Below are 997,483 nucleotides of genomic sequence, written 5' to 3'. Positions count from 1 at the left end.
TGCTATGGCCTTCTATGCTATGGAATAGGCTATTGGTGACCTTCTGGGAAACATCCCTGAGGATGATCCGAAGACATGATTTCTTAATTTAGAACCTCTGCTGAGGTAATTGCTTCCCTTGCTATGGCCTTCTATGCTATGGAATAGGCTATTGGTGACCTTCTGGGAAACATCCCTGAGGATGATCCGAAGACATGATTTCTTAATTTAGAACCTCTGCTGAGGTAATTGCTTCCCTTAGCTCCTTTTGCCTGCACGTGAAATCCAGCTCTTGACGATAGAACAGTTTAAGGAGGACAGATATCGTACACGCTATGTCACGTGACTGATCAAAGTGGTCAAACATTCACTCACAAACCGCAGCCAATGATGCTTAACTTCGGTGATCTTCTGGGAGACGTGGGGTTTTGATACGAATAATACAGATCTTTTTTCTAATGCCCCCCACCTGGGTTGAGATAATTCAGGCGTATTAGGGCAGATTTGTTGACCACTCTTTCGGGGGCACCATATTAGGAAGGTCACCATTGCTCCCACAGTAAGGACAGATAGTACAGAGAATGAAAGAACATCCATGCCTTGTCCGGGATTCGAACTCTGAACCTTTCTGGTGCAAGGCCAGTTTCCTAACCTCTACGCAGTTCGGTCATACGAATGATATATAATAATTATTATTAAATAACAAATATTATTATCTGAAATACGAATAATATATAATAATTATTTATCTAAATTGAGTTTCATATTTATCAGCCATTTTAATTTTTTACTTGACCCCTCAATAACTAAGGTAGTTAATTAATAGCACCAGGTAAGTTTTGAGGTTTTTGATTAATTAGGTTTTTGATGATTCCTAGTTAATTAGGTAAATCTTTGGGTGCCTACTAGTTTCCTCTTATAAAATTATGATGATTTGGTATCAAATACAAATAAGATAAAGTTATTTTTTAATCTGTTATCTTGCTTAAAAATGCTATTCGTTAAATTTTTGAAGATCGTAAATTATAAGATATATTTATTATCTTATGTAGCTGCCAATTTAATTCATCATTTTACAAGCATTTTAAAATACGCTTTAATGTTTTTTTTTGAAATATATTATTCATTAAATTCTTCAAAATCGTAAATTATATGAAGCATATTTATTATTTTATGTAACTGCCAATTTAATTAATCATTTTACAAGCATTTTAAGATACGCTTTAATGTTTTTTTTTTAAATATATTATTCATTAAATTCTTCCAAATCGCAAATTATATGAAGCATATTTATTATTTTATGTAACTGCCAATTTAATTAATCATTTTAGGATACGCTTTAATGTTTTTTAAATATATTATAAAAACTAGTTAAAGATATTTTTATTTAATGTTTTGCATTCGATTACATTATAAAAGAATATTTTCTATCAGTACATTGATCTAATTAAAAGAAGTATTCCTTTCAAAAACAAGCTCCACTATCTGATTTTAAACATGTAGCTGCTTTAGAGACGCCAAACCATTTACAAAACATGTTAATAGTTTTCTTTATTATGCTTTAAGTAGCTTCTTAAGTTATCATACTTTCTTGATGAAAGAGAAGTTTACATACCTCAACAACAGAAGGAATAAAAGAAACGCTACTGAATCTATTTTATCGGTCATTTGTTCATAATGTATCTTTTGTCGTATCTAAATGTATGGAAAGGTTAAAAGTGTTATCTGAAAAATTCACACAGGAAAGTTGGTTTTGATGGTTTTTGGATTGCTTTCGAGCACCATTAAATGATTTTATTTATGATGAATTTTCGAATTTTAATATTTCAGTTTTTTTTATTCTTTTTATATAATGATGTTTCTTTTCTAAGAAATTTTATCAAACAATATTTTAGTTAATGTATACGTTGTTTACATGTTACATAAATCGGTTGAGTTGTTCATGAAGAAAAATAAGTTAGGAATTTTATTATTTAAATTTTTTAACTGTTATTCGAAAAAAACTTCTTTAAGTTTTGAATTTGTTACATGAAAATTCGCAATTCCTTAAAATGTTAAAATATTTATTCCTCATAGACAGAAAATTTCATGATTAAAATATAGATCAAAACCATTTTTTTTTACGAATTTTTAAATACAAGTATCTAAACTATGTTTCAAAAGCTTGAATCAACGCAGATTCAGTACCTGAGTTATAGAAAAATTTGTAAGAAATAACATTAAGGATATTTTTAAATTAAATAAATATCACTTACATATTTTAATATTATTTATCATGGTATGGACCTCTATGGGTAATACGGGTGTTTATTTGCAACTTTCTGCAACATTTATTACAAGTATTTAATAATTGAATTTTTTTTTATATTTTCATCACATGAAATTTTTTATAAACATTACATAAAATGTTTTTAGAGCTATGCAGGTCCCGCAAAAAGTCTTGTAAATACAACTTCAAATATAAAGCTTTTACGCTGTCCGAACTTTAAATAAAAGTGAAGTTTCATTTAAAAGAAATGAAGCATGAAGTACATTTTCAATTATACACTGAGAAAAAAAATACGGTCAAAACTACCAGAATATGGTAAAATTTATCGTAATGTGTTTCTAGTTCTATGATGGGAACACCAAAAAGATTAGTGACCGTTATCTAATGGTGTTTTGGTAATGATTTTGGTAAAGTTAGCAATGAAATATGGTTCTACTCGTATAATGTGTAATAAAACTTGGTAAAAGTAGTAAAATTTTGGTAATTTTATCATGATACTTTAGAGCACAGCATGAAAATCATTTATTCAGATAAATTTACTTTTAAGTTTTGTATTTTGTGCTCAACTTGTTTTAATAAAAACTATAATTTTGAAAACCAGAATTGCCGGTGAACTGTTACCTTTTTGGTTTTTATTTTCAGGCTTATATATTTTTTTTTACCAGAAAGGTCATTACGATACTGTGCGTAATTTTACCAGATTTTTTTCCCTCCTTTCATGTAGTTAAGACACTGAGCTGTCTATGCGAAAGACTCAGGTTCTATCCCCGGTTGTGGCTTGAAGCCAACCCAGCGATCGATCGAAGATTTTGTTTTGGAAGTAGAAGAGGCTGGTGTGCACTTCTCACTACATTGCCACCATTAGTTACGAAATTGTAGAGTCTTAAACACTAAACATTGGGCAAAACTTCTTCATTTTACGATTCATTGTTTTTTATTTGCACTGTACATATTTGTCTAATATAGGTAAAATAACCGTTTTCCTCGTAATTCATCTTTTAAAATACGCATATAACTACTGGATAAATAAAAATGATTTAGAAATCAGCTGGTGTGTAATTCTGAAATTAAAATATACTTAATATTACTTCAATATATTAATCATTCGCAAAGAAAAGCAATATCGGATTTTTACTAACGTATAAAAACTTTTCATTTCGTTTGTTTTTATATCAAATATCTGGTTTAACCATCTAAAAATTACTTAATTTAGGACAGTATTTTAGAACATTTGAAAATTATGGTTTTGGCAGTAACAAGTAAGCAGTTTAATGAAGAATATTTCATAATTTATCATAAAAGACAAACAAATTATCGCAAGAGAAATTGAAATTTGCTTCTCTGTTTTAAAGTCAGAAAACTTACTGCTGAAACAAGCCAAAATAACGAATTCCATATTTTGTTTTATCGCCAACTTTAAACAAACTAATCTTTACATATAATTAAAAATAAATTAAAAAGCGATGGTTCCCTACTCGAGCAAGACCTAGTTAGCAAATATTTGAAGTAATTTCATTTTCTGAACTTGTTTTTGAAAGAAGAGACTTTCAATAAGTCATTATGTTTTTAGATGTTAAAACTATTTTTAAAGTTTTCATTAAAATAAATTTTATACCTTAATGTTAATTCGTGCATAGCACATTTTTTTTATCCATACTCAAAGAAAAGAAGTATAATCAAAACTATAAAATTTACCGTCTTTCTGGCTCTATGAGAACATCAAAAAGCTCGGTAATTTTTAAGATGCTCTTTAGTAAAGATTTTGGTTAAATTAACTATTAAATATGGTTTTATAATATGTGATAAAATTTGATGATATTTCCGTTATAAAGCATAACAGAAAAATCATTTATTCTGTTAAATTTGCTTTTCTGTTTTTTATCTTTACTAAAAGTGCGGTTTTAACAACTGTAATTCTGAAAACCTGAATCTCCGGTAAACCGTTATTGAAAATTTTACCAAATAAATGGTTTAAATACTGTAAGTTTTATTTTCTTAATACTAGAATAATGTTTTTTTTTTTTTACTGGAAATGACATTACCGCATAGTACGGAAATTTCTAAAAGAATTTTTTTTTTTATCCATGCATCGCATATAATGTTTAATCAATTTTATTGCAAATAGGAGAGCATTTTTATTTCCATAATTTCCATAATACTAGCTAGGAAGAAAAATTTGTAACTTAATATCAACAAGAAAATGTTAGAAAAGTACTTGAATCTCGCGTAAAAAAGTTTTTTTTAGTAAAAAAAAAACTTGGCAAAAAATACGTTATTTTCTCCCTATTTTCTCAAATTAATAAAGAGCTGCATGTATTTACGGGTTCATAATTATAAACTAGGTACATGACTTATATATTTGTAGACGTGAAAAGTGAATATTCAAGGAAAGTTATTAAATAAAATCTCTCCAAACATTAATCTAAATCAAAATATAGAAGTTTTCGTAACACGTGAGAATTTTTTCGCTCGTCTGCTAATGCATTTTTCCAATAATAGTGGTACTCCAGTAAAAAAACAATATATAAATTCTTTGTGAGCAACACTTTGGTTTTCGTGAGTAAAATTGTTTTCAAGGAGTAAATAAATATTGAACTTAGTTTTGAATCACATTTAATTTTTCCGGGGAAGAATCCAATAAATACTAAAAAAAAAAAGGTTTGCAAAACAGAAAAACCATATGCCAATCTTTTAATGCTATTAAAACTGTATCAGCGCAAAAAGAAGAGAAACTAATAATTTTAATGTAAAAAGACATCAATGAAAAAAAAGTAAGCGATTCTTAAAAGTTAAAAATTTTTATCACGGAAAAGTAAATGTACCTAACAAATTAAAACGCAGTGAATTTTTTTTTAAAATTATTTATTCTACGAGAATATTATGTTTAAACATCTTTTTTTTATAGATATATGTACATTTTAGTTTTCAAAAACGGAATTGCAATTAACGAAATTAAACAATTTTAAGTCATGATCCTCGTACAGTAAAATAAAATTTAAAAACAAATTACTTCGTCATTTTATTTTTTTTAATTTCGAATTGTTTCTGTAATCTTATTGTTTCTGTAATCTTAAGCGTTTTTTAATATCCGTTTTTTAATTTTATTCTGAAATAAATGCGGTCAGTGGGCAATGTCGGCCACTATCATGACGTTTGTCATGAAACAGTGAAGTCATTCTTAATATTACAACATAACCTAGTTTTAATTGCTATAATCTTTTTCAATGTTGTATAATTATAAATTCGTAAAATTTTAAATCTATAATTATAATTTGTATCACTTTCCTTTTCAAACTTCCGCATTTTTCCGTGTAGAAAGAAATTTAAAAATGCGATTAATGTTTTCTTACTCGTCTAGGGGCTTTAAAACCTTAGACATGCCTTTGATTATATGGTTTCTAATATTGATGTTGTGTTGCTACCTCAGGTCAATTTCTCTGAGAGAGCTGAATTTTTCGGATTGTTGAAAAGGAAAACCGGAGTGAAAACTTACTTAAAATTTACTTAAACTTAACTCGTACTTAAAATTTAACATTTAATATTAGAAAAAAATAGTTTAAGTGTTGCGCATATAAAAATAAAATTATAGTGCATAATTTTGAAAAGTGAAATGTATTGACCAAGATACATATTGTAAACAAAAAACATCTCAATGCGTCAGAAATATATATATATATATATATATATATATATATATATATATATATATATATATATATATATATATACAGGGTTCTAAAACTTATGGTACATGAAGCCCTGGATACGTAGATTAAGTATCGACAAGCCGCCATCTTGGTGACTGCAACTTTCTCGTAACCGATATTCTCAATGTAGAAATCTGGAGCTTCTATTCATAAATGCCACTTTTTATTGATCAATAACTTTATGTTCTTGAATATAACTTAAATATTTACTATTTAGTTTCTTAGTTTCTTTTTCTCTGAAATTACATGTTTTATTTTCATTCTATTCAATGAAAACAATACCTTATCTATAAGTTAAAACTTTCTCATTTCGGTGGTCATAATTTGCTATAGATTTTTTTCCTAACTTTTTTAAAATTTTTTTCAGTCAGTTTTTTTTGAGGTTCAAAGGGTGGTATGATTTGGGAATTTAAATCGTTATGGACATTATTATCGATGCTCAAAGAAAAAAAAATTATTCCCAATATTTCAAATCTTTCTCTTCTTAATCAATACCAATTGTAATTTGGTGCTTTAAAATAAAAAAACTACTTAAACTTGGAGTACAATTAGTTGAATTTAAAGTGAAATCTCAATTAAAATTTCAGATGCAAATAAAAAAAATCGAAAAATATTTTAAAATTGCTGTTAATTTTTGAAATATTAAATTAATTAAAAATGTGTTTATCAATTAAATATTAAACAGTAATTTTCCATTTCACCGGAGCAAGTTAATTCAGATATTTTATTTATTTATGTTTATGTTTTTTTCTTATGTACGGATAAAACGCATTATAAATATTTTAAACCAATAAACTTACTTACGCAGCATTAATATATTTAGAAAAACTTCACATTTTTTTCAAAACACAATAATCTTGTCTTTAATTGTACTGTCTTTTCTTATCGATATTACAAAAATAAGAGTTAAAGCTATTTAATATACATAGATTCAGTATGAATGAGATATATTATTCGAGTATTTCTAATATTTTATGGTGAATATTTTATTTTAATAAATAATTCTTGATATTTAAGAAAAAAACATGTTAATTTTATCGATTGGATAAAGTAAAACAATCAAGCTGCGAAGTATATAAAATAAAATAAAAAACTCATATATATTTTACTAAATTAGTACAATAATATATCAAAACTGCATTCAATTTTATTCTTTAATAATTTTATATTTTATCAATGAGTAATAATGTTAATAACAAATCTTTTAAGAGGAAAATAATTGCCATAGTTGTTAGTTTATTATAGTAGACACATTATTCTTTTATAAAATAAAACAAAGCAATTCAAATTTTCAATATAGGCATTTCTAGAGACATTTCCTAAAAACTAAAAAGGCAAAATTCCACATAAGCAAACATAAGGAGCAATTTAAAATATAACGGGACAGTTATTTTTTTAGTTTTTCTTAATATGAAATTCATTGTACTTAGTATCGTTTGGAGTTCTTTTATCTCTTCCAATTCCTTGCAGGCAGACTTTCCGTTCTTTTAAGGATTACTGGCAAGCGATATAATTTAATGCCTAATTTTGAACATCCAAATTCGCAACAACCTGTCATCATTAATTTAAAAGTATGAAACAAATAAAGTAAAAAGAAAAGTGAAAATAGAAATAACAGATCGAGTTCAATGATACTACACCGTTCAATCCAGTCAACAAAAGGGCTACTGTTTAACTATGTAATCGGCAACAGCCAATCAAAATTAAAAGATGCACAAAGGTCGCAAGGAAAAGAGTGACGCTACTTTACCAGGTAATCTAGGGTTTTAATGGTTCATATGTACGTTAGGGGGTAATTGAAGACAGCTGGAAAAGCACAAAAATCGCCATTCAATTCATGGTCGGAACGCAAGTTTTAAAATGCTAGAGCACGAAACATACTGTGTCATGAAATTATGGGGAACTACAAAGACAGAGATAGAATGAAAAGAAATCGATAAAATGAAAATCATTTTATTCAACAAAATAAATGAAACATTACTAAGTCCCCATAGCAGGAATCGCTCAAAATTGCGGCTGCCAACGTTAACGCAGGCTTCACGCCTTCGAGGAAGTCTTCTATCATCACTTAACGTTTGTGCCATGAGTTTTGGGACACCTTGTATAAAAAGATGCATTTTTCTATCAAGGTATAAGAATATATCTTCTATCAACTGAAGAATTATCATCCTAAAATAAAAATTATTCCTTAGAATATACCCTTTACGAATGGAGCAATGACATAAATCTATCTTAAAGAGAAACTACAAATAAGGAAACAGATTACCCACACAAAGTAGAAAGGTAGCTAGTCGCCAAAATAAAAATATGTTAAAAATAGATTGATTTGCCTAACAGTATAATATCGCCGCGAAGAAGAGAGAAACTTATTATCTTGCACGGTGCATAGATACAGGGTTATTTATAATTCCCTCAGCCTGTAAACGCCATTTTTCTTCACTACCACTGACTTCAGTGGTACATCTTACTGCCATCTACCGGCAACTGCTTAAATTAAAACTTGAATACTTTCGGAATAATTTTATATATTCTTTTTTGCCATATTCGTCTTCGTTTTTTTACTATAACGCTTTGAAACCCCGGAAAGAATTATGAATAACTCTGTATATGTAGCGAGTCTTTCAAAACTCTATGGTTTTATGAAAATTTAGTTTAAATGTTTATCTTATATCTTTTGACAAATATATCTTATACAAATGTATTTTGTATTTTCTTCAATTTTTTAAAACAAACATAAATCTAAAATGTAACCTATATAATTATTAATATTTTTAAATGTAAGTTTTAAGCATCGTTATTCGCAAAGCCTCATTGCTTTAGCAAGCAAGTATTGCTAAACTAGCATTCATGTGTTGCAAATCCTCATAAGTACAAGGAAATACTATTCTGAAAACTTTTCAGCTTTATTTGGTCAGCTATGTTTTGAAGAGTTAGGCAAATCAATTATCTCTAAAATTACCTTAGCGGGATATTTGCAAAAGTTTCCACGGTGCAAACGGATATGTTCTCAATTAAATTCCAATATGCATCTTACTTGGCTTATTAATTTATCGAAGATAAAAGTTTACGCTGGGGCAATAATTGAAATAGCTATTACAATATATTTTTGGAAAACTATGGTGCATGAAAAAAATTCGAAAAAGAATTTGTAAAAGAATAAGATATGCATTCGAAAAAGGCTTAGTGAAAAAGAAATTAAACATTCTGTAAATTATTAAAATGTATTCTAAAGTTTAGAATAATCATTTTCCATTTTTTCATCATAACTACTTTTTAATAACTCGAATTTATTGTACTTAATTTGTTCAGTCTTTAAATAATTCATATTGTGATATTTTTTTATTTATTTCCATTTTTACTCGTGCAAACATACTAAAATGACATTAAAATTTCCTAATTTCTAAGTATTTATGTATTTATTCAAAAGGCTGTTCACTTAATCGTGGGGTTCCAAAAAAAACATATGCTTTCTTAATATTGGACAGCTCCCAAACTGGAAAAAAATACGTTAAATATTTTAGCATTAAAAATTCCATAAAATAAAAATTTTGCTTTAAAGTTAATGTCATATGTAAAAGACGTTTTTCATCGATCTTTGTTACGCATATTAACAAAAAAATTGCCGTTTTCTTTATTCCCAATAAACTCAGACGCAACATTTTGTACTTTTTTTTCTAAGAAAGTCTAGACATTTGCCGAAATTCGACACGTACCGACAATTTTGAAAGCTCGAAAAAATTTACGGAAACATAAAAAAGAAATGAGATAATTATATAAGTGTCTGCGATGTATGATATTAGTATAAAATAAGATGAAATTTTAAGAAAAATATTATTATAATTTTCTTTGCTAAAATATGTGCACTACGCAAACAAATTGATAAAAAATAACTGAATAAACTTACACAATTTTCATTGGCTTAACAAAGAAACTACTTTCGATTTGAAAATAGAAAAAGTTTTCGCTTTTAGTTTCACATAATTTTTTTATTATTTAATTTATTCATTTTAACATGCAAAAATGTCAAAATAATGTGTTTTTCTCTATACTTTTCTGAAATAATCATTATTCGTGCCCCCTGAATAATTTTGCATGACAATTTGTTAAATTAAAAAATCTAATTGAAAATAATGAATTGTTAACGTTTAAATTACGTCTATAATATTTTAAACAAACCAAAAGTACTAGTTTTATAAAATCTCAAAAAATTGTTTTCAAATTCGATAACTAACTTTTCAACTCTAGATTCAAAAATGTAAATTGCGAAAAATCAATATTGTGATTCTATCTTAATTATTATAAATTCCCTAACTCCAATTTCTATTGTTTGCAGCTTTACATTTTACTGAATTCGTTTAATTTTACTTGAAATTTCTGAGCGAATTGCTAATTAAAACGTAGACTTCAGGAGAGAAAACTTGCAAATTAAAATTTTCCTTGGAAAATATTTTTATAAAACAAACTTTTCTCTGAATCAATATTTTTCGTGTGAAAAGTATTTTCTTTTTCAAATTTATTGCTGTCAGATTTTTAGCATGAGTATTTAAAATATTTATTGATATTTTCAAAGAATTTATAATGAAAAAAATAGTCCATATTCTAAAAAAAAACTTTTTATTTAACAAGGAAGTTGGAATTAATAGTCACATCTATGAACTTGCATAACTATTAGCAACAAAACATAATTTCCATTTAATTTCTTTCCTTAAAAATTATATGCATTATGGATGAAAGCTTCAAATGAACTGAAGTATTGAAATTATTGTAAAACGTTTTCCGAGTGTTATTAGCGCATTATTTTGCACTAAAAAACTACATTATATTAATGATGAAAAGAAGTAAATGAAAAATTCAAAAGAAGTTCTCACTTTCCTGTTTATTTTATAATTAGCAACAGAAATAAGGATGTTAATATAAGGTAAATGGAACTGAAACTAGCTGCTTTAATTCAATTAGAGGCGTAATGTTTGACTAAGAATAGATTTCAGCCAACAATAAAATTAAATAATTGAATAGTTGTTTATAAGTGACGAATAATTAAATTGAAAATATGGGTAACTTTTCTCTGTTGGTGAATTTATAATTATCGATTCTTTTTTTTTTTTGCATGGTAATAAACTAACGACAAAAACAAGACTTTTAAACTTCTTTTTCACAGAGTGTAAGGTGCACACTGGCATTTTTTTACCAATTCAAAACAGTATAAATAAAACATAGGTGATATCGGAGTTAGATATGGGGAAGCTTAACACACCCCGCAATTTCTATTTGAATTTCTATTCAATTTCAATTAAAATGAAGCTTCATTACATTTGCAAGTAGGATGAGAAAAATAGTCGTAAAAAAACACAATACAATACAATACAATACAATACAATACAATACAATACAATACAATACAATACAATACAATACAATACAATACAGTACAGTACAGTACAGTACAGTACAGTACAGTACAGTACAGTACAGTACAATACAATACAATACAATACAATGTAATACAATGCAATGCAATGCAATACAATACAATACAATACAATACAATACAATACAATACAATGCAATGCAATGCAATGCAATGCAATACAATACAATACAATACAATACAATACAATACAATACAATACAATGTAATACAATACAATACAATACAATGCAATGCAATGCAATTCAATGCAATACAATACAATGCAATGCAAGGCAAGGCAAGGCAATGCAAAACAATTTTGAATGTCGAGACCATGCAATTTTGGCACACTACCTTTCACCTTTGCTGCTCAGACAGACTGTCACACATCGATCTGTATTTGCGTGGGCTTTATGCCACCACTAAGAATCGAACCCCAATCCTTCATATGACCAATTCAGTACTTTGAGTACTTTGAACCAATAAATCGTGGTTCAATTTTGCTATTATTATTTTAAATTGAAATCATCGTTGTCAACGATGAAGAAATTGGATGACGTGAAATAAAAATAAAGTTTCGCTCATAATAAAAATGGAATTTTTGTAATAAAGTTCTAGCTTTTTTATATGTATATAACAAACAATGTAGTTGTAAGAAACACATAGACCATTTTATTGAAAAAGCGAAACCCCAAAAGGTTTTTTTATTTCATTTAAAATTTGATGATGCCAGAAGAAAACTGAAATTGCGAAAATAAAAAGAGATTTTAGTGAAGTATTAAGAATAATGGACACAAAGGAGAAATGTTTCATTTTTCTATTTTTCAATAAAATGTGGCTTCAGGCTTCATATTTTATTTTCAGTTAAATAGTATCAAAAATGTATCTTTTAAAAATACATCAAGAGTAAATTCTAGTTAGAAAGTGAACTAATTCGCTTAGTAAAAAGCGAACTTCGCTTTCTTAAATGCTATAAACTATTTTAAAATGTAATTGTACATAAATATAAACCCAGATTTTACTTTTAAACGTTTATGTCTATTTTCGATATTTTGTGTATTAGCTGTTTTCTTTTTCGTGAATCGTGTTTGTTGTTTAAAAATGCTGAAAGAAAAAAAAAAATGATTTTAAATGTGGCATCACAGAAGAAAAGAAGTACATTCTGAACTGAAACAGTTGCACCGTCAAAAAAAGTTTTAAGGCGAATGCAAGAATGTGCAGCAACTCAAATGTTATGGTTTCAATATTTATTCACTCGTAATTTTGACGTAATAAGAATTTGAAGGAGATATTATGATACAAAATTTTATATGATTTTTATATTTCCTATTTTGTATAAAAACATCATGCATTCTATAAAATGCCTAGGAATTCTATACATAATTTTCTACATAGTTAAATACAAAAGTCAAAGCTCTATAAATTTTTTTCAATAGTTGTGGATTGATTCCAATAAGGAAATTTGAAATTTATCGCCACTTCTTTTATTTATCGATAGGGTTCTTATTTCAAAAGTTATTTTAAATAAAAATTAGCAAAAATGGTTTCAGGGCTTTTTTTTTTTGGTTCCTGCAGTGTTATTACTTTAAATTATTACATTATGACTCCTTTATATTTTCTTACTTTATTTATTTTTAGAATGGTATATTTAGATCTTAGGTCCCCAATGCGAGCACTACCGCTCCAGTGGCGATGAAGAGTTTTAGGGGGAACTAGCAAAATTTCGGATATTTAAAGGCTGTTCGGTATTTCTAGAGAGTCTTTTACTAACTATAGATGAAATTAGAATTAAATATACATCAAAATTCATAAATAGAATAATTTACATTTCTAAATTAGCGTATAATATTTGTTTTTAAAGCAGATAAGTTATTAAAATTGCTTATCTAAAAAAAAATTAAGCTTTTTAACGATAATAATTAAAAGCAGTAATGTCTACTTAACGGTTTTAACTTGGAACGGCGTTATGATACTCCATGAACTTGAAACTTTTATGCTTTTGCGAGTTCTCAAAATTTCACCTAAAAAGTTGATACGTTCTAATTAATATCTTAATTAACTTTTTCATGCATGAATTTTTTTATTTGAGTTATAAAATATATTTGAATATACTAAGTGATTTTTTTTTGCGAATTTTTTTGTTGAAATTTTTCGTTCTGTATGGTCAAAAATAGGTGCTTTTGTGTCCAAAACAGATCGTAGCTTTTATATTAATTATTTCGAATGGACTGCTACCTGGTGTGGTTTCCAAGAACTCTGGATTCGCCATTAGAGGACTACACAAAAATTACAGCATAATCTGACTATCATTAATGTAGAAAATATACATATGTTCTCATATGTATTTTTATTTTATAATGTGATGTATTTTTACTCCCAAATGCATGTGAAGTTAAACATTAATTTTTTTAAAGAGAATATTATTACGGAATTTTCAAGAATATAAATCTTTGTTCCTTTTTTCTCACTCTTTACAGGTTTTATTAAAGAAATTTTTAATATATTTTAAAGTTAAGCATTAAGTCATTATCATAATTTATGCATTTTTTTCTCAATTTTTTAATAATTCAAAGGGAAAAAATAAAAGTTACACTTCACGTAGGATATCCTATTGTAAACTTATAACATAAAATTCTCTGATTTGATTTTAAAAATATGTTTCTCTTAATATTAGCAGTATTGAAAAACGCAGCCCAAATTATAAATCAACCTAATAATATTGTTTTACAATTTTAATAATGTAGTACATTGCGCTGAAAAAGAGTATCACCCTGAATGACTTTTGTTCTAATGATTGGATTTTCACGTTCTTATTATTCTATCTTAATGGTTCGAAGGCGTGACCTAAAATAAGATAATTAATAACAGCAGACAATATTTTAAGTTATGATATTAGACACAAAAACGTACTTTCTCCGAATAAATGTAACTTTATTTCGACGGATTTGGATTTCTGACCCCCAAGATATAGGGGTTTGCCACAATCTGGGAGCTTAGGTCTCCATAGTTCGGTCAGGAGAGCAATTCAAATTTTACCCTTTAATGTTAATTTTACTTCTTGCATATTTCGCTATAACTCAAGAAATTTTTTAGAGAATTAAGAAAAATTTGCATATAATTATAAGGTTGTTTATTCAAAGATAATTCCATGCAAAAAATAAATTTTAATAAATTCTTTTTTATTACTTTATAAAACAATAATCGAAAACATTCAAAACATTCATCATTATAAAGTATGTAATTTTACATGGCAAAATATAAAATTTGAACAAAATCGATTAAATAGTTCCTGAGAAATTGAGTTTTGAATATATGATTTTTTTGAAATTCAATTTCTCAGGAACTATTTAACGAATTTCGCTCAAATTTTGTAATTTGCTGTGTAAAATTGCATTCTTAAAAATGATATTAAAAAAATTTCATACCTTACAATTCAAAATGTTTTAGACTAAAACTAAACAAAATTATGACAAATAATAAATATTTGCGAAAGTTTTTTTTCCCTTAAAATTATGTTTTGGATAAAAGAACTTTATAATTGTATGCAAAAAATTTTCAATTCGCCTAAAATGTTCTCGAGCTAGGGAGAAATACGTAAAAAGTAAAATTAGCATTAAGTGGTCCAAATTTCGAACCGCTCTTTTGACCAAACTATTGGGACCATATTTCCTACATAAAGGATATCCCCTTTATTTCAGGGGTCAGAAATCCAAATTCGTAGAAAAGAAGATATGGTTATTCAGTACTTTCTCTACAGTTCCTGATTTTTGTAACTTAAAATATCGTCTGCTCTAATTAGAATATTTGAGATTTCGACCCCCCTTGAATAATTAAGAGAGTGTCCTAGAATTTGAAGATCTGATCATGAATACATAAGTTTAAGTGTAGATTTTTATTTTTCGCGCACTGTAGGAGAAAAATGTTATTTATTTCACCATTTTATTAAAACTGCAAAGTGATAAGTTGAATTTATTTAAATGAAAACGCTTAAATATTTTACATACGTATTATTTGGATCAAAATTAGCATAACAAACGCTTCCAATATAAATGCATTGGTCTAATTTATATTCTCAATAACTTAAGGACAAGACTTTGAAAGTTTATCATAAAAATATTAAATGAATTGAAATAAGACAAAAAATATTTATTTATTTATTAGTGTTATTGTTTTTTTTCCTTCATTTTATTAAAGAATTCATTTTATTAGAAAATTTTTAACTTACAAAGGCGGGTTGTAATTCAGAAAAAGATGGGAGCCTGAGATTTAGATCATAATTAAATGCAGCACAAATTACTTTCATATTTAAAAGAAAATTAAAAAAATGAACCTCTAACAAAATTCAATTTTATTAAAATCCTAAAAAAATTCACTCATTTAAATTTCTGCATTATTTTTCCTAAGTCATTTTTCAATGTTTAGAGAACAATTCTTTCAATAAGATTTTCGAAAATAAGATAGAGAAATTATGCAGAGTTTAAGTAAAAAACTTATTTTCTCCGTAAGTAAAAAGATGACTTGTCCATTTTCAGAACAAGAACATAAAAAATACGAATGAAAAATTTATGCGATTGAAGCAGAATTTCATTTATAAGCAAAGTAGTTCTTCATACGTCTGAAGTCAATTCCTGAGGGCTAGAATTTGGAGAAAATGTCGCTTTATAACTCCTGATTCAAAAGAATTTGATTTTAAAAATAAAGAGACAGCGAACCGTTGGATTTATTCATTTGATCTATGAAATGTGACAGAAAAATTAATTTGTTTGAAATGCTAGATTTTAGAGTTGAGTAATTTTAAAGTTCTTTATTTTAAACAAACTCTTAAAATAGAGTTTCTCTAAAATGTAAAAAAAATTTATGTCAAGAATTTATCTGAGTTATTTCTTTTGCTTACTGTAGTAAAGTTCCCTTAAGTTTCTTTTAGTTAGGATAAAATTGGTGTAAATCAGATTAATAGAGTTGCTAAGTCATTTCTTTCATTTCGCTTTGCGATAAAATGGGTATAAATCAGATAAATAACGATCTTTAATTTACCATTTTTATTTATATTCTTATTTTTATCATTTTGTTTATTTTTAGTTAATAGTTTTTAAGTGCTTCAAATTACTATAGAGATATCACTATGAATTAGGGTAAGTCTAGGGTAGATGACAATAGTTTTCCTTCAAATCAAAGTAAAAGTATTAAGAAATGAGATACAAGAAGTGTTTATGCATATTTTTAATTCTCATACATACACTCAACGCATTTTGAGCAAAAGTAGTGGAATATTGAGAGCAAAATATTGAGAACAAAATATGAAAAAATATAGTTTTAAATTAAACTAACAAGTGAACATCTCTCATTAAATTTGAGGTGGGATGGCCATTTAGTATCGTTGAAATATGGTAAATAACACATTTCATACAGTTAATCATAAGAAACTTACTATAAGCTGTACTTACTATATCATTTTCAGTACAAAAACATAAAAAAAAAGTAAGAATGAAAAATTTATGCCATGGAAGCAGAATTTCATTTGTACACAAAGTAGTTCTTTTTAGATTTGCTTAGCCATTTCTTTTAGTTTACTTTAGGATTAAATGGGTATAAAACAGATTAATAAATATCTTTAATTTATCGCTTTTTAATACATGAATTGTTCATTTTTAGTTAATAGATTTTTAAGTGCTTCAAATTACTATAGAGCTATCGCTATTAATTAGAGTTAAGTCTAGGATAGATGACAATAGTTTTTTTTAAAATCAAAATGAGACTATTAAGAATAGAGATACAAGAAATGCTTACGCATATTTTAAATTCTCATACATGAGTTTAACACATTTGGAGCAAACAGTAATGGAATATTAAGAACAAAACATGAAAAAAAATTGTTTGAAATTAAACTAATAAGTGACAATAGCTTCTTAATTTCGAGGTAAGATGGCCATTTGATACAGTTAAAGAAATGTTAAAAGTTTAAATAAGGTAAATAACACATTTCATACAGTTAACCATAAAAAACTTACTATAAGCTGTAAAACTTACTATAATGAATTTTATCTTGTTTTTATCATATTTTATCAAAATTTAATGAACAGATTTGTTTCAACATTTAATCAATCACTTTCGGAAAAACTTTACTATATTTTTGGTAAAGATTTTCAACATTTGTATGCACTTTAAGCATCTGATGTAGTTATCGTTTTTAGTTGCAGTATTGTATTCTTCCCCATATCTATCACACTGATATTCATCAAATTCTGAGGGTGTTAATTGGTTAATTTGTAGGGTTTTGTCCAGTATCTTATTGGATTCTATGTGATAATACGTTTAGTCAGTAGAATCGAAGTGCAATATGCAGGGTTCGTGCGTTCCTCAAATATTTAAAAAAGTAGTTTTAATATTGTAATAAAAAACTAAGGATTCTTTTTTATTTGCTCTCATCTTAAAATTAAACAAAACTAAAATAAGCGAAAACCATTAACGAACTCAACAATTTTATTACTATATTTATTTATTTGGAGATATTAAATGCAGTGGTGACTATTAATTATCTTACTTTCTAATTTCTCTTATTATCTTCAGCTTATTTTCTCACTTTTGCTCACAATTTTTTAAATTTTTTTAGGATTCCCACAATCCTTGATGTATCAATACATATTAATAAAAAGTGACCTCTTCTCGATTTTATGTGGTCATCTCTTTTGAAGTTGATAATCAGAAGAACTCCGAATTTATAGCGTCATTTCACTATGATATTCCGTTGCTTTTAACTCAGGTCCAGTTGGTTGAAGAAAAAATGAAACCTACACATTAAAAAAAACAACAGAATAATTAATTTACGAAAAGTATTTGACCCATAAATAAACATTCAAATTTTACATACTTTTTTTAGTCATGAAAGGCAATGCTTTGTCGAAATTCATAGAACAGGTTATTTCTGATTTATGGACATCTAACCTAGAGTTACTCTATATTTATTATTTCGTAAGTTCGACGTGAAAAAATATTTTTTTTAATTGTTGTTTCAATAACTGCTCTCTTTGCAATTAAATCTCTCTATAAGCCATATCTTTTCTCCAAATTTTGACCCAACCCAATGAAAGTTTAAAAAATTCTTTCCATATAATATATACACACACACACACTATATATATATATATATATATATATATATATATATATATATATATATATATATATATATATATATATATATATATATATATATATATATATATATATATATATATATATATATATATATATATATATATATATATATATATATATATATATATATATATATATATATATATATGCTGACCTGATGGCCGAGTGGTTAGTGTGCTTGACTGCGGAGCCGCTGGTCGCGGGTTCGAATCCTGCTCAGGGCATGGATGTTTCTTTCTCTCTGTTTTCTATGACATTCTCCTTTGTGTGTGACTGTGTGAATGTGATCCGCCCTATAAACGGGTTTGTGGTTGTGTGACGTGGGTGAAGCTGCTGCACCACTGTGTCTTCGCCACAGGTGCCCACTGGGTAACGAGAAGAGAGTAGCAGTTCTGGCATTTCTGTGGTCAATGGGGCAACCCCCAAGTGCCCGCCATTAAAATATATATATATATATATATATATATATATATATATATATATATATATATATATATATATATATATATATATATATATATATATATATATATATACACATATATATATATATATATATATATATATATATATATATATATATATATATATATATATATATATATATATATATATATATATATATATATACACACACATATATATATATATATATATATATATATATATATATATATATATATATTAAACATTCTACTATCCCATTTTTTTGTGTATATTTAGAAATCGGGCTATAAATAAGCATTTTTTCATTATTGTATTCCTAAATGAGATAAATTGCTTTGAACGATTCTTAAAATAATGCATTAATTTAAAAAAAGCCTTAACGACATCACTTTAAATACTATAGTAATAAACTGGGAGTAGTTAAAACAAATCAGAAAGCCTCATTATTTATAAAAATATGATATAATACGAATCAATGTTATCTTACTTTTATTAATGAAAGTTATATCTTTGAAAATAAATGCTTCCATATAATTTTCTTAAAAACATTGTTTTATTTACTTTTTCAAGATATTTTATTCGATGTGATATATAGCTGTATTTCCCTATATCTTATTGTATATAGTTACAGAATATACATCTTTAAAACCAAACTTCATAGAATTTCTATCAGTAATAACAAATACTAGCAATTTCTATAACTTATTGCATTTGATATCATTCCAAACATGTAGAAAAGATATTATGGGAAAAGGAGGGGACGAAAAAGGATGAAATACGGTAGATATTTTCTATATTTTAGTTCTTGTTTCTTGAAGAAAACTGTCTACTTTCAGCTTACATTCATCAAAAATTTATATGCGTCATGGCTGCTAACAAAACAGTTTTAACTTCTTTGCAGTTATGAAATAGTTTTGAAAATGTAGTCTCGAATTTCGGTAAAAGCAAGATTATACATAAAAAATGACTATATAGTAAGCTTTGGGCAGAATATTTGTACTTTTATTTTGACATATTTTAAAAAAATATATATTTTTTAAATATAGTTGGATTTTACGTGCTAACATAATTTTTAAAAACTACAGACCTACCTATTTAAGTATTTGCTTTATTAAGAAAGCAACCAAATTAAGATGAGGTAACTTACTGAAAATTTGGTTAAAGTTTGATCCATAAATTTGTTATTTCGGAACTATATTATCAGGCAGTTTATTAAGTTGTTAAGATGAATAATTTTTTCGTTCAAGTTGAACAAGAATATCGTGTAGTTTTGTTTACGATTTATTGACATTCTCAACCTGATGCATAGCATTGAACCTTCCTGATATTTCGGTAACAAGCATTGACATTCTAACAGAGGAATATCCACACTAAGACACATATTTGAAGCACTAATAAGGTTTCTGTTTTCATAAAAGCTATAAAGCGAACTGAACCATGATATTGTGAAAATTAATTCTTTTTAAATTCGATTGTTCTATACTATAGTATAACTTGATCGGAAACATACATTAATATATTGCTTAATAATGTGTATTTTTATCGAACACTTTTTATGGTTCAAAGTACCGATATTACGGATCAACACTGAACTGATTTTTTCTGATAGTGTATCTGTCGAGTAGTTTCTGAGTTTTCAAACTTCTTAAAAAAATTAGATTTGTCCTCAAATTATTGTTTATAAATCTGATCATCTTAGTTTAAAGTTCTTTAATGCATGTTATGTTTAGCAGAAAAAACTCACTTCATATTGCATATTAAATTTATTATACTGTAGTTGCTGTTGTTGTTTCAAATGCCACTTACCAATACCAGCAAGCCTGCTTGGTGAAATCAAGCAGACTGAAGGGGCGTTTCTTGCCTTTCGGTGGAACCATTTATGACTCAGAATACAAATTTAGCCACACACATTTCAGTGCCTGTTTATAGGATGGATCCATGCATACATCCATTTATTCATCCTCAGATCGTAATTTTTACCTAAACCAGAGAACGATCAATTTCCAATTCAGTACTTCCAGAGGTATGATTTGTTATGGGAACATGAAGGGCTATGTGACCCGACAGGTTTAACGTGCGCAAGTAATCATACTACACGGGGAGTGTTCGGTCAGCGGGGATCCAACTCACGTCATCTTGGACATGGGTCCAGCGCCCTACGAACCAGTCTATACCAGCCCCTTTATACTGTAGTGATTTATTGTATTTATTATTCAACATACACTATTCATTTGAAATTTGTAACTATTTTTTTAAACAAAACAAATGACAGGTTAAATTTTCAGATTTTTTTTCTTCCTTTTTTTCATATATATTATATGAAAAAAAATATATTATCATTATTAATATATATTATATGAGTATATATTACATATCATTAATATATTTTACATAAATCAATTAATTCATTAAATTTAAAAAAAAAATTATTGGATTATTTTCAAGTTGAATATTTAAAGGAGGAAAAAATAAAAAATGCTATTGGAATCTAACGAATCTCTATGAAGTAAAGTGGCAATGAAATCCTCAATAAATATACCATTGGTCGCCGGAGGAAACAGGGAGGTGATTATTAACCCTTGATGACTGTATCTTCTACCCTCGGCCTCTAAAGCAATTTTACATTTCTAATCTGTTTCTTAGCTACCAAAGGACCACACTGATTTTGTAATATTGAAGATTATTATTTACATAAGTCAATATAATTTAGGGATACACCGAATCTAAAGTAATATTTTACAAATTATGTGTTATCGTTACTATTCTGCAAATTGCAAGTGCGCATGAAAAACGAAGAAGAAACAGAACACCTTAAATGACTTTTAATCTATTGATCGGATCTTCACGTACTAGGACTCAATCTTAAAGGTTTTAAGGGGTGACTTCAAATATGCTAATTTAGAAGCGCATGCAATACTTTAAGTTACGAAATCAGATACAAGAATAAACTTTCACTGAATAAACATACTCTCTTTTGGTTGGAGTTCCTAATAAATCGAATTTTTAACCGTACAATATTACTTAAAATTTCAATTTCTCAGTTATTCAACCGATTTCGTATAAATTTTGAAATATGCCATGCAAAATTATATATTTGAAATGACGCAAAAATTTGCATACATGAAAAATCAAAATTTTTATATAAATTTATGAAATTATTATTTATTCCATATTATTATTTATTAAGCTTACTAAATAAAATAATAATAATTAATTATTAAAAATTACTTTCTGCCGGAAATTATCTTTGTATAGACAAATTTTATAACTATGTGCAAAAAGTTTTTTATTTCCTTAAAAAATTTTTGAGTTTTAGCGAAATGCGCAAAAATTAAAGTTAAGATCAAGGGGTCCAAACTTTCTACCGCTTACTTGCCCAAATTATTTGGACCATATTTCCCAGATTGTGACTACACCCTATACAGATATCTAAAGTATATTTATTCAGAGAAAATATGTTCTGTGTCTGATTTTGTAAGTTAAAATATCGTCGCACTAATTAATATATTTGAGGTCACCCCTTAGATTAGTTTGTTATTAAGTCATTAAGTTTAAGTTCAAAGACGTGATGATTCGATCACTAAATCAAAAGTTATTTAGAGTGTTCCTTCTTTTTTTGCGCACTGTACAGTGTGCAAAAAATTAATAAATCAATAAATGAACAAAAAAATCTGAACAATCTGAATAATTTTTTTGATCGGGTCTTCACGTACTATGACTCAATTTTAAAGGTTCGAGGGCCTCACCTTAAATATGCTAATTAGATAATTAGTGCAGACGATATTTCAACTTACAAAATCAGACCCAAAAGTTTACTTTCTCTGAATATTTAAACTTTTTTTCGACAATTTTTTTGTCTCATCGAATAATAATTATTTTAAAGTAAGTTATGCACAAACTTACTACGGCCGCAAATAGTTAACTTCTCAAAAATATATTAAGCAATCAAATAATATTTGATGGTTTTAGATCCACCTTTCTCAATAGTAAATAGATAGTATTTAGTTTTAATATAAATTTGCGATCACTTTTTGTAAACATTTCTAAAATAATATTCTAGAAATATATATAGTTAGGGCAATCTTTACTGGACACCCTGTCTATTCTATTGCATAGAAAGTAAAAGAATATTAAATTTGTAACATTGTTTTAACTGAAATGTATTCAATGAAAAGATTAGTTAGTTAAAATGCTGCTTAAATTACTTGACAATTTGAATAAAGACGACTTCATCAGATAACGCATGAAAAGTTTGGGTGAATTATTGCCTTTCTAAGTAGCTAATTTTCTTTGATCAACCTCATTTAGTTTAATATGGGGATGAAACACTAAATGAACCATGTCATTATTCTTCTTTGATAGAATAAAGGCGTAACTTTTCTGAAATATTTGAAAAATGGAGCCTCAGTAATCCACGAATAATTACCTAGAAACTTTACTAAAATATCATTCTATTTTATGTGGAACTACAGAGAATTATTACCAATGCCTGAAAATCCTAAATTATTGATTATTGCAGAAGTAAGAATTATTGCTTGAGAATAAATTTCGGAGAAAATAGCAAGCACATGAAGTTAGGAAGAGCTTACTTCAGAATTATCCAATATTTATTTTGCGTGAATAGTATGTAAATAAACTTCATAGAAAATCGTAGAAAAAGTAAAACAATCCAGTTAAAAATTCGATATAAAATAGCAATAAGAAGTACCGCCACAGGTAAGTGTACTTTTCATCGTAAATTCCATTTTATCATAAATTTTAAGGAAAAAAAAATTTATGTACCGTAATTTTTACAGTAATATTTACAGAATTAAATGAAGATTATTATGCAAAAGGCGGTACAATATTTTGAAGTAAAAAGGACTGATACTCTGAGAGCTAGAAATTTTTGTAACGTAACTTTATCAAGGATCTCTTACAGTGAGGTTGTTTAGTTTTATATGTTAAAAAAAGCGATTTATTTCTGTATTATTCTATGGAAAAGTTGTACATATTAGGGGGATTTCTCTAAAATTTTCAAGAAGCATTTGTTTAGTTCAAACTATGCTATGTTAAGAACATTAACATAGTTAACATAATGAAAGATAAATTGGAAATTTTTTATAATTTTTTGCAATGAGTAATTCATTTTAAACTTTTTTTCATTTTACAAAGCTAGCCTTAAACTTTTCCAAATTCGAAGAAATAAATACTCACAATTTTTAAGAAACATTTGTTTAGTTTAAATGACGCTACGTTATATGTACATACCCTCCAACTTATGAGGATTTAGAAAATAATTCTTTCTAGTGGTAGCGAACCAAAGTAGAAATTTTTAAAGCAAATGGATCTCTCATAAAACTTTTATTAGAACTTAAGAATCTAGCCATATGGTATGCACTTTTGTTAGTAATAGTGGTCAAGTTACGCTAAAATTAATTTTTTTAAATATTCAGACATTAATTTTGCTACCGTCTGAAAAGAAGATTTCTGAAACTACGGAAATTCCGTAGCAGTTGGAGGGTATGTATATACATAGTTAACATAATGAAGGGCACTTTGTGAATTGTTATTATTTTTTGCCATGTGAAATTCATTTGATACTTATTTCAAATTGCAAAATGAGAGTCATTTTTTTCTTCAAAAATACCAATAAGTTTCAAGAAATAAGTACTCAAAATTTCTAAGACGAATTTGTTTACTCACTTTAAGAGCATGTATGCATAATTAACGTAATGAAGGACAATTTGCGAATTTTTTAAAAAAAATTTTCCAATGAGAAAATAATTTTAAACTTGCTTCAGATTATAAAGTGTGCATCAAATTTTCTCATGAATACTCATATTTGTCAAAAAATAAATATTCAAAATTTTTAAAAAGTACTTTTTCGTCCAAACAATGCTACGTTATGAGTATACATATAAAAATAAAGGCGAACATTTTGCGATTTTTTTAAACTTTTGTACAATTAGGATTTCATTTGAAACTTGTTTCAAATTGCAAAGTAAGCGTCAAATTTCCAAAAAATACCCATAGATGTGAAAAAATAAGAAGCCAAACTTTTTAAGAAGAATATGTTTAGTTCTAATCATGCTACGTTAAGAGTATTAATATGGTTAACATAATGAAGGATATTGAAAATTTTTTGTAATTTTTTGCACTGAAGAAATCATTTAAAACTTATTCTAGATTACAAATTGAGCTTCAATTTTTCCAAAAACACCCATGCACGTCAAGAAATAAGTAATCAAAAGTTTTAAGAAGGGTTTGTTTACTCCAAACAATGATGTGTTAAGAGTATATGAATAATTGACGAAAAAGTAAACAATTTGTAATTTTTTGCCTGTTAAGGCAGAGGGGTGCGATTGTTCTTGTTTATCAGTGGCGCCATCTATGGCCAAAAATTTGACTTCTGTCACACCCAATACGTCACGCCAGTTTATAGGGCGAACCCATTCATACATCCATTCTTTCTTCCACAGATCGTAATTTTGACCTAAATCAGAGAACGATCAATCTCCAATTCAGTACACTCAGAGGTACTGATTTGTTATGGGAACATGGAGGACCTTGCAACTTGACAGATTTAACGTGCATCTGTCACCATTTTACTACACGGGGAGTCTTCGGCCGGCGGAGTTCAAACCCACGAAGATGAATCTGATAAGATGAATCTGAATTCATCAAAAAAAAAAAAAAGGTTATTCAGATAAAGTACGCTTTTGTGTCTGATTTCGTAACGTAAAATACCGTCTGCACTTATTAATTAGCATATTTGAATTCACCCCCTAGATTAAGGTTGAGTCCTAGAACGTGAAATTCCGATCATTAGATGAAAAGTTATTTAGGGTGGTCCATTTTTTTTTATTGTGCTCCACACGGAATAACGAATATTAACATTGTATGATTTCTGCGAATACATATAATTCAAAATTATTTTTGTTACATGAATATCGTAAAGATAAAACTCTTAATTTTATTATTATTGATTTTGATAACATAATAAATATTTCTATTTTTCAAATATGATTAGCGTAATGATGTAGATACAGTTGTAATTAAGAATCGAGCATATCGAAAACGACGAATTATGAAATTAATAAAACAGTGTATCAATACATCTCTACCTACGATGAACAGTATGTAGATTATGGCGATCCCCTTAGTTGTTGGCGTCGGCCATTAAGGGAGAGGGGGTGTAATTTTTTTTGTTTTCCAGTGGCGCCATCTATGGCCAAGAATTTCTGCCACACCCGTAGGTCACACCGGTTTATAAAGCGGACCCAGTCATTCATCTACATACGCAATTTTGACCTGAACTAGAGAACGTTCAATCTCCAATTCAGTACCCCAAGAGATGTTGATTTTTATGGAAATATGGAGGTTTTTGTTACCCGACAGATTTAAGTTGCACCAGTCACCATTTACTACACGGGAAGCCTTCGATCGGCTAGATTTTAACTCTCGTTCCCACTAACGTGAGTCCAGCACCTTGCCAACCAGGCTACCCCCGCCCTGTATATAGAATTAAGACATGCTTATTTTTTCATTAAATCTTCTAGAACGGGAGCTCGAATTTCGAACCTGAACCTGATCCAGATCTGAATCGAACCTAAACCAGAGAACGTTCAATTTCCAATTCAGTACCCCCCAGAGGTATTTATTTTTTATAGAAGCATGGAGGACTTTGTCACCAGACAGATTTAACTTGCACCAATCACCATTTACTACACGGGAAGTCTTCGGCCGGATGGACTTAAGCTCTCGTTCTCACTAACGTGAGTCCAGCGCCCTGCCAACCAGGCTATCCCGGCCCTGTTTATAGAATTAAGACATGCTTATTTTTTTTTTTAAATCTTCTACAAATTTATATTTTAGTGGTCATTTAACACTTTAATATCTGCTTAAAAATATTACAAATGTTTCCACTTTTTAGATTAAAGAATGAGCTTTTTAAATTTTCCTCCAGCTTTTTACTGGAAATCTAATATTAGTGCACAAAATTGCCATTTGTGTATTAAAAGGATAAAAATAACTAGCCGATAGGTATATTTACAATATTTGTAAATGAAAAAGAAAGAATTAAAAACATTTAATACAATAGTTGAAAATAAACTTTTGTAATGCGTTCTGCTTTATTTTACGCATTCCCATTCGTATAAATATTTTTATCACATATTTTGTTTTCTATTTTCAGCAAAATAACGGTCTTTATTCAGTGAAGTATGTCACACGATTACATTCATATATTTTTGACTTGTTTTATTTTTATAAAACAATAGAAATAAGTCGCAAATAATAAAACTAAGCAGAGTGAACAAAATAAGAACAATCCTTTATATAAATATTGAAGCTGCCTGTCTGTATTTTTTCCGTATTAAGATGTTCATTTTAAGTTTTATCTTGTTTGGTTAGCTGAGAATTGCATTTGCTAAAAGCGTTGGAATTTATTGAATTGATATGAAAATCATCCTTTCTCTTGGGATGTCTTTGCAAGATTACTAGAGTTCGACTTTCTTTGAGTTTTAAACAGACTATTATGAAAAATTCTTTAATAAAAGAAAAAAGAAAATGAATGAATATACATCCAAATTTTAGATAAATTAGGTGAAATTTTTCCATTAAATATAATAATAATGACAATAAGAAACGAAAAGATTTATCGAAACTAAATATTACGAGACATAATTTTATAACAGTCGTTGAACAGCCGATCAAAATTTGGATTTACGACTTCTAATATTCACCTCTGTTACCAATTCAGAAGACAAGGAAACTCCTGGATCTAGTATTGGGAGAAATTTCGCGTTCGCGGAGGACTTTTTGATAAAACTAATCCACATTTGGGATTACACGGGGAGGAAAACCACGAAAACATCCCACGGTTTAGGGCTAAAAAGTCAATAGAAGTGCTAGGTCACTTCATTGAATAGACTCGTGCCTCTCCGAGCTTTAGCCAGTGACGTCACGGTGGCGCAGAAAATAACTTCTCGCTTAAAAAATAAATTTTTTCGCATGACTTTCTTTTAAAAACTTATTTCAATGCATTCATTGATTTATTTCCATCATTTTGTGGCAATTTTCTTTGCATCTGATTGGAAAAATTTTACAGTGAAGTATCACATAGCGATCGGTAGGAATTATGACAAAACAATAAATAAGAGAACGTAATTTTCCATGTTTTGCTTCGGAAAATATAAAGGTGACATCAAATCAATTATAAAATGTACTAGAAGAATTTCGGTGAATAAAAAAGTATTATTTTTTTTTCTTCTTTTAGACGCTTAAGAACTTTTATTTGCCATTGAAATCGATATTGTCTCGTAAGTTTAAACTGAAAAGAAGAAGAAAAAATATACCAGATCAAAGAAAATTAAATCATGAATTTCAAAAATAGAAGTTATTGACGCTTAAAACTTTTTCCAATTTCATAATGTATTTTTTATTGTCATTATTTTAAATATTAGTAACAATGTAGGTATATGTAGGTACTTATGTAGGTAAATAAATAAATAAGCCTAACTACCCCCCTAAGAGATGCATAGAACAGACATCACAGCTTGATCTATCCGGGTATAGTATTGTTAAAACACTTGGACGCATCATTTAGGCCCATTTTCCCTCTGATCGAGGAATATGTTAAGAAAATAAACAAGTAACCGTCATTCAAATCCAATCAGCCTAAACCGCTATTTTAAATAAACCATAGAAAAGTGAACAATCTACTACTATTCTATTTAGTAAAAGGCATAGGCATCAAAAAGTTAAAATTTTCAAATAAATGGCAAAATGAATGATAATCCTGATGAAGGTTTTTGGAATTTTATCATGATACCTTAGAGCATAGTGTAAAAACCATTTATTCGGTTAAATTTATATTTCAGTTTTGTATTTTTAATAAATGTGTGGTAATAAGGACCACAAAGTTCAGAATTTTCGGTAAACCGTTATCATAACAACATAAAAAAAATAAAAAGAAAGTAAACCGAATGAATGGTTTAAATACGTTAAAACTTCGGTTTTATTACCAGTATGTTTTCAAATCATAATATAAAAAAGGGAAAGGAAAACTTTAAATAACCTTTGGGCGAATCATTTTCGCGTATTAATTGTCAATTCATAAATATGCAGTTATGAATAATATGATAGATATATTTAAACTTATATTTAAAATAAAAAGAACATGAATCTGCATTGAAGTTAATGGAAAAGTTTATTAATATTATACAATTAATAGAAAAGGAACCAAATTTTAATGAATATCTTGAGTGTATTGATGATCTGTTAAGAAGCTGAGCAAATTAAAATTGTTAACTCATCATTCTACCAATTGCTGTAACTGTTCAGTGTGGGTTAGCATATAGTTTTATTTAGCATGTATATCATATAATTACATAAAATGTAGCATATATTTAGGTAAATAATGTCAAAATGACAAGTCTAGCTATCAAAGCTTTTAAAAGCTAATTATTTCACAAAAATACTTAGATATTTCTCATTAGTTTTCAAGTAATATACTAACTTTGGTTAAGATTGAATAATTAAGTTTAAGATGTTAAGATTCCACTTGCTAAAGATACCTTATCAATGCACTCTATGTTAACTTTACATGAAAAATTCTATTTCGCTTCTTCTTGCAAAATTTTGGCTCTCACTAAATCACAGACTGTTACCTGTATGTAGTAACTATCCCCTCTGCAGAGGATCAAAATTGTGATGGCTTGTCTTCGGATCATCCTCAGGGATGTTTCCCAGACCGTCGCCAATAGCCCATTGTGCAGCTCTAGTGCGACGTAAATTAACTACCTACCAATGTAGTAACTAACTATGTATGATATAAAAGCTTCAAGTTAAACAAGGTGATTAAATCATGCGGTACATGCATTGAGTGATTTGCTTTTTACTTTGTTATTAGTTGTCATTATTTAAAACGATTATGAGTTTACTTCGGTTTGCAAAAAATACTAACATAGTTTTATAACTATGCTTTTTATCATTAATAAAAGTAAATACTTTTACTCGAATCTGAATATAACTTTGCATAACGCTAATCCTTGTTATATTAGATAAAGTGATTATTGTATGTGAAATTAGAAATGCGGAAAATATTTTACCAACGAATAATGAGTAACTCTTCAGTTAAAAGAAAAAAGTCAATTAAGGATTTAAATTTATTGTGTCATGGAAAAAAACATGAAAATAAAAACAACTCGGGGAATAGAAAAAAGATAAGACCATTTTTTAAAACATTTCATTAATTAGACTGCTTAAAGAAACAATGAGTTTAGGTGAAAGAATGGGTGAAAGTAATTCTTTTATACCTCTAGGCGTCATAACCAATTTTTAGTTCACGGGGAAGCGAGTGAAAATGTATATTTCTTTTTCGTAGACAAAAATCAATTTAAAACACGTTATACCATGAATTATAAATAGTAAAAAAAGCTAAAATCTTCATTTAAAGATAACAAAATTGGAAGCCTTCGATGTTATGAATAGATTTATGGATTATGAATATTGTTATGAAAATACAAAAGTTCAGTAAACATGTTTCATAGAAAAAACTCAATTTTAGGGGTAAATTATGCAAAAAGATTGCAATCTATGTTCATTGTAATAAATAAAAAATTCATAAAATATTTTATAAAACGTTTCTTTTTTGCGTTGTTCACTCAGTACATTCTAAAATGAAATCTGTATATAATAAAATAATTTTTAAATATAAAAAATAGGTTTTACTATTAGAGCTGAGTGAGTTTAATTTTAGATTTCGAAACAAAATAAAATATCTCAAACGAAAATGAAAATAATATTTGTATTATTCTTTGGAAATAACATTTATCAAGGAAAGGAGACCAACTCGTTTTTATTATAATCTGTAATAACAAAAAAATCAGATTTGATTTCGAAATCATAAACTTGCAACATTTTAAAATTATTTATTATAATATTAAATTAAACTATGAAATTAAATTATTAATTAATTATAAAATTTAATTATTAATTAAATAATATTTAATTCACGATAAAAGCAAAAAAAAACCTATTAACTTATTTTAAATTTAAAGTGTTATCACATTTTCCCTTGAGCTACGACATTATAGAATTAGTTTTTTTTATTTGCCATTATGCTACATGATTCTTCAAATTCAAAGCGAGTTACAGATGTAAATGTTATTTTTATGATAAAGATACTTTTCAATTATTTAAATATGTTCTCATGAAAAGATTTCTAAATGAGGTTTAATAAAAAAAAGGTAACGTTTTTCTGTGATCTGAAAAAAGAAAAAAATTGTGAAAGAGGGGTTTCTACTTTCTATAGGGTCACATAAAGCAAAACCCCTCTATAAAACTTATCCAGGGATGATAAACATTGCCTCTAAAATAAATAGTGCCTCAGGAGCTGAAAACCTGAAACTATTTTGTGATGAGCTTTTATTTTTACTTTGACCAAACAAAAGGCTTTATGTGGGTATTTCTGAGAAATTATCTTTAATTCTAAGAATTTAAATCGCTTTCAACAGTATGATGAATAATTGCAGCAGTTAACGTTTTAATTAAAAAATATAAGTTGTATTTTTAGATACGAACCCTAAGACATATATATATATATATATATATATATATATATATATATATATATATATATATTAGAAAAATAACAACAAAAAGATTATATCCACAATTTCACAATTTGGTCTTTCCAATATTGTATTAATATAGTCATTAATACAGCCAACGCAAGATATATTCATGCAATAGTGTAAGGAGCACCGAAGAAAAAAAAATAAGCCGATTCGCAAAAAAAATTTTATTAAGAAAAATAACAAAAAAGCAAGAAAAAAAAACTCAAAGAGGAATATATAAAGCTTTGTACATTCATATAAAGTGTATGTCATATCTTGGCAAAATGATTTAAAAACATATTCGTAGTTGCCAGATTAAAAAAATATGAAATTAAAGTATAAATAGACCGTAGTGAGGGGGAGATATATTTTTAAGTCATGTTCATATTGAAGTTAAGAACTGCATTTGATTTGTCTGTTACCTAGGATTGGCCCGAAAACGGGATTTGCTCTAGGGGATAATATATTACTCTGGATAATTCTGGATGGTTTGTATAGAAAATATTAGCATTTATTGAATAATATTAATTATTTAATTGAATATTGTAGGAGGGTGTTGGTTAGTTATAAAAGTTTTAAATCACGGATTTACCCGAATTTATTTTGCACATGGCAGAAATATCAATCTAGATGGCTAAAAGATTTCTATCTAAATATATTCTTTTATTAACTTTAATACGCCATCATCTTAATGCTTTTGAATACAAACACATACACATATTGTAAGCAAGTAACATGGACAAGACAACAAACTTAGACAATAATGAGACAATTAAAGTTATAAAAGGGCAATGGAAAAGCGATGTGACTCAGAACTGACAATCACTGCACTTGAATCATCTTTAATTTGAATCGTTAGTTGTGATATCATTACTTAATCATGACGTTAGACGACCAAGAAAGTGATTAAAACACGATGTTTAAATGAAATTAAGGGGAAAAAACAACAGATCTGAATTGGAAAGGAAGATCAACAGATCAAAATTGGAGAAGACCTTTACCCAGATATATTTAAGTAAATATATATATTTTAAAAATATTTTTTAATATTTTTTAATTTTCAATTTATTTTAAATTACAATAGAAAAAAAAGCTTTTTCACTTGGTTATTTCCAAAGGTAGGAAGGAGAGCATTTACTCATAGAAATCAAGTTCATTCGGAAATCCATATTTCTTTATGTAATTGCTTCTTGCTTGAAGGACGAAAATCAATCTTTAAACTTTTTCTTCACTTTATCAACTAACTATTGGTAAGCGATAAGCAGTCTACGACCTAGAAGATTTGTTATAAACAACCATTCTTTAAAAATAAAGATTCAATAACTAATGGAGCATGAAAATATTCATCATGTACAAGGTACTGATAATTGTTCATCTAAGTTTTGATAGAGAGCGAAATAGTTCACAAATTTATTTCTTCTTATTTATAATCGTTTTTTTACACTTGCGAAAACAATTGATTATGGTTGAAGGATTTACTGTATAAATATGATGTGTGGTACAGGCTAAATATTTAAAAGCATCTTTTTAAGTAATTAAATTATTTATTATAGTTAATGAAAAGGAAATTAAATAATTAAAAAAAATATTTTTGCATACATTTTAAGCAAAGGTACAAGAAGTTGGTTTATATCAACTGTAATCAATTTAAATATCAAGAATGCATTTCTGAATGTTTGATTTTAACTGATTTACATATTTTTCGGATACCGACTAAACTGAAACAGAACTAAACGCGCAAAAAATGTTTAAAAAACGGGATTAAAATTTTAACTTTATAAATTATTAAATATAAAATAGAAATGCATACACTCTCAGAAAAATTGGCTTAACTTTGAATCAGTATACTCATTCATTATACGGTGCAAACCTAATAAAATGTGCAATTGAATCATGTTTTTTAAGCAATATTTTGTAATCAAATTTGCGAAGTTTGCTATCAAGGTTCAACTATGCATCATATTTCGATTGCTATAAACGATATTATGGTTCAACCAAATATTATGGTATGTCTCATTTCAAACTAGTTGCACTAAGCTTTTTCCGTTTTTATTCTTTAAAAATAATAACAAAATTTTACACTGTAAAAAGTAAAAATTCGTAAAATTTACGGTTTTAAACTACGGACTTACTTAGTAAATTACGGACTTACTATTACGTAAAATGTTCGGACTTGCGATGTTAATCCTTAGCCTTAACGATTTTTTACGGAACAAAAACAAGTTTTTTTTCGTAACAGTTACTAAGGAATTCCTTAGTCACAATGGTTTTTTATATTACCAAAACATGTTTGTTCTGTAAAAAGTACAAAGTAGATCTTTACGTCACAATTGTGACGTGAACTTGTACTCGCAGAAGATGTTGATATTTTAGGTGATGCGAGCTAGGAGAAGTGTTCGTAGCGACTAGTCATCGATGGGATTCGAACCTTGATCACCGCATTGAAAGAGGAACGTTCTTTTTGATTTGTTTAAATAGTATGAAAAATATGGCGAAATGCACAAAAAGTGAAATTAATATTGAGGATGCTGATTTTTTTTATCGCTCCCCCATCAAAACTATTGTGACATTATATTTCTGATTGCGGTTACGCCTACCCCAAATATTTTGATATAACAAGTATCAACTTGTTAAAAATGCACCTTTATTCATTTACAGCTTATTGTCTTATTTTGTAACTTAAATCATCGTCAACACAAACTGATTAGCATAATGGAGCTTAACCCAGGGCTGTGGTAGCGCAGTGGTTAGAGAATCAGAATCAGGTCCGGAGGGGCCGGGTTTCGATCCTCGACTCCACTATGACCCACCGAGTACATGTGATATACGTGGCAGTAAAAATTTGTGGAATCGATAGTAACGTGTTCGGTCGTTGAGCGGGAACATGGATCTGGAGAAAATTTCCTTCCCTTCAGATCTACATCTAAATTTAGGAAAATGCTTTACAAATGAGTGGTGCTGCCATCTATCTGTGGGATCTGAGCCATATATCGTACTTTCACCCTTGCGGTGCTCTCTTGACCAGTGAAAGGAGCCCCTTTATAACTTAATTCGCAAAAAGGTCAATGGCTATCGAGCTTGGCTTGTCCAAAGGTCATTAGAAGCAATAACAACAGGTTAACCCAGGTAAAAGATATTTTAGTACATCGTAGTTTCTTAAATACATGGTTTATTTTTATTTAAATTCTTAAAACACACTTTTTTAATGAAATAAGAATTTTTTTTAATTAAACTTGTTATTAATGATGAGACACCTACACTCTAAAAAATTCCGAGTCAAATAATGGTACAAAGTATTGGCATCCTGAGAGTCGAAACTTTGTACTGTATAACGTTACGGAACAAAATCTGATATACCGTAGCCTTCATAGTAATATTTACAGTAAATCTAAATTACTGTGAAAATTGTAGTATAAATTTTACGGTAAAAATTGATTCTACGGATGCTACAGACAACTTGCGATTACTTTATATCTTAATTTGATTCGGAATTTTTCATAATTTCTGTTGTAACAGAATTATGCTAACTTCACTTTCGATGCATAGCTACTTTCCACACAGCCACTTTCGATAGTAAAACACATATTTCATTATCTTTTCTTAATAAAATAAATTTTCTTAATGATAAATTAAATGCATTGATTAGAAAAAATAATAATATTAGTCTAGCAATATATATAAAAATTGCAACAGAAAATATGTAAAAAAGAAGAGCTTAAGCAGAATAATTGAAAATTTATAGACACGTAAATTTTCAGTTTATTAATTAAATACAATTTAATATGTATAACCGCTTTTTTTAAGACTTTAACAAAACAAAGCGAGAATAAGTGAAGCGAGAATGTGTTTTCCATGTGTGAAGAGTATCAATTAGCGTAATCTTGAATCACGTGTTGTATTATTCTAATTAAAAACGCATTACATTTTAAATCCACTATCACGGTGTCTGATTTTCACGCTTAATAAATATTTTTGACTTCTGGCAAAGACGGTGATATCATTTTTGCAAAAAAATCTAAGAAGATAAAGAATATTTGTTACTTTTTCAAGCGAAGAAATGTAAATAAATATTTTGGTGTGTAACGAATCTTGACTCTTAATTTAGCGTATTGTTTATATTAAGAAAAAGTGTCATTATTTAAAAATGTCATTACGAAGATTCGTTTAATTTATTTCCTTGAATAAAATACACACTTGAGTTATTGATTTTTTTGTTAGTGAATGAAACTAGTTTCAAAATTCTGTTTAAAACAACTTTGAATAAAACTTTTTTTTTTTCGTATAACAGCCATATCAACAACATAGTATTTCAAAAAAATTTTTAAATTTCACTCTTCCTTATTTTTATCAAGGAAAGTTTTGCTTTTATACGAAAAATTAAAAAGATAATTCAAAAGGTTTATCAAATTTAGTGTTTTGATCAATTTCTAAGCGTATTTCTGCACTGGAGAACATTCCTAAACTAAAATGACAACGTTTAGCTGCTATTTGTATTGTTATTAAATTGTATCGTTATTGTAACCGACGATAGCAAAGTCAACAAGTGTACATTAAATGAAACATGTAGGTAGGTACTTTATTTACGTCGCACTAGAAATGCACAATGGTCTGGGAAACATCCCCGAGGATGATTCGAAGACATGCCATCACAATTTTGATCCTCTGCAGATGAGATGGCTGATTTACTTAGGTAGCCCGACACGACATGCGCGTGAAGTCAAGCACTTTACGGTAGAACAGTTTAACGAGGACCGATAGTGCGCACCCTCGGTCCCTACACAGGCTGATCAAAGTAGTCACCCACCCGATTACTGACTGCAGCCAGTGATGCTTGACTTCGGTGTTCTACAGGGAGCTGAGTCCTTACGATTAGTCCACTGCGGGACGTATCGAGGTTACCTAGCTGAATATTTTTGCTTCATATCAAATTACACTAAAGTTACCGACTTTTGGTTAAAATTGCCATATTTTACTCCATTTACTAGCAAACAGCACGGTAAGAAAATGGTATTTTATTGTTAATTTTACCAAAAAGTTATTACCTAAGCGCTTAGGCAAAACATATGCTTTTTGGTGTACTCATAGAGCCAGAAACATGGCAAATTTTACCATAATATGGTAATTTTGGCCACACATTTTTTCTCAGTGTAAAAATCAAATTAATTTCCTCATGAGAGAAACAAAGTTTTACCACTTTGGAGTAATTATTTTCCTTATATTCCAAATATTAATATTTTTTATTTCATTTGCGCTTGCGGGTTTGCATGGTTCGTATATTACGAGCTCATGAAAATAATGTTGATCGGATTTTAGATAAATAACAACTAAAATAATGAATTGCGGATTAATAATTAATGCGTTTATTATAGATTGCGCATTGGTCTATCTCGGTAGACGCAATGAATCCAACTAAAAAGTAACTTTCTGTTCTAATTAATATAGGTGGCACTACTAGTACAACATACATATCGGCTTTAACACCAAATATGATTTTATAAAACGCATTCTTTAAATCTGTATTCAGAACTTCATATTCATTTGAATGTTAATATATTATGCAAACGTTTAAATAAATGAAAAACAAGTAGTTAAGTTACACAATAAATGAAGGAATCAAAGGAATACCTACTTAGCATGTTAAGAGGTAAACACCTTAATATCATTTAAGTGATTTAATACAATAATATAAAAAAATTACTATTAAAGAATATTACAAGGAGATTAAAAGGGATCTGAATATTGACTATAGGATAACAATATTTTATTCCTAATTACTCAAAATGGGTGGAGCATCAAAAAGTAATTTTTTTAGACTTTCTGTAACCCAGAAAAATTTATTTGAAAGTAATCAGAGAAAGAAATCAAACAAGTCTAATCATTATTCTGTGAGACAATTAAGAAGATAAGAGATAAACAGTGAATAAAAAGCATTAAAAAAACGTGTGATTAGATAATTTTATAAGATAGTTCCCATATAATTTACAATATGAATTGTAATCAAGGGCGTATTATGCGTGACTGAAATAGGGCCAAACAAGAAAATAATATAATAAAGTGCAATATATTTTATCTGCCAGTATTAATTTAATAATAATATTAGTCTTTTTGGATTTTCTTTCGAACTTATTTTTCGCTATTGTTTATAGACTTCATTTGAGCCATTTCAGTATGGTTATTGTTTATTATTTTTGCGCTATTACGAGAGAAAATGGATATTTAAGTGAACGATTAAGCGACAAAATTCTATTTCCAGAAATAACTTATTATAAATCGTTGAACATTCAGAGAAATACCCTCGCTTCGCTTGTTTTTGTATTATAACAGTAAATTAAATTATTCAACTATAAAATTTCAAAATTAATAACATAAATATGCAGTAGAAAAGTAATTAGAAAGTTAAAAAATTTAGCAAACATAACAGGATTTTTCTAAAAATAATAATTTTTTTTAGGTTAAACATGAATTACTTTTTATGTATAAAGTTAAAAAATCTTATTGGAATAAAAGTAAATTATCCGGAAACTGCTTAGTACCTAACTTGAAATAAGACGGTCGATTTATTAGTAATTGCACCCAAATTTTCAAGAACACTTCATCTACAGTACTTCATATTTAATAATGTTGATTTTTAATTTCCGTTACAACTCTTATTAATTTTTTCAAAGACCCTTCTTTTATCTTTAAAATCAAGTAGTTTAGGCACTTTAAACCCTCTAAAGTTTAAATTGTTTTAAATTATGTGGAAGTAATTGCGCATAGAAAACCAACAACCTTATATTTTTAAATTAAAAGAGATTAGCAATATCCTTTATAATTGGTTTTACGGCTTTCATAAATAAAGTGACAGAGGTTACGTATAATACACTTGAGCAATTTAGATAAAACTTGAAGATGAAATTAGTATAAGTATTTGTAAAAACATAAAAGATATTATACAAAAATGAGATATATTTAACTGAAATTAAATTCTAAAAAATTCAGATAAATTTTAAAACGCAATTATTCAACTATTCAAGGAATGTAATGTACAGTGCGCAAAATAAAAAAAAAAACGAACCACCATGAATAACTTTTGATCTAATGATCGGATCTTCACATTCTACGACTCAATCTTAATGATTCGAGAGGGTGATTTCAATTATGCCAATTAATTAATGCAGACGATAATTTAAGTTTCGAAATCAGACACAGAAAAGTATTTTTTCTGAAAAAAACATAATTTTTTCTCTCGACAGATTTGGTTTGATTTGATTTGATTTGTTCATTTACGTCGCACTAGAGCTGCACGATGGGATATTGGCGACGGTCTGGGAAACATCCCTGAGGATGATCCGAAGACATGCCATCACAATTTTGATCCGCCGCAGAGGGGATGGCACCCCGCTTTGGTAGCCCGACGACCTGCACGCGAAGTCGATCACTTTACGGTAGAACAGTTTAACGAGAACCAATACCGCACACCCTCGGTCGGTCCCTACGCAGACTGATCCAAGTGGTCACCCACCCGCACACTGACCGCAGCCAGTGATGCTTGACTTCGCGACAGATTTGGATTTCTGACTCATAAAATATAAGGAGCAGCTGTAATCTGGTAAAAAAAGGTCCCCATTAACCAGAAGAATGGTGCAAAATTTGGACCCCTGAATGTTAATTTTATTTTTTGCATATTTCGTCATATCTTTGGAACTTTTTAATCGAATATCAACATTTTTACACACAATTATATAATTCGTTTACCCAAAGGTGATTCCACGAAAAATGTAACTTTTAACATACAGTTATTATTTTTTATTATTTTATTCAATAATAATAAAAAAAAGTTTGAATTGCAAGATCTATAAAGTTTTAACGAATGTTATCTTACATGGGAAAATACAGAATTTGAGCGAAATCGGTTGAATATTTCCTGAGAAATCGAATTTTAAAAATGCGGATTTTTAAAAAATTCAATTTCTCAGGAACTATTCAATTGATTTCGCTCGAATTTTGTATTTTGCCATATAAAATTACTATATTTCAAGTGTTGTAAAAAATTTTATACCCTACAATTAGAAATCTTTTGATTTTTATTAAATAAAGTTTAAAAAAAAATACTAAATATTGACTAAAACTAATATTTTGCATAGAATAATTGTTTTATAAAGGAATTTTATAATTGTATTCAGAAACTGTTCGCATTAAAAGTTCTACAGTTATGGCGAAATACGAAAAGAATGAAATTAAAATTAAGGGATCCAAACTTTTGACCGCTCTTCTAATCCAACTATGGGGACCATATTTCCCAGATCACGGTTACCCCCTACATTTTGAGAGGCAGAAATCCGAATCAGTCCAAAAATATGTCATATTTAATCAGATGTTGTTGTTGTTGTTGATTTACGTCGCACTAGAGCTGCACAATGGGCTATTGGCGACGGTCTGGGAAACATCCCTGAGGACGATCCGAAGACATGCCATCACAATTTTGATCCTCTGCAGAGGGGATGGCACCCCCGCTTCGGTAGCCCAATGACCTGCACGCGAAGTCGAGCACTTTACGGTAGCACAGTTTAACGAGGACCAATACCGCACACCCTCGGTCCCTACGCAGACTGATCCAAGTGGGTCACCCACCCGCACACTGACCGTAGCCAGTGATTCTTGACTTCGGTGATCTGATGAGAACCGTGTCTTAACGATCAGTCCACTGCATATTTAATCAGAAAAAGTACGTTTTTATGTCTGAATTCGTAACTTAAAATATCGTCGGCACTAATTAATTAGCATATTTGTGGTCAACCCTTCAAACCATTAAAATTGAGTCCTAGAACGTGAAAATCCAATTGTTAGGGTAAGAAGTTATTCAGGGGGTCCGTTTTTTTTATTTTCGCAGTGTAGCTAGAATCTAAAATAAATTATTTCAAATTTGAAATATGTCATTTAGTGTAGTCTTTTTTTGGAACTCCTTATAATAGTTAAAAATTAATTTCTAAATGTGTATGTTTATTATTGATTATTAATATTGATTATGTTTATTATGATTCAAATATTCAGCAGCATTAATCAATTTAATTTGCAAATATATATATATATATATACATTTTGAAATTAGCAATATGTTGCTATAGTGTCTCCTTTAGATATCATCATGGTATAATTGTAACAATCGTACATTGCTATTTTTTTAATACTAAACATAAGTTTGTTGATTTTAATTTTTATAATTTGGATTTCTCATGAAAAAATATAAAATAAAACTTCGTGTATGTTGCAAAAGTTGACCTCTGTATCAGTATGTTGGCAACTTGCGAGTAAAATTATGAACAAATAGTTAACTCGCAAGGCTGAAGTTATATGGAACATGAAAAAAGAAGCAGTAAAAATTCTACTTTAAAAAACTTAAATAGTCAGGAATCAATTTTTTAAAAAAATATTATTTATACTGATAAAAGAATCACAATGTGGTAGCTGCATTGAATAGTAGCACTTTTATAAAAAATAATGATTCGTAACTCATAAAATTGTAAAGAACTCATAACGCAAAAGGTTTCAACTTTTTATTAAATGAATAGGTAAACTATTAATTAAATTTTGTATAGTTTACATGAACTTAATTACTCTATTCATACCATGTCCTTAAAAACTATAAACATAATTATTATATGAAAATATTTTATATATTACATTTTATGTATTTACATTTTAAGTGTTACAAAGTTTATTATTCTCAAAATATAGCTTTTATACCAATAAAAGAAGCATAATTAATTAACTGCATTAGACAATGGCACTGCGTATAAATAATGATTTATAGCACGCTAATTTTCGAAGAACTCATAATACTAATGTTTCCAACTTTTCTTAAGTTGAATAGTTGAGTTATTCATTACTTTACACAGTCAAGAAATATTTCAATTCTTAAAGTTTTCATGATATTAATTACTTTATTCATATCTTGTCTTTGACAACAATGGAAATTTGAATAACATGAAAATCTTTTAAATACAAAATTAATACTTTAATAAAAATTGAAGTTTAACTAAGTTGAGGCTACATTATTACTGATGTGAGGACATAAATTAGTTTTTTTCATATTCTATTGATATCTTTGTTTATTAATTAATGCAAAATTAATTTAGTTTGAAATTTAAATGTGTAAAATTAAACACAATTATAGTCTTGCGCTGTTTCGTTTCTTTTCTGGTAAAAATCAAAAAGACCAATTCATTCCTAAAATGATAATCAGCTACAATAGTAGAACAATTGAGCTAATGAACCGTGGTCAAAACCTGTCTTGTTTATTCAGGATTGATGATATTACGATGCAAAATGCTTCAAAGAAAAGCTGCATCTGTTCCTGGTCTTTACGATCATTTTCTTCAACTATTCAATTCATACGTTATTTAATCAATATGTTGTTGTTATGGCATTACACAACCTTTTATATGTGCTTCATGGTTTTGGGAAATAACTTTTTAATGAAAATTTCATATTTTTTTCAAGTTTTCATTTGTTTTTTTTCAATTGCTCAAATAGTTTCTCTGTTATAAAATTTTTAAAAAAAAGTGAGACATTAAAAATCTGATTTCTAGAAAACAATTCGACCGATTTTGTTTAAATCTTGCATATAAAGTGACATTATTACGGAAAAATATGTATACCCTACAATTCAAAATTTTTTTTGTCTATTATTAAATAAAATAACAAAAAGAAAAAAAGGAATAAATAATTATTAAAGATTATTTTTTGCATTGATTTGTCGGTGGATGAATGAATTTGGTAATTGCGTACAAACATTTTTCATCTCACTCAAGAACGTTCTTATATGTGATTCACGGTTTTGGAAAATAACTTTTTCATGAAAATTTTATCTTTTTTTTCAACTTTTCGCTTTAATTTTTTTGCAAATGGTCAAATAGTTTCTGCGTTATGAAATTTTAAAAAAGTGCGATATTAAAAATTTGATTTCTTTAAAACTATTCGACCAATTTTGTTTAAATCTTGCATATAAAGTGACATTCTTTAAAATAACGGAAAAATATGTATACCCTACAATTCAAAATTTTTTTTGTCTATTATTAAATAAAATAATAAAAAGAAAAAAAAAGAATAAATAATTATTAAAGATTATTTTTTGCATTGAATTGTCGGTGGATAAATGAATTTGGTAATTGCGTACAAACATTTTTCATTTCACTCAAAAACGTTCTTATATGTGATTCATGGTTTTGGAAAATAACTTTTTCATGAAAAAAAATTTTTTTTTCAACTTTTCGTTTATTTTTTTGCAATTGGTCAAATAGTTTCTGCTTTATCAAATTTTAAAAAAGTGAGATATTAAAAATTTGATTTCTTCAAAACAATTCGACCAATTTTGCTTAAATCTTGCATATAAAGTGACATTCTTTAAAAATACATAAAAATATGTATACCTTACAATTCAAAGTTTTTTTTTTGTCAATTATTAAATAAAATTATAAAAGGAATAAAAAGGAATAAATAATTATTAAAGATTATTTTTACATTGAATTATCGGTGGATAAATGAATTTGGCGATTTCTAGATATGACCAAATTACTCAAAAAATAAAATTAAGGGAACAATCTTTCACTTTTTCTCTTGGCTAAACTATAGGGGTCATATTTTCCAAATTTCGGCTACACCCTATATTTCAAGGGTCAGAAATCCGAATCCGCTGAAAAAATGGTGCGTTCAGTCAATTTTGTCCGATTTCGTAATTCAAAATATTGTCCGCCAAAATTAATTTGTCTATTTAGGAAAAAAAAACATTTAAACAAATAAGATTGAGTCCTAATGCGTGAAAATCCGATCTTTAGATAGAAATGATTCTTTTAGAGTTTTTTTTCCCCCGCGCGGAATACATAAATACAATAAAACCTCTCAGGAGCGACCGCTCTCTGTTCCACATTAAAATGTCGTTAATGGAGGTTGGTCGTTGTAAGTGGTTATCTCCATTGACTTCAAAATGTTATTGCAGGTACATGATTTTTTTTCCTAAAGATTTTAATATTAGAGTAATTTTCCTGGTGCGGATATGCCACTTGTGTTGGCGTAATGAAAACCGGTTTGATGTCTAAAATTTAGCGACAATAAAAATGATCCCTACAATAATTATGTGTAAAAGCAAATTTACCAATTATGAATAATAAAACTGCATTAAATAAGAAAACAATTATGTTTTTTGTTTATATGTGCATTTAATTTTTCATCATAGAGATTAGTTAGCTTTAAAAATGAAATTTGTTCGTTTAAGATGCTTAGTTTTTTCTAAAAGAATTTTTTTTTTCGAATTTAACTTTCAACTCTATAAATAAATCATCGATACTATCGTCTTTAATGCACTTTGACTGCAACATGAGGTTATAGATCTCTTTCAGAGGTTACAAGAAAAGAGCTCACTAAATAAGAGACTCACATAAATAATTTGAATACATTTTAGTTTTCTTAATGTTTTTTCTTGTGATATTTTTTCGTGTTTTCTTATTTAATCTTTTCCGCATTTGGTGCAGAGGTTTGCCCGGTGGCTGGGAGAGGTTTTGATGGTCTCTCCTAAAGGTTTTCTTCAACACAAAGCCCATGGAAAAAATTCCTTGGTCTTTCCCGGAGGTTTCACTGTAGTATGATAAAACCATAGTTGCTTTGAGAAAGAGCTTTTTTTATTATTCAGAAGCAAAGTAAAGTATGAAAGTAAGCCCAGTTTCTTTTGGCTGCTGAATCCGGAGTTGGCGTTCATATCTTATACGCCAAGCGAGAAATGAGACTTAAGAGTAAGTAGTAAGGCGAAATAGAAATGTGAAAAGTAGATTAAGAACAGAAATAAATCTTATATTGAATAATGTTAAGCAGAGAATTCGTGTTTTTAGCTGTTTTTCCCCAAACTACGATGTTTCAAAACGGTGAAAAAATATATAAATCATAAATTCTGCGTCAGTTTCAACCACTGTCACATTTTTTGAGGTTCTAGCAACAAATATGCAGTCATTTTTACTATATTAAAATAAATAAATAAATAATTTTACTGAAACAAAGATAATTTATTTTAATAATAAAAATACTTTAATTACTAACATTTTGTGTCAGCAATAGTTCTTCTCATTGGTTAGCTAATATGAAAAAATTCTAAATTGCATATGTTTTCAGTTAGTTACCAAGTAATCTTTCACTTTAGCGCATTGTAGCCTTTCATATTTTCTCATGTGTTGCCATAAAATATAATGAAACTCCGTTATAGCGACAATTCAGAATACCATACAGAATTGTTATTAAAGTTAGCTTGTCGTTATAAAAAGTACACATATTTAATTTTGAAGCAGCAATAAAAATTAAAAGAAGAAATTATAAATTTACCTCTTTCCCTTTAATTTTAAACAACTGTTTGATTTAAAATGTATATCTTAAGTAGATTTCTATAATATTCATCGTTACTGAAGTAGCAGTTTTTGCAAGATTCAAGGGAAAAAAATGAAATTAAATGCAGTAGCTTTTGACTTTATCGATAGTACTTAGTATTGATTTGAATACTAAGTTGTCTTTCATTTTAAATTTAAAAAAAAAGCATAAATCCTAAAAAAGTAAATAAAGAATTGGAACAGAACAGCTGAGATCAACTAACCTACATGCTATTTCATACATAATATTGTAGTGTATACTATTTGAAACAGTTAAAAAAATTTTTTTTTGATTAAAAACCTGTATTTTCGGTAAAATTTATTGCTTGCGTGACTTTTGGGACACCCTATATTTTATAATTTTTTTTTTTTTTGTTGTTAATAAGATATATGTAGGGTAAACCAACCAGTGAAGGAACATTTCATATATATTGATTAAAAATGAGAATTTGAAAGTTTGATTGGTAAGAATAGCTTACCGTCAAACAATAGAAAGTCATCTAGCAATGTTTTGGATTATCTAGTTAAATAGACTTCTCTGGAAAAAATTTTGAATTTGTTATTATCTCTGCAACACCTTGCTTCTTTGAAAAAATTATAAGGTGAGTGTTTGTATTTATATGTTTGAAGTGGAGTTAATTGCATGTAATAGTTTTATTTTTCTCACTGTGAAAAAAATAATTCAAAATATAGTTATTGAAGTTACGTTTTATTTTTTTTAAGCATCATTGCAAAGAAAGTATTGAGATAAGGGGGTGTTTATTCACTGGATCACCAAACGATGAAAAACCAGTGAAGGAACAAGTGTTCCTTTACTGGTTTTTTTTCTAAGTCAATGAAAATAAAAGATAAACTTTAATTTTCTTGTACCTTTAGTGGTGTTCCGCATCAAAAATATGTTAAAAATACGGAAAACAACTACTAACCAGTGAGGGAACAGGCATGTTCCTTTACTGGGCATAGATTTCCCAGTGAATGAACAGTATGTGTTAATATGTTGACACTTTAATTTTCAATTCATGATTACAAAAAAAAAGTCAACATTTTCCAGGTACTTATGTGTTTTAATTTCAAGAGTAGGCTTGTTTTTAAATATATTTGTATGGCTTACAAATTCACAAAGAGCATTATAAAATAACCAAAATTAAGTGTTCCTTTACTGGGTGTTCATTCACTGGTGAGAGCTGTTCCTTCACTTGGTCTTCTTACTACTTGTTATTTGTGTTACTTGTTATCCAAAACTTTAAAACAATATTATGTAAGTTCTCTAAAATTTTTTTCATAATTTTCAATTAGTAACAAATATGTTGACACTGTCATTTAACTAAAATTACGAATTTTGAAATTAATGTGATTTTTTAAAAGGCAAGCGAAGCTTAAGTGTTCCTTCACTGGTTAGTTTACCCAACGTGGTCTAGTTAGTTTCAATGAGCCTCACATTATTATTTGTAGAAAACATATATTTTATTTTTCCTCAGATCAAACCTAAATTCATAAAACCATCTGATTCTTCAAGATAAAACTTCCTCTTCTTCAAAAAAAAAAAAAAAAAAAACAAACATTAGTCTCTTATTGATTGAGAATTGAATTTATTAATATTATCTTGTGAAATGAGTTTAGTTTTCTAGAGTCAGTTTGCATAGAGTTCACCATCTTTTTTTGAAAACTTCATTCAAAACGTTTTTTATGTCGTAACATTGTTTTAAGACAAAATATTGTTTAACTTCATTTGCAACTTTCGGTCGCCAAGTTTTATTGTATTTAATTGGGGTTGCTGTTATCGATGTTCAACACATTTTTGAACTCACCTGGATCAAACAGTGAGACAAACTACCCTTTATAGAAGACTTTTTTACGTGCCGTACCTTGATATGTGTTACAGTGAGAGGAAAACCTCGAAAAGCTGACATGTATAACCTGACGGTAAGGGTATTATAGGACCCCCTACCTCTGAGAATGCTATGCTTCAGTACAGTGGGCAGTGAGAGCAAGGAGTAGAATTCTAACCCCCAAGCTAACACAGATCGTGCTCTTCTTCAGGTTGAATTTTTAAATCTAAACATTCTGTGTTCTTAGTTTAACTGCATCGTTAATATTTTATTATATCTCAAAATTCTACGTCTATTGAATACATTTTTTAAACGAAGTATTTTTTTGAGGGGGGGGCGAGCAGGAAGATACTTTCTTTCTGATATCATTAAAAGTTCGAGAAGAAATGAGTCGATATTGCTAATCTAGTTTTTACGCTCGAAAATCTCAATTTGTATTTCTAAACATCCAAATTTTCATTGACTACATGACTTAATTATTAAATTATATACTACATTATTAAATTATATTGTTCTTATTTGGGACTCAAAAACTAACTTTAAACATGTAAAAATTTTAAAAATTGTGATTTAAAAAGGAACTCACTTTTATAAATATTTTTTAACCAAATGTATACATATTTTTTACTCTACCAATCATCAAAAGATTTCTAAATTTGCCACTATTTCGAACTTTTCTGCGCACTATTAACAACGAATCACGAATAACACTGGGGAACAGATTTTTTCTTAATGCATGAGATTTTTAAATAGATCTTAGATACTTGTGCATCACTAATCACAAATCTACAATCGGTTTTTATCTTCAAGCTACATATTTTTTAAAATCACATTTTTAGTCTCTTTCATGGGGAAATGTGTAAGTTTAGAAAAGTTATATGTAACAGGGGACCACGTGAATGTTGCAACAAACTTCTAGGGGAGTTAGGACGCATCATCAGGATTATTGCATTGGAACTAATTCCCAGAAATGTCGTCTTACGCCGCTAGCGGCGATTTCTTATTGTGAACTGCTTCTTCGTTTGCTTTTGAACAGGTCTTCACAGGGATATTTCCAGGTATGAGTTCCTATACAATTTTAATCCCGATGATGTGCCCTAGCACCCTTAAATTTGTCTCAAACTTTACGCGACCCCTTGTTATACATAACGTTTTTAAACTTGTACATTTCCATTAAAAGAAGACTAAAATTGCAATTAAAAAAATCCGTATTTTGTAGAGAAAAACTAATTTCAGATTTAAGATCCCTACACCCGAATTAGGCACGAACAAGTATTTTGTATGAAAGTAATAAAAAAAAATTTGTTCCCCAGTGTTATATACGTATTGGAAATAGTTTAAATATACTTCTACACCTGTTCGTTTTTTTATTTACTTATATTCTATCTGCATATTAACTAATTAACTATTAGTTATGAACTATTTAACTACCAGGAAGCATTATTTATTATCCGAAAATTAAAAAAAAAAAAGATAGTCATTAACAGGTTTTCAAAATTGATATATTGCATAGTTTGTTTTTAAAAATAAACCTTGCAATCTTTTTTTTTAAATTTTAATTTGTAGTCAGTCTTCTCAATTAAAAATCAATTACAGACAAATACGGTACATAAATAGAATTCAAACTTAGTTTAATATAAGCATTAATAATTAAAGATAGTATTTCTAAATGCATGTTAGCATGATTCAGAGTGATACAATCGCTGAATTAAGAAATTATTAAATTTAAAAATATATAATAATAAAAAGTCAAATAAGAATAAATTTAATAAAGTACGGAAATATTTTTAAAAATAATTAATTATCATTTGACTTATCAAGAAGCTTACCAAGAAGCATTATTTATCATTTGAAAATTAAAAAAAAAAAAAGTCAATAACAGGTTTTCAAAATTGATGTATTGCATAGTTTGTCTTTAAAAATAAACCTTGCAATCTTTTTTTCAATTTTAATTTTTAGTCACTCTTCTCAATTAAAAATGTTTTAAGTCTGTTTTCGTCTCACTTGTTATTCAAAATTTTGAAGGAAAAGAAGTGCAATGCATTTTAAACACTCAGTATTTATCAGAAACATTTAAAAAAAGGATGATAAAAAGTTTTCAGAAAATCCATTTTTCACTCGCATCAGCTTAGTTCTTTATTTCGATCTAAATTAAATTTTTCAAAATAAATCGAAAAATATTGTTTATTTAAAATAGCAGCCAGTTTTCGTAATTGCATCCAGTTAAAATCTAGTTAGTTCTATCGACGTCATCATTTTTATAAACGTCTTGAACTAATTTCAAAGAAAGATCCTTTTTTTAATTTTTCCCTTTCTCTTTACATGAATTAATTTTCTCCAGACAAGAGAAAGAACTCAATAAATATAGTCCGTTCTTATTTTTTTTTTCTCTAACATTCTTTAAAAAACAATGCTGTTTTATATTTTCCCTCAAAGTTTAAGAGATTTAAATGATGAAATAAATAAATAATAAGCAAATAAATAAAGATAAACCGGTCGTCTTTCACCCAGTAAGCAGTGGAACCGTCCTTTTCTTCCCAGCATGCCTTGCGCCAATCTACGATCTGCCGGTTGCATTCACTAAGTCGAATCATAACAGTTGCGGTTGCGATAGGTGTTCGGGTATGTTGTGACTCCCAACTTGTGCAATCGTCTGCTATTCCGCTGTTGACCGGCGAATTTTGCTTACTTTCGCTTTTATTTTACATTTATGTTTCAAATTGGTAATTACTGATTTGAAGCATTTTTCAAATCATTAGTTTGTTTTTATGGAAAACAGACTTTAAAATTTTTGATGAAAATTTTGAACAATGTATATCTATAAGAAGAATATTAAGCATTGATCTACATACAAAACGTGAAGAGGAACTGGCGAGGATATACTCTATTCGTCAGGTGAGTTTATTCACGTGATTAAAGTAAGAAGGGGTCACTAGACTCCTGTATTCATAGCTATTGTTTTTTATTATTTACTTATTAACGAACTCGTAACTCTACTTATTTTTCACTTTCAGTTGTGTCAAATAGGTCAAAGATTTGTTGTTTGTTTTGAATCGCTGCTTTTATTTCTACCGGCTTACAACCTTTTTAACGATAAACTTTTTTTAATAAATATTTTATTTATACTATGCAGATTATTATTTTTTATATAATGCGTTAAAGATAATTAATCAAAAGAATTCTAACCGATCAAAAAAGACTTCTTATGAAATTATGAATATTATATATAGAAAGATACCATAAAAAATATTATTAAATAAATCTAAATCATCTGTTTAAAGTCGCAGATTAGAAAAAAGCAATTGGACAATTTTTTTTTAAAAAGAAGATAGCATTTTAAATTTGAATTCCATATAGTATAAAGTTAGAAAGTAATTAATGTGCATGCAAAAATTTCGGAAAAAAAAATGGTTTACAGCATCAGAATATTAACATTGTGTAAAACAGTTAACTTTTGTTGCATTTTCTGCTTAAGGTTAATAATCTGATAATTATGGGCTCTTACGCAGAATTTTATAAAAAAAAAGCATGTAATTTTTCTGCAAAAAGAGATATTAATTATTAAAAGATATTAAAAGAGATATAAAGAGAAATGTAATATAATTAGTGTTCAAAATTTAAAATTGCAAATTATCGTAGTAAAATTGTTTATTTTCAAAAGGAAGCTACGAAATTGATAATGAAAAAATATTTTAAAAATTCGACCTTTATCAAAATATTAATAACATATATGGCATTTGTTACCATTTTAAAATACAATTTCCTTAAGAAATAAAACAAATCATGATTATTTTTGGTTAAACATTTATATCAGTAATTTAGTTAGTTGAATCACACTTTTAAATAATATAAACGGCACTTAAATGCGTATATTTTCTCATTTTATGTATTTTCATGTCAGCCTCAGCGTGCCTAAAATTTTCAAAACTAAATAACATCAAAAAATAAAACAAAATTATTTAATAAGGCAGCTAAACATCGAATGCATTTTCGATCTTTGAAAATATTCAAACCGTACACCAGGAATGGATCACTACGTTAGGATTAAACCAGATGAAATAAAGGAAAGGCCTCCATTAAAGTGCTAATTGGTGATTTGAAATACAAGGACGTACGAACAGTTGTTTAGAGGCCTGTTGAAACATTTTCCATTTCCTCTTCATAACATACTGCATAGACGAAAAGATAACCAGTGTGGTGGTTTAAAATGATATTTTGAAATATTTGTTCTTAATTAACTTATTTAAGCACTTTTGTTTCAAATTTAATTCGTAGCAGAAATCTTAATTATAAATTTTAATGTATATAAATATTGATCCAGTATAAAATATTTAAAAATTGGATGGCAATGGTTTATAATTTATATGAATTTAAGGTAACTGTCATAAAATGATATATTTTTATTTAGTAACAATTTTACTTAGTATAAATATTGTTTTTGTACGAAGCATTTAAAAAAAATATATAAATAAAATGCGTTGATGTTTCTTTTAAACTGTATCGAACGTAGCTATAAGATAGTTTTAAGCAGAACTAGACTAAATGATCCAACATATATTAAACAATAAAACTAAATGATTGAAACTTTTGCGTTTTTAAGTACTTCTTTCTGAGAAATAATATTTTATATTCTAGCCATCATTCTATGAAATTAAACGTACCATGCATAAAACAACAATTTTATATAATATAAATATTTTTCAATTATGAAATATATTACGACATTAACATTAAATCATCTTTATTTTTAAGTCAAATTAAAATGAACTCAACCATAATGTAGAACTGAGATATACTAAATGGCAATAAAAGGTAGAAACTTTCGAAAAAAAACTAGACTAAATGATCAAAACTTTTGCGTTTTTAAATGTTTTTTTTCTTTCCGAGAAGCAATATTTTATGTTCTTTTAGTTTTGATTATATGCAATTAAACGAAGTATATATTAAACGCCTGTTTTATAATATAAATATTATATAAGTTTATTATATAATATAAATTTTATAATATAAATATTTTTCAGTTATGAAGTATATTACGGCGTTAAAAATAAATACATGTTTATTTTTTAATTTAAATTAAAATGAATGTAACTATTAGATAGTATTGAGTTAAACTAAATGAAAATAAATAATTAAAGTTTTTTCATTTTTGATTGCTTTTCTTAGTAAGAATTATTTTATATTCTTGCGGCACTTAAATAACATAACCGATCATATTGGCTGGTAGTTACATATTTTACTTAATGGTCAGAAGCCCGTCAAAGTTGGACATACATTTAATAAATTTTGAGCCTATCATTCATTGCAATTGGTATCTAAGTTGAGCTAAGTTGAGCTGTTAATGTAGAAATTATTTTCAAAGAAAAATCTAACAACTTTCTTAGAAAGATATAACGATAAATAAACAAAGACTATCTCACGTTTAAAGCTTGTATGCTAGGGGAAAAAATAAATGACGATGACGACATGTTTATATCATATAAATAATGTTCCATATTTCTTCTTATATTAAATAAACACTTGTTAAAAAGTTTTCCTCAACCTTATAGATTTGCTTTTGTCTATAGAAGTTTATTTTTTTTGTTATTTTAACAAAATCAATCTTAAGTTGTTAATCAATTTTCAAGGCCTTCTTTCTTGTCTACGTATTTATGGAGAGGAAAAAGTAGCTTTGAATAACAACACTTTTATTAAATGTAGTTTTGTTTATTTAAACTAAATGATATTTGAATTCTTAGTTTCTTAAACTTTCCTTAACAAAAGCTTTTTTTTTCTTGTTCAACCCAATTAACTATTGAGATTTAGTGAATATAAATTTTTGTTGAAATTATTTCTTACTATACTAGAAGAAATTATTTTATCTTAAAATGAAATTATTCAAGTAATCAAACATTTATCAGATAAGAACTAAACTGAAAAAATTTTGCAATTTATAATCATATAAAGTTTATAAAAACAATCAAATCTAATTTGTCCACTTCTAGAAAATCAGATTTAAAACATGTATTTAAATATTTAGCTGAATATTGTTAACAACATTGACCAATATATCTGATTTTATTTCGCTTTATTTAAAGAATGTTTTGCCTAATTTGTGTATTATAAGGAATTAATTTGAAGGAAAATAATGATATCTGAAGAAAATTGCTGGATATTAAAAGTATATATATATTCATATTCCTTCGTTTGAGACAGGAATATATTCATATTCCTTTCGTTTGAGACAGTTAGTAAGTAAAAACAATTTAGACTGTTAAGATTTTCCAAAATAATTAGCTGATTAAAAGTTGTTGAACTTTTTTTTTACAATTAAGTTTCATATCACTACACTGAGTATGGTTAACACTATTAGAGGCAAAACTTGATTTTAAAAACTGAAAGCATAATAATAGTAAAGAAAGTATAAAATACTAATGTAAAGAAACCTATGGGTTAACAAATACGTATAATCTTTTTTATTAAAAATTCCAATATGTTTTTTAAAAAAACTAATGAATAAGAATGAAATATTCCAAAATCAAGGTTTCTTAAGTATTATAGTATTATGTTGCTAAACAGTAAAACCAATCACAATTCTGAATAAATCGAATACCTGATATATCGAATTATTATAAATTTTACTTCTACCTTTTTATTTCACCATTTATTTTACCTTTACCTTTTTATTTCACCATTTATTCACCTTTTTATTTCACCATTTATCATTCTACCATTTTATTTTATTTCATTAAATTCAATTAGCTTGAATTGAATTTTACATTTCTTTAATTTGTAATAAAGGGTAGCTTATTTTTTTAAGTGGGCAACATTATATTTTTGCTTTCTAAAATGAATAATATTCTTCATAGCCTTCTGCTTTTTTTTCAGCAACTACTTCGGAAATGTTTTTACGTTAATTTTGAAATGAATTAAGTTTATTATTTTTACCCATAAAAGTGTATTATTCTTAAGTAATTCTTATGATGATAATAACGTTGATAAATAAGATTACCCAAAATAATCAGCACAATTACGTTACTAATTAGATTTAACTTCTTTTGCATAAAATCTCTTGATTATTCCTATGGAAACGTTGGGGATTACGTAGTTTATAAATACCAATGTAATAAATGATGGAATTTATAAAAAGATTTTTTTATATATAAAAATATTTTGTATCTAATTTAACATTTAGTTACGTAAAATTTCTCTGATTGGATAAAATGATTATAATTCATTCTTGCTAATCAGGGGTACAAACGATAAAGCTCGAGTTAGTTTTCTAGCTTAACTACATAAAAAAAATATAGTGCGCTAAAGAAAAAAATGTGAACACCCGAATAATTTTTGATCTAATGATCGGTTTCTCACGTATTAGGACTCAATCTTAATTATCGGAAGACCCAATCTTAAATATGATATTTTATTTGGTCAGACGATATTTAAAGTTTCGATATCAGGTACAGAAACGTATTTTCTCTGAATAAACATACTTTTTTTTCGGTGGATTCGCATTCTTGACCCTCCAAATGTGGTGGGGGGGGGATTGCTGCAGCCTAGGAGTGCGACTGAAAGTTTGGACCCTTTAGTGTTAATTTTATTTATTACTTAATGGCTACATGTACGCCACATCACGAGAATTTAAGCAAATTGAAGCATTTTGCATGCAATTACAAAATAAATTTTTTCAAAGATAATTAGGAAAAAAAATTGCTTGTATTATTTATTGTTATTTGTTATTATTTCATTTAATAAAAGTAAAAGAAATATTTAATTTGTAGCATTTTTAAGAATGTATTTTAAAATGGCGAAATACAAATTAATTGAATAAAGCGCAATTAATTGAATGTTTCCTGAATTACCTAATTTTAAAATTTAATTTCTCAAGAATCATGACCATAACTTGTTTGCTTAGATATTTTTGATGCTTTAAAAGCGACTGTGCATAAAATAATTTTTAATTTCCTTTCATTAAATTTACAATATTTAATAAATTTTTAAAAAATGAAATTTAGAATTTGTTTATATGTACTGCGTTCTACCTGCGGAAATAATATAAAATACCTGAATTAGAAATGTCTTTAGGTTTTAGCCAAAATGGTCTAACGGGTAAGAAATATGATTATTGTTATAGCTTCCCATTTAGGTTAGTTAAAGTTCCATTTTCGAACAATGGGAGCAAAATGTTAGAAAGCAATACGTTTTCTAAGCTATTTAAAATACTCCTTGTTTTTCTACGCAAGCTTACATATTTAATGAAAACCATAGTTAGTGATAAATTTCTAGAGTATTTTTTTTGCTGTTCTTTCATTAGGTATTTATTCATTTGAAAACTAATGATGAAGTTACTGCCTTAAAGCATTTAAAATTACCTGCAAATTCCTTTTAAATAATTAAAAATTGGATAATTTAGTTCTGCTTATTTCAACGTGTATTTGTAGTACATATTGTTATACACTTTATTTTGATCAATGTTTACTTCGTTACAAATTGTAATAGGGTAGTTTTGTCAACTTAAGTATTATTTTAAAATTTTTGTGTGTATGTACGGCGAGCACGAATAATTTATAAAAATATGATAATAAAGAATAATAATAAAATATAGTAATAAAATATGATAATAATATATAATAATGAAATATTATAAGATGTATGATATTAAGTGACAATAAATCTTAATAAACTAAACACTTCGTTTTATTACCAAGTATTTGAGTGTGAGTTGTTCAAATTAAACATTCTTTTAAATATGCACGGGGTTTACAAATAATAGTTTTTAAAAAATATGAAAATTTCTATTGAATCCTTAGAATCTGATTTTTTTCTAACTTTTAATCGCGTGAAAAATATAGCTGATAAAAAAAATCAGTATTTACTATCGAACTCTAAGCAGTTTCTAAAGAGCAATAGAGATTAATTCCTAGTTGCGATGATGCCAAAAAAAAATTTAAAAATCGTTATTGGCACCCTACATTTCAGAAAAATTTAACTTATCTGTAAAAGGCTGTTATGTTTCTCGCCATTCAAAAACATGTTGGCCCCTAAATATTGATCGTGGTTCCTCAAAATGTTTATATTTTTGTAGACCCTGCTCTAGAGTAATATCCAGTCTATCGAAGTCACCATAATTGATTAGTTAAACTTTAATATCCACAAAACTGCTGTTAATTAATGTAAAACTATATTAACAATTAATGCGTCAGTATTAAAAAATTATGTTCTCACACAGAAGGTACCTAAATATTACTAGCCAAACATACTGAGTTTTGTATATAAATACTTATAAGCATAGGATAATTTTCTATTCCACAAAACGTCTAACATTTGACCTTTAGTCTATTATTTTTAAATTAATTTCTATGAAAAAGAGAAACTTCGGGATGAATTATTATTTTAAATAGAAGCTTTCTTGCATCTTTCCAGCTTTTTCAAATGTCAGAAAATGTTCTTTCAACAATTAAATAACTATTACCATTTCTAATTTTTTTTAAATGTCAGAAAATGTACTTTAAGCAAATAAATAACTATTACTTAGTTTTATTAAGTTTGAATGAAGTTCTACAATTCAGGTCACAATTTGTAAACAAGTAATATCCTCAAAATGCGGATGGATAAAATAGCAATAAAACGAAATTAAAGCCCCGTTTCTGCATCATGATACCGGGGGATTTTATAAAAGAAATGGATTTATAAATACTATATTCGATTAATATTTTGGCTAGTTTTGCATATTTTGTCCTGTCACATCTGTAATTAATATTATAAATGATATTAAATCGAAAGAGCTATTCAAAGCCGAAAAAAAAAACACTTTTCCTGTTTAGATATTGCCAAAAATATTTTTTTTTAAATATAAATACTTGATAGCGTAGGATAATTTTTTATTCCAGACAAAGTCTAACTTTGGAATTTTTAGTCTATTTTTTTTAAAAACTAATTTCAATGTAGAGGAGAAATTTCAATATGAATAAGTATTCCAAAATGAAGCTTTCTTACATCACGATATCAGAAAAATGTACTTTCATCCAATAAAAAACTATCACTTAGTTTTATTACGTTTAAACGAAGTTCTACAATTCAGGTCAAAGTTTGTAAACAAGCAATATCCTCAAAATGCGGATGGAGAAAATAGCACTTAAACAAAAATAAATCAGCTTTTTGGCATCATGATATCAGACGATCTCTTGAAAGAAATGATTTATGAATACCATATTCGATTAATATTTTGGCTGAAAATTTTTATTCTTCGTCCAGCTTTGCATATTTTGTCCTGTCACATCTGTAATGAATATTATAAATGATATTAAATCGAAAGAACTGTTTAAAACAGAAAAAAAAATGCTTTTTCTAACTGGAAGGTTTATACATAGATAAAAAAAAATATTTTTATTCTTGAGATCTGGTGAGTAAAAGAGAAACTAATTATTCTAAATGCTTTTTTCAAAGGTTCGATGTTACACAATGATTACTTTACTATGCAAATTTACCTTTTTTCTCTGTGAGTCTTATTATCCCTGTTCTTTTTCCATTTGGTGAGATTTCATACGGTTTCAGTTTCTGTTTTCTTTTGTTTGGGCGAGTTTGGCAGCTAAATGACGGAAGAGCATTTGATGAAATAGCGGTGTGCTTTGTTTTCGTCAGAAAGTAGGCGCCCATAGTTGAGGTAATACTTATTTATGCATTCTCATCTTTTTCCTAATCACATGTAGAGGATCGATATTATATTGATTGCTTCCGGATTTAGAAGCTAAGTAGCATTGTTCTTGGTAAAAATTTCCTTTACCTGAAAAGAAATAATAAAACAAAGAACTTTTTTTTTAAAATGCAGACATTTTTTTATAAATATTTTCATCGTTAAAAATACTTGCTAAGGCATTTTTTTATGAATATCAGAGTCACGTTTACTTTATTCATTTTCGTATTGTTTTTTTTTTCTTTAATTTTGATTCGAAATATTTTTTATTTTTAAGCTGCTGAAATTTATATCAAGGTAGTACAAATGATGTTATTAGATTAATTAAGTAAGTAACCTTGATTGCTTTTCTTCTTAAAAAAATGGTATAATTCAGCTACTTTTATTTTTTTAATCAAACATATATTTTACTTTTAAAATTCAAAAAAAAAAGTAACAAACTGCATATATAAACTATCACATTTAGGATGTAAATAGCACTGTTTTTTTAAATTTCTTTCAGGAAAAGTCTTTTTCTGGAGACATTGATTATAGTTTTAAATTGTTTACAGTTTTCTCATTAAAAATACTTTTCATTTAATTTTTCACCAATAATTTTTTTTTCTTGTCTATGACAAGATAGTTTTATCATTTTTAATTTTTGCGTGTGTTTTTTTTAATATGTTTTCTCTTTTATTATAATAATAAAAAGATACATGGGAACCAGACTTGATTATGTATTTTCTCGCTTGTCAGGTAATTGCTCTAGTAGTCTAGTCTGTGCTAATTACGGTTATGCACAATATTCCTCAGTTATGCAATGAGTAGGTACAATTTTGTTTTGGATATATATCTTGCTGTCTATCTTAAAAACTGGTATTATACGCAGCAAGATGTAATACTTGAAATAAGTTGTGGATGAGACTTCTTCCGTCAAAATGGTGTTCAAGGTTAAGGTCGTTTATGACGCCGTTTCACTATAACCAAGATTCTTGTCCGTTTTTGCAATAAAAATCAAAAGAAAGAGCGTTTAAAATATGAAAATCATTGGTCATAGATTGATATTTTTGATTCGAAATGTTCCAAATATTTAACAAAATTCACTACATGTAATTCAAATTTTAAATGTTTGTTTGGTCTTGTGTCAACTAATATTCTTACGTTGCAACTCTGTTACGTTGCAGTTATTAATAGTTGTTGTAAAATTAATTGCGTCACAAATTTTTTTACCCTAGAAACAGACACTTGACCAATAGTTTTATAGTAAAAATGGATTCTTAATAAAATATTATATCTAAAAAATTGGCCCTTCAAAATATTTTTCATTTTAAAAATGAACTCTTCATATAATTCGTTTTTTTGGAAAGCTGACTCAATGGTGCATTTAATTCTTTATTAAAAAACTACAGCATCATGAAAGAATTGGCTTTTGTGCTTTTTTTTTCGCAAAAACAACTGCACTTTGTTTTCACATAGTCATAAGCATATTATCCTGACAGACAAATCTTGATTCTACGGTAATTTTACGTTTATTTTTGACAAATTCACCAAACTGGGACCTTTTACAAAAATCTGGATAGACCACTGGTTTTTGTTATTTTTCACAAAACAGAACTCTATTTTAACAAATTTACAAAATTATGAGATATTTTTAATCTATTTTTCTTTTCTAAATTTTTGCATTAAAGGACCTTTCTCAAAAAGTCTGGAATAAATCCTGCGACGTCTAGAATAATGTTTAAGTCGTTTTCTAACATATGCATATGTGGCATAATCCTAAGCGGTCCTAAAATATTTCCAAACTATTTCCCACAAGGTATAATTATAGTATAGACTCAAAATTGTTCCTTCGCCGTTATGCACTCTCTGCAGCTCTGGAGAGGTCATGAACTCCGCACATCCACTCCACTGTCCTGCTCAGGTCAAGACTTTTCTTGTCGAGCGTTATTGGGAGGCTAGAGATATGTTAGATTAATGAACTATGTTTCAGCATTTTTTGTTGTATTCTGTATTCTTTCTTTTTATTGTTTTCTGCTGTAACTACTCATAATCTGCCATTAGAAATAAATAAAAAGTAATTATAATATTCAGGGATCTGTTTAGAAGAAATTTGGGTCCGTTAACAGACCCTTCAAAAAATATCTTTTCATGAAAACGGACCCTTCACAAAATATTTTAGCTTAAAACGAACCCTTCACAAAATATTTTAACTTAAAAACGGACCCTTCACAAAACATATTTTCATGAAAACGGACCCTTCACAAAACATATTTTCATGAAAACGGATCCTTCATAAAATATCTGTTCATGAAAACGGACCCTTCACAAAATATTTTAACTTAAAAACGGACCCTTCACAAAATAATTTATCTTTTAATCGGACCCTTCACAAACTTGTTTATCTTCATTATTGTTTTGTTAATCGAATAAACCCTTCCCAGGGGGAAAAAAAAGAAAGATTGATGTAAACGAACTAAGTTTTGTCTTCGGCAGGCGCTTCTTCCATTATTCGTCCGAAATGAATATTCTGTGTTGAGCAACTATATGCTAAATACCAAATATTTGTATGTTGCATCTCTTATTTAGTAGCAGCAATTGCTGTTTATTTTTGAAAATTTAATTTTTTTAATTATAATTTTACAGTGTTGCGCATAATCTTGTATCTATTTACTATTTAAAAACTCATTGAAATTTATTTTTTGCAATAACAGGACCCTATTTGCACAAATTCACAAAAGCAGACCCTGGTTGAAAGAATGCGACTTAACGTTTATTTAATATTCACAAATTACGCGTAATTATTTCGCATTTTTACAAAAACGGACCTTACACAAAATGTCTGGACAGACCCCTGATATTAATTATTTTATGAATAATAATATTTAAATAAATTGTAAAAATGACAGCAAAAAGATTGATAAAATATAAAATAAACTATTTTTAATGTAATATATGCGATATTGGAACCAATAAGTAAAAGTTCTGTGCCTATATGGCAAAGATAACGCGCACTACTACCTTTTCTTAAGAGATAACACTCTTTTAAGACCATACATAAATCATTTCGATCGTAATGAGTGGCGTCAGAGAATTCTTATCCGTCCGTTCCACCGTGACTTTTTTTCTAAATCAAAATATCCGTCAATGTTTCCTAAACAAATTTTTAAAGGTAAAACTTGGTAAAAATAATAAATAAATTACATTTTTCTTTTTCTGTCGTCACGGATCAAAAGCTTAAAAATATACACCAACATGGCATAAATTGTTTGAATTGTGTGATCAGATCCCATTGTATTTTTCTTCGAATACCTAATCCGTGTTTTCCTCAGTTTATTTTGTTTATTTTTCTCGCGTGTGTATATTTGTGCTGGTGTCGATTTCCATTCCATTAAATATGATGAAATATCAGGGATTCGTGTCAAACCGTTCCGTTAAGAAAACGTTTCAGGTGACGTTAGGAGCTTCGGTCTTATTTTACGAATTTTACTTTAGCTGACATATAAAAAACTCAAATGTTTTTTCGTTCACCTCTGTGTCAATATTTTGAAAGCAAAATCCAAGGAAATTTAAAAACATACATATAAAAATATGATAATTTGTTCGTAGCTGGTTTTGTAGCAGAAAGTTATAAAAAAAATTTATTTGTACGTTTAATACTATTTTAAATATGTAGAAAAAAAAATTCTCATTTTTTTTCTTAAAATTGTGTTTAAATTAAAATGATTGCTCTAGCTTCAAATTTATTAACTGAATGTTATAATAATTATGTAAGTCATTTGGATGCAAAGCATCATGTTTTTTATTCCTAAAATCAATATGAACGCACTCTTATTTTAATCGGTTGTACCCAGGATAACCGGGACTTGAATCTCGGTAGAAAATTAAAGCATATTATTGAATAGATTAATGAAGTACGTGTTGAACTTTGATAGTTGGAATGATATTTCAAATTTGAATCTGTATGTCTTTTACAGTGTCGTCTAGCATTTGATACAAATTAGAATAGTTCTCTAGCATTTGATTGATACAGATTAGAATATAGATATAGATAATACATCAATATTTGTAACCTATATAGCCATTAAATCTGTCTTGGAAATATACGAAATATTTTTGCAGCGTTTTTGACGCATTTTTGAGTTTAGAGAAGTAAATAAGGGGAATTAATGTGTTACCTCTCTTTAATTTCAACACCATTCTGATTTTCCAGATGCATCAAAAAATATCTAAATTAAAAACTCTGGTATGAATATATTTTATTTTATAACCGACGATTAACAGCTATTACAATTATTTACGCGATCAATGTCTAACTCCATAGCCTTGTAATTTTAAACCCAACACAGAAGACAATCCTGGACATTGAGGAAAGCTTGCCTTCGTGGAGTTCTTTTTGATGAAACTAACATGCATTTGTGATGCATCGAAACCTCCTCCACGAACACCTCCCTCAGTTAGCCCGGTGGCAAGAGGATTCTAAACCATGATCTGTCTATCTACCACTGAGGGCATTTTCCATCAGCAATGCTGTCGGTATACGTTGGAGCAGAATTCGTAGCAACCAGATGGCGCTAGGATTCGAACCTGGGTTCACCTCTTGGGAGGCGAATACTCTATCGCTTGAGCCTCCATGACTCCGTAGTATGAATATGGTCTTAATAACTTTATATGGCATACTCAACAGATTTTTTTAAAAATCTTCTTTTCATTAAGTGACCATCACCTTTAAAGCGATCCAAGTTCCACAATCGAGTTATTTATATTGTTTAGTTTGTCCAAAATTTTTGATCCTATATAATTGAAATTAAATTATCACCTTACACGATGATTCAAGATCGTAGTATTAATATCTTTGACGCACCTGTTAAAATAATCCCAAGGTAGCTACACTCTGGGACGACGAAACTATGTATTTAGGTCCCAAATGCATTTTTGCAAGATGTGATGCTGTGATTGATAAATTTTCACTTTTAGACAAATTCAGATAAATTTAGACAGACAAATTTTCACTCATTTTTAATTGTTTTAGAAACGTATAGAATCTAATTGACTGACAACAGCTACCTGAATATTGAATTGAAGTATAAAAATTGCTTTTGATAAAAAAAAAAAAAAATGGAGGTGTATGAAATTAATGCGTGGCAATACAGATATCGTCCAAAACTGGTCAAATGTGCGTTTCGTATTCGGGGTTAAATAAAAGTATTATTTGGGACATAGAGAAACAGATTTGGGCCCTTTTTTTTGGTAAATTTTAAATTGTAGTTTTAGCTATAAGTATTCTAGGGTTGCTCCGTTATACAAAGTGTGATATGAAAAGTGTTTTTTAGACTAGAAAAATTGCCTAGAGTATTGCAGAAAGACTAGAAAAGTTACTTCGAGAATCAGAAATGAGTATTACAGTAATAACAATATTTTAAATAAAAATGAAGATATTAATTTGTATTTATTTTTCTTTTATATATTTTTACTTTATTAAATGAATTTTTGGGGGCTTTTTAATATTTTTTGTTGCAAAATTTGCTCAGTGAAACGAGGTAAAATGAAAAAAAAAACATTTTTTTTTTTGTTGAAAGGATAGAATAAATTTTTTTTTTATATTTGCACATAATTGCTGATTTTAATAATTACTTCCTTTTTGCATAAAATTATCTGCAAAATAATGGCATTCATAAAAAAAAGGAAAAAAAAAACGCTAAAAAAACAAGTATTTTCGCCATTAAAACTGTTTTCTCTCCCTTACTATGGTTATAGTTAGAAATGGAAGAAATATAGTTTTAAAAAAATGAAACGTAGGGAAGGGAAAAAAAGAAAGCATTCTTTTGTTTAAAAAAAAAGGTGAAAAAATATGACTAAAAAATTCATTTTCTTCCAGAAACAGCGAAGATCATCGAAAGATTAAAAAAAAAATATTTTCTTAAAAGAAGCCCGCTGACATTTTGCTGAATGCCATTCAATAAAAGGTGAAGGAAATAAAAAGAATAATAATAAAATAATCTATGTGGAAACTAACGGCGCGACTATCCGCGCCTTACTGCCCCACAAATATCCCTACCTGCAGGGGAAAAACAAGAAACACTTTTCCCTCTTTAATCCTATCAAAGCAGTCTCGGCAGACAGGTGATGACCTCGTATTAAGTCTCGTGTACTACGTAACGTACGTTACGACGGAGAATTTAATCTGAAATCAAGGGTATAGTTTTGTTGGCTTCTAAAGAACACACCATACATTACGGGGCGAATTTTAACTGCAAAATGGGTCTCGGAAGTGCCGTTATATCTACGAGATTTATTTATTTGCTTGTTTAAAAAAATAAAAATAAAATGAAATAAAATATTTTTGAATTAAATCGCACATTTTGAGAAAGAACTTGTTCAATGTATTTTAAATAGTTTTTGAATATATTTCTCTGCGAAAAAAAAAATAATCTAAAATCTGTATTTAGCAAAAATATTTAAAAATAAAATATTAAAAAATGAATTGTACCTTTTATTATCATTATTTATTAATAATTACACTTTATTAAAATGATATTCTATGAATAAAAAAGGAATCATCAGTTGCAAACGTACTAATTGTGGTTTTTCGTTAATCTAATACATTATTTGTTTAAAAAACAAGCATACTACTATTTTTTTTAACTATATGGATAAAAAAAATAGTAGTATGTTTATTTTTTAAACGAATAATGTATTAGATTAACTATTTTTTTTATCCATATAGTTAAAAAAAATACTATTTAATGACAAATTAACCGAAAAAAATGTATTCCTTAACATTATATATTTTATATTCAGAGTGTTCCGTAATCACTGCTCTTAATATATAACTGTTGAATCCTCCTAAAAATGAAATTATCTAAGCGGGGAAAGGCAATAATGCTGTCGAATTCTAGCGAATGACAACTGTGGGAAACCTGTTTGATTGTCGGAGGAAACAGGAGTTGAAAAGTTGATTATTAAAAACAACTTCAAGTTTATCAAACAGTAAAACATGTTTTTTCTCCACTGTCATACCATTGATTTTAATAATATTTTTATTTGCTCTTTCTTGTGTGAATATTAATATTTTGTTCTTAATGCTTTACTTTTTTAGTTCCATTTTAACAAAAATTCTAAAAATGTATATTAAGGGTGGTCATTGCGGAATACTCTTAATATTTCTATAATTTTCACACGTATAATTATTTTATAAATAAGATAAGTTTGTTTTTTCTATTTAATTTTTCTTTTATAATTCTTTGAATTATATTTATTATTATAACGTTTCATAATTTCTCAAAAATTTGATTATAAATAATTGCCATCTTGCGGATTCTGTTTGTGCTTATGCTAAATTGATCTATATTTTAAATTCTCGGTAAATTTAATTTGTTGTTATTCTTTAGAACATTACACTGTCATTTTTTCATTCTTTTAATAAAAAAATTTTTCCGACAACAAAATGACCTCAAGCGTTGTTTTATGTAAAACAAAGCTTTCTTCAGTAGATTATAATCTTAAATGACCTGCTATAATCTGTTATTTTTATTACTTTTGATTTCATCTATATATCGCGTTTTTCGCTTTCATGAAACAAAACTTAAGCCTGAAAAAGTTTCTGATTTATTCGAAGTTTTAACGTAATCTTCTTTTTCTTATTACTGATTAATCAAGTAATTTAAAGTTGAGTAGTATTTTATTTATTTATTTTGCAATGATTGCTATCCTTGAAATATTTTGATATTTACAATCCCTGAAATCATTAATTTTGGGAATTTTAATTTTTTCTTATTTTACTATCGGTACACACCGGATTTGTAATTTGAAGGTTTTGAATCCCTAACGTTTTTGCTACTTTATCAAGGTTTAACCTATTAGACTTGTAATTTTTTACCAGTTCCGAAAGGCAGGAAAAATTTTGGATCCTATAACGGGACACTTTTTTGAATAAAACGAACTGGAATTGCATTATACGGAGAAATCAGAAGAAGAAAAAAAACTTAGCATGGATTGCTTGAAGACAAGTTGACAAGCTTTTTATGTGCTGTGCGCAGGAAACAAAAAGAACCACCCTGAATAACTCCTGATTTAATGATTGAATCTTCACGTTCTTGGAACCAATCTTAATGGTTCGAGGAGGTGTTCTGAAATATGCTACTTAATTAGGGCAAACGATATTTAAAAAAAAACGACACAAAAACGTACTTTCTCCGAATAAATATACATTTGTTTCGACTGATTTAGATTTCTGACCCCCAAAATATAGTGGGTAGCCTCCCTCTGAGAAATATGGTCTCAATAGTATGGTTAGGAGAGAGGTCAAAAGTTGGACTTCTTAAAGTTAATTTTATTTTTCACGTATTTTGCCATATCGCGAGAACTTTAATTGAAAATTTTTTGCACACAATTATAAAAATTGCTTATTCAAACATAATTCCATGCGAAAAATATCTTATAATAATTATTTATACTATTTTATTATTTTATTTAATAATAGACGAAAATGTTTTCATTTTACGAATTGTACTTCGTAGCACTTAAAATAAGCTTTCTATTGTCTTATAACTAATTGATAGATTAAACGTAAACTAATACCTATTTAGGTTAAATCAACTAACGTGATTGTTATATAAATGTTTGCTATAATAAGCCCACTTCAACTTCCACCGTAGCTAATAAATCCTTTAAATACTAGAATATGATTAGCTTCAAACGGGAATCGATTTAACTAACTCAACTGAAGGATAGAAAATTCGAAATATAGTTTCATTATTCATGCTGCATGATTGTAAAAGAAGCATCAAAAATTGTTCTGCCAAATATCCTATTTTATCGAAAGAGAGAGATAATTATCATATTCAGGTTTGAAACAGTACATGACAACAATGGGCTTCTGGTGTTTTAACTTCTGGCGCTTTGTTGTCAAAAATGCCAAGTGCAATTGGCTTTCTCTGAATTTCCGGAAGCCTGACTTTGATACCTAACGGGGATTATGCACCATATTAATCATTGTGACATATTCAGGCGCTTCCAGATTTTATCCTATGTTCATCACTTGATATAGGTAAAATTTTAAAATTTGGTACGTCGTATAAGATATTTGTATTAGGTTAGTTAGAGATGAAAGGATGGATAGTATGCATTTTCTTTGTTTTTTAGAACTGGCAGTTTTCTATTTATCAAAAAAATTTACGTTTGTATTTGTATAAAATATATTTCTTAGTTATTTTGATGTTACCAGTATTTGGGTGCATCATCCGTAAAATCCATTTTTATCGGGAAATATTGTACCGTAATTTTTATAGTAATATTTATTTAATTAGAGTGATTCAGTGATTATACGTTAATTATTATTGCAGAAGTTACGGTATAAGATATTTGTATTAGGTTAGTTAGAGATAAATGCATGGATAGAATGCATTTTCTTTGTTTTTTAGAACTGCCAGTTTTCTATTTACCAAAAAAATTTATGTTTGTATTTATATAAAATATATTTCTTAGTTATTTTGATGTTACCAGTATTTGGGTGCATCATCCGTAAAATCCATTTTTATCGGGAAATATTGTACCGTAATTTTTATAGTAATATTTATTTAATTAGAGTGATTCAGTGATTTTACGTTAATTATTATTGCAGAAGTTATGGTATAAGATATTTGTATTAGGTTAGTTAGAGATAAATGCATGGATAGAATGCATTTTCTTTGTTTTTTAGAACTGCCAGTTTTCTATTTACCAAAAAAATTTATGTTTGTATTTATATAAAATATATTTCTTAGTTATTTTGATGTTACCAGTATTTGGGTGCATCATCCGTAAAATCCATTTTTATCGGGAAATATTATACCGTAATTTTTATAGTAATATTTATTTAATTAGAGTGATTCAGTGACTTTACGTTAATTATTATTGCAAAAGTTACAGTATATTAGTCTTTTTCCGTATCATGTTCCAATAATAATGTATTTTTTGATAACAAGGGTGAGTTTGGTTGGACAAAGGGTTTTGATAACACCGTGAGTGTCGGTACTTTTTACTGTGATTTGATCCCGAATTTTTTGCAGTGTAAATATAAGATTAATTCTACTTTTTTAATGTTAATACTTATAATGTTACTTTTATATGCCACAGTGTTTTACCTTAGAAATTCAACCTAATCAGAATTTGACGTGAGTGCTTATCAAATACTGATATTATTCTCAAATCTCTGCATTTTAACCCTTGACGGGCTTAAGCCGACATGACACTTTCATTTACTTTGTCCAATGCTGTGTATATAGGAACTAAGTATTTTGTATCATTCTAATAATTGTCGAATTCACTAATAATTTAATGACATATAAACATACATTGATAATTAATATTATTAATTAGTATAGTTATACTAGGTAGGAAGTAAACTTAATATACTTCCGGATCGTTAAATATTAAAAATCATCTACCTAGAAAGAATCTTTTTTCCATTTAAAATATGACACACTTAGAACAAAATGCAATTGGTATTTCTTTTATAAAAAAATTGTTAATTTAAAATGATTCAACTAAAATTTATTATTCAAATCCATTTATGTCATAATTTAAATTTATTGATATCTTGCTTAAAGTTTTCAATATTTTAAGCAGAGGAACTTAAAAAAAATTAATATTACATCCACATTTTTTTGTTTATAAAATTACACAGATTATAAGAAATCGAGTTATAAGTAGAAGAAAAATGATTTTTATTGCTAAAACATACCCGAATCTTAATTTTTGTTACCTTCTTTTTCTTTTTTACGAGGCATAGCAAATGATTCATCAGTAAAAGAACATTATGGATACCCTAAGATTGATTTTAGCTTCTTATGAAGTTCTTGAATAACTTCTACATGGCAAACACTTTTTCCCCTGGGGGAACATTAATTTTCTTCTCCATGGAATGTTTTTTTAAGGTCAACCAAACGGGTACTTTCCATAATTCATACATCTTGTCTGCTGATGAAAAGTAACATCGAGCTACTGTAAATTTTCATAATGATATGAGAGGTGCAAAAAATGCCGTTACTTTAATTCCTAATGGATTTTATTTTACCACTATTTAATTTGGATCGCCCCGGTCGAATTAGAATTAACAAAGTTGTGGATAATTCTTTCTTACTATCGACCTTGCTTCCTCTAATGTTTATTTAACCTTTAGCAAATTTAAATTATAAAATTTATTTTTATTTCCCTGCGAGTAAGGTTAAAGTTGGGATTTCAAGCAGTGGTTTTTTTTAAATAAGAGGAAATTTTTTATTTCCGTCTCAGCGAATGAATTACTGGCATGAAAATAAGTATATAGTGTGATGCTTTATGTTATGAAATATATTATTTTTATGCATCTCACTGTGTATGTTTAAATAATCAGAGTTAATGTTTAAATAATAAATTTTTTTTTTCATAACTTGATGTAGGTCTTTGAGAAAAAAAATATACTTTTATCTCGTAATTTATTTTTTAAATTACTGATAATTATAAACATTAATTAAAACATTATATTAAAACAATTATTAAAGCATTATATTAAAACAACAAATATTTACAAATAGTTTAAGTTTCCCACCAGTTTGAATCCCCGACCACTTTGTTAATAAATAAAATAAAAAATCAAATCAACACCCTTTTACAAAAAAATAAATAGATAAAATGTTTTCCCCATTTTAATTCATTTAGTATATTTTTGTTATGATACACTTGTATAATGATGCATTTAAGTTCTTGAAAATGTGTTTGATGACCAATGTAGATTTATATGAAGCGTTTTTTATTCGTTTAACAATTCAGCATTTAAAATTAAATTCGTAACTAAGCATTGTTTTTCTTAATTAACTTATACATGCATACATATTTCTTTTCCCTCCGAATTTGAGCATAGGGCTTCTATCATAGCTCGCCATCTCACTCCATTTGTGGCCAAATATTTCGCCTCTTTCCATGCTATCGTTTTCTATTCACTTATATTCGTGTTGCGACAAGTGTTTATAGGTCTTCCTCTTTTTCTATTACCGTGTGGGTTCCAATGAAAAAATGTTTCACTTTATATTTCTAAGGCTTACGTAAATACATAGAACGTGACAAATCCATTTCATATAAGTTTTTTTTAAATTTCCTGTGTAATTGGTGTCTGCTTTGCTTTTCTAAGGATTTCTGTGTTACAAATTCGTGAAACAAAACTACTTGATACAGAAGGTTCTTCTTAAACTGCTGTTAATAAATACTTGAATTTTTCTTCATGTTTTTTTTATTGCAGTACTATGTCTGAGATGTATAGAGTTGGACAGATTTAACATTAGTATTGAAAATTCTCATTTTTGTTTAATTTGTTATGTTTTTGTTCTTACAGAATTTACTGAGCATAGCGTAACTGCTAAAAATTAACTGCTTCCGTTTAAATACGTAAGCGCAACTGCTTCCGTTTTTATTTAATCTTCATTAAATCCTCCTTTGTTGTTAAATATACTTCAAAGATACGTAAAACTGTTTACCTCCTCTAGTTTGGTATTTTCCAAGAATATGTCATTTTATTGTTTAGGATTAATTTTCAAAATTTTAGTTTTATTTTGCTCTATAAAGAGCCCATTATCTTTGCCTCTATGTATAAAACGTTTATGTTTTCTCAATTAAGCAATCCAGTGCAATATATTACAATTAATAAACGTAACAATTATGTAAATTGACTCTTATAATTTCGAGTTCGGTAAGTTACAAAACTGTTATTGTGTTGATATGAAAGAACGACAAAATTTAAAACTTCCAATTAAAAATATTTAATTTATTATAGAATACCAATGAATTTTCCAATAAATGTAGTTATCATTTTAATCAAAGTTGTATTCAATTATAAATTATTAGAACTTTTGAATTCGCGAAATCTTATAAATGTTTATTTATCCTATTATTATAGTTCGCTCAAATATCGTTAATTATGCATCGATTTAAGATTAACTTATCAAATTTGCTAGGCATTTCCTTAAGTTTAAAAGTTTTGATTAATGTCCTTACCGATCGTTATTTTAAAGGTTCGTTAGTTTTATTGATTTATTTATTTTGTATTAAAGTACATAATAAATCTTATCAATGTAAAAAGCTTTGCTTGCAAAAGTTTTCTTTTTGATCAAAGAATATGTATTTTAAAAGGGAAAATAGTGCAAATAAATTTCATAGAATCTTTTGTTTACCTCTTTTAAACTGATTGTGAATCAAACATTTTTTGGAAATTTTTATATTTCGAAAAGTATTCAATATACAGTTATAAAGTTATAAAATTTATAGTTATAAAGTTATATTGATATAAAGTATTTACATATAATAATATATATACTAATTATACTTAATTTTAGATTTTGACATTCATTTCGGTATGACTTTCATAAAACTACATAATTTAAAGGACGTTAGCATGCTATACGATTCAATTAAAAATTTTTTTTATGATAAATAAATTGGTTAAGTATAAAAAAATAATTTGTGAGAATTAATAAGCTTTTTTTGTTAGAGCAATTCGTTCAAAAAATATATCGAATTACGTAATAAATTTACTAATAAAGAATAAAAAAATAGTAAATAAATATATTTAATTAAGGAGTCCAATTGTTTGTGGGGAAATCAATTAACTATAAGGTCCAAGCATTATAACTATAAGGCCCATGCATATTTACAATAAGGTCCACCGACACAGAACCTTCAGTGTTGGACCGGAGTTGTACCCTCGGTGGTGGTGGCTTGAAGTCTACCTAGATTTTATTGGGTACTAATTTGTCCGGGCAGTAAAGGCGGCCTGAGCGTAATGCTGGGCCATAATTCCCCATTAGGCAGTTGGTTTCGAAATTTAGGAATAATAAACACCATTTCCCTTTTACTCGACAACTGGCTGCGGTGGGAGTGCTTTATTTATTTATTTATTTTAAAAATTCTTGAAAAGCTCGTTTTTGTGCCTGATTTCGTAACTTATATTATCGTCTGCTCTAATTCGCTATAGCTTAGGCTGTGATCATAAAGACTGCATATTAGTACGTAAAGATAAAATTATTTTGTCTAGTTTTAATCACGGGATAACATGCATTTTTTAATTTTGTGCGCAGTACAATCATATCAACGAGAATGTACAGTGCACAAAAATAAATAAGTAAATAAATAAATGAAATAAAAAAATTAAAAATAAATAAATAAAAATAAATGAAATAAATAAAAAAACTGAAAAATAAATAAATAAAATAAATAAAATGAATAAAATAAAATAAAGATAAATAAATAACAATAATCTAAATAAAAATAAATGAAATAAAATAAATAAACGCACTACTCTGAATAACATTTTGATCAAATGATTGGATCTTTACTTTTAAGGACTCAATCTTAATGGTATACGGGGAGGGGGTCCTCAAATATGCTAATTAATTAGTGCAGATGATATTTTAAGTTACGAAATAGGACAGAAACACCAGTTATGTTTAAATAAATTTACTTTTTTACGACGAATTCTGACCAGCAAAATATGGGGGGTAGCCGCAATCTGGGAACTATGGTTCACATAGTTTGATCAGGAGAGTGTTCCAAAATGTGGAATTTAAATTTAAATTTTATTTTTTGAGTATTTCGCCATGTTCCGAGAACTATTTAAGCTAATTAAAATATTTTTGGACACTATTATAAAAATCGTTTATTAATAATTTCAATAAAAAATAATTCCACGCAAAAAATAACTTTTAATACATATTTATTTTTGTTAATAGTCAAAAAAAATTTAATCGTTGCACATAAAATTTTTACATCATTTTCAAGAATGTAATTTTACACGGAAAAATATAAAATTTAAGCGAAATCAGTTGAATAGCTCCTGAGAAATCGAATTTTAAAATATGACCTTTTTTAAAATTTCATTTCTTCGAAAATTAAAATTTAATACGATTCAATGAAAAATAATTTAAATTTATATATAAGATTTACGAATCTAAAAATCTGACTCTATGCTTTCATTAATCTAGTTTCTGATAATAAAAAGAACCAATTACTATTTTTTTTAAAGGAAAAACGTACACCCAATAATTCTTGACAATATCGTAACAAAGCTATAAAGAACAAGCAAACAGAAACAAATCTACGAAAATCATCTTGTAACATTACTAACTAGCTAAATGCATATTTAATTACCGAATTATTCTTATTCAATCTGACAACATGAATAGCAATAGTTCTGGACGCATTCCTACACGTACGAGTTTACTAGAGGATAGATGCAAGCACATTTGCATTTACTTAGTTATGTAAATATATGGACACACTCGCTGTGCAAACTCTTATAAAAAGAATATATTCAAGTGCAAAGGTCAAATCTTCTACACCAGGCGTTTTCAGGGTGGGCCTAAGTCTTCGGAGTCACACAAAAGAATTCTTTGACTGCAAATAGAAATATTAGTATTTCCCTTGAAAGTTCGTGTTCGTTAGCACTTAAACACACCATTTATATTCCTAACGGGTGTAATGCAGGGCAATAACTTAGTTAAAACACACAATACGCGCGTGTTTTAGTTGTTAAAAAGAAGAGTTAAATGCTTTTCGGAAAAGAAAAAAAAAATCCTGCCGAGATTTAAAGCAGTCTGGGGAATTTATTGGAATTTTGTTTAAAAAAAACCAACTGAAAGAAAGATGTGTTTCGTCAATTTTGCGGTCTTGCTGTGATAGAGCAATTTTTCAGGTTTGTTTTAATCATATTTTTATTTTGTATAAACTCTTAAGAGCTGTGATATCCACGATAAGACGGTTATCTGGGTTATCATTAAGTGCTTGTGTGTAAACATTGACGCTGCCTGTTATCGCTGTGTTTACCGATTAGTCATGAAAAATGGTTGCCTCTTGTTAGTTTTTTTTTTAAATCTTACAACCTATTACTTCTTTCTTAAAGGATTAATTTTTTCTTCTACATCGAGAATGTTTAACGCATTGACACTGGGCTTTTGGTTGGCCCGCAATCATAATCTTATTTTTACCACTGAGAAATAAAAGTATGGTCAAAATTGCATGAATATGCTTAAATTTACCGTGTGTTGGGTTTTATGGGAACACCAAAAAGGTCAGTAATTTTTATCGAAACGCTTTAGCAATGAATTTGGTAAAATCAGCAATAAAATATGGTTTTATAATATGTGATAAAATTCGGTAATTTTATCACGATAGCTTAGAGCATGGCATAAAAACCATTTATTCGGCTAAATTTAATTTTTAGTTTTGTACATTTTACTAAATGTAAGAACTATAAGTTTGAAAACCAGAATTTCCGGAAATCCATTTCTATATGAACGGAAAAATTGCCAAATGAATGGTTTAAATACCGTATATTTTGATTTTATCAACCTGAATTATGATTTTTTTGCTGGAAATGTCAGTACCATGCAATACGGTAATATTACTTAAGTTTTTATTCTCCGTAATTATTTATTTGAAGCAATTAAACTATATCATATATCACCTAAATAACAGTATAAGTGTTTCATATGAAAGAAATATATAAATGAAGCCTATTTATAAAAATGATCATTAACCTCAAAGTCCTAACACTTATGCATGAAATATAATTAAGTCTTTTTTCATTTTTATTTTATTTTCATAAATCATAAAAATATTTTTACTTGGGGCATATTTTATTATTAAGGGGACGCATAAATTATTTTCTGTGGTGCACGTTTTTCTCAGCTTCTTAAATTCAACTTAACTAGCTTCGCAAATAAAATGGAATTAATATAATCAAATCGATTATATATTAATATAATCGCAAATAAAATCAAAATTCTGCTTGTAAATAGGCTCTTATGCTGATAAAGAAAGACAGAAAAATAATTTTCTATAAACAATTTATTTTGACTTATCTATGATACAAATATTTTTTTAAAATTAAATTGGTGATATTGATCTAAGTGTTTTCAACCTTCCTTCTGTCATTTTTTTTAAAAAAATTCACATTACTTTACTATTAACTGTACTTCACTGCACTAAAAGCAGATATAGAATGTTTTGATTAAATTAATTTAGAACGCTTAGTTCAATCTTTTAGAATGTATTTACAAATGAGATATACTATTTTTTTTCGTGTTTTAATTCTCTAGCTGTCATGTAGAAAGTCACATTTCGATCTACATTCTATTTCATACAACAAGTCAAGTCTATCAATGTTTTGAGATAGGGTTTAAACTTATCATTTTTTTGTTACTATTAAGATTGGAAGATAATTTTATGAGAAAAGAAAACACGTTAGATCACGCCTTAGTTCCACGCATCTTTTATAATTACACGTTTCTTAAAGTATTAAAAGGAACAAATAAATTGAAAACAATTAGACATTATAATATTTTCCTATAGTTTCCGTTTAATCTACATTGCGTAAATATTGAAATTCTTATCTGGAAAATCTGAAATGCAGTCACCTTTTAAAGCATCTCGTACTCAAAATTGAAGCATATCGTGAGAAAGATAAGCAATATTTTCTAGTATGATAAAATTCAACCTTGTTGGTCCCCAAAGATGTAGCTATTGGAGCAAATATTGATAATCACTGCTTTAATTCCGAGGTAATCAATCAAAGCAGAAATAAATATTTATCTGTTACAAGCAACATTTTCGTAATAAATTGAAAATTCTTCTTTCTAAATTGATATTTTCTTCATCAATCATTAAATGAACTCTTGTTTATTAATTGCTGAAGAAAATAAATGAAAATTATTGTATTCAATTAATGGGTGTTAAGTATTTTAAAGTTTTATACTATTAAATGTGTTTCTCGAAAAGCGATAAAATTACGATAACGTTGGCAGTAGTGCCCAATTATTAAATTCAGCAATATATTTTTGTTAAATACCTTTCAACAAATTCAGTTGCTTAATAATAAAAGTCTGTGATAGCTAAAATTTTTGCTTCACCTTCTTGCTAAACTTGATAAGTAAAATATCTACTCTTTTCCAACTAAAATGAATTAAACTATTCTTACAGAATGAAGACGTACTCAATTAAAAATAGAGAGCAACCAATACTCTGTTTTTAAGTTTTTACAGGGAGTGAAAATAACTTCTGTTACAGATTTAGCAGGCATACACTGTAAAAAATTCCGGATCACATTACGGTATAAAGTACAGGTACTTGAGTGCATCATCCGTAAAATCCATTATACCGTAAAATCCATTTTTACCGTAATATTTATTTAATTAGAGGAAGTGCTTGATTTTAAGATAATTATTATTGTAAAAATTAAGGTATATTAGATTTTTTTGCTTCGTAACACGTTCCGGTAAAAATGATTTTGCGGTAAAAAGTATCGGCGCCCACAGTGCCGGTGCTTTTTACCATAATTTGATTCGGTGTTTTTTACAGTGTACTTTGTTTCAGATACTGTTTGTCAAAAACGTAAATTTTCCTTTTTAAACGAAAAACGCAATAAATATTTATTTTCAAATTCAAAAAATATTAAGTATTAGTCAAAAAATATATGAATCGTAACATTTAAATTTTACCGAAATATACACGAAACTATTAATCTAATTTAATCTGCAGAGTGGATTTTTTAATGTTATGCAGAGTATTTGTTAATGAAAAATAAGTTTGTCATATAGTTTCCAAGAGAACTAAATGTTACTTTTCATGAATATATTTTTTTACTTATACTTTATATTCTAATATTTACATTTTGAATTGCACTCATTTTACATAATTGTATTTAATCTTAGAATAAAAATTTAACATCTAACATTTTGACGGAAAAAAAAGAAACTCTTAGCAATTTTGAGAGACCTGAATATTTTTCAATTTGACTTAATACTTTTTTGGTTAATATGTGACGTTACTTTTTTACAACTTGATATTTTGAATTTCGTTAAAATTTTTTTCCGTATATATATATATATATATATATATATATATATATATATATATATATATATATATATATATATATATATATATATATATATATATATATATATATATATATATATATATATATATATACCAGAACAGGGTAAAACTTAAGCGTTTTGGCCTCTTTGGGAACACTAAAAAGTTCGGTGATTTCTGCTGAAGTTTTTGGTGTTAGTGTAATGATTTCGGTAAAATTAACAATAAAATATGGTTTTATAATGTGTGATAAAACTTGATAATTTTATCATGATACCTAAGATCATGACATGACAACCATTTATCGGTTAAATTTACTAGAGTTTCTTTATTTTTTCCTAAATTTATGATAATAATAACTGTAATTTTGAAAACCAGAATTTCCGGTAAACAGTTACCCTATCAATGGAAAAATTACTAAATGAATGGTTTAAATAGCATATCTAGAATTACGTTTTATTCTTTTTTTTTTTTTTTTTTTTACCAGAAATGCCATTACCATGCATCACGGTAATTTTACCAGAATTTTTTTCTCCGTGTTCTAGTACCTTGAAAGTTTTTGAATTATAGCGAAAAAAGATTTCCTATCGTGCTAAAATCTCCGGTCAATATATCGTTAATTTTAATTTTACAATTACTGGGGAGCGCTTAAGTCACCTGATAATATATCTTTATTTTTTATTTATTTGCCTTAAAACAAAATAAAATGAAATTTGCTTTTCAAGCATCATTATTATTTCAGAAGAGATAAGCAACTTTTTTTTCAAAATTTGATGAAACTTATGGAGTTATCCAACTGGACGACTCAATTCTTAATTTAATTTTATAGCTTTTTTGTGAAAAGAATAAATTTGTCCTCATTTGACTATTTATGGTTTTGAGGCTTAAAGATTTTATCGAATACGGATCCTATTTTAAACAGCACATTGTTTATGCAAACAGCGTCAGGAATTTACATTTGCAAGCAAATTTCTCTATTTTGTGAAATTTATAAAGGGTTTTAGTTGTTTCGTTGTGATGTAATATGAATATTAAAAAGAGGAATTGAATTATTTTACTTTCAAAGTAGAGATAGTTTTCATGGCTGCTTCTTATATTTTTGATGGTCTTATTTTGGAGAACTATAAATTTGCGCCCTTCATAATTAAAACATTTTCTGCAATTAAATGTTTTATTTGTTATGCTTATTTAATTAGCCTGTATGGTCAAACAAAACCATACATATAAATATTTTTTAAGTAATAATAAACACGTGAACTTAATTAGTATCGCGTAAATGTACGAAAACTTTAAAAAAGTATTAAATTTGAACCGTGTTTATGTTCAAAATGAACCATAGTACCTGTTAATTAAGCTCAATAAGGATAAATTTTTATAATGATAAACATATTACGAATACAATAATGACCGTATTGCGAATACAGTAAATTTTTATAACTTCCAACGGTGTGTCATTTCTAATATTTATATTGCGTCAAATAGACTATTCATTTCTTCAAATATTAATATTGCTTCAAATAGACTATATTAATATATAATAGACTATATTATATTTGTACTCATTTAGCCAATTAAACTAAATAACTAAATCATAAATTATATGAATATATTTTCTTCACTTTCTTGGAGGTAATTATGTCATTTCATACTTCTTTTGCATATTTCAAACAATGGAAAGCATCCCCTTTATTCAAAATTTCACTTTGTGCAGATTCCCAACTTTGGATTTAACTATTATCACACTAATACATAAAAAATTATTAAAAGTATTTTAACTAGATTAAGTAATCAATAAAAAATTAAATCATTGCTACATTATATGTAATTATGACACTTAAAACTCATTCCCCGCGGATTAAACGACCAAAAATATCCCCTTCATTTAAATTGTTAATTTGTACAAATTCACAATTTTTTTATTTTATTTTGCTACTCTAATAAAAAAAAATTTAAAAGTTTTTTAAAGGGACTAATAAGTTAATAAAAATAATTAAATAAATATTAATAAATAAATAAAAATTAATCATTACTTTATTATCCGTGATTATGACACTTAAAACTCCTTCCGCGCAGATCAAACGATTAAAAACATCTCCTTCATTCAAAATTTTAATTTGTACTAATTCACAATCTTTCATTTAATTATGCTACTCTAAATTAAAAAAATATATATATAAATGTATTTTAAATAGATTAATAAGTTGATAAAAATTATTAAAGGATTTCTAAACTCTAACAGTAAATAAATAAAAATTACATCATTACTTAATTATTTGTAATTGTGACACTTAAAACTCCTTCCGCATGGATCTGACGATCAAAAACATCTCCTTCATTCAAAATTTTAATTTGTACAAAATCAAATTTTTTTCATTTAATTTTAACACACCAATGATTATAAAATTATTAAAAATATTTTAAATTTAAGTAAATAAAAATAATAAAAAGTATTTTAACTCAACCAATAAATAAAAAAAAATTATATCATTACTTTATTACTCGTAATTATGACACTTAAAACTCCTTCCTCATGGATCTAACGATCAAAAACATCTCCTTCATTGAAAATTTTAATTTGTACAGAATCACAATTTTTCAATTTAATTTTCATCACACAAATGATAAAAAATTTCAAAAATATTTTAAATAGACTAATAAGTAAATAAAAACTATTGAAAGTATTTTAACTCAACAAATAAATAAATAAAAATTACTCCATTATTTAATTATTTGTAATTATGTCACTTAAAACTTCTTCCGCATGGATCAAACGATCAAAAACATCTCCTTCATTCAAAATTTTAATTTTTAGAAATTCACAATTTTTCATTTAATTTTCATCACACCAATGGTTAAAAATTATTAAAAATATTTTAAATAGACTAATAAGTAAATAAAAATTATTAAAAGTATTTTAACTCAGCCAATAAATAAATAAAAATTACATCATTGCTTTATTATTTATAATTATGACACTTAAAACTCCTTCCGCATGGATCAAACGATCAAAAACATCTCCTTCATTCAAAATTTTAATTTGTACAAATTCCCAATTTTTACCAGACTACTCCCTATACCTAAAATATACGGGTGGAGGCCCTCGATTACTCTGACATGTTCTAACCACCCTCAACTTTGGTGGCTAAGAATGGCATATCATAATGCATAACCGCCATATGTTAGTCGCCACTCAAGTGGTTCTACTCGAAGATTCCGAGCCTGTCAAAAAAGTTCCTCTCTGGAAAACACTTGAAAATGACGCGGGCAGGGGGTGAAGGTGGCCTATAGGGTCAACCCATCCTTACAATACGCTTTCGTCTTTTGCAGGCACTTGTCTTCTTGGCTCACTTATGATTGAAAAAGAAAACGTTATTTTTCTTACTTTTAAAGAATAACTATGTTAAACAACGAATTGTGTGATGTGCGATCGAATTCTTTTTCAATTGACTTTGTCTCGGCTTTGTTTTGAAGCGTGGGTGTAAAATTGTAGTAAGAATTTCTTGAGAAGAATTTTTATGCGAGGGAGTTTAATTGCCTTTGTTTCTAAGTGATTAATAATTTTAGTTAAGGGCTTATAACTTATGAGTTGGATGGTTTACGAATTTATAAATATTCTCCTGTAAAGTGGAATCGTTTATTTTAGAAACACGATAAATAGCGGCTTTGTGAAATATTGGCTGAAAATAAAAATCACTAGGATTTCAACTTTAAAAATGGCGATAGTTAAATCTCTATTTATTCTTTCACAAATGAGGGAGTGAAATTAGTATAAAAGTAGTAGCAGAAATAGTGCGGTAAGGCGACGTGTGACGTAGACTTTTTTTTTTTTTTTGACTGGCAAGCAAAAGAAAACAATTTTTTTTTCTATTTATTCAGTTGATTTTATTATTATTATTTTTTGCTGTTGAAAATTAAATTAAACTAAAAAGATTGATCTTTTCTGTATTGTTCCTGCTTTTCATTGCAATCCGCATTAACGTGCTAAAATGTTTTCTTTTTTTCTTTATTTTTCTTTATTTTTTCATGAAAATTCGTAAAGAAGGTACTACTTTGGTAATATACTACTACTACTACTCGTACTACCTCCGGGTAAACGGAATCCAGAAAATTTTTAGCTTTCCTTATGTTTTGGTTTAGTTTTTAGAACATCATTTAAAATGCATAGTTATTTTATGTTAGGTGAATTTACTCGATGTTTAGCTCATTTTTTTATGTTTATTTTTCTATAAAATAAAAATAATTGAAAAGAAGAAAATTTTTCAGTTTAACTGTACAATTTTGCTTTTTACATTTAGTAAATTAAAAACTAAAAACTTTTCAATAAATTTAAATTATTTTCTTTTAGCTGTGTAGCTATTTCATCGTGTATTGTAGTGTTAGACATTCTCGACTTTTGAAATTTAAGAATTTACTCCGTGCAACATCTGATTGCAAATATATTTACACATTCTCTGCAGATGAATGCTTTGCAGACGCTTTCCAGATTTCCATGTTACTGATCATTACAGAGGTTTCTGCTTCTAGTGTATAACATATTTTTTTCTGGGTTGTTTCTGTACCTATGATTTAAAATTTTTTGCAACGCATTAGTGCAAACAACAAATCAGCTACTAATTATACAATCTACTTAGAACATAAAGTACAAAAACACGGGCTTAAGGGCACGTACTTATTCACTGTGAAAGAGTTTTTTTTCTTTTTGCTTTAACATCTGTTAAAACTTTTTATTGTTGCTATTTTTTAAAAACTTAGTTTAAAAAAAAAAACTGTATTAAGATTAGAGCATTCATACTTTGTACCTTTTTTTCCACTTCTGTTTGTCTCATCTACGTCTTTTTGTCTCTTTTTTATTTTCTTTGAAATTGTCTCTTAAATTATTTTTGCAGTTAACTAATTATCGGAATTTATTATATTTAAAAAAAGCATACTTAGGCCAAAAAATTAAAAATAATAATAAGCTAAATTATTCTAATGAAAAAAATCAATATTATATGTTTTAATTGAAACGTCGAAGAGATGTTTGGATGCGCGAACCGCAAACACAAGCTATCCTCATTACGACAAATCAAAAATAGTACATGTTCTGTTTTTATTTATCTGTTCTTTACTATTTTCGATTTCATTTTTTTGTCGATAAAAGAAGCGCACATTTTTTTTATTCATATAAATTAACATCTTATTCTGCTTGTTTATAAAAAGAAGTACATGTTCTAATTTTTATGTACTAAAAAAAGAACACGTGCTTTTTTTTAAACAAGCAAAAGCAGTTCCCGTTCTGTATTTTGATTTATAGAAAGGAACATGTGTTTTAGCTGGTTAAGATTAGCTTTTTTTGTTACCTTTAGTAGAAGGGGTAAAAAATAATTGATAATCTTTGGAATAAAGTTTGACATAATAATAAAAAAAATAATATTTAAGTAATTGAATAGTAGGTACTTAGAAAAGGAAAATGCCTCAATTACTATCTCATTTTCCACGCATTTAATTATTTCCACTTATTTTAGGATTCTGAATGTAAAATTTAGTTTTTAAATATTTTTTTAACTCGAAAAAAATAGGAATTTTGATTTGTGTCTGTAAAGATGTGGGTTTGGAAATTAGTTATATTTTCATTTTATATTATTAAAATAATTATTATTTTTTTTAATTTTTTTGCCGACCGGTCTGTGTAGGGGGCAGGGAACTGTCCTTGCATCAGAAAGGTTCTGGGTTTGAATCCCGGGCATGGCATGGATGTTTCCTTCTCTCTCTGTGTGTTCTATGTCGTTTCTCCTTTGTGTGTGTGTGAATGTGACCCGCCCTATAAATGGGTTTGTGGTTGTGTGAATGGTGTGGCGAAAGTCGAATTGGCCATAGATGGCGCCACTGAAAAACAAGAACCCCCTCTGCCTAAACAGGCATACGACAAAAAAAAAGAAAAAAAAATATTTTTTTAAAAACTGAGTCTCTCTCTTTTTCCTTCAAGCAATTCAATTCGTATTGTACTGTACAATTCGTTCGCATTGTGCTTTTCGTGTCCAAAATTTAAAGACTTTAAAACTATGCAAAGTGTAACACCTTGTAAAACACTTTCAAGGACTTTTCAAAATAGTGAATTTCCACATTTGAGATTAAATCTGGACTTTCGCTTTACTCCTTTTGAAGTTGTAATCAAGTATTTTAGCCATATATTATTCAAACACCACTCTAATAGTTTGCTTCTCAACTGAGTACTTGGGAAAGTAAGAACATTAAAGTTGAAAATATGATTTAATCATCATTTGTAAGGAACAAAAGCTGCATGAAATTTTCTTAGAAGAGTAGAGAAATATCTATTAAGTCGTCAGAAGAGTTGAAAGGATTTGAGTGAACTTGTGTCACAAAGACGTAGCTTTAAATGTAGCATCTGTAGTCAGTCTGAAGGGTATTGTTGTCGAACTTAATGGAGATAGATTCTATTTTCAACTAATATGGCGAACATTCATTCAAATCTACCTATCTTCAGGTACTTTAGAAGAAAAAAATTTTTGCACTTACAGACTCTTGGCTATTTATAGTTGCTTAAATTGGGTACTATTTAATAAGCTGGCATGAGATGATCTTCAAAAGACTAACATGTGTTTTCGATCCATGATAAAATTAATCTCGTTTACGATCATGGCTAACACTGAGCCGAATGGAAGTTCTTTTACAGCTATGTGCATGTTACATTTAATAACTGTATTTTGCAAGCTGATGCTGAAATGAAAAACAGGTGTATAAAAATTAAATAGAGGCATTTCAACTATTTAAAAAAGTTTTTTTTTAAATTTTAATTAAATTATAATAATTGCAATCCAAATTATTCAACTATATGGATATTAAGTTGACACTAAAGTGTTAAATGCTCCGAAATATTCATGAATGTTTGCTTATGACCATTAAGCATTCGATCGAATATTTCGTAGCTCCAAATAAACATTACAGTCGCGTTTTACTGATTGAGCTCTAATTATGCTCGAATTTTGTTGGATCTTTTGTTATGTTCAGTAATACATTGTAAAAAAAAAGTGGGATGAAATTACGGTAAAAAGTACTGGCACCCTGATTTGCAGCATTCTTAAAGTCCCTTTAATCGTAAAATCCATTTTAGCATTGCACTGTAATTTTTACAGTAATATTTATTTAACGACAGGGATTATACTGTTGTTAAATATTATTTTATATCAGATTTTTTGTTCCGTAAAAAGTACTGAGTGCCGGTACTTTTTAATGTGATTTGATCCAGAATTTTTTACAGTGTATACAAAAGTCAAACGCCGATATAAAAGCAAATCACATTTTCGTTATTTTTACATCAAACTGCTATTGATTATTATTTCAAGATAGGTACTTTAAAAATTTCTAATATTTTCACTAAATGAAACTACAATGCACATCTTAGTAAAATTTATGAACTAAATTTTTTCGTAAAATTTTTAATAAAAATTTTCATCAAAATATTACTAAATTTTGTTTATAGATAATTAACTTAATTTTTTATATTGGATTTTTTTTTGCATTGAGTTTCCTTTTAATAAAAATATTTCCTACATTTAATTGAAAGTTAAATAGTTACTAATTTCAGATAATAATTTACCAAAAAAATTTTTTTTTCAGGACATCTACGAACGTTCTTATGTTTTAATTTTTATTATAAGTTTAGATTCAAACTAAGTTAACATATTTAATTCCTAAATGTATTTTTAAAATAATTTATCTTTTCAACTGTAATAATATAATAATTCCCTCGTCCCAAAAAATTAATTACTATTTTCTTTTAGAATAAAATGCTCTCTGAAAAAAAAATACCCAACTTTAATTACATTTCCAGTCTTTCTTAAATTAAAAAAAAAAGAAATAAAAACTACTTTTCTATTAGTTGAACTTAAGCACTAAATAAAGGGGTTCATGAACTATCTACCATACTGATGAACCCTACCCCTGACTGATTTTATTATCACTAACTCTGTTACATTTCCTTTATGCTGTGTATGAGTCATTTTTATAAAACCACTTGTTCGTTGCATTTAACGAATTCTCCTCCTGTATAAGAAGCCTAGAAAATCAACTTAATGATGTTCGTTAAAGAAGGCTTTTCTCTTTTTTTTTGTTTTCTTTTATTTTCCTAGTCTAAGATGATTTCTTGCTATGTTTCTTTTATTTTCTTTTTTCCTTCGTTAAGCATGTCCTTGATTTGATGCTCTATGCCATATTAACGACAGGTGAAGATTCTTTCCTGCAGAATTTGCACCCACTTTATTTTTTATTTGCTTAAAAGTTAATTTTAGCTACTCATTTTCCTTGTTAATCATTGTAAATAGGAAAGTACTAGTATAAAGACTTAAGAACAGCATTTGTTGTGTATTATGAGCAGATATGGTGCTACCCACGCTTTAAAAAGCGAAGAACGTGTGTCAAACATTAATAGTCTATTATAACACTTTAATCTCTACTAGGGAAATACTATTAAGTAATTGATCTAACTGTGACAAAGACAAGACAAATCTTAATCACAGTAGTGTTTTATTTACATTTTCGAGTGTCTTCGGTTTTTGTGCTAATTTAATTAATTAATGGTCAGTTATTTTCCTTTTTTTAATCTTATATTTGGCTATCTGTTTCTTGCTTTATTTTCCTAGTTTAAGATGATTTCTTGCTATGTTTCTTTTATTTTCTCTTTTCCTTCGTTAAGCATGTCCTTAATTTGATGTTCTATGCCATATTAACGACAGGTTAAGATTCTTTCCTGCAGAATTTGCACCCACTTTATTCTTTATTTGCTTAAAAGTTAATTTTAGCTACTCATTTTCCTTGTTAATCATTGTAAATAGGAAAGTACTAGTATAAAGATTTAAGGACAGCATTTGTTGTGTATTATGAGCAGATATGGTGCTACCCACGCTTTAAAAAGCGAAGAATGAGTGTCAAACATTAATAGTCTATTATAACACTTTAATCTCTACTAGGGAAATGTTAAGTAATTGATCTAACTGTGGTAAAGACAAGGCAAATCTTAATCACAGCAGTATTACATTTTAGAGTGTGCTAATATAATTAATTGATGGTTAGTTATTTCCCCTTTTTTATCTAACATTTGACTGTCTGTTTTTTGTTTTATTTTCCTAGTTTAAGATGGTTTCTTGCAATGTTTCATTTATTTTCTCTTTTCTAAAACAAATGCCCTTAAAATTACGTTCTGTGTCAAATTAACGACATGTAAAGATTCGTTTCTGCAGGATTTGCACCAGCTTTATTCTTCATTTTTTTCAGAGTTAGTTTTTATCGATACATTTTGTTTTTTTAACATTGTAAATAGAAGAGAACTGTTAGAATTAAAAATTTAAGAACAAAAATTTTTTCTATATTAAAATAGATGTATTGCACTTTTAAACATGCAAAGAATATGTATCGAACATCAGAAATCATTCGAACATTTATCTTATCACCGGCGTTTTGAACACCCAATCAAGATTTATTTATTTTGAACTAGATAGCTTGGTAATATTTGAGTCAAAGTCAGAAAACAGAAGAACTTCTAGATAAAGCATTAGGGCTAACTCGCTTTAAGAGAGATCTTTTTGATGAAACTAACCCGCATTTGCGTTGAATAGGAAACTACGAAAAATTCCCACGGTTAGTCTGACTTCTAAAACATGATCCGACCACTGGGGATATTTTACGTATGGGTATACACCGAAGAGCCATTACATTATGACCACCCTGCTAATAACATGCAGAACCACCTTTAGCCCTCAAAACTGCTAGCACCCGCCGTGGCATTGATCCCACAAGGTGCTGATACGTAGTCTGAGGTATCTGGTACCAAGCGCTCACCAACTGGTCCTGCAATTCCCTCACATTGCGAGGAGGTAGCGTGGCAGCATGCTCTATTGGATTAAGGTCAGGTGAATTTGGGGGCCAAGACATGACTTGAAAATCACTGGAATGTTTCTCGAACCAATCCATGCCGATTCGACCCTTATGACATGATGCATTATCCTGTTGGTAAACACCACCCCCAGCAGGAAAAACTGTTGTCATGAATGGGTGAACCTGGTCTGCAACTATGTTACTTATAGCTTACAGACGTCATGGATTGTTCTATGAGGATCATGGGTCCTAATGTGCCCCATGAAAACATTGTTCCTGAGCGAGAAACCATGAAAACCTGGGCGAGCCCATTGTTATAGATGGAGGGTGGTCATAATGTAATGGCTCTTTGGTGTATACCTCTGTGGCCGGGGTTCGAGCCTGAAGCAGTATTTAAATCGACTAGCTATGTAAACCAGCGGTTCTTAACCTATGGGTCGCGACCCAAAATTGGGTCGCGAAGCATATTTCTTGGGTCGCGCTGAGTCGAACCAAAAAAGTTAGTAATACACCAAATAATAAGTAATACCAACGCCTCCTAGAAGAAGTCATTGTGGCTTACTCAGCCTAATTTTGACTTTTTTTTGGGTCGCGACCTGAGCATATTTCTCAAATTTGTGTCGCGGCTTAAAAAGGTTAAGAACCACTGATGTAAACCACAATTCGATCTTTTCCTACACTTAACTCGCTATATTATTTAGCTCGTATTATTACTTTTGTTTAGGTAATCAATGATTATTTTATTACGTATTTTGGACGTATTACGTATCTGGGCTAAAACCTAAAGCTACTATGTTTTATTAGTTTAATTTTATAAGATATGTTTTAATACTAATATTTACTCTTTTATACGCTGAACTGATTTGCACGATTTAAATATGCGTTACGAAAATATGGCTGTAATTCAAATATTTAACATATTGCATTTCTATTGAAATTTTAGAGTTCTAATCTCCTCATGAATTAATAGATGTTCAATGTAGATCGTGTGAAATAATCTTATGGAAAATAAACTATTTTTGCAAATAGTTGAAGTCAGAACGAATTCATATGTATGGCGAAATCTGTGTGTTTAGTTAATATAGTTAAAATAGTTAATTTTACTTTTGTAACTTTCTGTTTAATTAATTTGTAAAGGACATGATTTTACTCTGTATTGAGAAGCATTGATAGTGTAGATTTTTAATCATATTTAATAAATATCTTTCTTTTTAACAACTTAAATTTAACTTCTGCTTAGTGTAAATATTTTAGAAAATATTCATTATTTCTTATTTATTTCTCATTAATTCTTTAATATGTATTTTATAACTTAAGTATTCTAATTTATTTTAAATTCAATTTATTTATTTTTTAGTTAAATGTATTTATCATTAAGTATTTTAATTTAAATTTATTTATTTATTTTGTTAAATTTATATATTAATTAACTATATCAAGTTAAGTTTGTTTTTCTTTAATTAAATTAATATGTTATTAATTATTTAATACTAATCTTAAATAACCTCAGTAGTGGCAAGCATGAATAATTCAGACACGAAATCATTTCTTCCTTTAATATTTTTTACGTATAAACTGTGAACACATATCGGCAGCAGTTGGCCTCAACGTGTTTAGGGTTTTATCGTAAAAAAATAACAATATTGTTTTAAATGGTAGCACACTAGGATGGTAAATTAATTTATAATTATTAAAAGCGGACTTTGATACGAATTTTGATCTTGTATTGTCTCCGCACTGATCGTAAAGACACGGTTCCCAGTAAAGCACCGAAGTCAAGCATCACTGGCTGGGGTCAGTAAGTAGGTGGGCGACCTCATTGATCAGTCTGAGTAGGGGTCTAGGGTGCGCGGTATCGGTCCTCGTTAAACTGTTCTACCGTGAAGTGCTCGATTTCGCGCTCAGGTCTTCGGGCTACCAAAGCGGGGGAGCCCTCCCCTCGGCAGAGGATCAAAATTGCGATGGCATATCTTCGGATTATCTTCAGGGATGTTTCCCAGACCGTCGTCAATAGACCATCGTGCAGCTCTTGTGCGACGTAAGTAAAGTACCAACCTGATGTTGTATTCTTAAATTGCAGAAAAAATAGAATAAAATGAAGAAATTTAATGTATTTTTAAATGCAATAATAATATCTACCTCTCCTACAGTTCATTTTAAGATAACAGCTTTATAAAATTGACCGATGCAACTGACTTTAACACTAGGTGTTTCATAAATATCACCCTTTATCCATATTTTTTAATTCCTTGTCAAAAATGCATACACATTAAAGGTCACAACTAAGTATTTAAGCTAGAAAAAAACCAAAAATCCTATCGGATTCTTATGAATCATTAGAGATAAGGATAAAGCTAAAGGCAACCTATGATCTTTTGATAAAATTGGAAGCATTTTTAATAATAGTGTTTCAACTCCTTCATGCTTATTCTCTGTGACTTCTTTCTCTGTGATTCGTCAAAGTTCGATAGCGTTTTTTCACGCTTAAATATTAATTAGAGATAATTTATAAACAAAAGATTAACATGAATTCTAAAAATATACTTTAAAAGTGGTCATTAGGGAACACCCTGAATAAGTCCCCTTTTGGATTTCAAATGGGGAGATTGGAGGGATGTCTCGTTCGAGGGATGTTTTTAGTTAAAGGATGGGATTGTTGGAGGGATGTTTTTAGTTAATGTTAATGAATTTCTGACTTTTTAAAAGTGTTAAGCATCACCGTGTTCATACCGACAGATTATCATTCCGCAATGACCAAATTTAGCAAATAATTTTAATACCTTCAAAAAGTGTAAAATAAAATTACTGCACAAAGAGTATCAGATGAAAATTAATTAATTAAGAAATAAAAACAATATCGGACGTTATCGAAATTTAACGAATGACTAGTGAGCAAGGCATGACTGAAACCATCAAAACCTGTTTGATTGCTGCTTAGATTAGACAGCGAGGAATCGAAAGGCGATTATTAGATGCATCTCTAATCTCTAGATAATCTAACTGGTTTTCATTCCATCGTTCTTGCAACTAATTTCAAAGACTTAGTGGTCAACACCTTATGAAGATGTGTATTATGTACATGTGTACTTTAACTGAGAGGGTGAAGCTATCACTCGGAGGTTCGACTCCATAATACTGTCTATATTCGTTCAACAAATGAGGAATTTCCTTTATTCTGCACTCTTCGTGTAAATCTTATATAACCATCGTTAAACAGTCAGCCCAATTTTCGGGTTTACGACTACTAATGTTGAACTCTGTAGCCTTGTAATTTTGAACCCCCTCCAGAAGACAAGGGAACTCTTTTATCAAATATTGGGAGAAATTTGCTTTCGTTTAAGACTTTTTGATGAAACTAATCACTATTTGCGTTACTTTTAGAGGAAGACCACGAAAACCTTCCACGGTTAGCCTGACGGCAATGACTCTGACCCATGATCCGTCTGCCACTGAAGATATGTCACTCCAGCACTGCGGTCGGTGCAAGCCGGATGCGGATTTGTATCGATCAGCTGTCGCTGGGATTCGAACCCAGCTTACCTCAATTGAAGGCGAACCCTCTACCCCCTGAGCCATCGCGACTCTGAAGAGAGAGCATTTGTTATGCATTTTTATTTGAAATATTTTTGACAAGGATTTTAGGGAAATATATAAAGAATGCTTATATATAGCAAATAAAAAATATAAAAAATATTACGGTGGTTTTTTTTTTTTTTTTTTTTGGTGGTACTTCTCAAAACAATCGGTCTAATAGTGCAATTAAAGTTATTGGCATAAATAACAATGAAAAGCAAATAAAAAAAATAAATAACGCAAATAAAAAAAACAAAGCTCCAAAAACGTTGCTGGTGATTATGCTCTGCCTAAAACATTTATTCTTAGTTTGGAAAAATATTTAGCTGCTAAACCTATATTTTCCTTTAAAAAAATTACGTTAAACAGTTGCTTTTTTTTTTGTTCTTTACTCTTTTCCAATTATTTTCTTTATCCAAGAAAAGTATTAAGAAATAATGATGAAATGCCGAGAAATCTTATCAAAGAGGGTTTTAGTCGATACAGTCTTTATTAACGAAAGTTCAAAGAGGATAGATTGTTTTGTGATTGGGGGTTTATGAGTTACAGTAATTGCTTAGTTTTAAAGAATGTTCTTTAAATTGAAATACAATATTAGAAATAGTTCACCTATCGTTAAAAATACGTTTTTATTTTATTTTTACTGAGTACGTGAATGTTATTTAATATTGTGATATTAGCGTACTGTATGGTCGTGACATCTCTGGTAAAGAAAAAATAATTATGGTTAATGAAACCAAAATATACGGTATTTGTAATTTTTCCGTTCACACTGTAATGGTTTACAGGAAATGTTAAGGTTTTCAGAATTATAATTCTTATTATCACACATTAAGTAAAGATACATAACTGACAAGTAAATTTATCGCAATAAATGTTTTTTGTGCCATGCTGTAAGGTATCATGACAAAATTATCATATTTTATCACTTATTATAAAACCCTATTTTACTGTTAATTTTTCCAAAATCATTACTTGAGCGCTTCGGTGAAAAAAACCGTTCTTTTTTGTGTTCCTAAGCAGCTAAAAAAACTGAAAATTTTACTGTATTTTGCTGCTCGATGAGTGTGAGATATGCTTTTCCAAAGCTACTACTCCAGAAATAAAATATAAATAAAAAGATTTCTGATCGAAAACCCTGGCAGTATATGCGTAAAATGTTATGGTTTCAAAACTTACTTCTTAAAATATTAAAACATCCAATTTCAATTTTAAGAATATTACCTGATTTTTATGTATTCATATGTTACTAAAATGCGTGCTATGAAAATTTATATGCACCATGAAATTACTACTCATTGCGGTGTCTATACAAAAAAATAAATAAATAATAATAATACTGTAGCTTTGTTGATCAATTTATAATATTCCTTTTTTTGCTTTCATGTACTAATTAAAATTTAGAATATTATTGTTCATTATAATATATAGTTTAAAAATTATTATTATTAAATGTTGTGCTTAATTTGTTCCATACTTTAATTATCCGGTTGAAAAATTTTGGCCTGTTATAAAATCGGTGCTTTAAATCTGTGATTAATCAAAGTCCAGAGGCAACCTTTTAAAATCATAAACTTGAATCCTTTCCCCATGAAGTAAGAGGCAGTTAACAAAATACTTGCTAGAGAAACCGTCACTATGATCTAGCAATTAATTCCATTAGAGTTGCTGGAAGCGTTGCTCTAGTCTGGATGTCCCTGGCGCCAACTGGTGCCTATTCACGTGGCTTTTCTGTAATTCTTCTATGCAGTGCTTTACTCATTGCGTAATAAGGTAACGAAAACTAGCCTTGGTAACTGATAAGATTTCTGAGCGCTTAAGTTATTTCATTAGATTTTTAAAGGTATTCATTTGTTTTATCTCATCTAAATTAAATTCTGAAAGCCGATACATTGGCTTGTATTTCACGATTGGAAAAATTGAAGAAACCTTTATTATATATGATTCCAGCACTGAAAAATAAGGTTCGGGAATTATGAGATATTTAATTTATTTTGTCACGGCTTTGAGTTTACTGGGTCTTAAAAGTTGAAAATTAATGATTTAACGGACAGTGCTGGAATGAAAAGAAAATGTTATCTTCAAATTTTAAAGATATAATTACGTATTGTGATGGTCAAAATTGGGGAAAATTGCAGCAATCTTCATTTCAAGCATATTTAAGAAAATATATCAATTCGTTATTTAGAAACATTCATCATCATTTATTAATCAAGTGTAATCATTTATTTAAGATTTTAAAGAAAGTAGTAGTTCGTTAATATTTGAAAGTTGTGTGTATTTAAAATACATTTTGAATTTTTTTAATTCTAATATTATTTTAAATAATACATAAACCTTTTTTAATTCTAATATTATTTTAAATAATACATAAACCTTTTTTAAAGACAAATATTGATTTAGCATTCTCAAAAATACTGAAATGTGACAAAACAATGCATGTTTATTAAAATAAATAATGCAAAAAAATATATTGTATAATATGAATTATACTGATTAAAAAACATTCATTTTTTGTTTGATCTTATGAAGTTTACATTTAATTTTAAATTTAATAAAATTAACGCATATATTTGCCTTTAAATGCACATATTCAGATAATAGGCCCTTAATAAACCCTTGGTGTTTAAATTTGATAAACTCAATTATTACTTTTATAGGAATGGTCATGTAACTACATAGTACACCACCGAGTTTTTGAAATTTAATGGACATTGTTAGAAATTTTGGAACTCGGATCGCAATACTCTGCAAATTTGCACTATAATATAGCATTTTAACTGCAAATTAGCACTATAACTTTATTGCACTATAATATCGTGTAATTCAATCATTCATTAACTCGATTACATAATCGCATGTGTTAAAGTCCAAACACAAATTGTACAATCTAACTATCTTTTATGATAACGAAAAATGTGCGCAATATTATACTTCAAGGTATTAATATTATGGTACTAAACTAAACTCAGTGGCGTGACAGCCCATAAAGGGCCAAGGCCTACTGTTCCCATCTCAGTTTTCTTGACCTTTGGGCTTTGGGGTGCAAGAGCAGAAGTTCCGGTTAGGTGGACAGCCGAACGCGAAACCCCCAATGTTTAGGTACTCATTTATCGACCCACTATAGGGATGAATGACTGAGTCAACCTTGCCCGGCTCGAGGATCAAACCCAGGACCTGTGGCATGCACTCAGCCACCGGGTGTCATATTATGGTACACCGAGAAGAAAAGTATGGTCAAAACTACCAGAATATGCTAAATTTTTCCGTGCTTCTGGCTCTATGGGAACACCAAAAGCTCGGTTATCAAAGCATTTTTGAAATGGTTTCGGTAAAATTAACAATAAAGCATAGGTTTATAATATGTGATAAAATTTGGAAAATGTGGTAAAATTTAGTAATTTTATCATGATGCCTTAGAGCATGGTATAAAAATTCTTTATTTTGTTTAATTGGCTTTTCAGTTCTCTATTTTTTACCAAATGTGCGGTAAAAAGAATTATAATTTTGCAAACCAGACTTTCCGTGTAAACGTTACCATATGAACAGAAAAGTTACTCAATGAACTGTTTAAATACCGTATATTTTTATTTTACCGGAAATGCCATTGCTATGCAGCACGGTAATTTTACCAGAATTTTTTTCTCAGTGTATACATAAAAATGTGTTTTTTTTTTAAAAATAAATATTATTTTTATTAACAAAATATTATTATTTAATGAATAAAATATGAAGTGCTTGTTAAATATTTTCGCTAATACGCTAATATGAAATACCATTAATTAAAAAAAAAACTATTCCGTTAAAAGTATTTACTGCGATTTATATTCAATAAAAAGAATTAAACAGCAGAAAAACAAAGTTACTAAATTATAAACAGTTTTTTTTTATGCTCAGCGAAAATTAGTTGTATTCGAGTTTCGTGACAAAAACTGTACTTTTTAAAAAAGGGCATTAGTTTCATTGCTGTTTAATCCGATTTTCGTTTATGTGCTATTTTTTAAGCAGATACTATTGTTTGCTACACCTGTATTTAAAGTAACGTTACACGCAGGGTGTGTCATTAGGCATTTGTCAATGAAAACTTTTACTTGTATGCGATATATTCATCACATGCGAGATCATAAAAATGTGTGATGATGTTACACAGCTGTAAGTAGAAATTGAGAGGGAAAAAAAAAAAGAAAATACTTGTTGAAATCTCTGGAGTATACTTGCATTACATGCTAAGTTCGTGACTGTAATAATGAAAATGAAATGTGGATCAATATTTCCTAGCTAAATCGACCATGATTCGTTCAAAGCTTATGTCTAAAGGTTTACAAGATATCAACCTAATAAAAAAAAACCTCTTAACGGAAATAATAAAGACTCAAAATAAAAAAAGGGAAGAAATTTATTTTTTAAATAATATAAAGAGATTAATAAATCTGGCTTAGATAAAAGAAATAGAAGAAAATTAAATGAGCTGTTTTTATTTCTCTAAAAAATCTCTAACCAGCGGTTGTTTCGGATTTTTTGTCAAATGTCCGCTTGTCTAAAATTGTGAATGACCCTAAATGACCCCCGCCAACTTATCAAAAAAAAAATTAATTATTACGAAATATGTCATCGTGTAAAGCTAAAAGTGAAAACATTCCCGCTACAGTCTTCTGAGTCAGTGGTGGAGTCATGGAAGTTAACCCTTTAACAAATTAAGGTAAAACAACGTTTAAGAGCACAAAAAATATATGAAATGCATTTCAATGCATTTTGCATTTATATATTTTTTGTGCTCTTAAGCGTTGTTTTACCTTATTTTGTATTTCAGCACAAAATTCGCCCTTATGAGTATTCCATTAACAAATATTTGACACCGGTTTTGTGTATTTTTTTTCTGATGCGCTAATTACAAATATAAATATATTTTGGTATTTTTTAATTATGTAACGCTATCTTGTAATTTACCGAAGAAATCTGTTAGATTATCGGGATTATATTGGCTCTAAAATATAAAATCCCCAAAAAAGGAGTTTGAAATTTTTTTTTATTCATATTCAAAAATTTATCAATAATTGATTTAGTAGGTAGGTTGGTACTTTATTTACGTCACGCTAGAGCTGCATAATGGGCTATTAGCGACGGTCTGGGAAATATTGTTGAAGATGATCCGAAGACATGCCATCGGAATTTTGATCCTCTGCCGAGGGGAGGACTTCCCTGCTTTGGAAGTCCGACGATCTGCTCTCAAAGTCGAGCACTTGACGATTGAACAGTTTTACGAGGATCGATACCGCGCACCCTCGGTCTCTACACAGACTGATCAAAGCGGTCACCCACCCTCTTACTGACCGCAGCCAGTGATGCTTGACTTCGGTGTTCTACTGGGAGTCGTGTCTTTTCTATCAGTCCACTGCGGGTTGATTTAGTAAATAAAAAAAATATCAGTGACTTTTTTCTCTTTTTCTTAGATTTAAATAAGTGCAAATTTGAAAAATCATTGTTTTTAAGTGAGTTTTCAGTTCAGAGTTTCCAAATGACACATGTGTCCTATTTGGGTCTATTTATACTTGTTTCATAACCATAAATTTTTTAAATTCTGAATATAATATTTTTCACTTAGTTTGACCAGAATTATTACAAAAATGTAAAAAGTATGTAAGATATGTTTCATGAAAATTCTGCGTCAAAAGGTTAAAGTTCTAAAATTTTTCGCCAATGGTATTGTAGTGGCAATGCTGCTCCGCCACCAGGAATTGAACCCCAGGTCAATAAAATAAATCAATAAAATGAAAGTAATATAAATGAAGATACAACAGCTAATTAAGGGCAAGAGAAAAGATAAAATGAATTTTGATGAATATTTTGGTGATTTAGTTTGATGTTTTGAATAGTGGTAAGTTAAATGACTCATTAAAATATTCAAAATATACACCGAAAAAAAAAAAGTATGGTCAAAACTACCAGAATATGGTAAAATTTCCCGTGTTTCTGGCCTTAATGGGAACCCCAAAAATCACGGTAATATTCACAAAAATATGAGCTCATTTTCACTTATTTATAAAAAAAACTAGCCCTTTGCGGAAATTACTTGATTCTGGGCAAATTTTGAATTTAGAAAATTATAAATTGATTTTTCATAAAACCACAAAAATGAGACTCGATTAGCATAAAATATTGAGTAGACTTTTCACAAAAACAGGTCCTATCTCAAAAGGTCAGGAATAATTTCTGTATATAATTTCCAGCTGCTATAATCTACTATATACTAATTACTATATTTACTGATACATCCCAGTAACTTCCCTCTCAATTTATGAACGCTAACTCCACTTCGTTTCATGATAAACTATACCATAAGTTCGGATTATCGATGTGTTTAATTTATTCATCCTCCTAGTGCAACTCACCCGTTTCAAAATTCATACAACAAACTGAAACTGAGAACTAATTACAAAGCATGTTGATTTGACATTCGCCAGCTGTTCATATCAATACCAACTCTTTTCTGCTGGAATCAATTCTGTCAGGCTATTTCGAAGTTATCTCTTGAAAACAGCTAATTTCTTGTCAGATTTCTAAACTTGTCCTTTTATTGTCACTTATTATATGGTAATGTTTTGTTTATGAATCTTTACTGTTTCTTCTATTAACGAATGCCTCAAATTTATTTATTATTTATACTTAAGTAGCTATTCGTGAATACAATCATTACAAATAAATACAATTTAAGCCATTAAGGTTGTTGCAACAAATGGGAGAAAGAATGCATTTTTTAAGAACATGAATTTTTTTACTTAAGTAGCGATTTGTAAATATCATTTAATTATATAGATTAATAGAACAAATAGAAAAAGAATGAATTTTTAAAGAGCATAAATTTTTTTTAAAATTTTTACTATTAAACTTCAGCGATTTGTTAACAGAATTAGGTATTTAGATTTAACAACAAATTAAAGAAAGAACTATTAAGCTTACTTACTAAACTACGTTCCATTACTTTTTGTGGGCTATTAAATAATACAGTTTCAATTGTATTTCACCCACTGCATGGTTTTCTTTAAGGAATGTAAACTTTTCTGGCCTCTTACAAAATTTACCATACCCTCTGATAGGGTTGAAATCTAGAGAGCAGGGCGGCCATCCCTCTAATTTAATATAACTCAAAAATTGGGCTTCGTACCAGTCTTGCGTTGTTTTTGCCTTGTGAGCTGCAGTGGTATCTTTACTCACTTAGGTTTGTACTAAATAAGAAAAGAACAAGAAGTTCTATAAATCAAAAATTAATTATATAAAATGCATAACTTTTATTCTTGAATATCTTAAGCTTTGTAGCAATTAGTTGTAAATACGTAAAATCTTGTTGCTGTTTTTGTTGTTGATACTCAATTGAATAACATCTTTTAAGTGCCGTTTTGTTGTTGTTGTTACTAATGCAACTTGCCGACAACAGCACGCCTGCTATGGGAATCCAAGCGATTTTAAAGCAGAGGGCGTGTTTCTTATTTTTTAGTTGCGCCATCTGTAGCCAAGAATATGACTTCAGCCACACACACTTCACAGCCCATTTTACAGGGAGGACCCATTCATACACCATGCATTCATCCACCGATCGTAATTTTTGACCTGAAATAGAGAGCGATGAATCCCAACCCCAAGAGGTATTGATTTGTTTTGGGAACTTGGAGGACGTTGTGACCCCGACATGTTTAACTTGCACCAGTCACCATTTAATATGCGGCAATTGTTCGGTTAGCGGGATTCGAACTCGTGATCTCACGAACAGCGTGAGTTCGATTCCCACTTCAGTGTCTTACCAACCTGACTATCCCGTCCGGGCATGTTGTTTTGCAACACATTGCAATATGTTACACACGGTAGAGATTAAATTCTTGAACAAATCAGAAATTTATTTTGCATATTTATATGTAAAATGGTATTATAATATTTTATAATTTCTGCTTACTAAAATTTGTTATTGATTCATTCACAGGACTCATTTCTTACAACAAACTTAATCGGAAACGTAATTACAAATCAAGTTGTATTGTTATTCAGCATCTGCTGGCATCCCTACTAACTCTTTACAAATTGAAGTTGGCTAAAAATTCACAGCAGAAAATTCAAGCAATTAATTTCTTATCAAATTCCAAAACTTGCTCTATTATTGTCGCTAACACGATTGCAATGTTCCATCTGTAAATCTTTGTTTACCACCCCTCTCGCTAAACCCCTTTATCCTCAAAACTTTTTTTTGTTTTTTGGTTTATCTCTATAGCCGACGTTCCGGATCAATTGATGAGGGCTTCTATTTATTTCTTTTTATTTTGGCCATATTCCAAGCGTTGGTCTTGTTTGTGGGATAAAGTGTAAGTAGCCTGTGTGTGTGAAAGCGAAAAGAAAGAGTTCCGAATATTAAGACAGATCCGAACTTTCTCTTGCCTTTAGGATATTCTTTATGCTATCTCATACACAAACTAAGATAGATGAGTGCATCTTATTTAACGAAGTTAATTTCCTCTAAAGTATGATAAACTATGCGTTTTATTTTGCTCGTGTTTATCATACTATTTTGCGATAAGGCTTATTTTAGCTTGTATAGATGTATAGAATATGAATAAAAACATTTTATTTAACTAGCTTCGTTCGCTTTATGTTTAAATTAATTATTTATGCTGTTTTACATAAACTCTTTATGAATTATTTTTCAACTTGTTATGTTCAAATGATTGTATTATATTTTAATTGTAGTGTCGAAATTCGTAATAGAATAAAAAATGTTTAGTTCGTGCAATTAGGAATTTTTTTTTTATCCTTTCATTTAGAAGATAAAATTTGTTACGTTATTTTGTTTGCTTTGAAAATTTAACATTTGGTTTAGTTAAATTATTTAACTCATTAGTATCAAAATTTCGAATTCGTTGAAACTGGCGTAAAAAGATGTTCTGTTTATTAAATTAGTTTGTGAAGATAATGAGCATCACAAGGAATAAGGATTCTTATTTTTTTTAAAAGCAAAATGAATCGTTAATTCTGAACTTTTCGTGAATGTATGATTTTTCTTTAAAAATAAATAAGCGTGGAAAACAGAAAATTACAGATTTTTATCTGGTATTAAACTTAAAGATTTAGATTTAAAACAAATTGCTACTATACTTAAAGATTATTTGCAAAAAATATATTTATTGTTTTATACAATAACTGAAAAATTATCTTATTACTATTTCGACACAAAAAGGTTTTTAGTGTTTATTTTAAAAATGTTTTGCCTTATGATTTTTAACTTAAAATACATTAAAAAATATAAAATTAATAAATATTCTATAGTGGTCCATCGTGAGTTGAATGTGCTTATCTTAATTCTTTTACATGCTTTCTACGGTCTCTAAGAATAAAATTTTCTAAAGAATTGATTTGCAAAATAAATTATCAAATTATCGTCATATATAATAATCATGTATGCTTATGATGCATAAACTCTGTATATTCTCCTAAAGTTCTAATTTTTAAGACGATTCAGTAATCTTAGAGCTGTGTGTCATTATTTTTGACAACAGTTTGTTCCGGAAATGACGTGATTTTTGATAGAGCGTGATCTCTCCAATGTTTGACGAAACTGTTACTTCACTGGAGTGTGATCTCAGTACATTCTGGCTATTCTCCAATATTTTTTTACAAGATTTTATAATTGTTTATCCTTCGTTACAGGATTGTGTAGGGATTTATCCTGTAGCTTCTTATGCTTTTGTTCTAAGTTCAAATACTGGTGGTAATTGAGAACTCATATGTTCAAGCTCCTTTTATTTTAATTGTGCATTGTTAAAATTTCTCATCAAGTTACGGTAAAGTTCAGGCACTCAAAATGGCACTTTTCAGGCACTTTTTTATTGTAAATATTTACGGAGCAAAATATCTAACTCGCCAAATTTTTTTCAGTAAGATGTACTGTAAAATTCAGAAAATTACGTGATTTTTGACAGAACGTGAACTCTCAAATGTTTGACGAAACTGCTATTTTACTCGTATGCCATCTCAAAAGTCTCGTTTCTTTAGTAAGGTTCACTTTAAAATTGCTGAATTACTGTAATTAAATAAATACTACTATAGAAAATTACGATATTAAATTTTACGGTGAAAATGGATTTTTGGGTAATATTAATTTTAAGGAAGCTCCACTGAGGGTAATAGTACTCTTACCGTAATTTCATCCGTAATTCTTGTGCAGTCTATTTCTTAAACAATTGTTTTAATCGATCTCTAATGAAAATGCATTCTCACTTTCGTATCACTAAACAGGTAAAAATAGTACTGTCCCTGGTTGGTGAAATTTTTTCTTGGAGTATTCCCCAGAAAATGTTTTCTTCAATAACGAAAAAAGTTCGTGAGCTTTGAGTATAATTTTTCTTTAAAAAGTATAATTACTCAGTTAAATTGCAAGGAATTAAAAAAAGTAAAACTGCAAGTTAATTTTGAAAGTGTATAGATTGTAACTATTTTTTTAAAAGAAGAATTAATAAAACATGCTTAATTATGTTAGGATTAGTTGTTAGCTGAAAATACGTTATTTATAAAATTTAAAGCTTTCTGTAACAAATTATACAATTATTAAGTTGCTCGGTAAGGATTGATGAGGTTTAATATGTAATCCATTTTGACAGATCCTTAATTTTTTTAAAATTATTTTTAAAAAGCACTCAACAAGCAGGCATATTTTTTTTTTGGAAATACATTATTTGTAATACAAAGCTTTTGTAAAAAAACTATGCAATTATTAAAATGGGCTATCGAGTTATTTGATTAATATAAATGAGGTTTAAAGTGTAAACCATTCTGATAGGTCCTTTTTTTAAAAAACTACATTAAAAATACTTTTTATATTGAACCTCTATGAGACTTAGTTACTTTTATTTAGTTCTGATGAAAATATTTAATTTGTTATATATCATTTAGAGGCATATGGCGAAAAAAAATACTTGTTTATAGCTCCGATAATTAAGGAAGCCAAAAAAAAAATTAAGTTATCAGACGTACTTTATTTGTTTGGTTATGACTATATTGTTTTGACTTAATCTACGTGAAATGCATTGTTTGCTGCTTTTGTAAGTGTTTTAAATACTGTAAACAATTTTTATTATTGATTTTCACATAAAAATGCAATAAAGACTCGCAGTATGCACTTGAATATAAAATACAAAAGATCGACGCTTATATTTAATTGCCTCATAATATTGTGAAAAAAACATCGACTCTTCCAAGTCATTTGATCTTTTCGATACAACCATTCTTGTTTAACGCTATTTTTAATGCTTGAATATGTTTTATGCAGTTTTCCGGTTTACGCTATTATTCTGTACTGCGTCGATAACAGCACTCAAATCGATTTATGGATGCAATTTAGTATATATTTCTTTTGTTCCGTTATTGAAAGAGACTAAGAACTTACTTTTTATGCCTTGAATAACTTCTCTAAAGAAACTTTTTCATCTAGTTTTGGTAGAGTCCAACCCAAAATGTTCCACGAAACTTATTGTTTTTTTTCCCTTCCACTCCCATATTTTTCTGAAGTCTTAAATCCAATACAAAAGTAAGAAAACTATGAGGAACATAATCATAAAATTATTGATGTTTAAAAGAAGAATTTTACATATGTTAGATTAGAAAATCAAATTTTAGGTTTCTGTACTGCTTTTTTTTCTTCTCTTTCGTGAAAGACTACTATGATTTATTATGTTTTGATATTAAATAGTTAAAATAATATTTCTTTTTCTTTTTTTTCTTAGAATCAGGGAAAACATAGATGCTGGATTTTGCGTAGAGGATTTAATATAAATCAAAATTAGTACTGATTTTATTAGATCTAAAATGAGTTTTAAATAGGATGATAAATATTCAGAAATTGTTACGTAAACATTTGTTTCTCGTTTTATTTATTGTGTACCAGATTGATTATTTTTAAGAGACTGAGCAAATTTGTTATTATTTTTAGATAAAAAATTATTAAAATAATTTTTAAATCTTAATTTATTGGGATTATTTTTAAATGAGTGCATAAGTTTTGAAGTTTTCGAAAAAAAGTATAATATTTCTTTGCTTACAAAAGAGATTGGAATACGTTACACATCTACAATAATGGTGGTTTCTTACAAGTTACACATCAACAATAGGCCAATGTTATCTCTATACAAGCCGTAAATATAAAAGTATTAAATTTAAACTAAAAATTTTACGAACCCGATACACAAGCGCTTAAGGCATTGGGATTTCCTTAAGTGCTAGGGTTCTATCCCCTGGGACGGCTAGGATTCCATCCAGTATTAAACCGATGGGTTCCAGTGTCTGTCTTCAAAGCTGACAACATCATGTCCTTGGTCGCGAAACTGTGAAGCATTAACATCCTTGGCCCTCACAATACATTTTTACACTATATGACCATTAGGCTGAGATAGCATATTTGGTAGGGCACTGGGCCCATGTTCGGGAGTTTGTGGGTTCGATCCCCGCCGGTCGAAGACTCCCCGTGTAGTAAATGGTGACTGATGCGCTTTAGATCTGTCGATTCGCAAAGTCCTCCATGTTCCCATAACAAATCAATACCTCTGGAGGTACTGACCCAGGAGTTTCCTTGTTTTCTGGATTGGTTCAAAATTACAAGGCTACAGAGTTGAACATTAGTAGTCGTAAACCTAAAAATTGGGTCGGCTGTTCAAAGACGCTTTTAAAAATATATATATATATATATATTATGTGTTATAATATGATGTCTTTCATTATGTATCGTAATGTGGCTTATAACATAATATCATGCGGCGAACTGGGTTCGAATCCCAATCGATACGAATTCCGCATCCGGCTTGAATCAACCACAGTGCTGACGTGAAATATCCTCAGTGGTAGACGGATCATGGGTTAGAGTCCCCTTGCCGTCAGGCTAACCATGGGAGGTTCTCTTGGTCTTCCTCTCCAAGTAACGCAAATGCGGGTTAGCTCCATCAAAACGTCCTCCACGAAGGCAAATTTCTCCCAATACTCGATCCAGGAGTTCCCTTGTCTTCTGGATTGTGTTCAAAATTGCAGGGCTACTGAGTTGAACATTAGAAGTCATAAACCCATAAAATTGGGCGGCTGTTCAACGATGGTTATAAAATTATTAAATATAGCGTAATATCAGAGCTGACACCACTTCAACGTATCCGATACACGTCTGATTTACAATTTAATGCTGTGCTGCACTATAAAAAAATCCAGATTAATTTACTGTAAAAGGTATCGGTATTTTTTACCGTAAAATCTATTTTTACCGGAAAATGCTGCTCTTCAAAAATCTGATAAGCCGTAATTTTACAGTAATAACTACAATAACATAACTGAATAACTCTAGTTTAATGAATATTACCGTAAAAATTGCGGTATAATAAAGGTATACTACGGGATAAAGTAGAGTATAAAATTGATTTAGCGGTAAAACGGACTTCACGGTAAAATGGATTTCAGTGAATAATGGATCATACGGATGACGCATCCAAAGTGCTTTATACTGTAATTTTTATTCGGAATTTTATACAGTGCGATAAATAAAGGGGAGAAACAAAAGAAAATATATCTCTTATCTTTTTAAAGTAATATAAATAAACTGAATCATCATTAAGTCGAAACAAAAAAAAAGTACTAAAAAGTTTTTTTTTCTTGCTTATCTTGATTCTAAGCATAGTTTCCTCCATAAAGTCATTCATAAAATGGATTTGGTATTTTATTGATTACTGAAATAAGACGCCAAAAAAACGTTTGAGAATTAAAAAAAAGCGAAGAAAAAAAAAAGGTAAAAAACCTCAAATGACATCACCTACTTTAATACAACCAATTACTATCATAAAATTGATAATGTCGAGTAATAACAATTTCTGCCTGTATTATCATAGAAAGAGTCCTCATATCTTTCTAAGTTGTCTGCCGACTCATCTGTACCTTTCTTTATGCATCATTAGCTGATGGTAACATGTGAAATAAAGCCTTTATTTATGATACTATTAGTGGTTCGTATTTCAGCCTACAGGTATCATTTAGTTGCCTTTTCTTCATTCTCTTGCTACGTAAACATCATTGCTGAACTAATTAAAATACTTGCGGCGTGTGAGAACTTTGTCTCACCATTTCTTGAAGAATATCTTTATGGTGAAGGAATACAACAAATAATAATAATGATTTGATTCTTGTTTGGGAAACATAATGCTCTTATATTTGCGTTTAATCTTTCATCCGTGGTTTCTGCTCAAGATTTCTTAATAAAGCTGTTTATATTTTGGTTTAGATGGAAAAGTTTTGTTCAAGGAATACTATTAATGTTCAATGAATACGCAAGTTTTGAAAATGAAGAGAATATTAATGTTAAATTGAGGAAAAAATATGGACTAAACCACCAGATTATGGTAACATTTATCGTGATTCTGGCTCTATGGGAACACTAAAATGTTCGGTAATTTTTTTGAAGCGCATTACTAATAATATTGGTAAAATTAACAATAAAATATTAAAATATGAGTTTATAATTTATGATAAAATTTGGTAATTTTATCAAAAATCTTTAGAGCACGGCATAAAGAGCATTTATTCGGTTGAATTTACTTTTTTATTTGTATTTTTTACTGAATACGTGGTAACAAAGACTATAATTTTGAAATTCCAGAATTTCCGATTAACCGTTGCCATATGAACGAAAAATATTACCAAAATGAATAGCTTAAACACAGTATATTTTGATTTTCATAACTAGAATTATAGTTTTATTTTAGTTATTTATTTAGTTATAATTTTTTTTTGCTTATGAAAAAATTTACCAAACGAATAGCTTCAACATATCTTGGTTTTTATAACCAGAATTATAGTTTTGTTTTATTTATTTATTTATTGTTTTTGCTTGCGATATGTCATTACCATACAGTGCGGCAATTTCATCAGACTTGTTTTTCTCCCTGTAGAGATCATAGTTTTTTCTTTGATTTTAGTAGGAATTTCTGTGATCTGAAGTACGTGAAAAAAATGAATTTGCAAATAATAATGATTTGCGCAAGATATTAAAAAAATGGTGGAATTCTAAAAGCTATATTTAACTACTTCATTGTAAAATCTTTTTGTTGTAAATTTTATTCATATATATATTTTCTAAATTGCGCATTGAAGTACCATTAAAATTCTGAAATAGCTTCAGTTCCCTATATTTTAATTTTTGTGAGTATGAAATTGCTAATTGAATTATAAAAATTAAAATTTAAGATACATGGAACATTTATTAATGTTATTCTGTTAAAAGCAAATTCTTTGGTTTTGTTTAGTCTTGCAATCACCTATGAAATAGAAGGAATAGAAGGAGAAAGAGAGATAGACAATAACGCAAAAACCATCGTGATTTTTTTTTAAAGACATATTTGTCTATTTATTTTAGTTTTTATGTTTTTTAGTTCTTTATATTTTATAGTGTAAGATATTTTACATTTTTAAATCAATTTGAGGAAAAATGAAACAGAAATTAAAACTTAAAAAGGAGAAAAAGGAAAGCATTTTGCATGCATAATTGCGCTTACGGATGAAAAGGTTTTCATCGACTTTTTAAATGACGCTTTCTTTAACCAACTTTCTTTATCTTCACCGACGCGTTAACTTCTACAACCTTTAACCAATGTAATTAAAAGCTTTTTAACTAATGTATTTTCCGTGGCAAAAAGATTTGTTGAATACATTCATAGTTTTCTTTTACTAATTAGATAATAAAATCAAACTTTAAGGGATGTTTGAGTTTGTATGCAGATTAATTAATCAAAAGCTATAGCGCTAATAAAAAAAAAACTAGCGAAAACCACTTAAGTTTTATGAGGAGAATTTTTGTGCCTTCGGGAAAGAATTATGTTGTTTTGGGGGAACACCTGTTAAAATGTGTAATATATATAGCATATAGCGCTGGGTAGAAGGTATTTCATAACAACTGCCTTTATAGTATATTTTATAGATTCCTAATTAAAAAGGTAAATAAAAAAAGCTATATACATTTGAGATAGCAAATTTAAAAATGAACGGGTAAAGACAAAAATTGCTAAAGAAATTTTTTATGAATCAAATAATATTCCAATTTTTCCAGCAATCAAACAGGTTTTATGTTTCCAATTTCAGGAGTAATTTGTGAAATTTCAAAATAATTTTTGTAAATAACCTTATTTAAAGAATATTCCTCACTCAAAGAACCTCAAGAATAAGAAAGGTCAATTGGAACTCTTTTTTATGCATTTTTGATAGGGATTACAAAAAACACATTAAGGGCAGTCATTACGGAGCACCCTGCATGTATTTTTTTCAACAGTTTAGTTGGAACTTATGTTTTTTAAAATAATGTTCCCAGAGGAAGTGTGCTTCCAAAAAATGGACTCGCATTTTTATTTAACACGAATTGTTACACTGTTTTCATTTAACTAAATTCTATGGCTTGAAGTATTATCATGAACTTAATAATTTGGGTGTATTTTAACTGTAACGCAAAATATATAAAATTCGTAATATTTTCCTGTCCGTTAATTAAAGGTGAAAGCACTTATAACACTTTAATTGTGTTTTTTATTCTGCTTTTTTTATTAAAGTTATAATTAATCCATATGTTTCTTGTATTATTTCAAACCTTAATCGTTTTGAATCTTATGGTATTGAATGTGAATAATTTTTATTTACAGTCTATGTTTGGACTGATAGTCTTCATTTTTTAAATTTTTCTGAAGATCGAAAAATATTTGATTTCAATATTTTTGCTAATTATAAAATATTATTTTTCAGGTAAGCCAAACTTCTGCTAAACTGCTTCAAAAGTATAGGGTGCGTAAGTTGCTATATTTCCTGTTCATTTTGATTACTTTTAATAATTAAAATTCTTTTTTACAATTCTGCATCTCTTTTAATAATTATAATTATTTTAATTTATTAAACATTATGTACATTATAGCATTTACAAATAGAATGAAAATAAAAATTTGTTTTATACATATGCAACTTTAATTGCATATTTCTGAAAAAAAGCTCTCTCAAAAATTTTATAATCGTGTTTGAAAAGTAATATACTGTTAAATGGTTTATTTAATTATTTGAAACAATATATTGACGGCGAATATAATATTAAATTATTAAGCAACCCACTGTACCAGATATGCAAACATACAAGAATCGTTAATTATATTAGTTTCTTGTCTTAATGCTCAATAATGTTCGCATTAAAAAATTTAGGTTCTTACACTTATTTGGCATAGAAATATTTGGCATTAAAACCAAAATATTTTACTGTAATACCTATGTTTTTTTTTTAAATTACGAACTAATGTTGTATTATTTAACATTTCACATTTTTTTCGTTTAATTTTATATTTATACTTAATGACTTCGATTTAATATAAAATTTTCAGCAATAAAAGTGGATGAGATATAGAGATATTCAATGAATCTCAACGTTGTTTTTGTAGGTATTTGTTGTTAGTTACCGCGTCTTTTCAAACAAATATTTTCTGAAATATTTCCAAACAAATACTTTATAAAGAAGAATAAATGAAAATAAATAAATTTAAAAAAAAAAGATTTTTAAGGAAGTTTATACTAAATTCGTAAAAAATATATATATTTATTACCTAAAAATACCGAGCTTGTATGCACTATTAATTTTTCAACAAAGTTTCATAAAAGTTAACGTTAAGGATATAAAGAATCAACTGAATGAAGCTTTTATTTCATTTTTTAATCCCTAATGAAAATTTTGAGATTGAATTAAAACATCAAACGAATAAAGGATTTTTATTTTTTAACATTTTAATTAGCAACATATTTATATAATATAATATATAAGTTAATAATATTTTTTTAAATAGATTTTTACTGCTAAGCTGAAATTAATTTTTAATTTTTAAATTTTTTTAATTCCATTTTTCAATCTTTTAACGGTTAATCTTGTATAGTTTCCATTCTAGCTGTTTCTTTATATTTTCACTTTTTCTCCAACTCTTAATGAAACCTTGTTTATTGGTTCGTCTACACACAGCAATACTTTTACTCTTAAAATAAAAGGAAACATTGGTCTGAGTTAAAAAAAAAAACGTTTTAACAACCTCAACAACGTCTCTGTAAATCTAATAGGAAAGTATTTTTGTTTGAGTTGATTTCTGGTGTTCCCAAAACTAAATTTTTGTATCTCATTAATTAAAAGAAACCTACCTACTTCCGACGTCTTCAGTTAATCCATCATTTGAAGTTGTTCGAGCAAAGATTTTATCAGTCACTCTCTCTTTATTCTTTTTTGTTCGGTTCTATTCTGACTGGACTTTGTACAAAAACTCGTAGGATTGAAACAAAAACGAAATTTTGAGTTATTTTGATAATCATTAATACTGAAACCATAAATTTAATTATTATTGCCATTTATTATCCATTTTTAGAAAAAAAAAATTGTTAAATTTAATATTTTTGCACCTCCGAAAATACTTGGTATTTTCAAGATCAAGAAAAAAAAAACAATTTTCACAATACTAACCAAATACTTTCACAATACTAATCAAATAACTTGAAACTATACTTAAACGTCAAATTTTAATGGATTTAGAGTTCAGAAAGAGTGATCATTGTGTTTTTGTTTCTGGAAAGTACAAATATGCAGTATTAAACGGGGCTCTCATTTAAGATATTAATTTTCCTTCTCCCAGCCCAGGAAGTCATTTCTTTTTTTTTGGGGGGGGGGGTCAAGTTTAGTATCATTGAATCCATCTCTTAATATACACCGAAGAGCCATTACATTATGACCACCCTGCTAATAACATGAAGGACCACCTTTAGCCCTCAAAACTGTTAGCACCCGCCGTGGCATAGGTGCTGATAGGTAGTCTGAGGTTTCTGGTACCAAGCTTTCACCAACTGGTCCTGCAATTGCCTCACATTGCGAGGGGGTAGCGTGGCAGCACGAATTTAGTTTTCCAAGTATGACCACAAATACTCTATTGGATTAAGGTCAGGTGAATTTGGGGGCCAGGAAATGACTTGAAAGTCACTGGAATGTTCCTTGACGGTTCGACCCTTATGACATGGTGCATTATCCTGTTGGTAAACACCATCCCTCTCAGGAAAAACTGTTGCCATGAATGGGTGAACCTGGTCTGCAACTATGTTCAAGTAGCTTACAGACGTCTGGGATTGTTCTATGAGGATTATGGGTCCTAATGTGCCCCATGAAAACATTATTCCTGGGCGAGAAACCATGAAAACATGGGCGAGCCCATTATTATAGATGTTGGGTGGTCATTATGTAATGGCTCTTCGGTGTATTTCATACTCGTAATTTTGGATTTTTGATCAGATGCAAGATATTTGATTATTTCCTTACTTTTGGGAAACCCTGTGTTCGATTACCATGCAGTTATTATTCTTATTTTTCCTAATTTTTAATTTTACTTTTTTTCTTAATTATTATTAAGATGTAGTCATATTTCAATGTTATCATCGTGGCATACTTGAATAGTTTCTTTTCGTTATTATTAAATATTGGGATATTATTTTAGAACTTGCATGATAATAATGCATTTGTTGTGTATTTTATTTTTTGTGTATCAAATACTTTTTTATCTATCTTTTTTTTTTTTTTTTTTTTCTTACATATTTTTTTAGTCTTGCATTTTCTTTTCTTTTCATCTACTTAATTAAAATATTAATTTGGATCACATATGATTTTATGATAATTAGCAATTTATATTTAATTGTTGTAATATTTTTCAATTAATTTGAATGCTTCATCGTTTCGAAGCTTAATACCATATTAATCAATACGTTTATAGATGCAAAATTTTTTTAGATATCTATTTGTTTTGAAATAGGTAACTTCATTATTTTGCACCTCTGTTTTTCTTTTTAACGTATTAATCATGACAAACACACTCTATCCTAGCATATTAATATATCACGTAAGCATTTGCGCTTTTCTCATTCATCACCATATGTTATAAAGTGAAATTTGATAAATAACAAGTCTTCTTTTGGCTCCTTTGCGCATGACAAAAAAAACTGTGGATGACACATTGCTGGCTTGAAGCCGAGGTAATCTGTTTTACAAGAGATTATGGTCAGCGAATAATAAATTTGCAAATAATGTTGCTCTAATATTTGTGAGCTTCGTGTTAGACTACTTAAAATTCTGATTCATTCTCATGCGGTAATTAGTTTCTTAGACTAATATTTTAAACTCTAGTTAAACAATATGCTGATTAGATTGAAATATATTTAGTCATTTATTGTAGTCTTTAATGTGGTAGAAAGTTTTTCAATATAAATAAGAAGCAATGCTTTTAAGTAATTAAATGTTTCTATAGGACATAAGCTGTATTAGTTAGAATACATGAAAATGGTAGATACTAGTGCTGAGCAATGTCAGATATTTAATGTAACGATACATCGTCAAAGCATATCGATATATCGTGAATTCTATTTTTTTTACAGTGGGAAACTTCTCTAAATAATAAAAGGATGCAGCTCGAATTGAAATATCGTTTTTTAAATGAAAATTAGATACAGTTATGCAAGTTAGAAAATGAGTTAAACACGATTTAGAGACAATCTTGATTATTTTTAATATTATCGTGATATTATCTAACCAAATTTAAATGTTTGTAAAATATATATTTTGTTTTCTATATAATTTTCGAAAATGATGGTATAGGACATGTTTATAAACTTCACTACGAAATTACTTTACGGGTTCAAAATTCTGAATGCAATTCGAATTTCAGACAGATCAGTTATTTTGTATTTCAACGTAATTTTCTGTTTATTATTTGTATTCTAGAGATTTCTGTACTTCTAATCTATTTTTTAAGTAGATATTCTACAATGATTTTAATTCTAAATATACAGTCTATTAGGAATACTGGTTTTAAGCAGCAATTTATAAAGAATAAGTAAGTTCACTGTGAATAAATTAGAAAAATGCATTTTGAATTTTAGCCAGGTTCGGTTTGAAATTTTACCGTCATATTTCTATACTTTCTAATACCGTTTTCCTGCTTTTACTATTTTGTTTTCCATTTTTAACAGCCAGAAATAAAAATAAATTTTAAAATTGTTAATGTTTAAAGTGGGTATTTACAACGATTACGTTTTCAGTGGAAAAATGTTCTTTAATTTATTTCGTGAAAGATTAAATAAAATACGTAAAAAAAATGAGCCAACTTGAATAACTTTTGATTCTATGATCTTATCTTCATGTTCTAGGGCTCAATCTTGATTGTTTGAAAGGGTGACTTCGGATATACTAATTGATAACGGAGATGATATTTTAAGTTACGAAATTAGACACAAAGGAGTATTTTCTCTGAATAAATATACCTTTTTTTTGACGTATGTTTAAAATTCGATTTCTCAGAAAGCATTTGACTGATATCACTCAAATTTTGCGTTTTGCCATGTAATATGAATTTTTTTGAAAGTGGTGTAAAAATTGTATACCTTACAATTCAAAATTTTTCATCTATTGTTAAATGAAATGATAAAAAATAATAAATTTTTTACTGAAAGTTATTTTTTGCATGAAGTTATTTTTGGATAAACAAATTTTATAATTGTGAGCAAAAAATGTTCAATCCTCTTAAAAATGTTCTTAAGATATGGTGATATACGCAAAAAATAAAATAAACATAAAGGAGTTCAAACTATTGGGACCATATTTCCCAAATTGCTGCCACCCCCTAAATGGTAGGGGTCAGAAATCCGAATAAGTTGAAAAAAATGTTCGTTTATTCAGAGAAGGTATGTTTTTGTGTCTGATTTCGTAACTTAAAATATCGTCTGCTCTAATTAATTAGGATATTTGATGTCACCCCTTTGAACTATTAAGATTGATTCCTAGAACATGAAAATTCGATCATAAGGATAAAAACATTTTCGGGGTGGTCCGTTCATTGTTCAATAAAAAAGTCATATTTATACAATATTACTCTACTTTAAATTGAGTTTTGTAAATGCTAAATATTTGTGCAATATTTTTTTAGTATAATGAAGTTCATGCGACTTAATCATTCTTATGTCATCAAAATGTCATCAACATCGTCTTATTAAACTATTAAGACATCTGCACAGAATAGTCAAATAGCTTTTGATGTCATTGGTGTCAATAAAGCTTTAGGGTACTCCTGAAGGGTTAGGAATGTGTCCAACTATTTACATTGACATGAAACGGGTGTCTTGTACAACCTTTTTTAATTAATTAGATGACCTGATGATCAAAGATGAGTTGTCGAATTTCTCACGGTTAGATTCGAAATTAATTTGCAGTAACTAATTGAACTCTTTGACGCAGCTTTGACATTTTTCATAAAATTCTTCTATCATAAATAATTGTTAAGAATTTCTTTTTTAATTATATTATATATCTGTTATTATAATAAGTTTAGAGTTGGTTTGTAAATGTCTGTGTGTTTTTAAATTGCTTTGAATTTAAGGGAAGTGTACCGTAAACAATCGTTACTAGAAACCACTTTTTCTAGAATTTGGAATTATTTATTTTTTTATTTACGGACTTATTATCCGAACTTATTTATTTATTTAATAAACTGGTCCTGATAATCAATATTTTTTCATTTTAAAACTGTTAAGGGGAAAAGGTAGGGCATATATCAATAATGCTAAAACTGATCTTTTTTCGATACATCTTTTCTATTTTCTAAGAAACTACTTCTGATATCGCTTTGAAATGTCTTGGGGATATTTGATATTATACCACTTGCAAGCTAGTAACTGATGCAAATGGTAACTGATGCACGTTAAATCTGTCGAGTCGCAAAGTCCTCCATGTTCCCATAGCAAATCGAAACCTCTGGGGGTACTGAATTGGAGATAGATCGTTCTCTGATTCAGGTTAAAATTGTGATCTGTGAATATGAATGAATGGATGTATGAATGGGTTCGCCCTATAAATTGGTGTGACGTATGGGTGGTAGAAGTCGAATTCTTGGCCATAGATGGCGCCACTGAAAACCAGAACAATCACACCCCTCTGCCTAAACAGGCATACGAGAGAGAGAATAGTTATCACAGTGTAAATATATGTAAATATTCGGTGAAAAGCAAAATTGAAGCAATATCCTACATAGATGCTAACAAAAACGTACACCGAAAGAGGTCAGTTTTAACATTTTTGGAATATGCGCTATCGACCTTAAGATTATTATAATATTTATGCATTTAATATTCTATAAAAAAATAATATTGGGTCCTTGATTTGGTTTGTTGTATGTTCTTCCACCGTTGGCTTGTTAGGTTACTTGAATAGCTTTAAACGGTTATAGTTAGCTATTTGATTAATTAAACTTGAAAGTTAGCATCTAAAGTTCATCATGTTAGAATATTTTGTGTATATTTCATTATGTACTTGAGAAAATTTGCTATGAACATCCAGATATTTGTTAAAATAGTATTGAAAGAACGCAGAAACTTACGCATTATATTTTATTAATTAGAAACTTACGCAGGTGGCGTTTTTGATTGAATAAAATTTCGAGTTAGCAGTAAACCCTTATTAAGTAAGAGGAATGTTGCTTGTTATTAATTACTCTAAAAATATGCTTTAAAATTTGAGAATTTTTAAAAATTTTCTCGTTATTTTAGTTTTTAATTATTGGAATTTATCCGTACGTAAATTGTGCACCCATTTGAGTAACTCAAATAACAAATTAACAGTCAAAATTGTTTTAGTTATAGTTTATTATCCTAGAAAATATTCTATAAAAATTTAAGTATTTGTTAATTTTTTTAACTGTAAACGCATATTAAGTAAGGAAAATATTGCTTTTAATTTATTTCCCCCAAAAAAATGCATAAAAAATTAGAGAATTCAAATTTTTTTTGTGAATTTAGTATTTACTTGTTGGAATTTTTTCAAATGTAAGTTGTGTGGCCCATTTGATTAGTTTAAATATCAAATTAACAACTGAAACTCTTTGGTTGTAATTTATTATCCAAGGAAAGGTTTTAAAAATCTAAGTATTTGTTTTTTTTTAAAAGAAGGCTTATTTTCATTGGTTAGAATTATATCAAATGTAAGTAGTCAGCCCTTTTGATTGATTCATATAACAAATTAACAGTTACCATTCACTATGTTAGAAATATTTTTTTGTAACTTATTTCCCAAGAAAATATGCGTTATAAGTCTTAAGCATTTATACATTTTTTTAAAGAATTTATAATTATTTTTTTCTTTTTACTAATTAGAATTGTTTGAAACATAAGTAGGCGGCCTTTTATTTCGATAAACCACTTTCTCCCTGTATTTCTAAGAACCTGTAGTTTGCATCTTTTGTGGTTTAATAAACCAATTCCTTGAGAATAGATCGATTCGTTAGCTAAAGCAGAATTAATGAGGCGTTGGGCGTGAAAAGTTCGATAAACTAAGTTATGAAGAACAGCATGTGAATTAATAGACTAGTCTTCGGAAGCTTAATGTAGAATTGGTAATGTGCTGCCCCTGCAATAATTGGATGCTGACAGTAATGTATTTGATAAAATTTCTTGTTTTATAACTTGCTTTCTTAGCTATTTATTTTGTTTTTAAGTTAAAGAGCTATTGGTTATAATAACTATAAAGAAATATTTTATGTAGAATAAATCTGTAAATTTTCCTTTTTGATTTATGAACTCTGCCAAATAACTACATTTTGTAATCTATTTATTTATTTTTGTTTAATAGTTTACTTGAAAAATACTTTTAAAATTGTGAAATTTTTGATCAAAATACGAAGGATAGAAACAGAAGAAAACGTTACGTGGAAAAGAAGTTTTTTACGGAAAGGTTTCATGCGTTAAAGTTTTTATTGCATTATATCTTGTACTTTCTATCAGGGTTTGTTGATTTAAATCAGCTTGATTTAAATCACGATTTAAATCATGATTTAAATCAAATGATTTTTTTAAAAAAAAACGATTTAAATCAACTGATTTTTTTATATGTATATTGATTTTAAAAGTTAAAAAACAGTGGTTTAAATTATTGATACTTTTATTATTTTCTTTTCTTAGTATTGAAATTTATTTTAAATAAATTGCTGCATTAATTAATTTTAGTTAACAAAATTACTTTCTTTCTTGGTGTGTGTTAAATTCCAACAACTTTGAAATTGCAAAAAAAAAAATTCAAATAAAATATTAGTTAAAATTCTAATTTTTGATTGAAAAAGCATGGAATTAAAATCTACATTATATTTTATTGGTGGAAAATGTATATTTCTAAAGATTGCGGTTATAGTAAAAAGAAATTACCCTGATATGCCAAAAATAGAAAGAAAAAAAAAAGGCTGATGAATTCAGATATTTTTTTCCTGATATAGTGTCATTCTTCCCTTTCATGATGAACTCAGATATTTTTTTCCTGATATAGTGTCACTCTTCCCTTTCAAAGTCTATTTGAAGCAGTAGAGTTATTAACTGGTAACTGGTATTTTTTTCTTATAATATGTTTGCAGTATCTTTGACATTATCAGATTTTCCATTAAGAAATTTTGTGGAGAAAAAAAAATTCCAAAAAGTACATAAATTTTTTAAAAAAACTTTTGGTTTAACTTATTTATTTTGATGTAGGATTAAAAATGAATATTTTAATATGAAAATATATATTTATTTTTTAATGAATGACCACATTTATAAACACAATCTGTTACATTTATTTCGTCATATTAAAAATCAAGAGAAAGAAAATCTCAATTTTAAATTGAAATTATGGTTTGCTAATTGAAACTTTGTTTTAATAGTTAAAGAACAGGGGTCTGTCCAAGCCAAATGTACTACAGCTTAGCGGTACATTCACAAATTAAACTTTGGTGAAATTTCACAAAATACTTTTTCCTAAAATTTTATTTTTTTGTCTCATAAGAAACGATAAATCCATATTTTTGTACCAATTTTTTTTATAATTTTTAATTTTCACAAGTTATGTCTGAATTTTCACAAAATAAGTATCTCGCAAAAAAATCTAGATAGACCCCTGAAGTATTCTTTAAATTCTCTATTTGATCTAGTCTTTAAATTTCAATCATGCATTTGTTTCAAAATGGTTGCTATGCATTTAAAGCTATGTATTATAATAAAATGTTATTTTAGTAGGTTAGAGAGCTTCTAAAATATTGTTATAATATAGTTTTAATATTAATTAAATTTTGATTAAACATTTATAAGGTTTTTTTAATCATAAATTATCATTTAATGATAAATCATAAAATTTTTACAATGTATTTGAATAAAAATCAAAGAAATCTGATTTAAATAAAAAAAATCCGATTTTAATCAAAAAAATCTCGAACCCTACTTTCTATTCATGATATCTTGTATTTTATATTCATGATTCATTTCATCTATACCTTCTATTCTTGAAATCTTGTATGTATTTTCTATTCATTATACACCTAAAGAACAAGTAAGGTACCTGTTTTTAAAATAAACAGGAGTGGTGTGGAAAATTAATTATTGAAATTATTGTTATTATCTATTTTATAAGTACATTTTTGTACTCCGTGACACAAAAAGCTTAAAAACTATGAGGTTTCTTTTTTTTTATTTAAAAAAAAACTAACGCTGACAGTTCTCGTAAAAATGGGGATAAATTATGTTTGTATTTGAATTAGAATAAAACGAAAGCTAACTTCACCCGTTGTACATCAAAAAATGTTTCGAATGTCTTCATGATCAATCTTGTTAAATGTTTTAAGCTTCGTAAAAGGATTGCAGTGGCCCAGGGGATACAGCGTTCATCTTTCAATGAGGTTTGAGCCCCAACTTTGGCTGGTCATCACACTTTCTGCTCCCGGTTCGCAGGCGTGCGGACGCAAAATATCCTCAGTGAAAGACGGAATATGAGTTAAAATTCCAGGGCGTCGAGCTAACCGCGGCTGGTTTTCGTCGTTTTCTGTCCTTATATCGCAAATGTAAGCAAGTTTCCTCAGAAGTTTTCTACTGACAGTAATTTTTCTCAATGCTTGATCCAGGAGTTTCTTTGTCTTCTGAGTTGGGTTCAAAATTGCATCGCTAAGTAGTTGAACTTTGATAGCCGTTAATCCAAAAATAGGTCCAGCTGTTTAATGCCGATCATGAAATGAAATAAAAACTTTAAAACAATAATCATAAAAAAAGAGAAATCTTTTTTTTAATATTTACACTTTAGAGCTTACTATTTTAATTTGTTTAAAAGAATTTTAATTTTTTTTTTTAATTTTGATACATAAATGCTCGTAAAAATAATAAAAAGAAAAAAAATGCGATTTTAAAACTATAAATTTTTAGTAACAAAATTTAAAATAACACAATATTTAAAAAAAAAATCAATGAATTTAAAATAACATAATATGTCTAAGAAAAATTAAAAGTTGGATAATTTGAAGTTAAATAAATTAATATTAAAGCGAAATATTTCTAGTTATGTAAAATAAAAAGCACATAAGTTATTTAAAATTTTTAAAATTGAAATATTTTTAAAAATATCCTGCACAAAACAAAATTTGCATACTTATTTAATAGTACAATATAACAAAAATTCAAATAAATAAATAAATTTTTTAAATAAAATTTTAAAAATACGTCTCAGAGTCCCTTAAACTAACCTTGAGCCAAAGATAAATTTTGAATTAACTTAATAAAACCTCTTTACCTATAATTAGCCATAATGAGAAAGAGACATAATATAATGATATCCCTAATGACGTTGCCATCAAATTAACTTGAATTAATTTCTTCCCTTTTTTATCTTTAAGATTCGTCCAATTACTTACCCCTGTGATACACGATGCATAATTTCAAAACTTCCAATATCATCTTCCTCTTTCTGAGCCTAGTTTTCGGTTCTTTTTTTGCTGAACTAATAAAATATCTCGATGAATATAAACCACCACCAATTGTTCCACTTTGGAAATAAGAAACCTTGTAGCCTCCGGTCGAAGACAATACATAATTCAGGAACCTAAATGAATACAATAAATATCAATGAAAGCGAAAACAAATAAAACCGCTTTTAGAAAAGGAACAGGCCCATGAAATATGAAAACGGGAAAAAGAAGTAAAAAAAAAAGTTGTTACTTGCAGCAAACTGGCTAAATTTCCTCCACAACAACTGTGGTGAAATATTTGGAACATAAAGACAATATCATTAGGCGAAAACGGGACCACTTTATGGCGGTTCTGAACTGTTGTGTATGTCCAAGTATAAAGGTGGGCTTTAGGGACTACCAGATATAACTAGGCTTAGAATTAATATTGTTTTTCTTTTATGGATGGAATTATTGAACTTGCGCCGACTTTATTTTACTCAGTAAATATTTCCTTGTTTGGTACTTCTTATGAAAAGGATTTGTTTATAGGTGTTATAAAATTTAATAAATAATGAAAGAAGTTTTTTTCAAAAAGCTCCCAACCTGCAAGGAAATATTTTTATAAATTTCAACTTAGCTATTTAAACATTTTGCCTTAGAGAAACTATGAAATAATAAGCTTCAAATTTTAAACAATCATTCAATTTCATCAACAATTTTCAGCAGAATAAAGTTTTGTTTCTTTCATGATGCTAAAATCTTGTTTTTTTTTTCTCGATAACCTTATTTCGAAGTCACATTTTTTAAATGTATCATTGTGTAAGCATAGAATATTAATTTTAAATTCTAAAATTTAACGAAGGTAAAAAAATAAATGCGAGAATTTGAAAATTAAAAAGCAGAAGAATTGAAAGATCGCTCTTCGAAGTGGTCCGGAGTGAAAGACTGGTCCCAAACTTTTGATTCTTACATTTTTACTGATATTTACTATTCTAATCTCATTCATTTGGCCAAATCTGGAGTGGAAAATTGCTACTATCCTCAACCAAGTAATCCTTGTTAAATAATTACGAGAATAAATAAGTAATAATTAAATAAGTGCGAGAATTCGAAAATTAAAAAGCAGAAGAATTTGAAAGATCGCTCTTCGAAGTGGTCTGGAGTGAAGAACTGGTCCCAAACTTTGATTCCTACATTTGTACTAATATTTACTATTCTAATCTCATTCATTTGGCCAAATCTGGAGTGGAAAATTGCTACTATTCTCAACCAAACAATCCTTGTTAAATAATTAAGCATTCGATAAAAGTTTTTGAAATAAAACTTACATAAGGGCTTTGAATAAAGAAAAAAAATTATGAAATGAGTTAAAATTTGGGATAAAAAAGCTCCAAATTGAACGATTATATTTTATGCAAGTATTTTTAGTAGAAGTATTTTTGCAATTACTCTCTCAACTAAATGTTCATAATCCAGTTTATTTTGATAACCGTTAGAAATTATTGGTTTTGACTAAGATTAATTATCCAAACACCATTCGTTTATGATGTGTAGAATCACATTATCGAGCAAATTTGATGCAACTTTAGTGAAGGATGAAAATAGCACTGTTTTCTTTTGCGAGTCTTAGAAAGTGCTTTTTGATAATTTCAGAAATCGCATTAAAATGCAATTTCAAAAGTATATAACAAGAAGACGGTTAAGGTTAACAAAACTATTCTGGCAACATATTCATGCGACAGGAAAAATGTTCTTTCTAATTTAATTCCTATTTTAAGTTCGAAAGAAATTAAAAATATGGCGCTGCGGTTTTCCTGTATTATTTTTTTTAGCTAGTGCAATATTCGTCCTCCAATCACAAAATATAATTTCTTCTAATGTTGGATATTTCGAAAATATTGTAATTTGTTTTAACTCATTTAGGAGTTTTGGAAAATCGTAATGTATTTTTAAATAATTTTTATTCCTTTGTTTTCATGTTTACTATCTGCACAATCATGTGTTGGAAAATCTTTGAACTAAAGCCAAGACTTTCCAGAAAACAAATATTTATTTTTGCATATGAATTTTCTGCAAGAATTGTTTAATTTTTCAATCTGAATTATTTTCCAATTGAAAGTTTTTGAAAACAATCAGTCGTGTTTAGAACATCCACACAAGTACTACATGTTAAAATGCTATAGCTTTGAGAAATGTTATAGCTTAAAGCAATGTTCCATGTTATAATGCTATAGCTTTCTTTCAATGTTTTTACCCTGTATTTTAAAAGTTATATTGCAAATTTCATGTCGTAGAATTGTTTTTTATTGTTCATAAATACTCATTTCTATGCTCAGCATAACATGATTTTCTTTTGTGAATCTTAGACAGCTTTATAAATTGCACTAAAAATGAAACCTTTCTTCACTGTCCCAAATTTTAAAAAAAATGCTACTGAAAATGAAGAATTGAAGCCAACTGAAATCCAAACACACCATTCCAGATTTATTTTTGTCGCATATAATTTTTTTTTACTCCCTGGGAAAAAGCGTACCAAGCTTGAAAACTGATGCATGAAATAAGGCACAAAAAGCATCCTCCTAAAACCGTCATCTCTCCAAAAACTAATCTATAATAATCATAATAATCAGTCAAAAATAATAATAATCAGTCTTATTTAGGACATCAGCACTTGTACTGAATGTACAATATTAAAATGCTATAGCTTTGAGAAATGCCATGGATTTGAGCCATGTTGAATTGCTATAGCTTTTTCTTTCAACTTTTCTTACATTGTTTTTTTAAAAGTTCGATTGTGAATTGCGTGTCGTAGGACTGTATTTCATTGTTCACAAATACCCATTTCTATGCTCAGTATAACACATGATTTTCTTTTGTGAATCTTAGAATGCGCTTTTTGATAGCTTTGGAAATTGCACTAAAAATGAAACCTTTCTTCACTGTCTCAAATTTATAAAAAAACAATGCTACTGAAAATGACGAATTGAAGCCATTTACTGAACTCCAAACACACCATTCCAGATTTCTTTTTATCGCATACAAAGTTTTTTTTACTATTTGGTAAAAAAAGGCACCAAGCTCGAAAACGTCTGATGTATGAAAGAATGCACAAAAAGTACTCCCCAAAAACCGTCGTCACGTCGAAAAATAATTCCTTAAATTCCCAAGTAATTCACTATCTGAAATAGCCTGCGTAAAGAGAATAAAAAATATATAAAAAAATAAATTTTCTGGCAAGAATTCTAGACGGAAATTTGAAGTATTTCTGAGAATGTTTTCCTACTATCTCTAACTACTCAGTCGTCACGTCGTGGTATTATTTATTTTTGGTGAGTAAATAAAAAGTATAAGAGTTGATAATGCTTGTTCACCAAGAACATGGAGAGATATTAAAAGTGAAAACGTATTGCGAAGTGTTGGATGCGATGGGGTTATTAATATTACTTCTATTCAGCTCTTTGGTTTGCTTCTTTGATAGTTTTTCTCTGAATTTTCTAGTGATATTTCTAAAAGGTAACTTTGGAGAAATTTTATTTCATTTACTTTTCCCATTTTCAGAATTTATTACAAAGCACATAAAGATCTTTTAACTTGTTTTTTCTCTCCTACCTTATGTTTATTACAAACAAATGTTAGCATAGTTTTTCGGATGGAAGTTAAAACACATTAAGGGAAATAAATTTAGAATATTTAAACACGCAATAATAATAAAATATTTGTTATAATATGTTGCAAGTGCTGCATTTTTATTTGATTAATTGGTAAAAAGTATCGTGTAATAAAAAGTTTTGAAAGGAAATATATATAATCTCTTCATATACAAAATAATAACGCTTATTTATCATAATGCTAAATTTAATATTATTGCTTAAATGATTAGAAAACGAAAAAAAATGGTTGTTTTTAGTTCAGTGAAAACGAGTATATAATATATTGGTAATATAATTCTCAGTTCCAGCTTGAGCCATAATATTAGTATTTTGAACCATATCATCGCGCACATTTCGCGCAAACTGCATAAGGTATTAAGGTAAACCAAGTTTGAGGTCAGATTGAATTACAATTTAGTATTTTTAATTCTGATAAATATATAAATTTATAAATAAATCATAAATAAATAAACTGAGTATATTAAACTTAACATGATCAAATTCAACGCAATGTAGAAATGTGTTAAGTTTAAACAATTTTGCAATTGATTTTAATTAAAGTTTTAATTGCTTGAGTTAAGAGTTATTTATGCATTTTAAGCGTGACCTGAAATATTTTAATTTTATAAGACACTATTATTAAATAAATAAAAAAGACGTTAAAAACTTAATAATATTAGATAGTTTATTGAGAATTGTAAAAATACCATCGCCTTCATTTTCAGAAGTTTCTGTTCGAAATTGAGCCTTTCTTAACTACTGTGAGTTAACAACAGTATTTATGACTCTTAAATCAAGTTGACCAGCCTGTCTTTGGCCAGCTCTTTCTGTGCTAATTTTCCACTGAAAAAAAGTATGGTAAAAACTCCCAGAATATGGTAAAATTTACCGTGTTTCTGACTCTATGGAAACACCATATAGTTTGGTAAATCGTTACCATGTGAACGAAAAAATTACCAAATTAATGGTTTAAATACGGTATATTTTGGTTGTATTAACTAGAATTACAGCTTTTTTTTACTAGGAATTCGATTAAGATCATAGTGTACGGTTTTAAGAGAATTTTTTTCTCCGTGTGAAAATGATGCAAATCGTCCATAAAAAAGCTTCGAAAAATACTATTAAGTAAAAATACAAGGTAGAAAATTGTTTTTTTTTTTGCTTATTGAGATTTATTATCATTTATTCCTGTCTGCACAATAGCACTATTAAACTTGATACTTAACTAGCAAAATAATGACTCCTTTTATCAAAGTATGTAGAGTATTATTTTCAGTATGTAGATAGTTTTATTACTGTTTTGAATTAAAGAAATAATTTAATTTCATTATTTATGGCTATTTTTTCAAAATGCTTGTAAGTATCTACTAAAATCGAATTATCAAAGACAGTGGCCTATTATATTAAAACTATTACACTAAATTACGGTAGGCATAGTTGAAGTTTTAAAATAATAATTAACAAAAAGTGTTATTTATGTTATAATTTAAAAAAGAGTCTTATTTACGTTATTTTGTAACTATTAACAAAGAACATTTACAAATATTAGCTCTCAGAATAATTCTGATATTATTTTATTTATGTCTTCGATTCCTCTCTTAGATAAAACTATAAAACATATAACTATATAACAACTAAGCATAGTAAGTTAACCAATACTACACACATTTTATTGCAATATATATCACATCTTATTTAGTTTAATTAGTACAAAGCGTTACTTTTTCTCAGTCAAGTCTATACCCGACGTAATTTATTGGAGAATGACTTATATTGGTTTTGAGGATTGCTTAGAAATTACTTTTTGGTTAACTAGTGAAAGCGAAGTAATTGTTTTTCTGTACTCTAGAGGGTACTTTTTCTTGGTCTGTCTAAACCGTTGAAAAATTTTACTAAAATGAGTCTATGATCTATAAATTCATATTTCATTTTTATTCTCCCTTATAGATTTATGATACTTTGTCTGCCTTTGAGTTTAAAAGTAACTAAATGGAAAGCAGTCTTTAGGGAATTGGAAATCCATCTTATTTATCTTTTGAAATAGATTGAAAATATAATTTGCTGACTATTCATTTCACAGATTAATTTTGGTATATAGGGTGTTTCTGAACTTATTCCACGTATAAACTTAGAGGAAAGATAGGGCACATTATCATGATAGGTATTTGGATAGCAACCCATGAGCGGTAATGTAATCGTTCATCGCTATTACGAACTGTATTTGAACCAGTACTTTTATCATCGTGTGTATTAGAAAAAAACTATTAATCTAAGCTATCTTAAATTTTTGTTTCTTTATAATAGATGTCGAAAACTGCATTGAAATAGGTCCAAAAATAGGTGGTTTTTCGTAATAGAATAATTCGGGAACTAAATTGCCTAAGCTCTACAAGTTCATCACCAAATTATTTAATAACAATAAAGCGGCTAATTTTAGGGCTTGTGTAAAATCAATATTCCACAATTTTTATTAGGAAATAAAGAATTAACTCAAAATTAAGACGGTCTTGTTCTCAAAAGTACTGGTTCGAATACAAGCGTATGAAATACTGCTTCAAATGTAGTCCGTAGTAAGGTGGCGCTCCTAGCGGCATGACATGGCATTTTCGATCATGGGTTTCTCAATTCTTTTCATGAGCTCTACCTCTCTTATAAGTTTGTACTGTGGAGTTCAAAAAACCAATTTTAGTGGAGTCGAAATCTATTCCTTATTGCCTGTATAATAATTACATCAAACTTTGACACGCAGTAACATTTAATATAAATGAGATTTATAAATTAGTTTGTTCATGTTCTTACTACAAGTGGAGGTTTTATTTAGTGCAAAAACTTTTTATTTATGAAAAAACTACATTTTATGAAGAGTGTAATAGTTAACTGAAACGTGACTTGCCTATCCCAATGAAGGGGAATGACATCGGTTTCGTCTGGAAGTTTATAGTTTCCAGACGAGCGATGATTCTCTATAAGTCTATAAGCTATAACTAGCCGAAATGTTTCAGATCTTAAGTATTTGAAAGCTCGCTTTCAGAATCATACATACTTCGTGATCTAGAAAAAAAAAATTGATTTAATTTGGGTGATGAATTGTAAATTTTATCTGGTGAGAGCCATAACACAAAAAATTATGTTATTGCATCATCTTCAAAACAATGAATTATTCAATTTAAGTGACGATTAAATAGCGTATTTATTCAATAAAGGATAGAATATACTCTGCTCTATGTAGGCTAAAGCAGACAAAAAAAAGTGAATGAAAGTAAATAAATGGACATACTATAGTTTCAGTTCTATAAACAAGAATATTCCTTAGTGTCTAAACGTCAAAGAATGTTATTTGACGTTGAGACACTGAAGGTTCTGTTTATCGAAATGAAATGAATATTTTAAATAAACTGTATTTAAAATATACCTACGCAATAATATTTTTAAGAAAAACAGCATTATTTTTTAAAATTTTATTACTAATTTTTGATGGAAATAAAATTGTTTATTTCTTTTTTAGCCTGTAAGCATTCCATGTTTTCGTAATGCTATCATTTGGTCTGCTTAGTTTAAATGATTATCTTTATAGAACAATTAAATTTTTTCTACGAAATGTGTTCTTTTTATTCTATCTCTCAATTTCCTTATGTAAAAATAAAGTTGCATTTAAAACATAGTTTCATCTCTACCATTTTTTTTATCCGTAAGTTTTCAGAATATATTTCATGAAATTAAGATTCTGAAAGAAATCTTCCATTTTCTATGCTACAATTGTTTCGAGTTAACTCTAAGTGAAGTAACATATTCTGAGACCGTCACCGTTACAATACGAAAGTTTTGCTTTTATAAAAACTTAGCTTGCGAAAAATCTGAGAAAATTTTCATCCATTACTGCGGATTCCCCTTTACCAAATTTCAATTTCCGAAACATTTTCATGCGAATGCTAAAATTGAAGCTTTTTTCTTTAGCCGAGTTAAAAAAAAAAAAAAAAGAAGAAGAAAAATACAGATGCTATATCTATCCAACTAGGAAAAGGTTAGAGCCAAAGAGAACCTTCAATTTCAAACTTCTCTTGCTTCCACTGCACTTTTCTTTTCTTCTTTTTTTTTTTATTTTTTACCGTTTAAACCTGCGGGAAGTGAACTTGGCTATTAAGCGATTCACTCACGCTAGGATGTCGGTAGCCATTTTGGAATCAAGTCTTTTAAATGGCCGAACATTGACTGGGGTCATTTAAAAAGAAAAGGAATAAGTTGTTGTCGGCCATTTTGTATCTTGTTATTTTGTTTAGAGATAAAATCAAAACATGTCAAGATTGCGATCTGGTTTGCTTAATAAATAAAATGACATTAAATTATTTATTTATTTATTCGGATTAAATCATTCAATAGTGTTAAGATAGCTCAGATTCTGACAATTTACTTATGTTTGAGATTTTCTTGCGAAAAAAAAATTTACTGTTTAATTTTTGCAGTGTTTTTTTTCTTTCGCTGTAAATGATTTTTATTCTAATTCTGTGTAATTTTTATCGGAAATTTTTTTTTTAATTAATAGACCTAGATAGCGTACATAGCTGTTTAAAAGCGATAAAAATGTACAATAAACGTTGAAGAGAAAAGTTTTTTTTTAGTACCTAAAATTTAGATCCCAGTTTTTCTGCGATCATTATCAAAAAGTTCAGGGTACGTAAATTCTTATAAACATTTCTGCTATCTTCTTCTGTACATTAATTCGAAAATAAACACTAAAACACAGTTAAGCTTTGCTTTGTCGAACAAAATCCAGATGATAAATCAGGACTGATTTTAGTATTTGTTAAAAGTTCCGAAGTGACTGTCTGCTGCCTATAAGACTTGTTTATTCATGTTTTAAATTTTGGTGTCAACGCTTTTGCTCTCCAGTACAAAGATGAACCTATTTTTTTTGTGGATATTCCTAATAAATATAATTTGTCTTGTATTTTATCTTCTATTGTTGTTTTTATTAAAATATTTAATTTTTAGCGTATAATATATTAAAGATTTTAACAAATGATTCTTTAGATATATTAATTAAATTTTAGGAATTAATTTCATTTTACCCATTTACGAATCCGTATTTGAATTACATAATAAAGAATAGTAAACTATTGATAACTTTCATTTCCTTGTTAAATTAAAAAGTAATATTTTCTGGAAAAATTTTTTTCGATTAAAATAAGCAGTTTTACGTTCGTTTTTGAATTCTAGATAACTTAATATTCGTCTAATTTGTTTCTATGAGCACTACAGCATAAATAAGCATTATTGTATTGTAGTCTTTCATTACAATGTTAATATATATTTCTAGCAATTTTATTAAATATTGCCTTTTATGCCCTAGTTTCAGAAATATTTTCACTTTATCCTTTTCAAAGCATTATTTTATCTCTGTAGTTTTAGAATAGGTTTTCAATCGATATTTATTTATTTATTTGGAAGTTAAAAACCATGAAATTAAACTTTCTTCTTTATGTCTAGTCTTTTACAAAAAAAGACGAAAAGAGTAACCTCCGGGAAGTTTTTTTTAACTCTTTTTAATCTGGCCATTTAATCAACCTGTCGTTTCGCTTGTCGTTATTATTACTGAATTTTTCTTCCTTTATTTTTTTAATTCACTTTTCTTCTATCATCCAGTTGATACTCTTTAAGTAAGAAACTAAGAGCGCAAAAAATGTTCTTTATAAGAAGCAATAATGATAAAGAGTTAATATCAAACTGAAAATATGAAACCAAGCGATAGTGTGCATCATTAACTAAGAATGAAAACTATGTTGATGAACATAAACGAACTCAGCAACCACCGGTATGTCATAATGAACGAAAAATAATACATACTTAATGAAACAGACGTAATGTATAATGAAGCATGAAATAAAAAAATAAAGAGAATAAAAAATGAATGAAAATATATTTTGTACGCTGTAACTCCCCTATCCCCCCAACATTCTATATTAAATCGAGTTATCTGGCTCAATGACCAGAAAGTAAAAAACGATGGAACAAAAACTTGGATGATGGTTTCTTGCAAATGTGATTATAGGTGCTTAGCACAATGGATTAGAAAAATATGAAAAATATCAAAATTGCATAAAGATGCTAATACAGTTGATGGAAAAAGAAATACACAAATAAAGGCACAAAATGTATTTCTACCTGTATTGCTAAATCCATACACAAATTGATTGATTTCGTAAAGTTATACAAGTATAAAAAAGTGCAGCTTCTTTATTAATAATGTGCTGATTTTTTTTATCAATCTTACACTAAAAAAGCATTTAAGATAAATAGGCGGAAAAGTTTAAAATGGAATTGTAGCTTGGGAAAATGGAAACTTTCTGTCTAGTAAGACAACTTAATGGATTTTATTTTTATTTTGCTAAGGCTATGACAGAAAAATAAAAAAGATTAAAGTGATGTTTTTTTTAAAAAAAAAATTGGTAGTATATAAATTATTGTTAGAAATTGGCATTATATGTATCGATAAATGCAATTTAGCCAACCAGGTTGTGCAGTGGTGGCTGACTTTACATCAGGAAGGTCCTGGGTTCGAATCACGGACAAGGCATGGATGTTCTTTTATTCTTTGTACTATCTGTCCTTGTATGTGGGAGCAATGTTGGTTCCTCTGAAATAGTGGCCAACAAATCATACCTTAATAACGAGTGTCAATCGGTGGTCATTGGAAAAAAAGGCAATTTTGAAATGAAAAAAATATTATTAAACAAAAGTTAGACTAACAAATCAGAAATATTTTATCTTTGGATTTGTTTTAGATTTATATATATTTTCTTCCATGTAAGAAAATATGCTTTTTTATCAATGCCCCGAAATTGCAAATTTCAGATTTAAGATCAATATTTTATACTCCAAAGCCTTTAAGGTGAATAACGGTATTTCAGTTTGTATTCTAATGAAAATATAACTTTCTGTTTAGTAAGTTTTTACTGAAGCTTATGTCTTTCACATTACATTGTGACCACCATCCATCTATAACAATGGGCTCACCCAGGTTTTCATGGTTTCTCGCCCAGGAACAATATTTTCATGGGGCACATTAGAACCCATAATCCTCATAGAACAATCCCTGACGTCTGTAAGGTACTTGAACATAGTTCACCCATTCATGGCAACAGTTTTTCCTGCGGGGGATGGTGTTTACCAACAGGATAATGCACCGTGTCATAAGCGTCGAATCGTCATGGATTGGTTCTAGGAACATTCCAGTGACTTTCAAGTCATGTATTGTCCCCCAAATTCATCTGACCTTAATCCAATAGAGCATTTGTGGTCCTACTTGGAAAACCAAGTTCGTGCTGCCACGCTACCCCCTCGCAATGTGAGGGAATTGCAGGACCAGTTGGTGAGCGCTTGTTACCAGATACCTCAGACTACCTATCAGCACCTTGTGGAATCAATGCCACGTCAGGTACTAGCAGTTTTGAGGGCTAAAGGTGGTCCTACATGTTATTAGCAGGGTGGTCATAATGTAATGGCTCTTCGGTGTATATGTATCGTTTATTTATTTATTTATCTTTTAAATTAGCTAGAATATATATTTTTAGAAATTGGTGTTGAATTATCGATGAAGATAGTTTTTTATTAAAAAATAAAAGCATAATTAAAAAAGTTAGACTAACAAATCCGAAATATTTTATTTCTAGATTTGTTTGGATCAATACGTATTTTCTTCCAAGTAAGAGCTGAATTTTTTTTAACAATGACCCAAAAGTGCGAATTTGAGTTTTAAGATCTGTATCTTATACTCTAAAAGCCTTTAAGGTGAATTCGTAGAAAGTTTAAAACGGGATTTCAGCTCGGATTCTAATGAAAAGAAAACTTTTCGTCGAGTAAGCAAACGTATTTTCTGATATTTTTACTATAGCTAATTTATCTCAAGAAAAGTTTAAAATAAAAGAAAATAAGAAATGTTATAGTAAGAGAACTTTTCCTTTTATCTCTTTCTGAATCCAAATATGCTGATTGCAGCAATTCTATCTATTGTGCGAACTTGTTTTCGACGCCTTTAGGGTGAAAAACTTTTGTAATTTTTCTTGGGTATTGAAAAGAAATCCAAAAGAGAATTTTCTTTTCTTCCCTTATTCTGTTAGTACTTTAACTTATAAAATCATAAAAACTGAATAGATGTAATTAGATAAGAATGTTGACCTACAGAATGAAAAACACATATTAGAAAAGAAAAAGAACGGAATTAATTAATCTGGTTTTAGTTTTTCAACTGAACGAATCTTATTTTAAAGAATATTAGAATAAATGGAAGTGAAATTTAATGAAAGTATACTTATTGAAATGATCTGAAGTAAGTTTCATTTTTGTAATTATTAAAAAACTTAATTAATTTGTTAATAAATGTTGACCTATGGAATGAAAAACACACATTAGAAAAAGGTGAGGGAAAGTAACTAATAAATCTTGTTTTTTTTCGACGAAGAACCTTATTTTAAAGAATATTGGAATAAATGAAATTAAATTTCATGAAAGTATACTGATAACTTACTTATTCAAATGATCTATACAGATTTAAGTTTTATTTTCTAAATATTAAAAAAATTCAATTAATATTTGTTATTCAGAATATTGAATTGCAGCTTGAAAAAACAGATATTAGACTAGACGAGGGAAAGGAACTAATTAAGTACTTGTTTTCAAGTCATAATAGTCTTATTTTAAATAATATTGGAATAAATAAAAACAAAGTTTAATAAAAGTATACTTATTGAAATGATCTTTACGTTTTTAAGTTTTTTTTAAAGTATTGAAAAATTTCAATAACTATCTGTTGATACGAACAGTGGTAACAGTTAATAAAATTGACCAACAGATTGAAAAACATACACCAGAAAAAGGGGAGGCTAAAGTAATAAGTTAAACTGGTTTTTATTTTTAAACCAAACGAGTATTACCGAAAAGAAAAATCACGTAAATAAAATTTAAATTTAATAAAACTATACTTATTGAAATGATCTGTAATGAATTAAGTTCTGTTTTTTAATGCTAAAAATTGGATAAATATTTCTTGATAAGAATGTTGTTAATAAGAAAGAAATTTGATATGTGGAAAAAGAAAATTTAAATAGAAAAAGGGGATGAAAGTAATTAATTAACTTAGATTTGGTTTTCCAATCAATTGAATCTGATCTTAAAGCTGAATAAAAAAATAAAATTTAAACTTTAAAATACCTGTGTAGATTTTAGTTTTGTATTTTTTTAAAAAATATATTCAAATATTAGTTAATAAGATGGCTATCAACTGATATCGTATTGACCTATGGAAGGAGAAAAAAATATACAGGAAAGTAACTAATTAGTTTAGTTTTTTATTTAAAACTTCCAATCAAACACATTTTATATAAAAAAAAGAGAAGAAATAAAAATAAATTTGAACCAAAGTATACTTATTAAAATATCATGTACAAAATAATAATATTTTAATTTTGTTCTAAATATTTAAAAAAGTTTGTTAATATTAGTCAGAACGCTTTATTTAAATGCAAATTAGTTTAAAATATTTGAATGCAAACAAATTTTTTGTCATTTATAACGCCTTTCATTTAATAAAATAAATATCTTTTTACGTTTAGAAATGGTTGTTTTCTTGTATATTAACTATTAAAATTAACACTATAATTTAATAACTATTTCGTAAAGTGAAATTTCCCACACTGAAAAACTTTTTTTCTTTTCATAATGACTGAATATCATTAATACCAAATGTCTGATAATACAGTACATTCAGGATAATGCAGTACATAATTATTCAACAAATTGAACTAAGACTAGTTAGTAATTTTATTCATTGTATACAAAACAATTTTTTTGCAATTTGATCTCATGCTGTGTTAAAGCATTAAATAACAAATTAAAAACTAAATTTCTAATAGTTAACTAATTTTTAATTATGAGTTTGAAATGCATTGCTGATTGAATAAGATTTTACATAGTATATTGTTTCCCTTTATCTGATAGTTATTTGGTTTTTAGTATTTTAAGTTAATCAAGTTAAAAATTAACTAATTTGGTTATTTACTATTTTAAGTAAAATATATATTAGCATCTATGTTAACAATCTGTTCAACTTGTTTAATAAGCTTTATTACGTACTGTATTTTATTTTATTGTTATATTTTTTCGTTATTTTGAAATCAATTTGCATTTAAAGTAAAGAAAAAGTCCCAGACATAAAATAACAAAATATAGCTAACGATTAAAAAATTTAAAAAAAAAACCCAGATTTTGAATATCTAATGAAGTTTAAAAAAGTGTTTATGCATTTTTAAAACTAAGTAATTAGTGAGGCTTATAAATATTCTATAATACATGAAACTATTTTTACATTTAAAACAAATTCTGATTTTTCTAGGCTTCCAAAGGGCTACTAAAAATTCAAGTTAAAATAGTTTAAAAATGAGGTATTGTTGCAATACTTTTCCTTTAACATGATTTTAATTTTTATGAAATACTGTCTAAAAATGCACAATCTATATTAGTGTGTTCAGTGTTAGGGGGATGAAAATGCCTAAAAATAATCTTATTATTTAATTCTAAAACCATAATATGTATGAGCAGTTTAAGATTACCAAAAGGAAATGAGCTAATTACTGACAAATAAAGCTAATACGTTGTTTTTCTCCCGAATAATTTCTCCTCAATATGTAGAAAACAACCCATTTTTATTAAAAAAAAAAACTGTATAACAAAATTAATCTAGGACGATTTTTTTTCCAGTTTAATTTACGTTATTTTAAAAATTAGCATTTTTAATAAATTGAAAAATATAACAAAATTTTATTCATTCCAAAAACAATTCTATTTAAATTTAAGTTAAAACTATATACTTAATTTTTTTTTCAAATTGCACTGAAGTAATGCTTTTGTTTACATTTTAAAATTTTATGACACTACACGGAGTAAAACATTCTGGTAAAATTAGCGTACAGTATGATGATAACTTTTCTGATAAAAAGAAACTTAATATAGTTTATTAAAACCAAAACATATGGCTCTAAATATATTTAGCAATTCGTCTGATAATTTTTCTTTTTACATGGTAATGGTTTATTGGAAATTTTATCTTTCAAAATTATAGTTTTTATTCTTTCGTGTTTAGTAAAGTATATAAATATGAGAAATACTCTTAAACAAATAAATGGTTTCCAAATACTGCCACATTTACCAAATTTTATCACATATAATCAAATCATATTTTATTGTTATTTTTACCGAAATCATAAAAGCTTTTTGGTACTCTCATAGAGCCAGAACCATGGTAAATTTTACCATATTCTGGTAGTTTTGACCATACTTTTTTCTTCAGTTCAGTTTGAGCTTAATAATAACAATAATAATGAAAAAATAAGAAAAATAATTTTACAACATTTACGTGGTTTTCACCAAGATCAATTGACTTGAATGATTGATTTTAATTCTCCTTTGTTTTCATAAGTGCTGAGGTGGCTTTAAGAAATATCTCAGTGGTCGAACTAGACTTTTTGTGAAATGATCTGCTTTCAGAAGTTGTGAAATTTCATTTAAAAAAAAACAAACAAACAATGGAAATTAGTTTTTTTTGTGAAGGCCTGGTTTTGTGAATTCAGAAAACTTTTGTGAAAACTGTGTGTATAATCATCTTAATCTTAAATAAGCGTTGTATTAGGTTCTTTCTGCCTGGTTCTGATTTATTTTTTGGGTGCATAAAAATGTAGAAAATAATAATGTAGGCCTTGTAGTCATACTTAAAGTAAAAAATTGTGATTGTTTTTTTTTTATATGAAACTGTGTCTGGAGGTAACTTTATTACGATGAAAAATTAACCAAGTCTCCGTAGTTTTTGGTAAAATAGCTTGTGCATGACTTTAACGGATTAAAATTTGCCCTAAATTGATTTGTACATAATAAATGAATAATTAAAAGAAGCAATAAGAAAGGAAAAGAGATGCCTACCCTGATTTTCTATAAAATTTAACTCATTTAATTAAATGAATTTAATTACTTTTAGTTTGGACAATTTAAAAACTTATTAAAAACAGCAATTTTTTCGTTAAATCGTGTCTCGAAAATCTATGTCACGAAACTAATTAAAAAAAATATTAAAAAAAATCCGTATTTCTAACCCTCATATATTTTATCTTATATTAAATTACTCTTAACTATACTATTAGGATCAAAACTATTTCCAATAGAACAGTTCAATTTTCTAAGAATTCATTTAAACTGTTTGCTGTTACATCATCAAAGCAATAATTTAAATAATTAAACTAAGACCTGGTACCTTAGTGTGTACTTTATTTTTTTAACTAATCTTAGCAGACATCACGTGTTGGAATCCAGTAATTTCGATATAGATTCTGACCTCGTTGTCTAGCTGACGCCAAATCAAGGCTATATGTTTCGCTTCATTGAAATTTATTTTGAAGACAGATAGTTTTTCGTATTTTCTTTTGATTTCCGTGTGTTTCCAGGGCCGTAAGAAATCGTTGACGTTGATAAAAGTTAGATAACTGTATATGGAAACTGAAATAGACAAGTCTCAAAGAATTATTAATTTATTTCGAGTTTTATCAGTATGTTTTTAGTGATAAATGATATCAAAAATCTTCCTTTAACTACGCTTCTGACAAGTAGGTGCGATTCGTGAGTGTATTTGAAATAACTCGGTTCATTAAGATTGACAGCTTTCTTATGATCTTCCTCTAGTAAGCAACGACTGGGAGGGGTAAACTCTACTTTCGCATAGATCTTAATTGATTTTAATGAGAAAATAATTACCATACTTGTTTTTGGATCTTTTTCTTTCTGAAGCTTGTCAATTAAGGCAAGAATTATTCAGTTTGTGCTACGTCTTCTGTGAAGGTTTTGTGGAAACCCATTTTATGTAGAATACTCTTAATTTGAGCAATTTATTTTTGCGTCGATAAATGTTGCGTCTTTTAAAAGACATCGCAACTACTTTTTTTAATCAAACACTTTTACCCTGTGAAGTAGTTTAGGATAAATAAAGTAATGAATTTATTTTACTAGCTTTAATTTTAGGAAGATTTCTGTTTTGCAATCTGCGGCAAAATAATCTCAAGTCTGGGCAACTTCCGGTCAGTGATTTTCCAATCCAGTGGCCTTTAACGACCCTCTCTCCTGTTTGGCATGTTTTTAAACAGAAAATTAAAAAAAATTTTATTGTTTTTTTTTACTTCAGGTAACAATTTTTTTAAAAAAAATTAGAAGATTGCATTATAATTGCGACCAACTACAACCAAGAGGAAAGTCTCCAAAAATGCTAGCGAGTCGTTAAAGCTCGCTGGATTGTGAAATAGTTTTCAAGCAGCGGCCCGCAAGGAACTAAAAAAAACATCGCTGGGACCAAATAGAAGGGTAAAAACTTGTAACCAAAATGGTTGCAAAATTCTTCACCTTTTTTTTTCCTAATTGCAAGTTTGAAATCCATTAGGCGTTTGGCGATTGTAGTTAGCGCGACAGAACACGATACGGAAATATCCCCTTAATATTTTACTCATAAAAAGTAGCACAGCAATTAATCTTTATAATCTAGAAACGCTGCAATTTTGCCCGAGTTTTCAGCTGCATTAGGTTAAATACAGGGTTATCACATATGGACGCCACTAAGCCCGTCTGTCGAGGCCCGTCTGTCGATTTTGCCCGAGTTTTCAGCTGCATTAGGTTAAATACAGGGTTATCACATATGGACGCCACTAAGCCCGTCTGTCGAGGCTAGAAAATAACAATTACAATTACTAAATTATAAATAAAAATACATGACATAATGAATTATTGCACGATTAAAGTTACTAAAGAAATAGAAATTAAAATTGCTGAAATAGCAAATTAGTAACTTAATGACAAGAATATAAGTGGTAGTGGTTACTGAAACAGGTTATGATCATTACACCCCTAGAACAAAGGATAATTTTTTCTTTCCGTTCTGCAGTTCATTTTTTTTCGAGGATATCTTAGAAATTAGTAATTAGAAACCGTGCCACGATGGCTTAGTGACCTTTCCTAGTTAAGAACTGGGGTTCGATCCCCAGTTTGACGTGGAGTGCACACAGCTTCAGATCAATAGGTACCCAGCTTCAATGCTGAACACATTAGAGTGCCTTATCCTCCATGACCTTCGTGACCCTCTTCCATGACCCTCGTCACAGCCGTTACGGGAATTTTAAAAAATATTATTGGAACTAGTCAAGAGACCTAAAAATAAATTACATATTTGAGTTTCGCATCTAAATGTCTATTTTGGTTTATATCCAAGTTTTATGTTATTCTTGGAACCGCTTCCATGTTAGTGTCTGTTATTTTACTAACAAAAAATCATTTTGTAGGGCAGTCATCTCCAATCCCGGGGTCGTGGTCCGGTAGCAGTCCGTTGATCAAATAGTTCAGCGAGCTAAAGGAACATTAAATTATTTCCATTTTATTTACTGTAATGTATTTCTCTCCGGTTTGTACTACTGTCCATAGACAAGAAGTTAAAGGGGATTTGAGAGGCGTCACATAAAACCGCACCAATACTGCGCAAGTAATTATGTTTTATTTTGAAAGCATGTTTATTCACAATTAAATTAAACATAGAAAATCAAAACAATCTGAAATACAAGCAAACAACGCTCAGCTGACCGCGCTAAACTTATCAAAAGCTGGCTGGTGCTCGGCAATAAAAAGGAGCTCTGTTGTAGGGTAAGTATTGGAATAAGTATTACATAGACTGTCTACTTTTTTTGCAAGCATCGCTTTTTTATTTCAGATTTCATATTCAAATTTAAATTTTGTTAAAACTGAAAACTGTTTTGTAGAATAAAAAATAAACTGCAGTTTTTTTTTAATATCATTTTTTGATGCGAATCTCTTTTATATCCTAATATGAATTTCGTTAAAAAGGAAAACTGTTTTGTAGAGTATGTATGAGACTACATAGTACGAGGGATCTTTTTTTAAATGCATTACCTTCTTCAAATTTTGTATTCGAATTAAAATCGTAAAATTGGGAACTCGAGAAAAGTTACTTTCACCGAAAATTCTTTTTGGCAGTATTTTCTTTTTATTGCAGCACTTATCTCAAAAACGTCTTCTTACTGTCCTTATACTTCTTTGCTAAATCTATTTAATTCATATAATGATACTTAAAACGTCGGTAAATGCCTTTTCCTTTCTCAAAACAAAATCTGCAACGCATTATTACTGCTACTTTTACTTCACTTGCTACTCTAAATGCGAACATTGTGAACCATTTGTTCTACAGTATTACACGTCCATTTCTATATGCATACATACACCCACACAAAATGAAGACTACCCATTATCGGACAACTTAGTGGCACATCGTTTTAAAAAATTAGCATCATTAAGTCGGAGCCATAAGAATCTCTTGAAATGGGATTGGGGGTGAGGGGCAAATTATCCCACCCCATATCTATCGTTTTTAAAAGCTAGATCGATCTCATTAGTTCTGTAAGCGGTTGCGGAACTATTAGTGATTTGTGGCACGACAAAACACTGAAGAAGGCACGCCATCGACTAAATCTAGGATTATTTTTAAAAAGTGCGCGAGGATTACAAGAAAAAGGATTCTACGCCGACATTAATTAGCTATAATAGAAATTTTGTGCAAAGAGGGAAAAAATATTGAGGTTTTGAGCCATGAAAAGGTAGGGTATAGAATCAATCAAAGAACGCGGCTTTTTTTGTTTTGATAATTTTTGAAAGCTTCAAGAATTTTGGCGAAAAATTAAAAACTGCAGCTATGGAAGCTAAAATCGATGTCGTTATTATTACGTTCTTGTTTTTAATGAGTTTTGTTCCATATTTAATAAAGGGCTTGTGTACTTTCCGAACATTAATTCGATTCATTTTTTTACTGGTATTTTTTTTAAAAGTTTTATGCTTCTTCTGTTTGATCGTTGAAATTTTAACGGAGAAATAATCTGCAAATTTAAACTAAAACAATGATTTTGTCTTTCATTGTAAAATCAACGTAACCTCTCCCTCTCTCTCTTTCTCTCGATATATATATATATATATATATATATTCAAAGTGAAGATAAAACAAAGGAAAATTAACGACATATGAAAAAGGGGGGAAAATAATAATGAAAAAATAAATAAGTAAGTAACGAACAACTGATTAAAAAAAAAGAAAAAAAAGGATGAAATCTTTTTTAAAAAAACCGGAAAATAAAAGATATATTCTTTTCATCAGCCCACACGATTACATCCGCAAAAAAAAGTGCTTTCTGATATGAGACTGCTTCTGACTTTTTTAAAAAAATTTCATCCTTCTTTTTTTAATCAGTTGTTCCTTATTTATTTTTTTTTCATTATTATTCCCCCCCCTTTTTCATATGTCTATAATTTTCCTTTGTTTTATCTTCATTTTGAACTTATCTAATGATTTCTGTTCACTTGCAGCATATATATATATATATATATATATATATATATATATATATATATATATATATATATATATATATATATATATATATATATATATATATATATATATATATATATATATATATATATATATATATATATATATTGCTTAATTGTATCACATGTAGGCTTAGCTGTTAAGTGAAACATCGGATCACTAAATCAAAAGTTATTAAAGGGTTTACAATTGGTGCATTGTCGACACAAGTATATAGTAATATATCTGATGGCAACTTTCAGAGCAGAAGTAAACCAAAGCCATAATTGTTATTTATAAATTTTTCACCACACTGATGAAAATATGAAAACAATGAATTTTTTAGAGTAATTTAATGTAATGGGAACTTTATTTAAATTATAATAACTATTTTTTTCCTTTATAATTAATGCAATTTTGTGAACATCGTTTAAAATTTTGTCGACATTCAAACTATAGCTTTGAAGTTAATATTTTCACAAGAATGTAACGCAAAAGTTCCGGAAATTATTACGGTCACCTCATGCTGTTTAGTCAGGGATGTTCTAATTTGCATATTATTAAATTTCTTTATCTTGTATTCGTAAAATGTAGAATAGGCACTAAAAGGGACTGCCAAGATTTTTTTTATGAAAGCTTTCTTGCATCTCTACGATTATATTACTTGGTTTGTAGAATTTTAATTTCAGTTAATACTAGTTTATTGTATAGTTTTTTATAAGCTCTTGAAAAATAATTTAAATACTCTTATGTAAGTCATATTTTACAAATTTTGTTGAAATACGATGAAATGAAAAATGTTAAGTCGCATACCATAATTTCCGGCCAGTATATTGCTATTTTAATTGTAGTACAAAAATAAATACATAAATAAAAACTCGTTTTCTCTCCTAAAAGCCGTGTGTTTTTTATTGCTTATGAAGCATAAATGCTAAAGTAAGACGAAAATCTTTGTAAAAATTAAAAAAAAAATTGTAAATATAAATGTCTAGTGTCCTTTAAATTAAAAAACTATATTTTCTGTCAAAATTGCTTTTTGCACGAACTTTCTGTTTTTGACAAATATTTACCACAAAAATACTTAAGAACTTTTATCATTAAGTGAATTCAATATGGTAGATTGTACCATCTCATGAAGAGAATCAGGGACCACACTTCTGACGTGAAAATATTCTTCAACGTAAATGGACCCCATAAGAGAAACTGCTGACCGTTAAGCTAACCGTGGGAAGGTTTTGTGCTTTTTTTTCTTCGTGTAAAGCAAATGTGGGTTAGCTCCATCAAATCGCCTTCCACGAAGGCTAGTTTGTCTCAATGCTTGATCCATGATTTCTTTGTGAACTGGGTTTGTTTCTACTACAAGACTACGGAGTAAATCTGAAAATAGCTCTCTTGCTTAACGCATAGCCGGTTATAAAATAAAATAAAAAGAGAACCAGTGGATCAATGTTTGTTTAGATTATTATGCTCTTTAATTTTTTTTTAAATTTTTTTCCCTGAGTATTGGGTCTTACAAGTAAAAAAAAAATCCGAATCAAATTAATGTATTAAGCACCGGAAACTTTTGGTGAATCAGCCATAAACCAATTTCACCGCAACATATTATACCGTAATTTTGGATACCGTGATATACCGTTGATATACCCTAACAATGAATTGACTTTTTTTATAATCGTACCAGGGTTGATTTTTTAAACAAGCTATTTGATTCAAACCAGCTCAGCTAATCCTAGTTGAATCTATTTTTAATTATCGTTTTCAAAAACGCATAAATTCACAACACAAGTTTTATATGCTTTTATACAGTTGTGTATTTTTTTTTTTTAAATTATGTGTATAAACAGCTTTAAGAAGTTATAAAAAACATACTGTCCTAAAATTTCAGCTCACTATTATATGTAATCATCGTTCTATATTTTAAATTGAGAAGTAAATTATATTCATAAAGATGCAACATCTAAAAAAAATTACCTTTAATTCATGCGCTTAGAATAATTAAATTGAGAAAGCATAACGTTATTGATGTGCGTTTTTTTTATTAAAAAAAATTCTTCAAAATTAGTTTATAAAATTAGCTTCAATATCAATAATTGTAAAAAAGCTCATAAATAAAAATAATAAAATCTCTTTAAATTACTCAATTCATTGAGTGAAATGATTGCTTCTTACTTTTTTTTCTTTGCTAAATTTTCATTTTATAATGAAGATTTTTTTTCCAGTTTCATCTATTTGATTTTTTTATGCCGTAATTAAACACACAGAGAAATAACAGAAAGTCGAATTAAAATAATTACATTTTGTGCATTAAAGAGCTCAATGGATTGAAAATAAAAATACTACATTGGAATGATATTGCAACAACAAATATAATTATTCGTGTTTTTTTTTTCTCTTTTATAGTACGTTTTCACTAATTTAATTTTAAAATGCAACTCAATTGTTTTCGTAAAGGTTATAGATGTTTTGTTTAATTTAGTATTTCACTTGAAATTAACTTTATTAAATTTGACGTTTCTTTCTTTACATTAAATTATTACTCCATTTTAATGTGCTGAATTTAAATTACAGATAAAAAAGAAGGGAAAATATATAGACATCAAAACCAGTTTTATTGCCTTTGAAAACAGAGAAGAGTTAAAAGATGATAATTAGAGACATTTATTAAGTTTCAACCGGCAATTAAACAGGTCAAAATATTGTATACCCATGTTTCTGAACAGTAACTTATGAGATTTCAAAAGCCTTTTTTATTTTTTCCTTGTTTAAAAATATTAATTTGCTACACACTATTAGCATATTTTAAAAAATATTTTTAAAATGTATATTATGAGCAGTAATTAGGAAACACCCTATATTACACTATGAATAATGAATGATAGGATAAGCTTTTGAAAATATTTTATTCCATCGTTTTTTTCCTACTCTTTTTTTGTTTTTAATTTAAACCTCGTTCTTTTGACATAAGACAAAACTCAAGTTTGACGATTCGAATTCCTTTGTTTGTCTTTCAAAATATATTATTCAAAACGTACTTTTACCATAATAACTTAAATAATTTCCCTAATGTACTTTTCGAAATTTTTAAATTTTTTTTCACATAAGTGATCATTATTCATATCTTTTCAGTCAAGCGATCCCCTATTTTGATTAATGGATAAAAGGACCATGTTTTTGGATTGAAAAAAAAAAGATTCAAAAGCAAAACTAAATAGATTGATGATGTCACTGAAAACTATCCGTTTCAGATATGAAATGCATTAAAATATGAAAATTGCTTTTAAAAATGCAAATGATATAAATGAAATCTATGCATGATTTAGACGCACTTGATATTGATGTCGTACTTATTGATGGTGTAATCATATCGCCAATCAAGAAATATGACAATTCGCTACTAGTTTTCGACTTAAAAAATGATGGTCTGGAATTTTCAGAGAAAAATTCTGTTCTATAACTTATGGAATTGATTAATTGAAGATATATCTGAGTAGCTATCAAATAAAACCAAGAGAACAGTTTTTAGTTAAGAAATTGCCTTATTCGGATATTAAGTTCTTTCCCTGAAAACTTACGTATTATTTATATTATTGTGACATCAATCAAAATAAATGATACTTCACTTCTAATACTAAACCTAAAAATGATGGTCTGGCATTTTCAGAAAATTCTCTTCTATCACTTATAATTTGGTAAATTGAGGACATTTTTGCTCATGTTAGCCATGAAAGGAAACTAGGGTAATAATAATTTTGGTTCTGAAATTGTTTTTGCTTTAAATCACGTACACGGTAAAAAATCCCAGATCAAACTAAGGCATGAATTATAGGCACTTCGGATGCATCATCGGTAACATCCATTTCATCATAAAATCCATTTTTACCGTAAAATATTATGCATTAATTTTTCCAGTAAAGTTTATTTAATTAGAGCGACCCAGAGATATTACGTTAATTATTAATGTAAAAATTACGGTATATAAGTTTTTTTTTCCGTAACATGTTCGTGTGAAAATGGATTTTACGGTAAAGAGTACCGTCACTCAAGGTGCCGGTACTTTTTACTGTAATCTGATCCTGAATTTTTTAAAGGATGTAAGCTTAAAATATCTCTGTAAGCTAAATATAACTATATTCGGTAGTAAGATCATGCTGCCAGTCATGAATGTGACAATTCACTACTAGGTTTCAGCTTAAAAAATTGTAGTCTGACATTTTCAGACAGTTCTCTGCAATAACTAATGGAATTGATTAATTGAACACATTTCTGCACATGGTAGCAATCAAATAAAACCAAAAGGACAGTATTTTTGATACGAAAATGCCTTATTTGGATATTAAGTTCTTTCAGTGCAAATTTATATATTATTGATATTATAATGGCATCATCAAACAGGAAAAATGGCAATTCGCTACTGATTTTAAACTTAAAAATGATGGTCTGGTATTTTCGGAAAATTCTCTTCTAGAACTTCTAAATTGGTTAATTGAAGACATTTTGCACACGATAGCTATCAAATGATACCATGGAAATAAGTCTCTTTGGTTCTACAATTGGCTTTGCTTTAAATCAAATTTAATCTTAAAATATCTCAGTAAGTTGCATACATTTATAAGTGATAGTAAGATTACATTGCCAGTCAAGAAATCAGACGATTCATTACTAGTTTTACACTTAAAAACGTTGGTCTGACAATTTCCGACAGTTCTCTTCAATAACTAATGGAATTGATTAATTGGAGATATTTCTGCACATGGTAGCTATTAAATGAAACCAGAGGAATAATATTTTTGGTTACGAAAATGCCTTTGTCGGATATTAAGTTCTCTTAAAGTGTAAGCTTACAATATCTCTGTAAGTTTTATATATTTACAAAGCAGTAATTTATTAAACTCTTTCATCTTGGAAAGCTCTCCACTACACTTAACAACAATAATTAATGTCTCTAATATATTATTTGTGCCAGAGATTTAGCAAAGAGGAATGGCTTAAAATAAAGCATTGAGATAACACTGGGAACCAATTAATTTTAAGGAAAACTATTTGAACCACTTAGTGTAATTTTGCCGTCTTTTGTAAGGGCAGTGCTTTAAATTATGTTCCGTGTTGAATGTATAGTAAATATTTATTTATGTAAATATATCTCAGCGTAAAACACTTGTTTACAAGTTTAAGTGATTTAAATGAGATAAGTTTTCATCAATTACGTGACTGTGGAATTTAAGTATTCTATGAATTTTTCCATTTGTTGTTTTCTAAGATTTAATTAACTTTACCTTAAAATAATTTATTTTGTTTGCTTTTGCAGAGAAATTGAAGTATTTTTTATAATTAAAAACGTATGATGAAAATCAGCTTCATAATTAATTCCATTAACTATTTATTTGATAATTATCTAGTCTAGATTAAACCCTATATGTCATATAGCATTGCTTAATTTAAACTGGAAAGAGAATTGTTTGCATTTTAAAGAAATTTTTTATTAGTATTTTTTTTACCTGAAAACTTATGATGAAAACCAGTTTCAGGTTTAATTACATTTCCATGCTTTTTATTAATTTATTTGCTTATTTTTTCTTGTAAAAATAACATTTTCCACAATTGGATAGTACTTATTAAACTTTTCTTGCTCTTCTGTTGAAAAAATATTCCATTAAGAAACTTTTGTTATAGTAATGAGATTTAAAACTCTTAATAGTTCTTTGATGTAATATATAGATGTGCAATTCTAATTTAAATTTTTTTAACTCTTTTTTAAGTACATTCAATTCACTTAGACAAATCTCAATTATAATATCTTATTGTCGATTTAAGAATTACATGATTTTAAAATTTCTTAATGTACTAGGTGAATTCAATAGCTTTCTTATAAAAAGGGAGAGAAATATTATTTTGAAAAATTTTCTGATGCAAGTATTTTTGCAAATTTTTAGCGAACTATAATATAAAATAAGAATAACTTTAATCAGAGTCAATCGAAAATATATTTTCAAGTAACTAATTTTTAAAATGACTGCTTTAGGCACGCTTGATTATTTTGGCTTGGTTGGGTTCATTTAATTGCGTTTTATATGACGATAAAAAGTTAATTATTACCATTTGTTTGTAATCCATATAATAATCGAATTTAAAATATACTCAATATTTTGCAAAACTTTTAAAGTTCCTAAAAATATTAATTATTTGTTATGCTCTAATTATTTCTATACACAAAGTAATTTATGTTTTATTCTCATTTTTATTAAATTTTGCAATTTTTTATTGTTGTCTTGGCAGATTTTATAATTTAGTATGTTTTTCTTATGTGGCATTAATTGTAATTATAAAATATGTTTTATAAATGATTCTGGATATACAGAACACTGAATTGAAAGTTGAGAATCATATATTTAAATATTTTCTTAAAATGTTTTTATAAAAATAGATGAAAGACAGTAATTTTATGCTAACATCAAATTCTGGCAGTATTTTATTTTTATTGTAAAGATTCTTCAATTAAGCCTTTGCTGTCTCAGACAGCAGTCTCTTATAATAGTGGTTTTATCTTGAGTTGCACTATTTGTGCATCTGGACATTAAATATATTATGTACCGTGAGTGATGAATGGTTTTTATTTATCTGAATTTTTTCCTTATTGTCGCTTGAGGAAAATCCAACTTCAATTCGATGGGCACCAGCTTGCTAAAAAGTAATGGCGGTCGGTGCGCCAAGTTCACCGTTTTAGCACCATAATGTCATTTGCTACAAAAAGTCTGGAGCCTTAACCGCATGAAACCTTTCTTTGTTGTGGGATTTCTTTATACCTATTTTGTTTACAAATGCTAAAAAATTTCGATAAATTAGGAAACATTTGTGCTGAAAATCATAATAAAAAAATATATAGCTAAAAAATATTGTCCTTCGTCATACACTTAAAAAATTTTGGTTCAAAATACAGTATAAAGTAAATCTATTACATATTTAATAGCTGTTTTTAAGTAAAATCCATCTTTGTCGTAAAATATTATACCGTAATTTTTTACAATAATATTTATTTAATTAGAGTGATTCAGTGATTTTGTGTAATTATTACTAATTGTAAAAAATACGGTTTATCAGATTTTTTTTTCTTAACATGCTACTATAAAAGTGGATTTTGCAGTAAAAAGTGCCATAATTTGATCCGGAATTTTCTACAATGCAAGCTACACTACCACTTTTTATTTTTTTAAAGAAAACAGGCGCACAAATAAAATATTAATGGTTTGAAATAAGATTTGTTATTAATTTAAGAGGATTTTAATATTATTAATTATTTTATTTTTTTTGAAAAAATATGCCTACTATTTATTTTAATACTGCACAGCTTCCTAAACCTGCATTTAATTCCTATTTGACAACTTTTTGAATAAATACGTAATTGAAATATTTTGAGAACAAGCTGAAGTGTAAATCTTCAAAATAACATCATTTTCTCAGCTTAATTCCTATTGGTTAAAGTGTAGCGAGCAAAATCTTATCTTGATTCTAGATATTTGAAAGTTCATCTTTTCACACTCTACTGTCTAGGCATCTTTAGAAGAAGAATGAGTAGGTGGGTCGGCTGGTTATTGATCAGTGAAGATGCATTTGTAGCATCTTCAGGTACGGGAACAGATAAGCGCATCTCTTCTGCTTCCCGGGATCTTAACTCTCTACAGTCATTTCTTCGTGATGGAAAATTTATAAATGCTACCACCAAATATTTCGTGCTATTGATTTCATCAATAGAAACTCTAGAAATTTAATCCATGCGTGTTCTTTTGAGTGTTTTAACTTGAAGTATTTATTTATGGGTTGTTTGTTGGATATTTGCAAACATGTTATATTGTTTTTAATTTGCAAACATGTTTTATTGTTTTTAATTTGCAAACATGTTACATTGTTTTTAATTTGCAAACATGTTAGATTGTTTTTAATTTGCAAAAATGTTATATTGTTTTTAATTTGCAAACATGTTATATTGTTTTTAATTTGCAAACATGTTATATTGTTTTTAATTTGCAAACATGTTAGATTGTTTTTAATTTGCAAAAATGTTATATTGTTTTTAATTTGCAAACATGTTATATTGTTTTTAATTTGCAAACATGTTATATTGTTTTTAATTTGCAAACATGTTATATTGTTTTTAATTATGTTATGTTACACAGTAAGGGTGTTGTTTTTTTAAGTATTTTATTTCATTTAAATTAAAATTGCGTAAAATTGACAACATATATTTTTAGTTTAGAGTATAATGCAAAAAAATTGTTTTATAGTGATTCGATTAACAAAATACACTGCTGGACAATTGCTAAGGACGGATCACAAATTGCAATGTAGCATAACATTAAGCGAGACATGAGGCCTAGTAGGATAAAATATAGTTGCCACACTGTTCAGACATTAGAATAAGGAATATTCATTGTTCTGGAAAGTACAAAAGTTATGAAACATCTGAAAGAAAAAAAATGTTCACTTGATGCTGCGTACGGAAAAATGGAACAATGCATCTAAATGTCAGCAGGCAACATGAAGAAAGATGTCAGTACGGGATATGTCCACCGTGGAGTGTGATGCAACATTCTACACGTCGTATCATACTTTGCACAACATTATCCAACAGCTGTTGAGACAATTTATCCCATTTCTCTGTCAGTGCACGGATGAGGGTGTTCTTGTTTGTTGGAGGATAGTTTCGACCAACAAGTTGCCTCCCCAAAGCATCCCAAACATTTTCAATGGGGTTTAGATCTGGAGAACGTGATGGCCATACGAGACGTTGAATACCCTCGCTGTCTAGACAATCCTGAACAGCGAGTGTTCGATGACATGTTGCGTTGTCGTCCATAAAAACAAATTTATCACCGACAGCTCCACGGAAAAGACGAACATGAGCAAGTAGAATTTCATCAATGAATCGTTGGCCCGTCATAGTCTCATTCGCAACCACATGTAGGCGCGTGCGGCCATTGATCATGATGCCTGCTCACACCATGACACTGCATGTCGGACATCGGTCCCTTTCCTGGATATTTTCTGGACGATAACCAGTACCACTCTCGCGCCAGATCAGTGGGCGTCTACAATCCGATGACAGACTGAACCTACTCTCATCTGAGAATAGTACGCATGACCAGTCCTGTTCAGTCCAATTGTGATGCTCACGACACCATTGCAAACAGGCAGTACAGTGCTGTCTGGTCAATGGGAAGCACACAATAGGTCTGGGGCTCCTCCCCTCAAACGTTTGGCAACAGTTTTTCGGGAGATCTGCTTTCCTGTGGCAGCAAGAAACTGATTTGCCACCTGCTGAGCTGTGGTGCGCCTGTTCCTTTTTGCTGATAGGACGATGTATCTGTCTTCTGCAGGCGTCGTACTTCTAACACGACCTCCCCCGTGCCGCCTACTACACATTCCAGTAGTTTTAAATGATTTCCACAGCCGTGAAACAACGCCGTGAGTGATGTCGAACTGCCTGGCACCATCTATTATTTTTTACGCCCTTCTTCGATCTTTCCAATAATTCGACCACGCTTAAAATCATCAGGTGATATCGGAAAGACATGCCGAAAATTTCAAGTTCGTCAACTAAATCTTTCCTGTAGAACTTTGACTTGAAACAACAACTCTCCACACGGGTCAAAACCTTTAAAACTCTTATCAGCGCTATCACGTGATGAAAAGACGTGGGAAAAAATTTTGCTTACGTATACCTCTTCTTACTATATCCCGCACTTATTCTAATTTTCTACCTTTTGCTTCCTTTCATTTTGTGGTTGCTATGGATGATAGTGTTATCCTCCTTAGCAATTGTCCAGCAGTGTAGTATATTGCACGGGGAAAAATTTTGATAAAATCACTGTACTGTATGATAATGGTATTTCTGTTTAAATAAAAACCATATTTCTGATATGAGAAACCGAAATATTTGGCACTTAAACCATTGATTTTGTAATTTTTTCCGTTCTTATTTTCACGGTTTACCGGAAATTCTGGTATTTAAAATTATTGTCCTTATAACCACACATTTAATATAAAGTTCGAAACTGAAAAGTAAATTTAACCGATTAAATGGTTTTTATACCATTCTCTAAAGTATCATGATAAATGTACCAAATTTAACCACATTTATCAAATTTTATCACATATTATAAATCCATATATTATAGTTTATTTAACCAAATACATTACCAAAGCGCTTCGAGAAAAATTACCGAGCTTTTTGGCGCTCCTATAAAACTAGAAATATGGAAATTTTTACCCTATTATGGTAGTTTCGAGTACTTTTTTTTCTCAGGGTAGGAAATGCTTCTATCAAATATTTTGTCAAATGGAAGAAATTATTATCTTCACTTTTTTTAAGGATACCAATTTTTCCTTAATGCATCATATAAATGACACAATTGGTTGAAAATGCAACATAAAATAACAGAAGCGATGTGTTCTCAGTTATCAAGATTCAAACAATTTACTTTTCTATATGGAGGAATTGTAAGCATGCGATACTCAGTAAAAATATTAAATACGCAGTTTAACTTAAAATTACAAGTTTTGATTTGTTTCAAGATTTAACTTCTGATATGCATCAAATAATAATTAATAAAAAATTCCAACTAATAATTAATAAAATATACGCATATCACATTAATGAATTCGATTTTAAATGTTAAAACTGTATTTTATCTGTATGTACAGTGAATTAACCATAATTTGGAAGCCACGTGTCTTCAAGGCTTTTTCAGAAGTCATGTTTTTTAAAAGTGCCAATTAAAAACAGTATAATTCCCTATTTTAAAGATACTCATGAAGTATCTAATGCTTTAATTTTTAAAGATACAGTTTTACTAAAAATCGAAAGTTTAAAACCTTCTCAATTTTCGTGAATTACAAATTAAATGATTTTGCATAGTTAAATTATGTTTTAAAAATTAGATAATGGAGAAAAGATGGGGAATGACAATTTTTTTAATTTTTTTTAAAAAGATACAAATTTGTGATGTTGAGCAGACAAATTCTCTACCTCTTTATCCTCTTCATTATTATGCACATTTATAGACATTCCAGCAATTGATAGACAAAACAAGAAAATAGTTACGTTTTAGGAATCAAGGCTTTAAACTGCATCAAGGAAAAGCAAATATGTAGCATTATACTAACAGAATTATTTTATCCTTGTGTTAATAAAGTTGTGAAGAATTTTTTTCCTAATCTATGTTTCATTGAATTTGCCCAACTAAAACAAATCTGTGGTGCTGTTTCCTTTTTTTTTCTGTTGAAAATTACGTGTCAAAGAGGGCGTATCATAATTTTATTTATGCGCACCGTCACATATTTTTGACGCTCTATAGTGCGTAAACGGAATAGCTTGTATAAATGTATAGTAAAAACTGTTCCATAATAATACATATAAAATATAAACTACTCCATAATAATGTATGATATAAACTACTCCATAGTATTTAAGTCATTATGTGTTTTTTGTATACCCAAATTTTGAATTGTCTTCAAGTTCGACATTTCTGATAATAAAATGTCTTACCCACTATTTTTACATAATTATTAGACGAATAAATGAGGGTCAGTTCTGGACATTATTAAACATTTAATAAAAGTCGTTAATAAAAAAGCATAAAAATGTTCGTGGGGCGAATGTGCTAAACCCTGTACTATCCTGTCATACGGAGAAAATGGTTTTAAAATCAGATAAAACACACTGGAGACCTTCCGAAGAGTAGTGCGTCAACACAAAAGGGAGGAAGCGTCAAATATCTGAGAATACACGTTTCGACAAAAATTTTGTGATTTCATGCCGAAATGACTCTCAAAAATAAAGAAATATAACTTTGTTACCGATTCGTTAAAAATGAGGCTTTTCTTTTTTAAAGAATACACTGGCATTTATTTTACTTTCAAACACGTTTAATATAACTTACTATTATAATTTTTTTCTTCATTATAAGCACGTATTTTATTTACATTTACAATTATCCACAAGATTCGAGTTTACTCAATAATAAACTATAACTGCGAAGGCGTAAATCTTCCTTTTTTTTTCTTTTTCAAATTTTATGAGAAACGTATGACTGTATGTATAATAAAAACTACTCCATAATTTTCAAGTCATTGAGTATTTTTTTTTATGTATCCGAAATATGAAAAGTTTCTGAGTTTGACTCCTCAGGTACTAAAATGAAGTACCCTCTATTTTTACCTAGTTATTGGACGGTTGATAATATAAGGGTTCTTTACTACTATTTTGGGAATTCTCAAGGGTCATTACTCTTCTTTCCGGTGAGGGTCAATTCTGACCATTATTAGAAAAGATGAAGAGAGTCATTAATAGGATAGGGTAGGAATGCTTTATGTTCTACTGTTAGGGCTTTTCATAGACATTCAATGTGTTGCAAGCAATATCATTTGTGGAATTGGTTCTGCTTTTCTCATTCAGTTAGTTTGAATGAATATTATAAAGAGATTTATAACATTTTAATGGTACTATTGAATAGGTTTTTTTTAAAGTTATTTTAATCACGTTTTCGCGAAACAAGATTTTAGTTTTTAGAAAATTAAAAATTCATTTGAAAATTATTTTAAAATTATTTTATTTGTTGCTGTGGACATCTTATATTTGTAAGAAATTAAGCTTTTATAAGCTGTAATAGTGATTAAAGAATATTATAGATAAATAATATAAATAAAAATGACGTTTTTCTTTCTAATTTATGATAAGTCATTTTAGTATACACCATATTACCATATTCTGGCGGTTTTAACCATACATAAAAGTATGGTTAAAACCGCCAGAATATGGTAAAATTCACCGTATTTTTGGTTCTAATGGAATACCAAAAATCTCGGTATTTGCCAAAGCGTTTTGATAGTGATTTTAGTAAAATTAACAGTAAAATAAGGATTTACATTATGTTAAAAAATTTGGTTAATTAGATAAAATTTAATAATTTTATAATGAGCATGACATTAAAGCATTTTTTCGGTTATATTTACTTTTTGGTTTTGTATTTTTTACTAAATTTATTGTAATATGAACTATAAAGTTTCAAACCAGAAATCTCGGTAAACCGTTATCATATGAACCAAAAAATTGCTAAATGAATCTTTTGAATACGGTATATTTTAGTTTTATTAACCTGAATTATGTTTGTTTTCTTTTTTTATTAGAATTGCCATTGTCAGGCATTGCATAATTTTAATAGAATTGTTTCTTCTTCGTCTAAAAATAAATTCTCTTATCAACCCGATAATTTTTCTTTATTGTTTCGGTTTGAGTTTTTTTATGTAAAATTTAATCTCTGCCTAGATTCTGTTTTTTTTTAAATGTAGTATATTTATAAATTATTTTGAAATTGAAAATTAATAAGTACATAAAAGGTACTTAAAAATAAATATATTTAGTACTTGAATAAAGTAGTTTGATTGAAAAAAAAATACTATTATTTAACTCGGTATAAAAAGTTTAGCTTTCAACATAGAATTAAGCAGAGTTACGTGTAGCTTTCGTCTATCAGCCACTTGCAACTAATATCAATTGAAAATCACACTTGATATCAGTTTTAATCGGAAAAAAAATTTTTTGTTTTTGCAAGATCTTTTCTCCTGTGTTATCTGTGATTTAAATAGATTGAAAAACGTTGAATTCTTTGTGTACTTCAATTAATGTAATAAAAGCAAATTTAATAACTGTCTTTTATTTTCTTCTTGTATATATTTTTCTTTATTTTTATTATTTTTTCTTTATATATTTTTTTATTTTTTTTTTCAAATCAAGAATTTGGGTGAATTCTCCTATCAAAGACAAAATTTGGGAAGAGGAGTATCATATATTTTGTATAACAATTTCGGTTGAGACTTGTTATTTTACAGCAGTAAATAAGCATGTAATATTTCTTAAGACACAATTTTTTCTCTAACATACTGTCTAAGTTACTGTCTAGGTTTTAATAACTCGTTTAATTCCTGTTGGTCTATTATTGAGTGGGAAGCTTTGATCCAGTTAGTAATATTATTAATAAAAAGGTCAGTTAATTATTTGAGTAAAAACTAATAATGGGAACAGATGTCAGCATCAAACTTTTGTTACTTTAAACAATTTTAAAAAAATACTTTTTTGCAGTATCCCATATTTTACTTATCAGAAGTGTAAGAGCGCAATAAAAGTCAAGCATTGGGGACAGTTTTAAAAATAATAACAAATAAATTTCTAATTCCTTAAAAAATACATGAAAAAATTTTGTATAACCGTAATGTATTAATACATTACGGTTTTACCCAATTTTTTTCCATTAATTCACTCTAAAAAGACGGAGTAGCCCTTCTTGTTTTTTGGTTGTTTATTATTTCCAGGAATAATTAGCTTTAACATTGCAATTTTTTTAATTTTCATGATACGCTATTTACGTACTTATTTAATAATTGAGGTTTTAGCCTTATGTGAGAGTAAATATTGAAACTTCTGTCTAGAATGATAGCAGGGACTGAATAAAAAATGCTATTTTAATGCTTGATTTATTATCTTAAATTTTTTTTTACTATATTTTTTGATCTTAGATGCATATTTACATAAGATCTATGCTAAAAAAATCTAAGGAGGTTTATACTGCCCCTTCTGCTTTTTTAGGTGTGGAATAATTGTCAGTCTTTCTGATTTAATTATTATTAACATTTAATTTACTATGTGAAATATTATTTAAAAAAATATAATGAATATAATGTATTAATCTACACAGTGAAAAAATCTGTCAAATTTACAAAAAAAAAAACAAAAAAAAAAAAAAAACTTCGGCTGTTGTGCGAGTATAAAACAGTTTATTTTATTTCTCACAAAACTATAGTTATTTGAAAATGAACATGTATTTTTTAAGCAGATAAATAGTGTTATTTTAACAAACAAACTCTGTTATTTTTTTAAAAAAAAATATTTTATTCTAAAAAAAAAAAAAAATACCTTATGAAATAATTATGTGGTCAGTGCGAGTCGAGAGCAGAATTCGTACGACCAATAAACGTTGGGATTCGAACTAGGGAAAAAAAAAGAAAACATTTTGCAGCCGGCGGGAAACAATTAAAAATGGAAACACCTGTATTTATCTTTAAACTGTTTTTTTTCTGTTAAAATGTGTTTTTTTTTTCCTGTAGAATTTACATTTTTTACAGTGTGACTGGCTCTAGAATTACAGAAAAACTGTTATTTACCTTTATTACCTGTTATTTACCTTTAAGTTCATTAAGTAATCGAAATAATAGATGTCGTTTTCAAATGTTTGATACTTTTCTTTGTATTCTTTGTTTCTTTTTTTTAAGATATATCAGTGTTTTATAAAATGAAACCTATCCTGTTTGACTTGAAATTTATATACTAAGATCTTAAAAAAAAATGCTTCTTTGAAACGGTCTTTTAAATTAACTAATATAATAGTACATTCGAATAGTTTCATAACATCATTATAATTATATTTCGTGCATGCATCTTTTAATAAGCTGGTATATTTAAAAAAAGAGTCAATACACTGAAAAGAGAAGGATGGAAAAAAACAATTTGAGAAAAGAAATGAAAAATCAGAAAAAGGAATTCCCAATTTCATATTAGCATTTCATTTCTTCAATGTATAAAAAGCTGTAAAACTATGTAACAAAAATATCATTAAAAATTTTATCTTAGATATGAGGGGTTTTTTTCCTCTATCATACGTGAAATGGAATTCTATATTTTTTTCGGCGAAGAAAAAGTATCCAATTATAGATTTGCCTTTCTTTGAAACTTTAAAAAAAAAGTTTGAATATTTCTTTCGTATTTTTTTTTTTTTTTGAAGTAGAAACAGATGCTTAAATTTTTTGTATCAAGAAATTATAGTCTTGGTAGAATTCACCACAGATTAAAATTCAAATTAATTCACTAGTATAATTTTTAAATAATGATTTTTCGAAAAACTCATTAAAAAACTTACTATGTGGAGTGAAATTAACTTTTTAAAACTTCAATCTCGTTTAGTAAAAAAATTTCTTTTTCATCAAATAAAATCTTTCTTAGTAGCTTACCCATCCCTTAATTAAAATACAGAACATATTTTATATATGAATCATATCATTTGCTTCTATTTTATCACTTTTTATTACTATAATATTCAGATGATTTATGCAAGTCTCGATTTAAGCGTTTAGTATAAAGCACCTTCCTTGAATTTATTTTTCTTAGAAAAGATAGCTCAAATTGATGTACATTTTATGTTAGATTTTGTGCCGTTTCCTCCTCTTCTGAACGGGGAGCAAATTATTTCTTTTAATATGTGTGAGAAATTAATTCGAACGTATGTGATGCTTATAAAATTCTTACCTACTGGCTTTTAAAGGTAAGATGAATCTGGTGTGATTTTTAAGGCCGAACAATGTAGGACTCATTTTTAATGTTTTCCAAATAATAAAGATTTAAATAAATTATCCAAAAAAAACTGAATCGGTAAGATATTCCCTGATTACAAACTTCATTCACTTCAAATATATATATATATATATATATATATATATATATATATATATATATATATATATATATATATATATATATATATATATATATATATATACTGAAGAGCCAAAAAAACTGGTATACCTGCCTAATATCGTGTAGGGTACCCGCGAGCATGCAGAAGTGCCGCAACACGACGTGGCATGGATTCGATCAATGTGTGAAGTAGTGCTGGAGATAACTGACACCATGAATCCTGCAGGGCTGTCCATAAGTGGGAGTAAGAGGGGGCGGGGATATCTTCTGAACATCACGTTGCAAGGCATCCCAAATATATTCAATAATGTTCATGTCTCGGGAATTTAGTGGCCAGCAGAAGTGTCTAAATTCAGAAGAGTGCCGCTGGCCACCAAATTCAGGTATACCAGTTTTTTTGGCTCTTCAGTGTATATATATATATTCCATTCCAGTCACATCAGCTCATCTTGATGCCCTGGAATCCAGTATTATTCTTATGAATATTGATTCTCGTGTTAAAGACAATAGTTCCTCACCACATCTGCATAGCACGTGGAAATACATTTAATCCTGTTTTGACCCTCTATGTGGTTTTTCCTGTTCTGTTTTTAACCTTTCTTTCTCTTTTGACTATTGTGCTTTTTCTAGTTTTGTTTCTCATATTTATTTTACAATTTTTCATTGACAACTTTACTTTCTATATTTCAAATCAATTTTGCTTGATCTCATTCAAGTCTGGCATGTTTTGAAACTGGGCGCCTATTTTTGAGCGGCTGAAACATGTCAACTGTCATTTCCTAGAAATATATTTCTTAAGAGAATGAAGTTTTTATTCAGGTAATAAAGATTTAGTTAAACAGTTGAATTGCTTTGTGACGTTTTAACTTTTTAGTTAGAGGAAAATACTTTTGAAATACTACTGAATTGGGGATAATGATTTCCTTAAAATTTGAATTTCTTAATTTATCATCCCACTTTTAGTGTATCAGGAGAAATATTTATACATAAATTATAAAAAAAACTACTTTTCTGCTATAACAATTTTATCATTAGTTAAAATGATTATTTTTATTGAACAAAGATTATTTTATTAAACAAAGATTATTTTTATGGAAAAGATTATTTTTATTCATAATTACGAATCCTTATTCCTTTGACGCATGTGGGACACAGATGTCACATTTATATATATTTTTTTCTGATGCTCTAATTAAGAGCAAAATTTTTTTTCGGTATTTTTTAATTATAAAAACCAGTGCAATAATTACTAAAAAAATCCTGTTACATTATCGGAATTGCTCAAATTATCGGAATTATTACCTGGTACTAAAATATAAAATTCAAAGAAAGTAGTTTGATTTTTTTTTCATTCATATTTTAAATTTTATGAATAATTCATTATGTAAATGAAAGAAATTTTGATGAGGAGGATAAATAACTGCAAATAAGTGCAAGTTTGAAAAATTATTGTGATTGGAAGATTTCACCTTTAACGCAGAAAAATACACTGTTGTTTTATGCTGTATTTCATAACCATAAATTAATAACATGCTAAATATAATATTTTTTGTCTATTTTTACCTAAATTAAATAAAAATTCAGAAAAATGTATGAAAAAAGTTTTTAATAAAAATTCTACATTAAAAGGTTTAATTGGAGAGTTCTGACTTTCAAAGCTAGCTAACATTTTTTAATCTACACTATCTTTCACTTCTATTAATTATAATATCATAATTGACATTTTTAGTTTTAATTCAAAAAAGTTTTTTTAATTATTATATTTTGTTTTTAGTATATAGTTAAATCGTTTGCCTATATGAAATATTGGTCTTTTATTTAAAGAAAATGTCACGATATTATGTATTTTATAATTACACGTGTCGCTTTGATATAATGCTTCTTTTATTTCTCTAACAATAAATTTTTAAAAAAAATGGAATTTAATATGCATATCCCTTTTCAGTAGACAAAAAATCCCTGACTATGTCATGTAATTCAATTTAATTTATTACTTTAACCTTTAGGTTTTTTCCCTCTTTTATTTGAGACATTTTAATATTTGAATCATGTTCTTTTTACAAAACCTTATGACATAATTCATTATTCCCTCTTTTGCCGTAACTTTTATTGAAGAGGGAATAATTTCTCCTTTAAACAAAGCTTAAATTTTTTTCTTATTTAGTTGTATTTTTTATTTCTTAGTGGAGTAACAAGTAAACCGGTTTGAAACGTGTAGCGATTGAAAGGGAAAGTCTAAAATCGTGTCTGGAATTAATAAGTACCAATCTGTGCTATAAGATTGTATAGATAGTTGTTTAATTATCCATTTTATTTGCTATGTCGTAATGATATAGTTATATATTGTTTGCTTGGACAGAAGACATTTAAAGTCTCTGTTCATTTCAATATATATTATTTAACAACTATATAAATTAAATTCGCATGCAATTTTTTTTAAACTAGGATACAAAAAAATTTAATAAAACTAGGCTTTTATTGATGAAGTTTTTCAGAATTTTTATTTTAAAAAACATTTAAAATAGATATCTTGGAATTAAAAAATGCATATTAAAAGTTACACTGTGAAAAAAGTATGATCAGAATATAGTAAAATAGAGTAATAGAGTAAAATAGAGTAATAGAGTTAAATAGAGTAATATAGTTAAATAGAGTAATATAGTTAAATATAGTAATAGAGTTTCTCGTTCTATGGGAACACCAATTCTCAATTTTTACAGGAGCTCGTCAATTTTTACAGGAGCACACTGGTAAAAACTTTGTTTAAAACTAACAATAAAATATGTTTTTATGATATGTAATAAAATTTGGTATTTTTCATCATGATACCTTTAGAGCATGGCATAAAAACCATTTATTCGGTTAAATTTACTTTTTAGTTCTTAATTTTCTATTAAATGTGGGGTAATAAAAATTATAATTTTGAAAATCATAATTTTTGGTAAACCGTTACCTTAGTCAAGAAGTTTCATTACTAAACAGTACGGTAATTTTACCAGAATATTTTCCTACAGAAAACTGAAGACATTAAACTGTTTCCAAGCGTATTACTGTTGGACATTATCATTAAACTATATAATCAAAAAGTAACGTTAATTAATTTCATCATATTTTAAATTATTTCTGCTTCAGTTAGTTCTGATGACTCTTTGCGTTTTCTTACGTTAATTAATTTTTGAAATTAATTAACATATACTATATATGATTCCTGGCAAGACTTTAATTTCTGTTGTTATATAAAAAATATAATTTGTTCCTTTCAGCTCATTGCATATTCATTGTCTTAAAAATAACTTACAGAAAATGTTTGTTAAGTTTTTATTATATGTAAAAGTAAATATACTGGTAATATTGATAAGATAATTATTTTGTCAAACTTTAGTAAAGAAAATTGACATTAATTAGTCTTGCCTGTTTTCTTCGTAACAAATTACATATTTATTTTAAAAATACTTGACATCGTTGTTTTTTCCCGTTTCAAATTTTTATGAGTATTTAAAAAGTAATAAGAAAGAGTTTTTCATAAAAATTTAATCAAGGGTTAAAATTTAAGCGAAAGAAATTTAATTAATTAAATAAATTTTTTTTTTGGTAGGAGGGCACACTCGTAAAAAATAATAGCGAGTTTACTAGTTTATTAAAATAAATGTGGATTATAATATTTAAATTGTGGATTTAAGATTAGGCTCATTTGCCATTGTTAGATTTTCAAATCTTTTATTTTTGATGATTTATTTTTGATTTCGAGCCACACTGAGAAATAAAAGTATGGACAAAACTATTAGGATATGGTAAAATTTTCCGTGTTACTAACTCAATGGGAGCACCAAAAAGCTTGGTACTTTTTACTGGTAATGATTTTTTAAAATTAACAATAAATTATGGTTTTATAATATGTGATAAAATTTGGTAAACGTGGTCAAATTAGGAAAATTTATCATGATACCCTAGAACATGGCATGAAAACCATTTATTCGTTTAAATTTACATTTCAATTCATTTTTTACCAAAGTGTGGTAATAAGAACTGTAATTTTAAAAACCGAAATTTCCGGTAAACCGTTACCATATGAGCGGAAAAAATTATTAAATGAATGGTTTAAATACTGTATTTATCTACCAGAATTATGGCTTTCTTTGGTGCGTAGCGTTTTTAAAAAGTGCTTTAAGGTGCTTATTTTCGATTTTCGTTTTTAAAAGCCATGGAAGGTGCTTTTTTATTGGTGCGTTTTTAAAAAATGCTTAATTTTTCCTTTTCGAAAATGAGATTTTTTCCCCTTAACCATGTCGATTTTCGCCACGTATTATGTAAACGCGTGGTTTTTACATTATTCTATTCAACGTTTTTCACAATTTATTCAACCCCAATCTATTTCACGTACCGTTGGTTCATAGCGTATAAAACGCCTATCATTTTACATGTTTGATGAAATACTTGCGAGTCCGCATGTGCATATACTGCGCTGGGTTCGGCACTCTCATTATTGCACTCTCATGTGCAACTCTGCTGTATTTTGCAAAATATTCTCAATTTCAGGGTTCATTTTCCACCTTCTGATATCGAGCCGAAAAATCTCACGATCATTTTACAATGTCTCGATCACTACAATATGTACAAGAAAAGCGTTCTTTGTCAAAATTTAGTTATTTAAAGGTGCTTATTTTTTGTTGTTGAAAGATTTGGCTACGCACCCTAGAAATATCATTACCATACAGTACTGTAATTTTACCAGAATTTTTTCTCCACGTAAAAACTTACAATTTTTTGACCAAAATGCTATATTTCATATATTTGACGAATTTGCTTCTTCGATCATGTGCCATCTCATAGCTTTCTGCTACTAACTTTTTTTTAAATGATTTTAAAATTGTTTCCACGGTATACTGGAAAAACACAAGAGTTAGTGCGCATGCGAGTGAAGCCAAGTCCTCGGCAATGACTGATGACTCAATTTTAATACTTATGTTATATTTTTTGTTGTATTTTCTAAATATTTGTGTAATTGATATTTTACGTTATAATCCTAATGCTTTTGACGAAATTCATATAATCAAATATGTGAATATAATAGTTTCTTCAATTTGATGAAATATTTGCTCGGAGAAAAAAAAAGGTACGATTTCGTCATAAGTTCTGATAATCCATTTTTTAAAATGTTTAGTTTTTTTCAATTGCTTAAATGAAGCTCGTTTATCAGTAAATCCTCACTGTCCTTGTTTTAATTGGGGTAATTTGGTATTTTTCTGAAATCCTTTTGTACCCATTGTATTGTAACAAATGATGAAATTTTCAAAATATTTGGATTTATGTTTTTAATCTCGTGTACAAATATTGCTGTAATTATTTTAACATATTGATTGTAACATTTATTCTATGAATGCTATAATTTCCCCTTTTGTTTTATGCTTGATTTTGACTATGATTAAAGCGAATAAAATTGGAATCACTATACAACCTTTTACCTATCCTTTTGATTAAAATTGACCACTTAATTTTGATGAATCTCACTCCAAATAGGCATTGTAAACGAACAAAAATTAAAAGATTCATCTTGAAATAAAATTTTACTTACTTTTACGTTATTGAAACTATTTAAGTTATTGCCGAAATTATATTCATTATGCATTTTATTTATTTTAATTTTTCTATTTGAATTTTCTAATGACGCAATGTACTATGTATTTCATCGAATGAAATCATTTTCATAATATTGCCGCAATCTTTTTCTGCTGAAACGTTACGTTTTCTTGTTAACCTTGAATTTTTAGTTGTTTATTTCCTTTAAAAGAACAATGGTAACATAAAAACTTTTTCTCGCTTTTTATTACATCAATTGTGAAGCTTTAATCTAGTTATACAGTAGATTATCACACACAAGGGCTATAAAATTTACATTGACTAATTACTTCTAGTGTAAAATACACATATTAACTCGCATTAGTCAATTACAATAAAATAGTAATAGCAATAATGTGACCATGACTTATCGCAATCATAAAAAAAGTTGGTTTACTGATGAGCTGGTTTGGTTTACTGAAATATGCTACTGATGAGCTGGAAAGTACAACGTAGATTTAACTCTACTTCTATCGCGATTTTGTGTATACCTATTTCTACAAAAAAATAAAAATAATGTTTTTACTCTTTTGCGTTTAAGCTTAAGAAATTGCCAAAACGGCTCTCTTCAAATGGTCATTAAATAGGTAATTTCAGTAGTACAGGGCCATGCAAGTTTTCAGCTATTATACTGTTATTTTAATTTGATTACAATAGGATGAAAATTAGTCTTTTAATAAAACGCAGTTTCTATGTTACAAAGATTTATGTATATTTATAAAGTTACATGTATAAGCAGACAGAAGCTGAATTACATTATTAAAAGATGCTGGCCCGAGTCTTTAGCACGCCACTCTGTATTTATTGATGTAGTGATACGTATTGCTTTGCAGCAGTTGGGTAATCCATTTTTTTAAGAATAAGTTTTGAAAAGATTTCCACTTAAAAACAACATGGTGGATAAGAAACGAATGTCTAAGTTGTACAATAACAGCTGTATTTTTCTATACAACTGAAATCGGATTCACGGAAGTCATTATAATTGATATTATGCCACAAAATGGTGTTGATATATAGGTGTGAAATTGTTTAAACCAGATCCTAGGTGTTTATTTACAAAACTTGATAGTGATATATAGATGTGAAATAACCAATATATCCACATCATTGATATATAGCTGTTAATATGTAGGTGGGAATTAAGGTCAACTAGATTAAACTAGTTTTCTTTTGGGTGCCAAAAGACACCTCATGGTAGAAACTATATCATATTCACTTGTTTGCATCTAAAGTAAAAATGTTGTTTTGATTTTGTTTCTTTATTCCCATATATATGCATTTTTTTGTGCTCAATACAAAGAACAGCTATACACCGTCTTTAAATCTAGTAGCAGGTAGCATAAAATAGAGAAGGGCAGCACAGCGGTACATCTAGGATTACAGTTATATCTAGGATTAGGATCCTAGTGGTACAGCTGTGATCAAACCCACTACATCCACGCTTTAGAGCGTTTGTTGGAAGGTGGAAAGTTGATACCGTCGGCCAAAGAAGTTCTCACGGTTTTGAAATAATTTATTGAACTAATTATAGTAGGTTTGCCTGTATGTCCAGTTTGGCGTAGCGTATTTCGGCTCTCGTGCCGTTAAAATCTTCATTCCATCCATTCCATCCATCCTTTAAAACTGTGAAAGTAGTCTTTAATTACTGTAGGGAAAAAAAGGGAAAATTAATTACTGTAGGGAAAAATTTTCTGATTAATGGGCCACTTACAAAGTTAGACACCGCTTACATTACGGCAATACATTTTAGAGACAAGTAAAACAAGCTGCTTATGCCCCTAGAACTTTTTCGAAAATTCTACGTTATTGCTTCAACACAGCGGCAATGATAGAAAAAGTGAAAATATATGTCTTCCACGATTGCTTATCAGCTTCACGTAGAACATGTTAGTAAAGTATTAAATAGGGAAACGTCCGAGAATAAAAGACCCCCATGCAACACGCATTAAATCTTCATCCAAAACGACAAACAGAAAAAAAAACTTCAACATTCGTGTCGTTGCATCGTAACTTTTTGATAACCTTTTTTAAATTCTGACCCCGTGAAAGTTTATTGTGTTTAAAAACCCTCCTTTTCTAGCTTTAAGGTGACTGCTGGAAAGGCATGGCAGATTGCTAGTTTATTTTATTTTTTTCAACAAATCACAGAGTTGCATCAGATGAGCATAACAAGCCAAAAGCATTCTAGTCTGTCACATCTTCTTCGATGGGTTCCAGAAATCTTTTCTTTTTCTAACTACTTCAGCTTCGAAAGATGGCCATCCCTGTTTAAGGGATATGCAAAAGATTTCCCGACTTCTTATTTTCCTTTCTATCCCTTTTTTGGGAAAAATAGGATGTTTTGCTTTTTTTTATTATTTCCGAATTCCGAATTCTTTTATTTTTTTGTGAGGCAGCGTGCAATAGATTGATTGCGTCCCATGTAACTTTATGTGATTTTTTTTCGATAATGTTACAAAACAGGGTGAAGGATTGGGACATAGCAGTTTGTATGATAGAAATGAAAAGTATGTGCCTGGAATATAAGCTGCGGGATTTCTTTCTTTTGATTTTCCTGTCCCAACTTAATCCCATTCTTTAAATAAATAGAGCGCGCAAAAGCTGTTCAAATACTTACTTGAAAAGTTGTAAGATAAGAATTCTTTCTGTTTAAAGAAGTTTAGGGTCCTTTTTTTAAACTTTAGGCATTGAAATATCTTTGTTTGAATTTTGAAATAGGTTTTATTTTTCAACCACTTATAATGTCTGAATACTTACGCACACTTTTCTTTTAATATTATATTCCTTGTTTTGTAAATAAGTACAAGTCTATAATATTTTATTTTGTTTTACATTTTAAAATGGTCATTCACAGAATAGATTTTTAGATATTGATTTTTTTACAATCGGTAGTTTGTAAAAGATATCTCATGGTAAAAAAAATTTCTTTGTTTGAATTTTGAAATAGGTTTTATTTTTCAACCACTTATAATGTCTGAATACTTTCGCGCACTTTTCTTTTAATATTATATTCCTTGTTTTGTAAATAAGTATATCCAAAACATTATGTTAATTTTTAAGTCTATAATATTTTTTTTTGTTTTAAATTTTATAATGGTCATTCACAGAATAGATTTTTAGATATTGATTTTTTTTCAATCGGTAGTTTGTAAAAGATATCTCATGGTAAAAAAAATCTCTTTGTTTGAATTTTGAAATGGGTTTTATTTTTCAACCACTTATAATGTCTGAATACTTGCGCACACTTTTCTTTTAATATTATATTCCTTGTTTTGTAAATAAGTATATCCAAAACATTATGTTAATTTTTAAGTCTATAATATTTTATTTTGTTTTACATTTTAAAATGGTCATTCACAGAATAGATTTTTAGATATTGATTTTTTTTCAATCGGTAGTTTGTAAAAGATATCTCATGGTAAAAAAAAAATTTTTGTTTGAATTTTGAAATAGGTTTTATTTTTCAACCACTTATAATGTCTGAATACTTACGCACACTTTTCTTTTAATATTATATTCCTTGTTTTGTAAATAAGTATATCCAAAACATTATGTTAATTTTTAAGTCTATAATATTTTATTTTGTTTTACATTTTAAAATGGTCATTCACAGAATAGATTTTTAGATATTGATTATTTTTTCAATCGGTAGTTTGTAAAAGATATCTCATGGTAAAAAAAATTTCTTTGTTTGAATTTTGAAATAGGTTTTATTTTTCAACCACTTATAATGTATGAATACTTACGCACACTTTTCTTTTAATATTATATTCCTTATTTTGTAAATAAGTATATCCAAAACATTATGTTAATTTTTAAGTCTATAATATTTCATTTTGTTTTACGTTTTAAAATGGTCATTCACAGAATAGATTTTTAGATATTGATTTTTTTTCAATCGGTAGTTTGTAAAAGATATCTCATGTTAAAAAAAATTTCTTTGTTTGAATTTTGAAATAGGTATTATTATTCAACCACTACGCTACATGTCTGAATACTTACGCACACTTTTCTTTTAATATTATATTCCTTGTTTTGTAAATAAGTATATCCAAAACATTATGTTAATTTTTAAGTCTATAATATTTTATTTTGTTTTACATTTTAAAATGGTCATTCACAGAATAGATTTTTAGATATTGATTTTTTTTTCAATCGGTAGTTTGTAAAAAATATCTCATGGTAAAAAAAATGTCTTTGTTTGAATTTTGAAATAGGTTTTATTTTTCAACCACTTATAATGTCTGAATACTTACGCACACTTTTCTTTTAATATTATATTCCTTGTTTTGTAAATAAGCATATCTAAAACATTATGTTAATTTTTAAGTCTATAATATTTTATTTTGTTTTACATTTTAAAATGGTCATTCACAGATTAAATTTTTAGATATTGATTTTTTTTCAATCGGTAGTTTGTAAAAGATATCTCATGGTAAAAAAAATTTCTTTGTTTGAATTATGAAATAGGTTTTATTTTTCAACCACTTATAATGTCTGAATACTTACGCACACTTTTCTTTTAATATTATATTCCTTGTTTTGTAAATAAGTATATCCAAAACATTATGTTAATTTTTAAGTCTATAACATTTTATTTTGTTTTACATTTTAAAATGGTCATTCACAGATTAAATTTTTAGATATTGATTTTTTTTCAGTCGGTAGCTCGTAAAAGATATTTCATGGTAAGAACTGCATTAATTTTAAGGCATTTAAAATCGTATTTTTATGTTTTTTATAATTATGTCGATGAAATCTTAAAAATACGACTTAATTTAAATTTAATTGTTCAGAAAGTATTCAACCCATTTCGTTCAAATTTTCCATTTTTTCTCATTAAAATAACTAAGATAACGTAAAAATATCTTTACAATTTAAAACTTTCTACCACTATTAAATCAATAAAATTTTATGTTTTATCAGTTAAAAAATACATTGTTTCGGAATACGTTATAGATAAAAAATTATTACCGATCATTCCAAGATTTTTCGATATAAAATTTCATACAAAAGCGATAAAACCATTAAAAAATATAAAAAATATCAGATCATTAAAGTCATCTTAGCGTAAAGTTTTGCCCCCTACATAATTCTTCCCATTTTTTAAAACGTTTTGTGATTGTTATAACGTTGAATTAACGAGAAGAAAAAAAATCTGCATGTGTTTTCTTTAAAAATCTCATTTTTATTCATATTTTCATTGACTTAAAGTACATGGTTCAAAAATTAAAACTTTATACAGATGATGAATACTGTAGTTATTCTAATGGCATGGAGATAAAGTCGAATGAGAAAAATGCATTACGAAGAATAAGTTCATTCATTTGTAAATGCATTGTAAATTTACGAATTATTCATAGCCCATTTATCTTATAATCACTTTAAATCACCGAACAAGTATTCTTTAGCTAATATATTCTGTTGCATTAAGAAATGTGTAAAATTTAATTGGATGATGGGATAGATATTTCTCGAACTCTTTTCGTCCTTTTTAACCCTGAAACAGAAGTAGTTATCATTCATTACCTTTTATTTAAATTAAAATTTTACTTCGATGGTAATTTCTGATGCTTGTGTTGAGTAAGGACTTCTTTTAGCAAGGACTGCGAAGAGACTCTTGATTTTGTATCGATTTTTCGCTTTTCTTTTATTAAAGCCTGCTTGAAATTCATGAGGTATGGGTTTAGGAAGGCGGAAAACAACAGGGGTTCTCATGATTAATTAAAATTTCACTCTAACTCAGTTCCTTAATCTCAATTGAAACCGTAAAGGATCGTTTGTTTAGAGTTAGTTTGCCAGTAAGGATTGCTTGTCAAATCTATCTACTTTATTCGACTTATTCGAACCATTTCGAAAGCGCGAAGTGATCAAATTATTTGAGGATTTAAATGATTCGAGAATATACGTGAGTGAACAGAATGTATAAATTCAAATTGAAATTTATGTAAAGGAAATATTTTTAGAAATCTTTATAAACGAAACTGGCAATATAAATTGGACAAAAGATTTTGGCAATATGTAATGTATTAAAGAAGATATGTCTGTTTAGTATAATTTTTTCAATGTTATTATAATCTAGATGTCTAGTTTATGACTGCATTTCTTTGGATAATATATATTGTTTTCAAATATACGATTTTTTTAAAATCGTCATACCTTTTGCTTCCCTGTACTAAATCGTTTCTCAAAACTGAACAATAATGTGTCCAAACAGCTTCAAAATATATAATCGAATTTAAAAACTCCATGTATTCAAAATTGTAACAGCATATTCTCAATTTTATGCAAAATACATGTTCCCATATGGATGTGGAGGAAGTAATGAGTGAGCTATATTTTCTTTAGCTGCCTTGTCAGGATTCGAACCAAGGACCTTTAAGATCATTGCAGGATGTTTTAACCGCCATAGTAATATACTCCTGTCCAATGAGAGTTAGAAAGCTTTATTAAGTGGCCGCCGCAACAACACATAATGCATAAAAATTTTAAGATATAGCGAAAAAAGCAAAAGGAGAAATTAAAAAGTAAATCAGTCCTCTAAGCTAGTTGGACCATATTTTTCAAATTGCAACCCTTTGTACTATTGAAATTGGAAATTAGTATGGCATAATGAGACATTACGGTGGCCGCTATGTAAAGCTCCCAAACTCTCTCGGGACTGGGATGTTACAACATTCTACTGAAATTCCGGAGGTCTTTGGTCCAAACCCTGCTGGTTACCAACATACGTCACTCTCACACTTTTTTCTATAAACTTCAAATTTGTGACATTGTTTTTTGCTCAATGACTATACATGTTGTTTCAATTTTGAATACACAGGGTTTTCAAATTGGACTATATCTGTTTCGGAGCTATTTTGACACATTTTTGCTTAATTTTGAGAAACCCTTTTTTTCAGTATATGCAATGTTTAAAATTTATGTTGATAATATTGTTCAAATTTACTGCAACCTTAAGATTACACCAAGTTGAAAAATATTACCATATATGAAGCTTGAGTCAAATTTTCAGAAAGATTAATCTAATATATACTTTATTCGACTTATTCCAACCATTTTAAAAGCGTGAAGTGATCAAATTATTTGAAGATATAGCGAGATTGGAATGAAGTGATCAGATTATTTGAGGATAAGGGACTAAGTTGGACAATATTGTTCGAGAAATATGAGTGAATAGGATGTACAAATGCAAATTGAAATTGATTTGAAGGAACTATTTAGAGAATTTTCAATAAAACAAAACTGGTTATAAATTTGACATACGATTTATGCAATATGGGAAAATTTTTTTTTTTAAAAAATAGAAAAATGATAATTTAGCATTATTTATTCAATTTTTAAAAATTTAAATGTATATTCTTTATTTGTATTTTTGATAATATTTAGTGTTTTTAACTATGTTATTTTCTTATCTGTTATAACTTTTTCTTCATTATGTTAGAAGTTTTAAGCCTTCGGACCCATAATAATTTTATAATTTGTTGCAGCCTTAATATGACACTAATTTTAACAATATTATCGTTTAAATATAATATTACAGTATTAAATATAATTATCATAAAGAATACCCTATCTTTTGTTAAATATAATAGCTTGTTGCAACCTTAATAGGGCAATAAGTTCAACAGCATTATCGTTTTCTGCAATCTTAATCTTATCGTTAAATTATAAAAATAGCAAATCACACAAATGAAAGGCTATCTTCTAGATGATAAATATAACTTCTCTTTCATTCTATTTTTCTCTTGTATGTTCTAAATGTTTAAAATAATAGCATTAATTTAAAGAGGAAGTTAAAATTATCTATAACCTAAGACGTTAATTTTAAAAACTATGTCCTCCATAAATGTTTGTATTCCTTCGTATACGTAGTCTTACTCACAACATTTTAAACAACTGCTTCGTAATAATATACAAAGTATTTTTGTATGGAAGCTCTTTTCTAAGATAAATGAACACTTTAACTTTAATTTTTTTTCTTTGAAAAAAGCAATAAACGTCAAAGATAGATCCCATGAAGGATTTCACATTGCTGCGCAAATTCAGATTCGCGTCAGTTCTTGTAATGCATTTTCAAATACATGTCTTATACTTATCAGGAAAAAATGCTGAGACATTAAAACAAGATTAATTGCCAAAAATATAGGCATGATTAATGGGCTAGAAATATGCGTAAAACTTCCCTTAATTTCATCAGGTTGGACAACTGTTCTTCATAAGTTCGAAAATAGAACGCGGCAAATCATCCGCAATGATAAATGAGAGTTCTGTTCCCTCATCGTCAATGATGCTGCAGATGAGAGTAGGGGATTCCGACATCAAAAGTAGCAGAATTTATCTGTGAAATTAGCTTCTTTAGTATGTAAGTATAAAAATTCAAGCGATACCAATGCTTATCTCTTCACTTTTCCTAGCAACACGTGATTCAGATTGAAATTCTATTATTTCTTTTGATATTATCACTTGTTTTTAAAAATCTCAACTGTTTTCTAAATAAATTAAACAGAATAAGGAAATTTTAGGTGAAAATACATTTATTTATTGAACAAAATATACTAAGACCAATTTAAACTTTCCATTTTATTGCCACTTGTGAAATGCAAATATTAAGCAATAGTAAAATTAATTAGTGAAATTAAACATCTAGTTAATCACTGAGTAATGGTTTCAAAACTTAGTTTAAAACTTAGGTAATAGACATAAATAAGTAAATAAAATTATAGAATATTTTGCAATTAGTATTGGTTTTTCATATTTATTATCTAAACATAGTAAAATAGCAGAAAAATAAGCAGGAATGCTTGAATTTCTCATAAGGAAAATTATTAATATAAGCAGGGATTTATTATTGTTTTTAAAAATTAAACTAAAAGTATATTTTGTAAAAGTATCTATTAAAACTATCATAAAATATTAAAATTGTCACAGCCCTTGATATTAAATTATATCCTATGATTAGCTTTGTATAAGACTAAGTGTAACAGAAACAATACAACACACTCAAAACAGGAAATTAAAAGAAAGTTAAAAAAGTACGAAAACCTGTAACCTTTAAAGCCACTGGGTCAAATAGTTTAAGTGGAATAAAAAAGTTCTGTCCCATGCAATTCATTTTATGGGATAAAATATTATAATTAGTTTAAATTGGTTATAAGAGGGTACAGTACGAAGGTGTCACCCTAAATAACTTTTGTTCTAGTAATCGAATTTTCTGGTATTAAGTGCCAATCTTAATAACTCAAGGAGTAAACTTCAAATATGCTAATTAGTTAATGCTAACTATTAAGTAAAAGGTGAAATCAGGCACTAAAATGTACTTTATCTGAATAAGCATACCTTTTTTTTACCATCAAAATAGTGAGGTGGTTTGCCGCAGTCTGGAAGATATAGTTTCAATAGCTTACTCTGAGAAACGGTCCCAATAATTTTGTCAAAAGTTAGACCCTTAATGTTAATTTTACTTTTTGCCAGTTTCATCCTCCAGAACTTTTTTTAGCAAATCGAAATATTTTTGCTCATTATAATTAAACTCATTTATTCTAAGAGAAATCCACTAAAAATGATGTTAGGAATTATTTACTTTAGTATTATTTCATATAATAACGGCCGAAAAAAATTGCATGGTCCGTAAATTTTTACGTCATTTTAAACAACGTCGTTTCAACTCGCAAGTAAAATAAGATAATCAAATCGGACATATAGATTCGATTCTAGATAATGCTATTTCAAAAGAAATCTTATTTTTAAATTTTTATTTTATTTTTTTGCATTAATTTATTATTTTTCATTTCAAAACTTTTTCTATTCGTTTATAGATAGACCGAAATATGGGGAATTTTGCAAAAAGTGAAAATAACATTAAATTAAGAATGTTTAATAATAAAGCTCTGCGTAGCATTGTATACGTCAACAAGCGGTAAGCGATGTTGAATGCAAAATATGCGTAAGAAAGATCTGGGTAAGTTTGCAAAACAATCTCCTACGATAATATTGACCATTGTTATATTTGAAAATGTGAGGTACAGTTATAGCTTTCTTGAAACAATTCATTCAAATTAATTTGAAAATTAATTCATTTATAACATTGTAAACACATTTCTTATAATGAGTGTCACATGTTATGACGTTTAGAAGTTGAATCATTCAAGTCGAAATTTTAGACGTTTCCAATGTTTTATAATTCTTTTTGACAGTCAAAACTGAGGAAAAGCTTTATGATAAAAAAAATTGCATACTGTTAACTGACAGCTAAATGAGTAAAATGACTTTGAATGATAAGCACTAAAATTCTTAGTGCTGCAATCCTCACTAACACATATATTTATTCATGATTGACGACACAACCTTACTTCCTTATGTAAGAAAAATTACTGAAATAGATGTGTTATTTGTTCGTATGTGCACATAATTTAAAGTTCAGTGCTAATTATATATTCATTAATTCCGTGAAAATTATGATGGGCAATTTTTAAAATGCAAATATTGTTTGAAAAAATCTTGTTGACCTAAACCATAAAAGGATGTAGAATAACTGGTGTAATAAATAAATGTAAGGATGTATATAAATATTATTATTAACTGCAATAACATATTTATTGCTAAATAATAATAATAATAATAATAATAATATTTATTTAAAACAGGTTGCCATATGGTTTTAAGGATTCCGATATCATTCACATATCATTAAAAGGGGTATTAAGATAAGAATAAATCATCCAATATTTTTAACACTTCGGGTTTGTATATCACTACCTTTTTCCACTAAAATACTTTCTTCAGGATCAAACTATGTTATGAAATCCATTTTTGGGAATTCTGATTTACGGGAAATCATTCAGAGAATGTTGAGTCCAGCTTTCACAAAGGTTTGCCAAAGTTTTTCTTTTTCGCCATACATACATCTGAAAGGCAGATTTGTTGGCAACTCTTTTTGGCACACCATATTAGGTGGGCCAACGTTGCTCCCATAGTAAGGACAGATAGTACAGAGAATGAAAGAACATCCATACCTTGTCCTGGATTCAAACCCAGACACTTTCTGATGCAAGGCCAGTTCCTTTAGTAACTATTCTGGTAAAATTCACAATACAATATGGTTTTATATTAGGCAACAAAATTTGGTAAATATTGTAATTCTATCATGATACCTTAGAGCTTGGTATTAAAACCATTTATTCGGTTAAATTTATTTTTCAGTTTTTTTATTTTTAACTAAATGTGTTAACTAAGACCAGAATTTCCAGAAAACCGTTATCATATGAACGGAAAAATTACAAAATGAATGGTTTGAATACCATATAATTTGGTGTTAATCGCCAGAATTTTACCAGAAATGTCATTAGCATACAGTACGGTAATTTTACCAGACTTTTTTCTTCGTGCATGAATTATATTTAGTGTTTTATTACACCATTTTTTATGTTAAGATGTACTAAAAATGTTTTACTGTTTATACTTTTATTTATCATTTTTTAAAAGCTCGAACTCTTTAGCTCATTGCATAGATCCGTATTTATATTACGATAAGATTCCATAAAGAAATTAAGCTGTTATGAAACAAGTACTGTGTGTATCTTTTTTTTTTTTTTTTTGTTCAAGATATCTCTCATTCAACTTATATCGAACTATTATCTTCTCGCTGCTTATCTCAATCCAGATTCCTCTACGCTTTTATACACATACTGCTACTCAAGAACTGAATGATGAGTCCTGAGGGTGAAAAAAAATATGCGTTGGATAGGAGTTTTCCTGAAAAAAAAAGGATATCTATTTTGCAAGAATTGATGCCCTCCTTTTGTAGTCTATATCGGACGCACTCTTTCTCCAATGGACCTGCTCGTCTGGATATCTAGAAAGTGGGAAAAAACGGAATCTCCCTCGATTCTCCTAGTTTTTCCTTTTTTTCTGCCATTTCTTGAGCTTATTTATTGGAAAGCGCCCTAAAACGTGGCTGAGTCTTCTTTGCAATATGCAAAGATTGATTTTTATATTTTAGATGTCTCAAATATTATTTTTTGTAGCATATTTATTGGTCTGTATTGGATTCGTTAGCTGCAAAAATAACTTTCAATAAAATAGTTAAAGAAATGGAAATTACACTTTTCCCGACTGTTCTAAACTTTTCCAATAATCTATGAAGTTTTGAGATACTATTTTTAAAGTATTTCACTACCTTTCGTGTAATTTTTTTGTTAATTTTTTTCTTAATGGACTTATTAATTAAACTTACTTCAAAGCCATCAGATTATCCTTCAAGTAAATATTTATTGTGCAAAAGTATATAAGAAATAGGAAAGGGTTCTAGAGATTTAGTAAGTAAATAATCCAAATTTTCTCTTTTATTGCAGCCAATATTAATGTTTTTTACTAAATTTAATTAGGTTTAATTTTTTTGGTATTTTATAGACTACTTGTATAAAAACTGAACGACTACTTAAGTATTCAACTTTTGTATTTTTGATATTTTTGATTTGGATAAAACCAAAAGCCTTCTGCACACACGGATATTGAATCAAACTCTAACCTATGATGCGTCAATCAGTTGTCAATAATGTGCCTCCATGTATTAACTTATCATGACTATATATTGTTCTGTAGTAGTCTGCTAAACTTATATAGTTATGTAGTCTGTTAAACCGTTTTTTTTTTTAAATTTTGTAATGTTACTGTATTTTTTAACATTTCTTTACTATTATAAAGGAAAATATTCAGTGTTTTATGCTGTAATTCCCCTAAGCTGTAAGACTGTCCATATAATAAGCGAGTAAATTTCTATTTTACATTTTATTGCGGGACGCTTAAAGAGACAATTATGCTGTTAAATCGTGATAGGAAATATCAGGGTACAATTTCTATCCTAGGTGCTTTCTAACAATTTAACCTTCTCATATAAAATTCCTAGTTTCACTTCGTTTTTAAAATTCCAAGATCCGCCTATCCTTTGGAAAATGTCAAAACCCACCATACCATCACCCAATCATTGGAATAATTGCAAGACCCCTAAATATCACAAAATTAAGAGATCCACCTCCTTATAGAGATTCACCCCCAGAACCTGTCTACTCATTTATTTGAGAATTTAAGAACTGTATCATCATTGCAATCGTAATATACTTAAATGCTGCGCAATTTGTATTGACGTATTTATTAAAACCATTTTCTCTATACAGTTGGACTACTTAGGCTTGCAACGGTTTGGTTTAGTACAGTGGTCGGAAGTAGTGTGCTATTAGTAGCAAAATTAGTGTAGTCGCTACTTCGTAGTTTGTAGTGAAGTATGATAATTCTTAAAAAAAAGTAATGTTGTTAGTACTGATAGTAATGTTGCGAGTACTGATAGTTGTGAGTACTGATAGTAGTGAAGTATGATAATTCTTAAAAAAAAGTAATGTTGTGAGTACTGATAGTAATGTTGCGAGTACTGATTGTTGTGAGTACTGATAGTAGTGAAGTATGATAATTCTTAAAAAAAAGTAATGTTGTGAGTACTGATAGTATTGTTGCGAGTACTGATAGTTGTAAGTACTGATAGTAGTGAAGTATGATAATTCTTAAAAAAAAGTAATGTTGTGAGTGCTGATAGTAGTGAAGTATGATAATTCTTAAAAAAAAAACAATCGTTTGTAATGATTTCCGCTAACTACTTTTAACGATAGCTTAGTAAGCAAATAAGGTTCAAACGCGATTAACTTATCGAATCTGATTGGTACAAGCCTTAGCGTCTCCAATAGTCGTAATGAGAATGACCCCGTGGTCAAGCGTTAAAAAAATTACATATTTAGAATTATATATTACTAACATTTAAACTAATCATTACAAATAATAGCTAATTTGTCACTTTAGTCATGTGACAAATTACAATTATTTTGTCACACAATGTGACAAAATCATTACAATGTACATTCATGAAACATTGATGTTATTCAAATGGAAGGAATCATATTTTCTCTGTAGTTTTCGATAAACTTTATTTTTAGGGCAAGTAAAAGCGCATTAAACACTTAAATTAATCGCAAATATTTTATAATTTCCTTGCATTTCCTATATTAAATATTCACTATCGAAAAAGGGATTAGAAGTTGAGCGTTAAACGAATAAATTCGTAAAAAATGGTTTAGAATATTGAATTGACTCATGTAAACATGAATAACTATGTCTTAATAATTCCTCATGTTTAAAGACAATTTCTTTTTTCATTTTGAACAAGGATGTAGTGAAAGTTCGTCTCTTAAGAGTAGTGAAATAGGGACTACATTTAGAAAGTAGTTTGTAGTCGCGTGCTTCATTTAAAACAAGTAGTTTTAGTTTTTGTAATGCAGTAGTTGTAGTTAACTACAAAAAGTGTAGTTTTTCCGTCCAATGGCTCAGAGGAATGTTTAATTAAAAAAAAGTAGTTTTGATTCGATTTAAATAGGTTAATTAAATTGTTTTAATTGATTAGAATGCTGGAAGTAGACAATAAGAACCAAAAAGTTTGCTTAAAGGAGATTTAGATTAATAGATCAAAGATTATTTAGAGCAATTCCTCGCGATGTTTGATTTTTTTTTAACTCATTGTGCATGTTTATTAGTTGAAATAAATTCAGTCACAATTTTATTAAAGCAATAAAAAGAAATCTAATAGGCAATTGAATTGGTCTTTCAAAGCAACTTCAGAATTTATTCGCTTAAAAAAGATAAAATTAAATTAAGGAAAAATATTTTCATCATTCCTCATGAAAGTGTATACGTACTCTAATTTCATTTGTAAATCGAAGTTTTGCTTCACTTGACATTAGTGAAATAACTAATTAAATTAGTTTAAATTATTGAGCTAGTCTTTTCATCCTTCGCAAGAAGCAAAACTTGTTTACTTTGTTTAAAATAAGGTTTCTTAATGTGATTAAACAAGAATGTCGAAAATGCTAGAACTAGTGATTTACGAGAGAGATTTCAAATATTCTTTTTTTTCTTCTAAACTTTGCATTGCGTAATGAATTATACTTTTTTTTTCTTTTAGGTAAGAGAAATTCAAAAATGAAAATCTTTTTCTTTTGGATCAATAAAGTGTTATTACCTTGATGTCGAATGTAAGTTTTCTTTTCTAAATGTCTTATTTAAGAAGCAGTATAAGTATTTATTGTTGAAATTTTCACTATGACTTATTTTTAATAAAATTGTGCTGGCTGTAAATATCTAAATACATATACATAGGTAAAATAGGAAATTGTTGTATACATGTTTTTTTATTTATTAGTACCTATAACTAAAATAAATTCGCAAAAATATAGAGTTCTGATTACATTTTATGTTTTCGGTGAAATCTATTCCAAAATAGTTTTTATGATTTTTAAAAAAAACATTTTTCGACCATTATAAATCTATAAGATGAAAACGAAATAATTAAAAAAAAAATACAGTTGCTAAAGAGTTTCATATTTGGATTCCCAGCAATATTTTTTTCAATATTTTATATCGGTCGTTGAACAGCCGACCCAATTTTTGGTTTACGACAACTGATGTTCAACTCCGTAGCCTTGTAATTTTGAACCAATCCAGAAGACAAGGAAACTCCTGGATCAGTAACCCCAGAGGTATGATTTGTTATGGGAACATGCATGACATTATGAATCTAGAGATTTAATGTGCATCCGTCATCATTTACTACACGGGGGGTCTTTGACCGGCGGGGATCGAACCCACGAACTCTTGAACATGAGCTCAGTGCCCTTTGAACCAAAATATTGTGAAAATTAAATGCCAGAAATAAAAATAATAATAATAAAAAACTTCTTTTAACTTTTTATTTCTTCCACAATAGCTCATTGAGTCGCCTTATTAAAAATCCACTACTGCATATTTATTTTAATACACCCATTATAGTTTTCAATTTTTGTAAGAAATACACAATGTAATAAAAACTTTCGCAAGTATATAATATTTCATTCAAGAAAAAAAAATGCACAAAGGATACGCAAAAGAATTTTATCTTAAATCTTCCCTTAACAAAAGGAATCTCCATTTAAAAATAACCTTCCTCCCACACATTAGAAGCATTTTATTATTTGGTTTGTCTAAAGTCTTGGATTTCATGTTATTTCAATTGTATTGAATTACTTAGTATAGAGAACTTCGACTTTTAATATTTCTATCTCTAATATATTTGTCCAAATGATCTAACTGACACCATGTGTATTGTCCGTACTATGATGCGACCATCAAAATTTTTCTCCACAATTTTGTCTTTGCGCAATGTACTAAAATGATTTGTTTTCCCTATTTTGCTACAAAAGTTACAAGAATGTTACATAATTATCGAATTTTGCAAAAAAACATAGTTAATTGAAATTAATGAGTCGTAGTATATGATCCCATATTTCAAAATTTAAGAACCCGATTTTATCTATAAAAGGTTTTGTCTCTTATAAAAACAGCACAATTTCTTAGAATACATTAAGCCCGTTTCTGTAGGCATAATGATCACTACTTGAAACTAAAATAATCAATTTTTGTTGACTGCAGACTGTTTTATGTAATTAATATAAAAATTACCTTCACAAAGTTATGCAATTAGGTGACTCAATCAGTATTTATTTCTAATAATAACGATTAATTTTCAAAAATTGCTATGTACAAGAAAACAAAGTAATGGGGTGATTTATTTTTATTCCTAAATGCAAGCTTAGTTATTGTAATTATTACTATTTAAATAGAATTTTAAGAAAAATAGCAAGTTCATAAATGTGGAAAAAAAACGAGTAATAAATTTTTATGTCGGAAGTTAGTTGAAGATGACGTATTTTTTTTAATACGTCACGCAAATAATTATAAATAATTAATAATAATTAACTGTCGCGAAATAACACGCAAAGCATTGGTAGATCTTTTTGACACAAAACATTTGTAAATTGATAAAATCAGGGGAAAAAAAATTATTTGCATTTGTGAAACGCATGATACTTTTTGGCCGGAAATTCGCCCTATTTTCTCAGCCTTTTTTTTTATCTGTATAACTAATTATACAAATTGGCTATTTCAAGTACTTTATTTATGACATTGCCTCATGCAATTATCTTTAACACTGTTAACATATATATTGCTTATTATCTTATACATTTACTTAAGCAATCAATATTTTATTATCAAGATAAGAGAAATTATTCAGATTTATAAGCTTAGAAAGGTGTCTGGTATTAATCATATCTATTTATAAAGATCTTACGTAGAAAATTTTGTTTTGTCAAATAAATCATCATAGGATCGCGAAATATGATATATTTGAACTTTTTTCGTAGAAAATGAAATTGAATAAAATAAACATTTACCCATATCAATCGTTTTAAGCTTTCAAGCTAGTTTGATAGATTAGTCACGTGTTTAACCCTAAATGATGAATTTAACGATGATGGAAAGTCAACTCATTGATTGATTTGGAATTTCGAAACAATTCTGCGATAAACATGATTTTGTCGTCGATTTCTCTTAACACTTCAGTGATTAGGAATCGAAATTAGAAAGAAGTAGAAAGCATGAACGATTTCTTCGAAACATCATAGAAAATTTCAAAATAAATAGCGTCTTTTTCTATTACAACTATTTATTTACAATAATATCTCACAGCTGTTTGAATTAGTAAACAGTGACAATCTAAATTCATCGGAAATTCTACTCATAAAGTTATCTTAATTTTTTTTACTCAGAGATATGTGTTAAACCATAATTTGCTATATATATACATATAGCAGGACTAATTCAAAAAGCAGCAAAACCAGGAAATAGTGAAGAACACCAAACATCATTTAAAGCATCCCTTACTTTATTTTCCTCTTCATGTATATATATATATATATATATATATATATATATGTTTCGGAGAAAACATCGTAACAACATTTATTAAAATAAAATTAAATAGAAATATTGCAGTATCCTAATAAACCTTCATTTAATTGTTAAAATTATTTGAAAGAAGGTTTATTTTCTTTTTACGAAAAAGTCTTAAGAGAAAGTTATATTATCTATGATTTCCTTTTCAGCATATGGTTAAATTCATTTCGACAAAACGCAAACATCTAATTAGTGATTCGACTATCCGACCAACTACATTACTTTACTTAACATTGTAAATATACGCTGAAAAACTAATTTTAGAAATGTTGCAGCGCAACGAAGCATTCAAGCATAGAATATGCTGATAAAAGAAATGAACAAAAAGACAAAAACTTTCGGATGTTTTCTATGCAATTATTTAAATCAAGCATTGAGTTAGGAAAGAACAAATGGGAATACAAAGACGCAAATGAGAAAAATTGGAAAATTTTGTTATTTTAGAAGTTGCTGTTTACAATTACTTCAAAAAAAGATAAAAATTTATGAAAATGACAGCGCAACACAGTAATGAGTAGAATTTTTAAACACACTTTTTTTTTGTACATTTTTGATTATATTTATTTTCAAGTTTGTTATGTTTTTGCATTAATTATTTAAATTTAAAAAAAAACTGTTTTTTATGAAACTAGAGTACAAGTCGTTAGAAAGTATTTTGTAGTCATCATAGGCATGGCTAGTATTGGTAATTGCGCACTTTAACTGTAAAGAAAAGACAGTATTAAAAGTGGCAAGAATGGCCTAAGTTTGTTTATATGAAAAATATAGCATTTAATTCAGTTAACTGCGATTTCAGTGGCTAATACAAATACCAAGATAACAATAAAGCAGATTCTAACTGCGTTTGATAAAGTAGATTGCATTTGAAATTTCCCCAAATTAAATTAATTGACATCGTTTTAGTGAAACTCAAGAAATTTTAATTTAGTCTATTTTGAATTTTAATTTATAATCTCCACTTTATGGAGTTAACAAGTTTTAAAGAAAAAGTATAGCGTCTTCTTTTGATTACTTCAGGCTTTATAGGAGCAACTAATATCAGCATTAATTACATCCATAATTCTGAGAAAAATTGTAGGTGGTTTTTGTTGCGTTGTTCTAGGAAATGCAATAAATTTAAAAGAAAAAAAGAGAAAAACTCCAAATGAAAAATTAATCAATCAAAGTAAACGAACTATAAAAGTTTTCTTTGGATTGCTGTTTAAAAATATTTGTAGAGGGTGCAACTTACTATTGCTACTACTAACAATTTGTAGAGGGTATTGTGTGATAAATGTGTGAAAACTTAAAAGGTGATTTAAATTATGAAGCATTAATTTTATAAGGAATTTATCCTAAACATAGTCAAGTGTATACACGCACATTTAAAACACACATAACTAAAATCCTATAGTCTTATACTTTACTAACCATGGCATGGAATTTAACAATGAAACTCAAAACAACATTCGAAATTCTCCCAGCAAAATAGCGTTAGTGGTTTAAGTATCCCTATCGATTACGATAATTGCAAATTTGCAAAAATGCATTCCACCACAAAAAAAAATATATTTCATCAATTAATTTCAAGGAGCCGTAGTGGTTCAGAGAATGGAGAGCTCCACTCTCAACGAGGTGAATCGGGTTCGAATCCCAGCGATGGCTGGTTGAAACGATATCCACCTCCGGATCGCACCGGCCACAGTGCTAATGTAAATTATTGTCAGTTGTGGCGCAATATGGGTTAGAGTCCCCTTATCGTCTGGCTAACCATATGAGGTTTTCGTGGTATTCCTCTCCATGTAACGCAAATGCGGGTTAGATCCATCAAAAAATCCACCGCAAAAGCGAATTTCTCCCAATATTCCATCCAAGAGTTCCTTTGTCTTCTGGATTGGGTTCAAAATTACAAGGCTACAGAGTTGAACATGAGCAGTTAAACTCAAAATTAGGTCGTCTGCTCAAACACGGTTATAAAATAATATAAAATTAATCTCAAGCAAATCAAAGTTTTACAACTTACAAAACTGCAAACATAATTTATATATTTTGTGTCTATAAATTTTATTTTTCATTGTTTTGTTTAGAAAAAGATAGTTTTGTTGGATATTTTAACGCTCTATTCTTAAGTTTGCCATAAAACATTAGATGCTTATGCATTTATAGCTAAGACTCCATTTGGCTTAGACCCAACCTTTGCAAAGTTGGAGTTCTTTTCCATCTATCTCATTGTACGAACACATCTGGCCTTTCCTTAGCCAGCAATTTTTAAAGCTATTCTTTGAGAATTGGATAATGTGGAGTGACCGGAATATACAAAGTTCAAAATATTCTTTTTCTCTCTTCTTTAAAGAGCCATACGAATACTTTTTACGAACGAAAAGAGTTTCCACCTAGACATAAACCCGTTTTCTGCAAAACTGAAGACTGAATATATTTATTCTTCGTTTGACGTTTCCTAAATGTGGATTTTTCGCCTCTATTCCTTCTTGTTCCGAAAATTCGATTAATAAGTAAATCCTTGTTTTAAAAAAAAAGAAAAGTTGTGTTGGGAATGTTAAGGGGCATCATGATCCTTAAAGCAGGCAAAAGATAATATGTAAGCATAGGGTATTTCAAAGCGCTACGACTTCTAAGGGAAATCAAGTCGAATTTTAAGTTTTTAGATAATAAAGAATAGAAAGCGCAAAAAAAAAAATAATTTGATAGCTAGGTAATTTTTTTGTATTTTTTTTTTAAAAAATATGTTGAAAACTTTAGAGCATTTCATTAAACGCTAGATATGTGCTGTAATTTATATACAAAATTAAAAAAAAAAAAAAAAATGGGTCCCTTAAATTATTTATTTTGAAAAGACCTTCAGTGAACTAATGATGCATTTTTAAAGCCCCTCCTCTTTTGAAAGGATGGCTTAACCACGTCCTTCTCGCTCCCGTGAAAATGACGGGGTGAGGTTTCGCCCTCTATTTCTCGCTTCCGTGATATTGACGGGCTGGCGTGTTGAGTAGTAACGCGCCAATAACAATAAAACTAATTCATTTCCTTTGTCCGGAAAATATTTTATTTCTCATTTTACACACCAGATGGCAGTACCAGGATATTTTTAAGGTAATTGTAGATAGTTAGTTTATTTTAAGCTAGATATCAGCACTAATCAAATTCGTAATACAAATACAAAACCAAAAAAAAAATTGGCACTTTTATGACCGTTTTCTTGAAAATTAACCGATCGTTAAGGGGCTAAAAGACTTTTTTTTTTTGAAAAATAAATTGAGATGAGCATTTGAGCAATTTGCAGTAATCCTTTCCAACTTAGTGTTCTTCTGCCATTCTTGCCTAAGGAGTAGAGCGTAAATGTTTCATAATTTATGCAATAATAATTCTTTAAAAAAAAGAGTCAATTCAAAAAACGCATTTATTTAGTCCCCCTACAACATTTCTAGACTTGTGCCTTACCTTCCTTATTAAACATGATCTTTACATTCAACAAAAAAATACATAAAATAAAAATAAAATAGATTAATAAAAATATAAAAAATAAAATAGTCAAAAATAAACACAGAACGACAGAGAAAGGTGGTTAACAAAAATATTTGAATAAAAGATATTCGTATAACTGAAGACATACTGTAAACACAATAAATATAAATTTCACATGCAGTGAGAGTTTTCTGTATAGAAGAATTTAAAGCGAAGTAAAAAGAAAAATTTCAATTATAAGTCTATAAAATTTATTTTAAACATTTGAAAAAGATTGATTTTTGAAGAGTTTAAACTCATGATAATTTATTTTCCAATAAATCTTAAACTTTCAGTGATTTATTGGAAACTCAGCTCAAATCCTCCTATTATCTTATGCATATTCATTAATATTTTATGCAAAAAAAAAAAAAAAAAAAAAAAAGTCTTATCCTTTATAGTTTTCGAAATTTTATAATGCAGTTCCAGTCTTAAATTTTAAATTTATACCAATAAATATCAAATCAAATACGGTGCAAGCAATTTATAAAGTAAACTCAAACTATCGCTTAGTCTTCTTCTTATAAATTATCCATTCTCGACGAATCAATAATTTCCCTCCTTCAGAGCGTTTATAATATATCTTTTATCGTCTTTATTCTTATGATCATTTCCTTGTTAAAGAAATAGTTTTGAGACTTTTATTGGTTCTTTTTCTCCTCAAAAATTTGGAATAAAAGATGGGGTTCACACTTCAAATTTAATTTATTCAAGATACAGGTTTAAGATTTAAAAAAAAAATACCAACTATTTAAATTAAAATCGACCTTTGTTTCTACTGAAACTGAAAGTAAACAAACAGGACCTTATTACTGAAGAAAATTATACAATTTAATAAACATAGGGTACTGCTTCATCACTCTGTGCATTCTTAGGGACCTACAACAAATTCAATCCACTTTTAAAATTGTTAGCACATTTTTTGTTAAAAAGGTTTTCTGAGCTCATTTCTTCGCAATAACTAAACTTTCATGCTTCTTTCATTTTATTTTGAATTTGCAAAAAAAATTGTTAATATGTTACATTAAGCTTTAATGCGTTTAAAGAAATTCGTATATATCAATAAGTAAATCTTGTAATTTCTTTTATTTAACGTAATTTTGACAAGGAAAATTTCCCAGGAAACAATTTCGTCTTATTCATATATGCGAATTTCGTTTGACGAAATTCGTACATATGAATAAGTAAATCTTGTAATTTCTTTAAGTTGACGTAATTTTCACAAGGAAAATTTCCCAGGAAACAATTTCGTCAAAACAAAGAAAATTTCGTGAATTTTGACAATCCAATTTTTAATGTGCAGGAAACACTTGAAAGACGAATTTATTTATTTTCTTGAAAGACGAATTTATTTATTACAGAGTTTTAAATAATCGTTGCAAAACTTACGAAATAGTGTTATTTTTAATAATTGTGACGACGTGTGTAAAACAATGCATATTTGGCTTATGAAGCAATGTGCTAAGTAATTGTGAGAATACAGAAGTAATATATGCTATTTTATAACGTCGATTGACCAAGTACCATGTTTCAGAAAGAAATTCCTGAACAAAAAAATTCCTGAACAAATTAGCATACATTTAAGTAATTAACGTATTTCACACAGATGATTGTTACTTATAGATTTTCCGATTATTTGCTTAAGATATTTAAGCTCATTTCTCTAAACTCTTACTGTTTTAATAATGATGTTTAAAAATGAAGGGATGCAAAATATAGCTAAAGAACCGTTAGAATCAATTTATAATTGCTCTAAAAACTCCTATTTTCACACCGCTGTTGATCTTAAAGAAGCTTGGATCAATAGAGTTAATTAATCAGTACCAGCAAATCACCCGCGAGTTATTTCTTTTTTGCGAGTACCCACATTCCGAATTTGTTTCCACTGTTGTTTTTGCTGGATTTTTTTCGCCTTCTATGCATGTAATTAGCATTATTTTGTCTTTTTTAGTTGTCTGTATCAATTAAAGATTTCTTTAATGCTCCAGTTAATGTTATTAAGTCTTCTAAGCATTTTGAGCTAAATGATTCATAAAAGTCTTCCTGTTCAAGTTGCTCTTATTTATGATAAATTGACTATTTAAGGCGCTTTATTAAGTGTTTTGTGTTTTGCGAAATAAGTAAGAGATGGTAAGGAATCTTCAATTCTTGATTTAAACGTAATCATAGCTAAGAAACAATTGATTTTTTGCTTCTTAATCTTGCCATTTTTAATAGTCTCTCAATTTATGATCTTTTTATGCTTGAGTTAATGTTATAAAGCCTTTTAAGCAATTTATGAAAAATAATTCAATGACAAAAACACAAAGAAAACAAGAAAAAAAAAAATATATCCCACTACCTTCTATTTAGGCTTCTTTTTTCATATTTTGTAATCTGGAATTTTTAAATCATTTTTGCAAAATATTTGTAAGAACATGACATCTTTCGCCCTCTCGCTTTATGTGATGTTATTTGTGTTTCATTTTGAATTTCTCTTGAATTTGTTTGACAATTTTACTTGATGAATTAATGTTTACGAAATGTTTTATTTTCTTTTTCATTGCTCCTCTCGCTATTGAATTGATATATTTTGCTTTGGCTATATTAATTTAATAAAATATTAGAAAGCACGTTTTTGCGCATATAATCGTGTAAGCTGATAATGTTATTCGTTGTTATTTTTTTACAAATTTCTAATTATCTTTTTTTCGTTTTTAATAATTTTTAAATTTTTTTAATTTTAAATTATTAATAAGTTATAAATTTTTAATAATTTTTTCTTTTTTATTATTTTAAGACCTGCTATTTTTCTTTCCTTTTGCGTTTTTATCTTATACAATAAATTCTGCGTTATTAATAAATTTAAGTACGAAATTTATTTTCAAAATATGTCCCTCAGAAATAACATTAATAAAAAATTGCATGCTAATTTTTTTCTTCAAAATTAACATATTTGGTCTAAAAGTTACATTTATATCAGAAATTAATATAATCCAAAGGTAAAACAAAAAAAAAAAATCATTTCTTATGAAAGAATTGGCTTCATTTCAACCTTAAACTTTTTTTCACAAATGTTCCTCTCCGTATGGAAAAAAATTACTTTTTTCGCAGGTGTTAATGATTTACGCACTAACGAAACATACTTTATCATTTAATTAGAAAAAAAATCTGTAGCTTCATTTTTACACTTAAGGTTTCTTCTTTAATTGCAACAATTATATTCGCGAAGGAATTGCTTAAAATATTTAAACGAAAAGAAATGAAATCGTTGAACTTTAATGATTTAACAAACTCATTAGAAAAAACTGCAGTATAGTTCTTATATTAATCATGTTCCTATTGCAACTATTGCTAAAATAGTTGAAACGTATCATTTATATTCAAAATAGTTTTACAGTCCGTAACTTTTTTCTGTGACTATTTTCTTGTCAAACTTGGATTTACATAAATTTAAGCTGCTTCTCCGTATTATGCTCTAATGGTTGCGTGTTTTGGTTTAAATAAAATTCAATAATAATCAGTTAGTCAGTATTTCTGTCAGATTTATCGTTAAAACGTTGCCCTTATAATCGTATTAATTAGTTTTATTGTCTAAAAAGAATTTCCGTAATCATAATTGATTTTTTGAAAAGGTGACTAATCAACGAAAACATAATTTACCGTCCATCTACCTAAAGATCTCCTACCGCTCCAGCGTCTGACAACTATCTCCAATTTGGAAATTATATAAATAGCATTTCAAGCAAATGAGCTTTGAATACTTTTCCCTTCTTTTGAATCTGCTCTTAACTATTAACCCCACACCTTTACTTGAACTATTGTAGCCATAGTTGTAGCCTAATATTATAGCCTAGTAGCCTTAGTCACCGACGTAACTCTAAACAACCACCAGAAGATTTCTTATTTATCCAGACATTAAGTCGACTTAGTATTTAATTCTCTTCGAGTTTTTTTTATGGGAGCAGGAAAATTTCTTCTCTCTATGAAATTTTCTTTAAGTTCAGTTTCATTAAAAAATAGCAATTGTCTGCCCGACATGTTTTACTTTTTACACTTTTTTTGCATTTTCTGCAAACTTGCAAGCTTAGTAAATAAAAAATGAATCGAAACCAAATCCAGTTCAGCTTAATTATTAGCTTGCAATAGAGTATAGTATTTATATTCTCATATTTTGATATCAATTTTCAAAAGAAAAAAAAAAACTTTTCACGGTGAATTCTTGATTTCATTAAATTCAGTCAAAGTATATTGTATTATCGCCAAAAGTAATAATTGTACATACACTTTTCATAATTCCTTAAACAACAAAATTATCCACGCGTAAATATTTATGCCAAGGGAGCTTTTAAAGTAAATTAAGAAAAAGAACTATTTCTAGAAAATTCGAAGAATTTCGTGATTCTAGTTTAGGCAATTAATTAGAAGTTAGTGAATAATTAATAACGTTTACGAGATAAATTCTTCATAAAAAATGCAATGTATTAGAAGGTAAACATTGTTGTTAAATTGGAAGAAAAATAATGTACGGGCTTTGAAAAGGTTCATTTACTCTTTAGAAATTGACCGTGGGTTAACGCGCTATGCACTAATAATATTTTTAATTGGCAAAATTTATGAAAATCATTATTTTCTAATCAGTTTCTAATCAGTTTTATGCAAAAAAATACACCCGCATAAAATAATTTTATATAAACTATTAACGATTAAAGAATAACCATTTTGTAATAACCAAATGAACGTTAAAGATTAAATAATACCAAATAAATGGTTTAAATACCTTACATTTCTGTTTTTATTATCATAATTAATTCTTTTATTTATTATTTTTTAATTTATTTCTTCATTTTTTTTACCAGAAGTGCCATTACCATTAAGTACGATAACTTTACCATAAGTTTTTTCTCCATATACTATGGAAATAGCTATTTTTTGCTATTTGTTTTATTTATTATGGAACTAATTTTTGATGTTAATTTTATTTATTGTGGAGCAAGCTTTATAGAGCTTTCCGTTACTTCACTTTAATTTATTTCTAACAATATACTTATCTGCTTACATGAGCTTCGTTGTTTATTATCTATTGATTATTTGCATTTAAGCCACTCTATGAATTTGCTCTCTTTCTTCGCGATAAGTATTCAGCTCTTATCTTAACATCCTGTGTAAGTGAATAGATATTGCATTCAAGTGTCATTCTTACTGTATATTATTATCAAATTATTGTCTTCAAATTTGATCTTCTATGTCAAACCCTATCTTATAAGGAACAGTTATGTGTGATTTTAGAATTGTATTTAACACAATATTCCTTGTTTTGAATTAAGATTTAGGTGATTTAACTTCATGTAGTCTTTAATTTCGATTTGTGTTAAATGAATAGAGAGATGCGTATTGGATATTAGTTCATAAAGAAGATGCACATAAGAAGATATTTATTTGAAATGGTGAAATAAAAAATAAATATAAGGTTTATATAATCAAGAGTTATTCAGATTTCAAACTTAATATATGCCGAAGTTTAATTTGCGAACTAAACTGGGCAATCTTGGCAATAAAAATTTAATCTTATGATTGCTAAGCTTTTTAAAAAGAACCAAGTAGACTTTTTTTAAAGAGTTATTTTGTGTTCATTCAATTTTCAGTCATCAATTTATCAGTGTCAATTTTGTGCTTATCGTTTAAAATCAGTTTTCTATAGATCTTTTTTATAGACTGTCATCATTCAATGTTTGTTATGATGAATTTGATAGTACAGTTATTAGGGCACTAAGCCACCATACTGCAATCTGCGAAGCAAACATGGTCCATCTGCAATGATGACCATATTGCCACCCTTATGCCGTTAGACTCAAAATTGACCATGACCCCTGGCATGGAGCCGACAACTGACTGACCCTGGCATGCTTGATTTTTTTAAATGCCTTTTTATGTTAAGACTGTTTTCAGTTATTTTTTATTTCTTTTACTATATTTTTTTGTATAATTCAAGTGCTAATTTTTGCATCCCTTTTTCTTAACTGATGAGTACTCTTAATAATCCAAGTTAAAATTTTGACCATTTGGCGAAATAATAAAAATTTTCTTAGTACTCAACATATTAAAAAATATAAAATGAAATATCTTTATAGCATACTATTTTGAAATTAAGCAAAATATATTATTATGCACATAATAATGGTTAGCTGCTGGTAATGGTTAGCTGCTGCACATAATAATGGTTATATTACTACCTGAATAAATATATTTGGTTGCTTGATTTTGCAAATGATATATTTTAAACCCCCCTTTTTAGGAGAAAAGTTTAGAAAGTCACGTTTTTCCTCAAATATCTCAAAACTTTGTTTTAAAGGAAAACCAAATATTTTGGAAAAAAAAGATAAAAATCTTTTACTTTTACGAGTTGAGGTTGTTCAACTCCTTATTATTTGTAAATAACGAATACTTTGAAAGAGGCTATAAAAATAATCTGTTTTACAATAAATGATGATAATAACATACAAAGAATGCGGTAGACTTTACTTTGTTCAATTTATTTTTAAAAGTCTTCTTTTGAGTTTCGGATTTTATTATTTCTAGTAAATGTATAAATATATTAGTTATGAGTTGTATATAGAGTCTCTTATTTAAATACATTCAGGGTTTATTTTCTCGCTGATTATATAATTGTCGATCTTTATTTTAAAACTACATAAAGACGAAAGTTTTTTTTTAGAAAAAGATCTATATGCTGTCTTTGTAAGAATTAAATTCTTAAATGCGTATTGTTTTAAAGCTTTAGTTTAGTTGAGAGCTTTTATCTTCTAAAATAATTTTTAAACAGGATATATGAATTAAAAAATATAGTGTAACTATTATTTTTGCTTTCATTTTAAGGAATAGCAAAAAATTGGTTTTTGGTTTTATAGTTTGCATTTATTTCTTCCTAATTTTAGTTTTAAAATTACTTAATATCAAAATTATAAAATTGAATTAATTCATTTAATAACAGAAAATTGTTTAAATAAAAAATACTAATTAGAAAAGACATAAATTGTAATTAAGTAAAAGAGGAGAGATATCTGCGAAATTTACGCATCTAGCAATTTGAATTTTAAACTTGAAGTTAAATTTTACATTGTTTCGTTATGTAAAAGAATATCTGATCGTGATCTGAACACGTCTGCTTCGATCAACATGCCTACCTCGACCTAAATGCCCACTTCGATTTAAACACACCTAGTTCGACGGATGATTCAAAGTGAACAGTTTACTCGCTATTTGTGACTGCGACATTGTTCCCTTCACGCTGTTGTTACTCAGTCTCGATCACACACAACGGGGGACTGTACACACTCAACTGCTAATTGCAACGCAGGAGCACCCATGCCCACAACCGTAATCCTAATACAGCTCACACGACCAGCATTCGAAGCTCGGTGATCTTAATACAGCTCTCCCGGCCTCTCGCAAAACAGCAGGAAATCAACTAATGGTATCCATTCTTCGAATTCTATCACAGATAAAATTCTGTCGGGGGAGTAATATAACATAGTTACCACTGTAATTATTAAATTCCAATTCACTAGTATATAAGACGTGTTAACTCGATACCATCTTGAGTTACTTTTTGATAGATGACGGTTGACATTGTTGGTAGCCTAGCCCCACAAGAGGTTTTCGAGCTATTAAGAAACGTTTTTGTTGATAGTAGTTTTGTAAGAGAATATAGCATTATTTCTGTTTTTAATGTAAATAGATTAGTTTTAATATAAATAAAACAACAGTTACAGAGCAATTTTAAATCATTATGCTGATTTGCACTTAAAAATCCTATATATTTAAAGAGTTTGCCAAAACTACAATAAAAATGCTATTATTTTCTCAACGAAATTTATTTCTAGTAATAAAATTAAAACTTATGAATATTTAAACAGAATTGAATCGTACTAAAATAACATTTGATATTTATTAATTTTCATTTTAGTTTTATCAGTCTTTTAGTTAGCACTTATTCAAAAATTTGAAGAAAAAAAAATTCTTTTTCACGACTAGTAAAATAAATTTTAAAAAAAGGTCTGTGAAAGCAAATCTATTGTAACACAATCTATTTTATATCTTGACTGAAGTTAAGATAAAAATGATTGATGCATGCAATTAATGTGTAACTTTCTTCGGCCGAAATAAAACCATTTTCACTGGCATCATTTGATATTACTTTCATTTACGGAGCGTAAAAATTATCTGGAGTCTGAAAATTTAATTAAAAATCGATTTATATTTTATTCAAAAAGAGTTATTAATTTTAAATTTACTTCTCTTGGGGAAATCTTTTTTTAAAATATTTTCTATGTTTAATTCTTAAAAAAAGAATGTCCTTTTTGCCTCCAAAAGATTTATAGTTTTAGAGAAAATTATAATTAATTAATTTTTCGCATTTGATATCTTTTTTATTAAACAAACTTACTTTAGGCAAATTTTAAGACTTGATTAATTTGGATTTAAGACTTTTTCCAGTAATTGGAATTGAATTTTTCTGTGCCTACTATTGTTTTTTTTTTTTTTTTTTTTTTTTTTTTTTTCATATGAATAATTTTAAAAAGAGTTCAAACTTCTATAAAATATATATTTTATAATCAGTAGTTAAGTTATATTAAACAATTTGATTAAAAAATTAATTTTTGACTTAGAGGATTAATATTGTGTGCTATTTTAATATAATTCTTATTTAATTCTTGATAATTCTTATAATTTTATATAATTCTTGAAATGGAAGCAAATATTTCAAACTATCAAATGATGACTAAAATGTATTCTTGAAAAATTTGTCTTTGATTAAATTTTCAATTCAATAAATATAAATAGTTTGCTATATTATGATTTAATGTTCTCATATTTGTTGTTTAGTTAGGTTTTTTAAAATGTATCTCTAAAGTTATTGACTGCATTATTATGGGCTTGGACATTATTATTGAGTTGGGTTATTTTTGTCAAGTTTCCTCACTGCAAAGATCATCGGAATACTTTATTAAAATACAATCTATTTAATATCTTCATTATTGAAGAAGAGAAATCTTCAAATTAATGTGTAAATATTTATTGGTTAATTAATTATTATTTATTATTCCGAAATGAAGCCTTTCTCCATCAACTATTCATTATTTTATTTCCTGAACGCAAAAATTATCTGTTCTGAAAATTTAATTAAAAATCGTTTCATGTTTTACTCAAAATGAGTTATTAGTTTAATTTTTTTCTTTGTGCAGTGCTTTTTTTATATATTGTTTTATGTTTTATAGTTCAGTTTAATGTCCCTCTCCCAAAAAATTTATAGTTTCAAATTTAATTATAATTAATTAATTTTTGCAAGGTAATTCTATATATTTCTTTAATATTATTACTTTTTAGCAAAGTCTTAAGAAGTTTATTAAATTTATTTAGGTAATTTTTTTACACCTACAACTTTGAAATCTTATTCTCTGATTAATTTTTCTACTACGTGCATGTATGATTTTTAAAAGAATTAAAACTTCTGTAAAATACCTATTTTTTTAATAACAACATATTTGAAACAAGAATTAAACGATACGTTGATTTCAATAATGTTACCGCTGTGGTGCCATTTCCTCTTAAATTTAGTAATGATTAATAAATAAATAATTGCAATTAACAATTAATAGCCAAAATTTAACAACGTTAAACAAAACCTTTTGATTCAATGCGTTTTATTACTAAGCGATATAATGCTTTGAATTATCCATTTAGTTGTCAATCGATTCCTATAATTATTCCTTATAACTAGCCACCGTATAAATCCCAAGTACTGAAATTTCAATTTCTGCTATATTTGAACGTTGTATTTTTTTAAATCTTGTTTGTTGGCAAAATAGAATTATTTGAAGATCAATTAATTATGGAGCATAATAGCACAGCCTTCAGATTGAAATCAGTGAAACCTATTTAAAATTTGGTATATAACAGATGCAAAGATGCGATCAAGGTTTAACGATACTAAAAGCTTTTTTTATTTTCGTAATATAGAAATAAGGCTAGGGTGTATATCAGCTCAGACGATGTCTTTGTCGTCTGACTTAAATAAAAATTGCTTTTACTTTGGCTTTCTGAGGTTTTTGAAGTCTTGGTCTTACATCTCCAATGATGGCCTGAAGTCTTCTCAACTTAAAATCCGCGCAAGACTGATCCACTTTACCACAAACATGCCTTGTGGAGACTTAAACATCAATGACTTTTTTTTCCAACTTAGACTATTATTATAAATATATGGAAAGCCCCTGACTCCTTATAGATATTTCAAATACCTCTGACAAGCGTTTTAGATTAGTTAGCCACGGAAGGGTTTTTACTCATAAAAATGACAAAATTGTATTTGATAATTAAATTATTGTTTTGAAAATTGATTAATCACCATTTTGTTTACTTATTGTTGCTCGTTTATAATATTACGTAAAAAGAGAAAAAAAAACACATAATCTTATCTAAGCTTTTTCATAATAACAAGATATAATTCTTGCTTTATTTTAAATTTGGCGTTATCATTTTCTATAAAAGTAAAGCAGGCTCTGACATGATTTATCTGAAATTTTATTCTGCAGTCAAGGTAAAAACATTTCCCTAAATTGGGAAAAATAACATATCTTAAAACAAAGACAATGTATCTGTCATAAAACGAAAGAAAAATTATCTTAAAAAATTTGAAAATATTTCCCTACTTACTTAGAGATAGCGTAAAAAGATGAAAATAATTTTTAAAAATATGCTGTCTCAAAAGTGGTGAAAGAGATCATTTATTTTCTCATGTAGTATATATGTGTTGTCTTTTAACATTTTATTTTTATATTTAGGTGACGGAATAAATTAAGTTGCAAGTTTTAACTCGCTGTTTTATTATTTAGAAAAGTCAGAATTATGCATTACCAAATAGTAAAAGCGGAGTTAAAAAAGAGCCTTTTCCAAATTAAAATAATTTTCTCTGTGTTTATATATTTTTTGGATGTCTTTTTCATTATAATTATTTTTGATGAGAAATGTTTGGAGCTAATATATTGAGTAGGTTGATTTCAGGCTATGTTTATTGATTAAAAATTAATACAACTTAAATGAATTTAGTGGAATAAATTTGTTGTCTATATTCGTATTCAAATAGGAGGTAACGGTTTCGCATAAATTCGCTATAACTGTAACCACAAATAAGCATTGGAAATTAAATATGTATGTATGCTATCAAACATTTTTCCAATTTCAATACTAATAATCTCGAGTTCGTTGTTATTTCGGGGAGGTTAATTTTTCGGAAATAACTGAGTTTAAATCATGAATAATATCGCAGTAGTGATGTAATTAAGTTTCTTTTTAATGTTATTTATTTCATACTTCGAAGTTTTTATGTTGACAAAATTTCTAACTGTTACTTTGTATAAGATTGCAATATATCTGAAGCAATAATTTAATTTAGTGGTTAAATCGCAAACACATCCTTGTAAAATTAGAAGAGTCGGGTACAGTAGAAGATTTTATTTTATCGAAAAAACCTTATAATCATTTGGGTAAGTAAGAGAGAGAGAGAGAGAGAGAGAGATTTTGCATTAAAGCTTTAAAAAAATAACAGATCAAAAACTCCTCGGTGGACAGACATTTCGACCTGTGTCCAGAATTAAAAGCTCACTGACGAAATAATACGAATTTTTAAAGAAATATAACTTTTATGGCTTATGACTTATCACTTAATCGAGCTGCTTCACTGTAAAAAAATTCGGTACACAAATTACGGTAAAAAGTACTGGCAACCTGTGTGTCGGTTCTTTTTACTGTAATTTAATTCGAATTGTTTTACTGTGTACATGGTTAATATTGTTGAACAATATTAACCAATATTGTTTAACAATATTGTTGAACAATATTAACCAATATTGTTTAACAATATTGTTGAACAATATTAACCAATATTGTTATAACAATATTTTTTTAGAGATCCTGGTATTAAGAGAATGCTGGTATATTAAGAAAAGTGTACTAAATGAGAAAAAAGTATTAATTTTTATTACTACTTTTGGAAAAGGGTGGGCAAAAGATGGACAGATGTGAATAGAACTTTTTTACCTAGTAAATCTGAAATAATCTAGTAAATCTGAAAAAATAAATAAATAAAATAATTACAATAATATGGAATTATCAATAAAAAGTGAAATTTTTCCATTTATATTTGTAGCTTTGCTGTTTTTTAAACGTTACTTTTTAAGCATACCTCCAGTTAAATTAATTTCAAAGTTTATATATATCAATTGCATTCTGTAATGACATTAGTAAAGAAATCTTTATAAATATACTTTCATTTTTTTAATTAAAATTAATTTTTATTAATAAGACACAGTATTGAAGTATAAAATTAGGGTAAAATTTTCAATCAAAACGTTTCATTTTGATTAAACTGATTTTGTTCCATCATAGTAAGCTATGATTTTAAAGAAAATTAAAAATATAAAACTCTTATTCTCTATTTTTAAATTAAAAAAATGAGCACAATATATAAGTTTAACACATTCCCACTCAGTAATCAATTTTGACACTTTTCATGTGTTTCTAACCTATAGCCAGCCCCCCCCCCCAAAAAAAAAACAGTGAATTAATATTTATTTTACATTTGTCTTATAACTTTTGATACCGTAAATACTATTATCTTTTTATAGTAATGTCATTGTTGTTGGGTCTATTTTTTGATAATGATTCGGCTAATAATCCCTTAAAATTTAAAAAGGAAATATTGTTTTTCTTTTTTGTGCGTGTTTCCGCAATAAATACAATCTAATTTTTTTTAATATATAATTCTTCATCAGTAAACTTCGCAATAAATTGATCATTGCGTGAGCATAAGTGCTTAATAAATTATGCTACAAGAATGATCAATCTATTGCGTGTGAGCGTTACATATATTATCCTCTATGAAGTAAACGAAAGTGAATATTAAAAGAATGCTACTAGAGTTTTATTGTGCAGCTTAGGCCAACAAATCTGTTGGGTAAGGCTCTAAAAATGTGTTTTATGGCTTACACTTACAGAACAGGACACGGGGTCTTGATATCTGCATGCAAATAAACTGAATTGGGAGTATAATACATTCCTAAGCCAATAATTTATACATCTGTGTTTTCCTCTTTGAATATATGTTTCGTTATGTTTCATTAAATATGATTGCAGTCTTTATTTTACAGTACGTTTACGTTACAGTACGTTACTTTATTTTCTAGTACGTTTGATAGATATTACAACTGGTACTGGTATTTGTAGTAACCAGCATTTGGTAGTTTTTTTTTACAAAAATCCAATTTTTAACGCAAAAAAAAAAATTGAAAAAACATAGAAAGCTAAATGATATAAAAACTGTGCGAATTTTTGTTTTTTTAATTTTCTATGCTACAATTTATGTGTAATGAAGAGGGATTTTCTGTTATTGCTGTTGACTCCAAATTTTTACACAAATTCAAACTTAAAAAATGAATATTTTCTGAAAAAAAAATAAAATTTTTTTTTATTAGCTTAACTTACGTAATTGTTGTTTTCCTTAGCTTGTAAAATTCCCAGTGCATTAAAATTGTGCATCATTATACTTCTTAAAGGATTGTTTGCTTGTAGATAATATTAAATTCCGTTTTGTGAGATTTCTAGAAATTTTAAACTTTGGAAGTTCCGTGTATACATAGGCATATGGGTAAGCTTGACCTTACTGCAAAAAATTCCGGATCAAATTACGTTATAAAGTACCGACACTTTAGGTGCATCAGCTGTAAAATCCTTTTTACCGTAAAATCCATTTTTACAGTGAAATATTATACCATAATTTTTAAAGTATCTATATTTAATTCGAGTGATTCAGTAATTTCACGGTTATTAATACTGTAAAAATTACGGTATATAAATTTTTTTTTGTTCGTAACATGTTCCGGTAAAAATGGATTTTACGACAAAACGTATACAGTACAGTTCACATAATTTAGAATTTTTTATTTATTTGCAATTTTTTAAAAAAAGTTATTAAATCTGGAGATTAGTGGCATGAATTAATATTGAAGTGAAGAATAGTTTAATTACTGAAGTTAACAAAAAACCATCAAAATCCAATATATTTGTCGAAAAAGCTAAAAGGTTTTTATTTTTACCGAGAAATGAAGAAATATCTTTTAATCTGACTAATTACTTACTTATGAATTATTTTAATCTTTTATTGTCATCTGTAATGAATTATTTTTTTTTCTTAATTTGTTTCCTATGATGTATAAAACATTTTTAAAAGGATTCTAGAAAAATATATATTACATGTAATTTTTAAAATATTCTCTCTATAACAGAGAGAAACATTGAAAAAATTTTTTCTATAAGGCACTCTTTTAAAAATTCTGAAATCGATTTTTCTATGAAAAAAATTGTCGCTGAAGAGGATTTTTTTAAATTTTTTTTCTATCTATAAACAACTTGCTTCTGAAAAAATTTAAATCTACTATTAATTTCGTGAAAGTAGTGTATCATGTTATAATTTAATTGTTTAATTGTTGTCATATCATTCCTTGAAGTATTATTTAAGTTAACATTTGAAAAACGTTTTTTAATTTAAAGCCACCATTTATTTATTCATTACTTTACAACTTTACATAATTTTTCTTCAAATAAAATGTTACTCTGTAATGACAAAGACTGATTGAAAATAGTTAATTTCAAAAGTTTTCAAAGTAATCCAAAAATGAACGGGCAACTAATGTTTAATCAACCTTATGTTCGCCCTGAAAACTTCGGTAAATGTCATTTTATGGGTCGATTAATCGAGTCGAACTAAGTTTTCCGACAGCTTACCTTTCAGAAGTTCTCGAACAAAGGGAGTTCTCTGTAATAAGGACCCCGACAATGATTATGGTAATGGAATATTTGGTAAACTTCGTACCCAGTATATAGAAGAGAAAATAACTTATTCATGAATTGGTAATAAAGGGGAAAAGCATTTTACAATTTTAAATATAGTTTTAATGATCTTGAAGGAGGCATTGATTTTTCTAAAGATATTTATGAAAATGATGTTTGTTTGTGAATTTTTACTCTAGATAGTTGCTTCATCAATGAATTTGACGTATTTATTATGCAGCCTTATTTTAATATGCTTGAAAATTAAACCCTGTATAAGTAAATTCCTTTGCAAATTTAGAGGAGCTGTCTTGTGAGATTTGTTTTTTAATTCTAATATCGTACACTATTAAAAATTCCGAATCAAATTAAGGTAAAAAGTACCGACGCTTAGAATGCTGGAAATCTTTACCATAAAATCCATTTTTACTGAAACATGTTACGAAACAAAAATCTGATATATCGTAATTTTTACTGTAATAATTACAGTAAAATCACTATAACACTTCTATTATACAATTCTGCTGTAAAAATTACGATATAATATTTTCAGGTAAAAATGGATGCACCCAAAGTTATACCGTAATTTTATCCAGGATTTTTCACAGTGTAGTTACATGTTAAAATGTAGCGCAGTACTTCTCTGAATTCGGTGTTGAAAAATCCAAAATAGTGTGAATGAATATTTTATTTCTTGTAAACCCCGTATCTAGCGTTATCAGATATCACCTCGCTTCAGGTTTCGGTCTTTCAAAAGTCATGGCAGCAATGCTACGTAGCTTCGACATCGTAACAGGCACTCCTTTATCCAAACTTCCAATAAACATTCAACGAGAGGACTGTCAGTCACGGTAGATTTAGCGTGCACCTTGCTGCGTACGTCGTATGTTTAGTCTGTTGCCAGGATCGGATTCACGATCCCCTGACAACTCCCTTTAGCAAATTCTTAACAAACTATGCCACGGGAGCTCCGAATTGAGTGTTCATATGCACTTTAAAGGGTGTTTGGCAATTTAAACACCAGAAATGTTGAATGCTTACATCGCAGATTACAACGATAGATTGTTTACTTCCGAGACCGAGAAGGTGTATGCTTGTTGACTCGCATGGTGCAAAGAATTCCACGGAAATAGAATAACTGTTACAGAAGCCGTACATGTTTTTAGTTGTGTAACATCGATAATTATGTTCTCGTAAAAAATGTATGTGACTCAGTCAAATATATTAATTAATCACATAATATTCAATTTATATATTGACCTATTAAGCCTATTTCATGATTCCTATTTCTTTGAGTGTATGCATTTGACGATTCTGGAATTACATTATAATGTTTAGTGAATGCAAAGTGCGCCACAACATTATCTTCCTTGATTGTAGCTCAGGATTTTCATTTTCTTTCTGAGTTAGATCTAGTTTTTTATTTTTTTTAAAATCCTGTTCTCTTCAAAAATTCAAAAATCCTTTTGCTCCCTCCTGATTGATTTATTAAAAAAAAGCCCTTTTACTTACCTTTTTCTTATTTTTCAACCATATCCTATAAATCTATTCTTGTCACGTAAGAATCTTCAATCTACACCTAAACTATAAACTTTACCAAAAGAAATTGCAGCTCTACCAAACTCGTCCGCCTATTTTCGATTCTTCCAACGCTTATAAAATAGATTTAAAGATGAAGGACATATCAAACGTCAACTAAAAGCAAATAAGAAAGTACTGGATAGATGCACTGAGAAAATAAAAGAGACCAGACACCTAAACTAAATTAGAGAACCACTGTCGCCAACCACGAATCCGCTTCGAACTTTGGGTGGGGTATCCAAGAAATGATTGCTGACAGCTCGGTTTCTAAATCTATGTTTACAGTTACGTGTCGGGCATAGCTTTCTAAATTCTCTAGACAGCTCTTAAAAGTTAGAACAACCCTCAAAATGTTACAACACCACTAAGGTGAAAAATAGGGGAGGGTTTAAGAACGGCTATTGGGAGAGATATCAAATGATTAGATCTGGCACGCGAACTTATTCGATGTATTGGGAAGGTTATGAAGCATGGCTTGGGTGAATACCTGTATGTACGTGTTGAACGGAAACCACGTTCAACTGATAGTTTATTATCCAATAAATTACGACCATAAAGGCTAACCATAAAGACTATATTCAGTGGCATCTAAATCACTGGGAATGAGAAAGTAGCTTAAAAGCTTCAGTTTGTAGCTAAAATAAATTCCGAAAGCGAAAATTCTGGAATTACCTCATTAAAATTAGTACAGAAAGACACTTTTAAATGCTATTTCACGAAATTCATTACATTAAATGCAGTGGTTTAAAAGCTTCAAAGTTTGAAATGTTTTCGTGTTACTGCTCTCGTGTTTTTCGTTACTAATAATTTATTTTTGCAAAAGTTTCCGTATTGTTTTTATCGATAAATATTTCGCATTTATTAATTTTTTTGTAATTTGTTTAGTATTTAAATTTTATGTTTCATCTAGAAAAGTTAGTTTAGTAAATTAAAAGTTAATTAATTAAATCGTAAAATTATTCTGTAATATATTATCTTTTAATAAAAAGTATAAGTTTTCAAATTTTAAATTTATCAATAAAAATCTATCACTTTACCTGAATTTCATCTAGATAATTAAAATGAACGCAGTTGTTTAAAGGTTTCGAAGTTTGAAATGTATTAATGTTTTCGTATTACTGCTCTAGTATTTTTTTGATTATTAATCATTTTTTAATAAAAGTTTCCGTATTGCTTTTATCTAAAAAATTTTCTCATTTATTGATTTTTTTGTAATTTGTTTAGTATTTAAATTTTATGTTTCATCTTGAAAAGAAAGTATTAATTTGAAATATTTTGGATTTTAAAAAGTGAAAAGTTCGTTAAATTAATCTCTAATATATTGTCTTCTTTCAATAAAAAGAGTATACGTTTAAAAAATTATAAATTTAGCATTAAAAATTTATCGCTATCTTTATATGGATAAATGATATTTGTCACCGCAATGCTGTTATAAAATTGTTTAAATTATGTGACATTTTTTTGGCATTTGACAGAATTCGTAAACATATGATAAAATAAACGTTGATAAGATCAAAATATGTACGAAATTTAAAATAACCTATATTCCTGCCTGTGAACCAATCATTATTTGAACGGTATAAGATCGTATGGAATTATTTTTTTTATTGACTTAAACAGCAAATATAATAAAATAACCAAATCTTTAAACTACTTACATATTTAACCTGTAAAAAATTAAATTGCATGCTAAAACATAATTTTAAAAACTAAAATGACTCGTAAATTATTTGTTAGCATTTTTTTGTACTTAATGGGACAACAATACAAAATATTCAAAAGAATACATGCATTTAAAAAAAAAGTTTCAGAAACTTGTCCAACACCACTTTAATTTAAGTTTAAACTTTATTTAAATTTGGTTTATAATAAAAAAGTAGCTAAGATATTACAGGGCGTAAAGAAATCTAGTAAAATTACCGTACTGTATAGTAATGCAGAGATACCAACTTGCTCCTGACAGCAAATATATATTTTAAAGTGGTAGTTTATCAATTGTGATTCTAGGTTTAATAAATTCAATTTAGTAGATTTTTTTCCACCCTTATTTCACCACTTTATGATTCAAATATTTGCAACATTTACTTTGTAGTTATTTACCGCTTTTTTTAATTATTTTGGCGTGTCCGGAGCAGTTGGCATCTCTGGTAATGGCATTTTTGGTACAAAAAACCATAATTCTGGTTATTAAGACCAAAATATGCGGCATTTAAATCATTTTTCTGGTAATTTTTCCTTCCATACGTTAACGGTTAACCGGAAAATCTGGCTTTCAAAGTTGTAGTTCTTATTACCTAATAATTAGTAAAAAATACAAAATTAAAAAAAATCCATTTAACCTAATAAATGATTTTTATGCAATGAACTAAAGTTTCGTGATAAAATTATTAAATTTTACCACATTTACCGAATTTTATCACAAATTATAAAACGATATTTTGTTGTTAATTTTAAAAAAACTCATTACTAAAGCGCTTTGATAAAAATTACAGAATTTTATCTCAAATTTTAAAACGATATTTTGTTGTTAATTTTACGATACTCATTACTAAAGCGCTTTGATAAAAATTACCGAATTTTTCACAAATTGTAAAACGATATTTTGTTGTTAATTTTACGAAACTGATTACCAAAGCTCTTTGATAAAAATTACCGAGCTGCCTAAATTTTTTTAGAAATTTTCATGATTTAAATTGTATTAGATTTAATTTTATTTAATCTCAGTTGCACATTCAGTTTATTTCTTTTGGAATATCCAATATTTTCTTGCGTGGTCTACTCTTTCCGTTACTTTCCTAATGAAATCATTTCCTTTGACCTCTATCTATACTTTAACACTATGTTCTGGGGATGCTAATGGACACACGCCAAGCAATTAACGCGCGAGTTAAATTTCATCCACGTTTACGCGTTGCATTCATCTTGTATGCATTTCAAATTATGTAGCTACACGATTTCTCGCGTGTTATAGGCAGATGTTGTGTCGCTTCATAAAGTAGATGATGTTAACATAATTCTACTAGATTTCCTTTGCGTCATTTCCGAATAATAAACGTGCTCTCTTGTTCTATACTAATATGCTTAAAGCAGAATTTTAACACATACAAGAAGATAATCATTGTGTATAATTAATCATGATCTTAAGTATAATAGAAAATAACTTTTTATAGAAACTTCTACTAAAACGTTACGCCTTAATTATATTAATTTAAATATCAATATTTTCATGTCTTTTAATTTATTATTTGAAAATTGATTATTACTTTTAATTATATAAATTATTACTTATAAATATTACCTATTTCTGTAATGTTTTAACAGCAAAATATATATTCGTATGGTAAACAAATATGGCATTTGGTGATAGAATTTTTTAGGGGTAAGTTGATCGTCCTTGATTTAAATCATCTGATATAACAACAAAAGAACAATTAAAGATTGAAATGAAGCCCGAGTTCTATATATATAGTCTTTATTTTTGCAAAGTTCATGAACAATTTTCAGTTCTTTTATATAATGTATTTTATTAAATTAAAATAAATACTGTTTGAATTTATATATATATATATGTATATATATATATATATATATATATATATATATATATATATATATATATATATATATATATATATATATATATATATATATATATATATATATAAACAATTTAAACTCTTCTAATGCATTTTATAATAATTGCAATGTTACCTGAATCCTTATTACCATTTAACAATTTTTTTTATTTATGTTAAATTGAGTGGAGACTGTGTACCAACAAAAGAAAGATGGGAATAAAGCATGAATCCAATACACTTTCTGAAAAATTGGTTCAACGTTTAACCATAACACTGGTACTTAGAGGCATGATACCATGCAAACTTGCTGCAACCTTAATAAGATGTCAAATTGAACCATAACTCCATTCAAGTTGAAGCTTAGTATAATGTAACCAAGTTCATGAAGTACGGTATAGTTCACTTTAATACCATATTATAGTTACGCAGCAGAGTTTAAACAATATTAGTGTTGAACTCGTCCTACCTGCGGAATAACCTTTCTTAAATACAAGCATCTGAAGGGCAGATTTGCTGGCCATTCTTTCAGGGGCACCATTTTCGGTGGGCCAACGTTTCTCCCACAGTAAGGACAGACAGTACAGAGAATGAAAGAAGATCCATGCCTTGCCCGGTATTCGAATCCGGAACCTTTCTGATACAAGACCAGGGCCCTGACTCCTACACAGTCCGGTCGGCACCCTAATATTGATACATTCTACCATAATACTCAGCACTTTTTCTTCAATTCTACTATGGTTTTAAACTGCATCATGTATCCTATCAAGTTGAACGTCAATATCGTGTAACCTTGTTTATGAAGTACTGTGCAACTTTGATGAGAATTCCTCCAGACTAAAAGTTTGGGTTTGTCTGCTGCTATAGAAACAAGCAAGAGCACATTTCTAAAGGGGGTGCAATGGACTCTAACCGATCTACGCCAAGATTAAGACGAAACTATTCACCACATACCCCTATTTGAAGTGAGTTTTCCATCGTAACCATAGTAACCGCCACGACGGGAGACTGATGTCTGGAGGAGTTCTCCTGAAACCCGCACTATACGAAAATTTGCTTCAACGTGACTAATATTACAGTTAAGCATATTTAAACAACATACAGGTTCAACACAACTCAAAATAACTATCAGTGCATTTAATGATAGATAAAATTTATTGCCCATAAACAATTTTAGATCCCCTAATGTATTTTATCCCTACCTGAATTTTTTATTATATAACCATTTAGCTGTATTTTTTTTTATTTATTTGGAATTGAGTTGAAATTGATACACCAACAAAAAAAAAAACTATTGAAGATGGAAATAACTGCCAAATCGAATACACTTCCAGAAAGAATAGTCGATTGTTGAACCATAATATTGGTGCATTAAACCTTAATACTTTGCAGATTTGTTACAACCTTAATTATAGTTACAGTAAATGTGAACAACATAACGATTGAACACGTTTCAAAATCGCTAATATTGCAAATAAATGTTGATAAAATTTATTGTAGTAATTTTTATATCTTTAAAGCCCGTAGACATCTTCCGATGTTTTTTATTGCATTGTAATGATACCCGATTTCTTATGATACTCAAATTTAGCTACATATTTTTTTATTTATGTGAAGTGGAGTAGAGACTGATACATCAAAAAAGTACGATTGAAGGTGGGAAGTGTTTGTGCTAAGGGGTTACTAGGCGAATTGTGTACTGCTCTAGCCTTTAGGCAATTTATCAAATTTCTTTCTGCCCTTCTACCTCTGAGGTAGATTAGAATTCGTATACTGCGTGTTGACAGAAACTTCTGTTTGGAGAACTTTAACCTTTCGCGAATAAAGAGCATCTTGATTTATCGAATAGAGTACGCGCTGCTTTTCCCAAGTTCATGCTTTTCTTTCTTTCTTTTTTTGATGGTGTCTCTCTACCCTTAGATGAATATTTCCGTGATGGTCTGTTTTGTAAAAAAAAGTTACGAAAGCGAAGCGAGGTTCTTTAAAATTCATTAGGTTAAGGGTAAAAAAAAAGAATAAGTGTTCAAGAAAAAGTGCTTTTTTCTCTTTTTATAATTTCCTATTTACATTTTTTTTAATCTTTTTAAACTAAAAAAAACTCTCAAAACGTGCGTGAGTTGATTCGAGATTGCGATTTTCAATTGCGATTCGCGCTGCAATGAAATCCTTTTATATATCCATTAAGGTTTTTTTCCCTTTTAAACTTATTCAAAGTGTTCACCTTTTAAGGAATGAATAATTTTCCACCTTAAATACAGAAAAAAGTTAGGACTAGCAAAACGTTTCAATACGGAAGTTTTTTCAATCGATTATATATTAGAAGCATGAATATAGCTAGGGCATTTAATCATGTAAATAATAAGTTTTATTAGCTTGTGTGAAAACATGTCCCACAAAATTATGAGGAATATTATTTCAAACTTATCTTGTGGAATGTACAGTGCCAAAAAGAGAAGCAAATTTGAATGAATAACTTTTTATCTAATGATCGGATTTTCAGGTTCCAGGACACAGTCTTAATGGTTCGGGGGTGATCTCAAATATGCTGTTTAACTAACGTATACGATATTTCAATTTTCGTAAGTAGATACAAAGAAAACTTTCCCTGAATAAACATACCCTTTTTTTTTGACAAATTTGGATTCTAGATTTGGATTTGGAGACTAGCCTCAATCTGGGAAATATAATCCCAATAGTTAGGTCAGCAGAGCTTTTGAAAGTTTGGATCTCTTAATGTGAATATCACTTTTTGTGTATTTCGCCATATCTCGAGAACCTTTTAATCGAATCTAAAACTTTTGCCCATAATTGTAAAATTAGTTTCACCAGAGATGATTAATTCCATGTAAAAAAAAGTTTCAATATTTATTTATTTTAAATTGCATTTAATAATAATCGTAAAACTTTTGAATTGTGAGGTATACGAACTGATGCATTGTTTTAAAGAATAAAATTTTAAAAGGTAAAATACGAAATTTGAACGAAATCGGTCAAATAGTTCCTGAGAAAACGAACTTGACTGTTATTTGGATCAGTTGCGCACCAATACCTCGTTTTCTCCGCCTCTTGGAAACTGATCTTCATGGGAGCACATGAAAAATCAATCTCAGAGTTTGTGGCCTAAGACTTCCAATTTGAATTTCTACAGAACTTTCTTTATTGCTTTAGTTGTGTATGGTCTAGCATTGTCATCCAGCTAGATAACTCCAAGAGAAAGTTTACCAAGGCATCGGATTTTATTGCTTTTTCTAAGCATTGTTAACGCTTCCAGATAGAACCGATCGTTGACTCTAGCTCCTAAGCTTCTATATATTTATAAGGAGGGATCTATTGTGATGGGAAACCTCGATGACACTTCGATTTCAGAAGCAGAATTAATGCAGTGATTGCTGCTCATCCTTCTCATGGTTCTCATCTTTTTGCCATTGCTTTCATGGCAAATATTGCCCTTTAGTGAATGAAAATCGTTCTTAATCTTATTCGTTTCACCAGCAACTACATTGCAAGCTTGTATCCGTTCTTCTTAATAGCATAGTTGGAGCTGCGATGACTCAGAGGATAGAGCGTTCGCCTTCCAATGAGGTGAACCGGGTTCGAATCCCAGCGATGGCTGGTGCATACGAATCTGCAGCCGGCTTGCACCGACCACAGTCCTGACGTGAAATATCTTCAGTGGTCGACAGACTGATCATGGGTTAGAGTGCCTTGACAGTCAGGCTAACCGTGGAAGGTTCTCGTGATTTTCCTCTTCATGTAATGTAAATGGGGTTTAGTTCCATCAAAAAGTCCTCCACGAAGGCAAATTTTCTCCAATATTTGATCCGGGGGTTTTCTTGTCTTCTGGATTGAGTTCAAAATTACAAGGCAACGCAGTTGAACATTAGTAGTCTCAAACTCAAAAATTGGGTCGGCTGTTCAACGACGGTTATAAAATAAAATAACATAGTTGTGGTTTAATGTCCCCTGCTTTAGTGACTATTGACTGCCTCTAATAAAAATAGTTACATTGGTATTAATAAAAACATTAACAGATTATAATGTGTGATTCTCGCTTACGTGATGTGAAATTGTTATTCTTTTTCTCAAGCACAGTTAGTATTAAACTTTCCTTTGTTATCGTAGAAGAAAAATTTCTGTAATTGTCATAAAGCAAGATCAGAACAATAATAGTGATGTGAATACTTTATTTTCTCTAAGCTTAATAAGTAAATATTGGTTTTACTAACACCAGTTGAATGTACTACAGGCAGTATTTTAAAAATTCATTTGTCGCTCTTAACATTCATGCCTTAACACATCTTATACGTATTACGTACAAAAGTATACAAGATCGTAGAGAAAGTAGCTTTCTTTTATTCATTAATAAGTACTCAAAAGTCTGTAGTTTCTCTCTAAATCACGATATTAAATATTTTGCATTTTTACTCAAAATTTACCTTTACAGTATCCCATAATAATAACTACAATTAGCAGAAGTCGCCCTAAAAAACGCATTATTATTAATAATTTTTTAATTACAGCCTTTGTTTATTGACTGTCAGTAGTTCGGAAATGATATTAAATATTTACTTTTAATCCTTATCTTAAATCTATTTTTTTGCACAAAATTATTACTTTATTTTCTAAAAGTTTTACTTTTTCAATGATAATTTTTTCTACGTAATACCCATTATTTATCTTACCAATTTTGTCGAACTTTTTGTTAATTATTATTGCAGTTCAATCAAAATCGACAAGTTTTCTTGAAACTTAGTACAAGAAAGAACGTGAGTATAACGGCAAAGAAGAGTTAGAAACGTTATTTGATTCCTTTGAAAGTTTATTTTTTTCCTTTAGGCCAAATGAAAGATATAAACTGCACTTTCTCAGCCGCAGAAAGAAAGAAAAAAAAATGTGAGCACTTATTTCTTTAATGGTGGAACTGAACAGAATCGATCGCAGGAAATTAAATTCTGTTGCAGTCTGTTGGAACAACTGTTATGAAACGTCTTTAATAAATTCAAAAAAAAGTTTTTTCGTATCAAAACTGAAAATGTTTTGTTGCTGACAATTTTTAAAAATATCTTATGTTGAGAATCTTTTTGTTCTTTTATATTTTGATTTTTTTGCATTTTCTTTCGACAAAAACATATTATGTAAAGACTTTATTTTTCAAAATATTTCTATCCTATTTATAAAGTTTTCAGCTTGAAGCTTCTACTTAAAGGCAAAAATTACTACAAAAATTACGGTTTAACTGTTAAATATTGACTTTAAAGTAATAAGTAAAAAAAATATGCAAATGATGCAGTAAATGTTGTTTTATTGCTATTTAAAATTAAGGGCTACTTATAAAATAAATCTTTTAAATACATTCGCCCTCCTTTGTCCTTAATTTTGATGTTAATCTGAAATTAGAAACCAATTGATTGACTTTTTAAGTTTAAATGCAGTTATTGGAAAACATAATTTTTATTTTTGCTTGCATGAAACTGTAGTACTAAATGTGTTTCTTACATCGTTTTTTCCTTCCATTTATAGACAATCTTCTGCTTTATTTTAGAAATATATAAATTGATCAAAACCTTCATCGCCAGACAAAATATCTCATATTATTTCATTGGTTTTATCCAAATTGATTTTTGAACATTTGGGTCTTAAAGCATTTGACCTTCTTTACCTGTTCACAGAATCTGATAGAAATTAAACTGTTAAAAATAACGATTAAATTACGATAAAAAGTACTGTCACCCTGAGGGCAATATCCATAAAATATATATCTTGTAAAATTGCATACCATTTTTACTGTAAAATAATATACCATAATTTAATTACATTGATTCAGTTATTTTACAGTAAATATTGCTATAGAAATTACTGAATTATCAGAAGTTTTATTCTATAATACCGGTAATATTTACCGTAATTTGATCCAAAATTTTTTTACTGCTAGACGTATTCATAAAAGCCCTCATAATATAAAAATTCTTTTTTAAGGCATATGCATCTAAAGATATATTCCTGTCATCTTATTTGAACCTTGGAACTAAATCCATTGATTCCTATTTGTTTTTTGAATGTTTGTGTTTTTAGAGTGATTTTATTTGAAATGTTTTTTAAACTTTTCATTAGGTAATGAGTTTTGAATCTAGGTTGTGGTGGAGATGTTTTTTATCAAATGAACCGCAGAATGTGGTTTAATTTGCTTATTTGGTTTCATCTATCATAAGAGACGGGAAATATTAGACGTTGTAGTGTTAAGCAGCTTTATGGTGCTGCTTTCTATGCGTGACTAAGTTTATCGTATTCTAATAGTCCAGTCTAATGTCAACATTGGAATTCGAACCCCCGTTCTTCTGTCATGAGACTGACAGATTAGCCCTCTCGACTATAATATGTACCCAATTGTGACTTCATTAGGTGGGCCTAGTTGGTGCTATGAAATTCTGGTTGTTTAACCGTATTAGATGAAAGCAGTTAATAAACTGTTTTTCTTACAGTTAACATTTCAAATACCGTCTTATTTATGGTTGTTTGACTGTTTCGTTTGAATATGGTAAAATAACAATTAAATAAATTGTCATTTAGCCATCTAACAATGCATAGAATAATCCAACTCGTTTTAAGTATGATTTTGATACCTGTTAGCCATATGCTGTCTAAAATAGCAATGTTGTTTTATACCAACCAAAAATCATTGTTTAACTTGGGTAAAAATCGAATGCACAGTACGACCTACATATGCTTGCATATAGACTAAAAGTATTCACCCAGGAAATATCTTTTCTTTCTGCTCATTTTTATAGACATCGTATTCTTTGTGGAAATCCTGAAAATTTTGCCTACATGCTGTGTCACGCCTTACAGAATGTGGTGGAATAAAGATTACGTGCAGATGCAAGCAAATGGGGCATGCATCTCTTCTTGTTTTACGGAATGGATTCAATTCAAGATATACATCTCTCTTGTATTAAAAGAAAAGGTGTAAGATGAAAAGAGAGTATTCTATTCTTTTATATTTTGCCCTTCTGTCGCACAAGAGTATTGCGTTGCTCTGATGGGGATAAAAGTTTCGTGTGTTTGTCTCGTAAAATTTTTCTTGTCACTCTTCTTTCTGTCTGAGACATTTGAATGATTATGTCTGAAACCCGGTTAAATATTTATATTTGTTCGTATTTTGCATTTGCAATGTTTGCATGTGTCGCTTTGGATTTTATTGTTGTCGCGTTTCTGAATTTACTCAGGTTATCTGTTGAGATTACACTGAGATGCATTTAACTAAATTTTAATAGTTTATTTTGCTTAAATTTTGTCTTCCTTCATCTCTTATTTCTTTCAGTTTGAAAATAAATTCAGATGTTTGTCACAAGCTTAATATGACTCGTATTTTTTATTATATTGGCACTTCTATGTTTTTGCCGTGTTTGTCAAGCATATTTTGTTATGACATTGATTATTAAGCATATAAAAAAATAGACAGACTATTTACTATGTTTATTCATTGTGATTATTTCAAATGTTTATCCGCTTTTACTTATTTTGACTTTGCGATATTTTTGTTGTGTTCGATATTATGCTTATTTAGTTATAACATTGGATGTAGAAACATGCGAAACAAAACTTTAAACTAAGGAAATTATGTTTTACAGAGAGGTTAAAATTAAACTAACGGTACTCAGAGTCTCATAGCTCTGATTCTACTTATAAAATCCAAACGAAACTTCCAAATCTGTTATATTTGGATCATAAGCCGAGATTTCATTTAGGAAAAACAATTTAAATTTTTTCCAATAGATGGCGCTGTACTGCTTGAAGTATGTATAAAAGATATATACAAACAACCATAAGTGTATTGTAGATCGATAAGGTATGCACACAAAGCACATGGATTGTAAATAAATGAAAAATTCTGATTTTCTTTGAGGTTTTGAGCTGATTTCCATCTATTTGCTGTGTTAAGTTACACCGCCAGCTGTTGTCAAAATTTTGAACTATTTTTTCGTTGGTTATCTCGTTCCCAATGATCTTAACTAAACAGATATTTGAAACCTCAGTCGGAACCGTTCTTTAGGAAGTAGTGTAGGAGCTGAAGTATCTGGGAATTATCAGTTTAATATTTACCAATTTGTGAATAATACTTTCATACATTTGATGAGGGATCGCCGAAAAAGATACAGATTTGTTATCAGTGATAGATTCTTGTTATTAGTATCATGAAAAAGGACTTTAAAAGTTGTTTTTAAATTGTATCAGGATACTCAGATTATATAAGGATAAGTGTATTTGATCAGTTATAGGTAAATGCGAAACTTATTAAATAGGTATATAATTACATATTATTTTTAGGAGGTATTATATTTCATTTAGAAACTAATAGCGGCAACTTATATTTCACAACACAGCATGCGTTTGATAGATAAAAGTTAGTGAAAAATAATATTTCATTTGTAAAACTTAACAAAAAGAAATAACAAAAAATATAATTTCTTTGTAATAAAATTGATTTATAAAACTGCTTAGTTTGTAATAAAACTTAATTATGAAACTAATTTGAAATGAATTTTTTAGCTATTGAAAAATCCTTTTTCTTTGTAATTTATTATTTTTCATAAATGCACTTAGTAGCATTGCCCAAATGATCATCTTACAAATATCTACAAATCGCAAGTCACACGGAGAAAACAATTTATTATGGTACTGTATGGTAATTATATATTATTTTTGAAAATAAAAAACTTTTTTGTTTTAAATTTCTTGAAATAAAATACTAAAATGACTAGGAAAAATGCGTGAACTAAACGAATTGATATTTTAAGCGAACTTACGTATTTTGCAAACTGGTTTTTCTCCTTGCACTAACATTGTTAAAAATTCTGAAAAAAATTCTTCAAGCGTTTCACCATATTGTATAGTTTGTAAATGCAATAAATTAGAGATGGACAATAAAATTGCATGGTAAATTGGAGATGTGATTACTGTAGTTATTGACTGACTGAACATTTTGTTATTCTGACAAGTTTTTTATTTTAAAAAATTCCTCCTTAAATACACTACTTTCTCGTTTAACAACAAGCGGAATGGAAGGAAAAACAACTGATAATGCGTCAGGGAGTTGCAAACGATCAGTCTGATATACAACTTGAAAATTACTACAAATCGATATAAATTAACCTAACGAAATAAGTTATAACAGTGTAGGTGCTTTAGCCAATTTCAAATTAATATTTTTTTTAAATTATGAAATACGCAAGACTAACTTTATTTTGAATTTGATTACTATTTATTGGATTTTTAGGTAACTAATAATTAATAATTTTTTAACTCAAGTATTCCATCTTAATATATTTCATTTATAGGATACCTTATATTCGAAAGTAATTATCTCCTTTTAGTTATCAAGTGAAGACAATTTAGAACATCACCGAATAATTAAGCTATTAAATAATTTATGAGTTTCTGAAGAAAATTTTTAATGATTGATGAGAACTTTAAATTGTGCGTAAAATAATGTTTGGACAAAACTCTTCAAAATTAATTATTGAAAATGCTTCCACTGATATTTATTTACAGTGTATTCAAAACGTTTCTTGTTGTTTTTTTTTTCAATTTATAATTAATAATTTCTAAGAACCGTCATACATCATGCACAGTATTTAATTCTGTAATTTTATATTTTGCCACGTTTCCTCCTTATTCTTCATTGTGAGAGTTATAATGTATGAAAGATCACTTTAGTTAAATATTTGTTTCAGGCTAATGTTAGGTTTTAACTATAACTAGCTGTAACAAGAGGCTCACTCCCTATTATAAATTAATTTTACTGATGTGTTGTTGTAATATTTTAGATGAAGTAGAATTTTCTAGATTGTGTACTTTGAAGTGTAATAACTCGTGAAAGAAAGAAATATATACTCTAAAAGTGATTAATATCAGTAAAAAAAACTGTCGAAATTTATTACCTTTAAAAATATTCTATGGATAAACAATATACATGTTGTTTGCGTTGGAAATAATCAATAATTACGTATAAAAAGACCCTAAAATTATATGTAGTTGCAAGCAGACAAATAAAAATTTTAAAATATATTGAAAAAAATTAAAAGTAGAAAAAGGAACTAGTTTTAAGTTTAAGTAAACTTTTTGTTTCTTACCCTAACATGAAAGTTTTTTTCTGTCTTATTTCTTTTATGAGTGATTGCGTGTCAAGGTAGTTGAAGAGTCTAACATAAGAATATATTTTAGTTTATAAATTAAGATGGAGAAACGTGGTATTTTTTTATGATTTAAGCACTTACTACGGATGACAATTATTAAAATGTAATACACTTGCATTGAACTATACGCTCAGTTTGTGACATTTTTTTTAAATGGATGCTGAATAAAGGATTCAAAAATAAATGTGTCTAAATTATTAACGTTAGAAAGTATATTTAAGAAGTTTTACCAAAGGTACCAGTGGCAAAATTTTCAATTTTAGAAGGGACGCTTTGGAAATTATTTTCACTAAGTTGAACCAAGAAACCTATATTATAACTACATAAATACTTTTTACAATTGTCTAATTTTACAGTAGGGGCATACACTTTGCATTCGAGCTGTAACTTATAAAAAAAGAAAAAAAATAGCAGTGGATAGTAGAATTTCACTGAAAGTACCACGCTTTAACTTATACCTTACAAGAGTTGCTTTAGAAATGTTTTATAAATTCACATCGTAAAAACCAATATTATTATCTCATAAATACTTTTAACGATTGCCAATCTTTAAAATTGTGAAATACTCTGTGCATTTGAACTGTAAAATGTACCAAAAAATACCAGTCAAAAAAATTTTAATAAAATAAAACGAGGCTAGATTTTTTACTTTAAAAAGGGGTATTATAGAGATTTATTTCTGAAATTAGCATTACAAAACTTATAATTTTATGACAAAAATATTTTCTACGAGTACCTAATTCTAAAATTCTATAACTTGCATTCGAACTTCAACTTTTTTTCAAAAATGACAGTTGATTACAGTTTTAAAGAGTTTTTTATATAATATGCAAATAAATATAAATTATATGTTTTTGTAGTATTAGTATTATTTTTTGTTAAATATTGTACTTTTACACTGCCTTTGTCTTTTTCTAATTAAAATGGTAATATTCCGTAAAATTTTGGAATTTACATATCATTTAGGTAGCTTATTTCCATGGAATGGATTTAATCTAAAATTTCATAACAAAATATATAAGTAGGTTAAAGGAATTATTTTGTGTAAACAATTCAATCTAGAACTTTTATTTTTCTAAATATCTTTAAAAATTTCTTTAAGAAAAGAGTCTTTGAGTGGTTATCTTAAATCTTTCCTCTTGAGCAGGAATAAAAGCAGTGTGCAAGCTTAAATAAAAACAACTTAGACCTTAATGCAACACGTTCAACCTACATCAATTTTACCATAGTGACTTCTTTTGTTGTTCCCGAGGAACCCTTATTTTAATCTATTTTATGACGAAGACCTTCCCGAATCGCCTTTCCTTACTTTTCATTCTGATGCTTTTATTTACCTTTCTTTTATATATTTTTTTTTGTCTGTGGTACATCGGCGATTCAAGCTATAGAGAAAATAGGGTTAATCAATGGACCTAAAAACCTCTTGGGCAAGCTAGAGAGTTAAAAAGAAGTTGTTGAGCAGTTTTGGCAAGAAAAAGCTAACATTACTGAATTGCTCTTAATACAAAGCTTGTCTTTTTTCCAACCTTAAAGGTTTGGTTTAATTTTTTTCTCATTTTATTTTAAAAAGCACTCTTATTTTGTTTGAAAATTAGAAATTCAGAAGGCAGTCCATATAAAAAATAACTAAGCTCTAAATGTTTTATCAGTAAAATTGAGCTTTGTAAATTTTTTTTATCAGTTTTTCAAAAGAAATTTAAAATTAATTTAGTCAAAATGTGAGAGAAATAATTACCCGACAGATCTTATTTTAATTTCATATAGATTTTCTTTACAGCAGGTTAATGTCTACAATTGCATATTTTACTCTAAAAAATTTTTATATCAATAAAAAAAAAAACTTTCGAAATTTACTACCTTAAAAATATTCTATAAATAAACAATATACCCTTTAAATAGATTTTAACCAAAGGCACTTAATTCATGCAATAAAAGAGGTTTTCATTTAAAAGAAGTAAAATGTTTTCAATATAGAACATTTCTTATCTTTTTCTTTTTAAAGTTTTTAGAGAGGGGGCATTCAATTATCCTATTTGTTTTCGTTTTTTTAATTTCGTGAAATTGTATTAATAATTTGGCTGTGATATAGTTTTTATAAGATGAATAATATTTCATATGGAAATATCTAATTTGCTACGATTTAGGTAATTATTTCCTTCATTTTTTAAACAAAAATTTTGTTATTGTTATTTTAATTTTTTTTTTGTAACTAGGGTATTTTATGCCTAATATGCTGCATCATTTATTTTATCTCTTTTTGAAAATAAACAAAACACTGTTACAAATTTTGGAGCGTAAAAAGCTATACTATCTGACGAAATTGTTGAAACCTAAATATGGTGCTAAGTTAATAAATAGTATCATATAGTCAAATTGATGTTTGTCTAATTTGCAACTTAACAACGAATCATATTACATTGAGCAAATTTGTCGAAACTTGCTAAGTTCATACACAGTGCAGTATAATTAAGTTAAAGATGGTTTAATTTGCATAATGTGGTTTTATAACTATGAACCATAAAGTAAATCAAACCGTTCTGTACTTGATTACTCGATGCTATGGTTAAACTTGAATGGAAATAATGTTCAATTTAACACAAAAGTTGGTTGGTTGGTGCAAATTTGTACAATGCTATAAGGTATAAGAAACAACTGTTATGGTTTAAAATTGAAAAAAATTTCTGAGAATATGTTATTAAAATATGTGAATTTTTGATTAAAATATTGTGAAACTGTATTTTACTTAATTTGTTCAACAAGAATGACTTAATTTTTTTTAATGGCGGGCACTTGGGGATTGTCCCACTGGACACAGAAATGCCAGAACTGCTACTCTCTTCTCGTTACCCAGTGGGCACCTGTGGCGAAGCCCTGGCGGTGGAGCAGCGTCGCCCACGTTACACAAGCACAAACCAGTTTATAGGGCGGGTCACATTCACACAAAGAGAAGAGGACATAGAACACAGAGAGAGAAAGAGACATCCCTGCCTTGAGCAGGATTCGAACCCGCGACCAATGGCTCCGGAGTCAGACACACTAACCACTCAGCCACCTGGTAGGCAGAATGACTTAAATTAAAATTTACTACTTCGTAAATTAAATAATTATTTCACAATTAAATTTTTTTAATATATAGCCCAAAAAGAAATAGAAATCTGAAATAAAAAAAAGGAGTAAAAATCTGTAAAAAGCTGTCGCAATATTTCTTTAAAAAAAACTTGAAGATGAAAGCAAAGTTATGTTATCTTGACTGGTAATAAAATTAGTCATCAGATAAGGTTCAATTTTAAACAATACTTTTTTAAAATTTTAGAAAATTGTAAAAAAGACAAATTTCTACCTTACTTATAATAGATTTAAATTTATTCTAATCAACATTCATTGAAAATATTTATTATTCGTAGTATAGTATCACCGTATCTGATAGAATGTCATTCCTGTTTGAGATTAATCAATTTTATCGTATATAAACAGAGATATGGAGGTAAGAAAGCGGAAATATGTATTTCATAAGGAAATAGCAAGCTTAAAATATGCTAAGTGACTGAGTATGTTTGGAGAAAAAGAAAAAGTATTTTTGGCAGGATTTTTCGAATAGCAAAAAGGTATTTGAATTTCATAGACTGCGAAAATAGATTCCATGACAGAATCTACCGATCCATTTTTTTCTGTTTAAAATTAGTTTGAATTTAGAGTAGCCAAATTTTTTTTCTGTATTATTCAACATATGTTTGTTCAAAAAATTTATTTTGTTTTAAAGTTTTATAGTGGATTAAATAAGGTTCAACATTTCCTTATTAATCTGAATAAATCATAAGTAACTAAGCAAGGTTTTGTTTAAAATCAATTTTATTTCATCTATTTTTTAATACATTGTGTATATACAGCAGTTTTACAAGTTAGGTAAACTACTAATTTCACTTGATTAATAAAATTAGTTACGTTGTTTATAAAAAAAATAGTAATTAATATCCGGTAATGAATTTAGTAGTTTAAAATTCAATCTATTTTAAGTTTGCATAACTTAAATTTATGTAGGATTCTAAATATTTCAAATATTAAAATTTTATAATTCGTACCTTATACTACTCACAAAAATAGCTACGATGATAAAAAATAATTCAAATAAAAATTAGGAGATAGAAATGGGCGATTTTCTGCCTTCTCCTTAGAAAATTTGATTTTATTCTCTCACACGTTTTAAAATTAGTTAGAAAATTCGTCAACAGGTAGATGGCACTGCTAGTTAAACTATAAAATGTTTTTAGAATAGCTACTAATTTTAAAAACTACGCGCTACCATCTTAAAACTAAATTAACAAACGTCGATACAAATGTTTCAGTTGAAATGGTCTGAAATGCAACAGAAAACTTTGCAATTGTGTTATGTATTTTATGTATATATATATATATATATATATATATATATATATATATATATATATATATATATGGAGTGCTGTGTGTTGATGAACGTTGTAACCAATTTTTTAACTTAGAGCAACCAAACATTTAGTTTATTATGCATGCAGTACTCTTATCTCCATCAGTTTTTCTCTAACTGAATTTTCAAATCATCGTTGGTTTCTGGAATTTATCCCGGTTTTTTCTATACCCGGTATAAGTCTATCATAATATAATAAGCGTCAAAAGTGATTTTCTTAAACAAAATTATATAGTTCAAAAAATAGCTTATGTAGCGTAAGTTTGCTTAGCTATTATACTTCAATAAAAGTAACTTTTCATTCAGTAAAGAAAATATTCAACAATATTTATTCCTTTTAGCTTTTTTCCATATTACTCATAGTTTTATATTAAATTTTTTATTTAAAATGTTACCTACGGGCTTTATATATTTCTTTATTTTATAACATTCAGAGTTATTATATATTTTGTTTTACTTTAATGCTACGAAATGAAATACTTAAAGTTTACACAAGAAACTATCTTTGTTTGAACTTCATCCTCAAAGTTGAAACATTGTTTTCAGAAAACATTTTCTTTTGCTTTGTTTTCACTGAAAATATTGTTAAGGTTTCCAGGTTATTGAAATAAAGCAGACCTCAGAAGAAAGCAGAAACATTACGAAATATATATATAAAAAAAATTACGTTTTTGGACTTTCTAGAGTTATGCTCTTATGAGTTAAGAAAAATCCTTTAATGTAAAAAGCAAACTTTTTTGATGATACAAATATTGTTACCTTAGTCATTCGAAAAAAAGATAAAATTTTTGTTCGTAAAATGCGTTTTTTTCTCTTGTGAAAGCGTAGCCTTTTTTCTTCAAAAAATTATTTGCACGAAAACAACAAATCACGCTAGAACGTATTAGTATGGTATATATTTTTTTATCGAAAAAAAATTATATTCTAGAAGTTCAGAGAAACTCACTTCGTAGCCCGTTCCAACGCTAAACTTCACGAGGTCTTAGGCAAAACATTTGGGAGGCTTATAAAATATTCTCTTTTTGCAAGTTACCTTCGAAAATAGATCACTTATCCCGTGAGACTTCCAACTATTTTATTGAAATTCATTTTGCGTTTCTTTTTGCGAATTTTATTTCTAAAAGCGTACAAATTGAAGATTTTAGTCTTATTATAAATATTTGAAATTTTATTTTAAATTTTTAGATTACCTTTAAATTTTATCTGGGATAGGGTCTATAGAAGTGATGATTCAAGAGTCATAATTAAACAATTATTAAAAATGTTTTAATTGATTTATGATTATAGTTTCTATGAACAGAAATGAGGTGAAACGGTCTTCGGGAGTCATGTTTTGATTCTAAGTTTTTGCATCTATCTATCTGATTAAAAATTAAAACAGGCTTTTTTAATTTTCAATACCAAAGTTGGCTTGTTAAGGATTGTTTTTTATTTATAAACAAAATCTTACTTTTACAGTGTATATTACTTATTATTACAACCTATGCAACAATATAATAACAAGTAATAAAATGGCCAACTGCATTTTTAATCCAAAATCACAATTGATGGAGAATTTTAAATCATCAACTTTATGGAAAACAGCTACTATGGGTTAGTTGTTATCAAAACATTTTTTCCTGTTACAAGAAATCTTATTAAAGGGCTTGTTAGAAAAAGTTAATGTTAAGTATTACAAGCAGTCCTATTTAAAGATTAATTGGTAAAATTATTGTTAAGTATTTACAACTGAGAACAACATGCTTCTGAACATTTGAGTATTTTTAGAAAGTCACTTGCCTATTATTTTTATAATATGTTCAATTATGTAATTATATTGATTTGAGTACAGATGTTTTTAGCTATAATTCAGTAATGTCTTGAGTTTTAAAATGCATTATAATTAAATAGAAATTATTTTTTTTTATGTAGTGTATTTAAAATTTATAACGAGTACAACCCAACTATAATGTCGTTTAAATTACCGTTAACCTTAATATACTGCTAAGTCGAATCTTATTATCGTAATTATTAAACTTGATTACACGATAGTATGGTTCAATTATGATGAAATTATGGCTTATTTAGGTTTCAGGAATTATACGGTATTTATATTATAGTTTGAATTTGAGCCAATTTTTCTGCGAATATGATCTTTTTAATATGTTTGACTTGAAAAGGGTTTTTACCATGTCACGAATTAAGTGCGACTTTAACAGTTTTTCTATAAATATAAACTCTGATTATTCTATAAGGAGCATTTTTTAAAGAACACAGCGTAGCATAGATACCATTAAATAAATAAATTACTTCAAATAAAAAAAAGCAAATACCAAAACCGAAAATACACTAAAACAATACACATAACATATTAAATTAACGTTTAAGTCATACAAATCCTCATCTAAGCAAGATGTCGATCTTCCCGTCGCCACTAGATGGCGTTTGATAAAAAAAGTATATTTATTATTACTTTATTTATTTATTTTTTATTTTTCATGAATTCAACATATATTTATTAAAAACAATTGTAAATTTTTTTATTTCAATCTCATTTAATATATATATTTAATATTTATTGCGTATCTAAATTTTACAAATATTTTTACATTTTGAAATGAAACGAAAAGATTTAAATCAGGACTTCTTTTCCATTCGACATTTAATATTAATACATGATAAATTATTCTAAAATTAAGACTCGCACTTAAATGTGCTATTGTGTGAAGAAAAAAATGTAGTTTTAAAAATTTGAGAATCACCCAATAAATTCTTAAAATTAGTTCGCAACAGTATTGTAATCAACAATGTATTATAATTACTATACATTACAATTACTATATAGTACAACAATACAGTAATCAATAGTATAATACGTGCTGAGTTATCAACGTTAACTCACAATTGCAATAAAATACATTAAAATATCAATTATTTACTAGAAAATAAATGTTAAGAATGTTATAGCAATGCTTATAATAACTGAGCATGTAATACATTGAATTTGATTTTATACATATTTCCACTATAACAAGTAATTATCTCGTTCCAGTGATGTTAACAAGTATGTCAGAGTTCTGATTGATAGATGAGAATTTCGCCATCGGCATGTTAGTACACAGCAAATGGCGGTGACATTGGTAATTCGAAATGCTTCTAATCCCTTTAATTCAATAACGTTATATATCGATATCCAATTCAATTGAATTGATATATAAGACCTTTTAAAGATTATCAAAATTCCTAAGCATATCGATATAGACGATGCTATAATTTGTTTGATTCTATTGATAAATTAGAATTAAGAGTTCATTGAACATGAGCAATGTTTGATTTCTAAGTTGTTAATATTTTGTAATAATATTTAATAATTTTAATACCAAATCATACGAAGATATTAAATTTAATAGTAATATCTAAGTAAATTAATTGTTTGGTTAAGAAACTAACTGTACAGTGCGAAAAAATGATAAATAAATCAACGAATCACCCTGAATTACTTTGAATGTATAGATCGGATCTTCATGTTTTGGAACTCAATCTTAATGGTTCAAAAAATGGACCTCAAATATGCTAATTAATCAGTGCAGATGATATATTAAGTAGCAAAATCAGGCATAAAAACGAGCTTTCTTTGAATAAACATGCCTTATTTTTGACGCATTCAGAATTTCGGCCCCCAAAGTATCGGGTGTTGCCGCCATCTGAGTTAGATCAGGAGATCGGTCCGAAGTTTTACTTTTTGTGTATTTCGCTATATCTCAAAAATTTTACAAGCAAATTAAAAAAAATTTTGCAGACAGTCATAAAATTCGTTTATGTAGAGATTATTCCGTGCAAAAAAGAACTGTAATAACTATATATTATTTTTTTTAATCATAGTCCAAAAAATGTTAAATTGTAAGGTATACAATTTTAACGTTATTTTGCAGAATGTAGTTTTAAGTGGAAAAGTAAAAAATTTGAGCGAAATCGGTTTAATAGTTCCTTAGAAATCGAATTATAAAAAAATAATTTTTTTTTAAAAGATAGAGCCAGAAGCACGTTAAAATGAATCATACTCTGGTAGTTTCGACCATAAATTTTCTTCATTGCAATAAATATGTTAATTTTATACCAATTATGTATGTTAGGAAATAACTTGCTGCAAAGCACTTTTGTATTTGGCTGTAAAAGCTTCAGGAACAGCGTTTAAACTGCTACGTTTTATTGCTCTTGAAACCTGACGTTGAAGTTATCCTTGCGTCTTACACATTTTTAAACCTCGTTTCTTCTACCATTTTTGAGTTACGGAAACAGGAAAAAGACTGCAAGTATAGAGTCCGAAATGTATGGTAGACGATTCATTTTCACCATCTCCAAAACTAAAACGCCATTAAAGGAACAAAGTTCCAGGATCTCGAAGACTTTAGGAAAACCCTGATCATTGAAAAGCATTTCGGAAAAGGGCTTCAGAAAGTTTCTGAAACTTTTAGAGCGAAGTATTAAGCACATTATGGCGAGTTATTTTAGATAGAACACTCTACGATTCTGACATTGAGGCTTTCTTCAAGTCATTGACATATATGAAACCTTTTTTATTTTATTTATTTTTATTAATATTTCAGTTTCAAGGTTAGGAAGAATCCCCAATTTCAATTTCTGCATTTAGCACCCGCAAATATTTCTAGTTTTAAGGAATTAAAAATGTCTTGAAAAAATAGCGTCGAAAACATCAAGAAAATTTTGAAGCCATGATTGAAGAGCCTTGTTAGTTAGTAGCAGCACTTTGTGTATTCATAGATTCTTATATCATTGGCAAATTATTGTTATAGAATGCTACAGGCCCGTAGCCAGGGGGGGTCGGGACAAATCCCCCTCACCCCCGAGATTTTGGGATTCAAACTTTTTAGTCTTTCTTTGAGCCTCTCAGTAAAAAGAGAAACAAAAACTGTCGAACCAAACCTTTTGCCAGTACACCACCTTCGCTAGTGCATCATCTTCACTTGATCTTGTGGCTCATCTTTCCTTCGGTTAGACTCTTCCTCCGAAATTAATTGTTTTTCAGCATATTAATTTATGCAATTTCCAAATCTACGCAGATTTCATTGACATTGAAAACATCATGGGAGAAATGGAAGTATGGGCATCAAAGTGGAACCTGCGTGAACCCCTTAGTAGACCAGATACGGCACTTTCAGCAATGGAAGAATGTGACAGTATCTTATTCCCATGCTTTTTTCCAAACATTTATTGCTTGTTATCAATGTTGGCTACGTTGCCAATCACCACAGCAACTGCAGAAAGAACTTTTTATACTCTTAAACGCGTCAAAACAGCAACAAGAAACGCTACTAAAGAAGAAAGGCTAACATTGCTAACTTTATTAAGCATATTTCGGGATATTCCGGGTTGTCCTAAAAAAGTAATCGAAAAATTTTCTTCAAATGTCATGTCTTTGTAAACTTTGTTTACAAATTGACTATAATTACTATGTAATATTAATTGAAAAATAATTATTATGTAATATTTTTAATTACTAGTATAACTTTTGCAAACAACAGAATAAACAATATTTGTTACAATGTTTTTTCCCCTACTTTGCATGTCTGAAACTGTCCTTGCTTCTTACCATATCCCCCCCCCCCGAAAAAATATCCTGGCTACGGCTTTGGAATGCTACCTTTTACTAACGCATTAAATTTTATGTTAATTAATAAATGAAACTGTTAATTTGTTAGGCTTTATTCTGATTATTTTTGCGCAGCTGAATCCCTTCTAAATGCAAACAATAAGTCATATAACCTCGTTTTCAGGAGCATGACGTGGTAAACGTATGAGCTGGCAAATTTTTGTCTGGTAACTGTCTATTCTCTCTATTTTTTTTAAATTCTATATAAATTTATAGCTGGAAGTGAGTCAAGTTTAATGCGGTTACTATGTTTTCTTAGCCGAATTTGAAAGAATATTGAAATGTGTTGAATGATTGAATGAAATGTGTTGAAAAAATGAAAAAGCGTCGTGCTCAAATAGTGTTCAGTTAGTAGTAAACATTTTGAAGTGATTGATTTTGTGTTTTGATTCAGAATGCACAACTAAGAAATAAAATTAAAAACTTTTCATAGTTTTAATTCACCATACCGTCTTTCAAGTTGATCACCTTTTGCTTTAAAGAGGAACAAGTCTAATAGTAATAATAATAATAAGTTAATATATCTTTATCCCTCTTGATATTTTTTAATTTCAATTTGTTCAAATTATGAAAATAAAGTAAATACTTTTTATTCATTTATGAAAAAATTTTATACAGAGGGTAAAGAAAGGAGATATAGTTAGATATACCTTGAATAACTTTATATTTAATGATTCTCATGAAATCCTGCCTTTAAATTTAAAAGAAAGTCTGCTTCTTGAATATTACTACAAGATTTTTAAAATGGAGAAACATTTAAGTGAGTAATTTTAACATTAATTGCTTCACGAGTATTTCTAAAGCTTCCCAATCTTACAAACATCGATTTTATTATTACATTTATAGACTGTTAAATTACTAAATTGATATCGTTCAAAGATTGTTTTCACCCTTTTCAAAAATTATATCTTAAAACGATATAACAATATTTAAACCTGAAAATTCAAAAACGTTTTCTTTAATATCAAAATTGAAGACAATTAATATTCATAATTTATAATATGAAATTAATTTTTGATATAAGTTTTTTACTAATAAGTTTTAATTAATAACATTTGAGTCAAAAATAATGTTATTTTAAAACTGATAGCTATATACGAATTAATGAGACAGACATTACACCATTAGGTGTAATTTATTTCAAACGTGTGAAACAGTAGTAAGATTGTCTTAAAGTGATCTGCATGTATAAAAGCTCTATATTTTATTATTTGCCCTTGACTCTTGAACAAATAGGCGATTAGTATAAACATTCACCTGGGAAGTTTGGGCTGTCCAGCTTAATGACCATCGTAAATAGCTTTTATCCCTCTGATTGAGTCCATACATTTGTTCTAAAAGAGGCTTATTCCCTTCTGCAGAACGCGGAAGTATTGTTTTGGCTCAGTTAACAGAACCATTTATGGATTTTTTTTTGTGTATAAGTTAAAGTTGTATTTCTCAATATTAAAGAAAAGAAAATTATTTTATTGCAGTTCAAAATTATGTTCTTTTAAGTAATTTAAAGATAGTTTGTTGAAAGATTGTTTTTAATAGCATCTTTATTTTGTTAGGTAAGCTTGATTTAATTGTCCACGTCGCACTATAGCTACGCTATGAGTTTCTAGTTGTTAATTGGAAGATCTACACACACTGCAATTTGTATCGGAGGGCAGATAGAAGTTAGTAATCCCTCGACCTCAGCTTCACGTTCCCTAATTACCCGGCTGTGTATGAACTTTAACCGCTCTGAAACTTCTTGGGATATTACACAAGAGTGTATTCCAATCCATTAAAACAAGATCGGAGAAAGTTTCATGTTCATTAGGCACCCTGACTTTAGCACAGAGAATCGAAACCAGCTCAAAACTCCACCACACTAACTTTAGAATGAATTGTGCTTTCATTTTGCATGTATTATTAAGTCACATGTTATAAAAAAAATTCTTGAATCGTTGCTTTAATTGTGCCACGCCACCTTCATTTTTTTTTAAAAAAGTCATCTTAGTTCATGTGCAAAAATAAATATCATTCGCAATATTATAAAGATTATTTCTAAATGCATAAATTTGGCACTTAATTTTTGATGAGTGGTAGAAAAATCTCTTAAAAACCTATCACCACTGAAAAGCTATCAATTATTTTGAAAGCAATTATTAAAATTAAATCAAACGTGACGTTCGATTTAATTCATTGGTTCATTGGTTTAATTTTATCATTGCTTTATTTACAAACTATTTAAAATTAATAATAATATTTATACAATAAATTAAACTAGATTAGCAATTATGAAATTATTCATCATCATAGACTAACACTGTTTAATTCATCGTTTCTCTTTTCATGTCTCTAGCTTTAAAAATAAATCAATTTTTAAACAAATTTTTTTATGAGTGTATCGGTGATTCCGTTATGAGCCAATTTATTCTGAATAGCTAGCTGTCATGTAACACTCTCCAAAAGATTTACTCTCAGTACAATAGTACATGCTCCAACTCAGAGTGTTACTTCTTATTGATGATCGTAGATACATTTTACCTTAATGTTGTAGTCCCATCCACTGCCGAAAGATCAATTTATTCTAGATTGAGCTCAGATGTTGCTTGTATCCAACCTAATGGCTTAGCTGTTATTTTGATCTACTTTTTATCACTATTTTTTATTTTCGCAGATTTTTCTTTGGTTGTTACCAAAGAGAAGATTCGTTGATAAAAGAACTGATTGTTATGTTGGGGAAATAGAGTTAATCAATAGGACTTGTTATCAGTTTTGACAGGTAACGGGTCAAAAACCCCACTAACAACAACAATTATTTTATTTTTTTTAGTTTTTATTGTAATTTAGTTCAATTAAAACTATAAAAAGTTAATTAATTTATGAGTTGTAAAACACACTAGATGTAATAAATTTATTGCTATTGCTGTAAAATAATACGTTAAGAAATACATTGTTACATAGAATTGTAATTAGTTATCTGTTATACTTTTTTAAAATTCACTGTAAAATTTATGTCTTTTACTTTTTTAGTGTTAGTTTTTTTCTAATTTACTTACTATGAAGTGTAATTTTTTCTAATATATTTTTTATCTTTCATATTTTTCTGAGTTATTATTTTTTTTAAAATTATTATTTCTGTATATTTTTTTTATAAATTTTTCATATGATCATTTAATAAATTTCTACATTTGTATTACAAACAATTTCTTCAAAAGCATCAATTATTTATGCAAATATTTGCTTCAATTTCCCTTAAGATATAAAAATAAATTACTCTTCGATACTTTCCTTATAATGCAAAAATTATATATAATTATTTCCCTATCCTAGATAGTCTTGTATATAACCTGTTAGTGTTTCTTTATTATTATTATTTTATCATGTTCATTTACTTTATTACTTTATTATTATTTTATTACTTTATTATTATTTTATCATGTTATCATAACTTATTATTATTTTATTATGTTACTTTATTATTATTACTTTATTATTATTTTATCATGTTCTAGCGTAAGCTTCCCACCCTCCTCTTCCTTCCATCTTGAAGGATCAGATAGCCACCCGGGCTTGGTACTCCGTACCCAGAATTCACATAGGCATTAACTTTAGATAAATTTATTCTCTGAATAAAATTCTTAATATTTTAGCTAGTTTTTAAATTCTTTGAACGATCTTTTTAAAAATTATTTGTCACTAAAACGTTCTCTTAAACAATATTTTTTTGGGGGTAGTTTTCTTGCCTTTTTTTTAAGACATAATTTAATGAAATGCTGTGCTTTTTTTCATAAATTAATGCTGCTATCTTAAATTATTTTTATGCAGTTCATTTCACTATGAATTTCAAATTATGCCATTTTAACACTTTGCATTGAATATATTTTATTCAAACATTTCCTTCGAAAATTTGAATCCTTCAAAGTTTTGTTTTATGTAATAGAAGATTTTCACATCATATTTTTTTTTTATTTGATAAAACTAATTCTTTTATTATACGTACACTAATTGTTACAGTGAAAATTCGATTTTTTTTGTATTAATTAAGTAGTAGTTTTAAATGATCATTGTCATTATAGTTATTTCTACTGTCACTTTTAGTATTGTTATAGTTAGAGCTTCTTAACACCTAAAGAAAGTTTAAATGACCTGTAACGCAATATTCTATTTTCTCGCATTTTAGCGACTGTTTCTTTTTTGTGTATGCTTTCGGTATCCTTTGTTGGTCCATAACAAAGTTTGACCAGAAAGCCAAGAAACAATAACTAAAGCAAAATAGGAGATCTTGTCCTTCTTTCAGCACAAATGCCCTTCCCGTGTTCCAATTTAATCTTCTTAGTTAGATCACTAACTGCCTCATCCCTCCTTTTTGGTTAGCCAATTTATCCCGGGCAGATTCCAGACTTCTGAATTAACCCCAATCATTGAAACCGCTGACTTAAAACAAAGAGAGAAAGAAAGGGAAATAAATGTTCAGGTTAAAGGCGGTAGCTTTGTAGGATAAAATGACAAACAAAAGAAAGCCGATTTCTGTAAAAAGAGATCGGAAAAAAAATGAAAAATTACATTTTAGCTTTCTTTGGTGGTCTGTCCAAACATGTTATGATAGAGTTATACTGTCGTATCTTCCGCTGAGGAACTGCACACCACCATTTTCCTTCGATATATATATATAATATTTCAGGAATCAGGTTTTGTCCTACGTAACGCATGAAATTAATTAATTAATATATTTGTCAAAAAATAAAGAATTTATCCCTAAAATATCTTGTGAATACTTAAAAATAATTTTATTGTTCATGAGAAACCTGAGTAAAATCTCTAAAAATGACAAAAATTGAAAAGGTGAAACATTACGAAAATTCGCTACAGAATCTTTTAAATGTTATTTAAATTTGTTACATGGAGAATATTTTGAATGTTATTTAAATTCGTTACACGGAGAACATTTTGAATGTTTTTTAAGTTCGTTATATGGAGAATGTTTTGAATTTTATTTAATGTTCTGATTTTGTTATAGTAAAAAATTCTCTGTTAGGAAATTTTATTGTTGGCGGACTTGACTGTAATTTCATTAAACTTTGAAAAAAAATTATAATATTAAAATTCTAAAATGTACATGAATTAATAATAGGTCTCAAAATATTTAAATCTTTCTCTATTTGTTTTTTCAGGGAAACATTTCTTTAAAGCAAACAACCCCTGTTCAAAGATTTTTTTAAAAATTAAAGATGAAAAATAAAAATTAATAGCATTTATTTCCCTAAGACAGTTGAAAACCTCTGTTAATTTAATTTTATTAAAGAAAAGAAAATATGCCAAGTTTATGTGTATTTTAATTCAAAATATCCATGTACCTTGTCTTTAGTTTTGGGCAATTTCATATTGTTGTTATTAAACTAATGAATAATTAAAAAATTATTAATTTTTTAATTAACTAAATTCATTTCGACTCTCGAAAGTCAAGTGTTTTTTCCGCAGCCCTCTCCAAAAAATGTTGTGTTCCCCTTTTAATAATAACTGAAATAAAAACCATAACAATTATCCCTTTATTCTCTGTACGAAAAATATTATTGCATATTATTTAATTCCCCGTATCTAATTTTTAATTTATTTAAGATGTAGACACATATGCATGTACGTTAAACTTTCAAGTATCCTCATCTAGAAAGATTTTACCCTTCTTAGACTTTCATTATTAATTATAAAATACACGTAAGAATTAAACAAAGAGAATACATGTAGTAAAGGAGCTACGGAAACTAAAGCTATTATTTAAACTTCTTGTCATACTTTGACTTTAAACTTTAAGTCATTCTGGTTTAGACGGCTGAGTTGCAATTAAACTTTTCTGGAAATCATAATAAAGATTTTAGAAAGCAGTAGCACAATGGAAATTAGATCTGGAAAAGTTCGTATTTCTACCTTAACGAAATCCTGGTGTTATCATTAAGTCCTAAGAATCTAGTTTTCTAGAGAAACATGAGGCTTTTAACTTTCGAGTAATCTTATTATTTCCTTTATTAGTTAAAATTTAAATCTAAGTAAAATATTTATGGTTAAACAATTCTAAGTTAGATTTTTATGAATTTCGATCAAGAAAATATTAACAATTGACTTTTATACATAGGTTATTTATGGAGATAAGTTGTTCTCAAAACAAATATATTTTTTTTACGATAAGATAATGTTGATTTTGCACTTGAAGATATGTTTAAATATTTTCAGTTTTGAAAGAAGTACCTTTCTTGGTTATATTATTGATTATTTAATACACATAGGAAAGAAACAAAGTGACTACACGTTCTGGAGAAACTGCGGAAACTAAAATTATGATTTAAACTACTTGTCGTGAGAAATGCTCTAGGATATTTTAAGTTTTGTCATTAATCATGTTTAGTTTTTAAATTTTTGTATCGTATTTTATGTTAGTTTTAATTTTTTGTATTAATCGAGTGCCTAAAAAATGACCGATGAGTTTTAAAAGTCAATTAAAAAAACAAGTAAAAAGATAGGAATATACGATCTGCTTAGGATACGATTAATTTTCTCATTAAGATTCAAATTTAGATATAATATTCCTCAATAGATGGCATTGTTAAATGAAAAAACTATAAAAAGTTACTTTTCCAACTGAAATATTTGCTGGTGCGTTTTATTTAGTTTGCTTCTAAATTACATCACGTTGTTGCTGCAAATGGTGGTTATTTTTTACGAAAAAAAAATTTTTATTTACACATAGCGACATCTACTAATCAACATTCTAACTAATCTTGCAACTTGACAAGAATAAATTAACTACACTGGTTATCATAAATTAAGGAAAATTCACAAAAATCGCGATAACTCAAGAAATTACACATGGAATTTTATGAAACTTACCCACAATATACAACACATAGTAAGGTATTAAACAACATAAAAAGAAATTATCAGACATTAATAGTAGTATAGAAATTAGCACATGTATAAAATAAACAAATTGGAAGTATCGGTTTGCAATAGAAAAAGTACCTTTAATATGGAATATGATTGCCTCTAGAAGCAATACAGCACAAACAGCGATGTGTGATGCTTTCAATTATGCGGTCTATCAGTTCAATAGGAAGTGAGAGCCATTGCTCTTGTAAAGCAGTTGCAAGCGTGGCAAGGGTCTGAGGGGGCGGATTGATGGCAGATACACGCCTCCCTAGAGCATCCCAAACGTGCTCGATAGGATTCAAGTCCGGGGATCGAGCTGGCCACTCCATGCGAGTAATTGTTTCCTGTTGAAGATAATCATCAACAATGCGAGCTCTGTGTGGTCTTGCATTATCGTCCTGTAACAGGAAGCAATCACCAATTTCCCCGGCATATGGGCGCACATAAGCATCAAGGATGTTGTCTCGATAAACCTGAGCATTCACGGTTCCCCTTGGAAAGACATGGAGGTATGTGCGCCCTCCTAAGGATATGCCTCCCCAAACACAGACACTGCCTCTTCCGTATGCATCTCTTTCACGGATGTTTGATGGATGATAACGGGTCCCAGGTTCTCTCCATATCAAATAACGTCTACTGTCACTTTCTAGACTAAATCTGGACTCATCCGTAAAGAGAACAGGCCTCCATTGATCTGACGTCCAGTGGACATGTTGTCGGGCCCACTGCAAACGGTCTCTCCTATGGCGTGATGTGAGCGGCACGCAAATGGCTGGTCGTCTCGCATACAGACCACCTTCGTGGAGCCTTCTGCGCACAGTTGACGTTGACACCAACCTTCCGGTGGCTGCAGCAAGAGAGGATCTAAGATGTGTCGGAGTAGCGGTTCTATTCCTGCGTGCACTTAATGTCAAATATCGGTCATCGGCACTGGTCGTAACAGTTGGCCGTCCTTGACTGAACCTCCTAGATGCCGAATCTGTGGTTTGAAATTGCCTCCAAAGTCTATGAACCACAGATGGACTCACATTTAGCCATCTGGCCACTTCTGATTGACTCTGCCCTGCCTCTAGTCTCCCGATGGCTCTCCATCGTAGTTCTTCAGGCAAATGATGCCTAGAGGTCATTATTACGAATTGGCTATCTCAGATTTTCAATGTCGCAATCACAGTAAAATTTGTGTGCTTTCTCTCAAACTTGGACTTTTATGCTCCAGGCAGATGACGTAAGCCGAGTGCAGCGCCACTAATTTGCATATTGCAATTTTACTCAGCTACTCTTAGTGGACAACATATGCAAATTTTGCACGGTTTGGCTTACTTTTGAAAGAGTTATCGCTATTTTTGTGATTTTTCCTTAATTTATGATAACCAGTGTAGTTTCTTAGCAGGTCACAAGAAACAATGCATTTCTTTTTTACCTACATCCATTTTCTTTTACATGATCTTTCAAATATTCAATCATCTTTAGGACAGCCGGCTGTTTAATGATACACAGCTTTATTAAAGTATTTAATAAAAATTCATAATAAAGTTTCCAGTCTATCCAAGTTTTTAATAAAACTCCTAATAATAATATCTTCTTTAGAATATCAAGCAATTCTTAACCAATATTACAACTTACTAATTTACAGTTTTATCTATATTTAAACATCACCAGTTCCCTCGTCTTAAAATAATGATATTAATAAATAGAAAGGTTTGGAAATATCTATTACGCGTTACTAATTATTAATCGATATGGTGAATAAATGAATACTCTACTGCCAGCATATCTGACAACCAGCTCTGTCATTGCTTCTTTTTCTTGCTCCTGACAGATACTGTTAAATCTTGAGGATTACCTACTAGGAATCACACCTGATCTTTCATCATCATTTATAGTGCAATATCTTATGCTTCTCATACAAAGTTCCGACAACACCCATTACCTACTGGATATTACTTTCCAAACTATTCGATAATTTATTTTGTCACGCTGACTTTCTAATGAATAGTAGGTTCAACCAATTATTTTCTTACTGTTAAAGGGATTTAACTGTAGACGTTCTTAGAAAGTCGTATTAAAGCCAAATTTATTGTAGAAAAGAGACTTTGTAATACATAAGTAAAAAAAAATATTATATTGATTATTTTTGACGATGTTTTATTATTATTATTTAAATACATCGTAGGCTAATTGAGAAATATGGTTCTTTGTTAACGTCACTGCCATTTTTCATTGCTCCTGGCTTATTTGAAAAGTCAGCAGTAAGTTTTGAATTTTCCTGATATATTTTAGGCTTATTACCCCATATTTCTGCCGACTTATTAAGAAATATGGGAAGAATTTCTCAATTAGACTGAAATTTTTAGGCTAATTGAAAAATATGGTTCTTTGTTAACGTCACTGTCATTTTTCATTGCTCCTGGCTTATTTAAAAAGTCAGCAGTAAGTTTTGAATTTGCCTGATATATTTTAGGCTTATTACCCCACGCCTATATTTCTTCCGACTTATTAAGAAATATGGGAAGAATTTCTCAATTAGACTGAAATTTTTAGGCTAATTGAAAAAATATGGTTCTTTGTTAACGCCCTGCATTTTTCATTGCTCCAGGCTTATTTAAAAAGTCTGCAGTAAGTTTTGAATTTGCCTGATATATTTTAGGCTTATTACCCCACGCCTATATTTCTTCCGACTTATTAAGAAATATGGGAAGAATTTCTCAATTAGACTGAAATTTTTAGGCTAATTGAAAAATATGGTTCTTTGTTAACGTCACTGTCATTTTTCATTGCTCCTGGCTTATTTAAAAAAAATCTGCAGTAAGTTTTGAATTTGCCTGATATATTTTTGGTTCATTACCCCACGCCTATATTTCTTCCGACTTATTAAGAAATATGGGAAGAATTTCTCAATTAGACTGAATTTTTTAAGCTTATTGAAGTTAACATTTAACATGACTATTTGCGATCTGCCTATGATAAATCAGGTAAATAAGCAATAAAAGACCTATTGTTAATGAACCTAAATGCATTTAGGCCCACTGCAATGGGCCTAAAAGTGTTTGGCTAATTAGAAATTACTAGACTTTCCCTGGTGCATTGCAGAATAAAGGATTATTCAACTGAACTACGTCATTTAGGTGAGAAGCAAATGAAACTCCGCATTTTTAAAAGAATATAGGAAATATTTTTTTTTTCACAACGAAGGTAAGAACTCCAAATAGCTCGTTCTTAGCCCTCTTGGCTAAAGTTGTATATATTAGATACCTTGGCTATGTGAAAGTTTCGCAAATTGTTAACTGGAAAAAAATTCTGTATTTACTTCATCTTATGAATGCAGATCAGTATTTTATATCTACAACGTTGGGATGAATTCTTTTAAAATTTTTACAATTTGTATACAGTTCGAACTTGATTTTAAGTATTTCTTTTAATGCAGTCTTATTCATCTCTTCATATTTGTATATATTTATAAAACTTTTTTAGCAATCTTTGCTTTATATGAACAAAATAAGAACCGCGACGTGTTTGGCGTCGTTTCTTTATTCTTGCATTCTTTTTAAAAATTTTAGAACAAATTATATTTATTCATTGTATTTTGTTTTTTGGCCCACTTTCGTAGAATTTTGCCTACTACTATTTCGGTAATTGAGCCCTCGCTTTTGGTAAAAGCAACTCAGGTTGGAATACCAGCGATGCGTGTCGATTGCACTCGAGGGTGGAATACCAGCGATGCTTGTCGATTGCACTCGAGGGTGGAATACCAGCGATGCTTGTCGATTGCACTCGAGGGTGGAATACCACCGATGCTTGTCGATTGCACTCGAGGTTGGAATGCCAGCGATGCTTGTCGATTTGCACTCGAGGTTGGAATACCAGCGATGCTTGTCGATTGCACTCGAGGGTGGAATACCAGCGATGCTTGTCGATTGCATTCGAGGGTGGAATACCACCGATGCTTGTCGATTGCACTCGAGGTTGGAATGCCAGCGATGCTTGTCGATTTGCACTCGAGGAATTTATTTTTACTACTTAAAGTTCAGTCGCCGTCGAGTTATCCCTGGGAAGTTTTTGTGCTTTCTTCTATGTAACACAGAAGTTAGTTTTACTCTAAATGTCCTCTTTTTAGGCAAACTTAACTCACTTGTTTCCTAACTCTAGTTTAAAATTACTAGGATGTTGAAATCATCATTAAAATACGTAAAAGGCTTAAAATATAGACATTTGTTCAATTTTGTTTGCAGTTTGTGATTTTTTATCTTTAATACACACGGCTTATTTTTATTTTTCTTAAAAGCAAAATTTTTTTTTGCTGAATATACAGGTTTATAATTTAAAAAGGTTTAAAAATATGTACGTACGATTAATTTTATTTCCTTTTCAATATTTTGCTTCATGTTTTAATTCTTTCTTATCCAATGCTTTGGCAGTTTGTTTGCCTTACATTAATGAAATATACACACGTAGAATGCATTAGACGTAAAATTCCAGACAGATTTCCCAGACAGAAACCACCCAGACTCGGAAACATGTTAAGAAATTCAATTTACAATTCAAGGAACACTTTTGAAGTTTCTTTTAAGTTTCGATTTAATATGTGTATTTAACTGAATTCGAATTTTATAAACATGTTTTGAAGTTAACAATATTAGCATTATATTATAAAGTAAAAATATGGATGTGTTATAATTTTTTTAAAATTTAAGTTTGAAAAATATGCATCTACAAATGAGTATTTTCTTGTTTATATACTATTAAGATAAATTGATTAACAAGCATCAAAATGCCTTTATTTAAGTTTGAGAAACAGTCAACAGTATTTAACTAAATAATTGCTGTATAAGAGATTTTTTTTTAAAGTTTAACACTCAATCCTATTCTGGATGGATGGATATTACAATGAAACAAAATAAGATCTGCTTGATAATTCCTGCATCTTTCATTACAAAAATCCAAAAAAAAAAAATTTCATTCAACATTGTTATTGTGCCCCGTTTTATCAATAAAAGTGCTTCTTTCCTACTTAAAAAGTACATGAATAAAATAAATGAATAGAATTGTTGAAACGCAAATTTAACACTCACTCGTTCAGTTTTATTTTTTTCTATTGAAATCCACTCACAGTGAATGTCGTATTTTAGGATAAAAATCAAATACTGAGAGCTTTTGAAATTTAAAAGTGGTTTTTACTGCTGCATTTTATCTTCAAAACCTCTGAAAGCAGTGTATTAACTGAAACGTGCCTTATCTCTCTATTCAAAAACTTCTGGCTTCAAGCATTTTGTTAAGGCTAAAGCGTAGCTCTGTATCTTGAAAGGCAAATTTATTCTTTTATTTCGAACAAGTCACCACTTTATTCCACGCGAGGTGAGTATCAATAGTCATTTATCAATTAGATTGTCCTTTTGAGCAGAATCTAAGAGAGATCGTCTATACTACAGTACTGGAGAACAAATGCCTTGCAATTTAATTAACGTAGTTCTTTTGAGAGTGAGAAAATCGAAGAGCCTATAGTGATAAGTACTAATCCTCAGGCACTAATTTCTTTAGTTAGGTGCGAGAAGATCTTTTTTTTTCTTTCGTTTTCTGGCAAGTCTTGCTAATCTTTCAGTGAATTGCTCGGAGATTACTATCTGGCGGCTTGCATTGTTGTGTAGTCATGTAAAAAGAATCTGAGTCGCGTAAAAAGAGAGGTTCACTTCTAGACTTGCACCAAATAAGAACGATCTGATTTAGAAGGACCCAGAGCTCTCGTTAGTGTGTGAGTAGTAATGCGTGTAAGAGCAGATAGTCAAAGAGTTGCTTTAACGCAACTTCAGTCAGCTGTGAACAAAGTTGACTCACCTGGGAATGTTAAACGGAGAGTAGGAAAATTGTTGAAAAAAGTAATGAGATTACATGAACGTAAAAAGGTTCTTGCAAAATTGGAGTTCAACGAGTTTCTCTAATTCTAATGAGTATTACTTTAATCACTAGATAACACGATTTTTACATCTTCCAGGCCATTAGTTGGTTGAACAGAACAAAAAGGACTGAATGTCACTTGTAGTTAGTTACCATAAGTGTCACGCTAAAGACTAGTGAACTGAATATGTTATCTCTTTTTGAATTAAATTCCTAAGCATAACTAATAGTATTGTTTATCTCTACCAGCGGTTTCTAAATGACATTCCACAGAACAATTCCGAGAGATGACTTTTTTTTGACAGTTATGATTTTCAAAACTTGGTATTAAATTTAAATCCAATTAATTATTCATTATTTATTTAATATTTCCATTATTTATATGAAATTATTTAATTGAAATGCTTGTGAATAAAGAAAATTCAAAATGATGTTTTTTCTAACAACAATATAAGGAATGAATTAAAAAAAGGATGTGAAAAAATTTACATTAGTATTTCGTATTGAATAAAAATAGAAAATGAAGAAGTGCATATATGTTTCTCTGATAACCATTCTCAACGTTTATTTTCGTTCATTAAAATTTTTTTTCCGAAACCATATTTCACCTCAATATCTTTAAGTTTATGCATATTTTAAAATAAAATTAACGGCGCTTAGCATGATGATGAAGCCATTTCTGGTCCCCTTCTTGTACCAGCCGTAAGCAAAGGGTTATGAACTAGAATAGATGCCACTTCAATTCTGCGAATGAAACTGTCTGGCATAAAACCCAATTTTTAGAATAATATTAATGTAACCATTTGAAGAAAAAATTTCACTCTTTATTTATACATTACATTAAGTACATTGATCCACAAAGATATTTTGCTAAATTAAAAATGATTAAAAAAAAGACATTTTACTAAATTAAAATTGATAAAACCATTTTACTAAACTAAAATTGCTAAAAAAAACATTTTACTGAATTAAAATTGATAAAAAAAAACATTTTACTAAACTAAAAGTGATAAAAAAAAACATTTTACTAAATTTGAATTCATAAAAAATGCATTTTACTAAATTAAAATTGATGAAAAAAAACATTTTACTAAACTAAAATTGATAAAAAAAAACATTTTACTAAATTTAAATTGATAAAAAAAGCATTTTACTAAATTAAAATTGATAAAAAACATTTTACTAAACTAAAATTGATAAAACAGATTTACCTTAAACCAGGGTTCGTTGATTTAAATCAACTTGATTTAAATCACGATTTAAATCATGATTAAAATCAAATGATTTTTTTAAAAAACTCATTGATTTAAATCAACTGATTTATATATATATATATATTATATTGATTTTAAAAGTTAAAAAACAGTGCTTTAAATTATTGATTTTTTTTATTATTTTCTTTTCTTAGTTTTAAAATTTATTTTAAATAAATTGCTGCATTAATTAATTTTAGTAAATGAAATTACTTTCTTTCTTGGTGTGTGTTAAACACATTTAAAATTACATGTTTCAAAATTTTTTGATTCTTAACATTGAAAGTACAGATTAAAGTAAATATTTAATGCTGTCTTAATATAGACTTGCATAGCTGTAGAAAGTAAATAAACATGATTTTTTTTCAAAAAGAAAAAAAGCAAATGTTAATTAAAATTCTACCTTTTGATTAAAAAAGCATGAAATTCAAATCTACATTATAGTTTATTGATGGAAATTTCTATATTTCTAAAGCTTGAGGTTATATTAAAAAGAAATTACCTTAATATACCAAAAATAGAAAGAAAAAAAAAGCTGAGTTCAGATATTTTTTTCCTGATATAGTGTCATTCTTCCCTTTCAAAGTCTATTTTAGTAAACGAAGTTACTAGTTTAGTTATTTTGCCATTTTATAAATAATGAGAAAAAAAAAGAGATCACAATTTTAAATTAAAATTATGGTGTGCTAATTGAAACTTTGTGTTACTAGTTAAAGTAGTATTCTTTAAATTATCTATTTTATCTTGTTTTTTAATTTCAATCATGCCTTGGTATCAAAATGGTCGCTATGCATTATAATGAAAAATTATTTTAATAAGTTAGAGCTTCTAAAATATTGTTATAATATAGTTTTAATATTAATTTAATTTTGATTAAACATTTATAAAGTTTTTTTAATCATAAATTAAAGCTCTTATAGTGTATTTGAATAAAAATCAAAAAAATCTGATTTAAATCAAAAAAATTCGATTTAAATCAAAATAATCCGATTTTTTGATTTTTTTTAAAAAAATCAAAAAAATCACGAACCCTGCCTTAAACTGCAGTTCAGTAACAAAGATCAGTAACAGTTGTTGATCGTATTTCAAATTATATTTCCTAACTTTAGCAAGGTGTTATAATGATATTTGTGAACATAGCAATAATGGCTAGATGGGTATTCATTTTGATGAAAAATATGATATAAATATAAAAACGAATTATATAAAAATAAACATATTATTTGCTGATTTTAAGTTCTACTCTTTTTTTTTATTAATCAAAAATGTATGATGTCACACTTCCCCATTGTCACAAACTGTAGTATTTTTAAGAACCTCCTCCCCTCCGAGTGTGGCATCATCTACGGACTACCTCTAAGAGCCAAGTTCGCAGATTGATGAATTCCCAATAGTAGTCAAACAACATCATGCTTGTAATTAAATTTAACGCAGTATGAAATGTATTTCACAAAAATTCATAACATTGAATATGTCTCAATACTCAATAACTTTAACATTTATATTTCTATAACCTATAAACGTCGTCATTGGTTGATAACCTATCGACGAATGGTCCAATGAGTTATCTTGGTATCCAAAGTTCAATGAATTATCTTGGTCGTATTTCCGACATCTTTCATAACTCTGTTGGCAATTTTACGGTCATTTACCGGGTTTTAACTACTGAATACTTTGCTGCATTATTAAATAGCTATTTTTACACATTTAGCATAAACATGGAGTTCTAAATCAGTCTCTCCGTAATCGGACCCTTCTATAAAAATATGGAATAAATATAGAAACTAATTATATAAAAATATTTAATCTGCTGATTTTAAATGTTTTAAATTCAACCAAAATGTGTAATGGCACTCTTCCTTGTCACAAACTATACCAATTTTAAGTACCCCCTCCCCTCTAATCGTGACATCATTTATGAACAGGCGCTGAAGCCAAGTACGCAGATTGATGAATTCTGGATAGTAGTCAAACAATACTTACTTGTAATTAAATTTAATGCCGTATAAAAATGTGTTCAACAAAAATGTATAATATTGAATACGTCTTTTCAATGTATCAATAACCGTATCATCCTCAATAACTTTAAAATTCATATTTCTCCTCAATAACCTTAAAATTTATATTTCTAAAAGCCATTAGCATTGTTATCAGTTAATAACCCATCAACATCGTTATTGGTTAATAACCTATCGATGAATAGAACTTAACTCCAAGGAGTTATCTTCGTCGTATTTTCGAACATCTTTCATAACTCTGTTGGCAATTCTAAGGTCATTTACTGAGTTTTAACAACTGAATACTTTGCCGCGTTATTAAATAGCTGTTTACCACATTCAGCATAAACAGGGCCTTTCTAAATTGAGCTGCTTTTAACCTTTCTTTCTAACACGTCGGCAGAATTTCGCTAATGTTAAGAAGGGTTGAAAGCTCTCTCGTTTTACCGCTTGCTTCAGGTTAGTGGCTTGAATTTCCTGATCTCATCTTGGCAATTAGCATAGCCTAAGGGACACTTCAGAAAAGAGAACTAGCAGATTTTAAATCTTTTGATATATGCTTGGTTTAATTATTAAGTACGAAATTTGAATAGTGATCCTTTCCTCAACAATGGCTAACTTTGTGACATTCCTCTAAGCATTTGGTGCGACTAAGATTCTGAAAAAATCATCATAATTTTTAACTCTAATTCTACTAAAGTTTAACATCAATAATAAACTTAACTCCAATATCTATTTTACTTATATTTTACATGCATTTTTATAACCCATTGATTTTGTTAATATTTAATAATCCATCGATATCGTTACTAGTTAGTAACATTATCGACAAATGAAACTTAACTCCAGGGAGTTATCTTGGTCGTATTTCAGAACACCTTTCATTACTTTGTTGGAAATTCTTTAGTCTTTTTAAATATTTTTGATATATGCCTGGTTTAGTTATTAAGTACGAAATTTGAATAGTGATCCTTTCCTCAACAATGGCTAACTTTGTGACATTCCTCTAAGCATTTGGTGCGACTAAGATTCTGAAAAAATCATCATAATTTTTAACTCTAATTCTACTAAAGTTTAACACCAATAATAAACTTAACTCCAATATCTCTTTTACTTACATTTTAAATAAATTTTTATCACCCATTGACATTGTTATCAGTTAATAGCCCATCGATATCGTTACTAGTTAGAAACATTATCGACAAATGAAACTTAACTCCAAGGAGTTATCTTGGTCGTATTTCAGAACACCTTTCATTACTTTGTTGGAAATTCTTTAGTCTTTTTAAATATTTTTGATATATGCCTGGTTTAATTATTAGGTGCAAAATTTGAATAGTGATCCTTTCCTCAATAATGGCTAATATGTTGAAATTCTTGTAAGCATGTAATGGTGCGACCATAGTTCTGCGAAAATCATCATAATTTTTTACTCTAATTCTCCTAAAATAATATGAAAAAGATAAGTTTAGCATCAATAATAAACCATACTTCAACGTTTATTTTACTTATATTCCACTTTTATTTAATTATATATAATTTATTTTAAAAATAAATTTATCGGTTTTAATGCATTTTTAATAAAAAAATATTTTCCTCCTTATTTAAAATAATGTGTTCAGAGTTTCGTTTAATTGATATAAGCTTATTAACTTACAAGATATTTTTATTTAATTGAGATAATTAACGTGCAAGATGTTTGGTAGAGGTTTGAAATGCTGATATTTTTCTGAAAACGGAATTTTTAAATAGAATTTGAAATATCTTCATTAAAGTAAAATATTTATTACACACGTTAATATGCTCTCCAAATTCATATTTGAAATAAACTGTATGTAACTAACTAAAAAAAATTAAGGATTGTTTGTTTAATTTTCTACATCCAATTACTTCTTTTGGAATTAAAAAACGGCAGCAATAATCTGAATAATCTGTTCTTTTCGAAAAAAAAAAAGAATTAATGCTAAAATGTCGTTCTGAACTGTCGTTGCAATCTCCCTTTACCCATTTCGATAAAAGTTCATTATTTTTTATAGTTTTAAAATATGTTTTGAATATAAATAAAAATAACCGAGTACCTACCATATCGACTTCGAGAAATTCTATCTGGCAATAAGAATTGAAAACTAGAATTAACAAAAAGCAAATTTCTCTCCATATTTTTTTAAAGTGTTTTAAATGCCAAGTGAATTTAAGCAGACGCCCCTTCTCTAATTGCAGTCACGTTATTGCTTGCTATTGTTTTTGTAAATTTAAAATTGTTAGGAATATTAAGATAATTTTTTTTGCAATAGATAGATGATGTAGATCCATCAAAAAAATTAGTTTTAAGAAGGTTTATGATTTTATTTGTCTTGCAGTTTATAAACGTTGAAAGTGGGCATGGAGTTATTTTTTCATGCAATGATAAACGCAGATGCGAGTTAGTTTTACAAAAAAAAAGTCCTATGCGAAGATGAGTTTGTGCCAATAACTGATGAGAATATTACTGCTTTAAATCTACTTAGAAGACAAAAATTAAATAATATTAAAAACAAATTCTTTCGCCAAAAAAATACTCTTTACTTCAAAAATCAGAGCATGTTGTGTGAAAAGTATTAAAAATGTATTTTTAAGCTGTTACTTTTCCATTGAACGCATCGGTTACATTTTTATTAAATACTTGTATTACGTTAATGCGGTAAAAATGAAACAAATATCAATATTATGTATCTAAAAATATAGTGTTAAAAATATTACAATAAAAAATATTGTGTTTTAATTTCAAAAGTTTTTAGTTTATTTTAAATAAGTGTCCATAATTTAATTTTTTTTAGGATTTTTATAATCTTTTAAAAAATTTCTAAAATGTTTTAGGAATTTCCAATGGAATATATAGTTTGCAGAAAACATGCGAAAGGAAAATTTCGTAGAGAGAAGAAAGTCTTCTAAATTCCAACTTCATTTAAAGTTCGGTATGGGGTTAACCGTTTGATAATTATTCAACGCTATGAATTAGACAAGTATTGTTTCGTAAATAATCCGTCGAAATAACGTACACATTCTAACATAGCATTAAGTGTTTTAGTGAAATACGTGATAATAAACTTTTTTTTACATATTGAGACATCATTTTACTATTTTTTACACATAATTTTATCATTTTACGTAAATTTTACAATTTCAAGTAAAATTAAAATGTTAAATATTCGCGTATTTTTGACGTTGTCATTGACGTTACTCTGTCTACTTGGGTAACTGAAGGTAAATATACTTACATTTCTCACATAGAAAAAAAAATGGTAAAACTACCGTACATGACATTTCTCTGGTAAAAACAACCATAATTCTGGTTAATGACTCCCAAATATACAGTATTCTAACCCTTGCCTCGAATAATTTTTCCGCGCATATGGTAATGGTTAACCGGAATTTCTGGTTTTTAAAATTATTGTTCTTATAATCACACATTTAATGAAAATTGCAAAATTGAATTCAACTAAATAAAGGGATTTTATACAATGCTCTTAAGTATCCATTTAAATTACCAAATTTTACCACACTTACCAAATTTAATCACATATTATTATAACATATGTAATTGTTAATTCTACCAAAATCATCACCATAGCACTTCAGTAAAAATTACTGAGCTTTTTAGTGTTCCCATAGAGCCATTATGACGGTTAATTTTACCATATTCTGGTAGTTTAGCCCGCACTTTTTTTCTTTGTGTGTCTCGTTGTCTGATGTAACTGCTAAAGTAGTAAATGTAAAATGAAAGTAATCTGAAGTGAAATCGTGGACTCATGATCAGTCATTGAATTTATGTTCAAGATAAACAATTTGTCTTTTGTTTGTATAATAAAAGCCTGTCTGCCTAGTCGGTCAATAAACTAGCTTCATGATGATGGTATAATCAAGACTAGCGATCTCTGACTTAATAATTGCCAGAGGCGGCAATTAACTTAATTATCTGCATTGTTCTGATCAACGTATAGTTGGCAGTGAAAAACTTGAGCTGATTTGTACTAAATCCTTTTATCTTTTTGTGATTCGATAAATGAAAGTGTTTTTCTTCCTGAAAAAGTCCAGTCGCTTGAATTTACGGAACTGATTTAATGAGATGCCATTAATATCATTTGTTGATACTGTTTCTTTTTTATTTCTCTAAAACCAGATTTGAATTATTTCATTAGTTTACAAGGATTTAAATAAATTTTCAAGAATCATCGCCGTGGTTAATAAAACGTTAATTTGTTGAACATTTTTAGACGACTTAAATACTTTTAATAAACTTTTAATCGGGATTTCTTTTAAAACATAATAATAAAAAATAATGGGGTAATTATAAAAAATATAAATATTTTGGTTTAAATATCATTTTTAGACTTAATAAGTTTGATGAAAAGTCGTCAGAATTGCGTTGATTGAATCCCTGAATACACACTATTTTTTGAAAAAGGGACCACAGTGCATTGAACTGTAGAATGAAAGAGTTAGGTTTACTTTTTTTTATTACTATTTTTAAAATAAAATCCGATTATCATCTTTTTTTTAAATTTAATTTATTAGACTCTCATGACAATATATTTTAAGTTGTGACTCTGTGTGAATAAGTCATTGGACATTAGTGTTCACGTGACCTAAGCGTTGTTCAACATTCAAATCTGAAAGTAAAAATCGTATGCTCTGTTAAAAATTTTGGTGCACGTTATACTATTATATTTTGAGAACTAAAACCCTAATATGACGATTATCGAACCATATAATTTTGCAAATTGATACTTGTACAGTTACATTATACTGTGGTTCAACTGGAATGGGAACATGGTTTATTTTAACACCGAATCAATGTTGTTTTCAACATTGATTGCTGAAAATTTGCACGATATTATGGTTTAATATTGAACCGATTTTCTTGAGAGTGTATAAAAGCTTCACTTTCTCTGTATTTAGACAGTGTTAAATACTTTTTAAATTTTATTTATGTTCGTAAAATGTTTATTAATAATTTCATATTAACTAATTTTTAATCTTAACTTGTACAAAACGCGTGAAATTTTTAAACTCGTTTGGTATTTTTCATTATTTTTTTCTCAGATTGGTGTCCAAAAAATAACATTGAATTATGTGATCAAGTAATGTTTTGCTGTACCTCATTTCTTTTCGACGGTAGAATTTAAGTTTTTTAAAAATATTCCTCAAGTTGTAAGAACAAACGGATTTTTAAAAATTTCATTCTAACTGAGTAATACCAGAAGAGCATATTATCAGTGGTGATTGATTAAAAAAGAATGCAGAAGAAATAAACCATACTGTCAATTTTACTTTGCTTAATTTTTTTTAAACATATATACTTAAATTTTCTGTTTACTTATTAAAGTAATATGAAATGTTTCTGTAATAAATGTTTTCCTGGCGTCTTTTTCTTGTTTTAAAAAAGCTAAAAATATAATACAATTTTCATTTTCTTACAAGTCGAAAAGAAACAAAAAATTTTTTTCACTCTCAGATTTTACTTGAGGAATTTAATTAGATTCAGCAGCCGAGTAACAAGGAGCAAAACCTGCGCTCTCTTTAGAAATACTTCTGGTTCAGTTGCTTACGGTTCCGTTCGTAATTGCCCCTTAAAGAACGGCGGCTTTTGAATTTGAACTCTCCAAGACGGATCTCACGCAGATTTTTGAATCCTAATTTTATTACGATATTTCTCTCTGATTCTACAATCGGTATAATTTATTTTTCATTTCAATTCAGCCCATTATAAGGCATATACAAAGAAAGCAATAAGAAAAGCCTGCTTACTCGACGAGTTTATTTTCTTTGAAAAGTTGAGACACAGAAAGAAGTGCATTTTTGTTATGTTATAGTCGAATGACTTTAACATTTCCAATTTCCACTTTAGTTTGCTGAAGCGTTGGCATATTTTGTGTTCTTTTTTTCTGAAATGATAATGACGTAACAATTCATCATACTTGTCTATTCTTCTTTAAATAAATGGAGCATAATAATTGAGATTGCTGCATTACTAAACATAACAATTTTAATCTCATCGTTACTATCTTAAAACCATTGTTGTGAAAAATTACGTAAACAGTTTTACTACGGAAGTCATGTGCTTTTACAATTCATTGCTTGCCTAAAACCTGTATAGCTAAAATGATTCTAACTACTTTAGAAATGTGACATATCCGAGTGCACTGTACCAAAACGGTATAAAGTACCGGCACTTTGGGTGTATAACCTGTAAAATCCATTTTTATCGTAAAATCCATTTTTATCGTAAAATATTACGCCGTCATTATTACAGTATTTATTAAATTACAGTGATTCATTTATTTCACAGTAATTGTTATTGTAAAAATTACTGTATGTCGGATTTTTTGTTTTGTAACATGTTCCAGTGAAAATGGATTTTGCAGTAAAAAGTACCTGCACCCAGAGTGCCGAAAATTTTATCGTAATTTGATCTGGAACTTTGGCCCGGGATTGGAGAATGATATATTGTAATAACTTAAGTTTGATTTTTGTTTGAAAAATATGCTCTAAATGAAAGCTATTATCTATTAAATGAGTATTTATAATTTTAGTTTTGACAGAATAAATGACAGGTTTTTATTCCAAAATTAAATTTATTTTTCAGTTATATTAATTATTTTAACTAATCAAATTCGCTTTGCTGAGAAATAAATTTCAATTAGGATTAAAAACATTTTAATTACAGAAAAAATAATTCATATTATTATTAAATACAATAAAATTCTTTTCTGTTGAAATAAATTATCAATTTGAAGTGACTTTTCATTGCTTTCATTGTTATGCTTGCTTATGCACAACTTAAATAAAAATTCTTGTTTTTAAAATCAACGACTTTTATTTTGCATGCGTGCTAAAATTTAAAAAAGTTCTTTATATTCATTGTTTAGTATAAATAATTACAAACTAACTTTAAAATATATAAAATAAAATATCTTAAGTACCAAAAAGAACTAAGATAAAAATTATTGTCATCTATTTAATCACCTTTACAGAAATTACTTCAATATTTCAAGTTTTTTTAAAGCTTTAGATGAAAGTACATTCAAAACTCCCGAATAACCTCAATTGTTCTTAAAATATAATGAGTTACTGTATAACAATAAAACTCTAAAAACGTATGTAAAACTTTATAAACATTCAAAATTCAAAGCAATTTAAATTCTTTATTGTTCAAACCTAGAAGTTTAAGTGCCTTATTTTTAAAACATTACCCATTAAATACCAGTCACATTCCATTTTTTGCCATTTATTATTTAGCGAGAGTATGAAAATGACGTATTTTTAACTGATCTTTCAAAATCGTCCTGTACTTACTAAAGTTTAATGCCATTTCAAAGGCGCCGAATTGTCGAAATCACAAGTTTCTTGGGAAGAGAGGCAAGAAAGCAAGCGCTTTGAGGGAAAAAATGGAGAAGCTTTTAGCGTAAAAGGTCTTCAAATCCGATCGAAATTCTCACTAATAATGATTTCTTAATAATCTCCATCTTCGAAATGCCGCCGCTACAAAATGAAATAAATGGAATACTAAAGTGCTTTTTGTTTGCATTATCAAAGGATTGGAATAGATAAGGTGTGAACGAAAGATGATTTTTTTTTTAAAATTTCACTGTATTTTTTGTATCTATCTTTCTTTTTTCGTGAAAACGGCTAATAAATTGTTAGGAAAAAATACATAAATTTTAAATTAAAATTTCACAATTTGGCCAGGATATATATATATATATATATATATATATATATATATATATATATATATATATATATATATATATATATATATATATATATATATATATATATATATATATATATATATATATATATATATAATATAGAAACATATTAGAAATTGAAGAACGATAAATTTTGATGAAATAAACGTAAAGGTTATCTTTTGAACGCATTCCTTTACTAGAGACATTCCAAAATAAGGAATGCGTTCAGAAGATAACCTTTACTTTTATTTCATCAAAATTTATTTCATCAAAACAGTAATAATAGAGGCAGTTGTAACAATAAAATTAATATAAAGGTGTTGAAAGATGAAACATTGAGTTACTCACCTGATGAACGTATAACACTGGATTTATCTCCAAAATAGGAACGAAAATTTTTGAAAAAAAATTATTTTACAATTATTTATTATGAAATTACTTTAAAATTTGTATAATATTTCCAAAATATTTTAGAGTTAGAAAACCAATTATTTAAATTTTGATACCAAAGCACTTCAAGTTAATATACATTTATACATTATGAGAATTTGAGTTTTGAAGAAATTGATTAAAATGTGTCAAGAAAGATTTAAAATTTAAGAATTCGTTAACATTTAGCACTTTTATATTTTTTTACCAAACATTAATAATAATATGCTCTTACTATCGATTCTCTTGAATATTTCTATTAAAAAGCCACCAAAAAAAAAACAATTTACAATTTATTTGTTTATATATATCATGAATAAAAATTTTTAAATGTTAAAACATTTATAAATTTTTAAACAAAAAAGGAATTCACAAAAATAGATTGAAAAAAATTCTGAGAAATGAACAGAAATCTTAAATAACACTTAATTTTCAAAAGAGAAATCATAATACATTTAATTAAAGCTAAGGTTATTGTTTCAAATTTATTCTTGTAACAAACATCTTAATATTTTAAATTGCTTCAAAACTATATCTTTTACGTATTTTTTTCAGAAAACAAAATTTGAAACCCTTTTTTTCTCAAAATATACACTCTGAATATAAATCTTTGTTTTAAAATATAGCCTCTATTAATGATGTCTTCTCGGCTTACTGTGATAGAATAGATGCCAAAAAAGCTTTACCATCTAATATTTTGTGGTGAGGCAAAAATTTAGAACCCGTCAGCGTAAAATGTAGAGTTTTTCTTAGAGCTTATATTTCTCAACTTGTTATTCTGCCTTATTTGTATTCTTAAAAAGCTTTTAGCATTCAAGAATGAAGAATTACATGTTTAGTTTTTTTTTAACTAGCAATTTCTATCGGGTGTATAAGAATGTGATAAATGTATGAGTATTTTTCATATAATAAATAGTATTTTACGAAATCTGATTCCCATTTTGTATGCATGTAGTAGTCACTGCGCTTATAAAATGATGTGTGTGCCTTCTGAATTACAATAGAAATATTGATGTATGCGCGTGTAGTATTTTACGCAAAATAATCACGTTAGTATTTATATTTGCAGAGATAGTTAAATTCTCAAAAATTAAGAAGATAAAATGAAGATATTAAGGAAAAATAATTTCAGTCTATTTAGTAACTTAATATTAGTGTATTTTGAAAACTTATTACAGTTTCATGAAAACTAACTATTGGAATCTTTTTTTTTTCGTTTGAAACTATAATAAAAAAAAGGTATTTTCTTTTAAAAAATATCTCTGCTTTTATTTATATTATACATGTATTGTGCGCAAAATAAAAAAAGGACCATCCCGAATAACTTTTAATCTAATAATCAGATCTTCCCGCTCTAGGACTCAATCTTAATGGTTCGAGGGGGCGACCTCAAGTATGATAATTAATTAGTGCAGGCGATATTTTAAGTTAGGAAATCAGACGCGAAAACGCAATTTCTCTAAATAAACATACCGTTTTTTTCCGCGACGGATTCGATTTATGACGCTTACAGTATAGTGTTGGAACCACAATCTGAGAAATATGGTCCTAAGAATTTGGTCAATGATCTAAGTTTGCACCACTTAATGTTAATTTTGCTTTATGTGTATTTTGCCATATTTCGCGAAGTTTTCTGGCTAAATGAAAAATTCTTGCACCGAATTATAAAATTCGTTTACCTAAAAACAATTTTATACAAAAAATAACTTTAAGTAATTATTTTTTTTATTGTTTATTTAGCAATAATAGAAAATTTATATAATTTGATTTATAAGGTATAATTTTTTTTCTCCATCATTTTAAAGAATGCTATTTTAAATAGCAAAATACAATATTTGAGTTTTATCAGTCGAATAAATCCCAAGAAATCGAATTTTAAAAACACGAAACTCTTTTATTATCGAATTTTAAAAACACGATTTCTCCGAAATTATTCGAACGATTTCAGTCAAACTTTTTATTTTGCCATCTAAAATAGCAATTTTTAAACTGTTGTAAAAAATTGTATGGCTTACAATTCAAATTCTTTTCGACCATTATGAAATAAAATAATAAAAGTAATAAATATTTACTAAAACTTATATTTTGCATGGAATTCTCTTTTGATAAACGAATTTTGTAATTGTGTACAGAAATTTTTTTATTTGTTTAATAAGTTCTCCAGATACGGGAAAATACGCAAAAAATGGAATTAACATTTCGGGGTCCACACTTTGGACCGCTCCCCTGACAAAATTATTGGGACCACTAAAAAAGAAAAAAACTTTGATTCTAATGAACTATTGATAACTTTTAGGCATTTACTTCAATTATTGGTGCACATATTCTTGATTTCATCATTCTATCATTTACCTTTGTTTTTTTTTCTTTTGTCATACATTAAATTTTATTTAAACAACTCTTGAAATTATTCCGCCCACTGTTAGATTTAAATCTGGTTAATTTTGTTTCCAATATTTGTAGAGATATTACAGTTCTCGAAAATTTTTGAGTACGAAATGAAGATATTAAAAAAAAAAATTAGTAAACTGTAAAAAAGTGAAATAAATCTGGCTAGTGTCATAAAATTTTAATTTCTTTAGTTGAATAAGAGTATTTCGGTACATTATTTCGTATAATCTATGATTATTTTCATTTATAAATTTATAAAGAACTGATGCTATATAATTATAATTGGGAAAAAGTTAAGATGTTCCATTCAATCAGAAATTTCTCTCTCTCTCTCTCTCTCTCTCTCTCTCTATATATATATATATATATATATATATATATATATATATATATATATATATTATTAGACTGTTTACTTTGATTTACCACCAAGAAATATAGAAAGAGTTGCACTGGTCCCTTCTGGCTTTTTATGCATATAGCAATCTTTAGCCTTTCTATTGATAAAATGATAATTATGAGCTTCCAAACGTATTTTTAATGTTAATTGTGCTTTATAAAATTTAAAACGTTCCAATTAAAACGCATTGATAGTCAAAAAAATTATATAAAAGAAAATCATTACCTCACTTAAAGACGTGTTATCCTAACTCTCCAGTTCAAACTATTTCCAATCTATTTGTAACTTAATCTGGAGATATTTTAAAAACTTATTGCTGTCTCATTGAATCTAACTTGCAAACATCCATTTTATTTATTTAATAAACTCAAACCCAACAATAATTTAAAACAAAGGCGAGCTATTTTAACCTGTCATGCTTAACTTAATACGAAAACTATAATGTTTAACGTGTTACAAAATATTTAAAATGTTTTGACTGTGTAAAGCAATAGCTAATAATTTTATCAAAAAAGCCGTATTTTGTGCCTGGTATTATTTGGTATCAAAAAAATTCAATAGAGACATTTTATTCTTTTTATACCCTCAGGGAGAAGAAATTCTATAAACCGCGTGTTTTTTAAGCAAGTTTGAAGGAGTATTTCAAACTGTCAAAACATTTTCCCGACATTAACTTCTGTGACATTTTCAACTGCGCATGGATGCTTAAATTTGACCTGTTTTCAAAAATAAGGTCTGAAATCTTTAACTTTTTATACCTGTGTCACCAGGTGAAAATATTGTGAAATAAAAAAGTGTCTTACCATTGTTTTGCTTTTCATGTTAACTCAATTGTTGCGCTTTCTTGTCTATCGATGCAGCGCAATTCAGATATAAACTTCCCCTACGGGTGTCTTCTTTCCCATTCATGAAATACTTCAGTTAGAACAAATAAATTTCTTTCTAAGGAAAAGACAGCTTTGTTTCTTTTCTTGTGTTAAATTCGAAGTATCGAATTTACTTTATTGCATTTTCTTGATTGAAAGTTATTCCAGCAGTTTTACAATCAAATAAAGCTAAGTAAATCTACAATAGGTTGTATTTTGAAATATATGTTATTCATTTGTTAAGTAAAGAAATGGTTATTGTGGAACTTTAATTCTAGGAATTTACGTGCAGTAAAAAAATATATATATACATTTTGTTTTTCCGTCTCTTATGACAAATAAATGCTTATAAACCAAAAAAAAAAAAAAAAAATCCGGATGAAATTACGGTACAAAGTACAGGCACTCAAATCCATTTTTACCGGAATATGCTATGGCACAAAAAATCTGATATGTCATAGTTTTTACAGTAATAATTTCAGTAACATCTCTGAATATCTCTAATTAAATAAATATTACTATAAAAATTACGGTATAATATTTTACGGTAAAAATGGATTTTACGGATGATGTACCCAAAGTGCCGGTACTTTATACCGTGATTTTATAGTGTAGGGATCATTGAAAATTGTTTGATCTAGAACACTTGGATTTCATAATTTTAATTACGCATAATGAAAAAATGAGAATATTTTTTTCTGTCCTGAAAAGAAAAAAATTTCATTTAGAAACCATCAAAATAGATGGAACTGGAACACCCTAATTAAATAATTTCGTTACTCAATAATTACGTGCAACGAAAAAAGATTTCTAAACGCAAATTTCCTTCTCCCGATTTTCTTATTTTGGGACAAAAGGGAAAAGCGCCTATAGAGAACTTAACAATAGTTAGGACTGGATCGCCTTGATTAAATAACCTATAGTTACTTAATAATTGCATGTAATAAAAATATTTCTGATTGTATATTTTCTTTAACCTTTTTGTGACAAAGAAAATCGTCTAGTGATTATTAAAAATAATTTAATTGAATATGTTTGTTTATTTTTTTTAAGTAAGGCATGGGAGATTACTGAGGGAAAAAGTCTTGCCCATTAACTATACGAGTCTTTGTTTCTGTTTTATTGTAAAAAAATAATAATTTAAATCTATTGAATTTACAACTTATTAAAATATTTTAAAAAATAATTTCTTTTCGAATTTCGAATACTCTATAATTTTATACATTTGTCACATGTTTATAAAATAACTAAATTAATTTGTGAAACTGAAACAGTATGCTTTAAACTAACGAGCATTTTAAGGTAAACGAAAAACGGAATCATCTACGCTCTAAGCACTGAGGATTTTTTTTCTTTTAAAGCATATCTTAAATATGAAATTAATTTATATTATCATTATTTTGCACACATTCTATAAATTAGAAGACATTAACTTCCCACACGGAGAATCAAACTCTAGTAAAATTACCTTACTCCATAGTAGAGAAATTTCTGGTTAAAAAAAATATGCAATTTTGGTTAATAAAACCAAAATATGCGATGTTTAAACTATTCATCTGGTAATTTCTCGTTTATATGGTGACGGTTTAATGGAAATTTTGACTTTCAAAATTATAGTTCTTATTACCATACATTTAGTAAAATATACAAAACTGAAAAGTAAATTTAACCGAATATCATGTTATGTTCTAAGGTATCATGATAAAATTACGAAATTTTGCCACATTCACCAAATTTTTTAACGTACTATTAAGGCATATTTTAATGTTAATTTTACCAAAATAATTTTCAAAGCGCTTCGATGAAAATTACCCGTCTTTTCGGTGTTCTCATAAAGCCAGAAACATGGTAAAAATTAATCATACTTTTGCCTTGTAATAATATAACTTAGTTTAGTTTCACAAATGGCTGAAGTTTTTCAATGCATTTTTAAATTTGTGATAGGAAGAAACGTAAAAATGATTTTCAAATCTTTTATTTCTGATATTAAATTTCATCTACTTCTCTCATATGTTAAATATCGATGACTAAAAATTATTTAGTTTTATCTTTCAAATGCGTTGATCTATAAATCAAACCGTTATAAGATAATTGTTATTACGTTGAACGGGAAGTACAATTATCGCTTTTGATCTTTTGCGAACAAAGACTCATAATTCAGTCTGAATTATTCTTACATGAAGATTCATATTGGGGGTAGTATCCTTGGGAAAGTAAACCTTAATGGTTTCAGGCCCCCTTGTTTTGTGAATCGCTTATGAGAATTAAATCTTTTGTTATGTAGTCAACTCGTGATAACTGAACAAGTTCGTAATTTATATTATCCGTTCATAATTGTATCAACAGGTGTAAGACTTACCATGAATAACAGTGGATTTGAATTGAGAATTTTGGGGGTTTGAAAAGCATAGTTTTTGAGAGTAAAATCGAATAATGAGGCGATTGTTTTAAAATCGCTTCGATTAATTTTCAGAGATTTTTCTGCATTCAAACAATAATCGAATTATTTCTGGGATTATTTTTTTGATATTTCTTTTTGCCATTTAATAGTATTCAGTAATTATCTGAAAATATAAGTTAGAAAGAATTTGATCTGAAATGAAAAAATTTTCATTAGAATTGAAAAAAGTCGCAATCACATACAATTATTTTTATATTTGAAATATCTTTCTTAGAAGTGTATTTTTCGAGATATTTTTTTCTTCATATTTTAGATTATACTTATTTCAATTTAAAAAAAACAAGGTAATAAGTATTGAGTTTAAATAAATTAAACTAAAAATAACTAAAAAGTTAAAAAAAAATTGATAAGGAATATTTCTTTTGCAGGATCAAAGATAGGGATAACTCTTGCAAAACCTGAAAATAATAAAATTTACTTCCACCAAATTGGGTCTGAAATTAAAAACCCTTGTATTCAGGGTGATCTTTTTGATTTACAACAATTTCACTTAGAATAGAAAATTTTCATAACAAATCCCACAAATTAATTTAATTATTTAGTTAGGGAACCTAAAAATTAAATTAGTTAAGTGAATAAATTTTTAGTAACCCATTAAGTCATTTTCCCCTATAAATAGATTTACATTCACGCAGTTACTATGAAACATATTTCTCAAAAAAAAAAAAAAAAAAAAAAAAAAAAGGCTTTTCCGTTCATTGTTTCTTCTAACCACTCATTGTTTTTTTTGCCCCATAAATTTAGTTGACAAATCACTATAATCTGTTCTATGTCAATGACGATACCGTAATTTGGAAAACAACAGTAATTTTTTCTACTCTTAAGACTTTAAAATATTTTTTTGTTATAAATTCTAGCAATATTTATTTGACTGCAATGTATATTCCTTGTTTTATTCTTATGACGTATGAATTATTTAGTTAAGGAACCTTAAAATTAAGTTAGTTAAGTTAAAAAAATTTTAGTAACCCATTAAATCATTTTCCCCTATAAATAGATTTACATTTACGCAGTTACTATGAAACATATTTCTCAAAAAAAGAAAAACAAGATTTTCTGTTCATTGTTTCTTCTAGCCACTCAATGTTTTTTTTTGCCTCATAAATTTAGTTGACAAATCACTATAATCTGTTCTATGTCAATGACGATACCATAATTTGAAAAACAACAGTAATTTTTTCTATTCTTAAGACTTTAAAATATTTTTTTGTTATAAATTCTAGCAATATTTATTTGACTGCCATGTATATTCCTTGTTTTATTCTTATGACGTATGAAGACATCGTTGTCAAATGCAATAAAAACACTGGAAAGAAAACGTCGACTAACCTCATCCTCCAGTTTGTTGAAGATTGCCTTTTCCCAGATTTCAGAGTATAGGCAATTTGTAAAGAGACAGAGTATGTCAAATTTTCATCCAAACATTAAACCAAATATGAAGAGAAGGGGTTTATATGTATTGGAGGTGGGCAGATAGCCTATACTGACAGACTCATCAATACTGTTGTCGTTTCGTCATTTCTCATTGTAAGCAGTCACGATTGCCTGAAATTGAGTAGGAAATAGCTTTCAACTGAGATAAGTAATATAGATTGCTTCTGACTTTGACTCAATATCAACAGAAGAAAATGGATAAGATTTGTGAGTCAGTGTTAGATCATTAAATTGGACAAAAATTATTGAAAGCAAAGACTATTTTCTTATATTGTTCTGATTATTTTTGAGTTTCTGAATAAAAATTACCCGCATTAGAAATTTTTTAGTGCATTGAAAATAATTATTTTATTTGCGTTTAACTTAAATAAGTATTATAGATTATTTCAGACATTGCCTGAACATCAGCACAAGGTATACTTGTATTAGAATTCTTTCTATTTATTAGAATAATCCCTTGCATTTGCTTTCAAGTGCGATATGTATTGTAGATTGCTACTGACAATGTCTAAATAAATGTTGTGTGCCAGTGTTAGATCATTAGATTGGACAAAAATTATTGAAAACAAAAATTGTTTTCTTATATTGTTCCGATTACTTTTTACTTCATTGATAAAACTCTGGAATTCTTTCAATTTAATTGTAATTACTTACCTTAACATGAAAATATTAACTGGAAAAATTGGATAAGATGTTGTGAGTCAGTGTTAGATCATTAAATTGGACAAAAAATTTTTTATACATAATACGATTGTTTTTGAGTTTATATCTAAAGCATACTATTATTAGAATACTTTCAATTTAATCAGAATTACTTAAATCAGCTTTCGACTTAGATGCGCATTATAGATTGCTTCTGAAATTGTCTCAATATCAACAGAAGAAAATAGATTAGATGTTGCTCGACAACATTTAAGCAATATATTGTATAAAAAACATTCAAAGCAAAAAATACGTTTTCATATTTTATAATTCAGATAATTTTGAAATTTATTTATTAGCGAAACGTGTTTTATTCGAGCTTTTCAATCTAATTGAATTTATTTGAGTCAGTTATTCCAAATAGGGTGTGAATAAATTTTTACGAAATTGAGTTAGTAATTGTTTTCGTATAATTTTCGGTAGCGAAATCGGTTCGTGCTGAAAAAAATAAATATTGTTACAACTAAACACTTTCTTTAGTGGTTATTAATTTTTAATTATCAATAGTAATTTTATTACATAAAATAAATCTATTTATTTCATTTTTCTTGCATTTTAATTTCATTTAATTCACGAATTTTAATTAGCGAATAAATTGTAATTTACGTGAATGACAAAATAATGCATGATTAAAAATTAAGTTATGTTTCCACTTCAGCAAAAGAAGAGCGAAAAAATACTTGCTAAATTCAATAGATCTGTAAAATAACTAAATACAAAATTTCGAAATTTTAAAATAACACCACCATCTTTTTCATCGAAATGCGAGATACTGCTACTTCAATTCTAATTAAATGGTTATTATTATTATTTTTGCATGAATATTGGCGCCGCTGGCGAGAAAAGAGCAGGAAACAGCCTACCAATAACTGTGCTTTTTTCTTCCTTCTCGTTGTCGTCTAGACGTGCAGCTGAATAGTGAAATCGTGGAATGTTTACAATTTTTTTTTAAAATGAAATATTGCTTTTTGCTATCGTCTGCCATGCTAAAAATGTGATATACCAACTATAACTTAAGTTTTTATCTGAGGAACGAGCTTATGTAGAATATTCATCTATATATGTTTGATAGAATATATATCAATGCATGTTTTGTAGAATATATATCAATACATGTTTTTTGGAATATATATCAATATGTGTTTTAGAGAATATATATCACTACATAAACAATACGAGAAAAAATCAGATTGATGACGAAGTTGGGCATTTGAAGTTAAAAAATTAAAATGGTACAAAATATCGTGTTATTTTCTTTTTCTTAATTAAGGTTTCTTTTGCTATTTTGCAGCAATTTTGTATGAAAACATTTTATTTTTAATATATAAGTATTTTTCAACTATCACGTTCAGTTTTATTTAACTGAACTGCTAGAAACTTTTTTTCTGATAAAGTAAAGTAAAAAAAAAGTATATCTAGAAATATATTCTGAGAAAGAAATTTCGGTCTTAAATTATTCTGATACTGGTACTTTCTAAGCTAGAAACGTATGAAGCACTGAAGCTAAAATCAATTTGGTTTGGTTCAATAATCATTACAAGGTATCTTACAATATCGATTAAATTCGACGTCAAAAGATTAATCGATAAAGTCGATGAACGAAAATCATCCTCGGTTAATGACGTAATTAAAAAGCTTTCCCATGATAACGTCACAGGATTTCATTACGGCTTTTCCGAAAAGCTAATCAAGCATCTCCATTTTTGGTCCTTGAAATGTTGACGAAAATTGCTCAAAATTGTGAGAACTCAGTAAATGTAGAGTTCATTAAAGAAATGTCTCCGTGAGCTAAAACTAAATTTGATTAGTAACTCACTGCTGTTAGCAGTTTCTCCGAAATATTATCATATTAAATTTGCAAATTTACCTTAAGTCATTAAATATCACGTTAAAAGTTTTATAAAAACAAGCTAGAACCATGCTTTTTTCTTTTCAGTTTCTTTTTAATTGTTAATAAAAAAGTGTTCCCGGATTTTTGATGTACAATTTTTTTAACAAAAATATTTAACTAAACTGATGTTTTTTTAAAAAAAGAAATATTTTCGAAGATGATGTACACTTGTAGAAGTACAATGTAAAAAATTTCAGATCAAATTACGGCATTAAATACTGGCTGTCAGAGTGCCGGTACTTTTTACTGTAAAATCCATTTTTACCGGAACATGTTATGGAAAAAAAAATTCTGAAATACCGAAATTTTTAAAGTAATGATTGCCTTAAAATCACTAAATCACTCTAATTAAATAAATATTACTATAAAAATCCCAGTGTAATATTTTACTGTAAAAATAGATTTTGCGTATTATGCAACCTAAGTGCCTGTACTTTATACCATAATTTGATTTTTGATTAATCCCTGAATTTTTACTGCTTGCCAGCAAATGTAATGTTGATACTATTTGATAAGATGCATGCATTTATGTTGACTGACATGGCATTTTTTTATTTATATATAAACTAGAAATTACGTAACAATCTGCCTCTTTAGTAAATTTGTGTTGTATCATTATTATTTTTTAAAAATGCAAATTTGTCCTGTTTAGTGTCTTACAGGATTTTAAACACTCAACGACAAATTCAATTCCGTTTTAAAAAAAATTTATTCCGAATATGAAATGATTAAATTCCATACCTATAAATCTGTATAGATTTCATTGATTCTCTATGGTGTAGTAATTCTGTATTACAAGATTTCAATTTTAAAAATAATTTTCTTCTGTCAAGACAAAATGAGATTACGTCCCCAAGATTTGGGGGTTGAATCATAGAACTTGCAGCGCTGCTTCCTTTGCCTTCGTCAAACGACAAATGTGGAAAGCCCAGAGATCTTGACCACTTTTTTCTTACTACATCAAAGTTTCTAACTGTAAATTGTATTCTAAAAAAAATTTTACGATACTATTAAAATTATTAACTGTTTACTTCAAATATAAACTGACCCGTCCGAACTTATTATAGTTTTTAATGTGATAATCATTGCTAATTGTATGGAATTACCAAGTGAACAATTACAAATTTGCTACGTACTGCTAAAATAAAAGTTTAATCAATCATTCATTAAATGGTATTTTACTTGTGTTTTAAAAAGCGATTTTTTTCCAATTCCTTTTTTTAAGAAGTTGTTTAGCAGATTGAGGAAGAAAAACTTTGAGATGAGTTGCATTTCATACAGAAATACGCATGGAGAATATTAAAGTGTTCCCAATAATCCTTGCCTTAAAAATATCCAATCTGTATAGTACAACTAGTTATTTTTTGCCCTATTTGAATAAATTCTTTTTGCCATTTTCATCAATTACTATTAGAAATGTTTTCTTTCCATACAAATTATTTCCTTTAATGATCCTATATCATTTATATAATTCAACCGAGCAATTTTAATGAACGATAATCGCGGAAAGCATCCTTCATTTTTGTGAATTCTTCACATCACTTCGAATTCAACGAAATTTTATGTTTACTGAAGTCCTTTCTTTGAATCCGAATTGAAAGAAAGACGAATCCTAACCAGGGTTAATTTTGTTTTGAGCTTCTTATCAATTCCTGACTTATATAGGATTCTTAATAGTTTATTCATGCATATAGCATGTAGGAGAAATTCTTGTTATTTGGATTAGTTCTCTCCTTGGTTACTTTTCTAGGGTTAAGTCAAGAATGGCGCTCTTTGCTATAATTCGATCGTTAGATCTGGAATTTCATTAACGTCAACTTCAAATAAGTAGCTACTGTGAAAATGATCATCCCGCATCTCGTATTAGTAATTAGATTAGAAGATTGTTGGCGTCCCAGCCCACACGTTGTCTCTCGGCCAGGGTCTTTGTTCCTTTGTTGTTCGCCAGCAGATTCGCAGAAGAGGGAAATGGTATCTGATAAATTATAACTTCATTTTACCCTTCTTGAGTAAGTGTAGGGATCTCTTCAATCAACTACCAAATAAGGAGTATTTCTTTACATGTGACGTAAAGGTAAAATAAGTAAAAAATAAAATTAACTGAGACACTTTAAATGAAGATAATTTCGAGTTTTTTTTTTTTTTCAATATTTATGAACGTTGAATACATAAACCGTCAGCTATGATGTAAATTTTTACATTATTATTTATACTGTGATGTAAATTTTTATATTATGCTATTTTGTATAGTAATTACAAGCGTTTTTATTTATCCAAGTCTAATTTTTGACTACGCACTTTTATTCCTGCGACTTTTTTTACTAATTGTTTGTTTCTTTTTCATTAGTTTTGTCAACATATCAGTGTCTTGCTTTTTTCGTGTCTACGCGTAGTGTTAAAAAAAGTTTTATTTTGAATTTTCTGTTTGATTTGATTATTTTTTATAACTTAGACCGAAACAGCCTTTCGAGTTTCGTCCGTCTCAGATTTTTATCTCTGACTACACTGATGAATTTACATTTTCAAGAAATCACGCTACTTTCTGCTTGCTTTGCTTTTTTTTCTTTTTTTTCGTTTGCTGTCAAAATTAATTAAATACGTAATTCCGTATTTTTTCATCCTCTTATTGAGACTGATTAACAAAGAGCCGCGAAAGCTTATTAAAGCTTCAGCTTATTTCTTTTTCGATTTCAGATTGACCATTTATACCGCAAATATTACTAAGCACTAATAAATAAATATTGAGTAATAAGCACAAATAAATAGTTAAGGTCCTCAGTTGCTCAGGGAATAGAGCGCTTGCCTCTCATTGAGGTGACCCGGGTTTGAATCCAGTAATGACTGATCAATACGAATTCTGTTCCTGGCTCGCACCAATCACAGTGGTGACGTAAATTTTCCAAAATGGTTGGGGGAACGCGGTTAAAAGAGTTAAACTCCCTTTCCGTCGGGCTAACCGGGAGAGATTTTCGTGATTTTTCTGTCCATGTACCGCAAATGTGGGTTAGTATCATCAAAAAGTCCTCCGCGAAGTCTGGTTTGTCCCATTGTTTATGTTTGATCGTGGAGTTCCCTTGTCTTCTGGGTTGAATTCAAAATTACCAGGGTACAGAGTTGAAAATTGAAAGTCGTAAACTCAAATTTGGATCGGTGTTCAACACTGGTTGTAAAATAAAATAAAATAAATAAGGAACATTAAGAGTTAGTTGGTAATTAATAGGTGTCCTTGGAATATACCGGAATCGTAATTAATCGTACATTCTTTTATTACCAGCTGAAAGGTAACACTATCTATTTTAATATAAATTCAATATCCTTAATTTTATTTCTATAGAATTTGAAACAGCATGTACTTGAAAAAAAAAATTATGAACGCATCTATATCATTAAGCGCCTAAATCTAAATACAATCTAAAATCCTGCATTCTAAATATCGTTATACTGTCAAATAATATTATTCTTTTATTTTTGAAAGAATAAGATTTGAATTCAACATTTTATCTGTTCGAAAATAATAAAAATTGATTTCTAAATTTCTTTAAAAGAATAAAGAGTAACCTGATTCTAAAGTACTTTATTATTTTGTATGGATTATTTACTCTATAAAATAGTCTATGTTGTTTGTTTTGTATAATAATTCCATTTATTTTTTTTCAGGTGAGATATTAGGTCATCAGAAAATTTCTAACTTTACAAATCCTACTTTTTACATGTAAAAGTAAGTGTTATTTTATACGATTATTATAGTAGGACGTTTGAATCCATTTTAGATATTGCGTGATATCAACTATTTTCTTTTATTTTAAATAAAAATATTTAAGTAGAAATAAAGTTTTTATTAGAAGAATTTCAAATTTCTGCTCCCATCATGAAGAAAGTATTAAACGGAATTGCTTTCTTTAGCAGTAATCTTGTTTCTTGTTCTTATTTTATTTAGTGAAATAAATATATATAGCTTAAGGTAAGTGGAATAATAGTAAAGAATTGCTTATGGTAGATATATTACGAAGAAGAACTTTATTAAATGATGAATTTTATGCAGTTATTTCTTTAAAAAAATAACAGATATTATATATATTGAAATTTTTCGAAAAGTTTTTTTTCTGGTATTTCGTTTTATTGTTCAGATTGTTTTTTTATTATATTTTTTGGTGCTTCAAGTTTTAACGTAGTTTATTTTTGCTTGCTTTGTGTTACACTGTAAAAAATATCTTAAATTTTCAGAAAAAAACTGCCATCTGAAGTGCAGTTTAAAACCGTTTATTTCACATAAAAATACTGTTATTTTAACAAACAAACTCAGTTATTAATGAACTAAATAACTAACTTCTTACTAACTAGATAATACTAGTACTAGATAACTAAGTCAGTCTCTTGATCGGTGTGAGCTGAGAACAAAATACGCATGACCATCCAATTCCGAGTAAGGTGATCCGGGATTCGAACCCGGGTCATCTTACTTGGATGCGAGTGCTCTGTTCTCTGAACCACAGCAGCTCATTTGCTAGGCTATAAACAAAATTTTAAACTGCCTTTATCTTAAAAGTGTTAGTTATTAAAATTATATTTATTTGTAAAAACGCATGACATTATATTCGCCCATTCTTATAAAAATGTCTGGCAATTTAACTTACCGCAAAATTATATCTGAAGACAGATAATAATCAGGTAGAGTATCAAATCGAATCGCAATTTTATTTATACCATGTTCAAATCCATAAAATAATTTCTGAAAAGTAAGACCAAGTATAGAAAGTAATTGTAAAAATATTTGAAAAAGTTGAAATCATTTTACGGTGAGCAAAACTCCATGGCAAAAACTAGATTTGAAATTTTTTCCGTTTTTCAGTTTTAATCCGTTTATGATGAGGCTGAAAAAGCATCAAATAAACGAAGAAAGTCTTCGAAAACACGGGAATTTTTTGCAGCGCTCGTTTGGCGATTAAAAACATTAAAAAAAATCTGTAGTTAAACAGTTTTCTTTCTGTAAAAAAATGCGTTTTTTTCTGTAGAATTTATAATTATTTTTTACATTGTAGGCATGATGTAATGTGTTTAGTGTACACATATTACACTCAGTCAGAGTATTAATAAATTTAAGCACATAAATTAATTTTTATACAATAATAATTTTTTGTAATAATTATTTTAATTCTTAAAACTTTTATTTATTATAATAAATAATAGTATAATAATTATCGCCATAATCAATATTTCTGTAATGTTTAAAACTAATTTTAGCATTTTTAAAAAAAACATTATTTATGATAACTAAAATGAATACACTAAATTTTAGTAATAAGCATTGTAAAATTAAGTAATGGCATAATAATAATCACAATATTTTATGTATTTTAAATTGTTATAATTAACAATTATGTTTATAACTATTAATAATAGAAATAATCTGTAAACTAGTTTCTTTAAACTATATTACTAGTCGACATTTTTATATAATTCTTATAATATAAATAAGCAAAAAAATTTAAATATCGAATTTTAACTTAATCTAAAGAATTATAGATGCTGCAAATACGAATATAAAAAAGTTGTAGTTATGAAAGTATTAAAAAATGATTATTGAATTAATCGTTTATAAAATTAAATATAGAAACCAACTCTATTTATACAGTACGTATGACAAATATGTAAAATCGAATAGTAAATACTGTATTTTATATATCTAGTTAAATACCAAAATATGAAAATATAAGAATATTGAATAAACAAACGATACTTTAAAGTATGTGATCTTAGATCAATGTTTTTTTATTCTGAAAACGGTATTTTTTCTATTTAACTTGGTTATTATTCTTAAGTAAATAATGAATTTAAGAGTAAGACAAGTAATTCTAGGTGCATTATATTGAAACTAACTTTGACACGTTCTTGTGTGTTTATTTTTCAAATTATCCCGTCTTGATTAAGATCAATATTTGCATAACACACTTTAATTGAAGAATTAGTTAGCTAGGAAAATATATATGTGTGTTAAAAGATTATTTTAAGAGTTGAAGATATCCATCAAAATATCCTTACATTTTTCTATACAATTCTATTAGTTTTGTTTGCATTGCTAAATTAATAACTCATATAAATTCAATTTTCGCTAACCGATAGATCATCATAACTTTTTTGCCAGGTTTATTTAAGAAAGTAATTTACATTTGTTCATGTTATTACAAGTTTAGAAAGCATTTTTTTTTCATTGCTTCCCTTATTTAAAATTATAAATGTTTTTATTGCCTTCTTTTTCATAGATTAGTGTTCATTAAAGTAACAATAATAAAACATGTAATTAATAAAACATGTTTATTTTTTAAGTATTATTTCGAAAACTTCGAATAACGGAACACAAAATTAAATAAATTAATAAAATAAATAAATAAAAAAAATATATGAAATAAATAAATAAATAAATAAAATAAATAAATAAAAAATACATAAAATAAATAAATAAAAAAATATATAAATTAAATAAATAAATAAATAAAATAAATAAATAAAAAATATATAAAATAAATAAATAAAAAATGTATAAAATAAGTAAATAAATAAAATAAATAAATAAATAAAAGTTGAAATAAATAAATAAAATCAGTTTAATGTTTCTCTCTACCTAGATGATGTATCGTGAAATATCGATATTATTCAAACATCATAAATACGGTTTTGTTTTTAAAAATAATACTTATGCTATATCATAAATAAAGTGTCATAAAACATGAATCAAATAAACACTGTAAAAAATTACGGTAGAAAGCGCTGGTACCCGTATATCGTAATTTTTACAGTAATATTTATTTAATTTCAGTGATTTTACAGCAAATATTACTGTAAGTGTGATTTTACCGCAAAAATTACTCTAAAAATTACGGGAAAAAAACATTTAGAAGTTTGCTCGGAGAAGGCTTCAAGCTATACCCTTCGAGTTGGTCCCTTTTGCGATATTTTTTTGTTCCACGCAGGCCACTACCTGGAAGTTTCCAAGACTTCTCCATAGTCCAAGTCTGTCAATTTTTCTGCCGCAGATCAACGGAATTATCCCTTTCCTACCTGCAGATGTTTGAAAAGACATTTTATCATGACCTGATCCTTTGTCATAGTTAAAAAAATGGAGATTCATATTAGAGAATCAAAATTATGTTGCTTGATTTGCATGGATACAATTGAGGATATTACAATAATACAATTGAGGATTTGTCGAACATATGTAATCCCGTTGTTATAGTCTTATTTTGGAATAGTGATAAAAAATGAAAAAGTGGGGACAGACATTTGATTGTTTAAGTGTCGTGAATAGTTTCTATCTTCAACAACCACATCAGTGTCAAAACTTATATCAAGAGATTTTATACTCAAAGTAAAAAAGGGAAAAAAATCTAATTGAAATACTTTGTTTTGGTAACATTGGTGATTGTACCTGTACTCCAAGAAAGAAACTTCTCCAAAAATTTGATTTAAAAAGAAAATTTATGAAATTTTTCCTTCACTCTTCTCTTTCTTTTAGGATCTTAAAGGCCTTGAAATCTTAAAAACATTGATGTCACTGTCTTTATAGACCTTCTATTTCACTAAATACCACGGAATCTTGTGAATCAAAATCCTTGAAAGCGCCTTATACAAAAAATAAGTCGTTTCTCAACTCTTTGACGCAGTTTTCATAAAGCATATTTTCTTCCTTTTCTTGTATTAATTTAGGTCAAAATAAGTAGAAAATAATATATTTAGTATTTAATAATCTTTTTTTTTTTGCTATGAAATACAGCATCAGATATCGGTGTCCCTTTTTGGCGAAATGTAAAAATTTCTGAATGTGAACAACAATTATAGTTAAATAAAAGTTACCCTTACTTGCAGTTATTTTTAGATCTAAGAAAAACAGTAATTCATCATTGAAATTTCTTTCATTTACAAAATCAATTATTGATAAATTTTTGAATATGAATGAAAAAAAAATCAAATGAACAAATAAATATACCATTAACCATTTTTTTTATTAAATATTTTGGAACAAATATAATTCTGAATATCTAACAGATTTTTTAGTTACTATTAGACTCTTTTTTTTTACAATTAGAAAATACCAAAATATATTTTTACTTATAATTAGAGCGTCAGAAAAATATATATATAAAAAGGACACCGGTGTCCTATCTGCGCCAAAGGATTAAGTGAGAAATTTATAATCAAAACTCTAATTTATGTTATTAGAAAAAACTCATTTCAAATAATTTGCTTACACATTCCCAAATTGTTGAATAAATTTTCAATTTTGACGAAATGACTTAAGTAAATTTTAAAAATTTTTTTTAAGTAAAATAAAAATAACTTAAAATTAAGTTCATTCAGTGTACATATTTTTCTAAGTTTAAAACCAATATCTCTTGTTTCTTTGTTAAAGGTTAAAGGATCCCCCCTTTATAATTAATTAACTTCAACCCAAAACATCTACAGAAACCATTTTCAAATCCAAATTCATCAACCTGTTCGCTTTCACTTTGTTCATTTACTTCTTTTGTTTTATTTTGTCTTGTTTCTAATCGAAAACATATTGTTTCCATTTACTTTGGAAACTCGATCTTGAAATATTCGATTAGTTTTCCTTGTAAAGAGAAAGTTCATTCCTATAGTTCGCAATTTATAACGTATTTAATGAAAGAGTCATCCAAATGTATACTCGAAGCAACTCGTATTTCATGATCTGTGACACTTTCCAAATTACTGTTTCAAATTTATGATTTTTCTAAGTGGTATGTCCTTTATACTTGCATTTTATTTTAAATGCATTAAACCTGTTTTTTGTTATAATGTCTTCTTCCAAAAAATTTTCTTTTATAAATGAAGACAGAATTTAGGTTATTCAGAACTTTCCTATTTTCTTCTTTGATTTTATTTTTTGATAAGGGCATCTTTGGAAAACTGCAACTTAGTTTTTAAGACATGAAAGCCTTTGGCTGTAATCTTAAAGAAGTCGCTTTTTGGTTTTTGATAAAGAGTTTATTTGCGAAAATGCAATTATTAGTTCAGAATTTTTTAGATTTTATGATATTCTTGGTTTATAAATATTTGTTACGTTAGTTACAAAATTATTAATTTTTTCAAGGATAATTACCGGTTAGATTTTATGTCGCACTTTTTTTTTTATTTTCAAGATAAGTTTTTTAGTTTCTTATATGGTATTAGATTTATGCAATTTGAAATTTTGGGTGGTATTGAACCATAATATCCTTCAAATCTGCTGAAATCTTAATATGGTTCAACTTAGAACCATATTACCATGCTTTTCAAAATTATTAGCATGATTCTATAGTTCAGACTTACAGGAAACTGTAAAACCACTCAACTAAGAACTCAAATTTGTTACACTGTAAAAAGTTCTGGATTAAATTAAGGAAAAAGTACCGGCACTCAGGGTTCCTGTATTTTTTACCGTAAAATCTTATTTTACCGGAACGTGTTACGTAGCTGTACTGTATACTGTAATTTTTACAATAATAAACGTGAAATCATTGGATCACTCAAAGTAAATAAATATTACTGTGAAAATTGCAGTATAATATTTTACGGTAAAAATAAATTTTACGGTAAAATGGATTTTAAGGATGATGCACCCTGAGTGCTGGTACTTTATTGCTGCTCGCATTATTCATTCGATGACTAAAAACATTAATTTAAAACTTTCTAAAAATTCTTTCTTAGCAATATAAATAGTTGAATTTATTATTAGACATTTATCTTTGAAAACGCGTTTATTTTCAAATTCTTTTTATACTAAGTTATGTAAGTAAATACATTATAATAATATTTTTAGAAATCCCCACGGTATAAACCATACGTTTAGAGAAAACAATGTAAAGAAAATTCTTTAAGCAGTCTGTTTTAATTTACTATGCCTTGAAGTAATTATAATTTTAAAAAAATGGTTGCGTAAACTCCATTTATTTTATAAAATGAAAACCATAATATCAAATTAAATTTGTTTTAAAATAAGTCGAATAAACTACAGAGCATTAAAATCGAAATTAAAGATGTTTGTATTTAATTTCAACTACTATGAAAACACAAAAGAAATGATGAATTAGAGAAAGCCATTCTTCTTTAATCTGTTCTTTCAACGTAAAAAAAAAAAATCAATGGATTTATTTTTGTTCCATAAATTACAATACCTTAATTTCCCTGTTGATCTAAAATGATTTTCCAATAAATTCCTTAGCGTCGTGAATTAAATTTTGTTTCGATTTCTATTGTTACCGAGAAAGCTAGTAAAAAATAATAAATCGTGGGTTCGTAGCAATCAAGTTCCTATGTCATTCCGTTAATAGATAGTAATTATTTATTTTTCATTTCAACGTTTATTCATTTTTTTTCAAAGAAATTTAAAGTCATTTATAGTAGACACTTCAATTATAGTGACAGAGAATTACTTAAAATGCTCTTGCTCGGGAACAAAATTTTGTAATGATTTAAAATATTAATCTTGGTAAGTAATTTGGTAAAATGTTTACATTTAATTTCATAGGAAAATAAATTACTTTTTTTTCTAAAAAAGTTAAGCCTTATATTATTTTGTAAGGGTTGTCCTTATGAAAAGTGAACAATTGTTATAACTTCCGAAACTCAGTATCAAAAGCAGCGCCACCTAGGGACCGATCAGATCAATTATAGTCTTAAGGTTAAGGTAACCGAATTTGTAGACCATGATTTGTGGATAAATTAGCCGAGCGTTCTCAAATCATTTTATGATTCGAAGTCTACCATATATTTATTGAAAATATTAGTTTATATGTGCAACAAAACTTCCTTTAAACAAAACCATAAGCATCTTTACAAAACTTGATATCATTACTTAACAGTTTTGATATATCATATGATATTCTGCATTTATTTAACACTTTCAAAATGAAAAAATTCTAATTTGCTTGTCTTTAGCTGAAATTATTTTCAGACGAGTATATGGTTTCCATAAGCTAGTTTTAGCATGGTATCTCTTAGCTTTCAGATAGAATTCTCCGTAAGACAAAATTATCTTGTTTAATAAAACGTCTATTTTATTTTATTTTATTTATTATTTTGTTTTCATGTTTCACTGCATATAAAGAACGAGATGTTTATGGACAATTTAAGGACGTGCTTTAAGATTTTGGTTCTGAGAACAATTTCTGTCCTCAAGCAATCTGAATTTTTTTGTACACAGCCATACAGTAATTTGAGGACTGTGCTTAAGATTTGAGGACATCTGGTTACCTTAACCTACCAGCCCACTAAATTTTTCTAAGCCCCAAATAAATATTTTAAGATTAATTTATTTGTTAGTACAGTCTTAGCATGAGAAATCTCCTACATCTTCCAGTTATGGGTTCCTAAGCAATTATTTATAATATGTTCAACCTCCCACTAAAATTATCTTATGATTTTAGAACCACACTTTTTACGAAAACATTAAAATAATTTTTCTCAGGCAATAAAAATAATTATAATTTCGGTGACTTTTTACTAATTTTAAAGTCCTCGAAAATCAGCGACCTTTAAAAAATAATTATTAACATTACGTAATAAACAAAATCCCAAAATTTTATTTTTTTATATCCCGACAGTCTTATATGTCGTTTTTATAAAGAAAATTAACTATTTCCAATATTTATATAAAATTTCGGAATGCTTAAGCTTCTTTTTATGTATAATAACTTATATTATGAAAGTACAAAATTTCCGTTTTTGTCCCTATGACTTATGCAATATTATCCGTGAACATTCTGAAACCATAATTGTTTTAAACATTATTAACCTAATGAGTTTTATTTTCTCTTTCTAAGATTCTTAAAAAAAAAGCTTTAATTTATAATGTATAAAAAAAATTAAATGAGTCTTATTTTATCTTTGTAAGTCTAAGATTCTTAAAATAAGCTTTAATTTATGTATTAAAAAATTAAAAACTATTTTTAATGCTAATATAAATTTTAAGATTCCATGTACTTATATTTCTGGTACATTTACTTTTAATTTTACATTCAGTTCCATGACTGTTCTTAAATAGTCATCTGTATTCCTGATATAGGTTATGCAGTAATTTATTAGGTGAATCGAGCTGCTGGTTCTAAAATGTTATGAGAGCAACCAGTTCAGGTAATGCTAGTGTTAACTATACCAAGGTAGATTTGATTTACAATTTATCGTCCTTCACATTATAATCCTTGATGTATGATGTAGATTGTTTTGAACATTAATATCGGTTTCTCATGTTATCCCTATAAATGTATGGGTGTAGTATTTCAAGATAGGAGTTAAATCCAAAGAACAGATTCATGCGAGTCGAAGACTAGGTATATTGTGCCCGTTTCTCTCAGTTCTTAGTTATTATCTCTGCTAATTCTATTGTGCTTTTTGTTTGTTTTCTATTTTTAAATGCTTTAAAATCCTGATCTCTATGTATAGATTTATCAATATTTTTTTAAAAAGCAGTCCAACATCTAAGTGGAAGAAAAATTCTTAACAGTTTTTTGACGGATATTGGAAAAAATCAGTTACGTACGTCACAAAACACATTCCCTGCAAAACAGTTTTTTTTTTGTTTTGATGCAGTACTATTTACGTCCACGTCGTTGTAGAACAATTTTTGTACAAGTCTAAATTAATATTTTATATGATGTTGATCATATTTGTTTCCTTATTAGGCATTTATAAATAATTTTATATTTAACTATTTGCAGTTCCTTTCTTTGCAGCTTCACTTTGCAAAATAGACTATTCGTTTAAAAAATGTTTATTAACTAGTGAGAATTATTTATTTTTGATAATACCAGAAGAACGTTTGTAATTATTGAAAGATTGTTGTATTGGACATAAAGGATGAAATGGGTTTAGCCCGAAGGCCCAAATTTGAGACCTGGCCCGACGTGGGCTCGGATTTGGGATTTGAAAAAAAAAATATTCGGGCTAGCTCGGATTCATGATAAAATTTTCATTAACTTTCTTACTATAAGCAAACGTTTAATTCTGTTATTAAGTATAAAAAATTAAAAATTTATAAGGTATAATAATTTACAGCAATCTGCTTCTTCTGTTCGATGCTTTTGCTTTGTGAGGCTAGCTTAGTATTTGGATTTTCATTTTTTAATTTTTGTTTTAGTTATCTTGGAATTTCAGTTGGTTCCTCTTTTCTCTTCGTTTTTTCTTTCACAGGTTTGTGATTGAAAAGTTTTAACTTACTAATTTTTACCAAAGGCCGAGTGATGTGATCTGGGATGCATCTCGGGCTCAGGCTATAAATGATCCCATGTATCTTGGGCTCAGGTCGGCTCGCATTAAAATTCTTCGGGCTCGGACCTCCAAAAGTTAGCCCGAGCTTATCTCCATAAGATCTTCTTGAGGTATTACTTAAATATACATTTGGCAAAATACCGACTGGACGGTGTAATCGTCAGGAAGCTATCCTCATATCAAAAAAGTCCTGGATTTAAATCCCGGATGAGGCATGGATGTTCTTTTACTTTTGGTACTATTTGACCACCGTTGGCCCAACTAGTATGATACCCCTGATCGAGTGGCCAACTGATTTGCCCTACAGGTACCTGATAGACCAGTGTCATTCGGGTGGGCATTTGGGGAAAAAAAAACCTTTAGCAAAATGCCAGTGTCATTCGGGTGGGCATTTGGGAAATAAAACCTTTAGCAAAATACCAGTGTCATTCGGGTGGGCATTTGGGGAAAAAAACCTTTAGCAAAATGCCAGTGTCATTCGAGTGGGCATTTGGGGAAAAAAAACCTTTAGCAGAATGCCAGTGTCATTCAGTTGGGCATTTGGGGAAAAAAACCTTTAGCAAACTGCATTAACTGAGATCACCGGAGCGAATGCTCGAATCGCATACAGTATATTCTGGCAAGGTTTTTGAAATAATAGGCCATTATTAAGACGCTTCTCATTAATAATTTAGTGAATTGCAAGCTTATAGAAATTACAGTTTCTACTTTGAAATATATCTATAGCTGAAGTATGACTTGATTAGCTTTGACAAAACTCGACATTGATCATTTTCGGTCATAAATATCTACCCTCATTGAGTATTTCAAATACATTGGAAGAATGTATAGTAAAAAAAAATTCTTCCGACTTAAAGGCACCGACAGAGGAAATAAATATGAAGCTAAATAACGAAGATGGTGTAAAAAGCTACTGGACTTTGTTTGGAAGTTTGCCGCAGCCACTGACGAATTTGGCGCCGTTGGTATATTCGATTTGTGTGTAAAGCTTTTAATGATGTTCCACAAATGGAATATTTTTTTATTCTTGTAGTGGCTGTTGGTGTAAACAACCTAAGTGAAAGCGTATGTATCCGGCATATCAAAGAAATGATCGGTAGTTTTTTGACAGTTGAAAATCCGATAATATAAGCTTTTTAAATGTTTATAATTATTTTTTCTGGTTTTTAGAATTTATGCATGTATATTTAGTCAATTGTATAATTTTTAACTTTTATATCTATTCAACTTCATTTATGATCTGTCTTCATTCATCGCTCTCATTCAAAAGAATGGGAGGAGGGAATGGTATCGTTGACAAGTCTTGTGAATTATGGTCGAACAAGCCCTGTGTATCGTTTACAAGTCCTGTGAATTATGGTCGAAGGGGGGTGTGTAAAATCGCCAAAAAATACTAATCATTCTTATGGACTGTCACAAAATATTTTTCTTGCATTTTTCTGTTACTTAAACATGCTCTGTTTAAAAAAACCACCCAAACTTGTATGTCTTAAATTTCTTAAATTTACTATTTAAGCTATTTATGTATCTTACCAATTCATAAATTATTCCAAAATTTTTTTAATAATAGCACATAGACTTCGTTTTAAAAAAAAGAGATGAATATAATTTTTTTTTTATATTTTGTATTTTTTTTTTTATAAAAATTTGGAAATCTATAGATTTGTCCATAAAAAGTTACAAATATGCAGGAGACAAAAGAAAATTACTTTTTATTTACAAATTTTACTTAATTTTAAATAAGTTGGAAAAAGGTATTCCACCATATAGTAATGGAAATAATTGCTAAGTAAAGTGTTTTCTTAACAAAACCAGAGTTTTTTAAAAACTAATTATAGTTTTTAAAAATACTCGGGTTTTGTAAAACTGGCAATTGTAAGTTATTAATTTCTAGTTTTTTTAAAATAGTTTCATTTTAAAGATACAGCAAAAATGTCTATTTTGAAATTGCGCTAGGTAACTACAAACAATTCTTTCATCACTTTGCATAATATATACATGTGCGTGCGTTTCTAAAAATTCTTTGTTTTTTAGTAATAAGATTGTTTTTCTTTTCAAATGTTTCTTTATCTAAATTGTGTAAAAAAAAGAAAAATACAAAAAAAAAAAAAGAATAGGAAAGGAAAAAATTTATTTTAACAATTACGAAAATATGCACAAGCTTTGAATCTATTATTTATATAAAAATCGACAGTAAACAGTGACAGAAATATGTACGGAAATATGTACAGTAGGTTACGGCAAGTTCCTGTGCTGCGAAATTTGTATGATCTTAAAACGTTTTAAAGGCAATGCATTTCTTTTTAAAGTAACTTTAACTTCTATTTTACATTGCAATAATCGAATACTTAAAGTTGTTAACTATCACTCCTGCTGCTAATAAATTAACTATAATTAATGTTACTAATAAGTTAACTATAAATATCATTATTCATAAGTTAAATATTAGCCTTTTTATTAATATTATTTATGAAATAATAGCTATCAGTATTATTACTGTTATCTTACTAGTATAGACGCCCGGTGACTGAGTGGTAGCGCTTCGTGCTCTCGCGCCACAGGTCCTTGGTTCAAACCTCGGACCAGGCAAGGTTGACTCAGCCTTTCTTCCCTTCAGTGGGTCAATAAAATGAGTACCAAGCGTGTTTGGAACTAAACATTCTGGGTTTCGCGTTCGGCTGACCACCCAACCGGGCTCTTGCACCCCAGAGTTCTAGGTCAAGAAAGCTAAGAAGGTGACAGTAGGCTTTAGCCCTCTATAGGCTGTCGCGTCACTGAGTATAGTTTTTATTTTACTAATATGTTCAGTATTAGAATTGAAATGTTAACTACCTATATTATTACTGATTAGTTAATGAGTAAATATTATTACTGAGATTATTATTAAAAGATTTACCATCAGTATTGAATTTTATTTCAGTAAACTAACTAACAGTGCAATTACCATATGCAATAGATATCTCGCATCCGTTTATAGTCTACAGATTACTTTCTATTTTTCAAAAGTACATTAATATTTTTTTTAAATATTTTCTATTCTGTGATCCAACCATGTTCATTAGCAAGCATTATAATGTCAAAACTTTAAATCTGACACTCAAATAAGAACGTTTCCCCTATCTAACGTTTGAAAGTTTATGAGTTCATTTAGAAATAATTTCTTTGCTCAAACGAAGTAAACTCAAAGCCATTACTTTATTTATTTTGGTAGAAAATAATATTTACTATTGAAATAACTATTTCACTAACCTCAAAACCCGGCATTAATGTCATCCACTTGGAAGAAAACTTAACTTCTCAATTAAAAGTTACTGCATACTATGAAGTACTGAATTTCTCATTAACTGAAGTTAATGGTCACTGCTTGTACCGAAAATCACATATTTCTATGATAAAAGGAGCCTAAGTTTATTCAGCCACTCTAGTGTCTGTCGTACTCTGAAATTTACTTTTATGTAATGTGATGATCATTATCCCGTTGCTTGCGCCAAATGTAAGGTAAGAAACTCAGCAAGAAATGGCTTACGAAAAATTTAAATTAGGACTCGCTTCAATTATTTCAAGATTAGAATTTACCAAGAAAAATATTTTAATGTGATAAATACGTTGTTGTTTACACAGAAATACTCAATTAGTTTGAAAATAATTAATTTTTATTTAATTCTGTTGGACGGTTTATGAGAATTATAAATATTTTCTAAAATACTTATTTATATGTAATTACTTAAGTGCTAAGATAATTTTTATATTTATTAAAATAAAAATGATATCTTCAATGATGATTTTAAGATGTATTTTTTAGCAAAGAATAATTTAAAATATTTGAATTTCGTCTTCTTGAAATGTCATGCTAATTATGTATACCTTTCAAAGTAAAAAAGAAACGAACTGATATTAAGGAAATTATTGTTGAAAAAAAGTAATATTCCCGTACAAATAATTAAATTAAAAATAATTTTAAATTTAAATTATTATAAAAACATTTCCTTAAACTTGTCTCAATAATTAAATGTCATATATTTTATAATAAACAAAATTTAAAATATTTCTCTTTTATCATCTTGAAATGTTATGTTTAATTATGTACCCTTTCACTTAAAATTTATTTTCTCAATAATTAGAATTAATAACTTCATAGTTGAAAAAAGTAATATAATCGAATCTCGATCAATCGTTGCCTTATCTTTCGTTTTCCCGTATATATCGTATAGTTTTCCCGTCACATATACTATTCATTTAATGTTCGAATTCCCGTTTAGATAGTTTTTGAAAGTATTGTTCAGAAATTTTACCACCATTTGAAAAAAAATACATTGAAATTAATTTATGTTGCAAAGAAAAACAATAACTCCTGATGCTGATAATGAAGAAAATGTGGATTTGTTGCAGTTAAACAAAACGACTATAACAACAGGTTTGATGTTAATGCATCATTTAAAAAAGGTTTAAACTTGAGGTGTAATCGGTGCAAGAAATGGGTGTAGGAGCTAAAGTTTAGCAAACTGATATCCATGAAGACGGTAACTTAATACAACCAATTACAGCCAACATTTGCGAAAGGCCTTGAAGCCTTTAAAACAATGAAGGACTTTTCGTATTCTTACGAACTTTTAAAAAATAAACGGTAATCTATAAAAAATTTCGAAAATTTATTGTTTGCGCTAAGAAGAAACAGAACCGAAATTTTCAAATATTTTAAATAAGTAGATACATTTATTTATCCTTATTTTATCTGTAAATTTTTGTAATATTTTTGCAAGAAATAGTCAATTTTTACAATTAATATTTAATATTTTTAATACTTACTTATATTAATATTCATACATTTTCTAGTCATTATTTGATATATAAAAACGACCCGCATTTGATGTTTTTCAGCATTTCTTGAGAAATAATCGATCGAGGTTACTGTATAATCAATTACCAATCACATTATTAAAAATAATTTCAAGTTAAAACTTCCGTAAAAATATTCACTTAATTATGCCCGATTGATTAAATGCAAGGAAAATTACTAAATTTAGTTAGATAAAAGTATTTTGTGAAACGCAATTAGTATTTTATATACCTGCCTGTACTATTAGTTCTAAAATATATTTAATTATAAACATTACTTTAAAATATTTCAGCTTTATCATCTTACAATACCTTATTATGCACTATTCTACTTTAAAAAGTGTTCGATAACTGATAATAAATATATGGTTGAAAGTAAAATCATAACACAACCATTAATAGAAATAAAAACAGCAGATTTAATAATTTTAAGTTAATTATTAACAATATTACTGTTAATTATTAACAAATTATTGTCGGATTCATTTTTCAAATAGAAAAATGTTCGATAACTGATAATAAATGTATGGTTGAAAGTAAAATCATAACACAACCATTAATAGAATTAAAAACAGATTAAATAATTTTAAGTTAATTATTAACAATATTGCTGTTAATTATTAACAAAATTATTGTCGGATTCATTTTTCAAATAGATTTCATGTTTAACAACTGAGTTTTTTTTTATAATTTAATTTTTTTTGTGTGTTTTAACATCATTCAGCATACAGTTTTATTTTATATACCTGCAATAAATCATTAATCAGAAACTAATTTACTGCAACACGATCCATTTGTTGAAATACAATCAGAGAAGGATTAAGTATCGCACATGTTTCCTTTGAAGAATTTAATAGTGCTCCGTTGAAACTGTTGCAAGGAATCATTTTATCATCAGTTAAAAAATATTAAAAAAGGAAACTATACTTCGATAAAGTAATTGAACGGAATGAAATAACATCTAAGAAAAGAAATAAGAAACTTTCCCGTTGTTCTAATATATTTTAATGGATCCCAATGGGAAAATGTCTTAGATTAAAAAAAATCCTTTTAAGATTTTGAAATATTATGAATTGAAGTTTTTATTGTTGTAATTCCATAATAATATATGCATTATAAGTTTATATTTAATATTTAGTGCGTTTTAATCAATCTTTAAAAATTAAATTTCACAGTTTTCTGCGCAAAATATAAAATGGAGCAACTATACAACGTTTGACTTAAAAATCGGATTTTTATCAACGGAGATGCAATCTAGCCAATTATGATGCAGCCTTAATTGGCAGAGGGATAATCATGAATGGATTAATTAATTTGTACAGGAGATATTTTAAAGTTACGAAATTAGACACTAAAACCATGAGATAGATAAAAACTTAATTTTTTTTCCGACGGGGTTTAAATTCTTGATCATTAAAATATAGGGATCTACACAGGAGCCCTACTTTGCACAATCTGGAAAATATGGCCACAGTTGTATAACCAAAAGTACGCTCAAAAACTAGAGCCCCTTAATGTTATTCTATATAAGGATTTCTTTTTTATTGTTTTTTGTTAAAACATATACAAACTACAGATCTTTCTTACTATGTAAAGCAAATTATTTTTTACAAAAACATGAAATTGTAAAAATAAATACATAAAAAGCAGTTATTTTGGTCCGAAAAGACTATTTCAAATTATGATAATATATTTCTATAAATATTGACTCATACGAAATCGTAACCCTGAATAAAATGATGTAGTTTTTTTATATACGTGTTCCGTTGTTCTTTCTTTTTCTTGAAGTGTCTGATTTGAATCCGGTTTTGTACCATACCCTAGTTAGTTTTAAAAGGGCAAAGACCTACATTGCTCTTAAAAATTAGCTAAAAATTACTGGCACGCGTTTAAATTGAAGCAAAGTAATAATTATAATGTAATTGTGTGGGATGGATATAAGGATCAATTTTTTTTTTTTTTTTTTGTTTGCTAAGTTCAGAACTTTCTGAAAGCACTATGATTGCAGTTTTTGATTTTGTAAAGGGTGTGTACATCCAATCAGTTTTTATAAGTGTAGAACCAGACTTATATTTAAACAGCTTGCGTTAGCTTTAAAAGACCTTATTGCAAATGTATGCTTAAGAGGCAGAGCAGAAGGTCAATGATTTTTTTCATGTTTTGGATTTGACTAGATTTTGAGTGTGTGTGTTAATAGGCGGTATACCCATTAATCAAAACCTGAATGGAAATATATTCAGACGCATAGCAAACTAATACCGGCATCTTTTACAGGCGTAGAAGAATTACGTATGTTTCATTTAATGGAGCGTATGATTTTGCTTTGGCATCTATAAAATATTTAATAAAGAAATAATATTTTGGAGAACTTAAATAATATATTACACCAATTAATTCCGAATTTTGAATTAAGTAAAAAAGTTGAATAAAGTAAAAAATTGTTTTGATTCGTTTATCAAAATCTCTTTACATTTCGGAAAAATTACGCTCTCAGAAATGAAACTCTCACCTTTTAGCTATTCAGCAAACCTTGAGCTGTATTTAGTTAATTTTGAGAATCATTTTGTCACGAATTCATGTGGTTTGTGACGAAACGCGAACACCAAAATATGTGACGAATATGTTACATCTACTCAGAACCTCATTACAGTGTATTGTTAGAGAATGTCAACTACATTGAAGACAAGACGATCGAAACTAGAATGGCCAAATATTTCTTTGCTTTTGACGGAATTAGTTTCCTCAAAGTGGTAACGTTAGTTATTTCGTCTCTTTGACGAATGGTTTTCTCGAAGCACATACAGGAAACGGTTTAGTCAAAAATCGCATCATATTCTTATCATCAATAACGTGACAATTAATAATTTTCTAAATTTTTTAAACTCCTATATTTATTTAAAGATTAAAGGTTAATCACTGATACATGTTCCTTATTGTTCGATGACCCTTTGACATCGTTCGGCGAGCTTCATAACTCCTTGTTCGTAAATAGGCCTGTCTTTATTTTCGAAAAACGGAACAAGGTTCTGATTTACAGCCTCATCTGAATTTAACGTCATTCCACGCAAAGAGTTTTGAAGAGAGCGAAACAAGTGAAAGTCTAACGACGCAAAGTCAAGTGAGTATGGTGGGTGGCGATCCAAGCTCGAATAACTTTTGACCGGACACCAAAGATGTATGTGGTTTCGCGTTGTCGTGATGGAACACTATCCCTTTGGGATTAGCGATCTCAGGGCGTTTCTGGATGTCAGATTTGTCCAAACTATGCAATTGTCTACAATACGCAAGATAGTTGATTGTTGTCGTTGCTTGGTTGGAGCTCAAAAAAAAAAAAAAAATCACACCCTTTCAATCATATCACACTGAAAGCATTATCTTCCTCTGATCAAGTTCTGGTTCCGAAATCCTTCGGTTAAAAAAAAGGATCGTTTTCTTCACGTTTCATCAGCATATTGCAGATGTTTATTTCTGAAGTCGAATGAATTTCTTCGAATTCATGAGTCATATCCCAATTTTCAAGCTTGCTTGTGTATCCCCGTTTCTTTAGATGGGCATAAACAGTTTTTTTTTTACTGATCTTCAATATATCTGCAATTCCTCGTGTAACCTGCGTTTTACTGTCTCAATGCCTTTATTTTGTTATCATTAATCCGGGTAGGCCTTCATAATGCAAAATACCTGCTCGGAATTTTTTGAACCAGTTTGGGTATTGTCAGTTTTGTAGAGCATCACCACCGCAAACTTTGCGCAATTTTTAACAAGCTGGACGCTCGTTCTACCTTTTTTTGATTTTCCATGTTCATTGTTATGCGAAATCTTCAAAACTCAACAGAATATCTTAGTTTTTTCTTTATAATAAAGGCTAAACTGTCATGTATCAATAACGTAAAAACTATTATTGTAAATGCTTAGAGCATTTCAGAAACTGCACTACTGCAATCTGTTGCAAAAAAAAGAAAAATGCAATGACTTTTTACTCAACCCAATACAGTCTGCATTTTTGTTTAAGTTGGACCTTATATTCAAGTAGAACTTTGATTTATTATTCTATGGTTTCTTTCATCATATTGTATTTAACTACATTGTCATAATGTAATGAAATCTGTCATCAAGAATACTCCTTTTGCGTTCTTCATCGGACCACCATATCGATCAAGATCGGGATGAATGGGTAAAGGTCAGCAAGCTGCCTCAGGCACCCAAATATTCTCATACAGTTTAGTTCAGACACAGTTGTTTCTGAAGCCATTTACATCTAAGTACGGCAGGTGGAAGTCACTTTGTTAAATAGGTATATAATTCACCAAATATTTCATTAGTTGCCTGATTGGTATTGGAATTTAAAAGCTGTAACTTGTAGTTTCTTTCTTAAAAAACATAAATTTAATTTGTCATAATGTTTATTTATATATCTGACAAATTGTTTTATGTAAATATTTTAAAGCTCTGATCAAAACTTTCCTAATACTTAAATCAAACTTTATTCTCAATAAAATAATTCGGAAGTGTTATTTGAAATTTTCGACTTAACAAGTGGGCGAGTTAAGATAAGCGTTGAAGAAATAACGCAATGTCATCTCAATTGTTCCTTCAATTGGCTCGCCAATTTATATTTAGAATCTAGAAGCAAAGGATCAGAATTATAACTCTTCAAACAGCACTTGAGTTCAAAACTCGTTTTGACGCCGATCTGATGTAACTTCTACAAAAATGTACTTCATATTTTCTTCTTTTTATTCTTTTTTAATTCTTCAATCTTTGATACAAAGACGGTATTTTTAGGAGATTTGAAGAAGATGATACTTGAGTGCTGCTCAACAATTTTCTGACTTACTTTTTTTAGGAACATTTATTAATATTATTTTTTTTTCCTTTTTAAGGCCGTTTTATTTTATGACCATTTAGTTGCAGAATTTGGCAACGACCCAAACTCTCTTCAAACAAGTGGAATCATTGGAAAGTGTAAGGCTTGGAAATGGGATTGAATAATTCCGGGTCGGGAATTTCTTGGGAGCACTTGAGATTTTTTTTTTCTTCCTGCAATTTCTTCTTAATCTTCTGTTGATTGTTTTTAGTTCTATGAGTTATCGAAGATGTTTCTTAATGATAGCGAAAAAGAATATAACTTTTATTAAAGAAAATTTCTTTCTGAGAATATGTCTGTGCAACTCTTAAAGATTATTCGATATTGACGATTCATTTTACGGCAGTAAATGAGCCAAAAGGATAATGGAATCGTAAAATAAACTATTTGAAATTATTTTTAAAATAAATAGGAAACTTGTTTAGGATTCCTTTTTTTCAAAAGAATAGTGACGTAAGGGCCTTTGAATATAAATATTTTGTTTGTTATAAACTTTCATTTACGACTTTTTAAACAACTTAACTATAGTTGAATGGCTCTTTACTTTGGCTTTCTTTTATGTAATATTTTACAGAAAAATACAAAATCACGAATAGTTAGATATAATTTTCAGAGTAAATACGTTATAATATTACTCTTACTGTTTAAGTGTTGTTTTCTAAAAAAACAATATGGTTTGAATTTTGAAAAAAATAATTAGATCTTCTTTATCCTACATTCCACATATCTAAATGCTGCCATATTTAAAAGGCAACCAACTCAGACAATATGAAATATGCATTAGAAATAAAGTTAATTGGCTGAAATTTTGTGACGCTTGTAGTTGTCCTTTTACTTGTTGTTTTTCCTGCATATAAAATAATTTTTAAAAAAAATTTGCATTGAGGAGAAATGTCTAGACAAACTGTGACTAAATGCAAAATGGTCTCTTAAAGTAACCGACTGTTTCCGGCGCATTTCTTTAAAAAAAGAAGAAAAAAAAGCTCTATTGAAATTTTAATTTTATGTTTAGTAAGGAGAAGTCCTTAAATTATAAACTTTAAAGTGAAGGTTACAAATTTATAAAATAGCTTTCAGAATAAGGACAAATTTTAGCTTGAAAACTTCTAATTTTTCTTGTCACGCTAACAGCTCCACTGCAAATTGTAATGCATAAGTTTCGCAGCATACTTTTTTAAAAATACAAATACATACTTTACTTTACATACTTTTTGAAAAAATACAAAAAAAAGTGAAATAGATCTAAATTTATATCGAGTTTTTAAAGAAAAATTCTAAATATTCTCACTTAATGCTTAACAAAAGAAATTACAAATTAGCTTAACTTTTAGTTCAAAACATCGCTATACAATATGCAAAATCTATATTTAAAATTGAAAAGAATTCCGTGATAAAAATTTTTTGTAATATTTACTAGTGTAAAGAAATTTTCTCAAGATCAACGTTCTTCGGAAAATGCATTTAAAATGCAAGAAAACTGTGAAATCTATGAACATTCTGACCACAACAAAAAATTAATAATTTGAAAATTAATTTCTGAAAATGATTTATATTTGTCTTAAATATATAATTTATTCCAATTATTAAATAATTAACGTTTTAAATAGTCTAAGGAAGAAAATAATTAGCTCCGTTTTTGTGAGTTTATTTTCGGTAACCTCTGTCAGCATACGAAAAAAACTGCAACATCTTTTCTAAAATTCAGAGATAAGAATTTTAAAAGGTAGTTTTGCATTTCCGTTAATTTTTACTTTTTTGTTTGTTTTTTCAATCAACACATTTTTTCATCTCTAACACATTCTAACATTCTCTAATTTTTTCTGAATTGGTCTTAATTTTTTATATAACTAATGATCAAAATATTACCTGTTTTTATTAAAATCATTGCGGACAGTTTTTTTTTTCAATCTTCAAAAAATAAATAAATAAACTAACAAATACAGGAAATCAAACTAAAAATCTTATTAATATGTCGTTTTAAAACCAGATCTAAACTTCGGTTATTTTTCAAAAATAATTTTACTCTATTTTCTAGCTTTATTCTCTTATTTAAAGTGTCGCCAAAAATATACGTTTTAAATTAGTGTTGAAATATTGTCGCAATATGGCAACTATCAAAAGATCACAAATTCTTTCCTAAGATATTTCTTTATGTTAAATGCATATCTAGCTGAAAACTAAACTTTGTAATAAGAAAGAAAAAAACCTACGTGCACAAAATAACTATGTTTCTCCAATTTATTCAAATGCTTTTGCGACTGTTTCGGTCACATAGTGTGAAGTATAGTTGCTGACTAAAAAATCAAAAAAGTTATTTTTCTCCTGCTACATGTGAAGAGAAGATATCTCAGACTAAAAATAAAAATGATAGATAATATTATTTTTTGTTTGAAATTCTTGTAAGCAACGGTTAAAAAATCTTGTCATAAAATTTAAAAGCATACCGTGTAGTAATAAAATATAGAAAATGAGCTTTGCTTTATTTAGATTATTAAAAGTACATTTTCTACTATTTTATCAGCATTTGTAAGAAGAAAATCTTATAATATATAAAATATTATGATATGTAATTTTTAAAAAAATGTTTTAATTTTGTTTATTTTTCAAAAATATTTTTACAATATTTTCTAGCTTTATCCTCTAATTTAAAGTGAAGAAATACGTTTTAAATTACAGTTAAAATATTGTCACAGTACGGCAACTATCAAAAGAGTACAAATTCTTTACAAAGATATTTCTTTATCATTGAAAATGCATATCTATCTGAAAACTAAACTTTGAAATAAGAAAGAAAAAACGTACGTGCACAAAATAACAATGTTTCTCCAATTTATTCAAATGCTTTTGCGACTGTTTCGGTTACATAGTGTCACGTATAGTTGCAGACTAAAAAATCGAAAATGTTATTTTTCTCCTGCTACATAAGAAAAGAAGATATCTTAAGACTAGAAACAAAAATGACAGATCAGAAATTTTTTTTTAAATTTCTGTAAGCAGCGGTTAAAAAATCTTGTCTTAAAACTTAAAAACAAACCGTGTTGTAAGAAAATTGAGCCTTGCTTTTAAAGTCTATAAAAATAGACTTTTTCTACTATTTTATAAGTATTTGTTTTAAAAAAAATCTGTTTTAAGTTTTGAAAATGAACCTTAACATAAATAAAAGCTGAGAAGAAAATTTCGACATTTTTCGTCTTTTTTATCGGAGTATTATTGGAAATATAAACTTCGCCCAGAATTAAGGATATCTATGCAGGATTTAAATTTATTTTATGGTAAATGGCAAATTAGTTGGTACATAAACAAATTCTTAGGATTTAGTAAATACCGAATACCCGGAATACCGATTTCGTTTAAGATATTTGTTATTTGAAGTAAGAAAATTTTTTACTAATAGTCATAATAAGTATTTTATTATTATTTTTAAATTTCAGTTAAAAACTCCAAAAATAATTCATGCACTGAAAAAAAGTATGGTAAAATTTACCGTGTTTCTGGCTCCATAGGAACACCAGAAAGCTTGGTTATTTTTAGCGAAGCTCTTTGATAGTGATTTTGGTTAAATGACCAATATAACATGGTTCTATAATGTGTGATTAAATTTAGTAATTTTATCATGATAAAACTATAGCAGGCCATAAAAATAATTTACGGTTAAATCTACTTTTCTGGTTTGTATTTTTGCTAAATATGTGGCAATAAGAACTATAACTTTGAGAACCAGAATTTCTTGTGAACCGTCACAAAATTACCAAATGAATGGTTTAAATACTGTATATTTTAATTTTATTAACCAGAATAACTGTTTTTACTAGAAATGCTATTACCATACAGTACGGTAATTGGAGCAATTTTTTTTCTCCGAGTACTATCTTTTATTTTTTCAAAAAAAATCTCTTGCACGTTTTTATAATTTAACAATAATAAATATGCACTGCTTTTTTCAACAACGAGAAATAGATGACTAAATATGAATTTTAATCCAGACTAAATAATTTCTTATTTTTGTCTCAAAAATTATGATACCCTTGTTTTGTTTAAAAAAATTATTTTTGTTTAAAATGCATAATTACTGTATCCAAAATTAGTTAAATATACCATGTATTTGTTTGCTAACGAACTTCATTTATTTTGAATACATGAAAAGGGCAATGAATATGGTATGAATAAGGGGCATGACTATGGCAATAAATTCAGTCATTAAAGTGGTAACAGATATTCGGTGGTGTGTTGAATTCTCCAGCCAGTATACATTAATAACTGCCTTCAGCTTTTGGCTGTTTATACAACCTAAAGCTGAATTGTTAATTAACTAACTTTTAAAATGTACACAAATTTATTTTAATGCGTATATAGAAACTACGCTGGTTTAAAAGACAAATAATTTTCATCTTATTTTTAATTGTAATCAAATTAAAATTACAATATAGTGGCCTAAGATAGTTGCAACGTCACTGTAGAAGTATAGTGTATAGTGTATCTTTCGTCTTTAATTTGTTAGATTTAACGCAGATTTTTTTTTGTTCCAGTTGTGTTGTTTTAATAACTTACATATTAAACTACAAAAATGAATCATTTTCATTTTAAAGTTTTATTTGTTTACTGTTTTAATGTGCAGTTTTTATTTTATATATATTTTTTCTCGTGAATTTATCTTGAAACGTTTTACTATTACGTTGTACATAAATGTTCAAGCGGTGTCTGTAAAAAGTAGCTTCATATTTCGTCCTCTCTATTTTATCAGTTTTTATGTCCTGTTTTTTTCAGGCTTGTTATCTAAAGTTATTTTTTTACCAATCAATATTACCCCTTAATGTTTTTGTAATCAGAATTTATTTTGGTTTGAAATAAACAATCCGAACAATATCTATCCCTCCAAATTTTCTATCTAAAGCGAACACTCTTAATTATATTCCTTAAATATTAAATTCCTGAAATATTAAATTCCTGAAATATTATTTATATTTTTAAATGCTTAACTTCTCCTATGTCTTTCAATTTTGGGGGAGACCGCAACCCTATCAAAAACCCCTGTCACAGACCCTGATAAAAGTGGTCCCAGAGTCTACTAACACAAAGACAGTGTCGGAGATCCATCTTTCTTAGATCGGCCCAAGAATTAAAAGAAGCTTGGATTTAATTATGATCGCATTGATGTTCACCCTCGCGATTTTTAGTGGTTTTCGTGTATCCTAATTCAGAATAAAATAAAACAATATAACTCAACTCTGCCATTTCATTTCATACTCGATTTTTTGCAATCTACTCCAATGATTTGGAGTTTTTGGATAGTCTGTTATCTCCAGACCTTGTAAAAAGCTGCCTCAGGATCTACCAACACAAATACTGTGTCGCCAATCCATCTTTTCTAGATTGGCCCAAAAAGGCAGATTGGATTAAATTATGATCGCATTGATGTGTTCGCTCTCATGATTTTTACCTGCTTTCCTGGATCCTAATTCAGAATAAAATAAAACAATGTAACAAAAATTTACCATTTCATTTCATGCTATATTTTTTGCTATCTACTCCAATGATTTGAACTTTTTGGACAGTTCGTAATCTCCAGACCTTGTAATAAGCGGCGTTAGAGTCTACTAACACAAATATAGTTTCGCCAATCCATCTTTTGTAGATTGGCCCAAGAAGGCAGATTGGATTAAATTATGATCGCATTGATGTGTTCGCTCTCATGATTTTTACCTGTTTTCCTGGATCCTAATTCAGAATAAAATAAAACAATGTAACACAAATTTACCATTTCATTTCATGCTATATTTTTTGCTATCTACTCCAATGATTTGGACTTTTTGGATAGTTCGCTATCTCCAGTCCTTGTAATAAGCGGCGTTAGAGTCTACTAACACAAATAGTTTCGCCAATCCATCGTTTGTAGATTGGTCCAAGAAAGCGGCTTGGATTTGATTATGATTGCATTGATACGTTCGCTCTCATGATTTTTAGTTGTTTTCTTGTGTCCTAACTCAGAATAAAAATTAGGCTTTCGCAACTAACATTGTTTTTTTTTCCTACAATATATAAGAATAAGATGGTATAAGAATTTTATAAATGTTTATTAAATTAAGGCTTAAATACTACTTTCTCACAGAAAAGTCAATGTCAGATAATGTTTAAATTCTCCTTCCGGGGTTTTTTCGCTTTTATTTTCAGACAGAGTCCAAATTTTCTGATGCTTTTAATTAACCGATAGGGAGGCAAAGTCGCCGTTTATTATTTTAGCTCATTAAATTTAATTGAGTGTTTCGTACAAATTGCTCTAATTATCTATTGTTTGTCTAATCGCCCTTTTAGCTTTTCCAAGAAAGCTAAACAAGATTTTATTATTATATTAGGAATACTGTGAATGTAAAATTAATCGTAAATTCTTCATTGTAAGAAAAGTGGCAAGATGAGTAGTTAAATTGTGTAACTTGACTTATATGGTATGCATTTCTCAGTGTACATTAAATGTTTGTTATTTAATTTAAACTAAAAATATTCTTAATGTTCCGCTAGAAATAAATTTGCAGAAAAATATTACTAAATTTATATTGTTCATATTTTTTTCGAAACTGACCAATTAAAAAACCAAAACCTCCTAAGATAACTGGTATTCGATAAATTGTGATAACCTGAAACGTTAGTTTAGATTTTTTCGTTTTTTGTTATGTATATCGACTGCTCGAAAAAAAGAACATGATCATTACTTTAAACTCTTTTACCCAAAGTCATTCCCATATACAATATAAAAACTAATTTTAATAATTAACGTTTTTGTTTTTAATTTAAGTTACCATCGAATTGTTTTAACACTGGGAATATTCCATGGACATATTTCCAAATTTAAAGCTTTACTAACACATTCACATATACACAATGTAACTTTATTTCTTTATTGTTGTTTAATAATTTATGTTACTTTTAGGCATTATTTTTTAACTTATTAGTTAACTCTTGTAAACTAGCATTTTTAGTGGGCTCCTCAAATTAAAAAGATAATTATTGATCCCTTATCGATAATCGTAAAATTCGAACATCTGATTTGACGTATTCCAAGAATTTATTTTTCTACTTTGACTATTGATTGCGATATGAACAATTTTTGAATTCTTTTCCCCTAATATTAATGAAAACAAAATATTTTATTTTTAGAAACAGTAGCGTTATTTCGAATATTTCAACACAAATGCTCTTGGTAAACGCTTTTGATAGTAAAATTTTTGGAAGATCTAATGTAAGAAGATCATCTGTTTTCTGTTACAAATATTTATGAAATATTTATATATCTTCAATAAATTTGTGACAAAATGTTCTCAACAAGTGTGTAGAACATAGTTTATTTCAAATACGTATTTCAAAGATGTCTTATCGAGGCAATTTAAACTGCGTTAGTTTTCGTTTCTTGTGTTTTTCCAAATAGTATTCAGTTCTACGAGATAAAATAGTAGTGAATAATATAGTAAGTGAATAAAATAGTAGTGAATAAAATATTTAGTATTTAATAAATGAAATAGCTTAGCGTACGTTTCTATTTTTTATAAATGTGTAAAAACGTAAGTTAGGATTTTGCATTATTTTTTTTAATTACTAATAAAACGTTTTAATAATTTATTGCTATTTAAGCTTTTTTTTTCTTCTTAAATGTGTTTATAATTATGTAAAATTAAAAAATATTAGAAATATGAAACAGGTTTTGATTTAAAATATTTCTTATCATCTAATATTTATAACGAATTGTTTACCTTAGTAAAAAATTTGTATTTTATAAATACTGTGGTAGGTGTTTTTTTATTTTATTTTATAACCGTCCTTGAACAGCCGACCCAACTTTTGGTTTACGACTACTAATGTTCAACTCCATAGCCTTGTAATTTTGAACCAATCCAGAAGGCAAGGAAACTCCTGGATCGGTACCCCCAGGGGTTTGATTTGTTATTGGAACATGGAGGACTTTGTGACTCGACAGATTTAACGTGCATCAGTCACCATTTACTGAACGAGTAGTTTTCGGCCGCCGGGGATTCAACCCACGCCTTTTTGGACATGGGGCCAGTGCCCTATCAACCAGGCTATCACGACCCTGTGCTAGGTGTTTGTAACACACTATGGCAAGAAAAATTTATGTTATCTTAGGGTTGATATTTTCACTCGTTTTACTATATCACTTTTCTTTGATCACCATGGAGTGATTAATAAACAAAAGTGAAAATGCAACGCGCATTTTTATATTTTAAATTCATTCCACACATTCCTGTCACATTCACATGTCAATGAACCACATTCACATATCAATGAACAACTGTTAAAGTGACTTATAGCACCATCTGTTGGAAACATTTTCAACTAAAAACGAAATTCTTAGGATCGAACAAATGCCCTGTTTCAGGAATTGGTTACAATCTTTTTAACCTGAACTATTTTCCTGTTGTATATTTTTGCAAACCATAAACTGAATTTAGGACCTGTTGTACTGTGTGAAAACTTCCATATCAAATTACGGTACCAGCACTATGCATGCATCTTCTATTTATTATTATATTTTTCAGTAATATATTATTATTCTATTTTACCAAATCTATTTTACCGTAAAATCCATTTTTACTGTAAAGATTTATACCGTAATTTTTACAGTAATATTTATCTGATTGCAGTGATATTCAATGATTTTAAGGTAATTATCACTGTAAAATTACTGTATATGATAATATCTGATTTTTTTGTCCCGTAACATGTTTCGTGAAAAGTAGATTTCAAGGTAAAAAGTACCAGCATCCTGCGTATCGATACCTACCTTAATTTGATCTGGAATTTTTTACAGTTTATTTAGTTCCACGTGTTATTGCATTCATGTGCTTTGAAACATAATTTCAACCCTCATTAGCTCATTTGACAATTTTTCATCAACAAAAACATTAGAATTACTATTTTCTATTTTATTTCTTCGTAAGAAAACAAATAAAATCCAATCACTTCTGATATCCGATTTATTTAAATTCTTCCTTTTCTTAATTCCCATCATTTTTCTGATGCATTTTTTTTCTTAATGGAACCGCTCAATGTGCAGCCGACTATTATCGCAAATAGCTCACAAGAAATTTACTCAGGGTGTGAACGCTCTGCAGATTGCATACAAAATTCAATTACTTTCCAGAGGTGTAATTAACGGTTTTTATGCTGAATGGATAAGAGTATGCGCTTCTTCGCTTAATGATGTTTTCTATTCATTTTAAAATTACAGTCCCTTATGTTTAGGGAACCTTAAATCAAACAAAGGGGAGAGTAATTTACAATTGTCCTTTTCGAAGTATTCAGAATTTAAACTGTCGGCTCCTTTGTTTGGCTTGATCTAACCTAGCCGCGCTAGCTAAGTGGGGGAAATTAGCTAGTTTCGAAAATTGTTTCACCAGAAACCACGATTTAATGAAAAGAATCGGTGATGGGATTTATTTTGAATTTATTCCAGGCTTCTTTTTTTTTATATTTTATCTTAGATCTAGTTGTTACTTCATGAATAAGTTTGATTAGATTTCTAGCCAGTTTAATTCCTTTAACTTACCTTATAACTTTCAACAGAAGAAATTTTACCTCTTTCAGAAATTCTTCCGTTTTTCGTGTTGTTAGTAGCCGTTTATATCTTGTTAAGGTAGTAATAAATAAACAGAAATTATTTAACTGAAGTATAAGAAATTAAAAATAAATAAATACGCATTTTTAACGTTACAATTTTTAACTCATATAACGTTAAAAATTTGACATAAACTTTTTTTATGTTTTCAATAAAGTCTTGTTTTGTACAAAATCTGTTTCGTAAAATATTAAAAAAATTAAATAAAGTCTGTTTTTGTTGCTAAAATGTTAATATAAGTAATTATTATAGATACTTTCATTTTTTTTTTCAAAAGTGATTTTTTGACCTTTAAAATATGGATTTCACATCAAATTATGGTAAAAAGTACCGAACTCAGGGTAGCGGTACTGTTCTACCGAAAAATCCATTTTTACGAACATATTTCGGAACAAAAAGTCTGATATACTGTTCTTTTTACAGTAATAATTATCATGGGATCACTGTATCACTCTGACAAAATGAATATCACTGTGAAAATTACGGTATATTATATTACAGATGATGCCTTCAAAGTGACAGTACTTTATTCCGTAATTTAAACCAGACTTTTTTTTACAGTGTAAAAGTTTAATCAGAAGAGAGGTATAAGGCTGGAAAAGGTACGTTTATTCAAAGAAAGTACATTTTAGAGCCTGATTTCGTAGTTTAACTTGAGTTTGCTCTAACTTATTTGCATAATTAAGCTCAACCCTTTAACTGATTAAAATTGCATGTTAGTACGTGGATATCTGATCACTGGATGGACAATATATGTGTGGCTTGCTTTATTTTTTTCACTGTAAGTTTCTAAAACGGATTTAAACATTTTATTATTGTGATCTTATTGAAACGCTTATATGAAACGTTTTTATGATTGAAAAATGCGTTTTATAAACTTATCTGTAGCCTGTTGTTAAATATTTAAAAACTGGCGCTTCGTATAAGAGTTTAAAATGAACATTTAAGAAATATAAATAATAAATCTTTTGTTGCTAGTAAGGAGTTAATTTTGTTGATTATCTTTATCAAAAAAGTTTTCATGCAAGATTTGTTTTAATATAAAAAATCGTTACGCCACACATCAGACAAAGCAAATAGTTATCAATTAAAACCTCAATTTATTTATTTATGTTTGCATAAATTCAAAGCACACTATTAATTTACCGGCAATGAAATTAGAATTCTGCTATCTTTAAGGCTTGCAAAAAATGGGATTTTGCGTCCCTATTAAAATATGTGATATATAATTATCTAGAATATTTTTTTAGCATTTAATATTTTTTTATAAAAAAGCCTTTTTACTAACAATGTCAATAATTAAAAAAAAGGATTAAAAAATAATGCGCCATTTCTTTCTTATCTGTATTAATTGGCCTTTCCTAATGGTGAACTTAATTCCCTTTATGAAGCTCTTCTTTATTTATTTTTTATCTTAATATTATCCCTAAGATATTTTTTATCATAATTTTTTTATCCGATTGCTTTGCCGTCAGGAAAAACTTTGTAAGTTTTCAATTTTAATTGTGGAATCTGAATTGTTATTTCAAAATTAGAATAAAATATATTTTTATGATTTTCCAAATGGCTTTTTAACAATGCAATATTAATGGTCACTATAAATTTTTTAAACAAATTCTAAAAGCAATAATCTTCTTATTAAAAAATGTTATTAATCATCAAACGTATGCAAAAAAACAAGACATTTTTAGTTCTTAAGTTCATATGCATGCAAATTTGATATGTTTTTAAATAATTTTTCATCATAACCTTCACTGAGAAAAAATGTATGCTCAAAACTAAAGAATATGTTAAAATTTTCCGTGTTTCTGGCTTTATAGAACACCAAAAAATTCACTAATTTTTACCGAACCGCGTTGGTAATGATTTTGGTAAAATGAACAATTAAATATGGTTTTATAATATGTGATAAAATTTGGTAAATGTGGTAAAATGTGGTAATTTTATCATAATACCTTCTTGACATAAAAACCATATATTCGGTTAAATTTACTTATCAGTTTTGTATTTTTTGCTAAATGTGTGGTAATAAGAACTATAATTTTGAAAACCAAAATTTCTGGTTTTATACTGCATATACTGCAAAAATGCTTGCTTTAATTACTGCTTATATTTTAATTTTAATTATCAGAATATTTTTTTATATAAAAAATGCCATTACCCTTCAGTACTGTAATTTTACCAGAATTTCCTTTCTCCTTGTTTTTTCATGTTTACATAAGACTCTTTTTAAGTAAAGTTTTTGTTGCTTCAGATTTCTTGCATTTTTTTTTTAAATTTTATTTTGAGAATTCTTTACTCAAAGAACTCAGTGTATGCAAAGAATTCTTAGAATGCAGTGAGCTTTGCCTGTTTAAACAAAGACAATAATACACACGAGTTACGTTATTCTTCCCCTGTCTGCGAATGAATGAGGGATTTCATCATTAAATCATGCGCAGGTAAGGAAGATATTTTTGTTTTCTAAACCCAGAGCCAACAATTTCGTTTCTGTAACACTTCATTATACAATGAACAAAAACATATAAAAAGAATTCTTTTAGGTTAGACATCATTTCATGATTTGAAGTTTACATAAATAAATTTATATTAGAGTGTCAAATCGGTGCAGGTTATAGCAAAAATTTCCCCCTCTCAAATCCGCTAACTTTTGTAAACACCATTCTCATTCTTTGGTTTTAAAAAAACTAACTGTTGAAATTGGGATGTTTAAATATAAGTTAAGAATAATATAAGTTAATATGAATATAAGTTAATATAAATATAAGTTAAGAAGTTAAAGAATATACTTTTCATGCTTTAAATATTCATGGATTATATTTGTAAATGACCTGAAATAAATAATTAGTTAAGGAATATGCATTGTAAGCAAGTTTGAATATTTTCTACTGACTTTTTCGTATTTTAGTGATTTAAATATTTATATTATATGCAAATGAATTTCCTACATGATAATTAATACTATTATTCATGTGCGTCGTTCGCGGGGGAGGATGAGGGGTATATATTCCCTCAATAATTAAAGATCTTATAAAAGCCCCAAGCCTGATTTTAGACAACAAAACAATTCTCTGAATCATCTGACTTATTATAGCTAATCTCAAAACAAGCTGAGAAATAAATAAAAATAATAATTTTTCAGTTTAAAGAAATTTTTGTTATTTTTTTCTTTTATCAAATGTAAAATTTTGAGAACTTTTGGAACTGTTTATCGTAATTTCCATGATTTGCGATAATTTTAATTTGTGATTTAAAGCATTTGTACTTATTTCTATACTTAATTTTACAGTGTATTTGCACCTTCAAATAACTCCGTAATTCTCAACTTTATTTTCCAATTAGAAAAAATTTAATTGTTTCTCTAGACTGGACTAATTTTTCAGGCAATGACATTTTTTACTCATAATAAAACCCCATATTCGTTTAAATTCTTTTTCTTAATTTCAGAATAACGAAAGAAAGATAGGCATTGTATTTTCAAAACAAAGTATATTGTTTAAAATAATCAGAAATGGAAAATAATTCACCTGAGCTATTTCAAAACACTGGATTCTAAATGAAAATAAATGCATAATATAAATTTTCACTTAAAAACATAGGCGGAAACTGGATTAATCTATAGATTATATTAAAAGACAACAATGATGTGAAGAAAGAATTTTTTTCCCCCAAAAAATAATCACATTTAGTTTTTGCATTTCAATAAAATTAAACAAATTAAATTAAGGCTTTCATTGCAAAGGCTTTTGTACTGTTCTGTTTTCATTTTCATCCGTTTATGCGGAATAAAAATATTTCTTATGCAAGTAAATAAATGTTACAATTGTATCGATGAATGTTTTTTTTTTTTTTTTTTTTTTTTTTTTTTTAAATATGAAGCATTAAGTTTAACTAGAATAAAAACTTGCAAAATTATTTAGATTATTTAATATTTTTGCTACCCAAATGAAATTTATCAACACTTACGAATGATAATTATATATTTTAAAATTATTACTATCGATGATATCTTTAATTTTATCGTATTCAACGTTTATCATTCATTATTTTATCATAGCCATTAATTATCTTTTTAGTTATTATTAGAACCGGGATAGCCTTGTTGGTAGGGGGGCATTGCGCCTATGCCTAAAAGGTCGTGAGTTCGATCCCCTCCGACCGAAGACTCCCCGTGCAGTAAATGGTGACTTGCCAAAGTCACCATTTACTGCACGGGGAGTACTGGACTTTTTAACCCAAATCTGTTGGGTCACAAAGTCCTCCATGCTCCAACAAAAAAACAATAACTCTGGGGATACTGAATTGGAGATTGATCGTTCTCTGGTTCAGGTCACAATTACGATCTGTGGATGCATGAATGGGTCCGCAGTATAAACTGGCATCGACGTGTGTATGACTGAAGTCATATTCTTTTCCATAGATGGCGCCACCGAAAAAATAAAACTCACACTCTGTCTTAAATTCGCTTGGTTTCACCAACCAGACTTGCTAATATTTGTAGTGTAGCATTCGAAACAACAACAACATAGATATTGTTTGTGATATTATCATTGTCAATATAATTACCGTACACTCTATATTTACCGTATGGCATAGTATTTAAGATTTATGGGAAGAATTACACTTAGTATCAATTTTTTTTCATATTTCTGTTGCGTGTAATTTAAGACATCTTAGATACTTTCTTATATTTCGTATACTTTTGTATATTTCTCGTATATTTCTGATTTAAAATATGCAATCAGTTTCTCTCTGCAAGCTACATATTTTTTAATAACATTTTTAGTCTATTTTTTGTCGTAAAGTACAAGTTTAAAAACGTTATATGTAACATGTGGTCGCATAGTGTTACAAACTTCTAGGAGAGTTAAGGCAAAGGATTAAAAGCCCATAGGAACCTATGAACGCAAATGTCAACATACGCCACTAAGGGCGCTTCCCTAATACGAACCGCTTCTTCACCTGCTTCTGAATAGATCACGATATAGTTAATTCTGATGATGGGCCTAACTCCCCTAGAAGTTTGTTCAAAAATTTATGCAATGCTCTTTTATATACAACGATTTTAAACTTAAACATTCCGATCAAAAATAGATCAAAACTAATTTCAGATTTTTTATCCCATCATCCGAATGTGGCAAGATCAAGTATTTTTATAAATACAAATATTCCCCCGTCTTATCGCACATTATATATTCACAAAAACATAGTATTCAGGATCTATAGTGAGAATTATTTTGAAAATGTCAAAACAATAATAATTAAATTTTCAAAAAAAAATAATTTAAAAAAACAATTAATTGAATTTTATTTTTTATTATAAAATATTTGCTGGTAAATAATAATAAAAAAATTATCATAATTTTAAAGGAAATATGATAAATATAATAATTCTGCATTTAAAAAAAATAATTCTGCTTTAAAATAAAATCTAACATTCGCTTTATGAAACTTAATTTAAATTATTATTTAACATCGATTTCACTTAAGATAATCTAATTCCCTTTTTTATTTAGAAATTTTAAATACTGTATTTCATTTAAATAAAATAATATTTAGAATGTAGGTAATGTGTCTTCTTTTGACACATTTTGAATTAAATATAGTTGAAAAGGCAAAGTACAAAAAAATTGCAAAATATTTCAGCTAAAAAACTTTTTTCGTGTTAACAGTTTTCAGAGAACATGAAAGAATGTCGCATCAATAAAGCTAAGGTGCGACAACAACCTGTTAAAAAAAACAATGTTCAGTAAAACTGTGTGACCTCAAACATAACAGCTGTTGTGATTTTACAAGAACAGTATCATGTTGAAGCCAGAAGTGTTGAATAATAAAATGAAGTGGTGAAAAAAAAATTTCTCTGCAACTGTTACTCTATCAACAACTATTTATAGCTCTTTTAACTTTTCTGGCATATTTATTGTTAGCTTTATTGTTTTCACTTGTAACATTCTACTGTTTAATGTAAACAGATTGTGTTTGCTTTTCTGACAAATTTATTATGGGAGTTATTTATTGAGTGTATTTTTATTGCTGGCGTATTTACTAAATACAATTATGTTGATATTTAAAATAAAACAGTCTCTGAAATAATATGAAACTAGAAGAGAAAATTATTTATTTAAAAGACAAAAAAATAATTCTATTTTTTTAAATGACTTTTGAAACTCTCAGCTCATTAATTTTAAAAATAATTTATAGCAACTGTTTTTATTGAGAGAAATAATTTTAAATTTTTGACAATTTTTTAACTGTTTTAACTAATAATTTTGAACATTTCAATAATTTTGTTGTTAAGGAAGATATTTTTAAAATACTAATTTTAAAAATAATTTATAGCAACTGTTTTTATTGAGAGAAGTAATTTTAAATTTTTGACAATTCTTTAACTGTTTTAACTAATAATTTTGAACATTTCAATAATTTTGTTCTTAAGGAAGATAATTTTAAAATATTAATTTTAAAAATAATTTATAGCAACTGTTTTTATTGAGAGAAGTAATTTTAAATTTTTGATAATTTTATAACTGTTTTAACTAATAACTTTGAACATTCCAATAATGTTGTTAAGGAAGATATTTTTGAAATTAAAAATGTTTCGGTCAAAATAAAAGTTTCTGTATTTTCTATGAACAATCTCTATGGTGAAAAAGTTATAATTTTGAAAAACTTGCATTTAAATAAAATTTTACTTATCAGATTCAAAGCTTGTTTTATTATTATTATTGAAACCCTTCGAATTTAGCGACGCTTAAAGACGTTCCATTACCTGTTCTATTACCCGTTCTATTTCCTCCTGTTATTTAGCTAGAAATTTTTATGGAAACTTGTCTATTATAGCTACCCCAATGTTGCTAAATTCAAAATGTTTTTACCTCAATGTATTTAATTGCAAATACATATGGGATAGGGGCCAGTTTTTCTAAATAAAGCCAGCAAACCTTACCTAAATGCGAAAGTCGCGATTAATTTTGGGTAAGATAAAGTGTTCTAAAAAACAGAACATTCCAACAGTTGTGAATATAAAACTTATAATCCCATGAAACTCAAATACGAATCTATACTTTTCAATAATTTCATTTATTTTATAACTAAAGTGGCCATATTCATTTCATAACTTATAATAGTACAAATTAAATTCTTTTTTTTTTCTGGCGTTCAAATAATGATCTCGTTTTTTTCACAACATAATATGAGTGAGACATGAGTGATGGTAAAGAAAACATATTAGAAAAAAGTAAAGGCATGGTTGTAAACCGGAAATTGGGAATGAAAATATTATGGGAAGCAAGAAAAGAAAAACCTTGGTGGCTGAAGTTGGCAAATCAGGGCAGGATGTATTTCCATGAGGAATGTAGGAGTAGCGGAAACTTATGTCATTTACCTAGGAATCGACAAACTAGATTTAAAAATATTTATGATCAAGACTGAAAATATTTTGGCAACAATGAAACAAGTAACAAATCCGATGAGTAAGTAGTGGAAAGAATTTCGTCGTTATCAAAATTAAATTTGTGCAGAAGGTCCTTATGTGCGATAATAGGTGAGTTAACATTTAACTGCGGCCATATCTATGGTGAAGCTTTAACTCAAATTTTGAGTGACAGTTTTTTTTTTTAAATTGTTGATAGGTAAATGAATTTACGTATGATGTAAAACTTTCTCTGAAATTGCAATTAATATTTAAGTAAAAAAAGTACTATTAATTAAAATTAAAAAGAATCTATAATTCGTACAATTTTGGTGAAATTGCTAATAAGAGGAAAAGTTCGTTTCTGACGCAAACGACCAGGGTTGGAGTCCCGGCGAAGACCATAGTCACAAACCATAGCCAGTGATAAAAGAACCATAGATCAGCCTTCGTTATATCTATGGAAAAGTTTCGTGGTTTTCCTCTTATTACAACGCAAAGCTGGTTTAATTGGATTAATAAACATCGTCCTAAAATGAGATTGCATTTTATTCTTTACGCAAACGAAGCGTTATGTTCTAAATCGCGTTTTAAATAACTAATTTGTTGATTGATAGCATAAAAACCGCATGCCGCATGTTATATGGAGTAAAATTGAACTTATATAACAGTGATGAATAAACTTAAGCCTTTCCACCAAAATAAAGCAGTATGCTGCTTTTTATAATTCCACAAATGTTTATTTGCCTTACCTATCTCTTTCTTTAACATATCTTAAATTCTTTCCAAATTTAAAACAAATTCCTTACTTCAAATAACCGTATCTGGCAATGAACTTAGATTAGCCTTGAAAACAAGCTCACACCTTCAACTTTATCTCAAATATTCCACATCTTATCTTTACTCAATTTGAGTTTCTTATAAAAATCATGCATGCATTCCATAACCATCAAGATATAGTAAGACGTAAGAAAAAGTCTACTGTTATCAGCATTTGTCTCATTTTTTTTTCCTTTACGCCCTTATATGGCATCAAACTAGCGCCATTACTTACGTTAACCCGATACTGATAATAGCTATTTCTTTGTTATTTTATTTCATTTATACTGCTTCATATCTGCCAACGTTTTGTAAAGAGTTAAAAGGCGGAACATTTTTTCGGTTATATTTCTTTTAGACCCCGTTTCGCCAAGTAGGCGGATTGAAAATCTTAAGATACCGCCCTTATTGGAGTTTTAAAGATTGCTGTATATCACTCTTCTTAATGTTACACTATGATGGATACTATTGAAGCTTTTATTTTTGATGTTTGCTTTGTTCAGTTAAACATTTGTTATTTTTGCATTCTACAAACCTGAAAAAATACCACAATATGTAATTTTTCGTTTCATTTTAACCCTTGTTATTGAAAATAATAAACATTTGTTATTTTTGCATTGTACAAACCTGAAAAATACCACAATATATATTTTTTCGTTTTATTTTAACCCTAGTTATTGAAAATAATAACCCTAGTTATTGAAAATAATAATAAAATAGTTTGTTATTTTTGCATTGTACAAACCTGAAAAAATACCACAATATATATTTTTTCGTTTTATTTTAACCCTAGTTATTGAAAATAATAACCCTAGTTATTGACAATAATAATAAAATAGTTTGTTATTTTTGTATTGTACAAACCTGAAAAAATATCACAATATGTATTTTTTCGTTTTATTTTAACCCTAGTTGTTGAAAATAATAAACATTTGTTATTTTTACATTGTACTAACCTGAGGAAATACCACAATATGTATTTTTTCGTTTTATTTTAACCCTAGTTATTGAAAATAATAAATGTAGGATATACTGTTAGAAATTTCAAAGCATATCGGACTATAATAAATTTCAAATTTGCCGCAAATTCGATATGGCACTAATTTGCTAACTTCCACTGGAATTTGGAACTAATTATAATTTATAATACTAATTTAAATCATATTATCGTACTTATGCATGATTACTCTATATTACGGTTTAGCTTGAGCAAAAACATAGCTCTGCTGCATACCTTATACAGGTTTTAAACTTTTGCTATCATATTATGGTCCAAGAGAATGTTATAGTTAAAATTTGGGCTGATTGTTTTCTGTGAGTGTAATAAACATATTGTAGTCCGCCAAATCAATCAGAATTCGGAATAATTTTTTCACCACTATTAAATAATATTTTGTTTCATTTTAAAAACTAATTATAAAAAATACTTCACACTTTTAGGAAAGCTAATTGAACTGTTATTCAGCAATATTTTTAGTCGTATATTAAATGAATTTTGCTTATTTTAATGTAGTTGAGGAACTATTTATTTAGCAAAATAAAGATGTAATGTTCCGCCACAATAAAATAGTTCACATTCATATTGTTAAAAGAAGATTAATATTGAAGAATTTAAATAGGACATTTAATTAATTTACATAAAACGGAGACATTTAGGAATTTTAATAGAGATCCTCTATATTATGTTGTGAAAAAAACTTTAAATGAAAATAAAAGAAAAAGATAAACCAGCTTGGCACACTTGTTGGCATGCTTTTTTGGACATTTTTCTGGTAACATAGTTTACATAGTTTTCTAACCCAAGTCACACTTCTATATTTCTTTAATATCAGTTCCAATATAATTGGATTCATAATTCATAAATAATTTTTACGAATTTAAATGTGTCAGCGTTTTATACACAGAGAAAAAAAAGGAATGGGCAAAACCACCAAAATATGGTAAAATTTATTCATTGTGTTTTTGGCTCTATAGGAGCTCCAAAAATGTCAGTAATTTTTACCGAAGCACTTTGGTAATGATTTTGGTAAAATTAACAATAAAATATGGTTTTATAATGTATGATAAAATCTGGTAAATAAAGTAAAATTTGGTAATTTTATAATAATACCTTTAGAGCATGACGTAAAAACCATTCATTCGGTTAAATTAACGTTTCAGTTTTTTATTGTTTACTAAATGTGTGGTAATGAGAATTATAATTTTAATAGCCAGAGTTTAAGGTTTATCGTTACCATATGACAGGAAAAACTACCAAATGAATTGTTTAAATACCATATATTTTGGTGCATTATACAGATTTGCGCCGTATACGAGTGCTTGTGTATGTAATTGAGAAGAAAAAAAATTCTTGTTTTTTGAAACTTTACCACAACTCTTTTTTTTTTTTGCTCATTTCAGTTTTAGTACTATTCAGAACTAACAACTACTGATTAATCTTGCGAAATTTTTTTTTTCATTTTTTGAGTAATGGATGGTCATGCTGAATATTGTAATTGTAGCTTCAGTTCTGAAGCGTTTAATAAATTTCCTCCTCATCTGAACTTGAGCTGGGATAGCCTGGTTGGTACACACGCATTTCAAACTATGTCCATTTTCTTAAACACGCATTTCGAGCTGTGCCCATTTTTATAAACAAGCAGTTTGAGCTGTGTCCATTTTTATAAACACGCATTTTGAGCTGTGTCCAGAATAAAAAGCTCACCAGCATTTTTTTTAAAATTAATAACACTTTATACTTTTTTTTAAAAAAGAAGAAAAAGAAAATGAATACAGAATTTAAAAAGAACAAACGACATTCCTATCCTTAACTAATCCTTCTTTTTATCCTAGAGACTAAGCAAAAATTTTGAATTTTACTTGTTTACCATATTTATTTGTTTATCTTTTGCCCAAAGAAAACTTTGTTTGTTTGAAAGTGTACCTAAGAAAAGATTCAGAGGGTTGAAAAAGAGTCAGTTTAATCCAGCTAGACAGGAGAGCTCAATTTTAAAGAAAAATTCCAAATTCAGGAAAAACCTTTGTTCAGAAGTTTTTGCCATCTCTGCCAAACTTCCCGGCAAACATTCAAAACAACACTTTTCTCCATCTTGTTGAAATTCAAAGGATAGAAAGCAACCTCTTCTCTCTTTACTTCACTTCGATTCTGTTTTACTTGCTTTCTAGTTCGGTTTATTTTCCTTCCACACTGACTCTCCCCTTTCTCAATGTGAGTCGATTCGGTGTAGAAATCGATGTTTTTTTTTTTTTTTTTTTTTTTTCCCTCAGAAAGTTCTGTTCTTTAGTTGGCAATAGAATGGCTAGAACTACAACTAGGACGAAAATCGTTTTTTTTTTTCTTTTTCTGTATATAGATATTTTAGGCATGGTTTCTTCATTCATCTTTGTGTTTTGGTGCCTTAGGACATTTTGAGGTGTTGTAATATGAAAGAATGAACGTGTGTGTGAGTGTATAAAGAGGGAGATTTGCTTAGATTCTATTCTTGCAAAGATTTTTTTTTCTTCATTTTTCAATATCCCAAAGTTAGTTTAACTTTATTTGCTTGTTCAGACAATTTTCTTTTTCAAAAGAACTCATTGGAAGTTGCTAAAGTGAAAAAAAAATATTATGCGCCTGTCTCTGCTGTAAGAATCGAAGAGATAGTTTGTTACACAAAGCTATATGAATTCCTGCAGTTCTGTATAATAAGTCTATTGCAAACTTTAAAAGTCATATTTAATGAACCTAACAATAAAAGATTATTCTAAAAGCCTTGTATATACTAAAATAAGATATAATATGTCCTACTAATATGTCCTACTAATACTTTTTAATTGGCTAAAACATCAATTAGTCAACAAGTTTTGTTCTTTAATTGGCAAAAGAATAACTAGAACTACAATTAGAAAGAAAATCGTTTTTCCTCTTTTCTGTATGTACATATTTTAGGCATGGTTTCTTCATTAATCTTCGTGTTTTTGTGCCTTTGTGCAGTTTGAAGTGATTTAATTGGAAAGAATGAAGGTGTGTCCGAGTGTATAAAGTGAGAAATTTGCTTAGATTATATTCTTGCTAAAAAAATTTTCTATATTTTTAAATGTCTCAAAGTTAGTTTAACTTTACTTGCTTGTTTAGACAATTTTCTTTTTTAAAAGAACTCATTGGAAATTGAAAAAAAAAATACTAAACACCGCTCTCTGTTGGAATAATTGAAGAGAAAGTTTATATCACAAAGTTATATGAATTCCTGCAGTTTAGTATACAGTAAAAAAGGCATATTTAATGAAACTTTTAATATAGAGATAAAAGATAAAGCTTAACGCTTTGTATTTACTAAAATAACTCTTAAAATGTTTTTCTAATACTCAAAGTTCTATTCTTTAATTGGCAATAGAATGGCTAGAACTACAACCAGAACGAAAATCGCCATTTTTTTTCTTTTTCTGTTTATAGATATTTTAACCATGGCTTCTTTATTCATCTATGTGTTTGATGGCTTACGGCAAGGGTGTTATAATATGAAAGAATGAAGATTTGTGAGTATATTAGAAAGAGATTTGCTTAGATTCTATTATTATGAAAATGTTCTTTTTCAAAAGAACTTATTGGAAATTGCAAAAAATATACTTTACGCTTCTCTCTGTTGAAATAATCGAAGGGAAAGTTGTTGTGAAAGGCTAGATGTATTTCTGCAGTATTATAGTTCCATTGCAAGTTTTAAAGGGCATATTTAATGAGCCTTACAATATAGAGGAAACGGATTAAGCTAAAAGCTCTGCATCTACCAAAATGATGCATAAAATTTTATACTAATGCTTAAAGTTGCGCACGTTACTGTTCAGTTTTAAATTATCGTAATACTCTTGAATTATTAAAAATAATTGTCTCCCACGTTTTTTAATGGAAAATAAATAATTATAATTTAGCTCAACGTTTTATATTTTGTTAAGGATTTTAATTCGTAAATGCTGTTAATATTATGTGTCAGTATTATAATGTTTGAAAAAAAACGAAGTAGGTGAGTTACAATATTAGCCATTACTTGAATAAAAACCTTATTCGCTTCAAAACTGTACGAACTGAAAATAACAATCGACATGTTTCAAGCGCTCAAAAATAGGCGCCCATTTTCAAGACTTGCCAGACATGATTCAAAAACTTTCCAATTATTATATTTTTGAAGTGAATGAGGTTTGTAATCAAGCAATATCTTACCGTTGCAGTTCCTTGGAATTATTTATTTTATATTCTATCATTGTTTTAAAAACTTGATTAAAAATGAAAGAATTATAAAAAATGTTTGTATTATGATTTTCTGATATATTGCAGCATTTTAATAATTCGTTTTTAAATGTATGTAAAAAGAAAAAAAAACAATGTATGGTTATTCAAAAATATAGTCCGTTCAATAGTTATAACATTCCACACACAATGACAAGTAAAATTTTTTAATAAATAAACCTTGAAAATTCACGCATTTAACGCTGCAACTAAGCAATTATATCTCCTGTACTAGTGTGAAAAAAGAAAGGTTAAGCAAAACAATGAAAAAATACCTTTTCTAAACACTTCTAACTGAAAAAGAAAAAGAATTGATTTGTTTTTAAGGTTAACTTCACAAGCGGATTTTTATTTTTATATAAATAAAAGTAAAAATGTGTCTTTTCCTACAGCACTTACTAAAACAGAAATCCTCTACTAACCTATCTTCAAGCTATCTAGTAAAAATAATAATTGAATGTTTGCTTCAATATATTTATTTACAATTCTCTGTCCTTTTTAAACATCATTAAAAGGATGATACGAATAACCATATAATCTGCTAATTACATTTTTTGATAAATAACAATGCATGAATTTGTTTATTAATTCTTTAATGCGCGAAGGAATAATAGATGTCAGTTAACAGATTATAATTAAAGCTACTTATACTTTCTTTTCAAACTAAATAAGGATTAAAAGATACGGATTTTTTAAACTAAACACTATTCATGCTTACGTTATAGTTAAGAATTTCGTAACTATCTCGACAAAGTTACGATTACGTATGGTAATCGATAAATGATATTAAAGAAATAGTCAAATAGTTATTGAAATAGTTAGAAATTGAAAAAAGGTATTAGTCTTGCATATTAAACATATTCCCCATATTTATTATTATCCAATAAAAACTTTATTATTTCGAAGTTATAAGAGGATTTTGTTATCATCTTTACCATCAATTCGGAGCTTTACTATGAAGATTATTCGAGATATGATGAGTTATTGCTCGGCAGATCGTATTTCATGAACTGCGATAATGCATTCACGATCCTACAACGAATTCTTTGATGCTGATGCAAATTTGATGGGTCGGCTGTTTGCGTCAGAAAGGATTCTGCAAAATGACAATTTGTATTGCAGTATGAATGTTCTCTAACTATTGAAGTTGCTTGTTTGCAATAAACAAGTATTTCAAATTATAAAGAAGCGGAAAGCTTTTAGAATAACTGAGATATTGGCCTTCTTTATGTTAGAACTTCAAGATTTTCTTAATGAGAATAAAGGAGCAAATATCATGAATATTAAAACCGTAATATTAAACTAATGTTGTTGCTTATGTATGCAAATTTTTTGAGCTAAAATAAGTTTGCATAATATTTTATTTTAGTGTTAGTAAATTTATATATAATATTATATAAATAATGTAAATTCACATTTTATAAATTTTATATATACAAAAATTTAAAAATTAAATTTTATTTGTTTTTTGAAAATAATAGTTAATAATATCATGTAAGAAAGTTGGATAAGTAGGATGTATTTTTATACAGAGATGTTGAAACTGAAAACTGTGGAAACACTTTCCACAAAAATCATTATTCTTTACAAATATTAATTTTGATTATACCCCATAATTGCTTACGCGTTTCAAAAATTCCTCAAATGGGATTAAAAATATTTACTTTTAACTGAAATTCATTGTTTTCCGAAATTTCAGAATTCTTATTCAGCGTATTCTATAATCGTTGACCTTAATATATTTATTAGAATACTCTTAAGAAATTTAGCAAAAAGAAATAAAATAAAACAATTTAGAAGTAAAAAATTTAAAGAGAAAGAAAAAAACAGAAACGTTTTAAAGACCTGATAAAGCACAACCGAGAAAGAAGCGATTAAAAAATTAAAGCCTGTTTATTAGAACTCAGAAGAAATGAAAGACAATAAGGACATACCTTAGTTTCTCTTGGTAACTAAATTGGTTTTCTTGTTTTACTCTCGCCTTCCTCAATAATGATACGTCCGATTTAATCTTATACTTTTATTTTAATTTTAAAGTTTTCAATTAATTTGCGATCCTCAATCTCTTTTTTTAGCATCTATCTTTAAAAATTTATGTTAAGGGGTGTTATTACGGAACAATGAGAAACTGCAAACAATTTCTGTTTGAACTTTGCGAACAACTTAAATTTGATAAATATATACTTCGAATTTTACTGATTATTTTTATAAAATTTTAGAAATATAATTGAATTTGTTCATTTAAAAAAAATTATTCTACGACGTTTTCCAATCAATTTATTAAATATATAATAAGTAAAATTGTCTTGCATTAGTGAACATTCGTTAATCTTGATATTTAGATTTAACTAATAAATACAGTAACTAATTAACTAATAAAAACTTTCAGTACGATTTTCTCAAAATAGTCCTTAATTTACGATTATATATTATATTAAAGTATTTACAAATTATTTCACTAGATTTAAATTTTAAGGAGCCTTTAGAACTAATCTTCTTCTCGTCGTAATTTTAAATGAAAAAAAAACACTTTCATTCTACAAAGTTAATAGATTTATTGAATAAATTATAAATAAAATTATTTTGCATTCGTAAAACATTTGTTAATCTTTTGAGATTTAAATACATAAATAGAGTACTTTCAATACGATTTACTTAAAATAGTTTTTAATTTATAATTTTATAATATATTAAAATATTTACAAATTTTAAAGAGCGTTTACAACTTAACTCGATCTTTTCTAAACATGAACTTTTCCATTGAAATTAATGTTTATTCCATTTTACGAATGTCAAAAAATAAATACATCTTTTCGTATTTATAAAAATATTTAATTTAATATGAATTAGTTCTAAATTTCTACCATCATTAAGCAGCTAAAAGTATCACTAAATCTAAAATTTTCCGTTTCACATACTAAGCGTTTACCTGCAAGTCGTCTAAAAATGCTTGTTAGGCATAATTGTTGTTAATTACCAATCCCCTTTTAAAAGTCGCAGAAAGAAGTATATTCTTTTATTGGTTGTTTCAGCATACCTAAAGTACATTTTAATAGCTTTTAAATTTCCATCAACGCCGAAACAGTGAGGGAAGTATTCAGAATATTTTATTTTTTGCCATGGTTTCTTATTTTACACTAATAGGGGACTTTAGGAAATGCAATACTTAAAAAGAAAGAATAGCAGCTTGTTAAAAGTTAACAGAAACGGAGCTTAATTAACGGTCGGAGATTTATGGGGGCTCTTAATCATTTCAACGAGTATGTTAGAGCTATATTGCAAACATCGGTGGGAGGGAAGCAGTTGATGAATTACTTCGAATATCTCTACTTAGGAGAACTACAATTCGTCATACTTTGACCCCATATATAAACAAAACCTATGTTTGGAATGACCTTAAAAATTAAACATGAATATAACCTGTCGCAACCAACTTTTAAAGCATACGTTTATCTTTGAAATTGAGTTGATTAATTAAAAAGATAGAGTAATGTAAAATGAAGTGATTTTCTTTAAGATTTTAACATTGTTTCTATCGATTAATTTTTAAACATTTAATCATGAAAATTTACACTTAATTATGAACGCCGGCAATTTATTTAATGATGAAATTTAATATTACTTAAGAGCTAAGACCGTGTAGATTTTGATCCTATGGTGAAATGATTGTTAGTTGTTGATACTAAAACGCCAAGAATTTATTTAACGATGGAATTTAATATTACTTCAAAGCTAAGACCGTGTTAATTGTGGTTTTGTATTGAAGTGATTGTTAGTTATTTTTGTGACTAAAGAGGATAATACAAATTATTGAGTAATTAACTTTAATATTATTTTATAACTAGGACCATGTAAATTATGATTTTATGTGGAAATAATTGTTAGTTGTAGTTGCTACTGAAACTCCAAGAAGAATTTATTTAATGAATAAATTTAATATTGCTTTAAAACTGAGACCGTGTTAATTATGATCTTATGATGAAGTGATTATTAGCTATTGTTATCACTGAATATCCAATACGAATTTATTTAAGGGATGCATTTAATATTATTTTAAAACTAAAACCGTGTTTGTTATGATCTCATGTTAAAATGATTGTTAGTTATTGTTGCTACTGAGACTCTCAGAAAAATGTATTTAATGACTAAAATTAATATTACTTTATAACTGAAACCGTGTTAAAATGATGTTATGTTGAAGTGATTCTTAATTGTTTTTATTTCTAAAAAGCTAAGAAAACCCTATTTAAACCAGAATTACCGGCAAAATGGATTTTACAGATGATGCACCCAAAGTACTGTTACCGTAAATCGTAATTTTATCCGGATTTTTTTACAGTGTAGGTGCTGCTCCCAACAGCTTTGTCTTGAAAATACGAATTTATTTTACCATTATTTACTTAATTTTCTTAAATGACAGAATAACATAGTTGCAAAAGAGGCATCAAAAATATCTTGAAAAATATTTGAAGACTTCATTCTAAAAATATCATTTTACACAAGTTTCTGAATGCAATTTCTTTCAAATAGAATTCGAAGCATTATAAAATGCTTATGCAATAAGGTGGCAATCTTCTACTCAACGAACTTCATTAAAATACAGCAAAGTCATGCTCGTAAGTCTCGAAGCCAAGTAATATATGCTTTATTTTCTACTATACCTTCCATGGATATGGGTAGTCATTGGGTTAAAAGTCGTAAAATACAATTTTATTTCCAACTGCTGTTCAGCCCCACGAAGAAATGTTAAGAAGGTTTAGAGAATTTTTATGTCTTGCCGCTTTTTCAAGAATGTTTTAGGAGAAACTATTTTTATTTACTTTTGCAAGTTTGCAAAACAAAACGTTTTCGGTTGTATAAAACATCAAATTTTGCAAACTTATACTATTTTTAGGAGCTTATCAAGACTCTCTTCAATTCCTATTTTGCTTTTATATGTTTTTGGATTATGGATGTTTAAAGAATGAGGCGCTACACGAAGAATTACATTTGTATTTAAATTATATTCTGGTAAAAATTTCCGTTGCTTTATATTGTTCTTTTCTTTTTAACACGCTACGGCGGAGTGCAAATCAATGTTACACATTCTGTTATAAGGGTTTTTTTTTCTTAAAAAATTCAATATTAATGTGCAGGGCTCAAAATGAAAAAGTAAACAATCTGAATAACTTGTGTTTTTAATGATCGCATTTTTACGTTCTACGACTCAATCCTAATCGTTTGAGGGCTACTCATTAAAATACAATCTGCATACTTAAAATATAATCTGCAGTAATTTATTAGCATATTTAAGGTTATTAAATATGCTAATAAATTACTGCAGATTATATTTTAAGTTACGAAATCAGACACAAAAACGTGTTTTCTTGAATAAACCATCGAAATAGGGAGGGGGTAGTCACAATGTACAAAATGTGATCCATAGTCTGAACAAGAAAGAGGTTTAAAGTTTGGTACCTTAACCCCATAACGATCGGTTAATTTTCAAGAAAACGGTAATAAAAGTGTCTATTTTTTTACTTTTATATTTGTATTACGTATTTGATTAGTGCTGCAACTAGTTTAAAATAAACTATCTAAAATTACCTTAAAATTATCCTGGTACTGCCATCTGGTGTGTAAAATGAAAAATAAAATGTTTTCTGGGCAAAAGAAATGAATTAGTTTTATTCTTATTGGCGCGTTACTATTAAACACTCCAGCCCTTCAATATCACGGGAGCGAGAAATAGAGGGCGAAACCCCACCCCGTCATTTTCACGGGAGCGAGAAGGAAGGGGTCAACGCTAATTTTTCTTTTTGCATATTTCGCCATATCTCGAAAGATTTTTAAGCGAATCTAAGGAAAATTCATAATTATGAAATTCGTTTGTCTTTGTATAATTCAGCGCAAAAAATAATTTTGAGTAAATATTTATTAATTTTCATTATTTTATTTAAGACTAGTCGAAAAATATTTTAAATTGGAAGGTATACTAATTTTTTCATTACTTAAAAGAATGTAATTTTTAATGCAAAACGCAAACTTATAGCTCAGTCATTCAAATAGCTTCTAGGTTATTAAATTTGAAAAAGTCGTACATTAAACATTTGATTTCTTATCTTAAAATATCGCCGGCACTAATTAATTAGTATATGTAAGTAAGGCCCTCGAGTAATTAAGACTGAATCTTAATATGTGAAAGTCCGCAATGTAGGGTGTTCACTTTTTTATTTTGAGCATTGTACTTTAAAATTTATTGAGTTTTTTACTCCAATGCTTTATTTATTATCGCATCCTACTTGGACAAATATTTAAAAGAAGCGACTTTTTCGAAATTCGACTTCTTAAGTATTCAATTATTCTGACTCAACTATCCGACCGCTTTCACTCACGTTTTTTATTTTGCCATTTAAAATTGTATACTTTAAAATTTTGTAAAACGGTATGTACCTTACAATTTAAGATTTTTTTCACTGTTATCAAACTAAATAATCAAACAATAAACATATACTGAAAGTTACATTTTACATAAAATTATATTCAAATAAACGAATTTTATAATTATGTGCAAAATTTTTTCAATTATCTTAAAATTTCTCGAGATATGATGAAATAAGTAAAAAGTAAATTTAACATTAAGGGGTCCAAGCTTTGGGACGCTCTCTTGACCTAACTATTAGGATCATATTTCTCTGAGTGTGGCTAACCCCTACATATTGATGGTTACAAATCCGAATCCATCAAAAAAAAAAGACTTTGACCTTCTTCATGTTAGAACTTCAAGATTGTCGTAATAAGAATACAGGATCAAATATCATGAATATTAAAACCATAATATTCATTCATAACTAATTTTTTTGCTTATGAATGAATGCTAATTTTTTGAACTAAAATAAGTTTGTATAATATTTTATTTTAGTGTTAGTAAATTCATATGTAATATTATATAAGCAAAATCTGAAAAATATGGTCCCAATAATTTGGTTAGTACTATCTATGTTGCCAGCCATGTACAAAATGCTGGAATTCAATAGAATCCCGATAAAGTACTTCATACTAATTGTACTGAAAAGGTATAATTCATAATTTACTGATTCATTGTTTAGTATTCTCTAGAATACCTAAACAATGTGTGAAATGTTTAATCATTTGATACTTTGCCAGCTAGTCTTTTGTATTCTATTACTTGTAACATATATAGCTAGATTTTCTTTACATTATAAAACAAGAATTTTCTTTTAATAAATTATTCTATATAGTCCTAAGGTTTTTGCTTAAATAGAATGCTTGAAGATTTGTTTCATATTTCATTGAAATATTTATCTATACACTTTTGAATATTTTATATAACAAGAATTTTCTTTTAATAAATTATTCTATATAGTCCTAAGTTTTTTGCTTAAATAGAATCCCTGAAGATTTGTTTTATATTTCATTAAAATATTTATTTATACACTTTTGAATATTTTATATAATCAAATTGCTGAAATAAAATTCTCGAATTCATATTTCATTGAATAAATATGTCATTCAAATATTTATTTATTTTCCCTTAAATGTTTTAAATAGTTCTATTGCTGATATAGAATCCTATAAGATCTGTTTCATATTTCAATGGATATATATATATATATATCCCAGAAATATTTCAATTCAACAAAAAGCCATTCGTCATGCTCACTTTTCGCAATCTATTCCAAAAAAGATTTAAATTCAATACGGCACCAGAAATACTGAAAATGTTAACTTCATTTACTGTTACTGTTCCAGCTTTATGATTTTGAGACTACAAATCTCTAAAAATATGGAAATATATTTCAGCTTATGTTTACAAAAAATCGTCCCAATCTCAGTATCCATCGAATTCTTTTACATATCGAAGAATATTCAGCTTTCTGGATTACTATATACGGAATATTTTCGATGTTTCAGATTTACAATTTTGTTGATTTAAATGCAAAGAAGCGATTGTGTTAAACTTGCAAACGGAAAAAATAGATGTATAAATAATAATAATGTTTAAGTTTAATTTGCCTTTTCTTCATTTCTTGAATCAAGTTTTATATTTAAATTCTTATATGCTGTTTCACTGTAAACAGTATACTGTATCATAAAACTATTATTAGTTATAAGTACTAGTGCTTATTTTAGTGTGTGAGTTTATATATTATATTTTTAGTATAATAATAAGAGGATTAATTTAGCGTTTTTTAGTATAAGAATATGGACGTTTATTTATTGTGTATTTGAGTATTATAGCCAGTGTTAATAATTCTTAACTTCTGATTTAAATTCTTATACACTATCTAATGTATTTTCAACGGGAAACTTTTTTATTAAGCATAAATTGTAACAGAAAACTAATATTATAATTATTAAAGCTAGGGTATATTTTTAAATGAGGGTTTATTTAATATTTTGTAAAATTGTATATTATAATTGTATATAATGTATATTTTGTATGAGTATTATATAAATAATCCCCAGAAACAGAAGCGATACGATATTACTTTATTAAAAAACTTAATTGACTTCAAAAAGTCAGTATGTTTCAAGCGCTCAAAAATAGACGCTCATTCTTAAGACTCCCATTCTTAAGCCAGTCTTGAATGAAACGAAACAAAAGTAATTAGAAATACCCATTTATTAATATTTTCCATTTTCACTGGCAACTTTATGTTCTATATTTTTTTCAAATCACTTTAGTTTCTTCTCATTCACGTCTGACAAGTCTTGAGAATGGGCTCCTATTTCCGAGTGCTTGAAACGTGCCGACTTTTATTTCCGTCTGCATATGTCAATGAAGATTTTTTAATCAAGGCTTACTGATATTTATCATTTATTTTATTGTTATTTAATATTCATTTATTGTTTACTTTAATATTAGATTTAGTTTATTTTCTCGGTGTTATGCTTTTCTCAATAAATGCATCTCTATAATTCCATCCTTATCCTAATTATATAAAATAAATACATAATCTATCGAAGTAATATCAGATTATATGTTTTGAATTTTAAAAGTAAAATGAGTTGAAAAGTGATTACGGGTAAATTGCTAACGACTTCTTCATTTATCTATCTGAGATGCTATATTTCGTAGCGAAACGAGCATTTACAAATCGCACAGAAATTAGTTCAATTTAATTTAATTGTCTGCCAAATCGCTTCAAAACACCCAAAATTCAGAAAAATTGGCTTCAGCATGATAAAAGTCTCTCAAAATTGTGTGCGCTCTTTGTACCATAGGAATTCAATACAAAAGGAGACAAAAGAAGTTTTCTTTTCGCATAAAATGAAAAAAAAATTGATATAAATAGAAGCATTTTTTCATTTCTAAATTATTTATGATGCATATTAAGCATAATTACTTGTTGCAAATTCTAGAGGAGTGAAATTAATGATAAAAAGTGCCCCAAAATTATTATGTGTTATTTTGAACTCTTAAACTGTCTAGTTCTGAAACAGCGAAATTTCAAATTCGAATTCGAATGCCAAACCAATAAAAATTACTTCTCTTAACTATTCAAAATACCAAAATTACAGTTGCACTATTGTTTCTAACACAGTTTAAATTAGTTTAATGAATTATATACTGTATTACTTTCATGCGAGTCTTTGAATAATAGGATGTATTTGAATATGCAATTTTATTTTGATAACAGAAACTTGCATTTTTAATTTTTCTTGAGCTATTGTGTTTAAAATTGGTTTCAAGTCTATTATTTTCCATAACAATGAAAATATATATAAAATAACTGTTGCTAATTTTTATTTTGTTACTAGAAATGACTTTGCAATTAGACGTTCGTCTTAAGAGTTATAATCAGTGTTTTTAACGCATTAAAATTTATACTTTTAGTTAAGCCTTGAGTTTTTTTTAACTCAAGGCTAATGATAATGTCAAGGCATTGTTATAATGTTTTCTCAAAAAATAAAGGTCAACTTATTCTACTAACAACAGTATTTCCTTAGGTGAAATAAACCTCGGTGGTGTCCGGTATTTTACTTCGTTTTTAATTTAATTTTATTCTACAGCAAGAAAACTTAGCTAAAAAATTGTGTAGGTAATTATAGATTCATTCGCAGAAATTTATAAGAAAATAATAATATCTGCTATTGTTTTGCCTATAAAGATTATTCGTATAATAAACTCCATTAACGTTTAAACACACTACAAAAAATTCCGGATTAAATTATGGAACCTGCACTAAATTAAAATACCGGCACACGGGGTGCCAATACTTTTTACCGTAAAATTCTCTTTTACCAGAACATGTTACGGAATAAAAAATCTGATGTACCGTAATTTTTACAGTAATAATTATCTTAAAATCACAGATTCACTTTAATTAAGTAAATATTTCTGTAAAAATTGCAGTATAATATTTTTATGGGTAAAATGGATTTTACGGATGAGGCACCCAGATTGCCGGTAGTTTATACCGTAATTTGATCTGGATTTTTTTTACAGTGTACTGCCGCAATTTAAATAAAGGAATATCGATTTCTTACCTGTAACAGTCTAACATCCAATAAAGTAAATAAATATTTAAATATTAAATTTTTTAAATTTTTAATCTTTGTTACAATTGTAAGTAAATCTAATTTATTACATTGGTTGCTTGCCCATATTAAATCTATAGTTCAAGTTGAACTTTTATGTAAGAATTCGTCAGATATTTTTATAAAGCGTGAAATGCAAAAAAATGGTAACATTAGCCCTGGTGTATCAGTAAATAATACTAAAAATTAAGTCAAAAACTGTATATGAGCAATTCTACAAATAAACACCAATTAGGCGGCAAAAAAATGGGGGGGCATGCTATTTCTACATGAATTTTCTTCTTTTTTTCACCCTAAAAAAGCAAGAAAAAATCGTGAAGAACATGAAATATTTTCTTTGTGACATACTTTAAATGACAAAATATCAATTTTAACTGAGCCATTTATTCAGATAAAACGATTTTTACATAAATATAATATTATTATAATGTCTCTCTAAAATGTATTTATAGAGATTTCATACTATAAGATTATATTTTAGTATAAAAAACAAATAAAAGAAATTTAATCAAAGTTCGTAAATTGAAAATATCGGGAAAAATTTAAAATTGGCATTTTGTCATTCAAAGTATGTCACAAAGAAAAAATTTCATGTTCACGATTTTTTCTTGCTTTTTTAGGGTACAAAAGAGAAGAAAATTTATGTAGAAATAGCGTGCCCCCTCCACCAAAAAAATATTTTTTTGGCGTTTATTTGTAGAATTGCTCATATCAACTTAAAAGAGGTCTTGGGGAGTATTATCTTTTCTTTGAAATAATAATTCAAAGAAATTTAGTTTAATCATTGTTTACCATTTCTATTCATGCAGAAATAAAGCTACCGCTTTAACAGAAATAAAGCTTAATAAGAAATAACACGTTTCTTGCCTTGCTCTCACATTACAACTAACTCCCTAATTTGTACACAACAAGGCTTCTAACTTTCCGTGTTACCCCCCAAATCTTCCCTACGTGATGGAACTCCCTAAGTAAAAACCGGAATCTTTATGAAAAAAATGAAATGAACCTGATAAAGAGTAAAGGAGAAGAATTCTGATAAAACTCTTCCAAATAATGGTAACCGATGGTGTCAGCGATATCTAAAGAATAACAAAATATATATTTTTCGATTCGAAAGGCTTTTATCAACATCTTTTCACTCCAGCTTTTAGCTCGCTCTTGCCGACTTCTGATTATCCCGTTCTAGAGGCGACCCTAAAGGTTGTTTTCTCCTTTTCTGGAAGGATAGTACATAGTAAAATATTCCGATATATCGGAAAATGCTTGTGGAACATTCGTCTTGGGCTTTCTAGGAGAGAGAATATGACTGACCGAGTATATCCAAGGATTATATATCTATACCCAACCACACATCCATACACATGCGTGCAATTTTATATTTTGCTTTTTATTTCTTGCCGTTGACACGCCTATGCATCATAAAGTCTGTTAGTTATTTCGTTAGAGGGAAAAAATGGCGCAAAGCGGGTATTTGTTATTCTGTTATACTTAAGATATGTCTTTCTCCTTTCTAAAAGCATCAATGAAGCGCTGTGTTAGTGGCAGGTTTGAAAATGACGTATGGTAGGACATAAAAGTATGAGCCATTTCTTGCGCTGTTTAATATTACAGTCGGTGAAGTAGTGGTTAATATGATGGAGAGAGATTAAAAAGAGTTACTTTTATTTTAGTACCTACTTTTTGGTATCATAAATGATATCATTGAATCTTTTATGTCGTAAAATTCTGCGTTTATTTAGACCCGTGCAAACTTTAATTCAATGTAATTAATATTCTGTTTTTAACAGTTTCTGTTATGAATTATATTTTATCAACTTTCCATAATAAATGTATTCTCTTTTTGTTTGAATTTTATATATGGATTAATATTTATGTGTTGAACTATGTTTACTTTAAGTCTAGATAACTAAATTTAAATCAGTGCTTCTAAAACTAATCATTCTACTCATAGACTGCACATTAAAAAAATTTTTGTGTTTCCTTTATTTATATCGTACAAAGTAGTGGTAAAAATTCTTTTAAATTTTTAATGAGATAAAATTTGAAGTTTGCAATCTTTAAAGAGGTTGAAAGTGTTAAGGTAAGTCAGTCAGTTAGATCAATATTTAGTTAATTAGTAACCTATATGAACTCGCGATTCAGCGCGCTCTATATTGTTACCCTTGAACGCGAACCAAGACTACCGGAGTATACGTTTTTCTATAAAATACGATTGATAAGAATTGCTTTTTGAGTTGTTAAGCACTTTTTGGATTCTAAAAATAACTTGCAAATAATATTAATTAAATACCATATACTTGAAATTTGAAATTTTAACTAAATTTATAAAATTATAGTGACACTCTTCCTGAATAACCAATGTTTATATGCACACTGAATAAAACTATACAAATTGAAGTTAATGCTTACATGTAAAATTTAATCACCTCATTCATGTTTTTCTAAGGGAATCAAGGGAGAAAAATTGCAGGATTATATATGATTGACATAAAGGGGACCTTCAATGAACCTACTGTGGTTTTCTAAAAGTTTCTAAAAATGGTGAATGGTTTGCTTAATGATAATGATCCCTTGCACGTGTTTGAAGATTAAGAATATTTTGTTTTCATGTATAAAAGACTGGTGTTGTAGCAAAATTATATAAATTTTGTTCTTATTCTATATTTTGTTCATATCATACTAATTTTGTTAATATCTCTTGCCTTTTTTTGTATGGTCCAACAGAGATTGATAAAATAAAACTGATACAATCGTAAAAATGCAGAATATGTTGCTTCATTTTTATAATTTGTTTTTCTTTCGCAGGCTCTGATGCAAAGCTGACCAGCTGTTCACTGTATAAATGGGGTTGCTTCGGCGAAACCCCTCTGCAACATCCTCCTCATTGACCCTTCCCATCACATGTTTGGTGCTTCTTATATCTGTCTTGTACACTCGAATAAAGGTTGTGAAAAGTGAGCAGACGCTGGATTTTACCAAAACAGAATACAATGCAACGGTACTTGAAAATGCAGTAGGCAAAACCTATGTTATCCCTACAGAGAAGATGGGTATCTTTATATCTGACCCATCGCTTCTTGTTAGATATAAAATAGTCTCTGGAGATCCGGCCAAGATGTTTAAAGCGGAGTCAAGAACTGTTGGAGATTTCTGTTTTTTATCTTTGAGGACAAGAACAGAAGAACAGGCTATATTAAATAGAGAATATCAAGATTACTATGCCATTGGTGTTAGAGCTATGGTAACTTCGTTATATAGAAGATCTGTAAAGTTAAAGGCCCATACAACAGTTCATGTTCACATCTTGGATACAAATGATCTCAATCCATTCTTTGACAAGTCCGAATATCACACGACCGTCCCCGAGGACTATCCGCTACACAAAAATCTTCTTAGAGTAACAGCCACAGATCCAGATGTTGGAGTCAATGGTGATATATACTACAGCTTAAAGGAACCATCTCTTCAATTTGCTATCCACCCTACTGGAGGATTTTTGACATTAACTCGCCCTCTTGACTATCAGGTTGAATCTTTGCATAAATTTACGGTAGTAGCTGAAGACCGAGGTCCTAAATTTCGAGTTGCTGGCACAATGTCGTTTTTGAGTACCGCTACAGTGCAAATTAAAGTAACACCTGTAAATCTTCATGCACCCGAGATTCAGGTAAAACAGTTACCTGCCATTCTAGAACATAGCGATCCTGATATATATGCTATTGTTCGAGTGATTGATCCTGATAAAGGAATTCATGGCGAAATTGATGGTTTGGGAATTGTTAAAGGTGATCCCGATGGTTATTTTAAAGTTTTAACAGGAAAGAAACCTCATGAATTTGAAATTGGAGTTGCTGATCCAAATCGTGAGTTAGCTGCTGGCAGTTATTCTTTAGTGTTGCAGGCAACAGACCGAGGAACTCCTCCTAAATCAACAACAAAAACAGTAAGTACATTTCTCTTTCACAACTATTTACCTTATAGTCCAATCAGTTAAAATTTAAGTATACTTATCATTCTAAAAAATAAAGTTTAGGTATGTACTAAGCATTTTTAATAAATAATATTAATATTATGCCAATTTATATTTACTTTAATTAGACACTAATCTAATATAAGAAAAATAATTCAAAATTTCTGCTAAATTATTATTCCTCCAAATTGCTTACACCTGTTCTTAAAAATAATTTTTTTTCTCATAAAATTATTGAGAATTGCAAAAGCCTTAACTAATTTAAAAAATACATAATGCATTTTAAAATTTTCGAAAATAGTATTTAAAAAATTATGCTATATTCAAAAGTAATGTAAGTTTTTTAAAGGTTAATTTTAAAATTCCTTCAAAATACGTAATAAAAACTGACTTTTTATTGGTTTAATTCCATATTTTTAATAGTAGTTTTAATAAATAAAAATGGAATGATTATAAACATATTTTAGAAGAATACAGTAAAAGTTTTCTAATCCTTTCAATACAATATTCTTATTTATATATTTTAAAGCAGTTACATTAATGTGACAAAATCTTCTATATACTAGTTTTATGTTTTTCTCATGTCTAGCTGCCGCTAGACAGTGAGGGGATTAGTCCCACACATGTTTTTCTTACATATTATATAATGAAGTTCATTTGCTTGATTATCAGGTAGCCCATGCAAAATATATTATTTTTCTACTCTGGATACTGTTAATAATAATAACCATTTTTAAACTTTTCCAAACTATCTGCAATATCCATATTAGCTCCACCTGCAAGATTTCATCTCATGCTTGGTGCAAAAAATGCATTTTTAAAGTAATTTTGACATATGCTATATACTTTAACATGGAAAACAACGTTCTCAAAGCCAAGAATTTCAAGTTTTGTATTTTTATCTCCAATCAATACATATCCCTTTCAAAAATGTAAGGTGTTTTTGAGGTTGTTTTGAGGTGTCGAGGTTGATTTGAGGATTATTTGAAGTTGATTTTCGAAACAACCTTAAAGGATAAACTCCTAAGGTGTATAATCAATGCTTATGAAGTTGTTAAGGTTGCTTAACACTTGAAATTGAAATCTACTTTAAAGCAACAAGCAACCAACTTAGAGAGGTTATTTTTGAGATGTACAGGCTATTTTTTCTACACTTAGAGCAAATAAGTATATTTGAGGTGTAAATAATTTCAGGTGTATTTTTTTACATCTGTCAACCTCAGAAGCATCTTATTTATTTGTGAGGAATGTCAATGTCACAGGCTTGTAATTCGAAAATTAGTTCCTTTCTGTACAAAAATTAGAAACTCACTAACCATTTTTTTAATTCCATTTCTTCCGTGAGTTCGCAATAATAAAACCTCAAAATTATTATCTTCAAAAAGTAAAAAACAACGTATTTTTTAAAATGAATTTTCTTATTTTATTCAATCATTCCTAAATTATTGTTAAACAATTTTAGGTTCATCTCAAAATATCTGAAGCAACTTTCCCCGTTCCAAAATTCAGCCAATCTGACTACGACGTCGAAATTGAAGAAGTTTCGCCCATCGGTTTTCCACTAGTTAGATTAGTAGCTACTGTTGAGAAAGGCAAGAATCCATTGTTTTACACCATTGAAATTGGCAACGATGAAGGCATGTTTGCTGTTGACCAGAAAACAGGTGTTCTGCGAACATCCAAAGTTCTAGATAGAGAGAGAAGAGCCTACTATTCCCTGACTGTTAGTGCAGTGGACAGTGGCCGCAGGAGTGGTTCTCACCTTCGTAAAGGCACTGCTATTGTAAATATTAGAATATTAGACAATAATGACAATGATCCAATGTTCAATACTTCGTCGATGGTCGTCGTATTTGATGAGAATCGTTCCCAAAACAGTGTTGTTTGTACAGTGCATGCTACAGATGCTGATGCAGGAGACAATGGTTATGTTACGTACAGCTTAGCTAATTTGCATCCCGTTCCATTCAATATCGATCACTTTACTGGAGAGGTTAGTGAATATGATTATAGCATAATATTTTATAGATAAGTATATTAATATATTAGTGAATTCTGTAGATAAGTGTACTAATTGTATAGCAATTTATTTAATCATATTATCATATAATCAGGAGTTTTGTAAAAGTTGCATCAAAAGTTAATAATTGATATTAGTAAGCCTTCCTAAAAAGTAATAGTATTTTAAAAATATGTATTCGTTCTTTAAACATTACATAGAAATGGTTTATTATTTAATAATAATGAAAAGATCACTAATTTTTTAATATATTAATTAAACACAATTCAGTAGTTAAAGATGATTCTTTAACTGAATTGAGACAAGTATTTTACAGCCATGTAAGTTTTTTTCTAATTTATATTAAATTATCATTAATTAAAAAATACGGGAAAATATATTTCAAGTTTAGATTTCAATTTCTTTACTCCTTTTAAATTTAAAATTTCTTTTATTTTTAAACTTCAAAATTTCTTTTTATTTTTACAAGCACTTCCTTATTATTTTTCCTACCATTTTGTGTATTGTTAATGCAGATCAGCTATGTTTATGAATTATTCGTTAATCTTATTAACTCATTATTAGCCAAATGCAGTGTGTTTTGTAAAAGCCGCCCTTAATATCTAAGTACCTTTAGAATCCTTACCAGAAGTAAAAAGCAAAAAGTATACACATTGGGAATCTCTAATTATTATTTCAGCGAAGAAAGAAAAACGTTATTGTTGCCCGATAAATCAAACTTAAAGAAGATAGTTGTACAGAATATCAAAACTTGTTTGATTGCTAATTGAAAGTTGAAGTTAATCATTTTTCAACTCTTCTCTGCTTCCCCCCTTAATCAAATGAGTATTCGCAAAACCACTCGCTCAACTGCCATCCGATGACCCAGGAGCCTCGATAAACCTAGGCAAAGTTGCCAAAATGATTCCGTCTGATTCCTATATATATCGCGTTTTCTTTTCACTTTATATTAATGTGCAACCCCCCCCCCAATGTGTATTAGGCTTTTTCTTCTACATGTTTCCTTTTCTTCTCATTTTATATTAATTTGAACCCCCCCCCCTAGTGTGTATTATGCTTTTTCTTCTATATGTTTCGTTTTCTTCTCACTTTATATTAATTTGCGACCCCCCCTAGTGTGTATTATGCTTTTTCTTCTATATGTTTCGTTTTCTTCTCACTTTATATTAATTTGCGACCCCCCTAGTGTGTATTATGCTTTTTCTTCTATATGTTTCGTTTTCTTCTCACTTTATATTAATTTGCGACCCCCCCTAGTGTGTATTATGCTTTTTCTTCTATATGTTTCGTTTTCTTCTCACTTTATATTAATTTGCGACCCCCCCTAGTGTGTATTATGCTTTTTCTTCTATATGTTTCGTTTTCTTCTCACTTTATATTAATTTGCAGCCCCCCCCCTTGTGTGTATTATGCTTTTTCTTCTATATGTTTCGTTTTCTTCTCACTTTATATTAATTTGCAGCCCCCCCCTTGTGTGTATTATGCTTTTTCTTCTATATGTTTCGTTTTCTTCTCACTTTATATTAATTTGCGACCCCCCCCCCCAAACATGTATTATGCTTTTCTTCAATTTGATAAGAATTATAGGCAGTTTTTACAGAACTCCTTATATTAAATAATGTGTTCTTTTTACCATATTATTTTATTATCTCGTCTAACTTACGTCCACAAATTTTCCACTTAGGTTCTGGAGGCATTATATATTCTCGTACTTCCTCTCAGAGAGTTATAAATTCTGTTTTCTAAATATATTTAAGTTACGTTTGATTTTGTTCGCTTACCGTAGGGGCTTTTCGAATTTTTTTTTTCTCCAAAATTTTACTACCATGTTATACAAGCGTCAGTCAATCTTCCAAAATGTACTCCCTTAGGGTGATTCCACCCTTCCTACAAATATGTTTCATTTCGGGACGTACTTTATGGTAAGAAAGAGTTGACATTTGTGAACCGCATCCACAGAAACTAAATAGTTACAAATGTGTTTTTCCCTTGCAGAATAACATTTTATACTCAAAGAGGTTAGGAAGTAAAAGTTGTATGTAATACTGTATGGAATTTTTAAAAACGGCAATGTTCATATTTGAAGGAAATGTAAATAACCGGACTTCGTTTTTATTGGTGATAGTATTTTAAAGCAATTTTCATATTTTATTTTTTAAGTAATTGTGCTTAAGATTTTCGTTTAGATTAACGTTTCTGATCCGTAAATTATGAGAGTATAACAATTCTTCATTTTTCTGAAACTACTTTTAATGCTCTCATTTCTTAATTTTATTTTACTGATATTGTTATACATTATATATATATATATAGCATAATAAATAAATACAAAAAACACGAAGTAAAAAAAAAAACAATAAGTTTTATTTTTTGCGCATAAGCTGCAAGTAAATAGAACTCATAAAATAAGTTCAAAATGTAGAGAAAATAATGGAAAAATTACAGAACAATGAAAGGGGAAAAAATAAAAGAAAAATAATAAGAAGAAAAAACAAGAAACCGGAAAAAAAATGACGAAAATTTCAAAAAATCAGGAAATTTTTTCCGAATTTTTTAAAATTTTTGTCCTTTTCTTTTAGGATTTTTTTCCGGTTTCTTGTTATTTTAATAACAAATGTGGCCCTTTTAGAACTATTTCTGCATTTGTTTTGTATTAGTGAACTTAATTTACTCTTGCTTAAAATTTATTTTAACTTTATTAAAATATACCGGCTCTAATTGAAACTTTAAAAAATATTATCAGCTAATGTAAAGTTTTGATGAAATAAATCAATATATTTAAGAAGAACGTTTAACCTTTGACGCAGATGGGACACCGGTGTGCCTTGCATATATTTTTTTCTGAAGATCTAATTATAAGCAAAATTAAATATATATATTTTTAATTATAAAAAAACAGTCTAATAATTGCTAAAAAAATCTGTTAGATAATCGTAATTATATTTGTTCTAAAATATAAATTCCAAAACGGTAATTTAAATTTTTTTCCCATTCATATTCAAACATTTATAAATAATTAATTTTGTTAATAAATGAAATTTCAATGATTAATAACTATTTCTCTTAGACATAACTGGAAATTTGACAAATGATTGTTTGCAAGATTTTACCTTTAACGCAGAAAAACACACCACCAGTGTTCCAGGCTGTATTTCATAACCATAAATAATTAAACTGCTAAATATAATATTTTTCACTTATTTTGCACTAAATTAATGCAAAATAATGGAAAAAGTATGAAAAAATATGTTTAATAAAATTTCCGTGTCAAAGGCTTAAGCTCGTGCCTCTCTCGTTTGAAGAAAATTTCAATCGAAGCTCGTAAAAATTGTTTTAAGTAAAAAATTGTATAAATTATTGCAGTGCGTTTGCTTTCTTTTTTAAAAAAGTTTTAAATTATACATAAAAATTATATATTTTTACAGATCAGAACAACAGAAGTATTGGACTATGAAACGATGCGAAGAGATTATTTATTAAGAGTCAGAGCTTCCGACTGGGGTTCGCCTTACAGACGACAAGCAGAAATGACAGTCCAAGTCAAATTGCAAGATATTAATGATCATAGACCCCTTTTTGAACGAGTGGATTGTGTTGGTCAGGTTTTAGATAGTGTTCCTCTTGATACTCCTATTATTACTCTCTCAGCTCTCGATTTTGATGCTGGAAGTACAGTGAGATACTTAATGGTTCCTGTTGATGACGATCCTTGTTTTGGATTGAATGAAGACAAGGGTTAGTTCGTTTTTATTCTGTATTATAATCAATATAATATAAGGGTTGTGAATAAATGTGATAGAGATACAGTAACGAGAGCAGCTTTACCATTAAGGGTTATAAAGAAAAGTAGAAGGTGTGAATTATAATTATAAATGTAAGAAGGATGCAAACAGGCCAGAATAACATGATATAGTACGATATTTAATGGCAGAAAGTACTTGCAACATTCTTTAATTCTTGCGAAACGAAGTGCTGCATTAGTGTGGTTTTTCGAATCTTTTTCTGCAAAAAAATAAATAAATAAAAACCACAGCATAAGCGCCTTACGTTTGAAGCAAAGCTATAATTTTAAACTATACATGCTATTTTGCCGTGGAGAATTATCTGGGCTTTAGAATGGGCAAGTAACTTAAATAATTTAAAAGTTATTAAAACTTTTTTGGAAAATCGCCAATTTGGCGACATTTTTCTACGTGGATAAAAATTATCAAAATCAATGCTTTGTTCTTTTTTTTTGTTGCAAATTTTTATGAGTTCAGATGAGGCAGCACCGTAGTAAGTTTTTAAATATTAAAAAAATTAGACCACAAACACTTTTACATTTTCTCAAAACTCTAGCTTTTCTCCATATTTACGTTTTGCTCAATTTTCAAAATAAACATAAAGGGTGCTAACTAAAGATAGGCTAAACTTGACGGTACAGGCATGAGTAACTGCTACAAACTCACTTCAGTTATGAAAACAGCATATTATTCTCAAAAACAGCTTCCTTTCATGAGACTAAAGAGCTTTTAAAAAACAGCCTTTAAGTTCGAGTGAGTCGTAAATATTCAATTGCCTCTAATCATTTCATCAAGAGCAGCAGTGTTATCGTTACGCTTGGTTGCCATGAGTCTTGGGAGATCCGATATTGATATACGCCCTTAACGAAAACTTAAAATCCATTCGTTTTATAGTGTTTTCGCCCAAAACGGAAACATTTGGCGATAAATGCCTACAACACGTTAACCTTCTACAGCTAAAAATTGCACTCCTGCGCATTATTCTGCTTTGAATGCATCAATATTTAGACGGCATAGTCAGACTCATATTTTTGAAGGATGGTGTTCCTACAATACTTCCTAGAAGATGGAAGGTCTAAACACGGGTTACCATAAACGAGAAACTTGAACTTTTAGTTCTTCAAACGTAATAACATCTTTCGTATTAACCCTCCACTACGCAGCTTAGTAGCTCGAACGTAGTGTCATCATTCCCTTTTTTTCCCCCAGTGCGCAGTTTATGTTAGTTACGTCGGACTACTAAATTGACGCATGCTGAGAACTTCTCTCTTGCAGGTGCTGTTGGGATCGATCTCTATTGTATATCTGACGCTGTCACATATCTCCAATTTCTTAACGAACTAGAGTTTCTTAAGAAATATTTAAGTCAAGAAATAATTATTGATTTTAAAGTACAGAAGCTAACTGATTTAGAAATATTGAACCAAAGTACACCCATTAAAGTTACATGTCATAGAACAAGTTCGCTGTTTTAAATTAAAATATATGCACTTAATATTTATAATATTTATGTATGCACTTAAATATTTATAAACGTATGGGGCATTTCTATTCAAAAATATAAATATTTACTTATATTTTTAATATTTTTTCATTTTAATTGCGTATGGTTAACTTTATAATAAAAAAATAATAGAAACATTCAATTAATGGAATTATTTAAGTATGCATCTTTATAGCTATATGATCCAATTAGGACTATAATCAAAACTTAGTGATGCTTGGAATACGTTTTTGTTTGTATTTGTATACGTATTTAAACTTCATATTCAATGAATTTTAAGCATATATTCCGTTGAATATTTTTCACTTATATTGGATAAAAATGAAATAAGAATATATGCACTTAAATATTTATAAACCTATGCATTTCTGTTGAAAAATAAAAAATATATGCTTATATTTTTTATTTTTCATTTTAATTGCTTACTTTTTAACTATATAATAAAAAAATTAATCAAAACAAAACATCTTTGTCTAAACAAAACATTTACCATATTTAAGAAACTTCAAACAGACTAAACAAGACATTTATTACGCTCAAAAGTTTCAAACAAAAGATCAAACAAAACAATTATTCTGCTAAAAAAATTTAACAACTATTGCATTATGCTGCGCAACAAATTTTTTTCTGTTTTAATTCGCATTGAATAATAACTTAATCTTTTTAGCCACATTTATCTCACGTTTCTTAAAAGATAGCAAGATATTTTTATTATATTTTAAAGGCAATTTTAAAGATTACTGACTACCCCAGAGGCTTCAATTTTACTATTCAGAAGACAAACATTATGAAGGGTAACTGTTATTTTTTACTCTTGATGATATTTCAAAAGAGATTATGCAAATATTATTTTTGTTCATGAAGTTTAGTTCTGTGATAGGGAAGGGTTGAGATTTTATTTTGAAGAAAATGAATGAATTACTTTTTCTGGCCTTCTTTTATATTCTTGTAAATAGAGTAGGGATTTAGGGGAAAAATTACCTTTTCGCATTTTGCTTTTAAAACGACCAAGTTATCCTATCGTATCATACTTTCATTTTCTAAAGAATTTTTATTCCGTCTTTTAAAATCTGATATATATAGCCTTCTAATCTATTTTACTTCTCATGTACTTTAATGCCTTCCGTTGACTTTCATTATTTCTCAAAAAATTTTGAGAATAAAAATATGTCATCCTATTTCGAGAGCATGTTTTCTACTCATGAATAATTCATTATTTGGTTTCATTCGTTCATTTCATTTTTCAGTCATTCATTTATAGTTTCAGTTTAAATTAATGAAACACAGTTTCTAAAGCAAGTTCCTATCTTCGTCTGTTCTGAAGAATAAAAGAACCTTATTTATTTCCAAAAATTTGAAATCATAGTTTTTTTCCTCTTTTTTTTTAAAAAAAAAAGTTCCTTTTGAAAACTTCTAATCTTTAAAAATTGCAGCAAATGGAAATATTTCTTTTTATAATGGTTAGATATCTTATGATTGGCTTTTCAAATTTTTGCGCCAACCATAAAACTAAGTTTCAATTAAAATAACAATACTTCTTCTGAAAGTATAATTTTTTAAATTATTTGTTTGTTCATTGGTGCTTAATTTTAACCTTTGGTACTAATTTCCTTCAAGAAAAGTCATAAAAAAATTATAATGCACTTCAACCATCTGGAATAGAATATATATTGAGAATGGGATGATTGAAAAACATTCATAGAAAAAATAGTGCACTTTATTTATCTGGAATAAAGTGTATAATGTATATGAAATGATAAATGAACATTAATAATAAAAATAATGCTTTTCATCTATCAGGAATAGAATATAGAATGTGTATGGGATGATCGAAGAACATTCATATAAAAAATAATGTACTTCAGCTATTTGGAATAGAATATAGAATGTGTATGGGGTGATTCAATAACATTCACATACAAAATAATGCATTTCAGCTATCTGGTATACTATATACTAAAATCTGAATGCAAGGTATGATTGAGGTATAGAATGTTGCTTATTTTTAAGCCTATTTAATCATAACGTACTAAGCGTAGTGTTTACATCAGCAAAAAGTGTCAAACATAAATTTTTATTTATTAATTTTAAAAGTTTAGGTACCAGGTGGTAGTCACTAGGTGCTATTCCAGACTATAAAATGTGTATAGAATACTTTTTCATTAGAGTTGTTGCCGGAAAGCAACAGTGGACGTGAAACTATTGAATATTATGCTTCTCCTGCTTTGCAATATCATTCAGAGCTTTATCAGTGTTTATTAGTATCTATAAGCTTTTAATGTGATTCGAGTTAGAAATAAGTTAGCAAATATAAAGCTTTTTGACGTGGTAAAATTTGAGATCCTACGCTTTCTAAAGTATTGGGGTACGGCATGGCCCATACTAAAACTGTCACTGCGTTTACAAAAATTCACAGACTTATTTGTTGAGTAAGTAGAAACTAAAACAAACGATTAGCTTTTAAGATAATATTAATTACCAATATTTGTGTTTCTAAAACATAGAAAGCCTTAGTTTGATATTGTCTTCGTATCAATGATATCATTTAACGCATTGTAGTCAGTCGATTACAGATATATTTAGGGTATATAAAATGTAATAAATTTTTTCTTCATGATAATAGACCTAAATATTTGCATTGACATATACAATAAAAAAACTAAAACAGTAAAACTTATATTTTTTAAGCCAATATTATTCTCTGAAAGTGATGCTTTTATTTCATCTTCAGGCAATTATTAAAGCAGTTAGAGCTGGACTTCATGCAGAAATTGATCATACACACAAATATATTTTTACATTTTTAGCATCAAAGAACAAAAATAACCAAAATTTTAAACAGATTCCTTAGTATATTTATGTAATGATATCATTCAACGCATTGTAGTCAGTTGATTACAGATATATTCAGGGTATACAAAATGCACTCAATTTTTTCTTCATGATAATAGACCTAAATACTTGTATTAACATATAAAAAAAACTAAACAATAAAACTTTTATTTTTTAAGCCAATATATTCTCTGAAAATGACTCTTTTATATTTCATCTTCAGGCAATTATTAAAACAGTTAGAGCTGGACTTCATGCAGAAATTGATCATACACACAAATATATTTTTACATTTTTAGCATCAAAGAATAAAAATAACTAAAATATGAAACAGATTCTTTAATATATTTATGTAATAATACATATTGTTATTTTTTAGGCATACTTAAAGTCACTTGTGACTTATCAAAGCAGTCAAAGAAAGACTGGTTGCTGAATGTTTCCGCCACCGACAGTCAGCATTTTGCTGACGTTATGACAATTAACTTGAAAGTTGTGTCGCATACAACTTCTCGCAACAAAGGCGGAGTTACAATTGATTGCCGAAAACTAGATGTGACCGACAGATATATGGAGTTATTAAGTTTGGGAAATAGCCAAAACAAAAATGTTGGACACAAAGATGCCGCTGTTCCAGGACGTTATGGAGAAAACAGGCATTCACCAGAATTTTTATCTACTATCCCTAAAGAAGTATGGATTAATGAATCAGCAAGTATTGGAACGGAGGTAATCTCACACCATTACGTTCATTAACGATTTTAATTTATGTCAATTTGGATTAAGCTATTTTTTCTCTAAATGACTATTTTGAATGTATTTCTCGCATATAAAATCAATAATTATGCAGATTAGTACTATCTTATAAATTGAAACATTAAGATAATGAGTACTTTGTGGTGTTTTGTCTTGGATTGATATTAATACTCCTCAATTATTATTAGTGAATAGGCGTTATTACTAAATACTAAGAAATCATAAGCATCAAAATGATGATTACAAAAATTAGTCCATTTAAATAAGGTTAAGAAAAATAATGATTAATCAAATAATAAATTGGATCATTATATTGCAGAAAAATCCCGCCATATGTTTTCTACATTTTATCGCATTCTAAAAGTTTCTCTTTATTTTAAAAAAATATTTTTTTACATTATATCCATTTATTGTTTGCTTAAAAATACTAGAAGCATTAAATGGTCACTTTTATGGCTTAAAGCTAGTTAAAATTATTATTTTTGCCAAACAATTACATTTCAGTTGTTTTTGTCCATTAAAAAAATCACAGTTTTTTTGTTTTTTTTTTCAAAATAAATTATTCTTGAATTATTCGAGTAATTACTTGACTAACAGCCATTATTATTATTATTGGAAAATCAAAAAATCTGTATTTTTGCTAATTTTTTTAATATCTATCAGTCTAATCAGTACCAGAGAAATTATTTCCTTAATTTTATAAGGAGTACAAGTTGTAGTTGATTTATACTAGTTTCCACTATATTGTGATTTCCTATGCAAACGTACTACATTCAAACGCAGTAGTGCCAAGTGTCACGAAGTCATACATAATTCGAAACAGGTGCCGCTATAACAGTTAAATCAACAATAGCCATTGTGCATTATTGATGTTGATGAATATGGTGTTCATCAATGTTCTATACAGTGTTATTTCTCCAATTAAAACAGCATGTATAAAGTAAAATAAACAATAAATAAATTAGAGGAAAATTTATTTAATCTAACGATATATTTTTATTTATTTATTCATTTAATTAGATTTACTATATTGGTTATAAAAATCTATTTTTTAAAAAATTAAATATGAATGTTTGTATAATTCACTTTATTTTTTATCTTTTTGTTATAGATTTTTTTTCGGTCAAATGCTTAGAAAATACGTACATTTATTTTTTTAAAGTATTTCAAGCTGAATTTAAACAACACAGCGTATGTCTAAAGACGGTGTCGTTTTCTCAGAGAATTTCAAATTTACGTTAGAAATTAAATAAGTATATTTACTTTTTACATTTTTCTTCATCTGTTGAGCTAAATTTAAAATAGTTAAAATAATTAAATTTGTGAAAAATATGTCGATAATGTAAGAAATTCTTTTTAGGATATCTAAAAACAGCAGACATGATAAATTTTCCAATTTTTATTGGATTTGATACAAAACTCAACAGTTAAAATAGCATTGTTAAAGTTTCTTTTGCACGTGAAACGTATCAAGCGATATAATAAACAATAGAATACCCTCAAAGTGATGGTTGTTTCTAACTGAAATTAGCTTTGTAAGCACTGATGACTAATTGAAAAATCCTGCACTTTTCAAACCGTCAACATCACTTATCCACTCGTTTCGTCACTATAGGCCAATTGGATATGTATCCAATATTTTCTAAACATCTGACAGTTTTTAGGTTTATTACAATGAGCTCACTTAATTTTATTCTAATTAGAAAATATATCTTACTTTGCTCAAATAGCATGGTTTATGTCAACTCGCTTAAGCCTAATTCAACGTGATCGAGTACATTTTCCATATACGAACACATAGGAGCTGATTTTAACGAACCTAAAAAATTCCAGACTGACTAGATGCTCAAATAAGCATGATTTATGTCCACTCGCTTATAATGAGTCTACATGGCTCATTGCAATAAGCCTAATTCAGGGTGATTGAGTATATTTTCGTGGATTTTCTGAACACATAGGAGTTACGAACATTAAAAATTCTAGACTGACTGGAAAACACTGAAGACTTTTCTAATTAGCTTGGCTTAATTGCAAAGAGCTTGATTTTCCAGACGGTGATATATAAATGGTAAAATATGTGTCAAATGAAGATTGAAGGACTTTTCTTGGTTAAAAGTTTATTTATTTATTATTTATTGTTGAGTTAATTCAAGTAAAGTTTGCAAAAACTTAGTTCAAACACACGTTAATGCAAAATCGTATCTTTCGTTGTAATTGATGCATTTATACAAATTAAGTGCAGATTCTTTAACTTTATGACCTAATGTTGTTTCAGGTTGTTGCAGTTCGAGCTAGAGATAGAGACCACAGTTACGCTGGATTGCTTGTTTACGTAATTAATTATAACAACGAGGGAGATGACTCTTTCAAAATTGATTTATACACTGGAAGACTTATTGTTGATGCCAAACTCGATCGTGAAAGAACTTCTAAATATATCTTAAATATCACAGCTTTCGATCTTGGAAAACCACAAAAAACCGCATCAACTCAGATTGTTGTTAATATTCGCGATGTTAATGATAATGCACCAGCATTTGAAAAATCATCTTATCATTTTGTGATTCCAGAAAATGTTGAAAATGGAACTAGTGTCATACGACTTCGAGCAACTGATAATGATGAAGGTGAAAATGCTCGACTGACGTATAGCTTAGAGGGTCCAGCTTGGGATCGTTTTCATGTTGATAAAGACTCTGGTCTTTTGACCGTTATTGGAGCATTGGACAGAGAAAGTACAGAAAACTATGCTCTGCGTGTTTGGGCTAAAGATTCGTCTTTGGAAAAGGCACTAATGTCTTCAACTGTTGTCTATATTCGATTAGAGGATGTGAACGATAATCCCCCTATGTTTGGATTATCACAGTTTTGGGTTAAAGTTCGTGAGGATTTACCTTTAGGAACTGTTGTCATGATAATGTCAGCTAGAGATCCAGATTTGGGTGACGGTGGACGTGTGGTTTATGAAATGCTTGGTGGAGGAACATTTTCTGTCGATCCACAAACTGGTGTTGTAAGACTAGCCCGTTCGTTAGATTTCGAACAAAAGCAACTTTACAATGTAACCATAATTGCCAGAGATCAAGGTGATCCACCCCTATCTTCCGTTGCTTACCTGTTGGTTGAAGTTGAAGACGTTAATGAGAACTTTCAATCTCCGAAATTTCCGGACTTTGTAGCATCTGGATCTGTTCTTGAAAATAAACCCGAGGGTACTTTTGTCACTCAAGTTACTGCAACAGATTCAGATCCTCCTGGTATTGATTCCACCATAACCTATTCAATTCGCGATGGAGATGGTGTAGGCATATTTTCGATTGATGATCAGGGTAAGTCAGATATTTCAGTTATACTCTTTCATTTATGTACTTCAAATTTGGCTCATGATTAACGTGGTGTTTCTTTACGCTGTATTTGAAATTGAGCTAATTTTTGCAACTAATAATTATTAATATTTTCTTGGTCACAAAATCAGAGAGATAATATTGTATACAGATAACTTCTTAATGAATTTCTAATTTCTATAGTCAGTCTGGAAAAAAATAATTTTAACGAAAGCCTTTTTAGCAATATCTTAAAAATTATTTGAATGTTATATAAATAATGCATTTATTTTTCACTAAAATATTCGCACCATACATTAATAGCAAGTACCACAAATATTTCCAAGTTGAGGGATTAATTATTAGAAAGCTAATAATATGCTGTCAAATTCAATTATTGCGAACCCTGAGTTACCCACATAAAACTATGTTCTTACCCGCAGAATTTGGATTTAATAAGAAACTTTTCATAAACTTCAGGAATATTATTTTGTTAAAATTATTAGATAAAAGTTTTTACCAGTTCATGAAAATCTCATTTCTTTCCAAAGTTTTGCAGAAATGCTTTCATAGTTTATAAAGTTTTAAAATCTACATTACTTATTTTTAAACAACGTTTTTAGATTTTTACAGTATCTTGCTCAACGTCAGTTACGCGTAAATCACTCACAAAAAAACATAATTGTGAACTCTATTTCTTATAAGATTTGCTTCAAACTTTTAAATTTAATCTTTTATATTCCACACTCTGTTGTTAATACGATTAAAGCTACTTTTTATTTATATGAAAATATTTTGATCTCAATAATTTATAACTTTGATATGCTTTTTCATTAAACAAAAAGCTACATGTTACTCAAAAAATTATCGATATATTCTTTAAAATATCCTTCCTTCTGCTATTGTCTGAGTTCTACTTATTTCAAAAGAGCCATTAATTGGATTATGTTGAAAACCCGAAAGAAGTAGCTTATTCTTGTAGTTCTAAAATGCATTAACGAATCCTAAATTTTCTAAAATGCATTAACGAATCCAAAATTTTTCGCAAAATTCATGCCATGGTTTTAAAATTATTTTTATCCAAATGCAGCGAGGTTATTAAATACTTTGTTAAATATAATGAACTCTATATTATGATTACGCAGCTATAATTTTTTTTTCACTGTTATGTAAGCTGTCTCACTCTCTGCTAGAACATGATCTTTTCCATTATTAGTAAAGAAAATACATTTCGTAACAAAATTTTAAACTATGCATTAATTTATTAATTTTAAAATCTTTCAAGAAGCTTTTCTAGTATAATGATGTGTTAATGGAGGTTTAAAATAAGATATCGGGATTGTGAAAGTATTTTATAAAACTTAGGTTTACGTAGGAATTAATAAAGTGTCAATTTTGGTGCAAGATAGTCGGCTTTATTTATTAGGAAATAAAGGTAATTTTTGGTTTGTATGCAACTGGCAGTTTATCTACATAACACCTTATCTAAAAGGTAAGTGATACATTTCATTAATATATACATATATATATATGTATATATATTATTTCGACCATATAATAATTCGAATCAGATTTTTTTACTTAATTTGTTTCCTTTCTTTTTAAAGGTTTAATTTTCACTATGATAACGGGAAAAAATATAGGCATTTAAATAAATTCGGTATTTTAAAGTAAATGATGTATAGTGTTTTTTTTAACATGGTTTTAGATATGTGACTACAAAATTGTATAACATGCACTATTTCGCACGTTTTTAGATTTTTTTTCTCGTTTGTTTTCGTTGTTCGAAATACAATTAGAGTTTTAAATATTGAAGTTTCAGTTCTCGATTATTTATTTCAAAAATTTTATACGTTTTATGAGTTGCTATAGCATAACGGTTAAGGCACTAAGTTGTCATTCTGAATGACAAGGGTTCTGTCATCGGTAACACCTTGAAGCCCACACACATTTACATCTATGGGTATCTTGGAAATAAAGGCTGATGGTGCACAATGCTGGCCGAATCACCACCATAATATCGTTATTCTCGAAATTGTGGAATCTTATTCTCCAACCACTGACAAATTGCTTTTGCGGATGTATTTTACTTTATAATTATTATGCGTCATAACAGGCTTTTTACGTATATATTAGTTTTATAACGCGTCCAAGATATATATAGCAGATTCATTGATAGTATCACTGTCAACATAACCAGTAGAAAAAAAAATATCAATGCTGTTAACAAATACTATAATCAAAGCCAAAAACATACAATGAAGAGAAATACTTAGATATTACAGAATTAATCACATAGAAAGTTATTGCAACAAACTGGATAGAGGCGCGGCGTAGGGGTGAACTATATAAAACTTATAGGCGAATCTGTATATTTATATGAAAATGACAATAAATGAAATAAAAGCAAACAAGAAACAAAACAGCTTTAAACTGAGAGTGGAATAAGATGGTGTTTAAAGAAAATATTTTTAAAATTCTGGGAAATAGAGGATTTTGATTTTTGTTTTTTTGAGAAACTTTTTGGTATTTTCTGATACCAAACTTCTTACATTGTTTGAATTTTTTCGGATAATATCTCTCAACACTGCTTAGATACTGCTGATCTTGATTTTGGAGAATAGCATATTCTAATATAGTGGACACCAACCCCCGGGCTACCGGTCCGGGGTTCAAATTAAAACATTTATTTCCTTTTTATTTACTGTGATGTATTTGTCTCGGGTTTGTACGACTTTCCATGGTCGAGAGGTTAACCCTGAGGTGAGAGATGTCACCTGAAGCCCCACCAATAATTAATTGTATCTCATTTTGGAGGCATTGTTAAATACCATTAAATTAAAATTATTAATTCAAAACAATCTAGAATATAACAATCTAAGAATATCTCAATCTAGAACATAACAAAACAATCTAGGCCGCGGTAAAGTTATCAAACTTTTAAGCATTCCGTGGCGATAAAAAGACTGGGGAGCACTGTTTTAATAGACCTGAATGAATTAGTTACGTATTCTTGTAACATTTTCTATTTTGGTATTAGAAATTTTCTCTTAACTCTGTTTTATTCCCTTGCCAGTTTGTTGCAATTTTTTTTTTCAAACACACCTACTCATAAAGAAATGCCATACATTCTTTTTAGTCTGGTGGTTTTAATTGATTCTCTTTCCAGCCTAATGACATTGACAGACAGACTGCCAAGAAGCCTTTTAAACTTAAGTCTGTCAGACCTACGCTCAATGGTTAATTTTTTCCTAGCTATAATTTTTTTTTCATCATGATTTATTTTTAAATATTTTTGTATTTTTATAAATTTTTGTCAGGCTATTTATCATAAGATTAGTCAGTAGCATCGAAACTGTAAAAATAATGGTCAACACTGATTTTCGCTGTTGACTTTGATTTGGGAGAATAACTCCATATTTTAATGAAAAATTTAAATTTTTTTATGCTTCATTTAATTTTTTTACCAGTTTGTATATTTCTCTCGATTTATTGTGAGGGCGATGATAACATTGATTAATAGCACCAAAGCAGCTTTTAGCCTTCCACTATATGTATTTATTTTTTACATTATGTTTTGCCTAATTGACTTCTGCTCATAGACAGCTATTCTTTTATATGAAGAAATATAGTTTTGAAACTTGTATTGTGATAATTTAAATTAAAGAAAATGAACAGTAAAATTATTATTCTGAAGTTAACTTAATGAGGAAGTGATCATATTTGAACAATAACTATCTTGTAAATATCATATGTTGGAAAAAATTATAAAAATCGTTTCTTAATAAAGAGGTTCACATTAAAATATTTCAGAATTTCTTCGACTTTCGTTGGTCAATTAAAAAAAAGTTAATGATTCTTTTAATTTACCTTTTTATTGGAAAAAAACATGTATTTTCACTTTTCTGCTAAAATACATTTTGAGATTTAAAGATTTCTAAGTGTTTCTACACAAAGTGTTTCACAATTTCTACGACCTTTGTGGATCTATTCACAAAAAAATTCTTTTAATTTATCTTTTTATTGGAAAAAAAAACAAAAATAAATTTCACTTTTATGTTGAAATACATTTTGAGTCTTAGTGATATAAGAGAAAGCTAAAATACATTCTGCCTTGATGATCTATTTTTTTTAAATGGTTTTCACAGACAAAAGTCTCCATCACTACTACGCTTTTATCTTCTTTTTCGAAATTCTTATTTATCATTTAAACCATCACCTAATCTTTTTTTTCTTCTTTTCACTATTTTTTGTATAGATTAATGTTATAGAATGTGTTTTTTTATTATTATTATTTTTTGTATGAGAGTAAAATAGACACAGAATAGATTCTGACTATCTTTTTTTTTTCGCCGGTAAAAGTAAGAGAAATTGCTGATTAGCATGTAAATTGGGACGCGCAGTTCTTAAAAGGAAATTTATTCTGCTTTTGATGATCCAAGAGCTTAAATTGAAGCATTCTCTAAAGACATTTTTTCAGTCGCACAATATTTCTGAACGGAAACATTTTTTTGTGAGATAAATGCTTACATAATTTGAAAACATTGTTTTTGATTTTTTTTCTGCCTTAAAAATAAGATTAACTTTTGTGATTGCTGAATAAATATTACATTTTAGTTTTAAGGACACATATTAAGTCTATTTGCTTTAGAAATATTAATATATATATATATATATATATATATATATATATATATATATATATATATATATCTGCAAAATAAAACAATCGAGTAAAAAATATAGAGATAGCATGGAAAGTATTATAAAGATTTTTTAAAGGAGAGGAGGAAAAGAATTATTATTTTTTTTTTAAATATTCAAAAAATTAAAAATTATAATATATATATTAAAAAAATTAAAAGTCGAACAACTAAATTAGGAAAATCTATAATCTCATCATTACCTCACACGATTATATCCTCAAAAAAGTGCAAAATAAACGAAAAATGCAAATTAAAACAATCAAGCAAAAAATAGGGAAAAAAATTTAAACAACTGCAGAATAAAACACAAAATGTATTACATAAGGAAATTAATAAAATGTAATATATTAGAAGAAAATTAAAAAAAAAATAATAATAAAACTTATTATTTCTCTTAATTTTCTTTGTTAATCCCTCTTTTCTTTATATATATATATATATATATATATATATATATATATATATATATATATATATATATATATATATATATATATATATATATATATAAGAAACGGAAAAAAATTAAGAATTTTCAATTTGTTCCATTTTTTCTGTTAATATAATTTTTTTATTTATCCCATCTAGTTTATCTATTAAAGTACAGTTTTTTTCAATTATCCTGCATACATTAAAATCCAGTATTCAAGCTATGTTTATAAAAGCAGAAGACTTTAGATTTCAAAAAAAAGTTTTAAAAAAACTTAGCTAGAAAACGTTATGATTAACACCAATGTAAGAAAAAAGTTAATAATCTTATTTTAAATAAACTAACTAAACATTGTTATTTTAATTTTTAATTAAACATTATTACGATTAACACAAATGTGATCATAAAACGTGCAAACATTATTATGATAAACGCCAATAAGAAAAAAATTTATTTTCTTTTTAAATGAAATAGTTAAAAACTATTATTGAATTCTTTAATCAAGCATTATTACGATTAATTTCTAATGTAATCATAAAAGTTGAAAATCATTATTATGATTTATACCAATGTAAGAAAAAAATCATTACATGTGTTACCTGAAATATAAACCCAACTGTAAAATTTTCAAAGAATTCTTTAAATTAAATACATTTAGGCTCCATGGTTTTTATATGTTATCATTTATGTGTTATTAGTCTCAACACTCACTGAAGCTTTTTGAAGAGCAATTTGTGCAATAATCATCTAATTACAACTCTTCAGTTCAGCGACCTTTACTAGCTCATGGAACATGTTCATTTCTTTGACTTAGTGACATGGACGTCACAGTAGGCACTATTTTATCCTTGCTTGTGTCAATCTCATTCCCCTTATAAACGTATCAACGTCGCCCAGTATGTCTAATTAATATCACAGCGTTTCTAGCTCTTAAGAGCACAGAACAGAAAAAGCGTCACGCTGAGAGTTGGGCTTCATTCCTACACCATAAATGTCATCTTTTGATGGACTGCAGCACACTGTCTTTATTAATAAATTTTTTTATTTAATCTTACTGTGACACTTTGCATCAGAAATGTGATGCTCTAGTCATTTATGATCAGTCAGATTTAAAGAAAATATGCATGGGAGGTCTATTAACTGAATATTTTAAATTGGTTTTGGAATATTAATATTTTTTTTATTCGAAAGTGTAAATGTCATGAAATATAAAACTAAAATTTCGCTAATGAATCCAAGGCTGTAAGCCGGAAAGGGGGGTCTGAAAGTCACCCCCATCAAAGAGAAGAAAGAGTTCTTCAGATTATAGGATTTAATAGTCATGTCAATAAATTGAAACGTTATTGTACGAAATGTCATGGCTGTACAAATAAATTTACTTTTTAATCAAATCGAATAAAATGCTTTTTAGAACAATGTTCAGCGCGTAAAAAAGAAAAAAAGTGAACACCTATCTAGCGTATGACCCCCTAATGATGGAATTTTTACCTAGTAAGAACCAATCTTAATGGTTCGAGGGCGTTATCTTAAATATGCAAATGAATCCGTGCAGGCGATATTTTTAGTTGCAAAATCTGACTCAAAAGTGTACTTTCTGTAAAATTATAATAAAAAAAATAAAAAAAATTGGTACATTAGGCTTACATCTGCCTTCTTTGAATTCTTAAATGAATCTGTATTACATTTCCATTATAAGACGCCATCTGGTGACTCTGAATTACATTTCCATTATAAGACGCCATCTAGTGATTCTGAATTACATTTTCATTATAAGACGCCATCTAGTGGCTCAGAATTACATTTTCATTATGAGACGCCATCTAGGGGCTAATAATTTTATCAAATTCTACACTTTCTTTGAATAATCATACCTTCCTTAGAGCGGATTTGAATAACTGACTCTAAAAAGCGCAATCTGAAAAGTATGGTCCCAATAGTTTTTGCAGGAAAACGGTGGAATGTTTGGACCTTTAAATGTTAATTCTTTTGTGTATTTAATCTATCTGTAACAAATGGAATAATTTAAATTCGTTGAGCATGGGTCTTGAAATAATGCGCGTTTTGATATCTAATTTCGTACCTTAAAATATCGTCTGCGTAAATGATAACTTTACTAGATACTATTTATTTATTCATTTAGTTTACTTACTTTTCTAAATGTTTTACTAAATATTATTTCTGTAGAATATTTTCAAGTATATTTAACTTCGTACTTGATACCAAATAAAAAAATACTTATTAAATTTATTTAAAAATATACATTTTTAAGGCGCTCGCAAAAATTTTAAGACGACCTTTAATTTAGAGAAAAATTTCTCGTATCTCATGAGAAAATGAACAAGTTAAATCTTCTTTAGAACAATCTAAAACAAACAATACTTTTTTATATATTTTTTATTTTTAATCTTTTTTTCTAAAAGTTCGTTTCGCAAATAAGCTTCATTATTCCCCTTTATTTCACGCAAATTTAAACCTCACACGAATTCCAGCGCTAGGAAGAAGGCGCCAAATATCCAGCACACGATGTGTTTGATTCCAGCATATGTCTCTCTATATTTATTATAAATTCTATTTCTAAATGGATTTAAGAAGAACGCTGAAATAAGGAAGGAAAGAACAAGTCTGTACTCTTTCTTTTGAGCTCTCCCTCTCTAGTGATTTTAAAGTTAGAGTAGCTCTAGGATTTATCTGATTTCGTGAATGAGAAGGTCTTCATAGACGAAAACGTAAATTTTATTATTGTCAACGACGAAGCTTTTCCTAGTGCTCGTTGGAAATTTTTAAAAATAAGTTTACCAACACGGCATTTTGTGAGATAAATTTGAGAGTATATGTAACGAGATTTTCTTCTAGTTCATAAATAAAATGAGAGAAAAATTTTAAAATTCTGCTAAATATAAATATTCTAACGTGCGTCATAATTATAAATTTGTTTGATAGAATTTGTTCTGATTGTTTAGATATATTACAACAAAGCATTTTGCTTAGTTGTTTGGATTTTCTGTTAAAAATATAAATTTATATCATATATTGAAACAACGTATGAATTTTATGGGATTAATCGAAGCATATAATATCAAAATTATCTTTTGTGCGAAATCAACTATATTGAAAATTTTGTTCGCTTGTGTTTCTTTTCATGAAAATTCGCCTGGAGTAACAATAACTTTACAACCTCATCTTTTATTTATTCGAAGATGCACAGATATTCCTTTATTGACATTTGTTTATCTCTTTAAAGATATCGTTTGTTGTTTCCTTAACAATTGAGGTGTATTATATATTATTATTTTTCTTTTTTCTTGGCTTCAGAAATCACCACATTTGACACCTCAAAAGACATCTGAAAAACATAATTATATCAATAAAGAGAATAAAACATACTAAAGCGAAAGAAAAATTTTGAACTTACTCATTTAAAATTAACAATTTAAAAGCTTAAAGTAAAATATAGTTTATAAACTTATTTTTACCACCATATTTTGCGTATTAGTATTATTCAAATTGAATCATATTCATTATTGACGAATTCGAATCAAGTAAGTTTCGTTACTTAAAAACATTATTTATTAGCGAATATTTTATGTGCACTGAGAAAAAAATATGATCGAAACTGCCAGAATATGGTAAAATATGCCGTTTTTCTGACTCTATTCGCAACACCAAAAAGCGCGGTATTTTTTACCCGAAGAGCTTTGCTAATGATTTTAGTAAAATTAATAACTAAATATAGTTTTATAATATGTGACAAAATTTGGTGAACGTGGTCAAATTTTATAATTTTTTTCATGACACGGTATAAAACCATTTTTTTTTTTTGGTTAAATTTTTCTTTTCAATTATGAAATTTTTATTAAATGTGTAGTAAAAAACCATGATATTTAAAACCGGAATTTCCGGTAAATCGTTACCATAATAACGATAAAATTAAAGTTTTAATACCGTATGTTTTGGGTTTTATTATAGAGATTATTTTTGTATACCCAAAATTTCATTACGGTTATTTTACGAGATTTTTTTTCTTCGTGTGTTTCGTTTATTTATTAAAGTTGTTTTGTATCCCAAAAATAAAGTGTGATATAACCTAGGTGAATTCAGAGTAATCAGAAATCATTATTGCCATTATTATCAATATCAATATCCTTTTAGCACGTTTTATTTCATTTTAACAGTATATTAATTGTCTGATAGAAAATATAAGCTAGTCTGTTCAAAATTAACAGCGTCGTTTCTTTAGCGAAAAACCGGTTTTTATTACCTCCAAATCGAACAACTCTCGTCTCTTGTTAGCTTAATGCTTTTTTTTACTGTTTTACCTGAAATAATCAGTATTTAATTTGCTTCTTTCATTCTTTTTTTAGTCACTCAAATTAATGTGATGCTTTTATTCTTTAGCTTGATTTAGATGTTTTAGAAAAAGAAAAAAATATTGTTTAAAGCTTTTTTTATGATGTCCACGTGTAACAATTATACTGATGAAAAAATTAGCTTAAGCCTTAATTCTTTTTGTCGTATACTTTTTACCGACTGCTTTAAAATTTACTTAAAATCATAGTCAAATAAGTTTTTATAGGCTATTTTAATTGACTACTCCTTTCAGTGTTTACATAATTATCCTCTGTGTTACGTCAGCGCTCACTGCGCCCCCTTGCTTGAAGTTGATACAAAAATATTCAATATTTAACATTTCAACCTATCTTTTCTGGTAAAAAAAACACTGTCTGATAAATTTATAATTCTTTTAAAGTATAATTCAACTCGAAACAGTTTTTTTGTTAGTAATTAATATTACACACGATATTAAAAAGTACTTTACGTCCAAGAAATTCAAATTTATTTAAATTCTGTTAATTTTTTTTTACTGTGTAATAAAAAATATAGTCACAACGTTCATGTTTGAAATTTATAATTGAATGCTTGAAAAAAATAGACTAAACTGTTTGATTATGTATAATTAGTTGCACATAACTCAAGTTCATCTTATATTAAAAAATAAATTATTTTTTAAACGCGACCAGTACATATCGAGAGTCCTTAGTTAATAAATGTAAGTAGAATTCGATAACGAAGTTTTAATATTGTGATATATAGTTAGGAAATGTCGTTTTTTAACGATACGTCTCAATATTTTTTATATTTCACTAATTTCCATTATTTTTCCACTGGTCAATATTTTCATTACCCAAATAAAATTTATCAACACTTGCAATAGTTATGTACTTAATTTATTATCATCACTATCACTATTGCAATATTATCGCACTTGATTTTTGTCGTTGCTGATAATAATCACGATAATATTGTAATCGATATTTCTGCGATCATAATCGTATTTAATAAATACCATCATAGATCAATGTTTTGATATTTATCGTAAAACGTGTTTTAACAGAATACCTTTTAAACATTCGTTATCGTAATGTTCAAAATATATAGCAAAATATATAGTTTTTCAGCTTCATTTAATATAACTGTGCGCCAATAAGCGCTTATATACTTTGAAATATTCACTTTATCTTAAATGTATGAAGGGAACAATCTGTACTTTCGAAATATTGCATTCCTATATACAAATATTGCATTCCTATATACAAAACAGGTAGAATTACCATACTGATGATAATGACATGAAAACATGTTACAAAAACCATAATTCTGGTTAATAAAACCAAAATATACGGTATTTATTTTTTTATTTTTCCGTTGATATGGAAATTCTGGTTTTAAAAATTATAGTTTTTATTACCATATATTTAGTAGAAAATACAAAACTGAAAAGTAAATTTAATCTAATTAATGGATTTTAGGCCATTCTCTCAGGTAGCATGATAAAATTACCAAATTTTACCAACTCACATATTATAAGGCCATATTTTATTGTTAATTTTACCAAAATCATTACCATATCGAAAATTACCGAGCTTTTTAGTTTTTCTAAACAGTCAGAAACACGGTAAATTGTACCATATTCTGTTAGATTCGACCATACTTTTTTGTCATAGTTTTAAAAAACACTTATTAGCTTCTTAAATTCACAACACTGAATAAGAAAAAATCTGAAAAAAATAGATCATTGCTATCTAAAATGAAAGGCGTAATTAACAGCGACAAAATTCTTAATTGCTATCATATTTCTAGTATAAGTATCAACTCAGGCGTTAGAGAAGCGTATCGTGCCTCTAAAAAATAATTTGCCATGATTAGCTATTTTTTCTAGTGACAAAAAAATATTTCTGTTATATAGCATTCATACCTTAAACCAAACTAATTAGGAGATGGCCCGATTCGCTACAGTGCTTTGATCCACGAAATATAATATCATCTTTACGAGCTAGGAAACGCATCAGAAATTAAGAGTATGAAAAAGAACGTATTGGAATTACGGTCCAACCTCGCTGTTGGAGTAAAGTGTTTGAAATTGGATAGGGTTATTAAAAAATACCATCCTTTACCGAAAGTAACAGTGTGATGATATATAGCTGTAATATTCATTGTAAACTATTTTGTGGTAAATGGCTTTTTTTGTTTGATTGCTCAGATAAGATATTTCAAGTTCTTGACAAAGCGAAGATGGATTCATGTGAAATACAACACCACAAATGCACAATTTTTTGTCGACGGCACCTCATCATAGTTAACGAAGCAAATGATAGCAAATAATTTGTTTTTTGCCGCCTGTTTATCCTAGTATCTTTTTATCAGAATATATCTCAATTATAACTGGTTGTCTTCAGTTATAAATCCTTACCGCGGCTATGGGATAAAAAAGAAAAACCCTTTTATTTGGCAATACAGCTTGATATATAACAGAAATGTTGGAGAAGTATGACCTAGATCCTTTTTTAAGAAAAAATATCCCTTCTAGATTTTTTTTATTTATTTTCTTTCTGTTCTAGGAATTTCGTCGAAGAAGATCGGGACATCAGGTTTTTGAAAAGAAACTTTTTCTTTCTTTCTGAAACAAATGGCGAAAGGTTATTGAATTTTTGAATAGGAAATGATTTATTTCACGAAATATGTTTGAATAACTTTTTTTTTCTTTGCAAAGGTACCTTTTGGCTCATAAATAATCGATTCATAGTATCATTTATAAAGATTACAAAGAAACTTATTCAAAACTAGTGCAATAATTTTTTGTATGAATTCCACGTAAAAAAAAGTAATCTAAAAGTGAAAAATTTTGTCGATCTGTTTTATCTTTTAGTAAAATTATTAAATTATCTTGTTTATAGCCCCAACAATGGATTAGTATTTTGAAATTAACGATGGTCGGTTGGTTCGGGACCACTAAATTATGACTCGATTCACCACAAAATAAATTATCATTGTTTCCGGTGTAAGGGATAGTATGGTTTTGGTTTTGTGTTTTGTTCTGTGTTTTTGTTACAAAACAGCATATTTCTTCATATTTGCGAACATTAAAAATTTTCTGTATTGTAAGTTTTCAGTTAAATTCCCTTTGTTAACTATTTTTAATAAAATCAAATAGAGGTATGTAAACGAACTAGTATAATGTGCATAAACCAACAATATTCTTAGCAAATATTCCTAATTTTTTACCCCTAATGATTTGTTGCATTGAATGACTTAGCTTAAAGACCTTCAAAGCAGCAAAAAATTCGATTTTGTTTCCATTTGGAACAATTACGGAAAAAATCCATATTTAGATCATAGTATTTAAATAATTGATAAGATGTCAAGATTATATGCATGATTAAATGTCAGATAGATCAATATCCCAGTTCAAACGTGTAGTTCAAATTTTCAATCAAAAATCAAGTCTATTTATGTTTTCCAATAATATTTATGAATATCGAAAGTGCTGTTTTTATAAAAGAATAAATTGTGACAGCCTTAGAATATAATGTTTTCTTATTTGGCTAAATAAATACTATTCTATCAATGCATTTTGTAGCTGCAATAAATATAAAACAATCAAATGTATGGCACACTAAAGGCAATAGCTATCATTCTTAATAATAAGGGAGAATTATTTGACATTTATTTATGATTTATAAATGTCTGCTTCTAAGCGCATTACTTTTGTATTCCCTTGGATTGTATTACTCCGAAATCCGAGTCTTTTACGAACAGTAAATGGAAGTACTCGAGTCGTTTATCACTCTAAATGATTTGCTTGTTCCACTGTTCTTAGTAATTCTCTTCCTTTTTGCTACTTCCCTTAGTTGTTCTAACCTGAGAATTCCAGAACAATATTATACTGGATATCGCATTTGAACAATTTAACGCTTACAACTTGGTGAGGACAGTTGGAGAGAATTGTTCTTTTAAGCTCCCTGGGAATATTTTCTAGCCGTGCAAACTACCTCTTTAGCCGTTCTCTGAATTAGATGGTGGATTGTTAGTATTAATGACTTGTACCCCTTTTTCTCTACCTTCCTTACATTTTTTTAGTAAGCTTTTAATAATGATCAGGGTTATATATTTGACTTTTATTTAGGTTTCATTTTAAAGATAGAAGATTTTTATTGGTTTTAGTGTTTGAATTAAATTTATCGGTGATATTGTTTTGCGGTGTCTTGGAAAGTTTTCTTTTAAAGCCATTGGGATTGCTATAAGTTGAAAAATCACTTGCTCAGTCTTTCTGTTTTGTAATTTTCGATCTACTTCTTTATAACTAATGACTTGTTTTTCTTTTTGCTGATGCAATATTTGCTGATTTCTTTTTTTTTATTTTAACCAATTTTTTTTATTGTTTTTCAGTCGTAATTTGCATGTATCTTCTCTTGACGCACTCCTGAAATTGGAATTTTTTTCTGTTTTTATTTTTTGATATCCAGTTACTTTTTAATACCACCAATATCGCGCAATAAAATTTTTTTAGTTTCTTTAGTGTCTAGAGTTTACAGTTTCAAGAATTGCATTAGCTTCTTAATTTTATTTACTACTTTAAGACAGCTATCTAACCATAATTTTCATATCTAACCACATTTTTATTTATTTTATTTTATTGAATAAAATGGTATGTGAAATGGCATATGCATAATATCCTTCTCTTTTTCCTTTACCAAATCATGTTGAAATTAAACTTGTTTTCCATCAGAAACCAACTGTTCAAGGTTGGTTACAAATTGCAGTTTAAACTGTTGATGACCAACTAGTTTGATTACCAACTTGTCTTCTTTGACTTGATTAGACATGCGCATTCGTTACATCTCTAGCATATACGTTGTCATTAAGTTATAACTTTCTGGATATCCCTTATATACACTGCATTAATTAAAAATTTCTTATAATGTAAAATGCGCTACTTAGCTAGGAGAAAGGAAACACTTAAATTCTTAGAAATATTTTGTTACGGAAATACCATGCTTGGTTAAAAAGTTTCTTTTCTTCTTAATTTTAACAAACTTAAAGAAAATGTTCTAAATCGCGTAAAAGTATGATGTAGTCAGTATCGTAAAATTACATCACTTTCACTACCACTTTATATTTATTATCCAACCATAATTTTTTTTTTCGGAATTTCATTTCCTTCTTAGATTGCATAATTGTGAAAGTGGCATGTACATTGTATCCTTCCTTTTTTGAAATCATGTAGAAGAAAGTGTTTCTTTTACTAGAAACCAACCATCCGAGATAGTTCTATTACCAACTTGCCTTAAGTGGCTCGTCGTGACGCTGACTGCAACATTCGTGACATCTCTGGCACCTTCGACGTGACGCATTAGGTTGTCACTTTCTGGCAGGTCGACGAGATAATTGGAAAACACAACTGGTGAAGTGGGTTCTTTCCCTTAGGATTTTCTTCTTTCCTCCACGTTTTTTGATGGACTCTCTCTGTGATGGGTTCTTTTTATTTTCTTTAACATTACCTTCATGCCAATTGCATTTCTTATTTCTTTTCTTTAATATTTCCATACGCTATTTTATTATATTTCTAGCTTTCGTGTCAAAACAAAATTGCCTGAATTCATAAATAAAACCAACAGAGGCATTATTTCTTTTCGATATATTATAAAATGCAATATTATTCACGAAGCGACTGAGAAATTTCATTAATTTCACTGTTGTATAGAATAAAGGTGTGATTGTTAAACAGTTTTATTCTTGTTATCAAAAGTTAAATTAGTTCCCTGATTAAAATTTTAAAAGGAATAAATTTCAAAATAGTTAAGTTTTTAATTTCTTAAAATCAAGTGTTTTTGGAAAATTTAAAAAAATATTATGTCTTATTAAGCGTTTTAGTATTCCCAAGAGCATATTTTTATTACATTGCATTAGTTTAAAATTATTATATTTTTAACTATTACTATTTTGTGAAACTATTTTGCGTTATACTTTCCTTGTTTATATCTTAATACAATTGTTCTAATACTGAAAATGCATTTTAAATTAACAAGAAAAAAGAGCTCTAAATCTCTATTTAAGTTGAAAACATAAATATGTCGTAGGCTAATTGAAAAATACGTCATTTTTACCTGTCAGCCTGATATATTTAATGTTTAAAGCCATTAGCCTATATGCCGTTAGGTCTGTTGTAATGGGCACTAGTTAACTTTAATTCTCAAGTTCGAATATATTTTTACTAAGCTTTGCATATTTTTTTAATACTTTAATTGCTATGCTTAATTTAAGGAAATTTTGAATTATGAATCCATTTCCATTTTCAAAATATTAAAAACTGTTATTTTAATAATTTTTTCTTCCGTATAATAATATAATTGTTTTTTATTGTTCTTTAACAAAATTCAAAAAATAAATTATGTTAGAATTTCATAAATTGTATTAAAATGACTCTTTAATCAGCAATAAATGCTTACTTTTTGCATTAATTTCTTTTTATAAAAAGGAAAAATAATTATGCAGAATTAAAAGCCTATTTTCGAAACATCTTCCTAATTTGCCTGAAATTAAATATTGCTTCTAATTATTAAATGCAAAATTGTAATTTTTGAAAAGAAACACTCTAAAATAACAGATTTTTTCATTATATTATTGTTTCAAAAAGCTTTTTTTTATTGTATACGGTAATTGATCTTAAGCAAAAACATGAATTTTATTTAAATAAATTTTTAAAGATTGTTTTCCATTTTTAATTCGAAAATAAGCTTTTATTAACACAATACATTCATTGTTTCCCCAAAATATCGATCCTGTTTCTTCATTACATTAACTACATTGCTCATTAGCAACTTTTTGTATTTTAAAAAAGTTCATTCTATTCATTTATCTAGAAGAAGATTCATTATTCTATCAGTTCAACTATTACTCGAAAATTATTAAATTAAATAAAAACTAATACATTAATTATTACTCAAAATATTTCGAACCTAATTTTTTTTTATTATAGGGCTTAAAATGAACCTTTAGAGAAATTCGATTACAGATGGCGTCCTTTTTTTTGCTACACAATTTTTTAAAGATATATTAACTTCACCCCCTTTTAATTCCACCGCTACCACCGTGACAATTTTCTGCATTCTATTTTTTTTAATATCTCTCAAAGATCTCCAATTTATCACGCTGTAAATAAACTCTCGCAAAGAATTCTAAAAATACTTCAAAATAAAGTACGTGTTATATTATAACATATTTTAATGCTTAATTTTCGTTTTAAAAATAAAAAGCTACATTTATTAACACAAGACATACAACTTACAGTAGTTTAAGAGCTTCAATCCTTTCTTTTATTCCTCCAGATAATTCGAACCTAGACAATTTTTCTTTACTAAAAGCCTTAAAAAGAACCTCTACAGCAATTCCATCACATTTGACACATTTCTTTCGCTATAGAAATTCTTAAAGATAAATTAACTCCGCCTCATGTAATTACACTAAGACCACCTTATGATCCTCAACGATTTTGCCTTCTTCTGTAACTTAATATCTAAGATCTTTATTTTTTCTCGCTGCAACAAACTCTTGCAAGCAATTCTAAATATACTTAAAAATGTAACACAGATTTTATTATAAAGTATTTTTAAGCTCATTTTATAAATTAAAAAGCTGCATTTATTAGCATGCAATTTTTTCGCCTAAAAGTCAACCAAAAATATTTTTTCATTGCTTTAACCGCACTGCTCATTTACATCCAAAACCTTCATTCCATTCCTGAAAATAATTCGAACCTAAACAATTTTTCTTTATTAAAAGCCTTAAAATGAGCCTCTGCAGCAATTTCATCACAATTGACACATTTCTTTTGCTATAGAAATTCTTAAAGATAAATTAACTCCGCATCATGTAATTACACGAAGACCACCTTACGATCCACAAACTATTTTCTGCCTTCTTCTTTATCTATCATACAAAGGTCTTCATTTTTTCACGCCTAAATAAACTCTCGCAAAGAATGCAAAAGTAGATTCTTTTTTCTTACATTCTGTATTATATCTTCATCTAAGGAAGAAAAGAAAACGCGTTGGAGTCCGATTATTTGAAACAAAGATTCAGAAAAGTATTCTTGCTTGGAAGAAGTCTCTATAAGCAAAAGATTTCATGAGAATTAATCCACAATAGATTGTTTCAGCCAGTTCTTTTTTTCTTTCGAAATAAAAAGAATAATCTTTTCTTTTCATGTCTTTTTTTAATAGAAGCATTTATTTGGGTCTTAGATATTTCTGTTCATAAAACGCGATCATTTTTGTGGGCGGAGGAAAAATATATTATGTATTTTATCATAAAATGAACTAATATTATTTTTTAGTTTCTTTTATCAATTTAAAACTGGGATATTCTTTTAAAGTATTTTTATCTTTCAAAATCAATTTGTCCGTCTCTCCTCTATAACCTTTTATTTTAACCTCGTTTGACTTCCGTAGATATTAAAAATTAACTTTTATGCGAAAAAGCATTTTTGATAAAAAAAGTACTCATTTAATATTGATGTTTCACTATATTGTTAGGATGTCATCTAAATTCGGAATGTTTAGGCATATGTTAATAATTTATGCACAGTTGAAATTTTCCTTCTAAAATTACAGTAATATAACTGGCCGCAGTCCGTACATGCAATTAACTATAAAGTTAACGATGCAGAACAGTTTCTTTTTACTTTTACTGTTTTGACACCGTTCACAACTATCGTGGTTAAGAATCCATTTACAACTAGCATGGTTTCAAAACCGCAAAACAGAAATTTAATTAGGCATTGGAGCTAGGCTTTTCGTTAGATAATGAGCATTGGAGTTAGGTTATGGTTGAGTAGCGCATTAGGAAATGAACCGCGAAATATCCATGCATTAGTTTATCCTGTTGTTTTACCTATTATAAGAGATAGGAAACACTAGACTTTTTGGTGTTAAGCAACTTTAGGTTGTTTCCATCCATGCGTGAGTAAGAGTATCGTATTCTTATAGTCCAGGGTCACAAACTGGGGAGTGAAAGACACTAGAAACTCTTCATGTGTTAAAAGAATGAATGAAATAATGTTGTGTCACAGCTGGGACTTGAACCCTCGTTCTCTCGGCCATGAGATTGACAGATTATCCCTAAATGCTACACTGCCGTACAATTGAAAAAACAACTTAAGTACTTCACAATAGATTCCGAGAAAAGTGGCTTGACAACTTTTTTTTTCTATTGCTAATGCTATGAACGCTAAAATAGAAATTCAGAAAACTGATTAAAAAAAATTTTTTTTTGAGAAAAAAGTTTTTTGCAATATGGTTTATCATACAGAAATTCGAAATATATACAATTCTCAGTTATGAATTTTTTGTCAAGTACGTTGATTTTTCTTTTTCACGGCATTATGATATCTATCCATCAACAAGAAACTAAGTGGCTTCATCAGGTTCGCCCAGTTGATGCGATAAAATTCTGGTTGCTTAACCGCATTAGGTGAAAGCAGGTAATAAACGACTTTTCTCGCAGTTGACAGTTTGAATATCATCTTATACTGTTATTTAACCATTTTTTCCGAGAAATTTCTAACAGTGTATGATAGTATTATAATTACCTATGTATGATTCATTAGGTGAAAGCAGTTAATAAACGGATTTTCTCTCAGTTAACAGTTTGAATACCATCTTATTTATGGTTATTTGACTGTTTTGTTTGAATGTGGTTAAATAAACTGTTATTTAACCATTTTTTCCGAGAAGTTTCCAACAATGTATGATAGTATTATAATTACCTGTGTATGATTCTTTTAAATTTTCTATATACACTACTATTGAACAAAGTCAATATGCTAATTTATTTCAAATCATATTTCATTAAATTCAACAAATTGTTATTTAATATACTGCACATTTCATAGTAATGCTTATTTTATCAATACACTCCCGTCTTTTTTTTCTTCTTCTTTAATTTTAATGTAATTTTATGTAATATTCATGCAGCTGTTCCTTCTAAAACTGCTTCATTTTTGCATCTAACGTTGCCCTTTAATATCTCTTAACACGTTGCTCAAAAATGAAAATGCGTGATGAAAATCAAATGAAAATCATAACATGTGAAATTAGATGAACCATTTAGACTAGTGTATCAGAAATTACAGTCTGAAGCCTTCTGTGGGAAGTCCATCGATGTATTAGGGGGACTGGAAAGTAATGTCGTTTCGGCGCATTAAATATTCGTTAGTCTTAAAAACCAATTCATTTTTTTCGATTCATTTTCGATCCGTCATTGAAAGGTTGTTACCAACGAGGGTGAATACATTATTGATTAAAAATAAGACCTTGATAACAAATATCAAATGCACCTAAACGACATTACTTTCCAGTCCCCCTAATCAATAGAGTCAAACTGAATCCGAAATTTTGGACAAACTAATTAATAAAACATCCCAAGTGTGTAGAGGGACAGTGATTTCCTCTAAAGGGAATCATGTCAACTTGTGGGATAATATGGCTTTACTTGGAACCGTATTAAGGTTAAAAAAAATTTGAACGATATTATGTTTCAACACGATTTAAAATTTTTAACACAAAACATAAAGAGTTCTAATAAATCAAAAACTTTTTTGTGGTTCAAATTTTTTTTTAATAATTATAATATACAGTGGTATTTAAGAGTCTACAGCTATATACACCGAAGAGCCATTACATTATGACCACCCACCATCTATAACAATAGGCTCGCCCAGGTTTTCATGGTTTCACACCCAGGAAAAATGTTTGCATGGGGCTCATTAGGACCCATAATCCTCATAGAACAATCCCTGACGTCTGTAAGCTACTTGAACATAGTTGCACACCAGGTTCACCCATTCATGGCAACAGTTTTTCCTGCGGGGGATGGCGTTTACCAACAGGATAATGCACCATGTCATAAGGGTCGAATCGTCGAGGAACATTCCAGTGACTTTCAAGTCATGTCTTGGCCCCCAAATTCACCTGACCTTAATCCAATAGAGCATTTGTGGTCCTACTTGGAAAACCAAGTTCGTGCTGCCACGCTCCCTCGCAATGTGAGGGAATTGCAGGACCAGTTGGTGAGCGCTTGGTACCAGGTACCTCAGACTACCTATCAGCACCTTGTGGAATCAATGCCACGACGGGTGCTAGCAGTTTTGTAAAGGTGCTCCTACATGTTATTAGCAGGGTGGTCATAATGTAATGGCTCTTCGGTGTATATTGTTCCTTAAAAATGAAACAAAAATAATTATCTTTCAAAACAGCTTTATGTTTTCGGTATAGTATGGTTTTTGTATATTTATTTTAACAGATTTATGTGCCTTTTTTAAAAAAAAATCTTTGTATAAAAGTTAAAACTGAGACTAGTACGAAAATATATATACTTGACAGAGACTCTTGAACCATAACACTATATTTTTAAAGAGCAGCATTTTAAATATTATCAAATTCTTTCTCTACTTTTACAAGTTTTAGAAGATTGTTTGCTAGTGAAACACTTGTCATTATTTCAAGCAATATGTTTAACACCCACCTCTTTTCGCCTTATAATCCATATACCTACGCTTTTGAATAAGAAGAGCTGTTTAAATTTTAGTCTTGTCGCATGAGCCCTATTTATAATCATCTTTTCAACATCATTAACTTTTTCTAATTAATTAAACTACAGTCGCTGTGTTATTAAACTGTAAATGAATTAGAATTTATAGCAGATAATTTATTACATCTGCTTGGTTAAGAATATCATTTTAGGAAAAGGACAATTAGGGTGTACTTTAAGTAAAAATGAGATTCTGTATTAAAACGGATTAGACTCATTAAGAAATAAATTTGCATACCCAGATTAATAACATGAACCTTAATCACATATAGGTAAGTTCCGCTAGTCAAGCCCTCTTTTTGCGTTCGTTTAATATTCAAGTTAAGGTTTTTCATCAAAAGCATTGATATGTAATTATTTTTATCTTAATTTCATCTTATCAATATTCTAGTAATGATGAATTAATTATATTTAATGCCAAATTAATATAATTATCTCTGGATCATTAAGTTCTTAATAATATTGCATTAAAGCAATGCTAGTTGCGAGAATCACACTTAAGAATTTCAGTTAATCTGTGTAGACTGTATATTCAAAACTATTAAGAAAATACTTATCAAAACTATTGTAAATATTTAGAGTATGTTATTTCCAAAAATGTTGTGTTTTATTTTTCGATTGGGAATTGTGTTTTAAGTTTATTGTGATAAAAGCAGACACAAATGAAAATAAAAAGAAAATTATAAGGAAATAAGAGGTGAATTTTAATTAAATAAATAGAACTGTAACGACACATACTGCGAGATTCCAAAAGTTTGTACTATTTTTTCTTGTTGCTTTTTTATCTAGAGTTATTGGGCTATTTTCTAGTTCGAGTGCGTTATAGTTTACTCTACTGATCAAGTTAAATCAGCTCATATTCTTGGCGTTAAATTTACATTGTCTGAGAAAATATATATGTATTCTCAAAAATCATTGAACATATTCAATAATCATTCACTAAATGATTATTCAATAATCATTGTACATATTCTTTAATCATTAGTAATAATCATTTAGTAAATTGAACATACTCATAATAGAAAGGTGTGTAATATTTTTTTGAAATATTTATTAACTATGTCATCTGAAGCGGAATAAAAATTGCAAAAATATTTAATTAATTAGATTTTATTTTTATTTTGCATTGCTACTTAAAACATATGTTGTAGTTAAGTCAATTGATCAAGCCAAAAAAGTTCACATTTTCAGGTTGTTCGCGTTGAATTCATAATATTTGAGAACATAAATATGCTCAATAGCACACAAAATAAGCATTGCCATTTAGAAAATTAAATATATTCATAATAAATCGGCACGTAATGAGTTTCTGGAATAAAGTTAAATATGGCATCTGAAATCGAAGAATTGCAAAAATATTAAATTTAATGGATTTTATTTTTAAACCTATTAACATACCGATACGCCAAATCAAAACCTTCGGGGGTACTGGATAAAAGATCGATCGTTCTCTGATTCAGATCAAAATTACGATCTGTGGATGAATGAATGGAAGTATGAATGGGTCAGCCCTATAAACGGGTGCGACGTATGGTGTGGCAGAAGTCGAATTCTTGGCCATAGATGGCGCCACAGAAAAACAAGAAACGCACACTCTGCCTTAAATTTACTAGGTTTTACCAAGCAGGCTTACCCGTGTAGCAAGTGGCATTAAAAACAACAACAACACATACCGATACGCAATAATTTTAATTCACTAGCTGGATTTTCGTGTAATTTTAATTCACTATGATATCTAAAATAGAAGAATTATTATAATTTTCTATTTTTGCATTGCAATTGTAAACTGCAATAAAACACGGGAGGGAAAATCTGGTAAAATTACCTTACTGTATGTTAATGATATTTCTAGTTAATTAAACCAAAATATACGGCATTTAAACTATTCATTTGCTAATATTTCCTTCCCGTTTACCGGAAATTCTAGTTTTCAAAATTAATGATCTTATTACCACACATGTAGTAAAAAATACAAAACTGAAAAATAAATTTATCCGAAGGATTTTTATGCCATGCTCTAATTTATCATGATAAAATTATTGAATTTTACCACATTTTACAAAGCGCTTCGATAAAAATTGCCGAGTATTTTGATGTTCCCTTAGAGTCAGAAACACGGTAAATGTTACCATATTCTGATAGTTTTGATCATATTTTTTGTTAAATTTAACTGTCTTGACAAATCAATTAAAAACGGCGCAGTCTAGTGAATAGTAATTAAAAATGGCGCAGTCTAGTGTATTGAATCAGTTAGTAAACTTCAATATGTAAACCAGTTTAACAATATTAAAACTTTATTAATTTGTATATCCACACAGTAACATGAAAACTTTCCAATCAAAGGTAATCATTACAATTTTTATAAACTTTTTGCCACATTTATTTCTTTTAGTCTATTTCCTAAAAATAAACATAATTAACAGAATTCTTACAGCTGTATTTGTTGGGGTTTCTCAAATCCCCTTTATTCCTTAATAAAATAAACTTTCTCCTTAGAAACCATCACTGTTGTTCTGTTCTTATTTCTGTTATAAGTGTTCTTGGCTTCAGTTGTCATATGTTTCTGTTGGAACTTAACTCTTGTATTGATTTCTGTACTGGTTTCTAGGCTTTTATCATTGATCACTGTGTCAGAATGTGTTTTTTTCTTCTTCTAATACAAATCGAAAGCCGAAACCGGGCATAGAGTATTCTGGTTTTCGAACTAAACTACGGTGACATACTTGTCACTAGTCAATTCTACGAATGTATAAATCGATACATTTGTAGGTTGCATTCATTGATTTCAGACTTCGTTCAGAGTACATGATATGTTAGTCAGTAAAGCTTTATTTGACCACTTCTGTGTTTGATAAGAATAAATATCATAACCTTCTATGTTTATTATAAACAAAAAGTTTTACTAGTCTTTGAAAAAATTACGATACACGAAAAATTGATTCAATATTTTAGATTACACTAATTAACCTTGTTGACAAGTTAAATTTCTATATTTAGTTTCATTTATATATTTAGATTTATCTTATAGATTTTCTGGATCTTTGATCTTTAATAAATTAAACCTTCTCCCGACAAACCATTGCTTATATTCTTTTTGCTATTATAACTTATTGTTATACTTTGAAACTTGGATCAAGTTACGGTATAAATTACCAGCATTTATCCGTAAAATCCTTTTTTACCGTAAACTATTATACCTTAATTTTTACAATAATATTTATTTAATTAGAGTGATTTAGTAATTATTAGTAATTATTAATACAAAAATTACGTTATATTATATTTTTTGTTCCATAACATGTTCCTGTAAAAATTGATTTTACGGTGAAAAGTACTGGCACTCAGGGTACTGGTATTTATTTATAATTTGATTGGATAATATTTTCTAATTTAATTCGAAATTTTTTACTGTGTATACTTATGCTGTTATATCTAGAAAAATAATTACAATACGCTAGAAACTAAGTTAGGGCGATTTCACGAATTTTCCCCATATATCTCATAAAATTAATTAATATATTTGTAAAAAAAATCTGTAAGTATGCATGAAATATATTAGTACCAAATATTAATTCATAAAAACATTTGTTTTCATATTCATAATAAAAACCTACTGAAAATTATAATTTCTCATTCTCCCTCTAACGCGGAACCGCCCTTTAGTATTTAAGATATTACTAATTAAATTTATTGAAAATTTAAATCCTATCATTCAACCCATTACAATAGCTATTTTTAGAGTTTTTCAATATTACTATATTGCGATTTACATGAAATTTGAAATATTTTCAATTTATCACCTAGTCTTGCACGGTCTTAACCACCTGGAATCGAATCTTGGACTAATCCACGAAGTCGAAGGCGCTATTCGCTATATCAGCTGAGAGCTAGCATTTAAATTCAAAACTACTTTTCGTACTTCAATTTACTTTTAGTATAACTTAATTAATATATCCATTCAGTATACTGTTATAAGTTCCATATCAGCTTACGGTTAAAAGTATCGACAGTCAGGGTGTCGGTATTTTTTAACGTAAAAAAAAATTAATTTTTACCGGAACATGTTACGGATCAAACAATCTGATATACCGTAATTTTTACTTTAATAATTGCCATAAAATCACTAAATCACTCATATTCAAAAATTACTACTCTAAAAATTTTTACCGTAAAAATGACTTTACGGTAAAATAGATTTTACTGATGAGGCACTCAAAGTTTGTACCGTAATTTGATCCTGATTTTCTTACAGTGTAGCATTACTTAATTGTTTTAGAGTTTTTCATATATGTACACTATTTTTAAGATTACATATTGGATTCCATTTAGAAAACAAAAATATAACGCGCTGTATTCCATGAATTGATCACACCATGCAGTTTAACTACTTCCTCGTCCAATACTTAACGCGTGATTTCTATTGACCAACAAGTAGGTACTTGTGAACATGTGATGCGATATCTTTTCTCCACCTGTTTCCATATCAAATTGAAATTCGGATGGATAACCTTTCGATAAATTGTACCTAGAGCTCTGAGTTAATTGACCGAGCTTCTAGTAGATCCTTATTCACTTACCCTGGTCATCGCAGCGAGCTCAAGGTGCAAAGTGAAGTGGAAAGTAACAGAAATTAGTAATTTTAATCCTTTCATTGCCACCTAATTTTGTAAAGCTTGCTATTTATAGTCTGAGTGCTACAATTAGATATAAATGCTTGCATTTAATTTCAGAACAATTCTGCCACCTTGAGTGCGGTTTTCTGATAGTTTAAATTGTTTTCCGCATTCTTTAATGGTTGAATGGATTGCAGCAATTTTCTCGTTCTGTTACAATTTTGTAATTGCTGTAGACTTTGTTAAACATTAGGATACTTCATATTTTAAGTTCACTTTTAACTATTTTGACATACTGCTGCAAAATTATAATGATGCTGGGCAATTTAAATCTTATGACTGGTTTACTGTGTTTTAAACTTATTTGTTATTTATTCAGTGGCTTTAAAGTTTTAAACTTATTTGGTATTTATTCAGTGACTTTAAAGTTTTAAACTTATTTGGTATTTATTCAGTGGCTTTAAATTAGCCGTGATTTTAATTTTGATTGAATATCTTGTTAAAAACCTTTTTCAAGAAAGTCTAAAATTTTAAATTCTTAAGCTAAGTAAAACATATCTTAAAAGGTCACAGGAAAAAAGCAAAATAAAATTTGAAATTATTTTACATTGATTAAAGCAGTGACAAAAATTTTATGAGTTTGGGGAAATGTCATGACACGTCTCTTTTTTAAATTGCCCAGGAGAACTTTTCGGTGAAAAATATCACGATTTTAATGTAGACATTAAGATGTTTCAATACATAATTGTTATTAAATTGAAAATACTGTAAAATTTGTAGAATACTTTTTTGCTAAGGAACAATTAAATGTAAAAATGTTATCTTTAGGAAAAAGTATAACTAATCACTTAATCGCCCTAAGAAAAATCATAAAAAATTTTTCCTTTTAAGTAGTTTTTATTTTATTCTATAATCGGCGTTAGACAGCCGAGATATTTTTTGATTTATGACCAGCAATGTTCAACTTGATAGCCTCTTAATTTTAAACATAACCCAGAAGATAAGAGAACTCCTGAACAAGGCATTGAGACGAGGAGGAGAACCACGAAAGCCTCTCTCGGTTAGCAGGATGGCAGGGTGACTGGAACTAACGGTCTGTGTACCACTGATGATATTTTATGTCTGCACTTTGATCGGTGCTACTCCTTCGACCCAGGTCACCTTATTCAGAAGACGAGTGCCTTATGCCCTCACTTTCAAACAAATGAAATTTATTGCACCGCACTACACTCTACTTCAAAATACACTCTCTCAAATTCAGTTCCTCATCGAATCATACTATTGTGAATATTTTCTGAAACTTCTATAAGGCTTAAGACTGCGCCATATTCTATTTAACTTGAACCATAATATCGTGTAATCAAAGTTAAGATTAATTTAATATGGTTCAACTCGTACCGCATTAAGGCAACAGCTAATTTGCTCTATATTATGCTTCAATGTGCTCTAAAATTCTTCAGTTTAATTCTTTCTCAATATTTTCCAAGTTATTTCTAGATATTACTATGAGCCCCCTTAAAAAAATGAGCATTTAATGTCAAAACCTCAATCTGCATTGATAGAAAACTAGGAAACGGAAAGAAGCAAAAAAATTTAAAACAATGATATTAAAAATCTGAACATAAAGCGCTTGTCGTTCGCCGAGAGACGAAAAACTAAGCTGAATGAAAATATAAAAAAAAAGGAAAGTCGAAGTGCCCTCATTTACGACAAAAATTTTGGACGAAACCGTCAAATTAAAGAGGCGGGGAACAGGAGAAGGACAACTCACCTCCACAATTGTCTTCCGCCACCGATGACAGCCGTTGTTAATTACGGATGGACGCGTTCTTTTCTTTAAGGTGGGATCTTTCATATATTACAATTCGATTACGGAATCTTCCGTAATCTTTACTTCCTCCTTAAGTCTTTAAGAAAATGAATCCAAGTATGTGGTTGAAAAGGGATAATTGAAATACCAATTAAATAGCTGACTATTGAAGCTTTTAGCTTCAAGGTAATAAAAAAGGACTTTTTTTAAGCTCAAATGAATAATTTGTACTTGAATGGTTAAGTGGGATTGAAAATTTAGAAAAAATGGTAATGGTATAGAAGAATTTTGCTTAAAAAAATGCTTCATTGATGAACAATATTTTGAAATGTAAGAATTTTCTTTGAAATAAAAATATTTAATATGCATATTAAATAGTTGGTTATAGAAGCTCTGTTTTTAAGGCAATACAAATAAAAAGGATAGTTAGCGTCCGAGATTAATTATTTGTACTTGAAAGGTTAAGGGTGGTCTAAAATTAATAAATATTATTTCGATATTAATAAGGAAAGATAGAGTTATATTAAATAAAAAAAGCATTTGATTTAGAAACCATATTTAGAAATGAAAGTATTTTGTAGAATTATTCAATAAGCCTATTATATATTTGATTGCTGAAGCTGTCAACTAAAGCTGTATTGACTTTAATGTAATACTAACTACTAGCGCTTCAACTGTTAAATTTGATCTAAAATTAAGAAAGTGGTATTTCTATACCGAAGTATTTTATTAACCAAGCAATATTGATTTGATGAACAACATCTTAAAATGGAAGAATTTCTTTGAAACTGAAAGTATTTAATATGACAAGTTTCGTATTTAACATAAATCTGAATGAATAGTAACTTGAAAGAAAAATGATAAAAATAATGAACTCATTAATAAATAATACTAATAAAACTCAATTCCTCAAAATCTTAATTCAGTTGTCCACTCTATGCCCCCGGTCACCAAGTCGCCTTCCTATATATTAAAGTAAACCTGCCTAAGTGCCCTGCTATAAGTTTATCTTGAAGAAAAAAAACAAGGTGGTCGCTGTCCAATTAGTTAATAAGATTGTGTTCTTAGATACGAAGAGGTTAGGGATTTCCATTTTAAAATAATTATTTATTTTTTGGAGTTAGTAAGTTTTTTATTCAGAACTCCCTTTTTAAATTAATTAAGAAATATTTTATTATCTTTGATGAATTAAATGCCTATTACTATTCAAAATTATGAGTAACCACAATACATAACCATTTCAAGTTCATTTAATGTTATTCATAACTTAAAAATATTCCAGCTTTTCTATTTTGATGACTATTAACACTTCTAAAATTCCCTATGTGTAAAATATATAGTACATTTTGCAATGTTTATCATGAAATTAATAGTATCTTGCAAAATCTACTGGATTCTTTCCTATCCATGTTGGCAGCTAATCGGTAATAAATATACGTTCCTTTTTCTTTTTATCACCGAGCCGCTTCATAACTAGCATCATTGGTAGCTGTTTTTGCCTTGTATATCTAAACTAGTACTTATCGGTTTGTTAAAATGTGTTCGAAGAACTAAAACATGAAACCTTTAAAAGAATCGTCGTATTCTTATGCGTGAGCAAAGTACTATTAAAATAATTTCTGTGTAAATTTTTATATAAAAAATCAAATAGAATTGAATTTAAAAAGTATACCTTTGTTTATTCATTTATTTATTTACATCTAATTTTCTTTCCATTGGAAAATTGCAACTTTACTTTATAGTCCTGAAATAAATTATTATGGTATTTTAAAATTCTTCAATAGAGATTCGCTCTGCATAAGTAAGCTCTGTAAGCTCTGAAGTAAGTTCTAGTAAGCTCTGTCAACAGTTTGTGCGTATGAAATAAAGAGAAAAAAACACATTATATAAATCTTCTCAAACTCTTGTAGAAACATTAAATTAATCGGTAATAAATATACGTGTCCTATTCTTTTTATCACTGAGCCACTTCATTACTAACATCATTGGTAACTGAGTTTGCCATGTTTATCCAACCTAGTACTTAACAGTTATTTAAAACGTGCTCTAAGAACTAAAACATGAAACCATTAAAAGAATCCTAGTATTTTTATGTGTGAAGAAAGTACTATTAAAACAATCTCGATGTATTTTTTTTGCAATAAAAGTCAAATAGAATTTAATTTTAAAAATATATACCTATGCTTATTCATTTATTTATTTCCATCTAATTGTCCTTCCATAAGAAAATGGCAACTTTACTAGTTCTGAAATAAATGATTATAATATTTTAAAATTTTTCAAAAGTGATTCACTATGCATAATAAGCTCTGCAGACAGTATGTACGTATTAAAAAAAACGCATTATATAAATCTTCTCAAACTCTTGTAGAAACATTAAATTAATAGGTAATAAATATACGTGCCCTCTTCTTTTTATCACTGAACCACTTCATTACTAACATCAATGGTAGCTGAGTTTGCCTTGTTCATCCAACCTAGTACTTAACGAATCCCCAAGCGAGCGACACCAAAAATCTCCCTCTTAAGGCTTCTCTGATAACTAGATGGATTATTACCATTAAAAACTTTTGCTCTATGTGTACACATTCATGCAGATTTATATTCACTGAGGTGCAAAAATAAATGGCTGAAAATTTTAGGTTGTTCGGCTTTCCGGAAATTCGTGTTACGGCGCGCTTAAATGAGTTTTGATAATCCTCATGGGAAACATTGTAAATACGTCGCTTTGCTGAATAAATCGATTCTAGCAAATGAAGAAGGTTTCAGGAGTAAAAAAAGAAAACGAATGAAAAAGTAAAATTATTTTAGAAATGGTATTTGTTGGTGGTCCTAGTTTCAATGATTTGGAGGATTAAGTGAATCATTTATCTATATTATGTGTGCTTAGTTGATAGCAGTTTATAATAATTTTCTCGAGCTGATGGCTTACAGACACATTTGTTATGGTATCTGAATTACAGTTTTTCCTATAACATGAAGTGATGATGTTTGAATGATGAAGAGCTTAAGCTAAGTTGTTACTGTACTTAATTAGAAAACATTAAATATATTCGAAATTCTAATGGTTATTTAAAGTACCAACAGTAGTAGGTTTGATCGTGCCTCGCTTGTTATACACTCATGTTTAACGATAATTATGATGTTAGAAGCGTCAGTGAAAAGTGTATTAAGTTAAAAAGATCGATGAGCTCTACTTTGTTAAAAATTCACTAACTATTCCAAACATAAATATTATTTTTGGTTGAATAATCTATGAAAAATTACTGTTTAAAACTAATCTTATATCCCAGTCAAATAATCACGTAATCATTTGGAGTAGTCACCGAGCAATTTTTACGATCTTTGTTGTAAAAAATGAACACAAGTTAATGTAGCTAGTAAATGGATAATACCTTTGCTGTGATTGGTTATCAAATATGAAGAAGACTTGTCAATCGTTTGTCATAAAATGTCATTAAGTAGGAAAATTATGTATAAAAAGATTAATAAAAGTTAAACCTAATCAAGGTTTTATTTTTAAAAAAAATTGTAGTTATTATACACTCGTGACTCAATGTGTTTAAATAAAAAGAAAAAGTAAGTTTCTTTCTGATTTCTGACACTTTTCCTGTGAAATATAAGATCGATTATTGGATCATAATAAAATATCCCATAGTGAATTTATATAAATAAAATTTTGTTAGAAATAGTAACGTAACATATAAGAATAACAACTTATTCATAATTTGGTAATTAATTCTATAGTAACTTTTTGGTATCTCTCTCTCTCTCTCTCTCTCTATATATATATATATATATATATATATATATATATATATATATATATATATATAGGGAGAGAGAGAGAGAGAGAGTATATATGTATTCATGTATATATATATATATATATATATATATATATATATATATATATATATATATATATATATATATATATATATATACATAACACCTACGTCTGCTGAAACTAAATCCTTTTAAAACTATTTTACTATATTTTAAGCGATTGTGTAGTGTATGTTTTACTTTTGGAGTATATTTTGACAACACCTCCACTATTAATCTTACTGCTAATTATATCTAAGCACTTTAATGTCATCCACTTTTAAATTAAATTATTAACTGCGTGTTCATTGCAACTGGAAAATAATTGTGGGAAGTATCTTGTTCCGTTATTGGTGAAAACGCATCCATTTACGGAAATGGTGAGAAGGATGGTATTTTTATTTTTAAAAAAAAAAAAAATTCCACAAAATCTATTAAAGCTTTTTTATTTAATGTAAATTCTCTTTCTTGTAAAAAGTAATACTATAGACAAATTCAATCATAAATCAATCAAAGAAAATAGTTTTGTTTAAAGTTAATGATCCGTGTAATGTGTGCTTGTCTGTACTTAGAACAAATGGAAAATATTTAGTTTAAACTCTTTTAGGAATCAGATTATATATAAAAAGGAGAATTTTTTAGCGTAATATAGAATTAGAATTTGCAGAAATAGAATTGACTGCCATACCATAGAATACAAAATATCATGTAATAGAATTTACAAATTGACATAATAGAATATACCATATAATAGAATATATATTATAATAAACTATATGTCATATAATAGAATAGAATATATATTTATATATATATTAGAATGGGATATAGAAATTGCGGAATCTACTGTTAAATTGTCTAGTTTTAATTAATTAGTGCTCTATATGTAATTCATTTTAAATTTTTCAAACTAATTTCGTGTAAAATGAAGCTTTTTATCAAAAGTTGCTTAAAATAAAAAATAATTATTTGCAATAATAAATCTTATAAATTTTAGCCTCCTAGCCAAAAACAACTATTTAAAAACTAAATTACTAATTGAAACGAGCCAAATGAAGAAAAACATTCGTCGAAATGAACAAAAGCTGTTCCATTCAAACTTTTAATTGGTTTCAAGCCATTATTTCTAATAATTAATTCAAGCGACTACCAATTTACTAAAAGATGCTACAGACAATATAAAAGATCAATTAAAACTTAAATATTTTAATGTTACCACATATGGTTTAATTCTTACGTGACATGATATAATTTTACAACCAAACTTCTAATCATCCTGTGGTATATACCAATTCCATTATTCTTGGCGACAATGACGACGTATTTTTAAATCTTAAGGGGAAAGTAATTTCATCAAGCAAAATTATAACTCGAAATGCCAATAGATATGTTTCAATTTATACTCATTTTATAGTATTTGTTAATGTCTTGATGTATTCACAATGGATTATAGTGATCGCATATTACTTCCCCAAGGCAAAAACCATTAACCACCAAATTAAGACTTTAAAGCTTTTGTGGCCTCAGCACAGAATCCTTCGTCATTAACAGTGGTGCAGTTAAACCCTTAACCCTTGGTGTTATTTCAGAAGGTCGTAAAATCTGTTCATTGGAATTGCAGCAAAGACTTTCTTCGATGATGCGTTTTAGAAAGTTTCTTCTATTACAAACCCAGGCGAAAATATTTGTTGACATTAGTATGTTCTAAATTTAAATGGTGACTAGGGGAAATAGTTTGAATTAATGTCTTTAGTCATTAAAACCTAGACGAATTCCTATCCTGTTTAGACTATTTTATCTTATTTTTGACTATACTAAACCTATGAGAAGATATTTCGTACAACTCCTATTTTAAATGTGTGTAATTTTTTATCTGTGAAAGGTCATATGTTAATATTTGGTATTAACATACAATTTGTTTTCTGTATAATTCCTAATTAAACTCCTATATTCAGAACTATATCCTATTCAAAATGCGTTTAAATTTTCTTATAATAGGCATCATATGCCGATATTAACATGCCATTTTTTATTTTCCTAAGCAATTATCATCAAAAGTTTTGGTCCCAAAATAATAGGAAAAAATATTTATAATGATAAAAACTAGAGACTTTTGTTTAATTATTAGGTCGAAAACTTTTCAAGCAATTATAACGATTCTTTGAAAGCTTGACTCTTGTATTTTTCTAAGTATTATATATGGATAATATAATCCAATTTTAAATGTCACTATCTAAAAAGTGTGATCCAAATTAAATTTTAAAAAAAAAATTATATTTTAGCCTTTGGGAGTAAATTATTTTCTTTAGAAAAATAACTGAATTTTTTAATAAAGTAAAATAGAAATGAAAAGTTGAATAATACAACAGGAATAAAAGATTACACAATAAAAAAAATTCTCAAAATTAATAAAGATGCATAGGATTACAAAGGTTTATATTAGTGGTCTTCGTATTTTTCCACATGAGGGCCGCCATCAATTAATTTATGAAATTCAATGGTTCATGTATCTGCTTTATACTTTAAGCGTAAGTTATATTTTATGATTTCTAACGTATGTTGTATGTTAAAAATTAAAATAAAATTAGAATAGAATCAATTTATTTTTTAAGTTTTTCTTATTATCTTAAACAAACAAAATATGACTACATAGAAGAATAAATATATGTATGGTATATTTCACAATATTTATTCCACTTATTGCTTTTCGGCCACAGCCTTATTCTTTGTTAAATTTTATTTTCTGCCTAGCGCCTAGCTCTTGACACTGGTAAGCCTAAGCTTTTCTAGCTTCGAGACCCGGATATACGCTACATTCTTGCTCAGACTGTTGCATTTGCTGAAATTCGTTTTTTTTTTTCGTTATATCCTCCTACATTCTTGCTCAGACTGTTGCATTTGCTGAAATTCGTTTTTTTTCGTTATATCCTCCTTCTCTGAGTATTTTATAGATTTTTTGTTGTTAAAGTAATAACCATTTCAATGAGTATTGAACCTTTAGGATCTTTTGTAATCATCCGGTGACTCCTTCGACTTTAAAAGAAAAACAGAAATCCTTACTAAACTTCATATTTTTAGCTTCTAACAGCCTTGAATACTTATGTCAATATATAAGAGGTAAAAGAAAGCTATACATTCATAGAATTAATGATTTTCACAGAAATGTATTTTAATTACTGTATTTGTCAAGAAAGATTATGTATATAAAATGCAATTTTAATTATTTAATAATAGGAAATATGTTATACCTACTATGATATGACAGTTTAATTTAAACAACCACCTCTATGAAATAACTTTTAGATTATGCATAACTGTCCTTTCACAATCTTTATTTATGATGATTACATCTATCCATGATCCATTTGAATAAGGAACACCTCCCAAATATTTAAATCTATTTCGATTAAGTGCTAAGTTTATCAAGCTTGTTTATTTATTCCATCCCGAATCTAATTTGAAACCTTTAAATCTCTTTCTCATTTCGAAGGCTATCCTTACACATAAAATTCTGAGCTAACACTCCAGATTACTGCGCATACCTCTTGTCAATTTTTCCCCATATAAATAACACATCGGTTGCTAGATGGGAAAATATGATTAATTTACTAGAGGCAGAATTGAGAACTAAAGGGCCCGTTGCTTCCAATAAATTTAATTAATATTCCCAGGTCTAGAAACTGAAACAAAGGATCTAGGTCAAATCGCCGAAAGGAACTGAACCTTAAGGCGATGGGGACAAACAATTAAATATACGAAAATGAAACTACCGACAAGGGATTGTCGATCTAAATGAACCAATCAAACATTGTAGGCCGAGAGTCGGGTAGAATTAATTTCAGTTCCTAGAAAGCAGGGAAGTGATTAGGCCGATAGGGAATAGGGTGTTCCGGTACGCACCAGCATCCGAAACGGTAAAATGCCAATTATCCTGAATAATTAAAGAAATCCTAGTTCCAAGTAATACTGTCTGAATATGGGGATTCTAAAATATAACTTTTCCAACGCGTTTCATTTGTTGCTGGGTTATTTGATGACTGTTGAGCTTAAAATTGGGATTCTGGTCATATGTGATTTGGAACACTAGTTGCACTGAAGCCACTTAAATTTAGATCATTATTCCAGAAGTTGACTTTGTATATTTGCGCTGGTTTCCGAAAAGCATTTTGCTACTGCTAGCAATATTAGTTTCAATTGTTTCGTGGTAGCAAATATATACTATTTGCTAGAACAAATGCCTTTTGATTGAAGCTTTAAAGATTGTCTTATCAAATACCACATAAACTTGTAAAATCTGTTCTTCAAAGGAATCTCGATGGTTTCCGAAAGTAGTAATTTAACGGAGATGTGACATTTATATGACACGCTTTACAAATATATGCTTTACTTTAAGGATGGAAAAGGCAACATAAAGATTATTTTAAGACTATGCATTATCTTGCATTTATTTTTTCAGCTACAACTATACAAAATTTAGTTAGTATAACGAGTGCAGGAGCTAACGGGAAATATATATCATCTTCAGTTTCATAATTAACTAATTGATATTTGTAGTAGAAAAGTTCTTAAAAACAATCCTAATAAATGGATTTTTGTCTTTAATTGTACGAAATATTGGTTATAATTTTACATCATGCATGATTATTGATAGAATTTAACTTGCTTTTACGTTTCATGGCATTTTTTCCTTCCTCTTTCTAAATTTAGAACGCACTATAGAAATGTCATGTTCACACCTTTTTTTGGTGAGAAACAATCGATTGAGGATTGACATTTATCAAACTTTATTTATAACATAACCATTATCTCCAAATGAGTATAGGGTACGCTTTGTGCGACGTAGCAATAAAGCAAAACAACGTTGTTTCATGCTTTTATTTCGTTGTTTTGCTTTATGCATAACCTTCCTCTGACATATATGGATACATGACACATACTTTTATTCTCCAGCATATTCTTTTAACATTTGCAAATTAGAAAGTTTTGTTAAATTATAAATCCTACTACAAGTTAGGTAATAATCTTTTGGATTGCTTTGTTTTCATCTACGCGAGTTCTGTTCTTTACAGTGTTGTTTATATTCAGCTGTTTCGAAGTAGTTTTAATATACAGAATATACAAACATGATATTTTTGCGCTGAAGAGATCGAATATTTCTTATCGTTATTATATGCTTATTTTAGCCTGATCAAATTTATTTATTAATAGCAAGCAAAATGCATAATCACAAATTAGTTATTATATTTCTGTAAGTCTCAGAGAGGTCCATTCTACAAAAGGTGGTTAATCTAGCTTTTGACAGGAGGTCGCATTCGCGTGACTGGACTGCGTAAATGCAACAAATCTTATTCACTTAATTCTCTAAAACAGTGAAGACCAATGTCTATAAAAGCTTGTATCGATACGAAATTGCGAAAATATGACAACAGAAGTTTTTAGCAAATTTGTTTTGCAACTAACCACTTTTCATTATATGAAACGAAGACAAAGTAAAAGGTGGTTTTGATACACGCTCCTGCCTATCAAAATCTTGTAAGCTCTTTCTAAATTAAAATTTAGCTACATTGTTGTTTTACATCGCCTCGTTTGTTCAACTTAATAGTCAAAAGTATTCTCGGTGGAACATTTTTCTTAAAATTTGTGATCAGCCAAATTGCTTCACCTACTTACCTTAATTTTGACAACAAAATAAGGTATTCTTGCTTAATGCTGACTTAGAAGAATATTTAATCTAAGAGCTATACCGGCTTAAACAGTTGAGTGAATAAGTTGCTTGCACGGTCAAGTGTGAAAAATTCTTGAAAACGTAATTAAATACTTTTCCCGAATAAATTTCATTAAAACAGTGTTCGGAGCTATTTTAGTATATGTATTAGTTTAGCTGACGAACTAATTTAAATTGATAATGTTTGAAGTCTTTGTTCAAATTGACAGAAGAAGTTCGGAGCTTTTGTTTACTGTCTTTAAGTCACTGTCTGTTTTATTTATTTAGTTATTTAATTATTTTTTGTCGAAGAGTTTTGAATTTATATAATTGTTGAAGTTTGGATTGAAAAATGAAATTGAAAGTTTTTGTTTCGTTGAAATTGGAAGTTTGTAGGCGGTATTTTATGTACTGTGGGTGATACTTCGTTCAATTTCAAATTGCACTTTTTTCTTTCTTTTCCAAACGAATTGTTAAATTTTCAACGCTTTAGTTCACGCTTAAGTGTAAAAAAAAGTCTCACTTTAGTTGGTCAACAGTAAGGTATTATGGTATAAACTGAAATTGATTTCGCAAAAAAATTAATCTTCCCTTGGTTTTGAACTTTGTGGGACCTAACAATTTACTTATTCAACGCATAACCAAGTTAGACTTAGCGCTTCCTTTTAACATGGGGGAGCCAAGGTTCAATTTGCTCCTATTTTTTAGTCAAATTCGCGAACTGCGAGTGGCCCCCAAAGTTCTGTATTAAGAGGAGGCTAGTCAGGCTGTAGCCCCAAGCCTCTAAATATTTTATGGATCCAAAACTTAAGAAGATAAAACTGGTTTTTATTTAAATTTATAAAACGACATTCATTATATAGAGTAAAATTTTGCAACACGAAAAAGGAGATTTGGTCAGGTTTAGTTTAATGGGCAGCCTCTCAACGTTGTTTTCGGTAAATTTTCGATCACTAAACTAAGAAAAAAAAACGTTAATTGGCACTCTCCTAATTTTCTAATTTTAATGACTATCCTCTTTTGCTTCAGGTCACACAAATTTGGTCATTCTAACTTACTGCTCATGAAGCAATTAAACTTTTCTGGGTGACCTAGTATTGTAACAATATAGCAAACTTAGTAAGAGATTGAATCTACCACTCTTCATTTTTAGACACTGGCATTTGACGTGGATTTATAAGCCATTTTTGAATTAAGTACAGAGGTCCGCAATGCATGTGAATAAATAAATTCATTCATTTGATTTTCCCTTTTCACACTGACATACCGTTCTTTTAAAAGTTTAGATAAATACTAAAATATATTTTTAAACTTTTTTGTGTTTTTTTATCTATATTTCTGTTTATATATCAAGAAATTCTATATATTTTCCTCCTTTCAAATGTTTTTTTTTTAATGTTAACTATTAATATGAAAACAAAATTATGCATGTGTGATTTACGTATTTTTAATAATCATTAAAGGTAGAAGTAAAGAGGCATAATCTGTAAAAATAGTCTTCTGACTGATTGATAAATATTTAATATTTGCATTCAATACAAGGACTTTTTTCTTTTCTATTATAAAATCTTAATAACGAATGCATTTAAATCTCCAGTGCTATAAGCATAAAAGCATACGGTTGCAGTGTTTTATTTTTAAGAATCTGCCTCACAAACTTAATTGGAATTTGATAATTTAAAAAAAATGTACTATGACGGTTTATAGGATCACTTTTTCCTCATTTGTGGTGAAAGAACCCTAGGTTATGTCCATCAGCCCTAGGCCCCTTCCCGGCTTTATCCGCACCACTGTGCGTACAAAAGTTATCCTTACTCGGAGTCGTGATTTAGAGCCTCTTTGCCACAAGGTTAACCATGAGATGTTTTAATAATTTTTCTAAAGATATGAACACACTACGTTAAAAAAATCTTCCTTAGTGGAGATTTTATCCTCATACTGTCACACGCAAGTAGTACTATGGATTCTGAGTTAGTAATATACATGTGAAAGTCATTTAGCTTTTTTGTACGATTATTTATTAAAAACAATAAAATAATAAATAAAAAGGCCTTTCCACTGTTCAATATTTTTCATTTATCCATAGCTTACATTTAATAAATTTCATGCGATCAATTGTATTTTTCAATAGGTTTAAACTTTAATAATAAAAGAAATTATTACTTGATTGCACATATTTTATTGGTTAAAATTTTATTTAATTTATTTAAAATTCTTATTATTAACTCATATTATTGTCGTATAAGCTTATCACAACACCGTTACGCAGTACCCCATCTATGTCGTTTGTTAAAGGATCAAATATTGCAAACACCTTATAAAGGTAAGGCGCCATCTATTGTATGATGCATGAATTACAGTTGTAGACTAATTTACCTTTATCAAGTCTGAAACTTCTCATAGACTGCTTCGATTCTGAGGTAAGCATTTTTAAAATTCATAATTAATATTTTAAATTTTTTTAATAAAAACAAACATTTTAATATTACTCATAATAATTTATTAATTCCTATATTACCCTCATCTTAAGTAACTTGAAAAGGGCTATTTAATTTAATTTAAAAAATGTTTTTAATTGAATCTTTAAATAAGTTGAAAATTTCTTAGTTTCTTTCTACTTTTTATGTGTCCATGCCAAACGTACTAATTAATTTTATTTCGACCCTAGTTGAAGGCTCTATTAATCCAAAGAAGACCTGGTTAGCGTTCTATATTAAGATCAAGCAAAATTTGAAAAGACGGAAGAATATTTTGAACTTGATATATTTGGGCCTGTTTATTACAAGTTGCAGCACATTTATAGTTGAGCATAAAAGATCTCCTGCTTCTAAGACCAGTTTCTTTAAAATAAGTAGCTTTTTAATAAAAACATCATTTTATGGCTTCACATTTTCTTACTTTTTAAGTAAATCTACTATATTTACAATGTTAATTAAGAAAATACTTACTAGAATTTCGTTACCTTCAAAAATTCGAACTTTTTGTATATTTTTAAGAAAAGTACTAATAAACAAATATAAATCGGTACTAAAGTTGTCGTTTTTTATGTGTACACAGAATGTTTATTCTTTTCATTCACAATTTCTAAATATACCATACTTCTATTTTACTATAATAGCAGTGGCATTTGTATTGTTTGTATTAAAGTACTAATTTCATTAAAAATAGTCAGCTTAGCTGAATTAAGTGCTTTCTTTAATGTTTACTCTCAGAAACCGGTTTTAGCTATTGTTTTAGTTTTATTGCTTTTAACTTAGTAAATTATCAATGCTTATATTTTTGTTTGAAAAAATAGCCCTTTTCAATCTTTGAATATTTATATTTATCGGACATTTTAAAGCATGCGTATTCTTTTTTAATAAATTAGATAAATAAGGCCTATTTGGTGTTCAAGCAGAATCAGGTAGTTTTATTTCTTTATTGAACAAATTAAATGTTTAGTTAAGATTTCAAAGTAAGTTCATTGTAGTTTGAAATATAATTTGTTGTGAACTTATTGTGGTTTTTCAACTCCTCTCTCTTGTACATAATATTATCGTAAGCAATGCAAATCCCACTGCTATTGTAATGAAAGGTAACAAAGTTCGTAATTAATTTGTGTTTATACAAATATTTTTAGGTATTAAAAAATAAGTGTATGCTTACTGAATTAAAATTAATGACATTACTTATACTTTGTTTGTCTAATAAATGTTTTAAAGACATTGAATTCTATAATACGAGTAATGTGTTCTGAGTGTTGAGTTCGATAAACCGGAAGTTAATTACTAACAATTAGATAAAAATGCTCAGATTATTTTTAAAAAATGTTGCTGCTTTTCAGTGGTTTTTGATGAAAGAACTCAGTAATATTTAACAAAACGACTTCTACACTCGCATGTATGTCATCTCAGTTCATAGTTTTCCAATCTGAGTTTGAACCCGTTAAAATATTGTATAACGAGATATCCTCACTTTGACGAAATGTTCACTCGAGTATTTCCTAGGAAATGGTTTTATCAAAAGCGAAGAAATTTCCGTAAATTTGTCTGTTTATTTATTTATTCATATGCATTGTGGACTTTTGTACTTAATTCAGAGAACGGGTTATAAACCCACGTCAAATTCAAGAACAGAAAACACAAATTTAAAAAGGGCAGCACAAAGATACATCCAGGGTTATGGCTATACTGAATTTGAATTGTTAAAATAAAAACGTTTGTGCAGCTATACTCAGACTATTATTTTTTAAAAAAACTGTTATTATTCCTTTTTATTGACGAAACATTCACTCTTAAAAATATTTAACGAAATGACTTACTCATTCGTCTCCTCTCAAAACATTGAGTTATCCAAAAAAAAAAAAATTAAATAAAATATTTAAAACCATTTGATAAATGGGAGAGTGGATTAGTGCTTCTGCTTTCAAACAAATTTCCTGGGGTATGATACCTAACTGGAGTACTCATTCACCTAAGCTTTTGTGAAATTACATTGTATTTCCTCATCAATTTTGTAATCGTTAAGTTTAATGCTTAATTAATTCGCATTTTCAAATAAGTAAATATAGCAATTTTCTCAATTTGACGAATTGTTCAGTCTTAGCATTTCCCAGAAAACGATTTAATCAAAAACGAGCAATTTTTCGTGAATTTATTTGTTTATTTTTTTTTTTTTATTTATTCACAAAACTGTGCGAGCTTGTGTACTCAACGCAAAGAACAATTATGTATATTTATCAAGTAGAAGAAAAGATAGCACAAATGAAAAGACGGGGCAAAGATACATTTAGGGTCAGTTGGAATACTTCTCGACAGCTGGTCAGGAACTTGGAAGCAAAAGGCTATGGTGGTCTGTCATGAATTTTGAGTATCTATTTCTTAGAGTAGGCGAAAATTTAAATTTTCAAAATTTTCAAAGGAAGGGCTAGTTTATTTTTATTGATTTTAATTATTTATTTTTTTAAGAAATTGTATTTTTATGAAACATACATACGGCAAATTCTGGCGCCGCCGCTGAAAGGCGCAAAGAATTACTAATCTTATTAAACTGCTCCTTTTTTTAGTAGTTGATATTTTAAATAGGGTGACATAATTTATAATAAAAAAATGCAAGTTAATGTGCTTTTATTTCATGCTCAGTAAATCTTTAAAATAAAATCGTTTTATGACTAAGTTTTAAATCATGCAAGTTCAAAAGTTTTACTCGTCTTTTAAGTAGAAAAAAGAAAAGAGTTTTAGAGATGAGCACTAACGAAGAAAGGTTTTGCACTTGCAAAAAATAAATAAATAATGTAATGAAAAAACATAGATATAAGAATGCTGGCAAGAAGCCATGCAATTTTCTCTAAAATATCTCTCACGGGAATTTATATATCTGTCAGTTTAAATCACCAAAGCGAAAGTAAATACGTCGTTGCGTTTGTAAAATTTGAGAATTTGTTCTCTTTCGTGTTTCAGAAAAAACAGCTAAATATAAAAAATAAAGGCACTGGCTGTCTTTATTAATTGGATCCTGCCAAGTTTATTTTATTTTAAAGCTGTTTTACATTCCTTTACATGAATCGATATGCTTTTATGGAATAAAAAGGCATTTAGAGTAATATAAGTGGCTGAATTAAAATGAACATTCTTTTTCTAATTTGAAACATTTATTTGATAGTAAATATAAAATAAAACTCTCTAAAAAAGTTTATTTGAAATCAAATACTCTTTCGCCTTATTTTATAATTTTAAATTTTTATTTTGTTTATTGAAAGGCTAATTTAGTTCGCTCAATTTTTCCCGTGTACGCATTAAATTATTTCTCACAAGTATAAAATTTACATATCCTTTTAATAAGCAATATAAATTTAGTATTAAGTTGCAATATTTATTTTTATAATACATGATAATTAATGACATTTTTATGATAATTTTTGTAAATAAAAACTAACAGTAATTTGATCGATAATAATTGTGCGACAAATGAAACTTAGCTCATTATATTTAAGCATTTTTGCATATTCCTCTATTTTTTATAAATCAATATATTATGCACCAATATCAATATATATACACTTAGCCTCAATATATTTGCATTTTTGCATATTCCTCTATTTTAATAAATCATTATATTATGCACCAATGTCAATATATATATGCTTTGCCTCAATATATTTATGCATTTTTCCGTATTCCTTTATTTTAATAAATTAATATATTATGCACAATATCTAACTATACATTTTTAAATTTTTCGTATTCCCCTATTTTAATAAAACAATATATTCGCACCAATATCAATATACATACTTTACCTCACTATATTAATGCATTTTCCATATTCATCTATTTTAATAAATCAAATTATCGAAAAAAATTCGCATGATACACATCAAATAACATTTAAAAAATAAATAATACTTTTCACTCAATCATTCATTAATTTTTTTTTATTTGATGTTAGATAGTTAAACGTGTTCACTGGTGCCTCAAACTAATATGTAAACGAAATTTCGATTCTAATTACAATAAGTTACTTTTTAATTTTCTTACAGATTGAGTTCTTTTACATAAGAAATTAAAAAACTTCTTCTAATCTCCCTTTCAAACGATGTAATTGGAAGAAAAATCTTTATTTATTCTTTTAAAGCATTGTTAGTTAAAACCTCTTGTCGCTACATAAGCTTAATATATCGCTATCAGACCATCAAGTGGAAACAAAATCGATAAAATCAATATTCTGAGAAAAGGAAAAAAATCTTCCCACCAACTAGTCACAGATTTAAGCTCCAAATAACCCAGTTTTTACCCTAAATCTGAAAGAATTTCCAAAACCGATTGACAAAAATGCATTAGAAAAAAAAAACGAAAGTACTCTCATTAAATGTAAGAGTCTACCAAAACTCATATGGTTCCCTGGCTGATCTAGTTTCTCTTTAAACACAGAGAGCCAACATCATCATTCAGGGGGCGTATCCAAATTTTATTTATAACCTAATTGATTTTTGTTGCGGTTAAGATTAGTAATATTTATCTTCTATAAATAATTGTAAAGAAAAAATTTATAATATTTAGTAATGTTTTACACACCCATTTACGTTTTTAATAAATCAAATTATACGAATTTTGAAACAAAAAAGAATTTGACACCAAGTTTGAAATAAAACTTTGGTCTTAAATAAAAGTTATACTCTATAATCAGGGATTGAGGTATATAATGATAAGTTACACTTTCAAATTGTTCAGAATGGTGAAAAACATATAGAAGATTTTCAGATAGTTAGATGCTTTTGTGTGTTTGTGTTTTTTGTCTTTTCATCTAGCCAAAGTTTGAGAAACTTGTAAATTACTCATCTGGAAATAATACTAAGAAACAGACTGAAGAAAATTGTAATTTTTGTAAAATATGTAGCTTATAACTATATTACTCCTATTCCTTCATGTATGTAGATTGTATAATCCTAAATTGCAATAATTACTTTTTTAATACTCTTTCAAAAATTATGTGCTTTCCATTTAAGAGATCCCAAGTTTAAAACTTGTCTAGTTTAGTAATATTCATGAAAATTAATATTTTATTTCCATCAATTTAATGTTGTTTACATTTTAGAGTGGGAAAAAGCAGTAAGGCTTACAGTAAAGCTAAGCAAAAAAAAAAAAAAAAAAAAAAAAAACATTACTTTTGAACCTATTCACCAAACCTTTTTCAGCTCGTGTAAGATTGCTAATTTTTTCTACCTGTTTTTAGCTGATCTGATTTATAATATAGATGTATGTTCTAGTGAATAAATATAGTAGAATGTTATAGATTAAAGATTAATTTTTCAGCTTTCTTCTGCAATTAAAACCATAAAACCGTACCGAATAAATTTAAACTTTGAATTCAGTACTAAATTAGTCAGAGAAATTAATTTCAAACTTTTAACTGAAAAGAAACTGAATTGTGAAGCTAAATTACGGAAAAGAAACATAGTAATTTAGCAATTAAGGCTTGCACAATCGTATATTAAGGATTTTATTCTAAAAATCAAAGATACTGTAAAGTTATTTTTTTCTAACAAATTTTAGAGCTAAGTTCTGTAAAGAAACTCATAACTTCTGGATACAGAACTATCTGAAAAATTTTATTTTATGTATAAAAAAATTAGTACGAAATTTATAAAGCAGATTATTGGTGCTCCGGAATTAATACGCCACTAATAGTTAAATATATAACTTTTTAATTATTGAGTCTCATTTAATATAACTCTAACTTGGAGTCGCATTTCATATAAATAATTTTTAAACCATTAAATTATCCACAATTATAAAATTTTAAACAGACTACCTTAAAACCTATGTATCAAAATGTGTTGTTAAATATCACAACTTAATGCTATACTTGTTGCCCACTCCTTATTAAAATAGAGGGAACACAGAGCATATACACGGAGGAAAAAATTCTGCCAAATTTACAGTACATTTATGGCAATGAATTTTCTGGTAAAAACGAAACCATAATTCTGGTAATAGAACCAAAATGTACGATATTTAATCCGTTCATTTGTTAATTTTCCGTTCGAATGTTAACGGCTTATCTGAAATTTTAGTTTTCAAAATTATAGTTTTTATTACAACCCATTTAGTAAAATTAAAAGCTAATAAGTAAAATTGACGGAATAAGTGGTTTTTATGCCATGCTGTAAGGTGTCATGATAAAATTACCAAATTTTACGACCAAACAGTATGTTCATTTTACAATAAAAACATATTTTATTTTTAATTTTACCAAAAGTCATTACCAAAGAGCATTCGTGTTCCATTTTTTGGTGTTCCCATAGAGCAAGAACCGCAGTTAATTTTACAATATTCTGGTAGTTTTGACCATATTTTTTCTCAGTGTATTAAAAGAGTTTCGTTTTATTTAAATGATGAACATAATTACTGTATTCTTTTTATCTCTGTGAAAATTGGAGTTGTCTAATACAAACAAATCGTATTACAGAAATTAAGGATAAAATGATCGAGAATCTGCATTCTTCTACAATCATCATGCACACGATTTACAATAACAAGTCGTTTATACTCTGAGCACTCAACCGTGTTTTTTGAGAATTAAAGGTTAATTAAAATGCAGTCCATTTCTATCAAAATTTTAAAAAATACAAATTAAAAAAATGCATAACATGCATAAATCAATTTATACGATTATACTAATACAATTATTTTTGCCCTATAATTTATTGTTAGCCTGATTTTCGCAATGACATTATATCTGATCAAATGATTTTGTCTAACATTTGCAGTCATCTTATAAGATTCTAAATGAGTAACTGCCTATCTGAATAATAGCAATACATTGTTTTATATATTAGATAAGATATAAAATCCCCCCCAGTGTTATAAGAAATAATTATTTACTAAATATTCTATACGTGCCTATTAAACTATAATCAACTGCTAGTTTTTTTTTTTAAATGTTATTGTCCAATGCTTTGATTTCAATCACCATATACAATACTATGAACAAGCTATACGCCATTGTTTATGTAGGACTGCAGAATTAACTATCGATATATTTTTAATTTATGCTGGTTTTTATTGAATCAACAATGTCAAAATTAACAATATCCATAGATTTTATTACAGGAATCTCACTATAGAACAGCCTCAACGAAAATCGAACAAGCAATAATAAAAAAGAAACAAAAATATTATACGAAACATCCGCCATAAATGGCAAACTATCCTTCACATGGCGGCAATTAAAAAATTTCATTGATGACATTTAGCAGCCATATTCACCCAATATCACTATATTGGCGTGTTGTTTGTTGTTTTTGTTGTTTAATTCACGGCATCTGTGTAAATAAGTTTGTTTTACAATGCCAACTCTCTAATATTATCTTGTTTTTAAGCTATCTTGGCCTTTAGAGTTATACAAATTATTTTTAGTCAGCTTATTATACAATTACTTAAGATTCATAACATACAAACAATAAGGATTTCGTTCAATAGTGACACTGTTCCTTTTCATTTCGATAAACTCTGCTTTCGGGGTAAGATCGGGTGCCCCTTTGATGTGTGTCTATACTGGGCCCACGAAAGCTGCAGTGCAACGGAGGAGGAAAAAAACTACAACCAAGACTACCAAGGCTTTACGGTAGTCTTGCCACAAGTGGGGTAGGTTGGTAATCGGTTTACTCCACTGGTGGGGTAATACCGGGAGATTTAACTTTTACTGGAAAAAAATAATTTAGAAAAAAAAGTAGTGTATCAATAACTTTTAAGGAAGGATATATATTGTACACAACTAAACGATTAATAGCTTGATTAAATATAACAGTTTCTAGGTTGAGCAGTTTAGCTGCAACAGGCTTTCAAATCTTAGCTACCCGGTTATTACCCTAATTTCCCCTACATTTTCCTTACGGGTTATTTGGGAATGATCCCTGCAATGACTGTTTTTAGAAATAGTACAATCAAAAACCGATCGTAGCCCCCCATCCAAACCATCAGATAATGACAAATCGTTCTTCTGCACCGATATGAGCGATTAGTTGGTAGTCTCGACCCCTTGTTCACTTCTTATTGGTATCGCTTCGTTTTCTAAGCTACTAAAATGGAATTCCTTTGCTAATATATTTCTCTGTGGCATTCAGTAAATGATTATTTGCATGGGATAAAAAAATATACAAACTTTTCCGTTAAGTCAACTTTTATACGGGTACTCTCATTTTTTTTGGAACTCATTTTCGCACGAATTGTTAATTTTTTTTTTTTTTAAATGCTTTTAAGATACTTTAATTAACTTGCTTGAAATAGCCTTCGATATTCGTTTTTACGGCCGTCGGGCTTTTATGATCACAAAAATGTTCATGAAATTGGAAATTTTGTTTAAATCGGTCGCTCTGCTGTCTAAACTTTTGGGACCATATTTTATAGATTGGCATATTTGAAGGATTAAGAATCTAATTCCATTGAATGAAAGGTGTATTTATTTTGATAAAGCTAATTTTAGTGTCTGATTTCGTAACTAAAAATATCGCCAGCACAAAAGAAGCAGAAAAAATAAATTAAAAAATAAAAACTGTATATTTAAGGTTAGCCTTCGAACCATTGAAATCGGACCATTAGTACGTGAAAATCAGTTCATAAATTAAAAGGAATTATGGTTTTTATTTTGTGGTTATACACACTATGCATTAATATTTAAATTAGAACACTATGCATTATTTGAAATTAGACTGAAATAATTACCTTAGCTGAAAAAACTACTGAAATAATACTGAGACTAGATACTCTCTAATTTCATGTGAAATTTTAAAAATGGCAAGATATATTTATGCTTTATGCAATTAATTGCTTCTCCCCCCCCCCGGAAAAACATCTAATTAGTCTCTGTCAGTTCAATCGAATAAAATAAAATGCAATAATAAATGTATTTAATTTTTCTAAAATTTTTTAAGAATTTCGACATTTAAGCGAAAGAAATATAATATCTTTCTTAAAAATTCAAAATAAATTGTTTTATTTAATATAGACTAATTATAACTAAAATGGCGTACATTTTAAGACTTTATTACAATTTTATATTAAATTGTAGCTCCACTCTCTTGAGTTAAGAGTTATGTCACCGAAGTTAAAAGCGTGATGACATCTAGTCGATCCTTATCTCTTAGACTTAATTCTCATCATGCTTAAGATTCTTCTGTCTTTCGTCTTTGAGTTGTTAAGAATTGGAATTTCTTCTTAATGCCTACACAATTATTTGGGGAAAACATAAAGTAATAAATTTCAAACGTTAGGAAAATTGTGCAAGATTATTTGAATGAAAATTACGGTATATGACATAATTATTCAACTTTTAAGTAAAATTTGGTCATATTTTACTCAAACTAAAGCTTATTATGTCTAGATAAGTCACAAGCGACTAATCTATCAATCTCAAATGTCAAAATTCTGTTAACTTCTTATTGTCTCTAAATTATTAATTACATAGTCTTTTCATTAGTATTAAAGCTGAGATTATTATGTTAGGAGATAAAATTATTTCTTAATAATGAGTTAGTTATATTAATGGCGTTCAAATCTTTGGTGAGTCTGAGGGAAGTTTAATTTACTTTAACCAAAATAAATTGTATTACTTAGTAGATTTATAAATTATTGCAATCATCTGTTATTTAACTAATTGATGAATGACGATGTTTATACTCATTTTTTAAATGCAATTTTCTATGACAACTATTTTTTGCCAGCATTTTTTAAGCTGTTTTTTATCATAATCTTTAAAAAATATGATTATGATCATTACGTATCCCAGGGGTGGCCAAGCTCCGTGATAGTCGAGCCATTTTCTGAAATTTGAAATTTTTCGCAAGCCGCAATTAAATACGTATTTAAAAGGTATGCAAAAAATGTATTAAAAAATTTTTTTTTACATAAATTATACTTATTGAAAACATATAAGTAAAAGTACAAAATATGTGTATTGAATTTAAATATTAAAAATTAAACACATTTATTTTACTTCTCTTGATAATCTTTAAAATTTGGTGAATAATTGGTGACAGCACTTCTCAGTAATTCCTTGAGATGCTGGTTAGTTAACTCTGATCGGTGTTTGGATTTCACGAATTTTAAAGTAGAATAAAATTATTCACATAAGTACGTTGTTCCGAATATTGAAATAATTCGACAAACAGCCTTTTTTAATTCAGAATACTTCGATTCTGGTACAAATTTCCTAAATTCAGTAATTGACGTCGTCTTATATTTTAATTGTAGAGCTTGATCTTGTTGCATCTCTATTAATTCTAATTCTCCAGATGCTTTTTGTGTTATATTGGAAATGAACAACTCACCTTGAATTGAACAACATTGCGCTTAGTTTTTCATTTTTTTCTCAGTAATTTAAAAGACATTTTGAAACACATACGGAACGATAATAATTTTTTTTTAATATATTAGCACGAAAGTGAAAAGAGAACTCGGGTACATTTATCGAGAGCCACAAATAATACTTCAAAGAGCCGCATGTGACTTGCGAGCCACAGGTTGGCGACCCCTGACATATCCTATTATTCGTGAAATGAAATCATTTAATTTTTCAATTGAGCCGTGGTGGCAATGGGATACGAATTCTGCTCCCGCCTCGCATTGACCACAGTGCTAACGTAAAATATCCTGTATGGAAGACTGATCATGGGTTAGAATACACTTGCCGTTGGGATAACCGTGGGAGTTTTTCGTGGTTTTTCTCTCCATGGAACGTAATTGTGGGCTAGTTTCATCAAAACGTCCTCCACGAAAGCTAGTTTTTTTATAGTTATTAGGGTGTTTTCCGCACTGTGCATTGAGTATCAAATTCTGCTTAGCCACTAAACTATTCTGCTAACGTACTAAATTGTAATGACATTTCTAATAAAAAAAATGATTCTGGTTATTAAAATCAAAATATAATTGTATTTAAACTATTCATTTAGTAATTTTTCAGTTCATATGGTTACAGTTTAGCGGAAATCCTGGTTTTCAAAATTATAGTTCTTCATGTAGTAAAAATTATAAAATATTGAAGTAAATTATAAAGTATCGAAATAAATGGTTTATATGCCCTGCCCTAAGGTAGCATGATAAAATTACCAAATTTTACCAAATTTAGTAAATTATATCACATGTTATAAAACCATATTTTATGGTTCATTTTACCAAAATCATTACCAAAGTGCTTCGATAAAAATTGCAGAGCTTTTTGGTGTTCGCATAAAACCAAGAACACGGTAAAGTTTACCATATTCTGGTAAATTTGACCACAATTTTTTTCTCAGTGAACCAAGTTAAGAAAGACGTCTTGTTGCGAATTCAAAAAGACGACTTAAACTCAAAGAGGCGTACCTACTGTAGAGTATTTTTTTTTAAAAATTATTGTTTACTCAAGTTATGGTCAACTTTAATTATTTGAAAGTGAAATTATTTTTGCACTTGTTGATTTTATTTTGAATTTTAACGAATAAACGTTTCATCGCGAGTTCAAAAAGTTGTTTGCTACTCTTTCGTATTTTTCTTTCTATCATTCTATACTCGAATTATGATCAGCTTAAATTGTTTCTGAAATTTTTGAAATTTTTATTTTTATTTTAATTATTAAACTTTTCGTTGCGAGTTCAAAAAGACGACTTAAGCTTAAAGAGATTAATACTGTATTATATACTCAAGTTATGATCAGCTTGATTAGTTTAAAACTGATATTGCTTTCGAAATAATTGATTTTTTTTTTAATTTAAACGAATAAATTTTAATTCTTTACTTGTAAAATGTAAAAAAATATAAAGGTATCGGCTTATTTTTTATTAATATTTTTTTTCAAACATAAATTATTGTTATCAGGTATTATTACATGAGGTAAAAAATATGTATTAACTTCTGTGGAAATTAATTTTTCTTGATATCCTCTTAATTCTTTTCCTCAAGCTGCATTTTCTTGAGCTGTTAACTGCAGATTTACACCAACGTTAAATTAATTTAACTCTGGGGAATAAACTAAGTAATCTCTAAAACCAAAAGAAAAAAAATTTATGAAAAAGTAATTCTTATTCCAATGAAACCTAATACGATGTTATATTTATAATTTTCTTTCTTAATTCACATTTGCCGGAAGAGGAAAATGTGTTTTGTAATTTTAGTTCCAAGATTACAGTGTAAAGAAAATTGCTATAATACAATTCGTTTACTGATATAACGGTAAAAATGCTTTGCATTGCATTGCCTCGGGCCGAAGTTGAAAGGCTTAGAAGATTTCTTTTCATTTCTCATCGTAGTTTTTAAATTTTAAAGAAGTAATTAGAAATAATAAATAAATAAAAAATTCTAACAACAGATATAACTTTTTTCTTGAATCATTATGATTTATATCTTAGCATTTTTAAAAATTATAATTTTGTAAGGTTATAAATGGTTAATGAATTTCATGAAAATTTTGTTATTCGAATTTTAAGAATGATTTTAAAAAGAATTGCTCATTAAAAAATTGAGAAGTTTTATCTGATATAAAAAAATGGATTTAAACACATTATTTGCATTATTATCTTTAAATTGTCAACTAAGTACTAAAAAATAAGCGATGAAAACCTATGAAAATTATTTCCATTAAATTTATAGCTTTAAAATATTGTTATTTTTGTTCTATCTACACACAAAACTAATCAACTAAATGAACAAGCAGTTTTGTTTTTCACGTATATGTTAATATAAATATTTGCAGTTTTAATATTTCTCATCTTTACAGATGGCGCTCTGTGCAGTAATGTATTTATTATTTTTCCGATTCCATTTAGACACTGTAACGTTAACATCATTCCTTGTTATTGTTATTAAATGTATTTTCTGTTCTAAAGCGTTTTATTATAACTTATGCAATAAACATTTCAAATTTTAATCAAAGATATATTTATGTATATATAGCAATATTTTTAAATGGAGTGAACAACAGGTATTTATTTTGCTAACTTTTTTGTGAAAATATATACTATACATTATTTTTTTAACCACTTCAAACACTTAGTTAGATAAAAAAAAATGCAGCGTATCTACTAAATATAAACATATAAGCAATTATTTTATGCTGATATCGGGTTTGAATCCGAGCGAAGGCTGATCAATTCGAATTCCGCATCCGGCTTGCACCAACCACAGTGCTGACGTAAAGTATCCTCAGTAGTAGACGAATCATGGGTCACTGTCCCCTTGCCGTCAGGCTAACCGTGAGAGGTTTTCGTGGTTTTCCTCTCCATGTAACGCAAATACGTGTTAGTTCATTCGAAAAGTCCTCCACAAAGGGAAATTGCTCCCAATCCAGGAGTTCCCTTGTCTTCTGGAATGGGTTCAAAATTACAAGGCGTTGAACATTAGTAGTCGTAAACCCAAAAATTGGGTCGGCTGTTTAGCGACCGTTATAAAAAGAAAATAATATGTTTTGTTAAGAAGAAATGAATTCATATTAATGTTTAAGAAAAAGAAAATTTTAAAAAAAAACTGAAAACAGAATCCAACATACAATAAAGCAATTAATTTGAAAACTTCTACGATCGTTGCCTAAAACGAAACAATTTTGCTTTATGTTCGAAGAACTAATGTAAAAACTTGCGTCTGAATGGGGGGTCAAATAATTAGATTGAAATCCATTACATTTGGCGTAAACTGGCTGCAAAGCCATATTATATGACAGCCAGTCAACTCTTAATGATTTTAAGATCCATTGAAACTCATCACGTGATTTCTTAAAAGCCTTTCAACATTAATGGAAAAGCCGTCTCGCGCAATTTGTTTAGAAAAGCGCCCAATTTGCAGCTCTTCTCTCGATAGCTTGACACTGCAATCTACTCATTTGGTGCAGAAGCTGTTCTATTTCGACTCTTTAGAAAATAGTTGTCTTTCTTTTTCAATTACTCACACCGTTTTCTCTGGAGGAAAGCAAAAAAAAAAAAAAAAGAAAGAGTTTCTCTGTTGGAAAACTGGAACACTTCAAGTTCCCTTCATCAAATAATTCGAAGATCTTTGAAGGGGGGAGGATTTTAAAAAGAACTTGAATTCAATTGATTAGGTACAGGGATAGAAAATTCATCATCACACAATTTCCAGTGATTGGGAATTCTTTTAAAATCTTAAAGAAGAAGTCTTGGTCTCAATCGATGGTTTGTTACAGAAGGATATAAAGGCTTTCTTTACTTTGACAAAAGTATTTTATTGGAAAAGAAAAAAAAAGTTCAGTTAAACAAGCTTGAACGTGGGACATTTTACACCTGAAGGCGAGAGGGTTTTGTCTATTTAAATAGAGAAGGAAACTAGTTCAAACTAGCGGTTGAATTTAGCAGATAAATAGTTTGCCGAAGTTGAGATACTACAAAATGGCTTTGTAGGAGTTGTTATTCTATTTAAAGAAATTTAACGTGGTTTAGAAACTCTTCTTGGAGAAAAATTCCATTGTTGGATAATCATTTTACGATATAAGATCTTTGATATTTCGTCGGTTTCTAAGTGAACCTCAAATCATGATTTTCTAAACTGGAATTATTTGGTTTTTCTAGTCTAAAATGTCAATAATCTTTTGACTGGAAAAACTCATTAAGTGTAAATTTATTTGCTACGGAAGAATATTAAGATTTTTCTTTATTTTGAAAAAAATTTTATTGAAAAATTTTACACCAGAAGACGAGAAGGCTTCTTCTATTTAAATAAGGAAGAAAATTTGTTCGAACTAGTGGTAGAGTTTAACAGATATATAGTTTGCCAAATTTGAGATACTACAAAATGGCATTGCAAGAGTAGTTATTCCATTTAAAGAATTTTAAATTGTTTTGAAAGGCCTTTCTGAGATTGCATTGTTGAATAATTGTTTTACTTTACAAAGCGTAAAATATTTAAAACTTAAATTTTAAAACTTAAAATAGTCGCTTTACTATCCACTAGTCATGATTCTCAAGTTTTTAGTTATTTAGTTTTTCTGGTTCTGGTTTTCAAACTTAGTGCAAATTTATTTGTTACAGAAAAGTATTAAGTTTTTTTTTTCTTTGATTAAAGTATCTTAATGAGAAAAAAAATTCGTTTAGACGAACTTGAACTTGGGATATTTTACTGTGAACTTGGGCTCTAATTTTTAAACTGGAAAAATGCATTAAGTCATACTTTTGTTAAATACAAATTAAGTTTTCTTTTTATATTTTCATTACATTAAAGAAAAATTATCTATATCTCAAACTACTAACTGCTCTTAAAAAAGTAATATCAAAACAGTTATTATTTCAAACAGTTATTATTTATAGTATTTTTAGCAGTTTATATTGATGGAATTCATACAAGATATATATGAGCCCATATTTAATACTTTTTCTTCTAAATTGCGCTGGTTTTTAAAACATTAAGGAATATTTTATTTTACAATAAAATGTGTAATTAAGGTATTGTACAAGTAAAGCAATTTGTACACTCTCAGAAATAAATTCTTTTATTTGCGTATTCAACAATCATTGAGTCACAATTGTTGAAAATCATTTCATCACTTGATTTTTGTAGAAACTATTGCTCTCAAATATAGCTTACATAAGAAATTATATTCTGGCATAAATATTTTTGTCTTTGCTTATTAGAAGCTTATATTATTAAAAAACTATTTGCAATTAAAAAGAATCAAACATTTTCAATTATAAATATCTGTTCAATTAAAAAGGATTTCAGTCAAGTTCTTACCCACTAAGAAATGCATGTTCTTGCACCATGAAAACAATTTACATAATTAAGTATGAAAAAAAAAGAAATAATAAATGTTATCTAGATACGTAAATATTTCCTCGAGAATTTTTAATTTTATGTAATTATATATACGTTTTTAAATTACCACAATCTTCATTTTGGTTAATTATATTTTTCTGTACTTGAATGACAATCGATATCCCTTTGTTATTTCAAAGATTAAAAATGGAAGAAAAACTGCTCGCAGCTTATTTTCTTAAAATAAAAGTTGATGAGAAAAGTAAATAATAAAAATATTCTAAAGACATTTAATTAATCAACAGGAATGAAGAAATAAGAACAAAAATTCATTAAAAATAACTCATTTATTATATTTCATATAACACCTTAATAAAAACGTAATCTTACAATTAATTCGATGAAGAAAAAAAAAACTGAATATACTATTTGTTTTTATTTACGCCTTTTCTGCCCCATCAATATTTTCTATAACAAGAAAATTAACCAACTGTGCTGCAACTGAGATATTACATATGATATGATATTTATGTGAACTGAACTAATTTATTATATCTTATATAACACCAATACATAGCAGTACAAACACGGAGAAAGCAATTCTGGAAAAATTACTGTACTGCACGGTAATGACATTTCTGGTATAAATAAAACCATAATTCAGGTTAATAAATTCTAAATACACTTTCAACTGGTAATTATTTACCAGAAATTCTGCTTTTCGAAATTATAGTTCTAATTCCCACCTTTGAAAGAATACAAAATTGAAAAGTAAATTTAACCGAATAAATATTTTTATGCCATGTTTTAAGTTATGAGATAAAGTTAACAAATTCAAACACCATCAAGCTCGGTAAAAATTACCGAGCTTGATGGTGTTCCCATGCAGCCATAAACATTGTAAATTTTACCATATTTTGGTAATTTTGACCAATATTTGATTAAAACTGATTATAACATTGTTTGTTTTTTTTTACACCATTTTTGCCCCATCTATTTTTTATATAATACAAAAACATGTAATGAACTGCGCTGAAACTAATATATAACATATGATGTGATATATATAAACTGACATATAAGATATAAGAACAAAAAATTCATGAAAAATAACTCATTTATTATATTTTATATAATACCTAAATATGTTATAGTACATAGAAATAGATTAATAAAACTATTTATATCATTTGTTTTATTTATACCTTTTCTGCCCCATCAATATTTTCTATAACATAAAAAAAAAACTAACCAACTGTGCTGAAACTGATATAGATGTAAAATGCATTTTGTAGAGTGGACAGCCCATCCAGAGTATTCTTTTGAGAATAGATGAAGGCAAAATAGTTCCACCGTAGAATTGAGCCACAGGGGTACATGGAATGACGAATATCCTATGAGCAAATGAAAATAGATGGATATCTATCGGGAATATCTGGTGATACAAATGCTAGTAATAGTACTATTTTCTCCGCCTCTGCTATACCCATGTGCAGGCAAAGCTTATTTCTTTCGGATATATCATATATCTAAACTATTAGAACGTCTAGCTGAACGTATAATTGACTAGATGATACCAAAAGCTGAAAATATATAAGATATTTTATAACCTTTGCTTTGGTCCCTTGAGTTTATAGTGTGCATTTCTAATGTATTTGAATATCGAAACATTCTGCACAATGTCTATTTTGGAACATTGGAAAAGAAAAACGTAGGTGGAAATACCTTTGGTTAGAGAAGAATCTTATTAAAAACTTGAAATACGTTTATTGAAAAGGAAATGGTTAAATTATTCACTAACTAGTCAAAATATTTGAAAGCAGTGAAAAGAAGATTAGAGAAGAAATAATGGAGTATTTTATATTATGATATTACTAGGATTCGAAAAATCTTATTAAAGATTCAAAATGGGCTTAAGTGAAAGTAGTTTAAAGATTCATTTACTGGTTAAAATGTTTGAATTCCGTGAGAAGTATAGAAGTTCCGTAAGAAAAATTGTATTGTAGTACACATTATAATATGACAAAGTTCAGTTATACTTATAAGGATTTTCGTATAATTAGCCATTTATATAGTTTTAAATTAATATTTTTTACACTTTTTGGATACAGTAGATTTTAAATTTTAATTTACGACTATTTACTATTAATGATTAGATTATTTGGAATATGAAACTAAATTTAATTTACGAATATAATTTTCATTTCAATCTAATTTATTTTTTACTCTAAGAATTAATATCATGTTAAAGTTCTTTGAGCATTAACAAGGTTTTTCGAAGCTTTTTCGTTAAGAGAAAAAAGTCACAGTTTAGAGGCCTTACATTTAAAGCAAAGCTGTAATTTTAAACAACGTGTGCCATCCTATAGAGTTAAGTGGGCTTTAGAGCGGACACATAACTAAAATATTTTAAGAGTTACTTTATTTTATTTTTTTAAAAATCGCCTACTTTGTGACATTTTCCACCTAGATGAAAGTTATCAATATCAATGCCTTATTCCCTTTTTTTGCAAATTTTTATGAGCTCAGATAATGCTGCATTGGAGTAAGTTTTTAAGTATTTATAAATTCGACCCCAAACGCTTTTCATTTTCTCAAAACTGTGGCTTTTCTCTATATTGACGTTTTGCGCCATTTTAAGAATGAACACGGAGAGCGCTGGCTAAAGATAGGCAGCTAAACATGCCCTAACAGCTATGAGTAACTGTTGCATACTCATTCAATTATAAAATAACATATTATTCGCAGCAAAAAATAATATATTTTGCGACTGTAGAGTTTTTGAAAGCCTTAAAGATTATGTTTTGAAAGCATAAACTATTAATGTAATAAAAATTTTAACATCTTTAATGATAAATTAAAAAATATATTATTACTTTTTAAATCTAAAAACGATTTATTTCGCGACATGTTACGATTACGGAGTTAACTTTTTTTTTTATTATACGCTTAAAGTTGTACCACATCCCATAAAACTTGTTGGAAACCAAAAAAAAAATGTTTTAAATTTACGTTGAAAACAACAACAGCAATTCACTTTAAAGAAGCCCCTCATAAAAGTTTTGAATTAGTTTAAAGGCATTTGCCAAACTGTACTTTAATACAGCTTATTTATGGACCCATCTTTCACTAACCAAATGGAATGGATTTTCTCTAAATCTGTAAAATGTGATTTTCGAAAACTCGAGCATCAAAACTACAGAGCGGCGCCATTCTTCCCAATAAACTGTCAACTCGATACCGATAAACCCGCTGCTGATTTATATCGATATTGATTTCTTTGATGCTGTACCAATCCGCCCACTTCACTTCGCCACCTTCGTTTTTCCCTCTCCACATAAATATCAGTACTTTTTTTTTGTCTGAGGTACCCGCTGAGACTGCGATAGGGGTGGTTTGGAAGGGGGTACAAAAAAAAAAATCCCGGCCAATGTCCGTTACAGGCAGACTCACGCCGAGATCAGCACATTTCCGGACCCAAATGCATAGTACCTTACCTTTTCCTATAGAAAAAGAAGGGGGTCTCTAGGAAAAAAAAGGGATGGAGTTCCATTGAACCATGCAGAATGGAGTGATCCCTATGGCTTTTATATATAGGGGTCCTGCTGCCTATGATGCTCATGACAGAATAGAATCTTTTATGTGGGATAGAACGTTTAGTGATCCGCTGACCTCTACAGATTTCTTTAGGATTCCTATTATAAGGGTATCGGGAGAATTTGATCGAAGAGAAAGTTGGAGGCTCATCCAAGTTTTGCTTTTAATTTTTATCTTTGTTGAGGATTTTTTTCAGGGATATTTCGAAATATGAGCTTTAACCGTTATCTTTTAATGCATCGTTATCAATTCTATGGTATATCGAAAAATCTAAATCATGTTTTTAAATATATTTATTGTCTATGAAAAAGCATTGCATGCAATATTATTAATTGATGATTATGAAAAAAATACGGAAAAAATGTTTTAGCAGTAATAATTTTAATTGTATAATTTGGGACTCATCTAAGTTTTTTGCTTTAAATTTGTTTTGCATTTTTCGAAGGATGTTTAAAAATCTATGCTTTAATCATTATCTCTTAATGCACAGTTATCAATTTTATGGTACATCAAAAAATCTACATCATGCGTCTAAATATATTTATTATGTCTGACAAAATACCAATTTATGTTTATGAGAAAAAGATAGAGAATGTGTATCCAATGTTTTATCAGTAATAATTTTAAACTTATAATTTGGAGCTCATCTAACTAGATTTTTATCTTTATTTTGGCAATTTTTTAAGGAAATTTAGAAATATGCACTTATTCGTAATTTTTAATACATAATATAAATCGAATGATCCATATCAAATGTAAATATATTTATTATACCTGATAAAGAATTGCATTCGATATTATTTATTTATGATTATGAGAAAAAGACAGAAAAAATGTGTGTCCTATGTTTTATCAGTATAATAAGTTTAGTCGCATAATTAGGGGTTCATTTAAGTTTCGTTTCAGATTTTTATATTTGTCTTGCATTTTTCTAAGGGTATTTAGAAATCTGCGCTTTAATTATTAATTTTGAATACATAATTATCAATTTCATGATAACTCAAATGATCCATATCATATATGTTTAAATATATATATATATATATATATATATATATATATATATATATATATATATATATATATATATATATATATATGTGTGTGTGTGTGTGTGTGTGTTATACCATATAGAGCATTACATGCAATATTATAAATTTATGATTATGAGGAAAAGATAGAAAATTAGTGTATCAATGTACTGCACTTTTAATTATTTATTTTTAATATATGAGTGTCAGTTTAATGATAGATAGAAGAATCTACATCATGTAATATATTTATTATATCTCATAGAACATTGAATGTAAGATCATTAATTTATGATTATCAGAAAAGGACAGAAAATATGTGTATCTAATGTTTTATCAGTAATAATTTTAATCTTATAATTCGGGGCTCATCTAAGTTTTTCTTTAAAATTATATTTATCTTTTTTGCATTTTTCTAAGGATATTTAGAAATATGTGCTTTAAACATCAATTTTTAGTACATAAATTGATATATTGAATGATCCAAATCATGTGTTTTATGTTTATTATATCAGATAAGACATTTATATGAAGATTGCAATTTCAGTTTATGTTTAAAAGAAAAGGATGAAATTAACATCTAATGTTTTATCAATAATAACTTTTTTGTATAATTAGGTGACCATCCAAGTTCTTTTCATTTTTTTTATCTTTATTAGGATTTGTTTCAAAGATATTTATAACATATGCTTTCATAATTAGAATTTTTACTTTTTTTTTAAATCGTTTACGCTCTTATATATTTGTTTAAAAATGAAAATTAAAAAAACTTGTATTTTTGATTAAAAAAATCATTCTAAACTAACTAATAAGTCGACGAGAACTAACTAATAAGTTAAGTCTTCCTTTTTCAATTTCTTTAAAATAAAGAAAGATTTATATTGGCTTTCCAGATAATAATTTGACAAAATAAATAATATTCCGTCGATGCAATACTCCTCTAGCACACGCATAAAAGTCTTAAAAATACTTACTTCCTATAAGGAGGTTGCATTACACGAAAAAAAAAAGACGTGTACTTGTACTACCAAGATGCCCTGTCATATTCCGTTTTCAAGCACAAAAGCACCTGAAAAAGAAATTGGATTGATATTCAAACGTTCCCCTCTCTGACTATTATGAGGAAGATGCTCCTTATGCAATATGTCATTTCCTGAAACGCCATGACTAATAATTGCCAGTCCAGAGCATAGACCCATATTCTATTTCTGCTAGTAGACAGCAATACTTGAAAAAAATGCTATTCTTTTATCCTTAATCTCTTATAACTAACTATACCATTTTTTTTCTTACTGAAGTCTTGTGAATACTAAGTAGTTGAAGTATAACACGATCTATAATCGAGGTTACTGTATACTTATTCCAATTAATGCATATAACGAGGTATAGTGGAGTTTGGTTTGATGTTTCCATTATCTATTTTTTTTTTTTAGATCTATTACTCCATTGTAGATTGATTGCACTATAAGTTTTTGGTTTGGGTATAATATTTTTCTAACAAAAAAAATCTAGGAGCATTAAGGATTGATCGAAAAAAACGTATTTTGTGTATTTCACCATATCTCGAGAACATGTTAAAATAATTTTCTTGTATTTTTAAAAATAATAATTTTCCTTTAAACACGATATAAGGAAATTAATTAATAAAGTATCTTATATTTGAGTCTCGCTGACCAGGTGTCCGAGCGGTTAGCGCGCCTGACTGCGAAGCCATTGGCTGCTGGATCGAATCCCGCTCTGGGCATGGATGTTTCTCTCTCTCTCTTTGTGCTGTCCTCTGTTGTGGGTGTGCATGATGTGTGAATGTGGCCCACCCTATAAACGGGTTTGTGGCAGTGTGGCGTGGGCAATGTTGCTCGCCTCCGTGACTCTGATTCACAGGTGCCCACTGGGTAACGCTAAATGAGTAACAACTCCGGCATCTACATAGGCAAGGATTCAAATTCAGTGTCTGCCATTGGAAAAAAAAATATTTGAGTCTCTTATAATAAGACGTTCTATTCTTCCGTTAAAGTTTTTGTTATTTTACATTATTACATGTTACATAAGGCATTATTGACACTATCCTTTTTTATTATACCTTAAAAAGTTAGGCGTAAGTAGTGTCATTGGTTTTAATATATTATGCTTGCAGTGATAAGCGATTAATATACATTATTTCATCAAACATTATTAATATTTTCCTTTTTATTATAATACAGTAAAACAGTTGTGCGTAAAATTTATAAATTTTGATAATTTATTAAAACTCTGATTTTTCTTCCTCTTTTTTTTAAATGCAATTGATGTTAACTATGTATATGAACATTTTTAAGGCATTAAAAACGTAAAAACTTTATTTTCAAACTATTCTCGTTATTTTTAAAATATTTACACTTCAAAAATTTCATACACGAGATAAAATCTTCCTTGCGTTTATCGATTTTGTAAAACTGAGATAACAGAACAGATACATTGATTTAACTTACAAAGACTTAAATCGATGCTTATTTTATCTTGTTTTTTTCTTCATGCAATATATTTCGATGCCCCCTTTATTCGTTGTTTCTTACAGTAAAAAAAAATCCATGTGAAATTACAGACAAATATCGGCAGCAGAGACTTCCTGACTAAGTCCGTGAAAAGTATTCAGACTCTAAATTATTAATCACCTGTAATTTTACATTGTAAAATATAGAATCAGTGTGTGAAATAAGCAGCACTTTTCATTAAAAAAATTGCTAGATAAAAGATTCATTTTAAAAAAACGGTCACTATCCATAAAATTGCAAAAGAATCAATCTCCTTAGAAAAAAATGGATACCGTCCGTGGAATGAAATCCGAGACCGAAAATTCGCCACAGTTTCGAATCACCATCATTATTATGGTCAACGTGTCAAGCTTAAATGACGGTGACACTCACCTAATTCTAATAGAAAAGAAAAAGCTTTGATTTCTAGGTTTAAGAATATGTGATGTATTTCTGTACCATACCGTAATGCTTAACTCGCTTTTTCGTAATGCTAAGTGAAAAAAATATCCACAATGAATTAATAGAGTTTGATTGTTTTAACCCAACTCTATTAACCCATATAACTCTATGAACTCATATAATGGTAAGGCTATCGTGACATCATTGAGCTCAGTATTTTCATTTAAAAAAAATTTTAACAATTATATCATTTGAACACTTAGATCTGTTTTTAAATAATGTTTGATGTTATGTTTAGCATTCGTTATATTAATTACAACACGTTTGGAAACATTTTGATTTTCGCTTCATGCATCCGTATTATAGCAAAATCAAGTTTTTAAGCAGAATCCTTATGTTTCTATACTTATTTTTAAAAAATCACTAATTTATCATTTAAGATGTTTTTCTCTTTAGCTCTACTATTACAACTAGAAATGAATATTAATCATGCTGCTACGTTATTTGCATAAAATAGATGTGCTCTGGGAAAGCAGAATAAAGCATTGATGACAAATATCAAAAGCAATAATGGTCAAGGATTAAATCATTTGACAAGCCTTACAGCTTTCCAAATCCCGTAATGTGTAACTGTGTTTTCACAAATTTTTGAATGTTTAGTAAGAGCTCTTGTAACGGCATTTTTAATTTTTTATTTCTGTTGTTAGTTTCTGCATTTATTTCTGTGGCGCGTATTCTGAGTGTATTTTTTAAGGAGGAGTTGTTAAAATTATTTTTTCCCTTACTTTTGTTGTATTCAATTTTAGTGCTAATGTAGAACAAAGAAATTATCTTTCTATAATCGGCAATCGTGAGAGTCAGTAAGCAGGGGGTAGAGCCTATTAATAAGCATGATTTTAACGTAGAAAATAAAGTCACTGACTAGCTTTCATTTAAAAGTATTTGACTGTGAAAAAACAGTTTTGTTTCAGATTGGACATCCTGTATATATAAATGGATTCTATCCGTAAAAAATCTAATACGCTATAGTTAGACTCTCCAAGCTAAACTTTACCATTTAGCTTGAAAAGCTGGTCTTTGTCCATAAAATTATACTGTAAGTGGTATACATTTTTTGACAGAGCATATGCTAGATTACGTTTATCAAATTGACTTATTTTTTATCTTTTAAGATATTATGTGTAATTTTAACTAAATAAAAGCTTAAAATCGTTAGATAAAAATGTATCTAAACATATATATTGAAAATTGAACTTTATCGTAAATGTAAGCTGAACATACGAAGGACAGTATTCGAAGAAAAATTATTATTATTTCTTTTAATTTTATGAGCTAGATGAATCGCCAACTAAATTTATAATTTATATCGTTTAAACCTCTTTAATCATTAAATGCAGGTTATACTGAAATATTATCGACAACTTTGAATTAAATAATAATCGCTTATAATAGAAAACTGCTTAAAAAACTCGCTGAGCAATTTTTGGTAATTTATGAACTTTAAATACATGTCATTGCCTAAAAACGCATATCTGCTGCTTATATCTACACACGTTTTAGAAGTCGAGGCTTTTGATCTAATCTCAATACGAAACTTGAAAAAAAATTAGGAAAAAAATTTCTTTATTTCTTTAGCCTTACCAAATTCTAGTTTTTTTTCTTCTTGATATCCGACAGCTAGGAAAGAAAAGAAAGGGCTGTGAGAGAAAGAAAAAATTCTTACGCTCCCGAGAGTTAGACCGTCGTTCTCAGTTGTACTTCTTTTTATGTCTAGAAAAAAGGAGAAAAAATTCAAAGAGAGAGCAAGGAATATAAGACGAAATAGAACCAAGCTTATTGCCACCTCTGCTTTTATAAAAGATAGACGTCTAAGTACAATGTAGAACCGATAAACAGATGCCATGGATCAGATAGCTCTTGTCGAATGTACTATTTACCTTTTTATGGCACATTCCAGTTTTGAGTTTGCTATTTATTTATATGTTTTTAAGTAGAAAAAACAGCATAATTGCTGTTTCGTGTGTATATTATAAACTTACCATAAACCAAGTTCGTAAGTAACAGGCCTGCATAACATATTCGTAGATAACAGGCCTGCGTAATAGGATTTACATGTAATCAATCAACGTAAAAACTTTTATTATTAGAATAGTGGAATTTAATTTGTTAATTAATTAAATTTGAATTGTATACCTGCTTTTTTTAATTATCTGTTTACTATTATAAGTAATTTCAAACTCCGTTTTAAAAAATCACTATAAATAAAGAAAGACTAACAGAAGAAGCTGGGAAAAATCTTATTTTTTTGGCTCTACTAAATTCTGGTTTTTATCTTGATATCCAACATCTAGAAAAGAAAAGCCTCAAAAAAGAAAAAAAAATCTTACGCTCCAAAGAGCTAGGCCATCCTTCGCACTTCTATTTCTTTTTATATCTCGAAAGAAGATGAAAAATTCCAAAAGAGAGCAAGGAATATAAGAAATAGAACCAAGCTTATTGCCACCACTGCTTTTATAAAAGATAGGTGTCTAAGCACAATGCAGAACCTCTAAACAGATGCCATGAGTATCTTGGATCAGATATTACTTGTCGAATGTACTATTCACCCTTCTGTGTCTCATTCCTGCTTTGAGCTTGCTATTTAATTTTTTTAAAAACAACTTAATAGCTGTTCTTCTTCAATCTCTACGAGCTTTTGTAACCAGCTTTCATGGCTCTTAGCCAAAAACGTGGATATTTGGTGAGTTTCGTTTTCAACTGAATTGTTTCTTCGTGTCATTTTCAGAGCAGTTAATGACGCCGAGTTCAGTAATCTCAAACAAATGGCCCGAGTACTTAACCATCCGTTACCATCAACGACTCGTAATTAAGATGTTACAATTTCACACCAAAAATAATTGCCTCTTTCCTTTGCTGATATATGCACTATATTAGTTGAAAAAGACAAGTTGAGAAAATTAAGATACGTATCTTCTGTTTACTTGCCTGGGGGTTTCAAACAAGCATTTGCATTAATAATGTTTGTGAGGAATGAAAAAAAAGATACATTTTAAAGCGTGAAGTAATTATTAGTTTTCAGTAGTTTGAAAATATTTACGAGAAATTTTCAATCTGTTAAGGCCAAATGATCGTTAATTTGTTAAATTGCGAGAAATTGTTCTTTTAGTTATTTCTTAATTAGCAAGATCTTTTGAAAACTTCGAAACATTTATAGATTACTTTTATATTTTTAGATTTATTTTATTGCAGGAGTTTTGTGCACAGTTAAGAGATCCCTTCGAACTGAAAGTGAATTCTTCTTCATCCATGTCAACTTACAAAGAAATATATGAGCGTGGTTTTTTTTTACTAATTATGTGAAACTAATTAATATGTAAATAATTTTGTTTAATTTTATTTATTTAATTTTTTTCTATTGAGTCTAGTTACTAAATTTTTAGTTTTAAGGTTTAAAGTGTTTTGTTTTTTTAAATTCTTCAAAACTGAAACATTTTTAATTTATTTAATGAATAAAGAAACCGTACTTATATAATTCTCTGTAGGTTAACACGGAGGAAGTTAAAACTTAAACATTCCTAATTTATTTAATGAATAAAGAAGCTATATTTATGTAATTCTCTGTAAGTTGACATGGAGGAAGTTAAAACTTAAACATTCCTAATTTATTTACTGAATAAAGAAACCGTACTTTTGTAATTCTCTGTGGGTTAACATGGAGGAAGTTAAAACTTAAACATTCCTAATTTATTTAATGAATAAAGAAACCGTACTTATATAATTCTCTGTAGGTTAACAGGAAGGAAGTAGGAACTAAAACATTCCTAATTTATTTAATGTATAAAGAAACCGTACTTATATAATTCTCTGTAGGTTAACAGGGAGGGAGTAGAAACTAAAACATTCCTAATTTATTTATTGAATAAAGAACCAAACTTATATAATTCTCTGTAGGTTAACACGGAGGAAGTAGAAACTAAAACATTCCTTATTTATTTAATGAATAAAGAAGCCGTATTTATATAATTCTCTGTAGGTTAACATGCAAAAAATACCAACCCTTTTATGTCTGAAAAAAGTTATTTTCAAATGTTACTAAATGCTAGATAGTTCATCAATGTAAGAAAAACAATCGATACTTATAAACGCAAATTTTAGGTGTTGGTCCCTTTCAACACCCTTTTATAAACTAAAAAAAATAAAATCAGCAATTTATTTTATTTAAACTAAACATATTTTGATGAAAGCGGTGCAATCCTCTCATTTATCCACTATACTACAACAGGAACTATTATCATTCGAATTACTAATCGAATCTTTAAGGGAATTAGTTTTGAACCAAAATAAATAATAATTAAGAAACCTTCCCCATAACTCTTTCCCTGATAGTTATTGAGCATGTCTAACTCACTTAATTATTTCTTTGTGGTGAAACATGATTAATATATGCCTCCAAACAAGCCAAGCAAACCAACCAAGAATAAAAATTTAACCAAGCAAATAGTGTTCATTTTGAGACTAAAAATCCATGCTTTACTTTTCCGATTTCCTTTAAAATCAAGAAAAACTTACAACGCATGAGTTTTATAAAATGAATGTACCACAATTTAATGTCGGACTCTTTTTTAGAAATTGACACATTTACACTGCAAGAAAAATGATTGAGAAACTGACATTAAAGGGAAACAATTCGTATGATTTGGCGAAATTCTGAAAATGCATCTTTATTAAATTCATTGTTCATAAAGTTATCTACATTCTTGAGAAGTTTCGGATCTCTTAAAATATTTATTTAATACCCCCAAACTATTACGATTTTTATTGTTGGTATTTGTATTTCATATCAGGGTAAGGTATAATTTTAAGCTCTTTTATCAAGAAATATTTTCCTATTTTTTTTTTATTTTTATCAATAAATAGTTAAAGCTTTATCGTGTCATTATTTTTTTTATTGTTATAAATAGCTAAGATATTTCATACTATTATAAACCCTCCAATATTTAATACATGCTCAATAGTTTAACGTTAAGTAAACATTAACTAAAACTTCAAAGAGAAGGAAATCAAAATTGAAAATAAAAACATCGTAAACGTTTGACTAATAACTTTTAATTTTATCTCACGCCGACCACAGTGCTGACGTATAATATCTTCAGTGACAGATGGAATTATGCGTTAGAATCACCTAGCCGTGGAGCTAACCATGGGAGGTTTTCGTTGTTTTTCTTCTCCAGGAAACGCAAATGCGGATTAGTCCCAGTTACAGACCAGTTTACAGAACCAGATTAGTACAGGAGCTCCCTTGTCTTCTGGATTGGGCACAAAATTACAAGGCTACGGAGTTAAACATTGATAGCCGTAAACTCAGAATTGGTTCAGCCGTTCAAAGCTGGTTATAAAATAAACTAAGCGATTATTTAAAATAAAACTAGGAAAATATTTTTTTTTATAAAATCGTCTCACCTCTTTTTTTATAAAATCGTCTCATATTTCATCGATACTACAACATGAACTATCATCATTTGAACTTCTCATCGACATCTACACTTCATTAATTTTGAACCAAAATTAATAACAAAAACCTTCAACATATATTTTTCCCAGATGACTATTGAACATGTCTAACGCACTTCACTATTTCTTTGTGGTGAAAGAAGATTAGTTTCAGTATACATGCCTCCAGCAAATTCACTCAAATTTGTAATATGTAATAATAGTTATCTTTTAAAATAGAAAAAAAAAAGTGATGAAGCTTCTTTGACCTTACTTTCCGATAGTTTATGATTGATGGTGTCTGTGTTCACGAGACGTTACATTTCACCCTAACCGTGACTGAGAAGAATAAAAGTGGTTTACGTTTTCTGACAACTTGGCAATAATTCCATAAACACATTTTCTGTTATTCGTCATCGAGGTTGAAGGTTAACTTGCACGATATTCAAACTACAATAAGCGCAATCTGACTTATAAATGAAGGAAAACAATAAGCTAATTTTTTTTACTGATCAGAGGGGGTTTTCGGTCACTATTGTGCTTCACGTAAGCAACATGTTTGAAAATCTTATTGAATAATTTAGAATTAAATGTTTAAAACAAAACAAAATAATTGATAGTTGTTTGTAAGGATTCTGAATAAATCCTAACTGTCTAAAAGTAGAAGAGCATTTAAGATAATCTAAATAGTTTAACGCTTGGTTCTCGTCATAAATTATAGTAAGCAAAAATAAATAAATAAACAAAAGTTGAATTACCAAAATATTAATAAATAACAAAATAAAAATAGCACAAAAATGTCATTATACTATAGTACATACCTAAGTAAATAAACGTACGTCCTCTAAAGTTTACTAAATATTCATAAATATAAATCATTAAAATTATAATATTTGTCCCAATTTTGAAAGTTTGCTATTTTTTATTTCTTACAAATGCCACCATTTGGAATGTTTTTTTATTTAAATAATTTTTTTAAAAAAAGCACATAAATGTCATTTAAGATTTGAAAGTTTTTTTTCAAATATAATTATATATTTTAAAATATGAAAAAAATTATAAGTATTCTCAATAAAAGGAAAATTTTTGTGATTTAATCTTCTGTGTCAGTGATATTGATTTCCACTCTGATATTCTCTGTGTCCCAGTGTTCCATTCTCCCTTCGGAAATTGCATCAGTTTCTTTTTCTCAATTTATTGCTTTTTTTAAGGCTTGAGCAGTATTTGATGTCTCCTTAGAGAAAACAATGCGTTAAATAAAAAATAATGGAATAAGACATACTTTCATTCAATCTTTTACATTTATTGAAATGAAATGTTTAGTAAACAGCAGCATATTTGTTTAAAATAAATATTATAGGGGATTAGAATAAATGTTTTGCATCATACATTTTAAATATTTTATGAGAGAAATTTAAATTTATGTAAAGCCGTTTGAACTCCAATGAAATTTATCTTTTAAAAAAAACAAAAGGAAAAGAGGAGCTTTGTAGTCTAGTAGTTACATTGTAATTCGCGTTAAAGTTTTAAAGATCAACGTTTTATCTAAGAAATTCAGAGTCTTGTCCTGGTAAGTGACCTAGAATGAAGAGAAAAAAGAATTTTATTTATTAAGTTGATAGAAATGAAGGACTTTGAGCACTTTAATTCTACGCCACATTTTCAATTTGTTCAAAAAGAGCCATTGTTGCACTCGTTTTCCAATGAGGTTATCCAGTTTCGAGTAATGGCTGGTCGATACCATTTCTGCTTCCAACTCGCATCGATCACAGTGCTAACGTGAAATGTCCTCAGTGGTATACGGATATGGGGTTAGAATTCGAGCTAACCGTAGGAGCTTTTCCTCTTTGTGTAATGTAAATGCTGGTTAATATCGCTGAAAATGTCCTCCGCGAAAGCTAGTTTGTCCCAATGCTTCATCCCGAAACTCCCTTGTCTTCTGGGTTGGGTTCATAGTTACAAGGCTAGGGAAATGAACTTTGATAGTCGTAAACCAAAAAATGGCTCGGCTGCTCAAAGTAGAAAATAATTGATCAGAAGATAGTAGAAGAATTGTTTAGATAGTTTTTGGTGAGGAACGCTTTCCCTGTAAACATTAAAATATTTTTTTCATATTGTGTTGTTATTTGGTGAAAATTTTGTTAATTTTCAATAAATGATACATTATTATCCAGAAATGATATATAGCAGTTTGGTGTAAAAAAAGTTAACTTTTACAAAAATAGGGCTTCTTATCATATTGGTTCAGGCTCTTAATATAACTCAAATGATTTCTGTTCTTTAGATACTGTTTAGATATCATTAAATAATTTGTTTCCCAATGAATTAATTCAGTAACTCAAAAAGCAGTATATATTATGTAAAACTATATTGTCTAATCAATTTGTATTTTACAGGTAATTTTTATTTGTAGCAAAAAAGAGGATTAGTTTGTGTTGGAAACAATTACACAAAAAAATATAATAAGCACAAGTAACAGTAGTTAAATTGCTTTAATACAAAAAAATTAGAATATTTTCTTTGTTAAATTTAAAAGTTTATATATTCATATTCAGAAAAGCATGTGCTTATTTTTATGCACTTATCAGAGTAACTATACAAAATTTCTTATCAAATTCTTTTTTTATGAGTCTCTAAAAATATGACAGTATTTAAAGAAATAGTACGGAATTCAAAAATATCTCCGAACTAGATATATGAAAGTCCTATAATTGAATTAAATGGTCAATAAGCATAGGCTCTGATCTCTAATGATACTATTCAGAAACATACCATCAAAAACAGTAAGTAGAAATCCTATTTTAAGAAAGAACTGACTAAATAAATTCTATTCGTGTCTTTGGAGACTAAAAAACTGTCCTATAATTGGATTAAATGGTAAATTAAGTATAGGCCCTGATGTCTAATGATACCATTCAGTAACATTCTATCAAAAACAGAAAGTAGAAATCCCATTTTAGGAAAATACTGGCTAAATAAATTCCATTCGTGTCTTTAGAGACTAAATAACTCGCCTATAATTGGATTAAATGGTAAATTGAGTTTAGGCCTTGATCTCTAATGATACCATTCAGTAACATTCTATCAAAAACAGTAAGTAATCCCATTTTAGGAAAATACTGGCTAAATAAATTCCATTCGTGTCTTTGGAGACTAAAAAACTGGCAAGGTGTGAAAGCCCATTTTTATTGCGTCGCTTCCGGTAACACTATTCAAACTCTCGACAATAAATAACTTCCACCGATTATCTAAATACGAGGTTTTTATGGCTCATCTTCTATCTTTTCACGTTTCCCTAAAAATTCGCTCCCAGATGTTTTTAGCTTTCCCTGCAGTACACTAAAAATATGCGTCTATCAACATCTATCTCTGGGAACTCTATCAAAACTTCATGGATATTCTTCCTAGAGATGTCATCCTTTTCCGTGCTCGTAGCACATAAATTCCACTTCAAGGTCTCGATGCAAACAAAATAGTGCGTCCCGTTACGGCTATGCCGACCATAAATTCGTGGCATTCGTTTATATGTGACTGCCTACTTATTCCACATGAGTTAGCGACTTCATATTGTCCATCAGTCAGCCTGTTTCCTGGATGTCTACTATTTGTGTGATGCTCTAGGAAGAAGTGCCCGAAGAATAAATTTCCACTTTAAAACCTTTCAAATTTGTTGTGGGTTTTCATTATTAGAAAGATTTTCTAAAACTTCTTGGGCTATGTTAGTTATCCAGTGCATTCACTAATGAGAGTTAGCGTTTTTCTATAACAACTATTTTGGCCTTAGCTATTTTTCTGAAACGTCTGTTATAAAGTAATTGTCGAGATGGGTGATTTAAGTGTGTTATTAAGAACTTATTTTTCTACCTTTTTTGAATAAATTGTCCGTTAATTATTTTTCTGAAACGTCTGTTATAAAATAATTGTCGAGATGGGTGATTTATGTGTGTTATTAAGAACTTATTTTTCTACCTTTTTTGAATAAATTGTCCGTTAATTTTTTTTCTGAAACGTCTGTTATAAAATTATTGTCGAGATGGGTGATTTAAGTGTGTTATTAAGAACTTATTTTTCTACCTTTTTTGAATAAATTGTCCGTTAATTATTTTTCTAAAATGTCTGTTATAAGATAATTGATGGGTGATTTAAGTGTGTTATTATGAACTTATTTTTCTACCTTTTTTGAATAAATTGTCCGTTAATTATTTTTCTAAAATGTCTGTTATAAGATAATTGATGGGTGATTTAAGTGCGTTATTAAAAACTTATTTTTCTACCTTTTTTGAATAAATTGTCCTTTAATTATTTTTCTGAAACGTCTGTTATAAAATAATTGTCGAGATGGGTGATTTAAGTGTGTTAATAAGAACTTATTTTTCTATCTTTTTTGAATAAATTGTCTTTTAATTATTTAAATTTAAGCCCAAACTCCTATAGAAGTGGGCTGAAAAGCAATGGTACGAATTTAGTGGGCTAATTTATATACTAAATATATTCTAAAACCTTAAAAAGAGTGTACAAATGTTGCAAATGCAAATATTAATGCTATTCGTTAAAGTACAAATGCATTTTGGAAAATTCTTTGAAATCAGGTTTGAGCTGTGATGTTATTTTATGAGAAGCGATGCTATTAAATGTTCAGCTGATAGTCTATTTATACTTTATTTTATAGTTGTTATATACTAGAGTTGAACAGCCGACCCAATTCTGAGTTTACGACTGTCAATGTTCAACTCATAGTCTTGTAATTTTGAACACAATCTATAATATAAAGAAACTCTTGGATCAAGCATTGGGACAATCCAGTGTCAATGTTCACAATTTACTTTGAAAATCATTGAAAATATCCAATGTTGTTTGAGCGGCTTTAAAATCTGCATTTAAGTATGAAATTTTTCTACCTATATGCAATACCTACATGCAATTTTGCCTGGCTATCTTCTTTACGCTTTAATTACTAAAAAAGGAGAAAATATTGCAGCTACTTTAATTGAAGTACTAAAATAAAATTAAATTATTTAAAAATAAATAAGTAAAGTTTTAAACTTTCTTTAAATACTATTACGTATTTTTAAGCATATTATTATTTACTACAAGCATATTTTTAATTACTAAAGAATGTCAAAGATTTTATTAATTATATACACTCAAATTTATTTGTTCTAGACCCATTAATCATTTTTCAGAAACGTGACAAGAATAATTATTACAAAAAATAAAAATTACGCAGTTAATTTTTTTTAATTTTAATAATTAAATAAAAATATATAAAGTCCCTTACCAATACACTATAATTTATACACATCATTTAAACTATAAAATATTTATTTTAAACAAAAAGAATGATGAAACGTTGCGCTTTTAATGTTTAAAGATTTTTTGAAATATTTTAAGGCAATACATAATATTGCTTGTTCTGTAACAATTTAACAAAAAATGTATTTTCAATTGAAAATGTTTGTTGAGCTGCTTTTATGTCTTGTGATATTTTTAAGAATTAATGCTTCCGAAATAAATATTTTAATAAAAAAAATAAGAACGAAGGAATGATTTATAAGGTGCTTATTTTTATGATAAATTTCAGCACGTTTTGCATATTCCGAGTCTTAAAAACCAGCGACGCTCAAATTTATGCCTTACATTTTTTTTTTCGATTCTTATTTTTCACATAAATATTTTAGCAATTAAATTTTATGCTTGCAGAAACATGGCTCAAAATTTATTTTCTTTTGGAATAAAAAGTTAAGAATTATTTCCTCATAAGTCAAATTTAAAATAAAGAAAAAATTTAAAAAAACTTTCACCATTTCAAAAGAAAAAAAGAAGAAAGTTTTGTCTTTTCTGCTGTCGATTGGAATTTCGAATAACAATAAATTTAAGGAACTCAAACGACATACATTCTTATTTTCCTATTATTTATTACATTAATTATTGATGCCGTAAGTGAGATTTTTGAAGGAAAAAAAACTTCACGTAGAAGCTTTTATTTTTAAAAAATCATCAATGAGTCGTCAGCATACTAATATAATTCATGTTATTCATAATCATTCTTATCACTGTTTGTTATGTAACTATTTCATACTTCTGCATTGTCACAATTATAAAAATGAATTTAAGGGGGACAAGGGAATCTCTCAATAGATAACTGCGTATAACTGAGTGACTGGAAGTAAGATAGGGATAAATCACATTTTCAAATTTTTACTGAGAGGCGTTAAGTGTATTTATGGAGAAAACTCCGTGATTTTCAATGGGCAATAAGACGTTTCAGTGTTTTGTACTGCCATCTAGTATTAAAGACGGAAATTTATGAAGCACCTATCTAGAAACAATGCAAAGGAAAAGTGTGGCTTATCATAATATTGAAACAAGATTTGATTTGTATAGCAGTTTATTTGTGAAATTATGCCAAAATTAGCAATTAAAAGAAAGCGATTGATATTAGATATTTTGAAGTTGAAAACTTACTAACTTTGAAATTGCAATGTTTTTATATTTAAAAAAAACTCATTTTTGGGCTTTTTTTAGAGTTATCATTCAAATGAAGCACCAATTTTCTTAATTTAAAAAAGAATCCTTTATAATTTTGTGATGCTTCAAAAAAAGTTATGAACGAGAAAAAACAGTTAAAATAGCACCAAAATTTCATTTTTATTTGACGTGATAACTAAGAAGCAATCATGGGGATGCGAACTGAAATCTTCCCAGCAGTTAATTTATAACAATTGAAATGTAAACTCATATTTTATAATGCATCATAAAAACAAGCGTGAAAGTTTCAAATGTTAAAATTCTGTAATTACGTCAAAATAGCGTCAAAATTTCTTCATTCTTATTTAACATAAAAATAAGAAACAATCATTGGGAAGCAAAACTGAACTCTCACAACAGTTAACTTCCTCCAAGATGAACAATCTTAAATTATCAATGATTGTCATACATGTTCACAACAATTTTCCTTGAACATAATTTTGATCACATACTTCAAATACAACAGTTTCTAGCCTGTTAAGAAAGTGAATATATGTCATAGATAAGAATTCTCTCTGTTGTAATCTACCCTATAAATAACTACTCTTGAGGAATGACATCGTCTGAAGACACCAAGAATTTATGAACCCCAATTGGGGAACAACTGCTCTATGACGATACTCAACGACAGAATAAACACAGAAACAAATAAACGCTAACTACTGAACTAAAGACATACGGAATCCACTGACATTGGCCAAATCCATCTTGTTTTATGTTTACCACATGTGTTTATCTACAATATTTCAGTACATGAATAGGTTTCGTTGTTGGCATGAAAAGGTTTCCGAAGTGTCGCGTTGTTAACTGCAATTTTGTGAACTACATTTGCTAAACTACTGTCAAAACTTAATCCTCGATTTTTTCCAACTCTAACTTTCTTAATGTTATAATTTTTCTAACTTTTTGCACGTAATAGAAGTTTTATGTAAGTAGACATTGATTAAAGTTGCTTTAAAAGAATCGGTTCTATTTATTTCTTTGTCAAACATATGACTCTTTGATTAGTCAGGGTATTATATTGATATGACGTAGCTGTAAGAAATGATTCTTAAAATAAGTACTGTATACATAAAGTAGCTAGCATAATGATTTCATTAACATGAATAATTTAATTATTAATCACTTAAAATAATTTTTTTCGAAATAACTTTCCATTGCTGGGTTTATCATTCCATGTTTAGCAGGTCCCGTAATGGACTGATAGTTAAGCCACGGTTCGCAGCAGAACACCGAAGTCAAGCATCACTGGCTGGGGTCAGTGTGCGGGTGGGTGATCACTTGAATCAGTCTGTGTAGGGACCGAAGGTGTGCGGTATTGGTCCTCGTTGAACTATTCTACCCTAAAGTGCTCGACTTCGCGTGCAGGTCGTCGGGCTACCGAATCAGGGGTGCCATCCCCTCTGCAGAGGATCAAAATTGTGATGGCATGTCTTCGGATCATCCTCAGGGATGTTTCCCAGACCGTCGCCAATGGCTCATTGTGCAGCTCGAGTGCGACGTAAATGAACTACAACTACAACAATGTTTAACAGAGAAAGTTGTTTTTACAAGGAATTTGAAACTGCAATTTTTAATTGAAGCTGGTTGAAAACTGATATAATTCAATTATCTTTCCTTACTTTAAAAAAATACACATTTGTGTATGCCATATGTGATTTTAAAACAAATTTTAACCCAGAAAATATAACAAAAGTTTTATTTTAAGAAAAGATACTATGCAGTGTTAGAGCAAAAGAACAAATAAATTACCAGATTTCAAATATTTAAGTTTTGAAATTATTTCACAAATTACAATAAATAATACGACAAAATTATCGAAAAATATAAAAAAAAAAATTTCTTCAGTTGCAAGTTTAGTTTTTAGTTTTTGCTACTAATTTAAATTTAAATTACATTTTCAAATTTTCAGTCAATTATACGTGTTTGATTTCTGACCCTTTTTGTTATACGACAAACATCGTATCGTTAATCAAGTTCACACAATCAATATTTCTTAATTCTGCACAAATGCGGTTTTTTTTTCAATACTTGCAGCAATGTTTTCAACATCAGTGGTTTTAAAACAGTGTTTAGGGTAACAGTGAGTTCCAATTAATTCAGCCTTCATCACATGGCCACCAAGATCCCCGGATTTAATACTGTGAAGTTCCTTTTAATTGGGTTACATCACAGACACAGCTTATTCCAAAAACACTGCAATAACTTGAAGAACACCTTCGTGCATTTTTAAGAACTCTTGATAGTGTTCAACCGCAAAATGCGTGCTACGGACTGGATATATTTGTCGCGTGACTAAAGGCTCACACATGGAACATTTATAACTGCGAAAAATGATGTATGTTTATTTTAGTTACTCAAGTTACTGGAACTCTTTTCAATTCGAGATATTTTGTGAGGTTCAACAAATTTTTGTCAATAAATGTCGTGATCATTGTTTACAGTATCAAAGGTATGCAGTGCTTTGTTTACAGTAACAGACAGTATCAGCTTCAAAGGCATTTTTTTTAATAAATTTGAAAACATCTAAAATTTTAAAAATTAAAATTAATAAAACACTATGCTGCTGTCTTTTTATTGGCGTTTTTTTTTGTTGTTGTTGAGAGAACAAGATTGAGATTATTATTAAACATAAAATGCAAATAAATTTTTAAGGTTTAAATTTCCTTCTAGTTTTTTTATTTGTTTCCAGAATTAAAAGCAAACAAATCGTGCCATAAACAAATTTTCGTTGACGATATTCTTCTTCATATTTTTCTTTCAAATTTCTTCTAAGTTAAGATTAAAAAAATTTCAACAGTTTTAAAAGCTGACGTTTCAATATTTCGATTCAAAGAAATCTAATTAACGTGAGTGAATGAAATTTTAAAATAACTCTTTTTTTTTAAATATTCCATTGCATTTTGATCATAAATACATATCAAAGCTCAGAATTTAAAAATGAGACGAGATAAATTAGTTTTTATGTGATTAATTTTTATGCTTTATTTATATTGATTGTTTATTATTATTATGGTAATTTCATGTTTACTTCTATGTGTTTGAACGATGTTTCAAAATATTAACTACATACTATTTCTTGGATAATTAAACTTTTTTGTTTTATACAATTTAAAACAAAAGACTAGTTTTGAATTGTATTACGGAGAATGTACATTTTTTATCATATATGGTGTCAAATCTCTAAGATAAATATATTTTCTCTAATTCTGCGATTATTGTTTTTTTTCATTGAATAATATTCATATAAAAAACTGATAGAATAAAAAGAGGTAATTATTTCTATGAAATAAATAATTACATTTTAAATGCTGATTTTCTTATACAGTTTAATATATGTTAAAAAGAAGACTTTTCCGAAAAATATTAACTTAAATATGCTATAAATATAGACTTCTACAATGGCTTGTAAGTTTTTCCTGCCATCGTTGTTTGTAATTTTAATAGAAAGAGGGAAAGAGAGAGATTGTAAAAAATTCTGAATTAAATTATAGTCTTATTGTAGAATCCAATTTTTACCGAAACATGTTACGGAACAAAAAAACTTGATATAACGCAATTTTTATAGCAATAATTTCCGTAAAATCACCGAATCACTCTAATTAAATAAATATTACTATAAAAGTTACGGTACAATATTTTACGGATGATGCATGCAAAGTGCCAGTACTTTATACCGCAGTTTGATCAAGAATTTTTTGCAGTGTGCTTTAGTATTCACTTATTGGAACGTATTTATAAAGTAATATATTATTTGTAAAGTGCTACAGAAACTATCATCTTGATTCACAATTTTTGACAATTCTAACCATATTCTTATATGCTTGTCATTTCAAAACCTTGCCCTGGTATATATATATATACAGTACAGAACCCGTTATCCGGAAATCAGAAAACCGGAAGACCAAAAAACCGGAACGAAATTCAATAAATTTTCCTGCCATTTTTTAAAAAAAAATTTTTTTTTCCTCATAAGATTTTAGGATTTTTCTTCCTTTTTTGAAAGATGTTTACTTTACCATCATTTTGGAAATAATCATTAGTATATTATTTCATCGTTTTTTCTTCTTTTTAAGATTATTTCCAAATATTTTTTTTTTAGTTGGATTTAACAATAAAAAAGCGGCTTGTTGTAGCGATTCAGAAAACCGGAAAACTCAGTTATCCGGAATAGCGATGATCCCGATCGTTCCGGATAATCGGTTCCCTACTGTATATATATATATATATACTATATATATATATATATATATATATATATATATATATATATATATATATATATATATATATATGCTTAGATCACCCTGTCAGTTTGCATATTGAATTTTTATATTATACAAGTATTTGCTAAAAAAAACATAACTAAATTGTTTTAAAATCATCATGTTTATATTAAAATAAAGTAAATAAATATATAAAAAATATAGCTGAGAAACAGTACGCTTTTGCTCTCAATTCCAATAAAAAGCCCAAAGCTTTAAATTGGTAAAACTCGGCTGAAGTACTCCATTTTAAGAAAGCTATTCACGTAAGTCATGGCACAAAACTGTTCAAGAATAAATCCCGAAGTTGCACCACAACTCCCTTGACAGCATCCAGAAGACCATAATGAAATACTCCAAGAGATGTAGTTTTGCTGTTCTCAGAAAAAAGGAGCATGTTTTACCCTTCTTAGAATTTCAATATTAAGAAACTTATAGAAAGGGCATAAAGGTTGGTCTGCGCAGCTTTTAACTTAGATTGCCTCTAATAATCATGATTATTTTACTAAAATGGACCTCAAACCAAAAAGCATACTGCGTACCAAGAAGTGATAAAAGCTGTGTGAAAAAAGGGATTAAATTAGAAATGGAGCCCTTCGTTCATATTGTTATCACTTTTGGAATAATTTTGTTCTTCCTCCTTTCCCTACACAGCAAAATCCATTTTTATAGATAATCATATAATATTATACCATTATTTTTGCAGTAATATTCATAGAATTTACGTGATTCTGTGATTTTATGGTAATTATTATTGTACAAATTACGGTACATCAGATTTTTTCCGTAACATGTTCCAATTATTTTTGCAGTAATATTTATAGAATTAGAGTGATTTTGCGGTAATTATTATTGTACAAATTACGGTATATCAGATTTGTTCCGTAGCACGTTACAATGAAAATGGATTTTACAGTAAAAAATACCGGCACCCCGAGTGCCGGTACTTTTTACCGTATTTTTTCAGAGTACAATATTATTTACAAAATCCTTGTTTTTACGTAAATTCCTTATACAAGTTAAAAGTAAAAGCTGAAACACACTTACATGCAAGAAAATTATTATCTTCGCTTAATATTCAATCCTGTATGACAGTGTTTTCCAAACTTATGACTTTTGTGTACCCTTTCTAAATTTTTCGTAACGTTGTGTACCACTAATAAAAAAATGAATGAATTTTTTACTATTAAAAAATTACACAAAAGTTAAAAATCACAACTGGCTGTTGACACCACTAATTATTAACTGTTAACTCTGCAAAGAATAGCCAATAAAAAGATACGTAATCGTAAATTTTCACGTAAATGTTTTCTTTGTAATAAATGTTTTTGCGATTTTCGTTTGTTGCAAGATATTTCGCATAAGAACGCGTACCCCCGCTAAACTGTTCCCGTACACCTGGGGGTATGCGTACCACACTTTGGGAAACACTGCTCTATGATAATTGCTTATAAAACGTAAATAATCATCTTAATAATAAAAAAAGCTATTTACAATTTATAATTCGTGCTAAAAGTCAATATTTGAAAAATAAATTAATGATCCCCCCCTTTTACAATCCAATAAGACTGATCCAAAAGCTGTATTTTGTACAGTCATAGATAGATTTTATTCAACTAATTACTTTAAAAAGTTGAATATAGTATTAAATTACATAAGAGCCAGAAATTACAATACTTTACCATGTAAGCAGTACTAAATTATGTAGGTAATATGATAAAATGTGGCTACAAACTAAATCTGATGCAAAAAAAAATTGCATCCGGGGGCGTGGATCTCGTATTTAACTGAAGAAGACGCACCCCTTGAGAAAATTACAATGATCTCGCTGACTGCGCAAAATAAGGTTTTTTTATTAGCTTACAAACAAACATTTTAGCATGAAAGAATTTTAATCTTTTAATCTTTTCCAACGCCAAATCATTAAGCCTGTATAATATTTGCTTACAAAACGTTACTTAAAACTAAAATTCTAAAATTGTTGTGTTTAACAAAAGTAAATAATCATCATATTATAAAGATAAAAACTATTTGCAATCCAAAATCTCATGCTTAGAGTCAATATTTGAAAAATAATTGATTTGATACCCGCTTTTATATTGCAATATAACTGATTTATAAGCCGTATTTTTCAATTTCTTGTCAAATATTAACATGCAACAACAATAAAAGAAAGTCCCATCCAAACATCGAACAAAACAAACATTAAAAGTCAAACTGCTGCTAGAAATGCGGTAATAGGTTAGGAGCAAAACATAAATATCCATAGAAGATGGGTATTTGCGATATTAAATTTTCGACAAATAGCATCATTTCTGTGAGGCTAAGCCGTTACGTATGCTAATGTTGTCGTTTGTCAGCAGTAGTTTTAGAAAATTCATTCATTTTTTATATGTATTGAAGATATTGCTTTATTTTCTTCATCCAAAGTCATTTAAATTTCATCCAAGATAAGATTCTTTTCAATATACAGCACTTTTTTAATGCATAAGAGGAATAAAGTTTTTTTCATCACGACTATCACATTTAATTTTTCTATAAAATGTAAGCAATTCAAATGTTTATTTTTGATCTCGAAATAAAATACAATATTGAAAATTATTTTTAGTTGTCGCTGTTGAATTTTAGACTTTTGCTATATTTTATTTTGTTTTTTTAAAAAAATGGATTTAATATCTTGAATATAAAAACAATTTCTAATTTTCTAATTTATTTTAGTAAATACAGCTTTAATTTGTTGCGTAATCTTATATTTTGAAATTATTTTCAGCTAAATCAATTTATTAATAAATCTTCCACTAATATTATACTATTGTAAACTGAAATAAGAAGGCTTAACTTCAACCAGTGTAAGCAAAGTGACTTTCTAATATTGTAAATAATTTTTTCTAAAAAAAGGAGCACGTAGTAAATAATAAATTCTTCCTACAAATTAAGATTTAGTCCTCCATTGACACAAAATTTTTCGCCTTTATAACTGACTGTTTTTCTGCAAAATTAATCTGTTTTTGTTATTTAATGTAAAAGAGACTTAAGTTGAATAGAATTTGATTAAACCTTTCCAAATTGCTAATTTCATGCACGATTAAAATTATATAAACATGACTATTTAAAAAAAAAGAATCTGAAATGCTTACAGTTAGTTACAGTACAAAATCATTATACAAGTTCAAATCATCAAAATTTTCTGAAAAAAAATTTCATTACTCAAAAATTCAACAACTATTCATATTTTGTCTTCTTTCTTTCCATATAATTCTACTAACTTTCATAATTCTATATACTTTCATATACATTTGTATATACTATTGTATATACAATTATATATACAATTGTATATACTTTTATATATTATATTATATACTAACTGGTAGGTATTATTTCATTACCTTAAGAAAGTTTTATACAGACTTCTATCTCTTAATGTTCGTAAAGCGGTGAAATGTAATAGACTAAATATACCAGGATACACTCAACTATTTAACTATCTATTGCTTCAATAAAAAATAAATCTTTCAAAGCACCATTACACATAGTATTAACGCATCGATTTTTCTAATGGCCTTTTAACTAAACGTATCTAGAAAAGCTTTTTCGGTGCAATTGGCGTTGAAGCGGAATCAAGCAATTTGAATAAAACCCGTTTCGTGACTTGAAAGGAAATCTGACCTTACAGCAACTATACATTGCAAACAATATACCAAGTCCAATGTTGGTAGATCTTATCACGCAATGGTAAAACGACTGCCACTATATACTTTAATAAATTTCTTTGCTAAAATGTGCTGTAAAGATGCTAGATAAGAAGTTATACATGAACAAGGAAAAATATTTCAGATATCATAAGCACCTATCAGTGAGAAATAAATCGAGTTTTTTTAAGGATAGTTTACCCTTATATGAAAGACACCAAACCAGACACATATCTAAGTTTAAAGGAGCTTTTTTTTAGTGTTCCAATTTCACATAAATGGTTTTGTAGACATATTTTTCCCTAAAGTGGACTTCAAAAACTTCACTTGTTTTAGATTTCTAATGTCCCAAACCTGGTTATAATGGTTTCCAAACAGCAATAAATTTTATTAATATATGATGTGAAATAAATTACAATAAAGTAATATCAAATAGCAATAAAAAATAATGTATACAATATTGTTAATATTGTGTGAAAAGAGCTGATAATAGGTGTGTAAAGAATTTTTTTTATGTGATTCAATTTCACATTAATGGTTTTGTAGACATATTTTTCCTTAAAGTAAACTTCAAAAAGTTCACTTGTTTTTGATTTCTAATGTCCCAAACCTGGTTATAATGATTTCTAAACAGCAATAAATTTTATTATATGGTGTGAAATAAATTACAATATACTAGTAATATCATATAGTAATAAAAAATGAAGTATACAATATTGTTAATATGGTGTGTAAAGAGTTGATGCTAGGTGTGTATAGAGCTTTTTTTATGTGATCCAATTTCACATTAATGGTTTTGTAGACATATTTTACCCTGAAGTAAACTTCAAAAAGTTCACTTACTTTGGAATTTTAATGTCCCAAACATGGTTATTGTGATTTCAAAGGGGCAGTAAAGTTTATATGATGTAAAATAAATCTTAAAAAGGTAATATTAAATAGCTATTACTATTTATTACAAATTATTATAATAATAGCTACTGTTATCTATTACAAATATAGTTAATATGGTATGCAAAGAGCCGTGTTTTAAATATTTAGTTTTGTCGTTCGTTATGTTACTAATGAAAAACCTAAGGTAGAGAAGCTGATGATAACAAATGTTATATCTTTAATATATTTTTTTTTAGAAATTAGATTAAAATTAAATTTTATTCTTAAGAAAACATGTTGTTCAAATTGACATCATAATTAAGAAATTTTTTCTTTCTTAAAAATATGACTCTATTGCTGTAAAGTTAAAAAAGCATTTACGCCGTCCTAAAAAATATATACCTGTTTTAGTATTAATTTTTGACAATATAATTTGATATTCCTGTTGGAAGAAAGACACGACCTTTGGAATAACAAAATTCAGCGTTCTTCTTCGAAAACAATAAAAAAATTATAAAGAATTATTCGAAAAAGTAATTTCTGTAACGTAACGTAAACTTCAGATATAAAATATATTTTAAACATAAAACAAAGTGCGCGAAGAAATTGGTATATACAAAAGATACTTTCTATTTAATGAAAGTTTCAGAAAATAAAGGATAATAATGAAGAAAGAATGAAAGCTTTATATAGTAAATGATTCAGTATTGCATATAAATAATTTAAGCATTACTAAGAACTACTGCATCTACGAAATCTTATTTTGTATGCTTTCTGCTGAAAATCAATAACGGATACGAGCCACAACAGCCTAAGTTTTAGCTCTATAAAGTAGTATTATCTTCTTTTTTTCATGCTTTACCTCTTTTCAATTTTGCATCATTGTTTTCAACGGAAATAGTTTTATTTGGCCGTAAGAGCCCTAAAATAATGTCTTAAAATACTGCCCATAAAGAATAAGAAAAAGTTTGCGAACGAAACTAATTTAATCTGAGAATTCAGTATTTTCGGATTTTCTAATGTTGCAATGTAATGTATTTTTGTTTCTTAGTCATAAGAATAGTTTTATTTTAAAATTTAATTCTTCCAGTCAAATATTGTTTTAATATTTATTACATTATTATAACAATCTAAGTAAGTAAAAAATCAGAATTTAATAAAAAAATATCTAGTAAGTATATATATATGGTTTAAAACACTAGTCAAATTTTCAGTCAGATACGATAAAAAATTTTAACCGTTAACCGTAAAAATTTTTACCGTAAATTTAAAGTTTTTTAACCGTAAAATTTACGTTTATGGTAAAAAAAAAATTATCTCTATGGTTTTGAAACCGTTTACAACTAGTATGGTTATAAAACCATGAATACAAAGCTTTACGGTTTTTTAACCACACTAGCATGATTTCAAAACAGTAAAAGAGAAATGTAACTAGACATAGGAGCTAGGCTTTTCATTAGTTAATGGGCATTGAAGAGAGCTGGACCCAAATTGGGGAGAGCTGGACCCAAATTGGGGAGTACTGGTCACTGGAAACTCCTCATGTGTTGAAGGGAATGGAATAAATATTATAGTGTCAACGCTGACACTCGAACCTCCGTTCTGACGATTATGAGAATGACAGATTAGCCCTCTCTGTTATAATATTTACTCAGCTGCAATGAACTATGTTGCTTCATTAGGTGAGCTTAGTTGGTACGATGAAATTCTGTTTGCTTGACCATATAAGATGAAAGCAGTTAATAAACGGTTTTTCTTATTGTTAACAGTTTGAATACTATCTTATTTATGATTATTCGACTGTTCTGTTTGAATATAGTAAAATAACAGTTAAATTAAATGTTATTTCTAACATTGAAGGGAAAAAGCCATATACATTTAAGGCAGTACACAACAGTCAATTAGTATACATTAGTACTTTGGAATGATAAAATAGTAAAATAAGATAATAAAACTAATGAAACAATTGGAAGTTTCTATTTTAGTATGTTAATGGAAATTGGTATTTTGTGAAGTAAAATACATAAATAATTTTGAAAAAGCATTATAAAAAAGTTTCCAAAAAGTAATAATCAAATTCTTTGAGTTTCGAAGAAACGGCCCTATTGAATTTGTCCTGGGAACCTTAAAACAAGAGTTCAGCCCGGCATACAAATGTTCATATTAGTTTAATGTAGGCTATTAGTTTAATGTAAGTTTAGTTTGTCTCCATTCCTTTCAACTCATGAAGAGTTTCCAGTTTCCTGCACTTCCCAATTTGTGAACCTGGACTATTCAAATACGATACTCTCATTCACACGGAGATAGCAGCACCATAAATCTGCTTAACACAAAAAAATCTAGTATTTCCCGTCTCTTGCGATAGGTGAAACACCCAGATAAGCTAATTAAACCACATTCCACGGATCACTTGATAAAACACTACTCAACCACATCCTAACTTCAATGCCCATTAACTAATGAAAAGCCCAGCTCCAATGTCGAGTTAATTTTCTTACAGTTTTGAAACCATACTGGTTGTAAATGGTTACAAAACCATAAAGTAAAAAAATTTATTTTTCGGCAAACTTCTACGGGGACCTATGTGAAAAGACCGCTGTCGGTTATTTTACTGTGATTTTAGAATTAAAATTCTAACGGTGTGTATTTAAAGAAATGTCGTTTCTTCGCATTTTAATACTTCCAAACTAGACAACTAATAAATATTCTTCCAAAGTAATCAAATGTGAAAAGATTTTCACTTGTGGCTACATCTAACGCATAAAACCTCCAAAGATATTACTTAAACATTAAGCTCTTCGCAATTATTTTATACATTTTTTTTCTTTGATCGTAAATCATTAGGCCGTCTCTGAAAACTTGAATGCTGCGTTTTGAAGTACCCAAAAACTAATTAGCTTACTTAATGAATAGCATCACCTAAATATAGAAAACTGCTTTCAAAAACTATTTCCAAGATAAGGTATTTTGCGGGAAATTTATTAATTGCGTTTGAAACTGAAACTCTGCATCTAACTCTTGGGAGTCGTTGAAAGGAAAATTATTTTCCAATAGATCAAATTCAGGTGGGAAAAGTCCAAATAAACTATCTTGCTATTATAATTTTAGGGCGAGACTGCCTATTATTAGACTCACGTATGCGTTGGTTTGCTGATTGAAAAGTTACGCGTTTAAATAATTTGACTAATATTAATTTAATTCAGAAATATTAATTTATAATATTTTTCTTCTCTCTCTTAATCTAAGTTTTTTTTTATTTAATTTCAAATCATTATTTTTTTTAAAATTATCGAAGCTTATTTTTTTAAGGTCAGTAGTTTTCTGAGTATGGGTTTTTGTCAATGAGCAAAATTCCACCTAAATATGGTTTTTTACTGCACATAGATAAAAAAAATTTAAAATTTAACTTTTGATAAAAAAAAGTGTAAAATAGTGTTATTAAAAATTCAAAATAAATAATTAATCTATATAATTGATATTATCCATGATGAAAAAAATATTATTAAAATATTTTTCATCTCAAAAAGATAAATAAATAAAAATATATCAACTATGTCCTTAAATAAGGCAACGATTATGTTAGTCACAAATAGAATTCTGACCTTCTTTTTTTATTTTCTTTAATACTTTATGTTCAGTAAGATAATATAAGTGAAAGCCTTTTTTGCGTAATAAAATTTAATATCTTATAGTTTTACAGAAAATAGTGCCAAAAGAATTAAAAAATTTTCTTAAATGGTTATTACTGTTATATTTCTCCACGACATAAATGTTTCGAAAATATATTTGCTTGAATTTATTATTTGATGTTATTGAGATATATTTATATTGAGAACAAAGTGATAAACCTTGTTTTTTTTTCTTAAGGTGAAATTTTAAAAGGAAATGTTTCTTAGTATTTTTCCGGATAGGTACTTTACAATTTTTCGGAACCTTTACTGGATAGCAATACAATGCACAGAAGCAATTTATTGCCTTCATGGAAATGGGCTTTTTTACAAAAAAAAAAAAAAAATACTTTTAAATAACATTTTTCTCAACAATTAGAAAATGTGGCTTATCATTATAACACCCCAAACTTATAAATTCATTAAACATTCGTCTCGCTATTGATAAAAAAATAATGCGACTAGATTTATAAACCGCGATTTGAGAACAAATAAATAGAGCTTCCTCGAAAAAAATTACGATTTGAGGACGCCTATATATTTATGGAAAATATTAATGAAACAAAGTGTAGCAAATAATTTTTTTTAATTGATATCTAATGTCAAATGCAGAACCATCTTCATAAAACTTAATTTCATTACTAATCAGCTTTGAAAAACCATTAATACATGTAAAATGAATGAGTACATGATTATTAAAATTTGTTTTGTTTTTTAGTTGATATAATTTTAAGACGAGTATGGTAGTTTTAAATTATTTTTCGCAAGGTACTCTTTTTGCTTTTCCTTTGTATTCTGTAAAAGATAAAATTATCTTGATTAAGAAAATATGTGTATTTCTGATTTATATATTAAAAAAGATGTATGTTTTCGGAGAAATTTGAGGGCAACTAATGAAATTTGAGGATGACTGGTGACTTTAGGGGTGAATATAATTTCCTGAAATTAAAACCTAAATGATGTTTCGCATTAAGGGAAAATGAGTTAAGTGTAATATTAGTTTTTCATTTTAAAACCTTATTTATTCCTATCATAATATACTAATTCTAATAAAATAAAACCACAAAATCTCAAATTACATTTCAATAAAGCCAAATTTGATTATTTATCAGAAGCCAAGAATGACTAAAAGTTATGAGAAATAAATCTCTTTCAACTTGGCCGATCATATTTTGTTACCTCTGTCTGCGTCCTTTTGTATATGATTGCTAATCAAAAATCATTTCTCCATGAATTTGGCCGCCAGTCATGTTGAAAAATAAATATCCTATTGTTTCATGGTTGATATTTAGAGTAATTCGATACATCTTGTTCATTTCCTTGCAATGAGCAAGGGTATTGCATTTCGTATAACTGAGAGGATTTAATCTTACTTTCTTCCGGTATGAAACTGGTTTTTTCCGTTGACCCTCAAATTTACAATTGGAAAATTAAATCTACCTCTATTGCAATATGAACCCCTTATTCCATTATTTGACCGTATGAATCTAGTGGTAATTTAAAACAACCCTATTTGATAAATTGAGTCAAATATTTAAGAGTAAATTAGATAAATCTGGAATTGTAGTAGGAAATTTGAAAAGGGTTGTGTTAATGTATAGAATTCACTTTATCATTTAATTAATTGTCTTTAATACGGTTTAATACATCATTTATTATGATTTTTTTTCTTTGTTTTTTTTAAGACAAAGACAAAGTGTTGTATCCTGAAAAAAAAATATGATGATAATTAACAGAATATTGTAAAATTTACTTTGTTTCTGACTGAATTGGCACACCAAAAATCTTAGTAATTTTAAATAAAGATCTTTGATAATGATTTTGGTAAAATTAACTATAAAATATATTTTTATAATGTTTGAAAACATTTTATAAATATGGTAATTTTTTTAACGATATTTTAGAGCAGGGCATAAAAAGCATTTATTGGGTCTACTTTTCAGATTTGTATTTTTTACTAAATGTGTGGTAAAAGAACTAAAATTTTTAAAAGTCCAGTAAACCGTTACCATATGAATAGAAAAATTTCCAAATGAATGATTTGAGTACCATATGTATTTTGATTTCATTAATCAAAACTTTGTTGTTTTTTTATTAGAAATGTTATTACCATACGTTACGGTAATTTTACTAAAAAAAAATTTCTCCTCTTATATTGAACAAATTTTGACTTTTTCAATAAATAATTCAGGATTCAATAAATAGTTCAAAGATCCTAAAAATTTAGAGAGAAATACATTGAAAAACTGCACATTATAATAACTATCGAAACAAATTTCTTTACTTCATTAAAAAAAGTTACTCGTATTGCATTTTCTAGAACTATTCAATAGTAAGACATATGTCGGCGAGGAGAACTAGAAGCGCAATTCGCATACTGTTAGGACTGAGGATAGTAATTGAAGCAATTACTAAGCGCAGTTCACCACTGCCCTTTCACCATGAATATAATGATTTAAGGAACTTAAAAAGGGATGAACTTAGGTGGAAAATATCACAACAATTGAACATTTAACTAACTGTGTCTATTATTTCTAAGTTCATAGAGGCATTGCTAATAAATAATTTTAAATCCCATACGCATGTTAAGGTATTAAAATTTTTGTTCCAAGAATTTTTTTACTAAGCTATTAAGGATATTTTAGAAACTGTAAACACAACAAAAAAATTGCACATACTTTTCTTAAAAATTAAATAAATTTTCTACTCACCGGAAATCGAAAATTTCTTCATAAGATTAAAAAGTCCGTATGCCATTTTCCCCAATTTCAACATTCAAGGTTATTTATGATTGATTTTAATATTTAACAGACTGAACCATTAACGTTCTTTGAATTTTGACTTTCTTTACTTCAAAAAGGGCTTTTCTTTTCGAAAAAGATTTTTAATGACTTGTCTTAAAGTAATAGAAAAAACTTTTCAGATAGATTTTCTTACAGAAGTAGATATAAGCGAACATTTTAATAAAACCCTTTAATTTTTATCCCTCATTTGTTTGTAATAATGGTGCCTGATTTGATAATGATGCCTGAGTAAAAAATTATCAATTAACATCTATTAAATTTTAGATGTTTTTATGAGTTATTTGTCTGTCTCATTTGCTTATAAAAATCTTATTAAAAATCATAGTTTTATTTTAATATTATTAGAACATAAATCGAAAATATAAAATGTTTTAATACTTGGCTTTTCAGAAATGGTAGTTTTTATATTTCATAAAAAGTTCAAGATTTCGGTTTAATCTCAAAATAATTCATAAAATATCAGTTCTTTTTATCGTAGTAGTCCGTAATCTTAATTTATTTTAAAAGTTTAAGCTTTTACAAACAAGTATTTAAGAATATTTAATCTACTCAGAGAAAAAAATTTCTGGTAAAATTCATGTACTGCATGATAATCACATTTCTGGTAAAAAAGAAGAAAAAAAACAGCATAATTCTGGTAATAAGAACCAAAATATACGGTATTTAAACCATTTATTCAATAATTTACCCGTTCATCTGATAAAAGTTAACCGGAAATTCTAGTTTGCAAAATTGTAATTTTAATTAATAATTTCAGTAAAAAATACAAAACTGAAAAATAAATTTAACCGAATTAATGGCTTTTATACCATACTCTTAGGTATCATAAAAATTACAAAATTTTACCACATTCACTAAATTTTATCACATAATTATAGAATTGATAATTTTACCAAAATCATTGCCATCAACCCATTGTAGATGCATAGAATCGTCTTTCTTGATTCAGTTAATTTTAATTTCATTTTTTTATGAATTATTTTATTTTTATGAATTATTTTAATTTTATGACTTATTTTATTTGGTATTAAATTATTATTAAATTTAATTTTTTTTTTATTTATATAAATTTTTAAATAATTTTCTCAATTTTTATGCTTATTTTATTCCTTTTTTATTTATTATATTATTATTTATTTAAGTTTTATATCTATTTCTTAATTGTTAAATTTGCTAGAAACTATCAAAATACTTAAAATAAACTTTTACTTCAAAAAGATTTCAAAAAAGAGACTTAATAGCAAATTATCAAATAAAGATTGATAATTATCCCCCTCAGCATTTTTGAAATACTCTTTAAAATAGATTCATCAGCGTTGTCAAACTCAGCAAGAATTAATACCCATCTTTTCTACTAAAAAAGACTCAGGAAGACAAGTCTTTACCTAGATCTATCATTAATAGAGCACCTCAACAGATAACGGCGACTTTGAAAGCTGTTCCCCCAACATTCTAGGGGCGTGGGAAGGGGCGGATTTCGAATGTGTTTCCTTATTTGCCTGCACCTGCCATTTTATCTGGCACTTTATTGTTAGGGATTTCTTTTCTCTATGCATTCCTAGTTAAAAATCTTAGCTGCTTTTATTCCTTGCTTACCCTTTTGTCAGATTTGAACTTTCTTAAACTGCTCCCCGCTGGGCATTTATGTTAGGGCGTTTTGGTCCACTTAACTCTAAATTTTGAGGGTTTTTAAAAGTTTGTAAAAGGAGAAAATATTCTTCTGCTGCAACAGATATTATGCTCTTGAGTTTTGAATGTCTTAAATGATATGAACTTCTGAAGACGATGGAATAGGAATTTAAGTGTTCATTACACTTAAGTTTACTGTTAAAATATTTTTTTTGAAAAATTTCATGTTTTAACTCATGTTAAGAATTTCTTTTTGAAGCTCCTGATGAACAATATATTCTCCTGTTTTCAAAAAAGGAAAAAAAATAGAGTTCTCTAAATTTTATAATCATGTAGTTAACCAATATTATTCGATTTTAAAATATCTGATGATTTTCATCGGTTACTGGTTAAGAATTAAATATGAAGTGTTTTTTAAAAATAGGCATGACTCGTCAAAATGTAGCATACATGCAATTCGATGTGCACTAATATGACAATATGCAAATATGCAAACTAAATCCATGTTACAATGCGTTTTCAAATGCTTATACGTATATTCTATTATTATCATTTGAACTAAGTTCTATTTTAAAACATTTTAAATTTATGTAGAAAATCTCACGTATTTTTTTTTTTTTTTTTTTTTGTTCAATGTCTTTCATATTAGCTAGTAAGGAATAAATACAAGTATCTGAATAAAATTGTTGTAGTTACAATATTTTCTTTTTGCCTTTTAAAAAGTTTAAATTATTTTAAAAAGTCATTAAACTTTCTTCATCAAGCTTCTAACCCAATAAAATGTGGTCTAGGTAGCAAACCTCAGCAATAAAATGTGGTTTAGGTATGAAAATTCACCTGTGAATAAAAATGGTAGTATATATTTGTTCATACTAAGTGGATATTTTTTTCTTTTATCAACCACCCAGCTTTGAAAAACCACTAAACTTTGTCTTCAGATCCAAATATGAACATTTATATATTATTAAGATGTATGTTATAGCATAAAATGTATGCGGCGAAAAATTGTGGTAAAATTACCGTATTGTATGGTTATAAAATTTCTTGTTAAAAAATAAATAAAACAGGATCTTGATGTTAATGAAACCAAAATACATGATATTGAAACCATTTATTTAGTAACTTTTCTGTTCATATGGTAAGAGTTTACCGGAAATTCTGATTTTCAAAATTATAGTTCTTATTACCAAATATTTAGTAAAAAAAATTACTGAAAAGTAAATTTATGCCATGCTGTAAAGGATCATGATAAAATTGCCACATTTTACCGCATTTACTAAATTTTATATCACATTATAAAAGCATATTTTATTGTTAATTTCACTGAAATCCTTATCAAAGTGCACTGGTAAAAATTACTGAGTTTTTTGGTGTTTCCATGGAGCCAGAAACACAGTAAATTTAACAATATTCTGATAGTTTTGACCATACTTTTATTTCTCACGTATATTATTAATATATTGTGGGAGACAGAACTATCTTTACTGTAAAATAGATTCTAATAATGAGCAACTTGTGCTACCAACTTTTATATAATACTTTTGGGAAAAAAAAGTGTCGTATATGGGGTAAGAAATCTAAATGTTGTTCTTTTAGGAAAAAACGAAAGAAAAAAAAAACAGGTACATTCTAACTGACTATAGATACCACCATAACGATAAAGCAAAAAGTTTGTTTTTAAAAAATATCTCATGACATGTTAAACCCTCCAGGAATGATAAAAGTACAATAAGATCCGTGTAATTAATCATGTTCTATCTATCTGTAGCTTTTGAAATCGCTATTATTTTTATGTTGTTGCGTTAATGATACGGCTGATTTGTCAATTTATACCCTTTTAGCTTTTCATCTATATCTTTTAAAGTTACAATTTATTGATCCAACTTATAAACTACTGTATTTTCTTCACGTTAAAAACAAAAAAATTTATCCAATTCTGCTATTTTTTTTATTATTATCTATCTTTTAGCTGGTATGTATGTGAGGTGTCCTTTTTACTTTTAACAGCCTTAGATTTTTCCCGTTTCTTGGTAAAATTGAGAGCACCGGGAAAGTACAAAAAAAGTTATAAATAAAAGGCCATAATTCCTAAAGGTTGAGATATTTGAAGTGGTAGAGATATTTATTGCGCGTTGGCCACTATCAGCGCATTTAGAAAGCAATAGAAATAAATTGTAGTTTCCACATGGCCGCTTTTATGTCTTCTACGATTAGAAGGTTATCCCTCAGATTGAAGTAGCCTTAGAAGAATCTTTCTCGTAGATATCCTTACAGACTGCTACTGATTTCAAATTTCCTGTCTCCTCTTTATTATTTTAAACTAAAATGAATCTTTAAGCGCATAATCCTATCTTTAGTCTAGAGCTATTTTAAAGATTATATATTTTGAAGATTAGGAACAAATTGGTGGCTGTAATTACAGAAGCGAGTTACTTTGAAATCAAGATGGATTTTATGGTTTGCCAGACTTTTTTGATGGCTGAATAAATAAATAAGCATTAGCTCACTTTAAATTCGCTAATATTACCCAATATTTTTTGGTAATATCTTGCTCATGAATATTTATTTAAATTATCCCCCTGAAAGATTAGATTTCTCTTTTTTTTTTTTTTTTAAAAAAAAAGAATCTTTGAAATTTATTTTAACCCTTATGACAATCTTAAAGCTCACAATCTTTAATTTATTAACTATCATTTATTTTTAAAACATACTCTTAAAAAATTTCTGTACTATAAAAATTATTTAAAGTGCTGGCACTCAGGGTGACGGTACTTCTTACCGTATAATCCATTTTTACCGGAACATGTTACAAAACATATAATATGATATACCATAATTTTTACAATAATAATTACCGTAAAATTACTAATCAAATAAGTAATGTAAAAATTACAGTATAATATTTTACGGTAAAAATGGAGTTAATGGTATAATTGATTTTGCGGATCGTCGAACCAAAGTACCGTACTTTGATCCGGAAGTTTTTACAAAGTGGTTAAATCAACGTTTAATGTGAGAAGAGAAGATGATGAGAAGAGATTTTCCAAACGTGAATTTGAAAAGAAAAATGCACATTTGCATACAGTTTTTTTTTATATAGTAATCCTTTTTATATATATCTTCAGTATTTTTTCTCTTTTATTGAAGTTTACCAGCTGTAGAAGAACTGAAGGGCTTATCGTTACACGACAGAGCTCAATTCTTTTTAATTCAGTTTAAAAATTTATTTAACTAGTCTTCGTATTTAACGTAGATAAGAGTAATGACAAGCAGACTGAAAATTATCCAGATTGAGATCGCAAAAGAAAAAGATGATGAAGTCAGTTACCATACTTAAAGTTACGCAAATTATTGATTAGCTGATTCATCTCTTTAAATACAGAGAGAGAGAGAGAGAGATACTCTATTTTGTATCGTATTAGCATAAATAGCATTTTCAATTTCGAATATTTTTATAAATATGTCGTAATAAGAGTCCATAACTTTGAAAACTAGAATTTCTGGTAAATCGTCACCAAACGAACGAAAAAATTACCAAATGAATGGTTAAAATACCATATATTTTGGTTCTATTACCAGAAACGTCATTACTTATAAAAGTATGGTAAATTTACCAGATTTTTTTTTCTCCATGTATTTCGTTTTCTTTTTGTAACATAACCCGCCTTTCTCCCTTCCCTTCATTGTTACTTAAAGTGCAAATTTATATTTATGTACAGTCCGCAAAAAAAAAAACGAATCACCCTGAATAACTTTCGTTCTAATGATCGGATTTTCACGAACTAAGTGTCAATCTTAATGGTTCCTGGGGGTGACCTCAAATATGCTAATTAATTAGTGCTAACTATTAATTAAGTTACGAAATCAGACACAAAAACGTACTTTCTCTGAATAAACATACATTTTTTTTCACATATTTGGATTTCTTATCTTCAAAATATAGGGGGTAGCCGCAATCTGGGAAATGTGGTCCCCATAGTTTGGTCAGGAGAGCGATTCAAAGTTCGTACCCCTTAATGTTAATTTCGCTTTTTGCGTTTTCAGTCATATTTTCAAAACTAATGAAGCAATTCAAAAAAAATTGCACCCACTCATAAAACTCATTTACCCAAAGATAATTTCATGCAAAAAATAATTTTTAATAATTATTTATTATTTTTTATTATTTAATTAAAGTGAGGATGAAAAAATATTGAATTATAAGGTATGAATGTTTTTATACCATATTAATCTACATATTTTTCAATTTAAAAATCTAAAGTTTCAACTGTTTTTATTTATTAGAAGCTGAGAAAAATTAAAATTAATTATTTTTAAAAAAATAATTTGGCGACAATAAAGAAATAACTAATTGGGGCGATTAAAATTAAAATGTGATAAACTTGAGAGGAACTTGACTTCGCGCGCGTAGCGTAAAATTTCATTCATACTTTTTTCGCTAATAATCGTTTGCTAATCTTTTTATTTTTATTTCTTTCACACTATAAAATACGATGTTTCTTTTTTTAGTCATTTAATAATTTATTTGCAATTTAGTAAAGAATTTTGAATAAAAAACACTTTATTCAACAAATATCTAGTTTTAAAAAAGCGTGCTTCTGATAGAATACACCAGATTGTGCTTATTTAATGTGATTATTTTTTATTTTTTTTATTTTGTTTTTCAATAACTGATACAATTTCAATAATATAAATACGTATGCATAGATTTGGAATAATATATTTATCAATTTCTTGAATATATATTTTATAAATATTAATAAAAATACGTAGTCAACATTTTTAAACATCTCTCACAACATCGCAAATTTCTCAACATCTTATAGGGTAAACTAAACAATGAAGGAACACTTAAGCTTGCCTTTAAAAAAAATTCATAAAAATTTCAAAATTTGTAATTTTAGCTAAATGATGGTTTCGACATATTTGTTATTAAATGCAAATTATGTAAAAAAAGTTAGATAACTTACATAATATTGTTTTAAGCTTTTGGTGGTTTAAATAATAAGTAGTAAGATGACCAAGTGAAGGAACAGTTCTTACCAGTGAATAAACACTAAATTTTCCAGAGAATGAACACTTAATTTTGATAATGTTTGATGCTCGTTAGGAATCCAAAGGCCACACAAATGTCTAAAAACAAGATTTTTCTTGGAATTACGACATATAACCATAGTTAATGTGGAAAATTTTACTTTTTTTTCAGTCATGGAATGTAAAGTAAAATATGTTTAAATACATAATTTCAAAAAAATGTTTTTCATTTTTTTCTCACAGTTTAATAATCCGTTCTAAATTTTAAATGTTTATCATTGTGTAATCTGATGATGTTTTTATTATTATTATAATTCGATAATTTTTTTGTTTAATCTTTTCCTCATATTTTTTAAGCTTTTTTTTAAAATCTTTTTAAGTATTTTTTTTCCTCTTCGTCATGAGTAATTTATTTCTTTTTCTTTTGATTTAACCTTCCTCTTTTTTTTTGGCCAATGTAAATGTATCTTCGAAATTTCTTTTGACTTTCCAGTTCCATTTCCAGAATTCCTCACTGGATAATGAATGAGAAAAAGGAGTTTCGAAGTTTGAGTAAAACCCATCTCTCATTGACTTATATCTAGTAGTTACTTATGAAACCAATCGTTTTTGCAACTAACAATGCCTCAAGAGGACTTATCTCAAAATCGATTTTCAAGATACTTTCATTATTAATGTTAGTTGTCTCAGCTTCAGAGCCAAAATTTGATTATACAATTGTTCTTTTTGAAATAAATTCTTCAATATTGAGAAAAGCGCAGGCTATTGGATATTTGGGAGATTAAACTTTTCTGTCAATGTTCCTTTAAAAATTTGCAACATAACTTGTGAGATTTCCTTCTCAAGCTTCTGAAGAAATAGCGCATCGTTACTCTCGAAGCATGTGTTTTGTTGATAAGTTGTCTTGCTCATTAACTCTTGGTGTCTGTTTTGCATGCATTTGTTACAGTCAACGTTTTCTACATCGAATGAAAAAATATCGCATTTCATAAAAGCATTTTAACTTCATCAGTTGATGCCTCAAATCTTATTTAAAAATAGATGTAAAATTTTCTAGACATATTGTTTTACAATTCTTTTGTTTTCATCAGTTGATGCCTCAAATCTTATTTAAAAATGGATGTAAAATTTTCTAGACATATTGTTTTACAATTCTTTTGTTTTCAAGATCTAACGAGATTTCCAAGAATTACGTAGAAAACTAAACCAGAAAATTCGTTTTGAGGAACAAAACTTGCTCAGTTTCAAATTGATATGAGATTTATACCTATCCAGAAGAAGCAAAATTAGGAATTTGATTGCATTTTTAATTAGCCATGGGTAGAAACATTTGCAATATATTTGTAAAATGTTGCTGCGGTCATCGTTTCATTTCATGAATAGCTTTTTCCAATGAAATATGTAGCAGGGACTGATTCTGTAATATCTCTACGAATTCTTCTGTAAGGAAAAACTACCAATGGAGGTACTTTTTCTTTCCTAGGTACTTTAGAATATAAATCCTTATAATTTTTAAGGCCGCAGATTTTTTCCCGTTTAAGGGCAGTATTCAACTCTTGTTTCATTCGCATTGTAAATACAATCACTTTATAAAAGGATGCCAGGGCTACTTCCCTCCTAAAGATTCTCTGAAGTTCTTAAAACCAGTATTTGGAATATTATTCTCTAAGGGAAGTTTTGCCTTTTGAAATTATCTTCGCATTGCACTGAGTTATCGGTGGATGTCACCTTAAAAAAACTTCACCCATTTTTCACCTAGATAATTGTCTTTAAATGGATTTTTCCTACCAGTTCCCGTTAGGACATTAAAGACGGCAATAGGATAATAATTTAGCTAATTATTGGCACTAAATCCTGCAAAGATTCCATTCAAGCTTTTATTATTATATTTAGTTGTTATATTTAGTTAATAAACATAGTTTATTAAGGAGTCTAAGGTATGATGTAATAACTAATCATTACATTTATAAAGATGAATAATAAATTAATTATTATTATAATTCTTTAAATAAATTTAGCAATTAAATTTGCATATTTAAATGAAATAGTTATAGGAACTATTCATACAACATTTAACTGAACTTTAGGAGTCCTCTATGTCGCTGAACTACTAATTATCCAAGTAAAATCATATTTCACACATACTATTCATTCACTGGGAAATCTATTCTCAGTGAAGGAACATGCCTGTTCCTTCACTGGTTAGAAGTTTTTTTTTTTTTATTTTTAACATAATTTTGATTTATAATATGACAAAAGGTACAAGAAAATTAAAATTTTTCTTTTATTTTCATTAACTTGAAAAAATCCCAGTAAAGGAACACTTGTTTATACATTGGTTTTTCATCGTTCTGTAATCCAGTTAATAAACACCCCCTAATCTCAGTACTTGCTTATGTTATGATGCTTAAAATAAATAAAACGTAACTTCAATGACCATATTTTGAATTCTTTTTTTCACAATGAAAAGAAAAAGCATTATTATATGCAATTAAATGTAGTTTAAACGGATAACAACAAACACTGACCTTATTATAATTTTGTCAAAGAAACAAGGCGTTGAACAGATACTAACAAATTCAAAACTTTTTCCAGAGAAGACTCAAAGACCAGATAACTAAATGCATTGTTAAAGGACTTCCTATTGTTAGGTAGTAAGCTACTCTTACCAATCAATCTAAATTAAAACGTGTAAAATCTTATTTCTAAGAAATATCTATGAAATGCTCCTTCATTTGTTGGTTTACCCTATATCATCCTAATCTTAAAAGAAATTTCCGGAAGTGTATCGCAGAACTATTTTACCAACTATTTAATAAAATTTTAACATTTTAGAATTCTTATTCTTTTCCATTTTACGTTTATTATTTCTTCATTAATATACTAATAATTTTTTTAGAACTTTAATTTAGATTTTCTTTAATTTAGGTTTCCTTTTCAAATTATAGTCAAGTTTTTTTTAAAGAATTATTGTCTGCTAGCTAAGAATAAAACCTTGTTAAGAAATTAAAAACATTCAGCTGTTTAAAATAATTTAATGCAAAACAGCTGATTATTTACTTAGCATACTATTTTTTTGAAAAAAGAATATAAATTATTGATTGTCTTCTTTTTTTTGTTTCTTGTGACTTCAACTTAGATTATCTAAAATAGTGTTGATGTTTTACAAGTCACTACAAAGTGGATAAAGATACCGAACATAAAAAGCTGTGGAATACGTAACCAATTTTTTTAGTGTCTTAAAATATCTCAGTATCGTAAATGTCGTCCTACTATCTTAGTTGTGAAATTAAATTTTTAATTATCTGACCACGTGTGATTCACTAATTATTTCATTATATCTTTTACTCTTTATGATACCAAGTAGATTTTTTTTTCTGATAATATACTAAACTATTTTGTTTAATTTTTTACTTTAGCATGATTTCCAAGATATTATTGTAGTATAATTTGTTATCAGGAAAATGCCTTATTTTGTTAATCAGGAAATACTAAAAATTGAAATTTGTAAGGATTTCGAAGCTGTGCACACAATACACAATTTCCGACCTTATTTTAATAAAAAAAAATTTAAAAAAAACGTGGCAAGTAGGCTAACATACTTTTTACAGAAACTGTGAAAACTAATTTTTCCTATATTTCGTCAAAAGAGGGTAAGAATGATATTGCTCCAAGGGACCTACTCAATAATTTCGCTATTTCCAGAATGAAATCTGTTTGATCGAAACATATTATTCCTTGAAAATTACACGAGGGAAAAATTAACTTTTATTATTTATCTAAGCTTATTCCATTTATTTAATGATAGCGGTATTAAGGTTAAGGATATGCGTCGGAAGCTCCGTTTATTATTATACTATAAATGCATTAAATCATGTAGCTTGAATAATTTATTTTAAGTAAATTATTTAATAATTTTAAGCAAATAAGGGTGTAAAAATAAACTCGATCGAAATACTCCGAAAGTATACCCTGAAATATATGTAGAATAAACTTTGGAATCGATATATAAAAAATACCTTTTCAAACAACTTCGAGTAGGACGGAAACGCTAACTTGTTTAAAAAAGTTGTCCTTGTTACTATTTAATTTCGATTCCTGGTACTAGGGGACATTCCATTTTCACATTCGACTTCTGAAATTTCAATTGTAAACGGAATTTTTTTATGACCTTAAACTAAAATGTTAAGGCTTGCAGCAAAGAAAAAAAAAATTTTTTTTTACTGCATTAATTTTTTTACAAAGTAGTGAATTATTATTTTTTCAATCTAAGAACCTGTGCCTATAACATATGTAAAACTTATTTTAATATCGAGTGAAATAATTTAATATGTTGTGTAACTAAATGGATAATCCCAAGAAACTGAATCGAAAATATAAAAACTTCATTGATTTAAAAAAATAATAGATGGTAATAAAAATAGACATGTTTTGAGCGTCCAATAATAAAAGTCACAAGTTATCCAAGCCTGACAAGTCTTGAGAATGGGCGATTATATTTGAAAACTCGAAACATGTCGACTTTTACTTCCCTCTTCATATGTTTTGAAGCCAGTTGAGTTTTTATCGTCAATTATACTGTTTTACATTTGGGTCTTGATCATTATTTTGATAAGGATTTCACACTAGTTAAAGTAAACATATGCATTTTAATATTTTATCAGGATTCATATGGTCTTTAAAAATGTAAGAACATCAATATTGTAAAAGTTATATTTAACTTAAAAATTAACATTTTGACCCCAGATATTTTGAGTTAATGAAATTAAATATTTTATCTCTTAAGTTTTTGTTCCCCCATTTCAGTATCTTAAGGATCTTACGAGCTCTGTTTAAAAAGAGATCATCAGATATATATAAGAAAGCAAAAAGAACCATAGTAGCAGTATTTGGTGGTAAATGTAGCTTATCGTAATTGAAGAATATGCTGTGCGACATTTTATGGTGAATTTGCGAACATATAAGTTTCAGAATGTATCGAAACGTGAGGATGCTATTTGCTAATCATCTTTATCCAAAGGAAACGATGTAACCTAAATATCTAGTAGAATGAAGCGATTTTTTAAGCAATGAATCCTACAATTTGCAACATATTATTTCAATATCTTATTCTTAAACATAACATATTTCAATCTTTTTAAAATGCCACTAAACATTCAGCAATTCCTTGAGTTATAGAAAAAAAAAATATCGTAAATTATAGAAAGCCTTGTGAATGTGCATTAGAATTATTATACAATCTACATTTTATTTTTCAAGCACTTTTTTTTTCTTCAAATTTTCTTGCCTAGAAGACTCGATTAAAACTGTAAAAATGATTATCCCTAAAATTTTGTATATAGCTATACTAAGTTATGCTCATTTGATTTTAGTATAAAATCCTCGAATAAATATGGTAAAAACAGTGTAATCTAAACAATATCAGATAAAAAGTTCATGTATTTAAATTCTAAAAACTATCATAAATAATTTATAAATCGATTCAAATTTACTTTTCAAAGGAGATTAAAATAATAATTTTTTTGCTTTTTGGACAGAAATCCCCTAAAAAAATTGTTTATGGCCTGGAAACTTCGAGATATTTTCTATTAACAATAAATTAAGCCCCTCCGAGCAATCACTGAACATTATTTCAATTTTTTTACTAGAGTTTGGTTGCGTAGCAACCTAGTAAAATTAAGCACTCCTCTTTTGAATTAGTCAATGGGTTATCTTAAAATATTTATTTGAGCAGGCGACTTTTTTTGGCGGTTTTCTGGACTATCGCCAAATATATAAACATTTATTGCGGCCCAATTTACCACCCAATTTTTTTAAAATTTTGTCTACCCCCACTAATTCAAGGGTCTAGATTCCAAATATGTAAAATAAATTATATGTTTATTCAGAGAAAGTACGTTTTTGTGTCTGATTTCATAACTTAATTAATAGTTAGCACTAATTAATTAACATATTTGAGGTCACCCCCAGGAACCATTAAGATTGACACTTAGTTCGTGAAAATCCGATCATTAGAACGAAAGTTATTCAGGGTGATTCGTTTTTTTTTTTGCGGACTGTACACTTTTTCACCAACCATACGCATATTCAAACCATTTTAAAGCAGCTTTAAAAATATAATAATACATCATAGATGCTAACAAACATTATTTTTTTCTGGTTTTCCCAGTTTTATCAGAGATGGTAAATAATCTTTTTTTTTATTATTGTAAAACTGGGAAATATATAATCATATTAATTTCGAAAGTGATATAACAATATAACCAAGTTTCTATAATCATCCCATTAGCTGTGAAATGCCACCATTTCATTAAAGCAGCTGAACAATAAACAAACTAGACCTTATGCAGACACTGAATCATATTCACTTAATATAGTGCATTATGGTCAACATAATCCCTCCCGTATAAGCTATTTCATCCAAATTAATTAATTAACAAGACTTATGTGAGCGTTCCAATCACCAACTTAGTCATCTATAAACGGTATTTCGTAGTCTCATTCACACGTATTCAGTTGTTTGACTATTTCAAGTTACCTGAATGCCGGAAACGCCATCCCAATGATTATATCCCCAAGTTGGGGGCGTAAATTCGCAACACGACAACGGAAATTAAATCCTTTACGAGATGGTGGCAGGGGCTGTAATTATTTCACCACATGAGAGGCAAGATGAATTATCCGCCATTTTGCTTCGAATAGTTCACAACCACACAAAGGAGTTAACATTCCCCTCTATAAACGCCTACGTTCCTGCAGGTGGTGGCAGATCGCGTGACAAAAATTAGGGAAAAGTTTTAAGGTCAAGATCACGATCAAATTTAACAGTCAGACGTCTTTGTTATGAAACTACTTTCAAATGATCACGATTAAATATTAATTTTCATGTTTTATGCAGAAATCTACTTTTTTTTTCTCATTACAATCATGCCAATTTATATTCGAGATTTCAAGCAATTAAATAATATATTATTATTTTTTATGCAATAGGAAAGTGTAGGTTATCATCTGCACTCAACAAAATAGAATGCTCGAATGAAATGCTTTGGATGCACCAGGATATTTTTAAAAACTTAGCATGCTGTTAAAAGCTTATCTTGCATTCATATAAAACATACGTTAAGAAAAAAAAAATGCATGATCAAAACTACTAGAATATGATTACATTTACCGTGTTTCTGGCTCTATGGGAATAGCAAAAAGGTCGGTAATTTTTACCACAGAGCTTTGGTAAAATTAACAATTAAATATGGTTTCATAATCTATGATAATATTTGGTATATGTGGTAAAATTTGGTAATTTTATCATAGTACCTTAACATGGAATAAAAATCAATTATTCGGTTAAATTTAACCGAAATTGCTTTTTTTACTAAATATGTTTTATAAAAACTATAATTTTGAAAAAAAAATTATTTCCGGTAAACCATTACCATATATGAACGGGAAAATTTTTAAATGAATAGTTTAAATATTGTATTGGTTTTAATGCCCAAAACTATGCTGTTAATTTTTCTTCCAAGTCTTTTATCTAGCTTCCGGAATGTTTTCACAGGATGCAAACTACTTATTTAAAGAGATTTTATAATTCAAAAAGCCTCTTATTTTATTTTAAAATACAGTAAACTCTAAGAGAGATACTGTAAAAAACGGAATTCCGTCTAAAACATAACACTTTAAAAGTATTCGCAAACTAATTAATATTAATTTTGTTTGTATAAGCCGGAAACTTCAATGTGAGAACTGAAATTAAAAGGAGAAAGCACATTTACAATTTATTTCCGAATCAAGAGAATTTAAAATTTGCTTCTGCATAAATTAATAAGCCTATTCTTTTATATAATATGAGCCTATTCTTTTATATAATATCTAAACTATTCTTTTATATATATTTTATATAATGTAAGCCTCTGTCCCTTACAATCAAAAGCTGGGATTTATCGCGCGTACTTTTTCAATATGAAATCATATTTTATAGCGCAAGTAAAAATATTTACTGATTTCTAACAACTGACATAACCGTACAAGATTTATACCCACCCTTTTATATCTAAAAAATGCCACTTACAGAAGTTCTAATTCACATAAAAGAAATTCCATATATATGATCATATATCTAGTAACAGATAAATCAACTACAAAAGCATCTTGACAAAATTTTTCCTTAACATAAGATCAAAGAAAAAAAAGATGTGTAGATATTTCTACGATTAGAAAACTACTTTTTTTAAACATTATGTTCACTGAAAACTATAAAATTACTTATCATAAAAGAAAATCGGAAAACTATAGTGTTTTGATTGATTGATTGAGATTCTTTAAAATTGAGATATTAGAATTTCGAGAAATCTATTTAAGAACAATTTTTCAAAATATAATACTTACAGAAACTGAATTTATTGTACATTATTTAGAAATGAATAGTACGTCATGGAAAAAAATTATTCATTTTCGTAAAAATATTTAGCACTCTTATAGTAACTTATGTAACTATTAGAATGTGCGTTGCTGAAATAATTACTTTTGTATGGAATTTTTTGTTGAATTAGTTTTTCATAAACATAATTTATCAGAGTTTTGATTGATTCTTTTTTGTAATTTAGACATTAATGTTTTCAAAATATAATATTTAAAAACAATGTATCAAAATATACTCAAACTAGGCTTAATCTACATAATTGAAATATAGTCTTTTTGTTATTTAAAAATGTGGTATGCTATTTAAAATTTAAATTAATAAAATAACTTCTTGGAGTTGTTGCTTTATTAAATTTTCCAACTAAACAAAGCACTCGTGGCCTGCCTTTGCTTCATAATAAAACCTTTGATTGTAATTTTCTAATTACGCTTAGTTCTCAACAAACCACAAACTATTTCCAGACATTAATACTAAAGAACATACTTCTTAAATAAAATATTTAAATGAAAAGTTTGTGTTAGCTTATAACTGTTATTTACACGTCAGAAACATGATCTAAACAGTCAGTTTCAGTTAAATGAAGCATATGCTGAAATTAACTTAATCGCTTGAACTAACTCTTTACTTCGCTTTAAATTGATTACATTTTGAATTTATCTTAACATTTCTTTCAAACCCAGTTCAAACATAGAGATAGATAATTTATCTTTCAAAGAATTTTTTAGAACATTTTAACTTTCACAGTCATAGAATGTATGGTATACAGAATAACCGTAACCGAATGCCATTTTCTTGCGTGATTAATTTCTCATAAACACTATTTCACCGCAGTTTTGATTGATTGAGATTCTTTGAAATTGAGATATTAATGTTTTGAAAAATATATTTAGGATCAATTTATCAAAATAAGCATATTTGAAATCCTGATAGTCTCGTATGTATGATAATGCCTTCTGGAATTCTCTTAAAAGTTGGATGATTTATAAGTATAAAATACATAGTCTAGATCTTTTTACTGAAACCATAAGTCTTTTCTGTTGACTCCAGCATAATTAACTCAATGTTCTAAATATAAAGACATATTTGTATAATATATAGTTCTTAAACCTTTTTATTTATCTTCGTTCCATTTAGCTCTTTTTAAAATTAATTTTTAAAATTAGTTTTTTAAAAAAAATTATTAATTACAATTTTTCTATTACGCTATGTTTCAAGTAGCATTCCTTTTTTGAGATAAAATTTATATAAATTAAAATAAGCTCAAGAAAAACTTACTATGCTATTATGGATAAGTGGGATTCAAAATTTAGGTAGTCGTTTTGCAAGTCATCAGGCAAGAGTTCTAAGACTCTGCAAGAACAACGTGTAAGTTGTTGTTTCTTAAAAACTTACAGGAATTAAAAAAAGCATGTTAATTAAACCCAAAGTCTTGTTAATTATACTTGTTAATCAAACGTAATTAAGCCATTTATTTGGTAACTTTTTCGTTCATACACTGTTAAAATTTTCATTCTAAAATTATGGTAAAATAACTGGCAGCTGTCTGTCCATCCGATTAAACGTAAAGTTTACGGTAAAGAACATTTTTTTCCTTTATGGTTTTGAAACCATTTAAAAAAGTACGGTTATAAAGCCATTAATACAAAACTATACGGTTTTTTTACCATTTACAACTAGCATTTTTCAAAATCGTAAAAATAATTAATCATTTAACTAGACATAGGAGCTCGACTTTTCGCAAGGTAATGGGCATTGGAGAGTGCCGGACAACGTGTTGTTTCTTAATTGTTGTTTCTTAAAAACTACTATTTACAGGAATTAAAAAAAGCATGTTAATTAAACCCAAAGTCTTGTTAATTATACTTGTTAATCAAACGTAATTAAGCCATTTATTTGGTAACTTTTTCGTTCATACACTGTTAAAATTTACATTCTGAAATTATGGTAAAATAACTGGCAGCTGTCTGTCCATCCGATTAAACGTAAAGATTACGGGTAAAGAACATTTTTTTCCTTTATGGTTTTGAAACCATTTAAAAAAGTACGGTTATAAAGCCATTAATACAAAACTATACGGTTTTTTTACCATTTACAACTAGCGTTTCTCAAAATCGTAAAAATAATTAATTATTTAACTAGACATAGGAGCTCGACTTTTCGCAAGGTAATGGGCATTGGAGAGTGCCGGACACTAGAAATTCTTCATGTGTTGAACTGAATGGAGGAAATATTGTGGTGTCAACACTAGGACTCAAACTCCAGTTCTGCTGATCATGAGATTGACAGATGAGCCAGTTCGGCTATAATATGTACGCAGTTGCAAAGAACTAAGTAGATGGTTCTAGTTGTTGCGATAAAATTCTGTTTGTTCAACCGTATGAGGTGAAAGCAGTTAATAAACTGATTTTCTCAAACTTAACAGTTTGATTACCATTTTATTTATTTGACTGTTTATTTGACCATTTTATTTGACTGTTTTGATTAAATATGATAAAATAACCATTCAATAAATTGTTATTTAACATTTTTTTCCGAGAAATTTCCAACAGTGTATGATAACTATTTACCAAAAATTCTGGTTTTCAAAATTATAGTTCTTATTACCATAGATATTGTGGAAAATACCAAACTGAAAAGTAAATTTAATCGAAAACATGATTTTCATGTCATGCTCTTATTTGTTCGTGATAAAATTACAAAATTTAACCTCATTTATCAAATTTTATCACATTTTATGAAGCTGTTTTTTGTTGTTAATTTTACCAAAATTATTACCAAAGCGCTTCGATAAAAATTACCTAAATTTTGATATTGCCATCGACTCAAAAAAACACGTTAATTTTTACGTGGTAGTTTTGACTATATTTTTTCTCAGTGTGAATGAAAAATAATCCCTTGTAATGAATAGTTAAAATAATAATAAAACTTCAATGGGTTTTATTATTTGTCTTTTAAAGCAATAATTGCCTGTTTTTTAATAAAATAATTACCTCTAAATTTAAAAAAAACTAATCATTAATTTTTAATGTAAAAAGTTCTCTTTGTATTCAAAATGGGTTTTAAGTTCTAAGAATGAGTTTTAAAATAAAAGAACAAACAACAGCCCGGATTAAAAAAAAGTTTTTAAAAAAAACTAGATTTTGTCGCATTTTAGTGACGAATTGGAAATGAAAAGAAATATTCGATAGAAATTCATATAAGATTCGCAACTCTCTCTAAAGAATTTCATTTTATCTAGAAACTTTTTTGCGAATTGTAAAATCAAATTTTATATTAGAAAACCTATAAGAAGAAATTGCTTAGCCCTTTGATACACGAGTTGACAGGCCTTAGTAATAAAATAAACTGATTTTGCAAAGAGAAATAAAACTTTCTGAGGTAATGGAATTCTAAAGTAGATTCTGTATCGTATAAAACTCGAATTGATACCTATTCTTAACATGTAAATCATACTTATTGAGTAACTAGAGAGCGAAAAGATAATTTTCTCCATTTTTTTAAAATTTAGAATTGAAATTTTGATTTACGGAATACTCTGCGAGAAATTTCGGAGCAAGTTGAACCTTAATATCATTCAAGTTTGCTACCATCTTCATTTTATACTAAGTCGAACCATATAATTGAACTTCTTCAACTTGATCACACGATTCAGAGAATTTCCATGGTATTAGGGTTTAATATACCGATATTGTTATTCAACACTGAGAAAAAAATTATGGTCTATGTGGCCAGAAAAAGGTAAAATTTACCTTCTAGCTTCATGTGAACTTTAAAAAAGCGCTCAATATTTTTACCAATGCGCTTTGTTAATGATTTTGATAAAATTAAAATATTAATTTTATAATATGTGATAAAATTTGTCAAAAGTAGTAAAATTTGGTAGTTTTGTCATGATACCTTAGAACAGCAGTTCTTAATTTGTTTCAGCCACCGAACCCTAAATGATCGAACTTGACGGAACCCTGACTTTCAAAATACATTCATTAGCTGGTGTAAATATTGCATTCGCAAGTCTGCAGAGGCTACGTTTTTTGTAGTATAAGTTGATTCTAGCAGCTTTTGCCCTTAAGTTGAAAAAATAAGTTAAATTATAATTTTTGAAAAAGAATTGTTTTAAATTGTGAAGAAGGATATCAGAAAAAAATAATTCGTTCTTCTTGAATTTGGTTAATTTATTTTGAACTTTAAAGTTCAATGAGAAATACGTATGCGATAATTTGTAAATGCATATCTTTTAGCAATTTGTTTAATGTATTTTTGTTGGGAAAATATTACTTGTTTTAAAATGTCTTATTACAAATTTACTTAAATAATTTCATAAAAATGACCTCAGTATTAAGAAAATAAATTATTATTGGTTGGGTCCAAACATATTACATGTTTAAAAAGTCTTTACTGGTTAAAAAAAGTACTAACTCACGGTTGCCCTCGTGACTTTTCCACGGAACCCTAGGGTTCAGCGGAACACCATTTGAGAACCACTGCTTTAGGACTTGGCATAAAAGCGATTTATTCGGTTCTGTTTACTTTTTAGTTTTGAATTTGTTTACTAAATTTGTGGTAATTAGATCTATAATTTTGAAAACTAGAATTTCCGCTAAACCGTTGCTATATGAAAGGGGAAAATTACCAAAAAAATAGTTTAAATACCGTATATTTCAGTCCTATTTACCAGAAATATGTTTTATTTTATATATTTATTTAATTTTTCTTGTTACCAGAAATGCCATTATCATACAATACGGTAATTTTTCGAATACTTTTTCTCTCCGAGTAGACTAACTATCTTATTAACTGATATAAAACATTATAAGTTCTAAGAACTTAATATTCAATAAAAATATAAAACAACCTTTAAACAACAGTATTCCAAAGATGGAAAGAAAGAAAATTCTTAATAGCTTATTAGTAGTATAACTTTTACCGTTTTATGATATTTCCTTTAAGCTGACGGTCCAAGCTGTTGCTTAAGTCGCAATCTGAGTTGTGGCGTTGTCTTATTAATTAAGAATCTCTTGAGAGATATTTTTGTCTATCCATTTGAAGAATTAAACTGAATTTCAAAGTTAAAGTTTCCGAACAGATTGTCTCTGGGGATGTCTTTAATTAATTCAACTTGACAGCTAAAATTCACCAAGCGAGTATTCTTTGTTACATTTGGCCGAATTCCATCGTCTTATTACATTAAATTAAATCAATATGAACATTTGCTTTTACCTTAGGGATAAAAGTAAATAGTTATTAAATCGGCTTTATTTTTATAATAAATATGCTATGAAAAAACAACTAAAAACATTAATTAGGAGCTTATTGTTCGTTTTAAGAAATAAATATTTCTATTAAGATTCTATGAATAGGCAAGTTATAATGAAGTAGCATTATAATTAGCATTACTAGTAGCATTGTGCAATAGTGGCATAACTCAAAAAACACCCGTTTTGGACTAAGAACAGGTGTAAATATGAAAATACGCATTCTTTTCAGCAGCAATACTAGCACAACTCAATTTAAACTTGAAGGCAATCTTCGTTTAAGCAAACTAAGGCATTTCTTATGCATTTTCCTTAGCAATGAAAACTTGAAAACTTCTTATCTCAAAACATGATTTTTTGAGTTGTGCCGCTATTGCAGCCCATGAGCGATTTGTATTTATAATAAAATTAATGCTTTAGCAAAACTCAAAACATCCTTTCGATTTGAATTTAGTTCTGCATGTATCCCAATTTAAAGTCATTGTGAATTCATCAATTTCCATTCTTAAATATGTTAGATTGAGATGCTTTTTTCAGAAAAACTCCTAATACAATGAGTATTTTATAACATTAGGCATAATATATTTTCTTTTTTTTAAGGCAAAATTGAGCGCAAATGTTTTAGCAACAAATCTATTAATTAGAGAAATAAATACTTAAATCCTTTTTTATTCTTCGATTTCTTAATTGCATTTAACAAAAAAAGAGTGTCATTTTATTGTGAAATCTTACCACAAACTCTAGAAAAAGTTCATAAAAGCATAATGAATTAATTTAAATGCATCTGAATGCAACCTTAACACTGAAACAAAAGAATCGTTTAATTAATTCATGCATTCAACATTTATTGTAATGATGAGCAGCTTTATTTCTTTACAATTTTACGATAGGCACATTCTAATTTTAAAGCAATTTTTTTTAAATCTTTTAACTTAAATTAAATGATTAAATAAATGTAAGCATTAAATTAAAAATACTTTCTTTTTGCTGCAAAAAGTTTGCTTCCTCTCAGACTTGTATAATTTAATTGGTTTTATAGGATTATGCAATTTACATTGTGTATCTTTCAGTGATTTGAAGCTTTAGGAAAAGAAAAATACTACATATTCTTTATATTTATTTTACTTCAGTGCTTTATCTATATGTTGTAAAAAAATTCTGAAAAATTAAAATCACGAATAAATTTACGATAATCTCTCAACATATATAAAACTAATTTTCAAAGTTATAATCTTCTGATTCAAAAATATTTAGCCTGGTATTAGTATTCAATTTAAAATAAAATACTTCCACGTTTTTAACTCTTTCCTTTTTATTTTCATGCGTAAAATATTTGAATTGAAAATTGAAATTGCTTTGTCTCTGCCATTAAACACTATGATTAATAAAATTTAAAATTTAATATCTTATTTTGTTGTAATATTAGTGGATTTCACAAATTTAATGAATCCTGCGAAATTTCGGCTAACCTTTTTGTTAACTGCTTATTGCTATAAATATTAGGGCATGTCAAATCATCTTATCTTCGTATTGACATATTTTAAAAAACTATTTGCAACTAAATAAACCTATTATTGAAACTATAATTTTTCATTTTAAAGTAAACTATAATGTAAATAAACTAGCAATTAGCACTATTTTCATTACTTATTGTAAACTGGACTAAAGAAATATTGATCTTTTCAGCTTCAGTGTTTGAAATATCTTTCGAAATTATTCGATTTATTCTTTTAATAGACTGTATTTATGTGAATTGTAAAATGCAACTGAAACTGTAATTATTTTTTGTATAAACATACTGTGCTCCTATATTTTTTCAAATTTCACCTCTTGTAAAACATACCGATATATTTATTCCTCTGTGAATTAACATTTAACTGCGCAGCCACTTTTTTCCCGTTTGTTATTATCATATTTTTTTTAAAAAAGCATGTTTTGAAAATCGTTTAAAACATCAAACGTTTGAACAAAGACTCTAACATGAATAAAATTAACTTAATTCAATACACATTGAAATTTTCATTAGCTAAAGGTTATAATTAAATCTTTATTAAATTATTAAAATTACTTTTTTATATAAAACTTCGTCATTGTGATTCACTTGAAAATCAATGCAATATGAATAAAATAAATTATCCAAAAACCAATGGCAACAGCTTCATTATTCATCTCATAAATGAAATTAATGAGCTTGGAGTGCTTATGACAATATAAAACTAACTTCATTTGAATTGAAATTTTAAAATAATGAGGTATAAATATATTTTTTACATCACAAGAAATACTCTTAAAATACTATATTTCATAAAGAACTTTATCAATAATATTGCATAAACATACATTTAATCATCAAGAACATCCAGTACACTATAAACTAATTTTAATATATATAATATTAATTTTCATATGATATTTTTCCTTAAAGCAATTCTTATTTAAACAAGCACAGAAAAAATCATCTTGCAACAACTTATGGGCTATGTTCGCAGATACATAGCCTCATCGGTTTTATTTGATTCTCGATTACTGAGTGCTTGGTAAATATAACCAGTGAGGAATGTAAGATACTTCTTCTGATGGTATTCTCATTTGTGTGAAAGGTTATGCCATGGAAAAAAAATTTTCAACGCCATCGCCTAAGGAAAAACGATTCACTAATTGAATAGCGGGAATGCTTAGAAAGAATTACTGTCTTGGCAACGAACAATTAGTAAGCTATCTAAGAGCGGTAATTGTAAATAGATTCTTGCTAGTTTAAACACCCTGGCCGTTTAATTGTATCATCCTATTGAGCAGATTTATTTATTTTTATTTTTGTTGTTTAAAAACTGAAAATTTACCGTAAGAAACTATGAACTTGGTAATGAGCATTACTTAATAAGCTGCACTGAGAATCTTTGACCATATAAAGAAGGAATAAATGTTTATAAAGCTGTTCTGTCGTTATGTGTTATGAACTTCCGTCATATCAACAGAGGGCGCTGCAATTATTCATTAAACTTATGATTATGTACCACTTCCATGGCAAACAATTGATCGGTATGGATGGCTCTTTGGGTGGCCTAATAATTTCAATTTTCATATCATCATATTAATTTTTTGGGTTCATATTTATCAAATTTGACTGCTATTAAATGTTGGCATTTTTACTCATTGCACCATTCTACAAAGAATGTCTTTGCATCATGCAAAAAAACAATTTTCAGCGAATGATACGTCATCTTTATAAATGCTGTGATTTCTATAGTTTATTCATGGTTATTAAGCTCGGTTCTATCCGTCTTAAGCTAGCTAGCTTTGCAAAAATGAAGACCATTTTTCATCAATATTTTTATTTTTTAAATATTTGAAATGTTACTCCAACACTGCATCATTTTTACTCATAATCAATGCAAAAACTGTGCAATAATTTTCATTTCAGAAGAAAACTCTCGCTAAATTTCGAAATTTTTTTTTTTTTTTTTTTTTGTTGAATGAAGTTAATTTATTTTTTTAGCTATTTAAAGTATTTGTTCGTTTTAAATTTCAAATAATTCTTTACGACAAAGTAGTAAGAATCCTAGCTTCAATTAGAGTTGAAGGCACTCAAACTATGACTTTTTTTAATGTCCTTCGCGAAAGAACTTTAAAGAAAACAATCAAATCTTAATATTTTACTTACTAATTATCATTATAGGAATTTTATTGTTAAAAGAAAATCGATATCTAATTAATAAAACCTATGGTGTAAATTATTTACTAAGTTAATATGGATCCTTCCTCAGATTTGTAAAGAAAAACACATAAGAGCTGCACACTACATAAACACACTACATAACACTTGGCCATGGAAAGAATATAAATTGGGTTAGGGATTTAACGGTTTTGATAAGGGAAAAAAAGAACTCTAAATCAAGCCCTAAAAAATTAAAAATTATTAAAAAAATTATAAAATTAAAAAAAAGTTTTTAAAAATTAAAAGCAGAACTAATACAATTTATTAAAAAAATATTTTTTTAAATTTTTATATATGTTTTAAAATTTTTATATTTTTTTAATATTTAATTATTAAAAAATATTTTTACACTAATATTAACGTCTCCTTTATTCTTAAAAAATGAATTAAATAAATACTAATAAAACTAAGAATACGCCTTAATTTTTGTTCTCTTATTTTATTTCCGTACTTGTGTAATGTTATTTCTCTACGAAAGGTGAGATTATTTTGTAAATAGCCTTATAAAAACGAATCTAATTACCTAGCTTATTTTTTAATAAAATAAAAGTAAAGTCAGACGGAAGAAATTTAGTTATATTGCACTCTTATTAAAAAGAGAAATGAATAAATTTATTTCATCTTTATCAAATTTCATACATTCTTCATTAAAATAAAATATCCACCTAATTTGCATTTTCCGCTTTGAAAAATACGTTCAGTCAAATATTTTTTTTTTTTAAAAATATGCGTAAACATTCAGTTTAGAAAACGAAAAAGATGAAGCTCAGAAATTTATTCGAAATGTACATAAATTCAATCAGTTGCCAGAAATTTCCTAAGACGTATATGATAGGAATATATGTGTACAGAATTCTAATACAAAACGTATGCACCGAATTACTATTCTTTCGATTTCAATGTTTCAAAAAAGATTTTATTCATAGAAAGGATATATGAATTTTTCCATAAACTTTGTCCCATCACTTTTATTTTAAAAAATGTAGATTTTAGCAAACTTTTATTATAACCAGTGATGTATGAAATTGAGAAGAAATACCGGTGGAGTTTGATTACAGTCCTTAATAGAATTCTGTGGAAAATATTTATGTAATAAAAGAACGTTATATTACAGTCTTGAATTTCGTATTTTTCAAGTCATTCAATTTATTCTAGTTGTCTGTGTGTTGCAATGTATTATTTAAAATCTCTACTTAATTCATTTTTTATTCGCTTAGATACATTTTTAAAAGTTATTGTAAGGAAGATAAAATGATTTGGATCTATTTATTGTTTCATTGCATTTTTAATCTAATATTTAAAAATGTTTAACGAAATTGGTTGAAAATATTGCACGAACTTAATTTATTTGAGTTTCTTGATTGTTTTATATTCATATTCTCTATTTTAATGCAGAGTGCAAATTTGTATTTCCTAAATTAATGCCATATTTAATGTTTTGTTTTTCTAATATTTATATATAAGCTAACTTTAAGTTCAAATTTTTAGAAAATCGTTCATCTCCTTACAAATTACTGCTGTGAAAAACTATATATATATATATATATATATATATATAGAGAGAGAGAGAGAGAGAGAGAGAGACAGAAACATATAAACTTTTTTTCAAAATTTACAAAAAATAAAAAATTTAACGAGAATTTTCCCGTGATTATAATAAAAAACAAGCATTACAGCGATTTTGTAAGCCCAAACAATGCAGCGTTGAAGTTCAAATAATTAAGCGGAAAACATAAACGCATTTCATTTTCTAAAAAATATTTTTTTTTTTTTTTTTTTTTTTCATATTGACATTCTATCACTTAATAATAAACTATGCATTTTTATTTCTTTTAGAAAGCAGATATTAATGCTAACCAAACGCATATTGTTTTTTAATTTTTAAAGTTTTGAATTGAAATATTTCGCCGAGAAAAAAAGTGTGGTCATAACTTCCAAAATATGGGGAAATTTTCTATTTTTCTTACTCTAAGGGGGCAGCACAAGCTCGGTAATTTTTACCTAAGCGCTTTGGTAATGATTTTGGTAAAATTAACAATAAAATATGGCTTTATGAATGTGAAAAAATTTGGTAGTTTTATAACGATACCTAAGAGCATGGCATAAAAATCATTTATCAGGTTAAATCTCTTTTTTAGTTTTGTATCTTTTACTGAATGTTTGGCAATACTAACTATGGTTTTAAAAGGTTTAAATACTGTATATTTTGGCTTTATTAATCAAAAATGTTTTTTTTTCCTTCAGAATTGTCAATACTATACAATACAGTAATTTTACCTCTGTATTGTAGAGGATGAGAAATAGGCGTTCATTGCCGCGATGAAAGTGTTATAAGTTTTTTCGATATTCTCATACTAAAGGGAAACATCCTTTTTTCCTGTATACATAACGAAGTGATTTTGCTTACATTTATAAAACTTAGGGAAGAAACAATACAATTTTATTGCTAGGTTTTAAAACTAAGTACATTTCGTTTATAAAATGAAAAACTCGTTTCATAACTTGAAGTTTATTCATACTTATTTGCTATATCGTATGCAACACACGAAACTAGTTCTAAAATCAAGCATAGAATTCTGTTTGAAACTCTCAACTTAGATATTCCTTTAAAATTCTTCCTATGCATTATATATAAGCGTGCTTGTACATCTAAAGTAGTTTAGACTATACTAAGTAATGCTGTACGGTGGGTGTACTCTCAAAATGATTGGGTAATATAAGACAGAGAAATCTTGCTAGTTGTATAGTATAATCACCGGAAAGTGTTTAATAAATGTTTCCCTTACGCGTCTTGAATAAATAAATGATTTAAAATCTTCCAGTTTTCATGAACTTCTCTGTACAGGTGACGCGGTAATCATTTGCATGTCATTTACATAGCTACGTAAATAGTTTGCGTCATTTATTACTTACCGTATGGCAACAGATGGCGCAGACGAGTTTTCATTCTTAGTTCTTTATTGGATGATCGTTGCATTGCAGACGATAGTTTTAGTCGTGTTTTGTAGTTTGATTAAGCAATCCAGTCCATTCTCTTGAATTCTTTCCACCTTTTTATGACAAATAAATAAGTATTTTCTGTTTTGCAAAAGGTTTCCGATGCATAAAAGGTATTCATTAAAATAAGCTGCTTATGAAACGGTGTAAAATATGTTAAATGAATTGATTAATGTTTCAATTTGAGGAAGATGAAAAAGATGTTTGTTTTGTGCCGAATATTTGTTCCATTGCTTAAACATAAGAAAACATGTGGTTTATTGTTTATTTTTCGTAATACACTTTTTTTTTAGCACTCTTTCAAGTTCTTATGATTTAATTTCGAAATTTGTTTTAGATTGTGTTAGACTTTCTGTAAATTTAAATACTACATTAAATACATATTTTTACTCTCTATTTGTGAAAGATAGCGAATTATTGTTCTTTTTAAATGTGACTCTCACAAAGAATTTGAAAACGCAATAGTAAGAAGCAGGTGTACAATTAAACATTATTGTTATGTAATCTATGTTTGTATTAGTATTTCTTAGACTTTGACTTTTTTCATGAAGAACATTTTTTTAATTCTTAAAAAGTGTGGAATATAATAAATTATAATAATCTTTAACCTTTCTGCCGTCGTATATCTACTCTCAGCTATTACAGAAAAAAAAGATACTAATCTTATAACAAACAATACTGTGCATTACTATAAAATTAGTATGTTTGTACATTATATTATTTCGTATAAGATATATCTGTATGTTAGTACAGTACACACTAAAATTAGTATGTACTATAAGATTGCTGCTTATGAGATAGATTAAAAAACAATATCAATTTTACTAATTGTGTTTACGTGCAATAGCATTTTGTCTACTTAATTTTTCCTTTATTGTACTCTATATTCGTCCAATAAAAACTAATTCTAACTAGTTAGACAATTATGAATAAACTTAATACAACTTCAAAGGGTTTATTTTACTTAAATCTAACGGTTGAGAATACAATAATGAGGAAGAAGTGTAAAAACAAAATTTTTAATTTTTTTTTAAAAAAGGGACCCACTACACTGTAAAAAATTAAGGATCGAATTACGGCATAAAGTTTTGGTGCTTTGGATGCATCATCTGTGAAATCCATTTTACCATAAAATCCATTGTTCCCCTAAAATATTATACCTTAATTTTTAAACTAATATTGGTTAGGGTAATTTAGTGATTTTATTGTAATTATTACTGTAAAAATTACGGTATGTCGGATTCTTTGCTCCGTAACATGTCTCGGTAAAAATGGATTTTATGGTAAAAAGTACTAGCAGTCTGAGAGCCGGTACTTTTTACCGTGATTAGATCAGGAATTTTTTACAGTATAAAGGAGTTATATTTACTTTTTTCACGTTACAAAAAGTGATCAATAGAAATATAAAGTTTGGCAACTCCTTAACGCAAAGTAATAAGAGATATATTTAGTGAACAAACAGTTAGGCAAAAACTTTTACACTCGAAGTTATTCCCAACATTTAAATATCTCATTTCCTTTCTTAAAGAAAACAAAAATCTTTCTGAAAACCACATTATATTCTTTCGGAAGCTAAAAATGATGAAGAATTCAAAGATCTTTATTTTCCGGGTATTTTCTTTCATATCCTTAAACTTGTTATTGGAGATCGAGTGCACTGAAGAGATGTATAAATCATTCCTAAATCTCCAGAAAAAAAAAATACCTTAAAAGAAGAATCGTAGTAAAAAACTAAATAAAAAAATTTTGCAGCTAAACTTCTTAACCATCGTAAAAATATTCTAAATCTTTAAAAACCTTTCGCTTTTCCCTCAAGCTGTTTAAAATATTGAGAGTGTGGGAAAATGGTGCTAAAAATGTCACAAATCTTACATTCTATCTCATATTCAAGTAGATGGGGATTTTTGTAGGGAAAAATCAGTCCTATATTCCCTTCTTCTTTTGCCCTAAAATTGTCTTCAACAGTTCCAGAAAGAATATTAAGCTGAATTCTTCTTTAAAAGGACTTATTCAAAGTGATCGTACCTTTTTATGTTTTTTTTTTCCATCTGAATTTGAAGGGATTGAATAGGTTTCGTGAAGAAAATCTAACTAGATTTTATCGTGACATATTTTCCTTTCAGCATTCCTACGTACTTTTTTATATTATTTCACCTCTATTTTTTTGAAGCCTTTTTCTGATGTTTAAAAGTTTGTGTCCTTGAACTTTAAATTTTTGGTTTGTCGAAATCTCTGTACATAAACATGGACATCGTTTTCTGGTAGAAAGGTGGATATATGTCCCCCTCAGTAATTAGAATTCTTTTAAAGTTCCCCTCAATATTTCAGATAATTTTTATGAATCATCGATTTTATTAAAAACGAGAAAGAGATAAAAAATTTTTTAAAGATTTATCAGCCTAATTATTTTTACTTAAAGGGAAAATTTAGAGAGCTATAGTGACTGCTTATACTAATTTCGTCTCCCTCGAAAATTGGACTCCTGCTACGCCTATGTCTCAAAAATATAATATCTTTGAGGTGTCCGAGAAAGGAATAAGAATTAAGATTAAAACAAAATTTGAGAGAATTTATTATTTTTTCTGTTTTTTTTTTTCAAAACTTAATTTACTAAATCTTTTTAATATGTTATTATTGCTCTCATTTAGAGATTTTTTTCTCTTTTATAAAATTGAAAAGATATTGCAAGCCTTAAACTTAAAAAAAAAATGTTTTATTATTTTTCAGTCAGCAGAGTGCAAAGATGTGCGTGTGTATCCGGAAAAGCTCCCCGATTTGTCACCCCCCCCAAAAAAAAAAGTTTAATAATTAGAAGTTAAAAAAAGCAAACTATTTTTTAAAAATCCATTAAACATACACATATTAATAAAAAACTAAGTCCACACTTCAAATTAATTTTTAATGTAAATGTAAGCAGATGAAATTCTATGGTAAAAAATTTTTCCTACTTAGTTTTTCTTAAAAGTAAAGAATGTTTAAATTTTATAGAATATCTCCTTGAGATTATAATGTTTTAAAACTTTATTATTAAATGAATTCGAGAATCATATGAAATTCTATTCTTCATTCTTCATTATCCCCCCAAAAAGTTAAGTTCATAATAAAAATAATAGTAATTGATATAAACTTTAATATTCTTAGTCGTCTACTTATTGCCTTCTTTGACTGGATGCTTATGACTATTGTCCATTTGATCCCCTCTGCACGCCCCTATGAAGTCTACTACTGTTCCTCTAATTCTACTACTATTCCTTTAATTCCTCTAATTCTACTACTATTCCTCTAATTCTTCTACTACTATTCCTCTAATTCTTCTACTACTATTCCTCTAATTCTTCTACTGCTATTCCTCTAATTCTACTACTATTCCTCTAATTCTACTACTTTCCTCTAATTCTACTGAAACTATTCCTCTAATGTTTAGTAAAATATGAAGTCAAATTTCTTCATTTTTATAGCTAAAACTTATTTTTATATTTCTTTTTTTGTTCTTTTTACTAGCTATAGATTTTTAAAATTTATTTTTATGTTTGGTAGTGAGTGTTTTTAAAAGTCAACTAATCTTTTTCTAATCCTGACAGTGGTTTAAAAGAAGTGTATTAAAGTATACAGTTTTTTTTATTTTACTTTTCGCATCACTTTATCTTGCTATTATATCCATTACACTTGCGTTTTTTTTATATATGTATAGCAATACTTTCAGTATTTGTCTGATTTTGTTACTGGATTAATAAGATTAGATAATTCCATTCAAAACAGTTCATGTCATTTTTTTAATGAGCTCAGAGATTGTTTTGAGACTAAGTCTAAGACTTAAATGTATTTATCTTAATATCTTCTAAGAAGTTTTTTTTTTCATTTTATGAAACAAAATTTTACTTCGAAAGCATTTTTTTGTTAATTACCGTTGCTTAACCAAAAAAAGAAACACAAATGCGAGAAAATATTTTCAAAAGAGACTTAGTTAAATTATAAAAAATACTGCTGGATTTTTTTTTTACCGATCATCTTCATTATTTTTATTACTTCTTAACAAACATTCAAGACAAAAAAAACTGATTCACTCAACGAAATTTCCTTAGAAAATAAATTATTCAACGTGTTTTTTTTAAATTACTTTTTTATAATAATATTTTCTAACCCATAAAAACTTAAAAATAAAATTTCGTTCGATGCACTTTTGAGCTGTCAAAAGCGTTTCTGTAAAAAGCCTGAAACTTTTATAGAAATACATTTTTGTAAACCATCGAAAAGTTATAAAAACAACTTACTTCATCAAAACGTTTTTAATTTTGTTCTATAATTTGCAATTAGGGCTCTGATTCTCTTTAGAATGTTGCCAGATAGGAAATCATAAAAGAATTACGAGAAAAGCAGTTTTCTTCTTTTGGCAGTGGTCCATAGTCTCTTACTCTGCCTAGAGAAAATTATGCTTCGTAATGGTTTCTGACAAAAAATAAACTTTATATACAACAAAAAGTTACCTTAGGGAAAATCTGAAGCTTATATTTTAAGAAAAAACGCAACGTGTGTTGGAATTTTATAGTGCGTTATATCTGAAGTTTCTTATGCTATCCATTATAAATAAAAAATGGACTTTAAAAATCACTTTCTAAACACACTATTTGTTTGCAGGTGTCTTGATGTGTTTATTATGTAATAAATATATCCCAATATATCGTTTTTTTTCGTTTTATAGTAGTTTTTATAGTCTTGCGTTTTGAAAAAATTAGATACCATTAATAGTACGTGATTTTTATGTAGTAATTATGTAATATGGTTATTCTCTTCATTAGTCTCATTATCGATTTTAGAATTTCTTTGGAAAACTTTATTTTCAAAAGAATTTAATTCAGTCTAAATAAGTATTTTGATTACAATATTCATTTCAATGGTAATTCAGCTCACCTTTTAAGTGAAAATATGTTTCAGGGCGCAAAATTGCTCGTTTTATAGAAAAATATTGACATTTATAATTTTTTTTTTGCAACTTACAAATGTAATTGTGAGTTAATTACAAAACGGGAACAAACTATCATTAAGGTGTACAACAAAAAAAATTTTTAACATATATTTATAGTAAAACATTTAGTCATATAAGTATATTTAGGTCTCCCAAAATGGTTCTTAAATTCCAATTTTTATGTGTGCTCCTAAACCGTAAATCTTTAATAGTATTAAAAAATAAACACATATTTTAATTTTCCCTTAAAGCTAAGAATGTAAAATAACAGTAGAAGACATGTAACATTGATCTAAATATAAAATTTAAGCATTCTGGAAAAAACTATGAAAATCTCAACTTTCCCAAACAAATATGCAATTTTCATCCTTACCAATAGATTATATATGAGATGAAGCATTTAAACATCCTAGAAAAACCATTAAAGCCTTAATTTTCCCGAGCAGATATGCAATTTTCATCCTTATAAATAGATTAGATTTTAGCTCACTTTCTATTTCAATACACCGGTTATTATTTAACTTCTTCCGAAGACGAATTATATAATAAATTAAAAATTTTATAATAAAACATTATTAGCCCTTAGGATTTTTTTTTACGAATGAGCCGTGGTGGCTCATGCAATAGAGCGTTTGCTTTCCATTGAGGTGGCCAAGGTTCAAATCCCAGGGGTGGAATTCTGCTCCCGGCTTGCACCTCTGATGTAAAATATCCTCATTAAAAGACGAATAATGGGTTTAAATCCCCTTGCCGTCGTGCTAACCGTGAGAGCATTTCGTGGTTTTCCTCACCATGCAACGCAAATGCGGGTTAGAAAATGAAAAAAGTCGTTCACTGTATCCCAATGATTGATCGTGGAGTCCCCTTGTTTTCTGTGTTGGGTTCAAAATTACAAGGGTTGCGGAGTTGAGCATTGCTAGTCGTAAACTCAGAATTAGTTCGGCTGTTCAACGCCAGCAAAAAAATAAAATAAAAAGTAGCTTCGAGCACCTACACCAGTATTTTAGTTTATAAAATTAATACGTAAAGTAAAATGGATGACCATGCATAACGATTTGTTATACCTTCAACTAGACATGGTTTTAAATTTATTTAAAACGTAACTTAGGGATTCGTAATTTGCGTACCATTATTTTTCACTCTTTATAAATCACTCCGGATGTAATCCTGAAATTATGCTTATTTTTTGTAGCAATAAGTTAATTTTTTATGGTTTTCTGCTCTAGTTTTTCTCTCACTTAATGGTAACGGTGTATTAAATATTTGTCATTTATGATTTATTGTTTTTAAAACTTTGACTAGTAGTTTTGCGTCGTTGGTATGTGTATTTTAATTGTTTGAAAACAAAAACACAAACCTATTTGATTTGGCATCGGATAAAATACGGTGTTATGTGATTACATTCTTAAAAATATTCACCCGTGCTATATAGGCTAGAAAGCATTGCCTACTGTTGTAAATTCCATTTATGAAATTTTGTAAAGTTTAACGCATTGGAAGAGTTGCTGAAAATTTTTTTTGTCTTCATGCAGTTAAATTACCTAAAACTTTTTAAGGTAGTTAAAATAAGCAAAAATGAACTCTAAAAAACTAAATTATTAACAAGAAACCGCATCCTTAAGTAAAAGATGCGATTAATGAATTTAATCTTCTAATGGAAAATCAGGCAAGCAGTTAATCCTGTTAAGCGTGTACTTTGCTCCTTAAAGTCTCGAATCAAATCATCGTCAACTATGTCATGCCAAATAATTGTGCTCCAAAATTGGATGCTAGGATCTTCTTTCTTTTATTCCTGGAAAACGAAGTTAATCCATTTTTATTTTTTTTCCTTTATCATCAAAAACAAGCAAATAGTTAAAACAAAAACTGTATAAATATATTTTTTTTTTGTATTCTGTAGCTCGAAGCAAAATAGTATTTTCTTTTCTTTTTTTTTTGTTTTTTTTTTGCACTTTTATTTATTCTTCTCAGCTATAACGCACCGCACCTCCTGAAATTGGCCACGATTTAAAATAAAATGTTCCGTCACAGGGGATTTAGGCCTGTACTCTGCAAAACATTCTTTGTTTCAGGCTTTCGACAACTGGTGATAGCGTCCATGTTTTCTGCTAAGGTTATTTGTGTTGTTCTTTGAAAAATGTTTGCTTTTCACTTCACTTCAATGAAAAAGAAAAATAGCCTTAATGTTCGCGAATTCGACTCAGAGTATAGAGATGATGCATTTCTGTTTATATTCTGAAAAAGTTGTTTTAGTTAAAAGTGAATACGGAGTGTCCGAAAAATATGGAAACAGCCTAATTTTTCGAGAAAGAAATAGTCGGATCGAATAATCTAAAAACGCGTGTGTCAAAGTTAAAAGTGAGCAATGTATACAGAGCGTCCGGAAAAATATGGAAACAGCCTAATCTTTCGAGGAAGAAATAATCGGATCGAAAATCTAAAAACGCGTGTGTCAAAGTTAAAAGTGAGCAATGTATGCAGAGCGTCTGAAAAATGCGGAAACAGCCTAATCTTTCGAGAAGAAATAATTGGATCGAATAATCTAAAAACGCGCGTGTCAAAGTTAAAAGTAAGCAATGTATACAGAGCGTCCGGAAAAATATAGAAACAGCCTAATCTTTAGAGAAAGAAATAATTGGATCGAATAATCTAAAAACGCGCGTGTCAAAGTTAAAAGTAAGCAATGTATACAGTTTCCGGAAAAATATAGAAACAGCCTAATCTTTAGAGAAAGAAATAATTGGATCGAATAATCTAAAAACGCGCGTGTCAAAGTTAAAAGTAAGCAATGTATACAGAGCGTCCGGAAAAATATAGAAACAGCCTAATCTTTAGAGAAAGAAATAATTGGATCGAATAATCTAAAAACGCGTGTGTCAAAGTTAAAAGTGAGCAATGTATACAGAGCGTCCGGAAAAATATAGAAACAGCCTAATCTTTCGAGAAGAAATAATTGGATCGAATAATCTAAAAACGCGTATGTCAAAGTTAAAAGTGAGCAATGTATACGGAGTGTCCGGAAAAATATGGAAACAGCCTAGTTTTTTCGAAAAAGAAATACAGATCGGATCAGAAATCTAAAAATGTGTGTGTATCATTTAAAAGTGAGCTACGTATACAGAATGTCCTAAAAATTGGAAAACGACATAATCTTTCGAGAAAGAAATACGCATCGGATAAAATACCTTGAAAGATGTGTGCGTCAAATATTTTTAAAAAATCTATTCGCGAAACTCACGGAAAATCATCCCACGAAAATTCACTCTCCAACATCTATTTGTGTGGGTTAAAATATCATTGGATTAATTTTTAAACCCATATATTATAATTTGAAAATCAAATATAAGTATTTCTCCATAAAGAATCCAAATCTGCAATAAAAATGTGGATGTTTCTATTTAGGATTTTGAAGTTGTTCTCCACTCCATATTTATAAGATGAGGTTGGGGTCGAGGCATCATTAAATGTCTTTTTCAATGTATCAAACCCCCCTCCCCCATTTTTTTTCTCGAACATGTTTTAAACAATGCGTAATTTTTATTTTTGATTACAGCACCATCTGTAAACTAAAATGCAAAATCTACAAGTCAAATTTAGGTATTTTGTTCTGAAGAATCTGGATCTGCAATAGAAATAGGGATTAAAAGTTAAAATTTTAAAAATATCTCCGTGTGCATCAGTATAATTTGGAGAACTTACTTGATTTCTTTGAAAATTGTTTTGACTCGCTTATTTCTAGATTTTTGATTTTATTTTATTGATGCGTATTTCTCGAGATACGTGACCACTTTTATATTTTTTAGACACCCTGTAGATATATATGCACGTCTTAGAATTATTGTTCTAAATGTAATTCGCTAACTTACAGATATAAATATTTTTAATCGCGCTAACTATGAAGTAATTAGGTCCTTAACAATTTTTAAATCATACATAACATATGGTCATTCATCCTTTCTAAATCTCAATAAAACCAAAATACCATAATTACCATCGTATTACTATCATTTTTAATGCAAAAAGGATCAAAGAAAGGATCTTTAGAAATATGAAATTTCAGTCAGCCCATTATTCTTAAACATGTTTTAATTTCTAATAAATGAAGTTATGAAGGTAAAAGGTACAATTAATTTAAGCAATGGCTAAACTGTATTTAAACTGCTTTATTTTATCAATTATTTTAATTATTTTTAAAACATCAAAGCATTTCTGGTTCAAATAGAAAATGCTTACAAATTTGCTATTATGTCTATCTTGAATAACTTAGACTGCAATTTAACTTCAGTATTTTGTACAAAGCTTCATAATTTCCCCAGAGAAGAAACGTTCCTCGGCGATAACTTAATTACTTAATTGCTATGACAACAATTAACCAGTCGTTACAAAATCTTCCCATGCTACAATATTCTTTAGTAACAGGTATTACTAGAATAACGCAGCTGTGCTAACTACATCATCAAATTCATTAGTGTAATGTTTGCGCCCTTGATAACTATAAAGATGGTTCTCCTCTGATGTTTGTATGGTCCAATTTACTCTCTGTGTGTGATATAACTCAATTTTGTAGATGTAAGAGCCACCAGGCAAACCTGTAACATATTATAACTCCCTTAGCGAACACCTGATGATATTGCGAAGTTTAGTTGAATGTCTTCTGCTTGTGGACTTCCGCCTTGGGATCAGACAAAGCCCACTTTCCACTATTCGTCTTCCAAACGGACATCTTAATCCAGTATTTCACGCTTCAAAGCTATTTCCTTCAGGGGAGGGTTTTAATTGGATGCGGATCTGTGACGTCATTCTACTTGTTTTGTCACATACAATCGGTATGCTCTGTGTCCCCCCTCCCTCCGGCATTGAACATTTAGCTATTAATCTTTAAGTTGTGTATTCAAAGCTGCATATATTACTGCTAACTACACTAGATTGTTTAAACTATGTGGGAGGTAGCTCTGAGGTAACGAATTGGGCGAGAAGACAGTTTCATTTGATGAAATATTAAATGCTTTCTTAATTATAAGTATGATTTTACAATTAACGTCTCAACTTCATTAATGTTATAGGATGTTAGTACATAGAAAACAGTAAGACAGTACATCAAAATAGAACTATAATCCTTATAATTTAAGCCTTGATCTGTCAGTCGTACAGGGCTCGCATTTGATTCTGACAACCCATATTGAAGCCAGAGGCTTTGAATGCTGCAACTGCTACAAACGTTCCCTGGAGCTTGCGTAAAATCGTCGTAGTTAGACTCTATTGGTTGAACTTAGATCATGATTTTGACTGTAGCCTTCAAATAACGATTCCTAATCATTAAAGACTCGCTACTGCATGAATCAGCGTGATTAGTTATCCTTTTCATCCAAAACATTTCATACAAATTAGTCTATCTTGTTATTTACCGCAAGAGTTCTCTTCTTTACTGGTTCATATACAAATACAAAGAACTTGGCTGTTCTTTGCGGAGAATTAAATTCTTGTAATTTTGCTCTTTAAGTGATTGTGAAATATATGCGATTTAAAGCTTATTCAACTGTTAAGTTAACACTGTGGTATGATTTTCCTTTTTTTTATTTAATCATAAATATAAGAACTATTTAGCATTTGTGCCGCACTTTTTTTTTTTTAATTAGTTTTACTTTATTTTTGATATATTTCTTATTTTTTTATTTTTTTTATATATTTATTTATTATTTTTTTGAATTATAAAAAAAAAATTTTCTTTTTCTTTACATTTATATATTATATAAAAAATAGTTTTAATTCTAATATAAAAACGTTCATCTTAATATAATATTAAAAGAAATTATATATCTATTAAAAAGAAACATTAAATAATTCTATTTCAACGTGTGTTTTTCCTAATTTATAAGCTTTCTTAAATAATCCAGCAAGTTATAGTAGGGATAAATTTTACACTTAAATTCTGGTTATGTATTAAATTCAATTATTTAAACATATCAAATATCTTAATGCTTGTATACTGTAAAAAATTCCGGATTAAATAACTGTAAGAAGTACTGATGGCCTGACTGCATCATCCGTAAAATTAATTTCACAGTAAAATTCAAATTTTTTGCAGTATATTTCACAGTAATAATTATAGTAATTCAGTGACTATACAATAAATATTACTGTAGAAATTTGCTGTATACCAGATTTTTTGTTTCGTAAAATTCTACCGTAATTTGATCTGGAAATTTTTACAGTGTACTATATGACCTTAGATTAATATATAGAAATTAAATAAATGTATTTTAAAGTAAAATGTGATCAAGTTAAATACCAAATTCATTTTAGACAAAGCATGAATAACAAAACCCAAGAAAATTTAAATATATCTTTCCTCTTTGCAAATATTTATTTTCTTTCCAAAAAGTAATGCAAAAAATCTTTTCACGCTTGTAAACTTATCTAGGTGCATTCCTTGTGGCGTACTTATTTAATTGTATTCTCTTCTAACTAAGTTATCAAATATTTATTCACATTTCTTAAAAGTAAAAAAAGGAAAAAAGGAAGGTGTATTCAAAAACCCATTTTTTCTGTGAGAAAAATTTCTTGAAAAGAAAGACTTTTGCCATAAAGAATGATGCGTTTCGATTTATTTCTATCATCGCTAAGCAAAGCGGAATAAACAAATAAAAAACAAAATGAGAGAAAACTATCCATGTGCGGAAACAAGATTTAGATGCGGCCGGAATCCGGAAGAAAGGCGGATAAAACTTTGTTACCGAGGAAATTGTAGGAGAAAAAAAGGGAAAATCCTACTTGTATTCTTCATACCTTCTTTTATTTATTTTGTTTTATTTATTTATTTATTTTTTGAATTAAAAAAATTTTCTCTGTCTTTTTTTTTTCTTTTTTTTGTAAAATAAAAAATGGATCATATTGAGACATGCTTCTCAAAAATATAAGGCATAAATAATTGAACAGTCTAAGCAGTATTCGATTACTTTAAGTATTTCCGTTTGCTTAGATATCGAAGATGTGGTTATTTCCTTTTAAATTTAAATCACCTTTTTTTCCAACAAAATTCATTCTTTTAGACAAACGTTTTAAGCAGAAAACACTATCCCATATAAAATCGTTTAGGATTGAGCATTTTTTTTGGAGAAAAAAAAGTAATTTAGATATGTTTAAAAAAGAAATTATATCCTTTCGAAATATTTAAAAAAAGTTTTGAATTTTAAAAATTTCGAAAAAAATTGAAAATATTGGAAAGGAAAAATTTTAAACATAAATTTGAAAAAACAAAATTTATTACTTACTGGAAAATACTCAAGCATTTAAAACACTTTATTATTTTCTAAAATGAAAAATCTATAATAATATGTTTTTAAAATATATTTTGCAATTAAACTTTTTCAGCTGTTCCAAGCTCAGATAAATTAATCCTATCAACTTCCTAACGTTTATATAATCCTATAAACAATATATCTTATGTAATATATAAAACTTCACTGTAGGCGTAACTTTAAAATTGAGTCTAATCACTGGGCAAATAAATATATTATTGACAAAAATTGTTCACGGAAAAACAATATCTACAGTTTTTGCAGTTTGTAGACATACCCTGAAGCATTCAGCTTCCAGAAAATCAATAAGTTTAATTTTGCCTTTTAATAATGCTACGGAAGCAGTATCCACGTAATTAGAAGATATCTCCGTGATTATCTTATTGCTTGACATCTCCAAGGCCTTTTTTTTCGAATTATGGAATCGAAATATAGCTGGAAAAATATGGCTGATTCACATGATTTAAAATTTTCAAACAAGCTTAATTTTAAGAGCATCATTCAAACAGCACAACTGTGAATAATTGTAACACTAATTATTAATCAGCTATAATAAACAACTTGTACTGATTATATAAAACTAGATATGCCAAAAAGAGATAAACTGCACTGTTAGAAATTTCTCGGAAAAAATGGTTAAATAACAATTGATTGCTTGGCTATTTTACCATATTTAATCAACACAGTCAAATAACCATAGATAAAATGGTAATCAAACTGTTAAGTTTAAGAAAAACTGTTTATTAACTGCTTTCACCTAATACGGTTAATCAACCAGAATTTTATCGCACCAACTAGAACCACCTAATGAAGCTACTTAGTTCTTCGCTACTGCGTACATATCATAGCCGAGCGGGCTTATCTGGCAATCTCATGACCATCAGAACTGGAGTTCGAGTCCTAGTGTTGACACTACAATATTTTCTCTATTCCGTTCAACACGTGAAGAATTTCCAGTGTCCGGCACTCTCCAATGACCATTAACTTGCGAAAAGCCGAGCTTCTATATCCAGTTAAAAGATTACTATTACGTTTTTAAAAAATGCTAGTTGTAAATGGTTAAAAAACCGTATAGTTTTGTATTCATGGTTTTATAACGATATTTTTGTAAATGGTTATAATATCATAAAGGAAAAAAAATTTTCTTTTCCGTAAACTTTACAGTTAATCGGATTGACAGACAGCTGCCAGTTATGCTACCGTAATTTTAGAAGGAAAACTTTAACTGTGTGGACTTGAAAATAGAGCAAACCTAAGTCACAGAAACCACTAGCATCCGTGACAATTGTTTGCAAAGTTATAGTATGGTGTCAAGCTCTTTAATGAAATCTGGAATAGTCATTTTGCTGATCTTCTTCCTATTTAGTTCTTTACCTTCTATCACAATATATGTTTTAAATTATCATATGATAAAGCTTCTCGCTAATAAAAATTAAATTTTTTTCTAGATTTGAAGAAAGCAGAAGTACATAACTTTCAGTATGCTGCAAAAACAATTTATCAATTTGTGTTTCACTTTTAAGAATTCATTTGAAAACTTCCTTTTTAAGAAAAAACCTGATGAAAGGAGAATTGCTTTAGTCAATTCTTTGTAATGACATAATTCAATTTCAAAGAGTAGCGTAGTTTTATTAGGCTTTATTTTTTAATTTAAAATGACATTTTACAGAGCCAGCTTTCCTTATTTTTATTCTTTTGTCATTTTCTTTGAGAGATGTACTGCCTTTAAAAGTATTTTTGATTAAAATATCATTCATAGATAATTTACTTAACTTAACAAAATCAAAAAAGTATGTAAGTAATTTGAATAAAAAGTAAAAATCATTGATAAAATAATTCGACAGAAAAAATAGCAAAAGCGAATTTTTTGGCAAATTCTGCAAAAAGAGAACTAAACTTTTAAGTTATGAGATCAAACAAAAAACGTACTTTCTCTGAAAAATATACATAAAAGTACGTTTAAATATAAATACCTTTATAAATACGAAAAAAATATATTTTTGGTCAGATCCCGATTCTAGATCTTATATAAAAATAATAAAAATGGAGGAGAGTAGTAATTTGGAAAATATGGTCTGAACAATTTAGTAAATTATTGGAAGTTAGCCTTTTAAAGTTAATTACCCATATCATGCGAGTTATTTAAGAGAAAAAAATGCAAATAATTTTAAAACTCGTAAACCTAAGATAGTTCCTTGAAAGTTTTAATATTTTAAGATTATTCATTATATTTTATAATTTTAATTTAGTCATAACCAAAAACAATTTATATTGTGATATATATTTTCTTTTAAATAGCACTCTGAGAAAAAAAATATGGTCATAACTACCAGAATATGGCAAAATTTGCAGTGTTTCTGACTCTATGGGAACACCAAAACAATGGTAATTTTTACCGAAGCGCTTAGGTAGTGATTTTGGTAAAATTAATAATAAAAAATGGTTTTATAATACGTGATAAAACTTGGTAAATGTGGTACAATTTGATAATTTTTAATACGATACTTTTGAGCGTAACATTAAAACCATTTATTCGGTTAAATTTACTTTTCAGTTTTTTATTTTTTATTAAATGTATGGAAATAAGAACTGTAATTTTGAAGACCAGAATTTCCGGTTAACTTTAACTGTTACTATATGAACAGAAAAATTACCAAATGAATGATTTAAATACTGTATACTTTGTTTTTAATACCAGAATTATGGATTTCTTAAACCAGAAATGTCATTATCTTGCAATACAGTAATTTTACCAGAATTTTTTTTCCTCATGCAGAAGACAAAATTTCAGCGAAATTTTTCTTTTAGTCTCTAATTAATGGAGATAAATGAAATGGAACAAACGATATAAAACAGCGTAGAAAATGAAAGTAGCATTAAGGGTAAAGTAAAATAACAGTGATTGTTTTCCGTACTAAATTATTGTGATCAGATTTTGACAGAGTGCGGCTACCCCCAAATTTAGAGTCAAGAATCTTACTTCGTCAAAAAAAAAAGAGAAGAAAAACATTCTTATTGTGAAACAGTATTTTGTGCCATTTTTTGTAACTCTGCATTAGTTAATTAGCATACTAATTAAGATTAGACCATCAAGCCATTTAAATTGGATATTGATAGATAAAAATCTGATCCTTAGATTAAAAGTTATTAAGGTGATTTTATTTTGCACACTCTGCATATAATTTATTTTTTACAATTTATGTTACAGAAACTAATAAATACAAACTTTTGCACTAGGGTAAAAGTATTACCTACTATACTTTACACTACTGTATTAATAAATAAATTTATTGCTATAAAAGCAATCGTAGTATAATATTCATTTTATAAATTAGATACTTTCTTTTGTGATATAATTTTGTTTACTCCGTTAATTGTATCGTAATATTGTAATCTGTCGGTGTTAAATAAAGTTCATAAATCAGAAGAAAAAAAAGTGAGAAAATATCAAAGTGAATTTTATGAGGAGATTTCTTTATGCTCTAAGTCTCTGAAGAAGCACTTTCCAAAGTGCTGGTTCATCGGAATGCAATTTTGATAAAAATTTAACATTCTTTTCTTTTTTTGCATCATGATAGTGCAGTTTTTGCGGGTGTTTTTTCTCCTTACCCCCTTCAAATTTTCGATCCTAATTCGAAAATAATGAAGTTGGCTTTTAGAAATGATGGCGTATTCAAGAGAGCAATGAGAAAAGGTGCAGCCTTTTGTATTTGCTTCCTTTATTTTTGTATTCATTCTTTTTCATGCTTTGTAATTGCTTTTTTAAAAAATTCCGTCAGCTGTTCTCTTCTACGAGGTTCGTATTGACAAAAAAAATCACCTGGTACAGCTATTTTAATACATTTTTGAAAAAATCCGTCGAAGCTGCGGCAATAATACATTTTGTTTTTTAGCTTGTGGTAAAAATATCTTTATTTATTGAATAAATTCGTATTTTTATTAGCTACTAATGCGATACAATATGTTGTATTGTAATGAGTTATTAATGGAGCGTTTTATCATTAACCTTCTCTTTATTTACCCTAAAAAGTAAGTTTTTTTCCCTTGTATAAATTTGCTTTAAATTTTTTTTCCAATACCCGTCTGGGGAATGATTTACGTCATACAGGCACCTGACGGGCAGATTTGTTGGCCACTCTTTCAGGGGCACCATATTAGGTAGGCCAACGTTGCTCCCACTGTAAGGACAGATAGTACAGGGAAGGAAAGAACATCAATGCCTTGCCCGGGATTCGAACCCAGAATGCAAGGGCAGTTCCCTAACCCCTATACAGGCCGGTTGGCAAATTTCTTGAAATAAACAGAAACATTATTAGCCGAGCCGTGTGGCTCAAGAGATAGAACGTTCGCCTCCTATTTAAACGGCTCAGGTTCAAATCCCAGCTGTGACTGGTTGAAACGAATTCTACTCGCTTCTGTCATCAACCACAATGCTGACATGAAATATCTCCAGTGGTTGACGAGTCTTGGATTAGATTCCCCTTACCGTCGCTCTAACCGTGAGAGGTTTTTGTAGTTTTCCTCTCCGTGTTTCTATAGAGTCAGTAATACGATAATTTTACCATACCCTGGTTAGTTTGACTATATTTTTTTTCTCAGTGTATGAAACTCTCGTGCATATTTCCTTTTACGATAAATAAAACCACAAAATTCATATTTTATGTTTATATTTCTTCTGTTGTAACTGTTATATTCCAAATGCAACTTCCTAACAATGTCCTTATTGTTTCAAAACTGATTTGTAAATCATGTACAGTTTACAAGGGAGCAAATTCACTATCTCCGAGTTCTGTATTTCATGCTAGATGAAGTATCTTTTCTGCTTCCCACGTTTAATTGGCACAAACGTTGTTAATAAAAGTTTCTGGGGATTTGAAATTATCCGTTGAGAGCACCAAGGATTGGTCAATTATTTGTTGCAAATGTTCTGAAATGAAACTGGAAAATATTTCGCACTATTTGGAGAGGGAAGCTGAATGAGTTAGAACTAATTATTATAGTTGAAAATTTAAGAGAGTTAAACATTTTACTATTATTAGCTGTTTGAAGTTCATCCCTTTTTCTTTGAGATTTAAGTGTTTTTTATATGATATATAAGCGCTCCGTAATAACATTAAAAAAAACTAACAGAACTCATATTAATGTATGGATATTACAAATCCTGAAGCCAGAAAACAAAACTGCAAAATTTTTTTCTTTGAATCTGATTTTCGATTCAGTTTTTAAAATTTCCTATTTCTTTCATGTTAGCCTGTATCATTAGAATATTAAATAATTTATACTGGTAATATTATTTAGAGCTAAAAAAAGATTTGTAATTTATTATTTTTCCTTGTATCAGAATTGGTTGGAATTTTGTTTTTTCTCTTTTTATCAATAAGTATTGTGAAAAAGTAGTCACGAAAATTATATAAAAATATCTATAGAATGAAATGTGTTTTATATGTTAGACTGTTTGTTGCTTTGCATAATTAAAGTCTGATTTAGAAATTCGATGACTGCACTATAGTATACAGTCTTAGTATACGATAGTAGTGTAGAGCATCTAGAGCTTGCAAGGTTTTTGGAAAATTGTTCTTTTATGTTTTTAACTAAAAACACGTAAAATTATTATTTTAATGTTTTTATTACAGTTATAAAATAATATATATAAATACATAATTGATTAAATAGAACCTATATATTATGAATTTAATCAGTTTGGTTTTATTTCCTAAGATTTGTAAACTTTTTAACCAGTGCTCCAACTTTTTGATGAATTAAGAGCTTACGTTTATGGTTATCACGATTACTGCGCTTTTCTTTACTAAAGAAAACAAACGCTATTTCTTTCGTATTGAATCAATTTTAAAGAAGCGCCTTTTGCCTTTGACTAATTTTAGTTACTTAAAATAGCTGACTAATAATAAAACTTAATAACTGACTAATAAGTCTTTAAACAAATTTAAATTTTTACATATTTGTATAAACAATCAATCTGTACACACTCATAATCGTTTTGAATGAACCAAAAACTGCAGACCTAATACAAGATCTTTGACTCAAACTATTATGATTGTATTTTAATATAATGAATATTTAATTGCATTCATATCTGAAGTCCCACAGATCGCATGGCTCGGTTTCCTGCAGATCACTGTAATCAAGCATTAACTGGCCGCGGTCAGTGAGCAGGTGGGTGATCACTTTCATCAGCTTGTGAAGAGACCGAGGGGGAACGATATCGATCATCATTTAACCATTATACCTTAAAATGTTCTACTTCTCACGCAGGTCGTCGGACTACCAAAGAGGGGGTTCCATTCCTTCTGCTGAGTATCACGATTGTGATGGCATGTCTTCGGATTAACCTCACGATTGGGATGGCATGTCTTCGGATTAACCTCACGATTGCGATGGCATGTCTTCGGATTAACCGCACGATTGGGATGGCATGTCTTCGGATTAACCTCACGATTGTGATGGCATGTCTTCGGATTAACCGCACGATTGTGATGGCATGTCTTCGGATTAACCTCACGATTGGGATGGCATGTCTTCGGATTAGCCTCAGGGATGCTTCCCAGAATATCTATTAAGTGCCTTAAACTCAAGACAAAGGTTTTATTTTAAATTATGTATACCAGGGCTGATTGTGCTCCGGAAAAAATCCGGATTTCCGGATTTTTCGCTAACAGTGATCCGGAAGTTTCCGGAGATCAAAGGTCCAGACGTTTCAAAAAATCATTGATCACAGAAGTTTCCGGAAATCAAATTTTCAAAGGTGGAACTTAAAAACACAGTTTATTTTGTTTGTAAGGGAGAGCCAGATACATTTTTTATCAGTAAATAGTTATAATCATAAACTCAAGAAGGAAAGACATATTTGTAAATTTTAATTACTTCTACTAGAAAAACCTAGTTTAATTTTTTTTCTAATTTGTCAATTTAAACTTCTTTTTTTTTTGAACTCAGGAAATTTTCCGGAATTTTGACTTGGGCTCACAATCACCCCTGGTATACTATATGAATGAAAAGAATTAACTAGAGTTTTAAAAAATGTTAATTATTTATTAATGATCAAACCTACTCTTAAAAATTGTCAATTTGGGAAAATTGAACTTTAAACTTATGTAACTTTGATGAAAATCATTAAAATCAATAAATAATTCTCACTTTTTGCATGTTTTTATGATCTCAAACTATGCATTGGGGAAGTAACTATAAAAAATTAATACTTTATAGTTACAAAAAACTGTTGGTTTTTATTTATGTAGACATATTGAGACATTTTCACTGTCTTGTACTGGCAACATTTTGAAAAAACTTAAGACAGTTAAATAACAGTTATAAACTCACAAAAGTGATGAAAAATAGCATATTATTCGCTGAAAAGCATTATTTCATAAGGCAAGTAGCCTTCACAAAACAGTCTTAAATTAACATTTTTAGACAATTGTACTTTTTATTGTGTACTTCATACTCTCGACCATAAAATGTTCTCAAACATCAATAGTTACAGCTTTGTAAAATATTTTCACTTAACATGTTTTCCCAAAAAGTCTTTTAAATTTTTTATCGACAATTTATTGCCTAAATTCTAATTTTGCTTTGCCATGAATATAAATCATTATTTTTTTCTAAATGAATGGTTTGAAATTTTTATGACAACAAAAAAACCTATTGATTTTTATCAAAATACAAATTTTAAAAGAAAAAAAAATGAAAGACAGCTCGAGCAACAAATGACTATAGTTCTAAAGTATGTAGGGAAAAAAATCAAAACTTTTCCATCAACAGGAAAAGAGGTGACATTATTCTAAAATTCAAAATGAAGAATGAATAGAATGAAAAAAAAGAGGGGACGAAAAAAGGAAGTTTCACTAGGTTGAAGACGAAAATTCTTTTGAATATTTATGCCAGTTTTGGAGAGGGCTCCTACGATGTCATTTGAGCTATGTCTTTTTTATACGCTGAATAGTAATTTAGTATTGAATTTTCGAGTTTTTTATGGTTTTTGGGAAGCTTATAGAAAGTGCATATCTTTTGCTTCCGGAATTTTTTGTGATCAGGTTTATGATTCTATACATAAAATTCAATCTAATTTCAAAAAGTTTATATTCTCTGGTAAAACTTGATTTCAGTTTATGCGCCTAACTCTTTTTCCAGATCTTCCTTTTTAATATATTTCCTCCAATGGAATCTATTTTATTCGGATTTTGCGAAAACTCTGGAGGGATATTGATTGGTATTTTGTTATTGCAATGGCTCAAATCATCACTTAGAAGTTATCAAGCATAGATGAGAAATTTTGGACTCTAAAAATAAAATGCAAGTAGGAACATTCAAAATTGCGTTCTAGCATTTGCTCTAAATATATGGGAGAAAATGAAAAAATAACAAGCTTAACACTATAAGTGCGAAAAGACGAAATAGTTTCATTTCATTTTTCAAATTTCTACAACACGCCCGTAGATTGACAAATTCTGTCACTTTCCATTTTGTATTGTTACGAATTTGTAAGTATGTATATAATTTTTTAAATACTCTTTTGTTATGACACTAAATATCTGAAATAGACCCTGAATAAATAATTTAGTTAGAAAATTTGCTAGAAAGTTGCGTATAATCCTAACTTAATTTAGAAAGATGTATTTCTTAATGTATTTCTTACGGAAAACTCGTTTTGGCGTCATTTTTGCCGACTTGGCAATAATCGAGGTGAGTTAGCAGTAATTGGCGACCATTTTGGTGACAAAATAATAGTTCTAGAAACTTCGAGTTTCAACGCGATAGAACTTAGTATTCACGGTTTTATCGTTTCAAAAGTTCCGGGGTTTCTTCGCCAAGCCTATATAAATAGAAGTCTGCTAGTCTCTAGTGAGGTCAAGGCTGTCAGGCCAGCATTGGGAGTTCCCATTGTTTACATCATTGTATAACGCAAATGTATGTTAGTTTCACTCAAAACATTTTCCACGATGGCAAGTTCGACCTAATGTTTCTTCCGGGAGTTCTCTTGTCTTCCGGGTTGATCTCAATAGTACGAGTTTTTAGATAAAATCGTAAATTCTATGTGAATCAACTATGAATAATTCAAATAAATCGAAATTCATTAAACATGTTCTACTGATTTATCTATTTCGTAAGTCTACATCATTAGTTTGACTCTTTTTTTTTTCTCAAAATATGATTAAAAATTTTAAAGCTGAACTGCATGCGTCAGTTGGTAAATAGTGCTAACAAGTAAAAAAAAAAACTATAAAATTAAAAACATAAATATTTAATTTCATAACAATTTTGAATCCTAGAAATACGCGATTTAAAACTAGAACTGAAATAAAAGAAATCAATCTTTTGGCAAAAAAAAAAGTTTAATGCTAGAGAGATTTACGGGGAAAAACTGCTTTGGATCGAACATTAAAACCATCATCTTTATTGCTTTCCAATGTGCGGATTGAAATTTCAGAAACAGAAAACAATTTTGCATTAGTACTATTGAAATTTGCTTATCGTTATTCAACTAAAAACGCTAATTTAGACATCCTAATCTGATTTTGGCGTAGCCAATCTGATTCCGCATACTAATGTTAAGGAAAATTCAAGAACAAAAAAAAAAGATTAAATAAAAAGAGCAGCCTTTTTATAGTATGGTAGTTTTTATTTTTAAATATTCTAAAGATTAATGTTCATTATATCAAGCAGAATAAAAATTACTCATTAGTTTTGCATTATCATGTGCTAAGAAGTATATTTCAAATTATGTATAAATAATAATAAATTATTACGAAGCCATTAGGTATGTTATAATATTTTTAAACTGAAGAAAAGGGTTTCTCAAAATTGATCAAAAATTAGCTCTGAAACAAATAATTGTTTATGAATTTGAAAACCCCATTTATTTAAAATTTAAACATCGTATACTCATTTTTGAGCCAAATGCTTAGTGACAAAAGTGATCTGAAGGGAATTATGTATGAGAGCGATGTTTGTTGGTTGCCAACTGAAATCGATCCGAGGTCCTCTAGGTTTTTAGTAGGATGCTCTAACCAGCATAGTTGTACAAGCTAATCCAGGGAGAGCGAGCCGCGATGGCTCAGGAGATAGAGCGTTCGCCTTCCAATTAAGCGAACCGGGTTCGAATCCCAGTCGATACGAATTCCACATCCGGCTTGCACCGACCACAATGCTGACGTGAAATATCCTCAGTGTTAGACGGATCATGGGTTGGAGTCTCCTTGCCGTCAAGCAAATTTCTCCCAATACTCGATCCAGGAGTTCTCTTGTCTTTTGAATTGGGTTAAAAATTACAAGGCTACGGAGTTGAACTTTAGTAGTCGTAAACCCATAAAATTGGGTCGGCTGTTCAACGACGGTTATAAAAGGAAGTATAAAATCCAGGGAGAGTTATGCTTAAAAAACACTTCTTTAAGCATATTGCAATACGCATGAAATAATATCCTGATTAAGCTACTGGGACGGTATTTTCCAAATTGTACTTTTGTACCATTGAAATTGGAAATCAGTATATCATGATGTATAGTTACGACTGCCACTGTATAATGCTTCTTTACTGTTCCTGGATTGGGCTGTACAATTATGTTGGATAGAGCATCCTACTATATATATATATATATATATATATATATATATATATATATATATATATATATATATATATATATATATATATATATATATATATATATATATATGAACCGTCCTGGGTTCGAATCCTACCATCAGTCAACGAACATCTCTCTCACATTTGTCTACCTCCACATCACTTTCGAAAATCTGCATTTTGCTCAAAAATATTGTTTAGCATTTCAATTTTGAATACATGGGGTTTTCAAATTCGATTATTATTTGTCTCGGAGTTATAATGTTACAGATTATGATAGATAATATATGATTATGATATATGCGAGTTATGATATACAATGATATATGATATATGCGATTTATGATATACAATGACATATGATATATATGTTGTTGTTGGTTGTTGTAGTTCATTTATGTCGCACTAGAGCTGCACAATGGGCTATTGGCGACGGTCTGGGAAGCATCCCTGAGGATGATCCGAAGACATGCCGTCACAATTTTGATCCTCTGCAGAGGGGATGGCACCCCCGCTTCGGTAGCCCAACGACCTGCACGCGAAGTCGAGCACTTTACGGTAGCACAGTTTAACGAGGACCAATACCGCACACCCTCGGTCCCTACGCAGACTGATCCAAGTGGGTCACCCACCCGCACACTGACCGCAGCCAGTGATGCTTGACTTCGGTGATCTGCTGGGAACCGTGTCTTAACGATCAGTCCACTGCGGGACATATGATATATGATATATATGATGTATGATATATATGATATATATATATATTATATGATATATGTGATTATGATATAAGAGCTATTATGATATTTGATTTTGAGAATCCCACTTTTGCAATGTACTACTAAAACTTTTGCATAACTAACAAAATCTATCGACATAACAAAGTTTGTTTTAAAATATTTTTCATGCTATTTTAAAATGTGAAAAGTTGAGAAAGGAAGTTAGGTGGTAAATATTTCTCAACTCAATTCGACTTCATATTAAATAATTTTGAAGCCATTAGACATCAAATGATATTTTTACTGTTAAAACTTTTCGATAACTAATGAAATCTATCTAAACATTTCACAAGTTGACTCAACTTTCATTTTACCGAATTTCTCTGTAATGGTGTGGACCCAACGGGTAAAATGAGATATTTTACTAGCAAATAGTATTCATGATGGTACAAGATAATGCCTTAAGGTGTATCGACGACTTCCGGCTGCAATTTTTTTCCGACTCAAAAGAAAAAGCAAAATACGAGTTACCATGGTAACGATATGCTACCTGTTTCTTCTAACCCTTAATTATTCAACATGCTACTGCGTAGGATTGGCTGAAAACTCTCACGTGATGCACCCAATATTTTTTTATATATTTATTCATTCCTTAAGTTTCGATTTTTTTTTTCCATTTGCCTATTGGATGAGAAATTCACTTGGAATTCGATATATACTCTTCTGGAATTCGAAATGGTAGAATTTGAATTTCAAAAGTTTAACCCCGTATATATACTGTCAATTCCTTCAGAGGCTAAAGGTGGACCTTTGAAAAAACTGTCTATCATTTCACGGATTTTTACCAGAAGTTTTTACTTTCAAAGAAAATGCAAAGTTATTTCTTTATTGTATATTTTTTTAGCAATATTATATCCAAGCTATGATTTTTACTATTAATCTTATCATCTGTCCTTAGAAATTAAAAAAAAAACATTTATAAATAATTTATCATCTTCTGTGGAGTTTTTTCTCTCTATTTCATGATTACCGACAATCAAAATAATAATTGAATGCTGATTTCAGTATATCCATAAATTTATTTACTGAAAAATTATTGCAGCAACTTGAATGTTTTTTTTGTTAGTGTTTCTTTACTATGACAGCAAAAATTATTGATTACAAAAAAAAAAATTCAAGTTATAAATTTGTTTATTAATTTCAATCTTAAAATATAATATGTTTTTAATTCCGTTGTTTTTAATTTTGCTTACTGAGTAAAGCATTCATAAAAGACAGTCTCAGGAAAAAAATTCGTCTTAGAAAAACTGAGACTCTCTTATAATTACTTAAAACTAATTAATTTTGAATTGTAAAATAAAATGCTTCTAAACTAAAACAAAAAGATAATTATTTCTTCATTTAAATTCATGCTATCATCCTTAATAGGTAAAAAAATTTTCGCACATTATTGGGATAATTTTTTTATTTGCTCTAAATTTTGTTCTTCGTTTCAGTTTGCCTAACGCCGATACAAGAAACTATTAGCTTCAAAAAAATATTACTGTCTAAAATTTAAATCGCATGCAAAAAGTCATGTTCCTTGGTTAGTATGTTAAGTCAATGGAGAGCGACCTAAGAGGGACCAACCTTCATTCACCACAATTTTATTGTGAAATCGTGAGTGGTCACCCCCGAGAGATTTCACTGTATAAATAAAAAATCGAAATCTGTTGCGATTCATGATAATCATTCTTAAAAAAATTTTCACGAGCATACAATTTTGATATATATATAGATAGAAAACTCTTTAGGAAGGAGTAAATATATAATCGTTTTATACAGTATATACGTTACAGAAAAAGAAGTCTGCGATGTTTACAAAAACTTAAATATCGAATTAAACATTCTGTTATTCATTTACTTGCAATCTAATATTAAAAATAACGTAATCAATAATTATTCCGTGTTTATCTACACTATTTGTTTCACTTTGGTTGGTTGTCTGGTTCTAATGCCACTTGCCACACGGGCAAGCCTGCTTGGTGAAACCGAGCAAATTTAAGGCAGAGTGTGCGATTCTTGTTTTTCAGTGGCGCCATCTATGGCCAAGAATTCGACTTCTGGCACATCATACTTCACACTTGTTTATAAGGTGTACCCATTCATACATCCATTCATTCATCCACTATTCGTAATTTTGACCTGAATCAGAGAACGGTCGATCTCCAATTCAGTACCCCCAGAGGTTTTGATTTGTTATGGGAACATAGAGGACTTTGCGACTCGACAGAATTTTAACGTGCATCAGCCACCTCAGTCTTTGGCCGGAGGGGTTCGAACCCACGAACTCTCGGACATGGGCCATACCAACCAGGCTATCCCGGCCCTGTTTCGCTTTCTAGTGTAGTCTAGCACCTGAAAGAAACTACAGCTATTAATTCACAACATGAGATGGACTGTTCCTGTTCTAATTTAACTCACGTTTCACACTAGATCAAGGGTTTACTACCCTATTCCTATCATAACCCAGACGAATCTATTATGTGTACAGTGTGGGAAAAAAACGAACAATTATGAATTACTTTTGATCTGATGATCGGATCTTCATATTCTAGGACTCATCTTAATGGTTTAAGAGGTAATCTCAAGTATGCTAATTAATTGATGCAAACGATATCTTAAGTTCCGAATTCAGACACAAAAACGTACTTTGTCTGAATAGATATACCTTTTTATGATGGGCTTCGATTTCTGACCCTCAAAATGTGGGGGGTAGCCGCAATCTGGGCAATGAGGTCCCAATAGTTTTGGTCATGATTGCGGTCTCAAAATTTTGGACACCATGATGTTTTTACTTTTTACGTATTTCACCATGTATCTGAGAACATTTTTAACGAAATGAAAAACTTTGGACTCAATTATAAAATTTGTTTACCGAAAGATAATTTCATGCACAAAAAAAATTTAGTAAATATTTATTATTTTTTTATAATTTTATTTAATAACATTCGAAAAATATTTGAATTATAAGGTATACAATTTTCTACATCATTTTAAAGAATATAACTTTGTTTGGCAAAATACGAAATCTGAGCCAAATCAGTCTTATCAGTTAGTTCCTCAGAAATAGAAATCTCAAAAAGTCATATTTTTAAATTTTGATTTATTCGACCTATTTCTGAGCCGAATCAGTCTTATAGTTCCTGAAAAATACAAAAATTTCAAAAAGTCATATTTTTAAATTTCGATTTATTCGACCGATTTCTGAGCCAAATCAGTCTTATAGTTCCTGAGAAATACAAAAATTTCAAAAAGTCATATTTTTAAATTTCGATTTATTCGACCGATTTCTGAGCCAAATCAGCTTATAAGTTCCTGAGAAATACAAAAATTTCAAAAAGTCATATTTTTAAATTTCGATTTATTCGACCGATTTCTGAGCCAAATCAGCTTATAAGTTCCTGAGAAATACAAAAATTTCAAAAAGTCATATTTTTAAATGTCGATTTATTCAACCGATTTTGCCATGTAATAATATTTGGCCACGTAAAATTACTTTCTTTAAAATGATGTAGAAAATTATGTACAATTCAAAACACTTTCGACTATTAAATAGTAAAACAATAAATATTTATTACACAGCCGCTTGAGTATCCTGGGTTGGGTATCCTAGTTTAAACATTTTCTTAAAATGGATAATACTACGGAGAAAACAAATTAAGGCTTACAGAAAGCAAAAAATGTATGCAATGTAACCATGAAGCATTTATTCTATATTTTTTTAAAGATAAAATATTCTCGATATATTCTCTATCCCTCTATTTTCCTGTTTAACAACTTCCCATATAATTGGCTATCTTTGCGTAAAATGGAATTTCTCCATAACGGATTATCTTCAAAGACTGTTCTTTTGGCAAGTCTTAAACAACAGCAACGTGCAGTAAGAACCATCCATTAAACTTCTCTATTGCCGTAATATAAATTTCGGTCATCAAAGTCACATATGTCATTTTAATCTCACAGCTTGTCGTGTATAGTGACAGCTGCAAGTATACGCTAAAAGTTCCTTGCTGTCAAATTGCTGGTGACATATATGGGCATCGGTATTACCCGAAGACCGAAAAATTTCGTTCACGATAATGAATCCTTGTATAAAATTGAGAAGACGCGAAAGCATCTTCTTGGGATATAAAAATTCGGATCATCTTTTTTTTTTCTCTCTCTTTCTTAGAGGTGCCAGCTACTTTAAAGTAACATTTATTTTTACAATATCGTGTTTTTTTGTGTTATTTTTGGATAGGTTCCCAGTTAAAAAATTTTCTTATTTAATAACTTAAAATAAAATATTTTTTAATATTTCTTGATGGGATCGACAGCGTGATTTCAAGACAATCCACTAATGTATATTTTTAGAATTTTATACAGTATACTCATATAAGTATAAGTAAACTTATATAAGTATAAGTATACTTATATAAGTATAAGTATACCTATATAAGTATAAGTATACCTATATAAGTTTAAGTATACCTATATAAGTATAAGTATACATATATAAGTATACTTATATGAGTATACAGTATAGTCCCTAAATGAATCCAAAAGTAAAAATAATGGATTCAACTTCTTCAGACAGAAAAAGATTCAACTTCCTTCATGTTAACCTACCGGAATTATAAGAACGCAATATCATTATTTTACCAATTAAGATCTTTTGTTTCATTTTAGTCATTGAAATGTGTTCTATTGAGTACATTTACCAAATTTAAAAATTTTAAGATTAAACATTCTCCATATTAACCTATTATAAAAACTTTATATCATTATTTTTCCAATGGGTTATTAATATCTTTTGTTTCATTTTATTCATTGAAATGTGTTCCATTGAATGTATTTTCCAAATTTTAAATTTTAAGATTCAACTTTCTCCATGCTAACCTACAGGAATTATAAGAACTCAATATTTTTATTTTCCCACTAAGAAACTTATATTTTTTGCTTAATTTTATTCATTGAATATTTGTCAAGTTTAAATTTAAGGTTGTAAATATTTTAAAAACTTCATCTTTGGAAAACAAAACAAAAAAAGCATGGTAAAAGACTTGGTTCGAAAAACTTGGTAAAGTTTTAAAAATACTTATAAGTTCAAATTTTAAAAAATTTATATGTGTATATAACTAGATTCAATAAAATACATTTCAATAAATGAAAAGATAGAAAAAGCTTTCTAAAATATTAGTTAGTTACTTAATAAAGATATGCATATTCTTCACTCTAAAACGATTACAAATATTCTTTGTTTTAAGCCTTTTTAGGTTTTTTAAATAGTTTAAATGATTTCGTTAGAGTATACAGCCAGTCCCGAAAATTAGTTATCTATTGTTTACAATTGTTGTATTACTTACAATAACTTACTAATTTATATTTTTATAATGTTTTTTGAAAATGTAAGAAGTATACAGTATAGATTTTAAATTGATCCTTAAGTTTAGAAAAAATGGATTAAACTTTTTTAGGCAAAAAAAGATTCAACTTCCTCTGTTTTAACCTGCAGAGAATTATAAGAACGCAATGCCATTATTTTATTATTTTATCATTATTATTTACTACCATTATTATCATTTAAAATTATTATTAATACTATTATTATTAAATGTTTGCGTTTTGAGTATATAGCCAGTTCCAAAAATTACTTACATTATTTACAATTGTATTAGTTACAATTCCTTACTTGTATGTATTGCTTACAATTACTTGCTTGTATATAATTCTTACAATTACTTATTAATGTATATTTTTAGAATTTTTGATCTTAAATTGATCCAAAAATAATTAAAAAGAGGATTAAACTTCCCTAGGCCAAAAAAGATTCACTACCTCTATGTTAACCTACAGGAATTATAAGAACATAATATCATTTTCGTTTCCCACTAAATTATTAACATTTTTTATTTCATTTTATTTATTGAAATGCGAATATCTTTACCAAATTTAAAATTGTAAGGTTGCAAATACTTTTTAAACCTTGAACTTCGAAAAACTTTAAACTTGGTAAAAGTTTTAAAAATATTTATAACCTCAAATTTAAAAAAAAAAAACTATATAACTAGATTCAATAGAATACATTTCAATAAACAAAAAAACTTTCGAAAATATTAATTAGTTGCTTAAATAAAATATACACATTCTTTTTACTAAAACAATGAAAAAAAATCCTTTATTTTAAGTCTTTTTATTTTATTTATAATTATTTAAATGTTTGAGTTTTGAGTACACAGCCAGTCTCGAAACTTGCAAAAACATTCACCATTTTAATAGAAATGATGCTGTAAGTGTGAAACTAACAAAAATAGTTTATTCTCTGGAGTCATCATTTCGCCAAATACTTGCAAATTGAGAAGATGTAAGAACTTTTCACGTAAACAATGTATTTTTTATTTTTACACTATTCTAATTTTATTTGTTTAAGAAGAGGTAAATAAAGTTTTTTTTTTCATTTTCATGTAACAACCTTTCTCAAGTATATGTATCCTCTTTTTTAATAGTCAAAAATTTCTACTCATAGCGAAAAGTAAAATAAAAGAAAAATTGGGAAAGTAGGTATGCTTGCTAGTGAATGGAATATGAGCTGTAAGGAAACTCTTCTTTACATAAACCTCTTAAAGAAGGTTTCTTTCAAGTTCACCTACTCTACCTTCCTTCTATTACATAAAACTAGTTAAGGTGCGTAAAAAGGGAATGGGCCTATAAAATTATCCTCGCTCACCTACTTTGCGAAAGAATAAAAACACCTCGCCAGTAATACAATTACTCTTGCGTATGGTCTATCTCATTATGAAAAACTCCAAGAAATGCTCTGCTGTTTTCACTCCTGTTTTCTTGCCACCATACCTTTCGAATCAGATTTTTACTTTGCTTATTTTCTGAAAGAAAGGACCAGGCAACGCTATCATCGTGAAGACCCCATCTCCGCTCCTGTTTTTCCTGTTTATTCCTATTCCCGCTTTCTTCTTCCAAAAGCAGGTGGATAACGCGAATTGTTTTTCCCGCATTTTCTTCAGGGAAATCTTTTACATGCTGTTACTTCGTTTCATAAGGTTCAATTTTTATAACGTACTATAACTGAGATTGTTCTTATGTTTATATTTTTTAGCGTCTCGTTCTTTTTTTTTTACAGTGATAAAGCATCTTGATAGTATTAAACAAAAGGTAGTTTCGCCTTGGGTTTGGAATTTTCCCGAGGTACTCCCTCCCCATATTTGATAGTATATTCCTTTGTACAATTTCTTTTCTTATAATAGTATTTCTTTTTTAAAAATATTATGTATAAATGAAAACAAGATTTTTTTTACTCTTAGTTTGCAAGTGGTGCTTATGATTTTGATTCAAATCGTAAGTGAAATTTTAAATTGAACTGATATTTTTTCTTTTTAAATAGAACTGATATTCTTGTAAACTAAAAAAATTATGTTCAATCCAATTCTTTTTTTCCACCATTTTCGTTTTGGTTCTGATTGGTTTCTTTTTTTATATTGTAGTTAAATTGCGAATGCCTACAAATTCGACTGTTTATAAAACAACCTACACTCTCAGAAATAAAACATCCATTTTTGACGGTTCAGCAATCCTTGAGCTGTATTTCATTATTTTGAGAATCATTTTGTCACGAAATCACATGATATGTAACAAAACGCGAACTGTCAAATATGTGACGAAAATATTTTCGCAGCTCGAAAGCTCATCGTAGTGCATTGTGGGAGATTGGTAACTAGACTGATGAAACTAGGAAAAAAGACATTCGAAAATAAAGTCTCGAAGAAAGCAGACTGGATGTATGGGATCTGGATGTATGTCCCCGGGAGATCCCGGGTTCGAATCCCACTTTGGGCAAGGGTGTATTTTATCTCTCTGTTCTATCCATACTTCATATGTTCTTAGGGTGACGTTGATCTATCTGTGTTGTGTCCGTGAAAAAGTGTTTATTAGAAAAGATAGATACAGTTGGCGCTACGAGTTTTTTTTTTCTTTTTAAAGAAAAAGTAGAATGACAAAATATTTCGTTAATTTTTACGAAATTCGTTTCCTTGAAGAAGTAACGATTTATTTTATCTCTCTGTTCTATCCGTATTTTATGTGTTCTTAGGGTGACGTTGATCCATCTGTGTTGTGTCCGCGAAAAAGTGTTTATTAGAAAAGGTAGATGCAGTAAGCGCTACAAGTTCTTTTTTTTTTTTTTCTTTCTTTTTTTTTTTTTTTTAATAAAAAATAGAATGACGAAATATTTCGTTAGATTTGACGAAATTCGTTTCCCTGAAGAAGTAACGATTTATCTTGTCACTTTGACGAAATTTTGACAGTTTCATCAAAAACGAAGAAAGTTTCGTGATATTAGAGATTTTTTTCACTGTAGATAAAAATTAAAATAAAGGGGAATATTTATTTTCAAAAGGGTACTTTTCAGTCCTTTTTACGAAATCAACCGAGGTAATTATTTGAAATCAAATTAATAAAATCACACAAAAAATTTCAGAGAAAAGTATTTATTATGATTCATTCCACCGATCGCAATTTTGATAGCCTCACACAATTTACTCTAGAAAAATGGAATGAGAAAAAACTGACAACATGTTTCTCGAGACCTTTTGTCACAATTTCTGAATAGCTAATATATCAAATAATTGTAACTACAGCTTTGTTGCTCCCTTCAAACTCTATCCCCCACCCGCATGATCTGATGATAAAAATAATTCGCTCTTTATAAAGTTGTAAAAGGTTTAATTACTGTATTAAGTAACTTTCTTTTTTTTCATGGCACTCCAGTGTTGTCATACTGAATTTTAAAATTTTTAAACATATCCTGTATTATCATTATTGTAGTTGCAAATACCTACAAATTCAACTATTTACAAAGCAACTTATATAAACATTCAAAAATGGAGGAATATTTGTTTTTAAAAGGTTATTTTCAGTTCTGCATTCAACCTCTGTAATTATTCAAATTTACGATAAAATCCCCAAAAAATTTCAAAGAAAAGTACCTATTACAATTCATCATACCGATTGCAATTTTGATAGCCTCACACTGTTAGCTCTAGAAAAATGGAATAAGAAAAAACCGATAACGTGTTTCTCGGGTCCTTTTGTCTTTATTTCTGAATAGCTGACAGATCAAACAATTGTAACCACAGTTTTGCTGCTCTCTTCAAATTCAATCCTTCACCCACATGATCTGATGATAAACATAATTGGCTCTTTTTAAAACAATAAAAGGTTTAATTGTTGTATTTCTTTCTTTTTTTATGAGACTCCATTATTGCCTTGCTGAATTTTAAAATTTTAAACATATCCTCGAATGGTACTTTTTCTTTTACAAACTATCCACCAGTAATGAAACGGAACAATGTAGTTAGTTTACAATTTATTCAGTTTCCACTGATGATATTTAAAAAGTAAAATAACCATAAATTGATGCATCTATGCCAACTCTTTTTTTTATTGAACTTCTGTCATCTTAGCAAGTTCCTGAACTAAAAAATACCAGAAGCAATCACCTTCTTTATTATGTGGTTCAAGATTTCGTCAGATTGCCGAAAATAGTATTCTAAAAACTAAATTCAAAGAATTGAGATGACCGTATAAATTAACGGTCCACTCTACTAAGTTTGCTGCAATTACGGGTATTGAGCTTTTTTTATCCAAAAAAAACGTAGTTGTCCATATAAATTAGCGGACAGCTATCCAGATTTTGCAGAAGTTTTTTAGAGTGTATAGGTTTTAAAGTTTCAATAATTATTTCAAAAGGTTTTTCACATTTATTAGTAAGTTCAGGATTTTATATTTCATCAAATATTTTTTAGAGTTGTAACTATTTATGGTTGCATAGGACGTCGCAAAACACAAGATTTATGTTACGATAATGTACTATTTTTATGATTATTATTATTAAAAAATAAGTATGGCTACTATTTTAGAGACGAAACAATTCTATGCGTAAGCTAAAATTCGTGAAAACTGGTTTTTTATCGGAATTTTTAAAAGTAACAAATTTTAAAGATTATGCTCTATTCTCTAAAGTCATTTTAAATAATCAAGGGAGAGGTTGCAAGCTTTGTCATAATTTTTATCTTTTTATTTATTTATTTATAAATTTATCATAAATAATGTTATTTTCAAGAATCAAAAAAATATTTGCATTTAATGCATACTGAAATTCAGAAAAACTGATTTAATATCGTGGTTTTAAATGCAAAGAATTGTAAATCTCCTGTTTTATTATCTTAAGTCTAATCAAGAAGCGGATTGTATGTTTTATCATAATTTATGATATATCTTTACGATTTTATTTATAAAAGTATGTTAAATAATGTTATTTTCAATCTTCTAAAATATTCTTAGTTCTCGTTTTTTATGTTATTTCGCACATGAGGTTAATTAAAATATGGGCTGCAATTTCCGGAAAATTTATTAATTGGGTTTTTAATTAACTTTCAATATTTATCTTAGATAAATTTTGAAATTCAATTAAATACCCGAGTAATAAGAGTTTTTCAAAGATTAAAAGAATTCATCTTATTAAATTTTTATCCGAATTGGAAAACATAATTTCATGATTAGTATAAAGCTTATCAAGTGTTTTTTTATATTGATATTTATTAAATCAAAGAAAAAAAAATTATATGCAAAGACAAAAACATATTTCTATTCCTGAAATTAAAGAACAAAAAATAGTTAAGGATCATTGCATGTTTTTCTCTAATTAAATAGTAAAAAAAACATTGGACTTTAATGTTTCAAATGATTCGTTATTTTTGAAATGTACTACATAAAATCTTTCAAACAGTTTGTTCTTTAAACTCTCTAAATTGAAATTATCGAAAGATAAAGAGAAAAAATATTTAACATTGTCTTAGGATTTTCTTTTTCTGGCAGTGAAAAAAACTCGACAAAAAAACTTTTGCGACAAATATATTTTTCATCATTTTTTTTCTTCTTCTCATTGTTGTTACTTATTTTTCATTGTAAGAGAAAGAGAAAGAGAGTAAAAATGAGAAGTTATGAAAATGAAATGAAAACATCAACATTACGAACTCAATTAAAAAAAAACGAGTTAAAAAAATTAACATTGTTTAACTCTCCTGTTATTATTTTCGTTTGCATTTTAAATCTCATTTTTTTCCTTTGGTCCTTTCCTTTTGTTATATATATGTGAGAGTAATTTTTTTTTCAAAAAATTAATGTATTTTTTAGGAGCTCTCTTAAAACCCCGTTAAACAAAGTTATATTATTATTTTTTCAGCGACAATTTTTTTAACATATCAATATTAAAGCATTCACCCTTTTTACTTACCCGCTAACGAGTCAAAACTATGCTTTCTTTTGTTTAAGTATTAACGAACTGTTCTTATCTTTTTTACACAGCATAGACTAAACCGCTAGCTCACTGTGAACCTACTTTACTGAAGACATTCATCCTTTTATTACCTACTTTAACTATATTTTACTCAGCAGTGAATTTATTCATTTATTTTTCTTTCTTTAGTAATTTAATTATGTAAATAAGGAACTTTTTTAGTTTGGAATTTAAACTACCTCAAAAATGCAGTTAAATTATATAAGCTTTTGTAAATTTAGCTTGAATTTTACTAACATTTATTTTTTGAGTATATATCTACATTGTTAGAAATTTCTCGGAAAAAATAGTTAAATAACAATTTATTTATTCATTGTTTTCATTGTTTTCATGTATTTATTCATATTCAAACAAAACAGTCGAATAAACATAAATAAGATATTCAAACTGTTAACTGCGGGAAAAACCGTTTATTAACTGTTTTCACCTAATAAGGTTAAACAACCAGAATTCTATCACACCAATTAGGCCTACTAAATGAAGCCACTTATTTCCTGGCATATAAATACATATTATAGCTCTGAAGGCTAATCTGTTAATCTCGTGACAGACAGAACGGGAGTTCGAATCCCAGCGTTAAAGCCGCAATATTTCCTTCCATTCCCTTCGAAAAGAGTTTTCAGCGTCCTGCACTCCCTAATCTGTGACGCTGAGCTATTAGAAAACGATACTCTCATTTACACATAGTTGACATCACCATAAAAATGCTTAACTGTCTCAAATGTCCAGTTAAATTTGTTTTTTACACTTTAACCCTCGATACTTGTAAATGGTAAAAAGCCGTATAGTTTTGTATTCATGGTTTTTTAAACATACTAGTTGTAAACGGTTTCAAAACCGTAAAGGTAAAAGATGTTCTTTACCGTAAACTAATTGAATGGACAGAATGCTACTGGTTTTTTTACCATAATTTCAGAATGAAAATTCTAACAGTGTAGAGTTGGGTGATCTATCGTTTTTTTAAGCATAGCGATAACGATAATTTATCGCTATAATTATTTATAATTATATCGCTATAATTTTGTAATTATATCGCTATAATTTTATAATTATATCCCTATAATTTTATAATTATATCGCTATAATTATTAATTATATCGCTATAATTATTTAGCGATAACGATTATTTTTTCATGATGTATCATGTATATAGCTCATATTAAGTATCGAATATACATTAATTATAGATATCAATTTTATCGCGATCGCTTTCTGCATTGATTATATTGCAATCATTATCAACAATGGCAATGTCGCGATTGAATCGGCATTGATAATTATCGAATATGATATTATCGTGCGTTTTTTCCATAAATTTTCTTTGAATTTCGAAAAATTATGTAAATTTTAAGAGGATATATCGTAAAATATCTATATTTTCCGACACTATAATGCGTTATTCTGTTATGCCCAAGCATTTATTATGTGAAACTATTTAAGTTAAACGTACAATTGCTAAATTATTATATGTTTAATCTCCATTTATAAAAGCTTATTTAAATCACAATTTATCCCTACATTTAATTAAATCTTGTCGAAACCGTTGAATCCTTTTAAACAAATCATGATTATTTAAACTCTGATATAATACACAAGTTTGATCTACGAGAATCGCGCTGATAAATGGGCTGGGCTAACTTTGAATACAATTAATCATTCAAACTTATAATTTAATTCAACAGGTTATATTCATAAGTACCTACTTATAAATCATTATTAGATTTATGTAAATGTAATTTTTGTCACGTTAGGAAAATGACAATGTTGTCTCATTAGATTATGAGAGGTGCATAACGCTTTCACCTCTATTCTTTGTTTCTACTAACAATCCTTACTCCGTCCCTATTTTGCGTAATATTAAATAACATTAAGCAATAAATCCTTATCATATACATAACGATTGGAATTTCCAAAAAACAGCAAAATAATTTTAATTTTTACTTGAATTTTTAAAATGTTGCGTCATTTTTTTTTAAACCAGTTACTTTTTTATTGAAATTGGATGTGTATAGCTATTCAATATTGGTCATTAGGTCTTCCTTAATCATAATTTTGGTAGGCGTTAAAAAAAGCGTATATGAGTTTGTTGTTTTTTATGATTTATTTTTTAAGTTTTCCTTGCTCTATTTGATTCTAGAATATTTATTAAAATCCTACAGTTCACTGTGTTAAAATAGATAATGAATATCATTAGGGTTTTCCAAAATATATCTTTGTATACCGTTATAATTATCTTGTAAGTCATTTTCCTTTTAACAAATGAGCAAGAGGAGCAGAGAGATGCATTTTGAACTTCTTGAAAGATGGATTGGTGAAACAAAACAAAGACAGCTGCTACTTGGCGATTGTCCGTGAGTGTATCGCCAACACTAATCAAAATTGTCGCCACGGTAAATCTCTGGACAATCAGAGTGGTGCGGTGAACTTAGTTATTGCCTACCGCTGCGGTAGGCATAAATTAACTAAGCAGCTGCTGCTCAACACCTCACACTGCCTTCGCATGGGTTACCATAAACGAGAAATTCGAACGTTGTTGGGCGGTTTGAGAGCGTGGTGCAGAGACCGGGTGATTATTACTGCCACCTTCCAATTTAAACTGTTGTAGTGCAGTTTGCGTATGTCCTTGTATTGTCAATAATTAAGGATGAATCCCGAACGATCGCCATCAGCCCTCTAGGCTCTATGATGAATCCCTGTAGCTCTATGATGGTGATAACAAACAAATCGAGCAACCCCCAACATAACTTAGACAACTTTTCGACTCTTGACTGTTATTAATTTCTAAATTCTATTGATTTCTAATTCTGGGGGTACTGGATTGGAGATCGATCGTTCTCTGATTCAGATCAAAATTAAGATCTGTGGAGGAATGAATGGATGTATGACTGGGTTCGCCCAATAAACGGGTGCGGCGTATGGTGTGACAGAAGTCAACTTTTTGGATATAGATGGCGCCACTGCAAAAAAAAACAAGAAGCGCACACTCTGCCTTAAATTTGCTCGGTTTCACCAAGCAGGCTTGCCCGTGTGGCAAGTGGCATTAGAAACAACAACAACACTCCAACAAATTACGGAAATTTTGCCTGCTCTATTTTGAAAATTGAAGTAAAGATCAATAACGAATATTCGATTACTACCAACTTCATTTTAGAAACTTTGAAGGAATCTGATTAAAGAACATAATTAATAAAACCATCGTTTTATTTTTTTTTATTTGTAAAATTTAGTGAAATGAAAATATCGAAATAATTTATTCTCAAATGAAATAATTTATTATTTAAAATGTAACTTTCTTTTACCTAAAATATGCGCTTAGCTGAATTTGCTTTACTTTTTTATTTAAATTCATTTGCAAGAACAAAAATGAACTTACACGTACTTGATAATATCCAGTATATTTTTTTTCTTCTTTTTGTAAGCTCTTTTTTAAATAAAGTTTATTTCTCGTCTTAGTCAGCCTTAGGGATCCTTTCTTCATTACTAAGTTTGTCAGCTTCTTCGACTTCTTTTTTTTTTTTTTTTTTTACTGAATCATCAAAAGAATTTTTCTTTTGACATTTTTTTCTGCTTCATTTGATACCCAAATACAAATGTTCGTAGGTGAGAAGTTCAGGGGTCGTCTTAGAGATTCTCAAATTAAAATTTAAATCTTCTCTTTTTAGTCAAAATATTCTTGTATTTTTTTTTCCTTTACCCATGCACTATTGAAACAATTTAGTTATTGTTGTTTTTAAAAACAAAACATACTCTCCCGCTACGAAAGGTATAAAAATTTAACTTTATAATTTTGAAACAAAAACCTGTTTTTAAAATCAGGATCATAAAAGCGTGAAACCAAACATAAACCTATTCAAATAAAGCAAACTTAACCAAGGGTTTTGTCCTATTATACTCCAGGATCTCAAAAGTCATTGCTTTGAAATTATAATTTATGATAAGTCATATAACTGAGGAAGTAAAGAAGTTTATTTAAACATACATACATTTTGGAAAAGCGAACTTTTGCTTCTGTAGATATATTACAGCGTGGAAGACAACAACGGACTTACGCCGTCTCGCCCTTGATTGTAAATAATCTGTGGTGTCAAAATAATACATGAATTGTATGAATGCGCGCGAGCTTATGTAAGCATTTTCCATTATAGGTGTTTAGATTTAACTACACCCTTTTATGTGCATATGAAAGCTCGATTTAGTGTTAATTTCAAATAAATCGCTCCTTTACACAATTTTTTTGGGTTGTTAAACACCAACCTCTACGAAATATTACACCACAGTTTTTGCAATGTATAAAGAAAGATCCTTCGTTCACCGTAACCTTTAAAAATCGAAATAAATTTATGCGTGTTTAAGACCTACTCGTAAACATATTCTCTTAGAAATTAAGCTCTCACTTTTGACAATTCTGCACTCCTTGAGCTGTATTTTGAGAATCATTTCGTCACGAATTCACGTTATTTGTGACAAAACGCAAACCTCAAATATATGACGAAAATGCTTCCTTATCTCGGAACTTCATTGCAGTGCATCGTAGGAAAATATAAACTAAAGTGACCAAACTAGAACGAAAACTAGACAATAGAAAATAGAGTGGTAAAACAAGCCGACGGGCTTGTATGGTGGTCAAGGAGTTCCCAACAAGATCCCGGGTATGAATCCAGCTCCGGCAAGTGTATATTTAATCTCTTTGGTCTTTCTGTTCTTGTTTTGTTTGGGCGACATTAACCCACCTATATAGTGCCCACGAAAAAGTGATTATTTGAAAAAGTAAGATACACAAAGTGCTCTAAGTTTTTGTTTAATTTTTTTTTTGTTGGAAAAAAATAGAATGACGAAATACTCCTTTAATTTTGACGAAATTCGAAGAAATTACTGTAGTTATTTCGTCACTTTGACAAAACATTTTCTCGTAGCATATACAAGGAAATAGTTTCGTCAAAAATGAAGAAAGTTTATTACAGGGTACTCGTTTAAACCAACTGGTTACACGAATTAAAAACTTACACAAATTAAGAGTTCGTATTTGGTTTCAATGTTATTTTTAATTATTTTGGTTTTAAATGCATAGAAAAAAGAAGCCTTTCCCAATTAAATCAAATATTAATTCGACTCTTAAAACATTTTGAAACAAATGTTTAAAACAATATAACATTTACGGTAAAACAGTGCTGTATTCATTGTTACTTAAACAATAGAACACAATGTGGAAATGTGTGGAATTTAAATCACTAGAAGACTTAACTCCTAAATGGTAATTCTACAGCGTTCCATCATGCCTGTCATAGGAAGAGTGTAAAACTGTAAATTGTTTAAGGCAAATTTGAAAGTTCATCTGTTCGTTAACTTTCCTGAATACATCGACTCTGGATTTAGATTCAAATCTTTGGTAAATCAGGCGTTCCTGTTTATCTAAGCTTTGAGCATGAAATCATTCAGAATTTCAAATCGATAAAATTGAATTAATATAACTTTGGAAAACTATGCTGGATTTGGCAATACTTTAAACAGGAATTGAAAACAGGAATATTACAGATATTTCATTGAAATGAAATTGAAAATATGAATGATCTAGAATTTTGTTTTATGCTTACTTTTAAAAAAATAGAAGCAAAGTTAAATAAAAATTAAATTATACGCAACATTTAAAAACTCAATAAAATTATAGGTCAAAAATTGGAGCATCACATACATCAAAAAGTAAATTATTAGTACATAATAGAACATATTTATTCTAAATTTTGTTCTAAATATCTGTTAAATTATTGATAAAGTTTTTAGGTATTAATGTGCCTATAATATTTCTGAATATTAGAAACATGGAGAAAGTTTTAACGGTCTTCTATATGTTGAGAAAAACGAGAAAGCATATTGAATTTCCTGCAATGTTTAATTCAAAATATAGTAAATTCATCCTTTAAAATTAAAGTTATAAATAGTTAAAGTAAATTCTCTACTTTTGAAAGTTTCAGTAAATATTTAATCTAAACGTGCAATATTACACATTAATATATATATATATATATATATATATATATATATATATATATATATATATATATATATATATATATATATATATATATATATATATATATATATATATATATATATATATATATATATATATATATATATCAAAACTAGAAGTTACTGCTATACACAGTATTTAAAGTGGAAATGCGAGTAAAGTAGTGAGCGAAAAAAAATTTTGATTGCAATTTATTTTTAATTTTATTTTAACAGCATGATTATCAAGTCATTCGTACGCATGTTTGAATTATGTAAATACTTTGGTGGTAAAAATAATTCAAACTCAAAATTTTGAAACCAAAAAATAAATATTTAATTACAATTTGAGAACAATTTCCGGCGAAATGTGGGAAAGGATAGCAAATATGATTATAAAGTACAACGAATCAATGAGTAACTCGAATATTTAAGCCAGTCATAAAATTATTTAATTATAATGATTTTAATCAGTAACGTTTAATCTTAGCAACGTTATTATTTAGAATAGACTTTTAAGTAACAAACTGTTTTCATTTTTTTTTACTTTAAAATTGACAGAAATAAGTAAAAATGAGATTTAAGCTACTCTCGAAATCACGTAATTATAATGATTTTAAACAATAACGTTTAATCTTCGTAACATGATTATTTAGAATGGAGTTTTAAGTAACAGATTTGGTTTATTTCTTTAAGATTCACAGAAATAAGTGGAAGTAAGATTTCTTTTAGAAGCTCCCATGAGCTCCATGTGATATTTACTGAGAACGTAAATAACATAAAAAAATTAAATTAGAAAAAAGGATTGATCCAGTCTGAATCCTGCCACCTTGATCTTTCTGGAAGTTAAAGAAGAGAAATCCTTTACTCGCAGGGCTATATCCTGGATTAAGCTTTGATGCAATTCGTTATTCTAGAAGAAAATACCTAGAAAGAATTGGAAAAAGGAATTTCCGATGTTGTGTTATAACAATCTGTGCTCTTCGACCTGTGCCCCTAAATTTGTAAAAATAAAATAAAGGAAACTTCAGTAGTTTTTTCTTGAAACAACTTTTTCAGCAAAGATGCTATTTTAGCTGTCTCCTTTGTGGGCTTTTTCGTAGCATAATGCTTCGAGTCTTCTTCCTTTTGGTTTCTTTATCGTTGTCCGTTTTTTTATTGAAAGCAGATTCCAGTTTGGACTTCAGCACCTAACCCATTTTGAAAGTTGTTTTTCGTAAAGTATTTGTACGTTTTATTGCGTTGTGTTCTCTGCGAGAGCGAATAAGATAAAAAAAATCTGTTCGCTGACTGGATTTTTTACCATATCTTTTCTTTCAAGTCTATTTTCTTCGAGTCAAATTTGTGTATTTATTTTTTATACAGTTAACTGGAAGAAAAAATTTTGTTGAAAATAGTACATTTTTTATTTTGTCCATTTGGGTATGGAATTTATTTTGTTAATTTGGTCATTCATTGGACTTCGTCTATTTTAAATTCCAGATCTTGCAAAATTTTTAGTTTCCCTGATTTAACTTGGTTGTCAGCAACGAAAATTACACTGTGACGCTAACATTGACAAACTAACGCAGTGAAATTCTCAGTATTTCAATCTTATATTACGCTATTGTGGAATAATTTTACACAAAATACACCAATATCATGTTTCTAATAATATAGGGGTTAAATTTTCGTCTGAATAGGGTGCAAAGTAAAATTGAATCTCTGAAAGCTGTACAGCCATTATTTGGATCATTTGTATTTCTTCAGATGCAAATATGTACAGTATATTTTTAAACTTCATGTGTAAACTTGGTGGAGAAGCAGAATTCGTGCCTCCCGCAGTGGGGAAAAGCATATTAAATGTAAATAATATTATTTATAATAGTTCTTGTAGAAAAGAATTTAAATCTGTGAGTAAAAAAAAAAAGGTTTATTGAGTATTTGATATAAATTTTGTGGTATTTAATTTTATTAGCTCTAAAATTTTCGGGCAATGCGAAAGATATTTCGTAAATTTTATGTAAAAATAAACGACTTATTTTTGATGTAAAAGACATTAGTCCATTTCCCTTGTTTACTGGAATCGCGCTTTCCTTTGCTGGAAAGGACCATTAAAACCAGAAATCTATTCCATAAACTCAACATTTCGACTCTAGACACCATGATATTCCCCTAGAATATTTGTTTTCCTAAATAGCTCATACCCGCTCGCTTTTATGGGGTAAAGTTGCCTTGCCACCTGCGTTTACGAGTGATATTTTTTTATATTTTATTTTATTGTAGAAAGTAGTGTTTACTTTCGACGTTAGCCATCAAGTACGAATTTTTCAAAACTAAAAACTGTTCGCTTATGGATACTCGGGAATTGCAACTACTGAAGCGTAAATATCGATTAAAATACTCTCCTAGCCAAAATAGTCGATGAATTTCATCGTTTCTCTTTTATGATCTTCCAACAAGTTGATATATGACAAGCTAGCTTTACATTTTCTGGATTTTTATTTCTTTTTCACATTTTTATATAAAAAAAACTGCTTTAATGATATATTATTAATGTAGTTAAAATGTAAGCTTAGTTTGTTAGACTAAAAAAAAGAGACAGATGAAAAAAATTAAAAGGAGAACTTGGATATTTTTATTGCGTTTTACTAATATGTTTTTAACGATCAGTTTTTAAGTTTAAGTCCAACTTTACATTCACTTGTATCAACAATTAAGCAAATTTTAGATACTGTTTAAGTTTTGAATTTCCATATTGTTTTTTTATCATTTTTTCTTTAACCATTAATTTATGTTTAGAAATGCGAATTCCTTGAAATATTTGAAGAACTGTTCATTTGTTTAAGCATGGATATTAAGCATAGATATCCCTTATATTAGTCCCTGTTTTTAAGCTATCACAAAGTCCACTTTTCATTTGAGCAACCCTTATATTAAAATCTACTATTTTATTCAAAGCCTACGATAAGCCGCCAAAGATATTTTTATTGCATTAGAAAGTATCATGGATTTTTTAAAAAAATATTTCTATAAATCGCTCTTTTAAAATTCGTATGTGATTTTATGAGAAAATTAATAAGCCGATATATGAGCAGGTATTAGCCGATATATGATAATAAAAGCAAATCAATAAACGTTGGTAAAACAGGGTGTGTAGCGTTTTTAAAAAGTGCTTAAAGGTGCTTATTTTCGTTTTTTAAAAACCCTTAAAGGTGCTTTTTTCATTGGGTGTTTTTAAAAAGTGCTTAATTTTCTCTTTTTCAAAATGAGATTTTTTCCTTTACTATGTTGATTTTCACTTCGAATTATGCAAAAAGACGCAATTCACATTGTTCTATTCAACGTTTTCACAACTAATTCAACCCCGGTCTATTTCGGCGTATTGTCAGTCCGTAGCGTCTGAAAACGCCATTTGTTTTACACGATTCAAAATTTCATGATTTCTGACAATTTTCAAAAACAATGCCTAAAGGCTTTTTTTTTAACATGATGGTTAAAACAAGATAAAACCGTCAATTGTCGAAAACTTTCCAACAATACCTAATTATGCTATTTAAAGTGCTTAAAAATATTTTTTGAGTGCTTGAAAAGTGCTTAAAAGGTGCTTATTTTTTTTTTAATAATTTGACTACGCATCCTGTAAAATTAGTTTTAAAAAATAACCTCATATTAGGCAAAGTACCATATTGAGCTAAAGATTGCTTTAATAAATGTAATAAACATCTTTCAAAACAATAAAAAACATTTTCTAAACTTTGAACGTTGATGTTCAATAGAATAAATATTTTCATTCTTTTTTGAACTTATACTACGTATTTAGAAAAGATGATAAATAAACATAATTTTAAAATAATTGTGACGAATATTTACAAATTGAATTTAAGTCTCATCTTCATATTTAATTCTTTAAAATTTAGACTCGTTACTTGCAAACATGAACTTTTTTTAACTATTATATTATAGTTTGGTGAAAGATTTAATGCTTCTTCAAACATTTAAAATCTTTCTAAAAATCTTTGCAATGAAATATTTCATTGCAAAGATAAGCTACTTTACTTCAAAATTAAAAGTTTAAATTCGAGATTGTTAAAAGAATAAGGTTAATAATTTGTGCATCGTAGCATTTTGTCTGTTAATAATTTGTGCATCGTAGCATTTTGTCTAGACGGCGTGAAATCCTCACCTTAATTAAGTGTTGTTTTAAGTTGTTTCTCAAAATAACCCGACAAAAAAGATAGTTAAATATTTTCATACTATGGCATATTTAAAGCATTTATTTAAACATATTATACTCGCTAGACGGCTATACACATTTTTCATTTAACTACAAAACTATTTGTAAATATTATTTTAATGAAGAGCAGTGCTTCACTATTTCAGTATTTAGTGCTAATTGAATCGTTTCTAATAATGTACTCCTAAATATTCTTGGCAGTATGTTATATGTTCTACTGCAATTTGGTTTCTTAACAGATAAAACATTAAATAACACCACTTCGCTACCAAAATATTTAAAACAAAGTACTGTTACTGTGTTTTTTAAAGTGTAATGTTGTGTTGAATACATACAGAGTGATTCAGTTTAGTCATTACAAACTTCGAGAAGATAAGACACATTATTATAATTGAGAATTACACAGCAAATAGTGACAAAAAATATTTTCGTATGCCTCTAGGAGAACTTTCCTTCGATATTAGCAGCTCGTGCACCTTTGAGCTTTACTACAGCTAAATTAGCTTTATTTTAATTTTTCTAATGATTATGATTAATGATTATTTTTATTTTTCTAATGATTTCTATGATTATTTGAACTAGCATTCAAATGGGCACAAGAAATTATTGTTTTACAAAAACTGTTGTTAACCAAAATTGGTCACCCAATCATTAAATTACAGTTGCAATTCTTGAAAATAATTACAGAAGAAAATGTAAGATTAATTAAATTGAAAGTAGAAGTAATTTAGACAATGAAAAGTACCGTTTCAAGTTGCACAAACACAGCCAGTTCAAACACGAATATAAAATCTTTGGTAAAATTACCGTACTCTGTGGTAATAACATTTCTAGTAAAAAAAAGCATAATTCTGGTTCATAAAAACTAAAATATACGGTCTTTAAACCACTCGATTGTTAATTTTCCCATTTATATGATAACGGTTCGCCAGAAATTTTCAAAGCTACGGTTCTTATTACCATGCATTTAGTAATAGATACAAAACTAAAAAGTAAATTTATCCGAATAAATGGTTTATATGCCATGCCCAAAGGTATCATGGTAAAATTACCAAATTTTATCACAAATTATAAACCAATATTTTACTGTTCATTTTACCAAAATCATAACCAAACCACTTCTGTAAAAATTACCGAGTTTTTTGGTGTTCCCATGGAGCAGTGTTTCCCAAAGTCTGGTACGCGTACCCCCAGGGGTACGGAAGCAGTTTAGCGGGGGTACGCGTTATTATGCGAATATCTTGCAGCAAACGAAAATTTCAAAAAATTTTATTTAAAAACAAAGTTAGCCATGGAAATTTACGATTACGTATTTTTCTACTGGCTATATTTTTCAGAGTTAACAGTTAATAATTAGTGGTGCCAACAGTTGCGATTTTTAACTTTTGTGCAATTTTTTTATAATAAAAAATGCATACATTTTTTTGTTAGTGGTACACAGCGTTACGAAAAATTTAGAAAGGATACACAAGAGTCATAAGTTTGGGAAACACTGCCATAGAGCCATAAACATGGTAAATTTTACTATATTCTGACAGTTTTGATCATGATATTTTTCCTAATGTAATAGGGAAGCGTCAATAACGGAGGATATTTCTGACCATAGTTAGCTATGCAATTCTCAATCCTCATGATGTACCTCGTTTGTAACCTCAGTGCTGAATTGCACTGTATATACTAAATTAATAAATAAACTAATTTGAAAACTATTCAATTAAAAGTAAGTAAATGACATGTATTATAGAGACAGTAGTACTTTTGAGTAAAGCATACAAAATATTAATCAACATTGCTATTTTCTTCTACATATGAAAATAGTTGGTAAAAAATATATTACCAAATCATCCGGTAGTATAAAAAGACGCAATATACAAACAATTCCTATCGAAATTACGCCATAACTTCAGAAGACCCCCATAATTAGGTACTTCTCCACGATATAACGAAAAACTACAGTTCATAAACCGAGTAAAAAAATACAGCGAAGGTTTTTCAAAAGATCAGTCTTTATAGCCTGAGACGCGTGGACTCATAAAAGTTTTTATGGCTTCTAGCAAAATAAGAAGCAAAAATGTACTTTTAAAATTGAAAATAAGTTCCCCGAGAAGTAAGGTTATCTTTAAAATTTTCCACGCAATTAAATCCCAACAAAAGAAATGTATATGTGTTATGTATCACAGTTTTATTTGCATAAAAAAGTCGATGTTTATATTATTATTATGGCAATGATGCTATTATGGGGTAGCTATTATTACTCAAATGGGAATAAATGTCTGCTTTTTCTGATTTAAGACACTTAATGTTGTTTTTTAACAAGTTTGTTTTGCAACCGGTCTTGAACTTATTAGAAAACAAAAGGTTGAATATGTATTATCAATTTGTTTTCGTAACAATACCGCGGCTTGCATTTCTTGTAAACTACGGTTTGTTTTATTAATGTTCTTCTAGTACAGTTTTTCACGCAATATATACGTATTTGCATACTGTATTATCTTAATTAATAATGATTAATTAAAAGCGTCTGGAACACTCTATTGAGTTTTTAAATACATATATACTTTTAAATTATGTGCTATTTTATAAGCGTAAAAACTTTCTCAATTTTTCTGTGACACGTTTTTTTAAATAGATTTAATAGTGGGATGTTTTTAATTTTTAATATAACCGAAAATATTTTACTTTTACATTTGATTTATTTTTGATCTTTTTAATTTATTTATATTTGTTATTTTGGACAGTAAAAATATAAAAAGTGGTTTAGTGGTTTTTTATGATACTCGGATTTTTTTGTATATAAAATATATATTTATTATAATTCGATGTAAGCACATTTTGTTAATATGTTAATCATGGCGATATGAAAAAAATACTTGGATTTGAAAACAGTCGATTGTACTTGAAAAAAAACTAAATATTTGAATACAGAAAGTGCGATACTATAATTAAATTCAGAGAAAAAAATGTGGTCAAGAAACTTTTTTTGGCCATAAAATATTCAAATGTAAATTATTTTGACTAAAGAACGCTTTTTATTTCTATTATATGAAAAATATACCCTCTTAATTTTTTTACATTAAAAAATACTGTATTTAAAATTATTCTAAACAAATTGAGGTTAAGAAACTGTTTTAAATTTTAGTTAAACATCACTTTTATTTTTTTAAAAGATCTAAAACAAAAAACTATTTTTGATTTTTTTGTTATAGAAATTTATCATTTAAGCAATGTAAGAAAAAAATTAGAACTTTATTTTTGAGCTGTAAAAAATTTTTGAATTATTTTCACTATAAACACCCTATTGTTTACTTACCAAAAGCGAAAAACATTCTCTTGATTTTTTTATATTGAAAAATAAAGTGCGAAAAAAATTGAAATCTAGAATTTATTTTTGTGCTGTGCTTTATTTTTGTACTGTAAAAAATCTTGAATTATTTTGGCTAAAAACCACTTTTTAATTTGAAAGACAGAAAGCTAAAAAAAAACTTTCTTGAATTTTTGATGTTGTTTTGTTTCAATATTGAGCATTTTGAGAAAAAATTGAGGTTATGAAAGTTGTTACTTACCAGTAAAGAATACTTGAAATTCGCCCAAAAAAAGTTTCCGGAAGAATTAAAAAAAATTCCATAAAACTTTTTTCAAAATTTATATGAATATTTTCAGCAATTTAATCGGTTAGTTACACAGTGATAACTTTTTTCTTTCTAATGACACGAAAATTAAGAAAATTAATTCATAAATAAAAAAAATTAGACATTTTTAACATATGAGCCACCATCTATTGTTTCCATTTCACTTTTAAGCCATTTCCTTAAATCGAATCAAATTTCAAAATGGCCCGCTAAACGTAATTTTGGTCCAAAAATTCTAAAAAAAGTTTTTTATCAGTAACTTTTCTACAAAAAATCTGTGACTTGACGGCAACGAAATTTTTTATTTTTGGTTTATTACATATGAAATGAACCAAATTTCATTTCGTTATCTGTATCAATTAATATATATTGTTTAATCCTGAAAAACTACGAGAAAATTAGTCATGGAGAACATAGCATTCAAACCTGTAACGTCATTTAAAGGTTTTAATTCAAACCCCAACAATTTGTTTTCTCCATTTAAAGAAATCTAATAACAATATTTTTAAATAACAAAACAAATCCTTAAACTTTAAAAATATGTCTACCTTGACCCTCTTTACGATAGTGTACAAACTAGATCAACTATGCTTTATGATGTTACCACATTAATCACTATGCTGAGAATAATTAAAAATGAATTTAACTTTACAAGAGAGCAAAAATACAGCACTTCAAAGTCTGCTAATTAGTCTTACTAAAGAGAATGTTTTATTTCTTTTGCGCTAGAAAAAAAATATCATTACACACTTTCACTTGTTGCTTAAATGAATCCTTCAAATTAATGTTTAGCAATTTAGACGATCTTTAAGATAAGTATGTGTTTCTGTACGTGGTAAGACATTTAATTAGATAACTAGAGAACAGTTATGAGGATAGTGTTTTAATGTATTTCTGTGGAAATTTAAAACTTTCTGTTAATATTTAAAAAATGAATCTATAATTCTTTTTCGAGATTTAAAAAAAATCATAACTATGTAACTTCAATAAGTTTTCTTTTCTGAACATTAAGTGGCATAGTTACATAAAACATTTAAAATTATAAAAATGTATATAGTTAAACAAAATGAAAAAGATGGCAACACCGTGAAACCTGTTACGTTGACCATCCTTGTAAGTTAACCACTAGCCTTGGTTGATCTTTATTATCCGAAACCAAAATTACCTTACAATATGAAACGAACCAAAATCTGTGTAATCTTACCTCTTGTCTATATTGCACGTTGATCATTAAAATCAGCCAAGTTTTTCAATTCTAAAAACCCTGCATAAGTTGACCGGAAATTTTTTTTATAATTTCATGTTAATCATTTAAATGTCGCTGAATTAGTGAAACAATATTAAAAGCTAATCTAAGCCGTTTTGTTAGTTGACCATATCACAAACTATTAAAGGTTTTTATAACAAATAGGCTTTTGAGTCTAACTAAATTATGCAATAATTTGTTTTGAATTGCGGTAAATTTTGGAAAAAACAGTATTAGGTAAACATTTCTTTTCATTTTCATTGTCATAATCATGGCCTTACTGGTATTTGCTGCAGCCTTAATATGACCTAAGTTCAACTATGTTATTGTACTTCTTAAACTTTATTAAACAATATTATGGATCAAATATAACGCAAACATGGCTCACTTTATTTTTAATGTTTATCGTTGATCCGATTTTTCTGAGACTGTACTGATTTTTTTTCCTTCTTTTTTAAGTAATAAAAATTAATAAAAAATAAGTAATAAAATTAAGTAATAAAAAATGAGGAAGTTTATTTTACAAAATCCTATTTTTTATTTTATTTTATTGCTTCGTATCAGTGAACTCTCTAATTTATTAAAAAATATCATTTTATCCCTGCTTTTTCGAATTTTATAAAACGTATAAATCTAAAAAAGCAAAAGAAAGGTTTTATTTCTACTGCATGTTCTGGAAAAGTTGTGTCCACTTTCGGGAATGTAGAAGACATTAAAGCATATTGAAAAATGAATATTTTATTTCGACGGTTGTGACACAAAATACTTTTGATTTATACATTCGAAAGCGTATACATTATTATGCTTCTGTGACATTTTCAGAATATTCTATGAGAATTCAATATCGACTCTACATTAAGTATTTATCTCTTCTTCTAAGAAAGGAAATAGGAAAATAAAATAAAAGCATTGAAAGTTAATAGATAATTTTCGTATTTGTGTATTTTTAAGTAATTAAAGTTCATAAGTTTGTTAGATTTTTAAATATGTAGTATAGAAGAGATTTTTTTATGTTTATAGTTAGAGGTCTCCATTTGATTTCATTAATTGTTTAACCAACTCTAACCTTTTTCCGCTTGATATTGATCCAGATTAAATCAACCATGGTTTAAATAGCTAAAGATTAAATTTAAATAGGCCACCGAGAAGACCCGTACAATGGCTATTTAGTGGATTTTTTTAGCTAGCACTCATAATAAGAGCAATAGCTTGTTAAGAATTTCTGCCTGATCCACAGAGGGCGCTGTAAACATTCTCAATAATTTTGATTATGTATTACTTGTGTGGCAGGCAACGGAATATTATGGAAGGTTTTTTTGGGAAGCCTAACAATATCTCACCGTCATATTTTTAGATATGGCCTTTTTATTCAGTACGCCATTCTACTCTGAACCAATTCTGCAATATAGGAACACAACCATGGTCATGGCTAAAACCCTATTATAAATCTACTTCATAAAATACTACCATTCTTTAAATTCTAAGACTACTGTAGGTTCTTTAATAAAGTAATAACAAAACATTTAACTAAGTTCAACTAAACCTTTACATTAAAGTACCTTAATATTTGCAAGTTCTATATAATCTTGTAAACAATGATGCTTTCGATTTCTTGTTATAACAGATGTTTGAAAGTATGTTCGTTTTGTATATTTATTTTTTGTAAGTAAATGTGTATTTTTAAAATAAAGTTTGATCAGCATATATTTTACAAGTGCAGTATAGATTCTCGTAAAAAGTATTTTTAGTTAAAGTATTTTCTGCCATTTACATTTTCAAACACGTCATTCAAATTTATTCAACAAAAAGTATAATGGGAATGTTAAAAAAAACTTGTTAGATATAACTTTTTTAATGAATAGTACATTTTATCTGAATTATTTGTTATCATTTTTAGTGAATATACACGCTGTTTTAATCTGTTTTCTTAAAGCTTTAATTTGCATTCATTCTTGTGCTCATTAAAAATTTATTAACGGTAAACTTAAGACGTTAAAAAAAACTTTCTAATCTTAACCCAGGTGAATTAATTTAGGTGGTTGTACTTGTCATCTACATGCAGGAAAATCAATTATTCTTAACCCTTCTCTTTTTAGTAAATATTTTAACGAAATTCTACCTTGTTTGTCAGTTAAGTATTTTTAAAAAAAGTTCTTTATGCAAATAAAATGCTTACTTTAGATTAAAAGATTGTTTATTGTGCATTTTAATTCATTAATGTACAGAAAACGTTTTTTTCATTTCTCGATTATTTTTCTTCTGGCTATTTGTTTTGTTATCGCTGTATTTTTTTAAAGGTAAATACATATTCTAGGAACTTAAAAGAATTTTTACTATTTTTCGCAAACTCATTCGTTTTTTTATAACTCCCATTTATTTTAAGCATTTTTTTTTCTTTAATCACAATGATAATATTTTCCAGCTATTTGAAACTAGCTGGCAGTTTTTCTTGTATTTGAAACTAATTTAAATGGAAAATTAAGGTGTAAGAAATTTTTAAATGATTAAAGGTTAAAAAAAAAATTTGTCAAAATAATTTTACTTAATCAAACTCCCAGAAGAACCACGACGCCTTGAGTGGTTTAAGCTCTGAGCTCACGGGGAAAAACATTTTAATAAAATTGCCGTATTGTATGATAATAACATTTGTGGTTAAAAAAAGAGCATAATTCTTGTTAAAAGAACAAAAATATACAGTATTTAAACTACTAATTTTGTAATTTTTCCGTTCATATGGTAACGATTTACTGGTAATTCAGGTTTTCAAAATTATAGTTTTTATAACCGCTCTCATAGTAATAAATACAAAACTGAAAAGCAAGTAAAACCAAATAAATGATTTTTATTCCATGCTATAAGGTATCATGATAAATTTACCAAATTTTACCACTTGCACCAAATTTTATCACGCATTATAAAACTATATTTTACTGTCAATTGTGCCAAATTATTACCAAAGCGCTTCAGTAAAAATTACCGAGCTTTTTATGTTCATGCCAGATGATCTTATATCACGTATTATAAAACAATATTTTATTGTCTATTGTACCAAAATTACAAAGTGCTACGGTGAAAATTACCAAACAAAAAAAAACGAAATTTTGATTTTCTAGAGAGATGGTTCTATAGAGCCAGAAACACTGTAAATTTCGCCATATTCTGAAAATTTTGACCACACTTTTTTCTCAGTGCTGTTATTGCTGATTAGGATGCCATCTAACCCCGATGGTGACTGGAATCCTACCCAGCTTCAAATCAATGGGTATCGTGTGGTCAAAGTAAAGAGGCATCTAATACTGTCCAGTGTGCATGTTAGCAGCATCAATTCGTCTCGAAATTGTAGAGCCTTAAGAGGACGCTGTATCATGGGTGAAACTTTTAATCGCAAATTCTGCTTCACCTTCATAAATAATTTAATAAGATTAATAAATTAATAATTTAATAAATTAATAATTTTTTAAGATTGGGTTGTTTTGCAGCACATTAGCTGGTAACACTTTACCAATTAGGAATTTAAAAAAAAGTGTCCTTTTAAGCCTATCCTCTTCAGCTTCTAAGAAAAATCAAAATAGGTCCAGAAGACATTAAAACCCTCCTAAGAATTAAAATTTAATTCATCATTACGATAACTGACGATATCATATCTTACCATTCCCATACACTTCCATAATGTTAATCATTCTATATTTAACAGAACTTTGTCCAAAACTGCATTTATTTTCGTGCTTTAATTCCTTCAATCATGAGACGTAAATGCAGAGGAAAATACATTACATCACTCATGGAGTTGATAAGAAACTAAAGGAAATAGCAGCAGAGGAGCTGGACATCAAACCATGTGAGATACTCTCTCTTCACATCTATTTGATTTCCTTTTCGCGTCCTGCCAGAACTAATAGACCTAGACAAGGAAGATCGGAAGCTTTACCCTCTCTCACATTCAAGGGGAAACTATTCCACCCCCATTGGGGGGGGGGGTGGATATAAGGAATAAAAGTAGAGAAACCTGGAAGTGCAACTTGTCTGGAAATTAAACAAAGAGCTCGGAAATTCGGGAATAGGATGTTTCCGCCGTTTAGTTAGCATGTTTTCATTTGGAAACATGGTTACTTATGTGCAAAGGGAAGTATTTTCGCACACTGCTTCACTTTGTGAAAGTTACTAGGGAATAAATAATTAAGCATATCAATAAATAAAGAATTTGAGAACGCATGAATTATCGTATGCATTGAGTTAGGCATGAATTTGTCAAATGTTTTTAAAAGATTTGATCTGGAATATTTTGGTTTTGAGTAAATGAAATAAATAAAATATTCAGATTGTTTTAAATGGTGAAAGTGAGCTAGTATGTTTAATTTATGAACTGTTCAGAACGTGGTGCTATAAATTGTGTAATTATTTTAAAAAAAGGTTTTAAAACTAAATGCTACAGTGATATGAATAAGTTTCGAAAACGAATTTATGATATACCGACTAAAGTTATTATATTTTTAACGCTTTAAAGTCTCCATTTGTATTTAGAACTACATTCATTTCAAAAAATCCCTTGTTCAAGTTTCAAACATCCTCTTTTTTTTTACTTTAAAAGTATAACTGTAATTCAAAATGCTGTATACCAGGCTTTGAGACCTTAGTTTGGTTTTGTGAGCATGATAAAATAATTGATAAAATGACAAGCAGCAATAAATATAAACCATGGCAAAATTTTGATTATGATCAGTTATAGAGTATGGTCAGTTCTGCTAAGTCTTTAAACAGAACATGGAAAAATGCGTTTTGTAAGTAACTTCATGTGTTTGCTAATTTTACTTAAAGCTACTGTTTAATATAGTCTCTGATATATCACGTAGAATTTTTTCCGCTAAACTCTATAATTTTGAAAACCCTTTTTTTTAAAGCTTTAAAACCACAATTAATTTTTTCTTTAAGTGCACATAAAAAGAACAGAAAAAAATTATCTAAAAAATTATTATCTTTAAACATTCTTAAAAAAACATCATTATAAGCTATGAAAATACTAACTTTTATTATTTATAGCATTTATACTTTGGAATAGATTGTTAACTTTGATATAGGCCTATCAAGTATTGATATAGCTATTTAAAACTGCATCTTTTCCTTTTAAGAGTATTTTTTTTACCAATTTGGTTTTGTCTTTTTATTTTTAATAGTAATAATGAGGACATTTCTGTTTAATTTCAACATCACATTTAACTTTATTTTTACAGAAGACGCTGTTTCTCCGACATTATTAGCTTGTTTTTTTGTGCACTTCATACCAATAAATGGATTGTATGCATATTTCAAAACACATCAAGCAATAAATAAAAGATTTACCCGTTACCGAAAATTTCGAGATACGTGAGTTTTTCTTTTAAAAATATGAAATTATCCATACATTACTTCGTCTTTTGAGTTTTTAATTAAACACTTTGACAGACTAATTTCACGTAACGTCTTTTCCTGATAGAAAACTCTTGCTGTCAACATAAATACCCATTAATTTTGTAATTAGAAACTTCATTATAAAGTAAAAGACTTTTTCACGCCATCTAATTAAAATGATAAAAAACTCTTTCTCTCTTGAGTTATCATTTAAGCGAAGGAGCAGATATTAAGAACATTCTAGATTCTATTGTTTCTCATCCCCGAAGAATTAATAATGTTTAAACTGAATTATTCTCCAGTGCTTTGAAAAATTCAGCATTGGACATAGCAAAATCTTTCATGTCTTAGTCGTTCTAATTTTACTTGTTATCACTGTCTTTTGTGAGTCAATCTAAAAGAGTTTAATGATGCGAAATAATTTTATTTAATATTTCTTATTTTGTAGTTAAAGTTGAGAGAATTTTGAAGATTAAGTTTTAGATATAAATTTTTTGACATCAGCATTTTATTTTGAGACTTACATCCTTTTTGAAATCTCTTACAGTTTTAGAAACGGAACTTTCAAAAGATTATAAAGTCCTTTGTGATTATATAGATCATATTCGATATAAAGTAGTTAACTTAGTTAACATACTTAAAATTATTTTTATCAATATATATAATGTACGTTATATTTAATAATGTAAGTAATATTTAATAATTTTTTCCAATAAATATATAGGCGCAAAAAGCTAGATTTTTAGCAATTTTATTTTAATTAAAAAAACTGATTAATAATTAGTGCAAAATATTGTTGAAATGGTTGCTCCTCTTTATAGTTTAACTGTATTAAAAATCAGCAATCAATTTGTAAGTAAAAAAAATAGCAATAACTAGCAAAACAAAACAAAAAAACTTTAAATTATATTTATCAATATAATATAATGAACGTAATATTTAATAATGTAAATAATATTTAATAATTTTTTCCAATAAATATATAGGCTCAATAAGCTGAATTTTTAGTAATATTATTTTAATTTAAAAAAAAACATTAATAATTAATACAAAATATTGTTGAAATGGTTGCTCCTCTTTATAGTTTAACTGTATTAAAAATCGGCAATCAATTTGAAAGTAAAAAAAATAGCAATAACTAGCAAAACAAAACAAAAAAACAAGTAGCACTATTAATTATTTAAAAATATTTGTGTGAAACCTGAATTCCTTTATAATGTCATTTTTCACAATACATCTGTTGTGGACATTTCACATAATCTATATCTCTGTTAAATTGAAAAGAAAATAAATGTATCTGGCATTTAATTTCTTTTCCTTTCACTTGCAAATCATACAATTGAGCCCATTAGCATTTCCATCGATCTGAGGTTCTCCTTCTGCTTAAGTGTCATCAATTTTATCGTATCAATTGATAAACAAAAACAACTAGCCAAGGGAAACATATTTTTTACCATTAACTGATTAGAATCGTCAGCGTTGCAAAAAAGAAAAATTGCGAGTCGATACTCTTTGCTCGAAGACTTTCATATTTCGTCTCTTGATGATTTAGAAAATCGTAATTGCCTATACCTCGAAGAAAAAAAATTGATTACTTGCTGACTTCAAAGGAACTACTACCACTGTCTTAAACACATCTTTTTATTTGTGGCGCGAAGCGTGAATTCGAAAATGACATTAAAGAAATAAATGAAAAAAAGACTAAGGACACAAATGAATCTTTTGTATCAAACTACATGCTTGAATGCATTGGAACCATCATAAATCATTTTTACTTGTCGAATATGGGGGGATTTTTCCGACTTTTTTTTTTTACCCACCCTTTTTATTCCTTTCATTATAAATGAGTTTCCCATAAGTACACTTGCAACAAAAATTATTCTCAGCTCCTGCTCATGAGGTCTTTTTAGTAATAGAGTGCTGAGCTATGAGCCGTAAATAACTGATTCTGGCCTAATTTTTATGTAGTGCCAAATAAATAATTGTTTTAAAGGACAATTGAAGTTATTACTTAGAGAAATATTTCATGGAACAAAGATCACTAAATTCATAGCTCAGAGTTGATTTGTTGCGCGCCTAGGAAAGTGAGTTAATGCTATTCCACGATGGAGAAGCAATTAGAAATTATTATTTTATAAAGGTTTTTATTATTATTTTTTTACTTTTTATTTATTTATTTTTTTTATCTATTGACATTTGGGACTAAGATGTTTCACTCAAGAATAGATAGGTATTTACAAAATATTTTTAACAAATATATTTACAAATATTTTAGACTAATCAATTTCATTTGTTACGTGTACAGGATCAAATTATTCTATAAAATACCGGAACTTTGGGTGCATCATCCATGAAATCAATTTTTACAGTTAAAATATTATACCGTAATTTTTTGGTTAATATTTATTTAATGAGAGTGATTCAGTGGTTTTACTGTAATTATTACTTTAAAAACTACGGTATATCAGATTTTTTTTTGTTCCGTAGCATATTCAAGTAAAAAGTACCGGAAACCCAAATGCCGATATTTTTTGCTGTGTGCGGAACATAACAGTAGAACCGTCCATTTTTTTTTCATTTGATCGAGCACTTATATAAGTTGGTTTTGAACTAAGAAATAAAATTTAAAATTGGAATATATTTTTCCATTTATTCATGCACTATAGTTATCATTATTTTTTAACTGCATATTTTTTTCTTTTTAATTGTTTATTTTCTTTTTTGAAAGGGAAACATGTTGTACATTTTGTCTTTTACAATTAATGGTAAATTTAAGGGAAAATAGATACTCTCATAAAGATATTTAATCATAAATACGGTTGTCTGAGATATTTCTCTTTCTCATTTATGAAGGGTTTTTTTTCTTTTATGCGTCAGATTTATTTTGTAGCACCATTACCTTAACTCACCTAAATTAGTATTACAACTATCCAAATTTATTATCTTTCATATTAAATTCGTAATTGTTTTATGTACATGCGAAAGTAATTTTACAGCTTTTCACTTTTTGTTCCCTGTAAAACAGCATCGTTCAGCGCGGTATTTCTTACAAAGTCATTGTACCAATAAGCTCCCCCCAATTCAATTAAAATACCTTTGGTCGGTTGAGGCGCGTGGTACAAAATCTAGGAGATTTCTGCCATCTGTCCTCAGACTTAAACTGTGGTAGTGTAAAACACGCATGCACACGTATTGTCTTCGGATCATTATTAAGGATGAATTCCGAACTGTCACCTATAGCCCATAAGTATATCAAAACGCAGTTAACAATCAAACCATATCAATTCAGTTCGTAAGTATTTTTTTTTTTCTTTTTTTTTTTTTACTATTTAAGAGAATTTTTTGTAAGTTAAAAAATGTTTTTATTGTAAGTTAAAAAATGTTTTTTTTTTGTAAGTTAAAAAATGTTTTTTTTTTTAATGTTAAAAAAAAAAAAATTTTTTATGTTAAAATTTTTTTTTTTTTTTTTGTAAGTTGAAAAACTTGTCTTTAACTAATAAAATAAATTATTTTTAAGAAAACTCATTCTGAGACTTTTACCTGCTTATTCTTTCCCCTTTATAAAAATCACTTCATTTTTCAAAAAACAATTGAGTTTAAAAAATAATATTGAATTTCAACCATTTTACATAATACATTAAACTTATGGGTTACAATAATCATTTTAAATTTCTATTTAATAAAGTTTAATATCGGTTACTTATGTTTCATTGAATGCAATAAAGAGTAAGCATACAAGGCGTTCTCTTGAAAAGATAATAAAATGTGTAAATAATCTGATTTGATTTGCAATTCATTGTTAAAAATTAAGTGTTACTTTTTAGCAGAAATAATTTTTGTGAATTACATCACTTTCAGTTATTTATTCACTAAAATACGTCGTAAAATACAATATCTTGTCGATTCTAGATAAAATCTAATAATTCCTACATTCCCCACCACAAAAAGTTATCATTTTTGTTTACTTTGAAACCAAAGCATCCGAATTCCGGTATTTTAGGAATTCGAAGATTCTTTTTCTAACATCTTATATAGAGAAAGATGAAATACCGGAAGTAATAAACCCTTTTCCGAAATTGAAAATGTATTTTCGTCTGAAAAGAAAATTTTCTTTTATGCGCTTGCTCTCAAGAGATTTAATTATTAATGCTTGCACATTTTTCTTAATTTTATGTAATTTCAATACAGATCTAAATACTATGCAAGATACTGATTTATCAATTTTAAAATAATATTTAGCAGTGACGATTAAATGCTGTTAAACGTTATATTCTGTGTTATATTTGCTGTTCTACATATTGCACTTTACTATTGAATTAATATATATTATATTGTGAATTAATAACGGATATCGCAAACATGAGTCCATTCTGAAAAATCAAATAAAATGGAAAGAGAGGGAAATGAATGGTTTGCTACGTTCCACTTAAGAGATTAATGAAATGTTTCATCGAATTTCAAACTTGGAAATTAAGTCTGACGAGAGGTGACGCTGCTGTCTGTAAGAAAATATTATATTATGTAAGGCAAACTATTATAATGGGCATCTGTTAATTTTGTTCTCAGTAATAAATTTATTAATAAATTGAATTGAATAAATAAATTGAATTAGAATTTAAAGTAACTCCTTATGCTATTTATAAGAGCTTTAAATTGCTCCTAAAACAGTATCTATTTTTATATTTATGTTATATATATTAACAAGAAAGAAAACAAACAAACAAGAAAACGATCACCTTGAGTCACATGGTTCAATGAATTTTCTATTTATTGATTTGCGGGAGCTAAAAATGAGTTTTCATTTAATTATAAAAATGCTCCAGACTTCTAATCTTGTTAGAAGAGAAACTACTTCAACAATTTTATTACTTTTTTAACATGAATTTAACTATGATTGGTAATTTCTAGAATTTATGCTGAAATAGATTTCAAAATTACGTACGACTTGGGACACACAAGAAACCGAACTGAGAAAGTGCTGCCATTCATAAACGTAGTAGAGAGTAAAGGAGAGTTATCCCGCTAGATGGATATAGTGAACACCTTCGGAAAACAACTGTGCAGACGTCATCTGTTTTTGGGTAAACGTTTGAGAGTTACCTCTGGGGGTACTGGATTGGAGATCGATCGTTCTCTGATTCAGGTCAAAGTTACGATCTGTGGATGAATGACTGGATGTATGAATGGGTCCACCTTATAAACAGGTGTGACGTATGATGTGGCAGAAGACGAATTCTTGGCCATAGATGGCGCCACTTAAAAACAAGAAGCTCACCCTCTGCCTTGGCATTAGAACTAACCAACCAACGTTTGATAGTATTATTGCGTTTCTCTTTCTGTTATTTTGTTCCACTTGCGAAGTCGTTATTAAAATAACAAAGAATATGTTTTAAATTTTGTTTCCCTCTTAAAAATAAGCAACAGAAGCTTACCAAGTGCTTCAACAGGCTTTTAAGGAGGATGTTTTGAGCTACACGCTAGTTTTTGTATTGTTTAGCCGCTTTGAACGTGGTGAGATTGTTGATGGATATGCTCCTTCTGGAAGCTTTTCAACATTTCGAAACGATGAAGAAGTTGAAAATATCTGTCAAAAATATCAAAGAGGGTCATTGTTTCGCGATCAAACGAATTTCAGAAGGGACAAGTAAGAGTTGGAGTTGATGCCAACGGATTTTGACAGAGGATTTGCAAATGAGACGTGTTTCCACAATTTGTTCTATGCTTTCTCACAAATGAACCAAAAAACATTCTCGCAGAGATGGCAAGTCGTATTCGCCAGACGGAAAAATTTAATCTTGTATTCAATTCATATTTTTGTGTTCAGTTTTAGATTTACTAACTTTATATCTAAGTATTGAGCTCTGAATTTTGCTTATTGTTTCATTGAATTCAGATTTGAAATGAATTAAAAAAAGTTTTCTAGAAAAAATTAAAAGTAATTAATCTATATATCAAATGAAAATAACAACAATTTGACCTTTCAAAATTAATCAATGCATAATTTTGAAGTTTTTTAGAATGAACGGAAAGCATAATAATGCACCATGCAGGGTTTCTTTGTAAAATCAGCGTTTTACTACATTTTTTGTTTAGATTCATTGTTAAAATTAATTAAAAATTAACAAGCAATGGAGGTAGAAAATTAATATTTAACTGAAGAGTAAGCAAACCCCCTATTACAATCGGTCGAATAATTTACGTCAATAAACACTAAAGCAAGTTTGATTGTCTGATAAAACTTAGAGTTTCTTCTAATTATCTCCTTTCAACTCATCGCAGTTTCATCAGCCAATCAAACAGGTTTTGTTGTTTTCCTCAGTAGTGATTCCTTAGATTTTGGCATCATATTTGTTTTCTGCGTGAATTAAATAGCTAATGTGCATACATTTTTAATTCATTTTTGACGAAGTCTATATATTTAGGGTGGTCATTGCGAAACATTCTGATTTTATAAAAAAGTAAAAAGAAATAATGTAATAATATGTAATCTTATATTTCATTACAGTACAAATATTTCATCATTGTTATATTAATTTAATTATGGCTATTTAAAGTCAATAACGAAATTTAAATCGTATACATTCCACAGCAACTGGCTCTTACTTGTGCAAAACAGCATACAATTTTTTACAATTTATGTTGCAATTTAAAAATATGCATTTGTATTTGCTAATCACATTTCATTTTAATTAATACATTAACAGTCAATTAGTCCTAATGAGCAATTAATTATTTCAGTAGATTCTAAGATATTTATTATAAGCAAGTTAAACAAATATTTTGATTGTTTGTAGAAGAACCTAATTATTAATTTACTAAGATATGTGTGAATTCACAAGACAGTCGGTATTTATTGATAAAGTCCTGAAAGTTCATGCTATATACTAGTTTTCCAGATTTTTCTTTTAAGCGAACACTTTTACCCCTTTAAACGTGTTGCTAATATGTCAAGGGAGAAGGCAAGACCTTTGGAATTTTCCGGAATTCCTGAAATTCCGTTCACTCCCTGAAAGAATTTATCACTAGGTAACGAGTCTTTTGGAATAATTTTAAGTTTTGTTTTATTCTATATTTTTCGTTTATTTTTGTAAGAAATCTCTTTCGTTTTGTTCTAAGTTGACATGATTCTGTTCTGAATCGATATTTTTGTTGTGAATGTGTATATGCGTGTTTATGATCGATATCTTTAATCGTCATTTCGTGTGTTACGTTTTCATCAAAATTTCAATTACTGTTTGAATAAAGATGCCTTAGCTTCGTTTTTATCTTCTTATTCCTTTACAACAAAATCCATTTTGTTCTTACGCGTTTGTTCAGTAAAAATAAAAAACCATTTTATTTCCTTCTGCTTCTTTCCGTTATCGTTAAATTCATTTTGTTTTAAAGCTAATTTGCATTTGAAATTCGACAGATTAAAAATACCTTTTTATTGCATTTCAAGACACGCCAAGAATCACCATTAGTATTAAATGTAGTAAATTCCAGTGATCTACACTGAAAAAAATTACTGTAAAAAATACTTTTTATCGTAAAATCCCGTTATGTTACGAAACCGAAAATCTGATAGACCGTAATTTTTACAGTAATAATTACCGTAAAATTACTGAATCACTCTTATTAAAGGAATATTACTGTAAAAATTGCGGTATAATATTTTATGAATGATGCACCAGTCATACCGTAATTTGATCCCGAATTTTTATTGTGCACTCTTAAACAATTTTATGAAAACTTATTTATGTATAATGATAGATCATATAATATCAGTGTAAAATATAGTATAAGATATTTTAATGGAATTTGAATTTTTACGTTACGTTTGTAAATAAAATGCGTTATGGAAAAGGTAAAATTTGAACAAAAATATAAAGAAAATTTTAAAAACGATAAATTAAACGTTGTGTTAAAGCTATCGAATAGTTCTCTTCTAAAAATATTTCGTTATAGCATAAAAATTATATTACTTCCATACTTGGATGCATCATCCATAAAATATTAAAATATTTTATGGGTGATGCATCCAAAGTGTCGGTATTTCATACCGTAATTTGATTCCGAATTTTTATTGTGTACTCTTAAACAATTTTATAAAAATTTATTTAAAAAATTGTATGATGGTAGATCATATAATATCAGTGTAAAATATATGGAATTTTTACGTTACGTTTGTAAATAAAATGCGTTATGGAAAATGCAAATTTTGAACAAAAATATAAAGAAAATTTTAAAAACGATAAAGTAAACGTTGTGTAAAAGCTATCGAATAGTTCTCTTCTAAAAATCTTTCGCTATAGCATAAAAATTATATTACTTCGTGAGAAAATTCTTTTAATTATGAGTTGGACGCTCTATTTGGTATCCTTTATTTTCAATGACTGCTCTAAAAAAACTTTTAATAAAAGAGAACTTTTGTAGAATAATAGGAAAGTTTTGTATGAGCTAGCTAGATAATTTTGCAAATCTGCGTTATTTTGTTTTTCTCTCCTTACATTTATAAGGCTCATTAAATGTGAATATTTCACAGATGAATCAAATGCACAATAAAAATTCCGGATCAAATTACATTAAAAAGTACCGGCACTTTTTACCGTAAAATCTATTTTTTCCGGAACATATTCTGGAGCAAGAAAATTTGATATACTGTAATTTTTACAGGAATGATTACCGCAAAGTCCTAAATAACTCTAATTAAATAAATATTACTGTAAAATTTAAGGTATAATATTTTACGGTTACTTGGATTTTACGGATGATGCACCCAAAGAGCTGGTACTTTATACCGCAATATTTTGCAGTGTGTGAATTTATTTTATTTATTTTATGTATATACAGAAATATATATTGTATTACGATACCATATGTTTCTTTAACTTTCATTTCATGTTTTCCAAAACTTTGTAACATTATGAGTATAATTAAAGATACATGTGGCTGAACAATGGATGAGCTAATAATGAATAATGAATGAAACAGTTTATAGAAAATAAAATATTTGATAGATTGGTTTGTCCTTCGTAGATTTCTACGATCCCATTTTAATTTACGGCAGTATTTAAAATCACATTTTAATTATTGGAGATTCTTTCCTCTGCACTAATCTGAAATGGTTTGTCCCAGAAGATTTTATTGGATTCAAACATGGAACTTGTCATTATTTTACTGAAATATAAAAAATTTTTAACGAATATGTACTAAAAATCCCTACTTTGAAATAAAATTCACTTTTGCCAAAAAATTAAAAACCTTTTGTAATCATTAACGTTTTAAAAAAATATTTTGATTTTTAAGTTTTAAGTGGTGTTTTTTTTCTCTTTTTTATCCTATCTTTTTATCGTAGAACCGTTCATTTTTTTCTTTATTTGATCGATAATAGTAGCACTTATATAAGTTGTTTTTTAACTAAGAAATAAAATTTAAAATTGCAATATATTTTTCCATTCATTCAACATTAGCATGCAATATAGCTATTATTTTTTTAACTGCATATTTTTTTTCTTTGTAATTATTTATTTTCTTTTTTTGAAGTTGGTAAGCCGTTTCCCTACAATTAATACATTCTTACAATAAGCTGTTTCCTTACAATTGCAATAAAATTGATTTTATCCGCAGTTTAACAACGTTCAAAAATACAATAATTTAATCATACCTTTAAAACTTATGTTATCTTTTAAAGAAAAGATGAACTATTTTCTTGAAGCATTCAATTTTCTTAACTATTCAAGTAAACGCGTATTTACTTACATCTGATATATTTACGCACTAGTTATGCGTCAAAAATATTTACCGTGCTTTAATACTGAAGTTTCCGTTGTTTTGAACTAGGTAGTAAAAGCGATATAATTTGTTGCAAAACCTCCAAATTACCTCATTAAAGTCATGAGTTACATGTTGAAGCAAATTTATGGGAAACTTTATTACCCGCATATTAACATTATTAATTCAGATTTAACTTCCTAAACAATGCTTCTTTATAACAACACTTTGCTATGATTAAACGGATAGTATTTTTCAACACTATTCGCTTTACTTTCTTTGTTCTTTTAATTTTCTATCAATTTAACTTATAAATTAAATTTATAGTGAAAGGTTTATTTTAGATTATTAAAACGTACTACTTTATTTGATCGCTTTGTATATATTAGCGAATGAAAATATTGTCTATTATTATGAAAAGTGTTTTATTTATCTGTTGTACACTTAATAATTAGTAACAATTTTCCCCATGTGCTACGAAATTACACTTTAGAAGATAATTAATCACTTTTTAATGGAGATAATTATCATATTTTAAAGCAATATCGGTTATATGAAATAATCAATCGGCTTTTTTGTTTATAACTAATGATAAAATTATCATGTTTTAACAGAAATAACAAATCTATTAAATAAAAAAAATTGTGAAAACAATGAATTTATACTTGTTCTATAAATTCATTGGTACTTCAACTTGCGATTAAAAATTAACTTTTGTTTATAATTGCGTTGAGCCTATTACAACCTAGCCCCAATTGATTTCAGCTGCAAGAACTGCAAACAAAAACAAGAAACAAGTTTTAACAAATCTAAAAAAGTGATTTTCAGATGCTAATCTTACCTCGAAACATTAATTTTTTTCCTAAGTCGAAAAATAGGTACTTTCTATTAAGCATGTTACATTGCTAAATTAATTATTCTACATGTAAAAAAATTTGAATTCTATTTCCATGTAAGCTAATATTGTAAAATTGATTACTTCCAACTGCTCAAAAGGTTTAAAATTGTTGCTTCATATTTTTCAAGAAATCAAAGAAAATTTCTGTTGCAAATTGCTCCAAATGTTTCCCCAAAACACGACACATTTATTCATACCATTGCACTGAAATAAATTAAAAACTGGAGTTTAAAAATAATCAAATCAAATTTGTTTATGTGTAATTGAAAAAAAAATCATATAAACGTTTATATCAACAACTTTTTATACCATACTTATACTTTCATTCAAAATTTCAACAGCGCATTCAACCTATGCTATGTTATTTTTTTAAAAAACTTCTACTCTGGTTGTAAACTTTATTTTTTCAAACACTTTCACAGAAAACTGCATACTTTCTGAAACAGATAATTTTATTAGCACTTCTTTTCATAAAAGCATATTTTAATTTACAGTTACATTACGAGTTCTTAAAAGCCCTTAGGTGTATCCCATTATTAACTGATGAAATGAGAAATCAGCAAAAAATATTTTTCACAAAATAAATGTTCTAAACGTAGTGATAAAGCTACACCATGCATTTCTGGAGTAAGAATGCTTTTAAAAGAGTGCTAAACAAAAGAATACAAAAGAAAACATTGATTACAAAGCCAATGCATCTACCTCAGAAAAAGAGGGAAAGAAAATCGAACATTCTTATGGACAAATTTTTCATCTGTTCTTCTCCCTAAAGCTACTGAACGAAATTCATTTATGATCAGGCGCCTGCAAAAAAGAAAGTGGAGAGAGTTTACTACTTTTTTTCTTCATTTTCTTTCACTTCATTCCCAATCTTTCGCGCCATTGCCTCCTTTTCTTTAGAATAACGTATTCTCCAATCGCACCCGGGTTGTCTCCCGGAGCTGAAGTTGAAGGAGATGATGATGAAGAACGAACTGAAGAACAGTTAAAGGAGCGACCCCCCATTATTATTTTTTTTCGTTTTATTTTGATTTTTCATTTTTCTTGTTTTCTTTGATGTCCTTTCGATAGGCAGGAATGGTAATGGCCTGCTCAATATCAAAAATTAAGAAAGAGAAACTTCAGTGCCAGAGAAAATATCACTTTTGAGTGTTATTCGATAAAAGTAAATATGATCCGTCGCTTTCGTTTTGAGTTGTTTGTACGCCCAATTAATAGTGATAAGTGAAGTGAAATAATTGAAAATAGAAATTAAATATCAATTTAAATTTGAAGCATACTTTACTGACTACGATAACTGAATTCATAATGTGTAAAAAATATGTTTTTAAAAAATAAAAACCAAAATCGAAACATTACTGAACGATACATTTGCAAGTTTTAATTTAGATGCGAAGCAATAATCTACAAATATTTTTAACTAGACTAAAAATGATTGATCTGATGTGATGACTTCTGTTAGCTCTTTTTTAATACATGCAGAAACATACGAAAAGTTTTAACTGAATTAATATAATTTAAAGCAAATGATTTGAAGTGATGACTACTTTTAGCTCTTTTTTAAATACATAATGAGAAACTATACTGGATGAAATCGGAAATTTTATATCATCAAAAATATTGATATTTTTTTAAAAGAAATACTGATATCGTGACATTTATCTAATTTAACCAATTTACATTATTAAATCGAAAAACTCGATTTAATATATCGATTTATAAAACTCGATTCAATATACATATCTCAGCTCCAGGTGGTATGACTATCTATAGAACACTTTACAGTATAGCATGGTTGGGCTCGTGTTCGTGAGAACTTGAATTCGAATCCCCGTGTATTAAATGGTGACTGGTGCACGTTAAGTCTCCCCCGGTTACAAAGTTCTCCAAGTTCCCATAACAAATCAATACCTCTGGGGTACTAAATTGGATATTGATCGTTATCTAGTTCAGGTCAAAATTATGATCTCTGAATGAGTGAATGGAGTATGATAAGGTCTTCCCTGTAACACGGGCTGTGACGTGTGTGTCGCTAAAGTCGTATTCTTGTCAATAGATGGCACCACTGAAAAAACAAGAAACGCAATATTTCCAAGCAGGCGTGCTGGTATTGGAAGTGGCATAACTAACAACAACACTATGACTATCTATAAAACATTTTACAGTATAGTATGGCTGGGCTCTTGTTCGTGAGAACGTTAATCTGAATCCCCGTGTATTAAATGGTGACTAGTGCACGTTAAAAATCTCCCAGTCACAAAGTCCTCCAAGTTCAAATCAATACCTCTGGGGATACTAAATTGGAGATTGATCGCTATCTAGTTCAGGTCAAAATTATGATCTCTGGATGAATGAATGGAGTATGATTGGGTCTTCCCTGTAACAAGGGCTATGACTTGTGTGTGGTTGAAGTCGTTTTCTTGGCAATAGATGGCGCCACTGAAAAAATAAGAAATGCACCAATTCCAAGCAGGCTTGCTGGTATTGGCAGTGGCATGGCATAACAGCACTTTACAGTGTCTTAGGAGTTTTTACTTAGGCAATCAGTTAACAGGAGTCTTACTCAAGCTTAGTAACCATGGAGGAGGATATGGTATCAACCGGAAATCAAAGAATTTTGTTAAAATCATCCCTGTTGCATGAAAAAAATACTCTCAAGTTACATGTCACAGTACTCAGTGTGATGTAACTAACTACATAACACATAGCATTTTTTCAAGATTTTTTTTCCCACAGGCAATAAGATTGTGTTTTAGCAACCATAGAGGAGGATATGATGTAGATGAGGAATTTAAAAAAAAAATGTTTAACTCATTTCAGTTGCACTACAACAGAAAGAATTCGGAAAAGTTTTTCCCTAATGCAATAGATTTTTAAAATTTCCCCTAAAAACCGCAAAGCACACCCTTATTAGTTCAATATTTCTTCAAAATATTTTTATTTCATATTTAAGCCTTTCTAAACGAGCTATAATCCTATCTAAAAATTCATTTTACCTGATGGTTAAGAATTAAAATATAATCCTTTGAAAATTGTTTTATTTATTTGTTTTAACAACGATGGATTTCCTTTTTTCGGGAATTAACTTGCATTTCATCAAAAATTATTATATTCTATACTAATAATTCATCATTACTTATTTATAATTATTATAAAATTATGGTTTCAAAAATGTTAAGTGTTTCTTTCTTTTAGTGTTGAATTGATTTTTTTTAAAAATGAAGTTTTTAAAAAAGTTCAAACTTAAAAAGTAATTTTATCAGAATAATTAAAAAAGAAATAGGAGCTTATTAATGCATCCAAGAGTTAGATTAGAGATTAAAAAAATGAAGAAATTAAAGCTGTTTCAACATTTTACTTCTGTTTTCTAGAATCCATTATAAAAATTTTTTAGTTTTTAACGGAAAATTTTTAACTACAGATTTATTAAACTATAAAATTAACCAGACTATTTTTTTAATGAAATGCATGACTTAGTCACGGACAATTTAAACATAATTTAAGCACTATTTTAATAATAAAAGGTAAAATAAAATTAGCAATGTTCTTTCATTTACAAAATGTCCTTTTAACGTCCAGACGTAATTCACTAGCTTAATTAAAAATAAAGGATTGCAGTCATCAAAATACTTACTTAATTAAATTTATGCATTTCATGTTTTTTAAGTAGTTTCCCTATTAATTATTCTAAACAAACATTTTGTTTGTTAGTTTTTTTTCAATATTCAAGACACACATTTAAAAAGAATAACTATTAATACCTAAACAATCCAAAGTCTTCTTTTTTCTTCTATAATAATCTCTACATTAAAATAAAAATAAATCTTGATAGCTAATTTTTATTTTTAGAAGCCATAGCATGTAATTACCTGCTTTTTGCCTTTAAATTACTTTAAAACAAGATTCACATTTAAAAATTTGAAATAAAAGAATTGTTTTTTATAAAAAAGTTTTCTTTCGTTTTAAATTCTTTATAACAGGATCAAATCGTTGTTATTTTTGTTCCTTTCTGGAATATTTCTGGAATATATTAAAAGGAAAAAATTAAGTTAATTACTTTCAATCATTACTTTCAGACATACTAACTTCCTAATTTTAAGATGTATTCCATGAGCAAACCTGAAAGTAAGGCTCTCTGTTTTTCTAGAATACCCTAGTTTCTGTTTTTTCCTTGAAATAAACAGATCCGCTTATGTCCTTCATATTTTAGAGGTTGGCATTTTTTCTTTTTTTCAACTTAATCGCCCCTTTTGTTGATACGTTTTTATAAACTTTTTTAATGCCCATGTCATACTAACTCTCCGCCATGTACTTACATTTACTTTCAACTATTTATTGGAATTGAATCGAATTCCACTTAAATAACCTTTCAACTCAGGAACCGGATGGCAGTCATTCGGTCCCCAGTCTGGATAATAGAGTTGATCTGTAATGATTTTCCACTGAAGCTAGTGCAGATCAGTGACGATTAAGCGTGTGAAGCTCAAAATGTAGTCTTAAGGACATAGCAGAGAGATGATATGACATGGGCCTATCAAAGCTGGCATAGAGTTAACAAAAATGCATCGACCGAAGTAGTAATTGTGTAGAAAGAAAAGACAAATTTTTAACTAGGGTCTTCTATTATCGAAGATATCTGGATATATGTGCTCAAAAAATGTAGGAAACTTAGCTTACAGGATATCCTCGTATTATAAATTGCACGGAAAGTAAAATAGATGCGAGAATTTTTCAGGGGTTTATTTTCTAGAATTAAGTGAGCTTTCATGAAGGAAAAAAAATTTAAAAGTCGCAAGTAACTATCACAAAAATATACCATAAACATGAGTGCAAAAAATTCATAGTTTAGTATGAATACAATAGTGCATAGTTTACTATGAGTTAAAGGCAGAGAATTCATGTTTTCCAAGCCATAAAAACACTGAGATTTGAACTGACATGACTGATTATAGCTATCAAACAACACAGTAACTAATTCCTAAGAAATTAATTTTCTAGAGTCAACTAAAGAAGGGTTTTATAAAAAAAGATGATACAGGGGTAGCTTAAAATAACTTAGACAGAATTTAAATTCAAATAGTTTTTATCTCTACTAAAGCTATAAAATTTTTTTATGGAAGTAAAAATGTGCATTGGTTCTACTGGATTCTCCTTCGTTTATAACTGAGCTAAACTCATTTAGAAATAGCACAAAACACATTTTTTTGGCTTGCTTGCTCCACAAGAATAGCCACCTTATTCACCACATTTGACCTACTTTTTTGCCCATTTGTGGGACACGAGTTTGTGATAAATCCCATCGGCTGTTATGCCAGAAAATATTTCGTGAAAAATGAGAAAAATTATGAATTGGTGTATTACTATCCTCTTGCATAAAATATTGTGACACGTTTACAGCTTGTATACAATAAAGAAAAGTTAGCAGAAAAATGATAACATTAAAAATTTGTAAATATGTTTCATATTGTAATATTTTCATATTTATTTGAAAGCTGGAATGAGATGTTTCAATAAGCATAAAATACTACATATGTCTACAAAACATATGTCTAATCTGTTTTTTTTTTTTCCCCTCTGCTTATATAACTACAATTGCTGAATATTTTTAGAAACTCATCTACAACTGTTTCATTGATAAGAAAACTTTCTAAAAAATTTAATAAAAATTTTACATCAAATATTAAATTACTTTCTAACTTGAAAATTGGCTCTTGTTTTTAAGCGCTTGAAACATGCCAACTATTATTTCTCATTTATATATTTTTGAAGTGAATGAAGTTTTTAATCAAGTAATTTGCTTAAGTTGTTTTTTATCACTCTACCTATATAACTACAATTGATGAATATTTTTAGAAACTCATTCTATAGCTATTGCATTGATAAGAAAACTTTAAAAAAAATTAAACAGATATTCTACATCAAATATTAAATTATTTTTTATAAAACTCTTCTAAACTCAGTTTCGTAATATCTAATTTTACAGAAATGAACTTTTTCAAATCTCCGAAAGATAAAGTCATCTCACTCATTTATTCTTAAGAGGATATCGGCTTTGTTCTCAGTTTGCATACTTATTTCATAGGTAATGAGTTTTTGATAGATTGGTTTGTCCTTTGTAGATTTCTTCGATCTCATTTTAATTTACTGCAGTATTTAAAATCACATTTTAATTATTGGAAGATTCTTTCCTCTGCACTAATCTGAAATGGTTTGTCCCAGAAGATTTTATTTGCTTCAAACATGGAACTTGTCATTATCTTACTGAAATATAAGAAATTTTAACAAATATGTACTAAAAATTCCTACTTAGAAATAAAATTCACTTTTGCCAAAAAATAAAAAAACTTTTGTTATTATTAACGTTTTAAGAAAATATTTTCATTTTTAAGCTTTAAGTAAGTGTTTTTTTCTTCTTTTTTTGTCCAATGAAGCAAGTTTCTATCTAAGTTGAACCATGGTATCATGTGCATTGTTACAATTTTCAGTCTAAAATAATGGTAAAATAACCGCCTGCAGTCTGTCCATCCGATCAACCATAAAGTTTACGGTAAAAAAAAATACCTCTACGGTTATGAAACCGTTTAGAACTAGTATGATCAAAAAACCACGAATAAAAAACTATACGGTTTCTCAACCATTTAAAACTGGCATGGTTTCAAAACCGTAAAAAGAAGCAGCTTTATGGTGCTGTTATATGTGTGTGAATGAGAGCATCATATTTTAATGGTCCATGGTCACAAAGTGGAAATTGCAGGACACTTGAAACTCTTCATACATTGAAAGGAAAGGAGAAAATATTGTTGTGTCAACGCTGGGACTCGAACCTTCGTTCTGTATGTCATGAGATTGACAGACTAGCCCTCTCGGCTCTAATATGTACCCATCTGTAAGAAACTAATTAGGTGGGTCCAGTTTGTGCGATAATATTCTGGTTGTTTAACTGTATTAGGTGAAAGCAGTTAATAAACGGTTTACCCACAGTTAATAGTTTGAATACCATCATGTTTAAAATTATTTGACTCTTTTGTTTGAATATGGTAAAATAACAATTATTAGACGATAACATGGTTCAAGTTATCACTGTTTCAAATTTGTCATCATTTAATAGAACCATATAATAGTTCAACACCCTCCAAAAATTCTAGCGGTGTTATTTGAGCCGTTTACTGGTTTACCCTTGCTCAATTTACTATTATAAATACTGAATTTAACAAATATTTTATTTTTAATGTATGGAGATTATACCTTGCTCTAAAATTCATCTTCTTTGTATTTTGCAATATGTTTTAAATACTTTTATTTTTTAGGAAACATAAGAACAAGAGCAGTACTAGACAGAGAAACGAGTCTACGTTATTGGTTAACTGTCATTGCTCAAGACAGAGGAGCTGTACCACTAACAACTCGTCTCGATGTTTATATAGAAGTGGAAGATGAAAATGATAATACTCCTTTAACATTCGAGCCAGCATATTACCCAAATATTCCTGAAAATTCTCCAGAGGGTACTACTGTCGTTAAAATGGACGCTTTTGACCTTGATATGAATCCTGATCAGAGAATTTCATACGAAATTACTGCTGGTGACCCCCAAGACCACTTCGCTCTTGATACAGCATCTGGTAAGTCCCCTTTTTCAAAAGATTTTTTTCATAACTTTCCTGAATAATTTTTCAAAAAGATTTTTTCTTAACGGCAGGCACTGAACTCTCGTTCTTTGCCTAGGAAGCTACCGGAAGTGTTACTCTTCAACATTACCCGGTGGGCACCTGTGAACCTTAATCACAAAGGTGATCAACATTACCCACGCAACACTACCACAAATAACCATTCATAGGGTGGGCCACAATCACACATCACATAACAGAGGATAACATAAAGAGAAACATCCATGCCCTAAGCAGGATTTGAACCCGCAACCATTGACTTCGCAGCAGGAACGCTAACCTGCATTTTTCAGATGAGAAATGGACGTGTTGTGCACTGTAAAAAATTCCTGTTAAAACATAATAATTCTGTAACTTTCCTACTGAAAACTCCAGTTCTCTAAAACTACAGAAATTCGCTGTTAAACTACATCGTAATTTATCAAAATAGGCAATTTTTCTATTAACAAATAAAATCTAATCTAACCATTGATACAGATTGTATCTGTTAGATACAGATTGTTTTATTTTTGAATATGAAAAACTTTGGTATCAAAGCGGCAACAAATAGTTTGATACATAAAAACTGGTGCCAATTGGCATGTTTGTGGTCAAAAAGTTGGGATCATACGTGGATGGTCCTGCGTTCAATTCTTTCAAACGTGATGGTTTTCGATGTCTCAAAATTCTCTACAAATCTCTAAAAACAATGAAAAAAACTAATCAAAATTTTAGAAATCAGTTTCACTAAGCAAACCCGAGAATATCCAGCTACCTTCATGCCAAATTTCTCTGTCGAACTCTGACTTATTTATTCAAATAACAAAAAATAAATATCTGGTGCGTGAAAGATATTTTCTGTAGTGTTCTGTAACAGGAAATTTCTGTCAGCGTGCTTTTTCCGTAGAATACAGATAATCTTTGGCAACTTTTCTGCCAGAAATTTTCCGTAATATAACTAATTTTTTTAACAGTGTGATATTAAAATTATAAAATGAAATTATATTTACTATTGCAAAATAAGCATTAAGATTAGGATGGAATGCTTTTGAACTTTCCTTTCCAATGGCATTACCCAATGACATTCTTCCAATGGCGTTACCACAACTATCTCACAATGCAAACATGCTCAATTTTACCTGTACGATACTTGATTGCTATAAAGCCTAATTAACTAGAAATATAAATCATATTTTTAAAATACATATTCATTAAATTTCAACAGGTTTATTTTATAGTATAAAAATGAATAAATTATGTTCAGAATTAATTCTTATATTCAGCTGCGAAGTTGCTTGTAAATTTGAAGATTTCATAAATCTGATTGATTTTAAGCGCCAAATGCCTCAATGAGCATTCCTTTTTAGTTATTTATGTTAAATTAATTCTGTTACCTTTAAAGCAACTGCCCTTTGTGAAAATAATATCAAAATAAATTTTTAACTTGCCCAATTTTATACTTTAAAAAAAATGAGCTTTAACATTATTTTTTCTTAAAAGGAAGCATCTTAAGTGTTAGAAGTATGGGGGAAATTGAAATTTAAGGTATTCCTCCTCGTAACACAAATGTATTGTAATAAATCATCTTTTAAATTTAAATCGGTTTGTAGCATGACATGACAATTTATGTGCGTGCTTGTAAAATCAGCTCAATAAATAATGTTACTTTTATTTTCTGTCAGAAATGAGATTTATTCACAAAATATATTTAATAATGTAATTCAAATGCAAAACTATCAATTGAAGGATTAGACTAAATTTATAGATTAGTTAATTACTATTGATTGAAGCACTACAGCATTTACATCCATTGCATAACTAGGAAGCTTTCACATTACTTAGATCCAAGTTTATAAAGCACTTAGAGTTGTTTAATATTCTATTTACTATATATATGGCCTTCAGTACTATATATGTGCCCTATACTAAATATATGGACTTCTAACTGTTTAAAGCCAGTCTATAACTATATTAGAGTGTTTGAATTTTAATTGCTCATACAGTCAGGAGATATAATCTACTTTATTTCTGTAAAAAAAGTTGTGTGCATAAAGTAACTACTAAAACTTTCATTAACTGAGAAAAAAAAATACGCAAGTTATATCAAAAGTAAAAGCATAAAATAATTAACGTTATTAAGGTTAAAAATACTTTTTTATTTAATCAGAACAGAAAGCATTAGTGATATATTATAAGATCATAAGTTAATATTCATTAGAGCGTTCATCCAAATGGCTTTTCTTTTCTTTTTATATTACAATTTTCATTTATATTGATCTATAAAAGAAGATTTTAATCTAGAAGTAATGAAAAAGATATGCTTCTTATATATTATTTTTATGCTTTTTTATAAAAAATATTATTTTTTAGCAAATAGTAAAAAATTATGCTTCTTTTTTATTCCTAATATAATTATTATTATTATTGCTATTATTATTATTATCATAATTATTATATTAATATTTAAGACAGGCTCATTTTAAAAAGTTTTAACGGGTCTCATCTTTAATTTGATTTTTAAAACGCGTTTTATGTGTTAGAAAAGAAAAAAAATAGTTACCATTTAAGTTGTGAAGCATTTTTGACAAAACTTTGATTCTTTTCTCAAAATTTTTTTAAAAAATACTAAACGCAGCTTAAAAATAAACAGAAAGTTTGATAAAAATCAATGTCATTTTCCCTCTATCTCAGATTACTTCTCTAAACCACAGTTATCAAAATCCTATCCTAAAATATTTTTACTTTCTGTGATGTACATTAAAAACCATTAAATTTGAGAGATATAAAATATTTTACAGCTCAATAAGCATCAGTTTTGAAATATTTAAATCTAAAGAAAAATTAGGTTTCTTAGTGTCTCTCAATAGAAAATTATTACATATTTAATTCAATGTTTTGTAATTATCGTTGTAAAGTCTTAAAAATAATGTTTGAAGACAGGTAATAAAATGCTTTTGGAAAGGAAGTAAATTTTTAATCACATTTGAGTTAATGTTTTTCATAAAATTCGATATCACTCTGCCCTTTACAGAAAAAAACTACACGGAGAAAACAATTCTAGTAAAATTACCTTACTGTATGGTAATGACATTTCTGGTTAAAAAAAATAATACTTATATACGGTATTTAAACTATTCCTTTAGCGATTTTTTCCGTTTATATCGTAACGGTTTACTGGACATTCTGACTTCAAAATTATGATTTTTGTTACCACACAATTAGTGAAAATGAAAAACTGAAAAATAGATCTAACCGAATAAATGATTTTTATGCCATGCTCTAAGGTATCCTGATAAAATTACTATATTTTGTCACATTTAACCATATTTTATCACATATTATAAGACCATATTTTATTGTTAATTTTATCAAAACCATTATCAAAGCGCTTCGATAAAAATTGCCGAGCTTTTTAATGTTCCCATACAGACAGAAACACAGTAAATTTTACCAAATTATGGTAGTTTTGACCATATTTCTTTTCTCAGTGTAAGATAACTTCTAATTAGTTTTATTTAGCTTCTTTAATTTCTTATCCTTTTGTTGACCAAATAGCTCTAACATATGATGAAAATATCCGATGAGCCGAGCAATATCCTATAATAAATCATACAAGTGTTTGTGTCTGGAAGCAGTACAATAATAGACCTTTTTATTTTCATGACAGAAACAATGTTAGCCATAACCGTTGAAAATGTTTTCCAAGACGCAATAAGCATCGTCAAACTGTAACTGCCGAATCTAAAACATGGATCACTGGATTCTGTGCTGGCCTTTAGCCAACCTGAGATGATAAAATGCCTCTCAGAGCTTGCTTTGTGGATGTGGTCCAGAACTCTGTCGGAAATGTTTCTTTCTCATCTGATGAACCATTAGGTTCACATTTCGTTGAACATTTAAAAGTGATTTTATTCTATAGTCAAGTTAAATCTTAAATTTTGTCACAAAAACTAAACGATGAAATGATATTTACAAGGAGCATTAAAGGAACTTGAGTATTCTATTTTTAAAAAATCAGAAGTGATGCATTCTCCTGTCCTGTGACTGTTATTTCCTTAATAACATCAAAGTGTCTACTAAGTTAAAAAAACTGTCACAAAATTTGACAGAAAGCAATTTTCTAAATCGATTGATATGTATGATTGTATGATGAGTTTCTTAATTTAATTGATGTTAAAAACGTAACGATAGAATTCGAATTTTAAATACAAATGATGTAGTTTCATTATTTTGTTTTCTGAAAGTACAAATTCTCACTCTTATATTTTCATTTTTCAAAAATTTCTCAATCTAATAAAGTTAATTTCGTTTAAAGATAATTTTTTATAGAAATCTACAGGATGGAAAAATCTTTTTATTAATCAACACTATTTGGCAGGTTTCAATTAATTAAAATTCAAACGCTGTTTTTAAACATATTTTTCATTTATTTATTCCTCAAACATATTGTACAATAAGTTTAAGGAAATAAATTTTTTAAATTTTGAAAGTTTTCGCATTTTCGCATTAATTTGTAACCGCCAAAGTTGATTTTTTTTAATTATGCACACTCATAATTGCAAAAATGCAAATATTGTTAATTAGATAAGACTTTGCAAATGCTTGAACTGAAATTAGATTTTTCTTAGTTTTTGCTGTCCAGATCTACTCGGTAAAATTCCACTTTTTACAGTTTTATAACTGTGCACAAAAATGCTTTGATTCTCTTTAAAAGTTCCAAAGATGTGGTAAAATACTTGGTAAAACATTAAGGATTCCAAATTTGTAGCTGCTGTCCTTGAAACATTGTTTCCCAGATTGCAGTTACTCCCATATTTTGAGGATCAAAAATACTTGTTCATACATAAAATGTATTTTTTCCCAGATTGCGGTTACTCCCATATTTCAAAGATCAAGAATCCTTGTCCAGATTTTTTAAAAAAAATGCATCGTTTCCCAAATTGCGGTTACTCCCATATTTCAAAGATCAAGAATCCTTGTCCATATAAAAAATGTATTGTTTCCCAGATTGCGGTTACTCCCATATTTCGAGGATCAAGAATCCTTGTTCATAAAGAAAGTGTATAGTTATTCAGAAAAAAATTTGTTTTAGTCTGATTTTGTTACATGCAATATCGTCTGTGCAAATTATTTGATACACTTTAATTTATTCCCTTTATCCAATAACAGCAACTTAATACGTGATAATCCGATCATTAGATCAAAAGTTATTAAGGTATTAATTTTTATGTTTCATTCACTGTACTTATTAAATATACTTAATAAACTAATGTTACTATGTTATTTTATTAAATATACTTAATAAACTAATAATTTTTTTTACAACCAAATCATTACTCTAAAATTTCATATCTGAATCGAATTAAGACGTTTTTTTATGGTTTAAAAATACATAAACAAATTATTTAATTTTTTCGAACTATTAAATTCTTAATAAAATATTTTGATATTTCAAATATCCAATTCCTAAATACTTTTTTGAGCAAAATAATGTATCTCTTTGCAGATTCATTGAAACTTGTTAAATATAAAAAGTTACATTTTTTTTTACCTTTCAAAACATTTTATCGACAAAGATCTGGTACCTCCTTTTTATAAATAGTGCTTTTACGCATCACTTAACTCAGAGAGTTAAAATAAGAAATGTTCCTTCTCGACATTATTTATTTTTATTAATTTATTTCACAACCAAATCATTACTCTAAAATTTCATATCTGAATCGAATTTAGACGTTTTTTTATGGTTTAAAAATACATAAACAAATTATTTAATTTTTTCGAACTATTAAATTCTTAATAAAATATTTTAATATTTCAAATATCCAATTCCTAAATACTTTTTTTTAGCAAAATAATGTATCTCTTTGCAGATTCATTGAAACTTGTTAAATATAAAAAGTTAAATTTTTTTTACCTTTCAAAACATTTTATCGACAAAGATCTGGTACCTCCTTTTTATATAAATAGTGCTTTTACGCATCACTTAACTCAGAGAGTTAAAAGCAGAAATGTTCCTTTTCGACATTAAACGTCAATTGATTTACTAAAAGTAGAATTCAATTAACTCATTTTCGGAAAAAAATAAGCTTGCATTTAGCAGTCGGCTATTTCGTCAGACTCAAATGCCTCCTATAATTAAAACTTTTTAGCTTAGTGCGTAATGCATTTCTTTCATTAGCTTAAACAGCGGACTTAGTTTAACGCCCTTTTAGGTTAACATTTACCTAATGAATTTTGATATACCACAAGTCAAATAAATTTTTGTCTTTCAACTAATACATGCTATCGAAAAGTTTATTTCTTTTACTTCCATTTAATTTGTCTCGAATTTTCTTTCTCTTTTTTTAAAAAAAAAGGTAAAAGGAAACTTGCTTTTGCCATCTTGAAAAGAAAGATAATTCGAGCGCGAGCTTTTAACAAACTGTTAAAATTAGCAACTGAAAAAACTGTCTAGATTTATCAGACAATGTTAATGTTTTTTATTGTGTGCTTTTATTGAATTTCTTGTTTTTATCATGGCTTTGAATTTCCAATTTGAAAAACTGGTTATAAAAGCTTTTTTATGAACTTATTATTTTCTTGTTTGAAAATTTTTCTGCAAACATAACATTCAATTATACTTTAAATTATAGAATCAAAATATAGAAAAGGAAACTGTAACCAAATATAAATTACTAAAAGCTCTTTTAAGAGTTAAATTATCATAAGCCTACTCTTGGTTAAATTATTTTAAGAAAATGGCTTAACCAGCAAATTCGAGATCATGGTTTATGGATTTATGGCAAACACTAGATAACAATACATTTTCTGTGTTCATTTTTAGCCTTTATTTTTACAAATTTAAAGCATATATATATATATATATATATATACTTTATTTATATTACACACATATATATATATTCAATTCTGCTCCTTATTTCTCAACTTTTACTATGTTGCTTGAAAGTGTGACTTAGGCTTTATGCTAGACTAGGCAAATATGATTATAAAGATTGTTGAGTAGTGTTTTATTGTAAAATTTGTTACTAATCTTTTATTAAGTTTGGGTACACAGAAACACGTTAATTTGAGAAAAAATGCATCGAAATTGAATTTTATATTAAACTCAAAAAGTGCTCAAATTATACAAAAACTCATGCTGATGTTTTTTTCTTGTTTTGTATTTCTTTAATTTGTTCAGGACGGAACTGTATGAATCACTTTAAGTAGTATTTTGTTTACAAATTAAGCTATGAAGTTCACTGAAAAACATGATGTCAGTTAAAATAAAAAGCAGAGAATTTTACATTCCAATATCCCCTTTATACCTTGTTGTGTATTTTTCAGAAATTTTACTAAAATGATCCTTAAAACACCATCACACTCCTTTAATTCTAGTATATCAAACAAATTTTAATGATTGTATCATTATAAACTTCCAATTAATTTTCAAAATTTCGAACTTAAATAAAATATTACGATCTATTACGAAATATAATTTATAATTTCGTAGTATATTCATAACAATCAAGGCAAATAGGCTAAGTTAAATGTTTTAATTTTAACTAATAGCGCATCACTTTCGCCACATACGTGAAAGGTTCAATTAGCAGGTATTAACTATTTACCATTTTTGCAATCCTGAAAATTAGAAATAAATGGGTATTAATATTTTTAAAAAAGAACTATTTTTAAATCACTCTCTTGAAAAGATCAAAATTAATTCTCCACTTCAAACATTTACCTGTCAACAGGTAGGTAATAAATATTTTGCGACCCCATTTTTTAAGCCATTAAGTATGTTGACACTTTATCCCAACTAAAACCGTCTGAAAAACTTTCTTTGTCACATTATTTTAGACAAAAAGCGAAAAAAAAAGAATGAAACAGGTTTTTATAACAAAATATATAAAGGCTACAACTTGTAGTAAATCCTTAATCTACTCCCTCCACCCAAAATGTACAACTGAACCCTCAAATAAATTGCGAACACCTATATTGTCATACCACCAATAAAATGTCACATAATAAAAAGGTGAACATGAAGGTCACGTAGCTTTTCATTTATTTGTAAATATTACTTCACCTCATGACAACTTGATCTCTTAATAAAGACACTCCCTTGCGCAGGAATTCTTCCTTTTTTTTTATCTTTTCTAATCTTTCTTTGGAGGTTCCAACTCAAGAAATTATTAGTCCAGTCTTTGTTTCTTATTACGGCTCAGAATTACTACAGCATTTCTATTTCATGATTATTACTTGTGCTTCACATCAACACCTACTTATGAGCAGTTTTTTTTTTCAAAGTAAGTTTCTAATGTCATTATATTTTTTACAACTTCTTCCTGTATTTGGTAAACTTCTGCTATCCTTGTCTTTTTTTATTGTCATTTCTAATCACCTCACGTGCCACAGAAGTGAGAAAATCCTTTTTTCTTCTTTTCTTCAATTAAAAAAGGTTATACGGAATACTGTTCAATATTAGAAATAGCCTCTTCTTTTAGATGTATTCCTTTCTCCTTTTTTTAAGCAGAAATTAGCCTTTCTTTTCGTTGTACGAAAAGCGATTATTTTTTTTTATCTTGTCTTTTCCTTACTGTTCTTGGTTAGGAGCCAAAGGAATTGGAAACTCGATCTTTTTTTTAAAATCCTTTGATGAATGATAATTAGTTTTCAAGCGTGTTTTACAAGATTTTAATTAGGCGCTTCATCGTTTTCTATTAATATCTTTTAAATTTAATTTATTCATTATATACTATAAAAGCGTACTTTTGAGTCATGATTAAACTTGTTTTAAACCAAAGAATTAATTTCAATTAAAATTTGTTGAATATTTTTCATTTACTTATAAATATTGCGTGATGACTTTAATACGGTAAAGAATCTACTTTTTCTGCCTAAAGCTAACTACCTGTTTTAGTCATTATTTTCTCCTCAGGTTGCGATGACATTGACTTTGATTCAAAACCAACTTGAACTAAAATTAACGACGTTGACACTAGTTAATGATTCTTGGACAAGTGCTTAATGTTTGGCGGAAAAACTTTTATGTTTTCATCGTATGGAAGATGAATATAAGTAATTTTAATTCAAACTGCTTTAAAGCCTTTTATATTTAAAGAATAACTTTGTCTTTTGATATATTTCACGTCGTCTTTTAGGCTCTGCAAGAAATTTCTAGGACATTTTCATGACTTTTAAATATCTTGTGATGATTTAATACGGAAAGTGTCTACTTTTCCAGTCTTCCTCTTAAACTACCTGCTTTAGCAATTATTTCTGCTTGGGTTGCGACAACATTGATGTTGAATCAAAGCTAGTTTAACTAAAACTAAAAACGTTGACCCTACTTGAAGAATCTTAAACTAATCTTGAAGTTGGTTTGTCTGAAAATGAAAAATAAATTGATAACACGCATCTTTCGTAGGATATCTACGATGCAATTGGCCGAAATCATGTCTTGTCATTGTAGTCGATTCTGAGAGCCAATAACTTTAGTAAGTTTTTAAGTCGCTTAGGAGTAGGCCATCAAATTGACTCTAGGCAATCAAATTGACTCAAACTTACTTTTGTCTTTTGATTTCAATTTTTAAAAAAATTATAATGTTAAATTTTAATTTTTTTTTTTTTTTTTTTTTTTTTGCAACTTGAAATGAAACAAGAGTAATATTTTGTTTTATTATGCGAAATATGTTCCATTTTGTATTAGCTGCTCCATCAGCAAAAATGCCCTCACCTTTGACGATTCAGCAATCCCTGAGCTGTATTTCGTTAATTCTGAGAGTCATTTCGTCACGAAATCACGAGATTTGTGACAAAATGCGAATTTTCAAATGTATGTCGAAATGTTTCCTCATCTCGGAACCATATCGTAGTGCATTATGGGAGATCGTTAACTAGAATGAAGACTTGTAGTGTACGTCTTATGGAGCCACTCAGCTCCTTGATACTAGGTATATACTTTAACTGTGAGAGCTAATGTGTCAATCTCATGAGCAGTTGAATGGGGGTTCATATCCTAGTGATGACACTACAAAATTTAGTTCTTTCCTTCAGCACATGAGGAGTTACTACTGTCCAGTACTTCTCAATTGGTAACCTCAAGCTACTGGAATGCACAATTCTTTCGTTCACACTTAGAGATGGCAGCACTACAGCTGAGGTCATCATAACTAAATTAGTATTCCCAATCTCCCACACTAGCCTAGACGATCGAAATTGGAATGACGAAATATTTCTTAACCTTTGACGAAATTAGTTTCGACGAAGAAGTGATGATAGTTATTTCTTCATTTTAACAAAAACAACGAAAATTTTGTGAAATTTGAGTATAAATTTTTTTACAGTGTGGAAACAATTTTTTCAAAGACAAATTTTGAATTTATTGACTACATTGTTTTGATTTTAAATTACTGAAAATGAAATTTTAAATAATAAATCGACATGAAAAATTTTGTTGTTGTTCAATAATAAACTACAACCTAAATTTCTCCTAGTAATTTGAAATTTAATTTCCCTACTGAAAATGTGCCATGCATTTCATTTATTATTTTTTTCATTATTAATAAATCATTTTATTAATACAATCTATGGTACTACCTGGTAAATTACAAGTTACTGTTAAATAAAGGAAATACGTTAAACTGCAGATAAAGTTAAAATAATATAAAAAAGAAAGACAACACTAGCGTTAGCAACGGAGAATGAAATCCAAATAAAAAAGACTTTATTGATTTTTTCGTATCATTTGTAACTTTCTTACTGACTTTAGAAAATAGAGAAGTGATTGTATTTTTCTTTCAAATAAAAATCCTCTTCGATCCTCTGACATTCTCTTTCCTGCTTTAACAGCAATGGCATCATCCCTTATTACGAATTCAAGCCTCATTTTTAACTTATGTACCCCTCTTTCATCCGGGTTTCTGCGAATAAACACTTGCATCCGTCTTACAACCCAATCCCGTTGTTTACAAAGAAGGAGCTTTTCTAGATGGATCTGAAAATGTTTGAAAAGCCTTTGATATTTAAGTGCTGCTCTTATTACTGCAACTCTAGCAAAAGCCATTTAATCAACGTACTTTACTCGAGATAAAACCCCATGGGAAGATAGTTTTATATGTTATAAGATGCAGGTCTAGCATGTTTTATAGACTGAAGCACTAAAATTCTGCGTGTACTTGAATCGCCACGAAGTAAACAAGTCCGCCAAATGCGCTTGGCACCGTAGTTAAATGCTTAATCAAGTAAAGCATCTAAAAATTGACAAACTTTGACAACAACAAAAAAATCCATCCGACAAACAAAGAATTTTCAGTTCTGACCCAACTTTTTCCATTTCCTTTCAAGTAATGGTTGTTTTTATTAGCTGAGCACAACTGTCGAGTACTTTTATGTTGTTGTTTTTCTATTTATTATTAGTTTATTCTATTGGCGATCAAAAGTTGGCATCGGATGAAAGAAAATTTGTGTTGATTAAAACCGTGAATTTTTTTTTCCTTTTACTAAGTCAATCGTGCAAAAACTTTAATATTCTTCTCAAGGCAATTTCTTCTTGTTTGTAGTGTTTTTTATACCCAATTTTGTTAGAATATATATTATTTCTGAAGTAAAAGAAAATTTCTGTGTTAGTTTAGAATTCTAAGAACGTTTTTAAGTATTTCTATTTACTTTATTTATAAAGCTTATGCAGCTATATATATATATATATATATATATATATATATATATATATTATGTAGGATGTAGGAAAGCTGAAAATTAAATAATTTATTCGTTCAGCAACCTTTATGTGACATGGCATAAACTTTTTCTCCCGGAGTTCCTTTTATTATTTTAAAAGATTTTCGACAGATGGCGCTGAAAGTCTCTTCAACTGATTCTATGCACTTTGTTTTGATGTATTAAAGTTTCATTTTCTGATGTTGCACATTTCAATAATTTCGTAACGTGATTTTCATTCATCGAAAGATATCGAAAAATTGCGGTGTGATTTTCAGTAGTTTTTATTTAATTTGCAGATTTACTCATTGAAGCACCATTTATTAAAGAAATTTGTACTAAAAAAACTGAACCTTCGGGAAAAACATTTATGTTCTGTGAATTCGGTTTGCTGCTGGAATCTTTTTTTTTAAACCGTTTCTATTCTATACATTTTTAAAAACAGACAGTTTATTTTAAGACACTCCACTAAATAAACGAGATTTCTTTTTTCAACACACATCGGTACCTTTTTAATCTTTTCATTATTTATTGTAAACCTAACAGAGTATTTATATGCTCTTTGTTATTAGTTTTTCCCTTTTTTCTTTTATCTCACCGATTTTTTTTTAAAGAGTGTATTTAGTCTTATAAGGAAGGAATTTACTTCATTCTTTTCATTTAACTCAAGAAATGCAACGTAACTATATTTTAATCGTAATACTAGATAATAATAAAAAAAAAAATTTTCGATACAGTAGTTGCAAACTTCGTCTAATCATTAAATACCACTGACTAAGTTTTATCAAAATACGCACCTTTACAAAAACAAATTGAAACGATCACGCGAGCTAATATTTTCTTTCATTTTCCTCGTTTACTGAAGTAATGCTTTTCTTTTTCACAAATCTATATAAACCCATTTATTTCTATAGTAATCGATATTGCACTAAATCCAGCTATTGATCTTTTAGAAACTTCCCGTCAACAATGAAAAATAAATAACCCTGCTTTCCTATAAAAACGCTGGCATAATTCCATAAAATTGCATCTAGCTGTGCCGAGTATACTAATTTATTTCACTTTATTTTAAAACTCTTCGTACTTAGCATTCAAACTGAACGATAAAAAAGTGCATTAAAATTCTTTTAATTTTAGAAGAAAAAAATAATTTTAAGGTTTCTTGAGTTAGAAGTTTTATTTTTCTTTTATCAAAACAATAAGCAAAACTAAAAGAATCCGTCTAGTAAGAGTGACATTTCCGGTTGAATTCCATAAAATTACTTCTAACTGTGCCGAGTATGCTGATTTATTTCACTTTATTTTATAACTCTTCGTTGAAACTTATAGATAAAAAATATTTATTAACATTCTCTTAATTTTAAGAGAAAACAATTTTTTAAGGTTTCTTGTGTTAGAAGTATTTTTTTTCTCTCAAAAAAACACTAAGCAAAATTAAAAGAATCCGTCTAGTAAAATTGAAATTTTATGTTAAATTTCACAAAATTGCATCTAGATGTACCAAGTACATAATTTATTTCACTTTATTTTAAAACTCTTTAACATTAAAACTTAACGATAAACGAGGCCTCAAAATTCTCTTAATTTTAGAAGAAAAAATATATTTAAGGTTTCTTAAGTTAGAAATATTTTTTCTCTTTTCAGAACAATAAGCGAAGTTAAAAAGATCCCTATAGTAAAATTGACATTTCATGTGGTCTTTTGAAGCATAGAGCGCGCTTAATAAATTTTTCAAAATGCTTCATTTTTGTCTGTGCAAGGAAACATTCATTTATTTGTAATCTAATTTAATCCGTTTTATCTTCGGAAAATAAAGACCTCCATTAAAAAAAGATCTATAAGTATTGGAATGAATTTTTAATATTCCAGGCAGAAATTCTTTTTCATCAAATAGCGAATTCCTTACGGTAAACTCTATTATTCTGGATTCGGTTTCTTATAAAAAATCAATGGGGTATGTGCGCATGCTAGTCGATCTTCTGAATGAAATATGAGGAAAAATAAATAAAACAGATTCATATCTTCTTGTTTACATGGTTTTGTCATATATGGTGGGCTAACATTAAAGTTCTTCAAAGAATTATATTAAAAACATTCTTCCATAGCTATAGCATAATTTAAATGCATGCTTCAAAGTTTATTTAGGTTCTGAAGTAATAAAAATATTTTAGGCGGAAATATTTTGTTCTCTAGTAGCTTTGAATATATTTTGGCTATTACATTTTAAACTTTACGAGGGGTCCCATCAGTTTAAGTTCCGTTTTCTTTGTACTGAAATGAATCAGAATAACAAAATTTTTTATTCAATCCATCACAATACCAATCGAGTAAAAGCGCTAGCTCGTTTGAATCCTAAGAAATGAATTCAACCCAAAGAAAAGGAATCTTTTTTTTTTGTGTGTATACTAAGATCTTTCTAGCTCAATGCGTTTTGGATTATATAGACTTTCAATCTTACAGGACTATTTACTTTTATTTTATTTACAAAAACCTTCAGACATTTCATTATTTATACAATGCTGTATCGTCTTAAAAATCTTTACAAATACGAATTTATGAAGAAAAAAAAGTAATGTTCTAGATTTTTCTTTATAGAGAATTTCCTTAAAAGGAAAAATTGTACATCTTCTTTCAGAATGATAGTTTTCTTTGAAAAAATCAGGAAATCAATGTCTTTATTTAACAAATCATGTGCGCATATAAAAAAATGAAATCTGTAAAAATTTAAAATTATATAGTTACATTCCTTAAATTCTCTCTATAGACTTTTATAGACGTCTATAGTAGGACGAAATATTCTCGTTAGCTAACACTTCGTTCAGAATGACTATGTTCTTACAACAGAATTAATCAGATAATAAAAGCGCTGTTATTTTATCATGTTTTTACTCTATATATTTATTTATTTATTTTCGAAAAAATGTCACACTATATTTTAATTAAGTCTTCGTTTAGGAATGATAAATTTCTACCGAAAACTGAACAAATCAGGATTTTCATACACTGAAAAAACTTTCTGTATTTAAAGTAAATGAGTTAAAAAAAATTCTAGATAATCATTTATGTGAATCTCTTAATTCTTCGATCAGATCAATTTACTATCGAAAACTAAAATTAATCAAATTTTCATGCATCCAAAAAAAAATGTTTCCGTTTTTAAAAAAACAAATAAAGATTTTTTAATATTGTTAGTTCTGGGAAACAATTATAATAAATACCTTAGTTTGCTCTACATATTGATTTGATTGTTTTCATAACTTATCAATCAATAATTTTTGATAATCATACATTATCTACTGTTATTAGAAAACCAATCATGCTGTGAAATGAATACTTGTAGTTTACCTACAAAATTATAAATAATGAAATCGACAAAATCTGTAATTAGTAATGAATTCGTAACTTAGTAGCTATCTTCTCCAATTGACTCATTGTATTGGCCAACAAAACATGTCATTTTAGAAAATGCTATATACTTTCAATTACAGTTATACAAAGCATACAAATCGAGAATTGCTGAATACCTTGTTCCCAAAAGTATTCATTGTGTATCTCGAAATGTTTCAAATGATAGGCGCTGCAAGAGTTTCTGCAATTAGAAGCAGAATGATTGATTTCGCAGGATGAGGAAAATTATACAACTCTGAGAACTTAATTAGAAACGCTTACATTTAGTTGAAATCGTGATGAGAAACTCTTCAAATCTTAACTCAAGAATTAATGAAGTACTTCAGAATGGAGTCTTAAGATATCTGACGCAAAATGCTTTGTTAGTTACTTAGTTGTTTGCTCAATGTTTATTATTGATAGTTTGCTAAACTACATTGTTTTAACTAATGGTATTCTAAAGTACTTACTAGGTCAGATGTTTTTAAGAACTAAAGTTATAAGGTTATGGTGTCAACAAATTCATGTTAAAGGAATGTTCTTTCTGGAGCCAGGTTATAAATATATATATATATATATATATATATATATATATATATATATATATATATATATATATATATATATATATATATATATATATATATATATATATATATATACATAATAACACTAGAAAGATAAAAAGAATAAAAATAGATTAACGCTTCTGTACTTCAGTATGCCATACGTTGATTTCGGCATCCTCCATTTATGCTTCAATTTTCATATTTTGTAATCTGGCAAACTTGCATTTACATTTTTTACTTAATAAGTTCAATTTTCGTTTTAGTTTTTGGTGCCCCTCTTACAATTGTATTGATATATTAATGCGATATTAGAAAGCACTTTTTTCGGATATAATCGTGTGAGCTGATGACAAGTTTATAAGTCTATATCTTTTCTTTACTTTGTTTTTTCGTTTGTTTATATATATAAATTGATGAGTTTAAATGTATGAACAATCACAGATAATGTCAACATTATAAAAATTTAAATGGTTGTTTTTTTTTCCTCTTGAATTAAAAAAGGAATTTTTATATTATTTAACAAATCTTTTTACCACGGAATTTATTTATGTTTTTTTTAAGGTAAACGGACCAAAAAAAAATTAAGGAAAAAACAGTACAAAGCTTTTTAAATGATAACTTGTTAAAGCTTCTAACGGAAAATGGTTAAAAAAAATTAGTTTTTATTCTCGTAATTGTGCTTAAAAATTGTTAAAACGCTTTACTTTTTCATGCAAAGAAGTTCTCGACTTATGACAGAAACAATTATTAACAAAAGTATTCACCCAAAGCTTTTAGTTTTTTGTCAATTCCTTTCCTTGCATTATTTTTAAATTGAGCATTTTTAATCAAAAATAATTGCAAATGCGTTCTTTTGCGTTTAAGGAAAATACTTTAGCCGCTAAACACGGTTTTTCGCCAATTATGGCGACAGAAAAATAGAAAAAGAACTCATTAATAACAGATTCTTTTCTCTTATTAATGATCGTTTTTAATGTATTTTTAGGGACCAGAAGTTCTTAGTATTAATAAATTTTCAGAGGCCTTTTCTTGATATATTAATTAATGTCACCATGCATATGTTACGGTTGTACTAATAACGTGTCCGGTTTAATATTCACTGTTGACCGCCGCTTCAAAAAAAGGAGGGGAAAAAATCTGACTTGACTCTTTGTCTTTAATCTTGAAAAGAATGATAGGAGCAAGTAAAAATGGTCTTTTTTAAATATGTACTTTATTTTTATTCCTTAATTTTAAAGCATATTAAACTCTTTTTTGCTATCATTATTTTTTGTAGATGAATGTTATAAGAAGCGGCTGCGTTGAGCACACTTATAAAATAACTTAATGTTTCTTCTCTTTACGCTGTTGTTCTGAATTTAAATTTTTCATTATAACTTGTTCATAATTTTTTCCTAACCTCCTTAATTATGGTGCCTTTATATTAGTTGATTTTTGCTGACTCTTGTAGTTTTTTAATGTCTTTTTCAATTTAATTATATTTACTGAAATTATCGGTTTTTGAGGGATAAAAAGAAAGCGTTTTTTAAACAATAACATTTCTTTCTAATCCTTATATTTTTAAATTCCTGTAATTCCTTAGTAAACGTTTCGGGCAATGGACAAGCTGACCTTTATAGAGGACATTTTGAATAAAAAGTTGCATGTACATGCTTTAGATGGTGTATAAATATCACAAAAGCTTTTCAAGTTTTGTCAGACCCATAATCCGCCTACTAACGCAGTTAAATTAGACTTTTGGGTCCCAGAAAACGGAAATGATTTTATTTCCCTTTGGGCAACCCAAATAAGAATAATATAAATTTGCTACGGTTTCTGAAGTGAACTAAACTTTTTAAAGCCAAATTGCTGTAAAATTATCGGCACTTTTTTTAGTTTTTGCCTCATAACAACTAGTAGAGGATGCAAAGCAAGCAAAATTCACCAAAAAACAAAAATTATATATCAGTAAATTCCGCATCTAATGATTGCTTAAATACTAAATTTGAGTTAGTGGTTTGATAATCAAAATTTAGCTGTTTGGTAATCAGTAATCAAATAAGAGCATAATTTTTCGCTACGCCTAAAAAAAAGATTTAAAAAAACGCTATGCTCATTTTCATACGGCCATGAACCGTAAATGCCACTCCAAATAAAAAATATTAGGTATAAAAGTTTTAGTTTAGAATATAATTATCTGATTTTAGGGAGCATTCCAATTTTGTTCACTTTTTACGCATTAATCATAGCTCTTTTTTTTTCGTTTATTGTAAATGGAATCAAATTGGTTTTTGTAGTTTCAGTTATTGAATTTAAAATTAAAATTAGCTGAAATTAAAATAAAATTTAATATTAGCTGAAATACTCTAGGAATAGTGGGTGATGTGACTATTTAATTCTTTAACTTCGTTGCAACTTTCAACTGCTGTGCTAAATAATTTTTTGAAATTCTATCAGGAAAAGAAATTGAATATTACAATTTACATGAAAAATAAGAAACTATGTAATGAATTTTGGTGTCTTTTCAGTTTCCATTCAATTATTGTAATACCATTTTATACCTCATTAATATTGTAGTCAATAATGAATAAAAAGTAATAATTGCGCAGTAATGATTATTTTTGAGTTAGCCAAATACTTAACTTTTATTTTAAGCTTAAAAAAAATTATATTTAATTTATTTCTTTATATATATGAAGTTTATTATGATGTGTGGCTTATAAAAACCTTTTTGATTTTGTAAATTCATTCATATAACTCTTTCAATACAAAAATTCAATAAAGTTCCATTGCGTACACTTATGGGTTTATATAATAGCGCAAAAAAACTGTGACCGATATTGTGACAAAATATCTATTTTACTGACAGCTGACACAAATACGGATTCAATTTACTTTTGCCATGAAAACAATCGATCAAGAACATGTTTACGATACCTTTAAATCAATATCCTAGCAGTCTCCAAAAGAATGAACATATCAATCAAAAAAATCAATCAATTTGTCAGATATTTCTTTTTCAAAATTGATACAAACTTCACTTTGAGCTTACTCAGATGAATTTCTTGATTAACCCCTAAGATTTCTTTATAAATGAAATGAAGATATATGTATTGTAATTTTTTGAACAGTTTCTTAAATCTTATTTACATGTAGCACACTTTCATTTGACTTTTATTCTGTAACACGCAATTAGTCTTATCAGATCTTTTTTTTAAAAAAATGATTGATACATATTTCATTTTGAGCATACTCTGATAAATTTCTTGATTAACCTCTAAGATTTATTTATAAATGAAATGAAGATATGTATTGTAATTTCCTGAACAGTTTCTTTAATCTTCAAATAAAACACACTTTCATATGACAATATTCTCTAAGACACAGTTAGTCTTGTCAGATGTATTTTTTTTAATGATACATACTTCATTTTAAGCTTACTCAGATAAATTTCTTGATAACTGCTTAGATTTTATTACAAATGAAATGAGGATTTGTATTGTAATATTTTGAACAGTTTCTTTAATCTTGTTGTCATAAAACACACTTTCTTTCGACAAATATTTTGTAACGCTCAGTTATTTTCATATCAGACACGATACTACAACAGATACAAAATAATTGCTATTGAAAATACTGAGCCAACTCTATTTTTTTCTTGACCATCTGGATAATTCTCTAAATATCAGAATCAAATCTATTCTTTCGAATTCCTTACATTAGTATTTTAGGAACTCATTCATCTCTTATCAAACGGATAATTACTACCTTTCTAAAGAATCAGCATACCGGTAGAATTTCTTTCCTTGACTTAAGTTGAAGTTAAGATAGAAAAAAAAAGATCTTACGATTCCTTAACATGATAAGACACGTGCACTTAACGCCAGGATGGGAAAGACCTTCTTTAAATCTTGCTGAAAAATATAGTCCTGAATTGGTCTTGCTTTTTTTTTCTATTCTTTTTCTTTGAAATTACATGGTGAATAACATTCTATGACTTTGGTTTATTTTAAATTGATTGCTGGCATTCTTTTGATGGTTAAGTTAGAAACACGAATTCCGAATTTGTTATATAGTTTAAATTATGAAAGAAAAAAATGTATTTGTAACTTTCTTTTCAAAAAACCAACCGTCTAATAATGTAATTTCAATTTATATTTTATAACCGCCATTGCAAACCCAACCTGATTCTGAGTTTACGACTATCAGTTTACGACATTTTGAACCCGACTCAAAAGACAAGGGAACTCCTAGACCAAGTATTGGGACAAAGTATCCTTCATGATTAATTTTTTATAGATACCTCTATTTACGCTACATGGTAAGGAAAGCGACGCAAACCTCCCACTGTTAGTCCGACGACAAGAAGATTCTAATCCATGATCCGTCTTCCACTGATGATAATTTACTTCAGCCCTCTGGTCGGTGCAAGCTGGGAGCAGAATTCATATCAACCAGCCACCGATGGGATTCAAAGCTGGGTCACCTCTTTGGGCGGCGAACGCTCTATCACATGGGCCACCGCGGCTCTCTAATAATGTAATTATTATTATTTTTTCAATGTGTTAGGTCTTTATAAACTAAAAAAATACCGAATATGTAATGTAGGGCCTACTGAAAGAATTATATAGCTCAATTTAACAATGAAAATGTCACCATATTTTGCTTGAAAGACTAAGGACAATATATGATAGAAAATTTCGCGAAAATTTGTTTAGTTCTAAAACTCAAATATGGGGAAATGTGGCGCTAGTGGTTTTAATCGAATGCAAAATTAAAACACGCAAATAAATAAAAGTGAGAAAGGGTTAATTGACAGAAAAAAATTTGAAACAAAAACGTGTGTTAAATTTTAGGGGGAAAAGATTATGTTAGAGACTACCAGTGAGTTTCGTCCCAAAGTGACAGTTTCAAGTTTTTCCTTAAATTTGATTGCGTTTATGACATGTAAAAGAATTCTAGGGACAACAGATCTCTGAAATCGAGAATTCGATGTTGCGTCCCTAGCTACGTCCTGTAATGGACGCAATTCACTAAATCTGGTTCGAAAAACTTTTAACTTTTCAATCAAAAAAAAAACTTAAAATACAATTCTCCATGAATGAAATTTGTTTTCTTAACAACGGTTTTTTTTTCAAAATTCAAATGTAGGAAACAATTCAGGCTGACATGGGTAAGCATTAAGTTTTACATATATATTTCCACAAATTGTACTCTATGTAACCTCCTTTCTGTCTTTAAATCAAAACAATAAATCTCTCCTTTCTACTGACTGTCGTAATCTGGACATTCTCCAATGTTATTATTCACTGTTATGTGTAAAAAAGAGATACTTCCTTTGCTGTTATTTCAACATCTGACACCAGAACAGCGCTGTTTTCCGATTTCATTTTCCTTGCTTTTTTATGCTAGGCATTAAAGTTGTTGAAATAAACGTTTGGAAAGTATTCCCTCTTTTGTTTGTAATGAAACTTCATTGTTATTGTTGCTGATTTCAATGAATGAAAGAATTTTTTATTTTTATTCGTAACTAAAATTACAAAAAAATATTTAATCTTGAAAACATTTAATAATAATATTAAAATATAATTTTATGTCATCTCTATTTGCATTTTCAATCATCATCTTGTATACGTTGGAACCTATTATATTATTTATTAGTGCTGAAGTATTAGTGATCATGTGATAGTTAACTGAATAATAATTTATTTATTAACTATTAAAAAAAGTTGAACCGGCAATTCTTAGCATTTGTTGTTAACTGAAAATATATAAATTAAATAAAATGTGTAATGCTAACGTGTTTTTAAGAAATAAAATATTCTTAATCATTATTTACTAATCTTTATATTTTCAAAACTTAGTACTTACACTATATTTACCCTAAATTTTGGCATTTAAAAACTTAAATAACCGAGAAGATTAACTTCATTTTAAAAATTCCTCTTAAAAAAATTCTGGATCAAATTACAGTAAAAAATATTGTCACCCTGAGTGCAGCATCCTTAAAATCCATTTTACCGTTAAATTTATTTTTACCGCAAAATTTTATACCTCTATATTTACCGTAATATTTATTTAGTTACAGTGTATTTTACAGTAAATATTACTATATATAAATTTTTTGTTCCGTAAAATTTTACAATAAAAATTGATTCAGAGTGCCGACATTCAGGGTTCCAGTACTTTCTTCCAGAATTTTCTCTGGAATATTTTACAGTGTATGTTTTATTTTTATGTTCAAATAATTTAAAATTAAAGTTCAAATATTCTGCGGGCATAAATTCGAAGATGAATAAAAAAAATGCGAAATGTTTCTTTGAAAAGCTATTTACGTAAGATTACAATACCTATCAGATTTCCTACCGAAAAATTTCATTAATTAATAACCGTGACTAATATTAATTAAAAATAAATTAGGCTCTACACATGCTAACCCTAGATTTGTATTTTTAAAACATTGTCTTTGTGTAGCAGTGGAAGTCTCTTGACGGTGCATTACACAAGTGTTTATTAATGAGAAGAAAATTAAAGAATAGTAACTAAGTAAAACATGTTTAAGGCACCGTAAATTACACTTCCAACTTTCAAAATGCTGTTGATTGTCAAATAATTACTCTACAAACTTAATTTAATGTCTTTATATCATAAACTCTTCAATCTGTGTACTTCATCATTAATCACACAAATGATCTTATTTTAGGAGATAATACATAACACCTGTTTAACATCATTATCAATAAAAATGTGTCTTACGTATAATGACCGTTTTATTTCTCAATTGTTCTATCTCGTTCACTTTTCTTCACTAAAAAAGTAACATTTTTTGTGAATTGAATCGATGGAATTGTTTTATTATCATACAAATTCTATTTTTTTTAAAAAATGCAAATAATAAAAACCTAATGTTTTAAAAGGTTTTTATACGGGTTTAAATTCTCAATATAATCGAAAAACTTATTACAAAAAAACTGTTAAATGACATTTTCAAAACACTTAATTTTTTTCAGATTAAAAGAACTGCAAACATCAACCGGGAAAAAGATTACAATTTCTTTCTTATCATATAAATGCTTCTCATTTTAAAACCAAGAAAAAAATTACGAGTTTTAAAAAAAGAACTAATTAGAAATTATAAAAATAAAATTTCAATTTTTTTTTTTAAAGCTACATTTTTTAACAGTTGCTGTGAATATTTTACACAATGAGAATCAATAAAAACCAGACAGTTTTTTTACACAAAAAATACTTTATTAGTTTTAAAAAAAGCTAACTATAAATCAAAATATATATATCTATATAATTTTTTCAAACAAAGCTGCACACAATAGCTCAGGTAAGAAATACTAAATAAAAGAAACTGTAATTACAGAACTAAATTCTGATATTGACAATAAAAGGTAACTTTTCATGGTTTATTTGAAAGCCCTTTCATTGTTGAGTAATTTCCGTAAAAATGTTTTCTTTTTATTGATTCAATCCGTGAACCATACACCTTAACTAGAAAGGTGGTTTCCGGTTGTAATAACAATTTAGGTCGTTAGCGTAAAAGCTGTTAACTTATTTTAAACAAACAAACTATTTTTCACGCTTATAGCTTTCAGCGATTTCTAGTCATGCGGTAGTTTTTTTATTTCCTTTCTATCACATGAATCGCTTGAGGCCCACCGTTTTTAAGAACGCAGCCATTTTTTTTCCTAGTTGTCGCAGCTATCATTTGGGCCTCCCATTTTATGTTCGCAAACGATTCACCGAATCTATTCTTACATCACGTGACATCTAGTGACCCTTATTTCATTTTTATTTATTTATTTTATTCCCTCTTTTATTATTATTTTTTATGGAGACATCTCTGGTCAAATAGAAAACCTCAAATATAAACTACAGTAAAGGATGGGAAAAAAATCAATGATGGGTAAATAAAGCGAGAAATGTATTTTTCGTTTTCTGATTGTCGGTTTGTAAAAGGAAAGAGTTAATATCTTATTCTTGCTATAAGTATGTCTACTAAATATACAACTTCTGAATAAAATAAAAAAGAGAGAACAAAATGATGAATGTAGTGTTTGTCTAACTTTGATTTATCTATTTCTTGACAAGTTGTGTTCAAAGACGTCTTTGTGCTTGCAACACCCCCTTAATAACGTCTTTTCAGGGTAGAATAGCGATTCACATAAGTTCAATAAATCATTTAAGAGAGTAACAATACAATATATAATATTTGGAAAAGTAATGTTGTATTCTTTATCTAATAATCCCATCTTCTCAGAAACATTTTTGATGTATAAAGTTATTAAGTGTTAATATTGTTGCCGCCTTTTTTATAATACTTTTACTTTCATAATTTTAACATCAGTTTTTTTTTTTTTTATTATTATTATTCTTAGCTCTTGCTTTTTGAAATTTCGATAGTTACAATACAGACATAACAACTTTGAGGTATTGAGTTATTAAGTGTTATTATTTTTACCGCCTATTTCTAAATTTATATTTATACTTTCACTTTCAAAATTACAGTTACAATTTTTCTTACATTATTATTAGTTTTCGCTTTTTGTGATTTTGATAGTCATGATACCGAAATAACATCCTAAAATTCTTTTTTTTTCTCACCACTAAATAGTATTTTAATCGATTTAAATATTTATTGAATGCATTGCTAATTTTTTTTCTTTCTTTGCATATAATATAAATGGTTTTAAGTAACTATCTTTATAACTCGATCACTAGTTGGTCAGCCTAAATTAGAGTCGTATTGTTTGAAAATCATAACTCACTAACTAATTTTCTATTATTTCTATTAAATCCAATTTTCTATTCTTATTCATGCTGATTAGTTTCATTTTAAATGATTTCAAGAGAACCGCGGTTGCTCAGGAGATATAGCATTCCCCTTCTAATGAGGTCACCCAGGTTCATATACCGGCTATGGCTGATTGATTCGAGTTCTTCTCCCGGCTCGCACCGACTACATTGCTGACGTAAAATATCCTCAGTGGTACACGGATCATGGATTACAATCCCCTTGTCGTCGGGCTAGCTGTAGGTGGTTTTCGTGGTTCCCTTTCCATGTAACGCAAATGTGGGTTAGTTCCATCAAAAAGTCCTCCACGAAGGTTAGTTTGTGCTAATACTTGATCCAGGATTTCTCTTGTTTTCTGAGTTGGGTTCAAAATTGCAAGATTACGGAGTTGAGCATTGATAGTCGTATACTCAGAATTGGGTCGGCTGTTCAACACTGGTTATAAAATAAAATAAAATGTTTTCAAGAAGCTCTGGTTTGACATATCTTTTGTGTTTCACCTAGACTCATTTGTCATGTCTTATAAGTCACTCTAGTATTTATTTTGTTATTCTTTATGGATTACACAACTTTTAGTTTGGCATATCTTCTGAATCCCCGCGCAACCCTTGTTATTTATTTTTTGTTAGTCGCACTAATTCGTGTATTGTTATGCTTTCTTAATTACACAATCATTAATTTGTCATGTCTTCTGAATCTCCGCAAACCTAGTTTGCCATGCCTTATTAGTCACACCAATTCGTATTTTGATTTGCTTTCTGAATTACACAAATATTGCTTGTCTTGTCTTCTGAATCTCCGTTCTCCTTATTAGTAACACCATGTGAGTTTCGCCAATGCTTGTTCGCCGTGCCTTCTGAGTCTGACAAGAGCTTATTTTTCGAAATTTTGGAACATGCATTTTTTTTATTGCTAATCTTTCGTGTCTTCTGAGTTTTGTTCAAACTAAGAGGTTATCTCAATGGCATAAATATATCATGCTGATAAATAATGCTAAAATAGCAATTAATTTTCTGTCGAATTACATCTTCGCTGTTTTTTCATCCTTGCCACTTGTTCTACTAATACTTCCTACTGATATATCGATGAGACACGAAAATGCGTATACATTTTGATAAAATGTTACTCTTAATTATTTTTTAAAAATTTTTTAATCAATTTTTTTAATTAATCCTTCTTAATGTAAAAAATATGACAAAAAAAATAACTTCAAAAGATTTCCTGCTTTTTCTACAGATTATTGTCATCATGAAATCACTACAGTTGTTAGCAATGCAAATTCCACACAAGAATTATGAACAGACAAAATAATTCAGTGTGTTTACTTAACAGTAACAACAGCAACTTTAAATTCGAAGATGCAATTCAGATGCAGTTCATATTTAAACTAAAATATTATATAAAATTAATACAAAAATAATTAATACTTAGTTGAAGCAAGGAATTAAAAACACTACAAATTATTCAATGCGTTTTTAATGATAATAGCAATTTTAAATCCCAAGTCTATATTACATTTCATATTTTGACTAGGAAAGATATTGCATTAAACCGAAAATGTAGATGCTATAAAAATAAATTTCCATTCGAATACAAGCTGATGAAAATTGAACATTTTTAATGCTGAACTATTACAAATATGAGCTTTTAAAATCCTTAAAAGCCATATGAAATACACATGTATTCTCAAAAATTGGGTCCGTAAATTTCTTCAAATCTTTTATTCTTGAAAGCACTAGAAAGCCATCTGAAAAACCATTTTTCTTTAGATTTTCAACGGATTTTATTCTTTTCAGATTCTGCTATTTATTTCCGTCAGGATACATTTAACTTATACTGGTATTGATGAATAAGTCAAAAAATGAAAGATTACCGAAGAAAAATGTAACAGATTGAAAACGATATCAGAATTTTCTAAAGCTTAAGTGTATCTTCCAATTTCGCTGGTAAGCTTACATTTTTCTTCGAGGAATTTTAACTTTGACAAGTAAAAAGAGCCTTTAGAAGATGCAGTATTAATCATTTCACAATGCTCTTTAGAACATATCTCTAATACTAAAAAATATTTTTATTAATTTATATATATGTTACTGCAAAAATCCCAAATATTTAGTAAATTCTAGATTTTAACGGTAAAACCAGGATTTGTCAATATGGTTTGGTACCTCCTAAGTTTTACCGCAAAAGCTTGTTAAAATGCCGAAATGGGATATCATATTAAAGCATTTTTCGGAATTTTACCTAGTAACTTTGGAAAAAGCTAGGTTATACTAATAATACCTAAGGTTCTAAGGACTTCTGTTTTTTACCGTAACAACTATGAAAGTTCGTAATTCTGGTAAATTCTAGGTGTTACCGCAAGAGCGTGGTAAAAGGCCGAAATGGTGTTCTATTGAACTTCAGACTTTTACCAGACCTCTTTAGTAAAAGTTATTTTTTATCCATAAAACCAAAGATTTACCAGACATCGGGTTTTTGCAGTAGGCATTTACATATACAATCAGCAATAAAAAGCAAAATATCTTGAATAAAGTTTGATGTAATATTAGAATTTTTGCTTAATAAGATGCAACTTTTTTGTTCAAATGGCACATTAAAAATGTATTACGAGAATAAATGCTAACTGTTAATTAATTATAAAAGTGCTGATTCTCACAATAAAGATGTAACTTTTACCAACGAATTCGACCATCAAAATGCACTATTGAAATTTTTTAAGCGTATTAATCCGTAATATCTTTCAAATTTACAGGAAACTTAATATAATGTTAAGTTACTACTAAGGTTCAACTTGTACAGAAATATAAATTTAACACCTTATTAAGTTTGCATCAAATTTGCATCGTATTAATTTTCAAGATATCAATATTAAGGTTCAAAAAGAATCTATTTTTTTTGGAGAGTGTATACTGAAGAGGAACAATCCGAAAAATGTGACTTCACTAATTTATTCAGGATAGCGGATGAAACTTTTGTTTATGTTTTGTTTTGTTATTACAAATTGCTCGAATAAAAAAAAAATTTCCTTATATATATATAGAAAACATATTCAGTTAATAGCGAATAATTTCGTTCCGTGATTGGCAGAAGAAACTCAATACGTAGGATAAAAATAAAGTAGTGTAAAACATTTTGATACGTAGGAGGAAAATAAAGTTTTAAGCGCATGTTTTTCAAGTAATACTCTTAAAACTGTTCAAACTTTTACTTATAAAAAGCGTTTGAAGATTATCTGAGAGTAGTCTATGAAAGTGGATTTTTTTTAACTAAAAAATATCTTGAAGATTTATAAAACATAGTACATAAAACTAGTTTTAAAAGGTTTTTTTTTCCTATTTCAATTGCCTACATATTTCTCTTTAAGTCGTATCATTACCCTGGAAGGGTAAAATTACTAATAAGGAATAAAAATTTATAGTAAATACGAGTATTTGCACTACATTTCATAAATTATCATTTCTAAATATACTAGAAATTTGAAAAATATGAGCAAATTAATTGATAATATGATATTGCACAAACAAAAGAGAAAGAGACGGAGAACTCTGAATAACTTTTGATTCAAGGATCGGATTCTCATGATTTATAAAGCAATCTTCCTTGTTTAAAAAACACACTTTATATATGCTAACCAATTAGTTCAGACAATATTTTAAATGACAAGGTAAGACAAAAAAAAGCACAGTTCCTCTGCTTAGACCTCCTGGGGACATCTTATTTTTAACCCCTCGAATAGAGGGTGGGTCGTATTTTCCATAATTGTTGAATTAACATTTTGCGTTAACTCTAAAGCAATTAAAGTGATTTAAAAATGTTTTAATCACATTAAGAAATTCGTTTATAAAAAATAAACCAATGTAAAATCTAATTTTTCATAATTACTCATTGTTTTTTACTTTTTCTTCTAATAAAGATTGAAAACATTTTTAAATTTAAAATATAAAATTCCTTATTTTGTCTCAACAAATTTAATTTTGAATAAAAAAGTTCAAAAATTAAACAAAATAAGTCGATAAAACTTTTTTTTTCAATTTTATTGCTTAAGAGCTCTTCTTTTAATTTAAGCTCTTCTTTAAAATTTTAAATCTTAATATTTAAATTCAGAGTGTTAAAGTAGGTACGTAATTTTTCATATCTTATAATTTAAAAAATTTTGATAAATACTAGAATAAATAACAATAGAATATTTTAAATTGTAAAATACAAAATTCTTCATTTTGTCTAAATAGATTTATTAATTAAATTGTAAAATATAATTTTTTTTTAAACTGTGAAATATAAAATTCTTTATTTTGTCGAAACAAAATAAGTCAAACAAAACAAAATAAGTCGATGAGATTTTTTCTTTTTAAATTTATTGTTCAGGAATTCACTTTTGATTATGGATTTTTGGAGTTCGATATTTAAATTCCTTTTGTTTAAGTGGGTATATAATTTTTCATAGCTTACAATTTAAAAAATTTTGTTTAATACTAGATTCAATAATAATAAATAAAATATTCTTTGCCAAAATACGAGTGGTTGAAAAACTATACTCTATGATAATAAAATATTTTTAAAACTTATTATTATACAATAATTGTTAAAAATAGATATACCTTTTTCAAAAAAGTTCTTAAAAAATTATTTACTGAATACTTATTTAAATGGTACTCTCTTTGCTGTCATTTTGTGTAAGTTCTCAATTTTCTGCATTTTCATATCTGAAAGTCTAAAAATATTTTATTTTTCATTGATTCCACTCTGAAGCTCCTCAACAACCAAAAACAAAGCTAGGTTATGTTTTCGAAAAGCAACTTACTGCTTTTACCTGACTCTAAAATTCTTATATAAGCTTTATTTCTTCTCTTTGGAACATTTCTTCGATCAGAAATCCCCTCTCTGTTCCTTACCTTTTGCAAGCATATTATTCTTTGAAACATAACTCTTTCTTGCAGTGGAGGTAAAGTTTTTATCTTATTTTCTAACACGACTAAAGAAAGAAAGTTTGAAAAAAAATTGAATGAAAGAAAATTTCTTCCTGCTCTCATATTGGTGTGACTAGAGAAAGAAAAATATTCTCAGCTCTATGTCGGCAATAAAAGGCTGAGAGTACTTTGGTATTTTCCTGGTTCGAAAAATTTCGTCTAAACAGTATCATTTCGTTTTTGAGCCTTCAAATTTTCTTTTTTAGAAACTCTAACACATCATTGCACAACTAAACAATTTTTCTGTGTCTCATTTTAAATTTGAAACTTTATCGGAAAAGGAAATGAGTAAAAACCATTAAACCAGTGAAGCCAAAATGTTGCCCCTTATGCGCATATATTTCAAATATGAAAGTACTTATTTAGTTCACTATATTTCTTAAATACCAAAACATTTAAACATACTGAAAGATTTTGATAAACTTACTTAAGCGTTTAATAAAATGAATCTTTTAGCGGTGTACAATTATCGTATTGTTAAAAAAATTGATTATAGTTTATGCAATATAGTCCTATAGTAGTTTGAAATTGAAGTGAAATCTAACAAATTGTAGTGTTGATATTAATCTGGTAAAAAGTGGATTTTACAAAAAAGAAATATAATAATAATATTTAAATGAGGTAGTGGGGGATTACAAATTAGAAATATTATGGTCAAAACTGAGATATTATGGTCAATTGAGAAATATTATGGTCAAAACTACCAGAATATGGTTAAATTTACCGTGTTTCCGGCTTTAAGGGAACACCAAAAATCTCAATTATTTTTACCGAAGCAATTTGGTAATGATTTTCGTAAAAATAATAATAAAATACAGTTTTATAAAACATGATGAAATTTGGTAATTTTGTCATGATATTTTATGTCATGGCATGAAGACCATTTATTCGGTTACACTTGCTTTTCAGTTTTGTATTTTATACTAAATGAGTAGTAATAAGAACTATAAGTATGACAACCAGAATTTCTGGTTAACCTTTACCATATGAACGAAAAAAAATGCCAAATAAATGGTTTAAATATCGTATATCCTGGTTTTATTAACCAGAATTATGGTTGTAGTTTTTATTAAATATGTAGTAGTAAGAACTAATTTTGAAAACCAGAATTTACGGTAAACCTTTACCATATGAACGGAAAAATTGACAAATAAATGGTTTAAATACCGTATACTTAGTTTCATACAACCATATAATACATACAGCACAATAATTTTCCCAGAATTTGTTTCTCCGTGCGCACATTTAAAATGAGCTTAAAACAGTTAAAACAATCTCAGAGAAACCAGTACAATGTTGAACGATAATATTATATAAATTTGCTGCAACCCTAATTAAATGTAAAATTTAACCAATTTGATCCATTATGTCGTGTAATCAAGTTTAGAAATTATAATTTTGCACGACAGTAGGTTTTAAGCTTGGTATCATATTAAGATTGCTGCAAAATTGAACGTGTACGCACATGCTCCAACATTTTTAATAAGTGAGTAAGCAAATAAAGAGATTTATGGAAATAAAGTAGGAAGGCTAAATTTAAATTAATTTGTTGTTTTTGAAGCAAGATGTCACTTAAATTTAAACTAGATTTAACTGAAAACATATAAGAATCTGTTTTCTATTTATCATTTAAAAGTGTTAAGCATAGGAGTCTTTTTTTTTCTTGTAATGAAACTTATTTAATTTGATAATTTTTATTCAGATTCTCATACCAAAAAAATTCTTTATATATAATCCTTAAAAATGTGTATTAGAAAAAGTTTGAAAAAAGATATGATATGAATGAGATTATTTTTTACACATTTTTGTTATGAATTAATTAACGTTTTCTAAAGAATAAAAGGTTTTTCCTCATATAAAAAAGTAACGCCTCATTATAAAGTAGAACTTTCTTAGACTTCATAACATAAAAGCTTAAGAATTACTGAATAATGCACTCTGGTATATTCATAACAAATTTAATCGTAGAGGTTTTTAGTCTTTTTTTTTTTAAATTTTATTAAGGCTTTAAAAAGTGAATTTCCTTACTTCATAACAACTTTTTTTAAGCTGCCTTTTTATATTCTCTTTTTATTTTTCCACGTTGTTGCTTGCGAATTAATCAATCACATTTTTAAGTGTAAACTAGAAATTCAGTGTTATATAAAATTTTATTCACGTGTGCATATATTTTAAGTAGTTTGTTATGCAAATATAGGGTTGAGCATATTATTACTTTTATATAGTTAAGCGAAGTTTAATTCTGTTTGATTTTACATCTCCTAAAAAAGTTCCAAAATTCTGATAAATTATTTGAGCACTAAAGGCTTTTTTTTACATATTACCACGAAGCGTTGACTCTTGATTAGATGTTATTTACAACATTATTAAAACATCTACTGTTGCTATATATTTCATGTTGATTTTATATTTTGTTTTTGTTTTTTAGACGTAAAAACGTTTTTTAGACCTTCCTGAAAATATTAGAATTGTTTCAAAAAACATATTTTCACGATTTTGAGTAACTCTGCTTGTTTTTGTTCTGAAAAATATATTTCTTTTTAATGTTAAATGATTTATCCAAAAGAAATTTTATTATTATCTCTATTAACATTTTAAGTGATTGTATTCTTCAACTATAATATAACCAAACATCTTTTCAACTAAAGAGAATCTTTGAAAAATGTATTTACTTTTAATTACGAATGAGTTTCAAATGTTTTGCAAAACAATTACTCATTCTGAGATACATTCAAAATTTTCTTTCAAAAATTTTGGAAATGTTTCTAACAACTGTATATCTGGACTTTATTTCTTACATCCGAATGAAACTCAATTTATTTATTGGTTTTCTTGACCATCTGTTACGAATTTATTTATCTTAAACTAATAGATATTTCAGACCCATGGGAAATTAAAACTGGCCTCTTAGTTTATGTTTTTAATGAACGAACTATAACAATTTAAAGAAGCAAACATACTTTAGACAAAAAAAATTAACGGAAAAGATTTATTTCAAACTGTTCAAAGGAATTCATCAATCATTTTCCTAATGCATTAAATTTAGATTTATTACATCCAGATATCTAACGTAAATTTTCTCAAAATAGAAATTTTTCAGTAATCATGGATTTTTGCTTCAAAAAAATTTCATAAATGAGCATCTGGTTAACTTTTGTTTTCATTTGATATCGTTATCGATGATTTCCCTCTACCACATTATCTTTATCTGAAATAATTTTGAGTTCAATTGTCAAAAGTTCTATTGTATTTCACAAATTTCCAAAAAGTTTTGAATTTACTAATGATTGCGTTGAAAGTAGAGTTAATAATTTTAATCCAAATCATTTACACTGTTAGAATTTTCTTTCCAAAATTATGGAAAAATAATCGGCAGCAGTCTGTCTATCCAATTAGCAGTAAAGTTTACGGTAAAGAACATTGAATCAAAAGCCGTATTTCTGACCGATTACAGGGATTTTTACCTTTACGGTTTTAAAACCGTTTACAACTTGTATGGTTAAAAAAACATGAATACCAAATTATATGGTTTTTTAACAATTTACAACTAGTATGAATTAAAAATTGTTAAAGGAAGCTGGACATGGCAGATAGTGTAGCAGCTTCATGGTGCTGCCCTCTATGTATGAATGAGAGTATCGTATTTTAATAGTCCAGGGTCACAAATTAGGGAGTGCAGGATACTGATGACTCTTCATGTGTTTAAGGGGTTGGAGGAAATTTTGTGGTGTCAACGCTGGGACTCAAACCCCCATCCTATCTGGCATGAGATCGACTGATTAGCCCTTTCAGCTATAATATGTAACCAGCTGCAAGGAACTAGGATACTTCATTAGGTGAGGACTAGTTGGTGCGATAAAATTCTGGTTGTTTAACCGTATTAGGTGAAAGTAGTAAATAACCGGTTTTTCTCACAATTTACAGTTTGAATACCATCTTAATTTACGGTTATTTGACTGTTTTGATTGAATATGGTAAAATAACAATTAAATAAATAAATTGCTATTTAACCATTTTTTTTTCAAGAAATTTCTAACAGTGTATACTGCACTAAACATAAGCGACATCCAAGTTTAAGAAACATGTAAGTGTCTTAATACATAAAAAAACATGATCGGGAAAAAAAGGAAATGGAAAAAATGAGAAAAGGTCACTGGGTCGGGAGATGCGTGTTTACCTAAAAGAAGCAAATTCCCTGAAACATCAGGGTTTTTTTTACAAAAAAAAAAACTCGGAGAATGTTACAAGTGCATTCCTAAAATTCCTTAATATTTAATTTCTTTTTATTATTTTTAAACCCCATTTTCTACTTAACTTTAAAGCATTAACGTCTTCCAAATTTCTTCTTCTCATTTATTTAAAAAAATTGAAAGATTGGTTCTGAAGTACTGAAAATACGACAAATGCAAAAGAAAAGGACAATAAATAAGTAAATTAAATAATTAAAATAAGTAAGTGAAATAAAATAATTAAATAAAATAAAATGAATAATAAGTAAATAAAGTAAGTTGAAATTTTAAGTGAGTTTAATTTTCTAAAACTGATCGTATTACTTTCTTTAATACGAGCCAGTATTTGGTGTTAATCAAAATGTGTTTTATCTTAAACAAAATCAATGTTATACTTTGGAATCAAAACATTGCTTTTTAGATTTTAATTCGCAATTCATTATGATTCATCTGCCCCTGTTCTGTTGTAAGTTTTCATTCTCTTGAACCCTTTATACAGCTCTAAATTTTGCAATCGAATTTTGAAGCACCCTGTTATTTTGCTTCTAATTAAACTTGGGAGACCCAAACTCGCCAGCCATTGGCCTTTTGCGAAATAAGTCAGAAAGGTACGCTTTTCGTTTGACACGAAAGCACCGCAAGGGTGAAATTCCGGCTTAGCTCAGAATCTCACGGACAGATGACAGCACCACTCATTCGTGAGGCCTCTTCCTCAGTTTAGACATCGAACTAAAGGGGAAGGACATTTCTCCAGATCCCTGTATCCATGGTACTGCTTATCGACCGACCGCGAGGCTTTCGATTCCACAGATTTTACGAGCACGTATTGTCTTGGTTTGTCTTGGCATAGTTGGGAATCGAACCCGGCCCCTCCAAACCGGAGTCCAATTCTCTAACTACTGGTCATTGTCTCTTTATAAAATGTATATACCAAATTCCACTCAATTAATAACTAAATCAGGAAATACGTCGAATTTAAGTTGCTGTTATGAGAAAAATTCCTTTATATCGAAAACTCCCGTTGTTGATTTCGTAGAATGAAAGTTATTATGAGCGTTTAGATTTTTTTTCAAGAAATAACAAGTTAAAAATTGATCTAAGTTTATTGAATTTCCAACCTTTGTAATATATAAATATATAAAACAAACTAAGAGAAATAATGTTAAGCATACTTAATTAAAAATTTCAAAACCAGGGTGTTTACAAAATAATGAATGCCTCTAGAAATTTACGGTTCCCCGAAAACCAACTATAACATTATCAGTTATTATCTTCATAATGCTTATAAGAATTTTCTTTTCATTCAATTTTCCTTAAGAAAGGATACAAAAATACTTGATCTGGAAAAATAACCGATAAACATACAATTATCCAAAAACTTACAATAACAAAATAAACAAAATGAAGGCTTGGTTCTATTTTAAAAAAATGCATAACTCTTTAAATTTTATATGTTCTAATAAAATTTACCTTGAACTAATTTTTTCGATAAAAAACAAGCTTTGAAAATAATTTATTTCACAAACTTTAATTAAAAGTTTTAAAAAAAATATCGCGTATTAATTATTTTGGTTAACACTAAGCACTTAACACTAAGAAATGTGTCCCTAGCAATTAATTTTTTTTTTTTGTATTTTACTTTTAATTTTTAAATATATCAAGGTTTTAAAGAGAGAATAAATTTATGCCCTTAGACATTCATTTAATTTAAACAACGAGAAAAGAAAAAAATTATATTTTTTTCCCCTCTAATATTTTGTATTTAATTATTTACATTTCAAGTTATTGACATTCTACTATCGCATTTAGTTGAATAAATAATTGAATGAATTTATCTTGAATATGTTTCTAAGAAACACTTCATTATGCAAATTATAGCTTAAATATTAAAGAAAGTATACACAAATAATTTTAAAAAATCAAAAGAAAGTTTGCATGTTATGTTATTCTCCGTATTTAAAAAAAAAGTACTTGTTTACACAGTTTTTAGAATAGTTTTTTCAGTCAATGGTAACTAGAATAATTTAATTTATTTGAACGTGGTCATGTGTCTGTCTCACTTTAATTATTTTCAACGACATTTCAAAATAATGATTTGTTTTATAATACGAATTTTCACTTATAAATTAATTTTTTATTTTTCTAGTACTCAGGCTTGTAATAGGTTAACTTATCCAAGAATTTTTTTTTATTTTTTTATTTTTTATTTTGAAGTTTGCACTAATTGCGTTATGGAATAAAATCATTTTTGGAATAATATAATTTAAGATATGAAAAGGAATTGTTGAACCATGAAATTTTTATCAAAAAATGTAACAACGATTAATATTTACATTATGCATGAATGTGATTGAAATTTGTGCACAAATTTATCTAAAATTGATTTTGCTTTGTTTAAGGTGCATCAAATTGATTAAAGAAAGGCTAAAACTTATTTGTATGTTCACAAATGAACACGACATAACTGTCACTATTTTTTAATTACTTCAGTTTTTCGCTATATCATAATATCTGAGTCGCGGTGGCTCAGGGGATAGAATACTCGCATCCGCGAGTGACCTAAATTCGAATCCCAAAGATGATTGATTGATACGAATTCTGCTCCTGGCTCGCACCGACCACAGTGCTGATGTAAAATATCCTCAGATTATGGTTTTAAATCCACTTGCCGTTGATCAAGGAAAAATACTGTGTTTTTCTCATTTCCGTAAAGCACAAATGCAGGTTAGCACCATTAAAAAGTACTCCACTAAGGTTAGTTTTTCTTAATGCTTGTACTAAGAGTTCCCTTGTCTTTTGAGTTTTGTTTCAAATTACAAGGCTATGGAGTTGAACATTAGTAGTCATAAACCCAAAAATGGATCTTTTATTCAACGCCAGTTATAAATTAAAATAAAATATCATAATGCCTGCAACTTCCTCCAACTTTGTCATAAAGAATAATAACTTGCATATTATAGTATATATCTTATGCAGGGTGATCCATAATCATCACCCTTAATGTATACCTTTAGATTTCCTGTCAAAAGGAAATTTAAAAAGTATTCACATTAAAGGTTGCAAATTAATATTCATGCTGAGAGAAATGAAAATGATATCGAATTCTGTCAAGTAACTAGTGAGCAGAGTTGGCCAAAAATGTAATCGATTACATTTTTTGATTACAGTAATCAATTACTTGTAATCATGATTACAATTTTCAAAAATTTTGATTACAGCTGTAATCATGATTACAATATTGATTACAGTAATCAATTACTTGTAATCGTGATTACAAAGTTTGATTACAGCTGTAATCATGATTACACAGTCGATTACAGTAATCAATTACTTGTAATCATGATTACAATTTTCAAAAAATTTTGATTACAGCTGTAATCATGATTACAATTTTGATTACAGTAATCAATTACTTGGAATCATGATTCCAAGTAATTGCGATTACAAGTAATCACAACAAAAATGATTACAAGTAATTATGATTACAAGTAATCAAAATATATGATTACATGTAATTTGATTACATGTAATTTGATTACATGTAATCATGATTACATGTAATCTAATTACACGATTACAAGACTATTGTATTCTTATAAATGATTATATTTTACAGTAGATAGTAGAATGTATTTTATAATGATACATTTTGCACGTATTAACATGTACTGCATTTTGTACGTATTTGTATACGTACAAATGAGTGTAACTGAAATGTATGTACATATGATTTTATCTAGTGCATATGTTCAGACATTTTAGTATCACACACATGTACATACACTGTACATGTATACATGTACATTTATACACAATGAATATATGCATTTTATGTAAACATTTGTGTATGTAAAATGTATATCTATGTTCATGTACGCATGTATATACAAGTACTTGTGTTTGTACGAACATACATACATTGTCTGTACAATGCATGTCCCATGCATGTATGTGCAATTTATTTATGAACAGTACAATATATGTATGCATGTACAATATAGGTATATCTGTAGGATGTACAATATATGTATGTATACATGTACATGATATGCATGTCCAGTGTATTTATGTACATGTACATAATATGTTCATGCTCAATGTAAGTATCAAAATATGCATAATACATTTGTGAACTATTGTACGTACATTGGGCGTATTTATATTTCACATATATTCATACATGCATTCGACATGCATAACGTACGTACACACATTTGAGATGCATATATTGTACAGATGTATATACATATAGCGTACAGATGTATATACATATAGAGTACAGATGTATATTCATATAATGTACATATGATGAAATGAACATATAATGTTCATATAATGTACATATGTGTGTACATATACAGAACGTATGTGCATAAATATGTTGGGCATAATTCTTTCGTACAAATTTTACGTGTGTACATGCATGCTATCCCTATCTATGCATATGGTGCAATGTATATATGTACAATGAATGTATCCACACATGTACAATACACGTATGTTCCATGTATGCATATCCATATGTACTATATATGCACGTACAATACATGAATGTATGTACATACATTGTACATGCGTACATACATTACACGTATACATATGTACATTACATTTATGTCTAAATATGTGTACAATGCAATAAATAAATGCATGTAAGTTAACTTTTAATGACTCAAGCAAGTTAAATGACAAAATCAAACGATATTTAAATTTAGTTTTCAGCTTTAATTGTTCTATATCATTTTGAAATTCTCTGAATAAAAAATTATTTTCAGGTATTTGCATGAAATGTTTGACAATACAGATTTAGCTTTTTTATAACATAATGCATGATTCATTGAAGTTTTTTAAATGGTAAGAAAAACGGTAAATTTTATGTGTGGAATTAATATTTAGAAATTCAAAATAAAATTATCGTTTGCTTTCTAAAAAATATGAGGTCGAGTTTCATATGCCTTAGAATAAATTTTAAAACAAGTTTTAATTACTTTACTCATATAAATTTTTTTAATGTATGCACAATGTATGTGTATATTGTAATTACATATATTTAAATGTACGCACGTATTTGTACATTACTTGTAATTATGTACATGTATACGTTGTATGCACATGCATACATTGTGCATATAACTATTTTTTTGTACATCCATGCATTACATGCGCATAAGTATTAACAAAGTATGTTGTTATACAAGTACATACGTAAGTTGTACATAAGTACATACTTTGCGTGCACATATATCGATGTACATATAAATATGCATGTATACATGTACGCATTTTATTTACGCAACTATGTGCATATATTGTACCTTTAAATAACATTTTTACATATTGTACGCAAATACGTACAATTTTATATACAAACGTACATTGTATATACGTTTTATTATCGTAAATTTATACAATATATGCACTTAAGTGCATAAAAGCATGCAAACGCATAAACATTATTTTCATATACGTTCATACATACATTGTCTATGTATACAAAGATACAAAACATTGCCTTTTTGTACAAACTAACATACATGCGTACATGTATCATAAATGAATAATTATATGTACTAAGCATATGCGCATTGCATTAAGTATATTACAGTATAATTATGAATATTGTACGTACAAACACGTTTGTGCATACATTGTATGTATAGGAATCGCAAATTGTACGTTCATGCGTGCGTACATTCTATGTACATAAAAATATGTAAACACATGAATACTTACATAAAAAATTTGACTATAGTATACAATCGTAATAACTTGTAATCGTATAGTTTGATTACAAGTAATCACAATTACATGTAATCAAATTACATGTAATCATGATTACATGTAATCATATATTTTGATTACTTGTAATCATAATTACTTGTAATCGTTTTTGTTGTGACTACTTGTAATCGCAATTACTTGTAATCATGATTACAAGTAATTGATTACTGTAATCAAAATTGTAATCATGATTACAGCTGTAATCAAAATTTTTTGAAAGTTGTAATCACGATTACAAGTAATTGATTACTTGTAATCGTGATTACAAGTAATTAATTACTGTAATCAAAATTGTAATCATGATTACAGCTGTAATCAAAATTTTTTGAAAGTTGTAATCATGATTACAAGTAATTGATTACTTGTAATCGTGATTACAAGTAATTGATTACATAGCTGTAATTATCTGTAATCAATTACAGTTGTAATCGATTACTGTAATCAACGGCCAACTCTGCTAGTGAGGTAGGTGAAATGAAAAACATCAAAACCAGTGTGATTACCTGTGTGATAAAATTTAACAGTATTTTCGTATAAATGTTTTCATTTCCTCTGTTTCGTTCTGTATTAAAAGGTTTCGATTTCGATATGGTTTTTATCTTTTCTGGAATGAATATAAATTTGCATCCCCTAATGTGAGTTTTTTTTTCATCTCATAAATTTAATCTATTTTAAAAAACTTATGTTATCACATATATTTTACCTAGACAGAATTAAAATGTTCTTAATTATAATATCAAGTAATTTCTATATTTTAAGCAAGTTTTAAATATCTGCTTTTGCATTCTAATTATGATAGGAAATATTTCCTACTTTAATCGTATATGAGACTATGTTCAACACTTTGAGGTGATACAAGCATTACTCAAAATGGTCAGATTGCACGAAATTCACAAAATTACATCTTTCCGGAACGCTTACAGAAATGATTTTATTCAGAAATCGCAAATTTGCGTGACTTCGCAGTTGTAGGCGGAGTTACTTGTGATTAACTTGTCCTTACGTCGATGTTCTAGGTTGACGACTATGATTATTTTTTTTCCCTTCCTTCCATCTTCAAATACTCTTAGAGAATGCATTATTCGAATATGTTTCTTTTATGTAATTCATTATTTCTTTCTTGAAGTGTGAAAAATTTAAGTAATGAAGTATCGCTAAGATACGGGTTTTTGTTTTAAAAGAATACTTTTCTTGTTTCTTATGAAAATCTATTTAATAGTTATTTTATTTCTTTACATCTATTATTATTGAGTTCATTGTCTTAAAAGTTTAATATTGTGAGCGATTCAAGTTTGTTACACTTATATATGAAAAATTATTCTTGAAGTTTTGAGATTCCAGTTTTTGTTCAAACATTGCTTTCATCTTATTTAAAAATATATTTAATAGTTATGCTTATTCTTTAAATATCAACTTTATGCTTGTTGTTTTAAAAGTTCCAAATTCTTGAATTTGCCACGTATAGATTTTTGACAATGACTATTTTTTTACTCTCTGCTATCTTTAATTACTCTTAGAGAGTGCATTATTCGAATATATTTCTTTATAGTAATTCATTATTCCTTTCTTGAAGTGTGAAAAATATAAGTAATGAAGTATCACTTCTAAGATTCAAATTTTTGTTTTAAAGAAAACTTTCCTCTTTTCTAATAAAAATCTATTTAAAAGTTATTTTTTCTTCTTTACATATATCAAAATTGAGTTCGTTATCTTAAAAGTTTTAAGTTCTCAGTAATTAAAATTTGTTACACTTACATATTTATTACAATTGTATATAATTCCAGTTTTTGTTTAAAAATCACTTTCCTCGAACAAGCAAAAATATTTTTAATATTATTTTTTCGTATTTCGATATCAACTTTACACAGCCTTTTCCACAATATCAACATTTTCCAAATTTTGCTCATTGTTTATGAAAAGTTAATGTTAAAAACTAAAGTTAAAACTCATAATTTCTATTTACAAAACTAAATTTCAGTCTTTTAAAGATCCTATTAGTTTTACCACATTGCATTTACCATTTTACCACATTACTTGGGGTATTTACCACATTACTTGTCAGTACGACCTTGACTAATTCGGTCAAACTAGACGCGATTTAAAATTTAGACTTAAGGAACTCGATATATATGCCCATTATCAAGAATTTGAGAAATCATCAATTGCTGCTCATTGTTGGAATCATGGGCATTAATTCAATTTTGACAATGCTAGAATTATTACCACCCCAATCACACCAGCCTATCTTGATGCCCTGGAATCTTGTTTAATTCATATATAAATACTGAATCCCTTGTTAACAACATTAGTTCCTCGCCACCTCTCCATCGCACGTGTAAATGCATTTTTTGTTCTTTCTCAGCTACTGTGGTTTTTATAATTTTGTTTCATACCTTTATTTTTCCTTGTCTTGTTTGTTGGCAACTTTACGTTTTATATTTCATATCACTGATGTTCATTCTCATTTACGTCTCGCAAGTCTTGAAAATAGGCTCCTGTTTTTTGAGAGCTTGAAACATATCAGCTGTTATTTCCAATTTGCTTATTTTTTAGGCAAATGACGTTTTTAATCAAGTAATAGTTAATTGCTGTATTCTTCTTCCGATATCATAATTACGCCTGTTGCGTTAGAAGTAGCAAATTTTAATTATTTTACATTTGTTAATGTTTTATGAAGTATTTATTTATAAAAAAATATTCATTAAGCATCATTTCTGAAATTTAAACTGATGTTTTAAAAACTTTTACTGCTTTAAAAAAAATGTATTTATTTATTTTTTTCTTATTAATATATCAATAATCCGAATTCCATGCGATTACAAACTTTTACATTTGTTATTTACTTATAAAAAATTCATTTTTATTATCAAAAGGTATTTTCTTGCTAATCCTCAAATTCTAAGTAATTTAATTGTTTGGTTGCTATGCAACCAACATTTTTTGGAATGGAATTAATTATAAAATCCTGTTTTTAACTACAACAATTATTCCTGTTTATTTCCAAAGAATAAAAAAAATTAAAAACCAGTTTTAAAAAACTCTATCGTGAGATCTACTTTTTAATCTTGTTTCAGAATTTTTAAAAATATTTCTTTGTAGATAGAAATTTGACTGAAAAAAAAAGACAGTTATAAAGGAAATATACAAAAAATGAAAGGAAAATATTAATTGAAGATATTAATTGAATAATATTCTACGTCAGGTATTTTTATTTTTTATACATTATTCATTTTTATTACATTTAAGTTCTTTGCGAGAAAAACAAATTTTAGATAATATCCTCCACTTTAATTTTTAAAATTTATTTTAATTTGAAAAACTGTATTTTCAGAAAAAATTATAATTATTATTTATAATACGTAACATAACTGAAATTCACTCTTATTTTGCACACATATAATTTTTTTTTATTTTAAGGAAAACGTAACTTGTTATTCTTGATTTAATAAAAAATTAAAACTTTTAATTTAAAATTTTCTTGTAGAACTTTCTTGTAGACAGCACTTGTTGAAACTTTAAAAAAATTATCTACACTGAATACAGAAAGAGAAGTATTATACCCAAATTAATTAAGTACAAATTTCATGTAACATTTTAGAGTTTCAACAAAACTAGAAATTTAGATTAAAACCGGACGACTAATTAACTCGGAAATTTTTATTCTTTTCATAAGAAAAAGATTCTTCTCTGATATTAATTCACTAAAAAAAAAGAACAAAAACTCTTTTTAATGAAGATTAAATTTTTTAAAATGTGACATTGCTTTCTACCTGAATAAAATAAAATTTTAAAATGTTGATCGCTTTTTTCTGAATTAAAAGTAGTTAGCGTGAGTAATGCGGGCATTTGTTTCCTTAAAGATTTTTTTTTTCATTTAAATTCTCCAAAGACACCTTCGCTTTTTTTTTATTCTTTGAAGATACAAGACATTTCGGGTAAATTCTCATTGAGAATTTAAATAATTAATTTAGAAAAGAAGTTCTTCGCCTTTAACTGTATTTCAAAAAATTAGTTTAATTCTCTAATTATTGACGTGCCGTGAGCGAAAACAATAAGTTTTTTTTAAAAAAAAAAATTAAAAAGGAAGAGAATAAGAGCCTAAAAGAATTTTACTAATTATTGCATTATGGTTTATAACTAAGAAAGCAAGTCTTTTTTAATTTTTTAATTAAAAATCGTTTAAAGTAGTATTATATCAATTTATTACCAACTACTTTTTTTTTACGCCTGAGAAGCATCTATTTAAGGAAAAAAAATTAAAATTCCATTTAATTCAATGAAAAACTAATTAAAAAATTCCATACATATTATTTTATTTTTATTTTTGTGAAAATTAGCATTTTGAAAATGAAGAATCATAAGTTTTAATTACTTGCTATTAAAATGTTTTGTTTATGTTCTTTATTTAGTCTTAATATTTGGAAAAATAAATATTTTTTTCTAAAAAATAAGATCTGCGTTTTGTAAGGGGATATATTTAAGTTAGTATAATTCACCACAAAACCAAAACTGCATTTCAAAGAGATGTTTGAGACCACCGCTTATCTATATATTTAGTTCAAAATTAAGTAAAAAAAGTATACACCCATTCTTGAAAAGACAAAAATTCTACTCAAAACTAACGAATCGCTACTGAGGATAACGGGACTAAAGATATCAAAACCTGTTTGATTCCTGGAAGAAACAGAGATGAATTCGAATCACATCAGAAGCAAACGGGGTAAAACAGCGTCAAAACCTGTTTAATTGCCGAAGAAAGCAGTTGGAATTTAAAAATCAATTATTAGAAATGCCTCTAAATTCCATCAAGTGATCAAACTGGTTTTGATATTTTTCATTCCTCCTTCTTACTACTGATTTTCCAGATTTCAATAATGTTTTCGTTTTTCTTACATCATTTAAATATTAACTTGCAATTATCGATAAGCATTTTTTTACATCATTTGAGGAAAACTACATCATTATTAATTACTCAATTAAAATCACTTATCTCTAAAATATTTCTTAAGGACGTTGATAACGGAATAGCTTTAATTTGAACAAAATAATTTTAGTTCGCCTGAGACAATACTTAATTTTAAAAAGAACATTCGAGTATTTTGTAGACATTGAAAACTTCAAAAAACGCATTTAATTTATTCTTCATAAGTTTCTTTCATCAATCCCTCCATTTTTTAATTTATCAAACTGTATGGGAAATAATAGTTATTTAATATTTTCTGTTTAATAACCACTTCGTTTATTGGAATAAAATTGGTTTTGGTTAAGTTATCTTCTAACTAATTTTATACAATCACATCAGGCTATAATGCTTCTTACATTAGACATGGAAAATAACATACCGGGCGAAATCATAGAATAACATTTAATACTATCATTTGCCTCTTTTTTTTCGTATTACACATTTAAACCTAATTTATTTCTCTCAATAATTGCAAAATTCTAATTTTACAGTTACATTTCAAACATTTTATTAATTGTATTCCAATTAAGAAAAATTTCATATCACTCAACCAATCTGTATGATACGAAAATTTATAACTTGGACATAAGAATATTTAATAAGACTTGTTTTTTCCCCTGCTTATTAGCTTCTTTAAACAATTCAATAATTCGCGCGGTTCTTACAAATATATAATTGTGGAAGTAAATTTACTTTAACACCAGTAAGAATTTCAAGTATAAGGATATCATTTTAACGTTTAAATTGTGGTTTTTCTTATTTTACTTGATGGAAAAGCTTCGAAGAATTATGTTAACTTGAAGTAACATACAATTTTTAGGTTTTTTTCTGCACCAAATTCGGATAGGTATTACTTCATAATTTTGATAGTGTAATCTACTTTATTTAAACGACTTTAAGGGTGGTCAATTTATTATTCTAAAGTTTTTATTTTCGTACTTTAACAATTTTTAATGAATGCGTGAATGAATGCATGATTCATTTATTTTATTTATTAACATGCTTAATTTAAAATTAAAGATAAGCTCATAATTCGCGTTTAATTCTCATTCGCTATTTAAACTTATAAATACTTATTCTAAAGATTTTAAATTATGAGAGCTCTGTTTGCTTAAAAAGATAAAATTGTGAGCAATTAAAATTTACTTGAATTGCGGTTACAATAATCAGCTATATTTGTTTAATCATTCTCTATTCTTATTGATTCTTTTTTATACACAATTGAAAAGATGGAAATTATATATTCAAATAATTTGCTAGATTAAATTTTGTAGCACTATTTATTTCTCCTAGTTTTTTTTTCTGCACGCTATTTTATGATATAAAAGTTAAAGATACTCTTGAAGCTTTTTAAGATGTTTGAATAGCTTATTCAATAATTTATGCTTTGCTAATACCACTGTTTCGATTTGAAAGGAAAGCCTTTCACGCTATCGTAAACTTATTCTTATTTATTTCATTTTCTATTCTTGCTTTATAAAGCAAAATAATTATTCGTAAAAAAAGTTTTTTAAGAAAAGTTCTGATTAAATATACTTTTAGCGACTTAGTTAAAGAAATGAATACACAAAAGGTTTCGAGTCATGTTTATATTCTAAATATCTGCGAACTTTCTTTAATTTAATTTACTTGCTTAAATTTACCCACGTATCGAGGAAGCGGTGCCTTTATTAAATACGATAACAATGCTTCAAGATAAGCCTTATTCACAAATTAAAACTTTCGAGCGGTCTTTGACGCCGATAAATATTAATTCAAAGAACTCAGTTTTGCAAATATATTAAAGCAAACGCGAACGCTTGTTAATTATAACTATTTTGACTTCCAACACATAATAATGTAGTAAATAGGACAAAGAAACGGCTTTAGTTATATTGTCAGAAAGCAGAGCATTGCAGAGAGTAAAGAACATATTCCGTTTTTAAAACTAGCTGAAAACAGTAAAAACAAAAATTAACAAAAGACTTTTTGTTTCAACACAAAAGAAAGGGAAAATAAAAACAAACCTTGCTCTTTAGAAATTCGGAAAAGAAAACATGTCGTTTGGCGGACATTCATTGGCTAGCATCGTTGTCACGTGGATGTGAGAAATGATGGATTACTCTGTCCTAGCTTGATGGAATCGTTTAAATAACTTTTCATCCGAAGTGTTTGTTCTGAAATTCCTGATTTTAGAAAGTTCTCAATTATGTTCCTACATTGTTGAAATTCCTGGAAAAGTAGCAGCTTTTTTTTTCTCCTAATACCTGGCTTTGTTCAACTTAACATTAAGGGGAAACGCTTTTAACTCCTAACTTTTTTAAGAAAGAATTTTACCGGTAAAAGTATAGTCTTTAAGTTGTATTTATTTTTCATCCTTTTCACTATCCTACACATAATGAAGAATAAGAAAACAAAATATTGCTAAAAATTTTAAAACCAAGACCTGGATAGGATAGATTATCGAGACAGAACGGATCATGACGGTATTATTTTTTAATACTTAATAATAACTCTTCTGAACTCTTTATGGCACTCTTTGAGCTTTTTGAAAAAGAATGTTAGATGTAAAAGTAAAGTATTTAAGTTGTGTTTACTTTTTCGGTATTTTATTTATTCTACACATAATGAAAAATAAGAAAACAAAATATTCCTAAAAAACTTAAAATCGGGAAATCCGGATAGGATAGATTATCGAGACGGAACGGACCAAAACTGTGGTATTTTTAAGCACTTATTAGTACTTTTTTTAACTTTTATGGTACTCATTTAACTTTTTTGAGAAAGAATTTTACTTGTATGTATAGACTTTTGACATATTTATTTCTTCAGTACTTTCTTTATCCGACTCATAATGAAGAAAAAGAAAACAAAATATAGCTAACGGGATAGGATAGATTATCGAGACGGAACGGACGAAAACTGTGGTATTTTTTAGCGCTTAATAGTACTTTTTTGAACTTTTATGGTACTTATTTAACATTTTTGAAAAATAATTTTGCTTGTATGTGTGGACTTTTGACATATTTATTTCTTCGGTATTTTCTTTTTCCTACTCATAATGAAGAATAAGAAAACAAATTATTGCAGAAATTTTATAAACCGGTTAAGAAAATGGATAACTGAGTTGTCTATCAATTTTTCGAAATTTTTTAAGATGAAATATCATTTCTGAAAATCTCAGAAATCGAATAAGTTTAGTTTTACTAAATCTTACTGTACTCTCCGAAAAATTATTTCAACATTTAACTAAAATACTGACATTTTGTATCATAATACGGTACAAATTAGATATAATCTTAAACAGGTGTAAATGGATCCATGGTTTCCGTCCAATTAAACCATGGGATCGTGCAATTAATTAAAAGAAATATGATTATTGATTTAACTTAGGCTGCAGCAAATTTAAATTATATTCATAATGTGATTAAAGATGCTCCAAAACTTCTAATAGCGTTAATTTTTTAATATAAAATTAGATTGAAGAAAAAAATTTTTTTAATCATCAACCTTTCTCTTTTTTTTTTTTCTATCTCTAAAAAAGAAACAAGTTGCAATGCATTTTCTATCAATAAAGTTATTACACGCTCTGAAAAATATGTTCAACATTTTTAACCATAATATTGATGCCATGAACCTTAATACAGTGAAAATTTACGACAACCTTAATAAGGAGAGCAAGAACCAAATTTTGCACTTTCAAGTTGCACCTTAGTATTGTATAGTCAAGTTAAAAAGAAAATATTCCAAGAATATGATCCAACTTAGCATTATATTAAAGTTTCAATAAAGTTTTACGACATTATAGTACAATGCGTAGCATTGTAGTAAGGTTCCATTAAATTTTCTCGATATTATAGTACAATGCGCTTCACAATATTTATCAGTGCACAGTGAATTCCTTAAACATATTGCAATAAGTTAGTCAAGATAACTCTTAACTTCAGCAAATTTAAACCATCCGGCTCAAACCAACCACAGTGCTGACATAAAATATCCTCAGTGGTAGACGGATCATGAGTTACAGTACCCTTGCCGTCAAACTAAATGCGGGAGATTTTCATGGTTTTCCACTTCATATAACGCAAGTACAGGTTAGTTCCATCAAAAAGTCCTCCACGAAAGCAAATTTCTCCCAATACTTGATCCAGAAGTTCCCCTGTTTTCTGGATTGGGTTCAAGATTACAAGGCTACGGAGTTGAACACTGATAATCGTAAAGTCAAGATTGGACCAGCTGTTCAACGACGGACATAAATAAATTTAAATCATTTTACAATTTCTTCCCAAAATTAATTTAACTCGCTTTAGTCATTTCCCTTTGAAAGAATATAAATTTCCGTCATAATTTAAATATTTTTTAAACTACTAAATACGATGTATTTTCTTTTTTTTTTCCAGTTTACTTTTTAACAAAATTCCAATATTACGTTCTAGATTTAAATAATTAAATTAAAATATTTCCCTCAGTAAATAAAAGAATGTATACACTACCAACCCCCCTTACTTATCGATTCCTTCTCAATCCGTGATAAAATGCTGGAAAAGGGAAATACTGGACTTAGGAACACCGGTCACGAGTTCTGAAGTTAGCAGATTTGGGCACTTGAGCAGATTTACTGATTTACTGATTGCTGTTAACGCTAGCTTCTAGACTTGAGTAACTGATGAAGGTTCCTGTGTATGCCTTTGTCGAGAATGGAGCTTAAAAGGAAATAGTTCTCGTTGGGGGACTTATTAAAGTAAGGGTTTGTCGCTGTGATTTCTATGGGACCTCTTTTAGAAAGTTTAGAATTAAGAGGCCGGCTGGGAGACACTTTTGGGACAAAGCTGTCGAAAGGGGAGAAATCTCTTTATACCAAGCTTAATGATGAAGTAGATTTTGCCACACTATTTATTGCCTTAGTATTCAAATGAACACTTTCATTTCTTTTTAGTTTTATTTGTAGCAAATTGTTTAATGAATATTTTTAATTATTTTTCTTATAGCTATTTACTTTTTTATCTCTGCATTCTTTTAAGAAGATAATTACATATGTAAGGAATTTAACATTTTAATTCGTTCCTGCAAACTGTTTGTTTTATGACTTTTATTTATTCTTAATAATTGTCTGTTATGTTATTATGTGTCAGTTTTATTTGAAACTAATTTAGATAAGAAACAAGTAGTGAGAAATGCTTTGAGGTTGAAAAGTATATATTTGTCAAAAAAATTTCTTTTTAATGAACTGTCCAGAAGAGCCGCGATGGTACAGTAGTTTAGGCAATGGCCTGCTGTTCTAAAGGACTGGGGTTCTATACTGAGTGGTGGCTTCTAGGTTTTCCAGCTTCAGATTGATGTTTACGAGCTTCTTTTTAGAACTAAAGCAATACCTCCGAGTAGAGAGTAGGCTTCTGCACGGATCAATTTAGTAGTCCGACAAAACGAACATAAATACAGTGGGTAAAAAATACGAATGGTGAAACTACTTTCAGACTACAAAAGGATCGGATCTCCTTTATGGCAAACCGTGCGGAGGTGTTGATTGAAGGCCATGGGTGTCCATTGTTGTCCAAAAGTTAGATTACTTTTTAACTAATAGCAAACTTTAAGAATCATTTTACTGTTTTCTTTTTGTGAGATATTAGTTAAAATACATAATTTCAAAGATGCATATTTAAAAGATGCATATTAAAAGATATTTGACGTGTTTTCTATAATTATCAATATTATTGAATTGCATCGTAGGTCATGTACTACACCATATCAGACATCACCTTCATTTAAATTCATCAATCTCTTCAAAATATTGTCAAAGAGTAAAATATTCGGTTGATTTGCCAAAATAAATTATCTTTTTCATTGAAATTTAGAGAAAAAAAATCTTACTTGATTAAGGGAAAGACATTGTTAAAAATATTCGTATAATTTTTCCTCATTCCATGAAATTTATAATACTTTTTCCTGTTTTATTTGTTCCCTCAAATTTTTCTCCAATTCATAAACATTTGAGAGCCAAAACAAGTGTAATGTTATATCCGATGAACTCTGCGTGAATTAAAAGATTTAATTCACAAAATGTGATTTAGTTCCGCTGCTTTGTTTTCACTTACTTTGACATTGTGAAATTGATATAGTAGTCACATAATTGTGGGCTAATAAAATCCGAACTTCATGGTTTCATTCCTGAGCTTATCGGTCATTCCATATGATTACCCAACCATATGATCCCCCAAATGTTTCATACGAATATTTACTTGAAATATGTTAATTTTGGTGTAATAATACGCCAAAGACAATATGATGATCAGTTTAAATTTTCCAAACATTTAGGGCGGAAAAAATGGAAAAATCTTAACACTTGAGCTGCCATAATTTTATGTCAATTCACAAAATTTATTTTTTTCAAATAATTTAAAGCCCAATTTAATAATATATCAATATGATAACAATATATCAATATCGATTGAATATCAATATATGATGGTTAGAGCTTAAACCAGTATCGTGCAATTATTGTACTCAAACCATGAAACCATTACTCTTCAGTCGCGATCATAAAATAAATCCACTACTCTCGAAAATAATCATAATTTCTTTAAGAAATGAAGAAATCCGAATACATTAAAAGCGAGCTTTGCGTCTGCCCGTTTAAAGATATTTATATCTTAATTGAAACAAAATTTATGCAGCTACATTAATAAAAAAGAATGTCAGATACATTGTATATTAAAGTATTATCATTTTCGACAACCCAAACGTGATTACTAATCTTCCTAATCAAAGCATTTCAGCACTTCAAAATGGTCTTTCACTCATTTCACCTTAAGTCCAACCGTGGTTTTTCGACCATGAAATCCTTTATCTGAATCACTCTTTTCTTTGTATTTCCGTGAGAGGATTTACTGTTAAGCCCAAAGTAGAAAGACAAGGGGATTAGAAGACGCAAAGCATGATGGGATGCAACCAAGAAAAGATCATTCTAGCAGACAAGGTAGCTTTAATAATTTCTTTTCTACGTTTTTATTTGACACTTTTTTCTTCGCTCAATTCTCGTTTTATGATCACTGGCTCCAGTTATAAGGGATTATTTCCAGATCATTGCTCTGTATCATAGGGGAAAACACCTCTCATTTTCCCTTCCCCTATTCTTTGACTACCAGGCCATTAACAAGAGAAGAGCATTTTGTCTTAATTTCGTTAAGATTGCCGCTGTAAAAATCCTAGACAAATCTCTCTTTTCTGTTTACATTTCTTGGCTTCCGAACTACTTTCAAATGCTTCTTTTTATTTTATTTTATGCCTTTTTTTTCCACTTCTTTCTTTTCTTATTTCATAATTTTTTATGCATTTTGCTAAAATAACACACTCTTGAAAATGAATGAACGGATTAAAATTATCTCTAGCTCATTTTTTATAATATGTAAATCAAACAAACGAAGGAATGAACTAATATTTTACATTATATCTTATTTAATGTGACTAAAGCGCTTATAAAATAAAACAGATTTAATTTGATCGCTTATAAATTCTATTCTAAATTTTTCTTTATTATTCATCATAATGTAAACAAATAAAACTTTACGAAGTTTTTAAAGTGAAAGTTTGCGCATCAAAAAAGATTAAAATCAAATAATTTTTATCTTTTTATTTTAATTGGATATTATATATAATAATAAGAAGAAGAAATCAGGCTGCAATGCATAATAATCGAATTATAAATTCAGCATAACAAATGCAGCATTGCTCAATTTTTCAAGAACTATAGGTTTCTAAAACTCATATCAATTAAGAATATCAATACAGAGTATTAAAAAAGAACAGAATATAGTAATTTTAGCAAAATCCTTGAGTATTTATTTCACTCCGCGCATGAAAATTTTGAGAATTTGGAAATTTTCAGTGTTTATCAGTTATTATCTCAGTTATTATCTCAATTATTATTTCAGTTATTATTTCAGTTATTATCTCATAAACTTTCCACATTTAAATATCGCATCCGTTGCAAATATTGATCAGAATGTCAATGAATTTCTGAGTTTTTTTTCCCTTCAGTCTTACTTACTTTTCAATAGAATGTAGCTTGTTTTGCCATTTGAAGCGAGATGAAATCTTGCAACCAAAACTACAGTAACAATCGAAAGTTGAAGGCTTATTGAGCAATTTATGAAATGAAAAATATTCGAAAAAGCCGGTGAAAGTCGAATAAAACACGTATAGTTCTTCTCACTCTAGTAAAATGGCTACTATCGGAAGTAACTTTAACCACTAACGTACGCAATGATTGCACCTAAAAACTGAAAAATGGGATTCGCAGTCTTTTTATCCAGATTTGTTCTAAGAATTTTATATTTTAAAAAAACTTTTTTTTCACATTTAAATTAGTTTATTTCTCAAACAATATTTAAATTTAAAAAAATCACAAAATTATCTTCTCAATGGAAAGATAAAATGCATCAAAATTAGCATTTCAAGCAATTGAAATAATATATATTGAAATTTAAATGAAGATTCTAAATACGAACACAATTATTAATAATACTGACTCCTAATTTCCTAGCAATAATGATTACCATTGTTTGAGAAAGCGCATTAATATCATGCAGCAAAAATGAAACGGAAAGAAAAGGAATAAGAACGTTGCCATGTGCAAGACTAGTAATGATCTTTCTCCCTATTCCGAAGAAGAGAGAAAGAAAAAGATCTGATCTAATTCAGCTTTACTCCTTCCTGTGCATATGTTCCCAAAAATCGATATTCTCCGTTACGGGTCAAGATGACGGACACCATCTTGTCTTATGAGGAAGATTAAACAATGAATATCAAACGATTTTAGTCGTCATAAATGCATCCTGAGCTAGAATTGCAGCATCACTTTGTTGATCTCATATATCTCCCATCGAATGTAAAGGGCGGTGAAACCTCAAGCGGCCAAACTTGACCATGCTGCCCACACAATCAGTACAATGACTCTGAAGTTCATCATGCCTGTCTTAAGTGTCTCGCCACACCTAGAGAATAATAGAGGAGTGCTTAAATGTTTTGACACTGGTTAATAACTAAGGTGAAGGGTCCGCTGTCATCAACAAAGCGGGTGTTTTATAGGTATAGAGTTACCATCTGATAAGGGCGTGGTATAGTGTTAAACCGTTTAAGCTTAATGTTTTGAGCGATATACTGCTTCAAGTAGCTTTTGCTCTCTGAGTTTTTTTAGTTTAATTTATGCTCAACTTCAATAATTATATTTTTTGAATGTTAACTTTCAGTGTAGATATTGTGTAAGGGTATTTCTGTTAAATAAAATCCATTAATTTATCTTGCTTTCATGGCTTTCTACACTCTATTACTTAAGAGACCATTGAACTTTATCTCCACATTAATGCAATATACACTTTTCCATCAAAATGTAAGAAATGATGAATAATTTTTAGTTGAATTTGCATATCTTTTTGACGTTCCTTTAGAAGTGAAGTGATGAATTATCTCTCATTAAATTTGCATTGCTCTTAGACGAAATGAAGAATATAACCCTTTTACTTAACTCTTTAAATATTTTATTTATTCGTACAATATATAACCTTTAAAACCTATTTTAACTTTGCATTAAAGGTAATTAAAGTTTGTAAGATAATTGGATTCATTTCACAATAATATATCTGAGTTAAGTATCAGGCCAATCACGTCTTCAGGAAAAACATTTCTGTTAAAACGTATTGCATTACACAACACTAAAAGAAAAATATGAAAACCACCAAATGCTCTTGAACATTAATTCAGAATCCTATACTATTGAGAATATGTTTTCATCAATATCCTTTCTATACTGTCAGGGATAATTCTGACATGTGGCTTTAAAAAAAAATTAGTGAATATACACTTAACTCTAATCTATATTAATCCGTCTAATCTTAATTCCAATCTATCGCACACTTTTACGCAAATGAAAATTTTATTTAGTTGAATCTCTCTCATAAATTACGTATGTTAAGGAGAATGTGATTATAGTTCTGATGTTGACCATTTTTTTACATACTGGACCACTCAAAACTATTTGTTAGCTAATATATTACGCTAACTTAAGTCATTAAAAATTATAAAGCAATAAAGTCCGTAACAGCATGTTTCAAATTCCTGTTGAAATTCCCAGGGACAACTCGTTGAGACAAGGTGATATCGAAAATAATAAGGCTCCACATTTTCGTGACAAACTGCAAATATTGCACACAGAGTGTTTCAAACCTCATGTGCAAAAATTTGAGGGGTGATAGAAAATATTTAAACAAGCACTCATCCCCATACCATGCATGGGAGGAGAGCAAGCGGTGAACCAGTAGGAGGTATCCGTTGCTGTCACATGAAAGAATGAAACATCAAACGGATAGCGATGGTGCTAAATTAAATTTATTGACAGCATGTGCGGCAAAATTGTAGAAATTGTTCAAAAGAGCGCCCGACTGCTGTAAATCAGGAGTTAGACCTATGACGTTGCGAACGACGCACACCACGTTATATTCTATTTTATAACCGGCTCTATTCTGAGTTTATTACTGTCATTGCTCAACTGCGTACTCTTGAAGCCTCCCTCAGTTAGCTCAATGACTAGGGAATTCTAGCCCTTGATGCGTCTACGATTAAGGTCACTACTGTTTATGTCAGCACTGTGGTCGGTGTGAACCAGGAGCAGAATTCGTATCAACCAACCAGCGCTGGGATTTAAACCTAAGTTATCATATTGGGAGGCGAATGCTCTATCCCCTGAGCCACCGTAACTCAGACGCATACCGTTTATTTACTTCAAATCAATTTAGTATTTCCTTTATCTGTTTGGAGTATCGTTCTTTTATAAGTCAGTAACAAATACCTCCCTCGCCGCTTGCTCTGCGTTCATTAAATGTATGGTGAAAATTGTTTGTTTAGATGCTTTCTATCAACCCTTAAATTTTTGCCCACAATTTTTGAAACATTCTGAATAGTAAAATTATCGCACCTTGCATGGTTTTACGCATGGCAACATAGTTCACCCATGTTATTATGTAGGAAATGTCAAGAGAAAATATTTTTTTAAGTGCGTATAGTTTGTAACTAAAAATATCATTGTAATATTATTAACTAAAAAATATATTATTAACTAAAAATATATTATTGTAAATATATTATGTGTTTTTGTTAAAATATATGCATAAAATAAGAATTTTTAACTGTTGAAAAATATCAAGTCTTCTTTAAAGAAATCAAAGTGAAAACAAAACTTCTTCATCAAATATTTTATAAATTTTTTTTAAATTTTGCAATGCAGTACTTAATCAAAACTGAAGTTGCGCAAAATATTCATTTCTGAAAGCTTCTAAATTCATAAGGTCTTTTTCATTTTGTATTAAACTTATGAGTATTATCTTATTATATTTCTGAGTATTGTTACTAAAATCATGGGATAAAATGTTATTTGGAATAATAAGCTGCTTCTTTAAATATAATAAATACGGCATGTTGAAATTAAAAATAAAAGAAAATTTCGTTAGTTGAAAACAGATTTTTGCAAAACTAAGAAAAATGAGGAAAATCTTCGTAAAAATTTACTAAGCAGAAAATTTTTGCAGAACAAATAATAGCATAAAATATTTAAAAAAAAAAAAAAAAAAAAAAAAAAAAACAAATTTTAGAGCAATCATGTAATGTCCTTTATTCCAAAATATTTTTTTATTTCCAATTTTTTTCAAAACATGAATTTCTAGATTATAGTACACTTATATTTTTTCGATTTCTTTTAAATTTAATGTTTTAAAATTTTACTACACTGTAAAAAATTACGAATAAAATTACGGTATAAAGTACCAGTACTTGGGGTACATCCTCCGTAAAATCCTCTTTTACCTTAAAATACTATACCATAATTTTTACAGTTATATTTACTTAATTATAGTGATTCAATTATTTTACGGTAATTATTACTAAAAAAATTACAGTACATAGTTCTTTTTGTCCCGTAACATGTTCCGATAAAAATACCGACACTCTGAATGCAGGTACTTTTTACCGTTATTTGATCCGGAATTTTTTACAATATTCAAACAAGTCTTTCACAATTCTTCACAAGTCTTCACAGGAATTTTTTACAATATCTAAACAAGTTTGTTATCTTCACATCAAACATAATGTATCTCCAAATTCGTTTTAAACTTTTGTACAAAAAGATAAATTGGTTTAAAAAATAATTGCAACTTGAAAAAAAAATATCTTAAAAATATTTGAGCTAATACAGTAAAAATATTGCTTAACCACCTCTTAACTCAATCAACACAATGGCAATAAAACTGAACAATATATTTAGCCAATTGGAAGATCTTCTACTATGTTCAATAACGAAAAGGACTAGAAATCAAAGTGAGCTGGCACTTCCAAAGTGGTATTCATCAAAATCACTTCTCTGGCACTTCAACTAGCGTCGTTCCTTTACTAAATGGTCTTCAGTATCAACACTGCGTCTTCCTTTTTCTCAGTACACCCTGTTCAGTACCTCATAGTAAGAGGGCGCCAAAACCTTTACAGATGTCTGACACTTTGCGACATGGAAGGAGCTCTTTAGACTTAATGACGAGGCTATTTCGACGTTATTTCCTCTTCTAATCGGTTACAGGAAAGACGTTTATTGCTGGCAGTATCTTAAGTGCTGTGTTACCAGGCTCTTGCTGAGATTATCACCTGTAAATGCGAAACCTTTCACGCCATCAAATCCCGAATCCAATAGATAGCTCTTCATTCAATAATCATGCAGATTGCTATTGAATTAACGCTTATTTCTAGTGACATATCTTCGCTGGAACTGACAACAAGAGCTTTAAAGAAGAAGTATAGATTGTTCTATTTCTGTTGTTCGTTTTTCTTCACGCGTTTATTTTTTATCGGAAAGTCTCTTAGTTATTAGTTTTATATTATTTGTGTATACATTTTAGAATTTTGCCTTGATACTTTGCCAGGAAAAATTGATATAAGGGTTAAGAGTAATAAAATAAAAGATAGGTCACATTTTTAAATTCTTCTGAAGAACGTTTTTAACATGGTTTTTTGACGCTCTTTCGCCAAGGAAAATAATTTTAAAAAAACTTAGTTTAAGGGCCTTAGACTTGGAGCGCGAAGCTGTTATTTTTAACTATATATGCCATCTTGCTGTAAAAGAGCTTTATCTGGACTTTTGAACGAACAAAATAGCGTAAATATTTTAAATGTAGTTTATTTTTTTTAAAAAATCGCCAATTTGGTGACAATTTTTCGCCTACATGAAAGTTATCGAAATCAATGCCTTTTTCTCATTTTTGCAAATTCTTTTGTGACCAAACTGTGCAGCATTGGAAATAAGTTTTTAATTATTAAAAATTAGACCACAAACGCTTCTTATTTTCTCGAAACTGTGGATTTTCTCTACAGGGACGTTTTGTGCCATTTTCAGAATAAAATTGGAGAGTCCTGGTTTAAAGATGGGCAAAACTTCACCTAACAGTCCTAAGTATCTATTGCAAACTCACAGCAGTTATGAAAAAATCATATTATATGTTTCTACGCATTGTACTGCCATCTAGTGGAGAGTCAGGAAACTTTTAAAGTACCTACTTAAGAACAGTTCTGGGAAACAGTTGAATGCTAAAAAAGAATGCCCCCTTTAGGAAAAAAGCAGCTTAACATCTTATTGTCTCAAGCTTTTTATATATTTAATTCAGAAAACATCTGAAATATGTTATTACAATTAATAGTATGTATTAATTACAATATGATGAATACATGTCTTTAAAATATATATAGCAAACAGAATTGAATTAATACTTGTTGATTTTATCCTTTCCGTCTAAATTGTCCAAAACTAGATATTGAAGTTCAATTTTATCTAAACAGTTCTAAGCAGATAAGAAAATGACAAAAACTTGTAATTAAACAAGTAATTAAACTGTAATTTTTAATTTAGATATCATTTTTAAAATAGTACATTCTAAAAAATAACTGCTTTGTTTTCAATTATTCAAACTATTATGAACTTTAAATATAAAGTTTCATAGATTTTATTTTAGTTTATACGTACATAATTAGATATTTTTAAGTTTTGCTTAAAAGTACAGTGAACTGTGGTATTTCAAGGGATATTAAACAAATATTTAAAATTAATATAATTAAAACAATAATTTAGATAGTTATTTTTTGTGTGAAAAAAATACTATTTTAAAGGTTTTAAATTGTTGCTATTATTTCAGCGTAGAGTTATGCGCATACATTTTTGATACATGAATTGTATTTTGATTAAAGAATAAAGGTTAATCTGTCCTGGAATTACTCATTTAATATTAGATTAATTATAATGATAAGCAAAGGTTTCTGAATAGAATCTTTCTGTTGAGCCTAATAAATCAAATTCTTGTCCTTAAGCGCTAGAAATAACTGAAATTAATGGCAAAATAATTTTTAAATTTAATGAGAATTCAACTTTTCTTTAGATTTATATTTATTTAATGAAGTGTTTTTCCTGACATATTATAATCTACTGTCAAAAACATTAATTGATTGTTTGTTTAATTTAACAGCCGAAGCACTCAAAAAGAGAAAAAAAAGTTTCGAGTTCATTTTTGTTGTATTACATTTTGTTAATTTATTTGTCTCTTCTGTTTTAATTTTATTTTTAGTCACTGTAATTTTATTTTTTAATTTTATTTGTTTCAAATAATTTATTTATCACTTTCTGAAACAAGTTTTAAAAAATTCTATTCGTTTCATTCCAATTTTTTCGCTCTTTCATAAAAAAGTAAACAATTTCATTAGAAATTTAAAAAGTGATTAATTATTTTAATTCAAAACTATTCAGTAGCATATAAAAAATTATTTTTTAGCTTTATCGTGGAAAATAGAAGAAGAAAAATTTCCCAAATCTGAAAAGAATACAGGAAAAACCCATTTCTTTTAATTTTAATTAAAACAACTTCTAATATATTTTGTGTTTTGTTAAAATTTGTTACAAGAAATAAATGATTAATTAATTGCTATATCCATTATTTTTTATACATTAAAATTAGATTTTTATTTGCAAATTGCACGTTGAAAATTAGGCGATCGATAACAAAAAAAATCGTAGACTTCAGCTTTGTTTTTAATTCTACAGTTTCATGAACATATATTATGATTATGAATACTAAATACTTTTGAAAAAATTAAAGTTAAATCTTAGTTTTAAATCTTCATCATTTTAAGCTAGACTGTTTTAGAAAAGTTGCAAATTTGCATTTTTTAAATAGAATTTCTCTTGCATTTTTATGCATATAGTGATAGTTATGTTTTTCTCTACAAATGTCTAAGAATGTTGAGGTCATTTCTATCACTTGTGAAATAATGTTTTTTGAATCCAAAAAACTAAAAACAGAGCACCTTAATTACTATTAATCTAATAATCGAATTTTTGCATGCAATAATTATATTTCGAGAGGCTAACCTTAATTATGCGAATTAATTAGTGTAGATGATGTTTTTATGTCAATTTTACTCTTTGTATGTTTCGCCATATCTTTGAAAAATTTTAGAAAAATCAAAAGAATTTTACACTTAACTGAAAAACTGATTTAGCACAAGAAAATATAATTTTTAAAACTTACTCATTATTTTTGATCATTAAATTTTAAAAAAAACTTTGTATTGTTAGACATACAAATTTTTATTTCATTTTAAAATTAATTAATATTTAATGAAAAAATGCAAATTATGGATGAAGTCAGCGGAATAGTTTCTGAGTAATAAAATTCCAAATTCGTGGCATTTTTATTTTTTTCATTTCGCAAGAACTATTTAACCGATTTTGTTCAAATTTTGGATTATGTCACATAAAATTACACAGTTAAAAACTATGTAAATAATTGTATTTCTAATTTAAATACTTGGTGCCTTCTCCCACTTTAATTATGAAATATTAAGTAGTTAAACCTAAATCAAACTGGGGATGATTTCATATTATATATAAATAATACTTAACAGGTTTTATTATTTTTGAAGCCAGATTTTTATATTTAAAATTAAAATAAAATTTTTAATCTAAATTTTTGAAACGTATGGTTAACTAATTTAGAATAACAAGCTTCGTTAAATAAAAAGTAGCATTTGTTCAGTTTTGGGATTAATACGATCTTATTTTGATTTTTATAATGTGGTATGAGGTTTTTTATAATTCTGCATCTATTTTTCATTTAGTGTACTACTTGTTGTTATTTATAAATATTTTAATCGTGACACTTTCGGTTGAAAACATAATTTCTCTTTGAAAATCATTTCAAAGATTAAAAAAAAGGAAAGAAATACATTGTAATTTACGGGAGACTATCTACTAACTGTTGAAAATTTTAACGAGTTATTTTAATCAACAAATAAATAAATTACATCGATAAATGCATTAAATAAAGCAATTAATTAATTATGTAAAACTAACATCTTGAATTATTATTTGTTCTTTTTTTACCTTTCCTCCAAATCATGAAAGCAATACTCATATATGATATGAAATATCATCATCACTCCTTCGTTTAAAAACATAATTTATTTTTTAAGAATCATTTTAAAGATAAAACAAAATAAAATCTTATAATTCTCGGGAGATTTTTTACTTACTGCTGAAAATTTTAGCAAGTTATTTTAATCAAAAATAAATATAAATAAATAAATAAATGAAGTAAATAAATAAATAAAATGTGTTAGTTGTATTTTTCCCCATCCTCCATATCATGAAAGCAATACCGATGGAAGTTATAAAATAAAAAGTGTATAGCTTTTGAGAGTGAAAGTAAATCGTTGAAAAATGATGCTTCGCTATTGACAAAAAATAGCTGTCTCAATACAAAAAAGGGAAAAAATCATATTCTATGTGAAATAAAAGTTTTAGAGTGTACCATAATAAAACTTACTATAAAATATTGAAAACCTTAAAGAAATATGATGCTCTTCCGTAAGAAACCCGGAAGCTACTAACTACCGTTAGAAAAAAAAGCAAAAAAGAAATTGGAGGACACCAACTTTACGCCAGCATTCAGAGACGAAAACCAAAATGGTCAATATAATGACAGTGGTGGGAAAATCCAGAATATCCCGTAGTTTACCTCCCTTTGTGGCTCAAAAAAAAAGGAAAACTATCCAGGAGTTTGTCGTTCAACTGACCATTGCGATTAAAGAGGGCAAAAAACCGGAATGAGTTGGATAAAAAGTTGAAAAGCACATTGAAAAGGAGCCCCTGTGGGCAAGTATGTGCAACCCTCCTTAACAAAGAATTCGTTCGACTTAGGCCTTTTTTAGTTCTGCTTTTCGGAAAGAATTGTAGAAAATACTGTGATTTTACCTTCGTATTATTCCTCTTCAAAATTTAGTCTTGTCGAAAATGACGAATTCTTCGAGAAAGATTTGAGATGGGAGAGTCTAACGACCGAAGAAAGATTAGGAAATAGAGCAGAAACGATTCTTTACAAATTTCGGGACTCAGTTTTCCTAAACTTCAACAAAAATGTATGAAATATACGCTCAGTGAAGAAAAAAATTGAATAAGCTTGTCAGTTTTCGCCGTTTTTGATAGCCGGTATTTTATTTTTATGAATAAATTTTCATCCTCTCTCTTACTAGACAGGTAAAATTGATGTTTTTCAACAAACGGTGGGATAGAATATATTTCGAGAATGTTGAATATACGAGAAAATATAGAAAAATATGCTAAACATGTCGCCTTACCAATTGGTTTTGTAGAGTTTTTCCATTTTTAAAGAAGAAAATGAAGTTATCATTTTCTTTTTATTTACATAAAATATTCCTAACTTAAGGATTATCTATGATATTCATTTGTTTTGAACTCTATTAGGTAAGAGTACCTCAAACCCAATTATCTTGTGATTTTTTAAAACAGCTAACAATGAAATGAAACTACTTTTTTTATATTTAAATGAGATCATAGAAATGATTCCACCTCTTTCTTAGATAAGAAAATTTTATTTCAAATAATTGAAGAGCTAAGTAACAATTTAAAAACGATTCGATGAGCATATTATTTTGGATATAGCTAAAGCTATGTTTTAACAAAACAAACGTTGCCTGAAGCTCAAAATTTGCAATGAAGAAAATGATCGTATAACAACATAGAATGAACATATACGCCACGTTTGAAAATTGTAAATAACTCAAAATGCGTATAAGAAAACATACTAACTGGAAACGCGAGTTTAGCCACCAAAGCGGGTTTGCGGCTTTTTGCGACTCTTACGTTAGATAAGCATCCTTGCCATGGGCCAAGTGTCTGTTCCAGGCCTGCCTTGCCTGGATTGTCCATGGGCCAAGTCCCTGATACACAAGGCACATCGGTCACGGAAACCCAAAAGCAGCGCCACCCAGAAGCAATGCGTGAGAAAATGGGCATAACTTGAACTTGTATTAATGCGTAGGAAATATATATATATATATATATATATATATATATATATATATATATATATATATATATATATATATATATATATATATATATATATATATATATATATATATATATATATATATATATATATATATATATATATATATATATATATATATATATATATACAGCAACTACATTCGAAATTATTTACTTTTAAAACATTTTTAATTATTTGGAAAATATAAACGTATATTTTGAAACAAATAATTAACAATACTATAATACTTAGAAATATAGGGCTACATTAGTTAACATTAAAACAATTAAGTAATGTATTTCTATTTTTCAATTTAAAACCTTTCCAGAAAAATTATTATATTCACGTAAAATTTGAAATATTAATGTCTGGTTTAGCTCTAATATCTTTTTTTCCATCTAAAAACTATTTAAAGATTAAATCTCGTGTAAAACAAAAAAAAGAGTTTTCTTTGTATGATGAAAGAAATGCCGTTAAAAATTAAAAATGTTGTTTTCCATCTTAACTGAGATCAAAAACACTTTTTAACATCTACGTAGATTTAAGTATAAAAATTTTCAACGCTGTAGCAAAATAATAGTTTTAGAAAAATATTTTAACTATCGCTTTTTTTGTACCTATTAAATATTTATAATAATGCTTGTACATAAAGAGAATAAATAATCAAAGCTTTATCTTTGAAGTTCCTATTTTTTTTCTTATAACGAGTTTTGGATTAACGTTCTACATTTAATAAAAAAATATTTTGATTTTTCTCATTTCTTTATTTTTAAATTTAAGTTAAATTTTATCCAATTAATAATAAAATGTTTTTTTTATTTTTAAACAATTGAGGCATTTTATTTAAAAATTAGCTCATTTTATTTTCAAAATAAAATTTTTGATAGACAAAACTTTCTTATCGGTAATTAATCCTAGAAAAAGAAAAAGATATGGTTAAAACTACCAGAATATGTCATTACCATACAGTACGGTAGTTTTACCAGAATTTTTTTCTCTGTGTGTCTTAAATAATTAATTTTTCTTAAAGCACCTCAGTAAGAGATGTAAAGGTTCAGGATTTCGAAAAAGAACAAAAACAATTGAAAAACATGAAGCTAAAATCACTCAAATAGTTTGGAGAATAAACACAAAATTTGCAAAAAAAAAAATAAATATTAAATTACAAACATTTAGAGCTGTTTTTGAAACCAAAAACCTAAAATTAAGATAATAAGGCTCTTCTTTTGGCTTTTTACGATATTAAAATTTAAAAATTATGTCTTGACATCAAGTAATCGCTACGCTTCACGAGAAAGAAAAAAAAAACTATGTTAAGGGAAGACATTGAGGAGGTAATTTAATCAGCTATGTAATTGGGAAGAAATCTTATTAAGATCGAGTTTCTAACTCATAAAATAAAATGAACTTAATGAGAGGAGGAGGTCAAGATCAAATAGACCACCTGCTGGATGGATGCCTTTGGCTTTTCTAAAAAAGTAACTAAACATTCGTGACATCCCTTTCTTGGATTCGTGACTTGTAACCCCGTGTTACTAATTACACTTTTGAGTATGACATCATACGGAGAAATGTATTTTGAGCTTTTGATTATTTTTATAGATACTTTTCATTTATCATGAAGAATGATATAAAAACTTTAAATCTAAATAAAATATGATATCATTTTTATTTTATTTATATGAATAAATGGCTTGCATTTTTAATGTAGTAAATATTTAATTTATAATTCAATTTCTTTTCATTTATAGTTAGTAGTTTGTTAAATAATTAGTATATTTTTAAAGGTAATTCCATATAATTTGTTTACAAACTCCGTAAATAAATTTTTTTTCCTCTTAGTCATCGTGGTAAAAACACAAGGAATTCTAAAAAAAAATTATATTGTTTTCTTCAGAATAAGAAGAAAGGATTTTCCTATATTCACTTTAATCTTATTCGATCTTGAAATCAACTTTCATCGTTTTCATTTGTGATCTGAGATATTTTTTAATTCACAAAAATAACAAGCAAAAAATTACACCACGTGGATTTTATGATGAGTTTTTTTATGCTAATTTTGCAATATTCTGTTGTTATTATTAGATGACTATTGGTTTTGCATTACGAGTAATTATTTATGATTTATTTTAATATTTTAATGTTCCTTTATCGAGAAAAATTCTTCAAGTAAATCAAGTAGCACTCTCAGAGAAATTGGTGTTACGTTGTATCATATTATGGATACCTTGAGCCATAATATCGTACAAATTTCAGCAACTCTAATAAGGTGTTAAAATGAACCTTATTTCCGTTAAAGTTGAACCATATTATAGTGTGATCAAGTTTAAGATGGTTTAATTTGCGTTAAGATTTAATTTTAATTTGGCATTTTTTATTATTATTAAATTATTACTTTTGATTACATATAAGCCAATTTAATATTTTGTTATCAAGATAAATTCTTCAAATTAATCTGAGAGACACTGTCAGAAAAATCAGTCTTATTTTAAATCATAATATCGATTTCTTGAATCATATTATCGTACAAATTTGGTGCAATCTTGATAATATTTTATAGTCAGAAATCGAATTACAGTATCGTGTAATCGAGTTTAAGAAATATGGTGTAATTTAACACCACATAAATTTTTCAGCAAATTTAAACGAAGTTATGCTTTAACACTTACCGTAATGTCTAATGGTGTATAAAAAATTGATGACTACATAATATTTGTATCAAATACAACGGGATACTTTTTATCTGAAGATTATTGCATTAAAGTTAAAACTAGAGCAACAATAAAACTTTCGAAACCCATCAATTATCACCCATTCTTAAATGAATATTTTAACCTTATGACCTACTTGATTAATATTTTTTTCAACGAATATTAATCTTTCTCCTCTTCAAATTAGAAATTTAATGTTGTTTTCAATTATTTCATTGTTCATCTTCCTAATTGACATTATCCTCGCAAACTTGATTCAAATGTTGATGAATGAGAGCAAAATTAATGTGTTCTCAGTGCAAAATCCTGCAACATTTGTCCACAAGCGTTGGTACTTAATGCGCTTAAAGCTAAAATTAATGACCATGCGGATCTTTGGGTTTACGTCAAATAATTTAGCACACGGACTTAATTATACTTTAAGCAGAACCGTTTGCAAGCATAATATGTGTCCACTCAGGGTAGAGTGGGCTGAACTTGATTTGGGATACAGAATTATTTGTGGTAGATGTTGACCTAGTGTTAAAATTAACTACAGAGGGTAAACGCTGCAAAACTACGTTTTACCATTATTTTAATGAGCAATAAAAATGCATTTTCATGCAACAATTTTTAATGCTTAAAATTTATTGATCTTTTAAATTGAAATAAATCCGATGAAAAAAACTTTGCATTGTCTGACTCCACATCAAATAATATGTACGTCTTTAGCAAAATTAGTTATTAAAAATTTACTATCTGATTCTTAAGAAAAAATATTTTTTTTTTATTGTTGCGTTATCTTTTTTGTGTATTGTAACTAAGATTTTATAATACTATTAGGATGCATTAATTAAATTTTATACTTGAGATGGAAGTATTTTAGGATTTAAAGGGTTTCCGATCCTGCCTTCTGCAGTTTTACCTTTCAAATTTTTAAATTTACAGCATTGCTATGTATTTAATTTACTCTCTCTCTAAAGTTGTTGAAAGATTCTTTCACAATTATACTTTAAGTTGTGGTACATATTAGTTGGAAATAATAATAACAATAAAGGAGTCGGATAAATAAACAACAAAGGATAACCAGAACGGAAGATATATTTTTCACTTCATACATATTCTTAAATAAATACATTTTAAGGTACTAATTATTAAATAACTGAAAATTAAAATTAAAAGTAATTATTTCGTCATTGTTTTACGTTTGCTATCTATGAATCGAATTTATAATCTTTATCCCTAGTCATTAAATTTCGATTCAATTTTGTTCATCTAAAATTATTTCTGGCATGGAATATTATCGAAATTTTTTCTCTCTCCCAAAAAGGTATTTGTTTTTAGTTTGCAGCAATTTAAAATTATTCATTTCATTTTATTTGATACACATTTGTTTGATGTTTCTGTAAAATAAATATTTAAAAAAAACGAAATAGTTTAGACTATACACTTACGGAATTCTCCCGATAATTTGTCTTCAAATCCTGTACTTAATTTTATTAGTGTCTTCAGATTAGAATGTGCCAAATTGGCATCACGCCACCTCAAAACACATTAAGCGACTGAAATTTTATAAGAAATTATGCTCCATACCTTTACCATGACAGAACCCAAAAATTGAAGAAGCGCCAATGTTAAAAATCTTTTAGCAAAATCATTATTTATCATTTTTTTACATTGTTTAATCATTTACTCCATTGCACACTAATGACAAATAATTTCTTACAAAAATAATTTCTTACATAAATAATCGTGCATCATTTAAAGGATTAGTACAAACATTACTTGTTTTTACACATGAATGAACACTTAAACAACTTTTTTTTAAAAAAAAAAAGAAGGAAACAAATATTTGTTTTTACTTTTCCTGTTCTACGTGGAACAAAATATACATCATTTTTCTTTTTTCGTAAATTTCCATTCTATTATTTTCCATTCCATTTCTTGCGAGAAAAAAACGAAATGCTGTTTTCAATTGGGAACTACAATCCTATATTTTTCGTAAATAAAAAAATTACCAATCTAAAAATTTAAAAAGAAAAAATGACTGAGAAATTCTGTCATATTTTCAAAAAGTATTTTTTTTTTTTTTGCAGATGTGTGTGAAAACGACATTGAAAAGGTTAGTTAACAAAATAAAGTACCCTGTTAGTTAAAAGCAAAAAAAAATATCAACTTCAAACCATAAAGAAACTTATCAACGTCGGGCTCAGTTGTATATATTTTGTATTCCTTTTTTTTTCCTTTAGCACTGTAGAAAAAATGAACGAAAATATAAATTTTTTTTAAAATTGAAATTAAAGAAATGCTGCTCTTTCTAAATGTAATTTTTTTACTGTTTTTTTAATATAAATTATTTAATAGATAACTTTTAATTGTAAGTTTAAACTATAAGATTAAGTAAAATATGATCATTTGCATTCCTCTTAACATAATCTTTATAATAATTAAACTTACGGTAGTGATAAAATACTTATCAATCAATCAAATCAAATATATATTTTACTAAATCATTTAATCAAATTTAATTAATTAATTTTTAATTAATTTACTTTTTAATCCAATATTATTTTGTTTATATCGAATAGTCAGTCAAATAAAATATATATTTTACCGGTATCCCGTATATAGGAGAGATAATTTATGTTTTCTTTTATGTTAAGTGTAAGCTTTTTTATTCTATTACGATTTTTTAAAAAAAGTGATTTAATAATAGAAATATGAAACTATTGCTTTTTTTTCGTTTTTTATATTTAATAGATATTTTAAATAGAAAATGATTTATTTAATAGATATTTAATAATTTAGAACTGATTTATTTGAATATTATTTGAAATTCTACTTCTTTAATACTTTATATAGTAAAAGGTTATTTTAAATATGTAACAATAATTTATTACTTTTTTCGAAAAGAATGTCAATGATTATATATTACACTAGGGAACAAATTTTTTGTTGCAATTATACAAATATTTGATCTTGCCCAATTCGGATGTGAGGATTTCACATAGATCTGAAATTAGTTTTGTTCCGAATGCTACAGTTTTTATTATTTTTTTTAAATAACGTTTCTAGTTTATTTTTTGAAAATGCACGAGTTTAAAAGCGTTATGCATGCATAACAAGGGATAGCGTAAATGACGCTAAATAAACTGTTTAATAACTTATGTATCAGGAACTGTTAATTATCAGCTCCTACATAAGTTAGTATTCCATTTCTGAACTACTACCACTACATAGTGTTGCTGCGCCATCTACCGGTATAGTTAGAATTAATTCCAAAATGTAGTCGATAGCGGCTCTGGAGGATTTTAAATTTTAAATTTAAAATGATAAAGAAGAAGAATTTAGATGCACTTACTTATCTTCTTCTAATTTAAAATTTATTGAAGTCTGTATCTAAATCTTATTTTGAAACCACGGTAATTCAACTTAATAATCTAGTAAATATTTCAGTAATTTAAAAGTATTAATTTAAATTGATAATTATTGATTGTTTAATTTAATTTCACATTACTTTATTTTTACGCGTTGTTCTAAATCGTGTTTTATTTAACAAATAGCATTTCATTTAGTAAAAATAAAATAAAAAGTATGTTAAAATATGGCAACTTTATTATTAAAACCATTTATTGGGATAAATTTACTTTTCAGTATTGTATTCTTTACTAAATGTGTTGTAATAAGAACTTTGATTTTGAAAACCAGAATTTCCGGTAAACCGTTGCCATAACAATGGAAAAATTACTAAAAGAATAGTTTAAATACCGTAAAATTTTATTTTTTACCATAACTTACCAGAATTTAACAAATTTATTAATTATTACCTGAATTTTCCCCCTTGTATCTTAATCTATTTATAAATACATTTAGATGAACTTAATAATAATAAAAATTTAAGAAGATAGATAGTTTAATTTTCAGTTTTTAAAAGTAAATACTGTATAATATAAATTTTAATAATGCGTTATGATGTCAGGAAACATCATTATTTCGCGATAAAACACTATTATTTTTTAATTTAGTTCATTTACATTAATCAAAACTTCCTTTACCCTAAAGAAAATTCTCTCGATAATATCGTATTCAATAATTATCATTATAGGAAATACTCACTATATTTTCGAAATCGAGATTACTCGAAGTCGATAAGGGCCACGATAACATCGAATTCGATAAACATCGTTATAGATAATATTCGCAATATCTTTGTATTCGATATCTATCATTATCGGTACTAATCACAATATTATCGTTGTCTATAATTATCGTAAGGCACGATATTCGCAATAAGTCATGAAATCACTCTTTCAAATATCATTTCTCGATGTCATAATGATATCGATATATTGTCCAACTTTAAGGACGATATTTGAAAACATTTTTTATTGGCTTACACCGTAAAAATTCCGGATCAAATTACGGTAAAAAGTAACCAAATTTGGTTCACCGAAAAATCCATTCTTACCGTAAAATATTACGGGACAACGAATATAATATACCGTAATTTTTAAAGTAATATTTTCTATAAACTATATATTACTGTAAAAATTACGGTATAAAATTTTACGGTAAAAATTTATTTTAAGGTAAAATGGTAAGGTAAAATTGTACATCCAGGAGGGAGCCAGTACTTTTTACCGTAAATTGTTCCTGAATTTTAACAATGTTGAAACATTTTATGAATCGATGCTAGTACACACCATTTAATTTATTTCGTAAATTTTTTGAAAAAGACAGTATAAAAATGCTACTCTCTAATGTTTCTATGCATTTTAAAGTGGGTTTTCTTTAAAATGTCAAATCTTTTTTACTCCACTAAACTTTAAAAAGAAATAATAATTAAAAAAAACTCAAACAACATTACAAATAGCACTTGAAAGTTTAATAGAAATTGTACATTTTTAATAACATTTTTAAAAAGTACGTTTTCGAAACATTTTTTTTTAATCAAGTTAGCTTTTCATTTACAAATTGATAAAATAAATAAAAATAAATTTACGTATATATTCCCATATTTTTAACTCTTTTATACCTATGCACTATTCACCACCAGCTGACAAAAGCAATTTTTCGAAATAATAAAAAAGCAGCTTTCCTTCGTTTGATGACAAAAGAATGGGAAAAAAATATACTCTTGCCTAACTAAGACTCTCCACTGATTTCATTTGCCGAAAGTAATTTATTTTGGCAGATTATAGTTATTTTGTTGCAATAAAGGAACTACTTCAAAGCGTACTTCCTACGAAAAAATGCTCGCTCTCCTTTGTTTTCTTTTATTTTGATTGTTTTCTCTCTTGTTTGAATAGAGCTTTATAACCTATATATTTTATTTAATAAAATACTTCTTATCAATAATATAAATTAAATACTTCTTTTGAAGGTTATTATAGGGAGTAGATTCTAGCTAAATAATCATTTTATTGTTGTTGTTTTTTTATCATTCTGATTATTATTATTATTTTAAAAAGATGTGATTTGTTAAATGTTTCAATGATTTTAACTTTATATGCAATAAAATAATTGCGACTCTCGTTAATTAAATGTAAGTATTATAATTTCGTAGCAATATTATTATAAATGAAACAGAATACTATTACTTAGTTACAATAAAGGATTCACTTCAATTATAGTGGGAAATTCTAGTTCTTCTTTTATTTCCTTTTATATTGATTACTTTCTCTCTTGTTTGAATAGAGCTTTATAACCTATATATTTTATTTAATAAAATACTTCTTATCAATAATATAAATTAAATACTTCTTTTGAAGGTTATTATAGGGAGTAGATTCTAACTAAATAATCATTTTATTGTTGTTGTTTTTTTATCATTCTGATTATTATTATTATTAAAAGATGTGATTTGTTAAACGTTTCAATGATTTTAACTTTATATGCAATAAAATAATTGTGACTCTCGTTAATTAAATATAAGTATTATAATTTCGTAGCAATATTGTTATAAATGAAGCACAATACTATTACTTGAAGCAATAAAGGATTCACTTCGATTATAGTGGGAAGTTCTAGTTCTTTTGTTTTCTTTTATATTGATTACTTTCTCTCTGGTTCGAATAGAGCTTTATAGCATATACATTTTATTTAATCGAATATTTCGTATCTATAATATAAATTAAATACTTCTTTTTGAAGGTTAAATTAGGGAGTCTATTCTAGCTAAATAATCATTTTATTGTTTTTTTTATCATTCTGATTATTATTATTATTAAAAGATGTGATTTGTTAAACGTTTCAATGATTTTAACTTTATATGCAATAAAATAATTGCGACTCTCGTTAATTAAATATAAGTATTATAATTTCGTAGCAATATTGTTATAAATGAAACAGAATACTATTATACTTAGTTACAATAAAGGATTCACTTCAATTATAGTGGGAAATTCTAGTTCTTCTTTTGTTTCCTTTTATATTGATTACTTTCTTTCTTGTTTGAATAGAGCTTTATAGCATATACATTTTATTTAATCGAATATTTCTTATAAATAATATAAATTAAGTACTTCTTTTTGAAGGTTATTATAGGGAAACGATTCTAGCTAAATAATCATTTTATTGTTTTTTTTTATGATTCTGATTATTATTATTATAAAGAGATATGTTTTGGTAAATGTTTCAATGATTTTAACTTTATCTGCAATAAAATAATTGCGACTCTCGTTAATTAAATATTAGTATTGTAATTTCTTAGCAATATTGTTATAAATAGAATAAAATACAGTTATTTTGTTACAATAAAGGATTCACTTCAATAATAGAGGGAAATTCTAGCTCCTCTTATATTTATTACTTTCTCTCTTGTTTGAATAGAACTTTACAGCCTATATATTTTATTTAATCGAATATTTTTATCAATATAAATTCAATGCATTTTTTAAAGATTATTTTAAGAAGACGAGACTGGCAAAATAATCATTTTATAGAGTTTTTATATCATTCTGTTTACTATAGAGATATAACATTTATTAAATGTTGCAATGAGTTTGTATGCAATAAAATAATTGAGACTGTCGTTAATTTATATTACAGTAATTTATCTGCAGTTTTGTTATAAACAAAGTAAAGTGCAATTATTTTGCTTCATTGAATTATTCAATTCAATTATGTGAGAAATACTAGCTCTTATTCTGATTTATTTCCTTTTCTCTCTCTCTCTCTCTTTTCATTAAAAAAATTAGAGCTCTGTAAATTTAGTTAATCAAAAAATTTTATTAATGATATAAATTAAATACTTCTTTTTTAGATTTTTATTATAGTGAGTGGACTAAATAATCATTTTATGGAATTTTTTTTATCCGTCTAATTATTATAGAGTGATACGTTTTATTAATTTTTACTGTAATTATATCTTTATATGCAATAAAATAATTGCAAATTTCGTTAATTAAATACTAGTATAGTAATTTAATTGTAATACAATTATAAATAAAACAAAGCGGAATTATTTCGTTGCACTTCAATTATGATGGTAAATTCTAGCTCTCCGTTGTTTCCTTTCATTTTATTACTTTATCTTTTGTTTGTATAGAGCTTGAGAGCCTATATATATTATTTCATCAAATATTTTTTTATCAATAATATAAATTAAATACTTCTTTTTGAATGTTTTTACTGTGAAGAGTCGAGTTTTGCTAATTAATAATTTTATAGATTCTTAATCCTTTATATCATTCTGATTATTAAAGATGATATTTTGCAATGGCTTTTATTTATATGCCATAAAATAATTAAGGCTTTCGTTAATTAAATATTTATAAGGTAATTTATTGCAATTAAGTTATAAATAAAACTAAGTACGAGCATTTTTTCCAATAAAGCATTAACTTTTCAATTATGTCTAGAAATTATCGTTCTCCTTTCGTTTTATTTTATTTTTATTACTTTACCTTTTCTTTAAATATAGCTTTATAGACTAGATATTTTATTTCATTAAATATTTTTTTATTATTAATTAAAAATTTTATTCATTGGGCCCAATTAAATAATCGTTTTTGAAGATTTCATTTCTTTTCAATTAATACAGAGAAATATGATTTATTAAAAGTAGCAATGACTTTAGCTTTATCTGCAATAAAATTGTTTGATCTAATATAAATTGCTAATCTCGCTAATTTAATGTTGGTATAGTAATTGTTTTGCAAAAAAGTTCGAAGTATAACAAAACATAATTATTTTGTTTGGGATCCATTTTAGCCATAGCAAAAAATGATAGCTCTCCTATAGTTTTCTATTATTTTTATTTTTCTCTTGTTTTTCTCTTGATATTTAAAGCCTATATGTTTCTATATTTTATTTGGTGAAATATTTTTAATCAATAATATAAATTAAATACTTTTCAAAGGTCAGTGAGTTTAGTTAAATAATCATTTTAAAACGCTTTGATTTTTGTTATGAGATATGATTTCATTAATCGTTGAAATGACTTTTAACTTTTTATGGAATAAAGTAATCTGATATAATTTTAATTATCAGTCTTATTAATTAAAATAATAATGTAATTAGTACTAAAGGATCTACTTCGAAGCAATATTGCAGCAAACATACAAATGGTAGCTTTCCTTTTTCATCATTATTTTTTATCTGTTGTTTACATTGAACTTTATAAACAATATATTTATGTATTTTATTTATGAAATAACAAATATAAATTCTCTACGAAAAATTTATTTTAATGAGTGTAGCTAAATAATTATATAAGTTTTCCCTTTGATATTTCTTATTATTATGGAGAAAAGTCAAACTAATGATTTATTAAATGTTGTGATGACAAGTCTTTCAATACAATGTGCGATAAAGTTATTTGATGTGATGTAAATTGTGCCTTGCTTTAATTAAATTGAATATTTTAGTGACAAGTTTAGCACTATATTATCTTTGTCACTGAAACAAATTTCACTGACAATGTCTAGCTATATTTAATGGCATCATTTCTGTAAATAATTAAAATGCCTTTTTTTTGTAACACTATTGTTAACAATTTATGTTTTTAGACATTTGTTGAAATGAAAATCTTAACACTCCCTTGTTTAAAGTCATTGAAGTATAAGTGTCAAAATAAACTTTCTAGGTATTTTGTTAAAATATATATATATATATATATATATATATATATATATATACGAAAAAGTGTTGTTCAGTGATTAAATTAACTTTATATGACTTAAAAAACAACATATCTTCAGTAATTAAAATAATAAGATGATTCATGAAACTATTTTTAAGTCTTTATTCATCGTAGTATCATAACACTATCTAATAATAAAGATGTGTTTATAATAATTTAATAATGATAATGATAGGTAAAAATAATTTAAATGTAAAATAATGAAATAATGCAATTGTAAAATAATCAAAATAATGAAATATTTATATATCATAACAATTTTTATGTATTACATACGCCATAAGAGTAGTATCTTTTATACCAAGTACTGGTGCATGCACTGCAAAAACTTCCGGATCAAATTACGGTAAAAAGTACAGACACCCTTCATCCCCAATTTTATCATAAAATTTTTTACCATATATTTTACAATAATAGTTTTTTAGCTGCAGTGGTTTTGCAATAAATATTACTGTGAAAATTACGATATGTCGGATCATTATTCCATAAAATTTTAAGATAAAAATGGATTTTACCATAAAAAGTTTCTGGTGACGGTATATTTTACTGGAATTTGTTCCAGAATTTTTTACAATGCGTTTAAAAAATATGGTTTAATGACTAAAATAACTAAACAAGACTTAATGATAAAAATATGCTTGATTTATTGAAAACTATATTTCGATCTTTTAAACTTAAGCTCTTTAAAAAGCAGCAAGCTTTAAGGTTTGATCGTCAGAACTCAACACTTCCCAAAAATTCTAAAATCGTCTTTATATGGCTATAAATAACTGAACGGATGGAATCCACTCCTTTATTTTTCTCACAAAATCGGAATACTGACTATCTACTGACAACTTAATGGCCTAGTCGTTTTCAAGGGAGTTGTCATTTCTTTCTGCCGCCTCATAAACCTGACAATACTGAACCACTTTCATGTTAGTCAGTCTTCCTAGTGTCTTTTTTTTTTTTTGTTCTTCATAACGTGAACTAAGTGGGCATCTTGGTGGTTGCTGTTTTTTTTTTTTTTTTTTTTTTTTTTTTAACTTCACGAGTAAGTGAGTTTGAAAGGCTCCATTCTCTAAATCGTAATTTTATTCCATCACTTCTTTATAAGATGAGATAAAAGGAATTTTTAAGAGAATAGATAGTTTTAGATATAGAGCGAGAATATATCTTTATAAAGTCTATAAATACTCTTTTTGTACCTTAGTTACGCATTTGTGACATCGAGTTCCATGCCGTAGTTGTGAAATGTGATAATAACATAGTTACGTCTGAATGATAATAAAAATTTTTTATCTTGGCTATCTGAAAAAAGAATGGATTTTTTATTTATGAGCAGTAATGCTGTTATTTTTTACAGTTACAGAAAATGATTTTTTTTTCTGTTTACTTCACTTTAAAATGAGAGATGGAAAACTTTTATTTTAAATCAAAATATGTCTATTTTTATCTGAAACCAATATTTCTTGTTTCTCAGACTTCGAAGTTTATGACTTTATTGCTTGAAAAGGAAAAAGTTTTCATATTTTCAAAGTTGTAAAACGTAAAGCATAGAAAATTAAATGAAACCTTGCATTTCTTTGCCTCATTGAAACACCTTTTAGAAGTTGCATAGCTCTTCCCTGATTCAAATCATGAATAATTATTTCGTAAGGAATCTAAAAAAAAATTATGCATATATAAGTAAAAAAGTTAACAGCTTTAAACTATTATATTCTTTACTTGATTTAAAAACTTCATTCGCTTCAAAAAAACTTATACATGTCGATTGGAAACAACAGTCCACCTACTTCAAGTGTTCAGAAATAGGCTCCCATTTTCAAGACTTGCCGGACGGGAATAAGTAAAAACAAAAGTGACTTGGAATAAATGTTACGTTGCCAACGAAAAAGTGGAAAAATAAAGGTGGAAAGCAAAACTAGGAAAACCTCATTAGTCGAGGGAGAATTTGAATAAGACAGTACAAGAAAAACTGAGAGTGGCAAATTTCGGTAAAATGCATTTCCACGCGCTGTCAAGAATACAAAAAATCGTCTATTTCTGCACTATGTTGAAATCTTTGGCATAAATTCAATTTCGGTAATGCCAAAATTATTTCCACCCCAGTCCCATAAGCTCATCTTGATGTCCTGGAATCTTGTTTTGTTCATACGAATACTAATTTCCTTGTTAACGACATTAGTTCCTCACCACTTAAATGCACTTTACCTTGATTTTTCCATCTCAGCCACTGTAATTTCGTATTCTGTTTTCTTTTTATTCTATCTCGGCTACTGAGGTTTTTCAAGTTTTGTTGCTGATCTTTATTTTTTCTTTTTCGTAGGCAACTTCAAGTTTATTTCAAATCACTTTTGTTTATTCTCATTCAAGTCAGGCAAGTCTTGAAAATAGGTGCCTGCTTTTGAGCCCTTGATTCATATCGACTGTTATTTTTTAAGCGAATGTAGTTTTAAAATCAAATAATATCTTACTACATAAGTTTCTTGGGATTATTTATTTAACATTACATTCTTTGTTTTAAAAATTACCAAAACTCGAAAATTAAATTAACAAACTTCTTATGAAGCAAGTAAAGACCAGTTAAATACATAAATTTCCCAGCAATTTTTATCACTTAAGATTCCTTGGAAGCAAATTCACTTGTAGCTAACTGGAAAATATTTGAAATTCAAATGAGATATAGATTTAAAAAAATGGCATATTTTCTACTTCATTCTTAAAATGGAAATAAATTATATGTCATATATCTTCTATATGACTATGGCCGCAATGTTTACATTCTTATGTTATTCTAATATCATAATAAAAAATTCTTTTAAGGGATCCTTTTTAAGGGATTAATGCTAAAAAGTGTTATTTCATAAAAGAAAGAGCCTGAAAAGAACAGCTTTAAAATGTTTCTTTACAAATAGTTAGCTACCTACTAAATTATCGTTATTAAATTCCACTTATAGCTAAGTGACAAATATTTGAAATATAGTTTTGAAAAATGACATGTTTTGTACTTCATTCTAACAATTTGTATAAATTATATCCCTTCTATGAGAATGGCTGTCGTGTTGACATTCTTACGCTATTTCATTATCACAATGAGGGATCCTTTTTAAGGGATTAATGCTAAAAAGTGTTATTTCATAAAAGAAAGAGCCTGAAAAGAAAACAGCTTTAAAATGTTTCTTTACAAATAGTTAGTTAGCTACTAAATTATCGTTATTAAATTCCACTTGTAGCTAAGTGACAAATATTTGAAATATAGTTTTGAAAAATGACATGTTTTGTACTTCATTCTAACAATTTGTATAAATTATATCCCTTCTATGAGAATGGCTGTCATGTTGACATTCTTACGCTATTTCATTATCACAATAAAAAAAAGAGATCTTTTTCAAAATAGATACACATCAACAGCTATCTTTAGTCTTGCTGGAAAGTCAAGAAAGAAATACATTTGTGATCGATATTTCCAAATGTTCAAAAGGATAAGAAAAATAAACATGACAACGAGTCGTCTATTTCTAAATCCATCAGAATTTCGGTGTCTCTTTTGTCATTTCATTGTTTTCGTCCAGAGGCCTAACTTTTTCACGGATTTCATAAAAGTCTATATCGGCTTTGGCTTGTTTTGTTTGTTTTTCCATGAATGTCGTTTCGATCGTAAAACTATAGCTGGAAAAAAATAACGGCTGAAAATATTAAATGTTTTTTTTTTCTTTCATGCTGTAGAATTATTTGTTTCTTCCTTCCTTTTGAGAAAAAAGTAATTCCTCTCACAAAAAAGATGATAAAATTCAAAATTTTATTGGAAATATATGTGTACGCTCAACACGATCTCTTCTTTTATATTTATGTATATTCCTTCATTTGCTTACAGAAAAAAATCTTTTTTTACATATCAAACTACATTTTTTCTGTTTATGCAAAGCAATTTGAAACTTTTCTATTCTTACAAAAAATGTAGAAATTCTTATTTTATTCTTGACTTTATTTTTAAATTTTCAAGTGGGGCACTTGTATTTTAACACTAAAACCTTTCCTCTATCGTATTTTCTAAAGCAATATTGTTTTAATTTTATAACATGTTCATCACAACGTTTTGATTACACTTCAATAGTCATTTTTGACTGTACTTTTAAATTTTAGAAAGGGAGACTTGACTTTTAACATTAAAAACATTTCTTCGATCATATTTTCAAAATCACTATTGTTTTAGTTTCATAATCCTCGTTTTCATTGTACTTATCATACACCTTATTTTTGACTGTGCTTTTAAATTTTAGAAAGAGACAGTTGTCTTTTAACATTTCCTTCACCATATTTTATTGAAAAAAACAATTGTTTTAAATTCATAATGTATTCATCAGATGCCTCAGTATTTATTTATATAAATGTTAATACAAAATATATTTGGATGCAGAAAAATTTATTTTTGAAATTAAGTTAGCTATTTTAAAAATAATTGCTCGAAAACTGGAGTTTCGTAAACTAAATATTATTTGCAAAAAGACTCCTCGATATAAAAAGTTTGTGATATTCGCTAGTTTAGAGAACTCAAATGGAGAAGTAATACAATGACTTAGAAATAATGATAATAAATAGTTCCATACTTGACTCATTCCTTTTAAAACACTTTTTAAATAATTATTGACGCTATTTCCAAAATCAAATTAAGACACTAAGAGTTTAGTTTTGCTTTATGAGATATTTTCGTAAACTAAATATTATTTGCAAAAAGACTCCTCGATATAAAAAGTTTGTGATATTCGCTAGTTTAGAGAACTCAAATGGAGAAGTAATACAATGACTTAGAAATAATGATAATAAATAGTTCCATACTTGACTCATTCCTTTTAAAACACTTTTTAAATAATTATTGACGCTATTTCCAAAATCAAATTAAGACACTAAGAGTTTAGTTTTGCTTTATGAGATATTTTCGTAAACTAAATATTATTTGCAAAAAGACTCCTCGATATAAAAAGTTTGTGATATTCGCTAGTTTAGAGAACTCAAATGGAGAAGTAATACAATGACTTAGAAATAATGATAATAAATAGTTCCATACTTGACTCATTCCTTTTAAAACACTTTTTAAATAATTATTGACGCTATTTCCAAAATCAAATTAAGACACTAAGAGTTTAGTTTTGCTTTATGAGATATTTTCGTAAACTAAATATTATTTGCGAAAAGACTCCTCGATATAAAAAGTTTGTGATATTCGCTAGTTTAGAGAACCCAAATGGAAAAGTAATGCAATGACTTAGAAATAATAATAATAAATAGTTCCATATTTGACTCATTCTTTTTAAAACACTTTTTTAATAATTACTGACACTATTTACAAAATCAAATTAAGACACTCACTAAGAGTTTAGTTTTGCTTTATGAGATATATTTTCTGAAATTTTCCATTGCAAATTAACTCTTTCCTAGAATAAATTTACTATACTGAATCTTGGAAGTCCTCAAACTTGATGGAATTAAAGGATACCTGCATAATAAATGAAGATTCCGAGTGTTTAGCATTCAGTTGCTCGTGAGTACTCCTAAACGATTATCTGGACTGACCAAAGGAGGGGAAATACTGCCAGCATGCTTATATCGAATATATTCGGAAAGCGTGCTGATATCTAATTGTTGACTGTGCACTCTCAGCACGGTATGAGTAATTGGAACAGCAATTTTGAGACCAGGATTATCTCCTTCGATAAATGACAATATTACTATATTCCAATGTATGCGGTTAGTCTGATTTTGACAACAATAAATATTATCTCAATTAAAAAAATACAGAAATAATTTTAAATTTTTAGCCTATGTATATGCACTATTAGAATTTTTGGCACTTTTCAAAACATAATACGGTTGAAATTTGCTTCAGTTTTAATATTGTACCAAGTAGAACGATATTATCGCATTTCTTAAACTCGATTACTCGATGCATACTGCACTGTAAAAAATTACTGGCGCTCTGAGTGCAGCATCCATAAAATCCATTTTACCGTGAAACCCATTTTTACTACTAAATTTTATACCGCACAATAACAAATAAAATCCTATTTAACTAGTTTTTTTCTAAAAATTTTTAACTATGTATCATAACCAATTGCGCATTTATTATAACTTTAATTCAACGACCTTTTAAAATAAATTTTTTAATAAAAAATGTTGTTTTCATTTCTTATAAAAATGTTTTTTTCTTTGTTTTGATTTAAAAAAATTGTGCTTTGATCTTATGCTGTAGATTTAAGTGTGTTTAGTTTTGAAAGTTTTTTTATATATTGATTTTTATTTATATAAATTTTAAATTTATTGAATAATCAATTTTTTCCACTAATTTAAATGGTTTATCGTAGAATTAAGTTTATTTACAACAATGCACAATAATAATTGTGTTTTTAAAAACTCAAAAAACTAGTTAAAATATTTCATATAAATTTACAAACCTCATATATAAATTTAAAAATGTGAAAACCTCAGAATAAAAATATATAAACAGATTTAAAATATATTTGAAAATTTACAAACATCAGAAAACTAGTTAAAATATTTTAACTAGTTTTCTACTTCTCCACAATTATCTATGGAAAGAATTAACACACGTAATTTTTATTGGTAGCATCTTTTCCTTAAGGCAATTTATTTAATTTACTCTCAAATAATTTGTTGTATTTGTTTTTAAAGAAAGCAAATTTAGTCAAATGTTTTCGTCTGCAATTATGTATTACGAACAATACAACGAAATCGTCTGCTCATCAGAGTTTAAGTATTTGTTTAATATTTACGATGTTGCATCGTTTATGGCAACATTGAATCAACGAGGTGAAAATTTATTTAGTTGAATTTATATAATTCGTTAAATATTTGCTCTGGAATGAGACATTTCTGTTGACTAAGGTTTCTAAAATTTCTGTTTTTATCTAGCCTTACATTGCTTTGGCATGATTCCAACAGCATGAATTATTTATTAAGTTTATTTTATTTTAATTTAATTGAGAAAGCGTTGAACGTGGAAAAACGCTTTATACGGTAAAAAATAAAGCTGTTTTAAGAAAACGAGTAAATTTTCAATTGGATGATATTTTATAGGATTTTTCAGGCAGAATGAAGTAAGCTAGGTAGTTTTATTTCTTTGCTGTTATAAAATCAGCAAATTAAAAACCGTTCTGATTAACTTTCAGTTTAATGGACAGATATTCACATTTTTAGGAAATTTTATGTAACTGATTGTAGAATTGTGCCCATTGTGGAATAAATTAATTATCTATATAATAGGATAATTAATATAATTGTTTAAAATTGCAATTGTTATTAGTCTAAATGATATATTATCATATATTTTGGAAAAGGATTATGTTACCTATTAGTTTTAATGCTTGCGATAAAGAGTTTTAGGACTTGAAAAGCTTCCAATCCTGTTTATTATTATTATTATTTAAAGCACTTTTAAGGAAGAGGAAGTTTAGTTTTTCCCTTTGGTACAGTATTATTAACTGAAATGGGAAAGCACCCAATGCAAAAAACTGTTCATAATTTTCTTTTCACTGATGATTTTCAAATGGTAAACTGAAAAAAATTCCGTACCAAACTTTGGTGAAGAGTGCAAACACTCAAGGTGCCTGTACTTTTCCCCGTAAAATTTTACGTAACAAAAAATATGATATCCCGTAATTTTTTACTGTAATGTTTGCTTTAAAATCACTTAATCACTGTAATTAAATAAATATTACTGTAAGAATTACGGCATAAAGTTTTACGGTAAAATCGATTTTACGGATACTGCTCTTAGGGTGCCAGTACTTTTTACAGTATATTGATCCTTAATTCTTTACTGTAGAATTAAAACAAAAAATGAGTGTGAAAATATTTGGAAAAAGTTTTTAAGACAATAAGTAAAATTACTGTAATGCAAATAGTTTGAAAATTCAAGATCTTCAGAATGATAAATGTATTAAAATATTTCTGTATTTCTTTGCAGCTTACAGTAATATAGTTTTACGAAAATTCTATCTGTTTTACATTGAAATTTAAACTAAATTAAATCTCTACACTAAGTAATTTAATACGCAACAACAGCCATAATTGTTTAATGAATAATTCAGAGAAAAATATAACCTGATATTATTTGACAGCTATTGTTTTTTGAATATAGACTATAAATTTATATCTTATAACAGAGAATGTTTTCTATTATTATTGAACGTTTTCTAGTACCAAATATTCTTAAAAATTGTAAATGTCGATATTTTTAGCTATCGCCTTGAATTTACTTTAGTAAAGTATACTGAAAGAAATTAATTTATTAATGTGTTTGCCGTTTTTCGTGAAATAATGAATTAAAACAATTCCTAAATACAGTTTTTTTTTCGTTAACTTTTTAATATCATTAATTTAGGACTATATTTCGAACCTAGCAAAGATCTTTTTTTTATTATTATTATTTAATTATTTCCTCTTTGTTTTATTATCTAATTAAACGTAGGTGATGAAAATTTGAATTAGCATTTTTCATTCTCAATTTTTTTTGTTTTTAAAAACTATCTTGAGACCAGCACAGATGTTTTGCTTTGTAACCTTGTTCAATCATTCTCATTTCCTTTCGAATTAAAGTTTATTTATTTATTTATTTTTTTTACTAAAATTAGATTAAGATTGATTATTAATAAACTGGAGAGAAAAATTATGTTCGTAAGTTCTTCACTTTCATGTTATGAAAAAACTAACAATAAATAAATTTTCTAATGCTTAAAGTTCATTATAGGGACGAAACTGTGAGCTTAATTTTTATGTTTGAAAAATACATTACACTATATAAGATGGATGCATCAAAAATTCTTTCATTTTGATTTTTTTTACCTTATTACGATTGTGCAGAAAAGTTGTTGAGGTAGAGAAAGTAAAAATTATTCAATTAATTTTAGAATCAATTTTTTTTTCTTCACCTTTGAATTTTTTAAAAAAAAGGTAGTTCAGTTTTAACGAAAAATCTACTTTCTAAATAATATCGAAACTTTATTAATCGCAAAGTAGTTTATAGAACAAAAAAATTAAATCGATGATTAATCGCTGATAATTTAAATAAATATGTTACACACTGACAAAAAAATTCTGGTAAAATTAGTCCTTATAGTAATGACATTTCTGATTCAAAAAAAAGAAAGAAAAAAACATAATTCTAGTAGTAAAAAATAAAATTTACAGTATTTATACCATTCATTCAGTAATTTTTCCGTTTATATGTCAACGGTTTACCACAAATTTTGTTTTTCAAAATTGTAGTTCTTATTACCACCCATTTAGTAAAAATTACAAAGCTGAAAAGTAAATTTAACCGAATATATGGTTTTTATACCATTCTAAGGAACCGTGATAAAATTACTAAACTTTACCATGTTTATTAAATTTTAGAAATATGTTTTATTGTTAATTTTACCAAAATCATACCCAAAGCACTTCGGTAAAAATTACCGAGTGTTTTGGTGTTCCCAATCAGCCAGAAACACAGTACATTTTACCATATTCTGGTAATTTTGGCCATACTTTTTTCTCGTTGCATGAAAATCCAACTTCAATCAAGTGAAAAGTCTAGATGAGTCTCAAAATGAGTGTTATTCTAAGTGCAACATCCAATTATTTAAAGTACAACATATGGTGATCTAAGGTACAGTAACTTCAGTAAATTTTCCTTACTCTAAAAAAATCGCATATGACAGAATTCATTCACAAATAATGAATAAAAATGTGCATTTAATTACAATGTATTTCTCACAGAAGTATAATAAATTTCACTCAAAGCATCTTAATTATTTAAAATACATTCTTTCTAAAAAAAAGTTTACTTTTTTCTAAGGTATAACATTTTCTCCAACACTAAAAATTTTAACGATGTTAATGAAATAACTTTTAAAAATTTAAAGAAAAAAAAGTGTATTTCTAATACTTACATTTCTATACAAAAAATACATGTTTTAATATGTTCTACCACCCCTCCAAATTTATGTCATTATCATAAAATCACCCTGTATAGCGACTACTTATATATTAATATTGCTAAGATATATTGATTACGATTTCATACTTGAGATAGAAGTCTTTTAAGATTTGGAGGGTTTCCGGACATACCTAAGGAGATGGGCAGGCATGAACTGACCCATTTCTTTTTTAGTCCATTTTACTTAGATTCTGGGAATCTTTCCAATTCAATGGCATCATGTAACTTTCTTTGGATTTTTAGATGGTAGGAAGGTCTAAATCAACCCTTTCAATACTTTTGATTCGGAAAACATTTTAACGCACTAATTATCGAGTTTTAATTCTTTTTGTAATTATAATACTTCAAGAGAGAGGAAAGAGATTAAAATAAAATGAGTGCTTGGAAAAAGTTAAAGGTAAAAATAAGCATAAAAGACATTAAAAAATAGTTAAAATCACGTTTTACAATTGCTAACTTTCAACGGTAAATGTAGCTTTACTCTTTTGAATCTTCAAAATGGTAAATTAATCTCCATTAATTATTCTATTCTTCTCCTAATATTCAAAATGTATCATATATTTTTAAAAAAATTATTTGAAACTTATCGAATTTTAATTTATTAAAATTATTCTGATTTTTAAAGAAATTTCTAGTTGTAATAAATATGTTGTTCATATGTTTATTTAATATTGCACTTAGTCACACACACTAGTTAAAATAAATACGATCTTCTCAATCGATCACTTATATGATTCACATCAATTTTTTTATGCATTCTTAAGCAAAGCTATGGTTATAAAAGATTTATTAAAATAAAAAAAAACAATTAATCATAAAAGGAAACTCATTATAATATTTAGTTTCAACATTTGCAAAAATAATATTCATTTTATACCTCCTCCCTTCATTTTCCTAACAAACAATAGAATGTTATAGCATTAATAACATTTTAAACCTGTTCTTAATATATTTACATTAGAGTCTGGATTACCTATAATGCATTTTCCAGTAATGCATGTGGTAAATTCCTATGATTCTCTGAATTGGAAATTTGCATTGCATGATGAATCTCCATCGACTTGCAATATCAACTCTTTGTAAGTAATGTAAATGTAAAATAGGAGAACATAAATCTCTAATTTAATTTGCATGAGAAGTTGCAAAATGCAGCATATTCCTACACGACGTGCACTTGCAGAAATATCTGGACGTTTAGTTAAGCTTTCTCCGAGTATTGCAGCTCAAATACTTGGCTTTCACCGAATGAGTTCTCTCACTAGAGGAGAGCTTCGTAATTAGGATAATTTCACCCAAGACAGAGTAATTTGCTATTCAAATGGAGAACTAGTATGAAACCTCTATTGGCAGTTTTAATTGCATGGATCATCTGCTATTTTCGAAATAGATTGTTTGGTATGAGCTTTTATTATGCAAGTGCTTGTGGCTATCATTCTATTTGTATTCCCTACATACTAAAATATATTTATAACTATGCTTGAGAGTTTGTTGCTTGCTCGCTTGCATACAAGGGAATAGATAAAAGGGCACGTGATTAAGTCCCCTTGTTGATTTTAAAAAGCTTAGAGATTTTAGCAAATAATTCGTATCAAAATAAAATTTGTATTCTCATTCACAGATAGTTTTGGTGGCTATATATGTATATATATATACTTCTAAATCACTTTTTTTTGCATTGCTTGCAAAGTTTAAAATATTTTTTAATTTTTTTCAAATCAAACAAAAAGTTTCTGGCTGCTTTTTTTTCTTTTAGTTTTCTAGTTGATTTCATGGCATTTTATGTTAACAAAGAAATATTTCTTAAACTTGGCTAATATGGGTTAACCCTTTCAGGAAAAAAATTTCTAAAAAGAGTTTATTTTTCTAAAATAATCAAATCTAACAAAGCAATTACGCAACTAAGCATTTTGTTCTGTTTTATAGCTTTGACCGTCCACGATATTTCGCGTCTTCCTTTTTCTACAACAAAATGTTTGAAATATAACCGTTGTATATAAATATAAAAGTCGAAATCTAATTAAATAATCTGGCTAAACAGCCGCCACCATTTTCCAGTAAATCATAAATTTGAAAAAGTTGCCGGTATTTTCGGATCAGCCCCACAAATGTTAGACTTTTTGCAGTAAGCCCACATACCTTTAGACTAAATAGAAAACATATAATTCATCGCTCACTTAGCTTGGTTTATTTCAGGAATTTAGCTTTAAGGCTTACTGTAAGTAACCTTCTTTGAAAGTTTATTCAATAAGCTTAAGTTGCAATAAGCCTAAATTGAAATAAGCCTAAAAGCAAAAATTCAGTCGGATTGAATGAATTTTCGTACATTTCCTAATCAACCTAAAGACATTTAGGCTCATTTTAATAAACATAAAAAATATGAGGCGAATAAGAATGAAAAGTTTTCCACCTAGCCTAGCGCATTGCGACTTATCGACGTCATTTACAAAAAAAATTTTAATAGCCGTGGTGGCTCGTTGGAGAGCCAGGTTCGAATCCCAGCCATGGCTGGTCGATATGAAATTCGCACCCGACTCGTGCCGACCACCGTTCTGACGTAAAATATCCTCAGTGGTAGAGAGATAATGGGTTAGAGTCCTTTTGCCGTCAGGCTAATTGTGGTAGGTTTCCGTGGTTTTCCTCTCCATGTAACGAAAATCTGGTTAGTTCCATCAAAAAGTCCTCCACTGAGGCAACATTTCTCCTAGTACTTAATCCTGGAGTTCCCTTGTGTTCTTGATTGGGTTCAAAATTACTAGACTACATCGTTGAACATTGGTATGCGTGAACTCAAAATTGAGTCAGCTGTTCCAACTTCGGTTATAAAATGAAATTCATCTATGACAGCTTACATAGTTAATGCTAATATGATAAACTAAACTTTAATACGACAGTTATCCTTATCGAGCGATAATTTAGTAAATATGTTGGTGAAATTTTCAAATCCTAACATTTCTTAGTCAATCCACAATGACAAAAATCCTTAGAGCATTTTCTTTTAACTTAAAAAAAAAAAAATGGAGAACAAATTTAAAAGATACGCTGTTTCGGTCTCCTGACTTAAGAACATCCTCTTTTCAACTTCAGAGTACTTCTATAAAACATCTACCTCATTCTTTTCTTGTAAACATATCCAACTTATATTGCACACACGTAAGACTTTCCTTCAAATTGTACACTTTCCAAGCATTTGCACACTTCCTCGAAAGCTTCAGGAAGAAGACGTCTTTCTAGATTACGCTCAATGTATGCGCATAAATTTCAACTTTAACTCCCCCGTCTATGACGTACAAACATTGTGGTTTGTTCAACTTCAAAACAAATGGTTCACTGTGTTAAGCTTGAATGTATTATTTGTCTAGAGTAAATATTTCTCTCTTTGCTGCGTGTCTAGCTTGAAGAACGAAAATTAACTGTTTATGGCAAAAACAATTTTTAGTAGAGCATTATTACTGCTGTTAAAAAGGTTTGACAATTTTTTTTCTTTTCCACATTAATTTACTATGCTTCTCTCTGTCACGAAAAAGTGATGGAGAGGATTTATCTAGCAACATTTTGTATCAATTTTTGTTTTTATTGTAAAGGACTAGATATTTACGTTTGTACTTCTTTGATTACATTGTAAAATATGAAATGTGAATAAACGAAAAAATTTGCCGGTTGCTTAGTTTCTTCAAAAAAATTTGGATTCGATTATTTTCCTATCGAAAACTTTTATTAGTTTCTTCATGTTTTTTTTCTGTCATGATTTCGTGATGAATAGGATAAATTTATGTAGTAATATTTTATATCAATTTTTTATTGGTGTTATTGTAATGGACACAGGGTTCATGTTTGAGTTTCTTTGGCTACATTGTATAAAAAATAAAATAAGAATAAACAAGAACATTGCCGAGAACTCAGTTTCTTCATACAATGTGGATTACGGATTTTTTTTTCGCGGTGCCATCTATTGACAGAGTTTATAAATAATTTTAATTCTTAGAGATAATAATAACTAGTTTCCTGGGCAGCTCTTAGCAAACAGCGTATATCTTTCCGTTTTACTTAAATTTATTTCTGAAATCATTGGATATATAAGGGACTTCCGGTATCTGCCATTAGTAAATTGTTACCGCATTCGGCGACCAGCTGTTAAGACTTTCAAACATTTTTAGTAACGGGTGGAAGTTTTCAAATGTAGTTTCTGGAGCATTATTTTATATTATCCTCAGAGTCTTTCTATTTGAGTTTCAAAACAATAACATTTCATCGATTCATTTACTGTTTAAAAAAATGGCTGATTTGTGGGGAGAATACGTTGAAAGTTTGCTTTTAGTTAGCGTTGCACTAAACTACCGCAATTTAGATCGGGAGGCAGATAGTGGCATTAATCAACCGGCCTCCGCAACGCGCTCCCCAACCGAGCAACAGTAAGTAGAATTTTCAGGCTCAGAAACCATCGGGGACATTACATTAAAGTGCTAAGACACCGTCTGAAAAAGTGCAGCCCTATCAAACATCCAGCATTTAGCACTGGGAATCGAACCCGGCTCAAGCCGTAGTAGGCGAAGACTAAGCCCACCACATAGCCTGGGTGGCAAATACATTAAAAGAATAAAAGAGAAATGCCCATATGTCAAAAAGTTACGTGATAAACGATGCAAGATAGATTCTTTCTTTCATAAGTAAAGATAAAAAAAAATTTAATGTGATGCTTACCACACCACAGAAAAAATATTTGTGCAAAACAATGACAATTTTATATTTAACAATTGAGATTTGTGCAGTTTTAAGTTATGCAATACAACTGCAATGAAATATTTTTGGTTTAAAATCTAACCGAAACATTGTTGATTTAATCCGATCAAGAAAAAAAACTACATAGTTTGTTTACAATATCATCGAAAATTGATTGTTGTTGATTCGGAAGTTGATTGTTGATTCCGAAACATTTTAAATACAAAGGATGTAAGATCAAAACATAATCCACCATCGTCATGGTCACAAAAAAGAATTTACCGGAAAAAAATTTCTTTTCCAAAAAGGAAAAAATTCATTTATCTTTCAATACTTCAGCCGCAAGCATTCTTTTTTTTTACCGTAACGCAATTTTAAAGCAATTATGAGCTTTGTTTCTTTTTTGTACCCAAAATTTCTGTTTATCAAAAGAACAACAGTTTGTATGAATGGCTTTTGGGGTAAACGCAATTAATGTTTTTTACCCAATCGAAACATATTTCACGCTGTTATATTTTCCTACTAATTTATTACTTGAAATTTTTATTCTCAACAAGAAATAACTAATTAGCGAGAGAATTACTCTCAAACAGTTCAAAACGCAACGGTAAATCGATACTCTATTAAAAAGACTTGTTTCGAATTTGATTAAACCAGTTGTAGTATTCATCAAAATAACGTCTGATTAATCTCAGAACTTCATTTTTAAAATAATTAATTTTAGAAGTTTCATATTAATTTGAAGAACATTAAGTCTGCGAAATATTTGCATTTCTAAACAAAGAATTAAATGTATTAATTTAAAATGGATTTTTTTTTTGAAAAAAAAATTCACTTAATTTCTGAAACGTAATTGTTGAAACCATTTTATTAAAATATTGAATGAAATTATATTTGATATTTTAAGCCTTTGTATTTGAGAAATATGTTAAGCGCAATTATTTTTATTTGATTTTTGTTTTGTATTGTCAACACATTTCAGCAAAGGAGCTTAAAAGAATTTTCTCACAATGAAATTCAGAATTAACTGCTTTAAATTTGAAAATAAATTTATATTTATGAATAGAAAAATAGCTAGCGCAATCATTCAATTAAAATTTTGGTTGAATTTAAAAAATGATAAAATTCTTTTTTACATTCCTCACATGTGCTCATTCTCATATTGTGTTATTCAGTTTTCAAAAGCCTTTTGATTTTAGTCCACAATAAAAGCAATGGATTTTACCGCCTATTCCTTTTGTCTAAAAAATACCCAAAATACCTTTGACTGTCCTAAACTGACTAAAACCCGTTTGTCAACTGTCCAAAACTTTTCTATCCATTGCAAGATTTTAATAGAATAAAAATATTATATTGAAATCTTACACTGGCCAGAAAAGCTTCGAAAAGTTAGAAGTGTAGATTTTAATAGAATAAAAATAATATATTAAAATTTTACACTGGATAGAAAAGATTCGAAAAGTTATAAGTGTAGATTTTAATAGAATAAAAATAATATATTAAAATCTTACACTGGATAGAAAAGCGTCGAAAAGTTAGAAGTGTAGATTTTAATAGAATAAAAATAATATATTGAAATCTTACACTGGATAGAAAAGCGTCGAAAAGTTAGAAGTGTAGATTTTAATAGAATAAAAATAATATATTAAAATCTTACACTGGATAGAAAAGCGTCGAAAAGTTAGAAGTGTAGATTTAAATAGAATAAAAATAATATATTAAAATCTTACACTGGATAGAAAAGCTTCGAAAAGTTAGAAGTGTAGATTTTAATAGAATAAAAATAAAATATTATATGAAACTTACAACTTATTAACTAAACTATTAATAAATATGTGTCCTACTCGAAGAGAAATAGTAATAGATGGTAATGACATTGTAAGATAATGACATTTCTGGCAGCAAAAAGAAAACATAATTCTAGTAAATAAAACCTCAAAATATACGGTAATTAAACCATTTATTTGGAAATCTTTCCGATCATATGGTAACGGCTTATCGGAAATTCTGGGTTACAAAAATATAGTTCTTATACCACACATTTAGTTAAAAATAAATAATCGAAAAGTAAATTTAACCGAATAAATTTTTTTATGCAATGCTCTGCGGTATCATCATAAAATTACTAAATTCTATCACATATTATAAAACCATATTTCATTGTTAATTTAACCAATATTACAAAAGCGCTTCGATAAAAATTACTGAGCTTTTTGGTTTCCCCATAGAGCCAGGAACACGGTAAATTTTACCATATATTGGTAGTTTCAACCATACTTATTTTCTGAATGCATGTTTTAAACTTATGTAACAGTCCATACATCACAAATTTTGTTTTTGAATTTTTAATTGCTTATTTTTTATCCCTGTGAACATAAAAGTATTATAATTTGCTCTTTCATGATAAATGATGCCCTAGGAATAGGTTTGAGCAATAGCTTGAGCATCCTGTTGTTTCAAAGTTCAACCATCAGTAATACATTTTATTTGGGAGAATATTTTGACATATTTTTTACCTTTCTTGGATGATAATGAATAATTAATTTTTCACTATTAATTTTGATTTCATTTCTAGATTATATGCCGTATATAAAATCTGCGAAACTCAGGAATAGCAAACATTTATTGTTGATGCTAGAAATTTTTTTTTGCTACGAATTTCAGTCAAGCATGCTTCCAACTCTACATAAGAGATTATTATTTTATCATTGATAAAAGAAATTCGTGACCTAAAAATGGTTAAATCGAGACACAAAAATTTTTTTAAAAGCATTTGCCGCTAAAACAGTAGCTTTCAGCAACACTTTTAATTTTTAAAAAATTGATGCAATTAGATTTCCCAAGAAAAATTTTGTTCTGTAGGTTCAAAGGTTTTCATTTTACATCGATAATAGAAAGAGTTTTTGAAAATTTGATCAAGCTCTATGAAAGCATGAAGTATTTATACAAAGTGTTTTTAACAAGTATAATTTTCTTATACAATTTTAAAAACAACCCTCCAACATTAACGTTTTCATCGCGGCAATGACGCACCTTTGTCCCACCAATTGCTCTAAAAGTTCCTCCTCAGCCCTAAAATGGAAACAAAAATCTTCCTTTTTACTTTCATACTGGATACATATATACACATACATAGGGCTTCTACCATAGCTTTCCATCTCACTCTATTTGTGACCAAATACTCTGCTGCTCTTTATGTTTTTCCTTTTGTTATCCATTCTCTTACAATCGTCCGGCGCCAAGTATTTTTAGGTCTTCCTCTTTTTCTATTACCTTAAGGCTTCCAATCAAAAATTTGCTTTACTTTAAAATTCTTAGGTTAACGTAAAACATAAACAATCCAACTGTTACCACCTTGTCAAGGACCCTCTGAGCTATGTCGGCCATAGCGTAGCTACTGGTAGAGCCTCCCAAGCCAGATAGGTCAGTGGGCAGACTAAGAGTAACACCCTAGCCCTCCATGTTGGGGGTTGAGCATAGGGTTAGCAACGCTATCTCGTAAAAACCTACTTGTTACAGAATTTGAGAAACCGTACTGGATACGCTGCAATATTAAAGAAAACCTTTGTGTATAGGACGAGTTATCTTGTGTCTAGCGTATAGCGAACTTTCCTGGAAGACGAGTTATATGTTTCAACCTAATGAAAGAGTTAAACCAACTTAGCTCCGTTTTAAGATTGCTACAAAATTGCACAATATTCCGATTTAGCATGCTCCAATATTTTTTAACAAAGCATATTTATTAATTGTTCCACTACCAGAATTTCCTCAACACAATTTTTTTCCCTCTGTGTATTTTCAATAAAGAAATCTTGAGAGTAAAAAAAATCAATAAAGAAGTTTTTTTAATCTTTTTTCCTCAAATAAAAAATAACATTACCGTTTGCAAAATTCGGTGGTTGATACATTACTCATAATTCATTTCTAAGTAGATATAAATTGCATATACTAGATTCTAAACAGAAAAAAAAATATACTCAATACAATTTTAAAAATGAAACATTTTAAAAACGTTTCACAAACGTTTTAAAAGCTAGCGTTTTTTTCGGAAACTGCATCATCTTCCTCTAATGTTTCTTTAAAAAGCGAATGATATTATCAATAGATTATACCCCCTTGCTGGTATCTCGAAACTTTATCGATTTGTTTTACAAAGATGTTAAACAATGATTTTAACTTTTTCTTAGACAAAAAAAAAATATTCTTATCTGCCTTGAGTACTCTTCTTGACACTTAATTACTTTGGGCTAATCTTATCATTTAGTTTACAAGCTTTCTTCAAGAATATTTTTTTATGCTTTAACGATTTTATAAAAACAGCAGTTAACTTTTTCAATGGATTGATGCGATCTACAAACCCTTATTGTTGAACGCCTGCTTAAATCTTATTTATACAGCTTTTATTGGTTTATACTTGAAATTATTTGTGCTTTATATGTCATATATCACGTAAATTTTATTTCCGTACATTAAAATCACAATGAACGGGTGACAAATAAAAATAATTTGTGGTTTAAAACTGTATTTAAAGCTATCAACAATCGCGTATTTAATTTATTCATAAAAATGAACTTAGCTTATTAAAAATGAACTTAAAAATGAACTGCTTAAATCTTATTTATACAGTTTTTATTGGTTTATACTTTAAATTATTTGTGCTTTATATGTCATATATCACGTAAATCTTATTTCCGTACATTAAAAACACAATAAACGGGTGACAAATAAAAATAATTTGTGGTTTTAAAACTGTATTTAAAGCTATCAACAATTAGATGTTTAATTTATTCGTAAAAATGAACTTAGCTTATTAAAAATGAACTTAAAAATGAACTGCTTAAATCTTATTTATACAGCTTTTATCGGTTTATACTTTAAATTATTTGTGCTTTATGCGTCATATATCACGTAAGTTTTATTTCTGTACATTAAAATCACAATAAACGGGTGACAAATAAAAATAATTTGTGGTTTAAAACTGTATTTAAAGCTATCAATAATTGCGTATTTAATTTATTCATAAAAATGAACTTAGCAAGTTATTTCCTGAGAATTTTCAGGGGATGAATTTGCACCTGAACGGGATTAACTAATAAAATATTGTAAATTAAAATAACTGAAATTTAAAAAACTGAAATTTAAATAACTAAACCTCTATTTTCACTCATTTTTTTTAAGAATGCCGTTCTTACTTGATAGATTTTTGAAATCTGTCTAATTTTGTAAAAATAAAATATCTTTAAGAGGAAAAGAAACGCGACGTTTTGAATGTGCTTTTCCATAAATAGAGATTTTTCAAAATTGTTTTCAATTTCAAAAAAAGAAAAATAATAATAATTCTTTAAAGTGAGAAAAAACACAGTTTTTCGAGAATCTGATTCTGTATATGGCTGATGTATAAAACTGTTTTCGAATTTTTAATTTTGAAATTTTCGTTTTTACTAAAAGAGGTGCATCGAGAGATTTTGGAGAAAATTATTTAGATATATATATCAGATTATAGAGCTATAAATTGAAAGTTATAAAAAATTTGAGTACTTATTTCAACATTTTTATATAATTATGAGTGTCAGTTTTCCTTATACTTTAACGATTTCAGGTTGTAATCAAGCCTGAAGTTATAAGCAAAAACATCCATATTTATTCCATGGCGGAATTACGGACATTTTAAAACTTTTTTAGATTTTTATTAAAAGGGAAATGTTTCTTGGTTTTTGTGAAAAAAATTTAACGAAAAGAAAAAACTAGACAAAATTTTATTGCATTGTTTTATTTTATTCTTTAGCCGCTTTTAAAATGAATGCTGGAACTTAACTTTCATTTAAAGATATATTTTCAGTAACTAAAGAATACAATCTAATCACGCCACTGATCACAGCTTTCAGGAATTTTATTATTTTGCTTAGTATTTTTTTGCTTTTGATTTCAACATTCGCTCAGTTTTCATCCTTTATTTATATTTTTCTGTTATTTTGTGGAGTTATTGAGTTATTTTCGTTCAACTATTTATACTTGTTGCTACGCAGAGTCTCAAATTAAGGATCTAATTTGTGACCAATCATCTTTGAATAACTGTTTTACTCCTCCATTTCTTTTCAGCGAGATTTTCTTTTTTTTTCTTTTTTTTGCTTGTACTTTTATCCATGCTGATTCCTATAACTTTATACACAGAGAAATTTGTGGTCAAAACTACCAGAGTATGGTAAAATTTACCGTATTTCTGTCTCTCTGGAACTCCAAGAAACCTTTGTAAAAATTACCTTTGGTAAAAATTACCAAAGCTCTTTGGTAATGATTTTGATAAATTAAAAATAATATGAGTGTTTTTTAATATGCGTTAAAATCTGATAAATGTGGTAAAATTTGGTAATTTTATCATGATGTCTTAGACCGTGGCATAAATATAATTTATTCTATTAAATTTACTTTTCAGTTTCGTATTTTTAATTAAATGTGTGGTAATGGAACTATAATTTTGAAGACCAGAATTTCCAGTAAACCATTACCAAATTAAACGGAAGAATTACCAAATGAAAGGTTTAAATGCCGTAAATTTTGGGGTTTATTTACCAAAATTATGTTGTTGTTTTTTTGTCAGCAATGTTGTTACCATATAGTGCGGCAGTTTTACCAGAATTTCTTTCCTCCGTGTCGGATACATATTTATTTATAGTTTAGTTAATAAGTTGGAAATTTCCTAATATAGTTTATTGCCAATAACTTATCTGACAATAAACCTGTATAATGATGATAGCTTTTCGATAAATATTGTTGTATCAATTATTAATTTAATTAGAAAAGGCTAAAAAAACTTGTACAATAACCAATAAATATGCAAATTAACCTTGAAAAGAAATTCTCATTATAAAAATAATACATACTTTTAAATTTTTTCCCTATAACAGGATGTGCATAAATTCTGTACTGGCTTTAATTATGAACTTCCAAAATATTAAATCACAATAGTTTTAACTTGATGCAAATTTTTCACTGAAACAGCTGGAAAAAAGCTATAATTATATTAATATCAAGCAATGCATAAAACAAACTTATGACGTTTTTGCATTAAGTCAAAATAAGCATGATCCTGCTCCTCGGAGGTTTTAAAAATTAATCCTCTTCCTTATTTGCACTAAATTAATTTTAAAATTAATTAGTTGGAAAAAGTCAGGGAATATAATGTTTCCATTCTGAAATAGACAATCTGAATCGTCTATTAACTAGTGATTAGTCAATGAATAGTGGTTTCGTATACTATTCACTAAATACCACTTTTATAGAACTGCCACCATTTCTTAATTTTTTTCCCTTTTTTAAGACATTTTTCCTTATCTTAATTCTACCTAATCCTGACACTTTAGTCAAAAATTAACCGTGGGTGGTTTTTTTTTCTTTGTGTAACCCATATGAGGGTCGAAAATTGCACCGTGAAAGTTAGTTTGTTCTGTTACTTGACTCAAGAATTCTCTTGTCTACTTAGTTGGATTCAAAATTACAGTTATTTCCTTAAATTCATTACTGCAATATGCTGTTCATCAACAGGTGTGAAATAAAAGGATAAAATTTTTAAATCACAAACAATTGATGTATGATCTGTTAACTAAATGCATATTATATGGAGTGATTCATAAAGACTGCTCTTAATACACATTCGTAGAATTCTTGTCAAAAATGGAGAAGAAAAAGTTTACGCATTGGGGTCTACTCATTTATATAAAAATTATGGAAGACGTGTGTACAGAAAATCTATATATATTTTTGATTGTCGTCTTTAACTTGAAGGTATTTCTAATAACCGTCTTTCAACTAACTCTTCTCTGTTTCCACGGAAAATCAGACAGGTTTTGAAATTTCGTACGCCCGCCTGTCTTAATTGTGATATGTCATATTAAAAATTCACTTTTAAAAAAAATATTAAATTACGACTCCCTCACATTTGTGAGCATTTTTTTTTCTTGATTTCTACAAGATGCTAAAAAGATACATTATGATATGCTTTTACAGAACTCCACAAAATTAATTATCTTAATGTGCTTTGATTATTTATGTGTATTTAATTTTTTCAAGAAAATCTACCAATTTCTTCTTCTTTCGGCTGAAGAATTTCCTAAACAAAATCAGAATAATTTTAAAAATATCAAAAGCAATCGAAAAAAAGGTAAAAGGAAGAAAAAAAACGAGCGTTCCTTTTTAACTATTCAAAACAACCAACTGATACCATCGGATTGTTCTCCCAATAGTAAATAGTTAAAAAAAAAAAATTTAAAAAAAGTTTGTGTTAGTCTTCCATGCTCATAAATAATAGCGTAGGATACAAAAAAGGCAATTTGAAGGATAGATATAAAGATTTGATGTCAAGAAGCTCTTTTCAAATGCTAATCACATAAGACAACCCAATGGTCTTTAATGCAAAAGCTCTCTGTCCCAAAGGCTTTAAAGGTTTGCGAATGTTAAGGAAAGACCTTTCAGGAACTTTTCACAGGTGCTTCGATTTCGAAGGGATCATTTGGCGCAAACAGCTTACTGAGCTTCAATGGGTTTTGTTTAGGATTTAAAGCGTTGTTTCGTATGGATAACTCTAAAAGCAATCCTAGTTTGTTTGCCAGAAAAGTGGTCCGAAAAGTATTTTACATTTCCTTGTAGATTTGACAGAGTAGGTGTCAGCTCTTTGGAGATTTCCCAGAGTTTCCTGCTTAATATTTTATTACCTACTCGTAAATTAAAACTATTGTTTAAGCAGGGATCTATTCTTACTCAGAAAAAAAAATTTCTAATAAAACTGAGCAAAATTAGAATTAGTTAATTTTTTCTGCTATCGGCATTCTTTTGAGTTAAAATGGTAAAACTTTGTTTCGATTATATTTGAAAATTTATAATTACTCTTGATTGGTATCATTTTTTATTTATGAGTGATAAATATGGTTAATGATGTAATAGGATATGTACCTGATCTTACTTTAAAAAAATTTAATAAGACCGAGCAAAATTAGAATTACTTAGTTTTTCTGCTATCGGCATTCTTTTGAGTTAAAATGGTAAAACTTTGTTTCGATTATATTTGAAAATTTATAATTACTCTTGATTGGTGTCATTTTTTATTTATGAGTAATTATTTTTGATAAATATGTTTAATGATATGATAGGATATGTACCTATTCTTACTTAAAAATGATAATTATAATAAGAAAGAATAGCAAAAATTTTACTTGGCAAAATTAAGTTCACTTAGTTTTTTCTACTATGGGCATTCTTTTGAATTAAAATTGTTCGGATTCATTTTGTTTAAGCGTGAAAATTCATAATTAATTAAATTCGTAATTACTTTTTATTGGTGTAATTTTTTATTTATAAGTTGTTATCTTTAATAAATATAGTTCATGATATGAGATGATAGGTACCTATTCTTACAAAAATAATAATCATAATAATAAATAATAAAAAATAATAATAAATAACAATTATTATATTTGGCAAAATTAAGTTTACTTAGTTTTTTCAACTATGGGCATTCTTTTGAATTAAAATGGTACGAATTCATTTCGATTAAGCGTGTTGTTTTTATGGGTGTTATTTTCATTGTTTATGAGCAATATTTTAATAAATATGATTTTTATTATTAATTATAATATTGATAATTTTTATTATTTAGTGATAATTCAATATCATTGCGTACATTTTTATTGTATAAGGATAATTATTTATAATTGAGATCGTTTTTATTATTCATCAATAATTAATTTTAATTGGTATTATTATTATTATTTTTATTGACTACTAATTTTAATTGGTGTCATTATTATTTTATAGCTACTATTAGTTTTAATTCGAATCATTTCTATTATTTATTAAAAATTTGTTTTAAGAAATTTCACTTTTATTTATTGATAATTATTTTAACTAATGCTTTTTATTTACTTTTATAATTATTATTTTTTTTATTATTCTATGTTTTATTAGGTTTTTCTATCAATGAATTATTTCTTATGGTCAAACAAAGACTACTTATTACGCATTAAATTATTTTGGTGGAGTATATGTGTCTTTTACAATTAATTTAAATAAATGTGACATTATTTGTCCTGTTGTCAGGAAATTCAGAATCAAGATTACTCACAATTTCTAAATCAATGATTTCAATTATTACTTTCTGAACAAATAATCGAGAATTTTGTCGTAAATATTAAATTTTTATTTTACTCCACAAATCTTAAACCATTAACAACTGACTACCATTACTACCATTTTTATAGCTACATTACTTGACTCAATTTAAAAATATATTGTACGAAAAATGGGTAAAAAAAATCATTTTAAAACCTCATAAAATATGAAAATTAAAAATTTGCTTGATGTAGTTTTCCAGTCAAAGAAAGCTGATAATATTATTAAGCGCTATTATCTAATGCTTCACCCGGGAATACATAAAAAATTAACTTGAGTCTTTTTCATAAAATCAAGGTTATACTTTTTTTAAATAAATTTGAGATGGTTTTTTCGTTCCTTAAGATTCTTCTTTGAAAATATGAGAAAGAAATATTCACGAAATTAGGTCTCTAAAGAATAATAAAAAGAGCAAATAATTTTTGGTATGTTAATTTTTCTCTTTTTGTTTCGCCCGTGGGAAAACTAACTTATCTATAATGCTACTGGTATTAATAATTTACAACAACTTTGGAAGCGAAAATTTGTAAACTAATAACGATTTTTCCCTGAAGAGATCTAGATAATAATTAAGATAAATCAAAATGCTAAAACTATATGGTATGTTTCAAATTAACGTTTTCAATTTTGCCGTACAGCAATACAAGAAATATGCAGAATGTTTCTTTAAAAATGTTCTTGATTTATATTTTTATATTCCTTATCAAAAGCATAAAAACATAAAAATAAGCACATTTGGGCTCTCAAATTAGTATTTCAGCTGGAGGGAAAAAAAGCGAAAACAATAATGAACTCTGAAAAATCACAGTTAATGAAGACAATGTACAGAATATCAAACCCTGTTTGATTGTAAGTTGAAACTTGAAGGTTTTTCTAATAATAGTCTTTCAACTCCTCACTATATCCACTCACAATTCAACAGGTTTTGAGGTTTTGTGCACCTGCTTTCCTCTAATGTGATTTTCAGATATCGAGTAGAAAAATATATATGAAGGGTGGTCTTTACGGGACACCCTGATTAAGAAAACTGATTTCTAAGCCTCAACGTCAAATAATTTTTTAATACATATTTTTATATTGTTTGCATGCATTTTTTTTCTTTTTGGTTAAAGAAAAAGATTTTTTTAATTAAAAATCATGAATTTGTGAAACGTATTAAAAAGGCAGAAAATGCTGCAATGTGAACAAGCAAAATGATTCTGAACTGACAGACAATTTAGTGTTAAAATTAATAACATAGAAATTTCTTCGAGGTGTGTACATTCCACAAAATGAAAAAAAAATTACACACTTTGTAACTTCTAGTGATCCGATTTTTAAGTAAACTGTTAAATATTTTGGAGCTTTTTCACCCACATTCCACAATATCATTCAGATTTGTTGTAACCATAATATGGTGCTTGTTTGAACCAACCATATTTATCGTGCATCTTAAATTTCGTAAGACATTCGTGCAATTTCAACGGAAACATGGCTCAATTTTACCCAGGTAGCAGAAAACCACGGTTCAAAGTACCGATATTATGATTCAACGTTGCGAAGTTGCAACATTGAATCGGTACTTCGCATCAGTACTTTGTAGCGTTGCATCGGTACTTTGAACAACGTTGCAACGTTGTTCAAAGTACCGATATTATGATTCAACGTTTCTGAGAATGCGCTAAAGAGGAATATTTATAGTTTGAGGAGCATATCTTAGATATGTTAATTATTTAGTGTGGATGATAATTTTAGTTACGAAATAAGACACAAAAAATGTATTTTCCCTGAATAAGTCTACTTTCTTGACAAATTTGGATTGGGATCTTGAGGAATTCAAATCTTGAGACCCACAGATAGATAGATACCAACTTTTCTGGAAAGTAAAGGCAGCTGGTGCTGAATACATTGCACACCATCATGTCATTGTTCACGAAATCGTTAAACTCTTAGTTGTTGCAAAAGTAGGTTTGATTTTATTGACACTAAGAACCCAAGAATTTTCTTTTTAGAATTTAGGCAGAAATTTGATCATTTTCTACGCAATTATAAATTTTAAAATTCTATCTAAATAAGCTACTTTAAAAACTAGGAGCAACATGATTAGTGATACAAAAAATATCTGCAGCTTTTGAAAGACGAGAAAAAAACACTGTAATTTTTTTAAGTTATACCCAGAATTTTGGGGAATATTATAAACAAAACTGCCCTATTTCCAATGTAAGTTGAGAGATTTATATATACTATGTGGCAACTCTGCGATATAATAAAAAAGGTAGCTTTTGAGTAGCTTCCATGTACTTCGATATAATTTCAATGGCCTTCAATGTATTTTTTTTTCTTAGCACTTAACTTAAAATAGCTTGCTATACTTAAAGTTAGTATTTTTAACTTTATAAATTTATTTAAAAAATATTGAATATAATTATTTTGAAATTCAACATTTTTCTACAAATATCAGTTAAATATACATCTCATGATTATTAAAAATGGTTTTTAAAATTTTTATAAATCTCTTACGCAAGGTATTAAAAAATTTAACATAAAGCAGAATGTTATTTTTCCAAATATACTATCAAATATTATGCAAAAATTTAAAAAGTGAAAAAAAAAAGTTTTTCAAATTTTTATGAATTGCTTACACAAAATCGCTTACGCATGGTATTAAAAAATGTAACATAAATCAGAATGTTATTTTTCTAAATATACTATTAAAGATTATACAAAAATTTAAAAAGTAAAAAAAAAAAGTTTTTTTAATTTTTTTTAAATTGCCTACACAAAATATTAAAAAAATTGCGTAAAGCAATAAATTATTTTTCTAAATATACTATCAAAGATTAAGCAAAAAGTTAAAAAGTCTACTAAAAGTAAATCAACTTATTCACCAAAATACTTCTCGCTAAAGACTTCTAGTACTGCTGATAAAAGCGAATGCATATCTAAACTCCTAGGAATAAAATCTAGGATTAAAATACCAATAATTTTCAAAATTTCCTTCCCAAAAATCCCGTTTTATTTCCCGACAATAAACCGGATTTTTCCCCATTTATTACAGCTCTAAACGTGATTCAGTAGATTTTTGGTGCCTAATAACATTCCTAAACAAATCCTTTCATCGATGCTTTGCAATTTCCTTTTAAGAAATGCTTCATATTTTGTACGTAATTCATAATAAGACAACAATTGGAAAAAGATAAATTGTAGCTATAAAATAAATTAAATATACGAAAACTACCTAACAAACAATTTCATACAAACAATTGGAATTTGTTGCATTGTACTAAAATTTAATTTATGAATAAACATTATTTTCAACGAATTTAATGAACTTGTCTAGACATGTTATAACCAGACGTGAGGAAAACAAAATTAAAATACTATTAAGGTTTCTTTTGTTGCTTCCAAAATATCAGTAAATATGTTTATCCATATAAGTAGAATTTTCATCTGCGGAGAAATTCTGCTTCGTTTTTGAAACAATATCAAATAAAACAAAATTTTCTCTAAACATTTAATATTCAGGAATTAATAACTAATTAATTAAATTTATTATGTTTCACTATCTCAAGAGAAAACTTCTGTTTTTGTTTTGACAAAATTCAAGTAACTATAATTTACCAGTACATATGTTTATTCATATAATTAGCATTTTTATCTGAGGGGAAGTTTTGCTTCGTTTTTAAAACAATATCAAACAAAACAAAATTATCTCTAAACATTTAATATTCAGGAATTAATAACTAATTAATTAATTCGTAGTTCTATATCTTAAGGGAAGACTTCTGGTTTTATTCAGACTATGTTGAAGTAGCTATGACTTAAAACAGTTTAGTATTTATGAAAACTACTGAATCAATTTTCAAAGCTCTTTTTTTTAATCCAGCAATTCTTTAAAATGCTACTTAACACTAGAGAATTTAGAAATTTGACTTTCGAAATTTAGGAAATTTTTTGTCAAAAATTAGCTGTAAATATAAACAAAAAGTATGCTGATTTTCAAAACTTTTTTGGCTGAAATCCTCCACTCTTTTAAAATACACTTAAAAGCTAGAAATTTTTCAAATTTGGAAAACTTGACTTTTGAAATTTAAAAAGCGTTTGTCAAAAATTAACTCTAAACTCAAACACAAACTCATTGACTAAAATTTCAAGGAAAAAAAAAGATTTTAAAATCTCTAAATTTTTCAGACATTGCAACCGTAGTGCACTAAAATCACTCAAGATGGCCAAACAACTAATCAGAATTAAATAAACTTGGTTTAAATTTGGTGATTCTAAAGACATGTACACAGTTAAAACTTTTGAAATATGTTTAACAATAAAATTGTTTAAATTTGATTTAATCATATGGTGCCGAATTGAACCACATTATCGGGCAAATTAATCAATCTTAGTTTTATATTTTTTATACTATATCCATCGTTGAACAGCTGACCCAATTTTTTGGGTTTACGACTACTAATGTTCTTTTCCGTAGCCTTGTAATTTTGAACCCAATCCAAAAGACAAGGAAACTACTGGATCAAGTTTGGTTAGAAATTTGCCTTAGTGGAGGACTTCTTGATGGAGCTAACCCGCATTTGCGTTACATGGAGAGAGAAAAAACGAAAACCTCCCACAGTTAGCTTAACGGCAAAGGGACTGTAATCCATGATACGTCTACCACTGAGGATACGTCAGCACTGTGGTCGGTGCGAGCCGGGTGCGGAGTTAGAATCGACGAGCTATCGAACCCGGGTCACCTCATTGGGAGGGAAGCGCTCTATCCCCTGAGTCACCACGACTTACCTTAGTTTCATAGAAAACATCGTTCAATTTAACACCTTATTAGGGCTGCAATGATTTTGCGATTCAAAATACAGATATTAAGATTGAGCCAATTTTTTTGTGAGTGTGAAATAAATTAAATAAAAAATATCTGATAATTACAAATGCATTAGATTCTAAAAAAAATCGTGACTCAGTATATTGAACTGAAATATAATGCATATTTACTACAAACAATTACGTCTTATACTGAACCATGTTTGTTGCCCAGCGAGTTAAGTACTATATATACCAGTATATGGATCAAGCTAACATCCTAATAAAGTTTTGATAAAATTTCTTGAAGTTTCTTCGATATTATGGATCAACCATGAGCCGATTTTTATCAGAGTGTATCTAAATATGGATGATGCAGTTCTAATGATTATAGAAACCTAAAAAAAAATCCAAAGTTTGTAAAATTTTGCTAATATCGAATTGATTTACCTGAAAGTGAGCATAATTTAAAGAGGGTAAAGCTTTATATTTTTTTCTGAATCAACAAATTTAAATTATTTTAAATTAACTACTTAAAAATTTAATTGAGCATTACTCTGAGAGAAAAAAATTTGCTCAAAACTAAAAAAGTATGGTTAAATTTAACGTGTTTCTGGCTCTATGGGAACACCAAAAAGCTCGATAATTTTTACCAAATCTCTTTGTTAATGGTTTTGGAAAAATTAACAAGAAAATATGGTTTTATAATATGAAAAAAACTTGGTAAATGTATTATAATTTAGTAGTTTTATCGTGATACCTTAGAACATAGCATAAGAACTTTTTATTCGATTAAATTACTTTTCAGTTTTGTATTTTTTACTAAATATGCGGTAATATGAGCTTTAATTTTGAAAATCAGAATTTCCGGTAAACCGTTACCATATGAATAGAAAAATTACCAAATGAATGACTTAAATACCTTGTATTTTGGGTTTTTTTAAATAGTTAATAGGTTAAATAGTAATATGTTTAAATACCATTTTTTTTTATTGTATACCAGAATTGTTTTTTTTATACTCTGTGTATAAAACTATTTTTTCATTTAACTTTTTTATACGTTTTAAAATATAAAACAGATAATAAATTTTTATGTCTTAAAACTGAAGGTAAAACAGTTGAGAAATTCCTAATTTATTTCTAGAAATCATCAAAAGCAAATTAACTTCTTTGTTTTCTCTTAAAATTTCTTTTTGTTTAAACAAACATTACTAAAAGTGACAGTTTTTCTCAATTATTTTGATAAAATATAATAACCCTAAACTCTTAAATAACCACGCAAGAGACAGACTCCAATTTAACCGTAAAGCTCAGACTAGCCGCTTTAATTGATATAACTTTTAAACCATCATTATTGTTCAACTAAATCATTAAATTTTGGGTTGACAACTTCATTAAAACCCTAAAAAAATAGCTCGATTGACAAGAAGAAAAGTCTAGGCTTACATTTATCTTTTTTATTGATAATTATTAAAATATTTTGCGCAAAATGTTAATAAATAGCTCATTTTTTTTCCATCCTTGACAATTAACATCGTTAATGAGTTCAATGATTCATAATTACTGAGAACTTTTGGAAGAAACATTTTTTTTCTCGAACAAAAAATGGAAATCGTTGTTATTTTTAAATTATCCGGAACAAGAGTTTCTACCCTGAAAGATTTCTCTACCCCGACCCTTGACCTTACCTCAATGAACGTAGGGGGAGGGGAGTTTCGTCTACAAACTGTATTGACTAGAATAACAAACAAGAGTATTCTCTTAAGTTGGTTTACCCAAATTAAGAAAAAAATATTTGTATATATATTTCTCATTAACCATCATATGAAATACATTCACATGCAAAACCAAAGTCCAAACAAAATATTCTTGTTAGTTATCTGTTAGTACCCTTGTGTTAGTACCCGATTTTGGGTTAGTACCCCTACTATTTTTTGATTATCTCTAAAAAAAATTATTATCTCTAAATGAAATTAATACATGTGTTCTATCAAACAATATATTCATGGATGAATTTTTTAGGATCAGAGATTTTTAATCTGATCCCTATATGATTTAAATATTTAGTTTAGGTACTGCAAAAATGATTATTAATGTTTAATAATTACTAATTATTTACTTTCTCTACACGTTATAATTATCTCAAAATGAAATATTTACTTATATTCTATATAACTGGACCAAATGGATTTCTCAAAATTAAATTTTGTTTAGTTTAAAAGTAGATTTACATAGAATCCGAAGACTACTTCAAACTTTCAAACCCATGTCGAATTTCAAAGCATTTTGAAATTTATTGTGTCTCTACTATTTTTTGATTTTCTCTAAAAAAAATTATTATCTCTAAATGAAATTAGTAAATGTGTTCTATAGAACAATATATATTCATGGATGAATTTTTAAGAATCGGAGATTTTTAATCCGATCCCTATATGATTTAAATATTTGGTTTAGGTGCTGCAAAAATGATTATTAATGTTTAATAATTACTAATTATTTACTTTCTCTACACGTTTTAATTATCTCAAAATGAAATATTTACTTATATTCTATATAACTGGACCAAATGGATTTCTCAAAATTAAATTTTGTTTAGTTTAAAAGTAGATTTACATAGAATCCGAAGACTACTTCAAACTTTCAAGCCCATGTCGAATCTAGGATGGAACTATCGGGCGTCTCTAGTGCCCTACCGGATTGTCTCCTTAAATCCCTCTAGATCCTACTTGATTGTGTAAACTATAATCACAAATTTAATTACTTATCTTTTACGATCTGTGTAAATTTCTCAAACATCAGAGACCGCATATATTTGGGATTCGACATTTAATTTACCCTTCGAATATTGCCTCAAACAAGTCGCCCCCATGGCATTTCGTTCCGGTTGGTAATAATTAGTAAGTTCTTAGTGTTTGATATTTGTATTGAAGCTAAGTATTAAAGCTCTTATTTATAATTTGTGCCAAAGTATTAATAATAATATTAAAATATCAATGTAATAATAATATTTACAATGCTACACAAATTATTAAGTTCATTGTTATAAATTTTGGAGCCTGCTGAACCACAATATTTGCTGCACCTTAATATGATACTAAGGTGAACGATAGAATAGAACCTAATTACTTCTTAAACTTAATGACACGACTCTATAATTAAGCATGGTTCAATTTCACACCTTATTAAGGTTGCTACAAATTTGCACGGTACATTGTAAAGTACGGACTTTATGGTTCAGTGTTGAGCCAATTTCCCATGAGTATAACAAAACTTTTTCTCAAATTTGTAATTATTCTTATTAGTGTTATATTATTTTTTCACAAATCTAAGTTATTTTGTGTAGTGTTATATTATTATTATTTTCTTTTTACAAATCTAAGTAGTTTCATGTATAGTGTTATATAATTTTTTTTTTACAAATCTAAGTTATTTTATTTAGTGTTACATTATTTTTCTCACAAATCTCAGTCATTATATGCAGTGTTATATTATTTTTCCATTTGCTTGAGATTTTTATTCGTCATTCCATAACTTTAAATATTGGCATTAATTAGAATAAGCAAAGCTTTAAAGAATGCAATTAGTAATAAGTATTAATATACGTTTATATTTAATCCACTTTTCATCATAGACGTCGCAAGGGCTCAATTTTTGAGGGGAAGAAATTGAATTACTGTCTCAATAGTTCTCTAAATTTCATACATAAAAAGAAAAAAAAATCTTAAATCTTATACTATAATACGAGGAATGGTTGCCAAGTCGAAAATCGCCCCAGAATTAATAAACTCCGGTAAACTTGGGGGTCTGGGGTTTTTGGCCACGAGGAATCGATTGGCGCCGGTTTTGAAGCGCTACGGTCGAGCAGTTCGGAGTTACAGATAGGATATTTTCAAACTTTATTAGTTCGCCATAATGGCTATAGATACTTTTCTCCACTCTTATAAATATATGCTAATGCGAACCTTACAATTGAAATATTAATTTTCGACAACTTAAACCAATAATATACGAAGGAATTAATAATTTAATTGTAAGGTTCGCATTAGTTTACATTTATCAAAGTGGAGAAAAGTTTAACTTTTGTGTTAAAATCACCGTCAACAAAGTCCGACATTTCAACATTCATCAGATTTCAAGCTACATTTTCAACATGCAGAACGCACCTCTACATGAAATTCTTCAAGGAGCCGGAATTTTGGAACAACAAGCGATCAACTCAATTCTACCCGCAAATGGACAACTAGAAGACACCGTCATAGTCAGAATGCTTCTCCATTACGCCGAACAAGCTTACCCGACCGTCAAAGTTGCCGTACTTCACCCTGAATTTGTCGAACGCTTCTACGTTACAACAGCGGATGGCGCTTATGAAGGAATGGCTCTTTTCAACGATATCAGCCACCAGAACAAGGCTTCCAACTATCTATACGGCGTTCAACAAGGATTCGACGTGCTACTCATTCCCATTCACAAGAGAGCTCAAATGGATAGAGGCGAGCACTGGATGCTAGGAATTTACGAAGCAAGCTATGGAGAACGTCAACTATTAGTCTGCGATCCAGTCGACAACCCGCTGCCCATCGATGCTGTTTTGAGAAAAATACTGCGACACGTTTTGAATACCGTTGTTACGAATGAAAAGCTGAAAGGATGCATCGTGAAACCTCGCAACGCTTACAACCACCAAGATGACGCGTCTTCCTGCGGAGTTTACATCGTCTTTTATGCTCGACAATACCTCTCTCATCGACGCCTTTTCCTGGACAAGAATTTTCAAGAAGCGGATAAACGGAAGCAAATTTACGAATTCGTTGTGAACAGTGACCAATTGAACATGTCGGGACCATCTGAAGCCGCATCTTTCACATCTTCGACCAATATGCACGCTTTGAATATCCAAGACCCGATGATAACGCCGTTGCGCCCGACAAGAGCAGTCAAGCAGCGTAGCAAGGAACGAATCTCGGATATATTGATGGAACTTAATGCATCTCAACGAGTAAAATACCGCGATTATGAAAGACGCAGACGAAAAAACGAAACAATGAGGGGCCGCAACATTCGCCTAGAGGAACAACGCCGCCGTAATGAAAGACTCCGTAGAGCTGCGAAATCTCGGCCTGCGTCAACCTACAAAAATGCTGCAACTTCCGACGTGGAATATCAAAGTCTTGGTCCATTTAACGTCGCTTGCATCCACGATGGCGCTTTGCATTTCCCAGAAGAAAGAGTGAAGAATAAAATACACGTAGATTCATTTGGCGACTGCTGCTTACATGGAAGAATCAAACTACCAATGCCCGAATTTCCAAACGAATTAGCGCTTCTATTTGCACGACAACACTGCCTATCGGAAGAATTCCACAGAAGGATCCGCAACATCGACGCCTGCTTTGCACTTGCCTCATTCAAAGTCGACGACGACAGAACCGTCAATCAACATGGAATCTACGCGTTTATCGCCGGCCTTTTACCTACCCGCTTTTCTACCCGAGAGGAACTTTTGGATTCTAGGAATGTGCAACGGAACACGATTGATTGTCACCGAACTTTGCAACAACATCATCAAGGCTAAGATCATCACCGGTGAACACGCAGGCCGACAAGTACACCTTCCAAGGATCACGCTCGACTCCAGCAAATCACAGCTTGGCGCAACTATGCAACGGCACCAATTCCCAGTTACTCCAGCATTCGCCATTACGATACACAAGTCACAAGGCCAAACATTCGAATTCGTCGGCGTGCTTCTCCTCACGACGGTCTTCGTGCACGGAATGCTCTACGTCGTGTTTTCAAGAGTCAAGCGTCAAAGTGCGTTGAAGGTCCTGCTGCCTCCTGAGAATCCAACCCACACTCGAAACGTCGTATGGAAGGAAGTCCTGAACAAGAGAAACTCACCAGCCGCACCTGCCTCTCCGACAAGAAACTACCTGGACAACATGGAAGACTTCGCAATCGATGATTAATGTTTATTATGTTTATGCTGTTATAGGTTTATAATATGTTTCTTATGTATGTATATATGTTTGGTTTTCTAAATAAATTTGTCAAAAATATTGAACTTCAACACACTTCAATCTTTACACTGCTCACTTTGTACCATTTCTTCAATTGTATAATTTTTTGTTATCAATTACATTTTATTTCCTATGACTTTTCAAACTTTACCTTTGTATAGAATAGTTCCCTTTCCAAACTCTGTTTAGATAGTTTACAATGGGGTGCACTTTAACCGGTTATCTTTTCACCAATGGTTTCACAAATTTTCTTATGGCATGTATAGTTTTGATAAATCACAATTGAAAATTTAAATCTTCGAGTTAGCTTCGATACCTGTTTTCTCCGAGCGGAGCTCGGTCACCCGCTGGTGTACTAAATACCGGCAATTTTTTTTTCTATTTGTCTCTTCCTTGTTTTTAACTTTAAGGAATTTAAAGCTATAATAATTAACAAAAATTTTCTTTATATGTCTGAAATATTGAGGGAGACTTCTGAAGATTTCCAATAATTTAGGGGGACATACCCGCATATGACACCCATGTTTTTTATAGATAAATTTAATATTCTATTTATACTAGATAACTGCTAATGACGGATTTTATCACTCGACTTTATAGAATTTGAAATATTTATAGTGGATCTAATTTTTATTTAATGGTTTATCTATTGGTGGCGAATTATCCTGGAGTCGAATTGTCAATAAACTGCATATATGAAGATTTCTGAAAAATACTTAAAATTAATATTACAATTATGATTTAGCGAAAAAATTACCAAAGTTAATATTTTAAAAAATTGGCAACTATTTTTTTGAAAAATTCTTGAAAAAAATATTGCAATAAGTATTTTTATGTTTTCATTAACTTTCTGCTAATGAAAGCTCTTTTCTTTTCATTTCCTTAAAGATGGACTTAGGTTGTTTTTGTAAATCTTATACTATAATACGAGGAATGGTTGCCAAATCGAAAATCGCCCCAGAATTAATAAACTCCGGTAAACTTGGGGGTCTGGGGTTTTTGGCCACGAGGAATCGATTGGCGCCGGTTTTGAAGCGCTACGGTCGAGCAGTTCGGAGTTACAGATAGGATATTTTCAAACTTTATTAGTTCGCCATAATGGCTATAGATACTTTTCTCCACTCTTATAAATGTATGCTAATGCGAACCTTGCAATTGAAATATTAATTTTCGACAACTTAAACCAATAATATACGAAGGAATTAATAATTTAATTGTAAGGTTCGCATTAGTTTACATTTATCAAAGTGGAGAAAAGTTTAACTTTTGTGTTAAAATCACCGTCAACAAAGTCCGACATTTCAACATTCATCAGATTTCAAGCTACATTTTCAACATGCAGAACGCACCTCTACATGAAATTCTTCAAGGAGCCGGAATTTTGGAACAACAAGCGATCAACTCAATTCTACCCGCAAATGGACAACTAGAAGATACCGTCATTGTCAGAATGCTTCTCCATTACGCCGAACAAGCTTACCCGACCGTCAAAGTTGCCGTACTTCACCCTGAATTTGTCGCACGCTTCTACGTTACAACAGCGGATGGCGCTTATGAAGGAATGGCTCTTCTCAACGATATCAGCGACCAGAACAAGGCTTCCAACTATCTATACGGCGTTCAACAAGGATTCGACGTGCTACTCATTCCCATTCACAAGAGAGCTCAAATGGATAGAGGCGAGCACTGGATGCTAGGAATTTACGAGGCAAGCTATGGAGAACGTCAACTATTAGTCTGCGATCCAGTCGACAACCCGCTGCCCATCGATGCTGTTTTGAGTCTTATACTATAATACGAGGAATGGTTGCCAAATCGAAAATCGCCCCAGAATTAATAAACTCCGGTAAACTTGGGGGTCTGGGGTTTTTGGCCACGAGGAATCGATTGGCGCCGGTTTTGAAGCGCTACGGTCGAGCAGTTCGGAGTTACAGATAGGATATTTTCAAACTTTATTAGTTCGTCATAATGGCTATAGATGGCAGCACTTAAATTTTCTTTGTCTGTTGCCTAATAAGTTTCAAGCGGTAACGTGCTCTTCGTGCACGGAATGCTCTACGTCGCGTTTTCAAGAGTCAAGCGTCAAAGTGCGTTGAAGGTCCTGCTGCCTCCTGAGAATCCAACCCACACCCGAAACGTCGTATGGAAGGAAGTCCTGAACAAGAGAAACTCACCAGCCGCACCTGCCTCTCCGACAAGAAACTACCTGGACAACATGGAAGACTTCGCAATCGATGATTAATGTTTATTATGTTTATGCTGTTATAGGTTTATAATATGTTTCTTATGTATGTATATATGTTTGGTTTTTCTAAATAAATTTGTCAAAAATATTGAACTTCAACACACTTCAATCTTTACACTGCTCACTTTGTACCATTTCCTTAATTGTATAATTTTTTGTTATCAATTACATTTTATTTCCTATGACTTTTCAAACTTTACCTTTGTATAGAATAGTTCCCTTTCCAAACTCTAACTTTGTTTAGATAGTTTACAATGGTGTGCACTTTAACCGGTTATCTTTTCACCAATGGTTTCACAAATTTTCTTATGGCATGTATTGTTTTGATAAATCACAATTGAAAATTTAAATCTTCGAGTTAGCTTCGATACCTCTTTTCTCCGAGCGGAGCTCGGTCACCCGCTGGTAAAATTTTAAAATTAGGAACGTTTCAATAGGTTACAAACACAGATATTGAAATAGATTGTTGTTGCATAAAATCATATTTTTATTTATTACTAAGATATTAAAAATATTATTACTACAGAGTAAAAAAGACTAATATGTACACTAGTGTAATTATTACAGTCCAAGATAATTCTACTAATGTATAGTGCGCAAAATAAAAACATTACACTCTGAATATAAATATATCACCCTGAATAACTTTGTATTTAATGATCAGATTTTCGCGAACTAAAACTCAATCTTAATAATTCAAAGGCCTGACCTTAATTAATCAATTGGTCGAATAGATCTCGAAAAATCAAAATTTTAAATATACGACTTTTTTAAAATCTGAATAAATCAGAAAATATTCAATCGATTTCGTTCAAGTTTTATATTTTGTCACTTAAAAATACATTCCTTAAAATATTGCAAAAATTTTATTACCTTATAATTCAAATTTTTTTTCCCACTAATTCGAAGAAATTGTGGGGGGTGGTTGTTATCGACAATGTCAACTTTCATCTATCAAAAAGCACCTCGTGATTGAATCAAGTTAGCATGTCTTATATACCAGTGAATTGATGTTTAATAATTGTAGTGGTAGTTACGCCACAATACTCCCCCACCAGAATTTTATCAGGGATAGAATTCGATGAACGGATACCACTAGTTGCTGTACTTGTTAAAGACCGGGAGAGCTGGATTAAGGTCACCGGGTTTTTGAGTGCTGAATGTGAAAAGTGTATTAATTTCACGGCCGTAGTCGCTCTTGTGTTGCCTTTAGCAGTCGAGTGTATGCAGGCTGACGTTGTGTATGATCGAAACGAGACTGAGCAGCAACAGCGCGAGGAGGTGGATAATGTCGTAGTCACTAGTAGCAAATCAACTGTTCAATGTGGACCATCCATCGAAGTAGGCGTTATTAGATCGAAGTGGGCGTTACTGTGAAGATAGGCGTGATAATATCACGTCCGGGTCACCACTGTGGTGGTTGGTTGTGTTCTGGAGATGAATAGATTGAGTTTACATTGTTTTAGTATTTATTTTACATTTTAAATGTTAAGTAAAAGAAGAGTAATAAAATAAGCTGCGCATCATGCTACAATGGCGGTTGGGATTCTTCTGTCAAAAATGAGATATAAAAGACAGTTACTGATCGTAACTGTTGCGGTTACGATTAAGTTAAGTTCAGTCGCCGCAAAATCGATAAAAAAATAATAAATATTTATTACAAATTATTTTTTACGTGGTCATGATTAAAATTCATTTATCTTTAGATAAATGAATTTTATAATCGTTTGTGAAAATATTTCAATTCGTTCAAAACTTTCTCGAGATATAGCAAATAACTTGAAAAGCGAAATTAACATTAAGGTGTCCAGACATACCACTGCTCTCCTGCCTGATCTATTGGGACCCTATTTTCCAGATTACGGCAACTTCTGATTTCGTAATTTAAAATATCTTCTACACTATTTAATAAGCATGTTTAAGTTTAGGCCCTTTTAACTATTAAAGCGGCATTTAGTTCGTTAAAATCCGATCATTGCATCAAAAATTATTCAGGATGTTCCTTTTTTTTTACTATTACTTTAAATAGATCATTATTAATTAATTATAAGCATTATTTGAAACAAACTTAAAGGAAACTTTTAACAAAAAATATCTAATAAATAATTTAATTTAAAACGCAAATCTAAAATTGCTATAAATGACTTAAGATTTATAACTAAAGCCTCTTTAGTGATTTCCGCTCAATTATTACAGCTCTGACTCCTAAATAATCATCTCCATTTTAAACCCATATTTAAACAAGCTGATGACTAATAGCAATGTTTACTAATCACTCTCATCATTTTAACCCCCCAAGGCCTTTTCACCAAGCATGAACTACTACAGTCAGTACGTACTTATGCTGTAGTAAGGAGATTAACGGTTTATGAATCTTGTATTCTAAGTTAACCTTCGCCTACATTTTACAACAATGATTTATCAAAACATTAATTTGGTATTAGAACAATTAAGTGGAATATTTCATTTCTATGCATTTCTGGTTGTTTATTCCAAAGAAATTTTAAGTTGTATTATGTTCTGTATTGAAAAGTTATTGATTTTATTTTCGTAGATAGAAATTCATATTGTCACGTATATTTGTTTCGTTTGATATCAAACCCATGATTACATTGGATCAACTTATGCGGGAATTTATGATTTATCAAAACGGAAGTTCAATATTTGGTCAATTACGTAGGATATTTTATTTGTCTATATTTTTTTAGTCGTTTATGCGAAGAAAAAAATTTAAGTTGTATTATGTTCAGGATTGTAAAGTTATTGATTTTATTTTCGTATAAAGACAGCAATTCATAATGTTTGTAACTTTAAGCGAAATTTACATTTCGTTTATTTACAAAATGCTTTTAAATTATATCTAAAATAAGTAAATTGTGATATATTAGTAAATTTGAATTAATTTAAGCTGATATTTATTTTAATTTTGGTTAACTTAAAATTCTAATACAGTAAAAACACAAAAAAATATTTTAATTTCTGAGACGACCACCAGAAATTTGGATACCTTATAGCCTAGACATTAGCCCCTGAGACCTCATGATAAGCCAAGCAGTATTGACCAAAATGTAACCAAGGAATCAGCTGCTACAAAAATAATAATAATAACAATAATCTGTGAAAATTACTGTTCCCTTTAATGTGTTTAAGTTATGTCGAATTGCGAATAAATATCTCATTCCTCCGGCAGGGCGGGAAAAAGAGGGCGCATCGAGTGTGGTAGGCGGAGATTCAGTGGTTTGGAAGAAGAAAAAAAACGATGACAAAGATATGTAAACATTTCCACTGCATGTGTGAATTCAATAAAAAATTTTAAATTTAACTGAGAGAGAAACAAAAAATACAAAAAAGAATTTTTCCTCCCCGGCGGGGAATCGAACCCCGGTCTCCCGCGTGACAGGCGGGGATACTGACCACTATACTACCGAGGACTTACTGGATGAAAAAAAAATTAATAAAATTAAATAAATCTTAATGCTTCTGAGTAAAAATGTTATTCATTTATCTTGAGAGGAAACAAATCCCACCCTCGAGACTGAAAGGCAAAGATTCAATTACGCGAAGGAAAAAAAAACAATGATTTGTAAATATTACTCCCGTATAAATTCAATGAAGAAATTAAGTCTAACTTAAAAAAAATTATACTAAATTTTTTCTTCTTTTTTTAAAAACTTTTGAGTTTTATTATATAAATAACAATTACAGATTACACAAAAATCCTAACCTTAGCTTTTTTTTTTTTTTTTTTGGAAAATAAATCCGCTGATTTAAGTAACAGTTATTACTACTTAAAAAATAAGAAAAATTTGATTAAATTCGAAAATAAAATTTAGTAGAATACAAAATTTAAGATTTTAAAGAAAATTTCAATAAAATTGCCTCTTATTACGCAGAATTTAAAAGGAAAAAAATGTCCGCATATATATAATTGTAAGTAAATTTTTAAAGCATAAGGTTTTTTTCATTCTTTATCTCAAGAACTTTAAAATGTGGCCTTTGAAGCATTTTTAAGTTTTCTTCAGATAGCTAAAAAAATTATGTAGTTGCACATTATTTAAGTAAAAAAAAAAAAAGAAAAAAAAAGGCAAGAAATTTGTTTCCATTTTAAAAGCATTCAAATTAATGTTTTTTTAAATATTACTCTTCATAAGAGTGTATTTAAAAAACGTATACATAGCGTAATTTTGAATATTGTTAATAATTAATTTAGTTTTTATCTACATTGTGTATTATATTATATTGTTTAACTCAAACCAAAAAAAAAAAATTTCAAAATCCCATCATGCACATCAATTTCTTTTGTTTTCCCCTGTCTCATTTTTCACTTGAATTTCCACTTTAACAATGCTTTGATAGTAGTGGTGCCATCTAGTGTTGTCTTTATTAAAAGCAAATACGTCATTAATCTTTTTGCGTAGTGTTTACTTTTAAACATTTTCATACAATTTCACAAAAATTTAAAACCAGTGCAATACAAGAGCTAGTATTAAAAGTAAGTTAACCATAATAACTCTAAGTTTCTCTCGCCCAAGTAACACGCTGTTTTGCCTTTTCGAATAAGATTTTAAATATTAGCACATGATATTTATATTTTTTTTTATTTTGAAAGTAAGTGTTCATAGAATTAAACTAGCATGTTATCAAGCTTCAATTGGAATTTTGAGTTACATTTTGATTAGTGCTAATATGGATTAACTTGTACTCCCAAGTTTTTGTTTATTTATTTATTATTTTCTTTTCAGGTTTAATTACTACAACCTCAAATCTTCTTGATAGAGAGACTCAAGCTGAACATGTATTAGAGGTAAAGAATCTATCCTTTCTGTTTCATTTTTTATTACTTTCATTAAATACTTCTAAATTCATTTTGCAACTGCAATTTTTTTTAAAAACATTTATGACGTATTATATATGTAGCATTGATTTTTTTTTATGGCTTTAAAACTGATCATAACTGTATTTTTTATAAAACTGTATTTTGACTTTGATCAGATTTTTCAAAATTCGTAAAATTGTTTTAAAATATTAATAAAGCACTTATATCTACCTGTTTCTGAAAAAGCTTTGAATTCTAAGGCTTTACATATAAGACTCGTATCTTCTTTATAATGACAATTTATGTATGTTTTACCTGAATATAGTCTGCTTCATGAAATATAAGAGAATACTGTGTTGAATTCTAAACAAAATTTCTTTTAGTCACCATTGAAAGTCACAGAAAGTATCTAAACCTTTTATCTAGTCAAAAAAAAATGGAAAGAAGGCACAAAAATAGAAAGTTTATTGGAGAAACTTTTAGAGGAACTATAAAGAGCTTGTTCATATTTTATTATAGAGTGATACCTTTATTACTAATGTCATGTCAGACTTCAGCTGCATTATTCTCAATCCAAAAAATAACTAAATAAAGCAGTTCTAATAATTTTTTATTAAAATAACTCTTGATGTCACACTTACTCTACTTTTTAGCAACTTTTAGAAATTTGAAATATTTTTAAAAATTAAAAAGTAATTGTCAAGGACATAATATATTGTATACTAAACTCATAACACCCAGTTTTTAATTTTTAAAAATTTTCTAACCTCTGAAAATTACTAAAACTTGAAGTAAGAGTAAATGGCACTAAGAGTTATTTTTACAAAAATTATTAAAACTGTATGCTGTGTACTACATTATGAAAACATAATAACTAATCATATTAAATTTTTTTCAAAATTGAAAGTCAATTGGTAAGAATAATTGAATTTAACAACTGATTGAATTTATTAATTAAAAGATTAAAAAAAAGTTCATATTTCTAAGAAACTGGTCAAACTATCATAAAATTAAAAATATTTATTGGTTAAGTTTAAAAAATTTTAATGTTCAGATTTAATGTATATTTTCACAATTTTGTTACCCAGGTAAAGCGCCAGTGCCCTTCTTGGCACTCTTGATAATTAGTGAGAAGTTTAATCGAAATGACTGACTAAACATCTCTTCTTTTTATTTAATGGATTGATCTTTTCTTTCAGGTTACAGTTAGTGATAATGGTGATCCTCCATTAGTTTCAACCACACGTATTGTTGTTAAAGTGCTTGATGTTAATGATCATGGCCCTACTTTCTTCCAAAGGTTGCAGCGTTGTTACATTCCTCAGATGGCCAAACAAGGACCGACTCCTTGTCAAGTATTAAAATTTCTTGATTGAATGAATCAATAAAAAAAATTTCAAATTGTTATTTGCTTTTTAAAAAAAAACTTTTTTTAGAATAATTGAGTTGGCATAGTTTTTACTTGATCATATATTTATTTATTTATTACAGTTTTAAAATTTTTATCAGGCATCTATATATCTGTTACAAGTTTGATTATTACAGGTTCTTGCATCAGACGAAGATTCTGGTCCAAATGGGGACATTTCTTATGTTCTCTCTGAAGGGTCTAGTGCCCACTTATTCCGAATTCATCCGAAAACTGGGGTAATATACAGTCAGGGACCTGTAAAAGGAGGTCAACAATATGAGCTTCTGGTACTTTATATTTCTTTTTAAAATATTTAAGAGCATTTAAATAGATTGTAACCATTTATATACTGTATCCAGCTAAGGAATTCAAACAAAATCTGTGCATACCAGTTCTAAGAAACAAAATAATTCCAATTTATATAATATTGGAAAATTGGACCTCAAATATAATTAAATGTTGGATGTTTTTTTTAAATAATTAATTTGGTTCTTAATTATAAGAGTATTTTTTACATATTCAGTTTCAATATTATTATTTCTTCCAAAAAATATTTAAGTGCTCTGCTTTGGTCTAAAATGATTTAAATCCCATCACTGATACCATTAAATATTTAAAATATGTAGTTTAGTCTTAAAAAAATTGAATGATTATGATGAATTTTATGGGTTATTGGGATCGAGATACATTACTTAAATTTTTTGAAAAATACAAGTATTGTTTTGAATTGTTTGTGCTGTTGTACCATACAAAAAGAGGCACAAGAAAGGTTCACAAATTAACTATGGATTTTTTGAAAACTTATTGATTTTAATTTTTAATTGCTAAAATTATTACATCAATATTCAGAAGAAAAAAATTTTTTTTTAAAGGTTACTGCATCAGATGGTGGGAAACCTTCCCTTAGTTCAAATTCAAGAATCATATTAGAAGTTATTTCAATTCCAGTCAGCAGTAAAAGCCCACCTGTTATTCAACCACTTGAATCTCAATCACTTGTAATATCAGAAAGTGAAAAAGTTGGTAACTTAGTGGCCATGATTCAAGCCGATGATCCTGATGGAGATAGCTTGTGGTATTCTATATCAGGTACTTCTATTTGCTATGCACTTAAATTGTAATGTGAAAACATTTATTGATGAGAAGTTTATTTTTAAGATTCTTTGAAATGGAATTATCTTTAGTACTTATTAAAAGAATGAAATTACGATTAAGAGTATAAGAGTAACATTCTATATATTGTATTATTTAAGAGTTGAATATGAAATTCTGTGTTGTTTTAACAATTTCTAAGAATCGTTAAAAAATAAATTTGCTTAAATAAAAACTACAACATGTGCTTTTTTTCCTTTAACATAGTATTTTAAAATGAGTACATATTATTTATTATTATTTTTATAATAGAACCCATATTTAAGAAGTAGCTTTGGATATCAAAAATTATTTGTTAAATCCAGTTGCTTGCTAAATCAAAATTCAAGAATTAGGTTGTACAAAAAAATTATTACATGAGTTGCTTCTAGATAATCTTTATTGAAAAATGAAAATATATTCATCTATCATAAGATTTTGTCTTATAACAAATTTTATAACAGCAAAACAACAAAATTTTATATAACAAAATCTTATAACAACAAAATTTTGTCTTATAAAATTTTGTTAATAACAATTAATAATCCAAGTTTTGTTAAAAAAAAAATTTATGAGTGAAATGTTTAATTACTTTTATTTTCTATTGCTTTAAAAAATTGTTCAAGATCTTATAAGGATTCTACCGCTCTAGAACAGTGCACAAAATAAGAAAGTAAATACCCTGAATTTTAGATCTTATTATAACCTTTCTTAAGCCTTAAATATGCTAATTAATAAGTGCAGACTATATTTTTAGTTACAAAATCAGACTCAAAATCTTACTTTCTCTGAACAAACATTGGTGGATTTGGATTCTTGACTCTTAAAATATGGGGCTACCTGCAATCTTGAAAATTTGATCTCAATTATTTAGGCTAGAAAGCGGTTTAAAGTTTAGGTCCCTTAACATTAATTTTAATTTTTGCCTATTTCGTTATGTCTTGAAAAGTTTGTAAGCAAATCAAAAACTTTTGAATTGTGAAGTACACTACCGGTCAAAAGTTTGCGAAAATTTTGAAATCTGCAAAGAAAAGGTTTAAATTCAAATGTTCATAGAACTGCGAAAAATCATTCAAATTGCATGAAAATTTGATATGTTCTAAAGTGAACCCTCTACTGTTAGTTACATGTGATCAAATTGCAATACTTTGTTTTCTGCAAACTGAATCCAGCTTTTCATCACGGATTGCTTTTATGGTGAAAAAATTTTTTAAGTTTGAACACTTGCCAAACTTGCAAAAAAAAAAATTTTTATACTTTCTGTGAATGGAAAATAGTTGTTTGAACCGTTCTATGTAAGCCCTCAAAATTTCAGATTGATTCGATTTTTTTTTGACGAAGTTATAGAATTTTGGAAAACATGTGTACTTTTCTCTATTTTTGAGCATTTCACATATGCAGTCTTTCGGTCTATACATCTTCTACCAAAGAACTTTTCAATTTTAATGTCTTCTATATTTTCAAATAATTAATATTTATTATAAAACAAATACTCTTATTCATTATTGTAATTATTATTGTTTATATTTATTGCTTATATGTATTAGTTTTGTTGTGATATTTTTACTTTACATTAAATTAAAATAAAAAGTTATAACAATAATTACATAAATAATTCTAAAAAAATAGCAACAATAGTATAAAAAATTTGCATTTTTACCAAACTATTTTATTTACAACAGGTCAAATATTTAACATATTCTTATTCGTATTTTGTAATTAAATAAATTAACATTTAAATCTTAGATTCCTCGAACAATCCACATTTTGCTTTTATTATAGCCTTACATATGCGTTGCATTCATTCTAACAAACCATTAATCACTTCAAGTGATAAAGAGTTCCATTCCTGTTGCAAAATGTCCCATAACTGATTTTGATTCGAAATATCAGAGCATCGTTTGCAAGAACAAACAAATTTTCGATGAAATGGGACATCTATGAGATATTGTTTTAATTATATTCATAATAAATTCTTTGTAATAACAATAATTAAAATAATGAATAAGAATATTTGTTTTATAATCAATATTAATTATTTGAAAATATGGAAAACATTAAAATTAAAAAGTTCTTTGCTAGAAGATGTATAGACCAAAAGACCGCATATGTGGAATGCTCAAAAATCGAGAAAAGTACACATGTTTTTCAAAATTCTATAACTTCGTCAAAAAAAGTCAAATCCATCTGAAATTTTGAAGGCTTACATAGAACGGTTCAAACAACTATTTTCTATTAACAGAAAGTACCAAAACTATTTTTTTTTTTTGCTAGTTTGGCAAGTGTTCAAACTTCACAACTTTTTTCACTATGGAAACAACCCATGATGAAAAGCTGGATTCAGTTCGTAAAAAACGAAGTATTGCAATTTGATCATATGTAACTAAATGTAGAGGGTTCACTTTAGAGCATATCAAATTTTCATGCAATTTGAATGATTTTTCGCAGTTCCATGAACATTTGAATTTAGACCATTTTTTTGTAGATTTCAAAATTTTCACAAACTTTTGGTCGGTAGTGTATATAAACTTTTTCAACAATTTAGTCCACATAATTTTAAATAGTACTAAAATTCAAAATATGAATTACATAAAATTATCTTTAAATAAACAAATTTTATAAATTTATTAGCCAAAACATTTGCTGCGATTCGATATAGCATATAAACATTCAATCTAGCATAATATTCAAAAACTAAAATTGACATAAAGGAGAACAAAATTTTGATCACTCTTCTGACTAACCATATTTTTGATATTGCAACCATTCAATCCAGATCATAAAGTGTTCTTGATTATTCTTTGCAAGTATACAATTTTATTTCTAATGCATATTTTGTGTAATTTTGCTTAGGACAAAAATAAAATTTTTACACCATCTTCTAAGTAAAAGAGTTAGTATGAATATGTTGACAACTATTTAATAGCAGAAAATAGCAGATTAAAGAACAACATGAAGAATTAAATGGAATTAATTTTAAAAATTTTGCATTGTAAATTTTACAAAAATAAAAGTCACTAACAATATTTTTTTGTCTTTTCTAAATATAAATGAAGTTAGAACTTATTAAGAAGCTTATTTGTGATTGTTTAGAGGTTCATAAAGTCCTAAAATGTCTCTTCAAACCTGAATATGCTATATCATGATTTTGTCAAATGCAGAATGATATATTTAAATTTGACCATAACAATCCTATCTTGATACTTTTCAAAAATGTGTAGTCTACCATTTTTCGGAATCAATATTTTTCAAATAAAACTATTTGTCTCTAAGTTTTGTCTGACCCAAATGTTAACTCAATACTATTTGATATCAAAAGTCTTTTATAGTGTATGTTTCCAATTTTATAAAATAACTTTTTTTTAAAAATAATGATGCAAAATTATATATAGTGATACATCAACCTTTCTTTTATTGTTCCTTTTTTTTATTACAGGTGGAAATGTTGGTGATATGTTCATGATTCAGTCAAAAGGTGGAGCTGTTTTACTTGCTCGAAAATTAAAATGGGAAGTTCATCCTATGTATAATCTTAGCATTGCTGTCACAGATGGCATTTATTCAGTATCTACTTTTGTAAGTATCATTTGCATTATGTTTACCAATGCACTTCATTAATTATTTCTGATTCAGCCAAGAGCAGTTTAAATATCCTACTAAGTTGTAATTATATAGATTTGAAAACCAAGAAAAAGTAACTTCTTGTTACTTTTACATAAATTATGTACTTAAACTTACATAAATCATGTCCTTAAACTTACATAAATCATGTCCTTAAGAAATTGTACTATTTATTTCATTGCTTAAATCTAATCAACTTAACTAGTTTTTATTAATAAACGTTAATTATTTATAAGAGTTCTTAAGAAAACAATATTAGAGTTAAATCTATATCTTTTTGTTTCCCCTACTTGAAAAAATTATTGCTATTAAATTGTGTAAGTCAAAAATTAATTACAAACCTATATACTTTTAAATTTTTAATTCTTTCCTGGTTGTGCTTATATGCTATTAAACTATTTCAATAACAAAAGGTTATTTTGGTTTCAAAATTTTACTTATAAATATTTTTATAAATAAATTTTTTTTTTTTTAGTTATCAATTAAAGTTATGAGTATTAACAACTATATGCCAGAATTCTTGGAACATACCTACAAAGTTCAAATTGCTGAAAACAGTCCAGTGGATACTGAAATTTTGAAACTAGAAGCATTTGATAGAGATCAAGACAAACGTTTGCTTTACACTATTCACAATAGGTAATTAATATTTTTTATTTGAAGTTAGAAGTTGGTTGGCCATTTGGTTCTTGATATTAGAAAAGAATAAGCTTAAAGCAATTATTGTTACTAAAATTCTTTATGCACCAAAGAAACATTGTTTGTGTTTATTATGCATTAATAACCTCCTGTATGCTTTTCAAATAAGCAAATGTGGAGGTATTCTTGTGATTTCTTCTTTCAGGTGTATATTCGTTTTCAATTTATGGAAAAATCCAGATGAAAAAGGTATCTTTTTACATGCAGAGTCATCAAAAGATTAAAAGATACTTATTTAATTATCCTTAATATTTATAATTAAACCGATTTTTAAAGCATTTTTAATCTTTATTTTATTTAAGTATATTAAGCTTATTAATAAATTAACTTGATATTTTTAAATGAAATAAATATATTATGTAAATTGTTAAATTTATATATATTTTTATTTTTACTTTTTCTAGTGCTAGTCCTTACAGTATCTCCAAATTTCGTTTGGATTCAAGAACTGGAATACTTTCTGTTGCTCAACCTTTAGACCATGAAACTGCTCAACGTCACATACTTACAGTAGCTGTTATGGATAGTGGGACTCCTTCAAAACGCTGTTTTACAAGGTTAGAAATAAATGTATTTGATCATAATGATCATGCTCCGCAATTTTTAACAAGCATGTTTGAAGGTCAAGTATTTGAAACAGCTGCTATTGGTACATCAGTCTTACAAGTCATTGCTATTGATAGAGACAAAGGAAAAAATGCTCAACTAAGCTATTCAGTTGTATCAGGTAAACATTAATTATTATTTATAAATATTAATTATTTTAAATCAACTTAATTTTACTTGTTTTTTTTTCTCTGAATAATTAAAAACAAATTGAAAATGGTGCTGTGTTTATTTTAAAAAAAAAATTGATTAATCTCAAAGAAAATATTTTTTTCTTAAATATTCTTAACCACTTATTAACACAATAAGTTTAATAATTTCTAAAACAAGTATATCTTCAAGTTACCAGTGGGTAAGAGTTGTGTATGATGGATATTGATTAAGTTATTCTATCTTTCTGAAGAGTCTTATAACCAGTTAAGGAGAGAACTTTTTTTAACGAATTTGGCCCTGTAACGAAAATTAAAAAAAAGACTGTATATGCCTAATTATATATACTTGGGCTTAAATAAGTTAAAGAAATTTTCAAGATATAGCTAACAGTAACTAAAACTAATCAATAAAATTTTTTGTTAAATTTTCCTTTCCCATTGATTTTTATATCTTTTTTTTTTCAAAAAAAAACATATGTAGTATTTTTTTTTTACTTTGTAATTCTTCATCGAATTTTTGTGCTTAAATTCCATGAATTAGGCCGTATTTGAATTTTTCTCTTTATTTATTATTTCAAGTTAACTTATCCCTTTAATTTTATAATTCCTGGAACATTTTTTTTCTTTTTACAAGAAGGCTTATATTAGCTTTGTCATAAATTTCTGTCAAAAAATATTAAATAAATTTTTTGGTTTTGTTTACATTGTAGCTAAAAATAGTTGTTAAGAATAACAATTAATAACTTAATGTTTATCAAATTAATGAAAATGTTCATTTTCCCAGGAAATGTTGGTGGAGCTTTCTATATTGATCCTACTCTTGGTATAATACAAGTTTCTCACACTCTGGACAGAAATTCGATGTCTGAGTATTTTCTAAGTGTTAGAGCTATAGATCATGGAGATTCACCTTTAAATGGAAGTGTAAATGTTCACATTATAATTACTGTTTCAGATAATGCACCACCCAAGTTTGATAAATCTGAATATGTTATTGAACTGTTTGAGAATGGTAGAAGTGAAACTAAAGTTGTTGGAGTTACAGCTACTTGTCGTTCTTCTGTATATTATGAAATTATTGATGGTAATGAAGAAGACAGTTTTACAATCAATCCTACCTCTGGTGTTATTCTTACTACAAAATCTTTAGATTATGAAACAAATGTGTTTTTTAATTTAACTGTGCGTTCTACAAATATGGTTGGAACATCTGCTGAAACTATGGTTCTTATCCATGTCTTAGATCGCAATGATAATCACCCATATTTCCTTGAAACTGAAGTTGTAGGATTTGTCAGTGAAGCTGTAGATGCTGATAGCATCGTGCTTGATCAATCTAATCTTCCATTAGTAGTGGCTGCTGCTGATAAAGATTCTGAGCTTAATGCAGTTTTGTTTTATAAAATTGTGGAAAAATCTGCTAATTTATATTTTCGGATTGATTCCAGCACAGGTAAGCCATTTACTTTCGATTTAAATATCCTAGCTCACTGTTATTTTTTATAAAAATTATCATTAAACATTTTAAAGACCTATTTGCTTAAAATTTATTACTATTATTTTTAATTATCCTTATTTAAAACAAAAAATCCAATCTTTCTCTAAATTAACAAGTTCTTGACATGTTTGCAGCACATATGAAATAATTTAACTCAATGGAGCATTCTATAAAATTATGTTGTGAATATGACGTTAGTATCACATAATTGTACAATCTGTAAAGAATCTAGCACTAAATAAGTTTCATTCATTTTGTTGATATAATCTTTCAAGAAATTGCAATATTGAATGTAGACAAGCTTTAAAAATAATTAAATTTTTTCATACATGGTAAATTATGTTCTTGCATTAACAATAAGTTTTAAAATGTATTCATCAAAAAAATTTCTCATAGAATTCCAGGATTAGCAAATTTTTAACAATTGACTGTTTTATCCAGTTTTTACCATTGTTATCATATCAAAAAATCCTTTTTGTCATAGTTTTTTACATTTGTCAAAAATGCAAAATTTTGGTGTAGAAAATAATTATTAGCTATTATAAATTTGAAGTAATTATAAATAAAAATATGGTACACAAAAAAAAGAATTTCCCTGAATGACTTTTGATAATTTTTGTTTTCTAATGATCAGATTTTCACATACTAGGACTCAATCATAATTGTTCCAGGGGTGACCTCAAACATGCTAATTAATTAGTGCAGATGATTATTAACCCCCTGGCGGTTTAGCGAATGGGCAAAATTGGGAAAATGTTTCTCCCCAATACACCACTTTTCTATCTAATAACGTGGGAAAACCGGTTTTGCTGTGCGGAGAAGACTGGTGGTTAAAATACGATATTTTACGTGCAGAACCGTCAGTGGGTTAAGTTACGAAATCAGACACAAAGACATGCTTTCTCTGAATAAACATACTTTTTTTTGGTGGATTATAATTTTTTACCTCCAGATTATAGGGAGTAGCTGCAATCTGGCTAATATGGTCCCAATAGCTTGGTCAGGAAATCATTCCAAAATTTGGACACAATTTTGCATTTTGCGTATTTCTCTTTATCGTAAGAATTTGTTGTGCTAATCGAAAAAATTTGGCACAGATTCCATTCTAGAAATAATTTTTTATTACTTTATTTAATAATAGTAAAAAAATTTTATTGTAAGTTATACAAATTTTTACATCGTTTTAATGAATGCAATTTTATAAGGTAAAATATAAACAACAGTAAATATAATGAACACATAAGGTAAAATACTCAATTCCTGAGGAACTATTATATCGATTTTGTCAAATTTTGACTTAAAATTCATTTATCCAAAGATAATTCCATGCAAAAAATAAATTTTCGTAAATATTCTTTATTATTATGTTATTTTAATTATAGTGAAAGAAATTTTGAGTTGTGAGGTATAAAATTTTTTTTGTCATTTTAAAGTACGTAATTTTTCATGAAAATACAAAATTTTAACGAATTTTAGTTCCTGAAAAATCGAATTTTAAATATGCGATTTCTTTATATACTTTTTTATCTATTCTTGATGTATTATATTTATAGCTTGTATTATAGCTTGCTTTATAATTTTATTCTTTAAAAAATGTATGCCTCATTTTAATCTATTATACCTGTAATTCATATAAGGAATTTAAATTGCTGCCCAACAACCCTTACATCAGTTTTACAATTCCTTTGTTATTCTATATTTTATGCTTTAACCTTTTTTTTGTTGGTTTTTTGTTATAAACCTACAATAATTTTTATAGGTGCAATCAGTACATCTCAAGTCTTAGATCATGAAAAATTTTCCAATTTTACTTTTACTGTTCAAGTAACTGACATGGGAAAACCTCATCTTAGTGCTATAATTCCTGCCACAGTGACTATATATATAGCTGATATTAATGACTGCCCTCCTCAATTTGAACATCCTTCTTATGCAGCTACTGTTCTTTTACCAACTCATCAAGGTGTAGTAGTCATAACTGTGAAAGCAACAGATCCTGATACTGTTGCAACTACCTCAATTAAGTATAATATTGTCTCAGGAAATTATGGGGAAAAATTTGCAATTGATGAGGATACTGGAGAAATAGTTGTTAAAAGTCCTGAAGATATGAATGAAGAATATCAACTTGTAGTCTCAGCTAGTGACAGTGAATATGAAGCCAGTTCTAAAGTGTCGATAAAAGTAAAAGAATCTCGAAGAAGCTCACTTCGTTTCAGCAAACCAAAATATACTGCTAAAGTTGAGGAGAATTCTGCAAAAGTTGTTACAGTTGCTGTTATAACAGTTATAGGTTCATCTCTCAATGAACATTTGAGTTTTAAAATATTGAATCCTTCTGAAATGTTTGAAGTAGGATCAACTTCAGGTGTTGTGAGAACTAAAGGAATACCATTTGATCGTGAAACACAGAATTTTTTTACTCTAGTTGTTGAAGTAAAAAGTGAATTAACAAACCCAGTACAAATAGCTCATATTTTAGTTGAAGTTACCATCACTGATGTGAATGATAATCCTCCTATTTTTGTGAACTTGCCATATTATTCAGTTGTACCAATGGAAGCTCAAAAGGGTTATATTGTTCGCAAGGTAATTTATTTATTTTTGCTTGTTTTGAGTATTGAAATACTTTGAATGAAACTAGTGAACCAGTTTTTTTTTCAAACATTTTGAGTACATTAATGTAGAACAGCCTTCACATATTCTATGTTGCATTTGTGATTTGTAGATAAAAAAATAAAAATTATAATTTTTCATGATAAAATTCATTTAAGCTGATCAAATTTATTTTATAGCTGATTTTTTTAATTATTATTTTATATGACTTAAATAGCACAAAATTATTGCTATTAATATTTATTTGTTGCTATTTTTTGCATGTTTTATTAAGTTTTATATTACAAGATTTTAAAAACAATACCCTGCAATTTGATAGCTTTTGTTTATTAAAACATTTGTATCAACTAACCAGAAAAGCTCTCAAAGAGAATTTTTTAGCTGTTCATTTCATTCTCATAATTATATTTAATAAAGTATTTACGATTTTTCATCTAAGATTCAGAGCCAGCGCCGTTCCTGGGGTGGGGTAATTTTGTGCGCCCCTATATACTATGCTTAAATTTTGATGATAAGGCCAAATTTTCATAATCATTTTTAGTTTGAGGTTTAAACTTAATAGTTTCCTTATAGACTAAAGTCACTTTAGTGTAAGTGTTTGATTATGAAAATGGGCGTAATAAAATAAAACAACGAAAAAATATGACAAAAAATTTATTTTTTACATCAAATAAAATAGACTATTAACGTACAATATAGGTCATAAATAAAACACGTCCATTCGGAAATTAACAAAAAATCTAATATAACTCAATTCACTCAACTGAGTGAATTGAGTTAAAACTCTCAAACGGCGCTCAACGCAAACAAATCCGTTAACTTGAAAATGTGCAAGATCTGTCTAATACCTAAGTACCTAATTATCAAATAACAAGGTAGCTTTAGAACATAACATGTCTTGCTTTTGCAGATGCAAGCTCATTGATCATTTCATTGTGATCGATGACTTCACATATTTTATTTTCGATTGAAATAACAGCTAAATCTGAAAGCCTTTCCTGGCACATCGAAGTTCTCAAATAAGATTTTACAAGTTTTAGCTTTGAAAAACTCCTTTCGCCAGACGCAACAGAAATCGGCAGCGTCAAAAATATCCTTAATGCTATAGACAGGTTTGGAAACAAAGACTGCAAATTTTTCTTGGTTATATAATTCAGAATATCTATGGGTGAGTCTGAGGTATTGCGAGAGTCTTTGACAGGAATAGTTGAATTTGGCGCCCCTTAAATTGGGCGCCTGCGTGCGGGGCATTCGCTGCATACCCGCCAGGAACGGCACTGTTCAGAGCATTAACTTAATATCGACCATTTTAACTAAATTATCTCTTTTTTTTCCTTCTTTTTTTTTAGTTTTGTTATATCTCAAAAGAGAAGTTCATTTAATTTAGAAATAAATCTATAATTAATTGTTTGTAACTTTTATAGGTTCATGCCATTGATTTAGACCTTGGAGAAAATAGTAAAGTGCATTATGAGCTTGTAGAAGGTGACAATAAAACTTTCAAAGTTGATAGGAATAGTGGGGAAATTATTCTGTTAAAACCAGTGGGATCACAAAATCTTGACCATGAGATAGTTGTTGCTGCTATTGATGGAGGTACTAACATATTAAAGTATTTTTCATGTTAATAACTAATCATTCGAACTATGTTTAAAAAAAAAGTTTCTGTATCATATTTAACACTTCAACTGTTAATTCTTTTTTTCAGATAAACCTCAACGAACAAAACTAATTTGCCTTTTCTTGTTCAATTAGGAAACTGTACATATAAAGAACAATATCATACAACTCTCCATGTTTAAGCAATGGTTTAAAATAAGATCATTTTTAAGGCTACTATAATTGTTGGTGTATACTTATTCAAATTTATTGAGTTCAAGTTATTATGAAACAACTTTTTTTATGGTGACAGCGGGTTAGATTTTTTTTCCTTATAATCAGAGCTGTGCATAAGGTTTTAGTTGCCCTGGATGAACCACAACCTATTGGTTGCATTTTTCATTTATTTAACACAGTAAATTTTGAAGAAGGAAATTATATGAATTGCAATTACAAGTATAAAATATTGCAAACTTATAAATTTGTAACATTAAAAAACGCAGTTACATTTTAAATTATATGGTAGCAATGTGAAATTTAAAAAAAATCAAATATAACAATGTGTACCGATTTTAAAATTTTAACAACTTTAATGATCTGCTTGAATAAATTGATTTTTTGCTTTCCTGGGGGATCAGCCAGTTAGCCATCCCACTAGTGTAACCCTCCCTATAATAATTATTGATGTATTTTAAATTATTATAATTTCATTCATAAAACCACTGCAGTTCTTTGAAATATTTTAAAAATCATATGATTATTTTAAAAGCTGAACCAATTGACAAATTCCTGAAGATTTTTTGTAAAATCCATTGCAATGGTTTTTTGAAATTTTGTTTTTGTAAATTACAGGCAACCCACCCATGAAGAGCACTGTAGATGTACCAATTCGCCTTATCAATAGAGATATGCCAGTGTTTCCCAAACAATATTATAATATATCAGTTGTGGAATCATTACGTTCTAAATCAGCTGTTCTTACTGTGCTGGCTGACAGTCCTGAAGGACGACAATTGATATACAGTATTGTTGATGGAAATACTCATGAAGATTTTGGTGTAAATTTTACTACTGGTAGGTAATGTTAATGCATATTAGAAATATTTACACATCAAAAAAAAATTTCATTAACATAAACAAAATGTGAATGTCATGTGTGTCTTTTCTTAGTTTTATTTACTTGCAATGTAGCTAGTGTTTTAAGAAAAGCTACAATTCGTTTTAAAAAATTTTCATGGAATGTAGTTGTTGGCTTTAATATTTTCCAAGAAATTTTTTTTTTATATTTCTAATATTTGTTACTACAAATTACTTCCATTATGTTTACATTACAGAAGGATTAATTTCTATGGCTTTTCTTCTTTTAGTCGCTGTTTGAGTGTAAATACTTAATTTAGAAAAAAAGAAAACTTTTAAATCTTTCTTTTTTCTAGGTGTTTAAATATTACATTTTCTAGATTATGCTATATAAAGTAACTTTCCTAATTATTAAAGAAAAAATATATAATTTTTCAAATCAAATCTCATTTTATTTAAAGTTATATAATGTCTTTAATTTTATACAGCTAAAAAATAATAACTTACTTATTTTTAATTTTACAGTTTTCATTTCTTCTTATTTTAATAAAGGAAATTAAATAAATATTTAATTATAAAATCAACCAACTGTTTAAAAAAATTTTTAATCTTTTCTATGCAGTATTTTGTATTTTATATCATTGAGAAACATTTTACTTCACTTTATTGTGCAAAGCTTTTGTGCAAGCAGTTGTATTGTGAAGAAAACACTTTAAACATCTTCCAAAATATATTTTGTGTCAACGTACATAAATTCTCTTACTTAAAATACAACATTGTGTTTTGCAACATTTTTTTCCTCTAGATTTCTTTTTTCTGCAAGCTCTACTGATAATCGTGTTTATGACATTAATAAGACTATTTTTCATGCACCCTTTTATTTTTATTTATTTGGATTAAGTTAATTTTTTCCACACAGTGATTATTTATAATTTAAAGTAAAGTAATAAATGTGCAAGTTTCTTCGTTGATGTTAATTTTGTTTGCTTCCTTCCCTTTTCTTGTAGAACATATGCATTTGTTTAATAAGTTTTTCAATTTTTGTGGCAATTTAAAATTTTATTATATATTTTAAATAAATTATTATTTTATGAAGATAATATCATTTAATTGGTTCTCATAAAGCAAAAAATATTTTTTATTTTTGTCATTAGCTTTCATTTTGAGCTTTTTTTTATTTATGTATATTTGTTTTAATGTTATTTTGTTTCATTTAATATGATTAATTTCTTTCTTTAACTTTTAATGAACATAAATCAGGTTTTATAGTTTATTATTTTTAAGCATGTATGATCATAAATTAACGTTCTTTTTTATAATCTTTCACCATTTAGACCCTGGTTATAGCAATGGGCCATGTGAGTACTTTTATTTTTGGTCTGATTTTTTTAAAGTATTTTCTAGACTTTCACTCATCCTACATTTCTGCACTATCCTGCTGACCCAAATAAATATTATACTACTCTATATGTTCACTAACCCTTCTCTCTCTATTCAGTTTATGCTTTAATTCTTCTATGTTGGAGACTTCTGAACGATACTAACTTTTCCTTAAAATGCGATAAGGCTAATAAATAACTTGTTAATCAAAACTCTGCCTCCTTTTTTTAAAATACATTAGTATCAGTAATTTTACTTGTACAGTTCTCTCATAGATTATGAGGAACATTACAAACCCACCTTAGAGAAAGGAACAGATAAGTGGATAAACTGTTAGGAATACAAGTCAAAAAGTTACATGCAGGCCTTATATTTGTTGCCTCAAAACCTCTTCCACTGTAATCTCCTCCCTTCACCCCTAAATGATTGTTGTTTTTAGATATGCTTTTATTGGCCATCTGCCAAGATTCTAATTATCTCTGGTAGAACTGTACTTGAAAATATTAACTTCTAAACCTGAAAACTTTTGTTTTGGATATTATATTTTTGTATATATGTATTAAAATGCATTTCTGTTATACATGTCCTGAGTTTCTATATTTTATTTTATGTTTGTTTACTTATCAACTTTTTGAATTGAAACTGTTTTAATTTTTTTTCACAACCTCATTTCTTTGTCAAATTTGGCTCAATGTTTAGAATTAGTTTTTATATTTTACTATTCAGAAAGTTCAAGTCATAGTAAGAGTCTAAGTTGACTAAAATAGGATTGCACTAGCTTTTGTAAAATAAAGGCTGAATTTTAGCTACTGTAAGAACTCTAGTTCCTGTGGGACACTAAAGTTAATTATTTTCCAAATTTTAAACTACAACTTAATTTTAAGAAAGTATACTTACAAACTAAAATTATTATCTTACCATTCAAATTTGCGAGGAAAAAGGCATGTTTGTTTACGTAAATGAGTTATACAATCAGATATGTGAATATGTTTAAGATATTATATATTGAAGAAGTGTTTCTAAAGTAATCCTTTATTAATTTGGGAATTCAAACCATAGTGCAAAGATTGAGAAATTTATGGAGATAGATAACTATATTTTTTGCAAAACCATCTAAAGGAATTCTTTTTATTAAATTTTTCCAAAAATTTCATTTTTAGCAAGCACTGTAGCACAATTATTTGAAAATGCCAATTACAAATAATTACCGAAAATAATTTCTTGCAAAAAGATATTATCAAACCTTCTTTAATTATCACCTCTAAACAATGACAACCTTTGAAGAATGACTATGTATTTATGTAACCAAACATCTCTCGTAGGATTTACATGAGAGAGAACCTCTGAACACAAATTTCTAAACAACCTCCACCTATTGCTAGCGTTAATTTACTTTCATGATGTATCTAATCAACTTTTTTATCTTTAATTTGCTATAATTTCAATTGACCATTACTAAATCATATTCCTTCAGCAGTCATTGCATTCCAGTCAGAACAATTTTTAAACATTCCTACAGAAGTCATTCATAGATACAATTTGGCAGTTAAATTCTGTGAACCACAGTTAACCTGCATGGGTGTTCTACATGAATCTTGTCCCAGCATTCATAGAGGGCAGTAATTCCTGATGCATCATTTGTTAGCTTTCATTTTATACAATTAGGGCAAATCATTTGCGCATGAGTAATTCATGTGCGCAAAAGTAATAACTTGTGTATGCATCTAACTAATGTTTTATGAATTATTTTTTTCCGTTGAGTTCTAAATACTGGTAAAGATAACTGAAACAGAAAAGCTCAAATTAATTACATTTAGGATGAAAGTGGTCATGTTTCAGTATTTTAGTAAATCAAATCATATAGTCTCGCTGAGAACTATTGTTTGGATATTTTACTATAGAATTTTCAACAACTACATCTTTGCTTTAGTACCTTTGTGTGTCATAGTTAAGTTGATAATTTTAAATTATAGTTCCAAAATTCATAGTAGATCATTTAAATTGTTTTTAAAAGAAAATAATTTAAACATGCAACTTTTTATTGTATAATATTAATTACTTAAATCGTTAGTTTCAGAATTTTTCACCCATTATTAAATTGTGTAACATATTATTATTTATTTATTTTTACTTGAATTTTTTTTAATGTAAAAGTTCTATAATTATGTGGAAAAAAAATTTATATGACAATTGATTCTTGAGTTTAGTTCAATTTACTCTAGATACTGGCGACAATTGGTGTACTTTAAATGGAAAGACAACATTAAGGGGTTCAAACTATTGAGCTTGCATTTTTTTAATTATTGGTGCCCTCTATATTTTAAAGATCAAGATTCTAAAAATATATTTTTTTTAAAAAGATATACTTATTAAGAATATGATAAAGGAAATAACCTTCAAAATTAAATTAAATTAAAGAACTTTATTTGTGAGAAGCATGAATTTTAGATGGTTGAAAGTATTTGCAGGAAAAGCATAAAAATTTGAAAATATGTTTGGCATAACACTTGAAAACTAATTTATAATAATATGAAATAATATTTTATAAAACATCAATAAAAGACTATTTATAACTCTGTATTTAATACTGCATTCTGGAAGAGAAAGAAACATTTATTTCAAACTAGCATACAAAGAATTATTAACATTTGCTATACTTAAAAATAATTTAATGGATAACTATAATTAATGAATAACTGTAATATAATAATGAATAATATATAAATTATAGTTATAAGGAGTAATTATAATTTATTATAACTATAATTAATGGATATAATTTAATGGATAACTTGATATATGTACATGCCATAATCAATTAAGTCCCACTCATAAAATTTTCTGTTTATATATTAGAAATAATTGAATTATAAATTTCTAAAAACTCTCTGAATTTCTAATAACATGTGTAGTTAATAAATGTTGTATACTTTTTAATATTTTTACATAAAATTATACTATTGCTTGTTATTTCAAAATGATTTGTTTTCATAGACTTGAGCTTCTTTTATTAAATAGAAAATATTAGCCCTAAATGGTTATCCCAATTCTACGTTTTGAAATAAGTAACTAATGTTCTATTGTGCAGAATAAGGCGATTCCTTTTTTAAGCATGCCCTACTTGGATTTTGTTTCATAAAGCTAATATGTCATTTTATCCAGTCCAATCATTTATTTATTTTTATTGTACATGCCTCTCCATTTCACACTTCATCTATACTCTTAAATTATATTGTAAAGGGTGTACTTATATTTTAACACAATTTATTAATAGGAAAATGAATTAAGCGAATGTTAGACTATGATGTTCACATTAATACTTCTTAACATGTCTTTCTCACTTTTTCGTTTATCTTTGCACTCTGTCGCATGCTGCTGTTTGAAATTGTTGTTTGTTTTAATAAGTTTCATAATGAATTTTTTACCTTAAATTTTTTAATTGTCTAATTTTAAAAATTGTTTTGTTGTTTTCTATTCTTCTAATGAAGCAAAATAAACTGTCAAATATTTAGAAAAGTTTTAATTATAATAATGAAACTTTTTAAGTAAAAAACACTTTGTGTATTTTTCTTACTAATAATCTAATTTTTATAAATGTTTTAGGCACTAAAATATTTATTAATAGTTTATATATATATATATATCCAAACGTAAATTCAAATTCTTAAGTGAAATTAATTAAACAGAAGGTAAAAATGAAAACAACCTTAAATACATTAATTCAAATTGGAATAGCGCTCAAGGCAGCTAAAACCAAATTCAAATCATATAAACTAGTAATAATATAAATTTACTCAAAAATAATTTAAATAAAAATTACTCAAAAATAGTTAAATAAAATTAAATAAAATTTAAATAAAATTAAATAAAATTTAAATAACACACAACTTTATTTAAATTTTATTTAATTTTATTTAACTATTTTTGAGTAATTTTTATTTAAATTATTTTTGAGTAAATTTATATTATTACTAGTATATATATATATATTCAGAGATTATTCGACACTTAAAGTTACGATTAAAGTACTATATGCATAACACTTTATATAATTATTTTTATAAATGTTTGGATTTTAACACTACTTCTTGCAAAACAATTCAATATCTCACAAAAATCAAGGCCCTCTATTTTTGGCAGAACTATTTACACTCCAAACCTCACAACTCTGGGCAAAATTGTATTAAATTTTCGGAGTCACTAACTTTTTTTCTTTTTTAATGAGATTTCTCTTGTGAAACCAGTTTTTCATTATCAAAAAGGAAACTAATATTCAGAAGGTTAATGAAATATGCAACTAATTCAAAGATACTTGTTTTTAATTCACTCCATTACTGTTGATCTGTTATTCTTTTGGTACAAAAGCCACTAAATAAAGAAATAATATTTAATAGATTTTGTTTTTATCAAGTGTCCAGAATATCAACATCCTAACTTCAAATAGAATATTAAATTTTTAATCTTGTTTTAAATTTTTTAAGCTGGAATAAAGCATTCACTTCATGGTTTAGGTGGAAATTATTTAAGGTGGAAAATATTTTTTACTCATCCGGTTAATTTTTATTACTCATCTATTAAAAGATAATATTCATAGTTTACATCATAGTAGAATGAAGTTTTATGAAAATCTAAAAATAAAAATACATCAATAGAGAATTGAGTAATGTAAAATATATAAGTTGTACTTAAATACAAATAATTGATACCAGACTTGTAGTTGACTACTAAAAGTGTTTATTGCTTATGAAATTGAGTCTATTCATTGTTTCTTATATTGTTATCATAGCACAGAAAGTTTGCTTGCATAACAATGTTGACAAAGGCAAAAGTTGATCTTTTTTCGTTGCTTCATTATCTACATTCCAACCTAAAAATCAACCACTTATGACTCACTCTCTTTGATAGTACCTTTGAGTGTGGTCAGTCAATTTCTCTTTTTTTGCAATATGTGACACTGACAGTGCCTCTTTGTAAAATGAAATGGGAAAATTGACCCAGTAAAAATTGTTTGTGGAAAATACCAATCTGAAACACTTTTCAAAGTAATCACCAGTGAGCTTATTTTTCTTACCTAGATACAGAAAGTTAGATGTATCTACTTTCTGAACTATGAATCTTCAAGAACAAAATTTTCATTTATTATAACATTTCAATTTGTTGGCTATATTGGCTATAGAATCTACAACATATGTGAGCGAATCTATGTTATATATGAGCCAATAGGAATCGGTAGATAGACAATTAAGCAGGCACACAAGCACATTTAAGGGGCATTCACAAATGGATGCGAAAAAATCACGAATGTGAGTTTGGAAATGGGAACAAGAACCTGGTTGATGAGTTTTTTGCGGGTAAATATATTTAACTAATAAGATTCTCGTTCGCATTTCCGAGTTCGCTTATATGAATTTTTCCCATCCACTGTGAATGGTCCCTCACACTTTTATAACAGATGAAATTCATTAAAAAATTTGCTATGTCTGATGGCCCGGGTGACAGATCATCAGCTGTTAGTTTCTTTAGCAGGTAGTCTGAGTATTATACATAGGAAATTATGGTACAATTCAGATGTATGTCAAGTGTAAGTAAATTGAGTAAAGTGTTTATCTTCCTGTAAAATTGTTGAAGCTATTGTATTTTTAATGTTTGTATTTTTCTTTTCTTTCATTCATATTAGGCATCATCTATGTGGTAGAAGAATTAGACTTTGAAACCACTCAGTATTACCATTTAACTATTAGAGCTACAGATTCTGTTTCTGGAGCATATGCAGATGTGTTAGTGCATATCAATATTGAAGATGTAAATGATAATCCACCTGTTTTTGAAAATTCTCATTATTCAGCATCTGTTTCTGAAGCAGTTCCTTTTGGTACATCTATTCTTCGTGTAAATGCTACAGATCGTGATTCAGGAAACAATCAAAGAGTTCAATATTTCATTATTGGAAATGCCACTACTTTTTTTCATGTTGAATCATCTGAAGGAATTGTTTTCATCAAACAGTCTTTAGATAGAGAAAGACAGGTACCTACAAGCTATAGCTATAATACTATATTTCACTATATTTGGGGAAATAATATTTTCATTGCACTGATACCTTTATTTCACTCAAAATGTAGTTTGTTTTAATTAAAATTAATAATATTTTCTAAATCCCAAAAAATAATTTTAAGTTTTTAAAATTTTTGACCTAATTTATGGTCAGAAAATTTATGAACTTACTTATTATATTCTAAAATTAAATCATCATAAAGTCAAAATAATTAACAACATAATGGTTTTTGCTAATGGGTTTTTTTTATACTTTTTCTTTTTAAAAGTTTTAAAATTTTTAAATAACTTTTGCAGAGCATAGCTAAATTTTGAGGAGCATAAATAATTTCTGCTTTATTCTTTTTAGGATTCTCATGATTTTCTTGTCATGGCTACAGACAGTGGTTCACCTGGTCTAAGTGCAACTACTACTATCCACATTGATGTTATTGACATGAATGACAATCCACCAAAATTTGAATATTATGACTATGATTGTATGATCAGTGAAAGTGCACAACGAGGTCAATTTGTGACTAGAGTAATTGCTTCAGACCCTGATGAGTCTGATCAGTCCAAACTGGTATATTCGATAGTTGGTGGTAATGAACAGCAAGCATTTGCTATAAATTCAATAACGGGTAAGTTAATCTGTCATTGTTAAAAAATACATATGCAGTACAGAACCCGTTATCCGGAAATCAGAAAACCAAAAAACCGGAACGAAATTTGATAAATTTTCCCGCCATTTTTGAAAGAAAAAAAAAAATTTTTTCCTCAGAAGATTTTAGGATTTTTCTTTCTTTTTTGAAAGATGTTTACCTTACCATCGTTTTGGAAATAATCATTAGTGTATTACTTCATCGTTTTTTCTTCTTTTTAAGATTATTTCCAAATTTTTTTTTTTAGTTGGGTTTAACAATTAAAAAAACGGTTTTTTGTAGCGATTCAGAAAACCGGAAAAATCAGTTATCCGGAATAGCGATGGTCCCGATCGTTCCGGATAATCGGTTCCCTACTATATCTTAGTTGTATGCTAGGGGCACACATAATTTAGTTGCATGCTAGGGCACATGCAGCAGGCAAGCTGTTCATGTTCAGCCTGCAGCAGCACCTGATCTTAATAAAAAATTATTATTAAAAAAAAACTTTTTTAAAAATTAAGAAAAAAATTTAATATTGCATTTAAATTCTCACTTTTTGACTCACTCAATTTGTGCTGACTCTATCATAAATTTAGCAGGTTCTTAGGGCTCTTTTTTGATAATTATTTCTACAAATTTGCACATGATTTTAAAAATGTAAATATTTTTTTACTTTACAATATCATTACAAGACATAAATTTCAAATTCACTTTTATAATCACTTTTTGAAGCCTCTTATTTGTGCTGATTTCATTGTAACTCCAACTGAGTCATTTTTTTTTTCTTTGGCTGCTATTGATATGGATTTTCACAAGGATTTTAAAATTCTGATATTTTTAGTAATATATTTTTACCACTGGTGAGTTTTGAATCTTACATTTGAATAATTATTTTATCAATTTTTGATTATTCATACAGTAAATCAGAGTGATCTTTTGCTTGTTTTTCTTTTTTGGCTATTTCACATAGTGTTGAAATTCCAATATTTTTAACTTTATATAGTTAGGACATTTTTAATTGATATCCGCTGAATCACATTTTGATGTACTTTATTTGTAAAAATTTCATTTCTGGCAGTTGGCACCATGCATTTCCACACGGTTGTTCAAGACCTGATATTTTTAATACAACAATGTTAGAACAAGCAAAAGTCAAATAAATGTTGCTATACGGAAATTTTTAACAGTTTACTGTTTTTAATTTTGTTTCTGATTTTTGTATCTTAAAAAGTGCTTAAACATTTAATACTTATCATTCATAAAATCTTGTATAATTCACTAAATATAATGTTCTAGAGTTGAAGTATTTTCCCAAATAAATGTTGAATCTTATTTGTGCTTTAATGATTTTGTTTTAGTTTGAACAATTTTAAACCCTCTAAATTTCTTTAATTAAAGTATTAAATTTGCATTTATATTTCTCAATAATGTTTTTTTTTGTTCGATTTTATGCAACTAAGTTAATTGATAAAAAGGATTTAATAAATTTTTTCATGATTGCTATTAACATGTCTAAATAAATGGGTATGCAGCCCTTCATTGGTCAACCTTCTGTGCAAATGGCCTTTCTTTCAAAAAAGTTGTTCTCCCCTAATTTATACCTAAGACATTAAAAAGACTCTACAAATCAGATATCTTTTGTTTTAAAGAATCAATTTTGTATTATATTATTTAATTTTCTGTCATATAATGCAATAACATGTACCATTTATGTTCTATCTTTTCTGAGTTTAAAATAGTTTTTTTTTTCAAGTGTTGGAAAAATTAAATTCTCCTACCTTTTTTTTATTTAACTGCTAATAAGGTTGAGTCGTTCAAAGTAATCCAATTATGCTTATATATTCGTTTAAAGCAAAAGGTAGCACAGATTGAGGATAATCATAATATACTCTTACCCCTTGATTTCTACAGTATTATAAATGAAGAAAAATTTGTAAAGTGTACAATATTTCCAAGTATGCATTTGTAACCTCTGTCTAAAAGTATAACCAGATTTTAAATCCACCCTCTGTTTTAATATTCAACTATCAGTGATGCAATTATTGAGTATTTGGACTTAAAATCTAGTTTGATTTAACAGATAAAGTTGTTGTGCTCTTAGTTTTGTAAATAATTTTTTAAGTTTGTATCTCTGTTTTCTCAATGTTTTTGCACATAAGAAATAATTAATTTTTCAAAAGAATTAGTTTTAAAACATTCAAGCAGTCGTGAATAACTTCAAAAAATTCATTTGATTAATAAACAAATTTTGTTTAGATAAAAGTCCATCACACTGTTTGTTATCTTAATGTCATTAAACAGATATTATGAAAGTTAAAAAATCTTTGTTTTACTTGCTATATGTGTTTTTTTTAATATGGCTCCTTTTTATTTATAGGTATTATTACTCTTTCAAATCTACATCAATTTAATAACCAGTCTATGTATCTCTTGAATGTTTCTGTTACTGATGGAGTGTATTCTGGCTATGCTAAAGTTAAAGTCAACATATTGAGTGAAAACAATAATTCCCCAATTTTTACTCGTACTGTTTATGAAGTTGCTGTTAAAGAGAATTTACCACCAGGTGCTCCTATTACTACAGTGAAGGCTGCAGACACTGATCGTGGTGAATATGGGAAAATAACTTATAGCATCGAAAGTCAAGTTTATAATAAAATATTTATGATCGATCCTGAAACTGGTAAGTGCAAAAAATAAATTTTAAACCAATAGTAGTTACTGTCCATTTTTATTTATACTAAGTGCTTATTAAACATGCTAAAATATTTAAAAAATCGATGTAAACTGTATATATTTTAGGGGTACTTTATGCCAGAATAAGTTTTGATAGAGAACGACATAAATTGTATGAAGTACCTATAGCAGCATTTGATGGTGGAGGAAGGCCTGGATACTCTACTGTACGCATTTCTGTTACAAATGACAATGATAATGCCCCTCTATTTGCTGTTGCTGAATATAGAGCTTATGTATATGAAAACACAACTATTGGAACTACAGTTCTACAGGTTTGTATTATTCTGATATTAGATATAAATTACTAATATAAATAATTTAATTTATAATGGCAAACGATACATTTATTAGACTGAGTCATTCATAACTTCTGTCAATAAATCTATTAATAAATCTTATTTTTAATTAAACGGTAAAATTATCATAGATGCAATTGTTTAGTTTTTTGTATTGTAGCTCTTTGCCTTTGACCATATAAATCAAATAAACAAGAAGCATCTTTCTCACATATGAAGACATCTTATGTTTTTAATTCAGCTTTCTTCTAGCGACTTTCAGTAAAAATGATATTTATGAATCAACTAAATAGTATTAATCTGTACTACATTTTTCTCTTTCTTTGGATAAACTTAATGGCATTACTTATAAAACTATGATATCACTATTTTAGTTTACTTTTAAAAATCTGACTGAAATTTAATTCTTTTTTTTTACGTTGCATTTGACAAAGAGATCAACTATAGTCTAAAAAGACTAGATTGTTTGTCACAAACACTAATTTAAACACCAATAGTGTTTAAACTATTAACAATAACTAATTGCAAAATTCAAATTATTAACAAACAAAGCATTAAAGCTGTACTGTGATATTTATACATTTAAAAAGTTTTCTTGGATATCAAATTTAGCTATTACTCAAATCATTTAATATAGGCTATTTTTATTTCTTAAATATTCCAAATTTTACAGTTTGTGTTATTCAGTGAGAAATTAATATGTAATGAGAAAACACCATGTTATGTAGATGCTTTTTTACTATCCAAATTAAATTGCCTTAATAGATTTAAATGAGTAAAGTTCTGAATATTTTGCTTTTCGCACAAATAACACATTCTTAAAGGAAAACAAATCTATATTTTATCAACTTACACTGCCACACTGTTCTGTTGTTCTGCTCTTTAGGGTTACTTTATTTTTAACAATTGGTCAGTTTAGCGATAATGTCTATTTTACGCATTCGCCACAATACTGAGAAAGGAGAAGGTTAACGAATACATTTAGAGGTATACTTTCTACATTGTCAATGAAACATTTTAAAAAGGAATTAGAATTTTTGTATGTTCCTCTTTTATGAGAAATCTGTATTAAATTAAATGCAATCATTTGAATTAGGTGCATGCTATTGATGATGACGAGGATATGCATGCTTCATCAATTGAATATAGTATCTACTCAAACAATGCCTCAACTATTACTGACTTGTTTGGTGTGTCCAAAGATTTAGGAGAAGTTTACTTGAAAAAAAGTGTTTCTCAGCTTGGTATGATTTTTTATTGTTTCTATCTTTTTTTATTAGAATTTATTCTATAATTCTGAATTATTCTAATATCAATCATATTTTGAAATGATTGTTGCATTATAAATCTGCATTTTTACATTAAAGAAAAGCTTATTCCTTATTCGAGTAGCATCCATTATTCATTTTTTGCTTTCTTTTTTTTTAATCTATACATATACAGTCAACACCACTTAAAGAAATACCATTTGTTCCAGCAAGCACTATTCAATGAAGCAGGTTATTCAATTTTAAATGCTTAATTTTTAAGAAATTTAACTTTTTAACTGTATTTAATATAGTGCTTTGTTTTATAAATAAACTCAATTTTATGATGAAAAAACAATTATAATTTAAACTGTCTGTGTTAGTATTATAAAATATGAATGTCATTTAAAGTTTTTTTAAAAATAAATCTATGCTAATGAAGAAAATAATACAGGTACTATGTATATTATTATTTTGTTCCTTTAAAAAAAATCTGTATTTGAAGTATATGTTTAATTTCTCAATTTATCAAAATTTGATTTTCCCTCTCTTTTTTTACTAAAACTTTTATGACTTGCGTATTCCTTTAGAATAATTTAAGTTTTTTTTCTTTTCTATTTCTAAATTGAGAAATTCCAACTTAATTTGCTATCTCAGTTTGGGATTTTTGAAATTTATTTCTTCCAAAACTTCTTTTCTCTTTCAATTATTTCAAATCACTCCTTTTCATGAGCATCTTGTATTTATTGGAGTAAGCATTATTCTACTTTAGAGAAAGACACACTGTGCATTTGTGTTTTAGGTTTTTGAAACTTTTTCTTATCAAACCTAATAGTACATCAAGAGGGGACAATAAGTTTTCACTTTGAAACAAATAATTCTGTACCTTTTTACATTCTAAATTATGTGTGAGTGAAGTAAATAAAGAGGAGTAAAATCTCTTTCATTCACTCCAATGTGTAACTGCCAGCAAGATTTGATTAATTCTTTAACTATACTCCTGTTCAGAGCAACAAATGAACAAAAAGTCCCTATTGAAGTGACCACCTATTATATTCTTAACTGAAAATTTCATTCTGGCTGGTGAAAAATTTTAAAAAATAAACAGATTATTTCATTTCAGTACCTCTTTTTTATGCAATTAAGCAAAGACTGGAAACAACAAATATCCATTTAAACAAGGAAATTTAACATTAGTTTTAAATAAAATTATTTGGTTCCATTAAATTTTATTCGTATAAGTGGGTATTTTGATTATCCAAAAAGCAATTAAGTGGGGACGACTATATATTAAAACATTTTTGTACAGACAAAAGCAACACAGAAAATAAAACAAACAAGCCTTTTTTGGATCTCAAGGTAGAACCCCGGGGACTTTAAAATTAATGTAAATTTCGAAAAGAATTTGACAAGTAGAAAGAAAAAATGGATTTTTTTAAAAAAGGGTGAATAATAATTAGTTAAACAAGTATAAAGTGATCTAAAGATGACAAATAGAGTGTCAAATTTTGTAAAAATTTTAGTTTTCAATCTGTTTTGTTATAAAGTGTCATGTCATATTTTTTTTATCCAGCTAAGAAATTAATTTATATTTTTTACTCCTTAATGATCAAAATTTTATTTAATTTAAACCTTAAATGAGATATAAGAAGTAATTAATTCTATAAAAAAATTATTCAACAATATATGCCCTAATGAGATAAATTCTGTAATTCTTCACATTGATCTTGAGTACTCCAGACCATGCAGATCTTGCGGTCTTCGAAATATTTGTTATTAACCTTTCTCTCCAAAACATTTAAGTTTTCATTGTATATATATATTCATGTTTGGTATGTTGAATTTTACTTAAAGAAAGATTTGTTTATAATTTTTCATCAAACACACTTCAATTTGTGTAGTACATTCAAGGTTTATTTTAACTAATATTTTTTGGCAGTTATTTTCTTACTCTATGACAATTTTCTCACGTTTTTATATGAGTTCACTATCTTAAAAATTTGAATTTTAAATAAGGTTGTCTAACCAAACTTCAACTTCCCCTGATGATTTGAAGCACCATTTTTATATTCTTCAAAGGATATTGAAATACTTTTTACTCATTTCTTCTAAATAAGATTGAATTAATACCTACAAATAGCTTGGTAATTCTTTATGCAGTTGGATTATTCTTCCTTTTTTTAGATTAACAGTTGTGTTGGAAACCATTAAAAGATGAAAACATCAAAATAAAACAAGATAAAAACAACTTCACTGATCTCTCATTTGTGTAAGAACTTCACAAAATTTTTTCATAAAAGGTTGATGTTAATTAACTTGAACAAGTGAGATTAAAGAGAAGAGCTGCCATTGTTAAAGGTTTAAGAATCACTGAGATAAATGATAAAGTTAATTTATTTAATGATTAAAATATATTACTTAATTACCTTGTTATTTAACTAAATAAATTTTAATGTATCTCTTATTGCAAAGTAAATAAGCAGAGAGATTAGCAATTGTATTTAAGATTAGATATTTAAAATCTAAGACGTGAAAAGAAAAAGCAGTGCAGTTATATTTTTGTTGTTTTTTTTTCCTTTTAAGTATTTTAAAAAGCTGCTTCCTGCTTGTACCAGAGGAAAGTATAGCCTACTCTTCGTTCTACTTATGATTACATTATTTTTAAGTATATGTATCTGTACCTTTAATTGCTTATAACAGCTTTTGTTTCTTTTTTCAGTTAATCAAGCGTTTCAGTTTTTTATTCGAGCTCGTGACAGAGGTGTGCCTCCACAAGAAAATGAAGTTCCAGTCAATGTTATCATAGTTTCGAGTAATGTTGTCTTACCAAAATTTGAACAGCAAAAATATGAATTTTTTATGTCTGAAAAGTCACCAATCGGTACCATTGTTTCGACTCTCAATGCAAGCAGTGCTGAACCCATACATTATGGATTTGTCCCTGCTCCAATAGATTCTCTAATTGAGCTTCACCAGTCTGTTTTTAGTATTTCAGAAAGTGGTAAAATAGTTCTAAATTCTGCTTTAGACAGAGAATCTACTGCTACTTATAAACTTGTAGTGAAAGCTGAAACTAGTCTTAGTCCTCCCTTGATTGCTTTTTGTGATATAACTATAAATGTGATGGATGAAAATGATAATCGACCTACATTTGAATCTAACCCTTATGTTTTAAATATAGCTGAAAATATTGCAAAAGGTACTAGTATTTTGAAAGTGGTTGCCAAAGATGCTGATTCTGGGACTAATAGTGAAGTTGTGTACTCCTTTGGGTCAGATGTTGGTAACACTGCCAATGTTTTTCGTTTAGACTCATCTACAGGCTGGATCACTACATTAACCTCCCTTGACTATGAAACAGTATCATGGTATAACTTTAGTGTTACTGCAAAAGATAAAGGTCATCCACAACTAACATCCTCAACTACAGTCATGCTCCGAATACAAGATTACAATGATAATCCTCCAGAATTTGAAAGGCAACACTATGATGCTGCTATTTATGAACATGCAGTACCTGGAACTGTAATAGTAACCCTAGAAATTAGAGATGCTGATTTTGAGCCAAGTAAAAATGATTTTTACATTACTAAAGGTAACCAACAAGGACAGTTCCACGTTCGTGAGAATGGAGAAATTTTTATTAATAAACTTTTAGATCGAGAAAATATTGCATCTTATCTTCTTGAAGTTCTTGTTACTGATGGTTTATTTGTTTCAAAAACCAAAGTTGCGATTGATGTATTGGACACAAATGACAATCCTCCTATTTGTATGAAAGTAAGTTACCAAGCAGAAATTATAATTTTCTATGAATGTTAGTGTGACATAAAGATTGTAAAAGAAACAATGCTTCAGTCAAAAGAATAGTTTTGGGATACTTGTTTGGCTTCTGATAAATTATATATATATATAATATCATTTAGTTGCATATAATTAATAATAATATTTTCACTGTAACGAAATCAAAGAATTTTTTTTAATTGAAGAATTCTTTCTGAAAAATTCCTAGGTAAATACCACTGAGTTAAAGAGCAGAACCTGTTATTCTTTGTTAACTTGTATTTAACAGTCTGTAAAGATGTTGAAAAGAAAACATTCAAAATTTCAAGCTTAAAATGTGATTAGAAATATTATGTGAAATCCTTAAAGTATGGAGTGGGGATAATTTCAATTTTAGCTATGCTCCTCAAAAAGGTTTATCCAAGTGTAAAGAGTTATTTAGTTTGTAGTGTATTATTAAGCTAAATATGATAAAGCTTCCATATTATGCAAAAGCAAATTTGAGTATCTTTTTAGAGAAAGGAGTTTCTCTGTCTAATTCAATTTTAGAGAAACCAATATGTCAAAGTTGATCTATAGTGAAAGTTCATATACTACCCAACTGATATCAGAACTGCTAATTGATGCAATCAATTTGTAATCTGAATCTATCGGCAAAATTTTAAAACTTATATGTTTAAATGATTTATTTAAACTCAAGTGTGCAGTAGAAAAGTAATTCTGAAGCAAAAGATAACTATACATTTTGTTTTATTTCATTTCTTAAATTTGTTATGCAATTGTTTTAAAATTTAAAAGAAGAAATATTGAATGATACAAAAAATATATTCTAAAAATTATTATGTACAAATTAAATAGATTTCTATTCTCTTTTTATTGCACTTATTCATCTAAATATTTTTGTATTGTAAATACTTATGCTAACTAATTAAAAATATTGTTGTATTTTTTTTTTTTTTTGCTTTATCTATTCAAAAATTAAGTCTGTCAATCTTCCTCGTGCTGAGCTAAAATTACCAAAATTATTTTTCATTTTATCTCTTGAAATGCTCTTAGCTGAATGACCTAATTATCAGGTTTAAATTTTTTTATTTACATGATTTAAAAATAGGCAAGGTTTTGGCAAAAAAATATTAAATATTTGAACAAAATCTTTTATCATAAAAGGTAATATCTAATTAATTCATAGTCAAAATTCTTCGTTAATAAAATTTCTATTATTTCTAATAATTTATTTTACTACAACTTGCTACTTAACAGTGTGTGTTTGCTTAATCATGAATCAATTTATGTGTATATATTAGTATGTAAGGCATTATTCTTTCTGAGTTGAAGGATTGCGAACTTATAAAAACTTTCAGTGTTTTATATTATTTATTGTAGATGGAAATTTTTGAAATAATTAACTTACGCGAAAAGATGAAATTCTTGGTTCAGAAACTATTCAATTGAGTTTTATGCAAAAATGATCTTTCATATATGTCATCTAACCTCTAAAACTCTACTCATGAGTTTCAAATCACCCTAATTATGTATCTACAAAATGATTTAATTAACAATTTTTTTTTAGTCTAAATACTTTGAAAGGATTTCTGAGGCAATTCCTCCATACTCTTACATTTTAACTGTTGAAGCAACTGATGCAGATGATGGTAAAAACGCCTTACAACTTCATAGTCTTACTGGTATGGGATCAAAGGACTTTGTTATTGATTCAGCAACAGGTATTAGTTTTCAAACTATAATCATAATCAATTGTATCATAATCATATATATTGTTTGTTGTTCCAATAATAATGAATTAAATATTGTAGTTTTTAAAACACTTTTTATTTATTTTTGAAAAATACTACAATATATAATTTGTTTTAAGTTTTGTTTATAAAATCTAAGAACAATTCTTATTTTTTTAAAAATGGAAAGTACTTCATAAAATTTTACTAATTTTATAACTTATCTGTTTTGTAAAACATTTTTTTGAGTAATAAAACGTTAAATTTATTTTTATATTTATGATGCGTTTTAAGTTTTGAAGTTTCCAGTTAGTTAGGAGAAATTATTAAAACAATAAATATATCTTGACAGCTAAGTTTTGTTTTATGTTTTTGAAAACTAATTTTCTATTTTTAGGAATTATCAAAACAATTAAAAATCTTGACAGAGAAGTACAGTCCCGTTATAATTTAATTGCTCATGTTCAAGATAGAGGACATCCTGACTGGGAATGTAAAAGTGCTATTGAAATACATTTAGAAGATGTAAATGATAATGCACCTTCATTTACCCAACCAATTTTTACTGTTGCCATTGCCGAAGATGTTCCAGTTGGTTCTTTAATTAGTAAAATACATGCCATTGATAAAGATTTGGGTAAATTTTATTGCATCTTTTATTGTTTTTTTTTTTCTAAAATAAAACTTTTTATAAACTTAGTGTACATATCACGCTTTTTTTGTATAATAGAATAATACTTAAAGATATTAATTTTCTAGAATGATTTCATATTCAGTTTGTGAAATCAATATAGTCACTCTATCTGTAGTGCAGCAACATATTGTCACCACACTATGTTACTGCACTTATTCATATCATTATTATTATCATCTTGTCTAGATCATTACTTTACTTAGAAAACAGAAAAAAAATCATAAATCTTGTCAAAATCCTAATTTCAGAACAGTTTAGATAATTTATTTTACTCATTAAAATGTCTGAATGGAAATTATCATTGCTTTCAATATTTCCTCCCTTCCGTCAGCCAAAAAATCATCCATGCTGTTACTGATGATTCTTTTTATGCAGATTTTAAATTTTGAATAAATTTTTAAATGTAAAGCTCTGTCCTAGCTTACTCATGGATCTACTTTTATTGAGAAATAAATCTTATATGGTAAAAAAAACCTGATTATAAAAAAAATTTTAGCAAATAAATATTTTTTTAAACAAATTAAGTAAACAAATTTATTTTTTCTATGAGCTTGGTCTTCCTTTTCTTTATACCAAAATATTAAAACATATGAGTTTTAATTTAGAGATATAAGTATAAATTTAGTTTTTGATGACAATTTTTCTTTCTCAGTTTCAAATATTTTCCAACATAGAAATTACTTTTGTTTACAAGTTATGCCATGAAAACTAATAAATTTAATCAATACTTTTCTCAGAAAAATCTAAATTTTTCGTTAAAATTTTACAAAAATTTTTTTTTCTTTTTTAGTTTTCTTTAATATGTTTTATGTTAGTTAAAGAAACATAAATGGCATGTGGCAAAATAGCCCTCAAACATGACTAATCCATTACTTCCAAATTATTTAACAATGGTTTAATGTTCTCAGCTATTTGAACCATCAGGTTCTCCAAAGTGTACTGTTTTCACCATGTATTTTTACATATTATATTTTATAGATTTGTATTGTTTTTGCTGTTAGTATCAACTATAGTATGTCTGTGGAATGAACTTCCTCTAACCATTGGTTTGGATACTGGCAGTGACTATGGTTTAACCATTTCAAGTAGGGGCATTGGGTCAATATTTAAGACAGATTTTGGCTCAGATCAGCGAGAGAAAGAGAATATGGGGAGAGAGAAGCTCCCCTCTTTGAAATGGGCTATCTGTTGTTTCCATCACAACAGATGACCTTAGACTTTGTGGCGCGGAAAGTTCTTTCTATAGACAAACTATATTTTCACTATACTTGATCTCTCGTTTTTAAAGATTTCTAATCACACTTACATTAGCATTTTGCTTGTCATTTTCATTAAATAAAATTTGAGACAAAGAATTTTTTGTGCAGAAAAATTATGTTTGAACAATTTAAAATTCAGTAATTTTACTATAAATTTAATCAAACACATTTCATTGTGTCATCCCTTTTGAATCAAAATGTTAATCCTGTTATTATTGAACTAGTAATATATACAGTCTTGTCTGTTTATGCCTGTACAAATTTTTAAACCAAAAAGATTTTAATTCTTGTATAAGTTTTGAACTATGAATTTCTTAGTGAACTTTTAAATAGTTCTTTACTTTTTCAGCTTTATGAATCCCTTCATAAATGCTTTTGTTTTAAAAGCCACCATGGCCAAATTAAACTTTTTGATATTGTTTATTAAGATCACCTTTGAAGACAATAATATGAGCTTTAAAAATAATGAAAATCACTTCATTACTGCTGTGACCAATATAGTGAGCTAAAATACAAAGAAAATTTACAAATAAATTAGTACAGTATAGAACCAATTAACCGGGATGCTCAGGACCATCGCTATCCCGGATGTCTGAATTTCCCGGTTTTCTGGATCGGCCAAAAGTGCCGTTAATCGATGTTTTATCAAACCCAAATTACAAGGAAGAAGTTAAACATATTTAAAAATAGGGAAAAAACGAAAAGATCAACTAAATGAGGAAAAATGGTAGAAAAATAACATTTAAAAGGATAAAAATATTTGCAAATTTAAACAAGAAAAACAAGTTTAAAAAATACGAAATTTGCATATTTATTTTTTGATAATAATTAAAATCCCCCCAAAAAAACTTAATGATAAAATTTATGAATGAAAAGAATTAATTTATTGAGTACGAAATTTATCTAAAGGAGGAAAAAAACAACGCAGTGGAATCAGAAAAACAGAATAAAAAATAAAAATAAAATAAACTACTATCATCTTTATAAAATAATCACCTGCTTTTATTAACAAATAATTATATGCTTAAATTAATAAACAATCTTCTCCTTTTATTTTATTTTTTTATTAAAAGACTATTTTTAACGAAAGCAGATGTGATTGCACATCAAGAAAAACTTGCTAATGATATCGCATTTCTAAGAAATCAGAATTTATTCAACAAAAAAATATTGTTTCGTTAATTGATGTCAAATAGATGAATATAACTAGTGATTAAATAATGCATTATCCGAAATAGGAAAACAATTCACCATAATAAATAACAAAACTGAGTAACTGAAGTGGATGATTTAAAATAAATCTCACATTTCACCTTTAAAATCAATACTCTTAGCCAGATGTTTCAAGTTCCTTAACTCAAACATTCATTGCTATGCCTGTGCAATGCATTTTCCCCACTCCCTCGTAAATCAAAGAGAAAACGAAATCAGCTTGCCACTTCTTTAAGTTTGATTGATGGCAGTTTATCAGAAAAAGAAAATGAACGCAGGAGAAAATAAAAAATTTGTCCCTTCCCTGCCCCCTCTGAATCTAATGATCTTCAAGATCAGGGGAAGAATTAAAGTTCCTCTGGGCAAGTGAGGAGAAGAATTCCCCCCTAGTGGGAAAACGAAACAAAATTCTTCCTGGTTAGCTGGATACCGGATAAATGGTTCTCTACTGTATTAGAAAATAGCAGTAACTACAAATTTTCCCATATTAATTGGGTATCTAACTCAAGCAAACCAAATTAATGAGGCCAATCTTTAACTGTACCATGTAAAATAGTACATTATAATAGTATTGTACCATGTAAAATAGTACAAGGGTACCTAAGTATTAATTTTTTGAGAGTTTATCATTTTCATGGTTAGAATTTTGCTAGAAATAAATGCTGTTGTGAAATTAGTGTTTTAAAATCAAGTAACATTTATATTTCAAAATTAAGTAACTTAACTATTCTACATCTATCAACTAATTAAACTGCTGTCTTCTAAATGCTAAAATTATAATCTTTTATTGCTTTGAGTAGTTAAACTTTTATTATTTCTTTGTGATTTGAAAATATTATTATGCTTTGTATTAGGTTTATGCTTTATTTCTTATAATATCTATTACCTTTTTAGGTGCAAATAGGAAAGTAAGTTATTCATTTGTAAATAATCATCTTGGGCAGTTTGAAATAAATCCTAAAACAGGAATTGTTCGTTTGAAGAGACCTCTAGATCGAGAGACCGAATCTGAATATAATTTAACTGTTCAAGCTACTGACCATGGCTCTCCTTCATTATCATCAACTGTTTTGTTAAGTGTAACAGTATTAGATGTGAATGATAATCCACCAGAATTTACAAACAAAATTATTTTTGCAACTGTATCTGAATCAGTTCCAGTAAACTCTGAAATTGCAACTGTTCATGCTACCAGTGAAGATATTGGAATAAACGCTGAAATATCTTATTCAATCATTGGTGGAGATGAGCAAGGAGTTTTTGAGATATCAACTTCTACAGGTAGTCAACTTGTTTATTTATGTTTTCATATAAAATTAGTGTGCAATTTTGTTAATTAGTTAGCAATTTTTTAAAAATAACATGCAAATTAAAATAAGATTTGTTCTGCATTACCTTCCTAATGTTCTTATCATCTACTATTTACAAGTTGCACACAAAAATAAAAAATTTCCACATATTTTCATTATATTCGCTATATAATAATCAGCATTTTGCAAGTTTAAAAAAAAATAGTTACATTTTTAATGTACCAATTTTATTACTTTTGACCCTCAAATAACCCTACATTTAAATTTATACATTTTTTTCAAGACACATTCTTTTGTTCTGTAAAAAAAGTTTGTTTAAAAAAGAAGCAACCTGTAGAATTTAACCTGTGCCTAGGAGCATTAAAAAGTTAAAGTACCTAGCTAAAAAACTGTAAGTACTTTTTTTAAATAGTTTTAAAAAAATTTAAGATAAATATTTGTGAACATAAATTTTCAGTTAACTTAAATTTTAGTTAGAACGCTTTTTTTCCCTACAATAATATCACTAATCTATTCACCCGTAAAATGTTCAACAATATTTTTTATGTATTCTTATTAGTAAACAAAGTCTATATGTTGTTTTAGGTAAAATAAAACTGTTGAAGCCACTAGATTATGAAGCTGTGAGAGACTTCTTTTTGACAATCCAGGCTGTAGATGGTGGATCTCCTCCTTTGAGCAATCAGGCAGTTGTGAACGTAACTGTCACCGATTCAAATGATAATGCTCCTGTATTTAGTCAACCTTCATATAGGGCAATAATTAGGGAGGATGCAACTGTTGGAAGTCAAGTTATCCAGGTGAGATATTTAAGTAAATCTATGCAAATTATGTGTGAAAATTCTAGTTTTGATAGGATTCAAAGAATTAAAATATAAACACAATGAAAATTTTGTTTTAACTTTTTGATTGCTATTTGTAGATGAAATATTTCTTTTATCTTTGTAATGCATTTATTTTAAATCAGAAAGAAATAGCACTTAACTCCATTGATTTTGAATATCCTTGCTAATACTAATTTAATGTGATTTTTATATTCACTGAAAGTAATATATGAAATTTTGTAATGTATATTTTTGATTAACTTTTTGATTGCTATTTGTAGATTAAATCTGTCTTTTATCTTTGTAATGCATTTATTTTAAATCATAAAGAAATAGCACTTAACTCCAATGATTTTGAATATCCTTGCTAATACTAATTTAATGTGATTTTTATATTCACCGAAAGTAATATATTAAATTTTGTAATGTATATTTAATTTCTTTCAAACAACTTTCATTAATTAGTTTAAAGATTTTAAAATAATTTTTTATAGAACCAATCACATTTATGAAATACAAAATTTATTTTCGGTCAGATATGAAAAAAACTACGCATTTAATTTGGCTTATTCTAATATGAGTGCCAGAAATTAACATTTAACTAGACTTAGCATTAGTGACAAAATGGACAATGTTCAGTTCTTTTAACTATTTATTTTTGCATTCTTTTTGGCTTATTATCTTTTATATTTGTGTGAATAATAGGTTCTAGCAAATGATGCTGACAGTGTCCCAAATGCAAGATTATTTTTTTCAATTATGTCTGGTGATGATGACAACTATTTTGCAATGGACAGTACTTCTGGGTATATAAAGGTTTCAAAAGCTCTTGATAGGGAAACTGTAAGTAGTTTCAAGTTTTTTATATATTTATTTTAAATCAAAAAATATATTCTATTAAGGTCTATTATATTACTGCATCCTGTTTCAAAATAGACCAGTTTTGTTCATCTTATTCACATTCTTGCTTTTATGCAGTACTTGGTTATTTTTTACTATGAAGCTAAGATTAAGCAAGTATTTACATAATTATCAATTGCAAATTCACTCTATCTTTAACTATTTTAATTATAAACTATTGATAAAGCCTGATGTGTTTTGAGAAGTCTGGTGCTTTGACGAATTTCTAACTCACCATCAAAATAGTCCTAAATTTAGATACAAAAATAAATTGCAATATTTATTTATTTATTTTTTTAATTTGATTAATTAATTTAGTTTTTTATTAACTTATTTATTTATTTATTAGCAGCATACATTTTTTTTACTGAGAATGTGAGCAATAATATATGAAAAAGAGCAAAATGTTAGACATTTTTATTTTTTCTAATATCAATACTGAAAAGTGAAAAAATGAACGTTATTTGATTTGACCACATAATTTCCTTTTTACAATCTTAATTCTTTATGTTTATAAAGCTAACAAATATGGCACACCACCAGCCAAGTTAACTTTTTCCTTGCAAACAAATCATTCCTCTGCTATTTTTAGGAATTCTTACCACGCATTTCAACAAAATTTCCCTTTCATTGACCATGTCTTTCATATTTACCATGCCACCTTATTTTCCTTCTTGAAAACTTAATATTGAAATCAGCATTCAGTGTCAAACTATTTTCAGCTATTGTACTTTATTTCAATTTTTCTTGCAAAAACTTATTACAATATGGAAACTTTTTGTTACTAACTTGTTAAATGCTTAGTGCCAATTGAAATTTAGACAGTGATAAAGAATACAGCTACAGTGCCATGGAAAAAAAAACTAAAAGATGTAACACTTAAAAACTAAACTTCGAATTTTGTTTGAATGCTAATAAATGCACTAAAAGTAATATATGAAAAGTGATACAGCTTTGATAAAAAAAATATTCCTGGGAAATATAAGAAATTGCAAACTAGTGCTCATGAAGAATTGGAAGGAGCTGTGTAATAATAGTTCTAAAAACATTCCAGTAGTGACCCAATTCTAAAAAGTAAAGCCATGAACCAAGGATATGCTGATATACTTTAAACTGCTCAGATAATTGACTAATAGTTAGTTTTAAACATATCTATACAAGTCATTAATAGGAAATCTGCTTCTGCTAATGAGCAGACTGTTTAAGATGAGTACTCTGTTTTGTCAAATCCTTGAATGGCATAAACAAAGTTTATTTTATTAGTCAAGTTTATTTACAATTTATTACAGGATCTTAACAGTAAAAGGTGATTCTTGAGAAAGAGGCAAGAAAGACAGATTGTCTTATTTCGTGCTAATATGAATGAAAGCCATGGTTTGAAGCCATTAATAATTGATTAGTTTATAACACTACTTTGTTTTAAAGATGCTACTATCCATGCATTTTTGAAACCAGACAGAGATGGATGACATCATAAAATATTCTTTAACAGAGCAAATTGCTTAAGTAATATATACTGCTCAAAACAATTGAAGGATATTGTAAGTCTTGTATAAAATAATGGTACTATAAGCATTTTTTTGCATAAAATGGAATAAGAGAGTCACTAGTGCAAATTTTTCTTATTTTCAAGCTTTGCAGTATGCAAATTTTGAGTTAGACATCGAAGACGAATGACTTTGATTTGGCTTTCAACTTAATGTAATACAAAGCGGAAAAAAATGACCAACATTCAGTAAGTGCGTTGTTTCGTTGAGTGTGATGTCTCAATGAAGTCACTTACCCGAAACAGAAGCGTAGAGAGTTGTTGGCCGGTTAAAGGGGGGCAAACACAAGCCAAAATAGCAGAAAAAATGGTTCCAGGATCTGGAACCATTTTTTGGTGACTTAAAGGTATTCAACGTTTGCTAGCCATCCGAGGAAACCTTGAAACGATTTTCTTCTAAGGAAACACCTTTTTTTTATTTGTTTTTCTCATATGCACAAATTGTTTTTTTTTCTTTTGTACATAAATGCTCAATAAAATGCATTTTTTTCTGCCAAACAAATGTTATTTTTATCTCATATTGCCTACTGCATCTGTCTATAATGTATCAATTATTCAAAAATTCTCCAAGTGCAAGATCAACCCACAACCTCAATATCCTTTAATTGTTTTGAGCATCGTACTTCAGCAGAACAAATAACTTCAGTAATGTACTTCACTTGAACAAATTATGCTCTTTTTTGTCATTCGCTCTTTTTAAAAGTAGTCTGGCATATATATATATACTGTTCCAAAAAAATCAAGATTATTTTCTTTGACCCACTATGAGGCGTGCAGCATGTAAAGTTTGGTTCAATTTTTATTTCAATAGTTTTGAAATGCCAATAAAAACATTTTAATGACTGGACATATCAGATGCTGAGGGAATCCCCCATGGTACTAGAAGAGTTTAAATATCAACAAATTAAAAGTATGACTAGTCTAACAAAATTTCAATAAGACTCCTAAAGAAAAATATTTAATGCAAGCATTGAATGTAATTGTCCAATTTTATAGTTCTTCAAACATTTCTGTCATAGAAATGGCTAGCTTTCGTGAAAAACAAAACAACATAATCCATTCTACAATCTGTCGGTAAAAACAGTCCTCTCTGAATATGTATTTTGTATCAAAATAGTTGATAAAGAGAAAAGGTAAATGTATTCCATGTTTTGTTTTCTTTTTATTTTTTGTATTCTATGTTTTAGTCTTTTAGTTGTTTTTTTTAACATTAAATATTACAACAATAAACTAACAGTAAGGACATTTTCATCTGCTATTATGAATAGTCATTATATGGGACTTAATTATTCAAGAGAGTTTGTGAAATGTTTTAATAAATTTATTTAATGTATAGATCTGCTTTAAAGACTCATTATTTTATAAATAAATTTTATTAAAATAATTTAATTAGAAAAAAACTTTTTTATCTAAAATTAAAAATTAAAAGTGTTTTGATAAATGTTATTTAAATAGTGAGAATTGTTATATAATTTCATTTTCATATACTGGTTATTAATCTCAATTTTACGTAGCTCTAATCAGATCAGTTAGTTCATTTATTATTTATTATAGATACCAAACTATGTTCTACAAGTTATGTGCTCTGATAGTGGTATTCCTCAACTTTCTACAACTGCTTTTGTAAATATTGATGTATCGGATGTTAATGACAATGCTCCTATGTTCTCTCAAAGCAACTATTCTATCATTATTCAGGTACTAAACTAATTAAAATAAAAATCTCATGAAATGAAATAAATGTGTGAGCATTCTTAGCAACATTTGTTCATGTATGTTTGTAATCTGTATACTCTATTTTTTCTATAATTTTTATTTCACCAGCTTATTTTTACATAAATGTGAAAAATTATTAACTATTTTTTAGTTATGAAAAATTATGAACTAATCTTTTATTGACAAAATGATTTTTGAATTCAAGTTGGAAAATGTTCCTTGTTCAGACCTACGCATAACAAAGTCTTTTACTATTAATTATAAATATTTAAATCAATTGAAAAATTTGGTCATGATAGTTATTTAGCATTTTGGCATATCAAATTTTTCAAACATAGAAATAAATTTAAAAATGGTATGAGGGATTCTAATTGGAAATCTCTTAATCACTGTTTAAAAAGTAACAAATGAAAGGAATAAAATATCATCAGGTATAATTTAAGTAGGAGGTTTTATGAAATATTACATCTAAGTATTTAAAAAATGATTGGTACATGACTGATACTCGACTGGTCTGGTAGTGCCCTACCTTTTCGGTAATCATTGAAGCCAGCAGACTTGCATATTGCTTTTTACCGGGGGACACTAAAAGTATCTCTCTATGAACAAAAACAAAAAGTTTTTAAGATTTGCACCAAATAAGACGAGTCTGTTTAGGCATTGCCTGTTCACATTTTAAACCTTTAGTTTTACCTTCTACAAGATTTTTCTGATCCTCTTCTCTTCTTGAACTTTTGGAAGTTTATCAACAATTAATTTTAGATAAACCACTTTGAAGATCAGGAGCAACCCCAACAAAAAATTATTACTGAGTTATATACAGTTTGTAATATATATATATAAATATATAAGCATCTATGAAAATGCATATTTGTTAAGAGGTTTTGAATTTTTTTACAGGAAGGCAGATCTATTGGTTTCACTGCTCTCAAATTCGATATAGTTGATGCTGATGCTTCTCCAAATACTGATCCTTATTCTCTTGAAATTTTATCTGGCAATGAAGATAATGCATTTCGTTTGGTTCAACAAGATTCATCATTACGAACTGCTACTAAATTTAACCATAAGAAAAAAGACACATTTGTGTTGCATATTAAAGTATCTGACAATGGTAGTCCCTCTTTGAGTAGTGATACTAGGGTGACTGCCATGATAATTGAAGACAGTCAGTTTCCTCCGACAGTATTTCCTTTGGAAGTTGTTATTAATTCATTCCGTGATGAATTTCCTGGGGGTGTTATGGGTCGTATTCATGCCACTGATGGTGACCCATATGATAAATTACATTATGAAGTTGTTTCTCCTTACAAGGATTTGTTTTCCGTTGATAGAGAAGATGGTACTTTAGTTGCTAATCCTGGTCTGGATGTTGGGTCCTATAATGTGAATGTAAGTGTAACTGATGGGAAATTTACTTCATATGGCATTATTTTAGTACAAGTTAATATGGTTAGTGAAGATGCTGTGAAAAATAGTATTGGCATGCGATTGAAAAATATTACACCTGAAGATTTTATTATGAATCACAGGAAAAATTTTCTGAAAGGATTGCAAAGTGCCTTAAGTATTAGATCTAAAGATATTGATATTTTAAGCATTCAGCCTGCTGAAGCAACGACTTCCAAAGTAAAAAGAGAAGTTAATCGTGATCTGGATGTTTTGTTTGCTGTACGAAAAAACTCTCATTCATATTATCCTGTAAAACAGCTTATGATGAAGTTCAAAGAAAAGCAATCTCTATTTGAAACATCTTCCAATCTAAAAGTTGTCAAAGTAAGTTGCTTTTAGCTTGTTATTGTAATATATTTTTATTACTATGTTATAAATGTAATGATATTAAAAAAATTTTTAATGTTGTTACTTTTCTTTTAGATTATTAAAGATCGCTGTACTTCTGATCGGTGTATTCATGGAGAGTGTGTTGATCGCATTGTTTTGGATGAAACGTATGTTGTTAGCATAACTACTAAATTATTGGGTTATGTGTCGCCCCAACATGTAAGAAAACTTGAATGTGTTTGCAAATCTGGATATGGAGGTATGGTTTTTTTTCAAATTTATTTGAAGTTAAAATAACATAGAATAATTATATTATTTACAATTTTAAGTTACTTTTTGCCACTAAGTGTGACAAACATTTCCTTCTTTTAACATCTGGAAATGACATTTCTTATAGTTATGCCTTTATTTCCGATAAAAATTTAAGTGATGTTCAGTATTTTAACTAATTAAAAATTATATTAAAAACATATTGCAATTATAAACATGTAATCAATGTATTCATATGTTATTATGTTGAGTTAAGATGCTGTGAAAAATGGCACTGACTTGCAATTCTAGTAGAAAAATTTATGAAGTGAACCTGCAGCACCATCCTCATACCTCCAAATTTGTTTGGAACCTTCAAAAAATCAGACAAAGTTTGTTATTGTAAAAATTCAGCTTAATTTAAGATACATGTAGCAAAATTTTCAAATATAAGGTCCGTAAAAACACTACAGAAATTCTTATTAAAGTTCCTTTTACACAATATATATATATAATATTATCTAAATATATATATAATTATATATAATTATATATATATATATATATTTTCATGAACATACCAAAATATTAACTTCTTATTTTAAGCAATTATTTACTGATGAATTATATTATTACATCTAAACTACGACTAGTTAAATGTATACATCCTAATTAAATTACCAAAAAGTTTTTTTTCTTCAGATTTTTTAGAAAATATTCCCATTATATTATCTAAAAAACATTAGAAAACATATTACTCTCTAGTCTATCATCTGTCTAATTTATTAGTTGTCAATCCTAAACTCAATTTCGATTAAAACCTGCATATTTTCTTGAAACACAGACTAGCTTTTACTTATTGCCAAAAAAGTATATGAAGGGGGAACTTGTAAGAAATTTTTTGCATCTTTAAAGTTAAATTGGAAACATTTTTAAGCTATATTTATTCAATAAATCAATATACTCTTTACAAGTTTTTAGTAAAGCTTTTTTCATTAAACCAAAATATAATTCTATACCTAAAGTTTTAAAAACTTTGAAATTGAAATTTTTGTAGAATAATAAACATCTCACCCATCACCTAAAAACATAATGAGGTATTTTTATACTTGTTTCAACTGCTGAAGTATTTTTAAATTTGATCATTTGTTGTGTCTGTCTCTTCTGTTGTGCCTCTTTTGGTTTATTTCTTTGTAACATTCAGTAATGTCTTTTTAGGAAATCGCTGTGATATAGTTATTAATGAGTGCGCACGTAATCCTTGCTCATCCCATCATGTATGTTTCCCACATCCAGCAGATTTAGGATATATTTGCCAATGTCCACCAGGTAAAACTGGACCATTATGTGATAGAGATAAAACTAAAGTTTGCCGTGGTAGTAATTGTTATGAAGGTAAGAACCTGTTTCTCATTAACAAATTATAAATATGTTGAGATCTGTAAAACAACATAATATAAAATTGTATTTGACTATAAAAGTGGTATATTTAATTTTTTCTGTACTTGATCTCTGGATGTTATTAGTTCCGTATTTTCGGACCTTTTAGCTGGTCACATTCTTTCTACACAAAAGAAGATTTTCTCGATGTTATCTAGCCTTATCTCAATGTAAATCAATCTAGCATTAAGTTACAATCCTTTTTACTTTATTCATAAAAATTACAGCTGTTCTAATTTATACTTGTTGCTGACAAGTTAAACTTTAAATACTAGAACTAGAATCTAGTTTTCCAGGTTTAAATAAATTGATAAGGTAATCTTTTAATTGTGAAATACATCCAGTGTTAAGGAAAATATAGGAAATACATACTTACATTTCATGAATTCAATTCTATTTATTTATTAAATTGCAAACAACCTAGTAATTAAAATAAATTGCAAAAAATTTATACAAAAGTAGTAACTTTGGAACATTCCCATTTTGTCCAGTTATTACTAGAATATTTACTTTTTAAGAAAATATATGTTCTTAAAAAAATATAATTAAATTAAATACTACTAAATTTTGCAGAATTTATTTTTGCTTTATTTTTATATTTCTAATTAACAGTTCTTTTTTTTCCAAACAGTATAAAACTCAAGCTCAATTTTTGATTTTAAAAAAAGTATAATAAACTACAATATTGGTGGTTCAATTAAAGTTTTTTTAGCGCATAGATTTTTTTTTTCTTTGCTTTGATAGATTTTTGTATGATAAGAAATTTCGTAAATAAAATCTTAATTTTGTAGAAAAATTAATAGCATTTATTATATTGCAGAGAAAAATCCTATATCTTATAATGGGAAAAGTTATGCTCGCTATTCCTTAGCAAACCCATTTGAAAGACATTTAAGTATTGCAGTTAGTGTTCGAACTGTACAAGCAACTGGAAATTTGATGTATGCAGCAGGAATCAGAGATTACAGCATTTTAGAGGTAGGGTTACTTTGGTGGTTAAAACTACAGATTTAATACTTCTATGTTTTTACATATTTTTTATCATTGCAAGTAGAAGAAACTTAATATGCAAACTTTATCTTTTTCTACATTTATTTCACTGATATATTCTTATTTTACAAAGCCAAAGAATTATTAAAATCTATTGTTTGCAGGTTTGTTTTCTCTTATTCTAGTTTTCTGTCAGATGTCTACTTAGTTTCTTAAAAATATTTTATTTGCTGTAATCTTTACGTTATGTTTATAGGTGTGGATGTGTAATTAGAAAGCAATTTATATTTCCAGCAATTCTTAAATTATAACTATTTCTTGCAACTAATAAGATATTTCTCTCTCTATGTACTTGAGGAAACCTTAGAAATTTAGTTCATTTGCTAATGATATCAAATTGTTTTTTGTTGTGCGCATAGAACCAAATTGATGAAGCATTTATTTTTAAAATATGTATTACTAATGGAAAACATAATATATTATATAAGAAGATGGTCATAGAACAGGAAATTCATTAATCCAGAAAAACCATAGAAATATCAAAAAATTTAATTAAAATACCCAAAAAATTAGTGAAAATGGATTAAAATGAGTTTTATGTACTCAAAGTTCAATATTTTTTCAAAAAAAAGGTGTCTATTAGAATTTTTTCTAACTGATGCTCAATTTATATCAATAAATTAATAACTTCTAATTTATTTATTTAGTTAGTTTACTTTATGAACCCATTTGAATTTGTAATATGATTAAGAATTTTTATCACTTTAAAAAATATTTTTCTTGCAAAAACTTAATTTATCATTTGTTAGAAAATATTATACTATCAAAATAAATAAAAAATATTTTACAGTATTAATGAAATTTATTTATTTCACCATAGACATTTATGGCAACTGGTAACAAATATTTCCTACAGTGATTAGAAGTTACTTCTGATCTGTCATAAATTGAAGCAGCATTATTTATTAAACTTGTTTATTAAAATCATCTATTATATTAATTTATTGACTCCATTCATGTAAAATATTTAAATTGATTTGTCTAAGTGTTTTTTTAATTTGTTTATTTTTTACTTTAATTGCAATTAAAAGTTTTGTAATATATTATTGTACATGAATAACACAAAATAGAAAATTAACCCAAAAAGTAAGGAAAATTTCTGAGTATTTGTGACTATCCTGTAATATTTAACATTTAATAGATTCCTTTTCTATATATGTTTTTTTAATGTTTTCATTTTAAATTTTTAACTCCAACTTAGCTCAAAATATTTTTACTCTTAGATTGTGAATGGATATGTGCAATACCGTTTTGACTGTGGTAGTGGAGAAGGATTAGTTAGAGTAGAGCATCCTCAAGTAAATGATGGACTATGGCATGATGTTTGTGTTGAACGAAGAGGTAATGCTGCCGAAGTGATAGTTGATAAAGTGCATCGTTCATCTGGAAATGCTCCTGGTGTTCATGATATTTTAAACTTGGATGGAAATGACATATATTTTGGAGCAGAAGTACGACATCACCCTGCAGTATTTGGATATGAAGATATTAGAATGGGTTTCGTTGGATGTATGGATGATATTAGGATAGATGAAGTATCATTACCTTTACATGTGGCAGGTGGAAACAATGTTGTTACTTTGCGAAGGTAATCTATTAGGAACATAATCTTTCCTTTATTTTTCTTACCTTCCAATGTTCTTATTATTTAATACAGTTTATTAAACTTGTTTTTGATTTTCTAGACTTTGATTATTTAACCATTTTATATTTCAGGTTTGCAAATGTACAGTTCCAATGTGCTGTCCTCTTTGATCCTGGAGTATGTGGTAGTCAACCATGTGCTAATGGTGGTGCTTGTAATGCTACAGGAAATTCCTTTACATGTCAGTGCCTAGCACGATTCCTGGGACCTCGTTGTGAAATTGATACAAATCCTTGTGCCTCAAATCCGTGCCTTAACGGTGCCACCTGTCATAATGTGAATAATACTTTCCATTGTGATTGCCCTGAAGGATTGAGTGGAAAACGTTGTGGTTATGGTCGCTATTGCAATCCAAACCCATGCCACAATGGAGGTGTTTGTGAAGAAGGGACATATGGGCCATTATGTAAATGTAAAGGATTCTATGGAGATATTTGCCAGTATGATGTCAATGAATGTCAAGCTAATCCTTGTGCTAATGGTGCAACTTGTGAAAATTTTGATGGATCTTTTCGCTGTCAATGTCCACACAATGTTACTGGCACACTTTGTTCAGAACTCCTTTATACGAACTCCATCACGTCCACGCGTTGGAATACAACCATTGAAGAAATAGTTGGAATTACAGTGGTTGTTATTTTTATCATGCTTTTAGCTGTTGTACTTGCTTGTTGTTGGAGAATCAGACATAAGGTAAAAAAAAAAATTAAAAAAATTTTACTTTTACTATAAGTAAATACATTTACCCTTATTTAATCATTTTCAGTGAAAATAAAGCCAATGAGAAGCTGGTACTTTTTTAATGTTATTAGATCTACTACAGAAGAGCTTTGAACTATTGTCCATGCACTTTTGTTCTTCTGTATGCATAGTTTTTTTTACTGGTCCCACTATTAATGCTTGCCTTATTATGTTAATGATAGCTAATTAAATTTTTTTCAAACCTTATAAGTTCCCACATCTATCATTCAAAAAAATTAATGACTTTAAGAAAATGTTAACTGGGAATGCTGATATTAAGGATAAAGAAGAAAATGACAATTTATTTTAATTTTAAAATAATCTCTCAAACATCAGTTTTGATGATTATTCATTAATTGAAAAAAAAGCTGCTACATTTGGTTTGATTTCTGTTTAAAAATAGCAGCCAAAGATAAAGAAATAGAGGATGATACCAATAAAGTTTACCTAATCAATACAGAACTAGTTTTAAACATTTGTAAAGCACGTAAAACTTAGAGGACCTTTCTTTATTCTGATAAATTAATATAAAGAAAAGTTGAAATTACTTGTTGTATAAGAATGTGTAACAAAGTATGTGCAGTGTAGCAAATCAAAATATCTGAACATGAAGTAAGAAATTTATTTAGCCATCTTTCTTTGTATTGTTTCCTCCTATAAGTTTAGTTTATATCTGTTGTAAATTTATTACTACCATATATTTTTTGCAAGCAATAATACACATGCAAAATTATACATTATGTTGTTAGACTTGCCGCCCCCCCCCCACATATATCATTCGAAATTAATGATACCATCAAAAATATACTCTAGTGGTTTTACTGCATTTTTTTGTCATCTTTTCCAAGGGTCTTATTTTTATATGAAATTTAAACTCAATTTAATCTGTCAAATTTATTTGAGAGGAAAGTATAATATGTTACAGTTATCAATGTCTATCTAAGTTTTAAATCACAAATTCCTTTTAACTACCTAATGAAGAAAATCTTTATATTTTAGTGCAGTTTATTTTTATTCATTACTTTAATTAATCTTTTCCCTTATATATACAATTTTAGTAATAGATAATAATTATTCGCTACTTTTTTTTAAATGCTTATAATTTTGTAAATTAAAACTTTTACCAAAAGTTTCTTTGAAAAAGTAACATCTTCTTTTACAATCAAACTGTTGCTTAAAGCTTTTAACAATAGCGCTTCATCTATCTAGATTTCTGTGAAAGGCTGTAACTTTTACTTTGTTTGAAAATGAGTCTGTGAGAATAAATATTTAAAAGTGTAGTTTAAAAACATAAAATCTTTACAAAAGATAAAGGATCTATAGTTTTCAGTTACTGTTTTGAAAATATCTATAGAATTTATTCTCCTGTTTGCTTTTTCGTATATTTTAATATTGCATTTTATTTTATGAAATAGTTCATAGTTTGAAGTATTTCTATTAAAATAGTGTCAAATATTTTAAAGGAGCATATATTTTTACGAAAATGCCAAATAGAATTAAAATTGATTTTGTTTTTGAAAAATATAAGAATGTTAAATTTTAACTCTTCTTTCAGTTCTTACCTATATCCATTTAAATATTAAAACTTAATGTTTGTTCTTTATTACAGCGCCGCCAGAGAAGGTCAAGTTTGCAACTTGAAGATGAACCTGGTCCAAATGAGTTCATGCTGAAAAATTCAATCATTGAGAAAGACAACGTCAAAAGAGTTAGCAAAATAAGCAATCTGGATGCCACTTTTACTACTCCACCGTTACCACCCCGTCCTGTATCTTATACTCCTAGTACTCAAGAGTCTCTGAGTGTTTTGGCCAAGTTTGATACTGTTCATAGCTATGGAAGTGCTGCAGAAGATCTTGATGGCAATACACCACGGTATGGGGGCCAACTGTTCCAAAACATTAGCACACATAAGAGTTCTCATGTTAGTGTCCCTCCATCCCTCACCCCTCCTCCACCGTCCAGCTCTGATTCAGACTCCCTTCTGAAAGCTGGGTGGGAAACTGATTTGAATTCTTCAAAGGAAAAAATATATGAAGATAAAATTCAAAACAGTAAGTTAAGCATGGCTGTGTTTTCTTTTAATTTTTTAAGTTTTTATTTATTTGTATAATTTGATTTTATTACCTGATCTTACTTTGAGCAATTTATGTTGATTTATCTATTTTTTACGTTGCTCCTTAAAAAAGTAGAGTAAATACACAATTCTTTTATTTACGCTTATTACTTTATTTTTTCATTAGTTTTACATTATCAGCATATAATGTCAGCTGTTCTTAATTTATTGTTTTAAGAAGAAAAGAAAATAGTGGGGAATGAAAATCTCATGAAAACGATATATTTTCCAAAATTTTACAAATGTCCTAAATCCCCTTTAGTGAAATATGTAGTTTCCCTTTATCAAAAGGTTTTCATACTATATACAATAAAATATTGCAAAAGTATAGTTTTATTCTCTCTTTGCATAAATATTTTTCATGAATCTTATATCTTTAATTTATGTACTTACATTTACTCTTTTAGACTGTTAATTATCTTAGCATAAGCCTGGTTTCTTTTGTGTGTAACAAACTGTTTTATTTCCATGTTATTCAAAGAAAAATTGGTGTAAAAATGGAAAACCTCAATAAAGACTTGTTCTAAAGCTTAAAGATAAGTGTTAAGGCTAGTGGTGACTAATAGCTTTCAAGCTTGAAGAAGCTACTGCATTCAAAATATTCTTTCTGTGTTAACACAATGTAGATATGTTTTTGAAAATGATAACTTAGTGTGGATGAAAATCTACTGTTATTGTCTAGTTAGTCTGATTAATTGTGTGGAACGTGAATATGCATATCTCCCAACTATAAAAATTTTAATTTTTTGGTTAACATCAAATAAATATATAAGTTGTTTGTGTGATAGTGGCAATGCAAATAAATTTGAGGTCCTACTAAGTATGTTAGAAACCCCATTATCAAAAAATAATTATGAATTCCTCATTCCATTTTTATATTGTTGACTTCTAGCTATGTATAATTTACCAAATTCTTTATAAATTATTTTAAAACAAATTGCAACAGAGCAGTACAGTTGATTTATTACAAATTCTTTACTACTTGCAATATTGTTATATTTACAAAAAATGTGTTGGATAAAAATATTAAATATTTTTTACTTGCAAAAATATAAATTTTTTGCCATTTAAGTTCTGTGCCCTTCTACACTGCAGAGCATATCGACTATGACAGACTTAAATAAAATGAAAATCTCAATTGAAAAACTTTCTGTGTACATTGATCAACTTTTGTAACTCTTTCGTCTCCACTTCATTTTGGCGAAATTTTGTTTGAAAATCGCGTATTTTTTTGTGAAAATTTTAATTTTTATAGAACTTTTTATTGATTCATACCACATAATGAGTAGGGTAGAAAAAAACTACAAATAGAAAAAGTTGAGTAAGAAAAAAGTGTATGAAGGAAGCATTTATCCACAGAATGTTGTCTACGTTTTAATAAATGTGAGATTTTATAATTTTTTTTAAATCTAGTAAACATCGTATCTCGAGGTTATTTTTTAAAATCGCATGAATACCAATATCGATTTTAAAACTGCGGGAATATGAATTCTGATGCATAATTTTTAAGTCACTTAAACATGAATCCCAATAGTTGCTTTTAAATCAGGTGAATACGAAATGCTATATTTGATATAAAATAGTGAAAAATAGGAATCAAGATGCGCGATCTTAAATCATGTTTGCATGGTGAAAAAAAGCGAAAAATCTTTTTCTCAGGAACTTAAAAAATACAAACATTCTTTTAAGATTCAGATTTTTTTCTTTTTTAGTAATAGTAAAAAATTTTCCGTTAATGGTATTTGTGTATATTATACTGATCTGAACTTTGTATCTCACTGCATTTAATGCTGATTCATGGAATTGTTCCAGATTAGTCAAATATTAGGCTTAACATTAAATACTTTTTCCTAATTCAAAATGTTTATGTGGTGATTAAGTACTGCCACCTCATTTGTATTGAATATAAAATTGTGTTTGTCTAAATTCATGTAAAAGATTTTCATATTAAAGACTTTCTTATTTTGAAAATAGATTTTAAAAAAATAATTACAAACTTCCATGAAATAAGATACTAATTTTGTAGTAGCTTAAATTGTGAAAAGACATTAAATCATAACATTACTGTAACTCTGAAGCATTCTCTTTCGCTCAGAATGTTTTCCACACCTTGTGAAATAAAAAGTAATATCTCATACATACTAGAAAATGTTCTCATACTCATGGAAAAGTAAGTATCAAATATGTTAAGAATAAACACAGTGCAGTTATGCATCAATAATCAATTAAAATTTTAGAAGTAAAATTACTAAAAATAAAGCTTTTGTTAAAATGGAGCATACACATAACTAAAGAAGGGGTTTTGATGACAAAAAAAAAATTTTTAAATTACCCTGTTAATAATTTGAAACTAAAATAATGTTATTCTCTTTAAAATTACTTTTATGCATGTCAAAATACATAAGCACTGCAAGGCATGTTCTGCATTCATTAAAGTTTGAAATAAATGTTATATGCAAATATAACAATAAGAAACAGAAAATATATTGACTATTGAACATTTCCTTTTTGTATATGTATTTTAATGAACATGAAAATTTTTAACATTGTTAGTATAGTTATCAGAATAATAAAAAAAATTACAAAAGAATTTCCGAAACTTATAAAATGCCCTAGAGGGAAAATATGTCCAAAAATGCAAATGTTATAAAACTGGGCTTTATAACAGTTTGGTACTTGATTTATTAATTTAAATGTAAATTTGATACAGAAATAAGTATTTTATTTAAAAAATTATAATGCCAAAATAAATTTGACACTTTAAATTACATATTTTTATAGCATTGTAACTAGATATAACAAAGGTTAATATATACAAAAAATAAATGCATTAAGTTTCATACCTTTTGATATTTTATTTTACATCCGTCGTTGAACAGCCAACCCAATTTTTGGGTTTATGAATTCTAATGTTCCACTCCGTAGCCTTGTAACTTTGAACCAATCCAGAAGACAAGGAAACTCCTGGATCAGTACCCCCAGACGTATTAATTTGTTATGGGAACATGGAGGACTTAGCGACTCGACAGATGTAACATGCACCAGTCACCCTTTACTATAACTTTTGATATTACCTAAATCATGCTGAATTAGTTTTCAACCTTTTTATTAAATAAAGTATATTCATTGTCAAGAATATGTTTTTCAGGAATTTTAAAGCCAATTAAATACAGTAGGGAACGTATTATCCGGAACAATCGGGACCATCGCTATTCCGGATAACTGATTTTTCCGGTTTTCTGAATCGCTACAAAAAGCCGTTTTTTTTTTATTGTTAAACATCTTTCCAAATTCCTCTTGTTGGAAATAATCTTAAAAAGAAGAAAAAACGAAGTAATACACTAATGATTATTTCCAAAATGATAGTAAGGTAAACATCTTTCCAAAAAGAAAGAAAAATCCTAAAATCTTATGAGGAAAAAAAAAATTTATTTTTTTTAAATGGCGGGAAAATTTATCGAATTTCGTTCCGGTTTTCTGATTTCTGAATAACGGGTTCTGTACTGATTATTTTGATAGTGTGTAAATTTTAAACATTAAAAAGGAGAAATTATAAATATTTTTTTATTATTTAGTCATTATTTGTGCTTTTAGTCCAAAAATAAAATTTACTATTTATTGTAATTTTTTTGCTGTGATAGTAAAAAATAATTAAAATAAGTAAAATAGTTAGACAGCAATCATAAAGGTAAAAAAAAATTGACTCATTCTGTTTTATATCAGCCTTACATATAATTTTTTTTATTTTTGAACTAATGTAAGATATCCTTTTAAAATATTTTGCTATTATTTGTACATAAAGTTGTGTTTTTTTTTGTGCTTATTTTATATTTATTTTACAGATCTCAATCCTGTTGTTGTCAACTTACCAAATGAAATTGATAAAAAAATAAAACACACAGACACAACCCCGTTTGACTCTGTTGTTGATTCATCTGGTAAGGGATATGTTATAATATGATTTCAAAATAATTTATTATGTTTTTGAACAATTGTGTAATTTATTTTCAGTTTCAAAATTTAATGTTTTGACTCAAAAAAATTTGGCAATTGCTTACAACTCCTGCAAGTGACTGCCATACATTAAAATCAGGATATTTTATATCCTTCTCAATGCTTATTCAATGTTCGGAGTCTTTCATGATTTCTGAGAAAAGTTTGTATACATATCTTTGAGCAAGACATGTTATGTATCTGAATTAGTTGATGAATCTATATTTTATATATAATTTAGTTACTTATGAATTCTTTTTATTAATTTAAAAGAAAACTTTTCATTGAAACCTTAAAAATTATGTATATATGGTAAAAAGAAACTTAACCAAGTATACTATCAAGACTTTTACATTTTGTAGCCTGCTTTTTTCTTTCAAGAATTCGACCAGCATAAAGTTTCGAAAAAAGTCTGAAGATAAAGCTTAAAGGGTTAAAATAAAATTGAAATAAATTTGAAAATTTAAAATATTCTGATTAACCTCAGTTACCGAAATTTCAATTATTCAAATATATAAAGTAGATTAGTCTTCATGTTAACTTTTATCTTACAATAAGTTTCTATCATGAATTATTTGTTAATTACAAAAAAAGGGAATGGTGCAATTTTATATCCATAAAATCTTATAAACTTTATTTCATTATAATTAGTTAGAGTACATAGCTTACTAGATGAGATTTCTGAAAATTTTTATATTTATTTTTAATTACTCGAGAATTTTGCGACATTTTTTGTAGGAAGTAAAATTATCTTAATTTCATAGGCAGTGAAAGTAACTTTGATAGTAAACACTCAACACCACCCCCGCCACCAAGAGAAGAGTCTAAACAGGGTAAGAAAATTTGTAAGGTAATGGGAATTAGCTGAATTCTGCCTACTAACTTCTAAACTGTGCTTTTTTATTGAAAGTTCTTTACTTAAAGCATCATACTAACAATGCATTAATTTAGTCTTATCTTCCTTCATGTGTTACATCATTTCAGCTGGCTTTTGATGTCTATTTTTATGTAAATACTAAATGTTATTATAGTGTTTAAAGTAATTTTCTATTATATATTCAAATATTTTAGATATGTATTATTTTTTAACTCTGAGTTTCTCTTTCTTTTCATAACTTAATTAAGAACAACGTAAGGAAGATTATTACATATTTGTGGAAGTATTTTATTGATATCAAAGTTATTTCTCAACAAAACTGCTGTGAAGATTTTTTTTACCAAATCTGCACACAAATTTGTGTTAAAAAACGCAGACTTGATGCTTTATTCGAAACCTTTAAAATCCTCATTATGACTGCCATGAGAGATGAAATTCTATTTCCCCTCGAGTATCTATTTTAGAATTTATGTGAAGAAAGCAGTATGAAATCACACCAAGCTACTTGCTGTGTTGAAAAAGTTTCACTAGAATGCTTCAGAAGCTCTGTGAACTAACAATGCTTTTATACTAAAATTTTAAAAAATTTATCCTGCTTTATAATTAAAAGTTAAATGGTAAAGAAACTTGAGCAAACATTTAGAGACCCAATGGATTGGTACCTTTTTTGTAAAATTATTAGTTGAAGTTATAAAGTTAATTATTTTATTAGTTATTCTACAGGTGTTTAAATATCAAGTACAGGTCACTACCTTGAATTTAAGTGTAAATTAAATTCTTGTAAAATTTTCAACTGCCTATTTTTTTTACAATGACATGTTCAAGTATATTTCATTTGGGTTTTCTAATAAGAAATATGTTACATTTAACTTTAAAATTGATATAAAACAGTTTTGCTCTAAAAACTGTTTTTTATTTCCTGCTGTAAAAGTTGTATCTTATTTTTTTTTAAAAAAAGGTTCATATTTTGAAGTGTGAAAAGGCATAACTTTTCAGCAAACAAATAGATGTATATTTTTGCAATCATTTTTTAAATTCCTATTAAAAAATCATTTATTACTTAGTTAATAAAATGTTGTTTCAATTTATAGAAAATGGCAATGCTGGTCATTTAGTTAAAATAGACAATTTCTGACAATCTATTAGCTGATAGCATTTTTTTTATCTCAAAAATAATTTTACAAAATGTATAATTATGAAAACTTAGACTTCTTTAAAAAAAATCAACCATAGAAAAATAACTTTTTGATTCCAGACTTTAATATTTCTTTTTTCAAAAACATTCAGCTTTATTGGCTTGTGTGTTATGCTTAGTATATTTGTAATAAGAACCAGTTAAGTTGCTTAGCTTGATTTCTGCTTGACAAAATTTTCTATAAAACTTTATGAAGTAATGAAAGAAGAAAAATAATTCAAATGATAAAATTAGTATATCTGTTCTTTCATTAATTGATAATGAAGTCTAAAAAAATAAATAGGTAAATAGTTGATGCTTTAGTTTTTTCTAAAGCTATTTGCGCTGTCTTATAAAAACTTTTTATTTCTTTTTATTGCTGCAATTCAACTTCATTACAGAGGAAGACAAGCCTGAAGGTATTTACGATTGGTTTAAAATGCAATTAAATTTTTTTTCAAATGACTGGACTATTTATGTATTTAAAGTAGACAAATAATTTTCAGTTTACATTTAGCAGCTATTTATAAAGATTGTTTTGTTCATGAAATAATGCATATTATTTCCTTCTAATATTTTTTTCTAGAGATGATGCATATTTTTAGGTAATTTTAGTCTAATTTATCAAAAAAATTACCATTATATTAAAATCAAATACTGAATAATGTTTGAAGTTTCTACATCTGTTGTGCATTTAGCCATAATTTTTACTGTCCTAATTTGTCCTGCCATTTTCCCACTAAACACAAAAGATCTAAGATCCTCACAAATCTTAAGCTTAGCCTTAAAAAGGGAACAATACTGTGCTTTTTTTTTTTTTTTTTGAAGAAAGTATTTTTTCTAAGTGGATTTATGGGTTGTATTGTAAATAAAACATATGAATTTATATTTAATTCTGTCTGTCTTGAACTAAATTAGAAATATTTAATAAAGTAAATTATATTAAATTCGGTTATAGAACTCAACTTTGGAAACTACAGAAATTCGAAGACTATTATTTCTCCTGCAGTTATCTTATTTATTAAAAAATTAACAGCTTATATATTGACATAATTTCAGCTGTACATGAAATTACTAAAAAAAAAGCTGTTTTTTCTCCCAAAATTAACCGTGTTTACACAAAGAAAAAAGACAAAATATCTATTGGGACATCTGTTGTAAATAGTAGATTGCATTTTTACTGCCTGGGTGTTTACTGTAGTAGATTTTTGAGCATATAAGAACGCATAAGAGCATAATTTTGTACACTAGAAGTAGTTCTAGAACAAAACCTCACATAGTTAAGCAACATAAACATGAAAAATAAAAGGATGTAGTTTATTGTAATTATAAAATTAAGATTCATGGAAAAAAGTGGTGTTGGCCAACAATTAGTCTATATTGACTATACTAAGACACTTCTTAGAATTTCTTGGAGCTTACGCCTCTTTCAGATTTTAGGCATGAACTTCTGTTTTGTCTTTTATTAACTATAGAATAAAATAGAGATTAATTAGCTACTGGAAGACCAATTAAATCTACCATTGATTCTTCAAATATCAATAAAATTAAGAACATGCACATTGTATGGTTATAGATAACAAAAGAACACATCTTATTAAACATTGCCATGGCAAGTATGTTTAATGAGAAGTTTTAGATTATATTACTTTGCATTATGCATGCTGTGATTAGTTTTATGTTTAATGATCTTAATAACCTTTACGCGTTCAAAATTTTAAACATTTTAATTTTATATAAAGGGACACTCATTTTCAAAATTTAACAAATTTTAAAAGCTTTGATAGCTATCAAATATTGAAGAAAATAATACCGAATTTTTTTATAAGAGCAAGTTATTGTTGCATTAGTTCAAAATAGTAGTTCTTCGTTTCAAAAACAAATTTGGCATTTGTGTTTTCGTGGTTAATGAGTTTAAAAAATTGGGTGAAAGTTATAGACTCTGCTAACATAAAAACATTGTTTAGAAGGAATGCCATTTTAATTTATGAAAAAGCTAATTCTATTCATATTCACATCTATATAATACAATGTGTTATTTCATATTTGTATAAGTTTTAACTTATATTTTTGGGAAAATGTTCTTGAATATGTATTTTATTATATATGTTACTTTTTGTACATAAAAACGAGTCTTTCATGTACAAAAAAAGAAAAATTAAATACTAAACAAATTGCGTGGTGAGGAAAAAATAAATTTCTTCTACCTGCAATCACATGCCTGAATATATATAGAAAATAACTGTTTGGATCTGTTTTAGAGTGGACAAAATAATAAATTAGATTTTTCCACGGACCACAGTGCTGATGTGAAATATCCTCAATGGTAGATGGATAATGGGTTAGAATCCAGTTGCTGTCAGGCTAACAGGAGATTTTGTGGTTTTCCTCTCCATGTAACTCAAAAGTGGGTTAGTTCGATCAAAAAGTACACCGGGAAGCTAGTTTGTCCCAATGCTTGATCCAAGAGCATTGGGTTCAAAATTATGTTCGGTTGGATCATCTGCGTTAGGTTTAAAATTACAAGGCTACGGAGATGAACAGTGAAAGTCGTAAACTCAGAATTGGGTTGGCTGTTCGATACCGATTATAAAATAAGACTAGACTGTGCACTATGTAATATATTGTGCGAAAAGTATTCAGTCTCCAGTGATTGCAACTGCTGGCTGCATGTTATTCATGCTAAGTGAGATTTAGCACGAATAACATGCAGCTAACAGTTAAAGGGTTAATAAGACTCACAAGAAAATGATATCATAATCAAAATAAATCTCTTCGATTTAGATACTGAAGACTTAACTTCTAATGGTGTTCCTGATGGAAACTTATTTTCAAAGGAAAAATTAAACTTATGATCGTATAACTTTGTGACATATGAGGATTTTGGCATCTGAGTTTGTATGTAACTGGCAAATACTGTTGTAATGTGAAGGCATTTAATTTTTTAAGAAATATCTTCGGAGTAACACTAGAAAATGGTTTCAAAAATTGCTTATCTCTTGTGTGAACTAGTACTTTTTTTTCCTTTTCAATTATTATCTTCACAAAAGCGTTTTTCAGTTTGTTTTTTCAGACCTTTTGATGTATCCCTTTTATATGTTTCTAGGCCCCATTAACAAAAACTAAGAGAACTTTGAGTTAAATATTAGTAATACTTTAAATTGCAAGTTCCTAATTGTAAAGCTTGTTAAAACATTTCTTAGAGAACTGACTCATTGAAAATTTTTATTTACTCATTTCAGTTCAATTACTCGAAAAAATATTAGCAAAACTCACAACTTAATTCACCATTTGCGCAAATCTAAAATCAACATCTCTGTCAATCACAAAGTTAAGACAAAATTTGATCAGCTTTTCTTTATCATAAGTTTATAAATATATCAAAGAAATTTAAGTATTAAAATGATTTTACTAATAACAATTTTTATAATCTGAAACTTTCACACCCCTAATAAATCTGTGTACCAAATTTTATTAAATTTAAGATTGTAAAGTAAACACTACTGATCTAGTTTTGGAATGCCTTATATTAACCTAATACAGTTAACATAACTAACAGTAACTTAAAATAATAGCATATCAGATGTGGCTTACATAGTTTGTTAGTAAATAGCATTGTTACGCCTAAAAACCTTATAAAAAATATGCAAAATTTCTTAAATTGCAAAAATCATTCTTTTGTTTTTTGGCTTTTTATTGCTTTGAGAGAAAATATTTCCTTAATTTTAGACCTTTCAAAATAGGATTGTTTTAAAATATTTTAAAATACTTCATAAATAAGATCTTATAACCGAATACAAAATTATACAGTACATGCAAAACAGAAATACTAAATACAAAATTATACAGTATATATAAATACAAAATTTACCTGATTAATTGTTCATGTTAACTGTGTTATTCATTTTAGGATATCTTTGGGATGTATCTGATTGGAGCCCACCTGATCAGAGTATTAATAACAATTTCATAGATGAATCTCCAACTGAAGGACAGGATTCATCAAGTGTTCAAAGTACTGATTCCAACAGTTTTGTTAGCCAAATTGAGATGATACCTGATCGGGATGGAAATGCATGTCAGAAAAATGTCCTTAGCAATCCTAATTTAAAACCATCTCCATCTAGACATAAAATAGAGAACAATAAGCCTAAAGTTGGAGAATCCCTCCATTCTCAGTTCCTGGAGAACGATGGATCTCCTCCTCCTTCTTATGATAGCAAAAGCAGTGAGTGGGCAGATTTTTCAGATGATGAACAGCCTGCCTATGGATTTCCTAAGAGAAAAAGTCATGGTTTTCGAAAAGCATTAGAAAGTTCCGCAGGAAGGGAAACTGAAAGACTTTGTTATGATAATATAGACTCTGATGATGCATCATTGCCAGATTTATCTGGTAGAGTCTGCGAACTTGAAGACAGTGAAGTAGATATCTGTGATGTTGAAACATTACCACCACCAAAGAATTATAATTCCGTGCCATCTTATGTGTGATAAGGCAATATACTGAAACTATTAAGAAATTATTCCTTTAACTAAACATATTTTTCTGGAAAAAAAGGAGTTAAAAAGGATGTAGCTTTAGATCTAAGTAGGTTACAAATGAAGTGTAATGACCACTAAAGAATTGCAAGATTTCTGGACCTAACTGCATCATTACTGCTTCTGTTTTTACTCAATTTTTTCTAATTTACTTTTGATGAAGTCTCCCTTATGAATGACAGAAAGGCAAATGTTTGTGTAATATGGATGAAAGTTTGCGATGAACTCTGTATGTTTGGACTTATTTGATTTGTGACAATTCAAATTATGAGTGAATCACTATTTCTAAAAAGTCTATTAGATTCCTATTTTGGTATAAATAAGTTGGGTTGCTAGGATTTCATTTCAATCATTTTAAAAAAGACTTAGATGTCAGCATTATAAAAAGTAAAAAAAAAAAAAATCTTTAAATAATCTAATATTAAGCAATTTTTAAAGAAATAGCAATTATTGTCTATCTTTATATTCATAATAAAATGCCTTATTATTATTCTCCATCTAAAGGTACTTCAAAAGGTTACTTGTAAAGTAGCAAAGATAATAAAAAATAATTCATTTATTTCTACTTTTTTTAAAACCAGAATAAAAAACTATATTTAATGTGCTGAATATTCAGTAAAAAATAGATATATCTAATTTGCCTTTGAATGCACATATAAATACTGTATTAAATTCACATATTGAAACTTTGTTATTTAAGAATTGTACCCAATGACTGGTGCCAAACATTTTCTTAATCTTACATCAACAACTTCAATCTAAAAATTGAAAAAGTTTATTAAGTAACCCTACTTATTTTTTGCACCCTTTTTTAACAGAAGCAAATATATCGAACAAATATCTGGTTTTCATTTTTTTTAGATAACTGTCTTCTTTATGCTTCTTTTAAAATTGCTAAGTCTTATCCAAATGTCTCATGATAGCAATTTTGGTGGTCTGCAGTTCTAAATAACCATAAGAACTTATTAGCCATCTTTCGAACTACATCAGGGTCCAAGAAAAAATATGACTGAAAATTGTTTAAGCCTGGTGCCTGTATACTTGTTAAGTTTAAAAATAAAAACATAATATGCTAAGGCGGTACCGATGATATTAAGGTAGCTGTTTGAACTGACTGTGATAATTTTGGCAGCTACTATGCCTGATTTTGAAGGGCTTCAAGAATGCCCATAGAAGAAAACTTAAACCTCAGGTGTCCAATTCCAGCCATTTTTATAACTTTATAAAATTAACAAAAAATTCATTTGTTCTTTGTAATTTAATTACTTTTTTATGCTTGAAATATTTGTTTATTTTATAAACTTATGACATATTTTATACAAATTACTTTTATGTAGAGTTTAATACAATTGAAATTGAAAAGTAGATTTTCTGAGAAACGAACTCTAATATATGGTATAAAGCAATTTCTATAACTTCTTATTGCATAATTAATCATATGTTTTTTTTATGTGATTGTCTTAGTTATTTCCTATTTATAAGCATTTTACTGGCTAAAACATAATTACATTAAATTATTCTCCAAAAATATATACCATACCACTGCCATACTACATTCGATATAAAAATTGAATGGTGTAAATCTTAATATATTCTATATGCACATTAATGTGCATGTTGTTTACTTAAATGTATGCGATTCATTTTCATGCTGTAATATTTTGTTTAAATAAGCATAATATCCGATTTTGTGATGACATATCATATCACTTTAGTCAATTGACATTATTTTCAAATTCTATGTAAATATGAACTAAATGTTTTTTGTTTTTTTTTGCTTTCAAATTAACATGAGGAATGCAATCATTAATCTAAAATGCATTTATATTTTCTTAAGTTAAATTTTGTCTTGAAACTATAAAAAGAGGTTGCTTTTTTTTTTTTTTTTTTTGCAGAAATTCAAATTATTAGTTTATAATTTTAATTTATTACTGGTGAGAGAAATTTTGTAAAAATGGAGATGTTCATGCTTGCATTGTAAATTCTCATCTCTTTATAACATGTACAGTATTTTTCTTCGTGAAATTTGTACCATTTTTTAAAATGAAATAAAAAATTCTTGTTTTTGTGCCAGAACTAGATTTTAAAGAAGTTCATGTGCATGTGATCTATATGTTTAAGAGCTATGAAAAATCAAATAGATACATTAAGTGAAATTTATGTACAAACCTAAAAATGTTTGAAAAAGAAATTTGATTCAAACTGTTTTCCTGCTATATTATTTAAAGCTATCAATACATAGATCATTTCTCTAAATGAAATTGTGGGGAAAATTTTAATGCTTGTCTGTATCTACTGTCTGTCAAAAACTGTCAGAACTCATTTGTTACTATTATGAAATATTTAAGTTTTTTGTGGACTTTAAAAATAGTATAAATCTGTATGTATACACATTCCTCATGCCTACATACATATATATATGGTGCTATGTTTATATTGCCATGGTCCTATAGTGAATGAGTCATTTGACTGGTTATGCATTTATTAGTCTAAGGTATATAGATGATCTTGTATATAAAATATTTGTAATAAACTACTGTTACTTCTAAAGTTTGTGTTCTTTTTCAAGTGGTTTTAATATTTAATGCCAAATTTGGTTGAGATTCAACTGAAATGCACTGATCTGCACACACTAGTTGAACTTCCTCAGTTTCAAGCTGGCCTAAAATTTCGTTAATTTAAAACCAGTATACTTAAAAACATTAAAAAAAATCTGAAAATCGAAATTAAATACAGTTGAAACTAGAAAACAAACTAATTTCAAATCCAAATTAAATAAAATTATATAAAAAGATTTGGGAGAAACTTTTAATAGCTTAAGAACGTAAAATTATTTTAGCTATAAAAGAAAAAAATCGTAAATCTTTCATATTGCTTCTGTAATGAGATGGCTAGCACACATGATTTTGATTCTAAGTAAATTGGCAGGATAAAGCAGCTTTAAGCTTGGACAATATCTGGAAGGACCACTTGATGCATCTAATTTATGAAACTCAGCACCACCTGTTTCCCTTTCTTTTAGAAGCGAAAATGCAAACTCACTTTAAAAGGAAAGTTGATAGTTTTTTTTTAACGACACTGTAGTGTATCTAAAACTACAAAATTACAATTCCACTTCACTAGTATATAAGACATGTTAACTCAATTCAACGTTGGGGTACCTTTTCATAGACGAAGGTTGACATTGGTTACCTTCAGGCGAGATGTGCTCCTACCTTGACAGAAACTCCCACTTCGATTTGAACACGCCTACTTTGATGGATGGTCCCCATTGAACTGTTGACTTGCTACTTGTGACTGTGACATTATCCACTTCCTCACGCTGTTGCTACTCAGTCTCGATCACACTCAACTTCGGCCTGTATACACTCGACTGTTAATGGCAACAGAGGAGCGACCACAATCGTGAACAGAATACAGCACTCAAAAGTACGGTGATCTTAATACAGCTGTCCCGGCTTCTCACAAAACAGCAATGAATCAACTAGTGGTATCCCGTTCATCCCAAGTATTTTAAAATGTTGATGGCTATTATAATTTTTCTGTTAACATCAGTGTTTCAGAAACAATTCTTTTTATCAGCCAACTAGCAATATTACGAAATTAAATTCTTGTATATATTTATAATTCATTTTTTTTAATCCTCTTAACTTTTGTTAATTAATTTTCTTTCTTTTTTTTCACTCAACTTTGTAATATGTTTGCGCATCACACAAAAGTGTATTTTAAAATAAATTATCTGAAAAGTTTTTTTTAAATAAAGTAACAAAATTAATATTTTCTTGAGCAGCATAAATTTTTTAATTAAGGATATTGTACATTGTTTAAAGTAATTTAAAATAAAAACAAACGCATTATAACTCAAAATAAGATTTAAGATTCAGTTTAGTATATTTTTAACATTTTTATTTAGTGAATTATAAAAGAGATGAATGCTAAATCTTTACACCGTTTTTTAAGCCAACAAAAAATTAGAAACCAAGTTCAAAAGCAGTAAGCAGATTAAAAAGTCACATTCATATTTCGCGTTTTGTAATATATTGTATAAAAAATATCAAGATTGAAAGAAAGAAAAAAATTTAAAATATAATGCATCGACGACAAAAATCGGTACAAATAAAGCACGTCAAGAGCTGGCCGGTTGCAAGTGTAGAGTAATATTAGATAGTGCCCCCCTCCGCATTCATATATATACAGTAGGGAACATCGCTATTTCGGATAATGATTTTTCCGGTTTTCTGAATCGCTACAAAAAGCCTTTTTTTTATTGTTGAACCCAACTAAAAAATAAAAAGATATTTGGAAATAATCTTAAAAAGAAGAAAAAACGATGAAGTAATACACTAATGATTATTTCCAAAATAATGGTAAGGTAAACATCTTTCAAAAAAGAGAGAAAAATCCTAAAATCTTATGAGGAAAAAAACATTCTTTTTAAAAAATGGCGGGAAAATGTATCGAATTTCTTTCCGGTTTTCTGATTTCCGTATAACGGGTTCTGTACTGTATATATTATATATATAGTATATATAAATTTATTTTTAACCCTTTACGATCTAATGTCTGCTGTCAGCCACTAAAGCTTTTCTACTGTGTTCCAATCGTTCTCAGCTATCAAAGAACCATCTAATTATTCTATTTTAATTTTTCTTTAATATTTCTAATTTTAATCACAATGTGGGAAATATGGTCTCCATAGTTTGGTCAGAAGAGCGATCCAAAGTTTGGACCCTTTAATGTTAATTTTACTTTTTGTGTATTTCGCTATATCTCAAATTTTTAAGCAAATTGAAAATTTTTTGCGCATAATTATAAAATCCATTTGTCCAAAGATAATTTCATACATAAAATAAAATATAGTAAGTATTTATTATTTTTTCATTTCATATTAGTCGAAAAAATTTTGAATTGTAAGTTATACAATTTTTTACATAATTTTAAAGTAGGTAATTTTGCATGGCAAACAGCGAAATTGGTAGAATCGTTCCTGAGAAATCGAATTTTAAATATACTTTAAAAATTTGATTCCTCAGAAACTGTTCGACCGATTTTCCTCAAATTGTGTATTTTGCCACAGAAAATTACGAACCTTAAAATATAAAAAATTTCTGAATTACCATTCAAAAATATTCGAATATTATCAAATAAAATAATAAATATTTACTAAAATTTATTTTTTGCGTGGAATTATCTTTTGATAAATGAAATTTATAATTGTGTGCAAAAATATTTCAATTCACTTAAACATTTCTCGAGATATAGCAAAATATCCAAACTTTGCATCGCTCTCCTGATCACATTTCCCAGATTGCGGCTACTCCCTATATTTTGGGGGTCTGAAATCTGAATCCATTGGAAAAAAAGGCATGTTTATTCAGAGAAAGTACGTTTTTGTGTCTGATTTCATAACTTACAATATCATCAGCACTGATTAATTAACATATTTGAGTTTCAAACAGGGTAATCCATTTTTTTTTTTTTTTTTTTTTTTTGCGTACTGTGCATATTGATTTAAATTTAAAATTGAAAACCCATATAAATTATATAATTATAAAATTGAGATTTACTTTGTGTAAATTCTATTATTTAAAACTTAAATAGAAAATTTCTCGCATGAATACACTACATTCTTATATTTATTATGGCTTTGTTAGTTTGAAGTGAGGATTATATATAAACATAAATAAACTATGTGACAGTAAAGACAAGTTTATTAAGCATTTATTAAATAAAAATAAGCGAACTAAACCACAAAATCTATTTAAAAAAATCTATTTTAAAAAAATGTATTTAAAAAAATCTATTTGAAAAAAATCTATTTAAAAAATCTATTTTAAAAAAAAATCTATTTAAGAAAAAACCCAAACGCTTATATCAAAATAGACACAATTTAGCATTAAAAGACAACCAAATCTATTTCATACCCAAGTCTAACACTCACATTTTGAGTGAAAGTTTTCAAAATTTATAGCCAAAATACTGCAATTAGTTTCATGCTGAAATTAAAAATACAAATAGCTGCAATCAACCTCTCCCCCCTGATATACACTAAACGTGTTAACGGAAACTCTGAAACAGAGAACTTTAACAAATATCAATATCTATCAATTAAAATCTCAATGTTAATATAGTGTTCTAACAGAAAGAATTAAAATTTTTTAATTAAATGCAGATTGTATGGTCATTATCTTTTAAAACACGAAAATCTAACTCTGATGCTTTGACATAAAATAATAATAATAGGGAGGGGGAAAAAACAAGTACTTGTAATAAAAATATAATTTTTTAGTTAGTTTTTTTATTTGTTCTATAAACAAAGTGACGAAATGATATGCACCTAAAATTATCGCGCACAGGAAGAAAAGATTTGCTTCTAAAATTTATCTCTCTGTAATTTTATCTTTCAGAAAAAAATTCTTTATTCAAGTTTCTCAATGCAAAGTTTATATTTCCTCGCAATTCTGAAATCCCTTCATGACTCATATTCAATCAGTTTTTTTACAAAAACTTTTGTAATTTAATGTATTATTAGAAAAAAAATAAAAGTTTCTTGAATCTATCACGCGACGTCATCGATCGTTTCCAGTTTCAACTCATCAACAGTTTGTTGATCAATAATACTGTTTCATTTTAATGCACACGAGAAAATATTTGTTCACCCCCACTAGTTAGCGATTATTTTATTTATCATTACTAATGATTTGTGCAAGAAGTACCGACATGAGTTAACACATTACTTCAAATAAAAGTAAGTAGTGAAAAGATTATAGCGTTTAGAATCGTAAAGATGGTTTCAACGTGGAGTTCAGGCGCAACTTTGCCGTCAACACAATTTCAAAGCATGTTTAGCGAGGAAAAATCTCAAAGCGGATTAACTTTTGTAGACTTTTTGCCGGAACAACGAAGTCGTGGCGGCTTTTTCAGCCAAGCTAAATATGAAACATTTAGGTAAGTCTTTATTAGTGTCTATACATCGTTAATTGAAATTATCAATAATGTATTTGAAACAGATGCACTTTGTAAATTTTAAAATATTGATTAACGATTTTTTTTTACTCTCTAGAAAAAGCATTAATAAATCGTTTTTTTAGAACGTGTGCTGAAATGGCTAATGTAGAGGCTATAGCGCTCGCCAATGCCGGCGGAAGAAGTTTTTGCGCTCCGCGGATCCCTTTAAACAGGGCCTGATTATAGCCTAGGCCCATTAGGTATGGGAATAGGGCCCACAATTTCTGAGGGGCCTCAAAAATTAGTAAAAAGTCTAAGGAAAGTTGGACTAGCTATGTGTTGGTTTAAGAACTAAAAAAAAATAATTCCAGCTTACAATAAAAAATAACTCAGCTAATCAGTGACTTTTAGCAAAAATCACTGATTTCAATTGTTTGTGGTCACCAAACTATTTTTATTTTGACATAACATTGTTTTGTTTTATATTTTGCTTAAATTTATAGATACGTAAACTTTATCTTAGAAAAATAATCTTCAATTGTCTACTTTCAAAATTTCTTAGAAAGTTTTTTCTTGAATCATGCAGTTCAGTAGATTCCTTTTCATCATTAGGACTACTCTTCAGTAATTTAATCTCAAAATATATTGTAAGGGGCCCAGAAAATTTGGTGGGTCTTGGGTCTGAATTTGTCTTGATCGGTCCCTGCCTTTAAACATCGAAAAGAGAAAAAAAAATTTTAAAGAATAATAACTCGCCGGTGTAGTCATAACACTGTAGAAAATTGTTTTCTTTTATTCTATATCTTCTGTTTTGCATATCAACCCAAAATGCTCATTTAGGAAACATAATTACAGATAAAATAACAATTAACGCATTCAATGATAAAAAAGAAAGCAGTTAGTTTAGCTAAGGAGAATATTACGTCAAGTATTCTATAATAAATATTTATTACGGTTAATATCCTAAATGAGAATAATCTTATATGACAAACAAATGTGTAAACATAAACAATAAAATGTATTTTTTCGTAGTTCGCGTGGTCATTCTCAAAATGACCTCCCTGTTTTTCTCCAGCATTCACTCTTTGAGAATATTGAGTGAAACTTAAAGTTCACCTCACCCCTTTGAATATTCAAAACAATTTCTATTCTATTTCAAACATGCGGTTTTTCTGCTGCTGGCTGTTCTTTTCATCTTTAGTTAAATTCTTACTTATTAAACTTTAACGATATAGAAAATTAATCTAAGAATATATAATTTAAGAAAAATAATAACCTATAAATATATTTTTCTAGCAAACTATATTAGCAAAAAGAAGAGGAAATTTAAAATTTCGAGAACATTAAATCTGAGTCTCGTTCGGAGACCCCTTTCGCCGGCCCTGGCGCTCGCTTCTACCTACTATCCGGGTTTAGGCTCTATTAATTTTTCTGGTCCGCTTAGTTCACAGTGGTTAACGGAGAGAAAGAAAAGTTCAGTTTTCTTCGAGCTAAACATGGAAGGTTTCTGTTGTTTTCCTTTCCGTGTAATGCCGATTCCGGTTAATTTTACTCAAAAAAGTCTTCGCAGTCACCTGGTTTTCTGTGTCAGGTTTAAAATTACGAGGTGAATGCTATTGCCTCAAATAGACTTAGTGGATAAGATGAAGCAATTGAGGTAGGTTGGATCAGGTATATAGGGCTTGTTTTTAACGTAAACTAGATAATCCAGAGTCAAATCCTGCTTATGGCAGTAGGATGCGTATACCGTTTTCATTCCAGGCTGACAATATTCACGACGTAAAAGGAACCCTAATATTGATGGATCATACGTTAGTAAATAGTTAGAGTCCGTTTCTATTAGTCTAACCATGCGATATTTGTACTCCAAATCCTGAGTACTATCACAATAAAATCTTAACTATGCAAACAGTTGCGATATTTGAAATAATCCTACCTTTCCATCAATGAATACAATACGATAATATATAGTTTATAGTATATATAGAATAATAAGAGAAAGAAATTTGTTCTGATTATGAATAAAAAAGGAAGAGATTTGTCGATTTCGTTCCAGCTATGAAAATATATTTTTTGGAGAAAAAAAAAACTACTAATTTAAAACAAATAAAAATATAACTTGAAATATATCTCTTTTGACTCTCACTAACTTAGAGATTTCTTATTTCTTTATAAAGTATAAATATACAATGCTTCAAAGTGAGATTCCCTAAGTACTTTGAGAAGTTAATTTGAAACTAATAATAGCAACTTCCACAGCATATTTTTTAAATAATAATAAAAAGCACTTATTTTTAAAAGCAAATACTACAACTAGAGCGAAGTAGACAATATATATATATATATATGTATATAATTAGCCATGACGCTTAATTTTTTTCCCTATATGTAAATCGCGTTAAACAAAAGTTTTTATATTTTGAAGCTCATAATTCATAGCCTCATATCACTGCAAGAATCGGCTGTTCATCACCGGCCAGTTGATGAGGTAAACCTAAAATTTTAAATTGGGTAAAACTGTTTAAAACTCTGGAATAAAACTCTATTGGTCCTATAAAAATTTCATCAGTGGTTGTTTTATAGTTTTATTACCATATGTTTAATCTTATAAACTTTCGAAGTTTTCCTCTCTTGACTAAAGCGAAAAAATTTGCAAAAATTCTTACTCCCAACGAATGGACTCAATAGTTCTTTTATCTACGGGGTCAACAATAAAAATCCACGGAGGAAAATGTTTGAGTACCATAAAACCAAGGCGCATATTTAAATATACATCTTCAACACATTCTTTTAAACATTTTCAATTTTAATTAAAAATAATTATAAAAGAGAAATACAATGTAAATAAGATACTTAAAGAATAAAGTAATGCTTTTCTTTGCTAATAACTTTAATGTAAAATTTCATTCTATTATTAACTGCAAATTAAGCTTAAAATTGAAGTTATACAGATTTTTATTGCATATTTTTCAGCTTTGATTTTTACTTAAGGTTGTTATTTCAATGTTTAGTTCAGTGGCATTAATATTTGAAATCTTTTCTTATCAGATATAAAATACATTATATAGAGATATTCTAATGATAAGAGATAAGCTAGAAAACATATCTAAAATAGTGATAAGAGACCATAAGAGTGATAAAATAAGAAAAAAGTATTTTATAAAATATTGGGTGAATTGGAAAGTAATGTTTCGGTGCATTTGATATTTGTTACCAGGATTTTATTTTTAATCAATAATGTATTCACCCTCGTAATTGAAAAAATGAATTGGTTTTTAAGACTATTTAATGCGCCGAAACGACATTACTTTCCGGTCCCCCTAATAATATTAAAAATCATAGAATATTCTTGAGTTTTATAGACACTCCTGCAATAAAAAAATTATTGACTAGTATTTCCATTTTTGAAGTTGAATTACGATGTTACAGTTCAACACGGTTTAATATTTCCAACAGTATTTCCCTCTCTCCCTCTCTGTAAAATTTTATAATATTAAAAAAAAAAGCAATTTTGCAAACACTAGTTCTTGTGGATTTGTATTAAGTAACTGTACAGTGCACAAAATAAACTGGCCATCCTGAATAACTTTCGGCATAATGATGGGATCTTCATGTTCTAGAGGAGGACCTCAAATATGCTAATTAATTCATGCAGACGATATTTTAAGTTACGAAATCAGACACAAGAACGCACTTTTACGAAATCAGACACAAGAACGCACTTTCTCAGAATAAACATACCTTTTCTTCGACGGAATCAGATTTCTGACCCCCCAAAAAAGCCGCAATTCGAGAAATATGATCCCAAAATTTGGTCAGGAGATCAATCCAAAGTTTGGACCGCATGATGTTAATTTATCCATTTCTCGAAAACGTTTCAAACAAATTGAAAAATTTTTGAGCACAATTATAAAACTCGTTTATCCTCGTTATCCTCGTTTATCCTCGGTTATAAAACTCGTTGCATGCAAAAAAAAACTATTTTTAATAATTATTTATTATAAAATAAAACATGCATAAAATAACTATTAGTAAATATTTGTTATTTCAATTATTTTATTTAACGATAGTCGAAAAATTTTTGAATTGTATACCGTTTTTTTTTTAAATCATTTTAAAAAATTTAATTCTACATGGCAAAATACAAAATTTAATCTAAATTGATCGAATAGTTCCTGAAAATTCGAATTTTAAATGTTCGTTTTCATTTAAATTCCATTTCACATTCATCTTATTTTGCCATGTAAAATTACATTCTTTAAAAACTTGCAAAAAAAATAAATTTTTCAATTCAAACTTTTTTGACTATAAAATAGTAAAAAATAATAAGTATTTACTGAAAGTTAATTTTTGCATAGAATTGTCTTTGGATAAGCGAATTTTATAATTCTGTGCAAAATTTTTTCAATTCGCGTAAAAAGTTCAAAATATACGCATAAAGTAAGATTAACATTAAGGAGTCCAAACTTTGGAGAGCTCTCCTGACTAAACTATTGGGATCATATTTCACAGATTGCGGCTACCCCTAACATTCTGTGGTCAGAAATCCTAATACATCGAGAAAAAAAAAAAAAAAAACTTTAATCAAATTCAGAGAGTACATCTTTTTTTTTTTTTGTCTATTTTCGTAATATAAAATATTGTCTGCACTAATTATTTAGCATATTCGAAGTCACCCCTTTGAGCCATTAACAGTGAGTCCTTAGCACGCGAAGATCCGATAATTAGATCAAAAGTTATTCAGGGAGATTTTTTTTTAGAACTGTACAATATTATATTGAATTTTAGGTCTTTGGTGGATCGAGCAAATGACTGGTTGCGTGCCAACCCCCAGTGGAAGATAAAAACTTGTGAAAGTGTTGAATTTAAAGATAAAGGAAATGAAATTGATTCCGAAAAAATGATTTACTTGGAATATGGAGAGGCATCAACTTGTTATATAAGAGGATTAAGGTAAGTACCTGAGGTTTTTCATCAAAGTGTTTTCAATTTCTCTTTTATTATTATTAATACATATTAATATTACTATAATAATAATTACAACAATCTAATCGTGATGAGCGTCGTCGTGAATCGTCTCTTTTTCAATCCAATGAAAATATTTGGCTCAGCTTTCGTGGCTGGGAAAAAATTTCAATCGGATCTGTTACGTAACAAGTTCTGGTCTGGGCTGTGGAGTCGGAGTTATGAAGTCTGAATCTGTTTTAGGCAGATTTCTGAGAAAAAGGTAGGAGTCACGGAGTCGCTAAAAACACGTTGACTCCAAATACAGTTTTGTTGGACAGTTTGAATTTAAACTCTAAATTTTGCCGAATTTTGTTGGATGATGAACAAATTGAAAAGACAAAGAATGGACTTTCACTAAAAAAGACATTATTCTCAGAACAATTGAAGTATTCAAATCAAGACAGTCAAACTGCAGATATTGCGGTCTCTATCATCTTCTTGCAATAGTGAATTAGGTTTCGAGAAATATTTGGATAATATTAAAAAGGATAAGGCGAAGCGAATGAAAATAAAGAACCAAGTGTCTTTAGAAATAAAATTTAAAAGAGAGGACGAAAAAAAAGATCTCTACACAATCTTTGAAGAAATAGAGATCGATTGAAATTGAATATGATCGCTCTTGCAAGACACATATTTTAGAACTTATACAAATCTTCCCTGAAAATTTAAAAGAAGTAGCCCAAACAGTAACAGCTCTTCCACCTTAGTGTGGAAAGACTATTTTCATCTCTGAAGTTTTTGAAATCGAATTCCACTCTATCGCAGAATCGAATCTTGCCAAAGCTAAGCTGTTTCTTAGAAATTACTAACACTAGTTTTTCCATTTCATAATAAATTCTAATTAACATAAATAATTAGCTATGCCTTTTTTTTTTCTGTAGCATCCATTACTCTTTTTATATTTAAAGAAAATAAGCTGTAACTCATGTATATATATTTACTTATATAAAAGCGAGTCGGAGTGTCAGAGTTGGTCATTCTCTCTACCGACTCCACAGCCCTGGTTCAGTTTAGAAACCTCAACTCCTTACACACGACGAATAGAAACATGATTCGTTTGTTGCTGAATGGATCCTGCTCGATCCATTGCTGGATCCTGCTCGAAAGAATTGCCATAGAGTGTTGTGCAACATGATAACTCGTAATAAACTTAACAGTCACGTTTTCTTCAAAATCACATTTTTTTACCTTGTTCCGCAGAATATGCTTCAGAAACTCAGTCTCCGAAACTGAAAATTTTCATGCAATTTTCATTTTGTTTAATGAGATTATAGATAACGGATTGCTGTACAATTACAATGTTAAGTAGATTTTGAATTTTCTTAAGAATCAAAAGTTCCTTTTTTATGTAAAAATTTACCCCATTGATATCAGGCAGAAAATAGATGCAAAACGTTCTAGTTTTTTTCTGGTTAGTCTTTTTGAAACACTTTAAATTTTCATAAATACTACCTCGAAATCACTTGATGATAGGTCTGGGTTGTAGGGGTATTGATCGAGGACGTCTTTTTCAAAGAAGACGTTTAGTGATATTAGACAAGTATTACCAATCATAATCACTGTTATGAAAGAAAAGAATTCTTGTTTGATTTGACTCGTTGAATCGCCGTATTGACTCAATTACCTATTCAATGGTGCCATCGTTTCTTCATGATGTTGGGAATTCTAGCCACGTTTAAATGAAATAGGTATCTCATTCCAGCCAGTGGCTCGCTGCTTATTCAACGCCCAATATATCTCGTCTTTAGTGCATATAATTTGAATTCCATCGGAGAAATAAATAAATATGGTGGCGTGAAAAAGTCTCTGGCCAGTTTCTTTCAGATTTTGGCTGTTTACACATATAACATTAAAAAGATGCATATAGATGCACATGTAACATTAAAAGATGCATATTCTTGAATTATTTAGATTGTGGATTAGCAAAAGAAATTCCGGAGAAGAAAGAAGTCAACAAATAGGCTATATTAACATAGTGCCTGAAAAAAAGAAAGACGGGGGTATTTTTTCTTCAGCAGTTTTCGAAGATTTGGATGAAGTGATCGATAGATTCAATTCTATGATTAAGAATCAACCGATTCCAGGTAAAAAATCTCATTGTTTAACGTATGTTTAACTAAACAGTAGTTTCAGTTTATTTATTAATACAAATTTTAAGTAGAATGTCCTATTCTCTTGAAAGTACAGTGGCGTGCAAACATCTCCAACCAGTATATTGTTATTTTAATTTAATTATCTTAAAAAATAAAGACTTATGTTTTCAATACATCACAATTTTTATATACCTGTTTCAAATATTTATATAAATCTTAACACGTTCACTCCGGGAAAAGTAAAAATACTGGTAGAACATTCAATATTAGATAATATTCGGGAAGAGTTAATCTATTCTCAACAATAACAATTCACTGTAAGGAAATTTATCATGGCGAAGAAGCAATTCAATATAAAAATTGCATCAGTTAAAAAACAATTGGTAGTTATGGATTTTTATTATTCTCGGAAAAAAACTAAAAAATGAAATTTATTGTTGCCAGTTTTTACTCCGGTGCGCTGCCAAGATGAGACAATCTAGCGTGACCCACCGGTGGGTCACCCCGGCGTGAACGCCCCGGCGTGAATAAACTAAAAAATGAAATTTATTGTTGCCAGTTTTTACTCCGGTGCGCTGCCAAGATGAGACAATCTAGCTTGACCCACCGGTGGGTCACCCCGGCGTGAACGTGTTAAACAACTGAAAGCCATAAGAAGTTATATTAATTTATTAACCAGAGACTTATGCAAGCGTTGGCACGATTAAATAAAAATAGTACTATTATTATGCAAATATTATCATGTCTTTCATTGTTTCAACTTCAAAATTTTAAAAACATATTAAAAGAGAAAGTTATAGTAAACTATAAGTATATCGGTTTTAATATATTATTCTAAGTAGATTATCTCACTAGAATAAAGAGTTCACCTTTCATTTGTTATATTAGGGATATTTCATTTGATATAACAAAAGGTGCAAAAGAGAAGAACTCACACATATATATATATATAAATACAAGAAAACACGAAGAAAGTTAAGAAAAACAATAAGTTTCATTTATTGCGCTTAAGCTGCAAGCAAGCAGATTATATCTTTTTTTTTTTTTTTTTTAAATAAACTGCTGTTTGTTATTTTTTTACTTATTATCCCCCCCCCCTTTTTTTTTCATATGTCTATAATTTTTCTTTGTTTTAATTCTTTATTTTGAACTTATATATATATATATATATATATATATATATGTGTGTGTGTATAGTTTATACTTAGCAAGTGATAATCTTCCCAAGATTACCTCATAACTCCTTAGAAAAAGAGTTGCTCTGAAACCTAATTATAATGAGATATTAAAAGAGTAAAAACTACTAATTTTTAATGAAGTATTATTTTAAGATTTATAGTTTATGATTATTCAATATCAATGGTTAATGAGGAAAATATTGGGATATAAAATATTTTTTTAATTGGATCAATCTTAATAAGATCCTAAATTGTGTAACTTAAATTTTAATTGTAAATATTATACTCAACTTATTTCACGGAATATTTTCATTTTTATTTTATAGGCCGTATTATTACCATAGAAAGTCAGGAAATGAAAACCAAACAGTCAAGTGATTTCGAGCCAGATAAATCTAGCTGGATCGAAAGTGGACAAATGGCAAATCATTTCCTTTTTGTCATAAGAATTTTCTTTGAACTCTCGGACGCAGAAGTTGAAGAAATAGGTAAGTTTTCATTTCTTGGCATTTATTAGCCCAGCCACAGAAAGTAGTCAGCATTTGAAAAGACCCATGTGAAAAAAATGGTTGTGTATATTTGTTAATACCATAAGCTTCAAAAAAGCTTTGACTTAAAATTTAAATATAAATACTTCAGTTATTAGAGCAGACAGAACTATCTAATTCCTTCAAAATAAATCCTAATACTGAAACACTTGTGCTACCGCTTTTTATTTTTTGAAAAGAAAACCTTGTTTTAAAACGACGTTGATTCAAGGAATTTGTGGTGAGAAAGAAAAAAAGATCATGAGAAAAAAACCTAAAAGTGATTAAAAAAATTTTTAAAAGTAAGCATTTTTAAAATAAATTTTCATACGTTATACCACGAAATATGAAAAAAAAATTTTTTTTAAATAAAAAAATCGTGAACTTTCTACTTATGATTGTCGCTTCCAGGAGTAGGAATTTTAAAATTAACTTTTGGCCACTCCTTTTTTGTTTGATGATTAGATAAAGAAAAAATATCAACAAAATTATCACCTAAATTTACGATACCAATTTTTAACCCTTTCAGAACCGTGATCAAATATACGCAATTCTCTCCTTTCTCGGCTTATGGTATCATTACATATATAAAAGTCTCCCCCCCCCCCCCCAATATTAGTCCCTGGGTATCATATATGAGACTAGTATTTCCGATTTCAGCAGCCTTAGAGTATGATCACATGGGCGCAATTTTAACTTGGAATGTTTTATTCTAATTTTTAATCGATAGTAAATAGCTGTTGAAATCCGTTACAATTTCAAATAATGCCTCACAGGTCATATAATATCTCAAGGTGACATTCAAATAATGTCACCTTGAATATACGCTTTCGGTTCCAAGTTTTTCTTTCTAGTTTTCTTAATTTATTTGATCCCAGGGTATTTAAACAAACAAACAATTACACGCGTTCGGCTCTTTCGAGAGGATAAATGAATTAGACACGTGAACACTGAGTTTTTGTTTATATTTTGATACAGTCGGAAAAAGCTGGAATGTTTATTGGGTGTAGATTTGTCGTTTGGGGTTTGTTACAGATAATATTTTGCATGCTTTGGCTTAGACTTGAAGTTGATTTTTAAATATTGTGAACATTTTATTACTGATTATAAATTACAGAGCATTTAATCGCAGTGATGATTTTGTATGAATTTTTATATGAAATTAGGCTTAGCAGAAAAATCGCTTGGTCTCGTGCGTAAGTATAATCTCGGAGCGTACTCTCGAAGCTCTTCTTTCTCCCTGTGCCGGTCCTGAATATGTTAACCCCATGCTGGCCTGTATGAATGTGAAAAACCTTATTTAAATCAGCGAAGAATGGTTCACGAAAAAGCGTTAAGGAAAATATTGTACATAAAGAAAGAAAAATGAAACTAATCATATGTATGGGAGCTGAGAAACTTTAGTTACGAAGTTTGAAAACATATCTTCAAGATAACGCATAAACGACTTTTGTAGATTGTAGAATAATGCGACGAGCACTTTGCGCAAACTTACTGCTCTTGTATTGCTATCGACGGCTTTCAAAGTTTAAAGTTACGCTGACACTATCATAAATAAATAATTATGATGCCCTATCACTTCTGCACTTTTCATCAAATGGAGATGAAATTTTGATGCAATAATTTTAATCCCATTTAGATAATGAAATGAAAAAAAAAAAAAAATTTTTTTTTTTCAAAGCTTACAGGTAGGTAAAACCCGAAATGAAATATTAAAAATTTCTTCAAATTTCTTTTTTTTTTTCAATGAAATATTTTTTGTTTACCATTAACACTGGCTTCATATATATATATATATATATATATATATATATATATATATATATATATATATATATATATATATATATATATATATATATATATATATATATATATATATATATATATATATATATATATATATATATATATTCAAAATGTAGAGAAAACAAGGGAAAAATTACAGAACAATGAAAAAAGGGGAAAAAAGAAAGACAATAAAAATAAAAAAAAACCGGAAGGGGGGAGGGGAAAAAAAGGGACAAAAAATTTTAAAAAATCCGGAAAATAAAAGATATAATCTTTTTATCTTATATATATATATATATATTTATTTATTTAACTTTTTCGCGTCACTTAATTTTCTTTCAGGAATTAAAGACTTTATACCAGATATTTTAGAAAGAGGTGGTATATTTTCTTTGCCGAAATATGAGCTTTTTTCGACCATGGTTAATAAAGCTTCAGTCTGGTGTTCACAGCAAGCTGATATTAGAATCTGCAATGCTCAATCCCTGGAAATTAAAGTTAGAAGAGGTATTTACTTTTTTAATCTAATTTACTTTTTATCTACAAAAAAGGAATACATCTAAACGATATGGAAATTAAGCGTATCGTAATTATCGTAAAAAAATAAGTGTAAGAGAAAAAAAAATAGTGCAACACTTCATCTTTTGTCAATTTTATTTTATTTTATAACCGACGTTGAACACCCGACCTAATTATGAGTTTATAATTATCAAACCCCAACTCCGAAGCCTTGTAACTTTGAACCTAACCGAGAAGACAAGGAAACCCCTGTATCATGCATTTGAAGAAACTAGCCACCGTGAAGGACTTTTTGCACTAACTCGCATTTGCGTTACACGGAGATGAAAACCACGAACATATCAGGGCTTAATCTTAATGATTTATATACAGTGGTGGCCAAAAGTGTGGACACTTTTTGAAAGTTTCATGTTTTTCAACTTTGTGTGCTTGTAGAATATATTAATTTTCACTTAAATGCAAACGTTTATATATCAAATTGAAGGTAATTTAATGTAGAATTCAATAATAAATACAGTATTGCAATATCTGTATTACAAAAAAAGTTATGCAACAAATAGTCAGATCTATCTTAGATTTGCATTTTTTTAAAGTGATACTTACACAATCAATACTTAGTAGGATAACCCTTATTTTTTAAGACAGCTTCACATCGTCTTTTTATTGAGTGAACGAGTGTTTGGAGTTCATCTTTCGTAATCACATGGTGCCAAGAATCAATTATAGCTTCAATAAGTTGTCTTTTATTGGATGGACGTTTTTTTCGTACAAAAATTTTCGAACGTCTACACAAATTTTCAATTGGATTGAGATCAGGGCTGTTTCCCGGCCATGGTAATATATCTATGCCTTTATTTTGAAAGCATGCTTTGCATACTTTTGCTGTGTGGCATGGAGCTGAATCCTGCTGAAAAATAAATGGTGCGTTGTAGGGGAAGAGATACCTGATGGAAGGTATCAATTTTGGTTTCAGGACAGTTTCGATGTATTTCTTGGCATTCAGGCTGCCATAACAGGCCGAAAAAAATGCACAAGTGCTACTACCGATAAAAAAATTAAATGGCTATGCCTTCCAGATAGAAAAATGTCATCAGATGCCATTAGATGTGAAATGAATGTAGCTGGTATAGCAGTAAGTTCAAGAACAATAAAAAGAAGGATATCAGGATTTGGACAACAAGCTAGAATTCCAAGGAAAAAACCATATTTAAGTCAAAAGCAACGCAAAAAACGAGTTAAGTCGGCAAAAGAACACATTAAATGGTCAGAAAATCAATGGAAGCAAGTAATCTGGAGTAATGAGAGTAACATATCGCTCTCTGGAAGTGATGGTAGAAAATACGTGTGACGTAGAGTAGGTTAAGCGCTTCATCATGATTGCATTGAAGCAACTACACAAAATACAACAAATGTCATGATTTGGGCATGTATGTCTGCAGATGGTGTGGGCCAAATTCAAGTGATTGATGGCATCCTGAATGCCAAAAAATACATCGAAACTGCCCTGAAACCAAAATTGATATCTTCAAACAGGGATCTCTTCCCCAGCAACGCACCATTTATTTTTCAGCAGGATTCAGCTCCATGCCACACAGCAAAAGTATGCAAAGCATGCTTTCAAAATAAAGGCATAGATATATTATCATGGCCCGGAAACAGCTCTGATCTCAATAAAATTGAAAATTTGTGGCGACGTTTGAAAATTCTTGTACGAAAAAAACGCCCACCCAATAAAAGACAACTTATTGAATCTATAATTGACTCTTGGCACCATGTGATTACGAAAGATGAACTCCAAACACTCGTTCACTTGATGAAAAAACGCTGTGAAGCTGTCTTAAAAAATAAGGGTTATCCTACTAAGTATTGATTGTGTAAGTATCACTTTAAAAAAAATGCAAATCTAAGATAGATCTGACAATTTGTTGCATAACCTTTTTTGTAATACAGATATTGCAATACTGTATTTATTATTAAATTCTACAATAAATTACCTTCAATTTGATATATAAACGTTTGTATTTAAGTGAAAATTAATATATTCTACAAGCACAAAAAGTTGAAAAACATGAAACTTTCAAAAAGTGTCCACACTTTTGGCCACCACTGTATATGTATCTATCTATCTATCCGTCGTTAAACAGCCTACCCAATTTTTGGTTTACTACTACTAAGGTTCAACTCCGTAACCTCGTAATTTTTTGAACCTATCCAGAAGACAAGGAACTCCTGGATCAATACCCCCAGAGGTATTGATTTGTTATGAGAATATGGAGGACTTTGCGACTCGACAGGTTTAACGTGCATCAGTCACCATTTACTACACGGGGAGTATTCGGCCGATGGGGATCGAACCCACGAAGTCTTGGACATGAGCCCTTCGCCCTACCAACCAGGCTATCCCGGCCCATTACCTTAATGGTTTGAGGGGGTGACCTCAATTGTACTAATTAGTGCAGACGATATTTTAAGTTACAAAATCAGACACAAGAACGCACTTTCGCTAATAAGTATACTTTTTTTTTAGCGTTTGGAATTCTAGCCCCTAGAAAGATAGCCGCAATCTGGGAAATATATTCCAGGAAAGTGGCCCAAAGCTTGGACCCATCAATATTAATTTTACTTTTTGCGTATTTCGCCATAGCTCAAAAACTTTTTAATCGAATTTATAATTTTCGCCCACATTTAATTAGTTTTATCCAAAGATAATTCCATTTAAAAAAATTTAATAATTATTTATTATTATTTTAATTAATAATAGTCGAATAATTCTTCTTCTTTTTTTTTGCGCATTGTAATGTACACAAATTTTTACATCATTTTAAATAAGTAATCTTGTTAGGAAAAATAAAAAATTTGACAGAAACCGGTGGAATAGTTCCTGAAAAATCGAATTTTAAATATAATAACTAATCAGAATCAGACACAAAAACGCACTTTCTCTAATAAGCATACTTTTTTTTAGCGTTTGGATTTCTAGCCCCTAGAAAGATAGTCGCAATCTGGGGAATATATTCCAGGAAAGTGGCCCAAAGCTTGGACCCATCAACATTAATGTAACTTTTTGCGTATTTCGCTATAGCTCAAAAACTTTTTAATCGAATTTATAATTTTCGCCCACATTTAATTAGTTTTATCCAAAGATAATTCCATTTAAAAAAATTTAATAATTATTTATTATTATTTTAATTAATAATAGTCGAATAATTCTTCATTTTTTTTTATTTATTTTTTTTTTTTTTATTGCGCATTGTACTGTACACAAATTTTTAAATCATTTTAAAGAAAGTAATCTTAAGGAAAAATAAAAAATTTGACAGAAACCGGTGGAATAGTTCCTGAAAAATCGAATTTTAAATATAATAACTAATCAGAATATTTGAGTACTGATACGTGAAAATCCGATTGTTAAATCAAAAGATATTCAGTATTTATCTATTTATTTATTAGCCCACTGTACATACAAAAATTCTTCAAAGTGATAAAAGAGGCATAAAAATTTATTTTGTCCTTTAAAAAAAATTTTTTTTTACCCAAAACGCAAAAAAACTCCATTATCTTCTTTAATCATATTCATATAAATCTCATTTACATGTATGAAAATTATTCTTCATTTTAAATTTGCATCAATTTCAACTACAGCGTTAGTCTTTTTAACTGTGGTTCATGGTACAAAAAGAGACCACCAGACAAATAAATCTTGTATTGAAAAATTTTTTATTGTACTATCTGAATAATAGTACTTGTGTGAAAAGCTACTCATTATTTTCAAGTAAACTAATAATTTGCAACAATTTTAACGAAAGACGTTAATTTTCTGAATGATTCGTTGTGCAATAGAGCCACCAGCACCAGAAAATGTTGCTTTAAAAGAGCATCTTTTATAAATTATTCATTAACAAATTAAGTCTTTACTTTATTTGAAATCATAAGTAGTTGTTAAAAACATTTCCTTTCATTCCACACAAATAGGATAATAGTTACATTAGCTAAAAGCAAATTAAAGCCATAAAAATTTTTATTATTTGAAAAACTTTATATTGTTGAAAATAAAACCTTTTATAATCCAGGAATTATGCCGTCTAAGAAAAATAAGATAAAATATTTTATTTCTATATAAATTCAGACTATTGCGTGACATTTTAATTTTTGATATTTAACAAAGCTTTTGCATAAGTTTTTTTCATACAAATAAACCAATAATTTGATTTCTCTAGAATAACAATGTATTGAATAATTTTGTTAGCACGCATATTCTACTTCTAAAAATATTGACTTGTGCAAATATGCATTTAATTTTCCGTGCTATCTTTAATCATCGCCTGCTTTTTGTGAACTTTAAAGATAATTTGTTTCACGTAATTTGTTTCTATGGAGATTAAAAATTATAAAAACAATGAAAAATAAGAATAAAAAATAACAATCATGAAATTATTCGTATAATAAACGTACTTTGAATAAAATCATTTTTATTTTGGCAATTAATTTTAAAATTTATAGTGAGTATTAAGCATATTATGATTTATTGAAAACGATTTTGACTCAGCGTTATAATTAGTTGATAAATATAATGCTTTTAATTCACAAATGGTAACTATAAGTCTTCTCACGATTGCTTTTCTGAAAGTTCGATAATTATGCCTTTATCATTTTGCCGATACACGAATTTTAATTTTATTTAATCAGTTTTTATTTTTGCAATTTTTTTTCTTCAATCAAAACCATTTTTAATTGTTAACTTTGCTTTAAGTATTTCTGGTTAATATGTATAAAATATAATTTATTTATTTCATGCAGGGCATTCCATAATAACCAACCTTACTGCATGAGAATCCTTGTGAAAAACTAAATTAAGTCTAAGAAGTGCGCATATCTAAGACCAAAGATTTTTGTTTATGCGAGGAAAGACACACCCACACACACGAAAACGTTATCATAATTTGACAAATCACTTCTCAGGAGATCGCATCAAAACTAGTTTGATCACAGATTGAAACATGAACTTGATAGTCGCCTTAGTTAATTCCTTTTTTTTTTTCTTTCCTCCTGAGATTCATCAAGTTTTGAAAAAAAAAAATTTTTTTTCTTATTTTATTAAAAAGCGTCAACACATTGAATTGCGAAGTGGAACTAATTTTCATATAATTTCAAACTATGTAATTTTCCATGACGAAATCTAGTATTTGAGCAGAATCAATCGAAAGGGTCCTGAGAAATAAAGTATTAAAAGTAAATTTTTTTCTTTTAATTACAATACTCAGAAAGTGTTTGTCCGATCCTGGTTATAATTTAGATTTGGCCACTCAAAATTACATTTTCAATGAAGTAAAATTTCGTATGCCTCAAAATTTAATTTGTCTTTCATTATTTGAAAGAATAATAATTAACAATAAGATAAAGACAGTAACAAATAATGTTAAAATAATACAAGACTCTTTAAATAAAAGAGTTAAAATTCCGTTGAAATAGTTTAACAGATATGATGAAATACGCGCAAACTAAAGTTTAGATGAAGGGAATCAAGCTTTTGACCGCTTCCAACAAAACTATTGGGCATATTTATAGCATTTTGATCTGTTTTCATCTTCTTAAACACACATTTCGAGCTGCGCCCATCTTTTTAAACACGCATTTCAGACTCTGTCCATTTTCTTACACACGCATTTATAACTAAGTACTTTTTTTAGCACATAAAGGACATCGACATACTACTACAAAAATTAGCCAAATCATTTAATTTATAATTGCATAATTTGCCTTCAAAATTATTTAGTATAGAATAATTGCAATGATCAAAACAGTTATATTTGAGAATATCCTACTTGTGCATTAAAGTCACCTATCAGAAACACATTTAGTTATAATCAGTTATTAAATTTAGAAATTGGATTAGGTCATAATCACATTTAGTTAAAACAAGGTGGAAAACAAATGGAGATAAGTAGTGTTTTAAACTGGTAATAATTTCAGTTAAAACCAACATCGCACTAATAAAATATTAATAACCTTCGCAATTAAATCGCCAATAAAACTATCACCGCTATTATTATACTAAACTAAACTCAGCGGCGCGACAGCCCATAGAGGGCCAAGGCCTACTGTGCCCATCTCAGTTTTCTTGACCTTTGGGCACTGGGGTGCAAGAGCAGATGTTCCGGTCAGGTGGTCAGCCGAACGCGGAACCCCTAGTGTTTAGTTCCCAAGCATGCTTGGTACTCATTTATCGACCCACTGAAGGGATGAAAGGCTATTATTATACAGTGGCAGAAAAAGAAACTGCATCACCTTAGAAAAATTGTGCAAATAATGTATATGTTTTGTATGTTTAACTTAAATAAAAAATTGTTACAATCAAATAAAGCAGTAAGATTAACCTTATTTTTCATTTGAATTAATAACACTTCGCTGATTCAATTGTTTGATTCCTTGTTGATTCAACTGTACTTTGAAAACTGAAAAACGGTAAAAAATGCAATTTGAACAAAACTTGGAGCACAGGAATAGATACAAAAATACTGTAGTTATTGTAAATTCTACATAGCTGTAGTTAAATTATAAATTCTTAGTTGTGTATACGCCCATGAGAAAAGTTTCAATACTTAGTGAATCCTACACGAGCTGCGATAACAGCTTTGCAACGGACCGTCATAGAAGATATCAAATTCTGGATGTAACCAATGTTAATTTCATGCCAAACCCTATAGATTACGTTCTGTAGCTGACTTACGATACGAGGCTTCTGTGCAGCGATTTTTGTACCGACAGTTTTCAATATAATTTAGACCAGGCCTGTTCCCAATCCAGCTTAAAACCTTAATACCAAATTTTCATTTATTTTTTATAGATAAGCCTGCAGTTTGAAACAGGAAATACAGAGAAATTATTTGGAATATCTGTAACGTTGTGGAGATGAAATCCTGAAAATATTGCAACAAAATTAAGCATGAATTAATTCGATCCTACTTACCGATTTCGCTGTATGGCAAGATGCAGTCTTGTTGAAAAATTCAATTTCTAGCATGTTTAAAATCATAGAAAATAACGGGCTTTTTATAATCCTCCAAGATGTTTATATAAATGGACGAGTTCAGAGTTCCAGTAATACAGTTCAGCCTTCCAAACACCTTTGCTGGATATGTTTCCCCAGACTATTTGACTCTCTGACAACTAAACAGTAGGCGATGTGCAATCTGGGAGATGATAAGCTTAACTTCGTTCGCCTCCTAACATATCGCTTAGCATCTGATTCATGTAAGGATAAATTTGGATTAATCCAAAAATTGATTGAATTTAGCTGAGCTATTGTTCGTTAAACATGTTCTCCTTCTCAATAAAGTCGCTTCAGAATTTTTTTTTTTTATACTTAAGTAAAGGCTTTTGCTGGGGGATGTAGGCACACGGACCACATTTCTGATCATGAATCTCATCCAAATTTATCACAACAATTTCACAATTACAAGTTCATCTCAAATTAGAATAGTCATCTACTACAATAAAAACTCTACTATCACTTCGAAGCAATTATATTTAAAGTATTTCACATAAATGTCCACGTAGTTTGTCAGCTTTTCATTTCTTATCGTTAGATATTGATTTCAACAACAAACTAAGCTTGATTTATGCGCACTCAAAACTCTCGATTGTAAAGCTCACATTTTGATACGGTTATACATAGAAAATGTTATTTCTACCATTTCGATGAATAAACTTGACAATCACACTGTATTCAGTAAAATATTTTTCGTAAAGTATGTGCGATATCATAAATTCATAATGGTAATTATAATATCAATCATTTCAGTTTTTATAATCCAAAGATTTTCCCTAATATTTATTAGTTTTAGCTACGCCCACTTCATTATTCACTTTTGATACTTATAAGTTCTAAGAAAATAAATTATTCCACCTGAAATAATTTTCATAGATACTCAGAGAATTGTGTCGATGGTTGATTTCATTCAGCGTTTTAAACACAGACATGTTGAGAATTTCATTTCTGTTAGTTCCATGAATAAACTTGGACTCAGGCGTCCTCGGTAAAGCATTTCTGCGCTAATCATTTCCGTATTTGCAATCTCAAGATCTTTTACGATATTTTTAATTTCAGTTACGCACACTTTTTCATAATCTACTCTTGATACTAATGGGTTGTGAAAAAGTAAATTATTCCATCAGGATTGATTGATTGATTTGTTCATTTATGTCGCACTAGAGCTGCACAATGGGCTATTGGCCAGGAATAATTACGTTGTTATTGAGCAAATAATACAGATAGTTGATTTCATTCAGAATTTTGCTATCTTATTTACCTATTGCTTTATTGAAATTACATACATTTGCAGGCTTGTTTGGTCCCACAGTGGATTGATCGTTAAGACACGATTCCCAGCAGATCACCGAAGTCAAGCATCGCAGGCTGCGGTCAGTGTGCGGGTGGGTGACCACTTGGATCAGTCTGCGCAGGGACCGAGGGTGTGCGGAATTGGTCCTCGTTAAACTGTGCTACCGTAAAGTGCTCGACTTCGCGTGCAGGTCGTTTGGCTACCGAAGCGGGGTGCCATCCCCTCTGCAGAGGATCAAAATTGTGATGGCATGTCTTCGGATCATCCTCAAGGATGTTTCCCAGACCGTCGTCAATAGCCCATTGTGCAGCTCTAGCACGCGAAGTCGAGCACTTTATGGTAGAACAGTTTAAGGAGCACCAATACCGCACACCCTCGGAACCTACGCAGACTGATCCAAGTGGTCATCCACCCGCACACTGACAGAAGCCAGTGATGCTTGACTTTATTAATCTACAGGGAACCGCGTCTTAACGATCAGTCCACTACGGGACCCATATCAAGTAGAAGAGCAGATAGCACAATTTAGAGAAAAATAGCATGAATATACATCCAGGGTTACGGCAGGATTCAAACCCGCTACCTTAACGTTGCAGTGTGTTTGGCGGACGAAACAGCTCAAGCAGGAAGCCCGCATTATTTCTTGTTGCACACACATATGCAGAGTTGTGTTTTCAATACAAAGACGGCATATAAGCTTTTTTTTTTAAATCGAAGCACAACTGAGAGAATAGCACCACAAAGATACAGGGTTACGGTGGGATTCGAATCCACTACCGTGCTCTTAGTGGATCAGCGAGACCACCAGGCCAGCAAGGAGGGTGGTATTTTTGGATTTTTTTGTTTTTGCCAGGGTCCCACAAATAAGCTGACCAGCACCCTCAGAAAACTAAAAACCTGCACAATTCTAAACGAACATTTACAAAAACGTTACCGTTTCAATTATTTTAAGCCCCACAGTGGACTCGTCGTAAGATACGGTTCCCAATAGAACACCGAAGTTGAGCATCACTGGCAGTGGTTAATGTGCGGGTGGGTGACCACTTTAATCAGGCTATGAAAGGACAGAGGGTGCGCGGTATCGGTCCTCATTAAACTGTTCTACTATAAAGTACTCTACTTCGACAGCAGGCCGTTGGACAGCCAAAGCAGGGGAGCAATCCCCTATGTAGAAGATCAAAACAGTGACGGCATATCTTCGGATAATCCTCTGGGATGTTTCCCAGACCTTCGCATGAGAACATTAAATTTGAAAGATAAAAAATATAAATGGTTTTCAAATATATCTATCTGGAAATTTTACTGTCAATCTTTTAGTTTTTTAAGGACGCTGATCAGCTAACCCCCAACCCGATTCAAAAACATTAAACCTGAATATAGATAAAAGATAAACATGGATAGCTATTGGGCCGGGATAGCCTGGTCGGTAGGGCGCTGAGCCCATGTCCGATAGTTCGAACCCCGCCGGTCGAAGACTGGCGACGAAGTAATTGGTGACTGATGCACGTGAAATCTGTCGATTCGCAACGTCCTCCATGTTCCCATAAGAAATCAATATCTCTGGGGTACTGAATTGGAGATTGATCGTTCTCACAAAAATTGCGATCTATGGATGAATGAATGGATGTATGAATGGGTTCGTCCTATAAATGGGTGTGACGTATGATGTGGCAGAAGTGGAATTCTTGGCAATAGATGGCACCCCTCTGCCTTAACAGGCATACCAGAGAGAGAGAGAGAGAGAGAGATGGATAACTTTTGAAAATTTTCTAAAAGATGTCCCGAAATTTACCGTTTTTGCTACTGCGAAATGTGAAGAGGGGGAGGCAGAGAGACAGTTGGTAGTTCAGGGTTATTTAAAATAAAAATTTATTACAACTCGAAAGAACAATGGCATCGTTGTGTCATTTCCTGATCATATAATTCCTCAATTTGATTTTCAAAGTTGGCAATCAAGATCATGCGATTTAAGGCAGTCGTTTTTTTTTTTTTTTTTTTTTTTGTAAGTTTGAAGTTAATGACTAAAAGCCAGTGAACACCCATGCTCAAAATTATTTCAGGACTGAATTTTGGCACACACTGTATCGAAAATTGTTGTTTAGAGTGTACTAAGTTTTTAAAGTAACGAAGTTATATCTGCTACATGATGAGTTAGCAAGTGTAATAAAATAAAAAGGCCTTGGCCCTCAGAGGGTCATTGAGTCATAAAAGAAGAATTAAAATTTCTTATTTTACTTTGAATTGTTTTTATTGAAAACATGTTCAGATTTATTTATAATTCAGTTGATTTCTTTGAAAATCCAAAATTGCTATTACAAATTACATAAATATATATATATTATAGGCAATGAAGTGGATACACAGAAGATGAATTATTTTGAGCACAGTGGAAGAGCAACCTTCTATGTTCGCATATTACGTTTAACTTACGTAAAACCTCCACTTTACACAAAAACGGATTTCAAGTCATCTGATATATCACATATTTCCTGTAAATCGTTTGTGCCAGTGCAGATATCATCTGGTATATTCTTCCCCGAATTCGAAACATTAAATGAAACTAAAGAAAGAATATCTGCATGGATGAAAGCAACAGGTAAATATTTGTTTCCAATATTACCAATATTGTAAATATTTGGTTTAAAAGATCTTTTCTTCTCACTTATGCCAGGGGAGTCATGGGGCTTCCTAATTTTGCGTCAATGTTGTCAGCAATTTGCACAGATCATCCTTTTATTTTTTAAACAAGTTAAATGGACTTCAAGTGGCATCAGGCGATCAAGCACAGTTATTGTAAAAGATAGCTCAAAGACTTTACCACTGTTCACTTGAAACTCGAATAACTTTTGTAAATTAGTTTAAAATACGCATTTAAAGTTTTATATTTAAAAAGTCACAGTCAGCGATATTGCGCTTAACTCAAATTATATTAATATGTACTTAGGTCCAGAAATTAAATGTTACTATTAAGTAAAAAAAATGAGCAAAAGGTCACTTTCATTGCTATTGAACTCTCCATTCCTTAGAAAAGGCAAACTCACTGAAGGGAATTGTAGCAATTCAATATGGACAGTAAAATGTAGCTTCGCAATTCATGAATGTTTAAAAATACAAAATATGAGTTTATATATTTACATCTTATTCATTTTTTTCTTTTTAGATAATTTGTCTTTTTCTAGTTGGAAAAAGCGTGGAATTATAAGTTTTTCCCCCCAACTAATTTATCGAAATAATATTACATGCTATACATAGGTAAACTTTGCAGTGGATTTAGGAAAACAGTTCCCCTGTCCGTAGAACAGAGAAAATAAACCTTGCAATTAAAATAAAAAGAACCATATATTGTTTTTAATGTTCAAAATTAGCTTTGCATTGCTGGTTTATTATCTTAATTTTTAACACGAAATTCTAAATTTTTTATTTATAATTTTAACTGCGTACTTAGAATCCATTTCAGTTTTTCTTACGGAGGTAACAGATCTTATAATTGTTTTTACTTAGATTAATAAGCAAGGCCCGTAAAATACGGTCACTGACGACCAATAAATTTAGAGTGGCGTCTATATTTTTAGTTTTTCAGTCACGAATATAGTTCAATAATATTTATGCCACAAAAAAAAAAAAAAAACGGTCTGAAAATAAACTTGAGCGATATTTTTTCCCTGTTCTCAATAGTCATTTGTAATAACCATTCCAAATGTGAATGTTGGTCTTTCATGCATGGATGCATTAAATAAAATTTTAAATTTGACAGAGGAAAAAAAATAGAAACGGGGGAGGTGCTAATATTTTTATTGGCTATCAATATTTGTTAAATTCGTGAAGCCCTGTTAATAATAATTATAAGGAAGAATAACTCAATATTGACAGAGAAAGGGCATAAGTCTCATTAATTCCCGACATTTTTAGAACTCTTGAGCCTTAAGATATTTAATTATTGTTATATGCGATTATGAGTCTCACAATAATCATTCTTAATATGTGCATACTTGAATAGAGATGATCTGTGCAGTTTTTCATTTTTCAACAATTAGGCCATAAACGAATGGTATGCTAGCTTTGCAACTGTTGTTGCACATAGGCCGCATAAACATTTGTTGAGCCAGACATTATCTATGTTACGCACTAACAATAAAATAGAATTATTATGCTACGAATTCTGACGTCAAGACAAAAAGGAAATCAAATAAGATAAAAACTCAGATTAATTAAGAAATTTTTCGCCTTTTCAACTGGGGTAAAAATCACTAAGTTACTAATTTGAATGTCTAGAAATCGAGCACAAATTATGTATATAACACTAATAAAAAAGCAAAGTATTAACTCTACCAATAAAATTTAAAGCTCAAAACTATGCTTTTTTTGGAAATTGAAGTACAAATAAATTATTAATTAGCAATTTATAATCATCTTTTGCTCAATTTAAAATTTTAATTAAAAATAATTTCATTACAATAACAAATCTCTTTAACATCTATTCATAATTTCACAAAATGAAACTTTAAATTTAAAAATATTATAATGTAATCATGTAAGAACAAAAGTTACACTTAAATTATAATTAAAGTTATTTTTCTTTAAGTATTCATACGAATTGAGAATAATAATAGTAATCTAATACAATTTAAAAGTTAAATACTAAGTTAGAAGCACAAGCTGGTGTTTTAAATTTTTAAAAGTATCATTATTTTGTTTTATCTGCCTTATTTGCACGAATAATTTTGTTTATTTAAATTTTAGCATGAATACTTTTGTTTATTTTAATTTTAGCATGATTAATTTTGTTCCAATGTATAACTTTTTATGAAAATTTGTTTGTTTTCTTTTTATAATTTGCATTGTTTCTAATATAAAGACTGCATTATCCATTAATTCATTTCTAATATTTTTATTATGAGGACAATCTGATAATTAAGAAGCATATTAAATTTATAGTAATATATTTTTTAGAAAGAAAAAAAAAACTTTGAAATTTAGGCATGCTCAAGTCTTTGAATGATTGAAAAACAATAATTTGCTAAAACATATAACTTTCTTTTAACACAGAACAACTTAAAATTTAATTTTCTTGTAAGACAGAACGACTTAAACTTTAAGTTTTTTGTATGAAGATCTGTTTTAAAATATACAAGCACATTTATTCACACAGTCCATTATAAATAAAATACAATGTCATACTAAATCCCTTTTTAAGAGGCACAGTTTTTAAAATTATAAGTACATTAATTTCATAATTAGCATTTAAATAATCATATCCACCACAATCTATTATTAATAAAAAACTCTTTGGAGAAGAAAAATCCTTTAGATTATATATTCTTTTAAGCAAAAGAGATTGACAGAAGGAAAAAAACATCCACTAAATTTTAATTACCAATTTCTTCATTAAGGCTGCTTTCTTATTTCTCCTCTACCATCATAGTAAGCTTATTTGGAACCAATGATTATATTTTTAAAATGATTATTTTCATATTTTCTTTCTTAACTCTTAGATCTATAGTAGGTTATGCTAAGATATTCCACTTTTTTAATACATTGTGCTTAGAGTATGCATTAAAAAAAGGACAGACTTATTTTTTCAAGATAAAACTATGATTAAGGCTTTGTATTCGATCGATATTTTGACGTCAAACCTTAAATATCAGACCATCCTCATAGTTTAAGATTTAAGAAGTCTCAATTATTAAAGGAAATTAATAAGAATTAAGATTCAATAAATTCAACAATCAATTTATAGTTGATTTTGAATTTTCCAGCCAAGACATGGCAGAAAAATAAACAATATTTTAACATTTTCAGGTGCTCGTGTGATAAACTGTGAAACCACAGCCATGAGACTGCATGGAGCAGGGGAATCGAAATACGGTTCAGAAGCTACTTGTTCATGTAGCCAAAGTGAAAGAAATCAGTTTTGGGTTTATGTTATTCGATTATACATAAATGGGCCTTATGTAGAACCTTCAGCGGGAATGTTACCTCCTGTTCCAGTGATGCAGAAAAAAAACTGTTACATTCAATAACATACAAATTTTCTTAGATGTGTATTTTCATGTTTTTGCAACAAATTTCAAAATATAAAAATATTCAATGTATAATTGTTTATTATTGGCCACATTTTAAAAACATTTTTCATATTATATTACAAGAAAAATACCAGAACCACAATGCTCTCAGAAAATTTGTAAATTTTTGTTAAGCAATTACGTTTTTAGGTAATTAAATAATACATCACACTATTAAATATATAAAAATTGTGATGAAGTGAACTATTATCCAATAATTAAATAATTAAGGTTTCAAATTGAAACTTATTACTATGGAAATCGGGATCTCTCTCAGCAGGGTTACAGGAAATTACTGTTCAACTAAAAAAAAAAAAAAACCCGGTTTAACTTAACACTTTATTAAAATCATAGCAAAATTTGCATGATATTGAAACTCAAACATAAACAATTTTTCTAAATGTAAGTGCAAGTTTGATGCAAATTCATCGAACTGGCCATCATTTTTAATTTTGGTCATTTAAAATTCATGCAAACACTCTTACCCTTTATTTAAATCAATATTAAGCATTAATTTATCACAAAATATTAAAAAAGGCATTTTTAATTGTCCATTTAACAATTAGTATTGAAAAAGGCCCTGCTTTAAACCAATTATGAAAAAATTGCAAACAAAATATTTATATTTGGGATGCTTGCATTATTTCCAATTGAACAAGAGAAGAAAATGTAGAGCTGTTGTTCTCACTCACCTTGAAAAAATATAAGTTTCATTAAGCTGCTTTGCTAGTTATTATACAAGAAACATTTTTAAAAATAAAATTTTTTAATCATTAAGGAAAGTAGTATTTAGAATATTAAGGTTTAAAGAAATAGTTTCAGTTCTCCAATTGAGCCGGAGAAAAAAAATCAGGACATTTTCAAAAAAAATTAGGACAAAAATAAGGACATCTTATGCAATAAAATACATATACCAGAAAAACTACTTATACACATACTTACTTTTAAAAGGGAAAAATGACAAACCAAAAGAGTATAATTTACTCAACTTGAGCATAATAAAAAATAAATTTCATCATAAACGAGTTATAAATAAAAAGACTAAGTTAATATCAGAATTTCTTTGTTTAGAACAGAAGGTTTTGAGAGTCTCCAGCATAATGAAGTACAACGCATAACAAATTGAGATCAATATACAGATTTTATATACTACTGTTGCATTAAAAAAATAACCAGTATTAGATCAATATTTCTCTCTTGATTTCTAATTTCTTAGATTACAAATTAAAATTTGTAATCTAGTAAAAATATCTAAAAAATTTGACCTTCTAAATCAAATAATTATAAAGTAGGGTTTCAAATATCTCACAGTGAATATGCTGGTTAACATTTTTGAACAAAAATAATTCAGTAGATGATCCCTAATGCAATAAATTCAAAACAATTTTATTTTGTATGAAATGAATTTCCAAAAAAATTTGAAATAATGAATCCTGCAGACAAGGCTTAAATTATGAAATTTTGAGAGCTTTACGAGCATTTTTAATAAAACAAGATGTTGGATCAAAAATCTTTCGCTTCTCAAAATTGGTTAGAGTCGAACTTCCTCATAACAAGCCCAGATTTAATAAAGAAATCAAGAATACTTGGTTAATTTTATAAGTCTTTTAGAGCATAACTCACTTTTAATGAGTAAAACCTGATCTTATAGAGCAATATTTTTAAGATTCATACAATTTCTACATACTTCCACCTCTCCAGCTTCGCTAATCTATTCTGTGAAAAATTCAACTAACATTCAAAAGAAAACTGAAAAATAGTGATAAACACATGAACTTCTTTCAAAAACAGGAGTGTAAATAATGAATTTTTTTGGGCCACGAGTCTTATCTTACGCAACAAAAAGACAGTTCAAAGTAAAATAACTCATTTCTTTTGTATAGTAACAGAAATAAAGTACTACATTTACAGAAATAAGTACTATATTTATAATTCAGTAAGTATGTATAAGATTTCTTCATGAGCCCAGTATTTATTAATACTCAGCTATAAAGAGCTTGGTTCAAATCCTGCTGGCATCTAACATACATTTTTTCTCCACATGCATTTTGCTCAAAAATGAGAATATCTTCTTTCAATTTTAAAAAAATGGGGTCTTTAAATTCAATTATTATTTGTTTCAGAGCTACTTGGTTAAAACTTCATGCTCATTATAAATGAAATCGATTGACTTTTAAAATGCGTATTTATAGAAAATGAGAGGCATTGAACAAATATAAAAATTAGGAATATCAGGACAAAAAAGGTCATACTGTCTTCTTATCAAGAAAATCAGGACAACTATGAACCCTGAAGTTAACAGATATTGCAGTGAATTTGAAAATCATTAACATTCAGTAAAATATTTTCTATGAAAATCTATTTTTTATCATTATATAAACAAGAAATAACCTAAACCAATCTGTGTCACCTTCACATTAATAGTGAAGGTGCTTTTTAGTTTAGATCGGTGCATTTAAAAAAAATCGAAGTATATGCCTAAAAGTAAATAATGTGGTTAGCATGAGACACAGACAATTGAACTCATATAATGTATTTTAAAATATTATAAAAAAAATCCTTTGAAAGAATGCAGCTAATGAAAATTAAATCAATTGCATGTTCATATTGAATTTCAGAAACAACTTAATTTTTCCAAAAGTGAAGCTATCACTTGAACCTTGGCCAAGAGAAATGCTCATAGGGTTTCTCTCTCCCTTAAAAGGCAATACTTGGGAATTTAAAAATTAAATTCTTAAACATTTGGATTACACTTTTTGATTTGCATAAATTAATGAACATAGGTTTATTTGGAAAATATTATTAAATTTTTAGTGAAAGTAAAAATATTTTATTTTGTTTATTTATATAAATTAATTTCTGTAGGTCAAAATTGAGAGGATCTACTAAAAATAATTTGAGAACTGAATATTTTATAAAAACTTTGATAACTGAAAAAAAAACATTTGGAAATAAAAAAACTGACTTCATGCGATACTGTAATAATAAAATAGGAATGTCAGAGTACATTGAATAAATCAAAATAATTGTTTTATTTTCTTTCAAAAATAGTTTTGTAAATAATCTGTTCAATGTAGTATGTCATTATACCAACTGAGACTAGATATTTAAAAACTTGAGTCTTTAAGAAAACATTAAAAATGTTTCTTATTTTCTTTTCTTTCAAAAATAACATGAATCAATCAATTTAATTTTCCCTCTTTTTTTAAAAAATAAGTTCAGTTCAGCGTGTTAAAAAGATAGGCTTAAAATGTATTTTATGTAAACGAAAATAAAAAACTTCATGGTAAACATAAAATCTCCACTTTTTAATAAATGTCATTAAAATGTATGTCAATGAACTTTCAACAAACAATGAGCATCTAATCAAATTTTTCTGTACTGAAACGAGTTGTATAAAAATAACAATAATTTCTTATTTGCATATTTTTAAATAAGTTTTACCATTAGAAATTTTTGCACTTTTTTTTTTGTGTTCTTAGATGTTTTGGGAACTAAATATCATTTTATGTGTTGCTGTTGCATGCACAAACAGCATACTTGGATACTTTATTGTATCTAGATGTTATGTCCATGTCAAAGAAAGTTAGTTATTTACCCTATGATAATAATTAAGATATTTTTACACCATGCTTTTGTTGTTTACTGATTGCAGGTGCAAGAGTCATAAGTGCGGAAACTTCTGCTTTAAGAATTCTGACAGGAGGTGAAGCAAAACAAGGCACAGAAGCAAGCTTCACTTTTAACCAAGCTGAACGGGATGAATATTGGATTTTTGTTATAAGAGTATATTTGAATGGAGCATATAAAGAGCCACCAGAAGAAATGCTGCCACCTGTCCCTGAACTTGAAGAACAAAACTGTTGTACACTATTGTGACTGCAATTGTCAGCAGTTTTAGAAAGTATAATATTGTTTCATCTATTACAACTTTTTGAATTTTAAAACCAAGTTTTAACAGGAAGTTGTTGGTTGTATTTGAATTTTTTTTTAAATTAAATATCTTAAGCATGTAACCATTGGTCTGAAATGGTTAAAAAAAATACAATTTCTTATTTTATTAAAGAAAAAAGATCATACATTCTGGTTTTAAAATAGGCAAAGAATGTTTTCACAGTGTTTTAATTTAAAATTACAGTACCTAATAATTTATTCCATACAAGATTGATCATTTATACGCTGCTATTAAAGCTAGGCTATGAAGCATTTAAGAGGATTTCTTTTCATTTATAACCAAATTTTAAAATGTATTACATAAATATTCCAATATTAAGACATGCCAAAGCAGACAAAAAAAAAAAAAAAAAACGATAAATTTAGTGTTTCTATAAAAGTCCATGTATATGTTCTGAATACATTAAACATAAATTACAAATTAAATTGCAATTTAATCATATTTATACAATAAACGATAAATTAAATAAAAAAAATATTGAATTACAGATGCAGAGTAGTTTTAATTCATGAAAAAATAAAGAATGAGGATATTGCCCCTTTTCAAAAGATAAAAATTTTGTGAATTTGTTAAGATATGACCAAGTGCCTGCAGCTGATTATTTAATGCATGTAATGTTATTTTCTACTATAACCGGAGTTGAACAGCCGACCCAATCTTTCTGTTTACAACTATTAATGTTTAACTACGCAGCCTTGTAATTTTGAACCCAATCCAGAATAATTTTGAACCCAATCCATCCCAGAACAAGGGAACTCCTGGATCAAGTATTAGGAGAAATTTGTCTTCATGGAGGACTTTTTGATGGAACAAACCCGCATTTGCATTATATGGAGAGGAAGACCATGAGAACCTCACACGGTTAGCCTGACAGCAAGGGGACTCTAACCCATGATCCGTTCACCACTGAGAATACTTCACGTCAGCACTGTGGTCTGTGCAAGTTGGATGTGGAATTCGCATCGACCAACCATTGCCGGGATTCGCACCTGTTTCACATCATTGGAAGGCAAATGCTCTATCCCCTGAGCCATCACAGCTCTAAGACATGTAATTGGTAAAAAAGGGTAAGAATTGAAAATGGTAAGCCATTGAAAAATTCAACAAGATATTTAAACAGAGTGTAGAGAGAAAAAAGAAAACAGCATTACAAATTAAAATTAGTGAAAGACCCCTCTGTTCACTGTATTCTGTTATTCTTCCAATTTTATCATCTTGATGTTAATGCTAAAAATGCTAAGATTAGAAGAAAATTGAAAAATTAAAATCAAGACACAAAACTACAGCTAATTGTGGATGCAAAATTAATGTTTAATGATGAGCTAAGAATTCTTACAGAAATGATGGTTTAAAAATGGCTAATCTGAAAATGAATATTATCCAAACACTCATATAAAACATCATGGAGTAGATAAACACCAATCATGAGTATAGGTTACACTAATAAAAAGTAATTTGTAAATTATTGCCTGTAGAAACACATGTAAAATCTGTAAGCATTAATAAAACATTCATTCATCTATAAGTAGTGGTTTATAGATTAAGCAAACAGCCTGCAGAAGGAATAATAACCAAAGTTTAAAATGGTAAAAATACAAGTTCAATAATCATCATCTTTAATACAAATGAAGTTTTTACTAAATATTAAAATTTTATAAAAGAGGTAAATACATAAATAATTGTAAAATTATTAATTCAGAAGTATTTGATGAATATCCAGTGATACAAAATAGCCATATGTTTACAATATAATGGGATGTACATGCTCAAATAGAATGACAAATGTTATCTTTTTTTTTTTAAACAAATAAATTGAATACTCCAACTTCCAACAACATTTTCTCACATGAAACAATCTCATCACCTAAAAAGAGTAATTTTACTTTATTTAAAATACATATATGTGCTACAAAACACAAAATAGAAGCTGAGGAATCAAAATAAATGAGTCAAGAGAGTTAATTTTATTTCATAAGCTTGTAATCGCAGCTTAAAATAAACTAATTTGTCCGAAATCTTTTAAATTTTCATTTCCAGAGAGTCCAACTGCAGTGGCTGTAGAGATAGAATAGTTTGGACTCTTCCTGATTGTTGGACCTGATCTTAAAACCAATTGAATATCTCAACCAATGGCAGATAGAAACTATTTCCAAGGCAATCCTTTAATTTAAGGTGATTAAATCTTTCCCTAAATGTTATTTAAAAATGTTGATTATACAATGCTAGGATCATAAACTAAAGTACGTTAGAATCATTAATTGGATGAGCATGTATAGGTGGTAATATAAACCTGATTTTTAAAACATACAATAAAAAGGCCTTAGAAGGAGGAACAAATCGCTGGAGGCCAGGCCTTTTGAGGGATCGAGTTAAGAATCCTATTCATTTGTAAGCACAGTATTTGCTATTTATATAATTATTTTTGTTCTTAAGACTTTTGATATATATTTTTTTTAATAAGTGATTGATTTTATAAACATATAATTGGACCCTGAAAAAAAATATGAAAGGTTTAAAAATAAAAAAATATTAAATATTCCAAAGTTAAATTTCATAAATATATGCTACAATTTAAACAAATTGCTATATTTTTTTAAATTTTATCTGTTTTAATTTATGTTTGCTTAAAAATTAACAACTAAGAGGTTTAAAAAATAAAAAATATTGTTCGTTGAATAAAGGAATTCGAAATAAAGAATAAACACAATTTATTAGTTTTTTTTAAATGTTTGATGACTTATGGACTGCTCGTCCCCATGCTTTTGCACTATAAAATTTCTAATAGAGAAGATAGTCTTCACTCCAACAATTAATCTTATTAAATAAAGACAACCATACACTGAAATTATTGTGTCCGTATATTGCAAGTCCTTATCCACCCCTTCAATTTCTTAAAATAACACTACATTCATTATTCCATACGATTAATGCACATTTTGTGGGTGGTCAGATTTTTCTGATTATCTGTAATAAATTGCAGAAAAAAAATTTCAAACAAGGAAACAAAGAGTTCAAACATGAAAAGTGCAACCCAGACAAAAAAATATCTCAACTTTTCTTTCTTAGAACATAATTAGGCTAATGGCTTTATCAACACAATTAAAATTTACCAATAGTAATACTTTCAAGTTAATTCTATTAGAATAAGTAACATTGGTGACTGTTGGCTCTTGAAACTAGCTTTCAATTCATGTGGGCCAGTATACTATTTACAAATAATGTGAATAAAAAATTGAAAGTATTGATCTTAACCTAAGTCAACAAAAAGAAGAAACAAAATTACTTCCTTAACAATTATATATATGGGACATTTTAGGATTTTTTTTTTGTGTGCTTATTTTGTACTTGAAAATGATAAACCCAATATTTTAAGCTAAAAAAAAATATCTCTTTGAAAAACTGCAAAAAAAAAATAAATAATAATTAAGCAGGTTTTAAAACCAAGTGGATAAGACTTATGAAGCAATTAAAATATATTTTATGTCACATGTAATGAAAAATTTTGGGACATTGGTCCCAAAATTCATTCACAAAAAACAGTTTCTCGAAATGCTAATTTACATTTCAACAAATTTTAAAAATATCCTTGTAGAAGTTTTATTACCTGTCTTCACCCTGTTCATTCAATTGCAGCACCTGTAAAATAAATGAACCATTAACTGTCATGTAACTCAACATGGTTAATATGATGCCCATATGTGAATCCTACTACATGCATATTTTGGAACAAATTGACATATGCAAAATATGCATATTTTTGAATTAAATTTATTATTATCTTAAGTATCTATTATTGTATTAAATACATTATTATTTCACTATACAAAATGTGCAGTCTTTTATTTCAGCTTCTATTAGTAAACTATTTTAGTTTTATTAAAGTTAGTATGTTTCATAATATATTGTATTTTCAACAATTTAAATGAACTAGAGCAAATGGAAGAGAAACAGTCAAGATCACATACAAAAATAATCAAATGACTCCAACTATTATGGATGTTTTGAAAACAAATAAATAAAGAACAACACAACTCGTAATGAATGTTAAAAATAAGAAAAGCCAAGCATAAGAAGTAATTATCCTTCTCTTTTATTATCTATGTAATATATACACTGCGACCAATAAGTTATCATATAACTTTTGAAACATTTAAAAAAATTATATATTTGTCCAAGTCGTCCCAATTCTTTTCAGACTATTTAGTATAAAGTATATCAAAGCTATTGCAAGTTTAAATGTTGTACCACTTATTATATTTCTTTACCTAAGTAAAATGAAGAAATTTAGAGAGATCATAATAAATAAATTCATCAAAGGAGAGCAGCTGGGCAAAATTTTCAAGAACTTGAAAGCCCTGGGGTGAAGAAAGATTTCATTTACAGAACTATTAACTGATGACCAGGGTTGGCAGGTTTTTGACATGTGACAGTTTTTGACAGTTTAAACCATGGTTTAAACCGTCACGTCAAAAACCTCACTGTCAAAAATGTCGAAAATGTCAAAAACCTATATTCATATGTGAGATTTAATTAATACATAAAATTTATATATTTTTTAAAGGATAGTGTTTCTAAATATGTTCTAGAAAAAATAAATTTAAAATTTTGAAGAAACACTTATATTTTGAATAGTAACCAAAATCTTGTACTTTTGAAAACTCACATCTTTTATAATATTATGTATTCATTTTCATGTGTTATTGAAAATCTGCAGTGATATTAAGAAATTTATTTATAACCAAATTTAGTGTATAGTATAGATCAGGGATGGCGAACCAATGGCATGCGTGCCATTTATGGCACGCGACACAATATTTTGGGCACTCCACCGATCACAATTGTTGTTACACTATGAATTGTTATTACACAAATGTTATGACACTATGAAGCATATGTAGCAATTAAATTAAAGTTCACAAAAAAATAAACAAAATAATAAACAATTATTAAAAAAAAAATTTAAAATTAATACTAAAAAAACAATTAACCGTAAAAAATAAGCTAACAGTAAATAACTAGCAAAAAAAAATCAACAGTCCTGCTTAAACTAACATCTTGCAACCTAATATAAGTTATTGGTCATCTAATCTGCAACAACAGAAGTCACACTGATATTACTTTAAGTTGAATTACGTGTATAACTGAGACATTGCAAAATGTTTTTTTTCTTTTTTCAATGTAAATAAAGAGTTTTGAGTTGATAGTATTTAGTATTATTTTCCCAATAATCACGAAGTCAGAATTATTTGACGGCACGTCTATGACCTCATTAAGCAATTTTTTAGAAAAAATGGCACGTTGGTGTATAAAGGTTCGCCACCCCTGGTATAGATTATACTAAAAATTAGACATTTTTAAAGATAAACATTAGCAGTTTTGTACATTAGACATCTTCTTTTAAAGAAAAATTTTTTTTAATATTCTTTTAAATCTTCTTAATAATCTTTTTAACATAAGACAATACAAATTTAAGTGCTTTCTGTTAAATACACAGAGTAGTTAGTGTCGATTTACAGTATATTCAGCCTATTCATTTACTATGCTGAAAATTTAGTTTATCCAAATACTTGTGAATTTCATTTTGCTGAATACGATATAGTTTTGTTGAATATCTAAATATTCAGCTGTTGAATAATTACTTCTTGCTTTCAAGACATGCATTATTTGTATTCTTAATACAAGTGGAGAAAAAAAAATTAAGAGATAAAAATTGTTTTAAAATGATAAGTGTAATAATTATAAATAAATATAATAAACAATATGAATTATATTTATCATTATTCATAAATATAACTACTTTTAAATTCAAATTAACATATTGGATAATAAAGATATTCGGTATAACATTAAAAAATTTTTTTTATACACTTGTATCTTGTATCAAGTTTGTATTTATACAACATAACTTGTAAGCTCCTTATAAATATTAGTTATATGTTCCTTATATGTCAAAAATGCATAGTAATAAACTTTTAATTTTCTTAAGTAAGTAAGTCAAAAAGAAAAAAAAACATTTTTTAAATATAAATATTTAAACAATTTTTGTGCAAAATTTTTCTGCACATGCATTTGAATATAAATTTCTGAGATTTTAAATCTGTTATTTTACCTTAATTTTAATAAAAAAAATATTTTAAAACCTGCTGATTACCTATAGTATAATTAAATTTCAATATAATGCATGGCAACTGTTGGTAGTTTTGAAGTTTATATATTTTCTAGGCAAACTTCAGTTTTTGACATTTTTGACGGTTTAAACCAGTATTATACCCTTGTCATGTCAAAAACCACTTTTTGACGTCAAAAACCCAACCCTGCTGATGACAGAAAAAAATATGACAGATCGTAGTCCATTCAGACAAAAAGAGACTGTGAAAAAGGTGAAGGAAAGGATACAACAAAATGAACAAAGATCCACTAGAAAACTAACCCGAGAGCTCAAAATATTGAAGGGATCAATGCAGGGTTTAAGCTGAGTCTAAAAATTCATTAGCAAAAAAGCTAAAATCTGAAAAAAAGTTTTAGCAAAATGCTAAAATGCCATTAGGCTTATAAAATTACTTTATATCAAACAAGTACTGTAAGTTATCTGACAAAGAATAGCTTAATGTACAAGAATATCAAAAAGAATACCTTTAACAAAAAAAAAAAAAAACACATTTATTATTTATCAAAACATTTTGGTTTATAATTAACAATCTTCCTTTCTTTCATGTTTGTCCATTTTACAAATGCTTCTTGAAAGTTAAATGCACTTTCAGGGCCCTAAATATTAATCATTAACAAATATATATATCATATATTCTAGCCATTTTTGTTGATCGCTATGCTTCATCTCGTTTGATCACGTTTCTTTCGTGAACGCTAGCGTCATGGTTCTTCTTGCGAAAGATATTTAGATTTTTTCTCCTCCTTGTTTGATCAAGTTTTTTTCATGGATGTTAGCGTCATGGTTTCTCGCGGAAGCTTTTTTTTTTTTTTAATGGAATTTAGTAAAATCCTTTAGCAAAAATGCTTTGTTGAATTTTAGCATTTTTGAGGGGTCTTTTCGCATTTTGCGAAAAAAGCTACCGTAGCGGAAACCCTGGATCAATGTTAAACATTATGAGAAAAGACCTTGGGGCAAAGCTTATAGAAAAAGCAAAATTCATGGACTTTCAAAAACTACTAAAATGAAAAGGAAGCAGAGGATGCATGAAATTCTTGCTTGGCACACTGAGAATAAGTTTGTCTTTTCAGATGAGAAAACATTAATTTCACAGCAAAGTCTCAATATTGATAAAATTCCTGAGATCCAGCATTATGTTCCACTTTGTGAAAATGATTCGTCTGTGATGGTTTGGGGGCTCTCTCGTAAGTTTTTTTTTTTTAAAAGGAGTAAAAATCAATGAACAATATCATAAAAGTGAGACTTTTGAAACAGTTTTACTCCCAAGTGTCCAGAGTATGGAGTGGAATATTTCTGCTTCCAGCAAGGTGCTACTTTTCATACCGCACATACAGTTTAACTGTGGTGCAGCAAACATTTAGCTGACATTTTTGTTTCCTGAATGGTCCCCATCTAAACTTTCAACAAAATAATCTAACCATGTTTCATTATTTTGTTGAACTCTCCCAACCAAATAATTATTTAAAAATTTTTTTTAAAAGATGCCAGAAAATGTCAACGCAGGCATTACTAGCTGGGTGTGATGGATTTGAAATGAGACAAACTCATTAATAAAGTAAAATTATTCTAAAGCATTCATTTTAAAGATACTCAAAGATAGCTCCTTTAATTTGATACAAAAAGCTTTTGCATGATTGATTTAGTATTATTGTAATGAAAATTTTAAAGTGTATGAGAACTTATTGGTCACCGTGTAAATTAAAGAGATAATAAAAAATTTAGATAATGAATTAATATATGCTACTGTCAAGAAAAATTCACTGTCAATTTTAATTTTTCTAAAAAATAACTTTAAGATATTGTTGATACCATCATACTGTTTAGGATAATATGTTTAACAGCATTTCATTAAGTATAAAATGACATTTAGATTTTTTGTATATATAAATAAATTAAAAGGTTAAAGAGGAATTTGATAAAATATTTCTAAAGAAGATTTAGTAAATAGCATGAAACATGAATAATTCAGCTAAAAAGTATAAACTAAAACTGTTTGAATTTTTAGTGTTATCTGCGAGTGGTCTAAAAATTTTGAAATTTTTATTATGATGGGGGACAGAAAAATGCTCATAAAATGACTCTTATGTTAAAAGTGTGGTAACTCTCAAAAGAAACAAGATACAATCGTTTCAGCACTCTTAATATTTTGTATAAGGAAAAAAAGAGAGATTAACTATACCGTCTTAATTGTCTTTTTGATGAACGATTTCTTGTCTGTCAAATCGCAGTCAGGGTAAGTATCATATACCTAAAACAAATCAACAAAAAATTTTAGAGTTGAAATTAGAAAGTTTTTGAATTGATACAAAAAATGTGCAATTTGTACCTGCTTAATAACTTTCTTCATGGTTATTTCATGTAGATTTGCTTCCTCAAGAATCGTTTTCACTAGCTGTTTAATATCTTCATCCTGAAAGAAAAAAAGCATGATTATCTTAAATCTTTCTAAATAGCCAGCAGTCATATTATAAAGCAGTAATAGTAGGTAGAGTGAATGCTACAGAATGACATGTGACAAGTGGTTGGTTTGAAGGGGAAATTCTCTTTTTACCATTTCTTCTTGTTATTTCAATCGAAGACAATTGATGTACCACATTAAAATAGGGTCCTTTACTGTGTTACATTTGATTGCAGATAAAAATTTGTTAAATGAGGACCTTATTTATATCATAGGTGTGATTTTATCAATTTTCAGAATTACAATTATTTTATTGTTCTTTATAAATGAACTTTTAGCTTGTTTTTCTTTTGCCTTAAAACATCATCTTAATCAGGATTATTTCATTTTATTGATAAAAAAATTAGATTTTTAAAACTATATTATAAATGAATATAAACATATAAGAAAACTTAACCTAAGTAATGATTGTATAGAATTATTTATTATAAATACATCGTTTTTTACAAATTTATTTATAAATTTTAGTTCTAAAATGTACTAAGCGAAGTTTTAGCAATATTGCTATTTCTTCCTTTTTCCTACTTATGTTCTATTTTTTTACTCTCTAATATTTTTAAAAGAAAAACTCTAATACCTTTTACCTTATTTCATGCTTTGTATTTAGTTCACAAAACACATTTGTTTAGAGAGAACAAGGTCAGGTTATGAAAGATTATTACAAAATTATTCAATAAATAGCACAAAGTTTTTTAACAATTAATTATGAGTTTCTTTAAGAAATCATTGGATCGTTTTTAATTTCAATAATGCATGAATATTATCAGTGGTACTAAAGTTGGTTAATATTATAACAGGTGCAAAGTTTAAATAAAATAAGAAAATTTAAAAGAATGAAGTGTATACTTTTTAAACTGATGCAGCATTCTCAATTTATTTATTTTTTGACCACTTGCATGTCGAAAATCATTTCTTGTAAATGGTTAGAAAAATTCTATATACCTAGAAAGGCATTTATGATTTTATAAGATGGTAAACGATTTTATCTGCTTTATTATAAATTTAGATCAGTTTTTAGCTTTTTCCAGGTGTATGCACTCTATTTATTAACTGAATTTTTTTTTTCTGCTTTTATAAAATTGATTAAAAAGTGGAATTTTTGAGAGCAGTAACATTTCCTGTTGCTTTTCTTTTATTGTTACTTTATTTAATTCAGCATTAAACTATGTTATAAATTTAAAACACATAGAGAAAAAATATTACTTTAAAGAAGTAATACATACTTTGAGGATATTAAACAACTGGGATGAGATTGGTCAAAAGGCAAAAAAGCAGAATTTTCATGGGAGTAAATCGTGATTTATAGCAAAAATATCAGTAACATATTCTCATCCAGTTTCGCTGATGTTGTAATGTCTACATACAGCAATAATCGCCGATACAAAAACTGCCACATTTATAGGAACTAATTCAAAAAAAAATTTACTTTTTACAAGAATCGCGATCTTGGATTTTAAAATTGCGTGAATATAAATCACGTGAATGAAACTCGATATTGGATTTCAAAAATGTGAAAATACAAATCATGATGCGTAATTTTCAGATTGCGTAGATACAAATTACGATGCATAATTTCTAAATGGCGTGAATACGAATCCAAAGGCTAATTTTTAAATCACATGTAAATACGAAGATAGATGTTGAATATTACAACCGCAAAAATGAATCACGACAATGGATAAACTCGCCGTGAATACGAATCGTTACATAGAATTTTAAAAATGCCTTAATACAAATCGCGATATTGGATTTTTAAATCTCGTAAATAAGAAATGCAATGAACGATATTGAAATCGCGTGAATACGAATCGCAGTGAACAACTTTTAAATCAGGTAAATACGAAAATCGTTGTTTGATATTAAAATAAGAGCTATCTAGCGGAAGAGGCAAAATTAAGAAAATCTTATTTTTTGCTCGTAAAAGCTAAAATAAGGGTTAGCAGCTATGTAGATTGAATTTTCAATATACAGTGAAACTTCTCCTAAAAACCACCTCTACTTAAGGGCCACCTCTATTAAGGGCCAATATTTTGAGGAACGAAAATTTTCCCCATAGACATAATGTTAATTTTCCTCCCATTAGAGGGCCACGTTTTCCTGACTACCTCCAATAAAGGCCATTTTTCTCCTGTCCCATGAGCCCCCCCCCCCCCGCGCCATATTTATCAAACCAAGAAACGCTAATAGAAGTAAATAAACTGATATCCCAATCCAAGGCACTAATAAATGATGCGAATTTAACTAATTTGTTTTATAGAGTTAAGGAATCATTAGAAACTAAAATTGTTTGTGAAAAAATTGTAAAAAGTAAACAAACTTCAATTGAAAATTTTTTTAAACATGTAAAAAACTTAAAATGTTAATAAACAGTTTTTTTCTACACAAATTTTGATTTCCTCATTTTATTTTTTGGTCACCCCCATTTAAGGGCCACCCCCCATAAGGGTCAATTTTCAATGGAAGGACAGGTGGCCTTTACCGAGAGGTTTCACTGTATCTTTCGATATATTATATCTATATATCAAATCGGAGATAAATATAATTATTTTATTTCAACGACTTAATTTTCAGAAAAGGCGAAACATTTATTTAAAAAACTGAAACTTTTAGAAAATCGTAGTTTTTGATAATAAGGCAGAAATTCAAGAGACAGAAGTGAAAAAGGTGGAAATCCGCCAAAAAGCGGAAAAATCTCATCCCTGAAACAAAGAAGTTCGCAACAAAATTTTCTTTAACATTCTTGTTGTAATATAAATATGTGTGCGTAAAATGTTTAAATTTTCTTTATGTTCTCCTACTGAGAAAGGTGCCATTTCAACAAAGATAAACTACACAAACATTGAAAGAAACAACAATTGTTTTAAATTTCTAAGAAATTCAAAAAATTTTCATAAATTTTTTTTCCTTTCTAATAATATCTTTGAAAGTTTTTCATATTTAAAAGATGTAATCAAAGCATAGGCAATGATCATCCGACATTAAAAAAGGGAAGCGTCTTCTTACATTGGCGGCTGAAGTCAGTGTCCCAATGTATCACGAGAAACGAAAGCCACTTTATCGCTAATTTGGTATTTTTGTGATATTAATTCATTAACAAAAGGTTATCATTTTATCACTTAGACAAAGGAACTAGAAGATAAGAGACACCACAGTACCATTAATGCTAGGAAGGAAAGAACTAAAATTGGCGCAGAATCAGACATAAATAGCATAATGGAACAAGATAACAAACTTTCCATTCCTACTACTATGAAATTCATATTTAGTCAGTACATCCCTATAACTTCATGCAGTGCTTTTAACTGATTTTAAATAAAAAGCAGACTTTATCAAAAACAAGTTATCTTAACATAGCATACAGAATGCAAATCACATATTTCTTATTAAAATTTTAATATTAAGTAAAGAGAAAGAGGTTAATTACTTACATCAGGGAGTTTCGATTTTTTTTCAGCTGGTTCAGAATCAGAGCTGTCATCTATAACGATATCTATAACAATTTAAAGAATAAGAATGTGACATTCAAATAAATGTTTAATCTTTAATATTATATAAAATTGAGAAAAATACTAACCTTTCTTCCTCTTTGTTCCTTTAGCTTCCTTTTTTGGTTTTTCCTTCTTAACAGTTTTTGCTTTTGCAGGAGCTTTTTTGCTTTTTGCTTTTGATTTTTTCTTAGTCTGAAAAAGAAAGCCTAAAGGTAGTGCTCACTAATTTTTTTTTTTTTTGTAGAAATTTCTTTTTGTCAGTAAAATTAATGTTTGTATCAAGAAAAAGAGCTAGTAGCAAAAACTTTCTTCATTAAAAAAAAGGTTTTGTGGTAAGACAAATCTTTGCAACAAGGAAAATACAATACATAATGATTAGATACCATTTTAAACACAAATTCACAATTTAAAAAAGCTGAGTATTAACCAGATATATTAAACTTCATCTATTTTACTTTAACAGTTTTAACCAAGCAAATAAAGATTAATGCAAGATAGGTACTGAGAATTTTGCAAAAACAGAACATGGATTCTTCCTATGCAGTTTTAGACTCTATAGCAGATAAAGGATAGTGTATTAAGATGTAAGAAACACACGAAATATTAAAGAAATAAATTGATTGATTAACAATGTAGGTAAATAAAAAACATGCGTCTCCACCCGGCTCACATTGAACACAGCGCTGACGTAAAATATCCTCAGTGGTAGATGGATCATGGGTTAGAGACCAATTGCAATCTGGTTGACCATGGGAGGTTTTCATAGTTTTCCTCTCCTGCCCTCTCAAAAAGTCCTCCACAAAGGTTAATTTCTCTCAATGCTTGATCCAGGAGCTCCCTTGTTGTCTGGATTTGGAGTTGAACATAAGTAGTCATAAACCCAAAATTGGATTGGCTGTTTAACGACGGTTATAAAATAAAATAGGTTGTGTGGTCAACTCTAACAGCACCTCTACCATCAGCATTTTATAATGCTTACTAAGGTCTTAACCAATCTCTGTGAGCTCCTAGAGCAGGGATGGCGAACCAGTGGCACGCGACACAATATATTGGGCACCCCACCGATCACAAAGTTTACTATGAAGCATATTAACAATTCAATTAAAATTCACAAAAAAAGAACAATTAAAGCCAAAAAAGCAATTAATAACCACAAAAAAACAAGTGAACAATAAATAACTAGCAAAAAAATATAACAGTTCTGCTTAAACTAACATCTTATAACCCTAATCTAAGTTATTTGTCATCTAATCTGCAACAACAGAAGTCACACTGATGTTACTTTAAGTTGAATTACGCGTATAACTGAGACATTGCAAAAGTTGAGAATAAAATTTTTTCATAGAAAAAAAAGAGTTTTGAGTTGATAAAATTTAGTATTATTATTTACCCAATAATCACGAAGTCAAAACTATTTGTCGGCACGTCTATGACCTCATTAAAATACATTTTAGAAAAAATGGCACGTTGGTGCATAAAGGTTCGCCACCCATGTCCTAGAGAGTCGTTAGAGTTGGTCTTTGAGCTAAACCCGTTTGATTCGTTTAAGGTCAAGGGAGGTTGCAGGCTACTCCAATCATTGAATATCTAATGATTATAAGCATTTGTCCACCAACTGTTCTTACCTGGCAAATAGGCCACTAGCATCAAGTCCTTGGGCAACTGTTATCAGTGTAATGGATGCTCCTGTTGCATTATATAGGTAGGGGAGATAGTTGTGTTGCTTTTATTAACCCATCCCTTTTCACTAGAAGTCTTAAAAAATGGTCTGGATTAGGCATTACCCTTTTGCGGCCTGACAAAGCTATGAACACTGTTCTGTCTCTGTGACCTGTTTCCTGAGTGGACACCATACTTCTCGAAACCTCAAATTCCAGCAACAGGTAGACTGAGATTAACCTGCCTCGAATCTTTCAATTATTTGCCAACTTGTAGCACCGTCTAGAGCAGGGTTGAGCAAACTTTTTTGGTCGAGATCAAAAATTCAAGAGAAAAAAGTTTGGTGGGCTAAGTAAAAACTTCTGAAATAAAATGACAGGAAACTTCTGAAATGAATGAAAAATTGAAATTTTGCTCAAAAAAGAGAATGTATTAGAATAGAGAAAAAGAATTATTTTGATATGAAGATGTTTTGACTCCTACATTATTCTAAGAATTTTTTTTTCTTTGTACTGCACTGTTTAGTTAGTTGTAAAAACTTCTAATAGAATTATTTTTTTACAGCTACTCTGAGTTATAGAAATAAACATGTGTTATTTTGTCAAATATCAAAGCTTATTTTTGATTTTTTCCCTTTTGGTTTCTCTGATTTTGTTATGCATTAGTAAAATTAATTGCAGTAAAATAAATTTTTTGCTGCCACATTCTTAAGACTAATGCTAAAAAGGACCTTGGCCATTTTTATATTAGTTCTGGAATTATCAAATTTTATTAATTTTTTATGAAATCAAAAGGTTGACAAAAAAATTCTTATTATTTCTATCTTTTCTCCAATTTCTTTTATCTATCCACTTCTACCTATCCATCTACTATTTTGGCCAATGCTTTCTATCACGGCCAAACAATATTTTCATTCAAAAAAAAATATTACGATTTTTTATAGATATTTTTAATCAGGAGATTCAATGATAATAATGTTAACTAATAAAAAAGGTTTTAAATTTTCAACTACTGTCACTTCATCTTAAGAACAGTTCTCTAGAATATAACCTGCTGATTTGGCAAAATGCCAATTTCTTGAAGAGATAGGAAAGTATACAGTCATGTGTGGTATAAAATCTGAGACACACAAATTTTGAATAACATGTGCGTAAATACTCTTCATTCCATTGTTAAACCAGTTGGCATAGATCATAGTTATTCCAGTAGTTAATTTGACAGATTTGTATGTTCAATAACTCTTGCATGATTTTTAAAATCAATTTATTTAATAGGATAATATAATAACTTGTGATCTCAAACTGCATACTTGAATAACCAAAAAACGAGAATAGAAAAATTTAAAGTTCAGAATTCCAAAATGAAAATTTAATTTTCAGCAAAAAAAAAAAAAAAAGGGGGGGGGGTAATTGAAAAATAATATATTATTTTTATTTTATAATCTTCATATCTGATTATAAAATAATTTAAATCTAAAATAATTAAAGAAGAAAATCTCATTTAAAAAAACGTACACTTAAATTTGAAGATTGTCTATTTAGAGCAAATATTTAGTTTTAGCACAAGAAAATAAAATTAAATCTAGACTTAATGACCAATTGATAATTAATTAATAATTTAATGACAAAAACTAAACGACAGAACAATGAAGTTTCAAAAATTCTCACCTCAGAGTCACTGGGTTCTTCTTCTTCTTCTTCATTGGCACTAGCATCACTCGCTTCATCAACACTAATAGCAGTTTCCTCATCACCTTCTTCATCAGAATCCTTTGCTTTAGACTTCTTATTATTACCTTTACCCTTCTTTTTAGAAGCATTCTTTTTATCTCGACCAGAAGTTTCTAAAATTTAAAAGTGCATAGATTAACCAACATGAAAATGTATAAACAACCTCACCTAATACAGGAATAGTGAAAAAAATACTTTTTTTTGGCAATGCTTTTCCAGAATCTTTTGGGCAAACTAAAAATTGTAGCAGCCTCATTACAATATCCTCTTTAGTTCCACTTCGTTCAATATCAAGAATTTCACATATACCTTTAAGAACTGGTATGCTAAACCTAAAATAAATTTTAATACACTTCAGTTAAAACACATAAACAGGGTTCCCACGGTCCTTGAGAATTTTAAAAAGTGGTAATAAAAATAAAAGAAATTTTGACATTTTTATTTCTGTGTAGCCACCACTAAAAGATGTTTTCTAAAAAATATATATATTCACGAAAATTTCAGCACTTTACGATGAAAAAGCATATTAAAACAAAAAAATATATTGTAGCTCCACCCAAAATTTACTACCACTTTTTAAATTTTTCAAGGACCGCGGGAACCCTGATAAATGTCAACAATATCTTTGGAACACATGATTTTAATAGAAATTACTTTCATAACATTTTAAACAGTCTATTTTTTTCTTATACTTATTTTATTTCACATAGATAGTACTATAGTCATAAACCTCTAAAATAGATTATCATTATAATTTTGGAATTTCAGTAAATTAATCATGTTTTTTTTTAAATTTATATTTTTTACACAAGACTACATTTTACCCTTTATACAAGCAATTTTTTCATTTGAAAATCGCATTTGTTTTTTTAGCTGAACAAATATTAAATTATGTGAGAAAAATGTGACTGATAGAGAATAACAAGCGAACATTAAACAGCAATATGAAATTTTTACAATAAATAAATGTAATGAACATTAGTACAAGATAAGTTAAATTTCAATAGCTGGTAATTGTTATAGCAAAATAAAATGCTTAAGTCTTGATTTTCCAGGATTTATTTATTTTTTTTAAATCATGCAAAAGAAAAAAACCTAATTTTCTTCAGAAAGTTTGCGCCAAAATTAAACTTTCTGACAATACAGAGTTTTTATCCATTCTCTGATCCTTGGGTGCCCTGCAATCACTGATAATCTTTAATTATAAAAACACTTTTTCACATAGGATATATTAAGCAAAAATAATGCTTGTCAGTTGAACATTTATAAAAAATTCTTTAATGAGTCAATTCAATTTCATTTAGTTTAATTCAACTGAACGAAAATTTTTCAAAATTAAACAAGAAACAGCAATGTCAATACCAAACAAGTTAAACTGAACAGAAGCATTTTGAAAAATAATTTTTGAGTCTATTTTGCAATAATATTTAATGATAAAAATATACTTCTGCACTTTATCCTTTTTTTGTTCAAAATCAGAAGAACCATCCTGAAATGGGAATCCAGAAAATTTACGAATATTCTTCTTTGTGTCATTTGCCTAATAATGAAATAGAAAAATTAAACATTAAGAAAATAATTTACTGATTCCTGAACATTGATCAAATAGTACTATGAAATTTTGAGCATAGAGCAGAAAATTAAGTCATCTAATTAATAAATGTTGATTCAAAACTACAAAAAGTTAGCATGCACACATAAAATTATTTTTTAACTTAAGTACAATGAAATTTAGATAACTCAGTGTAACCATCGTGAAGACGAACATCAGGTTATTTAACACCTAATTAATCACAAATTTAATTGTCTGTTATTATATTATGAGAAATTGCCAAACATTCTTTATAAGAAATTAGCATAACAAATTTGTCAAGAAAAAAAGCCCTTTTCAAAGTATTAGAGGCGTGAATATCCAGAAATCGACTCAGCGGGAAGAAAAAACTTGAATGTTAAGTTTTATATAAAATAAAAAACTTTTCTTTTTTATGATAAGATATCAATTAAATAATTTATTAGTTTAATGAAAAAATGTCTCTTTTAGTACAAATTTAGAATAACTTTCTGAAAAATATTTCAGTTTAAGATAAATTTTAGCTTGCTTAAAAAAAAAAAAAAAAAAAAAAAAAAAAAAAAAAAAAAAAAAAGAGAGAAAAGAAAATTTATTATTTGGCAATTTATCGCTTTTGTTGACTTCTTTAAATTTCAAAAGAACTATTTGGAGTAAAAATAGATGTGTGTAAGCAAAATTAGCACAAATTAGATAGATAAAAATTATAAGAAATTTTTTGTGCACTTTTATATTAATGGAATAATTAACATTTAAAAAACTGAATAAGTCGCTATCCAGTTTATAAATAGAGTTTACGGATATTAAAATTATTTCTTAAAAATTTTCTTAACTTTTAAAATTTCAGTTAATTAAGAACATTATTTAGAATTTCAAATGTCATCATTTCTTTTTTACTTACATATCTGCAGATTGGCAAACAAATTTTATTGAGTCATAGTACAGTAATTGAATTTAGGAATTAAAAATATTTTTCGTTTTTCTCCTTTCAGTAATATTTTAGGCTTGTTTTCTAAATCTGCGATGAAAAATAATCTGAAGGATTTCAATTACTAGGTGTATATACTGATACATATATTACAATTTTAAACATTTTCTACTTTTATTCATTGTTTGCATACAAAAGAAATAGGTTTGGTCACTGAAAATAACGTGAAATCTTTTTTTCTGAAAACAAACTTTTAAATTTAATGTTATAAATAATTTTAAATATTTTATTGTTCAATAAGGTGTGCTTCTGTTGCACACTACCTAACACATAAAATAAACTACACCTTAGTAAATTTAATCAAGGCAATTAAGAGACAAGAGAATTTTGTGTCTTTACCATTCCTAATGAATTCACTAAAACTCAAAACATAGAATCCAAACAACATTATATGTATAACCATCCTCACATTCAACCAAGTTTGTAAATAATGTAAGATCAAAAATGTTCAAACTGAGAAATAAAATTGATTATAAATTTTAATTAAAAATCTGCTTGCAACACAAAGAAAAAAATCATTAAAAAAAACTTCATATAACTTAAAATAAATTATGTGTGCAGAATAGGTAAACAAATCAACCAAATAAAATCAGATTAATCGAAGCACAAATTTTAGTTTAAATCAGTAAAAAAGATTAGGCTCTAAAAAAAAGTATATATTAAGTATGAAATCGACAATTTTTTCCAAAAATGCTTTAAAGGCATAAGTGATTTGAATGAATGTCATGAAACCTCTTGTCAAGATATTTTTTGCTAATTCAGGATGGTCACTCAAACCATGTTTTCCAGGTAAAATTTCAACATTTCCAAGTCAGTGCATTTTTTTTTCTTTACTTTTTTTCAAAAAGTGTAAGATGGATACTTAGTTAAGAAAAGTGCCAATATTCTATACAGGGTATCTGCTATATTTTAGATTTTAAAATTCACGACTAACGAAGTTACTATTTTCGCCAACAAAAACAGAAGAATAAATATAAAAAGCATTATAATAACATTAATTAAAATGATAGGTATAACCAAAACTGCTATACTCTGCATCTTCATATTTATTGATTTTAAATTTAAAAAACAGAGTAAAGAAAGAGTTGAAGCAATAAAATAGCTGAGTAAATAATTTTTTTCTGCTGAATTATATTCTAAAGATATTTTTCTTCTTCATCAGAAAGGAAAGAAATACTCCTGATTTTTCCGGTCTCATTTCGAAATAAAAAAAATTTACCAACGACTAGCTTGCTTCAGCAAGAATTTAAAATTTAAAAAATAAGAAGAATTCTGAAATCAAAGAAGTTTAAAAGATACTTCACTCAAGAAATGTTTTTTCTTTCATTTTTTGAAAGAGCACAATAATTTTTAAAGAACATGATAAAAACTTTTTATATTTGAATAAAATATGACTGAGTGGGGATTTTGTTACAAATTCAGATATTTGGAACACGAAATGGGGAGAGGGGATTTCATTTTAAAAATAAAATTTTTCTGCTACCTAAATCCATGACTTTTTATGATTTTTTTTTAAAAAATAGTTAAAATCATGACAAATTTTGTTCAATACTGAAATTCATAACTTTCCAGGTGCGCGGGATACCCTGTCTATAGTATTTTATTTAAAATGTATATTTTTTAAGATATATATCTTGAAAAAATAATAAGATTAGCAATATTTTGTTTTTCATTTTTTAAAAATTTTATGTTTTGTTACAGCACTTATTTTTTAAAGATTAAAATAGATGTGTAGAAAATATGTTTACTTTATAGAATATATTGTTTCGATTGAATAAAAAATGTTTTACTTTTAAGTAGTTTTTGAACAAAATGTATCAAATGCTAAATACAGAGTAAATGAAAAAACCTTGAAAAAGTATTGAAAAAGTATATATATTTTTACTAAGCAAAAGAAAATTAGGTGGTCATATAAAACTTAGAACTATTTCACTATATTTTGTCTAAATTGTGCTCTTTACTAAATTACACTATGTAGAATTACATTATGCACTCTTATTCATAGAGATATTCTGTATTAAAAAATGATGTCGCAATTGCAAAAATTAAACAGACTTTTTGAATTTCTTATAGTGTACTCAATAGAAAAAAACTAGTTAAAATTCCTTAAATTTAATTTTTTTTTTAATATCTGAAATCAAAATCTTTAAAGAATTCCAATCTAACCACATGCTTTTTTAGTCAAGATAAGCTAATTGTTTTTTACAACTAGAAACCTGCACCTGTTGAGTGCAGAGTTAAAAAAAAAAAAAAAAAAAAAAAAAAAAGAAGTTTTTTCTTCTTCCTAATAAACATATATTACACATTTTTATTTTTTCAATTTTAAATTCTTGCTGAAGCAAGCTAGTCGTTGGCAAATTTTGTTTATTTCGAAATAAGAACGGAAAAATCAGGAGTATTTCTTTTCTTTCTGATGAAGAAGAAAAATATCTTTAGAATATAATTCGGCAGAAAAAAATTATTTACTCAGCTATTTTATTGCTTCAACTCTTTCTTTACTCTGTTTTTTAAATTTAAAATCAATAAATATGAAGATGCAGAGTATAGCAGTTTTGGTTATACCTATCATTTTAATTAATGTTATTATAATGATTTTATATGTTTATTAGGAATATATGTTTGAAGATGATGTGTGCTTGGATGGTTTGGAAGAGAAAAAAAAAGTCAATGACTTCATTGGATGGGAGTACGAAAGCTGGGATGGGAGTATGAAGCAGAAAAAAGCGCGTGAAATAAAATCTATTGTTATTAAATTATGACCAAATAATTTCTGGAGACCTTTATAAAATTGAAAATACTAAAACATTTTGTCAAAAGAAAAAAATGCCCTCAAAGCATCAGCAGGGTGCATAACCAAATTATTCAACAAAATATAAGCAATTTTCAAGCCTTCAAAAGATATTTTTAAGCACTTTAAAAAGTATCATAATTAGGCAGGGTTGGAAAGTTTTTGACAATTGACTGTTTTATCTTGTTTTAACCGTCATGTCAAAAAAAAAAAAAAAAAAAACTTTTGGCATTGTTTTTGACAATTGTCAAAAATCAGGAGCTTTTGAATCATGTAAAATAAATGGCGTCTTCATACGCTACGGACTGATAATATGCCGAAATAGAATGGGGTTGAATGAATTGTGAAAACGTTGAATCGAACAATGCGAACTGTGTCTCTTTGCATAATTTGTAGCAAAAATCAACATGGTAAAGGAAAAATCTCATTTTGAAAAGGGGAAAATTAAGCACTTTTTAAAGACACCCAATGAAAAAAGCACCTCTAAGGGCTTTTAAAAAAAGAAAATCGAAAATAAGCACCTTTAAGCACTTCTTAAAAAAGCTACACACCTTGATCAGAATAAATTTGAACAACAAATGGATTCAGCTTCCAGACTAAAAGAGAAAATCCCCTACAATAAACAGAAGCAAATATCTTAAGCCTTTCTTCCAACCCCACCATATTTTTTGCCTTACATGAACTGCATAGTCCTATGTCTCCAAAAAGGTCAAAGGTTTCAACCATTCATTTAGCACCCATGGAAGAATGTGATGTGGTGTTCTTATTTAGTTCAAAGATGGAGCAAATTTTGATGCAAGAAAAGTATTGCTAAAATGGCAATATTTCGACCATATGGCGATAAATTAAATGATAAATTTCCATCTAAAAACAAGTTGGTATAACGGATAGCAAGATAATAGAAAAATTGAAGAAAGATATTCTAGTTTTACTTCAAAATTCCCTGACTTTTATAGGTATTTTCTAGAATAAAAAAAAGTCCCTGATAATTCCAGGTATTCAATGTTTTCCAGGTGGATAGCCACCCTGTTATTATCCAGGGGCTCTAAGGTTTGGTAGCAAATACTAAAGCTGAAGTTTTTCTGTGCATATAGACAAAGATTCTACAGAAGAATTTCACTAACATCATAATGAGTACATATGAGGTATCCTCAATGTTTTTTTAAGCAATATTGAGAGTGCAATTTTCAGTTAGTGCGGTTATGAACAATGTCATGAACAGTGTTAAGCAAATAAACATTGAAATAAATTCATCCGATTAGGATTTCCTGCTTTGTTAGCATCAAATGAATGAAAGCAAGTAGATTATAGGAATTAAAAACTTATTCAAATTTACTAATTTAAGATAGTTGTGTTCAATGTACTTAAAATGAATTTTAAGATAGTTATTCTAAGACTTGGTTATCATTAAGATCAAGCAAGATAAGGGGTTTTCATTTAATTACAATTAAAATATGGAAACTTACAGTTCCCTGTCTATTGAAAAGTACACGATGCAAGGGTTTTAAGTCAGCAACAGAATGTTTAGCAATCTGGAACTCAACTGAAAAAATTAAAATAATTATAAAATGAAAGATATTTTTTAAAGCACTATTCACAGTCAAAATAATTTTTACTTACTTCTAGGACAATCACCCAATTTCTGTCCACGACCTTCAGGGATTTGCTTATCTTTAGTAGGAAGAGCAAAGCTAACTTCAAGACGCTCAACCTGTTTACGTGCACGGCAACCAGTTACTTCCACTGGTCTATCAAGCAATCCCACTAAATTCAAAGGAAAATGTTAAAAAATTTTACTTCATCCCTTGAAATGGTTGATAGTAACAGCAAAAAATGAGTAAAAAAATAGAACTCATTTCAGCGGATATAAAGTATTTTTCAATACATATGAGGATCACCTACATTTAAAAATTGACATATGGTGTAACATATTTCCAGGCATGTTTGAAAATAGCTCCATTAATAAGCACTACAGCAATTCCTTCAAAAGCAAATAAAAATAGAAAATCATTCTTCCCTTCACTATTTCTAGAAAAAAGGAAAAGCTTGCTACCCTTTTCTCCAAACCTCCTTCAAACTAGGCAGAACAAATTCTAATGGAGAAAGGGGCCCTTTTTCAAGATCATCAGATGACAAAGAAAGCTATTTTTCAATCCCTTCATATGATCTGAACTAAAAACGGACTCTAGTCTTATCAGAAGAAGAATTTGAAGATAAAGACAATTTTAGAATTAACAGGAAACAAAAGGCATGTTATGATCTTTATTCAATCCAAAGCTCCACTGTATTTTGACTGCAGCTCCTTTTTTTAAGTTATCATTTAAATTTAAAATAATTCAAATGTTGGTGCTTAGAACCAACAAGGGTTCAAAGTAGTTTGAGTAAGCAGAGTTTTTTTATTTTATTACAGACATAAGTCCCGATCTTTAGGACTGTGACAATTCCAGGAAATGGAATTTTCTACATAATAGATATTTACCAATAATAAAGATTAAAACATGTTATTCAATAAAAATAAATAAGTCAAAATTATAGACAGTTTTCATACAATTACATTTAAACTAAAGAAAATTTAGTATAATAAAATAAGTAAAAAATTAAATTCTAAAAGTATATTAATCCTATTCATAAATGATATTAATAATAATAAACAGAATAGAGTATAAAAATATTTATAATTTTAATCAAAACAAAGCTTGTTCATTGGCATTTTTTTCAAACACTATTAATATTCAGTTTATTTATTACTATTATGTCATGTTAAATTAAATGCTATCCCAGGTAGATACCTAGTCAACTCAAGACAGCAAAAATCTTTCTGCTTTTTCTGAAATATAGTATACTCTCGATATGTTGTTAAGTCAAAAAAAAAAATTCTCCTTGGCGTTATTATAACCATCTAATGTTGAATTACTATGTCGAAGAATTTTTTCTCAAAGCCTTGCTTTGACGAATTTTTTCAAAATGGAAAATTAATTTTCTTTGAAAAAATCACAATTTAAGTTTATTGTAAGCAAATTCTTTTTTTATTTAATGCATAGTTATTTTTGTCTTCCTTTTAAAAATAAAATTATCATTTTTTTATTTTGATTTATAGTCAACTATCATTACATACATAATTATTAATAGTTATTATGTTTCATGACTCTAATTTTTAGTGAACTATTTTAGAATATATTTTTCTGCTCCTTAGAACATATTTAGTTCTGAACTTGCTATCTCGAAAATTTTTTAGCGTCCTTTTAATTTTGAGATAGAGAGTATACTGTTCAACTTCAATGTTGAGAACCACAGTTTTCTATGTCATTAGTCATATGTCTTACTGTACAAGAAAAAAGTGACAATAAAGAATCAAGTCTATTAGAAATCCTTGTTAATATGCTTCGCTTTAGTTAAAACAGAAAAACAAGAAAAATTAAAGAAAAGAAGTTCCTGATTTTTAAAACATAAACAGTTGAAAAAATGATGCAATTGACAATACCTGAACATAATTAAAAAAAGAAATATTGCAAAACTCATGGTTCAGTATATTCATGAAAAAATACCTGAAGTTTTCAGGGAAAAAAGTGTGTAGAGAGGCACATATATTAATTGATAGTGGTCAATTTCTGCTGTCAAAAAATTATTAAGTCCAATTTTAATTTTTGGAAATAAGGAATTGATATACTTATTTCTAATTTGTTTCATGAAATTCTAAAACTTAGATAAATTATAAATGAATAAAAATCATCAAAATTATAAGACTTATTTTAAAAAATAAAAATACCTATTTTTTACAATAATATTAATAAATTTCAGATCTTGACAGAGATTTGGATTACTTTTAAATAATAAAAAAATAACACAAAAAAAATAAAACTTAAAATAAATTCAGGAAAATTAATTTTTTTATTGCTATTTATTGATTATTATATGTGTGTACATCAAATTTAAATTTCATAAATATCTTTTGAATTATGAGTATGCTAGATACACAACTGACTTTTTTTTAAATTTTTATCCAGAGAATTATTATTGTAAATATTTTGAAATTAACTTTTATAATAAACTTAAAATGTTTCATTTGAAATATTAATAATGATGCTTGATTTTTAAATAAAGTGAACGGGAACCTCGAGGTTTGATTTCTCATTTGTGTGAATACGAGTCGTGATTCTTGAATTTGAAATAGCGAGAATACAAATCACAATGTGCAATTTATAATTCAAATGAATAAGAATCACACACTTTTTTAAAATAAGTCTGTTTGATTTTAAAATTGTGTGAAAATGAATCACAATCCTTCATTTTAAAATCACTTGAAAACAAATCGTGATGAAGGATTTTTAAATTGTGTAAATATTAATCATAATGTTGAATTTTAAAAGGTGCAAATACGAATAATGATGTGTAATTTATAAATCAGGCAAACATCAATAACAATATGTAATTTATAGGTTGTATTATAATGAATCACAATGTGCAATTTATAAATTTTGTGAAGATAAATCACGGCATGTAATTAATAAATCATGTGAATAAGAATCACAACATGATATTCACGAGTCCCAAGAGGAAACTTCTAAATAACAAGAATATAAATCACAATGCTTACTTTCTTTTTCATCTTCACTTTCTTTTTCGTCACTTTCTTTTTCATCATCACTTTCTTTTTTTTCACTGTCTTTTTCATTTTCTTCCTTATCACTTACATGTTTTTGATTTTCTTCTTTCCTTTCTGTTTCATTACTGCTTCCTTCCTTTTCCTCCTTTTTATAATCCATTCTGTCTGGTGGTATAGTTACTGTCAGATTCTTGGGTGGCCATGGTAAACCTTCCAATTCTGTAAAGCTATCAGAAATTTCAGCCACTGCTTTTACCTAAAATATTAAACAAAGATTAATATATATTGCAAATGGAAGACACATACTTAGTGTAAGATGTGTTTTCTTTAAGATTCATAAAGGTACGACAAATAAGCGCACTTTTAAATTTTAACCTCTTTATGCTCAGCACATGTTTACAAAAGAGAAAGACACGTTCACAAAAGAGTATATATTTGTTGTATTTGTTTTTATATTTAAAATTATCGAAAAGATATAATTACGAAAAGATATATTAAAAGATACTTTTCTGTAAACGCACTTTTAATTAATTATTATTTTTGATTTCAGAAACTTCAATAAATAAAAAAAAGCAATGGTACAATTCACAAAGCAAAGCAATTTCACATAAAACAATGTTAACTACGTTACAATTTATTGTCTTGTGAGCTGAAAGTGAGGATTCTTCGTAGAAAACAGTAGAGTCCAGATGTAGCATTATTAAAACACAGTCAAAAGTTATGTACATGGGTGATTCAAATATAAACAATACTTTTGCTATGGTATTAAGAAATCGGTTCTGAGCTGAAAGGTAAAGTGGGGGAGGGGTGATAATATGCATTACCAGCGACGTCAGCTGTTTCTAATCTGTCCTTAATGCAGCCATGAATAACCAAAGTTCTTTGTCTGTTGCACAAGGTATTGTAAATTTTCTAAGCAAAGAAAGGGTTAAACTCACCTTTTTCAACTCATTTGAAGGCACAGTTTGGGGAAATACGTATTTACAGAAAAATTGCTTACTTGGGGCAATTGTTTATATGGCAAACAATAAGTGTCTTAACCAACATCTAAGATCATATCTCAAGATTAAAAAATCTCTGCTGATTGAAAAAAAAAAATGAAAAGATCTATGCTACATGCTAGTTCACTGTAGACAGAAGTTAAAAGTTAGTAACAACATTCAAAGTTAGTAACAACATTCAAAGTGCTCATGCTATAACTACTGAACATCTTAGCCTTAGAAAAAGCTTTGGATAACTTTTCCTTAGAAATGGCATCTTTTTCCAATACACCACTAGTCAGCAAATTGGAGTAAATTCAATAGAAAACCCTTGATCATTCTTCCCCCAGTCCAGCTTTGTCTTTTGGTGATTGTTTTTTGTCCATTATTATGAGAGCTTTTCTTGGAGGAGAACGATTAAAGAACAAAAACAATGTTGAAGAGTGTGCCTTTAAATGAACAATAAAAGGCATCACTGTTTATATCTGAATCATCCTCATACAATATAAATGCTTAAACTCTATAAAATGGAAAAATCATGTTAGTTTTGTTATTTAAAGAACACACAGAAGAATTTGCACATTAAATAATTATGAAGAACTCAAAAAGAATGTGTTAGCAGAAGTTTCATAATTAGTTTGAAACAATAAATATAAATAATAAAATTAAATACGTCAATGTCAACATCAGTGAAATAAAATGCGGAATCCCACAGTTGCAACATTTCAGTAACTTCATTATGAGGTTCTAAATCATCAAAATTCAGAACAGGTTTTATTTCAGCATTATTATCATTATTATGGAGTAAGGAAAAATCAGTTTTATTATATCCTAATTTAAGGTGAGGATATTTTTTGAAATCAATATCAGGATAAGTCTAGAAAAGAAAGAAAACAAGAGTTTTAGAAAATAAAATATAGTAAAGCCGCAATATTCCGACACCAAGGGGTTAGAATGCACCCAGAAATTCCCACACCAAGGGGTTAGAATGCACCCCAAATTTCCGACACCTGGGTATCGAAAAATTGAGGCATAACTTAAAAGCAAAGCATAAAAACATAAACAAAGCATGAATTAAATAAAATAGATAGTTAAGGCATGAGATTATAAAAAAAGAGAGCAATATTCTGACACCAAGGGGTTAGAATGCACCCCGAAACTCCAACACCAAGGGGTTAGAATACACCCCAAAATTCCGACACCTGGGTATCAGAAAATTGAGGCATAACTTAAAAAGCAAGTAATAAAAACATTAAACAAAGCATAAATTAAATAAAATAGATAGCTAAGGCATGAGATTAAAAAAATAGAGAAAAGTAAAATAAATATAGTAAAATCCTAATTATCCAGTACCCAGGGTTTAGGGAGGGGACAGAAAATTGAGAGCCTAAACAAGCAAAGAATAAAACATAAAATAAATCAATTAATAAAAACATACAGCCAAGGCATGAGATTGCAGACAGGAAAAAAAAATTGTGTGTGAAAAAAAATGTGAATGAAAAATACTCAAATTATTTTCGAAAGATTAGTGATTGATCCCCATTAATAAGGTTTCTGAAAAATCTAAATTACCAGTACCTGACAAATCTAAACCCACTATTAGGCGACATATTTTTTTTCAAGCATTTTGAAGGAGTGATTGATTGAAAATTTCTGGCATTGTAGCTTTTTTTTCTTTTTTTTTTGACACCTCAAGGAAAAAAAAAACAAAGCAGAAACTGAAAAAATGTTTTTAAGAAAAAATTGGAAAACTGTGGATCTTTTACCTTAAACTGGTACAGTACCCCCTGGCATTGTTGCAATGTCATAAAAAAGAAGCATCATAATTTTAGCATAATGGAGACAAGTTTTTTATAATTTCTTTTTCTTTTAAAGTGAAACCATATAAAAATTGTGATAAAAAGGCCATTTTATGTTATGGAACAAAGCATGTTTCCTTGATTTACAAAAACAACAACCCTCTGAGTATTGAGACCCTGGGCAAAAAAATTTCCCTGCTACCCACAACTTTACCATTAAATAATATGAAAAAACTGTGCTTTTTTGTTTGTTTTTTTTTAATGCAGGAAAGTTTAGGAAAAGCCATGACTAATGTTTAGGTGATTGATACGAATTACAAGTCCTGAATTAAACAAAATTCAGATTTATCTGAATAATGAGTGAGTTCCACATTTACATAATTTTATTTCACATTGACTTTTATAAGCTACTATTGCATTATCTCTTAAGTTTGATTCCAAAAAACATGACATGCACACTACTTCCAATTTTAAAATTTGCTTCAGTGTATAGTGATAAAATTTTTAATAATTAACTAATGAGTGATTTTTAAAAAAAAATTCTTTTGCAAGTGACTTTATTTTAATAAAATCAATCAAATTAAAATATTGTTAAAACTTTCACATTATATGCAAGGAAAACGCTCAGAGAAAAAAAGTCTCCTCACCCCTCAGATGGATATGTTAACTTGTCCTGTATGAAATAGGTTTTTTATGCAAGCAAAAGTATTGTACCATGGGTAAGGAATATTATCCAGGTCATAATACAATCTCAATTTTTCAAAATAAAATCATTTGTATCTTAACTTTGTAAACTCTTTGTAAAGCCCCCTCCCCTCGAAAGGACATGTGCTCCTTAATTAGAAATTAAAAATTATTGAATTAGGATTTTTAAAAAAATGAAATAAAAAGCGTTATGAAAAATGCAATTGGTGTAACAACTTCTGATTTGAAAGAAATTATAAGGAAAAAATTAAACAATGACTTATGACTAACTTATTTAGCATGAACCTGAAAACAATATTCAAAAAACCATAAAAAAAATTTTTTTTTACAATATTTTTGGCACACCCTTCTAAATAAATATGGCAGCAACCCTAGAAGTAATATTAATGTTCTCTTATTGATGATTTCTATCTATCTTTAAAAGAGGGAATTGAAGGACGATTTTGAAATAAAATATTTTTAAAAAAAATTACACCCCAGAGGAAAAAAGATATTGTTTATACCTCAGAAAAAAAATATTATATATTTCCAAAGATTTATATATTTCCAAAGATAAATATTTGTTACAATATGTTACAGTATAACCTCGAAAACCTGGGCTGCACAGGGGTTTGGAAGATCTGGACTAAATATTTTACTCAAATCAATCAAATAAACCAATCAAAACAAATAAATCACGGGCCCAAAATTTTACAAATTAAGTTATTCTATTCTAAACCACACATGGTTATTTTTGCTTTTCTTTTTATAGTTTTTTTACAAATTTCAGCATAGTTTTTCAAATCTTGATATTGCAATACAATAATATGGCATACAAATTTCGTAATACATCATTGGATAATTTTTTATGATATGCTCAATTAGTGAAGATTATATAGTAAATTCGCATAGTCAAAGATATTTTTAACTTTTCCATGAGTGCACTTCATGCTCTGAAAATCAAAAAATACAAAAATTTCAGGACATTTAAGGAGACTTCCTTTGAAAAAAAAAAATGAAATTAAGGAATTTAAGGATAACTTTGAGTCCTGAAATTTCCGAAATTGGAACATCAAGCTGATACTTCATTCAAATTAAGTTCTCCTTCCCTCTGCCCATTTAGTTTGAAAAATTAATGATTTTTCCCACTTACTGTTTTATTTGAAATATTTATAATCTCTTAGCTTTCACATATTTCTTAAGAGCTTCTGTACCAATTTATTTTATTCAGACTTCAATTTAGGTAGGGTTTGCAGAGAACGACACTCATGCCTTTCTGATAAAAAAAATTTAAGCCTCACATGTAGACATAAAAAAGAAAAACTTACTGCAAGCAATTTATGGATTCTTGTGGCTTCTTTCAGCCATATCGTCAACATTCTATTTTGTTGGAATTTATTAAAAAAATCACTGTTTTTTTTAAAGTGTTTTAATTTTTAAAGAACTCTATATTGATATTATACAAATTAGCACTCATCTCTAAATTCAACAGTTATTTGATAAGATAAAACTAGTAAATGACTTACTTTAATTTACCATATACTTGGATTTCTTTGTGTACCTAAAATCTAAGTAAGTCACTCAGAAACATTTCAATGTCAAGATTTAATAAAATCTATCTTAATAATCACTTGTCAATTCTACTCTTAAATAATCTTACTTTCTTACGATACTCATTTTCTAATATATAATATTAAAAAATAGTTTTAGTAGTAAAATAGTAATACTGAAAAAATACTAGAATCAAATTATAAACTTCGTGTGACCTTTTAAGAAAAAAAAAGTGACTTGTACATTTCTGTGAATTTTTAGTATACTGTAATTAATAACAAGTAAAGAGTTAAATGAATCATGAAATAAAAGGTTATAGCTAGACCACAAGACAGTAATTTTTAAATATAATGGGTAATAGCAAAATAGGTCCTGCGATGATTACTTTAACGAAACAACATTTGCGGATATTATACATATCTGTCCACAGGCCTTTCAATCCAGATAACTTGTCCAATATAATAATAAATAAATCAATTATTAAAAAATATTGATCTTCACCAATTTTCTTGAAAATTTATATGGTATGATCGTTTTTTTAAATATTTATTTTGTTGCCATTTCCACATAGTTTCCCAAATTCTAATTTTAATATGCTGCTATTATGACACACGAATTAAGAATTTGGGTCATAACTTTTTGACATGGATTCAAAAGGATTCCATTGTAAAATCATGCAGTTTTTCCTTCATTCATTTAATTCCAGATTTCCATATGGTCTTTAAAACCAATTTTTTTAAATAGGATACTAATATAACACGCAAATTTCTATACCTTGCTTCTAATTTAAAATTGAATTTATAAAAAAAAATTTTTCACCTCAAGAATTAAAAAAAATTGTTTGAATTTCAGAGGCTTCGAATTTTAAAAGTACAGATTTTCGAGGTTATACTGTATTTAGTTTTAATTAAATCTAGTCAATGATTCGAATAACTTCTCTCACAAGCTAACATTGAAATGCAGATCGAAGAGGACAATGTTTATATCAGCCTCAAGGAGAGTCTACTGCTTTCATTTAGCCTAGGGATGCACAACCTCCGGCCCACTGACTACTGAAGTGCAGCCCGTGTGAGCTTTTAAACACAATAAAAAATAATTAAAAAGAGTCAGAAATTTTTAACCACACCTTTAAGTCATCACGTTTTGACACGCTCAACTATTACAGAGTCTATAGTAAATGTATGTTTAGCGTGCTTTCTTTAAGCCAATTTTATCGTAACTCTAAATAATTTTTTAAGCAGTTATGTCCGCTTTTCAATGTGACTTCGAAAATCCCGAATTTTTATTGCAATATTATTAAGGCACGAGAGTTTCAGATCGCCCATTTAAATAACCACTTTTTATGATGATTTCCTCATAAATCTAAGTGATTTTTTGTGCATTTACTTCTTTTACAACCATTTTTTGGCAGTCATTGCTATGTATTCCCCGCATAGTATGAAAAATTTCAATAATTTTATTACGATATGTGAATTTTAAATTGCGCATTTGGCACGCTTTACTCCTGCTTAATTCAACATAAATTTAAGTGATTTTTGTATGCAATATACTCTTCCACTGTATTTTGACGGTCCTGTTATTTAACTAGAAATTTGATTGATAAAAAAGAAATTCGTTTATTTTGGAAAAAAAAAACTAGATAGAAACAAAGACAAAAAATGTTTTGAATTTTTTAAATGAAATATTATGCTGAAAATCTAAATTTAAATTTTTCATATTGCCATATTTTTAGAAGAAAAAAAATTTATATAAAATAATATATTAAGTTTGTTAATAATGTTTATTTAAAAAAAAAATACTCTGTCATAACAAAAATGCTTATAAAAAGAAAAGATAATTAAAAAAAAAATTTAGTTCCTAAAACAAAACTTTAACACTGAAAATCACATTTTTCTATGTTACTGGTGATCTATATTACAGTACAACGAAAAAGTGACAATAAATTAATAGTTTAAAAATGCTGCGTATAATAAAAACAGCAAATGCCGCTAAAATGCTGCGTTATAATAAAAACAGCAAAAATGGAAGGGAAAAAGAAAACCATCTCAATTTTTAGAACTAAAAGCAAGGAAAAAATTACGAAATTGACATGTCTGAACATAATTTTTTTTTTTAAAAAAAGTAGCGCAAAAACTTTTGGTTCTGTATACAGTAATCGAATTTCAATTCTTTAAATTTCGTTTTTGCATTTGTCTTCGTTTCTCCATTCTGAAGATAAATTTGCAACAAGCCATGTGCAGAAACATGGATCTTAAAATTTAACAAATTTGGGTAAAAACTATTTCTTATAGCAAACATTACTATAATATAGTTAAAAATATGATTTTATACTATTCTTTATCATATCTATAAAAATTTTTTAAAAAAATTAGAAAAATACTTTGCCGAATGTGTGACCAACTATTCGACAAACAGAATTTTTGACAAAAGGAGCAAATACTTGTTACATCCCTAATTTAAATGCAATGTTAATGCAACTTGAGAAATTCACAAAGTGGTGGAAAACGTGAATTTTAAAACTCACTGTTTTTGATAAATTATTTTTATAAAAACAGCAATTTTTTTTTTTTTTAAAGTACGTTTTTCTTTTTTGTATTTTCGATTGAGCGTCATTAATTTTCTACAACCATAAAAGAACACTAATGTTTAAATAAATATTACTACATTTGCCATCAACATGTCTAAATAAATGTGTGGCACTCCGTTAGTCAACCTGCTGTGCAAGTGGCCCTTCACTCAAAAAGGTTGTACACCCCTAATTTAGCCCAGGAAAAAAATATTCCACTTAAATTTTGTATGATAAAGGCAGATTTTTTTTTTTTATACGGGTAGAGTAGATCTTTAAAAAAGATTAACTTTTTATGCAAAAAGCAATTTTTTCCAAAATGCATTTCAAGTTTTGTAAAAATTTAAATCTTGATCAATAAGAATCACTCTAGCGACCAAATCTATCACAGAACTTAATTTTGCATTTTTAAAAAAGATTTTAAATGAAAAAAATATTTAAAAAATTTACTCTCAAAAAAAGGAGTAGACTCACCTTAAGGTAAAATACATGAATCGATACAAAAATATAGATGATATGAGATAATAAACTATATGAAAAATAATATACAAATAACATATAGTAGATATGAAAATAGATGATAAAAATAGCATAACAGATGATTAAAATATACATGATATGATTGAAATATAACAGACATGAAATCATCTAGCCCTAATGAAAAGATTATGCTAACAAAAATCTTATATATGAAATAAGAAGGAAAGTTATATACGTAGGCATCTTCGACTCTCACGCCATGAAGAATAGTATCAAATAATTCACCTAAGCGAGCTTTCTCTAGAGCATTAAAAGAAAAAATGTCTACTGTATCTATTAAATTTTTCTCTGAACCTAAATATCTTTTATAGGGCTTATTATTTGCACCATGGCACTGGAAAAAAAGAAAATAAACATTTAATAAATCTCAATTGTTCACATGAAATGTTAATACAGTTTCCTAATAGAAAATGCAATCCTAAAGTAATATTGGGTCATTCCATAGAAATACTACATGCTTAATTATTTTTCTTTTTGACCAAAAAATATACCTTTGTTTAGTGAATTAACAAATTTGAAGATATAACAATTTATTTAAACATAGTAAAGAGAGTATTTTTTGATAGAAATTTTAAGGTCCATTTTTTCCCCTTTCATTAAACAATTTTTTTAAAAAACACATTTGCCAACCTTAAAGTAAAAAAATCCAAAAGAGTTTACGAAAAAAAAATCTCAAAAGTACATTTTAAGACTACAAATTAATTATGAATAGTAAACAAAATAAAATTTTTTTTACTCAATGGCTTAATTAATCCATAAATACAATAAAAACAAAGAATATAGACATGATAACAACAGTAAAAACAGTATGAACAACATTCAAAAGTTTAAGAGCAAAAGAGGCATAAATACACAGAGAATCCATCATGTTTGTAGCATCCACTAAAAATATCGTTTGACTGTGATTCTGGATTGAGTCCTGGATTTAAAACGACTAACAGTTTTTTTTTCCTAATATAACTGCTCTATTGCTAATAGAATCCTCCTTAAACTCAAATTAAGTAAAAAGACACTAAACTCAAATTAAGTAAAAAGACACGATTGAGCAGGGTTGGCTCCGATTATATTTGTAAACAAATTGTTAAGTTACATTGTTTAAAAAACAATCTATTTAAACTTAAAAAGGTTTTCAAGGTTCCAAAGTTTCTAGGTTTTTCTTGAAAATATTTGAAAATACCTATGCTTAAAAAATTTTTTTTGTTTGTTTTGCCAACCCTGCTATTGAGTTATAGGCAATTCAGCAACTCAGTCAGTAACAATAGGATATAGCACAGAATCTATATTATTAGTGTAACCATTGATAGTAAAAGAAGGTAGACTTCTGATAACAGCTAAAAATTTTCTCTCTCGAAGTTCTTGACAACTCTAACTTTCTCGGTTGTTTAGCTACGTGACTATTTTCCTTCAATTCAAAACTTAAGGAACAATGTTTCTAGCATGATTAACTTCAAAATACCAAGGGTATATAATAATCAACCAGTAAATAAACAACCCACTTTAATTTACACTTTCTTTAAGTGATTTTTAAAACGCTGCACCAATGCAGTACTTCTCAGCAAAGCATGTGAAAGGGAAAATATCAACATAATAAAAAAACTGCTTATTCATAGCATTTGTGCTAACTAAAGAAAAATACAACTCTTCAATAGGAGCAGAGCAACATCTTTTTGCAACACTGTGCCGAAAACCACAACTACGAAAAAAAACTTCATTATATGAATGGAACAAATTCTAACTATAGATGTGCATGTTTCTGACTATGGAACACTTAGGAAATTAGACAAATAAGTCATGTCTGCTGTTGGTAGAAGAAGCAATTTATCTATTATGGATTTATGCCACATTGAATGAACTTACTAGCACCTAGTAATTTACCAACTATGTAAGTCAAGTATCAAATTATTAAACTTGGAGTGAAAATCAAAATTTATAACTACCACCAATCATCAAGATGGCTTAAAGAACTTCCAGATACAGTAAAATAAAACAAGCTACCCGATTAAAATGTAGTAACTAAAATAAGACTAATTGCTAAACAGAATGTATTTTCACATTTATTAAAAATAGAAAGCACTTGTGAGAAACACAAAAGAGTTATTGATATCAGAATTCAATGATTATAATGTAATGAATTTTAACAAATCTAACCATGAATGGCTAAAATTAGCAAATTATCCTAAATTAAATGCAGCAACATGAATAGGTCATTTTAAAATTCATCGATTTAGCATTTAAGCCTTTTTGCTTTTTAACAGTCATAAACGATCCCGCACACACAGTAGTTATTAAAATAAAACAAGGTGGAATTGCCTTTCCACATTCATTAAAAATAGACCTGTATATCACTTGTTTGAAACAAAAAGTGATATTGATATCAGATTTCAATGATTATAATATTATGAATTTAAACAAAAGCTTAGAACAGCTACAGCCAAAATACTGAACCATCTCCTAAGCAATGAGACAAAAACAGCTGATTCATAGCAAATTGTCTTAAATCAACACCAGCAACATAAAGATACTATTTCAAAATGAACTGACTTAGCATTAGAACCTTTTTGCTTTTTAACAGTCATAAACAATCCAAAGCACAGAAATTAAAAATAGACCTGTATATCACTTGTTTGAAACACAAAAGTGATATTGATATCAGATTTCAATGATTATAATATTATGAATTTAAACAAAAGCTTAGAACAGCTACAGCCAAAATACTGAACCATCTCCTAAGCAATGAGACAAAAACCGCTGATTCATAGCAAATTGTCTTAAATCAACAATAGCAACATAAAGATACTATTTTAAAATGAACTGACTTAGCATTAGAACTATTTTGCTTTTTAACAGTCATAAACGCTCTGATTCACAGAAATTAAAAATAGACCTGTATATCACTTGTTTGAAACACAAAAGTGATATTGATATCAGATTTCAATGATTATAATATTATGAATTTAAGCAAAAGCTTAGAACAGCTAAAGCCAAAATACTGAACCATCTCCTAAGCAATGAGACAAAAACTGCTGATTCATAGCAAATTATCTTAAATCAACACCAGCAACATAAAGATACTATTTTAAAATGAACTGATTTGGCATTAGAACCATTTTGCTTTTTAACAGTCATTAACGATCCGAAGCACAGAAACAATAAAAGACTGAATGAAAATTGAAAAGAAATGACAAAAATATGACATGTCTTACATGCTAGGTTCCTTAATACTCCCAATAGTGTGGTATACAAAAAAGGCATTTAAACTTAGACAAAGAAGGAAAGAGTGTGGATTGACCTTTTGTGCAATATAGAAACAAAAGTCCACCCCTAACTTTTACTTAATTTCCTAATATATATAATATTGCTTACATAGGGATCACAGAAGTGGAATATTTTGAGGGAGACAAACTAAAATACACATTCACAGTAGTTCTCTAAATTAATTTGAAATTTATTAATATAATTAATTCATTAAGAAAATAAAATAATTAATTAAGAAAATTTCTTAAATTTGCAAGAAAATAAATTATTTTTTCTTCTGCTTTGTATCTTTGAATTCAAAACGATAATGATTAATAAAAATTACCTTTATTTCTCTTAAATATTGAGAGGGATTTTAAAAGATTTGTATTTTTTAGAGGGGACATTATCCATCATCATTCCCCCACCAACAACACTGATGGTTATTTTAATTGCACATTAGAGATATTCTAAAATGTTTTTGCTGTTCTTGAAATAAAACTAGTCTGTTATCGGAATGTTATAAATTGGTAGTTAATTTTGGTTTATGTGTGCAGTTTATCTATTTATTTTTTTAATTTTACTCAGCCAAGAACATCAAATTTCTAACTTAATCTTTTTAGCGATGTGATAAACATAACAGACCTGAATAACTAAATTATATTAACCGGATATCCCTTTGTAGTGATCTCTAGCAATTTTTTTTTTTAACAGTAGTAAACACTGGAATGACCCAACTGTGAAACTAAAAACCTGGAAAACAAACCAAGATGAAAAAACAATACAGTAGGCACCCGATCATCGGGCCCTCCACCTGACTCCATTTGGAACCGACTGATAGGCAAAAGCAATCATCTTTCAAGGACCTTGAGTAAAAACCATACACTTAGACTTTTTTAAGCCATAACTTTTCACATTTATATAGGCTATTAACAAACTTTGGATTAAACATATATCTTAATATGCTTAACATACACTTTTATTTAAAAAGCAAAACTGTAGGAAGTACAATTCTATCCTATACTGCATTTTTGTTATAGAGTTATCTTTAGGCACAATAGACCGGATAATCGGGTGCCCAGTGCAATATTTAGAACTACTGCAGGGGCCCCAAAAAATTGCCCATTCATAAAGCAACACTCATCCAGCATACTAGGTAGAGCTTTTGCTTTCTATAGTTAAGACAGGGTTTCACCAACTTTACTGTGTCTGATCGGATTGCAATTTCTCTGCTTGCTGTCGGCAGTTTCAGAGCCAGAAAGTTAGGTTGAGCGGTTGGGAAGCATGGTACAGTGACCTAAGTATAATACCACTTGCCTCTTAGATTTAAATTATTGAAGTGAAATGAGAGCAAGCATCAGCATTATTTTTTAGAGAATCTCTAATAGCCCTACTAGATAAGTTTATATAAAAAAAAGATAGAGAGCAAGCCAAGTTTATACTAATTGTTTACCGAATTGCCAAATTCAAAGGCAATAAATACACAAATTTATGTTTATAGTTTATTTATTAATGTTTAATGCACATAAAGATGCAATAGTTTTAGCTTGTTTAAATGCTTACATGAAACTGACTGAGCTTTTCCGGGGGCCCCTATATTGCAGAATTATAAAAATAAATGATTGATTATTGAACATCAATTTGTATAATGACACTGCAAAAGACAACATATGTACACATATAAAACAAGTGCTCCAGGAAATTATAACCTCATCTAAATTATTTTAATTTTAAATAGGATTGTTTCCATTAGTACTTTCGTGTTAGAACTTGGAATTACTGTCATGAACTAGATATAATAATTTTCTTCCAATTAATATATTTTGAGACAAAAACAATAAGTGCAGAAAATTTCAAAAATACTTGTTATTGAATGATAGCCTCAAAGTAAAAAAAAATTTACAGTAGAACTAGGAGAGAACACTACCTGTGAATATTCATTTCCCACCATCAATGTCCTTTCAGCTTTAGTTCATATTATTTATTACAATAAGAATATAAAAAAGTCCCAGTATTCAAAGTGTCAATAAAGACTAATTCTTAGAAAACCAACATCCTGAGTAATCTTTTACCATATCACTTGATATATTTTGTAGAGAAATCCATAGCAATAACTGCCAAAAAATCAGTAGAATTATTGCTTTAAAATGTAAATACTCAAATGCACCATTCAAAATTTCCATATTGTTTGAAATATATAGGGATATTTAAAAACAACGTGAAAATGAATATCAGTAACTGCCGAAAATACAACCGAAACATTACATTGGTTCACGATACTATAGGTGTAAATTGAGAGCATCAAAATCAATTATATAAATGTTCAAATATTACATGTAAATTTCTGCAGAAAAGAAAAGTAAAATTGTTTACTTTTCAAAAGAAAAATCTTTCTGAAAGAACTCTAACGTTCTGCGACAATGTCGCCATGACTCTGCCACGGTGAGTGCCTTTTTCTGGGAGGAAGCAACCTGCCATTTTTTATTCTCAGGGAATGTTTGTAAATGAAATATAAATAAGTGATAAGTTTTATTTTCATTTCTTGTTTCTTAAAATTTTAAATTAATGAAATGAAAATATTGAAATTTGATTCAAGAGCTAAATTAGCATCACTTTTCTCATTAGAGAATTAATCTTAGGCAATTCTAATTAGAGAAATATTTATTTAGAAAACTAATTTATACTTAAAAGTTAATCTTGAGCAAATTCTAATAGTTAGAGAAATATTTATTTAGAAAACATATCTGTACTTGAATGTTATTTAGAAGGTTTTACAATATTTAAACTTGTAGAATTCTTAAAAAAAATATTGCTGTATTTAGAGTATTTTTTGCTGCACTATATTTATTAAGAAAAAAAAAGCAAAAAAACTGAAACTGTGAAAAGTAATAAACACAGCATTAAGACCCTGATGTTCTGCCTTTTAAAACTGTGATGCAAGGATTATCCAAATGAAAAGTAGACATAACTAAAATCAGTCACCATTTAAGTATAATAGTGTTCATATTTCCTTACCTTTTCCCACTAAAAAAAAAAATTACACTACTGTGCTTTGTTTTATTCTGTCCTTAATCTCCCTGAACACTTAGTTTAAATGCTCTCACAAATTCATGGCTAAATCCAATAATTTAAAATATACAGAATTGTTTTATTCAAAAAGTGTTCAATTAGCGATTTTCTTTCACTCAGTGAGGGTCATTATTAATACTTGAACCCAAATGTACTATTTCTAAAATATAACAGATTCCAGTGTTTTCACTACAGCGCGAGAGTCTCGCATATTTTTTTCTTTTCTCGCATTAAAAAATGATTATCGCGAGAAATTCGCGCATTCTATAAATCAATTTCAAAACTCGTGATTTTCTCGCATTTTGGAAAAAGCTTCGAATTACGCCAATTAGAATAAAATCCATTTCACTTTTCTTCCTGGATCTTTCATTATTTTCAACATTTGCCCCGTTATCTAGATTCCCTATTTACCAGTATTGTTCAGAACTTTTTCGAACAACAGAACACAACCCCTTCGAGCCACGGAACCCCTTTCTGAACACATTTCTCTGCAACCACGTGTTTACCGCAGGTAAGGTTTTTTCATGTAAGACGTTCAAATTTTTTATGCACTAATGTAAGATGGACAAATACCTAGTAAAGGCAAAATCTTCTATGATGATGCAGCAAGAATATTCAATGCTTTAAAAAACAGAAGGCGTTAAAAATGTATTATAATGAAAGAAATTTTTTTTTTCAAGTCTATTTGTATTTTTTCAGTTTTTAGAAATCACACCCTGTTTTTGAGAAAGGGTGAGAAATTCTCACCCATTTTTTTTCTATGATGAAAACACTGAGATTCATAAAATCTTATGAACATAAATTCTAATTTTTTATGGTTTAGTATATCAATGTAATTACCAAATATTCTGTAATAAAAATTTTCTATTATTTCAGTGCTAAATAATAATCAAGTAATTCAACAATAACTGAAATAAAATGAAAAATATTTTAGCGAGGTTATAATTTTTCTGGAGCATTATATAAACAGGGTATTCTAATTTATGATGTACTAACATGTAATCATGACATGACAGAAGTTTTCAGACCATAATAATATTTTCCATGTTCATAGCTATAATTTAAAAGCCTACAGGACTTATATAGTTACAAAATTAACCTTAGGCGAGAATTAAGGGGTACATTGTCCTGTTTACAAAATAGTTTTGTAATAATATTCTTTTAAACGAGTGAACAAATAAAACTGTATGAATGAATATGAAATTCTATAAACAATGGATAGACATTGTTATGAATGAATGGAAATGATTGTATCAATGAATGATATATGCAAATATGGAAATGAAATTGAATGATTAAACAAGATGAATACACAATATGAAAATGTATCATCAAAAGACGTGAATGAATGAATACAAATGAAACTGATGAACATTAAAAACAAAAAATAATAAACATTTGAATATGAAACACCAAACAAGTGAATATGAAATTGATTATTAACAAAACGTTCAAACTCTTGAAATCAATCTAGAAGAAATAAAGGTTAATAAAATGTTCTTCAATGTCCTTGTGATGCCACGTTCCTAAACTCTAGAATTGTGTCCTATGTTGCCTAAAGAATAACAAAAATTTGCCACACATTCTTTTTTGAGAGTCTTACCAAATGTCTTACCTTTTGCCATGATAAAAATCTCTTGAAATAAACACAAATAGAACGCAGACCAGCACTAAAACACATATACCAGCATCAGCTAAGGGTGCAAAAATTTAATGCAAGCATGCAAACAAGTCTTACCTTCAATCAGAACAACACTAAAGCACAAAGACCAACACCAAAGAAAACACAGACATGCAAAAAAGATTGTAATTTAAAGGAGAAATATATCACAATGATGTGTAAGAATATATTGCAGCTTTATTAAAAGCAATCTTCGATGACTTTTTTATTTTTTATTCTTAGAACACTTTAGATAATCACAGAGAGAATGAACGAAGAACTAAAAGAAATATGCCATCTTCAAAATCCCAGCTAAAGGTGCAAAAATTTTGTGCAAGCATGCAAAAAAAATCTTACCTTTTATCAAAAGCACATAACAGCACAAGACTAACACCAAAGAAAACACAGACAGACATGCAAGAAAGATTGCAATATAAAAAATAAACATATCACATTGAGGTGTAAATAAACAGAAAATATTACAGATTTATGTAAGTATCCCCCATTGATATTCTTTTAATTCTTACAACAGTTTACAGAATTATAGTAAGAGTGAATGACACTAAATGAAACTATACTCAAGTCTATTTGAAAACAGAAGTTCTTTCAGAACAAATTCTTACATAAAATATACTGACACTATTTTTCTTGTTAATTTTATAATATGGAATATTTCTCAATACATCATAATCAAATATGCTAAGCAAAAATAATTACATTATACTATGAAGGAGTATACATACTGTTGAATAGGCAACAATGTTGCAAAATTAATTCCATTGATTCTTAGGTGATTAAAAACAACCGTAACAACTTGAAACCCTTCTAAAAGCATTTTATATTAGTTTTTATGTCAAGATTACAGCATCTTTATTTATTAATAACAAAGTAATGGAACAACGAATTAAAGGAAACTATGCTAGAGTTCAAGTAATATCAAAGTTCTCTCAGAACAAAATCTTTCATAAAATTTACTATCAATTATATTTCTTAAGACAACTATATTTTTCATCTTCATCACTAAATATATAGGCCAGTAGACAATGTCGAATTAGCGCGCCAAAAATAATTAGAACATGCATAATGTTAAATGGACAAATGTTGCAAAATCAATTCCATTTATCGTTAGGTGATTTATCGACAATCCAAACATCTTGCAAAATTAATAAATGCATTTAATATTGCATATTTTGTCGACAATACAACACTTTATTTAAAAACAGAAAGACGGAACAATGTACGAATCGAAACTATGTTCGACCGTACTCGAAATCAGAACTATTTCCATATAAATACCGACCAAAAAATTATATATAAGTATCGGATACGATATAAATTTAGATCATAATATTTTATCTTCATTTGAGTCGAAAATAAAACAGTAGAACACTAAATGAACCCTTTCAGAACAAGTTTAAATTTTGGCGGGAATCAAAAAATGGGGGATATTAAATGCAAAATTAAATAGATCATGCAAAATAGATCGTGCAAAATTTAATCTTAAAAAACAATAATAATAAACAATATTCAGTACTGGTCAATATCATATAAGGAATAGTAGATTTTTAAAGAGAATGTACCAAAGTGAATATTTACTCCATAATTATAAAACATTAATAGGAGTAATAATAAAACAATCTGTAGGTATATCTAATCTTTATTACCTCCTTATCATCAGACATTTTCTTTACAGGAACGTTTAAAGAAAATAACAAGAACTTGAATTTGTAAATTTTAAATTCCGCACGTCTAACGTACTCGGGATGAAGACTGTTTTGAAATATATCGGAATCGGTCCGGAGTAACAAACTTTACTTCACTTCACTTTTTTAGCGAAGTTAAAACTTACTTCACTTCACTTTTCAAATGTACATAAAGTTTACTTCTTCACTTTTCAACTACTTTGAAAGTTTTCGCAATAACTACAACTTTTTTATAGGCACAAAAATAAGTGTAAATAAACGTTACCTATTATTTTGATGTAAATTGTATCCCCTCCTGCTCGATGATTTTAATTTATACTTATTGATAGGGAATAATAAAAGTAATTAGTTATCTAATATTTTTGTATCATATGGAATATTTCCATATCGTTTCCTGTGTCAAAATAATCGCAGCGTTCAAATGGTGTTTGAAAGTAATTTGATGTAAAACTACATTTTTAATCAACTTTAGTTTAGAATACTCCCATTTGATTGTAGTATTTTGTAATAAGTTATCCAATAAAAATTATTTAATACGTTAACGATTATTTTTTAATTTCGGATTGATATTCTCATTTTGTAAAACCTGAAAATAAAGTATTTGTTTTAAGTTTCTTTTAAAAAAAACTCTGGTAACTTTTTATTCTTAAAAAAAAATATTATTTTGGGGTATTATTTCTGAATTGGTTCCTGTTAAATCAAATATCTATATATAGATATAAGGAGGTTTACCTGGGGCTGTTGTAAAAATGAGAATGAATTCTAGTTCCTTCTAGAAAATTTTCTAGAATGGTTGAGATAAGAATATTCAGTGAATGCACAGTAAACTAGTATAACTTCAGAAATTTTATAACATATTTTTTGCTTCAAAATTATTGCAGTTTTTTTCTAAATTTATATTTAAGTTCACAATAATAAGATTGAAACTTAAAGTTACTTCGTACTTAGAGTGCATTATATTTTGAGCAATTTAGTTATAAATTTCACAAAATTTCTAGAAGCAAAAGAAATGCATTAAAAAATATGAAACAGTTTCTTAAACATAAATAACATTAACTTTATTAAATTAGTAAATAGTGTGCTGATTTTCGCTTAAAAAAAAACAAATATTATGTACAAATAATGTTCTGCTTTGTTGTTTTTACGTATGCCACTTGCCAATCAGCAAGCCTGCTTAAAATCAAAAAATTTTTAAGGCAGAGAATGTGTTTTTTTTTTTTTTCCAGTGGCACCATTTATAGCGAAGAATACTAATTGAGCCATACACACACATCACAGCCTGTTTTACTGGGAGAACCCAATCATACTCCATTTATTCATCTACAGATCGTGATTATGACCTGAACCAGAGAACGATACCCCCAGAGGTATTGATTTGTTATGGGAACTTAAAGGACTTTGTGATTACAACTGATTTAAGGTGTACCTCCCGTTCTCATGAACGTGAGCCCAACATCCTACCAACCAGGCTATCCCGGCCCATACTCTGCTTTACTTACAGGGAATAAGTGCTGTAACAAAACATAAAATTTTTAAAAAATGAAAAACAAAATATTGCTAATCTTATTATTTTTTCAAGATATATATCTTAAAAAATATACATTTTAAATAAAATACTATAGACAGGGTATCCCGCGCACCTAAAAAGTCATGAATTTCGGTATTGAACAAAATTTGTCATGAAATGTCATGATTTTTACTATTTTTTAAAAAAAGTCCTGGATTTAGGTCTCCGAAAAATCTAATTTTTAAAATGGAATCTCCCTTCCCCCAATTTCATCCTGTTCCAAATATCTAAATTTCTAATAAAATCACCACTCAGTCATATTTTATTTGAATATAAAATGATTTTATCATGTTCTTTAAAAATTATGGTGTTCTTTAAAAAATTGAAAGAAAAAATATCATTTTTAGAGCGAATTATCCTTTAAACTCTCTTCTGTGATTTAAGAATTTTTACTATTATTTTTTTTTTAATTTTGTCAATTTAAAATTCTAGTTGAAGCAAACCAGTTATTAGCGAATTTTTTTTTATTCCAAAATGAACAGAAAAATCAGGAGTATTTCTTTCCTTTCTGATGAACAAGAAAAGTATCTTTAGAATATAATTCTGCAGAGCAAAAAAAATTTTTTCTTTTGTATTTTTTTCAGCTATTTTATTGTTTTAGCTCTTTCCTTACTCTGTTTTTTAAGTTTAAAATCTATAAATATGAAGATGAAGAGTATAATAGTTTTGGTTATACCTATTTTGAATAATGTTATTATAATGCTTTTTTTAATTTATTGTTGGAGAAAATAGCAACTTTGTTAAGTCATGAAAAATTCTTGGAATTAGTCATGGAAAATGAGGAAAAGTCATGAATTTGAAAATCTAAAATGTAGCAGATACCCTGTACTTAGATAAACAGTGTCAGCTTTGTTATTTATAAGATTAGTTTATTATATTCAAATTTTTATATATACAGCTAAAGACAAATGGATTTCAAAATTAAATGGTAAATAGTATAAATCAAATTGTAAACTGTACAATTACAAATTAAAGAACTAATTAAGTGTTAAGAATCTTTGCACTGCTTATCGAATCATTTTGCATTAATCTCCCACAACATCTATTTTGTTTGCACATATGTATGTCATGAGCAAAACTAACCCAAAGTAAGCTACTGATATAAAAAATATGTAGTGTAAATAAACAAAGAAGGAAAGCAACAGCAATGTCTCCAAAACTTCGCCTCATATATTTTATCTCTTAAATTTTAAAAAAAAAAATTATGTAGTAATAATGAATAATTCTTATTGTAAATGTGCGAACAACCCTATTTTTCTTTCCTCTTGGGTAAGCTCAATTAGGCTGCTATTCCCGATAGGAGAATTTTTAATTCATTTTTTTATTTCCGTCACACTAGAGCTGCACAATGGGCTATTGGCAACAGTTTGGAAAACATCACTGGAAATGAGCCAAAGACATACCTTCGCAATTTTGATCCTCTGCAGAAGGGTTCGATAGGGGAATCAACTATATAACAACTGTACGAATGCCTGTGAGGGTAGTTTATTTTCTTTTTCATGTGCTCAGGTAGCACTGTGTGTGTATTATGTTCTTCATATTGCATTTGTTTGTGAACACTATGTTTCAAATTTTGTTTCAATGACTTGTTCTACTTGTCAGCAACTGCTTTTGTCTTCCTCAAGTTCAACAAACAATAATTCTGTATAATCATTACTTTCTGGTTAAGTTGTATTCTTATTTGTTCTTGCCTGTAACAGTTTTAAAAGTATAAATTTAGAATATTGAATATTTATTTTGCGATGAAACAATCAAGATTAATATGATGTTTTAAGGAAAAGAAGTAACTAGCCCATTTATATAGTATATAAAACAATTTAATTCCAAAAAGTGATAATTTAATTTATTTTGGGAAATTTATAAGGTTCTCCTGTAATAAATTTCTCCTGTTTAACCTAATGCCGCACATTTTTTTAAATTTCCAATGGCAGGAAATGCAAACAAAAACAACAATAAGGAAGCTACAGTGAGTAACAAAAAAAAAAAATCTGATCACTCTTGTAACTTTTGAACAGTTGGTGAGATTTTCATTTTGTAAAATGTAATGGCATATCTCAAAATCATCCCTTAAATTTCTTATAAAAGTTCACTGTAACCAAAGCAGAATATGCTTATTTTTACAAAAATAAACTCAATTTTTCTGAAAAAACACATCTTTATTTTAATTGCATTTGATTTAACTTTTGCAAAATTAATCCTCCAAATCCAAATTTCCTAAAATTCTGATAATTGGGAATGCCTGTAAAGACAAAAAAAAAAAAACATTTAGCATAAAAATTGGAATGGCACAAATTGTTGCCATTGGTAGAAACAGTTTCACATGAAGCATTGCTTGGAAATTGTCCTATCTTTCATTGCGCAAACTTTCATTTTGTGCAATGCAGTAAAATGCGATCTCAATTTTAAGAAATGAATAAAAAGTGGTAGGAGGGTCTTTAAGTTATTCATTGCATAAACCAATAAATCTACTTTATGAAGCAAATCTGATCCCAAAATCAGGGCTGCCGGAAGGGGCGGGTGAATGCTTAGAGCGCTTGATTACTAGCACGCCGAACGAGATCTAAACTTAATGTTCTCAAAATTATTCATTTCCTTATTATTATTTTTTTAAAAAAATATTGTAGTCAGTTGATAGAACGCTCGCCTAAGGTGACCCAGGCTCTGGCTGGTCTATATGAATTTTGCTCCTGGCTCACACGGACCACAGTGCTGTCAAAAATATCCTCAGCAGTAGACGGATCATGGGTTAGAATGCCCTTGCCATTGGACTAACCTTGGAAGGTTTTCCTCTCTATCTAACTCAGAAACGGGTTAGTTCCATCAAAAGTCCCCCACAAAAGCTAGTTTGTCTCAAAGCTTGATCTAGGAGTTTTTTTTGGATTATGTTCAAAATTAAAAGGCCATGGAATTGAACATTGATAGTTGTAAACTCAGAATTGGATCGTTTGTAAAACAAAATATATTATTTGTATCAAAAAAATATTTATAGGTTTATTTACTTATATGTTCTTAAGTTAACTTCTTTTTAAAAGTGTTTCTAAAGATGTAAAGAAAAAGTGTGCAGCAGAAAAACTACTTGTTTGACAATAGAAATTTATGGCTCAGGAAACTGTTCGACAAACTAGGGTTGAGGAAGGGAAGGTCATTGCTTTAAGTTTTAGACTAATATTCTCAAAGTGATCTCCAGTATTCTCACAAGTCTAAACTTCGATATTTCGGGAACTATTCATCCGAACCAAATCAGTTAGATTTTCTGCCAAATAAAATTACAATATATAAAATGTGTACTCATTGCAATTAAAAAAAAATTCCACTATTATTAAATAAAATATTTATTAAAAATTATTTTTTGTGAGATATCTATAAATGAATTATATTATTTTGCACAAAAAAATTTAAGTTCGCTTAAAACGTTCTCGAAATATGCAAAATGTAAAATTAACATTTAAGGGGTCGAAACTTTAGACCAATCTACTGACTAAACTATCTCCTGTCCAAATTATCCCATATTTTATATACACATTTTATATACATACATAAAATGTGTACTAATTGAAATTAAAAAATTTTTCGACTATTATTAAATAAAATAATAAATATTTATTAAAAATTATTTTTTGTGAGATATCTTCAGATAAATGAATTATATTATTGTGCACAAAAAAATTTTAGTTCGCTTAAAACGTTCTCGAAATATGCAAAATGTAAAATTAACATTTAAGGGGTCGAAACTTTAGACCAATCTACTGACTAAACTATCTCCTGTCCAAATTATCCCATATTTTATATACACATTTTATATACATACATAAAATGTGTACTAATTGAAATTAAAAAATTTTTCGACTATTATTAAATAAAATAATAAATATTTATTAAAAATTATTTTTTGTGAGATATCTTCAGATAAATGAATTATATTATTTTGCACAAAAAAATTTAAGTTCGCTTAAAACGTTCTCGAAATATGCAAAATGTAAAATTAACATTTAAGGGGTCGAAACTTTAGACCAATCTGCTGATTTAACTATCTACTGTCAAAAATTATCCCATATTTTATATACATATATAAAATGTGTACTCATTGAAATTAAAATTTTTTTCGACTATTATTAAATAAAATAATAAATATTTATTAAAAATTATTTTTTGTGAGATATCTTCAGATAAATGAATTATATTATTGTGCACAAAAAATTTTTAGTTCGCTTTAAACGTTCTCGAAATATGCAAAAAGTAAAATTAACATTTAAGGGGTCGAAACTTTAGACCAATCTACTGACTAAACTATCTCCTGTCTAAATTATCCCATATTGCGGTTATTTTTGGGTTAGGAATCATAATCAGTCTTTAAAAAAGTATGTTTATTCAGAGAAAATGTGCGTGATTTCGTAACTTAAAATATTGTCTGCACTAACTAGTTAGCATATTTGAAGTTACCTCCTAGTATGGTTGAGTGCTCTAGTACGTGAAAATCCGATAATTAGATCAAATTTAATCAAAGTGTTTAGTTATTTTTTTAATTTATTTATTTTTTTAGCACTGTACACATAAACTTGTGCGTCTCAAATGTACCCTTAATATAATGTGAATTCGTTGATATAAATCTTAATATTTTTTGTAGAAAATACTCCTATTTCGTCTAAAAATGTCATTTTAATTTAAACTTTTCATATAAGTTTCAGCAGATTTTTTTGAGAAATAGGGACTATTTAAAAACAAGACGAAGAGATTAATTACCAGGATGAATAGTAAAGTTTAGATAATTACCAAGATGTTAGTAAATTTTATGTTAACAACAAGAAACATAGATTAATTTTTGCAATATTTTGATATATATTTAAAATAATTATTAAAAGATTTTCTGGGAGGCTAAATTAAGACTTATTTTTCTCTACAAATATTTGCCAAAAACCGGGCTCAATAACTCTTTGTTCATCTCATTTATTTAAACGTTTATTTTTGCAATTCCTGTTGCACGTCGATTTTTATTTATTTTTAAATTTTCGCATAAAGTTTTATGAACCAGTATTAGTCTCTGGGTAGAGAATATCTAATCTTTCCCAAAAATTATTTGATAGAAATTATGATATCCATTCGTTCTTTTGTTAATATACTTTATCCGAGATCATTTTTAGTTTATTTTAAACGGCTGTTTTTATAATAGTATACTTCATAAATACTTTATTACAAGTTCTCTTCATGAGAACTGTTATTATGGACGATTTTAAATAGAGTATAGCGAGTGAATAAGCTAAGAATGAGATATGAAAGAAAACGAATCAATGTATCAGTGAATAGTTGTATAAACAATGAATACTGAACTCAGTGGCGCGACAGCCCTTTGAGCGCCAAGGCCTATATGCCCATCTCAGTTTTCTTGACCTTTGGGCTCTGGGGTGCAAAAGCAGATGTTCCGATTGGGTTGTCAGCACTCCCAGTGTTTAGTTCCCAAATATGCTTGGTATTCATTTTATCGACTCACTCAAGGGATGAAAGGCTGATTCAATCTTGCCCCGCCCGAGGATCGAACTAAGGACCTGTGGCACGACAGCGCGTAGCGCTACCACTCAGCCACCTGGAGTCTGTAATAACAACGAGACAGCAATAAATAGAAGAGAATTTGTTTATGGGCGGGTCATTGATAGGTATATAATAATTTATTTACGTCGCACTAGAGCTGCACAATGGGCTGTCTGGGAAACACCCCTGAGGATGATCCGAGGTCATGCCATCACAATTTTGATTTCCTGCAGAGAGGATGGCTCCCCCGATTTTGTAGCCAGACAACCCGCACGCGAACTCGAACACTTTACGATAGAATAGTTTAACGAAAACTGATACCGTGTACCATCGGTTCCTACGCAGTCACCCACCCGCTAACTGACGGCAGCCAGTGATGCTATGAAAAAAAAAAATTATCTTATAAATTGTGTTACAGCACTCATCGAGAATAAAATTTCAATTTTTTAAAATAATTTTTTAACAAATTGGTTTCATATTGAATGCAAAGAACCTTAAAAATAGTATTTAAGCATGTATAGTACAAACGCAATTTGAAACATCTCCCGTGCATCGGAAACTATGTTGAGTATAAAAATGCTATTAAATTAATCCAAATCGAATGAAACTCGATTAAATTTTAGAGTTTTAAAAGAAAAAAACACCATTTAAAATTTTTACAAGCTTATTAAATACACATTTTGTTATGCAGGTCAAAATGTGCTGAATTTTTCTCATTTATATTGGGGGCGTTGAGACTAAAAGCACGTTTTTGATTAATATTGAGGATAATATTTATTTGTATAGCTTATATATAATATTTAGTATAACTTGTTCTTAAATTAATGAATTTACTTTATAAAGTTTGAAAATAAGTATTTTAAAATATCTAAATAAATCTCATTCTCAATTTAAGAACTGCTCTTTTCGTTATTGTTTATTTCAGACTATTTTAACTGGTACTTTTTTTTTTCAGTTCAGGTATGCTAATTGAATTATTTCTATTAAGTGAATTAGGTTTTCTTTTTAATTTGGATGGAAAGCATTTAGTTTCAATTTATGAAAGTAAACAGCTACTTTCATTCTAGTTTTGATAACATTAATTTATAAAAACTTTTATAAAATAATCTAAAACTAAATAAATGTATATTATTTGTATTCTAGACTATGGCTGGGAAATGATCTTTAAACTATGATGTAAAAAAATACATAGGACAAAAAATATTGCGAATTTCTGTTCTAATTGTTATTTGTTTTGTTCACATATTTCTTAAATCGCCATTTTTTATTTTATATTATATAACAGTCGTTGATCAGCCGACCAAATTTTGAGTTTACGACTACCTAACCTATGTTCCTTGTGATTTTGAACCCAATCCAGAAAACAAGGGAACTACTGGATAAGGTATTGGGAGAAATTTGCCTTCGTTTAGGACTTTTTGATGGAACTTACTCGCATTTGCGTTACATGAAGAGGAAAACCTCCCACGATTGGCATTATGGCTAGGAGACTTTAACCCATAATCCGTCTACCACTGTAGGTGTGTTTACGTTAGCACTGTGGTCGATGCGAGCCGAGTGCAGAATTCGAATCGACCGGACATCGTTGGGATTTGAACCCGGGTCACCACATTGGGGGGCGAGCTCTCTGATCATCTGAGCCACCACGCTAAATCATCATTTTTATTTTAATTATATTTTATATTTCATAACCGTCGTTGAACAGCTGACCCAATTTTGGGTTTTCGACTACCGATGTTCAACTCCGTATCAATGTAATTTTAAACCCAATCCAGAAGACAAGGGAACTCCTGGACAGTGCCGTAGCGAACTTAACTCGCGCCCGGGGCACAATACCTTTTTAGCGCCCCCCCCCCCCTCCCATTCGAAAACCATCTAATATTATAAGTAAAATATACTCGCAAAGTAATAAATAAATAAAGTAAAATAAATTAAGTCATAGGCTCAAGCTAGATATTAAATTTGTGACAAAAAATGTAGTTGAGAAAACAAGACTAGATTTTGAAATGTATATGATCATCTAGAATTAGTTCAAAAGATACCTATTATTTATTTTACATATTTATAAAGAAATATTTTAAAAACACGCAGTTTTAAAACAATAAAAAAGTAAATATTTATTATCTCTAAGGAGATACATATATTTAATAATATGATTATAATACATTAATAAAACTAATTACTATGTATAAATTTTCCGCTTTTGATGAAGCAAATTTATCAATAATATCATCAAAGTTGATCATTTCGAATTTTTTCATACCCTATTCACTGAATAATAGAATCGTCGAGTAGATGTAGTAAGTAATCTTATTTGTTTTATTACTAACCAAGAATGCCTTGAACTTGAAAGGTAGCAACACAGTGAAATATACACTATAATTTATGCTAACATTAAACTTATAACATTTAATAACATTTCATTTTTATTCTAAGCAGAGAGCGATGACAATGACGCAAAACTGAAATATACAGGCACCAAATAACTTAAATGTTAATATTTCGGGTATTTACCTAACTTGTAGCGGAATTCCACAACCTGTCGCAAGTGTCACGGATATGTACAGTCGCGGAAAAAAGTATCCGGAAAGTAACAAATAAAGAATCATTTATTTTTTGAAACAGATAATTCTCAGGTACACAACAAATACGGCGTTTGTGTCCTTTCCTAGAAACAGCAAAACGCTGTATTTGTTGTGTGTCTGAGAAGTATCTATATTAAAAAATATACAATCTTTTAGTTGTTATTTTCGGGATACTTTTTTCCGTGACTGTACGTATAAGTACATTAGAGTGCCATTGTTATCGATTTAAAATAACAAGGGTAAGCTACATTGCGTTTATAGAAACAAAAATAGTGTTCTGAAAGAAAAAATGTTTGTACACTGTACAAACATACAAACACTTTGTACACTGATGTTTATATTTTGTACACTGCAAATATTTGGAGATAATATATGTAACCACACAGCGTAGATGCCATAAGGCAGTGCTGACAGACACAGGTCGAGTCAGCCCAGTGTAAAAGGAAAAGACGCGTCATTTCTATTATGAATATATTATTACAGTTTGATTAGTGTTCCTTTTTATTTACGAATTAACATTTATTATATTTCACCGGTACTAAATTTAAAATATATTTTCCAGAAATAAATTATAATGAAAATAAAAATTATCCAAAAATTTTTTTTGTTTTGCTGACCATTTGGCGCCCCTTTGTGTGTAGCGCCCGGGGCAAGGTTCCCCCCCCCCTTGCTACGCCACTGCTCCTGGATCAAGTAGTGGGAGAAATTGCCTTCATGGAGAACTTTTTGAGGGAACTAACCCGAATTTGCGTCTCATAGAGAGGAAAACCTCCTACGGTTAGCCTGATGGCAAGGGGACTCTAATCCATGATTCGTTTTCCATTGAGGATATCTTACGTCAGCACTGTATTCGGTGCGAGCCGAGTGCGGCCAGGGCTGGGATTCGAACCCGGTTCCCCTCTTTGGAAGGCGAACGCTCTATCCCCTGAGCCACCACGGCTAATCAACATTTAGAGTTAATATAGATTTTATTGTTTTCTGGGTGAAATATTATAATTAAATATACAAAAAGCAATTTTCTACAGTGTTAAGTGTACTCCAACGGACAATTCATAGAATTCCTTATTGCGCCACGTCATCCGCCGGCACTGCCCAGAGTAATGAAGTAAATAAAAAGTGCTACGCAGTAAGATTTTTATTTCCTCTAATAAAAACTAGGGGAAAAAATCATTTTATTACTTTTTTTCCTGGCTGCTTGAGCTCAAGTGGGCGGAGCGACTTTGCCTTAATTATGACTTTTGCATTGTATTCCCGAGATTCTTTTTTTTTTTTTTAATTCATACGAATTAAAAAACAAAACTTGATATTTGCATTTCTTTTTGTTCTGAAAGAAATATGCCTTTTTAAGTCAGAAATTGCGCTTACTGCCCCCCGTATCCGACTATGGTTGAATTTTTAAAAAAGCTTTAAACTGATAGCATAATTATTTCATGATTAGCTTTTATCATATGAAATGAACGCAAAATTATAAATATTGTGTGATTTAACTTTTAAGGAATAAGTGGTAGCTTGCATAATGAAGAATAACTGTAATATACACATTAACAAATTATCATTCTTTTCATCGATCACTTTCTATATCATTGCAATGAGAAAAAAAACGGCTTTTGTAAGTATTTTTTGCTGATAAGAAAGATTTATTTCCAGATTTTTACTGGCTCTTTGTTGCTTAATCATCCTTTCAGAACAGGTGGTATTTTTTTAAAAAAGGTAGTTAGTGGCATTAACATGGTTTCATTATTCACATATATCTTAGTTAATTAATCATTAAATATTTATTTAAAAAAATCTTTTATAAATGTAAAGAATTATGCACATATTCTTCATTTTTAATTTAAAGTGGAAGCATAGTTTAATAGATAATAATACATGTAAATACATAATTACAGTGGAGTCCCGATCATCCGAGTTATTGTAGGATAACCGAAAAACTCAGTTAAAGCGAAGAGTATAAAAAAAGAAAAAGAGTAGAAATGTAATATATTTAACAAATACAAAATTTATACGAGTACACCACATGCAATTCATATTATAATTATAAAACTTACTTAAAAACATTTAAAGAGTATACTTTACGAGAATTAAAAGTTTTTACTTTAAAAAAATCCTCAATCGTTTTTTTGTTTTGTGTTACTTTGGCGCTTTTCTTCAGCAGTGTGTCGCCATTTTTTTAGGGATAACGGTAAGACTGGTGTCGCCTCTTCTTGTTCTATAAATAGCACTTTCGATGGCTTTTAGTATATCTGTATGAGAGATTTTTGTATGTGTACATCGTCACTGTCTTCATTATCTTAGCTAGATTCATTTTTATTATTGACGATATTAACGATCATTTCATCGGTAATCTCATGTTGTCCGTCAGCTTGTTTTCCTGAGTGTTTGGAAGATAGAATTCAGAATATTTTTCGGCTGTAGTTTAAAAAAAATAAATAAACTAAAACAGAAAAAAATCCTTGAAATATTTGATACCTCGTTTAAAGCGGAAACTCGGATAATCGATACTACTGTACTATTATAATGAAGGAACTTTTTACGTGACTTGAGAAATACAATCGGAATTTATTTTCTTATTACTTTAAGTTACTTAATTTGAATTAAAAGTATCGTAAATGCTAGCTTTTCTTTCATTTTTTCCGAAATATGTTTATTAATATGAATTTAGTTTTTATGAGTGCCTTTTCCATATTTATCTTCATTTTTTTAAATATTATTATTATAAATTTCTCTCTACGGAAGTTTAAATTTAAACCATTTATAATTCAAAATATGATATCTGATAGGCTGATATTTGTTCAAATATATATGTATACATATATATATAAAATTTAATTGCTTTTTGGTAAAAGTGGTAGATCCATAATTATATTTTCATAATTATTATGACAAATTCTGAAGACATCTAATTTAAACTGGAGAAGTTTTTTTTTAAAAAAAAATGTGTGATGGACACATTTTTGTACAATCTAGTTTGAATATTTTAGATAAAACAAGAAAAAAAAATATTTTTCATGATATTTTAATTTATTTCAAACGTGAATGAAAAATGAAACGACTATGCTCCATAAATACCACAAGAAGTGAAAATTAAATTTTGAAACAGATGTTTAATAAGATCTTAAGAATCATTTTAACTTTATTAATCATTTTTAAAAGAAAAAAAAAATTATCATTTGATTTATTCGTAATCCTTATTACTACTGACCAACACTCTTAAAATGTACAAATTTTCATTAAATATACAAATTTCCAAGATTAAGTGTATGCTAGAACGTACATATTTACAAACAATTGCGATATTCTGCGATAGTTGCATAACTTAATTCCGTCAATACGGCAGAAATTTATTTATTTTTGTTATCATTTCTAAACTTTAAAGTAAATAATTATCGTATAATTTGTTTTATCGAATTATATAACCTGAAGTTTAAAATCCTTTTAAACCTCTTTCATAATCAGAAACAAAAATTTTTTTCACTGGGAGAAAAAAAAAATTTTTTTGTTAAAAAAAAAAGTGATAGTTGGCAGCTACGTAGAAAAAATAAACTTTCTATTGTTAACATTCTAAATCTGAGCACAGTTTTTTTCAATAATTTATTAGCATTAATTTCAAAAAATTAAAATAGCTAATTACAATTTATCTAGAATTGAATAGTAAAAATTTTCAATTTCTCCGTAATTGAACAATTTTGTTTAATCTAGATTTGTAAAACAGAATTCTGCAAAATTTAAAAGCAGTAATACTATTGTGGGGGAAAACGCTCTGATGAATTTCTAACTAGATTATTAATGAAGAAGGTTGGAAAGCAAAGGATGCATATCAAATTCAAAGGAAATGACTATCTACCAGTTTTCTATCTACGAAATTCTTAAAAATACGGGCGTTTCTCAATTCCACAGGCATAAATCATGAAAGAAGGCATTAACTCTTTCCATTAAGTTAAGTCGGGCCGGGATAGCCTGGTCGGTAGGGCGCTGGGCCCATGTTCGTGGGTTCGAACCTCACTGGCCGAAGACTCCTCGTGTAGTAAATGGTGACTGATGCACGTTAAATTTGTCGAGTCGCAAAGTCCTCCATGTACCCATAACAAATCAAAACCTCTGGGGGTACTGGATTGGAGATCGATCGTTCTCTGATTCAGGTTAAAATTAGGATCTGTGGATGAATGAATGGGTCCGCCCTATAAACGGGTGTGACGTATGGGTGTGGCAGAAGTCGAATTCTTAGCCAAAGATGGCGCCACTGGAAAACAAGAACAATCGCATCCCTCTACCTAAACAGGCATACGTCAACAACAACATTAAGTTAACTCGTATGACGTATAATGAGCCAATTTTGAATTTACGACTACGAATGTTCAACTCCGTAGCCTTGTAATTTCGAACTCCACCCAAAAGACAAGAGAACTCCTGGACCAAGTGTTGAGAGAAGTTTACTCTTGAGGAGGACTTTTTTTTATGGAACTAACCCTCATTTGCGTTACATGGAGAGAAAAACCTTATGCGGTTGGCCTGATGACGACAAGGGGACTCTAACCCATGATCCGTCTACCATTGAAGATATTTTACATTAGCATACGAATTCTGCACCGGGTTCGCACATATTTTAAAAGATTTCTTTTAAATATTAACAAAGTAATTTACAGAATAAAAATCCAATCAACCGTTCATAAGTTATTAGGGTAATTTTTTTTTTTTTTTTGCTAACTATACAATAAACATCTAAACACTAGAAGTGGAAGAAAGATTGGAGTCATCGCTCCAGAAACTCTCTCGCTCTCTAATATTTCGCAGTCTCGGATTCAAATCTGAAATGTTTTGAGCAGCGATGGAAGAATTTTCGATCCAAAGATTCTTTAGAGTTATATAGACGACAATCAACATGTTCATATACAGTAAAGGATAACGATATATAGTAAACGAAATCAAGTGCTCTCCTAGACAGTCAGGTAGTAGTAGTCGGAAAAAGGCTACTGCGTTCCGACGAGACTTATTTAGCATTGCTTCAATCTCTGCTTCACTCTAGTTCTTATTTTTTTATACCTTTTCTTAGCCAAGATAGACTCCTTATTTTCGTTGTGTATTTTAATTAGAGTTTTATTGTATGGTAGGGCAGCGCACTGCAATTGTGTTGAAGTAGTTGAGTACTCTTCTAAGCAAGGAATTAAAGCAGCACGGTAAGCCACCATATTTTAAACCGCGATGCAGCCATGGTAAAATTTCTCATTTATAACCACTTCTTCTAAAAGGTTGATTTTGATGTACAATCCTATTTCAATAAATAATAATATTAAAACACGAGTCGATACGAATTCCACATCCGGCTTGCACCAACCATAGTGCTGACTTGAAATATCCTCAGTGGTAGATGGATCCCTTGCGTCAGGCTAACCGTGGGAGGTTCTCGTGGTTTTCCTCTCCTTGTAACGCAAATGCGGGTTCTGTCCATCAAAAAGTCCTCCACGAAGGCAAAATTTCTCCCAATACTCGATCTAAGAGTTCCCTTGTCTTCTGGATTGGATTCAAAATTACAAGGCAACGGAGTTAAACATTAGTAGTCGTAAACCCATAAAATTGGGTCGACTGTTCAACGACGGCAATAAAATAAAATATTAAAACACGATTTCTAAGTGTATTCTCAAACAATTAACTGTAAAACAATTTTATTGTACTAATTTTTCAAACTTTTTATTCTTAGATTTTTTCAAAATATTTAATAATATTTACCTAATTAAGTAAAAATATTCGGAAATTGTTTTTATGGGAATTTTAATTTTCAAACATATAGCTGTGATTCAAAGATAATATAAAATCTAATACTATCCTAATTGTCACAAAATATATTTTTAATAAAAGAATAGTATAAATAAAATTAGTCTAGGCTTGTAATTAGTGATATGATCACTTTAACCCATGGTGCTAAAAACGTTAAAAAGTTTTCACGAATTTAATTCGTTTTTAACTATTACCCGGAAGCTCATGAAAAATATGTACGTACTTTATTGACAGTTTTTTTATTCCAATGCCCTGCCGGATATTTTATTTGTGGTTTAACAGTGTAATTCCTTGATATGACATTTTAGTGAAATCAAAAAGAATAAAATTTTTACTATGAGCAATAATGTACTTTTTGAAGAATAGTACATTATTGTTTTTTTTTTAAAGAATAGCATTTTCTGATGTTTAGTTATTTTTATGCATTTAGTGCAATCCGGTCTTTAAGTCCGGTGCTAGATTGTAAAATTGTTTATGCAAATTCTACGTTATATGTCACAAATAAAATTGTTTAGGAAAAATTCTATGAAATTTACTGAAAATTCGAGTGCTACATTTAATATTTTAATTTTTTTTTTTAATTCAGTAATGAAAAAAAAAGGATATTTCATATGAAATAGAACTTAATGGTTAAAAATTTTTAGAATATTAAACATTAGTATCTTATCAAAGTATACATAAAAATTTTTGCTTGGAAAAATCAGAATATAATTTTAGAGTTCCAAACAAGCTGGAAGTTGTTTAATGCAATAAAACAAAAATATGTTAAAACGATACTAAAAACAGTTAAGTAGTTACAAAAAGTAAACTGCGTCTTTAAAAATTATTACTCAATGTTTATAGAATATAATTGTAATTTAAAAAAAAAAAACTATACTGTGCATAAATTAAACTATATAACTAGTAACCACAATTGTAAACTTATGTCGAAATCTTTCAGTAATAATCGAAATATTTTTTTAAAAAAATCATTAAATGGTTTTTAAGATACCGCTTACATCTTATATAAAAGTGATAAACATAAAATTATTTCATTAAATTGTTGAAAAACTATCTAAAGCTATAAATTTTTTATTAAATTAAAAATAGTTTTTTTTTGTGTTTAAGAAAAAAAAGTAATAATTAAAAAAAAAAAATCTGAAGATTACTGAGGGAACACGTGAACACTCCGACATTACGCCTATGACTGACATCTCCTATATTTATGAAAATAAAAACAATTATAGTGGAGATATTTAATTGTACAGGTGATTTCGATAAAAAGATTTCCAGAAAACATTCAAACAAACAACTACTACCAACCTTTATAGAAACTTAACTTGTTGTTCTTGATCATCAGACGTGAATCTTATTAAAGCTCGGCTACACAAACATTTTCATCGCGTCTATTGACATTGACAGATCCAGATAAGATTTGCACCAATCAAATTCGTATAATTGGTTGCATTTTAACCTCGCTTCTTTAATAAAATAACGTAAATAGTAGTGGCTAGGAATTGCTACAAACTACTGTTTTTTGAATCGCACTACTCACTGCACTATTTTTGTTTAAAAAGTAACACACTAAATTGCAAAATAAGAAAAGCTGTAGCGTATACAGTAGTTTCGCTTCATGTAGCGCGCTACTTTTGAACACTGGTTTTAAAAAGCACATTTTATAACCGTCGTTGAACAGCTGACTCGATTTTGAGTTTACGACAACCAATGTACGACATCCTAGCCTTGTAATTTTGAATCCAGAAAAGGTAACTCTTGGATCAAGTATTGGGAGGATAAAACTTACCCGCATTTGCGCTACATGGAGAGGAAAACCAAGAAACCTTCTCACGGTTAGCTTGACGGCAAGGGGCCTTTAACCTATGATCTGTTTACCATAGAGGATGTTTTACGTCGGCACAGTCATCGATGCGAGTCGGGTGCGAAATTCGTATCGACTAGTCATCGCTGGGATTCGAACTGGGGGCATCTCATTGGAAAGGCTAGTTCTTTATCCCCTAAGTCACCACGTCTCTTTAAAACAAATTGCCTTAAAGCTTCTTAACTCTAAGTGTTTTGGCTCTTAGCTCATTTTTGTTAAGTGTTGCAAAAAATCTTACTGTTTTGAAGATGGCCGGTTTAATAATAGCAGAAGGCGGATTCGTTTTTGACTTCTACATTTTTCTTGTCATACACTGTAATCAAGAGAAGTGAGGCATTTACATATTTCTTTATGCCGAACCCAATAAAATTAAATAGCTTATAGAATCGAATTTATAAGAGTTTTTTGCGTAAAAGGGTATGAGCCAAAAATTATAATTTTCATTCATATAACTCTTGTGGGGACAAGAGTTATCGACAATGCCAAACTTCTTTCATCAAGAAGTACCACAGGTTAAATCGAGCTAGCAAGTCTTATATACTAGTGAATTGATGTTTAATAATTGTAGTGGTAGTTACGCCATATTCTCATAATTTTTAAACCAGTAACCCTACATACTTGATTTTGGGTGAAGTTGATTCAGTGTAATACGTTGCCATTCTATACAGCAGTGTAAGGCGTTTAAACAGGAATTATTTACAAGAACGAAAGCTTTTAAAAGCAATAACTATTATAACTCTTCAAATATTAGATTTAGTGGCGTTTTTTTGATAAAGCTGTAAAATGTAAGAAAATAAAATACATGCAAGTTAATAGGAGGTTGACACTTGCATGTATTTATAAAAATCTTCTTTCAACTCCTGTTTCCTCCTGCAAACAAACCTATCTTTTTGTTTATTACATTAATCTTCACGTGCTGTAATTTGAGATAGAACCCTGGGATGGGAGGTCCTAGTGACCTTCCAAAAAATTTCATCATTTGTCAATAACCATTCGGTAAATTTGCGAAATTTCATTTTCTCTCGCTCTTCTTTTTTTCGTATTGTTAGAAAACATTTGTGAAATTCGTATTTTATTTAGTTTTCTTTTCTTTTACATCACATTGAAAAATAAGATTGGCGTCATGCAGGGCTAAAGAGAATAGAAGGGCTGGTTCACTCCTTTGAAATAGCTCTCGCCGCGCCAATCCTCCTATTTTCTCTAGTGACGTCACTTTGGCGCAAAGCGCGCACTTTTACTTCAAGAACGGAGCGATCGGCCTTACTAGCTCTAACTAATATTGGAGCATTTCTTTTTGCGAGATATTCTAAGACATTTGTTATTTTCTATAATGACTTTCCTCAGTTTTTGCAGTGAATTTACAAGAATTTAAAACTATTATCGAAATGCCAGTTTGCGCGATTGCAACTTGAAAAAATTTTGATAGAAAAACAAAAGGAAAAAATATAATTTTCCGAGTGTTCCCTAAAGTAAATGAACAACTATGTAAAGAATGGATTCCGAAATGACACAGTTAATATAAAACAGCAATATGTTTATTCTGTCGTTAAGAACTTTTATAAAAATTCGTTATCTATCTAAATAGAAACCGCCTCGTTACTTCAAAAAGAAAGGCAGGTGAAAAAAATTAAAAAATGGATAAAGTCAAAGAAAATTAAAATGTAAATAAAAAGTATAAATAAAATATGTAGTATATCGTTGAAATTCTCCTAATTTCATTTCATATTTTTTAATGTAGTTATTCTAAATATTTATGATTTTTTCTTAAAAATTATATTCTCTTAAATTTAAATATCAATAAATTATATCATCGTAAATTTGAATATCTATAAACAATTGTAAAATTTCTAATGTCATTATAAACCTAAATTATTATTTTGTTTCAGTAATTAGCGTTTAAGGTTGTTGTTTCCTAATGATTAAGTATGAACAAATTGCTATTAACGGCATATTTTAAAATCAGGGATTCTAAATTTAACTCAACTTATTGTTATAAAAGAATATGTAGATAAAAAAAGTGTCGATATATGCTTTCATTTTTCTTAATAATTAAAGTTAAAACTGAACTTTTTAAAATAAAGTATTTATAGCGTCATTTTCTCCAACTAGTAAAACATTTTTATAAGTTTAAAATGGTAATTTTTTTAATATAATGGCCAAGAAAGGTTTTTTGAACTATGTTTGTGAACGGAAATAATGTGTTAATTACGTAAAGTTTGAAAGCTAATAACCAGAAAAAGTCTAAACTTATTTTTACTAAGAGAAAGATGGAAAGTTATTAATATCTTTGCTTGCGATCTCCGAGATCTGTGGACACAGTGACGTCATGAGGAGAGAAATCGTAGCTTCAGCTCTAAGAGCGGAGTGAACTAGCCCTTCTATTCTCTTTAGCCCTGGGCGTCATGTATTCATTACGCTATTTTCGTGTCTCCAACAAATCTATTTCCTTTTTTACATTTAAATCAAAATGTGACAGAGAATTGGTATTGTAGTAGAAATAAATAAAGTTTAAATAGATATCAACTTGTATAATTTTTCCAGGAATTTATCTTAGTTTTAAAATATATAGATAGGATTTTAAGATGAAAAGACTGCGTAAACTATACAAAATTGAACGCTTGATTTTTATAAGTATTTTTGATTGTGATTTCAAAAGAAAGCATGAAAAACTTTGTTTGAAAAGTAAACAACGTGTCAATTAAACTATTGGGGACAAATTCAAATTCTTTCGATGCAGCGAAAAGAAAAAAAAGCAAGGATCAATTCAAAAAGCGAATTACTAAAGGTAACTTGGAAATAATAGTTTCAATTTTACTTTCTTATTTTATGCTGTTACTAGCTGAATACCCGTTCTTCGCACGGGGTGAATAAAAAAAGTTAAAGAATCAATAAATCAGTACAGATAAACACTACGTAATCATGCTCTATATACTGAAAGACATACGACACAATTAAAAAATTTGATGGAAGAATCAGGTAAGTGATATTTTTAGAAGAATTAATGAATCAGAGAAAATAACATAAAGTGGTTGCATAATATAACAGAATCTGTTTTTGCCTTCACTTTAATCTTAACATAACTAATCCACAGTAGTTCTTAGTATGCTTGTATGATTTTTATATCAAATTAGGCAGTGGTAAATAAAATAAAGCAAAGAATAATTAGTCTCATCTTCTAATAAAATAGTTCGGATACAACTTTTTTTTTTGATCTGAAAATGTCACTCACCTGGTTCTTTTACTAAATTTTTCAACTAATATACCTAAAATAATTTCTATTCTTTTATTTAATATTATTTATTGCTTTTTCTAAGTGGTTTTACGTTAAAAATTAAGCAAAATTTCTTTTTTTGTAGTTTATCCCATTAGAATAAAGATAAAATATATTTAGCATCACTTGGCATGATGCTACTGCTCCCGGTGGAATCATGACAATCAAAATTTTCTACTTTCAAGTAATATTCTCCGATGCATATTCCTTTCGAGGGGATATGAAACACTTATTTCCAAAGTATCGGTATTGAAATTTTTTAGCATTGGAGCAGTTTTAATAATCACCAAATATATTAATATAATATTTTATATCTATATTAGTATATTTGGTACTTTTTACATTACCTTTTAACATTTAAGCGAAATACATTTGTCAGTGGCAGCCAACTAAAGCCGATTTTTCTAAAAAAAAATAGAATTCTTATTAAAACTTGATAAGGATTTTCGAGCATGACCATTTCTCTATCTGATCTTAACAGTTAAAATATTTAACAGTGGTGGTGGAATAAAGTTTTTTTAATTCTAATTCATTAAAATATTAATAAACGATCTTTGCTACTATTGGAAAAACGGAATTGGTCCATAGAAAAATGATAAATTATATTTATTTGACTTTACGAATTTATTTATTCCTCTTTATTATTTATCAAGTGGTTAATTATTTCATTTATTGATCAGAATAATTAAGTGTAAAATCGCTTAAACAGCTATGAATTGGTGGAAAAACGAAACACTGTCAAAATATTAGCAATAAAGTAGTTTACTTTATTGAAGTTAATGAAATGCATCCTCATGTATACTTTATTCTTCAAAGATAACGGCTTTCTACCTAATTTTTTCGAATTTGACTGTCTGTCAAGTTAATAAATTTTAAAAAATTATTTATTTTTAAATTCTAGCGAGAATCTAGTGGAAAATTTTCAAGCTTGTGCTCCAAGTAGAGAAACTCCATTGTATCTGAATAAAAATAGGGATAATCAAACAACCTTAGATTTGACAACTTTTTACAGGCATCATTTCCATTTATTTTTAGATTCTGCTTTAAATTTTATGAAGGAAAATCTAAAATCGTGCATAAGTGTCGTGAGGCTACTGTTGGAACTTTTTAAGTTGCTCCTGGATAAAAAACAATAAATTTAGAGACTATTGAGAGAGTGAAACAATTTTTCCTTGAATTGAAAGTGGATACATTCCTTGCAGGCTAAATAGGAAATGAATTATTTGCGTGATGTCTTAAAATCTGAAAACAACAAAAAATAACTTACTTTAGCAAATAAACTGCGTCGTTTGGTATTAACAGCTCCTGTAATTACTGCTAAAGATGGGAGATCTTTTAGCAAACTCAAATTTGTAAAGAACGTTATTCGTTCAACAATGAGTGACGACAGATTAAACAGTTGAATGCTTATTTTTTGTGAAAAAGATATTACAGAAAAGCTAGATGGATAAAAGTCAAGTTCAATTTTGAGCTTAATTTAATCAGCTTATAATGATATTCATATTTACTCTTCCAAATATTTTTTGATATCACACAAATCCTGCTTTTTTATTCCAGTAACATTAATTTATTTAGTTTCATCGAAAAAAGTGATTTAGAGCATCTCAAATTGTCTGTTTATAGTAAGTACATTTGCTCGCGTTTATTTATGATTCGGTCACATTGAAAATTTCATTTGGTAAAATGGGAATTCTCCCCGTCAAAAATATATGGTTGCCATGCCCCTGGACGGATAGTAAAGAGAGGAGAACGAAAGAACACCCATGCCCGCGGCCGGATTATCCTATAGGCACACTAGGCACGTGCCTAGGGCCTACGAAATTCAGGGGCCTACGAAAAACTTGGGAGAAAAAAATTTATTGACCAAAATAATTTAGCTTTAAAAACAACAAGTGTATTTTGCACAAAATTATGAAGATACAAATAAAAATATAATATTTTTCAGTAATAAATTATTTTGCAGAATCTTATGATCTAATATATTACTTTTTTGCGAATTTTTGGATTCAACGAAATCTTGTATTATGCTGTCGAATTCCAAACTACGCAAAATGTCGTATTCAATAGACATAAGTGCGAGAGATGCCAAACGATCTTGATTCATTGTTGAACGCAAATAATTTTTTATAAATTTTAATCTGGAGAAAGATCTTTCTCCTTCTGCATTTGATCCAAGAATCGACAAATATATTCTTAATGCAATGTGAAAGTTAGGAAAAGTATTCACAAGTTTATCTTTAATTTGAGCCTTCAACATTTCTTGTGCAGATTTATGCTCATACAAATTTGAAAATAGTAAAAATTCATCTACAAAGTTTTCCTCTAAATCGGAAGAGTAAATTTTCACCAAAAATGGTATTATCGATATCAACTGCAATATCGGCAGTATGTCGGTATTGCAGATAAAGTTAGATAAACAAATTCGTAAATTAAAACCCATATTAATAAAAATGTAAAAAAAAAATATACAAGAAAATTTTAGCGGGGAAAGAGGGGAGGAATGGGGGGGGCAAAAACGGCTATGCCTAGGGCCTACGAAAGGTATAATCCGGCTCTGTGCCTAGGGCCTACGAAAGGTATAATCCGGCCCTGCCCATGCCTTATCCGGGATTCGAATCCAGGACCTTTCTGATTAGAGATAAGCTTCCTGACCACTATACAACTCAGTCGGCATCAATCATCTGCTGTTGTTGTTGCTTATTCCACTTGGCCCAGAACAAGGCTAGACCAAGTCCAGAAGACCGTTCACCGACAGAAAATCATATACCTTCGCCGTACCCTCCAAGATAAAATTCTTCTCCAGTCCCATACAGGACAGCAAATGATCAGGTGCAGCCTGGTGCACATTACATTTTAAGCATACAGGGGAAGTCTTTTGACCCTGAACAAATGTTAGTCTGCAGGTATGATCACTGATTAGTCTTGTGATAGCTGTCTGCAGTTTCCAATCACCTTTTAGCTCCAGGACTATTTTGTTGATACCAATCATGACTAGGTGGAATCCTCCAAGTCCTGTTATTGTTAGCCTTTACTTAGATTTCATTGTATGCTAGAAGGCCACTACTATCTATTCAATCTACTTTAATAGATTACAAAAAATGTCATTACATATTTAAAAGGTAAATCAGAGGGGGTAAAAATTAAGCAAAGACTCACAAACCTCAAGTTGTTTTGCTTTTGGCAGCCAGTTGGTTTGTCTTCATAAAATCATCATTCAAGAGTTTTAAGTAATTGGTAAAACTCACAGAAAGGAATGAAGTTTGACATAAACATGAAATTTAAAATGATAAAAAATATGTGTCTCAGTTAATTCTTGCATCCAAGAGCACAAAAATGAATTATGTAACATGTATAAAAAAACAAAAGACTATATAATGTGTACAATATTCGGCAAAATTAAAGGAAAAGCCTTTTTGGAAAACTTCTTTATTATAAAATGTTTATACATAAAGTACAATAGCATAACAAATCAGTTGTACTTTTAAATATAAAATCATCATATAATACATGATCCGTTTGGTTGTATTTACTAATGCTGACCAGGAACAATTTTGTTTTACATTTACATTGAGAAAATATTCTTAAAATATTAAGAGTCCATTAAAATTATTTCACATGTAAGGCAACAATTGTTGTGTGCTTTCTAGACATGACATGAGAATATTTTAAACAGTTGATAAATCTAGAAATCAAAATTTCTTATTCATGATAAATTAGAAGCTTTTTTTAAACAGTGTTCATAGTGTTACTTTGAAATCTGCTTACTGCTTTAACACAAAACATGTTTTTGCTTAAATTAAAGCCATAGATTAAAGCACTGTAGGTATTTAAATATGTTATTCACGATCCCTAACTGGAAAAAGAAGTATTTCAGTTAGTAATATTGAGTCTCAATAATAAGAGTGTGTATATTGGCACAGACAAATGGTCATTGTTTATGCTCAAATAATTTGAGTAAAAAAATGTTTTTAAATAGATAAGAAATCCAATTACATTATGATTATTAATAAGCAAAATTTTTCTCACATTTTGACTTAACATTTATTTCTGGGAAACAATGAGCTGTATTAAAGAAAATTAGCCATTTCAGAAAGTTATTAAAATAAAACTAATATTATGAAATAAATAATTCTAGTAACAGATTCACCTTAGCTACAATCTGCATGGATTTTTCTTTTATTCCCTAATTCTCTTGAAGTTATTGTTAGCCATAACAACACACAAATAAAAATAAGACGAGGCTGAAAACAAGACTTATAACATTTCAGTCTACTGTGCAGAAAGATCTTGATACACAGATGGAGATATTTTAAACAAAATATTTTCATTAGGTACATAAAACTTTATGCTTCCTTATGCAAGATAAAAATTCAGTAAAATCTTGGCACCAATTTTGAAATTTTAGCAGTAACAAAGGAAACAATTTAATTATGATTATCATGTACTTTAGACTAAAAAAAAAGTGTGATGAACTATTCAAATTTGACAGGCCTTTCCTCTTGACCAGAAAAAAAAGCAAAAATAAATTAATAAATGAAAAGAAATTTAATAAAAAAAATATAATATATTAAAAAAATGGCAGAAATTGATACTGCAGAAGTATTGATGAAAAAACAAAACAAAAAACATTCAATGTGTTAAATAAATATTTAGATATTTTAATATCAGACATACTAAATAAAAAATAATGAAGCACAGTGTATATTATCAAGGGTCAGTAAAGCAGAGTAATGACCGACACTCCAAGAAGATTGAAAAGTGCACTTTAATATGTTTTGTGGAAGGTCTAAGAACTTGGCACTACCAATGATGAGTATGTTTTAAATCTGAAGTAAAGTTGAAAACGTTAATTTGCATATTTAACAGATTTGGAAATTTGTTAGTTCATTATGTCACAAAGATATACTTACTAATTTTGAAACTAGCACAATTTTAAAGCTAACATATTTTTAAAGCTAATAATACTGAGATTTTTTATACACACTATAACTTTTCATAAGTTATAAAATTCTATATAGTAAATCAGTTTTAAAAGTATGCAAATTGTGTCACCTCTTCACTTCAGAAAGATCGGGTCTTACAACAAAAAAATACAGTCTCAAGCTACACTTGAACAAGAAATTTTTTAAGAAACACTAGATATTTACTTAGAGATTTGGATTCAAGAAGTACGGATAACTCATTTAATTAGATAGAATATAGAAAAATTGCACACAGATACACACTACACTTTCTGACAAACAATGCAATACTTCTAGAAAAAAAAGAAGGCTAATTATGCTATCTAAACAAAAAGGAAAGGAAGGTCATGAAACAATGAACTATTTTACTATTACACCTAAAATAGTTAAAGCAAAAAATTAATTGTATAGAACAATATCAGTGCAATAAATTTACACACAGTTTTATTTAGCTTAGGTGTTAATTATACAAACATAAAAACAAAATAAATTAGAACACAATTGAAAGCGTGCATAACTAATTAAAAAATTTATATATGAGTTATTTAGAGCATGAAAATGTAATGATATCAAGTTACTTGAAGAAAAGAACATTATACATTAAGAATTTTTTTTTGCTAATTTTTTGAGAACTGTTTTAAAGAAAATTGAGAGACTGTTTTATTACATGAATATGTAAAATACATCAAATAAATACAGAACATTGATAGCTTCAATTTTAAAAGAAAAAAATGTGACCGTGTTAACATATGTTTCTGATGCATATTAATTATAATTAGCTAGAGTCCAATTAGGAAAATAAGGATCACAGAAGATAAGTATAAATTGAAATAACATGAACTAATGGCAAGAAAACCTAATTAACATAGAATATTCACCTTCTCAAATTATATGTGAATATACAATTAAAAAACATTATAAATTTAAGGCAAACTATAGAGCTAAAAAGCTAATTATTGTCTAATTAGTAAAAAAAAATTACAACTAGAATGCTTTACAAGGAGTATTAAGAGCTTTCAAAAATTATGTCGTTTTAGAAGTAAAGGATGTGAATTCTGTAAACAAATTATTCTGTTCCCCTAGCAGAAAAGTGCTTTCTTGAAGCAGATCAATTGCAGAAAGTTACCTACAAATCTTTGAATCCAAAATGATTAGCGTACTAAACATTAGGTGCCAGAGTAGGACAAATATAAAATAATGAAGAAGTGCCGAATTCAATATTTTTCTAGTTATTATTTTGTAAAATATCACATTAAAAAAGATTAGACTATGCAATATGTAGTTAATGTCAAGTTGTCTATATGCCTCCTTGCATATTTCAGAAAAAAAAGAACATTTTAATGAATTCTTATCGATTTAAACTCAGACAAGTTATATAGAAGAAAATTTTTTTGATTCGTTTATATGCAAAATTTAGAATATTTTAATTTTGCCTTCCTTAAAAATTGGAGGACTGTGATGCTCACGATGAAATCTCATTGCCAAAGTTCATTTCAAATTAATAACAAAAACTACATTATTTTGCAACAGGAAAATAAACATTTGAGCACAATGATAGATTATATCAATTCAAAAGTCAAATACAAATTGATTAAAATATTAAGTACAATGATCACCCACTATAGTTGACATAATTACTCGATCAATGGATTACATATAACTACTCCAATAACACCGGTATAATACTTGTACATTCAATATTATAAATGAATATCAACTGTAGTTAACAAACACATAAACTAATTCTATTAACAAAAATGAAGTACAAATAATTTTAATTATACTTTTTAAAAATATATTTCAATAAATCAACAAGTTAAGAGCTAAAACATAAAAAAAATATTACTTTTTTCCATATCATTTTTCAGATATTAAAAAAGCTCTTTTGATCTAATCTTACATACTGATAACACTACTGTGATTTAAATTGAACAATGAATTGAATGATTTGTCAAAAATTTCAAACTTTAAGCAGAAATAATTTTTGAGCAGCCAGCATTCAGTTAAAAAGACTTTATGTACAAAAAAAAGTTCACACATTGCAAAATAACAGTAACCAAATAGGTAAAAAGCCAAAAAAATTAAGCAATATTAAAAGTTAAATTATAATAATAAATAATGCTGCAGAGTCTTTAACTATGAACAAAAAATTTTTATGAATACACAGGTTTCCAACACTTCCAAAAATGAAATCTAGCTACAATTTATAACTAGATAAAAGTAACTTGTAAACATTCATACTACTTAGTATGGAAATCAACAAACTTTTTATGTTACCTTTTAAGACCAAGAAAATAATTAACAATTTTTATTGTTTAACTTTTTCAGCATAGGAGGAAAAATTAAGTTACACGAAATTTACTTAGGATGTAACAGCTCTTTTTATAATATGCATTAATTTATTTATGTATGATATATGGATTATTAACATACATTAATTAATTGTTAATATCTTAAAAAATGATTAAATACAATCCCCATCATTCTGGGAGTATTATTAATAAATTATTAATGTTTACATTGAGATATAAAGCATATATAAGGAAAAATATACACGAGAAAAACAGATTTTAAATTAACATACAACACCATATTTGAATTCTATCTATACCACTAGTACCTATCCCATTCATGCTTTTATTGAATTAAAATTTTTAGTAACTGTTTTCTAATGAATAGAGTATGCAGCTTGTTAATAGGGTATATAAAGGTCAAGATAAAGTTTTACTGAACTATATATTAATATATAGCTAAGCCACATTAGCAAATAAATTTGCAGTAGATAAAAGACTTAAGTAGATTTAAAGAAAAATAAATAGTTAAGAGCATAACATAGTAACATTAAAAAAAAAAGGCTTTCATTTTAGTATTAAGTATAATTCAAAAAAACAAACCTAACACAATATTAACATAATTTAAAACTAACATAGCATTAGTTAAAAAAAAAAGTACGTAATCAAAGAAAAAATACCAGACTCAAAATTAAACAGCTAATATTTTATCTGATCATTATGAATAACATTTTCTGTAGACGAGTTTTGTGAAAAGTACACCGAATGAAGATTTACCTAACATGTAAAAATATTGTAAGAAATTTTTATAGCAACGACTGTTTGTACCATAAAACTAATTTTAAAAGTGACTGGTATAAAATTATTTAAATAATGATATAAAAATAGATGTATTTTAAATTGGAAAGGAGAGCAGGAAAAACATTTAAAGAAAGACAGTAAATCATAAATGCGAAAAAAATTAAGCATGGACCAAATTTTGAATTAAGAAATATTTTACCAATACTTAAGCATGCTTAAATTATACACTTCCAGTGAAAATAAAAAAAATGATAAATTAAAATTATTTGTAAAAATTTTTAATAAATTTGATATAATTTCAAACATGCAATTTTTTTAAAAGGTACGAAACATTCGATTTACAGATTTTTTTCAACAAATCTTTGAAAGAAACTGATACAATAAATTTTAATTTTTTGCATTGCAATTAAAACAATATGAAGCAAAAAATGTTTGTCACTCTATTGCTTAAGTTTCGGATATCATTTTTAGAAATTTAGGTCTACCCCTGAATTTAAAAACACTGAAATAGAACATAAAATTAAAAAAAAGTATGTTTTTATATTTAATCATTTTTTTAAAAAAGTTATACAATTGACTAATCAATACATTTTGGAAATGAAAATGATCAGATTAAGAAAAATTTATAACAGATGAAAATTGCTATTTAGCTTAGCAAGTAAATATTTGATCATTAAATAAAAAGTTCATCAGGGTGATTTCATAATATCAAGTTTGAAAATTTATTGAATACCCTACTATCAGCAAAAATAAAAGTTTGTGTATATAAATGTAACTGACATTAAACTGATTCAAAATTATTATATAACCAGTAGTCTCAGAAATTAGTGGGTTGTCTTTGAAGTTTCTGCTAATATTTGGTAGATAACATGTAAGCACAAGAATGAATGTATCACAATGATTGAAATCAGATATTTCAAAGAAGGCCCATTTCTTTTCAAGCAAGATAACTGCTCCATAGATAGGTCGAAACCTGTGCAACTATGGTTTAACAAAATGGGTACTCAAAAACTGGCCTCATGAGTACCACCTTTAAGACGAATTAGAATGCCGATTACGTAGCCAATTAAATTGATCGTCCTCACTGTGAGCTATGATGGATGTCAGGAAGTTTATTCCCATGGCCACCTATCAAAACCTGGTGGAAAGTTGCCCCAGATGGGTGCAGACTGTAACTGATACAAAAAGGTGAACATCATAATATACCCCTTTGGAGTCTCTGAGTGAATCTCTGTAATACTGTGTGTTTAGATATTTTTGGTCACATAGTGCATATTGAAGTAAACTAAGAGCAATAATGTTAGACAAGCAACAAACAAGGGATGAACTGCTTATGAAAAAGGTGCTGCAGTAAAATGTGTAGGGTCAGGTATGCTTAAAGTTGTTAATTTGAAATCAAGAATACATAAGTCTGCTAACACAGAGGGAGATTGAATACTCTGACCAAGGAGAACTCAGGCTCTAAGACATATGAGCAGAAATGCTAAAAAACATCAAAATCTCTCATCCATATACATGTTTTGAATTTTAGCTACGTAAACAATTTTGTTACAGGGTTCCCTAGAAGTTAACAGGTAAAATTAGCCTGAAACATACTTTTATTTGTGATTCATACAATAAATGCTATGAGGAGATACCATATTTCAAGCCCATATAGATAGAAGATGAACAATGGATCAATTATAAGAATGTGAGAATCTATATAAGTTACTAAAGATATATAAAACTTATACATAAATTATACATGCTGATATTTATATTATATTATAAAAGAATAGAATTTTTTTTAAAAGAATAGAATATTATAAAAGAATAGAATTATATTATAAAAGAATTTTTGAATACCGTCAAGATTGTGTGTGGTTTGCTAATTACAAATCCATTAAATATGCACTAATTGTTTAATTGATCTTTTATGCTTATAATGCGATGATACAATTTTTATAAAGCTTTCCTATGATTAAAAAAAAAAAAAATTGTTATCCAAAAATAACAAAAGATCAACTTTTAAACTTTAACCATGCAAATTTTAGACTGCAAAGTTTGGTAAAAGCAATGAAGCAGTATTAAAATAAATGTTTAGTGGCACAGTTACTTTTAAGGCTAGCAAAAATAATTGAGTTTCTACACATTACAAAAAAAGAAAGAACAATTTTTAAATTTTTTTTAATAATAAACTGATCTTGCTAAAAAACTTATGGCAAAGCACTTTTAAAAACCAAAATGAAATGCAGATTTCATTCAAATGCATTATTTACAAAAGAAAAAATATTTAACTATCTTCCTGCATACAACACTAAATTTGCGAGCTAATTACTACAGAAGCGGTAAAAAACATTTAAGAAAATAGTTTTAATTATATTTATAGTGAATTTTATTCTTAATAAACATAATAAATTATATAAAAATTAAATAAATTCATTTTGTTATCTTAAAAGTTTTCTAAAGCTAAGTAACAATGCAAGGATTAGAAAACAGATGCAGTAATGATGGATGTATGACTGTATGAATTTTATATAAATGCACAACTTCACAAAGATAGCAATAACAGGCACCGTTTCCTTCTACATAATAATCTACAAAATTCTTAAAACTAAAGGCAGCTAGCTGCACATTTATCGAAAATTGTTAAATATATACACAACTACAAACCATTCTATATTTAAATATTCAAATATCTCAAAATACAACATATGTAGTACTAAAACAGATATTACTGATTGGATCACAGAATTAATTTTAAAATCAGGTAGCACATTTTACAAACAAAAGATTTTCAACAAAACTATCACATATAATACAAAACAAATATAAAACATAAATTGTGTATATATATAAGAGGAATCAGCACAAAGAAAATGCAATAAATAGAAAATTGAACATAAATAACATACACATAAAATAGGTGGGACAGCTAAACTTATGTGAAATGTTTAATGACTAGTATTTTTAAATGGTACAGTTAAGAAGTACCAAAAAAGCACAAAAGTGTACTTGCAGAGTAAAAAATAAGTAGAGCATCAACATCTTGTATAAATTTTGGGATTTTAACAATCAGCTTTTGCAGATTTTTGAGTATTTGAGCTGACTGCAAATCAAATGCATTTTACATTTAAAATAAATGGTGATTCCATGATTAACATAACATTTCAGGCTTCAGTCACGAAAATGTAAATAATTTTTTTTGACACAATGGTAATAAGGAAATAATCCTTAATTTTATGCACAAAGGTTATGAGCTAAACATAATTTAAATAATTGAAAAAAAAAAGTGTATGGAGAAAAAATATATTCATACACAGAATTGGATTAGTAATAATTTTATTTTAAAACAAATTTAAAGCTATCTATAAAATATCTAGATTTAATATGAAAATTATGTTTTGAATAATTAAAAAATATGTTTTTAATGTACATAATGTAATGAAGGAGTTATCTCTTAAATGTTAATGTAGCTAAGCACTAAAATAATTAAATTTAAGGAGATGAACAATAAAGACTTTAAATAATTATTAGACAAATATTGCATTTTCTTAAACTTATTATATGAAACATTCGAGTCTTTCGACTCCTACAATACACAAAAATGATACAACAAAAAGTTTAATAAAAAGAAATATATGATGTCTGACATTTTAGAAATATATATCTAGAAATATTTTAGTTTAATTAGTTCTTAGATTTCTTTATATGATTATTTTATAATAGTGTAGGAAAATTTTATTTGATGTTTTAAAATTGTTGAATTTGTAATATGATGAAAACCTAAAATTAAAATATCAGACTAAACATCTTTTATCTCAGTTACTTGATGTATGATGTGTGCACTGATGTGCTTTTCTTTATCATACAGTAAGCTTTCCTTTTTCCATTCAATTCAGTACATTATGTCACATATTTATCAAGATAAGACTTTTATTTGCACTTTAAGAGTAAAAAAAAAATTTTCTCCAGATTTGTGCTATATTCTTTTAATGAAATAGCATTGGAAGCAAATGTTGCAAAAACACATCGAAAAAATTGGATTAGATTTAAAGACTGTAAAACAGAAGTATGAATAAGAGTTACACAGACCATTTGGTGTAGGAAAGAAACATAACTCCAAAAGTTAAAAATGTCATATTAGGATTTTGTTTTTCATTTTGTAGGTCTTAGCATTATTATTAGGGTAAATATGTTTTTATAAACTTTGCTTAAGCTAAATAAAAGATAATCTTTTTCTCAGTTTATAATGAGCAAGTACAAATTCTAGGGATAAGTTTGGTAAAAAAACTAAGATAGCTGAAAATTGAAATACAAAAAAAAGTTATGTACAAAAGATAATTGTCAAGGTTAATAAAAAATATCAATACATGATTTTCTTTAAAAACAGTGTGAATACGAATCAAAAGCAAATCATAAAAAGATGAATATCTTTTCAGAACAGCAAAGAAGGGGAACTTTCCTTGAAAAAGCATTATTTTTCTCTTTATTTAATTGAAAAGGATCGAAATTCCGCAAAAAGCGATAAAACTACATCTTTGGAATATGGGAAATTAAATGAATATCTTAAGAAACTTCAAACGTAATTAATAATTACTGTTTCAAAACGTAGGAAAATGTAAAAAAAAAAGCATTAAAAATTCAGAATTCATTTAATTAGTACATTCAATTATTCCACCAGAAAATACAAAATAATCTATATTCAGGACACGTTTAAAAGATATATATATATATAAATAGGAGTTGGACAAAATTATGGATCTCGAAATTAACTAATCTTTTCATATTTCTCAAGAAATACTTAGAGAATTATCTGATAGCTTTAGAAGTGTTTAGGTCATGCAATTTCTTAAACCTATCAACAATGTTTAAAGCTTTCAGAGGTTTGAGGGAAGGGCAATAAATTATGAACAAAAAAGAGGGTTTTTAAATACCTTATGCTAAAATATGAGCAGTAACTGAGCAAAATTTTGTAAGACATCAACATTTTTATATAAAAAAACTATTTTTGCCTTTAGTTTTCTTACTGTAACTGCAGAAATATTAAATAAAATTAAAAAAAAATTTTAGAGTAATTTTTTAATAACAAAAATATCATTAAAAAAAGTGATAAAAATTGTGCACAATATGAGCTTCTAAAGTGATTCTTTCATACTGTGCATGCCAAGAAAATATAAATTTTATTTTTCATAAATTATATTCTGAATTCTATTAGGTAACTTGCGGAAAAAAAGAAAAGAAAAAAAAAAAACAGATTTGACTATTCTTAAAACTTAAGAAGTTCAGTTTCTCTAGCAATTTCCCTCAGTAGTTTTTATAAATTTGAAAAGAAAGGTATGAATGGAAAGGTGTTTTCTCCAAATTTTATTTTGTACTATTGAACACGATTCAGGATAAATATCAGAATTAAATGAGACCATCTCCAATTAAACTAAATTCCATTTCACATGTTTTCTTACCTTAAACTATTTGTTATTACATTTTGTTATATTATACAAAATAAAATTTTAGAAAAGCTATCATTTAGAGCTTCCTAAAAAAAAGTACAAAAGCTACTTAGAAAATTGCTAGAAACTTCTGAAACAATTTTTTTTCCTAATTTTAAAATATTTTTATTATTAATTAAACATTACTACAGAATTTTTTTCTTTATTTTATTGAATATTTCTATAATTATAGTAAGAAAATGTAAGGCAAAAAACAAAACAAACTAGGTTTTAATATAAATGTCTATATCTTCATAAATATTTAACCTAGGTTTTCGAAATTTTGTTAAGTTATTGCATATAATAACCATAGTAATTGATCCAAGTTACAAGCTTATTGCTATATTATTTGGCATAGGTTGTTGTAGAACATTCTTTTTTGTTCAGAATTTATTACCAATTTCTCAAACTCTTGAAAGCTTCAAACTTTATTGATATGTAAAGACATGACCTACACAAAAATAATTTACATGACCTACACACTTCTAAAGTTGTAAAGTAATTCTCTAAATATTTTTTGAGGAGTATGAAAAATGAGTTAGAAGTATATGCATACCCTCAAATCATTACAGAGTCTTGATAAACTGAGTACAAAAGAAAAAACTAAGATCCATTTTAATTTATTATTATATATCATATTTATTTCAGTTTATATATTTTAGTTTAAATTTTAACAGTAGGACAAGAAATTTTTTTGTCCGATTTATTTGCCATTTATTCCCTTGATGCAAGTTGGTCATTTCATATAAAATGACCACTTTTCTTTGAACATTATATTTTTTGCATGCATCTTAAATCATGTGACAGTACTAAATATTTCTTGTATCATATAACAGTACTGCATATAAAAGGTCATAATACAGAGAAGTAACATTCTCTCAAATATATATATGTCACAAAAGGTTAAAAACTGAATATGAACATTGAAAGATAAGTAACCTCCCAAATTCATTTTTACTTTACTGGTTACAAGCAGAACCTGCTGAAGATAGTTAACATATGTGAATAGATTACGTATTTTAACTTAAGAAAATATTTTTCAGAAAAAGCATGATTAATTAGTGAAAACAACAAATCTACAAGGCTTGAATGCAAAATTTTGAGATTATTTTTACTTTACTGACTCCCTTTAAAATAAGGAAGATATACATTTATTTGAATAATGATAAATTATTGGTAGCAAGCTTGAGACAACATAAATTTTATAATTTTCAAATAACTGTTAAAAAATCTTGCTCATTAGTAAGGTTCAAACATTAAAAACATCATAAATATAAGGAAATCTATTAGGAACATTAGAAGATATGACCTTTTATAGAATGTAATCAATACATTACTGGTGAAAAATAAGTTATACTTCACTAAAGTAAGCACTTTTTGATATAAATTTTTCATGATATTTAATATGAGATACTTTATTCCAGGCCACAATAAAAGCAAAGCAATGCAATGCATGGGAGACCTATAAATTATAGAAATCGATAAAAAATAGGAGTAACATTTGTACACATTTTATAGAAAGGCCTTGTTGGTTTTATCCCTGTCTTTATCTTCATCACAAAATAAATGTTAAAAAGTTACCCAAGTCATACTCACCTCAGAATATCAAGACTCTACTATAAGAAATAATTACTTCAAATAAAAAAATATTAAATTATAATAACATTCCTGAAGATTGTTTAAGAATTAACAAAAGTCTTTAGTTAATTTATAAGAATGACACTTTGGGAAAAGAAATACATCGAAAAACATTACACTCATTTAAAATCATATGGCACAGAAAATTTTATCACTAACTTTGAAAATATTTCAAAGCAATCCCAACATTTTCATTGTTAACATATTGAAGTTATTTATATGTTTGTAGCATTTTTTGAAGATAATTAACTTTTGTACAGTTTATAACTTACTACAAGTTTTATCTGCTTTAATGTGCTAGATATTAAACTACCTACTCAAAGTTTCATTAATAAATGCTATAAAGTAAATGTAATTCTCTACTTTTAAAAAATAATAATAGTATTTAAGACAAATATATAAATGATTGTGCAATTATTTGTAAACAAATGGTTTATATTAAAAAGTTTCTGACATATAATAGAATAGATATTTTATATCAATCATTAATGACTTAAGTATTTACAAAACTTTACATTAGTTTATTAATGTAATGCACATTTCTGATTTTATTGAAACAACTATAATATTTAAACAAAAACGAATGCAAGCTTTATCAAAATTTTAAATATAAGAAAAGCAAAACATTTCTCTACCACAACACCAAGCCCATTCTCTAATTTTACACAATATACCACTAAACAACCCATAATAATAAATAAATTAAGATGAATTTAATAATAAAAGCTCCTCTACTTTTCTAATAATGAAATAATTGTGCAGCTTATAAATATTTACATACTTGTTTCATGTAATGAAAAGAAGACATTTTACAAAGATTTTCTTGGTGAGCATTTTTTAAAAGAATCAGTTAAAAAAAGGTTACAAAAGTACACTTCTATGTACCATCTTTTAACTTATATAACCCTTTGCGAACATAATAAACTAGAGCTGAGAAAGGGCTGTGAAGACTTAAGCAGCCACATTCTTTATCCAGTTCCATAAAAAATTCTGTAAGAGAAAGAAAAATGTTTTTTTTTTTTAATCATAAAAATAAATGATGAATAGGAAAAAACATATTTAAAAAAAACAAAAAAACATGTTAAACTTTTGTTTTGATGTATCAAATTAGTTATTATTCTCTAAAATAACAAATAATTAATGAATTTAAGTTTCAATACTTCTCTTTTATCTCCAATAACACTGAGCTGCTAGAAAAGAAAAGCAGAAGCCCCAACACTTTTCTGCCAATTTTAATATAAAATGATATTCTGAATAAGAATACAATTTCTGCTTTTCTCCGCCATCTTCTGGGAGCACCCCTTTACGATTAAAGGCGGCTTCATACTATATAAACATCATTATAATTTATGTTTATATTAATACATATTTGATTGTATTATACGACTCCTCTTGCTGAAATAAATTTTGCGTTACATTTTTACAGAACATCGTGTCAAATAATTCATAAAAAATTATTTAATTTATTTTTTAATTTTATCCACTCATTTTTATCACTTAATTATCTAATATTTCTCTAGCATTTTTCTTCTGTATAATTTTATCCATGGATATAACAAGTATTTTTACTTTCTTAAAGAAATTTAATGAATTTAATATTAAATAATTCAAAAGAAAAAGTTAAAAATAGAGAACTGAAATGTTGAACTTAAACTATTCTATCAAAAGTTTAGTTAGGAAATGTATTTTTTCTTCAAAAATATTGTGTATAATATTTAGAGTACTACAAATGTACTAAATTTGCAACTTTACAATTTATATAGAAGTGATAAAAAGAATTTTATTTCCATTTATAAATATCTTAATATATATTTTTTCTTACATTTGGGAATTGATAGGAATCTATCTGATTAATATTTCATACTACACAATTTCCAAATGTTGCACAACCTTTGAGTTTTAAAATGGGTACCTTTTATTATTTTGTAACCCTATAATCCATGACCATGATACTACTTCATGATAAGTATAGGACTGTGAGGGTGTTTTGCCTTTTTTCATTTATGTCTTATTTTTTAAAAACTACTACTGCCTAAAATTTTAAAAGAGGATTACATCATGTTTCAAATATATGCCTTTTTCCTGCTGAATGGCACTGTCTAGATGAAGCTGGGACACAGTCTGACATGAATTGGTAGCTATATTCCATAACATTCAAAGTCAAAATTTATGGAAGAATGGTTACAGGGTCTCAATTATCAGTGATAGACACATGAAGCTTATAGCATAACAGAGAAATATAATGAAAATTTTATTTGTAATTTCTGTTCAGAAATTTGATCCATTAAATTAATATACGAAAAATTCCAAACATGTTCCGAATCTTCCTTGTTTTTTAAACTCCCAAAAGTTTTTCAGTGTAGGAAAGTCATAATATTAATTTGTTGCTATAAAAAATATTTTAGTTGGAAAAAGTTTTTTTCCTCATCATTTCTGTAAATATCTTATTTTATTTGATCAAGATTTTTCCACGCTTCCACAGAATAACAAATTTGCACTCAAAAATATATCTTTTTTACATTAAGAAAATCTTTTTTTAATTGTAAAAAATAAAAGCTAAAGATCTGATAATATTAAGCAGTTCTCTTTGTGAAATTGCATGAAAAGAAAGAAAGAAACCTTAAGGATCCGGTTTTGCCCACCATTCCTACATTTATAAAATTTTTCTACACTCAAAATTGATTTTTTTTTTTTCCTTTTTAAAATATTTTTTTCAAACAGTTTTCTCGTTTTTTTTTTTTTTAATTTATAATTTCTATATTCAGAATTTATCCAAAACCGACAAAAACTTTTTATTCAAAATTTAAATTTTCGTAGTAATTTCTTATTTATGATCTTGGTTACTTAATAAACCACGAGTAAAGAATGGAAAATACTTTTTACAATTAAAATTTTCCTTCAGTTTCAACAAAATAAAAAAGTTTATTGTCTTTTTCTCTCTAGCATTTGCTTTGCATTTCTTTATGAAGCATAATAGTTTTTAATTTTTAAAAATAACTACTTTAAAATAAGGGCAGATCAAAAATAAAATATGTTCTTCGTGAAAAAATAATTAATTAAAAAATACAGCTTTATAATCTTGTAACATTTCATACCTGTCACCTTTTTTACTATTTCACAAAACATTTTATTTTTTAAATGAATCAAGAGTAATGCATTAATTCATTATTCTTGTTTTAATAAAATCAATTTAAAGTTATCTTAATTAGTATAAAAAAATTAATTTAAGCAGTTTGATATTTCAATGAATGTCAATTAAGTTCTAGCATTCTAGTTCAACTTAACTTACTTCTTCTAAAAATTCTGTGTACAAATTACTATTAATATTCATTTCACTACCAGTAGAGAATATCCACAATGAAGAGCAAAAAAAAAGTAAACTGCTATGAAGATTTTCAAAGTTCTGTTCATGTGTCAATAATTAAAAATGTGTGAAAGAAATTTGTTGCAGAAAAAAATTATACAGCTAGCTTTTATCAATTAACTCCAAAACATTTTCAGAGAATTAAATAAAAGTGTCTGTAATGCATTTTTCACAATTAACAAAACACACTCAAATAGTTTATAACTTAACTAAATGAGATTGATCTTGATTTATAATTAAAAACAAGTTTAGCAAACGAAATGGAATTTATAGTTAGAAACACTGTTTCTAAATAAATACCTAGGAATGCAAAGATTTTTTTTATCAAAATGATTTTAAAAAATCATGTTATTTTACATACATTAAAAAAAATTACATCTAAGATACATAAAAATAAGAAAATTTGAAATATATTTTTGTAATAAAAATGTTTTTTTGATATGTAAACGTCAAAAAATGTCTTTTAAATATAGCCAAATATTTATCTAAAAGTAAGTTACTATCGTCTGAATGATGCAAACATTAAAATCATGTGAGGTTCCATAGTATTTTTCGCTTGAGAATAGAAATATAAATGAATCGGATTGAGTCTCTGAGTCTGCAACAGTGACTAAAATTGAACCCCACCCAATTCTTGAAACAAGTGTGATGGCGATCACTGGTTGTTGCAACAGAAGGAGGAAGAAAGAAGTGCACATGCGTTAACTCACGGCAGCATGAGATTTGTTGCTGTTTCAGTCAGTATGAAGGCTCCTTAACTCTGATAGTTTTATGCCCACAAATCAGACTTGAAGAAAGAAAAATTGATTTTTTTCACTGTTAAACTTCTTATGAAAGCCTAAGAGGCAGTAAAACAGGAACAGTAGTAAGAAGGAGGAAAATTTTGGGGGATTCTGCCCCTCATTTGGTATAAAAACATCTCATTTGTTATAAAAAAAAAAACTATGCTAAATTTAGCTTATAAATTGCAAAAATATTCATTGCAACACCAAAAGTTGAAAGTAAGGGCTGTTTTTTTATTCAAATAGAAATTACGAGATTAAGTCAGATTTTATTTCCATGAATATTTAAAGCAGACATTAAGTATTTTTCTTATATTCTGCAACAAGTGACCTAAAATATTACATTATCTAAAATGGATATTCTATTAACTTAAAATGGTAATTTAAAATTGAAATCCCTGAGGCAGAATTTTTTCGGGGTTTCTGCAACATACCTCTCTAATACTAATATGTTTCTGCAAGATACTTAAAAATAACAAATATACATGTTACTAATTTAAAGTAACAGAAGTGTTAACTTCAAAAAAGAAAAAAAAATAGAAAAATCAGATTAAAAAAATTTTTTTTTTGTAATTGAATATGTAATAATTTTTATTTAAATATTATGGCCGATATTCTCGCATTCGGGAGGAAGATAATACACCAATTTCTTCCTTTTTCGCATTTTGTAATTCATCATCACACTAAAAAAATTGTAAAATCTAGAGCAGTAACTACCGAAAAAAAAAAAAAAAAATCGGAAGCCAAATCACGCGAATCAGACTCTTCAAAAAGGGGTTACTAAATGCGTGTTTCCATTTCGAGATTCTACTGTTGTGCTAAATAATATTAAAAATATTGGATTTTAAAAGTTATGCGGAAATCAGAAGTAATAATTGCATAAAAAATATAGAACAAAAATTTCTACAGAAAAGAAAACCAAATTTTCAACTTCATTATTCTTTATTATTCTGAAATGAAAATAGAAAAATCGCAGGCACTTTTTTTTCCACTCCTGATGCATGAGAAAGGCATCTTTTGAATATAATTCTGAAGAAAAGACAAAATCTTTCAAAAATTTCTGCAGAAAAGAAAAGCAAAATTTTTTTATTTCCTTTCTGCAAAAACTCGGTAGTGTTCTGCGACAATGTCGCCACAATTCTGCCATGGGGATTGGAATTATGATAGGTTATTTTAAAGGATAAACATTGCTGTAAAATGTCACATATCTGTGCTTAATTAATAGGCAAAAAATTTAAGTAAAATTATCATTTCATTGAATATTAAATAAAATTATCAAATAGTACGAAAAGTGCTAATATTTTTACTCTTCCATAATTTCATTTTAATTTTCCAGTTAATTAATTATGTATAAACAAAATATTACTATTATGTGGAAGAAAAAGGCTTAAAACTGTGGCAACTAATTTGTGGCTCGATTATATGTAGGCAAAACATTAATCTGGGAGGAAACAAGTTCACATCTGGGTGCCAAGAAATGCAGCCCTAATTACTCAGTTTGCTGCCCAGTCACTGTTGGTTTCCTCACCTTTAATAAGGGCCAGAAGCAGGCTCTATGAGGTCAGCTGCCATATGCTTAAGTTAGGTGTGGTGACTATCCATTGGCCTCTCCTGTTGGCTATTGTTTTGGCCGCCTGGACACGTTTTCAGTGTTTCAAGTAATGGCAGCCAGTTGAGTGTGGGAGAAAGATTTAATTATTTAAAAAATATTTGCTTATCTTCAGTAACTAATGAATGAAAGACATGTGCTACACATGACCTTGGGGATAAGTCACAAAGACTGGTTTATGATGAAAACATGTGTATAATGAAAAAAATAGTAAACGTTGGGCGAGGTTTTAGATTTTTTTTTTTTGCTCCAATACTGATTCAGCAATGATTTGTTCTCCTGAAGAAAAGGGGAAATTGAAGAAATGGGATTTTGTTTTTTATTCTTTTACATTTAGTAAAGTTTCGGATTTCACGTTATGAATAAAAACACATTGGTTTTGACAGTTATATGTCCAGTTTTTCTTATTTCTTTTCTATTGAAAGGAATAAAAAATAAACAAATCCAAACGATTCTTTTGAAATCGTGCGCTAGTTAAAATAGTATGTTCAGAAAAAAAAAACTATCAGGGCAGAACAATAAAAATCAGGACAAAGACACAGAACAATAATGGATATTTTCAGGGCATATATATATATAATTAGTTGATAAAAACTTAAAAATTATTTTTTTACAGATCACTTAAGATTACCTTAAAAAATTCATCAAAAATTTAACGCAAGAGAAATTTTCAAAAATTCTATAATCAAGAATTTGTTCACAAAAAGATTTTAAAACATACCACGAGAGTGTTCTTCAGAACTTAGGTAATCAGCATGTTCCCAAAGGTCATGACTAAGATGCAGGTTGGCAAGGTACATACTTTGTTGCTGAAACATTTTGTACTTTTGTCGAGACACTGTAATGCTATCAGAAAACACATCAATTTGAGACTTTGTTTTCCCACTATTAGAGGGATAATTTGTACTCCAGCCCAATTCACTGCTACTATATCCACTGCTTTGAGAACTTACAGAAGCTACACTACCAGCAGGCGATGGTGTAAGAGAGCATGGCGATGCTTGATATGATGGAGAAACTTGAGAATGTTTAACATTCGATTTGAATGATTGAAGGTGTGGAGGTGATACCTCTTCAGGTAATGAATCATTTTCAAGCTAAATTAAAATTATAAAGAAAAAGTTTAGTTATCATGACAAAACAATTAGTAATTTTCAAAACAATTTTAAACTTACTTTATACTGGGAAAAAATAATAATAATCAACTTGTTTTTAAAGGAGTTACCCAGAACCAGGGTTCGCCAAGATGGGCTTAACCCCAAAAAAACTCAACAAGGTTTTCCAGATTGGGCCCACATGAAACACCCCATCTCTATAACCACCAAAGAAGAGCTTTTTCACATTTAATAATTTCATATCAATTTTCGTTGCTTCAAAATAGTTCTTTGAAATTATAAATTTTTAGTTTTATAAATTTTAACCTTGTAATTAATTATACAAAATTATATAAAGTAAAACATATTTCGGTAATCTAATTTTTGGAAATATAATTTAGTATAAATGAACTATTATGTGAAAAAAAATAAATAAAGTACACAATTAAAAAAACATATTGCTAAATATTAAAATGCTTTATTTAGCAAAAATACATTACTTATTAATAATATGTATACGCATTGTACTTATTGTATAATTTTTTCATATTGTGAACACTTAAGTGTTTGTTAAATGCATCAATGGATACACACATACATATATATATAAAGAAATTGTATGTAATAAGTATTTTATAAAATTAGACTAAAATATCACCATTTTATTTTAAAATTTCTTTAATAAAATGTACCTGTTTCCATCTACTGAAAGTTTTGGAAAAAAATCCTTGCTTAAAGATCAAATTTAGAATACTGATTTGAATATTCGTACATAATTATTATTTAAAGCATATTCGCATTTCAGTAAAATCTTAAATTATATATTTGGAATGCTTAGAAAACAAATGTTTTTCATTCATTTCAATAGTAAAAAGTATAATAGAGATAAAAGTTGATTATTTTTTAAGCATTGTAAGACGTATAAGGAATTCATATATCGAAATATACAAATGAATACACCATGCACTACAAGTGCTTTTCCTTTTATGAATGTATACAATACTTCTAGAAATTTCATTCCTGACTTTAAAGCAAATTATGTTTTTATCTATAATTTAAAACTAATTGAACAACCTATTATGCTTTGCCTTTAACAAAGAATCATGTAACTTCATCATTATGTAAATCTTTCTACATTTAAAAAGCAGAAAAATGATTGAAATATTTATTTTCGTAACCATTTTAATCAAGTAATTTGGTAATAATCAAGTAACATATTTTAAGTAAGTACAATATCTAATTTTTATGTTTAGTATAAATAAGTATGCATGTAGAATATGTTTGAAAAGATTCACTTATCCTAAGGCAAAATTGGGTCTTTTAGTAAGAAAACCAACTTATCCTGAAGCAAAATTGGATTTTTTCAAGAAAAAATCCTCACAGGTAGGTTTTTTCCCCTTGAAAACCTGCATTTTTGAAAGCCCCGCTTAGAACTCTTCAAGAACATCTTGCACTCATTCAACATAATTTTATTTAAAAGATAACTGTTTATGAATTTGATAAATTCATAAGCATAAAAAATCAATATTTTTTTCTGGCTAATTCCAATAAAAGAATAGTTCTTACTCCTGTAAATTCTTAGAGCAAATAAGGTCTACAAACACAACAAATACACTAAATTTTGTAAGAATATGCTGAGTCATAACAAGATATTTCACTTTTTAGAGACAAGAGATTTTTCATGAAGCTGTTTACTTAAGCCCTTTATGATTGAATTTTTTAAAGTACAATTGTAAAAGTCTGCAAATAATGAAAGTAATACCATAAAACACTGAGCAATCATCCTGGAACAAATAAATGCTCACATTCTATTATTTTTCAGATCTTCATAAAGTGGAAATAGAAATGTAGTTTTTTTTTCATCCATCAACCTTTGCATAATTTATTTAACTAGGGGAAAAAAACGTGTGTGGTACATTACAATCCCAGTCTCAACAAAATGGAATATTTAAATTTGTGAATCAAAATCCCTTACAACATTGTGACGGCAAGTCTTCGATTAAAGCCCCAGGTATGTTTCCCAGACTGTCGTCAATGGCCCATTGAGCAGTTCTGCTGTAACACAAATGAAGTACTACTACTAAGGTAATTTTAAATTATCAGGCATGACTACAAATAATATCAGTCATCATATTTAAAAAATAGCAATTGTAACTTTTCTTAATTGAAAACTTCTCTCACAGGTTAAATTTTCAGTCAGTAATACTTTTTTCTTTCTAGGTTTTGCTGTGATAGTAATTTTAAAACAGACATTTTAAATTTATAACTTTTTATTCAAAACAAGTGAAAAAAAAGTAAACTTAGGATTTAAAACTATCATCAATAAAGATAATTTTATGATCTTACACATTGCTGCATATACTAACATATATTATAGGTTAAAAGCAAACAAAAGAATAATGAATAGAGAAAAATCTCAACATTTCCTTCAATTCATGAATATTTATTATGGATTAAGGTAAATGTATGCTATTATTTGCTTCCAGAAGATATCGTTTCGCTTTTATCAAAGACAAATATATTAATTACAAGAACACACACACACAAATTTGCTGTATATGTTATTCATGCAAGTAGGGAATAAGTAATAAGTTTGGTTAAGAGTAAAGATTATGTTTAAGGTATTATGAAAATAATTAATGAACTTTGACAACAAATATTTTTCATAATACTGACTTTAACGTAGGTACTGATGTTGCGATGGAGGTATCGTACTTCATCTCTTCTCAACTGATACATTTTTAAATACAGCAGAGATTGGCACCTAAGGCTTGAATATAAGAGAACAATTAATAGATAAACATATATTTAACAATTATCATTAAAAATTATTTGGTTTTGTTATTAGAGATAAAATTAAAATCTGTAACAAACTTTCAAAATAAAAATATACCTGGCATTTTATTTTGTTAATAGAAACAATATTCAATTTGTTTGAAATAGGTATTTGACCTGAGTGTTTAAAACAATACACATTGCCACAAATTAAAAGTCTGTTAACCTTGGTCAAAAACTGCAAAATATTTTAAACCAATATAGAAAAAAAGCTGTTTAAAATTTGGATGGAGATCTCTAGAATAAATATGGCACGAATATTTGGTCATAGTCAAGTATTCAACTTATTTAAAGAATATCTGGTTGCGATTAAAAATCAGATCCACCATTAATGTCTGACTAGGCGGAGTTATTTTTTAAAATATTTATTTCTACTTTAAAAATTTCTAATTCAACAATTTCTAATGATTATCGTAATGCGATTTTTAATGCACATTTTTATTTTTATGTCTAAAGCAATGGTAACATTTATGATGTCTATTTTTTCTCAAATTTATGAACTTAATCTAAAACGATTTTCACTATCACTTTTGAATAAATAAACATATATATCAAGACATGATAATCATACAATGTTGTGTTTAAGCTCTTACACAATATAAAGTACATTTCTGCCAATTCAATTTTCATTTTTTTTTATTATTCTTAGAGAGATTAAAAATTTGTAGGTGTATATTCCGCAATTCCCTTTACTTCTTACAGTTGACATTTAGGTGTTTTCATTATTTTATTAATACATTTCATTCATTTGAAACTTAAAATTTGAGCTTATAATATTTTTCTTGTTTAATCAGAACAATGGAGAAGTTATGCACACAATAATTGACTTTAAAGCAGGAGATAAGAAAAATTACTACAAAGTATATTTTGACATAGGTTCATTCAAAATTACAATAGAACATTGTAATTCCATATAAAACAAAACTCACAGCTGAAATTTTCACAATTTGTCAAACATAACAAAATCATGCTGGCTGTAGGTATTCCTAAATCTACATCGTACAAAATAAAAAATGGACCTCCAGTTAAGCCAAGGGATGACGGCATAAAAGTTCAATGTCGGGCATTCATCGGGAGTGGTAACAAACCACGCTTGTGAGACAATGTTTTCTTCACGGGAAAAGCCAGTTACTATTCAACTTGAAAATTTTTTTATTTTTTTACAAGATATTTTTTTATTATTTTTTAATGTTCTGGTACAACATTAATTTTTAAAAAATTAAGACGTGGAGAAAATAATATGTTTAGCTTGCAGAATATATTGTTTTTATTGAATTTAGTGTGTTACTTTAAGTAGTATTTGCTCAAAGTGTACCTACAAAATGACAAAATCAGAATAACCAATAAAACCTTTGATAAGTATTGTTTAATATATTTTCATTAAGGAAAAGAAAACTGTTTCAGGTGATTATATATCAATAATTTTTAATAATTACAGTTGCTCCCAAAAGTGCTTACTCACTTATAACTTATATTGAAATAGGAAATAAAAATTCAATAATTAAAATGAATATTTCACAATGGGTATTATAAGATGTATAATCTATTCTTAGCAAAACTGCACGGAATATTTTAAAAACAAAGCAAAAGTTAATTATTTAATCAAATAGTAACAAAAATGTTACCCCACGAAAGTCATCGTACATTTAAATGTTTTGGATCTCAGAATTAAAATTATCGTCAATTGCTTTTTTTATTTAATTATTTTTCATTAAATTTTTTATTTCTTTATTAGCAATTTAGTATCAAACCTATAATAACAAAATTATATTTTAATTTTTGCTTGCTAACTCCGTAATATTTTATTTTATCATTTAAAAATGACTTGTGGTCGTAATAAAATAGACCAAATTTGATTATTTGTCTTCATAAGAGGTAAATTAGTAATGAATATGTTAAATTAGTTTACTGTATTCAATTGAACTGTGCAATATGTGATAAAATGCTTAAAAGAAGGACTTCATATCAGGGATTAAAATTATAAATTTTGTGGAAAAATTCATAAATTTGCAATTGAGTGTTGTAAAAGTTTCTATAAAAATTTTAAAAAAATATTCTGCACGAATTTCACCTGACAAAAGAAAAAACTAGTAACACATATTTTCAACCTTTAAAAGCTATTGTAGATGCTAAAGGAAACTCCACTAAATGTTAATTTAACGAAAAATTAGATTTGCTAATAGACTGAGTTTTTCGTTAAAAGTGTATGATGACTTTTGTGGGATAAAGTTTTTGTCATTTTTTGATGATTGATTCCTTAAAAATAAACTTTTCCTTTGTTTTTAAAATATTTCATATTGTCATTTAAAATATTTCAGTTTTGTTAAGATTAGAACACATTTTTTGCCATTAAATATACATTCTGAAACATTCATTTTAATTAATGGATAGTCTTATTTCATTGAAAGTCATAAGTGTATCAACACTTTTGTGAATCACTGTAATTACATTTCAATATAAAGCTGTACTGTACACTGCATTATACTGTATTTCATCTTACCAGTGCTTTTTATAAAATTCACTGATCATATTTTCCTTAAACCAATATCTCAAGTCAAATTTTTAAATAATGGTATTTTGAAATAGCATTTTTATTTTAAGAGTTTCAGTATCAAAAAATAAATGTCAGAAATTTAAAATTGTCTAATTTTTAGTTCTATACTCCATAGAAGAAAAAAAATAGATAAAATTCCTTAAAAGTTATACTTTTTTGATTTTTTTTTCTTATTTGAAATTTAAACATTTAACCCACTGGCGGTTAAGGAGAAGGGCAAAATTGGGCGAATGTTTCTCCCCTACACACAGTTCCCCTATCAGTTAACATGGGAAAACCGGTTTTGCTATGCAGAGAAGACTGCAGGTTAAAATGCGACTTTTTATGTGCAGAACCGTCAGTGGGTTAAAGAATTTCAATCTAAACACAGTTTTTTAGTTTAGCACAGTTAATTGTTTTTGTTTGAACAACTGGAATCTTGTACAGTGCAGAACTAAAAGACTAAGTTTCGTTTTCCTTCTCCCGACTAAACACATATGAATAAAAAAAATTATATCTTTTGTATATACATCATTTAATATGTTTCCTATATATTCCTTAGTCGTTGTCAGCTTTTTTAAGTTAAAAGAGGAATAGTTTTGAAATATCATCTCTGGAATGCAAGCAACATTTACGAACTTTCGATATTGTGATAACTATACAATTCGAATTTTGAATAAAAAAACTAATATTTACCAACAAAACCGTAAAATTTGATATTAATATATAGTTAGTTCTAAAAAAAACTTTTTCAAAATAAAAATATACTATGAAAGGTTAAAATGAAATAGAAAAAATTAGCATTGTAACAAGAATTGTAACAATTTGCCGACAAACATTGCTGTTAGTGATGGGGGGAAATGCGTGATTGGTAGGTTTGCTGAGAAAAAATAATTTACAGACTTCTTTGAGTTCAAAAGCTTTCAGAAAAAGAGTGCAATATAAAATCTATTATTATTAAATTATAATTTTTAGAGAATTTAATAAAGTTAAAAATACAAAAACATTTTGACTCATTTTGTCAAATTAGAAAAAAATTACCACTCTCAATTGCGAGCAAACTTGAATCATTGTGTGAACACGGACAGAATTTAAAAACCGAATTCTAACCCTGTCTTCCACCATAATCGTTGCCTTTCCTAAATTGCACAGTCTGCATAGAGATCAAAGACATTTGCATGGGAGAATTTTATGTTGTATTCTAGTTTAACAGGGTATTAATGGAGAAAATTTTGATGAAAGCAAAGTAAGTTGATGATATTTTAACTGTTTGGAGATACATTTCCGTCTAAAAAATGTGGGTATAATGGATGAAACAATTTAAATTAAGAAAATTAGCAAATAATTTAAATTAGTGAAATTGAAAAAATATATAAGAAAAAATTTCCAATTTTTCTTTAAAATTCCCAGGTTTTTATCGATATTTCCCTGATTTTTCCAAGTTTTTTCCAGTATAAAAAAAATTCCCTGATAATTCCAGGTTTTCCAGGTGGGTGGCCACCCTGAAGAAGCAGCTATACCAATAGTCTATGAATCCAAAAGGGTCCAGGCAACTCAGTAGCAGTTCACAAGAAAAATTTAGGTTAAAGCTCAGCAAAGGTTGGGATGGTCACTATCCACGATGCATCTCAGATTACAGAGATTGCGGATAAGACTTGAAATCACGCGGAAATGACACAAGTGTTTTGGGAGACAGTCATGGCCAGTGGCGAGTCTACAATAAGCTATCATTTTACATCTGGGCCATTTTGAGACTGGAGATAATTTGTCCTTCCAAGACTTTTGAGTTGTCCTAAGAGCGAGGTTCTTTTTCTGAATTCCTCAAATGTGGTATTTTTGATCAATCGTTTTAATGTTCTAAAAGATATACTGGAAAGAGAGATTTGTAAAATCATGACACTCTTTTTCGCCAAGGGATAGGCTATCTCATTGCCATGGATTCCATAATGAACAAGGATCCATAGTAAAACAATGTCTTTTTTGTGGACAGATAAGCTTTGTAACAATCTCAGAGATTCCAGCTTCGGAGAAATAATTATTAAAAATAGTTTTTTCTCCGAAATTATCTAATGAAAAACAATTTTACGATTAAGTGTTTAAATATTTGATTTGCTTAAGAAATTCTCAGGATATGATGAAATATGTAAAAAAGTGAAATTAACATTAAGGGGTCCAAACTTTAGATCACTCTCCTGCCTGAACTATTGGGACCATATTTTCCAGATTGGTTTGATATTTAGATAGTAAAAAAAACTAATCTGCCAAAAAAGGTATTTTTATTCAGAGACAGTTCATTTTTGTAACTATAACCTGCACTAATTAATAAGAATCTTTGAAGTCACCTTTTTGAACCATTAAGATGGGTACTTAGAAAAAATCCAATCATTGGAACAAAAATTATTCAGGATGATGTCTTTTTTTTCGTAGACTCTATAAGGAAAATACTATTGGCTTGTGAAATTATAAAATTTTTTTTCTTCAAATGTCTAAACAAGCACGAGTGACAATAATTGGGAAAAAATGTTTTAATGCTTAGGTATATAAAACACAATTTTTAAAAAAAATTATACTTATGTGACCAGGGAAGTAAAAATGAGGGGACATAGCTTATGTTAATGTTATTTTAAAATGAAATATGTAATTACTTTTTTAATCAGTGTTTGAATTACATTAGTATAGAATAAAAAGTAAAAATTAATTAACATGGTAAGCTGAATGGCAAAATATTATAAAATAAATATATATAAAATAAATGAAGTTTTTACTTAGATGTATAATATGATGTTAAAAAATAAAGCAAATTTTAAAAAATTGCAAAGAATAATATATATATACCTCAAAACAGTTAGCTTGTTGTCAATGTTTCTACAAGATGAGTTGTGAAGTTTTTGAAATTTTGATGAAATGAACCTAAATAGAGTAAACAAATCATATGTAATAAGTATTTTGGACACAAAAATTTATGAGTCAGTTTGGAAAAATAAAAAAAGTTTATATGATACACTTCATTATAAGAAAAACAATTGTGTTTCTTAGATTGTAAAACTATCAGAAAATAATTTTAGTATAAAGCACAGTTTAGGTTTATAGATCTTGTCTATATAAATTTTATCTACATATTTATCAATGAAAAATGAGTATAAAACAATATTTAGTTTAGGTTACATCAAAACAATGACATATTTAATGAATATTCCAATGTTTTCTTGTCTAATAGCATGTACTTTTGTTTAGGTAGTTCTTATTTACTATTTAGAATAGATAAATCATCTGAATAAATTATAGAAGTTCGACAGTAATTCACTTAACATTACCTGATGAGAGTTAATGTTTCTTTATACATGGTGTGCACTCGATCGGTATCAATATAACTATGTTCCATTGCATTGCCTGTTAAAATAAAATACAAAACTGCTTCCAAATACTTCATAGCTTGAACCATTCTATCAATCTAAGGAGTGAAATAAGTAAAAAATGCATTAATGATGCAATAAAAAATACAAAATGCATTTTTTATATCAGGTTTAGAAAAATCATTTAAAGATGAGAAGTGAAAGAAAATCCGAAAAATAAGTTACTTAGAAAATTTAAAGCAGTATGACTCTATCATAAGAGTTTTAGGTTTTCATAATCATCGAATAAAGAAATCTTACTAGAGTAAGTTAAACTTAGTTAAAGTATACTACTTTTTATACAATGAGTTTAATACTAGAAAGTCAGAGTCAACAAAATTATCACATGATTAAAAGTACAACATGGTTTTATTTAAAAGAAATAGTCAAATTGTTTAAAGACCATCGGTTCTTTTCTTTTTTTGTTACAAATATGCTATGAACATATTTTGTAAAAAGTGACTAAGTAATAATAAGAAAATGAAACTTAAAACTTACTTCTTTATCGGCTTGATGCTTTAACTTTTTTGCTTCATTGAGGTAGTACTCAGATGAGTATTGTCTGTAAATTTTAAACAAGATAAGTTAGTTTTAATAAACAATTAATTAAGACTTAAAGAAACTGTTAAAATGATTTTAAACAGAGAACTCTGACGTAATTTAAAGGTAGGGCATTCTAATTTTCATCATTTAAATCTTAATTAAAAAACATAATTTCAAGATCAATACTTCAATTATTTATTTAATTATTAAAAATAAAAATATATTTGTAAGCTTTGAAGCTTATGTGCTAAATACTTTAAAAACCAAAATTAATGGATAAATACTTAAGGACTTTTTTAACTTAATTGTTTAATTTAGAAATATATCATGTATCCAACTATCAAATAAAACATGTCAAGTTCCTGATTTTTTTATTTTTAAAAAGCTGGCTTTTAAAATCTTTGCAGTTTTATTCATCACATTTTTGAAAGAAAAACAACCAGTTTTAAGTCCCATCCTATTTGGTTTTTCATTGTGATGTGCTTTTCATGGTCTGTAAAGCCAAACTGTTTAAAACAAAAAAGACAATGGTTATGTAGGGAACACCCAGAAAAAGCATTTGAGTAATAACTTTTTGACACAGGATGACAATCATATCAAATCCATCACTCCACAAATTCATATAGTTTTGTTGATCATTTTTTCAGCGTAACGTTAAGAACAAGTTTTCATGTGTTTTTCAAATACAAATGTCTTATGTGACAAAAATTTTCCAATTACAAAGTTAAGTAATCACTTTTTGACAATATATTATGATTATATGATGCAATTATGCTTTTGAAAAAATTATATTGATCCCCTTCAGAATCATGTTTTGGATATTTATAATGATTTCTACATTCGTGATCAATTGGTTTTTACATCATAAAATAACCAATCTTTGGTGACTAATTTAAATCTAAAGATGGGAGACTATGATATTTGGTGCTAAAAATATACAATTAATGAATTAGATTATACTAAAATTAGCAACGTATACACTCAGAAACAGTATTTACATAGAGACTCAAATTATTTGAAGCAGTACAAATTATTTTTTTAGAGATAGTCAATTAAAATACAATATTTTAAAAAAGAATTTTTTTTAATATAAAAATTATTAGATCTTAAGAACTTAACCATTCCTTTAAATGGCCTTATATGTATCTGTTTAAATTACGGGTGTTTAGTAGTCCATAACATTCTTTATTAAAATATTAATAAATTACTCTCGCTTCAACTAGGTAAAAATTTATTGAAACTATGTAAAATTTATAGTAGTTAGAGTCTCTGTTTACTGTATGGAGATTAAAGGTACCTGCAATTTTTTTTTATAGATCACTACTGCAAAAAAGATAATCAAAATAACAGTTTAAGCAATTGCCAATGCAATTGATACTTTGGCATGATTGTAATCAGTGTTTTCACTACAGCGCGAGAACGCGAGAATCTCGCATATTTTTTTCTTTTCTCGCATTAAAAAATGATTACCGCGAGAAATTCGCGCATTCTATAAATCAATTTCAAAATTCGCGAATTTCTCGCATTTTGGAAAAAGCTTCGAATTACGTCATTTAGAATAAAATCCGTTTCACTTTTCTTCCTGGATCTTCATTATTTTCAACACTTGCCCCGTTATCCAGCTTCCCTATTTACCAGTAGGCATTGTTCAGAACCTTTTCGAACAACAGAACACAACCCCTCCGAACCACGGAGCCCCTTTCAGAACACATTTCTCTGCAACCACGTGTTTACTGTAGGTATGGTTTTTCATGTAAGACGTTTAAATTTTTTTATGCGCTAATGTAAGATGGACAAATACCTAGTAAAGGCAAAATCTTCCATGATGATCCAGCAAAAATATTCAATGCTTTAAAAAATAGAAGACGTTAAAAATGTATTATAACAAAAGAAATTTTTTTTCCAAGTCTATTTGTATTTTTTCAGTTTTTAGAAATCTCACCCTGTTTTTGAGAAAGGGTGAGAAATTCTCACCCATTTTTTTTCTATGATGAAAACACTGGTAATTTAAACTAGAAGCAAAACACAGATGATGATGAAATTCTTTTTATAAGGATCTGTTGAAATCAAAAACACAACTTCATACAATCAAAAATAAATTTGAATTAGTGAAAAGAAAAGTTACTTTTTCAGCTCAGAGTCTTGCCAAAATCTGTGATTACCAAGATTATATGTAACTTGATTTTTGAACAAAGCGTTTCCATTGTTGAAAGTGAGATCAGTGCTACTAACATGTGACCATTGATAATTTTTTAACTTATTCCATCTATCCTAAAAATAAAAAGACATACACAATATATATTTAATTCCGCAACCAAGAAAAAAAATTCATTTGCTTTTACAGAATTTTTGAATGAATTGGCACATATGTTAAAAATAATAGAAATCAAAATATATTGAAATAATAATTTATAAAACTTAATTTAAGGCCCCACTCATAAACTTAAGGAAGTCAAACAAATTAATATAAAAAGTTATTTGCGTTATATTAACATATCAGAAAATATATATATTAGACACTAAGTTGACATGGCATAAGAAAATTAATATTAAAATGATAACTTAATGGTTTGATAGTTTGCTATTGAATGAAAATTTTCCTCCTAACGTGCAGTTTTTTTTACACATTTTACATTAAATTAAAGGAAAAAATGTTAAATAATAAATTATTATTTTTATAAACAAAGCATTCATAAAACTTAAAGGGAGAACGAAAACAAATGCTTTATAACTAATAATTTTTTCTCATCAGTTATCATTTTGATTAAATTGTTATTTCGATTTTTGATATACAGAATTTTTTTTACAGTCTTTCTTGAAATTTGGGATACCGAGATTTGACTGTAGTATAAGATGGGCCCAGAAGCAGAATATTTTCAAATGTTCTGCAACAGGACTTATTAATATATACAAATGTTCTGCAAGGATTTCACAGCAAAAAAAAGTTAGCTTTACATTAAAATACCGTATTTTTCGGCGAAAGCGCCGCTTCGTCAGAAGCGCCGCACCTCGATAAAAATGAATTTTTTTAAAAAAAAGTTATAGTAAGCGCCGCAATGGCGCTGAACCGCGTATATCAGCATCCTTTCAGAAGAGACCTTTAAATTACCATTTAGAATATCTGTATAATAAAAAATTACATTTTTTTATGCATTTCACAAAATAAAGTATTAATTTCTAAATTATAATAAAAAATTTCTTTTTCAGCAAAAAAAAAGCAACAAAAAAAGTTTTCTCTTTCAGCAAAAAAAAAAGAAAAGAAAATAACAAAACTATATAAAATAAAGTTGTTCTTACTAGTTGGCACCGCGCCAAAAAACAGAAGAACAGCAAAAAAATATTTATATGTTCAGTAGCTGAATTAAGGCTGAACTGATTACAGGAATCCGTAAAACAATGCAATAAGAAAAATAAAATAAAAATTTATTAAAAGAAAGATTTTAAAATAAAAAGATTTTAAAATTTATTACCGTTAACAATTTGAGGAAAAACTAATACATAATAACGAAACAGCTAATAATAACGAAATAATTAATAATAACAAGAATAAGAAATAACTAAACAGGCCCCAAAAAAATTCTGAAGAAATTAGCGAACGGGAAATAAGTTTCACTTTCACAATCTTTGAGGGTGGAATTTTAGTGGGTAGAATGCCCTCTCCTTTAATGGAAATAACCCAATGTGACTCAATATTTAAAAGGGGTTGGGGAAAAGAACAGGGTATGGGACCCCTAATCCAGCATTCCAAAATTTGGCACTTAATCTGATCTAATCTTTTTTTTTAATTTTTTTTTTTAAGAAATTTATATTGATAAGACAAAAAAAATCAGCTATATTCTTTTTATTTGGAATTTTATTCTGTTGAAGTAACTTACTTTATTTTATCTTTTAAAAATAAAAAAGCTTGAAAAAAAAAATTATAAATCTGTGTCAAAAGAAACATCTGTTTCTTAAGCAGTTTAAAATAAAGTGAGAAGTAAAAACACTTGCATTTTCAATGAACAAAATAAAGAAATGGAAGTTGGAAAAAACTGATCAATCAATCTTGACAGCTGTGCTTGTGCTTTACCCCCAAATTTCCCTCTTCTGTTTGACCATAAATTGGCCACACCCAGTTGACATTGAAACTACCAGGTGGACAACAAAATGAATTCTATCCCTTTTGCGGTTTTTTATTCGATTCATAAATTTTTTTTTATTTTGCCGCTTTTTATTTTTTCTTGTTAATTGTTGCTTGCTTGTTTTTTTTTTATCGTTATTAGTTTTTAGCTTGTTTTTTGTTATTCATTGTTAGTTTCTTAGCATTAATTGTTAAAAAAAAAAAATATTTTTTTGTAGTTCCCTGTTAGCTTTTTTTTTTCTTGCGAGGTAAGCGTCTTTTGTTAAAACAAAATGTTATCTAAAAGAAAAAACGAGAACTATGATCTCGCTCCAAAGAAGAAACGATTATTTCTTCTTCATAGGATTCTGATTATTTCTTCTTGATTATATTATATAGATTATTATTTTGATTAGTAAAATTTCTCTTAAGATGGGCCAGTTTTAAATTCACCCCATCATAATCTACGATCGAAACTTGACTAAATTTATTGGTTTTTCTGAAATTAACAGTGGAATTGAATTATAGTAAAATTTGGGGGCCATATTGGAATTTCCGAAAGAGATCCGAAGTTCGGCATTTCGTCAGTCCCGTGAGTGTTGGTTTTAGGGTCCTATACTTCCTTTTCTGTTCGCTCAAATTACAATTGCCAAGGCGCTAAATAGATTTCTAGCTTGCGATTTTTCCTTAAGCTGGGGGTGGATACAAGATGCATACCTTTTAAATTTTCTCATTATGCGATGTTTTTTTAAAATTATTATTTCGTTTATTTATTTTCTTACAGGCTGCTGCCAAAAAGTTTGATAAGAATTGGCGATGTTCTGCAGCAGATCGGGATATGGGCGAATATTTCGTCGACTTCGTTATTAATTTTTTTAAATAGTCTTTCTCTCAGAAAATTATTCCATCTTAAATAACTTTCCTTGACAAATTTTTTTTGCTACTAAAAAATATTTCGTCGGAAGCGCCGCATGTAGGAAAAAAACAACTTTTTTTTCGATAGCGCCGCGGCTCTTCCGCCGAAAAATACATATTTTCATTTATTAAAATACAGGATCATACACAGATACTGTACATTATTTTTAAACCAAGGCAAACATTCTTGATTTGTTACTTTTTCAATCACTTTTGAGGTGAAAAATTTTGTTAATGACGATGAATTATTAATAAATTATTATCGCAGGAATATGCTGTCACTTATTCAAGATTTCAAGATACAAATTGTTCTGCAGGACCTCGTTTGTTCTGCGACGTACGTCGCAGTTTTAGGCACTTTCTGCTTCTGGGAAGATGGGTCTGTATCTAATACTTAAAATAAATACAGCTTGAAATGGATGAATACATTTTGCGTCAATTTCCAGCACGTAAAGAAGCAAAACCTCAAAAATTTGTAAACCCTCCCTAAAATAATGAAAAATAACTAAAGGATTTTATTTTTTTTAAAATCTAGAAAGCATCATTTTAAACTGAATTTTGCAACAAAATATAAGCTCATATTCCTTTAGAAGAAAATAAATCAAATATCAATTTTCCTAGTAGTTCCTCTCATATCAGTGAGAAATGTACAATCTCACATAAGAAATAATCATTTCTTCAAATTTAGTTCCTGCTGAATTTCAACTCATCTGCAAACTTGTATTCATCTTCAGACTTGCATCAATATGCAGATTCGTATCCATTCGAGGATTAGTCTTAAGCTAGCTCCTTTTTGGAACTCAGTTCCAAATACAGTTATTGATACAGATTCCATTTGATGTTTTCCCAGACTTTCTATACAATTACACTTCTGTCTGAAGTCAAATAATATATTTATTACTTTTTTTCTTCAACTTACTGGTCAGTTGATAGAAGTTTGTTCGTGCAAGAGTCAGAAATGATTATGAAGCACCAGTCACTAGGTTTAAATTGGCCTTCAGGTCAAATGAATTTTTTTTTTCTTTTTTCATCTTGCAAAATTATAAAAGAATTTCAACAAATATTTATAGCAAAATTAATTATATTTATTTAAAAAAATTTCTTTTATTATAATTTTCTCATGAACTTTTTCTAAATATTTTGACAAAAATTACAAACTATTAGCTATGTTTTAAAGGTTAAATTATGAAGATGAGAAATTTTTTATTAACTGCATTTAAATGATTTTTACAATAATTTGGAGGATAATTCCTTTTATTTTGATTCCCAAAATAGTTTATATGAGCTGGCTAAGTATTTAGATTCTTTTGAAATCTGACTTGTTATTAAGATATAAATAAACAAAAAATATTTTGTTCATTATTTAATTCAGTTTATTATTTAGCCATAATTAATATATGGATTCACGAATTTGAGACCAAGAATAGCAAATCTGCAAAGACCAAAATTGTGATGGCATGTCTTCGGATCATCCTTAGTGATGTTTCTCAGACCGTCGCCACTAGCTAACAGTAAGCGCCGCCAATAGTAAATAAACTACTACTAAATAAAATATCCTTGGTCTCCAAGGATATTTTATATTTTTATTGCTTTATTGAAAGAAACGGTAATGAAAGTGTGTTTCTTTTTTTAAAACAAATATTATTAATTTTGTATAAGATTTAAAGCAACTACTGAAAATTATGTTAAAACAATGGAATTTTCACTTTATAATAATTTTTCATCCCCCATATAAATTAAGATTGATCTGCATCTGATACTAAAAGAATTAGGTTGTTCTTTAATAATTGATACTCAGTTGTATCAGTTTGTTACTGATTCCAAGAAATTGGTACTTACATATCTCTAGTATATAGTGTACATAGAATTTGAATTCACTAATAAATGATGTTTAATAAATTTCATACAAACTTTCTTGAAGCTTGCTCTCTACAGAAACTTTATGGGCATCTTACTTTAAGATTTTTTTTTTGTTGCATTAAATACATAAATTTTGCAGTATCTACATGCTTTTATAATTTTGGCCAAGAAATAGTGCTTAATATGACATTAGTTAACATTTTAAAAATTGTTTTTATTTTCGTGAAAATAACAATGAGCAAAAATTTAATTTTGGCCTTTAGAATCAAAATTTTTATGCCCTGATTTAAAAAACATTTAAAATTTTGCTAATATAACATCATTTTGCAAAAATACAACAAATTTTTCCAGTTATCAGCTAATGTCCGTGTCATTTTTGTTTCATTAAGGTAACAAAGTTAAGAAGGTAATTGTTTTCTCTTTTTTGCATTAAATACATTTCAATTTTGCATGCTTTCATGATTTTGATCACCAAAAAGTTCTTTATACGACATTATATTTTGTGAAAATAATGGTGAGCAAAACTCTAACTCTGCCATTTAGAATCAAAATTTTTTTTGCCCTGATTTAGGTATATTTAAAATTTTTTCAGCATCATTTCGTAAAAATAAATTTTTTTTTCTCCAATTATCAGTTAATGATTGTGTCATTAAGGTAACAATTAATTATTTCATACAAAAGCAAACTCTCTACGTCATACAAATACAAACTCAAGTCATGGGAATTTAATATAAATCTCTCAATTTAATTTATTTAGTTACGCTTAAAAATATTAACTATTTCATTCAAGATATTTTTAAAAAAAATATTACTGTGTTAATTCTACAATTTTCAGTATTGAACCTTTACAGTGACTTAGACTATTTTAATTAAAGAGAAAGTATATGTAAAGATATTACTTACATCGGTAGACAAACCGGAATCAGCAAGTTCAAGCTTCACTTTATTAATGATTGTATTGTGAGGGAAAACAATGCTTTGTTTAGAATTCTCATCTGTGCAATCAGAAATATAATCTGTGCTAGCTGAGCAAAGTTTAGGTAACTGTGCGTTATTACTTTCAAATTCAATTTTATTCAATTCATTTTCTTTTAGCGTGACTTCAAATGGAAATGCAGGTTTCAATTTAGGACAACAATCATCTCTATTTTCATCTATTAAGTTGGGACATGAAGAATCTTCAATTTCAGAGCTATGAAATAAAATTGGAAATTTAAAAATAAAAAAAGGATGAGATAAAAACAAAACATCAATACAATTTAAATTTATCATTTACAATTTCAAAGTAAGTTTTATGTTAGTCCATAATTTCAAGAAGCCACATAACTGAATTTTTATCAATGCTGTATACCAGACATGAGATTGCTGGAAGAAGAAATAATTTAATAATCTTTCTTTTAGCACTTAATTTTTTTCTTTTTGTACATAGAAGATAAATAAGAGACTCATTTTTATGCACAAAAGTAAAAATTCATAAAATTTAAGGGGAATTTTTTTTATCTAATGATTCTTTTTATCAACATATAAAAGAATACATCGATTGAAAAAAATTACATATTTTTCCTTCTCTGCACTTTACAAATTTTCATTGCATAAAAAAAAGAAAAAAGATTTTAAAAACCTTGAAATCAACAGCAATAACTGGAAAAGTTCGATTACAAAAAAAAATTTCTATTTCTGATGAAATCACACGAATTGTATGCGCCAAAAAGGGGTTAATTAAATGTATGTATCGATAATCATTTGCTATAAATATCATCATATTAAAAGTAACAAGATTGTAAAAAAGAATCCAAAAATCAATAGTGTTAACTGACAAAAATCTTATTGAAAAAATTATAGCATCAATGTCTTATGTCAATAATGTTTGAGTATGAAAAGACAAACATTGTTGACTGATTACCTGTCAACAATGTGTTGAGAATTTGGACCATTTTTATAAAAATTGAAGTGCTAAATATGATCATTTCAAGAACATATGCTCAAAGACTTTTTATAGATATTTATTTATAATATTTATTGTTTACTGATGAATGAATTTACCTAATTTTTGGTAAAATAAAACATTTGTGTATCAGTACATTGTCAGTGGTCAAGTCTGTCAATATACTGATACACAAATTTGTTAACCAAAATTATGGTTAAACTATTTACAGAATTCATAGTTGTCATGATAAAAAATATTTTGCTTTTATTTGGTCTGAGATTCCTGATTGTTGTGAGTTCAGACATCTAGTTTTTTACTTACTCAAAAGCAGCTTTTAAAGTGAATAATAGAAAGATTTTGATTTTCAATCAAGCATATTTTTATTTTAATTAACGATGCTATGCACTTAATACATGTTTCATACTTAAAATAATTTTCTGAACTAACATTCATAATTAAATTACCTACTAATGAAGAATATGTTAGAATGTTATGTTTTTACTTGACTGGAAGCAAAAAAAAAAAAAAAAAAAAAAATAATTGTTTGCCAAGTTTTATTTGGGAGTTTTGCAAATGGATTGTGAGACTGCACACGTGCTTTGTGTGATTGTATATACGATGGTTGCTGAATTTACATAAAAAAAAGAGTAAAAAAAATGGTGTATCACTTCACTGGTGTTTGGAAAATATTACTTTGGGTTGTCCTGCGTTTTAAAATTTATCATAAAAAGACTAATATTTCACTTTTTTCATTTGCCCGATATAATTCGGGATAGTAAACTGATGGTAAATGAAATGTTTTTTACACATAAAAAAAAATAAAGTTTTTTTTTTTAAGGCAAAATAACTTTCTTTTTAAACCTTCAGTATTAGCTTCAAAGATATGCAGTTTTGTGTTATGTTAGCAAGCTGAGTTTAATATAAGCTATAAAAACATTTTAAAGAAACATAGTAATGAATTTAAAAATTATTTGCATAACAAAGGGATAATAAATATTATTTAGTATCGTAACTTATTTTGAAAAGCTGTCTACATTTCTAAATCATGTCTCACCACAGGCTAAAAATAATTATGTATCAAAATTAATTTCGAAAATTTAACTTTGCTTTAATTACTTGTTTGCAGGGTTCATGATTTTTTTAATTTTTATTCTAATACTTTGTAAGAACTTAGATTTAAGATTAAAAAAAAATTTATAAATGTTTAATCAAAATTAAATTAATATTAAAACTATAATATAACGATATTTTAGAAGCTCTAACTTCCTAAAACAATTTTTCATTATAATACATAGCATCCCTTTTGAAACAAATGCATGATTGAAATTTAAAGACTAGATGAAATAGAGAATTTAAACCCCATTTTTGACATATTAGGGTAATTTCTTTTTACGATAACCTCAAGCTTTAAAAAAATACATTTTCTACCAATAAAATATAATGTAGATTTTAATTCCATGCTTTTTCAATCAAAAGGTAGAAATTTAATTAACATCAATTTTTTGTGAAAAAAATTCCTGTTTATTAATTACTTTTTACAGCTATGCAAGTCTATATTAGGACAGCATTAAATGTTTAATTTAATCTGTACTTTCAATTTCAAGAATCAAAAGATTTTTAAAAATGTAATTTCAAATGTGTTGGAATTTAACACACACTAAGAAAGTAATTTCGTTCACTAAAATTAATTAATGCAGCAATTAATTGAAAATAAATTTTAAAACAAAGAAAAGAAAATAATAAAAGTATCAATAATTTAAAACACTGTTTTTTAACTTTTTAAATCTATCTATCTATCTATATATATATAAAAATCAATGATTTTTAAAAAAAAAAAATCATTTGATTTAAATCAACAAACCCTGCTTGTTTGTGTATCATTAATAAATATATTATAAAGTAACTGTTTTTATTTAGATATGTGAATTATTTAAAATACTTTGTTGTTTTAGGCTTGGTAGTGAGAAGAAGAATTATACAGGGTGCGTAGCCAAATCTTTGAATCAAAATTAAGCACTTTTTAAAAACTTTTCAAGCACTTTACAAAAATTTTCAAGCACTCAAAAAATTCATATTCAATCAATAATATTATTGAAAAACCAAAACTTTCTATAAACAGTTTTAGCGTTAAAAAACCCCCAAAAAGAAACGGGCGTAAATCGAAACAATCGGTACTTTCCCACATCACCGAGTGAATTCAACTTGACCCTGAACTCAGAACAAAAGTACCTTTTCCCCCCTACGTCAAAAAAAGTGTTAGAAGTAAAATAAAATAAACAAGAACAAAATTAAAATAAATTAAAAAGAAAAACATTTCACAAGGATCTGATATTCTCTATCCGAATTAGAGCACTCGGGTTTCGGTTTCAAGTGTGCGCGCATGCGCAAGTCATAACGTGAGTATGACATGAAGTCCGCGTGAATGATTAAGTAGCAAACTCCATATTTTTCTTGAAATGCATGGGATCCACCAGATATCACTGAAGGGAAAAAAAGTATTATTCGAAAAAAAAGCACTTTTTAAAAACGCCAGCTGAAAAAAGCACCTTTAAAAGCTTTTAAAAAGGAAATCCCCAAAAAAGCACCTTTAAATACTTTTTACAAACGCTACGCACCCTGTTATATTCTTTTCCAAGTAGTATTAAAGTACTATAAACATAGGCCAAAAAGAAAATCTAAAAAGTGTTTAAGCAGAGGTGTAATGTTAAAACTAAGTTTTTTTTAGAGATAGCATCATCTAGTTTTCTGGTAATTTACATTTATTTAAAAACTGTTAATGTGAAACGAGGATAAAAGAAAAGTTATAAGCATTGTGCAAAAATTGATCTATTTCTAATTAATAAATTTCACTATGTTCTCATTTAAGTACTCTGAAAGGAGTCAAAGTTATGACATCAGCTGGAATAAAAGGCTGGACTAACAGAAAACAAAGATCAACAGGAATTTTTTATACTTTCCAGTGACTGAAATTTGGGTGAACAATTTTATTTTTAAACTTTTAAGTATGAACATTTTTTGAATAGAACACTGATGAAAATGGGCTTGGTGTATGATTTAGTGCTGCCTTATTAAAATTGAAAAATAATATTAACTAATACAAATGCATCAGTTTATATAATTAACAAAGAACAAGAGCACTAAGCACAAAAGTTTTCTTTTATGCAGATATGCTAAAAGAGAGGAAAGGTTTAACTTAAGAATAAGACTATAGAAATTTGTATACCTGTTTTGATAAACTTTGGCCACCTCAAAAGTTGGAGGAGTAAGAATTTCCTTCTTTATACAAGTCGAATCGTTATTCTTACAAGATAGGAGAGGGTTTACTTTATTATAATCGTCTTCAATATCATGTGGAGGATTCAGATCATCAAGTTTTTTTATGATATCATTTCTGAAATTTCTACTTACAGTTTTTTCAGAAGATTTAAAATTTGAACTTTTTATAGGTATTCGATTGATTTTAGATAAATCAATGGTGCATAATATTTTTGAATCTGAATCTTCTACATTAATATTATTAGAAAATTCTAGTGAATTATCTTTAAAGACAGGTGAGTTTATACTGATTACAGGAGAGCGATGATGAATATCATTTATCTCATTTTTAGAGTTCTTTTTATTAGAAATTTCAGAGGAAGTTTCACTTTTAAGATTCATTTTCACATCACATATTGATTTATCAGGTTCATCTTCAGTGTTTACCAATGTGTCACTTTCTTTATCAGCCTTACAATCAGATAAATTTGGGCCATTTTCTGATTTATCACATAGATCAGCCGAGGGGCTAGTTATAAAACTATCAACCACATTTTTTCTTTCTGAAACTTTTTTATCTTTCTTTTTACCAGGTCGTTTAGTTTTGACTGAGTGATCTTTTTTCTTACTTTTATATGGCACACAATAAGCTGAATACACAGATGGAGCTAATGGCTCTAAAGGCACCGAGAGTCTCTTACATCCAAAAGCAGCTGCTTCACTATTAGAGATTTCATAATCCTTTTCCGAGTTTTCTTTTTTGCTGCCATCAGTTAATTTGCTCAAACGAATTTTCAGAATACCATTTTTTATCTGACAAGAACCAATTTTTGAATCAGTATTTTCTTGAGTATCTTTGGCACACGTAAAAGTTTCTACAGGAAGTTTATTTTCAGCTGAAAGGCTAGGGGAACAGCAAAAGAATTGATATTAGATAGAAACTTTAAGCATAAATAAACAAAAACTTCAAGTAAGTGTCATGTTGTAAGCAAAATTTTAATAAATGAAATACTTTGATAAAATAAAATATATACTAACTAAAACAAATAAACAAAATAAAACTAAATTTTTAAAAATAAATCAAATATATTTAGGATTATACATGAAAACTAAAATATATTTACTTTTCATAAACAGGTTTTCGTTTCTTTTTTTTAGACATTCTTTTGGTTTTTGTTCTGGCTTGTAAATTTAGGTTATTTTTTTCATTGCTTTTTAGATCTTTTTTTAAAGCCTAAAAGAAGGAAGAACAAAACATTTAAACATTATGAAATAAAAGTATTTTCATCTTTAATAAAAGCATTGCATTTTCTAGATCAATATTTCTAAAGGAAGCAAAAATAAAAAATCCATAAATTGATGATATGTATATTTAGTATAACAGCCTTGCAAAAGCTTTTTTGAAAGAAACAGAAAAAAATAGGAGAAAGAAAGAAAAGGTATCAAGCATTTAAAAAAAATCTAAGTTTATCTTGCTTCCACATTTTAATAGTCAAAGGCAGAAGTGTACAACTTAAGGCTCGCCGGCGGTTGTCTGCTGGCAGCAACTGAATATAATAATAATAATAAATAAGTAAAATTTTTTTCTTTTTGAAAAGAAAAAAAAATAGGTTGAAAATTTTGAATCACAAATTTAAGTCATCACTTTTAAAAGCTCTAAAATTGTGCTCATTTCATCATAAATATATGTTGATTTGAGGTCACTTTTTCGGGAATTATTGCAATGATCATGTACATGGTCTTAACAGATTACTCTGGTATGCAAATTTTGAAATCAAGTTGTTTTGGCACAATTTATTTGGGACAATTTTATCATTAATCCAAATGACTTTTCGATTGTGTTTTGAAAAGTTATTGTCAGATTCTCTCACAGATTTCAGCCTAGATATTTTTAATACTAACATATTCAACTCACAAGTTTTGAATCTTGTATTTTAATAATCACTTTTGATGTTCTTTATGTGTGTTGATTTAATCATAAATCTAAGCCATTATTAATATGAATTTGTATGACACTCGAATCACACATTAAAATTTTGGAGTATTGAAGCTAAACACTTCATATCAGAAGTAAATTGTTAGATGGTTTTTATATTTATCATATTTCACAAATATGAGATTGTTGACTTTAATTTCAAATGTTTTTAAATTAAATGATAAATCAGAATAATATAAGATTTTTTACTGCATTTTCTAAATGCCAAAATGGTGTAAAGCATCTACAGATTTTTTTAAAAAAAAATCTAACCTTTGAAAGTTATTAAGCTTTCCTTTATAAAATAAAACTACAATAAAAAGTTTATTTTTTTTAAATACAATTCACTGGTAGTCCCTTAGGCAAAACTCCCATGTTTAAATTAATTCTTAACTTTATTAGTAATTAAAAGGAAGAAGAAAATTTTGAGGTGATTAATTCAGTGATTGTTGACTGTTATAGACCCACACATCAAAAAACCTAATTAGCAAAAGATCCCCAGGTCAAGTAAAAATATTGTGGTACTTATCTATTAATAGAACAGAGTGAGAATGTTATAGGCTTGCAAGTTACGAAGACCATAACACTTCAACAAAGAAATTAAACAGAGAAAAAAAAATTCTTTTGCTATTGGTAAACACAATTTGGCATTGTTCAGTTGGTCCCCACGATGACCTAAAATTCGAGAGATTTTTGATTTGATTTCAGAAGGAGGAAGATGGAGCCTGAAATCGGAAATCTTTCACAAAATACAGGAGAGTTACAGGAGTGAGTGCAAGATTTCTTCTTCTGAATTCACATCATTTTGTGCTTATGTGGGCTGTGAACAATTCATTCAAAGCGTAAAATGATTGGCACTGTCATACATTATAGACCTTTTTTTTCTTCTTAATTCACGGCGACAATACAACATGGCAAAAAAAAAATTCTCGTTCTGGAAAAAAAATTAAGCACATTTAACAAACCCATAATGAAGGTTTAAAGGTTTTTAAACATCAAAAATGTAAAATAAGCACCTTTAAAAATGCCACACATCCTGTTAGTATAAGTAAATTCAATTCTCTGAAATAAAATTTAACGATACGATAATTTAATCAAATCTCTTTTAATATTATTCAAAATTTATAATTTTGAAGCACCAAATTAAGTAAAATAGATACAATACTTAATATATTTGTGGTTGGTACCCCAGTTTTACCTTTAGGTTTAGCTACTTTAGAGTTGTTAATTTAATTTGTATGGATAGAAATTCAGTGCAGGAACGGAATTTTGAAGATTCCCAAGAAAGGGGCATGTCTTGTTGTGAATTATTCATTAAATTATTGTTAAAACATAATCAATAGAAGAGAATATAAACACTCAAACTAATTTTTACATGTGTAAATTAAAAAATAGTAGCAATAGTGTGAAACTATAGTTTTATATTAGCCCACTGACTTTTAGCAAATGGGTAATATTAGGAGAATGTTTGTTTTTTTTCAAAACACTATTCTCCCATCTAATAACAAGGAAAAACAGGTTTTGTTAAGCGGAGAAGACTGCAGTTTCAAAATACGACTTTTTACGTGCAGAACTTTCAGTGAGTTACATTTTAAGAGGACCGCAAATATTTCCAATTGCTTTCAAAATTCAAACAATGTGGAATTCTAGTTTGTTTTCGAAGTAATAGTTGGATGATTAAAAGCAAAGACATAAAAGATCTAGCATAATATGATTTTAAAAAGCCTTAAAAAGTTTTAAGATCCTATCAGCTCGACATTGCATAAAATGCTGCCATGGGAGATAAGATGCAAGTTCAGACACATTTATCTAAAATTGTAAATGTATAATTTAATGATTAAAATTGTAATAAAACATATAATTTATAAGTATTTATAAATAATTAAAAGAACTTACCACAGCTTTAGGAATTAAAGGATTCAAATGTGAAGAATTACATGACGGGGATGATATATGTAATAATGGAGGTGAATCTGTCCCAGGCACTTCAGAGAAACTACAGAAGGAAAAATATATTTCATAAAATGAAAAAATACTATAGAACATACTACGAAAAATACTATAGAATGAAAAAATATATACCATAGAAAGAAAAATATAAATTTGACACAAAGCCTCTCAAATAGCAGGCAATAGTAGGAAATTTTTCTACTGGCCAGTTGTAGCCTTTTTAAGAGTGGCCATTTTTTTAAACATGTGGCAACTTTTTCAAAAATCGAAAATTTTAAACAATTAAAGAAGCTGTATTATATAATGTAAGATATTAATAATAACAGGCATTTCTTTTGAAGTATTTCTTAAAATATATTAAACATTACAAGGTTCATTTTGAAAATGACGAAAAATGTTACAAAACAAGAATTGTATACAATAATTTTGAGAATATTGTAAAAAATTCATAACAATTCCATATTTAAAAAAATTATATTAAATGCATATGTGCTGCATTCTTGATGAAAAAGAAGCGATTAGGTGGTGACCAGAAGTCAATATTTTAATCATTATTTGTAATATTTAGTACCCCTGTAGTTGGTGACAACTGTTGCCCTATACTTTCAAATGAAAAAAAATTAATGTAACAAAAAAAAAAAATATGCATGTATATGTGAATAAAGTGACTGAGAGAAACAAAATTGCTGATATTGAGCAATAACTATGAAAGATAACAAGCAATAACTGAAGTGTTTAGACAAATTCAGGCAATATTTTAGTAAATTTGCAAAAAATCAGCTTTAGAATACATAAAAATAAAAAGAGCCTGTGTGTAAGTAAATTTTTATAAAAAAGAAAACAATTTTTTTTTAAAAATAAAAAAGACTTATTTATAGATTTAAAATGCTTGTTTTCAGACTTTAAAATACTTGACATTTGTGAGAATTTGTAATTATCATTTTTGTAAGGTTAAAAAGAAACAAAAACTACCAGGTTTATTGTTTATAAGTTACATTAAAGAAAATAATAATTAATTATCCTGAATATGGTATATAATTTAAATAGTATTAATGTTTGATTTAAATTTATCTTAAAGATTAGGGTCTAAGTATAATTTATTTGAATGATTGCTTTTAGATAATTTTTAAGAAAGTGCACACCTAGGAGGTTAATTTGATAACCCATCTATGTTAAAGTTAAACATAACCTTAGTCTTTCATTAAAAATTAACCTTTCTGTCTCAGAATATAACAAACATTTAATTTTGTATTATTCTGTATACTGTACCAAAATTCCTCTACTCTGATACCTCTACTTCAAACAAAAAGAAATAAATCAAAAATTTAAAATTAATTTTAAAGCAACAAATAAATTAGACTAGAAACTTAACAAACCTATCAAGATGAGCAGCAGGAAAAGCTTTCAAATTAGGAATCTGAAAGAGAAAAGATGACTTATAGAAACAAAAATTTTTACACTGCAGAATTTTAAATATGTAGAATTGAGAAATTTAGTACCTCATCTTCATCTTGTTCAGTACAATCCCTACAGAAAAAAATTGAAAGATATAAGCAACATTTAGTACAGTTATTACAAGTATAAAAAGAATTTATTTTTTAAACTCAAAGCATGCACAACACAAATACAGTACAAAGTCTCTCATCTGGACACTATTTAAGAATCAAAATAAACAAGTTCCTCTTCTATTTTTTTAATGTTTGCAATCTGTTTTAAAATCATATGTCGAAAAGTTTTTTATTTTATCTCACTGTGCTTAGGACAGTTAAACATTTATACTGTTTTAAAGAATGTACTTAAAGTGTTGTTGAAAAGACAAGAGCAGATAAGGAATAAACTATGAGTATTAATGAAGATGAATATTAGTCATGTTTGTAAGAAATATCTGCAGACAGGCTTTGTTTGGATTCAAATTATTAATGTTTTCTTTAAAAATCTACCCAATTTTGTTACTTGTTTCATAACATACTTTTTCTAAATTCTGGTTACTTTATCACTTATTTTATGCAGTCAATGCGCAATATAATGACTCCCATGGCTCATATTTAAATAGACATTGTAACATGAATCATTATATCAGGCGTACACAAAATTACACATCATGAGTACACAAAACAAATTTTTATGCATAACTCATAAATACTGGATTTGTTTTTAAAAGAATATTTTCTTCTATTCACACAATTCAAAATTTTCAATTTCAGTCTTGCGTACATGGCATATGATTACAAGTAGCCATTTTTGCTAAATAACATACTTCCAAAGAAAAGGCGTTTTAATTAAAAAATAAACCCCCTATTACAATACTATATAAAAAAAGAATGAATTTATTGAACCCCTTGTAAAGAAATTTACAAAGGTATGAACACATATAGGAGACTCAGATGCAATATAATTCTGAAAAATGAAAAGTAATCGATATGCCATTACCTTTTATTACTACCACAAATTATGCTTAGGACTACCTAAGATGAGAATAAGTGGGCCCAGTCGCCTTTTTTTCATTCATAAAAAATTTAAAATGCTCACGCTTATTGAGTAATAACATAAAAAGAAATAATAATTTATTCCTGAATATTCATTCGGAAAACGCCAAAATATTTAACACCTGTTTCTGGTATGATTTTCACAGAGTTAAAAAAAATGAAACCAATTTCAGTGCAGATATTCTAATGGGCAATAAAATAACATTGCATCTATAGAATAACAAATAAGGCTTTATGCATCTGTCCTTAAAAGGGAAAGGTCGGAATAAAAGTCGTATTAAAGAGCATAGACTGTAAATTTTTTTAGTGACATTTTTTTCATTATATTAAATATTATTTAGTTTATTAAATGTCGTTTAACAAATAACAAAAAGTTCTTTATATAAAAAGAAAAATTAGTTATTATTTGCTTATAAAAATAATGTAAGTGTTGATCTTTGTTTACCTAAAAGGTTCAGAACTATCCAGAAAAAAAAATATTTTTCAGACTTACCAAAGTTCTGACGACTTACGATACAAGACTTTCCTTTATAATTTCCGAAACATAACTAATATGTCACTCCTGTAACATTTGTAAAGAAGAACATTTTAAAGTTCCAGAAATACTTGAATCTATTCCATGAAATGTAGAAATTTCTACTACTTTGAAGCCACACATAAACCTTTCTATTTACATTTCCAAGAAGATTATAACTGGGTTCGTACGCATTTTATGATTTAAAAATTAAGCACTTTTAAGTACCTTACCCAAAATCATTAAAAAGTATTTCACAAAAAATTACATGGTTCTCAAACCCAATATATTTAAAATTTAAAAAGGAACAATTAAATTAAAAAAATTAATTTCTCAAATAAAATTGCATGCTTTATTAATCAATTTTAATATGAGGTCAATTTTCACATTTTGAATCATTGTGTGTCTTAATAATATTGTATCAAAAAATTGTGTTTTCAAAAATCACATGGAAATGGCAAAAAAAAAAAAAAAAAAAACAATAAAGATATGACAACATGGTGTTACGATAGAATCATGGCAAATTGAGAGTATCAGAAAGTTATTACTTACTAAAATACAAAATTCTCTAGCCATAATAATATCGCACTTGAAAGATTGAAAATTAGAAGAAGAAGAAATCACTTAAAAAAGGTTATTTGTTAACCTTATTTGCTGTTTCCCAAAACAACAAATAAACTGCCAAAAAATTATCAATACACAAGGCGGTATTACGATAGAATTGTCAATAACAGAGCACGTCACAAAGTGATACCTTCTATTCGGAATAAGAGTGTCATTATAACATCATGCAAAAAAAATCAGAATTTGAAAAAATATAAGGAAATGGTAAAAAAAAAAAAAGGAATAAATAACTGCAGAAAAAACAATTAGAAAATGAGGCGGATATACGATGGAATGGTTGTCAGTAGAGTGCATCAAAAGAGACAACACATAATAGAAATTCGTGTAAAGTGTTAACATCAGTATAAAATATCAGAATTTAAAAAAAAAAAAAGTCTAATGGTCGAAAACAAATAAATAAATAAAATAAAGAAAAATAACCATGAGAAAACAACATCCATTTCTATTGAAATAGCAATGAATCAAGAATGTCAAAAACATTCGAAGCAATTCAAATGTAAAATTTGCAAGTCCTAATAAACATTGAAATTTGAAATTCTCAGTAAAACATGGATTTACGAAGGCCTCATTGCAAACTAAGATAACATTGATAGCACAAAGTTAGAAATTTGTCTAACATTTTAATAACATAGCATTGATAAAATCATAGCAAGTTGAAAACGTTGGGAAAGAAAAACTGGAATCTGGATGGAATTGTGGGTGTTAAAAAGTGATTTTTGAAGAAATCATTACAGTTTGAACAATAATTACTGAAATTTGAAATTCACCTGTTGTAATAACATTGCATTAATTAAAAATATCGGAATAACAGAGTTCCCACTCTTTCAACAAAGCAAAGGACTTAAAAAATATTATAATTGCTTATCATCGAATATACATATGCCACCAGTGACAGTGCAAATTATTTACCTTCCTAAAAATATCAATCAATAAAAAAAATTTATTTTTATTATAATGTAAGCACTGATATAATTGTATTAATTAACAGGGCTCACCATAGATGTACAAGGCAATTTTTTACAACACACCCGGGTCAGTTTTTTTAAAAAAACATTTTCAGATTGTTAAAAGTTAAAGCCATTCAGATAGTAAAAGTTAACGTATGAAACTGATCTGCATTCCATTTTTAATGATTTCATTGAAATTGAATTGTAAAATTAAATGCAAAAATTAAGTTTTGCAATTTTTTTCATGTATATTAAAAAAAAGAGAAAATAAAGAAATTTAGCAAAAACATTGAAAAAATTATTTCAACAAGTTTTTAATTTATATTTTGCTACTAGACCAGCAAATTTACTTCAAAATTATTTCCAGTAAAACCTGTTATAAGGAATTAACTTTACATAATGTAACTAAACATTCTAGCGAAAAACACGAACTAATTTTAAAGCAACTAAAAATTGAACAAAACTTAAAAACAGTATATTATGTTTGTTACAAGGGAGTGTGGAGAACTAACTCTGAACTTTACTGGATATTCAGAGAACCGGACATTCTGAAGTACCATAAGATCCAGCGCATGAAATGGGCCGGACACATTGTAAGAATGAACGATTACAGAACAACTAAAAGAATCTTTTTGGCAAGGCCAACTGGAGTTAGAAAGAGAGGCAGACCCCGACTGAGATGGGCGGATTGCCTCCAAAGGGACTTTACCACAATCAAGGTCAGAGACTGGAAAGCCGTGGCACGCAGAAGAAAGGACTGGTGCAGTCTTCTTGAGAAAGCCAGGGTCCACCCAGGACTGTCGAGTTACTGATGATGATTATGTTTGTTAACTGAATAAAATGATTATTAAAATCTAAGGATATTTTAGTTGAGTAGATTTAAATTTTTATGTAACAATCTGCTTATCAATGTAACAATCCACGTTTTACTTAATTCCTATAAGCAAATTCCTATAATCTTAATTCCTATATCAATGAAAGGACATGCTTTCTTCCCACACACATAAATGTTTGTCTCTGTAAAATGTTTTACCTTCGATGCACGCTCGTATTCTAAGTGATAAAAGAACGACATTTTGTTTTAAAAAATTAAACTGAAAAATTGTTCCTATCAACCATAGTGATGCAAAAAAATTAAGAACTTTTAAAAACCTTGAACCAAAATTAAGTACTTTGAAAGGTATTCCTCCATTATCTTCCAAAAAAAAAAATAAGCAGTTTTTAAGAACCGTGGGAACCCTGAATAAGGAAAACTATGTGGAGAGGGATGAAAAAACTATAGGAAATCAACACGGATTTACACTAGAATCGGTTTACTGGAGTGAATTAAGAAGTTTAAATCCAAATTTGAAATTTGTGTGTTATAATAACATCATTTAAAAAGATTGGAGTTGGAAAACCCATGCGCAAATTAAAAAAAAAACCCAACTGGAAATGGCAGAAAACACATTATTTCAATCTCGTAATTACATATTAATTAAAAATAATGGAATTAAAAAACCCATATGGTAATGTGTAGTATATTTATAATGGAATCCTGTGTATCAAAAAGTCACTCAAATTTAAAATTCATGTGTGATAACAACATTGCAATTATAAGAAAATTAACGTGGAAAGGACTGGAAAAACTATAACTAGCTGCCAAAAAAACCATGAGTCATGTTGATTTGTTGAAATGGATAAAAAGTGATAGGAAAACGGAATAGATTCACCACGAAATCATGGCAGATCGAGAGTGTCAAAATGTGATTACTCAAATTTTAAATTTGCCTGTCAAAATAACTTAGTGATAAAATCTAAGTTTGAAAACCATGTAGAAAGAGTTGAAAAAACTATCAGCCTATGACTTAAAATTATAATTGAGAAATCGGCTGAGCACAAACCCTGTATAAATAATGCAATCCTGTTTAAGTAAATTTTTAAATACATATCTAAGAAAAGATCAAACTGCTATAAATTAATGATAATATTAAATGAAAAATTATTATACGATTACAGTGAAACCTCCTATTATGGACAACCCTGCAAGACGGACGCCTCTCAATACGGACATATTTTTAATTCCCCGGGAATTTTCTATGAATATACCATTATATACATTCTCCGCAAAACGGACACTCCCGTAACCGGATGCGGACAGTTATATTGGTCATAAAATGTTGCTTTCTATCTCTACAAACCGGACATTACTTTTTCTAAATTTGAAAAAGGAACTATTTTTGCTTTAAATTGCAAGCTAAAAAAAAAAAAAAACAACTTTCACCATTTTTAAAGCACGTAAATAAAAATTTTTGCCTTATCCGTAACTAAAAACATTCTTTAGCTATTTTACCACTGAAAAATCAATCTTTCACCTGTCACCTTGCCTTATCTTTGTAAGGAAAGGAGAGAATACTGAACTCCTGATATAATTCTGACATTGGCATCTTTTGATCTTTTCATCTGGACCACATAGGTCATGAGACCCCTCAAGCTGAAATGACATCTCTCAATGCTTCTTTCCTATTGAAAATTTCTTTAATTTTCTTATAAATTTGAAGATTGAATTTAACACAACTGGGGTAAAAAAATAGAGTTTATATAAATGAAACATTTATTCAGACAATTGATAGCTGATCAATTGTGAATAATCAACTCCAAAGGTCCTCAATACTTACAGGTATTCATTGCTTTTTTTTCTGAGAATCATGGGAAGTTTTTTTTTCTTTCAAGGTCCCTATCAAATGATAAGTAGGTGTAAGGGGATGTAAAACTATTAATTGAAACGGACAGAGGACAGAAAGCTCCCATTTGGTACCATATGTCTAACTTGCGTATCTATGCTGATATGAAAATTATATTTATTTATTTATTTATCTGTAGCTACATCCAGAATTATGTATTTATATCAAACTTCTTTATATATTCTTTTTTATCTTTCTTATTGTTTAAATAAATATTCTTGTAGATATTTATAGTATCCTCGTAGATACTATTTAATTATTTCTACATCTTTGAAAATATTCTAAAAACAATTTACGGTGTCAAATTTCGTTATTAGGGTACCCTTCCCGTAAACGGACAACTCTCATAAACGGACAAATTTTTTGGTCCTCTGAATGTCCGCGTAACGGAGGTTTCACTGTATATATAAAAATAACCCTGCAATTTTTAATAATATACTAAAATGTTAACTTAATTTAGTGCACCCTCATTAGCAGAATAAAATCCCAGACATGGTAACAACAAGGATGATACCTATCTATTGGTATCCATTATTGACAAACACAGTATAGGGTGCCAAAAATACAGTACAAAACCCGTTATCCGGAAATCAGAAAACCGGAACGAAATTTGATAGATTTTCGCGCCATTTTTTAAAAAAAAATTTTTCTTCCTCATAAGATTTTAGGATTTTTTTTTCTTTTTTGAAAGATATTTACCTTACCATCAGTTTGGAAATAATCATTAGTGTATTCCTTCATTGTTTTTTCTTCTTTTTAAGATTATTTCCAAAAAAACATTTTTTTTTGTTGGGTTTAACAATTAACGAACGGCTTTTAGTAGCGATTCAGAAAACCGGAAAAATCAGTTATCCGGAATAGCGATGGTCCCGATCGTTCCGGATAATCGGTTCCTTACTGTATAAGTTACCTATAGACTATAAGTTACCTATCAAGTATATGCTACCAATACTTATATTTCTTGTGCTACACACATCTCTACCAGGATTCAAACTGGCTCCTTATACAAGAAGTTAAGATTTAAATCATTAGACTACCCAAACCAATTTTTTTAAAATCTCTTAAAAATTTAAAACTACTAAAAATCAAAACAAGGAAACATAATATATATATTACCTTTAATAAATAAATATTACCTTTGTATATCTTCATATAATACCAGATCATTACTGAGAGTGGAAGTTTCTGTTGCTGTTGGGAAGAAAAAAAAAATTTTCGGGATAAATTAAAAATTCTCAACTGTGTTAAATTTAAACAAGCACATTTAAAATGAAAATTTTTAACTCTGTCTTACAGGCATGAATACATTGGCATTTTTTGATGGGTAAGTCAGTTGACCAATTGCTTTAGAATGTGACTTGAAATGCAATTTTTAGTTAATAACAAACTGTAATAATTTTAAACTAAAAAGTAGTGCAGTTGAGAGCAGCATTTACATACAACATCGCTGAAATTTTTTCTTCCTAACTTCTGATTTTTTCTGCTTTTTTGAAACTGGACATATCTTCAAAATTAATTGGGCAAAATTAAAATATTTTGAACCTAATTATCACATAAATCATAAATATTCTCCTCATTATTCATCAACAATAATCTTAAATGCTTTTTCTAGAAACAAGGAGTTTATAAACTATATGATTGACAATTTGAATCAAATTATTTATAATAACTTAATATTTTTCAATCGGTTGATATAATTAGCTAATTGTAAATAAAAACAGTTTATTTTGCTTCAATATGATTAAGAGAGTACTGTAGTATACTTAAGAAAACCTGTAACGGCTATAAACTCGCAAAAAATATGCTTAGTATATCAGCCTTTAAATGTTTTAATTTAAAGAAATTCAAAAAAGACACTCTTAAATTTAAGAGTTGAACAATTTTAAATCAGTACAAAACAGGATGTAAAATCACTTTAATTTGCAAGCAGATGAATCGTGCAGTTAATACAGCAATTTTAAAAAGTTATTATATAAAGAAGTTTTGTATAAAATGAGCAAATACTTTAAAATACTTACTAAATACAGAAGTAGCTGTCTTTGACTCCTATATATAAAAAAAGGGAATTTTATCTTTAATAATATTCATTTAAGATAAAAGCACTAATAAAACTGAAAAGTATCAAGACTACTTCTTAGTGTGTACGTTTTGGATTTATGTTCTAAATAATGATTTAGACAGAGTGATAAATATTTGGCAACCAATTTTTAGACTGTTCTAACATTAATTATTTAATAAATATATTCTAGCAGTGCATTTGTAATTAAATATTAAATAAGGTGATACATCGTATTGTGCATAACAGAAAGGAAAAAAAGTCATAACAAAATTTTTTTTTTAGTACTACAAATTAAAATAATTTGATTTCAACCTAACTTGTACAATGATTCCGTTAGACTTTGGAAAGTAGATATCCTTTCAACCCAGAATAATTAGATTATAATTAGACAAGGCTTGCGCTAAGGACATCAAATAATTAGTCAGTAAATGAGCCAAATACCAAAAGTATTAGTCAAATTTAAAAATTCTTAGTCATAGGCAAAATTTTTTGATTGACTTTTTCCCGTAGAAAACTTCAAAATACAAATTTACTATAAATTGAATTATTTTATAAAACGCAAATTCAAATCAAGTCATTTTGCTGTTGGGAAGGAGTAAATTAGCAATAATTGGGAAAGAGGATGAAAAACTTAGATGATTTATCATCGTTGAGGAAAAAAATAGGAATGGATTGGGGTTAATTTTTGAAAAGTTATAAGATTAGAGCAGTAACATAAGGATAAATATGAAGCAACGTTATGTTATTGTCACAAGAAATTCTAATTGGTTATGCATCATATCTAATGGAAATTACTGCAATCAAATAACAAAAATACAGGATTTGTTCAAAAAATTCCTTCTGACTGTTTCCCCCCCCCCAGGATTAAGGAGAATATATATTTTTCTTTTAGGTAGAAAAAAATCATTCGCCAAAACAGAATTTTTTCACCTAGTTTAAGATTTTTAACGAATTTGGTGACGTGGCAAAAGCTCAGGGCAGGCCCTGATTAAAACAGGTCAAACACTTGCGCCAAGAGAAATCCGCCACATTATTTGATAACCATCCTCTGGTGTTAATACAGCAGAGGGAAAAAATGTTTCTTTCTTTTTAAGTTTGGTTAAATATTCTGAACAAGTGGACTAAGTAAATCTGCTATTTATTAATTTTAACAAATGGTTCATAATTCAGTTTCTTTTATTTTGAAAACAAAACTAATAGTATTTTCTTTTGCAATGTGAAGAAAAAGATAAGTTCAATTATTTATAATTTACGATACTGGTATTCCACAAATATTTCGTTAAATACAATTGTAAGGTAACAATTTTATTGTAAAATTCAAATAATTTAAGATTTTTGTCGTTTTCATCACTAAATTTTAGGGATTTTTCTAATAAGGATAAGAATTTTAAGGCAGAACTACTTTATTGTCGAGATAATTATAGTATAAATAAAGCTTAAATACTAACTTCTATACTGTCAACCGATTTTGAGCGGTTAGAAGTACATCCCTTTGTTCTTTTTGCTCTAATTGTCAGCATAGGATTATAATCAAGAAGACTAATTCGTTCTTTGCATTGTCTCTTTAATGAGCATCTGCGAGAACTGGAGGTAGATGATTCTGAAGAGTTATTTCCGCAATCGTCAACATAATTCAGAGTCTTTTCTGGAGACTGAGCAACAATCAATGGAGCAACATTAGTTTCAATTATATCTTCAAGATTTTTAGTTTCAATTTCTTTTTCTAAATTTTCTTTTTCGTGGCTTGGAAGAATACTGCTGGACTGAGAAAGATTATCAGATGATAAAGTTTTATCTTTTATGAATCCTTCTTCACCACTGACTATATTACATTCATTTTCATGCACATATTCTCCTAAAGTGGATTTGATTCGACGAACCATATCGTCTTCTGCCTTTGGATGAACCTAGAAACAAAGATTTCATTAGCTAGTTAGCAAGAAAATATATAAATTCATAAAATATGCATTTCTGGTAATGCAACAAAAACTATCTTTAGTTAAAATTTTAGACCATTTTTAAAATTTTTATGAAATTTTAAGGAAATTTAGAGGAAGTAAGATATAAAAAAAAGTTTTTTCATGTAATAATTTTTAGGTGAAAGAATTCTATAGAACAAGTAGAAAAAATTATATAAACTTTATATACTCTTTCATAATTTTTGTCGCAACTTTTAAAATGTTTAATTTTTCCATAAGCAATTGTAATAATCTTACTAACTTTAACAGAGTGCATAGCCAAATTTTTCAACAAAAAATAAACACCTTTTAAGCACTCAAAAAATATTTTTAAGCACTTAGAAAAAATATTATAATTAGGATATGTGCCCTAATAATTCCCCCCCCCCTTCATATTGTTGAAAGTTCTTCATATCTAAACAAAATGCAAAATTGTTTCTAAGTTACATACTCATGATAAAATAGTTTCATGTTAACTAGTATTTATATGTTAACAAAATGCAAAATAGTTTTTTAAGTTAAGAACATGATAAAATAACTAGTTTCTGACAAAGAATTCTTTTTGTGATTATATTAGCCACCATAAAAACAATTTCACAATTTTAAATACATTAAATTTTTTAAATTTATAATTACTTTACAAAATTATGTAAAAAAATTTATTCAAAATTATAAATAATTAATTTAACTATTATTTTAAAAGATTATCGCTCTTGCAAAATGCAGCAGAGGTGCTCATGAGCATGCATGAATCCTTCCCACCAAATCGAACCCGCAAGTATGTCGAAATAGATCGTGGTTGAATGAATTATGAAAACCCCGCTTATTGAGTAATTCGAAGCAAAAATAAATATGGCAGAGAAAAAAAATCTCATTTCGGAAAAGGGAAAATTAAGCACTTTTCAAAAACGCACCTTAAGTCGTTAAGTTGAAAAAAGCACCTTAAGTCGAAAATAAGCACTTTTTAAAAACCCTATACACCTTGCTTAAAGTCAAGATTTCAAATAATTATTTTTTTTTTCCCTAGACAATTGTACTAAAAAAAGAAAAGAATGCTAATAGATTTCAAAAGCTCTTAACTTATGAGCATTTCTCAGACTTTGAACAACTTTAAACATGGGTGCCATTCTTAAAAAAATTTCAAGATTGAAATTATTTTTTGACCAATAAACATGCTCTAGTGTCATTTAGCAAAATTTTCAGAAATTTATAGCTCACCTTCCATGATAATGGCTCACATACTATATCAATGACTCGATTACTTCTTCTAAAAAAGCATTTATTTTTATTTTGACTTTATTAGTATATTTTTTAAAGCACACACACAAAAAAAAAGCTAACCTAGTATATATATATTTTTTTACACCAGTTGCTGAATTACACTAAATTTTTCTTGAAGCTAGTCATATCTCTATTTATTTTTCACTTCATAATAATTTTTTTTTTTTTGCCCTCAAGCAATAAATTTCATTTTTTTTAATAAAATAGTTTCAACATTGTCCAACATCTCAAAATGTTGAGAAAAAAAATTCAAACTTCAAAAGATTCAGATTCCACAATAGAAGTTTTGTTAACACAAGCAGATAAAGAAATTTAGTCAATCCGGTTCTTTCATTGTGGTGTAACTTCATCATTTTGAATTAATTATGAAAAATAAGTTGCCATAAAAAGAAATGTTTTGTTGAAAACTTCAATAAAAAAAAAATGGGAATACATATTTGAGAATGGAACTCAGTCCACTGATCTTTACTCAGGACTGATAGGATTGAAGAGTGGCACATATGCTTTAAAATGCACCCCTTTCACGAACTCCCTGGTTCTGTAAAAGGTGTGAAGTTTTAATTAAATGCATTTAATTTAAATTTCATACCTTTCATTTAATTCAATGCATTTTATTAAAATGCTTTCCATTTTATAAATGTGATACAATTATGCGCTAGAAAAAAGCTATGAATATTAAGTGCTTGAAAGAAAAAATTTAGAAAGGCTTTGTCACAGATTTATTTAGAATTGCATCAATTAAAATTTTTTTTTTCATTTACTATTATTGTTATTTTTTTGTTAAAGAGGATTGTATTTTTAAATCAGTTTTAATTCTTGGGCACTAGGGGTGCACAACTTTTATGAATGAAGGGCCACTTGCACAGCCGTTTGATTAATGAAAAGTCACATTCCTAAATATTTAGACAAGCTGAGAATAATTAAAGCAGACATGAGATTACATAATTTAAAAAAAAGAGAAAGCAGGAAAATATTGCAATTAAAAATTTATGATTTATACATTACATCCTTATGAGACACGATTCAGAGAACAAAAATAAAATTTTGTTGTATGCAGGGTGAAGTCAAGATATTTAAGCTCTCTCACCATTTTAAAATGCATTACAGAGAATATGTCCTTTAGACTGTTTTGAAATATTTTACTACATCAACAGTGGCCAACGATATTCAGAAGAAAAAAAATTCTTGTCATTTCTTTGATTTACCCTAACTGATTTTATTACACATTCCTGATTTTTTTAAAGTTACAGTATAAATTTTATTATAAACTTTTTAGTTATAACTAAAAAGCATAAATGCTTTAATCTTAAACATAAAATATTTTAAGAAACAGTTATTATTTACAAAATACTATTAGGGTTGAAAAGAAACAATTAAAAAAAAAATTATTATAATAGACCAAATTTTTTGGGGAAACAAAATTTTGACCTTTTAGGTGTCTAATACTCAAATTAATTAATTTCTCCAGATTTTTTTGTATCTTAATTAAATTCATTGATTTTTCCAGATTGATAAAATTCTATGTTCTCTCTGGCCACAATGAATAATTTTTTAAAAATAAATTCTACATTTTCTCCATTTGATCAGCAACGATTCGAAAATAATGCCACATGATCTTGTTGATAATTTTTTGGCAGCTATTAATAGGAATTAACAGGCAGTTTTCAAAAATAGGTGTTTTCATACAACATTATAATATATCATGAAATATTGAATCATGCAATGATGCCATTAGTTACCAATGATTGAAACCAACAAAATTTTTTCAATTGCTTTCTCGGCACGATTCTTACATGGTTCTGAAACTCTTGCATTTTTAAATGCTATATTGGTACAGTGAATTTTGAATCAAACATTTGAAGAACAATCTTTAGATGTACTAGTGGTGGCCAACCTGCAGCCCGCCCTCTGTTGATGTGAGACCCGCAAAAGCAACTGAACAAAAAAATATTTTTCTTTGAAAAAAAAAAAATTTTTTTTTTGAAAATTTTCAATTCCGCATTAGAGTAATCACTTTTTGACAAGTTCAATTTACAAAATTTTATTGTAAATCCATGTTCTCAATCACTTTTCCCGCCTTAACGCCTTCGGAATTCTGCATTGTTTTGAAAAAACAAAACAAAAACAAACCCCAATATTTTTAATACGATATTAATATACGCAAATTTCGAATTTGAGTAATCACTTTTTGCTTCCCTTTATTTTTGCTGATTTCATATTAAATCTAAGCGATTTTTCTGCCAGTTTGTTTAAAAATTTTCACATGGTTTTTAAAATTCCTGTACATTTAATACGATATATTATATATTTTAAATCGCATATTTAATGCTCTATATATATTTTAATCGTGCACTTTTTGACTATCTTTATTTATGTCGATTTCATACATTTTTCTGTGTGTTTGTGAAAATGACAAATTTTTCCTTAGAGATTATTACCACATGCAAGTTTTAATTTGCACATTTAAATAACTACTTTTGACGAGCTTTGTTTGTATCGATTTCATCGCAAATCCAAGTTGTTTTTTTACTTATTTTTTGGCAGTTACTACTTTAGATTTCCACATGGTTTTAAAAATTCTGAGTTTTATTACGACATGCGAATTTTAAATAACGCATTCAAATAATTACATATTGACATGCTTTATTCATGCTGATTTCATCATAATTTAAGTGATTTGTTTTTCTTGCAACTTTCACAATGTTTTCCCACGTGAATTTGTTGATCCCATTTTCTTAAAAAACTACGATGTTACTTCGACAACCAAGTTTTTAATCGCACAGTTAAATAATCACTTTCTGACACAATTTTGCGTCATATGTTTGTATCGATTTCATCGCAAATCCAAGTTGTTTTTTTTACTTATTTTTTGGCAGTTACTACTTTAGATTTCCACATGGTTTTAAAAATTCTGAATTTTATTACGACATGCGAATTTTAAATAACGCATTCAAATAATTACATATTGACATGCTTTATTCATGCTGATTTCATCATAATTTAAGTGATTTGTTTTTCTTGCAACTATCACAATGTTTTCCCACGTGAATTTGTTGATCCCATTTTCTTAAAAAACTACGATGTTACTTCGACAACCAAGTTTTTAATCGCACAGTTAAATAATCACTTTCTGACACAATTTTGCGTCATATGTCATCGTCTACCAAAATCATTCTCCCACCATTTTTTTGGCAATTAGAACCTTATATTCCGATATTCTAATACAGAATCCCGATATTTTAATACAATGTAATTGCAACATGAAGAATTCATTCATTGCTAGTAATTTTTGTAACTTAAGTGATTTTTTCAGGAAAAAAAACGAAAAAGAATTTCTTTTTTATTTATAATTCCTAAGACCTCTAATAATTAAAAAAAATATATATAAATAATATCTGAAGTATAATACTAAATATATATTGAATCTCATTTTGTACTATAATGGTTTAATTTTTATCCTTGGTTTTTGTTTAAACCCTATAAGCTTTCTTCAATTAAAATATTTAATTCATATTACTCATCAAAATATGTATTTATCGATTTATTTTTTTATAATTTCATTCTGTAAAGATTATTTTTTTTTAAAGTTTGAATTTATTCTAAAATGATTTTTCGTACTAAGTGATAGGACAATAAAAAAAATTTCTTTTACCCAATTATGAAATTTCTTTGAATCTATCAATTTCCGATAAAAGGGGAAATTTTTTTTTAAAAATAGGATCAGCTTTTTCATTTTGAATGAAATTTAATAATTTAAAGTATTTAATTTTCTGAAAATATTACTGATAAAAAAATTTACTGCTTATATTTATATAAAAATTTCATTATTTGCTGTAAATCTGTCTAAACATGCTTGCCACCCTTTGTTATTCAACCTGCTGTGCAGGTGGACCTTCACTCAAAAAGGTTGTGCATCTCTAAGATGTACAGTGCGCAAAATAAAAAAATAAACCACCCAGAATAACTTTTTGTCTAATGATCAGATCTTCACCTTTTAGGCCTCAATCTTAATGGTTCAAGGGAGTGATCTCAAGTGAGTTAATTAGTGCAGACAATATTTTAAGTTATGTAATCGGACACAAAACTGCACTTTTTCTGAATAAACATACCCCCCCCCCCCGTTTTTTAAAGGAATAGGATTTTTGACCTCCAAAATATACGGGGCACTCAGGGAAATATGGTCAGAATAGTTTGGATTGGAAAGCGGTCCAAAGTTTGGACCCCTTAATGTTAATTTTACTTTTTGCGTATTTCCCCTTATCTCGAGAACTTTTTCAGTGATAAATTTTTATTGCACACAATTATAAAATTTGTTCATCCATAGATAATTCTATGCAAAAATGGCTTTAAGTAAATATTTAATATTTTATTTAAGAATTGTCAAAAAAAATTGAATTGTAAGGTATACAAAAACTAATATAAGTCGTATCATAAAAAAGTCACATTTTTAAAATTTGATTTCACAGAAACTATTCCACCGATTTTGCTATGTAAAAGTAAATTTTTTAAAATTACGTAAAAAATTATAAACTTTACAATTCTATATATTTTGACTATTATTAAATAAAATAATAAAAAATAATGAATATTTGTTAAAAGTTATTTTTTGCATGGAATTATCTATGGATAAATGAATTTTATAATTGCATGCAAAGATTTTTCAATTCGCTTAAAAATTTTGCGAGCTATGGTGAAATATTCAAAAAACAAATTAACATTAAGGGATCCGAACTATTGACCTGACCGAACTATAAGGATTACTAACATCAAATGGTGGCTATGTTTATTCACAGAAAGTACGTTTTTGCACCGGATTTTTATCTTAAAATATTGCGTGCACAAATTAATAATCATATTTTAAGGTCACCTACTTGAACAATTAGGATTGAATCTTAGAACGTTAAGGTCCAATCATTAGATCAAAAGTAATTCAAAGTAATCTTTTATTTTGTGCACTGTACATTTTCTTATTCTTCTTTAAATTGGGTGGCATCACTTAGACTTTCATTATTCAAGAGGACTACTGTATCACAAGTTCCGCCTAGAATTGCGTCATCTTTGATGTGTTGACAATGCAGTAATTCTTCATTGAATTCCGGATGTTTCTATTCAACACATTTTGTAATATTTTGTTCAGTAGTGATTGTCATGGTAACTTCACTATTTTCAAATAAACTTAAAACTTTAAAAGCAAGAATGCAATTTTCTTTAATTTTATTTGATACAGCTGAAAGCATTTCGAACTGGTTTGGAAAACATAGTATTTTCTTTTTTCACAATTACTTTGAAACTTATTAAATTGACAATAATTCCCCCCCCCCAAAGCACTGCAAAGAACAATTACTTCTTTTCAGCTCCAAGTTTGTATGTATTACCAGAATTCGAAATTCGGTATCCAGATTTGGCCAAGGCTTTGATAATTTTTTTTTTAACTAGAACCTCAACAAACTGTAGAGGATTAATTTTAAAGTCAGATTTTCTTTTCAATAATTCAGAACATGCCTTGCCTGTTAAAACTTTATTTATCTTCAAATTATCAGTCATCCTTCTATATGATTTCGAACATTCTCTTGCAAAATAGGGTTTTCTTCAAATATAACAATGCTTAGGAAATCGGGAGGCCATTTTTCTTTCTCTTAAAACTTGTAACTTTTTGTCTAGCATATAGGGAGAATATATTTCAAAGCTGGATTTTCCATTTCGAAATTTGATTTTTTAAAGTTTTCTTAATGAAAATAAGTTTGTATGCAAAATCAAGCCAATTTTTCTCTTTTGTTTTTTGATGTCTTGAAAAACTGTCTAAATTTTCTAGGTGTCATTTTAAATTTTTTTTGACAAGAGTTCATTTACTTCACTGCAATTATTTGTGGTTTCTTCTTATCTTGCGATAATTTGGACAATACCGTATGGTAGTAATCATATTAAATGTAATACCCACAGTTCTTTTTTAATTACAACTAATTTTTCCTGTCTGTAGAATAGTATCAGATATAACAGTGGTTACCAACTGGCGGCCCGCCAAGCCTTTTTTGTGGTCCGCGAGCTGAAGTATATATAGTAGTTGTCATTTTCTGCAGACAATTTTCGTAAAAAATCTATACGGGTTTAGAGTACTTTTCTTTGTAAGAAAAAAAAACCTAATTTTTACGTTTCTATGAAATTTAACATACCAACGCTGCAAAGAATTTATTTCTCAGGTAAAAATCTACTTCTTATTTTAATTTGTAATTCAATACTTTGTTTTATACAACTAGATAAAAATCTGACAGTAATATTCAATGTTCCTTCAAACATAAGAGTCCTATATGAAATTTTAACAAAGTTGCGACCCGCCATTTGACTGGTGTTTTTAATTGCAGGCCCTGGCCTTATGTAAGTTGGAAACTCCTGAGATAAAAGTTCATATTATACACTTTCAGATCAAACTTTTGTAGAATATTAGGAAGTCTCACTTTCAGTTTAATTAGAAGATAGGTTTCCCTTCTCTCATTTTCACTAGGTTTTGTTTCATTTTGTAGACACGATTTCTCTAATTCAAAACATATTTTTTGAGTTCAATTTGTTTTTTAAGTTTTCATTTCTTGAGTTTGTTGTATTGCTCTTTCTATTTTCTTTTTATTCCCTATTCCGATTCTGTTCTTGAATTTCTAATCTATGTTTTCTTTCTTCTTTCAGAGGACTCCATAATCTTTTCACAAAATCTTCATCATAGTTTTAATTTTTCACTCTGCATAATTTAAGTTTGAATAATTTCACATTTGCAGCATTCACTATACCCATTTCAATAGTAATAGCCTGTCTCTTCTACGAAATACCATCTTTAAATCATTGAGATCAAATATAATTAATATTCAAATAAATTTATAAAAAAATCTGTCGGCTATAACAGCAAATTAACTGCGGTTTAATTTCCATGGACCTCAGAGCAGATAACCCCACTCCTCGCTGGTCAGAAAATTAGAAACCTTTAGGGAGGGACGTAATACAAAAATAAATAAAACAATGGCAGCATCACCTCTGATGTAACACAAAGAATGAACAAAACGATGAATTCTGATATCACAGTAAATGAAAGATTCCATGAATTTTTTTCTCTATGTTAATAAAAACCACTATACAGTAGCATCTTCAAATGACTAATCCAGTGTTAATGGCAACATAATTACTAGAACCTGATGTTTCAAAAAACAGACACCGCAAAAATTAAAAAAATATCACCAAATCTAGAATTTATCCTTTATCTCCTCTGCTTATGCACAAAACTTTTTACAAAGAGTAAATGCCAATTCATACAGGATGCGATTTACTCACATCCAGTGTGAATGGGCCGAATGAGAACCAGATAGGTGGAAAATATTTAGCTGCAAAAAACTCATCAACCAGATTTGCATTAACAAAAAAAATCGCAGCCAGTGTGAAAGGCTCTTAATAACATATCTGGGGATTGTTAAAACACCTTAGTGTGAGGATGGATGGGACAGTCGAGATCAACTGTTGCAGTTTTGCTTATATACATTTATTTGCCTTAAAACAGTGGATTAATTAATATAAAGTGCCAGTATAATATTATAAAAGACAAATAGTTTTAAAAGTAAGTACAATTTCACGCAGTACTACACTGTTCTCACTGTAGCAAAAATCAAACAGTAAATGGTAATTAAATACAAATAGTAAATAAATTAAGTTAGTCACAAAATGACTAGTGAGGAGAGAAAATAAGTTCCGAAAATAATTATCTAATTTGATTACCTTTTTCGGTTTAGAAAATACTGGATGACATTCTTCAAGTTCTTCATTCACAAACAGCATCCCGACTGAGGTGTCGATACGAGATCTAAAAAAATATTTCCTTAAAAATAGCATTTCTTCCATAAAGTGGACATACCAGTGAATGTTATTTAAATAGATCACAGTGGTTGCATATTTTCAATCAGTTTTTCCAATTTTAATTTTACAAAATTTTTTAACTTCAATTGAGAACTGAACACATGCAGGTCTTAGATTCTTAAGACAATTTTTATTTAAATGCAGAAAAATAGAGGCTAATAAACATTTATTAAAAGAAAATCTAATAATTATTAATTTTTCAAAATTATTTCTAAAGAATTTATTTTTCTTCATACTTATCACAGTAGTATAAGAATTTGGTAGAGGAGTCTAAGAATCACAGTTCAAAAAAAACACTTAAATTTTTTTTTTTCTTCCTTAAATCAGGTTTTTTTGGTCTTTTTAAAACAATACATCAAATAATATTTTAAGTCTTTAATTGAAATTAACTAAACCATTTCATAGTATTTAACTTTTAATTAATATTTCAATAAAAATTCAAAAATATCCACTTTTGTTTCCTTAAATGTTAACATAATAATAAAAAGAACTGAATTCCTTAATTACTTTTCAACTCAACCTAACATGCAAATGAACACATAATATTTAAATTTCATTTTAGCAATATATGTTAAAAAAGAGTGATTTCTCCCCTTGCTTGTCAGTAATATAAAAATACAATATTTCAGAATTATTTATTTAATATCATTATTTAGCTGTTAACTATTAGTTATAGTTACGAGATTGAAAACACAGTGTTTCATTAGTTATTTAAAATTACTAACAAATAGCAGAAATATAATAAGTAATCCGCTAAAATGACAGAATGAACAATACGACTCTTTGGCTTTTCAGTGTTGTGTGGTAATGTACCCAGTAGGGATACATTTAAGGAAATCAGTCAACTGTTGGAACTTCTATCTTGCTTAAAGTTATAAAATTGGACAGAATTAGTTAGTGACTAAGTCAATTTGATTTGTTCTCATAACTTGAATTATGAACCATAAAGAGAACCAGATTTAGTCAATTAAGATTTATATATCCAACTGATACGAGTAGTCAAGTTTTCCAAATAATAGGAGTGACCGGGTTTGGCTCATTGAATATACTGCGGTTAAAACATGGTCAACGTTTTGCAATTCAAGATTGTTGTAAAGTTTATGTCTCATTTCTTTAATAAAACTATTTAAAAAAAATTAATATTTTTGGAATGTAAATACAATAAGTATTAAAGCTAACATATTTGTCCGAAGTAAATTATTATATTATGAATTTTTTATTTCAATTATTTTCATTCATAAATCATTAAGACATAAATTAAAGTTTTAGAACGACAACTCTGAATTAACACAAGATTTTTTTCTTCATTTGCTAAATGTTAAAATAGTGAAAAGTCCCTCACTTTGCACTATTTTTAAAGTCTTGCCTTTCAATACTAGTAAGTTTTCTTCATAAATAACTTAGCACGAAAATTTTCACAAATAATGAAATACCATAACATGTTAAATTTTTTATGCAATTAGCGGATGGTTCCTCAGGTGAAAAAGCTCAAGATCAAAATTCTTAATTCAACTTTAATCCTTATTAATTTTAATGAATAAAAAAGTGACTAAAATTTTGAGGTGATGAAGCATTGTGATTGTTGACTGCTCTGGACCCAAATGAAAATACGTTTTTAGTGAACAATCCATAAGTCAAGTTCAAAGATTATGGTACTGATCTATAAATAGAATAGTGCAAGAAGATTTGTTAGTTACTAGGATGATGGTGCTTCACCAGTGATGTAATTAACAAGAGAAATAATATTCTATTTTACTATCAGAGAAAAAATTCTGGCAATATTTAGTTGGTCCCCATGATCAGCAAAATTCAAGAAAATATCCGGTTTGATTCCAAATAATGTAAAATGAAGCCTGAAATCGAGAATCTCTTGCAAAATGCAGCAGAGTTGCACTTGACAGGGATGAAATTGGCCAAAAGGCAAAAAGCTGAATTTTCACGAGAGTAAATATGTGATTTATAGTAAAAATATTAGTAACATATTCTCATCCAGTTTCACTGATGTTGCAGATATTGCCTATGTATAGCAATAATCGTTGATAGAAAAACTGCCACCCTTATAGTTAGTAATACAAGAATTTTTTTATTTTTTTTACAAGAATGGCGATAAAGGATTTTAAAATCGCATAAATACAAACATCAATCTTTGATTTTAAAATCATGTGAATATAAATCACGATATTGAAATTACATGAATGAAACTCAATATTGGAATTTAAAAATGTGAAAATATAAATCATGAAGTGTAATTTTTTGATCGCCCAAATACGAATTACGATGCATAATTTCGAAATGGTTTGAATATGAATCCAAAACCCAATTTTTAAATTCCGTGTAAATACGAAAATAGATGTTGGACATTACAACCACAAAAACCAATCATGACATTGGATAAACTTGCGTGAATAAGAATGGTTATGTAGAATTTTAAAAACGCTCCCATATAAATTGCGATATTGGATATTTAAATTTCGGAAAATAAGGATTGCAATGAACGATATTGAAATTGCGTGAATAAGAATCGCATCGTGCAACTTTTAAATCAGGTAAACACGAAAATCGATGCCTGATATTAAAATGCAGCGACGTCTGGATTACGAAAATACGCGCTATCTAGCGGACGGGTAAAAATGAAGAAAATCTTATTTTCTGCTTGTAAAAGTTGATATCTAAAATAATTAGATATGCGGAAGGGTTAGTAGCTACGTAGATCGAATTTTCCATATATTTCCTGATATATTTATCTATATATCAAATTGGAAATAAATATAATTATTTTATTTCAACAACTGACTTTTAAAAAAAAACTGAATATTTATAAAAAAAAACCTCCAAAACTTTTTGAGAATCGGGGTTTTTGATAAACAGGTGTGTACATAAGTGAATTAATTGTAATTAGTAAGGGCCATGTTAAAAAAAATATTCGTCATAAAATGTTGTAAACAAGTATCTTAATAGTTTTTTATTATTAAGGAAAATAATTACTTCAAAATTAATGCTTCCTTTCTTTCTTTTTCTTCCCTCTTATAATTAATTTAAAATAAATGTTTTAAAGTTTAATTATATTCCCAACTAAATCTTATTTTCTGCTAAAGGGGTTTTGTTTCAATTTCAATCATTTTTAACCCTATAAATTTTCTTTAAATCAAAGTATTTAACTTACATTTATTCTAATAACTAGAATATTTTTTTAAAATTTAATTCTATGAACAAATTTTTTTAAAGTTAACATTTATGATTAAATGGAGATTTGTATTTTGTAATATGATTACAAAAAAAACATCAATTTTCCCATAGTTTTTTAATTATTTAAATTTATCTAAATTTTTTTCTGATAAATTTATTCTGATTTTCGGATTCTGTTTGTTTTTTTTTAACATTTAATTTTATGCAAAGATATTACAAAGTTATCTTACAAAAAGAATTTAGTGCCAAAAACAATACTACCTACATACTATACATTTACTACCTACAATTGCAGTGAATATGTCTGTCTAAATACTTTGGCATGTGACCCTTGATTGGTCAATCTGCTGTGCTTGTGGCCCTTCACTCAAAAAGGTTGTGCACCCCCGAAGTATATAATCAAAAAGTTTTTAAGCTTGCACTATCAGATACCGCAACATTTACAAACATTAAATGAAATAAAAATACGTTGGTACCAAAATTCAAATCTTTTATTACTTCTTTATCTCAATTATTTTAAAATCTGCATTTGTATTCATAGAAATGGGATGTTTTGTATACACAAAAAAATCAGTAATATCAAGTCAAGTGTTTAAAAATGAAAAGTTGGTTGTTGATACAAGATTTCAATTTTATAAAAACTTAGTCACATTGGACTATACTTTAAATATCATTAATTTCATAAAATATGAAAAATCAACATAATAAATAGGCATACCAAGCAATGTATCTACTCATAAAGAATCAAATCATCATCTTTACAACGCATGGAAATAGAGAACAATGCAGAATCTTCTAAAACACATTGACAAATATCAGTGGCAGAAACTGTTTTACATCAAATAACTAAATTTCAATTGAGATTAAGTATCAGATGTTTACACAAAACATTTCCCATGTTTAGATCTTTACTTTTATTCGTTTCATGTATGCTAGAACAATGTTACCCAAAACAGGAAGCTGAAATATTTTGTAGAGTATCGAACTAAAATAAACCATATGCAACATTTGTTTCATAATTTTTTTTATAAACTTTCTATCAGCTACTAGGTGCACTCAGAAAAAAGAGTCATTCATAATATCAGAAACATATAATACTTCCATCATGTTACAGCCAATATATCTGAAGTCCCTGAAATATTTATAATTATAATTTCAAACCGTTTGCTTTCACAATAACGATTCATTTCCCAAAATTGACAAAACATAAACAATCACAATATACTAAACGCTTGCAATTCCTGTCACCTGCCGGATATTATAGCTGTTGCCATTAATTTTGAAGGTTAAGATTGTTTCATATTTAAAAGGGAGGGAAAATTGATTAGTATGTTACTCTACAAAATGGATCTTTCAGAGTTCAATTCTGAGTCTGTTCTCTATCAGGGGAGCATCCTTACTGTATGCGACTCACGCATGCGCGAGCAGTTCCTCTTATGAGCGATTCACACTGGACGCAAAAATTTGCCTTTGCTGATACGGAGATAAAATTTGCTTGATTTAGAAATGTATTTTTTAAAAAAAGGTGTCATGGCTGCTAGATTTAGAAAGAAGTCGCTTTTTTGGCAGTTCTAATTTGGCCTCTTTTTACTTGTTTATTACCGTTTTTTCTAGGGGCAGGCAGTGCACCATCATACTTTAGTGTTAGCATATTGTTCGAGCAGCGAGATAAAGTTCATTTAACAAATTATCATTTAGGTTTAAATTTCAAGGTTGGTATATTGTTAAAGGTACAAAGTGTCTTATAACGATTATTTTTTCAAATGACTATTCTTAAGCCTTGAAATGACAGTTCTTCAATACACGTATACAAGAAATATCACTCAAGAGAGTTTCAAAACCCAGTGATCACGCTCTGAGACAAATAGCTTCGAAACACACCAAAAACAGTAACCCGGAAGTATAGACAGTCAAGACAATCATTGCAAAATGTTAAAAAGTTTTAGTCACGATAAAATCCAAAGTGAAGAGTTTTTATAAATTATATGTATAAAACTACGAATTTCAGAATACACTGTCGAATGTAGGAAAAATATTACTTGCCTACATTACAAAAAAATTCTTGTAATTATTCTTGTAAAAATTCTTGTAATTGTAATTATCTATAATTACAAAAAAATTCTTTTATTACCAAATGCTAATAAAAGAATTTTTTTGGCTTTTAATTCTTTTATTACAAAATTTTGTTCGCTACAGAACAAACCTTCAAACAGAATATTTGAAATTTTTTCCTAAATAACAAATTTCTCCTAAATAAATTTTTATAGCTTAAGACTTCTTTCTGAAATTTTTTGAAAATCATACTTTATTCTTGATAAAATATTTTGGTTGAACTATTTACCTGTGAAAAAGAACTATTTAAAATAATTAACATTTGAAAAAATGAATTAAGTATTTTTTTTATAAATCGGGTTTTCCTTATCCTGTTCGGTATGGCTCACCAAACCCCCAAAACTGCTCACTCCGTTAATTGAATTTCACTTCTCTTACTTCTTCTGCTTTGACCTTGTTTGAACACCTTAGATTTTATTCTTTAATGTTTATTAAACTTTGTTATATAAGAGTCTACGCCACCTGCTCGCAATTGTACATCAACCCTTGAAACGACTTGTAGAGTTTTTTCTTTCTTTAAACTTAATCACAATTTTGGGGAGGTTCTGTTTAAAAAAAATTAAGCTTTTGGAGAGGTTTGATATTCGTTTATAAAAAAATGCGACTTGACATTTTAATTGCTCTAAAACTAATTAGAAACTTGAACAATGTACGACGTATATTTTCTACTACAAGTAATACTCTCTTAAAATAGTTCTCCCCAAATCAAATTAGACGGTGCTATAAAAAATCTTAAATTTTGTCATAAAATAACTCAATAACGAATCTATACATACAAATATTTCAGAACTAAAAATGGAAATTCACGTAAAAATCGTTATTTCGATTTTTTTTCATTTAATAAATTACTAAGCAGTAAGAAAGAAAACAAAACTAATACCTACACAAGTTAAGAATAAGAAATCAAATCGAAAAGGAAAATGGAAAGTCATATCTCAAAATGGAATCAATCAAACACAAATGCAAACTCAAATCAAAATATTGCAAAAGAAAGTAATAATGAAAAAGTAATTTTTACCCGATAGCAAATACACTATAATTATCAAATTCACCATAAAGGAAAATTAAATATAGCATATGTACGTTTAAAAAGAGGAGACGGAAAAAATAGTCTGACAATCTGGCAAAGTGTAGGCGAGGAGGGGAAAGGAAATGAGCTCTTTAGAAGCAGACTCTCCTCCGGGATGTTTCCCAGACCGTCGCCAATAGCCCTATTGTGCAGCTTTAGTGCGACGTAAATTAACAACAACAACAAGAAGAAGCAGACTTAGAAATGCTAAACTCTCGACATTAGTTTATATAAATATTAATATTAGCCATATATAAATACAGATATATTATAATATTGTATAAATATATAATCTATGCATATAAATATATATGATATGAATATACATAATGTATATTTAAACAATCAGCTTTTTTTTTTTAAATGAAAGATAAAATATGGTTTTAGTCTTGCCCAAAAGACGAGGATAAAATAAAGTATTCTTCATTAGGTTTTCGGAATTGTATAAGGAACACTAATATTTAAAATTGAATGACTCCGAAACTGATTAGAAATTTTAAAAAAGATCAACAGTTTTTTTTCTTCTTTTTTTTCTTTTTTACTATTAGTCGTAAGATTACGTGGCTGCAAAAAATTATAGTTTTGCTGCCATTAGTTTTTCTTTAACATCAAAACACAGTTACACGGCGCAATAAGTAAATAGATATCAAATTTTCATTGACATAAAAAACTCAAATGTAAATGATCACATCAACAACATTTTGATATGTTCTTTAAACCAGCGGTTCCTAATTTTTTTCAGCTATAGAATCCTAAATTATTAAAATTCTTTTGACGGAACCTCGACTTTATAACAAAAGTATATAAAGACAATTGCGATCGTATAAAAAACCTATTAAAAACTGCATTATTTGGAAAATATTTAACAACAAGAATATCATTTTTTCATCGATTTTATTATTAATAATAATTTTTTATTCTTAATAATCTTAAATTAGATTTTATACCCGACAATTGAATTCACTGTCCTGGACCTGTCTCTAACCTTGTTATGAATTTGTTTTTGGAATTTAAACATAAGCTGAAAATGAATGATATAACCCAAATTGTGATTTTCGTTGAAATAAAAACAAAAAGAACTGTTATAAACGCTGCAAATTGCTGGAAGGAAATTTTTTTTAAATATTTATAATCTATTTGTTTTTTAAAAATTTTTTTATTTATATTTTTGGTTTGAAAGATTTTTTTTTTCTCCAAAAAATGTGCTATTTCTTTTTCATTGGCATTTTACTTTAAATAATGTCCATACTAGTAAATAATATATTATTTTAAATATGAGCAACCACAATAGCATTATTAATTGGTTCTAAATATAATTGCTGGTTTGAAAAATGTTAAAAAAAGTCATAATTATCGGAACCCATCTGCCTCTTCCACGGAACCCTAAGGTACCACGGAACACCATTTGGGATCTGCTACTTTAAACATTTCTTTAGAAATGTGCAACACTTCAGAATGTTTCATCTTATGTTATGGCAGTGAGAAGCACGCTTAGCGAAAATTTCTTGAAATAGCGGTGACGGCATCAGCAAATTTTTTCTTTAAATATCGAGATATGAGTTTTAATTAAACCTGATTAATTTTTTTTCGACTTCGACTCATATCTTTCGATTCTTCTAGCCATTATCTCGTTCAGACACGCTTGTTGACACTTCATCGCAAGTTATGTTTGAGATGAATAGTAGGCACTAGGAAGTGTCTTCACATCAGATTATGTTTACGGCGGGATATTGACATAAAGCCATAAACAAAAAGGATCATAATTTCTTACTGGAGAAAGTCATAATGAAATTGTTTGTTTTTGCCTAGTACTCATATGTATTTCTTTCTCAGTAGATTTTATATAGAGAATATATTCAATATTTCTATCAATTCATATGGGATCAACACTGAATCAAGTTATTTTCTTAAGACCACCCTTACGTTTAAATTCTTAAAATCCTTGTTGAAATTAAGGCTTGTCAATCAATTTAGTATTCTAATATTTAAGCAAGAACAAAGCAAAAACACAATCGAAATATAAAGAATTAATACTGAGAAAATTGGGACTAAAATCCTCAAAATCTGTTTGATAATTAGCCTTTCATGTATGTTAGGGGCATTTTAAGAAACTCTCTGCATTTCTCGTTGCAAACGCCATATAGTTGACTTGATAATAACATAAACTTTATAATAACAACCAGAAAAAATGAAAAAAAAAAAAAAAAAAACTGACACACTGCGGTAAAGAAGTGAATTGCGTTAGCCGCTTGTCATTAAACTGAAAATTAGTTTATAATTACAAAATTTAAAAGAAAAGTTATAAAATTATAATTTGGGAAAGGCAGTCAACAGTTTAATAATTTTTCGCACAAGCGCACAAACATGAACAAGCATTAAAAAAAAAATTTAAATCATAATTAGGCCCCTTTGTATCCGAGCTAATTCTTTCATAATTTTGTGGCTTGGCTTCGTGTTCACGTATATTTAAGTAATACAATGTGGCCATTTTTGAAAATTATAGGTTAACATAATAGCAAGCGATAGGTTTTTATAAATATGCAAATAACACAAGAAATCTTCAGAAATTTTTCATTGTGCTCCAGCGCTATTTTTATAAAAGAGAATATTAGAAGCGATAGTTAAAAATAATTTAGTAAAATAACTATATATAGTAAAAAAAAGGAAGAAAAAGTAGTTATAAATCAGTAATAAAAAGAAACAATAAAAATCTAATACTTAGCAGTCTTATTTACATACGATACGACAGACAGTCAAGGGACTCGAACTCGTCTCTTGGGATTCTGAGTTTGGTTCTTCACACCATAACACGGGACCATATTCATCTGGTTGCTTTACGAGAATTAAGCTTCTAAGTCAGTGTCCCAGTTTTGCTTGGGGTGCATGGTGGAACCATATTACATGACTCGTTGTATGGCTTTAAATTCGTCTATAATTCTGCATTTCAGTGGGGAAATTTAGTACCCTATGAAAATATATAAAACCAAATTTCAGAATTATAGGTTTATATTAAGAGAATATACAGGCCATTGCGTATAATTAGAGCATGTGCTATATTATTCTATTATAAAGGGAATAGTGACAGTACAGTTAGGCCTTCTTTTGCCCGAAATAATTCATCTATAATTCCGTGGCTTGTCCTGGTGCTTACTTATGATAAATGTGGTAAAGTTTGAAAATTATGGGTTAATATAAAAACAAAATATAGATAATTATGTATAAGCAGAGAGAAAAAAAACCACAAGAAATTTTCAGAAATATTTCATAGCTCCCCGATGCTAATTTTAAAAAAGGAAATCTTGAAAGTGATATAATTAAATATATTTCATTAAAATTTCTCAAACTGTGAAAAAAGGACAAAAAAATTCAATTCAGTAATAAAAAGAAAGAATAAGAAGCTAACAATTAGCCTCCTTATTTACATACGATACGACAGAATGCCCAATGATTCGAACTCGCAGTCTTGAGATTAGCAGTTTGGTGCTTTAAATCATAATACAGGACCATGTTCATCTGGTTGCATAGCGAGATTCAACCTTCAAAGTAACTGTCGCGGTTTTGCATAGAGCGTATGATGGAATTATATTAAGCCTAATTCAACAGCTCCTAATTTGTCTATAATTTTGTAATAGAGTGTGAAAGTTAAGTACGTTATAGCAATATATCTGATCAAGTTTAAGAATTTTGGATTAATATTACGAGGATATAAAGACCATTATGTATATTTAGAGCATGTGCTGCATTATTCTATTAAAAAGGGAATATTGACATTAAAATTAGGACCCCTTCCGCCCGATAATTCTGCGTCTTGTCCTCGTATTTATTTATAATGAAATGATAAATGTGGCAAAGTTTGAAAATTATAGGTTATTATGAAAGCAATGTTCAGCTGGTTGCTTAAAAGGAATCAAACTTTTGAGTCACTTTCACGGTTTTGCATAAGACGCAATAATAAATAGCATAAAGCAGTGTAATAATAATGTAAAGGGAAGATTGACATTAGGTCCCCCTTTGCCCGAGCTAATTAATCTATAACTTTGCGGCTTGGCCTCATGTTTACTTATATTAAAGTAATAAATGGGGCAAAATTTGAAAATTATACACCGATGGACAAAATTAAGGGATGGAAAGCATTTTCACACATTTCTATGACGCTATATTCTTCTATGACGCACATTTCTATGATGCTATTTCTAGACAGTTATTGATACGGAGGGGGCCTGGAACCTGATACCATCCGAGCAACATTATCGAAAGGGACTATTATGCTGGTGGAGGACTCATGGTTTGGGCAGGGATCATGCAAGATCCCCGCACACCGCTCCATGTGTTTGACAATGGTTCCGTGAATGTCCAGATGTACAATCAAGAGGTCCTAGAGCCCTATGTGCGTCTTTTCAGGGGCGCTGTTGGCCCTGAGTTCATTTTTATGGACGACAATGCGCGACCACATAGAGCTGTCATGGTTGATGAGTATCTGGAAAGCGAGGATATTCAACGAATGGATTGGCCAGCCAAATCCCCTGACCTGAATCCTATTGAACATGCTTTGGATGCTCTTGGGAGAGATATTGCGATGCGCCAACCTCCCCCCAGAAAAATTCTGGAGTTAAAAATTGCTCTGGTGGAAGAATGGAAGGATCTCCCACAAGTCCTCCTTAACTTCCTTATTAACAGCATGCATACTCGTTATGCATGCTGTCTGTCTGTCAGGGGTGACCATACACCATACTAGAGGCAACACACACTGTACAAGCCTCACTTTTATTGTCATCTTTTATCCTTAAGTTCAGACTACATTGGATTTATTGGCAATAGGTCTTGCCAGTGAATGACACTTTCATTTTTGTTTTGCATACTTTATTATCATGGAATAAGCTATATCCATACCAAATTTCATTTATTTATATTCAGTATTTTTTGATATATTTGGGAAAATGTCTTCCATCTCTTAATTTTGTCGACCAGTGTAGTTTAAAAGCTATATACAGGCCTTTATGTTTATGCAGGGAACACAATAAAAAGGGAAGTCTACAATGATCTGCACTGATGAAAACAGTTAAGAGGAGGAATGTTTTTTCTTTTTAAAAAGGAAGTTTGGTCTTATATATTAAGGCTTTAGGAAATTTGAATGATATTATTGATCAACAACCTCCAAACTCTCCTCGGTGGTAAAAAGTGATAAGCAACATCATGAGAAATTTACCTTACATTCTGGAAATAATTATGTCCAACAACGGCTTTCATTATGCTCAACTGATTCCAGGCATTTATTGAGAGACAGCAACCAGCAGCACAAGAATGGTTCACTTTCATAAGAAGTCCCACATTTCTGTAATATCTGTGACAGTAAATCCGTTTATTTCTAATCCATCAAAAATGTGTTATCACCTTTTAGTCCCAAAGTCTCCAATTTGTAACAATGTAGTACATGAATAGGGTATCCGTGGTATGCATGCCACCTTGTAGTACGGCGGAGTTTAAGTAGTGACACGGGAAGAATTATTAAAAAATTGAAGAGAAAAAAAAACATACTCATATGCTCCAAACGATGTAAATTAAATTGAATTTCGGAAATTTGTGCCAATAATTTTCCAACTTTTCCTGTTTGGGCAGAGAAATATTGGTTATTAGCGTAGGTTTGTACCGACATGCATATGTGAACAAATATTTTCTGTGATGAATTGAAATTATGATATGCCCTATACCCAATTTTGTTAGCATCTTGAAATTACTAACTATAGTACCATCTATGGTTGACTTGATAAATTAACTACTAATTAAAAAGTCGATTAAGATTGCTCAGTAATAATTTGGAATTGTATGTATCAAGTTATTAACTTTTTTTAAATCTAACTGACTGAACCTTTAAGAAAGTTTATTAACAATGAAACCTGAGATTGCAGTTTCCTTTTATTTATAATGTTATTTCATAACTTTCCGCTACTCAGACTTATAGAGAAAAAAGTATTACTTGTGCGGATATTTCATAAGCAGTCTTTTTCCTTTTAATATTTTCTAGTATGTATGTTAGAAAAGTTGTATGTAGCACGCATAGCTCTTATTCTTCAGATAGTGGCACGTATCCCAAAAGGAGTGGACACGGTGTAAAAAAATAAGGTTACTAGAGAAATTTGATTTTCATTTTCACGTTGTAAAGGAAAATGTACCAAAACGCAGTGCTTTCATCGTGGATGATTATCTTCAGCCGCAAACAATGTAGCACATAGAAAAGGTCAGCTCGATCACCAGACTTGAATCCTATCGAACATGTTTTGGATGCTGCAGGAAGACAAGTAGCTGCTTTCAATCCTTTTTCTCAGACTCTTGCTACATTTGCAACTGCTTTGCACGAACAATGTCTCGCACTTCCTTCAAAACTGGTAGATCGCATAATTGAAAGCATCACACATCGCTGTATGTACTGTATTGCTGCTATAGGTGGTCATACTCCATATTGAACATATTTTTTCTATTTCAACATGACACATCTGATCCATTCATTTCATACATATGCTAATTTCTGCAGTACCATAATTGTCAGGTTAATGCTTTTCATGTTATTTTATACATTATTATGAGCACTATAATGTGCGCCAGTTTCATTAATTTCTATGAGTAACTTTTTGAGTTATAATAAAGTTTGTGATTTTTCCTTATTTTATGATGACTAGTGTATGTTAAAAAAAGCTGGAAGTGGCACGCATAACTCATTTTCTTCAGATAGTGGTATGCATCCCGAAAGAAGTGGCCACGGTGCAAAAGAATAAGGCTACTAGAGAAACAGGATTCTCATTTTCACGTTACACTAGAAAATTTATCAAGGAGTTAAAAAAAAAGAAACTTACTCACAAAGACACAAAATACTGTAGCGTAGCAAAAAAATAACTTATTCTAAAATGTACTGCTAGTGCTTATACATGGTAATTTTATAAACTTCAGCAATAAAATTTTTATATGATCCCCATAAACCTACACTTAGCACGATACTTGAACAAGACAGAAAATTGTTAAAAGTTATTAGTTTGGGACAATATTAGGTATTATTTTAAATTTAGTTCTTTTTCTCAGTGAATAAAGAAAAAGTAATTTTATTTAAAAAGTTGTAGCTATAAGAGATACTAGTTTCTTCCATCCTTTACTTTATTGCCATTTTCACCAGCTTAACTTTAACCGATTTATTTAAAATTATGCGTATTTTAAATTGCTTTTTGTTTTAAACAGGTCTCCCCATTTCCTTCATGCTAATTGAAATTTACTGTTTCTCAGGTTTTACCTCTTTCAAATGGCGGACAAAGCAGTTTAGAGCATTTCAAATTATAAAAAGCATTTTTTTCTTTAATCGTATGGCTCTTATTTTATCATTTTCCCTCCCCTTTTAGGGTTATAAAAGATACCGGTTTCTTCTTTTCGTTTCTAAAAAAAGTGATATGGTAGCTGTTTATTTCAAACTTAGGAAGGCTCATTGATGCTGTCTTATAAATAATTTAACAAATATTCAGCGCTATGGTTCTTTTTCATATATCTTCTTTAAACGAAATAGCGAAACAGGCTGAAATTCGAAAGTATGTGCAAACAAATCGATTTTTTCTGAATTCTATTTTTTAAATGCTATAAATATTGTAATTTGAAACACATATTTTATTTTAGTAGTTTAAAGTTTGGAAAAAAAAATGATTTTCAGTTAATGATATTCAAACTTTCATGAAAATATTTGAAATTATGCTCTCTTATGATCATCGTATTTAATTTATAAAGTTTAATATTGTTGTATATTTCTTCGTTACACTCTGAAATAAATCGATTCAGCGTTGTGCCATAATATCAGTACTTTGAACCGTTATATAGTTCACATTTTCTGTAAACAGGGGGCGACAATGCTCCACTACCGTGGCGAACCCACTGGGTAACGAGAAGAGAGTATCAGTTTGGGCACACCTGGCCAATGGGACAATACATCCTAAGTGCCCGCCATTAAAAAAAAAAAAAAAATTGCTGTAACCCTGTAACCATATCGAGAAATTAATCTGAATCGTGTTTCGGTTCAGGTTGAATCACAGTATTATTTAATTTAGATTAAAAAAATATATATTATGGGTCAATCTACTTAGCTGCTAACTTCAGGAGGCCATCGCTTCAAGTTTGGGACAGAACCTGTCGTTTGTGATCCTTGCTCTAGAAATACTGTGCCAAAGGTTCAACATGGAAAGAATACACCACATTGTCGTAAGCTGTAAGCTATCAACTAACGCTTTAAACTAAGTAAACGCTATTTTGAAGCAGCTTATCAGCATAACGATTTTCTGATTGAATAATTTGAGAGATATTTCTGAACATGAACGGTGCTGTGTGCAAATTACAAGCGCAAAATATACTAGAATGAAATTTGAGTAACATAAACTACACAATTCGGAAACGTAAATTGACATTTTAAGTGCCAAAGATCAGCAGTTAACATTATGACTGTAATTCTTTTATTTGTAATGACTAGTTAATTTTTATAAAGATGTTCGGAAGTTACTTTATTTACCTGCCAGCTGAAAATTCATCAATGATCAATTAGTTACTAGTATCAATCAATAGGAATACTTTTCGACTGAAATAGAAATAAGAATCGTCCAGTAGGAATAGTGTAAACAACAGGCTGCCATTCATAACCACAAAATTACGGTGATGGATTGAAGTATAGTAATCAAGTGACATAAGTTCAGTCTCTAACTTGGACATCTCTAAAGAATTTGCGATAGAAATAAAATATTATTATGGTAATCAAATTATAAACTAATAATTAACTTGATACTAATAGTTACTTGGTGGTAGCACATATTAACTCTAAGAAGATACGATTTAACGTTCAATCATAATATTGGTATCTTTAGCAACAATACGGTGTTGCTTCTTCAATAAGACATTAAACGGAGCCATGTTTCCGTTTAAGTTAAACCATACTGTGGTGTTATCAGTCTTAAGAAATAGGATAATATGGTTAAACAAAGTATTGTATTAAGGTTGCAGCAGATTTAAACGATATCATAATTATACACGCTTTAAAAATTCTAACAGTGTATAATGATTGAACTATCTCCTTTAAAAATTTTCATTTTTACTACGTTTATGTCAACTTGCCTTCGTATATGTCTGTTCGGGTGGAATTTTGTAATCGATTTCAAACTAACTTCCCGACTAGCTACAGACCTCAAATTTGGCGCATAGTTCAGAATTGGATGATAATGTATGAAAATGAAGAGAAAAAAGACACACAAAGTAAAATAAAATTAAATTTAAGGAAAAATTAATATTTTCGCTATTGTCTTTTGTTGTCGATTCGATTATTTCAAATTAGTGTTACATGTCAGTTGAAAAGTGAATGAAAAAATTGAGATTTTGGAAGTGAGTACAAAAAAAATAAAATAAAAATAATATTTTTAAAAACCACGTTTTTGTAGTGGAGAATATAATTAAAAAATAAAAATTTGAAAAATGAAAAACATGGGGTGCATGAAATGCATAACAGTACATATACACATACATATTCACATTTTCTTACTCATACACATGCACAACCACATACACATCCACATATATATCCAAATACGCATGCATATACTCAAACATATTCCACATACGCATCCACATTCAGATACAATTACAGATATACATACACATATTCTCATGAGCACACATACTGTTACTGTTATATATTTTTTGCCCCCTACGCTATTCGTTTTTCAAATTTTTGTTTTTTAATTATTATTCACCACTACAAAAACGTGGTTTTTAAAAATATTATTTTTATTTTGATTTTTTTTAAAGATTTTTGATTAATAAATTTTTTTTCTTCTCTGCTTTGATAAAAAAAACTTCGTATGTAAGAACTAATATCTAAGACAACATAAATTCCAGGGAAAATTAGTGATATTTTGCAATTGAATATTTTCATTTAATTTTCAAACAAAAGACCACTTATTTAGACCACTATCTGTTCTATTAAATCTAACATTTTCTAGAAAAAAGTGAAAAAAAAGACAGTTTTATGGTCGTCTTCTTCAAAGAAGTGGAATGAGATGCCTCTCTTTAGATGTTCCGTTTGGGGAAAGCCATGGACCTAAATGTCCTTAACATTTCCTTTTATGAGAGGATGGTGATCAAAGTCGAGCTAAGGACTCACATTTCTATCTCCTCTAAGGGTTAAGACTAGAAAAAGAGATCTCCATATTTCACTGAAATGGTCAGTCTTCCAAAATTAGGTTTCAACAAAACGCGAAAGAAAAAGATCTTGGACAATGCAGCATTCAGCTCATTTTACTCAGTTAAAACCTCTTGTCATCTATTTCCAAAAGAGTGAAACAATTTCTTAAAAAAAAAACTTATTTTTTCAGCTTCTTATGGTAATGACACGCAAATTTAGAAGATTAAAAAAGTGGACATTTTTTTAGGGTTGTAATCAAATCAAAACTGTAAACATAGATACGAAGTGGTATTTTCTTTCTTAATTTTGAATTAAAAATTAAACACAAATTTATTATCTGTTTTGTATGTAAAACACTAAATCACTAATTTCTTTAAATTTTTCTCTTCCATTTAAAAATTTTAACCCATATAGGCATTTTTTTAAATATCTACTACTCCCCACAATAACGGTCGTAATCAGAAAATATGGAAAGTGATTACCTTTGCACTTCTGGCACGCTCTAACAAATTAAACTAATCACATGTGCTTGCAACTAGTTGATATAAATATATATATATATATATATATATATATATATATATATATATATATATATATATATATATATATATATATATATATATATATATATATATATATAATTTTTTTTCATTATGCATTGCTAACAGTTACCTTGAATAGTTAAGCTGATTTTCAAGTTAAGTAAGAACAATACATTCCTACAATTTTAAGATTCTACCGAATAGGAAGCCATGTCGAACAATAATGCTAGTCCACGATGAAATTTTTGTTTTGTTTCTTTTTGGTAAATTTTGACTCTTATCAAGTCACAGACTGTTACCCGTATGTCGAAATTCTCTAATTGCGTTTAGTACAAGAACTAATGCAAGGTTAGAGTAACGTTAAGGCCGTTTCAATAATGTTCGGAAAGAAGACTGTGACTTTCCAAACAATTTAGTTAAAATAAAAAGTTTCAAGGTATGAATAAAGTATTTTTTTAAACTTTATCAGCAAAAGTATAGTAAAATTTGTGATATTCTCTCAAAGAATCCTATAAATGACGAGTTCCATTTAAGTTTTCAAAATGAATAGAGACTCGCCCACATTGGGAGCGTAGTAAATGGACCTAAAGTGACAGCGCCTACTTTCCCCTTCAATAGTAGTCTATTGGTTGGAATTTCATATGTACTGGAGAGAACTTGGGCAGCCAATATTTTAGAAGAGGAAAAAAAATGTCATTATTTATCCGAATTTGACGTCTGGGTCCCTTACAAAATGAAAAGATCTTTGGGGTTTGCGATAGAGTAAGAGACATAACTGGTGATGGAGCTTGTTAGAAAGGGGTCGCTTGCTTTTCGTTGGAAGAAACGATTACTGCCAAAATCTCCAGCCCTTATTTATTGAGGCCCCATTTATTTGAAGAAAGAAAAAAAAAGTTTCATAGATTTATTGGTTTATATTTCATTTTGGCTTTTGCTTCTCAATCTGTTTCAGTTATAGTTTAAATTTTTCCACCTTTATATCGGAAATAGGTAAAAGTAATGCTCCGCAGTTAAATATACGCTTAAAAAATATGATTGATTCTTGCCCAAAGCTATTATAGTTTTCTTTTTCAATTCTATTTCAGTTATTCGGTTAGAGGGAATATTTTACACAGAAGTTGGAAATAAACACAGAAGTAACAATGAACCTAAAATAGAAGGAATGCTTTTGTTTTAAATTTTGAAAGAGTTTAGACTAATTACAAAATCTTATAGACCATGATCATAAACTCATTTGATTATTGCAAATAAGTTTATTTCTGTTGCAACTTACAGCTACTATCAAAAACATAGTTTATTTAATTTTAGAGCTATTTTATTTTCATTTTAACGCAGTGAAGAAGTTCAAGGAAATGGTGCAAAAATTAATAAGATACCAAAGTCTTCCAGAAAGTTAAGAATGATAGAATATATCTCAACCAATGCAGCCGCCCAATAAGTCTGATGGGTTTATCACCTATCGCATCTTGGACCGAGGTTTTACACCTAATGTTAAAGGTTAGGTGTTTGATCTACTGCTCTTTTTTCGAATGTTCTTTAAAAGTTTGGAATTCAGTCTAATGTAATGTCCTGACCGGTTTCTGAACCGTAAATATCCACATAAGTTTGGGTATTGAGTATTAGATTGGTTTATTGGGGAGCGTGGTGCAGAAGCTGGGTGATAATCATCATCTGTTAATTGATCTAATTGCGTTAGTGTAGCTTGCTCATGCCCTAGTATTGTCTTTGGATCGTTATTAATGGTGTTGGTCTATCCCAAACAGTCTCCAATAGCCCATTAGAGTAGCTTTGGTGTGACGTTAAGAACCGAACCACGATACCAGTAACAAATATATAAAAAGAAAGTTTTATTTAAAGAAATATTGGACTTAACAATTTTTCTATGATTAATGGACTATTTACTCGCGAACTGTTAGCTCACCCTATAAATGTGGTTCAATATGACCACATTTTAATATAGTAATTGTATATATGGTATACGAGATTTTTAAATCGAACTTACTGCAAATCTGCGATTATTCCTCTTGTACGTAATGTTATCTAGATCTTTAAGGATGAGATGTCAGGATCATGCCCTTGATAAGATCATACCCCGAAATAAGTTCTTGAAAATGTCATATATCGCTAGCAGTAACTTGGATATCAGAATGGCGTCACTGCTGTGAATAATAAATAATAAATACTACTTATTTTTTAACAAAAAATGTTATTTTCAATTGCTTCAGTTAACAACTACCGATTCATTATACTTATTTTGATTGAAGATTGAAGTGCTGATTTTTTACCTATCAATGATTTTTGATACTAATTTATATTTTGCCCAGAAATTAAAGCAGCTCAGAAACATGCGTGCAATTTTTCTCACTAATTTGTCATTATACCTGTCAACTGAAACTATTAAAGACTGCAATTTAAATAAATTTCCCGATTCTAGAGTTTTGTGAATTGTAGGATATAACTTTTTGGCATATCTTCAAAAAGGCCAAGGTGCTGGAGATTAAATTCACTCGAATTCTCTTTTTAGCCAGATCTTTTTGATCCAATTCTTTTTGATCAATTCAAGGTCAACAAGGGAATAGACCCATTTCTATGAACCAGTAATGATGTTTATAAAAGGGTTTCAACCGATTCAGTGTTGCACTCTCTCTTAGTAAATGAACTAAAAGTGTTCCCTTTTCCAAAGAAGGAACTAACATTTATGAACACCACATATTCTTTTTCTCCGACTATGACTGAACTGGACCAGGTCCGTCCGTAATGCATTCGATTTGCATTCAACGGTAGAGGAATAGTCAATCGTGACCTTTCAGTAAAATATTTAGTGACCGGAACAGATCTGATAACTCTGGTAGGTTAGGCATTGATTTTCAGTTCTTAAAGTTAATTTATACGAAGCTATTTTTCATGAACTCAATTTTCATGAACAGCTATTTTTCATGAACTCAATTTTCATGAGCAGCTATTTTTCATGTAGCATTCAAACGTTTTATAATAAACTCAAACCTCATTTCTTAAAGTAATACGAATAAATTTTTTATCACAGTTACGGTTACATTTACACGGTTTAGAAATTTTTAAATTGTAACACCTACTACCTTCATTGAAATGCAATCATCGCTGTGAAAATTATAAAACAGATGGAACATATCTTGAGCTCGAACAACAGTGGAGACAGGTGGGATGAAGAAAGAAAACTTTCATAAAATTTCAACGCGACAGCAATCTAATTTAACTGAACGTACATTGACAATAATGGTAAACAAGAAGAAAGCACAATGATTAGCACACGGAGCAAAAAAAATTCTGGTAAAATTATAGTACTACATGGTAATTGCATTACTGGTTTAAAAAATCTCCCATAACTTTGGTTAGTAAAGCCAAAATAATTCCATTATCATTCATTTAGTAATTTTGTCGTTCATATGGTAACGGCTTACCGGAAATTCTGGTTTTCAAAATTATAGCTTTTACTATCACACATATAATAAAAGATACAAAACTGAGTAGCAGATTTAACTGAATAAATGTTATTTGTGCCATGCTCCAAGTAATCATCTAAAAATTACCAAATTTTAGCACATTTATCAAATTTTATCATAACTATATTTTATTGTATAAAACTGTATAAAACCATATTTTATTGTTAATTTTACCAAAATAATCTCCAAAGCGTTTCGGTAAAAACTACAGATTTTTTGATGTTCTCATAGAACCAGAAACACGATAAATTTCACCATATTCTGGTATTTTTGACCATACTTTTCTCAGTGTATGCTGCTGCTAACTTTATTCACCTGTGCTTTTTTTTTTTATCAATATCTTATTGCTTCTAATGACACTTGGGCAAACTAAGCTCGCCAGAAATCGCCCTTTCACGAATTAAGTTAGAAAGACGTGCCTTTCGTTTGACAAGAGAGCACCGCGCGGGTGAAAGTGCCTTTTGGCTTAAAATCCTACTGATAGATGGCAGTACCACTCATTCGATTACTCGGCCGATTCCTCAATTCAGACATAAATTGGAAGTAGAAGGAAACTTTCTCCAGATCCCTGAACCAATGGTTCTGCTTCACGACCGCCCATAAGACTCCCCAATTTTACGAGCGAGTATATCGCGTGTACTCGGAGAAGCGGAGTCGAGAATCGAACCCCGGCTCTTCCGGATTTATTATCTACTTGCATTTAATCATACTAAAAGTATTGTTCTTACTTCATTTTAAATATTATATTGTAGGAATCACGTTTTGATGGGAAAGTGTAGGTGTTGCCGTTTAAAAATTTATGAACTCTGTTATAATAACTGCAATCGTAAAAGTTTAAAATATTATCTTTCGCATATATTTTATGATATATTTATATAAAATATTATTCCATTCCCTCGAATGTTATACTGGGGTTTAGATGTTGACAGCCTTACTTTATAATCATCTTGCATTTAAGGAAAATAATAAAATTTGGAAAAAAGCAAGCTATTTTGACTAAAGAAATGGACACTTCTCAAAAGGTGGGGCTAGTAATGTTAACAGCAATTAATTTATAATTTAATAACTTATTTCACTGAAATTTCGAACAACGTATTAACTTAGCCATTAACTATGTAATTTTGGATCAACATTGCGATCGTGACGCAATTTAGACTATTTTCTCTTTCATGTGCAAAACGACGGTATTTTATTGCATGAGTAGTTTTTAATCATTGATGAGATACTTTTTAACTGAAGGAAAAGTCTTCCTGTAAAATAATATATAAATCCCAATATCGTATATAATTGCTGAAGTTAAATTTAAGGTTGAGTTAAGAATAATTTTTTCATTGAAAGCATACTAAAAGTAACGAATATGTAGATTAAGTTGAATAATCAACATAGTTCATTTTAGAATTAGAGACGGATACCTTTTTCTTTGAGAAAACATTTGGTTTGATTTAAATGGTCAAATGGAAATTCTAAGGTGTAAGAAACCACAATAGAAAAATAATTGTATCATCTGGTGACGTGTTCACACTGGTGACGCTCTTACAGCCTCAGATTGATCTGTCTGGTATGTAAAAGCGGTCTGTGCGCAATGCTGAACACGTAGCCGCCGAAATATCTTCAGGCATGATATCGCGAGTTCCTTACTTAGCTGGTCAAGGATGGACTGTTGCGGGTCTGCTTTTATATAATTTGTATTCCAAATTAGCAAGCTTAAGTTCTTTTTAATCATTAACTTTTATTTTTAAAATTTAAAACCAATATTTGTTAAAAATATAAAATGCTTTGATCTTATTTAAGCAGCATATTGTGGTTAATATACCCTTAAAATTTGTCTTCAAGCCTAACAGTGACCTATAGGAAGTTATTAATGACTCAACCTAAACTGCAGATCGCGATCTATTTGTATTCCAAATTAGCAAATTCCATTTGTATTCCAATTTGCTTTTATATAATTTGTATTCCAAATTAACAAGCTTAAGTTCTTTTTAATCATTGACTTTTAATTTTAAAATTTAAAACTAATATTTGTTAAAAATATAAAATGCTTTGAGCTTATTTGAGCAGCATATTGTGGTTAATATACCCTTAAAAGTTGTCTTTAGACCCAACAGTGAGCTATAGGAAGTTATTAATGACTCAACCTAAACAGCCGATCGCGATCTTTTAAATTCTGCGGACCATAGTTACAATATTTTATAATTGATATGATTATAATTCACTTATAATTCACGTAAGCCGGAAGTAGCGTTTATTTAACAGGAGTTTAAAGTTTTATTTAACTTGTGTTTGTACAAACTTTTCTTGTATTTGCATTTTAACTTGTATTTGTACATTTTGAGTACTTGCATTTGTAAAAGCAAGCTTAATTTTTAATTGATTATTTTTAATATTAATTTTTGATAAAAATAAAATATGATTTGAACTCGTTTAGGCTGTAGATTTGATCTTCCAATTTAATAGTGAGCTATAGGATGTTATTAATGACTCAACCTAAATTGTGAATCGCTATAGTTAATATTTTACGAAGAATAGTTTAAATATTTTATAATTCATGTCATTAAAATTTACATTGTTGTAAGTAATGTGTATCATTATAATATATTAAGCATAAAAATTCGTGATTTGATAATTTTCAAAATACTTTGTAGAATTATTGATGTAATCTAATGTTTGAGACTTCGTTTCATATGCTCAAAAACACAAATATTTAAATATTTTTTAAAATAGTGTATTGTTTATTTAAGATAGACAGCCATTTATAATTAAGGAAAAATTATAATAGTATAATTATAATTATAATATAATATCTAAATAATAATAAATTATAGTTATAATATAATATCTAAAAAATAATAAATTATAATAATAATATCTAAATTTTAAAAATATTTAACTTCGTATTTAAAAGTGTTTGCAGGGCTTCATAGATGGCGCTAGTAGAGTTCAAAACAGGATAAAATGTAAGTAATTTCAAAACTGCTCTCATTCAAGATTTCAAGGACAAAAAAAATAAAAGGTCTGCTTTAATCTGTGGAACTGAATTTCTCATGAATCTTTTACGAATAATTAAAACTTAATTTCTTTAAAATAAATTTTTTTTTATTTTTTTACTTTACGATATAGAACCATTTCTTCTTAGTTATTTATATCAATCTTAAAATGTTATTTTCAACACTATATTACAAGAGTTAATTGCTTAAATTTTTGTAAAATGTTAAATTCAGCAAAAATCTATCCAATTTTCTCAGCAATGATATTTCTATTGCTTTTAAAATCAATTATTATTTTTTTTGTGTATATAAGCAGCGTATTAGTTTTTTTTTAAAGTTTATGAAAACTGTATTGAGTTTTTTTTAAATTAACAATGTCATTAATAGAACAACTCTATGGTAAAATTTTCCATTTTTTTTTTAATTTTCAAAATTCTTTCCGTACAATCTGCACATTCAAAAACATGTTTGGAAAATCTGTAAGCGATAGACATATACAGAATAGCATAAACATGACTCTGAGGGCTGAATAAACTTTTATAAAAATTATTTAAATTTTGTTTTATCAATACAGTGTTTTTACTTCATTCTCAGAAAAAATGATTCAATGTTGAACCATAATAACTGTACTCTGAACCACAATATCGTGCAAGTTTGCTGAAGCCTTGATAAGGTAATAAATTGAAGCATAATCATAACTAAGTCTTCAAATACTTTAATAATGTAGTGGCGAGCATTTATGGATCTTATTTTATTGTTTACATTAATTTAAAGTTAAATTTTTGTCAATACTATGTCGGTATACTCTGAGGATATTTTATTTTATGATCGGCATTGAACAGCTGACCAATTTTTCTGCGTATACAACTATCAATGTTCAACTTCATTGACGGTTTATTTTCTAATTCATCTATTATTTATAATTTTTTTTCTTCCGGCGTTTAACAGCCACCCCAATTTTGAGTTTATGACTATCAATGTTCAACTCCATAGTCTTGTAGCTTTGAACCCAACTCAGAAGACAAAGGAATTCCTGGATCAAATATTGGTACAAACTAGCGTGCGTGGAGGACTATTTACCGTGCCACAGGTCCTGGGTTCCATCCTCGGGCCGGACTGGATTGACTAAGCCTTTCATCCCCTCAGTGGGTCGATAAATGAGTACTAAGCATGCTTGGGAACTAAACACTGGGGGTTCTGTGTTCGGTTGACCACCTAACAGGATCATCTGCTCCTGCAGCCCAGAGCCTAAGGTCAAGAAAACTGAGATGGGCACAGTAGGCTTTGGCCCTCTATGGGCTGTCACGTCACTGAGTTTAGTTTAGGAGGACTATTTAATGATACTAATCCGTATTTGCGTTACATGAATAGGAAAACTATGAAAACCTCCCTCGTAAACCCGAAAGTAAGGTGATTTTAACCTATGATCCGTCTTCAACCACTGAGGATATTTTACGTCAGTACTGTGGTCAGTACGAACTGGGTGCAATATTCATACCAACCAGTCCTAGATGAGAATCGAACCTGGGTCACCCCTTTGCAAAGAAGGAGCTTTATCCTCTGAGGCACGACGGCTCACTACGAGGACATTTTATTTCATATTATATATTATAACCATTGTTGAATAGCCTATCCAATTTCGGGTTTATGACAACTAGTTTCAACTCCGTAGCCCTGTGATTTTGAACCCAATCCAGAAGACGAGAGAACTCTTGGATCAAGTATTGGAAGAAATTGCGTCTTCGTGGGGACTTTTTGATTTAACTAACCAGGATTTGAGCTACATGGAGAGGAAAACCATGAAAGTCTCCCACTGTTAACCTGATTGCAAGGAGACTCTAACCTATGATCTGTCTACTACTGCGGATATTTTACTTCAGCATTGTAGTCGGTGTGAGCCGGATGGGGAATTCGTATCGATTCCAGCTGGGATTCGAACCCGGTTACCTCGCTCCATCTATCCCCTGAGCATTGTCAATAGGGACATTGTCCTTCGAGGACATTGTCAATACCTAGAATATTCAGAAAATACTTAGTTACGTAGCTCAGCAAGCACGCTTAGAATAAGTATACTTCGTTGCTCTAATTGCACTAGAAAAAGTTGATTTTCCGTCTAGCTTTAATATGGAGGCTGTGAAGCATAATACCGTAATAATTACAATCTTCAAAAGGTGTAAATTTGAACCATGTGCATATTCAAGTTAAACCGTGCTAATGTTACAGCAAAATTTGAACGATATTAATCCGTTTGACCTGGCGTGACAAACATGTCGCAGGAATTGTGAGAATTCCATGAGAATTCTTCTGATTTGAAAAAAGGACCTCTGTTTTCATAACAACCAATGTTTTTTATTCTTTTCAAAAATTACGTAGTAGCTAACTGAAGAAAATATTCATTTAGTTAAAAAAAATCCTTTTTTTTTAATAGGATCTTTTTTGCATCCCGGCATAAAAAAATTCAAGCTTTTATGGGTTAAGGTTCATCACGCACCAAATTTTTGTGTGGTGAACGAAATTTAATTGTTATTACTTGAAGTTTCAAGAATATAGTTATGGAAAGAATGTGACAAATTTCCAAGCTTTTTGATAGCTCTTTTCAAAATTTCAATAGGTCGAAATTTCATTGCCTTCCTGTCTTGGCTATCAAAGAATACAGCTCTAAAAGAGTGGCTAGGTCCTTGGCCATGATTGGGTGGTGTGCAGCAAATTTTCAATTTATAATGCAAGGACTATAAAAAGAAATCGTAAAAAGCAATAATAAGTGAAATATACGATTGTGGATAACATAAGAATTAATCGATTACATTAATCCCAAGTTTCTTTTGATATTATTTCGAGTTGATGACAGTGTAAATCGAAAAAAACCTTATTTAAGGGGCAAAAACTAACATAAATCGTAAAAAACCGTCTGTTGTTTCAATTGTTTTATAGTTTCTTAGAAAGTATTCAAAACTATTCAGGAGATCAAGTCCTCCCGTGTTATGACAATTGAAGAGGACTTGAAATTTCTAAACAAATTTATATTTTTAAGAAAAAGATAAATCAACATATACTTTGAATTGGATAAACTAAGCTTTATAGGTCATTTAAATGAGACATATTCTAATTGAGTTACGAGTGAGTTTTGACTTAACAGAAATGTTTGATGTAAATGTAACGATTTTGATAAAAAAATTTGTCAAGTCTTTTAAATATAGTTAAAGAAAAGTTAACACAATACTTTTAATCATTGTCCCCAGCCATTTCAGTTTTTTTTAAAATTTGTATTTTCTTTCCGAAAGTTTTATGTGTGATGAAAGCACAAAAGTTATCTTTTAATCAAAATTGACTTCGTTTTTTTTATTTGTCATTTCTTTACAAAAAGCATTGAAGTTTAAGTTTTCATCAGACTTTCATCAAGTTTATCAAACCCAATAGTTCAATGTTCAAAATATGTCAGGACCTTTAGTTTGGTTTTAATGAAACAAGTGCAGTTTTAAAGTGTCTTGTTCAAGCAATTTTACTCAATAGATGTAATAAAATTAAGTATAAACTATGTTTGATGAATAAAAGATAAGAGATTAGAAAAAAATAAACGAAATAAAGACTATAAGAGCAGTAAGGCAAACTTACATTCATTAAAATAAATAAATAAATAAACGAAAGCAAATAAACTCTTGCTAGGGTGGAAACTTTTGGGCCAGTTATACTAATGAAACTTTTTTTCTTATTATAACTACTTTTATTCTTTCCCCTCGTGGGAGGAATATATAAATTCTGGTCATTTGGTCGTCACGGTGCCTAAATATACTAACTTCCAATATTTTAGAAAAACCTATTATAAAAGTTAGGCTACTTTCCGCTCTATAATATGCTGCCTTAAAAACGTTAGTTACATCTCCTGGAGTTTGTACACTTTTCTGGTCCTCGGATAGGGTGTATACTGCTAAAAGTGACCAAGTGAATAAATGGCAAAACTGAGATTAAGTACCTGAGCTATTAAACATCGTGTAGTGTATCTACCACTACAAATATACAATTTCAATTCACTAGTATATAAGACATGTTAACTCGATTCTACGTTGGGGTACCTTTCCATAGATCATGGTTGACATGGTCGATAACTACTTTCCCCATACACCATTTACCTATTTTGGGGAAAAAAAACTCAAATAAATAGGCATAGCTCCTGAAAGTAATGTGCATTTATTTGGGCTTTTCCCCCACAAAAAGGTATATTCTTTTGAAAAACTTATATCAAATGGCCCATTGTCCCATTTTTGCCAAATTTGACTTAGTCACTTTTGGCAATATACTCACAACAGAGTTTTTTTGCGATAATAATTTCAGCCAGTTAGTGTTTTTGACAATGCGTGTTATGATTTTTTTGAACAAACGAGTTTGTTTGACATCATAATGATTGTAATTCATATTTAAGAAATTGCTTTTGAGCTCATATCACTATTCATTGGCAAAATTCGTTCTTCAAAATCTGTGTAGTTTATATTTTAAATTTAATTTCTTTCTAAAACGATTGTTAAACTAATTTATTTATATACAGTTCAACAAAGGTAGGAACGAACTATGAGGATAACAATAAGAAAAAATGCACGGGCTTTCCATTTAATATGAACAAAACACTTTAATTGAACGGTTGATTTAATTATATAAATATTTAGACAAAGAAATATTGCATGATAAAAGAAACAACAAATAACAATAACAGCACTGAAAGATTTTCATTATATAATAATGTTTGAGAGACAAATATGTAAATAATTTATGATCAAAACATTGAATTTCATATTCATATGGGGTAGTAGTTACAAATACCATTACTTAAAATCAATATCAAACAGACTACCACAGCCTTCAAAAGGAAGTTGATAAACAAGAGGAAACCGCCTGAAATTCGATTTTGTCACTTAAAAGAGTTGCGGCGCTGTATCTAAATTGCCTTCCAAACCAATTAGCTGCCGAGATATATCTCCATTGTTTTTTTATCGATAGCATTAAGTGCTAATTAAAAGTTAAGCATTCGCGATCCAAAATTCTCAAAGGAAACAGTAATTTCGCTCGTGCCGGTAATTCAATTGGCTAACAAAGTTTAGATCTATTTGCGAAAAGTTCCTTTCTCTGTTAGAGGAACAGGCTAGAAGTACTAGGAAGACAGTATGATTCTATTTTCTTCTCATTAAGTGTCTTCATTTCTTCAAGGGACCACCTATGATGAAGACTTTTGTGTCTGCCGAGCTTGCTATATCAATGCATTAGACAAGAAAATCTGTTCAGTTGTAATTCACTCAATCTCAACAAGTAAAGAAGATTTGCTGCACAGCGAAGCAAATAGGATTGAAATTGAATTATGATTTAATGAACCTTTAAGTGAGACTCTTGAATAAGGAATGATAATTTATATGGTTAACATCAAAGTTAAGTAGTTTTCGTAAAATTTAAAATTGATTGATATTTAAGAATATTTATAATTGATTTAATTGACTTAATTTTGTGTTTCTAAGGGATTCTAGAATATTTACTAATTTATTTACCTGTTAATCAGTTGGTTCAACCATAAATTAAAACTTTTGTAAAGATCAAGTTGATATTGATAAATAATGATTATAGTGATACACTATCTACCAATAAGTATTTGGACACGTGTGATTGAAAAGAAAAACAAACTTTAGTCATAATCAATAGTTGGTAGAGCCTCCACGAGAGGCAAGTAGTACACCCCTTAATTCGGTGATCCAACTCGTCCCAGAGGTTCTCAATAGGGTTCAGGTCTGGTCTCTGGGCAGGCTAGTTCATTCGATTAAACCCATTGACACCATACCAAGCCTTGGTGACCCTCGCAACATGACAGCTGGCATTGCGTTCTGGAAGTAGCAGTGGTCCACTCCGTAAAACTGCAACAAGGTAGGAAGCACATTGTCATCCAAAATAGTGCAGTAGGCATCTTGCATGGGACTAATGCCGATGTTGTTTCCTACACAATATATACCGGTGGAGGGCGTGACGTATCTCAGGACTGCAGATATAGTCATTTGCATAGGTGTCCAAATACTTATTGGCAGATAGTGTATAATTATTTACGGTCGTACTGTTTGATCAGCTTAATGTTTCATTTGAAAAGATGCGTGTTTGATAATCATGAGTCATGTGGGTTAGATGCTGAACCAAATTTTTTTGCAATAGCTTTAAATCGGGCAAAGTAAAGCACCCAGAGGACACAAAGATTCGATTTTCTTCTTATTAAGCGTCTTCATTTCTTCATGGGACAACCTATGACGAAGACTATAGTGTCTGCCGAGTTTTCTATATACAGTCAGGGCTAAAGAGAATAAAAGGGCTAGTTCACTCCGCTCTTAGAGCTGAAGCTACGATTTCCCTCCTCATGACGTCACTGTGTCCACAGATCTCGGAAGATCGCACGCAAAGATATTATGATAACTTAGCATCTTTCTCTTTGTAAAAATAAGTTAGACTTTTTCTGGTTATTAGCTTTCAAACTTTACGTAATTAACACATTATTTCCATTCATAAACATAGTTTAAAAAAACTTTCTTGGCCATTATATTAAAAAAATACCATTTTAAACCTATAAAAATTTTTTACTAGTTGGCGAAAATGACACTATAAATACTTAATTTTAAAAAGTTCAGTTTTAACTTTAATTATTCAGAAAAATGAAAGCATATATCGACACTTTTTTATCTACACATTCTTTCATAACAATAAGTTGAGTTAAATTTAGAATCCCCGATTTTAAAATATGCCGTTAATAGCAATTTGTTCATACTTAATCATTGGAAACATCAACCTTAAACGCTAATTACTGAAACAAAATAATAATTTAGGTTTATAATGACATCAGAAATTTTACAATTGTTTATAGATATTTAAATTTAAGATGGTATAATTTATAGAAATTTAAATTCAAGAGAATATAATTTTTGAAAGAATCATAAATATTTAGAATAACTTCATTAAAAAAATAAGTTATGAAATTAGGAGAATTTCAACTGTACACCATATATTTTATTTATACTTTTTACTTACGTTTTAATTTTCCTTGACTTTATCCATTTTTTAATTTTTTTCACATGCCTTTCTTTTTGAAGTAACGAATTTAGATAACGAATTTTTATAAAAGTTCTTAACGATAGAAAAAACGTATTGCTGTTTAATATTAACTGTGTCATTTCGGAATCCATTCTTTACATAGTTGTTCATTTACTTTAGGGAACACGCGGAAAATTATATTTTTTCCTTTTGTTTTTCAATCAGAATTTTTGCAAGTTGCAATTGCGCAAACTGGCATTTCGTTAATAGTTTTGAAATTTTGTAAATTCACGGCAAAAACTGAGGAAAGTCATTATAGAAAATAACAAATGTCTTGGAATATGTCACAAAAAGAAATGCTCCAATATTAGTTAGAGCTAGTAAAGCCGAACGCTCTGTTCTTGAAGTAAAAGTGCGAGCTTTGCGCCAAAGTGACGTCACTAGAGAAAATAGGAGGATTGGCGCGGCGAGAGTTTCTTCAAAGGAGTGAACCAGCCCTTCTATTTCTCTTTAGCCCTGATATACAGTAGGGGACAAAAAACTCTCTTTAGTTGTAATTCATGCAACCTCAACAAATAAAGGAGATTTACTGCACAGGGAAGCAAATAGGCTTGAAATCAAATTAAGATTTGATTAACATTGTATAAGTGAAACTCTTGAATAAGGAATGATAATTTCTTTGGTCAGCAAAAATTATTTTTGAAAAATTAAAATTGATATGGATAATTAACTTTGAAGAAATTTCAATCTGTTTTCGGTATTTAAATTTTTTTTATTATCATGGATTCATTGATTTTATTTTTGTGTTTCTTAATCAGTGAAGGATTCCAGTATATATACTCACTTATTCACCTGTTATTCACTTGTTCAGCAAGAAGTGAAATTTTTTTTTTACGATCAAGTTAATATAGATAAATAAGAATTGCGACATTATTATTTGAATTAAAATGATACTATAATTTGTGATCGTTCTGTTTGATCAGCCTGTGGTTTCCTTTGAAAATGATGTGTGTTTGATAATGTAATGAGATGCTAAACAACATTTGTTTTGTGAACGCATCAAATTTGACAAATTTATCACGAAAAAGGCAGGGAAAAGTGACCAGACAGAGTTGCTTAATAGATATGTTTAAACTTAAGGGCCACTAAAATATGGATTTTTTTATTTTAAGAATACTGATTGTCCAAAAATAATCATTGATTAAAGAAATTAATTGAAGAAAAATGTAAGGAGATGAAATGTATGCTGCGATCTGTGGGATTTATTCAAACCAACCTTTAAAATTAGTCACAAAATTCGTTAACAAATGAAATAGCTAGTTGAGAAAAACTATGAAGTAGTATTTACATAATAACCATCATTTGAAATTCTATATAAAGGCAAGTCTATACAAGCATAGAAGCATTTGCAGTCTATCTAATAAACAAAATTAGTATATTGTGATCTGTATAATCAACAGAAAATATAATTTTTGTAGTTTTTCAGTCAGCAGGTGCCATCTGCTGACGAACTTCATAATTAATTAATTTTGAAAATTCGTGAGAATAAATAACCGATCGTTTCTATCTTCTATCATTTTTCTCTGATTGATATTTTATACCATCAGTAATTTTTGAGATGCCCGGTACAATGCGTGATGCTTTTAACTGTTTCGTTTTCTATGCAAATGTTTGCCTCAATTTCGATGTTTGAAGCCAAGAAAGAGGCACAACCAGGTCATTTGTGTAATAAATTAGCTTGTTTCTTTGTTGGAAAAGAGAATGAAGCCTCAAAATCAGCACTTGTTTAGATTCGGAACGAAATCGAGACATATAGGTAAGTGTTGGATGTAAGCTCGAATAACATTTAAATTCGCTGAATCACAAAATGGAAAGATGGCTAGTTGTCCATTAGGAAGCGATTCTACAACAGGGTCCCCAGGTAATTGATATTGACCTGAGGGCAAACTGGCCATTGGTTCTGATGAAAAAATGATGAGTCTGAGTGCAAGTTTTTAGTGACATTTATGACCCTATAAAACAAAAAAAAAAATTTTTTTTTTTCATTAAAAAAATTCTAGCGTGAAAGGGTTAAAAAAAGTTGATAATTGGAACATTATGGGTTGTATTAATCTTGGTTAATATTTTAATACTTTTTCCGATAAAAATTCATAAGTATTATGTCCTTTTTCGTTCGATACAAATGTAGTAATTAAGAAAGAAAAATTAGAAAATGCATCAAAACACTGAGATTGTTGATATTGACTTGGAATGAGGGTTTGAGAACCGCATGACTGAAGTTTGCTATTTTGTAACAAAAACTAGAAATCCTATTTTTAATTCTAATTCAAAAGATCTTCGAACTGATCTTTTCCAATTTAAAAAGTACTTTGAAGCACAATTTTTTGGCAGATTTTAGTCTAATCAAGTCGTTATACGGAAATTCTATTTCAATCAAAACTTATTGACAGATCTTTCCTGCATTAACTATTACCTAATAATTTAGAGCTTACTTCTAACTCTCGTAAAATGGAATAAGTTGGTTTTAAAACCGAACTCAAATTTCTTAATTACAATAACAGAAACGTAATATTATTTCTGATGTCTTATGTAATATAGTATGACTTATATTATATTTAAAATGCAAGATTTTGATTTAACCTTTTTGTGGCTTTCCGTCATAAGCATGCAAGTTTTACAATGTACATGACTAAATAACTTTGCTTACAAAATTATATTTTAAGACTTTAATGCATTCTTATCAAAGTAATTGGAACTTGCTTCGTTCTTCTGTAAAATTTCTGCAGTTGGAATGAGCTTGTTTCCAAACTAACAATAATATGTCATCACAAGCATCATAGTTAAAAAAAGTGATATTATTTACCGATGACTAAGATTATTTAATTTGAAAGATTTTAATTTAGCTTTCTTTAGTGATTGTTTGTTCAATTCATACGAGTTTTTTCCAATATGCTTAACTGAGAAATTTTGCTTACTAAAGTATAAATTATGAGTCTTTAGGGTGTTATCTAAATAATTGCGGTTTGCTACTTTTTTATGAAAAATTTCTGCAAATGAAATGAACTAGTTATGAAATCAAGGCATCAAATATAAAAAAACTAAAAAAAGTAACATTATTTGCTAAGCCTAATAATTTAATTTGTAAGATTCTAATTTAAACTTTTTTGCTTTAATTTAGTCTTGTATTTATCTAACTTGTTTGGATAAATACTAGCTTTTCAATATGGTTAGTTCAGTAACTTTGCTAAGGTATGCTTTTAGCGATTTTGATGTTGGCCAAACAAATTATTCTTCGGAAATTAATTACGCTTATAATATTTAACATTACAAAAGTTCTTAAGCGTTAGATTAATATTAATCATACGAAAAATAACGTGAATTTTATCTAGTTTTATGTCCTCGTTTCATAGAAATGTCTGGTGAAGAATAACCTATGTCTAGTTTCGGTAATTGAAAGAGAACTAAGTACATAGAGTGGAAACAACATGTAAGCGCAAACTTTGCTTAAATGGCGTAAAATCCATAATGATACAAATGAAAATGGGATGTAATTTTTCTCATGGTGCGTCACAGCTCGCAAAGTTAACGCTTAAACGCCTCTATCCTACGAGCAAGTTTTATGGAGCATAAAATTTATGGCCATAGCAATATCCTATGTCGCTGCAGAGAATGTCCAAAAGTAATTGTGTATTTCTTTGGGTGAATGAAACTGTGCAAGAATACCGAATAGGTGAGGCCAGTATGATAAAATGAAAAGAAAACTGAGAATGGAAATCAGAAATTCGAGAGGGGAGGAAGTTTTTGTATTGACGCAACAAATCTTTGTTTCATATTTTAGAGTGACATGGAGTTATTTTAATGTCTGGCTTTTTTCTTCTTTCTCTGGAATGCTGCCAGATGATTTTTCATACTTTTGCATTCTCGTCTGCTTGCTTTATCGAGCACAGATCATTATTTCTTCATTTATGGGTTTAGAAAGATTCTCTCTGACTTTTTGATGTTTTTTATTTGCACATGTTGAGTTAGGTAGGAATACATATTGTGAAATTTTCATGCAACGATATTTATGAAAGAACTCTTATCTGGTGAGAATTTTTTGGCTCGATGTAGAATGGTATTGAAAAGTTAGGTGTTTGTGAAATTCTTTCTTGTTTTAATGTATCATAATTTTTGGATATTTTCCTTAGTGGTAAATCTTCAAAGGTAGAATAATGATACAAATCTAAACAATTAGCAATGAAAAAATTAAATTAAAAAATTAATTCACAGTTAAAGTGAGAGAATATATTTATAATTTTCTCTACTGACAAAAAAATTCCCAGAAGCTGCTACAAAAGTTTTCCGTAAATACCTTAAAAAATTACTTTTTCCAATCGAACTTTTAGACATTTTAGTTTTTACTTTCAGACATTTACTTTTTAAACATCTAAATTGTATATTTCTGGCATTAGAGGCGATGTCTTCGATAGAGATAAAATGGATCATTATTGTATTTTTTGTATTCTATTTTCACAAGTTTATAAATAAAATATTTAAGTTAAGATTTAAAAATTGACAAATCATGAATATAGCTTTTAAATAAAGAAAAAATATTTTTACAATTATTTATTTTTGCTTTTTTAGGAAACTAATCTTCTAAATTTTTTTCTTCATTCCGATATTTAAAACAAAGACATGTATTTAAATTTTTATTAAAGCATAGACATATTTAAGGAACATCATCTTTCAAATAAAACATAAAATTAATTCTCGTACTCAATAATATTAGTTATTTTTAATATTAGTTGAATAACACGTTATTTATAAAAATAAAATGAGTTCTTATACATTTTTTAAAGTTTTTGCTAGGATTCTTTGTTAAAGTAGTAATAGAAATTAAAATCATAAATATAAAACTATATTTATTTTGTTCGTTCAATATTCATATAAAAAAGTTCTTTAAGTTGAATGGGTTGGTTTCACAAAGTCCCCCAGGGCTGTTTCTAAACATCAATCTAGCCTTGCTCAGCATTATTAATTACACCTGAAATTCGAACCAATGTATAACGATGAAAAATGGAATAAATTTAAAAAGAAATTGCTGGTAAGAGTCATTTGTAAATAAATTGGAGCAAAGAAGCTATTTACGTACTGGTAATAAATTAATGCATGTAATGTCGGTTACGCATGTGTCTCTCAATTAAGGGGTATTTTATAAAGGATTACAAAAGGAATTTTCTAATGAATTATGCAGGGTAATCCTTAATGGATTATGCAATGTGCTTTGCATTGAAATGAACAAGGTATTCCATAATGACCACCTTTAACTTATAATTTTAGAATCCTCGCCTTAAATGTCCAAAACATATACATTAAGGGTAGCAAATTAATACTTTAACAACGACATAAACAGAAACGTGGTTGAAATCTGACAAAGCTCAATTGAGAAAAGGCAGAAATGAGAACATCGTAACCTGTTTGATTGTCAAAGGAAACAGAGATGAATTGAAAGGGAGTTACAAAAAGAACCACCAAGCTTCACCAGGCAAGTAAACTGGTTTTAAATTTGCCCATTCCATCTTCCTCACTGATTCAACAGATTTTGATTGAGTTTTTGTTTCTACATTGCTAAAATAGTAATTTGTAACCCCTGATTTGCATACTTTCTTTTTATTTTATATTAGACAAGAATTAAAAAAAATATATGTTGAGAATGTCCATCACATATTATCTTATTATATCATCTATTACATATTATCTATTACATATTATCTATTACATATTATCTATTACTCATTATCTATTACGCATTATCTATTACATCTCTAACATATTATCTATTACGTATTATCTATTACATATTATCTATTACATATTATCTATTACATCTCTTACATATTATCATTTTTAAAAAAAATTTAAATATGACTTTAACAATCTTAGCATTTTTTGTACAAAAAAAAAGGATAATTTATTGCAAAGAGTAAGTTAAAAAAAAATTCCACCCAGTTCACCAAAATATAAAAAAGTTGAACTAATTTTTTTTGGTATTGTTTAATTCATTTTTCGATGTTGTTTAGTTTAAAAGTTGAAGATTACTTTATCGAATCCAGTTTTTATTTTTTTCCTGTACATACAGGCGAAACATTGGCAGTAAAGTTGTTTACAATTCTTGAAATCAGTTGGTTATCAATATTTTTTCGGGCTGTCGAATTGCTTTTTGCAGTTGACGAGATTGTATTCCGAAAAATATTGGATCTCAAAGTTAGAGTTCGAGACAAATTTGAAATTCGTTGTGCTATAGCTCGAAGGCGCATACTTCTTTGAATAGAATGCTGAATGGACAAAGAATTGTTTTTCATGTGTATTTTATTTGTTTCAGAATTTGACTCCTAGCGAAATTACTTTTCAGCTTACTGTCATGTCATGTATAACAGCCGGTGACAGTAGGACTTTTGTGTTCCGTTTTGTACGGTTGTGTAAAACAAGAATTTTCTTTCAAACATTTAGTGTACATAAGTTTCTGATCTTCGATATATGTTACACTTCTGAATAAAATAAGTTTGTTTTCTTTTTTTCATTGGCATTCTTTGGATTGAACTTATTTAGGATTGTTTTTCCAAAATCAGAGCCGAAATTCAAAATACTCACAACATGACATTAATTTTATAAAAATATACCATCTGATAAATATATGAAACTCATTTAAATGAAATTTTATTTTTACGAATGAGACTTCAAATATGTATTATATAGGTCACGCGATCTAAGTTTACATAACAAAAAGCGTGAAGTGTTGACAATAGATGGCGCCGTACTGTTAAAACCATCCATGAGTACCATATTTAATCTCTTGCTATAAAAACGGAATGTTGGCTAGCATGGTCACTAGATTTAAACTCTGAACTATCAAAAATTAGGTTTATTAAAAGCTGTTTTTTCAAGAATCTGTCATCGCAAAAAATGATGCTTTTTTGCAAATAATATGCTATTTTCATAGCTGATTTGAGTTTGCAACTGTTAATCATGACTGTTAGATCACGTTTAGTCTATCTTTAGCTAGCGTCTTCTATGATTAGACTGTAAATAGTGCAAAATGTCTATGGAGAAAGGCTCGAGTTTTGAGAATATGAAAAACATTTGCGTTCTGATTTTTTATTATTTAAAAAGTTACTCTAATACTGTTTTATCTGGGCTAGTAAAAATGAAAATAAGGAATAGATTTTGATAATTTTAATCTAGGGGGAAAATGTTGCCAAATTGGTGATTTTTTAAACAGTTTAATAACTTTTAATATTTTAAGTTTTTTGCTCGTTCTAAAAATCTCAGATAATTTTTTACGACAAGATGGCATATGTATAGTTTTGCAAATTATAGCTTTGATTCAAGTGACAAGCACATAACTGTAGCTTTTTTTCATCTTCTTTGGCGAAAAAGATTCAAAGAACCGTGTTTAGAACGTGTTAGCTTCAGCTGACATGAAAGCTGAAATCATCAGCCATGCCTCACTTATTCCTACTGATATATTGCGTGCCGCCAACTATAAGATGGTGGTACGCTTTCGGTACATTATTATGCAATAAAGTATTTCTTTTTCTTCTTAACGGCAGGCACTAAATCTCTCGTTCTTTACCTTAGAATCTAGTTCTTTACCTTTCCCGTTCTTTACCTTCTTATCAGAAGTGCTACTCATTTAACGTTACCAGTGGGCACCTGTGAACCTAAGTCATGGAGACGAGCAACGTTACCAACGCCACACTGCGACAAATACTCGTTTATAGGGTGGGCAACATTCACACACATCACACAATCGAGAACAACACACAGAGAGAAACATCCATGCCCTGAGCGGGATTCTAACCCGCAACCATTGGCTTTACAGTCAGGAACGCTGACTGCTCCACCACTTGGCAGGCAAGGAACAGATATATAAAGAAATAAAATATTCCATTATTAGTTTTTTTCATGGAGCCGTTTCACCGTTTTTAATGCCCTTCAGCGTCATATATTAGCCAAACTTTAAACAAATATAAATTTATCTCATAACAAATATAACTAATCTACATATATAAATAATCTACAACAAATATAAATAATCTACAAATATAAATTTGAAATTTCAGTCAGAATCATTTAGTAGGATCGGAGGTAGCAGTGTCCGATTCCCATTAGTTCAACTTTAACCACATTGTATTCGAAGTATATATTCAAGTTTTATTTATTAGGTATTAAAGTTTTTTTCCTTTATTAAACATTTTTTTTCTATTAAACATCTAGAAGAGCATCAGTGGTTGAATGTACTTCGTAACTGCTGTGATGGGTGTATTTGAAATTTTCTTGTGGTCTTTTCTATCAATGGTAAACTTAGATTTTTTCTGTGATCTATGTTAATAGATTCATTGTGAAAGGTATACACCACTATTGCACAACGGAGGTGCACTGATGCCACAGTCACCATTGAAGAAACTATGTATACTATAGTGGAAATTGTCTACCTTTTTCGAGTCTTATGAGTGCTCAGTACTTCGTTAGACCACTTATTTCAATACTTATTCTTCTTTACCTATTTCAGTAGAAATTAAATACAATTAACATGTCAGAGAATTGTAACACCTTGCACAAGAATCTGCCAATGAAATGACATGAAAAATTAGCAAAAAAATAAATTTATTTACATACTTATACATAAAAAAAATAAAATTTTACTTTTGAAAAACTCAAGAATTCTTGTTCCTACGTTTTTGCTTTTATGATTCCTGAATGCTAAACTTTTTATTTAAACTCATTATTAGCCATATTAGGATCATTGAAGTAGGATCATTTCATGAGCTTGTGAGGGCAGATTTTTCCCTTGATGTCAGCCCACTAGTAAACAAGAATATTCTCTCTATCGGGCTTGATTTTAGAGGTTATGTTTATACGAAAACTTTAAAACTTACTGTTAAAACAAAAGAAACAAGGAAAAACAATTATCACACATTGACAACAGGGGACTAAAGTTATTATCTTGACTCTTACTTTATTTCTCTTTCATCACTGTATTAGTTCATAATGGAAAATTTGGAGGCGAACAAGCACTCATCAAAATAATAGTTCACAAAAACTCCAATAGCAAAAATTTTAATTTATCAAAAAACTACTGAAATACCCTTAAATGGGGTAAAAATTACTTAAACCCATTGTGTATTGTTTTTGTCTGTTCAGTACAAAAGTTAAAAACTTTTATTTTTGTGTCGGGTCAAAGTAACCCCCGCAATGACCAAAGTACCACTATACAGCAATATTGTGTTAATTTGCTGCAATCTTAATAAGATGTTAAATTGAACCATGTCTTCGTTCTAGTTGAACCATGGAATTGTGTAATCAAATTCAAAAAATTTATTTGCCTGGCAATATGGTTCGATTTGCAAATGGTTTAACAGATCAAAACAATATTATGGTTCAAAGTGTTCAAAAAGTTCTTAGAGTATACCGTGCATTGCTCAAATAGCACAACTAACTTTTACTCAGATAATTATTTATCTGTAAAAAAATAGTAAAATAATTCTGACACATTCTGTTTTTTTATAAAAATAATGATAAAGGAATTTGAAAATTAATTCTAATTAGAGAGTTTTCTGTTAGAAATGTTAGACTTGGTGGAAGCATATTATCTTCCAAGTTTGCTGCAATCATTATACGGTACCAAATTGAATCATATTATCATGTAAGTTAAATCGTCTTAATCTCTTCTGTGCCGAATTTTTTTCTTCGAATTTCCGACCTGAAAAAAATCATTTTTTATTACTGAAAATTAATATGTATTTTATCCTAAATTAGAAAATGCTGAAGATTTTTGTCAGAAAGCAGTTTTTGCTGGTGGTGAAATATGTGATGTCCCTTTCACTGATCTCCAGTTTTCCCTGCAATGCACCTAAGTTTTATCGTAAAAAAACATACTGTGCTAACATATTTATTTACTCTACTGCTTAAAGGTGCTTAAGATAAATATCCGAGTACAATAAATATTAAAATTAGATAAAAAATATTTTGGAAAATAATTTTCACTTGATAAATCAGAACTATTATCTTCCGACTGAGAGATAATAAATTCACTGTCCTTGGACTCACTTTCTGAATACATGATTATTTTGACATGCAACGGTAACACTAACGAAAGAGAAATTATAGAAAGTACGAAATGATTTTGATTTCAATTCAAGGCGGGAAATCTCACTGCGAAAATTGCGAAGAAAGTGGGACTGGTTGAGCCATTTCTTAGCAATATTAAAAAATACAAAAATAATCACAGGATTTAACGAGATGAGTAAGTAGAGACAAATTTAATTTCAATGATGCAATTTTTCTCCTATTCTCATGGCATGCAACGCTGACAGAGAAGGGGTTAAACAATATTGCACGTTCCTGAGACTCAAGTTGAACGAAAATATTGTTGAATTTTACAACCTATTAAAGTTACAGCTAATGTACGCGATATTATCGGTTTAACGTTCAATCGTCTTTTCTGAGAATGTTTATTTATCACTTCGCAAATTTTTTTTTGTTTTTGAGTTACTAAAATAATTTTAAATTTATTTTTAAATATTTTATTAAAGTTCTTTCATTAATTATTGTAGATAATTTTCCCACTTTATGCTATTCTTGCTAAATTATGATTCAAAATATATTTTTATTTATATCTTTATTTTTTGAACTTTGTCAAAAATATAAGATCACCTGGTTATAACATCAGAGATGGTAAGTTTGTAAAAAAGAAAAAAAATCAAAAGTTTCTTTTCGGATTTTTTATTTTATTTTTATAGAATGAAAAAATGGAGTTTCGTCAAAATATATTCAGCTACTCGATGAATATTCATGTTTCAATTTGAATGTTACAATCCTCTTTTGAATATTTCTGTATTCTTAGAAATCTATTTTCCTGGATAACGAAATTTCTGATTCAGGTTAAAAAAAATATGTTTCAATTTTTTTTGCATCAAATTTAAATTTTAAAACTTTTTTCAAAAAGGAGCATAACATGCCGTTTTATTTATTAAGAATATTTAATGAGCAACTGTGAGATGGATTAAAAAAGGATAATTACTTTTTAAGTAACTTTAAAATACAACAATGTTTTAAAAATCAATAATTAAGTAATTACTCATTATTTTTTGCAGTTCATGAAAAGATAAATCATTTATAAAAATAAATATCGTTATTTTAAGATAAAAACTCAGGTTTGTACGATTATCATTTTTGTTTGAAAAATGTAGTTATTCTTCATTACTTAATTCATTTAGTCGATGTTCCGTAAAACCGTTCTTTATATATATTTTTAGAAAACTTATCGAAAATGAAAAACAAGCATGTGCACTGGGGATCGCAAATTAATATATTTAAGCGAAAAAAATCAAAATTCTATCAAAATCTCATCAAAACATGTTCACCTTTTTTGCGTAATGTGCACATTTTGTTAAAAAATTATAATAAAATGCAAAATGTATCTGTTTTAGCATTTTTTAAGAAAATGCCGCGTTTATCATTTAAACAAGAACTTTAAACGCAATTAAAAGGCACAATATATTACTTTTAGTGTGAAAACTACATCAGTAACATAAATTCTTATAAACAGTGCAAAAAAGTGAACCTTTTGAATAACTTTTGAACTACTTCTCGGATTTTCATACACTTCTATGCAATCTTAATGGTTCAAGGGCCTAACCTTAAATATGCTGATCAATTATGCACCCCATATTTATTTTAAGTTGTTTATGTAAATGGTGGGTATATTGAAAATATTGTTTTAGCTTTTTTCAGATATCAGCAATATCTATAGATAAAATTTTTTAAATAATTTTCAAACCTGTTGACGATATATCAATTTGTTTCCTTAGTGGCACGTAAAATGCCAAAAATTTTATGCATCTCAACACAAAATATGGTGGCAACTACTTTACATCAAAGTTGTGTAGTGAAAAGCTACACATAACTTTTGGATCTACTGTTTCTCAACACAAAAGTTGCTTTACAATATAGTGTAAAGTAGCCATCACCATTTCTGTTATTCAATAGCACTGAAGTTTATAATTGCAGTAAGACAAGATACACATAAGAGTCATAAGTTGTTACTTATTTTCAAAAATGATAAGAGTCATAAGATACACATAAGTTGTTTTGACATTGCAATATAAAGTAAGAATCATTGACTTTAGAAAAGTCATATATTTACTAATTCTTAAAATAAAATTAATTTGTTATTCAAACATAAGCATAGCATAGAGAGAGAATTAAAACGAATTCGAGCTAGGCTGAAAAGAAAGGTAGAGGTTAGAAATTATACATTATAAAATCTGATAACCAGATATTTATAAATTAAAATATAATTAACCCTATTAGATAACTAAAAGCATACATACTTATTTAACCATGAATTTTTGTTTCTATTGATGAATAACAGGGTTGAATATAACAACGAACTCTCCCGCCAGCTCATTCCAGAATGCAAACAAACTACTCACGATATTCTACTTAGTATTTCTTGAATTTTAGATATTCAAATCACGCCAACATTGGTGTTTTCGGAAGGGAAAATAATTCTCGTATGGTGTGAAATTGTGAGATTTTAGAGTAAGATTATTCAATTTTAGGTGTTTGGATTTAAACTACACCTTTAAATCGTATACGAAAGCTCGATTTGATGTTAACCCGGAATTAGTGTTCATTCACATAAACTTTTGAGTTGTTCAACATCATATTTGGGGAGATATTATTTCACAGTTTTTACAGTGTAGCAAACTATACGCGTCCCAGATAGCAGTGTAAGGTTCATTTTAATGTCAACAACAAGGTTTATAAATGATTAGAAAATAAACCATGCAAGCTTGAAACAATGTTAAATTTAACTGTGCTAGTTTATTTTATTTGAGGTTCGCATTAAGCTTGGATAAACAACCCTTTTATATGGAGATTGATGAATAGAAATAATAGAGCAATGGAAAAACCTTCTTAAATCGAGGAAAAATCATTCGCAGATCAAGAGTAGAAAGCAATTCTCAAACCGAGGAGAAATTCACCTTCTCAAGGTTTATTTTAGATTTTATGACCACCACTAAAACAAGGTTTATTTGAGCAGACTTTTTATATTTTCTTTAACACTTTCCAAGCAAATAGAAATTAAAATTCGACGTTTGCTGTATGGTTATTTGTTATTTGGGAGTCTGTCTCTTTCCGTTTTTTCAGTTGATTTTTTTTTAAATATTAGGTTGTCATTTTTTTGACATGAGGTTGTTGAAAACATTTATAAAAATCTTTGAAGAAAATCTTTTAAAACTTGAATGAGTTTGAACAATATATTTTTAAACGGATAATTTATTATCTAATGAACTTTATGTGACCATTTTAAGGATTTAGAGAACTTCTGATGCATTCTGCGAAAAAAAATTTAAATTGTAATTCTTAAAAGTCAACACAAAGGCGAAGTTTCAAAAAGTTTACATTTATATTTATTGATTTAACAGCGTCATTTAATTTTAGAAAATTCATTTAGAAAAGAAAAACTTTTCAATCACTCAGGCAGAAGTTTTTTGATGGTCTAAAACTCTAGGGAAACTCAGCTCGAATTCTTTCTTTTCTTGCCAAATAAAAATATGACCTGCTTTGAAATTTCACATTTTTCTAAGAAAGCAGTTAGAAGAGATACGGAATATAAATTTGGAAAAAAGCACTTTATGCAATAGGGATTATCCTTTAAATAAATTTATGACCATTCATAATTAAAAAACAAGTAAGACTGAAGAATCCTAATGAAAATTTTAATATTTAAAAGTTTCAAAGAGTTTTTTTTATTTTTTATAATAGTGCTTTTTTATGATAAATGTTTTTTCTTTTTTATATTTTCTGTTTTTTGAATATTTTGAGGAATGTTTAATACAATGTGTAACATGAAATGTTAATTCAGTTTTACAGTAGTTATAAATTTTACGTGAAAGTTAACTTGAAATAACTTCACTTTATAAAATTTTACTTTAGTTCATATGGAATGAATTTTTTTTTTTGAAAGTACCATTTCGCTGCTCTGTTAGAAATTTCTCGGAAAAAATGGCTAAATAACAATCTATTTAATTGTTGTTTTACCATATTTAAACAAAGCAGTAAAATAACCATAAATAAGAAGGTAATGAAACTATTAACATAGAGAAAAATCGTTTATTAACTATTTTCACCTAAAACGGTTAAATAACAAGAATTTTATTGCACTAACTAAGCCCACCTAATGAAACAACTTAGTCCTTTGCAACCGCACACATATTATAGCCAAGAGACTTATACTGCCAATCTCATGACCGAGAGAACGGGGGTTCGAGTCTCAGCGTTGACACCTCCATTCCGTTTAACACACATGAAGAATTTCCAGTGTCCTGCACTCTCCAATGCCCAAATGCTCATTATCCAACGAGAAGCCTAGCTCTTATGTCCAGTTAAATTTCTTTTTTTAGTGGTTTTGAAACCATGGTAGCTGTAAATGGTTAAAAAACTGTATAGTCTGGTATTCAGGATTTTATTACCACACTAGTTGTAAATGGTTTCAAAACCGTAAAGGTGAAAAACATTCTTTAACGTAAACTTTATGCGGTTTATCGGATGGACAGACTGCTGCCCGTTATTTTACCATAATTTTAGAATGAAAATATTGGATAATTGAATTAAATTCAAAAATTTCTATCAATGATAGAGCATGAAATTTCAGTTCTAAATGAGTTCTGAGTTTTTTTGAATACTCTAACAGCACTAAACATTTTGCTCGTCACTATATTATTTTAATGAAACATATGAATATGTGAACATGAATATGGATTTAATATGTAAACAAATGTAGTTTGAAGAATTTGTCAGTGACTGGGATTATTTATAATAATAATAATATAAAATAAGGTTTCATTGCTTCGAGAAACAATGGTTTCATCGGAAAAAGCATGTGACTCAACATTGTTGGTTCCAAATCAAAAAGTAATGCCGTTTCTTGATTTCCAAAGACTTCCACATGCCGATCTACTGAGACATGATAAAGTATATTTACATAAATTTAATACTCCACATTTTAAAAGATGAAATTCACCCACACATTAAAACCTTTGTGAAATTTTCATTTTTATGAACTCTTAAAGACATTTCCGTCAAATGAAAAATTCCGCTTCAATTTTTTAATCTTTTTTATGGATAAAATTTAAAGGAATTTGCCTATTTATAGAATATACAAGAAGCAGAAGCACCATCTAGATATCTTTACATCTTCATTTTCAAAGTACAAGTATGCAATTTTTTTCACATAAAAAACATGTTTTTTTCCCTCTTTCATGTGATATATATTTTCTAAACGTTTCTCTGTTAGAATTTGACTGTGCAGGCAGTCATGAGACTGGATGCCATTAAAATTTCAAGGAAGCTTCGGCTCCCTATATATTATTTTTATTGATGAATTATTTTCTTTATTACCTTCTTACTATTTATTATGACCTTTTACTAATTATTACTTTCTTTACTATTATTACCTGTAATTTTTATCGATAAAAGTAGATGGAAAAGTGACGTAAAATTTTTCATTCTGCAGAAATATCCTTAAAATTTAATAAAAATGAAAATTTCAGAAAGTAACATTTATAAATTTTACAAAAATAAAACTAAGGTAAATCTCGGAACCACGACTTTGAATATGATGACCTAAAATGAATTAAGATGGACTAACTTCTTAACTGAAGAAAAATAGATAAAAGCTTGGTTCGACATTAAAACGAGCGAAACAAAAAATCAAAAACTAAAAGGCATATTGAACACATAAACAATTTTTTTTCTATTTTGTGAAAATTAATAATCGAAGTACAGAATATATTAAAAAGAATACGAACATCTGTTTTAAATTTTTGTGCCTTAAAACATTTGATAGTCAGAAGTTGTAAAAATATATTTTTATTTAAACCTGATAAAACAAAAAAAGTATATGATATAAAAATCTCTTCAAAAAAAGGGAAATAAAAATTAATCAGGTTATAAAACTTAAAGGTACATTATTTTTCCCAGTTGCCTCATGAAAAAGAATTTATGAGTTGAGTTTTTTTAAAAAATAGATAAAATTATAAAGTATTACTAATAAATAAATTCAAATTATGAAGACTTCTAGCATATTAATTTATATTATTTAAATAACTAAGAAAGTATAATCAAAAACTCTTATCATGAAACCAAATTGTTTAATTAAATGCATTTGCGTAACTTTATTCAACTACCTTAACTATCTTTTATTGGGATTTCGATTTTATTTTATTTACGTAACTTAGATTGCTCTTAACTTTATCGATAGTAATAAATTGTAGGCTCACGCAATCTTTTCAAATATATCATTAAAGTTTGCTATAGATGCTTTAAAAATTACAATAGTTTGATATTTATTTGACAGGTTTCAGTTTAGGAAATATTCATGCATTTAAGTAAAAAAAAAAGAATATTAAAAGTCGTTGGAAATAATTAAATATTTTTAAAGTTATTTAAAAATCTTGATTATATTTTAATGATTTTCAATTTTCAAATTTCGTAGTTTTTATAGAAAATATTCCAAGAAGTCCTTCATCTAAAAAACAGAACGATTTATTCATATTAATAATTCAGTGTATAAATTACCTTTTTCATAATTATTTATTATTTTGAGTATTTGATTCATAATGGTTAAAAATGCTGGAGTTGTATGGACCACAACTATTTATATTATTTTGAACTGTGCAATTTAATAAAGGAGCTTAAAAAGTGAACAGAATCGCTAAAATAGTTCTGGAAAATTAAAATCTCTTCTGACCATTTGTTATTCTGAAAATAGTTCAATGATTTTACTGAAATTTCGTCTTTTTGTCATTTAATATTATTTACTGTAAAATGAAATAAAATTTTGCATATATTACAATTTAAAAAAATTCTATCGCTATTAAATTAATCAAAAAAATAATTTTTAAAAATTGCAATTTGTATGAAATTAATCTTAGATTATCAAGCTTTACAATTTTTAGAAAATCTTTTTGATTCTCTTAAAATTCTCTTAAAATGAAATTTAAGATTGAAGGGCCTAAACTCTTGATAGTCATCCTGTCTAAACTTGTTGAAACCATATTTTCCAGATTGCAGCTAAACCATCCTTTTTTTAAAGTTTTAAAAATCCAAGCCCATCGAAAGAAAAAATCTCTCTACCTTTATCTGCTCTAGTTAATTAGCATATTTAAGGTTAGCCTCTTGAACCATTAAGATTTCGATTTCAAAGAAATATTAAGCTATCTCATTTTTTATTTTGGGCCTTGTATCAATTTAGAGAATAATTAATATTTCATAACACAATGATGATTGTTTTTACCAGAATTTAATGAAAGTGTTTGTACTGTACTGTACAAAGCTGAATCAATGCAACTTAGATCAAAGCCTAAAAACAAAATACAGGTGATCTTACCAAATGCAAGATGGTTATAAGATATCGGAATGTAAATTAGTATGACAGAAAGTTCTAAATCGCGGTTTATCGTTCAATTATAGAAAAGCAAAATAAATCAAATAATTTTAATTATTTAACCAGTTCTGCAAAAAGATTTTAGTGACATTAGCAGCACTAGTTTTTTAAATGATTTATTTGAAAATGACTCATAAATATAATTCTTATTTTGATTCTTTAAGAATAACTTAAAGTTTAAATATAATCTTATAATTTTGCTTGCATACTAGTATGTTAATGTTGAATGTATGTTTGCTTATAAATGTATATCTGCACTATTAAATTTTATCTGAAATAACTATGAACCAGAGAAACAGATTATTAGTGGGCACCGTGATGGAGGGAAGGTAAAAAATTCTAATTTTATAGTTTTTTTCTGAATATGGAAAAAAAAGTAATTTTGCCGATAGAAAATGGATGGGAAGATATCTTAAGCAAAGAGGCTTATTTAAAATTTTTTATTTTTTAACAAATATATTAATTTATTTCCTGTTACACTTTCAAAAGAAAATGGTGGTACAGCGCTAAGTTATATATATAAACAGACGCATTTTTAAAAAGAAAAATCACATTTCGTTTTGTATTTGACAAAATTTTTCACCACCTAAAACGGAAACATCGACGAAGTATTTTTGTATTTTTACTTAACTTAACGATAATTTATACACTTGAAAACAACTTTCTAGAAGTATAAGGTAAAACTTATTCAGGGTGTCCTATAAAGACCACCCTTAATGTATTTCTAAAATTCTTACGAAAGTTATATAATTCAGAGGTCGCAAATTTAAATTTAAGGGAGAAGAAAGTCCTAAGTATTATCGAAATTTAATAAATAGTAGAACAAGTGACAGATGAAATAAACAGCACGACAGGTTTGATTGCAGAAAGAAACAGGGAGGAGATGAAAGATTAGAAACATCTTTAAGTTTCAACATCCATTTAAACCGGTAAAAATTAAAAATAAACCTCCAGCTTTATTTTTAATTTTTCAGATTACGAAAGGGTTTTTGATTTTCACTCTCTTTAATACTAATTTGCGACAGATTTTTTTGTCTTCATTTTGATAAAAATTCTAGGCTTCCCAAAGGCCCTCCAAAAATATTCAAGTGGTAGTAAACTACTCTTAAAAACAATTCCCTAATTTTACAACCCCTAAATTTAAATAATAGTTATCTAGCACACATCAGACTTTTACATATGTATAATAAATTGCTAAATCTTTAAATTTTGGCGAGCTTTTGGAAGCCTTTGAGGTGGACCTTTGGATTATAAAAATACACATTAAGGGTGGTTTTTCTGAAAAAACATTGTTTTCATTGCTTGTAAGATTTTTTTAATACATTTATATGTTTTTAGCTAATCTATTTTTACTGTAATATGCATAAAAAACTCACGTTAAATATTATACATAAAATCAAAATTGGTCAAATGGAAACTTAAAAGACTGTTGTTTTTAATAATTTTTATTTATTAAGAACAGTTTATTTGTTAAGAACTGCGAACTCCGTTATAATCTGATTTTTTTCATTCATTCATTCTGAATTTCAATTTTTTTTTGAATTTCATTAAGTTAAACAAATAAATAATAATTAATTTTGAAAAATATATTTTGTATCCTATTATCTTTGAACAAACGTGTTTTATAATTGTAGCTTTTTTTTCAAAACTATCTTAAGTAATTCTAGGACACACAATGACAATACTCTTAATTACTATAACACTATTACCAACACATTAACACTACTACGGACTAACAATTTGGATTCCTGATTTTTAGATTGCAACTACTTCACATATTATAAAAGTAAAAAGCCCAATTCTTTGGTGGTAAGAAAGGTTCATTTATTTGGGTGAGTGGGAAAAAATGGATCAGATTTATCATTATTGAATAGATATTTTTTTAAAAGAAACAATTCTATTAGGTAAGGACTATTTTTGACCATATAAAGATAGGGTTCTTTCTAGTTGAAACAAATTTCACTCGTTTAAAACATTAAAAATCCATAAAAACAATTTTTATAAGTATACTGTATATTGTATATGGAATCCATAATGGGATAATAAATTATTCGTTACTTAAAAATAATGAAATTCATTAGCAGCATAAAAGGATTTTGGCTTCTTATTTAAAAATACACAACTAATATTTAAATTGTTAAAAAGATGAACAAATCTTTGGATAATACATTAAAGAGTTGTGTTTAAAAAGATAATACGATTTTATTTGTATGTAACTGGAACTTTAATTGTTAAGATGAAATTCGTTCTTGCTTTCTTTGACGATTATCAATTAAGGTTAGTAGTAATCAATGACGAAAACTATATCTAGTAATTTTTAGAATAAATACCGGTGACCAACACACATTCATTTGGGTAATTGCAAACAAAAAAAAAAGTTCGTTACACCACGTTTCATGACAAAGGCATTTTGTATTTCATACATATATTATGAAAGAAAATGTTCACAAATAGTTTATTATTGGTAATTATTTAAGTTTCAAATATTTTATTAACATTGTTCTTTATTGTAAATGTTTAAATTTCAAATCTTTTATCAACACTGTTCCATATTGTAAATATTTAAATTTCAAATATTTAATGAACATTGTTCCATATTGCAAATACTTAAATTTCAAATATTTTGTTAACTTTGCTCCATATTGTTTCGATGTTTCGTAACATTGGCACTTTCTGCTTCATGTATACAATATGCAATAAAATGTTTACAAATATTATATTTTCGGGAAATATTTAAGTCTCAAATATTTTCACATAATATTCTGTCTTTTGACATCAAATATTTTTCTGTGCTTTTTTAATATTTAGCTGAAAAACAATTCTTCCAAGCTATATTTTCTTTGAGCAGGTGCAAATAGAGTGATCACCTGACTTTTTAGCATGATCAGCATTTCAGCACGAACATCTAACTTTTTTTAAAACAAGAGATGGTTAATGATATGTAAAAAAGTAAATACACATTAACAAAAAGGAATCAAGCTAAAAAAAGACTTTGTTTTTTATTTTTATAGTTTTCCATATTATTTGAAGGTATTTGATGTCAAAAAATCTCTTTTCAGTTGAAAAAGGAGACGCATTTAATTTACAAATTACAAAATGACATTCAATCAAGAATTATTAAATTATTATCTTAATAAAAAACATAAATTTTTTCTTATGTATATATTTTCGCAACTTTAATTGTTTTCTGCAGTGATTTTTATTCAGTATTGAGTATTCCTAGAGTTAAAGAGAAAGTTTATTTTTCAAGGCTTTACATTTTTCAAAAAATCCAGTGGAAGAAAAAAAAACTTGCTTTTATCTTCTGGAGGTACAACACGAAGAATTCCTTCAATTTTTTAAAAATCAAAAGTTGATTTATCAAGATGTTTCAGCTACAATTGCATACAATGCTGATTCATTTATAAACAGAGGACATTGTATCGTGAATTGTGCATTGTATCGAAGCAATGTTTTGAGTTAAATTGAGCTAAGCGTAGCTTTACATGAGTTTTTAAAATAATTAAGTTAACATTCGTAATATAAATGAAACCTAATTAGGAAACGACATATAGTGACTAATTAGTTGAAATGTTTTGCTTATTTTTTTCTTATAAGAAAAATAAAAGTATGCTGAAAAATGAAGTGAATGTGTATAGGGTTTTTATGTGTATATGCAATTTGTAAATGGCCCCCTTATTCTGAAATGTGCTCACTTGATAGATGAAGTCGAAGATGGAAATGAATTATAACTGAAAGTTACTTACAAACCACGAAGTACTTAGGAAAAGCTCGGATACGGAAATGAAAGTAAAGCATATTTTCATCAAGTGCCTTATTCCAAAGTCAAATAAATTTGTAAGTCTAAAAAATTAACCTTTCAAAGTTTAAATTTTTTTTGTAAGCATATTAAAATTGAAATAAAACAAAAAATAAAAAAATGAATTATTATTTTTTTATTTTTATCTTAAGCTCATTTTAAATTTTTGAAGTTGTTTTGAATTTGAGTACTCGATTTATCCTAGTGGAGAAAATCCTTACAAAATTATAATCGAAAGAAAATAAGAAAATTTTAAAAGTATTTAGGAAAACGAGGGAAGGGTGCTCTAACTGATGGAAATAGGAAATAAAAAAAAATTTCTTTACTTGCTTTTTGTTTTGTTTTCTTCATTGTTTTGATATGTCCCTTTCCAATTTGGATGAAATATAATGACAAAAAGTGTAATTTGGAGCTTGTTCGTGCAAGTGGAAACAAGATATAGTTATGATTGACAATTTGATACTTTCTGATATTCTTCATAGGAAGGAGTATAACAAGAACTATATTTTATGAATTTTTGTTACACAATCATCACAGATAATGGTGTAGTTGAAGTTTTCCGGTTCAATTATTTTAAAACAGACGAGCTTACAGTTTTGAGTCGATATCAGTTTAACATTGATAACTATTTTTATTTTATGAGTAATACGAGTCAAAAAGCATTAAAGAGATTTAAAATGTTATACTAGCGTTTAAACAGAAAAAATATATTTCACTGAAAGAAACTTTCACTTCTTATCAAACTTTCACATTTAACATGAAATTTAATACGCTTGTGCTTTTTTACTTTAGATTTAAAAAAAAAGTTGAATTATGTTTTTTAAGGCAGTGTATGTATACTCATATTGCTGGTTAAGCACGAAACATTCTATAAGATATCAAGGGAATAAAACTGATTTTTAAGCAAATCATGAAAAAGATGTCATGATAAAGCTGTTATTTAAAGGATGACCATCAATCAAATTACAAATGTTATTTTGAAAAAAATAAGGAAATTATATAAGTTACTGGCAATGTGCAGCCAAACCGACATAATATAGAATGCCTTCGCCGTCTGTAAAATTCGTGATATATTTCACACTTAGTCGATTTGTTATTCGACATTCTGTAGAATGTTTGGAAAACATATGAACTGTTTAAACGTTTCATACTTTGACTGGCAGTTTCTGACATTCTTTAAAATATCTAAGTATTCTGGAATTTAATTTTTTTTTGTAAAATATATAATGTTATAAGGTAGCGAATAAAGTTCTTGCAATTTTCAATGGCCAGAAAGAAAATGACTTACAGAAAGTGAAGTCCATTGTTAGTCTTCGAGATAATTTCCATCGGCATCCAGCGTCTTTTGCCAACATCAGCTATGCAATGCCCATGCGGTAAATTGGAGAATTTTGGATGGAAGAAAGTCTACGAATGAATGGCGCAAGTTTCTTTTATTGGTGAAGGATTTTTGATAAAGATGATCGTCTAGAGATTGAAAGAGGTAATAATATGATGGCGCAAAGTTCGAGAGTAAGGACAATGCCAATAAGTCTTTCCTCCATGTCAGCTGTATGGTATCCCTAGCCATCCGCATGATATATGGCCGGGGGTTGTCATGCATGACCTTTGTGATTCGCTAGGGCTGGCTCCTTCTGTTGCAACGCCTGTTTCGCGTTTTCCAATTGTTGAAGGTTCGCAGGGATAATTTGGCTAGTTGGTAGCAGTTCATAGTGAACCACTTGACGACTTGTCTATTATAAACACAGCATAATGTTGCGTGGGTGCATAGATGGTTTTGAGTTATGAGAGACAGTATCCTGAGGTAACAACCAATGTTTGGATTGCATGGTAAAGCTTGACATATTCGACGATTTCATAAAGCTGTTGATAAATCCATTTTGAATTATTTCTTATTGATTGGAATATTGGAAGTCACCCTCTCGAATATACAACTTTTTTAAATTTTGATTTCTCACGAACTATTAGACGGATTTCATTCAAATTTCGTTTTTTTGCCTTATAGAATTAAATTTCTTTAAAATGATATAAATATTTATGTAACATACCATTCAAAATTGTTTCGACTATCGTTATATAATATAATAAAAAGTAATAAAATAATTATTAACAAAATTCTTTGCATGGAATTGCCTTTGGATAAACGAATATTATCATTGCGTGAAAAAGATTTTCAATTCGCTTAAAAAATTCCCGAGATGTGACGAAATATGCAAAAAGTTAAATTAACATTAGGGGGGACTAAACTTTGGACCGCCCTCTCTACCAACTAATGGAACCATATTAACCAGATTGCCACTACCCCATATATTTTTAGGGTCAGAATTTCAAGTCCTTTGTAAACTATGTGTTTATTTAAAGAAAGTACGTTTGTGTGTCTGATTTTCTAACCTAAAATATCGTCTGCACTAGTTAGAATATTTGAGGTCACACTTTGAAACCATTCTGATTCAGTTCTAGAGCTTGGTGATCCGATTATTATATCAAAAGTTATTCAGGATGTTTCGTTTTTCTCTTATTGAACAAAAATAATTTTTTTAAGGAATGCGAAAACAAATATTGTTAGTTATGTTCTAAAAAAAGTACATTTGCCAATTTTGTTTTTGGTATTTGGTAATCTTCCTTTTTACAACATAAAATGTCTTAACTTAAGTCTTTGCAAAAAATCAGTACAGGTATAAATTAATTTGTCAAAATTTATCTTTAAAACTTGTTGCACAGTCTCCATTACTCAACTTGCATCTATAGATTTTTCCAGATCATTAAACCAGGAAATATTCTTGCCTTTGTTTGTGTGGAGGATTAACAAAAATTGCATGTAGAGAATGAGATATTACGCTATTGTAAATTGTTACTGTTAATAACTAGTACATACTAATTTCGTTAATTTAATTTTCAACAGTAGTTGCACAGTTTCCCAAACTCTGCTTTCGTCTATAGACACTTTCAGATCTTGAAATATTTTATATCCATCGTTGCACAGCCGACCCAATTTTGAGTTTACGTCTACCAATGTTCAACTCCGTAGCCTTGCAATTTTGAGCATAAACCAAAAGACAAGGGAAGTCCTGGATGTAATATTGGGAGAAACTTGCTTTCGGGGAGGAATTTTGATGGAACTTACCCGCAGTTGAGTTACGTGGTAAGGAAAAGCCATGAAAACCTCACAGGGATAGCCTAACGGCAAGGTGCTTTTTACCCATGATGCGTCTACCACTGAGGATAGCTTACGTCAGCACTGTGGTCGTTGCGAGCCGGATGTGGAATTCGTATCGACCGGCCATCCCTGAGATTCGGACTCGGGTGCTCTATCCCCTGAGCCACCACGGTTCCAGATCTTGATATGAGGAAAGACTTTTACTTTGCATGTGTGGAGATTTAACTAAAATTGTATATAAAAAAAAAGACAGGAACGTGCAAAAGTCTCTGCCACATCTTGCATCACTTTAATGTGCGTTGAAAATAAACTGAAAATTGTTTGTCTTTCAAAGCATCACTGTATTTTTAATACAGCACAGTAGATAAAAAATTTCATAAAATTATACTGGCTGGAGACTTTTACATATCTTTGTATAAAGCGATAAACATTAAAGTAAAAATATTTAGAAATAATAAACACAAATATAAATTAATTTTGTTAATTTAACCTTTAACTGCTGTTGCATGGTCTACCACACTCCACATATGTATATAACCATTTTTAAATCATGAAAATAAAATCATATATAAAGAATTAAATAATACAAGATATTTTGAAACCTAAATTTTTAAGCTTGCAATATATTAACCACCAGGCAATCACATCGTAATAGACTAACAGTTATAGATTAAAAAAAGGCGCTGATAGTTCAAAGGCAAAATTAGTTCAAACAGAACAACATTTAGTATATCATATGTCATCATATCATATGTATTTCAAAAAAAAAATATTGCAAAGGTATTTATAATTGATAAAATAATTTTTTTTCAATAGTTAAAAATAAGAAGATACTGTTACAACTGACATACTGAAACTACTTTGTTTCTAAATACAATTATATTTCAGTGTATCATTATAAGACAAAGCGTATTTTATTGTAAAAAGAAATGAATTTTATTTAAACGGAATTCAGTATGTATTACTTTAATAAAATTTAAATGCTGCACTCAGTATAAATGAAACATAAGATTATTCTTTTATGAATCAAAATATTGTCTGTGAAAAAAAAAATCAAATTTTTAGTTAATATTACAACAGATTAAGTGTCATTTGCTATTTTAGTTATTTGCACTGATAAATCTGTAATTCGAGATAAATTTTCATGTAGAAATCTGACAATCACACAGCTTATGATATGTATACTTATAAAAATAATATTATTAAAAAAGGGTAAATTTTTTTTTTTGGTATCCGCCTTCATAGTGAGAAAAAATGTTTGGTTAAAACTACCAGAATATGGTAAAATTTACCGTGCTTCTGGCTATATGGGAACACCAAAAGGTTCGGTAATTTTTAACGAAGCGCTTTGCTAAAATTAGCAATAAAATATGGCTTTACAATATTCGATAAAATTTGGTAAATATGGTAAAATTTGATAATTTTACTATGATAACTTAGAGCAAGGCACAAAAATCATTTATTTGGTTAAATTTACTTTTGAATATTTTGCTAAATGTGTGGTAATAACTATAATTTTAAAAGCCATGGTTACCAGAATTATGTTTTTTTGTTGACATTTTTCAAACAGAGGAGGATATTTTTCAAATAAAGAATATATTTTTTTCTATTTTACAATGTTTTCAAAGAAGCTTTTATTCATAATTAATTTAATAATATTGAAAATATTTAGGAAATTATTTATAGAAAAGCCTTGCTAAATTTTATCATAATATATTCAAATAAATATATTTATGATGATAGAAACTATTTGAAGATATATTAGTTACTAGTCGATTTACAAGAAATATAAATTATTACCTTAAAGAAAGGTTTGAAAATATATTCGTTTCAACTCACAAGATGGCGTTGTATACGCATTAAGCTTATTTGGGAGAAATATAAAATTGTTTCTATTTTGGAATCGGAATATTTGGAATTTATTTTTTATTACTTTTTACTCTAAAAATAATTTTATCCCATGAGTTAGAATGAGGAAGAGAATTGCATCTAGGACCAATTTTAGCTTATTTTTTAATGCAGCAAGTGTACTTTTATATATAATTTTTAAAACAATATAATATAGCTATAAAAATAACATGATATAGCTATTTAAGTAATATTATATAAACTTTAATATCTAATACTATTTTTTTCAAATGAAACTTTAAATGTATCACATCATTATTTTCGAAAGTGGAATAAATTCATTTTTTATTATTTTCACAAATTGAGAATTTTAAGGATAAGTGTTGAATTAATTTAAAAGTATTGAAAAAGAGTAATCAATTTGGATAATGTTTTCAGTATAATTTGATAAAACATTAAAATTCAAGAATGATTATTAAAATTGTTATAAATAAATAAATAAGTAAATAAACGACTTTTTAGATGCAAATGAACTTATTTCACTTTCAAAACGTCTCAAATGTTTGTTTGTTATTATAACTTTTTTTGTGAACAAATTCTGTTACACAGTTAAACTATTTTTTAAACGAAGGAAAATTGTTTTATTAACATGGTGTTGCATCTTGGAATATGAGATATAACTCCTTGGGTTACGAGAGAGACATTTTGAGTTCCTTATTTTAAAATATTTAGTTGATTGTATTCATGCAATTTGAATTTATTTTTCATATAGCTTGAAAATCTAAAATAAATCAAATAATTCCTAAATTTAGTACCAATTAATTATTATATTCGGATACTTCAAATATTTTTAGTTTCACTAAGAACTTAAAAAATTTACTCAATGGAATTAGAAAAATCTACTGCGAAATAAATTAATGCTAACTCCAGCGTTGGACATACCTTGAACAGGTCACACTGAGAACAATCTAAGGCACAATGCAGCAAAAAAAAATTGAACAACCTGAATAACTTTTGATTTAATGATCAGATCTGATTATCACATACTAGGACTCTAACTTAATAGTTCGAGGGCCTTACCTTAACTGTGCTATACTTAACTAGCACAGACAATTGTATTTTAAGTTTAAAAATCAGACATAAAAATGATCATTCTTGAATAAATATAGCATTTTTCGTAGGATGCGGATTTCTAACTCTCAAAATATGTAGATAACAGCTATCTGGAAGGTATGGTCTTAATAGTTTAGATCGGAGAGCGATCGAAAGTTTGTACCCTTTAATATTAAATTTACTTTTAGCGTAATTCGCCATTCGAATCGAAAAAGTTTTGCGTACAACAGTGAAATTTGTTTAATCAAATGTACGTTCCATACAAAAAATACTTTTCGATAAATATTTATTTTTTTGTTTAATGATCGTTGAAAAAAAATTTGAATTTGAAATTTTTACACCATTAAAAAAATTTAAATGATAAAATACAAAATTTAAACGAAATTGCTCGAATAATTTTCGAGAAATCGAATATTAAGAATGCGAATTTTTTAGAATTAAATTTTTCGTGATTAATTCGACCGATTTCTCCTTCAAGTTTTGTTAATTAACAAATGAATTTAAAAAGGCAGTTTAAATAGTGTAGTCATGTTTGATAAAAAAAAGGATAATTATCCCAAACTAAATGAAACTAAAACGGCAATTAAGGAATATTTAAAAGAGTTGCCATCATTTTTAACATATGCAACTGAAACATGAACACAGTGGCTGAAGAAGATAAAGAACTACAAGTAGTTTTTAAGAGGAAATGCTTAAAACGTACTTTTGGTGGAATTCAAAGTTATGGTATTTTGAGAAAAAGAACAAATAATAACTATACAAAACCTGTATAAAAACTAAAATATATTAAATTTTATCAATATTCAAACATTGAAATAGGCTGGTCACATTATCAGATTGTACGAGGCCAGCATCACGATAAAAGTTTTCGTTTCCCCACCAACAGATACTCGAAAAAGAGGTACTCCCAGGACTCAATCGGGTAGACTGTCTAGAAAGAGAGACTTTAGCATCCTCAAAGTAACTGGATGAAAAGCCATGGCCAAATATAGGATAGCTTGGAACATAATGTTAAAGAAGGCCAAAGCCCCTGCAGTCCTGTCAAGCCTTTGAGAAGGGGAGAAATAAAATTTGCGTTAATGAACTATTAAAATATCACTCATTTAACCATTTATGTGGTCATTTTTTGGTTTTGATGGCAATGCCTTTTACCAAATAACAGTATGGTAATAGCACTTATCATGGCGCACTAGGGTGTAGGCCTTGGGCCTTATCTATAATGCTTTTTGATATGGTTTAATTTAAATAGCGGCACTGGGTTGATAGAAGTTAGATAACTGCTATTTTTTCCTTTTCCTATATATTGCTCAAATATATAAAAAAAGGAGCGAAAATGGTGTTTAATTGAAATATGTTAAATATACGGTGGCTTTTTATTGGTATTTATTACTACTGTATCGTTTCATTTTTGCATAATGAAATGACACTTATGTCTAACAATAAATGGCACTAGGTGCAACATAAAATTTTGATATAAAAAAAAACACTTTTATTATTGATATTGAGAGATTGAAATGTTTATGCGGCATGTAAACAAAAAGAAAAACACTCTCATTACTGTGAGGATTTCTTTTGTCCGAAGTCGGGGAATTTAAAGTGGCGGTCGTCACAATTCCTCTGAGAGAATTTTTTAATCATTATTTTAAAATAATTCTTAAAATTATTTATAATTCATATAATTTAAATAATTAATAATCCAAAAAATGTAAATCATATTCATATTTGAAATATTTAAAATTATTTCAAGTAATTCTTTAAAGTATAATTGTTATAATTTTTAAGTATTACCTAAAATTTTAATACTAAGCCAATGTTTTTTATATAAACTTTGAGGTGCTGAATTAGAGTATGCTATTTATTTTGAAGTTACTGCAGTAGTTTCTGTGTTATATATTCCGAAATAAAAATGTTTTATTCCGCAAATAAGTGAGAGAAAATTAATCTCCTTTCTGTCATACCCAACGGTAAAGCGAGCTAAGGGCTTAAGAGATCGAAGTTAAGAGTTAATAGTTTAAGAGGTCGTTTTTCTTTTAAACCGGTAGTAATTTTTCTATAAGAAGTTTTATGTTATTTTTACAGAATTTAATTATTTTAAATAGTTTACCAAAAATTCATTAACGATATATATAAATTACTCTAAAAATAATGTCACGTGCTATGGCAAAATTACTATAATTTTGGCGTTCTCTTCCACACGAGGCAGAAAAAACAGTAAATTTTAACATATTTTTGTAGTTTTGGTCATATTTTTTTTAGCGTAAGATTAATGCCTTTTGAGAAATGTTTTCAAAATTATTTTAAAGTTTATAAAAAAAGCTATTCTCTACACTCCACAAGACTACTGCAAACTAAAATTTTTTCAAAAAAATGCCTCTTAAGGTTTTTACAAATTAATTGTTTCTGCAATAAATTTAAATATTTCATTGATAAAGCTCTTGCAGTATTTTTAAAAGAGTTAAGTAAACTAAAGTGATTTTTGCTTTAAAAAAGGGAGTGTTAACTCGTTAATTGAGTTAAGTAAATTGATTGAGTTCTTACATTTTTCTCGTTAATGCACAAACGGGGAAAAAAATAACTTTGAAACAAACTTTTATCAACGTTAGCTAATTCGTAAGATTTGGTTAATAGGTTGGTTTCCGAGCTTTTGTTAGCTTAAAAAATTAATAAATTTAATCATTGAGATAAAAATATTGATCTCAGTAAAAAAACATAATATATATCACTATCCAAGATATTTGAAACAATGTCTGTTGTTTCGAAGAAATAATTATTAACTTTATTACACTGTTAATATTCTCATTCTAAAATTTCGGTAAAATAAGCGGTCTTATTAGCCATAAAATTTACGGTTTCGAACATTTATTTACCTTGACGGTTTTGAAACATTTTACAATAAACATGATAAAAAAATCATGAATATAAAACTATACTGGTTTGTAGCCATTTACCACAAGCATGGTTTCAAAACCGTAAAAATGAAATTTAACCTGATGTTAAAAGACAGGAACTGCGGAGTGCAAGGCAGAGAAAATTCTTTGTTTGTTACAGAAATTGAATAAAAAATGTAGTGCCTGCGTTGAGAATCGAACCTCCGTTCTGCTGATAATGAGATTGACTGATTAACCCACTTGGCTACAATATCTACCAGACTGTAAGGAAGTAAATGACTTCATAAGGTTGGCCAAGTTAACTTTGAAAAATTCGAGTTGTTTAAAAGTGTTAGGTGAAAACAGTCAATAAACAATTTTCTGAACTATTGGAAGTTTGATTACAATCTTTTCTTGGTTATTTAAATACTTTGGTTGAATATGGTAAAATAACAATTAAATACAGGGCCGGGATAGCCTGGTTGGTAGAGCACTGGGCCCATGTCCGTAGAGTTCGTGGGTTCGTACCCTGCCGGCCGAAGACTCCCCGTGTAGTAAAGTGACTGATGCACGTTAAATCTGTCGAGTCGCAGAAGTCCTCCATGTTCCCATAACAAATCAAAACCTCTGGGGGTACTGGATCGGAGATTGATCGTTCTCTGATTCAGGTCAAATTTACGATCTGTGGATGAATGAATGAATGTATGAATGGGTCTGGTGAAACCGGACCCATTCATACATTCATTCATTCATCCTATAAAACGGGTGAGACGTATGGTGTGACAGAAGTCGAATTCTTGGTCATAGATGGCGCCACTGAAAAACAAGAAGAGCACAGTCTGCCTTAAAATTGCTTGGTTTCGTGTGGCAAGTAGCATTAGAAACAACAACACAATTAAATACTTTATTATTTAACCATTTTTTCTGAGATATTTCTAACAGTGTACATTATAAGCATAGAAACAATTCTCTGATCTGTGTGATGTAATCTACCATTTTGAACAACTTTTAAAATTGCTTCTAGTGAAATTCATTCTATAATAAGGTTTTATTCGTTCTTACAATTTTAATTTGTACATACTTCCGTTCTAATTTTTCGGCTTCCTGCTTTTAAGTTAATTTTATCATTACTTGTTTTGTAAAGTTTAATCAATATAAAATATTCGGAAACGAATTTTATTCTAGATGGAAAAATGTCGAAGTTAGATTAAAGACTAGATTTTCCTTTAAATAAATGTAAAACAGCTCTATAAAAAACGATTTAGCTCGAAAGAAATTAATATGAATTTTATGGATGTTAAAACTGAACTGCTGAAATTTTTACTTATCATTGAGTGTGTAAAAGCAAATTTATTAAAAAAAAATATTTTTAATTTACAAACAGAACATATTTGATTGAGAGAAGGGAGCTGGTTTTCATGAATTGCGCACCTTATATATTACAAAAAAGAGAAAGAAAAAGTCGAAGAAATCAAATTAAAAGTATATTTGCTTTTCATTTACGAACGAAAATGAAATATTCGTTAATGCATTAATATATTTTAAAAGTAATCAGATGCAAAAGCAAATCTGCTGAGCAAATTTACTCACTAGACATTTTATATTTAAAGGAGAGAGATTTTCAATTTGCTCGCAAAATTGGAAAAATCTGCGATTGAATTGGATGACAGTTTTTTTCAGATCATTAAATTTGCTAAATTGATTCAAAATGTGAAATAATTTCAGGCCTTAAAGAAAAAAAAAAACATTGAATGAAAATTTCAAGTTTCATGTTTGTTTTCACGAATGGTTAAGTTGATTTTCTAATAAAAAGATAAATTTAGATTTTTTAGTTATTTTTTATTCAAAATATTCTTAATTATATATATATATATATATATATATATATATTGATATATATATATATATATATATATATATATATATATATATATATATATATATATATATATATATATATATATATATATATATATATATATACAACGAAATAAATAAATATAAAAAAAACACGAAGGAAATTATGAAAAACAATAAGTTTCATTTATTGCGCATAAGCTGCAAGTAAACAGAACTCATTAGATAAGTTCAAAATGAAGATAAAACAAAGAAAAATTACGGACATATGAAAAAGGGGGGAAAAGAAAAATAATAATAAAAAAGTAGAAACTGGGAAAAAAAAGGATAAAATATTTTTAAAAAATCCGGAAAATAAAAGATATAATCTTTTCATCAGCCTACACGATTATATCTGCAAAAAAGAGTGCTTTCTGATATTGCATCAATACAGCCAAAGCAAAATATATTAATACAATAGTGTGAGGAGCACTCAAAATTTCCTTTTACAAAAGGTACAGCAAGTAAAATAGAACACAATAAGTAAAAATAACACGTAAAAACAGAAAATAAAATAAAATAAAGAGAAAAAATAAAGCAAAACAAAATCTATAAGGCGAGTAGCGAATTCAAATGTATTTACATGAATGGGAAATTTTTCAAGAATGATTTAAAAAATATTTTTGTACCAAGATTGCCAGATTGCAAAATATGAAAATAAAAGCGCAAATTGAGCGTAACTAGAGGAGTTTTGTTTCAAAGTGCCGTTCTTACCGCATTGCTGAAGTGCGTTTGATTTGATAGTTACCAAGGATGGGCCCGAAATGGATGTGAGGAAGGTAATATTATACTGGATAATTTAAAGAAGTTGACCATGAATAATTTTAGAAAATAAATATTTATTTAAGAAAAAAATATAAAATAGAAAAGCATGAATTGCCTGTTTTGCACATAATTTTAACCACGGATTTGCCCGAAATGGATTTGCACATCGAAAAATTATATAAATTAACTAAGAAAAATTTTTTTAGTAGATAATTTTAGCCACGGATTTGCTGATTATTTGTTGTAATTTTTGTAAAGATTTTTTTTAAGTGCTCCTCACTCTATTGTATTAATATATTTTGGTTTGGCTATATTGATACAATATCAGAAAGCACTCCTTTTTACGGATATAATCGTGTGGGCTGATGAAAGGATTATATCTTTTATTTTCCGGATTTTTAAAAAAAAATTTATCCTCCCCCCCCCAGTTGCTTGCTATTTTTTTATTATTATTTTTCGTTCCCCCCCTTTTTTTATATGTCTGTAATTTTCCTTTGTTTTATCTCCATTTCGAACTTATATATACATGTATCAATATATATATATATATATATATATATTGATACATATATATATATAAGTTCGAAATGAATACAATTTATAATTATATGTATAATTTTTTTTTCAAAGAACATAGACACGATGGGAAGTCAAATTTGGTCAAAACCATTCCATCTTGTACATTTAATCAAATGATCTATCTCAAATAATCGTCAATAACCAGTAATGTGTGCAATTGGAAAGACCAATGACAGCATTTTCCTATAGTACAATTATTGGTTTTTATTGCAAATTTATATCCCCATACCGTATCATTTTAAAGATGAGTTAATCTCTTAATGTCGAACTTTGGCAATTAGCATCGTTGGATTTCCAATAGATGTCATTGAATCGACTTCATGACTGCTAGATTTAAACGATAGGTGACAGCTGACGCCTTATTGATCTGTACACAGTTTCCTCGAGCGCCGGTCTTTATTTGAATCTTTGGTTCGAGTATTGTTTAATTTAATTTATCAATTTATACTAGGTGGTGGGTATTAGAGCCTGTTAAATTTTGATGAAACGGCTAACAGAACTGATTGAACACACAAAGAATAGATTTAATGTTTCTTTTTTTTTGAAAATTGTAAAAAAAATGTTTTTCATTCTTACTCCTAGTAGATTTCTGTATTAAGAACATCAGTAGTATCTCGTTATTTTTCAAAGCCTTTCGCAGCACTCCAGATCAAATTGCGGTGTAAAATACCGGCACTTAGGGTGCATAATACGTAGAATTCATTTTACCGTCAAATTCATTTTTACTGTAAAATATTTTACTGTAACTTTTACAAAATATTTATTCAATTAGAATGATTCAGTGGTTTTGCTGTAATTATTAACATAAAAATTACGATATATCAGATGTTTTTTGCTCTGTAACATGTTCCGGTAAAAATAGACTTAACGGTATAAAGTACTGGCACCCTGAGTGCCGTTACTTTGATCTGGAATTTTTTAGAGTGCGAGTGAAGGCACTACTGGTCACGAATATTCGTTTACTGACGACTGACCCTCATTTCTTGAAAGTTATTTGCGTTCTGAATTCGGAAATGTAGCTGCATGTATATCACTTTAATCTGTTTGTAGAAGTTCACTGCTGTAAAGAGTTCGTTGCAAAAATCGGGCATTACATTTAAAATGTGTTTTTTCTTAAAAGTTGGATTTTAATTCTTGCAATGGATTTCTTTCTATACTCATTCTTTCCTGTTAAAAATTAGATGAAGCTATTGATAATTGGATTGTGTTATTCAATTACACTGTAAAATATTCTGGATCAAACTACGGTAAAAAGTACCAGCACTCAGGGTACCGGTACTTTTTACCGTAAATCTATTTTTTTGCGGAGCATATTTCGGAACAAAAAATCTAATTTACCTTACCTTTAATAGTAATAATTACCATAAAATCACTGAATCAATCTCATTAGATAAATATTACTTTAAAAATTACGGTATTTTCTTACGGTAAAATGAGTTTTACGGATGATACACCCAAAGTGCCAGTACTTCATACGGTAATTTGATCAATAATTTTTTACAGTATTGCTTTAGTAGGAGAATATTTACAATTTTAAAAAAATGGAACTTAAAGCAAATTTTTTATCTGTTTCAAATAAGAGCTTAAATATATTCTTAATTAATCTCTGATAAAAGCTTTGTTTAAAATCTTTGAGAAATGAGCTGTGACTAGAGGTAAAAAATGAATGGTTAAAATGCAGAATTCTCTTAAAATTTAAATTGAAAGTATTGAAAGAGAAATTATAGAAACACAATGCTCTTTTAACAAAATGCTGAAACGAAGTTTGTTTAAAAGAAATATTTTTCTACGAAGCGAGAACCAGTTCTTTCGTTTCAAAAGAACGTATGTTCTATAAAGAACATTTTCGATACTTTCTGTAACAACATTGATCTAGATAAGCTTATAATCCGATTTGTTCTATCAGATTTGTGAGAAAAGACTTATGTTCCGTTAAAAAATAGCATACTTAAAATAGAGTTGCAGTGAAGAATTTAAATTAAAACCAAGTCGTGAAACTGTTTTTCTTAAAGTGAAAAATAATATTGGAAACTTTAAAAGAGTCACGTTTTTAACTACATTGATAAAGCTTGACTTAAGCACTTTTATGGTAAGAGTTGTTATTTAAAATTAACAAGTATTTTCCACGTCAATATACTGCATTATTTATTTTCATTTTAAATTATAATTGTATATTTAAATAGTGCTTTTAATGAAAGGAATTTATGAAATAAATGTTAAGCATATATATGATTTACAGAGTATGTAATACATGGTTATTTTAGTTATTTATGGTGAATTTTTTAGTGAAAGACTTTGAATTTATGTGTATATAACATATATTGAACACTCAATTGTATATAACAGTGTTTCCCAAACTTATGAATTTTGCGTACCCTTTCTAAATTCTTCGTGACGCTCTGTACCCCCAATAAAAAAATGAATGTATTTACTATTAAAAATGCACAAAAGTTAAAAATCACAACTGGTTATTGACATCACTAATTATTAACTGTTAACTCTGCAAAAAATAGCCAATAGAAAAATACGTAATCGCAAATTTTCATGGCTAGTTTTGTTTCCAAATAAAATTTTTTGAAATTCTCATATGTTGCAAGATATTTCGCATAAGAACGCGTACCCCCACTAAACTGCTCCCGTACCCCTGGGGGTACGCGTATCACACTTTGGGAAACACTGGTATATGAGATATATTAAGCACTCAGAAATAGCATGGTAAAAACTACCAGAATGTGGTAAAATTTAGCGTTTTTCTGACTCTATGTGAACGCCAAAATGGTCGGTAATTTTTACCGAATCGCTTTGGTAGTTTTTTTTTTGTAAAATTAACAATAAAATGCGGTTTCATAATATGTGATAAAATGTGGTAAATATGGTAAAATTTGATAATCTTACCGTGGTAACTTAGAGAGAGGTACAAAAATATTTTATTTGGTGAAATTTACTCTTCAGTTTTATATTATTTATTAAATGTGTGGTAATAAGAACTATGAATTTGAAAACCTAAATTTCCGGTCAGCCGTTATCATATGAACCAAAAAATTATCTAATGAATGGTTTAAGTACTGCATGTTTCGGTTTTATTATCCAGAATATTGTTTTCTTTTTCTTTTCGTTTTTTAATCTGAAATATCTTACTATGCAGTGCAGTAAATTTATAATTTTTTTTCTCCATGCATTATAAATTTTATAATCATAGAAGTGTTCAAGAGTCAAAAAGATTTATAAGGGGCAAAAATATTTAACACATTTTTTTTCCATATTTGTGGTTGAAATTCAAGTACGCTAAGACTTATTATTTCAATACATATGTAATTTATTTAGTTTTTTTTTATTTTTGTCAAAATAATGCAAAATACGGCATGAAGTCTTCCCGTAGCTTTCAAAGTGACTTTAATTAAATTCGATATCAAATATTTGTCATAAAAAAAGAGTGAAAATATGCTTTTAAAATAAACCAAATGAAAATATTTTAGAAAAAAAGATTTGATTTTTGCGTCACATATTGAAAAAATACTCATGAATCATTTAGACTAGGGCATCAGAGAAATATCTGCACTGTAAAAAATTATGAGAGAAATTACGATATAAAGTATCCAGTAATCCATTTATACCGTAAATCCATTTATACCGCAAATCCATTTGTACGGTAAGTTCATTTATACCGTAAATCCATTTATACCGTAAAATATTATACCGTAATTTTTACAGTAATATTTATTTATTAGAGTGACTCAGTGATTTTATGGCAATTATTACTTTAAAAATTACAGTATATCAGATTTTTTGTTTCCTAACATCTTCCGGTAAAAATGGATTTTACAGAAAAAAGTGCCGGCATTCTGAGTGTCGGTACATTTTATCGTAATTTGATCCAGAATCAGTGCTGATGATTTAATGGATGATTCAATTGGAATAAGATTGGACTTTGAACAAACTTAAAAACGCTTAAAATTTTGAACAAACAAGCTTTAAACATACTTTACATTTTGAACAAACAAGCTTTAAACATACTTTACATTTTGAACAAACTTACCAATAAAACGAATGTGGTTGGCAGTGATCTAAATAGGTTGCTTTGATTAAGAGAAAATTTTATTTTGTATGTATAATAATGTTATAAAGGAAAAAAGTGCCGGCATTCTGAGTGCCGGTACATTTTATCGTAATTTGATCCAGAATCAGTGCTGATGATTCAATGGATGATTCAATTGGAATAAGATTGGACTTTGAACAAACTTAAAAACGCTTAAAATTTTGAACAAACAAGCTTTAAACATACTTTAAATTTTGAACAAACTTACCAATAAAACGAATGTGGTTGGCAGTGATGTAAATAGGTTGCTTTGATTAAGAGAAAATTTTATTTTGTATGTATAATAATGCTATAAAGTATATCTTTATTGTTGAATAGAAAATTATATTTAAGTATAGAAAATTATATATAATTTTGAAATTTTTGGTAAAATCGTAAAAAATTTCGTATATTGAAACTAATGAGCCGTAAACACATTTTACTTAATCATAATAATGGTTAATAGTCAATAATGTATAAAAGAAAATAGTATTTTAAGCAGCATTTCCATTTTTTTGCATCAATTTAAGTATATTTAAAAATTTGGCCAAAAATAAGCAATAACCAAAATAATGTCTGATATTATTGAACGGTTATTGACGAGTTGCTATTGAACAATTTCTGAAACATCTTTTAAAGCTTCTATGTTTCTTTCACTTCCAGAAATGCAGCCAAAATACTCTTATTTTAATAAAATACAAGTAATATTGTCTCTTTACAACTTTAAAATCGAGACACGAAAACCTAATTCTTTCAATAATATAGCATCCTTTATTAGATGCCAAATAATTTTTATTACTCGACGATTGGTGCTTACTGATAACCAACTTTATTTTTAGAGATGACAGTTGATTGTTAGAGATATAAAGCACCAAGTAATTTAAAACCTTGAGTAAAAATATTTGGTGCTTAACCACGAATAAATTTTTCAAAGCAATCGTTTTGAAGCTCAGTGCAAATAATTCACTTTCAAAATAATGAGTCTACAAAAGATAAACCTTATTACCCTCCATTCGTAGCAATGTATTAAATTTAGAAAGCATATTACAATGTTTTAAACGTAATTGTTTGCTGTTAATTTAGCTGGCTAAATACACGATAACTAAAGCTGGAGGCTATTTCATACAAATAATTAATTTTTAATTAAATTCACGAGTGAAAATGAGAGTTTCAAAATTTACTCGCTTGAGACTATGCAATCTAGAATAATCATATTATTGCTATGCCGTCACTCCCCTAAATGTCGCGAATGTATCTGAGACGTGTCACTCTGGTTTGTTAGTGACAAGTGAGGCCTTATAGAGCAGATGTATTATCTGCGTGCTTTGTGTTATCGTGCAGAGCATAAAATATGTATGCGTTAACTGAGAGAGGACAAACAGGACGAGAAGGGTTACGTAATTTCTGGAAAACTGTGAAAGACAAGTGTCATTCTCGAAGGGTTGACACATAATTGTTGACATCTTATTGTACTAAAGCCAACAGGGATACTCGTAATAATTAAGTACCTTTTTTTAAATTTTGAATTTATGTACATTATATTCCGTAATGATAGCCTTTAATATGCAGGGTGCTCAGTAAAGACGGACCTTTATATCTATGCGGAAAATGATTCTGATAAAATTGTCGCACTGCATGGTTATGGCAACTCTGGTAAAGAACATAATTCTGGTTAATAAAACCAAAATATTAGGTTTGCATACAAAACTGAAAAGTAAATTTAACTGAATAAATGGTTCTTATGCCATGCTTTTAAGTATCATGATAATTTTTTTTATATATCCACCGTTGAACAGCCGACCTAATTTTGGGTTTACTACTACTAATGTTCAACTCTGTAGCCTTGTAATTTTGAACCCAATCCAGAAGATAAGAGAACTCCTGGATCAAGTATTGGGAGAAATTTGCCTTCGTGGAGGACTTTTTGATGGAACTAACCAGCATTTGCGCTACATGAGGAGGAAGACCACGAGAACCTCCTACGGTTAGCCTGACGGCAACGGGACTCTAACCTATGATCCGTCTACTGCTGAGGATATTTCACGTCAGCACTGTGGTCGGTGCAAGACGGATGCGGAATTCGTATCGATCGCCGGGAACGAACCTCGGTTCACCTCATTGGAAGGCGAACGCTCTATCCCCTGAGCCTTCGCGGCTCATGATGATAAATTATCAAATTTTACAACATTTGCCAAATTTTATCACATCTTTATAAAGCCATATTTTATTGTTAATTTTACCAAAATCATTAACTAAGCCGTTCGGTAAAGAATTACCGAGCTTTTTTTGAGATTCCATTGGGTCAGAAACACGGTAAATTTTACTAAAGTTTGGTAAATTTGACCATTTTTTTCCCAGGTTATATTTAGAATCCGTATATAAATGAAAAAGTATACACGTGGGGGGAGGGGGCACAAATTAATGTTTAAACGAGGAAAAAATACGCAATCCTGACAAATACAATAGATGAAGAAGGATGTAATAGACATTAAAATATATTCAATTGGAGGTTGAAACTTGAAGGTGTTTTTAATAATCGTTTTTCCTTTCTGTTTCCTCCCGTTATCAAGCCTGTATTCTTGTTTACATTCCGTATTGTTATTTGTCAGATTTCGATAGCTTTTATCGTCTTTTCCTCGCTTGAATATTTGCTTTGTGCTTACGATTTTGTTTTCATTTCTTATAAGGATTCTAAAAATACATTTTAAGAACAGTCTTTACGAAACACCTTGCATCCTTTCAGAATTCTTGTCAGAAATGAGGAGAAAAAGTATACATATTGGGTTCGGAAATCAATAATTAACAAAACAATCTTAATTCATGAGGGTTGCATTTAAAAACATGAAAATATGATTATTAGATTGAAAGTAAGTAAGAAATTTCGCTCTCTTTAAATTCTTTCTTTAACAAAAGAAACTCGATTCAAATAGTTATCATTTGTAAGATTGCATCGTTCTTAGAATTCTTTTCTTTGAATTATTTCTCAAAATCATTTTTATCATTCCACATGCTTAGAGTAAGGGGAAAGGAAACATTTTAGAATACATAATTCAAGTGCTGTAAATTGAATTCCTTTACGTTCTATATAGCTGGATATTTAATATATAATTCTTCGCATTTTATCATAGACTATTTTTTCTTAACATATGAAAAGAAAATATTTATAAGAGGGTGATTTGTAAGGTACCTATATTTTCATCATAAAAGATAATGAATTGCTAAATAACAGCGAAAATTCTCCTCTAATGAGGAGTTTTGCTTTTTCAGGGATTTAAATATCTTTGCGTTTACGGCTTAAAGAAAGCAACCCTTCTATTTATAGAAGTTCTGCGTATAAAGAAAATAGAGAAAGAATAGAGTTTTAGAATGCATGATTGATGGGCTTTCAAAAAGGGAAAGGTCTTAATAGACAGTCATTTTAATATTAAATTTAGTGAATTTTACCATATGTATTTACCACTTTGGATGCGAAAGAATGTTTTATATGGAAAGAGGAGTAACTGCTGTACTCAAATTATAGGTAGGATACCTATAATTTGAGTACAGCAGATAATAAATTGCTAAATCACAACAAAATTTCTTGTATAATGAGGAGTTTTTTTCCCCAGGGTTTCAAATATAGTTGCGCTTTCGACTAACATTTGTGAAGAAAGTATCCCTTCTACTCATAGAAGATTTAATAATAAAGAGAATAGAGAAAAAAAAAGGAATTTTAGAATGCCGAATTGAAATGCTTCTAAAAAGTGAACTGTGTTGATAGGCAGTCATTTTAATATAAAAGTTTATGCATTTTACTATATGTTATTTATCACTTCAGATGCAAAGGATGTTTTATATTAGAGGGATTGGTAGGATACCTATATTTTCAGCACTTAGGACAATTAAATGCGAAACTACAACAAAAAATTTCGTATAAGGATAGATTTCACCTTTTTTGGAGTTTTAAATATCTTTGCATTTCTAACTTACCCTTATAAGGAAAGTACTCCAAGAGTCACTCATTAATCGAACAAAAAATTTCTCTATACATAGATTTTAAAGGCAGGAAATAATATGTGGAATTTCTTATCTCTGTTTAAAAAACTTGGTTATTTAAAACATTTGTATCCTAAATATGATGCTAATTTTTAAAGTTGGCATTTGAAGTACTCGTATTGGCTGTAAACATTTGCTGTAATTTGAATACTGTCTGAAGAAAATTCATATTATTTTATATTTTCATATCGGAGATATAAAAAGCTGTGTTTAAAGTATATAATAATAATTTGACACCGAAATATCTTTTCATATAGAAAAACTTGCTTAATGAGCGAGTTGTAAATTTTCATATTGAGTCGCTGTGGCTCAGGGGAGAGAGCATTTGCCTCCCAATGAGGAGGCCCCTCATTTTCTACAACCAAGATTAGGAACGTAAGATAATCTTCATTTTTCTTTCAATATAAGAAATCAAAGTTTTGTACTAGCAGCATAGTATTTATTACTAATAGCCGTATATTAGTAGTATACTTTAATATATTCAATTCATCATTGAAATATTTATATATACTTACTTAATATTTTTTACATTTAATTTATTTATGCATACATTTATTTAATATTTCTAATTTTTATTTATTTATCAAGGGTGCATATACCAACGTAATTTAATAAAAATTGAATATTATTTCGAATACTTAGGTATTTATTTTTTAATGAATACATTAAAATGTAATACTTATCAAATTTTGTTGTAATATAAAATAACTTCTTTTGGTAAGCTTAAAACATTTTTATATGAAAAGAATCATAAAAAGTGTGAATAAGTTTTTGTGAATATGTTTAAAAAATCCAGTGAAGTGTTTCCTTTTTTCATAATATGTGATTAAATATTACATAAAATTTAAAAAAGCTCAGGCTTTTCTTAAACGTTTGAAGAAATTGATTATTTTTCACTCAAACATTCTGTCTAAATTAAAGTTAAAATAAAAATTAAAATGTAACTAATTTAATAAAAGCATATAAGGCGTATGTAGGGTTTTTGAAGAAGAACGCCCTTAAAATATATTTTCAGAGTCTTTAAAGTTGAAAACTAAAATGTTCATGACACACATGGAGGTCACAAATTAATATTTAAGCAAAAAAAAAAAAAAAAAAAAGCGAGAATGGTATCGAAAACTGACAAATTACAGTAAAGAAAGGCGAATGTAATTAATACCAAAACAGGTTTGACAGGAGGGTGAAACTTTAAAGTGTCTCAAAAAATAATTTTTTTCTAACTCCTTATTGTATATGCCTTCCTGTACCACGGTGAGCCTTAACCAATGTTAAATAAAATGCTCTTACACCTAGAAAATTAGAAGAGATTCTGAATTTGCAATGTTAACAGATAATAAAAATCAAAAAATCAAAATAATCTGTGGAGAGATTTTTAAAAAAATCCACTTTGAGCATTTTTGCGAAAGAAGTATGATATTTTGGAAAATCTGGCGTAGTTTTATATCAATAAAAAGGAAAAAATGATATAATAATGATTTTTCAGTTGTAATTCTATTAAACTTTTATTATTTAAACATTTTACTGCTGATAAAATATGAAAATGTAACATAATTTAATTATATTTACATCAATTTAAACATATGAAGCATTATATCTACAAACAGCGCTCGAAAGGTGTTTAGGATAATCCGGATGATTTGCAGCAACCTTATTCATTTCCCAGGAAGACTTTGAGAAATCAAAATGTACGGACTTCATCACCTGCTCCCCAAAAAATGCTAATCCTTCACCGTTTTTGTCACATGACTGTTCAATGTGAAAAAAAAAACTGCATGAACCTTTGGTGTAACGCTGACACCTAAGTCCATGTAGCTCTTTTTGAAAGCTTCTATAATTGCTTTGTAATTTCGGTCAAGATTATTTCCGAAGCGTGCAGAAACCACTTTTTTGAAGTCTTCAAATACTTTAACATACTTCAGTATTTCTAGATTTTTAAACTGGCGCAGAAGTTCTTCTTTATCCAAAAGTGTTTTGCATGCATTTCTCTTAAACCCAGAACATCCTCGTCTGATTTCGCGCTGAACGTGACAAGCGTTTGTCCACGTCAGAGATTCATTTTCACACTCTTCCAAAATATGCGTGAAAACAGTGTTAGCAACACCAAGCATAAGGTGTAATTCTGGAGGTGGAATAATGTCTAGGAATATTTTGCCTCCAATAGTTGCAATTAGCGGTGGATGAATGCAATTGAAATAATCTTTCGCTTTGATTTTTGAACCTTTTCCTTCAGTCAGCCAACTTGTATAATACGATGAAACATTTTCGAGGGATCTCAATTCGCCACAGCTGCTTAGCTCATCTTTCTTGGCATAACAATAAGTGCATGGGTATGCGCTGCAGTGCGACATTATACCTGCTAAGATATTCGCTAACATCAAATCGGTTGCAATTGTGCCGTAGAAAGGACTTATATTCAACGTTGAAATGAGTTGATCTACATTCTTATAATTTTCTTGTGCACTCGGAACGGCTGCTAGAATGAATAGTCGTTTAACTCTAGAATCCTTAAATTTTCTTGCAGCTATCCCCTCATCGAGCATGTTTACCGCTGCACTCGAAGTCCAACTCATTTCATTGTACAGAAAGACATATTTTTAAAAATCCACCTCATCCGTCAATACCCATTTTTAAGTGAACATCCAGTACATCTCGTTCATTTTTCACATACTGAACAAAAGCAGGAACATCTTTGCAGTTAACTCCAAGCGCAGGAGCATCCGAGACTTCATCGCCTTTTATACAAACGAAAGGAAATTCCTTAAAATCAAAATAATCGTTGACAGAATGAGCTGTGATATTAAGTTTTGTTTTTTATCCTGGTTCAATTGCTTTTCTACTTCGTGTACACACACAAATGGAAGCTACCATTTTTAAAGTCACAGTGCTTGTGTCGCTAAAGTCGATTTAAGTTTTTATTATTTTTGTTTTTTAAATAGTGGTTCATCGACTATAATTAACAATTAAAAAAACTTCTAATAATTATAAAATTTATTATAAACGGTAATTATGAATATTTAATACAAATATATTATTATTATTATTTTTATAAGTATAAAAAGATGCTAACATTTTTGAAATATCGTATTTCGTGAAGAAAAATGTTCAAATTGGATTTTTTTAAAAATCTCTCCACAGATTATTTTAATTTTTCGATTTTTATTATCTAAGGACATTGTAAATTCAGAATCTCTTCTAATTTTCTAGGTGTAAGAGCATTTTATTTAACTTTGATTAAGGCGCACCGTGGTACTGTAATATGACTGATTTCGTTACTGTTTTTTCTCTTAAATATTGTTTTGTTACCCCCCAATGCTTACGTTTTTCATTTCATTTCTGTTGAGGATTCTAAAAATGCATATTAAGGGTGGTCTTTAGAGAATACCCTGCATATCATTATGCAAAATTTTTGAAACTTTGAAATTTTATATAAGTTTACTGATAGTGATTATTTTTCATTTTAAAATAGTCATAAAAATAAATGCCAAAAACTTCTAAAATAAAATTCTGTTTTTATTGAAAAACATAATATGTAATTTTTAAGCAATCAATATTCCAAATATTGATGTATATTTACGAATGAAGAAAATGCGCATTTTCTGATGGAAAATAAATAAATATATAAAAAAATCTATTTGTTTTTCTCGAGAATTTCTCACTTCCCCTAATTTAGTTTAGTATATTTCTGTAAAATAGATTTTTTTCAGGATTATTTTTTAAACTTTTCTAGCCAATTTAAACATACTTTTCGAGTTCGATAAATAAATGATGGCATCAAGAAACGTGGAACCAAAAGTTCTCGTTTCGTAGCATGACAGAGCTGTTTGAACCTCTGAAAACTTCATAGAATTTTCTGAATTTGACAGCGATTCAAACATTTCGATCCAAAACAGGATTCTTTCAGCACCACTGACGAACTTCTTTACAACTAGTTTAGAAGGGGATCTTCTCACATCTAAAAGAGGCTCTTGCACATTTCATCCGTTTGCGTAGCGATAAGATTTATTTTCGTTTTTTTCCAAACAAACGCTTAAATGCTTTCGCTGCCGAGTGTGAATGAAAAAAAAAATGACGTTTCTTTTCATCTTTTTATTTCAAAAGAAGATTCCTACCGAAGTAAACTTATTCTGAATACAAGGGCATTACTTTTTTTCCTCATCGTAAAAGGAATAAAAAAGTGATTGAACATTTTCCATTATATAAATGATAACATAAATGTTTCATTTATCAGATAAGCGGAATTCTAATTTAAGCGTGAAATTTATTTTCTAATGATTTCGGTGAAAAAAAACTTTTTTTTTTGTAAAATTAATTTCTGGTAGTAGTCGTACTTTATTTTAATCGTTTTCATGGGCTAATGTGACGGTCAGGCAAACATTCCTGAGGATAATCAGAAAATATGCCATCATAACTTTGATTCTTTGCAAAATTAGTTTCTGGTAGTAGTCGTACTTTATTTTCATCGTTTTCATGGGCTAATGCGACGGTCTGGCAAACATTCCTGTGGATGATCTGAAAATATGCCATCATAACTTTGATTCTTTGCAAAATTATTTTCTGGTAGTAGACGTATTTTATTTTCATCGTTTTCATGGGCTAATGCGACGGTCTGGCAAACATTCCTGAGGATGATCTGAAAATATGCCATCATAACTTTGATTCTTTGCAAAATTAGTTTCTGGTAGTAGACGTATTTTATTTTCATCGTTTTCATGGGCTAATGCGACGGTCTGGCAAACATTCCTGAGGATGATCTGAAAATATGCCATCATAACTTTGATTCTTTGCAAAATTAGTTTCTGGTAGTAGACGTATTTTATTTTCATCGTTTTCATGGGCTAATGCGACGGTCTGGTAAACATTCCTGAGGATGATCTGAAAATATGCCATCATAACTTTGATTCTTTGCAAAATTAGTTTCTGGAAGTAGTCGTACTTTATTTTCATCGTTTTCATGGGCTATTGCGACGGTCTGGCAAACATTCCTGTGGATGATCTGAAAATATGCCATCATAACTTTGATTCTTTGCAAAATTAGTTTCTGGTAGTAGACGTATTTTATTTTCATCGTTTTCATGGGCTAATGCGACGGTCTGGCAAACCTTCCTGAGGATGATCTGAAAATATGCCATCATAACTTTGATTCTTTGCAAAATTAGTTTCTGGTAGTAGACGTATTTTATTTTCATCGTTTTCATGGGCTAATGCGACGGTCTGGCAAACATTCCTGAGGATGATCTGAAAATATGCCATCATAACTTTGATTCTTTGCAAAATTAGTTTCTGGTAGTAGACGTATTTTATTTTCATCGTTTTCATGGGCTAATGCGACGGTCTGGTAAACATTCCTGAGGATGATCTGAAAATATGCCATCATAACTTTGATTCTTTGCAAAATTAGTTTCTGGAAGTAGTCGTACTTTATTTTCATCGTTTTCATGGGCTATTGCGACGGTCTGGCAAACATTCCTGTGGATGATCTGAAAATATGCCATCATAACTTTGATTCTTTGCAAAATTAGTTTCTGGTAGTAGACGTATTTTATTTTCATCGTTTTCATGGGCTAATGCGACGGTCTGGCAAACATTCCTGAGGATGATCTGAAAATATGCCATCATAACTTTGATTCTTTGCAAAATTAGTTTCTGGTAGTAGACGTATTTAATTTTCATCGTTTTCATGGGCTAATGCGACGGTCTGGCAAACATTCCTGAGGATGATCTGAAAATATGCCGTCATAACTTTGATTCTTTGCAAAATTAGTTTCTGGAAGTAGTCGTACTTTATTTTCATCGTTTTCATGGGCTAATGCGGCGGTCTGGCAAACATTCCTGAGGATGATCTGAAATTATACCATCATAATTTTGATCCTCTGCAAAGGGGATGGCTCCTGTGAGAGAAGTTGAACTTTTTACAGGAGAACAGTTTAACTAAAACCGATATCGTGCACTCTAAGTCTTTCCATAGGCTAATTAAATGTGGTTACCAACCCGCTCACTTACCGTGGCTAGTGATGCATGACTTAGCTGATCTACTTGGAACCATGTCTTGTGATCAATCCACGGTGGGGCTATTTTCTGGAGAGAGAAGCTATTAACTTTACATTCATTTTAAAGTTTCAAGTAATTTTAGGAGAGGAGATAAACAACAGCCAATTCTAGACTTCCAATAATAACTAAATACGAAAAATTTGAGCTTCGAAGGCGCAATTGGTTAAGGCATTGCTCACTCCGCTAGTGGAGAGCTGAAGGTCGTGAGTGCGATTCTGGCAACTGATGCATATATACGCAGCAAAATGTCAGTTAAATCTGTCACATATTAAATGCCTCTCTTTGTCTGTGGCGTGGAAGTTTGGGGTAGAGGGATAGAAGCTCTCTCTTCAGGTTCCCTGATTGGTTTCAATATTTCGTGGTATTCTTATCATGGTTAAGCCCTATGGAACGGGTGATGTGTGGAGACTTTTATAAAAGATCAGTTAGGCTATAAGTTCATTTCTTTGTCCTGGATTTAAAGACGATGATTCATTTGCTCTCAAATATTCAAATTGTTGTTTAAAGTAATGCGGATGACATGCAGCCTGAAATTTCAATGGCCAGATTAACTGATATCATTTAAGATTTGTGTGCGAGTGACGTCACTTATCACTGAAATGACCAACTACCTGGACAACAATTTGTATATAAGTAAGGAAGGTTGTTGTTGTTGTTATAGTTCATTAACGTTGCACTAGAGCTGCACAATGGGCTATTGGCGACGGTTTGGGAAACATCCCTGAGGATGATCCGAAGACTTACCATCATAATTTTGATCCTCTGCGGAGGGGATGGCTCCCCTGCTTTGGTAGCCCGACGACCTGCACGCGAAGTCGAGCACTTTACGCTAGAACAGTTTAACGAGGACCAATACAGCACACCCTCGGTCCCTACGCAGACTGATCCAAGTGGTCACCCAACCGCACACTGACCGCAGAGAGTGATGCTTGACTTCGGTGATCTGGTGGGAACCGTGTCTTAACGATCAGTCCACTGCGGGACTATAAGTAAGGAAGTTTCTTTGATACAGTATTATGATAGGTACGTATTTAGATTGAGAAATAGATTCGTTTCTAATTTTTATAATTATACTTTAATGTTTGTCCCTATAGTATAATATCGACAAACATAAGATTCGATGAAGGACAATTGTATTTACAAAATTAATAAATAAAGTTTTCGGACAGCAAAAATGTGTAGATTGTTTTTAATTTTTCTCGTTAAAAACTATATTTATCATGACATAACTCAAATAACCATTGTCAAATATAATTTCTAATTCCAATTAGTTTTTGCATACTAAGCATCTGAGGCAATGTAATGATAAGCCACATTTTCAAATTGATTTGAAATGTGTTTTTGATGAAAAACGCCTTGATTTCTATGTAAGCGATATGATGTTTCTGTGAATGTTTCCAGTGAAAATTCCCAAAACTTCTTTTCTAATCTTAAATTCTAATCTCAAAGCCTCACTGTATATGAAGGGCATTATGCAGGGTGACAAAAAATTGCTTGGACGCATACACAATTTTAAAGGGAATTGGTAGGGCATTTATCAATAATGCTAAAACTGATATTTTTCGATATACTTTTTCTAAGAAACTACTTATAAAATCGCTTTGAAATTGTTTAGAGATATTTGAGATTACATCAGTTGTATGCTACGATAATGTTTTAGTGTTAACAGGAATACTTCGTAAGTTATGAAAGATTTTTGATGAAACAGTTTTAAAAATTTAAAAGTTCTCTGTTCACTATTTTTTAATAAAATTTTTTGCCAAAGATGTGTATAAACAAGTATTACAGTGTAAACATAATATAACATAATAACATGCATATGTAAATATTCTGTGAATTGAAGCAATATCTTGTTTAGATACTGAGGAAAAGTACATTGAAAATGGTCAGTTTCAGCATCCCAAAGCCCTATCGACTCCACTTAATTTTTTTAAAAAACATCATAACTTTACTTTCAAATAAACATTATTGCCTATGGATATTTACAAAAAAATTCAGAATGTCTACCTTTGGCCTTAATGATGTTGTTGTTGTTGTTACTTTACGTCTCACTAGAGCTGCACAATGGGCTATTGGCGACGGTCTGGGAAAACATCCCTGAGGATGATCCGAAGACATGCCATCACAATTTTGATCCTCTGCAGAGGGGATTGGCCTTAATGAAGAGCTGTGAACGTGTCCCAAAATCTTCTGCTACAGTCTGCTATTTACCTTCTGATTTCTGTCCCGCAGTGGACTGATTATTAAGACACGGTTCCCAGCAGATCACCGAAGTCAAGCATCACTGGCTGCGGTCAGTTTGCGTGTGGGTGACCACTTGGATCAGTGTGCGTAGGGATCGAGGGTGTGCGGTATTGGTCCTCGTTAAACTATTCTACCATAAGGTGCTCGACTTCGCGTGCAGGTCGTCGGGCTACCGAAGCGGGGGTGCCATCCCCTCTGCAGAGGATCAAAATTGTGATGGCATGTCTTCGGATCATCCTCAGGAATGTTTCCCAGACCGTCGCCAATAGCCCATTGTGTAGCTCTAGTGTGACGTAAATGAACAATAACAGCAACAACCTTCTGATTTCTTGTCCTGCGACCGGCCTGTGTAGGGGGCAGGGAACTGTCCTTGCATCAGAAAGGTCCTGGGTTCAAATCCCGGGCAGGGAAGGGATGTTTCTTTCTCTCTCTGTGTGTTATGTCCTTTCTCCTTTGTGTGTGAATGTGACCGCCCTATAAACGGGTTGTGGTTGCGTGAATGGCGTGGCAGAAGTCGAATTCCTGGCCATAGATGGCGCCACTGAAAGACAGGAACAATCGCACCCCCACTGCCTAAACAGGCATACGACAAAAAGAAAATTTTTGTCCTTTACCCCACCAGAGGATATTTTAGATTTGTTAAAGTATCATGAGGTTTAACACAAACCTTTGTCCATAGAATGGATTAAATAGTTGTTCAATTAGTTCCAAATTTGTTGAATAAGGTTGCTTTTTTTTGTTCAGTAAAGATGTCGATAAAGTGTGCCTTTTTAAGTAAACTGAAAAAATAAAATATGAATAGTACAGAAATTGTTTTCTTACTTAACTTTTTTTAATATTTATATTCGTTTGATTTTAGTTTTAACTCCTTAGTCTGTGGAATATAAGACAATCCACAATATTTTGAAACAGTTGCAATTCTGTTTAGATAAATTGAAAAAAGCAACATGATTGTTATGTAATCTAAAAAAACTTAATGCATCAATTGCATGGAGGAATTAAAAATTGCAGAACTTTTAATTATTTTCATTCATGCTATTTTTTATTATTTTTTTAATTCGTTTTTATCGAACGTTATTCTTAACACTCCGTGAAAAAAAAATGTATTCCACATGAGCTACTACATTTTTCTTCTTTAAATGAATTGAAAATATATTATGATTATCATATATTTAAATAAATTTATAATACAACAAACATATCGCACATTGGAAGAGTTTCTTTTTTTAGTTGTTTTTTTATGCTTATATAAGTTTGAATTTAGTTTAAACTTGATATTTTTGCGGATAAAACAATTTAGTCGTTCAGTGTTTTTGTTATGAGAAAAATATTCGGAGCTAGTTCTTGAATTTGTTGAGAAAAATGAAACGTAAGCTGAAGTTTATTTTTTTTATAAAAAGAATGGGAAAGTCTCAAAATGAAAGAAGTGAGAAAAATTGTTTCGTGTTTCAATATGCCTTCAGTTGAAAAAAAAGAAGACGGGAAAAACTATGATGAAATCTATCAGTCAAATATTGATTTGAAGCGAGTAGCTGCAGCATAAAATATCATGAAAGAAAAATTAGATACTTGAAACTAATATTCTGTTTCTGCTGTATTGTTGGTTTTGCCTTCATGGCTTGTTACAATTCAATGCGTTCGGTTTATCTCTATAAACTAAAATATGTTTTCTGAAAAATGGTGAAAAAAATTAAAAGTCTTGAGAACTCAGCAATCTTAATACTTGATGTAAATTTTTCTGTTAATTATCTGAAGCATAATTTCAGTACAATTTAGAAACGTTCTGCATTTTATTTTTAAGAAAGAAGTATTCAGTAATATTTAGTGTTTGTTATTATGTATTTAGTTTACCAGTAGTAAAAATAGTAAGCTTTCAGGGCAATTTCCTATATGTCATATATATAATTTGTGATAATGCATGCTATGTGTTTTCGAAATTCACATGCAAATTCTTTACATATTTTTTTCTTTTAACAGAAATTGGTTGAATTCAATTACCCGCCCTCGCATTGATCCTCCAATGACTTAGTGTTCCGATAAATTAATAGATTCATCTCATGTAGTCCCGCAATAGACTGATCGTTAAGACACGGTTCCCAGCAGATCACCGAAGTCAAGCATCACTGGCTGCGGTCAGTGTGCGGGTGGGTGACCACTTGGATTAGCCTGTGTAGGGACCGAGGGTGTGCGGTATTGGTCCTCGTTAAACTGTTCTAGCGTAAAGTGCTCGACTTCGCGTGCAGGTCGTCGGGCTACCGAAGCGGGGGTGCCATCCCCTCCGCAGAGGATCAAAATTGTGATGGCATGTCTTCGGATCATCCTCAGGGATGTTTCCCAGACCATCGCCAATAGCCCATTGTGCAGCTCTAGTGCGACGTAAATGAACAACAACAACAACAACATCTCATGTACAAATAAATCATACAACTACTGAAAGCCATTTTTCTCTGCTTAGCATATTAGGTGAACCAGATGAATATTTCAGCAAGAAAAATTTAAACCTTATCAGTATCTTATGATTCATTATCGGGGTCAGTAATAGAAATAATGGTTTTTCAAGTTTTAAGCTGGCTTAGTTATCAAAGTTTTCATCATCTTACGAAATCTCAAATTCATCTGACAATAGTCTTGACGAATTTAGTTTAATCTTCACTATGATAGACTTCAATAATGGCTTGTTAAACTATAGTAGCGTTTTTTTATTAATTTGAATTTAAATATTACTTTGAGGTCACGATATGCTGTGTTAATTTAGACGACCTCTTTTTTGTCAAAGTTTCAAGTAATTGAGTACTGATTTCTAAACACGTCATACGTCGCTACATCGCTTTGTATGAAATTTTCTTTTTCTCCAGACTTTTAATTTACAAATGAGATGGTGCGGATCAAGCTTGCTTATCTTAAAAACGCACATTTTCTACAATATTTCCTCAACCCTGATCTACGCTGCAAAATAGGTTTCTCGGAATTCAGCAAGAATATGAAACAAACAGCAGTTGAATTTGACATCCCCATGTCATTTAAAATTGAAACAGCATGTAATTATTTTTAAGAAAAATGCAAAGTCACGTTGCAAGATAAATGTTCGTTGGTTACCGGTAGTTTTCGAACCAAGGTCCTCCGAGTTCGTAGTAGGATGCTCCATCCACCAAAGTTGTATAACCCAGTAAGGGAGAGTTAGGAGGGTTTATATAGTGACACATTATGATATACTAATTTCCAATTTCAATGGTATAAAGGGTTGCAATTTGGAAAATATGCTCCTAATAGCTTAGTCAGGAGATTAGTAGTTTTATTTTCAATGTTTGCTGATTTTGTTATATCTTCCAAAACTTTTAAGTAAATGAAATATATAAAGCTTCTTAACTCTTCCTGGACTGGGTTGTATAGCTATGGTGGTTAGAGCATCCTACTTCGAGAGCGAAGGTACTTGGTTTGAATCCTGTTTGCCGCTAACGAACGAATATTTCAGACATTTTACCCTCTACACCATTTAAAATCATCTGCTTAAAAATGCTGTTTCAATTTTAAATACATGGGGTTTTTAAATTCGACTATTATTTGTTTTGGATATATTTTGACACATTTTTGCTCAATTTTGAGAAATCCTTTCTTACAGTGTACCCTAAAAAATCTTCATGACTTTGAAATTCATAGAATAGAATATTTAATACCTATTATTTACTAGTTAAAGTGAAAAGTTTTTCGAGAATAATTTCAAAATATTTATAGACATGGCAAGATTTACGAAGCGCTTTAACCACCATTTCCTTATCAGAAGGGAATAATTATTTTAGATTTAGACCAGTTCTTAAGAAGATTAGATTTTTTAAATATAATTAAATTATATGTATTTTTATTTACAACTATTCATGATCATTCATTCATCCAAAAGTATAGGATTTACTTTGTGCTACGTAGGCTAAAGTGAGAAACAACGCGATGAAGTACAGAATCGCAAATCAAGTACAGAAATGGTCATACTATATTTTAGGTTACCTAAACAAGATTTTCCTTTGGTGTCAAAACACACATAAAAAAAAACGGAAGGAGTTGTGTGGTGTTAAGACACCGAGGAAGATTCTTGTTTAGAGAACCGAATCTATAGTAAGTCCATTCATGTACTTTATTTGTGCTTTAAACACGTTGTTTTCCACTTAAAATCCGAACAATTTATAATCTAAAGTCAATTAATTTCGCATTTACTTTTGAAATGGAATATCATTTTATTAACTTTGCTCAAAATGCCTCTTCACAACAATTATTATTAATTCAAACATGATGCTGTTTAATGCTTTAAGTAACTTACTTTCTAAGCAAAAATACTAAAGAAGCTTATTTATTGTAAATCTTAACTATAATGACACAAATAATTTAATTATGCGCTTATTTCGTAATGATTTAAAAGACTACCTGAAGCGTTCTTCGTGTGTTTGTAATGTTAGCGTAAACTATTTATTATACAATCAGAATTCGACTTTTTATTGAAGTTGTAGAAATTTTTTTAAAATTAAACTTCTCTTTATAATTTTTCATATTATTTTCTTAATGACTTTATAAGATTATCTTATGAATCCTATTTTTTATGATTTTAAGTTTTAAAAGTTTGCGACTGAAACAGTCTTAACTTCAAAATTACGTGATTTTCATATGTTCCCCATGATTTCCTCATGATTTTATTTATGGTTCTAAAACATTTCAATAAAGCAATCTAGTATATGCCCGATTGTTAGTGCATTGGGCCCATGTCTAAGAGGTCGTCAGCTCGATCCCAGCCGGCTGAAGATTCCTCGAGTAGTATATGATTATTGCCCGTTAAATCTCCATGTTTCCATAACAAATTATACCTCTGGAGGTACTGATTGGATATTGATCATTCTCTGGTTCAGGTCAAAATTACGAACTGTGGATGAATTAATGGATGTATAAATGGGTCCGCCCTATAAACGGACAGTGACATGTGTGTGACTGCCGAGAATTCGTATTCTTGGTCATAGAAGGAGCTACTGAAGGAAAAAGAGACGGTCCCGCTACCTTAAAATTCACATGGTTTCACCAAGCAGGCTTGCTGGAATTGGCAAGTGTCATTAGAAACAACAACAAAAATGCAATCTAATAAACCCACACTCCTCCGTTTTTTTCTTCTTTATGGTTCTTATTATATTTATTTTTTGCGATTTCTTCAAGGTTTTTATGAATTAAATTTTTTCATGATTTTAAGTTTTAAAAGTTTACCATTGACACATTCCTACCTTCAAAATTACATGATCACCATGTATTCCTCGTAATTTCCTCAAGATTTTTTTGAATTATTTAAGATATTGCTACTGGAATAATCTAACCAACCTAAATCAATCTAATCAAGCTGCACTCCTCCACCCAATGTTTTCTTTATGGTTCTTATATTAGTTTCTTTGTGATTCTAATTATTTTTATTTCTTTTGATTTCTTTATGCATTTTCTTATGTATTATATTTTTTATGATTCCGAGTTGTAAAAGTTTGCTTCTAAAACATTCCTGCCTTTAAAATTACATGATCCCCACTTATTATCCCTTTGAATTCCTCCTGATTTTTTTTAATGATTTTAAGGGATTACTATTGAGATTGCCCTCCCCATTTTTTTCTCTGATGGTTTTCTTAAGATTTATATTTTCTTCATAACTTGTTTTAAAAGATTTCCATTGAAACATTTCTTATATTTATAGTATTGTGCAAACTATTTGTACTGAATAAAAGAGCATTAAAGTTAGTTTTTTTGTGGAAGAGCAGAAGCTGTAGGAATTTTTTTTTTAAATTAAAATTGCCATATACGCAGAAAAATTTATTATCCTTATTGTTTCAATCAATATACTTACTGAGCAAAACTCATGGGATAGCAAGGCTCTGATTTGTGGATGGACAGCGCGTGTAACCAACGCCACCTGGTGGCCTCCGCGACTGTCTCAGTTGTGTGTTAGACATTGCTTGAAGTGGCTGTGTGAGTGATCAGGTAAAATGCAACGTCGTCGTGAGTTGACGGCATTCGAACGCGGCATGGTTGTGGGTGCCCGACGCATGGGACATTCCATTTCGGAAGTGGTTCATGAATTCGGCTTCCCAAGGTCAACCGTGTCGAGAGTTTACCGAGAATGGGTGAATGAGGGTGTCACAGTCCACAACAGACACCATACCGGGCGTCAACAGGCCCTAAATGATGGAGACAGGCGAAACCTGAGACGAGTGGTAACTCGAGATAAGAGAGCAAATGTGCAACAAATCACGGCTGAATTCAACACTGGCCGTGATAGAGACGTGTCCCAGTGGACAATCCATCGGAACATGCGTGTTCTCGGGTGTCTTTCGCATATATATATATATATATACATACACCGAAGAGCCATAACATTATGACCACCCTCCATCTATAACAATGGGCTCGCCCAGGTTTTCATGGTTTCTCGCCCAGGAACAATGTTTTCATGGGGCACATTAGGACCCATAATTCTCATGGAACAATCCCTGACGTCTGTAAGCTACTTGAACATAGCTGCAGACCAGGTTCACCCATTCATGGGAATAGTTTTTCCTGTGGAGGATGGTGTTTACCAACAGGATAATGCACCATGTCATAAGGGTCGAATCGTCGAGGAACATTCCAGTGACTTTCAAGTCATGTCTTGGCCCCCGAATTCACCTGACCTTAATCCAATAGAGCATTTGTGGTCCTACTTGTAAAACCAAATTCGTGCTGCCACGCTACCCCCTCGTAATGTGAGGGAATTACAGGACCAGCTGGTGAGCGCTTGGTACCAGATACCTCAGACTACCTATCAGTACCTTGTGGAATCAATGCCACGGCGGGTGCTAGCAGTTTTGAGGGCTAAAGGTGGTCCTACATGTTATTAGCAGGGTGGTCATATTGTAATGGCTCTTCGGTGTATATATATATATATATATATATATATATATATATATATATATATATATATATATATATATATATATATATATATATATATATATATATATATATATATATATATATATATATATATATATATATATATATATATATATATATATATATATATATATATATATATATATATATATAAATATAAATATATATATATATATATTTATATATACACACACTTAATATTAATTTTCAATTTGAAAAAGTTGCAATGGAAACATCTTTTATTTGTTTTTCTGAAACGCTGGACGCAATCTATAAAAACGTTGTAAGCCGTATTCCTGCTGAAGCACACTAGTTGTAGATAAACAATTTTTTAGAAATAAAATAATCAAGACCCTAAATATATATTTTCTTTGCAGTTTTCATATTTACTTAATAAAATTGATATTCGTTTTATTTACAAAATCTTCCGGATGAATAAACAAAAACAGTTGCCAGTTTTGTTCCACTGCAAAATTTATAAATTGATTTTATCTTTTGAAACCATCGAAGTTTAACTAAGTAAAATATTATAAAAAATACTAAAAAGATTTCGGTGAAACTTGAATATAAGCCTGTTTTATCAATACAAAAAATACCAATGGTGTCCCGCGTGGCTACTTACAAGAAAAGCGTTTTTCCAAAGTAAACAAAATTAATGTGTATTGATTGAAAATACTACATATGCGAAACGAAATTTAACGGTAAACACTCATTAAAAGTCTACATTTATGAAGAGATTGGCTCTGATAGCCTAATTATCCTTTTAGAAGTAAAAAATAAGCTAAGTTATCTTTATTTAGGAATTATCAGCTTATTGGATAACAAGTTTGTGGGCTGTGCTAAATAAACTCCGGAGGGAATTAAAGCATTGGCGCATAGTAAAGAGGTTTCAAACAAAAAAGTTAATCATTGACGCATAAAAAATTGATGTTAAAAAGATGTTTTTACATGAATTATCTGATATAAGAATAAATTTTTGTATATAAGGCCAAGAGTTTTGCTTCATTGAATAATTAAATTTATTTTTAATGTAGGCTTACAAATTTTTTAGATCAATCTTGATAAAAAGTTACAAGAATATTAGATTTATTTTTTACTTGTTTTTTTTTTCATTTTTAGTACTGTTAAGTTTTTTTATTGTTAATAAGTCGGTACATTGCAGCAGAAACTTATTTTTAACATTTTAGTTTGCTGTTTAAGTCTTGTATTTTTTTTTATTAAATGCAAAAATGTAAGTCATTTTTTTGAACTAAGTTATACAACAAAATCTGTGTAGAAGTTAATACTTTGCAGACTTCAAGTTTTAACCTTTTATTACATTTGTAAACATATGCTTGCAATTTTATTATAAGCAGCAGTAAAATAGTAAATAATTTCTTTTTTTTTCAAAGATTGTACTTAATTTTTTGGCTGGAAATAAGTTTTTTTTGAAAAAAGTATTTTTTATGAAATTTTAAAATTATTTATATTCATTTCTTCGCCAAAAAATGGAGTTTCACTATAAATATTATTTTGCTTTTGCTATCTTTTTTATTTTATCGTTTATTATTTTATATTTTATTATATTTCATTGAAAATGAAAATTTTATTTTAATTAGTTTCAACCTTAAATTTTTTTTTAGTTTTGACTCTCTTTAAATTACTAAGTCATCTTTTTTAATACAACAAATACTTGTATATTTTTATGATATTAAAGGGATTCTAAAGGTTGCCTATTTTAAATAATGAAAAGTTTTTTTGAAATTTGAAGAAAAAATTTATAAAAATGAATTTTGTGAGTTTTCTGATTGTTTCTAAAGTTATTTAAAAATTGTAGAGGTTCAAAACATTTTTTATCTTTATCAATACAGAATATTATAAAAAATCATAGCTAAACAGTTAATGAAAATTTCAAAATAAAAAGGAAAAATATGATTAATTTTTTTTAAAAATTATCCATTTTTTTAGAATTTTATTAATGTTTACATGAAAAATAAATTTAATTTTGATTAGTAATTTGAATTGTATCATGAATTAGCATTAAAACTTTAAAACTCTAAAACACCTATTTTGAACGGAATTTATAAATTAATGTTTTGTCTTATTCTAAGATTTACCAAGTTCTGACAACTACCTTTAGATTTCACATGTGATTAGATGAAGAGTTAGCTAACTGTATGGCTCTAACTAGTTAAACTATGACTAGCTAACTAACTAATATCAATTTCCTGAACTGTACACGTCACGTAATTTAAAAGAATATATATATATATATATATATATATATATATATATATATATATATATATATATATAAAATCTATATATAAAAGTTCAAAATGAAGAGTAAGAAAAAGGAAAATTATAGACATATGAAAAAAAACGGGGGGGGGGATAATAATGAAAACAAACAAACAAACAACTAATTTAAAAAAAAGGAAAAAAAAAAGGATGAAATTTTTTAAAAAAAACCCGGAAGATAAAAGATATAACCATTTCATCAGCCCACACGATTATATCCGCAAAAAAGAGTGCTTTCTGATATTGTATTAATATAGCCAAAGCAAAATATATTAATACAATAGTGTGAGGAGCACTCAAAAATATTTTTTTCAAAAATTACAATTACAACAAATAAAATAGAACACAATAAGTAAAAATAACACATAAAAACAGAAAATGAAATAAAATAAAAGGAAAAAACAGTATAAAACAAAATCTTTAAAGCGAGTAGCGAAATTAGATGTACTTACTTGAAATATATATATATATATATATATATATATATATATATATATATATATATATATATATATATATATATATATATATATATATATATGTCGTGCATTATATCAGATCTAATATATGAGTTTAACTGCTCTACTGTTTTAATATAAAAAAAGTATTAGAAAGATTTAATTCATTTTCTTACTCTAATGAGCGTATTAATTAAATCAAACACATATTTTGGAAAACAACTGCTTATTGCAAATGCTATATTTGTTTCTTAAGAATGCTATCTTTGCGAATGCTATTTTCTATTCGTACTCGTTTTGGCATAGATTTAAAAAGATTTTAACAGTCTCCGATAATTTTCTTCACCATTTTAATTATATTTTTGAATCAATGAGCAAATTAGTTATTTTTTTCTGTAATCCATCTTTGCAAGTTTTTGCTTGCACGTAGCCAATAAATTTTCTTTCGGATTAAGATTCGGAGGATATTCTAGTCTCTCAAGTAAGAAGTTTTATTTTTGGTGAAATATTCCTTCATTTTTGGGGATTATAACAAAAACCTAACTCTTATTAAAAAAACTATATATTGATGGAGCACTTTTGTTTGGGTCTGCTCTCTTAAAATGAAAGAGTTATTTCCCCTACTCAATAAAGAGTTAAATTTTTTTAACTCAACTTGAGTCAAATACATTCTTATTTGAGCGAAATTCTAGCGTTGCATTAACTCAAACTTGAGTGGTATTTATTAAGCAATATTTGAGTGCTTTTAGCTCAAACTTGAGTGATTTATTTATTATTTAATTGCATGCGAGATATAAGCTGGAATTTCTATCGTTTTATTTTAAAAAGCAAACGATAATGAATCAAAATAAAATTTTTATGTTCTTTGATCTAAATAGATTATGTCTTCGTTTTTATTTTACGCTTAAATTTTTTTTCTGGAGAATATGTCATTTAATATTTTGAATTAAGAAGAATTAAAGCAACTTTTAGTTCACAGCGGTATTTCTGAAGAAGACGCTGTTTTACTTTTCAGTAAGTAGATATACTTTGTTGTTTTTATTTTGAAAATACTTTTATTTTGAATGTGTTATATACACATTCGATTTAAATTAGCTGTTTTTCAGCGTTTTTTAATAAAATATACTATTCTTTTAAATTATTTGTCAAAAAAACTTATTAAAATAGAAAGTGTTAAATGTGGATGATTATGAAATATTAAAAAAAATTGATTCCCTGCTAGAATCTTTGTCAAAGCATGTGGGAATATATTATATCTGATAAGAGTTTTAGAATTTTTTCAGATTTCATATTAAAGTTTTAACATTTTATTTTAATACAATAAATTTATATCCATGTTTTAGTTTTTTTGATGTATAATTTTGGTACAAAACATTTCTGGATAATTAATTTCATATCATTCTATACTTCTTTTATAAAAGATATTTACGAAATAATTGTTCATACAGTCTATAATTGCTGTTATTTAAATTGCTTTCTATTAATAAAGTTGACTGTCTTTAATTTATGAAAGTTCACATTTGCAACATCCATTCATTCAAATCTGAATCTTCAGATGTTCAATGTATTTTATTATAAATATATCATTCAAAGAAAAAGTGGAAAATATTATATTTAAAAAAATTAAGCAACATTTTGAATTTTTCTGTTTTTATCCTGTTTTTAGCTTTTATTTAATTGGAATTCAGAATTAATAATATCTTCTTATTTCATAAAGTATTTATCACATTATACAAACTATTTTTCCTTTGTTGCTAGCATAAAAGTTCTTACCACTTTTCTTCAAATTCAATTTTCGAGGCAAAGTTGAAAATGCAGAATTAATATTTAATTAAAAGTACAATGCTAATTAAAGTATTTGAAAATGCAAATAAATTAGAATTTTACAATAGTTATAGATTAATAGTAAAAAAATAGGAGCAAAATTAAAAGTAATATTTATTATGAGATATAGTTCAATTTGAATTTATATACCTATATCCCAGCTGAAAATAAACTGTAGTTATTCTACAGAACTGAAGTAATTTCGTAGTTTTTCTAGAGTTAACTGCAAATTTTCTGTAGTGCAATCTTAACTGTAAAAACACTGCAGTTATTTTGCAGCTGATGCGAAGTAATTTCTCAGTAATTTATTTCGAAAAAACTTTTAGCTATTGTCTACAAAATTACTGTAGTTTAAGTGAGGTCACTTTAAAATCATAAATTTAGGAGAAACTGAAACTTTAAATCCGTGGTCATTCTGCAGTAAATTTGAAGTAATTATGCAGTCATTGTTTCAGAAGTATACTTTCTGATGAATATGCAAAAAAACTGCAGTTACTTTGCATTGTTGTAAAATTGAAAGAGTTTGATGTCTTCAATCTTGCTTTCCTAGCTGGTATATTAAATTTTTACAATGTTTTTTCTGTTTGATTATATATTAATTTCTTACAATTAGGTAAAAATTCTAAACATATATATTGATAACAGAAATAACGTACACTATCTATATTCATAATAGTTAAAATTCATAAAATACATACTTGATTTAATTGTAATTAATTCAGAAGCGATACAATTTAATTAGTTTAAAATATGCCTAAAATTAGGTATTTAAATACTTCGGTCTTTTAGTAATTATTAAAAATGTCGTTTTCATTAATTTTTATTATTTATTTCTTTTTGACTTAAGAAAACTATGTTTGAGCAAAGTTTACGGTAAAAACAATATTAAAGTAAAGTCAGGTAGTTAATGTTAATTAGTAAATTTTTTTATTCGAATTCATACTGAGCTAGGATTATTGCAGAACAAAAATTATGCTTATTTTTTTCTAATCAAAGCAAATATATAGTATGGATTTTAAACAAATTTATATCAAAAGAGTTTGCAAAATTGAGTTTAAAAAAGGGTATTTAATCCAGATTTTTTAGCTTCTAACGTCTTCTTCAAAAATTTATTAATTTCACTTAGTTTCAGAAATTTGTCTTAAAAAAATTTAGGCAATTTAAAACAATATACCTTTTTTATTGCTTGAAAATAAAGCTTTATAAATTAAACGAATAAATTTGTTCGAAAAAAAAATAACTCATAGTATTTTCAATTGAACCTAAATGAGTATAATATTTATAAAACTGCTTACTTTAAAAATTCGTTTAGAGCTCCTTACTTTTAAAAATTAAACTTCAAAGAAAAATGACGTAACTTAGGGGAAAGAAAGAAAAAAAACTCAAATCTACTGTGGTTCGGAAATTTTCATTAAAAAAAACCTCTTAAGTAATAATTCATTTAATTGATGTTTTACCGTATACAATAAAAATAATTGGATAACCACAAAATGCTGCTATTCAAACTGTTAACTCTGAAAAATTTTTTTAACTGTGTTTTCACCTTATTTGATTTAACAAATAAAAACTTTATCCTCGCCAACAAGACCCAGCTCATGAAACTAATTAGTTCTTTGTAGCTGTCTATACACAGGACTGTAGCCGAGAAGGTTAATCGGTCAATCTCACGACAGACGGGAAGCCAGTTCACAACCCAGGATACACAGTGTCGATATGCTCACAGCGAAAACTTTCATAAGTCTTATATTATCTAATTCGATATTTAAATTCACCAAACGTTATCATAAAAAAAATTCCTATCTAAGGCTTTCTTTCAAAAGGAATTTTTTATAAACGAAAACTATAGTATTTTCTATCGCTTACGATAGATGGCACCACTAAATACAAAAATTTCGAATATTAACAGTAAAAATTTTGACTGCAATTTACAAACTGAAATACTGAAAATCGCTCAAACACGAGTTAAAATCACTCAAATTTGAGTGAAAACGATTCACTCAGGTAATACTGAAAATCACTCAAACTCGAGTGAAAATAACTCAAGTTTGAGTGAATTTTTTTTCACTCAAATTGAGCTATTTCCATATAACTCTTTCACTTGAGTGATTTTAACTCAAGATGAGAAGGCCGGTTTTATCTAGATGAAAGAGTTGAATAGCACTCAAGTTGAGTTATTTTCACTCGTTCATTTTAAGAGAGTGTACTCATTCTTTCAGTCATTCACTCAATATTTCTTAGTATTGATCAATGTTCATGTGACCTTTAACAGGAACGAATGGTCCCCATTGTATGAAAAACTTTCCCAAAACAAATTGGAAACTCAAAATATACTTTTTATTCATATAGTCGGATCATAATAATAATATATTGAATTTCGATTTTTCATGAATAATTCCTTGTACACTTCTATTTTTACAGTAAAAGTAGATTTCTACAAAATCTATTTTTACGGTAGAATTTTATGCCATAATTTTACAGTAATATTTATTTATTACAGTGATTCAATGATTTTACAGTAAATTGTTTTCGAGAATTTTTTACAATGTAGTCCTGAAATTTTCATTTTTGGACCTTATGCTAAAAAGACATTTTTACTCTTTTTTACGACCCATGTTTCATACAAAATACTATATCGAGATACTGTATTTTGCATGTTTTGACGAATCTATCTCAATCTTAAATCTATCTCAAATGTCTCCATGATAAAACTCCTTTTTCAAGTGCAAAACAAAGATCTAAAGTTCTCTGACCTAGAGTTTTCCTGTGTCATATTCCCAAAATGAGCGTTACTATACGGTATTAGACAATAACTTGAATACTCTGACTTTATCCCACTACTTTTATAAACTTATGTCCTGTTTCAGTCTATGATACACGTTCATACACTGGTATTTATGGTATTTAAAATGAGTTGCACTTTATTTAAGCGTGAACTAGTTTAGATATTGGTGACATAGTAACTTTATAATGTCTCCATAACAAAATTGCTTTTTCAAGTTCGAAACAAAGATCCAAAGCTTTCAGATCTAGAGTTCTTGTGTGTTATATTCAAATAAATGAGTGTTACTATACGGTATTAGACACAGGCCCGGACTGGCCAACAAATTTTTTTTTATACATTGCATGAATTCAAACAATATTGCGCAAATAATAATAACATTTAATAACGTATATATGATATATGTGGTAATAATATTGTTTTAATATACAGGGTGATTCAGATCATGCGTGCTACCCATTTTTTTCGAGAATGGAGCAAATAATCGATTTGAAATAAAAAATCTAATAACTAAATCGACCCCAAGGAATTCAATAGTGATATTGTTAATTCCCGGAAGTACCGGAATTTGAACACAGTTTTGATTTTTTAAATGGAAACCTATATCTTATTTGGCATCATTGGTGAGGGTTTTCGAAAAGAAGCAACTTTTACTTGAAATTTTTTTTATATCTCTTACTTTTCTCAAGATAATAGATACGAAAAAATTCTGATTATTTACTTCAATTTATCATTTTTATCAAAAATAATTCACTTAAATTATCAAAATCGCTTCAATTTTTATAAAACATGGGAAGAAAAGCACAGATGTGTTTTAATGAAGGTAAAAGACATTATGACGAAAAAAAATTTTTTTTAGTGAATATGTCAAAATCTATTTAATATGTATTTTTTTTAATCTATTATCTTGAAAATAGTAGGAGATATTAAAAAATATTTTAAGTAAAAGTTATTTCTTTTCAAAAAATCTCTTCAATGATGCCAAATAGGATATAGGTTTCCATTTAAAAAATATATGAAACATCGTGCATATGAAAGACTTCTTGCTGTTGTAGAGTTTATGTAAATCTTCAACTGGACAGAATGTGCTTTCTTTAGTGGATTCAGTTTTAAAGTCTTGTAATATAGATATAACAAAGTGCATCGGTAATTCAACTGACTGGGCTGCAAATATGCAAGGTGAATATAAAGGATTTTCTTCATGGCTTTCCAAAGAGTCCCCTGGTCAAATTCATGTTTGGTGTTATGCACATGTCTGAAATTTAGTTTTAGGAGATACCACGAAGACACTAATTGAAGGTGCATAGTTTTTCAGCCTACTAAATAGCGTCGCAGTATTTTTCCGTGAATCATACCAACGCATGAACATCTGGGAACAAAGTAACGAGCACGGAAGTAAAAAAAAGGCTCGCAACTATTGAAGAAACACGTTGGTGGTCCAAAGATTCTGCATCAAAGAAAATGTTTGGTTAATTTTCAAACTCAGATTCTACTATTAAGCCGTTATATGTCACATTGATTACAAGTTTAGAAACTATACAACAAAATTAAAATTTCAAGCCAGATATCCGTGCAAAGGCTGAAATATTTTTGGAATCATTTTGCAAATATGAAACAGTAATCATCGTCAAAATATTCTCAAGAATATTTGAATTAACTACAACGCTCTCCCAATATTTGCAAACCTCTGGTTTAGACATCTTAAAAGCTTTTGGAATGGTATCACAAACGTGTTCAGAACATAAAAAAAATAGTGAGAGATTTTGAAGGTGTACAATAAGTTACAGATGATTTCATTATTTGCGCAAATAAGGAGCTTGAAGAAACTGAAACTGAAATTCAAACAAAGTTTCCATAAAAAAGATTGAAGAAAAGAAAATTGATGCCGGGTGAGACAGCGTCGAATGAAACAGTTTTTGATGATGAAACCACTGCATTTAAGATAAACGCCCATAACATTATTTTCAGCACAGTTGTAGCGTCAATGGAACGCCGATTTCTGGCAAATGGAAAATTGTACGCCGATTTCTCCTATCTAGATCCGAAACGTTTTCCTGAAAAACGTCTTAACAAGCTTCAATCTGGCGAACTAAATGAGCTAAGCAAACTCTTGCTGAAATTTGACGAAACAGCTATAGGTGAAAGTTTTCGGATTGAACTAAGAAATTTAGCTTTACATTGGGAAAAATTGAAAAATTCAGACTTAGGAGATTATAAAATAATCACAGAAGATCATTCAAATGAAATAACGACTTTTCTTTGGAAACAGAAGAAGTAAGTCTAAAATGTGAGACACGCAGTGCGCTCAAAAATTGTGTTATTTGTTGCCACAAGATGTTACAACAGAGATTCAATTGATTGACCAATTCTTCCAATTTAATTAGTCTAGCATTAAAATTTTTACTAACATTGTCAAAAAGTCAGGTGGCTTGTGAAAGATCATTAAAAATAATTAAAAATAGAATGAGGAGTACTTTATCTTCTGATAATTTGAATGCTCTCATGGTAATGGCAAATAGAAAAAAATCTATTAATGAAATTAGATAGTGACGACATAATCGATCAAGTGGCAGAAAATAGTGAGCCTCTTCAAAAGTTAAATTTAATTTTAATTTAGTGACTTTTGAAGAAGCATCAAATCTATTTTTAAATTTTTTTTTATATAAATCATTCATGTATGTGCAGTATAATAAATATTTTTATTTACTCTTCATCTTTCACCTTCTTTTTGATTTTATCAACCTATTACCTCATAAGAACCATGTATTTTAAACTGAAATATATTCTATAAAGGATTAGTAAGCAATTTTTATCTACTTTATTACTTCGATAAATTAACTTACGTTCATGAGAATTTATAAGTAAAAAATGACTAAGAATGATACATTAGGAGCCGCGTACGCTTCGTGCACGCGGTGATTATGTGAGTTAGAGGGCCGATGTTTCCCAAATGCCCGGGCCGATTTTAGATCCCAGTCCGGGCCTGATTAGACAATAGCTTGAATCTTCTTACTTTATCTTACTATTTTTATAAACTTATGTCCTATTTCAATTTGTGTGTTACACTTTGATACACTGATGATATTTATGGTATTTACAATGACTAGCTCGCACTTTATTTAAGAAATAAATGTATTTACTTTCTGCATATTAGATTTCACTAACAGGAGAAATGCGATTTGCATATCAACTTACTTACGATATCAAAATATGCATATCATTTATAACAGCGCATTAGATATCAGATGCATTGATGTTTGTGGTAGGTGTTTGTCACATATGGATTGTGTTCACAAAGGGTAGATTCAATTATTATGGGTTAGATTAGTGATCTTATTAGCAGATGATCACGAAGGATGATCGACATCAATAATGGTAAAACGTGATGATCTTCTATCAAATACACCTAGTTAATTTACAGTGCGTAAGCGATAGGGGGATGTTTCATATTAGTGCAGTAAATTTATTCGAGTAAACATTCTCAGAACAAATAAACTGTATTTGCTTTCAGTTTGGGGCAGAGAACATACTATATCCCATGTTAGGGGAGATCATGAAGAAAATTTCAATGGACCGTTAGTAATAGAGACATATTCATGTCTGGCCTAATTAAAACTTCATAATTGATGATTTAGTTAAGAGGGTATGCTTTAAAGCTTGATTAGAGATTGAATTATGGAGTGACTATGATTAAGCTTCTGTTTAAATAGGGTATGTTTGAGATTTTAAATTTAAGGAAAGCTTTATCAATATATTTTAATATTTTATCTTCTAAAATATATGAAATTTTTGTTGGAGTTGGAATAAATAATATGGATTATGGTCTAAACGTAGTTTAAATTCAGAAATAAACTTATAAAGTGGAAAAAGCATTTCAATATTTAGAAAAAAAAGCAAAATGTGTAGGGAGAAAAAATTCTGGTACAATTGCAGAACAGTAATGACATTTCTGGTAAAAAAATTATGGTAATAAACCCAAATATACGATATTTAATCTATTCATTTGGTAATTTTTCCGTTCTTATGATAACGGATCACCGGAATTTCTAGTTTTAAAAATTATAGTTCTTATTACCTCAGATTTATTGAAAAATATAAAACCGAAATATAAATGAAAAATATAAATTACCCAATTTTCTTATTACCATACGCTTAATTAAAAATAAAAATACTGAAAAGTAAATTTAACGGAATAAAAGATTTTTATGCCATGCCATATAAGGTATGACAAACTACTTATTTTACCACATTTACCAAATTTCATCCCATATTATCAAACCATGTTTCATTGTTAATTTTGCCAAAATAGTTACCAAAGCACTTCAGAAAAAATCCCAAGCTTTTTGTTGTTGACATAGAGCTAGAAACACTGTAAATTTTACCACATTCTGGTGATTTTGAATATACTTTTTTCTCAGTGTAGGTAGTTTAAATAAAAAACATATATAGTTCGTTAACAAGGAGTTGGCACTTGCCTCCGCCTTCATCACGTAGCACCCGACGATTTTATTTCGCCATTTTCGGGAGAAAGATGTGAACAATCCTGTACAAGGTTGCTGTTCGGCGATCGTATGACAAAAATATTTATTTCGCAATCTTTCTGTGCATTTTTTTAACATTAAATATTTTATAAATTTGCTGATATTTCTTTTTTTTTGAGTGAATAGTTTGTCCTTTGAGACATTTTGTTGCAATATATTCAATTAGCTAGAGTAACGAAAAATATAATGGCAGATCATAAAGCGAAGTGAGTGGCAAAAAGAATTAACTGTTTACGTTTGGCGCGCATTAAGGGTTGTCTCAATTTCAAGCTCGGAGATGGTACTAGCATTTCATGGTAATAGCATTTCAGGTAAAAAAAAGTCTATAATACTGGTAAAGAGAGCCGCGATGGTTCAGGGGATAGAGCGTTCACCCTCCAATGAGGCGAACCGGGTTCGATTCCCGATCGATACGAATTCCGCATCCGGCTTTCACCGACCACAGTGCTGACGTGAAATATCCTCAGTGGTAGATGGATCATGGGCTAGAGTCCCCTTGCCATCAGTCTAACCGTGGGAGGTTCTAATGGTCTTCCTCTCCATGTAACGCAAATCTGGGTTAGCTCCATCAAAAAGTCCTCCACGAAGGCAAATTTCTCCCAATACTCCATCCAGGAGTTCCCTTGTCGTCTGGATTGGGTTCAAAATTACACGGCTACGGAGTTGAACATTAGTAATCGTAAACCCATAAAATTGGGTCGGCTGTTCAACGATGGTTATAAAATATAAAAATATAAAATACTGGTAAATAAAACCAAAGTATACATTATTTAACCCATTAGTTTCGTAATCTTTTCGTTCAAATGATAGTGGTTCACCATTCTGGAAATTCCAGAAATTCTTTTTTTTTCAAAATTATAATTCTTATAATATCCATTTAATAAAAAATACGAAACTTAAAAATAATTTTAACTGAATAAATGCTTTTTATGCCGTGCTGTAAGGTATCATCTTAAAATTGCCAAATTTTTTCTCAGTTTAGTAGAATAAGACTATAGCTTTGGTATTTAATGCGCAGATAATATGTTAACTGCTGCAAAAAAGAAATTTAGATATCTTATTTATTTTCATGCGCAGTTTATTTCATGTTAAAGTTGTAATCATAATATCCTAAAACACTGATTTAATATTGAAACATAACTCGTAACAACGTGTAATCTTAAATCTATCTTTTCTCTCTCTCACACACAGTGCTCTCCAACCTTTTTATCACCGTGGACCGCTCAAAGTTTGATAATTTGTTTGATAAGTCTGATAATTTTATTGAAGAGGCGGGGTGGGATGGAGGGCGCTGATTTTTGATGATATTTTAGATTGTTTTGATTTAAGAATTTTAATTTAATTGTATTTAAGCATGTTATCAAAATAAAATTACATGTGTGGTGCTGGTGCGGCTTCGGGTGACGTTTATCAGCTCTCGGTTAACATCTCGTCCATGGAAAAGTGTACAAACAAGAGAGAAATAAACTACATTAAATAAAATTGACGTAGCTTAATCTTCCTTGGGAGGCTTCCTTTATTTGATTCTAGGACCGATCCGCGGCCAAGGGGTAGGGAACCACTGTCCTGCGCTGTTAAAAATGGGCACTCAAATTTCATGAGCCTTTCTTCATTTTGGATTAAACCGTTTCTTAGTATATGCTCCGAGCGAATATTTCGTCAAAGTAACAAAATAACTATCGTTACTTTTTTGAGGAAACTAATTTCATCAAAAAGAAATATTTTGTCATTCTATTCCATAAAAAAGAAATAAGAATACCATGTGGCACTCGTAGTGCCCCAGAGTCGCTAACGGGTGATATTGCTGATCATTTTTCCGAGGGTGCCACACAGGGAGATCCTTGTCGCTTTAAAAACACAAGGACAGATGGAATGGAAAGAAAAATTACATCCATGCTCGAAATGGGATTCGAACCCGGAATCTGCCTGATATGAAGCCAATTCCTTGACCAACAAACAGGCCGGTGGGCTTGTTTGGTCATTCTAGTTTCGATCGTCCTGCCTTCATTCCAGTTAAAAATCTCCCACAATGTACTGCGATAAGGCTCTAAGTTGAAGAAGTTGGAGAGTTTACGTTTCATCACAAATCAGGTGATTTCGTGACGAAATGATTCTCAAAATTAACAAAATACAGCTCAAGGATTGCTGAATCGTCAAAAGTGAGAGTTTTATTTCTGAGAGTGGGAGTGCCTTAAATATTTTTTTTTATCGCACTTCTTTAATTCAATTTAAACGTTTATCACTAAAGCAACTATGAAGTAATTAATGAGAAGCTTAAATATTTTAATCGGAAATTTCAAAAAAAAGAAAAAAAAAGCCAAAATAAAATCTTCCTTTTTGATAAGTTTATTATATAAAAAAGGAATAATCGATATAATTGTAGAGCCTAGCGGTGCTTAACGTTCATTTTTGTTGAAAGGTACGAATCATTACGTATCTTTTCCAACAAACAATAAGATTGAATCACGTTCTTTTTCAGAATAACAAGATGCAATAGGAAAGAGGTTGGATGACTATTTATTGGCAATCTTAAGCTTTATCTTTGAATATCATCTTTATTTTATCCTTAATAAACGACAAGGGTCTTTTCAAAGTGATTCTTATATATCAAGATCTGTTTAAACCAGCTGTGTTTTCATTGCCGGGAGTATTTACTGGTTGATTTACGCGAGCTTATTTTTCATGTGAGTTATTAAACTTCGCTTCGGAAGGAAAAACACAGCTCGTAAATGTTTGGCACTTTTCACTTTCCATTCATCTTTAAGCAGCAAGAAAAATTTTACCGCCAAAATTTCTGTAATAAAAATACTTCAGAAAGGTTTTATAAATAGTTGGCGACTTTCTCAGCTTGTTTATGAACAGTTTTATAAAGGAGATGCTATACTGTTATTGTAAGGTAGGCGTTGGGAAGCCTTTCAGTCTAACAAGTCACCACAATATTATATTGATAAATAGTAAACTTTTCTAAGGTCATATAAAAAAAGTATGTTGCGCAAACTGAAAGGTAGTCTTATTTTTTTCCTTTTATTTCCTTATATATACAGCCTGACCTCCATTTCACGAAGTCGCTAAATCCCGATAATAAGTTCGTTATAGGGAAAATTCGTTAAACAGAAAATCTCATTTTAAGATACTTAAACAACACAAAACAGGTTTTAAATTCATGAACATTAGGCATAATTAAAATAGCAATTGATGCACCTTTATCTTCCAAACTAGTATCTACTATTTATTTCATAAATTTTAATCATAAAAGAAATTTGCATGGAAAGCAAGAATAGAGAAAAACTTTATCCAGGATTACACAATCATGCTACATTCATTTTCAACAAAAAAAAAAAAAAAAAAAAGGAAGCTAAATTTATGTATAAAATTATAGTTGCATTTATTATAGCAATAATTTTGAACATATATTACCACATGTGCGTTCTTAAGCTTAATTGCTACTGATGAAATCCATTAATTTGGATTGAGTTTTTCGTTTGCAATGCAAGCAAAAAGGGAAAGGGATATTTTACTGTTTTCTCTAAAATAACTTTTGGAGAAAACGGTAAAACATTACATAAAAGCAGTGGCTTCGAAAATTAATTCAAGTTCATTTCCCCCATAAAATGCTTTAACAAGTTTGAAATGTTCTAAAATATTTTGGAATGGAGGGAAAGGGAATCTTGAAGAAAAGTTCGTTAAATAGAAAATTCACTTCGCTATTTGGAAGTTATTTTACGAAGAAATTTCCAAATTGTTCTTAGTTCCTCGAAAAAATTTGCAAAATAGAGAAATTCGCAAAATGGAGGTTCGTTAAAAAGAAGTCCGACTGTACTTATATTCTTTTAAAATAAGGCATATGCATAATGACATAATGGTTAGACAGATTCACATGGTAATTAGTAGTTGTTTTTAATGTCATGTAAAATTTTAAGCTTTAGTTTATCAAGAAATTGATAGATAAATTTTATATTCAAAGCTGTAATACCATTATAGGCAATATTTTTCATGTGATTTCATTACATAAACGTAGTCTTAAAGAATTTTTTACTGTTTCATTAAAAATTTTAATCCTTATTTTGAAAGATAAATTTTTTTTTGCTTCAACAAACTAAAAAAGCCTCGTATCAAACTTAAATTTTTCTTTTATTCTTTAAGGATAAATAGAAAGAACAAATTGGGCTAATCCAAGCCAGGGGAACAATCAGAAATAATAATTTTAAGCAGTTTCTTAGGAATATGAATATATTGATTTTTAAGAATTTATATTTAGTACTGGGATATTTCGAGCATAAGTGCGTAGTTACAAAATACTTTTCTTTGGACAAATATATTAAATAACTTCATGCGTCACTGGTAGGTCAAAGCATTAATTTTTTTTAATTAAAAAAGAATTTCAAATATTTATGAAGACAAAAGCTGAATGAATAGCGAAAAGAAGTTGTTGAATTTTATCTTACAAAGTTAACTAATTAAAATAGAATTGATATGAATAAAAAACAGCTGATCCATAATTTTTTTTCACATAAGCTGATGAAAAATAGCTTGCAACAGCAATTTTTTGTTAAAAACACCAAACTGGCTAAACCTAAGCAAAATTTTAAGATGAGAAATGTTTCTTGTTTCTCTTGTAAAACTTTTGAAACAGAGTCAATCATTTGAAAATAATTAAGTTAAAAGATTATGCTCAATAGGAAAATTAGAGATAAAGACTTTTATAATTTAAGAAAATAATTGAGTTTCAAAGAGAATATGGAAAGGATAAAAATGATAAAAAATTAGTTTATTCGCTTAGTAGATCTGAAATGTGCTCGTCTTTCCCTTAGAATCGCTTATTAGCTGAGTCCAAAAAAGTAGAATTTGAAAACTTTATTCCCTTGTTTTGTTTGAGGAAAATTGATCGATAGAGTTCTATAACGTTTTTATTTATTTTTTTACTTAATTATTAATTTTTAACCTTTTAAGTTCATGACATTTTTAGTTAATTTTTAAAAAAAAAATCTTAACAAATAAGTTTAAGAATGCTCAATACCATAAATAATTACTATGAAGAAACTAACTCAATATATAATAAGAATAGCTAAATAACCGTGATATCTAAAAAGATAAGTAATTAAACATTTTTAGCTAAATTTTTTAAATTATGCTAAGCCGATATTGTTAATGAATTGAACTGTAGCTACTATTCTATTATTCTTTCAATAATTTTAAAATAAACTATGTCTATGAAATTTTTATTTCCTAGATCTATGAAATAATGGCTTCTTTTCAAATTTGTATTATCTCAAAACATTTATGCTTATCAAAATAACAACAGCGTGGCATTACTATTGAAATTTTCCACATGAACCTGCCTCAAGCAGAATTTTCTTTTAATGATTTCCCTGCGGATTTCATAACAGTAACGAACTAAAAGAAAGTAGAAATATGAACAAAAAGTCGGTCAATAATCTTCAATGTTATTCAATTTTCAAACTGTCTATCTTTATTTACTCGTTTTTTCTTCCACTCGATTTCATTGATGGAAGTGGATATCCTTACCTACATACTTTCATCTTTTACTTTTCTTTTGTTGTTTGATTGTATGGATAGGTATTACATACAAGTTTGGAGTCATGGCTTCAATAGAGATCACTGAATCCTTGCATACTGGAAGAGAAGGTCGAAAGAAAAGATAAGGATATCATAAAAATAATCCGGAGAAGTTTGTGATAGAGGAGAAAGCGAACATTGTACCAGATGTTATAGTAAGTAAACAAAAGGTTGCAGTACTCTTGCAGGCGGGGCGGGTACTGAAGGCAGAGTAAGAAATCTAGAAGGAATTAGTTAGGATAAGATTCCAAACTGAGTCAAGATTGAGTCGGGGCTACCAGATTGAGAGAGCTTAAGTAGAAATGGAGCATAGAAAAAATGATTCAGGGGCTAATCAAACATTGCACAGGACTTAAAACTCTTGGTTTTTTTTATTGTTGAAAAAGATTTTCTTCTTATACTCAACTCAATAGGTAAGTTTTATTTTATAGCATATAACTATAAATTTATACAAGGAGAAAAATATTCTAGAAAAATTACTGTACTGAATGGTAATGAAAATTCCGATAAAAAATTCTTAATTCTGGTTAATAAAACAAAAATATATGGTATTTAAATTGTCGATTTGGTAATTTTTCCGTTCCGTAATATTTAATTTTTCCGTAATTATACTGGAAATTCTTGCTTTTAAAATTACAGTTCTTATTACCACATAGTCATTAAAAAATTACAGTACTGAAATGTCAATTTAACCGAATAAATGGTTTTTATGCCATGCTTTAAGGCAGTGATTCTCAACCTTTCTTTTGTCGCGGCACACATTTAACGATTTCAAAATTTGGCGGCACACAACGAAAAAGATAAGTCTAAAAGTTGCGCACTTACTTACAATACACTGTGTAAAATAGTTTATGATAATAATTCAAAATGTAAAATGAAATAATATAATATGTACTACAAAAGCAGCGTTTATTAAGGGATTAATTACAAATGAATAATACTTTTAATAAGAAATTTGAGCTTGATGTTTTTTGATTATTTCATTTATATTTGGTCGCAAAAATGCTACTCTCATATCGGCTTCTACATTTAACAGTCTCGATCTTTTTTTCGTTTTTATGTTGGTTAATACTGAAAATCCGAATTCACACAAATAAGATGCAGAAAATTGTAACAATATTTTCAAGCTTTTTTGGTTATCATTGGATAATAGCATCTAATGTTAATCCAAAATGAATGAATTGATTCTTCTGAATATTTTAAAATTAAATCTCTAGAGATTGCTAGAGAGCAAAATTAGTTCTTCCTCTTCATTCTAAGTTAATTCAAATACAGAAGTATTCGTCATCACAAATGGATTACACACCCAATCAAATTTTTCTATATCTAAATTTGGGAAATAATGAATAATACTCTCCTCTAATGTTGTCAAATGGTCAATAACAATTTTATGAATAGTTTTATTAAAATCTTTTGGGACTGACTGAAACTTTTCCAAATATCCTTCCTGAGCTTTATTCTTCCATAAAGTTATTTGTTTTTGGAATCATACCAGTTTATTTGTTGAGTTTAATATATTTTCTTTTGGCTCTTGCATACTTGAATTTATGTTATTAAAAATAACAAAACATGTCTGATAAGTAAGCTAGTTTACTATATTTTTTCTTCCAACAAATGAACAAAATCATAATTTTTATTTTTTTCAAAAAAAATTTTCATTTCTTCTTTAAATTCCAATACACGAGATAAAACTTTTCCTCTGGACAACCACCTTACTAAAATAAGCAGTAACAAGAATTCGTACTTAGCTTCCATAGCTTGGCATAAATTACTAAATAAGCGACTTTTTAATGGTCTTTATTTTATATGATTAACCACTTTATATAATTAACCATTATATAATTAACTAAAAATCTTCGTTACAATATTCATATATTTAAGTACTTTTCTTTCATTTAAACTTTACTCGTAATAAAAAAAAACATTATAATTTTTACTATATACATTTCTATAATTTGACGGCACACTTTAAGAATTTGACGGCACACAAAAGTGCCGCGTCACAGTGGTTGAGAATCACTGCTTTAAGGTATCATTTACCAAATTTTATCACATATTATGAAATGATATTTTATTGTTAACTTTGCGAAACTCGCCCAAAGCACTATGGTAAAAACAACCGAACTATTTGGTGCTACCATAAACCACAAACTCGCTAAATTTCATCATATTCTGGTAGTTTTAAATATACCTTCTCAGTGTATATTGCATCAATATTGTTATTATAAATGACAAGATTCTGAATGAAGTAATGGCATGGAATCCTTCAATAATTTATACCACAAATTCTTCTATATAAATTTTACACATGAATTTAAGAGTTTTATTTGTAAGAATAATTTTTAATCTTTATTGAATATCGTACATTTTAAAAATTTTATTTATAAGCATTTCTATGTCTTTAAACAGATAATAACCCTTATATTTCTCTATAACTTTAAAAAGAAGAGCAATAATTAGCGTAGTGCAGCCAAAATGTATCGTACGTATGGTTTTTAATGTCCAACACATTTCAACATTTAAACGATGCCAAAAAGGCAAGAGAATCCTTGATCAAGCAATGGGACCAAACCTCTTTTGAGCTAAATAACATCGAATTCTCCCTTAGTAAAACCAAGGGGAAAAAAAACTCTAATATTAGATATATTTACCACTGATTTGTTTTAGTGTCAGCTGTTGGTGTGGCTTATTCCTTAAGGTTTACTTGCAGACTAGACCATGTCCAGAAGATCATGAATCCTCAAAAAGTCCTATACAATAAGAGATACAGTTATAAGGTCCTCGTGCAAAAGCCCCAAGTATTGGAGGAGATGTTTTGGCGAGGCCTGTGTTGACGTGCACCAAGTTTCAGCTGTGATCAGTGTATGCTGAGAAACGGGTACCAACCAACAATTACCCCGCGGTATTCCAAAAGGGACACCTCGATGGAAAGCAACCTGTCTGTCTTCTTAGTTATCTCAGATAATTTAAGAATATAAGACGAATGAAAGAAGTTGTTTTCAGTTATCATTAATATTTAGCTTATTTTTTTATTTAAAAAAATAGATATTAATATCCAATTGCTAAATTAATATACTCTCATAGCATTGAGCACAGAGGTATTTCACGGTGTTTATGGTTGCTAAGTTATATATAAGGTTTATGGTTGCTGAGCAACAATGCAAGCAGAGGTCAAACAGAAACTATGGAAAAAAATCTCATCTCGACAGGACATGAAATGTTTTATCAAATTCTTCTAAGTAGCCTAATAACAAAGAGGAATAGGTACTTATTCGTTTTAGAGAGTCGCACTAACTTCAGAAACAGTTTCTTTAAACAGTACCTATTTTGAGTACTTATATTAGTATATTAGATACTTATTACCACAGCACTTATTATCAATTACCAGCAACATCTGCTTATTACCAGAATTAATTAATCCTCACTGGTATCAATAATTATTCGATGATTTTTGACAGGCTTCCCAAAATGGATAATTTCCGAAGAATTTGAAAAAAAAAATTCTCCTAACAGTAGATTATTTCATAAAATTCTTCCTAAATCGCACAGCTCGAGAGTTCCATTACGTCATGCCACGCTCAGACTTGAGATGGTCGAAAAATTTTCCCAAAACAAATATGTGGGTGGGAAGCAATAAAGACAATATTAGTTTTATAGTTTTGAATTACTCTCAATGTGGCTTGGTGACCCAGGTTCGAATCACAGTAATGCCTGATTGGTGCGAATTCTTCCTCCTACTTGCACCGACTATTGTGTTTACCCTAAAATATCAGAGATAAACTGATCATGGGTTGAACTCTCCTTGATGGTGGGATAAATGTGGAAGGTTTTTCTCCATGTGACGCAAAGTCTGTTCTAACAAAGCTTAAGTAATAAGTCCCAACAATAAGTTCCAACAATAAGAACCAACCATTAATCTACTCCAATGCTTGATCCAGGAGTTTCCTTGTCTTCTGAGTTGGTTTCAATAGAACAAGGCTAGGGGATTGAACATTGGAAGTTATATGCTCAAACATGGTTCAGCCTTTCAACGCTGGCTCTGAAATAAAAAAAAAATCGAAGTTCTTTTAATAATATATGTGAAGATGTTTCTGATAAGGCAACAATTATTTAGAAGTTTATGATAAGCTGATAATCTTTAAGAAGTTTTTTTATTTTTCATAAATAAACAATTACTAAGATGATATATATATATACACACATATATATATATAAATATATATATATATATTCGAATTTATTACTAAAATGTTACATTTAGTAATTTAGTTAATGCTCACAAAAATTTATTAAATTAAGTTTTTTGTGTCAATGTTTTAATTTTTATTCCAACTGTTAATTAAAAATACGTTCTCTACTTGCTACTTTGTGAAAACAAAAGCTTATTTAGGTTTCGGCAACAGAATAACAAATGAACATAGCACATCACATAAATTTGATCTTTATTTGATATGTCACATTAGCTGAAACTATTTGATCATAAGAAAGGTACACTGTTGCCACTAGTATCAGTGTAATTGTTTATATAGCGAAGAATAAGGAACGGAAATACTTTTGGTTTGATTAAGTTAGTCCCTTATTTTTCTGATAAAGAAACTACTCGGTATTATTGTGCTGAGGATATCGTTTTCAATCTCTTTTTGTTCTGATTTAGTTGTTTTGTAGAAGAAAAATTACAATCGATCAATTTATCTAAACTAAAAAGAAAACAAAATACTTAAGTTCAATTTATGAAGTACACTACAAAAAGTATCTAAGAGTTGATAAATTTATTTTGTTTTTGCTGAATGAGATTTTTGAGAATGTTTCCAATCAAAAGACGGCGAAAGAGTGGCATTGTTTTTATCTCAATTTGTTCTTGAGATTTAATGTAATGTACCTTATTTTATTTATGATGAAATTAAATCTTGTATACCATGAATGATACATGAATAAAATTGCAATTTGATTTTATAGTTTAAAAAAAATGTATTTATTAATCTTATATTTATATTTTGTTCTTTAATGATTAAATTGCAGAAAAAAAAATAGTTAAAATATAAATTTCGATTTCTTATTAGATGATTTAATATATCAATGCAAAAAATTATCCAGTACCCGAAGAGAATGAAGAAAATTATCCAGTACCCGAAGAGAATGAAGAAAATTATCCAGTACCCAAAGAGAATGAAGAAAATTATCCAGTACCCGAAGAGAATGAAGAAAATTATCCAGTACCCGAAGAGAATGAAGAAAATTATCCAGTACCCGAAGAGAATGAAGAAAATTATCCAGTACCCGAAGAGAATGAAGAAAATTATCCAGTACCCGAAGAGAATGAAAAAAAATTTGACCAAAAAACAAGTCTAAAAAAGTACTGCGAGGAGTTCATTTAACTTAATGCTAAGATTCAGCTGAAATGACCATATTTGGTCAATCAAACAGACCAATCACCACTAGTCACTCATCAGATACTACAAAGACTCAGGATTGCAAAATGAGTCTCTGTTTATACCTGACCTGGGTCGATTCAGATTTTCATATATCCTGTTCCCGGTAAAGTAATTAGAATGGAAAAAAAAATTCTTCTGTGGAATTTGTCTAACATGCCTTTTTCGCTTTTTTAGAGGAAAACCACGAAGTCTCTGTAAAAAGGAATTTAGAAGTACGTAAAATATTAAAAGAAAGTTATCAATATATATGTGGAAGAGTATATTATCATTGAATAAATTCTATTTAAAGGAAATAATTTTTCATTTTTATTTGGTACAAATCATTCAAATCATTGCAATTACTTCGCATAAAACTCTCTTTTTCATATAGTTTTTGTATAAACAAATTTGTTTAACTAAATCAACTTCTGTTTCTTAAATAAAATTTTCTTATATTAGGCCATCCCTAATCTGTCAAATAAAATATGTATGTTATATTTTGGGAATATAACGTAAAATTACTTGCTTTTATACATAATTAATGTTAAACTAAAATAGTATGAAAAAAAATTAAATAATAGAATTATTAGCTAGCTCGGTTTAGCTTGATTGTTAAAATCACGCTAGAGTTACACTAATGGGCTATTGGCGACGGTCTGTAACTCATTCTTAATGATGACCTGAAGCTGTCTTACAGGTCGGAAGGAAGATGGGGATCGTTAACTCTGTGTCTCCGCATTAAGCTCCCCAGCCGCCTAACATTGCGTGTACTCTTCCCTCTTAAACTCAACTTGGCTATTGCTATAGAGTGAATTCCAAATGATTGGGGACATTGCAGTCTGTTCTGATATCTTGCCTCAACTACAAAAAATCGATTTCCGGCCTTAGTCGTAGTAAGCGCAGGAAAGTAAAATTTCTCTTTTAAAGATATTTATTTCGATTTATTTAAACTTAATGCTTTAAAACTGTTCTATCCTTCCGAATTTGATGTAAAACAACTCAAAAATTATGTGAAGGAAAGATTTTTTTAAATTTAACACCAAATTGAGCCTTTATATACAATTTAACTAGACTTATTCGCATTTACAGCCTACGCTAAGTATTGTCGCTTCCGAAAACACTAATATTGGTGCACCTTTTATAAAGTCTGTAGAATATTTACAATCGATTCGAGTTTGCGTAATTTTGTTGTTGTTTTCACTGCTGATATACACCTACAGAAACAAAAGTTTCTAGTTAAAATATGCATGCATGATTTTATTGTGCGAAAAGGATATTTATATTTGAATTTTTAAGTGCATGTAAATTGTACTAAATAATTGTATAATGTATAATTTCTACCGGCTTCGATTCTGTTAAGCCTAGTTCCAGTTTTTCTTAATATGCTCTATTTGCTATGTGTATGCTTGAATTACAAACTTATTTTATTTCAAGAATTATATATGCATCATAAATTAATTATTTTTACTTTTATTGTCTCATAAAAATAACTTCTGTGTCCCTCATATCACTGTAATTTTAAATTTCAGTGCTAATGAATATCAAAAATGGTGGCAGCTACTTTACATGAAGTAGTGTGAAAGAACATTATTGATGTCTTACAACGACAGGAACTCTCCTTGGTTCTACACCAATTTAGCGTAAAGTAGTTGCCACCATCTTCGGTGCTAATATGCACCAAAGTTTTTTACAGCGCACTTACAAAGCGTAAAATAATAAATATTTCATGCTTAAAAGGTGCAATATTACGTAAACATGAAACATCATATATATATATATATATATATATATATATATATATATATATATATATATATATATATATATATATATATATATATATATATATATATATATATATATATATATATATATATTACCGAAGAGCCATTACATTATGACCACCCTCCACCTATAACAATGGGCTCGCCCAGGTTTTCATGGTTTCTAGCCCAGGAACAATGTTTTCATGTTGCACATTAGGATCGAATCGTCATGGATTGGATTGGTTCTGGGAACATTCTAGTGACTTTCAAGTCATGTCTTGGTCCCCAAATTCACCTGAACTTAGTCCAATGGAGCATTTGTGGTCCTACTTGGAAAACCAAATTCGTGCCGTCACGCTACCCCCTCGTAACGTGAGGGAATTGCAGGACCAGTTGGAGAGCGCTTAGTACCAGATACCTCAGACTACCTATCAGCACCTTGTGGAATCAATGCCACGGCGGGTGCTAGCAGTTTTGAGGGCTAAAGGTGGTACTACATGTTATTTGCAGGGTGGTCATAATGTAATGGCTCTTCGGTGTACGTATATATAAACTCAATTTTTAATTTTTATCTCTATTTCTTCAGACACCATTATCTTTCACATATTTTAGTCTAGAGATGTATACTTTCTTTCTCCCTACATATAGATTTTCAGACTGTCTTATACACGAATAAAATAACAAGAATATAGCCCAAATGAATGTAGAGATGCGTTTTATTTACGTTGTTTTTCTTCATACATACGTAGCAGAAAGTATACCATACTCTCATTAAGATTTTTTGTATACACTCTAACTATATGATACGATTATATCCTTTTATACAAATTCGCACATTAACTACTTTGTTTTGTAGAATACACTTTTGAAGAAAAATTTAAAACTGAAAACATCTTATTTTTCTTTATAATCTATTTTAAAGTTCTTTTGTTTTCCTTCTTAAGAAAATATAGTCTTAACCATTCTCAAATATAAAAATTCACGTAGGCTTAGTTTGATACTTTTTTTTCATTCTTTACAGTTTCCAGTTGACATTTAATGATGAAAAAGAATCAGCTTTCTACCAGAGAAATCCATGGAGCTTTAAGGCCTGCAACTCTTGAATAAATAAAACTCTGCTTCAACAGAAAATTTAAATATTTAATAATGTCGTTCTTGTTTTAAAACTGCCTTTCTTCTTTTTAAAATAGGCATATTTAAAGCCTTAAATTAATCAAATGCTTTTTTAAAAGAGATTTTACTTTATAATTTTAAAATTTATGAATGATCAATGAGATAAATTACAGACTTTAAAGCAATAATCTAGTAAATAATTTGGGATAAAAGTTTTCCTAATTTAGAAGCGTAAAATTTTACCAGATTAATGTATTTATTATAAATTGAAATGCTTTTAGTGAATATTTATAAATTTATGATAAAAATGGATAAATATTATGTAAAGTATTTTTTTTAATATCTTTTACGATCTGAATCATAGAGTGTTTAATTAGAGTTGAGCGTAGAAACTGAGTTTTAGGAATATGACAATATTTTTAAATTCTTTTTCGAAAAATTGTAATTAGCTGTAATATCTAAAATCTGGAATAAATAGTAAACATTTTGCGCAAATATTCTAGTTTAAAGTGTATCTATAGATCATAAAAATGCAACAGTATGCTAAAGTAATCTTTTCTACATAAAAATTAATTTATACACAAATAACAAATCATTTGTGCTATTTTATATTAGAAAAATAATACAAGAAAAATTTTAAAATAAAATAAAATAAAAGAATAAGCTGAATTGGAAATAAAAATAATTTTACAAATAATATTTCTATTTTGAACGAGCCAAAATATACGCTTACTAATTTTTTTCGCCATAGAGTTTGGTTTTTTCTTTGCAATTTTAATTTACGATTTTTTACTTAGTTAATTGAAAAAAAATGCACTTAAAATGGAACTAAAGGCACTGGAGAGATGATGTAAGTTACATTAAATGATTGCCTCAAATTTGCACAGATCCTGCCTAACATTTTATACCCACCTTATCTTCAAGAGACTGGTATGGTAGGCACAGTACAGGTTCCACCATGAATTTAGTGAAAACCTCCTTTGAATACTGGGCGAACTCCATCTTTGTTTATTTTAAGATACAAAATTATTATGTCTAATAAAAAGTACACTCTTTTCCATCTTGTTTGATTTGTGGTTCCCTCTATTTAACAGCATAAATTAGCTGGAGGTGTACTAGTTCTAATATAATATGCGAATGGTTCGTGTGAACAGGAAAAAGAGGCTAATCCCATTTTTTTCAATGCTCACTATTCAAATAAGACCTTCAAGTGAGAAAGTAAGTATTCACATAAAAGGAAGAATCATTTAAGTCTTGATTATCTGTCAGGAGTCTTAAATTACAGCAATTAGGGACGTTGGGCATGAGTTATATTGGTCAGGAAAGCTTTAAAATATAACCTTCACCATTACTTCTCCTCAACTAATTGCAATATTTGAAATCCGCTTTATTGGTTCCTTACAAGGTTCCCTCGTAATCCGTAGAAAAATCAAATTTGTCTCGCAGTTAATATATTATTGGTTCAATTTACAATGCTCTAACTGTTCATAATTTGATAAAGGTAATTAATTAAAAATTAAAAATTATTGTCACTACACACTGTTATGACCCAGAGGGTCAAAGTTTCACGATTTCGTGATGAACGGCATGATGTCAGCAAAGTGGTCAGCACTGTGTCCCGATCACCTTTACTTCTCAGACAAGCTGGGTGGTTTTAAAACTACTAATGGGGATAGGTTCAAAACTCATAATAAATAATAAAAAACCAAAGAATTTTTTAAAATAGGCTCTTTGGTTAGTCAAGGAACGTCCTTAAACAGAAATTTCATCGAACTCTATTAAACAGAATTTTATAGACTCCTACTTCACAAAAGACCAGAAATAGAAAGTGACTGTTAACGAAATAGAAATATTCTAAGTTGACATTTCACGAGAAACTAAGGAATTTCGTAGTCTAAGCTGCGGCATTTTTTCTCGTTTACTCACAGTGTAAGAAAAGAGGGTTTATCAAGATGCACGGGGAGTAATAATAGGCATAAAGAACTCCCCGAGCAATTATTTTTATGCTCTATACAGCTTGTTAATGGGTTTAAAGAAACTAGTGCCTACATTTCTGGTCGCAATTATAATACACAATGAATATTTAGAAAGGCAATTTTAGTACATTCATAAAAGCAAGGAGTGTAATGAAAAGCAATGGTGTAATAAATAAATCTATAGTGTTACATTTAAAAGCCTACATTTATGTTCTATCAGCAACTCTATCACTTTAATTAAAGATTTAAGCAAATTGCAAAAACTAATTTGAATATTTTATACATTCAAGAAGAAGAATTTGAATTTTCTGACGGAGTAATTTATTATTTTGACCCTATATACTGCAAAAAACTGCGGTGTATCACCTATCCGAATTTGGTATTGAAGAACTCTAATAATTGCTTGAAGGATTACTTTACTTGAAGTAAATTCCAAATCATTCATTCTTCACTTCTAAGGGTGTAGAATAATTTATTATTTTGAACCTATATGCAGGAAAAATCTGTGGTGTAACACCTATCAGAATTTGGTATTGAAGAACTCTAAAAATTGCTTAGAGGATTACTTTATTTGAAGTAAATACCAAATCGATAATTCTTCACTTCAAAGGGTGTAGAATAATTTATTATTTTGACCCTATATACTGTAAATGACTGCGGTGTAACACCTATCCAAATTTGGTTTAGAAGAACTTTAAAAATTGCGTGAAGGATTACTTTATTTGAAGTGAATACCAAATCGATTATTCATGAATTTAAAGGAGGTAGAATAATTTATAATTTTGATCCTATATGCTGTAAAAAACTGTGGTGCAACACCTATCCTAATTTGGTATTGAAGAACTCTACAAATTGCTTGAAGGATTACTTTATTTGAAGCAAATTCCAAATCAATCATTCTTCACTTCTAAGGGTGTGGAATAATTTATTATTTTGAACCTATATGATGGAAAAATCTGTGGTGTAACACCTATCAGAATTTGGCATTCAAGAACTCTAAAAATTGCTTGAAGGATTACTTTAGTCAAAGTAAATACCAAATCGATTATTCATCACTTCAAAGGGGATAGAATAATTTATTATTTTGACCCAATATACTGTAGAAAACTTTGGTGTAACACCTATCAGAATTTGGTATAGAAGAACTCTGAAAATTGCTTGAAGGATTACTTTATTTGAAGTAAATACCAAATCGAGCATTCTTCATTTCAAAGGGTGTAGTTAAATCTTAACACCAATGATTGATATACCTTACATCAATCTGCAGCTCGTTGGAGAAGAAGGTTGTGTTTCTTGGACCTCCGTAAATTTGGCGAATATAGGGCATATTTTAAAAGTATAGCAAATGCTTTTGGATTGTATTTGAATTTTGAAGTTGATTAATTGTACCATATCCAGATAGTGACAGTATGGCGGTTTGTTTTCATGAAGCGTACTGGTTAAATATGAGTTTTTGTCAGGTTTAATTGAAAAACTGGTCATAGCCTCTTCAGTAGTAAGTATCAATCCTCTTTACTGATTGATAAAAAATGTTGATTGTGGTTGATTATTTACCAAGTAATTTCAATCTTTGTGTCGGATTGTTTGACAAACTACTCATATATACATGTATGTCTTCAGTTATGTAATCAAAGTATTTATGACCTTATAACATTTGAAGAAATCTGCCAATTGCATAAAATAATGTTATAATAACTTCTATCTACTTCGGTTTTGTTCTTATTGATATTAATATTTTGTCTGTGCTGTGTGTATGTTTGATTAAGAAACTAATTTCATTTTAAGAAGTATTGTACATATGCATCTTAAATTTATGATTCTTACTTAAGATTGCATCGTTATTTTACTGATTCTTATGTGTATCATATGATACTGTAATTATAAATTTTAGTGTTACTGAATAACAAGCATGATTGGCCCCTATTTCACACCAAGTAGTGCAAAGGAGCATTCTCAGTGTTTCGCATTACCAGGAACTATCCTTGGTTTCGGTGTAGTGGAACAATGTGGGAAATTCAGTGTTTGAATAAGTAATTGCCACTATTTTGGTGTTCAGTAATTGCCACTATTTTGGTGTTCAGTAATTGCCACTATTTTGGTGCTCAGTAATTGCCACTATTTTGGTGCTCAATAATTGCCACTATTTTGGTGCTCAGTAATTGCCACTATTTTGGTGTTCAGTAATTGCCACTATTTTGGTGTTCAGTAATTGCCACTATTTTGGTGTTCAGATACACGAATATTTTTTTACAGTGTACGCTGATGTTCACAATAAAAGGAATATTTAGATTTTTGCTATTATGTCGAGAATTATTCGACAGATTTTAAGGAAATTTAATTCTAGAATAGGTTGACATTCAAGAAGATTCTGGATTCCCTAATCCATCCGAATAATTGAAATAATGTTATCGGAAAAGTTTTGTTTGAACCAAAAAATAACAAGTTCTTCTTTCCTCAAATTAACGTTAACAATGACTGATGTAGGGATGTTGTATATTCAGAAAATATGCCACAGAATTCAATCTGTAAGGAACTCTTAAACTATCTATTTATAAATTTATCTCACGCGGCACCATAAACTCTATCTATTATGTATTTGTCCATCTATTGGCAACACTATAATTACTCATTTTGAGAAGTTGTCGTAGGTAATAGTTTAAGTACTGCTAAAAGACTAGTCAGTCATCCCTTAAATACTCATTTAGATTCTTTTTGTTATACTGTCTTAAGTAATAATTTAATTATTGTTGAATAGTTATCTCTACGTTAACTATTTATTTAGAATATTTTTGCATTTTTATAGAAATAAAAACTTAGATACGAAGTAATTCTTTCGGTTTATTTTTGATCATTTCTAAAATGGCTGTAGAATTTTAAATGTAAACGGTGCTATGGTACCACATATTGTCTTACCAATTATTTCTGACGGAGCTAGCCAACTTCGATCTGTAGCACATAAGATACTCAAGTCATAGCCTGATAGGTGCATGAGGAAGTAGTACAGCAAGTAATGGAGCATTCGGATTTGGTTTATATCTTATCTCATGACAGAGATTTAAATAATTTTAATGCTTCTGCTGCCTACTACGCTGAAATGTCCCGAACTCAAACTTGAGTTTGTGTGATTTAATGACTACCAGACAGACTTAAAAATGTTACTAATATTCAATGCATAAAAAACTTTGACAATATCGTAGACATATCTTGAAGATAGTTAAAATTGAAATCAAAGTACTTCCATGCGGACAAAACCGCGTGCAATAGCTAGGCGGTGAAACATTTTTGTTAATATATAACTTAAAACTAATTAAGGTGTTAAGATTGGCGGAGGGGTTGGAAAATTAGTTTATGCTGTGCATTCGGCTTGGTTACCATTAAAGTTTATATGTTGAACAGTATAATTTAAAAAGGTGACCAAGCTGGTCACTAAAGGCGGCTAGTAGTTAAATATTTAGTTTAAAGGACTTAAAACTAGTTATCTTTAAGGCATATAATTTTTAAGGAGAGGGTTATAAATTTTTTTTTTTCAAAACCAAATGGGCTTTTGAAAGTCATATTTTGTATGGATACACAGCGTCTTTTGAAAACGTCGGTATAAGATTTTATGTTAGAGTCTAATTATACTCGTAAAATTCAGTTTTAAAGCTTTATCTTATCTCGAATATATGCTTGGATAACTCTTTATTTCAACACACCTTTGCTCTTTTCTCAAATTTACAATATGCTATCATATTTCGTATTTCATTATAACACATATAGGGGTTGCTTCTAAAACCATTTCTTTTATTTCCGTATCTATTATTGGTCATAAGGATTCATAAAGGAAAATTTCAGAGCAAATTGCATCATATTGTGCATAATACGTAATATGTTAAAGTAATAATTTCGTCTAGTGTATCAGATGCATGCACAGCGTGATTACGAAAGAACTTTGTCGACGTATGAACTTCTGGAGAGTATACCATTTGAATAAACGGAATAATATTTTGTACATAGATATTATGATCTATGCGTTCATGAATGATGTTAAAAACGATTGAGTAGCTCTCATGGTTACAGTGACGAAATTTCGAAATTTTCAAATAGCAATACTTATTTTTATTGATCGAAACGTTATCCTTACAGCAGAAATCCTAAAATGGAGCTGGAACGGTACTTTTACCACAATGGCGACACGTGGCAAAAACGTGGCGTCGCCATTTTTCGTAACAAATAACAAGAAAAGAAAGCAAAAAAAAAAATTAAAAAATCCTTTAAAACACAGAACAATTTACACAAAAAAAAGAACCCTGAAATTACAAACAGAAAAAATTACACCGCATTTAATGTTTTGAAAAACTTTGACACGTCTGTCCTCCCATATCTGACATGTCCATAGTTTCTTTTCTGATGTTTCTGTTGTTACACTATCTTCTCGTTAATGGTCACGAAAATTGGCGATGCAAAAAAAGAAAAAAATCTAGTGTTGGTAAAAGTTTAATGTTGCAACTTCTGGTGTTAAAAATATTATTTTAACTCCATCTCAGATTGCTACTGTAAGGATTACGTTTCGATCAAAAACAGTGGGCGTTGCTCTTTGAAAATTTCGAAATTTTGCGACTGTAAATGTGAAATCCAAGCAATCCTTTTTTAACATAATTCTTGAGCACATAGATCGTAATAGATATGTACAAAATTTTATTCCGTTCATTCAAATGGCGTGTATTCCAGAGGGTCATCTGTCGGCAAAATTATTTTATAATCACGCTGTACATTATAAGCCGAAACTATCTGGTAGAGGTGATGAAATCAAATTGGTAATAAGTAACAACGGATATGAAATATGAATAAATATTCTGTGCCAAATAACTTTTAAAGGTGGTTGTTTTTATAAAGGGAAGATATAAAGCAAATTTTTTTTTCTGTATGTTAAATTATGCAATGGAGTATATTTCTTTGTTTTAATCAACGATTATGTTCCTGCCAGAGTTTCTTATATATTATATCTTGAAAAAAACTGAGAGGCAATTGGCGTATTGAAATTAATAAGTGGTCGGATAATTTGCAACTGCATTTGATCATTAAATTACAATAATAAGCTTGTGAAAATAAAATAAGCTACAAAATAAGTACATAAAAAGCATAAGCATATAAAAGCATAATGGATATAAAGTACTTTTATATTTGACTTTTTTTGAGAAAAGCTCTTATTTTATGAAATTAGCAATTTTCTATGTAGCTCATATCTTTTAATTTTCAATATTTCATCGAATTTTGAGCTCTCCAAATTTAATTAACTGATAGTAACGTAGCTGCTTCGACTGCTCCTTTCATTTGGCATGTTTCAAAATGCAGTAGTTTAATTTTGAAGCTTTAATTAATTATCCCTATGTAAATTATTTGTGTATGCTAAATTATGCAATTGAGTATATTTCTTTGTTTGAATCAACGATTATGTTCCTACCAGAGTTTCTTATCTATTATACTTTGAAAAAAACTGAAAGACAATTGGCGTATTGAAATTAATAAGTGCTAGGGTAATTTACAACTGCATTTTATCATTAAATTATAATAATAAGTTCGTGAAAATAAAATAAGCTACAAAATAAGTACATAAAAAGCATAAGCATATAAAAATATAATGGTTATAAAGTACTTTTATATTTGACTTTTTTTGAGAAAAGCTCTTATTTTATGAAATTAACATTTTTCTATGTAGCTCATATCTTTTAATTTTCAACATCTCATCGAATTTTGAGCTCTCCAAATTTAATTAACTGATAGTAACGTAGCTGCTTCGACTGTTCCTTTCATTTGGCATGTTTCAAAATGCAGTAGTTTAATTTTGAAGCTTTAATTAATTATCCCTATGTAAATTAATCTCCCCTGATGATTCAGACGCTTAGGAAAAGGTTCATATCGGTATAATATAGACATCATTGAATTAGAACTTCCGAAGAGATATCTTCCTACTTTTGTTTAAAAGATTCTTCTGAGTGTCGCCTTGTAAAAGAGGTAGATGAACGGAATTTCACGATGGTACTTGCAAATTGAACTTCTGAGAAGATGAAACTGTAACAGTCAAAAGAAATTAAACTTAGTTGCGCGTCTAAATCTTAGAGTGGCCGACCCTACTAGAGATTTGAGTGCCTCGCTTATTCCCCTGATACCGTGTCTTGTACAAAACTCTGTAATATTAATTCATTTAATTCTTTTAAAGTGATGAAAGTTACACTCACACTTGGGATATTGCAAGATTTGTTAAAGTTCGATAAAAGCTACAGGACTTTCTTTGAAAGTTAATTTAAAATTTGGAATTTAGGATGGATTTAACATTATTATACATCGCTATTCTATCCAACTGAGATTTTGCTTATTTATTTTTCATGTAACTTCGAAACCGGTTTTCAGTCTCAACAATATTTAACTTATTTATGAAACTATAATTCACAGATATAAAACTCTCGATAAATATTTAAAGCTATTTCAGTATTCCTGAATTTGTCATTTAACCTTACATAATATTTGGCAATTTTGGATAATTAAGTGATAAATGAAATATTGCTAGTTGCTGAATTGTTATGAATTACTTATTCAAAAATAGCTGAGGATAACATAATTTGATGGTAACGTATTCTAAAGAAAAATGTTTCTAAAGCTTCAAAATCAGTTAAACGTTGAACCATAATATTAGTACTTTAAACCACACTGTCGTATATATTTGTTGGAAACCTAATAGGTGTTGAACCTAATTTACATTTAATTTGAGCAATGTTATCGCGTAAGAGCGATTTATTAAAGTGGTAATATGATTTAACTTTGAATATTAATAAAGCTGCAGTAAATTTGCAGCATATTGATTAAATTATGCTGTAAATATGATTCAAATTTATTAAAGCTGCTGCAAATTTGCAGGTTATTGGAGTTAATATGCTGCAATATTCTTTTTAGCACAGTAATATATCACCGAAGAACAGGAGTATACAAATCCTCGGAGCAAATGTCATGGCGTCGAGAAATTCGAAGCTGGAGCTTAATATTTTTGAAAATTTTAACTTAATATTATTAAGATAGAAAAATTTGACATTTTCAGACTGTTTGAAGTTCTAGGCGAAAAACAAGCATGTGTTGGAAGAAATTAGATTTACTAAATTAGTTGTTAGAACTTACTTAGAAGAACGTTTTCAAAAATAACCCATACGGTTTGGAATTTCCCGATTTGTGATAAAGATTCGATTTTACACCTTTTTAAGATTCAAAGAAGTAGGGAATCTTTAATACATTTCAAATTAGCAAATTTTAAAAATCTTCGATACTTTAAAATATTTCAGTTAAACTAAGAATAGTACTGTAAAATGATATTGCTCATATACGATGAGCATGGTATCAAACATTTAGCAATATTAACTTTCTCTAACAAATAGCTTCTAGGAAAATATACGTTATCTTGTCATATTTTTACGAGAAATTTAATAATTTGTATCTACCCCCTAGTGAGTACTTTCAGGATCTGGGAAAAAAGAAAGCCATAACAAATGGCGCACCAGCCGAGATCAGTAGCCAAGGATTAGGACGAGGGTTAAGTGGACGAGTCTTATGTCCGGTTGTCCCTTTTATAAGAAAAAAACTAATCTCATTTTCCAAGGAAATCCTTCACGAGGTATATGTCCTATTTTTTTGCTCATAAATTTAATATTGATGATATTACTTTACTATGTACGGAGTTGACTTAGTTTTTTTATTTTATACCTACATAGTCTGCAATAGCTTAAGAGTAAATTATTAATAAATATTTTTTTAACATTAAATAATTGAACAAAATAATTTAATAAAACTCAGAAAATGTATGAGTTTTGAAATATTTTATTTAGTGTTTGTTCTGTGCTAAAAAATCAAGTTTTTGAGAGTGAAAACAAGCATTTGTGTGATTAAAATTGAAAACAAGCATTTGTGTGGTATTAGACGATAACTTCGAAAACTTCCTATACAGAACACTGATGAAAAAGAAAATTAACTCAAATCAGTCTTCCAAATGTCCCTCAATTTCTATATAATATTTAATATTTTTATAATATTTAATATTTAATATTCGTCATTGGATGTAGCGGGACAACACAGCAAAAAACGGTGAAAAATGACAAAACATAAAAAATTCTGCATATTTCAGGGTAAGTCAATCTTAGCTGGAAATCGCTTATTTATCCATTTTGGACGCAGTATTATTTTATTGCTGATAAATTAAAATAAAGCTTTAAAAATCAATATTCATAAAATTCCATTTTTCTTAACTCTCAATGTTGAATCATAATACTGGTACTTTTAATCTCAATATAGAACAATTTTGCTGCAATCTTGATAAAGTGTAAAATGAACCTTGTTTCTGTTTAATTTGAATCATGATTTTGAGTAATCAATATTACTCTATAATATAGTTTAACTTAGCTTCGTATTAAGGCTGCAACTTTAATGAAGATTTTTAATGAATCGTTTTTCGGCTCAAATTGAATCATGCTATAATATAATCAAGTTCAAAAATTTGCTCGATAACATAGTTCAACTTCGCTCCGTATTGAGGCAGTAATCTTAATAAAGTTTTCAAATGAGCTTGTTTCATTCAAGTTGAATCATGCTATCATTAATCAAGTAAAAAAATTTGCCCAATAATATGGTTCAAATTAGTACAATGTTAAGATACAGCAAATTTAGACGACGTTTCCGAATTTATAACTAAATGCTTAAAGCTTCCAACTTTTTTTTTCATTTTGCTTTATTATTACTATTATTATTATTATTTGATTTGATTTTTACCTCATATAAAAATTATAAGGAATGTTTTGGTGTTTTTAGCAGCTTCCTATACACGGTGTATTTCTTTATTTCTTTATTATTCTTGAAATAGAAAATTAATTTTTTGCACTTACTTTATTCAATTCCCTTTACTTTTCATTTCTAATTTAAAGTTAATTTTTTAGAGACATTACAGTTCTTAAGGGATTAACTATCTTAAATCTAAGGGATTAACACTTTTAAATCTACTTATTGTTTTCCAGTTGATGGTTGATGTTGAAAAATATATTTCGATATTATAGTCAATACCTACAGCAGAATTTAATTACTGAAGTACCATACTATATACATCGAATTTTCTGCCTATATAATTAATCTGTTAAAAGATAAAATTGATAGCTCGACGCCAGATTTTCCTGGGTACTGATTCGACGGTCGCTTAATAAGGACAACATAACTCGGAACTTGAAGTGAGAAATTAAATGTTTGCCATTGGCTGAGTCCCATGAGTCAGCAGCCATTTTGTTTAGCAATGACGGCAAAAGGGTGTATGAAGCATTAATCAAGGCTTTGATGGTAAAGCAATTAATTTTAAATGACGTCTAGCTAAATCCAACCGTGGATGGCGTGTTGGTAAATGAAAATGAAGCTCAAACCTTCCTCTGTCTGAGCTTTCAAAGGCAATTAAGGTGCTTGTTTTGAAAAATATTTCTACTCTCATCTACAATATTGATGAATGATATGAGTAGTATTCACCACGTCTTTTGCATCGAAGAAATAATGAAAATTTACATGGGTAGTGCAAGAAAGACATTGTTTAGTAGGTATTGAAAAAGCTTTCATATGTCAAATTTATGATTAAATATCTTTTGTAACTAAGTTCTGATTTTATTTTTCCTCCATGCTTTAATTTATTTCTGTTTCAAGGCAAAGTAAGTTTTTTGTCTCTACAGTTGCTTATTATGGGCCTGTCTAGTTAGGACTTATAGGTTGAGTAATGAGATATACTTTGGATAAATATTCTTGGGTCTTGATATCGTAATTTAAAATATCGTTTTGTAAGAAATTAGTAAGCTCAAAGTCAGTAACGACACATTTTTTCCACCCTAAAACTTTTGATTAAAATGATATTGCAAGCTTACTGGATGGAAAAATGATCAAGGTATGTTGGGATGCTGTTCGTTTATAAACAATGTTTATTAAGATGCATTAACAAGCTGAGTTTTAGTTGTTTTTCTCTTTAAAAAATGGTAAACTTTTCTTGCTTTTAATTAAATTCTGATAGAAGTATGACAGAAGCATATACCACCAAAAATCTTAAATGCGAAAAAGCTTTTTCAAAATAATTAAGACGCAAATTCTAAAAATTCAACTTGTGGTTAAAACTAGAAAGACTAGAGTGTCAGTAATTAGAAAAGTTTTTAAATATTATTGAATAACACGCGAACTAAACGTAAAATTTTATTGGTAAACAACAATACGGTATTTTTGTGTAAGATTTTATAACGCAAAATATGCATATTTCGGTAAAATGTTACTCGAAATATTTCATTTTTATGCAGGAAAGTAATGTGACATAACTTCTTAAGTTTAGAGTTGTATTTAAAACGAGAATGATTCCTCCAGCATTTAAAAATGTTTTCAAATATTTTTAAATAGCACGTGAAAAAAAAGTATGATTTTAATGGTAAACAACAATGAGTTTTTTGCGTAACATTTTATTCTGCAAAATGTGCGTGTTTCGGGAAAATATCCCCCAAAATATTTCCCTTTTATACATGATAGTACTGTGACATAAACTCTTAAGATTGAAATTGTATTTAAAATGAGAAGGGCTCGTGTGGCAGTTTTTGAAACTGTTTTGAAATATTATTAAATGATACACGAAAAAAATTCAAAATTTTAATGGTAAACAGCAATATGAGATTTCAGTGTAATATTTTATTTCGCTAAATATGCATATTTCGGTAAAATATTGCTCAATATATTTCCTTTTTATGCATGATACTGCTGATATTATTAAAAGAAAAATAATACAGATACAGAATTTTTTTTAAATGGTGAGGATATTCATTCTAGATAATATTTATAACAATAAATCTTGTTTACTGACGAATTTACCTTTTCATGAACATATAATTTCCTACTAAACTTGATTTATTTAAAGTTGAAAATTTAATTTTAATCAATTTTATTTATATTTTCCGCACTTTACCTTTTATTAATGGACAAAAATAAGTATATCGATGCCATAAAACGTCTTTTTAATATTTAATTAAATCAACGGTGGAATTTTGATCGCCAAAAACAGGATACGAAAAAAAGTGAAAAAGATTTCAAGAAATTTAATCCTTTTCTTAAAACTTAAGAAGAAAACCACATTCCAGTCTCTGAGTAATTTATGAGCAAACCGACTGTAAAACAAAGGGGCTTGAAGATTGTTTAGTTGTTGGGGACCTCTCTTAAATAATTAACGATGCGGGGATTTAAATTCTTGAGTGTAATGATAGTTTAGAATACTTGATCACGTCGTAAAGGAGAACACAACGCCATGAAATAGCGTCTGCGGGAATTTATTGAGGTGCTTCGTTTAAAATTTCATCACTATAACTGCGTTTCACAATCCATTTTGTAATAATTATTCCCAGTTTACCATCTTGACTGCAGAGTTACTCTGGAGTTATCAAATAAAACTTAGGTGTCACGGTAAATTTCGGCATACAAAATTATGTCTAAGTTCTTTCATTTTTGAAGTGAAATATATGACCTAAGGTTTATATTTTTGAGAAATATTTGCTATTTATTGATAAATAGTTTAATGAACGGTTCTCTCCTATTAATTTTATGTTTTTGGAGAAATATTTTATGAGAGGTTTCATAATTAAAGTGAGTAAAACATAGTAATTTAAGACGTGTTAAAATGTTATGGTATTCTAATCGTGTGTTGTGGTAAGCAAATCTTAACATTTATTTTGAATTAATTGTTACTTAATTTTTCTTTAAGTTTTAAGCTTCTCTTCAAATCTAAGTAAATTATTCTGATGAAACACAGCTCCATTTTATTTTCGTATTATTTAGTATTTTTGTGTAAAAAAATGAGAATTTAATTAAAAAGATAGGAATTATATCAACATCTTTTCAGAAAAAAAGGCGTGCCTGGTTTGTGTTAAATTTCACCGTTATGCATAAAAAATACTTTATTTTTACTTGTATGTTTAGTACCCAAAAACTATTGGGGGCTACCATTTTTTCTTTAACTATTAAAAACATCCGCCCAAATTTCAGAGAGGATGTATTATATATGCAATAATATCTGAAAATGTATGCAATATACTTTCTCTTGCCCATAAAGTTTCCGAAAAGGGATCGAGAGCTTCATATTTTGCTTTCATAAATAAGAGTGAGTGGTTGAAAATTGATTTGTTTATAAAAATATTAAAAATTCTGCCATATAGTTTTAATATTTCAGTTCATTCATGAATTATAGCATTGTTTTAAAAATATGGTATAGAGCAAATCAATTCATATTTAGTTAAACTTCTATCAGATAATAAATTTTGAGATTTATAAATTTTGAAAGATCGTGAGACAACTTTCAAACTCTTGCACTTTTTGTGAAACTTTCTACCCTAAGCCAGAAACAACCTGTTTTTTTATAATTTAAAGTACACTTTTAGTAAAGAAAATATTATATAACAAATTCTTCTAGAACTCTCAAATTTTAGAAGTTTAAAGTCTGCTCACCGAGCAGTTATGGAAACACTTTTTACAAATTCATTTTTATAAATACTAAAAAGAATTAAAACGTACGTAAAAATTAACCTGTTTTATACCTAATTTTTAGTAGTTGAATTGTTTAATTTTTCGCAGAATGGAAAAATAACAAGGATTCTTTTAACACGTAGCAAAATAATAATGCTTTTAACACGTAGCATATCTAAGTTGCATTTAACAAGTTTCTCAATAATGTCGTATTGAATAAATAATCTATGAGCATCCAAGGTGTTTCTGAACTCCATATATAAGATGTACTTAAAAGAAAGTACAGGAATCACCATAGAATAGAGTTAACATGTCCTATATACTAGGAAATTGGAACTGTATTTTTGTAGTGGTAGATACACTACAGTATTCCCCCACCAGAATTTTATCTGTGATAGAATTCGATGAACGTATACCACTAGTTGATTCATTGCTGTTCTGTGAGAAGCCGAGAGAGCTGCATTAAGTTCACGGTCGTGGTCGCTCCTATGTTGCTTTTTAGCAGTCAAGTGAATACGTTGTACGAACATTGCATGTGTGATCGAGACTGAGTAGCAACAGCGTGAGGAGGTCAATGTCGCAGTCACAAGTAGCAAGTCAACTGCTCAATGTGGACCATCCATCAAAGTAGGCGGACTAAAATCGTAGTGGGAGTTTCTGTTAAGGTAGGCGTGTTCGCATCACGTCCGGGTCACCAATATGGGGAGAGTTGTTTTTTCGACAATGTCAACCTTCATCCATGAAAAGGTACCCCATCATAGAATCGAGTTAACATCTCTTATATACTAGTGAATTGTAATTGTAATTTTGTAGTGGTAGATTGCATAGAAACCCAAAGTACGCCACTAAGAGTAACTAACCCTTATGGACTGACTTTTTGTGTGTATTTGAACCGTTACTTTTATTTACCTAAATTACTTTAATTTTATGTTATCCAATAATTATTGTTGAAAATTTCATTCACATAGTCCCAAAAATAGCTGTTTGACAGTACTTTAATCATTTGACATCCAACTTGTCGAGAAAAAATTATTCAATTACGATAAAACGACTATTTTAAACTGAGAAAAAGAAGGATGGTCAAAACTACTACTACATGGTAAAATTTACCATGTTTCTGACTCTATGGGAACACTAAAGTGCTCGGTAATTTTTACCAAAACGCCATGATTATGGTTTTGATAAAATTAACAATGAAACATAATTTTAAAGTGCATGATAAAATTTGGTAGTTTTACCATGATAACTAAGACCATGGTATAAAAACCATTTATCAGGTAAAATAAACTTTTCAGTTTTGTTTTTTTACTAAATGTGTGGTAATAAGAATTATAATTCTGAAAACTAGAAATTCCGGTAAACCGTTACGATTTGAACGGAAAAATTACTTAATGAATGGTATTGGTAAGGCTTCATAACACACTTAAATACCGTTTATTTCGGTTTTTAATACCAGAATTTTTTCTCCCGTGTAAGGTTTATATCAATGCGATTTCCAACAATAATTCTTATGAAAATAAAATTGGCATTAAATTTAAATAATTTAGATAAATTACCAGTTCAAATGCGCACGAACAGTCAGTTCAAA

The 997,483-nt window shown here is 28.3% G+C and overlaps 4 protein-coding genes, 1 long non-coding RNA gene and 1 other non-coding gene across 14 annotated transcripts; 2 read left to right on the top strand and 4 right to left on the bottom strand.

Annotated features, from left to right (window-relative positions):
- Nucleotides 1-49,294: 49,294 nt before the first annotated feature.
- On the top strand, nucleotides 49,295-702,714 carry LOC107448983 (FAT atypical cadherin kugelei). 7 transcript variants are annotated; one of them, XM_071187807.2, is made up of 45 exons: nucleotides 49,388-49,681; nucleotides 57,736-57,786; nucleotides 106,545-106,583; nucleotides 174,802-174,871; nucleotides 259,472-259,532; nucleotides 315,237-316,374; nucleotides 317,864-318,394; nucleotides 321,847-322,156; nucleotides 326,919-327,268; nucleotides 329,571-330,624; nucleotides 521,155-521,469; nucleotides 638,756-638,817; nucleotides 640,029-640,184; nucleotides 640,375-640,527; nucleotides 641,113-641,329; nucleotides 644,808-644,947; nucleotides 645,468-645,631; nucleotides 646,096-646,418; nucleotides 647,234-647,902; nucleotides 649,707-650,536; nucleotides 651,988-652,159; nucleotides 653,015-653,236; nucleotides 654,574-654,597; nucleotides 660,297-660,646; nucleotides 661,023-661,296; nucleotides 663,677-663,982; nucleotides 664,102-664,310; nucleotides 665,431-665,578; nucleotides 668,301-669,361; nucleotides 670,935-671,088; nucleotides 671,495-671,734; nucleotides 675,157-675,543; nucleotides 676,158-676,372; nucleotides 677,102-677,239; nucleotides 680,397-680,540; nucleotides 681,459-682,334; nucleotides 682,434-682,599; nucleotides 683,808-683,984; nucleotides 684,850-685,007; nucleotides 686,303-686,667; nucleotides 686,796-687,417; nucleotides 689,075-689,519; nucleotides 693,424-693,519; nucleotides 694,339-694,407; nucleotides 699,536-702,714. In XM_071187807.2, the coding sequence occupies exons 6-45, from the start codon at nucleotides 315,274-315,276 to the stop codon at nucleotides 700,114-700,116; spliced, it is 13,974 nt and encodes a 4,657-aa protein (XP_071043908.2). In that variant the 5' UTR covers nucleotides 49,388-49,681; nucleotides 57,736-57,786; nucleotides 106,545-106,583; nucleotides 174,802-174,871; nucleotides 259,472-259,532; nucleotides 315,237-315,273; the 3' UTR covers nucleotides 700,117-702,714. The 7 variants fall into 7 exon arrangements, with proteins under 7 accessions (XP_042896560.2, XP_071043909.2, XP_042896565.2 ...); XM_087154413.1 differs by lacking the exon at nucleotides 57,736-57,786 and having other exon boundaries at nucleotides 49,379-49,681; XM_087154412.1 differs by lacking the exons at nucleotides 57,736-57,786; nucleotides 106,545-106,583 and having other exon boundaries at nucleotides 49,360-49,681.
- TRNAD-GUC (transfer RNA aspartic acid (anticodon GUC)) lies at nucleotides 637,373-637,444 on the bottom strand. The gene has a single exon. It is a non-coding gene; the product is annotated as a tRNA-Asp (tRNA).
- Nucleotides 696,922-726,170, bottom strand: LOC107448984 (uncharacterized). Its single transcript, XR_001584724.4, has 3 exons — nucleotides 725,195-726,170; nucleotides 699,497-699,682; nucleotides 696,922-697,094 (listed from the first exon to the last, which is right to left on the bottom strand). It is a non-coding gene; the product is annotated as an uncharacterized LOC107448984 (long non-coding RNA).
- LOC107437339 (uncharacterized) lies at nucleotides 706,534-736,939 on the top strand. 2 transcript variants are annotated; one of them, XM_016049303.5, is made up of 7 exons: nucleotides 706,534-707,112; nucleotides 711,901-712,065; nucleotides 714,031-714,203; nucleotides 715,717-715,878; nucleotides 718,051-718,215; nucleotides 728,914-729,165; nucleotides 732,369-732,661. In XM_016049303.5, the coding sequence occupies exons 1-7, from the start codon at nucleotides 706,952-706,954 to the stop codon at nucleotides 732,587-732,589; spliced, it is 1,299 nt and encodes a 432-aa protein (XP_015904789.1). In that variant the 5' UTR covers nucleotides 706,534-706,951; the 3' UTR covers nucleotides 732,590-732,661. The 2 variants fall into 2 exon arrangements, with proteins under 2 accessions (XP_015904789.1, XP_042896566.1); XM_043040632.3 differs by lacking the exon at nucleotides 732,369-732,661 and adding an exon at nucleotides 736,287-736,939 and having other exon boundaries at nucleotides 706,615-707,112.
- Nucleotides 736,940-737,876: 937 nt separating this feature from the next.
- Nucleotides 737,877-779,966, bottom strand: LOC107437340 (protein DEK). 2 transcript variants are annotated; one of them, XM_016049307.4, is made up of 15 exons: nucleotides 779,784-779,939; nucleotides 770,332-770,490; nucleotides 763,690-763,893; nucleotides 762,028-762,292; nucleotides 759,054-759,197; nucleotides 758,900-758,976; nucleotides 753,536-753,630; nucleotides 752,286-752,422; nucleotides 752,028-752,203; nucleotides 748,788-748,893; nucleotides 748,642-748,703; nucleotides 745,082-745,165; nucleotides 744,935-745,003; nucleotides 740,191-740,222; nucleotides 737,877-738,450 (listed from the first exon to the last, which is right to left on the bottom strand). In XM_016049307.4, exons 1-15 carry the CDS (start codon nucleotides 779,799-779,801, stop codon nucleotides 738,447-738,449), a joined length of 1,632 nt encoding a protein of 543 aa, XP_015904793.2. In that variant the 5' UTR covers nucleotides 779,802-779,939; the 3' UTR covers nucleotides 737,877-738,446. The 2 variants fall into 2 exon arrangements, with proteins under 2 accessions (XP_015904793.2, XP_087010540.1); XM_087154414.1 differs by lacking the exons at nucleotides 763,690-763,893; nucleotides 770,332-770,490 and having other exon boundaries at nucleotides 779,784-779,966.
- A 36,332-nt stretch (nucleotides 779,967-816,298) lies between these two features.
- Nucleotides 816,299-872,760, bottom strand: LOC107437342 (uncharacterized). Its single transcript, XM_016049308.4, has 18 exons — nucleotides 872,074-872,760; nucleotides 868,032-868,116; nucleotides 858,492-858,950; nucleotides 857,003-857,030; nucleotides 856,121-856,175; nucleotides 849,190-849,217; nucleotides 849,067-849,107; nucleotides 847,637-847,736; nucleotides 844,890-844,999; nucleotides 843,734-844,669; nucleotides 839,487-839,775; nucleotides 833,835-833,980; nucleotides 831,665-831,728; nucleotides 831,089-831,225; nucleotides 830,610-830,684; nucleotides 825,083-825,176; nucleotides 822,034-822,409; nucleotides 816,299-816,547 (listed from the first exon to the last, which is right to left on the bottom strand). Exons 2-18 carry the CDS (start codon nucleotides 868,089-868,091, stop codon nucleotides 816,435-816,437), a joined length of 3,111 nt encoding a protein of 1,036 aa, XP_015904794.2. The 5' UTR covers nucleotides 868,092-868,116; nucleotides 872,074-872,760; the 3' UTR covers nucleotides 816,299-816,434.
- Between the last annotated feature and the right edge of the window lie 124,723 nt (nucleotides 872,761-997,483).

This window comes from Parasteatoda tepidariorum, chromosome 11 (assembly GCF_982258835.1).
Source record: "Parasteatoda tepidariorum strain Cologne lab strain chromosome 11, Ptep-v5.0, whole genome shotgun sequence".
Lineage (NCBI taxonomy): Eukaryota > Metazoa > Arthropoda > Arachnida > Araneae > Theridiidae > Parasteatoda > Parasteatoda tepidariorum.
Note: the sequence above shows the minus strand (reverse complement) of the source record. Positions and strands in the feature narration are given on the sequence as shown.

Bases quoted from the DNA above. Each gene is read 5' to 3' on its own strand.
- LOC107448983 (XM_043040626.3), top strand. From the start codon at position 315,274: ATGGGGTTGCTTCGGCGAAACCCCTCTGCAACATCCTCCTCATTGACC. The intron at 646,419-647,233 runs GTAAACATTAAT...TCATTTTCCCAG, and splicing joins AAGCTATTCAGTTGTATCAG to GAAATGTTGGTGGAGCTTTC. The intron at 676,373-677,101 runs GTGAGATATTTA...TGTGAATAATAG, and splicing joins TTGGAAGTCAAGTTATCCAG to GTTCTAGCAAATGATGCTGA.
- LOC107437339 (XM_043040632.3), top strand. From the start codon at position 706,952: ATGGTTTCAACGTGGAGTTCAGGCGCAACTTTGCCGTCAACACAATTT. The intron at 707,113-711,900 runs GTAAGTCTTTAT...ATTGAATTTTAG, and splicing joins GCTAAATATGAAACATTTAG to GTCTTTGGTGGATCGAGCAA. The intron at 729,166-736,286 runs GTAAATATTTGT...TACTGATTGCAG, and splicing joins TGCATGGATGAAAGCAACAG to GTGCAAGAGTCATAAGTGCG.
- LOC107437340 (XM_016049307.4), bottom strand. The intron at 762,293-763,689 runs GTATTTAATTTT...TTAATATTTTAG, and splicing joins TCACTGATGTTGACATTGAC to GTAAAAGCAGTGGCTGAAAT. The intron at 745,004-745,081 runs GTACAAATTGCA...GATTTGTTTTAG, and splicing joins TGAAGAAAGTTATTAAGCAG to GTATATGATACTTACCCTGA.
- LOC107437342 (XM_016049308.4), bottom strand. From the start codon at position 868,091: ATGCTGTTTGTGAATGAAGAACTTGAAGAATGTCATCCAGTATTTTCT. The intron at 856,176-857,002 runs GTAAGTATTTTA...TCTTCCCAACAG, and splicing joins GACAGCTACTTCTGTATTTA to CAACAGAAACTTCCACTCTC. The intron at 844,670-844,889 runs GTAAATATATTT...CTGTTCCCCTAG, and splicing joins CGAAAACCTGTTTATGAAAA to CCTTTCAGCTGAAAATAAAC.